The 1,151,992-nt window shown below is 33.1% G+C and overlaps 34 protein-coding genes, 2 long non-coding RNA genes and 4 other non-coding genes across 75 annotated transcripts; 21 read left to right on the top strand and 19 right to left on the bottom strand.

Moving 5' to 3' along the window:
* The first annotated feature begins 1,007 nt into the window (after nucleotides 1–1,007).
* LOC149487249 (uncharacterized) lies at nucleotides 1,008–7,627 on the top strand. Of its 2 annotated transcripts, XR_016315890.1 has the most exons (7): nucleotides 1,008–1,287; nucleotides 1,372–2,134; nucleotides 2,396–2,578; nucleotides 3,037–3,190; nucleotides 3,974–4,120; nucleotides 4,905–6,867; nucleotides 7,154–7,627. XR_016315890.1 is itself a non-coding variant. In XM_089697537.1 (6 exons), exons 1-6 carry the CDS (start codon nucleotides 1,150–1,152, stop codon nucleotides 5,113–5,115), a joined length of 1,596 nt encoding a protein of 531 aa, XP_089553663.1. In that variant the 5' UTR covers nucleotides 1,008–1,149; the 3' UTR covers nucleotides 5,116–7,627. The 2 variants fall into 2 exon arrangements, 1 of the variants encoding a protein (XP_089553663.1); XM_089697537.1 differs by having other exon boundaries at nucleotides 4,905–7,627.
* A 924-nt stretch (nucleotides 7,628–8,551) lies between these two features.
* On the top strand, nucleotides 8,552–16,029 carry AANATL7 (Arylalkylamine N-acetyltransferase-like 7). Its single transcript, XM_089697137.1, is given in 5 exon segments — nucleotides 8,552–8,597; nucleotides 13,612–13,810; nucleotides 14,139–14,234; nucleotides 14,645–14,818; nucleotides 15,157–16,029. Coding segments are annotated over 4 exon segments (642 nt in total). The 5' UTR covers nucleotides 8,552–8,597; nucleotide 13,612; the 3' UTR covers nucleotides 15,331–16,029.
* A 970-nt stretch (nucleotides 16,030–16,999) lies between these two features.
* Nucleotides 17,000–17,192, top strand: LOC149487247 (U2 spliceosomal RNA). The gene has a single exon (XR_016315915.1). It is a non-coding gene; the product is annotated as a U2 spliceosomal RNA (small nuclear RNA).
* Nucleotides 17,193–20,389: 3,197 nt separating this feature from the next.
* Nucleotides 20,390–29,468, top strand: Actbeta (inhibin subunit beta). Its single transcript, XM_089697508.1, has 4 exons — nucleotides 20,390–20,551; nucleotides 26,326–26,955; nucleotides 28,327–28,694; nucleotides 28,853–29,468. The coding sequence occupies exons 2-4, from the start codon at nucleotides 26,841–26,843 to the stop codon at nucleotides 28,997–28,999; spliced, it is 630 nt and encodes a 209-aa protein (XP_089553634.1). The 5' UTR covers nucleotides 20,390–20,551; nucleotides 26,326–26,840; the 3' UTR covers nucleotides 29,000–29,468.
* Nucleotides 29,469–42,595: 13,127 nt separating this feature from the next.
* On the top strand, nucleotides 42,596–49,656 carry TTLL15 (tubulin tyrosine ligase-like 15). The gene is made up of 7 exons (XM_089697507.1): nucleotides 42,596–42,756; nucleotides 44,790–45,532; nucleotides 46,509–46,671; nucleotides 46,991–47,077; nucleotides 47,334–47,542; nucleotides 48,606–48,822; nucleotides 49,479–49,656. The coding sequence occupies exons 1-7, from the start codon at nucleotides 42,736–42,738 to the stop codon at nucleotides 49,590–49,592; spliced, it is 1,554 nt and encodes a 517-aa protein (XP_089553633.1). The 5' UTR covers nucleotides 42,596–42,735; the 3' UTR covers nucleotides 49,593–49,656.
* On the bottom strand, nucleotides 49,605–51,634 carry IntS11 (integrator complex subunit 11). Its single transcript, XM_089697506.1, has one exon. The coding sequence runs from the start codon at nucleotides 51,463–51,465 to the stop codon at nucleotides 49,678–49,680; it is 1,788 nt and encodes a 595-aa protein (XP_089553632.1). The 5' UTR covers nucleotides 51,466–51,634; the 3' UTR covers nucleotides 49,605–49,677.
* A 309-nt stretch (nucleotides 51,635–51,943) lies between these two features.
* Gmd (GDP-mannose 4,6 dehydratase) lies at nucleotides 51,944–61,337 on the top strand. Of its 2 annotated transcripts, XM_089697542.1 has the most exons (7): nucleotides 51,944–52,049; nucleotides 52,152–52,394; nucleotides 52,714–52,908; nucleotides 56,579–56,819; nucleotides 58,074–58,306; nucleotides 58,880–59,095; nucleotides 60,111–61,337. In XM_089697542.1, the coding sequence occupies exons 2-7, from the start codon at nucleotides 52,326–52,328 to the stop codon at nucleotides 60,240–60,242; spliced, it is 1,086 nt and encodes a 361-aa protein (XP_089553668.1). In that variant the 5' UTR covers nucleotides 51,944–52,049; nucleotides 52,152–52,325; the 3' UTR covers nucleotides 60,243–61,337. The 2 variants fall into 2 exon arrangements, with proteins under 2 accessions (XP_089553668.1, XP_089553667.1); XM_089697541.1 differs by having other exon boundaries at nucleotides 51,967–52,394.
* A 1,306-nt stretch (nucleotides 61,338–62,643) lies between these two features.
* LOC149487242 (uncharacterized) lies at nucleotides 62,644–72,041 on the bottom strand. Its single transcript, XM_089697505.1, has 8 exons — nucleotides 71,844–72,041; nucleotides 71,667–71,768; nucleotides 71,475–71,570; nucleotides 70,717–70,929; nucleotides 67,602–70,413; nucleotides 65,700–65,852; nucleotides 64,122–64,271; nucleotides 62,644–63,783 (listed from the first exon to the last, which is right to left on the bottom strand). Exons 1-8 carry the CDS (start codon nucleotides 71,916–71,918, stop codon nucleotides 63,596–63,598), a joined length of 3,789 nt encoding a protein of 1,262 aa, XP_089553631.1. The 5' UTR covers nucleotides 71,919–72,041; the 3' UTR covers nucleotides 62,644–63,595.
* A 2,731-nt stretch (nucleotides 72,042–74,772) lies between these two features.
* LOC149487241 (uncharacterized) lies at nucleotides 74,773–78,630 on the top strand. Of its 2 annotated transcripts, none has more exons than XM_089697530.1 (4): nucleotides 74,773–76,542; nucleotides 76,620–76,677; nucleotides 76,797–76,835; nucleotides 77,003–78,630. In XM_089697530.1, the coding sequence occupies exons 1-4, from the start codon at nucleotides 75,112–75,114 to the stop codon at nucleotides 77,665–77,667; spliced, it is 2,193 nt and encodes a 730-aa protein (XP_089553656.1). In that variant the 5' UTR covers nucleotides 74,773–75,111; the 3' UTR covers nucleotides 77,668–78,630. The 2 variants fall into 2 exon arrangements, with proteins under 2 accessions (XP_089553656.1, XP_089553655.1); XM_089697529.1 differs by having other exon boundaries at nucleotides 76,620–76,686.
* Nucleotides 78,631–79,375: 745 nt separating this feature from the next.
* On the bottom strand, nucleotides 79,376–94,845 carry LOC149487240 (uncharacterized). 2 transcript variants are annotated; one of them, XM_089697539.1, is made up of 5 exons: nucleotides 94,749–94,845; nucleotides 91,458–91,576; nucleotides 90,591–90,805; nucleotides 79,878–80,652; nucleotides 79,376–79,516 (listed from the first exon to the last, which is right to left on the bottom strand). In XM_089697539.1, exons 1-5 carry the CDS (start codon nucleotides 94,805–94,807, stop codon nucleotides 79,434–79,436), a joined length of 1,251 nt encoding a protein of 416 aa, XP_089553665.1. In that variant the 5' UTR covers nucleotides 94,808–94,845; the 3' UTR covers nucleotides 79,376–79,433. The 2 variants fall into 2 exon arrangements, with proteins under 2 accessions (XP_089553665.1, XP_089553666.1); XM_089697540.1 differs by lacking the exon at nucleotides 94,749–94,845 and adding an exon at nucleotides 91,653–91,831.
* An 11,414-nt stretch (nucleotides 94,846–106,259) lies between these two features.
* Nucleotides 106,260–108,234, top strand: LOC149487239 (uncharacterized). Its single transcript, XM_089697504.1, has 2 exons — nucleotides 106,260–106,443; nucleotides 107,446–108,234. The coding sequence occupies exons 1-2, from the start codon at nucleotides 106,260–106,262 to the stop codon at nucleotides 108,192–108,194; spliced, it is 933 nt and encodes a 310-aa protein (XP_089553630.1). The 3' UTR covers nucleotides 108,195–108,234.
* A 21,211-nt stretch (nucleotides 108,235–129,445) lies between these two features.
* Nucleotides 129,446–204,217, top strand: DAAM (disheveled-associated activator of morphogenesis-like protein). Its single transcript, XM_089697543.1, has 21 exons — nucleotides 129,446–129,602; nucleotides 137,461–137,602; nucleotides 154,744–154,899; nucleotides 165,686–165,814; nucleotides 186,390–186,557; nucleotides 187,257–187,475; nucleotides 187,756–187,896; nucleotides 189,498–189,726; nucleotides 189,981–190,208; nucleotides 192,969–193,075; nucleotides 193,354–193,503; nucleotides 194,958–195,113; nucleotides 196,319–196,393; nucleotides 196,699–197,022; nucleotides 197,404–197,543; nucleotides 197,966–198,127; nucleotides 198,619–198,798; nucleotides 199,135–199,258; nucleotides 199,627–199,869; nucleotides 200,229–200,411; nucleotides 201,890–204,217. The coding sequence occupies exons 2-21, from the start codon at nucleotides 137,555–137,557 to the stop codon at nucleotides 202,187–202,189; spliced, it is 3,462 nt and encodes a 1,153-aa protein (XP_089553669.1). The 5' UTR covers nucleotides 129,446–129,602; nucleotides 137,461–137,554; the 3' UTR covers nucleotides 202,190–204,217.
* A 4,865-nt stretch (nucleotides 204,218–209,082) lies between these two features.
* LOC149487236 (parapinopsin-like) lies at nucleotides 209,083–252,066 on the bottom strand. Its single transcript, XM_089697544.1, has 7 exons — nucleotides 251,864–252,066; nucleotides 238,777–238,936; nucleotides 235,465–235,660; nucleotides 213,439–213,571; nucleotides 210,416–210,562; nucleotides 210,102–210,191; nucleotides 209,083–210,032 (listed from the first exon to the last, which is right to left on the bottom strand). The coding sequence occupies exons 1-7, from the start codon at nucleotides 252,035–252,037 to the stop codon at nucleotides 209,370–209,372; spliced, it is 1,563 nt and encodes a 520-aa protein (XP_089553670.1). The 5' UTR covers nucleotides 252,038–252,066; the 3' UTR covers nucleotides 209,083–209,369.
* On the top strand, nucleotides 239,360–240,586 carry LOC149487237 (uncharacterized). The gene is made up of 2 exons (XR_016315850.1): nucleotides 239,360–239,623; nucleotides 240,080–240,586. It is a non-coding gene; the product is annotated as an uncharacterized LOC149487237 (long non-coding RNA).
* A 25,466-nt stretch (nucleotides 252,067–277,532) lies between the features above and the next one.
* On the bottom strand, nucleotides 277,533–291,995 carry LOC149487235 (xanthine dehydrogenase-like). Its single transcript, XM_089697136.1, has 16 exons — nucleotides 291,932–291,995; nucleotides 290,987–291,153; nucleotides 290,324–290,484; nucleotides 289,633–290,006; nucleotides 289,046–289,269; nucleotides 287,117–287,219; nucleotides 286,658–286,785; nucleotides 286,140–286,430; nucleotides 285,189–285,476; nucleotides 284,464–284,963; nucleotides 283,986–284,169; nucleotides 283,428–283,623; nucleotides 279,642–280,408; nucleotides 279,342–279,534; nucleotides 277,973–278,083; nucleotides 277,533–277,603 (listed from the first exon to the last, which is right to left on the bottom strand). Exons 1-16 carry the CDS (start codon nucleotides 291,993–291,995, stop codon nucleotides 277,533–277,535), a joined length of 3,822 nt encoding a protein of 1,273 aa, XP_089553262.1.
* A 3,775-nt stretch (nucleotides 291,996–295,770) lies between these two features.
* Nucleotides 295,771–308,393, top strand: LOC149487234 (pancreatic lipase-related protein 3-like). Its single transcript, XM_089697135.1, has 6 exons — nucleotides 295,771–295,807; nucleotides 304,794–304,946; nucleotides 305,813–306,178; nucleotides 307,089–307,331; nucleotides 307,740–307,862; nucleotides 308,214–308,393. Exons 1-6 carry the CDS (start codon nucleotides 295,801–295,803, stop codon nucleotides 308,372–308,374), a joined length of 1,053 nt encoding a protein of 350 aa, XP_089553261.1. The 5' UTR covers nucleotides 295,771–295,800; the 3' UTR covers nucleotides 308,375–308,393.
* A 2,215-nt stretch (nucleotides 308,394–310,608) lies between these two features.
* LOC149487233 (uncharacterized) lies at nucleotides 310,609–314,697 on the top strand. Its single transcript, XM_089697134.1, has 4 exons — nucleotides 310,609–310,692; nucleotides 313,153–313,326; nucleotides 313,896–314,049; nucleotides 314,603–314,697. The coding sequence occupies exons 1-4, from the start codon at nucleotides 310,609–310,611 to the stop codon at nucleotides 314,695–314,697; spliced, it is 507 nt and encodes a 168-aa protein (XP_089553260.1).
* Nucleotides 314,698–315,490: 793 nt separating this feature from the next.
* LOC149487232 (uncharacterized) lies at nucleotides 315,491–318,313 on the bottom strand. Its single transcript, XM_089697132.1, has 4 exons — nucleotides 317,608–318,313; nucleotides 316,964–317,086; nucleotides 316,147–316,300; nucleotides 315,491–315,582 (listed from the first exon to the last, which is right to left on the bottom strand). The coding sequence occupies exons 1-4, from the start codon at nucleotides 317,695–317,697 to the stop codon at nucleotides 315,497–315,499; spliced, it is 453 nt and encodes a 150-aa protein (XP_089553258.1). The 5' UTR covers nucleotides 317,698–318,313; the 3' UTR covers nucleotides 315,491–315,496.
* A 24,490-nt stretch (nucleotides 318,314–342,803) lies between these two features.
* LOC149487231 (xanthine dehydrogenase/oxidase-like) lies at nucleotides 342,804–351,497 on the top strand. Its single transcript, XM_089697502.1, has 9 exons — nucleotides 342,804–343,094; nucleotides 343,168–343,455; nucleotides 343,649–344,148; nucleotides 344,543–344,726; nucleotides 344,957–345,155; nucleotides 345,373–346,136; nucleotides 346,879–347,071; nucleotides 348,876–348,986; nucleotides 351,427–351,497. The coding sequence occupies exons 1-9, from the start codon at nucleotides 342,807–342,809 to the stop codon at nucleotides 351,495–351,497; spliced, it is 2,598 nt and encodes an 865-aa protein (XP_089553628.1). The 5' UTR covers nucleotides 342,804–342,806.
* Nucleotides 351,498–355,986: 4,489 nt separating this feature from the next.
* LOC149487230 (sensory neuron membrane protein 1-like) lies at nucleotides 355,987–367,800 on the top strand. The gene is made up of 9 exons (XM_089697503.1): nucleotides 355,987–356,103; nucleotides 357,020–357,177; nucleotides 361,024–361,174; nucleotides 361,389–361,646; nucleotides 363,501–363,712; nucleotides 364,045–364,330; nucleotides 364,478–364,603; nucleotides 366,024–366,165; nucleotides 367,662–367,800. Exons 1-9 carry the CDS (start codon nucleotides 355,990–355,992, stop codon nucleotides 367,778–367,780), a joined length of 1,566 nt encoding a protein of 521 aa, XP_089553629.1. The 5' UTR covers nucleotides 355,987–355,989; the 3' UTR covers nucleotides 367,781–367,800.
* A 1,303-nt stretch (nucleotides 367,801–369,103) lies between these two features.
* Nucleotides 369,104–404,557, bottom strand: Ugt50B3 (UDP-glycosyltransferase family 50 member B3). Its single transcript, XM_089697536.1, has 7 exons — nucleotides 404,438–404,557; nucleotides 395,798–395,936; nucleotides 372,697–372,836; nucleotides 372,212–372,395; nucleotides 371,526–372,023; nucleotides 370,654–370,882; nucleotides 369,104–370,192 (listed from the first exon to the last, which is right to left on the bottom strand). The coding sequence occupies exons 2-7, from the start codon at nucleotides 395,798–395,800 to the stop codon at nucleotides 369,615–369,617; spliced, it is 1,632 nt and encodes a 543-aa protein (XP_089553662.1). The 5' UTR covers nucleotides 395,801–395,936; nucleotides 404,438–404,557; the 3' UTR covers nucleotides 369,104–369,614.
* An 8,808-nt stretch (nucleotides 404,558–413,365) lies between these two features.
* Nucleotides 413,366–436,962, bottom strand: LOC149487228 (uncharacterized). Its single transcript, XM_089697501.1, has 5 exons — nucleotides 436,649–436,962; nucleotides 435,638–436,541; nucleotides 435,010–435,163; nucleotides 434,187–434,333; nucleotides 413,366–413,847 (listed from the first exon to the last, which is right to left on the bottom strand). Exons 1-5 carry the CDS (start codon nucleotides 436,790–436,792, stop codon nucleotides 413,685–413,687), a joined length of 1,512 nt encoding a protein of 503 aa, XP_089553627.1. The 5' UTR covers nucleotides 436,793–436,962; the 3' UTR covers nucleotides 413,366–413,684.
* Nucleotides 436,963–437,447: 485 nt separating this feature from the next.
* On the top strand, nucleotides 437,448–570,138 carry PCB (Pyruvate carboxylase). 6 transcript variants are annotated; one of them, XR_016315888.1, is made up of 27 exons: nucleotides 437,448–437,564; nucleotides 450,929–451,173; nucleotides 451,561–451,709; nucleotides 452,234–452,374; nucleotides 452,492–452,607; nucleotides 452,806–452,900; nucleotides 453,160–453,328; nucleotides 453,572–453,678; nucleotides 454,188–454,312; nucleotides 454,736–454,945; nucleotides 455,925–456,015; nucleotides 456,512–456,647; nucleotides 457,158–457,340; nucleotides 458,842–458,892; nucleotides 459,416–459,665; nucleotides 460,069–460,216; nucleotides 460,575–460,834; nucleotides 461,539–461,753; nucleotides 462,376–462,586; nucleotides 462,991–463,197; nucleotides 463,567–463,675; nucleotides 463,853–463,978; nucleotides 464,889–465,050; nucleotides 465,515–465,590; nucleotides 466,106–466,307; nucleotides 466,360–466,438; nucleotides 569,633–570,138. XR_016315888.1 is itself a non-coding variant. In XM_089697524.1 (26 exons), the coding sequence occupies exons 2-25, from the start codon at nucleotides 451,084–451,086 to the stop codon at nucleotides 466,279–466,281; spliced, it is 3,603 nt and encodes a 1,200-aa protein (XP_089553650.1). In that variant the 5' UTR covers nucleotides 437,448–437,564; nucleotides 450,929–451,083; the 3' UTR covers nucleotides 466,282–466,307; nucleotides 466,360–467,153. The 6 variants fall into 6 exon arrangements, 5 of the variants coding, with proteins under 5 accessions (XP_089553650.1, XP_089553651.1, XP_089553649.1 ...); XM_089697524.1 differs by lacking the exon at nucleotides 569,633–570,138 and having other exon boundaries at nucleotides 466,360–467,153; XM_089697525.1 differs by lacking the exon at nucleotides 569,633–570,138 and adding an exon at nucleotides 461,372–461,398 and having other exon boundaries at nucleotides 461,566–461,753; nucleotides 466,106–467,153.
* On the bottom strand, nucleotides 470,694–476,040 carry LOC149487227 (uncharacterized). 2 transcript variants are annotated; one of them, XM_089697498.1, is made up of 5 exons: nucleotides 475,524–476,040; nucleotides 474,421–474,719; nucleotides 474,093–474,175; nucleotides 472,604–473,947; nucleotides 470,694–472,283 (listed from the first exon to the last, which is right to left on the bottom strand). In XM_089697498.1, exons 1-5 carry the CDS (start codon nucleotides 475,639–475,641, stop codon nucleotides 472,022–472,024), a joined length of 2,106 nt encoding a protein of 701 aa, XP_089553624.1. In that variant the 5' UTR covers nucleotides 475,642–476,040; the 3' UTR covers nucleotides 470,694–472,021. The 2 variants fall into 2 exon arrangements, with proteins under 2 accessions (XP_089553624.1, XP_089553625.1); XM_089697499.1 differs by having other exon boundaries at nucleotides 475,541–476,040.
* On the top strand, nucleotides 477,420–481,796 carry LOC149487226 (uncharacterized). The gene is made up of 3 exons (XM_089697497.1): nucleotides 477,420–477,515; nucleotides 479,121–479,316; nucleotides 480,161–481,796. Exons 1-3 carry the CDS (start codon nucleotides 477,429–477,431, stop codon nucleotides 481,039–481,041), a joined length of 1,164 nt encoding a protein of 387 aa, XP_089553623.1. The 5' UTR covers nucleotides 477,420–477,428; the 3' UTR covers nucleotides 481,042–481,796.
* Nucleotides 482,188–497,249, top strand: LOC149487225 (uncharacterized). Of its 2 annotated transcripts, none has more exons than XM_089697495.1 (17): nucleotides 482,188–482,271; nucleotides 486,046–486,215; nucleotides 486,401–486,561; nucleotides 488,286–488,647; nucleotides 489,341–489,567; nucleotides 489,937–490,039; nucleotides 490,365–490,489; nucleotides 490,957–491,247; nucleotides 491,762–492,043; nucleotides 492,363–492,708; nucleotides 493,145–493,301; nucleotides 493,956–494,139; nucleotides 494,825–495,020; nucleotides 495,193–495,962; nucleotides 496,309–496,501; nucleotides 496,773–496,886; nucleotides 497,075–497,249. In XM_089697495.1, the coding sequence occupies exons 1-17, from the start codon at nucleotides 482,229–482,231 to the stop codon at nucleotides 497,146–497,148; spliced, it is 3,798 nt and encodes a 1,265-aa protein (XP_089553621.1). In that variant the 5' UTR covers nucleotides 482,188–482,228; the 3' UTR covers nucleotides 497,149–497,249. The 2 variants fall into 2 exon arrangements, with proteins under 2 accessions (XP_089553621.1, XP_089553622.1); XM_089697496.1 differs by lacking the exon at nucleotides 482,188–482,271 and adding an exon at nucleotides 482,973–483,127.
* Nucleotides 497,514–749,083, bottom strand: LOC149487219 (uncharacterized protein CG43867). Of its 13 annotated transcripts, XM_089697522.1 has the most exons (30): nucleotides 748,774–749,082; nucleotides 694,844–695,192; nucleotides 692,638–692,794; nucleotides 550,572–550,634; nucleotides 529,294–529,389; nucleotides 527,910–528,098; nucleotides 527,149–527,265; nucleotides 525,806–525,973; nucleotides 525,359–525,458; nucleotides 524,691–524,842; nucleotides 523,780–523,905; nucleotides 523,236–523,353; nucleotides 522,256–522,483; nucleotides 521,471–521,627; nucleotides 519,861–520,068; nucleotides 519,450–519,611; nucleotides 518,754–518,885; nucleotides 517,345–517,489; nucleotides 516,418–516,530; nucleotides 515,233–515,442; nucleotides 510,119–510,229; nucleotides 507,365–507,522; nucleotides 506,727–506,904; nucleotides 506,119–506,274; nucleotides 505,402–505,576; nucleotides 503,132–503,297; nucleotides 502,063–502,192; nucleotides 501,555–501,686; nucleotides 501,093–501,173; nucleotides 497,514–500,354 (listed from the first exon to the last, which is right to left on the bottom strand). In XM_089697522.1, the coding sequence occupies exons 2-30, from the start codon at nucleotides 694,993–694,995 to the stop codon at nucleotides 499,992–499,994; spliced, it is 4,443 nt and encodes a 1,480-aa protein (XP_089553648.1). In that variant the 5' UTR covers nucleotides 694,996–695,192; nucleotides 748,774–749,082; the 3' UTR covers nucleotides 497,514–499,991. The 13 variants fall into 13 exon arrangements, with proteins under 13 accessions (XP_089553648.1, XP_089553635.1, XP_089553639.1 ...); XM_089697509.1 differs by lacking the exons at nucleotides 497,514–500,354; nucleotides 501,093–501,173; nucleotides 501,555–501,686 and adding an exon at nucleotides 515,637–515,700 and having other exon boundaries at nucleotides 503,034–503,297; nucleotides 515,233–515,378; nucleotides 522,250–522,483; nucleotides 748,774–749,083; XM_089697513.1 differs by lacking the exons at nucleotides 497,514–500,354; nucleotides 501,093–501,173; nucleotides 501,555–501,686 and adding an exon at nucleotides 515,637–515,700 and having other exon boundaries at nucleotides 503,034–503,297; nucleotides 515,269–515,378; nucleotides 522,250–522,483; nucleotides 748,774–749,083.
* On the bottom strand, nucleotides 575,946–576,022 carry TRNAP-CGG (transfer RNA proline (anticodon CGG)). Its single transcript is given in 2 exon segments — nucleotides 575,946–575,981; nucleotides 575,986–576,022. It is a non-coding gene; the product is annotated as a tRNA-Pro (tRNA).
* LOC149487222 (uncharacterized) lies at nucleotides 592,658–593,591 on the top strand. The gene is made up of 2 exons (XR_016315849.1): nucleotides 592,658–592,719; nucleotides 592,794–593,591. It is a non-coding gene; the product is annotated as an uncharacterized LOC149487222 (long non-coding RNA).
* On the bottom strand, nucleotides 617,875–617,946 carry TRNAM-CAU (transfer RNA methionine (anticodon CAU)). The gene has a single exon. It is a non-coding gene; the product is annotated as a tRNA-Met (tRNA).
* On the bottom strand, nucleotides 745,763–746,744 carry LOC149487220 (uncharacterized). Its single transcript, XM_089697131.1, has one exon. It carries the CDS (start codon nucleotides 746,626–746,628, stop codon nucleotides 745,990–745,992), a length of 639 nt encoding a protein of 212 aa, XP_089553257.1. The 5' UTR covers nucleotides 746,629–746,744; the 3' UTR covers nucleotides 745,763–745,989.
* Nucleotides 749,084–749,494: 411 nt separating the features above from the next.
* Nucleotides 749,495–749,566, bottom strand: TRNAH-GUG (transfer RNA histidin (anticodon GUG)). Its single transcript has one exon. It is a non-coding gene; the product is annotated as a tRNA-His (tRNA).
* Nucleotides 749,567–750,821: 1,255 nt separating this feature from the next.
* On the bottom strand, nucleotides 750,822–752,903 carry LOC149487217 (uncharacterized). The gene is made up of 5 exons (XM_089697130.1): nucleotides 752,799–752,903; nucleotides 752,486–752,652; nucleotides 751,742–751,930; nucleotides 751,250–751,397; nucleotides 750,822–750,926 (listed from the first exon to the last, which is right to left on the bottom strand). The coding sequence occupies exons 2-5, from the start codon at nucleotides 752,558–752,560 to the stop codon at nucleotides 750,823–750,825; spliced, it is 516 nt and encodes a 171-aa protein (XP_089553256.1). The 5' UTR covers nucleotides 752,561–752,652; nucleotides 752,799–752,903; the 3' UTR covers nucleotide 750,822.
* Nucleotides 752,904–755,284: 2,381 nt separating this feature from the next.
* LOC149487216 (uncharacterized) lies at nucleotides 755,285–769,926 on the bottom strand. Its single transcript, XM_089697129.1, has 5 exons — nucleotides 769,902–769,926; nucleotides 769,610–769,719; nucleotides 756,182–756,370; nucleotides 755,518–755,677; nucleotides 755,285–755,394 (listed from the first exon to the last, which is right to left on the bottom strand). The coding sequence occupies exons 1-5, from the start codon at nucleotides 769,924–769,926 to the stop codon at nucleotides 755,291–755,293; spliced, it is 588 nt and encodes a 195-aa protein (XP_089553255.1). The 3' UTR covers nucleotides 755,285–755,290.
* Nucleotides 769,927–770,995: 1,069 nt separating this feature from the next.
* LOC149487215 (uncharacterized) lies at nucleotides 770,996–773,444 on the bottom strand. 2 transcript variants are annotated; one of them, XR_016315848.1, is made up of 3 exons: nucleotides 773,146–773,432; nucleotides 772,366–772,501; nucleotides 770,996–771,681 (listed from the first exon to the last, which is right to left on the bottom strand). XR_016315848.1 is itself a non-coding variant. In XM_089697128.1 (3 exons), exons 1-3 carry the CDS (start codon nucleotides 773,290–773,292, stop codon nucleotides 772,005–772,007), a joined length of 315 nt encoding a protein of 104 aa, XP_089553254.1. In that variant the 5' UTR covers nucleotides 773,293–773,444; the 3' UTR covers nucleotides 771,702–772,004. The 2 variants fall into 2 exon arrangements, 1 of the variants encoding a protein (XP_089553254.1); XM_089697128.1 differs by lacking the exon at nucleotides 770,996–771,681 and adding an exon at nucleotides 771,702–772,036 and having other exon boundaries at nucleotides 773,146–773,444.
* Nucleotides 773,445–776,667: 3,223 nt separating this feature from the next.
* Nucleotides 776,668–903,547, bottom strand: mnb (minibrain). 6 transcript variants are annotated; one of them, XR_016315889.1, is made up of 13 exons: nucleotides 902,485–903,547; nucleotides 884,894–885,072; nucleotides 883,621–883,722; nucleotides 792,636–792,824; nucleotides 791,748–791,895; nucleotides 790,480–790,653; nucleotides 789,494–789,606; nucleotides 786,865–787,074; nucleotides 785,236–785,321; nucleotides 784,559–784,688; nucleotides 783,790–783,931; nucleotides 782,053–782,133; nucleotides 776,668–779,273 (listed from the first exon to the last, which is right to left on the bottom strand). XR_016315889.1 is itself a non-coding variant. In XM_089697531.1 (12 exons), the coding sequence occupies exons 1-12, from the start codon at nucleotides 902,546–902,548 to the stop codon at nucleotides 779,155–779,157; spliced, it is 1,656 nt and encodes a 551-aa protein (XP_089553657.1). In that variant the 5' UTR covers nucleotides 902,549–903,547; the 3' UTR covers nucleotides 776,668–779,154. The 6 variants fall into 6 exon arrangements, 5 of the variants coding, with proteins under 5 accessions (XP_089553657.1, XP_089553659.1, XP_089553658.1 ...); XM_089697531.1 differs by lacking the exon at nucleotides 782,053–782,133; XM_089697533.1 differs by lacking the exon at nucleotides 782,053–782,133 and having other exon boundaries at nucleotides 884,951–885,072.
* Nucleotides 903,548–904,683: 1,136 nt separating this feature from the next.
* sbr (nuclear RNA export factor small bristles) lies at nucleotides 904,684–917,289 on the top strand. The gene is made up of 10 exons (XM_089697494.1): nucleotides 904,684–905,047; nucleotides 907,060–907,650; nucleotides 908,160–908,350; nucleotides 908,808–908,917; nucleotides 910,052–910,088; nucleotides 910,548–910,795; nucleotides 913,743–913,911; nucleotides 914,196–914,360; nucleotides 915,267–915,442; nucleotides 915,745–917,289. The coding sequence occupies exons 1-10, from the start codon at nucleotides 904,993–904,995 to the stop codon at nucleotides 915,842–915,844; spliced, it is 1,842 nt and encodes a 613-aa protein (XP_089553620.1). The 5' UTR covers nucleotides 904,684–904,992; the 3' UTR covers nucleotides 915,845–917,289.
* Nucleotides 917,290–922,644: 5,355 nt separating this feature from the next.
* On the top strand, nucleotides 922,645–1,052,491 carry IP3K2 (Inositol 1,4,5-triphosphate kinase 2). Of its 6 annotated transcripts, none has more exons than XM_089697479.1 (8): nucleotides 922,645–922,862; nucleotides 943,264–943,312; nucleotides 943,870–944,557; nucleotides 1,046,624–1,046,803; nucleotides 1,049,581–1,049,653; nucleotides 1,049,955–1,050,082; nucleotides 1,051,029–1,051,280; nucleotides 1,051,611–1,052,491. In XM_089697479.1, the coding sequence occupies exons 3-8, from the start codon at nucleotides 943,871–943,873 to the stop codon at nucleotides 1,051,956–1,051,958; spliced, it is 1,668 nt and encodes a 555-aa protein (XP_089553605.1). In that variant the 5' UTR covers nucleotides 922,645–922,862; nucleotides 943,264–943,312; nucleotide 943,870; the 3' UTR covers nucleotides 1,051,959–1,052,491. The 6 variants fall into 6 exon arrangements, with proteins under 6 accessions (XP_089553605.1, XP_089553604.1, XP_089553609.1 ...); XM_089697478.1 differs by having other exon boundaries at nucleotides 922,650–922,851; XM_089697483.1 differs by lacking the exons at nucleotides 922,645–922,862; nucleotides 943,264–943,312; nucleotides 943,870–944,557 and adding exons at nucleotides 970,428–970,659; nucleotides 1,001,154–1,001,647.
* Nucleotides 1,052,492–1,052,576: 85 nt separating this feature from the next.
* On the bottom strand, nucleotides 1,052,577–1,071,004 carry Ork1 (open rectifier K[+] channel 1). The gene is made up of 6 exons (XM_089697476.1): nucleotides 1,070,570–1,071,004; nucleotides 1,057,789–1,057,968; nucleotides 1,057,391–1,057,512; nucleotides 1,056,123–1,056,363; nucleotides 1,055,471–1,055,733; nucleotides 1,052,577–1,054,983 (listed from the first exon to the last, which is right to left on the bottom strand). The coding sequence occupies exons 1-6, from the start codon at nucleotides 1,070,712–1,070,714 to the stop codon at nucleotides 1,053,067–1,053,069; spliced, it is 2,868 nt and encodes a 955-aa protein (XP_089553602.1). The 5' UTR covers nucleotides 1,070,715–1,071,004; the 3' UTR covers nucleotides 1,052,577–1,053,066.
* Nucleotides 1,071,005–1,077,707: 6,703 nt separating this feature from the next.
* On the top strand, nucleotides 1,077,708–1,090,980 carry LOC149487210 (putative ATP-dependent RNA helicase DHX57). 2 transcript variants are annotated; one of them, XM_089697473.1, is made up of 18 exons: nucleotides 1,077,708–1,077,883; nucleotides 1,077,956–1,078,112; nucleotides 1,078,372–1,078,520; nucleotides 1,079,023–1,079,971; nucleotides 1,080,279–1,080,485; nucleotides 1,081,604–1,081,883; nucleotides 1,082,039–1,082,140; nucleotides 1,082,424–1,082,605; nucleotides 1,083,675–1,083,829; nucleotides 1,084,136–1,084,318; nucleotides 1,085,369–1,085,616; nucleotides 1,086,642–1,086,889; nucleotides 1,087,158–1,087,232; nucleotides 1,087,397–1,087,603; nucleotides 1,088,208–1,088,282; nucleotides 1,088,477–1,088,723; nucleotides 1,089,550–1,089,638; nucleotides 1,090,160–1,090,979. In XM_089697473.1, the coding sequence occupies exons 1-18, from the start codon at nucleotides 1,077,816–1,077,818 to the stop codon at nucleotides 1,090,301–1,090,303; spliced, it is 3,765 nt and encodes a 1,254-aa protein (XP_089553599.1). In that variant the 5' UTR covers nucleotides 1,077,708–1,077,815; the 3' UTR covers nucleotides 1,090,304–1,090,979. The 2 variants fall into 2 exon arrangements, with proteins under 2 accessions (XP_089553599.1, XP_089553600.1); XM_089697474.1 differs by lacking the exon at nucleotides 1,087,397–1,087,603 and having other exon boundaries at nucleotides 1,090,160–1,090,980.
* The last annotated feature ends 61,012 nt before the right edge of the window (nucleotides 1,090,981–1,151,992 follow it).

Here is a 1,151,992-nt window from a genome sequence, read left to right as displayed (position 1 = left end):
ATAAAAACTCATTCAGTAGTTTTTACGTGAAAGAGTATCAGAGTACGTTAAATGTCCATCCAGATCCATACTAATATTATAAATGCGAAAGTAACTCTGTCTGTCTGTCTGTTACTCAATCACGCCTAAACTACTGAACCAATTTAATTGGTATGGAGATATTTTGATACCCGAGAAAGGACATAGGCTACCTTTTATTGCGAAATATGTACCACGGGCGAAGCCGGGGCGGACCTCTAGTTCTTAAATATTTTTGCTTTTATAATATTAGTAGGATACGACTATTGATTTGTAAAAAGATCAACCAAGTGGAAGTCAGATTCGCGCACGAAGGGTTCCGTAGGTATAATTCTATGAATGAATCTATGAAAACAGGAAAAAATACGTACCTTTTTACGAAACCATAAAAACAACCTAAACCGAAATACCTAATAATATTTTTTATAAATACCACTACCATACAATGCAAGGCAGTCAATACGCATCGTAAATGAATAATTCCAAATTAAACGAATCTTAAAATTTGGAATTACCTATCCATAATTCAAAATTAAACGAATCTCAAATTATCTTCAAGCAATTTTATATCTTAATTTTTTTATTTATCGATATTTTAGTATTCGATAAAGTGTCAAGCACTACCTTTTTAGAACAAAAAGTGGCTACATGGGGATTTGAATGCCAAGCAGATAACAGTGTGTTGTCTCTTTCTATCGCATTAATAAGGGTATTGAATAAAAGAGAGCCACTATATAAAAAACGTTCAATTAATTGTTACTTCTCCAGGCTTGTTAATTGCTCCGAGCTTAATATGTATGACCTAATGTCAGATGAGTGATGATGGTGATGACAGATCAAAAGTAAAAATTCAAGGTATAAAATCTGTGTATAAAATTAAAAAGTTTATCATTTATGGCTTGAGTGGTAAATGCTTAAAATGGACAATGGTTGTACTTGTACTATATTACTTGCTCTGTGGTTACTTGTTGTTGTCATCATGTTGTCATAGCAATTGTCATAGTGATATAGATTGTCAAATTTATCATTAAACATTAATTAATAGAATCTATTCGTGTTTTATAAATTGAATAGCTAATTAAACACATATACTTAAATCGTATGAATTCGATTATAAAAGAATAACCAATAATGGTTGACTTGACAAAAACTTGTCGTACTTGTATGAAAAATAATGTAAACATGGTGGACTTATTTGGACCAGTTAAAATAGAAGAAAATTGTTTGTTAAAATTAGCTGACGTGTTGACGGAGACAACTTCTTTAGTAGTAAGTTAATTTGTAAATTTACTATTGCAATTGTTACGTAGTATGGGCTCGAATTGGTAATCAGAGTTTAAATTTTAATTACAGATTTCAAAGGAGGATGGTTTGCCTCAATTACTATGCGAAACATGCGCCAAAACTTTACAAATTGTTCATACGTTTCGGCTTCAAGCTGTACAATCGGAAACCGAACTGAAGAAGATGTTATTTTTTACTCCAATTAAGCATGAACAGTACGAAGTAGCAGTTAAACAGGAGGACTCAAATTATTTCGACAATTATGAAGATTTCCTTGACGACATGGTATCTGCGAAGCAGGACTCTGAATTGGAAACATATGAGTGTAAAACTTGTCAAAAACAATTTAACAAACACAAAAAGTTTTTGAAACACTTATCTACACATGAATCGGCTTGCATAAGCTGCCCAAAATGTAACAAAAGATTCCACCGACAGTCGTCATTGGAAAAACATTTATTAAAACATTGTGATATAGCAGAATGTGATACAAATAACACTGTAGATAACAATAGTTTAGAGGTAAAGATTGAAAAGGAGAATGAGGGATATAAGTGTAGGGAATGTGATGCAGTTTTTAGTAAACCGAGAGCTCTGTTGACACATTTGAGGAAGCATGATAAGTCAGTTGGGGAGAAGTTCAAATGTGATCATTGTAACAAGTATTTTGCTCTAAAAACATTATTAAGGCGTCACATGAGATTGCATATGGGTGATAAGCCTTACAAATGCACAGAGTGTACAAAAAGTTATTCAAGGCGAGACCAGTTGTTGGATCACATGAATAAACATAAAAATGTAAAGCCATATGTATGTCCGCATTGTCAAAAATGTATGTATATTTTCGTTGTAATCTGTTGATTTTAATGTAGAATAAATGTCATATTGCGCATCAAAATAGATTTTCTTGAGCAGATGACATGTTCAAGTCCTTTTTTGATTTAAAAGTGTGGTAATTTTATAGATATTCTTGCAAAGTCATCTTTAATAATAATTTTAAAAGTCTTAGAATATTTTGTAAAGAAAAGTAAACAATCAATTTAAGAAATACCTTTCTATGTTAATTTTGTTTATGATTACAATTATTTTTCAGCATTCACTCAACTTTGTACGCTAAAGGATCATGTACGGATACACACAGGGGAAACTCCATTTTTGTGTTCAGAATGTGGGAAAGGCTTCAACAATAGGTCTAACTTACGACAACATCTTATGAGGCATGCTGGGCTCAAACCATTTGCTTGCAAGCTGTGTCCAAAAGCATTCTGTACTAAAGGTAATCATAATGTAGAAATATATTTATTCATAAATTGAGTATGTTGAAATTGTAATTGACATGGTTAAAGGAGTGACTAGTACTACCAATTTTAAGAAAAATCTGACACTAACAATATATTTCACATATGTATTTTATTTGCTATATTAAACCTGAAAAAATAATACCTAATATTTTTTCAGGAGGGAATTTATATTATAATATAAATTCCCTCCTATTAAAAATATATTTTTAATTTTATTAATAAGAGAATATTTAATCTATATATATTAAAATGAAACCCGTTTTCCTTGGTCATGGCATCACGCGTGAACGGGTGAACCAATTTCCATAATTCTTTTTTTCTTATATTCCTTGAAGTACGAGGATGGTTCTTATGTAGAGAAAACGTAAATGTACCACGGGCGAAGCCGGGGCGGACCGCTAGTTATTAATAAATAATTAAATAATCTCTTCAGGTCAAATGACGAGTCACATGGTTACACACACGGACGCGCACCCTTACAAATGTACAGAATGTAACTCAACATTCACGAAACCGACATCCCTGAAGAAACATAAATTGATACATTTGGGAATAAAACCATTTGCATGCGATTCTTGTGATATGAGGTAAGTTTGCAAAAATTCAATCTAACCAGAATTTTCTTCATTTGTATTTATAAATTCAATCTTGAAGATCTTTAAAGATCTTTTGGATCTAATAAAGCCGTTATGCACCATAGAAATTGCAGGGAATCAAAGATTTTATGTGATTAAAATTACTATCATGCAATTATTTTTATTAAGTTATAGTGCAATTTATTGCAAATGTATTGAGAAACTATTTGGTATAGACAGAGTAGACAGGTAGAGATAAATAGAGTATGAACCAATAACATAATGAATATATTTTATATCCATTTCCTAAAAGCCTCAATTTTATCATCTGCAAAATTTCTTGTCAGCTTTTTGTAGAATTTTCCACAATAATCTACTACAACAAATTAAAAAACTGGATTAAAACTAGACTAAAAAAATGTTGTGTGGTTTTATGAAACCACGGTAAAAGTGAAACTTAGGCACAAAATTATCGTATTTGTACGATAATTATCGACCGTCACGCGACATGCGCTACACAGACCAAAAAGTTTGAGACGATGTAATAAAAGTTTCACTTTAAAAAAGACGGGTTGCACTCTGGGAGTGCCGGAAGAAGTGAAAACTTGATTATTAACGTTCAGCATGTTTGATATTTTGGAATGGTGGATACCATAGTCTTACGCATGGAATATAAAGGCTAAAAAAAAATAAACATCCGTCTTACGCTTTTTCGATCAGGCCACGTGTCCTGACGCGAGTTTAAGATTTTATACCCAACGCCGCTAAAGAAGTTTTCACTTCAAAACCATCCAGGTTCACGTGCAAGGACCACCTGAAGCGGCACGAGCGCATACACACGGGCGAGAAGCCGTACCGCTGCGCGTACTGCGTGCGCGCGTTCACGCAGAGCGGCGACCTCGTGAAGCACACGAGGGTGCACGTGGGCCAGAATATATACCAGTGGGTGCTTCTTTTTTTGAATTTTTGCTTTTTTTTGCGTGTCTGACAGCATTGAGGTATTATTATAGAGAGGACATCACGAACAAAATCTGTGCAAGAAGCGCGGCGGCGCGGGCCGGCTAGTGAGTCATACACTTTGTAGATATTCTGCCTCTTATTACTTATCTATAAATTAAAACCAATCAATGTAACAAATAAACATTGTTTATCTTATTAAAAAAATATGAATAAAATTGTCAATTAAAACCAATCAATGTAACAAAAAAAAATGGTTTGAGACGATTGACTCTAACTCGTGTTACAAATAGTTTAGTAGCGATGCCCTCTCTAGTACGGAGTACATGGTAACTCAATGTCTGACAGTTGTTTTTTTTTGTTAGGTGACCATTTTTTTTTGTTGTGTGATAAGTATTTTTTTATTGATGTGAAAATTTTTGGCGCGTAGTGCAATTTATTTTCTTTCTGCGGGGCAATGAGATAGTATTTTGTCATCAATACTAGCTTAATGTGTTACCTCTGCCAAGATAACAAATTATTATAAGGGTTCAGGTTACAAAAACTAATAGGTTTTCTTTTATATTATAATTATTGAGAATCTTGAGACCCATATCTGTTGTATTATGCATATATTTTGTATTTATTGTCATTTGTCATTTTGTTTTTCGTCATTTTCTATGCAATTGGTAGGTAGTATTATTTTTTTGGTGTTTTATTTCCCATTAATCAAACAGTACATTTTTCTTCCTTTGTTCTACAATACTTTGAACAGACCATTTTTTTTCAGATGCGACGTATGTCAAATGAAATTCCGTCTATTGCGTGAACTGAAACGTCATTACCCGTCACACTACGAGGGCAACGACGGCAAGAATGACGTCCAACAATCAGATATACCGAAGGAATCGGACGGACGCATAACTATCACGTTCACAAATCTGTTGGATAAAACTAATGTTGGTGATATCACTATTAATTTGTCGCCGGAAAAGAGTTAACGAGAAATTTAGGGTTTGTATGGAGGTTTTTTGAAGTGATATTGGAAGAATGTAAGTGATGTGTTTTAGTATTTTGAAGATAATTTCGGTGGTTTCGTAGTACAGGGTACTATGAATCAATAGTACTGTAACAGACTAAAACATTGGGTATAGATTTAATGAACAAATTAAATTTGATGTTTTGATTTTAACCAAGAAGCTTATATCTAATACACTGGAGATTGCACTATGAACGTTTACTTGTCACGGGAAGGTATGACCTTGAATGACGCCTGGTTGTTCCTTCATCCCTTTCACACCAACTTGCCAAGTTAGGTGTGAAAGGGACAAAAAACAACCAGGCGTCATTCAAGGTCATACCTTCCCGTGACAAGTAAACGTTCATAGTGCAATCTCCAGTGTATTAGATATAAGCTTCTTGATTTTAACCAAGAAAGTTGTTCTAAAAATATTAAATCTTTGGAATCGATATTAGGTAAAAAAATTGCGAGAGTCTTGGATTGAAAATAAAATGTTTTAGAAAAAGGTGCCTATTATGCATATTTAATGAAAAAAATATACTTTAAACGTAGTTATTACGCTGTATATTATTTTAAATATTAAAATTTATTAGTCTTATATTAGAGTTATTACTTCTTGTTAAATTGTGTTATATTAATGAATTTTAAAATTAAGCTTTGCTTTAGTCATGTATTTTGGCAAAAATATTTTAGTGAGATATAGTTATTAGTTATTACTATTAGTTTGTATTGTCTTTATTAATTCTAATAATTTTAAATTTCTGCAGATCATGAATAAACTAGGTTACATAACGATTTCTAGTGCCTAATTGAGTGTATAACAATATTATATGATTTGAGGAATACAATTATTTATAGTATATGCATTAAAAAAACACGTTTGTTTTTTTATGCTGTTAATAGTGGTATGAAACTCTTCTTGTCATATTGTTAAAAAAATGTCAAATTTACTATTTGTCCTATTACTGTAGTAATACGCACGTCATGCGCTTTCATCAATAATTGATAATTGTAGGACAAATGCTCGCTTGAATCTTGCGAAGAAATAAAACTGTCCATGTTCAACGCGACGCGACGTTGCCGCGCCGCAAGGCGAACGTATGACGCGACGTTGTCGCTCCGCATGGTGAACGCTTGTGCAGCGGCTGACGCGACGTTGCCGCTCCGCACGGTGAATGGATGACGAGAGGCTGACGCGTCGTTGCCGTTCCGTACGACAAACGGCTCATGCGACGTTGATATTTGGTCTAGTTTATTTGGTCTGTAGCTCGATCTTAAAATACTCAATGAGGCTTGTTTTACAATATAAATCTAACTTCTTGATAGACTAATTTATTATAGGAGAAGTAAATTTACTCAGAAGATTAATTTTGGTTGTTAAGTATAAACAAAAACTTCAGATTTTTATTGGTAAAAATACTATGTTTAATTTGTATATTTATATTAAGTTTAGTTTATTTATTTATTAAGATAAAGATTGATATTATTCAAGCGACGTTTTTGGAATATAAAATTCAGGCTATGGAGGAGTTAGAATTATATTACTATTGTAATTTTTAAGTTTGATTCTGGTTTCCTAGTTGGTCGTATTAGACTGTTCATTTTAAGTTTAATTTTACTTTTAATTATAAAAAGATATTAATATAATTTAAAATTTTTAGCAAACTATAACGGGCGTAATAAGTAAAAGATTCTATGTGCCTCTCATCATAGTTTATAAACTTTTATATAAGTAACTTCATCATCATCATCATCATCATCAGCCCATATACGTTCCCACTGCTGGGACACGGGCCTCCTATGAGGGTACAGGCCATAATCCACCACGCTGGCCAAGTGCGGGTTGGCGGATGACACATGTCGTCGAACTTTTGATTCTTCGACATGTCGGTTTCCTCACGATGTTTTCCTTCACCGTTCGAGCAGTGGTGATGTTACAACATGCGCAGATAAATTGAAAAATCAATTTATTTCCTGCGCGCTCGCCTGGTCTCGAACCCCGGACTTATCGGTATAAGTAACTTACGATATACTTAATATATTTGCTCTATTTCATTATATTACGCGTATGTTTTGTATTCTATTTTTATTGTTCTGTGTATATAAACTTTTATGTCAATACAGCTATATTTCAAGTTTGCCACCTTCATCACCTCGTCGTTGCCTTGCTCTATAGTCTATACAATAAAAAAAAACTATAATTTTCAGAGAAATACTGGAATATTACAAACAAATAAATTTTAAAGATTTTGATACGATTGGCTGAAATCTTAATATTTTAAGCACATATGAAATAAGTAGGTCAAAATATGATTTTAACGCAATAATGTTGTTTATCGTTTTAAACCATTTTATTTAATTATTTTACTATTCTTCAATACTGAAGCTGGAGTGGAGTGTAACCTATGTCTATAATATTACGATAATATTTTATGGATGTTCCTTGTGATTGTGTTATCCATACTTGTGTTATTAAAGAATCATATCAACTATTTTGTAGTTTTTTCTTAGCAAATGCTAAAATATACATGTATTACCATACTCGCGAAGCTGTTGATATTTCCGAGATACACCTTTTTGTTGCTTTTCTATCATTCAGCGAAAAACTGATTAAAATTTTCTGATTAAAGTTCAGCTGTTCCAAAGATAAAGACGTAGTGTAGACAAATAAAATCTTTACCTACCAATATAATTTGTAAACATGAAAGAGTGTTTGATAGTTTGTGTTTATTTCACTTCGCAACGGAGCGATATTATTAAGCTATTGCATAGCTTCTATCGCGACCCTTGAGCGCGGGGCCCGAATCCAGAAATTCCGTAACGAAAAAACCTCACGCTCCCTACTCCGACGGGCACGGAGGTGTAGCTTGAAGGCATAGCATGCAATAGCTTTACCGCGGCAGTCTCCGAGTGCCACACGTCTTTTTTCATATGATTTATTGATTTTTTGTTAGCAGACTAAAGAATGGGCTACTTTTTTCTCGGATTAAAAGATTTTCGTTCGACTATTTGGGCAAACTCTTTGTATCGTTATTCATGTTAATAAGTAATAACGTTTAAATAAATTATACATGTATATTTCTTATTTGAGTAGTCTCAATCTGAAATTAATTTGATTTTCGTTCGCCATAAAATACATTATTTTGCACAGCACCGTTATCTGAAAAATATCTTTAGCTAACTAAATATCATATTAAGCATCAAAATAGGACTTCAATAATACTTCTATGTTGCTGATTTCATTAAAAAAAATGCAATAACTATTCAGTAAAAAGCATCGACTCAGATTTACTCACATTCTGTAGGTACATATTCAAAACAAAGATAACTTCACGCCTAATTGCACTCGTTAAAGCTGAGTCGGCGGTTCTGCGAAATAATCTATGACACAGCTGAAAGCTTCCCTATATAGGGCGGGGCTTATCTACAGTGCGCAGGCAGACGTCGAAGCGAACGGTCGAGGTATGCCCTTTTACTACTTGTAGTAAGGAGTAGTGATAGCAATGTTTATTTGTATCTTTGCTTTAGGTGTATCTTTTTTTCGACGTTAATTAGCAATAGTTTGCTGTTTGGCTTTTGTTATTGGGTCTAAGATGTTGGTTCAATGTACATTGTTTTTATATTGCGTTTATTTATTTTTTTATGGTTGAGAGCTTCTTAGATGTCTTAATCGTGATTTTTTTATAAGTTATTAGAGATTCAATTCATAAGCTTTCTTAAAGCTCTTTCTTATCTTATCGGATAATTCATATACCTACATAATTTAATCAGTATGTGTGACCGTTACATTTAATTATAGTAGGTATGTGAACTTTAAACTTCAAGTTAGAATAAACTAATATATTATGGTTATGTTTTATATTGCGTTACAATTTCTACGCAATTACTTTGTCTGCGTTTTCACACATTTATATAATAGATAGGCATATTCGCAACAAGTGATTGTTAGTCTCATGATAGTTAATTAAAGCAAGCCGAAAAGTTGAAGAATAAATAATAACGAAGAAAACGCTCCACTAAGGCCCTCCTAGGGCAGCTACCCCTAATAATATGATGCTATCTCTGGATTGATTTTTCGATCGTTATTATCTGAAGATTCAATCTTCTCAGTATTTGTATTTTGTTTTAAATCGATATGAGATGCGTTTGATTTGAAGAATTTATTTTCAGAATTTTCAGGAAAAAATTCTTTAAGGCTGTAGATCTATCTATACCTTACAGACGACGACGACGTCTCTCAACTAATTAAAGCTTTTTGTTAAGAATCAAACATTTTTTTCAACCTATATCCAAAAAAAGAAGTGTAACAACAATAAACTCCATAACGTTCCAAAAAATAATACCTATATATTAGGTTATTTATTTATATTTCTTTGAAAACGTATCTAAATAACATTTGTTGATGAAAGCGTCGACAACCCTATAGTCACCCCTATTTATTTCCTCAATACTTTATTCCGACAATGAAATACAGCGGTGATTCCTGTATCAAATGGTCTCATCTCAAATTATTCCGTTCTCGTTACATAGCTCATGAAAACAACATTTAGAGTTATTGGAGCATCAAATTTGATGATAAAGCTGACCTATTTATTCATAAATTGTATCAAAGTAAAATGTGTTGATATTAAATTATGCCTAACGAGCTACCGGTAATCGTACGTAATAGAAGATATTGAATAGCTAGTTACCTGGTTATTAATACAGTATAGTATTAATACTACGATCATAATTGTATTAGGTGTATAGTAAAAATGTACCTATTACCATATTAACAAAGTTATAAATAAATTTGTACGGTGTACCTATCTTAGATTTGAATAGATTCCTTTTTGCATTCCTGGTACGGGAGCTATTAACGTTTTAAAAAAAGTCATTTTAGTATAGTTGGGTTTTTGATATCTATCGGGATCTATCTAAAGGCAAAAGATTAAAAATTACGCGTTAATAAATGACTTTAAATTACGGATATTTTCCTGTGCGCACTAATAAACGCAACCACTGCGGCCAGCCAGACAGCCCGGACTCTAACCGAAATAGGAAGAGAAACAGTATATCAAAGAACCAAAATTCTCTCTTGTCTACGTTGGTAGCTCCTATACGATCCTCTTTATACCTACTATGCATTTTGTTTAAGTTTTGGAATTTATCAATCGATTGTAAAAATACTAGTTACTAATAACTAAGTACTTAATTGAAATGGTAATAAAAACACTGATAAATTTAATTTATCCATCGTTTTTAGTTATGTCGATTCAAAACCATAATCTATATGATATTAATTAAGCCGCGATATTTTCAATCCTTTCGTCGCGAACAAAAGCTTTCGGGATTAGAGTGTATTTTCAAAGACATATTTAAATATTCAATACGATCTTGATGAGTTCTTTCATTACAATCCTCCGTTTGATTCGGAGCACGTAACTTGAGCCTCTGAAAACAGCTTAAACTAATGGCCTCCTCTTGAATGAAGGTAAACGGTAATTCAGTATGGTGTTCATGACACGATAGAAGTTAGGTATCTATTGTTTCGTACATTAGTATAGTTATCTAGTTACCTACTTAGTTAACTTAACGGTTATTTAATATCTTACAACAATATTTAATAGTAGGTATCTTAAAACTAATATAGTTTTGAATTACATATTTTTTTTCGTTTTTTTCCCGTTTCTTTATTAATCTAATTAATTAACAGTAGATAGGTACTTTCCTTTACTAAACAATGTTCTATTTGCTAAAGGTAATTTATTTTCCAATTAAGTAAATATAAGTGTAGAAAATAAAATTCTTTATTATTAGATTATATTTTACCACAATAAAATAGTATTACAGGAACTTTAATAATTTCATTCGGTCTCAAACTTTCGTCGAATTTAGAGACAACATACGTTACATACATATGGAAAAGTCGGTGCGGCTTCAAAGTTATATTAAATTTTAGATGAACATGCACAAGTGGGTCAAACTGGTCGATATCTATATTATGAGAAATAGAAGGTGAATATTTATAAGTCAAAGCTTAATAGAGTTTGACACAATTTAGTTATGCTGCAACAATGTCTGAACACTGCAACCATTATTTATATCAATAGTTGGAGCCTGCAACAGTTTTTTGTCGGGTAAATATGTTGTGAAAATGGTCACTCCTCCATTGATAAACTTGCACTTGACCAGTTTTCTGCATGGTATTTTTTTATATAAATTATTATCAAAAATAAAACCGCATTCAAATTTTTATATATCTACCTAAATGATTAACAAAAATAAAACCGCATTCAAAAACAAAAACGAAAGAGTTTACTAAATTTTCCATATTTGTTACGAAATTCTAACGGAATATGTAACAAGGTAGGTCTAAGTTTAAGCAACTGATTTTTTTTAATGGTATCTATGTATTATTGTATATGAAACCGGGAGCAATAGTTGTGTATCAGTAATCCGTACATAGGAGTATCGTAATAGAAATAAGCAAAGATTTCAGGATTAGATGAGATTGAAAAGGGAATGAAGAATCGAGAGCTAGGTATTCAAACAATAATGTTCGGACACATAAATTGGTAAAGTAAAAGCTCACATTTAGGGTTTTTAATTCTTTAATATAGGTATTTTTATTGTTGATTTAAAGAAATAGATTATCATTTAAAATAAGAAAATCGAAAAGGTAGAAAGAAATCGACTTGCGGACTGCTATAGGTATGTACATTTTCGACGTTATATTCTGGACCATTTTATATTCTCAAACAATAGTACCGTAAAATCATTATATCAAATCGCATTAAATTTATCAAAGCTTACAAATACAGTACTAAAGCTATCTCCATTACTCTTTGTCCCGCTCAGCGGCCTTGAGGCGTCCGGGGCTGGTATTCAATTAATTACATCTAAGGCCAGCACTGAAAGGTTGATTAATTCCTCCTTTCCTCGTCATTAGGTACAGACCGTTTGCTATGTTTGAGCTAATTTATTATTATTTTTTTATTTATAAGACTGTGAGTTTTAGAGAAATTTTAAAGATTTGTAAAATACCACTAGGACTAGATCATAGATTACGAATTTTTAGTCGAAATTTTATAATCTGTTTTTTTTTTCGATTAGATTTTTTCCAATTACTTACTATTTTATAATCAAACTTGAATCAAACGATAACATTAAAACCTGTCAAAATCTCTAAAGAATTCCCGCCGTTCGCAGATTTCACAGATAATAAACGTCAATACTCTATTCTCTATTGATCCCAGCGCGTATTGGATCCTTGTCCCGTGTCCCAAGCGTGTCCCGACCTTCACCTAACACTTTAATAAACTCCCTGGCGTTATCATTCACGATTATGTCTCGCTGAATTGAAATTCCTGTGATGGAATTCGTCTTTCATTTATTGCGAGGTGAAAACTGAAAATCTTTACGTTGTCGCCGAAATGTGAACAATTTTATGATATAATGGGCTATTAAAATGAATAAATGTTTACTTACTAGGTCGTATAAATTCATTTCTTACATAGTTAAGTATATACATCTACGTTTAGTTATATTTTTTTTTATTTTGGGCTATTTATTAAAGTTTTTTATCCCGTTTTCAATAGAAACGGACATTTAGGTGAGAATGGGTATAGACATATAAATTCTAATATCCTTAGTAGATAAATTATAAGAGTACCTACTCGTAGGGTAGTACTGTAGAGGAAAATGCATATTGTAAAATAGGAGAGATTAGTGGGTGAAAAACTTCATAATACAAAACGTGACACAGTGTTGGACACAGCCACGAGCGGAAAACTATTAATTAATTAAAGTATGTAACGCCGAGCTCCAAACACTGACGGAAATTGAATGAACTTTTCAGTAGGTACTGTACAATATTGATCCACCTTTGATGTTCGAGCTTCTAGCTATAGATAACTAGATTTTTCTGTTCTGGGAAATCAAAAATCACATTCGACCTTGTTATATGTTCAGGTTGTAGGTATGTGTCGTTTCATTTAATTTGCATCATACAATTATAGATATGATATAGTTTTTAAGAAGTTTTGTGAAAAAAATCGTGAAAAAAAATCGTAACTGCCCTTTACCGCTTTGTCCGCTTACCAAAATATTTTATAGATAATCAAAATATGGTACATACGTATTTGCAGATTCTCCGTGCTTATAAACAAAATATTATTAACATTTACAAAAATGTAGTAAATTAAAATTAAAGACTAGTTAGCAGGATAGAAAATATAATCGCACCATGTTGCTATACAACATAATAGCATACTACTGAAAAGTTTGGAACGTCTTGGATCGTCTTGAATATTCAATAATGATAAGAACTTCGCCTTCGTGGATTTCGCCATCAACAGTCATTCTACGTACTGTATAGAATTATTATACTAGGCAGTTAGTTAGATAAGTACATGGCGATATTGGGTAGAACGATTAATTTACACAAACGATTCATAATCCTTCCTTTATTAATAACCATTCAAATATTATCCAGGATGGTTGTCTACAAAAGGATAACGCCAGAGATGAACGAGGGGGTGCTACAGCACCTCCGGGAGAGCTTCTTCGCTGACGAGCCCCTGAACAAAGCCGTGGGGCTCTGCGAGCGGGGTCAGCCGCATGGCGCCTTGGAAAGGCTCTGTTCGGCTACCATGGCTGATGGTCTATCGGTGGCTGCTATTGATGGAGATACGGTAATATGTCATTAGTTTGATGTAGGTACTTACTGTTTATTTATTTTTTACGTCGAAATGGAGTGATGCTATCATGCTATCATCTATGACTTTTGTGTATTGAGATAGTTATGGTAGACAGGAGAGTAGAAGGCGACATACCTTTATATGCTACTTTTTACCACGGTAATACAATATATTGCTTCTAATTTTCGCACATGCGGGCGAACTGCGAAGCCGCGAACGTAAATATATATTTTTAAAATAAGATCGATCCATTTACATCTGTGCGCTTTTTACTTTGATTATTTTGATGTTTATGATACAGTAATTTTAAGTTTACTTTCAGGTTTTGGGAGTGGCCTTGAATGGGATCTTGTGACCCGGGGACATCGAGAAATCGATCAGGAAAATACAAAAATCGACCGACGAGAAGTTTAACAAGGTATGTTATTAAAATTAACTGAAAAATAATATATCGAAGACGTGGTTGTTGTTGTTGATATGGTTCGATATACTAAAATTGTTTTCTGCGCATCTGACCTCATTGATTTGTGGTCCCTATAATAAGTACTATTATTTACAACATGCATATTATTTATTTATTACTGAGCACTTCGAGGCAGGTAATTGATATGATTGAACTGAAAATTATGTTATAAAAAACGATTATAAATAAATTTCTCGAGTACCTACCAAAAAAAATTAATGTCTTTCTGTACTCTACTCATCTGAGCTAAATTTTATCTACGTTAATTTTACTGCTTTATCTTCATTCATAATACATTTCACATATTCACATCTTACCGTTTTTATTATTTCTAAACATATACTGTTTCATGTTTTTTTTGTCAGATATTCACAATCCTGTACACTGTGAGCCACGATCTGGACCTGTTCAACACGTACCAAGTGGACTGTCTCCTGGAGTGCCGTATAATCTCTGTCTCCGATAAGGCCAGGGGACGGGGCCTCGCCAGGGAACTGATGAAACGAAGCATTGATATTGCGAGGGAGAATAACTTCAAGGTGTTTAATTAATTGAATTCATTTTTGCTTTATTCGTTTTTATTACCAAGGCAATTTCTGAATTTGTGTTTAAACTGACTAGGTACTATTATATTGTTTTAATCTCTAATTTTGAATGTGCATTGTTGTAAGTTGTGTTGAAAATTTTCATAACTTTGCATGATATTATCTAATGAGTGTTAATTTAAGAATAATTAATGGTTTAACATTGTTTTGTTTAATATACGCGAGTAATTAAGAAGTTTAATAGGTTGTTATCGGATTTTGAAAGCGAGCAGCAGTGGGTCGGCAGTTTAATTTAATTTGTTTATTTTTAATTCTAAAATTTATTTTTCCAGCTGTTCAAGGTGGATGCTACTGGTGCGTTTTCTCAACGCATTTGCAGCAGTTTGGGCTTGCGAGTGCTGCACAAAGTTCGCTATTCGGAGTATTGCAATGAGGCCGGAAAACCGGTGTTCAATGTGCAACCGCCGCACGATTCTCTATGCGTTATGGTCTTGGAACTACCATAGATTATAAATTATTATTAAAGAGCTATTTAATTTGGCGCTTTATATCATCTATGGAAAGACGGTATCGATATTAAAATTCTTCAAATTAATGTACGCTCTTGCCACGAGTATCTATGTATTATCACGGATAATGTAATACTATATTAGTAGTATCTTGAGAATACCTTGGAATGTATTAAAAAATTACGCTTCTTTAATTTTGCGAGATTTTTAAATATACTTTCATTAAAAGGGGTTTATTATACGAGCAACAAGCATAGGAAAAAAATACTCGTAATTTATACATAGTCCCAAGTTATAAATTATACCCACTTTTCCATAATTGTGATTCAGCTTAGCTAAGACTTCTGCTGTTCTCAAGTTATGTAATATTGATTACGTCCAAAAATTTACATTTTCTTTTCAAAATTAGCACAAACTTTATAACACTTATTTATTTTTAAGATTGTATTTTTATAGTATTGTTCGAAAGTGTATTACTTGTCTATTTATTAAAGTTTTTGTAGATTATTTACACCTTGTAGAACGTAGATTGTCTGTCTATCTACCTATATTTGATGGAACTATATTTCTATGTGTGTTAAATGTATACTTATATAATATACACTTCACATTCTCTATTGTTGTGTGGTAGAAGTAGATATCTTTGTGAATTCAATGGTTTTAAAATGTATACACATAATAAATATTACGAAGTGAGTCTGTATTTCATTGATCGCTTTTTAATTTTTATTTCATAATATTGTAATTAAATCTTCAGGACAATTTTCACACATGGCACAATCTGATCTCATACTAAGCTCTCGCTTGTGTTATGGAGACCAAATGGCTAATAAACATACAAATATAATTTTAAATAAATACTTAAATAGATAATTAACACCATAACACAGAGCAAACATCTATATTCATCACACAAATATTTGCCCCGGGTGGGAACCGAACCTACGACCTCTGGCTTGGAAGACAGGGCCACTACCAACCAAGCCAACCGGCCAGTTAATTAAATATAACAGAAAATTAAATATTTAAATTTATACGAAATTCTTCGACACGTTCGAAGAATTTCGTATTCACGTTCACGTTCACGTTCACGTTATTCACGTTCGTAAAATAATATGAATATGGTTAGTGTGATCTTTTTTTTTACAACACGATGGAGATGTTGGGATCAGTACCCTGCTCGTGTCATCAGTACCGTGCCGTCACGTTTGACTAGAAATTACTAATTTGCAGGAAAGAACATTTTTATCTCTCCAATTACAACTACAATTATATTAACAATTTGATTAAAGCGCCATCTAAAGTTGGTAAACGAAATCAAGAAGATAGAGCTTCCAAAGCTCGCATCGACGCAACACACAGTTCACGGTGTACACACCAGAGAGCGCTGTATTTAATTTGCAATGTGAATAGGGAATAAAAATATGCTCTTATTAATAACCTCTGTCATTATTCAGAACAAATTATATTACATAATATATTTTTTTCTTCCAGAATAATCGTAATGTTCTATAATATTATTATCAAGTAAAAGTAAATAATTATATAAGTAAATATGTAATGTTTTTTCAACAGATGCCGCTACAAGCGTAAAGCCCGCAAGTAGAACTCGCTTTCGAAGTTTTTTTTCACTGTATTGATATACCCCCAAAGACCTTGTTCGGGTATCGCTTCTCGGCCTTTTGGCTAAGATCAAAGTGTAGTATCTGTTCTTTTCAGCTTAATATCTGAAAGTTCCCGCACAGCGGGACCAGTATATTAAACTGATTTTTGTAAACCGACGGGATGTTCGGGGCTCGCTCCACTCCCGTCACGGGTCGGCCCGGCATTGCAGTGCCGCCGGGATCGGCCCACATAAAGACTTGAAACATAAAATAATTAAAGAGTAATCGGTCATACTTATATATTTACCAACAGATATTTACTATTAGAAATCTGTGACCATAAAAACTCAAAATCCATACTAATATTATTAATGCGAAAGTAACTCTATCTATCTGTCTGTTACTCAATCATGCCTTAACTACTGAACAAATTTTCATGAAATTTTTTATGGAGATATTTTGATACCCGAGAAAGGACATAGGCTACTTTTTATCCCGGGAAAATGACGCAATCCCGGAAATCCTACGGGAACGGGAACTATGCGGGTTTTTCTTTGACTGTGCGGGCGAAGCCGCGGGCGGAAACCTAGTAATATATAAAATCTGTAAAATTCAGGGATTTGTTATGAAGATCGTATTCTAAACAATATGAAAAGAATAAATAATAACTATTTGTAACAAAAGTACACGAAACCTATTCAAATCGGTCTAGCCGTATCAGATAATAACAGACGCTGTGCCACGAGAAGCGAGTTTATTTTTTTTTATATAGAGATATTTACGCTATTGTCCATATTTCACGTACTTATTTCATTTTTATCTTTCATTATTATCATTTATTTATTTTTTCCGAATATCTCTTCCATACATCAGTCCCCTGTCCATAGCTAGATCTCCAAATAAAGTAAATATTTCACTGTTCTTCTAATTCTTTAAATACTATTTTTATTGCCTTGACTTTAAGTCATTGACTATTACAATATGTAATTTGTAATTGTTTTAGGTGCTGAATAACAATACTTTTTATCAGATAACAGATTGTTAAAAGTGCGAACGAAAAAAATCCGCCACGTATGAAATTCTAAAATAAGTATTATAATAGACTAAGAAAATTACTCATAACTAACCATCGAGATATATGTTATGTACTACGTACACATACTATCTCTATGTAACTCACTAAAATCGTCTGTGTCAAAAAACATAATATAGTTTATTATGATTATTATGTGTTATTTATTCTGGTACATTACTAACATCATTGCCAAATATCATTAAAATCGGTTCAGTTATTTTCACAACAGAAAAGCAAACATACCTAATATCTCCCGTCTCCGCGTTTATTAATAAAGATAAACTTTCACGTAAAATTAGGCATGACGACAGTATCCATAAATAATCGTATTAGTGTTTTTAAGGGAAAATGTATAATAAATAGATTAAATATAGCGACTTAGAAATCTTAAAAACATTAAGATTAATGAGATTATCAATAAAATAAAACATTGAAATTCTGCAGTTCGCCATTTTGACTAAAACACGCGTGACGTCACGCTTAAATAAACAACTCACGTCAGATGTATTTTGTTGTTATGAATATGTTGAGAATACGCATTTTTATTTATTTTCTATTGTTTCACGTATGCTTTATCGACTCAGAACAGAAATATAATTGCGAATTCACGAATACATGGTTCGGGGTTCTCCGCGCCAACTTTATACAATCATTTCTTATTGTTTTCTCGCTTAAAATAATTACTAACACATTTTTGAGCATTATTTTTATGTGGATTCACACTGCAATACTGCACACCACTTATAAACTTTGAAATTCGTTTCTATAACACATATTAAATAAATATTTTTTTAATTTTCTTCGCAATGCGTACAAATAATTACGTATTTACCAAAGTGTGACGTCACGCCTACGCCATGACACCTGCGAGCTGTTTTGGCACAGTTAATAAATATTTTTTGGAAAATGGCTTTTATCTTCGTTATATTTAAGTATATTACCGAAATATAGGGTTTTTCTTGTATAGTAAACGTATACACACATTATGGAAGAGAAATTTAAAATCTTTCGTCATGCCTATTATATCCTCTATATAAAATTAAAAAAAAAATAACATTATATTTTTTTCCAGCCCTCTGTAGTCTATGCCCAGTTTGTTAGTTAGTTAGTTAGCTACTAGTATTCTTGGCCATTTTACACCTACCAATTAGCAAGCTTTGTTTCTCTTTAAAAGTCTTCCACATAATATTCATCTCTAAAACACCCCCAACAAGAAACCGCGTCTACGAAGTAAGAACTAGCAAATAATATTTTATCTCTTAAATGTTGGCGCCATACAGTCGTGCAAACATTGGTGACTGGTTGTCTGCCAAGAATTGATTGAAATACACGCTCCACCAATACTTTTGAGAACTACGACTCGATTCGGAAACGCTTTTATCATAAATGGACCTAGAATGTTCTTTGCATGATATTAAAATATTGTATACAGGCAAAGATATAGTGGATTTGTGATATAAATAGAATCTATTTTTGTTCGGAAGATGATTACTGAGACTTATGTTTTTCTTATTTTTTTTTCAGGTATATAAAATATCTTATTACATGAATAACAATTAACAACGTTTTTTAACTTTTTTTTTAGGATATCAATTTAGCATGGAAACTACTGTACCGATTTTGACAATGCTTTCAACCAGAAAGCTACAATATTGTAAAGAGAGAGATTTATTTGTATATATGTTCCGAGTTAACCCGGCTGAAACTCGTTATGAAAGATATATTTAACATCAAATGATAGCGCCCGTCTCATAGTAGATAATTTATCTGACTTTTTGGTTGCTTCCTATACTACTCTACTTTAATACACAATTAATAAAATTATTAATTAAAATCCATATAGAAACATCCGATACACATAATAGGTATTTTGTTAATAAACATCATCAGTTCCCTCCCAAAAGTTGCAAGCGCTGTAAATAAAAATAATTGCAATATCTAATTAATTTGATTAGCCGGGTCCAAAGAGTGAGGGCTTCGCGAATCAAGCTGTGCGAAACAGCTCGGCCGAGGAAAACGCGTAAGCTGTCATTTTCGTACGTCTACACTGACTAAGAAAATGCTTCGCAAAGCTGCTCGCTCTGTGTGGAATCGCCCTTCCGAGGCCCTTCACGTTTAGTGTACCAATCACAGGTACCTACCGATAGTGGGACACCCTGTATAATCATCCGAATATAAATTCAACGTTTGACCTTTAATTTTAACTACACAGATTATTACCTAAGTATATAATTTCATAGTACATTTGTATATAATAGAACGTTTAAGATAACAACCCTCACATTTGTAAATTAAAAAATGCTTACGCGTAAACTTGTACATAAAATATTGTATAATACAAGTCATACAATAAATTTTATAGCCTGTACGCGTTCCAAAAGAATGCAATGTTTTCCCAACATCTGATTCATCGAAACCACCCCTATATAAACGGTGGCTTTCCCAAACCCCATTCAGTCAGCCCCTGAATTTCAGAGGGGATGGTTGTTAACGGCAGTATGAAAAACTTTTTACGCGACGACAATTTTCCGACGTGAACGTAAGTACATAGAAATATATGTTTTTAATTACTTGGCTGGTTTAAACATTTTATTTGGCAATACACTGTGATTTATTATTTAGTTTTTTATATTGTTAAGGTTTTAATTCGAATAATTAGTATTGAAGTTGGTTAAAAATAATCGGGTTCGATTGTTATATTTTACAACTGTCCATGTACAAAATAGGATTATATTTATTTATTTTGAATCTTTTAAAAATAATTTAAAAAAATACTGCAATTGAAAAGTTCCGTGCGATTTTCATAGATTCCTACTACCTAGTATTTTTCAGGAACAAGGTTGAAAAATTCGATATTTAAAAAAAATATATATTTTCTAACAACTACACTAACTGTACTTAGTTACCTATTTAACTAACCACATTTATTTTTTTTATGGATGGATGGTTCCTGGATATAAAATATAGTCAAAATAAAAAATAAAATAAAAATTTTATAAAAATGTATAAAAATTTTCAATATCGCATATTAGTTACTTGGGCAAGTGGTTATTCAGAAGTGTAATACTTACATTATAAAAGACTAGCTGAAGCCCGTTGCTTCGTTCGTATACATATTTTATTTCTATGCCTAATTTACATCTAAATCTTTTCCACAGTCTGGTATCGAATAGGTATGCATTTGACATTTGTTGCAAATTTTCGCACTTACAAAATTTGATATACATACATATTATTAGTTGCTATATTTTCAATTTCACGCGGCTGATATATATTTACCAAATAGATAAAACTACACAAATTAATGTGAATTTCCTATAAAGACTTATAAGGTATCACAATTCAAAAGAACATAGTCCGTGCTGATAATTAATTATCGTAAGTATAGGAAAATAACAAAGCATCTATTGTTCTAAAAACAATATGATGTTCAAAGCCTAAACCTAATAATAATGAAACATTTTATAAATACATGATTATTCTTCTTATCTATCTAACCTTATTTAATTACCATATGTAATCTGTTTAATATCATTACCTTAATAGGCCAGTGATGGAGTGCTTTTACAACGTAATACCGATGTAATATAATAATACTTTATTTATATTGTTCTCTATTTATACTACACTGGTTAACAGTTTAACCGCTTCAAATTTATGTCATGTATTATGATTGTGTGGGATTATTATTTTATGTGGTTTATTTGCTTTTTACACGCTTTATATTAGCTTCACCTGTATGTTTGTATGTTTGTAACCGACATCTTTGGGCGCGATTTTGACCCACTTTAAACGGCCAGATTTCGTTCAAACTTTGTAGATTTATTGAGGACCGATGACAATACACTAATTTGATAAAATTTTCTATTTTTTAGTTCTAAGCTAAAGTGCTAAGTTTTTTTAGTTTTATTAAACTATTATTATTTTTAAATAAATTACAGCCTACGGAAATTACTTAAACAAAGATTAATGTAGTGAGGTATAATTTATAAAATATAGACAAAAATCTTATAAAAATAACAGCAACTGTTTTACGGTCAGAAAAACTACTAGTCAAAAGTATATAATATTCACTACCTTATTTTAATATAAGGTTATTTAAAGGTGATAATAGTATAGGTTCTTCGACCTATAAAATGACCCGACCTATTTGCATACACTTTACATTTTTAATAACCTTATCAGTATGGTTTCCAAGAAATGTAAGTGTTTAACTCTAATAAATGACTACAGTATTGTTTACAATTTTTATTAATACAATTAGTTACGTAAAATAATGATTTCAATAATTTTATATTACTCTTCCAACACAATATTTTTGTGCATTACCAAATTCTTTTACTTTTTGCACACATGAGTTTTTGCGCAACACTTCTTTCCCAAACAAATTTTCATCTACTTTTATATTCTGGACAATTTGCTTCTGCGTTACTCCAAGAACCCTGTATCTTTTTTTTAAATCATCCAAATCAGTTAGCTTATCAGGCACGCAAACCTATCAAACTAATTATAGACGAATATTGCAAATGTAAGTACTAAGTATAGGATTTAAATCGTTCTTATTACCTATGTTAAATTTTCTTACGCATTACTAAGGTGCCATTCCCATTGTTTTTTAATAAATTAAGTTATTTTCATACTTCCGTAAGTTTTATGGCAAAGTTGTAGAACAGGGCAATAACCTATAACTGCGTGAAATTATTTTTTTCATTATATTGTAGTCTTGTAGATACAATAAAATGAATCGGAGAAATAACTTGTACCGATATAACTTAAAACCAATTATGTATTACTCAAACAACTTTTTAAAATATTCTATATTCGTCATTTCAAATCGAATATAGAATATTTTAAAAGTTCTTATTTTACAACGCGCAACGCCTCAAAACTTTCAAAAGCTTTTTGAAGATCAAAATTCTCGGAGTTGCCATAGCATATTACATAATATTAGACCCTGTTTTCAATATATCCTTACTAGAATATACCTAGACACTTTCATATGCCTTTATAAGAAACAATAAATGAATAAAGGGCTATTTATAAATCGCAGGCTAAGCCAAAAGGAATTATGGCGAGTGTAAAAATATTTAAAGGCGATCGCGTGACCATAAACCATTTCAAATATTTCAACTAATCCACTTCTATTCACCGGACTTACCACTTGATGTCGCCGAAAACTTCTTACCTTTGATTTTAACATGCATTACTTTTGCCTTCATAAATTATAATTACTGGTGAATATTTTACGTCAATATTGCGTGATATTCTTGCTAATTCCGTTTATAGTTCGTTTAAAATTGAATTATTTCCAGAAATATTTCGTACTAAAATACTATTGAATGCACTAAAATAGAACGACAGATAGCTGATTATTTAAAAAAAAAAAACATTTTGTCTAAGAGGGTTATCTTCTCAGGGATTAATACCAAAATACCTAGTGTTGGTATTTTGGTACGCACGTGGTAAATAAGTTTAAAAATATCTATGTAGCTTTAACTATCGGTGAAATAATTTTCAAAATCGGTTAGTTATTGAGTGAACAATAACAAAAAAAATAATAATACACACAATTATTATAATTTGCTATACAGTCGTAACTCGATATACCTATATTAGCTACGCATAAAATTGTAGGTTAGATATGAAACATTAATCCCTCCTTCTGAAGCAGTCGAGTAAAAAGATTCAGTAAGTAACTCTAAAAGTTATCCCATAAAAGGATTACTAAAAATAACCTCAAACAGGAAATATTAATAAACGAAACATTAAATGGGATCGGAAAACTTACGTATGCGCACAAGTTAAATTATATTTAACTTGTCCTATGTGGCTTCGTATTCTTAAAGTTTTTGAACTTGTGAACTCTTGAATGTCATAAGGTTATAGAAATTACCATGTATCCATAAATATCACACAAAATTGTTACTTATATTATGAGAAAATACATTATTGTTCATTTGATTGTATTTCAATTCACAACAAAGGGCAATTTTCAATAGGAATGGAGGAAATGAGGATGGAGGAATGGAATGAGGATGATGAAGTCCTGATTTTCGTGTTTTGTTAGGGCAATATAAAAAAGCGTATCTTTCTGGCAACACTACTATCAGGGTATGCGGTAAATATTGCGGGTCTCACATATTATAAGTGACCCACATTGGAGTTGATCGGAATGATAGCAGGACTATAAGCCTGCATCGGGGACATTTTGTATTACGCTTTACGTAGTACGTGGGGGAATTTTATAGGGGGAGAAGAGAAGAAATTGAAAGATATATAAATCTACTTATTTTTTCTTTCTTCTACGGTAAAATTATCCCCATTCAAGAAGTAGATTCCCAGGTCAATGTGGAAACGATTCTGTCAGTTAATACTATCTTATGATACTTCGATGCTTTGGATTAACCCGCATTTATCTCCTATAATCACATCAAAGAATGAATGTACCCAAGAGTATTTTTTCTTATTTTTAAATAATGAGCACTAAACGCCGCGTTGCTACTATAATATACAGAGATTGTGAGAAGGACATAGCGTCCCAATGTCACTTATTATGCTTCCCTTCATTTGTAAATTGTAAAATACAAAAAATTGGCAATTTAAACGATAGGGTATACAATTTCTGATATTCCATTGCACTTCTGTAGCTATACTATAACGCATGACATTGCCAACGTTCCTTCTAGAACCTTCTGTCAGACATACTTTCATATCGCCTCCAAAGGTCCAAAGGTCAATATTTAAATTCCTCTTACACCAAGCAGGCAATCGATTGTCGTCTCATTACATAACACTGCATGTGCCACGGTCGATCGTTGCAGTGAATAATTCACCCTGACGATGCTAATTTTAAAACACCCCTACCTTCAAACACTTTCTTTTGGTCACCCCGTAGCCGTGGATTGACGTCTTGTAAAGTCTGTTTTATTGATTTATAAACCACGTAAAACCCTGGATCTCACTTGTTCTTTGTGAGTAAGTTTATTGTTTACATTTGAAGTACAGAGTGAATTTAAATGCTTCTCTAATCTCTTCTTATTAAAACACTAAAGACAAAACATGAGTTTTATTTACAAGAAATAATGGAGTGTGCTTTGCTCGATAAAATATAATAAGCGATGCATACTTGTTTATTAGTAAAGCATGTATAGGTACGTAGTATATTATCTATTATTAGTCTGTGGTTAAGCCGACATTATATTATATCCTGAATTTGTTCACCATCCAAATTTGAAATACATCATTTTTCAGCTATGTGCGCCTATAGAGAAGGAAAATAGGAATTTGGATATAAAAACCTTGCGCTAATCGGTTACTAATAAGTAATAACTATACAGAATATTAAGAACATACACATAACAAGTTATTACCCAGACTCACACACACGCATAAACAAACACAATTGCAAAAATAGTAACAACTCTACATTATATCTTTGTTCAACGTAATTATAGAGGTTTAGGCGAGTTACGCGAGTATGTATGTGGACGTAAATCACTTAAAAATAATTACTCACGATTGATCCGTAAATATTTAATTAAAAATTAACACTGGTATAGATTATAGAAAGTTGGTAAACGTTTCTTCTCAAAACTTCACTTTTCATAAGAAAAAGTTTGTGAAAATTGTACGTTCAGTTTATTTAGTAGGATTTTGATGCAATATATTCAGGAATATATTCATGAATATATTCAGGAATTATTAATTGCATTCTCTTCTCGATTACTTCACCTACTGTGTAAAAAAGTATTAATTTAATGTATATTTTTGCGAAACGATAATATTTTTTCTAATGTTACTCAATAAAAATGTTTTCAATTTAAAATACATAGTAGGAATCTTTGTCACTAGGAAGCGAATAAAAATATTTCTAATATATATTTTTGTTAGCCTTTAGATATATAATTCGTTACAACGCTTTTCATTTGATCACTATCAGTATCTAGTTAAATTTTATCACTTTGATGCAAGCTTGCTAATCTAGATAACTTTGGATAAGCATCTGTGTTTTCATTTAATGAATTGGTGTATTTAATATAGGAGTAAGTATTACATTTACATAGGGACACCCAATTTTAGGTATAAACTTCTGAATCATTTGAATTAATTGTATCCGATAGGTTTCTAATTTTTATTAGGTAAATGTAGTATTTTGATGAAGAACAAGCCGTAACGATACATGATATGATATCACTATTCACTACATTCGATTGTTTAGAAGTGTAATAATGTACTTTTTGTGCTCTACATCGAAACTTTACTGCTAGTTTTACTACCTATCTTTTTAAAACCAATTATGTTTTCTTGTTACAGGTAATGGAAGGGGCTCAACAATCGACATCAATGATGGATTTATTGTATCAAATATTCACTATTTATTACCGTATAATTGTCAGGAAAGGATGTTGTGATGTCGTATGTTTTAAAGATAATTTAAAAATAATATTCAGTCTCTATTTTTTAAATAAAGTCGGTGTGCACGCGGTAACGCAAACTTGGGTCGGCGTGTGCGTTACGCGTAGCGCACACGACGAGAGAGCGCGCGTAGCCTGCAGCCACGGGCGACAAACGTGTGCACCCGGCACATTCCCTCCTTTAACGACATCCCAGCACCTTTATTAATGGGTCATCTCGTATAGTATAAGTATCGAAGTAAATAAGTTTAAAGGATAAAGGTTAGGTTGTAGACAAATCGGTGGTTTACAGGAGTATTGATTGTCTTCTCTTGTTCAATAGGTGAAACGCTAAATGGACAGCGTCTCATAGAATTTAGACTGGGCTCTGAAGCAGAGTCCGAACAAGGACTGTCCGTAGCCGAAGCGGAGCTAATGGTGCGCGCCGAGACGGCGCCGCGCGCGCGCCGGCTGCGCTACACGCTATGGGCGTTCACAGTACATGGAAATAGTAGCGTTGGTGAAATGGCCGGCGCTACAGAAGTCGGCGGTACGTTTATAACAGTAAACTGTATTACCAATTATTAGCATGATTTCCTGTCCTGAAAATTGACAATATTACTGAGCATTTTCTTAATAAAGGACATTAATTCGGGTAGATCACAGTCATTTTCTATAGTTCCCATTATATTATTACATTTTCAAGAAAATGATATATCTGCGTAACATTCTTCTTTTTAATATTTATCTCTCCTCTCTTCTTTTTAATATTTATCAACGACCTCCCCCGTGTAATACAATCAAACTATAGAATGTACGCTGATGATTTAAAAGTTTATAGAACGATTAAGGATAAAACAGATGTTAATATACTTCAATCAGACTTAAATAATATACAAAAATGGTGTACAAATAATCAGATGTGCTTAAATATTAATAAATGCCATCACATTACATTCTCTAGAAAGAAAATTCGAACACCCGTAACTTACCTTATCAATAATTTACCACTCACGGAAGTGAGCTTTATCCGTGACCTAGGCGTGATCATGGATAGTTCTTTAAGTTTCAGAAACCATTACGATCATATTGTTAAAAAAGCTTCACAATTATCCGGCTTCGTCACGAGACAAATGAGATTCCTGAAACAACCTCAACTTACCATTTTAATTTATAGCACCCTCGTTCGTGGAATACTAGAGTATTGTTCAGCTGTCTGGAGCCCTAGTTACCAAGTCCATTCCGATAGAATTGAAAGAGTCCAGAAACGTTTTTTGTATTATCTTAGTTACTCAGAACATAAATGTAGGGTTTTAACTTCCTATGACCAGCGTCTATCGTACTTTAACTTGAGTGGTTTACATACACGCAGGAAAGTAGCAGATATCTTATTTCTTTATAAGGTTCTACATGGGGAAGCAGATTGTCCTGATGTCTTGGAGCGCATTTGTCTTTCAGTTCCGCGTATCACTACTCGTTTACATAACAGATTATGTTTTCTGCCAGCTTCAAGTAAAACTAATCTTGGTCAACATGCACCTTTGTTTCGAATGTGTACCTATGCAAATAGTATCCGATCAGAAATAGATATATTTAGTGGTTCTCTGGTCTCAATTAGGAATAAATTATTAAATTTCATCAAATAAATAGTTATTATAATTATTGTTATACATAGATAAGGTATCCAATTGAAATTTGTAAATTTGCATGCTGTGTCTACATCCAGAAGGTTATAAGTCAACTGCATGATAGTACATAATTAATAGAATAAATCACAAACATTTGTAACCAGTTTTGTAGACCAATAAATAAAAAAAAAAAAAAAAAAAAAAACATTTGTTTTAAGATCTCAATATATAATATAAGTAGTTTCTATATTACTTAATCATTATACTTGAAGTTTTAATGAAATACATGATAGGCACCAACGGTGGTCGCGGCTGGCAACGACTGGACGTGACGGCAGCGGCGCGGCGCTGGGCGGCGGGCGGCGCGCGCAGCCCGCTGCGGCTGCTGCTGGACTGCAGCGGCTGCGCGGGCCGCGTGCGGCTGCGGCTGGGCGGCGCGGCGGCGGCGCGCCCGCTGCTGCGGCTGCGGCTGTCGCCCCGCGCCCCGCGCCGCCGCCGCGCGCTCGACTGCGACGCCGCCGACCACGGCCGGTGCTGTCGGCAGACGTACTATGTGAGCTTCCGCGCGCTCGGCTGGGACGACTGGATCGTCGCGCCCGAGGGATATTACGCCAATTATTGCCGCGGCGCGTGCGAGCCCTTCCTCAACTATCACTCGCAGGTAATATAACTAATCTTTAGTATCCTAGTATTACCAATCCATCTATTGATAAACATAACATAAATACATAACTAAACGTATTAATATTTATTCATAGCAGCATGACATGACATGAATGAATTTTATACTTTGTATACTCATAGTGGTTTATTTGGCAGGTGGTAGAAGCAGCTCGGCTGGAGCGCGCCGCGTGCTGCGCCCCCGTGCGCTTCTCCGCGCTCTCGCTCATCTACTTCGGCGCCGACTCGAACATCATCAAACGCGACCTGCCCGAGATGGTGGTCGAGGAGTGCGACTGCCCGTAGCGGCTCTGTACATAGCCTCCGCCGCCCGCCCCGCTCCCCCGCCGCTTTCGCCGCTCGAATCCGATTTAATCCGATCGATTATAAATAATATTCTCGAATTGTGTAACATTTTGTTCCTCGCGTTCAAAGACTATATCCTAAATCGAATGGTGAGCCGCGAACGGCTCGCGTCTGCGCTCGATGTGCTAAAGACATTATTCGCCCTGTGATACATCTCATGCGTAGTTTTGAGGCTCCGTTGTTAGAGCTAAAGTTCTAGGCAACATGCCAAATTGCCTGACGATTGCGTTTGCGATGAAACGCAGTTGCGACGCACAACCTGCGGCGCCGACGCGACTCGTGCGTGGTTAGCCTAAATAATTTAATATGCCGTTTTCTTTCACCACGTTTGGTGATCGCTTGTAATTATTGTAAACTGTATTATAATAATTATTATAATTATAATAATAAATCAACTTTTTCATAATTATACGTGTCTTTAATTTTTCAATTACTTACCTATACCTATTACCTTCCAGTGAAATTATTATAGACTACAAGCCCGCATAGGACAAAAATATGGGTCAAATGAACCACCAGGGAACATATCTAGAACGATAGCAGAGCAAAAAATAATAAGATTCATCACTATGCCGTCACTTGTAAGCTGTCCAACTGAGTGCAGATGAGAATTGAAAAGTACAGGTAGACTCGGTAAATTTTGGTCATATATTTTTGTACGGCATTCTTAACCATCGATAGATCCATTAAAAATAATAAGAAACCGCTCAGTGCCGTACAAAAATGGTGGTCCACCAAGTCGGAATTTTTATTTAATTTCCGAGAGTTACCGGGGGTAAATTTGGTCATTTGACCATGTACGGCATCTGTGTCATACTATTGCTATACTGCTTTTAATCCATTATTCCGCAACGCCGTACAAAAATCATGGGGACAAGGGGAAAAAATCGAGAGTTGTAATCCCCTCTCTTTCCCCACTCCAGGGGGTCATTTGACACAACACGAAATAAATTTATTTTTAAAGTATTTTATGCATAGATAATATTTTTTCATGTGCCGTACATTTTCGTTGGTTCAAAGGGGAAAAATCTGAAAAAGAAAAAAATCCATAGAACGAAATGTTTGCTTTATATTTTTATAATAAAATATAAATATACATTAATATTCAGAAGCTCGAGGTGGTTAATTATCACCTTGGAAAGTCGGAGTCAGGTGGAATGGACTCCGTTAAATTGATGAACTAATAAAAAAGCTATGAACGAAAAGATGTGAATTATATGCAATCAGTCCATGAATACAGGTAAAGTCACAAGCAAATGCTAGTAATATATACATATTCAAAATGTACAAGTAAAGCGCTTTCAAATGATACCAAACACTGCATATTTATCTTAACTTTATTTTTTTACTCTGTGTGTTTTGTCCGCTAGAGGGCGCCACATTAGATTTTGTGAAACCCCATATAGCCTTTAGCTAGCTGGTCGCTGGTTATCCAGTGAACAATTCAGACGCGACGAATGATATGTCATTTGTCGAATTCTGATAAGTAGTTTAGAAGTTACGAGGGAATAGATGAACAAATACATGACCTGTAAACAACCATAACCCTCCTTTTGCTTTGCCGTAGTTGGGTAAAAATATGTTAATGCCGTACTGTATCAAATGGCCATAAAGCACCCTTAAAATTGTAGCTTTCGTCGCTTTCATCAGCCTAAAAGATGTGGTCTGCACAAAAATGTACGGCATCGTTTTTTCCTAATTTATCTATGTTAATACTATTTAAAACAACGGATAAAGTGTAGAAAACTATTATATTTCATTAATCTACGATGTTTAAACTTTAACAAAATGTCTGGTTTTGCATTTCTCTATAACTTTTTTTAGAACGGTTTCTTTTGAACGGCAATACTATACAACAATTGAATTTTACAATATCATGTTAAAAAAAAGTTCCCGTACAGGGTCAAATGACCTTACAGCTCTTTATATCAAGAATTTGATGAAATTAAGATGATTATTGGTATACATTTAAAAGAACAATTATTTTTTGACGGCATTGCTTTTAATAGTACTTTTGAGTGCTAGATAATGTTTTGGAACCGAAGCCGTACTTAATCAAATGACCCCCTGGAGTGGGGAAAGAGAGGGGATTGCAACTCTCGATTTTTTCCCCTTGTCCCCATGATTTTTGTACGGCGTTGCGGAATAATGGATTAAGAGCAGTATAGCAATAGTATGACACAGATGCCGTACATGGTCAAATGACCAAATTTACCCCCGGTAACTCTCGGAAATTAAATAAAAATTCCGACTTGGTGGACCACCATTTTTGTACGGCACTGAGCGGTTTCTTATTATTTTTAATGGATCTATCGATGGTTAAGAATGCCGTACAAAAATATATGACCAAAATTTACCGAGTCTACCTGTACTTTTCAATTCTCATCTGCACTCAGTTGGACAGCTTACAAGTGACGGCATAGTGATGAATCTTATTATTTTTTGCTCTGCTATCGTTCTAGATATGTCCCCTGGTGGTTCATTTGACCCATATTTTTGTCCTATGCGGGCTTGTAGTCTATTAACTTCTAAATCTTTTGAAAAAAATCTGAATACATTTAACGATTATAAAATTTCCCAGTATTTGTTATTGGAAAATATTCAATTCGGTACTAATTACACTTCACTTCAATATGTGTACAAAAAATATACCTTGACCATAGTCTAAAATGGCTCACTTGGTAAATGTAGACCGTAATAAATAAAATCTTGAATGTAAACATTACATGCATTACACCTAAATTCGAATCCCATTAACAAAAAACATAAATCCGTCAAGACGTTGAGGCTGTATTAAAATATTGAAACAGATACAAAATCAAAAAATTACAATGTACATTATCTACTATATAAAAATAAGTTGAGTTTTCCTTCCTGACGCTATAACTCCAGAACGCACGAACCGATTTCCACGGTTTTGCTTTCGTTGGAAAGGTCTCGGGCTCCGTGAGGTTTATAGCAAAGAAAAGGTGTCTCTGGTGGCGAAACGGAGTTCGCCGGGTTTGCTAGTATTCTTATAAAATTAAAAAAGGCTCCGATTAAATCTATATGTAGTTAGTACTAAAAACAATTTTTCAGAAGGAACAAAAATATACCAGAAAACTATGTGAAGATCCTGAATTCGTAAAACATGCGTAGGAGGTTCTGAGGCTGGATTATTCACTTCTTCGTAATTTTCTACGTTTGTACAAAAACATTTCACCACCTATTTCAACTCTTTAGGGGATATTTATTGCCAAAAAAAGTACTAGATATGTATGTTCGAGTTTACAAAGTTATTTTTATCAACTCCTTCCTAGAGCACCTCGAATTGTCATTGACAGTAGGCTTTCAGTGCGAAGACGTTGCGTCTTTTGTATACTGTATAGAATCTCCTATGGGGATTGCTCTGAGGAATTGTTCCGCCTATTACCTGCCACAAGTGTAGGTGGTGAACGCTGCCCCATTGCTTGCTCAAGAGTCCTGAGTCAAGGCTTGCTCTGACATTAAAATAAATGTCAGAGCAAGCCTTGTAAAATGTTAAATGTTAAAAATACTTATGTAATGATTCGAAAGTGCTACTAAATAGTAGTCTAATTGAATAAATGAATGTTTGAGTTTTGAGTTTTGAAAATAAAGTTGAATGTATTATTATGTCTGTAAAAAAGTTTAATAATACCTAATTGTGTAAACTTTCAAATCACATTTACATATAGGTACAGTTTGTTCATGGTGATGTCTAAATAGTTGAAATAATATTATACCTTTAGGTTCCTTAAATACATATTATCTATACCGATACGCCAATTATATATTTAACTAGCGGTCCGCCCCGGCTTCGCCCGTGGTACATGTTTACGTTTTCTCTACATAAGAACCATCCTCGTACTTCAAGGAATATAATAAAAAAAGAATTATCGAAATCGGTTCAGCCGTTCTCGAGTTATGCGCTTACCAACACATTTTGCGATTCATTTTTATATATAAGAATAAAAATTTAAAGTTCTACTAGCCTTAGCTACTATAATAATTCTGTGGTTCTACGGAAGAAATAACAAAGTTATTTTATGATTTCTTACATTATTAAATATGTAGGTATAGTAGAGCCATTTTAATCCATCAGTCCTCGGAATCACAGACACAATAGAAAATCTATTGTGTCGCGCCCCGATCGGGCCTTAGGGCGTATTCAGAAAGAAAGCTTGAAACTTATAAGCGCTTATCGGCGCTTGTCATGTTCATATATTTTCCTGTCAGTGCTGTCAACCCGCGCAGGAAAATATATGAACATGACAAGCGCCGATAAGCGCTTATAAGTTTCAAGCTTTCTCTCTGAATACTCCCTTACGGTGGTCAATGGGTTAATAGGCAACATTTGACAGTTCAACAAAATTCAACAACGTAACCTAGTAACGACGACATAGAATAAAATGATATTTCGTTTTGTTAGAACTGCACATTTGCTTAACTTTTTTCAATTACGATTACATATTTATAATAATAATGACCGATAGAAGTAATTTTAGGATTTGATTTTACTGATAAACCATTCTAAACATAATAAACAATTTCTGATTTAAAGAACTGACGTTGCTACAATTTTGTGTCAATAAACCTTTTTTCTTTTTAAATACCAGAGACGTTACTCTAAAAATCGAAATCTGACATCTAGAATCGAATGCATAGATTACTTGGGAATAAAAATCATAATAAATTATTGACATGTGTTTCAAGTTCGATTGACAAATGTTTCAAGTCCGTATCGATTAATTCACTTTAAGGGGCTACTTACTGCCAAATGCCTGTTTTCTTCGTCTAACTACTCTTCGGTTAGTGAATATAAATGTCCAAAAAAAATATATGTTACTTATTAGACCTTAAACTTTAATTTGAACGTTTTAAATAATTCTATCTATAAAAATAATGTCCGAAAAAATATTCCAAAGTGGAGCATTTCTTGTTTGAATTTTCGTAACTACGTCTAAACGGTATGGAGTTTTGCTATTTTTCTTTCACAATAATATTTTAAAAGGTGTTTGTCATAAATTGTACGTTTGACGAGACAAGGCAAGTTCTTATTGAGCTACAAATAATTATTCACTGTTTTCTAAATGAAATGAAATGAGCGGGTCCGTGCGCGGGCGACGGGCGGCACTGTAGCTCGAACTGTCGGACGAGGAGGTTGTGCTGCTCATTCTCTAAAATTGTATTTTGCCTGATTGTGGATGGCAATTTTGTGCAATTTTTCTTTGGACAATTTTGTGCGTGCGCGTGGTTTCACATAAGTTTTCTTTTAACTATGTTTGCGAATGTGTGCCCGCCTGCTACTAACTAAGTTTTCTATTAGAAATCTTGTTTTGAACTTGTTTTTTTCTCAGTCGGGTTTTTCACAACTTTTTTATTTTATGCTTTTTAGTAGGTAGCACATTGATTAGCTTAGTAGGTCAAAGCCCTACACCAAATACCCGTTACGTCAAGATGGCGGGACTTCCTCAGGCATTTTGAAAATTATGTACCTATAATTTAGTGCATAATTAGTAGGTACTATTTTATACTTTCGTAAAAAACTTCTAGTACTCTAACAGGATTTCAAGATATTCTATAAACAAAGTGGTCCCGCCATTCTGACGTCAAAACAATAAATATGCGTAACAAAAATAAGATTGAGTAACTTTCTATGCTTATTTTCCGATTTTCAAAAATTCGTAACTCAAAAACTAAAAGTATCCTCAAAGTGAAATTTCAGATTTGGGTTCCATAGGACAATAGCTAACCACAAAAAAATTTACGACTCTCAACTCCCGCCCTATAAAGTACAATTTTACCTTTTTAAACTATTAAAATAGTAAATTCAGTATAAAAAAGTAAAATAAAGTTTTTTAATAGCGCCTGAAAAAATTACAATGTTAATAAAATTGCATTTCTTTCAGGCGCTTTTCTCTTAAAATTTCGTTCACAAATACCTATCATCACTGATTTCATTTCACAAAAATAAATCTATGTTGTTTTATTATTGTAGGTAATATAAGCATGATACACTTTTTTGGAATCCTTATTATGATACCTTTAATTTGATACCCATATTGCAGAAAAAGATTTTTTTTTTGTATTTTAGTCTAGCACCCCACATTTTTCTTTTTTTTTTGTCACCTATCTAACAAAACTTGGGCTAATACGACGAATCTAACGATACCCTCATTAAAGAAATCCATCCAGTGGTTCGGAAGATATCAGAGTATAAAGAATATTAGATACCAGATACATACAAAGATAGGCGCGAAAAACATAACCCTTCTTTTTAGTCGGGTAATAAAAATGCCCGAGCTGCTGCGGAACGCGACGCGAGCGGATAGTTGCGATAGCGCGGATCACGCTCTGCGCACGTAAAAATGAAGCGGGGGTGCGTGGCTAGCGCGGGGAAAACGTCCAAATCCTCAAAGTCGTTTCACTGTTACTACAACCTTAATCGATGTTTTTAAGCAGGCTACCACCCTACGAAGATAACATTGATAGACGTCAAATGTTGCCTATTAAATTGGCTCGACAATAGTACCTTCCGAAATATCTTTACCCTATTTTTATCTACAGCTGTTTTCTTTTCTTTCAAATTTGTTAAATTTATTGTTTTGGTGAAAAACTTTTGCGTAAAATGTAAAGCAAGTATTATTCCAGGTAAGAATTCATAATTCTTAGATTTACATCCAAATCTAGGTTATAATATTAGTGCGGAAATTATTGAACTTTCGCCGAAATGTAGATAAAGCTCGTTTTAACTGTTTTGATAAATTATGCGTATTGCCTAGAAATAGGTCTCATATCAATGAGCCTAAAATTGTTATTCAGAAACGATGTAGGTTTTATTTTTATAGGCTATACTGGTATTGTTTGCTTCGATGAATTTTTGTTGTGTTAGTTCCCAGAGTCTAGACATAACAAAAGCAGTATTTTTAAAGTGAAAACTTATTTAGGCGCGTTGAAATATTGTTAGTTGGATGATATTTCATGAATATGGAAGTATTACCTACAATTATCAGTAGAAAATATCAGTTAATACTATGACGAATTGCGTTGAGCCAAAACTTTTATAAAAATTAAAAAGTACCTTTTACATTGACATTTGTCTTCCAAAAAATAAACATAAGAAAAGATCACTGGTCATAAGGAACCGATAAATCATCTAAGCCTTAAATATTGCTTTTCCACCCCTCACAATATTTAAATTAAACCATAAAATTCATATCAACAACTTTATTAAACACGATCATTTTATACGCAAGCAATCCTTCTAGAATGTTCGATGGAAGTTGCGAACCTAATGGAAATGTTTTCTCGAACTCTCAACTATTTGTTGCAGAAGTATTGGCGCCGGTTTGTCGTGCTACGATTTTCAGTGTGGTGTGTATGTGAACGGAAAATTTGGGATAAGTCCCGTGGTGTTTAAATAATTAAGCGGGTGAATTAATTAAATACATGAAATATTTGTAGACTGTACATTTTTAAGAATGTGTGTAAAAACCTCATATTGTAGAGGCAATAAAAGATACTATTAATAAGTTGAATTACTGACTTGAAATAAGGTTGCTTTTGTTTAAATGAAATCCAAAAGGCATGTTTAAATGCACCTTCTTCAACGACGATAAATTAACTTAAAAATATTAACAAATTAATGTGAACAAAACGAACCTTTTTCTGAATCAGCAATCACATGACAAGCATGTATTTTCAATTTGTTTCTGCTTCAAATTATAATATTTTTAATACAATTATTCTCTGTTATTTCTGACGATATAGGGGAACTCTCATTATCATATAAAAATCTATTATTTACATATTATATTAAAAATTAGTTACAATCCTGTACTTATATTATTTGTAAAATTCAGGATTTTAATAAAACAACTCATACAAAAAATTGCGCGTATATTAAATAACAACCAAAAAATCCTACAAAACAGTACAATATGGTCACAAGAATCCAGTGCGATTCGGGTGCGTGCGATCGATGTCCCTGTAGACGCTGCGACGCCTGCTTCGAGTCCTGTCCACGATTTCAACACATTGTATGTAGTTATTAGTTTTGTAAGGAAATATAAATAAATTATAGGAAAAAAAACATTTGAATAAACGGTGTAGGGTGTATTTTTTACAATATTTGCAACTTTGATAGGTTGTATACTTGTATATATATATATACTTGTATATACATATATGGTTGTACATATGGACCTACCTGTTATAGAAAAAATATAGATTTTTTTAAGTAAACTTATACTCTGTCCATTATATTATTTGCTTTTTGACAGCTTCACGCCTATGAAGGATTGTATTGTCTATGTTAAAATGTCATACAAATAATTATTGTACTTCATGGACATGCCCCGCCCACTTAGTGATGTCTACACAGAATTATTCAATGATGGGTCGATAGATTATAATAATCGATAGAAATACTCTGTAAAATGTATCCGATACAGAAAAACTCTTCTATTATGTTATATAATTTAAACATAAAGACAACCAAATTGTAAGATAGAAACCAATAATAATAAAATATTGGTTTAATTTAGTTTTAACATAAAATGCATAGATATGTGGTCTTATTATTACATATCTTACTAGTATGTTTACGTTGTAATTATTATTTACGCACCTGATTCGATTTATGGTAATATTTTGAATTTATTATTGAAATAGTATCACAATCGATAAACTTTTGTACATCACTTCTGGTATCACCCGTCGAGCTGTCAAAAAACAATTCTTATAGTGGACAGACTATAGATAAGTTGGTAGATACCAAAAACAGTGCATTATATCTACTATAGTCTACAGTTTACACGATAAATTATTTTCTAATGTTGAAATTGAATTTTACGATTACGTAAAAAGTTTGCCTTTGTAATTAGTTCTATCTCTTCTTTTTTACACGCTTTATATTAGCTTCACCTGTATGTTTGTATGTTTGTAACCGACTTCTTTGGGCGCGATTTTGACCCACTTTAAACGGTCAGATTTCGTTCAAACTTTGTAGATTTATTGAGGACCGATGACAATACACTAATTTGATAAAATTATTCCATTTTTTAGTTCGGTTTCTATAAAAAGCGTGTTTTTTAGTTTTTTTAAACTATTATTATTACCCGTTATATCCATCTATAGAGGTAGTAAGTAAGATGTGAAGTCGAAATAAAAATTAAGTGTGAAATGACAGATGGCTCTGTTGACTCTCCCTATTATTGAAGTAGAGTCTAGAGAAAGTTTCTTAGGAGAATTTTACTGTCATGTAGGACTCAAGCTGCTGCCCCGACTGTATTTGAGTCATATGCCAGTGAAAGACTTTTCTGAATTAATAATATTATTCCTTTCCAAAATTAATAAGAAGTAAACCTTCCATAAATATAAAATAATTTGGAAAATCCAAAAGTGCACGCCTCATAATTTTTTTTAATAAATATTTATTAATTATTATTAGACATCGGATTATATGCACTAACAAAATGCCAAAATATGCATGCAAATATGCACTAAAAAAGGCCGAAATATGCACTAAAAACGACTGATATGCCTAAAATATGCACAATACAAAATCAAAAAACCTTTATTATTTTTATATATTTAAATCAAAGATTGTACAAAAGCAGAGAAATTTTCTTGAAATTAAGTATAGTTATTGTGCCAATATACAATTAAGCATTTTTACCAAATTTTAAAGCGCAAATTTGTGACGTTTGTCACCCGCGAGCCCAGTGTTGCCACCTTAGACCTTTCCGGGCTAAATCTACTTATATTATTTATCTTTTTTACTTATTTATTTATCTTTTTTGGAATTCAACCCGTGTTTTAAGTCTTTAGCCCCAAAAGGGTAATCTAACCCTGTTTTGAAGGGCTCAAATAACATAAAAATGGAGACCATTTTGTAGATTTTTGCCATTTTACCATGCCAAAATAGGGTTTGTTTACTCGCTGAGCGTTCTGATTGGCTAATAAAGGTTATTCGACCAATCAAAACTCCCGCTACTTAACGAAATATGCACGATTGGGGAAAAAGGCTAAAATATGCACTAACGCCGTAATTAGAGAGTTTTATGCATTTGCATATGCAAATATGCAAATGCATATAATCCGATGTCTAATTATTATTTTTGTTTATTTAATAACAATTAAACCACATCGAATCAGACCCTGAAAAATGAAAGGGTTCTATTCCTGAGCATACTCAAGCGTAAGAGAAAAAAAAAGACTCGATTAGTAAAGTATTTCGGTCGCTATCGTGTTAACAAGAAAAAGGATCCGCACATACAGACACACGGACGTCCAAGACAGAACTTTTTTAAACTGTTTTTTAACTAGTTTAAATAACAAAAATGACATCAAAAATATCATGAACATTAAAAATAGTGTTTTTTCTTAATATGTGTGTGTGTATATATTATCTTACAAGTGCAATGTATGATACATAAAGACATTTTAAGTTTGAAAAATCAGATGTTTTGCGCGAAGTGACAGTAGTACCCACCTCAACGCTTCGCTTATGAGGCGTGCAATATATCTTATATATAAAATTCTCGTGTCACAATGTTAGTCTGCATACTCCTCCGAAACGGGTGGACCGATTCTCATGAAATTTTCTGTGCATATCGGGTAAGTCTGAGAAATCAGCCAACATCTATTTTTCATATGTACCACGGGCGAAGCCGGGGCGGACCGCTAGTCTTATATATAAAATTCTCGTGTCACAATGTTAGTCTGCATACTCCTCCTAAACGGGTGGACCGATTCTCGTGAAATTTTCTGTGCATATCGGGTAAGTCTGAGAATCGGCCAACATCTATTTTTCATATGTACCACGGGCGAAGCCGGGGCGGACCGCTAGTTATAGATAAATAAATCCCACATTAGCCGCTACATACCACAAGGCCGCTTGCCCGGCGCCCGCCGTCCGGTCTGCTTCAGCTGTAAACACAAAACATTGAGACGAGATAATGCACAATCACATAATTTGTTTGATTTGCTTGATTATACTTGTTCTTGGCTTTATATTGTGGACTGTGGGCGTTTATTACTCATTCTATATCCTAATGTCGTATTAAGTAATGAGTTTTTGATGAGGATGTTACGCTTAACAAATGATTGGTTTTGTTTAAATCTGGTTCAAATATAATAGTCTGGATTTGCATATAGGCTTCCTTTTATCTGTATTCCAAACCCGCGAGCTTCTGCAGCTAATCTTAAATAGAGAACAGTCTATATAGAAATCTAGATATGATGATGAATATGAATAAAAAGTTTTCCAACAAGGAAATATAGGAATGATAATAAAATGATCTAATTATTCCCTGCATTTTGCGTAGGTCTAGACTATCTAGAAATTTGAGTAAGGCGATTAGGATTACAACACCCTTATCAGTTTCAAATTACTCAATTATACTTACCAGGATACATGACAGTACTTTAGGAATTACAAAATATACATGGTAGAAATTGCAACAGAAATAATACATTCTATAAAACAACTAACAAGCAATAATCATGAATATATATCTAATCATACACTACAAAAAATATAGATGGGAAAGAACGTTAATAAATTTCTAAAAATATAATTACATGAAAATTAAATTATTATATTTTATCATCTCCGTCAACAACATAGTATCATTGTACAATCATGGGTACAGTGTAAGTACCTACAAATCTCTATTTTTTATTCTCATGAAATTTACCTAGATATGTAATCTATACTTCTATACTAATATTAAATAATTTGGAAAATCCAAAAGTGCACGCCTCATAATTTTTTTTTAATAAATATTTATTAATTATTATTTTTGTTTATTTAATAACAATTAAACCACATCGAATCAGACCCTGAAAAATGAAAGGGTTCTATTCCTGAGCATACTCAAGCGTAAGAGAAAAAAAAAGACTCGATTAGTAAAGTATTTCGGTCGCTATCGTGTTAACAAGAAAAAGGATCCGCACATACAGACACACGGACGTCCAAGACAGAACTTTTTTAAACTGTTTTTTAACTAGTTTAAATAACAAAAATGACATCAAAAATATCATGAACGTTAAAAATAGTGTTTTTTCTTAATATGTGTGTGTATGTATTATCTTACAAGTGCAATGTATGATACATAAAGACATTTTAAGTTTGAAAAATCTGATGTTTTGCGCGAAGTGACAGTACCTAGTACCCACCTCAACGCTTCGCTTAAGAGGCGTGCAAAAGAAGAAAGGTTTGTAATTATGTATGTATGTATGTATGTATGGTTTTCACGCATAAAATATTGGACCGATTTTGATGAAATTTGGCACAGACAATCTTTAGACCCTTAGAAAGAACATAGCATAGGCTACCTTTTATTGCGAAATATGTACCACGGGCGAAGCCGGGGCGGACCGCTAGTGTAGTATAAAGCTATGTTTTATATTAAAAGATGAATGCAATTAATGCAAACTAACTAGGTACACTTTACAAAGATATTTGTTTGTATTCTATTTGCCTACTCAATACTTAGATAATAGATTCTATTTGTCTTTAACGTTTACGTCGTAACATAATATTTGAAGTTCTGAAAATGGAATTTACATTAAATATTTAAACATGTAGGTACCTACTAAGCGGTAATGATACTCATCTTTATTTTTTAAGAGGCTGGCTTAATCATTTAAGGATATTTTATTTAAAAAATTTTGAATAGTTAACTTTTTACACTATTTATTTAGGTACCTGTAGGTTTGTACCTAATTTTTAATATCAAATGGCAAATGGATATGCAGAGAATTCTGCTTATCTAATATCTATATTAAACATAATATGTATATAGATTTTGGTTAGATTACCGGTCTTTGGGAAACCTCAAACCACATACCTATAGCTAGTTGTACGTCGAACTATAAGCATCTTACTTGGAAATTTTTTAATTAATTTTTAATATTTTAATATATTACGATATAGAATTAAATGCTTCCTTACAATTTATTTTGTAAACCTACTTATCTCTTTAAGGAATCAACTTTTTTTAACTGACAGTGTAAAATGACGGAGTTTCTGGTTTGTAGTCGGTATATTTTATTACTAAGAGAAGGTTAAAATAATAACAGTAATTAAAATATGCTTCCTGTATTTATTAAAAAAATCAATACTTATTAAAAAAGTTAAATAAAAATAACTCTTATAAATGTTGTTGTTCAATTCCTGGTTATCTTGTTATAAGGATATTAAATAATTAAATTACGATTTGCACTTTATCGTTTTTGTTAACTAATTTATAGTGGATAAGTTACATTTACCGTTTACGACGTTTAAACTTCATAGAACAAAAGTAGACAAAAAGTATTTTATTGTTATGATCTCTATGGTTATGATATTTGCACTGAATTCTCAAGTTTTTCCTATTTTTTTAATCATGTATGACTTATATGGTAATCAAAGATGTGACCTTAAAAAGTTGTATTCACACTACGGTTTTAGAAAGTGTATGCTGTCTCTCTCACACCCATTAAACAAGAACTTCTCTGTCTGTAAAATGCTTTCATTCTTAGCGCGTTTGTGTCTGTGCTCATACGCATGTTTTCGCGCCAATTCATGTGCAATTTTTTTTTTATTAGGTATCGATTGTTGATGGCTGTGCTTCATTTGTTGATTAAGGATTGTGTTTAATTTATTATGCGTTTAGGAATTGTACACTATGAAGAATAAAAAAGGAGACGTGAGTATTTTGAATGATATTTTTTATTAAGTAAATAAAATAATTTAGTGGTGTTTTACACTTTAACCATAATAGTCCAGGATCCATCGCTCATTTTTGCAAGTGAATACTATATTTAGCTAATTTTCCGTGAGTAGCTTTATTTTGATGAGACGCCCAATAATTTCATGTACGAAACTCTCGATTGCGGTAGCTTACAGAGGTAACAGAGATAAAATTTTTTGATTTGATGGTTCTCAAATATTTAATAATAAAATCAAAATATCAATCAATCAAATAATAAAATCGGTAAAATGTTTTGTACTTAGGTAGGTACATGCGTTTCGGATTTTTATGCGGTGTGGACTGTGGTAAGTAGGTACATTTTAAATTATAACGTTTATTACTTAGGAAATCGTAAATCATAAATTAATAACATAGGAGATGGAATAAGTGCCTTCGATAAACATCATATTTACTAACATTAACTACTACACTATGCAAATTGCAGAGTGCAACGATTTCAAGGCAAACTTGTAGATAAAGTCCAAATGATATAAAGTATCAAATCTTAGATATGTAAAACGGAAAAATAAACAATTAGACCTCATTCACACGAGAGCTTTTTTAACGTCCGTTAAAAAAGCGTCCAAATAGAACAAATGCATTCCCAAGTATATGTTCACACGTCACGCACTTTTTTATCGCGCAGTGTTCTATTTTCAACGCTCGGCGTTGGGCGTTAAATAAAATAGACCATAGGAAACTTCTTACTATTATTCAGACGAGCGCTAAAAAAGCGCCGGCGCTGCGTTCAGTATGCCGCACGCTCGCTCAGCGGTAGCACGTGTTTGTTGTGCTTATAATCATCAGAAAATCGATACGATGTCGTGGATTGTTGATCCCGAACTATTAATTATAGATGTGGAGTCTCGTCCGTTCCTGTATTCAAAATCGTTATAGACATTTGAAAATAATTAAAAAAATTCCGGGGTATTGCCTTAACTCTTCGTACAGTGTCACAAACTGCCCTTTTAAGTATCTCTGTTCATTCAGAGGATGTACCCAGAATGCCTTTTGTTTTCTTTTTCGTCTTTTAATAACACAAATCGCTAGTGCCAATCTTTCTTTCTTTCTTTCTTTCAAATATACCTAACATATAAAAATTAAAACAGTAGGTATTTTTATCATATTCCTTTAAGTAACATGTTTATCGATGACGAGTTTGAACAAATACCTAAGTAGGTACCTACAAGTGGTTTATTAAGAACAAACTTTCCGAGGAATTCTAAGCAAATATAATAATATAAATATCATAAAGATATTACGCAACTGACATTACGTAATTATTTTAGCAGAAACCATTTCCACGTCTTACTGAAGCCAGAGACGAGACATGAGTGATTTTAAAGCGTTAGTATGAACAACCACAGAGAGAACGTTTAAAAAGCGCCAACGCCGGGTTTTAACGCAACGCTTTTTTAACTCTCGTGTGAATGAGGTCTTAGGCTATAGTTGCCCATACATAATTATGTATCTATAGACACATAATATGTATAATGTATGTTATCTATAGGCATATAATAATATTATGTACCTATATAATGCCTGTATTGTAATACCGTGCCTGTATCTATATAGATATCTATATATAGGAAGCTACAGGATTAGCTATGCCTGTAGGTTTCACTCAACTCAATTTCTTATAGAACTTAGAAACGTTGTTTGATGTGATGTTTATATATGTATTTATTTCAATCTACTTATTTAAAGAAAATGTAACGGTCATATTTATTATTTCATTAGTGACTGTGCTTAAATTAATTCGTTGCACGCAGATTACAGCTATGGGACTAGAACGAATGAAAAGTAATCAAATATTTCGAATGCTCATAAGCTCATAAATAAGTCTTGATATCTTAACTTTTATGGTTTTGAATTTTGATGATAGATAAATGATAATATTAATATTACTTTTGACCAATGGCAATCTTCATATTTTAATAATTATGACCATTTTAAATAGGGAATTAACAAATATTGTTTTTTTTTAGGTTACCAAAGCAACAGACAAGGACCAAATCGAAAGAAATATCAATAATAATATAGTGAAAGCAACCAAGCAAAGTATTGCTAATGACACGAATGTTCATCTGATTTTCTTCGTGTGTATAATCGGTGTTACCCTGGGAATAGCTTTAGAGATAATAAACGTACAAAATAGAAATGTTACCAAAGATACGGTGTTCAGTAAGAACTACTGGGTATATTCGGCATACTACGACGCGGAAAATAAAAATGGTTTGCTCAAGCACGTGCATTTGGTTCTAGAAAGATTTGGCTACAAGAAATCATCCAATGACACACCGTGGGTCCTCCTGTGGTCGCACGACTACCCTTTCAGAGTGCTGAACTCGATTATAAGCAAATTAAAACCACACCAAAAAGTAAACCACTTTCCTGGAACAGGTTTCATAACGATGAAAGTGGACCTGGCTACATCGAATTCCACATACATCCCGAGAGCGTTCAAACTGCCCAAAAACAAGGAACAATTTTTAAAATATGCCAGAGAGAATAGAAATGCATTGTTTTTGGAAAAGCACAATCAGCACCGAGGTGTGTACCTTAAAAACGTGAGCGAAATAGATTTGTCAAGTGGCGAAAGTTTTGTGCAGGAGTTCGTGCAAAAACCATTTTTGGTGGATGGACATAAGTTCGATATTGGCGTGTACGTCGCGTTAACATCTGTTAATCCTCTGAGAGTCTACTGGTACAAAGGAGATGTTATTTTCAGGTATGTGTATACCTTGGTGTATACCATAGTTTAATAAACCCTATTCGATTTAGAAATATTTTGGTAGGCGTTAATGCCTACCTAGTACCTACCTATACGTTCAAGATTACCCGATACGAAATCACTGTCACCTGTAAAAGTATTCCATATATTATGTACCTAACGTTATTTATAGACGTTTTTGCGTTTTTTTTTACAATTAAAATAAAACAAAGTCAAGTCTCAAATGCGTTAAAATAACATACCTAATATTAATTATATACCGATACGTACCTAAAGCTTATAAAAACAATACCTGTTTAAAAAACTTCATAAATAATTAAATATGACATAAATCTTCATGAAAAAATACAAAAAATTAACAAATTATACTTCGGCTTGGATTTGGAAAATATCCAACCATTATCTATGTTGGATACAAACTATTCTCATTTCCAAATAACCTAGCTATATTTGTATTATGTCCTTCCAATTTGTAAACGCTCTATAACTTTTATGACCAATAAGGAAAGTATCATAATAAAAGCAGCTATTTTTATCTTCAATAGATATTATTTCATTTGTGAATGACCCGAAGATTATATGTCCACATTTACGTTATCTAAACATTGAGATTCGGAAATTTTCCGCGTAGGAAAGAACTTATAGTTCTTTCATGGATACTTTTATGTAGGCTAAACCGGGATATGGATACAAAAATAAACACAAGATTTTAAAAATATAAGAATGTTCTTTTATTGAATGTTAACTATTTTTTGTATAAGGTTTTGAAAATATCCTCAAAGCCTCTTGATACGTCGTAATATTAAAATAACAATTTGTTGAATATTTATGATTTTATGACTTTAACGCACACACATATTAGAAACGCAAATAAAAACATATACTTAGAAAAGGCCTCATATGCGTGAAATGTCACTTTGACAGGATTCAAACTTTCTTCCTTTCTTTCATCTTTAAACCGTGTTTTTTTTAGATACTGTCCAGCGAAATACTATCCCCTGGATCCCAAGAAATTGGACAAGTACGTGATAGGTGATGACTACCTACCGACCTGGGAGGTACCGTCTTTGGCACACCCGTATACAGCTTTGGGATTTAGTATGAAGGATGCGTTTGATCATTATGCTCAATCGAAGGTATGAGTTTATTATTTTTAATTAATAGATATTCAACGATTAAACTTTACAAAACAACAACCCGCACTTATAATAATTAACTAACTAAAATACTAACTAACTAAACTAACTATAATAATTAAATAACTAAAATATTATTTTAATGAAATTAAGGATTTTTTTTTCGAGAAACCGTATGATATTATATCCTTAAGCTTCTGTTGACATTAGCCTTAACTTGCAGATTATAGATTTAATGCTTCTGTTGACATTACCTTTAAATGATAATATATAAAGTATAAAGATTTAAATATTATAAATCCATTCATGTATATTTTAGGGCAAGAATACGACACACATGTGGGACGAAATACAAAAAGCTATTAGAGAAGTTTTTATCAACAATGAACATCATATTATTGAAGCGGTAAGTTCATTCTATAATAATTATTATCCACCTTCTGCTAAATATAATTTTCTTCAAATATACTTATTCAAGTGTCTAAATTAGATTTGGGGATTATCTACCTACAGGGTATTCATATTTAAATGAAACTTCTATAACATTATATACCTACAACCATCTACAACCAACCAACAGTTTCTAAATAAAAAGCACTTATTTATATTAATTTATTTTAATTACAATATGTAAGTATATTATAACTATATATCTTTTCCAGCTGAAAAAATACAGATCAGGCGATAATTTCTTTGAAATGATGCGTTTTGATCTTATTGTGGATGAAGATTTGAAAGTTTATTTAATCGAAGCGAACATGTCACCGAATTTAAGTTCAGCGCATTACCCGCCAAATCAGTTGCTTTACGAACAAGTTTTGTATAATCTGTTCTCGTTGACGGGAGTAGCCAATCATATGGGCAATTTGAGGTATTGTCTATGGTCATTTTTTTTTTATTTTATTTAAATAAACAAGGCTAAACTTAAACCAATAAATAATGGACTTATAATGGACACATCTAGCATCCATTTTAATTTGTAAACACTCTCACTTGCATTCCGTTACACGTAATGCAATGAAACATACATAAGACGAATCTATGTACATTAAAATACGAAATAATTTGTAGTAAGTATAGTGTACACCTACCAATCGACAATTTGTATCTACTTATATATATAACATTAATTTGCTCTGTGTAGAAAATCTTACTGTTAACATTATTTTGTTCAATTTACACAGAGGAAACAAAAGTGATTGCAAAACTTTTTAGAATAATCTTCGCCTAAGATCAAATTTCTAGAAATTGATTTGCGTGGGTTAAGCATGTGTTACTATGTGATTAGTTACCTACTTGTAAGTATTAGCTATTAGTCCCGCCGCCCGCGCTTCTTATCTGTTGCAAAATGTTGATATGGATAAAATATCTAAAATCCTATCCAACCTAATAAAAAAAGCTTTACAACATTTTTAAACAAAACTTCCAATAAGGTACTATCTAAAAACATACGAAGGTTTGCACTTTCTTCTCAGTAGAAATGCGTAAAAAGATAACACAACCGTTCGAGGTCGTAAAACAAACAAAATATATGGTAATCTAGCATTTCTATTTTCTATATAGAGGTACTTAAACAAAATGTAATGAAGACGATTTGAGATTGGGCTTTTAGCTTTATAAGTTTAAACTGGCTAGTTTTTGAAGCTTCAAATTACAGCATAGACAAATCACTAGGTCCTTACATTATACTAGATAGTTACTTCGTAAATAATACCACGAAAACTGTTCTTAGGCGTTATTGAGTTTTAAACAGTGTGACTAACACTGCCAAATCTTCTAAATAGAAAAACAAAAATATATATTTTTTTTCTATTAAGGAGCTTTTATGCTTTTCTTGTAACATACCTACATAACTAGATAGTTACAATTTATTTATATTTCTATTAGTTATATATAAATATTATATAACATGTTATTATATGCGTTTTTTTCAGTGACCAAACCGCTGTGCAGAATATGATATCAGCTCAGAAAAACATCGCAGTGTACAGCAAGGAATGTAGTACAATTTGCAAAGATAATTGTGATGCGACATCTGTATGTGCACTGTGTAAACCATGCTTAAACAACAAGTTGAAAAATGCGTTGTTAACAGCTCATAAAGAACACATACATAAGGGTGATTTTAGAAGACTATTTCCACCCGCAATGGTAAATTATTTTACGATATTCGAAATGTTTATTAATTATCTATTCGTGTAATTAAAAGTTTTTTTGCGTTATTAATAATATTATATTATGTAGAAAGCAAATTTACCTGTTTTTAAAAGATGTTGGTGTTGAAATAGTTACAAGTTCAATGACTTTTCTAGGATTAATAAATCAAAAACTAAATATTATTTAAATACTGAATAATTCAGTTATTGGCTTATGCCTTAACCTCAAGATGACCTTGGCTAAATGATAGAAGACAAATTTCATCATATTTATTTCTTATTCATCATCTTTTTAAAGTTTAAACAGTCGTAAAATTCACATAGAGGAGCTAATCAATTTATATCTTCAGAAGGCAGAAGCCGCTAGCCCGATAAAATGAAATCATATCGTAACTTTCTTTGACTTTCTGACTAGTTATTTTTGAAGGTGAACCTTTACTTTTGAGATTAAAATTTCAAGGCCGCGTCATGGCAATACCGTCACGTCATGGTGTACGGCGACGATTTTGGTATCTTTGAATCTTGCCAAAGAAGTTTCACTTCTGACACGTGTGCTCAGCACACACGCTCTTTTTTATATTTTAAAATTCATCATATGCATAAGGATCTACAATGATTATTATTTATTGTTTATTATATTTTTCCTTTTAGCATCAAAACGACAAAAACATCGAAGCGAAGATAAAAGACTTAAATGAAATGAACAAACTTCAATACATATGGTATCAAGGAAAATGTAATATTGATGAAACATGGTGTGTCTAAAATAAACCAACATTGTTATTCAACATTATTTATTTCTATCCAAAAATAAACCTTAACAAAATAACAGTATTCTTATTGACTAAAATCACTGCACCATAGTTTGCAGTAATCCCAAAATGTAACTACCTAAATCTTCATCTTGATTTGTCCATGACACGTAAATATTTTTCGTGTTATCATCATCACCTTCCACTTTAATGAGAACTGATTCCACTGATATGTTGCCATCCGATATGGTTATGGACCAGCCTTGTAATTTCTCTGCTAGTAATGCCTTCAACTTTTCCGCAGTTTTTACGGCTGGACCAGGGTCGTCAAATCGTACTGTACTCGTGAAACGAATAACGTGCCTCGTGATACCGATTTCCTCACACACCTCATCGATATCTAAAAACGATAGCCTATTGTCTTTGACGCATAAGATTCCGTGAACAACCCGTCGGCGCTTCGGGTCCGGCGGTTGCGCATTGTACCTCACAGCCTCCGCTTTTAGTAACCTTAGAGAAACATCAATTGGAATTTTGACTGGGGTGTTTATAATAGCTGTTTCACCATTAGCTGGCATGTAACAGTTGACGTTAAACTCCTTTTCAATCTTATCTTTCAAGAACTCCATCTTCTGAGCTTCTCCGTGAACCAGTAACACATTTTTAGGTTCACAGTATTGTATCAATTGCATTATACCTTTAGCATCAGCATGCGCAGAGAAAGACATGTATTCTACTGCCATTTTCACTTCAACAACTTGACGATTCTCAAATTCGATTTTCTTTGCTCCGTTAACGATTTTATGACCTACAGTGCCTTGTACGCAAAATCCAGGCATTATCAACATATTTTGCTCATAAGGTGCCCATTTCTTGAAAATATTGAGAGATAAGCCAGCATGCAACATGCCTGGTGTAGCAAATACAACCATTGCTCCAGGATTGTCTATGTAGGATTTGTCAAAAGGTTTGATATGTTTGAAATCGAACATGTTTCTCTGTACAAACGTTTTACGAATCTTCTGATTAGTCCATGTAATAAACATTTTATAGTAATTATTAGCTTTCTCAGTCAAACCAAGTGCAAAGTATACGGGATATTTTAAATTCATCCGTTCCCAGTATGTTTCTAACAATATACATAATTCTTGGGCTCTGCCCAAAGCAAACACAGGAATTAGTACTTTGCCACCCTTTTCAACACATTCATGTACTTTTTTGAGAAAATCTCTTTCACGGCAGCGTTTTGAATCTCTTATGGTAGTAGCATATGTTGACTCTGATATGAGCAAATCAGGACGGCATTTATCTATCCATGCTGCACCTAGATGACGGTCAGGAGTCATGTTATAATCTCCGGTGTACACAACAGATTGTGATCCTACCCTTATCCAAAACATGGCAGCACCAAGCACATGTCCAGCATAATATGCCTTAATTTCCAATTCACTATCAACCATCACAGACTGATGTAGGGTCACAGCTGTAACTTTCTTTATGCAATCTTTAATCATTTGGGATGTGAAGAAATTAGACTCACCTTTCCTCTCCACTGCTACTTTCCTCATGTCTTCAAGGAGAATTGGGGCTATAGCTTTTGTTGGGTGCGTCATATAGATAGGTCCTGTGTAGCCGACCATTTCAGACATGTATGGCAGAGCCCCGCAGTGGTCGAGGTGGAAGTGTGATATAATGACGCAGTCTATCTGGCTTGTAATAGGGCCTTCTGGTACGATGTACGAAAAATCAGGAAATCTGCGTTCATCATTATATCCCATATGCATACCACAATCAAGCATAATGTTCTTTCCTCCCATTGACAGTAAAATACAACTCCTCCCGACATCCTGACCAGCTCCCAGGGGAGTAACTTTAATCTCAGGCATTTTGGTTACCAATACCACTTATGAATATTTTCTTTAATTCTGGAATGTTTAATTCGCATAAAATTTATTTCAAGAGTAGTTTACTAATTTTATCCCAATTTTACACAGTTTCAAAGCATGTATTTTTATATAAACTCTAGACACATCCGAAACAACAAACGTGATTTACATTTTATAACTTAAAATGTCAAACTATGTCAAATGTCAATGTCAAACCTATATCAGTATTTTTTTTTTCGTTTTTTAAGGCAATAATACAAAACCATTTAAAACTATTTCATGAGTTTTTAACGGAGTGCTGGTTTAAAATATTCCAATTTCTAGTAGTAATTCAGCGCCGGATTCGATTGCTGGACTGGAATATAATGTAAACCGAGCAAAGAATAAAAATCTCGTAGTGCTGTGCTTCGACAGCTTTATTTTTATTGTATCTGTTTCTTTGTATCGGCATGTATCGGTGACACTGAGTCGGTGACACTGACATATCACATATGACGTAACGTAATATGACAGCTGTTGTAGGTCTCGAAAGCCGACTGTCATTTTCTGAAATCTGAATTTCCAAGAATTTTTTATTTACCGAGGTAATTTAGTATCAATAGCGTAGTTTTGATTATCGAAAATTACCCAGAACGCATTTTTCTATGAGCGGCATCACTGTGATTGTTTGATAATGTGTGTTTCAGTGAATGTTATCTTGTGATGTTGATCGAATTTTGAAATGGTTTATTATTGTTACGTTTGATAAACTTATCAGTATTAGGCGTCGCCTATTGTAACTTTACTCTTTTACGTGGCTGCTCGCCGGTTGTAGACGTGTATTTTTGGTCAATTACTAAAATAAATATTTAAACTGTAAAATGGCCGGAGAATCTTCAAACGCCGATGTAAACGAAAAAGTTGCATTTATAACCGGTATCACTGGGCAGGTATTTATACATTTTTATTTATTTTCTAATTGGATATTGGTTTTTTCAAATTTGGTAGAAGAATATAAAAAATGCATATTTTATTACTCAGTCATAATTATGTTTTACAGTTTTATATTATTATGATAATAAAAATAGAAACATAAAGCTATTGCTTTATTTTTCAATAAAAATAGAGGAATTTTTAAATTTTGTTACTCAAAGAAAAAGTTACGTATGAACCGGTATTTAATCCATTTTTTTACAAATTACTTGTTCAATAATTTGAGAAGATTCATTTAACAGGCATTTTATAATAACTATTAATTCATACTTTTAGGATGGTTCCTACTTAGCAGAATTCTTGATAGAAAAAGGCTATGAAGTTCATGGCTTGTTGCGTCGTTCCTCATCATTCAACACCGGCCGTATACAGCATTTATATGAGAAGCCAGCGTGCCACTCTGGTGGGCGAATGCACTTGCATTATGGAGACTTGACTGACACTACATGCTTGATTAGCATTATATCGAGGGTATGCATTTGTATTCTTTCTTTTTATTGTCGATAGGGAAGCGCTTGACCACAATCTCGCCTGATGTTAAGCTGAGATGTGGTCTAAGATGGTATGCGCTTCCCTAGGAGGTACCTGTTCACTCTACGCTTGAAGACCCCCATATTGTAATTGTCGGGGAACTATTATAAATTCAACTTACATTTGAAAGAAAGAAAGAAAGAAAGACTTTCTTTTCTTACTTACATTTTAATTGCTTTCTGCAATTTTCAGAAAACTTTATAAATTATATAGGGTCAACCGGGGCAAATGCAACTAAAAAATAACAAGTTTCAAGTTTGATCGGTTGCAGTTATCTCCTTTTATATCTGGTCATTTATTTGACCCATTTAGTGATTTTTGTATTTATTCAAGATTATTTTAAACCAATCAAGCAATACAGTAGTCTTATAAATAACTGGTAGTGAGAATATTTCCTAAAAATGGTAGAAAAAGTTACATTAACCCCTAGTCGGGGGTAAATGCAACTAACTGCCATAGCTCTTCTTCTATTTCATATAAAACAACGAATATAGAATATATTTATGAGATTTCATGTTATTCATAGGATTTTGAACTGGATTACCGTGTAGCAAGGATGAGTTTTCAGGAAAAGTCCTATTTTTCTGATTGTGGGGCAAATGCAACTATTTGTTAGAGAATTAGTGTGGGGAATGCAAAAAACTTATTCATCGATATATTTTTATTATTCTATATATATATATACAATAACGTTATCTATACAATAACGTTGCGATCGTAGATGGTGCCGCATTATTTAGAGGAAAAACTCATGTACCTACTTTGATTTACCACTTTAAATCGCAACAAAAAAAAATAACAGTGTACTACCTACTAAGTCAATTTTAGTTTTTGGTCAGAACAAATAATATTCTTTGTGTTAAATATTGTTAAAAACGTAAACCAAACAAAATACGTTTATTAGTTAATCAACCGTTTACTAAAAATTACTTGAACAATCACAGAACTATCCTACCTATCGTTTTTAGTTACTTATATTCTTTAACCACGCTTTATCTAATTTGAATTTTACTTATGAACCCGTCTCTGGGTATAATATCGAAGAAATAATCGATGGTTCTTCTTTAATTAATCATAAAGAAAGTATATTTTGACTACCAAGAAGGATACATAATAAAAATATCGACACTGTCACATCACTAGTGTTTTTAGTTTCATACAAAAATATAAGGGGCTATTGTAACTAACCTCGCAGTTGCAATAACCCCACAGTGAAATTTTCATGAGGCAATTGTAACTGCATCAATAACACAAAATAGAGTCAACTAACGCACTAAAAATATAAATGAAATAAGCTTAACGGCTTGTGATAATCGTGTCCAATCAAAAACACCTGCAAAAAATCACTCCTAAACAATTTTTTTGTCTGCAAAACTCGACACCTGTTTTTACGCACACCAACTTCAAAATAGCGGTTTGACACAATGGCCTATCAATCAAATAGTTTTCATCGTAGGGGCACCATCTATTACTTGTAAGATTTATTAGTCGTTGAGTTATTGAATCATAGGTGGCGATTTATTACAACAACTCTAATAAATTAGTTATGATAACTAGTTGCCATAGCCCCATAGTTGCATTTGCCCCGGTTGACCCTACTAAAACCTTTCTTATGAAATACTCCTATTATTAAAAAAATATCTCTTCAAAATCCATTGCAGTTTTAAAGCTCTATCTATCTATAGGGACAGACAGCAACATCAACTTTGTTTTCTACTATGTAGTGACAACAATACTAGCTATTGCCTGTCCACAGCTTCGTCGCATGGTAAAGGAAATTAAGCGTAATAAGTAGCCAGAAATTATCATAGTCATTCTAGCCTTCCTAACTTCAGATATCAAAATCATATTTTAAAATTATAAAGTGGGAGAAAGACACACTTCATCTTTATAATATTATTTTATACTAGCGGTCCGTCCCGGCTTCGCCCGTGGTACATATTTACGTTTTCTCTACATAAAAACCATCCTCGTACTTCAAGGAATATAATAAAAAAAGAATGATCGAAATCGGTTCAGCCGTTCTCGAGTTATGCGCTTACCAACACATTTTGCGATTCATTTTTATATATAAGATAAGATTGGTGAGGATATACAAGCCTTAACTGTTATCTTTGGTGCTATGGTTAACAGGTGTAGCTCTTGTTTTTTTATTATTATAAAGAATACATACATATTTGAATAGGTGTGTAATTAATTTTTCATGCTAATTTGAATAAACACATTTTTGTACTATTCATTGTAATATATTATCTTTAAGTTTAAACAGATACATATTTTAGAATATCTGCTTTGGTATAATATACTTAATTAGCATTATATCAAGGGTATAACAATTACATAGTGAAGCCCCAATATGAACATTGAATACACTTGCAATGAAAAATGATTTAGTTTGAATTTATATAACATACTTTGATCAGAAAAAAAAATTGTTGTTACTCAGTTTCGAAACGTCGGGAAAATAATATAATGAATAAATCGCGTTTAAAATCCGTTAAAATCTTTAATTTCTAAATGTTTAATACTCGCATAAAATCAAACACTAGAAAATACTACTTTTTCTTTCAACTTAACATGCTAAACACATTTTTTCTGATAAGCATAATTAAAACCGAAATTACCTATTATTCAAACCTAATGATTGGTATTTGTACCCCCATATTGTGTATTATCAATGCTGTAATTAGAAAAACTGATAGACAGACAAAAAATTACAATTTCATTGCATAATTATTGCTGAAAGGTTTTGTAATGATTCAGTTTTTTTTGTCATTGCTGAAAAATAATTAGTGAGTTATTAAAGAATACAGAATTAATTATTTTATATGACTTATGTTAAATTATTTGTATGTCTTGTCATATAAAATTTCTATATTACATCAAATCTTAATAATTTATTGATCAAAGAATCCTTATATACATGCACTACACTCTCTTTACTCATTTATTTGGTAATTTACTTGATTAGTTAATAGAAATTCATATACAGTTTAGAAATATTACACCAATTCACATCTCGCCAAATATAATTTACAGCTACAAAATATATGATTGTTCTATTTATGTTTCTTTATTAATTTTTCCGTTATCAGATATCAAAACATGGTTTTATCACACACACCATCAACATAGATATAAATCTACACAGTTAATTAGGGCATACACTTTATCATTTCTGAACCAGAGTCGATAATATTTTTCGTAATTTTTCGTTTTCCGACCGCGGCTTTGCCCACGTTGTGTAAAATAACGTTGTTAATATATTAAAACATTCCTCATGAACTCTATTACAAAAAAAATCGTATAAAAATCCGTTTGTTCTATACCTACTATGTAGAATGTAGATATTCGCGTAAAATAGAAACAAGTAAAACGTAAAAACTACATTTTGTTGCATATAAAAAAAGGAAACCCATCAAGAAAACTAAAATAAGTACTAAAAATAAAATATTTGGTATATAAAAACTATATCTTTCGTAATTTTTTGCAAAAATATAAATGTATAAACATATACACCTTTATGTATTATGTCGTACTTTCCAATATTTCAAATAAACATAATTTTGAAATTTCTGTAGTTTTCTTATTCATTTTAATTTAATTTCAGGTAAAACCAAAGGAGATATACAATCTCGGTGCACAGTCACACGTAAAAGTATCATTCGAAATAAGTGAATACACCGCTCAGGTTGACGGTCTTGGTACATTGCGGCTATTAGAGGCTGTGAGAGTGGCTGGCTTGGAGAAGAAGACTAAAATATACCAAGCGTCCACTTCAGAACTGTATGGAAAAGTAGTAGAAGTGCCGCAGACTGAAAAGACTCCTTTTTACCCTAGGTCGCCTTATGGTAAGTAGCTTATTGATAGAAGAATCTATACTTTTTTTTATATTTCATTTATCAATTTTTTTTAATGTTTTGAGTATATAAATAGTATAATTGAGTCTTAATTTTGTATATTAATTCTTGACTAGCTGATGCACGAAAGCTTATCAGTCACAATTTTTTTTGCCATTTTTGCTACATTTTTTCGTTGCAGCCCTACTTGCTTAATATTAGATAGCCTTCACGATAAATGTACTATCCAACCTGAAAATTGTTTTCAAACTAGAAATTCCTAACATTGTTTGTTTGAACTAACTATCGTTTAAACATACAATCAAACAAACTCAATATTAGTTCAGGTAGATTGTGATATTTTTGAATTTAATTTAACTATATTTTTGCTCGACATACATAAGAAATAAGAATATGACATATTTTGTTTAATGATATTTCATACTTTAGACAGATATATTCTTGTCTAATTATATATTTATTTTAAGGTACTTCACAAATTGTGAAATCGATTAATTTGATCGATTTTACAACCTACATTACGCGTTTCTGAAAGAGTAACAAATATACATCCATAGAAATCTAAATAACAAGACACATAGAAGTGCTATAATGTCATAATTCGTATGAAAACCGCTGTCGCCAAAATCAACACATTTAAACCGATAGCTAAACAGTACACACAAGTAAACTATGCCTTTTATTGGACACCTTGATTTTAGTGAAAACTAACTTAAATATTAAATTAAGCTTTTTAATATGTATCCTAACGCACGACTTTACGGTTTATTTTAGAATAACATCCCTAAGTATATGAGACGTTTTGTTTCTTTTTGCTCCAATAAGGTTGAAATTTGTGTTAAACGTGATAATAAGAATGGTCGACTGTGTCATTCATTGTTATTTCGATTACTATGGTGACACTCGTAATACTTGTAAATATTCTATAATTTTAAGGAAAAACGGCATTATTTCTAAAAAAAAATATTAACCGATGAAATATTATTCCTTTATTAGTATAATTACAACTTGTGGAAGAATTTCCGCAATGGGAAATGCTGAAACACACCATGTTTACAGACATACGTCTCCAGAGCAACTGAACAGTGACGAACACATTGGTGGTGTGAAAGTCACCTGAGTGGCGACAAGGTCACGCGCGCTTACGACTTCTAGTGTCTTGTTATTTAGATTTCTATGTATACATCCAATGTCACAAACATTCACATATGTATAATATTAGGAGGAAATATTTATTTATTCCAGCATGCGCTAAATTATATGGGTACTGGATAGTAGTGAACTACAGAGAGGCATACGGCATGTTTGCCTGTAACGGTCTTCTATTTAACCATGAAAGTCCCAGACGGGGAGAGAACTTCGTCACAAGGAAGATTACGAGGGGCGTGGCTAAGATACAGCTGGGATTGTTGGATTGTCTCGAACTGGGCAATTTGGACAGTAAACGGGACTGGGGACACGCTAAGGATTATGTTAAGGTACGTTTTTAATACAAAAATTGATGTGGGTAGAAGTGTTTTGATTGTGGTTAGAAAGACAGATGGAGAGGACTTTTTTACACTAGGCAAGAGGGATGGAGTCTGGAGATGACTTTTTTACACTAGCCTATGAAATTGTTACCTTGATGTGCTTAAACTGACAAAATCTAACTGTAAGTTTTTGTAAATGATTATCATAATGCATATCACGTGCATGATACACAAGTAATGCTTAAGTAAAGTTAAGTTTAAATAAGTATACTATCAAGGAAAAAGAGTATCTTTAGTATTATACCATTTTGTTGATCCTTTCTAATATTTAAAACTTGAGATAATGAAGCATTTCTTTCCAATTTGTCTATACTAATATTATAAAGAGGAAAGGTTTGTATGTATGTATGTATGTATGGTTTTCACGCATAAACTACTGGACCGATTTTGATGAAATTTGGCACAGATAATCTTTAGACCCTGAGAAAGAACATACGCTACCGTTTAATGCGAAATATGTACCACGGGCGAAGCCGGGGCGGTTAAATATGTGTAAAAAAGGCGTTTTAATTCTTCTTCTAGGCGATGTGGCTAATGCTCCAACAAGACGAGCCAGAAGACTTCGTAGTAGCGATGGGCGAAGCGCACAGTGTTCGCGAATTTGTTGAAAAGGCGTTCGGCCATGTTGGACGGAAAGTGGAGTGGAGGGGCAGTGGGGTGGACGAGACCGGACACGACGCGAGCACTGGCCAGGTGCTGGTCAGGGTCAATCCGAAGTACTTCCGGCCGACTGAAGTGGTGAGTGGGGTTCAGTGGCAAGTGGGGTTGAGTTAAGCGCGTCACACACGGTGAAGATACTATAATATTTTATGTTAAGATTCTCTAATATTACAGTATATTAATGTATCCGGTATCAGCGTTCTGACCATCATTTTTCTTTTTGTCATTGCGTACTAAGACCCCTGTAGAACCGCCATCCTGTTACAAATGACCCGAAATTTTGTGTCAGTGTTTCGGGTTTTCTCAGAAAGCGTTCGTTGAATATGCGTAATAACTGTAGAATACCTGTATTATATGCTTGTTGCCTGTAATTGTTAAATGTTCTTAAAAAGATCCGGCTCGCCTTCGAGCCTTGGTCCTTACCAAAGCATTATAAAGTGAAATTGCGTTTAGTTTTTCGGAATATAGCGCATTTGTTTAATCCGTTGCGTAGTTTTAAAGATTTAAGCATACAAAGGGACATAGGGACAGAGAAAGCGACTTTGTTTTTACCCGACTACGGCAAAGCAAAAGGAGGGTTATGATTTTGACAGGCTATGTATGTATGTATGTATGTATGTATGTATATATGTATGTATGTATGTATGTTCATCTGTTCCCTCGTAACTTCTAAACTACTTATCAGAATTCGACAAATGACATATCATTAGAAGCGTCTTAATTGTCCGCTGGTTATAGGCTATATGGGGTTTCACAAAATCTAATGTGGCGCCCTCTAGCGGACAAAACATACAGAGTAAAAAAATAAAGTTAAGATAAATATGCCGTGTTTGGTATCATTTGAAAGCTTTTTACTTGCACATTTTGAATATATATATATTACTAGCATTTGCTTGTGACTTTACCTGTATTCATGGGCTGATTGCATATAATTCACATCTTTTCGTTCATAGCTTCTTTATTAGTTCATCAATTTAACTTTTGTTTTATACTTTTTCAGCGTCGTTTTTTGTCGTAGTTGGGTTTAAGTTGTTTTACTTTTTATCTTGTATACTATGTAGTGACTAATACATATAATTCTTGTTTATTTCAGGATTTACTACTAGGTGATGCGTCAAAAGCTAAACAGAAACTCGGCTGGTCGCCGCGAATATCGTTTGAAGAACTTGTCGTAGATATGGTTGAAGCTGACCTTGAACTTATGAAGAAAAACCCACAGGCGTAATGTGTGTGCACCTTTATGTAGATAAAATATAATAAACTGAATTTTATAAAAAACGGTGACATCACAATGTGCGAAAAGTGTATTTTAATTTGCGAATGTGTTAGATGGCTATTTAATAATTAAGTTTATATGTTAATTTTTGTTTGTAAATTATAATTTACAATTGATACGTCTTTTCTGGTTTGAAGAGATTGAAAATAAAAATATGGCTCGTTAAGTAACTGTTAAAATATACCTCGTTAATTTTTAAATAACCAAATACAAAACTATATGTGTATTTCAATAATAATCATCTGTAATAGTAAAACTTTTTATACATTTGTAACATAGGAGTTAAGGCCAATATTCGTTTAACTTGCGTGTGTGAAAAGTATTTTTAAAATAGGTAATATAACATTTCGTCTCACTTCCTCATTAGAAATGAACGACATGCTATCTCGCTTACACTAATTATATGTGTATTGAAAAAGCTCTATATAAAACCTATGATCGGGAAATTTCCTTGCAATAACCATTTTTGTTATAATTATAAAATTAATTTGTTCTAAGTTTGATTTTGTAATTGGTTAAGATGTTTTTATTTTATGTTTGTATAATATAATCTGGTTCAGAATATTTTTTTGTTTAAATTCTGTTATTTTATTACAAATATTTTATATGTATAATATATTTTTATTACCTAACTACAACCTTATATGAATACTAATGTGAAGTAAGTCAAAATTACAACTCCTTAAAATATAGTAATTATTTTGTTTTGTTGTTACATGACAAATATTAAATGTGTAAGTTTGCACAAATAACGTAATGTATTATTATGCTTACACTAAGCAATACCACAAATCTGTGTATGTATCTGTGTATTTATATGCAGTAATCCAATTTTCATATAAACATTCCAATTGCATTATTATAAAGGGCTATCAAGGTATTGCATTAATATAATGTATTTTTTATTTATCATAAAATAAACAATAAACTATTTTTATACAAAAACGACTGCTGATGTAGGTAATATTTGTAAGCCATAACTAAATGTATTGTTAATTTGTTAGTTATTTAAGTTTATAGGAAATAAAAAGTATTGTGATCGTATTTTGGTTTTGTTTTAAATATCCCCATTTCATTAAATTCAATACGAAACACTATATCCAGTAAAATCATTTCATTGATCGTTCAATTCCTATTCCTTTCCATTTTCATATACCTATGTATAAACATTTTACATCTATACTAATATTATAAAGCTGAAAAGTTTCTTTCAACGCGCTAAAATCACTCTCCGCGTGGTTCAGCTAGTAATTGTAAATATTATAGATTATGATAAAAACAGCCTGCGATTCCACTGATCAATTGTGCAGTTAGCTGTTTTTTGACGAAATAAATTTTAAATGAATGTCTATGGCTAAGGTCTATGGAATAGATTATGATATACATACCTTGAAACAAACTACTTTTATAACAATGCCCATGTGTTATTCTAGTATGTACATAAGCTACATCACTCCCGAGTATTATCAAAATTCATCGCCAGTAAGTTTTAGGCATGCTATACATGGTCGCGGAAGAATTCTAACAAATACCCGCGGCCCCATCATTAAAGCGGCTCGTCGGAACACAGTGGGGTTTTAGTCGGTAAGAATCCGACATAACCCACGGCTCCTTCCCCGGGGGCCGTGGGTATCTTTGGAAGATTTCCTCATTTCCCCACTATAAAAAAAAGGCATGCTATACATTCTAAAGGTGAACGCACACTTATCATAAGTGCGGAGCTGAAATCGTCGAACGAAACGAATTAATTTTATTAAACCTCGCACCTTGAATGATTCAACTAGGTTGCCCTAGTTGAACCATTCGAACCTGCGGATGACGTCTCCGAAATTCTGGGGTTCTTCCAGATTCGGACAATTCGATGCGGGTAAGTGTGCGAGTTTCCAAGAATTTCAAAATTCGTTTTGTTTGTATCGTAAAAAGCATTCAGCACGGATAAGTGTGAATAAGAATAAATGTGATAAGTTCACAAACGAACAAGACCTAGAGCTAGAGTATTTTTTGGGTTCTTTTAGTGTAAACGAAAAATCGTATGCCGTGTTGTTCAGTATTATAACATTGCATATATTTCTTCTTTTCTTATTTCTTCTTTCTTTTCGAACGCACTTAGAGCAACGAAAGAATGCTCTACGCCTGTTTACACTAAAATAATTTAACATAGTGTGGTTAGAATGAACTTTCGCTGGTTTGATGTAAATGCAACGTGTGATCACCTCAAATCATGCAATTTTTTCGAAGGAAGGTAAACGAATGGTAAAAGAAAACACTTTTTTTTTATAAAAACTCATTTATTAATTATAATTACAATAACATAAAATATTTAAAAACATTGTTAAAACTAAGCCAAATTATTTGAAATTATACAATTCGTAAAATAGTAATAAGTAATCATTAATAACTGAAGTTTCATTTATACAATATTTTTAATACATAAAGATATTACAATTTTTATAAATTTTAATAAAACAATTTTTCGTTACTATGTGATGATTCATATTTTTGTATAATAATATAGTGCTTATGGTGGGTTGGTTAATAGAAATTCTTAAAGCTACTTAATTGTCAAATAACATTACTTTTATACTAACTATAGCACTGGAATTGTAATCTTTGATTCCAAACGTATTTGGTAAAAGATAAAAAAATATATATTTCTAGAATGAAAATTATAATAAACTTCTGAAATATATCATTTTGTACTTGAAGGATTTCTTAATTAAGCAATTATAACAGTTACATTGATCTGACTCCAGCCAATATTATTATTATTTTTTTTTTGTAATAATATGATGTGTAAATGCATGTGCCTAAGCTTAATATAAAGCTAAACTAAAATATTAAAAGATTCATTTATACATTTTGGATTTGAATTTAACACGAGAAATCTTTCTCGTAAAGAAAACAGTTGTGAAATTTAATTTGTATAAGTTATCATTCCACTTATTTACAAGTATAGGCACTAAAAGTAAAAACTGTCTTGCGTCCCTTTAGTTCATTATGGAATAACAATATGATAAGCCCTTGATTGAATGTTTTTAATTTCTCATATCACACGATCGATTCTAGAAACCCCAGATGGAGTATGGACCAGATATTTCACAACTGATTCCTTTTTTTTAAATTCTGATTAAATTATTGATAATAATAAAGCCAAGATAAATTAACAGAGGGATAATTAAAATGTCTCTGCAAAAATTCCAAACCGCACAATCATTTTGTAAGACAAAAAACAACACATTTACATTAAAAAAAACATATATGTATAACTAACATTTTTATGTACACGAAATATTCCCAAAACGTTAGGCCAATCTATATCTGTCGACTTCTAATTTCTGCAACATTACGCCACCTAGAATGAATTCCGTGGAAACAATAATGGCGCCCATTTTCAATAGATCCGGCCACAGATGTTTATCGTTCCGGGATGACACCACAACCCAGTTGGACCCGCCTTCTTTCCACTGACCTCCGGAACATTGGACTATTACTGTAATGTTAATAAATTATGAATAAATATTTGAGAATAATTAAGAATATTGGAACAAATAAAAATTTCTGGGTTTTCTTTGATGTATTTTGGCTTATGAAAAAAAAACTGTAGATATGATATGCTGAATTCAAAAGCGGTTAATCGCACCAATTTTTATAATTTCCAAAACTTATATTTCTTTTTAATTATTTCTTTAATTTGAGATATAAAAAAAAATTAAAAAATCTTGAATGATATCGAGTTTTCAACTTTTAATTTATAAAAAAATCTGGCATAGATTACAAAAATATTGCATTTAAAATCTCCAAAAATATAATTATAACGTTTATACTTACATTTCATTTCCGCTTCAGGGGGCTGAGCACTAGGCGTCGATGTTATGTTGTAGCCCTTTAAGAAATTCCTTTTGCTTACTAGAGTCCTTTGCAGGCTGAAGTGAAATCTTTCTTCCATTTCTTCATCGCATAATAGGTATAGCCAGGGGTCTGAAATAACAATATTAATCCATACTAATATTATAAATGCGAAAGTAACTCTGTCTGTCTGTTATCCAATCACGCCTAAACTACTGAACCAATTTGCATGAAATTTGGTATAGAGATATTTTGATACCCGAGAAAGGACATAGGCTACCTTTTATTGCGAAATATGTACCACGGGCGAAGCCGGGGCGGACCTCTAGTTTTTAATATATGTATATGTTTTTTTTTCATTATAAAGTGAAGTCCCGTATTCCCTAGTGGAGTAAAGGGCAGATGCATGCATCTGTTACACTGATCGATTTTCTTTAGAGCTATTACGCACTGTCGACCAGTCGCTGGCGACTCAGTCGCCGGCGACTGTGACTTACTATAGTTTAAATAGGGGCTTGCGCACTTAGTCGTCAGTCGTCCAGGAGTAAGTCCAGTCGCCGGCGACTGGTCGACAGTGCGTAATAGCTCTTAGGGACAAGTAAGTGAGACTGAGACTTTCATCTTCTTTCTTCGTCTCCACTGGGAATCGAACCCAGGAACCATACGTTCTACGCTCACGCGTTAACCACTGTCACAAGGAAGCGGTAATTATTGGTAAATACATCATACAAAAGCGCGCTTGAAACTTTTCACTTAACCAATAAATATCTAATAAATAAAACAATATGACAGATATGTAAAAAGTAGATTTTTCATACTTGATATATTATTACAAGAAGGATTTTGAAATCAATTTCACCAATTGTAAGGCATATTATTAATTTATACTATAATATTATAAAGAGGAAAGGTTTGTATGTATGTATGTATGGTTTTCACGCATAAACTACTGGACCAATTTTGATGAAATTTGGCACATAATCTTTAGACCCTGAGAAAGAACATAGGCTACCCTTTATTGCGAAATATGTATCACGGGCGAAGCCGGGGCGGACCGCTAGTAAATAATAATGATGTCACTCGCATAGTCTGATAAGAGGGAACACCGGAAAGTTATTAAATGTATAATTATTACATATATGCAATGCTAAAATTATATTGTTGTGGTGATAATAATATTACAATTCAAAACATTAGCGTTATCTTTTTAACAGAGTTTCCGATTATACAATCGTAGAATAATAATGTTAATATAATGATGGAATCATATTCCTTATAATAATAGCAGCCAGTATAAAAAATATTTTTGGGAAATATTTTTTTGTAAATATGACCAACTTAGGATTTTCTATCATTTAAAAATCATAGTTCATTGCTCATTTAATAACCAATTGATGAAATTTAGCACACATATAAAGGTTAACTTGGATTAACACAGAGGAAAGTTTTATCCCGAAAATCCCACGGGAACGGGAACTATGGGGATTTACTTTGAAAACGCAAGCGTAGCCGCGGGTGAAAGCTAGTTAAAATATATTAAAAAAGGATAAAAATACATACCAACAATAACTTTATTATCAACACACGCTTGAACCCACTGCTGGCCCACAATGGGTTTTCCCAGTCCCACTGCACACAAAAACTTAAATGTCCTCTTTATTTTCAACATCAGTACAACTGTACATTTCTTTACATCTGTAACAATAACTGCTCCTGGAACATAACACGAAAAGTAGTTAAAAAAGCGTGTAGGTAAAAACAGTTGAAAGAAAAAATAATATTTTTTCAAAGCAAAAATGAAAACAGTTGAAAAAAAAAATTTTTCCAAGGCAAAAATCAAAGCAATTACATTTAGAGCAACACAAAGAGTTTTGCAAATAGATCTCAAATAAATTTATAGCTACCAAAATTCAAATAAAGTCAGGTGGGGTAAGAGGGTCACTGGGGGAAGAGGGCCTAGAGACCATAACTAGTAAACCGAAGCGTTTATGACTATGTACTTTCCGTCGATAAAAAAGTGAAGGCGAATTAGTTTGAGCGGTTTTGAGTAGATGTCGCTACGTAGCACAGACATCACAAAAAATGTAAACAAATTTGACAGTTGCGAATTCGACTAACACCAAGTTGGCTCGTTTTTTTGCGAACCCATATTTTAGTGATAAAAGTGTGCTAGAAATATTTTAAATATACTGATACACGGAGAAAACTGTAAGTATTTCTTTTATTAATCATTTTAGTTAAGAAACAACTAAATATTGTGAGTTTCTTTCACTTGAAAATCCTAGACTTCAAAAACAATAGCTGGGGTAAGAGGCTCACTATTGACGGTGAAAGAGGAACATATGTTTCTCTTCCCCCGTGTGAGGGGTGACCAACATTTTGATTAATTTATAATTATATGTGGATAAAATGAAAAGAAGTGACTGACTGTTCTGTACCTATTACAATTTTAAATTATAACTAAAAATTTCTCGCTCAAGTGTTTTTTTATATTTTTTTTTTAATTTAATAGGCGGGCAAACGAGCATACGGATCACCTGATGTTAAGCGATTTCCGCCGCCCATGGACATTCGCAACTCCAGAGGAGTCACAAGTGCGTTGCCGGCCTAAAGGACTACGGTATTATGCCTCCTGTGCCAGTAATTACTTCAGGGCCTCATCTCACCACCAAACTGGAATACAGTGATGCAAGCACCACTATTCGCCAAGTTTCGCTAAGTTCGCCTGTCTCAAAATTCCAGAAATTCCAAAGAATTTCTTTTGGATCAAGAAGATCATTTATATTTTTAACTGACTTCTTAAAAAGGAGAAGGTTCTTAATAGATGAATTAAAATACTGATTCGCAATATTGATTTCATCACATAGTGCCATTGTTATTTTTAAAGAGTAACTAACTAGGAAAACTAGTTAGGGACAGACTGTTTACCATTACTATGTATGATTAAATAAAAATAGAATTATAACTAGTCAACTTCTTTTTAGTTTGCCACCCCTGATCGAACCTGTATGTCCCTCTTACCCCGAATTGATGTATTCTTCTTTTTTATTCCAAATTATACCTTATTTCATCGAAATTAAGATCTAATATTGACCAAAGACATTCTACCTATAAATTATCGAACATTTAGCAACGAATATTTTAATTTAAACTCCAATCTTAGGAAATACAATGACTGTCCCTCTTACCCCATGTAAAGGGGAAGAGGAACGATTACTCAATCTTGACATTAATGTCAATATCTTTGTAAGAACTGTTATTAGAGTAATGACATTTAGCCTACGGGAAGCTAATACATAAAGGTAAGTTCTGTGTGTTTCAAAGATCTTAAAAAGCTATAACTGTTGTTCCTAGCAGTCAAAATATTTTACTGGAAATGAAATATGTTCCTCTTACCCCACCTGACCTTAACTTAAGAAAATTTTAACATTTTAGCCCCAATATAAATCTCAAAATGCTTACCTAACTCTTCCAATTTGGTTTTAACTTCCTCATTCGGAAAGGCTGTTAACAAAACATGTTGCGTTTTGAGTTTTCTGGCCGGTGTTGCCCTCAAACCGATTCCCAATGCAGTCGCAGGTCTTGGTGGTCTACCCCTTTTTCTAGGTGGCAACAAAAAGTCCTTTGACGCTGACCTTTTTAATCTAGGCGAAGCCACATCTGACCCTGACGATATATCATAAACAGTGCTTTTTTCATGTTGAATAGAGCTGCTTGTATTTTTCGATTTGTTATTTTCTTCCATATTTGATTTCGTTCGTCTACTTCGCCTTACTTCTTTTTCTGGTGATGAATCTATTATTTCAATGACACGTTTATTTCGTGTACGTTTTGCTGGCAATGGTTCGATTTCTATAGCCATGGATCTTTTGCTAACAGTTGTATTTGTCTTTCTACGGCTTCGCGTTTCACGGCTATCCTCAGTTATTGAATCTGAATTACTTTTATTAACACTGCTTTCATTTATTTGAGTATTACTAAGGTTCTTATTACTGCTGCGAGTTTTTCTCGAACCTTTATCATCTTTAATTATGTTTGAATCAACATTTTCTTGTTTCTTATTGTTGTCTATTTTAATATCTTTGCTGGGCTCTTTCGCGGTTACAGCTGGTGTTTCTTTGATTTGAGTTTTCTGAGGTTCAGTTTTATTTCCCGACTTTGCTTCTTTGCTTGTTTTAGAACTTTCACTTTCTATGTTTTTAGATTTTTCACTTTTAAGTCTGGCAAGGTTTTCATTAATTATATCTGTGTTTATACCATCTTCTTGGTCCATTATGATCTTTGATTTTAAAATAGATTTTGAAATATTGGACTGGTTGCCATTTAAAACTTTTTCTGTAGGTTTTCGCACGCGCGTTATTATCCTGGAAGGTAAATGTGATGTATCGAATTTTTTAGTTAAATCTATTTTAGCTTCTTTTGGTATTCTTTTTTTCGATTTGAACACTAAAGGAGTATTTTGTTTCGTATCTTTGTCAGTATCTGAATCGCTGGAGGAGTCCGTAACCGTGGCTTTTGATTGTAATGTTACACTAGTTTTTATTTCTTGGCTATTGGGTAAATCAATTTCCATAAATTGTAATGAAGTAATTTTTCTAGGAGTAACTTCCATATCAGAACTATCACTGGGTATTCTCTTGAGTAACGAAATTTTGTTTCGTATTTCGTTATTTTCCACCCCAACAACCTCTCTTATCTGTTGTCTCGACAGAGAAGAAACAAACTGTTCTATTTTATCCTCTTCCTCAGTACTATTTAGTGAAATGTTCAGATCATTATCTTTCGTAAGTTGCCTCTCTGTTCCTTGTCCAGAAATTTCTGAAGTTTCCTTCTGGGTGCACAGGTCATCAAACAGTTCTTGAGTAGCCGCATAATAATTAGAATCACCATCATCTACTGTTGTACTCGAAGAAGTAAGTTTAATATCATTTTTTGGCGTCACCTTATTTGGCGATTCCACTTTTGAAATGCCTTTTTTCTTTTGCGCTTTTGGTGACATTACAGGAACTTTAAAATTTGTGAAATCTCTTATGCTTATTTGTTTTAAAATTTTATTTTCAGCTTTTGGTAATTCTGCTGGTACCTGTGTTGGCATATCTTCTAAATTTATGATCGCATTGGATTTGTCAGGAACATTTTCTTCTGGAATAATCTGTGTTAGCATGTCTTCAAAATTACAATTTGTGGAATTTCCTATAATTTCTTTATTTTTTGGAACATCTTCCTCTATAATTTGCGTGGCTAATTCTTCAAAGTTTAATTCCTTATTTGGGGCAATTTTTTCATCATCCAAATTATCCTCAAAATCTGTTATATCTTCATCTTCCGCGGTTTTCGAACGCTCTTTAGGCACTTCAATTTCGTCTTCACAATCTGTGACATCATCATCATTTTCCTTTTCTAATATTTTCTGAGTTGGTAACATATCAATATCATCATTTTCCAATGGATTTTCAATAGTCTTTTTCAGTATTATTTGTGTAGGCAAGCAGTCAAAATCATCGATTTTTGGTGAATCTGGTAGAGGACTTTTAATCTTCAAAATTTTTTGTTCTTCTACTTCATTTTCTGCTTTCTTTTCAAGACTTGTGTTTTTACTTGAACTCGAATTATTAGACTTGTTAAATATTGGACTTGGTGGTAATATAGCTTGAGATTCAAAGTTATCATCAAGAGCCTGACTATCGATTTCATCAAATAGTATTATATCATCTGAACTATGTGATTTGTCTTTCACATCAACTTTATTGATAACCTGATTACTTGTGGGTGTTTTAAATTCACATTGTTGTGTTTCAGCATTGAATATACTAACATCGTTTTCTTTATCATCAATTATAGAGTCTATGTGATTTTCATTGTTTTTATCTTCACAATCTTTAATAGGTACTTGTGTTTCCATACTATAAATATTAGGTGAACTCGGTTTTTCTGTTTCAATATCAGGTATTTGTGTAGCAGCATCGAAAATAGATTCATTATTACTAATATTACAGAACTGATTAGGAACTTGTGTATCCTGCTCATGAATATTATTTACATCACTTGTATCACTTGATTTCACAGAAATCAATGACTCATTGATGCTACTCGAATTATTATGTAAGTTAAATGAGTCGGATTTTTTGGATGAATTCCAATACACATTATCAATCTTTTTTTGTCCAACAGGTTGTATTGAAATAGTTTTTCCTGATGTTTTAATGTAATTAGTATTAGGACTTTTAAATGCATTTTTCTGCTTTGGTTGTGATGGAGCTATAAATGAGTCATCCTGTAAAATAATGCACCTTTAAATATTTTAGTCAATCTTAGTATGATCTATATAATAGAATAAATTGGCAAATATGTTGCAAAGTATAAAACTTGAGTCTTCACCAATTCAATTACTTTTTTTTTTGTTTTTGTTAAGGTACAAGGAAGCTTCTTATAGAGAGAAAACACGAAAAAGGAGAATAAGGCAGAACACTGTCTGCTAGGGCAACAAGTGTGAAATAAATTAACACATTTTTTAAACTAAATCATCTTGGCATATAAAACTTCTTCTATTAAAAAACTCTATTTTTAAAAGTTTTACCTTATCGCTGGCATCAGGAGACTCAGGCACAGTTGTAACTTGATGTATCCTGGACACAAATCTGTTTGCTACAGGTGTGTCAGGGATGTCGAGCGCTTGTGTCATCGGCAGGTCTGTTTCTTCTTCAAGCAATCTGAAGATACCAAATACTTGACCAAACTGTATGGTATCGCCGCTTTTTATAGGATGAGGTATGTATGGCTTTAGAGTTTTCTGAAAAGTATTAAAAGGTTTAATGTGACAAATATCATTACTAGACATACATAAATATGTATGTCTAGTATAATTCTTAGTGTATTTCAAATAATAAAACAGGTAGCTCTGCATTCATATAATAGTTTAAATTTCGAAGTCACATAGTGTGTAATGGAAATCAATCAAAAATTCTAAATAATGATACAACATATTTTGTAAATATATAATTTGATTGCATGTGACATGTGATGATAGCCTCTAGGTCAATGATATTTATTATTAAAATGTAATTTTCCTTGTAAAATTCCATATGCAAATACATAATATATAAAATACCAAATATAATTTCATTAGATGCTTCAATTGCCATTTAAGTGCCATATTGAAAAAAACAAAAGATCTTGAAGCCCAGTAAATTGTATACCTAATTCAGAAGTTAAGAACTTTTACATATGTGTTTTTCTAAATGAGGCGCGCAAATATATCACAGAATTCTAAAATATTTTACAAAATTTTGTGTACATAAATCACAACATAAAAATAAAGAAAATTAGTACTCTTACATCTTGTAGTTTTGTTTTATTTGCAGAGTCCAGGTCCATGAGCATGTATTCATTGTTACTTAAAACATTCAACACTGCATGTTGACGTGAAATGGACTGAAAATAAAATAGAATATTTTATGCAAAAGCTATTTTCCATGCAAATATTGCACGTTTTTTGAAACATATTGAAAACAATTGGTAATTACTTACATTCAGATTTAAAACTATATTACATGTTTGTGGATCTCTGCCGATTTTGTTTGGTCCTTTTTTCACGGGGTATTTTGTTCCACATATCCCTATGAATCCAATCTATAAAAAAGTTCATTAGAGTAACACTTAATGTGGTTTATTTACCTCCAACTCAAGATTCAGAATAAGTTTTACCTGCTCTGGACATAGTCTTTCTGATTGATTTGAAAATAATTCTTGTGTGCATTCTAATCTCTGAGTTAGCTCCATTGTTCCAAATAAATTTGGAAGCAGTTTCCTGTTAAATTGAAATAAACATATTAATAATTGAGCATCAAGGTTTCGGCGAAATTTTTAGGACATAGACATTATGCATCTGACATTACTATGTTTGTTGTGAAGCAAAGACTAAAGAGGTTTATTATAATGTGAAGTTTTGGCATAGACTATAGAGATAATGTGTTAAAGTATAAACAGACGTTCGAACTGGTGCGACCGGACCACCGTACTCGTGCGGTGCGATCGACTCGCCACACGACCGCACCGCACCTAGGGTTGCCAGTATTTGATTTAAGGGTTAACAGCATCAAAAATGCGAGTTTTAGTTATTTTTTACGGGAGACAATTAAAACAGCAATGTTAAATAGAGAAAATTTATTTTTGGCATTTATATTTGCTGTTGGAAGAAACAGCTTTTAATAGCTCTTCATTTTCTAAAGCGAATGTATAAAAATCTTTGCACGATAATTTAAAATTACATTTAATTAATTTGCAGCTTCGCTTTTACAGTTTCAATATGAATATTCAATCGGTTTCGGCTATCCGTCCAGGCATTGCCGCACAAAGAAAATATTCTTTGTTTAAAAAATTACGATTAAATTTACGATTTTTAAAAAAACATTTAAAATATGTATTGGAATTTTCGCGGCCGACTAAGATAAATAAATTCGTATAAAAAAATAGATACACTAGATAATTTATTATGTTGCTAATATATGAAGTGATTAAAGGCGCAAATTATCCCTTTTTGAAATTTTCGATATTGTCGATAGAGGCGAAAGTATTGTAATTTTTACTGATTTTCGTTTTTATTTTTTTATATTATATGCAGGCGTTAGTAGAAGCTCTGTTTAGTACCAAAAGAAACCTTGAACTGAGTTCTACATGTGACAAAAATACCACATTCTAGCCACGAAGTTATTACGAGATATAGATTTTCAAATAATGTCAGGGTTGTCCCTAGTAAACAAAATTATATATATCATCTATCTATTACCAAGTTTTTGTTTATGTTTTAGTCGTTAGTTATAGTCGATATTTCAATATATTATTATAGGTAGGTACTTAATCCTTATATGTAATAAATTAACTGAACAAAAAAAATATCTTAGATTTATAAGACAATTCAATAATATCAAATTAATACAAATTAATCTCCTTTTTTTGTGAATATTTCGAGCATTGATCATAGTAATCTCATTAAAAGTCAAACCGAATTCTTTGAAAATCTATTTCTCGTAATAAATTCGTGGTTAGAATGTTGTATTTTTTTCACATGTAGACCTCAGTTCAAGGCTTCTTTTGGTACAAGTACAAGTTACAACCATTGAAAAGAAGAAAACGAAGAGAAAAGAATGGGCAAAATTATATTTAAAAGACAGGGATTCATTCAGACATATACAGTCATATCATAAATCTTTGTAGAGTTCTAAAATTTCGTTTGTTTGGCGGTAGAACTGTGACTCAAGCTGTAATAAGTATATAGTCTATGACTTAAGCGCTGTCCGGTGCGATCGCCCGTCCACACGCGCGAATTTGGTACGTTCCGCACCAAGTTCGGAAGAAAAAACCATCGAACCAACCGTACCGTCAATAATAATAATTATGTCCGGCGGACCACTGTACACATGATCGAATATGGTCCGGAGCGCACCAAGGTCACGGTGCGGTCCGTACCAAATTGATGAAGTACCTATGAAGGGGAGATTTGAATTTAGGAATTAAACTAAATAAAGTTAGTAACTACCTACATGTCTTGTTTCATTTTATTGTCCAAGGTTAGGTAATACTATCAACGAATAAGTCAATGAACTCTGCAATAATGTGTCTATGATTTTAGTGAGACTCTCTTAAATAAACAAATGGTTATATCTTTGCTATTTATCGATATTATGTAATTCTTACATCATACATATGATAATAATGTATTCGCTAATATGTCATTAAAGTTTTTGTACTGATTAAAAACTAGTGGTGTATATAATTTTGTTTACTAGGGGCAACCCTGACATTCTTTGAAAATCTATATCTTGTAATAACTTCGTGGCTAGAATGTGTTATTTTTGTTACATGTAGAACTCAGTTCAAGGTTTCTTTTGGTACTAAACAGAGCTTCTACTAACGCCTGCATATAATATAAAAAAATAAAAACGAAAATCAGTAAAAATTACAATACTTTCGCCTCTATCGACAATATCGAAAATTTCAAAAAGGGATAATTTGCGCCTTTAATCACTTCATATATTAGCAACATAATAAATTATCTAGTGTATCTATTTTTTTATACGAATTTATTTATCTTAGTCGGCCGCGAAAATTCCAATACATATTTTAAATGTTTTTTTAAAAATCGTAAATTTAATCGTAATTTTTTAAACAAAGAATATTTTCTTTGTGCGGCAATGCCTGGACGGATAGCCGAAACCGATTGAATATTCATATTGAAACTGTAAAAGCGAAGCTGCAAATTAATTAAATGTAATTTTAAATTATCGTGCAAAGATTTTTATACATTCGCTTTAGAAAATGAAGAGCTATTAAAAGCTGTTTCTTCCAACAGCAAATATAAATGCCAAAAATAAATTTTCTCTATTTAACATTGCTGTTTTAATTGTCTCCCGTAAAAAATAACTAAAACTCGCATTTTTGATGCTGTTAACCCTTAAATCAAATACTGGCAACCCTAGGTGCGGTGCGGTCGTGTGGCGAGTCGATCGCACCGCACGAGTACGGTGGTCCGGTCGCACCAGTTCGAACGTCTGTTTATACTTTAAGATATAAGCTTCTTGCTATGGTTTAATGACACAGAGCAAGTAAAGTAATATGGTCTGAGAATATGGTAATATGGTTTAATGACAAATGTCAAAAACGACGAAAACGACGCTGCTTGTGATAAATCGAAAACTGTGGATGATTTTATTTGGATACCAACAAATTCTATGATATTTAAGTTATACAGAAGTTAAGAAATGCTTTGTTTTAATGACTAGTTATGTTTTCAAGCGTGTATACGTAATACTTGTAATTATAATACTCTTAACTCCTAATTTTGTATGATTTGTATGTTTCTTGGGTTTTTATAACCTTTGGGCTTTGATAGAAATTTAAGTGTGATTTATTACCGGTTGTACCTTACGATTTACGTGTACCTTCTTCGAAATCGTGGTTTGCCGTTGTGTTTAAAATGTCCAAGGAGGAGTCAAAAAAGGGATCTTCCGAAGGGGAGGACATTCCAAGTGATTTTTTTGATGATTTTAATAAAGAAGATTTCATGGATGGTCTTAGTGTGATCGATAGTTGGAACAACGAGGAAAAACGACGGTCTAGAGGACGCATCGACGAGGAAGCAGTCAACAGCGTCAGTGATTTGCGCGAACTGATCGTAAATGAAGAAAGAAATTCAAGGCGTGGATCCAGAGATAGTCCGTATGAAAATAAACATTTAGATGATTATATCAGACCAGGAAGCCGTCGAGATCCTAGCAAAACTCAAGAAGCTATACGGAAGGATAAAGAAGTTAAGGTGAAGGAATTTCTTGCCAAACATCTAGAATCTTCAGATGACTTGCGTCCCCCTGGTACTGAATTGGACGACTACTTTGATGAATCAATCAGTGAGAAGAGGAAATTAGAAGAAAAATTTGAAATGAAGAAGCGAATAAAAGAACAACATGATTCAAATGAAGATTTCCACAGCGACATTAAGGAACAACATGTTTTTGATGAAGATAAGCATCGCAGTATGAAGGGAAGACATGAATTTGATAATGATAGACATCGCAGTTTTAGGGAACGACCTGATTTCCATGAAAGCAAGAATAGATTTTCTTATAGGGACCAAGGAGATTATCCATTTAAACATCGTCGGGAGTCTCCTCGATTTCGTCGTGAACCACCATTTAGGACAACTTTTGATTCGTCTCAGAATCGGCAATTCAGACAATCACCGTTTAGATACCGTCGTTTATCTCCTTCAAAGCGTCGTTATGACGCACGATTCAGAGGCCAAGAACCACACAATCCACGTCACCGCAGTCCAAGATTGAGTCCAAGACGTCCTGCGCATGCACCTCAATGGAGTCCACGTCACAGCCCACAGCGAATGAGAAGAAATCGGAGTCCAGAACCTCGTCGGGAGCGCCGATCGCGTTCGCGTTCGCCTTACAAGAGAACATACACTTCAACAAGATCAAGAACACGATCTCGCTCTACATCAAAAAGTCGTGTTCAAAAGGATGATTTTCTTTACCCTGATAAATACAGCAAACCATCAACCGATTTGCCTTTGCCACTGGAACCACAGTATGTGCCACCTGTGAGTAATGAGTATGGAGGCCCTTCATACCAATATCCACAGGTGCCAGCATATACTGGGTACAATGAGCAATATTATCCCCCACAAACCAACCCCCAACTTTTGCCTCAACCAATTCCGAATCAAAATATCTTGGCACCCCTTAATACACCAATGGCACCGATAATGAATCCCGCAATGGTACCTGCGCCCTGTATGGTGCCTGCACCTTCACAACCCACACCATCAATACCTATCAACCCTATAGCTTCACAAATTCTCGAAACAACGCCAGCATCGCCTTACGACGCATTAGCAAAAGTAACTAATTTATTTTGTTGTCTCTACATTGAATTAAAAATTATAACCAAAAAGTATATACAAAATTTAAATTTCAGTTGGTCGCTGATGGAAAACTTTCTCATGAAGATTATTTGAAGCTGGCACCTAATAAGGGTAACAAAGGTTCAATTTTTTGTTTGGTGTTTAAACTTATTTTTTTTAAGTATTTCATTTTCTTTTTGCGATTATGTAATGATTTCGATTTGTTTTATGTAAATGATTTTATATTGCAGGTGTTACTCAAAACATGGACCCAAAGGCTAGGGTTTCTGGTGGGTAGTTTTGTTTTACAATTCTTAAGATTTATTTTTGTAATAAGCTATTAATATTACCATTATGTAAAACAGTATTAAAATTATGAAAACAGTATTAAACAGTATTAAAACAGTAATGTACAGTAAGTGTGGAAATTAAACATATTATAACTTTGTGCTTCCAGTGCTGAATCGCTGTAATGTAGCTTTGTCCCATCTTGGTAACTTGACATTACCCAACCGTTTATTGATACACAACTTGTACATTGGTCAAGAGCAGAAATCCATCGCACCAATGTTCGGCTCCCCCTTGAAGAGGCAATCGGCAATGGAGTTCTATTTTTCGAAGACAGAAAAATCGATCGTCGCTCAGCGGAACAAGCAGATCATCGAGTCTATCATTTGTGCGCTATCGTTGGATAAGGTGGTGTCGAGACCCAAGAAGAAGGTGCAGAAGGATGTTAAAGAAGCTTCAGTGCAAACTTTTAAACCGGTGTGTGAAGTGTGTGAAATTCGGGAGACTGTTAAGTTCTGTGATGCAAGTACCTCTACCGATCCAGAATACTTCCGTTCGTCGGTACATACCCAGGTGATCGAGGAAGATCTGTACAGCTCTAAATCGGTGTTCAACCCCAGTGGCAGTGGCAGCAGCAGCGCACCGATATCTATAGCTCATCTTACGCCGGCTCAACTCGTGTCCCAGCTAGCGGCGAGGGCCAAGACTCTGAAGCAGCCTGAACCACTGCATCCAAACCCAAGAGGTAATAGACCTAATTTTGATTATGATTACAACCGAAGAGGTAATCAATATCATAATCAGAATCCTAATTATAATAATTACAGATACTAAATAAAAAGTTACAAAATATATTTTTGGCTGAATAAATTAAGTATTCTTTTTAATACTTTAATTATTTTGGGCATATTTTACTATGAATGTTAGAATTATGGTGGCATTTGATGTACTTTTTTTATATAACTGATAGAACTTACATCTATCAGGTCTATCTAGGAAGCATCAGCAAGTGTGCTAACATTCACATGCAAATGTTCAATAATTTTTCTTTGTTTATTTTTAAATAAACATTGAAATTTGTGATTGTTAACACACGCAAAGGTGCACTTAGATAAACAATTCTGTAAATACAATGTGAAAAGTTCTTTTTACAAAGACTTGGTAGTTTAGAAACCTGTTTTAAACTTAGGATATTTTTCCAAAATTTAATGTAATAGATTATTAATTTTTGTTTTTTATTATATTATAGTGATGGAATGTACATTGCTAGCATTTTATAAGTTCTATTATTATTTGTTTATCACTGGACTGTGTTAAATACCATGTTATTGTAAAAGTTTGTAGAATGAGGTCTGATGTTTATGTTATGTGCAAATATAAGATCTCTTGGGAGTGTGTTTTATTCTTAAAAAGCGAACTACCTTTAACCATCATGAAGACATGCTTGAACATTCTGGAGGAGCAATAAACTTCAAAATAAAAAAAAAGAAGCTAAAATGGCGACCTTCATCGTTATTCCACAAGAAGAAATTTTCAAAAAGATCAACATAACGAAATTTGCAAGCTGAAGAACTTTGCGGTTTATCAAATGGATATTCACACACAGCAGGACCCTAAATTTCCCGAATTTTCTAATCAATTCCAATAAAAAACTCGTTCTGTAATTTTAATATTATTAGATTTACTTCTACATTAATTCTTAATAAAATGGTGTGAACAATAAATCGACATAAAACTGTTGCTGGAAATTACGGGGGAAATGTAGTAGAAAGTATACAATAAATGTTATTTGTAAAACTATATGACTTCTTTATTTCCCAGTTTATGTAAAACGTAGCAAACGTTTTAGGCTGAATTTAGTCTCACACTGACTATCGGCGCTGATAGCTCTGCTAGTAATTTTTTTTTAAATGCTTCTATTGTTAAGCTATATTGATATACAGGGTGTCCCACTGTTGGTATATTAAGTACCTACTGCTTAAGAAAATCTATTGTTAAGCTATATTCATATAGCTTTACAATAGTTTTTCCTACTCTTGGTTTCGCCCAAGATGTTTTCTAATGGTATATGGATTATTAAAAATTGGAGGACACTTGATAGAGTAAAATCGTAACAAACAATCAAATTGTACTTGACTAGTTAACATACTAGTACAGATGAAAGAAATTAGTAACGACTTGGAATAAGTTTTCATTTATCAGAAAAGTTACCATTCCTTGTACATAATTGATCAGATTGTATCACTACTATTGATTGATACTAATGCTTATAATAAATCAAACTATGAAAACATTCATAATTAATATGATAACAAATTTAATTTATTATGTTTGTCAATAATTAACAAGTTAAATAATTATACCGGGCCGATTTTTCAATGCTTGGATAAAACTTATTCGTCGAATAATGTATAAAAGTACCATTTTAAAAACGTATTCCAATTGCCCGTATTTGACAGTTTACGTGACATTTTAACATTATCGTGTAATACTTTATTGGACGGATAAGTTTTATCCAAGCATTGAAAAATCGGCCCCCAGTAAAATAAATGTTTACATAAATAATATCGGTTAGTTTATATCACAGATAATATATAATTTTAACCATCCAAGAAATCATCAAGCCACTTTTCAAGGTCTTCAGGAGATTCTATGACAGGATTTTTAGCTGGTTCTACTGGTTCTGGAATGAAAAAAATACTGGTGACTAAATAGCTTTAATAATATGTAAGTTTTCTCATGTAGATATTTATTTATTTATTTTACATTTTATTGTTCTGGCATATAAATAAATCCTTAAAATTAAAACTTATCGGCCAGCAGCCGTATATAGTCCAGCACAGAAGGCGGCCTTATCACTTAAGAGTGATCTCTTTCAGGCAACCTACTGTGTGGAGTAATAGTATGAAGGAGAAGGTAGGTAAGAAGTATACAGGGTTACTTGTAAAACACCAGCAACCTCACAGGACAAGATAGCTAACTTCATAAGTAACAACATTTGTTCTACGACTATAACTTAAACGTAGCCTGTGGAACAAACTTACCTTTTGTATTGACCACTTTAGCTGCATGAGGAATTGTATCTACTTTATTTGGTTTCGCAGCTGGTATTTCCTTGATAGGAGGATCTTTATTAGCAATGTCAAATAGAATATCATCAACGTCATCTTGGAATTTATTAGATTCTTCTACTGCTTTAAAATTTTCATTAACAACATTTTTAACACATTTGTCATCTGCAGGTTTAATTATTTTGTCATCACTAGTTGTAATACTCAATGTACTTTCAAGATTTTGAGGTATTTCTGCTGAAATTTCAGGACATATTACTTGAGGTTTACTTTCATTTTTTTCACCTCTATCTGAGTTTATATCATTTTGTTCTAATTGCGGTAATATATCAGATTTTATTTCAGTTGCCTCCGGCTCTAGGATATCATTAGGTTTATTAATATTTAAATCAATTTCCTTTTCAGTAGAAATTACTTCTTTTTCATTACTATCATCAGATTTAGTTAAACTATTTAGAATTTTCTCTTGAGCTTCTAATTCAGGAGTGGTGAATTTCTTATCTTTGTAATACTTTTGTTTAAACTTTGTTGCTCTATGGTTCATATTCTGTACATCTATTTCACTGAAGATCGATTGATCAATACCATTTCGTTCAAAAAATGGAATAGTTGATATTGCAGTATTTAGGTTTTTCATATTGATATCAAAATATTTATCATACAGTGACGGTCCAGTATTTGTATCCCAAGATTTTTCATGTTTGAATTGAAAATGTCCACCGACTGAGAGTGGCGCTGTTGCGAGCGTCTGAAATTTGTATCAAAAACAATAGGTTAGTTAAATATAAAAAATAAGTTGTAGGTAACTAGTTGAACACTAATACTTGAAATATAAGTTTCTATAAATTGTAAATTTGATAACATTGTGTAAAATTTCCGAAATAATTATTTAAAACAGTACTTTGTATAATAAGGGGATTACTATGGTCAAAACCGAAAAACACCTTATACATATTGAATTTTGTTGAGGAAACTGTTGGTACGATTGTATTAAAAAAAATATATGTGATACTCAAGGATATAATTAACAAAGTGTATTGTTTACTTTTCATTTTAGAACGGCCTAAACATAAAAAAAATACATACAAATCAACCCCTTTTTGAACATAAAACGCATTTTGTTAGGAAAACGGCTACATATTTATACATGAAATTTATACCAAAGAATATGTTATGATATTTGTAACAATTTGTATTGATTGTTTTTTCAATTTTCATTATTATCGTTAAATTATCAAGAAAAAACTCGAATTTATAATAAAACCCACATAAAACCTCCTCTATTGCATATTTTCGACGAAATTTGACGGTGTCAGTTCGACTCGGACGGGGGACTATACGTGCGGTTTTTTTTGCAAAATAACGCTAAAATTCACCGAATTGAATGTTTTGTTAAATTAAACCAGATTGTAATAGGTATTTACATGAGCAGTTCATGAAATGAAAGTTAAAAATAGGTATGTAAAGATATAAAAATCTGTTTGTAAATTAGTTTTGTTTTTGAAAGGCGTCATTGAATAATATCCAGTGTTGATAATTTTTGACAGTAAAATATTATCAGAAAACACATACCTATAAAACAGTAACCAGACTTTCCCTGTGTCTTGAATATTTTTTAAAAAAGATTAATTGCTGTTCTATCGTATATTTTAAGGGTCCAAAACAATCCAAAGCCGGGAGATACTGACAAAATTTTGGGTCATTTGTAACAGGATGGCGGTTCTACAGTGGTCTTAGTACGCAATGACAAAAAGAAAAATCATGGTCAGAACAGTGGTACCGGCAGACTAGTCGCGTGGGCGTTAGTCGAACTCGTCAGATAAATTACGGAAGGCAAACGATTTGTAACACAAAAATTTTAGGATTTACCGATAGCCCATAAAAAAGAAGTAGGCGGTAGTGTCATGCCATACTTTTCCGGTGTAATTTACAGCCCACAATACCGACGTGAATGCGTTGATTAAAAAAAAATCAACCATTTGTACCAGGCTAATTTTTGCACAGGTAATCATCGTCCAGTAGCCATGTACTTAGATCATTAAGTGTACGGTCGCCATACCGCCGAAAATCAACATTTTTTTTATATTGTATAAAATCATTTAATTTTATATTATTGTATAAAATCGTAGGAAAGTCAAAACTGACATACCTAAACGTATAGCAACATTTTTAGCCGACGCCATTATAGGACGAAATTCTCAATTCAACTGAATTTTTTGTTGGTTCCGTTACCTCCGGTAACTTCAGTCGCAGGAAAATCACTCATTTTGTAATGTGTTCAAAGATAAACAGTAGAAAAAAATAAACTCAGTTTAAAACACGTTATAATATTTTTGATTTGAAGCTGCTATAGTCGATAAATAGGCACCAAACTCTTAAATAAATAAAAAATAAATAATGTTAATATTTTAATGTTTAAAAATTGAAACACATTTTTTTTCTCGTCATCATTTCAAAGACGTAAGGGATTTAAAAAATCAACCCCGAACTAACTTATACAAAATACATAACAAGTCGAAAAAAACGTGATTTCTTGTCCGTTCCCCTATTTTTTTCGGTGTGTGTAGGTTGCATGCATATATTCCTACTAGGTATGAAGAGATATACAGAGAACGCTAAATACATTTGCCTGGTCACCATTACCATTCGATACACCATGACATGGTAGAGGCCATTCTATAGAATTACGTCAAATAATGTACTCCATCTTTTATATCTCTGTAGGTGAAATGTTCTCCACCCTAGCCATCATCAGGTCTCCAGAATATAGTAGAGTCCGTTTTGAATAAAATTAATTTCTAAATCGGTGTTTTCTTAACTTTTCCCCACTCTAGAACTTATAATTACTTGCTTAGTCATCTTAAGGTCTCCAGAATGGGTCATGTAGTAGAGACTTTGCTTATAACGGTTAATGTTGAAAGATGAGTCTTCCTACATTACATTTACAACATACATAGTACACAATATTTACTATTCATAAATGTAATATGTTACTGCCTCTCAGAGAAAACATAAATTAATAATAATAATAATAAAGGGCGTAGGGATGTGACGACCCCATCGCCCACGGTTGGAATATCTATGGTCTACGTGACAATAGATATTCCACCCGTGCAATCAGTCAACCCGCAGGACTCCTTGTGGCGGGGTGTCGGGGAGTAGCGACCCCGCGGGAACCGAGTGCTCCCGGGGGAGGCCCCTGTCTTCATCTCCGGCTTGCCTTCACCGGCCGGTCGGAGTGAAGCCTGACGAGGACAGGACCCCCACCTCTGGCTTGCCTTAACCGGCCGGCCAGAGTGGAGTCGCGAGAGCTTTTAGCTCGAAGGGTGGATGCGAAGCGTAAGTGGCGAGTGGGCACGTGATGCTGGACCCTCAGGGAGCGCGTGATCGTAGTTTAAAGTCCAGGGACGCCTCTCCACCCTTAGCTGCTCACAATATGTTGCCCCCTTGTCGCACTATTGCAGCGACTTATTTCGGAGGCCCATACAGTGAGAGGGCGAGTCACCACCTGCCAACATATTTTTACTTTCTTTTAGTAGAAAGGCAGGTGCCATAGTCTTCCATAGTCCTTAATTCCGGTCCATTAACATCCCATTCCATAGCCCAGTTTATTTTTTTTCCTTATCTTGCAATAGTCCTACATCGGCCGCGGACTGCCCAGGGCTGTATCTCTATAGTGCAGTCATGGGCAGGCTGCGGCTGGTGTCCCACAACACAGTAAAGTTCTCGAAAGGGCCTCTGCGTGTTGGATCCGTGTCCCCACGTAAGCCTTCCAAAGGACCGGGTACCTTCCTTATGATGGTACCCGAGTATTATGGAATTGAGATACATAATAATAATAATAATACTTGTCAAAGCCATTAACTCCTTTGCTATACCTATCTTAACTTACTCTTTTGGAACAATTAACTGGTCTCAAACACAACTAATAAAGCTTCAACGAATTATAAATACTTTAAGCACTAAATACCGTAAACACCATCCAAGATCTGCAATAGAACGTCTGACGCTACCTAGAGCCGAAGGAGGACGGGGTATTATCGATATACAAAACCTACATAATAAAATTATTACTAATTTACGTTCATACTTTCACAATAAAACCTTAGATTCCATACTGCACAAGGCTATCTCTCACACCGACAAAAAACTCACACCTCTAAACCTATCAGACAGAAGTACCCAAAAAAATGAAAAAATTAGAAAACCACAAGAGAAAATAGATGCATGGCTACAGAAATCTCTACATGGAAGACACCGACGCGATTTGATGAATACTGACATCGACAAGCTGGCATCGAACACATGGCTCAAACGCGGCGAGTTGTTTCCAGAGACAGAAGGTTTTATGATTGCCATACAAGACCAAATAATTGATACGAGAAACTATAGGAAGTTCATACGGAAAGACCCAAATTTAGTTACAGACCAATGTAGACAATGTCACAGCGCATCCGAAACAATCCAGCACATTACAGGGGCTTGCAGGTCGCTTGCTCAGACAGACTACAAGCATAGGCACGACCAAGTCGCGTCTATAATACATCAATATCTGGCCATCAAATATAATCTCATCACCGAAAAAGTATCTTACTATAAATACACCCCTAAAATAATTCTAGATTCCACAAACTACAAACTCTACTGGGACAGAACCATTATCACGGATAAAACAATACAAAGCAATAGACCTGATATTACTCTCCTAGATAAACGAAACAAAGTTGTATATTTAATAGATATCGCTATCCCTAATACACACAACCTAACATCCACATTCTCCAACAAAATTGCTAAGTATACTGATCTCTCCATTGAAATTAAAACTCAATGGCGAGTCAGTACAGTCAAAACGGTCCCAATAGTTATCTCCACTACAGGAATCATACCAAAATCACTTCACTTAAGCCTCAAAACATTAAGCATTCATAGTAACACACATATTCTTTTACAAAAGGCCGTTATTTTAAACACGTGCCGTATAGTACGCAAATTTTTATCTTTAGATTAATTAAGTTTGTCTGTTTGTCCCACCCATTAAATATAAGCTTGTATAGGCATCTTTGTTTGGCCAAAAGCCCGCAAAAATGTTCGAGTCCTCGATTATGAGAGAACTTATAAAATACAAAAAAACATAAATAATAATACAAAAGATTTATTGCAACCAACAGAACATACATAATAATACACAATACAAAAAAAAGGAAAACAGACATAAAATAACACAAAATTATAAGGAATTTACAACACTTACAGTTATTAGTTACACTTATAGTTAAAAAAGTACACGAATGTATTATCTGTGTTGCGCGCTGGCTGCAATTAGGCCCTGGCTCAGCATAGTGTTGTGGGAGCAAGCTCCACAACGCTGATAATTCTGCCAGATACCCAGATGAATAGTTTGCGCCTCCAATCAAGTAGGTATATATAAGTATAATAAAAAATAGAATAATTAATTATGAATGTAAAGAAATAATAAATGTGTAATAATAATAATATATAAGCAGTAGAATAGATATATTTGGTCAAGTAAAATCAGTATTTATATGTAGGTATATAGGTAGGTATGTATGTATGTATAATGTGTTAATTTATAAGTTTGGATACGTATAGTGAAAGGAAATAAAATTATGATGATTGTAATTTGAGCAGTAGTGATTTGTAAGTGCGACGAAAGTTGGATTTGCACTTGAGTTTTTTTATTGGAGGTGGTATGTTGTTCCAACATTTCGTCGCATTATATTTAAATGACCCACGAAAGGCGGTAGTTTTATGTTGGGGGATGGACAAATCTTGAGTTCCACTTCTTATTTCACCCCTTTTAGTATCCTTACGCCATAATAGTTTTGTGTACAGATATCCAGGCTGCTTTGTATGGATCGTATCAAATAAAAGGCAAGCCAATAATAAATCTTGCCGACCTTTCATTTTTAAAAACTTTATGCTATTAAGAAAAGGGGTGACATGAGACCTGGGTGGGATTGTCACGCAAAATCTGGCACAGGAGTTTTGCACTCTCTGAATAAGACGCTGCACTTTTGCCGTTAGACAAGGTCCATAAACAGGGAGAGCGTAATTTAATTTAGAAAGTACGATGCTTTCGCACAACCTTATTCGTAGGTCAACACTCAAGAAAGGTCGAATATTGTAAAGCACTTTGAGTCTATAAAAGCAATTGCTAACTAAATTAGTGACATAATTTTCGAACCTTAACTGGCCGTCAAAATCGATGCCCAGGTTACGAGCAACTGTAACCCGCTCTATAGGAGTGGGGTTTACAAAAACAGTAGGATCAGCTGTGACCAAATTAGAGACTTGCTTCTTAGAGCCAACAACAAGATATTTAGACTTGGATGGATTTAGAACCAACGAGTTTTTGCGAGACCAGTCAGATATGCGTTCCAAATCCTCATTCATTTTCCTGGTGCATTCTTCTATTCGATCTCTATCAACAGGCATGTAAAGTTGCAAATCATCGGCATATAAATGATATTGGGAGTTATGTATGCAAGAGGTGATATCTGCCGTATATATTATAAATAAAAGAGGACCGAGAATGGAGCCCTGGGGAACTCCTCTATTGACAGGCACCAGCGAAGAAAAGTCTCTGTTTCCGTCACCTTTAACCAGCATTACTCTTTGGTGACGTTGGCGAAGATAGCTATCAAACCAAGATGAAGAAATAGGATTGAAACCATAGAAATTAAGCTTTGAGAGAAGAAGAGAAATATTTATACAGTCAAAGGCCCTAGAAAAATCGAGCAGGGTTAGAATCGATGGCTGGCCATTGTCGCGTGCAGAGAGCAAGTTATCCACAACATCAATCAAAGCAGTGCAGGTGCTACGCAGTTTTCTAAAACCTGACTGGTACTCCGGCAAGATATTATTTAATTCACAGTACTTAGTGACTTGGTTGTAGACAACTCGCTCTAAGATCTTTGAAAGGTAGGGGAGAATACTGATCGGCCTAAGGTCTTTGAGGGCAGTAGGATTGCTGTTTTTTGGTATGGGCCGCACCAGGGCTGTCTTCCACTGCGATGGGAAAAGTGATGAAGAGAGAGATTTATTAATTCACTAACTCTCTTCACTAACGGGCTCGAATTTAAAAGTACTGTCACAATAACGATTTTCGTCAAAGTAAGCGAGGTCGACAGGGTCAGCAGTACTTTGACCAGGAACATCAAGGAAATGATTATTAATTGCGTCGGCGTCACACAAGTGTTGCGGGATCTCACCAGTGCATTTAAAGTCAGGGATAATATTTCTTTTCAAATTTTTCCACAGAAGTTTTGCGTTATTTTTATGTTGGTTTACGTTGTGATCAAAGAAGGCTTTCTTTTCATAGAACAAGCTAGTGTTCACTAATCCTTTCAAATGTTTATAGTCCTGAAGATGAACGTCTAGGTTAGTTTTTCGAAATTTATGATGTTGCTCATCTCTCAGCTTCATCATGTACCTTACGTTACTGGTTATCCATGGATACGACACTTTTTTTTATCAAAGACTTCTTAATAGGGGCAAATGAGTCAAATAGGTTTATAATCAAGTGATTGAATGCATCTACCATCTGATTCACATCGGATAAACGCGTAATTGTGTCCCAGGGTAGAACAGAAACAGCTTTATTCAATTTATTAAGATCTATGTCTTTTAATGGTCTAAATATTATGTGTTTGGGGGAACAGGTGTTTTTTCTTAATTTGAATTCTGTTGTGATAATTGCATGAGCACCAAGGTCTGGGATATGTTCAACTTTTATTTTAGCTACAGGAGCATTTGTACAAATAACATCAATGAGTGACTGACTATGATCAGTAAAGTGTGTAGGCTCATTGACATGATTTACTAATTGCAGAGATTGTAAGAATGCATTCAGGCGGGCGGTATTTGGGTCTCGTTTGTTAATGAGATTTATATTAAAATCACCGGTGAGCACCAGGTAGTCGTAGTCACTGAAAGCAGAAATAGTGTCTGTTAAAGTGTCTAAGAAGACATCGACGTTAAGCCACGGCGGACGGTATGCTGTGCCGACAATGACGCGACGAGAGTTTATCTTCATCCTCAGCCACATCTGTTCGACAGATGCAGGAGAAGAAGAAATGGTACAGACTCGCGCTGACATACCACGCCTTACGTAGAACCCTACACCTCCACCCCTACTGCGTACTTCGGGTGGGCGGGGTCGGTGACGGAAATTAAAGCCGGGCAATGAAGGAGCATGTGCTTCCTGCCCATCCCGAAGCCAGGTCTCATTGATCGCAATGATGTCAGGTTGTGAGCGATCGAATGCAACACGGAACTCATCCTGTCGTGTACCCAGAGAACCCGCATTAAAAAATCCAATAATTAAACTAGTACGCTTGGCCATGATATTACAAATGACAAATAAATACTTAAAGCAATAATATTAAAATTATACGTATCCCGAGTGCGATTATTTAATTGATATGAATAAATGTATGGTACACTATAATAAAAATTTAAGCTAAAAAATAATGTTTCGTTAAAATACTTACTTCTAGATTCAACTGCAATAACAAAAATAATATTAAAGATAATGTCAACATATATAATCTCATATGATAGGTATGTTGTAATATATAAATAATAAAGTGATATTATAATATGATTGTGTAAGATATACAATATAGGATAAAATTTATTTAATAGGATGGCTTTTCCCAAAATTCTTAAAAGTTTATAATATGATATGATTTTATACATTTTTATGTGTTCATCGTCTAAAGTGGTACCTGAAGAATCATCAGCTGTATTGTGGAGTAGAAAGTAAATGAACAAAATAATAAATTTAACATATATTGCCATAACTAACCATGATACTATGTTTAGCACAACCAAAACGCAACCACAGTTATCTACCATTTGTATAATTAAAATAGTGACATAAAGTAAAATTAAAATAAGCATTAAAACAATTTTCACATTATAATATAAGTTCATAAAGTTTAAACGTAACACATTATTTAGAAAAAAGTTGAGTAAAAAGAAAGGGTTTGACCAAAATATAAAGTACATAATTTTTAGTATTGAATTTGAATATAAGACAGAAAATGAATAGTTTAATAGCAGATTAATATCATATATAGATACACAGCGCAATCCACAACAACGAAATACAAAATATTCAAATAAATAAAACTCAAAACTATTATATAATACAATATGTCTAATTTTTGTTATCATCATTTTGCAGCACATTTTTGTGTTTGAATACACGGGTAATGTCGTGTTCATTACGAAATAAACAAATTTTTGTGGTTTCACTTTGCCTTGCATATATACGTCCCTCCTTCGTCCAAGCAAATCTCCAATTTTGTGCCTTACACATTTCACGTAGTTTACCGAAAAGTAGGCGATTTGATTTAGTTAATCTTTCATTAATATATATAGATTTTTGATTGTGAGGTGGGAGGCCTAGATCAGCTGTAGTTAAGTTGCGTTTAATGCGAGCCTGCTTTAAAAAATCATTCTTTATTGATCGGCGCGTGAGTCTTACAGCGATAAGCCGGGGACGCGGGGAGCGGGAATCAGGGTGCAAGTCATTAGCAGAAATCGTAGAATGATTAGTACGAGGTTTAGCCCCTATGCGATATGCACATACGATGTCGCGTTCCTCGATTGTGATACCGAGTTTTAGTGCAGTGGTGATAACGAGATGTGTCAGGGACTCGTTGTTAGTTTCGGGAATGCCAGATATTTCTACATCGTTGAGTAAATCAAGCTGATAACGTTCATTTAACTCGGATTGTAATGTGTTAATAGTATCACTTAGATTTGCCGTGTCCCGAGTAGAAAGTTGATCGCGTATGGTGCTTAATTCAGCCCTCAGTGAAACGTTATCGTTTTCCAGTGCCAGGATTTTCTCCTTGTGAGTATGCAGTTCGTTTTGATAATCAGCCAGTTGATCGCGCAAAACGTTAATAGTGTTCGAGAATTCTTTTTTTATCTCAGTGAGGGCGGCACTTATATTACTTTCAAGTAGGGATTTCAACTGATCGTAAGTAACTGGGGAAGGTGGGATGACAGGGGAACTATTTGATGATGAGCTGGTTTCATGAGAAGTGCTTTCTAACTGGGCTTTAGCGGGTGTTTCATCACCTTTACGTCGAGATGTAACGTTCTTACAGAGAGGACAAAGCCACGACCGCTTTAATTCTTTAATATTTTTCTTGAAGTATTCGGCGGAAATATTGATACATTTATAGTGGTAAGACCCCGAACAGGTAGTACAGTCCAGTTTTTCATCATGTCTTAAGAGTTTCTTACACGCAGCACAATTCATGATAGAAAAATACGTAAATAGTAAAGTTTAGAAACAAATTTTATTTGCAAACCTGCTTCACGTAAATATGTCTCACTAAATTCACCAATTACACAGTGATATGTAACTTATATACTTTAATTACAATTAATTATTCACAGAACTTTTTAAAAACAGCTGTTAACTCTCGAGGCGCAAACTACCCTCAATTAGGTAGAAACCACTAACACATTACGATACAATACGATACATTTTACAATTCCATAATCTTTGGTCACTTTTACTTCAACAATGATGTATATTATAGAGGGCGGTTAAAAAAACAAATTCAAATATAGTGACAGAATCATTAAGGTCGTTGAACCATGTAATTGCCATAAATAGAGATTTATTAAATAGTGTACCTCATAATCAGCTCCTAGATTCTCTTGTTCATCAATTTCTTCATAACTCTCTATTGGCATCTCATATTTGGACCAATTACTGAGAATCTCCTTCTTTTTATACTTTGAATTCGCTTCTTCTGTTATTTTTAATATTTCGTCCGTTTCACGCTTCAAGTTTTTATAGAATTCTGGCGGTGGCGGCTCGTAGGCTGGTTTTTCTGACTTTTCTTTTGCTGTAACATTTGTAACATATTTATGAAGCGTCTTTCATTCCTATTTATAAATTTTGAACCATGGTTGAAAGGAAAGAATAGGTAAGTATTTAAGATATTTAAATTTAAAAAAAGTCCTATTATAAATGTTATTGTTGTTGTGTGAAGTTAGTTCACATTAAATTATTTGTTAGCTGGGAGCATAGACAAAATCAGAGTATGAGATAATATGAATCCCATTACACAATGTATAATTTTATAATAATAAACGACACATTAAATTCTCTAAAGGGCCTCTGCGTGTTGGACCCGTGTCCCCACGTAAGCCTTCCAAAGGACCGGGTATCTTCCTTCTGGTAGTGCCCGTGTATTATGGAGAGAGACATAATAATAATAAATATTATAGGACATTATTACACAAATCGACCTAGTCCCACAGTAAGCTCAATTAAGGCTTGTGTTGTGGGTACTAGGCGACGATAAATATAATATTTAATAAATACATATATAGATAATAACACCCAGACCCAAGAACAAATAATTGAGTTCATCACACAAATATTTGTCCTGACCGGGGATCGAACCCGGGACCGTCGGCTCAGTAGGCAGTTACTTTACCACTGCGCCAACCGCGTCGTCGAATAATGCTTTCAACTAGTTTAGATATTTTTACCATCAATAACTGGATACAATCTATCAGGCTCTTTTTCTGGTATCTTTTCAACTGGGGCATTCTGCTGCTGCCGCCCTCTTCGCCTTCGCTGCTCTTTAGGGTCAGGTTTGCCCTTATGCCTGAAACAGATTGTTATTATTTTGTGAGTAGGTATGACTTCAATAACAATGTTTCAAAGTTCTAAATAATACATACTGCTTTTTTGCATCCTCTAGCATATTGCACGTAAAAATGTTTAATTATTTGTTCTGTTTTTATTTTATTAATTATCAATAAAGCATTATTGTGAATATTCTAACAATATTGAACTTTGTAAAAATAATGCTTCAGGCCACAGACCACAGCTTCAGGCTATGAAAATGACAGCTGTCAGTTGTCACTCCAATTTTACAATTAATGGGCCGGCTTCTTAGAAATTGAGTCTCTTCTTTAATTACAATCTCGCGAGTTATTATTATAATTTAAGAGTTTTTAGCTTAGGTTTTTACTTGGTTTTTACAGTCTTACGACGACGTAATTTATAAAATTAACAGCAAACCTAAAAAACAGCGTGTGTGCCGAGCACACTTGTCAGAAGTGAAACTTCTTTGGCAAGATGAATTAGACTTCTTTTGGATGCACTTTTGAATCGTCATTACATATTTGTTACCAAAGACTACTATGTATATTGTTTGTTACTTTCAATTTACGGGAATACCTACTATAACAATTAATAAAATGACTAAAAAAATAACTAGTAACTAGTAAATTAGTAACTAATTATTATTATTTAAGTTACACGTTTTATTTTTATTTTTGAATATTTCAGTGATAATAGCTCATTTGTTTATGTAGGTATTTTTATTAAATAGGTACGAAGTGACCTCCTTCTTGGTGCCTGTTTTGTGTTGTTTTTTATATAGTTACCTATATTTGTATAGGAGATCGCGAAAAATTATAATATAAAAAAATATTAATTTTTGTACAATAATATAACCCAATACATTGTAATACTGTGCCAATATGTACTCATGTCCTAATAATTGAAATGATTCACCACTGTTACTTACTTGATGCAATAAATTACAGCCAAGAGATACCTACCTATTGAATTACAGTTCGGTAATGACTATATTATGTAGGTATTTAAAGATAGGAAAATTATCTAACTCATGGATAAGTCGACTGACCGAATTATAATTTAAAAAACATACAACAGAATTTAGTTTTATAATACCTACATAATATTATCGTTTGTAATTATTAATTTATGATTAATTAAATATGGATGCATTAATTATTATAATGGATCGTCTCACACGCAGTTTATTATTCCTACCGGTCACCATATTGTAGGCTATATATTTGATAATGATATTATGTTGTTATTTTCTATCAGGTATTTGTATTAGTGGTAGGTACTTGTTATGTACGTTTCATCGAGATAGAGCACTGAGCAGCGTTTAATCGGTATCCCATACAAAGTGAGAGTCGTATGAAAGACTGAATTTAGATCTAAAGGTCCTAAAGCACAGAATAATAACTAATAAATATCGTTAAAGCGATTGTAGTAATTCTGAATTATTATTATTTTAATATAAAAAAACTAAAACACTTTCAAATAGTCGGAACTAGACCAATTAAAAATGTAACACGGGAGGCACCAGCTTTCAAATAATATAAAAGAATCATCAAAATCAGTTCACCCAGTCAAAAGCTTTGAGGTAACTGACACAAAAAATACGCTTGAGAATCTCCTATTGAAAAAAGTTTGATTGCGTATACTTTAAACGGAGAGAACGCGAGAGGAGGTGCTCTATTACTTTATTATCTACATTTAAAAATAAAACATATTATGTAAAGTAAAGCTCGTGCGTTGTAAATTTATGAAATACGATAAAAATGGAATATTAAAAAGAGCATTACCGGTTTATAGTTATGACTGGTTATCAAATCAAATAAAAAGTATGATGAATCAATTGCGTGGGCACAACACGAGCCCTCTTGTTTTTTTTTGTTTTACGAGCGCAGAGTGCAGCCGAGAAACAGATTGTCTTGTATAAACATCTATTGTTCACAATAATTATGGGAGCCTAATAAAAAGTCCCTTCAAAATACGGGGTATTGTTCTCAAATTTGTTGGCACTAAGCGAAATGAAAAACGTTGAGTATTATTAGCTGAAGTCTGCTGTTTGACTGGTACCATTCTGTAGACGTAAGTATTTAGTTGACTAAAATCTGAGACTAAAATCATGTGGAAAAATAAAATAAAGTTAAGTCAATAAATTGTGCTGTTTTGTTTGCGATGGTTGTTAGACGTTAGTCTAATAAGTATGTTTTAATTAAGTTATCGAACAGATTTAATCATAAACAACTTGCAATACATTTTTAATTAATTTTAAAATTTTAATAATTTATTTCTCAAGGTAATTTTTTTACATTTTTTTTAAATTAGGTACTTGAAGTTAGTTCATTAAGAACATAGAGTCATTGAAACCGCATGCGAAAAGCTAAATTGAATGTAATTTTTGAAAAAAATAAATAGATGTTTAATCTGTGCGTTCAGGAACAAGGAAGCGCCCGGGAGCGCGGGTGAGACAGGGGTGACGCACAGCGCATGCGCTCTACAAGGGGCGGTTGTGCGCGCAGTCGCCACGCGCCCGTTCGTAAAAACGGCATGGCGTTTCGCGTCCCTCAAGGACATTTTTGACATCCCACAAAAAAATACCAGCTGTTGATCGCAACGATAAATAAAACTTAAACCATTATGTGTGTGCCGTGTCGATTTTAGTGCAGTGCTCATTTTGTGTTTAATATTTGGAATACCGGCGTCCCGTACGCTCGTTGTTTTCATAAGGTATGTAAAACATTATTGTTACAATTTAATATGAATGTTGTTTATAATATATGCGATAAGACGGTGCAATATATTTTGGCTGTGCACGCAACTCGGTTTCGATTTATCCCAAAGCGCGAATATGAGAGATATTCGGACCCCACGTAAAGTGATTTATGGGGAGTTATCCATTGCAGTCAATTTCTATGCAGCTTTTGGAGCACAGATTGGGCGGTAGAGCTTTGCGAAATAGTAAACATTATGTTAGCGATATTCCAAGCAGATTAATTTTGTTAATCTGCTTTGAATAACCATGAGCAAATATATATGGATGTTCGATTACATAATTATTTGATTTAAACAAAACATTTTTACACAAGTAGTGTCTTAATCGTTTAAGGAAACAATTCACGATAGTTTCGCTCTAATTAAAAACAAAATACAATAAAACTGAATAAATTAAACTAATTAGTTACATACTTACGTTGTTAAATTGCGCTGAAATTACAAATGCAGGAACAGTAAAAGTAAACATGGAATATTCTCCATTGCTAACAAGTACACACACGCGAAAACAATAATTTCACTCATTCATTTCCTCGGTGTTCATTCAATCGAAGACATAGTTGATTGGTTATTTATAAGTTTGGCGATTATTCGATAATCACTTTCTGAAACGCTCTACGTAATGTAAAGTGCGTAATCCCGGTATTTGTTGAGGGTTTATTCAGTGTATTATTATAGGAATAATCAAACCTTTTTATTAGTTGGGTGTATTTTAAAACAGTCCAATTTAAGCTTATTAATTCCCTAACTTCAAAAGTCAAAACATCGGCCTCTACATAATTTTTCTTTTACGTAAGAGATCCTAGTAAAATAGAGTTAATCGGAATTCGAACCTTTGTCTAACAATTTTCGATCCCCTTTAAAAAGCACCTTCAAAAATCTTTAAATTTTGAAAGTTAAATCTGAAATAAAATCTCACGAAACTGTTTTAATTGTATCAAAATTATCATTAAATTTGAGACATGCCGTCATAGTAAAGCTGATTCAGGTGAGAGTCATGTAAGCTGACTATGTTTATCTATTGTGACATTCCGTAAAGAGACTACCTAGGTAATACGGATTATTCATCATAACCTACATTGGTTAGTTTTGGAAAAGCAGCCACTTAGCTTCGAGTCATCTTACTGCTCTTAAACTACTAAGTGGGGTCGGTGTAAGATGTTTTTTGTGCCATTTTAGGTGGTACCTATCAGTCTTATAGTTGGACTTTCTGTTATATAAATGATCACCATCATGACGTCTTTTCTCAGGAAAATTTCCCCATAATATGTCTATTACCTAGTTTGAGGGCGGGGTAAAGCTACTTCTATGTATAGTAGGTAAGGGCCATCATTCGTATACAAATCTCTTATATACATATAATATGTATTAGGTATGTACCTAGTTTATCTTTAAATAATAACCATATTGTCTGAAAATAATGCATCGATTAATGGTACGAAATGCCGTCAGGTTAATGTCCTATATTTACGACAAAATGCATTAAAAATAAAATATATTTTCTGCGTGATTTAGCAGTAATGATTTGTTTATTTGAATTATTCAACATTAAAAGCATAATTGCATTATTAATACAATAATTATGTCAATGCCACTTCCTGTTTGCCTTTTCCTGAAGTATCCACAGATATAAGCTCTAATACAATTAATAATTAACTATTTATTTATTTATTAACAATACCGTCAATACCTACTCGTAATACAATACCAAATAATATGCCTTACGTTAGAAACCTTTAAAACCTTTACTCAGAATCGATCATCGTACCTAATCAATCATACTGATTGAGGTTTAGTAAGAAAAAACAAAAAGAAGTGACATTATCGAAAGAAGACGAAATTTTATCGAGGATATACCCCCACCTAACGAAGACAGACAACCTACACAATAAAAATTCTCTATTAGTCATTGCCCATCTCATGTTCATTTATTACAAGTAATTGAAGAGCATGGGCAACATAGTATTAATAATGAAATTAGTCTAATCACTACAATTATTCAATTCATAATTTCACGCTTGGCTGGATTGTTGCCGAATTTCCAATTACGATACAAAAGGGCCATTAGCCATAATTAGTGAGCGCTTCACTGGCGATCAAACTTGAAACCCTATCAGTTTATTGATTATTTTTTTTTGATGTCATTTGAAGTATAAGGTCATACTTCACTACATAGTAACAAGGTCGCTTTCTTTGTCCCTATGTTTGCTTAAATCTTTAAAACTACACAACTGATTTTGATGCGATTTTTTTAATAGATAGTGATTCAAGAGGAAGGTTTTAGTAAGTATATAATTTATTAGGTTTTAGACAAAACGGGAAGAGCCGCGGGCGGAAAGTTACTGTAAAATAATATTAAGGAAATTATATTTGTTTATCATTAATCTAGTGTGTAGATTACACATTAGACTTAGATCTAAGTTATTTCGTCATTAAATACATAAAATGGTTCCCTTTTAGCTATAGCACAAAAATCTGCTAGCTTTAGACATTTGAACAATATTGAGGTGTAAATTACATTGCCATGTAATAAAATAAAATTAAACTGATAATAATCGCTGCGTATCGTGCGCTGTGATAATCAACGTGTCAGTTTTTCAGCTAACAATTACAAATTTCACCAGCAGTACAACGAACAAAACGGACAGGCTATTTTCGTATTTATATCAATCAAATGGAACAGTTTAGCCCAATCAAGTATAAATTTATATAATAGCATATTGATGATTCATACAAGTTTAACCCATTGAGCCCCGAACGGCCCGATCGGTCCACGACACAATAGATTTTCTATTGTGCCTGTGATTCCGGGGCCTGAGTTATTAAAAAACAACCATTTACTTATGATAGCTTAGACTCTGCTGGTGAGAGAATTCTCAAAATCAGGTCAGTAACTAGATTTACGTGTCTATGTGGCCAACCAACATACTGAAAACCTTATAACGAAAATGCTCCCATTCAATGATGCATATATTTTGTTCATCTCGATTATGATCGAAATTAAAAACGAAGAAGACACCCCAAGATGAATATTGACTAAGTTCAATAAAGAACTTTTATATCAGTTTTATGACATAATATAAAGTTTTATGACAATTTCACAAGGCAATTGTGGTGCAGTGACGATTATGCAAGGGTCTTTCTTGGCAAGCTTCCAACACTATTAATGTCCTCTGAGTAATCCTTAGGAGTTCAGCTTCCTTGCAGAAGCGTAGCGTGCCTTGGCGGGGCCCCGTATAAAAATTTATTTGGGGGCCCTTAGGAAGGGTAAAGATTTCTCACAAAAGCGCACGTTGGGGGCCCCCTTGGCGCGGGGGCCCCGTATAATTGATACGGCAGATACGGCGGTAGCTACGCCCCTGCTTCCTTGTGACATATATGTAATGCAGATTTCATCTTGATTCATCAAGGCTGTATATTAACACTGTTTATGTATTAAAGGAATATTAAGATTCTAGTAAGTACGTTGAACAGCTCTTGTTGATCATGCGCTTTCTGAAACAATTCTTTAAGAACAAATTTGGATTTTTCATTTGCGAGGCTTTACTGATACCTAGATTTTAAAGTTCTTGTCCCAAAAGGACCACACTGAAATAACTGCCATAGTTAACAACATTTACTGTAATAATTAACAAGTAGGAAAACCTTGTTTATAGTTTCTTGGTTATTAACACAAATTTGCCATAAGTTCATAATCCCCCTTTTAAGCCGTTTGTATACGGATATAAGCATTATGTCCTGGATATTGAAAAAGGCTCGTCCTGATCAACTTTTCCCATACATCAGAGGAACTTGAACATCGTGTCGTTGTACGCGTAAGCTTTCATTTAAATTCTGTACTTTATCATCGCGGCCGGTTCGCAAGGTCTTTGAACCACCGAATTCCCTCCCAATGTTTGAGCCAGCTAAATATAGAACTACGTAAGTATGCCCATATTGCGTTAAACCTAGGAAGTGTATTGTTATATTGAATTTAAATTAAGCACGATACTTTAGGGCATAAGGTTATATTACTTGCGGTTTTATGCGTCAACTTTGTGGTTCATTAAAATGCTCGTGGAATGGTGTTTTATGAGGCGTCACGTAACAACTTCATTATGCAATTTCGAGAAAAGTGTAGAATTTTTAAGGTGCGTGGGAATCTTTTTTGCAGAATTCTATAACTAATTTTAAAAATGTTCCACCATTTCTTACATTGTCGGTTCCTTATTATAAGATGTCGCTCCTAATGATCTTGAGTCATTTGCTAGTTTCAATTACACTTAGCAAGTTTGCATCAGTCTACGTGACAATCATTCGCAGTATGCATTAGGAGAAGCGCTTAACAATATAAATAAGTCTGACGTCAGCGCCAGGACAAAAAGACAGGAGAAATCTGGTATTCTGCTACTGCGGTGACTGGTTGGATTGTTGTGGTCAGTTTTTATCAGGACATTTACTAGATAATGTCGCTTTTAATTAAGCTAGGGTTGGTATTTGTACAGATTAAGAGATATGTACCATTATTTGTAGTACAATTCACGGAAAAATATAAACAACTTGGGGAGGTAAAATTAAGTATCTGGGATGTCAATCAATATTTTTAAAACCTTTTTAGCAAGGATAATGAAAAACTTTGTATGTTTCGAGCAGGTGCGTAAATGTATGTAGTTATAAAAAATATATAATCTAAATAATAATATTTCCAAATATTTCTTAGTGTACCTGAATAAAGTCTGGAACGTATCTATATTTCAAGACTATTCTATACTTCACGTCTAATGAGTAATATGTACTTGTCTGTTTAGAATACTAGGTAATTTCTGGTTAATCTATGTGATTCATACATCTATGAATAAACTAGAGTGAAGATTTTAAATTGAAACTATTTTATAATTTATTAATAATATACTTTATTAATAATATACAATATCAATTAATAAATTTATAAAAGCTATGCTTATTTTTTGTAAAGTTAAATGAAGCAAGTGGTCTTCTTTCCTTAATAAAATACTAAGATGACCCACATAAGAGGACGTTAAAAAAATAGACAGATGGCAAGCGTAGTGGGGTATAATATAAATATTATTACCTAGATAGCATAAACATGGATGAAAGTATAGATTTGCAAGCCTCATAAATTTTCTGCATTAATCCTTTGGTAATTCTATTTGGACTTTTAGTATGATTCTGAGTAGGTTGATCAATATTAAAAGGTCATAAAATATATAAGTTCGAAAAAATATGTTGGTTTAGATAGGTGTCCTGTTTTTCGGAGAATATTGTTCTGTGTTCTTTATGATTATGAATTTATGTGTTTGTTATTTATGGTTTTGAGAATTTGCTAAACCCTAGCGTTAATACAATCCCGAGTATTCTTTAATTGTGGCTATAACCAGCACAATGGGTATGTCGGAATCTTAATAGAGCCCCTTTTACGTTTCGATATGCGGAAAAGTTAGAGACTTTGGGTGGTTAGTTTTTCTACTGCTATAATATTCGTCTGGTGTTTAAAACCTATTATGTATTATTGGATATGGATATACTGGTTTGTACTGTTATTATTAATGATAATGTTTCGCTTGACCCTTGAAACATGCCTTTTTATATTTATCGATTTTTTTTCCTTTCACCAGGAGTAAGCTATTTACGTGTTATTCCCGAGCAATATTATTTTAATACCTAGTATTATAGAATTAGTGGTTTGAAACTTAATATTAATAATATTTGCATCAAAAAGAAGTCGAACCATCTTCCTACGCGTATGTTAATTAATTTTTTGATAGTCTATTATGTATGCGACGACTGTGTGCATACAATTTGAGACTCACATCCGTTTTAACTTCCGCGCCTTTAGAACTGATGACGGCATGGTTTTATATTTCATATTTTTAGCGCGTTATGTTTTTAATTGAGCTGTTATGAGATTTCAATTTAATTATGCTGTTTTATTAGTTACTAACTGCGCTTCTCTCGCTCTGCTCCTGCTGGTCTTAGCGTGATGATATAATATAGCCTATGCTCTATAGCCTTCCTCGATAAATGGGCTATCTAACACCGAAAGAATTTTTCAAATCTGACTAGTAGTTCCTGAGATTAGCGTGTTCAAACAAACAAACAAACTCTTCAGCTTTATAATAAGTATAGATACCTACTTATTATTGGATGCTGATGTATATGCAGGTATGTATAGTTACGATTAACGTGACTAATTTACATGTGATACTCACCCGTGTGATCGTGATAACAATATCTTGATCAGTGTCACCAGAGTAATAAAAAACATTAAACTTACTGGTAAGATCATTTTACATAAGAAATGGCTACTTATAAGAAATGTAAGACATCATGTAGTGTTAGCATGGTACCGTATTCTTTTTCAAAATCTGGCTTTTAATAGAAAAGTCCATTTTTATATGGATATAAGGTACTAAAAGAAATTAAAAGGTGAATAAGTGCCTACTGAGTAAAATTAGGTGAAGGATTATCGTGCTTAAACCCTTCCATATATATCTTACAAGTTTTGTTGTTCTTTTTTATCATATCAATTGACTTCTATATGTATACGGAGTTAATTATACTTTGTTTTATGTAACTTGAGCTATGGAGAGAGATATAATCCACTTACAATGTTTCGTGTCAATGACCTGGCGAACGGCGTGACAATTTTACTAAAAGTAAAAATAAATAAAATAACACCTGAAAACTACTAAAATAATAATTTAAATTAACACATTATATTTACGTTTATTTAAAAATCTTTCCGATTATAATTAAATAGCGCCTGTCAATTTATCATTAGTAAAATTTACACCTGTCTATTTGTTCGCTGCAGAATTTTGTTATCGGCCGTTGAATTAGCTCCACCTTCGTTCCAGTTTACGTAATCTTTTAGGAATGTTGGAAAATGATCTCATACTTAATTATACATGCAATTTTTTTTATTTATGAATATGTAGAGCCGCCCGTAATTTATGGTGAATTTGACGCGGGTTCGAAGCCCGCCTTCGGCCCGAGTTTTTTCTATTCTTTAAAAATTTGTATGTAATTTTTGGTGTTTAGAATTGGTATGTGAATAATTATTATAAGGTTTAACAATTAATTGTATAGCAGAAGGACTATAATCTGTTTAATATAGATACTAATGTAAATGTTAAAAAAATAACAATATACATAAATTCGCTATAAAATTACAGAATATTGACAAAAATAAAAAATAAAAAACTAACCAACGCTCGCACCCATCAGTGTGAACTATCCTAATGAACGCATGTCCAATCCGAAAAGGGAGATTAAAAGCGATCTAACGACGGTGAGCGCGTGCGTTTTGTTTGTTTAGCGTGCTATTGCTATACGTGAGAGGTTAAGGGTGAGGTTACAGTGGTGAACGGAACTGACGATGAAGCGATTAGCGATTTATGGAGGAATATTTTTTCATTTTATTATGATGTTTTTTAATAAAATTAAAATATTATTATGCTATAATTTTCTATAATCAAATAAACTTTTCTATGCTATTTTCTAAATTACTTGACATAATTTAATGATTATTGGTTTATTTCGGAACTATGTATTTCGACTATGAACAAATAAACTACGATCATCATTGTTTTTAATATTTCAAGCAGCTATTGAACGCATTTTTTGTGTCTGTTTTAAATATTGAATACTAGAAGTGGCAAAAACTGTAATTCTAAACGTGTGGATGTTGATCAAGTTTTAAATTCTTTCCATGTTGCGCCGTTGATATATTTTTTTAAAGCTTAAAACTGTTACCTCCACAATTGACTGACCGGTTGGCTTGGTTGGTAGTGGCCCTGCCTTCCAAGCCAGAGGTCGTGGGTTCGATTCCCAACCGGGGCAAATATTTGTGTGATGAACATAGATGTTTGCTCTGTGTCTGGGTGTTACATAATATCTATATAAGTATTTAAAATTATATATGTACATATATTTACCAGCCATCTGGTTTCCATAACACAAGCGAAAGCTTAGTATGTGATCAGATCGTGCCGTGTGTGAAAATTGTCTAAAAAAAAATATTTTTAAGTTAATAACATAACATAAACCTCTTATTACAATAAACGGTAAAGCAACTGTTCTTCATAGTTACTTTCTTCAAACTTGTTTTTTTGGAAAATGGTAAATTTATGCTATTTAAATTAACTGCCTCTACGTCAGTTTAAATTTCACATTAAATTACCCGCTTACGCTCATGTTGCATGAGTTACATCGCTTCGCTCATGACCCGTCGCGACCTTAGTGCCGCCAGCTGCGCATGATTCACGTTGATTCGTGTTTGTGTATCAAAAACGTACGGCGGACTGACGACCGCTGAGAAACAATTTTCGCTCTATTCAAATAAATTACATTATCTGCTTGCGCTTATGCTAAATCGCTTCGCCCGTCACCGGTCGCGGCCTTAGCGAGCGCCGCCAGCTGCGCATGATTCACGTCGATTCGTGTTTGTGTAGCGAGAGGCCGGAAACGAACGGACTGACGACCGACGAGGAGCAACTCTCGGTCTCGGGATCGATTTTTTTGTTAATTTGGTATTTTTTCTCTTTAATTATGAAGTGAAATATCTTTAGCAGCGTTAAGAGTAAAATTTCAAGGTCGCGTCATGGCAATACCGTCACATCATGGAGTAAGGTTTTGGTTCGATTTTGGGTATCTTTGAATCTTGCTAAAGAAGTTTAGTTAGTACATAAGTCTGGCGCATTTGTTATTTGTTAGATTTTGATCTGTTTCGTATTCGTAACAACGATCTTATGATATTTTTAATCGTTATTTATCCTGTATGTTATGTTAAATTAATTAATAATAATTAACCACATGTTACTATTTCTAGTCTATTTCTAGATATTATTGAGATTTTCCTATTAGATAACTTATTGTATGTCTAAGATTTTAGAGATCAGTAAAACGAAATCTTATATTGTTTTCTTTCTAATATTTAGTGATTGAATGGTTTTTGTTTACCCTCAACAAAAAGCGGGGGTGACCTCATTTTCCAATGTCTATATGGAACAAATATTAATGTATATCTGTATGTATTATTGCAGTTATCTATATGGATATGGCTGTCGTTTTTTAAAAACACTTCTATTTGCAATAGAAGCAGTTATTTCGAAGAGCTTTGACTTTCATTAGATGATTAAACATTGATTAAAAGCGTGTGTGAAATGCATATGCCCCACAAGGGAATTCAGGACGTTACCTTTTATCGTGCTATAGCTAATAGCTATACTACTTATAAATAGTTATTTGAAGGTAATTAATCTTACGACAAAATGTAATCAGCTGTGAATGTTATTAGAAGGTTTTTGAAGGAAAAAACATATTATAGTTAAATATTTCCTGCATCCAAACTCTTACTTACTATTCACATAATAAAATGACGTAAGATTGTCGTTTTTATATTAAAATTGTACAAATTTCTTTGTTACGTTTAATTAGACAATAGGCGGTGCAAGTTACCCATTATATAATAATATAATTGAATAATTAATGCCTCAATTAACAATTTCAACTTTTCTTTTGATTGTATTCAAATTGCTTGGATGTGTAAAGTTGTGTGTACTAAAAACTTATTATTAAGATTTAAAATATACATTCATACGATACGTCATATTTTTTTGTACTGCACGTCCAAAGCTCATTGCCATTTAGAATTTATGGTGGTATATAAAAACCATAAAATTTATTTGTTGCGAATAAGTGTAAGTAATCAAGGTTAGTTTTAATTGATGACTGATTCATAACTTTCTAAATCGATGATTTTCACACCTGTTACAGATTATTTGTAACAAGTTACTTACTAGTTACCTATTTAAAATAAATAATTTTGTTTTCCGGTTTGGGTGTTACGATTTCACTGTAATAATGTTATGCTTTTCTATGAATATAAAAATCGTTCCGAAAATAAATACTATTACGACAAGTGAAGGTGAAAAGCAGCAGTTTTATTCAAATTAGTAATTTAATTAAATAAGGAGTTTATTACTTACTGGGCTTCTTCGTAGATTTTTTAATTACGTAAAAATAAACTGCACGACATTGCAATTTAATTAAAAACACCTACATAGATATTTTAACAAAAACACTCATCTATATTATTAGCGATAATTTCACAGGTCAGGATACGCATCTTCATAATGATGTTCAAAAGATATCGATAGTCGATATGAAATATCGATACATCCGCCTCGTGACCTCTATTCGCATGCGCACATCGCTGGTGGCCTTCGGGTCGGGTTCGAATCTTGAATTCTATGTATTGATGTCCTTATGTCGATAGAATAACATATTATGTCAGTCTGGATAAGGAAATTAATATGACAATCTTAGTTTATAATCATCAAGAACAATGTACCTAATGGACCCTACTGTTAGAAACAAATATTACAAAGAAACGTTAAGAAAATATTTAAATTAATCTTCCATAAAATGTAAAATAACGAAAATATTCTCTTTATATTTAATTTAGTTCATTTCTAGAACTTCTGAAAGCACTCAGTCTTAAACTCTCATCGGTTCTACAATCTACAATACTAATCATATTGATTTTAAAAAATAAAAAACATGAAACAGAATGCTTGCCGTCGTTAGTAATCAATTTATCGCTGATTACTTCCTATCGTATTAAACAAAACAAAAAAACAACAACACATTATCTAAGAACACATAAAGCACGTTTCGAATAAAACTTTCCTGCAATTGCATAATACACTTCTTTAAATAACACATCGATCATTAAAAAACGATTACATTGCATTCCTATAAAGCACGCTCACTTTCACTGAACTAAAACTGTATGAAAGTTTATCGACATATCGACGTCGATCTTTGCGCGTATCGTTGCGAAGATCGATAAGCGCATGACATCACTAGTGGTTGGTATGAGGATGTGGAGTCGATTGTTATGCTGTGGACACACGCGATGCTCTCCTTTCTCCATGGTTTTTTGGTTGTCCGTGTTATATGTGAACTTTGTTTGTTTAAACTTTTCCTTGAATGTGTGAACGATAGGATAATGTTAAGTTCCTTTCGGTGCAGTGAAACGTTTCGGTGATCAAATCAAATAGTCCTAGAAGGATCAATCAGGGAAGGATCAACTCAATGTAGTCCTGTTACGTACATTCTTTATCCAGGATAATTTTATCGATAGTGATAGTGAATATTATAAATGTTCTATGTTCTGTATTCACGTCAGAACGACAATTTTAACGAAAAACGCCCAGAGATAGATATATATATGACCGTAGGGTAGATTTTTTCATCCAAATGAAATTCGAGGGGGATGAAACAATGTACATCAAAGTAAACAGCTGTTGTGCGATAATTTGAATAGCAAGCGAGCCACGCCGCGTGCAGAAAGCTAGTTCCATCAAGATTTATCTTGGTCTCTTTTAACATGTGTACAATGATGTTCAAAACCTTTCATATTGCATACAACAATAATTACAATACTTGAACTAATCATGAACTATCACGAAGGTTAGAATTAGCGAGAAAGTGTACGATCCCAGTGCTTATAAGTGCTTTCTCTGTAATCCTAAGGTGTTAGCTCTAAGTAGGTTTATTGGTGTTAGTGTGGCTTATCTCAATTGAATATGTAGGTACTTGAGTTCTGTGAGTTGCAGTGAATTAGGTTTTTGTTGTGAGACGTGTGAATTCGTGTAAGAGCGAGGCCACATTAGTACGTTGCGTTGCGCTGCGACGTCGCAGCGTTGACGCTGCGTCATTTTTCATATATTTTTTATGATATGCCACATATGCGTTGCGTCGTCGCATGCGACGTTTCAACGGATCGACGGACAAGCGACGAAGCGGGGGGAGAGTGATGCGCTGCGCTGTCGGAGCTCCGGTGTAATAACGGATAGTGTTTCGCTGCTAGAGGAGCAAGCTAGACGTGCGCAACGATATTTTTTATCTTTATCATGAGTGTGAACGATATCGATATAGATTTTCTCATATCCCTGGTGCAAGAAAGACCGATCATATGGGATAAAGGACATGAACATTTCAGTGATAAATTCCGGAAAGCAAACGAATGGGCAGCTGTTTGTAAAAATTTATTTGAAAATTACGACGAATTTGAGGATGCTAAAAAGAACAAAATTGGTAAGTTATCATATGTCATAATTACTTAGTTATATAATTTGGTACTTATGTTAATTTAAATCTTCTTCAACTGCCATGGTAAAGCGCCTGCGGGACTCATAAAGTAATTAGCAAATTGGTCTCTGATAAAATTTTGAGCTAATGATTCTCCGATGATGTGGGGTCGCAATTGTGGGAACTTACTTATTGTTATCTTGTCTTGTTGCCGTAAACCATCGTGTTCTGTGACAAAATTGTGTAAAACACAACAAGCTTTCACAATATCAATAGTTAAATCATATGCTGTATCGATTGGCCTGTGTAAAATACGCCATTTATTTGCCATGATCCCAAATGCACATTCCACGTATCTACGGGCTCTGCTAAGGCGATAATTATAAATTCTTTGTTTCACATTGAGATTTTGGCCGCCATATGGACGCATAACATGCTTACTTAAACTAAAAGCTTCATCACCGACGAGTACATATGGGATTGGCGGCTCATTACCATGATCATTTACGAGTGGTTGAGCATCGGGCAATGGTAGTTCATTTCTCATTAAAACTTCGTACAGTTTCGAATTTCTAAAAATGGTAGAATCACTTTCTTTTCCATATGCGCCCATGTCGACAAAAACAAACTTATAATTGGAATCTACAACCGCCAGCAAAACAATTGAAAAATAATGTTTATAATTATAAAACAGAGAGCCGCTATTCGCTGGTTTTGTTAAACGTATATGTTTCCCATCAATTGCCCCGAAGCAATGGGGAAAGTTAGCTTTGCGATCAAAATCTAATGCAATATTTTTTAGTTTTTCTTCTGTGATTTCTTCTATGTACTGTGGTCGAAGATATTTCCAGATAGCTTGACAAACGGACGAAATAATAATAGAAATTGTTGACCTTCCACGTTTAAATTTGAAATGCAAGTCCCTCATCGAATTTCCACTGCCCAAATACCTGCAATACAAACAAAGGGTATTATTACCTACCTACATATTTTTTTCTCTCTTTGCAGGTAACGAAGTTGTAAAAAAATGGAGAAGCGTGAAGGACAACTTTTTACGATACGTAAAAAAAATAAAGGATAACAGTTCATCAGGATCAGAGGCAAAACAAATGAAAAAATATCATTATTACAATCAATTGCTGTTTTTGCTGAAAGTTGCTCAAAATAAAACTGACAGTAGCCTTGATAAAGGAGTGGAACGAAACGAAAACACAACATCATCTCCACGTGCGACAAAACAAATGTCATCGTTACCTCCAGGTCCTTCTCGCTACGTACCTGCTAATCGCAAGAGATCAAACCAAGCAATAGATGATGTCGAGGCGCAAATGTTAGAGGCGTTGCAGGAAAAAGAAAATCGCCATCTATCATTTTTTAAAGGTATTCTGCCTTCTTTAAACGACTTTACGGAATTACAAACGTTGACATTTCAAAGCAAAGTTATAAATATCATTACCGAAATGCGGTTCGGGGAACAGACTCAATCAACAACATGGCAGCTACGCGGATATCATACGGGACAACAATATCAATCGACAACAATGCAGTCACGTGGATATCAAACTGGACTACAGGCCCAGTCACCATCGCCATCGGAGTATCAGACAGGACTACAGACCCAGTCCCCATCGCCATCGGGGTATCAAACGGCTGAATTCGAAACTACTTATTTATCAAACACTTCAGTTAGTAACTTTACTGATGATAGTCAAGAAGAAGAATATAACTTTGCTGTAATCTCTAATACTGATCCTTAAATAAAACTGTATTAAAACACAATAAATGAATAACTGATTATTATGTTGTTTCTTTTACTTACCTCAATGTGATACCAATCATTTCAATTGGTTCTATTGGATTCCTGAAATTGGTATACTGCTTCTTTAAATGTGGTTCTAAGGTTATCACCAAATAATTAAAGCTGGCCACACTCATTCTAAAAAATGCGAAAAATTTATCTTCATCTAACAACAACTCTCTATATTCCTGCATAAAAAACTGACCATCACTATTTCTTAATGCAATCACGGGAGATATCCAGAATCTTTTTTGGTTTCTACGTTTGTTTCGGCGGTGGCGTAATAAAAGCAACAAAAGAACACGTTTGTATCGATCCATTGCGAGGGCTGAACTGAGACGCTTCGTCGCCCTTCTGCGTTGCGACGACATGCGTCGACGCAACTCTGGTGTGGCATACAATGCGTTGATCCGTTGCGATGACGCGACGCACCGCAACGCAACGTACTAATGTGGCCTCGCTCTAAGATGGATTGGATTATTTTACTAGCCTACCTACCTAAGGTACGTAATTAAAAATGATATTTTTAATTTATTTTGGCTATCAATGTACACTTACTATAATAGATATATAATTAAATTAAAGTTAATACAAATGAGTAGGTACAGAAATCAAAATAAGGATTTTCTTAAACAATTCTGCATTAAAAAATTATTGAAGCTTTATCTTACATCGAAAATCTTTACTTTTCGTCAATAGTACCTACTTCATTCCGGCTAACAGCTTGATAGAAGATTGATAGAAAACTATGGACATAACGAATAGGTAAATAATGCAGAAGATAACAAAAATACGGATTTGCAGTTATTGTGAATACATATTATTTTATGAAAAACTAGCTGTTCCCTGCGGTTTTACCCGCAGTGCTCCATACCTGTTGGTCTTAGCGTGATTATATATAGCCTATAGCCCTCCTCGATAAATGGGCTATCTAACACCGAAGAATTTGTCAAATCGGACCAGTAGTTCCTGAGATTAGCGCGTTCAAACAAACAAACTCTTCAGCTTTATAATATTAGTATAGATGTATAACGCCATACAAAAAGGTACGGAGAAACGCAAATCGGTTCTAACAATCGATCAGCATTGTTACGTGCTTCAATGGAAAACAAAGGTGCGACGGACATTTAAACTGTATCAAGGTCAGCTATTTGCATGGTATATGGTACTATACTACGGTGTTTTGCGTACGTTTTGTAGATCTTTTTAATAGTTAGAAATGTCTCGTGTTAAACTTGGTTATTTATAAATGAATAAAGTTTGAGTAATAAGTGCACCGTGTGTACATGCTGTGGAAATGTGTACATACGGAAAATAAGATTTATTAAAAACTAACTAGTTAACGTTAGGTCGAAGCGTGGACCTTGCCTGAATTTTTATATACAATGTGTATGAATATAAAGCACGAAATGAAAATATTTACGATAATATCTTACTTAATAGCCGATAGCCCTAAGTTCAATACACTTTATAGAATAGGTTATCCACCACAAAATTCGCAAAAAAACTCAACATTCCGATGCAAGATTGCGCGCAATTTCCCGACAATAAGAGCGACAGACGAAAGAAAATCACAAGCTAGTGCTAAAGGAAATTGAATAGCCAATGAAGTGAACGCCCTTAGAAACGTCTAGACTGGCACCCTTGTGTGTACTTGTCTTTAGCGTGTAGTGTGACATATCATCATATGAGTACTACCATTTACTAATACTATAGGGTATAGGACATAGTGATGATGACTATGTTACGTATTCTTTTGCTATGTTAAGAGGTGTTTGTAGACTATGTACGTAATCTTAAACTAATTGACGACGCGGTTGGCGCAGTGGTAAAGTAACTGCCTACTGAGCCGACGGTCCCGGGTTCGATCCCCGGTCCGGGCAAATATTTGTGTGATGAACTCAATTATTTGTTCTTGGGTCTGGGTGTTATTATCTATATATGTATTTATTAAATATTATATTTGTCGTCGCCTAGTACCCACAACACAAGCCTTAATTGAGCTTACTGTGGGACTAGGTCGATTTGTGTAATAATGTCCTATAATATTTATTTATTTATTTATTAATTACAATAATTCAATCAAATCTCTGATTAGAATACCTAGTAGGTTAAAACATTGCTGATGACAAAACATTGATTTACTATAAAGTTACTAGGGTTAAGAAGTATTCAATTGACCAGAAATAAAGTGCATTTTACATCAAGATTGAATTGAAATAGCTCAACCGTAATGCATCCATTACCATAATACAGCTATACAAAGAGGTCCTATTACACTAGTTCGAGGTGAAGGTATATATAAGTCTATAGTACAAGTTATATGGGCAGGGATACAGTACCTATAGGAGTTGTGTTTTATATAGGTACTGCTATATTACTTTGCTATGTTACTGCTAACATAGTACCTATAGCTATGGATGTATAGCGGTATTTGTAAGACGGCATAAAGATTAGTTGGACAAAGATTAATGACGCATTGTCCGGCTTCCCTCCGTTGACTTAGGTTAGTTTTGTGGTCATTTATAACGTAATTCGAGGTGACACGGAACGGGGATTAGTTTGTTGTGCATTGGGGTGTCTTTTGTTTTGGTTCAGAAGCTATAGGTATAGTGTGTGGAACGGTAGTTTGTATATCTATACGGATAACATATTGTTGGTAATAATTAATGTTAGTATCACAAATTTTCTTACAGCAGTTGTTAAAGAGAAACCTTTTTTTAAACTAATTTGTAACCCAATAATGACTGGGGTCTATAGAACTTCATTCGACTTTAGTGTGCAGAAAACACAGTGCGAAAGGAAGTTAAGTCTGGACCAATAACAGAACAACTAACCTAGGAGAATCCATTGAAATAGAAAAAAATCATTTGCCCCCTACAGACACGGCTTTAGTGACTTTACCCTATTGGTTAGGGAGCCAGGTGCAAATTTGGTTAACTATTTCCTCTCAAGAGATAATTCGTCAGACGCATGAGAGTATAGTATTATAAAGCCTCGTGAACGTCAGCTGGCGCTCGGTTGGGGGGGTGAGCGGTTGTAGCCTCCCACGCACATAGGAAAAAAAATACATTCATTCATTCATTTCCTCTCAGCTAAAAATTTGTCAAATTGTAGCTAACCCAATATCTCAACGAAAAAAAAAAGTCAGCTGGTTACAACATGGTGTATTATACGTCAGATGGTGTCTCGAACATGAAAGTTAAATTTAAAGAAAAATTTATTTTCCGTTATTTCCTCTCAAACAAAAATTTACCTGATGATAGCTTATATGTAACTGTGGATAAATATATATGTCAGCTGGCTGTATCTTGGTGGAAAAACCGTCAGCTGATACGGGAGGCTACAACCGCTCTTCCCCCCAACCGAGCTCCAGCTGACGTTCACGAGGCTTCATAATACTATACTTTGATGCATTTTACTAATTACCGCTTGAGAGGAACTTGGTCATAAAATCTGCTGCTGGCTCCCGGACCATATGTTGTTATTACAGTACAGAAAATATGTTGTTGCCTGGAAATGAATTATATTAAATCAGATGGTTGAGAACCTAACGTCCTATGAATTAGTTCAAAAATCAATACAGTGGTATAAAGTCATAAATTTGAACTAGAATAATGAAGCAAGTTATTAAATAATTCGCCAGTGGGTCGACATTTACATGGTGCAGGGAACGCTCGCAAACCACACCTTCTTCTTCTAATTTATGGTCGCCCACATGCTGTTAACGATTCATTTATCAATACAAATCGATATATAATTATTGGCCTGTTTATAAAATATTAGCGCTAGATGAGCGAGTTTCAAAATCTGTCTTAATGATAGTGGTTGCATGGGAAACGTTATACCTTTACTAGTACTAAGTATTGTTGTTGTTATATGTTACCCTGTTTACCTTTAGCTGTAATATCAACCGTAGGGCTTATTTTTCAATCCTTGGTTAAAACTTATTCGTCGAATAATGTATAAAACTACCATTTTAAAAACGTATTCTAATTGCCCGTATTTGACAGTTTACGTGACATTTTAATATTATCGTGTTATACTTTATTGGACGGATAAGTTTTATCCAAGCATTGAAAAATCGGCCCTTCTATGTTTGTTTATCCATGGTTATTCAGAAAGAACAAGTACCTACCTACATAATAATATAAAAATGCCATGGTTGGAAATGAAAAAAGATTTAACCAAGGATTGAAAATTAGCCCTTAATTAAATATCTCTCTATTGAGTTTAGAGTACACGGTACGTATTTAGTGCGCGAATATTCATATCAAATTCACGTTTCAGTTTTTACTTTTCACTGCAGGGTATATCAGGTACATATAATCGATATCTCGATAATGACTTCGTTACCGATCGCTGCGACAGGTGTCACGAAACAGCATGTTTTGCACCAAAATAAATGAAAAGAAAGCAATCCTTAAAGTGTAGCACCTAATTTGAGCTCACTTTCACGTGTCCCCGTCACCTACATACGTGATGCGATTTAACGAGCGCTCTGTAGACACTAGACATGTCGTCGCCCCGTCTAGACGGTTATTAAAAGTTTTGTTAATGTATTAAATATTAATGTAGTATAAGACGGTGCTGCTTATATTATACAGAAGGATAGTAAATATATAAACGAAAAGGAAGTTGATTTCGATACATGTCATTCAGTACTGCTTACCTGTGAATATTATCTCTAACAATGTGTAAAAATTAAAATTGTTAAATTCAAATTCAAAATGGTAACTTTATGATTGTGTATGATGTGAGTCTGATTACATACACATAATAATATGAAGATCTGGACTATTCCGGTACACTGCGCGAAAAAAAAGAACTTCGTCTTTGCGTTAAAAATATTGAATATATGTATTTATTATAGTTCATATCTAGGAAGTACATATAAATCCGTTCCACTTTATACGCTTGCATTTGTCACGCACAAAATCATTGAAAATATTGATGCACTAAATATGCGAAATTCCGATATAAATGATTTGGAATCTGTAGCCGATATAATGGTGCAAAAAACTTGACCACGTCAAAATGTAAAGTAAGTTTTTTGACGTCACGACTCTTCCGTGTACTTTGTTATTTGACAAGCATTCATGAATAAATGCCTTATAATAATTGTATGATAATGTGACAAATGTTTATTATAGGTTTTATATGACACTTATGATCAATGATAAGCAATATTAAAAATCATTACAACACTACCTACATAGTAGATACGAACTTAGTAAGTTGTAAGTCATGTTCTTGTTTTTTTTTTCTATCACGGATTCGATTCTTGAATTGAGAACTATCTACTCAATGTATTGCATTGCAAAGCATTTTCTTGTCACTAAAATCGATGACATGGTTCCTAAGAATACAGATCTTCATAGGTAAGTACCTACATGTCTTTGAACTGATCTATTTGTTACACCTGTATATAAAACTTCATAGCCTTATTAGTCTAGCAGGTCATTAAGCATGTTGATGTTTCCGCGTTATTTCATAAGTATCTACATTCTTTTCATAGTTAATTCTTATCCAAAGCTACAATTAGGTACAATTGTAACCATGAAAGGCAATCATAATTTTTACCTTCAAACCAGTCAGTTGAATTCGCAACCGTTAATTTCGTCTAATCATAATTGCTAATGGTGTTTGAAACATAATGTTTGGCGCCCACCGAAACAGCTTGCATTCCTGTAGCTTATTATGCGACTCGCGGATTAGCATAACAGATATGATTACATTTGAGATAATGCTCGATATATCTAGTGAAGGGGTAAATGATGTAATGTTACAGGTACCAATTTCAAATACTGCACAAAGATCGTAATATTTGTCAAGTTATTAAGCTATTGCATAGCTTCTATCGCGGGCCTTGAGCGCGGGGACCGAATCCAGAAATTTAATAACGAAAACGAAAAACCTCACGCTTCCCACTCCGACGGGCACGGAGGTGTGGCTTGAAGGCATAGCATGCAATAGCTTTACCGCGGCAGTCCCCGAGTGCCACACGTCTTTTTTTTTTAAATTTGGGTGCATGTGATGTGAAGAATGGGCATTAATTCATGTTTATTCTTGGTTCACAAATATGGTGATAACTAGACTCTATTTCATACTTTTCAAGTCAATTTATTATTTGGATAGCGCTAATAATATTTACATGCTCCTATTCCTTAAAATTTTCATTTCCGATCCGAAAGTCTGTTTTGCTGTAGCTATTTCATTGATGTTAGAATAGACACATAACTTATACAGGCAAATCGGTTAGTGGTTTAGGAGTGTTAACCTAAAATAAATACGTACTTTCGCCACATTCGCTAGTACAAAATTAGTAGAGATTTATAGCCCAAGATTGTACGGGTATTTGTTGTTAACGGAGATTGAAGTTTCCTTGATAACGTTGGAGTGTTCTGTCAATCGAATTCCTTAGACGAGACATTGTTTTATTGATAGATATGGGCTTAGTATTGCTTCTGAAGAAGAATTAATCTATGCCAATATTACAAAGAGTTAAGTCTTCTTCTTTCTATGTTTGTAGAGGGTAATCTTCTACAGTACCTACTTTTCCAATCATATTTCAAATTATTTATCTGATAGAAAGCCACACTATTCAGTAGTAACATAGCCTTTTTAATCCAGTGTCTATGTACACAATGTATTAATAGATCTAACCTTTTACCCAGAATTCTTAAAACACTCATCACAGATCGTGTCCACACCATATATATCACTTGCACATCCAGTGCTCTCAATTTCCAAAGAATGCTAAGCCCTAATTCACGAGGTCGGAACCAAATGTCAAGGAAGAACAGATGTGTAAATACTTTCACATGCTAAACACGGGACTGCACTTAGCAGACAACTGTTTGAGTATTGGCCACTAACGTAAACTGTTTGGGTATTGTGGTACGTGAAGGAGCTTTAGAGAAGGGCTAGATTGTGGTGATGTTCTGATCAGGTGTAGGGAAAGATAATGTAGATGCGTGGGAAAAGATCGTATCGGGAAGTTGGTAATGAGCCAGCGATTAGGAGTGTACTGGAAATCCTATTAGGGAAGTGTTAAACTAAATCTTTTTTAGCGAAAGTCATGTTATTTGCATATGTTATGACTGAAGAATGATTGAACGGATTTGAATAATTTTTGGCCTGTTGGATTGGACTTTGAACCTATAAGTATAATATCTGTAAAATTTTGAAATTTGAAAGCTTACAAAATAGTCTACCAGGGTAGAGTCATGGTGAACAGCTAGAGAAAAATAATCTTCAACGGAAATTCCCATACTTATGTATTTGCGTGAGTAATTTGTTAGCGTTTTAATATGATAAGGCTGGTCTGATCATGATTATCTAAGACTTGTCTTAATTTATGTGCCTACATGTGTAAAACGCGTTTATTGCTTTTCAGCACTGATAATTAAAAACAGGCTTTCTAATTACACGGATCAGTAGTAATAGAAATTGGCCTACTTGCATTAATTCTAGTTTTATGACTAAATAATTGGTGTACTTCTTAATTGTTGCTCAAAATTGTATAACCATTGATGTAAGTGATTAACATTTTTAATGTAGAATAATTTGTTGTTGATTAAATAAATTGTGTTAATTAAAATATTAATTTTTGACTTGGCAATATGTTCTCGTGTCATTTATATATTATCTGTACTTAAAAAATGTACGATGAAGATGCGTTGGGAATAAATGAAGACATTAATTGTATTGAATTTTGTGCCAAATAGCTTTGGCATAAAAGTTAAGAAAGTTTCCGCTGATACTGAGGCTTTTACAACGATCGTAATAAATATGCCATCTTTTATGTATGATTAGATTGTGTAAAAATTATAGGTAGTGTTTATTTAAATTGATATTGGTAAAAGTATTTATACAAGAAGCCATTTTGTATTAATTATTGGAGATAGTTGTAGAGAAACTAAAAAAAATTATGTGGATACTGGATACCCTGACTTTAAACATTTCACGAATTGTATACTATAGGAAACATTAGAAGAAGAAGTTAAATTGATATATTTGTATAGATATATGTTTACTAATTTATTTTATTGCAGCTATAGTGCTGTTGTAGCTATAAAATTATTAACAGTCATCGTTTTCTATACATGGTATAATAAATTTTAGCACCAATTTTTTATACGCACGAGAAAGTAACAAAAGTGGAGTAAACAAAGATATTTTATACCTACATAAAGTACGGTAATTAAGTATGTTGATACATTCATTATGTTATGGTGATATAAAGTGAAAGCATTATGCAGTTTTTTATTCTGAAGGAGGAGAGGCTTGTAATGAATTCGGGTATTACTTAATTCGGTGTCATCTTCGATTGCCAATAAAAAGTATGGTGACCATCATTGGGAGGAACTTTTGGTTTGCATTTGCACGTAACTATTGGAACTTAAACAGCCGAAAAAGAAGTATTAATAAGTAGGTATTTTGGTGAATTCAATAAAGCGTTCAAAGCGTTCAAAATTCAATAGGTTATGAAAATAGGTATTCTATTAATATAGTAATAGTATGCCCAGTAATGAATTATTACATTATTATTACTTTCTCTACTTATTTATTAGTTAAAGAAGTAATTATTTATCAGCCATGTACAATTATTTATTGCGTTTTCTTACACATGAGCTAGTGGTAATTATTTTTATGTATGATGTGTTGATTTCCTTCCTATCTTTATATCCGTGTTTGTTTATATTTAAATAAATAAGATACGTGTCAAAATACTACAAATAAATGAGAAAAAAATCCCGACGTGTTCGTCCGTTTGTACTTTCAAGCCAAGAACTGAACCGATTTTGATGGTATTCGGTACAAAGACAGACAAAAATATTCAGATAATTAGAATTAGAATTATTTAAAACATTTTGCATACCAAATGCGGTTGAATCAGAATTTGTTAAGACATTTTCGAAGCGGTATCTTTTGGTAATTGTTTTCATTACATATTTGATTTTATTGAGACCTTAGAAATGATCAGGCGTATCGTAAAAACCAAATTTTGAAGTTAATTAACTAGGGAAGGAAATATGTTCATATGGGATCCGGCTTCTGTATGAAAAATAGTATTAAAATGTCTGTTAAAATTGTACTTGCTTGTCACTCTACAAAGAAATGACACCACTGCCCGTATCGTCTTCATTATCGCGATTTCCTGTTCGTATCGCACATAACAAGTTTGAGCGAAAACAGAAAGAATTGCATCTTTTATGAACAATTATGCATATCGAAACGCTGAGTAATATAATTTATTGTTATACAATAAAGACTCGCTTATCGGGTCTGTTACGTGATGTTAAAAAGTTTGCGTATGGCGTTTTTAATACTGTTGCTATGTAAAAGTTAAGGTATGCTAAGGATGTTTTTTTTATCATTTATTTACGGGCTCTTAAACATATTTTGTTCATGGCAGCCCCATTGTAGCAAAAACCCTTGCTATTTGTATGGAAATTATTGGCTTGAAATAGATGTTTAATGTGTCGAGTTGATAGAAAGGAAAAAAGAAACATCAGGTTTATCTTGTTTGATTGTACTTTTCATTTAGTTATTGTGTAGAATATGATAAGATTTTGAATATTTTTTTTACCGAACTGAGTTTCACACACATCAAATAAAAAGCTATAGAACTATGATGAATCGTAATTTTTTCTACACATCGACAACTATCATTATGCAATATTAAGCTGTTAAAGTAATGTAATTGAATGTAATCCGTGAAAGTGGCTAAACGATCTCGTCAAATGTCACGACACGAGTGTTATAATCAACTTATCAGATTAATGACGAAGTACTTTGTGTACCGGTTTTGTTTTTTTACTATGGCAATTATATTTTCGCGGTAATATGGTCGTGATGCAGCGAAATAGTATTATTCTTAGAATGAAAACTTCTTTAGCCGTGTAGAGCATATTTCGGTAGGAGAAAATCATATTTTTTCGGAAGTTTAGGGTTAGGGGATTTGAAGAGCGTATTTACTGGCATGCTTATTGTTGGCATATTTCAAATTTTTTTACTAAAATATTAACTTCTGTAACTCCGTGTAGATAGAATTGCTATCATCATCATCATCATCAGCCCATATATGTTCCCACTGCTGGGACACGGGCCTCCTATGAGGGTACAGGCCATAATCCACCACGCTGGCCATAATAATAATATATAATATTTTATTGAGACTTTATTTCCGTTAATTGTTGTATAATTTGACTGTTTAATAAATTAGTATGACTGTTGGTAATGAAATCGGTACCAGTCGAATTATGCTTTTTTAAATTGATTAAACTGAATTAACCAAACTGAATACAAATAATTATGACGTACTGAATATAAATGAGTTTAATTTACAATAATACATCATAAAAATATAATTTGGCAATTTTTATAGTTTCCGACCGCGTGTGGTAATTCGCCAAATGTTTCATATAAAAGTTTGATGACCTTTGCTATGATAAGTACTGTTAGTAACAATTTAATATCCTTGTTATAATTTCTGTAATTAGAATAAAACATTATATTCGATGCATCGTTTGTTTGAATAGGATTAACCTTTGTTTTAACATTGTTTAACAACTTTTTATATACCTACAGGTATGTATTTGGTTGTATAAGAAGTACACAAGAATTTGGAGATGTATACGTATAATTCTTTATTCTTTATTTTCCAACACAAGTAATTTACAGGTATGTATACCCACGTATAATCATGCATATACTGCGAAAGTATGTGTAATTGTGTAGGTAATTGGTTTTAATGCTGATAGTTTTTAGCAAACTTATTGTTATTAAAATTCCACGCCACACCACAAAATGAAGGAAATATTAGATTACAAATTTAAATACAAGGCTTTATAAATCACCCGAATAGATAAAGACACTGTCAATATAATTTATTCCGCTCGATTTAAAATGGCTGAGTTTTCTTGTATTTGGACCTAAATAGTTTTTGACATACTGTTGTTTACCCTTCTAGTTAAATTCATCACTAAGTTTTAATTATAATAGTCGTGTATTATGTTATGTTAGATTATTGTTTGTTTGTTTCAAATTCTTTACTATTATCAGCATATTAGGTTGTCTTTGAAATATGGATTTGAATACTGTTTTGATAAATATATCGTAAAGGAAAGTTAGTGTAGAATAGGGATTGTTGGCGCCGACTTAATTCAAACTCAAACTCAAAAAAAAGTCGAAGCCGAAGATTCTAGGCAAACTTTTCAACATTGAAAAAGCATATTTAAACACACTTTATAGGAAACATAACACTTAAAAATGACTCGTTTAATTATCTCGATTTATAATTATAAGTCTTACAATTAATAACCTTGATTTTTCAATGGGTCAAATTTGTTACGACTAATTGGTATATGTTGGATTAATCGGCGTGGTATGTTTTAATTGACGTCAGTCAAATATTTGGTATGAATAATTAATTATGTATTCAGGGATTAATATAGTTGTTATATTAATTATCTGTGTATTATATGGTCGTGAAATGATTGGATTTATGGGTACTATATAAATAGTAATTTGCATGATTTTTTTAATAATTTGTTATGGTTTTTTATTCTATTTGACAGTGATTAAATGACTGTGTTTAGTCTACATTGAAGGTGTCCTTGTTGAACTGGTAAAAGTTACAATTAAAAGGCCTACTATCTACGTTGCTTACGTACCTATTTTCAACAAGGATTGTACACAGGAATTAGTAACCTACAGGTGGTATAGGTGCAACATAACGTTGATTTCTTTTAAGAATAAATAAAGAGTTTCATTTCGTAAACCGAATGTGAAATTGAACTACCACATATTTCACTACACCCTATGTTTTGATACTATATTATTTTTATGGCTATAATGTGCATTTACTAAAGATGGGGAATTCGACTAATTTAAGAGCATTGAAGAGCATTTACCAAACGATTTATTTACAGTCATTCCCAAAGCTTATGAGACAGTAATCGAGTACTCATTCTAGTACCTCTCATGAGACACAGTATAAAAGAGTAACAGTATCGTAAGTAGCAATCTTTAACAGGTCAATGGGACTTTCTATTAACAGTACAATATGCCTGTTTAACATTCGTCATACGCACTTTATGACTAGCTATTATAGGTTCGACGTTTTGCATATTAATTTTGTATTGACCGCCTTTGCTATACTGGTTTGTTTACAAAAAGGTTTTATTGGGCATGTTATAGTCGTGTTTAGGTAGAACAATGGGTCTGGTAATTTGGAAGGATGTAGTTACGTTTCTACGTATGTAGTATATTGATGAAAAGTTAAATCTCATGAAAAGTGTCAAGGCTTTTTCCATGATATTATATATGAAGTTTAATGCTTTAAAAGCTTTTGAAACTGCAAGTAAGACAAATAAATTAGCGACACTTTTTTGCATTTAATGTCTGATGGAGAATGACGATGTCTGTAGGATCCCTTACGTAAGCTACTCTTATTTTACACGAGAAAAAGATAGACGGATTTTAATAAAAAAATTGAATAAATCTGATCTCATGATGTAAAGTTAATTAAAAATCTGTCTGCTGGGAATATGGAGGAAACTTCCGATGTACATGTGAATTATGATAATTATTTAAATATTCTCTAGAGTTAGCTGTTGCGTAGTTCAGAGCTATGAAATGGCGTCTAAGGTATGTTAATTATTATGATACACTTCGATTTCAAACAATGACTACTTAGGTAAAAGATTTATCTTTGCAAAAGTCACCCTGGAAAATAGACCAGTAAAATAGGCGGATAACATACTACTATATTACGTATAACATTTTAGCGAGCTATTCTTACCCTTGCACTTCTTTAATTCCTGTTATTAGTATGTTTGTTTAACAAATTGTAAGTAATGTTAAACTTACTCGTACAATGTATGAAAATGTTCAATGGTAAGTGATTACAAAAAGCGCCGGCTCTGTAGGTATGATGTTTTGAAAGTCGGCTGAATGTCTTCAAAATTGGTATCGCATTAAGTTTATTGCAATTTTATTGTTATTTAAAAGCCGCATAAATTGTCACATTTCGAGTGGTGCAATTTTATGTGTGAAGACCACCCACGTAGTCACAGAGGATAGTGTTCAATTTGATTCAATAAATCTCTCATTTAAAATTACACTAAGTAACTACGTTCTTACATAATATTATATATATTTATACATAAATTTTATCGTATTTAGATTTTTTTTGGAGTTTGGAAATAAGTAAAGATTTGTTAATAAAAACTCTATGTAACAAATTTATTATTTGCGCTTTTATGATATTACCTAGAATACTATTATAGGTATTATCTGTGATATTGCTAATATCAATTTTAGTGCTCTTGCATAAAAGATTTACGTGACTCCTATAACTCGTAAACGTTTAATTACGTACAACAAAAGAAACTAGATTTTTATTCCTTTTATTTTAGTCTGTTTCTTTGCTTTTGTGCGCTATAAAGAGTTTTAATGTCGCATTGTTTGAGGTTTTCAAAAGCCACGTAATTGACGCGCGATGTTATTTCTTTCTTGTTCTTTCATTGCTTTTCTTTTAATTTAGGAATGGATTACGTTTTATGATAGCCACGCAATAGTTATACGGATCGGCTTACTTTATTAAACCGTTTGAAATGTAAATTTTCTTCTATTAACAATTATTTTGATTTAACACGATACTATCCTATGACAATTGACAACAACTATTTTCTAAGAGCTAGCGCGCACGAGCAACTTTGTCTCCGCAACTATTTTGTCTCTCCCATCAATTGTATGGGGAGTTGCGTCGCTACGTGCGCGCACTTTCATACTAGCCCATGGGTGGAGAGACAAAATAGTTGCGGAGACTAAGTTGCTCGTGCGCGCTGGCTGTAATATTTCATATTTCTCTTTTAAATATTTGATTATTATTGCGTCAAAATTTTAACTTATCAGGCACATTCATATTTAACTGCATTCACATCTTTGCATTCCTATTCTTATTTAATTTTTTTTTTAATATTTCAGGACAATAGGCATGACGACAGTATCCATAAATGATCGAATTAGTGTTTTTAAGGGAAAATTTATAATAAATAAATTAAAAATAGTCACTTAGAAACAGTAAAAACATTAAGATTAATGAGATTATCAATAAAATAAAACATTAAAATTCTGCAGTCGGCCATCTTGACTGAAACACGCGTGACGTCACGTCTATGTAAACAGCTTCGCGTCAGGTATATTTTGTTGTTATGAATATGTTGAGAATACGCATTTTTATTTATTTTCTATTTTTTAACGTATGCTTTATCGACTCAGAACAGAAATATAATTGCGAATTCACGAATATGTGGTTCGGGTTTCTCTCCGTCCAATTTATACAATCATTTCATATTATTTTCTCTTTAACACTTTTTTTGGGTATTATTTTTATGTAGATTCACATTGCAATACTGCACACCACTTATAAACTTTGAAATTAGTTTCTATAATACTTAATAATTAAATATTTGTTTAATTTTGCTTCGCTAATCGCTATGCATACTTACAGATAATTACGTATTTACGTAATAGTGACGTCACGCCTACGCCATGACACCTGTGAGCTGTTTTGGCACAGTTAATAAATATTTTTTGAAAAATAGCTTTTATCTTCGTTAAATTTAAGTATATTAGCGAAATATAGGGTTTTTCTTGTTTAATAAACGTTTACACACATTATGGCAGAGGTTTTGAAAATCTTTCGTCATGCCTATTTTCAAATACGGCACGATCTGATCCCATACTTAGCTTTCGCTTATATTAAATCTTGTTCAATAAATATCACGTAGGAAATATAGGCTAGATTCGATAGTCGGGAATTAATTCACTCTTACAGAAAAATAAATATGTTTTTCAGATTTCATCTATCTTTTATTTCTAACCTCATTAATGTCAGTTACATCACCGCTCACTAATCTAAATTCCTCTCCCAAAAAAAGTTGTAACGATGTTTACAATGTGTCGTATCTTAAAATTAGTTCTATTAATGGTTTTAACGACAGCTGTCGCCGTAAAAGTTCGTGCCATATTTACACTAGGCTAGAAATAGTACCTATGCGGAAGCTGAGTCGTATTATAAAACGATGTCATCTATATTTCTATCTATACTTACTATAATATTATAAAGCTGAAGTTTGTTTGTTTGAACGCGCTAATCTCAGGAACTATTGGCCCGATTTGAATTTGAAATGCTTTCGGCGTTAGATAGCCCATTTTCGAGGAAGGCTTTATGCTATATATCATCACGCTAAGAGTGGAGCACTGCGGGTAAAACTGCGGGGCACAGCTAATGTTTACATATAGAATTGATATTACCATTGTCATGGTAATATTGTATGGTTTAAGCGCTATTGAGAAGTGTAGAATATATGTACGTGAACTTCGCCTGGGAGATTATAAGAATAAGGAGCAAATGTATATCTTGGAGGTTTGAAAAAAAAATTATTAAAAACATAAAGGTACAGGCACATATCGTAATAACTATGAGATCGTAACGGATTTGTGAAGATTCAGACTGAACTTAGAACTACAATTATCGATGACTTTTGCCCGTGAATCACAATTAATCATGCAAACGTAAGTGTTAGTAATTAATTACATGTTCTAAAAACTTCAACCCGCTACTCGTTCTATAACCCATCTCCATAAATGACAATATATTCACAGACGAGACGATACAGTAAGTTTTTATCGAATTCCCGATACATATCCAACATAAACAGGCATTCACACGCGTTATTACAATCAACACTGCACACCTGGTTTTTCTTGTATTTAAAATAGAACAGCGTTCGCCCACCTTTGGTTTAGTGATGTTTATGAGGTAATACTGATCATTTTTTTTTCAGTCAAGTAGATTCGTTTTCCTAAATAAGTTTCGTTGGTTAAGTGTTTAGTACATTACCGTAAAAAGCATGAGTTCATCCCCTTGGAGAGTTAGAAAAAATAGAGCCATGATTCGTTAAGGTATTGAACTCTGATGATCTAATCTGTAAAAAATCGATCTCCGTATTAAGATAATCCAAACTAACAGTTGATGGTGAGAATAGAAGCAAGTCTCGAATTATATGTCGAAAAGGTGCAATTTTCTTCGCAACAGAAGACAAATCTACAATAATATCGTTGCATCTTGAAATAATTCCTATAGTACAAAAATTCTTATGTTATTTATCAATACAGAGCCTAAGGTACGTCACCCCTGCACCACACCATTAACCCACAATGCCCTGGATGTGCACTTGCATTGTTGCGTGTTCCACTTTACGTAATATGAATGCTATTACTCTATTAGGTTCACTTGCTTCACTGAATTAGTGACGGCTGTTTAGATTTGCATGCATTGTTATATGGAAATTATTTTTGGTCTAAGCTAATGGGACATGTTCTTCCTCTTTGTGGTTGTTTGTTTTGCTTATTGATTGCCCTTGTTTTGGTATTGGTGTAGATCTAGTGATGGTTATGTGATTTCTGCTTTGACGATAAAGTTGAATGATTTAACTTTTCTATTATTGCTAACTTCTATCGTTTTATTTTCCTTATCAGCCCTATTTTTTGCTCTTATAGTTGTTTATGAGATCTACTTCCGATTTCCAGGAACGAAATTGATTTGGACGTAATAAATATAATGTTATAGTCATTTTTATAGGCCATTGTAGTGTTCTCAGAACCACTCGGCTCAGTATCGATGTCCAAAAGCGATTTCGTGACTCTGATGTTATTCATGAATTATGTTCGGCTCTGTACGTGCCCCCATTTGACGGGTTAATAATGTAATTTGACGTGTAATGACGCATGTTTATCTAAATTGGTCGTAGAAGAGATTGTAATATGGGCATACCACTTACGTTTTACTTGTTACACTCATTTGCATTTAAGTTTGTCTATATTTATCGGATGCAGTGATTAAATTATACTTCCTCGTACTTTTGATAGGCTTAAACATTTTAGGGATTCTGTGTTCAATGATTTTGCATGACGCATGTGTAATGTGTTCTTAATCTGCATAGATAATTTAATCTCAGATGTTAACTTTAAGGACAGCTATTTGAGTTAATGTGTAATATCTTTAGCATTGTAGTAATCTGTTTCCATAGACATTGGTACTATGTAATTAAAATTAACGTTTATTAGATGTTCAATGTCTCTCGTTGTCGAAGAACTTTTAACTCTTTTTAGAAGGTAATTGCATATTAGCTACACTATAATTAGAAGTGTATACACCTTAACCCGAACAAAGAAATATTCTTCCGTCTGTATATGCACTACACAGAAACGCTTTCACCATACCCCATGACGCCATAAGAGATGCAGTCTAGCGGTCACAAAGCGCCATATACGCAAATGGGTTGCGCAGTGACACGAGCATAGAGGTAATGAGCTGCTCATATTGGTTCTGCTACGTGCCAAGTATGATGATGATAATATGATGTATAGAGTGGATTCGGGTGGATGGATGGGAATGTTGTTTTTGACATGAGCTGATCAAGTGTTCGTTTTGTTTTGTTCGTGTCTATTGTAGTAGTAGTTGAAAAGTAAATAAAAATAGCAATAGTATGGGAAAGTGATGAGGAGGGAAATTATATGCTTAATATTTTTACCATAATTCTATCAGAACTCCGAACTTTTCTGCCTGTTGCTTACTTTATTTGCCTATCAACTCGTTCTCTATGTTTTCTATTAATTATTATAATTTGGCACAATATGTGAACTTAGAAAGCTTAGGTACTTTCTCCCTGTAACATTTATGAGCTAGGACATAAAGGTGACTAGGTATTTTCACTTGAAAATTGTACGTCCTGAAAATGTGTCGGGTTGATTTTGAATTCTGCAAAGGAAACTTTTGAAGCTTTGAAAGAAGTGTTGGGAATACAGTCCTTTTGTTTCAGTATGAGAACGCCTCAAGGCGTGTGTGTTTACAAAATATAATGATCGTCGAAACAATTCGTCGGAGTTTGTGTCCATTAAGAATTTAATGTCCTCAACAGCTAATGTTTATGGCTGACCCAGTCTTGCATAATAGGAATGTTAATACACTTAATGGATTTCAATGAGTGAAGTCTCCACCGGAACTATGCAAATGATTTTACCGGCAGCCTCTGATTTATCTTCTGTCTCAAATTTGAAATAGTGTGGGTAAGAGATAACCACTGGATGCATTCGGAACAACGTTATGTTTGAAATGTTGCTCAATATATTTCAATGATACATAATCGCACGTTAAGAAATAACCGTACTGTGCTTATATTTACATGAATAATGCACTTTTTATGAGGTACTTAGGGTAATTTTTGGGTTTATGACGGTGGTCTTCAATTTTATGTACGCATTTTTCGGTATGAATTAATATGTTGCGAAAATATTTATGAAAGTTTATGAAAGAATTGATGGTTGTTATAACACGATTTACCTAGTAAATGCATGCTTTTGATATTGTTTTTTTGTTTCACGAGTTATTGTTTTGTTTACCATAATAATATGTGGTATGAAATATCTCCTAAGACTGGTTTATATTTGATAGCTCATAAACATTCATAGTTACTAAACAATAATATAATGAATAGTACATGTTGTAACCACGGTCACGCCTCGCCATCGATACGGATTGCTGTTGAATATTATCAGCTGTAAATATGTAGAAATAGTATTCATATCAAGGTCATATTCAGTAATGTTACGAGGTTGTTGCCTGTTGGGATGTATGAGGATATATGTGGCTATATGGTAATAGTTTTCTGATATTGAGAGGCATTGATAAAATTGCACTGGCTAATGATAGTACATATTATATGCTAATCGTTCGATTGTCCGATGGTCCGAATTCGACTTTTATCAATCTAACTACTTTTACCGCTTGTAATACGATGAAAAATTATTCAAATCTGTGTTGTAATATGAAAGAAAACATCATCGAGATACGTATGAAACAAGAAAATAAGAATAAAAAAATAACTATACGACGTGTTAATATACTATGCACTAGAAATATATTTCTGTACCTGGTAAGTAACCTTAATCTTTTTTTTCCGTAATAAAAATTAGTTCCTAAAATTGGAATTTCTCTTCCCAGCGGAATTCCGGTTGGAGCGAGTATTGAATACAAGTTCGTGAAAATAAAAGCTTATTTATTTAGCACTCGCAAAGTTATAGCGCGTTAACACACCCTAATTAATTAATGCAAATGGATAAAATGTTTAACCAAGTAATTAATTAGCATTGCGAAACTCGACGGCAGGTGAACTGTAATGGCTCATTCACGTTTCTTTGATAACGCGGTGGTTATTGAGGATGTAGTAATGTGATCTGGAACAGATATGAGTAATAGAAGTAGAATACTAGAAGATGTGTGTTGTTCTGTATGTGAAGTGTGCAATTGAATGCATTGTATTAGTACATATGTAGTCGCTAACCTTGTGATTTAGTTCGTATGTCGGTTAAAAGTTAATACATTCGGATGATTTGTACTTAATAAAAACAAAGGAGGGGTCCATTCTGTCCTAATTGGCAATATCTCCCATCAATCGCTTGTGAATAAAAGTTTTGGTCATATTTCGTAATACATTTTATTTCAGGAAATACAAAATATTCCTAATTTTACTAATTTATACTATAGGAACTGAATAAATCGATATAATCGCTGTAAGGTAATCTAAATAGCTTAGTCGGCGTCTACAGTATTAGTGCTTAGACAGTTAATCTGAAGAAGGGTAATAAGGATTAAATATGGGCGTGCTGCCTTGCCTTCACTTGAAGTAGTTGTAACATTGTTGATCAGGAAATTGCATTGAAGAATTAAAATCCACATTGGTAATTTGATTTTAGACTGACTGACTTGTTGAGTTTCATCATCAGGCCATTATGTGCCAACTGCTGGGACACGGGCCTCTCGTAAGTTATCAGGCAGTAATCCACCACGCTGGCCAAGTGCGGGTTGGCAGATGACACATGTCGTCGAACTTTTGCTTCTTCGACATGTCGGTTTCCTCATGATGTTTTCCTTCACCGTTCAAGCAGTTGCGATAAACATGCGCAGATAGACATAGAAGACGGAAGAATAATTACGATATTTAGATATTCGAATAAATGATCACATCTTACAGATTCTATATTAAATTTCAGGAAACATATACCATGGCCGTGAATCTTATCACTCGTATGCAAAACATTATCAGCTATCTCGATTGTGCCTCTCTTTATCTCTTATCATATTGTGTCTGTTTGTATGGCAAATGTTTTGATTTACCTGTAGTTGCGTATGTTTGCTTTTGGTGAAATTTATTGAATATTTTGGCCTGTGGAAGTTTGTGGGATGGTAAGTATTGAAGGATGTAAAGTGGTGCTTCTGATTTCTTTGCATTGTGAGAATTTGTTCAACTATAAAGGGGTTCTATTTGGGACATATAATTGCTTCGCCTGCTGATATTTTTTATAATGTAGGTTATGATATGTATGCTGCCACTGTTTATTTTTATTTAACGGTCATGCGAGATAAATTTGTGTTTCAAGAATAGTTTTTATAACGTGAATTGTTAATGATGAATAAATTATTTAGCTGTTGATTTTTATGAAGTGATGTCTAGTAATTTATTTATTTTTGTTTTTCAACTTTCCTTTAAATAAATTCCAACTCAAGATTGTTTTGATTAATTTCTTCGTCTAAATATAGATTGCTGCTGATTTGAAAAATATATGATTGAACATTTCTAACTCAAAATGTAACAAAGTGAGCAAATTTTATTTTATTCTTAACAAAGCACTTTTATATGACGACCTACTATCCTCTATTTTTTATACGATTTGACAAAAGCATTAATCGATTTTGCAAATTGAACCATGTTACTGAAATAATTCTTCGCTAACAATATAATGAGAATCGATCAGCAAAAAATTCGAAAAAAGGTTTATTTGACACACATTTAACACTGACAATTTTCAAACAAAAAGGAGGAGGTTCTCAATAAGACTGTATTTCAGTTTATTATCTCAGAACTTTCGACTGGGTAAACCGATTTTGACTATTCTTTTATAATTTGGAAGCTGGTGCTTACCATGTAGTCTCATTATTTGGTTTAGTTCTGACAATTTTGAAAGCGTTGTTGAAGATTTTTGTTAAATAAATATGCTTATTTCTGTTACAGGTATGTATTGCAGTAAAATAATGTATATATAGAAGGCGCATGGTAAGTTTTCTATTTTCACCGTGCTATAGTTTGGTGAATGTTCGTCTGGTTGTACGTAGGTATCGGCTTGCAGCGAACGGTTCGCTCTCAGTCACCTGTGCGTAGCGGTGGCGTGCGCTCGCCATGTTTCCATGTTTTGTAGTGCTATGTGATTCCTTCTTGTGATTAACAGTGAAGTATGCAAATTGTGTGATACATATTACCTACTGGGTGCAATTCTGTGCAGTAATGACATGATGCGTTTGAGGTTGTATGTATTATGTTGGTAGTGTGTTTTGTTTTTTTTTTGCGGTCGCGTTTTGGTACGATTTTGCGATGTTTTTGATAAAATTTTTCGTAATTTTTTGTGAAAATAAAAATAAATGAAGTTTAGATATATTATATTTAAAATAATAAAGTCTGATACGATTTATAATCTGAAAATTCTCTTATCAATATCATGTTCAAGTTTATCTCACGAAGACGTCGGTCTTGGACACAAAGTGAAATATTTTAATAATTGTAGATAATTAAAGCCTTCCGAGTTGACTTTACATGTTACCTTTGTAAAGGAAAGTGAAATGATTATATAAATTAACGCATTTTAATGCTGCTCCGGTTTAACTTGATTTATTTAAAAACATAATTACGGTGAAATTATCATGTCTGTTGACTTTATTTATTTTTAATCTGTGCGAGAGTTTTCACTATTTTATATTCTACATTAAATTAAAATTTAGTTAAGTTATTATAGTATACGGTGTTTTTTTTATTAAAGTATTTAATTGATTATTGTTTTATTTTAAATTAAAGTGCGCATAGACAATTATCTTTATCACTTTTTTATCTATTGACGGTAGTTAGATACTTTTCATTAATGTGACAAATGATAACTCTTGCCACGAAGCTCGAAGAAAGAAAAAACAAAAATAAAAGCTCAAGAAATAAATCGCGCGTGCTTTTGCAAGTGAAAAATAATGATTTGTGACAGTACTATATTTTCAAGAAATAATTAAAGTTTAATGGTATGTAATATTACTTGATTCTTTACGTAAATGAGAAATATTGATTATTGAACAGAATGGATGACAAAAAACAAAGTGATATTTAAATAATTTATGTAAAAGTTTATAATATATTACCTATATGCCGTAGTTAAGAATAAATCGTGACTGATATAATGTAAGTGCCGTTAATGTGCATAGATAATCGTGACTTTAATATATTGATTAAATAACTTATTATTTCTTTTATGTCAATTGTCAATTGAAAATTTTCACTTATAATACCACAAGAGCTTCTAAATTATCGGGTATTTGCCAGAATGCCAGATGCGACTAAGCCGCCGGTACCAGCGTTCACACCATCATTTTTCTTTTGCACGCCTCATAAGCGAAGCGTTGAGGTGGGTACTACTGTCACTTCGCCCAAAACATCTGATTTTTCAAACTTAAAATGTCTTTATGTATCATACATTGCACTTGTAAGATAATACATACACACACATATTAAGAAAAAACACTATTTTTAACGTTCATGATATTTTTGATGTCATTTTTGTTATTTAAACTAGTTAAAAAACAGTTTAAAAAAGTTCTGTCTTGGACGTCCGTGTGTCTGTATGTGCGGATCCTTTTTCTTGTTAACACGATAGCGACCGAAATACTTTACTAATCGAGTCTTTTTTTTTCTCTTACGCTTGAGTATGCTCAGGAATAGAAGAACCCTTTCATTTTTCAGGGTCTGATTCGATGTGGTTTAATTGTTATTAAATAAACAAAAATAATAATTAATAAATATTTTGGATTTTCCAAATTATTTGTCATTGCGTACTAAGACCCCTGTAGAACCGCCATCCTGTTACAAATGGCTCGAAATTTTGTGTCAATATCTCCCGGTCTATTAGTAGGTATAACAAGTATAGACTAAATTAAATGAAACAAATATGAAATAGGAAGCCATCTATGTCTAAAAGAATCATTTAAATGTGGGAAAAGAAAGAAGATCGAAAAAAAAAGAAAACAAGAGTACCTGCAGGCAATCCCTATGCCAAAGTGCAGGTGCAGACATAATCGATTTTTCCTACCGCAGACGGTAATGGATTGCTATTCAAATTACTTTCCCTGCTTATAGTTATACGTTATAGTTTAGTTATAGTACGTATAGTTTGTCTTTAACGTAGGTATAAATTTCAACCTTGAATACTGTGATATTATAATAAATATCCTCATATTCATCTAGTATTTATCCAAGATAGAAAAAGACAAATCGAAATCCATTAACCATTTTAGTTTGAAATTTGTCACTAAATGTTGCGATTTAGGAAAATGAGTAAAATATGAAGTGGCTGTTAATAGTAACATTTAGGTATAAAAAAGATATTAATTTTACAATATTTGTACATTTCACATCATCAAGATACAGTAATGGGATATAAATCGTTAGGTGCACAGCGAAATTGTTGTTACCGCAATCTCTTTCCTCACTGTTGCAAGATAATACAATATTTCATAGATATTGCAAAAAATTTGCAAGTGAAATTCTGTGTTGAAAATTTTGATCGACTGAAGGGGAAAATTATGTTGGTAGGGAACTATAGTTGTGGTTCCTACTCGTAGTAGTTGTTTTATGGGATTTGGTTTTGTTATTTGTTTTTGTAGAATAGCAGAATTTGTTCTGCAATAGGTACTGTTATGGCATAAATAGTACCGAAGATAAGGCTAGATCAAGTTAATCGATTTGATTTGGGTAATAGGAGCTAATTAATGTTTATCAAAACAATAAAACATGTGAAATGAAGTCTTCATCTTCTATTTAGTTGATGTTTTGTTTTTTACTTGGATAGAATTTGGAATTTTCATCTGTTTACACGGGGAAAACATTGACCACAGACCAACATTTACAGTTGCATTTACAGGCTTGCAGCATTGTAATTTTAGTATGAATATGGTAGAATTAGTTTTTTTTTTAAGTCAGTATAACATGACATGACATACCTACAGTTATTATTATCATGTAAATAAAGAAAGCAAGTTTTATTTAATTCAAAAACGTTTTCATGGAAATTTTTATGAACACTTGGGTGAAAGTTATTCACCGGTAATAACGTTTAACCTTGTTGCCAATAGATATTCTAATTTAAATAATTGTTGGAAACTATTGAACCGATTAAGGGCCGTTTATTGTATAGTTTATTTTGTAGGTATTATCAGAATTGTTGTTATGGAAGTAGAAGTTGATTTTAGTTGAATTTATTGTCGTTGAAATGTTAGTAGGTTTCGTTTTACAATATCTACATATTATTATGTTGTAAGGGCTTTTATAGTTAAATGGTATTCATTTTTAGAAGGTCTTTGAGATGAAGTTTATTTTAATAATTTGTAAACATTAGCTTTCAGTAAATTTTTGAAGTAATGTAGTAGGTAATTTATAACATAATTTTAATAGATTTTTTGTCTAATATTATTTCGTTGTGAAATATTTTGTAGCAATTTGTTAAATTTTGAATATAAAGTTTCTTAAGTTTGATCTTCAATACTTTAGTTATGGAATTTAAAACATTTGTATTGTTATGTAATTTGTGAAGAAGCCGACAAATGCAATAATAAAAACGTAAAAGTACTGCTTAACATAGATACAGTTTTTAACTATGCCAAGGAGAATCCTTGTTTATAATATGATTGTTCTACTTGTGTTTTTATGCAAGAATAATGGAAATGGTAATTAATGTCGATTTTTCAAAACATTCATTTTTTAACTTCCTAACATGTGTTTTTAAATTATCTGTATCGATGTTGTTATTGAGGATAGCAAATGAATAATTTTGTATGTTTGTCTGTTACGTTAACCACTATTAGGATTTTGATATGAATATAAATGGAAGCGAGAAGGCTTATTAAGGGTAGGTTGTGTGGGTAAACATAACGGAAGAGAGTGAGGGTTAGTACGTCTGGGCTATAAGCGACGCCACGTTGAAAAGTTAGTTTTTACTAATTTGGGAAATGTAAATGTTTATTTTCCTTTAAGTCCTTCGATAACAAGGTTTGCTTTTGCTTCAGAGAGAAAGCATGAGATTTTACGCGATATGACACGTAGTAGGTTTCACATAGTCTTTCTCTTATAATATTATCCTTTAACCTAAATAATGTCTTTATTACAGACAATTCTTGCTTTTATCTGACATCCATATTATAATCTGATACTGTATAAAATATAGTAATAAGTACCTTAGTTTTCTTCCTGTAACTTATAAAAAACGTTTTTATATCGTTTGTGCGGTGTTAATTATTTATGCCACTTAATTTTGTTCTAGATTAAGCAATGATAAGAAGCTAAATGATATTATCATAGATTTGATCTCTTTAAATAATAGGCATTAAATATTTAAGGCTAGTTAGACCGCCTTCCTTTTAGATAAAATAATAATTATGTAAACCTATTAATATGTTTTACTAATTAATATAAGTATATAATTTGTCCACAAATATATGTGTATTATGTTTTCGATTACACACATAAAAAGGAAAAGTTAGCACATTTCGTAATTTATTAATTTATTTCATTTATTTCAATGAAGTAATGAAGTTTATTTTAAAAATTTTAAATGCTTATTTAAAAATTTTAAAATAGTAGAAGTAACAAGAAATGTTCAAAAGCCATATTTATTCATAATCAACAACTTAGTGCTAGAATAATGTGTTAATGTGATACAAATGCAAATTGTCGTATAATATTATAAATGACCGATATTTTGTTATTAATTCGTAAGCGAGTTTTGCGCTGATTTTAGTTATTTGAAGTATAATTTTTTAAGTAATGCAAATTATTTGAATATTGCTTTAATGTTTGTTTCTTTTAACTGTAATTTTATAAATACATTTGATAGTTAAAGTTCGTTTTTGCATAGGATTATGTATCTATTTAAACTCAAACTCAAACTCAAAACTCAAACTCAAACTCAAAGTCTTTAGTATTAATAATCCAAGATACGTACAAAAAAGTTCGAATGTTAAGTATTAAAAATGTGAAATTATCTGTCCTCTGCTCTCAGTATATGTAGTTTAAACAAAAATAAAATTGCACTATAATCGTCCGCTTTTAATTCATATTTTTTCCCCTAGAAAAACTTTATATTTCACAAATCATTTTTACTTATTTTATACTATCTAGTATCGGTAATAACTATTTAATAATATGTGGTACTGGTAGCGATATCTTAGACTACAATGATGTCATCAAGATAAATCGAAAGTGACTCAAGTTTACGGTTATCTACGAGCAGATTCCATTTCACTTGACCCGCGGTAACCCTCCTCAATATTCGTCTGATTCGCGAAGGCTCGATTGTCTTGTGAAACCGAATACCTATTATTGTAGACTGAGAGCTGGTGTAAATTTTGTGTTGTTTTAAGTATTTAAGAGATTAGGGTGATGATAATTTTCTATATTATCGAGTTGCTTGTACCATATTTTTTTACGTTTTGAATTTTTTTATTATAAATGTTTGAAGTATTTGAATGTATGATTATCAAAATATAACGCATGACACGGAGTTTTATATTTTAAAAATATCGACCAAATTTAACTTGTGAATTTTATCGTAGAATGAGAAAAGAAATGTATCGGGATGGGACGTGACGGAAGTGCTTATAATGACGATTCGATTAATACATTGTTAATTACATAACAATATTTATTGTATCGATCTATATCCCATTGCTGACCGTACAATACTTATTAATAGGCAACGAAAACACGCCTAAATAAAACAATGAACGGTAATTATCGAACAAGCCCCAACCGGGCGGATAATGAAGTATTAATGACGGTTGCGCAAGCGCAGCTCGATTGTCACTCAATATGATACGATCTAGTTTGGTATTCAATAACATTGGATATTGACGAATAAAGTTTACTGTGGTCTTTTGTTGGTACTGAATAGATTGGCATTCTAGATTGTGGTGTTATTAACATTTTTTATATATATTGTGTTATATTTTTTGTGCCCCGACTCATTAGCTATATTTCCGTTTGCTTTTTCTCTTCAAATATAATGATTGTTGACTTTTGAGATTAAATAAGGAACTATGTAGTTCTGAAATACACTTTTTTTTTAAATGATCATAAATCCATCATAAACATGCGATACATGTTTATGATCGGTTTAAAATTGTTTTATGTAAATGATTGATGTCTCTATTAAGCATAGGTACTCTAAAAAATATTACAGTAGGTACATATTATGAAGCTGAGGAATTCTCATTAGGACGACAATAACATAGGCTATTGAAGGGTTAATGAATTCGATTATATTCGAGCATAAATTAGCAAAAACACCAAATTGCTAGTCATTAGAACTGTTTAGAGAAATCGCTTGTAATTGTACTATTTAGTGATTCCGCTGTTGTATGTGTATATGTTTGAGTATTGATAGTTCGATGGGTCAATGGTGAAATTGGCGCGTTTTCTGTTTTGCTTAGTTTGGGTCGTGGGAAGGTTAGGTGTTCTTTGTTTTTATTATCGGTATGGGTTATAGGACTCTTTCGGGGGTTGAAATGTAGGTTTATAGATACCTATAGGGTTTATAAAATATTATGTCAAATAATCTCTTCCATAATCGGTGGGTGTTACAATGCAATATATTTTGTTGAAAAAGGGGTAAATTAATTCTTTCAGTAGGTTAAATGTGAAACCATGAAAATGCAATATTTTTAAACAAACAATAAAATAGAAAGTTTTCGCTTTTCCTTTCAACACTCTCTTATGCTTTGTCATTGTCAAATCTTTTATGTATTCGCAATAATGAGTGATCAGTTTTTGTGATTTTTACATAGACCAAGAGATGGTTGACGATTTTGTATAATATACTTGATCAAAACAATTTTTTTTAAACGAGAAAATTAATATCAAGGCGAGGATTTTAATATAAAGACATTGCTTGAATAAACAAGAAAGCTACAATTTAATATATACATCTAAATTCTAAAAATAAATGGATACCTGCCTTAGGGCGTTTGTCCACTACAAGGATTTTACTCCGGATGGTTTTTTGTGTCTACGAGACGCTGTAGGTATAATTGTTTTCGAATGCCCACTTGCTTGGATTTTACTGTTTTTACTGCATATGCCAATTAAAAGCAAGCTCTTGTTTTACTTTCTTTTAGTTGGCAATGAGATTTGAGAAGTCGGTATTGTTATTTTATATACATTGACCAAGCATTGACCTATAATTATTATCTAAGTAAGTGTTGGTAATTTAAAGTTCAAGTGGGAATAGATTTAGCTCCTCGTCACCGATTAAAATAAATAAGTGAAACACGCATTTTAAATCTCTTACGGAACTTTACTTTTTATTATAACGAAGTAATATAATATTTCACCTTCTATATTTTTACTCGTTTCTTGTAAAATGCGAAAACAATCATTTATGATAGCATTATACCGCCATACTTCCTTGAACTGTACCGCACTGATCCGAGTAAAGACGGACAGGTGCACAAGCAATTCATCGGTTTTTTCATGCCACACCGGACCGTAAAAAATCGGAATGCCGGACAGTAAAATTCCTTGTAGTGCACAAGCGCCCTAAAATCACAAATGTTTAGATTACGATGACAGACGGACATAAAATAGAAACTCGTTTCGCTGATGATACCGATTATTGCTAATACTGTCAAAACTATTTATCATACTAATATCGATTGACACAATATTTATTTAATTTGAATTTTATAATACTTTTATAGACCTTGTTGATGATTTTATTACATCATTATGTGTTAGAGTTATTCATAATTCAAACTATTTGTTACTTTGGTTTTATTACTTTAACTGTTATCTGAAATTCAACCATGTTAATATTTTTTTGTTTTATAATTACATAGTTCATTGACATTTTTTAAATTCAATTATGGAGACTAAACAACTCAATTCCGATTTTCCTTGGTTTTAAAAGCTTACAACCCTCAAACGCAAAGAATCCCATTTAAAAAAATTACACAACAATAAAAACACACACTGTTATCGCAGGAAGAAATAACAAAGAAAATTTCACAGTGCCTCGTGGACTAGTGACCGTACGTCACAAAAACAGTGACTATAAGTCTATAAGTAAGATGTGATAATAGTAGTGTTTAAAATAAATATCAAAATGTGCAGCAAGGATCAAATCAGTCACATCCTGGGGAAGATCAATGTGGTAAGTCTTAAAGATTAATACGTTATTATTGTAATTGTAAGAGGTGAATTGTAAGTCAGCGAAACTTAGGCTGAGCAGTGCTTTGCATCTTTTACTATGTTCGTGTTAAGGACATTTGCAAATTGTATGTACAATGTACATTGTAGTATTAGAATAATATAAGATTGCAATTATGTCACACAAAACATAAGAAAAAGACAGTTTCAGATTTTTAATTGATAACGCAGAATTACTTTCTTTCATTTTATCGACTTAAATATGGTATGCTTAGATCTTAGACTTAGATGGTATGTAATTCAACATCTGTACGTATCGATTTCGAGTTTTTTAATTAGTTTTCAATTTAATTTTATAACGATGTGACTAATTTAAAGGCGATTGAATGTGTGTCTAGGTCACTTTGCAATCTTATTAGCTGAAAATTAATTAAAATGTATTGGCAAATTAAATATCACTAATGAGATTTTAAATGATTGAATTTGAATACTTATTACAATATATTTTTCAAAAAAAAAACAGACATCAATACTAAATGCATTTTTTATTAATTATTTTTTTTTAAATCATCTTAACTGTACATTTAATTGAAAAAACCAATTGCTATTTATTCTTGATAGATAAGTTAATTACGTAGGGCAATTTGTGATTTTTAATTGTCTATTACAGATATCATAAAGCTAATAACAATCAAATGGTATTTATCGTTCACTCACGCGTTTTCTGTCGTAACCAAAGTTTACAATCAAAGAAACATTCTAACAAATGCAAAGAGAACAATTATTTACATTGCGAATCGATAAATAATGTCGCAAACATGTAGGAATATTAAACAGTGATTGCATGCAAAATATGCATCGGTTTCACACCGAACATTGGGTAAATCGACCGCGTTGTAATTAGGGATTGCAAGTTGTTTCATAAATTCACAAGGCTGTAGTGTGAAAAAGTGATCAAAAGTAAGGAAAGCGTCTTTTATTCGGGTATTTTATTTAATGGCTGTTAAATAAACTGAATAATGCGCAAGGGTTGCCATTTTTATAGGGTCTTCAATGGTTGAGGTTAACAGAGTTCAATTACTTTTTAGTTGTTTTAGGTGATTATGTTTGCCTATAAATTGGTTGTATTGATTCTTTCATTCATTATTTATAGTATAGATTGCTATAAACTTCCAACCTCTATCGTATAACTGGACTGTTGACATCTCTAAATACCCCAAATTATTCTCTCCTACTACTCCATAATTTGTACTTTTAAAGCAACCGTTTATTTTTCATTCATACATAACATTTCTACTGAAAGCTTCACAGGCTCTTACGTGAGATTAAGATCCTGCGTGACCGGTTCTCGTGTTGTTAATTGTTTGACGAGTGGACTGTCTCCTTTTGGTCATGACTCCTGACCTACAGATTGGCATCGACTGTTACTTTCGGTAGAAAGCTGTTCAGTTGCGAGGAAAAGATCATTTGTTTTGCTAATTTAGTCGTTATGAGGGGGATTTGTCAAATGGTATTGCCGGGAAGGAAATATGATAAGATTTAATGGTTGGGATTGTTGTCTGTGTGCAAGGGAAGATAAGGTGCTTCATATGTGAAGTTTTCATCGCTGAGAAAATTTCTTGATTATACATATTTTAGATGTTTATAAATAATTTTCAAGATAGGTTTGTTTTAAATTATAATTGCACAATTTAGTAGAAATTTGGATGATAGACGTAGGATACACCTTGTGTTTATATCAATCACATTAATATATTGACCTATTTAACTACTTCGTAAAAAGTTCGTTGCAGCTGTTAAAGTTGATTATTTACAACAAAAAGTTACTAGTTATTATCCAAAGCTAAATGAAGCAGAAGATTATTGTCAAATACACCTTACTTACATCACCAAAATTACCGCTTAATCTTAATAGGTTTACAATCGACATGTTTATTGCCCTTTTAACTAATAAGCACTTATAAAATCAATGTTAGGTAATGCAACTCTATGTTTAATTAACGCAGTCGTGCCTATCAGTCGCCAGTCAAGTGGGCGTCCCAGTGATTGATGTCTCTATGTTGTGGAGGCATTTGCTCCCGATCACCGTGGTTGGTGACCTTAGCTGTTCGTGTGTTCACTTGTTCTAGTAGTGGGTTTGAATAAAGCGGCAATTATTGATCGGACGGTTCGGACCACGCTGTTTAGATGTAAGGTTGATTTTTAACATCATCAAAAGTGGAGCAATTGGATTTGAAATTAAGGAAGGGAAGCTTGATTGTCCTTTATTTTCTGATTTTATTAAAATATATATAGTAGCCACTTGGATATCTACAAAAACAAAGCTGATATTATATTTGTTGTGTTGCGTAACCCAAGTTGAAAAATACATATATCAAATGTCACGGGCAACTTTATGTAAATAAGAAAGGTTACAATATTGAATATCTAGGACTCCTAATAATAACTGCATCATCTGGATTTGTGTTTAAAAAATATGATTTTATTCATAAAACATGGCCAACTTCAAGAATAATAAAAAAGCTAATCGTCGCAACGTTATAATCTCATTTCCACTACGCGAATGTAGTTCATTCGTGATCGCGTTTGTTGCTTCCGCGTGCCTCAGGACTTGTTGTACGATGTTACTCAGCTGTGTGAAGGTTTTAATTATATTATACTAGTTTTCTGTCCGTAGCTTCGCCGACTTTGTCTAAAACTTAACAAATTGTATACTAAAACCTTCCTGGACCACTCTATCTATATAAAAAAAACCGTGTCAAAATCCGTTGCGTAGTTTTAAAGATCTAAGCATACATATAGGAACAGACAGACTGCAGCAATTGGCTTTGTTTTATATTAGGTAGTAAAGAGATAGACTAATTATTTTCTAGGCTTGTATGTTACTATATTTGGCGTGTGAGGGTTTCTTACAGTTTTATGTTATGTTGGATGTATTAACTCATTGGAAATCCTTGATTTATTTATTTGAGTGCGTTCTGATTCATCATTTGTAATCATCGATTGGAAACTTGTAGACTACAAGCCCACATATGAAAAAAATATGGGTCAAATGAACCACCACGGGACATATCTAGTACGAAAGAAGAGCAAAAAATAATAAGATTCATCACTATGCCGTCACTTGTAAGCTGTCCAACTGAGTGCAGATGAGAATTGAAAAGTACAGGTAGACTCGGTAAATTTTGGTCATATATTTTTGTACGGCATTCTTAACCATCGATAGATCCATTAAAAATAATAAGAAACCGCTCAGTGCCGTACAAAAATGTTGGTCCACCAAGTCGGAATTTTAATTTAATTTCCGAGAGTTACCGGGGGTAAATTTGGTCATTTGACCATGTACGGCATCTGTGTCATACTATACTGCTTTTAATCCATTATTCCGCAACGCCGTACAAAAATCATGGGGACAAGGGGAAAAAATCGAGAGTTGTAATCCCCTCTCTTTCCCCACTCCAGGGGGTCATTTGACACAACACGAAATAAATTTATTTTTAAAGTATTTCATGCATAGATAATATTTTTTCATGTGCCGTACATTTTCGTTGGTTCAAAGGGGAAAAATCTGAAAAAGAAAAAATCCATATAACGAAATGTTTGCTTTATATTTTGATAATAAAATATAAATATACATTAATATTAAGAAGCTCGAGGTGGTTAATTATCACCTTGGAAAGTCGGAGTCAAGTGGAATGGACTCCGTTAAATTGATGAACTAATAAAAAAGCTATGAACGAAAAGATGTGAATTATATGCAATCAGCCCATGAATACAGGTAAAGTCACAAGCAAATGCTAGTATTATATACATATTCAAAATGTACAAGTAAAGCGCTTTCAAATGATACCAAACACGGCATATTTATCTTAACTTTATTTTTTTACTCTGTATGTTTTGACCGCTAGAGGGCGCCACATTAGATTTTGTGAAACCCCATATAGCCTTTAGCTAGCTGGTCGCTGGTTATCCAGTGAACAATTCAGATGCTTCTAATGATATGTTATTTGTCGAATTCTGATAAGTAGTTTAGAAGTTACGAGGGAATAGATGAACATACATACATGACCTGTCAAAACCATAACCCTCCTTTTGCTTTGCCGTAGTTGGGTAAAAATATGTTAATGCCGTACTGTATTGTATCAAATGGCCATAAAGCACCCTTAAAATTGTAGCTTTCGTCGCTTTCATCAGCCTAAAAGATGTGGTCTGCACAAAAATGTACGGCATCGTTTTTTCCTAATTTATCTATGTTAATACTATTTAAAACAACGAATAAAGTGTAGAAAACTATTATATTTCATTAATCTACGATGTTTAAACTTTAACAAAATTTCTGGTTTTGCATTTCTCTATAACTTTTTTTAGAACGGTTTCTTTTGAACGGCAATACTATACAACAATTGAAGTTTACAATATCATGTTAAGAAAAAAGTTCCCGTACAGGGTCAAATGACCTTACAGCTCTTTATATCAAGAATTCGATGAAATTAAGATGATTATTGGTATACATTTAAAAGAACAATTATTTTTTGACGGCATTGCTTTTAATAGTACTTTTGAGTGCTAGATAATGTTTTGGAACCGAAGCCGTACTTAGTCAAATGACCCCCTGGAGTGGGGAAAGAGAGGGGATTGCAACTCTCGATTTTTTCCCCTTGTCCCCATGATTTTTGTACGGCGTTGCGGAATAATGGATTAAAAGCAGTATAGCAATAGTATGACACAGATGCCGTACATGGTCAAATGACCAAATTTACCCCCGGTAACTCTCGGAAATGAAATTAAAATTCCAACTTGGTGGACCAACATTTTTGTACGGCACTGAGCGGTTTCTTATTATTTTTAATGGATCTATCGATGGTTAAGAATGCCGTACAAAAATATATGACCAAAATTTACCGAGTCTACCTGTACTTTTCAATTCTCATCTGCACTCAGTTGGACAGCTTACAAGTGACGGCATAGTGATGAATCTTATTATTTTTTGCTCTTCTTTCGTTCTAGATATGACCCCTGGTGGTTCATTTGACCCATATTTTTTTCATATGCGGGCTTGTAGTCTATTGTGCAGATGCCCTTTTCAATATTCAGAATAATGTAGATCTTGTGTTAGACTAGATAGTTGTACAGCTACTTGATTATATTATGATTTAATAGTTTGTGGGAGTAAGGCGTTTTAATGTATTGCGTGTAAGTATCTTTATAAAGTGCTAAGAATTTTAGCGGGTAATAAAAATGAAGAAATCCTGTTTTCGTCCACTCATTCGCACAAATCATTTATAAAATAGGTCTATTTGCACCTAAAAATTGCGGTATTTCAACCGCATAGCTTCGTGCAAGCCGATTATTACACCACGATGCAACATTACCGACGTCCGTGACATTGCGTTTACTTTCAGGCCAATGTTGGGCAATGATTGATATGTTAATAGCTAACACTTAGCAGCCTTCGCCGGAACATTTCCTTCCCCGTATTGATTGGCCGCTGGTATGCGTCTAATTGCTTTGTCGTGTTTGTTTGGATGATTTCCGTTGTCATTGACAGCTTTTGCTGTCACCAAGTCAGCTGTGATTGGTGTATGTTGAACATATGCTATTGCTTCGTTTTTTCTAATTTAAATGTTTAGTTTTGTGATATGTGAATTTTCTTTTTATGTTCGTACCTTGTAATTTGCTTGTAATTTATTTTGGTTGATATCGTCGTTTCGATTTATTGAGTCAGTTTGCCTCTTCTGGTTCGATATTTTGAGGAACTAACTATATGGTATGATAAGGATATTTTAATAGCAAATGGTTTATTAATCTACAGCACGTTTAAGTGCATGTTATGGAATGTTGCCATGAAAGTTCAATGTATGTTAAAGACAAGGCTCATAAATGATATCAGCATATAAGCATACATAAATTGGTCATCATACTTCGCACAATGTGCTAAATATTCACAACAGTTGCTGTATTGAATTGAATGATGTTTATCGTGGATTATACAAAATGGACGTTGCTCGCAAATATGTGCGTGACAGAGGTATAAAGAAAGTAAATATCATTGTGTTTTTACAATCGATTGATTGATATACGTTTATTGTTTCTCTTGTGTATGCTCAATTGGTTTTATGGACACAATTTGATGGTTCTGTAGTGTAAAGTGTAACTGGATGTTAAAAGTTATGTTTAATCAAATGGGACTATTTCTTTTGACACAAGATTTCTTATGTTAACCGATGTTTTCTGTTGTTTTACATAATTGTTGTTTTCGGTAGAAGCTGTTATTCAAACTGGCAAATATAAATTTGTAGGTGGGCGAATAAACTAAAGGATTTGTAATGTACCGTCATTTCACACATAACGTTACTGGTAATTAAAGTATCGTGTATGGATTTCAAGAGAATCCGTAAGATGCATTATAACATATCTATAATTCGTCTCACGTTTGACCGAAAAACCATGATAGTACGTTACAATGTAGATTTATTTGGGCTTCGATAGAAAGTAAGATGTGTTTGCGAGGTCATCGGTTCCGTGATTCGCCTTGAATTCATGAATATCGGTAATGAATCGATCTTGTTACTGTTGTTATTGATCACGACGATCGCGGTCAGTTGCATTGATGTTTGATTGACGGGAGTTTAAGTGAAAATGAGGGCTGGAGGGAGCTGAGCGGGAATTTATAGTATGACGTCATAGCTTATTATTAGTTAAAACTGGAATGGTGAATTGTGTATCAGCGTTTTTGTTTCTATGACAGTTCGCGCACCATTGTTAAGGACTATAAAGGTCATTCATTTGTTGGACAAGGCTTATTTTAACGCACTTTTAAATCGTTAGAATATTACACGTCGTCAATTGAAAGGCTATTGACTGTATAAATATTTAAAGCAGTAGCATCATTCTCTTTAATTAAAAAAATCATAATACCTTCAGTCTCCTTTATCATAATATGTATTTATAAGTAGACCTAGCTTTGGAATTTCACATTCCTTACATTACGTCACCAATCTATGTTATTCTATCGTAATTTAAAAAGGCTTATGTAAGTAGCGGTGAGGTTGTTAATTGTAAGACAAACACACGTGTTGTTGTGTTTTCGTATTGACATGTTGAACTTTCAAAAAGTTATACGTAAACGTTGTACAGTTGTGTAATAGTTGAGCGTTGATTGGTGATAATCGATTTTTGGTAAGAGAGATATTTAAACAGGGTCATTATTTGTTATTATGGCATTTTTATGAAGTAAAAAGTTTCTATGATGTCATAATGATATAACTTTAATAGATATTTAGTGAATTAATAGATGTGGAAGGACTTAGGAAAACATTTTCAGTGAAAGTCTCCTTTTGTACCAACTGGTATTAACATTAAGTTACATTTGTTACACATAACTTTAAAGGCCAGAAAATAAATTACTCCTTGTTACCGATTTTGAAATTTCATAAATTTAGACTGCATGACATTGGAAAAAAAAATATTACTGTATTTCATAACTTGGATGGTTTAACTAACATCGGGATTTGAGTCTAAACTTCATATCGGTAGAAGTCAAATCTTCTTACATATGCGCATATAGTTACAATTTCTTTGTAAAATCATTTAAAGTTTTGTAAATTATTCCCACACTACAAGTTCATTGTTAGCTTGAGATTATTGCGTGATTGTTAATTAGTTTGGTGTTTACATATTTTTTTCTTTTTAATTAGTTAATTTTGAGGGTATATAGCAAATGGAATGGAATTAAGCACTGGGTGTTAGTTTTGGTTCCGCTTAGTTGCGCTCAAGATATACGAGTACTCAAAGTAGGTACATGATTGAGCTCAAACATTCAAATAGACAATTTTTTAGTCTAAATGAGATTTTAGACTAAAAAATTGTCATTGTAAATGAGATTCAATTAAAAAATTTCAAAACCTTCTAAACAATCAGCACAACCATCATATAGCTTTTAAATGTTGCAATCAATGGCATTGTAAATTCCGTATTCAACCTTATTTATTTACATTGTCTGTAAAGGATTCTACAATTCATTTCGTAGTAAACAAATTCACAAAGGGGCGTGAAGGTCGCGGCAATTTGTCCATTGAATGACAGAGTTTATCTGAGGTCGGTTCATGTTCACATTGTACGTAATCAATTACTATTGATGCTCAACTGTGGTGTCAAGGATTTGTGAGGCGTCGTTCTTGTATGAGGTTGTACGGGGAGGAAGCTACGTGTCGTGTTCTTAGTTAGGATTATATAGTAAAAAAGCACTCAAGAAACACATGAGTTCTTTTTAGAGACAATTCGATTTCGAAATGAATACGTAATCACTTCCCTTCCTTGTAAGAAATTTTGTTTCGTCGTTAAATATTTTTATTATTGTTTATAACTGCTATATGTAGGTCTGCATCAATTTAAGCACAACTGTTAACATATTTTTTGATAATAGTTACAAGAAAAACTGTTTTTGATAGTAAGGAAAGTGATGAAAATGTGTATGTTTAAAAAAAATCACCTGTTAGAATCTATTTACATTTACGTTTAGGCAGAAACATAAAAAGTTAAAGTGAAAACAAACCATTTGCATAGATATTGCGAATATTATTTGATTTCGCGCTAAAAGCTTGACGAATTATAAAACAAATCGCGTGTTAATAATTAAAATGGCCGTTTAAAAATTTACATATTGGTCAAAACTTGCGTATTTTAATAATTGGATTATTTATTGCCATAATCTTCGGTGTTAGGAAACCGTTTTGGTTAACCTAGATATTTGCGAATGGATTGAAATCATTGCTACAATACATTTTAATGTAATTGGCTAATTGGTTTGTATTAAAAATATTTTTATTTTGCGTAACTTCAAAATTGTTCAGTTTAAGTATTGAGGTATTTTAGTGTAATCTTAATCTATGGTCATTAATGTAATTTGGTTCTGTAATTGCTTCTATGCATAGTTTAGTTTTCTGTAATATAACTTGCATAGTTCGTTTATTATTCAATAGTTGATAAGATCAAAAAGTATCACTTCTCAGTTCTCCTCAAGCAAGTACGAATAGAAGTATAGTAATTACAATTTGTATGTTACTACCCTAGTACTGACTTAGTTTACTTACGTCTTACCACATTCCATAAAAATTAACATGAAGAAAAAAACACCTAAAAATTTGGAACACCCAAACAACAATCCGGAAGAAATGAACACTAAACAAGAAATCAAATCACGGCACCTTTCATCGTCTCCACCGCACGTAGCGGCTCAATTAACTCGTCAATATAATTGGGGTCAGTGTTGCGTAACTGTTATGAGATCCGCTTGTTCCGTTTTGTAGACGATTTTAAGTAGTATAGGTGGTAAGATCGATTTGATGTGGAAGTATGGGTGCTTGGAGAACAGCTGTTCTTGTTTTACGCGATTCTTTTGTGGGTTTGATTTTGAGCTCGGAGATTTTTGTATGATTTGGATCTTCTTATATCTTCATGATAGCTTCTGATGTTATAAGAGGAGCTATATATATCTTCATGATAGCTTCTGATGTTATAAGAGGAGCTATAGGTGCTTAGTGGGCTACTATCTCAACTATTGTGCTTGATTCTTTTGAAGCTTCTTGAGGGTCATTTTTAGAATTTTCTCCTATCTACCTATCTCTATATTAGTGTCAATCCCATTCACATTACATTTATTTGTATCCGATCTTATAAAAGAAGTTCAATAGCTTAGTTTTGACTTACCCCAGTTTATGCTTCATGATTCTTTTCTAACTTTTCGGAGAACTTATATTCAATGTTGGCTTAAGTTTGGATATGTTTTAATACTCTTTTTCTATCACCATATTAGTATATACCTACTTAACACTATTGATTAACTTCAATGAGTACATTCTTCGAAGAAACCTTATTACTTTTTTCTATGTTACCCATTTCTTTAACGACATGACTTTGTCAGACATATAAATCTGTATGCACTCTATAAAAGTGTGACATGAATAATGCAAGAGTTTGGCATCGCGTCCAAATGAAAACCAATTTATTACTTGTTTACGCTGATTCAGTTCAAACCTACAACCGGATTCCTGGACATTTTTTCTAGATCATTCGCACTAGATTTGCCATCTTTGGTTATAAAAAGGCTTGATTTATTTAATGGTTGTGTGTTATCCGGATAGTTGTAGTAACTATGATAGGTTTTTGTATTGAAATAAATACGATGGGGACACTTTTATTTTGCTTTGGTATATAATTGTGAGATGTTATACAAAAGATTCTAACATAGTTGCATGATCTTACAGTTTATATATTAACAGCGTTTTGTTTAGCAAAATTAAATTATAGGACGAGCAATCTATCAGTTTTATTAGAGTCACAAACTAACAATTATTTAGTTGTACGGAAGCAATTGGAGAAACAAACGAATGTCGTAAAATGTAAACATGTTACAGGTGTAATGTCGTATTGTAAATGAAAGATTTATCTTGCTGTAGCTGTTTCGAAATATTTTATTATACTCCAAAGATATTTGTAGCTATTGCATAATTTACGAATAAGCTAATTAAAACTAGCTAAGGAGTAAATTGGAAACGTGTTCGGAATACAGTGAAGTAAATTGTTGTATAACATTCTTAATTGATTGATGTCTTAGATAACTTATCGGAAAAAGTGGGTAAGAGGAAAGTGTTCTAATTCGTTGGAGTGATTGAATAAATGCTTAATGGAGATCGTTTATTGCATCCGAGATAAATGATGGTGTTAATTAACATGAACGTATATAAAATTGAATTGCTAAGATTTTCCTTCTTTGAAAACTATGAGTTAATCAAAATTCATATATTTTCCCGAGATAATAACAAAGCTGGTCACGATTTTATTATCTTTGCATATACGCGAAAGCATTTATAGTGGCTTGCCAAAACAACTTCGCTAGTAGCCAAGGTTCTTTACATTTCAGCTTTAATATTCTATTAAAATAATTTAATACCTGGAAAGTCAGTATTGCCTTTAAAACAATACATAGAGTACAAATTGTAACGCATACTTGTAAAATGATTATATGAAAGCATTTACTATTTACCTTCTAATTTGTTATTTACCCCGTTATCAACCTATTGAAATATCAAGCTAATTTATTCACTAAATGCATCGACCAATTTCAAAATAATTACATTGAAGGTTCAATTATATAATTTGACTGATCCTGTTGATTAATTGCATTTAAATACAAAGACGATGACGATGTCAAAGGTGTCAAGGAGGTAATCAACGAAGTATAATTAAATTCATCCTCGGTCACCTCTTGTGCCAAATTATAAACTTATGTGGATGTTTATTATTAACTAACGTCCGTTAATGATCGTCATAGAAGGCATTATGTTTTTACAAAGTCCATCGCCATCCAATTTGACTGTGATTTTTTTACATGTAAGGTTGAAAATCTAAAACTGATTAAGAAATAAACATTTTAAATTAATTTATTGTTTAATTTTTTGGCTATCTGTACTTAAATTATCGATGTGACGAATTTACAATACTTGATATTAAATCGTGACGAATTAACTTTAAAAAAATAAAAGTGTGGCAAATTTACACATACTTTTTTAGGTGACGAATTAACTTTGTGGCAAATTTACAATAACCCAAATCAACCGGCGCTAGTAATGGTATGCTTTGATGACATTCACATTTCATATCTCAATCATAATATCTCTTGATTCAAAACACATTTTAGCACTGTATACTTGATGTGTTCTTTTATTGCTCATAACTGTAACTTTCTGTAAACACTAGTGCATCCTTCGAATTTTATTTACCATTTACGAAAAACATATAAAAAATTACTTGTTATATGATTTACATGATATTTAAACAAAACACGACCCTGCACTGACCCCTGTGAAACCCCCGCACAAAATCCTGCACATTCCGTGTGCGCACAATATTTCTCGCTACATTTAAAACATCAGCATATTCATCGTTCACTTTCACCGATTGCACCTCATGCTTCGGAGCGTACGTGATGTCCATGGTTATAGTGTCCTCCTAACACACTATGCATTTCGGACTCTTTCACGGTCAAGAAAGTGACGCCGATAGATGGTAGTTCCGTGTGTTGAGGAGATACAAATTTCGTGGTCACTTGTGATCGGAATTATTCACGTGTTCGATTGTAATTTACTTTGTGGCAGCATGAGTTTGTACTTGTTTACAAAGAAACGATATCTTTTGAGGTTTCTTTTTATTGTATTTTATAAAAATTTACACTATTTTAAATATAGAATTATCAAAATTTTATTTTGTTTAACACGCTTTTAATATCTTCACTTGTATGTTTGTATCTAGCCGACTTATTTAGATTCAATTTTGACCCACATATACAGACAGATTCAATTTATACATGCATATATGTATAAAGGATCATTTACAATACCAGTTTATGCGAGTGTTTTAATATTTTTTCGACTAAAGTTCTTATTTCTTAATAGTTATCTTACACCAATGTTTAAGAACACATTTCCCATGTTAATGGCCTCCAGGTACAAACAGGTCGACGGTCACGGTCAACGAAAGTGACTATCCACACGGATTGTCGGATTTGTTACACGGGTCTGTTTTGTAAAAGCTTGCTGTATTCTGACATTGTTGTTTACTTTTGCTAAACAACTGTTGAATAGCCGCAGTATTTGGGTTTACGTTTTCCCTTTTTGAAATATTTGTTGCGTAGTTATGGGTAGAACAAAATTATGAATTTATAGCTTTTTACCAGAGTAGAAATGTAGATACGTGAAGTAGGTTAGGTTCAAAATACGAACCTGCTTATCGCTTATAAAATACTTCATAGTCACATTCTTTAATAGCTTTTAACAAGTCAATTTAAATGATTATTAATAACGCGAAGATACAACGTTTAACGCGTCTCTCGCATTTTGCATCTTAATGAAGAATGTTACTAGGTATGCCAAATCCCTTGAAAATGTGTCTCAGTAAAGCCTGTATGTATACAAATACACTAGTTTTTGTCGTAGTCAAAAATACCAAGTAGTTTTGATTTTATACGCATTCAAAGTTTCGAAAAATATCGAGTCCCGCTAATAGTCACGTGACCGCTTGTGACGTCACGTCACAACGCACCGCGCGGCCGCGTCCCCGCGCGGTGTGTATAAAGCAAAATTACCAATCTTCTATTGGATGATACGTGTAATATTCAAGACCAAATCTAAAAAATAAAATATATATCAAACTAGATGATATGTTCAACGATTCTGTTTAATCAAAAACATAAAATATTAAAATTTACTCGATAAAAAAAAATCACCAAGTTAGCTCTAATTTTCACACTTTTACGTTTTCTACTTGACATGGTAATGATTTTTTTTTTCATAAACAATTATATTAAAACATTTGCAAGATATTTGTCAGAGCATTTTGTGTAATTACTTTTAGTTTTGGTTTTATCTGCGATAATAATAAGTAATATATATAAATATATATACCCTGTTTTTGTTTAATTCTTCCCCCGACCAACTTATATTTTAGTATAGTTCTCCATATCATTCTCAACTTAAAACAAGAAAAAATCTTACTAGCCATCTACCTATACTTAGCCCATACGAGCAGAGCAGAAGCACAGTCTAGTATACAAGTAAATAAAAACAAAACAATATATACAAGTAAATATAAACTGTATATTAAAACTTGTATAGAAAACAAAGGATAACGCAAAACAGCTGCAATGTTCTCAAAATATTATAATATGTATGTATGTAGCTTACGTCCTTTGCAACTATAAAAAAACAACTCAAACTCAAACTCAAACATTTATTTATTCAATTAGACTTCTTCCAGAAGCACTTTTGAATCGTCATTACATTCTTTAAATTTACCACCGATTCGGAAAGCAGTATCTATGGAGAAGAACCGGCAAGAAACTCCATAGTTGCTCTTTTAAAGTCATGTCCATATACAATATAATTTTACATTACCTACATGTTACTTACATCTAACTACATAATATTATATATTATCATAATATGCCAAAGAACTGTCCTGTTATTCTTACGCGACAACCCTCCATGGATTTTCATCTTCCATATATTCCTTAATGCTGTAGTAGGCTCTCTGAACTAATACATTTTTTAAATAAGTTTTAAATTTAACACTACTAAACTCTTTAATACTATGAGGAATTCTATTGTAAAAACGTATACCTTGGCCCATAAATGAATTTTTAACTTTAGCTAACCTATAAAATGGCATTTCAATTTTATTTCTATTCCTTGTGCCATAACAGTGTCTATCTCCTACTTTTGTGTGTAAGTCCGCGTTTTTGTGTACATGTAAAACATTATTAAATATATACTGTGATGGTACAGTGAGGATACCAATATTCTTAAAGAGATCTCTTAGTGAGTCCCGAGCACGTAAATTATATATAGAGCGTATGGCTCTTTTCTGTAATATAAATATAGTTTCTATATCTGCAGCCCTGCCCCATAGTAGAATTCCATAGGACATAATGCTATGAAAGTAACTAAAACTTACTTATCCGGCGAATTGGTAGTTGTATTTTTACATTTAGGAACAACACATGATTTTCTGGTATTTGGATTGGACATTTTTAAAAGTATTTAATTATAATTTCGACCGCGGCGCGGGCGCGCGATCGCTAGCGGACTGAGTGAGCCAGATTGAGCGTGTTGTAGTGTGACGTCACACCATCACCGGGCGTTTACAACTTCTTTTACTTCTAAATCGGAAACTAATTGACGTATCGAAGTAATTTTTTCACTAGTATTATTTATTTTTGACAGAGAATATGGAGTGCTAATAATCAAAATTAGTGAACATTCTCCATTAGCCGCTTCCGAATCGGCGCTAATTAATTATATCAACTCAAACATACCTCATTGGCGATGTTTCCACACATAGCGAGTTAACTGTGAAACAGGTGGAAATAAGGTTTCTGCCTATCACTCGGTTCCGATCTAAAATGCAATAGTTCACTAAATGCCGACTCAAAGTTCAAGAGAACAATGCTTTGCCTCTGATGAAATTGGTACTTGAGAATCTGATGACGTGTAAAATTGAAATTGGGGCGGAATTAATAAAATAGTGATGGGGATGAGGGAGGTGAATATTATTTGATGCTGGTTTTGCGTGGGATACTGAATGCGTAATGAGATGCTTGATATAATATATGAAGTGTTATCGTCGTTGTAGTATCAGCATTTTCAAAATCGTTAACTGCCTCTTCGTTTTGATTTTAGCAAGTTAAATCCCTTTTTATGGGCATTTGGCCATTAATTTTCAATTTCTTATCGTTATTCTCAGCATTCTTGGAATGCACTTCCCATGGTGATATGTTTTAGAAAATTTCATGAATATTCATCATCCTTTTTTTGTTTCAAATCTACATTTGGTTTTCAAATCGTATAAAAGTGTACGGTCGTGTTCAATTTCCAACATCTAAATGGTGTTAAATTTCTAAAAACCTTCGTGAATGCAATCCTACATTCATATTAATATATTAGAAAATACGTCAAGAATAATAAAATGCGGAAGAAGAAAGCGAGAATGTGAATGAGTGAGTAACAAACATAGTATAGCGTATGCGTTATTTATCATACAAATATTATTATTCAAAGACTACGTCCTAAGGTCATTGCGTCAGCGCTAAAGAAAGTCGATCAAAAATACAGGTTTTGGCATTCTATTATCTAATATAATCATTCCACTTCGGGTGTAATATTTTTTATAACTTCTATCTGGTGAATCAATGATGCTGGATATTTTAATTATGCAATACAATACTTATATTAAATATGCTATCAATGTTGGCGTGTTATTCCAAACTTTTAGAAAACAAAATATTTTGCAGCATAAAAACGAATGAGTTTTATTTTATGACCTTCTAACCGGCTCATCTTAATGCATCGATGACTCCATATTAACTAAAATTGAAAAAGGAAGAAATAACTACTAATCCGTGACAAGCGAGCGACTGTGTCAAATGCCTAGCTCAGGTCGTTTACATGCAAATTGCACAAAAACCTGCAAATCGATTCGATCGATAAGATTTTATAACCTTGATACTTTAGATTTATAAAATTTAGAAATATTATACCAATCTTAATAATAATTTATTCCGGACTTGAAATAATTTATGCAAATTATCGTCATAGCACTTACTTAAACTAGGTACTGACTTTACAGTCAATGGCGATGCTATATCTTATATGGAACAAATGTATCATTGTAATTATTACTTCGATTTAATGGTGTATAGAATTGAGTGAAAGTGTAATTAAAATTTATGATCTTCTTTCGAGGCATGATATGCATTAATTGTAATAGGAAATGATGTTATTGTTTCCATCTATAGGCAGAAACATGACCCACATTGTGAATACCTTAATCAAGAAATAAATCAAGATGGTGTGTGGTGTTATGTTATTTGAACAGAAAAAAGAAAACAATGAAGTGATAACAATTGAAATCAACAGAGCTGCAAATTGTATATTTGTGTGGGAAAATAATGTCATTGAACTAAGCTAATATTTAAGTTTCATCTTTATAATCCTCAAATTATTGCGTATTGTTCCTTGTAATTGTAATACCAGGGAAGTATACATTACAAGGTTTTTTGCTCAGCTCAAGTTTCGCAGTGCATATATTTATTATCTGTCATGTTATTTTGGACGGACTATTACGACTCGTATAACAAGGTGTCTGAATAATTTAATACTTGGTTAACAGCGTAGCGGAAGTATAATTGAACAGGAATAAAAACGGAATGAAATATTATCACCGATGCTGATCTTGTGCAAGGATATGATAAGATATATGCATGAATCATCTGTTATTCTTTGACTTATGTATTTTTATTTTGTTATAGAAGTTATACAATGTTAATAATAGTTATATGATCATAGTAATCGAGAATATAATATGATTACGTAGTACGTATATCTGTCTATCTTAAGAGATTATATTGTGATGACTTCAATAGCTTCTTTTCTGGTCTACTGCAAATCTGCAATTATTTCCGTAATTGGCGAATATATCAATTGTGAAATAGAATGTTAATGTTAAAATTCTTCAATGATGCCCGTTTTAGTGAGTCCTCCTATGAAAAGAGAAGTAGTATGTAGAAACTAATGTCTATACAATTTGTTGCAGGGTCTCCCATCTTGGTCCCGCGGGCTGGAGGCGGCGGAGGCGGCGCGCGCGCGCCTCGTGCGCTGGGCGTGCGGCGAGCCAGCGGCGGAGCCCGAGCCGCGCAAGAAGATGCCGCACGCGATGCGCCGGCGGTGGCCGATGTGCCCGTGCTTGCAGGTAACTAGCGGGTCATATATTTTCTGAAGTAAGATCTATAACGTCTTGTTATAAAAACTTTAATATACCTGGATTTAGCCCAGATTTAAAAGCCAGAGAGGGGTCTATGGTTTAACGTTAAAACATGTTTTATAATGAGACTTTTACTTGGATCAAGGCCTTATTTATAACAAGGCCTTTACGTTACTTTACATTACGTTTTAGATCCGATGTGTAGTCAGTCCGTGTTTTGTTACGTGTGAGCTGTCGGGTTATAAGATGGATATTGTCATTTTCATGTTGAGTCAAATAGGACTGTGAAGTATCTTATCTATACTATTTTTTGATGATGCTTCAGATCTAGGTATGTGTTAAAAGGTGGAAACCTGCCTATTAAGAAGAATTCTCATGAACCTAAGTTGTGCTTGAAGAATTCTCATGAACCTAGTTGAGCTTCAAATTAGTATCTAGTAAACGATAACACCAAATAAAGTGGATACATTTCCAATGATCTAAATTAGTTGATAATGCAAAATCAAGGTACAAAACTTAACTTGTTTCTAAAAATTAAAAAAAAAAATATCACCTGAGGTTTCAAGGATAGGTACTTTTAATGTTTGAATATTTTACCATTTAATACTGCTTTAGTGATAACATGATGCAAATAAAATATTAATTTGAACTGGTTGCATTCGCTTCGGAACACGAGAATTAATTTTCATTTGACATTTTAAGAGCTTTCGTTATTTCTTCATTTGAATTTTATTTCGCTATTTATAAATGTAAATGTTATTCTGTTAATGGATGATTTATATCCAGTAGATGAGTGAATTTCTTAAGCTATTTGATTACAGTTGCGTGTTTTCATTACTTAATTCTTAATAATTATCGTTGATATTTAAAGATTAATAATTTATAATATGTAATGTGACAGGCAATTCTGACGTTTTAAATAATTTTAAGAAGACACATGTATTATTATTGTAGTGAAGTTTATTGCTCAATTTGTTAGATGAATTGGATGCAAAATATGTTGCGCAGGAGTTTCTCACGACATTTCATTGAACTCTTTATTAAATTTCGTCCGGTAATAAATTTGACTGAAGATTTTATATATATCATTATTATTGTACTAATTACAATCAGAATTAGTAATTCTTAGAAATTAGACACAGGGATTTAAGTAATAAAAAATTTCTAGGTGATAAGGTAAAGCAATATCCAGGAAATAGAAACGATAGAGAGCATTGTTAATAAAATTTTCAGGAATAAAATATATAGGACACACATTTTCTGGGTATTTGTTATTTGTATATAATATAATCTTTGCTTATATACGTTACCAGTTATATAGTGAAAATTGGTCACGATATGCGATATAATCGAGGTTGTTACATAAAATGGGGGATTCCACTCGTAGCAAACTATCATAATAAATCATTAGCTGGTATGTAGCTTTTTATAAATAAACAAGATATTTATCTCAGGTAAACGTAAATCACGCACTCGATAAACCTTTTTATACGCAATTAATACATTAATTAATTGAGATTACGACCGGTTTCGATGCACCGTGTACTTTTCTATTTTGCTGCGTAGTTCAAGTTACGCACTATAAATTGGTTCCAATTATTATCATAATATTGCTTTGAACTGGTAGAGTAGAAGCCACAGTAGATAAATTGTATTTTCGTGAACGTTTATCAAGGTTTTAACGAAAATGGCAAGGGCTAAGCTAATGCTGCCAAATTCATTAAAAAATATTTACTTATCTTCTCACTAACGCTCTATTCAGTGAAGGAAAACGTTGTTAAGAAAGCAGCATGTAAAAGGACCAAAAATTGATGGCATGATGGCATTATAAAATTTATGCCCTTTAAAGGAGGCGTACAACCCTCAAGTTGGAAAACTAGGCTGAAGAAGACTGTGTATGTGCGTGTGTATGTGTGTGTGCTATTTATTCAATAATTAATACATTGCGATTATATCGAATGCTTGTGTGCATAGCGTGACGTGTCGCATGGCCCAGTGGTCGCGTCATTTGACACGCCGTGTCGCGTGTCAGCTGTCGGGTCGCGGGTTCGATGCGCGTGCCACTTTCACCAGATATGCGTGTTCGTTGGTAGTATGGTTATTGTAAGAATATCATGTATTATAATTGATTTGGTTATATTTTAGATTTTAAGTATGATGTATATATGCAACATTAGGCAGGTATCGTTAAAAGTTTGTATTTCTCTAGTTTTAAATCGATAAAGGAATAATACAATTGGAAATTGAATGAGAATAAGTATAAGCCAGCAGCCTCATCCCTCATCTTTTATGTCATGTTAAAAATTACTAGAAAAAGAAAATATTTATACTATCTAGCTTTTCATAGAAAAAAATGCCTCATATTAATTGTGTCTTAAAAAATGGTATTTTTTAACCATTTTTGTAAGCGCTAAAGTAAACTCAAGAGTCTGCGACATTCCGACCTCTCCAGCACTATTTAGTTTGACATGCAATTGTGTCTACGAGGGCACGTAAAATGTGTGCTTTTGAAGCGTTTCATGATTTCACAGTTCAATTAGTAGCAAGGGACTGCGTGGGGTCGGCTGAAAGGCTGCAATTAAAATACGTACAGTACGTATTTTGAGGGTACTTCGCATGTGTCACGGGCGCAGTGTGAGAAATTGTTGCGTCTAGACACGCTTATTAACGCTTCGAATAATTGTATAATACCGTATATGTAGTTTGTGAAGACTGGGTGATGTGATGATATGAAAGTATGACAGTATGTTGGAAAAAATCGTGTGTTGATACTTTTTCAAATAAGCTGTTCAACTGCAGTCGGTAAGGTCAACAATCAGTTTCTAGAGATATTGATACATATGATAAGATATAAAATTAATATTAATAGTAAAATTATATAATATTTTAATAAGATTATTCAAGGATTATTCAAATTTGCATTCTGCCCTTTTCACAGAACGATTTTTTTAGAGATTTCCGCATGCGCAATCATACGATTTACCAACAGCAATAAATCTTTACAAAAATATGAAATATGAAGCTTAAGTATGTGGACCCTTGAATATTAAATACATTTTAAAATATTCAAAACGTTTACGTAATATTATATGATCGAATCTAACGCTCTCACCTGAAGACTTCGTGTTATTAGCGTTAAATGAAGCAGTTTAGAGATGATATGGTTTGTGGATATCTCACATGTTAATTGATATCGCGTGCGTGTAACTATTATGCAGCTCATTCGAGTGATGCGCCTGTAATGGTAGCTTGGCGTGATCTGGATTTATGTGGGACTAGTCCGTTTATCTATACTTAATATGTTAATATACAGGGTGTCCCACTGTTGGTATACTAAGCTCAAAGGAGGTTATAGTTTTGCATACGCTGAGTACGTAAAAAATACTTAAAAAATTCCAGACGCATTTTTTTTCAAATAGATAAAATCTTAAAACTCTATGTGTACACCCCTAACAAGCAACCCGCCCAGCTTTGCCACCAGCACGTGGGCTATCGTTTAAGATTATGTTTTCATAGACAAAATGCTCACATTAGAGAAGCGTTATATGCCGGCTGCGCGAAGCCAGAGAAGAAAACATGGATTTTCAGGAAAAATTTAGAAAAAAATTTTTGACGTAATTTTGTTTTTTAAGTATTTTTTTCATGATCAGTGTATGCAAACCTATAAGTCCCTTCGCGCTTAGTATACCAATAGTGTGACACCCTGTATATAAATCTCGTGTCACAATGTTTGTCCTCAATGGACTCCTAAACCACTTAACCGATTATAATAAAATTCGCACACCATGTGCAGTTCGATCCAACTTGAGAGATAGGATAGTTTAAACATGTAGATACCACGGGCGAAGCCGGGGCGGACCACTAGTTAATATGCTGAAGAGTTTGTATTTTTGAACGCGCTAATCTCTCAGTAACTACTGGTCTGATTTGAAAAATTCTTTCGGTGTTAGATAGCCCATTTATCGAGGAAGGATAAGGCTATATACATATATCATCACGCTGACCAACAGGAGCGGAGCCCAGCTAGTATCTAATATATTGTTAACTTTGAGAAATAAAATTGCAGCGTCTTTAAATAGGAACATTACCTATTGGTAGCTATAATAGAGTGAGTAGAATTGGCTTCAGTCTTATATGGCGCTTTCATTCTTCTTCCATAATTAACATGGGAAAGAATTGGAGTATGTACATTAATATTTTATCTTCTGGTTCAAAATGGAAAGTCCGGGATGTCGGTCAAGTGTAGTGTCGGCGTGATGTATCGAGATGGCACCTGCGCACGCGGCGGTGCGTGCACGGTTTTAATGTTTTAGCTTTATTACACTTTGTATTGATGTACGGTAATTTTATTAGTGTACTGCATGTAAGGTCTTGTTATGGTTGTAAATGTTGGTCATAATTCGTACAATTTTAAATTTATTATGAACGTTGTGATGTATTTTTGAAATGTTTTTGGGTTAATTGTCGTACTGGCGTATTAATAACCCTTTATACATTTTAATGATGTGTACATGTAGGATATAACATGAGAGATTTATAATAGCATCATTGCTTTTATATAATACGTAACGATGGACAATTTCCTTGAAGTAATACACTATAAATCTTCCTCTATCAAAGCGTAATTTTCTCTTCGCTTCATCGTCATATTCTACAAACATTACTATAGGAGTACTTCATTCAATCGTATTGTATTTATATCACACAATGCTGGGTTATTGTGGCCATCAATCACATGTAGGAGCGTTAATAAAGATCAAGTGTCGCTCGGTGGCAATGAGGTCAGTTGAAACGTGAGATAGGTCAGTGTGGGTGGTCGCGATTGTAGGGCCTGTTGAGGGCAAGACTGTGTTGAATACGTTTGATTTTATGTGTGCTAGTTGTTGTATGTAAGGAAAGTTACAAGGAGGTGTAGATGCTTCGCCTACTGTATTAGAAATGGGATATGATATAGGATCGTTCCACGACGAGTATAATATGGTGGTCTGCAAGAGAAGAGTGAGCAGGTACCTTCTAGAAAAGCGCGCTCCATCTAAAGCCACATAACAAAACAGCAAAAAAACCCAGAAGAAAAAGAACAGCAACATTTCTTGCTTTCCAGTAGTCGAGATCTTTGTCAAGCGCTTCCCTATTGTACAATAAAAAAAACGTCTTGTAGATAGTGTCGCCATCTAAACGAGTTGAACATTCGGATGCATGTATTAAGGTCACAAGGTCAGAAAGGATGATATTATACTTACTGAATGATAGTAGCTACTTTATGTAGTTGCACGTTAGGCATCTTCCGGCTTTCTGATTCATTCTACGTCATACGCTTGGTTGGATTATCTTCCTGGTTTACATTATTATATATTGCTGCTATATTGTAAACGATTTTTTCTAGATTCATATGCACTTCTAAAGTATATATACAGACTTATTTATAAGTGCGATTTTACCTTTACGCAATGGTAACAGTTATTTAAATTTTTATTTTATATGGAGTATCAGCGTACAATGTAGTTTATTAGAATTAATGGATTGAATGGAAATGAATGCTATTGTTCGATTGGAGATACATAAATAAACCGAGCCGTTGATCTTGGCATTTTTGTACGCCAGTTGTGAAACGACGGCTTGTTGCAATATTTTCAATTATGTGAGAGAATTTAGTATGATATTTAATATTTCAAATTTTAGAAACAGATTGAAAGAAAAATTCTACATTTAAGGTCAATTTAGAGTGTCTAATTTTAAATGAAGTCCTTGTTAGAAATTTTATAAAGACTTCCGTTGTATTCTTATCTAGCTGCGCATTCTTAACAATAACACATGTGTCCTTTTAAACTGTCAATCGTTTAACCTGATAAAGGGTAATTAGTAATTAGTCGGTGGACGTCTGGCTCGGGCTACGGTCGGTCCGGAGTCGTGACGGTGTAGTGCCTTGTTCCTTGTATGTGTTGTTTTAATATTTATATAATTGGCTTGGTGTGAGGCCCAGTGTCTGTGTTTATAATGTTTTCGAGGAAGAGTAAACGTAAGAAGACGCATAGGAGTTCGTTGGTTAAAGTGAGTGTTACTTTGTGATCAATAGACAATGGTATTCTGAACTTGCCGTTCAAAATGTTTAGGTGATTCTGCCGTCTATGATTCAAAGCTTTTGGAGAAGCTACTATAATGTTTATAGCAGTATTTGTTTCCAATGTGGGAAAGTGATGGCGCTAGACGAAGAAGACCTATATAGAAGTGTCATTATTTCACACTGGAAATATGCTGGAAATAATATAGCTTTAAGACTAATGGAACGAGGGCAGGTCGTCACGATAGCTTGTTTGATTGATGTTTACATGTAATGAATATAATAATCATCCTGCAGAGAGTGATACAGACTAGCCAGCCATTGATGTATATTCCTTTGTTTATTATTATGATGATTGCAATTCCACTCTATTACGCCAGGACTCAGACAATATCAGGATCTGTATTAATAGACGTTTCATTTAAAATCCTTTCTCTTTTGCCTCAGTTAATCATGTTCATTCTAACAATTAAATGGTGCGCTTTCACAAGCTTGTATAATTAGATGAGCTTGTAGCCGCGCCCTTTGAAGTTAAATGCATTATTTGATTAAACGAACGCATTTCCTGGTAGTATTTTATAATGAACACGCGAGAACATGATTATTTACGATCTGTCCTGATGATTTATACGTCTCGGGAAAAGTGTTGGCCAGCTGTTGGATTTCTTTACTGTCATGTTTCTTGATATTGTTAGGTTAAACGGTTGGTGGAGTTTGGATCTGATTATAAGTATGGTCATATTTTATGCCTTTATGAAAGCAAAATAGAGAATCAAACTCAAACTGAAACATTTATTTATTCAATTAGACTTCTTTTAGAAGCACTTTCGAATCGTCATTACATATTTTTAACATTTACCACTTCTTTACAATCAAAGCTACAATATCATCATCAAGCCAAACGTACGGAACAACATGTTATATTGAAAAGTTCCTTATCATGGATTTAACTTTTGTATAATAATTGGTATTTGGTGCATACAAATTATTGACCTAATTGATTAGTTCAGTACTCACAGTTATTCTATAATTAATTGCTCACGTTTTAATTGAATTTCTCTTGTTAAATAGATCTCATTGATGAATTCTTGAATATTGATTCATTCCACTTAGATTTCTATCGCTTGGCCGATATCCACACTGTTTAATACACTAGGGCTGTCAGAAATAATAATAACTTTGAAGTATATTCAAGGTAAACTTAATGATCAACTGAACATTTCTATTTTTAGCAATGTTTATTATTGTCCTTAAAATCCCAATTAATATATACAATTCTAAATAACGGAAACACAGAAGGATAATAACAATCCACTAGTTTTCCTATGTATGTTCAAGTCCCTAATCAAATATTTGTTTCACAATTATATGTATTAAATAAATCATGTACCTACACGTGTTCATGTCACAAACTAAATATAATTGAGTGAACATAAATAAATTTTTATAGGACGGCAGCTCGGGACATTCGTGGTGTAGTCATCGACAGAAATACTACGGACCCAGTTTAAGGATCGTGGGTTAGGGCTGGTACAAGAGTGTTTTAGTGAAGTATGGGTGTGATTTATTTGTATGAGTAATAATGTAGAAGCATGGGGGTGATTTCATTGTAAGTGTAAATTGTTGAAAGGTTGTGATTTAGTGGGATTAGGTAATTGTTGTTTGAGAATAGAAAAAGCGTCTTACAATGAGATTGTTACTCGTAGTTTACGTTGGGAAATTGTATAGAAACACCAATGAAAGAGATAAGACTTGATTAAATGTCCACCTTGATTTTTACTACCAACCTTTTACAAATTTTTGGGCATGAATCACACTCATTTATTGATAAATACCTGCACAGCTAAACATAACGACGGCGCGGCGACCGTGTTATCTCTAAAAGCCAAACCCACAATCCTCATATTCGTTTATTGTTACAACGTTTTACATACTAATACCTATTTGTATTATTTCATTTGTCACGTGTAGTCCATGAACCTGACACTGTTTGTATTTCATCAGCTATTTGTTTATAACTATACATATTATTATTATGTGCTATCTGAATGTCATTGTTGTTAATCACTTGGAAAGTTTAAGGTGCAATATCTTGATTCAATATTTGTTACAATTATCTGTTTGTCGCGTTCTTGTTTTTGTATGCGTTGAATAATTTTAAATGTTTCAATATAACTATGTTATCGTTTCGCTCTGATAGTTTAAATCAATTAAATGCAATATGAATTTCGTACATAATGATATTGACAAATGTATTCGAATATTTTGGTATAAATTGTCACGATTTTTTTTACACTTTCATATATTCTGCATTATGAAAACTCACCCAGGATAACCGCTTTGAAAAAAAAGCAATAATTTGCACGTAAGAAGTTTCCATGTATACTCGAAAATTTAAATACATTTTTCTCTGTATTGGCAACCCTACATGCGCAACGGCAATGCGCCGTCGGCGACAGTTCACAGAAATGCATCGCAGGCGCCGCACAAGTTCAGCCATGACTCATGAGTCATCGTTTATAGCCTTTTTATTGGCGAGAGTAATACGCCATTATTTAATTAGCAATTATTGTTCTTTAATGGGACGATAAATCGCCATTGTGTTGTGATAGGTCAGGGTTGCTCTGAATTTGTTTTAGGACAATGATTAGTAAGAGGTTTATTATTATATTATCTGGTAAAAGCAAGTTTTAGCCTAGGGTCGTAACGTAGTTTCGATTTGTACTAATATAGATTTCATATGAAAAATTATTTCTTTTGAATTCATCCGAAGATATTATGATTTGTAAAATGTGTGCATAGGCATATGCCGTTCTAGTGTGAAGTTTTTGCTAAAACAATGGAGCTTTAAATAATCACCTAAACATAGAGTAACTGACTTTTATTGAATCTTTGGATCAATTTGGATTTTAAATCTACCTGTCTAGTTAAATCAATCAGAAAGTTCCATCAATAATTGCTTTATAAATATGTCTTCTAGCAATCCAATATTGTTGCTCGATAATTGTACAAATAATTGTTGGAAGGAATCCTGCTCGTAGTCCGATACAATACAACTATGATAGCATTTCTCAATAGTCGCACATTATTTATACTGTTTATTTCTATTGCTAGGTATGTTTATTAAGGCTAATAATTGTGATGGCTCACTTTGTTTGGATTGAAATATTACAGGAGCTTATAAAATAATCATCAAAATATTCGATAACTTTCATATAAAAAATTCGAAAGCTTTACAAAGCTCTAAATATTGCATTATTTTCATAAAGCTCTCAGTATATATATTAGTAAATTAAAATATGTGCTTTGCATCCAACTGTACGAATCAAGAAACATGATTGAACAATGCTACGAATTGAGATCTTTTTTACAAGTCAGTTAAATATAATGTAAACATACGACAAGAACAAAGTAAATTAATTAAAACGTAAAACACGGTTAACCTTACATACTAAGCGGTCGCCATTCAATTTAAATGTCCTTTCCATCCTTCCGCGATTCCTTATTGAGACAACTTGTCAGTGCCTTTTGTGGATGTTTTTTTTATAAGTAGTATTGCATCGGTTTAAGGGAATTTCTATGATAGTGTATATTTTTATTTTATTGGTGGGTAGGTTGATGAGGATATTATGACAGTTGATAATAGTTTTAAATTATCTGTGGTAGGTACAGTTAGTAAATCAGTAGTTAATAATGGCAAAGTTAAACAATTCCACCAACAGGAAGGAAGGATTACACATATAATATTTTAATGAACTTTTGAACGAAAGAATTTAAGTGACATTACAAAATATTTTATTGATTTTTACACGAGTATACTCATTATATTATTAACAAAAATATTTTTTTTTAAGAACGTGAACCAGTTATAAAGGTGTGATACAGATTTATCTAACAAATAAATTGGTTAGTTAATGAATTTATCAACTCATTTCCATTTATAGTTTCAGTTGTCTTATAAATTACCTGACTCTAGTGTATGGTTGGCATTTTGAATGTTTAGTTAGAATCGTGATATTTCAAAGCTAATCTGTATAATAAACCAGATTTCAATTATTAACCGGAACTTGGGTTCATTGTACAAAAGGGCTTATTAACTGTAGAGTTGTTATAAAATCAAATTAAAAATATTAAATAAATAGTTTACTGGGTAAGAAATTCCCTTATTCCTATTTGTTCAAGACCGTCCTTTATTGTATGAGTGATTGTTGGAAAATATTTTCATTGAGATTTATGGTTTCGCCGTCTCGATATTTTTTACAATCTTTCATTTTTGCTTCTTTGGGTGTTGTCCATATGAGGCTGGATATTGCATCGTATGACTCATCTACACAATGGTATCGTCTTTTTTCTCTTTATAAGGTACTACGTAATTAATATATTACAGTGTAGTTTTGAAGAACGTTAAACTATAAGTACAAGTATTTGTTTTTAAATAAGTGAAATATTTTTACTCTAGAACTTAAAACCTAGAATGATAAATAGACATAGACTGCATAGTTCGATCATACAATGCAGTGACTTTTAATAGTTCTGCAGCTTTTTCATACTAAAATTTGTATATTGTATATCAATGTTCTGCACACCTAATTTAGGCCTCGGCAGCCAATTTACATTGGAACGAGCCAATAGCTTACAAGACGTATATGTACAAATATAAGTGCACCATTTTTTTAAATCCCCACGCAAGTGTTATAATCTATCTTTTTGTTCCAGAACGATGAGCCTCCCGAGATCACATACTGCGTGGTGGGAGGGGAGGGGGGTCTCGCGCTACAAGCGGTCACCCCCACCCACCCGATGCCGTCGCAAGATGAGCTCGACGCCAAGTTTGCTGAGCTGGTGGTATGTACCGTTTCTACTTAACGTAACTTTTGGTGTATAGGGCAGGCATTTATTTATTCAACTTTACTAGCGATTCGCCAAGAAGTTTCTACAGAGAAGAACCGGCAAGAAACTCCATAGTTTTAAATCATGAATGAACAACAAATACTTATAATAGGTCTAAAAATGCACGCTACATATAGGTAAAGGCTCTCGTTGATAAGTGGCGTGTCTATTGTCTAATTTAAATAACTTTGATTTCTCAGTAAGCTGCCTTTATAAAAAATCTTACAATATTGAAACTAAACAATGCTTTATTTTATCTACATGTTGTTTGATGTTTCCAGCATCATACATTTGTAAAATTAGTAGATGCTAAATTGTTCTACATAGAAATAATCTAGTTATTCACCCTATGTCCGATTTAATAATTTAGCTTTAAGCCTGTGATAATTGTATCTCATAATATTTAATTTTCAATTAATGACTTATCTACGTAAATAAGGATTGAATAAAATGCCAGTTTCGTGACTTTCAGTTATATCTTCAATTGAATGACTGAAAGTAATTGATCGTTAACCTTCTGCAGAGGTTTATGAGTAGCGTTTAGTTAAACGTCTTGCCCTATACAATATATTAGGGTGTATATTATTATTATTGAGTATTGTTACTTTATTTGATTGAAATCTAAGCTCTTCAGAGCTTGTTTTGAGAGCGAAATTTATCAGATTTTTTAATTTATTAGGCCTTTGGGGCTATAGTTGTTTTATGGTATCTATTTACTATGTACTAACTATGCAATTTCTTATCGTGTATAATAATCACATTACTTAATTTTGATATGAAATATGTTTTTTAATGTAAATTGAGAACAGATTAACATATTTATTCTCTCAATAGCGATAATTCGATGGCACTTTAACTAAATTAAGATCTGCCTTTATCATATTTACATTAAATTATATTTTATCGCTGCCCTCATTGCAATTAAGTTGTTCGCACGTAAAACTCGTATTTTATATGGTACCATTTGACGATATAATTGACTCGTTAATGGATTTTCATCGTTTCTCAAGAACACCTGCGCGTGCGCCGAGTGAACTTTCCTTTGCGTATCAAGTGGGTTATGATTAATTTCACGTACTATTTTGGGAGTTACAGAAGATTTTGAAGTGATAAGCTTGAACTTGAGGTTTTGTTCCGATTCCCCGGAATGAGTTTTACCTATAATTTTTTTATTGTGGTTTTATCCGGGCATTATTTATCACGAAATAAACTTTCAGGCAATTTTCTACATGTTACGATCGAGTGTAGAAACGCCTTCACGTTGATTGATTTATTTTCTTCGATATTATATTAGTTATTTTTTCAGGTAGGTAAGCATATAGGTAATATTGGAATGATTAGCATCACAGTTAACTTATAAGATTGTTTATAGACGACGATATTTTACAGCAAGCGATATAGATACAAGGAAAATAGGAGGTATCTAATAAGTAATCGAATTCGTATCTATGATCAAAATGAATAATAAAGAATAGAAAGGTCGAAATACATTTGAAGTTATTACACCTGTGATTGAAAGTTAAATAGATATCATACGATAGATATTATTTAAAGAACGCAGTCGAAAGTAAATGATTATTGTATTTATATTGAACTTTCTATACAATTATAATATACTAGCTTCCGCCCACGACTTTGTACGTGCATCCCGTTTTTCCCCGTTCCCGCAAGAATTTCGGGAAATCCTTTCTTAGCGGATGCCTACGTCCTAACATCTATCTACCTGCATGCCAAATTTCAGCCCGATACGTCCAGTGGTTTGGGCTGTGCGTTGATAGATCACTATATCAGTCACCTTTGAGTTTTATATATTTAGATTAATAATTAAATTTTATAGCATTTCTTCTAAAGTTCATTACCTATACTATAAAACACTCCGTTTATAGAGTGCATCTTTTAGGGCTGATTTTTCAATCCTTGGTTAAAACTTATTCGTCGAATAACGTATTAAATTACCATTTATGAAAGAATTCTAATTGCCCGTATTTGACAGTTTACAGGTGACATTTTAATATTATCGTGTAATTCTTTATTGGACGGGTAAGCTTTATCCAAGGATTGAAAAATCGGCCCTTACTCGAATAAACCATCAACACTTAATTCAAATTAGATACTTAGATACATATATTTGCAAGAATGTAAATTAAACCAAGCTATAAATTAATTACGAATGCATAATCGCACATTCAGTTCCTCATTCCAAGACAATATCCGATGTGAATCTAACAATGATTTATGTAATACCAATATACACAATATATTATTATCATTACGTGTTACTTTCTCCTATGACAGATTACTCGATCGCGTGCCGGACGGACCGGCGACCGCTGGCTGGTTTTATAGCCTACGTGACGTGTACGACACGATATTGTTATCTTATATCGGAACAGGATAAATCGTTTATGGAGCCATCTCATATATCTTATCGGTTATATCAGGGTCGGGTTTTTATAACAGTAACATAGGCATTGCTTTAATGTTAAGAGTTGTTGTTGAATTTAATGGCTAGAAAAGACTGTTATGGGACAAACTTCTGTAGTAAACTTACGTCGGATTGATATCTACGAACCAGTTGAATACTTACACAAATTTTTGCAAGGTACCTGTGTGTGATGACATTGTATTTCCATATATGCGTAAATCAGAACATAATATGTCTACAAAAAGTTACCGCTCTTATGGCCGACTTTGATATTGGTGTTAATTCACATCAGGGGTACGCCTGTAGCGGTCGGACTCTGCTTCCCTATTACGAAATTAAATTGTGTGTAATATCTAAAATATGAAATAATGTGACGGTTATTGATGTTCTGATAAAGTTTTAAATAAAGATTTAGTTGTGGAAATCGTGTCGTATGTCGTAGACGTAACTTTGAGATCGAGTGTTGTAAATAGGTTTTGCAATAAAGTAGTGGATGCCACTCGGCTTGAGCATTTGATAGGATTACGTGCGTCGCGACTGCTTCTCAAGGGGTCACCTTTTGAACTCTGTACGCGAAGGTTCTTGTATAAAGCATACGATTTTTCTTATAAATGATTATCGTATAGGATGAAACCTAATTGAATCATTATGGTCACCCAAAATCTATATTATAATGTCTAACGATTGAAAAGGTCACGCATAATTTATATAATCGATTTATTAAGTAATCTTGATGATATGACATCATTAGTAAATTTATATGAATAGTCTGAGATTTGTGAGTTCTTGTGATCTTGGCATTTTATAATCACACCGAAGCTGAAGTCACAAATTTCATAGACTGTCCTGACTATTCTATTGACTGATGCTAAAACCTATTCGCTTAAATACTTATTCGTGTTTCTGTTCTTGATTAGCATATATTAATTAAAGATGCCTCCAAGGGCTCACAAGCGCAGCAGTACCTTCCAAGTATACCAGTCAATCACCAGACGCCAAAACTTTCACCAGCTCAGATGGTGACGTTGATTGGCAGTGGTACAATCGAGATTAATGATTTCTCTTAATGAATGCGTGGTACGAAAGTTTGTGGTTATAATATGAATTATGATGATTGGATAAAGGGAAGCGGATGGTTATGTGATTGTTGACGGAATCTGGGTAGACTTTAGTAAGCTTTTAATTAACTCTTTAGTAACTTTCAAATTAACCGTTATTATCGTAAATTAAGAGTAGACATAATCAATGAAACTAAAACTATTATAATCTGTTGAGCCATTCTTGAGTTATAAGTTTCCTCTAACTAACCCAACTTTCTGATGCATATAGACTATAATAGGTTTTGTACTACGATATGGATACAAACTTTTGCAACGTTAGTTAATAAACATTTCGTTATGTAAATCATGGGAAAAATCTATAAGATAAATTAAATAAACACTATGTAATACAAACCGTGTGTAAAATCATATATTCACATTAATAACATTATAGAAAACTTTGAAGACCTGTTGCAAAAACTAATTCCACTTATAGGCGTTTACAAAAACACATATTACTTATCATATTTGTATGTTAATATTAAACTAATCTTGTGTTTATGTAGTACTTACGGCGGCTTATGTCATAATCTACATAATGTCCAAGTAATGTTACATGTAACCATAATGTATGTTACATTCACTTTGTTTTTATTGTGTTGTTTGTGTATTTAGGACCGTAACAACTAACAAGCATAAGTTTAGTTTTCAATCTTTTATGGAATGTATATGGTTTTTGTTTTTGACAAACAGATATTAAATAAATTGTTTATTTAATATAAATTATTCTCGGGGGAGCCTGACCTCTAGAGAACGCGTCCCCAGGTGGCGGATAGGGGAATGCTCTGTAGATATGCAGGGTAGGAGGGAAATACCTCCCGCGGACCAACAGGCACGTATATACTCTCTACTATGCCGATCTGACATATTCGGATTTAGGGTTAGTGGAAAGCAGCAGCACCAGGCAGGGTGTTGTGTAGAGGTCGGCGGCGGATGAACCTATGGAGGTCAACGGCGGCGTCCTAAGCCCCAGTTAGCAGGAGGGGTTACTGTCTTGGCGTCAGGTGGCAACCGGCCGTAAAACTAAAAGCCATTTTAAACTTCTCCTCATCATGAAAAGTAAAGTTAAAATAAAGTCGAGACAAAATGCTAGGGCGTACCCCCGAAGCGACGATAGAATTATAGGCGATGAAAATGCTAGGGCGTACCCCCAAAGCGACGGCACAGTCATGGATGTACACAGACAGAGCAAAAAGATGCGTATAGCAACTTGGAACGTAGGCTCCATGACTGGACGCAGCGCAGAACTGAGCGAAGTACTTCTCAGACGCAAGGTTAATATCTGTTGTATACAGGAAACCAAGTGGAAGGGGTCGAAAGCGCGAAATATAGGAAATGGATATAAACTCATCTATCATGGCAATACTTCTAAACAAAATGGCGTAGGCATCGTAATTGATTGTGACTTGCAAGAGCGTATAGTGGAAGTTAAACGCGTGAGCGACCGCATTATTTCAATAAAGTTTGCATTGGACAAACAGCCCTGCATGAATATTGTATCAGCGTACGCACCACAGACAGCTTGTAGTGAATTGGAAAAACAAGTATTCTGGAATGACCTAAATGACCTGTTGCAATCCTTCCCTCTAGGTGAGAGCAAATACGTTGGAGGAGACTTAAATGGTCATGTCGGAACTACCTCCCTTCCCCACCAGAGAGTACACGGCGGTCAGGGTTATGGTAACCAGAATACTCAGGGTATTGACATCTTAGACTTTGCAATCACACATGATATGGCCATAATTAACACATTCTTTAAGAAACCAGACAAGCATAAAATAACATATCAAAGTGGAGGATCAAATACCCAAATTGATTATATCCTAGCTGATCGTTCTAGGCTACATATTTTCAGAGACTGCAAGGTGATACTAGGGGAGCCTCTTACATCACAACACCGTCTGCTAGTCGCCGATATTATAATGCCAAAGACCACTAAAGTCTTTATGCATTACACACCTAAAATCCGATGGCATAAGCTATATCTAGTTGAAGGAGATAGATTCATAAGAGAAATGGTAGACTATGTGGACAAAGAACTGGAAAATGACACTCGAACAGCTGATATAATGTGGAGCAGCTTCCAAAATTATTGTTTGCAGAAAGCCTCAGAAATATTTGGAACCTCAAAGGGTCCTCTCAAGAATAACAAGCAAGCGCGGTGGTGGAAAGAAGAAGTAGAAGAAAAAGTCAAGATGAAAAAGAAATTATTTAAGATCTGGCAATTAAGTAGAAGTGAAGAGGATCGTAGTAATTATTGCATTGCGAAGAAAGCAGCTAAACGAGAAGTTGCCTGCGCAAGAGCTCATCACGACGAAGAATTCTACGAAAGACTAGAAAGAGCCAAAGACGACAGGGAACTTTTTAGAATAGCTAGACAAAGAAGAGTTAACAATATGGATGTTCGTAACTCGAGATACATCAAAAACAAGGATGATCAGCTACTGACCTCAAACGCTCATATTAACGCAAGATGGCAGGAATACTACTCGGAACTCCTTAATCAGACGTATCCATACGAAGAACCACCACACTTACCAGCTGTTGAGGGACCAATACAGGAAATTAGCCTAGACGAAGTTAAAACATCTGTTAGGAAAATGTCTAACAACAAAGCAGTGGGGCCTGACGAAGTACCCGCTGACCTATGGAAAAAGTTGGGTGAGAAAGGAGCTCTTTTCCTCACACAACTTTTTAAAATTCAAATTCAAATTCAAATTTATTTATTTGCAGAATGTACATTTACAAAGATGTTAGGTAGATACATATTACATAGGCTCTTAAACATTCTGGCTCTTAATTGAGCATGCAAATATATTATAAATTACAATAAACAATTTTATATTACACAACACTAGATCCCATTAACATTATATATATATTAAATTATAGCAGCTATTATAAATTTTTACAAACAAATATTTCGGTCGAATATTCGGTTCGGAAATTAGTTTTTTTTACATAATATTATTATAATAAATAAAGAAACAAAAGTCAATACAATATTTAAGCCTAAGCCAAGTCCTCGTTCATCTTACATGTCAGAAATTCATTCACCGTATAAAAGCATTTTTGTTTCAGAAATGAAGTAATCCTCCATTTAAATTTATTAAGATTACAACTCCTTATATTTGGGGGAAAGTGATTATAGATTTTTATAGCCATTCCTTGACAATTGGCACAAAATAATTTTGATTTACACATGGGGAAGCGTAGTCGGGTGGGATCCCTAGTCTGAAACAGGCAGTCTTTTTCAAAAGTAACAAAATGATATGTATGTTTTTTTACGAAAAGAGCTATCTCGAGAATATAAAGGCAAGCTACAGTCAGGATCTGTAACCTTCGAAACATCGGTCTGCAACTATCGAGGGGTCCTATTCCTGTTATAGCTCTGACACACTTTTTTTGAGCTAGAAAAGCTTGGTGTACGTCAGTAGAATTACCCCATATTAAAATACCATATCTCAATATAGAGCCAACATAGCCGTGGTAAGCAACAATAGCGGCCCTTTCTGAAACCACATTACGTAATTTTCTTAGAGCATACACGAATCTATGAAGTCGTGATGCAACTGTTTGAATTTGCGATTTCCAATTACAATTTTTGTCAATAATAACACCTAAGAACTTAGTTTCTGCAAGCTCGGTCATTGATGTTCCGCGAAAAGTTAAATGTAGTGGGGTTGTTTTATTTTTATAATTGTGAAATTGAATAAAGTTTGTTTTACCTATATTAATGTTTAAATCATTAGTTTCTAACCATTCTATTACATTTTTAATTGTGTTATTAATAACGGATTGGTAGTCAGTAAGTTTGTTATCGGCAATAATAATTGATACATCATCAGCAAACAGTACACATTTATGCGGTGTTATATTGGGCAAATCGTTTATATATAGGAGGAATAATAAAGGTCCAAGGACGCTTCCTTGCGGCACTCCACTTCTGTTATATTTAAGAGCGGATCTGTGCATTCTAACGTTTAGATCCGAGTGTGCGTGGGCTATTTCTACGTATTGTTGACGATTTTTTAAATAGCTTTCGAGCCAATCAAGTGCTGGTCCTCTTATTCCATACAGATTACATTTATGGAGAAGAATATTATGATTAACAAAATCAAAAGCCCGACTCATATCCAAGAAGATCGCTGTAACCTTTTCTCGCTTGTCCATATGCTCGATCAATGTTTTTACTAAATAGAATGTAGCCAATGACGTTGATTTGTTTCTTTGAAACCCACACTGCTCTTCTTTAATTATGTTAAATTTTTCTAAAAATGAATTTAATTTCCTATACATAGCTTTTTCAAATACCTTCGCTAGAATCGGGATCAGAGTTATGGGTCTGTAATTGTTAAGCATCTGTTTATCACCTTTTTTATAGACAGGCTTAACTATAGATATCTTTAGGCAGTCTGGAAAAGTGCCCTGTTCAAAGGAAAGGTTTATCAGGTGAGTAATAACGTCTGTCAGTTCTGTCTTGCAGTGCTTTAAAACGTGGGTTGTAATAGAGTCGTACCCAGCGGCTTTAGTATTTTTAAGGGATGCTATTATTGAAAATATCTCTAGAGTAGTACAGGGTGTCAGAAATATAGATGAATTCGATGTTTGAACACAACTAAAGTCTGGTGCTAATCCAGTTCTTGTTTGCGTTATGTTAGTAAAGTGGCTATTGAATTCATGGGCTATTTGATTCGTGTCAGTGACAATTTTTCCGTTAGCTTTGATTGGACCTATTTCATCAAATGACCGCACCTCATCTATCTTCTTTTTGATTAAATTCCAGGTTGCTTTAGACTTATTAAGTGCATTATTTAAGTAGTTTATGTTGACAAGCCTCTTGGAAGTCTTTACACATTTTTTTAGTATTTTACCGTAGTCTCCCTGTAGTTTTTTGTTTTCAGAAGTTTTATTTTTGTAATAGTTATAAATAAGTTGGCGTTTGGTTTTGCAGGATTTCCTGAGGCCTTTCGTTATCCATTTAGGTGCATGGTTATTACAACTTACTTTAATTTTAATAAATGGAAAGCAGAGATTATAGAATAGTACTAGATTACTGTGAAATTCTTCGCACGCTTTATTACTATTTAACTCCTCGTATACATTACTCCAAGTCAGGTTAGACATGCAATCTCGGAATTTGGATAGATTTTCCTTACAATAATCTCTTCTTTTAATGAACCAATGTTTAATTTTTGGATTAGTTTTTGTAATAGGTACCGAGAGTGATTGACCAGTGTTATGATCAGAAAGGTACAATTGGTGTACATCACCCTTCGCCCCATCTATATTGCTAATTATATGATCAATACAGGTCTGCTGCCTTGTAGGTTTTGTAATGTGCATTTTTAAGTTATAATTCAACATTATATTATTGTAAGTATTTGTCATATTATTAATTTTTAAAATGTTGATGTTAAAATCACCACAAAGTATAAGTTTTCTATCTTTTTTATGTAAAAGCCGATGCAGGAGTAATTCGAGTTTCTTGAAGAAATCCGATAGATTTGAGTTTGGTGTCCTATATATGCATATAACAGTATAGTCTAATTTAGGAATTTCAACGCCACAGCACTCAAACAACTTTTCCTCAGATAACTCTATACAAAAGTCTATCACTTTAAATTCCATTGGTTTTCTTACAAAAATACACACTCCACCTCTCTTTATATTTGTCCTAGAGTAATAAGTTGCTAAGCTATAATGTTTCAATAAGATATTAGGTTCGTCACCTTTTTTTACAAACGTTTCAGAGAAGCAAAGAATATGCAAGAACTCAATTTTAATATCTTTTAGTTGAGGAAGACACAATTCTATCTCGTCTAATTTATTTAGGATACCAGCTATGTTTTGATGAACTAAATAAGAATAATTTTTTAAGTATTTTTTGGAATAATGGCTCGGCGATCTAAAAAATTGACGGAGGATGGATTTATTTTCGTATCACTATTCGAATTGTTCTTTATATTTGAAAAGTAATAGGGTATGGTTCCTTTTTTTATTATATCTGTTACCGCTTTTGTTTGTTTGTGGATGTTGCGCTGACTAGGCTTCCCTTTAATTACCGAAAAATAGTAAGGAATGGTTCCTTTTTGGACATTAGCATTTTCAGGCTTATTTTTATTAAAATTACAAGTATTAACATTAATATTGGAAGAAAGTCTGTTAGTGTTACAAAATATACCCTTTTGTTTATTAAAGGTCAAGAATTTGTTTTTATAAAAATCGTAGTCAAATATTAGATTTAGGCCCAGTTTCATCAAGCTCTGTTAGTTAGTTTAACACGCTGTTAACTCTTTTAACGGGACATCAATGTAAGGGAGTGTCCCACCATGACCTAATCGAGGATTAGTTTCCTTAACACGGCATTATATTTAACCCGTGGCATAGAGGCTCTTTAAATTTTTAACAAGCGATTAGAAAAAATGATTTGAAGTTTTCTTGCTGTCAAGATGGACTCTGCATACTATTTTATTTTTGTAAATGAAGATGTGTTGGATGATTTGTATAATTTGGATTATATAGTGCGACCGCGACGGCCCAGAATTTATAAAGACGTCGTCATTGTTTCGAAGAATATGATGATGTTGATTTTAGTACAAGATTTCGTTTATCAAAACAATCGGTTTTGGAAGTATTGCAATTAATTGAAGATAAACTCGAATAACCGTCGGATCTGTAAGTAAAACTATCTCGTGAGGTAATATTTATATTTATGTGCATAAAAGGTTCCTTCCTACATACTGTATTATTTTCAATTAAACCATAATAATCCTGTGAGTCATGTCAAATCTAGTATTGAATACCAATATAGGTACTTAAAATGTAAACTTCACCACTACTCAGGTAAGGCTCAGGCCTCCTCATGATTATGAAATGTACTTATCTTAATTTTAAATTCTGTTTTAGGAATCTATCAGTTTCACCTACAGACCAACTGCTTATTGTAGTGCAGTGCAGTGATGGCTCAGTGGTGAAAAACATTGTGAGGAAACCGACATATCATAAGATAGCGTAGTGGATAATGACCTGATCCCTTACCGTGTTTAAGTTTAAGTTAGCACTACCAATCCCATGTCCCAGCAGTGAGAAAGTATATGGGCTGACGATGATGATGATCCTAATTTAATTTAAATGTGACATTGTTATAGAAATATGTAATTTTTCATGTTACCTAAATAAATAAAACTTGTGTTTTTATAAAACATTTTTATTGTACCCTTAGATTGTACCTATCAACATCATTCAATAAATAGGTTATAACAACTAGATACTAGGTTATTACAAACAAGAATTTACTATTAATTTACTTTAAATGTATCTTTATTTTTCTTGTTTTAATTGCTCTTCTAGTATGAGATCTCTCGCACTTTCCTTCTGACTCCGAATTTTTTTTCGTAATTTCAACCAGATCCAGTTTACCTTCGACCAAGTGAAATTGAACCGCGATTTTTCTTCAACATTATTGTATTTATTCAACTCAAAATAAAATTAAAATAACACAAGAAAAATCACAACAAAACAATCTCCAAATAACATCAAACATTTGTAACCATGGTAACGACCAAATCGTTTGACATATAAACCAGCAAACGTAAAAGTTTCTACATGATTATTAAATTGTATACTGTGTTAGAACATTTCAATTTAGTCGAATTACCAAACATGACAGTTATTATACAACTAGAACAAATAGCCCCAACGTGCGAAACTATGGCATTGTCAACTATGACATTTTGTTTCGGGCGGTTTAAAATACGAATGAATGATTCGTGAGTCGCTCAGTTAATGGTCGATTTGATAATCGGCTGTTAGATTTCCTTCTTGGGACCTGTAGAGTTGACAACGATGTTAAAATACATGTTTAATTTGAAGCTCGATTAATAAATGTCTGATTTAGAAAATATTGGTGAAATTGGGTCTTAGTTTGACACATATAGCTGACAAATTCTGTGCTTTTGTACGGTAAAGATTGTAATTAAAATATAAATATGTACAATTTTCAAAATTTGAACATACATTTTGGACCATTTTATTTAATAGTGATTCATTCAGATATTTATTTTTATACAAACTTAGTACAATTATTTTACAGTTTTTTAAACGTTTTAATGTAGTTGATAACTCAATCATAACTTCATAGGGATTAGTGTCATTTTCCCCGACACAGAGTACCAGGTAGTTTTCAGGAAGATCATGAAAACTATCCAGAGAATTCAGAAGGCTTACTGTTTTTGCATAGGGTTTAATCCACGAGTTGATGTAGTATTTACCATATTTAGTACCATATCTTGAGTGTATAAGTTCCAATGTTAGTCCTTTACACTGTTGACTACCAATGAGTAAGATTTCAGGAACATTATTAGGTTTGGTTTGGCTTGGCTTATCTTGTGACTGGGAGTTTCTTCTCATGCTCGTAGAATTACCGGGAGGCTCAAAATTATTTTTTGTAGAAATTCCGACGTTATTCGTATTGTTTTCATACAGTTGAAGGTCATTACAGCTCATGTTTAATTTTTGCTGACGGAATAAATTTTTTTTTAATAGAATTCTACGTGATGGAATTCCTACTGAATGGAGGAAAAGCTTCTTAGTCCCATTCTTTAAAAACAAAGGTGACTTAAGACGGTGTGAAAACTATCGTGCCATAAAACTCATGTCACATACACTTAAGATATGGGAGAGAGTCATCAACAATCGACTCCTGCAGTTGATTAATATCACTGAAAACCAATGTGGCTTCACGGCGCAGAAATCAACTACTGATGCCCTGCACTGTGTGAGAATTTTATTGGAGAAGCATAGAGAAATGAAGAAAGACATCCACCTCGCATTTATAGATTTAGAAAAGGCCTTCGACCGAGTACCACGACATTTGATCTGGGAGTCTCTGCGGTCACAGAATGTTCCAGAGTATTATATCAATGTGGTTGCCAATATGTACCATAAGGTTACTACTAAGGTGAGAAGTCCGGCAGGGTTGAGCAAGGAATTTGAGGTGGCAGTGGGTGTCCACCAAGGTTCGGCGTTGAGTCCGCTACTTTTCAATCTCATCATGCATTATCTGACTGCAAACTTGCAAAGAGAACCTCCCTGGGATTTGTTGTACGCAGACGATATTGTACTGATTAGAGATAGTGCCGAAGATCTTGAAGAAGCACTGGAGAACTGGAGACACGCCTTAGAGACCGCAGGTTTGAAGATCAATCGTCAAAAGACGGAATATATGCAGTGCTGCTATGGCTCAAATAACCAAGATCGCACTATTAACATTCAAAGTCACCCGCTTAAAACTGTCGACCATTTTAAATACCTAGGCTCTGTTATATCTAACAACGGTACCATTGATGCAGACGTGACCAACCGCATCAACACTGGCTGGATGAAGTGGAGGGAACTATCCGGCGTACTCTGTGACAACAGGATGCCGGTGCGTGTGAAAGGGAAGGCATACAAAACAGCGATTCGACCAGCTCTCATTTACGGTAGTGAATGCTGGCCCATAAAACAGGCCCATGCGACAAAAATACACGCAGCGGAAATGAGGATGCTCAGATGGGCTGGAGGTGTTACCCTTGCCGACAAAGTGAGAAACACTCATATCCGTGGTAGCTTCAAGATAAGACCAATAGAAGAGAAGCTGTCGGAAAGACGTCTCCAATGGTATGGCCACGTGATGAGAAGACCTGAAGAGCACATGACCAAGCGAGTCTTGGCCATAGATTCTGGACCGAAAAAGCGAGGTAGACCCCTACAAACTTGGATGTCTGTTATCAACAAAGACCTGAAGAAAGCTCAAGTAAATGATTCGACGACCCGGAATCGATGTCTCTGGCGAAGAATGACGAGGAGAGCCGACCCCAAGTGAACTGGGATAAGGCTAGGCACAGTAGTAGTAATCTCTGTTCGATAAATAAAGGAAATCTTTACCCTTTTTTCCATTCTTTTCTCTGTTATGTACACATTATGAAGTTTAATATGCGGATGTGTATTCGGTTTTGACGAGGAGGCTTATAGGTACCATAGCACAGAATATTTTATAGTAGCTAACGACCTTAGTTCATAGTATAATCTCTTTATACTATGATTATACGACGGATAGACATACGGCCTCGGCTTAAAGGCTAATAAGCTATGATGTATTCCATATATTATTAGAAAACACAGTTTTCCTACGGAACCCGAATAAAATATTTCCACGTTTATTAAAACACACAGTAAACATTACTTTAGGGCAAGTCACGATATTTTTCTCGGTATGCAACAAAAGTTGCCACAATTTGAATAGCAATAAGATATCGATAAATTCGCTGACCTTGACATAGCGAAGGGAGTCACGATGCACTTAGCTGGCCGTTCCTTTTATCGCATGGTTATGTAATTTTTAACCGACTTGAAAAAAGAAGGAGAGAAGATTTTTGATCCTCCAACAAAGTTTGAGTACATATGTATTTATAAAAAGATTGGGGAAATAGGTAGGTATCGTCTTATTTGATGCAGTAGGTAGAATTTCTTCGAGTATTTAATAAACCAAAATAATTAAACGTGATATTATTCCTACATATGTTAAGTTAAAGATTTGTAACTTGTAAACTTCTTATAAATGAGTTAAATCCGTTTCCACTAAAGAATTTATCTCAATCGGTTGAATTCCTGAGTATCAATGCTTCGTAGAATTTACTTATGGTATATATATATGGGTGATTATACAAAAATGGGGTAACTTTTGAGGATATTTTGTTTACTATATTTTTTATATCAGATTGTTACAAATTAGGGTGTATATGATAGCTAATCTAATGAATATATTGTTCCATATCGGGCCAGCCAGTTTTTTAAGTAGATTGTGAGATATTTTAAATTTTCTGAAATTGGCCTCCAGGGGACTGACGAGGCTAACATGGTACTGATAAAAAACACAATTTTGTAATATTCTTAAAGAAATTGAATGAAAATTACTACAAATCTCTCAGTTTTAATAATGGCACATGTCTTTTAAGTATTAAAATCACTTAGTTACGTTTAAAAATGATAATTAATAATATGTGATACTGGGAAAAAACAATGTCTCAAGTTTCAAAACAGCCTACTGACATTTAACGCTACGTGAATATTCTTACTCTCTTACTTAACTTTTTCTACTTTGACTTAGTTTTACTTGATATTTCAAGTAATTCACAAACAATAGAAACAAAAAAACGGCCAAGTCCGAGTTGGAGTCCTAAAAAACCTATTTTTTATTATGCTGTAACTAAAAATTTACACTTTTAGCAATTTTTCCTTATCTGTGTTATAAAGACGTTGCTATTTACCAAGTAGAAGTAAACTATATAGCAGTTTATAGTCGACTGTATACACTGCAAGCATCCTGTGTGTTTTTTTATTCCCTTGCGAATATTTAGTTTTGCGGAAATTTGCAGTATTAACGGATGTAGGTATCTTTTGATTGCGTTGCGTTATAAGTTTGATTTTTTTACAGCCCTAAGGGTTCTTAATCTTGAGTATCCAATATAAATTTCAGATTGATACCTCCACGCGTTCCAAAAAAAATGTCTTAATAGACAAACGGACAACAAAGTGATCCTATAAGGGTTCTGTTTTTTCCTTTTGAGGTTCGGAGCCCTAAAAATCTACCAATATTTATGTTAAAAGTACTAATTATAGTAAAATTAAAAACCAAAGTCTCGAATGAAAGTCTCATCTGAGTTTTCATAAGAGCCCCTTGACATTTTTATAATGTTATTAAGTATATTAATTAACTTTTATGTTATTTTGAGGTAAGTTTACTTCACAGTAATATACGTATACGTATTTATCTGATAAATATAAAAAGCTATGCCCTGAAAGCATCAAAATCAATAATTAAAATAAAATAAGATCTTTTTTAATAAAATTATTAGTAGTTTGTTTCAATAGCTCTTTTCTTTGCTACTCTTTCTTAAATGTTTCTTCCCTAGTCAAATTCAGGTTCTTTTAGCGTGGCGCATGATGTTTTAAACTGAAATATAAAATAGAAATGCTTATACCAATAGCAATCAAGATAAAAGTTCTCAAAAACGACAGAATCATCAGTACTATGGGGTCGCGTCAGTCCTCTGGCACGATATCTGACAAAGGACTGATGCCAGCGGATTGATGAAAAGGGACTTAATATGAGGTTATAATCACAAATTATGTTTTTTTGCCTAATTTCTAATATCAACAAACTATATTTTTACAAATCATAGTTAACCATTTATAAATGAAAATAAAAATCGGATTAACAATAAAATAACGACTCACCATAGGACTGAAATGTTGACTGGCGCAGCAAGATTTTAGAGGACAAACACAACCCTAGCGCTGGTACAGTTATGACGGCCGTCAAAATATGCGGTGCACAAGTAACTTCATTACCAACATTAATACTTAGACAGGGATTTGACCTCGACTTGGTGATATTTAGCGAGAATTTCGAATTTAAAAAACACACAACGGACTGACTAGTGAAAACGATGACAAAGTTTAATTTTATTTTTTAAATAAAATGGAAAACATTGCGTTATGAAATTTGTAGTATATAATACTATGTACATCAAAGATTGTAGTGTTTTTGTAAGTTTTCTTAAATCGATGATAATGTTTAAACGATAGTCACTTGATTGTTGGTTTTCGGAGTTGTGACATGCCAAAGTACTGACATTTGAGGTATTAATTTATTTTTTTTATTCATTTGTATTTTAAATAAAGAAGTGAAATTGAGTGACCAAATAAAGGACGCTTCATTGTTTTAAAATAGATTGTTATTTGAATAAAATATAATAAGACTTTGTTTAAATTGGCTGATGACATCGAGTTACCCCATTTTTGTATAATCACCCATATATATATAAATATATATAAATATATATAAATATATATATATATATATATATATATATATATATATATATATTAGCGGTTTTTTCCTCTCCGATAGCGAGAACTTCAAGAAAATAAGAATTATCATGACACCTTTTTATACTTTACTTATATAATATATTTATTAGGTAAATGTATTTTTTTCTTATCATTAATGTTCATCACAAATTTGACTAAAATAATATTATATTCCATTAATATTGTAGTAAAGTAAACATTTGCTTAACGTAAAGGGAAAGCCAATTGCCATAATCTAATTTTATTCCTCAACTTGGAAACTAATTAATTGTACAAAGAAACTCTTACACGCTTCTAACCACGTTAAAACTAACAAGGCAGCTAATAATAAACGAAATATGTTATAGTAGTTATCTGATAAATAATAGCACGTGTAAGTAAAAGCAAGCTGTCGAACCAGCGCTGCTTTGACGAGATCACTTCGTTACCGTAAAGGCGGGTCCACACAGAGCGAGCAGCCTCGGTAAGTGACTCGACCGAGGATAATAACAAAATACGACGTTTTCTCGGCCAATCGACGTTTACAGTGACCAAATTGCTTCGCGAAGTTGCTTCACAAGACTGCTAGCTCTGTGGAGACCTGTCTAATAGACAGATGCACCAACAGTACACGGTCGGCACACGCGCTTTTCTTATCCTATTATTTCCTACGTCCACATTGACGGAGCAAACTCACGTGTCAAAAGCTTCGCGAGGCTGTGTGAATCCGCCTTTTAGAAGTTATGCGTTCATTTCATTCGACTTGATGTAAATTATACCACAGTATATTGCCTTTTCGCAGTATCGTATTCATATTCAAAAAGTACTTTATGCAGTAGATACCGAATAAATAAAGCAGTCAGGTTGAGTTTCTCCACCTCGTTTGATTTAAATTTATAGGAGAAAATAGTAAACCTTATTGAATGCTTGTTGACACGGTGTGAGATAAAATGATAATTTTATTAGGTACAAGCTAGATTGAGATTTTACTTAAGGCTAGTGTAGACTTGTGTTAAATGTGTTTTAATTTCCAACAGGCAGAAGGATAATTTTAATAGAGCTGATTCCTTCCTGATTATTTCTGCTTCGTCGTTCAATTTAAGATGTGCGAATAAAAAATACTTATTTAAATAAAAATCGATCCCTAAGGTGATTTCGTGTGTTGCCTAGTTGAGTTTTTAATAATTGCTCTAATTATTTGAATAAATTGAATGCATGTCTTAAATAATGCTATATATGAAGTATTAATATTTGTAATTTCTATTCAACAACTTTGAAACTGTTAAAAATAAGTGCTCATCTAAATTTCACTCAATCGAAAATACATTGAAAGCAGTTTGAGTTAAATGACTTGTCTTGTAAAGAAAGGGTCGAGCTTTCTTCGGCCAAACGTATTGACGTTTGTTGGTGGAAAGTCGAAAGCTAGGCCTTCTGTAATTGTCCAGTTTGCGATTAAATATGATTGTGAGGAGGCATATGGTGGATTTATATCTCTTCCATATTTATTAACATTCAATTTATCGCAACCGTTCCGGTCGTAAGTTGTCAATTGCTTCGTAAGTTGCGGTCGTAAGTTGTTAATTGTAATTAAAATGTATGCCGATGGTATATTTTATTTTATTATTAGATTTTTTCGAGTATGCAGCGTAAATGTGCAAATTACACTGATTTTATAGTTCTACTTTAATCTAATAATAGACCTAGATAGGACTGTTTATAAGTCCTAGTCGATATGCAAAGAGCTCTTTAATAGAATAATGAGCAAAAAAGTGATACAAATAGCCGTCTTTCAGTGCTCCTGTCATTTTTCTCTAGTTAATGCTTACTTTATGAACAATGCGAAAGAAAATTGTTCTTATTACATGTGTTTATTAGTCTCCGATCATATCTCAAGTATTTTGCTATCTTTTAATCTACCTTTTACGCGTTTTCTTGAAATTAAAATTAAAGTGCAATAACATTTTATTATATAGGTAGTAATCAAGAAAGAAAGTAGTTATATATATAGCCCTGTATTTGCAATAATGTTTTTATCAATTTTAACGGTGTTAATTATCCCATTACTTTGTATGCCCAAATTTGCATATGTGAGATATTAAATTTGTCACATTAACAGCATGAAGATAATTATGATGGAAACAAATGGGGTTGTTGACAGCTGCTGAGTATAGTTATTTATTACTTGCTTCATGTTTGGGTCATATTTGAGTCATTTAGTGTAAAATATATGTAGAGGAGATATTATTTAAGTGTTATAATATATGGGTTCATAGATTGTACAAATAGTAGTCTGTTTATTATCAATCAAAATAAAAGGTTCAGTGCGTTCTCTAATAATTAATTAATCATTAAATTTTGTTGGTTTTAATTGACAAGGATTCTTCATACATAAGCCAGATTTACATGTTTCTGTGTTCAAAAATGACACAAAAATGTTCATGGAAACATTTTTACCGTACAAGCTTTTCATGCTTTGAACTTAAATGTCGTTGTGTGGAACCTCCAGAAATATATTTTTTATTTATTCAAACTTATTTAAGAAACAGAAACACTATTGGTACTCATAACGTTGTAGTGCATGCAGTGCTCATTTTTTATTAGTTGTACATCATGTCCTATATTTTTTGTGTACTTTTTATGTAAAACAATCGATGTACTGCTGCTAATGAGCCTTAATAAAATAAAAATAAAAAAAAAATAAACGTTTTGATAACAGCTATGTTCTTGAAAAAATCTTTTTAGTTACTTTTCTTGAAAGCATGACGTATAATTTTTCAATAGCTATTTCGTCCAAACATTGCACCACTGCTGGGTGGAGTCTATGACCAACAGACCTTCAGTACCCATTGTCAAGTTGTCAACAGTCACATGTGACAACACTATTGCCCGAATATCAGAGGCGTGGTCCGTCGAGTACCTTGGCATTTCAATAGCGACCTGTGGGCTATGTTACAGATGTAGGGTTAGAAAGAATGCTTTTAACTGAGCTGTCTTTATTGTTTAGATTAGTCAATGTATGAGTAATTAGAGGTTGAGTTAAGACTGATTAATGTTTATGTTGAAGCTATGGTTATGTTAATTTGTCCCCTAGTGGGGTATGGGGCAGATGCATTATGCATACATCTGTTTCACTGAACGATTTTCTTAAGGGATAAGTGGGATGGATATGTTAGTGGAAATACGTATTCTTTGATAGAAGAGGGGACTCTTTCACCTTCGCTAAGATGCGTTGTTTAAAGTCGCTTATATATTTTTACTGTAGTTATGTGATGATATTTTCTTAACATAGGTATCCTTTAGTATGGTCAGACTGATGTTAAAAATAACATGGAATGTAAAGTTAGAATTTTTTGTGGATTGTCATAATATTTTTACGCATTATTCCTTTAAGCGGTTCGAGATGCACCTCACGTATACACATAACATTTAAGTGTCTAATTTTCTTTATAATTATACATACAAGAACCAGAAAACCATTTATGGAAGAGTCCTTCGGACGAGATTCTAGCTTTTTACCTCTCAAATTAACTGCATTAAGATGACCAAACTTTTCCACCTAAAACATTTTTGCGCTACGGTATTCGTGTGAAGGTTTAGTTTTTTTTAATGTTTCCATTTGCAGGCAGTGGAATCTTGTTTGGGAAATTGCTCGGTGATTAGATATTCAGGTTTCGTTCCAAGGTTTTTTTCCATATACTTTTTGGGTTTGATTAATTACACAGATAGGAAAGTGACGCCTATTATATCTTAATTAATGTAATTAAAATTATTACTATATTATACGAACTTCATCTGGATTAAATAAATCATGTTATATAATGACTACATCAATCTGTTTGTAGTAAGCTTCCTTTCAAATGTTGTAAGAGATTTCCATGGTACTTATTTACAAGCTGCTTTTGGTAGCTTGGACATTATTGGCACTAAAAGAATAAATTACCATTTCAAAAATTACCTGTACTGTGGTGTAGGAGGATAATACTTTATTAATAAATATTCATTTCTTCGTCTTTATTTCTCTACAATAAATTCTAACACGTATCTTCATATCCTATTCGGAGACATTATAGTTTCCTTCTAAAAACAATTATATTTTCTCCGTTCACAGGAAGAGCTAGACCTAACAGCAGTGAATAAAGCAGCGATGATGGAGCTCCCAGCGGCCAAAAAGTGGCAGATCTACTGCAGCCGCCGCCCGCCACCTGGCCAAGCGCTGCCCCTTGCTAATGCGCCGCAAGTGGAGGATTACATCAAGGCTCTTAATGAGATCGCTGATGTGAGTTGAAAGAATAGATATAGACTAACAGTTATTGACAGAATATAAGATCATACAATATAACAACTAACAAGTAGTAATAAACGCCAAATATTGTGGTTCTTAATGAGATTGGCAAATGGAAGTTGAAGTTGTGGGAAAGGATACTAAAAATGTAAACTAATTGTTGAATATTGATATTTTCCACACTAAGGATGTTATTTGCTGTAATACATTCTAGTTAAGTGTTGTACTTGATAAAAGAGCAGCATTATTATGTATGTTGTTTAGTTTAAATATAGTAGTATGATTAATAATAAACAAGTAAGTAACAATTTATTGCGTAAATCTTGACGACCTAAACACACTTTAGGCCTTACAATTTATGATTGTTTCAGCCTTTGCATCTGCATAAAATACTACAATGATGACATTAAAAACCATAAAATAAACTGAAGATATTGTAAGGTTTAATAATTGTCTTCATCAAATATAATTTTTTACATTTCACAAAAATTTTGGTACGAAGTTCAGTGTCACCCATTAAACCTACTATTATCTCGTCCAGCTTCTTTTCCTTAAATACGTTGTTGACTTGACGTTATTGATCTCACCGTAAATAACCTTATTTAATCTAAAAAAAAACTTACAACAAAATCTTAGCTTTTTATCAATAAATTACAAGTATGCTTCCTTAAAACTATATCATCTAAATTCCAGGCATTCGCATCATCAGAGGGAGTTCCACCAACCGAAGCGAGCGGCCTCGTCGACGGCTTGAAGACGGCACTACGGACGCGAGCGCATAGTTTCGTGTTACGTTTCATTAAGCAGGGAGGGCTTACTGCCTTGTTGGAGGCCTTGCAAAGAGCGCCAAGGGACGATGCTGTTACCAGGCATAACTTGATAGCCGGGATCAAGGCTCTTATGAACAATTCTGTAAGTTTTCTTTGGTAGAAGTAGCCTATTTTAGTGAGCCTATGTAGATCTTTGGTAGATTCACGTTCTCCTAGTTCCACCATCCGAATTGAGTGAGAGAATATATGAACAATTGAAGTAAGTTTGCTGAAATAATTTTGTTATGAAAGTTAAATTTGACAAGAAAATTTTGTAATGTACCTGGCAGCGTTTAAAGAAAAATTTGTTTTATAGGTAGCATTATTATAAGGTAGAACATCTTTTGGAGAAGAGATTTTTTAAATTAATGTTTATTTTTCAGACCGGCCGAGCACATGTGCTGGCTCATCCCACCAGTATCGACCTGATAGCGCAATCACTCGACACGGAGAATGTCAAAACTAAAGTTGCGGCTCTCGAGATTTTGGGAGCCGTGTGTCTCGTACCTGGGGGACATAAGAAGGTGAGGAAATTGAAACAATAAACTTAAAGTATTGCATTTGCTTAATTTCTTTGATAATTTGGTGAAATATTGACGAGGTGCTGGGGTTATGATTTATATTTACTACTAGCGGTCCGCCCCGGCTTCGCCCGTGGTACATATTTTCGTTTTTTCTACATAAGAACCATCCTCGTACTTCAAGGAATATAATAAAAAAAAAAATGTTGTGTGGTTTTATGAAACCACGGTAAAAGTGAAACTGTTCGAACGGTTCCGGACACTGCTTTGTGTAGCGCATGTCGCGTGACGGTCGGCTGCCGAGTAGGTATACCTACTCGGCAGCCGCGATACACGCGACATGCGCTACACAGACCAAAAAGTTTGAGACGATGTAATAAAAGTTTCACTTTAAAAAGAATTATCGAAATCGGTTCAGCCGTTCACACGTGATGCCGTGACAACGCGAAACCCGCCGCCTTTTTATAGCTCCCGCCACGAAACGCGTCGAACGCGGCAACTGATACACCAAAATAATCCTTATGGTATGATTCTGTATTCACGCGCGATGACTTTTAAGCGTATTTCATGTATAACTTTGGTATTTCTACACCGATTTACATGATTCTTTTTTTATTGAATAGATAATAACGTAAACTTTTTTTAATTAGGGATGAGTGAGAGTGTTGTAAACGTAAGAGTTGACAAATATAATCAGAAAGCTCCGAATTGCTAAGCTATTGAAGTTTCACGTGTTATTGTGAGTCAATTTTAAAAGATAGACATAATATGCTGTCTAGGAATTTATTTTTATATAATAATAATAATTGAAGAACATTTGTGTCGCACATGATTTCTATGTAGCTTTAACCATTAAGGCTGCACACGCGACGGAAGCTTAAAAAAAAGGAGTAACTTCTCCCGTTTTCCCCATATTTCCCTTCACTGCTCTGCTCATATTAATCGTAGCGTAATAAAAACAAAAAGTATACTATAAGAATAATTGTGCCAAATTTCGTTAAAATCCGTCGAGTAGTTTTTGTTTCTATAACGAATATACAGACAGACAGACAAAAATTTTACTGATTGTATTTTTGGCATCAGTAGCGATCCCTTAACACCCCTTCATAGTTTTTTTTAAATATATTTCATGTACAGAATTAGCCTCTCTACAGATTTATTATAAGTATAGATTTATTTTAAAATTATTGGGAGGCAAATGAGCAGACGCAATGCCTCATGTTAATAGTTAAGTGGGTTGTTAATAGGTGGAGAGTATTTTTACAACATTTATGTTTACAATATCTGGATGTCTAGTTGTTCGAGATCCTGATTTTTATTCAAAATGTGTCACGTCGGCTGGTAAGTGCTGGATGCACTGTATTTTTTTTTATCTTTTAGTCACTGTGTTGTGTTTGCAATACTCCTGGTTGATGGTTCCTTAAACGGTGGTCATGATTTGGATCATGTTGGTATCCTTTGCACTTGTTCCTACGTGATCTATATTTTAGAATATCATTTTTTAACCGACTTCAAAAAAAAAGGAGGAGGTTATCAAAAAATATACCGGCCGAGTATATTTTTTTTTGTGGCCTATACTTAAGTAAATACGCTGTATTGGGTAGGTGCTAGAGGCGATGACAGCGTACCAGAAGCACGCAGGCGAGCGGGCCCGCTTCTCGTCGATAGTGGGCGCGCTGGGGCGCGGCGCGGCGCGGCGCGGCGACCAGCTGCCGCTCGACACCGCGCTCATGTCCTTCGTCAACGCGGTGCTCAGCTACGGGCCCGGCGAGGACAGCCTCGAGTTCCGCCTGCACCTGCGCTACGAGCTGCTCATGCTTGGGATACAGCCAGGTGAGCGCAATAATCTGATCTGATCATTACAGCAGGGGTGTAACGAGAAGAATTTTAAAGAAACTCAATAGTTATTTTTCTAACTTCTGTAAGATGCTCTGTTCTGATGTTTTATGTGTCGCGTTAAGTCTTGTCTAGTGATAATATTGGAATTGACAACTTGAACATTATTTTCAGGATTTTATTAGCCTAGTTTCTGGTCCGAATATTTAAAAATGTCATTTCTAATATTCCTTTTTTTTTCTTTTTTGCAGTGATCGAGAAACTGAAAAAGTACGAGAACGAGACGCTCGACCGTCACATCGAGTTCTTCGAGATGGTGCGCAGCGAGGACGAGCGCGAGCTGGCGCGGCGCTTTGAGAAGCAGCACGTGGACACGCGCAGCGCGGGCGACATGTTCGAGCTGCTGCGCAACAAGCTCAGCCACACGGCCGCCTACCCGCACCTGCTGTCCATGCTGCGGCACCTGCTGCTGCTGCCGCGTGAGTGTGCACTCAGAGTGAACTCTTCGAGCAGCAGCACGTGGACACGCGCAGCGCGGGCGACATGTTCGAGCTGCTGCGCAACAAGCTCAGCCACACGGCCGCCTACCCGCACCTGCTGTCCATGCTGCGGCACCTGCTGCTGCTGCCGCGTGAGTGTGCACTCAGAGTGAACTCTTCGAGCAGCAGCACGTGGACACGCGCAGCGCGGGCGACATGTTCGAGCTGCTGCGCAACAAGCTCAGCCACACGGCCGCCTACCCGCACCTGCTGTCCATGCTGCGGCACCTGCTGCTGCTGCCGCGTGAGTGTGCACTCAGAGTGAACTCTTCGAGCAGCAGCACGTGGACACGCGCAGCGCGGGCGACATGTTCGAGCTGCTGCGCAACAAGCTCAGCCACACGGCCGCCTACCCGCACCTGCTGTCCATGCTGCGGCACCTGCTGCTGCTGCCGCGTGAGTGTGCACTCAGAGTGAACTCTTCGAGCAGCAGCACGTGGACACGCGCAGCGCGGGCGACATGTTCGAGCTGCTGCGCAACAAGCTCAGCCACACGGCCGCCTACCCGCACCTGCTGTCCATGCTGCGGCACCTGCTGCTGCTGCCGCGTGAGTGTGCACTCAGAGTGAACTCTTCGAGCAGCAGCACGTGGACACGCGCAGCGCGGGCGACATGTTCGAGCTGCTGCGCAACAAGCTCAGCCACACGGCCGCCTACCCGCACCTGCTGTCCATGCTGCGGCACCTGCTGCTGCTGCCGCGTGAGTGTGCACTCAGAGTGAACTCTTCGAGCAGCAGCACGTGGACACGCGCAGCGCGGGCGACATGTTCGAGCTGCTGCGCAACAAGCTCAGCCACACGGCCGCCTACCCGCACCTGCTGTCCATGCTGCGGCACCTGCTGCTGCTGCCGCGTGAGTGTGCACTCAGAGTGAACTCTTCGAGCAGCAGCACGTGGACACGCGCAGCGCGGGCGACATGTTCGAGCTGCTGCGCAACAAGCTCAGCCACACGGCCGCCTACCCGCACCTGCTGTCCATGCTGCGGCACCTGCTGCTGCTGCCGCGTGAGTGTGCACTCAGAGTGAACTCTTCGAGCAGCAGCACGTGGACACGCGCAGCGCGGGCGACATGTTCGAGCTGCTGCGCAACAAGCTCAGCCACACGGCCGCCTACCCGCACCTGCTGTCCATGCTGCGGCACCTGCTGCTGCTGCCGCGTGAGTGTGCACTCAGAGTGAACTCTTCGAGCAGCAGCACGTGGACACGCGCAGCGCGGGCGACATGTTCGAGCTGCTGCGCAACAAGCTCAGCCACACGGCCGCCTACCCGCACCTGCTGTCCATGCTGCGGCACCTGCTGCTGCTGCCGCGTGAGTGTGCACTCAGAGTGAACTCTTCGAGCAGCAGCACGTGGACACGCGCAGCGCGGGCGACATGTTCGAGCTGCTGCGCAACAAGCTCAGCCACACGGCCGCCTACCCGCACCTGCTGTCCATGCTGCGGCACCTGCTGCTGCTGCCGCGTGAGTGTGCACTCAGAGTGAACTCTTCGAGCAGCAGCACGTGGACACGCGCAGCGCGGGCGACATGTTCGAGCTGCTGCGCAACAAGCTCAGCCACACGGCCGCCTACCCGCACCTGCTGTCCATGCTGCGGCACCTGCTGCTGCTGCCGCGTGAGTGTGCACTCAGAGTGAACTCTTCGAGCAGCAGCACGTGGACACGCGCAGCGCGGGCGACATGTTCGAGCTGCTGCGCAACAAGCTCAGCCACACGGCCGCCTACCCGCACCTGCTGTCCATGCTGCGGCACCTGCTGCTGCTGCCGCGTGAGTGTGCACTCAGAGTGAACTCTTCGAGCAGCAGCACGTGGACACGCGCAGCGCGGGCGACATGTTCGAGCTGCTGCGCAACAAGCTCAGCCACACGGCCGCCTACCCGCACCTGCTGTCCATGCTGCGGCACCTGCTGCTGCTGCCGCGTGAGTGTGCACTCAGAGTGAACTCTTCGAGCAGCAGCACGTGGACACGCGCAGCGCGGGCGACATGTTCGAGCTGCTGCGCAACAAGCTCAGCCACACGGCCGCCTACCCGCACCTGCTGTCCATGCTGCGGCACCTGCTGCTGCTGCCGCGTGAGTGTGCACTCAGAGTGAACTCTTCGAGCAGCAGCACGTGGACACGCGCAGCGCGGGCGACATGTTCGAGCTGCTGCGCAACAAGCTCAGCCACACGGCCGCCTACCCGCACCTGCTGTCCATGCTGCGGCACCTGCTGCTGCTGCCGCGTGAGTGTGCACTCAGAGTGAACTCTTCGAGCAGCAGCACGTGGACACGCGCAGCGCGGGCGACATGTTCGAGCTGCTGCGCAACAAGCTCAGCCACACGGCCGCCTACCCGCACCTGCTGTCCATGCTGCGGCACCTGCTGCTGCTGCCGCGTGAGTGGAACACGTGTTACCTTAACCTTCAAAGTTCTTTTGGTGTCCCAAAGAAAAAATAAATTCAGCCACTACCAACATTAACCACCTAGTGACATTTGTTCAGAAATTCCAATCTATCAATGAAAACATAAAAGTTGGCTCAACGAAAATTCTTGCTTTGTCACTTAAAAACACACTAGACATTAAAATGGTTCGATTATTCATTTTTGCTAAATACACCAGAACCTGCAGAATCACGTGGTAAATGAAAAGTTCAACGTCCTGACTATAGTTAATCTATTTCATTATCTCCATCTAATATAATATTCCCTATATCTTATTTCAGTGGAGTACAACCCTCACGCACAGCACTGGCTTCTGCTGGACCGCGTGGTGCAGCAGGTGGTGTTGCAGCAACCAAGGCCTGGAGATCGGGATTCTGATTCTGCCAAGGTAATATCATTATCATATATTTTTAGACCAAATATGTGATGACCATTTTTTTGGTCAGACCAGGTGAAATGTGGCATAAAAATTACGACCATAGCAACTCATACTTTGTTATTCTTATTGCGAGCTTTTTTTTCAGGAATTTAGTTGTTTTATTTCTGATTGATCAAATAAACTTTTGAATATAGATAGTTTTGGAATATTCCTAAAACTACTCTGAAGCATAACTTGCTTCTTTAATCTTCCAGGGACAATAATAATAAGAATCATTTTAATTTCAGGTTTTCGACCCAGACGTAGCTCCCCTAGAGATAAATGTTGGTGAAATAGTCCAACTTCTCGCTAAAGAGGAGGAACTAGTGGCAGCCAGGAACAAAGCTGACAGTCTGGAGAAAGAAAACGTCGATTTGGCTACGGAATTAGCCAAAAAGGTAAGAGAAATGTTTGGGAGGTTTTGGGGATTGGAACTAAAGCTTAGAGATGTGGTGGTATCATGTGGACATGCATTGTATAAAGTTAAAAGAGATTTTTCAAGGAATTCAGACAATTTTGGTGAATGTTTCTTTATGCCATATGCAATCTTTTAGAAAAAAGATCCCCACATTGGCATAGAGGTGTTAAAAAAAAATATACAAATAGAGATCTAGATGCCCAATATTAAAAATTTTGAGAATAAAAATGTGATTGCATTGAAAGCTTTATATGGTGCATGTTCAGTAACAGTTTAATTTCAAGGTTATGAAAAATTACAATAGGATACTGCTTTTACATCAATTTTAATTAGTAACATTTTAAACGATGCATTGATAATTTGGACATTCCATTTCAAACCATAAAACGATTAAGAATTGGTTTAATATAATAATATCTCATTTACCATCCCATTTTAGTGTGTGAAGAGAAGTTTAAAAAAAATCGTTGCTAGTAATGTTCAGATTCAGATATAGTTATGTCATACCTAAAAAAAAGACTTAAATTATATTGGAATAATTAAAATAATATAGTCTACTAGCCAGGGCCAAATTTCGTCAATCATTTTCCCTCGGCTGATAACTTGTGTACAAATTGCAAATGTTTAGATAAGTCATAGAAATTATAGAGCAAAAACCTATTACTTGGCGCAGAATCACATATTTTCAAACCTGCAGTAGAAGACCTTGAATTTAGAAGGGCTGTGGTACAGTCTTTTACAGGCTGAAACTGTTTATAACATTTTAATTGTACAAGATTCGGACATGCGCACTGCTATTGTCTTTCTTGATAACATCAAAGCCTTTGACATAATTAATATTGTATGACTACAATCAATTCGTCGTCGTTCTATAGGTTCGGCTATTAGCTGTTCTCGTAAATAATTTAGCATTCGCACTCAAATGGACAAATCATAAGAAAGTTGTATCTATCTATCTATATGTGTTTTATCTATCTATTCAGTGTATCGTGCCAGGAGTCCCACAGGGCTCTATTTTGGTTCCTCTTCTCTTTATACTTTATCAAATTGATATCATCGCCGTTATGAAATAAAGATTATTTCGTTTGTATATGGATGATATGCATCGACCAATCAACGTAGATTAGTCACCACGTTGTGTATTATGCACATATCTATACCATTGTACAAGTTATCAGTCGGGAAGAAATTGGCCGTGAACATTTGTATATTGTTCGGACACCAAAACTTTTATTATTAAATCTTATAAATAGGTTTTACACGCATTTTTTTACATTTGAGATTTTAGGATTTTGAAGATGTTTCAACTAGCCATTTTTAATCACTTGGTCTTTTACTTTATTGAAATTTTAAAATTTCGCATATAATCATGTTACGAAAATCGATCTCTTCACTCACGTCCGCCATTAACCCCGCGCGTCCGCCATCAACCAGGAGAAGCAGGTGGACCAGCAGAGCCAGGAGCGCGAGGAGCTCGAGGGCAACCTGCGGCGGCTGCAGGAGCGGCTCGAGCGCGAGACCGCCGCGCACATGGCGTGCGGCGAGCAGGCGCGCGCCGCCGCCTGCCGCGCGCACCAGCTGGAGCAGCAGGTGAGCGGTTGGAACGCGGCGTTTAACACGCGGCGTTTGGAACGCGGCGGTTGGAACGCGGCGATTGGAACGCGACGGTTGGAACGCGGCGGTTGGAACGCGGCGTTTTGAACGCGGTAGTTGGAACGCGGCGTTTGGAACGCGGCGGTTGTGACGCGATGGTTGGAATGCGGCGGTTGGAACGCGGCGTTTGGAATGCGGCGGTTGGATCGCGGCGTTTTGAACGCGGTAGATGGAACGCGGCGGTTGGATACCGGCGTTTGGAACGCGGTGGTTGTGACGCGATGGTTGGAATGCGGCAGTTGGAACGCGGCGTTTTTTTTATAAAAAATCGTTATGAACAGGCGAAAGAAAAGCAATAATTATGATATTGTTTTTGAATGACTGGTGGTGTTGAACAGGATTGAAGAAAGATAACGAAAAGTTTCTACAGGATGCCTTTCTATTTCGGATCCTGGCCTGGGTACTGCATGACAAATGCAAGCAGTCTGTTGGTAAGTTTAATATTTAGTAGGTACATCACTGCGGAGGCGCGCGCCGCCGCCTGCCGCGCGCACCAGCTGGAGCAGCAGGTGAGCGCGGCGTTTGAAACGCGGCTGTTGGAACGCGCCGTTTGTAACGCGAACAGTATTGAAGAAAGGTAAGGAAAAATTTCTACCCGATGCCGTTTTGTTTCGGATCCTGGGTCTTGATTCACTGCATGAAAAATGCAAGCATTCTACTGGTAAGTTAAGGAATGCGAGTTTTTTATAAATTTTTTGGTCGACAAGTACAAAAGCCATGTGCAATCAACGACAATAAAATTGGTGCACTTCATTGTCAACTGATGCGTTGACGAGGCTTTCATGAAGATGAGGGAAGTTGAAAAATTATAAAAAGTTCAAGTTTATTTCGTAGGTACCGTCATTTATAGTTATTTTACAGGTGCTGTATAACATATTATTTGCTGCTGTTCAGGGCGAATCGAATAGATTTTATCTAACGTGTATAAGAGTCAAAGACATTAATTATTCATTGAGTGCTGCTTAAAGAATTTAATGGTATCATCTTAATATGGTGATTGGAAGCTTTCTAATGCTTTGGAAGTTTTTATACTTAGCCAGTTTTTCATGTTTGTAGAGTTACTGTGATATTTTTTATCAGGGATAAATAACATTAAAGTTTAAATTTAATTTCAATGCTAACATGGTCTCAATATTTTTCAGCTGAACCAAGAAAGAGCAGAACGAGCAAGATTCGAAAAACTAGTCAGTGAAGGGAGCATACCTGATGATGCAAAGGTAAGACTCAAATTAATGAACGTTTTTATTGTATACTTCATAATATTCTCTTAATAGTTTACTAATTTTTTTCTAATGATTTACAAACGAATTTCCTGAATAAGTGTTTAATATATTTAAGGATCATTTAAATTGATTTGAAGATTTTTGTTGTCTGCATCAATATGCTAAATATTTTTTTATTGAGTCGCTAAATTTATTTTTATAATCTTATTTTAATTTGATAACTTCAAATATTTACCTAAGATAAAATTTGACATTATCTGCTAAATAACTGTGAAACTAAACTATTCGTACCCCCACAGGTCAGCAACCTAAAAAGCGCAGTGATAGAAACGTGCAGCGCTCCCCCTCCCCCTCCTCCCCCCATCCTCACCGCACCTCCCCCTCCCGCGGCTCCCCTCCCCCCTCCCGCACCCCTAGCCCCCTTCACCCCCACACCTCCCCGACCGAAGAAGAATGTGCCAACACCTGGCAACCCACTAAAGAGCTTCAATTGGAGCAAATTGCCAGATACGAAACTGCATGGGACTATATGGCAAGAGTTAGATGATACGAAGCTATATAATGCGATAGATTTGCACGCGATTGATAAGATGTTCTGCGCGTATCAGAAGAACGGTGTGCAGGTGGGTTGTCTCTATAAAGAATTGATAATAATAACTAGGGTTTAACGTTCGTATTGATTGCGAAGGCATGAGATTTTTAACCTCAGACTTGTTGACAGAATCGTCTGACGTTAACTAATCTATTATTGGATAACTTCATTTATGTTTAAGATATCAAAAGAAGGAGGAAAAATTACATTTGAGAATAATTTTTGTATGTGGATGAGAAGTTTCGTTTTTAGATGTGTCATTAATTTTAAACACAAAAATAACACAATTATAAAATTTTAACTTTAACTTGTTTATAGAATAAGAAAGCTATATAAAGAGTCTCTCGTTAGTAGAAAAAGAACATTAGACTTAAATCTAACGTATTTCACATCTTCTTAAATATAATTACAGAACGAAGGATCAGTAGAAGATCTGCGTCAATTAGGATCGAAACCACGTACCAAAATCTTGTCAGTGATCGACGGACGCCGCGCACAGAACTGCACCATTTTGTTGTCCAAGTTGAAGATGAGCGATGAAGAGATTTGCAGGTGAGAAAGAGCTGCAATTATTAAATTTAGATTCCTTGGAGTTGTCATTTTTTTGATTGAAATTAAATTCGAGGAGACTATAGAACTTTTTTATATAAAAAATTTCTTTTTTAAAATGATCGTATACTTCCCAAAATATCTGCAGATAAAGTATGCGTGGTGTAGCAGTGAATTTAACCTTATGGTTACCATTCATTATCGTTGATAGTGAATGGCAACCATCTGCATCTGATCCAAATATCTGATACTAAAGTTTATATTTATTTCATGCTAAACTGATCAGTTTCTAAACTGAACATCTTGCACATAAATTTTACAAGGCACTAGAAAGTTCCACTTTCTGGCAATAAAACCAGGAAAATTTGCTTTAAGCTTTCGAAAATTCAACTTTATTGTACTAAAAATAAAATCCACTTTTCCAGAGCAATCCTCCGCATGGACAGTTCGGAACAGCTGCCTATCGATATGGTGGAACAGTTGTGCAAGTTCACGCCTAGTGCTGAAGAAGCGGCTTTATTGGAAGAACATCAAGATGAGCTCGACAGTATGGCGAGAGCTGATCGGTTCCTGTATGAGATATCCAAGTGAGTCCTTTTGAAAGAAAGCAAGAAAGATAGATGACTAAATATCTTGGAATACAAGTTGTAAGGTACCAATAGGAGCTTTTTTATTTGACAGAACAATGTTTAACCCCTTGACCACCGAGCGGCCCGATCGGGCCACGACACAATAGATTTTCTATTGTGTCTGTGATTCCGGGGGCTGAGACTGGCGATTGAACATTTCAAATCAACCTCATTTGAACAGAAAAATTACAAATTTTAACTTGGCACACACAGCTAATTTTACCAAAAAAAAGAAATGTGTGATATATTTGCATCTCAATGCAAATCGTTGCAGATTTAAAACTTTGCCAAAAATACCGATCTTTGCCACTCTTTTTACATTTCTTCCTCTATATTTATGTTAATTGTGTTAAGTCTATATTGTTATGAGCAACATATTTTATTTTATTCAGTCTTATCTTAATAAACATAACATACCAAAACTTACAACTTTTTTTTAATATTTTCAGAATCCCCCATTACCAACAAAGAGTTCGAACACTACTATTCAAGAAGAAGTTCTCCGCAGCGGTTGCCGAGGCAACGAGTCGTGCGTCCGTGGTCCTTAGGGCCGCTAGAGACATGACCAGGTCCAGGCGGTTGAAGACTTTGTTAGAAATTGTTCTGGCGCTAGGGAATTATATGAATAGGTGAGAGATATAAACGGATAAAAACTTCTATAAGATTGTAATGGTAATTGATTTATAATGTCGATCGAACTTATGAGATTTAAGCGGTTGTGGAAGGTAATGCCGTACATTGACTTTTTTATTCTTCGACATATCAATTTCATCACTATTTTTAAGAAATATCGCCTATGGTTAAGTCAGATTGGCTTACCCTAAATGCAGTAAATCGAAAAATTTCAGCCTCAATTGTCATAATTTTTGTGCTCAAATTCAAATTGCCTTTATTTCAAAATACATAATTATATTTATAAGTAACTTTTTTGTCACAAATTCCAATGTGTCTTCTATCATTTCCAGAGGAGCTCGTGGAAATGCGTCCGGTTTCCGACTTTCGTCACTGAGCAAACTGGCTGATACCAAGTCGAGTGTATCCAGAAATACTACGCTGCTGCACTATCTCGTTGAGATGCTTGAAACACAGGTATATGTTTGTTATAAATTTAACTAATTCAGCTATTTTAATTGGTATTTGTGTTTTTGTAAGTACCTTCATTTTAATGAAGTATCAAGTACATTGCTACGCCCACTTCTAGTAATTTAAATAATTATTTTCTGCCTGCAGTTAAAATTTGAAGGATGAGGCCTATTCTTGTTTTGTATTTCAATTTCCTTTCATCTCTCCCTTCACATTAATGTAGCAGCAAGTGCTGGAACTTATTTTAAGTTAAAAAAAATTGTTTAAATTGGATTTTAATTTTTCCTCCGCCTTTACTCTATAAGTATGTATTTCTACATGTCAAAATAACATTCCCTAAACTTCCTAAGGCATAAATAATTATTCCCTTTCAGTTCAAAGACGTACTGCTCCTCGAGGAGGACGTGCCGCACGTGCGCTCCGCCGGCAAGGTGTGCGTGGAGCAGCTGGAGCGTGACGTCACCGCTCTGCGCGCCGGCCTGCGGGACGTGGCGCGCGAGCTCGAGTACCACGCGTCGTTGCCTGCGCGGGCGCAGCATGACGCGTTTGTGCCCGTGATGAGGGAGTTCCATGCGCACGCGGTGTGCTCCTTCACGCAGCTGGAGGATCTGTTCCAGGTGGGTGTAGTGGAGTAAAGGAAATTGGGGAGTTTCTGGTTGTTTAACGTAAGGGAATGGCCGCTGTTTATGAATTTTATTTTTAAGCAATTGCATAGCTTCTATCGCGGGCCTTGAGCGCGGCGACCGAATGTAAAGATTCCGTAACGAAAACACCTAAAGCCCCCCACTCCAACCGGCACCGCGATGCTATGCAATAGCATTACTGCGGCAGTCCTGGAGTGCCATACGTATTTTTTTATTTATTATTATTTTTTTATTTGTCGTTATGTTTTGTATTCATGAAGTCAAAAGATAACTTTTATCAAATATAACTTTAACGTAATTTTGTAAAAAAAATGCCATTTTCAATGTTGCAGGACATGAAGAGCAGACTGGAAGCGTGCGCACACGCATTCGGGGAAGAACCCTCAGCGTCCCCGGAGCAGTTGTTCGGTGCCCTGGATTCGTTCCTGGTGCAGCTGGGGGAGGCGCGAGCGGAATGTGACGCGGCGAGGAGGAGGAGGGAAGAGGACGAGCGCAGGAGTCGACACGAGCAGGAGGTCGGTCTCCTGTACTATACTTACCTACACCACACAATATACAGAGTGTCCCACTGTTGGTATACTAACCCTTTACGCGTCCGGCGCACAGCCGGCACCGATCCCGATAGTGTCAAGGGAGTTCACGAAATCTAGCTTTTTTATGACTACCGAGTTTGAAAATTTTATTTACCCTATTGTTCTATAATTATATGCCATGTATGATATATTTTTGGAAAGAGGAAGAAACTAGTTATGGCATAAAAATGTAATCATGACGATATATTTTTTCTATAAAATTATAAAAAATTGATTTTCTTTTGTTTTAATTTTAATTGCTTACATACTAACACTTACATGATAATGCTGAGTCATCAAATGATCATATTCACGTTTTCATATCACTACACGATTGCCAAATACATTCACTTATATTTTCACACATTTAACACAACGTATTTCACTATGAATAATAACAAATCTCCATTATTCACAAACAAGAAAAAAAGCGCCATTTTGCGTCTTCCGCACTGAAAAGTTGAGACACTTTTTCACTGAGTATTCTTCAAATATCCCTAAAACCAATATCATAAACGTATTCTACGTAAAATTTCCAGTAATATACGTCTCAATTATCACTCATCTAATTATTCCTCTCGGCATAATTCACAATCCAAATATTCGTTGAACAAGACAAATGTCACAAACTATGGCCGATGACGCAACTCAATCAATGATTCACTTTATTTTTTTATTTTGTGGTTTTAGTCTCTATTGCCTGTCTCGGAGTCGTGTCGATTCGAATTATAAATGTTTAAGGCATAGAGAAATATTTTTTATACTGGAAACATTCACTTGTAAGAACTACAGGTGACCTTCAAAGTCATTGGCCGCGTTATGGCGTTGTACGCAGGACGCTACAGTACCATTTTGAGTTACGAGCAACCGCCTGTACGTAGGACGCGTCACGGGCTAAGCTCAAAGGAGGTTATAGTTTTGCATACGTTGAGTACGTAAAAAATACTTATAAAATTCATTAAGGTGGGCAGGTTTCCAGTTAGACATAGAATTTTTAAAATTCATCGGATATAAAATTTGTATTGCAATTTTTTGTGTATTTTTTACATACTCAGCGTTTGCAAAACTATAAGTTCCTCTGAGCTTAATATACCGGCGGTGGGACAACCTGTATAATTGATGATGATGTAAGTGGAAGAGGGATATGTAGGGTTTCCAAATAAGTGAATCTAATGTTCAACCTGGTTTGTGTTTAATTTTTGATAGGGAAATGTTGTTTTGTAAAGAAAAATAAGAAAAACGATACAAAGTTTTGAAATTTAATGAAACTCATATACATCAGGATGGATAATTCCTTACTGCGATGTTTTATACACGTCTCTTTATTATTTTTATAGAATTTATAAAGATAACCTTGAACAAAGTACTTAGTAACTAATTACATAATTACAATTCAAATAACATAATTTTAATTTTTACAGCTCAAGAAGCGTACAATGGAGCGCAAACAAGGTTCCAGCATACTGGGTTCAGTGGCAAAATCACTGGGCAAATCTGACTGCAACGGGCACTCGAACGGCGATACCTCCCGCGATGGGACTCTAACCAACGGGCAGAAGGGTGAATTCGATGACCTCATATCGGCCCTTAGAACTGGAGATGTCTTTGGTGATGATGTGGCAAAGTTCAAAAGGTCCAGGAAGAGTAAGACCCATAAGGGTAGAGATTCCCCACCGAGGGGAGTTTGCAGGGAGGACTCGAGGGAGCGACAGAAGAATTGAGGAAAGAAAATTATGAGGAGTGGAGAGACTCTAGGATTTAAGGGAGGAATTCTGTAAACTTTTTAGTGATTTGAGATGGCCAATAAATGTGCTAATGAATTGATGATTTCAATGAATTGATGTAGAATTGAGAATATTTCTAAAGGAATTGTAATTGACGATAGATTGAATATATTTGACAAAAAATAATATACTGTTTATTTGGATACTACAAGGTTGGAGGAAGTAAGAAGATTTAGGAATGTACTTTAAGTTGATACGATTACTATCAATGGTGTTTTAGGAGTCTTTAAAATATGGATATAAACTTATGCAATGTTTTTTGTGCACTATTTGTACACTATCTGTAACTTCTTAATGATACTAGATTGTTTATGTTCAACATAAAATGGTTTATTCACATTTTTTATCGATCATAAGATCATTAGGAATCTCTCGAGATTTCAGTCTCGAGAGATTTCAAGTTTACATGCCGTTCTAATCCATTTTATCTTTAAATCTTACATTAAAGAAGTTTTTTGCGAAATAGCAGTCTGGCTCATTGATAAGTTACAAATAGGGACTAGGGACTGGTCTTAGATGTGGAAAAAAGTGAATGTGTGATCTTAATATAATAAAAAAGTAGTGTTCATAATTGATATCATGATTGATATATTAAAAGGAATTCGCTAACGGAATTGTCGCTTTGAAATACGAAACCGGGATCAGAACTTAACATAAAATCGAACATAACTTTAACGTAGAATTGTTGTGATTGAAATTTTCTAGGTTTATTCGTACCATAGCGTTTACAATATATGGTATTTACAAATCGTTGAAGTAAATTATAGTCACTCCATAGTAGAAATAGTCGTGTATTCGCATTTTACGAACATTCATGCCATGCCTAAATTTATAAACTGACTGAAATATTTAAGACTGTATAATCATTCCCCAAAAACCACTTTTTTGTCTATAGAAATAAAATCGACTAATTTTAAGGGACAAGTATATATTTGTCTCTTTCTAATATCAACTTCCCGCCTTGACATGTATAGTTTGTCTCTTTCTCGCTTTTCGATATTCGACCATGCTATGTCTATGGTTTTCAACGAATTTTAAAACGACCATAGATAATGTTGTCTATGCTTTGATTGACCGATTAGTGACATTAAAATATACACATCAGAGTAATGTATAGTAAAAAAAATAGAACAATTGCTAGTCTAATTTATAATATACTTGTTAATGATATAATATCATGTAGAAATAATGCTATGTTATTTTTGCTACTTTTGTTTATGGTTTTTCTACTTTTTGTATCTGTGGGAAATTATTAACGAATGATTTTTCTTGTTTAAACTTTATTTCTTTAAGCCGTAATAACTTGTACTAAGCATATAATATTCTTAGTTGGGTCTTTGAAAACTTACACCGATTAAAGTATGGCTAAATATGAGTTAGTTTTCCTATAACTATATATAGGTTTTATTCTATATGAGAGAGGTGTACATAAAAGTGATACTCTGGTGTGTAAGGGCTTATACACATAAAGCGATTTTTTCTTAAATGCGCGTTTTAACTTAAATTATTCAGTCATTATATTGAAGTTGTGATAACTCTATGTTCTTAACGCGGTTTTGCCTTATGTGTATATCTCCTAAAATTGTGGATTTGACGATAATTCCTTTTTTTTAAAGTAGGAATTGATGTTTCTCATTTGCCTACATCGAACGGCGTAACTTTTGGATTTTTGTAACCAATAAAATTATACAAGTTTCGATAAATATACAACGTATTTTTACAATATATTATCTGTATTGTAACACATGAGATTAAAAGTGATTCTGTTTAGTTTTAATTGTAAATATTAATTTTATATGATGTAATCTGTTACCGACCAGATGGAATTTTAATAATTTATTGATCCGTAATTATAGAGGTTTGTCTCTTGTAAATGTTTATTATTTTGTTCAGTATTGCTTAAGCGTATAATATATTATATTATCATACAGTGAATAGGATTATTTAAATAAAAATTTGAAATTACTTGGTCTTTTATTTCATAAATATTCCTCATTAGCAGACTGTGGTAAGTTGGTAACACATATACACGAGAGAGTTTGAAGTGGTATTGAGGTAAGTTATCACTTTTTTCTACTTAACTCATGTCTATATTTAAAAATTAAATAAAGTGTAAAAGTATTCATAATTGAAGGACTTTTATTGTAAAGCAAAAACAAACAAATATATCATGGAAATTTAGAATAAACCACTTAAAAATACATATTTCAACACAATCGGTCCAATAATTTACCTAGGTATATTTTCATTTAAGAATATGATATTGAAATGTTATGCAAAAAGCTTCTTCAAGTTCGAAAGGCCTTCATAAAATAAATTACATTATTAGAGTTTCATTACATCTATCTATTACTATGTTAGGTACTTTAAAAGCCAGTTTATATATTTTGTGTAAATCTTAGGTTTTACCAAGATTTATAGAAATGAATCGGTACATGTCCGTTGTAAAAATGGATGTTCAGAATAAAACAATGATTTAGTACTTTTTAATCATTTATTTTAAATATTATACTTAATCTCACATAATTAAAAAAAAATGAAGATATATAATATATAACTTGTAGGTAATGATTAGGTTAGAGGTAAGATCGTGACCAGAAGCACGAGCCGAGCAAGGGAAAAGATAGGAGTGCAGTGTCAGCGGCCAGCAGAGCCAGCACCTACATATTTTACTTAGTAAGGTTATGCAAATGAGACTAAGAGTAATTAATAATTATGTAATGAATCGTAATAAAAAATTCAAATTAATAATTATCAGAGAACTGTTGACCGCCCCCTTGGTGCAGTGGTTAACGCCTCACCGTATAACGCAGGGATTCTGGTTCCTGGGTTCGATTCCCGGTGGAGACTAGCAAAAAAAAGTCTGGGTCTGGCAGGACACAAACCTACCTGTCCCTCAAGAAAATCTATCAGTGAAACAGACTCATAATGTATCTGCGCCATAAACGTAAAATCTACCTAGAGAACTTAGATTAAAAGTTTCAGCTGCTTAATAACATCTAAATAAGTATTTTCTTTACAATATAGTAACTATCGAGGGAACAGCTTATTATCGCTATTATAGTGAAAATCTATGAAAACGATCATACTAAAAATACGTGTTCACTGAACACTTTTTTTCAGAACTAACGTAAGTAAGTAGTAGAAAGTTCATCCCGTCCAACTTGAAGTTATGTAGGTAGGTGTGTGTAATGTATTCTTAATGCTTAATTTACTGCCTTGAAAATTCTGGCATTCGATAACTTAGAAACCTATACACAGTTTTACGATGGGCCATAAAATATAGTGCCAATTTGAATTCAGTATACGATATTATGCAAAATAATTTTATTATAGCAATCCCATATAATTCCAACACAAACCTAACATCAAAACGAATCCCCCAAAAAATAATGACTTGTAAAATGATATTACGAACAAAGACCGAGATATAATTATAAACATTCATTTGATAATTATTCCGCTACGAAATTAATGTTAATTATGTTAGAACAAGCGAGTGCTCATTATGACGGATTCGAGCGTCAAGTTTCTCTTAATTATTAGGAAAAAGTCTAGGGGTTGTGTTGCTAAAATAGGATACTAGACCTTGATAAATTGCAGTTTCTTTTGTTTATTCAGCTGAGATTTATTTTCACTATTAGCTGTGACGATTAAGTCGTCTGTGTTTATATTTCATCAATAGGTAGGTAAATTATAAAATATTTTCACTAGCTTTCAACCCGCGGCTTCGCTTGCATTGTCCTGTTCCCGTTGGATTTGCGGGATAAAACTTATCTAATGTCCTCTAAAAACTATCATTGTATCAACTTCCATCCAATCGGTTCAGTAGTTTAGGCGTGAAGAAGAGCTACTATGATAGAAATGTGAAGAGATAGATAGACATACATACCTACTACAGACTTACATTTACAATAAGTTGAGATTAAGAATAAAGTAATAATACCTAAGTATAAGTACAGTAATTATTTGAAACACATTCCATACTATGTGAGGAGTTAGGTATGTGATTCATTGATGAACAAATATTTAGTAAGTAGATACCTATAGATATAGATATCTATAGTTTCAATCCCTTGCAAGTCGATTCTCCGAGCTTTGAGTTTTTAATGAAATAAACATTTATTACAATTAGGTAACATAGAAAATAATTTTTCTATGTTCACAAGAACAAGAAATATTTTTTATTAAAGCAAATCTAGGTTTGCAATACTACTGTTTTGACCTTTAAATCTCAAGTAGTCAGTAATAAAAAATATCAGTCGTAATAAGAGTAATATAAGTCAGAGCAAAAGTTACATAAGCATATTGAATCTAATTCATGTAAATCGGTTTTGGTATCTTTTATTAAAACTACGAAATTTCATGAAATCTGTAGTTGAAATGAATAGTAAAATGTATATTTATTATGTAAGGTGAAATTATTATTTCTATAAGTAAACTGTTCTTGATAAAATTTCTATATGGTCGATAGGAAAATAAAACTCAGTATCAAAGAAATATTTTATTAATTAATGATTTAAATATATTATCTTATTAAAATCTATTTAAACCTTATACTATATCTGCGGACAATGTGAAAAATGTAATAATCCAAATCTCTTCTAATTATTAAATACAATAATTATGTTTTAAACTTTACAAAGAATGAAATTTATTCGTGAATATCGACGTGAAAATTTTAAATTACAATCCGTATGAAATAGTATTTACCGTATAAAAATTAGATATGTTTAAAAGTAGATAAAAAATGTGTGGTTTTATGAAACCACGGTAAAAGTGAAACTGTTCGAACGGTTCCGAACACTGCTTTGTGTAGCGCATGTCGCGTGACGGTCGGCTGCCGAGTAGGTATACCTACTCGGCAGCCGCGATACACGCGACATGCGCTACACAGACCAAAAAGTTTGAGACGATGTAATAAAAGTTTCACTTTAAAAATAATTATTGGAACAGCTTCCAAATATAAAATTAATAACCTTCATATCTAAAGCTAATAGATCGATTTTATTTCATTTAACTCAAATAATATGTCCACATAAACCACTTAAACATTTAAAAATTAAAGCTGACTGTATCTAAAATTACATCGAGATTTTTCTCCACGCGTTAGCATAATTTGATTTCAAGTATTACCAAAACAAAAAGTGTACACAGCTGGCGATCTGAGTTAACGCGTTATTTTGACACTTTATAAACAATCACGTAAATAATTAAATAATACAGATAACGTGCGATTGAGCAATTAAAAGGACAATAGTATCACTAACAAATTTTCCGGTTGGTTGATTAATTTCATTCTTAGAGCGACCGTACACGGGCGGCTCGAGCGGTCGGTCGTAGACTGCTCGAGATGTCGCTACAAACCGCGCAGTTAACGACTTGAAGCAGTCGCGACGGCTCGAGAAGTCCGTGTACGGCAGTGAATGAATGTCCATAGTACACCGCCCGCGGCTTCAAGCCGTCGGTCTCAACTGCTTAAGCGGTCCGTGTACGGATTCGTAGTAGTGTTCGCATTAATATAACAATATATTTCACCATATTCTGTCTGCCCGATTGTCCAGACAAAATTTGAAGACTTTCTAAAATGTTGAAGCTGTGACATAAATAAAATTATATTTATTGTTCATGTATTATTGTTTCGTATTACTTAGCTAGATACTAAATGTTGGTTTATATTTTAATGAAAAGTCAGATAAATGTAACATTATTTTACCACACTGATTACCCTATTTAATGTACCTTTGCTATAAAAAAAATATACATTCAAATTATAATATGCATGTCTGAATAATATTACCAACCTACTAATTGCATGTAATTCCACAAGAGCCAGTAAATTATGAGAATTTTGTTCCATTACATACATAAATCGAAATGAATAATATTGGACGGATTTTTTAAAGATATAAAAAAACACAAAAATATATTTCTAGAACACATTAATTTAAATGTAAATAAATCATAAATATCGGTACCTTATAAAATATAAAGAAGAGTTTTAGTTGTTCAAGGAGAAATTATTGTTCAAACGAATCAAAAATTTGTTACAAAATATTTAAAATTTAATAAAACAAGAGACAGGAAAATTGATCAACATTGTGTTATTGAGTAAAATGAAGCATTCTAAAGTTGCGAAGTTAGAAAAGAAATTTTGAATGGAGTGGATTTAGCGAATTAGTTTATATTTTTATATCTTTTATACTAAAAACATGAAAGTTTTCTATGTCTTTATTTTACTGACCTAGCACTTCGAATTGTAACAACAAAATATAATAAACAATACCTATTATGTCTATTCGCAATTTTATACAAACTTTTTGTAAATTTGACATACATTTCTTAACAATATCGTGGAAACAATTCAGAGCTAACAATAAAAATATTTTAGTTTACCATTCTGATGACACAGTAACATTTAGTATTAATATCTTAACAATATTATCATTAATTTAATATTTAAAATGGATGACAACAAAATGATGAAGCAAAATATATTTCTTGGAATCGAATTCCTCTAAAGTTGGTTTACAAGCACCTCTGAATGTGAGTCTAATGGTGAACACATGATATTCGATATATTGAAGTGTAATCATTATATATTTTTTTCTTTTATGGCAATATAATATTGTCATTTTCTTTTATTCAAAAGGTGGGAAATTTCTTTGCCCGTGTACCATTCCACTTTCAAAGACAATCGGTGCTTATGATTATCGTACAAAAATATATTAAGGCCATCTCTTTTGATAATACTTTCATATCATAATCTTTACAAACAAAACATTTGAAATTTATGAACGTTTTTACAATATCATCAAAGCACTTTTCCTTTTTTATCCTTTATTTTTTTAATTGTATGATTTCACTTCAATAGTTTCTTACATAAAATGACGGCCACTTCATAGTGTAATGAACTTATACACTTACTTTTAATTCTACATATAAATTCGTTATTATAAAAATACAAATAAAATTGGCACTGATGTCTTCTATCACAGATCCTTCAATCATTAAAAGTACCCTTTATCCTCATTCTCTATTAACAATAAAATACTAAGCTAATACGTATATTTGTGCTAAATTTTGTTCCCTCATACACTTTCGATATCATTACTAGCTACACATTGAAGTTGCTCTGCAGTTGAACGCAATCTTTGTCGAAAAATTTACTAACTATTGTCTCTTTGAAGAAACTTTTCGACGGTATGTACGTTTCAACTGAGTATTTTCTCCTTTTCGCTTCAGTGGGAACTTGCCCCAAATCAAAGGAATAACTATGTTTGATATTTTTAGATTTATTAGCGTCACTTTCAGTACTTTTGCTTGTGAATACTTGGTCATCAATTGTGATGTTTGGATTCAGAGAACTTTCGTCTCTTTTGCTGTAAAATAAACGTTCATGATCGATTATTAATGTGGGAGAAACATCTGTGTCGTCTCTCTTGTTACTACTATCTTCATCGCAAACAGTATCTACAGAGCGTTCCGCATCTGATGCTGTTTTATTTTCTTGTATTGTTCCTAGTTCATACATTTTGGGTAAGTGACGACTTCCGTCGTAATTTGTTTCATCCGATTCTTCTAAGCTAAACGCTTTATCTTTGAGCTTTTTGGGCGTACTCGAAAGATTAGTTTCTGATGTATTAAAACGTACGGTAATATCATTGAAAGCGGATAATTTATGGGCTGGGGACATGGCTGTATTATTAAATGCTCTGCTGGCAGGAGAACCACGACCTTTTGAATGTACTCCAAATATCTTCTTGATGGATTGTCGGAACTGTAAAGATTAATCGAAATTAACAAAACTGTACGTGTTGTTGCCATTGATAATAAGATTAAAACTCACTTGAGTGTTCATGCCGACGTATATCAGCGGGTCGTAGCAAATGGAACTTTTGGCAACTAGAGCTGGTATCACTCCGGCGCCAGGTGAAATCTATAAGAAAAGACAAACATTTCAATACTTCCTTTCTAACATATTATCATCCTTATAAACCTTTGCTTTACTATGAAAGTAAATTTAAACATAAAATTATTTTAGCAACTCTCTTGACATTCATGACTCGCTTGCATAATTAAACCCCCAGATATTTTTTAAAGAAATTGTATCGTTTTCTAATATAGTAACATATAGGACATATGACTATATGGTATACTCACAATACCCTCAGTAGCGAACTGTTCCATCAAAGCAAAGAGGGAGTACGGTGTCCAGGCCACGGTGAAGGCAATGATCATCACGAACACCATGGAGGTGGCCCTCGCTTCTGCCCGACTCACTCGGACTCGACCGAGCCGTTGGGAATTCTATAAGAATAAAATAAACCTTTTAGGAGACAGAAAAGGGTTTTATTCCTATAATGTTGAATTTTTAATGTAACGTTAAGTGTGTTAGCATTTCCGAGTTATATGTGACTTAGAAGTTTCATCAATCGAAATGGTTTAAGATTTTTTAACTTGAATTTCCAATATTAGTTTTAATTCGAACAGTATCGTCCCGTGTCCCCTTGTGGCGTACGGGATAATGCATTGTATATTAGTATCACATCGATTTATCTTGAAGGATAGAATTTTTATTTTAATGCCATTTTCCTCATGGTTCATGTGTCAACAATTAATGTTCTATGGGCTATATTTTTACTTAAATATTCAAAAAATTATACTTTTATGGATAAAATTAATCCAATGAAAGAAAATTAATTCCATGCTTGTCAAGCGACGTCGTTTTACTGAATTAAATTTTATATAGCCGATAATGCCGCATTTTTATTGAATTTATGTTAAGGCATGAATATCGAAGAGGCATGAGATGAGGGAGCGTGTTCGACCAACAATCGTTTATTTAATTCCATTTCATTCTGTTATTCATCAATTTACTAATCAACAAGCTTTTGTCAAATTAAACATTATAAACTTTGGCTATCTGTAATCTTACCTAAATTATTGAGCCTTCGCATAATTGAGTGACTACCTACCTTCTACTATTATTTGTTAAAAGCCTTGCTTACCTTAAGTTTTGTAGTAGGTTCTTTTATTATTTTGAAAGCAGTTAACATTAATTTTAAATTTAATCATTAGAAAGATTAGACTAAAAACTTCCAGGTTTCAATTCTCCCCCTGTTAATCTAAGGAATACTAAGTCAGAATGGTTTAAAGCACTTAACTAGAACAAACAAACGCTTGTGGTCCGCTAAATTGCCAAAGATCGTGATGTATGGAACACTCCTAAACCTTATTTACTACGGTTAAATTAGTTCGGATTTAATTAGGACACTTCCTTTCTACATTATTTATGGATGGACTTATGTTTTTCGTAGTTGTTTCGGTAAGTTTTAGCTCGTTATTTGTCTGGGTTTTATCGCCTTTTTACGGCTAGGTTAATATTTAATTAGCTCTTTATTAGGTACGTTATTATATTATTAATCGCTTTTGTTTTAGTTTTTTTCATCTTAATGAAATTTAAGGCTTAGTAACTGTATCTTTTAATAACATTAGTTATAAATTAAATCTAATCTGGTTAAAATGAAAAAGTTATATATCTATTAATATATTTTTTGTGGAATAGCAATATCAACAATAACAGTGCAAATATATCCGTTAAAATAAACAGATTTAAATGAAAAACCTTTTTAATATAGAGTTTTTTGTTGAGCGTCATTATAAGCACGACAAGTACCTACTATAATAAAAAGCTCAAGAAAATTCCTTTGAAATGTTTCTGTTCCAGGAATATTTATTTCAACGCTTTATTTTAAAATATTTTAAAACATTCCTGAATCGCATAAAATATCTTGCAAGCGAACTTAAATATTATATAAATTTTATACAATATTAAATTACGAAAAATTCATAACATACGAATTCATGTTAGTTTTGTAAGAGGTTTGGTTAGTTTTAAAATTAATCATCCACGTTTCTATAAGTACTTTAATATGGATTTTGCTTATACTAATTTTTAAAAGTTGCACTTAAACTAGCGTGGATCAAGCTCAGTGCGTTTATACCAGTTCATTTTCTGATATTGATCTGCGATATACGTGACTTAGATCAAACTAGCAAGTAAATATTGGAAATTATATAATATTTTGGAAAAGTCAAGTGGAAATTAAAAAATTCACATGGAACAACATGATTGTCAGGATGTCGCCAGGACCACTCTAAAACTCATATAAGAAAACTCATCGTTAATGAAAATGTAATCTTGCAACTTATTTTTTATTAAATTCTAAGAATATGTAGGTCAGTAGGTACATCCCTTTTTTAGTAGACCGTACTCGTAAATCTTGAAAGTCTAAATCGTTGTCTAGGTACTGGGATTGAGAGCATCTACATGGCCTAATCCTGAACGTAATCTGGATATATTTTATTGCCCTTGATGTATGTTCTAATATATAATAATAGGAAACCTACATATTGGTATTAAAATACATTTCATTTTACCCTTTTTTGAAATAATTATACTATAGTATTGGAAATCCCTTTTATTTAATCCTTTTTATATTATTGTGGTACGGTATAGTTATTCTGTAACTGGGTTATTAGGAAAATGTTAACTTGATCAAAATTCAAACTTACTATGTAACCATAACATGGCCTATTAAAAGTTCATCGTGTGGGTAAATTAGTTTGATACTATAAAACAAGTTTGATACTATTTGAAAGTTATAGGATAAATTATTTTTATTTATTCCATCAATTTAACAATTAATTTAATCTGTAGAATTTAAATAGATAAACGTTTTGTTATAGGTATATGAGCCTGGAAAGCCAGCACTTACTATCATCATTTTGTGATTTATATTTTAGTAGCCTAAAATATATATAGCGAATTATAATTTACTAGGTTTTAGGCTACTAAAATATATAAAGCGATTGTATAGGAAGGTTTTAATATATTAATATTTTAATACTTATTAAAACCTTCCTATACAAACGCTTTATCTATAAAAAACCGTATCAAAATATGTTGCGTATAGTTTTAAAGATTTAAGCATACATAAGGACATAGGGACAGAGAAAGCGACTTTGTTTTATACTATGTAGTGAATCGTCTATATTATTTCAAACTGGCTGCGCTCCGTGGTTTCACCCGCGTGGTTCCGCTCCTGCTGGTCTTAGCGTGATGATATATAGCCTATAGCCTTCTGCTTTTATTATAATTATAGATTACTCAAAATACTCACTCTCTTCATAGTCCTAATAATGTTCACGTAGCTGAAGGTGATGATCGCCAGAGGCACAATCTGCCCCATGGCGAAAAGAAACAGGATGTAGGTCAGCGTGTTCATGCTCTGCTCGTGCCAGTTTACTGAACAGCTGGGGACAAAAGAAGTATTTAGTTTTATTGAAGAACTAGCTTCCGCCCACGACTTTGTACGTGCATCCCCGTTTTTCCTCGTTCCCGCAAGAATTTCGGGAAATCCTTTCTTAGCGGATGCCTATGTCCTATAACATCTACCTGCATGCCAAATTTCAGCCCGATACGTCCAGTGGTTTGGGCTGTGCGTTGATAGATCACTATATCAGTCACCTTTGAGTTTTATATATATAGATTAAATAGTTATTAGTGAAAGGTTGGCTGGTAGAGATGGCTTAGAGTCATAAGGCAGCCATTGTACTATTCACTATTATAAGTTTATTGATAAGATATTAAGATTGTACAATAGGTATAGTATAAACAAATAAAAGTAGTTAAACGAAATATTTTAGGAAAGATCTTGCTTTTTTGTCATGAAATTTTAATGGTTTTGTGGGGCTTTCCGCTGTATGGAGGCCAATGTAACGAAATACTTATACACAAAAGCTACAGTGTAAAATATGTACAATTTTCAGTTTTTAGAATTATTAATTTATATATGTTTTTCCTGCAATAAATCAGCAGATGCTACGAATCTATTGAGCAGATAATGATATGATGATATTCGAACCTGTTAAAAAGTCTTAAGTCTAGTCTATTGCATAAAAAAGCACTGTTCATAGTTTACTTCTAATGAAAGTCCTTCTTAGAAACAAAAGGAGCGTTTTAATTACCCCCTGTTACCTTAACAAATGAACACATTATTTGTGTAAATTCCATATAATTAAGAGCATTAATAAATTAATCTATGTACTTCCTTCCCAAAGAGATCTGTGGTCTTTTAATGAGGACAAAAATGTTTGTGTGAATATAATAGGATTCGAAAATGTTGTCTTTGTAAAATCAAATCGAATTAAGCTCATTATATACGCGTTGTTGGCGACAAAAAATTAAATAATTTACATTTTGAGCGATTAATTTGTTCGAGACATCAACGTTATTAAATTATTGTATTTCTGTTATATTTGGCATTGGTTAACTTAATTAACAAAGAAAAAAAAAGATTATAAAATCTATGATGAATCTTTCGAGATTTAGTCACGATTTAAAACGACATTCTATAACTACATTAATATTTTTAAGTAAATTATTTTTAATCAAAACATAGCAACGAATTATCTGGTCATCGACTAAATAGGTTAAAAAAAGGTTGTTTTTTAATTATAACGATAATTTGTTATTTCACTGACAAAACTGTTAATTAAAAGAACGGTGTCAGTTGGCTCAATCTTTCCAAAATTACGATGTTACAAATACACAAAACCACCATAATAGCACCTTGATGGTGTCGGGCCGAAAAAATAGAATAAATAGTATGGTGTTTCCCATGATGAAGGCATGAGGAAAGAATGTAACATCTGTTTCAATGATCCATTTCCCCTGCGAGCTAGTAGATTAATGTATACTTAAAGCTCAAATTTGCTCTTTGTATGGCACTTATGAAAACATAATTAAAATAAAAAATAGTCTCTATCCTAGCTTATTCTTCAAAGCAAATATGTACCTGAATACTAATAAATATAAAATAAAACTAATGCGAAATAAATCGAACAGACATTCATACAAATAAAATGCAAAATGTATGACATGGTGCATAATGACAATTCGTGATACCTCGTAGCTGAGTAGAATACCTATGTTAAGATGCACATCCTAACTCTGATATAAAGGTTAGCATTATTATTGTGAATACCTGGAAACCGAAAGATATGCGAAAGCTTATATACTGATAAGCGAAAGCTTAGTATGGGATCAGATCGTGCCGTGTGTGAAAATTGTCCTGAAATATTTAATTTATAATTTATTTATTTTTATAAACATCGCTTGTATATAAGTTCTACATGCCATTAATATTATAAATATTTGGGTGTTTCATTTCGTTTTATCCAATAATATTGGTTTTACCTTGGAAATATAATCATCGGCTTATACTAAAAATGCTTTATAGGCTGAAATATATTATATTAAATTATTAATATTATACTTTTTGTACTTTATTTAAAACTTTAACTTAACCACTTAGGAACCTTTTAATTTAACTTCTAAAACCTATATACTTATTCAAAAATAAGTAACTGAAGAAAACTTTTCTGTAAACTAACTTTTGCTCGTACAATGTTGTACTTTTTAAGTTTATTTGTTTGTTTTGCAAGTTCTAGCTTTAACCTACTTTTAATTTAAGATGCTGTAACTAATTCGATAGATTCTATCGATTTTAAGAGGCAATCGAGACATTAACTATGTCTCAATAAAAATAGTGGAGCATCATTTTCTGTTGCATTTTCAAAAGAAGCAGGTATGTCAGGTAACTACAGTATTTTTATTCTGTGGTATAGGAATTCCTATTATAAAGAAAAAATTGTCGTAGTTTGTTTTATTTACATATATAGTTTTAGCTCTTTAGCATAATTTATTGCAATGAGATCTTTTTATGGCCCGTGTGAATGTGTATTTAATGGTTTTCCAGTAATAGAGAAGTCGATTCGTGTATTTTTTTTAAATATGAAACTAAAGGAAGAAAGCTTTTAGTTTAAGATTAGGCACTTAAATATTTTAATTAATAAATGATACTGTTATAGTATTTATTTCTTAATAAGCGTCGTGTAGGTAAAATGGTATGTAAAAATTGAGGTATTGTGGTACATTAACAATATAATTATAGGTATGATATATCTTTCTTGAAAGTCGGTAGGTAGGTAGGTACTGCAGGTTATAGCTTCATTATGTAATAAAAGTACAAAGTAGGTACTTATTAAATGAATCACGGACTGTTTTTTGTATAAATCTTCTTCTTATATATAAAAATGAATCGCAAAATGTGTTGGTAAGCGCATAACTCGAGAACGGCTGAACCGATTTCGATAATTCTTTTTTTATTATATTCCTTGAAGTACGAGGATGGTTTTTACGTAGAGAAAACGTAAATATGTACCACGGGCGAAGCCGGGGCAGACCGCTAGTAAAATATAAATAATATAGATTGTCACAACAAATAATTTCTTTATCCCACCCTACTTCATTAAATTCAAACGAATCAATCAATGTCGGACTCTTTCAGCATTTTTAGGCTAATTAATTGCTTGGAAAGGGTGAAATAAATCTAGATTGATCTTCAGACTTTTAAAAAGATTGTTTTAAATTTTAAACATCAGTAAACTCAAAGTAAACTTATTTTTTGGCGAAATAACAGCTTATTAACGAAACATGATTTATGCATTTTACTGTTTTGTTGCATTCACATTTTATATTATTGTTTGTTGGAAATTAATCTATTGCAATAATAATGAAATGTAAAACCAGCAGATTAGAACCGAATAAATCAGACAAAATATAAATATAATATTTGCGATCATAATATATAAGCTGTTCTACATGGTAGATGTCCGTCACATTGACATAGTAACGGACAAAAACAACAAAAGCTTCTAGAAGTAAAACGATGGACAGACAAATAAAATATCTCCGCAATATCACTATCATCATCACTACATAGTATAAAACAAAGTCGCTTTCCCTGTCCCTATGTCCCTATGTCCCTTTGTACGCTTAAATCTTTGAAACTACGCAACGGATTTTGATGCGGTTTTTTTTAATAGATAGAGTGATTCAAGAGGAAGGTTTATATGTATAATAAGATCCATTAAGTAGTGGAGAAGTACTGTTATTTTTGAGGTTTCTAATGTGATGTCGTAAAAAATTACATTTATTCCGCTTACATTGCAAACGCAGGCTGAACCCTACGAGTTTTATCAAAATAATGTACTAAGTATTATACACATTGAAAAGGTCTACAGAAAAGTCCGCGATGGTATATGTCTATCTCTTATGGATAACCCACAATAACTTTTTTTTGTCATTTACTTTTTACGACAAATAATGGCTAATTTTCGAAGCGATTTTAACCAATACAGCATTAATCCTTAACCAATTTAATACCATGGATACATTGTTCATTTAATATAGATCTATATGGCCCTTTACACCGTATGATTTAAGTGAATATTTTCGAAGATATTACAGATTTAAAAATTGCAGGACGTAGCGTTTGCGGCCGCCCGGCTATGTATTTTATACCCGTGCGATGCCGGAGGCCGGAGCGGGCCGCTATATTTTTATACCATACCTACAACGTTCACAATTTTTCTGTAGTGTATTTAGTATCAGCATTGCACCCGTGCGAAGCCGGGGCGGGTCGCTAGTAATATATAATAGATACCCTTAATACCATTCTGATGTAATAAGATAACATACATACACATCACGTTCGATTCCAGGCATAAATTTAAGTCTAATAAAATTTTCTGACAAGCGCGCCCTTTTCCATGCATGGACCGATTTCGTGAGCAATATTTTTCCTTTATCTGTCTAATGAGAAAATAAAACGGCAGCGCAGCAAAGAGGTTGGATTACGGGAATTTTGTATATTTCAATTGGAGGAGGTATGATATATGTACAATGTGTGGTACATATACATAGTGGTTGGTGTATAATGACTCAATATTAAATAGTAGCTATGCCCCGCAGTTTTACCCGCATTGCTCCGCTCCTATATCGACTTGTTAGTAATATTCATGCAAAATTTGAAGAAAATCCGTGCAGTACTTTTTTATTTTGATCCGGGCCGAAATAAAAAAGTACTGTCGTACACACAGCCAAACAGACAAACGGAGAAAAAATCATAAAACTATATTTTTGGCTTCGATATCGATTGTAGATCACGCCCCAAGTATCCTTTAAATAAAATATTTAATGTACAGTTTTGACTTTCCTAATATTTCATTATATTATGCACGTATGATTTGATTGGATTCAAAAATAAATTAAACTATATTAATATAAATAGCAAATAGGTCAAACGCATTGAATAAGGCTCTGGCTGGTAATAATAATAGGAGAGTTTGTTGTACCGGGTGGAATTTTGTTATGGCACCTGAAGGTAGATGTTTTTTTGTTTTCATAAATAATGGAATATTTTCTTTGAAAACATGATGATGGCATAACAAAATTCCACCATGAATAGCCGTTGATTTTTTGCCTTACATATAGAATAAAAAATGTTCAGTTATTTTTTTAATTTTCTTAATTTTAATTACATAAAACTGATTTTAATTTTAAATCCTATTGTTTTAAAATATTAAAATAGTATTTTTAATTTTTTAACTAGCTTATGTCTCAATATCTCAAACAGATATATTTTATGAAAAATCGAAATAATATTATGGTATTATACGAAAAGTAAATAAAATACTACTAGTAGACTAAAAGCTGTCTCCTATAAAATATGCATTTCAAAGTCCCATACATAACTTTTGGTATTTCACATAAATTAACTGAACTTAATTTTATGACATACCTAATAAAGCACTTTAAAATCAAGTTAAAAAGCCATCAAATTGAAATAAGCTATCCAAAAGTTACAGTCTAAATGTAGTAATAAAATTAGCATAAATAATGCTTATCATGAACAACTGTCGTTAATAAGATATTCAGAAAATCCAATTTCTCAGCCCTCCCCTTCCTGAAATTCCAACCCTCTTAAAATGCCAAAATGGCGCATGTACTCGATGTTTATTGCATACCGAAAGTGTAACTGGATCATTATTTATTTAGCTAGTTGTGGTACGCTTTGTGTGCGATTTGCTGAAATTTTATGGACTTTCTGACCTATACCATTCGTAGTCCTTTTTTATGCGCCTCTCCACCCTTACTTTAAACCTCTAACTTTTATTTATTTAACCCATTGAGCCCCGAACGGCCCGATCGGTCCACGACACAATAGATTTTCTATTGTGTCTGTGATTCCGGGGCCTGAGTTATTTCAGTTGGTGAATGCATCATTTACAAATATTTACGGACAGTGGCATACTATCAGCACTCACAAAGTTTCAAGTTCATAATACGCATAGCAGATAAGCAGGATTATTATTAGATATACTGACTAAATTAACATCCAGCATTTCACAGTTATCTCAGCAATTGCTTTAAACATTAAAAATACAGCCTTTCTTTAAAACGTCGCTTTAATCAAAAACAAACTTCCAAGCTACGATAGAAGACCAAAGCGCTACAAATCTGATCAAGGAGTTAGACAATTTTCAATCTCAAACATTAATAAAGGCATTTAAATCCCCTTTTACCCGAGTCCGAGTTTGACTGACTAGTTATTAAGTTCTTATCGTCATTGTCATATATTTCATAAAAAAGAATCCGCTGGGCTCAACGTAATTGCGTAAGCAGTGTTTGTGCTGCCTTGCTGTATTACGGTCCTACGGTACCTTTGAGTTCTAAATATACATAGATGAATGAATTCTAACTCCAGAATGTTCGACGGCAGAATGTAGGATATTTTATTGTAATGAACCGTGATTTGGAGAGGAGTTATTTTGAATTAGCTAGTGAGAATTCTAAGAAAAAGATTGATTGTGATTATTGAAGAAATGCTTTTAAATAATTTCTTTTAGATATATTGTTTTAGTATAATCCTACTGACAGATTTTCAACTATAATTAGCACTGTGTATTAATAAATGAAATAAGAAAATTTCGAAAGCAAACATTATGTTTGGTTTTTGACGTGACAACGTCTTATAATTCGATAGAGCCGGCTGCACGCACGAAAAAACATGACTCATGCGGCGTTACCTCGCTCTGAGGCGTTCCATAGTGCAAGCGAGAGCGCGGAACGACCGACAAAGAAGCACAATCGGCCTTAAGACGTTGTCACGTTCAACTATCGTCAGTAAACCTACTTTACAGACAACCAATTTTTTACTAAAAACTTTTGAGAAGAAAAAAGCTTTTTTAGAACGTATAAAAAGCTCCGTCACATTAAAGATACGTTGTTTAAAATCATGAACAAAACACCTACTCGTTGTAAATTATAAAATATTATAGTTGCAGGTTTCAAAGTCCGTGTAATTATAAAACCTGATGAACTTTTATCAAAGGGCTCGCTCAACTAAATAATCACGACACCGATTTTCCAAATAAAATAATATTAAATTTCGCATTAATTTCGAAGGTTAGGGCACGTGGAAAGATATTTGTGTATTTGTCTATTTGTATACGCCGAAATAGATGGTTGAGGTTTTGTGGTTGAAACACGAAATCTGTGAGTCGAAAATAGAAACTAGAATTTAGAAATATATCTGTTGTGACATTATGAATAGGTTTATTCGTTTCAGTAGTGTTTGAATATAGGGCTCCAATTGTAACAAGTTGGGAATACTAAAAATAGTTTTATATTTCATAGAAATTACGCCTTGATGTAAACAAAATATGAAATAATAAAATAGACATGGTCTTTCATATCTTATAATATGTAGTTCGCTATCTATTATAAAACGAGAGAGTCTGGTGAGTTATAAGAATAACTTATACTAAATACATAGTTTTGAGATTAAAAGAGTACAAACGCAATTCCATATTATTCCAATATAATTTTATGTAACCCATTATTAAATTGAGAACCAAATATAATGGACTAGCTTTCCGCCCGCAGCTTCGCCCGCGTTTTCAAAGACAAACCCGCATACTTCCCGTTCCCGTTGGATTTCAGGGATAAAACCTATCCTGTGTTAATCCAAGTTACCCTCTATATGTATCTGTGTGCTATATCTGTGCTTTCATTGTAATTGTGTATAATGTTGTAATTGGTTCAGTAGTATTTGCGTGAAAGAGTAACAAACATACACACCTATACAGTATACATACGCATACATCCATCCTCACAAACTTTCGCATTTATAATATTAGTAGGATTAGTTAAAAGCTGTTTAAGTGGTAGAGATCTATATTGCTTATACGTTCTAATAATTGCTAATTTCCTGTACCAATTTTCGAGCTGCGGTATACTAAAGAATTATTCATTCACATTCACGGTAGATGTCTAGATATTTAATTTAATCTATCTTTACTTTTATATTATAAAGCTGAAAGTTTGTTTGTTTGTTTGAACGCGCTAATCTCAGGAACTACTGTTCCGATTTGAAAAATTCTTTCGTTGTTAGATAGCCCATTTATCGAGGAAGGTTATAATATACTATCATCATGCTATGACCAACAGAAGCGGAGCAATGCGGGTGAAACAGCGGGACACAGCTAGTAATTCGTAAACTTTAGAAATATCTACATGATTTTGCCTGCAAAACGACGCACATCTAGTTTAGATAATAATAGTAGAGAAATTCAATAATGTATATTTTCTGATGGAAACTTAAATAGGTAGACTGTCAAGCGTGGCGTAGACTAGTGATAAGATTTTCTAGCAAAGAAAGTTTGTCCTTTGAATACAAATTCCGTTCACATTAGATATTTCAATCTTTGCTTTAGTTGAGCATGGAAGTTCTCTTATTCAATTTGGATTTTATATATAACTAGCGGTCCGCCCCGGCTTCGCCCGTGGTACATATGAAAAATAGATGTTGGCCGATTCTCAGACTTACCCGATATGCACCCGTTTCGGAGGAGTATGCAGACTAACATTGTGACACGAGAATTTTATATATAAGATATACGTACTTTATATTTATTTATAACTAGCTGCGCTTCGCGGTTTCACCCGCGTGGTACCGCTCCTGTTGGTCCTAGCGTAATGATAATATAATATACCCTAAGTCTTCTTCGATAAACGGCCTTTCTAACACCGAAATAATTTTTGAAATCGGACCAGCCCCCCTAGACAAGTGGCTTTCTATTAGCGTAAAGTTCAATAGAATAAATTATGAATGTATGAGATTGACGTTTGATTACGACGACGACGACGATTGATTACGTCAATCTCATACATTCATAATCTATTCTATTGAACTTTACGCTAATAGAAAGCCACTTGTCTAGGAGGGCTGTAGTGCTTCCTGAGATTAGCGCGTACAAACAACCAAACAATCTCTTAAGCTTTATAATTTTAGTATAGAGCTTTATTGCTACGAGGTGTGAATTATTATTGGTGGAAAATACATATTGTTTTTAAGTTTTATCATACTCAGGATAGACTTTCATAACTATCGATGTACAGTTAAGACGATACACAAAAAAAAATCCACTGCCTGGCGGGCGGAGTCTAATAGCTCGCTATCGCGAACGCGGGTGTGCGCGAAGTCATTCTTGCAAACACGCCGCGCTGCCGCTGGCCGACTCGGGACAAACATGTATGGAGTCGTCATACAGTTATAATATTGTTATACATTTATTTAATTGTTGATTTATTGGTTTTATTTTCTTGCTTATAAACAAATAATCTTCTTTTTAACAACTACTTAGACATTATTAATAATTATTATTACATATTTCGTAATGTTTACTTTATTACAAAATAGTATAGGTTATAAATAATCTTTAAAATAACAAAAAATATTGTTACTCTGAAAAAATGAAATGGTACTCAATAACGCGGACTACTGAATTGATTTAGATAGAATTTGATGCTGACGTAGATATTACATCATGCCCAGAAATGAAAGGTACTATTTCTGAAAGAAGTTATAAACCCTAATTCTTCTCAGTCAAAGTCAAGAGTGGTAGATATCACTAATACAGTAAAACTGATGCGAAACTTTGGATGTTAATTTGTATATTTTTTTGTTAGTTGTTACTTAATCACGTCAAGACTACATTACCAATTTTGATAAAATATAGCTAATTGCCTGGATTTACACATAGGATACTTTTTATCCGAACTGAACACTTCTGTGGGATAAAACAGGATTCACGATATAACCTAATTCCACGCGGGCAAAGCCGCGGTCGGAATGATATTTTTTTAAATAAAAAAATTGTTTTAAAAAAAACACAAAATATATTGACGCATGTATTTATTTTTTGCACTCTATTATAATTGTAATTATTCATTACAAATAATCAAAATAAAATAGCCAGAACAAAGTTAGGCCCTGGTAGGGTAGGTAGGCAGGTACAGCAATGTGAGACGAACACTGGCTTATTTATACCAATAATAATGTATTATAAACATTAAATTAAGTTTACAACAAAAATACATAATATTAGCTAATGTGAAAACGAATCAACCAATCATCACACAACAATGAAATGTGCACACAAATATTCATCCAAATCGGTTCATGTGATTAGGAGGAGTGACTGCAGCGCCATCTTCCGGGCCCAATTGTGTTTCCAGATCACCAAGGAACTCAATTTAATATACTTACACAAAATTTTTCGAAATGAAAACTCACATTACTATGTAAATATGAATATAAACCTGTTTTAGTACTAAGCAATTTCCCGCACAGGTGTAGTAAGTATAAATAAAATAAATATCAACATCAAATTCTTTATACAACATACTTATCTACCACCTACTAAGATTTAAGAAATGTAATTCTTGAAATTTTTTCGTATTTTTTTTAAATATAATACTACTCCAATGAGCTCCTGTTCCATATTATGTCCACCATACTTCCACTAAGTTCACCATGATTTTTTATTTCTTTGCACTTTGTTGCTTTTTGCTAAAAATGGAATCATGCGATAAAACCAGTAGAGCGTTGATAACATACATTTTTGACTGAATAAAGGTACTAACGAAGGAGTGGGTTCACATTGTGAACAATCAGTGGGTTTATTTTCCTTCTGGATTCCGGATTTCTGAAAAGATTATCTATGCTATAAATGAAAAAACCTTACACATTCGTTATGTACTTAAAACAGGGGTACATATCAAACATCGTCTATAATACAATTATCATCAAATTTAAAATAAAACCAATTTACTTCATTAATTTGTTCCAATTGTAAGCATTCTTTTTCCTCCAACCTTTATGTTTCTTCTTCTTATTTTCTCTATTGTCCTCATTTGTCTCATTTTGTCTTATCGTGTTGTCACCCTTTTTTACGATTGCGCGAGCGACACAAGTTCCCCGTGTGACGGCCGTAGCGGGAATGACTCGTGCAGCGATCGGGGTAGGAAGGTACAGGGCGGCTCTCGCTATATTGGCTGGTCGCGCGCTAATTTCAAGTATTTCTTGTTTATTTCAAAACCATCGCATATTTCAAAATTCTAAATCGGTAGACGTATAGGTTGTATATTTTATAGTTAATATCCAAAAAGTCGTAACTTTACGTTTGTTATTTTGAAGATGCCAGAGATTAAAAAAAAATAACAATGAGAACTTTGTATTTTTTTTCTATCGATAAAATATCATGGAATCATGTTTCTAAAACGGTAGACGTATTGTGTTACTATTGAACTTTCTTGTCAAGAATTTTCATCACGACAACTTTAATAATATAAAAATTACGAAGGTTTAAAAAGGGCCGTAAATGTTAGAAAAATTAATTCATCGCCTTAAGTGGACTTTACGTAAAATTACCTATAAGTTAATAATATTGTCAGCATGCAACAATAAAAATAGCCTACTGTTATACTTAGCTATCTAAAGAAAATCATTTTCATTCCCTATAATTATTAAATGTAATTATAAGTTCATTATATCAGATTACTCTTTCGCATTTAAATAATGATGTACTCATGAAGTACCTATAGATGTAATATGTAAAAACGTTGTCATAGTAATAAGAAAATGGAAGAATAGCTTTACAGAACTATGAGTATATCCATACTAATATTATAAATGCGAAAGTAACTCTGTCTGTCTGTCTGTTACTCAATCACGCCTTAACTACTGAACCAATTTGCATGAAATTTGGTATAGAGATATTTTGATACCCGAGAAAGGACATAGGATAGGTTTTATCCCGGAAATCCTACGGGAATGGGTTTTTCTTTGAAAACGCGGGCGGAAAGCTAGTCATATATAAAAGTCTATATAAAAGAACTATTCAAGTTCTGATTGAAACACTGGTCATAGATAATTACAAACTATCAGAGCGACACAACTTGTGGTTGTGATGTTTTAATTATCCATTGTGTGGATTGTCATTAGAAACGTATTATGTGTGTATAAGTTATTGAAAAAACAGTAATTACAAGAGGAAAGATATTCTACACGTAATAGTAATAGAGCAAATATATTAAAATAACTATTCATTTTTGTATCAAATACATTGTTATAACAAAATCGTAATGTAGAACTTCGAATCATTGAACTGAATAAAAGAATACGTCATGTGCAGAAAAATAAATGTAGTCACTATAATGTATCAATGAACAAAATAATTATTTTTGTACATTATACAAAATGTTACCGAAAATTTGTTATTTTCAATAGAAATTCATATTTATTGATAATCTTTATTTTTATACGTGTACATAATTATTCATATAGCAATATAAGTTACATAATCACTCACGCAAAAGCTACGGCATAGTTCGAAACTTTCACAGTCATATTTATTAGGATCACGCTTCAATTTCGTCTCGAAGCCACACAAAAGATAAATTGTTCAAACTAAACTAGTTAATAAACCGAATACTATTAAAACTGTCAGTCAAATATATGAATTCTGACGCGTTAGGTTGTAATAATATGTTACGGTACATTGGTTTAACAAACGAACGTAGAGCCAGAGCAAGAGCTTTCTTTCATGATTCTTTAGTGCAGGGGTTCCCAACCTTTTTTTGTCTACTGCCCACTTTAAGAATAAATTATTTTTTAACGCCCCCCTTTTTAAACATAAGTACTTAAAAACCGCTAAGTACTTATAACTGATTATTGAAACGCAACTTTATAGTATTCGGACAGAGTATCTTTAAATCGAAAAAATCTATCGATATCATCTTTTACTACGCCCAGCACTATAGCTATACCGCGATGCTACGCACTTGTACGCACTACATTACGCGTTCTAATTGACGTGTTGAAAATGACGAGCGAATGCAACCCGCAATGTATATTTTTGGGTAATGAATTATTTGAAGGACATTTTAAAGACTTATACTAAAATATCGTTGTTTTTTTACTTTCCGATGAACGCACTACATTACGCGTTCTAATTGACGTGTTGAAAATGACGAGCGAATGCAGCCCGCAGTGTATATTTTTGGGTAATGAATTATTTGAAGGACATTTTAAAGACTTATACTAAAATATCGTTGTTTTTTTACTTTCCGATGAAAAGAAATGCTTCCTTTGTTTAAGTTAAGCACTGGCCTCGTGCACGGCAAGTAATTACCGCACATGAAGGCATTTTCTCATAATTTTGTCGCTGCGTTCGCAGTACTTCTCTCCGTTGCAGATAGCGAGTGACTAAACAGCGCGATTGCATAGATATGAGCAGTGCTCATATCCTTGGCGCGTATGCCCCACCTACAACGCCTTTCTAACTATATGTTTCTTTCTATATGTTATGTGGCAAGAACAAGTATTATAGAACCAGCCGATTGATACAGGAATGTACAAATCGGATTATTTAACAAAAACTTGTTAAAACATGATTGCCCGCGGTCTATTATAATATATCGAACCGAGTTTGAGCTATATCTTAATTAATATTAGTTGATGTTCACAAGATGTCGACTCTCGAAGTCGAGAGCTCAGTCGGTGTCTAAGAGTCTTCCTAGCTAGGTAGATGAAATTATAAATCGACCCCAAAGCCCTACACAACCCCTTTTTTTTCTGGGTCTCTTACCGCCCCCCTTTAGGCCTGCAGCGCCCACAAGGGGGCGTTATCGCCCACGTTGGGAAAGACTGCTTTAGTGTAAACGAAAACTCATATTCAGTGTCGTTCAGTATTAGAACATTGCGATACCCCACCGAATTTAAATAAACCATTCCGATACCCCACCGAACAAGTTTATTCTCAATTTGTGGTAATGACGGTTCGTCAATTCTACGTATACCGCACAGTACTACGCAAACATGGAACCCTATCCCCTAAACAAGTTTCTACATCTGCTCCAAAACGACGCACACTTCCCTGTCCTAAAATCTTTACTAAAACAAAATTTGCAAAAAATTTCTATCCATACTTAAGCACTGAAATATACAACACTCTTGATAAAAAATTAAATTTACTCGCCCTTAATAACTACCAATGTAAACGTAAACTAAAAGAATTTCTTCTAACGCTCAACTATGACGACTCTGAGAATCTCCTTCACAGCACAATAAATATATAACATACACATATCCATACACACATCTACACATTCACACACATACACACACGCGCACACATCAATTAATCAAAAACTATAATTTTATCTGAAAATGTTATTGTTTTTTCTTCTTTTTTTTTTGTAATACTTTCACCTGCACTTATGTATACCATGAATATTGTAATGTACATATAAATATAAAAATGTATTATGTATGAATGACCCCTATAACACAGGTTTAACCTAGCATAGGGGTCATTGTTTAAACTCTGGTTGTAACAAAATGTATGTACCTGCAAATTAGATCTGTATATTCCATGTGTTTGTGTTTCTGAGTCAAATAAACTTTATTTTATTTTTTATTTTTTTATTTTTATTGCATAGAATATTTTCGAACGAAAATATGCTCTACGCCTGTTTACACTGAAAGAATTTGACATAGTGGGGTAAGAATGAGCATTCGCTCGTTAGATGTAAATGCACCGTCAGAATGGGGAAAATTGTTTCAATCATATTTTCAGATTCGTAAATATATTTTCTAAAGGATCTTGCCATAAGGAAGGATTATTCAGAAGCCTACAAACAAGAGAATGAAGATATAGTATGTTTATGCGTATGTACAAGTATAAGGGATAAGCATTAGGACAAAGACGCAAAACAAAATTTCTTTAAATATCGATCAAGTAGTCAACACACGAAATTGTAATACGTATAATACTACTAGCTGCTCCGCGCGGTTTCACCCCAGTGGCTCCACTCCTGTTGGTCGTAGCGTAATGATATATAGCCTATAACCTTCCTCGATAAATGGGCTATCTAACAGCGAAAAAATTTTTCAAATCGGACCAGTAGTTCCCGAGATTAGCGCGTTCAAACAAACAAACAAACAAACTCTTCAGCTTTACAATATTAGTATAGATATAGGCATAATAGGTACAATATAATATATGTACCTATAGGCATAATAGGTACCTATAATACATGAGTACAAAATACAATATTCATCAGACAATATTCCCACAGTATTACAATATTATTCCTTACACTTCTAACAATATTCGGGGTTATCCAATCCACCTGAGACTATATACAACTACGCACTTAATATGCTATGGACCAAATAATAAATATGTGCTTTTTGCATAATGCACGAGCAATGAGCATAGTGTATTAGTCGATGTAATAGTTAAATTAACGTTAATTTCTACGTTATTTTAAAACGTTAAATTAAATTAAATTTTATTTGAATTGTTTGGATATATTTTAGCAGAGAAAATTTCTATTGTTGATGTAATATTGCAATTCTAATCGACTGGTGTGTTTAATATGCAAATAATATTAGTTTATGCTATGTATGAGATAACGTTAGAATAGACTTATGGAAACATGATCTCCTCTTTAGGTATATACGTTGAAATAAATAAATAAATATTTCAGGACAATTTTCACACACGGCACAAATAAATCTTAATATAATATGAAAGGTTTGACTGTTTGACTGATCTATCAACACACAGCCCAAACTACTGGACTTATCGGGATAAAATTTGGCATACAGATAGCTACTATGAAATAATGTTGATCAATACTGCACCCAAGGGGACGAAATAAGAGATAAAAGTTTGTACCATGAAAATCTATTCTGACAATGGAGGGTAAAGCGGGCAACATATACTTTTAAGACAATGCCATTACGAAAGAATACTAGTGCTAGCACTAACTGTGTTAAAACCATAATATGGGTAAAAGATATATCAAAGAGCATAATATAGTAGGATAATAATATTATCTGTGATAGAGCGTAAACATAGGTACAGTCAAAAGTGCACTCTGTAGGTATTTAGGATATTTTTTGAACAGGAATCAACAATGGACCAATAAATCTATACATAGGTATAATAAATCTGTAGAAGGGTCAATTGAAATATACATTGAAAATATTGAAAAAAATAAATAGCAGGGGGTGTTACTGGATCGATACCAAACCCAAATATGAGATTAAAAAAATTTTTGTCTGTCTGTCTGTCTGTCTGTATGTGAAGACATCACGTGAAAACTAACGGTTCGATTTCGATGAAACTTGGTATAATTATACCTTATTATCCTGGGCGTAAAATAGGATACTTTTTATCCTGAAAAAATACGAAGAAAAAAAATAATCTTAATTTTTCAGTTTTATCCATAGACGTTTTTCTGTAGAACAGCGAACACACGTTGGGTATTATTATAGGCCTAGCCGTATTTGAGTCCAATAGATATTTATAAGATGTTATTGTCAGAGTTACTCAAAATGGAGAAATAAACCATCCACGCGAAGACCGACATCCGCGCGGACGGAGTCGCGGGCGGAAGCTAGTATTATAATAAAGGCATTATTTTAAGGTTGAACCCTATTAATGATGCATTAAACTGTTTGAACCTTTTATTAAAGGTTCTTCGTCGATCGTTCAAATTACATGTATACTCATGTACCTATAGGTTACTTCGTAGAAGCATCTTCGGATAATCTTATTATTTGTGTTTATTAAGTTTTGTTGGAAATTGATATTAAGTTTCGCAGAATTGTAAGTAACTATAGTAGACATATTTATGGGTATTATAGTGTTCATGTTTATCTATGATGTTTATATTATATCTAGATGAGAACTCAATTGATTTGTAAATTGTGTGAAAATTGTCCTGAAATATAACCTGTAAAGCTTTAGGAATAGTGGTCAATCAGTCAGTTTTATTAAAATCTGAGTTACTTTTTATGGTTAAGATTTAAACTCAAGAGGTTAGATATATATGGGTTTTACCAATTAATAAAAGGAATAAATCTATATAATATATATAAAACTCAAAGGTTACTGATATAGTGATCTATCAACGCTCAGCCCAAACCACTGGACGTATCGGGCTGAAATTTGGCATGCAGGTAGATGTTATGACGTAGGCATCCGCTAAGAAAGGATTTCCCGAAATTCTTGCGGGAACGGGGAAAAACGGGGATGCACGTACAAAGTCGTGGGCGGAAGCTAGTATGTTATAGTAAGATAGTAATAAAAATACTAATGTTAAAGAGATAAACAATGGATTCAATGTAAATAATATATAGTTTTGAGAAAATTCTACAAATAATATAGGTAAACTAGAATTCCATCCTTATAGCTTAGACAAAAGCAATACTCAAACATAAAAAAAGATACACCTAATCCGCTCTTATGACGTGAAACTCGGAAATCAGAGCAATTTAATCTCTTATACATCCGAGCTATAAAACTTTTGGTATCAAAAAGTTTTGTATTCGCCCGCCTTGCCGTAAACTGTATATTTTTTTGTTATTTATATTGGATTATATTCGGATAAAGATTAAATCATCTGAGTTCTGACTGGAAATACAACAATATATCATTAATTATAATCTAAATTACGTAATCATGCCATGTAAACTCCGCCACCGCCACTCATCAACTTCAGCCCGTGGCTTCTCTTGCGGTATCCGGAATATTTGTTACTAGCGGTCCGCCTCGGCTTCGCCTGTGGTACCTACATGTTTATGTTTTTTTATCGTACCGTACTTCAAGGAATAGATTCCGCAGCGCATGCGATGACAGAATTTTTATTAAGGAATTTTATACACCTTGGGTTACATTATTGCATTTTTGGTAAGGATCTCTAATTTTTTTGAAAATGCAATATAGCCTATGTTGCTCAGTGAAGATGCAGCTTTCTAATGGTGAAAGAATTTTTGAAATCGATCCAGTAGTTTATTCGTGAAAACCATACATACATACATACATAATTACAAACCTTTCCTCTTTATAATATTATATTAATATTATATATTATTAGTATATTAGTATTAGTATATTAGTATTAGTACCTATTAGTAGGTACATATATTAGTAATTAGTAATTAGTATAGATATGTATATTGTATATGGCAATCCACCACTAATTAAAAAAATCAGTATTATCATGAAAAATCCCAATTAACAATGCTTTATCATGAACACTATTCTATCATTAACAACTTTTCAACCTAATTTGGAACATCTAATTATTAATTCTGTTTAATCATGAAAACACTAATTTAAAACGATATTTATTTTTTCTAGCCTAAGAACTCGAGAATCTCACTTTATCCCCGTTCAAATTTGTCTCGAAAACTTTAAATGAATTGTTTGACGACGCTTTATAAAGAAATCAATTTGAATAAACTTTTAATTTCAACATCGAAAGTTCGAGACTTAGATACAAATGTATAATAATTATAGATTCAATAAACATAAACAACATTGATTGAAGACGAAAATCTCGGTTGTCTATGATTGCTTCAGATTTTTAACATGCTCTTATTAGCTTCGACTGTATGTTTATGTAGGTAACTGACTTCTTTAGACAAGATTTTAACCCACTTTAAACCGACATAAATTCAAACTTTGAACACTTATCAAGGATAGGTGACGATACAATAATTTCATGAATATAAGATTGTTCTTTTTAACAATATTAATCATTAAATAATAGTTGCTTAAAAATCTAAATTAATTACAATCAAAGGTTAGTATAATTAATCATTTCAATAGTTCAGACCTTTGTCAGTGACAATAATTACGAATCGTTGAAGTTGTAAAATAATATTTTCCGCTTGAAAATCACTGAAATACGCGTCATATAGAGAATTAATATCAGAATAAACCATGCTTTTAAATGTGAAATGTATTGAATTGGTTATCAATACTATTATTATAAAGCTGAAGAATTTGTTTGTTTGCTTGAACGCTATAATTTCTGGATCCACGGGTCCGATTTAAAAAATTATTTTACTATTAGATAGTCCATTTATCGAGGAAGGCAATAAGCTATATTATACAGGTTGTCCCGCTATCGGTATACTAAGCGCGAAGAAATTTGTAGTTTTGCATATCTACACTGATCACGTAAAAAATACTTAAAAAAATTACGTCAAAATATGCAGTATGCAAAACTATAACCTCCTTTGAGCTTAGTATACCGACGATGGGACACCCTGTATAATCACGCTAAGACCAATCGTAGCGGAGCAATGCGGGTAAAACCGCGAGGCAAGTAGCGTAAGTATAATATTATACAACGTAGTTTTTAAATTAATATTCTTCTAGCTATAAAAAGGATGGAGTGAGGATTTAATTTACCTATTTACGATATTTACGATACCATAATATATACGATGAAGGAAAAATAGTCCAAGGCTATGGAAAATTATTCATATTATGGAATACATATCATATTATGCTTAAAGGACATATGGTATGGTTATTTTTATCCTGAACTAGCTGCTCCGCGCGGTTTCACCCCCGTGGCTCCACCCCTGTTGGTCGTAGCGTGATGATATATAGCCTATAACCGTCCTCGATAAATGGGCTATGTAACACCGAAAGAATTTTTCAAATCGGCCCAGTAGTTCGCGAGATTAGCGCGTTCAAACAAACAAACAAACTCTTCAGCTTTATAATATTAGTATAGACATGGTATAGATGTGTGCGGTAAATAGAGTCCTATTCATACAAGTAGCTTTTAAGTAATAAAATTTCAAAGATTCGCATGTAGGCACGCTTATCCATCTAGAGGTATGTTCCAATATTATTCTGATAAAAACCACATCTAATACATATTATAAAGGCGAAAGTTTGTAAGGATGTATGGATGTATGGATGTATGGATGTATGGATGTATGGATGTATGGATGTATGGATGTATGGATGTTTGTTACTCTTTCACGTAAAAACTACTGAACCGATTACAATGAAATTTAGCACACATATAGAGGGTAACTTGGATTAACACATAGGATAGTTTTTATCCCGGAAATCCCACGGGAACGGGAACTATGCGGGTTTTCCTTTGCAAACGCGGGCGAAGCCGCGGGCGGAAATCTAGTTATGTATAAGTAAACAATCTTATGTTATTTGATTTATAGATGTTTGGTTGTTATTTTTTTATTTCCTATTCTGTCGATATATTATTTTATTTTTTTGTAAATACTAAAAAATATTGAACTTATCCTATTTGCTCTAAAATGCAGAATTTTAATAGTCTGTATGTTATATTTTGAATCTATAATATAAAAATGAATCCCAAAATGTGTTGGTAAGCGCATAACTTGAGAACGGCTGAACCGATTTCGATAATTCTTTTTTTATTATATTTCTTTATTTGGTTCTTATGTAGAGAAAACGTAAATATGTACCACGGGCGAAGCCGGGGCGGACTGCTAGTTATAATATAAAAATAATGTTTTTTAAAGTTAAACTTGTTTTTATTTCATGGTTTAACTAAGTTTTTGGGCATGGTACAGTCTGGTACAAAGGATATCGCATGATAATCGTGCCGTAGACTCGACAGAATATATAAATTTAGAATTTTCTAACTTTTATGTAGAAAATGTTTATTAGCCGTAATTTATTGACCCATTAATTTCTTTAGTAGTAAAATCCTGTTTAGAGAAAATGTTCGTATGAGTTCGTTAAATTCTTCCCTTTTTCATAATTTAAATAATTTCTTGCGAGCTTTTTTCAAACTGCATTATCTCTTTTAAATCTTTCGCATAGGCTGTATTTATTTAGAATTACTAAATACTTTTAATTTAAAGTGTTTTTCCTCATTTGCTAAAACATACGCTACATACTAATAATTGTGTCTTGAGTTGACTCTTCTGGCGGGAAATGATCCGCGACTATTCTCCTATTATATCGTTCTGAGGCCAGAATATTACGCATATTTACATAATGGTATTACAGTAGAAATGGGAAGCCATCTTGTTAAGTCGATGCAAATGGTTTAATACGATAGTTCAAAATAGCTTTTCGAACGTGATAACGGTTTTTTTATTGTTCTTTGTGATTTTTCGCGAATCAATGAGTGTAGAATGGAATATTCATGGAATTTAATGAATCGAGCACGATTTTTGTTTCAATAACTAGATACATTGTATTGGATTTGTTCGCAAATGTTTCATGATTAAAGTCGTAGGATGTAAATCTTACAAGAAAATATGTTTATATTACTGTACTGAAAAGTCTGTTGTTCAAACAAATATTGTGTAAGAAATAAAAGATTATACAAATAAAGAATAGTTAGATTTCATGTATCCTCTACTAGGGTTTCATAACTTCTAAATTAGCCCATACATTAGTCAAATGTTGTAACATCTAAAATTATAGGTGAGTTGTAAAATAGACGTGCATTGCTGCGCCAAGCAATTACCGTTTACATAGATTGCTAATTGCAGCCGCAGTGGAAAGTTATAATTAGTTTTGATCGGAAACTAATCGAAACTTTAGTCCAGGCCGACGGGCGATGTGTAAACTTCGGATCCTTCTGAGCCCTTCGTCTTACGTAATTCTATTATTATCATTGAAAAACTTTTCAATTATTTTTTTTAGTGATCGGAGGAATAGTTGAGCGATTACGAGCAAATTAAATAAAATTATGAAGGTTGGTGATTAAAAAATCTGCCTATGATTCTTATTATAATATTCATGCTTGTGCTAAATGGTGAAGAAAATCGTGGTGAAACGTACAGTTTGTTAACGACGGCCAATGAGCCGAGTCGAGTATGACCTAATCTTAAATTGATACTCTACAATAGGCAATCACTTAAACTAATAATAAAATTATATTATATTTATAAAATTTATTTCAATTAACAAGAAATTAACAGAAATAAATTGTCGTCTCTAATACATCGAGTGGAAGGGTCGCCGGGTATACGTGAATAACTGCCTCTTGGGCAGTTTTTAGTGCAATGTTCTTGAAAGTATTGCATTGTATGTTATTTCACTATTAACACTACAAACTACAAAAAACTTACCTTATATTAGCAGCTTCATTAACATAGTTCCCCCACCCCATCAAGGGTGGTGTAGTAAGTGCCAAAGAGTACGCCCAAATGAAGACCACGGAGAGAGCCGCTCCCTTGGAACTGAGGTGCCTGGAGCGGAGCGGCCTGGTCACCATCAGGTAACGCTCGAAGGATATCACCGTTAAAGTGGTTATGGAAGTTATACCTGGAAAGAAGGGATATAGTTTCAAACTCGAACATTTTTTCATTCAAATAGAAGAAGCGTTTTTGAATTAGGTATATAAATACTTAATATTAACCATCGATTCGGAAAGTTTCTACATGGAAAACTGTATTGCTCTATTTGGTAATTTTGTTGGCGTTTTGTGTTACTTATTTTAAGTTTTCCTGGAATGACATTGTCATATTATGTGCATTTAGTAATTTATGACTCTCTAAGGTTAAGGTACCTAAGGTTGGAAAATGTGAGACACAAAACGTTTTACATTATTTTGTAATATATGTATTATGGTAAATTAGATTAAGTATAACATAACAATCCTGTCTATTTTTCGAGTTTATGTATTTGCCAAAGTAAACTGTAGTCAGAAAATAAATAAGTAAGACACAAATTTGCTGGTTATTATTAAAAAATCTGGACAATTTTGGCGATTAAGTTAAATTTGTCTTAATAAGGTTTTCAAAGAAATAATAATTGGAAAAGTTTTGTTAGTAAAGTAAGTTTGTTCAAAAGGACCGCAACCCGTTCGTTATAATATGATACAAACAAAATGGCTCGAGTCAGCTAGATTCTGTTCTACGTTAGCTAAAATATTGTTTTGGCAAAGAGACGGCTTGTAAAATTAAATAAAGCTATCTGATAGGTTAGTTCAGTAAAGATTTGTATCACCGCCAAGATTGTCATTAATGTATACCTACTTACTAATATTATACAGCTGAAAAGTTTGTTTGTTTGAACGCGCTAATCTCTCCGCTTTGAAAAATTCTTTCGGTGTTAGATAGCCCATTTATCGAGGAAGGCTATATATCATCACACTTAGACCAACAGGAGCGGAGCACAAATAAAACCGCGGGGCACAGCTAGTTTCACTATATTTCACTGCGATTATTCGGTCATAAAGTCACGAACCTTTTGGGTAACCTAAATCTATCTCTGATTACCTTTATTACTCAGTAATAACTCTTGTTAAAGAGCGATTTAAGCGCTTTTTGCTATAATCACCGCGACGAATTCTTATAAAGTCATCAGTTTGTGAGGATGGATAGGTATATGTTGGTTACTCTTTCGCGGGAAAACCACTGAACGTGTTTTGATAATACTTGGCAGTCATCACTGCCAAGTATTATCAAAAGATACCTACTATATATATAGAAGATATACTAGATATATAGAAGAAGAAGAAAGAGAAGAAGAAGTTTATGTACAAGAATAACAAATTAGCATAGAAACACTTAATTTTTTCTAGGCATGACTAGTACAATTGCAGAAGGAATTTTTAGAATTTGAAGATATACGTAGATACTATTCAATACAATAAGTATTCAAACCCAAACAACATTTATTTATTCAATTAGACATCTTCTAGAAGCACTTTTGAATCGTCATAACATATTATTTTTAACATTTACCATCGATTCTAGATTATTCTAGACGCAAGTCGGATTAGTTCAATGAGGTCTCGCCATCTTTTTATGTAAAGAACAAATGACAAACGACTCAGAATAATTCAGAAAAAGACAGCGTCTGCAAATTAAATAAAATGGTAATGTAAGATGGGATAGCTGTTAGACGTCCGCCATTAAAATATTCTCTTTCTTAGGTATGTTTTTGCGTATTTACGCGGTAATGTATTTAATACTTGTTTTGTTTATGTATAATACTAGATTTTATTTATAATATGTACTATAAGATACATAGATTGGAATAAATTCTACCAGAATCAAAAAGGCGTGATGTAATCTAAGAATTGCACCACCGGTAAGTATAATTTAACAGTAAGAAAAATATAAAGGTATATATTCTTATTAATATAATATGCAAAATAAAAGTCAGTCTCAATTGAACTATCTTTCAATTTGCTTGACATTTTTATTTACCTACTACTATAACTGCCTTACCCCAGATCACTTGGGGTCGGCTTCATTTTATAGATACTAAATAAAATTAATCGTCTCGTAACCTTTCCCAATATTGTAATTTATGGCAATACTATTGACATATCGTCCCTTTAGTGGGCAGATAAGAAGATTATTGAAATTCCTAAAGTATTACAATACTAGCTGTGCCCCGTAGTTTTGCCCGCATTGCTCCGTTCCTATTGGTCTTAGTGTGATGGTTGGTGGATAATTATAGCCTTCCTCGATAACTGGGCTTACTAAAACTGTTCTTGAGATTAGTGTGTTCAAACAAACAATCTTTTCAGCTTTATAATAGGCACTAAATAATATGATGAAATGTCATTTCGCGGTCCTTTTCAATCACTTGAACGTTGTTTACAAGTCGTATTTTCAGCTGATTCATAGGATTTATCCAAGAATGGTTAACTGACTTAATTGTGAGCATTAATTAAATTTAATTGTTTTAATACGAAGTTATATTATATTATTTAGTATTTGTCATACAAAGATACATACTGTTTTTTTATTGATATCTATTTGCATAAAAGTATTTTAATTGAACGAATAGAAGTGATCTAAAAAGCATAAAAATTTGATCAGAACCGGCAGAATATTTCTTATCATCAGCTTACAAACATAAAAAATTGAGTTAAAACATTCATGCATAATAACAATAATTGTTCTGTTATAATTAACATAATTTCCTCTCTCCGTATAAAGTTAACAGGATTGTGTGTTCGTCTTAATTAAAGATATATATGCAATTACTAACTGCATACGAGTTTTCAGTGTGACTTTGTATAGTTTTGCTTTAGATATTATTTTCGTTGTGGAATATAAATTTTAGTGCTAATTAATATTGCAGTTATGTATGAAGTTTGTTTCGTTTTTAAATACCTAATATTCATGCGTTACTATAGTTGCGAAGGAACAATAAGGTAATATGGTATACACAAAGCATACCAATCTACTGTATTTAAATGCAATTTAACCATAAAATTAAACCTATCAATCAAATAAATGCGAAAGTAAATCTGTTGGTTATGATTTCACGGCTAAACTACGCATCGATTTTGACGAAATTTGAAATGATAACAGATATTGTATTATATTTTTTATCATTGTAGATTAATATTGATTCATTATTTGGAATACATCTTCGCAACTTCTACATAATCTATATAAATAACACAATTTTCTTACCCAAAAGCGCCATGAAGAATCCATACAGCACACACATAGTACGGCCGAAGATCCACCGATGGAAGAGAGCTGATATCAGGGTTAACGGGTTCCCCAGGACAGATACGGAGAAGTCGGAACACACCAGGTTGAACAGTATGATATTTAGGGGTGTCCACAGCTATAAATAGAGAGATAATGTTAGTAATTTTACAGTTAACATTTTTAGTGGCACTCCACAGCTGAAAATAAATGAACATTGTTAGTGATTGTGTTTTGTATGAACCTATTAAAGATGATCAATTTTCCGTATGGATATGAAAAAATAATGGGAATAATTGATATCTAAGCTAATTTTACAAGGATTTGATTGATTTTTTGCACACGTGTCAGAAGTGAAACTTCTTTGGCAAGATTCAAAGATGCCAAAATCGTCGCCCCACGCCGTGACGGTATTGCCATGACGCGACATTGAAATAGTACTATCAACGCGCCTTTATTATGAAGTATAGAAAAGATCCAAATTCATCTCGTGATTTTTTCGCGAAAGAGTAGTAGTATTAGAATGTTACACTTTTTGTAGTGTTGTTAGAGTTAGTAGTAGGGTAACGGCACCAGTGGTCAGCCAGGCACCAGTGATCAGCCTATTGCGTTGTTTATTGGCCATAAATATCGCTGTAATCAAAATAACCAAATCACGCGCACTTAAATAGAAGCTCTGTTTCGTTATTGGTTCATGCATCACGCGATAGGAGCAGCAGGGGGTCAGGGGAGAGAAGTAAACACGTTCGTACAGGTGCTGTCCGCCGACAAGAGCAAAAGTGTCATGTCTGCAATATTTTTGTTTCACGTGGTGCTCTTTTGAAAGGTGAGAAATAACATATTTTAGTATGAAATGTGATTGTGTTTTATAGATAATAACTTTATAGATTACTTAGAGCATTTAATTTTATGAAATTTGATAAAAAATATTGTTTTTTTACTTAAAAATTTGAGGGGCTGACCATTGGATACTGATTTTTTATGAAAGATCCAATGGACAGCCCCTGGGGCTGATTACTGGGATTATTCCTAATTGTTAGAAAACCCAGTGGTCAGCCGCATTTTAAAATATTTTTTCAAGCGGCTGACCACTGGGTCTCAATCTGTGGTCTCAATGAACCAGTATTCAGCCACGATGTTATTGAAATAATATTTTAAGTATAAATGCGAATGTTTGTGTTTAAATATGTAAGTAATACTTCATGTTAGTTAAGTTTTACCTGAAATAACGGTATTATGTGTATTCATATCCAAAAGTTATTATTGTTCCCTCTTTTTCTAGCTAAAAATGCCGCCAAGACAACAGTATCCTCCAGAGAAATCCTCCGAAAGAGATCCTCCTGTGGTTGATTATAATTATATATATTGTGGATTATAGATGTACATCAATAATATTATAAACTAATATCGCTGATTTTTTTAAAAAGAATTATTGCTGTTTTTATGATAAATAATAAGAAATTCCTAGAAAAGAAGAAGACACAAAGAGATTGTAATAGTATGTTTAAAATAATATTTGTATTATGTACGATATATATTTTTTGTGCTAAGTGAATCGTTGCTATAAAAATGTGATTAATATAGTTGATTTTGATTATTTTGATCTCATAATTAGTTATACTTACTAAAGGCTGAACACTGGGTTCAACAAGGCTGTTTATTGGTTTTTAGAGGCTGTTCACTGGGACACTGGGCCATTTTTTGTTTAAAATTAATTATATATTTTACTAAGAGAATTATTGTTTTTGATAAACGCTGATTCGAAACTACAATAAACAATAAATCCATACATGTTGTACGTTTTTTTATTCGACGATTGTCGTAGAAATGGCAATTATCAAAACTTCAAAAAGCTGTTATGAGGCTGACCACTGGTGCCGTTACCCTATTAGAATGTTACACTTTTTGTAGTGTTGTTAAAGTTAGTAGGATTAGAATGTTACACTTTTTGTAAAGTACGCTCTAAAAAGTTTTATCCGCACTAATAAATTGCTATTATAATTCAAACAAAATAAATTTCCAAACGTGTTGTTTCACTCTTAGCTCAAACTTTGTGAAGCTTTGATATTCCTAGTAAGCCTAAATGCCTATAATTCCTTATTCGTGTCTCTTTTGAAGGTTTTTCTTCAATTTCTATACAGTGAAAATAAGATATATTTCCCAAAATACTTCTGTTAAGCTTTTAGGCACTAGGTGTTACATAAACACTGGGAATGTTTAACCTTGTCTAAAATTGTTTCCTTTGATAGACTTAACGTTGGATAAATAAAAACACCGTCTATGACATGGTACGTTTTATTTTGTAGGTCATCACTACATAATGTATGCCAAGTTGTAGATACATTTATTTTAAGTAACTATTATTTCTGTAAATGTTATTTTTGTGTGCATTGTACAATAAAGTATTTTATATTTTATTCTTGTATGAGTTGATAGCTTTATACTGGGCAACGGAATTTGATATATTTTTGAAGTGAAACTTCTTTATCGGGATTGGAAAAAAATTGAGTGTAACATTTTTTCGTTACGCGTGACATTTTTCCGTTACGCGCCATCTTTTTCTTATCCCTACCACGCGTGATTCGACGTATTTATGTAAAGTTGCAGTTATAGTAAATTATTTTTTGAAAAATAAGGTCATAAAGAAGTTTCACTTCTTACGTGTGTACACTAGTACACGCACACATTTTTTTTAATACAGCGATTCTCAATGAAGGTTCGAGTATGTCATTTGTAAAGCATTAAACAAAGCGGACGAAGCTGCGGGCTGAAAGCTACTTATTGAAAACTTCTGAACTACGCTGTATGATTTCTACATCATTATGTAGGTATAGCCCCAAGATGTAGGTAATTTCGTAATATTGTTTCTCATAATCACTACATCTTCTTATACATATATAAAATTCTCGTGTCACAATGTTAGTCTGCATACTCCTCCGAAACGGGTGGACCGATTCTCATGAAATTTTCTGTGCATATCGGGTAAGTCTGAGAATCGGCCAACATCTATTTTTCATATGTACCACGGGCGAAGCCGGGGCGGACCGCTAGTAATAATATAAAACAAAATCACGTTCTCTGTCCCTATATGTCCCTTTGTATGCTTAAAACTACGCAACGGATTCTGTTGCGGTTCTTTCTTAATAGATAGAGTGATTTAAGAGGAAGGTTTTAGTATATCATTTATTAGGTTTTATACAAAGCTGGCAAAGCCGCGGGCGGTAGCCGGTAAGCTAGTAATATATAGATACTGTATTACAGATAAATCATTATTATCAATTGAGCGAATAATGGATGAGATTCTAATATAAGTGAGATATTTGCATTGATTGCACTCGTTGTTTTAATATTATGATCAATCATCAAATCGAGTCAATTTATTTAAGTGTAAAACGAGACCTTCTAAGAAATTATCAGCTTGATAAATTCAACGCAAATTACATTTTACAAGCTAGTGTTTATTTCTAGTCCCATCTCTGTTATTATTTAAGTATAGTTTTAGACAACAGTATTTGCATTTTTACGAATTCAAAATTATATCATAAACTGTAATTGTGTGTGGAATTAAATTATTATTTTAAGGGTTTTCTTAGGCTCGTCTTGTAATTGTTTGTTACTTTGATGAAACCACTTCAAAGTTTCGTAATAAGATAATGGAGTGTGTATGTATGTTTACGTGTTATATATTTACAATTGTAAATTACATGATTTCACAGAAATAATCGATTTAGAACGTGCGTCTGTATGTTTGCATGCTTAGATCTTTAAAATCACGGAACGGATTTTGATAGGATAAAGCCACAGACAGACATATATTAAGCATGTCTGTGGATAAAGCGTTTCTGAAGGAAGGTATATAATGTCTACAAAGCGGGCGAAGCCACGCGCAGGAAGCTAGTCTAGCAAAATGTAATTCAGAGAATTCGTATAAAGGGTAACTTCTGGTTTTCAAGGAATAAACATGGCGTTAATTTTAACGCCGTGGACCATTAAAATGTAATACACTCGGTCTTTGGTGCGGTAATTTTGAGATCCTAGGAAATATTAAGACGATAATTCAAGTGAAACGATGTCGTTGGTTTTATTTGCTTATATTATGTATGAACAGTTAAAAAAAATATGTGTGGCACTCGAGGACTGCCGCGGTAAAGCTATTGCATATAGCATCGCATCGCTGTGCCGGTTGGAGTGGGGGGGTGTTAGGTTTTTTGATTTTTCGTTACGGATTTTTTACAGTCGCTCGCCGCGCTCAAGGCCCACGATAGAAGCTATGCAATAGCTTAATAAACTAAAAATAATGATTATAATAAGTAAACTAGTAAACCTTAAGTTTTAAAACCTACAGCTTTAAGTTTTTTTTTAATATATTGACGTTCAGTGTTTCTATATTGAATTTGGTCATAAGACTTAGCCAATCTACCGAACCGAACACCTATCTGAAAATAATATCAATTTATAAGCTTTGAAACAAGCTTTAGACATAAGTAATCTAACCTTGTCCTAAAGTTAAACTGAATTTCGAGCTTAGATACAAAATATATATCAGAAGGACAAAGAAAGCTTTCAAATTGAGTTGACGGTCATAGCATACCTAACTTCCTAATTAGGTGAAAAGTTCTCATTTCCCTAGTTGGAAGTATTAACAATTCTGAACTATGTTACCTTATTTATTTATTTATTTATTTTATTTTTACACTTTATTGTACAATACCAGTAATAAAAAAACATATATAATTTAACATAGAGAACATGAATATGGTAAGTGCACAATTGGCGGCCTTATTGCTTAAAGCAATCTCTTCCAGGCAACCGTAAAAATAAAGGACATGTACGATGCTGGTTAAACGCGAAGGCGCAATACCTTAATGCAACAATTCTCGTTAAGTTGCAGAAATAATTTTAATTGAAAATTGGAATTACTTTAAATAACAAAAATCATATTTATGCGTATTAATTATAATGAAAAACCTGCGACGTCCTGTACGTGGTCGCCATTCAAAGTTGCCAAAATTGTGATAATAAGATGTAATTCTTTCCAGAAGTAGCGAATAAGATGTGTACTATTTATATCCATTTTTTAAACATAATATTAACCGTCAATCCTATACAATTGTTGTGTAAATTCCAAATATTTTGAATTGTTTCGCACAAAGTCTAACAACTTCGAAGTGATTAGCGCACTCGTAATTAATTAATGGAGGTTCTGATAACGTTGAAAAGATCAAAAAGTTTGAGTTCCTTTAAATAAATAATAATTGTGAACGAAATAGTTTTTATAAAATGATTTCTTCATTTTTATTAAATTTATAAGTAATATAGTTTCTCCTAAATATATTCAACCTTCCTAAAAATCTCAAAAACGCATACAATAATTGATTGTGATACAAAAATACAGATAATAAAATATACATAATTGTCAAAAAATATTGCCCATTACATTTTAAAATATATTTATAGATGCATTAAAACGAAAAATATTTAACAATTTCGAATCCAATTTATTTTAGTAAACTGCGTTATTTTATTAATTTGTTTTTTATTTCATGCGTGTATTATTCGAAATTCAATGGACCAATAACGTCACTCGCTTCAAATATTCGACCTACCTATAGCAGCGTTAGGTCAACTCATTACCTGATTGGTCGTTTTAAATAACGTCTTTTGTTTAAAAATTCAGATCTACTAGACAAGACACCTCTGGGCTCTGGGTAAAGTATTTGAATTATTTAATTGCTCACCCGTGTGGGATGAAACAGTAATATGTATTAAAAAGGCTATAATACTGTTTTATTGTTGCTTATAGAAATAATTATTTTAGAAAAATGGTAGAAAAGTGTTGTTTTATTTTGCACGAAAGTCTGATTATGTCGAGTAATTACTACAAAGGAATATATGAACAGGAACACATATATAAATGAAAATAAATAAATCCAATAATAACGAAAATCATCATGACAATTGTTGCTATTTCCACCAAATTTATACACAAATCGACAACATCACCACAAAGATTTTAACTTGGTTTTTAAAATAAAAATTCAAATTATTGCTGTTTTTGAGATGAACTACTTAAAAAAAATTACAACATTCTTTGTTTTATTTGGAAGTTAAAAAAATAAGTTTCGGAAGAAATTTCAAGTATGTTCATCTTGTACGTTAGTTAACTCAAGATTCGCCTCACGTAATTAAACTTTTTCTATTTCGACTTTAACCATTTTATTTATATTAATTAACTGGAGATCTTTCTTCATTGTGAAAGTTTTAAACTGCGTAGTTAAACGAGTTGTTCTCTTTAGTGCTTCGACACGGTTAACTCGGTTTTTAAATATTTAAATTTGTTTGTAAAACACTTTAACAATAAATTAAAATATGTTTGAATAATATAGTTATAAATTTGATGGTAAATCGTGTATTATTTTAAATCGTAAACTATTTTTATGCTAAAATATAAAAATTATCAACAGTCAACACCATAGAATAAGTATTTATACTTTAAAGCGACCAACACAGACTATACTTAGGTATAATGCATAATAATGGCTTAATATTAACATAAAATGTGTGCGTGTACTAGTGTACGCACGTAAGAAGTGAAACTTCTTTATGACCTAAATTTACTATATGCAACTTTACAGAAATACGTCGAATCACGCATGTTAGGAATAAGAAAAAGATGGCGCGTAACGGCAAAATGTCACGCGTAACGAAAAAATGTTACACTAAATTTTTTTCCAACCCCGATACAGGAGTCACACTCCAAAAATTATCATTTGTATGCCTGATGCTTATAGTTCTGTAATCTCTTTGAAATTAAGCACAATTTTGTATCATCACAACAAATCATTTGTATACCTAAGTAGAGCCTGTAGCCCAGATTACTAAAGTTATTCCCGTAACTAATTTATCTGTAACTAGATTTCCGCCCGCGGCTTCGCCCGCGTTTTCAAAGGAAAACCCGCATAGTTCCCGTTCCCGTGGGATTTCCGGGATAAAACCTATCCTATGTGTTAATCCAAGTTACCCTCTATATGTGTGCTAAATTTCATTGTAATCGGTTCAGTAGTTTTTACGTGAAAGTGTAACAAACATCCATACATCCATACATCCATACATCCTTACAAACTGTCGCCTTTATAATAGTATTAAGAATTAAGATTAAGATTAAGATTAAGATTAAGATATTAAGATTAAGATATTATCTACGATTCTAAAACGATATAAGCTTCTAGTTTTAAAATTAGTTTTCAGTTTAAGTCTTTCTCTTAAAAGAGCAATAGTTAATAGTTATTGTTAAAAGTTTGTTTATTAAGTCAAAACATCTAAACACAAATATTGATTCATAGTGAACCAAGCTTTGCTTCGCTTTGTGATTCCAGGTGTCCTGATTGCATAGCATTGACCTTATATACTACGTAGTTACAACATCTAACTATATTCGATCTTGTTATAGGGAATTGTTTTGTTATCGCTTATGGAAGATCAGATAAGGGTAAATTGAAATTTTATGCGAAATGAAAATATCCAATGGTAATGTAAACATAATATTCTCAATACTGAGAAGTCCTGGTATCAGGGACTTAAAGAAATAAAATCTCGCTCTGGCAGAACACAGAAGACTGATCAATTATTTTCCCCACAGACATGTATATTTTAGTAGACAACGCAAGTACCGCGATCTGTATGAAAACCAAGCGTGTCATATTTTTTGTACTGACCTTGACGCGTTATGACGTCACGAGCGCTTTTTAGTGATGGTAATTTCATTTTACGCTAAATCGATTAGGACGCCACTCGCGCGGCGATTCTAGTATCGTCCTATCCCATCGAAGTAAATCGAAAGAAATCAGATCAAACGGTTCTAAGAGGTAGACAGATCTATGTCTAAGAGGTAGTTAAATAAATGAATCGTAATCGATTTCTAAATCGATTCAAGACAGAAAAATGATAATTACCATAGACAGAGGAATGATAAAATAAAATTATAAACCTTTTAATATTCTAACAAGTAAACTAATATTGTGTTTTAGCTTTTTCTTACATATGCCCATTGAGTTACCATGTACTACGTACTAGAGAGGCCATCGAAAGAAATTAATGAAACTGTCAATCAATCAATCTTTATGTCCCGTTGCATCGATCCATTTTTCTTTTATGTTCGGGTTACTTGGAAAACTGAAAAAACAAACATAGTCTAAGCAATAAGGAGTTTTCTTAAAAAACTCCCAAGATGACACTTTAACTAATGGCGTCCATGTCATAATATTTATTTTTAGTACCTTTGTATTAAAATACTTAAAAGTTTTAGGTCAAGTCCTATTAAATGACAAAAAAAATCTATGCCTTTTTTTCTGAAAAATTGCTACTTCAAATTATCATTTTTCTGTTCGATTATAAAATCGATTAGAATCGAGAACTGTTGCATCAAATGAACATCACTAACCACAAAATTGGACAGAAAAATGAGAACAGAAAAATGAGAAGACGCTATTCATTGCTTGTTATCATACGACGCGATCTTTACCGTGCCAAGTAAAAGCCGCAATGTATTCCGAATCATTTCGTATGAGTTGGTATCCGTGTTTGTCACGATCGTTTTCCACAGATATTCTTTATTTGATTTTAAAATAAATAGTGCATATTCTGATTAGAAAATTACTTACCGGTGGAAGGAAACATCTCTGCTAACTTGGCCACTCACAGTTGTGGAGTTTCTACAGTTTATAACGGCGCAATTCGGCATTTTACTTTATTCAGCTTCACGTCTTTCCTTGGCGAACTGCAAGCGCGGACTGAGTGTAGGCCAGCGTCAAGTAAGGTTCATAAACTTAGTTTGGACACGGGAAGTACATACACTCGCTTAGTCTATCTTGATACATGTCTGTGATTTTCCCCTTATGAAAATCCACAAGGGAATATGAAACTTCACCAAATGTAAATAAAAAAAACGAAAGGAAACATGGTCAGTACAATTTACTAAAAGTCCATCTTATAAAACTACAGGTAAATAATTTAAGTTATCATTTATGTGAAACACTAATTTTCAACTAGATATCAAGACTACTTTTAGTATAAAATTCTCAAAAATTATAGTAAGCTTTTCATTTATCACTACATAGTATAAAACAAAGTATATAACAACGCTGGCGAAGCCGCGGGCGGAAAGCTAGTTCTATATAAAGAGACATTGTGCAAAATGAGTATCCATTGTGAAATTAGTATGTAGTATGAGGTAATAGCTACTTTTGTAAAATGAAACAGAAAAACGACAAAAATCACAAGTAAAGAACAATACTTAATCAAAGAAAGAAAAAACGAAGCAAACAAAGCAAAGTGAGAACTAGAATTAATTCGAAACTCTCACTAGTTCTCTAGTAAAAACTACGCTGAATAAATGCTATATAAACACGGCATACAAATTACATTAATATCGTATTTATGAAGGCTTTGAAGTTTGAATATTGTTAAATTAAAGTTGACATATCGCGCTCCTAACGGGATTGCCTAATATAATAATTATGAACTATAATATCTGACGCACAACCCTTATCAATTTTCTATGACATGATTCGGTAATTTACGTGCTAGCAAATCTAGTAGAAAATTACAAATTTCACTTGTTTACTTGTGCCGAGTTCGTCGATAATAATATTATTAGAATAGTACTAGTGAGAGATCTAGTACATATTATAGTAGCTGTGGTGGAACTTTTTGAAGAGAATATAGTTAACGGTAAAAGTATTTTTCATTTGTAATTTATTCTATGTGAGTAATGTAATTATCTATTTGTATGTGAATTAGAAACGAATAATTCAAATAAGTTACTGCTAACTGCAAGAGCTAAATTTAAATTTCGAACGTACCGTAACAATAAATACCAAAGTGACATGAAAACTGAGATGACTGGTGTAATTGATGACGATTAAAAAAATATGTACCTGTACAATATACTGTAGTCATGGTAATTCCAAGAAAGCACATTTGAATTCAAGAATATTATGCACTTCACGAAGTCTCAGTTACGTGTGTTGAATAAATCTGCTCCAAATCTGCTCAATGTTCAATTGGCGCTCAATAATCAATTTGATATGACACATAGACAAATGTCATTTTTGACAGTTGCGTGGGCAAAGGAAAGAGACCAAACAGCCACAGAATATGACGTATGGCATTGATTGATCTTTTAACGTTGTCTATTATATTGTGTTCAATAATTGACAATTTGACTACAAAGGACTGATTGTATAATTTAAGATTTTAACGTAACATTGCAATGAATTTGAACTGTTTTTGTGTTAATTTAATGTTGTTATTTTAGTTATTCAATGGAATACATACAGTGCAATGGAAAGTAGGTTATGGTCGTTAGAATTGCTTAGAAGTCTTTATAAAAATATGAAAAAAAATATTCACATACTACCTCACGATGTTTATTTTTAATAGGTGCTATAATTATTATAAATGAAATAATGTTTGTATGATATATAGTCAAAAGAAACTATTTATTGAACAAGGTATTAATTATAATTAAAATGATGTCATAAATTATACAAATTTTACTTTTTTTTTACAAATTCCACACGTGATAGAATACAGGCACCTATTTCCCTTTTTTATAAATAGGGACATCGTAACATGATACAATACGAATTTTAATGACCCATGTACCTGAATACACAAATTAATTGCGAACCCACCTCGTTGTACAACAAAAAATTTTCAAATGTAATCACCGGAAACCCTTGGAAAGTGGAAACCCTAATTTTGTGTAATTCTCGATGTAACTGGGCTCCAGTAAATACGTGGATACGTGACTACCTTCTATGTATTGAGGTGATATTTGACTATGTGTTTTATGAAATTTTGCGAAAATAAGCAATATTTGTTAGTACCTAGTTATTGCTTTTCAATTTGATATTCTTTTCTACTTGGAAAAAAGAAAAATAATTTAATAAGAAAAAAAATTAAAAAGTGTGTAGATATTATTTTCGTAATATGCAGACGTTCAGGAATCATTACTGTTATTAAGATAATTTTAAAATAACACCTGTTTATTTACCAAATATTTGCATATAAATCATGGTCTAGCAGACCCTCAGAACTAAACCACTTAGTATAACGATGTTTGTCGTCATTGAGTTATACATATATGGAGACGACACCGCCTACATCACTTATGTTCCGCTCTACATACGCCATATGGCGTAACTGCACGCTCATTTTTTATTTGTTTTAAAGTGAAACGCATCAAATATGCCTTCGTGTGTGTTACGATATTGCACAAATAATACAAATAATACGGAAAAGTGCAAAGGAATAACTTTTATCGGTAAGTACCTAACTAGATAATAATTTTTAAAACTTAGAGCAAAAAAATGGCGCACAGATTTTGTTCGTGGTGTCTCCTCCATACGTAGTAATATTATCTCAATGTTTGTCGTTTATTATTTTACACTTAAACCTGTACCTAATCTTCTGTGACTGTAACATTCTTAGGACACTGTCAAAGGCTAAACTAGCATACAATTTACGATATAATCATCATACAGCCATCTTAACTAAAAGGCTCAGCATAATTATTGTCCTCAGACATTCAACCCTACGTGACATTATACTACATATGAAACACATTCTTGAACTATATTTCATATTCTTAATTGTATCACTGAAATTGTATCTTAAGTACAATTTATATGTTCAAGAAATGAATAAAACAAAAGATTCATAGCGACACAAACCAAAATAATAATAATAAAAAATTACTTAACTTTATGGTGGTACTTAAATAAAACTTTTAATTGACTAAGTACATTTTTAAAAGTATATTCTTCCATTTAATATGTAAATATTTACATATACTTTAATCTGTTATATTATGTGAAACTATTTTCTTAGCAACAACTATTTACAAAAATATATTTTTATCCCAAAATACAATTCGAAATTAGATTAAACAGCAATTACCTGAAAATCGTACCAATCTTTTACCAATTATGTAAAACGCTGTAATTTGGAAGTTCAAAAAGGTCACAGATCCGACAGTCATGCGTTAAGATGATAACGATTTCTGATAAATAATTTATGATAAAACAGGGTCAAATCACTTGATTTTTGGAAGGTATAAATAAACATTGATAGGTTTTGCTTGAAAAATTGATTTGCAAAAGGTTTCTAATCTACATAACCAGCAATGTTTACGCTGTAAGTTTCAAATTTGAATTTAGGTTTCAAAATCTGATTAAATATACAGTCATCTCTAATCTTTACTTGATATTATAAAACTGAAGAGTTTGTTTGTTTGTTTGAACGCGCTCTCGGAAACTACTGGTCCGATTTGAAAAATTCTTTCATTGTTAGATAGCCCATTTATCGAAGAAGGCTATAGGCTATATTATAATATCATCAGGCTAAGACCAACAGGAGCGGAGCCACGCGGGTGAAACCGCGCGGCACAGCTAGTCAGTGTATAAAACTTAGTGTTTCGTTCATAGCAACAAATCTTTTAAAAATGTCAATCACTTTTGAAGAAATCAACGAAATGGATGAATACATTTTATTCCAGATATTTTGCTACCAATTATTACGTTCATCTAGATATTCATGCGTGTTTGTATGCCACAATGGGCAGATATAACTCCCCTTCTGGACGAGGTCAAAGTCGTATAATATGTTGCATTATATTATATAGGTGTGTGTTAATACATAATGTTAAAGCTAAAAACATTGTCCATACAAAATTTGATCAGTTGAATCCTGTTAAGGTAAACAGAAAATTTAAGTAAGTAGAGTCGTTGCTTTCACTGGTTACGTTTATGACGAAATCGATGGAAATTTGCCTTAACTTTATAACCTGGGTGTACCGAATATAAGTAATTGAGGTTGAGAATATCTTCTATTAAAGTTCTATATATAATTAAAACAGACTTACAAACACCCAAAAACTAAAAAGCATTTATAATAACTTGGAAAACGATAGCTAAAATATCAATTTCTGCTACGTATGACACCATCTTTTCCTAAATTATATAGCTTAATATTTATATCAAATACATCAAACAAAAATACTCACTTGCCGATCCTTAAACATGAGCAAGATCACCATTAAATTGAGGAAGAATCCGAAAAATCCAATCAGAAAGAGTATAAACGCGGATGCCACGTAACCCCACCGAGGCATCAAAAGAGGGAAGCCCTCTTCATAAGTCCACACCACTGTGTCATTCACACCTACATATGACGTCATGATTCATAACTCTCACTACACTAGCACAGTGTCACATTTTCAGGTCAATCCAATGTACCTGAAAAAGAAATACATGTTATAAAGGCTCGATTGAAATCCTACCGGGCCTTGAGCGCGGGGACCGAATCCAGAAATTCCGTAACGAAAAAACCTCACGCTCCCCACTCCGACGGGCACGGAGGTGTGGCTTGAAGGCATAGCATGCAATAGCTTTACCGCGGCAGTCCCCGAGTGCCACACGTCTTTTATATATATAAAATGCAACAAGTCCGTACTAAATAATCGTTCAGTAACTGTTGTACCATATAATTTATATTATATCTATTACATAACAGGAAACTGACGTGTAAATAATAACATTTTTATCATGTTTCGCATGAAATGAGAAGGAACCTTCATCAGTAGTGTGTCAGTACAGGCTTATCGTTTAAATCTTCTGTCTATCGCATATAACTTCAATTAAACACTTAATCTCATTCAAATTGTATGCTATATGTACTAACTTTCCGCCTGCGGCCTAGCTCGCATTTTCAAAGAAAAACCCGCATGGTTTCCCTTCCCGTGGGATTTCCGGGATAAAATGTTATGTGTTAATCCAAGTTACCTTCTATATGTGTGCTAAATTTCATTGTTATCGGTTCAGCAGTAATTGCGTGAAAGAGTACCTAACAAACATACATACATACACAATACATCCATCCTCACAAACTTTCTCATTTATAATTTATTTATTTATAATATTACTCGGAAAGGACTAGCGGTCTGCCCTGACTTCGCCTGTGGTACATGTTAAAGTTTTCTCTCAAGAAACTTTAATTTAATTAATTTTTAATATTATTTTTATTTATTTTAATTTTGTACTCGTACTTCGAGGAGTATTATAAAAAAATAATTAACGAAATAGGTTCAGCCGGTCTCGAGTTTTCCGCTTTGGCGATTCATTCCATATTGTAAGTACCTATAGAGACAGATTTGAAAATATGCATAATTTATAAATAGTTATGTTTATAGTAAGTGCAAGTATATTGTCACTTTGTCCTCAAACATTTATAAGAAATTCATAGCTTCTATCTTACATTCGAGATTTCTTACGATATTCAATATGGTATCTTAAATATGTATCGTTATTATCAATAAAGTCTATTCTTCAGTGACAATTGTCCGACAAGTCAGTACATATCTTATGTATTATTGTAAAACAAGCAAAGAAATGTATACCTTAACGACAATGAAACGAAAACAATCCGTTGAGGCGTAAGATCCTCTACACAATGGCCTTATTGTGTCATTCAGGCTTCGATTCAAGTGACAATATCCAAGTTGATCTGGCATTATTTATACATTGACTATTTTGTATTAAACTTTTCATCTAAAACCTTTAAATAGACGACAATGGAAGTCCAATTAAATGTTTAATTTTAAAACAATTGTATTGCAATCCCATCCCACTAATATTATAAATGCGAAAGTTTGTGAGCATATGCATCCTCTGTACGTGTATATGTGTGTGTCTGTTACTCTGTCACGCAAACACTACTGAACCGATTACAATGAAAAGCACACATATAGAAAGTCACTTGGATTAACACATAGGACAGGTTTTATCCCGGAAATCCTACGGGAACGGGAACTATGCGGGTTTTTCTCTGAAAACGCGGGCGAAGCCGCGGGCGGAAAGCTAGTAATCATTTAATTGTCAAAGTTATTTCTTTTGGTTGCTTTTGCAGCTAGCTTTCTTTGCAAAAATGTCACGTTTAAATAAAACCAATAAAAAAATGGAATAAATAAATAAATAATGCAGCGAAACTATTCTGAAGTATTATGTCTTAGATTTCTAAATACCAATGATTAGAAAGTAATAGCGTGATAAAATTACCAAAGGTTTTGGCTATCGTATATCTATGGGGTACTAAATCATTTGGAAAGCGCTCATTAATCTCACACCCATAAACCCCCATAATTATGACGAAGTCTGATTAATGGCCGATTAAAATAAACCCGAGGCCGCTTGTCAATTCCGTTTTATGACAGATCTGGTCACGTCATCAAATGTGGCGTCCAATATAGGAATAGCTTTCATGGGCCTTACACAATGGGCAGCGATGGGCCAACAAAATAATATGATTGTCGATGTTTGCCGAATTGCCGCCATTACGGCGATTATTAATAAACATTTACAACATATTTACAATGACCGCTGATCATAGATCTCATTATAATTACAGTCATAGTTGCATTTATTAATATACTAGCCTACCGCCCATGGCTTCACCCGCTTTGTCTAAAAGGCTTATTACACTACCCGATATGAAGGGCCCTGCATCTAGGGTGGGCGTGTACCCTAGTTAGTGTGGCGTTTATTACACTTCTCTGCGAATTGGGCCCTAACTCAGTTTATACGCGAATGTCTAGAGAGATAAACCTATTGTTGCATTTTACATTATGCCGCCGTCAGTATCGAAACTTCAAAAAGTTGCTGTAGCAGTGGCAACCGTTGACACAATAACAAATATTAAAAAAAGAAGAGAAAGATCTGGGTGAAAGAGTATTTACGGTTACGTGAAAAGCTTTCAAATATGCAAATACTAAGCGTGCTTGAACCGGGAGTTTTAATGAATTAATTAGAGTAGGTGCAGAACAATTTGAACACTTGTTGAGTTTTAAAACAATTAAATAAACAATTGATTTAAACAATTTATTTATTTGTTAACATGGCGGTGTGATCACAAACATTTGGAACTTCCCTTTTAAGTTATATAAACCTGTAGTAGGGAAGTTTGGTGACACCTTACATACAAAAGCAGCCACTCCACGCACTAGTCGCGCGGCAACTGAGCTCCCTAACCGCCCTAAACGTTATTACATTACCCAATCTGCAGGGCGCTTAGGGAGCTAGGCAGATCGGGCAGACCCGATCGCCCTAAATCGGGACACTAACTCCCTAAGTCTTATTACACCACTCTTAGTTAGGGTTAGGGTCCCTAAAAATTGGGTGGTCTAATAAGCCTTTTAAACCTAATAAATTAAATAATAAAACCTTCCTCTTGAATCACAATATCTATTAAAAAAACCGCATCAAAATCCGTTGCTTAGTTTTAAATATTTAAGCATACAAAGGGACATAGGGACAGAGAAAGCGACTTTATTCCATGTAGTGATAATTATAAAAATCCATTACTAATTTTTAAATGAGAATATATCACTTATTTTACTGTCAAATATATTCAAATTTTAGGGAAATTAGGCATTCAAGGCTGTATGAGGACATTGCCCGGATTCTGGTTGAATAGAACCAGCCCACGTGCATCGAATAATTTCCAACTCACATACATAGTCTATTTGTCTCAGTAATTGAAGAATATTTGATTTCCGTAATTAGTCAGATTCTATTGAAATACGCCTAATATTAGATGGTAAAATTAATAGAAACTCTACGCGAATAAATATTTTATAACAATGTATGAAAAGTAAGTATTCGACAGTATTTACATTCCGTATGTTTTCATAAAAGTATTTATAGAAAGAAAACGATAGGACTCTTTGTTATATTATATCCATTTAACGAACTATTTGTTAAGGTGGTAACAGTATTTTATGAAATGATTCCTTGTATTTGTATGGCTTATTTGTTAACAGACTAGATTGTTTAGTTAATATATTTTTTTTGTCCGTAATCTTAGCGTAATTAATTGTTAGAATATATGTACATTTTATTTACTGCCCCACATTATAATATTTACACTCTTTAGTCCTAAATTGACAACAGCCAAAAAACAACTCTATTATTAGCCCTAAAGATGTCAAAATGTCTTGAGTCCTTAATAATAATTATACTTCTGTATCGTGTAATTTTTAAATAATAATTTGCTGTAGAGATGTTATTTCGCTTTCGATTTGATTATATTGGAATAGAATTGAAAAAAAAATAGTGTTGGTATTTATAGACCAACAAAGTATTGTAGTTTTAGTTTAGCTAACATTTATTAGAAGTTGAACTGCCGCTACTCTTGTAAATAAATCGAACAGACACAGACTACTACAAGCTTGACAGTTGACACATATGTGTGTGTGTACTTGCACGTACCCAAGTACCCGACGAAATTTGAAAATAACCTTCTTCTTCTTTTTTTTAAATGGTATTAACTACCGATCCCAGTGAGGACGGTTTCTGCCAATGTCAAGTTTTGAACACATGGATGTTAAGCGTACTCTGTGCTCAGGAAAAATCACAGATGAGATGATTCTTGAAAATAACCAATCTTCGATGATCGATGGCACTAACAGTTGAAGCAAGTTGACAATTTCATGGCTGTTTGTTTTTTCCTGTGGTTTTTTCATATGTGATTTGTGCTGCCTTTGCGCTCTGTCAAGTAACTATTTAATAATCTGTGGCTCTTTCGTCGAACCGCTTTCAGTAATGGGTATTGTCAGCGAAAAACACGAATACTTTAAATATTTTTATCGAATAATTTATAATAGGTAGGTACTTTATGTAGGTATGTGCCACTAATTCTATTTTATGAGGCTCAACTGTATTAAACTTTACATTATAAAAATTAATTTTCAATTAATGAGGTCAAAAGAGGATTAACTTTCCGCTTGCACGTGTCAATAGACGAGGGACGAATTGTTGAAATGGTTGGACAAATGGATTATGTTCGAATTAGCTAAATTTGAAAAATCATATAAGTAGTAGGTATTTCAAGTACACCCGTAATAAACGCACACGAAAGTATTCTTGTATAGAACAACGTGGGTTCTTAAAACTACTAAATTGTTTAACAGAAATTTGGCATGCAGGTGAATGTTATGACGTTGGCATTGATTTTGATCAATTCTACCCTCAAGGGGATAAAATAAAGGATGATTATTTGTTTTTTCCACGCAGGCGAAGCTGCGGGCAACAGCTAGTTGATATATAAGACATCAAACACTACATTATTGAACAATTAATTTTTAATTCTCTTTATTCAAACCGAGAGGGACTGGAACATGCTTCCTGAATGTGTGTTCCCCGACGAGTACAATTTGGAAGTCTTCAAGAGGAGAGTGAACTGGTACATTCTAGGGAAGCGCGCTCCATCTTAGGCCACATCTCGCGCTCCCCTATCGTACAATAAAAAAATAAAAAAACAAAATTTTTGTTTTACACATAACACCTTGCCAACAAAACCTAAAAATATTCTACACAAAAATCTGCCTTTCCCGTTTTATTTATTTATCGAAGGAATATATTATCCGTTTATGAGTCACATGTTTTTGTTATTGTCAAACGTAGTCATAAAGCATGCTATTATTTGCAGATGCCGACCTTTAAAATTACGGCCTACAGTTTTTCATTAGTACAGAGTACAGACTTTAGCTGAAAGGTATTTTTTTGAATGAGTTTTTTTCTTCAGTATTATAATTTTCTGACTCGTAATGAAATGTGAAATGAGGGTATATTTAGTACTAGCTTTCCGCCCGCGGCTTCGCCCGCGTTTTAAAGGAAAACCCGTTCCCGTAGGATTTCCGGGATAAAACCTATCCTATGTCCTTTCTCGGGTATCAAAATATCTCTATACCAAATTTCATGCCAATTGGTTAAAGGCGTGATTGAGTAACAGACAGACAGACAGAGTTACTTTCGCATTTATAATATTAGTATGGATTATTAATGATTAAAACTGTAGGTTCAAATTTATATTCTTATAAATAAAATATTTTGAATATTACGATATTGTTATTAATTGGCTTATTTCTTAATCAAGTGGCCAACTAGATTAATAAAATTAAGTGCTGCTGAACTAAGAAGGTTATCCCTACTAATATTATAAATGCGAAAGTAACTCTATCTGTCTGTCTGTTACGCTTTCCCGCTTAAACCTCTCGACCGATTTTGATGAAATTTGGCACAGACAATCATTAGACCCTGAGAAAGAACATAGGCTACCTTTTATTGCGAAATATGTACCACGGGCGAGGCCGGGACGGACCGCTAGTCAGAAATAAATGAAATACTATACGCGAACATTTATTTAAGCTCGTTAGCACATACTAAACAATATTATTATAAAAAGAATTGTTTGAAATAATTATTTCAGCATCGGACAACAAATCTTTACAACAACATATTAAACAAATACTATTCATTATTATTATAAGGAGAGTTAATTTAAATAATTATTTTAACATCGGATAACAATTCCTCACAACAGCAACATAGACCTATATTAGCTCACAAAAATAAACAATCATAATCGTACATAATCTAAAAATCACATTAGAAATAGCGCAAAACAAATCCCCAAACACAGGAATCGTCTGACACGTGCAAAAACAAAAATATGACCTAAATAACGTATTAAAGAATATCACATCGACATTGTTACGTAAAAGGGAACTACAAAAGATAATTCTCAACGAAAGGATGTTTGAAATGTAACCCGACTTGCGTTCGTTTGTAACAGCATACTTTAAATAACGAGCACTAAAATAGGACAAGGTATTCTTTGTAACAATATATTTAAAAGTATTTATTAATAAATTTAAAAGAAATCTAAAATAAATGAAACGCTAAAGTTGCTAAGCGCAAATCTCGAGAACAACGACCGATTTCGTCATTTTTTTTATATTTCTTGAAGTACGAGGATGGTTCATAAGGATAGGAAACGTAAACATGTAGGTACCACGGGCGAAACCGTGGCGTACCGCTAGTTATTAATAAAAAATAGTAGAGAAGCGTAGAGTGAACAGGTACCTTCTAGGGAAGCGCGTTCCATCTTAGACCACATCTCAGCTTAACATCAGGCGAGATTGTGGTCAAGCGCTTCCCTATTACCAATAAAAAAAAAAATAATAATAATTCGCAAGTCTGATGAGTTAGTAAAGGCCTGCATGAAAATTAAATATCTACATGAGGTTAATTAAATACAATATTGGTTTCCAATAACATACGAATATCTCGATTTCCCGGAAAAGTACTTAATGTTAAAACACGCCTTATTAAAGAGAATTTGGAGTTCATAAATTTTAATGATACACCCGGCTTGGGATAGTGTTTAATTTAATAATTTCATTTATTTTCTGAAACAATTCTATTCTTGTATTATTTTTATCTGTGTCAGTCCTTTATTGGGATAATAATAAATAAGGAAATGATGCTATATAGGTAAGCTGTGCTATAAGTCAAGGCTTTGATATTTAGTTTATAGCATGCAAATGCTTTATATGAGATTTTTTTAAAGAATAGGAAAAATCGATCACAAGGTGGAATGCGAACCCGCGTCTTTCGCCTTGCCTTGAGAGGGAATTTTGAAGTGAAACTTCTTTATCGGGGTTGGACATAAATTTAGTGTAACATTTTTGCGTTACGCCGTACGCGTGACATTTTTGCGTTACGCCGACCGCGTGACATTTTTGCGTTACGCCATACTCGTGACATTTTTAAGGTCATAAAGAAGTTTCACTTCTTACGTGCGAATACATTTTTTTTTAGAAACTTGCTCAATCATAAGACTTGTAATTTATGGATAAAACAGGAGGAAGAGGCATTTTATGAACATAAGAAATAAAAATAAAATAATATCTTATAGAGTAAATTACAACATTTATATTAAAAAATTTATAATATTAGTAAAATACTAACATGAAAACGCTGTGTATAAATTGTCATTATAATTTTACAAACTACAAATGCATGCAATACCGTGCACGTATTTAAATATATTTAAATGAAAAATGTTTTTGTAAGCTCAATAGAAATGTTTACTTTTCATTAGATTTCGTTGGATTCTCAACTGTTTTCAAATGGATTTTTATTCGTGTACCTATTTGCTAACATATTACGATTGACGACTCAGCGTATATTTTTAAAATGGATTCAAGAATTTTATTCTGTTAAAATAGCAGACATCGAAAATTTAGAATAAATCGTTAAGGTTTTTAGAAGCATTCCTTTTATTTAATTTATGTCTGGATAAATTTAATTTAATGGATGTTGTCGCAAACATATTTAGTCTAAACTATTATTTGCTGAAACCTATGCATAAATTCCGTTGTATTTTCCTAACCTAGAACGTATCGCACTTTTAACCAACGTTCCCTAAACGTCGTTCAATTCGATGCGTTTTTACTAATTAATAAATAAATGTTTCTTTCTTTCTTTCTAATTTACACTTTAATATAATATCTATATAACAGATACTGAAGATCTAAAGTACAAAAGAAACTCGGCCGATACTCCCTCTTGAACCGTTTAGTACACGCACACACAGACAATTACAATTAAGACACCACGTAAACATAAGACAAAGCGTTCACGCACACAAACAAAGCATGATGACCCGTTTTTCGTAATTATTATAGCGTGGATATCTATCCAGTTTATTATATGTACATATATGTATATTCCAATAAATGGTATAAAAATATACATCAGACATATCGGCTGTGTCTGACAGGAATTTATTAAAGTACGTCAAATCAATTACTAATTATTATTATTCATGCGATCTGTCAAAGCCACAATCATATTCTACCCTTATAAATGACTATGTGATCGTATAACGTCTGTTTTATTCCGCTTTAAAATGTATGAACATTCATATTTACAAATTTGGACGTTTGTATGTATGGATGTTTGTACCCTGTCACCTGTTATATCTTATTCGTTTTTGTTAACTAGGTATATATTTAATTATATTATATAGAGACGATTACAGGAGCATACAAAACGAACAATATTACTTTCCTATGCGCGTATTTGTGAGTGTTACATAATAAACCAAAAATTTTACAACCAGCATAAAGTTTTATCCCATCGCCTCAAGCCTTATCGGATCACTTTATACCTTTTGAAACTATTTACGATCCATTACACGCTCTAAAACTTGCATTTCCTCTAAGAACTATCACATGTTTTGGGATCAACTATTTTCTTAAAAGGATATGTTTCGATTCGGGTTGTTAGATGTGTAGTAGTTTTAGAGGACGTTTCAATTCGGATTAAGACTGTTTATTACTCGTACATGGCATAGGTTTATTACTATGTAGTTCAAATTATAAAGGAAATAAATGTGTGCGTGTACTAGTGTACACACGTAAGAAGTGAAACTTCTTTATGACCTTATTTTTCAAAAAATAATTTACTATATGCAACTTTACAGAAATACGTCGAATAACGCATGTTAGGAATAAGAAAAAGATGGCGCGTAACGGCAAAATGTCACGCGTAACGAAAAAATGTAACACTAAATTTTTTTCCAACCCCGATAAAGAAGTTTCACTTCAATAGAATCCTGTCTCTCAGCTATAATTATTATTGTTCAAAATTTGAGAATTTTAAAAATGCTTTTCCGTCGTCCCTTATATTATGTAAAACATACCTTATCTATATGCCTCTTAAATATATACTTATCTATATAAGTATTTATTTAAAATTATATATGTATGTTTATCAGCCATCTGGTTTCCATAACACAAGCGAAAAGCTTAGTATGGGATCAGATCGTGCCATTTGTGAAAATTGTCCTGAAATATTTATTTATTTATTTATTTTTACTCTTATAATTATGACAAAACCAAACATTAATTAGGAAATACATTGAAAGTTGAAGTTGCGGTAACAGGGTTAAGCAAAAATATGTGAATTTCATAAAATACTTTTCATTGAAACATTATTTTATTGCTTATTTTTCCTAAGAAATAAAGCGATGGAGATAATTACACGCAATTATATGACGCTGACTCAGCGGTCAAACCGCCCAGCCTTTTATTATAAAAGTATCAAATATGATAATGCGAAAGTAATTCTGTCTGCCTGTCACACGCCTCAACCACTGAACATAGCTTAAACAATAAACAAGAGTCCTTCTTTCCTAGAAATGGTTGATTGATGACGTAACTCAGCTTACTGAGTTATTTAAAAACTGTTACTAGGCTGATTCTTATTCTTTTTTCACACGATTCTTATATGTACATAATAGATTTTTTTATGAAAAAACAAAACAACTATAGAAAGCCCAAGGCTTTGCTTCCGGGCACTTTGTTCTATCATTAGTCAGACGTATCACACAATGTTTCATTTTCACGTTATATTAAGTAATTTCATTAAAATCAATAAATTAATTAGAACTTTAAAACGTTGAGAGAAATATTAATAAAGATACTTCTGCATTCATAGTATGATAAAATAAGTAATAATAAATATGTATATTGTATAGTATAGATAAACCTCAGCCAACATCTGCTCGCGTATACCAGAATATCAAGTAGTTCACATATTATTTCACCTCATAATCTATCTGCATACCAAATTAGAGCGAAATCCGTTAAACAATTCTCATATTAATAATCTTCACTCAACTCAACTTTGAGATTTTATGAGCGTAATTTCAAAGATGTAATGTCATCTTATAATTCTAAACAAAGGTAAGCTTCATATATTTATTGTTAGCATAAGGTTTACTTAAAGAAAAATGAACAAAATAATATAAAAAGCTCTGTTAAATTTACTTCGAAAAACGGAACTCGGAGCTTGTTTATATAAAGGCTTTCTGTAGCCATGTCACTTTGAATCACTGAGGTTCCCTGCAAGGTTACTTTAGAGAAGTTTCCCTTCATATAAATTACGAACCCTAATGCTCTTACGGTCTCGTAAAGTGGGTATTTTTATTACTAGCATGCCGAAGTAACATTTTAGATTTTTAAAAATGTTTCCTTCGGAAGATTAGATTTATACATTTATCAGAGTAACATATGTACATTGTACACAGCAACTTTGATTATGATAAAATATCTCCCAATGTATTGAGAAGTGATTAAGAACATCCTCCTTTTTTGAATTCGGTTGAAAATAAATTTGATGCTTACGTCAGAATGAAAACAAAAGAAATATTTCTATCATAGGATAGGACACAGAAGGCTCATCATCTACTTGACTACGAAATCTACTGGTAAAAATAGATGTAAATTGCCCATCTCACAAGAAGCCATTGGATTCACCTATACATATGTTTATTATACAGAAACCAAACTCCCATGTATATTGAAATTATGAGCATTATAATTAGGCTATTCAAAAGTTCATTAATATCAAATCATAAGCCTACACATAACGTAAACCAATGTAATACGTAATTAGCGATGTGCATTATTCGGAAACAATGAACTATGATTATTTCATTAACCCAAATATGTTTATATTAAGAGTTCCTCCCGGTACAGTGGTTAGGGTATGATTAAAGAACCTATATAATTATAGGTACAATTTTCAATGTTAGAGTTAACTCTAGTATCATTTCAGGAAGTCGAGGACAAAAAAGTAGACAAAGAAATTAAATATCTTGCTCCATTAAAATAAGCGTAGAGGCTTTATTTAACGATTTAGATACATTTATGGATAGACCTCTTTGCTTATACAATATTTGTATGATTGATTGATTTGATTTTCATATTATAAACAAAGAACGAAACAAAAACAATGCATCGTTGGATTGATATTAATAGATATGAAAACATCGTTTATAAGGGAATCGCGTGTTTCGAAACTGTCAGTTAATGTCCCAATACATAAATCAATATGTCTCTCAATAATTGGAAATTGGAATATTTTATTAGGCAAAAAAGAAAGAAAGCAAACAATTCCTGCACGAAGCAGCTCTGTAAGTGTGGTCGTGGCTCGGCTAAGAAAAATGTCATTTTTTGGGTAAGCCACGTCCACACTAGGCTGAACGCTTTGTATCCCTACTCTTATATTTTTTTAATGTAAATTATTCTTATAAATGCGAAGAATCTTTATTTATGTCTCTCTTAACATAGTCTGTTATGTTTAGGGCGGAAATCGAATCAGATTTGGATGAATTTAAATTTAAAGATCGATGCACAATCGATGTGTCTGTAAAATTGGAATACTTTCTTTACCTCAACCTATCAGTCAGTAAAAACCGCGTCAAAATCGGAGCTTTTTCAGAGATAAATTGGCAGTAAATATTGTGCACCTGAAATTGATAAACAATAAACACACATTTAATGAAACTCTGTTATTTCGACGTTACAAACGGATATTCCGATTTTATTTATTTGTATAAAGCCAATTCAGAGCGCTAAGGTATACACTATACAACACACGACGAAGGCTTCATTACATGACGACCCTGCCAAAGCTGCCTTTGTACATTTTAATTGCTGAAGTTGATATTATTGCAAACATGTAGAGAATACTAATTGCACATATAATATTCCCTTTACTTCGCGTATGTGTATCTAATTATTTATTATGAGTCATTGATAAGGATATTTCAAGATAGTGTTGTCACCGATCGATTTGCTGAAATAATTTTTCATTTACAAATATATAGGTGAATATCTTATATCTAAAATTTATAATAATTCTTATGTTTTATTTTGTGTGCTGGTTTATTCAGAAATAATAATATGTACGGGTATTTAAGCTATTGCATAGATTTTATCTCAGACGAGCGCGGCGACCGAATGTAAAAATTCCGTAACGAAAAATCCTAACAACCCCCACTCCAACCGGCACAGCGATGCGATGCTATGCAATAGCTTTACCGCGGCAGTCCTCGAGTGACACACGTATTTTTTTAATAACCGTCAAGATAAGTCACAGTCTGATCATGTTCGCAGTAAAGCATTACGATATTTCATGCCTTTAAATACCAAGCTACAATTTTTACACAATTCAAATAAAAAGATCAAACGAAGTACATATACAATTTAGTTACATTACTTCACTAAAACATTAGGCCTCGAGGGCTAGGCTTCGAATCTGTTTTATCCACGTGACAGCTATGATCGCGTGACTGAATCTATCTTGATACGTCCTCGGTACTACCACAGTATAAAGAGAGTAAGTAAGTTATATTCGAACATAGGTACATCGCGCCGTTGGTATATACGCAGAGCGCTTGGCCACGCCCCCTTTCATGTACGTACGCAAGCTTGGCGCACGCACACAACGATGCTCAGTTCCTTCTCATGGACCGTTCTCGTTAGGGGCGTGCCATTGCTGTCAGTGATCGGTGTTTGTTTATACAATTATTTAAAATATCAACGTGACAAGTGACAAGACAACCCTGCGCCTCGCGAGTATAGGTACCGTGCGCTCTACTTACTCTCTTTATACTATGGTAGTACCATATAAGTTGATTTATAAACATTAAATAAGAAAATTCTTGATCTATTCAATGTGTGTTACGTACTGGTAATGAGAAAATTATTCGTTTCCTTTCTGGGCGGTTGAATTGTGATGTGAATGAACTCATGTCAATAAACTGAAGTACTTATACGTAAATAAAATAAAAATTACACCAAACTTATAACCAAATCAATAACACATAAATATATAATAATAAATCCATACTAATATTATAAATGCGAAAGTAACTCTGTCTGTCTGTCTGTCTGTTACTCAATCACGCCTAAACTACTGAACCAATTTGCATGAAATTTGGTATGGAGATATTTTGATACCCGAGAAAGGACATAGGCTACCTTTTATTGCGAAATATGTACCACGGGCGAAGCCGGGGCGGGCCACTAGTAATATATAAATCATATGCATTTCAGAGAAAATCGACCGATGCCGAACATGGAACTGCGTTAAATTATGTTTTGCTTATGAATGTTACTTTGCAAATGTTGTTTTTTTATTATATATTATATTCTATAGAGTTTAAAACATAAACAATCATATTTTTATACCATAGACTCACAACAAAGACTATTAAAAAATATCTCCAAAAATAATTACACCAAGGACACCTTGATATCTCAATAATATTTTCTATTTGTGGAAATGATGAGTCTTGAATATCAATTAGGACAAATTTATAATGCGAACTCGATATCTTGCTTGGGAAATTCCATCGCAATTCTGAATCCAGTAACAATTCACATTTCGACTACATTACCGGCCGTCGAAATTTCCCGGCGAATAATTCACTATTAGGAAGGGATTCTGACTATAATCCGTCCAAATTAGACGTGTAACAATTCTATGAGCGACAAACTATTATTAATTGTTTTGATTGTTCCAGCATTCAATTCTCATTTACCTACGAGTGCCTGGATGCGACATTTTAATTAAAATAATCATTTACAATGAATATCGATTGTTTAGGTTTGTATTGATTTAAAGCTAATTTTCGGGAAGCTCTGGATGATTATACTGTATTTAATTAACACCGAATTTTCAATCCTACTACTATCTATACTAATATTATAAAGAGGAAAAGTTTGTAAGTATGTATGTATGTATGTATGTATGTATGTATGGTTTTCACGCATAAACTACTGGACCGATTTCAAAAATTCTTTCACCATTAGAAAGCTGCATCTTTACTGAGCAACATAGGCTATATTGCATTTTCAAAAAAATTAGAGATCCTTACTAAAAATGCAATAATGTAACCCAAGGTGTAAAAAATTCCTCAATGAAACTTCTGTCATCGCGTGCGCTGCGGAATCTATTGAAGATAGAACAAAAAAATGTTCTACGGTATTATAGAATGGATCAATATCTACAAGAAAGTCCGCGATACCATATGCCCATCTTCAGTAGTTATGTTACTACAACTTTTTTACGTTTTCAAAGTAAATAGAAGTGCCGACAGTAATCAAACCATGTTATCCATACACATATATTAATCCTTATCCCATTAAAATATGATGTTTTATTATAGACTGTTTCAATACCAGCAAAATACTTTTTAAATGAAAAGAATTGGATATTCCATTCAAAAGATATAACGAATTTTTAAAAGTGTCAACCTACAGAAAATAGTAGGTATACTGTTCGAGCAGGAAGTAGTGCGGGGGTCACGGAGGAATTCTACCAACATGCGTCTTGACGGAACACAGTGGGGTTTTGGTCGGTAGGAATCCGACATAACCCACGGCCCCTCCCCCGGAGGCCGTGGGTATCTATGAAAGATTTTCCCACTAAAACAAAAAAAAAAGGCCGTAGTGCGGGACGGGTGATTTTCATGTGATTAAAAATTAAACCTATAGTCCGACCTATAGTAGACTTTTCACTGTAACGATATCGCTATCTATGCGGGTGAAACCGCAGGGCATTGCTAGTTATAAATAAGTTAAATACAATAAACGAGAAAGTTGAAGAGATAGTTCTTACTTACGCGAAATACGAAAGCTACTTCAACACGTAAATTCAACATAAAAGCTTCTTTATATACATGACACAAAAAAGTCAATGAGGCATATCATTTGTACACAATAAGTTGTAGAAATTTACCTAAAATTAAGAGCATATCAAGCTGTGTTGTAATAAAACCAGCAGGCCTAGACAAATGGCACAAACGATAGTAGAATATAATAATTCTTAATGTATGGGATTGATACGCAATTAAATGTAACATAAATAATTGGGAATTGATAGCCAAAGGTCAATGTAATCTATTCTATTTATCCAAATGTCAGAGAAGTATATACATTTGTATCAAAACCGTGGTTTTGACAAATAAATTCGATTATAAATGATTGTTGGTAATTGTATAATCTTACTAGGAAATTCAACATATTATTTGGAACTAAAACATTTTCTAGAACAAACAAAGTATTATGCGAGCAAAAATAATAATAAATTGTGAAACAGATCCACTTTTAACACCATTAAAAATTGTAACTAAATTGAGACATCAAACAAGCCTTAACTTCCATAATGGTTTCCGAGTACCAAGAATTTTGATCAACAAGAAGTTTATAACAAGTCAAGACATGTCTCATCTAATGGGAGCCATTGAGAGGAGGAAATTTCATTTGTCTCTTGCTCGATATATTTACAAGGACAAGGTCATCTCTATTGTTGAGGATAACTTCAAAGCAACTATAAGACTGCAATTTTGGGACTTTTCCAACATCCAATAGTAATGGAATTTCGAGGAAACGATCCTTTTGCTTCGCGTTCACTTGTTTTTAATAAAACATGACAACACTGTAACAATTTTGTTTGGAGTTGTTGTAATCTTTAAATAAACAAATGCAGATGGCACAATAAAATTTTGAGCTGGGACTTTTTTACTATCTCTAAAAAAGATGGGTCAATTTATAGACACCTACCTACTGCATCAATAATTTCTTGCCTTCAAAATGTTCGTAACTATATTGTGTACCTAAACTTTACTACAAGGATTTTGAAGATTACAAGGAGGAAGATTGTTTCACATTAATTAACTCAAAAACGAATTGACCGATTTTAAAAGCTATTTAACATAAAAAGTCAGTCTCTCAACATCACAGTCAAAATCTTTACTTCGTGAAAGAGGCTTGGTATATTTTATTTTTGAGAAAATTGGGAGTGAGAAAATTATTATTATTCAAATTGTTTTTATGTGAAAATGTATTGCTGATTTTTAATAAATTATTAGACCTCTTCGGAACATTACAATTTTGAGTATTTGGAAACACACTTATTTCAAGAAACATATACAATATACATACATGTATAAGATAACGTTGAAGGATGTATGTTCAAAGCTGTTACATAAATCGTCGTGTATAATAATTTATTGATATAATTATTGTGATCACAAACACATGGGTTAGATCCTCAAGTGAAGCAATATACGGAGCTTAAACAATTTATGTGTTCCTTATGGAAATTCGCATTAAACTCACTGCTTGGTAATGGGCCAAGATAGTGGACCTTTATTACATTAGACTGACAAATGTAGCATATAAAATGGTCTATAATATGACTAGCTTGATTACTTCTTCGGAAAACTCAAACTCAAACATTTATTTTTTCAATTAGACTTCTTCTAGAAGCACTTTTCGTCATAAAATATTTTAACATTTACCAAAAATTCTGAAAGCAGTATCTATGGAGAAGAACCGGCAAGAGACTCCATAGTTGCCCCAATAAAATCACGTGTTATTAATAAAACAGGAAGAACTGATAGATAGCGTCACAAAACCGCCAACAACCTTGACCATAATTGTAATAAATACTCAAATTTTCGCAACATCGATGGTATGTACGTAAACGTACTTAAAGCGAAAATTTAAGAGCCTCGGGTAACTAGTTACAATATTTATTAGGGTGTAAAGATAGCGGCAATTATGCAAAGGATGTCTGTTTGTAAAATATTGGACGCCGCGCCCGCTTTGCTGCGGTAAAATGAATTACACCCTTCGAGTATCATAATTCATGATGTTTGGTAGTAGCAAATAATGTAATGTCATTTTAATAAGCTTTATTATTGGGGTAACAAGTTCTTGAATGTAGGTAATGTTATAAATGGAATTGTTGTAGTCAACGGACCGTTGAAATACTTAGGTACCCATAATATATTACTAGATAATTCAAAAATAATTAGGTAGGTTCTTACTATATAGGGAATTATAGTTCTGTGGTCAAGATACTTTTTTTTGAACGATACGAACATTTTTTTTTATTTTATTTCAGTGTATTTGTACACCTTTGTTTCAAAGAAAAGCATGGTAACAGATTCCCTCTTACCATGCATGACATGGAATGTCCATTTGTCCAGTGGGCTAGTTATGTCCAGTTTATTATAATTACTAATTATACCTGGCTTCGTCCTTCGAGATTAGCAAATGCTACAAGTACTATAGCATTTGCTAATCTCTCGGACGAAGCCAATTATAATTTCGATTGAACTACACTTACAGGTAAGTTCGTTTAATCACCAATTGATAATTATTTAGTTATGCGATCAAGTAAGAGTACTGGAATGCTTACATTTTTTGATTCTTTCGTTATATGAGAATAATGTACACAGGGCGTTATTGAAGTAGGGACAAAAATTGCCTGATTTTACTGTATACTTGTATGTATAGTAATAGGAACCTTCCGTAAATCTTGAAGGTTCACACAATGAGTTCTTTGCCTGGGATTAAAACCCGTCTTTAAACTAATATATGACCATAGTTCCTGAATGAAGCTGATTTTCTAGGGTCAAAACTGTAATTTGCTAAGCTTTAAAACTTAATGTTGACTTCTCAATTAAACAAGTAGTCCCTTATAATCCTTGTTATAATTGTTATGTAGCTCAAATTGAATGTATGTTTAATAGTAAATGTATTACAGAAGTTAAATTATAACCTTCAATGAATTTTACAAAACTACAATGAACATTGGTGTAAAAATACATATTTAATGTAGTATTATGATATTTAGTTCTTAAGTTATTTAAAAATATCACCACTGAACCGAAAAGTCACGTTTAAATAATAACTTTTTATTATTATATTAACTTTCTCTTTATTAAGACCTCTTTTTCGGAATTCATAACAAGCGAAGTTTATGAATTCCAGTAATAAAGGCTTAATGGCGCATTCTTCAGGAATTCTATATATTTTTTTATATATTGTATGAAGTCTCGACTCTACGTTGAATAAATCTGGATGGTACGAGCCACGAGGTAAACTATATTGTAATATGTATAAAGTATCGGATATCTATTCGTAAGATTTTAAACGGTTCGACCAATCACGGAAGCTCTTCTAATTTTACGCTTCTTTAAAATGGGATAAATGACACACTGCTCTCTGTAGTCTCTAGTTCGGTAAGTTTTTTCAAGTTCGGTCAATTTACAAAAAAATATAGGTATAAAATAAGACAATTCGTCTCTCATTTAGAATCCTACGAAAAAATAAACTTTCGGATCTACATTGTCAATGGTGAATATTCGAAGTGTACCTTTGTTTTGAATAGAATCATAAATTCATCTCAAAATTAGTATATTTATTAAAGTTGTATCAATGGTATTCCTCAAAAGCCTATAGTTTTGAAATATATGAGCATTATGGTAATAGTTTCACCCTCATCTATGTGACGGAAATATTAAATTCAAATATGGGACATTACATTCATACCTTCATTATGAACGTGTTGATGTATGTTGTAAGCAATTATACCCAAGATGTATGATTAATAACGTTATACTATTTGACCTGTAAATTACATTACAAAATTTAAAAATACAAGTCTGTCATACTAATACTAGTAAAATGCTTGAAAATAAGACAAGGAAGATAAGTCACTGAATTCATATGTAAGAAGTTAAACTACAATTAGGTTAAATAATATTATAGCGACGCGGACGTGGTGGCAATAAAAGCTAGCGTAGCAACGTAGCAGCGTAGCACCGTAGCAAAGTTTAGTGTGGCGTAGCGCCCTACGAGAATATTGCCCTATATACCTACTTGGTTAATGTTATATGAACTTGGCTAGTAGGTATATTTTATGTTGTAGTATATAATTTGAGTTAAATATTTCAATTATTTATATAATTAAAATTGATACATTTGTAGTTAACTGTATAGAAAATGAGAGGTACATTTGGTACTTAATAATAATTATTATGATTGAAAATAATCGTCTTACATCAATACGTCTACACATAAATTATGTAATACATTAAACTAAAAACATTCTGTAAGTTGTTTACGAAAATATAAATAGAACCTTGGTAAATAAATATACAAATGTAGGTTATTTATTCTATTGAAGTGGAAAAATATTTTATTAGCTAACATTATTTGAAATAATGGTGCTCAGAAACAGTCTTATTCATAGTATCTGTAAGTTAGGTTTAGGCGATAATTTAAAAAACTGTAATATGTATATTATACAAGTTTCAGCAATGACTCAAATGATTCTCTATATTCATTAGAAAAACTATAAGAAGCAAATAATTAAGGCATATAACAGTCCTTATAGATAATAATATATAATTTTGTTTGTTTTATGAATAATATAGCAGAAGACTGTAGAACCGAATCGAACAACATTCTATGTGCTAACAAAATCATACAAACATAATTTAGTTTTGGATTCTAGTGTGAATAATACCTACTCCGTTAAAAAGGTATTTTAAGACAATCAGTGGGATTTTATAAAGCTTTTTTTATAAGTTGTGATTAAATCTCTCATAAATAATTAACAAGACAATATAATGAATTAAATATAGTACATATATATTATATATAATACATAGTGCATAGCAATGAAATAACTAACTATACACAATAACTTCGAATCATTAAATATGTATGTAATAACAAATACGCCTGAAGTAAGGAAATCTCCCAAGATACTATTAAATATTCAATGTATAGTTACCCTTTATGTGTGTTATAAGACATATTAATAATAAAATTGAGAGGAACAAATTAATGATATAATAAAACAAGATTATTGTAAAAAAACGTAGGTACCTACTTAAGAACAAAGTCTATGTAAAAAAGCTTTTAGAAGGCTCTATATGATTTATATCCGAAGATGAAGTTGCTTTTTATCATAATTAGTAGTATTATTTCAATTTTTTTAAATCTGAGTTATTTATTTCAATTCGGAAAACGAAATAAACTTTTTCATTTATTTAGTTATTTTTGACTTAAAATACCGGAAGATGTACATTATACTTTGTTTATAAGTAGAAACATTATTATCAGTATGTTAATTATTTATTACACAAACAATTTTAATTTAAAGAGAATTCAAAGCGTAACTAATCATATTAATAATTTATGACACTATCCCCCAGAAACTTACTCAAAAGCAATTTATTAGTTAGTTCTACATCACAATACTTTTTACGTCTTAAAATACAGTATACGCAAATTTAAAAACATTCCTTAAACTAACAAAAAATTAAAACATCAACTAACCTTCGTAAACATTAGCACAAATCACATCACTACGTAACACAAACGCAGACGAGAACCGCCCACCGCAGCGTCCGAGCCGCGACTGACACACCAAGGGGTGCCAACCCTTATATATCCTGGACCATTACCTGTTGCAAACGAGCCGTCACATTGTTCCCAACGTGAGGAATAATAACCGGGATTTAGTTCCTATTTTTCAAGCACTTATGCTTTGGGATTTAACTTTTAATGGCCGAAAAGTAAGGCTTTTACGTAAAGCTCTACGAATTTATGTATGTTTGGATGTTTGGAATCATGTATCATGACCATGTATCAATCAAGATACCCTACTATACCTATAGGTATACTTAGTAGTATATACTATATCTACTCAATAATAAGATATGTATAAGTAATCAAGTTTGTATATTGAGTTTTCGTATAAGTATAAAACAAAGCACGCACTGTATATTATAAGTTTTAAATAAATAAAAAGTTAAATTAATAAAGTACCAACCCATAGTAAAAACTTTAAAATTCGGTCAGAAAAGGACCACGACGAAAAGAGAAATTTCGTACTAACACGGTCACATTCCTTTATCTGGGCATATAATAAATCAAACAAAATAGAAATAAATATTTTTATAAATTCTCGAATTTTTCGCTTGGCAAAATATTTGTGGCAATAATTTTTATTTGTATAGAGTATCTATATTTTTATTTAAGTTGTAAGGTCACATAGAGAACTTATAAACTTTATTATGTACCCATAATGTCTATACTTATTACTTATAATATTATATATATGTTTATATATATATATATATGTTTGAACGCGCTAATCTCGGGATTTACTGGTCCGATTTGAAACATTATTTCGGTGTTACATAGCCCATTTATCGTGGAAGGCTATAGGTTATATATCATCTCGCTAAGACAAACAAGAGCGGAGCACTGCGGGTGAAACCGCGGAGCGCAGCTAGTTTAAATATAAAGATAGCGTGTTCTGAAGATATACACGGATTAATCAAAGTAAATTGAGTATTTATGAAGTCTCGGAAGCCTAATTTAGATCCAGCTCATATTTTACGAGCATTTTTATGGCAAAATATCTGACCCCTAAATTCCCTAGCGCTTTTTAATAAATTGAAATATTTGATTATGATTGTTCGATGGTTTATTCATTTCGTATTATATAATCTGTATTAGAATATTGATGATAAAAAATATTTCGTTATGGACGGATACAATCATTAAATAAAAAATGAAAGAAGGTTTTTTTATGAGCCACATTAATAATAATTATAGAATTAATATATATTATTTTTTATATTACAATGTTACGTCTTACCTTTTACCTACTTATAAGATTGTAATATTATAATGGCTTGGCATATCTATAAATTGATGAAACACAGAAGTTGAAAATCAATTAAAAAGCTCTTTAAATCACATATGTAACTAGCTGCGCTTCGCGGTTTCACCCGCGTGGTTCCGCTCTTGTTGGTCTTAGCGTAATGATATGCCTATAGCCTTCCTCAATAAATGGGCTGTCTAACACCGAAAGAATAAAATAATATTATTAGTATATTAGTAATTAGTATAGATGTGTAGCGTAGGTATACAATATATTATGCTTCTTTTGATTTGAAACGATCATGCCAAGAGCAAATCAAATCAAACGCATAAAATAAAACTCTCCTAAATATCCTTCACCATTTTGCCTCCCCATGACAGACATCTTGACAAAAAAATCTATACGCCAAGACAGGAATAAGTAGCCACGAAGAATATTAACATTACGATCGGATAGAAAACATTTTTAGATATTTATAACCATCATCGAGAGCGAAGTTAAAAGCTACTTAAAACCGATATTACGATACCTATTGTTCCTCAAGCACCAGATGATCGGAAAATAGTCGACTGCAGGTATTCTATACCATTTTAGGGGTTCAACTTTCAAGGATGTATTGTGTTGGAATGTTTTGGCATAATCTTCATCGGTCTATCTGAGAATTCCATTTACTGAATATGAATAAAACTGCGCACTAAGACGATAATCGATACAGCAATTGACGAAATATAATTAAAGATACTAAGAATAAAAAAGAACGTGTGTGCTGAGTACAGCGTGCTTTCACGCGTGTCAGAAGTGAAGTTTCTTTGGCAAGATTCAAAGATACAATAATCGTCGCCTTAATCCATGACGTGATGGTATTGACATGACGCGACCTTGAAATTATTATCTCATCGTGCCTAAAGAAGCAACTTTCTTTCTATTTTTTATTAGAGACGCATTCTTGGTATATTGGTAAGCAAACACTTATCTATTTATATACCATTGATACTCGTATTAAACTATATATAATTCTCATGTCATTCACAAAGGCTTATGCAAGCTTAGTGAGAAAGTTTCCTCAATTGTGACGTCATAGCATCGATGAAAATATGCGTTCGGTAAGAAAAATAACTGACCAACTATTTATATTTTCCTTTAATTATGGTGTTTTGCTAATATTTAGAAATAATTCAAAAGCAAACAAGGACTATGTTGTTTGTTTATACATTTTTATTAAATAGGTAAAAGACGTGTGGCACTCGGGGACTGCCGCGGTAAAGCTAATGCATAGCGTGCCTTCAAGCCACACCTCCGCGCCCGTCGGATTGGAGCGTGAGGTTTTTCGTTACGGAATTTCTGGATTCGGTCCCCGCGCTCAAGGCCCGCGATAGAAGCTATGCAATAGCTTAAAAATTGACCATTATTAATTATAATATTATCTGTACCTTAATAAACTCAATATACGCACATGTATTATGAATTTGAAACACGAGTAAGCGTCCAAGTAAACAATAAAGAGTTCTTATGAAACATTCTTTAAAACCTTCAGTAACAACGCGCAAGTTTTATTTGTATGGCTTTAAATTTTTCCTGTTCTGAACTTATAGCAAATGTTTCTGAAACAGTTCTTATTAAGGCTTCTTTTGTTTTCAATTCTTTATGTTTTGTCATCGCAATGACTGATGTTGGATTAAAATCGGCACAATGTTGTAAACGTGGATTTGTATTACAAAATATAATCTGAAAGCTTGTGTTGAATCGTGAGGTTTCCTTTTCCGAAAATTGGTTAATTATTATTTATTTGAATTGTTCTTTCTGCCGTAGTATAAGATGAATCAATAATATTATGTACCTAGTAAATAAGCTAGTAAATAGGTAAAATCACTGGATGTATGCAATGCATTGTGTGTGAAGTCCCGTGTCCCCGTAGTGGGGTAAGGGGCAGATGCATTATGCATACATCTGTTTCACTGATCGATTTTCTATAGGGACAAGTAGATGATCAGCCTTCTGTGTCCTACCAGACCGAGACATTTTTTTTTTCTTCGTCTCCACCGGGAATCGAACCCAGGACCCCTCGGTTCTACGCTCACGCGTCAACCACTGTACCAAGGAGGCGGTCAGCTGCAATGCATTGACACGGTGTAAAATATACTGTATTTTAAAATGCTGTTTCATTGAAGAATATGCAATTTATTTTATTCCCATACATCTCATTAGTGTTCACTTTAAATTACCTAAATAATACACAATTACACATCTATGTACTTAAAACGCTCATATATAAGTACCTCATAGCCTCTGAAGTATGTATATCTCATATTTTCATAATTACCCAGCTATATAATTGAAGATAATTGTTTGGATTTATGTAGGTATATCTTAATATATATAAATCTCGTGTCACAATGTTTGTCCTCAATGGACTCCTAAACCACTTAACCGATTATAATAAAATTCGCACACCATGTGTAGTTCGATCCAACTTGAGAGATAGGAAAGTTTATACATGTAGGTACCACGGGCGAAGCCGGGGCGGACCACTAGTTAAAATATATGTCAGCATCAAAGTGAAGGCAGTAGAAGATAATAAGGCAAATGCGTTCAAAAATAGCCCCTAAATATGTAAATTGACATAGCGCTACTGTAAAATACGTTCATTTCTCGTTAATTAAAAATAAATTAAATGTACATTGAAGTTAGGTTTATGAACTTGTGCTAAAATAGATTTTCAAAACCATGTTTGAATTCGTATGTTTGCATAATAATATTATGTACATATTAAACTGTAATTTAATCAAAAGTGAAATGTTTGATCATATAAATGAGTTTCTATTTTTCAAGTAGAAAATGTTTTTATAAAGTTAATAAAATAAAAACAACTTTTGCATCATTTGTAAGAATTTATAGATGTTTGTACCTACTCTTTCATACGAAATAGCTCATCGAATCTGTTTGAAATTTGGTACAGAGTAAGATAGTACAAACAAACAAACAAAAATACTTTATTGTGCATCCGGAAATAAAAATTACTAAAGTAAATATAATATAGTCTATACTCTATAGTGGTAGTAGTCTGGATAAACTGTGGGATAAACACACTACTTTTTGTTTAGATAAAATGCAAGTAAAGCCACAGTATCCAGATAGTAGTTTTCAAAAATTTATAACGTAAAATAAAATATAAAACATATAGTAATTAATAGTTTAATCTATACTTAATATAATAAAGCTGAAGAGTTTGTTTGTTTCAACGCGCTAATCTCAGGAAATACTTGTCCGATTTGAAAAATTCTTTCGGTGCTAGATAGCCCATTTTTTGATGAAGGCTATTATATTATCATGCTTTGACCAACAGGAGCGAAGCCACGTGGGTGAAACCGCGCGGCATAACTAGTATATACATTAAACTGAATAGTTTAATTTACATTTCCAATAAGTCGTAGCTAAATAAACATCACAAAAGAAAATGTAACAATAGTAATTAGACAGTTAGTAAATCTAGAATTATTATTTTTATATTAATTTGAAATGTTCAATCTTATGTCCCACAGCCATAAATATGTTTTCCACTGTACAAGGGTTTTCTGAAACAAAAAAATACTAGCTTTTATTGTTATTTTCGTTTCACTATAAAAATACTAATTACTTATTAAGAAATAATTACTTAATTTCTACATCTGTGTAGAAATCTTTTGAATTGTTCAAATGTTTTGCCGTTTGACATGGTAATATTTCTTATAACACTATTTCTTTATACGAAGGACGCAGGTTTGGATGCCTTTTCAAGCGACTTTTTTCTATTCTTAAAAAATCGAATATTTGTAAGCATGTTAAAATTGATAATTTCACAATTGCAAAATAAAATAAAAACTCTACATTAATTAATACACAAAATATCTCTACCTTAAAATTTAGTACGTAAATTATTTCATAATTCATAACTAAATGCATACCAATTCGTAACCATTCGTCTGGAAGGCCGGCGTCCAAGCGCGCTAGGCGCACTGCGTCTCGGACCGCATGGATGATCACTGTAGCCAGGCATAGTGCTGGTTCCCCAGTACCTGTAAATAGTTTTACGGCATTATAATGCTCTGTAAAGAAGAAGAAAGAATAGAAAAAACTTAATTAATTGACTAACGTAACCTAAAAATAACGCCCGGATTGATCGAGGACCGAAAGAATAGTTCAAATGGTCACTCAGGTAATTTTTTTCTAATGGAATTTTTGTTTTAAAAACTGTCTTGGCCGATGATTTTTAAATTAACTAGGTTCATCAGTTCAGATTTGATGAAGGTGAATCACAGTTTCTTGTCTTAAATTTTTGTCCAAAAATATAAAAATAGATTTTACACAAATGAAAAATAATGAACATAAAGACAGGGGAGTAATAAAAGAAGCAAAAGAAATAAGCAAATCGATATAAATAAAGATACACATGATAATAAAAGTCAGCAAATTTCTTCCTCTAAGGGCAGTCGAAAGCCCTTCCTATTATGTAATCAGAGACCTTGATATTTGGTTATATGATATAATATTTAAAGTGTTTCATCGTATTTCTAACTAGGAAAGAAATTGGAAACCATTCCTTCTAATCCTGTCATTATAGCAGGACCTTGATTTCGCTTTGAGAGTACGTCATTTGAAAGTATGTTCTCCTTTTTCAAAATGATTTCCATGAAAATTTCAAGGGATAAATGTATTCCATAATTCTATTGAACATCTATACTAATATTATAAAGAGGAAATGTTTGTATGTATGTACGTATGGTTTTCACGCATAAACTACTAGACCGATTTTGATGAAATTTGGCACAGATAATCTTTAGACCCTGAGAAAGAACATAGGCTACCTTTTATTGCGAAATATGTACCACGGGCGAAGTCGGGGCGGACCGGTAGTAGCATATATTATTGTAAGGAAAGTTTTGTCTGTTTCTTGTTTGTTATACAAAAGTAGCTGAATATCGAACAATCGACACTTGATATTATGAATTAAGGGATATACGAGTAGCCTACATTAGTTTGTTGAAGTCTAGTTAAACGTAGTATCGGCTAACCTTAGATTGGATAGACTGTGTGATTCGATCATATTATCTTACTATGTATGTAGAAACACCGTACATATTATATGTTTCCTTGACTCGCTCTACAGCGTCAATGGTTTGAAGGATCTTACCGTAAAGGGCGTTGTAAGATTCATCTTTACGTAAGAATGGGTTCATCAAAATTATTAAAGATGGTATCTATATATTAGTGCAATATTATTTTTAAGTTTTCATGCAGTCGGATATTATGATAAAAAAATATGTTGAATTTTACCTTTCGATTGCAGCACACCAAACTCGTTTTTAGAGTTTTTGCAGAAGTAAATTCTCATATCTGCTGGTATATCTTTTATACCTGGAGGCTTGTAGGACCACGTGCGATCGGTTAATAATCTCCCTGATAAGGAATCGTATATCAGATTTTCTTGCGTCCAATATCCAAGGCCCATAACGAAGGCACCTTCTATCTGCAATTTTATAAAATTATTATATCTCTTTTCAATTTTCGGTATTTTTGTCAATTTGTGTACATATATGATTGAATATTTTAAACAATGACGTTATATTAAATTACCTGTGTAACATCTATCATTGGACTAAGGCTCCTACCAACATCTTCAAGTAGATCCAACCGTCTCACATCATGATTTCCAGTTAAAATGTCAATTTCCACTTCTAAAACACACACTGCATTCACAGCATAAGGTTTCACATCATCTTTCATAGCAGAATACATGTAAGACGCTTGCAAATCAATTTCTTCTTTAAACGCTTCAACAATTAGCTCTTCCCAAGTAAAACTTCCTTTTGCTTTGATAGGAGCCAATCTATCTAATAAAATTTCACATGCTTTTTTAGTTGCGTATGAAACACATTCGCTTCCAATGCTAGCGCCTGTAGTCATAGTATTCGGTGAAGTAAAACTTGTAGATTGTTGTACACTTATCTTTTCTAATGGTATGCCAAGTGTATAGGCGCATACTTGAGCAACTTTAGTATTAAGACCTTGCCCCATTTCAATACCAGCATGCATAATAACGACGCTTCCATCACCGTGATATATTGAAACTATGGAGTTGTAATTACCAAAGTATCCTACATCATACTTCATGGGCATCATTTTCATTGCTCTCTTGCGCCACCGGTTATTTTTATTAAATTCTTCGATTTCTGTTTTCCTAGTATCATAATCAGAATCTCTTTTTAATTGATCAATCATATCTATGAGAGGATTGTTTTCGCGGATCATGTTTGCGATTCGAACTTGCATAGGATCTTGGCCTATTTCAAATGCAACTTTTTCCATAATATACTCTATCATTGCTACACCTTCTGTAGAACCTATAAAAAGACGGCTACCATTAATTATTGATCAAAAAAGTTTCTTCTGTATGACTAGTTTATTATCTTTATTACTATACTAGCGGTCCGCCCCGGCTTCGCCTGTGGTACACGTTTTCTCTACATAAGAACCATCCTCGTACTTCAAGGAATATAATAAAAAAAGAATTATCGAAATCGGTCCACTCGTTCACGCGTTCCGTGACAACGGAAAACGGGTTTCATTTTTATATAAATAGATGGTTCAGAATATGAGACTAATTAATCAAAATATTTTGCTTGTTTATTTTTATATATAGGTAACTATAAAAAACACAAGTCGATCTCACTGTCTGAAGCTTTCTTTCTGAAAAATTTAATGTAGGTATGCAATCATCAGAATATATAAATATCAGGTTTATATCAGATTATTAAATAGTTCCCACGTATACTCTATGTTGATAATACGTATCTCTATGTTGTCCAAAATTCGAATACGTGTCAATAATTTTCTATTTCTTTTATAATGAAAAACTAATGCATATAAAAATAATTTTCCAGGCATCCACAGCTACACATTGATATTAGTGCAGAGTTTGATAAAGAAAATCGAAACAGCAACACCGGAAGATGGCTACCAGAATCAATTGAATCAATTTGTGAATCTGGAAGACGGTGAAATTAACGTGAAAGAAAATGACAGTGTTGCTATACCTGTAGAAACTTAAAATAAAAACGTAATATTAATTCAACTTTGACTGTTGGAAAAAGATCTCTTATGATTTCCAAAAAAAATATCACATATGTTTGCTGCACCGAGAAATGACAAAAACCTATGGCTATGACATATTTTTAGGGTTACCAGTTCAAAACAAATACCAATTTTGTGGGTAAAAAAACAGTAAGTACTTTTAAAAACTTGATATTATGTCATTGCATCTTGCGCATATTCATGCGTATGACTTGGGCTACCTGTGTATGTCGCCGGCTTAGATTACAAAATAAAATGCAGATGGAGCATGTCAATCGTCCGTCGCCCTTGTCAAAGAAAATACGAAATCAAAAACGAATACGAACCTCCGGCAGTGCTATAGCGATTCTAGTGTCATGCAATACGTCAAAATGGGTTTGATATTTTAGTAAAAAAATGCTGTCTTGTGATATTAAAACGCTGTAATATTTGTTCCAGAAAACAAACAAAAAGATAAAACATCGTTTTACAGGTTTTCTGTAGATTATTTGGCTTATTTAATTTTATATACAAATAATAATTTTACATATACGAAGGAATTCAAAACTTCAACGTATGCTGCCAGTATTTTGAAAATGAATTTGCCAATTTTAGGGGTAAAACGGTAAAATGGTTAAAAGATCTTCGGGGTAGTGCTGTTGGATTTTTCGATCGTCAATGTGATTATTTCTATAGTGCAATAAAGGCTCATGATCATTATTAGATTATTTTAATAAGCATTATACATTTTTTTTATTACTTTTATAAAAAGCGTCATAGTCGTTTTCGCTCGCGATTTAATTCATGTGAACTCCATGATGGATATGATGAAAATTGACAATAAAATGTCCCGCATTCTCGATTAATAACTACCGCTATTCGCATTCATATTATGTTTTGAAAAATAAAAACTGTTTTTTAAATTTTAATGCAATTAAGTAAGTAATTAAAAATTGAATAAAATTATTTTGTCCATATTTAACTTTAGTAGATAGGTGCTTTATGTAACAAAATAATTTTTGCAATATTATAAAATAATATCATAAACCCGAATTTGTATTAAAATAAAAATTAAAACATGACTGCTTATTTATATAGCCTACGTCACTACCACCACTACCTTCATAATTCAGATGATTGCAATGACACCTCACAACTCAAAATCGATCCAACAGTTTATACTGCAGGGCGTGTCAAAGAAATATTATACATACATACACTCGAAAAACATAACCCTCTTTCTTCCGTAGTCGGGCAAAAATTTGGGAAATTTTTCAATATCTGGTAACATAACACGCACACAGAAGCATCGTGTTCGTACAGTGCAGCGGCGAAATGACAGCACACATAGCTTTATGGAAATGACGAAAAATCATTCGGTTTAGTTCGGCAACGCTCCATCTGTCTTTTATTTAATTCTAAGGTCTTTTTTTCTAAGGTCGCCGGTAAAATAGCACCTAAGCACCTAAATAGCCCAATATTTTCTGCATATTCTTCTCTGTGCTAATTGCATCGCGTAAATGGATGTAATCTTCAAAACGCAATTTAGCTTGGTTCAATCGAATGAGCCAGGGCCTCCGTTTCAATTTTAACGTTATAATATTATTTCAACGCAATATTGTTGAAGCAGTCGACGAAATCGCGACAAATAGTTGTCAGAATTTTTACATTTTTAGAGATTTTTTTTTAAATAATTAATCGAACTATCCTTCTTGGTTAGTTTCCTCACCGAAAATACCTTATCAATTTCTGAAAGCACGCGTAAACACAAATATTTGAGGAATTTTTATGTATCTGCTTTAATTGCACTTTTCAATAATTGATTTAAAAAAATACAGACAATAGTTTATTCACCCTTTTTACTTTTTTATTATTTTACACAAAATACATTTTTGAACGCATGAATGTCAAACAATATTTTGACCGTTCAACCGTATTTGACAGGATTGACAACTAATGATTGATATGTACGAAAATCAAAATTATTTTTATATAGTGGCCCCGGCTTCGGCCGTGGTACATATTTCGCAATAAAAGGTAGCCTATGTCCTTTCTCGGGTATCAAAATATCTCCATACCAAATTTCATGCAAATTGGTTCAGTAGTTTAGGCGTGATTGAGTAACAGACAGACAGACAGACAGAGTTACTTTCGCATTTATAATATTAGTATGGATTTTTAAATTGTAGAACAACATTTTCCTTACAATTCATGAAACGATTGTACATCCATAGGCTATTCTTGCAATGCGTGAAAGTTTTTTATTTACAAAAGTATGCATTTATAAATAAAATAAGGATATAATGTTACCTGGAGCACGACACCAAGTGTTCGAAGGTTTATCAGTCAAAACAGTATTAGCTTCTATTTCCCACCTCTGAGTGTCGTAGCAATTAAAGAAATGATTAACAGTTAGAGGGACGATTACTTCATTAATTGAATGACCATTATCTTGATAGAAAGTGTTCTTTAGATACTGGATGACACCTTTTTCATCTACACCCGCCTGTGTACAAATATAATTTGGATAAGATATTGACCTTGGTTTATATATTTAGCGTTTTGTTTCAAAAGGTACAGTAGTTCAAACCGTAACGCTAAGAATTAACACAAAAATCACGTGTCTTGTTTCAATGCTATTGGATTTGCAACATATTTAACAAATAACTCGTAAAATATTCTGGCTCGTGCCCCTGTTATCTATTAATTATATGGCTTATGGCAAATATAAATTCTAAGTCATTTAGTCACTTACTTTTGATTGCATATTAAAAAATTTATAGTTCAAGCATTTTTTTATGAAAACTATCAGTGCTAAACAAGTTAATACTGTGATTATAATAACTCGTAGCATAATAATAATTATACCTCAAAATTACTAAGAGTCGGTAATCTCTTTCCAATTGACCGCATATTTGTTTCGAGAGACAGAACCAATCGACACGCTTTTCTCTGTAGATATGCCACCAGACCCGCAGCACAAGCGACTTGAGCTGATCTTGTTATTTTACCCCCATAGGAACCACCCACTTTACGAACGATCACATTTATACTGCAATCAATTAAAAAATAACAATGAGTCATACTTTACTATCACGAGTAGCTATGTAAAGTTTAGGTATTTTATCAAACTTTTTTTTGTTCACACAAGAGCAGTTTGCCTGAATGAAAGCGATTGCTACCAGCCACATACATTTGGATATGCTGAGTAGTCTTTGCTAGTGGGTTGCCAAGTTTATTATAAGGACAAGATTAATGACGGGAATAAGGGAAAGTACCATAAAGGATGTAGAAATCAATACAGGCAATAGTCTACTCGTTACATTACGTTACTGGCACAACTTACCTGTTTACTGGCACATTTAAACATTGAGCAACAGCAACATTAGCTAAATCGAGCCACTGTGTAGCTGAATGTATTTCCAATCCATCTTCAATAGGTTTAACAACACACGTTTGAGGTTCAATATAATAATGATATTGATCTGCTGTTTTAAATTCACCTTTGATTACATGTTTCACATCATTCCCTACATTACTGGGTTTTATGGAATCATTATTTATTACTCTCGATTTATTATCAGGAGATTTTAAAACGTCATCGATAGTAAGTAATGGTTTGTTTTTGTTAATCACTGAATAAATTATTTTTACTAGTTTAGCAGCTTTGTTGGCGGTAAATTCCCTATTTGCAACTATAATAGCAGCGGGTTGGCCATTAAATAAAACTTTTCCAGAGCATAAGATTTCTTCATCAGCTGCCATGAGAGGCACATTACTTGGTGTGAAGGTATTTTTTCCAGGTATATCTTTTGCCGTGTAAAATGCAATGACGCCTTCAAGTTTCTGACAAATAAATAACAATTATTAATACCATTGATTCAAAGCGTCTATACAAGTTTAGTTTGAATGAATAAATCTTTGAGGTTGAATGTTTTTAAATATTACAAAGATGCGGATGCGATTATTTTATCAATTCCATATATTTATACTTATATAAAATATAAGTATAAATATTTGGAGATCTATTGTAATAAGAAGTGTAATGTTTGTAGTATCATGGCTACTTACAAAAGCTTCAGAGGTATCAAAATCACTAATAATACTTCCCGGAGTTGCATCAGCTAGAACAAATGCAGCAAACACCTCATTTATTAACTTCGGTAAAGCATTAGCGTATACCGCTTCACCACTACATTGTATTAATGCTTCTAACTTCGGTATCGGTTTATTTAGCGGCCAAATAGTTGGATCTGTATCGTAATACTGATTTCCTTTGGAAACTTCTCTTTTAATTACATCACCACCAGAACGATATATGGGATTTATTTTATCATCAGGTGATAAGCTTAGAATCGCCTGTGAAATATAGTAAGCATTATTTATAAACAAAAATAGAATAAATCATAGTGAATATACAATACAAATATATAGATCGGGGTAGACGGAGTTGAAAAATACGTGTGGAAAGTGTATGTGGAAAGGCTGTGTGTTCGTGCGTGCATACGTGTAAGTGCAAGGTGCTAAGGATTCAGCTTTTCCACCAATAATATGCGTGGCGAGGAATGTGTTTAAAGTATCGCTCAACTTCATTATATTATGAACATTAATATGATTCTTTTTCTGATTTGTATTTCATTTATTATCTTTCTTTAATATATATAAATCTCGTGTCACAATGTTTGTCCTCAATGGACTCCTAAACCACTTAACCGATTATAATAAAATTCGCACACCATGTACAGTTCGATCCAACTTGAGAGATAGGATAGTGTAAACATGTAGGTACCACGGGCGAAGCCGGGGCGGACCGCTAGTTCACTACTCATTTTATTTAAGGAAATTATATATGTTTATATATAATTTCCTTATATAAAATGAGTTATAAGAAGAAGAGAAAAACAAATTATAACGTGTCACATTATAATTTCTACAAATCCGCGAAAAATAAACAATAGCATGAGACGTTATTATCTAACAGACGTTTCCAGAAACGGCGGAGATTCTCGTAATATTTATTACCTTATAGAAAAGACTCAGAGCTAACATTTTCCGATAATCTACAGATGGCTCAGTTTCCATAACTTCAGGATTTATTTCCTCCGACAAACTTCTTAGAGCTATGTTCAATGTCTCATTTGTGAAGGGATCTTTACCAATCAATGCCATCTCTGATTTGACAGCATGTACGAAATTTGGTGAAATACCACCGTACACGATTGTCATTTTGTCTAGAATTTGGGAGCTGTGGTGAAATTTGAATAGGAATGCCGCGTTTACTATCGCACGAGAATTTTGGGAACATGGCATTATCTGAAAATGAAAATTTTACTGTGAATGCACAACATGTATTTTAATTAATTTGAATTGTGTGTCCATAATCAGTGACATAAAGTTTTATTCGTGAGGCATAAATTATAGCAATAAGTTATATTGAAATGTAACATTTTAGTGCGTAGCGATTTAAAATATTAGGCGAACATAGATAGCGCTTATAAAATGTTATAACAAAAAAGTAGGTACTATAAACATTTCCTTACCTTGTAAGTTTTTAAAATGCAGTCTTTAGATAACGGTGGTAATAAAACATTAATTAAAACCTTATTATTCATATCAACCTTCAGAAAATCCAGTAGAGACATAATTTTATATTTCCCCACGCCTTCAGCTAGGAATAATTAAAAAATAACTTTACACAGTAGTCATTAATGCTCACTAAAGATGGACTTGTTACATAAATTATTAAGCTTTAAAATATATATTTTTTGGGATTTTTATCGAACATATACCTAATTAGAACTGTTAAAATATGTATGTGAAAATTCTAAAGAATAGAAAAAAGTCCATCGTTATGTGATTCGAACCTGCGACTTACGCTTTAGATGAGTTGAGATGAGTGGTGACTGGCCTTAGCAATTGCGCGTGGAAATGTATGTCTATGACCACAAAAACTTTAACTCTAACACAAAAACACAAATTAATTGATACATTTTTCTTACCGATAGTAATCATGCCACCAACTGCTTCAAGAAGTACAAAGAGATCAGATTGAAATTCTTTGTTTGTATGTTTTAACATTAAATTACCGCCAATCGTGCCAACCTAAGACCAACATTATTAAAAAATAATTAAACCCATCTAAAAATTTATTAGAATATTATAATTATAAAAAAAAACTAAACCGCCTTCAAATTGTCAGAAGAAGATAAAACTTAAATAGGAATTCCAATCGGATTTGTAGGCTTTCAAATAAAAAGAAATATCATAAATCGATTCACCTAGTCGAAATTTTTGATGAAGCAAACAAACATAAAAATACAATCGAATTGAGAACTTCTTTTCTTTATTTAAATCGGTTGAAAAAAATAGCTTATATTATTAAAATCCTATTAACGAATGTTTCTCATGTAAAATTTACATAACAATGTTTTATTAATACTCATTTTTAATTGAAAAATACGTGAACAGCTCCAGCACAGACATGTATATTAAAGTAGACAACGCAAGTACCGCGATCTGTATGAAAACCAAGCGTGTCATATTTTTTGTACTGACCTTGACGCGTTATGACGTCACGAGCGCTTTTTAGTGATGTTAATTTCATTTTACGCTAAATCGATTAGGACGCCACTCGCGCGGCGATTCTAGTATCGTCCTATCCCATCGAAGTAAATCGAAAGAAATCAGATCAAACTAGATCTATGTCTAAGAGATCAGATCAAACTAGATCTATGTCTATGTCTTAAATAAATGAATCGTAATCGATTACTAAATCGATTCAAGACAGAAAAATGATAATTACCATAGACAGAGGAATGATAAAATAAAGTTATAAACCTTTTAATATTCTAACAAGTAAACTAATATGTTTTAGCTTTTTCTTACCTAACCCATTGAGTTACCATGTACTACGTACTAGAGAGGCCATCGAAAGAAAGTAATGAAACTGTCAATCAATCAATCTTTATGTCCCGTTGCATCGATCCATTTTTCTTTTATGTTCGGGTTACTTGGAAAACTGAAAAAACAAACATAGTCTAAGCAATAAGGAGTTTTCTTAAAAAACTCCCAAGATGACACTTTAACTAATAGCGTCCATGTCATAATATTTATTTTTAGTACCTTTGTATTAAAATACTTAAAAGTTCTAGGTCAAGTCGTATTAAATGACAAAAAAAATCTATGCCTTTTTTTCTGAAAAATTGCTCCTTCAAATTATCATTTTTCTGTTCGATTATAAAATCGATTAGAATCGAGAACTGTTGCATCAAATGAACATCACTAACCACAAAATTGGACAGAAAAATGAGAACAGAAAAATGAGAAGACGCTATTCATTGCTTGTTAACATACGACGCGATCTTTACCGTGCCAAGTAAAAGCCGCAATGTATTCCGAATCATTTCGTATGATTTGGTATCCGTGTTTGTCACGATCGTTTTCCACAGATATTCTTTATTTGATTTTAAAATAAATAGTGCATATTCTGATTAGAAAATTACTTACCGGTGGAAGGAAACATCTCTGCTAACTCGGCCACTCACAGCTATGGAGTTTCTACAGTTTATAACGGCGCAATTCGGCATTTTACTTTATTCAGCTTCACGTCTTTCCTTGGTGATCTGCAAGCGCGGACTGAGTGTAGGCCAGCGTCAAGTAAGTTTCATAAACTTAGTTTGGACACGGGAAGTACATACACTCGCTTAGTCTATCTTGATACATGTCTGTGAGCTCCAGCTATTCATAACATACTTGTTTATATTTTTTCCTTCTTAAGTGGGATTTGGCAAAATTCCTAACATTCCCTTTCGTTTTAAATTTTGAAGGAATAATTGTAAATTTAAAATCTTTTCTGTACCTATTGAATTTTAATAAAATAAAAAATTTACTATTAGTAAATTACCTAAAACTAGGAAAAAAGGACTTACATTTCTAACAGGTATATGAGCAACCAAATCCATATGATCCCATAACTCTTTCAGATAAGAAAAGTCCTCATTTTCTTTGGACAACTTCAGAATTGTTTCCATCATTTCGGTTAATGAAAGAGCAGCTTTTAAGATTAGGTTAACGTCAATCTCAAAACCCCTTAATTCCGTTACATTTGATATGTCTATTACGTTTTTCGGATAATCCTTGATGCGGTAAACACCTGTTCCAAATATTATTTTACGGTAATGTCTATTTTCTATTACTAAGCATTTGTATCAGTATCTCGAATTATAATCTAAGCATTTGTATCAGTATCTCGAATTATAATTTAATCAGTTCAACTTGAAGAAATATAACGAAAAGGCATAAAACGATTTGTTTTTCAATGTGAATTTTTATGTTAGCATTATAAGATCATTTCCTCCCACATTTAAAAATAAAGACGAAACAGACATCAGTCAACCAACATAATAAATAACAAATTTAATAATTCATTATAAAAAAAAAAAAAAATTTGTGTAAGCCTATTTTACAGACTAGGTATAAAAATTTAGTATTTAATGCATTTAATAAACTCACATACCTTGTCCTGTATTTCCAGCAACTAGTTTATATTCACCATTCCCCATAGCACTGAATACATCATTCAAATTTGTAGCTCTGTACCATTTAAAGCCATCTCCACTTATTTCAATTGGTACATTTTCATCTTTCTCAATAACACACCACGTACTTTCATTTTCGTCTTCTTTTGGACCTTCTTTACACTTTTTATCACATTTTATATTACCAAGATCTTCAAGGTCTATAAGATTTTGTTTTATTTCTTTATTTGCATCAATTGCGAAGGATTTGAAAGCGTCAGCTATTGATCTATAGCCAGTACATCTGCATATATTACTGGCGAATGAATTTTCTATTTCTGCTGCTGTTGGTTTTGGATTTGACTCCAATAGGCTAAAATGTTTTCATATGATTTTAATGAAAAATGTAATAGTTATCTTCGATTTCGATACAAGAATATATTATTATGCGTGGAGAATTGATGACTGAACTATTTTAATGTCGCTTTCAATGGATGTTAGAGCAAATTTATTAGACTGTACAGTATACACGGGCGACATTTTATCGTATAATTTTACAGACATCTGGTTTTCCACATTTTGTACGATATTATCTAATAATGTGAAACTACACAATTGGAAAGCATTACATAACTACAACTTTATTCCAACAAAAATAAAAAAATACGGAAATCTATACAAATAAATTACCTATACATGTTCATAACCCAGCCTGGTGAACAGAATCCACACTGCGAGCCGTTCACAGCAGCCAATCTCTTCTGTATCTCATGATATCCAATGGTACTGTTACCTATGCTTACTGTTGTTCGAATATCCCACCCGTGGCAAGAAAATAGAGATACTAAACACTAGAACGAAAATATTATTATACCATTAACTAGCTCTGCGACCCAAACAGAGTCTTGGCTTCCGACACGAGTTCACGCCACTTAAGAATTGTAGAAGGCCTTTTACTAATTACTTCGTGAAAGATTAATGCTTCTAGATAAAGATTTAAAGAATACGCTAAAGTATTCTTTAAATCTTTATCTAGAAGCATTAGCTTATATAAAATATTAAATAATATAATTCAACAATGCTATTTTTTTATCACGATTATTGCCTACTTGATAGAAAAAATCACTTCACTGGCCTACTACTTGGATTACTTCATACTTGGTGTATATTTGTGTATAACAATCGAAATATTAATAAAGTAGGTCAAATTAAATTTATAATCTGTCCTATCGCGAACGTTTTAATCACATACATAGAATCCTGAGTTATTAATACTCAGTCATATCAAACTTTTGGTAATAATACTGTCATTATCGACGTTTATTTCAATCGTGCCTAACCATAAAAACTTACAGAATTCACGGCGAAAGTTTTAATCTCTTGTGTGGGTGTAGAGGCCCTTACAGATACTATACAGGCCCCACAACCTCCCTCCCTGCACATGACTTTAGTGTCGCGAAGGTCCGCCACGGTTCTAATGTATTCGTTTAAAGTGAAATCTGGGCTGAATCTGCCGTCAGCTGAAAGTTTAAAAGAGATATATAATATAGTTTCAATGCATTTGAAAATGGGTCGATGCTTCGGTTGGGTCTGGTTGAATGCTCCATAAAATAAGTGTATTCAAATAGAGTCTATACTCTATTTAGAGATTCAATAAATTAATCCTCATAGACTTTATCGTGTTTGTTGTTTGGTTAAAGTAAAATTTACCTGTATTGGAATAAGAATAATTAATTCAACTGCTTACGGGTTAGTAGTAATAAAATAATACCTGTTTATTTTATTAATATAAAAGTATAATGCGTTTTAAATTTGCTTTTTCATTAAAAATTGATAATTCTATGCTCATCTTTCTTTCGTTTTCAAATAACGAGAAAACATTATCATCTGATGTTGATAATTAAAACTACGGGTTACCCTACGGCTGAGGCCGCTCTTTTCCTGCGAGCGGTGCGTGCCAACAATAAGGGTTAGTTCTATCAAGAACTAACTTCGGTGCGAATTCACGGTTTTCACTCGCGAGCGTTAGTCGGTTTTAAAATCAGTCGCGGGTGAAAATTACGACGCCCGCGCCGTTTGAACGAGGTTGCTTCATTCACAAATCACGAGGGTAAAAAACCGCGGCGGTTCAGCCCTAGTGCGGCCTTGGCCTTATACGAAATGGTTCACTAAACTTTAACAAATTTTCCATACATTGAAACAACTTTGAAAAGACTAATATGAAATGTTGGCTTTACGTCTGGGTCTGATATAGAAATCACCTCATATAAAATTCAAACTATTTCAATTAATATTTACCTTTATGCTCTATTCCATTTAATTTGAACACGATATGATCCATCTTTTCATTAATATTACACATATTGAAGTCTGGTAAAATATTTTGTTTTAGGGCCGATTTTTCAATGCTTGGATAAAACTTATTTGTCGAATAATGTATAAAACTACCATTTTAAAAACGTATTCTAATTGCCCGTATTTGACAGTTTACGTGACATTTTAATATTATCGTGTAATTGGACGGATAAGTTTTATCCTTGATTTTATCCAAGCATTGAAAAATGGGCCCTTAGACGTAAATAATATCTGATTTATTATGTCTTGTACGTAAGTATTAGAATATAAACTATAGCTTATATTAATTAAATTAAAAAATATTTATTAATAAGTTAATTAAATAAGTACGAAATATTGAAATAGCCTTAAGATATTAAATACATTCACATAGCAAACATTTATTATTTTAAACAAACTCAAAATTTTCCGTACTACTTTTAGATCTCTGAAAACTGCGCATGATTTGAAAACCACAATCACTTAAATAATAAATTTCTCGAAGCTGATAAACGATAAAATTAGTAAGCCCATCAAATAGAAATGTAATTTGTAAATGATACTTTATTGCACTAGTTAGGGTTCCCACGTAAAATACATTTTGTAACATGAACGTGAATTTCCTTAACATACACGCCTTAACAAAATGACCGCAGTAGCTCTTGTGTATATTTACGAGTAAGTACGATTTTAAAAACTACAGCTATTTTATAAGTAAATCTAGCAAAGCAAAATAAATATTATGATCAATTTTATTTAAAACCAATAATACTTAAGTTTCACGATTAAACAGATCCGACTGAAGTTTTTCATAAAAAAAAAACAATTCTGCGGCATTCAAAGCTAAGACAAAAGGTTCAGCGTAAATTCATGGAATATTCAAATAAGGAAAAAAGGGAAATTCGTTAAATTGGTAATCACTTTATTTATTGGTCATAAGCTTGCAAAACATACGACATTGTTTGACAATGGAGACGATAAACCGGATTCTTTTATAATATAAAGAAAATTTACCTTTACGTTCTACTATCTATAAAATATCTATCTAGTAACATTTGATGTGATTAGGTATCATCATAAGAATATTGCAAAATATTTTAAAGATATTTTAAACTGGCTGCGCCCCGCGGTTTTACCAGCGTGGCTCCGCTCCTGCTGCTCTTAGTATGATGTTAAATATAGCCTTCCTCCATAAATGGGCTATCTAAAACCGAAAAAATTTTTCAAATCGTACCAGTAGTTCCTGAGATTAACGCGTTCAAACAAACAAACAAACTCTTCAGCTTTATAATATCACAAGTACAGATGTGGTAAAAAACGGTACGGTTAAACGTAGTAAGGTTTTTAATTTTTTATTATAGCTTCAATTAATTATTGTAAGTTTAAAATGTTTTTTGTACTGCGTTATTTAAAAACTACTAAATCGGTTCTGAACATTCTGTTTCCAATAAATAGCTATTTTGTTTCTGAGAAAGATACCTTTGTGAGCATTTTGTATTTCTGTGAATCTTACCTTTGATTAAAAAAGACCGTACTTTTTCTTCAAGTCAACTTTAAAAGAAGAATAACTTTCCACGTTTACAAATAATTTGATTTATTGCTTTTCTTCCCGCCATACGTCAATTAGTAGCATAACTTCGTAAAAATGTCTCCTTCAGTCATCATTATGAAAAGTTTAGGGAGTAAAATTAATATTAAATTAAAATACTGCATACTATACTCATATAAAAATATAAATATTTTGAACACACTAGTTTACTCAACACAATTTATATTACTATTGAAAGATTAAAGCTAAGAAAGTTTTAAATATGTGGGCTCTATCACTAAATTATACCTAGTATTAACAAAAAAAAAATTCCACAATTTCAAAGGAATGAACACAATAATTGATGAAACCAATCAAAATGATAAATAGCTTCACTGCTATTACAATTATCGAATTAACAAATGCATTGACAATTGGGTAATGATAATGGTAATCTAGAGTTTGATTGGTCGCGTGATAAGGGATAATTTAATAACAACTTTACTTTTTGAGGACAGCAACAAACCACTTCCCAGTTGATTGGACGCTTATGGGCGGCGTGAATCGTGCGATGCGTCTGCGTTTGCTCTCTTATAACATTAGAAAAAACCGTTTTTTTTAGAAGACCTGATTGATGCAGTATCCTGGACTGAAAGGTTCTTGTTTTGTGTAGACGTTTTTTTTTTAAGATTATTTGGATTTTTTGTCATTATATTATTTAAAACATTATTAATTTAAAGATGAGGTAAGCGATATAATTACTAATCTGTGTAGAATATTTTTTTTTATTATCGAAAGCTGTGAAGAAAATCTCCAATATAGTATTATTATATTATCTGTGGTAAAACTATACCTACTAAAAGAAAAAGGACAGTTTATCGGTTTAGTCAGTTTGTTCTCAGTTCTAAGTTCTTAATAATTTATAATACCTACATACATAGGCTAAGTACAGATAATAGGTAGATGAATATTATGTAGATTTTTGTTTTATCACCACCATCAATACAATTTAAACTATCCACTCAAATCATAGCTACTGATCATAGCATAGCATCATAGCTCGCTGTAAAATATTTGTAACATCTACGCGAAAAATATTTCTACGAAATTTAATATCGAATTCTTCCACATGTAAGAAAAATTTGGGATTTTATAATTTTCAGAGGCATGTTTGTTAATATTTTGATACTTTATGAATAATATAACGAGAACGAGATAATAACATTTTTTGATACTTAGTATAGAATTTTCCAGAAGCAATGGAGCATTGAGTGTCACGCGTAGAAGAACAAAAGTAAGTTTATTAAATAACATTTAAAATAAAGTTTTCAAAGCATTCTTTACTTTTACAAGAATATTATTTGTAACTTTATAATTGATAAATGCACTCGAAAAGAGTTCACAAAAAGTGTGCTATGTTCAAATGTAACAAACATTCTTAACATGACAATTGCACCCGATTAAAATTGGATTCCTAAATACTGTAATAACTTGTCTTAACGGAGTTTTACGAGATATCGTTCGTCCCAATGAATAAAATAAATAAATCCTCAAATAGACATACAATTTGTATTGTACACGATATTGTAACATGATTGCGCAGGCCACAACAATGTGATGCGGAACTAATAGCTGTGCGAGATACAAATCGCTTGTTGTTTGACGACGACTTCTGAAACTTTGAACTATGGACAATTTTGAGACTAAATTTAGTGGAATTGAAAGTTTCAGTTGCCTTTATTTGACTGGCTGGCTTCAAGACAAGTGAGTGTCTTTGAAGATAATTTTGATTGCCTTTATTTCACTGATATACTAGTTGAATGTTGACCCACCTAATTTATTTAAGAGCAAAAGAATTTATCTTGTTTTTATAACAGTTTTCATTGATGTTACGGTTCTATTGGTCGTAGTATTATATGTAGCCTATGGCCTCCTTCAATTAATGACCTATCACCGGAAAAACATTAATTCCAAATAGTCCTTGCTCAAGTTTTTCCCTGGAAAACTTTACAGCCGTTGTAATCAAAAGAAAAAGAAGTATGGAAAAAGAAACAGGTACCAAATAAAAATCTTGTCTAAAAGTGGTTTGGTAATCAATGTATTTTATAACTGATTACTTTACCAATGAATAAGTAATATATTGTATTAACAAATCCCATAGGCCGGTGTCATGGTACCCGTGTTCTTAATTATATTATTTTGCAATAGTTCTGAAGGCCAGAGTTTATGTATGTATTTTTATTCGCATGGGCGTGAGTAAGCTAATAACAGAGGATCAGTGTGGCTCGGTTTAAAGTGTTTTGAAATGTCACGTAAGTTTATATAAGTTGTTTGTTTTAACGTTAATTTCCGTTGCAAATATCAGCGGTTATGGGTAGTGGAATTTGGACAGAAGACCATTGATACTGAAATTATTTCACATTATATAGTGTAGGTTTGCTTTGATTGAAAGGTCTTTTTTATTCTTAATTACTATCAAACCCACTACCCACACCACTAAACCGATAAGAATGAAATTTGGTACAGAGATAGCTGGAGAAATTACATAAGATAAGTCCTATCACGGAAATCACACGGGAATGGGAACTATGCAAATCTTTATTTGACTACGAGGGCGAAGCCGCGGGCGGAAAGCTAGCTGTTGTGTGCGGAAACGGAAATGTGACCGTGTATATCGCGGCGTAGGCGCAGTACGATCTTGCTCGTACGCAGGTCACGCGATATATTATGCACGACCGATAAACAACGTATGTCTATCTCCGCTGAGTGAACGCCTTCGAACGCTGGTTCACGCTCACTCCCGACGCTTCTGCTAGCGTCCGTGGAAACGTACTATGCCGTCACAGCCCGTTTAGACGCGAGGTATTTATTTCGCGAGCAAAGCACGCGGGCTTCGCAATAACGTTTATTACGAAACGTGGCGAAATAAAACTGCAGCAATTCTTCTTCAAGTAGCTTTCGAGGGCTGGTGATAGTCGCGTAAGTTACGTGTGCTCCGTACCGTTGACTCCCGAGAACTGATTTGCTACGCTCGCCGTGGGGATTATATACTAGTTTAGCACGGTGAGCCCGTACGTAATGCTCAATCCGTGCGCCCGTTTTGTTATCAACCAGCCCTCTACTTGCTCTTAACTTTATTAATATTCAAAAAATGTACAAGTTTCTTATTAATCGTAAAAAATACTTTCTAAAAATATACAATATGCCGTACATCATAAACACATATTTAGCAAAATTCTTAAATGAGTCCAAGTACTTCGTAACATATCTACTTCGTAACACAACTACTACAACTAAAGTATATATTTTAAACAATTAAAGGCAAAAATATACAAAATCATATACAATCAATACAAAATATACTTATACAATATACTTCTCTTTTACATACTGTATTTTTAAATACGCTTCATAAACATACATGTACCTTTACATAAGACAAAGAAAACTTCTACGATGTACATTATAAAATAAACATTATCACAAAACATAAAATATTAATAAAATCAAACAAGTTGTCATAATGTATTTACATCGAAAGAAACATTGATTAAATGCGTGCGCGCGTTTACTACCGTGCGCTCTGTACTCACTAATTGTGATCTACACAAACAATTTTTTCATTACTTGCAAAAAACGACGTTACGCCTAACATCGATCGCTAACATCCTCCCCCTCGTGCATAGCACCAATATCTGTCTTTAGCGATCCAGGTACAAGTAAAACGATTTTCGATGTTGGACGTCTCAGCACGCCAACCGTTGTCTCGACATCGATGATTCTCGTTCTACCATCGGGGCCGGGATAAACGTGGATTATTTTTCCTCTCGGCCATGTGCATCGTGGTAGATTAGCGTCAACGATCATGACGATATCATTTACTTTAAGGTCAGCTCCGCTCATTTTACCGCTTATTTTACGTGGTAGCAGTGTAGGCAAATATTCACGAATCCACCTTTGCCAGAAGTGATCGGCTAAGCGTTGAACTGATTTCCATGTTTCTCGGCCGACAAGTTCCCAATTTTCAAACTGACCTATTCTCGATGCACCACACGATCTTCCAATTAGAAAGTGATTTGGTGTTAACATTTCTTCATCTTGATTTTCTATAAGATGCGTAAGTGGTCTCGAATTAACTATATGTTCGGCTTCTAATAAAAGAGTGTGAAGAACTTCTTCTCGCGGATAACGCTCTTTCATGGTTACTTCAAGTGCTGCTTTTACTGATCGCACTAAGCGTTCCCAAGCAACCCCCATATTAGGCGCACCTGGTGGTATGAATTTCCACGTTACACCAATCTTTTCTGCTTCTGTAGCCAGACCTTGAATTTTCATATTTTCTACAGCCTCTTTTATTTCTTTTTTCGCGCCAACAAAGTTCGTTCCATTATCGCTATATATATTTTTGGGCATGCCTCGTCTAGCCGCAAATCTCCGTAGCGCCATTATCATTGAATCGGTTGATAGGGTTGGAACCAACTCAATATGTAGCGCTCTCGTAGTGAGACATGTAAAAAGGGCGCCCCATCGCTTTTCATGCCGTCTTGCAACCGTTATAGTCATGGGGCCGAAATAATCGACCCCAGTGCATGTGAACGGGAAAGCTCCGTGTTGTAATCTTTCTAATGGAAGGTTTCCCATAGGTATTTCACTGGGTTTAGATTTGTAAACTTTACACCATTGGCACTGATATTGAACCGATCGTAGTGTTGATCGCAGTCCAACAATCCAATATCGTTGCCTTATTTCATTTATAACCGTAGCGTAATTTCCATGGTTAAATCTACGGTGGAAATCTTCGATGATGAGTCGTGTTATCTTATTTCTACTGCATAACACGATTGGGCGCTGATATTCACTGGGAATCCCTTCTATTGCGTCAATTCGTCCTCGCAATCTTAAAAGGCCATTTTCATATATTACATCGAGTTTTCTCAATGGGCTCGAGTTGTTTAATTGCATGCCTTTTTTCTTATTATTTACATCGGATCGAAAACTCTCATCTTGGCTTCTTTTTATCAACAACAACTCTGCTTCATATAATATATTTGCACCGATAGGTATTAACTTTATATTATTTTCTTGTCTTTCCTTAAAATTGTAATTTTTATTATTTATTTTCTTTGTCTTGTTGCTTTTAATGACTTTACAAGCGTTACTAAATTCTTTTCGTTTGCATAATTTAACAAACTGTATTACACGCGCTGTTGCACGACAAAGCCTTTGAAAACTTGAAAATCTTTCCGGCTCCGGTGTGGCATATGTAGTTAATTGCACATGCATAACGTTTTCTATTTTTTCTTCTATTGTTGTCTCTTTCTTGAAAGTTCGCGGCGCAGGCCATTGAGATGCGTTTTGTTTAAGAAACAATGGACCCGTAAACCACCGATGACTGTGGTTGAAATCATCCGGCACATCTCTCGTTGCATCATCAGCTGGGTTGTGTGCTGATGGTATCCATCGCCAATCTTGAGGTTTTGTAAGTTCCTCAATTTCGGCGAGTCTATGCGCGACGAATGTTTTGAAAGTTCTAGGGTCACATTTGATCCAAGACAACACAATACTGGAATCGGTCCAGTATGTTTTATTTGTTACTTGCAAGTCAAGTTCATTTTCAATAGTATGTGCTAGCCTACTACCAAGGAGAGCCGCTTGTAATTCTAATCTCGGCATTGATATAGGTTTCAAAGGTGCTACACGCGCTTTCGATGCTATGAGGCTCACGTTATATTCACCTCTCTTATTCTCGGTACGCCAATATACAGCAGCGGCGTATGCAGTTTCACTCGCGTCTGTGAACACGTGTAGCTCCCCCTCGGTGTTATAAGGTGCTATACATCGGTTCAAGCGTAGAACTTGCAATAATTTCATATTGTTTATGTATGTCAACCACGTTTGATAATCTCTTGGCTCAATTTGATTATCCCATCCAACGCCGCTTCTCCATATACTTTGTATTAACTTCTTTCCTTGTATTAAAACAGGCGACGCGAGCCCTAGTGGATCAAATGTAGACATAACGGCACTCGTAATCTCTCTCTTCGTAGGTATTTTTATGCCTTGCAGTATTTCTTGTGATGTATTGCGTAAATTAGCACGAAAGGCAATACTATCACTTTCTGTTAGCCAACGTAAGCCCAATGTTTTCTCTTCATTTTCACCTAATTCGACTTCACTTTTATTTTCCTTTTCATTTTGCATTTCTCGAAGGAGGTAGGGTTTGTTTGAAGCCCACCCACGCAATTCAAAACCTGCCTTCTTGTGAATTACATTAACATCGTTCGTTATTTTTATAAAATCACTTTCTTCGTGAAAACTATGCAAATAATCATCCATATAATGATTATGTTCAATTGCTTTCGTTGCCGCGGGAAATTGAGCTTTAAAGTCTTGCGCATTACGATTTTTTACATATATCGCAGTTGAAGGCGATGACGTTGCACCGAATATTACTGACGTCATCCTATATTCTGTAATGGGTGAGTCACGCCCATCATTACGCCATAGAAATCTCAGACTATCGCGATCTTCTTGCCTTATTTTGACTTGAAGGAACATTTCTTTTATATCAGCGGCTACTGCTATCGGTCCTTGTCGAAAACGTATTAACACGCCGAATAGCGATTGTAGCAAATCTGGTCCTGATAATAAGGCGTCATTAAGGCTTTTTCCACGTGACTTTGCGGCTGCGTCGAAAACAATTCTTATTTTATTTTTTAATGGGTGAACTACGGCAAAATGTGGTAAATACCAAATCTTGTTAGAATTGATTGTCTGTGGCGCTTCTTCTGCATAATTATTTTGCAATAAATGTTGAATTTGCTTACTATATTCAACCTTTAGCTTTGCATCTTTATCGAATTTTCGCTCCATACTTTTTAATCGATTTTCAGCCAATGCATAACTCTCTGGTAAGCTGATATCATCCGTTTTCCATAATAAACCAACTTCAAAACGGCCATCTTGTAATCTTTTACATGTTTTATTAAGTATTGCGAGTGCTTTCCCTTCGGCATCGTTAGACGGCCTTCTTGCCTCCACACCAAGTGATTCAATTGAAAAGTGTTCTTTTATCAAATTGTGCATATCGGCGTCTATTTCGTTGATATTTAAACAAGTATTAACAATATTTACTTGCCTCGTAATGCTTGTGTCGATACCGTGCAGAACCCAACCAAGCGCTGTACGTGAAGCGACTGGTTGGCCGGGTTTTCCCTTTCTTGTTTCTTTTGACACTATTAACTCCCAATTGTCTTGCCCTATAAGCAACATAGGGTTTCGTGCTTCATAGTAAATGTGATCGACGAGATTACGTAAATGCCGACACTGTACAATTCGTTGTTTATCCAAATATTGTGGAGTTAATTTTAAATTGTCTATAGTACGCACTTGTTTCAGTTTTTGCACTTTATTACTATTAACACCTTTCACTGTTAAGTTTATCACTTGCGAGTCTTTTTTCACTATGTTTCCACCACCCACAGTCTGTAATACTAATTCCATTTTATCACCATTCAGTCCAATACGATTAGCCACGGATGAGTCTAATAAAGTTACTGTTGAACCTTCGTCCATAAGAGCCATTATCGTTTCGGATCCTTTCGGCCCAAACACATCCACTTCAATTATTTTTAAATAAGCACGTGGTGTTATCGTTGCACACACTGATGACGCAGTATTAGCCGTCGTCGTTGTACTACTTTGCGAGGCGATATTGCTATCTCGCTCTTCCTTTTTATTGAAATCATGAATATGCAATAGTGAATGATGCCATTTCTTACAGTACTTACATGATGGCTTACGACATGTTTGCTTGCGATGTTTCCCGTCTAAGCACTTAAAACATATGTTACACTTTTTCACCATGTCCCAACGTTCGTCAACAGACAGTTTTAAAAATCGTTGACATTCACTTAATACATGATTTTCATTGCACTGTATACACCGTTTCTTATTTTCACTCGTGGTGTATGTTTCATATCGTTGAAAGCCTTTATTTCTGTCACCTTTAAATATGTTCCTTGAGTTCACTTTCGTATTATATCTCTCTGTAAGGCTGACATGTGAACCGCATCGATCTGCTTCACGATTAAGCCATTGGGAAACACGTGTTATATCAGAAACACCGTGTTCCTCGTCGCCGACAAAATCATACCACCGGTATAAAAATGATTGTGGTAGTTTATCCAATATCGTTTTAACAATATGCGGCGCGTGAAGGTATTCGGGTCTCTTCAAACCTTTGATAGCCGCCACACTGTTATTTATTTGACTTGCGAACATACACACATCGCGAGGATCGTCTGTTATTTTTCTTAATGCTTGTAATTTATCTAACTCGGCAAGAACCAAAGCATCTGTTCTTCCGTAGCGGCGTCTTAGTGAGTCAATGACGTCATACGGCTTAGCGGCTGAATAAAGCAAACTTTTTATTGCTTCACGTGCACGACCCTTTATTGCCCTTCGTAATCTTGCCATGTTTTGTACGTCATTAAACAATGGGGCTGTATCGTCATAAACGGTTTTGAATGCCATCCATTCATCACTAATGCCGTCAAAGTGCGGCAACTCGTTTATGTAATTCGGTTGCGCCGCCGTATTATTTTTTGTGCATAAAACTTCCTTTAATGCATCCGCCAATGTTTGCACTTCAATGGTCGAGTTTTTGCATTGTTCTTCCTTAACTGGCATTTGAAAGGACGGTTTGATACACTGTTCAGTGTCGTCGGCGTAATTTGTATCTTTGATCGATGCAGCGATCCAATTTTGTACATTTTCCGACTTGAAATCATTCTCACCACTATCGGACTCCAACAGCTCACCTTCACATTCCGCGAGTTCCATTTTTACGCGTGCCAATCGCGCTGCCGCTTGAGCTGCTTCCAATTCGCGTTGAAGCAATTCCTGTTGCGCTTCTAATAAACGCTTTCGTGCTGTTGCCTGTGCCGAGCGAACTGACATCGCTTTACGGCCTTCTGTAGCCGATATAAGAGTATCTTTGGAACCAAATTCCTTACTCTTCGACCCGTGGGTTCCCATTTCAGCCATCGTGTCAGTGGCGTGGGTCTCTGCGGCTGGCTGAGTTCTCGGAAATGTTGACGCAACATCAACATCTGTCGTCGTAACGTCGTGACTCATCGGCGTTCGCTCTAGCCGGCTTTCATCTTCTTGTCTTGACGTACGGCGATCAATCGGAGTTTTCTTATTCGACCTCGTGATAGGCATCTTCAATTCTTCGTACGTTTTCTTCTAATAAACGAAGGACCAGGCTCCAATGAACCAAAAATGTTCTGGCAGAATCCGGCTCGAAGGACCAAAAATGTTGTGTGCGGAAACGGAAATGTGACCGTGTATATCGCGGCGTAGGCGCAGTACGATCTTGCTCGTACGCAGGTCACGCGATATATTATGCACGACCGATAAACAACGTATGTCTATCTCCGCTGAGTGAACGCCTTCGAACGCTGGTTCACGCTCACTCCCGACGCTTCTGCTAGCGTCCGTGGAAACGTACTATGCCGTCACAGCCCGTTTAGACGCGAGGTATTTATTTCGCGAGCAAAGCACGCGGGCTTCGCAATAACGTTTATTACGAAACGTGGCGAAATAAAACTGCAGCAATTCTTCTTCAAGTAGCTTTCGAGGGCTGGTGATAGTCGCGTAAGTTACGTGTGCTCCGTACCGTTGACTCCCGAGAACTGATTTGCTACGCTCGCCGTGGGGATTATATACTAGTTTAGCACGGTGAGCCCGTACGTAATGCTCAATCCGTGCGCCCGTTTTGTTATCAACCAGCCCTCTACTTGCTCTTAACTTTATTAATATTCAAAAAATGTACAAGTTTCTTATTAATCGTAAAAAATACTTTCTAAAAATATACAATATGCCGTACATCATAAACACATATTTAGCAAAATTCTTAAATGAGTCCAAGTACTTCGTAACATATCTACTTCGTAACACAACTACTACAACTAAAGTATATATTTTAAACAATTAAAGGCAAAAATATACAAAATCATATACAATCAATACAAAATATACTTATACAATATACTTCTCTTTTACATACTGTATTTTTAAATACGCTTCATAAACATACATGTACCTTTACATAAGACAAAGAAAACTTCTACGATGTACATTATAAAATAAACATTATCACAAAACATAAAATATTAATAAAATCAAACAAGTTGTCATAATGTATTTACATCGAAAGAAACATTGATTAAATGCGTGCGCGCGTTTACTACCGTGCGCTCTGTACTCACTAATTGTGATCTACACAAACAATTTTTTCATTACTTGCAAAAAACGACGTTACGCCTAACATCGATCGCTAACACTAGCATAACATAATTTTAAACTTCCTGGAAGAGCAGAATAATTATTTATAACTCAATATTTTCCAGTATTGTGGATGTAAAACCCACGTTAGATACAAGTTAATCGAAGCATCTAGACAATTACGAATTTGTCCCAAAAACCGTGGGTTTGTATTGCCCATCGGGTTAAATATGATTGAATGATTTACTAACAAATTCTCTTAGCTCCTCCTACGCTTTAGTCAATTTAATGCAAAGTGAATGTCATCAGATTTCAATGAATTCTTCAAATTAGATAAAATATTGTAAATATATTGAACTAAATAGCCTTAAGGTACCTTATCTATAAGTAGATTACATAGATAGTATACTGTCTAATCCTTGGTCACTTCATTACATGAGACCTATGATATATAAAAAAGCTAGATACGTTACCCGCTCTCTATTTTGGCAAGAAAAAACTCAGCTAAGTGCCCGAGTTTCACTTAGTCACGCACCATTCAGCGTCGTGGCTGGACGTTCTTTTTATATTTTAATCGGCAGTTGTTATTACGAAGTACATGAGTGAGACATGTATTATGTCTCGTGCGTGAGAGTGAAAGAGAGAACAACTGTATTGGTGATAATGCGTTAGTAAGTAGGTATGTATTAATTACGCTGTTTTTTAGTGCAATGATGTTGGCGTATGCCGCGTCTACTAGTATAATAGAGTCATTGCATGAGACGTGTTGCACTGCCAATTTCTTGTCATTTAGGAGAATTATAAGTATTTTACAACCTCATGATTCTGAATATACCTACATATAAAATACAAAACAACATAAAAAAAACTACATATAAAAACCATTCAAGCAGTTTCAGAATAATATTATGACAACTAAGACTATACCCGAGAATTTGACATTTGTGAGATGATCAAAATCTCCTCGAGCATACACAGAAATGATTTTCATGATAATTTTAATTTCAGTACATTTCAAAATTCTACAAATATACAAGTTCCTGATAATCGGCGTACACGCAGTCCACATCAATCAAGCTCCCGCCAAATTTAGCTTTAGTTCTATGCTAGAAGCCGCCAAACCAGCGATACAACCTATTTTTGCAGCTGGTTCTGATAAATGTAAGTTTTTATTAAGATTCTCCACACAACAACTTATAAAATATTTCTTTAAGAGAGCTTCGGATCACCTGGCTACTAAAAATGTATCGAAAATAATTGTATTTTTAATCGGAATATCTCTACTATCACAAAATGGAAATGTCAAATACTTATTAAATTGATCTACCATTTGTAATCCTTTAAATTATAACATCTTGAAGCGAAACCATAAACTACTCTATGGGGACACCATATTTATGGCTATCTGGAAGAAATGAACAGCAAATATCAAATATCTTTCGTACGGTACATGAATTTTGACGAGAATCAGACGTGCCTTATTTTTACATAAATATACGTTTGGGTTCCAACTTCGAAGAATACATTATTCAATCGGAAATCTACTTTGTGCTCCCGGCATTAATCCTAGATTTAAAAGCTTACAAAAATGATTTTCCATCTTCGTGTGTGAAAATCGTGTAATGTGACTTATTTTATTAGAGTTCAATAAAAGGTTTCTGTATTGTTGCTTTTATTATCCCTTATTAACATCTGATACATTATAAATGAAAAAAAAATGTTGTGTGGTTTTATGAAACCACGGTAAAAGTGAAACTGTTCGAACGGTTCCGAACACTGCTTTGTGTAGCGCATGTCGCGCGACGGTCGGCTGCCGAGTAGGTATACCTACTCGGCAGCCGCGATACACGCGACATGCGCTACACAGACCAAAAAGTTTGAGACGATGTAATAAAAGTTTCACTTTAAAAAGAAGAAAACCTATAATCGTACCATGAACGAAATAAAAATTGATTAGTTTATGAAAACCAACTGAAATATACAAAGATACATAATAATAAATTTAAAACTAATTCTTAACATTTCAGGTGAAGTGCTAAAAAGTTATTTCGGCCTAACATACGAGCAGATGCAAGGATCCAACCTGACCATATTTAGTGAGAAACTGAACATAGATAGAATCACCAAGAATGGTAACACTAAATACAATTTCACGAATCGATTAAAACGTATGATGACGACAGATTCTATTGCTATCATAATTCATGGATATTTAGAAAATTCAGAAGGAGTGATGGTTCAAGCTATAGCCCCAGAATTGTTAAAAGCGACCAATTTAAAAGTATTTGCGTTAGATGGAAGGAATGTTATAGGCCTGGAGTATATAACATCGTCTACGTATGTGCGTTTTATGGGAGAGCGGCTGGGAAGCTTATTGAGTGATGTCATAAGGCGTGAGTATTTGATTTCTTGGACGAATAAGAATATTTGGAGGTTAGTGACCCTTGGTTAGTATGGAAGGCACAGAAATATTAAACTTGGCATGCAAGTTAAATAGAGTGGGAGTCCTATATAAAAGTATTTATTAAACATTGATGGCTGCATGAATGCATGATAAAATACAAGATATATAGCCAACGAATCAGTTTCGAATCGAATCAGTCAGAGTCGAAAAATTATTTCTTCTTTTGGAAGGTCTTCATTTTAAATTGGTGTTTCCGAAGTAATTAGCTTTTCTAATTTACTCTTAAAATACTCGCCGTTGCTGTTATCCCCGTAGTATATCAGTACTCGACGAACAACATCAAAGGCATAAGTTAAACTAGGAAAGTAGATGTATTTCTGGAATTCCCACAGGAACAGTGAAAACTGGTAGCCCAGAGTACGAAAGTTTAAACTTCCTAACTATTTACGACGCTAAATTTTAGTTTAGTTATCATTGCCCACCGTTATATTCCGAATGAGATTGAGGAACAAAAATTTAATAGAACGTTTGCATTAGGTATTGCAAATTATATATTTGAAATGAGACATGTATGGCATATTTAAACATGCATGTATAAGTTTGTGCTCTAACATTATAAAGAAAAATGATTAAATTTTTTTGTTTGCTTGTTTTCAACGATTCAACTCAGAAGTAGATCTGGGATAAGCGGCTGTTTATATTAGTTAGCATATTTTCGTATTTTCATATAGGTATGCATACATGCAGCAAATTACAAAAAAAACACCGATTTTGACAACAGTTATAGATATGAAATTATTTTCCATAATTATAAATGGTTATAAGGAAACTATCGAAGTATGTTAAAGGAAGTATATAATACATTTCATCATTTCAACCAGCCAACATCATTATTCCAGGTGGCCAGAACCCGTCAAAAATACTTCTAATCGGTCACTCCCTCGGTGCCCACATAGCAGGTGCAGCAGGTCAGAAGGTCCAACAAGACACTGGTCAGCGCATTGGCAGGATCTCTGGCCTGGACCCAGCAGGACCCTGCTTTAGTAACGTCAGTCTGGATGATAGATTGGACCCCTCTGATGCTGATTATGTTGATGTTATCCATACAAATGCTGGCATGCTCGGAATTAGAGAAGCTGTTGGTAAATTTGATTTTATAGGCATCAAAAGCACGTTTGTATTGAATCCAATAAATGTATAAGTAAAAGACGTGGTAGGAAGTTAATATTGAAATCAAAGTTTTTTACGACAATGAAACTTTATATGAATAATTTTTAAAATTAGAATATTATCTATATACTAGTGTGACCTGTGGTTTTACCCGCATTGCTCCGGTCCTGTTTGTCGTGATGATATATAGCTTATAGCCTTCCTCGACAAATGGGCTATCTAATATGGAAAGAATTTTTCAAATCGGACCAGAAGTTCCTGAGATTAGCGCGTACGAACAAACAAACTTTCAGCTTTATAATGGTAGTATAGATTTGCATTACTGCATACTTCAAAAATTATCTACTCTGGTAAAATAGAAGCTCTTATTATTATAACAGGTCACAAAGACTTCTTTCCTAACAGTGGGGCTATGCAGCCGGGCTGCATTTTGCCAATTTGCGAGCACAGTCGGGCGTGGGAGTTGTATGCGGAGTCTATTAATTCTCCTGAACGCTTTCCAGGTAATGTTTGCACTTAATAGTTCGGAATATGATATTATGACCTGCTTTTGGATAAACTCGCGTTTGAACTGTATATAATATGTTATGTGACATAACACTTATGTGCTTCTGGAAGATTCATCACTATCTATTGTAAATTTCGAAATAATAGTAATGAGAAACATTAATATTTGAAAGAAATTTATATTCAAGTGAGCGATAATTTCATGATGCATACCCTTGGTGACTTACAAATAGAAACAGATAATAATTTACCTGCTTAAAACTAAGCATCAATTTTGGTACTACTTACAACTAATTTACAATTATAGTTTGATAATTTACAGCTAATTTACGTACCAATATTTATAGCAAGAAAATGTGAAAACTGGACGACATTTCAAAGCGGTCGTTGCATGAAGAACGAAGTCGCGTATATGGGATATAACTCCGAAAGTGGCAGCCCTGGCGTGTACTACTTAACTACAGGATCATCGTCACCTTTTGGCTTGGGAGCAGCTGGTAGTGGTTGAAATAAACGGATATTATATAAGATATTAGTAGTTGTTTTAATTGGTCTAGACTATAATATCTTCTCTTATATATAAAATTCTCGTGTCACAATGTTAGTCTGCATACTCCTCCGAAACGGGTGGACCGATTCTCATGAAATTTTCTGTGCATATCGGGTAAGTCTGAGAATCGGCCAACATCTATTTTTCATATGTACCACGGGCGAAGCCGGGGCGGACCGCTAGTCTTCTTATATATAAAATTCTCGTGTCACAATGTTAGTCTGCATACTCCTCCGAAACGGGTGGACCGATTCTCATGAAATTTTCTGTGCATATCGGGTAAGTCTGAGAATCGGCCAACATCTATTTTTCATATGTACCACGGGCGAAGCCGGGGCGGGCCGCTAGTCTGTATATACATTTTTAATTGGGTTGTAGAAATATGAAGCTTGTGAGGGCTTAAAGTTGTGTGTCTTTATTAGTCAATTATTTAGAAAAGACAAATTCTGGAAAAAAAATTTCTAGTAAATACGATTTTGCGTAACTTTAATTCTTGAAAATATAAAAAATAAATGGTAATATTGTTTAAAATGTCGTTTTAATAATACAATGAAGATTCATTTAATTCCGAAAGAGTGTTTAATTTCTTGATGTTTCAAACTCCGTCAAACTGGGAAAATGATTCTCAGAAAGTATTTACCCAAACATACAAATACCGAAGCTTTTCTCAAAACGCATTAGATTTCATAAAATTCGCCATTTTAAAGCCAAAAAAATTCAAAGTCCTTTCACAACTTGGAACCGAATTTGACAGAAGCACACAAAGTCGTAAATATTTCGCAAATCAACTTATTTACAGACGAAATTTTGCAAGAAAAGTTAATGTTCATTTTCCTTTTTATTTCCGTTGAAAAGTGTTATCTGTATCGCAAAGTTGACGGGACTTTATCGCTATACTTTGGGTATGTATTTTTCATTTTATTTGGTACACGTGGCAAAAGTTGTATGCTAATAAATGTAAATTTATTTTCAAGGACACCAATAATCTATACTAATATTATAAAGAGGAAAGGTTTGTATGTATGTATGGTTTTCACGCATAAACTATTGGACCGATTTTGATGAAATTTGGAGACCCTGAGAAAGAACATAGGCTAACTTTTATTGCGAAATATGTACCACGGGCGAAGCCGGGGCTGACCGCTAGTATTTTATAATACGAAAGAATAATATTAATTACGTTATAACGTCCACCTCGTACTTTACAGACTTTACATCTAATATCAACTAAAGATTGGATTCTTTTGACTGACCGGTTGGCTTGGTTGGTGTGGCCCTGCCTTCCAAGCCAGAGGGTCGTGGGTTCGATTCCCACCCGAAGCAAATATTTGTGTGATGAACATAGATGTTTGCTCTGTGTCTGGGTGTTAATTGTCTATATAAGTATTTATTTAAAAAATTATATATGTTTGTTTATCAGCCATCTGGTTTCCATAACACAAGCGAAAGCTTAGTATGGGATCAGATTGTGCCGTGTGTGAAAATTGACCTGAAATATTATTTATTTTGTATGCTACAATTTAGCTCAAAAACATAGAAAAATATTAGAAAGCTACATATTTATTGAGTAACTATACATACGTTATTGTCATAGAAAAAAAAAGTGAAACCGGGACAAACGGATGAATTAGAATATAATTTAACGAACAGACTTAGTCAAAAACAATATGCTGAAATTGATTTGTCTGTATGGTTTATGCTGAATAACAAAGCTACGAAAAGATAAACAATGTATTGATTGTTCTCAGAATCAAAACACTAAACTTAAATGCCTTCCAGCCATCTATAGGTAAATTTACTAAACTTGCATTATAAGTTGTTAGTTTAGAACTAGAATTCTTCGAATTATTTAGTTTTTTAATGACAGGTGATTTACATACCTAATTATTTTTAACAAAAATCTAAACCGCCTTCAAGTTACTGGAAATATACCAAGGTCCATATTAATTTATGTCCCAGTTTTCATAGGTTCCCACGGGAGGCACCTTTCAAATAAAATTAATATCATCAAAATCGATTCACCCAGTCGAAAGTTTTGAGGTAACAATCCCAAAAAATACACTCGAATTGAGAACCTGCTATTTGAAGTCAGTTCAAAATAATGATTGCCCTGAATGTTTGTATTCGTTTAGTTAGCCGATTATAATCTAGTTGGCCTTATTGTCATAGTATATATCTGTTGGAACAAAAAAATGTTAAAATTATTAGCTCCAAAGAAATTCTTGTGTCGGTATCCTCTCAGCTTAGGTGCTACGTGCGGTGGAATTATTTTAATTGTAAGTACAGTAAGTACAGTTAGATATTTCATAGTAGAACTTAATATTGCTTCGTAGAATTTGAGGTGTTTCCTTTATCGCCGCTGTACACGGGTAAATTAAACGGTAGAGTAAGTATCCTACTTATATACAAATGTAGACACCATTGGTAGAGTATCTACTAAAATTTAGTAGAGTAGAGCGTCTACGCACTGTGGCAGTATGACAGTTAGCCCGGCCGTACACGGACTGCTCGAGCAGTTAACGACTGAGCGACGTACACGTACTGCTCGAGCGGTCGGTCGTTGACTGCTCGAGCAGTCCGTGTACGGCAGTGAATGAATATCTATAGTTCACCACGCGGTCGCCGCTTCAAGCCATCGGTCTCAACTGCTTGAAGCGGTCCGTGTACGGCCGCCCTTACTCTACTAAAACTGTTAGAGTACTGAGAACTGGTAGAGTATTATGTTAGTTCACTCTACCGTTTACTCTACCCGTGTTCAGCAGCCATTAGGGATTATTACAATACAATGTGTTTTTCCCCCTATAATATACTGTTTGTATTTATCATTTCAATTTGTTAAGTTTTAAACAAAGCGGGCGAAGCTGCGGGCGGAATGCTAGTGAAGTATAAATATAGATTACCTATAAATTATATCCAGGAATAATTCCTTTAAAATCTGTCGTGTTATTTCTTGTAACATAATATTTATTTCAAATACGAAGAAATGAGTTTGGTTTACCTATATTAATTTTATTTGATAAGATAGTCGTAAAAATAACATGAATGAAGATTTTTTCTAGGAATCGGTAATACGCATTTTCGTTTTCCTGTACCTATTATGATGACATTTCAAATGATTTTTTTAAATGACAATTAAAGTAAACCGTACATTCATAATATTTACGTACAAGTTTCTTAGAATTGTGTATTTCCTTAATTTTCAAATTTAATATATTCGTGTCAAATTAACTTTACTTTGAATGCTTTTGAGTTCTCTTCATAGAAACTTTGGTAAGTCGGTCACGAATCATATAATAGTCCTCTAAACTTGTTCTCAAGAGTTTCGGTGTCATACAGAAAATAAAGACGGAAGTAAACTGAATAAGTTATTAATAAATTCAAATGAAATAAAGGATTGATAAAAAAATTATTTTAAAATCCGCCAAGCGATTGTTGTAGGAAGTTTTACTGGAGTAGGTAAAGGAAATGACCAATTACAACTATGAGACACTCCGATGCTAAATACTAAATTGGTATTAAATTAAAAACATTTTACTTCTAAAAAAAATCTAGTGCCTAACCATACCAAGAAAGAAGAATTTCGATTAAAAAGAGAAGTCACATAAACTTAATATAATAAAAGTAATCAAATCAGTTCATCCCTTGTGTGCATTGGACACACAAACATAGTACTTAGGTATAGGAAAACATAGCATACTGTCGTATTACTTTACATCATGGAATCACGGATCGAAGTCACGCGCATAAATATGCTTTTAGGTATTATTTACATTTTATTTGTCCACTTTTATTGAAATTCCTGAAATATCTAAAAATCCAATATTAAATGAACTTTCGACACGGTTGAATTTTACATTATTTTCATCTTTCATGCCCAAAGTTCACTTAGTTTTTATTGTATTATTAAAATTCCAATAGTCCTGTAATAAATATAATAACGTTCATTAGTTTCATACAAAATATACTCAGGGACAGTAAATAGCAGTTCAGTTTATCACAAACATGCTGTTCAACATATTATTTTTATAGAATATTGAATGTTATTATTTTAAATTACATTGTATATAGGTAATAGTTTCAAATTGCAAGCAAAGCTATGAAAAGCATAAGGGTGCTTTTCCACAAATAATGTGCAAGAGAAATGTGTACTAGGATAGCTAACTAACTAGCTGTGCTGTGAAAATGTGTGGGGGTTTCCATCAAAGCTGTGCGAGGAAAATGTGCTGTGCAAATTGACATTATTGGTGGAAAAACACGTTAATACTTCCCATATGATTAGCTCTATATCAGATTTTTTCACAACTATCTTTCATTAAATAATCCATACTAATATTATAAATCCGAAAGTAACTCTGTCTGTCTGTATGTTACTCAATCACGCCTAAACTACTGAACCAATTTGCATGAAATTTGGTATGGAGATATTTTGATACCCGAGAAAGGACATAGGCTACCTTTTATTGCGAAATATGTACCACGGGCGAAGCCGGGGCGGACCTCTAGTTATTAATAAAGTTTATACTACACTAGCTGTGCTTCGTGGTTTCAGCCGCGTGGCTCTGATCCTGTTGGGCTTAGCGTGATGATAAATAGCCTATTATAGCCTTCCTCGATGAATGGGCTATCTAACACCGAAAGAATTTTTCAAATCGGACCAGTAGTTCCTGAGATTAGCACGTTCAAACAAACAAACTCTTCAGTTTATAATATTAGTTAGTACTACATAATACTTTCAGTGTGTCACAGCATCATGTGGTCTTGCATTATTCGTCCAAGTGATGACTATCAAAGACTGCGACGTGTGCTCGCGGTATGTCTGGAGGAATGCGTATAGTTTTAGCGTCACTGGCATTGTTTATTGTGCCTTTATGTTGGCCATCCATGTGTGGTTCTTGTGGGGTATTCATGAGGTAATTCATTTTGATCCTATTTGTAATTATCGTGACTTCTAATTATAGAAGGTTTAAAATGCATTGGTCTGGTATCATAGAAAATTTTGTCATGCACGTGTTTATTTTAAAATCAGTTAGTTATATTACACTTATTACAAAAAATGATTCAATTCATTGCACTGAATGTATAATGATGCGTTTATGAAAATTACCTAAAACTTGTAATAAATGGATTCGTGTAAGCAATTAGTTATTAAATAGTTTAATTTGGTTACGTAAGTTAAATTAAAGTGTTCCCATTCTTTTATTTCTTTACAAATATAATATCTTTGAAGTGAAACTTCTTTATCGGGGTTGGAAAAAAATTTAGTGTAACATTTTTTCGTTACGCGTGACATTTTTCCGTTACGCGCCATCTTGTTTTTATCCCTACCACGCGTGATTGACGTATTTCTGTAAAGTTGCATATAGTAAATTATTTTTTGAAAAATAAGGTCATAAAGAAGTTTCACTTCTTACGTGTGTACACTAGTACACGCACACATTTTTTTTATCCGCCATTAACTACTCATATAATCATTTTTCAGAAAAAATCATCAGTGGTGTTATGTTGGAGTGTAATAACTGCAATGTGGCTGGCCCAAACATTCGTGCTTCTAATAATTTTGATTTGCATGTACAGCACTCAAGTTAACTTCATCGCTTGGGTTCTTTCGTTTATCTTTGGGATTATTGCTGTCTGTTAGTATTAAGAAATTTAATTCTTGTTTAAATTATATAATTGTACTAGCTTTCCGCCCGCGGCTTCGCCCGCGTTTTCAAAGAAAAACCCGCATAGTTCCCGTTCCCGTGGGATTTCCGGGATAAAACCTATCCTATGTGTTAATCCAAGTTACCCTCTATATGTGTGCTAAATTTCATTGTAATCGGTTCAGTAGTATTTGCGTGAAAGAGTAACAAACATCCATACATCCATACTTACAAACTTTCGCCTTTATTAGTAGTAGGATGTTTCTATAAATCCACATTATCTGTGCGCTATATAGGCACAGCATGAATAGGATTTTTCCAAAACAGTTACCTGCAATATTTTGCAATAAGGATCGAATGTAGTAATAAACATTTTCAACCAAATCTTCATTATTAACTCAGGCCCCGGAATCACAGACACAATAGCAAATCTATTGTGTCGTGGACCGATCGGGCCGTTCGGGGCTCAATGGGTATTATATCTGTATTCACTACCTTTTTACTAATTAAAAAATCATATAAAACTATATTATTCATATTCCAGGTATATTGTGGTACATTGTTTTAGTTGGATATGGATATTGGTTAGAGCTGAGAGAAAAGGACAAAAATCCAAATTTTAATTTATCCTCAAATTAAAGGAGAGTTGTAATAAATTATTTTTCCTTTCAAATGATGTTTTATTTCGATCGTTATACAACTGAAAATAATAAGATTATTTTTTAACCCTATCTTAAGTGATTTTGAAGTTGGAAAGAATATTATAACTTTTTGTGATTACAAGACAAAAACCTACATTTTAAAAAGGAACTATATATAGAAATGAGATAACAGAAACGATTAAAAATAATTTAAAAAGCCAATACGATTCATTCATTCATTCAGTTATAAAATAAAGTAAAAACAGACGTGACCTATAGTATAATGGGCATAAATATGCCAGATATTTTGCTTTCATTAAACGAGGGTAATATTTCCTCATGGTGAGTATTATTTTATGATAATGGCCGCAAAATATCAGAGCATGTTAGCATTATGGCTATTGCATAGGCTTGGGTCAATGTGTATTATTTACATTTTTAGTAACTATGATGTAGGACCAAGCAGAGTATTGACTTCAGCACAAGGTTGCGCAATTTTTTTCCACCGCGCAACACTTTCTTACAGCTTCCAGATTTATATATTGAGTAAATTCTTCAAAATATCAGAACATGTGCGATATTCCACTTACCTATAATACATATTTAACTGCTATTTTAAGGCTACTTTACTTTGAACTGTATAATAGTTTCTATGTGCTTCTATAGCTCTCTCCAAAAACGATGATTTACAAATTTTGAAGGAGCTTTCTTAAAACCTACTCAATTCTGGTGTAAATAAAACACATATATTATAGAAAATAATATAATAAATACAGTACAAGATTATTTCACGTATCTTAATCAACAGTATCGTCGCCAGTTGAGCTCGAACCTTGCAAATGCTTTCGATGACTATTCACCACTAGTATAAAGTATATTGTCACTGAAAAATAAACCTTATGTCACAATATAAATTTAAATTTATAAAGAATAGAAAAAATTCGATCACGAGGCGGGACTCGAACCCGCATCTTTTCGCGCCATTCCGGGGCGGATGCCTGACCAACTCAGCCACTCGTGAGCCGCCAGAGCGATCGAATTTATTCTATTCTTTCAGTTTTATGTGTCTAAGGGACACACCGCAACCTTATGTCACAAACTTTACATAGTAATTATTGAATGATCGAGGCGTTAGTAGTTTTTAATTGGAGAAGTAAGTATGATTAAATACAGTCACTCATATAATCCTGAAGACAAAAGCGCAGTAAAATCTTTCTTTTCATGTTAATTTTTATAAACGTATACAAATATTTATGGAATATATTTACAAAAAATTTGGAAATGTTTTAAAATTGCCTATTGAGAATGTCACAAATTCTAAGAAAAGTTTTTAAAAGTCACATTGTTCATGTACATTTTAAATTACTTTTTATTTACTTATTCACATCACATACCTAGAACTTAAATACATCACAGGATTTTAACCTAATTATGTAAGGGTACTAACATATATACCACAGCATGCCCAATATAACGATAAAGACCCGGTTCCTCTGCTTCCTGGACGTGAAGACCAGCGCCAGAAGCATCATCATCATCAGCATCACCACCACGAAGATTACTGCATACCAGATCCATAAAGCACAGAGGATGGTGTCATCCTGAAATGGGTTGAAGTTAGTTGTAAATAGTGAAATAGTGGCTAATGTTTGTGTTGTTTATAAGTTTTATCTTTTACTTTCGCGCTTCGCGGTTTCTCCCGTTCCCGGTTCCTGTTGGTCTTAGCGTAATTATATATAGCCTATAGCCTTCCTCGATCTATATCCAGAATCGGACCAGTAGTTCCTGAGATTAGCGCGTTCAAACAAACCAACAAACAAACTCTTCGGCTTTATAATATTAAGCATAGATATTATAATAGATACTATAGAATAAGGTATGTTACTAGTTAGAATCCTTAATTTACTCTGGTCCAATTATTTATAGATCTATCTATGTTACTTAATTTTAAATTAAAACATTGTCGAGTTAAAAAAGCGAGTCAATTGTGCTGCAGATTCTCTTTAAAGTATTTTATTTCTGAATCTCTTTTTACTGGTGAAATAAAACAAAAATGCCAGTTACGTTCGATATCCGACTTGTTAAACGATCTACAAGATATTGATTTCATAGAGTTTTATATGCAGTCTAAAATCTATTTTATAAAGAAGCAAGAAAGTTTCGTATGCTTTTTTATCCATTGCATACTTTTTTTTGTTGTCGTTGGTATTGATAAAAACTTAAATAGCAGTACGAAAAAAATACAATTAAAGAATATGTGTTACCTTAGCCAAACCCCAGAACAAAACCACACTTGCGGCGAAATACAGAGCTACCAATATCCATATTGTGACTAGAAGATAGCTTAACGGTATGAAAAAGGAGCACCCATAGAATATTGGATGAACCTGAAATAAAAAAACATACATTTATAAAGATTTATATCGAAAATCAATTGTATATATTGTATGAATTTGAAGTATCTTTCTTCGACGTGGAATCACTGTTAGCTGCTCTATTTATCGTCTTGTAGTATGGTATAGCTACTATCCAATTATGTGTTATACTTTACGGAGAAACTATCATTTGTAATACTTTCAGATTTGGAGATATACATATTATATAAGCAGTGCTTTTTATTCATCCTTTTGTGTTTTATAAAAATAAATTCAATCTACATTAAAGAATTGCATCAGAACCAGTTAAGTTAAAGAACCACACACCTACACTATTCCATTTTAAAGATTGTTTTTCCAGGATGAAATAAAAACGATTTATCGTATGGACTTACAGATGCTCTTGTTATCTATACACTAAAAGCACAGCTAAAAGTTAAAATCTTTTAGAAAAATAACTGCCTTTAAAATGAGCTTAAATTATCAAGATGAGACGAAAATTTCGACTTCCCGCTTTTTGCTATAATACTAACAATACCCAAAGCTGCAACTATCATAGATCCTGTTCTTAAATCAACGCCGAAGAAGCTGGTCACATTGGGCAAATCGTCCAGGGCAGTCATTGTTTGCTATTTAATTTTAGGTTGGTTACTTGTTTTAATTACAGTATTGATAGGTGACAAATTTGATATGACGCGATCAAAAATTTGTCCATAGATTATAATTTAATAAGTGAAAATTGTGTGAATAATAGATTAAATTGTTATTGTATGTGAAACTGTTGCAGCAGTTGCATTAAATTAATAAACTTTTTAAACAAAATTTTGTTATCAAAGCAGATATTGCAATGCTTTAGCGGTAAAACGCGATGCTGAGACAATGATATTTGTGTCTCTGTATGTTCGAAATCTATTACAGTACATTCTATTATTCATGCGAAAATCTTTATAAATTTTTTCTTTTCTTTAGGAAAATTGTTATAAATGTAAAAAACATGTTGCAAGATGATATTATGTTCCTCGTATACAAATCCAACTCATATTAGGTGTACCTTCTGTGTTGTAATTATAAGTTTTAATGTAAACTACAGTTACCTATTATAAAGCCAAAACAAGTTCTATGAATGTAGAAGTAGTTAATTTTCTTTCACGAAAATGTAGGTTTTAATGAACAATATAAATGCATAGCTCTAATTTATGTTGGGAAAAGTAAAGAAAGAAAAGCTCAATTTTAATTGTACATTTTCTAAAATGCTTTAAGCAAGCTTATAGGCTAGAAGAACGTGGACTTTGGGCTTTAAATTTTATATATTACACTCATTAATATTATTAGAATAAAACTTCTTTATCGGGGTTGGAAAAAAATTTAGTGTAACATTTTTTCGTTACGCGTGACATTTTTCCGTTACGCGCCATCTTTTTCTTATCCCTACCACGCGTGATTCGACGTATTTCTGTAAAGTTACATATAGTAAATTATTTTTTGAAAAATAAGGTCATAAAGAAGTTTTACTTCTTACTAATACACGCACACATTTTTTTTTAATTCAACTATGGTCCAATGAGTCATGATATAATGTTTGTTATGACTGAATATGCGCCTTTTTCTATTAGCTTCAAATACTTCCACTATTTTCAATGTAACCAACTGCGCAAAAGATAATATTGCCTAAGTTAACGTCCATAAACAAACAAGGCACTGCACACCAGCAGTTGATTCAACGCTTTATTGACTTATTTTCTTTTATGAAATTAATGCTATTTTTTTATAAACCGTCTTCGATTCTAAAACCTGATGACCAATGACCATACTTACCAATAACAATTAAATACGACTCCACACCAACAAATTAAGAACATTTTACCACAAATTTACCCGCCATCTGACGACTATCAATAATTTCAATCAACAGCTTGCAGTTTGTTACAAGTACTTATAAAGTCAATACAAGTTGGCAAGAGTCTCCGGATCCTGTTTCTAAAGGAAACATCGTTCAGCCAATCAAAAGTTGCTCCACTTTTAAAGGAACTTTCTAGATGGTATTGAAAATTTATCGGCGATTTTAAAACAGCTCGTGCTTGTGGTGGTATATAATGATATACCATGGAGGCTAGACTTGAGAAAATCTACCTACGTTAAGTGTAAAGAGCTAATATACGATATGCTTTGATAATTTCAGCAATGGATTTCTAATCCCGGAGAAATAGATGCGGGTCTATTTTTTGAGGTTGAAAAATTGAACCACTTCAAATTGAAGTCTGATGATTTGATTTAACATCTATAGTAGGTGCCATAGGTTAATTATTATATATCCTACATAGACTTTTATGAACAAATTGAAATACTAAAATTATTAAATGTGCATGTAAAATTTTAATTGCATTTTTTCGTCCTGACATTTCAAAGAACTAAATGAACTATAACGTAAGCTACATGGATTACACCAAGCCGCTTATGAAGCTACGTTAACAAGCATTTTTGAATTTTTACAAAGCGATTAGCCCTCCAGTGTCACTAACTTTGACGATTGCGATCGGTAAAACGTTAATTGGATTATTCCGGATAGAACCGGTTTAGTTTGACTGGATTTTGCATCTGTTTTTCGTGAGGGCTTATCGAAAGACGATTAAGGTTTTACGTTTGAAGCTTCTATAGTAAAGAAAAATCAATTTAGTCATGCAATGATGTGGACTAGAAGCTTTGTATGAGAGTTATAACAGTAGGATAACTTTTAATGACAGTTTGCCATCCTTTTGCCCGCATGCTGTCGTGCCTTTCCGTTTTCACTACATGGTGTTCACTATAGGATAAAAATACCTGTCAGGGTGCAATATTTAATGTTTTTTTTTTTTAATTAAAGACTTTTAACGGATTTTAAACGCGATTTATTCATTTTATTATTTTCCCGACGTTTCGAACACTTTATACAGCGAGCGTGGTCATGGGGAGACACTCGCTGTAGAGTGACGAAAGTGAAGACAGTCACCCGTTAAAAAGTCTTTAATTTCTAAATGTATTATATTCGCGTAAAAACAAACACTAGCAAAATTTAATGTTTTTTTTTAGATCTAAATCTAATACTCTCCTACACCTCGACGGTCAAAAACATATATATTCTTTTATTCATATTCAAATTATTATTCAATTCATAAAATATACTTATTTCCTTGTAGTATTAATTCAAAAATAATTGTAGTTTTATAACTTTCTATCGAATCCGGAATTTAACGAGAAAGTATCTCAATCCATTTTCTCGATTCCTCCAGAACCGCAATCTTCTTTATTAAACTATAATATTATATTCTTATCTGTTATAAAGCGGTTCAGAGTATTGAAAATGAAAATTGGAAAATGTTGTAGATATACGTGTTGGATAGAGTTTGGTTCAGATTATATAAAGCGCTAGAGGAAAGAGACTGTCCATGAAATTTTGTTGAAGCAATTTATTAACATAAAACCAAAAAGTTAGTACCTATCCGCTAGTGTAAATGTCATCGTTCGGTGCAGTTCGGTGCACCGTGCAAGCTGTTTTAGAGATTAGCTGGTATGGACAGAATGAACATTGTAACTCTTTTAGTTTTAATTAAGATTGAGAATTGTTCTCGTACTCATACCTTAGTACTATAAGATACTTTGTAAAATAAAGCATTTTTTAATAAATCGGTTTAACAATACATAGAAATATCTGTTATTTTGACATAAAAACAAATTACCTACATACAGGTATATTTTATTCGAAAAGAGTTCAAAAAAAGTTATTGTTTAGTAACAGTCATTGATCCAATAATAAATCCATACTAATATTATAAATGCGAAAGTAACTCTGTCTGTCTGTCTGTCTGTTACTCAATCACGCCTTAACTACTGAACCAATTTGCATGAAATTTGGTATAGAGATATTTTGATACCCGAGAAAGGACATAGGATAGGTTTTATCCCGGAAATCCTACGGGAACGGGTTTTTCTTTGAAAACGCGGGCGAAGCCGCGGGCGGAAAGCTAGTTATTTATATTTTTAAACATGACTGTTCGTAGACATATTTTTATCATTTTTTTTCATTTACCCTAAATATTCATTATTCTTTTTAATTAAAACATTGGCGTTTCATTACAAAACCTCGTGTATACCCGACTTTTAATTATTTTTCATAAATATTTCTAAAATACAGTAATAATTACAGATTAACACTCATTCATTATAAATTAAAAGCCAATGTTTATGAAACAATGGATTTGTGAACAATAGATCAAGTTATTATCGCTGTTCCTTTATATTTTGTTTTTATAAAATAAATCGGAAAAGAAACAACAAGATGCTACCAATCTCGATGGACCTGGAAGCCAATGAACTTCAAACCTTTTTAATTATGAATAAAATAACAAAGAGTTTATTTCATAGTCTTTGGTAAAATAACAAGAAATGTTTTTTTTTTTCATAATCTTCAGAAAAATTACATTAACCTGCTAATTAGCCAGCGTATATTATTTTTTTTTTTTTATTTAGGGTTGCTCGTTAAAAAATATGATTTCTCGAAGGTAATAATTATAATACCGATTCAGCTGAAAACAAAGTATACCTATAAGTAATAATATATGTATAAGTAGTATATAAGTTATTTTCATAAAGAGTATAGTTATTTAGATAACACCTGTAATAAACATGTCAAAATGTACCATTTAATGAAACCATTGTTTTGTAAACGAGTTTTATTAACCGTCTTCAGAACAGTAAGGCTGTATTGTGAGAAAATAGTGGGTGGTCAAAGATTAATATTGTAGATGCGACATGCGTATTGCGTATAAGTTTATTAAAGCAGTTAAAATTATGTTATAATATTATGTATGTTGACCGCCTCCTCGGTACAGTGGTTGACGCGTGAGCGTGGAACCGAGGGGTCCTGGGTTCGATTCCCGGTGGAGACGAAAAAAAAAATGTCTCGGTCTGGCAGGACACAGAAGGCTGATCACCTACTTGTCCCTAAAGAAAAATCGATCAGTGAAACAGATGTATGAATAATGCATCTGCCCCCTACCCCACTACGGGGACACGGGACTTCACTTCTGTATGTTTACGATTAAAGATTTTTGAATTAACTCGTACGAAAAAGATGTATTAGATGATAGTCTTGATAGAAAGTGCGAATATTATACATTTAGATTTAATACTTTTAAAATTGTAATCGCTGTTGAATAATATCGTTAATTATCCTGACGATATATAATAACAGTCTTTTTGGTTCTACAACACTTTATCGCAGCACAAAGTAGGTTCCTATGTTCCCTAATATTCACCTAACCACAAATCAAATTTATTTTTCATCCCAGAGGAGATTCAAGTTTGACAGCTTTATATAGAGAAACCCTAATAAACAACATAGCTAGCAGAATTAAGGCTGTAAATTACGTATTATTATTTTTTTTTAATCATACCACCAGGTTTTATTTACACAAGCTAACAAGATTTATAAAAACAAACATATTTTTGTTTATAAAACTATTAAAGTTGTGATATTGTCACATCTGTTTTATTTATAATCTATTCAGTATAAGTTTTCAATTAAACAGCTGCCTGTTGCAGTGGTTTTAATAACAAAAGTGACTCCTTACAATACACAGCTTTAAAACGAACAGTATTATAGGTATTATGTAACTAATAACGTTAATCAAATATGGTATTTACTTACAAATATTCATTTATTTTTGTCTTTAACTTTAAAGTCGGTATGAACAAGTAATTCACCATCTCTATACTTCGTTTCTTCATACACTTAAAAATAAAAATTCCATAATTTATGAATAATCAAGAAATGATTACATACAAATTCCAAAACAACAACTTCCAAAATAAGTTACGTGGTGTAGGCATATTATTTTTTGAAGTAGCGCCTGTCTATTATAACAAGCATTCCGCTCATTAAAACGGCAAATATTTGAAAACCATTATTTTAACAAGCTAAGCTTTCACAAACAAACTATGATATGGCACGCGAACAAAAAAGTTATAAAAGCACATGCATATAACCTCATTCGACATAAACCTCTTTACTCACCAATGAAAAAAAAAGAAAAAATTAAGCCATTCAAGGACGTTCTATTTTCAAAATTTTAAAAAGTCGTCTTTACGCGGTCCTTTCTTTTGTCTTCTCATTTAGTTTTTGGCGCGGAATATTTTTATTGTAATATTTTCGTTATTTAAAATTAATTATTTTACGTGTGATAAAATATGATTAGAAATTCAACATTTAATGTAAGTTCCCTCTTTCATTGTCAATATATTGAAGTTTATACACATAAGTATGAACACGATCCAATATGGAGGCAAACGTATGCGGGATGTTTGATTTTGCACATGCTTCAGGACATGTATAAATTCAAGTAAGTATAGAAATTTTACTTTTAATTGAATAATTGTAGAGAGAAAATAAAGTGTAGTTTTTTGAATACAAATACAAAATACAAAATAAGCCAGAGGATACAAACCACGTATAGATTGTCTAATCTAAAAATGAACGCCCCTCCACTAAACTTAATTGTCTCAATGTGTGAGGACAAATAATTATTGAACCACTTTATATGTGTGCGCGCGGCGATTCTACTGCAAACTTTGACACTCGCGCACTGATTTGTCAACTAATCGGGCGATCAGTTGAGTTGCCTAGCATTGTATGGCGGGGAGAGCGCGCTATGTACGGAATGACACGTCCGTTCTGTCGTGCATCGCGTCATTTATGCACTAGTTGGCCAACTGGTCCTGTCGTTCGGGCATGGACTGGATTGGAGGACTGAACGACCAATGAGGCAGACCAATTTGTGTGTATTGCGTCTATACACGTACTTTGAATGTGAGCGTAAACACAGTGGAGGGGCGTTCATTTTTAGATTAGACAATCTCTACCTGTATTGATAAATAATTATACTCATTAATATTATCCGTTTCTATCTAATTAGTTTATTTATTAAAGTAATTAGTTTTTTTACTTTGATTTAAAAGAGCCACTATGGAGTTTCTTGCCGGTTCTTCTCCGTAGATACTGCTTTCCGAATCGGTGGTAAATAAATGTTAAAAATATGTAATGGCGTTTGAAAAGTTTGAGTTTTGATATTACTTTTTATATTTTAACACTCTGAAAAGTAACAGCTCAAAATATTATGTACTTATTCATTTATTCGAAGCCACATCGAATAGTATTTTGAAGTAAAAAGTAAAAACCCACACGATGTTCTATTAATCCTACTAGGTAGATACTATTATAAAGACGAAAGTTTGTAAGTATGGATGTATGGATGTTTGACCGATTACAATGAAATTTAGCACACATGTCGAGGGTAACTTGGATTAACATATAGGATAGGTTTTATCCCGGAAATCCCACGGGAACGGGAACTATGCAAGTTTTTCTTTGAAAACGCGGGCGAAGTCGCGGGCGGAAATCTAGTGATAAATAATGTCATACAACACATGACATGGGTAGAATAATTTACAAACATTATGTGGTTACTACCCGCCCGTATTTAGTCATCTACGTAATTGACCAGAAAACTTCTCTAATATATTATTCCGTAGACCGTATCACCATACAAACTTCGTCAATAAGCCAAATTACAGGAATAATAGAAAATAACTGACTAATTAGACAATCGAAAAAAGTACAAACCAATTGAATGAATCGCTTTACATTGTGAAATAAATTATAAAGATTTATGGCTATTCCCAGATCCTAATTTGTAATGTCGAATTTGTGTAGTCTATTGTTCTTATTTTTTATTTATTTAGAGATTATAACAATGCTATTTGACGATTCTTATTGCAATTTTTTCTTTGTCCTATACACATAATATTAATATATCTAGATAATTGAACATCTTGAACATCAGTCTGGAAATCTTGTACCTATGCAATCCCTGTCTCTTAAATGTTAACCTATTATTTATTTTCTAATCTTTTTAAGTATAAACTACGTAAACATAACAACAGAACAGATATTACATCCAGACTTTAATAATTATGTGGACATCTACGTCAGGCCGATGACAATGAATAAACGGTATTTGGAATTCGCCTTTCCTGTTCACTCTGTTTTTGAATGGAGGTAAGTTTACATTCATTCATTATTTCACATTACCTACATGAGTTTACCACATAAAATTAACCCTTTAATTAATAATCGGTAATGATCTTTTATGTAATATATTTTCAACGTTAAGTACATATTATAAATATAAAAATTTGTTTAATATTCGATATAGGGCTGATTTTTCAATCCTTAGTAAAAATTATTCGTCGAATAATGTATAAAAGTACCATTTTAAAAACGTATTCAATTGCCCGTATTTGACAGTTTACGTGACATTTTAATATTATCGTGTAATACTTTATTGGACGGATAAGTTTTATCTACAGGTTTTATCCAAGCATTTCATTTCATTCACAGATTTGGCTTTTTACTTCGATACAAGCAAAAGAAGATCCTTCAGACATTCTACAGCCTGCCGTTCACACCTCGAGTGTGGTGTTGTATTATTGTGATCTTATTTCTTAGCAGCTTGATCTTTTATATCCTAAGCTATTGGGAAAAGCGTATTATTGGTGGTGAATGCAGCTATTGTCATGAATTGCTGCTTGCGTTTTCTGCTTTTTGTCAACACAGTAAGTATTCTTCTTCTATATACATAATAAGATTAAAATTTGGGTTATTTTTCTTGTAACTTATTTAAATTAAGGATGTTATTTATTTTATTATTTATTATTTTGTTGATATTATCGTATGAAAGAATTAAAAAAATGGTGGAACATGATTTACAACCCGGATTGTGGCAGGTTGCGTACTTTTCATGACATTAAAAACTTCAATTTAATGTGAAACATAAAAATTTACAAAAACGTAAAACCAAAATGCAATTTAATGAAGTACGCCTGAAGTATCAAAAAGTGTACAAGTCGGTAAAGAAAGGGCAAAGCAATCCTGTTAGAAGTTTGGAAGGAAATAAACTTTTTGAATCCGAGTCTTTTGGCATTTTTAGAGGGACAAGGATTATTTTTAGATTTAGAACGTTGACCTGTACAAAATGTTGACTTAATTCAATGAAACCTAAGTCAAGCTTAAATAGATAATACTACTTGTCATCGTAGTAAATTCGCAGTATTAGATACAAATATTTTCAACAATGACGTAGACTTATAGTTATTTAGGAAGTCAATGATTTTCTTCTTTTTTCGTTATATACATATTTTGATCGATATTTCAGTAGTTATTATAGTATTTAATTTGAATCCTACAAATCAATAAGTCGAACCGTCCATTTACAACTTTGCTGCATTCATTCTAACATTAAATAAAGTTTATTTAATCCATCCAGAAACTGTAACAATTTAATAAATAAGCAGTTCCATATTAAGCCTTTATGTGTCATTCAACAACGGATAACAACAACTCCCTTGCAAGTAATGACTAACGCGCTTAACGAGGTGAAATTAGTGATAGTCTCCTAATATATCAGTAACCGCTAGGGCATCCCAGATCAACAGTTAATGGAGGGACAATGTCTATTGTAACTCACACTTTGTAATGACACCTTGTGTGTTATCTATGCATATATTATTTTATATCTTCTTATATATAAAAATGAATCGCAAAATGTGTTGGTAAGCGCATAACTCGAGAACGGCTGAACCGATTTCGATAATTCTTTTTTTATTACATTCCTTGAAGTACGAGGATGGTTCTTATGTAGAGAAAACGTAATTATGTACCACGGGCGAAGCCGGGGCAGACCGCTAGTTTATAATAACATTGAATGCTGTTTGCTATTTCCTCTCAACTTTGATTAGGATATACTCGGTACATTTTGAAAAACTTACAAAAACGTATTTTTTCCTTTCATCCATAAGCTGTTGAGTAAAAGAGTAACAAAAAACAGCGGAAGATATCATTTTGTTGTCTAAGTTGCGCGTTCCGAACACACTCCATGAGAATATGCTGCACATCTTCTACAATACCACAATCATTGCACAACGGAGAATCGGCTTTCTGCATTAAATGTGCAAACTTATTCGATGGAATATGTCCCGAACGTAATCTTAAAATAGTCGTCAATGTCCTTCTATCGCATACAATCTCATCAAGCCATGGGTACCGAGGTACATGTGGTTGGATTGTTCTGTGCCAAATTCCTTTCTCACGCGATCGTTCATCAAAATATTCCTGCCAATCGGATAGACATTTATCCCTCACATATTTAAAATGATCCGAGTACAATGGAGCGACCTCCAAGGGTACCCCATCTATTGCTGCTTGTTTGGCTAATAAATCAACCTCATCGTTCTCTTTGAGCTGAATATGAGAAGGGATCCATTGTAAGATTATTTCCTTATTATTAGCTTTTAAGTTCAAAATTAACTCTAAAATTTTATAGGCAATCGGTACTCCTCTCACTTGAGAGGCACAGCGAGCCAAATGTTGCAATGAGCTTTTAGAGTCAGTTAAAATGACAAAATGTCCGAAATTTAAAGATTGAGTATAAGCCAAAGCTTCCGCGATAGCAATCAATTCCATATGCATAATGGATATCTCTGAATCAACTTTGAACTTAAGGCTGCATCCAAGAAATGAATCCAACACGGCCGCACCACCACTACTTGCGCATTTAGAGCCATCAGTGTAAATTTTATGATGTGCTCCATATTTATTAAGGATGAATTGGGAACAAATAGACTCAAGAGTACGATGATGGTAAATGCGTTTGGCACGATCTACTGACGGGATGGTATCTGAAATAAAATCCCGGACATTAATATTACTAACCCAAGTGTCCATCGAGAACATCTCAAGTCGATCGCAAGTCTGTAAACTCAACGAAGATAATCCGGCTTGCGTTCGAACAAGAAGGGGAAGCTTTTTATTATTCCAATACCTTGATCGACTCAGTGAAAACAGTTCATTTAGCGCCGTAGTTGCTAAACTATTTTTACACGACCTACACTTTAGCCAAAACTTCCCCGCCAGATACCTTCTTCGAATAAACAGAGGAGGAAGACAAAGGTCATTCTCCATAACATGAATAGGGGTACTACGTATATAGCCACCTATTACACGCAAAGCCTGGTTTTGAACTTTATCCAATTTGAGCAATGTACTTTTAGCTGCATTATCATATAAAAAACAAGCGAAATCTATTCGGCTACGAATGAGAGAAATATAAAGCCGTCTTATATGTTTTTGATGAATCCCCCAACCGGGGCCAGCCAATACTTTCAGAATATTAATATGCCTAGACACTTTAACAACCATCTCCTCTATGTGTTTTTTCCATCTTAAAGAACAATCCAACCACATGCCCAAATATTTGACTTCATTCACTACAGGTAACAAATCGTTATCAAAACTTAAATCTACTAACGTTCTATTAGTTCCCCTTTTGAACACACACACTTTACTTTTTGAAGTTGAAATTGAAAGACCCAAACTATTTAGAAAATCAATAAAAATGTTTCCCGCTGATTGCACATCCTGTACAGCACGAAACAAATTTTTATTTGACGCAAATAGAACAAAATCATCGGCATATTGAGACATTTTAACACTCTGAATATTTTTACAAATCTGATACGTGGCAACGTTAAAAAGCAATGGTGAAATTGGGTCGCCTTGAGCTAAGCCCCGTCCGGTAGATCTCGTCACAACTCCACCCTCAGCTTCAATCCTGAGACGCCTTTCACTTAAATACGACCAAAGATAATTACAAATTTTTGACCCGGCTTCTACCTCATCTAAAGTTTTTAACAAAGCACTTATATCCAAGTTATCATAGGCACTTTTGATATCAAAGAAACAGGCTACAGTTGCAGCGCCTGTTGAAAAACTGGATTGAATATGAGACACAAGAAATGTAAGACTGTCAAAACAACCGCGAGAACGACGGAAACCAACAACACTATGGGAGAAAAGATCATTCGATTCAAAATGCCATTCTAGCCTTTTATTTAGAATTGAATGGAAAATTTTACAAATGCACGATAATAAAGCGATAGGACGAAATGCAGGCGGAGTATTGACTTCGCAGTTAGGTTTAGGAATAGGAATTATCTTTGCTGTACGCCATTGGGAGGGCACAAAACCAGTTAATAAAAAGGCATTGTATAATTGAAGTAATAAAAGCTTCCCCACCATCGGTAAGTGTCGCATCATTGAAAATGAAATGTCATCACACCCCGGGGCAGTATCCGATTTTTTAATAGAATTATTTAGTTCTTGAATAGTTATTGCTGATTCTAGTTTAGTATTGCTGGACGAAAAGGTAGGTTGTGCAGGGCACACATACATAGGCGCTAGATTTACAAGTAAAGCCTCCGCCCTATCTTTACTTACCATGTATCCAGTCGATCTAACATGATGCCCTTTAAGCCACTTCATTTTACGCCACATGTCCGAAGATGAGGTGGAGTGATCAATATAAGTACAAAAGCGCTGCCAAGATTTATTCTTTGCGATCCGAATAATTTTTTGAGCATTAGAAATCTTTTCTTTGAGTACGTCAAGATTTGCAGGAGAAGGACAGCTTCTAAAAATTGACAGAGCTAAACGACGTTCAGCAACCGCCTTTGAAACTTCTGCATTCCAGTAGGGTTTAGGTTTAAATTTATCACAAAAGAATTGGGGTATTTTCTTATACGGAATTAGTCTATCAGCAGCAGATACCAAAGTATGTTCAAATAAATCATAAAAGTCTTGTAAATTTGAGGGAACATTAAAGTTATTAAATGATTGTTCTAAAAATAAAGTATAGGCATCCCAATCACAATTATTGAAATTCCTACGTTTAATAAACGATCGTCTATCATATGTGGACGATGACAGCTTTATAATTAAATGGTCACTTCCCAATGACTCGTTAGTGACTTTCCAAGAAAACAAAGTTGCCAAATCTGTAGAGACAAAAGATATATCAGGAGTGGATTGCTGTAGAACACCATCAACGAGCCGCAATCTTGTGAAGTTTCCATTGTTTAGGTAAATTAAATTATTATCTATCGATGCGTTCAGAACCTGTGTCCCTCTTTGATCAGATTTATAAGACCAACCAACATGGTGTGCATTAAAATCACCCAGAATTAAATTTTTACCACCGAAACCAGAAAACACATAATCCCAATCATTTTGAGAAGTCGGGACAGTAGATGGGCAATAAACACTCAAAATATGCTCAATATGCCGACAATTAAGAATTTTAATATGCAACAATTCAATACCAACATTCGAACTTTGATGACTACTATAGATACACTTAACAGACTTATGCGTGAGAATAGCTACTCCACCATAACCATCTATTCTATCGGAGCGAAAAATGTTATAATCTGTTATTCTCAAATCAGACTCACGCATAAGCCATGTCTCGCTTAACACAGCAATATGAATTTTTTCATGATTAAGTAAAGATTCCAAACTAATGAGCTTAGGGCGTAAACTTTGGCAATTCCATTGTATAATATTAATAATGCTAACTCGATCGTCATCATCCATTATTTTTTAATGACTCAAATAAATCTTCAATTGAAAAACTACTCACTACCTTAGATATAATCCACTGCGTGCACATTGTAACTATCTGATGAATTTTCTCGTCAAGTGATTGTTTACTAAATGCGACATTACACAACTTGGCCAAGAGGCGAAAGAAACTTAATCCTTCCACCAGTTCCTTTCTACCTTCCTCACTTAGTCTTGAAGGCTGTGGCTGTTGTTGTCTTTGAGGTGTGTGGTCTTGGATATCCATTTGTGCTGAAGATATATCCTCCATCGAGGGAAATGGCGTATCCCGTCCAGACATGGCATTTTTCTGTCTCCTTTGCTTCCGGCGGATACCAATATTTCTCGATGCAGCTGGCTGGGGGGTAGCAAACAGATGAGACATTAGATGTTCATTTTTTTCACCCACAACATCTTGATTCTCCATAGTGTCAGGTAAAATAGGGGGGGTAGGTTCGGGTAATTCTACAGGTAATGGGCTAGGAGGCACGTAAATAGTAAGCGCTTTTTTATAGGTACAGTTAAATTCTGACATTATCTCGCGTAATCTTCTTTCTTTTTTAAACACCGGACAAATTTTTTGTAGTGCCATGTGGTTACCAGAACAGTTAACACAACAGAATGATGTAACTGTACAGTTTTCATGGTTTTTAGCACACTTAGGGCAAACAACTTTCTTAAAAGGGCACACCAAACGCCTATGGCCAAACTTCCAACATCGAGAGCACTGTGTGACAGAAAAAACATAAGGATCCACATTGATACGTAAGCCATAAATGGATACATGACTGGGAAGAGCTGACCCTTTAAAACACAGTCGGATAGCTTCGCACTTCTCCCAAGAACTCACACCCTTGTCATTAAAATTTCTCTGATTTAATCTCTTTGCAGAAATTAATTCGATGTTGCTTGATATATTACGCAATAATTCCTCCTCAGAAACATCCAATTCAATATTTTTAATCACTCCATATGACATCCCCACCTCAGATGACCTTTGACATTTCCATCCCAAATCTTCAAAAGCCTTGCACTCGACAAAACGCTTAGCAAATCTCTCCTCCTCGAATGTAATGCTCATTTTATATTGTAATAAATATTTAATACGACATATACCGCCAATCTTATTTTCGCTGAATAAGCGAGCTAATGTGAACTGTTTAGGTAACACAGAACTGCTTGTGACAATTACTTCAATTTTTTCCTCCAACTCGTTTATGCTGCCTGCACGTACAACTTTACGCTTTCTAGAAACAATATTCCAATCCTCCTCCGACGAATTCTCCTCCCGTATCCTCGACCTCTTCCTATTCACATCCTCCGTTCCCATATCTAATACATCACCGCTTTCAATAATACGTTCCTCCGATCCGCTTACATTAATCTCCGCAATATCAACTCCACCAGCTTCGCCCGTATTGTCTAAGTCATACGGCTCGTTTTCCATAGTGCGCTGACTCGACCCGGCCGCGGGTCGAGCCGTGCAAAGAAGTACGTACGAAGATAAGACAAAGCTAGTACAAACACAACCAATCAGAAGGAATGCGAATGCACAACTGTTGACAGTTTAAAAATTTAATTTTTTTTTTTTTAAAGCTGACACAGAGTATTGAATAGTACCAACTTGTATGACCCGTGCCGTTACGGGTTATGAGTTTGATTATCTGTGTAAGTTCATAATTACTATTTTTTTACAAATAAATTATATTAATAAATAATTATTTTTGGACGTGACAACGTCTTATAATTCGATAGCGCCGGCTGCACGCACGAAAAAACATGACTCATGCGGCGTTACCTCGCTCTGAGGCGTTCCATGTAAGGCTTAAAGTGCAAGCGAGAGCGCGGAACGAGCGCCAAAGAAGCAGGAACGGACGTTGTCACGTTCAACTATCGTCAGTAAACCGACTTTACAGACAACCAATTTTTTTGTTTCAGTATTACCCCTCCAGGCTAACTTATATTCACGTCGTATAGCCTACCTGTTTTTCATCCTATGCTCTTACGTCATACATTGTTTCTATACATCTAACCTTCTCTCTCACATAGTGAATGATAACGACAGAACTATGGATCTACAAGCCTTGGCTAGGAGTGATTATGAGCTCGCAATAATACAAGATACTTTAACAGCTAGACCAGTAAGTGTGTTTTTATATATAAATTCCATTTGCAAGTCACATTTTACTAATCGATTTTCGTTATGTTATAAATGTAAACCACATTTGTCCAAGAAAATCGACTTTTTTAAGTCTCCTCTGAACCTTCTCTCCTCGAAATCTTATCGTTGAAAACTATACCTATTTAAAGAAATAACTAAAAATTATGCAACATTTCAATATCCACTCAAGTGCGGGAGCCATTTTGCTAAAATCGGGTCTTGTGCGAAACCGGCTCCCGGTGCCGCCGCAGTTGGGGTTTTTGGCGGTCCAATATTTTTTTAAAGTCGACTCAGATTCCTTTATCAATAGCACATTTGCAAGTATATATGTATATTCATAGATAATAAAATAGTCTATGCCTTGTCAAAACATGGTAACATTTAAATAAATAAAAACAACTTGTAAGTCAAAGCAAATGTACCCTTGTAATTTTTGTTACATTTTGTCTGCTAATAAAAAATTAAAACAGCTGTTCAGTGAGATTTTAATATTTATTGATCCTTTGTTACACTCTTCTTACGAGAAAATAAAAACATCATACCCTCCCATACATTTTTTTTACACATTCCTTGTTTATTTTTTTGTACAAAAAACTACCTACTCAATGTGTCATGAAAAGTGGGCCACTTAAATCATGTGGTTATGTTGTTATCTTGATTTATAGCTAGCCTGTTCTTTCCTTAACATGTCATATAAGTTAGAAAGAGGAAGGTTATTAGACCGTTTTATAAAGCGAACGCAAAACCCACGACTGTTGATCGACCGGGAGCCGGTCGCAACGCACAAGCCCCTGAATGTGGATCGACCGGCTCCCGGTCGTTCAGCACTTGAGTGGATATGGTGCAGGGCAAGTAATGTTCATTAATATAATAATATTAATATTAATCTGTCTATTATGAGATCTAAAAATTTTTATCTAATTAAATCTCGCACGAAATTTTAAGATACAAAAAAATAGTCTCATAAAAAGTAGTACAAAAATACTCCAAAACCTCATAAGATATTAAACTTCCGCCTTGAAAAAGCTGTTAGTTTTTCTAAACCTCCATACATTTCCCCCGATAACAGATGCCTCCGGGAAAAAGATTTCAAGATACACCATAGATAATATAAATAGTAAATGAAGCGTTAACAAAAACAAAAATCTTGTACAAAAACAAAATGTTTTCAAGACGCAAATCTGATATTTTACTTCAAATCAAACTGGCATTTATTACTATAGCCATAAGTACCTATTTATCTTGTATTTATAGCAATCATTGATATTGAGTATTCACATGTGTGGGTAGTAAGGTTGGGTCGCCTAAGATCGGACGCATATGCCGAAAATTTTATACGTACTGTATTTTTTATTTTATTTCTCATGATTCGATGTCGTTTTTCTGTTGCGGTCAACTGTAAATTGATGACAAAAAAATATTGTTTAACCCCTAATTTTTTGGTTTGCGTAGATGCTATCTATCTAAGCAAATTTAGAGCCTAAAAAGCAGACTTTTTTCGACTTACCATAGTGAAGAAAATAACAGTTCGGCCGAAGATCGGACTATGTAGTATCTTCACTTCTATGCGTTTAATAATAATGTTCACATTAGGAAAACATCCGGACTTACGTCCATACATTGAGCATCAATGATTGAGTCAGGAAATTCCTCAAAAAATTTGACAAAGAAGTTTTTTTTTTTTATTGCGTTTTTTTAGTCCGGTCTTCCCTCCTCATCCTAATTAAGTTTCTCAAACTTTTATCCTCCGTGTTCTAGGACTAAATAATGAAAATGTACCTAAGGTCTGATAGTCATAGCGTCATTGGATAGTTAAATATATTAAAAGTTAATAATTATTGCGCATTATTGCATAAGGCGCAGTCAAGAGCTAAACTTCGGTCCGATCTTCGGCATTGGGAGGGAAGATCGGATCTTGGGTTGTGAACGTCCTAGGCGTAATCAAAGTATACAGATGGAAAGAGGATTCGCTAATTCTGCCCAAAAATAATTAATTACATTATTTCAATGAAAGTACTCTCCACAATGAGCCATCAAAATTTTGTAGGTAAGATCGGATCGACGATTTTCGCCACAAAATACACCTTTTCTGCTGAATCACCTGTGTACACGTCCCGTCTGGTCGCTGGCCGGCCGCAGAGTGAAGAGAGGGGCAGAACAAAATGGCGGATCTAGTAGTGTTGGTAGCAGTAGAGAATATTGCCTAGTTTGCGAGTTATTCCATGCATCCGATCTTATGTCACATCCGATCTTAGGCGACCCAACCTTATGTCACATTAATTTTTCTGTCATATACATGTGATACGGAAATATTTGTTTCGGACTGTTTTATATTTAAATTGGTAATTTAGAATTACATTTGGACCTGTCTGAATTGGGTTTCGTAATGAAATTGATATTAAGGTTTATTTCTATAAATAAAATTATATTTATTTCTTGTCTTTCAACCGCTCTCGATATAGTAATACTATAAAATTTTACACAGATAGTATATAAACAAATAGAAATTGAGAAAAAAGTCGTTATAAGCTACACATAGAAAGAATACTAGTAACAAAAAAACTTTATAACAACAAATTTTTATAATATAAATTAATTGGAAAATCTTTTAACACACATAACATCTTCATACATTTCAGAATCCACATATACGAATGGATAAAAACCTGAGTCTCATAAGCAAAAAAATGGATAACGTCAAAATAATGAATGTTTCATCCGCCTTAGAGGCACTCAAGGGTACCAAAACCGCAGTTTTGTCTGATTATACCTCGTTATACCCTATAATAAAGAGATGTTAGTTATTATTTATATTATTTAAGTAGTTGTTTAAAATATTTAATTGTTGGCTGTTGTTGCTGTTGAGTATTGAAAACACTCAGCTCTTAAAGTTATTAGAAATTGCATGTTGGTTTTAGTTTTCACGTAGTTTTCACAAGTTTTGTTCGTGTCACGTTAGATCACATTTGAGAAATATTTTGCGTTAGAAGAGGTTATCTACATTATTATGATGTATTAATTTTAACTGTTTATTAACTTAATAATAATAATATATCTACATCAATGTCACCGCCATGGTTATTGAACGACTATGTCACTTTGCTTCCATGTTATTATGTCTAGGCATAATAATATATTTTCAAATATAATCGTTTTTATCAGATGCATCTTAACGACACAAGTGATAATTGCGTTAAAAACAACCGACTTCAAACTTGCACTTGCAACATTTACAATGACAGACAAAAATGCTCATAAAATAAAAACTACTGGGCCTATCCGAATAAAATTTTTATGGGACCAATTCGACACCATCCCGCATCGAACAAAAAAAGAATCATGTAAATCGGTTCAGAAACCTCGGAGTAATCGGTGTACATACATAAAAAAAAACATACCGGCCGAATTGATAACCTCCTCCTTTTTTTTGAAGTCGGGTAATAAAATGAAGGACTAAATGGCCCTGGTGATTTTCATAGTCTTTGTTGTGTTTTTAAAAGATTGTTGTATATGTATGTGATATTTGAAGATTAAATAAGTACCTTGACATTGTACAATAAATCTCTATATATAACTTACATTTCTCGTTATAGGTATTTTAAGTATTACAAAGCAAGCAAAATTTTATAGGGAATAACTTTGATAATGTTTATTCTTCTTAAATATAAATATTTGCGAAAAGTGCACATAACATTTAAGAAAATATACTTTTCTTTAGATAAATGAATTATTTTTTAAACAGTTTAACGTGCACCTTTCTCACGTAGCAGAAAAACACCTATATTCATAGCATGGCGTTTATAACCCATCTCAATTCTTAACACAGCCATTCAATTTCCGTTCCTCCATTTTCCAGCGTTGGACAAAGATGCGATATGCGACCTTATTGAAGTTGATTTGTATTCTATGGTGAAGAAATATTTCTATACGTCCAAACAGTTTGCGTTTAAGGACGAATTTAAGATAGGGTGAGTGAACTTTGTAGTTTTTACAGTATGACAAATGTAACGTATATTATTATCTAATACCTTAAATAGACTCAATAAGTAATTCAAAAAAGGTTGTTATTGTCCGTAAAAGCTGGATAGATACACCAAAACTCGATAAAATGGTCTAACTTATTCTTTCTACATCTTATTTTTAAAATAAATAAATAAATATTTCAGGACAATTTTCACACATGGCACGATCTGATCCCATACTAAGCTTTCGCTTGTGTTATGGAAACCAGATAGCTGATAAACATACATATATAATTTTTAAATAAATACTTATATAGATAATTAACACCCAGACACAGAGCAAACATCTATGTTCATCACACAAATATTTGCCCCGGGTGGGAATCGAACCCACGACCTCTGGCTTGGAAGGCAGGGCCACTGCAACCAAGCCAACCGGTCAGTCAAAATATGTTGATAGTATTTTTATTTGATCGACATACGATTCTAACTAATGAGGAATACTAATTATATTAATTAGTACTGTCCTGCAAACAACGCTTGCAGGTTAATTTATCTAAATATTATCAGATAGGTACTGTTTTAATTGGTAACCTTACCAATACCACACAGTTATTAACTTAACTTATCCATAAATTATTTATTTATAATATTTTTTTCTAGGATACTAAAAGCAAAAGAAACGGGCCTAGTCCGTCGAATGTTACTGAAGAGTCAGCAAGCATTTTCTTGTAACGACCATGAGAGATCCTACACCGATTATACGATTATACCAGTTATTATTTTACTAGTATCCTTTGTGATCACTATTTTTATATTATTCGGAGAAATTTTATATTATAAGCGTTATGATAAAATAAAATTGTAATATAAATAAAGATTAAGATCTAATAAATATATGAGTTTATTTAGGTATTGTTTTCAGGACCCTTTTTAGTTTTTAATAAAACATTCGAATGAATTAATTTATTTCTAATTTGTTATGGAGCTAAATCTAAGAAATAATTTTAACAGGTGAGTTTATTTTTGAAGAATTGCGAAACATGATACATTTAGCGACGGAAAAGCAAAAATATTGCGCCTTGAGGTTTGAAAGGACAGACTGTATCCAGGTGCAAAAATTCTCCCCTAAAATAAGGAAATGGTAAACGCAGAGTACATTATAATTATTTTGACAATTTACTTAGTCCTCAAAAACGCCAATGCAGTATTTATTTACAAAGATAATAAATAATATATTTTATATGTTTGTAAAAACCTGAGCTGTTACAGAGCCTTGGGATGCCAACCCTAAAAGGGTTAAAATATAATTTTGGAAATAAAAAAATGACTGAAACTGGATATAATATATTGGATAGCAAAAATCCTTTCTGTAAAGTCCACGTGAATCAAGCCGCGGGCTTTACTTAGTTTATAAAATACTACAAAACGAAAACCAAATAAACAAGTAATCTGTTGCTTTGATTTCTCATAATAAATACAACCTCAGGGCAAGTAAATGATTTGAAAACCAATTTATATTTTGATAATATCTTCAACGTTTGACAAGTTTTTGTGATTGATTACAGTTTCTTAGAAAATATTATATCTATAACAATTTTAAATACAAGTACCTAGTTTAGAACCTAGTTTACAATAAAAATTACATAAATAATTCATTATTTTAACAATATACGTAAAAATATTATTATATTATTGTTATGGTCAGCTTGGTCTTAGCGTGATGATGACGGTGCCTAAGCTATGGGCACCTATAGGCTCCCTCAATAAATAGGCTATCTAAAGACTGAAATAGTTTTATTTTCAAAACAACAACCTTACAACTTCGTTTTAGTTTAGTAAGTATTTGAAACAACATTTACAATATCGCAAAATTCTTCATATATTTTAAGATTTTGTACAACACAAAACATCCCTAGACTTTGTTGATGTGTGTATAGTCCCTGTTTGTAATAATATTGAGAAGGATACAGTAAATACCTTCTTTTTCAAGTAGGTAGAGTATAATTTATTTGTGCACCCACTGCGTAAACAACATTGAACAAAATTGTGAAATTTTTCGCCTATTTGAACACAGGAAGTTTTCAAATAAGTGGAGCCTGTACTCGTGTATTAAGTATTCTTTGTTTAGAAGTAAAATACATTTTTACGAATATAAAACGCTATATTTTTCATTATAATACTATTTTTTAAACCCTTATCAGCTAACGTAACATGAAAAGTAACTTAACATAGGGGAGAATAAAAAAAAAACAAAAATGAAGCTGAGAATTAAAAATATAAATTTAAATGAAGATTCACTGTCTCTAATTACGAGACGTACAAAAGAACTCGTTAGTTACGTAATAAATTATATTTTAAACTAAAAGGGCCTAAATCTAAAGTTAGTTTAAACTTACTGTAATGTCAGTTACATAAGAAAACCTACACTTGAATTGCAGAATTCACAAACATCAAGCACACATTTTGTAGAGTTATCCCTTCAGGAAACGTAGCATAATAATAACCTCTAAAATAATATACCCCATAGTCTCGCAAATATCTATTGAGCTTGCAATAACTTCAAATTATGCTCAGTAAATACGAGTAATAACACAGTGCATGCCCGTTATCAACTACCATAAAATAAAGACCTGACCTTCTCATAATAGCATTATTTACTGCTACGGCTAATATTAAATTGTTTAAACTGTCTCTGTATTGTTTAAGCTGTTATTATTTACGGTAGGTTACGTTCAATGGCGTAAAACTGTGAGCCTTAAAACTGAACATGTTCGCATTAGTGATGTCTATACAGCTTAGAGAGGTTCATAGAAGAATTTTATTGAATTGTAAGTGAAGTTATTTAAGCTTTAATAAAATATCTTAAGTAGGTTGAATACTAATTGTAAAATAATAATTTTTTGTTGAACAAATTATATCTATCATCATCATTCATCATCATTGATAAAATAAAAATATCAATAGATTCCTATAATCTAATGGACAAAAAATGTTATGTGACCTGTTTTAGTCTCTATTGAACTTAAAAACTGTTTGAACGATGTTCATAAAATTTTAAACTTTAGAGTAGGGAAATCTTCCAAGTAGATTTCCTTGTCGTTTTGATCAAATATTGAGAGAAACAAACATTCAGAGATATACAAAGAGTGGGCAAAGTTCGAAAGCTTATATTTGACCTAACTTTATAAATTATATTTGACCAATTAGGTACCTACTATTTACGTATAAATATACGGTCTTTATTAAATAAAATTAAGCAATTTCCACACAATTCACAAGGTCACACTAATGGTATCATTACACAAATTATATTAGAACAGGACAATGCATGAAATGGTTTCATTATTTTCATTTTTGAGCATTATTCCCATTGACTGCCATCAACAATTCATTAGTAGCTAGTTAAGCATGCTATTATATCGTCGTAGACAGAGAATCTATTTTATTTGGCATCCATTTACATAAAAGGGCAGAAAAATCGTAAAATATAGAAAATATTCTATCGGTATACACGTAATCGTTACAATTTTGATATCTTTCGTGTTCAAATAGAAAGTTTAAGTATAGAATAGTTAAAAAAATATACAATTTTAAGAAAAGTAAATTCGATTTTTAAACGTATTACAGATGGCGCTGATCACTTTCAAAATAAATGGGAAACAATATGAAGGTAACATTCCGTCTTGTGAAACTTTAATACTCAATTATTTCCAAGTTTTCAACTAAAGTTTCTCACGAAAGTTGATAAATAAGTCATTTGTCTGTTTTAATCGTTCTAGATCATTCTAGATAGATGTTTTTTTTATTTAAAACTTTATATTATATGCTTATAAAAAGAAATCGACGAGGCCTGAAACAAACCTTTTAGTACCTAACGTACCTGAAATTTAATTTATATAAGATAATCATACTGACAAAAACAGTATCCTCGTTTTAAATTTTAAGTCTTTCAAAATGTATGAAAAGTTAACTAAATTTATTCCAAGCCACGCACTTGAAATTAAACACATAAATCAGTAGTCTATATACATTTATATCTTTAGCTGATGGTAGATATGGTCCAGAAGTATCTCTAAATGACTACATAAGAAGTGAAGTAACATTAAGTGGTACGAAAGCCATGTGCCATGAGGGAGGTTGTGGGGCCTGCATCGTGAGTGTCCAAGCGTCACTACCACCTAGCTATGAAGTTAAGACGTTTGCTGTTAATTCGGTAAGGAAACTTCTAGAAAATCTTACATGTTATTGGTTAAGATCGCAAACTCATGTTCTTTAAATGAGCATAAAATATAGGCAAAATCTTCTTTAAATAATTATATATCTGAAATGAAACTTCACAGTCTCTAAATAAAATAGTTTTATAAATTACATTCACCTATTTTATTTTGATCTCATAAATATTTTCTAAGTAAAAGTTCGTCATATTATTTCTTTCGGATTTAAATATTTCAGTGTCTTGTTTCCATTTTGTCGTGTCACGGATGGGAAATCACGACGGTAGAAGGAATAGGTAACAGGATAATTGGCTATCATGAAATTCAGAGTAGACTGGCCAAATTTAACGGTACTCAGTGTGGATACTGCACTCCTGGTTGGGTTATGAACTTTTACAGGTAAATGAGAGTAATACATATATAAATAATAGAATGTTAAGTCCTAAGTTAAATATTAGTAATTATTTCTGTTTATGACGTCCAGTCGTTTTTACCACGTCGTCGCCAGTAAATAATTCATTGAAATCTTTTACACATTTTATATTTATTTTAAAAGTGTGAAAGTAAATTTATTTTTAAAAATAATCGTGGTCATAATATTGTAATATTTCTAATCTGTTTTTCAGTCTTTACATGTCTAAAAATGGAAAGCTAACAGCAGAAGAAATTGAAAATTCATTTTCTGGTAACATATGCAGATGTACCGGATATAGACCAATTGCTGATGCTTTTAAGAGTTTTGCCACAAATCCTGGGCGAAATATTGATAAAAAACTTAAAGATATAGAAGATTTAGATTTATTCAATACTTGTGGTGTAAAATGTAAAGAAAACTGTCACCATAAGGAATGTTACAATGCAAATGATAGTTTCAAAGATAATGATTGGTGTATTCTTAATAAAAATGATAATGAAGTAAGAGTATTACAATCGCAACAATATAAATGGTCTTAAGTTTATAGTTTACGACAGGCGTTTAAAGCTATGAATGAATCTGATAATTATAAATTGATTGCTGGTAATACTGGACAAGGTAAGTGAACTAAAAAAATAATATAAGTAGTTTCTAAAGTAATAAATTACATATAGTCGGATCGAATTGAATTTGAGCAGATAATATTTCATATACCTAATTAAAATATCATACATAATAGTATTAACACAAGCTAATTCACCAGGTGTCTACCACGTCACAAGTTATCCAGATAATGTAATAGATATATTCAATATTACTGAACTAAAGGGTCACACACAAGATGTGAACCTAATACTAGGAGCAGGAACAACACTTACTGATATGGTTGAAATATTTCAACAGTTATCATCGGAAAATGAAGACTTTGCGTATTTGAAAGAATTTAATAAACACTTGGATTTGGTGGCTCATATTCCTGTTAAAAATGTAATGTATTTAATTATTTAAATTATATTAAGGTTCAAAGTTAAATTATAATAACCATTTTATTTTATAGATTGGAACAATCGGTGGGAATTTGTATCTTAAATATTTAAATAATGAATTTCAATCGGACCCCTTTGTTCTGTTTGAAACGGTCGGTGCTATGGTAACTGTTGGTTAGAACATTTTTGCTTTCTACTATACATATTAAAATAATTTAAAAGTATAGCTAAATATCAATTATATTTATAATTTTAGCAGCTAGTATGAATGAAAGTAAAATAATGAGCTTAGAGGACTTTTTGAAATATGACATGAGGAAAAAAATAATTTTAAATGTTATTCTACCACCTCTGCCAAGCTTTTGCTGCATAAAAACTTACAAGGTACTCTATAGGCAAATAATTTTTATTACGGATTTGAGGTAATTCCATTTATATATTAATAATTTTTAAAATATTTCAGATTATGCCCAGATCACAAAATGCTCATGCAGCTGTTAATGCTGGATTTTTCTTCAAATTTAAAAAGGACAGTCGAGTTTTAGAAAATATAACGATGGTCTTTGGTGGAATATCGTCTCAATTCACACACGCCATTCAGACAGAAACTATTTTAAAAGAAAAAGATCCATTCACGGATGAAGTCCTGCAAAGAGCACTTAAAACTTTATTTGACGAAATGATTGTAGAAACGACGCCAACGGAACCTTCGCAGACTTATCGAAAATTACTAGCTGTTTCTTTGTTTTATAAAGTAACTAGAAAATTTTTTTTGATATAATTAAAACTCATTTGCGATACTTACATTAAAATACTTATCATTTTAGGCAATCCTTCATCTATGTCCAGATGATAAATTAAACCCCAGATATAAATCTGGGTCAGAAGTGATAAAGAGAATTATATCACAAGGAACCCAAATGTACGAAACTGATAAAACCATTTGGCCTTTAAACCAACCTATACCAAAACTAGAAGCTTTATTACAATGCAGTGGTGAAGCATTATTTGCAAATGATTTACCGAAACAAAATGACGAAGTATTTGGTGTGTTTGTAACTGCTGATGTACCTGCTGGAAGTATTATTACGAAATGTGATGCAAGTGAAGCCTTGGTAAGTATTGCGATTTTTAAATAAAAATGACATATTTCATAAAAAAAAAACACCTTTTGCATTTGCTATATTTACAGTTTAACAATACGCTTTAACCAAAGCTAACAATATTGTTCAAATATAATATTATTATAGACTCTACTAAATTAACTATTCGTTTTCTTAAGTAATTTAAGTAGGTATTATATTTTAGAAATTACCTGGTGTAACCGCTTTTTATTCAGCGAAAGATGTTCCCGGTGAGAACACATTCACCCCTCCAGCTATTCCATTAACAGCTGACAAAGAAGAAATATTATGTTCCAAAACTGTTAAATATCATGGACAACCAGTTGGAATTATAGTTGCATGTAATCAAAAGCTTGCTACTCGTGCTGCGAAGTTAGTTAAATTTGAATATGAATCCATCAATACCAATAAACCACTTTTAACAATAGCAGATGTTCTTAAATCACCTGAAAGAGAGAAAAGAGTGAAAACATTTAAAATAATTGAACCTACAGAAATAGGAAAGGATGTTCAATGTGTTATTTATGGCGAAATTAATTTGGGGTCTCAGTATCATTATTATATGGAGACTCAAACTTGTGTAACAGTGCCAAATGAGGATGGTTTAGATGTATATGCAGGGACGCAGTGGTTGGATGCGACTAGCATAGCTGTGGCAAATTGTTTAAATGTACCTCTAAATCGGTAAGATTAATTACTTTTGAAGTAGAGTTAATGAAATTGTTTAAATGATCAGAATATTGAATCATTAATAAATTGATATTGCTCATGAATTAGATTTTAAGTTGTAACTATATATTATATACTTGTTATAGAAACATTGCAATTATATGAGCTCACTATTTCATAATAGCTTACTTTATAGTATTTATAGTATTGTATTTAATTTTCAATCATCACTTGATGATTTGTGTGTTAGTCTAAGTTTCGTTTAAAGCAAGTGCGCAAACAAAGGGAATATGAAATAAAGTCTTAAAATTATCATATTTTGAGCATATATAATTTTACTATATTTTTTAACTGAAAAAAAAGACGTGAAAGCATTTCCATATCGATAATTTCACGTTATCCCTTCCAGAGTGAACGTAACCGTCAAAAGAGTAGGAGGAGCTTACGGCGGCAAAATAACAAGATCGTTACAGGTCGCGTGTGCAGCTGCAATCGTATCGCATTTACTAAACAAAACATGCAGATTCGTTCTGTCTTTGCAAGACAATATGAAGATTGTTGGAAAACGAGCGCCTACGTACTGCAGCTTTGAGGTATTTATACTAATACTACAAAATTATCATTTCAAAAACTTTCATTTTGACAGAAATGGAAGACGAGAGACATCTGCTAATTCTAATAAAAAAAGATTCATCAAAATCGGTTCACCCAGTCGAAAGTTCTGAGGTACCAAACCCAATAAAAAGACAGTCGAATTGAGAACTTTTTTTTTAAATCAGTTGATAAGTTTTAGCAGAACTAATAAACGAAATCATTGATACAGGTTGGCGTGAATAAGCAAGGGGAAATTCAGTATTTAAAACTGAAATACTATCAAGATTTGGGCTGTGCAGAGAATGAAGTGATAGCTGGTCTGACTTTGGGACACATTATTGGCAACTGTTATACCACTAAGCGATGGACGTTTGAAACTTATACTGTTCATACGGATACGCCTTCCACGACTTGGTGTAGGGCACCAGGTAAAAATATTAATATTAATATTAATATATATAACTTATATAATGACTAAAGTTGAATGTTGTAGTAACTGCTGAAGTTACAATAAAATATTTACCTAATCTAATAAAAATATCTAAAAATCGAATAACTCTTCGTTAAGAATTTTGATAAGTTGTTTAAAATAAGTAAGTTACTTAAAAACGTCACTTTATTAATGCTACATGAATTAAATTTTAGGTTCAATGGAAGGTATTGCAATATGTGAATATATAATGGAGAAAATTGCTTACACATTAAAAAAAGATCCTATCGAAGTTCGTGTAATCAACATGAAAAAAGAAGACCCATTACCAGAATTAATAAATCAATTGAAAATAGACGCTGATTTTCAAAACAGAGAGTTAATTGTACAGCAATTTAATAAAGAAAACAGATGGAGGAAGCGTGGCTTAAAAATAATGCCAATGACTTATGAATTATTTTACATAGGTCCATATAATGCCTTAGTTTCGATTTACCATGCTGATGGTACAGTTTCTGTAACACACGGTGCTATTGAAATGGGTCAAGGGGTTAATACTAAAGTGGCTCAAGTATGTGCTTATGTTCTTGGAATTGATCTAGATAAAATTTCTATAAAACCTAGTAATAGTTTTACTTCTCCTAATTGTATGGCGACTGGAGCAAGTGTTGGTAGCGAATGTGTAGCATATGCTACTATGAAAGCTTGTGAGATACTTCTAGAAAGATTAAAACCTATTAGGGATGAATTAGATAAACCAGAATGGAAGGAACTAATACAAAAAGCACATGCTTCAGGAATTTACTTACAAGCCTCTTATATGTATTCTACTAATGAGCCTGTTAAACCTTATGATATTTATGGAGTAGTAGCGTTAGAAGTAGAAGTCGATTGCTTGACTGGAAACCATGAAGTAAAGAGAGTCGATCTTCTTGAAGATACTGGAAGAAGTTTGAGCCCTGAAATAGATGTAGCTCAAGTGAGTATATTGTATTCAATAATGTTTGGTAGAAAATGTATTATTTGTGAATTTAATCTTATTTTTATTAAAAGGCAATTGATTATGTAATCTATACATTAAATAAATCTGTAGAAGGGTCAATTCTGTACATTAAAAATATTGAAAAAATAAATAGCAGGGGGTGTTACTGGATCGATATCAAACCCAAATATGTGATTAAAAAAATTTTTGTCTGTCTGTCTGTCTGTCTGTCTGTCTGTCTGCATGTGAAGACATCACGTGAAAACTAACGGTTCGATTTCGATGAAACTTGGTATAATTATACCATATTATCCTGGGCTTAAAATAGGATACTTTTTATCCTGGAAAAATACGTAGAAAAAAAATTATCTTAATTTTTCAGTTTTATCCATAGAGGTTGTTCTGTAGAACCGCGAACACACGTTGCGTATTATTATAGGCCTAGCCGTATTTGGGTCCAATAGATATTAATAAGATGTCATCGTCAGAGTTAATGGAGAAATAAACCATCCACGCGAAGACCGACATCCGCGCGGACGGAGTCGCGGGCGGAAGCTAGTAAATACATAAAAAGGAAAGCATTACTAAAATTCAATCATTAAGATAGCAAGACTCTAGTTGAATTTTTTTTTTTAAATCTTAAAAAAATTAAACAAAAAGAGTCATAGTTAATAAAAAGGCTTTATTAAAATGTAAGAGAGTTTCTTAAAAATATGATGAAATCAATTATTTCGTACAGATTGAAGGGGCGTTTGTAATGGGATTGGGTTATTGGACATCGGAGAAATTAATCTATGACAAGAATACGGGTGAACTTCTGACGACTCGCACTTGGAATTATAAGCCCCCTGGTATTAAGGATATACCAGCTGATTTTAGGGTGTATTTTAGAAGAAATTCGACGAATTCCTGTGGTGTTTTGCAATCTAAAGGTAAGAAAATATGGAAAAAAATTGGTTTTGCGTGGTATTATTAATTATGCTTCATGTATCTGATTTTAGCTTATTTCTTATTAAAATACCTAAATAAATAACACGATTCAACAAAAAAATTTTCGTTCTTTGTCCTAAAGTTTATACTATTATTTTCCAGTTAGTTATGCACAAAAACGAAAAGAAAATACCTTTTTTCGGTATAAAGTTTGCTTTTGTGATAGTTATAATAATTATACTAATTTTTCAATTTTTTCATAAATTTTAATTGATTTTAATATTTTTAAAAAGACCGCGCGGTGAGAGTGGGATATTAACGTTTACACTGTGCCGCTAGATGGCACCCGAGTGATAAACAACCATCAGGTATTATTTACAAGCCCAGAATAACTTAAAATGTCGTCACGAAAGTGCAAATACGATGCTGATGCATTTTGTTTTATATGTGGTCAATTTATTAAAGTTCGAGACGTGAAATATGAACTAAAGACATCTCACGTTCTCTGTGAAGCCTATGAAGCATATTTTGACTGTCCTGTACGGAATCAAGATAAGCCATGGGCTCCACATATTGCTTGTAGACATTGTAAAAGGTGTTTGGAAGGTAAGGCAAATTCCAATTACAAATTTTAAGGCCATGGGCTGCAGGATGTCATTAAAAGTACATATGCTGCATGCTCATTTGGATAAATTTAAAAACAATATGGGAGCCTATTCCGAAGAGCAAGGAGAACGTTTCCATCAGGACATCATCAATTTTGAACAACGCTATCAAGGCCAATACAATGAAAACATGATAGGCGACTATATTTGGGGTTTATTGAGAGAAAGTAGCTATGAACATAAAAGAAAAAGTAAAAGTGTGCACTTTTAAGTTATTTTCCACTTTTCTGTAAGCTAATTTGATAGTAAAACTCAATAAAAATAATAAACATTTTTATTTCAATAGTTTTATTTTCAATCAAAAATTAAAATCCGAGATTTTTAAAAATTTCCTTCAATCAGTCTTCTAAGCACAAAAGCAAAGTTTTTCATGCCATATATTTTTTTTCCGTCTAATTACGACCTAAACTACGAAATTTAATGCTTTGCAAACAAAGTCAAATTTCATGGTGACCCGTTGTAATAAATGCCGAATAATAATAAATACCGAATAATAATAAATGCCGAATAATAATAAATGCCGAACGTGTTTTTTTTAGTAAATTATAAGTATAGTACAAAATTATGTTGTTAAGTGCATGCATGATAGTTTTTAAATCTTTGCTAAACTGTACGTCGAATATCAAGGCTAATGACCTGAGTTTAAAGTGTTTTAGTGTAAATTTGTGTTAAATTTGCATACATTAAAGTCATATTTATTATGAAAATATAACGAAGAAGATAAGATGTATTTTCAAATGCAAAGATTCCAGTGTTTTCATCTGAAATCCAAATTAATCGGTGGTTATTTTTAATGTTAATTATCTAAACTTGTTCACATGAAAAATGGAGAATAACAAAATCGTAATATCTCATTAAAATATTTCCCTTTTTTTAGTATAATAAATCTTAATACCTTTATAGCTAACTAGCGGTCCGCCCCGGCTTCACCCGTGGTACATATTTCGCAATAAAAGGTAGCCTATGTTCTTTCTCAGGGTCTAAAGATTACTGTGCCAAATTTCATCAAAATCGGTCCAGTAGTTTATGCGTTAAAACCATACATACATATATACATACAAACCTTTCCTCTTTATAATATTATTATTTTATTATAGTATATAGTATATAGTATAGATATGTTTTTGTATACTTTCACCAGCAACCGGAGAACCAGCCCTATGCTTAGCTGCAGTGATCACCCATGCTTTCCGAGACGCCATATCAGCCGCGCGTCTTGATGCAGGCTATGAAGAGCAATGGGTGGATATTGGTATGTATTGACGATATCATCGTCATCATCACCATCATCATCAGTTCATTTACGTTCCCACTACTTGGACACGGGCCTCCTATGAGGGTACAGGCCATACCACGCTGGCCAAGTGCGTGTCGTCAAACTTTTGATTCTTCGACATGTCGGTTTCCTCATGATGTTTCCCTTCACCGTTTGAGCAGTGGCGATGTTAACATACATAACATTAGGGTAAAAGTGGGATAGATGCCCTACTTTTTGAAATAGCCTCATAATTTTAATAACATGAATCTTATACGAACACTTTGTATGAATATAGCTAGGTTAATTATCTGTTTTGAATTACTATATATATTTTTTATCCTATCATTTATAGATAATGTATAATAAACATTTTTGTAGAACACCTTTTTTGAGGATAGATGCCTACCTAGTTGGATAGTTGCCCCACCATGAAAATACTAAGGAGGATAGATACCTGCAGAGTGGGATAGATGCCTTACATACTCTATAAACGCGAAATCTAATAAAATTTATATGATAAACCAGCAAATGTCATGTTAACACAGTTGTTCTGTTGTCCAAGAATATACTTGCGCTCGCACTCCTTCTTTTCTTTTGTATTTTCGTGGCGTGGTTCTCCTACAATCAGTATAAGGGCAGATCATTAATAAGTAAGTATACACAAAAAAACCAAATTAAACGAGTAAAATCGGCTAACATATAGAAAACCTCAGACGCAATCAGGTAAAAATATAAACAGTACCTGTGATTATCGATAATAACATGTACATATGTATTGAGGGATAGATGCCCTTAGAGGCCCCTAAGGGCATCTATCCCTCGAAAAAAATGGGGCAACTATACTTTTTGATAAGGATAGCTGCCCCAGTATTTTTTTTATTAAATAAAAACAAAAGAGCCACTATTTTCACTTAGATTTGTAATTAATGAACCAGTGTATAGACATAATAAGAAATATAGTGAAATTTATTAATACTTATAAAGTTATGCAAAGGCAAATATCAACCTTTTTAAATTTTAACGTGTTCATGAAGTTCGCCGCGGATATTATAACACGCACTAGCGAAACACGTCTTCACCAAACAACAGCTCATGCGTACCCGAGGTGCGGGGTGATAGGAGCTCCTATTTAAATCATTAATTCGTAGTCACGACTCTGGGAAGTGAGCTTTTTTGGAAGTGAGGCATCTATCCCGGTGCGGCATCTATCCCACTTTTACCCTAATTCAATAAAAATCGTTTAAACGAATAATCGATTTGAAGTTGGATCTCCTCACCAAAGAGCCACCATTGCTTTTCTTTTATTAATATAGGATGACATTTTTTACCGATTTAAAACCCGCTTTATAAATGCCTGCAGAAACATTGTAAAGTGGAGAGATTTTTTTTTTGATTGCCATCCATACTAATATTATAAATGCGAAAGTAACTCTGTCTGTCTGTCTGTTACTCAATCACGCCTAAACTACTGAACCAATTTTTATGAAATTTAGTATGGAGGTATTTTGATACCCGAGAAAGGACATAGACTACTTTTTATCCCGGGAAAATGACGCAATCCCGGAAATCCCACGGGAACGGGAACTATGCGGATTTTTATTTGACTGCGCGAAGCTGCGGATAAATTAACAATAGCATCCCTTCTGTTTTGAACATTTTTCCTCTAGTTATTAGCTAATATTGTTCATGAGACCTGTTTTAAAAATACATCATTCACCATCATAAACTTACCAAACATTTGAATCTCTGTTTTATTTCAAGACGAACTCAAAACTAGGTATATATTTTCGTCACGTCAGTCTCAACTGGCCTCTAATTGAACAATAGCGACTGTTAGCTTTGAAACTAAACGACAAAGCTCGGTTTCCCTGAACTTAACACAATTATTGTCTTTGAAATCTGAATATATTTCAAACAATACGCTAAACAATATGGTATAGGCCTTGGGGTTAGAAGACTGAGGGCAGCTTCCTACATCCAGTCTAACAATTTACTAAATTATATCAATAAGGTATTAAATATAAGGGATAATTCATATTATATTTTAAGTTTTCCTACTTCAATCGCAATTTTAGTAAAGGTTAGGTGGGTGTTGTAGGATTTTTTTTAGTAACAACTCAATAACTCGATCGATTACGAAAAATATTTTACACTTTTAATGGTTTTCCGAGTAAGAGCTATTTCATACAATTTTAAGCTGTCCAATAACTACATTAGTGAATAAAATTTAAAGAACAATGCTTAGTAAATGGAGAAGTAGTAGAATTTAAATCTTTCAATACGTTTAACAGTTCGCACGATAAATATATTTTCTTTTGTTACCAAGAAGTCACAAATAATTAGATAGACTTATTGGTTTGGCTGGTATGAATTAGATTAAATTAGGTGAATAACAATGAAAAATCTCTCTAATACATATATTATTTCTTTTCAGAATATCCGTGTACTATCGAAAACCTGTATATGGCTGTTGGTCATAAGCTGGAACATTTTAAATTAAAATAACATGCTTATACATTGACCCCCTCCTTGGTACAGTGGTTGACGCGTGAGCGTAGAACCGAGGAGACGATTCGATTCCCGGCGGAGACGAAGAAAAAAATGCCTCAGTATGGCAGGAGTCAGGACACAGAAGGCTGATCACCTACTTGTCCCTAAAGAAAATTGATCAGTTAAACAGATGTATAATGCATCTGCCCCTTGCCCCACTAGGGGCATTTGACTTCACTTTTATGCTTATACATAATATTTTTGAACATTTTTTATGTTATATAAAGCTTTTTTCCTATTTATTAGTATGTAAAAGAGCAGTAGTAATAGTAGATGATCCAATTTCTTTATAAATATGTTTAAAATATACCTACCACTTATAATTCTGTAAGCTATAATTAAAAGTTTAGAATTCGTTTTAATAAAGGAGTGTGATTAAATATATATTACGAGTTTTATTTATTTTATAATAAAGTTTCAACCTATTATTATATCTAAATGCCAAGGGATCGCTTTGAATTTAATATAATTACTGAAAAAAAAAACGCACATAGGTATATAACTAAGGTATTATTTTTATTGTTTTTTTTTTATTGACCTCAAAACTCGAAATAATTTGCTTTTATGTTTGAACGAACACTCAGGAATCTTTCGATACATTTTTACGAAAAAGTTTACTAACATTTTTACATATATATATGTATTAATTTCCCATCAATGCTGTATAACGCTATAAGTAGTAATTGCATAAAAATGCAGATTCGAAATGCCTTATATGAAAATATCCTTATATTTTGCTAAAACGTACAATTACTAGTACCTTTAAAAAAATTAAATTGCCACAAATCCAACATACCTATTTGTTCAAACAGAACGTGTAATTTTATTACAAAAACATAAAAACTAAATTACAAGGCAACTTCAAACAGTATTGGAAAACCAGCCTACTTTTAAATTCAAACACGCCTCATACATTGACACTTGTACTTAAGTTATAAAAGATTTCTTACCTATTTATTATTAGTAGAGTTCCGTAAAGTTTTGATAAAACACAAAATATTTCTACTTATAATATTCAATAATTCAAAATTTTACTTAAAAATTTAAATAAATTTATTTCTAAGTGAGATACTTATTATTTTCTTCTATTTAGTTCAATTTAAAGTTTAATAAAATGAAAAAATATTTTATCTAATTTAGGGCCGATTTTTCAATGCTTGGATAAAACTTATCCGTCCAATAAATTATTACACGATAATATTTTTTTTTTACAAATTTTTTTTTATTAAAATGTCACGTAAACTGTCAAATACGGGCAATTAGAATACGTTTTTAAAATGGTAGTTTTATACATTATTCGACGAATAAGTTTTATCCAAGCATTGAAAAATCGGCACTTAGAAACTTAAAATATATTCAACTAAGTAAGTCTATTTTTTTTACAATTTATTTATTTCAATTTGCTATTTTTAGTGCTCTATTCTACGTTTATTGCAAAATAATATATTTTATAACCCGATTGAGAAAATTGGCACCTTTAAAACACTCAATACGAAGGCGCTACCTGTACAGTCATGAAATAAACTATTGAAATAATTTTATAAATAAGCAGTCATAGCTTTGTAGCAGGATTATAATAAAAATATAGTGTTAATAAATAAACATTTATTTTTTGAAATATTTAATATGTTAATACATTCTAATTCTTGATTATTGAAATATTTCCACAAACTTTACATTATAGATCCTAATAACAAAAGCCATGTCTTTTCAACTCCCATAAATATATTTTTTAATAACCTATCACTTAACAAACTTGTGCTACCGACTGTACTCTGGACCACGCCCTTTGGTTCTTACCATTGCAATATTTCCCGAGTATTCTGACAGCCGCTTGACTATACGGTATAGGTCTGATACGTATGTATTACATTAATTATTAAAAAAATATTTATTATAATAATAAGTTTTGTAACATTTTAATAAAATCTCAAACTAGTAAAGGATTGCGAACATAAATCAAACCCAAAATGTAAAAAGATATTTAGGTCAGATATTTTTAATAATAAAAATTATTGTGAATGTATTTCTACTCCACAAAAATACATACTCTATTTATTCAGAATTTCATACCAATGATAGCAAATTTAAGAACTTTAATAGTAGGTAACCCCTTGGATAGAAAGACCACTAGATACATAATATTATAGGTAAATTATATCGTATTAGTCATAGGAATATTATGTCTGTTTATTTATACAATATATTTCCTTGTTTATATCTTTACGGGTTGATTTTTCTGTAAAAAAATTTTATACTTTAATACGAAATACATATAAAAAAAAAACTTTTGACTCTAGGATCTCTACATCCAATATACTCTAGTGAAACTAGATTCAACTAAACCACCAAAATTTCCAACATTAAGGGCCGATTTTTCAATACTTGGATAAAACTTATTCGTCGAATAATGTATAAAACTACCATTTTAAAAACGTTTTCTAATTGCCCGTATTTGACAGTTTACGTTTAAATAGATAGTTTTAAAATGTTAATTAACTAATTGCAGTTTGATCCATTACGAAGAATTCAAGTCGCATGCATTTTTTTTTTGTTATATTAATTTACATTTTTTTCGATTAAATTTGCTTATAAACTTACAGATATAAACTTCTTTTTTTAATAATCAAAAAATCGATATATGAACATTTTACAAATAGATTTTTGGTAGAAATACGAAGTCTTTACACTCACACATACTTTAACACATTGCAAAATTTTAATATCTATTAGTATACGTAGTATATTATTATTAGTCTGTGCTATTAGTTTCTTTCTCTTTCTAGTAGAGTAACACCAAATTTTCACTTCTTAATTATGAAAATTTTAACTTTTTAACTCCGTCAAGACTTTTTTCACAACTAGTCTTAGCGTTTTTGTTAATCTTATTAATTTCCACTAGAAAAAGGCGAATATACGTTATAATACTTGAAAAAAATGACGTGGTATGTAAATTGTTAGGTATATTCAGACTTAATTGAGAAGAATAAGCCAAAATCTTATCGTACGAATCAACTTACAGATGGATGTAAAGATCTATCAAAAGACGCATATAACGTACATTTACGTACAATAATAATTATAAAAAAAAATTGCATTATATTTTTGCAATATGAACCATCATGAGATTCTAAACATGTGGTATAAATTAAATACGTAATATGCTTAACCATGAATACGCTGTATCGATGCAGTTATTTTAAAAATTGCACCTTATGTCTTCTTTTCACATTTACGAACGGTGGGAAAAAATATTTTATGGCAGCTGCTTTCTACTGACTATTTCATGATCACAAAAATATCAAATGAATATGCTTTTATTTCTAATTCTTTGTAAATAGTAGGGGAGCCCATAATGCTAAATGTGGATTTACTCGAGCGTTTTTTTTTAATTTTAAAAAGAAAAAAAACCGGCCAAGTGCGAGTCGGACTCGCGCACCGAGGGTTCCGTACAAACCTGCAAGGTTTACAAATTGCTGTTTCTTTTGATTGCGTTGGCTTAGAAGTTTGATTTTTTCACAGCTTCAAGGGACAGTAGACCTGAGTAATTGATATAAATTTCAGCTTCATACCTCCACGCGTTCCTGAGAAAAAGGGTCTTGACAGACGGACGGACGGACGGACAGACGGACAACAAAGTGATCCTATAAGGGTTCCGTTTTTTCCTTTTGAGGTACGGAACCCTAAAAAAAGGCTTGGAAATACTCAGGCGCGTTAGATATTGATATTTTACATGCTCCAGGACGTCACTGAAATAAAATATACATTAATCTGAATATTTAAGTGGCGATTTAATCGCTATGAAGAAAGGGTAAAATATTAAAGTAATATTATTCGAGCGAGTCAGATTAATATATGGGGGGGTTAATTACAATACAAGAAGTCCCCATTTCGCTAATCTGACGATTCGAGCTCAACCTTAGGGAATTATGGATTTTTTAAATTTTGATCCTGAGCGCCTGAGCGCACCCACCAACCATAACTGCTCATATTGACTAGAGGTACTAATGAATAGCTAAGGTACCTTCCCTTATAGTAATCTGACGCGCTCTAGTAAATCCCAAAATCCCCTCTTGGGCTCCCCTACTAAAATGTTTTCTTTTATTAGAAACTTTCGCAAAATATTCCACAATAAAATTGTTACAATCATTATTTTGTTATAAATATTTTTTGTAGTCGTGAAAAAAATGAACAAAAAATAAATGAAAATATGCGTTGTTATGACAACTTTCATTGGTTTTGGATTCCTTTTTTTTCAATAGGTAAGAAAAGTTTTGTATCCACCAGTTATGGATGCAAGAATGAAGAATATAATGAGATAACTTTACCTGCGCTATGTAACCTCGTTTATTACTGAACTCAAATATTAATATAAATAAAAATTTCAGTATTCACTATATAGATATTATTTCCATGATTATTTTCAATGTTTACATTTTAGATCAACATGCAGCTTCGAAAGCACATGAAAATTGCAGCTGGTTGCATGGGTGCAGCCATATTTGGAATTCTCTTCGGTTGGGTATTATTCCCTGTTATTCTTAAAGGCCAGTTGAAAAAGGTAAGAAAATATCCTATCTATATACCTACATTTAAATAAAAGTTTTTTTCTACTAACTATACGCGTATAATATGAAAAAATGTTTGAATGAAATCAACAAACGTTTGTGCCAACATAAGTTTTGTGCATAAAAAATATAAGTTAATTGCATACGTCATTTAATAACTCAATTTGCTATGTTATTATAAAATAATAAATGGTTTATCAATCATCATAGATATATTATATCCTCGCTCTTTGTTACGCAATTATAACCTAGTTTCAATTTTAACTTTACAAATCCTGCCCAGTAAAATATACATAGGTATTACAATAACACGCCTGAATGTTCCAACCTCAATTTTCAATTTTAACACTGATTTACAAATTTGTAAAGTTTTAAAATTCTAACTATTAGTTCTAGTTTAAAACTAAACCTAAATTAACATGAAAAAGGGTTATCTGTAGGCGTTTGCTAAAAGACTAATATTATGAGAGAACATTTTTCTTGGAGGCACCTTTGTAAACTTCGTAATGGTATGCTTCATTGTTTTTATAAATGAATAAACCCTTTGAAAGGCTCCAATTATTAACAGATTGCGGTTTCATGTGTAGGAAGTTAATAGAAAGAATTGCGAATTAAATCCGAAACTCGGGTTTGGGAAGGGTGATTTTGAGATTAAATTTACCTCTCAATGGGATCGGAAATTAATGCGTGAAGCACAATTTTCGTAGTTATCTTACAATGAATGTTTAAATTTATAATTAAGAGACGTAGAAAAAAGTTGAAATAATAATGCAACCTGCATGCAATCTCCCTGATGTAGAGAAGTCAACTCTATCTGCGAGAGACAAAGTAGAGTATTATATATTTACTAATATGAAATATCTCTATATAATATGCCTTCTAATATAAATATTTCGTATTATTTCCAAGGAAATGGCGCTATCTAAGAAGACGGACGTCCGCAAAATGTGGGAGACAATACCTTTCGCCTTGGACTTTAAAGTTTATCTGTTTAACTATACGAACCCGGACGAGGTGCAAAAAGGTGGAATACCTATCGTTAAGGAGGTTGGACCTTATTATTTTGAGTGAGTATATGATGAAAACATATACGTAATAAGGCAGTAATGGCTCGGGTAGATGAGGAAAACTATTATTTTTTTCAAATATTTGTTTTTTGAAGTGAAACTTCTTAAGGCGTGTTGAGAGTAAAATATCAAGGTCGCGTCATGGCAATACCGTCACGTCATGGAGTTAGGCGACAATTTTGGTTTCTTGCCAAAGAAGTTGCACTTCTGACACGTGCCGGCACACACGCTCTTTTTTATTAATTCAGCATATGCACAATAGCCCAGATAAGCTGATAATATTATACTGAATGACTTTTTTTTTAAACTATCAACACAATATACCCGGAAATTTTATTAAATTCCTTCTTTTCTTTTATGTTTTTGCATTGTATTCATTCATATTGTTTTATTTCTGTTTCTGTAACAGTGTTAAGGAAGAGCGGAACCTCCTGACACAACCATTTTATTTGCTTACTAGGAGTGTTCCAATCACAAATTTGTTTAAGACCATAATAAATGAAATGATAATGTAAATGAAAGAAATAAATAATTTTGAATTTTTGAATTTTTTGGAAATACAAAACAATTCGGTGCGATTATGTATAAAAATCAACATCAAAAACATTTTTTCTTTAAAATAATATACCTAATACTCTATATTACAAACACACGTCGCATCAAAAATGGAAAGGGCCATGATTCCAGAATCTTCTGAACTACTTTTTCCATTAAAAGACTATCCGTAACAACTCTTTCTAATAAAAAGGAAAAGTTTCACAAAGTGATTTTCCCGGCCGAAGTTATTAAAAATAGTATTTGTGTCCCCTCGTCCCATTCAGTTGGGATAAAAATAAAAACGCATCGAATAAAAAGTTTTCTTTATTGCACTATTATAAAGTTGTTAGAAAGTGGACAGTAAGTAAGTTATTTTGATTATTGTAATATATTTGGTATAAACATAGCTTTCCGCAATATTGATAAAGTTTTTGACTACACCATATGGAACAAACTTCATTAGGCTTTCAAAAGATTCGTTTAAAACCTACAATACTTCTTTGGTTCCGCGCAGTCTATCTCAAAACTGGACACATATCATTGATTTTCAGTGTCTCTAACTCTCTAGCATGTAATTTAAAATAATGAAACATCTCGTATATCATTTGATAATAACATATTAAAAGTATGCCAAGTCATACACTTATGATTTAAAAAGGTCTTGCAAACTTGTATTGTTTTTGCTTATCACGTAATGAGAAAAACAACATGGTAGAGCAAATCAATGTAATTTTAGATACGAAACTTATATTCTTAGATCAAAAACGTGTTAAATACACGTTTTTGATCTAAGAATATAAGTTTTTTTTTCAGGTCTACATACATACAGTTATAATCACTAAAAAAAACAATCGAATAAAACCGTTTGCTTGCAATATTTTTTCTAACATTTTAGATTCTTAAGAGTTTTAAGGTCAACGTCACTTTTAAATATCCTCTCAAAGCCAGAATAGCTCCGGGATCTCTAGCTTACACGTAAAATAGTTTTAATGAATAGCATGTTACATTATCAACGGATGTTCCAGAACTTTCCATATAGCAGACCCAAATGTTCGCCAGAAATGAAGGTCCATGTAACAGGTGCTCATAATCACAGCAACTAAATTAAAACAAGACCCTATGCTCGCTATATTAATGAGAAACTACGAGATCCCTTTTATTAAACACATGATACATCATGGTAGACTTGTTAGCCAAAAATACATTTGCCTTTAGATAACATGCTTAATTGAATGGATGCTAGGTTGTGTAAATGAATATTGAGGTTTAATGTTTGGTTATTAGAGGTATATCTTGGACTAGCTGTGCCCCGCGGTTTTACCCACAGTGCTTCGCTCCTGTTGGTCTTAGCGTGATAATATCCTATACCCTATAGCGTTCCTCGATAAATGAGCTATCGAACATTGAAATATTTTTTTAAATCGGACCAGTAGTTCCTGAGATTAGCGCGTTCAAACTCCACAGCTTTATAATATTAATTAATATTAATATGTTATAGATTTTTCGAACAGCTACCAGCTGTTGCTTTATAAATATACATATAAAATCACACTGCGTTCTAATTATCCTCATATGATCCACAGTGATGTTCCTGGAAGTATGAATACTCATTACACATACTGCTTATATAAATATAGGAATAATGTGTCCGTTTGTTTTATAATCATCTCAATCTACTTTTGCATAGACCAATATTGTGATAAATGAAAATATGCTAATGGATAATTACATTATTGTACCTACTTATGAACCGTAATTATCAATTTGTATTGTTTAATATCGTAATTTTTATGTTATATTTATGTCTGTTATAAAATTAAAAAGCAATCATGATTCATTGTATAATGTTTACATGATTTGGGATAAATTGCCTTCGAGGAATTATTAACAATATTAATTTATTCAATATTTGCTTTGGATCAACTTAAAGTCGTCCCCCTAGACGATAATTCCGCATGACATGTGTTACGTCGGTATCATTTACGGTGCAATAACATCAAACGAACATAGAGCTAGAGCAAGAGCTTTTTTACGTGATGTTTTAGTGTAAACGAAAAGTTGTATTCAGTGCTGTTCTGTATTAGAACATTAGATAGAATCTTTTCGAAGAACAACGAAAGAATGCCCTACGCCTGTTTACACTTAAAGAAATTGACATAGTGGGGTTAGAATAATTATTATGAGCTCATTTGATGTAAAATCATGCTTCATCGAAATGCAAACTACGTGCTGGCAGCTGATTGATGAAGCTTTCTATTGTTTTCCATCACAGTTTTCCATGCAAGTTAGACAGACATTCAGCAAAATCGTTAAGATCGGTTGCTGTCATGCAAAAGCTAAGAGCGTTTCATGCACTACACTCAGACTGGGCGTGAACTGTATAAATATGCATTATGATATTTTATCATATCATGCAGTATGAAAATTCACGTAAAGGCATGTCATGCTTGCATTATCGTCTAGGGACTACTTTACGGTTTGAAATTAATCAACAAGGAATAAATTATTGAGAATTTATTTCAAGCGACTTTCGTAATCTTTAAAAATGTTAGTCGGTAGAGGCTTTATTAAAGGAAACCACACAATATTTTAATATGGAATAACATCCCAGAATATATTTGAAACATAATCTTTAACACTAATTATATACTTCATTACAAACCATACCTTCCGAAAACCTTTGTCATCCCTTTCTTCATCATGTTTCTCAGAAAATATCGATGACGTGTCATTAAAATTGAAACAACCTGTCACTAGGTACCGAATAACGAACATAAAAGTTATTTGATTTGATACAATTGTCTTTGATACAAAATGTAGGTCATGAATTCATTGTCTTTGATACACAATGTAGGTCATGAATTCCCTCAAGTTTCATTATAATCGTAAACTGATTTTCCTAATTAATAACCCCTTAGCCTTAGGTCCCTATTTAATTGACATCAGCTATGTAGAAACGTGTCTGGGCTGTATCAGGTATTCAAAGTGTTTATTACTTATATTACCTACAATTTGGTAACTTCTTCTATATCTTATAATTAATATAATATTCTAATAAAATAAGAATGATGAAGAAAGTTTCCAAAAAGCCTCTCTTAATGCTTCCTTATACTACCTAGGAAACCTTCATAACAAATTTCAACTTTCTGCGCTGAGTAGTTTCGACTGTGCGTTGTCCGTCAGACAGTCTGTGAATCACAAAGTAACGCAAGAGTTTTATATATATCGATAATCCGTTAAAACGCTATGATTAATAGCAGAGCATAGCAGCAATGTATAAGCCAGTTCTCAATAACTCAATTGTTTCAGAGAATGGAAAGAGAAGGTAGATATCGAAGATCATGAAGACTCAGATACTATAACATATAAAAAGCGAGATACATTTTACTTCAAGAAGGAACTTTCGGGGCCTGGTCTAACTGGTGAAGAAGAATTGGTTTTACCCCATATGTTCATGATTGTGAGTACTGGTTGTGAAAAATATAGATAAAATGCATTATGTCCGTAATGTCATTAATTATTATAATAATTTAATTTGGAACTTCATACACCATTAAATATTTCTGGTAAACTAAACTTATGACATTAAATGATTGCACAGCTTAACACAAACTTACACAACTTAATGATCAATGAGCGTACTTTTCATACGATTAAAGCCATATTTGTTTCAGAGCATGGCAACAGTTGTATCCCGCGATAAGCCAGCCATGCTAAGCATGCTAGGAAAGGCGTTTAACGGCATTTTCGATGGTCCGGAGAGCATTTTCTTGAAAGTAAAAGCATTGGATCTCCTATTTAGAGGTGTAATTATAAATTGTGCTCGCACTGAGTTCGCTCCGAAAGCTGTGTGTACTGCACTGAAGAAAGAAGCAGCCGATAGTTTGATCTTTGAACCGAACAATCAATATAGGTTTTCGTTGTTTGGAATGGTAAGTTGTTTTAAGTTGTTGGACTACAGACTAATAGCACAGTATTACAATTATGTAATACTGTGCTAATAGGTAGGTAATGGAATTAAAACATTGATATTAATATATCAGATAAACTTATTTTTAAAAGTTTATACCCGTTCTTCTTCTCTTTACACCCGTTTGAAAATTATACGGATTTTTTTTTTACTTTAATTAACAAAATTTCTTCTTATGAGTGATAACTGATATGCAGAAAATAATATAAGTACTAGCCTTCTACATTGTTTTCTTTTCGATAATCTTTGGCACTTCCCAACCCGAATATTATATGTAATAGGGAAATAGGAAATAGAATATAAGAAACAAGTAAACATTTAATTACAAGCGCGAGCGGTATAAAATAAATATTACAAAAAATCTTTTACTATTTGTACTCTTAAAAGTAACAATTAATTATATTTTTACAAACAGGGATTTTTGAAACAAGTATTATCAGTATTCAAATATCTTTTACTCAAGTTATATTTCCTACTCAGAAAAATATTTTAGAACATCCTAAATAAGATTTAGCTCGTAAACAACGACTTACTTATATAATCCTAATGGCTTTCACGCAGAGATTGTTCAATGTTTTCCAAATAAAATAACAGAATAAGGTTTTTAGTCTGCATATTTGTAAGACGCAGAAAAAGGAGATATGATTATATTTTTCGATGCGTAAAAATATACCTATATGCTATAAGTAACGGTATACTGTAGCACTTTTACAATATGGGAAACTAGTTAGTTTTATTATTTAATAATTTAAAATAATTGCATAACTTTATATTAAGTGTAGCGATTTTTTTTCGGGAGATATAAACATGCTTTATACTTAGTATGACGCTATCGCAAGACATATGATTTAATTTTCACGGAATAGTAATCATCATTTAGTATCATGTTTACTTACTTAATTATCCTTTTTGTATATACCTAATATAAATAAATACCTTTTTATTCAGTTTTTTAAATGATACATATAACTGATATTTTAAATATATGAGAATATTTTCGTTATAATACATTGACGCAAAACGGCCCCATTTGCTTCCTGGAAAATACGAAAAGGGAAAACGAATAATACAACCGTTGTTAAAATTATTATTAAAGCATACATTAAGAATACATATAAAAATTTTAGTCAAAACAGCCCGAATCATTCATTTAAACAAAAATAATTGTATTTGGTGTTTATAAAAAAGTAAAATTAATAATGTTCTATAAAACGTTAAATCAAAAACTTTTGCGAATATTTTAAACATTGTCTCCAAATATTTTTATCCCCTTCAAACTTTGAGTTAAATTAAATAGGAAGTTTCTTTGTCTTCATTAAAAGGCTGTCGACTTAAACACTGAAACACTTTTCACTCTTAGCTTTCTCTTAATATTCTTTACAGAATTTTTATAGTATTTACATAAGGACTATTTTAAAACTAAGTTCATAAAAATCTGCAATGACTTGTCTCAACATTCTAATGTAAAAGTGCTGATAATTCGACAAAAAGAAGAACATAAATAATTTATTATAGGCTTATATTTTCTCTATTTGGGAGGATAGATATCACCGAGTTATTTTATAGCTCAATAATATCTGTAACAGATACTCAAACGTCTATGAAAAATTTTTGCTAAAACATTAAGAATTCACTCCATTTATGTTTTATTTGAGACAAACAATATTGAAATCCTTCTTTTCTCTAGCATTTGTCTCTACAAAACGAGACACATAGAGCTACAAAAAGTTCACAGTTTATATAATGTACAATCTGATGCCAATATATAAATAAATATATCATAGAACAAGACGCAATTTGTATATTTTCATTGCAGCGTAATGGCACAATAGATAAACACGTGGTCACAGTCAAGCGCGGTATTAAAAACGTTATGGATGTCGGTAAGGTGGTAGCTATTGACGGTAAAGCGGAACAAGAAGTGTGGAGAGATTCTTGCAACGAGTTCCAGGGGACTGATGGGACCGTATTCCCGCCTTTTTTGACTGAATTCGATAGACTGGAATCTTTTTCAGGGGATTTGTGTCGGTAAGTGAGAGTAAGGGCTAAACTTATTGGATGATAATTTTCACCGTATTGGAATTCATACTAATCTTAAACGAGACGGGAGCTTCGTCAATTTCTAACACGTTTTTCACAAGCATAAATCCTAATGAAGTCCCGGATTAAAAGTCACGCACGCAATATCTATATATGGAGCAGTTGAATATTTGTCTTGATTCGTAGAAGCAGATATAATTAATTTGAAATATTCTTGGAGTTGTACGCTCATAAAATCTGACAAATCTCTTGAGGCTGTGTTAAAAATATATTTTCCTTTATCCTATTGCCTCTCTCATAACCATTTAATCTAATTCTAGAACGTTCAAACCCTGGTACCAGAAAAAGACGTCATACCGAGGTATCAAAACACACAGATACATTGCAAACATAGGAGACCTGGCCAACGATCCTGAACTCCAATGTTACTGTATTTCCCCTGACAATTGCCCTCCCAAAGGACTGATGGACCTCTCTAAATGTATAGGAGCACCCATGTATGTGTCTCTGCCGCATTACTACGATAGTGACCCAGAATTGTTAAAAACTGTTAAAGGATTGAATCCAGATGTTGAAGAACATGAAATTGTTATTGACTTTGAACCGGTTAGTTTATTTAATTTTGAGGTTTTTTTAGATTTGTCGTATTTTAGTTTTAAAATATTTGTCTAGTTATATATATATAAAACATGTCATTTTGCTTAACTTATACTCTCCTAATATGTAGCTCTACATACGAAATATTGTGTTTAGATAACTGGGACACCAATGGTTGCGAAGCAAAGGGTACAATTCAACATAATACTATTGCAAACGGAGAAGATGGAACTTTTTAAGGATTTACCGAACACTATGGCACCTTTGTTTTGGATTGAAGAGGTAAATTATTATAAGCTCTACAATAGAAATTATTAAAATGACACAATACGATTTCTATTCATATGTATAATACTTCAAAGTATAATACTTCAAAGACTTTTCAAACAGGTAATTTGTAAGTTTGGCAGTTTGTTTAAATAGGAAGTAATCTCTGAAAAATAAATGAATGCTTTATGCTGACAATCCATTTTCTCTATCTGAATATTATATACCTACTTTGTGAAATTACAATTCAGTTATCATTGCATTCCGGGAAATATACTATATCATCTACTATTCTAATTAAATACCTATCAATCAAAGCATAAAACCTATTTCCAATGACGTCATGAATCAAAACTTTTTATTATAAAGCACGCAAACCGATTGTTAATGATCTGAGAATTGCCATGTGATTTCACTATATTGCGAAAAATTCTAGACGTTACGGTCGCAAAGAAATTATAGGCTTAGGTTTACATAGATTTAAAAATGATGAATCACTACGAATGGGTCTTTTATAAAAAGGAAACAATATCGTAGATGAATAAGTAATAAGTAAAAGTCAAATGCACATAATACTTGCAATCGAAAAAACCCCTTCATGTACACAATACACATACAATCAATTATCTACATTTTAAAATATTATACCTAAAACTTTTTAAAAAGAATATCGTTGCCGTATATCGACAAAAATAGTTTCATGTTTAGCAAATGACTTTCGCAGTCATAACTATTTCTATATTTTACTATAGATTTTACTCTAAAAATCGCAGTATAAATTCAATATGGATAATATAATATATATAAACATATACTATAATTAATTAAAGACCTACACAGGAGCCATAATACCTTAACTTGAAACTTCTAATATAAAAAACTATTATAATAAAAGGAACAATTTCGATATAACACAAAACCGAGACTGTTATTGAGGCCGAGATGTGGCTTAGTTAAACTTGTCTTGATAGATGGCCTAAGTTGATACTTTAGGCTTTAGAGAAAGGCTAAAGAATCAACTTAGGCCTACGTGTAAGTGTAAGTCTCTAAAGTGATGCTTTTCACTTTAGAGACTTACACTGAAATATTATTACAAAATCTATTGAATGCGGTTCTTAAATAATAAATTAAGTTCAAAATGTTGCAATATATTGTCGTATTTTTTCTATTTTATTAAATTTTCTACTACTACTGTCAATTTTATAAGCAACTTCTTGTTTCCACCAACATTTTACTGCAATAAATTATGTCGAAATGCACAAATCCTTATCTGTTCATATTATAAAATCGTAGGAAAGTCAAAACCTGTACATTGAATATATTATTATCATCACGTTAAGTCCAATAAGAGCGGAGCAAAACGGGTAAAACCGCAGGCCACAACTGGTATATCATATTTACTTAGATGTATTTAATCGCTTATTTCTCATCACAGGGTCTCTCCCTCAACAAGACGTTCGTGAACATGCTGAAGCACCAACTCTTCATCCCGAAGCGGATCGTGGGTGTGGTTCGCTGGTTGCTAGTGACAACCGGCATCTTAGGTGTGCTGGCTTGCCTCGTGTTCCACTTCAAAGGTGAGATTAAAATGGTGCGTGTTGGCTTGTAGCGTCAGCAAGGAAGCTGTGATTATTTATTGATATATTTTTTATTACAAAATGGCGACTTGAAAGTTCAAAATTCTAAAAATATAACACATGTCTGTTAAATGTTTCGTATATTTTAGTAAGATATATCTATCAGATGACTAAACAGTTTACTTTATAATAATAATAACTCCTTCTAAACTATGGGAGAACTTATCAATTATTATTATCATTCACAAGATAGAGCAATGATTTATAGAACCCACAATCCACATCTTTCAAATCGCATAAAAATTCGACCCATATATCCATCAGATAGTTAAATCCAATACCTAACCTATCTCCAAGATTTATTTTCATCATCTGGTCACGTATTTTGACTGCTCACTTTCAATTTCAAACCTGCCGAGATTGGGCCCATAAATGGATATAATTTGGGGAATTCGTGTCCATTTTTATGTAATATTTGACGATTTGCCGGTGACCTACATTCTGGATATCTTTTGTCGAAGTTATACGGCCGCTTGCAAAAGCTGCGATGAGATATGAAAGCTAAAACTTTACGGTATTTTCAAGGAATCTTTACGATTTTGTGTATTGGTAGAACGGTAATTGTAAGCAGAATTTAGGTGATTTGATTTGTGTGTATAAATATGAGTTATTACCTACTAATTGTCATATGCATCTTATATGATACTAGCGGTCCGCCCCGGCTTCGCCCGTGGTACATATTTCGCAATAAAAGGTAGCCTATGTTCTTTCTCAGGGTCTTAAGATTATCTGTGCCAAATTTCATCAAAATTGGCCAGTAGTTTATGCGTGAAAACCATACATACATACATACATACAAACCTTTCCTCTTTAGGTATAATATTAGTATAGATTATTATGACCATGAAATTCACGATTTTTCCCAAAATTTCCTCGTAGGAAAAATTATGCGAGTATTATGAAGGATGTAATCAGTGCGTTAAAAAAATTCAATGCTCTTGCCCAATATATTCATGTACCTACTTATCCTGAATTTTGCAACCTTTTGATAAAACATAATTTTCATTGCAATATATGTATAATGTATATAATATTTAACTCCGGCGTCGCCCGTGAAACATATTTACGTTTTCTCCACATATGAACCATCCTTGGACTTCCACAAACATTTTAAAAAAAGAATTATCGGAATCGGTTCAGCCGTTCACATGTGATGCCGTGACAACGCGAAACGCAGGGGCGTAGCTACCGCCGTATCTGCCGTATCAATTATACGGGGCCCCCGCGCCAAGGGGGCCCCCAATGTGCGCTTTTGTGAGAAATCATTACCCTTCCTAAGGGCCCCCAAACAAATTTTTATACGGGGCCCCGCCAAGGCACGCTACGCTTCTGGCGAAACGGGTTTCATTTTTATAATATATGGATGTACTTTTGTAATTTTCATTGGCTGTTTAGTAAGTACCTAGTAAATAATCGATTTATTTTTTCATTTTCAGACCACATAATGCGCTTCGCGATAACAACCGATTCGCCTGCTAAAGTGAAGCCAGAAAATGGGGAGGTTAAAGATAATAATGCGAGCGTCATTCAGACACCCACCAAAATTGAAATGTAATAATTTTCTAAGCTTGTGAAGCTGGAATCAAATTTTATAAAAAAAATACTAAATTTTTAATTAATTTTTAATCTGTAGTCTGTAGTTGTAAGCACGGCTTCATTGTTACTTTTCATATTTACTAATAAGTGATTATTTGCTAAGTTATAAAATTATATTTTAGTTTTAAAATATATTGTATGTAATAGTTTAGAATCTAGATAGATCGCTTTTCACTATGAAAATTAAGCAGTTATTAGAATAAGTGAACTTTGTCCTGTTAAATAAAATAAAATATTGTATTTATCATTTTGGATTTCTTTGGCCATGTTCTTTCAATATTACAAAATAATCTCAGCTGTTTTATTTATTTCTGTAGTTTTATCAAATATAATATTATATTATATTTTCTTTCCTATGTCATTTTCAACATGGAAGTGATAATTTATAATTCGTTTAATATTATATAGTTATGTTATTTCCTATAATTATTAAATAACATTTTTCTTTATTCCTCTTTTATTTCTTACCTTGTGATTAAATCAATACAAATACATATTATGTGTGAGATCGAATATCGATAAGCAATACTTGCAAATGAAATATCGATATCATTTTATTAGTTATGGCAATTGTCAGTCCTCTCTCCTCTTGAGTATATTGGTCCAGAAAATATAAACAAAAGAAACAAATCGTACAGAAACTGTTTTCAATTTCTCATTACAGGTCACTTTAAAAGGAAATTAGTAGGTCAATTTATCCTACTTTCTATCAGTGATTTAATTAAAATTTGACGTGAATTAACGTTATCTAAGTTTATTCGTATCACCACTGCATAGTATAAAACAAAGTCGCTTTCGTGTCCCTATGTCCCTATGTATGCTTAAATCTTTAAGACTACGCAACTGATTTTGATGCGGTTTTTTTTAATAGATGTGTTTCAAGAGGAAGGTTTTAGTATATAATTTATTATGTTTTAGACAAAGCGGGCGAAGCCGCGGGTGGAAAGCTAGTTTTATAATAAAGTTAGGATTCTGTTTATGTTACGTTTTATATTTCTTCCTTAAAAAATATTGTATTTGTCACTAAAATCTAGTTATATAAAAAACAGAAATTTAATAAAAAGCTCGACTCACACTTACTACGTTACGTTAACAATATTAAGGTATTTTAATTGTAAGATTAGTTTCTTCTTCCATTTTATTAATCTTTTCCTCATAAATGACGATCGTTCTATTTTTGTACATTAAGTCCAAAGATTAAGTACTTTATGAGATACTAACCAAAAGATGAACTGACCATAAAATTTTGATTCGCAATGAAAAGCAGAAGAGAAGACACATATTCTTCTCAATTTTTATTAATCTTAATTTAAATATATTTACATGTCAGGCGTAACATTTAAAACTTACATATCACATTTAATTGTACTTAACAATCTCAAAAAGCCAGTGTCCACAAAGAATATGAAACTCAAATAATCTTAATTAAGTCGTTATAAAGGAAACATACACGTCACAGAATATATACAATTTTTTTTTAAATATATCATTATAGCACAGTAAATTCAAATCAAATTGTCAATTAGGAAAATCAAAAAATAAAATAACGAACAACTAGTGGCCTACGTTACACGAGGCATAAGTGAAGTAATATTTTCTTCAAAATGAAATAGTGGGACTATTCATTTTGAAGAAAATATTGACAGTTATAAAAAGGTTCCAAATTAACATCATCATCATAATACATTGAGAGAGTCTAGTTATACAAATAAAAGTGATTTTCAACTTTGAAAATTATGTAGAAACTAGTGTGGACGCAGCTTTGCGGTAACTTACATTAAATTGACCCTGAATCACAACTTTTTCTTCGCTATCGAGTGGTCTATTAACTTCTTGGACCGTTTCACTAAATCGCTCGACTTGTCGATCAACTGATCCATACGTTTGCTCTGTACGTAGTCGACCAATTTGTTGAAACCCGACCGTAATACATACACTACAAGCACCGACACACTGATGAATAAGACAAAAAATGCTAAAGCAACATCGATCATGTAATATTGGAAAATGTTCAGATCTTTCGCGGGCGACAGCAGATGATATGCGCCCTTATGCCTTATTACGTATTCAGTCCAATAAATGGCTCTCTCCAGCGGCGATTCCTTTTGGTCCCTGAGCAATATCTGACGCTTTTTAACTTGCGTTCTATATCTTGGTTCGTTGATCACTTCTTTGATGGCTTCGTACAGTTTATCAGCTGTTAGATATTGAAGGTCTAATTTTTTAGCGTAGCCGTCGACTTCTGCTTTGGCTGCGTTGGAATCATGGTCGCAGAAGACTGGCATGCTCACTATGGGCACTCCGTGATACACTGTCTCGAACATGCTTAGTAGTCCACCGTGTGTCACGAATGCCTTTATTTTTGGATGACCTGAAAATAAATAGAAATTATGAATTGATATAAAAGATAATCTAAAACCATAATTTGTCTCTATAGAATTTATAAAAATGTACACAATATGCTTTTACTCATTATTATGGTGTCTTCTCTAATGTAAAATTTCTTGGGCCTATGACCTTGGTTAGGTTTAGTAAATTTGCATATTAATAACATGTTCTGATGTGAGATTGTGCTGTCTTTATTACTATGGTCTAGTAATAACAAGTTGGCCTTATAATAATATGAGTCTAACCGCTTTATATTCTTTGATGATCCCTATGAAATAAATTTAATCTTTGAAAAGAACAACTAAAATGTATACAGGATAGAGGAAACTGCATCCATCCTATAAAAACTACTTTCCACAGGCTAAGCAATAATTTTGAACATAAAAACCGCTAATTGATTAGTAGTGATAATATTATTTTAAGTGTAATTTTAACACAGCTTACCAAGCAAATCCTGCTGAGGCAGCCACTTATACAGCCGCACATTAGACGGTATATCAGTCAAATTCTGTTCCGCATCCTGTTTCCACAGCACCCTTTGAGGAAGTCTTCCAAGAGCCTGAACGATCAGTCTATGTGCTGTGAGCGGCATATTGTCAGTACGAACTGACGAACCCATGGACACGTAGACGAAACCTGCTTCACCTGCTCCGGTGATCCAGTCTTCTAAATCCTGGAATATTCGAGAAGCTATTGAGCCTTTTAGACCGTGATAGGAACGTCATATAAATTAAGATGGTAATAAAGCTCTGGAATATCTTCACGTGGTTGAGTTGTTATTAGGGTTGGAATTTAAAACAGTGGTTATATTTTTCGTTGGCTTTTCTTACTATTGGGTTTTGGACAGTAGCAAGAAGGTTATTTAAACTTTCAGAATAATGAAATCTCCAGACTATCTTCTGTTTAATTCTTGTTAAATTCTGGTTAAGTCGTTATTAGAATTCGAAGAAAAAGTGTTAATATTGTTATATTCCTTGAATTTAGGTCTTTCTGTTCAGTTTAAGTTTTAGTTAGTTCGTTGTCGATACAGTTCCTAGAACGTGTTGTTTTTTTCCAATCCAATCTAAGTTCACTCTTCTTTCGCAGAATGTTCTCGAATATAAAAAAGTTACAATTTTCACGTTTTTATTTATTTAAATAAACATGTATAAATAGTAAATATACAGAAAAATAAAACAGAACTCGAGATAAATTTTATTCAAGGGCCGCACTAAGCATTATCACTTAAAATACAAACAACCTCTTAGGCAAGATAAATTTCGTTTGAACTTCTTAAAAGGTATGAACATAATAATGAAATGTGTAACAAACCTTACCGCATTCAATTTCTTTGGCTCCCTGCAATGTATACAAGCGACTTCGGCCACGTTGGGCAAATATGGCCTTGGATAGGACACAGAATAATGTCCGTTCTGCAGAATGAAGCTCACATTTTTCCCCATATCGTAAACATGAGGCATTTGCTGGCCAAAATGTTTTCTCAGAACTCCTTGCAGGATTGTAACGCTTACAGCGTGTCCAGCATACGCACCGATATGCCAAAATGCATTTAATGCCCGGTCAATAAAGTTCATATTATCCGTGAAGGATTTCGCGAAGATTGGTGTGACAGAAAATGGTGCTGGACTGCCGGATATGCTAGTTGGTCCGGAGTAGAAGCCAACAGTGTTAATATACATGAAGGGGACTTTTTGCTTGTACACTAGGCCTAAAGCGCATTCAGGGTAGGCTCCGTCCAAGATAATGAGGTCGTACTTCCTCCCTGATTTGAGGAGTGATTTTGTTTGGTAGTCATTAAGGAAAGCGTCGCAAGCCTGAAATCAATATTATTAAAAAGTTAACTTGTAAATGGTATTACTAGCTGGCTTTATAGCTTATGTTTATATATTTTTGTGTATTTTTTCTCTGATATTTTCGAAGTTTTTTTACGAAATGATTAGAATATTCTTCAAAAAAATACATGATTTATCACATAATTTTCAATTACGTACGTAATACCTACCTCATAACCAAACCGTATGATATCCTTATACGGAAGCGGTTCCTCCCCCCTCATCTTGGCTCCCACCAGGTCCAACGCCATGTATCCCCTGATGAAGGACACCAAGCCAGCTGGAGCGATCTCCTCTAAACCCTCGAGGTGGAAGTCCGGTGGAAACGCACTGATTAACGTTATGTTGTGGCCTCTGAAATTTAACGATTGCAGGATTAGCTCTGTTTGATTATAGTCTGTAAACGTATGTGTTTTGTTATGATGATTTGATTTATGAAGCGAACTTTTCAACAATATTGATTTTCTTTTAAAGAATAGACATAATTAATTACATTTATAAAGGACTTTAATGCTATAAAAATAAAAATACAATTTTCTACAATATTTTCAATTTAACTGCAATTGCTAGATTTCTAGATGAACGTTATTTTCTTTAGAATTCTCGTATTATTTTAAATTATTTATTTTCCACAAATTATTAAATATAAAGTCACCTTCTAATTAGCCCTCTGGCAAGCTCCCAAAAAGGTATTTTGTGAGACTTTGTACCGCCCATTGTTACCATTAGAATGTCGCTGCCACAGACCGACGCAGCCAGCAAAATCGGCAAGCACAATATAGGCCATCGCGACCCCTGAAAAAAAAAATAAACATTAATTTATTGTTACCGCTGCAGCTGTTAAAATTAAAAAAAAAGCTTCCATTGTATAACATGTTATATTCAAGTATCAAAAACCTCATACTTCACTTTTTCATGTCTAGTGACTGGAAATTTCTACCTATTAATTAAATATTCTTAAGTTATTTTCCCAAGGGAGCAACATAAAAAGTAACGCCTACAAAAAAGGTGAGGCAAAAAGGCATCCATAAAGCTCTTTACATCTTTATACCCTACTAACGAGCATGTAAATTAGCAAGAACGACAAACATACATTTCTTATGAAAACTGCGATTCAAGTTTTTTCAAGTAAGTAAACAAAATAAATTTTGAAATTATATTCATTTGTATTTTGCCTCGAGTCGAGTATTATAATTTAAATCAGTATTTAGAATATTATAATAGGTACTTTATACAAAATACAAATATATACATGGCATAGGTAAAAGTGTAGTTTTCTATTTAAATTTCCATAAAACTCTTTAAAAAATTAGTATTGGAAGATAATATAGTTAACAAGTCCTTAATTTAATTTCAATATTAGCATAGAAGATACGACAGAAATAAATCTAATACATTATATGAAGCCCTAATTTTAATCTCAAACCTTAATTGCCCCTTCGGAAGTCAGATCTCTTCACATTCATAAATTGTTTCCTAAGATCCTAATTCAACATTACCAAAAAATCCCGGCAAAGCAGTCCATATAGTCTTGACCTATAATATGGTAATTTTTCTCAATTCCTAAGTCGTGTATACGGTTATTCCCAGGGTTACAAATGTTCCGTAAAAATGTCCCATTTACACGATAAGTGAATGATAAATGACTTACAGGGAAGTGTCAAGTCAGTTAAGTGAAGAGGATAAATATATTAACTTTATTTGGGAACAAATAAGACTATTCATCACTATGACACTATATAGCGGAATAACAACAACAATGTTAAACAGATTAACACGTTTAGAAATCGGTAAACAATTTTATTTGGGAATATCTGTTCTGAATTATCTAAAGAGTTATCCCATAGAGCTTTAGTACCTACTAGGAGTTCCTGAAAACAGTTTCCCCACAGAGCATTGGCATTACTCCCATTAAATAAATACACATACACAGACACAATAGAAAATCTATTGTGTCGTGGCCCGATCGGGGCGCTCATAGCAATGATCGTAGGAAAAGTTCGTGGGATCTAATTAATCCAGTCTGATACAGAGGAAGACGAAAGGAAATCATTTAGTGAATAAAAGCTCAGCTCCAGCCCAGATATGCAACAGTTAAAACATTTTATTTTCTAGATTTTATAGAATATAGTTTTAAGGGATATAGACTGGGGTAGAAGCCTTTGAAAATAATGAAAAGATAAAAAAAATCGCAGTCGGATGAAACCCATTAGAAAAGGAGGGGAATATGATAAAAATGTAAGGAAAAATAAATTACGGTCAATCCGAGTTCGGGAAGCGGGAGGGGGGAGCTTTTAAGAGAAAAAAATGGTTTCTCTCGATTTCCGACAAAACTACAAGTCCTATAGAAAAAAGTTCAATGGCAAAGTTGTAGGTAATTAAAAGTTCTACAACTTTTGTATTCACAATTTTTTCACATAACCTAAAAATTTAGGTGAAAAATTCAAAAAACCAAGTTTTTGGTCTTTTATTTCTATCTACTTCAAAATTTATTTTTTTTCTACGAAATTTGGTGGAAACTTACTTTATTATGTCCCAAATACACTGTAATTTATTTGATTGAAAATATTTATTTTTTCGCCTTATTTTGAATTAATACCAAAAAAACAACCTAATTTTCAATCGAAAAGTCACCCGTCAAAATATCAGCTTTTTTCAAAAACTTGGGGTGCCTTTTATTCATTGAAATCTCTACTTTCATATGGTGTAAAAAAATAAACACCACTATAGTAAATGTTCTCAGGAAATGCATACAAACAGTGTGATAATGAGCTTTTACTAAATCAGGCACAATTCTTGAACTCTACATCTTCTCTTGTATCGGCTTTTCGGTAATATTTCAAAAGAAAAATAATTATCTGTTCTAAGTTTAATATTTTACAGCATATTCAAAAGCAAAATGATGTCGATAAAAACATTTCAGGTAGTTCGAGAAGTGTGCCTGATTTAGTAAAAGCTAATTTTCAGACTGTTTGTATGCATTTCCTGAGAACATTTACTATGGTGGTGTTTATTTTTTTTTACACCATATGAAAGTAGAGATTTCAATGAATAAAAAGCACCCCAAGTTTTTGAAAAAAGCTCATATTTTGACGGGTGACTTTTCGATTGAAAATTAGGTTGTTTTTTTGGTATTTATTCAAAATAAGGTGAAAAAATAAATATTTTCAATCAAATAAATTACAGTGTATTTGGGACATAATAAAGTAAGTTTCCACCAAATTTCGTAGAAAAAAAATAAATTTTGAAGTAGATAGAAATAAAAGACCAAAAACTTGGTTTTTTAATTTTTCACCTAAATTTTTAGGTTATGTGAAAAAATTGTGAATACAAAAGTTGTAGAACTTTTAATTACCTACAACTTTGCCGTTGAACTTTTTTCTATAGGACTTGTAGTTGTGTCGGAAATCGAGAGAAACCATTTTTTTCTCTTAAAAGCTCCCCCCTCCCGCTTCCCGAACTCGGATTGACCGTAATTTATTTTTCCTTACATTTTTATCATATTCCCCTCCTTTTCTAATGGGTTTCATCCGACTGCGATTTTTTTTTTGTTTCAAAAATTATCTACTCTAGTCTAATAGTCTTATATAAAAACAGTTTTCAATGTCAATTCCTGCTCTATCCCTTTATTATCTAGTAATGACTCATTTTTATTCAGAAAATTAAACCACAGCTTAAATTTTGAAACATAATATAGTCTTGAAACGTATAGTCATAAAAATCCCAATTTATACTACTTTTCTCTTATGTCAATTATTTACGTAATATTCAGAACTAAAAGCTGTGTCTGCTGATTTTACCATGGTTCGTAACCTACACACTACAAGAACGACACTTCCTTGAACTTTCGAAAATTAATATTTATGGCAGTCATTATTTGAGCAATAATATAATATAAAACTTTTTCTTAACAATATGTAACGTTTATAACGATTTAACTGTAAGTTTTTATATAGGTACTTATTTATTTGTAGATTGTATCGTCAAGATTTGATTTATTTTCTGTGATGTTTTGTAATATTAGAAATTAATTCAGAACAATTTTAAACCAAATTCATTCCAAATTCGATTGCATTTCGTTCATCTCGTTAATAACTCGAACTAAGGTACATATATATATTTTATATTTAAATAATAAAAGTTATTGGATGTGAAAAGCAATTTAAAACGAAGAAAAGGCAGTCCCTGCGGGTTGCTCGAGGTGATTGCGTCGTGTATGTTTGTTTATTCGATTACTTTTTGTTTTATATTAGAAAAAGAGCGTTTGTGCCGAGCTCACGTGTCAGAAGTGAAACTTTTTTGGCAAGATTCAAAGATACCGAAATCGTCGCCTTACTCCATGACGTGACGGTATTGCTATGACGCGACCTTGAAATTTTACTCTCTACGCGCCTAAAGAAGTTTCACTTCAAAATGAACATAAAATCTTTTATGTAAAACAATTTTTAAACAGGTAAAATGTACTGATTCTACTACATTGGTCTTTATTTAACTGAATTTTTTTCATCAATAAGTTTAAAAATAGAAAGAAAAAAATTAAATTTGTATTGACAGTACATTTTCAATTAGGTAATTCCAATATTTATCTTCTTTTATATCCTCATAAACATCGTTACGGAATTATGAAAACATCCTGTTTAATTTAATCAAAATTTCATTAAATTGTTGTGAGATACATCATACAACCTAATAGTCAATCGTTTGTAATTTATAATTAATATTAAATTAATATAACTAAATTATTTACTTTATTAATACTTTGTTTACAAAAAATATTAAAAGAGAATTAATTACGATGTATTACGTAAACAAATGCGATTTATTTCTAATTCTAGATTCTAGAATTATCTGTGAACCTCAAATGTCAAACACGACACAGACCTATAATTTTATAAACTGGGGTAATGATGTGAGAATTATTCTGCGTCTGTGCGGCTAAACGTCACCAAGGTCAACGTAATCAAAAGTTATGGTGTGTTTTGGCGGCAAAATGCCAAGTCTGCCGTCCTTTAACTAAAAAGCCGTTAACCAACAAATGGTCAATTTTCAGTTTTAAATGTAGGGTGACAGAGTTCAAAATTCTCTATCTTTCTGTCTAAGAATCATTTCTCTAGCATTAATAGTTATAGAGATATGAAAATATTGTAAGCCGTTAAATAGCACAATTTTCAGCGATTCCATAACTTGAAAGCGTCTAACCAACACTACTTCGCTAAATTTCCTTTAAAGTACCTTAACCGCCAGATTTAATAATTATTTTTTAGCTTTTTACTTGACTAAAAGTACGTTATCAGATTATACTTGACTATAGAGACGCAAAAGGACTATAACTGCTTTATGATAAGCTTTCATATAACTATTCCAATGGAAATCCTTACCTTATTTGCAGTTACTCGCCCTTAACGCTTTTTTAGTTAAGTAATTTTATTTAGGACAAATTCTAATAACACTTTTTTGCTTAGCTACAAAGCAGCTAACCCTCATTTTTTAGCTAAAAGGCAGTTATCCGATTCTGGTGATGCATCAGTTTTGGGGATGAGAGTGATGATGAAATAATGTCGCCCCCAAGCAGAGTACCGATTGCTTTTGATTTTCTTTTACAAGACGTATTATTTCTGATCAAGTTTACTAAGTTTTAAACAATCTAGCAGCTAAATTACGGAAAATATAACAAGTCAAAGTTACGAAAATTTGGTAGGTAATGGTCACGACAGTGCGAACTTTCAATCGTACTTCTCTGTTTAGACTCAGATTTGTCTCTGTAACCGAGAAAGAAGACATAGGCAGTCTATACTATGTATTTAATTTTTAAAACAATTTATTAATTATGTAATATACCACTTGGGTGGAATAAGTAATCGACTGTCAAGCAATGTACTAGAGATGGTAATACAAAAATTTGTTATGAGTACACTACCTTTGACCTTCCCGCGGGAGACCATTTTGCCACTATTGCTATTTTTTCTTTTCTTTATATTAGATTATTAAGATTTGTATTTTTTACATGGTAGCAAATAAAAAGTTTTCTACCTCCTGCTATTTTCCACATATTCTGGTATATTATATTTTCTAAATGTGGTTGAAAGACAAAGAGTCTTCTAATCATTTGATAAGCGGTTCTACATTATTTATTAAGAGCATCCCACATGTAAGAGCTTGAAGCCCTATTGAAACCAGGGTGTTTTTTATTAAAAACCTCTTGCACAAGTTTTAATTTTTTTTTCAGGAAACGTACAAACAATGTAAACATAAATGTTTACATTGTTTGTGGTTCTATATTATGTACTCACATATCCGTGACTCGTATGATGGCTTCGCAGAAGAGTATTTATAAAATAACGTTATAATTGCAATTCTAAATGAAAATACGGTTCCAAAAAGAAAAGCGAGAAGATTTATCTATAATCTTAACCCCTTAATGAGCCCCTGTAATGAAATAAACGTGAACATGACGAGAAATAAAGGTTAATTTTATCAACAACTTAAAAGAGTCATTTAGTAAAAGAGTTACAATACTTGTTACTCACAAACAGACGCAAAAACCATTAATTTAGATCCTTAATACTTAAACCTTAAAGCTTTTGATCCTTTTCCTTTCCATTGGTTGACCTAGAGGATGTAATTCCCGAGAGCAAAGCCTCAGACAGCAGCAAATTTTTAACATTAGTAAGATTAAAATTTAGTACAACTATATAGAATCATAGTACAAAAGCATCTAAAAGCCCTTAACCGTTGATTATTAAGTTTTTGGAATTTAAATTAAAGCGAAAGTCATAGCTTAAAAGTAGTTATAGTAGCTTCACGACGTTTTAGGTAAGCATTTTATTACTAAATAAAAAAAAATCACAAAATGAAAATAAAAATACTAAATTACTTAGCTAAAACGTCGCTATGGTATGTTAACGGCCGTCTTGTCCAGTAAATAGTTAAAATTTTCAGATTATATGCTGAACTAAACGAGAAAAAATGAATTTAAAAATAAATTATAACAGTTTCTGGGTAAAAACTATTATTTATATATAATATAATTAAATTTCGATCGATGTATCTCACAATAATTATTCTAAGTGTCATAATTTTTAATAAATAACGATTTCCGTGTTTTTTGCCATTTACTCGAAACTCACTTCGTGGGCTTAACGGCTATCTAGTTAAAGGACGGCAGAAGTGATGGCTGATTGATTTGCTCAGCGTTTTCTTTCTATTGTGTAATTGTTTCTTATTGGCTTGTATTCTTTTTTAATGTCTTAAAATATGTTCTAATTTTTAATGTAGACCTTATGCGAGGTTTACCTAATGTTGTAATCATTTTATACACAGAATACACTAACCTTACATTTTTAATAGGATAAAAGGACTCTTCCTTTTTTTATACTAAGTATTCTGTTTTCTATTATTATATTGTGTGGCCATTTTTTTAGTATTCTGTATTCTATTCTGTGCGGCCAAGTCCCAAGATGATTCTATGACAGTAAAAAAATCAATTTAATTTATTTTTTACAAAAAATGCCTTTAAAAATGAATCTTCCTCTCATATAAAAATATTATTTCAAGTGTACTAACATACAAAATCTAAGCAATTCTATTGTTTTAGCATCAATCAAGTTTATTCAGTGCCGTGGGAATGAAAACCATTACTGACCTTCATTCTTCTATAAATGTTTTAATTTGAGCCTATCAAAATAGCATGTAAAATTATGCGCGTTTGATAAAAATGCTTCCATTTTCTTCACTTTTTTATTCACTTCGATGGTTATGGCAATAAAACGAATCGAAATTTTTATTTATTTACGATTTTTAGAAATGAACGTTAAATAATTTGTTAAATTTTGGGTTTATGTTTCGCAGAAGTATTTTAAATTTTTAGATGTTTTACTTATTTCTGGTGGAAAAATGGATTTTCTGACGTTTTTAATAATAATAGCATGTAATTTGAACCGAACTTTTGTTTTCTAAGAACAATCGATTTTATAGTTTTATGAAAAGTAGAATCCAATCTACAATTTCTAATGTTCGAAGTTGAGTTAATTAATTTAGATTTTCCAGAATTAGCGTAATATTACGATGAAATGTAAAACTAAATATCTAAGTCTCATGAAGCTTAAATATGCCTGTAGTCAAAAAAATTATGATAATAATTCAATAGGTATATTAAAACCTTAGAGCAAGACAATTCAATAAAATTATATACTTCATACAGTTTAAGTATTATTAAGGTCTTGGAAAGTTGCTAACCCCGGTTTAAGGGTTATTAAGTGAATATCATACGGAATCACCTTATTTTGGATATGGTTGATAACCTTGTAGACAGTGACATTTTACAGAGGTCTTATTTAATTATTTGCACGTGACATAAAATCTACAATGACATTTATTTATATTTTACAGAAATATAGTGCACCGTATAAAGATTGCCTTTTTGCATTCAATTGCATTCGATGCTTATACTTTCAACTAAGTAACTACTTATAGTTTATAAGCAAACAGCTAATATAAGTACCAATGTATTAGGTATAGGCTCAAATACGTCGTATAAAAATTGAGATTTTCACGTCTATTTAGTTTATTATTTTTGAAATGATTTATTTACATAGAAATCTAAATAATAAGACACAAAACGTTTATAAATTCTGATTCACGTACTACGAGATTAAATAAACACGTGAGAATAATCAAATTAGAGACTCAATGATTATTTGGATGAAACGAAAAGCACTATAATTAAATTATGGAATCTAGATCGTCCGTTTATTTCATTTAGAATTCTAAATTAATTTTCCAGCGAATAAATTTCTCCTGGGATCAGATTAATGACCCACAATTCCATGTTCATAAATTTGTGATAAACTTACATTTCAATCGACCGACTTTAAAAACAGAAGATCTCAATTTGACTGTACATTATTTGGTTTGTTACTTTAGAACTTTCGACTGGGTGAACCGATTTTGATGATTCTTTTTTTTTATTTGAAGGCGAGTGCCATCCGGTTGGTCGAATTTAAATTTGGTTCATATCTGACAACTTGTAGGCGGTTTTTTTTTTAAATATGTCATTTAATTATTATACCTACCCGTTTTTTGTTAAAATAAAGATCATCTTTATTCACGTGAAAGTTAGAAGTTAGTTTATTTCTTATTATTTATATAACAGTGAAAGCAAAATTTTACCACATGTTAAATTATTATATTTTTTGCTAGCAACTTTAAGCGATTATGCTAAAACGACCTAGTTAATTTCGTTGACAGAACCATTAACTAAAAACTAAATGGTTTTAAATTTAAGTATTTTAAATGCCCATAATTGTATAAAATATACAGTATACACATAAAATGAACTAAAAGCAAATAATAATAGTTAAAAAAAACTAAAAAACACGCTTTTTATAGAAAACCGAACTAAAAAATAGAAAATTTTATCAAATTAGTGTATTGTCATCGGTCCTCAATAAATCTACAAAGTTTGAACGAAATCTGGCCATTTAAAGTGGGTCAAAATCGCGCCCAAAGAAGTCGGTTACAAACAAACAAACATACAGGTGAAGCTAATATAAAACGTGTAATAAAAAGCCATATCTTACGCTATAAAGGTAACAAGCACAGACATAGATAGACTACGCAAGTACCGCGATCTGTATGAAAACCAAGCGTGTCATATTTTTTGTACTGACCTTGACGCGTTATGACGTCACGAGCGCTTTTTAGTGATGGTAATTTCATTTTACGCTAAATCGATTAGGACGCCACTCGCGCGGCGATTCTAGTATCGTCCTATCCCATCGAAGTAAATCGAAAGAAATCAGATCAAACTAGATCTATGTCTAAGAGGTAATTAAATAAATGAATCGTAATCGATTACTAAATCGATTCAAGACAGAAAAATGATAATTACCATAGACAGAGGAATGATAAAATAAATTTATAAACCTTTTAATATTCTAACAAGTAAACTAATGTGTTTTAGCTTTTTCTTACATATGCCCATTGAGTTACCGTGTACTACGTACTAGAGAGGCCATCGAAAGAAAGTAATGAAACTGTCAATCAATCAATCTTTATGTCCCGTTGCATCAATCCATTTTTCTTTTATGTTCGGGTTACTTGGAAAACTGAAAAAACAAACATAGTCTAAGCAATAAGGAGTTTTGACAAAAAAAATCTATGCCTTTTTTTCTGAAAAATTGCTCCTTCAAATTATCATTTTTCTGTTCGATTATAAAATCGATTAGAATCGAGAACTGTTGCATCAAATGAACATCACTAACCACAAAATTGGACAGAAAAATGAGAACAGAAAAATGAGAAGACGCTATACATTGCTTGTTATCATACGACTCGATCTTTACCGTGCCAAGTAAAAGCCGCAATGTATTCCGAATCATTTCGTATGATTTGGTATCCGTGTTTGTCACGATCGTTTTCCACAGATATTCTTTATTTGATTTTAAAATAAATAGTGCATATTCTGATTAGAAAATTACTTACCGGTGGAAGGAAACATCTCTGCTAACTCGGCCACTCACAGCTGTGGAGTTTCTACAGTTTATAACGGCGTAATTCGGCATTTTACTTTATTCAGCTTCACGTCTTTCCTTGGCGAACTGCAAGCGCGGACTGAGTGTAGGCCAGCGTCAAGTAAGTTTCATAATCTTAGTTTGGACACGGGAAGTACATACACTCGCTTAGTCTATCTTGATACATGTCCGTGGTAACAAGACTTATTGGAGTATAAATGTAATTAACGAAAAGGTTTATTTTTCACATTCAAAAAATATATCCTTGACGCTTTTAGAGTTGTTATTATAAGATAAAGTATATAAAACAAAACGAGTGAGAGAATTCAAAATTAGGTTTTCCTATTATCTATTGCTGTCGCGCTATGCCTCATGGCTTAGGTTATGTTCCTACGTTTTGATTTTTTTATATGTATATTGTTCAAAAATTAGTTTTATGGAAGACGGAACATAACGGAAAATCTGTCCTATTTCTTACGTTTTGAAAGATTCATATCTTTTTTAATAATTAAGATATGACAAAAAAGGAAAACGTAGGAACATACCAAGTACCGAGTATAAGAGCTTTTTGTTGAAAAATTACCTTATTCTATTAAGGGCCGATTTTTCAATCGTTGGTTAAAATTTATCCGTCCAATAAAGTATTACACGAACATATTTTTAAAATGTCACCTGTATACTGTCAAATACGGACAAATATAATATATTTTTGAAATGGTAGTTTAATACGTTATTCGATGATTAAGTTTTAACCAAGGATTGAAAAATCAGCGCTTAAAGTTTTTAATTTTTATCACGATTTGAGTAGCTTCTCCTGTATGGTTTGTATGCTTGTATGTTTGGGTGTAACTATCTCTTTTCGACTCAATTTTGATCGATATAATTCAAATTCTATAATGAATCACATATCAATTCAGATTAGAAGTTTTTTAAATGATAAGAATTAAGATATACCTTATTTCTATGCAGTTTAACCTACTAGGTATTTTGTTTTGAAAAAATTCACTCATTAGAAATAATATTTTCAATACACACACAGACAAAATAAGTAACATGCGCAATCACAATTAATATTAAAAAATATATGACCAGTGACAATGGGTAATCATAGTTCATTGGCATATAAATACAACAAACTAGACAGTTTGTTAACAGTTTGTTTTAACAGTTTGTTTATTAATTACTCATAAACCTAATTTATATGCAAATTATTCAAAACGGCCTTATCAAATACATAATTAGATTATTAATGAACTATTTAAACTATTTAATGCTACGTATCACCGTGCATATTAGTACACAATTATATATATAAATATCGTGTCACAATGTTTGTCCTCAATGGACTCCTAAACCACTTAACCAATTATAATTCTAAAATTCGCACACCATGTGCAGTTTGATCCAACTTGAGAGATAGGATAGTTTAAACATGTAGGTACCGCGGGCGAAGCTGGGGCGGACCGCTAGTATTATAATATGAAACAAAATTTGATTGCAACAAACTTAAAAACTACCCAAATAGATTTTCTTGTAGTTTTCACCAATAAATAGAAAGATACACAATGGAATCAATTGCAATATTGCGCTTGTTTTTTTTTTTGGATTAAAATCGGTTATGTTTTAATTTTTAGGGATCAAATTAAAACGAGATAGTTATTTGAATATTAGAATTTTAAAGCTTTATAAGCAGTGGCGAAGTTTTGAACAGATGTATTATATAGTGCGTAGTTTTCATTTATATCCTACTAGATTTCCGCCCGCGGCTTCGCCCGCGTTTTCAAAGGAAAACCCGCATAGTTCCCGTTCCCGTGGGATTTTAGGGATAAAACCTATCCTATGTTATCCAAGTTATCCTCTATATGTGTGCTAAATTTCATTGTTATCGGTTTAGTAGTATTTGCGTGAAAGTGTAACAAAATATACACGTACACACATCCTCACAAACTTTCGCATTTATAATATTAGTTATATCCTATAAAGGCTCTATCTATAGGCTCTCCATAAAAGACAGATGCAGTTCTGCACGGTGATTATTTTTAAATTACTTCCCGTCCGTTCCTTTTCTTAGTCATGAGTTATGACGCTAAAAACCACTACAATAGAAGTATCCTATTCACCCCTGTAAAGGACGGATTCTACACAAATTTAAATAATAATTCAATAATCTTCGCTTGTGTTCTGTTTGTTAACACAATTATCATATGAATAGCCTCGTGTAAGCGCACAATAGACGACATTATAACCATATTGGGCGGACCACAATAATAATATAATAATCCATACTAATATTATAAATGCGAAGGTAACTCTGTCTGTCTGTCTGTTACTCAATCACGCCTAAACTACTGAACCAATTTTCATGAAATTTGGTATGGAGATATTTTGATACCCGAGAAAGGACATAGGCTACTTTTTATCCCGGGAAAATGACGCAAACCCGGAAATCCCACGGGAACGGGAACTATGCGGGTTTTTCTTTGATTGCGCGGGCGAAGCCGCGGGCGGAAACCTAGTATAGTAATAAATACGTAATACACGTCTTATAGGTATGGCTGTCACGTGTTGAATGAGGAACAAATTAACGTTTAGTTCAGGATCCATCGCCCATTTTTGCACTTGATTACTATCAAGCTAATTTTCCGTGAGTAGCTTTATTTTGATGAGACGCCCAATAATTTCCTGTACGAAACTCTCGATTGTGGTAGCTAACAGAGGTAACGAGGATAAAATATTTTGATTTGATGGTTCTCAAATATTTCGAAAAACTATTTCATTCCCACATAATATAATATCTACTATTACTCAGTATTTCTAATAAATTGTATGTAGAACGTATTAGACGTTATGCGCGAATTTTCGAAATCACATATAAAAGCATAACCGACATAATCTGTTACGTTATGTTATGTAACCCGATTGTTATTAGGAAAAGATAACATATACGAAGCGTGCCCGTTTACCTTTCATTTCCGACTGTGGTACAATTTATGAGCTTTTTAGTACGAAAATATAATAAACTTTATTGACATAACTAGCTTTCCACCCGCGGCATCGCCCGCGCAGTCAAAGAAAAACCCGCATAGTTCCCGTTCCCGTGGGATTTCCGGGATAAAACCTATCCTATGTCCTTTCTCGGGTATCAAAATATCTCTATACCAAATTTCATGCAAATTGATTCAGTAGTTAAGGCGTGATTGAGTAACAGACAGACAGACAGAGTTACTTTCGCATTTATAATATTAGTATAGATAACACAGGTCAACATAATAGGCCAGTGGAAATTAACATTAAATTCGCAAAGCACGATGTAGATTTGAATTTTTGGTATGTTGTTTGGATCAGTTAGGGTGATGTAAATCCCAATTTGCAACTTCGAAAAAGTTGTGCTCGCTGCGCACCACGTGATAAACTGCGAAAATTTTGGACTTTTTTCACTTTTTGCTCTAAAAGTCATAAACTATGCGTTTCCGACAAGTATGATTCAGTACATAAATTAAGGTTATTAAATTTGCAACAATTTAAGCCTAACCGCAGCTCTCTAAACCTTATAACGACTAAACTGTGGCCATTCGAAGATGGTTCATTTTTCCCGAAATATTGAAATTTTTAGTTTTGCTCCCGTTTGAAGCAAAATATTGGCAAAAACCGCTCGTTCTATGAGAAGTTCGTATAATAAAGTTGTAGTGCATTTAATTTTCTTTCATAAGAGCATAGAACAAAGTCTGTGAGACAAATATTTCACACACAATATCTGAAAAACAAAAAGAAGCTAGAAATAGATTTTTAAAGAATTGAAACTGAGAGCATATAAAATCATAAAAAGAATAATACTTTTTCATTTGCAGGATAGGTAATTAACAAAATTACAAAATTTGGGAAAGTAGGAAAAAAGATTATACGCAAATAATAAACTGCGAAAATTTTGGACTTTTTTCACTTTTTGCTCTAAAAGTCATAAACTATGCGTTTCCGACAAGTATCATTCCGTACATAAATTAAGGTTATTAAATTTGCAACAATTTAAGCCTAATTAAAGCTCTCTAAATCTTATAGCGACTAAACTGTGGCCATTCGAAGATGGTTCATTTTTCCCGAAATATTGAAATTTTTAGTTTTGCTCCCGTTTGAAGCAAAATATTGGCAAAAACCGCTCGTTCTATGAGAAGGTCGTATAATAAAGTTGTAGTGCATTTAATTTTCTTTCATTAGAGCATAGAACAAAGTCTGTGAGACAAATAGTTCACTCACAATATCTGAAAAACAAAAAGAAGGTAGAAATAGATTTTTAAAGAATTGAAACTGAGGGCATATAAAATCATAAAAAGGATAATACTTTTTCATTTGCAGTATAAGTAATTAACAAAATTACAAAGCTAATTAAATTTGCAACAATTTAAGCCAAACCGCAGCTCTCTAAACCTTATAACAACTAAGCTGTGACCTTTCAAAGATAGTCAGTTTTTCCCGAAAATTTCAAATTTTTAGTTTTGCTCCCGTTTGAACCAAAATATTGGTAAAAACCGCTCGTTCTATGAGAAAGTCGTATAATAAAGTTGTAGTGCATTTAATTTTCTTTCATTAGAGCATAGAACAAAGTCTGTGGGACAAATAGTTCACTCACAATATCTGAAAAACAAAAAGAAGGTAGAAATAGATTTTTAAAGAATTGAAACTGAGGGCATATAAAATCATAAAAAGGATAATACTTTTTCATTTGCAGGATAGGTAATTAACAAAATTAAATTTTCTACAACTTTATTTTATGACCTTCTCATAGAACGAGCGGTTTTGCCAATATTTTGGTTCAAACGGGAGCAAAACTAAAAATTTGAAAATTTCGGGAAAAACTGTTTATCTTTGAAAGGCCACAGCTTAGATGTTATAAGGTTTAGAGAGCTGTGGTTAGGCTTAAATTGTTGCAAATTTAATAACCTTAATTTATGTACTGAATCATACTTGTCAGAAACGCATAGTTTATGACTTTTAGAGCAAAAAGTGAAAAAAGTCCAAAATTTTCGCAGTTTATCACGTGGTGCGCAGCGAGCACAACTTTTTCGAAGTTGCAAATTGGGATTTACATCACCCTAACTGATCCAAACAACATACCAAAAATTCAAATCTACATCGTGCTTTGCGAATTTAGGGTTTTTTAGTGTCGATTTCTACTGGCCTATAACCATAAGGAATTCTTCGACTCCTGAACTATATTAATACTGTATTATTGTAGACAATTTCATATCAACAATTTTTTTATATTTTTTTTAATCTGATGAGCATAATTAAGACGATAATCATTTATAAATATTAAAATATTAAAAAAAATAAACACATAATATATAAATTAACACGTTCGCGGACAGTATATCTTACAGGTACAGACACTACTTTTTTTCATACATTGCCCAGGGGCGTAGTGTCACAACACATGGTTAAAAAACCATATGATATGACAGAACGGATATAGGCGTAAACGTCGTAAGTACTCAGCGTCAGATTCATAGTCACCATCATCAGCAAATGGGTCTTGACTCGATTCAGGGGTAGACGCTGTATCAAACAGGTCTTGAAGACTTTATTGTTCTTTTTCGAACGAGTCTCGAGACGCCATCTGCAAAAATATTCGTTACAAATTTAGTTCAACAAAATCGTGTTCACAACAAACAATAGCAACATAAATATGTTGTTTACATAAGCAACTAGACTTTAATTAGTACATCCAGTATGAGTAAAACAATTAAATTACGTTGGAAACAAAATACTCACTTTCTAAACAACAATTCACACGCGGCACGCGGGATCACCGCAGCGGCGCAGTACTCGACTAACCGTATGCAAACATGACGCCCACGGGCGTAGTGTGCGCGGGGAGAGGGGTAAAAAAATATGAATGTATGCGTGGAAGTACCTTCCTTTGACGAATTTTTGTAAATAATGCAGTGACAGTACAAAAGTCGTAATTATACCTGTGATGACAGTACAACATGCCGTTCTTTATGATAGTATGAAAAATCGCTCGTCGTTTGGCGTACTGATTTTATGCAAGTAAAAACTGATACGTCGACAGACGTACTGTCGTATCACTTTTAGCTGTCTAGACGCCTGTGGTCGTTACTGTCCGCGAACGTGTTAATGATATATGAGTGTTTTTTATTCTAATATGTATCTCGATTCCTGATCAAAGCTAGACAACAATTTGTGATCCAGAACATCAAAACTTGTCACATCAAATAGGAAACCCAATACCTATCTATCTATATATTTAAAAATGAAACCCGTTTTCCTTGATCACGGCATCACGCGTGAACGGGTGGACCGATTTCGATAATTCATTTTTTATTATATTCCTTGAAGTACCAGTATAGTTCTTATGTAGAGGAAACGTAAATATGTACCACGGGCGAAGCCGGGGCGGACCGCTAATTAATGAATAAAATATAATGGCGACTTTTTTTAGCATAAAAACTCTATATTTATAACTCTACGTTTACAAATAAACCAAATCTTCAGCTATTATGAAATCCATTCTAACCACTACCTTTGTTCTCTAGACAGTTAAAACGCTTCAGTCTGTATTTTATACTGTTTTCTACAAATTAAGGTTATAAGTACGTTGTCCGAAGCTAACCGGTTAGATATAATATGATCTTTGCTTGGAAATACCTGGTTCTGAATACATATTTGATAACAAAGTACATTGGCTTTAACTACATTATGATAGATATGCCTTTTTTGGATTTTGAATATGTTTTGTCAAAAGATATGATTGATTTTTTTCGATAATTGATAATTTATTTCACTTCATTTCCTCAGTTAGTTTCGTTTAAAGCTTTATAATAAAATATGGGACCAAATAATTAAAATAATATCTATACTAAAAAATATTATAAAGCTGAAGAGTTTGTTTGTTTAAACGCGCTAATCTTAGGAACTACCGGTCTGATTTGAAAAATTATTTCGGTGTCAGATAGCCCATTTATCGAGGAAGGCTATAGGTTATATAGGTATCATCACGCTAAGACATAATACATATATCATCACGCTAAGATCAACAAGAGCGGAGCACTGCGGTTAAACTGCACGGCACAGCTAGTGTGCAAATAAAATAAATATTCAGGAACTTTCCCAATCCTTGATGTTTTCACACACTTTTAACTGATTTAAGAATTTCTACTCATTTAATTAAAGGTAAAGTCAGGGCTATATTGCTATAATGGCCCTTAAAATCCGCAATGAGCCATGATACTTGACACAATTCACAAAGAATGCAGTAATTATGTTGATTACGCGCCAAAAACCTTCAAGGCGGGAAAGAGAATTTTTAAATGCATGTGGTAATCAGGAAGATAATCAATATGAGTAATTATTAAGGATATAATATCATACTTATATTTAAATATAAATAAATGAAAACGAGTGGTCGGATGATGGGATATATATGTTTCTTTGTCAAGAAAGCCAAAACTCCTGAGGTGATATTGATGAAACTTTGCAGTTTTATAACTTGTGTAACCATAATAAAAAATACGCTATGTTTATACTACATTTCTGTCTGTGGTTTCGTCTTCTGAATGAAATGTTAAACTCTCTTTCAAAGAAATTAAATACAAAAAAAGAGAACCTAAATTACCTTCACTGTCACAACAAATACTTTTTGATATTGTAACTACTTCTAGATACAAAGGTAAAAATCTACTTACAGTATGAATTCCAAAGAATACTGAATCTGAAACCCAGTCATTCACCTATTCCCTATTCATACCCAGGTATAGTCTCTGACAAAGCCTGAAGCTATATTATTATGACAAAATTATAAAACATTTAAATTTCTTTAATTTATTTTTCTGTTTTAGTCACAAACACATGTTGCAGCTGTTTGTGATTGTATTAAATTAAATGAGCATTTACTTGAGTTGTCCTTTGAGCCAAAATATAAAAAAAAACAATTAAACAAAATATGCAAACACAACATACTGACTACTTCTATTCGCTGAGAGTTAAAATATCGAAATCTAACGTACTCCTAAATCAAATCTCATATCATACTTACATACTAATTATGTTAACTATTTTGTTTGTTGTGAATAGGGAAGCGCTTGATCACAATGAATGTGTCTAAGGCCGTATTCAGAAAGAAAGCTGAAAACTTATAAGCGCTTATTGTTCTACACAAAGGAAGCAGGTTAAAGCAGACCAAGACAAATTTTATATTATGGCAGCGCCCAGCGCTGACCAGCGCGTGTTGAAGCTTGTGCACGGGTTACCAGCGCTGACAAGCGCCGGTAAGCGCTTATAAGTTTCCAGCTTTCTTTCTGAATACGGCCTAAGATGGTACACGCTTTACGTCCATTCTACGCTTGAAAAGAATTATTATTAAATTATTATCTGTGATATTATCTGTACCTATAGATAAACTAATTCATTTCCTCAAAGCGATATTAATCCGGAACAAATATTTGACTTCCACAAACTTTTGCTATTCTAGTGATGTGACGTTCATGGTATTCAAATTATCTTTGAATATTCAATATTTGATTATTCTAGCGTGAGTGACACCACGTGAATGTAGGAGGTAATGACTTCATTTACGATTAATTAAAATTAGTATGTATATATTAAAACTTGTGGTACAATGTTGAAAAAAATTAATTAAAGACAAAATTATTTTGGGGCCATTTATAAAAAAGCCATTCAATTTTTTCTAACAACCTAATTTTTATTGAAATTAAAAAAGTTCTTAGTTACATGAATTTTATAGAGCCCGCAGTAATACTTCAATTTGCTAATTTTTGTATGTAAATTGAAAAACCCACCAAAAAAACTTAATGCAAAAAACCGGCATTTAACCCGAAGTAACTAGGTATATCTTCTACAAACTAATTTATAAATACCATTAATCTAAGGATTGTTTATTTTACAATGGAAATTGTTTTCAGGGTTTAATACGCAAATATGTTTATTTTTATGAAGTTGTATTTCATATAACTTTATAACAATACACCAGTGTTATTCTTCATAGCAAGCTAATGCTGATCTAAAGCTTGGTACACACTTAGCTTTGATAGTTATTTACTATTTTCCTTCGTATAAATTCAGCTTTAATTCGTTAAGCTAAATGAATATTGTGGAGTAAAGTTGCATTCTACGTATCACTTATTAGGTGAATCATCACTACATAGTATAAAACAAAGTCGCTTTCTCTGTCCCTATGTAAGCTTAAATCTTTAAAACTACGCAACGCAATGCAGTTTTTTTAATAGATAGAGTGATGCAAGAGGAAGGTTTTAGTATATAATTTAATAGCTTTGACAAAGCGGGCGAAGTCGCGAGCAGAAAGCTAGTTATAAATAAATTGAACATGTCTCTTTAATGTATCACAGTAGTGCTACCTAGTTAATATGTCTTGACTCTTGAATGTGGGTGATCGGTGTAAGTGTTCAACTGTACGCAGGAAATAGTTGTAGCTTTACCACGAATGCCATTAGATAACAAAAATTGTTCTCTGACCCCATAACATGCTACGAATTGATTACCATCCCTCGTTTTGGGAACATCAATTAAAAAGAGGATCTTAGCTCTGCCATCTATAATAGGTGATTTTTTACCAGATTTATAAATTGATATTTAACCAAACTGTCGAAGATACACAAATATTATGTAGATACATAATAAATAAATAATATTATTATGATTCTTAACTAAATAAAAAAATAACTTATCCCACTGTATACCAAGCTTTATTGTACTACAATCGTATTATTTTTACACAATTTGAATTTCATAAGAAAAGCAAACACGAGGATTGATGTTAAGGAAACAAATTACAATAATTTTAAAATAAATATGAAATGTTTATTTACATTTTAGCCGTTGGAGAAAGCGTGAAACGATAATCTGGTTATTTTATTACCATAATATAGTATTATTATTTGAAAACATAAAATAAGACTTCCCTGAAATATATTTTGTTGAGCAAAATTGACTCAACTGCTATGAATTTAATATAAAAGCACATTATAAGTAGATATTTATTGGTTCTAATGTTATTAATAATAATTATGTCATTAATATTATAATTTTATTAATGGCTGTTTTCTAATTTTCGTCTTTTAGGGCCGATTTTTCAATGCTTAAACTTATTCGTCGAATAGTGTATAAAACTACCATTTTACATACACTCAATGCTTAAAACTTATTCGTCGAATAGTGTATAAAACTACCATTTTAAAAACGTAGGTATTCTATAATTGCCCGTATTTGACAGTTTACGTGACATTTTAATATTATCGTGTAGTACCTTGGTAAGTACCTAATACTTTACTGGACGGATAAGTTTTATCCAAGCATTGAAAAATCGGCCCTAAGAAAGAATAAAGCTATCAGGAGAATCTTTTCTTTTTTTAACCACACCAAAATGATCAATTCTTTTGTATTCCGTTGGCGACTCTCTGTCAAAGAAGTAAATTTGAGCGCTTAACGATCCACGCTACATAATTTGCAACATACGTTATTAGGCTGTTTACAAATGGGGCGTTCGTAAACTTTTATATATTTCATAAGATTTAGAAACTATACCTTGTTTATCGTCCAATTATCATCATAGTGTCGTTATATTTTGTAATCGACAAAAATAAGTTAGAGTTCAGCAATGAGTCTCTCTCTCTTCAAAGTTATCTATGATAATTTTTATACAAATATCCGTAATACGGATTTTCTTGAAGTTCTCATTATGCATACAATGCGTTTTAAGCCTACAATTACTATTTTTACTTTACTACACTACAATTTCAGTAGATCAAGTTCATAGAGTGTTTTTTACGTTGCTTAAAAAGCACTTATGCTGCACCAACATGAAAAGTGAGTTATGAATTATCATTCAAAAATGTTAACACAATACACTCGTATAAAGGGTTAATTTTCATAAGAAAATTTTAAAATTGGAGTGAATTAGGTTTTTTTCTCAAAGCAAATTAAACTAAACGTAGCGCACATAAACAGCCTAACCATTGTTTGAAACCCGACCATGACCGTCTAGATAGTGAAAGTAATTACACCACAGAACACTTTCCCTGCTTTATTGAAATCGAGCAAAATTACACCTTAAATTCAAAAGCAGAAGTCATAAAATACGTCACAGTAACATTACATAAAAGCTTTCATAAAGCACTGAAATTAGATCTAAAGGCTTAACAGGTTTGTGTTTTCCTTAACGTTTTTAAATTTACATATGGATTCAATTTTAATCAAAATAGTTATGTCATATTCAACTGACATTTATGAATATTTCTTGCATACAAAACGTGTTCAGGCATTTATTTAGTACTAGAGGTCCGCCCCGGCTTCGCCCGTGGTACATATTTTGCAATAAAAGGTAGCCTATGTCCTTTCTCGGGTATCAAAATATCTCCATACCAAATTTCATGCAAATTGGTTCAGTAGTTTAGGCGTGATTGAGTAACAGACAGACAGACAGAGTTACTTTCGCATTTATAATATTAGTATGGATTAGTTATTAACAATTCTTGCTAGCATTTAAAAACAGTCGTAAATTTTAATTGTTAATTCAATATTGAATGCATCATTACCTACTCATAAGATATTAGCATATTTTAGCAATTTGCGACATGACTTATTTTTGCGACTTTTTTTTTCTTCTTAACCATAGACTAAATATTGCGCTTCAAATAAAAATATAGTGTTAAAAATCTCTCAGTGAAACGGATCTACAACATGTTACCCCATCCCTCTAGTTTTAATGGAAGCTTATTTTGTATTAACAATAAAACAAAATTTGGTTATAAGAATTATTGCACAAAAATACTTAATAAGTTATCGTGGTAGAGCGAATGCATCAATAAATAAATCAAATCTGTCTTATATTGCAACATTAACATAAATAATTTGGAAAATCCAAAAGTGCACGCCTCATAATTTTTTTTTAATAAATATTTATTAATTATTATTTTTGTTTATTTAATAACAATTAAACCACATCGAATCAGACCCTGAAAAATGAAAGGGTTCTATTCCTGAGCATACTCAAGCGTAAGAGAAAAAAAAAGACTCGATTAGTAAAGTATTTCGGTCGCTATCGTGTTAACAAGAAAAAGGATCCGCACATACAGACACACGGACGTCCAAGACAGAACTTTTTTAAACTGTTTTTTAACTAGTTTAAATAACAAAAATGACATCAAAAATATCATGAACGTTAAAAATAGTGTTTTTTCTTAATATGTGTGTGTATGTATTATCTTACAAGTGCAATGTATGATACATAAAGACATTTTAAGTTTGAAAAATCAGATGTTTTGCGCGAAGTGACAGTAGTACCCACCTCAACGCTTCGCTTATGAGGCGTGCAAAACTAAGCTGAAATAATATTATACAACAACATCATATATTATTATAAAAATAATAGCAATATTCATTGCATAATCTATTCCACGCGCGCTCTACCCTGCTTTATGGTTAAACCACGGAAATGGTGATTCTGGGTCACTTAGTCTATGACGTTGTGCATATTTTCATAGACTACAATATTTTGCCGCCCATTTTTCTGCGACGATAACATTCTATATATGGGCAAGTAAAGCACCTATTGTTGTCGCATAATATTGGTTGGATTAATGAGCAATTATTATTTTATGATAAGGAAATCTGTCATTAAAATTGAAATTGTCCTCTATCAAGGATAAACAAGACGTATACACACGATATATATTTGTTAATGGTTATACGGAAAAATCATGCAAATCATATCCCGATTTTAATTATAAGTTATCGAATGCCTCAAACAATCTCTATTTTTTATTAATTCGCAAATGTATCGCTAATTTAAGTGTGAAAATTTAACAATAAGCAGATGGACGACAATATTTACTTCGCATTTAGAATACTAAGTTAAAGAATCTATTAGCGTGTTCTCATAATATTTGTTTAATCTATTTGAACCTATATAATTTCCAAAATATTAAGTTTTAAAAGTCCGGTTTATTTATTAGTATGATATCACTACAGAGTATACACTATTTGCATTGTAATGTCGTTGAACTATATATACACACTCCTCTATAACTAACCTTCTTCAAAACTTTTTAATTTAACCTATGTTAATGAAGCAAATATTAATTAGTAAAATTCTTATGCATATTACATCATGATCAAATATTAATAATTAATTATTCAAGTAAATATTTCCAATAAAAACTGGCCAAACCTCTTTTCTTTTTTTAATTTACATACCATTTTCAGTCCGAAGCACAAAAATTGTCACAACACTAAATCACTAGCACTAAATACGTTTGAATTCACTAAAAAGTATTCACTCCACAGACGAACGAAATAAAACCAATTGCTGCACTTCCTTCGTCACTGCTTTCGTCTGCAAAAAAAAATATGCTTTAGTGAAAGTGACAGTCGTTTGTGATGTTTTTACATCGAAACTATTTCGACAGCGTTTTAGCTAGCTAGATGTTAAATACTCGTTATGATTTAGAAATTGAAACTAAAAAATTCATTTTATAGTCTGAAATAAAAGTAAACTAATTTATAAAAAAAATATAAAATTAAATTAAAAGAAATTCAAACATTTTGACGCGTTGCTCTATCATCTAATTCAGTTGTTAAATAATAACAAGAAATTTTATAATTTAAATAAGTAATTGGCTAGTTATATACTTATAGGAATTTAGATAGCGCATATGTACATAAAAAAGGTGCGAAAAAACTTTACGTCCGACTTTTTTTAAGGTTAGGTAGTTACGTTTTTAATGAAAATTTAAATTGATCCAATGTTGTATGAAATGAAAACGAGCGCTTTGAATATCCAAATATACATAATAGTAGTTAGTGTCTGTGCTTAGAGAATTATCTGTAATTAATAGGTTTATCCTTAGGAGAGCATTATCAAGTTACATACCTACATGTTATATCAATAATCAATATTGGTCCATTACAATAGATTCCACAAAATACTATGTTTACTATAAGATATTTTATGACCTAGTACATATACGTATATATTTATTACATTAATACTATACGCACACGTTTGAGCTGCGTAATACATGTTTATTCATTTAACAATTACCTAAATATACCAGACAAATCAAAAATGATTACAAATGTACAAAGAAGGGATTAATATGGCGACCTTATCACTTATCAGCTATCCCTTCCAGGCTGCTCAAAATAAAGGATAAAGAGAAAGATTTTTAGTTCACTCATAGTATGTGCCTACATACTAATCACACCACGGCATGAAATATGGTAAGTATGAATAATTCAATGGAGTTGTATCACAAGCCTGCAATCTTTGGATAATAATTTTTAACGAGTGCAGCGAGCACATGGCAAATTTCCACTTCATATGACCTCGCGTAATTACATAATTGATTAAGCAAACTCCATCGGATTATACATACTGCATTTGTTGTGTAATCTCTTGCACGAAATTTTAATCTTTTTTTGGATATGTTGGATAAGTTATTAGTTTTTGATGTGAATAAAATTATAATAAAAAAATTCAAAAAAACGTAAAATCCCCGATCTATATTATAAACCCGAACTATATTACGATCGTTATATTAAGTAATAAGTAATGATGGTAGAGCTAGGCTAAGTACCTATATAGTGTCTTATTTAAGAAAAAATAATGTGTGTGCCAAGCACACGTGTCAGAACTGAAACTTCAACGCGCCCAAAGAAGTTGCACTTCAAAAACTCTTAAAAAATGATTCCATGGTTCTATTAACCAATAAAGGACCAATGCTTCCTTGAAAAAAATTTAAACGAAATAAAATAAAATGAATTAAATAGGCTTTAAGCTCTGTCCACCAGACCGTTACCTACTAGATAATATAAAATACCATCAATCATCATATTAGTACACAAGTACTAAGATAAATATTGTCTTATATTATAACTTAAGCTGCTTATACATACAACATAAACACTTGATTTGCTTATAATTTCTAACATTTCGTAAACTGGGTTAACATTAACCAAACAAATGCATATTGGTATCGACGTCTATACTAATATTATAGAATATAGAGAAATGGTTTCAGTTTTGACACAAATGGTATGATAATTTTTTGTTGCAATCTTTCTTGAAAAAATACTCTTACTGTTGAAATAATTTTTACATCAGTAGAGAACTTCAGCATGACCGGGTATCATAGGATGTTTTTTTTTATTTTTTTTTTACCAACCCGGAATAACTAAGTCTTTTTATAATAAGTTTTATAAGCGTAAGCAAAGCAAAAAAATCCATACATCCTCAAATTAATACCAATCAAGAAGATTCTATAATAATATTACCTATAGCAGAAGGTATAAAATATAATATAGCAACAGTGTGACCTACGTATTCCCACGAATTGACACATGATTATGAGTATGATTTTCGGTAAACGTGGTGATATTTCATGTATCATATCCGTGACCGGGCCAATGACCACTTCAGACCTTTTTGAAGCCTGTTTCAGCGACCAGACTTAAAACGTATAGGTAGACTACTTTCTTTTTTAATTCATCAAATAGAAATAATAGGAAAGAATTTCTCATAATGACACAAGAAACGAGAACAACATTTCATTGTAAACCTTCTAATATACCTTGGACCAAGCGACTCTATCTCCGTGAATTTTATAAGTGGAAATGTAAATTTGAACGACACCTTTGTCAAAAGGCAGAATCAGGAGCAAAATTTAGCTTATATTATAAAAAAAAACAGCGAAATATTGTTGAAAACTGATGATAGCTCATTAAAATACAATTATGTGAACATCTTGTAAATGGTAAACGTCTGACTAGCACCAATCATCGAAAGCAAACTTATGAGCCGTCAAATTGTGAAAGGTCACTCGGTAACGACGTGTAAACATAAAACAGCGCAACCAGCGTGACACACTGACACAGCTTGGATTACGTATTCATTCCACAGTTCACAAAATATGATGACCAGGAAATCAAGGGCCATAATGGCCGTGGCCCGTGAACTATATCACGGGTAAACGCCATTTTATAATCTATGTCATATGCTATGCTTATGTATAGATTTAGGTACTTCCTGTACCTATATCTACTAATTCTTTTAACTATTAAGTTACTTGTGTTATAAACTACTAAAGTGAAGTGGTTGAAATTGGACATTCAGATAGATTTTGACCTAGGTTAATATAGTGGAGATTTGTCCAGTAATCAAAGTGTTTCATTGTCAGGATGTACACAACTAGGTACAGCTTTATCATCCTTTGAGATATCACCGAAGCAAGAAATGTCTAACTGTCAAGTTATAGTTCAATTTTTTACTTGCTTAAATGTGTTCTGGCATACTCTTATTAATATTTTCTGCGACAGGGTTAGAGACAATTTAACAATAAGATTTTTTTAAGCTATTGCATAGCTTCTATCGCGGGCCTTGAGCGCGGGGACCGAATCGAGAAATTCCGTAACGCAAAAACCTCACGCTCCCCACTCCGACGGACACGGAGGTGTGGCTTGAAGGCATGCTATGCAATAGCTTTAATGCTTTTTGATAGCTAATGCTTTTTGATTACTACATGTCCTTAATTAAGTGATGACTTTATATATTCTTTCTCTTATCTGTATTTATTTATTTTATTGTATATTATTTTATTATATATTATATATTATTTTCTTTATTTGTTGTAAATTATGTATTATTTATATTCCTACTTTTTTGGTATTACTATATTATTATTGTATATATTGCTTTGGTATGCACCACCTACTTGTATTCGTTCTTTGTTACTGTTTTCCTTGGTTGGGTTACCTGGAAGAGATGGCTCTGTAGCCATAAGGTCGGCTATTGTGCAATTTATGTATATTTTACTTAATTTTATTTCATTATTTTGGTGTGTAATATAAAGCTTTCAATCATTCATTCATTCATTCAATAGCTTTACCGCGGCAGTCCCCGAGTGCCACACGTCTTTTTTTTGATGTACGGGGAATTTCTATAAAATACTATCTATTTTATGTAACTAGATTGCATAGCAAACGTTGACCTGCCGGGAAACACTATCGTCATATAAAACGATTGAGCTGTTTCAATCAAGTTCGATCGTAGTGAGTAGCACACCAAAATTTTACATAACTCATAATATATTATATTTAAAAGCAATTAAAGATCTCATTAAGGTAAGTAGATCATAGCTACTAACGATATATCAGACATTAATTTCTCAGAATGAACTGACGCAAGCAAATGATATTCGTGTGTGAAATATTTGCGACTTGCTTGTGCAAGCTTAAAAGTCGCAAAACGAGCAAAAACTTGTCTTAGCTGTTGCCACAATCTTCTGGATAATCTGAATTTGCGTAAACTCGTAATCCTTTATTATAGGTATACGACACTTGATGAATTTTTTACATCGTTGACAAAAAGTTTCGCAAAATGTTTGGTAAGTACTTTAATAAACCGTCAAAGCCTTGTCCGTTAATAAATTTTTAAACGCTTTTGTCACTCTGTCCTCGACTGTTTTGCAGTTTTAAGTAATCTTTTATCTAGATGGTGAGATATGAATTTATATGTGCTGCAATTAAGTAATATCTTCATAAGATTTGGCGACATTGACACAAAATATTTTTTTACATTATACAAAAATAAATTAAACGTTCACAAATTCTTCCGTAGTTAAAATAAACATGTTAATTGTTTACGTGCATATTGCACAATTCACTTATTTTTTTTATTTTTTTGTTTTATACTTGGAAACAAAAATTCCATACATTTCACACAATCCTTTATTAAAACACATTCTTCTATCCAGTATTGTATCTATGCTGATATCAATTCTTACAAAAAAAAGTAAATATTGCCAAATAAAAATTTACACGCACATACTTATGTGGTCAACCTTATGGAAAAATTGATCCAGATTTGATTGCATTGCAACAGTAATAGAGAATACGAAATATTGAGGTCTCTGACCTCTACATATTTGAAACACGAAACAACTTTAATATCAAAACAAATCTAATAAGATTTATACAAGGATTTGTTCGATATTAAAGTTATTATATTTTTTTACTGACAATAGGGAAGCGCTTTACCAGAATCTCACCTGATGTTAAGCTAAGATGTGGTCTTAGAAGAATTGTGCTATATCCTGCGAAAAGACAGCTTTTCTTCCACATAACCTTACTTATATGTTACTCTTCCTACTATAATTATAATTATGTATGTATGAATGTTTATCAGCCATCTGGTTTCCATAACACAAGCGAAAGCTTAGTATGGGATCAGATCGTGCCGCGTGTGAAAATGTCCTGGAATATTTATTTATTTATCGTAACGAAGTCCAACTCTCTTGATAAACTACGAAATGTAACAAAATCTGCGTATTATTCTCCAGTAATTATATAAATAGTGGAACATTCACGTAACAAGCGATGGTGTAGTCAGTGAAACCAGTTTGTACACAAACATCAATTTCCTACTTTTTCCTAGGGTACTGGAGCGTTGGATTACGTAACTTTTATCTGCTTTATCTTCCTATATTTAGCTCATTACAATGTTCATTGCGATTTAATATTGCACTGATTAGATAATTTTTTTATTTAATTAACACTATTTGCGTCCAATTAAAAAATGCATACTTAAGTCTCTCTTTACTATTTTTATTTTATTCGTGTTGTATTTAATAGTTTTAATTAATTATCTTAATATATATATAAATCTCGTGTCACAATGTTTGTCCTCAATGAACTCCTAAACCACTTAACCGATTATAATAAAATTCGCACACCATGTGCAGTTTGATCCAACTTGAGAGATAGGATAGTTTAAACATGTAGGTACCACGGGCGAAGCCGGGGCGGACCGCTAGTAGTCTATAGATAATCATGTGATCTTACTTAAGATTGGGAAAAACAAAATATAAAATATAGACGACGATCTATAATATAAGATTATAATCTATTTCAACATTTTTTTTTTATTTTTATTAAGGTAACGGCACCAGTCGTGGACAAGCATCCAGTAATGGACAAAATAAATATTAAATTAAAATATTAAGACCAAAATTAACGTTATATAATTTGGCAATATTTTAAATAAAAGTTTGGTTCATGAGCTATCAAAATACGACATTTCATCTTATTCGGCCAAAATGTTTGAAGATGGCAGAACGTTATGTTTAGATGCTGCGACTCGTTTCGAAGAAATCTGTTTTTACTAAGAAAATCCTTAAGGAAGTGAGGACACAATTTTGGTTATAAGAATTTTTGTATAAATGTCAGCAAAATTTGATATTACTTTTATTTATAGTAGTTAAGTGTACGAAATATTACACGATTTAGTATCATGATAGGTTATGTTGTTTAAATAAAATTCATCAGTGTCCATAACTGGATTTAATTCTATGGATATATCCATTTATGGACATATGTCGAAAATAAACTTTTTTTAAAGGTATTAATTACATGCGCTTTTCTGTATTGTCTTTTCTTTCTGATTAATAATATACCTATCACGACCATTTCAAACAAAGGGTTCCAATATTGTACAACAATTGTCCATGACTGGATTTGCTTTGGTTCCTATAATGGACATTGATATTTTTTGTTCTAAACATGAAGAATATATTTTAGAACAATGGTTCATTATGTGCTGTGCGACTCGTTCTCGGCTTCATTCTCTATCACTGCGTAGAGAAGTCGCATACTTATGCGTATTGTAACGCATCTATCATAGAGAGTTCTCTGATGAACTGTTTGGATCGTTGTCTGCTGCTAAATTCCACCGCCATATAGTACACACGTTTAAATTTCATCCACACCATCTTGACAACAGTTTAAAAAAAGCTTTTTGCCTCGTGCTACAATTTGGAATCCATATCGATGGACTGATCAGATTAAGGCTGCTGGCGGATTCAGATTGGCGATTCACTTCACGAGTGTAACGGAATGCCAGGAAACAGAGAGATATGGCGGAACATCGTGACGCGGGTAACATCTACCCCCCTAGAGTGATATGACGAAGAAGAAGAAGTCCCAAAATGGATGGAATGGCAGTACTTTTTTTAGTTATATTTTTCATCCCTGACAATACTGAGAAAAAAAACGATATTATTGGTGTTTCTTAACGGACATAACTCGTATTTAACGATGCATTTGTCCAATTTTTGCCTAGAAAATGGAAATTAAGACTGTTTTAAATATTATAAGTATGCAAAATAATTAATAAGTACTATTTTTTATAAATACATCCCCGATTTATTGTATTCCAATCATCATTTTCAAGATTCTATTGATAACTATAAGTCTTCTCCAAGTGTAAATAACTGGAGAAACGACATTAGGTACAGTCCATAAATGGGTGTTCATAACTGGATGTTGTCCAAAACTGGGTGTCCATCATTAGATTTTTCACTGTCCAACACTGGTGCAAAAAAGTGGTTTTTTAATTTATAAATAACTTCATTATTTATGCATTGTAATCTTTTTTCTAACATTGGTTACGTTAAACTAACATTGAACTAAAGGTATAACTAAACAATATCCAATAAAGTTAAAAAACCTACGAGAAATTTGCAAAAAACTTCAATTTTTTCCTTAATCTGTACAAGACTGGTGCCGTTACGTTACCATTACCTACATGTAAAAGCTAGGCGATATTTTTATTTCCCTTTTTTCCTACTAATTGTATCTCACAATCTAACGTTACCTCATGCAATTATCATTACACCGTATAAAAAATAAAGTTTAAACTGTTTACGAACAACTCAGAAACAGCTTTTAAAAGCTTCCATTTACGCGTGATCTGACCGCAAACTATCAAGGTTACTTTCAAACTTTACCGAGGATATTGGGATTATTTTGTCAATCACGTGAAATTGTTTATATTTATCAATTTATTATTAATATCATAATATAGCTGCCCCAACTATATCGTAATTAATAAGCCCCTGAATAGTGTTAAAGCTCTATACGATAATTTTCGGATCCAAATTGTAATTTATTTGCCAAAAGCATGAAGTTGATATGTTAAAATTTTGTTTGTATATAAATACATAGTAGCATAGATTTTTTTGCATGTTGTGTATTTTCTAAATTTTATTTATTGTTAGTTAATTATTTATTGTTTTTGAACTTTAAAAAGCTCAAAAACATATTTAGCATTCCAAGTTGCAACTATAGTAAAGAAGTTGGAGTAAAGTTAAATTTAATTTTGAGCGAAAATTGTTATGTGTAGTGTTTTAATAGTTGGTACATCTAAAAGAGTTATTTTCAATGCTTACCAAAGTTAAGTCACCAATAGCACTGATATCCAAATCTACTTTTGAGCTGTTAACGATAGTAGTTAAAAATAATAAAGTTTCAAACTAGGTGTTTTCTTTACCAATTGAAGATATCTAATGAATAAATTAAAAAGTTAAAAAAAATGTTTTACAATTTATTTTACACGTGCCTTAAATTCATCAGTTTCACAAGTTAAACTTAATAAAGTATTGCAAAACCGATAGGTCTTAAATTGAACCTAGATATTATGAAACTTAGTTCTTAGGCCATTGCTAGATTTTTACTTCACAGTATTGACTCACCGTTAAACTGTGGTTTGGCGCAATTTTATTGCTTTTTATTGTATTTATCATTTCACAAAACATTGCGAATTTTCTTACGAATAAAAAGTTCGACCATAACCTATTGTTAAAAAAAAACTATTGGCTTGAAATACCTTTACATAAAATGCTAAAGTGCCACATATATGTAAGTTAATTTAATTATTTTTTAAATAAATTAAAACTTAATTTTCATAAGCTTTTACACTAATCAATTATACACTTTTCCATCCTTTCGCTCCAAAATTAAAAAATCACACCACCACGAAAATAAAAATTAAAAACAACTTACAAATAATAAAGGTATATATCCATACACAAACCGATTAACAAATTAAGCGCGTGCGCATACCGCGCTGTATCGAAACTGACAACCCTACCACTGCCTTCTCTCACCACCTCATGATTACGGAATTGTATCGTCTAGACTTGACCTTATGTTACAAGATCGCGAATTATGTAAGGTTCCTCTTCGAGTACAATTCGTTTGGGAGAGCGATCTGTTACATTTTTTATACAGATTCTTAAAAGTTCACAATTGTTTTTCAATTTTGTGACATTCGTTTATAGTTTATAATTTAATTTACTTTTTAAAATGAATTTTTGAAACAATCCATATATGTACTTACGAGTAACGACATAGGTACTTACACACCCATTTAGTGATCATGGGAAAAATTACTATTAAGTAGGTAAGTATTTCTTCTTGTTTTTTAACCAAAACCAATAAATCAATATTTATAATAAAAAAACGCCTTAAAAGTTATATTGGAGTTGGCCATTCATGCTTAATTGTTCAAACTTTCAGTCTGGAATCAAATCTAGGTCTTACGTTAGCAAACGACCACTCATATAATCCTCTCCTTTCTATCTCAAATAAAAATAATAATATATGTCTGTGCATGCAGCGTAAAACGGAATTCCGCATTATTGCGTTACTGAGAATGGACCTGATACAGATTTGTTTTATCTTGATCTAAATATTCTTAGTTTTCAAGCAATCCAAAGTAGGGTATTTGCAATTTTAGATTGAGTTAAATTAGATAGGTAAATATTAATGAACCTATTTAATTAAATTCAATGAAAGACCTTTTAAATTTAAATCTTTGAAGCACTCTAAACTATAACCACTTAATGCGTCTGTCTGTATTCAATAAACTCAAAACCACTGCACAAATTTTCATTCCGTTTTCACCGATGGATAGCGTCGTTCTTGAGGAAGGATTAGAAAAAAATTGTTTAAGACTAAGCCAATCTGTGAACTGAAAGCTTGTTAATTATAATTGAAAATCTTAAGGGCTTGGTCTAGTAGTGCAAACAAATGCATCCTGTCATCCTATATGTAAATAATACAAATGTACTAAGGGAAAGTTGCTCCACTTAATTTTTAAAAATTAAATCATTCGTATAATTTAATATTCGTAATAAGTACCAAAAATGACAATTTGAAACAATTTTCGTGAAAATTACACCGGGTGATTTTTTTTATCAGTACACAAGATTTGCGAATACTTTCTATTGATATCTTCAACTTCATGTTTATATAACTGATCAACTTTTACAAAGAAATTTGGACGAAATATAAAAAAAAATAAGCTTTCCATACAAAATGCATAACTCTATACATTTTTTTCGACCTAAGTTTCTTAGTGAAAGTTGTTCAGTTTAACTAATAAAACGGATAAACAAATTTTGTATATAATAAAAAAAATGTAATGTTTGTGTTAAAAAATTATAAAATAGAAAAATACGCAAATGAAAACAAAAGATATTTATTTCTGACTAGCTTCCGCCCGCGACTCCGTCCGCGCGTATGTCAGTCTTCGCGTCTTCTACAGATTTATTATATTATGTATAATATATAGATTTATATTTATAAACCTAATAAATCTTTTGCTAGCATTCTGATGTTTTATCGGTTGCACTGGATTTATCTCTTTTTTTTCAATCGCTTGAATGATATAGGATGGGTCCTTGATGGCATCGAATGCTGAAGTCTCGAATCAATCAATTCTGACAGTAGGCAATTTATGTAAAATCTTGATAATGGTCCATCATTTTATTTTGCCTAAACGTTACATACTTTTTTATATATTCTATTTTTAACGAATGATTCACTTCAGTCCAAACAGCAAATAAGCAGACTTCTGCTTCTGCAACGTTTAGTTGTCCCTGAATTTGGAAAAAATAGTCATGATTCTTATCTATGACAAAAGTGTTATTTTTTGCATTGTATTTCAAATATTAACACTAGAGCGCACGCGCGGGGGACATAGGTCACCCAGTGCTATATATTGCTAAATATTTTTTTAAAGAATCGTGCTTAAGTGTTGTTGTCTCAGGTATTCCCCAACTACCAATCTCCGGACATTTTAGCAGCGTGTCAGCTTCCTTGATGCAACGAAGTGTATTCTGCGAAAATATAAAAGTACATGGGTGACGCATGTCCCCCGCGCGAGCGTTCTAGGAAGTTTTTGAAATCATACAGTTACGAGTGAAAATCAAGTATACCGCTTTTATTTTTTACTGCTCCTATGATCAATTTATACTTTTAAGAAATTATTAATATATGAGTAACTAAAATCGAAATAAAATACTCATATTCGAGTGCTAGGACATACTTATTTTTTATTGAAAATAAAATTTTATTGGATACTAGCGGTCCGCCCCGGCTTCGCCCGTGGTACATATTTCGCAATAAAAGGTAGCCTATGTTCTTTCTCAGGGTCTAAAGATTATCTGTGCCAAATTTCATCAAAATCGGTCCAGTAGTTTATGCGTGAAAACCATACATACATACATACATACAAACTTTTCCTCTTTATAATATTAGTATAGAAGAACAACTTATTCTTAAACTTTATAATGAGATGATGATTATTTTTAACCAAATTTGTAGTTTCCAAAGTAAAAAAAACTGATTGATCACAATAAGTAAAAAATTAGTTACTTTTCACAGAGGTTTATGTTTAGCTCATAAATCAAGTAAAATGAGAAAATATTGATATTTTTTTTGTTTCATCACTTAAAAATAAAGTTGATTCATAAAGAAGTACTTCGTTTACTTTTTTAACTACGATTTTTATGAAAAAAAACGTGCGTCGTATTGGGTGACATATGTGACCCACGCGTGCACTCAAGGAAAATTTTAGGCGCGAGCGCTCTAGTGTTAAATTTTTTTTAACCGCATCTTCCGCATTCATGTCTTTTGCCGGAATTAGACATTTAACTTCTACTAGTCCCCTTTTCCCTTTTTGATATGGGAGTGTATAAATTTTTTAGATATTTCTCGTTATACTTTTAAAAAGTTATTATTGTCATTTTGCTCATTAGGTAAAGTAATTTCGATATCAGTTTTAAGTTTTTTGATACCTGCAATAATAACGTCATAATCGCCTGCACATACTTATCGATTACACCCTGTATACAATCCACCATCCACATTCATAATGTTTTCCTGTCCTCCTCTCCTTTACGCTGTTCACCGATACATTTTAAATGAGTAAATCTGCTACCACTGAAGGATGTTTCATTGTGATCAGCAAATTTTCACCACTGTTGTCGATTATTTGTTTTTCATTTTTAATCAGCAATTGGGAATCATCAGTTTTGTTTTTTGCAGATTGGTGATGTACCCTAACAATACGTCAAAAAGGGAAAGCATCAACGAATTATTGTTTTCGTCCTCTTTTTTTATTCTTCGCGTCTCTGTTACTTCTGTTTGTTTAGTTCTCAACACCCACTGAATTTTCAATGTTATTGTGATCTTCCATTACATCTGAGTTTTGATGATGTGATGATAATCCATTCGTTTTAATATTGGTACTTAGAGTTGGTAGACTAAACTAGAAATGGTGGACTAAATTTGTCAGCGCGTCTGTAAGATCAGAATAATATAAAACCAACATCCTGTATTTAAGTTACAAAATTAATAATCAAACAACATGCCGCTACGTTGAAAATGACTAGAAGAAAAAATTAAAACACCTCGGATCAATTTTGGAGTAAACAAATCATTTTCCCCGTATGGGGATTTCCCCGGATGAACTTGGGAAGTTCAAGTTCTCAATACAAGTTTATATTATATTTCGTATTTCTCAAACGAAAAATAAACATTTTTGGAACTTCAAAAAAATTATATTATAAGAAAATTTATGAGCTTACTTTAGTTTTAAAGAAATATACATCCCTTTACTGACACCCCGTAAAATAAAGAAATTGTTGCCAATCACCTTTGCAATCTATTTGGTTTCATTAACTTTATGTTCGAAGATAATTTTTTTTCTAGTAGTTACACGCGTATTTTTTTCGTTTATTTTCCATATCGAAATCAAATGTTTAAAAATACGAATATTTGCACAAAACTAAGATAAAAATAATCAATTAACAAAAATATTAAATTTAATGAAGTAGAGCAACTTTCACTTCGGTATGAAGGAAAATCGAGCGTAGAGCACACGTCAGAACGCTCCGGCCCAAGGAGCGCGACTAAAGAAATTCGCTAGGATTTTTCCTAATTATTTTAAATATTTTTTTAATATTTAAAGAATTATCAAAATTCAAAAAAAAATTTTTTTAAAGGATTAATACTCATTGGTCTTCAACCAACTCGAATAAATTAATGGAAAAAATAACTTTTAGCAGTATTTATCAATAGATTTTGTAAGGCAAAAAATGGGAAATTTAATGAATTTATAACGTTCTAATTAAGAAAATCATAAGTTTTTCGGAAATTGTATTCAGCAGTTTTTAATAACGACTATATAAGGATAATAATGTGCTGATCAGATTGTGTAAATTGTAATTGGTTGCAACGTAGTGAGTGCACAAACTTAGCTCGAAATGTCTTTGGGAGAAAGAGACTTATCTTGAAGGCCTGATTAAGGTAACATAAAGTAACTTTATAAATGTGAAAAAATTCACGCGCATTGCGTATATAACACTAATTGATAAACAAGAAAAAAAAATTCAGTTTATCATTTCATTAGCCGGGAAAAAATTGTCAAATAACTTGTTGAAAACGCAATTTTGCTAGACTGCAGCCTTAAGAATGAAAATAAATTCACGAAAGCGTGGAAGTAACTAATTAAACCTATTTATTTTAAATAAACCCATTCTCATTTACACTTTCTAAAGTAAAACTGAAGCTTGTTACAATTAATTACATGCCGTAAATACCTAATTGAATAGAATTTATCTTTAGTACTAGGAAGGTAGGTACTATAAGATTTTATAGATATCTGCGTGAGTGATGTAACTACCTATCTATCGATAAAATGATAAGTTTCCGAAGAAATTTAAAGGACAGTAACTAACTTACCACTAATCCAATTAGAAGATATAGGAAAAATGGGATTTCCACCAAGATTAACTAAGTCTTGAACATAGATCCTAGGATATCAGATGGTCAGACTAAATTGGACAATTTGTTGGGTAAATGACGATTAATGGGCCCGAAATTATCTGACCTAATAACAGATACCTGAAATATGAATTGGTACCTAGAAGTAAATAAACCTAAGTAACTAGATAGTCAAATACCTAATATCTTCTATGTTAATTAAAAATGAATTTCTAAATGTGTTCGCGTAAAACTTGGGAACGTTTCGACAAATTTGGTTAAAATTTTTGCGTTTTAGGAAGGTTGTAACCGCGTAGCGGAAAGAAAAAACGTAAAAGGGGCAGTAGGGCAGAACAATTGCAACGTTTGCCGGGGCAGCTCATTTTGGATAAATACATCTACAATTCTTATAACTAACTAGTTTCATAAGCAACAATAATTTAATCTAAATTTTCCTAAGCTTTACACTACAAACATAGTTCTTTTTTTTATTTCACATGCTTCACAACTATTGACTCAAAACCGTACAACAAAATCTAATAATAATTAACACATTAACTGCTTAATACCTACGATATTAAAGTTTTGTACCAAATACAAATAAACAGAATATAGCTGAGCAGTTCTCATGATTTAGCAGTGAATCTTTGTGGTACTTACCATGAATTTACTTTAGCCCATATAAACAATTTCCTTCCTGGAACAAAGCGCGTGATTATGTGTAGGCTTTCGCTTTGATAACATTATTATTACCATCTGAGTTGTTACCCATAATATTTTATTGTAATATTGTTTTAACTTTGAAGCTTGACTAAAATATAAGAAGATATAAATTTATAAAGAATAGAAAAAAATCGATCACGAGGCGGGACTCGAACCCGCATCCTTTCGCGCCATTCCGAATTTTGCACGCCTCATAAGCGAAGCGTTGAGGTGGGTACTACTGTCACTTCGCACAAAACATCTGATTTTTCAAACTTAAAATGTCTTTATGTATCATACATTGCACTTGTAAGATAATACATACACACACATATTAAGAAAAAACACTATTTTTAACATTCATGATATTTTTGATGTCATTTTTGTTATTTAAACTAGTTAAAAAACAGTTTAAAAAAGTTCTGTCTTGGACGTCCGTGTGTCTGTATGTGCAGATCCTTTTTCTTGTTAACACGATAGCGACCGAAATACTTTACTAATCGAGTCTTTTTTTTCTCTTACGCTTGAGTATGCTCAGGAATAGAACCCTTTCATTTTTCAGGGTCTGATTCGATGTGGTTTAATTGTTATTAAATAAACAAAAATAATAATTAATAAATATTTATTAAAAAAAAAATTATGAGGCGTGCACTTTTGGATTTTCCAAATTATTTTCTATTCTTTCTAAATTTATATTTACAAAGCATTTGAATGCCATAAAATAATAAATAGATATCAATTTCAATATAAGAAGATACTTAGGTATGAAACTATAAATGTAGATACGTCTATGTTATCTATTAATAACTGTTAATAATAATATTTAAAATACAAAATATTATTATTTATAGGTAATGATTGTAGCTGACCCAGCAAACGTTGTTCTTCCAGAGCATCTCTTATTACTAAAGCGTACAATAAGCAGTTAACAAACCTTTCTCAGACCTACTAAATATAAAATTTCATAAAAATCAGTCCAAGATTTTCGGAGGAGTCTGTTTAAAAACACTGTAGTTATCTAAGTATAAAATTTATAAATTGAAAACCACTTTTGGTGCAAGGAAACTTTTCTAAGCCGCACGTTAGGTCTTGCTACATTATTACACAGATGATTGATGTCTTTGTATATTAATGCAGCCGGTGTGAGATCTAAAGTGTGATCGAACTTTCGTTCCTCAATTATATTGACATGTGTCTTGTATTCTGGCTCTTCACTGTTGTAATAATTTTCGTAAGCACGTACGTATTATTTCATAAGATTATTTAAATAAAAGTTAACGAAATATGAAAAACTGGTGCAAGATTAATAATGATGGCTACTGAAATATAGCTATCTAATTAGAGACCATTGTTTTTTTACTGATAGCACAGACTAATAATAATATACTACGTCTGATAGGTAGTTTCAATTGACTCTCTTCATGGTTGAGAAGTTCTTCGGAAGTTAATAGACTACCTAATTTAACTTACACAATCCTACTAATATTTAACGAGAAAGTTTGTGAAGTTGGATGGATTTTTGTAACTAATAAACCGAATACAATGAAATTTGGTATGTAAGTAGGTAGCTGTAGACCCAGAATAAGACAGGCTACTACTTTTTATTCTGCAAATACCACAGGAATGGAAACTATGCGGGTTTTTTTTGAAAAAGCGGGCGAAGCCGCGGTTGGGAATTTAGTATCACTTAGGTATACAGATTATAAGTGATCAATATTTCATCCCCATTCCATTTTCGCTTACCTATGTCGTTATATAATTAATGATATTTTGTTTACAAACAACAAATCGTATTCCCAGAAGAGAAGCCGGGATAGTTTAATATAATTATCTTTCATGTAACAGGAGTCGAGTTTATTGTTGTAAACTGGGTGAAACTTAAATCAGCAGGTTAGTAGGACAAACAACTAAAACTCGATCAATTATATACCTAAAGTATGGTATAGTGCAGTCTGTCTATTGATGGGTTAAACTTGGTATTTGAATGAAAACATTCCTTTTTTCCAAATTGTATGTATTGCAAAACGTACTCGGTACAACGTTTACGTAGGGGTACGTTAATAATCCAAAAGATGCTCTTTTGTCGTGAGATAAACGCACCAAAATCTCATAAATATCTCTGATCTCAGCAGGTTTTAACTTTTAGACAGCTGTCGAGAAGCCAAAGCAACTTCCTGTAGGAGGATCATAACTGCCAAGGCGTTCGACAAACGACAAAGGAACAAACCAAGCATAATCAACTATCTACATAAAAGATTGTAACATAGGATAGCTGTGTAGTTACATCACATTAGAAAGGTATGCATACCGCAGTTGATTATAATATTCAAAGCAAAAAGACCAAAACATAATGATCGAGCGTTGCGTGCTTTTATTATATTGTTACCATTTTCTAAGTGACTATAACATCTATTGTGCCTGTACTTGTGAGGTCTTATTTTCGTAAACTTAATTTTGAAACGACTTCCGTATATTATTGCACGCCTCACAACGCGAAGTGTGTTCTACTCTCGAAAGACCGCGTTGCAGTTGTGTCAAGATCACAACATAAAACTGTTGAAAAAAATCGTTCCGCGTCTTATCTTTATTTTTCCATTTTGTCTCTACCGGTTGCCGATATAATCCGATTTTTTTTATTTTATTTCCCGCCTAAAAATTGAATTAAAATGCACGTGCACTTTACATAATATGTATTTATAATTATTAAACATTATCATTTAAGAATACTATAACTCCAAATGCTTATTAACATATTTTTATTTAGATATAATTCAAGATACCTACGTGTTAGTTGTTCAACTTATTCGCAACTGCTTCAAAATTCATCTTTTCCTGTTTTAAAATAAAATGCATTCAATAGTAACATATAAATAATATGTATTCTTAACCTTTTAATTGTAAATAGAATGCGGAAGACACAACAACTATAAAAATATTATTTCACATTCATGTTAAAAAGACAAAATCTTTGGCAAACAACACACACGGTTTTGGATTATATTTTGCACATTTTAAGTTCAAGAAATTCCTATATTTTTTTTTAAATATATGGCTACTGCTTTTTAATAAAAATACATAAGTATTTTATACTTACATTGTATTTTAGGTGACAAAATACTTATTTTATAATAACATTCCGTTAAATGCAATTATAATATAATATTGGTCGTTGATCTCAATTATCCCAATTATTATTGGAATAAGAAAATAAAATCCTATCCATATATTTATTTTAATTACAAATAATAATAAAAAAAGATTAATTAAGTAGGTAGTGCTTTATTTTTTTAAGTCTTAAAAATAACACAGACAAAATTGTCTTTGACACATTATATTGTGTGGTGTTTTTTTTATTTTATTTTAAGGGTCTTGTGTTTGGTTTATATTATAAACAAAATATAATCACTATCACCATAATCATCAATTATTTAACTTAAACATGGGGGAATATTGAAAACGTGATTTATTTCCGTTAAAAATCTTCAACATAGGTTCATTAAGTTTCCAAATCCTTTTTAGTACTATCATTTTGTGCATCAGAACAATTGATGTCTTTAGGTATAGTTTCGATTATTTTGAATTGTGGTGAAATATAATGTTGGGTTATATGATGCCGTAGTTCCGTCTTCAGTCGAAAACTCTCTGAGCATTGTGAGCACCTGTAAAATAAGAAAAATAAATAAAGACGTGTGGCACTCGGGGACTGCCGCATTAAAGCTATTGCATATGATGCCTTCAAGCCACACCTCCGTGTGCGTCGGAGTGGGGGGCGTGAGGTTTTTTAGTTACGGAATTTCTCGATTCGGTCCCCGCGCTCAAGGCCCGCGATAGAAGCTATGCAATAGCTTAATAAATAATAAATGATTCAGGACAATTTTTACACACGACACGATCTGATCCCATGCTAAGCTTTCACTTGTGTTATAATTTTAAATAAATACTTATACAGATAATTAACACCCAGACACAGATCAAACATCTATGTTCATCGATCATCACACAAATATTTGCCCCGGGTCGGAATCGAACCCACGACCTCTGGCTCAAGGGCGGATCCAGCTTTAGTGCCAGGGGGGGGTCACATAGACGTGGTCAATTTTCAAAAGCTAATTAATGAATATGATACGTAGATTTAAAAAAAATAGGTCAAGTGCGAGTCGGATTGGCGAACCAAGAGTTCCGTACAAACATTTTTATATGTTTTAATATTAAATTTATGCTTTTTGCGATTTTTTCCTTTATCTGTGCTATAAGACGTAAGTTTCTATTAAATAAAGATTAAATATCAAGATTCTGTGTTCACGGGAAATACCCTGTAGGTTTTGATTCCTGGCAACACTTGCGAATGTTGATAAAATGTATGTTTTAGCAATTTTTCCTCCATCTGTGCTGACATTGCTTTTAACCAAATTTCAGAACTCTGTATTCACAGGAAGTAGTACAATACCTATAGATTTTGATTCCCTTGCGATAATGTCGAAATTTGCGATAATTTACGGCATAAATGGCTGTATCTTTTGATTGCGTTGGCTTATAAGTTTGATTTTTTCACAGCTATAAGGAACCGTAGATTTGAGTATTCGGTATGAATTTCAGATTGATACCTCCACGCGTTCCTGAGAAAAAGGGTCTTCATAGGCAGACAAACTTGAAAAATATATATTTTTTGCAATTATTCCTGTATCTGTACTATAAGATGTTGCTTTGTACCGAATTTCAAGATTCTGAGTTTACGGAAAGTACCCTGTAGGTTTTGAGTTTTGATTCCCTTGCGAATGTCGAAATTTGAAAGAAAGAAAGAAAGAAGAAAGAAAAAACGTTTATTTAATGGCACATAGCCTCACACGTACATAATTCAAAGCAATTTATACAATACTTATAATACTTACTTACTACAATACTTAAAAATACACATTGAAGTGTGTAGTCTGTGAAGCATGATGCCATTAAAGGGGAAATCACTCGGTGAACATCTGTGACGTAAACAAAAAAAAACGTCACAGCACCGATTTTCAGTGAGCCCCGAGAGCAATAATTCGTCATAATATATTTTAATTAAAGAAAAGAAAATAAATACAATATTAATAGTATAATGTAAAATATAGACATAATAATATACTATAATATATATACACACATACACGTATTATAATATATTACATATAAAAGAATTTAATGCATAATACATTAAGTAGAACCACTAAATTGGTAAATAAAAATATAAATAAAACAAAGCAATGAAAGTTAAAAAGGATTCCGCTACAATAGGTATATAAACTGACAACCATGGACGTGAACCCAAGGAAAGCATGTTTCGACGAGTGAAGGGCACCATCCTAGCTTAAAAGTGATTAGTTGGTAGAAGAGGTTACAATGCAACTAATGCTGATCTAACTGCGTCTGAATAAGATAGTTTTTGTACTTTAATCTAAACGTTGATAACGATTGAATATTGCGATACGGAGGCGGCAAGTTATTCCAGCATTTAGTTGCATTGTACTTAAAGCTCCCCCTGAACGCCTCAGTTCGAAACTTATGTGGATACAAGATATACGAAGATGCCCTTGTTTTATATCTTTTGTTTGTATCACGTCCCCACGATAATTTATCATGGAGATACTGAGGTGTAGCTGTTTTCACTATTCCAAACAGTAAGGAGGCAAAATGCATGCGACGTCGATTTTCCATATTCAAAGTCTTTGCTTTGTTTAAATAAGGTGAAATATGACTTCTAGGTGGTATTTGCCAGCAAAATCGAGCACATGCATTCTGCACCCGCTGAATAGCTTGCTTCGTTCTAGCAAATAGACGGTGACCATACACAGTATCTCCATAATTAAACTTGGAGAGAATCAAAGTATCACACAGACGCATCTTAATGTCCGAACTTAAATACCTTTTCAGGCGATATAGTACCTTCAGACGATAGAAACAGCTTGCAACTATTTTACTGATATGCTTTTCAAATCTTAAACCCTCGTCAAAGATGATTCCAAGGTTTCGAACCTCCTTAACGCGCTGTAAGACCGTCCCATTTATAGATACCTCAATTTGCGAAATTTTTCGGCATTTACGGCTGTATCTTCTGATTCGTTGACATAGAAGTGATTGAATTTTGATTTTATTATAGCGTAAAGGTATTTTAGACTTGAGTTTTTGGTATGAATATCAAGTTAATACATGTCAGCGTTCATGAGTAACAGGGTTGTAAGTTAAAATTTTTTTTTATATTTTTTTTATATTATAATCTAAGGAAAAATTCATGCTTTTCGCAATTAGTAAACAAAGTCGTTGTCTCTGTGCCTATGTCCCTATGTATGATTAAATCTTTAAAACTACGCAACGAATTTCGATGCAGTTTTTTTAAAGATGGAGTGATTCAAGAGGAATAGTATATCTATACTAATATTTTAAAGCTGAAGAGTTTGTTTGTTTGTTTGTTTTGAAAACTTGATTTGAAAACTTCTTTCGGTGTTAGATAGCTCATTTATCGAGGAAGGCTATATACCATCACGCTACGGCCAACAGGAGAGGAGCCACGGGGGTGAAACCGCGCGGAGCTAGTAATTTATAAGGTTTTAGAGAAAGCGGGCGAAGCCGCGGGCGGTAAGCTAGTCTGCGTTATAAGACGTTTGATTGTACTAAATTTCATGACTCTGTGTACTCGGGAACTACCCTGTAGGTTTTGATTTCTTAGGGAGTGTCGAAAATTTTCAGCAATTACAGCTGCATCTTTTGATTGCGTTGGCTAAAACGTTTGAATTTTTCACAGCATCAAGGGACCGTAGACCGTAGGATTTCGACATTAGCAAGGGAATCAATACCTGCAGGGAGCACCCTGTCCCGTAAACACAGTCTTGAAATTGAGTAAAAAGTATCGTGTTATAGAAAACCCTAATTATTTAATTAAATTAAATAAAAATATATTTTTAAATAATTTTAAACTTACAATCCCTTTACTCATGAACGTCTACATGTATTTAATTGATATTCACATCAGAGCTCAGGGCTATAATAACTTAAATCTGTTATTTAATTCAAATTCTATGTCAACGCAATCTGAAGAAAAAGCAATAATTAGAGCCGCATATTCTGTAATTCGCAACTACCTGCAAGGGAATCATCAATCAAAACCTACAAGGTACTTCCCGTGAACACAGTCTTGAAATTTGGTTAAAAGCAACGACTTAAGCACTTCAAGCACAGATAAAGAAAAAAATCCTTTAAACAAAATTGTAAGATACAACATAATGAAAAAATATGTTTGCTCGGAGTCCTCGGTGCGCGAGTCCGACGCGCACTTGGCCGATTTTTTGTTGTAATTTGACTGTATTTTATAGTGTTCATTTGAAAAAAAAATTTGATATTTTATGTCTTATCCACGAACTGGGATATTTCGATATTTGAGGTTTTGTGTGAAAAGTGTAACAGCAAAAGTTGTAGAAAAAAAATTAATTACATACAACTTTACCATTACACTTTATTCCGCAGTTATGGTTTTTTTTTAAATCGAAAAACCTGTTATTTGTCCTTAAATTACGACCACAGGTCGACCCTAATAAACTTTTTCTATAATTTTTGTTATATTCTCTTCCGTTACCGTTTGTAATTGATTTCATTGTTCTATATTACTTTTATGTCTCAAAATTCCATAAAACATCATATTGAACAGTATTAATTTGTTAATTTAAAAAAATTAATATTAAATTAGTGGTCCACTTAGGTCGTGGACCTAGCCCAGGGGGGGGTCATGACCCCGTGACCCCCCCCCTGGATCCGCGCTTGCTCTGGCTTGTAAGGCAGGGTCACTACCAACCAAGCCAACCGGTCAGTAAATAGCAAATTTTTTAGTAGAGTTACTTAGTGTACTGGCAGAAATTCAAATTTTTGATAGAGATGGATAGTATGGATGATAGTCTGGATTAATAGAAAGGTTATTTTTTACCTAAGTACCATAAGAGTGAAGCCAAAATTGTATTCTAATGTAACTATATTTTTCCAAATAGATGGTAAAAAAATCAGTTGCAGGTCTCTACATATTATAAAACTAAGTCCTAAAACCGCCGCATCTGTATGTCTGTTGCCGAGCACATCAAGACTACTGCACCGATTTTTTTCTGTTTTCACCAATGGATAGGTAACGTGTTTCGTGTTTCTCGAGAGATGATTTAGCAGGTAGGTATATAATTTGTTAAGTTTTAGTCTACACAAGAAGATAACTAGTTGGCAAAAATTACGGTGGTATATGTTTATTATCATCTATATGTAGGTATACATTTTATAAATATGTTAATATTCTTGTTACGAAATGTCACATGATTTAAGCATTTCCCTAAAAGATCGCAATGATATGAATATGAATTATTCATGAGCGGCGTTAATGCTCAACTTTCATAATAAATTATTGCATAATAGTTTTAAATAATGTAGATTTGTGAAATAGTACAGCGTGAATCACACTTTAGACGGATAAATATTGACTATAAGAGGCCTTATGTGTACATAATAAATATCTACTCTTGTTTGAAAAAGAAAAAAAATGTGTATAAGTATTGTAAGTTTGTTTACAATTTAAATACTGCTGAGCAACACAGGTTTTATTTGTTTTTTTTTTCCGAGATCATCTTGTGGCATTTGCCATATTGTCATGTCAGAATATACTAGCTTTCAGCTCGCGGCTTTGTCCGCGTATTCAAAGAACCCAGATAGATCCCGTTCCCGTGGGATTTCGGGATAAAACCTATAACTGTACCAAATTTGTGTTTCATTCATTCGGTTAAACTGAACAGTCCCTACATATTATAATACAACGCCATCTAGTTCCAAACTGATGAATTTGTGACAAGCTAAACAACTAATATACATAAAAATACAAAAATTTCTTGGAACATGTTCATCACACTTTTTTATTACAACCAAACAGTTTATAGTTAGTATTTATTATGTTTGATTTTTTCGAGAGTAGAACGCATTTCAGATTTAGTAAAAACTAAGAGCGGCCGTACACGGGCAACTCAAGCAGTTAACGGCTGATCGTACACGGACTGCTCGAGCGGTCGATCGTTGACTGCTCGAGCTGTCGCTACAAACCGCGCAGGTGACGGCTTGAAGCGGTCGCGACTGCTCGAGCAGTCCGTGTACGGCAGTGAATGTATGTAGTTCTCCGCGCGGTCGCGGCTTCAAGCTGTCGGTCTCGACCACAGAACATATAAAAGAGGTTAGAATGGCAATAATTCGCCGTTCCTATAAGAACCGGTGTCCCCTGTGGGTGTGGCCAAGTCCGCACAAGTCCGCTTACGCACATATTTGCAATTTCAAATCTAGCCAATCATAGCGCCGCGCGATTACGCGATTTAAAATGGAACGAATCATACGCATGATGATGATGTGAGCAGTGCTCATATCCTTGGCGCGTCTGCCCCGCCTACAATGCCTTTCTAACCTCTTTTATATGTTCTGTGGTCTCGACTGCTTGAAGCGGTCCGTGTACGGCCGCCCTAAGGGCCAGTTTAATGGCACCCTGAAGTCCTGTTACATGGATGAAAGTATATTACATGAATTGAATAGCCTATCCTAACGACTATACTCATAATCATGTTCAGAAATTGTCCAAAGCGTAACTCTGCCTACGCGCGTATTAAGGTTGATGTTCCGACCGTCCCTCCATACATTTTTGATTACCTCTAAACACTTAACACAGACACTATTTCTTTAAAACTAATCATTTTATCACTTCTCTATAATGAAATGTGTGCGCGTTCGACCTTTTTAATCAATAATTTACAATATTTACTTAGAAAAACAACAGTAAAATACCGGAAAAATTTGACACTTCTACAGTAGTGTGCGTGACTTTTGCCAAGCGAAACACGACATAAAGCACGACATCTAGCGCATAGACTATATACTTATTACAGATCTAGCGCGTCAATGTCTAAACGAAAGGCGATGTTTAGACATTGACGCGCTAGATGTCGTGCATTCGCGTTCGTTATCTTATGCATAATGAGCATAATTCTAATAAATCAAAGTTCTGTGTAAAAATTGAGTAATTTCATTTCCAATCGTTCAAAGAAAATAACAATAAAATAAAATAAAACTAATGACCTTAGAAACTACGTTTTTTTTTATTTATTACTCATTATTGTTCGTCCGTCGTAGGTCTGTAAACTGTATTGTACACTGAAGGTAAATGGTACTGTAGGTACTTTAGTTCGGCGTCGTCGCTCGTCGGCTTGATATAAAATTACATTCTTGATTTCATTGACACGCGCTATGATTTGCGCGCGGAATTTCTTGTGTTGTGAATTTATTTTTGTATGCTATGCATTTTAATTGATTCAAATTGCAATGTTTCTCTAGTATGCATTTGAGACTATATTGTAAATTGTAATAATTGATCGTGGGTATAGTAATTAATTATTCTAATAACGCAATTAGTAATATATGTATTTTCGGTGGGATTCAAAACAAAAAATTGGCCCGTGATTTTTATGAAATTTCACCACATTGCAAATCACATCAATCATAGTTCATACACATGTATGACGAAAGTGATTAGTATTGTGGCTAACATTGACTCATCAGTTCATCACTGAAACCAGTGATAAATCAGTACCTATATCATATTGTGTTTGAATATTTTTAAACAATGATATAAGTATACAATTATTATAAATCGGTAAACTATCAAAGTAATCACAAACTTGCAAACATTGGTAAAATGTCCAGTAGTTTATGAGCCTATTCATTACAATTTACAATCAAACAAACAAACAAAGTTTTCCTCTTTATAATATTAGTGTAGACAAACACTATGAATACGATCACTAATGCAAATTCGGGGATTTTCTAATTATTGCTAAATAATAATTGAATTCGTTTTGAAATACTCTATAATTTTTAGTGTATAAATAGACATTTATAATGTGGTGCTCATTTTTTTTGTACTGCTAACGCTATTGTAGGTACCTATTTTCGTTGTTTTATTTCAAGTGAACACGGCCATACAATTTTGTCACGAGCCGCCTATGATTGTAGGTACTTTTGTTAGGCTCCTTCGTCGTCCGCGTCGGCTCGAAAGTTCTTGATTTCATTGTCACGCGCTATGATTTGCGCGCGGATTTTCTTGTGTTGTGAATTTATTTTTGTATTATTATTATTTTTTATTTATTTTTTTATTTTATTGATTCAAATAAAATATTTCACTAGTATGCATTTGAGACTATATTGTATTATGTATAATTTATCGTAGGTATAGTTATTCTTATAACGCAGTTATATTTTCGGTGGGACAATTTGACCCGTGATTTTTCTGAAATATCACCACGTTGCAAATCACATCAATCATACACACGTATGACGAAAGTATAGTGGCTATAATTGACTCATCAGTTCATCACTGAAACCAGTGATAAATCAGTACATATATCATATTTTATTGTGTTTGAATATTTTTTAAACAACGATATAGGTATACAATATTATTATAAATCGGTAAACTACCAAAGTACTTCCGAATTTTCAGACAGACAAACAAGTAGTTTGAACACGCAGTTTTCTTATACTAGTAGCAAAAATCAAAACCATAATATTATGTTTCCCTACTATATTTTACTAAAAGTCGAGTGCGTCGAAATCGTAAATAATAATATGTTTTTCACCTTCCTGGTTATTTTCCCATAGTAAATAGTGTTTTAGGTTTGTTGTTGTAGGTAGGAATAATAATAATTATTCTTACATGTTGGTTATGAAATGTATATTGAAATAATTTACTTTTACAAATCATTAGTGATATAAGTTTTGAGTGAAAATGCTTGGATCAGCATAATATTATATGGTACTTCAAATACATGTTTTGATAAAAAAAACAATAGTGTAATAAAATAAAACTGCGTTTTATTGTAATCAATGTTGACAATTTTAAATTCCAAAATTATTGATCAATAAAATAGTTTACACCAACAAATATAACTTTTATTTTTATAACAATCGTTCATAATATAAACCGTAGCAGGTGGCGTTTTGAAGTTCTGTCTACTCATACAGAAAAATGGAAAACTTGTTTTTTTTGTAAACAATTTATTACTCATGTTGTTTGGCAACTCGAAGCGTGGTCGTCCGTCGTAGGTACTTTTGTTCGGCGTCGCGTCGTCGTCCGCGTCGGCTTGATATAAAACATTCTTGATTTCATTGACACGCGCTATGATTTGCGCGCGGAATTTCTTGTGTTGTGAATTTATTTTTGTATGCTATGCATTTTAATTGAATCAAATTGCAATATTTCTCTAGTATGCATTTGAGACTATATTGTAATAATTGATCGTGGGTAGGTATAGTAATTAATTATTCTAATAACGCAATTATATTTTCGGTGGGTGTAGGGCGATAAACCCAATGATGGGCTGCGTGGCTAGTGTTGGAGGGATTTGTTATAGAATTAAACTAAAATTGACACTAATTAATTTATTACTAAAATCACTGTTCTACTTATTTGTTACAAAACACTGTTATACTTTACTTGCTAATGTTTTACTGTTAATGCTATTGTTAATAATTGTTAAATTATATATTAATTATTCTGTTAGATTTTTATGTTATGTTATAGTATGTTTAATGTTAATGTTATATACGCGTCGCGACGGTAATATGTTATTTTGTGGACTGTTGATTGTGGACTGAATTAATTTATGTTAAACGCCGCCCGCGATACCTAGTATTGCTGACTAGGGTGTTCGGTGGTCATTGCACCGAACATGCTCCCGGGCGACAAAGATGAGTATGAGATGAAAATGTTACAAAAGTTTAAATGATTCAATGATAAGAGGTATGAAATATGTATGCTTATTCATGTTTGCTTAAGCTAAAAGTAAAATAGTTAAGACTTTAAAATATGATAAATTTAAAAATTATTATGTTAATTAAACTTAAAGCATCTAACAGTTTATAAATTGTTTTATCTAAAGTAAAGTGCCAAATATAAAGACTTAAAATCCTAAATGTATGTTAGTTAAATCTAAAAGTGAAATGTTAAATTCTTAGAGTCCCTACGCACACACTGACACTATCACTAACACTATCACTAACAGTTTATTCACAAAATAGTCTCACTAACACTATGTTCTATGTCCATTCGATATTGTTCCGCGAATCGTTCGTCCGATACGCCGAATTTGCAACATAACCCACACCATTGATAAGGCCGCGACGCTGTCTCGCGTGCCTGTCGCGTGCGCCTGGCTGTGCCTGATTCAGCAAGACGTCGTTGTAACATAATAATGTAGTTGTGTTAGAATCATATGATTTTTGCAAATATTTTGTAATCTTTTCGGATGCTTCTACTCCTTCCTAGTAGGGTGACATGTTGTACTTGCGGTAGTTAAGATATTTAACAATAATAAAAATGAAATTGCTAGGGATAAGAAACTTTGTCAGCCTTTTCGTGAACTGTTTTTAATTTGTTTTTGTGGATGTTGATCTTTGTCTTCTGTTATTGTTTTTCAGAGCTTACCGGTAAAAGTGATATTTTATTGCAAGGTCTTTTTACAAACCCATTTTTTGTTTTTAACGTCACTATTCTAACTAACCCATCGCCACCTGGATGTAACTCGACCACTCTTCCCATAGCCCATTTTCCTGCTGGTAAATTATCGTCATGAATTATCACTATATCATCAATTTTTATGTTATTTTGTTGTTTTTGCCATTTTGCTCTTGCTGATAATTGAATGAGGTATTCTGACTTCCATCTTTTCCAGATGTCATTAGAAAGTTTTGTTACCAGTTGCCATCTCGTTCTAGCGTCTTCTGCTGTTTCGATGACCGTAGTACCAGCTCGCCCATGAAGAAAGTGAGCTGGCGTAAGGCAATCTATGTCTTCCACACTCTCAGTTAGCGCGCAAAGCGGACGAGAATTTAAACACGATTCTATACGAGCTAGAAGCGTGCTGTACTCCTCAAATGTTAATTTTTGTTCACCGATAACTCTCTTCAAATGATGTTTAACACTACGTACTGCTCTTTCCCACAAACCTCCTGCTGTAGGCCAGGCTGGTGCGTTGAAATGCCACTCAATTTTCATATCTGTTATTTCTCTGTAGAAACTGTTGTTGAATATCGTTTGCAGCTGTTCGTATTCCTCTGACATGATGCGGTTAGCTTTTACGAAATTTGTACCATTGTCGCTATAGATATGTTTAGGTGTTCCTCTTCTAGCAGCCATTCGGCGTAGGGCTGATAAAAATGCTGAGCTAGTAAGCTCCGAGACGATTTCTAAATGTATGGCTTTTGTTACCATGCATACAAATACTACTATATAGCCCTTTGTTGTCCGTACAGATCTTCCTTGGCTGGCCTTCACGTCCACAAATCCTGTATAATCCACCCCTGTAAGGTAGAATGGAGGGGCGGGGTTACAGCGTGAATCTGGTAGATCTCCCATAAGTTGGTTTCTTAACTCCGGATTCTGCTTACGACACGTCACACAGCTTCTTATCTGTTTCTTCGTTGTTTTGTATCCACCCAAAATCCAATATTTTCTTCTTAATGTATATAATGTTAATTTAGCGCCTCCATGGAATGTAAGACGATGAGCTTGATCAATTAATAAATATGTTAATCTATGATTATGCGGGATGATTATCGGATGTTTTGTGTCGTAAGGTATGATGCTATTCCTTAACCTTCCCCCGACACGTAAAATGTTGTCCTTATCTAAAAATGGATTAAAACTTAATAACTTGCTAGTTGAACTTAAACGATTATTTATCTGTAAATTATGTAGGTCATTATAAAATTCAGTCTGTTGTACGTGACGTATTATTCGTAATTTTGCTGTATTGCATTCTTGCAATGTAATATGTTTACATGTAGGTCGATGCTTGCTTTTCGGTGTCAATGCTCTCTGTATCCATGCTAATATTCTTGTTATTTTATTAATTGAATTATATTTTTCTAATAATTTGTTAATTATGCTTTCTTGAATTGTTGTTATGGGTACCGATACGTATGTTTTTGTTTCATGGTTGGTTTCGTAATTATTTTTACTAACTATACTATTTTCTAGATAATTATTTTGTGATAGCCACGATGGACCCTTCCACCATAGGGATTTATCCCTTAATTGTGAAACTGTTAGGCCTCTACTAGCCGCATCCGCTGGGTTTTCTGCACTTTTCACATAACGCCAGCAGTCAGGCAACATTACTTCTTTAATTTTCTTTACACGATTCGATACAAACGTATTCCAACGAGCTTCATCACCATATATCCATCCTAAAACAACCATAGAATCACACCATCCATACATCATAATATTGTTTTCATTATAGCATGAAATAACTTTTAACATTAGCTTTGAAAGTAGCTGAGCTCCGCATAATTCGAGTCGCGGTAGTGAGACGGACTTGTTGTGTGGTACAAGTTTAGTTTTCGAAGCGATTAAAACAGTTGTATAATTATTTGTTCCCTTTGAAATCCTTCCATAAATTGTTGCTGCGTAAGCCTTTATTGATGCGTCACAGAAACCATGCAATTCGATGAGTCCACCCTTCGAACAGCCTATCCAACGTGGTATATTAATACTGTTGATGTTTTCAATATCCGCTTTTAACTTAACCCATTCACGTTGTATATAAGTTGGTATGACGTCATCCCAATTGAGCTTTTCTTGCCATACGGATTGAAATAATAATTTTAATTTCGTGACTACTGGGGCTAACCAGCCTAATGGGTCAAAAATTTTTGAAATTTCAGCCAGGAGTATTCTTTTCGTGATTTTATTTGTGTTATTGAATTTAATGTTGCAATTGAATGTAAACATGTCTTCTGACGAGTTCCATTGTAATCCTAACGTTTTAGTGATCCCTTCAGCTTTAAAACTAAAAATGTTTGTGTCAGCATTTTGTTCGTTATTCAGGCTACTTAATAATTCAGATTCATTTGATGACCATTTCCTTAACGTAAATCCACCTGATTTCAACAATTGATTTAATTGGTAAATTTGTTTTTGACCCTCTTCAATAGTATGTGACCCATGGAGCAGGTCATCCATGTAAAATGACTCCATAACTATATCTGTTACTTCGGGAAAGGATACGTTTTCATCCGTTGCCAACCTCCTTAACGTCATCATAGCCAAGAAAGGTGCTGATTTTGTCCCATATGTGACTGTTGTTAGTTGATGTTCTTGTAAACTTTGCTCCGATGAATCTCTCCATATAATTTTTTGAAACCGTTGATCTTCTTCGTGAATTTTGATTTGCCGGTACATTTTTTCGATGTCAGCAGTGTATGCGTATCGAAATTGACGCCATTTTAATATTAGTTTTTGTAAATCTTGTTGTAAATTAGGCCCCTTACACATAACATCATTCAAGCTTTTCCCTGTTGTTATTTTCGCTGACGCGTTGAATACCACCCGAAGTTTGGTTGTGGTAGATTCTTGTCGCAAAACTGAGTGATGTGGTAAAAATATTTCCCTTGATAAATTACTTGTTGATTGACGCATATGCTTTAATTGTTGATATTCGTGAATAAAATCTCTGTATTGTTGTGCTAGCTCTGGTTGTTTGTTTAATTTCTTCTCTAAATTTTTGAATTGTGCTATTGCTAATTCCTTTGTTGACCCCAATTTTTGTTCATACTGTTCAATAAATGGAATTCTTACTTCATATCTTCCGTCTGCTAATCTTCTCGTTGTTTTGTTGTAAAAATCTATACATTTCTGATCTTCTGTTGATAATTCTTCTGTTTCCGTGATTTCCTCAATTTCCCAAAATTGTTTAATGTTGTCCATGTTTGTTAACACAATGTTGCATTGAAAAGTATGCACATTACCACATAAAATCCACCCTAAATGTGTTTGTTGAGCGAGTGGTTGTGTTGTGCAGTCTCCTCTGATCATCCCTTCTAAAACAATTGTTGAATAAATATCTGCTCCAAGCAATAAGTCCACTGGTCTACTTATATTAAAGTCCGGATCTGCTAAATTTATTTTCTTTATGTAATTCCATGTTGGTTTTTTAAATGTTAAACTTGGTAAATTTTTAATTAAATTATTCATTATATATGCTTCTGTGTTGAATTCAAAATTGTTGTATATCGACGCGCATTTAATGTTAATTTTTCCCTTGCAATTGTTTCTGTTTTGTCCAACCCCGAATATAATCCCATGACATGCTTCCCGTTTCAACCCCAATTGTTGTGCACCATTTTCTGTTATCAGTGATATTTGTGACCCCTGATCTATGAGTGCTCGCATAGTTATATATGTACCATTGCTGCTCCGTACCCTTAACATAGCTGTTGAAAGCAAAATTTCTGAAACATCATTTTGCGACACGTGTGACATGTTGGCCCCGTTTTTATTCGAAGAATTATTGCTTATTGTTTTGGACATTACTGGCCGTTCTGAGGTCGACGATCGCTGACTTATTGCGTCATGCAAAATCGTATTATGCGCTCGGTTGCATACCCGACACCGATGAAGTGATGAGCAAGGCTTTCCATTATGCGAAAATAGACAATTTATACAAATGTTTAATCTATTTAATGTTTTAAATTTAATTTCATTCGGTTGGTCTAAAAATGTCTTGCATTTGTATAATCCATGTTCTAAATTACAGAGAGGGCAAGTTATGTTAATCTTAGATGATAAGTGATATGTTTTCATAATAGGCTTTGGAGAGTGGCGATTTCCAGAGTAGTTTTGCTGGTTTACTTGATAATTGTTATTTCTCACATAATTTGGCAGACGATTAATTTCTTGAGAATATGTTGGATAGAAATTGGGCTTTATATACGAAGGTTTTTGAATGATAGGTTCTTGTTTTCTTCTAGATTGTTCTAACATGGTAAATTTGCTCTCTAAATAATCCAAAAAATCTTGTAGAACCGGTAGCTCTCTTGGTTGTTTTAATGATTCCACATAATCGGAATGAGATTCATTGTCTAATTTGAGCGCTAAAATATGTACTATAATGGGGTCCCAAGAGCTTATGTCGACGTCTAGGTTTTTAATTGCGTTTAAGCTCTCCTTTGTGGCATCATACATTTTCTTTAGTTGTACTAGCGATTGAATTTGCATGTTTGGCAGGCCTAAAATCATATTCATATGTGATGCAAATATTAGTTTTTTGTTTTCATATCTATGATTCAAAATTTCCCAACATGTTATATAATTCTCCGAACTTATTTGTAGGTGCTGAATCAGGCGTTCAGCATCGCCCTTAATTTTGCTCTTTAAATATTGCATTTTCTGTGCATTGGATAAGGTGGGGTTGAGGTGTACTATTTCATTAAATAAATTTTTAAAGGAAACCCATTGCTGATAGTTGCCCGTGAATATTGGTATATCAACTTGTGGTGTAATATGTTCTCTGTGGGATACAGACCAAAGCTTGGTGTTGATTGCTTCTTTGAGTCGGTCAAAAATACCTTCGTGATGAGTGAAGGCATTTTCATACTCATGGTCTTGCCCATCTAAAATACTATCAATCTCCCAGTGAAGAGAGTCTATTACGCCCCATCGCGAGTTCAATTGCTGTAGTACATCCTCAAATTTCCATTTAGTTGTTATTTTTTCTAAATCAATGCTGTTCACTGTTCTCATTAAAGCTTTAAAATTAACTGCTTGCTTATGCAACATCTCTTGCAATTTACTTGACCCTATTGAAACGGGTGCGTGTGAACTTGCACCTTGTTCAGCCTGTTTATTTGTTTTGTAAATGCCCTCCATCATGTTGTTAGTAAAAAAATAATGGAACGAACTCACTTGTTCTGGAACTGTCAACAGCTTTACAACTTACACCCACTTAATTGTTCACTCACTGTTACTCACAACACTAGCGCGTCAGCCCGGCGGCGCTGACTCTCAACGAGATACGAGAGGCGTAAATTCCCGAATCCCGTGATCCCGCTACGATAGCTCGAAGGACCAATATGTAGGGCGATAAACCCAATGATGGGCTGCGTGGCTAGTGTTGGAGGGATTTGTTATAGAATTAAACTAAAATTGACACTAATTAATTTATTACTAAAATCACTGTTCTACTTATTTGTTACAAAACACTGTTATACTTTACTTGCTAATGTTTTACTGTTAATGCTATTGTTAATAATTGTTAAATTATATATTAATTATTCTGTTAGATTTTTATGTTATGTTATAGTATGTTTAATGTTAATGTTATATACGCGTCGCGACGGTAATATGTTATTTTGTGGACTGTTGATTGTGGACTGAATTAATTTATGTTAAACGCCGCCCGCGATACCTAGTATTGCTGACTAGGGTGTTCGGTGGTCATTGCACCGAACAGTGGGATTCAAAACAAAAAATTGGCCCGTGATTTTTATGAAATTTCACCACATTGCAAATTATATATTATACAATTACAATTACAATTATTATAAATCGGTAAACTATCAAAGTAATTACAAACTTGCAAAATATGCTTTTCCGAATTTTCAGACAGACACACAATTTTATTAGTTTGTTTTAGCAAAGTAGGTACCTATACCTATACGCTTACGTCGCGCGTCGCGTCGTCGAAAACGGTGCGCCCAGAAACAAACATACCTAATTCAGTTACAATCCTTTTTTTGTTCCGTAATTTATTGTATTTATTCTAATACGATTTTTTTTATTCGTCGGCCAGTTCTACTAGGTATAAAAAGATAAAATTGAAATATAATTATTGTAGCGACAGCCATATTATGTTACTATGTTTTCGTAAATATGTTTTTCACCTTCCTGGTTATTTTCACATAATCTTATCTTATATATAAAAATGAATCGCAAAATGTGTTGGTAAGCGCATAACTCGAGAACGGCTGAACCGATTTCGATAATTCTTTTTTTATTATATCCCTTGAAGTACGAGGATGGTTCTTATAGCTAGAGAGCTAGTTAGTTTAGTTTTAGTGCAGTGGCAGTGTAAATGTTGTTGTTGAGGTTATGTAAATTTAACACTTTAGTTAACTACCAAGATATAAAGAAATGAGGATAGGACACAATAACTATTGGTTGAGGTATTTATAAACTCATAATATACTTTTAAAAAAATCACGTTTTAATAAATTTCTAGAATTAAATTAGAACAGCTGATTCAAAATAGCCTAAAAAATCTTAATAATAATAATTACGCTTCACAGCAAGAAGAAATGTACCATATGTACCCGCACAAAGTCGATATTGTGTTGCCTACCGTTCGACTCAATGGCTAGGGTTGTAACTACCTTTAATAATTATTACCAAACTAATAAACCGAGTGATGCGAAATAACCATAATTCTTTTAGAGTTTGATAAAATGATCAGGCAGGTATTTTCTTTAATCCTCTGAATTCTCGGTTACTAAATTGTATCGTTGAAATTATTCTTAATCGCGTAAATTTAATAAATAATCATATGGAAAACACTTTTCATTTGTTTTTTTACTTTCACGCCCAACTACTATACAATAATTACGTTGTTTCGGTATTTTGACGAGAAAACGCAGGAAACATCCGTTGTATCATTTTAGATAGATTGTATATTTTGTATCTGTAGAATTGAAATCAAAGCTATGTATATGTTGTCTCCATTCTTTTCTTATCGGATTGTTGATCCCAATGCGAATGCGTCACTTAAATTTTATAAAAGACAATTAAGAACATCAAAAATAAAGTGATACGTAAATATTTCACAGTGCAATATATTATGTAATTAATAATAATTATATATTTATGAAAAAATAATTACATCAGATTTAATAATAGCAATTGTTTTGAATGTACATAATATGAATAAATGATTACATCATAATAGTAATAATCACAATTGTTTTATTTCCCATTTGTTGCAACCCTAGCATATTTTCATGTAGCAGCAGAAGTACCTACACTGGCGGCGCGGCGGCATCGTGCGACATCAAAGGCATTGCCTTACTAGGTAAGTTTATAATGACTCATTTCTTTTATTATATAATTTACGTTTTACTTTTACAGAATCCGATTCAATGGATTATGAAGACGAGTCACACAACGCCATACGATAGTGATGATGAATGAACATTTCAATAAATGCATGCGTGTTTTTTTATGTTGTTTTGTAATTGTTAATTGTTTCTTAAATAAAGAAATAAACTAAATATTTAAATGATGATTTGTTATTTGCAACACAACTTTATATTTGAGATTCTTTACAAATGTATATTTAGTTTTGTATCATCAAATTTATAAATTTTATTCCATAGTTTTCAAAATTAAATGTAAATGACCATAAAAACATTAATAAAGTAAATCATTGATGTAAGGTCAGGGAACGTAATACATATATACATCTGACCATGTAGAAGCTAAGTCTTGTTGACTGCTGAAGTCTGTAAAGTTTTGTTGTCTGCTGAAGTCTGTACGCAATGAAAATGTCTGCCGTTTCGAAAATAAGTTTTTAAGACCCTAATAAATAAAATATATGAATGGCAGATCTGGTCAAATACTTTCAAAATTGTATTTTTTTCAGCACTTTCATAAGTGTCTGCCAGAATGTTATCCGCGTGATAATGGTCTGCCATTGTTATTTTCCGATAGTATAATCTATTTTCAAATATCAAAATGGCAGACGTGGTCAAATGGTTTCAAAGTTCGCCAAAAATTTCCACCTGTCTTACCTAAGCGCGCGCCCCGTCCACCACTCTGGGCTTAGTGACTCCTCATCTCATGTATAGTAGGTATAGGGGAATCAACACACAAAAATCCAGGTCTGGTCAAATACATACAGGTAGCTTTGCGCTAGCTCTCTAGCTATTACTTCTTATGGAGAGAAAACGTAAACATGTACCACGGGCGAAGCCGGGGCGGACCGCTAGTAAATAATAAAATAATAAATAGTGTATTAGATTTGTTATTGTATCTTGTATACCTACGAATAATTATTCTTACGTCTTGTTGGGAAATGTTCAAATACCTACCTATTGAAATAATTTACTGTTACAAATCATTAGTGTTATTAGTTTTGAGTGAATAGGCATGGATCAGAAATTCAGAATATAATATGCTACTAACTACTCAAATACATACATGTTTACACAACAAACACCACTGACCTCTATAACTATAAGTTATAGAGGTCAGTGACCGTCAGTGACAAACACTATGGATACCTACGCTCGCGAATGCAAATTCGGTGATTTACTAATTATTGATACCTAGTCATTGAATTCGTTTTGAAATAGCCTGTACTTTGTAATTTTTAGTGTTATAGACATTTATAAAATGTGGTGCTCATTTTTTTGTAATAAATCATCCCGAACGCTATTGTATTTTCGTTGTTTTATTTCAAGTGAACACCTAGGTATACAATTTTGTCACGAGCCGCCTCTGGCCTCTGGGTGAAATAAACAAGTCAAATGATTTTTGTTCTAATTGTATTTTGGTAGTAGTTTGTTTAGAATTTACATTACCATTGTTTAATTTTTATTTTGTATTTGCAGTAAAATAAAAAGATGAAAAACTTCATTAGGTATATTGTACGACACCTCACTCTGAATCGCGCTAGCGAAATTTTTTCGTTACAGAGCACATATACAACTTTCGGACAATCTTCATTGAGGCCGGCCGGCAAATCGAGTATGTCGAGAAACTTCACTTATTCGATGGAGGTATTCTACCTTCCTTCCTCCACAGTTGTGGGACCCCGACGTGCATTGAACACGCAGCTTTCTGATACTAGTAGCTAAAATCAAAACCACAGATATGTCTGTGATCAAAACCATAATAATATTTTTACCTATTATTTTACTAAAAGTCGAGTGCATCGAAATCGTAAATATGTTTTTCACCTTCCTGGTTTTTTTTCCATAGTAAATAGTGTTTTTGATTTGTTGTTGTATGAATAATTATTCTTACTTGTTGGTTATGAAATGTATTTTGAAATAATTTACTTTTACAAATCATTACTGATATTAGTTTTGAGTGAAAATGCTTGGATCAGCATAATATCATATTTGCTACTTCAAATACATGTTTTGATTAAAAAAAAACAATAGTGTAATGTAGGTAATAAAATAAAACTGCGTTTTATTGTAGGTAATCAATTTTGACATTATTTATTTCCCAAAATTACAATAAAATAGTTTACGCCAACAAATATAACTTTTATTTTTATAACAATCCTACTTCCTACTAATGCGAAAGTTCATACATGTTTCAAAAGAAAAACTTTTACTTTTACTATTATTTCAATTTATCCGGTTTAATTAAGACTTAATATTGATACATATGATCATTATAAATACAAATAGGAATTAACAATATAACGAATACGTGGCACAACTAAAATTTTACCGATACCACCCGTGGTCATTCTCCTTTGTGGGTCATTTGTAACAGGATGGCGGTTCTACAGCGAAAAAAGAAAAATGATGGTCAGAACGCTGATACCGGATACCTTAAGATACTGTAATATAAAATATTACTAGATTAGATAAAATATTATAGGTAGTATCTTCACCGTGTGTGACGCGCTTTACATTCACGCCATCTAGAGTTAAATCTTTATCATTTTTGTATACGTCTGTGTGTGTAAACGACCCTGTATGCAATGACAGATGTTAAAACGCATAATTTTACCGAATTGGGTGGATTTTAAGGCAATGATATAACATATTTCAATAAAATATAATATTCAGTAACCGCCATGACTATTCCTAGGTTTGATGACTATTCCAATTACGCAAAAACTCAAATAAACTAGAAATGTAGAATTCAGCGCCATCTAGCGGGATATTGGCTGGGAACAGATCGTTGCAATCACCTTAAGCAGAGTTTTCTAGTGACCGTGATACAAGATTAAACATTACTACCATGAAATAAGGTGTTAATTTCAATGAATGTTTTCGAAACGCCTCTTCGGATATTTTTGACATTTTAATAGGTTATTGTGAGTCTAGTTGTTTATATTATTTATATTGTATGCTAATGATTTATTCATATCTAAAATAAAGTAAAAAATAATCTCACTTATACAACTTCTCTCCAAGGTGCATTCGTTTATGTTTCTCAAGATCGTTGCTCTGTGAGTATGCCTTGCTACAAATATCACATTGGTACGGTTTCTCGCCCGTGTGTATACGGTAGTGACGCGTTAGGTGTTCTTTGCTTGTGAACCTGGAAAGAATAATATGCTTTATTGTAATGGAATAAGACTCCAATTTAGATGACTGGATTTGAATTTTTAATTGTGTGAATCTGCAATCTATACTTAATAATATTATAAAGCTGAAGAATTTGTTTGTTTGTTTGTTTGAACGCGATAATCAGGAACTAGAAATCAGGAACTACTGGTCCAATTTGAAAAATTATTTTAGTGTTAGATGGCCCATTTATCAAGGAAGGCTATATAATATTATATTGTCATTACGGTAAGACCAACAGGAGCGGAGCCACGCGGGTGAAACCACGAGGTGCAGCTAGTGGAATAGTTCTCAAATCGGACCAGTAGTTCTTTGGCATATTACTATAAATTATGATGTTACATATGTAATTTGTAAAATTAAAGTGTATAACTGACATGATTAAAAAGAGCAACTATGGAGTTTCTTGCCGATTCTTCTCCGTAGATACTGCTTTCCGAATCGGTGGTAAATGTTAAAAATATGTACCTATGACGTTTCAAGAGTGCTTCTAGAAGAAGTCTAATTGAATAAATAAATATTTGAGTTTGAGTTTGAGTTCCCGGGATTAGTGCGTTCAAACACACAACCAAACTCTTCAGCTTTATAATATGTATTAGTTTAGATTAAAGGAAGTACTATATTTATATAAGCTTATCTGTTCCACTTACTTCATAGGACAAACATCACATTTGTGTGGTTTGATACCCAAATGTCTCAATCTGTGCTTTGTCAGGGAACTGCGACTTGTAAACGTAACTCCACACTGATCGCAGGCACACGCTGGCTCCCCTGTATGTGTTCTCATGTGCGACTTTAACTCTCCTATAAACATTTATTATTTACACTTGTTATTTATATTATCAAACTTACACATTTTAAACATGATCACGCACACACACACATAAACGCAAACACGCAATCATCTACACAAACATCTCACCAGTCTTTAATTAGTTACTGTATAATATACAGAATGTCCCAAGAAGTATGGATATACTGAAGCCAGGAGGTAGAGGACCTAGAGGGCTATCCGAATCACCCCCATGTATGATATGCGATTTTTCGTATTCTAGGTTAATAAATTTCCTAGTGTTATTTTACATAAATAAATAAATATTTCAGGACAATTTTCATTATTAAAAGATTAATTAAGTACACAACAAACATCAAATTATATTTGTAAATTGTCCATTGCAATTCAGAGAACAATAAGAAACAATACTTGACCATAATATTATGTCTATATAGGTAATATTTCAGAAAAAAAATTACTTTACATTGATATAACAAACATACCTTTACTTACAAACTGTTTAGGACACATAGTACAAGGAAATGACTTCAACCCAGCATGCCTCTTTACATGCTGATTTAAATTCGTACTCGAATGAAAGCTTTTCCCACAAGTGGGGCAAAGATATGGCCTTTTATTCGTATGTATACCCATATGAGCCTTCAGCGTTGACAAATGGGCAAACGCCTTCTGACATAACAAACATACATGTGCCTTTATCCCTTTATGGTGATTCATATGTTCCAAGAACCTATTCTCTAAAGCAAATGTCTTAGAACATATAGAACATTTGTAAGGGTGTTTTGAAACATGCGTGAGTTCATGACGTTTCAAATGACTGAGTTTCTTGAACACTTTGCTACAAACCGAACAAGATAGTACTCTATCCTTTTGTATGTGTTTTCTTTTGTGGGCAGATAGAGAATTTAGGGACTTGAATGTTACGGAACATAATTCGCACGCAAATTTTTCATCTTCTTTAGTTTTATTGGCAAGTAAGTCATTATTAAGGTTTTCACTGTTGGCTTTTGTTTCATCTAGCTTGTTAAGTTTTTTATAATGATACAATCTGTGCTGTTTTAATTTCAATTCATTTTTGATCTTCTTCTTACAGAACTCACATTCATTAACATTTGTTTCACTTAAAGTGTCACTAAATCTATCATCGTCTACTTGTTTTGGCTCTGTTTTAAATTTTATTGTTAACTCGGTCTCCACAAGTTCTTCACTTTTAATTTTAATATTATTTTGTGTGTACTCTTCATGGTTGGTTGTTATTTTATTTTTGTAAATGTCTTTTAGCTGTATGTCAACATTTACTGCTAACTTTCTGAACTCGTTAAATGAGATAAGGCAATTGTAACATTGTTCACATATATTTTTTGGTAAAGCATCGTCTTCTTTGATCTGAAAAATTGTAAAAATTGTATAAATTTTAGAACGTAGGCCAAACATCTAGATCAAGAAAATATATACACTTTATTCAAGAGTAAGAAATTAAACATGTTACATACATTTAAAGTTGTACAAGAGTTCAATAAATTCACAATATTAATTGAATTATCCAAATTGAGCATATTTATCATAACATCAGATTTTTTACGTAAACATGTTCGACAACAACTATCATATACTTCCAAAGTTGCACTTTTCGCCATTTATATAATATGTATTACAAAATTATTTTTGTGTACATAGCAATAAACAAAATATTCAGTTAAGACGAAATAAACAAATTTCTTTATTGAGATTAATTTAACTTTATCGTCGATAGTTTTCGAATTTTGAATGTTTTGAACCCTCGTGAACGGTGAACCTCTCCTCTTTAACAAATGCCATTGTCAAAAGTGACATTGCCATTTGCTACAGACTATAGTGCGGATACAGTGGAGAAAAAAAGTTCGTTATAGAATTCACCTCAGAACAGAAATTCACATAAAATATTTTCATGGTAATCAGTCAAGAAAAGAAATCCAAGGTTTATGTCTTTATGGTTAGGGAGCCAGGTGCAAATTTGGTTAACTATTTCCTCTCAAGAGATAATTCGTCAGACGCATGAGAGTATAGTATTATAAAGCCTCGTGAACGTCAGCTGGCGCTTGGTTGGGGGGGTGAGCGGTTGTAGCCTAGTAAGCATCAGCATAATTCGGCATTGTGCGGCACTGAGTCGTGTTTATGCTCTGTAATTGGAAAACAGCCTTTTACTCTTTGATACTCAGAGGAATGAGCTTTGATATAATTTTTTTTTTTCATATTTGACACATTTAATCTGACAGTGACATACAAGTGTTTTTTTTTTTCTAAAAATACCTTAATTATTTTAGTATCTGTGGTTGGCTGGAAGTGATACGAGTTTTCCTAAAGATCATTTTCCTATTTTTTACGGAAAATAATTAAAAAAATTAGTGATTGGAATTTGAACATTACTCGGTAAGAAATTTTAATAGATTTGAGACATCATTTATTGTGAAATAATGTATCACTGGCGAGAAACAATTGAAGCACATTAATTATAAAAATATTTGCGCATTTAAATCGCTTTTTGTTTAAAACTTGCATACAATGTTAGTGCGTATTTATATTTAAGAAAATATATTAATTGTAAAACAGTCATTTCAATTTTTTAAATTACGTAAGAAATATTTTATGTACCGGTTCACCTTCAAAAAGAAAATATACCTAAGTACATAACTATATATATATTTTTTATTTTTAAGTACTTACACATAAATAATTAGTTTCACAAGTCACAGTCTATATTTTTTTTTGAAATAAGAACAAGTAATACTGGTATTATTTCCATTTCAAAAATATAAGAACCTAGTTAGGTATTTTATGTTATTTTTTTAATTTTTAGAAAATCATAAATATATAATAGAAATAGGTATATAAAATCTAGCAAAAAATATTAAATATGAGCCCGATCCACAGTAAAGTACCAATCACAGTTCATCCTCAGTCTTGTAAAGTATTCTATTACAAGAAACACTAAGAACCAAGGAACTGTGATCAGCACAATACTGTGAATCATTAGGCTTTCCATTTTATTCATCCATGTCATCAACTAGCTGTGCCCTATAGTTTTATTTGCATTGCTCCGCTCCTGTTGGTCTTTATGTGATGATATATAGCCTATTGCTTTCCTTGATAAATTGACTACCTATGGACTATTTTACAGTTAACCCATTGAGCCCCGAACGGCCCGATAGGTCCACGACACAATAGATTTTCTATTGTTTCTGTGATTCCGGGGCCTGAGTTATTAAATAATTTTCAAATCAAACCCATGCACATGGTTTGATTAGCGCATTAAAGCAAACAAATGCGTCAGCTTTAATAAATTAGTACAGCTACATCTATCATAATATTATAGAACATAACAAACAATATAGAACACTCAAAAATTGGTTACTAACTCCTCTGATTATTCAAATTTTCATGAATTATATCTGTTAGACTAATTGTAGGTATGTGTGGAGCTTCACATAATTAAATTACTTAGTACAAATAGCCAATCTGTTTGAGTAATTTGGATTCTTGTAAAATAAACAAATGATGAAATTTATTTGATAATTAATCTTTATTAATTATTTAATTGAATGGTTGTACATATTTAATATTGGAGAACAGCTATTAGCTATAAAATTGAAAAAAAAAATTAAGTGATGCAGAAACTATACTTACAGAAAAAAATATTACTTCTTCATACTTAACTACTAAAGAAAAAATGTTAAATACCTATTTTTTTTCTCAAAGAAATATAAAGAATAGAAATGTTAAATCTAAAGCTTTATTGATCCTACATTATATTCTATTGCAACTAATAACACCTGCAATCTGAGGAATTATATTTCTTTTTAGTCTGCATCATTTTAAAAAGTTATCTAACTACCGAATTTAAAACAATCTCCACAGGTTTTTCCTTTCTTTTCTCAACTTATCCTTGTCATTGACCTTCTATCTTAATTCTTACTCTATCTAGTTTCTAATGGTGTAAATGATTAAATGGAAGTCTGTAGGCACGGTATTACGAAAGCATTTGCTACTGAACCTGTTGATAAGCTTACTTAGAGGTCATTGTGACCCCGTTTATTTTAGAAAAACATCAAAGTAAATACAAATCGTCAGTATAACGCCGGTTGTGGTAGTGTGCGGTTGTGTGCGTCGCGGATAAATTTTGAGGTAATTCTTTTTTATCGCCCAAAAAATATCATGGAATTGTGATAAACTGTGCACTATGACCTTCACCATAATAAGGTCAAACTGATCATCTCAACCCTTATCTTGGATGATATAGAGCAGTGTTAATTAACGGAGTACCTTGATTAATCGTTGTTAAAATAATAAACTAAGACTCAATTAATTCAAGAGTACCATAATAAAGGTAGCAATTATTCCCTTTCTTATTATGTCAGTTTTTGTTACAATCCCATCGTCTTCCATGGTCGCGTTAAAACAGAATTCTGCCCAATTTACATAGTTCTTCGAACTTCGTAAAACCTGTATAAGTATTAGAGCGAATTTCGGAAACGCGGTGTGTATAACTTTATTTGAAGTTTACTTGCAATGAAGGGCGACTTCGTCTTGGGAACGAAATGAATAAGTATATCATAATCTACATCTTATCACATTGACGTGACCTTTAGACTAATTAGGTACTTATGCTCTACCTACGATTCTTCTTGCATTAAAAATGGAATAATATTCATTCTTATGTAAAAAAGTATGATTGTTTTCAACGTTCGTGTTTTATGTCAATTGTTTATTTGGTGCAATCGTGTCTTAGAAGATAGAGCCTGCATTGACTAACGGTACTTACTACTTACGCATAATCAAGTACTGCGGGAGGTGGGCCTTTGCTCTTGGGCCATACTATATACTTACTTCGCCCGGTTTGACCCAGGATAATTAATAATAATAGAAATATAACTTATGAATAATCTTACAGAGTTTTCATGATCGGATCAGTACTTCCGAAGATTACCCCCTACAAACAAAGTTGAAATTGCCCGGATATGCAACCGCAACAAGATGACTGGCTCGCTTAACGAATATTTTTCTTATTTCTCAAAACTGCTTGTTCTATTTATGAGTCTTATTACTATCGTCTAACAAATAAACCAAGGAGTACGTAATACGAGTTGTTAGGGAAGGATAATTGGAATATATTCCGTTCACTATACCACAGCAATCGCGTAACCACAAATAGTGGAAGACGAATACCCTTCTTAAGTATCAAATAACAATATGTGATAAGTTAATTAGTAGTTAATTTAATAATACTAGATTAGGATTTGGCTGTCAGTCTATCTATAACTGAAACATAACTTGTTTCGTGTTTCCTCTCAATCATATGTAGAGAAATTCTTACATATCTCTCTATAACATACCTACGGGTACCACCAGAAGGAAGATACTTACCTGGTTCTTCGGAAGGCACAGGTCCAACACACTGAGGCCCTTTTGATAACTTTAATGTGTAACTTTTGGGACACCAGCCACAGTCTGCCCATGACTGCACTAAATTCTTATCATTATATTCTTCAAATTTTCATGCATCGCAATTAATTTATTGTACCTACTTGTAATTAACATAAAAACCTATTTATGGTTTAATGGTAGTATGATAAACTCGTGATATAGGTAGCTAAGTGGATAATTGCGATGTATCTAGGTGATTGTTAGGTGTTAATATTACCAATACCTATGATTGTCTTTTTGTTCCTTTTTAATTATTTAATTAAACCTAAGGAGAACCATAGACTTATAGATAATGTTCATTCCTTGTATTGTGTTCTGCCTGATTAGACAGTGCTAAATTGAAAGCGGTTCCCAATTGTTCGGCTGGTCCGTAATTATTATTAATTCCTTCTAAAATATTGGGATATTATAAATTATAATTGAGTTATAAGATACCTACTTACATATCATTATTGATTTCAATTTGTCTCTCAAACTTATTTTATTTTACTTTTATCACCTTTTAGTGGTGCTCGAGCCTTAATTCTACCCCTAAACTTACATCATTGAAAGCTTCGCTTGCTTCGCTCTGTTCGAAATTTAATCATTCTTACAGCATAATATAAATACATTTTTATATCACGTACTTCGGAATTGCAAAGTCTCGCTTATATTACCATCTCATTAATATTTACGAGCGTTATCTAATCAGTGAGTATTGTTCCTTGACAGTTTAACATCTGTTTTAAACAGGTTGTTGTTCCGAAGTTATTTTATAAAGACCAAAAGGTTCCCAAAGCAAAATTTTAATATCCTCATTTTATGTGCTAATTATCTTGTTTTCGTAGTCGTAAATAAAGGACGTTCAATATTGGACACATGCCGCTCCCAAAAACTTGCGCTGTAAGGCATCCAATTTTGCAAATACCTAAATAATTACTATACCGATAAGAAATGGGCATATCCGAAGCTGTACTTAATTGCAAATATAAACATCTTGGACATTTATTTTACGGTGTTCCTAAGAGGAAATTAAGCCGCTCATAAAGCAGCTGGGTCTTTCGCAGTGTTATTCTTACCAAAAACAGGACAAATTATACTATTTTCCGATGGTGGCGATAGGTATTGGCCATATTTCCCAACCTTTCTTTATTAAAATGTAACTTACAAAGTAAGGTTCTTAATTAACCCGAATGACCTTATTACATGCGTTAATAATTCTTACGTTACCGATTATCGCACCTTCCACAAAATTATATAATGTTTCGTACTTGAAATGTTCGGAAATACCTATATTTAATCTTGTTAGCGTAATAAACGAATATATATTTTATATGTTTGATAAAAAAGTCCTAAGGCGAGACTTGAGCCAAATAGCTACCTAATTATTTAGACTCCATCAAAATCTTATTAGCCGTATCACGAAAAGTTGCTATAAATGCACGATCTCCGGGATAAGCATTGTAGAGAATAATATAGTACGAGTCAATGGAGATTTAAATTGGTTAGGTTTAGTTCAGACAGATATTTTGCGAGGTTGTGCTCTCCCGTCCGATTAGGGCCCTTCTGGCCTCCTCCACTCAAGCGACAGCTCAAGCCGAGTATCGTGATATGATTATGTATATTTGACTTGGGTATTGTGAGTAGTTAAAAGTTTAACATTTGATTTGTTATTCTGTTTACAGCTGTGGTCTGTGCTTATACTATGTAAGATAAATGAGAGCGTGTCCGTAAATTTATAAACCCAGTTACTATCACGTTTTTACTATTTCTATGTTAAGGTTAGAATAAATTACTCATATAGTTTTACATGATACATACACATAGCATAAGTACTGTATTTATAAATTGTAACGTAATATCTACATGAAATATATATCCTACAATTGCAGTAATAAAAACAACTTCAGTAGGAGACGCTTATTATAAAGCATCCATATAAATATTAGTAGGATGTCTGTATGTTTACAATATCGTTTTATTTGTGTCAATAAATTTAAAATTTAAGTAATTTGTGCGTAGTCGGCATCGGTAATTTCGCCACAAACTTTTAAATTAGACGTAATTATTCTAATTGCAAATTCCAATACATATTAGTACATTAGTAATATCTAAATCTAGACTAGCGTTATGCCAAAAAATATGTTTATAAATAAACTAAATACTTGAGTCTGTTTGTATGTACGATTACTGCTTATCGGTCATATGTTTCTATATAGCGGTAATTTAGGTAAAGATAAAGTTATCCTATTAAATATTTTTCAACACATTCTATAATTTTTGGTCTCCAGACAAAACATGTGTTGTATATTGTTAAATATTATATTATATGGTCTATCAAAAATTACGTGACTGACGCAGAACTTGTTTACTTATAAACACAAAAAAATTATCGTCTGACTCCCTGACCTGGCTGTTGCGGAATAATTCCTGAAATATATTATATTAACGTTTGATTAATTTAATAATACATATTAAATTATTATACATTAAGAAATCCTCCATTCTAATTTTCGACAATTTTAGTACCTTTTTTTATAGTGGGGAAATCTTCCAAAGATACCCACGGTCCCCGGGGAATGAGCCGTGGGTTATGTCGGATTCTTACCGACTAAAACCACACTGTGTTCCGTCGAGCCGCTTTAATGATGGGGCCGCGGGTATTTGTTAGAATTCTTCCTTTCTAGTAGAAAGATGCCCGCAAGAACGCAATAATGCTGACGTAAACATAACAAACATTAATCAGTCAAATCACGACCTAAAATTTTAATATTATAAGAACAAATAATTTTAACTGATGATAACGATAATGATGCAGATGATTTGATTAATATGACAAGATATTATATCATGCTTTTAAAATTGATGACTAGGATTGTTTTTACTACTAGCTGTTACCGCAGCTTCGCCCGCATGGTCAAAATAAATTTTCATTGTACAACTTCATCCCATATTTTATCCTCTTGGGGGTATATATCACAAACCTTTCTTATCAGAAATCACGTATCTTATCTGTTTGCCAAACTTCAGCCCGATCGGCCCAGAAGTTTGGACTGTGCGTAGATCAGTCGGTCACCTTTGCGTTTTATATTATATTAATTAACTAGCTTCCGCCCGCGACTCCGTCCGCGCGGATGTCGGTCTTCGCGTGGATGGTTTATTTCTCCATTTTGAGTAACTCTGACAATAACATCTTATATCTATTGGACCCAAATACGGCTAGGCCTATAATAATAGCCAACGTGTGTTCGCGGTTCTACAGAACAACGTCTATGGATAAAACTGAAAAATTAAGTTTGTTTTTTTTCTACGTATTTTTCCAGGATAAAAAGTATCCTATTTTACGCCCAGGATAATAAGGTATAATTATACCAAGTTTCATCGAAATCGAACCGTTAGTTTTCACGTGATGTCTTCACATACAGACAGACAGACAGACAGACAAAAACTTTTTTAATCACATATTTGGGTATGGTATCGATCCAGTAACACCCCCTGCTATTTATTTTTTCAATATTTTCAATGTACAGAATTGACCCTTCTACAGATTTATTATATGTATAGATTAAGAAGATTAAATAGCATCTTATTGCAAATTGTTATCTGTTAGTAAACATGAATGTTCACGTGCCGCGAAAGAGTTTTTATCTTATCAATTAAGCTAGGTGCGATAGACCCATCTTTAAGCCATTATTTGATACTCATGACGCTGATTACGATAAATTACATTGCAATGATAATGATTATTCGAATATCTTTAAAGAAGCGTAGAAGCTGGATGAGCTATGAACTTTGTTATATTTTTTTTAAACAGACGCTATTTAAATTGTATGAAAAAATAAATTAAAGTTTCGGATGGATTGTGAGAGCTTAAAAAATGTCAGATGAAATATTCGTCCTATAAACAAGCTGATGGTTGCTAAAACAAACCTACTAGATATCATATCAACAATCAACGTATCGATAAATACTCAAAGTTCAATGCATTATAATCTGCATCATTCAGGAATGTGAATTTTCAATTAAAAATTCAATTAGTAGTATTAATTTACTACTAGCGCCAGCGCCGTGAAATTACAGTAAGAAAATAATAACTTTTTTACAACTTTACCTACTTTTCCTGCTATTATCTTCGTTTTACAATTCGATTATGAATAAGAACTGTTATGATAAATATACGTTTGCAAAAATTGAAGATTTTAAGACTGTAAGATAACTAAAAAAAAGACGTGTGGCACTCGGGGACTGCCGCGGTAAAGCTATTGCATTTGCATAGCATGCCTTCAAGCCACACCTCCGAGTCGAGAGCCCGTCGGAGTGGGGAGCGTGAGGTTTTTTCGTTACGGAATTTCTCGATTCGGTCCCCGCGCAATAGCTTAACAACTTCTGAAGTCGTGTAAAAACTAAAAATTACTACAGGTCTCAAGAAATCGTAGATATAATATTATATAACAATAAAATATATAAATTCGTCTAGTATGTATAAACAGCGGAGATTGAGGTCGATAATCTTTTTATTGCGTTTGCATGTCAACTAGTTTGGAGTTCGATGCTCGGCATTGGCCAAATATGCTGGTTTTATGGACATCGTGAAAAAGTCAGAATCGCGAATGTACTTAGTAAACTTCGGAATATGGGGCTTTTTACGGGGTTATAATCCATACTAATATTATTATTATTATTAATATAAAGCTGAAGAGTTTGTCTTTTGTTTGTTTGAACGCGCTAATCGCAGGAACTACTGGTCTGATTTGAAAAATTCTTAAGGTGTTGGATAGCCCATTTATCGAGGAAGGCTATAATAGGCTATAATATATCATCACGCTAAGAGTCTAAGACCAACAATGGTCAATGCGGGTGAAACCGCGCGGAACAGCTAGTATATTATCAAATTATCTTGTATTTAGGAAAAATAATGACATGACATTAATTATAGAAGATGGATGGACGAGGGTGACAATAAGTATAAATATTACACAAGTATTTTGGACTTTAATACCTGCTATCACTTTTACCTGCTTTTATTGTCTATAAATGAAATGTTTTTACTTCATTGCGTGATGCGGTCACGGGTGTACAATTAAGTAGTTAAGTAATAATATATAGGTACCTAATATTATGTATTCCTTCCCTTAATGAATGCTTAAAATTCAGCAAATTTACGTTAAATTACTACAAAACACGTATCCAACTAACTAAATGTTCATTCATAATATTTTTTTAAAGAATAAGTGAAAATACTACTACTCCACTCCTTTTTACACGCTTTATATTAGCTTCACCTGTATGTTTGTATGTTTGTAACCGACTTCTTTGGGCACGATTTTGACCCACTTTAAACGGCCAGATTTCGTTCAAACTTTGTAGATTTATTGAGGACCAATGACAATACAATAATTTGATAAAATTATTCCATTTTTTAGTTCGGTTTCTATAAAAAGCGTGTTTTTTAGTTTTTTTTAAACTATTATTATTGTAAAACTGTTTGGTAAACATGAAACGTACAGTGAAGCCAAACTAAATCGAGACAATCATTGTGAACCATTTCATTATGCTGCAAAGGTTTCTTTATCATTAATCCAAGTCTAAGAATCATTGTATCCAGTATAATATTATAGCTCTTTGTTTTAATTTTATTTATTGGTTAAGTAAAATCTTTTATTAAACTGTAAACAACTTTTCAAGATATGAATCCATACTAATATTATTAATGCGAAAGTAACTCTGTCTGTCTGTCTGTTACTCAATCACGCCTAAACTACAGAACCAATTTTCATGAAATTTGGTATGGAGATATTTTGATACCCGAGAAAGGACATAGGCTACTCTTTATCCCGGGAAAATGACGCAATCCCGGAAATTCCACGGGAACGGGAACTATGCGGGTTTTTCTTTGACTGCGTGGGCGAAGCCGCGGGCGGAAACCTAGTACCTAGCTGAATAACTTCCAGGTTTTTTGTCTATATATAATGAAATTGGAATTAAAAAAACTTTATTGTTACCTTTGACCACACAATTGTAACATAAACTGTCGCTATAAAACCACAACAGTAGCTTGTTATCTTTATTTACAACTAGCGGTCCGCCCCGGCTTCGCCCGTGGTACATGTTTACGTTTTCTCTACATAAAAACCATCCTCGTACTTGAAGGAATATAATAAAAAAATAATTATCGAAATCGGTTCAGCCGTTCTCGAGTTATGCGCTTACCAACACATTTTGCGATTCATTTTTATATATAAGATACAGTATAGAATATTTAGTTCAATTACACAGTATATCAATACATAAAAGACAATATTTAATACTTAAACTTTGATTTAAATTCAATCAAACAGTCACATTTATTCATAACTTTTAGGTGCCTTTAGGTATAGCGCCATGGAAAATGTATGGAAAATATTAATTACATATTTCTGAATTAATTTTGACTTTTAGCAGGTTAAGCTAAATTATACAGTGAAACTTGGTTAAGTGGGACCTGGATAAGTGAGAAACCTCCATAACTGGAACTCATGCTGAGGTCCCAACACTTTGGCACTGAATTACCTCTGTTAGTGGGACGAGGTAAACCTCTATATCTGGGATTTGTTCTTTCGATTTATCATCATAGTTACCTCTATAACTGAGACAGCGAGTAAATTTTATATGCATAAACCTCTGTAACTGAGATAACATTGTTTGTTTACTCATTCTTATTCTACCCACAAATTCCACACGTAATTCCAAGTACGTAAGTACAAATTTTGAGCTTCAATTACCTTCAGTTTTAGTTTCACTTTACTATCATACAGATGTTTATTTGAAAAATGTCAAATTATTATTGGAACCCTCTGTAAATGAGACAGATATTTATTTATACCTGTATATCTGAGACACTGGGTAAGTGGAATACCTCTATAAGTGAAACGAAATTGCTGGTCCCTTGATGTCTCACTTAACCAGGTTTCACTGTAATTAACTAGCTTTCCACCCGCGGCATCGCCCGCGCAGTCAAAGAAAAACCCGCATAGTTCCCGTTCCCGTGGGATTCCCGGGATAAAACCTATCCTATGTCCTTTCTTGGGTATCAAAATATCTCTATACCAAATTTCATGCAAATTGGTTCAGTAGTTAAGGCGTGATTGAGTAACAGACAGACAGACAGAGTTACTTTCGCATTTATAATATTAAGTACTAGCTTTCTGCCCGCGGCTTTGCCCGCGTTTTCAAAGAAAAACCCGTTCCCGTAGGATTTCCGGGATAAAACCTATCCTATGTCCTTTCTCGGGTATCAAAATATCTCTATACCAAATTTCATGCAAATTGGTTCAGTAGTTAAGGCGTGATTGAGTAACAGACAGACAGACAGAGTTACTTTCGCATTTATAATATTAAGTACTAGCTTTCTGCCCGCGGCTTTGCCCGCGTTTTCAAAGAAAAACCCGTTCCCGTAGGATTTCCGGGATAAAACCTATCCTATGTCCTTTCTCGGGTATCAAAATATCTCTATACCAAATTTCATGCAAATTGGTTCAGTAGTTAAGGCGTGATTGAGTAACAGACAGACAGACAGACAGAGTTACTTTCGCATTTATAATATTAGTATGGATTAGTAGTAGTAGGTAGTATAAGAAAGATAAAAATTTATTGGATAGTACCTAACTAATAAAGAAAATAATTGTGTTTATGAAATTAAACCATATATGTAATTGATAAACATACGTGGTGTGATATCTCATGGTCACTTGTTTTCTATATTGACCCCATGGAACATTACCAATAGATAAGAACAGTCGTCATTTGTACAAAAAGTATCGTAGTAGTAATGATAACAGCGGTAACGGAAAAGTGAAAAAAAAATCTTGTTTTTCTGTAATGAATGTAGGTAACTAGTTACTAGGTACGTGTTTAGTCTATACACTTCTACAGATTATATGAAGTATGTTATGGTAATTGGTTACATAAGACAAGATGTAGGTAGGTACGAATTGGACATAAAAAAATTAAATAGTAGGTACCTACGTCGTTTCAAACTTTGGAATTCTATAATATTTTAAAATGGCTCGACCGATTCTCATGAAATTTGGTGTGCATAGTAGGCCCAAGAATCTGTCAACACTACGTTGTTTTGAGAATCTTACAATATTTAAGACACATTTAATGTTGATAGATTACAAATAAACGTATTTTTAAACCTCAAAAATCGTCAATATGAAACCGCGTTATATAAACTAAAGTAACAAATTTGCACATGAATGGAAGAGGAAATACAGCCTAACAACAAAAATCTCACGGCACGTGTTAGTAATATATGGTAATTGACGGTAATATGTTCAAATCATGTTGCATTCAAACTTCAGTCCGACTAACTAGCTCAATGAGTTCGCTACGTAAATAATTTTTATTCCTGTCACACTTGTGATTTGCTACTGTATAATGTACGTTTTTAGGGTTCCGTACCCAAAGGGTAAAACGGAACCCTAAGACTAAGCTGTCGTCCTAAGACTGACTGTCTGTCTGTCTGTCTCCAGGCTGTATCACATAAACCGTGATAGCTAGAGAGCTGAAATTTTGATATACTATAACAACAAATACTAAAAATTAATATATTAAGGGGGCTCCTCGTATAATAAATGATTTTCTATTATACCTAGATAGTACGGAACCCTTCGTGCGCGATTCCGACTCGCACTTGGCCGGTTTTTTTATTCAATTATTAGACCGTAAATTAAGTTTTAGCACGTTTTAGTAGAAGGACAATTCAAATTGTATCTATAAATCACATGCCTATCGTCTAAGATCAAGTTTTTCGAATCGGATTTAAATATAAGTCCTATTGATTTAAAGACCTAACCTTTTTCACGTGACCAAGTCAAAAGTTAAAAAGTTAACATTTCCTATATAAAAATAAGTATATCAGGGTATTTCCCATTAGCTGGTGTAGTTGGATGCGGAAAATTGTAGTAAGTTGCATAGGTATCACATAACGAATAAGTATCTTAAATTCAAAAATTATAAATTTCAATTTTAACAAAAATTCAAATAGGTACCTTTTATTCATTTGCAATGTATCTAATCACAAATATGAATTAATTAAAATCTGTAAGTGAATACAAATTTTATAAATTAACTAGCGGTCCGCCCCGGCTTCGCCCGTGGATATATTTACGTTTTCTCTACATAAAAACCATCCTCGTACTTCAAGGAATATAATTAAAAAACAATTATCGAAATCGGTCCACCCGTTCACGCGTGATGCCGTGACCAAGGAAAACGGGTTATATAGATTGTTAAATAATATTATTTGTATTTTGATAATACAATTAACAAATAAGGAAAACAATAATAAATAAATAAATAATCTAAGGATATAATCGTTGTTATTCGGATTGAAAATTGCAGTCTAAAGTCTACGGTGGATTCATAAAATGTATTAAAAATGTGTTTTATAGTGTAGTCGTGATTACTTATCTTTTGCTAATTAACACTATATTCGAACCTTGACGTAATAATAACTCTGCCTTGACTTTACGTTTAATCTAAATTAATAATAGCACATAGGCTAGAATTGGTCTAGATTTAGATAAGTCACAGGAACGCGAACTTCTTAAGGGCATTAAATTCATAATTAACTGTTACTTTATCTATTAGAAGTGATGGTAAGATAGTTTATAAATTATTATTCATGAAAAAAAAATGGAAGTCTCAATTTTTCCTCAAAATTATTTCACCCTACAAGGGCAGAGTAGACGGATCGCGGGAAACGGCGCTTGATTGGACACCCCTCCCACACCGTCCACACAAACTCAAACTCAAACATTTATTTACACATTCTTCCTCTTGAAGCACTTTTGAATCGTCATAACATAGTTTTACCATTTACTACTGTTTTTTTTTCATTGATTTTCGTTCTTTAAGTGAAACCAAACCACTGGTTTCAAGGATAACGGTGTTTACACTTACAGCCTGTATTTCCTTTGTATTATTTATCTATTAAACAAATGAAACTGTATCAAATAATTTAATAAAATATTTATTTGTTTGGATAACGCGTGATAACAAAGCAAACGAGATAAAATTTTGTTTGTTTAAAGTCTATCGTTATTTAGCATCACTTTATTAAAGAATTCGAACAAAGTTCAAAATAGAATGATGGTAAACAACATAGTTCTTACATTGAAGAGAAAATTAAAAAAATAGCTTTTGTTATCTTGAATTTAATATTGTTTTGTCCCGATATTATTCAGTCTTAAAAGAAGATTGTCGTATTATTTTCTAACTCATTTTATGTAAAAATGCATAAATTTCTTCATTTTATAACATAATTAATAAAAAAATATCTATTGTTTCAGATTTAATCGACCGACGCGCAAGCAAACGAAACTAGAATCTAGTCAATTTAATAATTAATTTAAAGATGAAATAAATTATAAATAGTAACTATCCGTCTAATTTAACACTTGTACTTATAATTTCTTGTTAATTTTATTATTATTTTGTAAGCAAAATGCAGATTTTAAAAGCGAGATTCGCTCTAAGAGCCTCCGCTACACAGTTTCAAGCATGGAGTGCTTCGCGTCACAGGACGGCCACCACAGTACGTATTTTTTATCTATTTCATTAATTAATATAGAACCGTGAACAGAATGAATAAAAGATATGGAAGTTTGAACTCGGATAAATAGCAGTCGCTTTGATTGTAACCGTGCCTGATGATTTGGAAAATAAATCATATCATATGACTCTTGATTTTGAAGGAAATGCAAAATGAAAATGATGTAGGTATATTATTATTTATCAATCCTGATACTTAATATAACATACCATATAAAATCCTGATTTCATTTGCTTGAAGAAATTAATCTCTAGTCTTACAGATGATGCTCAATGACCATTATAGATTCCACTGTTGTGTCTGTTTAAATGATGTTCTTTAATCCCTCATCTTGTACATAATCCATATTAATTTAACAATTATTTACAGGATACGAAAAATGTAGAGTACAAACCGATCAGAAGCGTCCTGGTGGCGAACAGGGGGGAGATAGCCATCCGTGTGTTCAGAGCTTGTACTGAGTTGGGGATCCGATCCGTGGCTATATACAGTGAGCAGGATAAGCTGCAAATGCACAGGTAATTAAAAATTGTGTGTAAAAGTTTGTTTGATTGTGTGTTTTAAACTTTGACAAAAATATTTAAAAATACGATCACACGGCGGGATTTGAAGTCGCGTCTTTTTGCCAAGCCAATCGAACTTCTAGTTTTTCGGTTTTATGTGACACCGATTGGTCACCCCAATTTTTACTATTCTTTAAAAAAATCTCATTGAATGCTCTAAAACTGAATGTTAAAAATATTTATCTTCGGATGCCTCCAACTTTAAATGTTACCACCCATGTGAAATACAGCCACAGGAATCCATCTTATCGTGCTAATTCCACTTAATATAAATGTGGATGTTTAATATCCAATAAAACGAAAAGGGCTTTGTCATTAAATATTTCATTTTATACAAAAGTTATTAGAAAATATTGTTCTTTCATAAAATATCTTTCACATCGTAATTAAAAACAATGCGGGTAGATAACAAAATTGTCTCATTTAACCTTTACTTCTGCTCTTTAAACTATATTTTAAATGAATTTCTCTTCTCGCAGGCAAAAAGCAGACGAATCATACCTCGTTGGTAAAGGTCTGCCACCAGTGGAAGCTTACCTCAGTATCCCGGAGATTATCCGGGTCGCGAAGGAAAATGACGTCGATGCTGTTCATCCAGGATATGGGTTGCTGTCTGAAAGGTAAAATAATTTATTTATTTATAAAATAAATTTCAGCTGCAAATGTGTAAATCAGCTTTAGAGATCCATTGATCAAATATTAATTTTGATAATTTATTGAAATAAATAATATTTCAGGTCAGATTTCGCACAAGCGATCCTCAACGCTGGGCTACGATTTATCGGGCCCTCTCCGAAAGTTGTTCAACAGATGGGAGATAAAGTAGCCGCTAGACAGGCCGCTATTGAAGCTAGTATGTTTAATATTTATTTTTCAAGCTTTTTTTTACATTTAGACAATGTTTATTTATGTAATGTGCCTTAAATTAAATAGATATGTAGATTATAGGGTAATTATTATTCTGTGGTGACTCTACCATGCAAAAATGTCCTATTTTTTTACATTTTGCTATATTTTTTTTTTACATAACATTTTATTAACTTATTTTCAGAGGTCCCAATTGTCCCCGGTACTGATGGTCCCATTACAACTAAGGAGGAAGCGCTTGAATTCTGCAAACAACATGGGCTACCTGTTATATTTAAGGTATTTTTAACACACACACACACTACTACACCTTTTTATACCAAATTACCAGAACAATACACATACAACACAATTTGAAGTGAAAATGTATTTAGCCGCATTCGGCACTTTTTGATAAAATTCAATTTTGCAAGTTCTCTTTACTTATAAACTGATAGAAATTTCAAAATAATTAATCCATAATAAAGTTTCACTCCAATCGGCAGTCTCTATAACAGCTATTTAATTTATTTATATATTATTTATCTATTTATTACAGGCCGCATACGGCGGTGGTGGTCGCGGAATGCGGGTAGTTCGCGAAATGAGTGAAGTTGCGTCGTCATTTGAACGCGCGTCGTCTGAGGCGCTGGGCGCTTTCGGGAACGGATCTATGTTCATAGAGCGGTTTATTGAACGGCCTAGACATATTGAAGTGCAATTGTTGGGTAAGTTTGTTTGTTAACAGAATGCGGGTAGTTCGCAAAATGAGTCAAAAAGCTTGTTCAAAGACAATTACGTACGATTTTTTTTCGAAACAAAACTCTGCCTACGTATGTATGTATAGGGCAGAGTTTTGTAATGAGCAATGCTATTGACATAGAACGGTACTTTCACATAATAATGAGTTAATTTCCGTGTTTATTTCTTTTGTACTATATGTGGGAATAATTAGTCATTTTTAATGATAGGTGACAAGGCTGGTAATGTGGTACATCTGTACGAAAGAGATTGTTCGGTGCAAAGACGGCACCAAAAGGTTGTGGAAATTGCGCCTGCGCCTGGATTGGACCCAGAGGTATTAAAAACTATAGTTTTTAATATATTTTTCAACTAAACTTGTTAAAAAAATATTTGAAAAAAGGCATAAGACATGTTCATAAATTCATAATCAATACCATTTTTTTTGTGTAGATAAATATTACCTATATCAAAAGTAGAAAATCGATATAGAAACACCCTGAAATTTGTTTTTATTATCAGTAATTATTCAAATGGTTATTAAGTTTTTTTTTTTTAATAATCGCATCATTTTCTGCTTGCACTATTAAGGAAAAAAAAATGAAAAAATATATTGTGAATAGAATAAAATTATCAGTATTGTGACCATTGTGATATGAAGGGCCGATTTTTCAATGCTTGGATAAAACTTATCCGTCCAATAAAGTATTACACGATAATAATAAAATGTCACGTAAACTGTCAAATACGGGCACGGGCATTATTCGACGAATAAGTTTTATCCAAGCATTGAAAAATCGGCCCTCACAAGAGGAATATACATATTTAAAAAAATATTATTTGTAGATACGTCAACGCATGGTAGACTGTGCTACCCACTTGGCTCGCCACGTGGGCTACGAAAACGCGGGAACCGTCGAGTTCTTGTTGGACGATAAGGGCAATTTCTACTTTATTGAAGTGAACGCAAGGTTCGTATTTGCTTGGCACATTTTATACTGTAATTAAAACATAAAAATTTATGTTTTGTTGTTGTTCCTGCTAATAAAAACCTTTCACTCTTTAGTTTAATATAAAAACCATCTAGGGATTATATAAATAACAAGTATTTTGTTATTTTATGTAAGCATATTTATAAAAATTATTACTTCAGATTGACATGAAAATATGTTAAAAGCTTAAAGTAAAAATCAGTGCACAATTTCTTGTTTTTATGTCAATTGTTTAGTAAATATTATTTCATACCACATAGCACTGATAACTTGCAACATTTTATTTACTAAAACTGTGTTAAATATAAATCCATTTTTTTAATTTACATCATCCAACCTCTATTTTAAATTTAAAACAAAACTTGTTTTTTTTTCTCTTCTAACTCTACTTTCTCTTCCCAGATTACAAGTAGAGCACACAATAACAGAAGAAGTGACTGGTATCGATTTAGTCCAATCGCAGATCCGTATAGCGGAAGGCATGACCCTACCAGAGCTAGGGCTGACACAAGACCAAATTAGGGCTGATGGATACGCGATACAGTGCAGGGTTACCACTGAAGATCCGGCTAATAACTTCCAGCCTAGCACTGGCAGGATTGAAGTTTTCAGGTAAGAATATAATTAAATATTTTTTAGTACAAAAACGTAGATATTTGAGCGTAAAAATACGCATTTTCGAAAACAAAAAGGTGATAATGATGGCCCTGTTGACAACCCTTAAATGAAAAATCTATACTAATATTATAAAGCTGAAGAGTTTGTTTGTTTGAACGCGCTCATCTCGGGAACTAACTAGAACTAGGTCCAATTTGAAAAATTCTTTCGGTGTTAGATAACCTATTTATCGAGGAAGGTTATAGGCTATATCATGGACGTATAAAAAAAGACGGACGGTATATCGCCTAAATATTGAGTGAAACCTAGTAATGGCGGCGAAACATCCATGCGTGTGTGCCATGTTGCCATGGCAACAGCTGTGTTGATGACAATGGCGGCTGTATTTTTTTCTATAAATTTTGCCGTAATAATTTTGTCATTAAAACATAAAAGAAATAACTTGCTTCCCTGTGGAATGTAATCCCTTGTGTTTTGTTATTTAAAATTGTACTGTTGCGACACCATTTAACCACGCAAGACGGCATTTTAAATATTTTTTGTGAAACAGTGACGCAGTTAATCAGTCGGTAGTTCACGACGTAATGGCGGCCGACTAGCTTACTATGGTGAGAGTGTGTGCGTGTTTATTGTCTTTACGCGATCGCTAGCTTACTATGGTGGCTTCACGTTGTTTGTTCGTAATACGGCGTCCGTCTTTTTTTATACGTCCATGGGCTATATATAATCTCGGTAAGACCAACAGGAGCGGAGCACTGCGGGTAAAACCGCGGAGCACAGCTAGTATTTCATATGGGACAAAAACAATAAAAAAAAATATACATAGAACGATTTTTGACATTAAGACGGTAACGACCCGACTAATAAGCTGTTAAGATTTAATAATATTCATAAAATCTTCTAAATTACTACTTATAGATTTCTAAATATTTATACGTGTGAAGTTTTTTTAGTAATTTTTAATAATTTTCAGATCTGGTGAAGGTATGGGTATTCGTCTAGACTCCGCTTCGACATACGCCGGGGCCATCATTTCTCCATACTATGATTCGCTACTCGTTAAGGTAAAAATAAAATTGTTTTTATATTTCAAAATCGATATATATAAAATTTTACTTAAACTTAGCATTTTAATAAATTTTCAATAACTGCATGAATAAAGTTAAACAATTTTTCTTAAAAAAAAAACTCAAAGAATATCGACGCATTGCCATACTGCAATAATTCCTAATAATACTGCTATAATGTTAATCCATACTAATATTATAAATGCGAAAGTAACTCTGTCTGTCTGTTACTCAATCACGACTTAACTACTGAACCAATTTGCATGAAATTTGGTATAGAGATATTTTGATACCCGAGAAAGGACATAGGCTACTTTTTACCCCAGGAAATAGGATAGGTTTTATCCCGGAAATCCCACGGGAACAGGAACTATGCGGGTTTTTCTTTGAAAACGCGGGCGAAGTCGTGGCCTGAAAGCTAGTACATAATAAAATATCCACTGTGAATATATGTAAATAAATTGTATATTAACATATTTAAATGTATTTTTAGGTAATTTCACACGCACAAGATTTAGCATCATCAGCGGCCAAAATGAACAGAGCGTTGCGCGAATTCCGTATTCGTGGTGTTAAAACCAATATTCCGTTCTTACTCAATGTATTGGAGAATCAGAAATTCCTAAATGGTAAGTCAAGTATTCTATATTATTTTATTTTCATAGTCTTTACGTATTGATATATTTTGCAATCATATTGCAATAGTATTTTAAGTAAATAAACTCTTAAATGAAACCTCTTTAGGTGCGTTGAGAGTAAAATTTCAAGGTCACGTCAAGGAGTAATGCAACGATTTTGGTATCTTTGAATCTTGACAAAAAAGTTTTATTTTGGTACACGTGTTCTGTATGAATTAAAACACTTCATTCTCTTTTTAAGTAATTGTGGTATCATCTCTATCCCTGCTATAAACAATCGTGCTTACAAAAAAATTAGTTTCCGTTAAAAATCTTTAACTAGCTTAGTTAGCTTATATGTACATTTAATTTCACATAGCTATATATATAATTGAAATAGTATTTTGAGTATACTCTCAAGCTTTTTGTCATAAGAATGAACAGAAAAAATGTTTCCTACACTTTAAATATATGTACTTCAATGACTATAATATACTAATCAATTTTTCTTTATATTTCCAGGTGCGGTAGACACATACTTCATCGACGAAAACCCACAGTTATTCATGTTCAAAGCCTCCCAAAACCGAGCACAAAAGATTCTCAACTACCTCGGCTATGTGCTAGTTAACGGACCAGCCACGCCCTTAGCAACAGATATACCGCCATCTAGCGTCAAGCCGTATATACCGCCGGTACCTTTGGGTGAGTTGAATTGTACTCTATTACAGGGTGATAAGGTCGCTTTTCGTTTGTAACTTGTGTGTTTTGTGTGGGTAGTATGACAAGATAATGAAAACGAACATAATGCTTGTATTATCAATCTTAATTGTATCGTGGTTAGGTCGTTTTTCGATTGTAACTTGTGTGGAATGAGTGGTAGCTTATTATAACTCAAAAAATAGGAATTTAATTGTATTTCAAACCGTATATACCCCCGATAACTTTGGGTGAGTTGAATTGTACTCTATTACAGGGTGATAAGGTCGCTTTTCGTTTGTACCTTGTGTTTTATGTGTGGGCAGAATAACAATTTAATGAAGACGAATGTCAATCTTAATTGTATGGTGATAGTAACAAAAGTGAAAAAATAGGAATGTAATAGCCAAAGTCTAGCGTCAAACTGTATATACCCCCGGTACCTTTGAGTGCGTTAAAATTGTACTTTATGACAGGATTATAAGGTCGCTTTTCGTTTGTAATATTTAAATTGTGTTACTTTATAACCATAATGTACATTCGACATATTTACTCAGCCAGACCAATAATAAGGGCAAATCACGAGCATAATACTACGACCATAATAATTTATTAATGTGAAAATTTAATTATAAACTGTAGTGTGCGGTATTAATTCAGTTGGAATAGAACATTAAATTTCTGTTAATTTAAATTTGTCTTTCTATAATTTTAGTTTGGAATTGTATTTATCCACTTACAAATTCCGTTAAAATATTGTGATGTTCGCCACACCATTCCATAGTTTTTTAAGACCAAATAAATAACTATTACTAAAGTTATTTACAAATTACAGCCCGCTCTGGGTACGGTAGGTTCAAACAGTATATAGATGTCGCTTGAACTCTCTCGATGTTTCCTGACCACGCCCTATCGCACAAGTAATCATTATTTGCGTCTGTACCGCCTTTTTATTGGCTTGAGCTGTTAGTTAGTTATTTTATTTTTAAGCATTTGTTACAGAGTATAAAATGTTTAAGAAGAAATTAGATTTTTTGTTTATTTAATGAATGGTATAATCCGTTTCATAACTTATCGAAACTTATGGACATTTTTAATTCATATTATAGAACGACTCAGTTACCTTTTTTTTTAAAGTGGGGAAATCTTGCATAGATACCCACGGCCCGGGGAAGGAGCCGTAGGCAATGTCGGATTCTTACCGACTAAAACCCCACTGTGTTCCGTCGAGCCGCTTTAATGACCACGACTTAGTAACCTTCGATTTTCTTAGAATTTCAAGTTTATTTTTATTTCTATTTCTGCCAATACCACGCCAATACTTTTTACTACCGGATATTTTATACTCTGTACAAAACTATATAACATATATTCCCCCCTTTTGGGTTGCGTTTATTTTCGACTAATATTCGTTTATTTAACCAACATTTCATTGGGTTTACGCTTAAGTGCACACCACGAACATTGTCGCACAACATTGTGTCATTATTGTTTTTTCCTCCTTCAGACCTTTCACCAGAGGCCATTAAAGCGCAGGAAATGACTGGTGAGAATACAGGTAAGAACATTTTAGATTTTATTTTCATATACTTGGTTTGTAGATAAAATTTATAAGTATAAATAAGTAGATATTTTTCGGAAAGCAGTATCTACAGAGAAGAACCGGCAGAAACTCCATAGAATTATGAATACATTATCTGCTTTAATTTGTTCGTTTTAAGCCTTTTCGTGTGTTAATATTAAATTATTTATTCCATATTCGTTATGATAAATAATATACGAAAACAAATTCTATTTTATATCAAAAAATCATAATAACTCTTCTTATAGGTGAAAATGATAAACCTAGTGATCCGATTTAAAATTCAATTTTTTTTTTGTATATTATTTGTACTTTGTGGAATTTTAAATACAACATGCTATTATGGCAGTAAATCTTATGCTTTATTTAAAAAAAAAAAAAACATTTTGGAATAACTCTACACTAACACTATGGAATAACTCTATTATTATTCTATTCTTTTTTACCTAAACAGTGTAGTTCAGTAGTAGTAGTAACATTCTGTTTTATTACCTAACAGTGGTGAAACCGCCAAAGGGTTTCAAGCAAATTCTCCAAGAGGGTGGTCCAGAGGCATTCGCTAAAGCAGTCCGAAACAACAAAGGACTATTATTAATGGACACTACATTCCGTGACGCTCATCAATCGTTACTTGCTACTCGTGTGCGTACACACGATTTATTGGCTGTGTCTCCATATGTTGCGCATAACTTTAGCAACTTATATGCTTTGGAAAACTGGGGAGGAGCTACGTTTGATGTTGCTTTGAGGTTTGTGTAGTTTTCTATTACATTTATTATTATGTAAAGGTATCGGGTATTGGTAACCTGACGTTTTAAATATAAAAGGGTCTATTGCTTTCTCTTATTCTATTGGGATACGAAGTAGTTTCGCATAAGTCTCGAATACAGGAAAAACGTATTGCTAAATATAATTTAGTATCTTGCAATTTTGTGCTGGCAAGAAAAACTGTAAAAAAACACATTTTTGAGTTTTTCATTGAATAAAAAAATAATTTCCCATGTTGCAAAATAGACTTATAAGGGTCAGGATAATTATATAAAACTTGGAAAAGAAAATAGCAATTATAAAATATAAAATGGCATTTTTCAAATTTTCTCACAACTCAACCTAGTTAACGTACAATAAACAAATATTAAATAAACATTCTAGGTTCCTCCACGAATGTCCGTGGGAGCGTCTCGAAGACATGCGTCGTTTGATCCCCAACATTCCCTTCCAAATGTTGTTGCGAGGAGCTAATGCTGTCGGATACACTAATTACCCTGATAACGTGGTCTTCAAGTTCTGTGATATGGCTGTGAGTTTTAATTTTTTGTTCTGGAAGAAAGATCTGTATTCCTTGTGATAAGACTGTATTTGTTATAATAATTTAAATTATAAAAATAAAAACTGCACACAAAAGCAGGATAGCAAGATAGATATAATCCTGTAGTTTTTGATAGGTTTACATGGGCTAAAAACATCTTCTCCACTAAAAAGGCCTTATTTTTATCGGATAAAACTAAATTAAACATTTACACTTTCTTTTAAAATCTGCAAAAATTTATAAATTAAATCTGATGCATGTGCAATATTGTAGCTTATCCCAATGACGATAAAGTTTTTATTCCTTAATAGAACTTGCCAAAAATAACCCTATTTCTTTTTAAACACAGGTGAAATCCGGTATGGACATATTCCGAGTGTTCGATTCCCTGAACTACCTACCTAACTTGATACTCGGTATGGAAGCCGCAGGCAAAGCCGGGGGAGTGGTAGAAGCGGCCATTTCCTATACTGGAGATGTGTCCAACCCTGAAAAGACTAAATATGACTTGAAGTATTATGTGAATCTCGCTGACGAACTGGTTAAAGCTGGTACTCATGTCCTGGGTATTAAGGATATGGCTGGGCTGTTGAAACCACAGGCTGCCAAGTAAGTTTTAGAATTGTTGTGCTTTTTGATGTTTTCATGTTTGTTTTTGTAAATTATATTATGACGACATTGCAGTAGAAATATCAGGCTTTTTAGGTGTTGGATTGAAAGATTACAAGTCTGTCAGCAATTTTTTTAAGCATTGGTGAAAAAAGATACTGGATTATATCTTCTAGAATCTAGATATAATGTTTTTCAATTAATAAAACGAATTAAAATTTCAAAACATTACCCATGTATATGATATGTTGATTAGGTTTTTTTTTGGAACGAAGTTCTTTATCGCGTAATATTTGTTTTTAATTGTTTGTATCTATTTGTTTTCGATGATCGAAGATGTATTATTATAAATTTCTTCTTTATACATTGTTTTAAGTTATTGCATAGCTTCTATCGCGGGCCTTGAGCGCGGGGACCGAATCTAGAAATTCCGTAACGAAAAAACCTCACGCTCCCCACTCCGACGGGCGCGGAGGGGTGGCTTGAAGGCATAGCTATACCTTTTTTTTTTTAATTTTTTCCAATATTTCTATCCAGGCTTCTAATCGGTGCCATCCGTGACCGTCGCTCCGATACGATCCACGTATTAATTATTTCATTTTCATTTTCATTTTTTCTGAGTTCTCGTCTCAGAGGCTCCCACTTCGTGTTTTCATCGCCATAGGAGTAAATAAGTTTGAATTTTTTCCAATATTTCTATCCAGGCTTTTAATTGGGGCAATCCGTGACCGCCATCCCGACATCCCAATCCACGTGCACACCCACGACACAGCAGGCGCTGGCGTGGCGGCCATGTTGGCGTGTGCTGAAGCCGGCGCTGATGCCGTGGACGTGGCCGTGGACTCCATGTCGGGGCTCACCAGCCAGCCCAGCATGGGGGCGCTGGTGGCGGCCCTGCAGACCACCAGCCTGGATACTGGTGAGTGGTGATGAGAAGGTGGTGCTGGACAGTTTAAATGGCCAATTTGAACTCGTGGAGGAGAATCTACGTATGATATGTTTATCCCGCGACAAATAGAATGAATGAATGAAAGCTTCATTGTACACACCAAAATAAAGAAATAACATTAAATAAAATATACATAAATTGCACAATAGGCGACCTTATGGCTACAGAGCCATCTCTTCCAGATAACCCAACTAACAAATAGATCTACTCATATATTTTTGAAAATTACAAAATTACAATTAGAATATCATGGGCTCTAACAGTGAACACTACACAGCAAATCTGCAACTTCAACAAATAATACATCACTAACTGCTAACTAGCTAACCCAGCAGACGTTGTCCTATCTTCGCGCAAATTGTCAAACCCATCAAATTAAAACCTTTCATCTTTCTTTTGAAGATAACAACCACACCAAAAAACGTATCATCAAAATCGGTCCAGTTGTTCACTCGTGATGCCATGACCAAGGGAAATAAATATTAAATATTCTACATAGCGATAACAAACAAATCTGTTACTTTAATAGCACCTCAGAACATCAATTATAACTACATAATTGCCAATTAAATATACAAATAATTTTACCCAGGAATCCCCCTTCAAACGGTATCCGAGTACTCCGCGTACTGGGAACAAGCTCGTACCCTCTATGGCCCATTTGAATGCACAGCCACTATGAAGTCCGGCAACGCAGATGTGTATATAAACGAGATCCCCGGAGGACAGTACACTAATCTGCAGTTCCAGGCCTTTTCTTTGGGTCTGGGAAGCCAGTTTGAGGAGGTTAAGAAGGCTTATAGGTAATACTAGGTTCTGATAGTTTTAAGAACTGCTTTTATAGGTGATCATAATGTTATTTCTCTGCGGATAGATCTCTTTCTAACATTACCAATAGATGCTTTGAGAATCTCATGATTCAATTGTATTGGTCCCTTGGATATTTTAGCAAATAGCTTTAAAATGCACTCAGGTCTATCGATTAAATAATACATTTTGCACATGCTTTTTGAGTTTTAAAGCACAAAATATTGCAATGTCCCTTTTTTACAAAATAAATAAATAATAAATTAAAAAGACATTAAACTCTAGTTGAACATTTAATAAATGCACTTAATATATTCTACCTTATTACTATTTTAGACTTACTATTATAGACTCCTTATTTAGAGTTTTTTTTTTAGACTTAAACGTGTTTTTTTTCCAGGGAAGCCAATCTCCTCCTGGGCGACATAATCAAAGTGACCCCATCATCCAAGGTAGTTGGAGATTTGGCACAATTCATGGTGCAAAATAAACTGACTGCTGAGGAAATTCACGCTAGAGCAGAAGAATTATCCTTCCCGAAGTCTGTGGTGGAATTCTTCCAGGGGGCTATTGGTATACCGTATGGTGGTTTCCCTGAACCTTTGAGGTATGTTAATATGTGTAATATTGGAAATAATGCTTTTATATGTATTTTATAGACACGTACAATACACTACATACAATAGTGTCAATGCTGATTTAGATTTTATTTTCTAATTTATAAATGTTATCCGTTAGATAAAGTTTGATATTGGCTTTTTTGTACAAAAATACTAAAATGTCTGAAAATTACTCGCGTGATAAATTTATATTTATCAGTAAACTTACTAATTGAACGAGAATTATAATATTCAATATACCATTTGGTTAAACATTGTTGAGGTTTATTAACGTCATCATTAATTTAAGACAGAATTTCAAACCAAACTTTATACTTCTAACAATATGGTTTTAATATATTTAATTAATTTCCCAGGTCTAAAATACTAAAGGACATGCCAAGAATAGAGGGTCGTCCCGGACAAGAGCTACCGCCTTTGGACTTCGACAAACTGAAAAAGGACATCCAAGAAACATATCCTGATGTGAGATTACCCTCTTTATATCAAAAACTTTCTAGCAAATACTAAAAAAAATCTATAGCATTGATGATATTTAGTGAAATATTTTGTCTGTTCTTCACGACTGTGAAGCCGCTTCATGTTAAAACCTGTCTGAAGTTTTTTTGTGATAAGACAGTATGAAACTAAATAACTTTACAGGTAAACGACCAAGACGTAATGTCGGCGGCCATGTACCCGCAAGTTGCGAACGATTACTTCCGCATTCGCGATAAGTACGGACCCGTTAAACATCTGGACACTAAGACCTTCCTTGTTGGACCTACGGTAAGAAATTAATTGGGACAAGAAAAAATAATGAAATTAAAACTTGTTTTGTCCAAAAATATATTTTGATATGTCTTTCTGAAATTATTTTACAAATGCGGTATGTGGTTCTACTTTTATTATTTATGGTTAAGTTTCTAGTAAGACAAAGAGATTAGTTGTCTTTTTATGCAATTAAAAGCAATGAAAAATGTGAAATCATACATTTTTGTGCCCTTTGCCAATTTCAGGGCTTTATACAAATGTAACGTACATTGGTTAAAAACTAAAAATATAAAATTATTTTTACTGAACATATCGAATTTATGTTTCCCTTTTAGTTAATTATATTATTGTTACATAAAATACCTATATATACTGGATTACTCTGGCAACATTGACCTAAGTAGCTGTTAATATAGAAAAAAATGTGTGCGTGTACTAGTGTACACACGTAAGAAGTGAAACTTCTTTATGACCTTATCTTTCAAAAAATAATTTACTATATGCAACTTTACAGAAATACGTCGAATCACGCGTGGTAGGTAAAAGAAAAAGATGGCGTGTAACGGAAAAATGTCACGTGTAACGAAAAACTTAACTAAATTTTTTCCAACCCCGATAAAAAAGTTCAATAACTTGTCTATACATCTATACAAATATTATAAAGAGGAAAGGTTTGATTTTTTGTTTGTTTGTTTGTTTGTATGAATTGAATAGGCTCCGAAACTACTTGGCAGATTTGAAAAATTCTTTCACTGTTGGAAAGCTACATCATTTCTGAGTGACATAGGCTAGGTTTTATCCCGGAAATCCCACGGGAACGGGAACTATGCGGGTTTTTTTTGAAAACGCGGGCGAAGCCGCAGGCGGAAAGCTAGTATAAAATAATCATGAATTTAAAATATCTAACTTATATATGCATTTGCAGGTCGGCGATACGATAGAAGTAAAGATTGAGCGTGGAAAAACACTAGACATAAGGACAGTCGCAGTTTCTGACGAAATGACCGCCGCGGGAGAGAGGGAAGTGTTCTTTGAGCTTAATGGTCAATTGCGATCTGTGTTTATTAGAGATGAGAAGGCTAGCCAGGTAAATACTTAGTTTTTAAATGTTTTTTTTAAGCTATTGCATAGCTTCTATCGCGGGCCTTGAGCGCGGGGACCGAATCGAGAAATTCCGTAACGAAAAAACCTCACGCTCCCCACTCCGACGGGCGCGGAGGTGTGGCTTGAAGGCATAGCATGCAATAGCTTTACCGCGGCAGTCCCCGAGTGCCACACGTCTTTTTTTAGATGTATGATAGATGTTATATGAATGTGTGGCAAATTGAAAAAAAAAACAAATCATAAAAAAATTCCCATTAAAATCTCGTAAAAAATAAATAGAGAGTAAATTTTGTAATTTCATTCAGTGTTTTGAATATAAAAGCTGGTATTATAGAGCCAAATAACTAAACAAATTTTATAATGTTGTGCATTCGTTGAGTAAAGGTCACAAAAAATTGTAATGTTTTTCAAGCAAAGTCTGTTAATATGTTTCATGTTTTTTTAAAGGACATGAAAATCCATCCTAAAGCGGTGAAAGGTGACAAGAGTCAAGTTGGAGCGCCTATGCCTGGAACAGTACTAAGTAAGTTGAGATTTATTAATTTTACAACTAAAATAGGATCATAGATTATTCTGCACTCAAAAAGAATTAAAATATAAAGAAAGATTTTATAAAAAGCTATATTGAGTTTCAAATAAATTCTCTAACTTCATACTATATATTGAGATTAACCTCTTTTATAAATTATACTAATATTATATTAACAACTATCGCTTTCAAATCGTATCGATTAGTAACAATTAAGTAAAAAAAAATACTATATTAAAAAAAATGTTGTGTGGTTTTATGAAACCACGGTAAAAGTGAAACTGTTCGAACGGTTCCGAACACTGCTTTGTGTAGCGCATGTCGCGTGACGGTCGGCTGCCGAGTAGGTATACCTACTCGGCAGCCGCGATACACGCGACATGCGCTACACAGACCAAAAAGTGAAGAGACGATGTAATAAAAGTTTCACTTTAATAAACATAAGATTTAGCATTTCATTGGTTATGTATTCAGTTTAATAACAACTATACTCAAACTTATTTTTACAGCAATCAAAGTGAAAGAAGGCGATAAAGTAGATAAAGGCCAGCCAATCGCAGTCTTATCAGCCATGAAAATGGAAATGATAGTACAAGCCCCTCAAGCCGGTACCGTGAAAACCGTCGCCATTACAAACGGACAGAAATTGGAGGGAGATGACCTTATCTGTACCATTGAGGAATAAATGAACTGTCAAATTTGACGTTTGTCTATGTCACATATAATCTGTGGTCGGAGACATCTGTCAAATTTGACGTTTGTCACAGTTATAGATTATCTGTGGTTCGATGAACGGTTTTAGTTTAAATTTATGTCGTGATTTGAAATTAGCGAATATGTATGTAAATGTTTTGTTTTAAGGATTATCAAGTTGTATGCAAATTATTTAGATAAAAATTTAATGAAATTATGAATCTGTCAATTTAATTATATTAATAGAAATTATATAAATCAAAATTATATAGAGATAGACCGTCATAATCATCTCAAGACTGTCTTTGTTTGTTTTTGTTGTTTATACGATGTGCAATAACGCGGGATATTTTTGTTATAATATTTAATAGATGTAGGCACAAAATGTACTCTTTTCTATATATTATGATTTTTAATATTTATTGTGTATTTCATTGTTGCGGGCTTCCTTTGTTATTTAAAGTTAGCTTTATGTTATTTACTTAATATTTTAAAGCATGATTGTATTTTATGGAATGATGAGGGTAGGTTGACATACTTTGGAAATTTAATAATGTGATAAAAAACTATGTAACAGTCGTGCGACTTAATCAACATAGTACAAAAATATAAATTTGTTATAAGTTTTATTTTATTTAGATGTTTAATTAAATAATAAAAATATTCATGATTTTGCCATAAGAGTAGAGATGTAATGTCATTCCACAATTTCTTAAAGACATTTGAAAAATCACATGGAAAGTCTGATATTGCCAGTTTTTGTTATTTTTATATCGTCAAACGATTAGATATGTAATGGTGCTCACTGTTATGATTTTTATTTGTTAATTTTGCAATTTATTTGAGAATAAATGTGTATTAAAATATTGTGTTTTATTCTGAATACTTCTATTTGATAAAATTTTGATTCGCTTATATTTGATTATTATTTATGACGCGTGGTTCGAACCCGCCTCGTTGTCCTATTTTGGTTACGATTTCGACTGCTGAGCTAGGCCACTCTTGATTCCACCTTAGCATTTGAATTTCTTCTATTCTTTTGTTGTTATGTGCCTCCAGCCATTAAGATTCTTTAATACATATCAAATGTTTACATATCTCTTATACAGGGTGTAATCGTTAAGTGTGCACAAGCGATTATTCCGTAACTATTGCAGATATCAAAAAACTTTAAACTGATATCGAAAGTACTTAACCTAATGAGTAAAATGGCCATAATAAATTTTTAAAAATAAAACGAGAAATAACCAAAAATGTTACATTAAACGCTCCCATACAATTTATTTCCCATACATTTTGTATTCATAGTAGATTTTCGAAGTGACGTCCTTATTGTGCAATACAATGAGGAGGTCTATTTACAGTTTCTAAATGAACTTCCCTCCAAATTTGCGAAGTAATTAAAGCAGAAAACCAAAAAAACAAAAAAAAGCTAAAATCTTTCATATTAAATGTATAGGTTGATCCAAAAGTAATGATAATTGGGTATTTCCTGTGCACATAAAAATATAAAATAAATGTTTTATGCTTGCTCATGTAATCACTAAGTTATCACAAAAAAATTATATCTACAGGCCACGTTTCCAAGTATTAACATTAATTTTAATGTGAACAGTGCGAGCCAAAATGTTTCCCGACGAAAAGAAGAAACAACGATTCGACATTTAGAGGGTGAATTTCTAAATTTTTAATGAGTTCAGGATAATTTTTTGTCACGATTTGTGACCATGGGCGTTACCTGGGTTCACCATGTTTATGCTGAAACCAAGAAACAATCAATGGCCTGGATGCGAGCTTCCAAAGTGACGGTGAAGATTTTCAAAGTGAAAATTAGAGGGATAGATTAAAGCCGTAGTTTTTTGGGACACTGAAGAAATGTGGAATATTTTAAGAAGGTAGCCACTACTACACAGGGCTCTTACTACACAGACCAAATTAAAAGATTGCGGGTTGGCGGAATGTTGGTTTACCAAGACAACGCACCAGATCACAAAGCGTCAGTTGCGATCCAGATCACAAAGCGTCATTTGCGATGGCTGCCAATCAAAAATCGGCATTGAAAATGCTTGAATACCCACCCTGTTTGTAAGATCTAGCTCCTAGTTAATTCTATCTCTTACCTCGGCACAAGAAACACCGTCGATACAAGAAATTTTAAGACGACAGCGAAGTGATGGCCGATTTTGAGGGGTTTTTGTAGATGAAGTCAAAGTTTTTTTTTTTCTGAGTTAAGGAAAAAAAATATCGAAGTATATTATCTAGTTAGAAGACTATCTAGAGAAATACATAATTATTTTAACTGTAATGACCTTGTTTAATATTGATTATCATTACTTTTGGATCAACCCATGTACATGGGATATTCATATCTCATACTAAATGTATGGGAGGGTTTAAAGTTAATTTTTTAGATATTTCTCGTATTATTTTTAAAAATTTATTATGGCCATTTTACTCATTAGGTAAAGTACTTTCGATATCAGTTTAAAGTTTTTTGATATCTGTAATAGTTACGGAATAATCGCCTGTGCACACTTAACGATTACACCCTGTATATAAAAATGAATCGCAAAATGTGTTGGTAAGCGCATAACCCAAGAACGGCTGAACCGATTTCGATAATTCTTTTTTTATTATATTCCTTGAAGTACGAGGATGGTTCTTATGTAGAGAAAACGTAAACATGTACCACGGGCGAAGCCGGGGCGGACCGCTAGTTGCATATAAAGCTTTAAAATTGACATTAAAATGGATTCGACCTAACTAGACCTCTTCACAATGAACAGCGTTGGGCGAGTAGTCTAGGGCCTAGACTCTAGGCAATCACGATAGTGTAGAGAGCCTAAAATAATATGATCGGCCGTCATTGCAGATGTTTATTCATGATCGCCGTAATGGCGGCAAACATCAATTATCATTTATTTTATCAACGCTGTCCATTGTGAAGAGGGCACATTAATAAAACGAACATTTTCATGTACATTGTATAAACTAGGAAATGCATTAATGTAGGAAGGCTGTTAGAAATTTCTGTTCTTAAACTCATAATAACATTCGAAATACCGAATACTTCCGTTAACTGAAATCTAAAATCTGTATGCATCTTGAAAACTGGGCTTGTAAATGCAAAAAATATCCAAATGATCCAAATGTATGACTTCAAAATTAGGTACTTTTTTCAGTAAACAGAGAACTTTAACCTCAACAGTGGTAATTTGTGATAATTATAAGTAGTTTAGTAGTTACGAATTGAAACTAAATAATATAACGATTTTAACTGGTACCTTTGTGTATAGCGTAAGTTTTCAATCATTATGAAAAAATCCATTAAAGTACCTACATTTTCTATTATTTCGAGTTAGGGTTAAGCTTACCAAGGGCAAGAAAAAAACAAGCAGAACTTTTTAAAAAAGTATAATTATTATTGTTTATTCAATCAATGCAACCATTATAATATTATATTCATATAGAAACATTGAGATAATATTACTACGTATGGAGGAGACACCACGAACAAAATCTGTGCGCCATTTTTTACTCTAACTAAGTTTTAAAAATTATTATTTAGTTAGTTACTTAACGATGAAAGTTATTCCTTTGCACTTTTCCGTATTATTTGTATTATTTGTGCAATATCGTAACACACACGAAGGCATGTTTGATGCGTTTCACTTTAAAACCATTAAAAAATACCGCTCAACATACGTCACATGACGTATGTTGAGTGGAACATAAGTGATATAGGCGGTGTCGTCTCCTATTAATATTATCTCAATGTATAGAAAACTCTAAAGATACATTAAACTAATCTAAACTCGGTTTAAATTTTATAATTGTTCAACAGTTTCAAAATAATAAGGTGAATACAAAAAAATAAGGGAAAAAAAATACAGGTACATTAAAACTATTTACAATATATTCGAAAAAAATATGGCAGTATTTTACAATACATTACGCCCATGCATATAAATGTTGCCAAATCTAGTTTTTTTTGTTGGTAATTCCAAAAATATAAAAAATGAATGTTCGCTGTTTAAAGGGCACAATTATATGCAGAGAGCTATAATCTAAAGGAACATAAACATGCCAAAAAATGGGCCAAGTAATCTTATAAATTACGAACAAATCATTTTTAAGGACCTTATTAAAGAAGCAATTCTAATTTCTATATAAGTAATGTGTTTCATATAACTTCAAATCGTTATTTTTACATCAAATATTTGATATAATGATTAAAATTTGATACATTCGTTGAATCAAATTATAAAACTAACATATTCGTTCGTTAAACATCACATTAAGAATTATTTTTTTAGTGGTTGTTATCGTAAAAATAAAGACAAAAATCAAAGAAAATTGGTCCCTAACACTAATTAAAATAAGGATTTAAAATAATTAACAAAATTCGTTATGTGGTTATTATTTTTGTTAATTGTCGTACAGTTTTAAATAATTCTATTTTAACATTGTAATTAAAGTTTTGTAAAAATGCACGCAACGCAAAGCAAGTACTATCTTTTATTATTAACAAGTTTATTTTATTAAATTAATGTAAACTTTTGTGTCAAAATAGTTAATATAATATTCATTAATAAACTAAGATATGTTTAAAATGAAACTTTCGTCTGCTGCTTTATAACTTACACTTAATAAAATAAAAAATAAAAACCTAAAAGGTTCAATCTTAATATTACGCTTCAAAATTTTAAAAATCTAAATATTATGTCCAAATTCGAGATCCATTTTAAGAGCCTAAACCAATAAAATTTTAATTTTAACTTTGCCACATAATTTATATTTCCTCACTAAAAGACTGATCATTCCAAAGCCAAGCAAAGGGCAACAGTTGATCAACATGTTGCCAGAACTTTGTTTTATTAATGTTGTTGCTCCTCGGGCGAGAATATTTTAACATGCGTCATCAACTCTAAGCTATGTTGCTAAAATGAAATACATATTTAAAAAAAACATATTTGTTTCATACTCTTGTATTATTTTTTTATAATTTAGCACTTTAAACATCGTATTATAGTGATTTAAAAAGGGATCAGTATCAGTATCAGTTAGTCCATAGTCTGGCCAATAACAAACACTAAATCAATTACATATTATTAATTAAAGGAGAAACATCCTATTCACATCGCTTTTCTACAATTTTACGTAAAATCTCATAAACATTTTAAGAATCAAGAGTTTAAGTATATAAGTTATTTAAGATTATGTTCAAATATTTTTCATAAAAAAGTTTATTTTGCTTACGGATGATTAAATTTCAACATCATCTCTTGGAAATAAAGTCGAAAATCAATAACCCGTAAGGAAAACTACGACTGCGGGGTATTTAACTTCCATTATAAATATCAAAACTCTAACACATAAGTATATCACCGATTATTTTAACAACGAGAAATACTATTTTTTGTAAAATTAAATGAATATATGTCTTAAAATGTTTCATTGTACAATGAAGCCAAACTGTTTAAGTATTTCATAGCCTCAAATAAGCCAATAGAGCATTAATATTCGCTACTAACGTAAAGCGATTATGAGGTCAATATATCATTACAACCAAGCCAATTTTTGTCTCTTTCATTTGGAATCAAACATTATAATAATGTGTTAATAATGTACAAGACACATTTTCTAAGCTTTTCTAGATGTTTGTCTCTCTCCATGATTTATTTCCTTCAGCAATCCTAAACCTTCCATGTCTTGTGCCATTTTCCAGAAGCTTAATCTAAATCTCCCGGATGGTGTAACAACGTCTTATCAATCAGAGCGTCATTAATATCTGTTATATGTACACTTTTCTCATTTTTCTTGAGTGTATCACAGTTTTTGTCGAAGTCTTGTTCCAAATCATTGATCGAGCTGACTGAGTTGGGATCGCTTAGGCTTAGACTGGAGTCTGCGTCTTCGCCGTAGCAACGTCTCTTGTGATCGGAGGGAAAATTGTGGTATGAGTGTTCTACGCGGACTGCTTGCATTGTGTTACTGTAATTGAAAAATTTAATAAATTAATCGCCAAATGTGTTGCTAAGCGTATAACTCGCGAACCAATCTACCAATTCAGCTCACTTTTTTTTGTTAACACGAGACAACACGAAAAAGGGGCCATAGGGTAGAATAATATCAACGGCGGCAGCTAGTTTGTAATAAAAATAAAATAAGTTTTGCTCTTGAAAAACTTTATTACTGACCAAATACGCGAGAAGTTAATGTGATTAATTTTGAAGGTAGTATGTATTCTTAATTTAACTAAATTTAAATTCGAAATTAAATAGTCTAGATTTAACAATAATTACTCTCCTTACCTAGTCTTCCTCAGTACAGGTCGTCCCAACTCCACTTGCATCTCTAACGAGTAAAGTTTCGCGAGCGACTCTAGCTTTTCCCTCTCCTCTGGGTCTTGCAGGCTCGGCAGTTTTAGCTCAGTCTGACAAGAATCCTGCAGAAATCTAGACAATTGCTCATTTGCCGCACTAAGTATTAAGAAGCCCGGCCTTTCTTCCCGTATTCGTCTACACCCAGCTCGAATCTCTCTAACTTCTGTAACGGCATTATTTCCCATCGAATGTTCGCTAAAATAATGATCGCTTTGCGGCGACTTCTCGCTCAAATTGAGATCACTCGACGACGTTTTCTGAAGTGAGAAATTCGTTCGCGGTGTCGACACAAACTCTTCCTTGCCCTCTTTCTTCTCTTGAAACGCTTGAAATGACCGAAAAAACGTTTGGTCCGTATTTGTGGCTGATGGCCCGGCGTTTTTTAGATCACTAAAAGTTGTGAAGGAAGAATGAGGTAAAACATCTTTTGGGTCTCTAGAGTCTTCGTCATCGACGTCGACGATGGTTTTAGAATCGGACATCATTGCGTCATCGTCGTTTCCCGAGTCTACTTTTGCGCGTTTTTTCTTAAACCTGCTCTTGGAACCCGCCCAGAAGTTTTTTGTCTGTCCGCACTCTTTCTTTAGCCTCTTGGGAGGAGGCATGTTACTTATAGATTTTGTGAAGTTATTGTTGACTGATTTGGAAGATTTAAATGTGAGGCTCTTGTTGAAAACCTTTAGTTCTTCGATCCCTGGCCAGTCTGTAAGTTCATCGTCACCTTCCCCGTCACTACCGTTATGCCCACCTGCATCCGAATCACTGCTGCTGAGTGAACTACTTTCGTCTCCACAATCCATCCCCCCAGTATTATCATCGAAATTCAAAGGATTTCGTAGTGAAGTCTGTGGGTGTGTTTTATTTAGTACTTTGATTTTCCTATTGTATTTCCCATCGCTACTACTGCACGATGGACTGAAGAATGGTGGCAAATCAGTGGTTATTTTATAACCAGTGATTTTGGATAAAGTAGGAGTGCCGTTTTTAGAGTTTTTGTACACAAAGTTGAAACTAGAACTGCCCGGCAGCGATGGAGTATTTGTAAAGTTTGCAGGTTTGGCTTCGTCTGGATTTTGCGATTTCAGAATGATCTTCCCAGGCTGCAATAGAGACTCTTTTCGTTTTTTCTCACTGTCATGTTTTCTGGATTTAAAATCGTTTTTGAAAAACACAGACTTCGAAGAGCAGCCCCCACTGAACGACCGTTCTCTCATTTCGCAAGAATCACCTTTGTCCCGATGTGACCATTTTCTTTTACCGCAGAAGGCATTTCTGTAAAAAAAAAACAATGTCTAATATAGTCTTATATTAAGAGAAAATATATCACAACTACTTGTTATGTTTTGTTTTAGAATTTTGTGATTGTATTGTAAAAGTTGATAATAGTAAATATTCACAATAGAAATGAAAAACTGACCTTTCTTGCTTATGTTTTGAAACATGTATAAGAGGTGATAGCCGTGGTGCTTGAAGTGTTATTGTAGCCGGCAAGGCATTAGGCTGAAAAGAAATATTTAGAAAATAAAAATTTATCACATTAAACAGATAAAATTTATTGTTGTCTTGATTAAAAATGAGGATGGAACAAAATTTTTCTTTTTTTAACAATTGCAATTCACTTAATGACTATATTATTGTCATTATATATTGACATTGTCTACAAAAGAGTACTATTACTTTATGAATTTAGGGTGTTAGACCTACTCCTAACACTATAATAGCTTATATTTCATTCAAAAACATACTTCCGTACTGACGCTCAATATTTCAATCGGCGGCGAGTGTTTCCCATCAGAATAGTCCACGGGCATCTTCTTAAACCTCCGTTTCCTTCTTGTATTCGCTGGTCTAGTGGGTGAGAAGTTTTCATTGAATGAGTCCGATTCAAAATTGCCAATTTGACAGTAATGCCGAGACTTGATCGCTGATGTGTGGATGTTGATTTGTGGGTCGTCGGAGTCTGATAGTGGTTGTGTGATGAGAGGCGCTTGTGGGGGGCTGCTTGAGCTGCCATCGTCAACCAGGCTCACTGTCACTGCGGCAGCTGTAATATACGAAATTGTTAAGACGTTTTTGCAAAACTAGCGATTCTGTATTGGAAGGTTCTCTTTGTTTTGTTTTTGTTTTTTTTTTATATATATATTATAGGACATTATTACACAAATCGACCTAGTCCCACTTATTAGTAATGTTTTTTTAACTGCTGCTTAAATTATGAAATTACTTTTGCTTTCACTTCATCCAATCATCAAAATTTTAATATCCATAGTGTAGATGTAACTAGAGACTTTATTCTAAACAATTTCTACAGAATAAGACTTATGTGAAGTTAGCCATTTATGAAACTTAATTTTCATTTATAACTTAAGACAAACATTCATTACAATTTTTAAAGTGGTCATTTCATCATTAATACATATAAACAAATATACCTTTTACTTTCTATACTTATAACTGACTGTCAGTAAGATATTAGAAAAACCATCAATTACAATGTGTGGGTACATAATACTACACATACATTTAATAAAGTCACAAGCACTTAAAAATAAGCTTAGAGAACCTTAGTCCTTCAAGCATAATATTTATTATCCAAGTGATCTGCCCATAAATTAAAATTAATAAGTATAAGGGTATATTTTTATTGGGTCTCTAAAAATTTTTCTATCTCAAAAGGTATTTATACATTGACCTATAAAGCTTTCTAAACATTCCTTCTCCTAAGAAGAAAGACAAATACTGAATAGATTTATGCTTACAAATGTATAATACAAGCAAAATTATTATGCAAAATAGGCCAAGGTGACAGTCACGTTTGATTAGTGATAATAATGACAACAAAACTAACGCAGATTCCCCGCAGACCTGGTGCGTCTCCGGAGCCCTAGCTTCCTACGCTCCTGCCTGCCGCAGTTACTTTCCTCCAGCGCGAGGTTTAAGTCATGAGATAGACGTTCCATGTTCATATATTCAAGACCAAAATATCATGATCACGCGTATTGCGCGTCGACATCTAGAACATACGATGCCGGCGCTACTTTGTTTACACCTTGCGTAAAATGAATATAAGATTTGTCATACGATGTTGTAATCGAATTTTCACATTTACATAAAAGAAAGTTTGGCGAATGCACTTTCAAAAGACTAAAATCTACGAATATTTAACACTCATAGAAGGAAATGTTTATTATTATACGCGTAGCGCAGTTGCGTTTTTATTAACTTTATTACATTATTTCACTGATTTTATTAGAATTGAACAAACATCTATTCACATAAACATATAAAAACAATATTTAGAATTTAGATCAAACTATAAGAGAAAGATTTTATAGATATTTACAAAAAAAATACTCTATGTATACAGAATTGAGAATACAGATAACTTAAATTTATATTAATCTGTCATTTTTATGAATTATTGTTGAGTGTTGCAAGTACATATTCCAATTACTCAAGTAACATTTTGACTGTACGATTCTGTGGTACAATTTCTAGTACAAATTTACGACAAATTTAGTTTATTGAACTCGGACTAATTAACAAGCCTGTTAATTGCTCCGAGATAATGAAGTACGATCATTCTTCACGTCTTGTTTAATTATTCTAGTGATAAATATTAAAATAGTGTTCACATAATGATAAATATGTACGATAAATCTAGAAATAATGATTGAAATATAAAAAATAGTCTAATCGTTTTGAAAACTTGTGCCCTATATCAATTAAACTAATAACAAAAACAAATAGTTAGTATTTAGTTTTAATTACGATTATACCGCTATAGCGTTGCTGCATTATTAGGAAAAAAAATTAGGAGAAAATTATAATTTTTTTAAATACTCTGGGCCGCGTTTCCATCTGCAAGTAAACTTCTGCAAGAACTGTCATGTAACATGCAAACACGAGTGCAAACATGACTGCGTCTACTCGCGAGTCGCGACTCGCGACAGATCTCGCAGCTTATCGGTCTAGTTCCGTATACCTCGAAGCAAGAAGGCTGCAAGTATCGCCCGCACGGCTTTTGATTTTTGTTTATTTGAAAATAATGAGTCATGAATGCTCTTGTAAAGAATGAAGAAACTATAAACTTATAAAGTCAATAGGATTATATGAGATCTTAAGATGGAATAAAGTGATTATTTTTTGAAAATGAAATGAAATGAAAATTTATTTGTTGAATTGTGGTTACAAAGTTTTTATAATAAATTTCATGTCCGCACAATTCACCAACAAATTGGCATACAATATGTTTATATTATGCTTATTTAATTTTATGATTTAACTAATTTACGTAAGTTATTATTTAAACAAAATATTATTTACATTAGTTCATTAGATCATTTTACATATAAATAGTACACATTATAAATTATTATAGTATACGATTTATTTCACAAAATAGAATAGAAAAATTGTGACAGTAAAATTCCTATCCCGACACTCGCAAGATCTGGCGTGACCTCCGCGATAAGTTGCGATAGTATGATCCGCGAGCTTCTCGCATGACATTTATTGCAGCAATAAATTGCAGGACATGTAAACGATATTGCAAGTACATAACTCATGCAAGAGTGCAAGACTGAAGACTTCCGCGAGTTTAATTGCAGGTGGATATACGGCCTTTGTTACTCTGTAATCTATGAACAGAGTTTAACCACACGTTAACCACAGAGTTTAATTTCCATAGACAAATTGTTCATTATTGACTATTGTCCAACTATTGTCAATACAAATAACAGTAAACAGTTGAATGTCAAATTGTGCGCCAATTTTGTGTTTTGCTATTAAATGTGTGTGTTATAAAATACCAGCAAGAGGGTCTAAATACGTAGACAAGGTAGGTTTCTAAGAATAAATTATCTTTGTGATCATATTTTAATACTATTCTTGGCTTTTCCACATTCAATTTTGGCTACCAAACTTGAAGATAAAACTGACGCTTAGGTTTATAAAGAAGTTTTGATTACTATTTACGCGGGAATTATTTTATACTTCCCTTGTATCGAATGTTCTTTAATATTTACGTCTTTATATCTTATTCCTAGTACACTAATCATAGGATCTACAGATTAACTTCCGAAGATTCGAAAACAACAGTTTACTTATTTGTACGGCTCTCTAAAAAAAAAGTAGGCATAGGGTGAAGTAAGTGACTATGAACGCTGTATTTTAACCCAAATTCACAAGTTTATGGATAGTTAATAGGTAGGTTGTGCGATATTTAAAGTAAATAACTTATAAATTGATATAATTATGATCCTAAGCAATTAATTTATTTGTAACTTAGGTAGTGTAACAGAATTTGTAATCTAATTTCTATCTATATTATATGTTTGTTGAGTGGCTGATTCATGTAATGACAAGGTATATCTCATTTAGGTATTGTAGGAACAATTTTTAAAGAACTACCCTCTATTGTACAATAAAGCACTGTAATCTCAGTATTGCATTGTTTTGTTTCAATAAAAAAACAAGGACAAGGTTTGAAAAACCTGAACCGGATCTATAAAATTAAATATTATATACAGTTGTATACTAAGAGTTATTTAGAAATTAGAATATTAACAGTGTAAGTGGAGTTGTTTCCAATCACCCAAGTTCACAATTACCTGGATTGACCCTTGCCTACTTAGCATAATGATTGCTTGAACTGACTATTCTATTCCTTAAAATATTTCCACTGAAATTTTGTATCATATTTGGTGTCAATGCTGCAAATAAATACAGTGTAAACCAATGTTTTTGAATTTATTAAATTAAAATCATATGCAAATGAAATGAGTATCATTTGGTCTATTGCTTAATTTTAAACATTCTAGAAAAACAAAAATAGATTAAAAAATGACTTCAATTTTAAGTTCAAGAAGATGGTGTTATAGTATTAAATATTTCAAACGGTTCAGCCATTCTCAATATTAATGAAACAAACACATAGTAATTTATTTTCATATAAATGTAACTTTAATTGTAAAAATCAATTGCTGTTTGGTTATGAAATGAAGTTGTAGTCTAGAGAAGTTTAAAATGTCTAAAAACATAAAAAAGGTGAAATGAAGTTTACCAGGTAATCTAGAACAAAATTTAACTCCTAGCTGTCCAGGCAGACATTCTATCCATTGCCCCCCTTTTGTGTTTTCTCTTCATATGAATGTTCCTTGTGCCTTTATAAAACCATTATTCAGGTATTCATTTTTATTATATTATTTACTAGCTGCGCTCCGCGGTTTAACCCGCGTGGCTTCGCTCCTGTTGGTCTTAGCGTGATGATATATAGCCTATAGCCTTCCTCGTTAAATGGGCTATCAAACACCAAAAGAATTTTTCAAATCGGACCAGTAGTTCTTGAGATTAGCGCATTCAAACAATCAAACAAATAAATGAACTCTTCAGCTTTATAATATTAGTATAGATTTATTTGCTTATGTATTTATTTCTCACAAAGACCACAATGGAGGGGGCAATCCCCGACGCACCTCGCCGAACCCGCGCCGCGCTAGCCGAAATCCCCGCACGACTAGATCGCCTACGAGTAACCCCTCTGCGGACGCTAACTAACACTAGGGAGGTATCTCCCTCACTGCCCTCTGGGTATTTGAGCCCAGCACCGTCCCCTGATGAACAATTGATACAGCAGAGAGGTGGGTAGTTTTAGAAAACTATTTATTTAACCATTTAATAACTCAGGCCCCGGAATCACAGACACAATAGAAAATCTATTGTGTCATGGACCGATCGGGCCGTTCGGGGCTCAATGGGTTAATGTACCACACCAAGTTGAAATTATTTGATAATGGGTAAAAATTAATACAGTGCATATAACGAAAAAATAAGTGGTACACAAATACAAGAAAATGTATTTGTGTACCACTTATATTTCGTTTAAACCAATATATTTGTTGTACAATCACAAAGAAGAATTTTCGATAATTATTTCAATATTTAAATGGGAAAAAGTTGTTTCTGTTTACTATTTGCGCGTTATTTGACTATAATTGTTAATTTAAATAAGGATGTCATAAATATTTCGCAATAAAGAAAATAATTATGCATTTGGTAATTGTACTGTTTGTATGTAGTTATTTTAATAGTACAGGTTCAGTTAATTGTTTGTAAATTAAGGTGAAATCAAGCATTGCAAGAGAAGGTCGCGTTCGTGAAAAATAAGTGCGATATTTCCACACATTGTAATATATTCTACATAAATGAGGAGAAAGTAACTATAAATAATAGTACATAAATGACGTACTTCAAGTCCTCTGCAAAACTAGAACACTTTATTAATAATAATTGGACAAGTATTTTTCAATTTACAGTGTATATTATTTTTAAAATACTGTTTCACCAAATATTAGTATCAGCCATGAATACTTGTTATCTTGTAAGTTGTAAATTTCTTGTTCTGAACTTGTATTTTAAATTAATGATAATTAATATAGTACCTACCCGTATATATTATAACGTAAAATATACTTATATTTACAGGAAGAAAGCGTGTTCCAACGAATTGGTCGCCAGACATCGACTTAAAACGTAATTCCACTTTCCATTCTTTAATACGCACACCCCCGAAGAATACGCCCTCGCGCCACTCTCCTCCCAAACTTGGTGTGACCTTAAGATCCACCCCCAGAAAACGTCTACTACTCGGAGATGTCGAACGCGTCCCCCTTACCCCAGAAAAGATCGACTTCAGCGACATTAGTACTCCGCAAAAGTTCAAAATCAACAGCCCAGTTAAAGCCTCGCCACCTATAAAGCGATGCAGATTAGAAAAATCCTTCGACGCCGAATACAAAGGGCCGATAGACACAGCTCTAAAGGGCCTCAGTCCTATCCAGCTGATCAACATGATAAAGAAAATCACCTACAAACACCCAGAAATTGAAGACGACATTCGCAAAGATATGCCGGTGCCTGATATGGCACCTTTGGAAGAGAGACTCAACTATTTGAAGTCGAACATATTCAAGAGTCTCCCTACATCCAGACTGACATCGAAGACGGATTCACCAGCTTATTCGAGGGTCTCGACACATCTGGCCGCGTTTAAAAAGTGTTTGGTCGATCAAGGGAAGGTGTTGGTTGAATCTCAGCATTGGGAATCGGTCTTGGAATACGTGTTTTTAGCGTGGAGTTACGTGCGGGCTACTCCTGTATGGGACAACCAGCCTCATAATGCTCAGAGAAAGCAATGCTTCAAAGCATTGACCAATTTTTGTATGACTGCCCTGAAAAAGGGTGATTTTACTAAGGATTTCTTGATCGACGTGCAGGATAAGCTTGAAACGATGGAGGCGGACAGCGAAGATATTAAATCGAACATAAAACTTGTTCAAGGAATGTTGCTAGATCCTATAGAATAGGTAATATTAGTTAGATACATTACTTGTGCATAACTTCTTTTTCTATGCATATTTTTTTTATACAAAAAATTTAAATCAGAAATAGTAGCATAAAATAATGTTAAGTCAGAAAGGATTTACATTTTACGAGATACCCAATGTACTTTTTTTAAATTAAATAAACAATAATAATTTTTAAATGCATATCTATCGATGATTTTAGTGAGATGTATTCTGAACACCATTATGTATATGTATTATGTAGTTAAATTCATTTATTTTAGAATCGGCGAAAAATTTTTTGCTTTTTTTAATGTTAAAATATTTGTACCTTTTAGTTAATTGATTTTTAGTAATGCTTTTCTTGTATTGCTGTGTCAATATTTTTAAGTGATTTAGATAATTTATAGGTGTACCTCATCTTTTATTTTTTAAATATTGTTTTCTACAACAATTTAGATTATATCTTCAGGATTAACTTTGTGCCAAATGTTAATTATTTTATCTTCAAATTAGTAATACAGGTATACACCAAGACTGCATTTAAAAATATTTATCATGTATTTTAAAATAATATATTAAAATTAAAAAAGAGCACAAGCTCTTAGACTATAAGGAACAGTGAAATAATAATTTAGCCGAAGATAAAATTTTCATATCTGCCTTACTATAAATGTGCCTTGTAACGTTAATTTTTAATGACCAAATATCAATGATATTACGTAATGTATAGCAATTAAGTATATCGTGGTTTTAAATAAATTGTGTTTTCATTATTTAATTGTTTTAATTAATTTGTAGATTGCCAATGAAGAAACGTCGAATTAAAGTAGTGGAATTTATTAAATACTATCAAAATAATTATTAGCTTAATTTTTAAGTCTTAAAAAGGAGTACTAATTTTGTTATTTCTTTTTTTATTTCAAAGCTGGATGCGGCCACCGGCCACGGGCTCGAATCCCGCCACATGATCAATTTTTTCAAATAATCTTATCTTTAAAATTTTATTATAAATAGCATTTAACTAATGTTATGAAACTAAATACCAAATAAAATTATCGTTTTTTTTTTATTTCCGTACTTAGTTAAGTTTTAACTTACAAATAAAATTAGCAACCAGCTCTCGACCTACAAACAATTTCGGTATCATTAACGCACAAACAACGGAGGTAACAACTGTGCAGTCAGTTTATGCCCAACTTATCGTCATGACGTACGTGGAGTTTGCAGTAAACGGGAAAAAATGTCGGGGTAAGAATATTGGCATAAAAATTCAAAATTTTATAAAAAAATGTCAACAAAGGTTGTGATTACAATTCAAAATTTGGTTTATAATGTTGGTTCCCTTTGGCTATTAAATTTTTCATTGAAAATAAAGGAAGTGAAAAGATAATTAACTGCCAAAAACTGCAAACAACCTAGTGATAGTCTGTCCTTTAAATTATATGCAATGCGAAAGTAATATGTGTTTATTTTATTTTATTTATTTGTATTTACTACTTAGTATTTATATGTATATATATGTATAGGTAAGGTGTTTTATTTTATACTTACATATTTCAATACAAAAAAAAAACAGATGTGACTAGAAAATAATTACGATAGACTAGATAAGTATTCGGAAAGTGCAAAGTCAGCAGGTTATTTATTTGGTTTAAATACCTATAAGGCTATAAATTCGATGTATAATTTTTTCTTAAAAAATATCTAGCTCTAAGAAGAACGACAAGTAACTTTAAACATAGAGCACAGAGTGCTAGAAATGCTATCCTATATTATGTAGTAATAGAGCCCATAACAACTAGTTATTGCTCAATCGTGGCTCAATCCAAACCAAGACCAAGTGTAGTTCCCACTGGTCTGGTAATCTGGTATTAACAATTAGGTACCTAAACATTCGCGAAAAACCTGTTTAGTGCATGTCGAGGCAATAGTTTAAAACCGTTCACACACTGTTTTATTCTTTTTGTATACAATAAGGAAAATATAAAACTTGTACAATCATATTGTAACATTGATATTTAGATAAAAGCTAAAGCATACACCTGGGTCACAGATTGTAAGATACCGTGGGTCCAGAGCTTTTATCCGAGGATAGACACCATATGTATTAGCTAGTTCAATAAAGAAACGAATCTTCAATGGCGGCCAAAGCTGACTTTGACAGATGGTAGGATCAGCAAAAAAGAAAATAAAAATAACGTAAATTGATAATTATTTTATTAATTATTTCAAATTGTTTGTTGACAAACTTTTTTGTTATTGTATTTGTGTATTTATATGAATTATCATATTTACGTATACAGAATGTAATAAAATCCCCATAATACTTGTAATAAGCCCATAAAACTGAACAACTTTTCCCAAAGAACATATTTTGTCAAATTCCAAGAAAACATTATTTACTTTCGCAAATGCATAATTGTCATTGTAAATTTATGATAAAAACTATTATAGGGAAAATCAAATACATTTTAGTGATTTTATTTTTCCATTTTTTTTTTGCATACCGTACGGCCGTGTGTGAGCGAGAGGGAATGATAAGCGCCGCCATTGAAGATTCGTTTCTTTAAAGAACTGACTAATATTTTGTTATGGCAGAAACTTTCTCCCTCTAATTACTAGCTAAAATTAATCCACCGTGTTAAACTATTTTCATTCCAAAGTTGGATCAATATAATTTATATATTTTAATATATTTTTATGTAATTTATATTGTATTGTTAAAAAAAATAAACAAGTGAATGTCACTTATTTGCACATATTCCTCTAGGCGCTTTAAATCTATTTACTACGCATGATTCAATCAATAAGTTATATAACAATTATATCTGATAGATTCTTAGAAGAATATTATTCAATTTGCATGCTGCATACAATATATATCAGATCAGAATTTATTATAATTTTATAAAATAAATAATTTACTTATTAATATAATAATAGAATAATAAATAATAATTTAAATTTCCATGGCCACACTTCCAAGAAAATCTACGTTTCATGCAAGGAGTTCGCATTACATTATAAATATAATGTCCATGACAAATAATAGATATATGTATTACCATCATTTGAATAGCCTCTAACTGTGCCTCTAACTATTATTATGTCGTTATATTATTATTGTAACAGCTGGTTGACAAAAACTCATTTCATTGAAAATAATATCTATACCTACCTAGGTACCAGCTGTTCGTAAAAGCACATACACGTGTAAAACACAATAATATACGTAATAAATAAGGTTTATTTTAATTAAATAACATGTATTTAATGTATAGTGGCTGTGCCCCGCGGCTTTACCCGCATTGCTTCGCTCCTATTGGTCTTAGCGTGATGACTGATGATAACATATTACATATAGCTAGCCTTCCTCGATAAATAGACTATCTGATAGGGAAATAATTTTTCAAATAAGATTCGTGGATACTGGATCCTGAGATAAGCGCGTTCAAGCAAACAAACAAACTCTTTAGATTTATTATATTAGTTTATAGAGTTACAGCCAGCCGGATTTAATCTAAGCACTTTAAAAACATTATTTTCGCTGTTAAATAATAATTATTTTAAATTATAAACATGTTTATTGTTTATGAAATATTTTATGTAGTGCGCCAAGAAGAATAGGTATATTATTACCGACCGAATTTTCCCGCACACAATAAACTTTTCCGCCTAAGGCCTGAATGCCTTTAGTAAATCTAGAGCGTTATTAATTCTATCTATACTAATATTATAAAGCTGAAGAGTTGGTTTGTTTGAACGCGCTAATCTCGGGAACTACTGGTCCGATTTAAAAAATTCTTTCAATGTTCTCTCTAATCTCTCTAAGACCAACAGGAGCGGAGCACTGCGGGTAAAACCGCGGAGCACAGCTAGTATTTTATATAAAGATCTTGCTGTATAATAAGGACAAAAATGTCACATGTTTAGTTTACAAAACCTAAAGTTTTTTCGTCTGTAATTTAATATTATAATTATTAATTATGTACGCACCCATTCAAAACTAGACGAAAGGAAATGTTTTAAATACCTATATTGAAATTTTGTTAATTTACATTATTAATTCAGTGCTCATTATTATTTTGAGTTTAGACAGACACTATAGGTATTGACCTAGGTATACTATATATACTATGTATTGACTATAGTCGTATACCTAAGTCAGCAACCTACCTATTTATATATTCTAACAATCGCAAAGGAAACAAATATATTTTTTTCTATTTATAACAATAGGTATAAATTATAGGTATAAAGTAAGAAACAGAACTCAATGGAAATGTATTTTAAACTTCTTCTTCTTCTTCTTTTAAGCCTTAATTCACCCATAGTCGGGTATAACCGTATAGGCCTCCTCATGTTTTTTCCATTCTTTGCGGTCTTTGGCCAGACGCATCCAAGATTTACCCGCTGTTTTAGAGATATCGTCGGACGATACAACCTATTCATTATCAATAATAGGTACCTAACTAAGATTATGCTTAATAATATTATATTGTTCTAATCTTCGACAAAAATCAAAATCACATAAATACAAAAATTATGTGTTTTGCGTATAAATATGGTAAGTATTAATTTCACACCTGTTCAAATAGGTAACGTTAATGAAAATAAAATATTTTACAATTTGTCACACGATTCATCAAATAATTAATATGCTAAAATGTGGCTAAAATATAACTACCTATAATATGTTCTTTACAATCTTTTTACAATACGTCATGTCTTTTATTTTAATATTGATAATTTATTTTTTGCATCGTGTTCTTTTTATTTTATGTAACTTACTTAGTTCTAGATAAATAGCAAATATATTTCCTGGTTGAATGTGAGAATGGTTCCACTATGATTACCTAGTAGGTATTTGAAATTTACTAAATTAAAATATATAACTACTTAGGTACCTAATGACTTGACTCTTTATATCGCAGGCATATTTATAATTTTGAGTAAATGTATGTATATTGTACTTAGTTGTAATCTCAATAATTAGTTTCATAGAGTTCATAATTATTCTAGTCGACAACAGATTTCCACGCTACCTATCCCTAAATGCCTACATCAGGTATTCTTTGGAGTTACCCGGGACGAAAGCCATGTGCCACCAAGGCGTGTGTGGTTCTTGTATCGTGATGGTGCACGCTTACAGACCCACCTTCGGAACATATGAGACGTTTTCTGTAAATTCCGTAAGTAGCCGTGTGAAAAAATAAAAATAATCTCTTTTTACTCCTGATTCAAAAGTGAAGAAAATAATTATATAAACTTATTTGCTAAATTATCGTATAGTAAACATTGTAGTGATTTGTAGAGTATGCCTGTCGGTCCTGTAGTTATTATGTATGGGTATATTATCAATTATTATTTTTTGCAGTGTCTCGTCTTGGCTGTATCTTGTCACGGGTGGGAAATAACAACAATAGAAGGGGTGGGGAGCAGGCGCGTTGGGTACAGTGAAGTACAGAAACGCATGGCTGCTAACAATGCCACGCAGTGTGGGTACTGCACCCCGGGATGGGTGATGCAGTTGCATAGGTATATTTATTTTGTATGTTTCTTTTCCCTCTATTTCCTCCTTATAATAAACAATAGCCCTTGAAAGTAGACGTCGTTATATGCATATAAAAATTGAAAAATCGATATATAAGTATCTTTCAAATGTAGAGCTGACGCTCTACAGTCTACATGAAAATGTTAGTTGTATTTCAATCTATACTTCTATACTAATATTATAAAGAGGAAAAGTTTGTAAGTATGTATGTATGTATGGTTTTCACGCAAAAACTACTGGACCGATTTCAAAAATTCTTTCACCATTAGAAAGCTGCATCTTTACTGAGCAACATAGGCTATATTGCATTTTCAAAAAAATTAGAGATCCTTACCAAAAATGCAATAATGTAACCCAAGGTGTAAAAAAATCCTCAAAAAAACTTCTGTCATCGCGTGCGCTGCGGAATCTATTGAAGATAGAACAAAAAAATATTCTACGGTATTATAGAATGGATCAATATCTACAAGAAAGTCCGCGATACCATATGTCCATCTTCAGTAGTTATGTTACTACAACAACTTTTTTACGTTTTCAAAGTAAATAGAAGTGCCGACAGTAATCAAACCATGTTATCCATACACATATATTAATCCTTATCCCATTAAATGATGTTTTATTATAGACTGTTTCAATACCAGCAAAATACTTTTTAAATGAAAAGAATTGGATATTCCATTCAAAAGATATAACGAATTTTTAAAAGTGTCAATCTACAGAAAATAGTAGGTATACTGTTCGAGCAGGCCGTAGTGCGGGGGTCACGGAGGAATTCTACCAATATGCGTCTTGACGGAACACAGTGGGGTTTTGGTCGGTAGGAATCCGACATAACCCACGGCCCCTCCCCCGGAGGCCGTGGGTATCTATGAAAGATTTCCCCACTAAAACAAAAAAAAAGGCCGTAGTGCGGGACGGGGTAAAGGTGATTTTCATGTGATTAAAAATTAAACCTATAGTCCGACCTATAGTAGACTTCACTGTAACGATATCGCTATCTATGCGGGTGAAACCGCAGGGCATTGCTAGTAATGTATATGTGTATTGTTAATTAATTTAGATTTTTAATGAACTACATACATATATGTATGTATGTAACTTTAAGTCATTAAATTCTTAGCTAAAAAGAAAACAACACTAAGGCTACATTGCGCCCAGTTCATCAGGGGGATTGAAAAACAAAACATACATTCATAATAGACTCTTGTTCTTCGGAATATGTTTTCTAATGAAATAAGTATGCTAAGTAGGTACCTTGGCATTCTTCAGTACGAAGTGTATTAGTGCGTACCTAATGGGTAACTTTTAGCGGATATGTGCATTTGCACTAATTACATATCCAAATGTAGATAATTAGCATTTCCCTAAAACATAAAGATGCAATCGGTCGTCGCAGAAAAAGTTTCTAATCAAACAACTAATGATTAGAAACTTTTTCTTATACCTATTCCTTTTAGTAATTTATAAAAATATTGTCTACTAGATATAAATTTATTAGATATAAAAATAATCACTCTTTAAATGATGATACTAGGTATATCATTATCTTCATTCATTAAGTAAATTACTCAAGTTAGTTGAATTTGCATATTTCCATAAAATGAAATAATTAATTCGCAAACCAAGCATACCTAATTATTATTACGTGTATCATATTATAATATGGTTAACCAGATGCTAAAATATAAAAAAAAACCTTTATTTCCAGCCTCCTTGATAAAGACCTGACGATGGCAGAACTAGAAAATTCTTTCGGAAGCAACACATGCCGTTGTACTGGATACAGGCCAATATTAGACACCATAAAATCCTTTGCAACCGACGCCCCTAAAGACGTGTTAATGGATATAGAAGAACTGAAAATCTGCAGTAAAACAAAGAAAATATGCGAACGAAAATGCTCCACAGATAGCATTAACAGCGATTGGAGTATGATAAAAGATCCTAGCGTGATAGAAATAGACTATGGTCATGAAAAGTACATAAAAGTTTACACTGTGGATGAGATTTTTACTGCTATTCAACAGGCGCAAGACAATTATATGTTGGTTGATGGCAACACTGCTAAAGGTAAATTTATTTTCGTAAATAAACTCAAACTCAAACATTTATTTATTCAATTAGACTTCTTCTAGGAGCACTTTGAAATCGTCATTACATATTTTAACATTTACCACCGATTCGGAAAACAGTATTTATGGAGAAGAACCGGCAAGAAACTCGATAGTTGCTCTTTTAAATCATGTCAGTATTACAATTTAATTTTACAAAATGTATAGGTATATGCAGTTACACTGCATATATTATCATAATATGCCAAAGAACTGTTCTGTGGTATTTACGCGTTTTTACGGGTTTTCATCTTCAATAATTAAAATTCCAAATAATTTTTTACACTATCGGGAAGCACTTACAAATCGTAATGTAGTAATTATTCACGTAAATTACTATATTACAATTTACAAGGTATTCACAGTATTTATTGAAAGCAGGACGAACCAAATTAATAGGCAATTATGATTAAAATAAATTTATCAGTTCATTTAATTAATTCTACTTTTAACACGTAACTAACTGTTAAAATAAACCGATTATTTTTTTATTGAAATGTTTGCATTCAAATTTTTTTAAGTGTATCTCGTAATTTGCGTTTTAAAATACATAACAATATTTGGGTTCTATGTTTTGATTTTTATTAATAATATTGTATACATTTTAATCTATGTCAAAAAAATGTTTTTATTAATTTGATCATATTTTCAGGTGTCCTTCCAAACTTATTCGACTATCCGCCAATTCTTATAGATATAAGCGAAGTCACATCTTTAAAACAATATGACTTCGACCAAAATCTTATTCTTGGAGCTAATATCACGCTAGAGGACTGTATTACGATATTTAAAAACGAGGCAAAGTCAAGAGATGATTTCACATACTTAGAGCAGATGAGGAAACATTTGGATTTGGTCGCCCATATTCCTGTTAGAAGGGTAAATACATATAATATGTATTTTCTATAAATACTAAAAATATTTTAGACTCCAATTTTCTGAGGGTAGATGGATGATTCTCTTTCATGCAAACCACAGAATTGATTTTGATGATACTCGAATGTGTTTTGGTTTTGTACCAGAATAACATAAACTTTAAAAAATACATATTTGGTAGTGGTTGTAGTAATAATGCGCCACATTCCACATAAAAATTCACTTGTGTTAATTCCGAGAGCTATTTATACCTATCTCTATGCTCAATTTCATCATAATCGATTCAATCGATTTAGCGTATTTAAATATTTACCTTAGTTTATTTATCATAATTACGCTTTTTTTACTAGATTTTCACAAAATTGCTTGCAGATTGGTTCGTTAGCCGGAAACCTGATGATAAAGCATATGAAACCAGATTATCAATCCGATATATTCCTCCTGCTCGAAAGTGTGGGAGCTATTGTTACAATAAGTAAGTTATTTTTGGGTGCAGATATTTCATTTTCATTTGAGTAGGTATTAAAGAACCTATCTAGGTTATTGACGGAATAATTTTTAAATCGCTAATGAGTAATTGTAAATTTTTCGAAGTATATTTTCATGAACTGAATAAAACTTACTACATTTTATTTAAACAATTTTAAAATATTGTGTGTATTCGTTACTAAGGTTTTCTGTTACTAGATATGATTTAATTGCAGTATTTTTACGGCCTATCTAGAATAACATAAAAATTTCCATTTTCAAGTAGAAATTTAGCAAAAATGTTCCTCTGTATATAATGTTTCCGTTCACAGAAAACCCACAACAGGAATTAGCCCTGACCCTCACAGATTTCTTGGCTCATGATATGTCGGGATGGCTTATAATAAACTTCAAACTCCCTCCATTGAGTTCTTGTCATATTTATAAGACTTATAAGGTAAATAACATTTCTATAATATTTGCTAATATCAATTTCTAAATATATTACAGATTTTACAAATTATTATATGTTCTATAGTAAAATGCCGTGTTAGTTGCATCACTTGTAACGAAAGCACGCCTGAATTATTTTATTGATTTTTGATTATTTTTTGACGTGACAACGTCTTATAATTCGATAAAGCCGGCTGCACGCACGAAAAAACATGACTCATGCGGCGTTACCTCGCTCTGAGGCGTTCCATGTAAGGCTTGAAGTGCGAGCGAGAGCGCGGAACGAGCGACAAAGAAGCACAATCGGACGTTGTCACGTTCAACTATCGTCAGTAAACCGACTTTACAGACAATTAATTTTTTCAGTTTTAGTTGAATACGATAATAAATGTGGAAAATTTTGAAATATACCCGGGCGATCAGCTAGTTTAAATTAGAATAATGTATAAATAAATAAAATTATTTTTCCAGATAACACCAAGGAGCCAAAACGCTCTAGCCATAGTAAACGCGGCGTTTAATTTCAAAATAAACCAAGATACAAGTATAATTGAAGAAGCAACTATAGTTTTCGGCAATATATCAGCACATTTTACTCACGCTATAGCTACAGAAAATTATTTGACGGGAAGAAATGTGTTTTCTAATAAAGTATTGTCAGAGGCGATACGACATTTGGATCAAGAAATTACGCCTGTAGAAAATCCACCTGAACCCTCGCCAATGACCAGGAAGAAATTGGCTATTGGTATATTTTATAAGGTAAGTTGATAATCTATTTTATAATATGAAAACCAGCTAACTGAAGCTTGCAATTTTTTGAATGGTTTCGGTATTGTGAGCTTTTTCATGTCCTTTGGATATGTTGACTGCACTATCTCTACATTGTGAGAAAAGTAAATAATATTATTGTTTAATAAATTAATCCTTTATTGTACAATTGGGTTTAATCTTATTTTATAATATCTTAATTGATTTAAATGTACAAATGGCGGCCTTATGGCTCTAAGCCATCTCTGCCAGGCAACCTCTATTATATTGATTCCTAAGTTAACAGTTAATTTTGACTCTAAACGTGAAAAAGAAACAACATAATTTTATCAGTATGAAAATAATTTTATTTAAATTTAATTCTTCTCAATTATCTCATTGAGCATTTGTCTATCGAATGAAAAACTGCATATCAGATTTTGCTCTACCATGTATGTACTTTGTAGAGCAACGACGTGTAGATTGTTCTATACGTCTTATTTATTTATTTAACTTATATTTTCAGTTCATCCTCACCATTTCCCCACCAGACCTTTACCCCAGCAGATTTTCCTCAGGCGCGTCTCTAATAACTCGACCGCTATCTTCCGGTATACAACAATACCAAACTGACCCTACGTTATATCCTCTAAACCAACCGGTACAGAAGTTAGAAGGGATAATACAGAGTTCTGGGGAAGCTGAATATGTTAATGATATACCACCAAGTCGACATGATGTTTTTGGGGCTTTTGTACTGTCTACAGTACATTCGGGAAGGGTTGATGCGTATGATTATGATATTCTTGTAAGTATTAATTTTATTGTGGTCAAAATTTGTACAAATTGGTAAAATTATTCTTCAAAAACTTAGTTTGTTATATGAAAATGTGCTTTCTAATAAATAGTATCGTATTAAACAGTGTCTCAAGCACGAGATTTTAAATATCGCATTCGTCAAAAAAGGAAAACACGATTTTGCTCATCCATCGGGAATTTTTATCGTACACTTTGTGTGTTTTCAAAATATAATATTAAAATGAAAAAACAGTAAACTTCGCTGTTCTAATTTTATTTATAATTAATTTTTTAGTTCTTAACAATGAACATACTTTGAACCTCCACAGAAAGAACCCGGCGTCATAGCGTTACTAACAGCTAAAGATATCCCCGGAGTAAATTCCTTCGCCTTCCCCGGCATTCCTCTCCAAGAGGTCGAAGAAGAAATATTAGCAGAAAACGAGATAAAGTTCTATGGCCAGCCTATCGCCATTTTAGTAGCTGAAAGTGAAAATCTTGCTGTTTTAATGGCTGATAAAGTAAAAGTGACGTATAGAGATGTTCCGAAATCACTTCCAGTATTGACGATAGATGAGGCCAAGAAAGATCCTGATCGGTACAAAGCAGGGGAAAGGGATGATGAAAAGATTATACCGAAGGGCTCTGGGTCGGATGTAAGGAAAGTTATTAAAGGTAAATGTTAATTTACAATATGCTGAGAACTTTTATTTTTGGTTGGGATAAAGAAAATGCATAAATAATTCTTCTATAGTGTATCTATCTTAGTGCTTTCTCTGTTTTTCATCGCTGTTTTAAAACAAATGTTTATTTATTCATTCAATTTCTTGTATTGAATAAACTATCAAATTCAATTTGTTAGAAAATTTACTAGTATCAATGGTTTTACGATCACCTACTTTGCGACATTAGTAGGTATTAACCTACTAATGTCGCAAAGTACCTAAATTTGTAAAATAAATTTTTCGTGTTAAATCTGAAGTGGGCCTATTTAATTTTAATATTGTTTCTTTGTGCGTGTTTTTCGACGAAGTATTTTTCGTCGAATTCCTAAAGCAGAAAAATATAATTTCCGGCTACCATAATTTCAAAAGAAATGTCTGTTTTTAAGGTAAATACGAGATCGGTGCCCAATACCACTACTATATAGAGCCAATATCGTGCGTTGTGATACCCGTGGACAAAGGGCTAGAGGTGTACAGTACTGCGCAGTGGATCGACTTGGTGCAGATCTGTGTGGCTCGCTGCTTGGGTATGAAGGAAAGCGAGTGAGTATTGGTATTATCTATTCTACAGTCAAAACCCTGAACCGGTCAATATCCTTATTGACGGTTATTAAGCTTATTGACTAAAGGCGTCGGTTAATATCCTTATTGACTGATTTTATCTGATAAAATAAAATCAGATAAAATCAGTTTATCAGATAAAATCAGTCAATAAGGATATTAACCTATTTAGTCAATAAGCTTAATAACCGTCAATAAGGATATTGACCGGTTCAGGGTTTTGACTGTAACATCTATACTAATATTATAAAGCTGAAGAGTTTGTTTGCTTATTTGTTTGAACGCGCTAATCTCAAGAACTACTGGTCCGATTTGAAAAAAATCTTTCGGTGTTTGATAGCCCATTTATCGAGGAAGGCTATATATAGGCTATAATATATCATCATGCTAAGACCAACAGAAGCGGAGCCACGTGGGTGAAACCGCGGAGCACAGCTAGTTTAAGAAATATACCTGTTCTGAAAATGGAGACTATAAGTTGAACCTTATATTGTTTTATCGCCATATCAAATATTGTGAAAATCTGCTCAGTTGTTAAATCGAACTAATATTTATTGTGCAGAAATGGTCTGGTAACTGAATAATTATGAAAGTACCTAAGATTAATTACGTCAACATTTTGAATTATTATTTCAGTGTCTTCGTAAAGGTCCGTCGTCTTGGCGGCGGTTTTGGCGGCAAACTTAGCAGAAATGTTCAAGTGGCAACCGCTTGTGCTCTTGTAGCAAGGAACCTTAATAGACCCTGTCGTTTTATCTTACCGTATGGAACTAATATAACTTCGATGGGCAGGAGAGTACCAGCACAGTTAACTTATGAAGTATTTGTTGTTTTATTTTGCAATTACTTAATTTTTAAAAAGAAAGCTCATGAAATTTTAAGTTGAAAAAAGCTTAGAGCTTTATGAAAAGCTCACGAAATGTCCAACTTATTATTTTAAGTTAAAAAAGCTTAGAGCTTTATGAAAAGCTCACGAAATGTCCAACTTATTATTTTAAGTTAAAAAAAAGCTTAGAGCTTTATGAAAAGCTCACGAAATGTCCAACTTATAATTTTAAGTAAAAAAAAACTTAGAGCTTTATGAAAAGCTCATGAAATGTCCAATTTATAATTTTAAGTAAAAAAAGCTTAGAGCTTTATGAAAAGCTCACGAAATGTCCATTTTATTACTTTAAGTTAAAAAAGCTTAGAGCTTTATGAAAAGCTCACGAAATGTTCAACTTATTATTTTAAGTTAAAAAAAAGCTTAGCTCTCAAAATGTCCAACTTATTATTTTAAGTTAAAAAAAGCTTAGAGCTTTATGAAAAGCTCACGAAATGTCCAACTTATTAGTTTAAGCTAAAAAAAGCTTAGAGCTTTATGAAAAGCTCACGAAATGTCCAACTTATAAGTTTAAGTTAAAAAAAAAGCTTAGAGCTTTATTAAAATTCTCCATCCATAATGATTAAAGATGGCTTTGGGATAAAAACCTATAATGTTACTAATTTATTTTATTCCTAATAAGGTGGGAGTAAACGACGTTGGAAAGATTCAATATCTAAAAGGTATAATAATCGAAGATGATGGATGTACACACAACGAAGGCATATTAACTTATGTCGCTGGGAGTTTTCCGAACTGCTATGATTCTAGCTTCTATAACCTACAGACTGGCAGAGTTCTTACGCAACGACCTTCTAACACTTTTAATCGAGCACCTGGTATGTGAAATATCATGATTCCTTTCAATTTTGTTACAGAATAAACCTTATTCATATGCTAAATACTGCTTAAATTAATATGCGTTTACGTTTCCCCAAAATAATAAAGATATTTTACTGGCTATTTTTTATTCTTATACTAACTTGGCTCTGCCTTGGTAACTATTTTCAGGGACATTAGAAGGTATCGCCGCTATCGAAGAAGTCATGGAGCGCATAGCTTTCGAATTAAAAAAAGATCCCACAGAGGTTCGTCTAGCAAACATGAGATCTGATGATAACGATATCCCTGAATTGATAGAAAAGTTAAAAGTTCAAGCTGATTACGATAAACGTCGGGCAGAAGTCGACCAATTCAATAAAGACAATCGCTGGATGAAGAAAGGGTTACATATCGCTGTAATGCTTTTCCCTGTGGAGTTCTATGGGAATTATTCAGCAATGGTCTCCATATATCGTGGGGATGCTACTGTAACAGTAACTACAGGAGGAATAGAGATGGGTCAAGGGGTGAATACAAAGGCAGCTCAAGTCTGCGCATACGAACTTGGAATTCCTTTAGATTTAGTGTCAGTTTTACCCAGCTATTCCTTCGTTGCTGCTAACAATGTCTTCTCAGGGTCTAGTATTGTTAGCGATAGCGTTTCCTACGCTATACAGCAAGCGTGTCAAATAATAAAAGATAGATTAGCACCGCTAAAAGCAAAAATGGATAATCCTACCTGGTTGGAACTGATTCAAAAGGCTGGGGATGAGCAAATTGACCTCGTGGCTGAATATATGATGAACGATAAGGATCCAAAGTTACAAGAATATAGTGCATTCAATGTTACTATATGTGAAGTACAGTTGGATGTTCTGCTTGGAAGGTTCCAGATTAATAGGGTTGATACGCTTGAAGATGCGGGGTTGAGCGCTAATCCAGCTGTCGATATAGGACAGGTATTTTTTATATATTTTCTTGGTAAAGAATTGCCATTTTTTGTTTTTCAAATTCAAATTGTCTTTATTTGCTGAATGTATGTTGTGGAATTGATGGTAATAAACTGTTGTTCTAAAAGTAAGTTTCTATAAAAAAATAACGAATAATAATATTAAGAAATATGACGAAGATGGAACAATGTGAAATCTTAATAAGAGCTTTTTAATCGCAAAATATTTAGTTGTAGGTAACCAGTTCAAATTTGTTTGTTTTTACAATACAGAAATGAGAATAGATGAATGTAATTTAATTATAACGTATCAGAACTTTATATATTTTTTGTATCAATGTATTTTTTACTTACAGGTGGAAGGAGCCTACATTCAAGGGTTGAGTTATCATACATTTGAACACTTCGTCTACGATAAGATAACTGGAAAATTATTAAATGACAGAGCTCTTAATTATGAAGTATATTTAGCGAAGGATATTCCAGTCGATTATAGGGTATATTTGAGATTCAATTCGAAGAATACGAGAGGCGTTTTGGGAGCCAAAAGTTAGTATAATATTTAATTTAAAAAGTTATATGAAAAATTTTACTGCATCAAAATCATATATTTACATATTCATTTTTAGTACCATGTAATGGATCATAATCTAAATGAATTAACTATAAACTGAAGAACTGTTATCTTTTTAACTTTTTATACAGATCCTAGGCTAATTAATAGAAGCTGTTATTGTATCTAATTATGTACTTTGAAAAATTATTCAATTATGCCTATTGATTTGTTAAATTATATCAATGTTAAATATCAATTTTTCAGCGGCTGGAGAAATGGGCGTATGTACCGGCTATGGTATAACATATGCCTTGAGGGAATGTATCAATGAATCCCGAAAGGATTCCGGTTATGATCTCTCAGTATATTACGATTTTGGTAAGAATATTACTTTTCGATTTACATATTTCTATGTACCTTGTGTAATTAAAGTACGTAGTTACATAAATTGCAAAACTGTTTTGGGAAGAAGTATATAATAAGAAATAATAAAAAAATATAATAAGAATTGGCAATTCTTAATAAGTTGGTTATAAAAATTACAATAAACATTTGTTTGTTTTCAGACTTCCCGCGCAACACTGAAGCTATATTGAAAGCGCTGGATGTGAAATTAAGCGAATTTGTATTGAAGCCATAAACATTTATTGAAATATGAAAATCCGTCCACTTTCTATACATATTTTATACAGCTTTAACTTTAAGAGTTATAATTATAAGTGTCCAGTTTTTTATCTATATATTTTTTTTAAAAATTTTTTTAAAAAAAACTTTTTATTGTTTTTGGTTCTTTCAATTTATTTACCCGAAATTAATAATTCTGTATTTTTTAGTTCAAAATTAATTCTTAAAAAAAATGTAACATATTTTGTACTGTATGCGTCAAAATATTCAATTAATAATTTATTCCTGTTGTATAATAATCATATGGGATAGTTATAGATAAAAGGAAAGGTAAAGGTTTAACACATCACACCATCAGGTTGAATAAAGAAAACACCAAAACATAGTCAATACATGTTTATTGTTGCTCCATAAAAACAAAAAAGTACCCAGCGAGACTTCCATAGTACAAAATTTAGGCCCTAATCTTATTAGGCATTAACTTAGGCCACCAACAAAAATAATTATCTAATTAATTACAGGCAGAAAATGATTATAAAATAAAAATAAATACCTATTGTAAATCACCATTTACTATACAACATATTCGCTTATGTCTAGTTTAAAAAAATCGTCCATACTAATCGTAAAATATACATTAATCTATACACAATAATATCAACAGTTGGGTGTTATGCAAAAAGTGCAATAAAATAAATTACATCTAACAGTTACTACTGCGGCGAATTGACACGCGATTGTAGACTCTATTTCTTTAATTTTGCGTACATTTGTGTTCTAGAATCGCGTGTCAAATACATATTTTGAAAGCGAATTTGGTCAACATTATTTATAATACATTTGCCGATTTTTCTTTGTGTTGTGAGAGAATTGTTATCGGCAAATATTTCTACTTCATACAAAGCTTCATTGGATTATTCTTTATGGACAACATTCTACTCGAAACTACGGTTTTAACTGTGTATTTGATGAACATGTTTTTTTGTGTTACTTGAATAATTTGATGTATTTTCATTTGGAATAAATTGTCCATATATTTTTAATGTTATTCTTATTTGATTTGTTAAACATTGATTTTTACAATATTTTTCACAATTTAACATGTTTGATTTTTTTATCTTTCATTTTTGTCACCAATTAACAACCATTTTCGTCGATAATTAATGTTAATATTATGAAAGTTAATACTTACTGTGAGAATATACAAGAGATTCGTTACAGATCTAATTTAAGACTCAGATCTTTTTAAAAAGGTTATGTTTTTACATATTTTAGAGATTCAAATTACCACTTGCTTCGTTTGTCTATGGTCTTAATTACAGCAAATTTTCCCAATCCACGTATAACTAACGTAACAATAACAATGATTTTTGTTAAAGTACATTAATTTTAATATCACTGGTCGTTATAATTAGTGGTATAACTACACGATGACAGATAACCATAAATATCAATCTACAATTATATTAAGCCCCAGTAAAACTTATATGTACACCGTCCTTAGCGATCCGTTAAAATTAACCACGACATTAAAATTTACGTGACGATATCGTATCGGGTCGTGTCGTATTCGAATCGTATCGTAATTGGCAGTGGTTTAGCGAAATACCGCGCTAATTCGACTTAATACTTTACAGTTAGTGAGATTTACAAGACCTATATATTGACATGTTATTGATAAGCACCTCTTATTAAATAATTAATAAAACGCGAAACTATTTCTTTGGATCTATGTGAGTCTACCGCACTACTGCTCTATACCCTGCACATAATATAAATGATGTCTCAAATAGTAATATTTTATGAGATTTTATTCTTTTCACTTCTTTAACGGGTTGTTTAAGCAAAAATTGCCACAAAAGTAAATTTTGCAAAAAATGTTAAAAACTATGTTTTATATATACTACTGTATATTGTGATGATAATCGTTCGTTTTTATTCGTGAATTCTCGTTAAAATACTACCATTTAAGGCTTATCTAGTTGGCATGATCTGAACCTTAAGCATAAGCACTAAGCCGAAAAACTTATACAAAATTATTCAATATAATACAGCCGATGTCTAACCGATAGCTACAAAAGATGAGGTATATAGTCGATAATCGCTGTTTTCGTCCAAATATTTCATAATTTTCATCCTATTTGTTGATACGATAATATTTAAACGTCGCCTTAAATTCATTACAAAAATAACACCTTCTATTAAAATTAAACTATGTAGTACTTTATTGAGGAAAAACGATCTAGAGAATTCCCAACAAAAATAAAACTAAACTAAAACTACTTACAAAATAAACTATGAAGATTTGGCTAGGACATTTAAATTTTATCGTAAATGTGTCGATTTCATCATCATGAAACAAAAAAACCTCACATTTGAAAATGTCAAAGTTGATAACTATGTTTTTTTTACGTTATTCTTATTATAGCGTCAGTATATTTAACACCATTTTGAAAATATTTGTGTCATCGTATTATATAACATTTTTAGAAGCCGTTATGTAACTTTGTTTGAAGAGACAAACACTTTTGTGTTTAATTTGATGAATTTCAAGGATGCTATCAACTTTTTTTCCTATTTACAACATTTAACAGATGTGTAAGTTAATGGTCATACATTAGAAACATATACAGATCATAATTGTGTGTGTTAAACATAATGTTAAGAATGCGTGCGCACACGCAAATGTCTGACGTAGGTTTCTTTTGCACAGGCGTACATTAAAAATATCTGGTTTTTTGAGCTTTCCTTTGGGAACTTAGTGTTAAAGTGGCATTTCTATCCGAACCTAGTGTCATTATCTGTTTCATGAATAGTTTTTTTTTGTTATTTCAGCGTCATTTTTTTATTATGTTTTCTTCACGCGACGCCATCTTGCGTGTGCGCACGTTTCTTATGATCTGGAGTCGACTTTAAAATGTCCGGCTGCCCATGAGACAACACTCTCGCATCCAAATGCTGATTAAACGTCGACGTATGGGAGCTTAGTGTCAAAGTGGCATTTCGATCTGAACCTAGTGTCATCGTAGTGTTAGAATTAAGTGTGTGTGTATGTGTATGGTGTAAATGTGGCATGGTGGATGGCGATGAGTGTGGCATGGTGGATGGCTTCCGGAGTCTGTGGCTTCCGGTGCGAGTGAGTGAGTTCATTTGTGGCGTTCCCGGGTGAGTCGGTCGGAGTGTGTTCTTGTAGTCCGCTATGAGATGGGTGAGCTCGACCATCTGGAAATTATTATTTATTTAATACATTTTATACATTAAACACTGAGATTACTATTTTTTGACGTGATAACGTCTTATAATTCGATAGAGCCGGCTGCACGCTCGAAAAAACATGACTCATGCGGCGTTACCTCGCTCTGAGGCGTTCCATGTAAGGCTTGAAGTGCAAGCGAGAGCGCGGAACGAGCGACAAAGAAGCACAATCGGACGTTGTCACGTTCAACTATCGTCAGTAAACTGACTTTACAGACAACAAATTTTTTTGTCTATATGAGAAGTTAAAAGAATAAGTTACAGGAATATCATTTATTTATTTATTTATTTATTCTTCATTGTATACATCAAGGAAATACAAAAATGAAAAAAAAAACACAATAAAAGATATACCATGGGCGGCCTTATGGCTATAAGCCATTTCTTCCAGGCAACCGTCGAATATCATTCAAATATGATATTCCTGTAACACGTCACATTAATACACGGTATTAATACTGTACTGTTAATGAAACGTAATAACAATACTAAAGTTTGATTCGTATAAGTAAATGGTGTATACAATGATGATGAAATATTTTTAAAACTTTGCGCATAACAAGATACGGAATTAGATGATAATCACTAAATAAATATTTCAAGTAATTTTTGTTGCATTAGAGAAAAGAAATCTCAGCCACAGAATAAAAGCGAGATAGATTCACTCTCTTACAATTTACGAAAAACTTTCATAAAAATACTTACTCTAGGTTTATTGAGACTGATCAACATCTTGTGAACGGGGCTGGTTGAATCCTCGGCGTCAATTAGCATCATTAGGTCGTCCTGCGAAAATTACAATAATTAAGTATATTTTACCATAAAAAATTTAATTAATAAAGATATTATAAATAGTTCTGGATGTGATTTGTAAGTTTTTTCTTTTTTTTTTTACAGAGTATCGTGTTTCACAAGGTACAAATGTATAAAATAACTTGTATAAGTTGTTAGAAACCTTAATTATACAATTTTGCACTTTGCAGGAAAAATAATGGGCAGTCAAGGAAAATGTGAAAAATATACGAGAAACAGATTAAATGTAATTAATTAGCCCTATATTCCTAGTCAAATGTATTAATTATGCTCTTGAAGTATATTTTTAACCGACTTCAAAAAAAGAGTTCTCAATTCGGCCGGTATATTTTTTTATAATAATAAAATACATACTTGTAATCCACCAAACAGGCCGATAGAGTTAAGCGCATATCGGCCTATAACCGACATGGAAGCTAGTTCTAATACCGCGACTCCGTCTTCCGATACTGCTAACCATGCCATTGATAGGTCTGGTTGTTTTATCTGTAATATGAAATAATTATATAATTAGATAATGCAGAAAATAAATAATAGTGTAGAACGCTATTTTCACCATCTTGAATTTATATTTTTGGTTTTATGGCATTCAAATGCTATAAATTTATATTTCACCATCTTGTTAGGTCAACATGTGGGAAAATTTGTCTACACAGTACATTGAAGTGTATCTTCTTTAGGCGCGTTGAGAGTAAAATTTCAAGGTCACGTCATAGAGTAAGGCGACGAATTTGACTTCTGACACGTGCGCTCGGCACACACGCTCTTTTTTTATTACGGTTCATCACAAACAAAACTGGGACAAAGATAAATATATTCTCTATTAGATAAATATTGAATTTGTTAGTTTTATAATACTAACCCTCGCTTGGAAGAGAGTAGCTCCAAAGAAAGGCCACTTCCTCGTACAGTTGAGATATATCCGCACGCAATCCGCCGTGCTTCGTCCTTTTAACGCCGTCCATTTTGTACGTAGCTTCTCTTCTATGTCTCTGTAATTAGAAAAGAACATAGATACATTAATGTTTTTTTTGAAATGTATAAAATCTTAAACTCGCGTCAGGACACGTGGCCTGATCGAAAAAGCGTAAGACGACGTTTTTTTTAGCCCTTATATTCCATGCGTAAGACGGATACCATTCCAAAATATCAAACATGCTGAACGTTAATAATCAAGTTTTCACTTCTGCCGGCACTCCCGGAGTGCAACCCGTCTTTTTTTTTTTATAAAATTTATGTTAAAAGTGCTTTTTGTTTGTTATTTAAACACATCACTCAACCAATTTATTTGCTACAAACCGTAATTTACTACGAAGCTGTAGTATTTTGCAAATTATTGTATCATAAAACACTGCATGTTTATTTGTATGTCTTTCTATATTATTTGGGGAGTACCTTTATCCATAGTTAAGATACTTTGATTGTGTGTCCTTTTTCCTGTGTATAAGTGTATGTATGTTTTACGTCTCTATGTGTTCCTCTCACTTAAAGTGTCTTTGAATGTGTGTGTATTGCAGTTATTAAGAGCGCGTAGCTGTGTGCGTAACTTTAAACGTATTTCGTTGTTTGCGTGTTGCTATGGGCGAGTGTACGCATAAACTATCAGGTACACGTGTGTGTGCGCGTCGCTATGAGTGTGTATATAAACCATATAAATTTGGTATTGTTACTAACATAGGAATAGAATATTGTTACTAACGGGTGGACCAATGATGTTTTAATGAATAAATGCATTATAAAATTATTAAAATATTATTATTTATTATTATGTACGGTCGTGAAGAAGAAGCGGAGCGCGTGGGTGGTGTTGGTGGGGCAGAAGTGTGTGCGTACCTCAGCTCGGCGGTGTTGGCGCGGTAGCGGTAGGGGTAGAAGCGGTGCGCCAGCGGGAGCGCGTGGGTGGTGTTGGTGGGGCAGAAGTGTGTGCGTACCTCAGCTCGGCGGTGTTGGCGCGGTAGCGGTAGGGGTAGAAGCGGTGCGCCAGCGGGAGCGCGTGGGTGGTGTTGGTGGGGCAGAAGTCCCCCATGTCGAGCTGCGCCATCAGCGCGCCAAGTTCTGCCGCCAGCTCGCGCGTCACCGGGAACCGACCCGCCACCACTGAGGAACGGGTGGGTTATTATTGACATAGACAAACAGGGGCAATTAACAAAATTTTCATTTGTTATAAAAAACTAGCTTTCCGCCCAAGCTTCGCCCGCGTTTTCAAAGAAAAAACCCGCATAGTGCCCGATCCCGTTGTATATCCGGGATAAAACCTATCCTATGTGTTAATCCAAATTACCCTATAGAGGGTTAATATTATAAATGCGAAAGTTTGTGAGGATAGATAGGATAGATGTGTGTTAAATTTTATTGTAATCGGTTTAGTAGTATTTGCGTACAAACATACACAGTACACACACACATCCATCCTCACAAACTTTCGCATTTATAACATTAGTAGGAAGTAAGATACGGGAATAACAACAATAAATAATTAATCTTAGAAATAATGTGGAATGTGTAATATCTGGAGTGTAACAAAAAAGTGTCTTAGGAACTACACTGATGACATTTTAGTGTTTTTTTATCTATTATATATTATGTTTTACAGGTAAATTAGCTTGGAGAAATTTTTGCATATGTAGTGGTGTGTATATTACTCAGATCTTAGAGCGCGTTTCCACTATATCGTTGTGGCCTATACAAAAATGTTTCGATATCCTAACATTACTATTTAATTTTATACTTATTCCTAGCAACACTTTTGTTTTCAATAAAAACAAGTTTTTATTTGAAAGAAAATGGTTTTGACTTTATAAAAAAAAATATATCATTCAATTTTACGTCCTTGAGCAAACGACAAGGCGACTACCGTGAAACAATAAAATATCGTGTCCATAATAATTTGTTTCATAATTAATATTTGACCATAATAATTACGAAACAAAACAAATAAATAAATCGTCACTTGATAGTGGAAAGTGGAAACACGCACAAAACCAGAATAAACCAGTTTACGCTGTCCGCAGGTGCCACGTGCAGTCGTTTGGTAGCGTTAGAACATAAAGCACATTTCATTCAAAAATTATAATTATTATGTACGTAGTTTAATTGATAAATTTTGTATTTGTTGATTGTTGTTATTATTTGTTATTATTGTTATAATATTTGTTGAAGTGAATTACATGTCCCGCAGCCGGAGGCCCCAAATGAAAACTCAGATGTACTTAAAAACTACATTTAATAGCTAAAATGAGACTTTTACACCCATGTCTGCACGATGCAGACCGGAGTTAAAGAATGAATTTATACAGTTTAATAATTATAAAGACGTAAGCTTGGATGCTAACTAAGGGAAATCGCATCCACATTCTATTCCCGTGCGAACGGCGTATTCAGCAGTTTTGTATGAAGGCAGGGCCATAACTAGTGTTTAATTTGTGTGTAAGTGTTGTAACTTTATATTGTTTATTCAATATGGCTCCAGTGTTAAAACATGGTCGAGGCAAGCCTTTGACTTCTCAAACTAAAGAATTAAACTTTAAATGTCGTTTCTTTTTCAGGTTAGTAAATTTTTCATTTTAGTAACATTGTTAATGTAAAAGTTATATGTATGTTAAATGTGCAAATATTAAAATAAAGACTCATCTTTTTCAGAGGAGAAACACATATAGTTTAATTTAAAATCCCTTATATATACAGGGTTACTTGTAAAACACCGGCAACCTCGCAGGACAAGATAGCTAACATCATAAGTAACAACATTTCGACTTTTGATAATTTGTTAGATTTTATTTTCATACAAAAATAAATATTCATTTAATTTTCCGTCTGAATATTATAAACTCTACGCCTCCCAAAAATTACGTAAACAAAAAGCGAACGAGAGGGGGAAGGGGGCGTCGCGTCGTCCATCCGATAATTAATAGAACATAGACTTACCAATGTAAGGAGAGTACAATAAAAGTTTAAAAAATCATTTAAAAATAATTTATTGCGTTATGCCAAAAGTCGTAGAACAAATGTTGTTACTTATGATGTTAGCTATCTTGTCCTGCGAGGTTGCTGGTGTTTTACAAGTAACCCTGTATAAAATAAAAACTAAAAATAAAATGTTGTTTTATTTTATTTGCTGACCATACACTACTACAAACGCAAAAATTTCTCCAAGCTAATTTACCTACAGTACGAAAGTTATTAAGAATTTTTGTATCCATACCTTGCTGATTAACTTGATAGCAGAGCAAAAGTCGCTCCTTGTCCGTCTCAGTTCGCACTGAGCTCTTGAAGTAAAGCCTATTTCTGTATGTGAGTCGAATGACGCGTGAATTCTCGAACTTTCCAGAACCTTTTTCTCTTAGCGCGGTTTCCCATCGGGATATCACGTCACATAGCTGAAAGAGCAAAGTTTTGTTTGTTGATTAGTTGTATAATTGATTTTAATGAGATAAGAGTAATTCTATTATTAACTAGCTTACCGCCCGCGGCTTCGCCCGCTTTGTCTAAAACCTAATAAATTATATACTAAAACCTTCCTCTTGAATCACTCTATCTATTAAAAAAAAACCGCATCAAAATCCGTTGCGTAGTTTTAAAGATTTAAGCATACAAAGGGACATAGGGACAGAGATAGCGACTTTGTTTTATACTATGTAGTGATTGTACCCAAAATAAGAAGCAAATATTATTCACCTAATATTTTCTTATTGGTGTTATTTTACTTTATTTCATAATAAATGGTTTGTCATAAAAAAGTAAAGGTACCACATTACTTTACATTAATATCCTTAATATATCATAATAATAATCAGATACATATTCCTGTTTTACTTGTACTCTTGCCTCTTCACATGACTTTTAAAAATAGTTATGTTAACAAATAAACCCAGTTTCTAAATTAAATACATCGAGCCAAAGAAAAATAAAATAAACGAACCTTTTTATCCGGTTTAATATGATGTTCCAGATCTTTCTCTATAGGATCGTCGCTAAATAGCGCGAACCCAGACGCGGAGGACTCCCGACAGCCTAACTCTGAACTTAATGTAGATAGGAACTCTTCCACTGTCGTTGATCCGTCGAAACTTATCACCTGGAATAATTATGCATTGTTACTTTAATATAATGCATTATAGTATACATTCGATGCTTATTAGTTACTACAGAATACACTACTTTTCTGCAATTCAAAATATTGAACGATATCTAATTGATAAACAGTTTCCAAATGATTTTAAGTTAGTAAGACGTTTTTGAAAAAAGTTATTGTCGAAAAATTTTAATCAAAAGTTACTGTCCCTTGAACGAACCACTCTGATATTGGTTTACTGTTTGGTTTACTCCGTTTAAGACGTTAACATATAAAACACCTATTTAATGAAATATAGAATTGAAATGAATACGGTAAAGTGAGTACATAGAAAGGTACGAGAGGCAATGTTATGTGAATTTTTAAAACTAGGACATTCATTTTATATCTTCAATTTGTCTGTAGTTTTTATATAGTGCTATCTAAATAGAGATAATAATACAAAATGAACCCACCTGATAAGTATTATTGAGCATATGAACAGGTATAGCATGTGGTAAGCTATGATGGTAGGGGTTTTTCAGCAATATAGATAGCACTTCCATTCTCGACGGCTTGTCCGTGCGTCCGCCATTGCGTATCGTACGTTCGAGCGCACGAGCACAATACGCTGCGTATTTACCGCATTCCGTTCTGAAAAATGGTTTAAATGTTTTTTTTAAGCTATTGCATAGCTTCTATCGCGGGCCTTGAGCGCGGGGACCGAATCGAGAAATTCCGTAACGAAAAAACCTCACGCTCCCCACTCCGATTAGCTTTACCGCGGCAGTCCCCGAGTGCCACACGTCTTTTTTTTTTTGGTTGTGTTGTACTCTTTTGATAGCATATATCTTAAAATGGGTGATTAGTTGAAAATGTGGTAGGAACTTATTTTCGTTACTTTATAAATAAACTGTTAAAGATAGTCTTATGTAATTGATGATGATCTGATTTTTGAACAATTAAATCTTAAATAGATACTTGTTTATACAATAAAAAAAAACAGATTTATTCTTAACTTTATACGAAACGACTTGTTTAATTATAGAAAAAAATCATTTTTAATCTATGTAGCATTAATAAAACAAAGCAAATATTACCAACTCATACTTACTTTGTGTCCGAATGCCTGCTCAAATGTAACTTGAGGTACCACAGCAATCTATTATTCCTCGGCACAAACAGACTAACCGCGAGGGCCAGTAGCTGCCAGCCTTGTATGAAACTGTATGTCGGCGGATTGCTTTTACAGTCCACAGATAACAATGGCGCCTGAAAATTTCCAGAACATTCTAGAACAGTTTTCGACCAAGATTTTCGTTTCTACGACAAACTTAAATATCTTCTAGATGCTTTTCTCATATGCATTTTTGGACGCTCTTGCAAAATATTTACTGGCTTCTTAAAATTTAATTTTAGCAATAATACCTAGACGGAATAATGCGGGAGCTACAGAGATAAATTTACAATTTCAATTTAAAAGTAACATTACAATTCATGAATAATTTAATTAATCTTAAGCTAGACAAGTTTACTCTTATATTTGATAAAGGCGTCATCTCCATGGAGCATGATAATAAAGAACCGTTTCGTCATATAACAAGGGAGAAGAAGAAACATTATTACAGATTACACAGCTCAACAAAAAAACAATTTTTTTTTGTTGCCCTGGATATTTCTACAGATTTATATATTTCAAGTACCCAGTTTGCGAATGTAATCATTAAAATTACTTAATTGGCTCTAGTTTTTTTTTAATTGGGATTTTCATATATTAAATTTTCTTACGGCCCTTCAGAATACAGGTTACTAACAAGTGTTTATTTTTTTGGTGAATTACGTTTTCTGCACATTTATTCGCTCAGACATAACCCTATTCTATAAAACTGACTGTAGAATATCAGAATAAGAAATGGTTTCTGTAAAAAAAACATTTTTATGAACAACAATGTTCGGTTTGTATTTAGTTGAAGAAACCCAGTAGCACTTGGTCAGCAAAGTGGATAGGTATACGAAATTCCCTTGATGTTTTTATTAATAGGATTAGACAAAGCAAATTCATTAGGAATCCATACTAATATTATAAATGCGAAAGTAACTCTGTCTGTCTGTCTGTTACTCAATCACGCCTAAACTACTGAACCAATTTGCATGAAATTTGGTATGGAGATATTTTGATACCCGAGAAAGGACATAGGCTACCTTTTATTGCGAAATATGTACCACGGGCGAAGCCGGGGCGGACCTCTAGTAATTAATAAATATGAGAATTTAGGCCTTTGAGGGAATCTAGAAGTATAAGAAGAATACAGGACGGGCGTGTCGAAAAATTGATAAAAGAATATTGGGAATATTGGGTTTTCTTTGAAAATCAAACAAAATTTTATATAACTGATGCTGACTGTAAATTATGGAGAGATATAGTATTGGTTAATTTAAGGTAAATTTAAAACACCAAATTAAGAAATTGCACAACAGTTGTTAAAAAACTTTTATTTTATTGTTATTTTATGAACAAATACGAACATAAAGCTACACTTTCCCCACAGTCTCCTGGATAGATATCCAGTAAATCTGCGAAATTTCTGTGAGAAACAGGAAGAACGCATCGAAAAGAAGTAAAAATTATGGAATAAAGGTATCAGGGTATATGGGATCGTCACATGATGGCAGATTACTGATGGTCCATAATAAAACTATTGTCCCAAAATTAACTAAGAAGATAAGCTTATAAAATCTATTTCCTTGTACTATTTCATACTTATAAGTTTTAATGATTTTTCTCTATTTTTATATCCATTTGAATTAATTAAATACTAAAACAAAACAATAAGTAAAACTTTGTAATAAATAAATGATGTTAAACAAATATACCTTCTATTTCATGCTGCGTTTTATAGTGTAATAAGAAAATTAAGATTAAAAAAAAACTAGAGCCAATCTACCAAAACCATTAATAGTTTTATATATAATATGCATTAAATTATTCGAAACCACTTTCACATCCAGGGCAACAAAATCATTGTTGACCAGTGTTATCATTAACCTGTAATTTAGCCCAACATGTCATATTATTATCATTAAAGAAAAATGATATTTTAGAATTACTACGGTTGAAGGAACATTCTAAAATACGCAAATTAAGGCCAGATCAGTATAGTATATAAGTAGTACAGTATATCAAGAAGCCAGGAAATGACGCCACCTCCTACCTTTATTATTTTGAGATATGCAAGTGGCCTATATATTATTGAATGCCAAGCAATAACGTAGCCCAATTTCTACCACTTAGTAGATAATTCACTTTTTATATCGAACATTGCTGGAACATCGACTCCGACTCCATTCTCTAGTCCTTATAAAAAAGTTTCTATAGGCACTCTGGAAATCTATATGTAATTTAAACTTCCGTCTTCCTAATTGTAGAGTACCTATATACAGTAAGAGCGTCAAGTTCACATAACGAAGAATGTCTAGCTGTACGCACTGTATAATATATCCACAAATAATAATGACATTTGTAGAGAACCTATAGACAGTAAGAGCTTCAAAACGTTATTGATTATAACGAAGAATGTCTAAGAAAACAAATGTCTAGCTGTAATAGTACGTACTCTAACGTATCTATCTGTAATAACGAATGTCTAGCGGTGCGTATTCTAAATCGGATGTACCTATATACAGTAAATGCGTCAAGTTCACATAACGAAGAATATCTATCTGTCACATAAAGAAAAAATGTCGAGTTGTACGCACTATAACATAATAATTATTATGTACGTTTAATAACGAACGTCTAGCTGTAGCAGTACGCACGTGCGCTATGTACCTGTAATAACGAACGTCTAGCTGTAGCAGTACAATGTACCTGTATGGAGCTAGGCGAGCCAGCCGGCTGCGGCATGTCTCCCTTGTCGCCGGCCACGGACCCGCCCGTGTCGCAAGTGAACAACGACTGGGTCGCACACAGCAGCAGTTGCTGTACAAATGAAATGTTGGTGGGTCCGCACGTGAGTGGGGGGCTTTATTTTTTTGTAGGTTATGTTTGTAGACGTCACTTTTTTTTGTTGGCAAATAGTAGTGTGATATATACATTTAAAGGGATCTATTCATGCATATGATCGTGGTTTTGATCATGCATTTTTTGATGGGCTTTATGTATAAGTCAGACAATAATTGAAATAAAAAATTGTTACTCTTCAAATATTTACTGGATAGATATAAATAATTTTAGAATAAAATTCTTTTATACAAAATATTTATTGATACAAAGTTATGGTATACTGTAGTGCCCAGTGTATTTGTGTTTAGATTTAAAGTGAATATTTTACAGTGATACCCAGATTAACCATATTTATTTAATTCCAATTTTATAAGGTGTAACTGCATAATCCTTACTTTATTCAGGCGAAAATAAAAACAGTGCCATGTTTGCATATAGAGAATAAAGTATTTTGAATTTTGTGTCAAGGGTCAATTTTTCAATTTCCACTGTATGGCAAAGATTAACAAAAAAACATTTATTATTATTATTCTACTTTATATGACTTTCTGACGGTGTGAATTTTAAGATGATACCAGGATGTCAATACAACTTGGGTGACCTTAAACTATTTGAATTTTCAAATGATTGACTGGGCCGGCCAGAGAAGTTTGATTTACTTTTCTATAATTATGCTAAGATGCATTTTAGCCAATAATTATTCACATTTAAATTAACTCATTCACTCCATTAATATAACAGTTATTTATGCTCAAACATTATGCTTTTTTAAGATATGTAAAGTCTAAAAAAAAACTATTTTACAATATGAAAGAACACAGAAGAGGACATTTGATAATATTATAGTTAAATAATTTAATTTGTACAAAAAATAAAGTAAAGTGTATAATTGCAGCTAAAATAGTAAACCACTTTGCCCTTAAAATTATGCAGTTACACCATTTGATCATATACTACTCACCTCAACTAAATAAAACGTAAAAGAAACAAGAATATATACGATAGAAACAGTCTAAAACATCAACCTTTACAAAGGAGTGCTAAAAGAGCTAGCTATGATATGATTATATGAAACAATTCATTCCCTAAAACTAAGGGACAGGTTAAACATTCTTGGATGAAAAAGTAAAACAAAAAAATTGGGAAAAAAATTACACCAACATTCCATTTGAAGTATTCGCGAGTACAAATTTGCTAATGTTATGGCAACATTCTCATCATATCTTACCTCTTTACAACAAAACTTTTCAACTATTGTATGTTGCCAGAACGAAACGATCAAGTTGGAATAAACGTTCCATTTTTAATCTGTATTATTTTTCTTTTTTATTAAATTCAAGAAGCCAATAAACACAAACACGATTCCAAATTGATCAACCACGTTAAGCCGTCGATAGCACACAAAGCTAATTGGTAAATAAAAATGGCTTGTTAGTGTATTTAAAACTTCGACGCAAATAAAACCCACATAAAAGCGATGATACATTGCGCTTTACTTTGTAGCTTATTATACGTTAACCCAACTCGGCAGAGTAATGTAAACTATCCAACTATTTCTTTACACACATAAATACTTTTTTACTTTATTATTTCTCTTTCACCGAGTATTTACCAAAACCAAAAGCATCAAGCGTTATAGTAGAAAAATCGTAAATTGCTATACAACTTATTATCGTGATGAGGTATGAAGACACCAATGTGATTTACATATGAGAAAAGCGTAAAGCACCGCTTGAAGCTTAGCTATCAAGCTTGTATTGTGGGAGGTACCAGATATTACTTTGAATTGAGATAACATTTCTTTTATTTAATATTTCAGTAAGGAAAGTTAAATAGCTCTTTTATTGATAGTAGAAGTAATAAAGAATGTAATTCGAAGCATCAATATGTGGCATAGATGCCACATATAGATTAAAATAGATTTTTTAGTAGAAAAGTAATATCTGGTTATTATTTAACAGGCACTTTCGAAGTTAATTTCTGGGATTTCAAAAAACCTGTTATTTTATGATTGTTAGAAACAAACGATTTTTATATTGGAATAAATATCGTTTGCCGTGGGGGGCAAATTATATTTAATAACATTTGGAGCTTTTTATATTTTTTGTGAACAAATAGTTTCTTTTAGAAATAATTAAATAATTGAATTAAATTTAAAAGGCTCGAATGTTAGCTGCACGTGTTAATAAGAGGTCATGTGAATTCATATTGTTAAAATTGAATTAGTGCTATTTGATCCATTGAAATGTTACATTTTTTAGGCCTGACCTTGAGTTTTTTAGAGGACGCAATTTTATTTTTTTGATGTGTAGGGGGGGTCAGTGTGAAGCTAAAACCAAGTTTGTGGGGTCGCCACCCTTGTCCCATGGCCGCCATCTTGAAAATAGCGGTTGAAATGGTTTTAACGATATATCTCTTAAACTATTTATCTGATAATAAAACAATTTTAACATTATTTGTTGCAAATTAAATTCTCTACAACTTTGATTCAGTAACTTTTTGTCGTAGAACTATAAATAAAAAAGTTATAAGCGAAAATGTTCAGAAATTAGAGCTATTTATATTTTTCAATAAAACTTTTTTTTATCATTTTACGAAGAAATTATATTAGACTATTTTTGTAGATTGTTTTTCGAGGAACAACTTTTATATACAACATTTTTTCATTACGTCAATAGCTAAGGTTTTACAGCGCTCAGAAGTGAGTACTATTTTTCAGTAGTAACTATACATAATAAAGTGGCTATTGGCTCTTTTCCCAGACTCCACAACAATGGAAGCACAATGCAGAACATTTCAGCCCTGCTTTTCGACGTAAAAAAAAACGCACTTCCAGACTCTACCTCCTGGGTTGTGGGGAAAAGATTCAATAATTAATTATTAATATTATTGTAAAATTAATTATTAAAAATATTATTATAATAAAAATAAAATAATTACTGGTGACAAATTATTATTAGTACACACATAATATATCGTATTCTGTAAAGTAAAGAGTACTTAAAATAGTACTCACTTCGGATGGCTGTAAAACCTTAGCTATTTACTTAATGAAAAAATGTTGTAAATAAAAGTTGTTCTACGAAAAACAATCTATAAAAATGGTCTGATATAATTTCTTCGTAAACTTATAAAAAAAATTTTTATTGAAAACATGGACGTATAAAAAAAGACGGACGCCGTATTACCAACTAACAACGTGAAGCCACCATAGTAAGCTAGCGATCGTGTAAAGACAATAAACACGCACACACTCTCACCATAGTAAGCTAGTCGGCCGCCATTACGTCGTGAACTACCGACTGATTAACTGCGTCACTGTTTCACAAAAAATATTTAAAATGCCGTCGTGCGTGGTTAAATGGTGTCGCAACAGTACAATTTTAAATAATTTGGAAAATCCAAAAGTGCACGCCTCATAATTTTTTTTTAATAAATATTTATTAATTATTATTTTTGTTTATTTAATAACAATTAAACCACATCGAATCAGACCCTGAAAAATGAAAGGGTTCTATTCCTGAGCATACTCAAGCGTAAGAGAAAAAAAAAGACTCGATTAGTAAAGTATTTCGGTCGCTATCGTGTTAACAAGAAAAAGGATCCGCACATACAGACACACGGACGTCCAAGACAGACCTTTTTTAAACTGTTTTTTAACTAGTTTAAATAACAAAAATGACATCAAAAATATCATGAACGTTAAAAATAGTGTTTTTTCTTAATATGTGTGTGTATGTATTATCTTACAAGTGCAATGTATGATACATAAAGACATTTTAAGTTAGAAAAATCAGATGTTTTGCGCGAAGTGACAGTAGTACCCACCTCAACGCTTCGCTTATGAGGCGTGCAATAACAAATCACAAGGGATTACATTCCACAGGGAAGCAAGTTATTTCTTTTATGTTTTAATGACAAAATTATTACGGCAAAATTTATAGAAAAAAATACAGCCGCCATTGTCATCAACACAGCTGTTGCCATGGCAACATGGCACACACACATGGATGTTTCGCCGCCATTACTAGGCTTCACTCAATGTTTAGGCGATATACCGTCCGTCTTTTTTTATACGTCCATGATTGAAAAATATAAACATCTCTAATTTCTGAACATTTTCGCTTATAACTTTTTTGTTTATAGTTCTACGACAAAAAGTTACTGAACCTAAGTTGTAGAGAATTTAATTTGCAACGAATAATGTTAACATTGTTTTATTATCAGATAAATAGTTTAAGAGATATATCGTAAAAACCATTTCAACCGCTATTTTCAAGATGGCGGCCGTGGGACAAGGGTGGCGACCCCACAAACTTGGTGATAGCTTCACACTGACCCCCCCTACACATCAAAAAAATAAAATTGCGTCCTCTAAAAAATGCGACCCCAAATGTAACTTTTCAATGGACCAATTAATAATTTAATAAATTGTAATAAATATCAAACTACCTTGATAACAATATCTTATACTATCGTTATTATAAATAGTTCATAGAGATTGTAAAAAAAATAGTATGAAAAATAAAATTAAACATTATTTTCATAGAAATATTAAGTTTTTAAATCAAATATATCACATGACCTCTACAATAAGAGCACAGGGTTGTGGGTGTAGGGCGTCAGCTTTATTTCTGTCAGAAATAAATGATACTAAATAAATAATTTACTGATTCAAACCCAGAATAAATAAGAAAAATGTTTAAATATATAAGGTTAATATGAAATTAAACATCTATCAGACAATTTGAAAAACAGTCTTTGATATATTTTAGCAAAAAAAAAAAAAAAATAACGACTGATGATTTTGAACCAAAATTTACATAGGTGAGTAATCTTACATCTTTGCCTTTTTTCATTTTGCTTTTTTTCCACATCTGTACATTTGTACACATATACCAATTTACAAAACTAAAAATATCAAATCTCCCAAAAAGCTGACACCCCGACCCGCCCAAAGAAACCATTAGCGCACTTACTGTTTTAAGCTTTGCTGCGTTCAGTTTTCTCGGTACCTGTACAGCGTGTTTGGGCGCTGAGTGTGGGGCCGACTGCTTGCATAGTGCCGATACTAGCTCGTCTTGCAGTTCCGATACTTCCAGACATTGCTGTAGGGCATTCTGGGCTAACACCACGTGGTAGTCTATGCCCGCTTGCTCTACGGCGACGGACATGAAGAGTTGGATACACTGGAAGCGAGAAATTAGCTTTTAGAACATTCTAGAGATAGAGAAGTGTCCTAAAGCCGCGAAGAGCCGGATACTAGAAGGAAACGGAACGGACTTGATTAGCCTAAATAGTAAAGACAATACAACGCAGATACTAGCTTGTCTTGCAGTTCGGCTACTTCCAGACATTGCTACAGGGCATTCTGGGCTAACACGGAACACCACGTGGTAGTCTATGCCCGCTTGCTCTACGGCCACTGACATGAAGAGTTGGACACACTGGAACACGATGGAGACAATATTTGAAGTCTAAAGTGTCAAACTTATAAAGAAGACACACTGATAGAAGGAGTTCCAGATAATTTAGGAAGCATGTGAGGAATATAGAGGTTTCTAATGGCATGAAGAGCGGGAAACGCTGTAAGACGGACCAGCCCCCCTAGTCAAGTGGCTTTCTGTTAGCGTAGCGTTCAATAGAATAGACTACGAATTACATTCGTAGTCTCTTCTATTGAACGCTACGCTAACAGAAAACCACTTATTCGTAGTCTATTCTATTGAACGCTACGCTAACAGAAAGCCACTTGACTAGGGGGGGCAGATCTTAAAAGTTTTAACTCGAGTAAAGACACTTATTAGACAACGTCGATGCTAGCTATATAGCAGCTGCAAATCACATTCATACGCAAACTTCCTGGCATTGTTGGATCAGCTCTTAACCTACTGAAATTAAGACATATTTAAAAATGACGGAGGCAGTTTTACAAGAAATCCAACTATTACAAAATCAATATATTGACAAAGACAATCTCCTAGATCCTAGAAGGATGTGAGGAGGAAACAAGAAAATAACATGAAAATGTAAAATAATAGTTTAAAAAACGTTTATAACATAAATATCTGATAGGTAAGGAATATCTATACACTGTTGCAGCATCGAAATATTCTCAAGCTCTTGTATTACCAACTGGAATAAAGTAAATGCAACATTATTACCTTAAATAATTTGAGCGCTTCTGCTTGTAATGCTTCAGAATTTAGAGTTGTTAGTGGTGACGTGATGTTCTCCTTTGAGTACAATAATGTCGGGTGTCTCCATAGCACACAATCTGTAATTGGTTAAAAATAATATTAGTTATGGTAAACAATTATTTTTCACTATGGGCTGTCTCTTTTTAATATTTATGCAATGTTTCAATATTGCTTATTGATTTTAACTTACGAAACATACCCTTAATTTTATATTGTCACAGTAGTAGTAATAAAATGATTTGGGCCGGTTGAGTATATTATTGTGTTGTGCAGTACAGTACAGTGCAATGCAGTATAGTGCCAACTAATCCTACTAATATGAAAACGCGAATATTAAATATTTTGAAAGACTTATTATAGTTTATCGAAACGTATGAAAGATACAAAGATTGACAATAGCTTGAATAAGTATATAGGCTACTAAAGTCCAGTCGCGGAGCAGGAAGAATTTCGTACTATGACCTTTTTACCTACTGACAGTGGTCACAAACATTTTTGAATGAAGTGCAGTTTACATGAAATGTTTGGAGGAGAAAATGTTTTTTACTAACTTATTAAATAAATGTCCTTTATTCATTTACAATACCTTAATAGTTACATTTTAAGTTTTTCAATAACCACGATATATTATACGATACTTTTTGTCGTGACTCAAGGTCAGTAAAAAAATCACATGCAATCAAGAACAAACCTTACGCTCTCAGGTTAAAGGTTTACAATCACTGAGGACGGCGGTCATTGCATCTGTGCGAGCAAGACTCATTATATTTACACGGGAGTGACAGTGACAGGTAATAACAGGTTAATGTACGAAATTCTTCCTAGTTCGCGTCCGGACTTTACGCGAGGAAAGCTACGGGATCCAGCTATTGAGATGATAGAAACACTTACTAGGATCACCATCAGTCTCCATTAATTTCTGCACCAATTGCTCAAAGTGCGTCCCCTGACTGCCGCAACCCCCGCTCACTACTGTCAAGTGGTAGAGCCACGAGTCCTTATCCGCTTTACACTCGAATAGAAGGTACGTTGGTCCCTGGAATTGTGTAGAATGATTTAAAAAACATTTGTGAATGAAGAATCATTTTAACTTTATAGATGTACTAGATTTCCGCCCGCGGCTTCGCCCGCGTTTTCAAAGGAAAACCCGCATAGTTCCCGTTCCCGTGGGATTTCCGGGATAAAACCTATCCTATGTGTTAATCAAAGTTACCCTCTATATGTGTGCTAAATTTCATTGTAATCGGTTCAGTAGTTTTTACGTGAAAGAGTAACAAACATCCATACATCCATACTTACAAACTTTAGCCTTTATAATAGTATTAAGATTAAGATTAGAAGAAAAAATATTAATGAATTCGGATTAAGAGATAAGTATTCAAAATTGGTATGGAAAAAGAACTTGTACCTACCAAATACAAAAAATTTCTTTCCTCTAATTGAGCAAATTAAAAGTAAAATTTCACAAGGTTTTCCTTTGCACATAGATGCTTATTTGAACCATTTAACGCGTTCTATGTCACTATACCAAATATGTTTGCATGTTCGTTTTGCTACTAACATTACTTAACCATAGAAGAAAAATTATGATTATAATTGATTGAAAAAGGTGAACTACATTGACCATTAAAGTTCTGGTCAATTTTAAATGCTAATATGAGTTTATTTTATTTATTTCAGATAAATTTAATATCCATACAGTTGTTATTGTCGAGCCAATTTAATAGGCAACATTTGACGTCTATCAATTTTATCTTCGAAGAGAGGTAACCTGCTTAAAAACATCGATTAAAGTGAATTAATCGATACGGACTTGAAACATTTGTCAATCGAACTTGAAACACATTTATTAATTTATGATGATTTTTATTCACAAGTAATCAATGCATTCGATTCTAGATGTCAAATTTCGATTTTTAGAGTAACGTCTCTGGTATTTAAAAAGAAAAAAGTTTATTGACACAAAATTGTAGCGACGTCAGTTCTTTAATTCAGAAATTGTTTATTATGTTTAAAATGGTTTATCAGTAAAATGAAATCTTAAAATAACTTGTATCGGTCATTATTATTATAAATATGTAATCGTAATTGAAAAAAGTTATGCAAATGTGCAGTTCAAACAAAACGAAATATCATGTTATTCTATGTCGTCGTTACTAGGTTACATTGTTGAATTTTGTTGAACTGTCAAATGTTGCCTATTAAAATGGCTCTACTATAGTAAGATGACCTTTAAAAATTATGTTAGTATTATAATTATATCTACTATTAAAAACAATCTTTATGAATTTGAATTTTACCTGATGTTGCGGATAAATAGCTACAGTAAGATGTTTCCTGGCATCATCATTTTTCTCCTCCGAGTCGGAATCAGACACATGTTCTACGTCCTCCACGCGTGCGTCACGCATGTTTATTTGGCCCGTGGGATTCTGGAAATTTGTGGAAAATATGCCGTTATGATAGACAAATAAAATAGTCGACAACGTCTTATAATTCGATAGAGCCGGCTGCACGCACGAAAAACATGACTCATGCGGCGTTACCTCACTCTGAGGCGTTCCATGTAAGGCTTGAAGTGCAAGCGAGAGCGCGGAACGAGCGACAAAGAAGCACAATCGGACGTTGTCACGTTAAACTATCGTCAGTAAACTGACTTTACAGACAACCAATTTTTTTGATATAATTTATTTTGGCGTGGTTTAAAATGATAATAGCAATGATCATTTAAGTGTTAGAAATTTGCTGTCGTTTATATTGTTAGTGACAATTTAAGTCCCTTTTGAAAGGTTTATTTATTACCATACGTCTAAAATTATAGGAATAACACAAAATCGAATTAAAATTGTATGTTTTTAAAATTACTTCTAAACTAGTCAAATATGCACTTTGAAATTGTCTTAAAGTTTTCACTTTAATTGGAAATTTATGTTGATAAAGTGACGATAACAAGATTTATTGTTATTACGGAAGAAGAATAAAATAATATTAATTACCTGATCTCCAGGCGACTTAAAATACAGGAACATTTTGCCCAGTAACACGCACCAGCTTTTCTTAGCGTGCCCGTTTTTAACTTTGGTGAGCCAGCCCTGTATAGTTGGCTTATTGTCTTCTTTGCTTAACAGGAGTTTTGTTGCGTTTCGCCTTTGTACGTTCTGAAATTGATAATTGAAAATTATGTTTGCTGAAAATTTGGCAATTTAATTTTTCGAAGTAGATTTAGTAAATTTAGTAAATTCTTTGTAAGAATGGACTAGTCTTGTTTTGGGCGAAGTAATATTTTATTGATACAAATTACATGCCCATTACCATAGCCATTCACCATTTTATTGAGTGAAGATTAACTTAATTCAGAAAGAATAAAAAATTAAAAATACAGATTTCCTTGAGCAAAGAAAGCTTACCTGCAGCACCCTAATCCAGTCCTCCATAGTGGCTATACTATCCGCGGTGAGGTAGTAGGTTCGGCTCCCGGTGAATATCTCGAAAGTAGCCGCGCCATCGTTGCGCGAGATCCGACACGCCTCGCCCAAACCGATCTGCCCTTGTGGCTTGCGGCTCACTTCGGACTGCGACTTCCAGTAGGATAACGTGCCGTTCTTTAGCACAAACCTGTGGAGAGTTAAATATGTAGTATAGGAGCAAGTGGTGGCTCAGTGGTGAGACCTCGGACTTCGAATCGATAAGTCCGAGGTTAGAGACCAGGCGAGCGCGCAGGAAATAAATTGTTTTTTCAATTTATCTGCGCATGTTGAAACATCACCACTGCTCGAACGGTGAAGAAAAACATCGTGAGGAAACCGACATGTCAAAGAATTAAAAAGTTCGACGACATTTGTCATCCGCCAACACGCACTTGGCCAGCGTGGTGGATTATGGCCTGTACCCTCATAGGAGGCCCGTGTCCCAGCAGTGGGAACGTATATGGGCTGCTAATGATGATGATAGGAGCAAACTGGCACTACACTAGCTGCTCACTTCGGACTGTAGGATAAAGTGCGGTTAGACATGAACTTGTGGTGTTTAAATGTGTAAGTACAATACTTTCTATTCTGAATCGAGCTGAAGTTAGGTACAAGTTGATGCGTAGAATGTAAAATAGCGTCTTGATATAGTAATAGGAACTACATACATATTTGTACGCAAACTACAAGTTATTAATGTTCTACCAGATTTTGTGTCGGAATTTTTCCCTGACAAAATAAGCTTATTATAAGGTGATACAACTGACCAAAAAAATTAGGTCACATCTAAACTGTCATACAATTAAACTTGAAAAGTTCGTTCGTTTAACAATAAAATAGGTTAGCGAGGAGCGAAGCGACGAGCACGATATACAGGGTGTCCCACTATTGGTATACTAAGCGCGAAGGCACTTGTAGTTTTGCATACACTGATCACGTAAAAAATACTTAAACAACAAAATTACGTCAAAAATGTTTTGCTAAATTTTTCCTGAAAATACATGTTTTCGTCTCTAGCTTGGTGCAGCAATACCATATACCGCTTCTCTAATATGAGCATTTTGTCTATGAAAACTTAATCTTAAAGCTCACGTGCTGGTGGCAAAGTTGGGCGGGTTACTTGTTATGGGTGTACATTGTACATATAGAGCTTAGTATACCAACAGTGAGACACCCTGTATTGATTTCGAACCACCACACGAGTTGAGCGAGCGCAGCGAGCGCGTCCCGCGCTAGCCGTCGAATACCAGAATTGACTTGTTATAGAAGTCTGTCGGTCGTGTTATGGTAAATGAATTGATGTTCAGAGCACGTGCTCTATATTTATTGAAGTGAAACTTCTTTATCGGGGTTGGAAAAAAATTTAGTGTAACATTTTTTCGTTACGCGCCATCTTGTTTTTATCCCTACCACGCGTGATTGACGTATTTCTGTAAAGTTGCATATAGTAAATTATTTTTGAAAAATAAGGTCATAAAGAAGTTTCACTTCTTACGTGTGTACACTAGTACACGCACACATTTTATTTATTTATTTATTTATTTATTTACCACCGCTTGCGCCAGGTCTTCAGCTTGCCGCCGAGCTTGGCAAGATGTCCGCTCTTCTCGAGCGCGTCGTGTCTGCGCGGCGAGTCTCGTGCCGGCTCGCCCAACGCGTCTGGCGGGACTGCGTAGTCGTCTGACATGCCAGACTCGAACGATGTGTCTGTGAATTGTTATTCAATTATGTGTCTGGCAATTGTTGAAATACGTGTAACGTTATTGCAATGTCCCTGTGAATTGTGAATTTTACTGAATTACATAACTGTGAATGGTATTGAATTACGTGTCTGGCAATTGTAGACGTTATCGAATTGTGTCAATGAAATATTATTGTTATTAAATTATGTTTATGTGAATTGTGAATGTTATTGAATTACGTATCTTTGAATTGTAGACGTTTTTAAATTGTGCCTGTAAAATATTATTCATTTACATATCATAGAACTTAATGTTATTGAATTGTGTCTGTTATACGTTTTGAATGCGTTAAAGTAGAATTAATGCCACGATGCAAATAAAGCATTTATTTATTACTTCTTCTAGAAACGCTTTAATAAGCCATGTGATTAATCACATGCTTAATTTAATTAATAAAGCCACTTTAGGCTCAACGTTTACAAATTGAACATTTTAAGAACTACCAATTGAAAAATGAAAATCTGAATTCTTTTTAATAATCTACATTCTGTTACAAAACTTTGATACTACTCGACAAGCGTTTACCGATTTTATTATACTCGCAAAGCAGTTACTACATACTACTAATAAGTCAAAAATATACTAACAAATACCTCTGGTTTTGCTCTGTTTACTCGGCGACCCGCTACTGGAGCGTTTAGCTGGACTCAAACTGGAGCTAGTTTTGACACTCTTCGACGGGCTACTAGCACTTAGACTGGTGTCTGACGAACTGCACTGTCCGTTTGTGTTCAATACTAGCGCGTGACCTGACGTTTGTTGTATGGATGCCGGTAGCATACTGGTTAGATTCACGTTGTTGATTGGTTGGGATGATTGGCCTGTAGAGACAGGGTATTAGCGACTAGTGCGCACTAAAAAAATTGGTTGTTTGTAAAGTTATCACGTAAACATCTCGATCGTAAACCTATTACGATCGAGATGTTTACGTGATAACGTCTTATTGGTGGCAGCGCTCGAGATGAGACGGGAGATCGGTCCGTCTCTCTCTCGTTATACCTGTGATCGCGCTCGTGAGGTTTTGGTGTGACACAAGTTTCTGAACATGTCACCCGACTAAAACGATTTTAAAAACGTTATCACGTTAAAAAGATGGTAGAGCTAACTAATCGAGATAGAGAATGTAAAGTAATTCCAAAACTGAAAATGTTTAAAATAATCCTAATATGTACACCACGAAACACGCATTGAAATAAGTTTGCAGTACTATTGCATACGGAAGATACGGACAGAAAATTCGCTTACTATGCAGTGTTCTATTGGTACGAGGCAGATTTTTGTTTACATTTTATATCTCGTCTTGTTGGCCTTACAATAGAAATGTTATAGCTTATTTAAATGTTCATATGATTGTTCTACATTTACAGTACATTAGAGTAAACTTTCGAAAACTTATTATTTCCACTTAAGGAATTTATTTGTTAACATCAAACTCTATCTGTATTTTCTATAAGCACTATATTATGAGCAACAAATGGTATAATGGTAGTTCTATTTATATCATACATAGCAATAATTTCATATACAAGCTTCTAAATTAATCTAAACATGAATATAAATAATGAATTCATACCAAAAGCGGGATTATGATGCGGCGTGTTATGTACAGTGACTCCCATAGATTCTTCGCCGTCTGAAGAATCGTCAGACGAATCACCCGTGAACGGCATTGAACGGATTTGACTTGCTCTCTGAAATTTTAAGATTATTATTATTATGGCAAGTTATTCTGAAATAGTAATAAATAAAACGTTTTATTGAGTAGTCTAAGAGTCGTAAAAAGACTGTTAAAAATAATATTTAACATAATTTAGAATAGGAAACGATGTGAACTGAAAGTTTCCATATGTGATATTCTCATGAATTAACAATACAGTCCAGTATTTTTTTAAATTTAATACAATTTATGTTCCGAAACTTAAGTACATATCTTCAAAAGATTTAAAATATAACCCATAATTAATGAACGATACAGTTTTTAATAACAGTTGTTGACACACTACATTCAATTTTATTCAACTCAATAACAGACAATGTTTTTAAAACTGTAGTTTTCCCATAGTAATGAAAGATATTTAGAACTTAAGTTTAATTATACTAATCACAATATTATTTACCCCTTTAACAGTAGCATACACAGGCACAGAGATATCTTGATAGCTGGTAGATTCGTGCATAGCTCGCGGACAAGGGGGTGGACTTAATTCTTCTTCTACCGATTGTTGAAGGCCATCATCTGCTACCTGTATTATACATGAAATAACATATAATTAATTACATTTTGTATGGAATTAGACGATTCTTATTAGATAACGAGATCGAGCAACTGTTCTTTTTGAAGCTGAATACAAAATACATTAATATATCATGTATGAAAAACAAAACATTATTACGGAAGAACTATTTTCATAGAATGTTAGTATTGTCTTGTGTTTGATTTTACGCGAGTATGATTAAGATTGTCAATTCACATGTTTAGGTATTATCACTATAACTACATTATAAAGAAAAAGTAAAAAAGAACTTGAAATTTATTATTTTATACCATACCTATCGATACATAGTCAACTAGCGGTCCGCCCCGGCTTCGCCCGTGGTATATACTACATATTTACGTTTTCTCTACATAAGAACCATCCTCGTACTTCAAGGAATGTAATAAAAAAAGAATTATCGAAATCGGTCCACCCGATCACACGTGATACCGTGACAATGCGAAACGGGTTTCATTTTTATCAATTAAACCCAATGGTACGGTAACCTTATAAATGGTAAAAATAAATATTTCTTCAGTTTTTCCAATTAATTAATTACTGGTTGTCCAAATCATATATTTTTAAGCTATTGCATAGCTTCTATCGCGGGCGTTGAGCGCGGGACCGAATCAAGAAATTCCGTAACGAAAAAACCTCACGCTCCTCACTCCGACGGGCTCGGAGGTGTGGCTTGAAGGCATAGCATGCAATAGCTTTACCGCGGCAGTCCCCGAGTGCCACACGTCTTTTTTATATTTTTAGGTATATATTACCTGATAAATCTTAGCCTCCCAACTCGGAAACCTGTGCAGCGGTGGTGTCGGAGGCCGGGGGTTATCTGACGTGGAACTGTCCCCAGTGGACCCCCCACGGCTATTGCCTTGTACCACCACGTTGACGTTGCCTGACCAGGCTGGTGTGCGTTCTGAAATTTATACATTCAGTTATTAAATTAACATTTTGAAGGAAATATTAAAAGATAATAATTTTTGGATGACGTCATAAATAATTACTAATATCAAAAAACCTGATTATTCCCTTAAAAAGTATTTAAAATTACAAAAATGTGGATTTCTATTTGGTAAAGATGTATGTGACTCAAATTTAAGTTAAAAAGTCGACTATAATATTATAACTTGTTTTTGCTTTTCCAGTGGTTTTTTATTGTTTGTTGGAAAAAAAATAATTAAAACAATCTTAAATCAATTTCTATTGCTACCTATCTACCATATAAAAATAAGTCGGGTTTTCCTTCCTGACGCTATAACTCCAGAACGCACGAACCAATTTCCACGGTTTTGCATTCGTTGGAAAGGTCTCGGGCTCCATGAGGTTTATAGCAAAGAAAAGGTGTCTCTGGTGGCGAAACCGAGTTCGCCCGGTTTGCTAGTTACTTATAGTAGTTTACAAATTAATATCAAGGTATCAAAATATAATTTACCTCTACTTGGTGTATAGATTTCAGCATAGTCGTGAGTGGTATCCCCATCTGTAGATGTATTAGGTGTTGTTGGTAGTACTACTAAATTTTCTACTGCCGCCTGAAATATAAAATAATTCATTATACATCTATAAATATACAATATGTGTAAATAATGTATGTTTATTTGAATTTGAATTTTGAATTTGTTTTTTTGCGCGCGTTGAGAGTAAAATTTCAAGGTCACGTCATGGAGTAAGGTGACGATTTTGGTATATTTGCCAAAGAAGTTTCACTTTGGACACGTAACAATTACAAGTTAAAATTAAAAATAAAAAAAAATGTGTTTATTGCTTATTCTGTTTATCCAAAACGACAGAACATTATGAGTCAAATTATATCAAAATGCTTTTATCCGGGATAAATTCAAATTTTCAAATAATCACTTTAAAAACAAGAAGCTCTTACCGCCAAATCATCAGCCAGCAAGCTTGCCGTGGTCCTCTCATCCATTGTCCTATTCATAGTGGTTATTTGTGTTACATTAGTTTGCGTCAAATTCGTTGTTCCAATCGATAGGTTTCGTCTATGCCGTACTGGTGTACTATAGTGTGGCTCTGAGGTTGTTAGCGGTAACTGAAAATAAAGTATTTATTATTGTTTCCTCTAGTGACTTTCCTTAATTTGCAATAATTGCTAATGTTACGTGATGAATGACTTGCAGATTTAATGGGAAAAGAGATGTATCATTGTATGAAAATTTGAAGGGTATTTTTGCGATTTTTTATACATCTACCCTCAATAGTTATAAATGTGACTATGGTGCAAGTGTGCATATTGCAAACTAATAAGAGCCCTATTAAATAGTCAGAATATTTCTGGGTATTCATTTCTTTCTATAATTTAAAACATAACATAAACAACTGTTATTATTCTTATTAGACTATAGTCTGTATTACAAACATGGTATAGTAAGAAATAATGTGCAAATACTTTTACAATATTACAATTATTTAAGCAATGCATTATTATTATTTACATTAAAATATTCAATTTAGTAACAATGCAATGTGTTAAATAAATATACAACATGGGTTTAATGAATGAGGAAATGATAATTTTTGTAAAAGCCAATTATCGAACATGACAATACATAATAATTTTATTTTAAAACATGCATGTTTCTTTATCCCAAATGTCTGAAAAAAATTAGATAGTTCAGTTAAAACGGTATGATTTAAAACAAGAGAAAGAAATTAAAGTTGTCTCTTGTTTTGTGTGTTTTAAAACTAGAAAAGTCATTATAAATTAATTAATAACTTCAGCATTAAATTATATACAATAAAATATTTAAAAAAATCTTGTATTTAAAATGCAAATTATAAAATATTGAGTAGCATTAATCTTCTTTTGTGAAGTTGTAAGTGCACTTAAATAATATTTCAATACTGTTATTTGCAAATAAATATCTAATGATAACACATGACAGGATTATACAATAAATTAAAATTTTAGTTTTTAACTTAATTAAATTGATTTGACAAACTGATATAGACGTCGTCGTAGACGACGATAAGGGATAATTTGATATTTAAAATGATGATGTTCATGTAGTATGCTAATGTTATTGGAGGATAAATGTTAAACATATATAAAAAGTTATGTATTAGATACATAAACATATAATTTTCCAATTTATACATAAATATGCAACTTTACAATTTTATATCAATTTGTGTAATCAAACAATTTTATAAGTGGTTTAATCTATAGTGCTTGCAGTCTAGCGTTCAACATTGAATCTATGCTACCTGGGGACCCTCTAAGCTTTCAGAGCGTCGTCTGATTGATGCTAAAAGACTGGTAGCACGAGTCGAGTCTTCTGTTCTCACTTCTAGCGATAAACTTCCCCGAGAGGGTAGAAACTGCTGTGAGAAATAATTACCAATAGTCTTCTTCTTAAAGTAAACACAGGTTGTCACCAGTAGAAAATTTTTATACAATTTGTCTAATATTAGAGTCGATTTTACTTAGTTTGATGCAGATACTATATTCTTATCACTTTTAGTTAAGTTTTGAATAAAATAGAGATTGTTAGTTATCACCAGTACTTATATGAATTTTATTTTGCTCAATCTATTCTGATAATGTTTTTATCATTAATTTAGGGTTTATTTCTTATATATGTGAAACTCTTTTTGATGTCTGACCATGGTTTCATGTGAACATGTCAACAGAGATAGTGAATAATGAACTGGGTGACGATAAAAACTATGCAACATTATTTTTGAATGAAAAATTAGACTAAAGAATATAACAATATGACAAATAACTTTGTTATTATATAAACATTTTTTATACATAAATAAACATATTAGTAATATTAAAATACACTCTAAACAGCTTGTTTCTTATTTCATAGGTAGCTGACTGTCTACTGATTATAATAATTCTACTTCAAATAGTTTGGGGGACACACCTGCTGTTTTCACTTCAATGTAAAGCAGTTTATTACTTGCCTCTATACAAAGTTATTTGGCATACACTGTAAAAATCAATATTTTCAACTTACTGTGCTATTCCTACTGCCCTGCGTAGCAATGTGGTTCCTTAATAATTCTAATTGTTGATTGCAGCGGTCATTTTGTTCTCTAAGTAGCTGATTTTGTTGTTCCAATTCCCGTAGTTTGTTGGTAACCCACTCTTTTATACGAGCGGCCTTTGCTTCAACTTGTTTCGCGTCCTGAAGTCGCAGCTGCTTCTATGAATAAATTATCGTTATAGCGTTGAGAATAAATCTTCATTTTGACGCGTTTAATTCAAAATTACGAAACAGTATTAGATACTTTAAACTGGAAACATTTGTTTACCTGCATTTTTCTAATTAAATCTTTTCGTTATGAATGGATAAAACATTTCTAAATATCATAAATAAAGTTCCATATCATTAATTTGGTACTACCTCTCATTCATTACATTTATTTAAAAGTTAATTGGAAGGTAAACAAACTTTATAGTACGATCGTAAACACGTAACGGTAATCGCGTCATTAGCACAGGAATTTGAAATGAATAGTGACGTTTGTCGTTTGACATCATTGATATGACGTTTAGTGATGACGTTCCATTTCGTAACCAAATGTCAGTGACGTAGTTAGGATGCATTCGCTTTATGAATTCGCACATGCATTTTAATATAAATTTTATTTCAATAAATAAAGCAAGGCTATTGAAAATAAGTGTTAGAAGTTTTGCGTTACTAGAAAAGTAAACATTTTATATTTGAGATTTTAAGCAATACAAAATTGTTCAATTCATCTATTCTTAGTTTCAGATTAAATGTAATCCAATAAGGATGTAAGCGGTCGTAATGTTTGAATTAGTTAATTTTATTGTTCCCTGAGCGGCAGTAAACTTCCAATTTCATTTATAGGCGAACTGACAATTTAAAATTCTATTCTGGTGAACAACAGAACTGTCAACTCGGTTCCACTTTTCAAAGGTTTCGACTGCATATATGTACAATAATAATATCAATTAAACATAATAAACGGCTGTTTATTATGTTTAATGATATTATTTTGAATTGAAACTAAAATTGATTAAGATTCCAAAATTACCGTCGTAGGTACTAATTCACTTCGAATTTAATAATGTAATTTTCACACTAATAAAGAATATTGTTTTGTACACGTTTTTCTATATAATAGACCGTTAAAATCATCCACGTAATAACCATCTAGGATTACGCGTTTGATTACACTTCACCTGCCCTGTCTGTATGCACTTTCATCTGTTGATTATTTTAGCTTGGCCTTAATAAAGCTAGTCAGTACACGCCTTAACTGGTAGCATGTAAAGGTGGAGATACACAGTCATTATGGTTTTTTTTTGGCAACACAAAGGAGCAGTTGGGCGATCTGATGTCATCACTATCATTAATAATTGTTGTTTACCTGTTCTTCTATCTGGCCTTCAAGCCTCGAGATGGCTTTGGGGGCACCTTCAGCGCCCGCCGGCCACTCGCACAGCCGCTGCTCCATGGCGCGGACCTGGAATGTAAAAATTGTAGGTAGGTACATTGAAGTGCTTATTCGGCTCCCAAACTTATTAGTTATTATATCAACAAATATTCTGGATATAAACTTCAGAAGTCCATTTACGTTGAGACAAAATTACTTACTTTTCTTGTGATATTTTAACATTTGGGGATATATAGACATAGAAACTGATGACTTCAGAACCTATTTATTTAATACGTCTTATCAAATGAATATAATATAGGCACATTTTTCTATTACAATACAAATAGTCAACTGCTCAAATTGTATTTTTGAATAAATACATAGGTAGGTATTACGTCCTGGCTCATTTGCATATCTACGAAACATTTAAGCTTATAATCCTACTGTACTATGGTGTAAATGTTTTGATTTATTAGCGACAATCTCACATAATAAACTTATGTATGAAACCGCAACGTATATAATATGTTTGCGAAACTTAGATATGTATCGGACTACTGCGGCAACGTGGTTCCTGTTTGCAGACCGCATTGCATGAAATTGTATTGTTATAGCTAACTAAGCCATACATTATATATAATAGTTGTAAGACGTACCTACTCCACATGAATACAAAGGTAACAAAAAATAACAAAATCTTAATCACTTCAATCTCTACATCTCAAATGTCTCTACAATCTACATAATTAAATGCTCAAGATTTTTTCTCTTGAAAAAAATAAGAAGCGCGCGTGAACAGGAATTCGAATTCTTGTGAATTTTACTGAAAGAAAGTACATTGTTTGCTTGTTTTTCTTTAAAAATTTAACTAAAAATTATCTTTCTTCATATTTCATAACAAGTTTCAGAAAAAAAAATATTGTTCATAGTTTTAAATGACCCTTTCATTACAATTCATCATCCAAGCATTCCTAACTTTTTCCTTATTCTAATCTGCGTATCTACATCTTGTTAAAAATGCGGGCTTTATGAATACCTACGCAAAAGCTTTATTTTAAACCCACGCCGTTCGTTGATTTTCACTGAAGCGAATCAACCGCTCTTCATTCACTAATCTTTATCAAAGCTATCGTTCACACGTACGCTTTGTAATGTACGAGCATAATCCAATCACGAATGGAACTGAACGGAAGAACGGTTTATGTATTATAGCCTCTCAATTCAGTAAATACCAAATAATTTATGATTTCCGCAAGAGTTAGTAAGAATATGAAGAATAAAATAAGTTTAGGTTTGTTACTTATTAATATTTCCCGTGATAGATAATAATTACCACGGAAAAGTGCACGAATGTTAACATATTTTGGTAATAATGATTTTTCACTTCCAAAAAGTGCTCAAGACAACTAAAGTTCTCACTTCAACAAGAATCTAAAAAAATATACATTAAATCAAAAGCCTCATTCTTTATTTTACGAAACAGTAAAATAGAAACTTATTAATAAAAATGTCACTCATAACTTACACATGTCCGCGAGTCCACAAGAGACCAACATTCCGATGTCTTTTATTATCTGCGCTCCAAACATTTCACACTTCTAATAACACCTAAGTTCAATGTTCTTTCACTAAACACTGGTTTACACACTTCAGTCTGCTTTTAGATTTATTTGTGAAACAATGAAGCTTTATGGTTCATTAACCAACCAGGCTAAAATGTGGGCTAAGTTGTAAAAATTTGATGCATTATTTGGAACATTTTAATTGTATTGTTAATACTATGGCGTACGGCATCTCTATTTATTATTTTACTCTTTTTGAAAATACTTTTAAGCTTAAATTTGTAGGTACTGTGTGTGTGTGTGTATTTCTTATGTTGGCATGAAAAAAAATCTTTGAAACTTATATTAACAAGAAGACAAGAATTAAAGGAGCATTATTCTTTGACAAACCCAACTAACTCTACATTGACAGTTTACATAATTATTTTTTTATACAAAAAGACACTAGAACAAAGGAACTAGAGTGTATTAGGTACAAGAATAGTCGGCATTAATCACAAACGCCGTTATTTGCCTGAGTCAGCGACAAGAGGGCGACTTCACGACTAAATCGGGCAACACTAAAGAAAAATAAGCAATGGGCGGAGTACGGGAAATGACAACACTAATTTTATTTGTTAGCGTTTAAAACTGAATTGAGCTCACGGATAGACGTAAATATAAGACAGTAACTTGGTTAGTTTACGTCTAGAGACTGATTTGATGTGATCGTTTGTTTTGTTAGGAAATACAGAAAGAGAACTTTAATTTAATTTGAAGAATGCGCTATCCTTGCGCTATCGCTTTTTGATATATTTCTTGTTTTTATTTAGTAACTTAAGTTGATGATTTGGCAGAAATACTTAACTTTATATCAATTTTTAGTGTCTATAAAATATGATATCCAAATTATTTATTAAATATCCCATCTCTATAAACAGATCAAACTTTTGATTAACCGTCTTTTAGAGTTTATTACCTATATATTGACTCAATCTGCTCCAATAGTATTAATTAACATTAACAACTTTCTGGTAAGTGTAAACATCGTTCATTAACATCGGTGGGGTTAATTAAAATGCTGGCAGCAATGAATTACTCGTTTAGTTACTTCCTTATTTATTCTGAAGCTATAGACGGCCGTTAATTATGCTGTTAGGCTAAAGATGGGATGTAATTAATGCTTTCGTATTGCTTTAGACTTTAGAGGCGTAATTAATACTCTTTGTCGGTATTATGGACATTTTGTTACGGCAACAGGACGGACGTGGGCTATAAATCGTGATACTAAATAATTAAATATTGGAATTTAGAACCAATGTAACTGTTAAGTAGTAGGTACCGTACCTAAATATTATTTTTATGTTTTTTTTTTCTTGAATGAGATTCAAATAGCATTATATGTAAATATATTTTTTTTGTAACGAAGTGTATTTCGTGAGTGCAATATGAGTAGAAAATGTTATAGGTATAGTAGACAGGCATAAGGTAAATATAACATAATATTTTAATATGGGTTGTCGAATCTAAACTTTACAAGTTACTAGAACCAAAAACAAAATATGTAAGTAACAGCTATTAAAATTAAAAGAACCTACCACGTACACTACGCATTTTGTTGGATCATTTTCGTACAGAACTTGAGACACGTTTTCTCATAACGTATCATACCGGAACGTTTGAAATATAGGCAATTTCGGCAGTGAAAATATATTTCAATATTTATTACGCTCATAGAATTTATATGCGCAACATTAGCCGTGATAGCTCTGTATTTATTAGCTACTTGAATTATTGCTCCCTCGTGATTTCTGCCTAATGTAAGTTGAGAATATATTATTGAAAAGTAGGTACAATGTTATTTGTTAATTTAATCCCAATAGATTTCTTCAATAATATAATGATTTTATATCATTAAAACACTAAAAATTACCTATTAGACTGAGACTGTACATCTAAATGTACATAGGAGATTACCCTTGTGTCCGAGAACAACACTCAATATTGAGACAGAATAAATACAATGTGTGGTCTCTCTGGATTTCCTAGACAACCCATTACGACACCTTTCCGATCACTGTTTATTGCTCTTAGTGCAGTGCAATCAATCTGAATGTTTACATACGACACGCTCCATTTGGCGCCAAAAATAGATCTAAGCCGTCCATCTTGATTGGAAATGTCACGGATATGTTGCATCCGTGATTTTTAAGCGCCCACTTTGAGGCTATGAAAATCTTGTAAACAGCCATAATGGATTAAAAAATATTTAATAATTTACATAGCATTTCCACTGCTATGATTTATTTATGTAGTTAAAATCTTCTCAAGTTTTAATTAACCTAACTCAAAGTTAACCCCAAAGTGTCTCGCTACTATAAATAATAAATCATAGCTAGACAATAGTTCCCTATGTATGGCGGGTTCTCACATTTCGTGTTCATATTTTAGTTTTGTGTTTTCGTGAAGTAACACGAACGCTATATTTGATACCCTATTGTTTTCCAACTATAATAAAACGTACATTTAGAGCTTTCTTGACATATAGGTACTTCTTTACTAATGTTTTTTTTTTAAGTTATTTTTTTTTAAAGAAAATATACTTAAGTACCCAAATAAATAAAAATACATAAGGTATTTATATTGTATAAAAAATAACTTTGTTTCTATATTCTTATGTTTTAATTAACAAAGAGACAAATGACGAAATGTTTATTCAAACAATTTAAAATATATTTTATTTACAGCTGTTATAGTTTTTAATAAGAATTGTGAATACCCTCAAATTATTTTCGGGATGAATGAGATTAGTTTTGCTTTTGTGGTGAATGAGCGTTTTAGTATTCTGTGGTAACGTTCAGGAAAACATATCATGACTCATTATGTATAATATTATGTAATATACATAATTTATTAATACAAATTAGATTTCAGTCAGGTCTCTTTTTTAATATTTTATTATTTTTAAATTATATAATAATGATGAAATGTAAGTATTGATTTCCGATAAATTAAATGTTATTCATATTTCACCTTATAATCATCATAGCATTGTGATCTAAATATATTAAAAAAGTATATATTATCATAATAAATTAGGCAATTTGTTTTAAAATAATTAACGAAAATATTTAATATCCAATCATCCACTACAGACAGTATTATTTTAATGAAATTACTTCCTATTGTTTTATAATATGTACCTACGTTTAATTTAAACTCCTTGCTTATAAATCAATAATTAATGATGCAGTTGAGATCGATATTCAATTATCGTTCATTAACTGTAATACAAAATACTATACAAATATTAAATCATATTTTATCAACCTCATAATTATTAATTTAGGGCTGATTTTTCAATGCTTGGTTAAAACTTATTCGTCGAATAATGTATAAAATAACAATTTTAAAAACGTATTCTAATTGCCCGTATTTGACAGTTTACGTGACATTTTAATATTATCGTGTAATACTTTATTGGACGGATAAGTTTTATCGGTTTCATCCAAGCATTGAAAAAAATCGGCCCTTAAACAAATAAAATTATGAGACTTATTGACGAATAACATTGTAATAACAATCTATGTTTTGTCCCATATTGAGTTATTTGATGGTATAATCTGATAAAAATTCCTCGTAGGAAGGAAAAACACTTATTTGTTGTTGAACTAACGAAAAAACCTTAATGATGATTATTATATTGAAATTATTGATCATTGGGAAAGTACGACAAAGCTTATAAAATATTAATTTACTTTCCATTAGAGTACGATGTAGTTCTTATATAAAATTATTGTCAAAATAATTTATTTTATTCATACATTTTATCAGTAGAAAATATCCTCAATTTCACCACTTATAACAAACAAATGAGTCCGAAAGACGTGTTTTCACATCATAAAAATTGACAATCTTCTAATTATATTACTGGTACAGCCGCAATTAATTTCGAAATAAGAAAATTTCACGTTTTTAATCAGAATAAGGACACACGTTAAAATTTATAAAGCAGAATTCACACTCGTATTCCAAGCACTGACACGAAACGTTCCAACTCCACAGATTAAATATTGTGCGGCGTTCGCGCGCGATGCAGTACGGAAGCGAACTAACTGGCGATATCCTACAGGACGTACTATGGATCGATATTTACATAGCGCTTAATATGCTACCGACTTATTTATTTTTATCTTGATGGACTATTGCTTGAACTTAAGATTGAGAAGTAGAATCCATAATAATAAATATTTCAACGGGAATTTTCTATACAGGAAATTGTAGTGATTTTTTTACACTTCTGTCTTCTATTCAATCATCGACGTCCATTTTATAAATCGACTGTTCCGATCGCTCGTTAATTGTCCAGGTATAATTATAGGGCAATGAATAAATCAGACTGAATGAATGAACGTGTACCTCCTATCTGTATTGCCATATAAAGCATGAATGAAAAGCCAAGGTGAGGCAACCTACAGAATAGCAATGACTGTCAGATGGAAGAAGCGATCGCATTTTGAATTTTAAATCACGCGCACATGGGATAACCCAGGTGTCGGTATAATGTAAAACCTTTTGATTCCCGATGTAAAGAATATATTACCTTAATAGAAATAAAGGGATATTGAATTGATCTAAATTTTTGCTTATGAATATGATAACGTAAGTCTTATTGAATAAAATCGCTTTTTCAAAAGAGGGTTTTAGAATTTGTCAGACTCACAAATCACTGAGAAGAACCCATAGCGAAATCTTACAATTTTATTGCTGTGTCGCGTCGCGCTTCGGGAACGTTCAACAAAAGTTTTAGTAGACTATAACTAACGTACCCGTTATGATAGTGTATAAATTTTTATCCTAGAAAACAAAACGAAGAAATGTTTTTATTATGTACTATAGTAGTCAGTTACGTGAAAAAATACATAATACAATATCATAATTTAGCGATGCTATTAAGCTATCTAAACTTTCTTATTTTTTTGTATGTTGTCAAAAACATAGGTATTATAAACAAGTACTTATTCTGATGGTGTAGATTTTTAATATAACGTTAAATTCACGTGTAAAAGTTAGTAAATGAATAGGACGTGCTTTGCAAAAGTTTTAAAAGTCTGGAAAACTTGCGGGAAGATGATTAATTATTGGGCTCGCGTATCTCCTTTTTTATTACGAGAAATCTCTTTAAATTTTTCTTGACTTTTCTTATTAATCGGCGAGTATAGAAGTTGGTCTTTAAATCTTGGATATATAATTATATTAATTTTGTATATATGTCACGGCTAAAGGTAGGTGAGAACATAAACTTAAGATTAGCCGGCTAAACTTAGGTTTATTTTCGACGAGGTGTTAATGTTAGTTTGTTCTATCTTTAGCCGGCTAAACTTAAGTGTAACCGCAGGCCCGTGGCTAAAAATGTCGGGGTGGGTAGATTTGGTTAGCGCCGGGCCGGTGGAGGGCTTGAGGGGCCCGCACAGTGCCAGAAAACACTCGCCCTGTTCCTTACATGTATTATAGTAACCAAATCTACCCACCCCGACTCAGGGCAGAAAGCTGGTGGCTAGGTTAGGTTAGGTTAGAACTCTTAAGACCCGCACGAGCCGAGCGAGCGCAGCGAGCGTGCTGCGGCAGCAGCCGGCGAAGTGCCAGAAAACACTCGCCCTGTTCCTTACATGTATTATAGTAACCAAATCTACCCACCCCGACATTTTTAGCCACGGGCCTGCGGTTACACTTAAGTTTAGCCGGCTAAAGATAGAACAAACTAACATTAACACCTCGTCGAAAATAAACCTAAGTTTAGCCGGCTAATCTTAAGTTTATGTTCTCACCTACCTTTAGCCGTAACATATATACGCTCTAGAAATAAGATTAAAATCAAAGGCAAGTAGTTTCTGGTGCTAATCATTTTTTTTATTTCTTTTTATGTAGGTATAGGATAAGATATAGGAACAATTTGTTCTTGTAAGTTTAGAGGCCAATGCTTAATACCGCATTATGTTGAAACCTTAAGCAATTTATTCACAAGTTTTGGAACACATCCAGACTATCTCAATTGTGATGTATCCATTTTATCCAACGAAATCGAATTTATCTTTCTTCACTTACATTTTCTTTTTAACAATAATAACAATACTAAAGAATATTTGAAAAGGTCGATCGCGCTGCCCTTATTTCACGAAAAATGTTCCTACTCGAGAATGTTTCATAAAAAGGGTTACTTTTAAATGATGTTTCGAAAGTATATAAAAATATAAAGTGCTGTGTTTTAAGGCTATTGATTTATTAAGAATGAATGTCTTATACCTACTTATTTCGTAATTTTCAAAGTAGGTAAGTGTTATCATGTGTTATTGATGTCCGAAGAAATACATATTAAAGGACACTATTTTAGAAACGCTTTCAAACATTGCGGAGCTTTATAATATTATTATAATAAGTATATTATTTTTTTAAATATAATATTATTTGAATTGAAGCTTTTGCCAAAATTATTGGTGGCAGAATAAGGAACCAAGGAAAACTATGAAACTATGAAAGTACGAGTGTCTTGTAATGTTTGTTGGCAATAGTTAGACAATTTATGTGTCTTGCCTAGCTTTGTTTTCAGAATTTGAAGGAGACAAGACGTGCTGTAGAGATATTAGTTCATTTATTTCCTTGTTTTTGTTATTTTTCAATATCTAGGTGGCGTTTTCAAAATTTGTGTATGTATACTGTAAAAATGCACACGTGTAAACGTGTAGGTACTGTAAAGGTGTGTATACTGTCTTTGGATCATCTCGTATCTATTTTTTTTATTATTTAGTGAAAACATTATATTTATTTTTTCTCCTCTTTCGAGGGTCAAATTAAAACCAACACACGGGCCTGAGCCAAGTGCATTGGTTTAAATGATACTTATGTAGATGTGGGTGTATTGCTAAGAAATTTTCTTGTGAGACGACAGGTGTTAAGAATGACTGCTTTTTGTATAAGTTATTATTGTATGTATTATTGTAGGCATGACACGGTTTTAATTTCATGATGAAAATGTAGAGTTTCTAACGAGACCATGGGGCTATCCCTCATAAATCTCAGTTTTCGTGATCTCTTGCTTTTAATTAAGACCCCAACTCGAATTCAATCAACATTATTATTCCACCGTAAGTACTTGCCATGACAGAATTAATTGAGAACTCTAATTAACATTCCTTAAAAGATGTATGAAGATATCGTTACGCTTTCCTACCTACATTCGCTAAAAAGTGCTGCGTATGGGTTGATTTTGTTTATAAGAATTGTTTTATATCTACTTATTAAAATATTTGTAGCGATGAAGTGCTTATTTGTTTGTGGTTTAAGTATCTTTGTAAATAAAGAAAATCAAAACACTGCTTAAGCAATTTTTTCTCCAATGTAGAGCCAAAATTGTTCCTTACTTCATTCCTGAGTCATGTTATGAACAAGCTCTATTCTATTCTATCCGTTGTGAAGGCGGAGCTTGGGAGGGCAGCTAGTACTTATATTTTATAGAAATATAAAATATATTCTACGCCATGCTACTCCCAAAAGCTCGATAGTATCAATTTCGTGTTGGAAATGATCCAGAATTTTAGAAATATTCTATCAATGCGGTATCGCTGTGGATTCCTATCCTAATCTCTAATCTATAACAGTTTCTAGCATTTCAATGTACTAGAACATTGTAAGGCAGAAATAAGATAATGTATCTAAAGTTGAAATTGTTTTAAATCTGTATTGTATTTTCGATAATTTTAAGAAATGAAAAGCTTCTACTGTCTCTTCTTTATGTCTATGGCCTCTCCAATCAAGGAGTGGTGAAATAACTTTAATTTTAATATTTTAAAGTAATTTGATTTCTCCCTGATATCTTCTCTCCATGAAATCAATTTTTTTAAATAATTTTCGTCCACTTTTTCTTTTTACTAATAAATAACATCGTTTTGTTTGTCAATTGCCTCTCTAATTTTCCAATTAAAATCGGTTGTATTCCTATTAGATTAATTATTCACTAGAGTCAAGGACAAAATAGATTGTACAGTAATAATAATAATATCGACCGACTTAAATGGTTTCGTGTATTTTGTTACTATTTAGGGCAAGATATTGATCTGTACGGTACAGGGTACGGACCCCTGTGTTCCTGACTGACTTACATAGGGATTCTGTTTATATTATCCATGGCAGTTCGTTTGATACTCTATGCCTTTGTGTTTAAGGGTAATTTTAGATTGATGTGAAGGTGTAAACATGTTTCGGTGTTTAATTTCAAATATTGACAGATGATTCTAATTAATATGTAGCATTCGATATTATTACACAAAAATCAATTACTGTGCGTTAGTCTTGCAAAATGTCGATTGTAATTTGATATTTTCAGGAATAACTGTTAGAACTTTGATAGAATATGTTCTACACAGCTAAAGTAGCGATCAGCTAATTAGTAAACAAAATAGGCTTACAAATGCACTTATTGAAATAGAAATAATTAAAATTTAAAGTAACATTCCATATAATAATAAAAGCACATGATTGTTGCGTCTCCCCTTCCTTCACAAAAGCGTTGTTATGAAATTATTTGTATTTTAAGACATAAACATAATCGATATGAAGGCGTTGAGAAATTTAATTAAATCCTACAAGGAATTCGCATGCCGAGACGGGGCGTGCCGATTGACACAGGATATCTATCTAAAGTTATGGATCTTCTAATATCGAAGACTGAGCTTTGAACGGAGTGTTATTTATTTAGTGAATATTTCAGTAAAGATAGTTTTCTGTTTGAGTAAATTTTTGTAAATTTGTTTATAGGTTTTTTTGTCTAAAATTGCTACGTAGTAGTGAAATCCAATTATGTATTTTGCACCTAATAAAATATTTATATAAGTACATTATCACGTAGGTATATACTAAAATATTTTATTACCATAGTTCTTGTATTAATTGTAGATAATAATAATGTTAATTCATGTATTACTTGTAGATAACAATAATTATGTAGATTTGATACTATTTCGCTATAGTTATTGCCCCTGTATGCAAATAGTAACCGTAGAAGCCAAGTTTAATATATTTCTTTACCTAATGTTATGTAGAATTTTATTGTTCACTAGCTGTTGCCCGCAGCTTCACTTGAAATGGTTTACATATAGGTACTTACTAGGATTAATTAGAAAGTAAGAAAACTACTGAATATACAAATAATAGTCATGTCATTTATTGGAACTAAATATAAAAAAGTTACAACCATCAATAACCAATACAAACTTTACATATTATAATTATTCAATTGATTTCAGTAAATAAAAACCGGCCAAGTGCGAGTCGGACTCGCGCACCGAGGGTTCCGTACATTGCTGTTTCTTTTGATTGCGTTGACATAGAAGTTTGATTTTGTTACAGCTTAAAGGTATTATAGACCTGAGTATTTGGTATGAATTTCAATTTAATACCTCTACGCGTTTATGAGGAAATGTGTAGAAGTTTGATTTTTTCACAGCTTCAAGGGACAGTAGACCTGAGTAATTGATATAAATTTCAGCTTCATACCTCCACGCGTTCCTGAGAAAAAGGGTCTTGACAGACGGACGGACGGACGGACGGACGGACGGACAGACGGACAACAAAGTGATCCTATAAGGGTTCCGTTTTTTTCCTTTTGAGGTACGGAACCCTAAAAACGAAATAAATGTAATAAGATAATGTTAGTTAGAAATCCTTATTGAAACACTCGCATTACAAATAGGATATTCTATTGGGTTGCAACTACAATTCGTAGAATAAGCTTATTTTCCAACACAGACTGCAGGCTTTAGAGATTAGGCCCGAGCTTCAGGTCCAACGGTCTTAAGAATTGACGAGGACTTCAAAATATATTATTTAACTAAATTTTCACCAGTGCCTTTTTTTAAACTTATTATGAAGGCACTTAAATCTTCCCCAAGAAACACTTTATTTATAAAAAATCGCATCAAAAACCAACATCCGATTTAAAGATCTAAGCATACACAACAGTTTCTTATTTGGACATTTTAAAATTGCTTTACTTTAATGTAAAATATTTTTAAACTCTTTCAAATTAAGTTCATAGTTCTGCCAACATAGCGAAAGTAATATAGTATTATGGTAACATTAGGGTCAAACGACGCTTGAACTGAACACAATTGATCTTATAATTGCGTGTCACGCACTGATTGTCTCTGACGTCATTAAATGCGGTTGCATTTCTTGCTATCTCTAGGTACTTATAAATATATTAACTAGTAAAAGGTAACCACAATCAGGTACGTACGTCACGAAATTAGATTTTAATGCAATCAGAAAAAGAACAATGCTTATCCGTTTATTTTTACCATTTTGCTTTTAATAAGTAAATAAATTAACAGCCGGTTCTGTGAGAAATATGATTTGTTTGAGGTATGAGAAAGATTATATATTTAGATTTTAGACAAGAAAAATGTGAAGCATTAATGTAACGTTTGAGACGTTCATAACGTCAAATAATCTATTAAAAAACCGACCGCTAATCAATATCGAAATAATATTTTCATTATAATAATAAATACAAAACTACCCAAATTTTTTTAGTCTGATTTATTGCACCTTTTGGAAAATTCATCGTTTAATCCCTATTCTCTAATACAATTACAATATTACAAGTCATATCAATTAATCATCATGTTCTACGTTAATTATTTTATTTAAACATAAATGAGTCATCGAATTCAGACCCCTGAATCTTTAATTACTGACGTCTGGCTAAGGGGAATTCGTATGTGTATGGATGAGTAATAAGTAATAACATTAATTGTTTATGTGTGCTAATTATAACGTTTATAATCTGTAGCGATATGGTAAACAATGATTTATTATCTGTTCTTATTTTATCTGTAGCGCTTCAGTTTATATTTTAGGCGCGAACGATGAATTTATATCTAAAATCAAACACATAGAAGAAACGAATGTCGTTACTTATATTTTTGCATAATTATATAAAAAAGAACTGAAACGCAAGCTTGTGTAAATATAGAATTGAAACACAAGCTGAAGAAAATCTATTCACAGTTCATTCTCCACTAAGTAAAATAAATTGCAAGAAAAAATTTCAATTGAACTCTAAAACCTAAATTGAAGAAAAATAGTGAAATTGTGAACATGTGTCTACTAAATGGGAACATTATTACAAAAGCTTTCAACCCAAGTGTAATGTTTAAAGTACTTAGAACTTTGTGAAGTGCAAAAACCCAAGAGTGCTTTTGGTATGAGGGTTGCGTAATGATGTGGACTGAGGCGAGACGAAATCTTTCAGGCTTTTCTCACTTACCACAAAAGATTAGAAAAATAATTATTATCAATTTGACTTAGGACTAAAGAAATACGGAACTACCCTCGCTATAGGTAAGAAACATTATGAATTTCCATATACAGGTAGATACTTATAATAAATATGTTGATCAGATAACTTGTTTTTATGGGAATGAATATGACAATTTTTTTAATATGTTATTTGTTGTGAATATTTAAAAGCTTGCTTCCTTTATACCTATAAATTAGGAATAGTAAGACTGTTAGGCAATGATTTTAATTCGCAATTCATTATTTTTTATTTCATGTCAATTATTGCGAAACTATTTTGAAAATAAAATAAAAAAGTTCAAAGGTACCAGGGCAGCATGAGAGCAAAAAGGTATAATTTTAACAGGAGCCACGGTCTGGCGGTCGGCCAGAATTGGATCGTGTATACAAGTTGGGACAACCAATAACATGCTGGCTTGTTAACGTTTATTTTATTATATTTGATATTAAACTTCTATCAAAATATATATTGAAATGAAAGTTATCAAGAGTAATAAAGAAAAAAATTAAAAAATATGGTTAGCCTATTTTGTGCTTGAAAAACGATCTCAGGTGCGATAAAATTATGAAAACATTATCGTTAATTAGTATTTTGCTAAAAATGTAGATCATAAATTTTCTATATCATATGTATAAGTATCATGTGTTGGGTGGAAAACGTTCTGTTTTTAGTACATAAGAAAAAGATCAAACGAGAAGAATTTGGCGCACAATATAATTAAAACACACTGTGTATTGCTATACACGCACACCGGTCACCGAGTCTATAGTCGAAGTCGTACCAACTCCAAAAATACGGCCGACCAATTATGCAGATCTCACAAGATAAACAATACATAATTAGGAGTGGCCGTGACAGACACACGCCAAGGGACGAATATAGATAAGTTACAAAGGAAGTAGTCCTTCCTGTGACAATTCCGAACGTGATATCCTCTGTGATTACTTAGACGAATGTTGTCCTTGGGAGGACTTATTTTAGTCATCCAAATTACCTATAGTGATTTTCGATTTCAGTTGAAAATATGTGATTTTCGGGTCATTTTAATAACTGTATGTATAGCAAAGCTCCACTGTATAAAACCGATGATAATAATTACGTGTTGTTTATTTATGTATTTTAATTTTCGCTTGTTTTTTATTTTTTCATTAATAAAAATATATTCTTATAACATCTGTGTAACATTTAAGACCGCTATGTAATGTAAATATAAAATACATGTACGAATATGACCATTTCCACAAAGTTGCTCACAATTTAAAACTTCCACTTTATCACGACGAATAAAGCTAGCAAAGTCTAGCCCGGAAAAATGGATTTCCAAACGCTTTATCTAGTGCAAACAAAACGCCGCGTAAGCTCTCCAGTCGGCCGACTAATCCATCGACTGATCGATCGACTAGTCCGTCGACTGATCGACTATACAGCGGGTTATTGCACTCAATGAGTCACTATTTTATAGAGCTATCGATTTACGAACACCATTGCTAATAATAAATAAATACAGTTTCATTCACGGCCATTGAAATGACATTGAGGATTACTTGTTGTAATGTTAATGAAGAAGATACTTGCAGAGGAGACTTGAAGTGAATTGGTTTATAAAATATAATAATATTAATATATTATATTATAGCCTGTCTTTTATAATTTATATGTATCTTGCGAGATAGATTGTCTAGACTCCAAGTGTCTATGATTATTATTAAATGATTGCAAACAAATACTATAGATAGTGATTTATATTATTAACTAGCGGTCCGCCCCGGCTTCGCCCGTGGTACATATTTACGTTTTCTCTACATAAAAACCATCCTCGTACTTCAAGGAATATAATAAAAAAAAGAATTATCGAAATCGGTTCAGCCGTTCTCGAGTTATGCGCTTACCAACACATTTTGCGATTCATTTTTATATATAAGAAGATATTATTAATTTAAAGAAAAATGTTTTCAGTTTGTACCTATAGCAATAAGTATAAAATACATATTATAATATAGAGTTATGTTTTTAACATGATGTAAGCGACATCGCGGTAAAGCTGGGGCCGTAGGGTCATTGCGCCTGTTCGCGTCCACTTAGTGCAGTTGGAAAGTTTGAAGGAGAAAATAAAAATGTTCCAGAACAAATTTCAACGCAAAATTTATGTAACGTGTTCATTACATAGTCTATTTTAAGATTTAATTACAATTGTGTTGGAAATATCATGTGGTTTTTATTTATCTAGACAAATAGCAGAATTAGGCGTTTTACCCAGTTCGCGTCCAAAAATTCCAGTTTGCGTCCACTCGTGGACCAGTTCGCGTCCACCAGCTTAGAAAAAGAATTAATTCTTTTTCTAAGCTGGTGTATTGGGTGATATTTTATCAGATAAGTGCAAATAAAAATTAGATTTTAATAAATTATTTATTTACGAATATAGTTATTTAATAAAAACCGGCTAAATGCGAGTGGGACTCGCACACCGAGGGTTCCGTATTAACCTGTTTTTTTTCATATGTTTCAGTTAAAACATATGATAAATGATTATTTTTTCAGTGTTTCCCTTATTTGTTCTATAAGACGTTGCTTCGTACCAAACTTCAAGTGTCTGTGTTCACGTAAAGTACCCTGTAGGTTTTGATTCCCTTGCGAATGTCGAAATTTGCGAAAATTTGCAGCATAAACGGCTGTATCTTTTGATTGCTTGGGCTTATTAGTTTGATTTTTTCACTGCTTCAAGGGACCGTAGACTTGAGTATTCAATATAAATTTCAGCTTTATACCTCCACGCGTTACTGAGAAAAAGGGTCTTGACAGAAAGACAGACCGGCAGACGGACATACAGACGGACGGATATCAAAGTGATCCTACAAGGATTCCGGTTTTTCCTTTTGAGGTTCGGAACCCTAAAATCAACATTATTATTAATATAATTCACTGTAAGGAAACTGGAAAAACTTATTTATATTTATCTTCTCATCATTAATAGAACTAAAAGTTAACAAAAAACAAAGTTACGTTATGTAGTTAAATAAATAATAATCAGTTCTATTAAGATTACCTACCTACCCTATTTTTTAGTTTCTAATGAATTAAATTTCTTTTTTGTTTATATTATTTTCTTAACCACAGACTTATTGACTCTCATTCTCAAAGATACTAGTCTCATTCATAGAATACCCATTTTAACCCATTGACCACCGTAAGCCCCGATCGGGGCGCGACACAATAGATTTTCTATTGTGTCTGTGATTCCGAGGACTGATGGATTAAAATGAAAAAATAGCATAAAAATTTGCTAATTTTAATGAAAATTTAAATTATCAACTTGTGGTCTTAGTCAAAAGTTTAAAATCTATTTTAAATTACATATTTTAACAAACAATTCATTGCTACGTAATGAAAAACAATGTGGACGCAATATGTTCTATTGTTATGCACTATAGGTATAGTTTACGCCCGCCGTGGACGCAAAATGGAAGTTGTACAAATTCGGTGTAGTAATTCGCGTCCACCTTATTTTAGCTATTAATTGTAAAAGAAATAAGCTGATTTATAATCCATACTATTCCATGTTTTGTTAGCAAAGTAAAGAAACAGTTACATATTCAAAAATTCACATTCAACAATAAGATACTTACCGTCAAACGCGACGCTGCGCACTATTTTTTTCTCAAAATCCCGCGCGTTTTAGCTCTCTCGTTTAATAGCCAAAATTAAATATTTTTTTTACATAGGATAGGCGGTGCGCAGGCATATTTTGAATATGTGTGCATGTCTCTTATACATTGAGGTATTATCGGAAATTTTTCTTATTACAATTTTACTTAAAGTATACTTATTTTCGTGAATTTTCTAATAGATATCCGCAAAATGGACGCGAATAGGCAGGTGGACGCGAACAGGCGCAATGACCCTATTATGACCTCTTATTACCAGACATATGCCGTGAATTGAACTGACTGGCAAATTCAAAATATGATCGCAATAACCAGCAACGGTTAATTATGGTATAGTATGAATTTGCCAGTTAGTTCAATTCACGGCGTAAACTGTGTGGAAATAAGAGGTCATAATACGGCCCCTGGAAGGCGGAAGCCATTAAAACATTATATTGAAGAATAACACGTAGATATCAGTTTAGTAAGAAAAAGAAAGTTGGTTACCACGTTAAAGAAAAATCAATCGGAAAACATAATATGTGAAACGTTCCACCTGCTACATGCCTCATATTATGTCATGAGGAGCGAACGCGTAATTTTGCGTTATTTAATAAAAATAATTTTGCGTAAAAACGTTTGCGTTTGTTTCATAACTTTATATTTTTCTTCTATTGCATGAATAATTAATTAGTAAATGTATATTTTATATTATAAAAAAGCAATTCTAACCCTTCGATAGTTCCTGCAATAATTTCCTTATTCCTAATGGTTTTTCATGCTCAAATAATATTAAAGTATAATAACTAGCATTCAATGGTTTTACACACGACACTTACATTTATGACTTTTTAACAAGAGTGCACCTCATTGAATTTAGGCGCGAAACGCACGACGCATGCGTACGTCGAACAGCTGTCGACGCCATATTGCTAATTTTACACGAGGTTACTAATACTATTTTATTATTATTACAATTTAACGAACATTATCTACTAAATGACTTGCCAAAAAATTTACCGTACAAATATAATTATACTTCTGCTGTTCTTATACTTCAGTAAATAACTAGCCGGTTTGTAATTTTTAAGCAATTTGCTATAAAATATACATTTGATTTCAGATTGAAATTCTAACCAAAATAGCAATTTATTACATTAAAGACATTAAAAGATGCTCTATTTGTAGAAATACTACTTTCAAGTCATAACAGAAAATGTGAAACTTAATTGACAGGTTTTAGTGTGTGTGTATAATACTTAATTGATAATAATTAATTAGTTAGATTTAACAGACTATTTAAATTAAGGGCTATAACAGATTATTTATTGTGTCTTCTGTTTACATTCATTTACATGTGGGAAATTATTAGAGCGATCGATAAATGCCTAAACATTCTAATTATAATTGCCGCAATTACAGTAGTTGGCACAAAAATACACATCTCTCACAAACATGAGACAAACACTGAAATAGTTACCGTATTTCTGTTATATTCGTAAACATTCAATTACCTGAAAGAGGTGCAAATCACAATGTATAGGAAGAAAGACTTACTGCCTGCTACGTATTCGATGGGTCGATTTTCTTCAAGGGATGACCGTTTTTCTCAGCGTACTCAGCACTCAGTCTATGAGCCTTCAACGTTTTCGGTTTCGACATATCAACACACTACCTTCTATTTAGCACTAAGCGAATTCCTAATTCGTTGTTGTAAGCGATATAAAGCGTCGCTAGATCACAAATAATTAATTATTCTATTGATTAAATCTAGTATACGGAACACGAGTTTATTAAAGCAATATGTTGCTATTTAGAACAACGGTTTGAAGAGACGGATTGTATGGATGTTTTACGGTATTTTACGTTTTTTAACAAGATATTTTGTTATGTACATATAGTTTAGGAGTGAAGTTATATGAACACGGAAGCGTGGTGGTACGGTGTGAAGTACGTCAGTTCGAATACGCATGCGTCGAGGGTAGCTTGCTCTAGGGTAAGATGTATTGTTGCCAGACTATGGTTTGATAAAAAAAAACAACTGTGATTGTGACAGAGCTCTAGTGTTTATTGCTATTTGAATACAGATTATAATCGCGTGCGAATTAATAGATGTGCAACTGAAAGCACATGGGGAGGATTATCAAGGGGTTATTACGTCATATTTGTTTTGTTGCGATGAAAGAGAATGCTTGAAATAAAATGGTTCATTCAATTTTTGCATTGCCTCTTTACATTTCGGTTTCTTTATAACATTACAACCGCAGTCATTTTATATCTGAACAATTTAGTTACTTTAAACACCTATATGGGTATAGTGTATTTTTTTTAACATTTTGATAAAGATATCAATACGATTCGAATAAATAAAATTCCGATTAGAAGTTTCATTTTAAATTACTAATAATTTCATTTGAAAGGAATGAGAATTAATTAAACCTGAGAATTGACTTTCAAATAATAGAAACCTTAAAAAAAGGCACTCTAAAAAGGCTTGAAAAATAAAGCCCTCAAAGATTCAAGAGAGTGGGAAAACACTAGAATCTATCAAACAAAGTACTAGGGAAACATGAATGAGTCATAGTGGTGCAATCCAGAAAAATCGATAGGAGCCATCCAGGATTGGCGCTGCATTATGTGCTGTTATTGCGTGGAGCGTCAGCAAAATAGATATTAAAATAAATCAATAATGATTTATTATGTTTAAATGAGATGATGGCTGATGCACAGTTAATATTATTTATTGCTGGTCATGTTTATGTAAAAAAAAAAATATTAATTTAGATAAGTATAGCTTTTATGAAAAGTACGAGATGTTTTTCTGTATGATTAATATTTATGTGTCGTTAAAGAGCTTATCTTTTGTCGTGTGTCTTCTTAAAAGCGATACCTATTTTTAAATGTGATTTCATATACGTTTACTAAAACGTGTAGAACTCTTATTTGGATAAAAATTGTATAATACATCTAACCAACCTAAATCCTAAGCCACTGCTAAAATATCACAACATTTATAGCGAAAAATATACAAGCCATTTACAGTTTCCACATTCACTCAACAATACGCAATATTTTACCCTAAACCTTGACCTGACGTAGACAAATAGTCTGCACAGAATATGCCAGAGAAGCCTAGATGCCAAAAAATATTAGGTAACCTACGTATGAATCACATACGTAACATATACACCTACTTATGTAAACATCTGAAATGCTTTTCTCTTTCATTTTAGGTATTTCATGTATACCTAATAAAATTTTATGAACTGTGACCATGTTATAGAGTCTCACAAAGTGTTTTAGACAATTTATCATATAAAGTATCGCTAAATGTAGTTACAATATGAATTTATTTATTAGAAAAACGCGAAATGGACCTACTTGCTTATGACTCCGCTCGATGTAAAATATTCTAATTTTAAAACGTATGAAGAAAAATATGACGAAAAACTTAAAATCAAAGAAGAAATATAGATACACAAACGGGTAGATTTTTTTCCAGACAGTCTGTAATATAATTTTATGAACCATGTTGGTATTAATATGTAATTAAATATTATCTCAGCTTTAAAACGAAATATTTTTTGTTGATGGTACTTTTTCAATCCCCTTTAATCCCTAAACGGAGTCTCCCTATTGCTCAATTGTCATGACGGCCTTTAACAAATATGCCACAAGATGTATTGCGATAAATTAATAGCAACTTGTTTCTATTTAACATGTTAAAATAGTTAAAATTTATAATAATGTTTTGCCTTATGAAAATGTTTCTTCTGCCCAAATTCGTTCGTAAGAGATAAATTCATATTTACTTTTAACATTTAGAAACTATAAATAATAACTAATATTCATATAATATGAGAAACTATTTGAAAAAAATACATACTCAACTAGATACGTAGTTATTCTCTTATCATTGAGGAATATGGAAGTCTAGACTCTATTAGACGTTGTAAATAAAAAAGATAAATATCTGCTACAATAATGTATAATACCCTTTATATACCTAATGCATATTCGAGCCTCAAGGTACTTTAGTTAGCTGAATACTTTCTTAGGAGATGTTAGTCTGTTAGTTATTACTTATTACCAATATAGTACTTACCCGACTAGTCACCAAGTTTAATTTAACTACATAACACTTTTTTCATTCGAAAAGTTCGAATAATTTTGACACCTGAGATAATAATAATAAAACATATTATATTATTATTTCAGGTGTCAAATCCACTTTAAACTTTTTAATTACGCGCTCAATACCTTCTATCAATTGACGACAGAAATTAAACGATTTTAATCATCATTCTCACAAACACTCCATACAATTCAAAAGCCCTTGAAACGCGAGAAAATACTTTTCATTATGCAATTAACGAAACTTCAGGGTTCGTAATTAATGATCCGTCTGTCTGACTTGCACATTATATGCCCCGGAGTGTTTGTTGCGAATTCAAAAGGCTTTTTACTAGAGAAACTGCCGTTCCTGAATAATAGTGGTTGAAACATATACAACTGGCTATTGTTTAGTTGAATACCCTATTGTTAAGCTACGCAAATTCTGATCCATTATGTTTTTTAACGGCGAAACTGTTTTTTCAGTCACCAATTGTGTTTATGCCCCAATTTGTGTTCTTTAAAAAAAATGTTTTATTGTTCTGTGTATTCGAATTTTAAATTTTATAATATCTATTGTCTATTCACTGTCTATTAAAGTTAAAAATTGTATCTTACCTTGTCTTCTGCCTCTTCCGCCCTGCCCTCGGCCTCCAGCACTCTCTGCTCGAGCTCCGAGAGCTGAAAAAGAGAACAAATCTTGAATTATTATCATAAACTCATCGAGATATTTTTCAAACAGCCAGCGCCATCTGTAGTTCAACTTAGAACGCTACCAAACGACAAGCTTGACATGAACCATTTCAGTTCCAGAAAGCAACGTACTTCCGCCACCACCCGATAGATGGCGCTATTCTCAAATTGCATATTATCGAACCACGTGGTCGAGTGTAACGAAATATTATGACTGTAGATACCTATGTTTATTCCGCTTTTCATCAGGGAGGCTGTAGAAAAGGCATTATTGTTATGTAAGAGAGCGTATTCGTGTGGTTTCTGAGGCATAGGGTGGCGAATCGCGAAAGGGTGGTTATTTGCAAATATAACAGTGATATATTATGTAAGTTAAGGCTGTTATAGGCTCGGAAAGGTTTATTTAATTTCATGGCTGTATATGAATTGATAATATGGTGATATTGCGTAAACAACTTACTTAAGATTATTTTGTCTATGGTCACAAAAATAGGAGCATAATATTATTGTGTTTGTAACAATATAAATAAATATATAAAATTTCGTATATCACATTACGAACAAACCATAAATGGACAAAAACTGAATAATTTACAATGCACGTTAACAATAATTGCTGCTGAAATAAAATTTTAAATCCGTGCATTCACGAAACTCGAAAGCGTAGAGAATAAATATTCAAGATTGCCAGCTGAATAACTGTCGGATTCGCTTTATTTGTGCGCAATTATTTTGTATTGAACGTTCAATTCCCTATATTAGTATATTATTGAGAATATACGTGAATGGCAAGCTTTATGAATTCTTTTACTAACGAATTGGGAAAATAAAATTGCATACGAATGCAGACGTCAAAGAAACGAAGGATATGCGATAGATCAAAAACGACGTACAAAAGCGAATTTGAAGTTTTGCATATGGGTTCCGTAGGGTAATATTTTTGAGTGGAAGGTTAGCATGCTTTTACTACTACCTACTTTACACATTATAGAATAATTATGTAGTTGCAAAGACCAATAGATTTAATTACTAAATTAAGAAATGTTACACTGAATGAATGAATGAATGAATGAATGAAATACTCTTTATTGTACATACACAGTGATAAAGTTACATAGTTAAGATAGCTGATACACGAATATAGACATAAATTATACAAGATTCAATGCTATTACCTATTATGAATTAATACAGATAACAACAGACTTATACACATTTCGCATGAAATTTAACTAATGACTTAATTATTCATTCCAAAGGAAAGATTAATGAGTTACGGGTACCTACCTGCTTCTAAACGTCAAATTTACCTTAATTGTTTTGCTAACAATATAACTTCTATACAATATAATGACAGTAAATTAAATCAGCCGTTTGCATACGGAAATAATACAACGAAATAAATTGCAACGATACTATCAACGAAATAAATGAAATTTTGGAACTTGAAACAAAAAGTATACCTAGTCAATGAACAATTAAAGTTATACTTTAACATTATACAAAATTTGTTTCTGAAGACCCAGCAGGCGAAGAGCTTTTTTTACAATATAAGAAGGTTAATGTGTTCTTCAATCTACATACAATATAGCCAATATACATTTGCTTCCTAATTAAGCAAACAGAAATTTCATTAATTATGAAGCAGAAATGAAATCGTTTCGGTGTTTATTTAATTTCCATGCGGAACCCCAAAATCGTTGTAGCCGCCTCAAAGTAAAATTTGTTTGTTTTCCAATCGTGTTACAGTTTTATCGTAATACCATATTGCTTCGCTTTGCCTCGTTTGAAATCCGAAAAGTGTTGACTTTTTTTAATTGCATCGAATAAAATTCGCTATTCACGGGTGAATGTTTGTTTGATCTGTTATTTATCATCGGTAATTAAGTTTGTGAATCTGTCCCTTGATATGTGTATTTATTTACGTTTTACATTTATTGTTGTATATTTTGCCAATGTTAGTTGTATGCGTTGAGGTTGAGGTTGATGTTAATTGTATGTCTATTCCTCTACTAGGTTTTCCATGGCTTTATATTTTCCCACTCAATCATTTTTCAATTTTATTATGCTTTTGTTTTAATGAACAGATTTATAACCTTTTCCTTCGTAATAGTAGGATACTACCTACATATTTTAGGTTAACGTTTAAACTTTAATGTATATCAGCAAATAATATCTTCCTACGTTATCATATTTGGATATTTATAGTTGACCTTTAATATCTATAAAGTATCTACTTCTGAAAACATTATAATCGTTTTGGTTCTCAATTTATACCTTCTTTAAAAACACATCCATTCATTCTAGCAATTACTTATTATATGTTAATTTTTAACTCAATTTTGTAACCGAAATATATCTCGAACATTCCGTCAATCAAGTGTCACCCTACATGAGAAGGCGACAGCTATTTGAGAGACTCATATTGCCAGTAAATCGTCCTAATAGCCGTGACCCACCAGTCGATATTTCTTGAGCTACCTATTTAGTTTGAGACATCGACAGATATCAGTGTAAGTTCATATTTCAAACGTCTGGAATAGACGTAATCAATATAAGTTTATATGTATTAGAAAAAAACAAAGAAGGACCTTGTCCTGGCTCCTCGGACCATTCGTTAAAGTTTCACGTGAAAATTATTTAAATTCCTTCTACTACTTCTTCTTTTTCCTTCCTATAATAAAATAATGTATTAACTTGTCATATGTAAGACAACGATAAACATAATATAAAACGCATTTTTGTGTTATTAAGTTTGTATACTTTCTCGTTATTGCATCCAATAAAATTTGTGCGACCATTATAATATTCTCTAGAATATTCTTCGTCATTCGCTTTTTCAAACACGCGCCATTTGCCAGCCCCGGTAGTGGGTGCCGCGTACAGATTATACACACGCCGCCATAACTAATCGGCATAGACATTTTACGAGCATACCACACAGTCATATATAACCTATAACAATAGCCCACTGACATAAAAGCTTAAAAATGCTGGCTACGTCCCAGCTAACTAAAAGTTACATATACCATTATTCCTTGGAGGCTGTGTTTTGCATCACATCCGTTAATAAGAACAGGTAAGGTTGGCTCCTCTCCAACTTATATTAGAGGTTACTTTACCACCACACTTAAATCATTGTGCAGAGCTGTGAGCCAAAATGGAGCAGTGTATTAAATTATAGTACAAGGTACATTAATATCAAAATCGTTTTACAGCTTCATATACGTTGTGCTTGAATTTAAATTTCTGATACGTGCTATAGGCCTGCGGTTTTAAATTTAAGGTTTTATGTTTGTAATTTAAAATGATTAAAACAGTAAACTGTATTCTAGTTACGAAGTCAACATAAATAATTAAATGTCATATGTAGAGAATTGTCGTCAGATTATGTCTTAACAACGGCCATCCAGATCAAATATTATCAATTATTATTAATCATACTTCAATGACAAACTACATATCAATTCCTATACATGAAAACCGCCCAATTTTTTAAACCATAGATAATGCAAAAAGCACGCAACCACATTGAAAGCCATGACCCTTACTTATCAACCTATATAATTTCAAGCAATACGAGTACACTATCCGGACATAATATTTAGTAATTAATTGAAACCTTTATTGCTCAATAGAAATACACTTAAACAGTAAGTGCTTGGTTTCTTGGGAACTATTCAGATAAATAATGTGTAAGTAATGTGTGTTCTAAATTGTTGGAGACAATTGAAGAAAGGGTCCATAACGGACGTCGTTCAGGATAATTTTAAAATCAAGGTTCAAACTGTTCATTTCATTTTCAGAACTTACAATAGTTATAATATTACATAAATTATAGTAGATAATGTAATATCGGATGTAATACCATTTAGGTATTATACTACGTACTATCATTGTTAACTGCTTGGTTTTTATTACCTTAACCATAATAGCCCCCCTAGTCAAGTGGCTTTCTGTAAGCGTAGCGTTCAATAGAATAGACTACGAATGTATGAGATTGACGTAGGCTGTAGATAAACGTATCTACAGGTTACGTCAAGCGTAGCGTTCAATAGAATAGACTACGAATGTATGAGATTGACGTAGGCTGTAGATAAACGTATCTACAGGTTACGTCAATCTCATACATTCGTAGTCTATTCTATTGAACGCTACGCTAACAGAAAGCCACTTGACTAGGGGGGTAGGTATTTTAAGTAAAAACTCAATTTACTTGTATCTCGTTTACCGCTCTGTAATTAAATATGAAATGAAAAGTCCGCAGGAAACAGCATTTTTTATACTGTCCAATCATAAATTTCAATTACATAGATCAAATCTAATATACTGATAAAACGTAATATAATAGTCATAAAGTGAAACCGTTTAGCCATTAACCGTCGTAAACGGAATCTATTATGACGTAAAGCTGATGATAAATGATAGAAATGTGTATTTTAATTGCTTTTTCGAGACGGTGAAAATTTTGAGCGGGAAATTGGATTCTGGGCAATGACACGTTGATGGATTGGCGCGCTCTTCGCTGATTGGCGGTTGATTTTTTTTCTTTATCAGGACTGTGGCTGTGGTCAACACTGGTATGGACGTAGACGGAGAATCCAATAGACACCGGCAATGCGTGTCGCAGAAAGGGATAGAAAAGATTACGTCACAATATTTAGGGTTACCGTATGAGGGAAAATTTACCCCACAATTTGTAAGATACAAATCTCTCAATATCATTATTCACATAAGTGGATAATAATGAGATATCCACATAATGATATTATGTAGATACATACTTACATTTCTATACTTAATATTATAAAGAGGAAAGGTTTGTAATTATGTATGTATGTATGGTTTTCACGCATAAACTACTGGACCGATTTCAAAAATTCTTTCACCATTAGAAAGCTGCATCTTCACTGAGCAACATAGGCTATATTGCATTTTCAAAAAAATTAGAGATCCTTACCAAAAATGCAATAATGTATCCTTAATAAAAATTCTGTCATCGCGTGCGCTGCGGAATCTATTGAAGATAGAACAAAAAAATGTTCTACGGTATTATAGAATGGATCAATATCTACAAGAAAGTCCGCGATATTCCATTCAAAAGATATAACGAATTTTTAAAAGTGTCAATTTACAGAAAATAGTAGGTATACTGTATAATTCAATGAGGAGGCGTAGTACGGGACGGGGTGAAGGTGAGTAGGGAAGGGATATTCGCAGGAACTACTTTGATTCCGATTTGAAAAATTCTTTCAGTGTTAGATAGCCCATTCATCGAGGAAGGCTATATTGTACCGTAACACTAAGACCAACAGGAGTGGAGACACGCGGGTGAAACCGCGGAGCGCAGCTAGTATATAGTAAACATATTACTTTTAGATGGGTAATACATATTATGTATTTACACATACCTATGTATTATATAATATGTACATATATCATTATCATAATCCCATATGAAAATGTGTATGTAATGATAATGCAGATGAAAACTCGATTGTTTATTATTTTTTATAAAATAAAATAAATAAAATAATGTTTATTTTCGTAAATTAACAGATACACACTTTAATTATATTGACCAACCCGCGAAGGCGCAAAAAAAACGAAATTTACTTAATAATAATTTATTGTAATAAAAAAATTACATTTAAATTATCTCTAACTTAATTAACTACGTCCCTCCGGTTCAATGTTGGAACCAAGAGCGTCCATTGACTTCGGCGGGGCAGCGTTGCGGTGGTGGTGATTGCCGTAATACTTTCTGGAACCGCAGGTGTGCGCGATGTCGCAATCGTTACTGGGTACAAGTCCTTACTGGGTGGCCTTATGCATCTTCCTATAATCAATGCGTGTTATATGTACTTAACAAAAAGTTAACAAAAAACTAGAAATTTCTAAGAAAAAATTTTTTCAAGTTAACAAAACACTAGAAATTTCTAGTTTTTTGTTCAAGTTACTTAACTTGAAAAGAATATTATAAACAAAGTATTAACATTTTTTAAACTTTTATGGCGCGATCTTGTTAAGTATATTTATATGAAGGGCTCCAAAAAGTGAAATATTTTACCGACAATTATTTAAACATTTTTTTTAATGTGCAATAAGGACGGAAGTTCAAAAAAATTTCGTTAGTTAACATTTGTCTATAAATGTAAAATAATATAATAATATAATAATAAAATGTCTATAAAAGTAATAAAATGCACAAAATAATGTTTTTCTACAGGTGATTAAATTTTAAAAACATAAAACATAATATAAAAGTTGAGACTTTAATTGATAAGATTAATATGCCACTAAATATTTACCAGAATAGGTACAGCATAAGGATATAGCATTGTAAGTTTTTTCTTTTGGATCAACATTTTTTTCTCAAAATGGTTGCTGCAAATTTTTGATGACGGTTTTGGTTTCCAAGCTGTTCGTCCTGTAGCTATAGGTAAACCAGAATCTGATGGCAATTAGGGAAATCAAAATTTTGAGTGTGCAACCCTAGGGAAAATGGACTGAACGATCTTGATACTGCTTATTTTTTAGTTTGTTCTCAATATCATTAGTCACATTACATAAGTGGACAATACTGTACTTATTAATGAGATATCCACTTAATATTATGTAGGTACATACTTACATATTATGTATAATATACATATTACTTTTATACAGGTAATACATATTATTATTTACACATACCTATATTTGTATGTTCATTATCATTATGCCATGTAAAAATATCGATGTTATATCGATAGAAAACTAGCTGCTTATAATTTTTTATAAAATAAAATAAAACTATGTTTATTTTCGTAAGTATTAACAGATAAGTACACACATTATAAAATTGACTTGGACAGCTTGGACTTGACGAATAGCCGTATTGGAAACTCCAGTAATAAGTTTTCATAAAAGTATATTCCAATCAACAAACAATTTGACGACGCGGTTGGCGCAGTGGTAAAGTAACTGCCTACTGAGCCGACGGTCCCGGGTTCGATCCCCGGTCAGGGCAAATATTTGTGTGATGAACTCAATTATTTGTTCTTGGGTCTGGGTGTTACTATCTATATATGTATTTATTAAATATTATATTTATCGTCGCCTAGTACCCACAACACAAGCCTTAATTGAGCTTACTGTGGGACTAGGTCGATTTGTGTACTAATGTCCTATAATATTTATTTATTTATTTATTTAATATTATAGTTACCTACATATAATATTTTTTAATTGAAAGTATCAAAGCGGGTAAGTCCAATTTACCAATAAAATCTTATAAATTGAAAATTGTGATGTGTTTGACCCTTCTTCATCAAATATTTTTCTATACACATTATAAACAACACCTCTTGCTTGTGATCACAGCGGCTTTTTCGACATTTTCGAAGATTTTTTAGACAATATCCTAAAAATTATTTATCAACTGCAAAAAGACAAATAATTTGACACCCAATTTGATAGTTGTCAAATAAGTTGCCACATGAAAATCTTTTATTTCCTAAATAAAAATATGCCATCAGATTCTGGTAGACCTATACAATCCAAATTTTTCGTAAATTATCCGGTCCAGGAAAACTGGAAAAAGCCATTGAATATTTCAGATATTTAATTAAATACACACTGCAGAATATATATTATTACTAGCGGTCCGCCCCGGCTTCGCCCGTGGTACCTACATGTTTTTAACTATCCTATCTCTCAAGTTGGATCGAACTGCACATGGTGTGCGAATTTTATTATAATCGGTTAAGTGGTTTAGGAGTCCATTGAGGACAAACATTGTGACACGAGATTTATATATATGTATTAAGATTTCCCATAATAGTGGGTAACAATTTGTAGAAAAGTTGGCAACACAAAATTTTTTAGGTTAAAATTTATAATTGTTATTTTTGTGGTTTTTAAACAATGTATTCAAGTCAACAGCACGTGATACACAATATATTAACACGCTAAAGTATCATGAAGGCCTATTAACTGATAAAGAGTTGTATACTTACGAGTGAAAAGACAATCCAGACATTTTCGTTCCACTATCACTTTTACACCCTTTAACACTACACCGCACCATGGTATTATTTTATAAGGTATTAACGGTAAGTTTAAATTATGCAAAACCAAACACAATGAATTACTTCTAACTTATAACATGTAAAAACTATATTTTTAGGGAAGACGATAGTTAGCTGTCAAACTTTGTTTAGCAAAGTAGGTTTCTTTTCTTGAAAAAAGTGGCACGCTGGGTGAAACAAAAAATTTTATCGTTCTCTCTCATTTCTTTACACAACACCGGCATAAGTTGCTCTTTTTCTTGTGTGAATGCGACATAAGATATCAATTTGTCTATTGGTTTCTCTGTCTACGGGTATGGATATGATTGTTAAAACTTTTTAATCAACTTTCAACGCATGTTGCCAGTGTGTTTTAATTGATACCGATTCATTACATAGATAAATTTCAGCGTTTGCATTAATTTAATTTTAAGGCTACTACAGGCATTTTGGAATTAGTATAATATTTTTTATAGACAAAGTGTTACTTTTCCACGATGATCTTATTTAAGTAAAAATGTGTTTTTACACTTTCCTATGTTTAGAACCTTATCTTCTCTTTCTAAAAGACCATTTAATTGCAAAAGGTAAATATCAGAGAAATTTTCCACTACCACTAACTACCGTTAAAAGAACTTGCTTTGTTCCAGAAATTCTTCCATAGCAAACACATCAGCTATATTTGCGCTGGCTTCCACATCAATCATGCAAGCATGCTGTTGTGGTCTGATGTGATAAATTATAGTCATACACAAGGATATATGGCCGACATGTTGGTAATGACCCCGTAGCGACGACGTATAGGAACTTTGCAGTTGTGTTTTGAATGTGCTGACTTTCTTATATTATATGAAAGTTATTCGTTTTGTTAGTTTTTCTAGAAATTCAAATGCCTTTTTTGATATTGATATGAAACTTCCTGCAGATGTATGCATGTTACGATATAATTTGTGTTTAATCTATAGCACAGAAAATCCTGTAGAATATCGATTTTAGAAATAAGTAATACAGTAATAATAAACACACTTCAATTCTTAATATTTTAATATCTATAATAGTAGGGCACGTGATAGTATGTACAAATAAAGAAAAACATACAATACTATCTCACAAACTACACGAAATTACGTTCTCCATACATCCGATTGCAGCAGTTAAACTCGTAACACAGTAAGTTGAAGCAATAAATTTTTACTCTAAAGGTTTTTAAGGCTTCAAATATCAAAGTTTACAGGTGCTTTGGCCATATAAAGCAGGTGCGGCTGTAAAACGTTCCAGGGTTGCTATTTTAAGCTTTACGCTTGTATAACTGAGCGAATTTAGCCGTGCAAATGGGGATGAAGAAATATTTGAGATTTATATTTGTGTGCTCACGTTTATGGTTGCGCGTTTACGATTAATTTAAAACATGTTTCTGGCTTCATCTTTTATGAACTTTTTGCTTGACTTCGTTTGTGTTGTAATTTATTTTTCAATTTGTTGTGTTGAAATCACGTTGAAATTCAATATTTTTCGTTTTGAATTTTAATGATGTAGCTTCAGGTTATAGACGGTATTTATATTTTGTTTGTCTTTTATTTTTAATGCTGTATTATATAATAGAAACATTAATGACACTAATTATATTATAAACTCAATCAATAGTGCAAACATATCTAAATGAAACTAAAAGTACAGTTAGTATCGAACCATCATATACAATGAAATAAAAAAGAGCATTGAAACAATAAGATTTATCCAAATCAAATACTCTCAAAGGATTACAAGGTAAGCCAACATCTAAATCCATTTCTTGAAATCAAGGAGGCCATAAAGCTTCAGAGTCGTGGGCGATAACAATAAAAGCACCGAGAGGGTAGTTTGTTAATATTTGAACGAGCCCGTCGTTCTACGTAGCAACGGTCATTTATCGTTTCGCCGCCGCACGCAACGGACGTACATCTCAGAAATCACGGTCTCAACAGAATTGTTCGGAACAGTTGATAAATTGTTTTGAAGATATTTCAATGCTGGTGAGAATTTTTTTTTATACTGACGGTAATTTAAAAAATGGGACTTTGTGTGAGTTCATATATTTGTCTGTGCTTGCCTTGATATAAAACTAATTGAACATTCTTAAAAATAATAATTTTGAATCTATCCTTTTTCCGATATATTTTTACAAACTGTTCTAGTTACATTAAGAGTTATTTTTAAATATAACTTGCAAGACTGAGTGATTAAACATTGCCTTTAACATTTTCGTGAGCAAACCGTATTTCCAAATAAGCACGTAAATTTTCCCTACATTTATTTTAAATCTTCACTTCAATAGACCAAGTTACTTGAGTACGATGTTCATTCATGTAAGAAAAATGTTTCTAAAAGAATGAACATAATTTAACCGTTACACTCTGCTTGGACGGTCTTATCTGGCCTTTGAACCAGAACATAGTGGAATGAAGAGGAAATCGAGTTTCTTACTTACGTTGTAAGTTTTATTTTAATAATATTATGTAATGTGCGAGGTGTATTACGACTTTTTACCCGACTGCCAAAGAAGGAGGGTAATGTTTTTCGAGTGTATGTAAGTATGTATGTATGTCTTTTCCTTTGTGACCACCTGTAGCCTAAACGGCTTGATGGGTTTTGATGTATGAGGTATCGTTAGATTTGTCTTGATTACGGGAGTGTCATAGGATACATTTTATCCTAAAAGTCCCACGGGATAAAGACATAATAATATTTTTTCTAAATTTTTACTCTTTTTTTAGTGTGCAGTCGGGTATTTTGTTTTTTTAATAATAATAATCTTGTTTATTTGATTTTTCGCGATGAATATATTATGTAGAATGGATTTCTTACAGTAATTTGTTATGTATTTAAGTATGTGTAGTTTTTTAGTAATTTTAATTTGAATAATTTTCAGTTTTCACTATGTTCATTTGATCATTTCATATCATTGTCGATTGAAGCGTATTTATTTCATGACAAAAAGTAGATAATAATCTTATAATAATATGAATTCATAAAATTTCGCGTCTGTTGTTTGATAACAATTGGGTATTTGAATAAAAATTTTTTTGTTCTAAATGGAAAGACTATATATTAGTTTTATAACAATTTTTTTTAATTTTTTTTTTTAATTTTTTTTTTGCAATACTTAATTCAAAAGTTATTTCAAAATAAAAATTAGTCTTTGAATCCGGTACCGAAGACACACCGACAACTCCCGAAGCGTCACCCGAACGCGTGTGACGTCATAATGTTAGTTTTCACTCATTGCAGTTGATAGAAAAACGTATACAACTATAACATTTTGTCGTCACATCTATGGTGACCAGTCATGGCGCGTTTATAGTCACGTGATTTTAATTTAAATTTCATCAATTTTTAATTGCTTATAATTAATTGAAAAATATTTTTTTTGGAGTTTTTTGCATTAAATATCAATACTTAATATTAATAATAAAGTTTTAAAATACATAAAAAAAATCTATATTTTTTTATTATTCAAATACCTACTCAATTAATCACTATTAATATAGGACACATTTTTTTAATTAAAATATTAGTTAGGATAATATTAATTCCATAACTATTATCTATACAACTACATCTAACATGATATTAAACATCCATGTTTACAGATCCTTCCTCAAAAGCGTTGAAGCAAACATCCCAAACTTAACCGTTTCCTGCCGAAATATTCTTCAAACAGTAAGCCCATTAGTTCTAGTCCACTAAGGGTTACTTCCACGCGAGAGAACCTCAAAGTACACTGACGAAAACGACGACTCACAGTTCCAATATCAGACTGGGCTGCGATGCAGAAAATTGAATGGATTTCGGCTACCGCATTTTAGGGTTAGTTTTTATATCTTGTAATGAGTGTCCTTTTGTTGTTACTTTGTACATGTTACGTTTATGTGTCTGTTTTATTTGTATTATCTTTTAAAAAGTACTAGCCATATTAATATTACTTGTAATTGAACAACTAATCATTTTTAATACTAAAACAAAACAGTGAGTAATAAATTACAAAATTTATAAGTTAGGTTAATCTTTAGTTCTAAAATTACATTCAAGCAAAAGAGAACACGTTTTATTATCAGAAGAATTACAAATACGGTTTAAAATTTTAAAATTGCAACCCTTTTAAATACTTTTGCATATTTACACAACTAACATAGTTCCAGCGTGAAACGTGTAAGCTAAACCAATAGTGTGTTATGTAATGAAGATTAAAACTAGGAATATTTAAAAATGCGGAGTATTTCCACTAAAAGGGTCCGTTCACACAGACCGGCTCGGAGAGCATCGTCGCGCATTTTTCTTTCATCACAGACAGAGACAGGCCGGATCGTATACGCTTGAAGTCGGTCGGAGTGGAACCGCTAGGGCATGCAATCGGAGCCAAATGGCTGCGCGTACAATAAAATTAGAATCCTTTAGAATTAATATTTATAAATTAATAAATAGAGGAATTCCTCTTAATATGTCACACCAAGCGCGTAAAAACATTCTTAATACACAGACAGAACAGACAAAAGCAGTGAACATGCAAAAATATACCTTACTACAAATACCGTAGTAATATCTCTGTATCAACGTGATAGGCCAACGGCTTCTTCGAGTCGGTCTGTGTGAACATACCCTTATCTGTTGTAAAAAGAAATGAGACTGGCTTGTTAGGTACCAAAGAGGCTTTGAGACACGCATTAGCACCTTCTCCAGTATTCTAGAACCTCTTAGACATTGTGACTGTAGAACCTAGGTACTAGGTACTACCTTTGACATGAGTAGCTGACGTACAATGTTCTATGTACAATGCTTATCTATGGAGATTTTTCTTGCCTATTTTAAAGTTCAATAACTTCATGAAAATTAAGTGGTAATAAATTGAAAGTATCGCGTTATTAAAATTTCAATTTAATATAAACTTTTGAAATTAATTTAAAAATTAAAACTATTTAACTATATCTTTCTTTCTTATATACCATTTCGAAACTGAAATATATTTAACACAAATTAATTATTAATAAAGTTTATTTTGGAGCTTTTGTTCAAAGTTTAAGTCTAACTTCTAAGGTAATATTTTACTATTCATAAAGCTATATGCAAAGTAAACTCTATGATCTTAGACGATACTAAATGTGTATAAAATGACGATGTGGACAAATAGTATAGGTAGGTAATATTAAATACATCACAGCATAATTAAATACACTAAATAATTCTCGAAACCAATACACAGAGAAAAATCAATGATTCTTAAATCACTTCAGCGCCAGCCAACCTTTTTCCACTAGGCATTAAAGAAAAAAAACTAAATCGTTTAAACAAATTGCCCCGTGAAATTCCGCGATCTCACGCTCTAAATCAAGCCAAACCGCTGTACAGATTTCTTGACAACTTAAGATTTTTCCTCTATCGCGAACAGCCGCCGAGATAATTGAATCTTGCTACCGTCTTTGCATACGAATCCCTTCGTTAAATGACCTGCCTTTAAACCATGGATTCTCAACCTTTTTATTGCCAACCGAGGTCACGAAAGATTTGGAGTTAATTTAAGATATAGGGTGCTGTTTTACTTGATTTAAATCGAGATAGGGGTATGCTAATATCAATTATAAAGACCATTAAATCTTATACATAATAGCAATGAATTGTCTTTGTAATCATGCCGTTGTCTACGGATATTCCGATTCGTATATTTTCATATGCTGGCATTAATTTAAAATACCTTCAATCGTGATTCGTGAACAGATGCATGCACACCGATCGAATTTTGAAAGCCGGTGAAATGCAATAGTACAAAAAATAAGTTTTTCCCAAACAAAATAGTCAGATAAAACTCAGCGTTGCGTTAGTTATGTTTGTGCTATGCACCCGGCTAGTCCGACATAAAATTTCAATCTACAGTCTCTATTCGCACAAAAAAAGTAAAAAAAAAACAAAACCACAAAAGCCCGCAATCTAACAATTCACCAGCTATTTTTTGTTACTGGCAACTCATATGGTACCTTTCTAAACTTTTTCCCGCTCCCACAATTTATTCAGTCGGATAGATAACGCACCCGGCACCCCCGTTCACCCTGGAGCCGAGTTTAAATAATCGTAACATTTTTTTTCTCCTTTTATACATACGTGCATTTATCTAAATCCTCGTATAATGTGTTCTTTTATGCTGTAATCAAAACTATTGAAACATGATATGTGTACTATTCTGCCGTTTGTTAAAACGCTATCGCGTATCGCTTTTTGTAACGGGTAAAACTTTTTTAGTTTGTGTTATAAATTCCTGTGTTATAAACAATTGTATGTGGGGTATAAACGGTTTGTCCATAATAATATTTAAGAATCGGTTTTATGTTGTTGACTTAAATGTGGTGTCGAAATCCCATATCTTTATGGGATTAAATAAACGAATGCAACAATTCTACCGTAATAATCAAAACTACCGTAATGGAAGTGGCATTGACAGTATAACAAAAGAAACAAAAAAAATAAAAATAAAAAACGGAAACAGTAAACTGTAACTTATCCAAATATAATAGGATTACGGCAAATTTTAATAATATTACAAAGTTTTAACTCTGTTTTCGTTTACTGTATGATAAGCCGATTTGAACTCGGCTAAGCTTTGCTAGAGCGAAGGCTAAAGCGTTGTATAAGGTTTCTTGAATATTAATGGCTTTTAATATTAAAGTCGTATTCAAAAGGTTCTATTAATATACAAGTCAACAAGTAATTTCCTAGAGAATAACTGAAAATATAAGCGGCATTGAAAAGGTAAGAAATATATAGTAATTTTGTGTTTTTAATTTTAGCCTGAGTAAAGAGTAGTTTGGTATGAAAGCTTAGCAGTGTACTTGAAAAATGACTTTTTACGTACTACTGTTCCAGTTTCTTAGACTATTTTTAAGAAAAAGAAAATTGTTCTTTCAAAACTTATATAATTAACTTATGTCCAATTTAAGTCACTTAATTAATAATAAGTTTATCACATAACTTTTGCGTGATGGTATTAAGCTATTGCATAGCTTCTATCGCGGGCCTTGAGCGCGGGGACCGAATCCAGAAATTCCGTAAAGAAAAAACCTCACGCTTCCCACTCCGACGGGCGCGGAGGTGTGGCTTGAAGGCATAGCATGCAATAGCTTTACCGCGGCAGTCCCCGAGTGCCACACGTCTTTTTTATATTATTACTTCAATGTAATACGCACTTAAAAAACTTGGTTTCATCATTTTTAACTGTACAGATACACAAAAAAAAAATCGCACAAATAAAACATTTTGTCACTAAAGACATAACAAAGTGACGTATAACAAGTGACACGCAGGGCGGGCAACATTAAAACATGTTATTTTTCAGCGCATTAGAGCCAGCCCTCGAATTAGTTAAAAAGTAGGTCAAAGAACGCATTCTCTCTTCGTGTTACGTTTTTGCATAATGCTAACCTCTAGGGTGTTTTTTTTATATTTTTAAACTTTTATATATTTTATCGCGAAGAATAATTTGTGAGTTTCAGGTGATAAACGTTACAGGTGGTAAAGTTACTTTAGATAGACAAGGAGGGAATTTATACGTAAAACAAAGCGTAAAACAAAGTCCTGAACGTGACAATTTCGGTGTATGAGGTCCCTATTGTTATAATTGTAAAAAAATGCCCTGTACAATATAAATTTTAAAGAATTAAACCCTGTACTATGTTATATTCTTAACTTCTTTGGATTTTGAACGATAAGAACTGTTAAATTAGGTTTCCTTTCGTTTTTAATACAAAATTAGCATAACCCTTAAATTTTGCGTATTTCATCGACAGGACTGGTTAGGGCATACATATCTTGGTGATCCCTTATCCAGTTCAAACCAGATTTATCTAGTTTTATCCGGTAATGTGCGGACAAGAGGAAGGCGTGCCGGTCGTGACAAATGACCATCGGGATGATGCCATTGACGTTAATAGGCGGGTCTTATAGGGTTGCTTGGTGTTCTCGAACGTTCTGGAATGTTCTATTGTGTTCTTTAAATACGTAAGCATTTTTAAATATTTAAGACACTAATTTAAAAGTTGTTTTAATCAAAGCATAAGAATGTTAAAGACAGCGATCAGTAAGACTACGCTTGTAAATTGAGTATAATTTCATTCACTTACATTATAATTTATTATTTTTGTTCATATAAAAAGATTCATGATATGAGTAATAGATACTGTGTCATGAATTTTATGTTTTAAAAATAATATCGCGATCCAATTTAATTTAAACACGAATGACGATACAAGGACACAGACAGAGCGCCTAAAATAAAAGGAATAAAAGCTTGAATAATAATATTATTATTATAATATTTTTGGTAACCCTAGCAGGGAAATATCGAGGCGGTTTTCGAGTGCGTAGAAAAATTACCGAAACGAATCGCTGGCTGTTATAATAATGACCTTTCGAGAATGGTTGTAATGTCGGGAATTTCGATAAATGCTGAGAGTTGTAATATTGACTAAGTTCTTTGTGTAAGGGCATCTCCTGGAAAGGTCATCTGTTGTTATTCTAATTGTATAATGATGAGCGAATTCTATATTATTTTGAAGTTATATGGAATAGATGTCTTACCTGTGTGTCCTGTATCCTGAATCTAGTAGATGTCACGTTATTTTTGTGTGTGGTTATAGTTATATGACTAGCTGGGCCCCGCGGTTTCACCCGCGTGGCTCCGATCCTGTTGGTCTTAGCGTGATGATAATAATATATAGCCTTCTTCTAAAAATGGGCTATCTCACACCGAAAGAATTTTTCAAATCGGACCAGCAGTTCCTGATATTAGAACGTTCAAATAAACAAACAAATAAACTTTATAGCTTTATAGTAATAGTATAGATTCACTTACATGTGACGCTATCGTATAAATAGACTGTAACAAACTGACACCATGTGGTAATGAAGGCATCATCAAAGTATTGAGGGGAACTATGCCATTGCTTTGTAGGCTATACAAAGTATGTTACAAAGCTAGCTAGTGATTCATTACGTTTATGGTAGCCTGGTAGGGTGAGATCGTGCGAGAAGGGGTTGATGTGCAGGTCACTGGGTCAAGATGCACTAATGATGAGTCATGTGTCTTTTTTTGGGAGGGAAACTGATCTTTGAAGTACGTATGTAGTAGGATTGTATTACACGTTGTATAAAATGTACGACTAGAGGTTCAATGTTGCTATTTCGTTAATGTTTTGGTTGTCTCCTATATTATACAAGATAGATTTGAATATTCGTTTTGTGTGTGTTTCTTAAGATTAAAGGTAAAGCACTTGATTGATTCTTTTGCGAAAGCGTGACTAACGATTAGTTTATAATGTTTTAATGCAGTAAGAAATTAATCACAAAAAAGCTCGGATTTATTGAGGAATGTAAACTAGAAACATTTCGATGCTTCATACAGTCTGTCACACAGTTACTTTGAATAACAAACATAGGAAAGCGAAGTTTTCACATAAGGCGGAAACTTCTAGAATGTGGGAGTAAATATTTAGTTTCGGTGCCAATATTACTGTGTAACTTTGCGAAGTGGTCATGTCGAATAGCCCTTGTGCCAATGTTGCTTCCAAGTTCTTTAATATTGGTCGGTACTATGAGGTAGTGTTTATCGAACATCACTGGTGATACTTTATGGCAAATCTTGCTTGGTTTTATGATTGTATTTGTTTTGTTTTCAGAGAGCGTGCGACTGAACGTTTCATCTTTTATTTTCAAGCTTCATGATGAGACAAAAAGTAGCACTAAAGATAGCATATTTTGATTATTATCTATTTCTATTACTTTCAAATCATCTGAACAGTGTGGTATTAGGTACCTATAGAGAACGATGTTCTCAACTTCTTTATCATAAGTTCGTGTTATGTTTATTCATATATCATTGGTTATTGTATTTAATAGAAAATCTTGCACAATGCACAAAAAGAATAGTATGTATATCCGAAACTTTTTACTGAAAATTACTTTATTAAAGCGATTAAAATTTCGCTGAAAATCCAGTTTTCTAAATTATCATCCAGTCAAAACTATAGTAAAGTTTTACATTCTTACGTTTAAAATTGTGAAAAACTTATATGAAATAAAAAATTAAACAAGTCTTCATTAAGTTGGAGCTTTTTTAAACATAGTAGAGTGTACTTTATTAGTTAACTTATGCTCAGGTGTTAAGTGATCGCTTGGAAGTTTGCAATTTATAAGTGTTAAGTGAGCTTAAAGTGAAGTCTCTTTTGATACTTACTTTTATCCCTTCTTTTATCAATTTATTCTTGCTGGTTACCATAGCAACGAAGCGCCAAGATGTAAAATAATATCCCACCAAAAACATTTTCATGTAAAATGTTGCCAAGACGAGCCCATATGACTCGCACTGTCAAAAAGTTATCAGATCTCATGTAGAGCCAAGCTTCTAACACTACACGCCCTAACTCTACAAGGCCTAACTTCACAAACTCTACACCTTAGTCAAAATATGTGGCTTGGCCATTTCGCTACATTCACATCGGCGTAAGGTGAAAAATTAATTCACTTTTCATTACTTTTGTGTTATACAATAGTTCTTGTAGTAACGAACGGCCAAGCCACATATTTTGACTAAGGTGTAGAGTTTGTGAAGTTAGGCCTTGTAGAGTTAGGGCGTGTAGTTTTAGAAGCTTGGCTCTACATGAGATCTGATAACTTTTTGACAGTGCGAGTCATATGGGCTCGTCTTGGCAACATTTTACATGAAAATGTTTTTGGTGGGATTTCATTTCTTTTTGTAAGTTGTTTGTAACATTTTTTTTTTTATTTTTAGCTACTGTGTGGACGTAAGAGGCAGGAGACGTTCGTAACACTTCTATTCATTCATATTTATATGATCTGATCTGAAGTATATGTCTCAATATATGTCGATTAAATTTTTAATTTTTTTTTAACAAGGAGTACCTATAGACCGGGAGATACTGACACAAAATTTCGAGTCATTTGTAACAGGATGGCGGTTCTACAGGGGTCTTAGTACGCAATGACAAAAAGAAAAACGATGGCGTGAACGCTGGTACCGGCGGCTTAGTCGCGTGGGCGTTAGTCGAACTCGTCGGAAAATAGCGAAAGTCAAACGATTTGTAACAGTATGGCACTTATTTTTCCTGTAAGTTTGAGGATCAACAAATATAAATACAAAATTTCAAAGATCTAAGTGTTGGAAATCCTCACTTATATAAATTAATAATAAATTAAGTTTTCAAGTGTAACAGCACTTTTTCCCCCTACTAGAAGTATGGCAAATATAATAATGGTCACATTTTATCAAATACTCTCCAAAAATCCAAATGCAATACTGGTACAAAAAGTTTGGCGAAATAAAAATTTTTTGCAGATTTTCGGCGGTATGGCGACCATTTGGAATCATCCGAAAAGTATGGCATGGCGATTTTCGTAAATGGCTGCACGATGATAGTTACCTGTGCTAAAGTTAGCCTGGTACAAATGGTTGAATGATTGAATGATTGTTTTATTTAAATCAACACATTCGCGTCGGTATGGCGGGCTGTAAGTCACACCGGAAAAGTATGGCATGACACTACCGTCTACTACTTTTTTATGAGCTATCGGTAAATTCTAAAATTTTTGTGTTACAAATCGTTTGACTTTCGCTATTTTTCCGACGAGTTCGACAAACGCCCACGCGACTAAGACACCGGTACCAGCGTTCACACCATCATTTTTCTTTTTGTCATTGCGTACTAAGACCCCTGTAGAACCGCCATCCTTGTTACCAATGACTCGAAATTTTGTGTCAGTATCTCCCGGTCTACTATACATGTATATATCTAGGGGAACCAAGTTTTAGATTATTAGATTAGACCTCTAGCGTCATCAAAATTTAATTTAAAATTACAGGTCTCATACAAACTCCCATCCCCTAGTTTAAGGGGTTGGGGGATGAAAGTTACAAGTTTTATAATTTTTTTGTTGTTTGTGTGCTAATTCTAGATTACATACAAAATTTCAGCTTTCTAGGACATTAGGAAATACCTTAAGAATTTTGATGATCATCAGTGAGTCAGTGACGAAATTAGCGTTTTTTAGATATAAATAAAATCTGAAGTATAAAAGCTAATGTAATTTAAACTTAATATGTTCAATAAGTCCGCTATTGACAATATATCCCGAAAATTTTGTTGATCTAGCATAATCCAAACCCAAGTTATGAGGGTTCAAAAAAACGTCGAAGCGCTTCGAGAAAAGGTAGGTAGTGCCCGTGCGCGTAGTCGTTTGGCTCGTCTTGGCGGGGGCACTACCGTGCCCCCAGATCACTGTGTTCTAAGCTGTTCTATAATAACTTGTAATGTAATATAGAAATAAACGTTAGTATTTTAATATTTTAAGAATTTTATAATTTGGTTTTCAGCCTTGCTCCTCTTTACTCGTATTTTTATAGTTCTTGTTATGTGTTGCATTCTATCTTAAAATATTTATAACACTTTCCCAGCAAAAGTCTTAAGCTTATTTTAAAAATTATTAATTATTATTGTATTGCATTTTTTTTGTTATGGTGCTAAAATCTATTAGATCTCAATAACATACATAATTTAACCACAGTTTTCTCACCTTAATCACTAACTTATTTTGTACCTAGTGTATTTAAGCTTAACGTATCGTATAAAATTTAAAACATTATCACTTAAAATGATTACCGTGTACAACCTCTAATTAAGCAGCACCTCAACTTGCTTACAAGCGAAAAACTTTTCCCTTTCGCTCGTTGAGCAAAATATTATACGAATATTTAAAACTTCCCCTTATCTGCTTCACGGATAAGTTTGAGATTGATATTTAAAGAGATTTCTGGAAGCTATAAATTTAGAAATTCCATATTCAGGCGTGCTATTTCCTGGAAGATTTATATTATTTTGGGATGGTTTTTATTTATAAATTGAATCATTAGTCTCTTCCATGTGGATGCAGATAAATAAGAGCGTTTAGAAGTTTTGAGTTTGGTCGAATTTTGTTATTAGTATTCCTTCGATGTTCAAGATTGTTGTAATAAGCTTGTAATTTTAATGAAAATGGTGGTGATAAACGTACATAATATGTGTAATGTGTATATCACGTCTACGTGTTATTACATAGTAAATTAATACAGTACCTAGCAAACTTATTTTAAATATAAGATTCAAAGGATACAACATCATCTAATGTAATTAGAATTGCTTAGATACTTACCAAGCCAGAAAAGAGAGTCATTAACCGAAGCTGTCAATCTTTTCAAATACCCTTCCTCAAGAGCAGGGGAGGTAAATACATTTTTAACAAACCCGATTTCCTTTAAAACACAGCAATCCCCCCATTCCTTTGATGTTATGATTGGGTTTATTTCCTACAATACAGAAATATGTATTTCAAGACAAATTGCATTGACGGATTATATTCACAGTCCCTTGAGGCGCTCTGAAGTTACGCGTTTCTGATGTTAAATATTATCTTTTATGCGGCGTTTCCTGGAGTTTTTATTAACGTTGACAGATTTTTGTATTTTATTCATAAATGTAGGAAATATTCTTTTAACGATGTGTAAATTCGATATCTAAGCATTTTATTTATGTTCCATGTAAATAACAATGAGCGTGCCTGCGGTTTTTCTCGCATTAACTTCAGATTATCACGCGACAGAAGGTTGCCATACATAAATATTATTTCTCTAATTTCACCCGTTTTAAGTTCCGCGACTAAAAGTTGTCTTTGTCAAAGTTCCAACTTTCTACTGACTTGAGGCGTAAAACATAATTATGCAATCTTAATCACGGTTAATAATCTGTTGTAATTAAAATTACAAAAGATTATTCACCATGCTACAGATAATACAATTCTATAATGTCTTAAGCACGATGTTTAAACAGTACAAGTCAAAAGCATTTTTATTATCCCAAGTACTGGCCGGTATAAAAAACCAGAGGCACAGATCTCAAAAAACAATTCATTCAACATGCTGTCTTGATTAATGTTAGCTATTCAAAGGGATGGTGCACGGGATATTTCACCCCAAATCGCCCGACACGTGGCGCGCTCTCGCGGAATTTTTGAGAACTACGGATTTATAGATCAAACGTGCTTGGATGTATCTATTTAATAAGTTCCCTGGTGTTGGCCTATGAAAACGTAAATGTTATCAAGTGAAATATGGAAATATATTTTGCACGTGAACGCTAAATTATTCGTGAAAATAGAAAACTAAAATGAAGAAAAAATATGAAATAGTAATTTATTAGTTCATCAGTGTACGCAGGAACCGTACAGACAACAAACCTACCCAAGAAGATCCCTATTTGTTATATAATAGTCACTCAAATTCGACTTAAATTTATACAATGCCAATAATTTCATTTTATTTGCATAAATATGATGAATAATTCTACTACAAATTAGTGTTAAACCTTCATATCAGATATTCAAACATGAAAACAAGGTTATGTCTTTATTTCATTTCAAATTTCATCATTTACCAGAAGCATCACTCAATTTATGAGGTACCTCAAGTTCTGACGCTTCCAATGTAACTTAAGTAAGAGCATTACGAACAATATTAACTTAAAATTGGGTTGCATTTAAGCTCCTGTACATAACTTAAAATTGAATCTACATTCAAAATCTTGTTATTTATAATTCAAACGTTCCATTTGTTCGTCCATATATCGTCATATTATTAAAATATTATCTACTATAATATTTAGTTTCTGACTTGTGACAGATTGTTTTACGACTTGCTGATACATAATAGCCCATTCTAACACTTTTTGACGTGGCTTTATATACAGTATACATTTTTTGTCATTTTAATTTACAGTTATCGTAATTATAGCCAAAAGCTGTGAAAAAACACTTAAACCCATAAGTGTTTTTACAGAGTAAGAAAATTTAGTTGTAGCTGAAAATATTGTTATCTATCTATGGGAAAGGCTTAAGTGCAATACTAAAACTGACGCTAAAGTGCGTTGTAACAATGAAGGCACTTTCGCATTACGATATGAAATGTGGGCCAGTATTACCGCACCCTGTATACAGTATATTGTGTACTACCCTCACTTCGTAAACCTTTTACTTTCGGCCACACGCTATATGAAGAGGTTTACTGGCGGTTTTTACCGTTCGCCATTTATTATAAACTTTATGGTGGTATAAAACATAAAATAATGGCGTATTTTTACAACCTGATGCCATAAAACACCTTTTATGATTGTGATAACATCGATTTGACGCGTTCGGATGGAGGGTAGTTTGAAGTTTAATAAAATTTTGCGGACTCGACACTTCGGTATGTATTATTATGAACTAATAATTTAATGGTGGCAGACATGTCAAACAAATCATGAGCATATACTGGCTGACTCATACATCAACAACCTTTAATCTTAATTTAATTCTGAAGCATTCCATGAGAAATGAAATAATTTACAAAATATTTAAGAAGAATAGCTCTTTAATATGTTAAGACTATTGTCATTATTGAAGACAATCTGCTATTTCTACAATTAACTATTTTCAATCCCGCTGAAAGGAACAAAAGCTTCATGAAATCCATGTAGTTTAAATGAACAGTTCGATGGACAGACGGCGGACAGACTTTATCTAAGCAGACTAATGCAGTTTGCAACTTGCCGATGTATTGGTGCTGATTGAATTCACTTTGCCCGGTAATCAAGTTGAGATAAGGGGATTATTTTGAAATGAAAACTTTTAGACACGAGTGATTTTTGGTGGCAAACTTTTAGATTCAGGAACGTGCTTATATTATGATTTTGTGAGATTGTGGATGATATTTTTTGGGCATAATTGTTTCGTTTTCTAAAATTCAATATATTCTCGAAAGACCGCGTTGTCAAGTTCACGACATAATACTCAATTTTTTTATCTACTTACAATTTAAGATTAAGCTGGTATAGTTTAAAAATGAATGTAGATATTCCATCTAGCTTTAGAAGAAAGCGTAATAATAAGACGAAACTTTTGTTCACTGCAGACAGTTAGACCATAAGAAAACATATTACCATTTAGTGGAAAAAAATCACAAAAGTTTAAATCACAGAGATAATAAAATATATAATTGTATTAATATGTTTTGAAATCACGCAAATTATCGAAAATATCAGTTTTAATAGAAAATGTTATTTTCGTTAACTTTGTCGGGTTATACCTAACTATATAGGTAATATAAATTCAGTTCCTGAAGTTGACGTAAAGATAATATAATTCCAATCCCCGATGACCATGTGTCCAGTGTAGGGTTTGTTAGTTTTCAATAGACGTCGAGTATTCGGGATAGCTCATACTCGAGCGGAGAGCGATAAGCGGGACGTTGAAAATTGTTAAAATAATCACGCGAATATAGATGCTTCAATAGTATGTTGATGTTAATATTCTTTGTAAACGATATTTAATAGCCAATATATTTTTTTGCCTTTAAACAAGTTAAAGTTTCTAATATTTTAAAACTTGTATATATAATAAGGATAAAAAATTTTATAGCGGGTTGATAATATATTGATTTCTTCACGTTATTTGAAACGAAGTTCCATCAAGTAGTAACAATAAAAGTTTTAAAAGCTAAGTACATTGAAAAGAAAAGGGTAAGTTTTGCTGTGTCCATTGAAAACGCAATTCCTCGGCAAAAATCACACGACACAAAGTCACACAAAAAAGTTTTAGCCAAATACAGAAAGATAAATAATCATGTCATAGAAAAATCGCTATATCCAAGACCGCAGGCTTAGCATTAAACACAGAGTGATGTAACAATAGAGACTCACAAAAGCTACGTGTTCACTCTGAAAGACCTTATTGGAGTGTAGGGACACTTGATTTAATAGTGGATAATGGACTCATAGGAAAGGCAAGCCTGTGTTTTCTAGTTTCTTTTCACCTATTTTCGTATCTTGTTCCAGTTTGAGGATGTTTGTTACGTAAAATTGGACGTTTCAACGTTTGTAGCTGTTTGGTTTAATCGTGTCGTCTTTGCATTAATATAAACATGCATTTTGTATGATGGAATGCGGATGTGTTTTTTGAACTAATTTTTATGAGATTTCTCGCTGTTAACAAATTAAGAACTTTTTCACAAATACAAATGAAAGCAGAGATATCTATATTAACTTACGACGTCACATTTAGCACATAGGTACCTACCAAGGTACCTACCTAAAATATGATAAATTAAACACAAATAAATTATAAATTTATAAAGAATAGAAAAAATTCGATCACGAGGCGGGACTCGAACCCGCATCCTTTCGCGCCATTCCGGGGCGGATGCTTGACCAACTCAGCCACTCGTGACCCATCGAATCAATCGAATTTATTCTATTCTTTCAGTTTTATGTGTCTAAGGGACACACCGCGAATTTTTTATATTCTTTATAAATTTATATTTATAAAGCATTTGAATGCCATAAAACCAAAAATATCAATTTCAACAAATAAATTAGTTGATAGAGCATACATTACCACGGCAAATAAAAAACCCATTGTCATGTTTACCTGTAACAACAAATTAATAATTAATTATAATACATATCTAAATCTTCTTATCACACAATTATAAAAAAAAATCAATCATTCTTATATAAATAAATATTATGTTCGAACAACATATCTAATAAAAACTATGAAATGAAAATTGTGAAGCTAAAACTATATATTAAGCTCTTGCAAGTTCGTTATAATTGAATGTTCTCTGATTGGCTAGTTCATATCGTGTTCGGTGACGTCATCTCCGGTCGCGTCACATGTTCAATTTCCGAACCAATTTCCCATGCGCGACAACCCTATGCTAGGGTTACCTCTTCGATATAATATTATAAGTCATTTAAAAATTGCAAGTTTTCTACACCTTGTGCTTTTCATCTATTCTTTACGTGATATATTTGGAGAATTCTTTCTTATTGCTGTAGAATCTTTGTGCAATTTACTATAGTCTAAATAATTTTAAAATCATTTCATTAAATTTGAGAATTAAAGGAAAAAGAAAGTAAATAAAGTGCTCTTCGAACTTTTTAATTTGATTTGGATTATTCCGTTCCATTATACCTCTCTTTTATTATTTAAATATACCTTTGTACCTTTCATAAAAGTTAATTAAAACTGTCTTAACCCTTAAAATGTACTTCATTAACACTAACTATAAACAATAGACAGGCAGATGTCAATCGATGCTTCTATAACAAATTGGAATTCCAGCTGAAGATTTTAGCTGTGTTTTAGCGTTGTAATTATAGCAGTCTTTTGATAGCCCGTAAACTTCTTTGTTCAAGCCCCATTATACCTTCACGTTGATAAATTAATTAAATTTCGCCGAAAGAACTTTTCCCGCTCAATTGAGGATTAATAGTGGAAGTTTCGTATGGATAAATAGCTAGACTAACAAGCAGAGTTTGGCAAGATTTGAAGATGTATTGAAATATCGGGAAGTTTAAAACTAAATTCTTAGAACTTTCTCTGTTAACTTCCGACACGTATAGTCAACTCATCTAATTCTGTGACAAAACAGAATATGAAAAAAAAAACAGGTTAAACTTTATAAATTTTATTTTTATTTTTAATAGGAACATTAATCAATCTTCTATTTATCAAATGGAGCAAGTGTAATCTTAACACATATGAATTAACTCAGCGTAAAATGAGCTTAATCAAACCGCGATGACTTGTCTAATTCTGTGACAATCACCATAATTCGGTGATAGTACTTCTCTAATTCTGTTATAACCGAATTAAGTGAGTATTTATTATTTTTTAACACAAAAGTAAAAAAAAAAATACAATTAATAAAAATATAAACATATTGAAAGTAATAATTATGTATTTATTTATCAATGAGAAATTATCAAAAGAGGGGAACCATAAAAAATTAATATTGGACATTATAATTGTTTGTGTGAACAGTGTACAGACTCATTTTTGACTGCAGAATATTTTGAATTGCGGATGTCAGCGTTGTTTCATTATATTTTCTATTTTTATTTTTGTCTTCCTCCATGCTGTCTAAAATAAAAAAAAAATAACTCACTTAATTATGTGATAAAAAAAATAACTTTACTACTTTTAAACCTGAGTAAAAATAAATATTTTCTGACTTAAACGACTAACGTATACGTACTAAAAACAATTATTTATACACGAATTGAAAATATAAAAAATTTGCTTGGTTAATTCGGTGACACTGTTTTGAGTTGCAATCTTGAAAATCGTTAACTTTTTGAACCCAGGAAATAAGGTATTATGCAAAAACAAATGAAAAATTACTAAAACCTTTATCGGTATCAACAAGAATATGTTTTTAACAATTAATTGTCAAAGTATTAAGAACTTACACTCACCTTTTCTATTTAAAATTTATTAAATAATGACAGCACAGTTGCACGCTACCGGTGAAACGTCAAACATGGCGGCCGCAGTGACAAATCTCGTGATTCTTACCATCTCACCCGCACGATTTTAACAAAAGTTTGTACACGAAAAGAAGCTTTATTACAATACCATAGGGTTAATTTTAATGTATTGGATTTTACTCCTATAACGCTATAAAAGAGTCCAAACGTTGTATCTCCGAATTAAGTGAGTCACATAATTAGGTGAGTTTACCCTATATGAGATTTCTTTATTGTAATATAGGATATAGTTAGCAACATTATTATGGATCTGATCATTATAAAGTTTTTGAGTAAATAACATCCTGTCGGCTCAGTGGTATGTGATTCTTACCATTGTGACTGTGTAGGTTTGTTTAACATTACTTGAAGAATATAATTTTAAGATCGGTGTCCAGACAACTAGACTATAGAGTATATAACATGTATTGGTTTTGTACTTTCAACTAAAGCGAGTTTCATGGAAAGCACATTATAAAAAAACTTCTAACACTAGATTTTTTTTTATTTATGTTTCCAATTTCACAGAAATTAATATGTCGAAAGTTATGAGTTTAAATTATTTGATACTTCCCCAAACTTAACCATTTTATTAGTCTTCTTTTGTTTTTGAACATGAGCATCTGATACCACCTACTCGAAAAGCAGTTCCTACAAAGAAGACCTAATATCGAAGTTTATTTTTACTATTTTCAACTCGGATAAAGTTTAGGTACATACCTATCCTACACTTAATATGAACTAGTCCTAATCTACTCAACGACATTGTATTAGACAAGAGAACAACGTCTCCAAAAAGATAAGCTGAAATTGGTTTATTCAGGCTCCAATATTGATGCAATCGCCTCGCAGACGATGCACTAATGCAATTACTGATGTCGATAACAGAATCGAGTGAAGGAAAATATTTGTAAGGGTATTGAATACGTGGCTGTGAATATTTTGTTCGGTTGAAGGAACGTTTAAGAATTGGGTGGATGCTAGTTTTTATAAGGTACTAGAGGTCCGCCCCGGCTTCGCCCGTGGTACATACATATTTCGCAATAAAAGGTCGCCTATGTCCTTTCTCGGGTATCAAAATATCTCCATACCAAATTTCATGCAAATTGGTTCAGTAGTTTAGGCGTGATTGAGTAACAGACAGACAGACAGAGTTACTTTCGCATTTATAATATTAGTATGGATTGCAGCGGTATTTTTTGGACATCATATGTTTTATAATAGGTAATGTATTTTGAAGTACCTAACAATGAATGGAATAGTATAGTTAAAAAAGTATAAAGGAAAGCTTTATAAATGGGTCTTTAATATATTAATAACGTACCTAGTGAATTGATGCGTTTGATTATAGTTGACAAAGAGCACTCTATAGACAATTGTCGTAAAGTTAAGAAAGTAGAAACAGTGCGTTACTTAAAATTGCGATTCAAAAGTATAAATGCGAAATATGTCCAACGCATTATCTTTTGATTTATTTACTTATATAGCAATTCGAATCGAATCTTTTATATTTATACATCAAACGCTTACTAATTTTTTAATAGCTAGCTCTCTTATAGACCGGGAGATACTGACACAAAATTTCGAGTCATTTGTAACAGGATGGCGGTTCTACAGGGGTCTTAGTACGCAATGACAAAAAGAAAAATGATGGTGTGAACGCTGGTACCGGTGGGTTAGTCGCGTGGGCGTTAGTCGAACTCGTCGGAAAAATAGCGAAAGTCAAACGATTTGTAACACAAAAATTTTAGAATTTACCGATAGCCCATAAAAAAGAAGTAGGCGGTAGTGTCATGCCATACTTTTCCGGTATGACTTACAGCCCGCCATACCGACGCGAATGTGTTGATTTAAAAAAAAACAATTATTCAACCATTTGTACCAAGCTAACTTTTGCACAGGTAACCATCGTCGTGCAGCCATTTACGAAAATCGCCATGCCATACTTTTCGGACGATTCCAAATGGTCGCCATACCGCCGAAAATCTGCAAAATTTTTTTATTTCGCCTATCTTTTTGTACCAGTATTGCATTTGGCTTTTAGGAGAGTATTTGATAAAATGTGACCATTATTATATTTGCCATACTTCTAGTAGGGGGATAAAGTGCTGTCATACTTGAAAAATAAATTTATTATTAATTTATATAAGTGAAGATTTCCAATACCTAGATCTTTGAAATTTTGTATTTATATTCGTTGATCCTCAAACTTACAGGAAAAATAAGTGCCATACTGTTACAAATCGTTTGACTTTCGCTATTTTCCGACGAGTTCGACTAACGCCCACGCGACTAAGCCGCCAGTACCAGCGTTCACACCATCATTTTTCTTTTTGTCATTGCGTACTAAGAACCCTGTAGAACCGCCATCCTGTTACAAATGACTCGAAATTTTGTGTCAGTATCTCCCGGTCTATTACTATTTCTGAATCAACAACAAATCTAGATAACTACCGACAAGCGCTTGTTTCGTATAATGAAATCCTACAACCGTAGTATCTAATTAATTCAGTCTAAGACGAATATCGCAGTTAATAGAAGCTAAATGCTAATAAATCAATACAACGCCGGCAGCCTTGTCTGCTTCGCTTGTCTTGTGATCGCATGTTCACGTATATATCTAGTTGTGTAGTGTAAGAGATGGTGATGCTTTTTGGTGTTTAATTTATTTGGGATAAGTATGAAAGTTTTTTATTCAAATAAGTTATAGTTAACTAGAGTCGGTGAGTTAGGTACAGATATTTTATATCACTTCTTATTACATTGCTTTCAACCTAACAAGTTCCTTAATGTCATTATTTGAAATTAGAATATAATATCTGATCATGTTGTTAATAATAATTACCAATAATTAATATATGTTGAATATATGTACCAACTTCTTTACTAAAAATATAGTCTTTCTTGTCAGGAAATTAAAAATCTTATTTGTAAAACGATTACTATACTTACTACGAAAATATTATCGACAGAAAATTATAGAACCTTCGACACACGTCTCTAGTCAATGACACTAACTAAACGAAAAATGGAACTAAAATCATCATCACCCCTTTGAATTCTGAAATTCGTTCTGAAATCTGAACACACTATGTTGCACCTAATGGCGCGAAAGTCGTGACTTGCATTCTTGAGTCCCTTTGAATAGACTATTCTTTTGAGTCCAAAATAATAGTTAGTTTGATAAAAGTTCTATGAAATGAATTTTGCACTTTACAAATTCAAACTCTGAATAATATAGTTAATCTCAGTCTTTTTTAAATGAATTTGAATCGTCGATTCATACTAACAATCGTAAGATAATGAAAAAATCCTTTATTTCTTATTCTGCCAAGTAAAAAGTAAGTACTTACCTACTGCCTTATTGCTTTACCTATATCAAAACAACGGAAGTGAGAAAATCGAAACACTAACGTTATTCTTACGTTAACCTACATAATATGTTTTAATTTAAAGCCATCCTCCAAATCTCCATATAAATTACCGTACAATAAAACTTCTAGAACATATCTTATTCCAGAATTACAAAAATTACAATATCACGTAACAATCGTCCGTAATAAATCAAAGAACTGAGATTAACCGGCATATCTTCACTTAACCGGATTGCAGGTATATCCGACGTGTAGCGAATACATTAATAGGCGGGTTCACACAGAGCGAGCAGCCTCGCAAACATTTTCCGCGTGAAGTAGAACTGTGTGGACATGCCTTAAGCATGAATAACTTCATACAAAAAGTATTCTAAGTAATAATGTTTGATCGAGCCCCGTTGGTGCACGGACGGGGCACGGACGGGGCACGGCCCGGTCGCGACATGGTGTAGCGTAAATCTTGCTTAAACAGTGGAAAATATAGGCTCACTCTCAGGGTTTTCCTCGACCACACTGACCACACTGATCTTCGCGAGGCTGCTCGCTCTGTGTGGATCCGGTTTATGCCGACATTTATCCGGACATACGATTATACTTATTACCCTGTTGCTTTGTATTTTAATACGTGGCTTTAGGATGCGCTTTGTGAAGAAGCTTATAATATGTTACAGTTACAACGTGGAATACTGTACCTAAATGTTACGATTTTAGAGTTCCGTAAATTAAATGGAAAAAATAATTCATATTTAAGTTTTTTTTCAGAAACGAGTAAATTAATCTTTTATAGCTCGATACAGTAAAGCTTGCGTCAGTTACCAGGCCACTCTCGTATTTGTTAATACATATAATAAAATTGTGATAAAATAATTTTGTTTAAAAAGTGTAAGCGGATCACCTGGAGTAATAAACCATTTTATCTTTATTTGTGTGTATATGAATTTATATTTATTAATGAATACCTACCTATCTGACACACGTAGATGCTCGTAGGCCTAATTTAAAACTTCAAATACGTCCGTTTAAAATTTAAAATAAAACATAATAACTAGGTAACGATTTTCCATAACATCACTAAAGAAATAATTCAAAACAATGTCCTATAAAAATGAAATACAATTCCTTTAGCTGATTCTTGTAGAGCGACGAGCTACACGGAATGTGCATTATGGTCCAAGTTCACAGCAAGGGATCCTTTGACTTTAAAATCAGGAACGGGTTAATGTAAAATGCAGGATTAAGTTTTAGATTTTTAATATATATTCGTATTTATAATATAAACAGGTGATATTTGTTTATTTGTAAAGTTTGTAACAATTAAGACACACGACAGATTAAACAAATTAACGATTTTTAAAAATCTTTTCATTTGTTTATCAACTTTATTATTCATGACCCACATATTTTTTTACATTGGCTAAGTAACCATAGGTTTTAGTTTTTACCATAATTATTTAATAAAACCATTTATTTACAAATGTTTATGTAATATGATGACAAAAGCACATCTGAAAGCAATCTTTTTGAATAAACGAATTAGTAGAATTTGAGTCAATCATTGCTTAATTATCAACTGACGGAGTACCATAAGCATCTATCCAATAATCGGTAAACTATGCGATACCATTACAGCTATCTGTAACGATTAGGAACGATTCATTTGCGACTAATTGCGTATTTCGCGATTCATTCCAATACCTGATTTGCATGTTACATTGCAACAGAGTCTATGCGAATTGTTCTATATTTTAGTAACCTGTTACATTGTTTCTTTTAATTGATCAATAAGATAGGAAAACAAGATTTCAAAGTAGGTGAATATTATTTGTTTGCAGTTACAAATATGTATACCAAAATGATCATAATATGTATGTATCTAGCTCATTGATTCACATTTAATATAAAATAATAATTCTTAATTTTATATTTAATTTAAAAATGTATAACAATTATTAACAAGGTTGCTCTCCCAAAAATAAATAAAAGAAAATTATTGACAAATCCTGGCAATTCATAAAAATTCCGCACCCCATCATAAAAGAGCACCCTTCATAAAATTTATATGAAAATCTTAAAAGGTTTAATATTATTAATATTTTGCTCAGTATTTACTAAGAGGAGATTAAATGGAGGAGCCATTTTAACGGTACATTTTACGACGGAGTGCTTAAGTCCTCTCGAGCTTAATCTGGCCATGCTTCGATCTAGACGATTGCTCAATCCACCATTTAGTTTGATACAGGCCACTTTGAAGATCATGTTTCTAGAAATTTATAATTCCATCTTCACAGGAAATTGTGATAAGCTAAATAAAAGGCAAAGGATTTTTTTATGCAATGTAGATTGAAATATTATGAGGTACTTTATGAATATGAATATCACTTAGATGTAAACTTATTTATCTTTTAGTTTCAAAAAGCTCTTATTACATAAACATAACATTAACATATTGCCGCAAATAACAACATAGATTATTGCTACATTTTTCGCGAAAAAAAAGCTGAATAAACCCTAAAAACATGGATTCAACGACACAACGGATAATAAGCACTCAATAAAACCGAAAGGTTTATCCGCAACCCTTAAGCTATCTTTAGTCTACGAGCTACAAAAACATGCGGATTTTCCAGGCTATCTAAGCTAGGCAGAGCACTAAACAATACTGCCCATAGTGGCCTTTCGAGCACCAATATCAAACAATGCTATTCACATCTATGTGCATCTATCAAGGATTAATCCTGATTCATAAAACGAATGCCGTTACCCGAGGCGGCATTTTATTGGCTGTTCCTTTGATCGCGAATGGTTGTAATAAAATTTCAAAAAGAATTGTGCCCTCGGCTTGCCTCTATTTGTTTCTGGTGTTCCACGTTCATAGACAATGATTTGGTGTGAACTGCATGCTAACGTTTTTAACTTTGTTTTTAATGTTCTTTTTGATTGTAAGGCGAGGTAAAGGTTTCAAAACCTGGATTAGAATTGTTGATATTAATAACTAAGCTGTTGTATTGAACGATTTCTAATAAAATTACCATTTTTTTTAAATCCATAGATTCCGTGAACATTTTCGACACCTTATTTAATGAAGGCATAAAAATATGTTTACAAATAAACGCTTCTCTAACTGAAACATCATACTTAGCATACATACTTTTGTCATACTCCACTGAAATGTCCCATATAAACAACCATAATCACCGCGTATCATTTACAATTCGATCGAAGCAAAGGGCAATGGAAATAATTGTACAAAACAGTTCACGTGCAAGCTGTTATCAGCCATTGAAGCTATAAAGTTCCGCTTGGAGTCCGTCCAAACTATCGACTGGCCGATAAAATTGAAATTGTTAACGATATACTTTAATTACACCGTTCAACGTGGGCGTTTTGCATTTTTATTAGCGGTGTATTGAATTGCATGGGGATAGAACTGTCTTAGAGAGTTTTTTAGCTTCTAGATAATGTAGCTTATCTGTCAATTAAAAGGACAATGTATGAAAGTGTGATAAATTGTTGAATAGGTGTGACTTTAGTGACTTAGGAGTAAGTCGTGAAATAAGCTTTATACACATTCAAGAAATATTCGTATCAAAAACATTATTTAAGGTTTCAGGTAGCTTTAGTAGGTAGGTAGCTTAGGCACTTTCAAGTAGCTTATTAGTGAAGAGAGCAAATAAAATATGACTAAGGGCTGATTTTTCAATCCTTGGTTAAAACTTATTCGTCGAATAACGTAGTAAACTACCATTTATGAAAGGTATTCTAATTGCCCGTATTTGACAGTTTACGTGACATTTTCGTCGTTATCGTGTAATACTTTATTGGACGGGTAAGTTTTATCCAAGGATTGAAAAATCGGCCCTTATTTACATAAAACAGATAAATACTTTGAAGATACGCTTGGCAGGTTTTCTTGTTTTTGTTAAAATTTCTATAACATTTTCCGATAATACGAAGGCAAGTTAAGTATTAGATCCGATCCATGAACATTCATAACTCATCTAAATTTAGTACAAACGACGCTCTGGCGTGCCTCAAAGCTAAAATTACATACAAATGAGCCAAAATAGTTGTAAACTTCCCCCGTTGGGAAAATACACTATTTTTCCGTAGTTGCGTGTGAGAGAAACATTAATCTGTTTTAACGCGGGCTGTTTCTGCCAATATATTAGGGCTTGAGCTGCAATGCAGATAGGGCCCTGCACACCATTGTGCCCTTTATCACAATGGGCTATGGTGAAAAATTGCATAATTGAAACTGCAAAACTGCGGTCTGTGATATGAATTTTCATTAGCCACGCTTGATTGCTGTATGAATAGAACACTAAGATTGCACAGATTTTCGTGATTCGAGTTGAAAAGTGCATGTGCATTATGTCTGTAACTCTGTAGCATTTCATAAGATAATATTAAAATTTTATAGATAAGATTTACCCTATAAATAAAATATGTATATAAAATTGAATAATGACTGTAAATTGCTGTAGATATACATAATATAATGTTAGAGCTACACATTTTACACTGCATTTTTAGATACTAATTCGCAAATAAATATATGCAAAACTAAATTTATTTCTAACAACTTACTACTTATGTTCCATTTTTGGAACAAGCTGGTGATGGAATCATTATAGCATCTAATTGTTAAACTTTTGATATAATTTGTGTAGGTATAGAGTGTGTGAGTGTGTTTTCAGCCCACTAGGGTTTAAGATATAACCCACCACGCACTTTAACCAATAATAATATTGCCTACGCGGTAATAAAGAGTAATATTATTTTAACAGATTTTGCTTTGACGTCGAACTTATCGATTTTTGGATACGTTGATTTCTTCACGATGTTATCTTATATCAATTGAGTGTTCTAATTCTAGCAAAAAGAGGATTCCAGTTGATTTTATTGGCTCGAAAATATTACAATTGTGTGAAAGTATGATTTAAGAATTATTTTATACCTAACACCAAAGCAATACAAAAATATTTAAAACATTGAACGGCATAACATTAGCGGCTCGTAAAATGAATACACAGCGGAGTTTACGAATTTAGGGTAAATCTTCGTGTAACGAGTTGAAAACAAATAAACCCGGGGTGGAACTTATTATGCCGGCAATAAATAATAAAGCAAGTCACTCCTTTGGGGTCTGTGGCGGCAACTTTTAATACAAATGTTGTGTCGCTTTATCCGTAACACATAGGACCTAGCCTTTACGCATAATCGTGTTACCTCGAGCTTGCGTCGTTCTCGTATTAAAACGCGTGGTGAAATTGGCGTCGTAGGGAATACGGAGGTAACTAAAGAATTGATATTATATGCACAATGAATTCTTGTTCGCAACTGATTTTAATGTTCCGTGGAGGAAATGTAAGGATGATAAAATGTATGGTAAATTCGACTGCTGGAGAAGTGTGGACAACCATATCGTATTTGACGTAATAATATTATGAAGAATAGTATGTTTTGGTATTTTAATCTAACTAGACGATTTATGACGTACATATTTACATTTTTATGAGAGACATTAAATGATAAACATAAGTTATAATAAAATAAGTAACGCACTTTACCTCATTCTCGATAATCTTCTTATATATAAAAATGAATCGCAAAATGTGTTGGTAAGCGCATAACTCGAGAACGGCTGAACCGATTTCGATAATTCTTTTTTTATTATATTCCTTGAAGTACGAGGATGGTTTTTATGTAGAGAAAACGTAAATATGTACCACGGGCGAAGCCGGGGCGGACCGCTAGTTTTTTAATATATTCCTTGAAGTACGAGGATGGTTCTTATGTAGAGAAAACGTAAACATGTACCACGGGCGAAGCCGGGACGGACCGCTAGTAACAAATAAACATTATAAGTCTAGTTAAAAAAAACGTGTTAATATGTATCACTGTATACTCTACAACTTCAACTCATAGATAATTAATAACAAACAATTTAATATTAATCGGCGCATACATTAAAATTAAATCAGTTTCCAGCCAATGTTTGGTTATTAAACTGTCGTTTGCATTTCCGAAGTATGTGCAATTATCAAGAACACGGCCAGTGGAGTTTAAAATAAATTGAATATTTTAATCGTTCGTGTGCACTGCGCATTATATGATAAACAAATAGTATGGTATTTGAAAAAGATCTTTAAGTTGATGGTTTAAATACACATTGGAATACAGGTTCCAGACCATTTTAATGTTTTTAAGGTGAATTGAACTCGATATATCTCAGCGAGCTAATCATAATATCAACTTATATTTTCAATGCAGACATTTATCATAATAAAACAGCAATCATAACAGCTCTGTCTCCGTTTTAGAAACTGTTTGTTTCCGTTATAAAAACATAATTAAACAAACATGCTTGTATGGACAAATCCTAAAATCTAGAACTGTATTATTCTGATCTCCGATGATAAAAAAGAGAATTGAAAACGTTGCATTTACATGAAATCACGTTGATTAAAATCTATATTCCCTTTGTCCTTGTATTTTTATATTTCCGTGATACAAAAAGTCTAAATTAAAGATTGCTCATTAGCTAAAAGCTTTGTGCGATAGAGACAGCATTAATTACAGGTAAATTAGCTTGGAGAAATTTTTGCATATGTAGTGGTGTGTATATTACTCAGATCTTAGAGCGCGTTTCCACTATATCGTTCTGGCCTATACAAAAATGTTTCGATATCCTAACATTACTATTTAACTTTATACTTATTCCTAGCAACACTTTTGTTTTCAATAAAAACAAGTTTTTATTTGAAAGAAAATGGTTTTGACTTTATAAAAAAAAATATATCATTCAATTTTACGTCCTTGAGCAAACGACAAGGCGACTACCGTGAAACAATAAAATATCGTGTCCATAATAATTTGTTTCATAATTAATATTTGACCATAATAATTACGAAACAAAACAAATAAATAAATCGTCACTTGATAGTGGAAAGTGGAAACACGCACAAAACCAGAATAAACCAGTTTACGCTGTCCGCAGGTGCCACGTGCAGTCGTTTGGTAGCGTTAGAACATAAAGCACATTTCATTCAAAAATTATAATTATTATGTACGTAGTTTAATTGATAAATTTTGTATTTGTTGATTGTTGTTATTATTTGTTATTATTGTTATAATATTTGTTGAAGTGAATTACATGTCCCGCAGCCGGAGGCCCCAAATGAAAACTCAGATGTACTTAAAAACTACATTTAATAGCTAAAATGAGACTTTTACACCCATGTCTGCACGATGCAGACCGGAGTTAAAGAATGAATTTATACAGTTTAATAATTATAAAGACGTAAGCTTGGATGCTATAAGGGAAATCGCATCCACATTCTATTCCCGTGCGAACGGCGTATTCAGCAGTTTTGTATGAAGGCAGGGCCATAACTAGTGTTTAATTTGTGTGTAAGTGTTGTAACTTTATATTGTTAATTCAATATGGCTCCAGTGTTAAAACATGGTCGAGGCAAGCCTTTGACTTCTCAAACTAAAGAATTAAACTTTAAATGTCGTTTCTTTTTCAGGTTAGTAAATTTTTCATTTTAGTAACATTGTTAATGTAAAAGTTATATGTATGTTAAATGTGCAAATATTAAAATAAAGTCTCATCTTTTTCAGAGGAGAAACACATATAGTTTAATTTAAAATCCCTTATATATACAGGGTTACTTGTAAAACACCGGCAACCTCGCAGGACAAGATAGCTAACATCATAAGTAACAACATTTCGACTTTTGATAATTTGTTAGATTTTATTTTCATACAAAAATAAATATTCATTTAATTTTCCGTCTGAATATTATAAACTCTACGCCTCCCAAAAATTACGTAAACAAAAAGCGAACGAGAGGGGGAAGGGGGCGTCGCGTCGTCCATCCGATAATTAATAGAACATAGACTTACAAATGTAAGGAGAGTACAATAAAAGTTTAAAAAATCATTTAAAAATAATTTATTGCGTTATGCCAAAAGTCGTAGAACAAATGTTGTTATTTATGATGTTAGCTATCTTGTCCTGCGAGGTTGCTGGTGTTTTACAAGTAACCCTGTATAAAATAAAAACTAAAAATAAAATGTTGTTTTATTTTATTTGCTGACCATACACTACTACAAACGCAAAAATTTCTCCAAGCTAATTTACCTGTAGCATTATGAATGGGATAGAGTAGACAAAAAGACCGACACAGCTAATGTAACTTATTTGGAGTGTAATTTACTTTTGCCATAATATATAAATATAATATTATTTGAATTTCAGAAATGGAAAGATCCGGGGTTAGAAAAACATATCCTCATCTGTTATTTTTATGAAAGAAATTTTTTATGTTGTGAATGTTACAAATTTAATGATACTTACTTTAATTGTCTCCAAAGGTATTCCGGGTTTATTTTAACGCTTTATTATTTTGTTAATATAACCTGAAAATAAACCAAACAAAAGAAAATGGCACTTTCAATATATTTAAACAGTATAATTAAAAAGTCATCCACTGAAAAATGCATTAACCATTGTAATATTAAAACTGGAGTATTGCTAGGCAAGGTGAGTAAAAACAACAAAAGCTATTAAAAAACAACACAACGAGCGCAGACAGCTTGACGACACGATCTCGTGCAAAATATGCCCTGGAGCAGGCACGCGCTTGACGTTTTATTTCAAAGCCCGATAGATGGATCATTCCTGAATTGTTTTTGTATAAAAATGTTACTATTCCCCTGTAGTAGTTATATTGAAATGTCTGTGAAAAATTTACTAAAAAACTCGAAGGTTATTTCTGTAAATAGCACCATATCGTCATTATAAGACTCAAATAGAAGAAATTCACTATCACTACATAGTATAAAACAAAGTCGCTTTCCCTGTCCCTATGTCCTTATGTCCCTATGTCCCTTTGTACGCTTAAATCTTTGAAAATACGCAACGGATTTTGATGCGGTTTTTTTAATAGATAGAGTGATTCAAGAGGAAGGTTTATATGTATAATAACATCCATTAAATAGTGGAGAAGTACTGTTATTTTTGAGGTTTCTAATGTGATGTCGTAAAAAATTACATTTTTTCCGCTTACATTGCAAACGCAGGCTGAACCCTACGAGTTTTATGAAAATAATGTACTAACTATTATACACATTGAAAAGGTCTACAGAAAAGTCCGCGATGGTATATGTCTATCTCTTATGGGTAACCCACAATAACTTTTTTTTGTCATTTACTTTTTACGACAAATAATGGCTAATTTTCGATGCGATTTTAACCAATACAGCATTAATCCTTAACCAATTAAATACCTTGAATACATTGTTCATTTAATATAGATCTATATGGCCTTTTACACCGTATGATTTAAGTGAATATTTTCGAAGATATTACAGATTTAAAAATTACGGGACGTAGCGTTTGCGACGGTACCGGCCGGCCGGGCCGCTATGTTTTTATATACAACGTTCACAGTTTTTCTGTAGTGTTTATATTAGTATCAGCATTGCACCCGTGCGAAGCCGGGGCGGGTCGCTAGTAATCTATAAATTTGGATAGATATGAGAGAAAACTATTGTATGTATTGTCTGATTCAGGCTTGCCGTTCGCACATGAAAAGCTTCGTCATTACTTTTAAAAATTTAAAAATTTAAGTCACTGTTATTCATTTAAGCAAGACACATTTTACTATTCACAGTTTAGTAGAGCTATCAGCACCTTCAAAATATGTCTAGAGACATAAATCAGCTATTAAAGTGTATAAAAAGTTGACGCCCTATTTTCTATAAAAGCCAGCCTTATACATACCCTTATAATAAATTAAGATTTAATTAAATGAACTAGCAAGCGATGCATCTCCGCAAGTAGCGCCGCGGGGCGTAGATATATTAGACTAAGTGCAAGCCAGTTAAATGGCCAGAGTTCACGCTCATTAACCATGTCAAGAATGGCCAAGTGTGTGTTTGTTAATTACCCAGCTCAGTCCGCCATTTTGAATTTATGACGTCATAATGTGGAGCGTTGAAATGCATGTTTAATGTGAGGATTGTAAAAATTGTGATGTTGGAAAATTGGATTTGATGCGTTTTTAAGTTCGTATTATAGTAAAGTAAAAGTTAATTATATCCCCAAAATAATAATTAATGTTAATGGGGATTTTTTACTTTTTAATAAGGTGTTCAATATTTTCATGCACTAATGAAAAATATGTGAACTGATAAAACTATAAAAGATTGCTGTAATTAATAAAATATCACGATCGCTTTTAGTTAAAGTAACAAGCGATCGTAATGTTTTATTAATTATTTTTATAGCTTTACAACCGGAATTATCATAGCTCTATCAGACAATTAGAGTATTTTGTTACAGTAGAATTTATTACTTTTTGTATAATTACAATTCCATTCTTCAATAAGCGCGCCAGAAACGTTCTGAAAGGATACACGAACGTTCTGAATATAAGCTCCACATACGTGCGGTCTCTTTAAGGTGATGAATTAATTTTTCTAACATTTACGGCCCTTTTTAAACCTTCGTAATTTTTATATTATTAAAGTTGTCGTGATGAAAATTCTTGACAAGAAAGTTCAATAGTAACACAATACGTCTACCGTTTTAGAAACATGATTCCATGATATTTTCTCGATAGAAAAAAAATACAAAGTTCTCATTGTTATTTTTTTTTAATCTCTGGCATCTTCAAAATAACAAACGTAAAGTTACGACTTTTTGGATATTAACTATAAAATATACAACCTATACGTCTACCGTTTTAGAATTTTGAAATATGCGATGGTTTTGAAATAAACAAGAAATACTTGAAATTAGCGCCTGACCAGCCAATATAGCGAGAGCCGCCCTGTACCTTCCTACCCCGATCGCTGCACGAGTCATTCCCGCTACGGCCGTCATACGGGGAACTTGTGTCGCTCGCGCCATCGTAAAAAAGGGTGACAACACAATAAGACAAAATGAGACAAATGGGGACAATAAAGAAAATAAGAAGAAGAAACATAAAGGTTGGAGGAAAAAGAATGCTTACAATTGGAACAAATTAATGAAGTAAGTTGGTTTTATTTTAAATTTGATGATAATTGTATTATAGACGATGTTTGATATGTACCCCTGTTTTAAGTACATAACGAATGTGTAAGATTTTTTTCATTTATAGCATAGGTAATCTTTTCGGAAATCCGGAATCCAGAAGGAAAATAAACCCACTGATTGTTCACAATGTGAACCCACTCCTTCGTAAGTACCTTTATTCAGTCAAAAATGTATGTTATCAACGCTCTACTGGTTTTATCGCATGATTCCATTTTTAGCAAAAAGCAACAAAGTGCAAAGAAATAAAAAATCATGGTGAACTTAGTGGAAGTATGGCGGCCGTAATATGGAACAGGAGCTCATTGGAGTAGTATTATATTTAAAAAAATACGAAAAAATTTCAAGAATTACATTTCTTAATAGGTGGTATATAAGTATGTTGTATAAAGAGTTTGATGTTGATATTTATTTCATTTATACTTACTACACCTGTGCGGGAAATTGCTTAGTACTAAAACAGGTTTATATTCATATTTACATAGTAATGTGAGTTTTCATTTCGAAAAATTTTGTGTAAGTATATTAAATTGAGTTCCTGGGTGATCTGGAAACACAATTGGGCCCGGAAGATGGCGCTGCAGTCACTCCTCCTAATCACATGAACCGATTTGGATGAATATTTGTGTGCACATTTCATTGTTGTGGGATGATTGGTTGATTCGTTTTCACATTAGCTAATATTATGTATTTTTGTTGTAAACTTAATTTAATGTTTATAATACATTATTATTGGTATAAATAAGCCAGTGTTCGTCTCACATTGCTGTACCTGCCTACCTACCCTACCAGGGCCTAACTTTGTTCTGGCTATTTTATTTTGATTATTTGTAATGAATAATTACAATTATAATAGAGTGCAAAAAATAAATACATGCGTCAATATATTTTGTGTTTTTTTTTAACAATTTTTTTATTTAAAAAAATATCATTCCGACCGCGGCTTTGCCCGCGTGGAATTAGGTTATATCGTGAATCCTGTTTTATCCCACAGAAGTGTTCAGTTCGGATAAAAAGTATCCTATGTGTAAATCCAGGCAATTAGCTATATTTTATCAAAATTGGTAATGTAGTCTTGACGTGATTAAGTAACAACTAACAAAAAAATATACAAATTAACATCCAAAGTTTCGCATCAGTTTTACTGTATTAGCGATATCTTCCACTCTTGACTTTGACTGAGAAGAATTAGGGTTTATAACTTCTTTCAGAAATAGTACCTTTCATTTCTGGGCATGATGTAATATCTACGTCAGCATCAAATTCTATATCTAAATCAATTCAGTAGTCCGCGTAATTAGGTACCATTTCATTTTTTCAGAGTAACAATATTTTTTGTTATTTTAAAGATTATTTATAACCTGTATTATTTTGTAATAAAGTAAACATTACGAAATAATAATAATTAATAATTATTAATAATGTCTAAGTAGTTGTTAAAAAGAAGATTATTTGTTTATAAGCAAGAAAATAAAACCAATAAATCAACAATTAAATAAATGTATGACAATATTATAACTGTATGACGACTCCATACATGTTTGTCCCGAGTCGGCCAGCGGCAGCGCGGCGAGTTTGTAAGAATGACTTCGCGCACACCCGCGTTCGCGATAGCGAGCTATTAGACTCCGCCCGCCAAGCAGTGGATTTTTTTTTGTGTATCGTCTTAACGCGAATAGGGCCACTCCGCGTAATGAATAGGTAAATGCAGTTTAATTAATTCGCCGTAAGTGACACGTCACTTTACCTCGCGCGTGAGACAAATGATGGATAGTGACCGGCTGCGACGTTCATTTGTTATTTTGATATATGACGCCGTATTGTTATTTAGAAATCAGGAAATAGATGAGAATGACTGCTTCGTAAATATAGACTTATAACGATGTTAGTTCTTGGACGTTATAAGAAACGATGAGTTGGTTCTTCGGTAGACATTTGGAAATAGTGCCTTTTCCAAATGATAAGAAACTCTTCCTCATGGTACGTATATGAACAAACATCTCTGAAAATAATTATCAGTAAGACAGATATGAAATGCATCTGCTCCTTTTCCATTAGTAGATTACATACGATATAATTTTGTCTGATATTTTTCTAGCTATCTGAAAACTCAAATTCACAGCTATTATTTTTTATGCTTTACGACAAAACCACTTAATGTTTAATAATATATTGTAGTAACAATTCATTAAAATTAACATATTACAAAGTACTTCCACATTTCAGTTACAATTTGCATACAATGTTTAGCGACATTCCTTACCTTACGTAGCATTTCTTCGAGGGAGTCCATGTCGGCTGCGGAGGGCAGCCCTCCCGCACTCCCGTTCATTCCGTTATTGTTGTTCGTCATAGGTGAGCCGCACCCCACCGTGTATATGTATGTGCCAGCACACTAGCTGCATTCCAAATTCAAATTCAGGAATTGTCAAATTCGACGAATAGAGACCGCACCTTTTTTTCAGTACCAGTATGCACACATTTTTGTTCACATTGTTGTACACAGATCGCCACTTATCACTATTACACTTAAGTTTCTACATGATTCAATGAGCAATTAATGACTAGATGTTTTTCTATGACTGGAAAATTTTAATACGTTACATATAGGTCTCAATATTACATGTAAATGTTTAAAAATGTTATCGTGGTGTTCAGAGTTACTTTACAAGTAGGTACTGAAATCGTTCAATATTTTCTATTTAATAGTGGACGTTTGTTTACTACCATAAGATTCATTTATGAATGAATTATATGTACGTAATTAATTTATAAAAATAGCCTCAGTTGTCAGACCAAATTTTTAAGCTAACACTTCATTTTGTCTACTTTGTATTAAATTATAATATCAAATTGCATTTAAAATTGACAAAGCGTATTGAACAAACACAATACAATATTGAAAGTGATAAATATCACCCGTCAAGACAACTTATTACAATGTAGCGAGCTTTCTTTGTGAATCTCTATAGAAATATAAAATTTACGAACGTCAAAGTCAACAATCTTGTAGAAGAACTTTCAATGTATCTGTTTGAAAGAAAATATAATGCATTTCCGAACGAATAGTTTATGTACATAGAGACATGAAGAGGAAATGGAAATTTATGTATTGAAATATTGTTTTAAAAATGCTATTGTATTATGATTTTCAAAACTTAAAGGTCTATTTAATATTATTAAATGTTGCGTTTTAATTTTTTTTTATTATTCCTCTATTTATAAAAAAAATTGAACAGGCAATGCTAATGATGCTTTTTTCGTGCAACAAACTCAACAATATTAATTTATGTGATTATTCAATGCCATTTTAATTTCTTAGGTACGATTTTTATTTTTTTAAATATTGCTCTTACATAACCAGTTGATCTGTAAGTAAGCTTACATGTAATTGTAGAATTATTAATTAAATGTTCTTGTATTTTATTTGCCTATAATTATTAATCATTTATAATAAACAAGCAAACCGGGCGAACTCCGTTTCGCCACCAGAGACACCTTTTCTTTGCTATAAACCTCACGGAGCACGAGACCTTTCCAACGAATGCAAAACCGTGGAAATCGGTTCGTGCGTTCTGGAGTTATAGCGTCAGGAAGGAAAACCCGACTTATTTTTATATAGTAGATTATATAGATAAATAATCTTTCTATCTATAAAGCGTTACAATTTTAAGTTACAAACTCGATTATAAATTCCAACATCCCGGAGAGAGTTAATCTCATAATTGATAGACAGAGATTGATGCGCCTCGACGTTAAGAGGAAAGTTCTGGAGTTAGCAACATCAATATTATGAAGCTTTCAGTTTCTATATAAATAAATAATACTTGTGAATCAAATTTTATGATATAAAAATTGATAAGTAGAATAGTTTTGCATTTATTTCAATCTAAATGTAAAAATAAATATAATCAACAAAAAAAAACTAATGAAATTAAAACTCCCCAAAAAAAGATATTTTTTTTTTATTTGAAGTAGGTAAATGCCTTTCGGCGAAGGCAAATAGAATAGACTCTGCTATTATTTTCGACCTTATAATTAAATCTACATTGATAACCTAGTTCAATTCAAGAAGTGAAACAATTTTTCTTAAAGAAAACATTTGCCTACACTTTCTTATACTCCACAGCTTCCTCTCTCTTATTAATTCATTAACTTCTACATTTTACCCTTCACAAGCTTATAACCTAGTGCTTCTATGTAATAAAAGTTGCAAGTAACCTAGTTCTTACTGAATAGAACATTGAATGCAATCAACGTTAAGGTATCGCAAGAAAGGCAGCATAATTTAAGCTTACCTTAAACCCCCGGCTCATTTGCATTCGCAATTAGCTAGAGCCAAGCTATATCTCCTACGATTATATCGCTAGTTTATATCCTTTAATGTTAGTGTTTATTTAATAAAAAAAATAATAAAAAAGCACTTAATATAGGTTTAATGAACATAATATAATAAAATCTGTTTTTCTCTTTGTTTGATCTGAAACCTTTTTAAAAGCTACGAGGGCATTTTTTATTTAAGAAGCATACAATACTATAATATACTCATGATTTCGTCTTTTATATAGAGCAATTTTTAATAGGATTAATTTGTTATAGTAATAACTTACTCCTTAGGCTAAACTACATTATTATTTTTATAAAACCATTAAAATATCATATAACTTTTATATCATTTCAATTATAATTACATATTCAATACATACTCACTTCAGTTATCAATCGTCATGAAGATATAACTAAGATATACTTTTTAAAGCTATTATATTCATCATGACGATACAATCATTGTCATATACTAAAAGGCAGGTTGCATCTCGACTGTGGTCAACAATTAAAGTGAATACGTGACAAATCCACCGCTACAGCACGCTACAGACTTCAAATTGAGCTAGCAGCGTGTCTAAATGGACATAGACCACATTATAGGGAATATTATAGTAGTACGATACTTTGATTATTGGTGAATACTGAATGGATGCTTCATTTAGAGTTATATTTATGTATTTAACCTTAACTAACGTCTTACGGTACGCATTACGGTATAATAATAAATAATAGATATATGTATTTTGATAATAGTTTTGAATATATACCTAACTAGCTGTACCTCGCGGTTTCACTCGCATTGCTCCGCTCCTGTTGGTCTTAGCGTGATGATTATAGCATATAGCCTTCCTCGATAAATGGGCTATCTTACACCGAAAGAATTTTTCAAATCGGACCAGTAGTTCCTGAGAATAGCGCGTTCAAACAAACAAACTCTTCAGCTTTATAATATAAAGTATAGATTAGTTATATTGATTAATTGTTGTACGATGTACCAGAGTTGAATTTATTATTTATTTTTATAGCATTCTAATGTAAATACACGACATTTTCTTATTTAAGGATGTTCTCATGAAGTAAAAAAGACAGTAGAAAGACTAAGATATAATAATTTATTTTATTGAGATCGATTAAAATTTGGTAAAATTTTTATTTCCAATCATATCCTACTAATAATGTTATATCAAACAAAATAACTATGTGCTCTATTATCAAAACCATGTGATACATCACTGTATACACATCGAGGGAGCTATTAGAGCGTTCGACACTAAGTACGACTTATGATAAGGGACAGCCATCAGTCTCATCAACAACAATAAGCCGCAGATGTGCTATTAACTCCAACAGGATTGAAGATAAATCGATATCATATGAAGTTGGTTAACTATCTGTATTAAATATTCGTGTTACAGAGTTGGCCAATTTCGATGGATTTCTGGCATATTCAGTAGGTCAGAGAACAACATCAATTTCTTATACCACTAACGTGTTATAGGTGTCTTTACATATCAATGTTTGTTGGGTCACCTAGTATACTCTACATAAATGAAAATATTAATTGGTATTTGTGCGACGCATTATACGAAATTACTCTTTAACAAGTGCATTAGTTCTGAAAAGTTCTAGAACTAAGCAGAAGTTTCTAGACGTCCATATCTTTGACTTATTATATAACTATAACTTAAACACGCTTGCCTTCAGATGTCTGATGTACACAAAATCAGGAACTGGAATAAACAAAAACTTAAAGGAGACTTCGTTAGCTAAAAATTAATCGAGGCATGAATATTTCCAGCGCAAAAATTCAGCGAATACTCCAGGAGGTAATTGTATTTACCTTGTAAACTGACTGTCTCTGTACACACCCCTTTTGCCTGAAGATATGAATCTTCTGTGAATAAATTTAATTTGCGTTTATAAAAACATGGTGTGTACAACAAAATATTGAATATAAGCAATCTTATGTGTTCTATTACTAAGCTGAATAATATTATAGTACATATTTACATATTATTTTTAATGAATGCCAGAATATATTAAGTCAGGACTATTTAAATATAATAAAGATTTTTTTAAATAATACTTCCTACTATTTTATCACATGGTTCAGTATTCTACCCCAAATCTTGTTTATGACAAACAATTTATTAATACACTCTTAAAAATATTATAGGACCAATTCTTAAGTTTTATTTATATTTGTAGGGAATCATTCAAATCCACCACCTACAAACAGTGTTTATACTATTTGTTTATTGCAATCCAAAACTTATGAAATATTGTTATGTAATACGATAAATGTCAGTTAATGCAAATATCTCATATAAATAACGAACCAACGTAAATAAATAATCAATACAAAGCCCTTTAAATATCGTTCAAATAGGTCACAATATTCTATCTAGAGATATATTTCCAAGTTGTGTAATTTATATTCAAACTAGTTCTGTATTTGATTTTGATACTCAAACGAGTGAGTCAAAATAAATATAACCCACTTGCTATTTCCAAAATCACATATTTACCTAAAGCTGAAAGGTTCTTACGAATGTTGAACGAGCTTTCGATGTCACGACAAATAAATCAGACTATATTTTATTTTTGTGTATTATTTGATGGAATTGGGTATACTTTATTTATATAAAACGAACTGAGAACATAATGATTTGGTGAAAGTTCAGTATAAGAGTTGGTGCAAAAGAATGCTGAAGATTTCAGGAAATACCTTAGTAGTTAGATACGTATGTCATGATATAATTAATTCTATTATTAGACACACTACTCATACTTATGATATTTGAAATTTAAATACAGGTAGGGAAAGGGAATAGGGACAATCATAACTTTCCCGAGAAGAAAAAGCTTTTTTTACGTAAACGCCTAGCAAAGCCTTGAAAATTTCTAATATTTTGAATATAACATTTTACGAATAATAAACAAAGATACACCAGTATATTTCTCACTTATTTAAATGTAAGTCGCAAAGCATTTTCGCGGAAGAAAATTCAATAATAATAAAATTCAAACTGTGGGAGCCACTGTAATCGCGATGTTCCAAGTCGTTTGAATTTCAACCAATTGTATTGTACTACTGCAAAGGAAAGGGTTTGAAACTATTGGTTGGACTTCAGATATATACGAATATATTAACAATTTGTTTAAAATATAAATAGTTAAATTGTTTCGAAGTGCATTGTTACAAACGTGATTAAATTATCTATTTATAATTTATCAAACAATATTTGTTTTATTTTATTTGGTAGACATTGTAAACAAAGATTTCTTTTTGTTATAGTAATGTTTAGAATTTAGCATAGAGCTTTTCCTCTTTATGTTGCATGCATGCAAAACGAACAACCTACCTTAATGAAATGTTTTAATTATAATTTCCAACAATACCTATAAAATTGGAAGTAAAAGTCAGAATAAGATAAATTCGTAATGAAATTACCAGAACTTGTAATAATATTAACGTTGACACGACAGGAGCTCGGATGGAATTCATTATGATAATTGAGTCGCGATCGAATGGAACTCAGTATTTGCTGATATTCGATTTACGTAAAGACATATTATTATTATATTAGCGATTTTATGCTGATTTCTGTTGCAATTTTTGGAAATTTTATGCTTCACGCATATAATTAAATAAAATCTTAATATGATTAAAATAAATGATACATAAATAAGTTACCTTTATATATATATGCAACTAGCGGTCCGCCCCGGCTTCGCCCGTGGTACATATTTACGTTTTCTCTACATAAAAACCATCCTCGTACTTCAAGGAATATATTAAAAAAAGAATTATCGAAATCGGTTCAGCCGTTCTCGAGTTATGCGCTTACCAACACATTTTGCGATTCATTTTTATATATAAAAAGATTAATTTAATACAGTATACGTAGGTACATAATAACACAGAAAGGAAAGGCAATAAAACCTATCCTATGGATAAGGCAAGGCAAATAGAAGTCGTAAATGATAATGTAGAGTCGTCTTAAAATTCTCATTAATTTATAGTAAGCTTTTCAACTTTAAGAATGATTTTGTAATAGACGTTCCAATCAAATATTAATATTAAATTCTATTTTTAGATAATCCCCAAATAGCTATCCAGGGACCCATTAGATATCTGGCTAAAAATAAAACATCAATCAAAAATATCAAGTACAACCCACTTTAATAAAATTAAAAGAAATCATCAAATCAAACCCACATACTACCAAAAATAACCTTCTTAAAAAACACATTAAGTTCATTGTCATATGTCAATTTATACAACCGTTACAAAGGTAATACAATACTGTAGACAATTGAAACAACTATAATATCGTATTACTGAACTTGTTAGGAATCCAGGTCAAATAGCTTTTTATATTTATAACAGGTGAATGACCTTATTATGACCTAGAATCTAGTTTTATGAACATGTTCATGAATTAGGCTTTATTGGGTTGAAAGTCTGTTGTTTATTTTGGAAATTTATTTTATTTGATGACAATGACATGTTTAATATATGAAAATAGAAAATTGAGTCAAAATTTTATGTATCAAATTTGTATGATCTGATAAACGTAAATTATTACCTACAAAAACCTTTAAGGTTTTGAATGAAAAACACATTACGGCCTTCGTGCACCTGTTTTTCTAATAAAGTAATATTAACAGGCAATTATCTAAGCGCAAACGTAGCATGCATCGAGACATCACAATCGAAACACGATAGGACATTCCCTTAACTTTTGTGTACATTGCTCTCCATCTTGGTAAACACGTGACTACGCGTTTTAGAATGCATATGTAACAGGCAGTGGATGTTCAGTTCGGAACAATACCGCTTAGGTGTATTAGGTCGCACTGCGCAGCGATGCAGCGGGGTCAATGACACTCGGCATGATATTGTTCTAGCCTATACTAACTGTTTGAATGTATGCAGCATTGTTAGGCGAAGGAATAAAAGGCTTTTGTGACGTGGGCGCAGTGGTGACTATGATTAGCCTTTGGCGGGTCTTAGATTCGAGTCTGATGTTTAGAAATTAGAATCTTAGTAGTGTGACTGAAGGAATATTTTTGATTTAATTTAGGTTTATTAAATAGAACGAAAAAGAGTAAATAGTAGTATGTGATTAATAATTTAAAGCATTTCTGTATAAGTATATTCACTTCAATTTTGCCGAAGATTTGGTTGCTTTTCTTAAATATTAGAGGATAGGTAAGAGGGCTGTAAAAGTTATTAAAATATGCTGTTGTTTCAAATAAATACCGATTTATGTTTATTTAATTGTTTTAGAAGATGAATAAGTACAATATTTCCAAATCCGATAAGTTATTATTTAATAATATCATTGATAAGCTAATTCTTACTAGTAAACTTCGTTACTGGGTCAAGGAAAGATCCCACGTACCAACATTACGTAAATGCGTTGCATTCACCACACCCACCTGAAGTGTGAATGGAATAGTAAAGCGGCTCAATATTGTACTTAAAACAGATATTAATACATCGCTGTATATACGGTTAGATTCTATTGAAATCTGAAGCTTATGCGTGGACTTGACAGTTGCGTAAGCAATGTCGAATTTAATTGTCCGAAAGTAATTGATTTCCAAATTTGATGAAAAGTACAGTTTATTGTATCCTTTTAATATTAGTTTCATGGTTGGATTTGTTTTATTATAGAATTCGAATATAGTCACAGAACACTGAACAGTATAGTATAATAGTATTTATATTTTCCCGAAGAGTAACATTTCTTATCGTAAGGATAGAGTTCTACGTAAATATAGAGCTGTTATGCAATACGTAATATATAAAAATTGTACTCGGGATAAAATATAAAATTTTTATTAAATTATTTGTATGGTACCCAGAATAAACTTTTCTGTTTTTATTCCAGGATGTTCCAGACGAAGCCGAAGCCAACAAGTGTGCATTATGTTTTCAATATTATCTATCATCTGTTTTGGTTAATTTACAAGCTCTATAAACGTCATACAAGTCTTGTATGGTTGGAACAATCAAATATATTCATAACACTAGCTTTTCGCCGCAGCTTCGCCCGCGTAGTCAAAGGAAGACCCGCATAGTTCCCGTTCCCATGAAATTTTCGAGATAAAAACTTTCATATGACTGTGTTAATCCAAGTCACGTTCTAAGTGTGTGCCAAATTTTATAAAAATCGGTTCAGCAGTTTTTGCGTGAAGGAAGTAAGGAGTAATAAACAAACATACAAACTTTCGCATTTATAGTACTAATAGGATATGACTTATGTGTCCAAGTTTGCCCTACGCTTGCTGCTTGCTAATCAATCTATTTACAAATGTTAAACGCGTGTCAACAGGATATTATACACATCCTGTATAACGTATTAATATGATGAAACGATGAGTTATAGAATTAAGTGCAATGCTATAGAGCTGTTTATAAATAGATACGGCATGAATAAAGAGTGTATAAGTTTTAGATGCGGATAAATATTGTGTATAGAGTTTTTGTATTATAATATTTAAAATTAAGAACAGTTATGCTTTGTTGTTACAGTGTTGTATGTACGTAGAAGTATTATGTCCATTAAAAAGCGCAATTTAAATAAAAGTGTTTCATTGAATTGTCCATTTCAGAATTGTGATTATATTAGGAGGGTTATTATAAATTCAATTACACATATCAATATTTCTGCTAGCTTAAGGGCTTGGTCTAGTAGTGCAAACAAATGCATCCTGTCATCCTATATGTAAATAATACAAATGTACTAAGGGAAAGTTGCTCCACTTAATTTTAAAAAATTAAATCATTCGTATAATTTAATATTCGTAATAAGTACCAAAAATGACAATTTGAAACAATTTTCGTGAAAATTACACCGGGTGATTTTTTTTATCAGTACACAAAATTTGCGAATACTTTCTATTGATATCTATCTTCAACTTCATGTTTATATAACTGACTTTTACAAAGAAATTTGGACGAAATATAAAAAAAAATAAGCTTTCCATACAAAATGCATAACTCTATACATTTTTTTCGACCTAAGTTTCTTAGTGAAAGTTGTTCAGTTTAACTAATAAAACGGATAAACAAATTTTGTATATAATAAAAAAAATGTAATGTTTGTGTTAAAAAATTATAAAATAGAAAAATACGCAAATGAAAACAAAAGATATTTATTTCTGACTAGCTTCCGCCCGCGACTCCGTCCGCGCGGATGTCAGTCTTCGTGTCTTCTACAGATTTATTATATTATGTATAATATATAGATTTATATTTATAAACCTAATAAATCTTTTGCTAGCATTCTAGCACTGGATTTATCTCTTTTTTTCAATCGCTTGAATGATATAGGATGGGTCCTTGATGGGCATCGAATGCTGAAGTCTCGAATCAATCAATTCTGACAGTAGGCAATTTATGTAAAATCTTGATAATGGTCCATCATTTTATTTTGCCTAAACGTTACATACCTTTTTATATATTCTATTTTTAACGAATGATTCACTCCAGTCCAAACAGCAAATAAGCAGACTTCTGCTTCTGCAACGTTTAGTTGTCCCTGAATTTGGAAAAAATTGTCATGATTCTTATCTATGACAAAAGTTTTATTTTTTGCATTGTATTTCAAATATTAAATTTTTTTTTAACCGCATCTTCCGCATTCATGTCTTTTGCCGGAATTAGACATTTAACTTCTACTAGTCCCATTTTCCCTTTTTGATATGGGAGTGTATAAAGTAAATTTTTTAGATATTTCTCGTTATACTTTTAAAAAGTTATTATTGTCATTTTGCTCATTAGGTAAAGTAATTTCGATATCAGTTTTAAGTTTTTTGATACCTGCAATAATAACGTCATAATCGCCTGCACATACTTATCGATTACACCCTGTATACAATCCACCATCCACATTCATAATGTTTTCCTGTCCTCCTCTCCTTTACGCTGTTCACCGATACATTTTAAATGAGTAAATCTGCTACCACTGAAGGATGTTTCATTGTGATCAGCAAATTTTCACCACTGTTGTCGATTATTTGTTTTTCATTTTTAATCAGCAATTGGGAATCATCAGTTTTGTTTTTTGCAGATTGGTGATGTACTAACAATACGTCGAAAAAGGAAAGCATCAACGAATTATCGTTTTCGTCCTCTTTTTTTTCAAATTTGTCAGCGCGTCTGTAAGATCAGAATATAAAACCAACATCCTGTATTTAAGTTACAAAATTAATAATCAAACAACATGCCGCTACGTTGAAAATGACTAGAAGAAAAAATTAAAACACCTCGGATAAATTTTGGAGTAAACAAATCATTTTCCCCGTATGGGGATTTCCCCGGATGAACTTGGGAAGTTCAAGTTCTCAATACAAGTTTATATTATATTTCGTATTTCTCAAACGAAAAATAAACATTTTTGGAACTTCAAAAAAATTATATTATAAGAAAATTTATGAGCTTACTTTAGTTTTAAAGAAATATACATCCCTTTACTGACACCCCGTAAAATAAAGAAATTGTTGCCAATCACCTTTGCAATCTATTTGGTTTCATTAACTTTATGTTCGAAGATAATTTTTTTTCTAGTAGTTACACGCGTATTTTTTTCGTTTATTTTCTATATCGAAATCAAATGTTTAAAAATACGAATATTTGCACAAAACTAAGATAAAAATAATCAATTAACAAAAGTATTAAATTAACTGAAGTAGAGCAACTTTCACTTCGGTATGAAGGAAAATCGAGCGTAGAGCACACGTCAGAACGCTCCGGCCCAAGGAGCGCGACTAAAGAAATTCGCTAGGATTTTTTCTAATTATTTAAATATTTTTTTAATATTTAAAGAATTATCAAAATTCAAAAAAAAATTTTTTTAAAGGATTAATACTCATTGGTCTTCAACCAACTCGAATAAATTAATGGAAAAAATAACTTTTAGCAGTATTTATCAATAGATTTTGTAAGGCAAAAAATGGGAAATTTCATGAATTTATAACGTTCTAATTAAGAAAATCATAAGTTTTTCGGCAATTGTATTCAGCAGTTTTTAATAACGACTATATAAGGATAATAATGCGCTGATCAGATTGTGTAAATTGTAATCGCTTGCAACGTAGTGAGTGCACAAACTTAGCTCGAAATGTCTTTGGGGGAAAGAGACCTATCTTGAAGGCCTGATTAAGGTAACATAAAGTAACTTTATAAATGTGAAAAAATTCACACGCATTGCGTATATAACACTAATTGATAAACAAGAAAAAAAAAATTCAGTTTATCATTTCATTAGCCGGGAAAAAATTGTCAAATAACTTGTTGAAAACGCAATTTTGCTAGACTGCAGCCTTAAGCATTTGTGAGTAGATTTAGAGGAAATTAAGACTGGTGTCCCCTACCACGTCGTCTAGTTTTATTAATCAAAATACATATTGTATACAAGATTCCTACGTTTGATGCAAGACTCTTTGTCAAATAATAAAAAAGACGTGTGGCACTCGGGGACTGCCGCGGTAAAGCTATTGCATGCTATGCCTTCAAGCCACACCTCCGTGCCCGTCGGAGTGGGGAGCGTGAGGATTTTTCGTTACGGAATTTCTGGATTCGGTCCCCGCGCTCAAGGCCCGCGATAGAAGCTATGCAATAGCTTAAAAACAACTGTATAATGTTACCAATATTTATGTATCAGGTTACACAATGACAATACTAATGCAACAATACTAATAAGTAATCCTACTTCTAGAAATAGAGATGCTGTATAACTTTTCGTCAAATATAGATGTAAAAGCCAAACGTTTGACATGCGAATGATAACAAAATTTCCGTGAAACTTGTTACAGTAAACTTCGTCTGCAATTAATGTTTACAGGTTTGAGAACGTATTTAGTTGCTAACAACATAATAAGTATTTTGAGTTTTCGGAACTTCTGACGCGAAGTTGGTAACATTTCAAAACTAAAATAAAACTATAGTATTTAATTATATCAAGTTTCCTTTATGAACGCGCGCGAGGTACGTTTTAAGTTTTTCTTTGAAATTATTAAAGTTATTTCGAACAAAGTTATTGTATTAATGTTTTAAAAATTGAAGTACAACTTACAGTTCCATTGTTTTATTGTTTACACCAATCCTACTAATCTAATATTATAAAGGCGAAAGTTTGTGAGGATGGGTATGTGTTTGTTACTCTTTCACGCAAATACTACTGAACCGATTACAATGAAATTTAGCACACATATAGAGGGTAACTTGGATTAACACATAGAATAAGTTTTATTACGGAAATCCCACGGGAACGGGAACTATGCGGGTTTTTCTTTAAAAAGGCGGGCGAAGCCGCGGGCGGAAAGCTAGTATTTATATATTCTTTCTTCTTTAATGTTATAATAGAGATGTGGAAGGGACGCAATGTTTTATTATTAATTAATATATTTTATATTATTATACTTAATGTCAGTAAAGGTCTAATAAAGCTTTGATTTTAATTAATTACTCGTGAAAAACTAAACGCATATTTCGCTTTATTTTAAAAATAAGAAATATTGATAATAAATACCTTTTACCATTAAATCATTGATTTATTATTCTAAACCACTACTCGCAATATCAATTCCACGAAGTTTAGATTGCCAATATAAAAATAATTTATAACAACTATTTATTTTCAATATGAAAAGCAGTAATTCTGCGAACATTCTAAATCATAATTCCCAGTATTTTCTTTCAAGTCTATTTATATTTTATACCAAACAGCCAATTAAGTAGCAGCACTTAGAGAGCCTTAGCGAAGCAATAAGCTATAATAATTGGTACATCATTATCGACAACAGATCTAATCATATTTAAGCTGCTTATCCGAATAAAACAACGGCACAACAAAGACGAAGGGCTGGGTTCGCTTTGAAAGAGCTCGGTTTTCAGAGGACTGACTTCTCAAAGAAACGGAACAAAAGGGGCCCGTACTATGAACCCTGAGGGACGACCATTCAGAGAGTCACAATCACAAGCAAGCAAAAGCTTTGGTGTTTGATTTTCACTTCTGTCATTACGCGATTTTGGTATGTTTTCGTGTTTGGACTTTTGCGAGTTTGGAAAGGACTTTTAGGTAGGCGGATAGATATTGCTGTGAATAGATCTATTACTTATTCGGTTCTTGTATATTGTAAATATATTTTATTCAGGTATATCTTTAATCTTTTGTTTACAATAATAATATTTGTTATTTTCTCTGCTGGACATATGAATGGACAGATGAACAGAGTAATAGCGAAGCGCTTAGTGAATCTTCAGTAAGATAACTTTTAAACTTTCTTATACACTACATACCTACATTTTAAGTTAAGTTTTGATTAGGTACTTTTGATTGTAGAGATACTCTACATCCAACGTAAAACATAAAATTCAGAATAAATATATAAAACACGCATCGTAGTAAACCGAGGCCATAAATAAAAACCATTAAACCAAGCACATTCGGCACAGGGTAATTAAATTCAGACGCACCATTGTCACCGTTCGCTTTAAGCGCTCATAAAAATTACAATATGTTCGAGTTTTATTAAACACGAAGGTAATACTGGAGTTTCATTAGGTCTTTTAGATATTAATCTGTGGATTGCTGTGTACATTTTTGTTCGGTCAAGTTATGTCGACTTATATAGCCGTCATTAAACAGTAATGTTGTGAAATGATAGTTTGTCATGAAATACGAAATATGGTGGTTACATTTTTACGTTTTATATAATTTTTGTCTGCTATTTTGGGCAATGCTGACATTATCATGTTGAGCAACTAAACCTTTTCAAGATGTTTAAAATATTAATATTGATTATTAATCATTGTTTTAGGTCGATGGTTTCAACAACATTTTGTGAAACATAACCTTTTTAAGACGATGAAGATATAAATTATTCCATATATTAAAAAAGAAAAACAAATAAATGAAGCATTCGTATCTATTTTAACTAATGTGCAGTTGACCGTTAGACTGATTAGCTGATTATATTTGAAATTCACATCACAATTTGCGCATTTAATGTTCCATTGAACTCTAATTATAGTTAAATTTAACTAGGTACGTGATAACCGTTTGGGGATTTATGTCTTTTTATTACTTATAACGAATTGTAATGTGAAAATATTTTTTATATATATGTAGGTATTTATTTACCAAAATAAAATAAGGTATGTTCAATGTTCATATTTTTGCAAAAAGCCTACGACTAATGCTGACTTTATTATTAAAATAATATCTGTTAAACAGTATGAAAGTGAGTGTTTCTTGTATTTAAACGATAAACTTGATGAGTTTCCTATTTCAAATTTACTTTTTTTTATAATTTGGTGCATTATTATTAGTACATATTTTAATAAAAGGACCAATGCACTTGAAAACTGTTATCATAATTTTTAGTTAATAGTTTAGATCCGATGATAGAGTTATTTAAAATATTCAAGCTTCTGCTCAATTTTATCTCTTTTATATTAAGATATGCGAAATTGTATGTGACACAGCAATAGAAGTGAGAAAGACATATATATACATAAATGTTTAAAAAAATAGTTAATTTAACAGGCTTGTAGGCCTACAGTATATTTGAGAAATATTGTATGATTAAAATAAACCTGAATCAAAGTAATTAACAGGTATTTTATCAAAATTTAAAATCATATTCATAATAAAATTAACAATTAAAATATGACTAGTATTAATTAACCATACTCTGAACACCACGTATAACATAAAATTCTCAACTCACTACATTAAATACATATTAACGCTTTGAACGCAACACTGCAATTAAACTACACTACACACACGAAAGATTCATTAAAACATTTCAAATCATTAAAATGTAAACACATGTACATACGTCTTAAGATTACATACAAACTTCAAAGATCGCGTAACGCGTTTGATTATGTAGCGGATCGTGTAACCGTAGCGCTACGTCTACGCGCGGCGAGCCCCGTAACTCGACTGCCCGTTACTATAGCAGCAGACGGCTACGAGCTAAGCTACGGTTGTATATATTATGTCAACGCTAGCGGTGAAATATTCGCGGCAAACAGTCAAGGATTTTGATTGAGGAAGACGTTTTTGCTGAATTCGTAGCATAACCGATATGATGTATGGAAAAGAATACATGAAATATTTAGACGTAGGCACAAAAACAGGATGTTTTTTGTTTCTTAGACTGGTTTATAGGTAATTGTATTTATATTAGACGCAATTTATTTGATTTGACAAGAGCATCTAACAAACGCAACCCTGACGAAAATACGTTAAAACTGTCAGATTTAAAAATTGTACAGTATAATGATTCAAAAGCTCTATTAAAAGAGTATGTTTGAATGATAGGTATGTAAAGTTTGAAATTTTCTAGTACAAATATATCACAGAATGCATAATTTATGTGTATATTTATCAATGACACTATCTAAACATTAAATTAATAAAATTTTGGACTCAACTGAATTTCTTTATAAATTTTCCACCACCCACATACATTTTATTCCACTTTTACCTACCTTCCCCTAAAAATATGTTCTAAATAAAGATGGAGGTCAGTAAGACAATACATTTTCACGGAACTATTTACGTAATCTTTACGTAGGTACGGATGGTTGACAAGACCCTCATCCAGCCGACCCAAGCCGGAGGCATATTCATGCTTTTGTTAGCGTATGATTATTCCTTTCACATGTTGGGATTTCTCTTTAGCCGGGTTATAGTTATACGTGTGTATTATATGTATGTGTGTATAGGGTGTGCAAAATAAATGTTTATTTGGTAAATCAAAGGAGCCTTCAAGCACTTACCTTGTGTAAATTTTAGAAAATTGTGTTACTGTTTCATATAATTTTACCATGTAAGGAATTTTAAATAATTTAGATTATTACAGATATAATGCGAATTTGAAAACCATATTGTTCCTAAATATATAGTAAGTAGAAACAAAAAAACAACTGCATGCAAGGTATAACGATATTTTGCATAAAGCTCTCGAAATTTTTCCTGAACCGAATCAATAAAAATATATTCCTTCTAAACCTTTGGATCTAAAGTAACAATTCGACGTCAAATTACAACCCTATGACAGATGTACCAACAAATGACTTGTTCATAATTAATGAACCCGATACAATTCTATCAGGTATCACTTAAATATGCATTAAACCTTCACTTGATTGCTTTATTAAGGATTTGGTAAACAATTAATATTTCATTAGATATAAGGTGAGTTTATACAGTTCTAAGAAATAAAATAAAAATTATGAGCTTTTCGTAGTAGTAATTAAACTTTTATTTTTTGAAGTGAAACTTCTTTATCGGGGTTGTAAAAAAATTGAGTGTAACATTTTTCCGTTACGCGCCATCTTGTTTTTATCCCTACCACGCGTGATTGACGTATTTCTGTAAAGTTGCATATAGTAAATTATTTTTTGAAAAATAAGGTCATAAAGAAGATTCACTTCTTACGTGTGTACACTAGTACACGCACACATTTTTTTTTTAAAGTAAGGAAATCTTGCATAGCCTCACGGCCTCTGGGGAAGGGGCCGTGGGTTATGTCGGATTCCTACCGACCAAAACCCCACGGGGCCACGGGTATGGTAGAATTCTTAGTAGTAATTAAACTGAGATGACAGTATTACGATGACTTCCTATAAGGTTATATGCTGGTAGTTTGTCATATTGCAAATTTATTCTTGCTTATCGATATATCTTGCTTTCAAATAATAATAATAAAAACCAACGACTAAAAGATAGGGTGTACAAAAAATTTGTTCAAGTAATTCTAGTTCGTATTATTATATTGTATTGAACAAAATAATCATATTTTGCTGTATTCAGTATTTGATAAAAAAGCTCATGGTCTATGTACAGTCAATTAAGTCTATCACCGCAAAAGGCGCAAAATTATTTTTCAAACAACCTGTTACTACAATACCAACAAACAGGTGAAACTAATAAAAATAACAACTAATTAATATTACAATTAGTAAACAAATAAGTGCACTTTATTATTACAAATAAAATGCACCTAAATATATTTTTATTCCAGTTAGTGTATGCGGCGCCCACGACACGACCTACGTAACAAAGTATAAGGTGAGGAGTATTTCTTAGCAATTATTATTCATTATTTCGTAAAATAACTTCTATTTAGTGTGGGCGATTATCTGGAAAGGAAAATAGATGTTTACATTGAATAGGGTATGGTGAAATGATTGGATGAATTCATGAAAAACTAGCTGTGCTTCGCGGTTTCACCCGCGTGGCTCCGCTCCTGTTGGCCTTAGCGTAATAATGTATAGCTTTCTTCGATAAATCTATACTAATATTATAAAGGTGAAGAGTTTGTTTGTTTGTTTGAACGCGCTAATCTCGGGAACTACTGGTCCGATTTGAAAAATTCTTTCGGTGTTAGATAGCTCATTTATCGAGGAAGGTTATAGGCTATATATCATCGCGCTACGACCAACAGGGGTGGAGCCACGGGGGTGAAACCGCGCGGAGCAGCTAGTGGGGTATATAACACCGAAAGAATTTTTCAAATCGGACCAGTATTTCCTGTGATTAGCGCGTTCAAACAAACAAATAAACAAACTCTTCAGCTAATATTAGTATAGATACATATATTTTTGAAAACATACCTACAATTTATTCATCTTAATTACCATAATAAAGGTTTGTCTTTATTTTATCCCGCTCTACAAACATAATTCTCATACGATAGTTTTAAAACAATACACGAGTGTAGCAACGGTTAAAAACTAGTAATAAAAAAACACGAAATATCCGACAATTTAAATTCAATTCAAATAATACGTGCTTAAGAGTGTATTTTTGATAATTTCTTTTTATACTCAGATAATAAAAACGGTACACTGCCTTGGTTCGTAGCCAAGTAAGCCGTGATGTCAACTGCACTAAAAGTAATTTTATTCTTAGCTTAGCCCTCATATTAGCAGATAAGGGATTTAAGATTCCTGGTTTATGTCGAATTTGCAAGCAATTTAAGGTTTTAAATAGATAAGAAGATAGAGGATATTTGAACAATAGGTAAAAAGTCGGTTTGTAAAGAAAAGTAGCTGTTTTTTATGCTAACAGCATAAGCCAATATCCATTAATATAAGTCTGTCTGTTAGTACGACTGAATCGTAAAATAGATTTGAATCAATTTGACTGATATAATTTTATAATGGATACATACATTGAATTTAAATTTTTTATATCAGAGTGAGATCGGTAAACTAAAAAGAATATTTGGTGACCATGAAGGCCACAGGAGCATGTACGACGCTTAGAAATAGCCTGTATTTATTAAAGCCAAAGTACCAAACACATCGACAATATTTAAAACTAAAACACTAAGTCACCGCTATCCGCAAACTCTGCAACAAAATTCAGTCCACACATTCTATACATCTTTCCCCGATAGAGACAATAAATTGTATCGCCAGTGCAAACAGATTAACTCCGAAAGAAAAACTATTATCGTTACAGCTTCAATTAAGTACACCAAAGTTAAATGAAGTCTAGAAGTTTCGATTTAAACTTACTTCACTTGGACACCGCATTCTTTACCGGTTCTCTCTGTCTTGGCTAAATTGAACTCGATTTAAGAATTGTTTTTATTGGGCGATTGTGCTATCAATTAAGAAAAGAGATAAATAAATTATTAACATTAATTACCACACATTACTACAAGCACGACAAATTAACAATATGCAAAAGTACATAAACATTATCTACATTTAGAAGCGAAAACTATTTTGGAGACTCAGATAACCTTTTTTTTTATAGTGGGGAAATCTTCCAAAGATACCCACGGCCCCCGGGGAAGGAGCCGTGGGTTATGTCGGATTCTTACCGACTAAAACCCCACTGTGTTCCGTCGAGCCGCTTTAATGACGGAACACATAACCTACAACTTATTTATTGTTCTTACAATTGCCCATAAAAGCTACACAAGGCTTTAATTATTATATTTATACGTCTATCAACAATCTATACTTAAAGTACTTATTTCACAATTAAGTGTGAAACCAGGGCAAGCATGTAATATATAGCACAGTATTGACTCTACATAATATTAATATCAGTTCTATACAACTATTGCACACGACAGACTTCAATATGGTTTAATTCGGCGTCACAATAGTCGTTATCAATTCAATTGACTGATGTAATTTGCATGGCATAGAGAACATAATAGGTTATTAATTAAGATTTGGGACGACACGCTACCGTCCTAGTATAAAGAGCTACCGTTAGGGCGCGGGCACACGATGCGTTGCGGCGCCGCACCGCAAAGATTTCACCGTGTCAGTGGGCACACGAGCGGTGCGGCGCCGTAACGTTGTTCTGTCGCAGCGGCGTCGTAGCAGCGTTGCACAGCGTGTCCTTCCTTGTGACGCAAAACAACTGAGCGGTGCCGCTCCGGCGTCGCACCGCATTCACCCCTCCCCGCCTCGTCTTGGTGGTTACAAGTCCGGTGCGGCGCCGGAGCGCATCGTGTGACATGCCACAGATATTTCTATGTAAGACGACGCAGCGACACCGCTCCGGCACCGCACCGCCGCCGCAACGCATCGTGTGCCCCCGCTCTTAATGTAGGCTTTCCCGGAAAATTATACCGTGTATAAATGGACAAAACATTCAGGAGTACAATTTGAGTGACAAATAATGTCTTCGTGTTAATATAGAGCAAGGTGGAGTTTTTGTTCTTTAAAGTTGTTATTCGAAAACGATTTAAATTATTCTCCTTTGATTACTCATTTTTCGGATTCAAATGATTTTAAAGCTTTTCTTAAATTCTAATATATATTATAAAGGCGAAAGTTGGTATGGATGTTTGTTACTCTTTCACGTAAAAACTACTGAATGGATTTGAATGAAACTTTACCACAATATAGCTTATACATCAGAATAACACATAGGATAGGTTTTATCCCGGAAATCCCACGGGAACGGGAACTATGCAGGTTTTCCTTTGAAAACGCGGGCAAAGCCGCGGGCGGAAATCTAGTCTAAAATAAATATGTAAGAAAAGTCATTTATTAAAATGGAAACAAACGCATTAGTTTTTAGAAACAGATCAAATTATCATATTATTTAGTCGTATTTTGTTGCTAATAAATAAAGTATCACATTAGTGGAGGCTGAAATGATGAAGTAACCTACATATTTCAACCACGTTCTATACCAGAAAATTATATTTGATTTCCAAATAAAATATATTCAAACTAAAACTCATCTGAACCTATAATAAAAATTTTAATTATTCATATCATCACGAACTAATAACCATGAAAACCGTTTAACGCATGAGTAAAGAAAATATAAACTCAATTGTATCAGTAGTTATTGCTAAATACCACATTTTTCAAAGTCATTAATTCGCCCACTAAGCTGTTATTCAATACCACACTTCCATGATTGGTTTTCACGCAAATCTAAACCTTATACTACGACAATAAGTTTCAATTTTCGCTCAGTGCTATAAAGTAGAATGTACTAACCCACGCTAAGCGCAATTGACAAAGACCTTGAGTGATTTTCTAATAAAGGCTCAACTTTGAATGGTTTTGCATTCACGTGTAGGTGTGACCTGTTTATCGTGACCAGGTCAGGTCAAACTAAACAATTATGAGTATTATATAACCGTGATTAATGAACATGCTAATAAAATGTTACTGAAAGGTACAGAAAATTATTGTAAAAACACGATACTTAATATTGTACCTGAAATAAATAATACTGATGAGGTGTTTTTCTGTTGATCTTGTTTCTTTACAGCTTTTTACTTTCAACTATTGACAGAAATCGCCTTTAGTATGTTGGGTCGCCTAGATTGTAGAATCAACTGACGTTCAAATGTTTTAGTAACAAAAAGATAACAAAAGAAACACATAATAATTAATGAAATGATATCAGGACCTTATATGTATTATAATAATTAAGAGTATAGGTATAAACTGGCATTAAAATTTTTGTACTATTATCCTAAATAAGAATAATATACTTATTTTTTTATTTGTTAATATCCCATCTAAAAAAGTTTTTCGGCGTTACAAATAAGAACTTAATTTTATTTCTTCATTACTATCCTATCCTACTAATATTATTTAAATGCGAAAGTTTGTGAGGATGTGTGTGTGTTTGTTACTCTTTCACACAAATATTACTGAACCGATTACAATGAAATTTAACACACATATAGAGGGTAACTTGGATTAACATAAAGGATAGGTTTTATCCCGGAAATCCCACGGGAACGGGAACTATGCGGGTTTATCTTTGAAAATGCGGGCGAAGTCGCAAGCAAACCTGCATACATTTTCACATGTTAGCTATTTAAAACCCGCTTTTCCCTTTATTGCACGCCTCATAAGCGAAGCGTTGAGGTGGGTACTACTGTCACTTCGCGCAAAACATCTGATTTTTCAAACTTAAAATGTCTTTATGTATCATACATTGCACTTGTAAGATAATACATACACACACATATTAAGAAAAAACACTATTTTTAACGTTCATGATATTTTTGATGTCATTTTTGTTATTTAAACTAGTTAAAAAACAGTTTAAAAAAGTTCTGTCTTGGACGTCCGTGTGTCTGTATGTGCGGATCCTTTTTCTTGTTAACACGATAGCGACCGAAATACTTTACTAATCGAGTCTTTTTTTTTCTCTTACGCTTGAGTATGCTCAGGAATAGAACCCTTTCATTTTTCAGGGTCTGATTCGATGTGGTTTAATTGTTATTAAATAAACAAAAATAATAATTAATAAATATTTATTAAAAAAAAATTATGAGGCGTGCACTTTTGGATTTTCCAAATTATTTACCTCTACGTCTACGTTAAACTCATCTCAGTGATGTGGTGTCACTATGACCGTGTGCCGGTTGCTAAGCAACGGCACGTAGCTGAAATTAGAAAATTTCACCCTTTGAAACAAATTGCTAACATACCAATTAAATAACGTGTTACAGCTTTTAGCAAGATGTCGGAGTGTTTTATGCTTGTTTATTTTTGTGGTATTTTTAATGCTCACTAATATAAGATAGGTACCTACTATAATTGGTACCTACAGAGTTTAATTAGAAATACAGTTATTAAACGATGTGACGTCCTTTAATTTAATAAGTTATAGTCTTTGTTTTTGAAGTGAAACTTCTTTATCGTTGTTGGAAAAAAAATTAGTGTAACATTTTTTCGTTACGCGCCATCTTTTTCTTATCCCTACCACGTGTGCTTCGACGTATTTCTGTAAAGTTGCATATAGTAAATTATTTTTTGAAAAATAAGGTCATAAAGAAGTTTCACTTCTTACGTGTGTACACTAGTACCTACACGCACACATTTTTTCTTAAAAAGTCTGTTAAATACTTCTAATCATAATAAATAGACACACAAATATAAATTATTTGTTCATATATATAAAGTGTACCTAAGCCTATTCAGTATTCATGTTTTTGTAAGTAAATAAAATTGATTTCATCCGAAACTTATCAACAAATAATGTTTAAACATCACAACTAACAAAGACTTGAATATATTTCAAATCCTTTGAACTTTAAATTAAACTTCAATTTTAGTTCAAAGCTGAATACGGAGATATGGCGTAATGAATTCTCATATAATGACATTTTAGTTTCTATACAGCTCGGAAACGTGTGGAAATGATAATATTTTAAGCGGGAATATGGTTTGATTAAACCAGCGAGTGTCTCGTTTACAAAGAGTTTATGGTATTACATTTGCAGGTGAAGTTAATATGACACCAGGATTATGGAATAAGGTAGGGTTTTTAGTATTACGTTATATGGATAAATTCAGAACTTGACAGAAATTAGAAATTCGGAAAAAAAATCTTTTATGATGAAAATTGTGGGGATAACATTTTATATTAATTTTTCAATTTTAAGACTTAAAAAACAAAAATATAAAAAAATAAAAAAAGGTTCTAGCAGAGCGTGGTTTCGATCCACGGACCTCTGGGTTATGGGCCCAGCACGCTTCCACTGCGCCACTCTGCTTTTCTATTGCAATGTCGAAATTACCGTACTAAAGCTGAACTTCATCATATGAGCTAATGTGTACCATTATTGCGTCATCTTCGTAACGTGACTCACATGTGTAACAAATTATTATCACATTATTATCATAGGTTGGCAAATATAATAAATTTTTACTCGCATTTATATTAATTATAAAAAAAATAATCGTAATATTTTGCTATAGGTACCATATTATTAGACATTTTGTATGAACCGCTAGCCGCTAGCCGCTCCCCGGCTTCGCACTGGTTGGCCACTTGCAAAATACCTTTTATTTTTTTTATATAGTGGGGAAATCTTCCAAAGATACCCACGGCCCCCGGGGAAGGAGCCGTGGGTTATGTCGGATTCTTACCGACTAAAACCCCACTGTGTTCCGTCGAGCCGCTATGTGGCCGCGGGTATTGGTTAGAATTCTTCCGCGACACTTGCAAAATACCTATTACTACTTAGTTTACAAAGTTTTAGTTTTTGAGGTAAACTATAACAAACAAATCTATAATAGAATCTAGAAGTAGAAACTTATTAGACAATGAACTTTTAGACGGTTATTAAACTTTATACATATTACCCTTTTTACCTGACATGAATAATTCATAATTTTAAAATCAATGAAGAAACATGTTTGTTTTCATACACGAGGTTATCCAACCAGACCCATAAATACATCCCCCATTACGGCAAAATTAAAATGACCGCCTGATTTCCCTTAAAAAAACATGGACCAAAATGTAATGGAGAGAAGATTTATCCCCATATCCCGGTTCACAGGAGAATGTGAATATATTGTACAGGCTTTAATTATAAGTAATGTGGGGATTATCTTGTATCTGAAATTTTGTCGAGGATAAAACTCGTGGTCACTTCTAGTTGTGTGTAGTTATGTCATGTGTGGTTACTACTGTATGTAGAATGGACGTATTCAAATCTATACTTAATATTATATTTTATAAAGCTGAAGAGTTTGTTTGTTTGAACGCTCTAATCTCAGGAACTGGTCCGAAAAATTATTTCGGTGTTAGTAACCCATTTATCGAGCAAGATATAGCCTTCCTCGATAAATGGTACGCTATAGGAACTATCATCACGCTAAGACCGACAGGAGCGGAGCAATGCGGGGAATACCGCAGGGCACAGCTAGTATATAATATTTATAGACTTTAACAACATAGATGCTATTGAGGATTTGAAGAATATTGATTCTTATAATTCTAGGTAAGAAATATTATAAGTCTCAGTAAACTTATAGTACCTACATATAGAGTCCAGTATTACCTGACCTCTTCATACTTACCACTAATAACCTATCATTGAAAGGGAAATGGTTCATGCTCGACTAGATAAATCATGTCCAATTTAACTTGATCCCCACAGAACCCTATTTGCAACAGACACGCGGAACAAATTGAGGTCTTTGTAAAATGGTTCATGAAATCAGTGGTTTGGAAGAGCATGATAAGTAAACTGCGTTATGGATAGCTTATGGAATCGAAATTAATTTAGTTCAGTTACAGGAACTTCGGCTTTAATGCAAGTTAATTAAAAACTACAATTGTCTGGATTTTCTTTCAATAATGTCGTGAAAAGCGAAAGAATTCGTGTCGTCTGTTACTTTTTCATTGTTAGCTTTAATGGGATTGTAAATGTTCATACGGTTAAACTGCATTGTTATCCGCAAATGCATTTACATAATAAGGTTTTTATTTCGATTATTAGAGGAAAACGTTCTTATTTTTAAATACTATTTGTACATTTTCTGTTTATTTAGTAGTTGGATTCAGATATACAATTTCTGGATTCATACATTTTTCGGTTAAGTTTATTGGTATTAAGATGTTAACAGTGAAGTACCTAGTACCTAATTGTCATATTTTCGTATATCATGTTTATCTGCTTTTTAACTGAAATGAAAGTAGAAAAATATTTATTTTTTATAAGAGTGATTTCAATATAAATGTTATAGCTTTAGGTCTTGGAAATACACCTGTTAGTGACGAACAACGTAAATATAAAAGCATAATAAGAACGTTTCTATGAAAAAATAAAGCACAGTTAAAACACTTTGTGTATGAATGATTAAACCAATTAAGGGGAGATTTTTCCATATTTAATTCTAATACATGTTTGATACCCTGAGAGGGTTATTGTATGAAGCTTTTCTAGTTATAGCGGTGATTTTAAATTAGAGAGCTGAGCGGATTCGCGTTAACAAATCAGATTTTTATACCAAAATAAGCCCTTTCTTTCAGAAGAGGAACATTATGACAGATCAAAAACGGTTTCATATATAGCCCTATCAATATTTATCTTATGCTTTTTTATCGCAGTATTGCTCATCACAAGAAACTTTTAATTAAATATTTCAGATCACACTTCTTAAATAAGCTGTAATATTCCAATAACCAAAATAAAATAGATATTTAACACCAATACAATATTCTAAGACAATTTAAGCAAGCAAATATACCACACAAAAAATACACCATACACATAGAAAAACTACCATTGTATCTCACAACTTTCCTTCTCGCTCCTCTCATGTCCTCACATGTAAAATCCCTCAAAGCCCAGCATCCCTCGTGTCTGTCCGCTAATAGGACGGCAGAATTTACATAACCCTCAATTACAGCTGGATTTAAAGTGTCCGTCAAAACGGAATAAAACCGAGGACGTAACGAGTTAAAACTTTCCGGAGGTAGTGGATCGCAATGTACATTTTAACGGACTTTAAATTAAGAGAGGTTTTAAATGTATTGATGACATGATTAAATAATAACTATAAGGCATAAATAAATATAACTATAAGGAAAAAAATGAACTCACTGAGTAAGGTATGCTTTACTATTCTGATACCTAAGAACTTAACAATTTATCACATATTATCATTTATGAAAAACAAAGGTCGTTGTCAATTATTTACATGACTTAAATTCAGTAATTAACACTTCATAGTACAACTAAGATCGTATGTTATAGACTTTCATCCTTAGATGTGACAATACAGACCAAACCCAAGAATACATTAGCCACGCTAGTTATTTGTCCAGCAAATATTTGCTACAATTTGTCCAGTAGCCGAGTTAGGAATTACCTGGATTAGCATATTGATTGTTTACAGACGTGTCTGACCCCCTGGGGGCTTGACAGTGGGACTGCTAGATTTGCTTTGAATGTAGGGGACAATGTATGTGAATGCGTATGTGATTTCATCTTAATTTTATTAGAACTTCATACATCTTTAGATACAAGTGTTCAGAACCCAAATGATGATTTACAGGAATCAATCGAAACTTCTAATACATTATATGTTTTTAATAATAGTGATTATGGTGATAACTTACCTACTGCATCTATATATTCTATGGAATTATGATAGAAGTTGCAGGGGTTTTTTTATGTTTAATAATTATTAGTACCTATAAATGCACAAATCGTTCCATATTAAAATATTAACAACGAACTCCATACGTCTTTTAATTCCTAGGAAAGAATTTTACGATTAGATAATGTACGATATTAAAAACACCCATATGTGTCCTAACAAGCAGAAAATAAAGGTATAGTGCTCCAAAACAGTCTCGATCCAAACATCAATTTCCAAAGAGCCTAATGTAATTTGTTAGCACGTCAATCATAAGAGACGCAGGTGTGAAGCACTTACAAAGATCTTTTACCAGAACATTCACTAGGCTCCAATGTTGGCTCCGATGCACTCACAATTTTGCTAACATCATTATTCCTTAACGTTTTGGGTATTATAACCTCTAATGGACGTGTCAGTTTCTATCTTGAATTTATTTTGATATTCGTTGGTATCATTTTCTGTTCGGTTTGCAGTTTACACAATGTTAGTTAGACTTCTTTGTTTCGTGTTTGTTAATACATTTTTATTTTTAGTGACTAAAACAGTATTATCATCTGAATAATCATCAACATTACTAGAATACAATAAATTTAAATTAAATATATTTACAAGTTGTTTGTTTCATCGTATAATTAAATCAACTAGGTCGTGGATTGCTTCTTCTCTTTTCTAATTCTACAAAGTTACCAACCACAGTAAATTACGTGCGTTCACATATTTTTTACCTTGTCTCACAATTTAAAAAAGCTACAAATCATAAAAATCTGATAATTTCATAATTATCCTCATGTCTGCTAAAGGATTCATACATTCATGATGTATGGTCCGCATATTATCACCTACGGTAATTGCATTTCTACACCTGAATTATTGCCTAGGTTATGCAGACGGTATTGTCTGGGGCCATGTTTACGGTAGAATGTTCTAGCAAATATTGGATGTTTTAATGTTATCTGTGTTTCGTTACTTTAACGTGTGTTTGCTGTGACGTTTTGAACAATTAAATTCAGAATTAGATTTGGATCGAAAGGATCGAATCCTTCTGTTATTGTATTAATTATATCCGACTTTGAATAGGAAGAAGATTGTTATTGATGTAAAAGAAAAAAAAATGCATTTGAAAGGAGATTTAATATTTAAACGTCAGTAAAGCGAGAATTTATTATGTCACTGAATCCAAATATTTGTTTCCAGGATAATATTTATTGTCTTATTGCAAGAAGAGAATAAAACCTAATAAGTAAATAATTTGTTGTCTGAAGAGAGTAAACTTAGATCTCAGGTTCGTTCGTTCCGATATCGGTTTATGTGTTTTTAAGTTTGTTCAACTAGCTTCAAATATAATCTTATCAAATTGAATAGAGCTTACGCTAAAGATGTAATATTTCATGTTTAGAATGTTAGACATTTTCTCTTTCATATACTTATTAAAGTTATGTTGCACAATTTAATAGTTAGAGACTTTTGAGTAGATCACGCGAAATATTGTGGATAGAAAGCTAGACAATAATAAGTTTATCTTCTCAAATCAAACCACCACAAGACATGTCACAGTACTTCAAGATTCACAAATAAGAGAAACGCCTTTCGCCTTTTCAATAGTAAGTTTTGCAAATCTAAGCAAAGTTCTCACTTCCTCGATATTCGCAATTTATTTAAGTCCTGATAAATTGCCCCGGAACACGGATGCAATGTTCCCGCAATCCAAATTGCAATTTTATCGTTGGTTTTGATCAAAAACACATTTAAATGATTTATTTCTTTTACTTTGCTTCCGTAATACAATGTTCGGAATGTAACAATCATTGTTTAAATGTTTATTGCAGATAAGAATTTGAATGTCCCATTGGTGTGTATGATCAATGCTTTTTTGGTTCTTTGATCGATTTTCTTTGCAGGAAAGAGCTTTTTGTCCTGCTGTACAAGATATTTTTTGTAATATTAGAGCTGGAAACTAATTTGACACTGCTATCTATTCACATATTGATGTCTAAGTAATAAGAAAAAAAAACAATGGAGTTCCTGTAAAGTAATCTATCTGTTCATAAAATCGTTATTGAATTAAAATGAGTTTGGTAGACGTTGTCGTATTATTTAGATTGTTTTGGAACCTCAAATTAAATTGCCCAAATAGGATGAATATAGAAATAAACATATTTGACAGATATTGAGCAAAATCCAATTACTTTGTCCGTAGGCTTCGCTCAATCTTAATAATAAATTCGCTGAATAGAAAACAATATACTTCCATGACTAAACTAACTTTATCCCGCAAATAGAAATCTTGCAATTTCGCTTGATACCATACAATAAGGATAGATGAAAAATAACCATTGCAGTTTACGTACAAAGAACATAATTAATAACAAGGAACAAACGAAGCGGGCGAATATTGCACTGCATTGGAGAATGTTCACTAATTTTGATTATTAGCACTCCATATTCTCTGTCAAAAATAAATAATACTAGTGAAAAAATTACTTCGATACGTCAATTAGTTTCCGATTTAGAAGTAAAACAAGTTGTAAACGCCCGGTGATGGTGTGACGTCACACCACAACACGCTCAATCTGGCTCACTCAGTCCGCTAGCGATCGCGCGCCCGTGCCGTCGAAATTATAATTAAACTAGCGACCCGCCCCGGCTTCGCACGGGTGCAATGCTGATACTAAATACACTACAGAAAAAACCGGCCAAGTGCGAGTCGGGCTCGCGCACAAAGGGTTCCGTAGCAGCAAATATAATAAATTACAGTTAAATCAACCTATCTCAAAAACTATAAGAGATACTTTGATCAAACCAAAAATCGTTGAAAGAGTTAATTAGCATGCATCACCTCTATTTTTTTTAGAATTTTATACCCCGTAGTTATAAAAATAGAGGGGGGGGGACATACTTTTTACGACTTTGAGAGCTGATATCTCAAAAACCGTTCACTTTAAGAAAAATGTTTTTTAGAAAACTTTATATCATTTTAAAAGACCTTTCCATTGATACCCCACACGGGTATGTACATCGAAAAAAAAAATTTCATCCCTCAGTTACATGTATGGGGGGCCCCACCCCCAATTCTTTTTTTTACTATTTAGTGTCATATTTTTGTAGCGGTTCATACAACACATATTCCCATCAAATTTCATCACTGTAGTACTTATAGTTTCCGAGTAAATCGGCTGTGACAGACGGACAGACGGACAGACGGACAGACGGACATGACGAAACTATAAGGGTTCCGTTTTTGCCATTTTGGCTACGGAACCCTAAAAACTGTGAACGTTGTATACCTCTATAAAAACATAGCGGCCCGACCGGCCGGTACCGCCGCAAACGCTACGTCCCGCAATTTTTAAATCTGTAATATCTTCGCAAATATTCACTTAAATCATACGGTGTAAAGGGCCATATAGATCTATATTAAATGAACAATGTATTCAAGGTATTTAATTGGTTAAGGATTAATGCTGTATTGGTGAATATCGCTTCGAAAATTAGCTACTATTTGTCGTAAAAAGTAAATGACAAAAAAATGTTATTGTGGGTTATCCATAAGAGATAGACATATACCATCGCGGACTTTTCTGTAGACCTTTTCAATGTGTATAATACTTAGTACATTATTTTGATAAAACTCGTAGGGTTCAGCCTGCGTTTTCAATATAAGCGGAAACAATGTAATTTTTTACGACATCACATTAGAAACCTCAAAAATAACAGTACTTCTCCACTATTTAATGGATGTTATTATACATATAAACCTTCCTCTTGAATCACTCTATCTATTAAAAAAAACCGCATCAGAATCCGTTGCGTAGTTTCAAAGATTTAAGCGTACAAAGGGACATAGGGACATAGGGACAGGGAAAGCGACTTTGTTTTATACTATGTAGTGATACTTTTAAAAATGTCCAATCCAAATACCAGAAAATCATGTGTTGTTCCTAAATGTAAAAATACAACTACCAATTCGCCGGATAAGTTGTTTTTTTATAGTTGCAAAGGACGTAAGCTACATATTATAATATTTTGAGAACATTGCAGCTGTTTTGCGTTATCCTTTGTTTTCTATACAAGTTTTAATCTATACTAGACTGTGCTTCTGCTCTGCTCGTATGGGCTAAGTATAGGTAGATGGCTAGTAAGATTTTTTCTTGTTTTAAGTTGAGAATGATATGGAGAACTATACTAAAATATAAGTTGGTCGGGGGAAGAATTAAACAAAAACAGGGTATAGTTCCACACAAATTCAAATGTCAACAGGAAAATGAAGATAAACCTCAGAGATCAGCAGTGCAAAAACGCAATCGTATAGAATATTTTGAGAAACTATTAAATAAAGATGAAACTTTGGCATGACTGTTATTTTATTAAACGAATAATAATTACTATTATTGGACTATTAACGAAATTCGCGGACGAAAACCCATCAAAATACTGCGGAAGCTATAACACCTACTACAGCGCTGCCGACTTGATACTGTACGTATAAAGCAAAATTACCAATCTTCTATTTGATGATACGTGATGAAACCAAACGTTTATCTCGAGAAAAAAAGAGCGCCAAAAGTGGTTTATCGCAGATAAAACCAAAACTAAAAGTAATTACACAAGATGCTCTGACAAATATCTTGCAAATGTTTTAATATAATTGTTTATGAAAAAAAAATCATAATAAGTATTACCATGTCAAGTAGAAAACGTAAAAGTGTGAAAATTAGAGCTAACTTGGTGATTTTTTTTATCGAGTAAATTTTAATATTTTATGTTTTTGATTAAACAGAATCGTTGAACATATCATCTAGTTTGATATATATTTTATTTTTTAGATTTGGTCTTGAATATTACACGTATCATCCAATAGAAGATTGGTAATTTTGCTTTATACACACCGCGCGGGGACGCGGCCGCGCGGCGCGTTGTGACGTGACGTCACAAGCGGTCACGTGACTATTAGCGGGACTCGATATTTTTCGAAACTTTGAATGCGTATTAAATCAAAACTACTTGGTATTTTTGACTACGACAAAAACTAGTGTATTTGTATACATACAGGCTTTACTGAGACACAATTTCAAGGGATTTGGCATACCTAGTAACATTCTTCATTGAGATAGGAATTTGAACTCTATCCATATGGATTCGAAATGAATATCGCGTATCAGTTATTAAAACTTCCGCCTGCTTAAATCGAATCAGAAATTGATGTAGCAGGAACATGAGCATCTTATATCATCAGTGATATGACAGGAATGTGGTTCTTATTTCTAGGTGGTTAATGGGGTTTTTCGTTTGGTATTGGATGCAGTTATAGCACTCCAAGGATGTTCTGAAGGAAGCACGGGCGGGTAGGTTTCAATTGATAGCAATAGTGGTTTGAAGTATATTGTATTCGTTGGGAGCTGTGTTGAATGGTTTATGGAACTTATTGTTCTTCAGCATTGTTCTCGTGAGAAACGGCCACCTGTTAGTTGTTACGTGTTCTGAATTAAGAAACTCTAGTATATTTTCTTTGAATGCAAGCAAACAATTACAACAACGGTGCAATAATTTTGAAGTTATTGTTACAGAGAAAGAAACACTGCAATTTTACCAGATTACTCCTTTTTCTTTTTATTTCCTCATTTGACAATTATCAAAGGGTACCTTCACAACAAACAGAATCAAGACTATTTATTATACAAGTAAAGAATCCAATTTCATTTTTCCCCCAATTGAATGAATTTTAATGAGAATAAAAGTCAAATCAATTTTCTTTTGAATCTCGAAATATGAAAATTTAATAAGACACTCTGTTAGCATTGATAATATCATATTACCTTGAAATTTTGTGAAAAACGATTTTTTTTAGAATTAATTTTACTTTTTTCTCTAATTTTGCCAATTAAACTCAACATTGGTAGTCGATAAACAAGGGAAATTTATTCGTGTACAAAGAAAATCATGTACAAGTACAACTAATGATACAACTAATATACAACTGTACAACATATTCATAGATACGAAGAATTCAACCAAGTTAAACAACCAACAACGAATAATTTTAATTTTAAACACCCAGTACAAAATAACTACAACAATAGTTGTACTGTACAAGAAACACCTGCTTCCAGAATTGTTACAATTCACACGTATCCCTTTGTTTAGTGGTTGCGTTACAATAAACCATCATTTTACAAATAAATTTAGCACATATACGGGAATTGTAGTTTTAATGCTTGGAGACAATAGTGGGGTAATATTTTTATTGGTTCTATGTGAGGTTCATTTTGAACGGAGATATGTGAACATTATATTGTGAAAACGTATGTTATTAGAAAATCAATCTATGATTGATAAGAGTCAGAGATAATTGTGGCCTAACTATGCTGCCATGTATGTAAATAATTAAATTTAACTTCTTCAAAAGAATTAACTCAATTAAAGTGAACGATAACAATAGACTAGTATGTATATTAAAATGAAAGCTAGAAAAACGTTTTACCAAGGTTTATGGTTAGATATGTTACCAATTTTTCAATCCATTAGTTTATATAGCTCATACTTAATCACAATCTAAAAATAACTCGATGAAAACATCGAGAAAGTTCTACAAAAATAGGATCAAGGTAGGATCACTTAAAGGTACATTTCCAAAGCCTTTATGAATTTAATATCCGACCCTCAATCAATCATTTATAGATCAAACTCAGCCGGTATTAAAATCACATTATGTGTATGCTTTCCCCACGTATAAGAGATAAACTCTCAACTTAGTGCGTAAACCCTTGAAGAACTAACGACCCGTATTCGAGAGTATTGAAAATTTATTCTAAGTACGCGAGGGAGGTTACTTACGATACTGCCTGTGTTGACGCGTAGCCAATTTATATAGAACCCTCCTCCGAACCTCTCTTCTACAATCTGTACGTAAACCGCGAGGTCAGCTGAAACTGGTCGCTTTCAGAAGATGGTTTCGGTGTAAACACGGAAAAATATGTGTAGTGCAGGTTGTTTTTTGTTTATAAATAAGAGTTTATTTTATAGCGATGTTCGCGCGTGCTCTGGGACAAGTTTTATATGACGAAATTGTTGTATTTGAAACGGTGTATTTGAATTGTTTACGTTTGTTTTAGTTTCATGCAAAACCTCTAAAGTTATTCGAATTTTACAGTTCAATGGAGTGTTGATTTAATAACACGGTGTGTTTGTTATAAAACACGGTGTATTTTGATGGAAAAACTGCGTTTAAATAACGAAGAGTGAAGGACAATTTTATGTTTGAGTACAGTTTGTGAACGATTAAAAAATTTAACACCATTGTTGAAAGAAAACTGACAAAAATAAACGAAACGGTAACTCTATATAAATTTAAACTCAGTTTTAAACATTATTTTATTGCATTACATTAAAACAAACTTTTTTTGGAGCTTTTGAATCGTCATTATCGTTGCAATTATTAACCACTAGTTCGGAAAGCAGTTTCTACCAAGTAGAGCTTGCAAGGATTTCTGTAATTGCTCTCTTAAAAACATTTATTTATTTATTTTTTACATACATAGATTCCTTACAGCTATTTGTATTACAATATTTATAATTAACTTTAACAAAACAATACGCCTATAAAAAGGAATACCAATAATAAGACAATTAATGTGACAGTAGTTTTACATTAATAATTATAACAATGATAAAGTGGAAACAATTATTTAAATATCTAACAAATACTTAAAAAAAACAAATAAAACATTTCAAATATTGTTAGAATGCCATAAAAATAGCATTCGTCGTAAGATCTATTGCCCAACTTGCTTTGTGATCCGAAAAATATCGGAAAAATACCGCATTCCCGTAATTTTTTGTGTGAGATTTCAGCGTTGATTTATGATGGATGGTAGGCCAGTTCTTTTGGTTTCCTCAACATATTTTCCGCATTACTCGTGTCAAAGAAAAGAGCTGAGGGTTTGAATTCGTGTAGCGTTATTATGATAAAATAAATGTGAATTTTGTTGACATAGAATTACTTAATATTTAAATTGATTCTAAACTTAACATTGTTCATTGTTGAACTAGTGTACGTTAACGAAATCTATACAGAGAGATAGGCAAATATATTAAAGTAGTACTAATAATAAGCACTTGAATGTATCTGCCAATTACCATAAATACTCCATTGAAATGTTACATTTTTTAGGCCTAACCTTGCATTTTTTAGAGGACGCAATTTTATGTTTTTGATGTGTAGGGGGGGTCAGTGAGTAGCTAAAACCAAGTTTGTGGGGTTGCCACCCTTGTCCCACGGCCGCCATCTTGAAAATAGCGGTTGAAATGGTTTTTACGATATATCTCTTAAACTATTTATCTGATAAAAAAAATTTTTAGCATTATTTGTTGCAAATTAAATTTTCTACAACTTTTGTCCAGTAACTTTTTGTCGTAGAACTATAAATAAAAAAGTTATAAGCGAAAACGTTCAGAAATTAGAGCTTTTTATATTTTTCAATAAAACTTTTTTTTATCATTTTACGAAGAAATGATATCAGACCATTTTTGTAGATTGTTTTTCGAGGAACAACTTTTATATACAACATTTTTTCATTACGTCAATAGCTAAGGTTTTACAGCGCTCTGAAGTGAGTACTATTTTTCAGTACTCCTAACTATACATATAATGGCTATTGGCTCTTTTCCCAGACTCCAGAACAATGGAAGCACACTGCAGAACATTTCAGCCCTGCTTTTCGACGTAAAAAAAACGCGCTTCCAGACTTCAAGTCAGTTCAGTCAATAATTAATTATTAATAATATTGCAAAATTAATTATTAATTATTAAAAATATTAAAAACAATTACTGATGACAAATTATTATTAGTACACACATAATATATGTATACTGTATAGTTAAGAGTACTGAAAAATAGTACTCACTTCGGAGCGCTGTAAAATCTTAGCTATTTACTTAATGAAAAAATGTTGTATATAAAAGTTGTTCCTCAAAAAACAATCTACAATAATGGTCTGATATCATTTCTTCGTAAAATGATAAAAAAAAGTTTTATTGAAAAATATAAATATCTCTAATTTCTGAACATTTTCGCTTATAACTTTTTTATTTATAGTTCTACGACAAAAAGTTACTGGACCAAAGTTGTAGAGAATTTAATTTGCAACAAACAATGTTAACAATTTTTTTTATCAAATAAATAGTTAAAGAGATATATCGTAAAAACCATATCAACCGCTATTTTCAAGATGGCGGCCGTGGGACAAGGGTGGCGACCCCACAAACTTGGTGATAGCTTTACACTGAACCCCCCTACACATCAAAAAAATAAAATTGCGTCCTCTAAAAAATGCAACCCCAAATGTTACTTTTCAATGGAATAAAATTGGTTATTATAACATCAACTTGAAGTATATTTGACAAAGAAAGTAACGCAACAAAGCGCTCGTACATCAAAGATGACAAAACGGAATTTCACTGACTTCATTACTTTATAAAAACACGATGTTTATCTTCATAAACAACTTATACAAGGTTGTTTGCGACAGAAAACTCCGATGAATTTATTTCCAAAAATTGTTGGAATCTTTTTAATTTTCTATGTCAAACGGTTTGCCCCTTTCAGGCTGTCGGGGTAATAATTAAATTTGTGACATTCTGCCCATGGCCCCGGGCGAAATTAGAAAACTTGAAAGGGGGCTTCAAGAAATTGTGACGTCGAAAACATCTGCGTATTTTTATGGTATAATTTTTGTATGGACTCCGCTTAACAATTTGATTCTTATTTCTTTGATATACGCAATGGAAAATTATATTATTTTTTTTTTGTTTTAAATCGTTTACTGCGTTGGTTTTCCGTGTATCTTGGGAATCTTAATTAAAAACTGTAGCAATGAAATTACTTTTTACTCGCAATTGTGTGTACCTCATAATTTAGGTATGTTACTTATAAACCATAATATGTTTAATTAAAATTTGTAAAGATATTGAGTTATAATGTGAAGATTCAGATATATACAGAAAAACCGATATTCGATTAGCATAAAATAAAACGTTCAACGTTTTTGAATTTTCATTAAGCACCAACTAAACGGCGGCCATTCAAAGCAACTACTGCAATAATGCATCGCACGTGGGGTCGTAAGTACCCTCATTTTGCTGTTGAAATTTTAACTTTATGCTTAATGTATAGGGTTGAAAATTGAAAAAGTTCCACAAGTGCAGTGTCAAAAGGTTTCATATTGGCGGAAAAGAGCCACAAACGCAATATTCCGTAGTGGATTGTCTGGTTTGTCCATTGTATTATTGTATAAGTAGATTATATTTTCTCACCTGTGCTCTCCATTGATATTATTACATTTACATATTATATTATTATATGGGATTTAGTGACTCTCTGCTATATACAAAAAATAGGTATAATAAAATTGTATCAAGATTTGTTACATGTGTAAAATTAGCACACTAGATTAGATGCTAGAAAATATGTTAGGAATATTTCATCGCTTATAATATTATCTTCGTCAATGGCAACTCTAATTTTATGTTTTTTTTTTTATTATTTTTTATTATACATTGTATATTAATATTCCTGTGAATAAAATTGATAAAAAAAGACTTTGTTTTATTTTATCATGCCTACCTTTCCTCTCAAAGTACTCATGCTCATAATTAATTATTAAATTTTAATTATTTTAAAGTTAGATAATTTCTACACCCTATATAACGTACATTACCGAATAAAGTAAGCACGAAATTCGTGTAAAGCAGTATTGAAAGTAACTAGTGGAAGTTATAACAAGCATGTAACAGGAGTTAAGTCGGAACCAAACTTCGTAATGAGATATCCCTGGCTGGATTTACTGCCTACTGTTTGTATACACTTCCAATACTTTTCGTTTCTGTATACAGGGTGGTTATTTCATTTAAAGGTAAATAATTAAATTCTTTTAAGAAGTCCTCTTAAAAATTACTTTCTTTAATTTAATTCTCGATTTTAGGGGTTGAAAGTTTTGATTAAATTATATTGAATTAGTATATTGAAAATAAGTTATTTATTTTTGCAAGAAGTAACGACATTGAGAAAAGCTTAAAAAATATCTAACTCATGAAATTTTTATATAAACAGCTGCAATGTAAAAACATTTCCATAAAATTAAAATGTTGTGTGGTTTTATGAAACCACGGTAAAAGTGAAACTGTTCGAACGGTTCCGAACACTGCTTTGTGTAGCGCATGTCGCGAGACGGTCGGCTGCCGAGTAGGTATACCTACTCGGCAGCCGCGATACACGCGACATGCGCTACACAGACCGAAAAGTTTGAGACGATGTAATAAAAGTTTCACTTTAAAAAGTCAAATTGCCAAGTTATAATTTAAATTGCATTTCGTAGAGTAAAGCCGTGACGTGTACGCTAGAAGTGTCAAAACAACTACAAACTGGCGAATAACAAATTTTAACATAATTTATGTTTAAAATGTTAACTAGCTTTAGGGACGAATATAAAATTTTGTTTAATGTTTATACCATATAGTCATCATTCTGTATTTTTTTTACGTTCAAAAAATGCAATCAAGTGCACATTAGTTTATTCTGAGAAAACAATAACTATCTTAATATGTGTCAATTACCTACATTTTATTTGCTTTCATAATAGTTCAGGATCCATCGCCCATTTTTGCACTTGATTACTATCAAGCTAATTTTCCGTGAGTAGTTTTATTTTGATGAGTCGCCCAATAATTTCCTGTACGAAACTCTCGATTGTGGTAGCTTACAGAGGTAATAAGGATAAAATGTTTTGATTTGATGGTTCCCAAATATTTATTACTAACTGAATTTTTTTTTTGTTCAATCTCAAGATAATTATCTAAATTATTCGAAAAAATATTTTTCCTACAAAATCTATGGTTTGATCAAAGAGTCCCCTTTCCAATGTGTATTGATAACGAGGTCATCATAAATAATTACTAACCAGCTGATTTTTTTGTTTTCACTTAGTTAATATTTATATAATTCAACAGACATATTGTCCTACAAATTGCATAATAAATATTTGAGAACCATCAAATCAACACATTTTATCCTTGTTACCTCTGTTAGCTACCACAATCGACAGTTTCGTACAGGAAATTATTGGGCGTCTTTTCAAAATAAAGCTACTCACGGAAAATTAGCTTGATAGTAATCACGAGCAAAAATGGGCGAAGGATCCTGCTTCCTGCTTGACAAAATTTAATATACTTACAGTATATGCAGCAAAATATACAGTTAACAGAGCTTAAGCAGCATCCCATATTCATTAAAGTCTTAAATAAACAGTGTTTTCAGCAGCATTCCAACTTCCAAAATCTGCTCAACATCCTCAAAAGCGAATTCCATTAAACCTCAAGTATCTAGAACACCCTGTATCTCAGAACATCTACTAAATCTTATTGTGATGAAAAAGCCTTGCGGTTGCACTCGGAGGGTGCTAACGAGTATTACAGAATTGTATTTACATTTAAATCTAAATCTCTTTTATACAAGATTATCCACTTTGTTGGTTTATTGTTTTACTTAGAATATAGTAGGAAGGGTTCCACAATCCTTTTATGTATTAGAAGATTAAAAGATATTAAAATTATGTGAGAAATACACGAAGATAATTGTAAAATCATGACACAAAAATGATCGATTGTTTAATGAAATTATTAAAAACTAGCGGTTCGCCCCAGCTTCGTCCGTGGTACATGTCTACAATTTCTCTCCATAAGAACCATCCTCGTACTTTAAGGAATATTATAAAAAAATAACGAAATCGATTCAGCCACTCTCGAGTTATGCGCTTACCAACACATTTTGCGATTCATTTTTATATAATAGAAGAAGTAAACCTTTGGTTGTGTAAAATTAAAAACGTATTTTTAATAGAAAATAATGAATTATACTTATTTCATATTCTATATAGTGTTACTAATTCAATCTCTTAAACCGAAAAGGATTTACGGTAAAGGTTTAAATAAATAGTAGTAAACACAATCATCTAAAAGTTGTATTGCCGGCGGGTCTCGATGTATCACTTGCAGGCTTGAAGTGTCTAACAACAACTAACTGTTACCAACTTGTTTGATAAGCGAATGTTATCTATGTAGTAATTATAATCATAAATGTAATAGTTATTAAAATTTGGTTCATTTTGTTTCAGTGAGGAGATGAAAATGAACAAGGAAGCAAGACGTATTGAAGAGATATAAAAAACATCGAATGTTCAAAGGTTCAGAGTTACGATAATAGGCTCAGTGTGAGCATGGTTTAATTAAAAAAATGTAATATTATGTTCAATAAACTTTTTAAACTATAACAGCTTTTTATTTGTCCTATATTATATTTGTTTCTTCTAAAACTGTTTTGTCTCCATTTTACCCATTTGTTTCAATCTTAAAACGACAGACAACAGATTCTAAAGAAATTACATTACGGACGTCAAAAATACAAGTCCCCTATTAAAATAGGTCACTGTCATTTTAATTATTTGCCTAACGCCGCATCTGCGAAATCTGCTAAACTCCTAACACCATTTGTTACTGTCGACCCCCTGACTTAGATATTGATATTATATTCCGTCTGATGAATGGTTCTACAAATTTGTGAAGACGGACATTGCCTTGTACGGGCGAAGGTCTTGAAAATTTTGAGCATACCAAAAGTATTAATATAAATAAACGTATGTAAATATTGAAATTGTGGTGAAACTTTTGCGAATGTTCTTACTTATTAAACACTAAAAGATAGTCAGATTCAATAATAATATTCTTGGTTCTAATTCACATTCAGTTTTCGGAAAAAAATGTTGTAGATATCAGTATGATTTTAACAAAATATGTTGCATTTTTTAAACAAGCCAAAGAAGAAACTGTATTGTTGTGTAATTCGCTTAAAAATTATAGTTAAATTTACCTTAATTTTTAAAAAGAGTGTGAAATATGAATAAAGCAATGTGAATTAATTTTGAAACAAGTGATTAAATTTAGTTCAAAGCCTTATCTGAGCTAGAACTTACTGTAGCACTCTCAAACTCCAACTTAATACGATATCCGTTGCCATAGATTCACACATTGCCCACAGAGTATTTAATACGTCAAACTATCTTATATTTTGTTTAATTTTTAATTTTATTGCGAATAAAATGATAAAAATGTATAATAGTTGGTCATAGACCATAGTTGAGTACAAGAAGATGTGAATACTATACTCTGTCCATTATATTATTTGCTTTTTGACAGCTTCACGCCTATGTATAATTGTATTGTCTATGTTAAAATGTCATACAAATAATTATCGTACTTCATGGACAGGTCCCGCCCACTTAGTGATGCCTACACAGAATTATTCAATGATGGGTCGATAGATTAAAATAATCGATAGAAATACTCTGTAAAATATATCCGATACAGAAAAACTCTTCTATTATGTTATATAATTTAAACGTAAAGACAACCAAATTGTAAGATAGAAACCAATAAATAATAAAATATTAGTTTAGTTTAGTTTTAACATACAATGCATAGATATGTGGTCTTATTATTACATATCTTATTAGTACGTTTACGTTGTAATTATTATTTACGTACCTGATTCGATTTATGGTAATATTTTGAATTTATAATTGAAATGGTATCACAATCGATAATCTTTTGAACATCACTTCTGGTATCACCCGTCGAGCTGTCAAAAAGCAATTCTTATAGTGGACAGACCACAGACATAGATAGACTACGCAAGTACCGCGATCTGTATGAAAACCAAGCGTGTCATATTTTTTGTACTGACCTTGACGCGTTATGACGTCACGAGCGCTTTTTAGTGATGGTAATTTCATTTTACGCTAAATCGATTAGGACGCCACTCGCGCGGCGATTCTAGTATCGTCCTATCCCATCGAAGTAAATCGAAAGAAATCAGATCAAACTAGATCTATGTCTAAGAGGTAATTAAATAAATGAATCGTAATCGATTACTAAATCGATTCAAGACAGAAAAATGATAATTACCATAGACAGAGGAATGATAAAATAAATTTATAAACCTTTTAATATTCTAACAAGTAAACTAATGTGTTTTAGCTTTTTCTTACATATGCCCATTGAGTTACCGTGTACTACGTACTAGAGAGGCCATCGAAAGAAAGTAATGAAACTGTCAATCAATCAATCTTTATGTCCCGTTGCATCAATCCATTTGCACGCCTCATAAGCGAAGCGTTGAGGTGGGTACTACTGTCACTTCGCGCAAAACATCTGATTTTTCAAACTTAAAATGTCTTTATGTACCATACATTGCACTTGTAAGATAATACATACACACACATATTAAGAAAAAACACTATTTTTAACGTTCATGATATTTTTGATGTCATTTTTGTTATTTAAACTAGTTAAAAAAAGTTCTGTCTTGGACGTCCGTGTGTCTGTATTTGCGGATCCTTTTTCTTGTTAACACGATAGCGACCGAAATACTTTACTAATCGAGTCTTTTTTTTTCTCTTACGCTTGAGTATGCTCAGGAATAGAACCCTTTCATTTTTCAGGGTCTGATTCGATGTGGTTTAATTTTTATTAAATAAACAAAAATAATAATTAATAAATATTGATTAAAAAAAATTATGAGGCGTGCACTTTTGGATTTTCCAAATTATTTTATTTTTATTTTCTTTTATGTTCGGGTTACTTGGAAAACTGAAAAAACAAACATAGTCTAAGCAATAAGGAGTTTTCTTAAAAAACTCCCAAGATGACACTTTAACTAATGGCGTCCATGTCATTATATTTATTTTTAGTACCTTTGTATTAAAATACTTAAAAGTTCTAGGTCAAGTCGTATTAAATGACAAAAAAAATCTATGCCTTTTTTTCTGAAAAATTGCTACTTCAAATTATCATTTTTCTGTTCGATTATAAAATCGATTAGAATCGAGAACTGTTGCATCAAATGAACATCACTAACCACAAAATTGGACAGAAAAATGAGAACAGAAAAATGAGAAGACGCTATTCATTGCTTGTTATCATACGACTCGATCTTTACCGTGCCAAGTAAAAGCCGCAATGTATTCCGAATCATTTCGTATGATTTGGTATCCGTGTTTGTCACGATCGTTTTCCACAGATATTCTTTATTTGATTTTAAAATAAAAAGTGCATATTCTGATTAGAAAATTACTTACCGGTGGAAGGAAACATCTCTGCTAACTCGGCCACTCACAGCTGTGGAGTTTCTACAGTTTATAACGGCGTAATTCGGCATTTTACTTTATTCAGCTTCACGTCTTTCCTTGGCGAACTGCAAGCGCGGACTGAGTGTAGGCCAGCGTCAAGTAAGTTTCATAATCTTAGTTTGGACACGGGAAGTACATACACTCGCTTAGTCTATCTTGATACATGTCTGTGGGACAGACTATACGAACAGATTTCCTCGATGTCATTATATTTTTATCAATTCATAATTTCTTTATTAAACGGATTATAGGACGAAAAAAGTAAAATCAATAAAGTTTCCTTCATATGTTTAAATAACCCGTATAATCCTCAGTTGAAATAAATATCTCTTTTATTTCCAGTTTATAGAGCCAATAACTTGAGGGTCCTTTGAACTTTTATTTACATTAGGATATTCCATTAATTGAATTGTTTCTTACTCGAAAATTACTTAATAAAAGTGCACATATTGCCTGCTCTGTGGTAGAGCCGCTACTTAGGTAGGAATTTGATTAGTCTTTGACACTCTGATGTTCATATATCACTATGAGATGCATGAGGCTATACGCAGACCAAAATTCTAAATCCTTTGAGATCGTGTAGCGTGTATTCTGGTTACAATACTAAGAGGGGTTAATATAGCGAGACCCTTGTGTAGTATACCGTCAAAAACTTTGCGTATGCTTATTAGTGTCTTTATGTGTGTAGGTACAGTGCATTATGTGTGTATGTTCGTATATGGGCGTGCGTGTTTCTATGTTTGTCTATCTGTGTGAGTGTGTCTGCGGCTGTGTTTCTGTGTGTGCGTGTGCGTTTATGTACATTTCTTATTACTCGGCACGCGTTTTTTATGCGTGTACATAATACGGCTGAATAACATAATCATCAAATCTAGTTTCAATTTAACACAACTTGATAACAAAACAAAAAGAACTCTGTACCCTATTACATAAGATACACAATACATCGATTGTTGAGTTGCGAGTGTATCGCGAAACTAATTTGGACTTGTAAGTTTCAGTGAAAAACTTCGTACACGCTTGGAGGTATTAAATCGAGAGTGCAGAATTGCGTCGCTAGACTAACTTTGTTCACACTTCGTTGCCTTTAGATCGTTCTTGAACCTTGTTAACGTGTTTTATTGTATGCAAAAAGTTAGGTATAGACTTGGTGTATCGTTTCCTTGGTTACTGTTTAAAGATTGTGCTTTATGACTTATATGTTAAGTTTAGAATTTGCTTGTAGACTTTAAATTAATCTGAACCAGTTTCTTTAACGTGATAGTTATCATTTTGACGTTTTGATAGAATAGAACTATAGCTGTTAACATTTGTGAGACATTTTTTATAGAAACAATAATTTATTCGTATTATGCTTATACATTATTATTATGTACATGTAAAAACCTACCTACAGCACGACCGTATCCATCCATATGTTATTTATAACTTCTTTTAGTTTTCTTGATAACCTACGCAGTAAAGGTTTACATTATATCTATAGAGGAGGAGTTATATTATTAAATATAGTGTTGATCTTATGTTTTTCATCTGTAAAAACTGTCCAGACTAAGAGCATTTATAATTCCTCTTACATTATACATATCTCAACGAAATTCGCAAATTCATCTGAATTACATTACTCTGAAAGTTTAACAGTGCTGCTAAAGTTCGCTCACCGGTCAACATTCAGGTAGCTGATGCGTATTAAATTCGCTTGCATAACTTGTATGAACAGTACTGTAGTTTCATATTAGTTTACTAACTGGAGTGATGCAATTTTGCTCTCTATGAACTATTTCGAGCTGTAAATATTTATGTTTGAGTTATGTTATTTTAATGTTGAACAGCGCTGGATTTTTATGGAAGGCATATAGACGTGAAAATTAGAGTTTATCTTATAAATCTGTTAAAATTAATTGACTGCAAAGTAATAAAAGGAAAGGCCTACATATAAATAGGTTTCAACGTAGGTATAGATATTTGACAAGAAATCAAACTTTATATTGTTGATTGATGTTGTTTGATATTTCCAATGAATAAATTGTATTTTTCAAACAATAACGCCTTTTTAATTCCTTATAATTTAAAGGTACTTTTTAAACTATCTACACAATTCCATTAAAATTATAGAGAATAAATGGTACAAAAGATTACAAAACAACTCCATTCCAAACCGCATTAAAACAGTATCCACGGTATCCGGTAAAAATCTAAATGCATTTCCCTGCACCGTATTATCGTAAAAATAAAATGACCAGTAAATTTCAATAGCAAGCACGTAGGCAATAAAAATATGCGGTATCCTTTAGTTCCCGTTTTCAAGTCGCCAGATATTCAAATATGGCCGTTTATTCGGTTAAGGAAGAGCAGTCTTGTCCCGTCTCTGTAGTGTTAAGAGTCTTCTTGGTTATTGGATTTTGACGGAATAAAAGTTTAAATAACATTGGGGTTTTGTAAAGATTATTTCGTTAGAGATTAAGAATGGGGAAGATGGTACTGCGCCGCGCCGTTTAGACAAGTACATAACATCATCACTACATAGTATAAAACAAAGTCACTTTCTCTGCCCCTATGTATGCTTAAATCTTTAAAACTACGCAATGGATTTTGATACGGTTTTTTTAATAGATAAAGAGAGTGGTCCTCGAGGAAGGTTTTAGTATATAATTTATTAGGTTTAAGTCAAAGCGGGCAAAGCCGCGGGCGGAAGGCTAGTTATATTATATAATAGTAAAGGTAAAGAAGCAAGAAGTAAGAATAATGTAAAGTAGGAATAATATTCACAATTATTAATTTTTTTATTTATTTTTTCAATTTTTTAATTTCCCGATTTCGAAAATTCTTTTTTTATGATGTTCCTTGAAGTACGAGGATGGTTTTTATGTAGAGAAAACGTAAATATGTACCACGGGCGAAGCCGGGGCGGACCGCTAGTTATCTAATAATTTACTTTCTTTCAGGTATTATTTTACATAATTTTCATCATATTAGAAATATTTTATTTAAAATGACTTAACTCATGATAAGAAATACAACTACATACTAGGTTAATTAAAGATAAATGAAACAGAAAACATTTTCCTTTAATTATAAAATGAAACATTTTCTCGGCTGTGAGAATGAAAACACGTGTGTATGAACATTTTCACTTTATTTTCTTTAGGTTTTCATGCTTTTCTGAAGCTTTTCTGTTATTAATTGGAAAACGTATTATACTCTGTAGATATGTCTTCCATTAGAAAATCAGAAGTACTTAATATTATTTCATCATATTATTATGGGAACAAAAGTTATATGTTATATAAGTATCTATGTTCAACAATTTATAGGGCAAATAAAGCCATAGACGCATGGTATTTTATATTTATTTGCACGAATATGATAATATATTTTATATCAGTACGTACTTTATTTACGAATCAAATATTGTGGGAAGTCCTTCTACAATAAGACCTTCTCTTATCAAACACGCCAAAACAAACATGTCATCTAGCATTATCAACGCCAAACAAAATAAAACAAGTCCTTACTTACATTTATCATCGTTTAAAGTAATAAACACGGAACACCGTCATGTTCATTTATATAAAAAGGCTCAATTAGTAAATCAAATTAATTTATTTAATACAAACACGCGAATGTAATAACTGCTACAGTAGCATAAAGACTATAATCGCGTAATGAGGTTGTTGAAAAGAGTTAAGAATTTAGACACATTTTACAAAAAGTTTAACAGCGACATTCTCTATTTGATTTTTCCGTTAAATAAAGTAGCTTTTCGAAAAGGCTTTGCATGCGTCACGCCACAAAGTTTTAATTTATTTCGAGTCGAATTCCCAGAATATAGACTTAATAATGACGTCAAAATAAATACTCAATTAATTCTGCTTCAAGGGAGGCTTGGTTTATTGCCTACGATACTGAATATTACTTTTGTATGAAATAAATTTGTAAGTCGGTTTTTAGGTTAATGTTTCGTATTTTTTTATAGTTACCTAGATTAGGTAGGTACTCTAAATTGAACACTTTGTATTATTTTAGGCTAGGAAGTTATTAAATGTATTTTTTAATTAAATTATAATTTCCTGTGTTTTTCAATCAATTTACGAACAATTGTGATGATATTTGTTATATTATTTACAAGCATCGCTATTTAGGTTTCTAGTGCATATAGTACCCAGATTAATATGCCAAACAAAACTAATCCTTTTTCAGTTTACAACACAGTTGCTTTCCGTACATCTCTGACTGCATATTCTATTACTCTATGTAAATATTTATACAATTCGACGAAAGCGCTTCAAGGCAAATCCCAGCAAACACTATCTAGCTACAGGATGCTCCATTCTTGCAAGACGACAATAATTGGAGCATGATGTATAATAACATCGCTAGACGTGCCTTTGTGAACGAAATTAAAGGAACGTTGCCATGGTAACGTCATAAGGCACGGCGGGGAGATAATTAATTTATAATGCGAATTTCGATTTAACCTGGTTAACCTGTCACGGCATGTTAAAATCTGCATACTTAGTATTAACTGTTACAAGATAAATGTAGTTATAGACGTTAAAGCATTTCTTATGGTAAGTGAAGTCCCATGTCCCCAAGTGTGGTAAGGGGCAGATGCATTATACAACTGTCTCACTGATCGTTTTCTTAAGGGACAAGTAGGTGATCAGCCTTCTGTGTCCTACCAGACCTAGACGTTTTTTTTTTCTACGTCTCCACCGGGAATCGAACCCAGAACCCCTCGGTATTACGCTCACGCGTCAACCACTAACACAAAGAAGCGGTCACGACAAAGCATTTCTTATGAGTTACCCTTAAATATGTAGAATGTAGATCTATGTTATTCTAGACCACTCTATTTTAAAAAATTTGTTGAATTTGAACCAGGAAAAAATAGGTGGGTCTAACCTCTGATTTTTTGCAGCCCTGTTAAAGACTTTACATCATTGTTAAGAATTGCCAACAAAAGATCCACCAATATTCATATCAATTTAAATTTTCAACTACCATACAATAAGCGCTAATGATTCAAAAGCTCAGAAAAGCTACAAATCGACTACCTATATAAACATCTCAAAGAAATAAAATATGGGAGTATAACCTAACCTAACACACAGAAAAATATGATTCCGTTTAAAAAAATATTTAAAATAAATTCCTCCAACACTCTTCGTGTACCGTTCGCAATATAATTTGCAGTGCACCAAATTCCGTGAGCTTGCAATTTTTGGAGCGCCGGGAACAATGGAATTTGTACATAGTGTCGCTACTCACTGCATTTACCCTGCTTACCTGAAACAAATATAACACGTTATGTAAAGTAAGATAAGCTTATTTGAGTGCACATTGGAACAGAATGCAATGATGCTGAACAAAAGAGCTATATAAATAAATAAAAGCTATTTGGTATGTTAAAAATACATTATAAACTAATTCTTTAAATCATACCGGAGATCGAGCAAATGACTTCAAGAAAACCTCTGAAATAATATAAAATACATATTTGGTTCAATGTATTTTTGTATCATTTAGTTATTTAAAACTAGTTCTAATACATAGGTATTAATATATACGATGGTCAGACTGAAAGCTTATAGTATTTTTTCTAATATAAGTCTAATCATATTTTGTCCGATTCCAAAGATATTCAGTCCCCTTTTGTAACTCGTATATCTTCAGACAAAAATACGTGAACAAAACAAGATAGAATGCATTATTCGCTCAAAGGAATCTTACGTGCGCTATCAATTAGATCAAACACAAGGATTTCAATTAATAAAAGTGCTGATTTCTTAGAGAAACAGATAGGAGAACTGTTAAACGAAATAGAGCTGAAATGTGTTGGCGTAAGTGTCAAAATTGCGTGTAACGTTATGGAATGTTCCAATACTTGGATGTGTTTATGCAATAACGCAACGATGGTTGATTTAAATACAACCCAAAAAGGTTCGAATCGATTATAAATTAACATAAAATAATCTGTACAACGAGAGACAATAAAACAAAATTTACTTGTTTAATTTGATTCGATGAAAATTCACCATCAATCCTAACTAAGTACCACTATCACTTTCATCAATTTACACTGCTCTAGAGACGAAAAGGTAGTAAAATGGTCTAAAATTTATAAGTTATAAACTTTTTTTGCCATTTTTACTATTCGCAAGTGACATAGATATATAAAGTTTCCTTTATTTCTTAAAACGAGTATCTAGTTAGTACGACCAAGTTACACTCTTGCTTAATAACATCCAAGTTGCAGGGGAGACAGGGGAGAATCAATTACCACAGGAGTTTCTTAGAAGTTCTTTCTTTTGAATTACTTGACATTTGTTATGAAGTGTTTGTGGGGCAACAATCGATGCTTTCATTAAATGTGTAGTCCCTGATAATAGGGACCATATTATGTCCCGCAATGGGGCAAGGGGCGATTTCTATTTGTTATGGTAGAGTGCGTGGCGCTAAATAATATGGTCATTGGTCATATTTAATTAAAGTGTTCTATGTTGATTGTTAAATTAATTGTAACTATGAGTGGGGCTTATGCCAAGTGAAATTATAGTCTGAAAACATGTAAATCTATAGCATTTTTCTTATTTTTCAAGAATAATTTAAGCAATCAGAATAAAGGTTTTTGACAATTACAGTTTACGCACTACTCTAATTTAAATATAACCAGTAATATTTAATTTAATTAAGCAGAAATGTTTAAAACTAGCTACGAGCCAAATGTTCATTTTCATTCAATTCATGAAAATTCAAACATTCATTTTAGCCAAAATAGGCATATATTTAACAAGCATACACACTCACTAGCATTAATAATATTAAATTATAAACTAAAGCAGATAATAATGTGCAAAAGTGGAAATAACTGGAGTTCCCGCGTAAATAAGCAATATGGCGGACACATCCGCTACCGCTTTAACGGGCCGGAACATCCTGTCGAACGAGCTACTTTCATTCATAACTTTTTGCGATATTCTGAATATTTATGATTTAATTATCAATTCGGATTACTCTTTAGTCTCTTAAATTGTTAAACAGCTTATGAAATAACAAATGAATATAGATTTGTGGGAAATATTTTTGTTAATGTTTTACTCTATCATAAAATTAAGATTGGTGTTGTGTATTTTTTTTTAAATAGGTTGTATGTTTTTAAAAATAATATCATGTAGGTTAAAATACACACAATTTTAAAAAAGAAAATTTGAAAACTAAATTAGACCTTAGAAGCAATTATATAATTATAAACAGTCAGTGAATATCAAAAACACAGTAATATCGGCGTACAGTCCCAAAATCCCACTCCAAGACCCAAAAGACAAAGTCCTCATACTAATTTATGGTACTATGAAAACAAAAGACGGCGGAATTGACTTTCATAGGCCCAGATTAGGAAGGGACGGTATGAGAGAAAATCTGATGTGGAAATGAGAAACACCGCATAAATATTCAGTAGTATCAACGGGCGTAATGAAAAAGCCTGGCTTTATTCAAATTTCGTCTTGTGATGTGGTATGTAATGATGTGTGAGTTAATGAATCGACTTAATGCTAAATTACTAAGGAATATGTGCCGATGATTATGGCAATCTGTAACTGTATTTTTCATTTGTACGATAAAATGTATGTTCAATTTATAATTAAACTAGCTGTGCCCCGTGGTTTTAGCCATATTGCTCCGCTTCTATTGGTCTAAGCGTGATGATATATAGCTTATAGCCTTCCTCGATAAATGGGCTATCTAACACTGAATTTTTTTTTAATAGAACTCTTATTTTCTTCAGCTACATAAAATAAATTTGTAAAAAAACTTTACAATTGACATCACTACATAGCTTAAAACAAAGTCACTTTCTCTGTCTCTATGTCCATTTATACGCTTAAATCATTAAATCTGCAAAACAGGTTTTTTTAATTTAATGAATCACTATTAAAAATACAGGTTTTTTTATTAGTGATTCATGAGGAAGGTTTTAGTATATAATTTATTATGTTTTAGACAAAGCGGGCGAAGCTGCGGGCCGAAAGCTAGTATATAATATAGATACTAAGAGGATTTTCATCATTGAAAATTTAACGTAATATCACGTCATCATAGATTAAGATACGTTCTAATTTAATAGAGATCTTCCAGCTTTACTGTTTATTCCAAGATGGAGTTGTATTTGAGCGTACACTAAAGGAGTAAATAAACCCCTGTATAGTAATATTAGCATTCACTTTGATTAACGTAAGTAATGGAAACTATTTGCAATTTAATAGTATACGAATGTAGAGCTTGAAATATGTTTATTTGGTTTTTATTCTCTGGTGTTTTGTACATTTTAGATTCAGTAGGGGACACTTTTATACGATCTAATGGTGAATGTATTCGCGTTACGGTGCATTTTCATCAAACGAACATAGAGCAAGAGCATTCTTTCGTTTCGTTTACACTAACTAAAAGAAAACTTGTATTCAGTATAGTTCAGTATTAGAACACTGCATAGAATCTTTTCCATCGCACTAAGAACAACGGAAGAATGCTCTACGCCTGTTTACACTAAATAAGTTTTAACGTAAGTTAAAACTGATTTAAAGATTCGACAAAAAACTCAAAAATATTTTTTTACCATGGATAATTAATTAATTACTAACTAATGAGTATTGAAATAAAAAGAAGTGACTCGTAACGTTTAACTAACTCTGTGTCCCTCTACAAGCTCATATAGCAAAATTTACAAAAACTAATTCCTTCTCTAGCACACTATTCCATAAATTATCGTAAAGGACTCAGTAAATGCGAATGTCGCATAGTAAATATAACTCATGTGCCGAATAAATGGTGTCCATGTAATTCGGTCGCAAACCGCGCATCTATAACTCTATATAATGTTTCGTGTGCATTGCGGTGGGCTCCCGCGCTACGCCATATGGGATGATAGTGCGAGAGCCGGTTGCAAAATATCGTAGGTAATCTTTTTTTTTATAAAAAATGGAAATAAGGGTTATCACTTATCACGCTTGCTTTGAAAGACATTATAATTTATATTACAGTTTAGTACATCTATTATTGCTATATTTTAATTTCGCACTTTTTTATTACCCTAATAGTAGCTGTGATAACGTTGTTTCTATATAAAATGTTTGATTGGCGAAAACTTTACATAATATTTTAATAAAGCACACCTAATCAGAATTTCATTCCTCTGTGTATATAATAAATAATTTATGCCTCAATTGTATTAAGTATACTATGAAAAGTCAAATACGTTAAGTATACTAAGTATACTATGTATATTTATAATTGTATTAAGTATACTATGAAGAGTCTGTGTGAAAAGAAATGATTTAGATTTTAGACTATTAATAAATTAACTGTAAATATTACATACAACTGTATTTTATAGCATACTGCAAATGCTAATAGTTATTTAAATTAAACAAATTGTTAACTGCAATTGAAACAACATCTATGAAATTTATACAGAGGCCGGTAATTAAAATTTTATTTGTAAGGAAAATTCTTTTAACGACTAAAAAGATTTATATACTTCATTATAAGCATGAAACAGTTCGTTATTGTTATAGTATTTTGCCCTTACTTTTGAAAAAAGAAAAATAAAACGATTCAATACAATGTTTAAAATTTACAATTTAAAGTTCTTATCAATCTATAGTGATGCAATGACTTAAAGTGAGTCTTTGTCTCCGACAATAAGAGCTTTTTCAACAGCCTACACGACTTTTCCGCCCAAATGTGAAATGTTTGCAGACTCAATCACTACATACAAACTCCTAATAGCAAAGCAACCATCATCAGACGTCACTCGAACTTTACTTAGCGAGAAAGCCTTGCTAAGTTCAACCTCCTAACCGTGCTCCAAATCCCCACTCCAGCTGAGTCTTAAAGTATTGGCCACGTGAAATAAAAGATCTACTCCGATATGTGAAAACGTCTAGAATCTAAGATCAGCTCCTACTATTAGATATCAAACTCGATTCGAATTTGACATCGTGAAAGGAATGAGAATCTTGAGCGATTGTTGTAATCATGTTGTAATGTATTTCTGAAAGTTGAGGTATTAGAATTGGCGAGTCTTTAAAATTAAATTACGTTAACTACATTAAACGTTAAATTACCGTCCGAAATACTATATCATATTATTATTTTACTAACAAAATTAATTATTTTTAGTATTAAATGCATTTATAATTTATATCTACTAACCTAAATATTCAATCAAACTAGATAACGCAATATTGCGTGTAGATCAACAATTCCTCATCTGATGAACCAAATACCAATATCTATAATAATCAATTTCTTCACTATTTCTTAGCAACTATCGAGTTTAAAGTGACAACAAATGGTAAAATGTCGAGCAGCTGGCTTTTAAAAAAGAAATTTTTATCTAGGTTACATTTGAATACGAAATCTCCAAGTGTAATATGAAAAGTTCGATATTATCGAGATTGCACCCACGGAACATGGACTGAAATATTGTCATCTTTGGTCTCATAAAAGACATTTGCTGAAAAATCTTTACGTTCATGTATTGTACTGTTATATCAGTTTTAAGAGTAGTTTTCGCTTCTTGGTAAGCGTGTAGGTAATAAGTAGGAGGTTTTCAGAGTTTATGTGTTACTTATTATTTCAGTGAAGAAAGGATAGCAACTAATTACTTAGTCTTATATCACGTAAAGATGATTCTTTAGACAGCGCGACCATCAGGTCGCGCTGTCTGTCTATACGTCGATCGGTAAAGATAGTGATGTTTTTTTCAAAGATAGATTGGTTGATCGGTACTTAAAAAACTGAAATAATATTAGATTTTGAAGAAAATAAATAATAATAAAATAAATAATAAATAAAAAAGCAATAAAAAAGAAAAGCTAGCTCTATATCGCGGTTTTGTGCATGTAGTTGAACCCGGATAGAATAAGGACGAGCGTCTCGTAATTTTTACAACATATAAGTAAAATGCGTGTGTCCCATACTCCCCAAAGATATACTTAACTTACCTACTGAAGTGTTAATGTGTGGGGTGAATAATTCTATTCATTACTTTTTCTTTTTATTGCACATAAAACATGATATATTACAGGAAAACCATTCAACATGCGTTGAAAACACTTTAAACCCCTTTATACCAAACCGAATTCCATAGGTTTCCATAAGAAGGATATAAGAAGGTACCTATTGGGTATTTTCAGTCTTAAAAGTTCTAACATTTATATTTTTTTTAATCTTAAGGTATTAATTTTATGATTTGATTTTTTTTAGAATATAATAATTTGATCAAGTTGGGGGATTCAAATGCGTTGCCACCGTACGACAAAAAACCCGAGAAACCCGCGAAGTGATCAATGTTTCTATATTCTTTCAAAAAACATGTTTATCTATTAATTAATACAATAATTAGATATATAAATAAATACATTTGGTTCCAAGCAAATTCATTAACAATTTCAATTAAAAGCAACACTAAGCACAACTAAACAGTCAACAAGTTTATTACAAAATCCAATAAACTCATAACAAAACATTCATAACGTTCTATTTTAAATGAAAGGTATCCTGTGTTCTTTCTCAGGGTCTAAAGATTATCTGTGCCAAATTTCATCAAAATCGGTCCAGTAGTTTATGCGTGAAAACCATACATACCTACATACAAACCTTTCCTCTTTATAATATTAGAATAGATGATATCCCATTGAATTGAAAACTTTCTATAGCTTTACTAAACAATACTATTTCAAAGGCATGTCGAATTTAACTGAATTTCTGTGTTGAATCAGTTATCTTCACTGCCAACTCGTTTTGAATCGTTCATGGATATAAAACTTTTTAGACGATATCGTTTTTAGTAGAGATCAGTGTTACAGTTTTATGTGATAAACAAGCAAGTAAGCGTGAATTGGCAATACAATATGCAATATTAATTATTATTAGATTTACCCGCATTTCATAGGGAGTAAACCTACCGATTTTAAATGGGTCTCTACAGTTTTTCATATAAGAATAAAAAAAAATATTTATATGTTTTTTTTTAATCCATACCATGCTGGTTGCAATAATTTTTAACAATGAACTTACTTTAAGCTACACGCATAATATTAAAGATAATAAAATATAAGGATAGATGCAGTTAACTAATACTACTATTAAATATTAAGAAACCAACGATAGATGTTTGTCTTTCTGTGGATGAAATTTGGCAAAAAGATAAAGCAGCACGAAGAATATTTCTACAAAAATGTGTAAAATATATTAAATATATTGTACATTTTATTACAAGAATTATTATAGAAAATAAAGATAGAAAAACAACGGATATTAGCTAACTACATGAGCTAAAATAACTTTCCATGTAAGCAGAACATACTTTGGACGTACATTTCAGACATAAGATGTAACAAATATTTAATATTAATGTAAGTAGTATAGTATATAAAAGAGTGATTACTTCAGTACTACCAACTTTATATTATGAATACCATAAATAATAAAATATTATCAAATTACAGCGAAATAAGTAAAAAGATTAAAAATTGAAACGCTTATCCGATAACATAATAATACGAAAAAGTTATCTCATAATAAATTATTAATTCACAACTATAGCATAATATTATTATTGAAAACAAACTAGTAAACACATATATAGCTTCACCAAACATTTCATTTTCATGAAAAGCCGTTCCTAAAAGGAGAAATGGCAAACTTCAGCAGTACATTGAGACAATCTTGAGCTAATACATTTAAAGGCCCAATCTTGAGAACTCTGCGAGCCATATACGGTAACCTCATGAAAATGTATCAGAAAAATCAAGTGCTTCGCCCGTTTAAACTTTTGGTTCAATTCATAGGAACAAGGAACACATTAATGTGATAATATATTTTTTTCTTCAATTCCGTTTTTTTAGTAGATAGTTTTAGTCTCTTTTGAACACCATAAAACGATTTAGAATGTCTATTACTAGACGACATATTAACAAAAGGTTCATAGAATTTGAAAGGTATCCAGAAAATCTTTGAAAGTAACAGGACAACTACATTCGCCCCCATATTATAAACTATACTATATACTTCATAGTATCTACTTGAAGATACTTTTAATGATTATTTTAAGGATATTCTCGAAGATAGACCAAAAAGCCTCCAGTTTATATTCTAATTGTTGGTAGGTACATTATATTGTACATTTATATGAAGAAGGGTTAAAACCGCTATCGCTTATAACATAAACGAACCATAGCATAAATATTCAACGTGGAACGAAGATCTCTTATTAATGAAAAAGGGTCACAAGGTATTTTAATTCAACTACGTGCTAAAGGCCCGGGTTCGCACGTGCGTTGGTAAATTGAAGCCCTTACGGTTTTTGGTAGATAACGATTGAATATATTTACCTATAGTATAAAATGTGTGGTGTGAATGTAATAGTATTGTATGTGACTCTATTGTAAGAAAACTTGAAGGAAAGGAAGCATGGTTTCATAGAAGGAATTTACGAACGGCAATTTTAAATTCAGGAAGTTTTGGATTTTCTTTAATTAATTAATTATGGAGTTTCTTGCCGGTTCTTCTCCGTTGATACTGCTTTCCGAATCGGTAGTAAATATTAAAAATATGTAATGACGTTTCAAAAATGCTACTAGAAGAAGTCTAATTGAATAAATAAATGTTTGAGTTTGAGTTTGTAAAGTAAACCTTTGTATCTTAAACGCAATACTTATTATCTTTGTGTTGAGGGTATAATATATAAGTATAAAACTTCTTTTATAACTTCTTAAATAATAAAATTTTATTATAAAACTAAATATAATATGTAAAATTACTTAAATATAGACTTAGTAGCTTAAAATTAGTAGTTGAGAATTTAATCGAAATGTACAACAAATTAATAATTACACTTTTATTTGTTTTATGTTACAGCGTGAAAACGTCACCAGACAAAATTATACGAAGAACCAAACGAAAAACCTCGATCATAATATAAAATATCTTCTTTACGGTCACTGAAGAGCTCCTTACTGCAGCGGTCTCAGTAATCTAGGATTACACGGACCAAGTCATTTCTTCCTAACAGAGCTCTCGTATTTTACTTGCAAGGTATCAACACTGCCCCAGTAATTACTTGAGGCTAAACCTTAAGAACCAAATACTCTGTTAAACGTCCCAGCGGAGTAAACCACACATTATCACCTCTTATCCCTGACCTCCCGAATCTCTAACAAACGACCGAACGCTCATACAAAACGATCGCACCCAGAGATCAACTTATACTAGTTCTAAAAACCTCCGGATGGCTATAAGATCTTCCGTAAATCAAAGGGATGTTAAGATGTCCAGTGAATACGCTGGAATTTGAACTTTATTCCGGTCTGTTACGGTTGCTTTTGGTTTCGAAGTTGAGCTGTATAAATCAATTTGTAAGTTGTATCCCAAATACTTGGACTCGGAAAGTTTACGGAGAATTGTTTGCATATATTTCGTAATTATTTAAACAGAAACTAGAACGATTTGAATACTAAATAGTTAAACTGGACAGGGATTTGAGAACGGAGCGAACAAACAATTGAATTTAGAATAGTTTGCAATCTTCAATTGATTTTGCGAAGTTTTGGAGAGATCTAGATTTATTAATTTATAGTTGGCTTGTTTCGTGTTTTAATTAACAACGATGGACCGATAACAGACAATAGAGCCATGTTTAAAAGATATCGATTCTAAATATTATGACGAAGGTAATATATAAATTATAAAGCATTTTTACGACACATTATTATGTAGAAATTACATAGTCTGAATATTTTTGTTAGACGAGTTTTAGAAAATAAATTGTTTTCATGTAGGTCACTGTTGCTATGAATATGGGACATAAAGAACAATAGAACACACAGTTAATAATAAAAGTAGTTATATACAACTATATTGTCTTTTATACTACAATAGCATCAATTTTTATATAAAATCGCTCTTGTTACAGATAATAAAGAGCTATAAATTTCAAAAGAGTTTTATTTTTATTTAGGTCACCTGTTTTCCCGTTTGTAAGAAACCAAACCGAAACTTTATGACGAAACTTGATCACTTTTTACAAGAGAAATTTGAAACTCGAGTATAAAGGCATCTCCATTAGTATAAAAAGGAATTCAAAAGAATAAAAAGAAATGATCAAAGAATGGTAAGTCAGTAAGTTTGTACCGAAGTTTTTGTTCAGCTTGGTCCGGTCTGTTGAGAAACTTTATACGATGTTGGTGAAATATATTGTATATCTTTAGGAGTATTTGTTTTAGGTTTTGGAAAAGGACATTTATACAGTTATAGTTCTTTTTATGTTGGTAGTAAAAATAATCATACATTTGTAAAGACTAAGTTAGCATTTAAACACAAATCGGTAATAATTTCATACAACAATAGCGTTTCAAGAGTATGAAAATTCAAAATAGTTCTAATACTGAATCTATTGAGGGTTCAATATATATTGGACGAGTTAGATAGTACAGGAGAGGAACTATTAATACTGATTCTACGAAGAAATGCATGGAAAATCAATAACTCTGAGGTAGAGTCGGTACAGTATGATTTTGAACTTCTGCAAAGCTTTTAGTTGATATAATAAGACCGCATTGTATGGATGAATTCGTGGTTTATACAACTACGTGTTATGTTTTGTTATTATGACTTATGAATCAGTTATTATAAAGCTCTAATAAACTAATAGAGGAATACCACGACTACAAAGTAATAACTTTGTGTCATAAATAACTATAAATTTCAGCTGCTTCTTAAAAATTTCATTACATGAAGTAATTTTAAAATAACCTCGCAATTTATCTACCAAAAAATCACTACTGAAGTGGTCAGCTATTTACATAAAGAAACTAAACTTCTGGAAAGTTCTAGACACAAATGACGAAATCGCAACACAATATGTAGTGGGAATTGTAATAAAGACTCCTTTGGGAACGTCCAAGATTTAAGGAGACAGGTGCTGACAGAAACGTTCCTATTACGTGAACTGGACTTTTATTTCAGATGTAATATATTTTAAGTGACTTTAAAGTTCGTTTTAGTAGCATTTATATGAGTAAACGTTTCATTTTAATTTGATTTTAACTTCTTTAGTGGCATACGTGATGTTTTATTGTTAATTTAACGCATATAGCTCATACTGTATTTTTCTTGTTTTCTGTCTTTTACATGTGAAGAATCATCAAGCTATCTCTTACCTGTTATTATAGCGATTCTCTCTTAGCTCTTTTCAACCAATAAGAAACAACTGTTTCATATAAGTCAGCTACATAATACATGTGGGAACAGTTATCTACTCAAATGGCAAATACGTGCTTATTTACCTCAGATGTTCCACCATAAAACTAGAGAATAACTTACAAGTGCAATTGTTAACCCCTGTACTAAAACCATGCAGTAAATAACAGAGGGAAAGCCGGGGAACAAGCTTATGTGAAATCTTTATTAATAGAGGCTGGTCTGAGTGACACAGACAGATGGAATGTTTTGATCCTTGTAGATAGATGTTTGGATTAAAGCTTAGTTTTGGAGGGAAACGAATGTTGAGGATTTTTTAAGTTGGCGAATGTAATGATTTGTAGGTGAAAATAATTTGAAGCTATTGAACGATAGGTATAATATATGAACAACTAGATTTCCGCCCGCGGCTTCGCCCGCGTTTGCAAAGGAAAACCCGCATAGTTCCCGTTCCCGTGGGATTTCCGGGATAAAAACTATCCTATGTGTAAACCAAGTTACCCTCTATATGTGTGCTAAATTTCATTGTAATCGGTTCAGTAGTTTTTACGTGAAAGAGTAACAAACATCCATACATCCATACATCCATACATCCTTGCATCCTTACAAACTTTCGCCTTTATAATAGTATTAAGATGAATATGCTTGTAGCTGAGTATTTGTTGTTTAAAATTACATACATCAATTAAGGTTAAGTTTAATTAATCGTTAAGTTAAATTCAACGTTAATCGATACTGTACCAACTATACAAAAGGTACTTTAACGTAGACAAATAAATGAAATTAATGAAATTCAGTGAAAAAAGATCAATTTTATCATTTAACAAAGATTTACGAAAGCAAAAATCTTACTATATTTTTCTATCATATCCAGTCTCACTTTCTCTACATCTTTGACAAATCCATATCTCAGTAAGAGCATATTGCTATTTCTAAACCAAGTCAGAATAAAAGCCTATGGATTAGGAGGGTTCTTATATGACAATGTAATGTACTTATATATCACTTTTGTATACCTTCTAGAATGGCAGTAAGAAGAGAGGTTACGAATTTTGCTTATTTATTTTATCAAAATGTAATGGATTTCGTATTGATATAGTGACAATCTATAATCTATACTAATATTATAAAGCTGAAGAGTTTGTTTGTTTGAACACGCTAATATCAGGAACTACTGGTCCGATTGGAAAAATTTTTTCGCGGGTGAAATCTAGTGTATAATATAAATACATAAGTTTAATGGTATTATAATCGAAAAAAACACGGCTAATATATTTATAAAATGTAATCTGAGAATTTGTTTCAGTAGACGGTATACCAAAGTTTGTACATATATCTCGAGAATTATTAAAATTATGGTTTGTAAGAACTATAAGCGGATAATTTGATAAAAATACAACAATATTATAACCAACAGATTCTTCGACAAACAAAGGTTAAAAAAGTTAATTGAAAATACGAATCCACATAACTTATAAGCATTTTCCGTCTACTTATACAGTATAATTTCTCATAAAAACCTTCATTATAATAAAACTCGACTGTAAACAGTTACTATCGAAGGCTAATCTCTCGTGCCGCATTCTTAATTAGTATATAGCTGATTAACTCCATAATTAACTTGAAAAGTATACAATCATAATTATATTACACCGAAACGATTAAACTTGTTTAACATTGTCAAGGCTTTCTTTTAGTTTACGTAATTTTTAAATTTAAAGCTACTACTTATATACTTAATATGTTTCCGACAATGAACTTTGTAAGATCAACAATGATAAAAATTAAAATTGTTCATCTATACTAATATTATAAAGCTGAAGAGTTTGTTAAAGTTTGTATGTTTGTTTGAACGCGCTAATCTCAGGAACTACTGGTCCGATTTGAAAAATTATTTTGGTGTTAGTTTTATCGAGGAAGGCTATATATCATGAAGGCTATATATCATCACGCTAAGACCAACAGGAGTGGAGCACTGCGGCTAAAACCGCAGGTCACAGCTAGTTTAAAATATCGATCGATATTTGGAAGTTTTGTTTTATTTTATTCCAAATACGTAAATGATAGTAATAGATAGTACTTAAAATAATATTTGTGTGAATGAAAATAGATGTTTTCTCTGTGTCTGGGTGTTAATTATCTATATAAGTATTTATTTCAAATTATATACATATATATATGTATGTTTATCAGCCATCTAGTTTCCATAACACAAGCGAAAACTTAGTATGGTATCAGATCGTGCCGTGTTTGAAAATTGTCCTGAAATATTATTAACATGGAATAAATACAAATATGTATATACATGGTACATACCCATCATATCTCTGCTTGAGTCACTACATACAATGCATTTTTTATTTAGGCGCTTAAAAATACAAATTATAAAACTACAATAATTTTCTATCCTATGGCCTACCATATTAACTGTACTTACAACCTCTTGAATACCTCTAGTGAATGATTAACTATACCTAGTCACACTTGTGCGTGTAAGCTTACAATAAATTTGGTGAAGTCGACCAGCCCTACGCAATGCCATAAGTTTGGGAACCTACATTGTATAAAATTTTCAGCTATGTAGACCATAGAATTTTAAATCTATATTGATTATACGTGTTACAGTCACTAAAGTATTAAAATTATATGAGAATTCTAGGAATGTGTATTCTGATAGCGTGATGTGTATTTTAAATGTTAGATTTTATCTTTAGCCGCGTAAAGAGTCTTATTATTCTACAATATTTCATTGATAATCCTAAAATCGAAGAACTAATGATATTACAAGAAGAACGATAGTAGAACTAAATAAATGCAATGATTCATTGAAGTTCCTCTTATTCTATCGATAATATGTAGCAACCACATGGGTCACAAGAACACAGAAAACCACGGAGCTGCAGCCGAAATTTTAGCATAAAAACATTCCCATTACATTGATATATTTTCGCACAATCGCGACACATGAATACATATCGGTTCATTATCCGCAACAAAAGTCTAGACTAGAGTAATCTTAGCGATAAATCGTGAAAAAAATAAACATCGGCGACCTCAAATATGGAAAGTTCTAAAAATATAATACATGTAAACAACTTTTTCTTTTGGAAAAAAGGATGATTTTTACTATAAATACATTTTATCTCATATTGAAAAGCTCTTAGAAATAAAGTATCTGTAATAATGTATATATAAAATTTGATTTGATACATTAATATCTCTCCTTAATTATTTTATTTTCAACATCATCATCAACTTAACCTCAAACTTAACAACAACATGCAGTTGATTTCCATGCAATATTATTCATGCAATATTCATACGTATGAATTTTAATTTTGCATCAACATTGACAACATCACTATCAAGTATAAACTTGAAGTTTACCAAACCATTCAAGGCAAAAACTAACCTTTTACGTAAAATTTACTAAACGAGCCCGCACGTGCTCAAAAAGAGCTTCAAATTCTTAAATAATCAATTAGCCCAAATAAACGTGTAAACTAAGAATGCTAGTGATCCATCGCCGAGGGGAAATCGAACCCCTATTAGCATAATGAAGGCGGGCGGTATAAAACTCCGACGTTCCGTATCACGAACTTAAAAATACAAGAGACGGCACTGAAAAAACATGACTTCCACTTATAAATGAACTTCAGGAAATTAAGCAGAACGGTTTTAGTATTGTATTCTGTATGTGAGAGATACCTAATATTATCTTTTAAATCATTAATTGCAATAAATCGTGAAATAGCTGTAAAAAATCCATATTATGAGATATTTTGGATAAGAAGGAAGAGAAAATATTGTATTCTCCTGCTGTATCTTCCCATAAATATTAATAGAAATAATTAGAATCAATATGTGGGAGCGTAGCCTAAGAATACTTATACTCTAAAAAAGAGAGCGTAGCAATCGCATTAATAATACATTTCATAGCTATAAATTCCAAAGCTTTTAAACATTTTGTCAAAGGTCACATTTTGTGACCATCGTTTTTAATCAATATGAAAATATTAAAAGCAATTCTAGGGAACTAATTCAATGTTTCAGTATTGGACAAGTTTGATTGGTATGGCTGTGGCGACAAGTTTTGGTGGAGTTTTTAATGGCTTACTGATAACTACGCTTGTTTACGAGATGCGGGAGATTGCAATATCTGCTGCGAATAATCCACTTTTAAAGTTTTAATGTTGCACCTTGTGCGCGTTACGGTACGATGAAGAAATATGCCATTATCGAAAAATACTAGTCACATATTTTTGAATAAGGATTTTTTGAGAATGTTTTGGTTACATCGAAATTGGGGTCATAGGAGTGATAATGGAACTTTACACACAGTATGAATCGCACACAAGGAATAAAGGTGTACCTACTAACATTATCTTTATTCCGTTCCGTTTTATTCCGTAGCCCACATACAATTAAATTTAAATTAGGTACTGACAAGCGTTTTTCGCAATCTCGACAATTATTTTGTAAGGGCCGATTTTTCAATCCTTGGATAAAACTTATTCGTCGAATAATGTATAAAACTACCATTTTAAAAACGTATTCTAATTGCCCGTATTTGACAGTTTACGTGACATTTTAATATTATCGTGTAATACTTTATTGGACGGATAAGTTTTAACCAAGAATTGAAAAATCGGCCCTAAATCTAACAAATTAAATAACTTATAGTATCTTCAATAATTCTAGTACTAATTCCGCGTGCAATAAGATTAACAAATGGTAATTGAGCTGCTGTATGTAAAATTTGAATACTATTATTTATTTTTATTTACTGTCGTTTTCAATACTTTATAAATTTCGTCTTCATTTCTCAAACCGACCACTAAACAGACTAGATAGAAGTCTACAAAATGGATTTATTGCATTTAAATCTCGTCGCCTGCTAACCGTATTTAACTCCTTTAGAGAATTTAATAAACGCCCGGTACGAAAGAGCAAAAATAAAAGCTGTATAACAGAAGCTAGTTGAATGCTTTCCCCCAGGGTGCCCTCAATTTTGTCACTATTGGCTGACTTGTACAACTATTACAGTCTTTGTCAATTTACATTACTATTCCCTGTACACTAAAATGTAGAAGTTTGTGGTGTAAAATATTCAATTAAAAACTAACCAGACATTGAGCATTCTTAAATATTCTAATTGAGAGAGGATACTTATTTTTTTCATTCGTCTTCGTTGTTCGAATGATATATTTCATAATTTTAAAGCATCATCTCATAAATATTTAATTATAGGTACCTACTCTATCATTGTATAAAAAATCGTTTAAACTAAAAGAGAAGCCCTTACTATTTTCATAGCACCATGAACAACGGAACAATACATTACTTAAAAAAGAAAACACGCGTAGTTTTATTTTCACAAGTACGGAAGCGTCTACGATTTTTTTCGCATCAACAACAAAAAATGTCGCGCTCCGCCCGCTATAATAGTTCCGTCTTTCTACTCATGTGATAATAGTGTTTGTTTTCAATAAGGGCAATGTTTGTAGAGGCCGCAAGAGACAACATACGATTCATTTACAAATTATAAATTGTGTCCAAAGAAAGTGTTTGGGATAATCTTTAAGAATTTAGACGAACTATTTATAATCTTGAAAAAAAAATCTTATGTTGTGTATTTTAGGATAGGATAGATATTTGGGATATTGAACCAGATTGAAAAATTATTATACAGTTGTTGCAGGAATTTTTTCTTTTGATGTTCAAATAATACCATAGTTCAGACATTCGTATCCCGGTATCCCTTTCATTTGTTAAGTTTAAAAAAAATCATCTTCATGAACTATGCATATAGGTATTGAAATAAACATATAAAAGCAATTTAATAATCGAAATGTATCAATTGTCAATCGAACCTCCTGCACTAAACTACAAATCCAATCCAAACGAAAAGCAAGTTAAGAATTGTTTTATTAAAACATGCACATAATGAATGTTTTTACTTGAACTCGAGTTAACTGCGATTTATATTTCACAAACTTTTGAATTGACCCACAGCTAAGCTAAGCTGGCATAAAATTGCCTCAAAAGCACTCCCGTGCTGTTGAATAAATTATATAGCGGTGAAAATAAAATGTACTTTCATCAATAACTTTCAACTTTATGTTTTGTATTCATTTGTAATTAGAACTTGGTTATACATAAATTCTATCTTCTTCTTATATATAAAAATGATTCGCAAAATGTGTTGGTAAGCGCATAACTCGAGAACGGCTGAACCGATTTCGATAATTCTTTTTTTATTATATTCCTTGAAGTACGAGGATGGTTTTTATGTAGAGAAAACGTAAATATGTACCACGGGCGAAGCCGGGGCGCACCGCTAGTTCTTTATAATTAAGTGTGGACTAATTATTATCATGTAGTGGGGGCTCAGTTAAGGCTTTTAACTTACAAAGGGGATTCGAATGTACTGTAAAATATACATTTTCATTTCTTACATATTATCTGACATCAAAAATATGTATATAGTACGTAGATACACTCTTGGCCAGCGTGAAATGATATACATGTACGTAGAATAGGAGACACATGTCCCTGAAGGGGAAGAAAATTCGATTTTGTTGACGAACGAATAGGTGACCGGTACCTTGCCAAAAATTGTTCATAAATATTGACTTTTCAGACATAACAGTCACACAAAAACTACTCTAACAAGACAATTTATGGGACTTTAAATGGTCAGATATAAAACGAAATATTAAGCCTAGACTAATGTTACGCTATTAAACATTCGCAAAGTTAGTCATAACAAATCGCTCTTAAAATCCGGTAAACAAAGAGAAAAATGTAAAATAATTTCTATGTAATATGGGGTAATTTTAAAGTCGTAAATCCAAGGAAACTTTTAACCCATAAACGCCTCTAGGGGCCTATAGGTGCCCTTACGACTTCAGATTAAACTTGAGGCAATAATTTGGGAAGTTTGCAATATGTTGTTTCGCTTGACGAAATATTTCGAAGGGGGGTTTACTTGATTAATTCACTTTTCATGGGGATTTATCGGGTCCCAGTTAGTCAGGTAATGAATATATTTTATCACCCGAACTTATGTTTCGCAACTGTTGATTTGTGTACGAATTTTCGGATATAGGGAGTTAACGAACTGTTTGCGAAGTTGCTGTTTAATCATCGAAGTTCTGCAGTTTTCTTGTAATAAACCGTACTGAACATAATATGTTACATTACATTGATGTTTTGTTTGTAGTACATTGTATTCATTATGCGATAGTTTTGTAAAACAACTAGGTATACGAGTATCTAATTACTGTTACAGAAGTAAATTTTATTGATGATAGCACAGATAATATTATTATTGCTTATCTATACTGGCTTACCACCCGCGGCTTCGCCCGCTTTGTCTAAAACCTAATAAATTATATACTAAAACCTTCTTCTTGAATCACTCTATCTATTAAAAAAACCGCATCAATAAATAATAAAGAGAAATATTTTAAAGATATAGAATCAGACTCGCACTTTTCATTTGATAGTCAAAAATATAGTAATACTAGTTTCATAAATCCGTCGTTGCAAACCACCTTTTACCGACTCAACCGATAACTCATAAATAAAAATGTTATAAAAATGTTAGCAAAGAAAACAAATATACAGTAAATAACAAAGCCCCACAAATATTCCCTTTGTATTTATAAGAACTCTTCTTAAATCTCTACAGTTAGAAATATTTGCTTTTCTTCACAAAATATGAAGCTTATTGCTACGTTGCTTCTCAATTAACTTTATGGCTGAGTTTGCGATCCTGGATGTGGTCCAGATATTTTATTGTTAATGGAAAATATATAATTTGTTCTTATCTATAAAATATCTCGAAAGTTCGAGACAATTTTTGCTTCGATAGAAGAATTTTTGTCCCTGAAATTGACAGAAAGGACAAGTGAGGTAGGTTTTCGTAATAAATGTGTTTTGTTTGTATTTGAATCAGATGATAATGCGTGTTTGATTGATGAAATAAAAATTGTCATTTTTACTTATTCCTTTCAGAGTTAATGTTTCTAATTAACCGACTTCTAAAAAGAAGGAGGTTATCAATTCGGCCGGTATGTTTTTTTTTTGTGTTTGCATTGATCAAAACAGATAAGAATTAATCTATTCAAAAAATATCAAATATTTTTAATGAATTATTATAAAAAGTACACAATATATTTTAACATGAATTTAACCAGATCAAAAAAGTTAAAAAATCTGACACTTCTATATGTGTACTTGTGCAACAAATATGTATGTCACTAAAATCCTACACGCAGCCGTAATTACCAACCATTTTAAACATTTCTTATAAACCATTCCACGTACGCTATTCAGTAAAAGCTAAAAGCTATATTTCCTAACAATACAGATGTATGCAGCTGCTGAAAGGTGATAGAAAATTGAATTTCCTCCCTCTAGAGATTGGAGCTTAGCCCTAGACACTCTTATTAAATTCCTTCCCTGTCCAACGGGGCGTTAGTGCAAATTGTACGAATATTTACATAACAATAATAGCATTTTGATAATATATTTGCATGTTATCATCAATACATATAATAAAATTCTAGAAAAGTGGTGTCTGTACAATGAAAATATGTAAAAAAAAATTAGCAGGGGTTATTACTTAATCGATCCCAACCCCAAAACTGTTGTTAAAAAAATTTTTGTCTGTTTGTCTGTTTGTCTGTTTGTCTGTTTGTCTGTATGTTTGAACACGCTAATCTCAGAAACGGCTTATCCGATTTAGATGCGGTTTTCACTAATATATTGTGGTAAGCTTCATTTAACATTTAGTGTTTATTTCATGTCAATCGGTTCATAAATAAAAAAGTTATGACCATTTAAGTAATCACAGCGAACATTTGCTAAGGCATTCTATACATGAATTACTTTATTACGTAAATTATACGCTAAAGTTATTCCTTGACATGTCCAGATGATCATATCGAAAGACCCCAAGCGTGTGGGGGGGGGTGGTTATGCTGAGGGGGTAGTAGGGGGGGTCAAAGGACCTTTATTTAGATTTTTGCTCATAAGTCTAAAACCTGCACAAATAGCATTATGGTTACTTCTAGGTAAATTTTCTATATAAAAGGTCTTTGAAATTATGTCGTAGGTATTATATTTTTAACCCCCGACGCAAAAAGAGGGGTGTTATGACCGCTATGTGTGTATTGCGTGTCTGTCTGTGCCACCGTAGCTCGCTAACGGGTAATACGAATTAGATGCGTTTTTTTGTTACATTAGTTGTTTATTATTATATTATAATATAGGGGTAAGTGGGAATGAAAAAAACGAATGTTAGTTCTTAATGTAGGTTGTTAATGTAGGTTATACCCAAGTGATATATCAAATGAAAATAGACGACATGTAAGAAACAATTAGTAAAATTTTATCAAAATCGGTTCATCCATTTATTTGATATAGGGGTAAAAGTGGGAATAAATAAATGAATTTTATCAAATATACTCAAGTGACGTATCTAATGAAAGACATGACGTGTAAAGTACAATAAGACATATTTTTTCAAAATTGGTTCATCCATTTATTGGATAAAAGTGGCAATAAAAGTTGTCAAATATACCTAAGTGGCATATCAAATGAAAGGGCATGACCTGACGTGAGAAGTATAATGAGGCATAGGTATTTAATCAAAATCGGTTCATCCATTTATGATATAGAGGGGTAAAAGTGGGAATGAAAAAAACGAATGTTGTCTGTTATACCCAAGTGATATATCAAATGAAAAAAAAACGACCTGTCAGAAACAACAAGTCAAATTATATCAAAATCGGTTCATCAATTTATTTGATATAGGGGTAAAAGTGGGAATAAATAAATAAATTTTATCAAATATACTCAAGTGACTTATCTAATGAAAGACATGACGTGTAAAGTACAATAAGACATATTTTATCAAAATTGGTTCATACATTTATTGGATATAGGTATAAAAGTTGTCAAATAATATACCCAAGTGGCATATCAAATGAAAGGGCATGACCTGACGTGAGAAGTATGATGAGGCATATTTAATCAAAATCGGTTCATCCATTTATTGATTTATAGCGGTAAAAGTGGGAATGAATAATCGAATGTGGTCAAATAATATAATCAAGCGGCATATCAAATGACGTGTGAATTACAATTAGTCATGTTTTTTTTTAGTCAAAATTGGTTAATCTGTTTATTACATATAGGGCACCTTAGGGGTGATAGTGGGGATAAATAATCCAAATGGAGTACCAAACGAAAGGATATGACATGTACATAATATATAGGTATGATTAGACATGGTTTAGATCAAAATAGGTTCTGCCATTTACTAGGGGTGAAAGGGAAAAGTTGAAAGTCTGTGAAAGTAGAAGGAATATGGGAGCGGGTGAATAACCACATCCTGGAAATTTTGAACTCTTCTGTACCTAAGTTTTATAGCTCAGTTTAGTAATAAATTTTACTAACAGTTCTTTTGTGTTATTATTTATTTTATTTCTTAACTTTATAATAATGTGTAAGTATGTACTTATAATTTAGTTGTATATGATTAGTACGTGTTTCAAGACGTGTTTACTCAATAATTGTGTGTTAAGTAGTAACTACTATGCAGTCACTATTCCACGCGGACGAAGTCGCGGGCACAGCTAGTCTTTAATAAATATAAATGTAAATATTTTTAAATTACGTTAAAAAGTGATAGGTAACTAGAGTTAACAATTTGTAAATTTAATTTTTGTGTTAAAATTAACGTCATATTCAACTAATCTAAACATTGTATCAGAAATGGATAATGCGGACAAGCAAACCACTAACGCATTCTGTTATATAGATTAAATTAAATATGATTTGCCAAAAAAATATACATTTGTAAATAGATAATATATAAGAGAAATCTCCTAGGATCTTAAGGAGATTTACTTCGGTTTCACAGATCGTTTTTCTATACGAGTGAACATCCTTGTATGTCTGTAACTAAACAAAGTTTTTTTTGCTTAAACTATCAAATCCTGTATCTCCCGATTCAACGCTTACACATCAACCACACAGATTTCCCTTCCATAAAATATTTATCAACTCGATAATGGGCAATTTCTATTAATATTTAAGCCAATCAATTGTTCAATATAAACATTGGTAATTCAGGCGCATAATTAACAGTGTTAACTTAACGAGCCATGCTGTTAATTAAATGGCTAATTTGGTAATAGTTTAATGGTTATGTCTAATAATCATATTATATATAGCTTGGGGCCAAGAATAGGGCGATATTTAATATTTTTTAAAGAAAATAGACTGTTATATTATTTGGCAGTTATTCGGAAATAAACCACTGTTTGTTTTGTAAATAATTCAATTAATAAATCAGACTTTAACATGAACAATATTTAACCTTGTAGGTACTTATAAGCGGATAGGGTGCATCTCGGCTTCTAATGGTAGCTTACCTACGAATGGAAAAAAAATATTTGGTCGAGTACTTTGAAGTTCAAATCGTATTCCCATGACCCATACCACTAGAAAAAATGTAAAATTAAACAAATATCAAGTAATTTTTTAGAGTTATATTAACTATTTTCGATTTCAATCGCAACAAACAAACAATACAATATTTTTTCTTCAATATTAGTTTAGATCTATAAGAATCATACGGATAAAATACTTCTGTTTCAATCAATTTCCTGCTTTATATAGCTAGAGAAAATCTCTTTCCCCAATGGACTTTCCTATAAGTTACAAAATGGACCAAGATCCTATAAATAATAATCTTCTGAAATGTAATAAAAATAATTATATTAATCTATATTAATATTATAAAGAAATATTTTAAAAGAATTATTAAAAGAGCTTTTAAAATTTCAATGCGTAAAACAAAAATACTGCTTTCAGCTTTTCATATAACTATTAACTATCGTGTAAGTATATAATATAATACTAGCTGCTCCGCGCGGTTTCACCCCCGTGGCTCCACTCCTGTTGGTCGTAGCGTGATACATAGCCTAGGTATCTAACAGCGAAAGAAATTTTTCAAATCGGACCAGTAGTTCCCGAGATTAGTGCGTTCAAACAAACAAACAAACTCTTCAGCTTTATAATATTAGTATAGATGTAAAAATATACCATATCCAAATATATTTCATAAAGCGAGCCAATCAGAAATCGTACTTATACAGACGCGCAATCATTCGTATCTTCCGCAAAATGTGTTGGTAAGCGCATAACTCGAGAACGGCTGAACCCATTTCGATAATTCTTTTTTTATTATATTCCTTGAAGTACGAGGATGGTTCTTATGTAGAGAAAACGTAAATATTATGTACCACGGGCGAAGCCGGGGCGGACCGCTAGTTTATAATAATTATAGCTTTTATAATATCAATTCATAGAAGCGTAAAAGGAAATTCCTCCGAGTAAGTACACACTATAAACATTTTCAATTATTTTAATAGTCAAGTGTAATCCAAAGTCCGTACCACTTGACTGTCGCTGTAAAACACGGTGTATGCGACGGTTAAATCTACAAAATTTATCTCGCAGATAAGGGTACACGCTCATGAGACGTGTGTGTAAGTTTAATCAGAAAGAATCCAGTGATTTATGGTTATGTAAAGTGATAATTTTTAGTCTCTACATAATTTTTTTTGTATCTAATATTTAGGGATTGAGCTCCTAAGCAGTATACAAGCGCAGTTTTTAAATCGAAAGTCATGTCATTGAGGATGATACTTACATTTGTTTGTTACATTTGTTTAATTGTTTTTTATGCTAGAGCGGACTATCGATTAAGATTTAAGTGTGTGGTCGTATGTGAGCTAATGACCCAGTATTTCTACAGTTTTACTAACTTTTTTATTTTGTTTTCGGTATTGGTTAAGTCGAAAGTCAAAAATGTAAAACGTTGGATCTCCTTATACAATAAAAAACGCTCATACTGAATTACAGTATATCTTTTAGTACATTGCCAGTGAGCTACAACCCTTAAAAGCGAAATAAATTAAGATGAAACGTTGTGTGTTTACTGCGCTTGTGTAATCTTAATTGTTTGTAACATTCAGAAGTTTATTGCCTCGTGCTTTAGGTATACTACAACTTAACATTTACTAAAGTCCAGGATTTGTGAACTTTGTTAATAATCCTATGCACGATATATTTCCAAATATTTTAAGGGCCGATTTTTCAATGCTTGGATAAAACTTATCCGTCCAATAAAGTATTATACGATAATATTAAAATGTCACGTAAACTGTCAAATACGGGCAATTAGAATACGTTTTTAAAATGGTAGTTTTATACATTATTCGACGAATAAGTTTTATCCAAGCATTGAAAAATCGGCCCTTAGACAATCAAATAACGTATTTTTAATATTCGCTATTTCTATAAAACTCACAATTAAGCAATGCAGACGTAAAACCGGATTTTTTAACTGTAAACGTAACAATAAGTATTTTCCATTGACTGAAATAAAATATTGAGACGTTATATTAGTAAAGCGATGACTCAATCCTTATGTTTATTCCTAAATTAACAGGAATTTTAACACGTTTCATGTTTTGTTTTCAAATTTTAGGCAATTTGTTAACGACGCGACTATTGTAAACATTTAATATTTGATCGATTCAGTATTATTTTGATTAATTTTATACCGTTTAAGCAATACAACAAGGCATGGTATTACATTAAACAGAGCAGAGTTGATTGTTAATCACTACATATTATAAAACAAAGTCGCTTTTTCTGTCCCTATGTCCCTATGTACGCTTAAATCTTTAAAACTACGCATCGGATTTTGATGCGGTTTTTTTTTAATAGATAGAGTGATTCAAGAGGAAGGTTTTAGTATATAATTTTTAATTTATTAGGCAAAGCGGGCGAAGCCGCGGGCGGAAAGCTAGTATGCAAATAAAATGCAGATATTTTTTACTTGATTAACACGTATGTTTTGAATAAAATAAATAAATATTAACCACATCTCACTCTTTCATTACTTACCATTATCAATCCCCTGTCAGATCTTGTTACAGGGGATAGAACAATTTCTTAATCGGCAAGGGAAAGAAACAAATCACCGGAAAACGTCGAGTTGCGGTGCACTCCCTGAGGAGAAATGTCCCTCAGAATGCATTTAGCATGTGGTTGAAGTTATGAGATTTTAACTTTAAGGTCGTAGAAGCTTTTCCGCGCAACGCCGCAAATACCTGGTATATGATGGTGCATTATAAATAGGCAGTTGTGTGAACATAATGAAATATGTTCATACAAGGCATTGAAATCATGTTTTATTTCAAATTTTGGTCTAGTTTTGTCGTTGTGGGAATTACATTAGTATAATCAAATCAAAATCTCAAATAAACTTTGACTTGTCTTTATACACAGTTTTCGATATTCTTATTAAAAATAATACCTTCTTCCCCCTACCCATATTTAATAAAATATTATCTGATACAATCTTCTTCAACATTTTAAACTTAATCTCACAGCTTATCACTTGCGCCAAACGTGGAGACAACTGCAAATAGCAGCAAATAGACGGCATCAGTCCCCTGCGCGACTGACATCCATCCCTTGCACCTAATAAACTAATGCATTGAGGTTTCTTGATTCGCCCCAACATCTGAGGGGATGTTTCTTTAATAAAACGGATGGACGACAATTAAGTTGTTATAGCATCTGCTACGGCTGGTTAGGTCGAATTACCGATAATGATGTTATTGTGTGGAGTTAAATGAAAATAGAGGTAAAGTTAATGAAATTTGTTTCATGAGTAGGTATTTGTATTTAAATAATTCTGATGTTAGATGAAAATAGATACACCTATGTGTTTTTATAACAAATCCTTATATTTCTTTTTTGTATTTTGTTTTACCTTTACAAAAAATAATTCCTGAGGTGATTCCGAAAAATTCTGTAAATTTTGGTGATAGTTTACGCAAAAAATAAATATTGTAAAGAAAACATATCAATCTCGTTAAATTTTGTACATTCACTCGCGTTAAGGGGTTCTACATACTCTTAAATACCTACTCACATAAAAATTCACTTACGCGCTAAGCGATACTTCCACAAAACCCAATCGTTATAAACAATTGAAGGGATCCCGTCTATTATGAAAACGCGAATGTTCTCTTATCACGACCAATAAATCCGAGTCGGTCACAAATTGCAACTGCCATCAATCTAGCGGTGTGATATAGTTACACGCCCTACCTTGAAGGCTGTGTTCGTGGGGAATGTTTGCAAGCGATTATGTTGAGTATTAAACGCGTAATGAATGTTGTAGTCGGAGTTGACTTGTTGTTGCATGTAACTTCTGTATAAACAGACATTAAAGGAGGACAGGTTTTCCAGATTTGTATGCAATCCTTTGCACTTATAAAAAGACAGCGTTTTAAAAAATAAGTTTAATGTTATGGTCAGTTAAGTTTCGGTTTCTTATGTATTACACCGTAATACACTGTACATGTTTTTCGTACAAATATCAGTCTCCTTTTTTAGTTTCTTCCCACAAAAACTTATGCATCTATTAAGTGTTAAATAAATGAATAATACATTCACATTATTATATGGGCTTTATTTTTCAGCTTAAATAAAACAATTTTCCATCTAATTTACCTAATTTCCCGCTCACACTAGCACCACACCCGACAGCGCCCCCTTTGTAAATCGCGCAATGTTTTCATAGTTATTTCTCTTCGTTAGACAACGATTTGTCATGAATACTTTAGCGATATTGTTTTTAGATTGAGTGCAATGTATGATCATCCGAGAGGGTGAGGGCTGGAGTGATAACTCCCTGTGGTATGTTAAAATGAATAAAAATGATGATAGAACTTGAAGTGTCTTTAGACGAAATAGCGTGAGGTAAATCGATATTATGTTCTACTTAACGCTGTATATAAAAAGGGGTTCTTGTATGTTTCCGTGTAACACTGTAAAGACTGAAGTGAATTTTGGTAGAAATATAGATCGTAGTAGGTAGAAAATAATTTGTGTACCAAAAAAATGAATTTAATTTGGTTAACATAGCATTTTACAACTAAATTTTGGAAATTATTACTTTGATTTATTTATGTGATATAGCAGTAAAAAATATTGTAAGTACTTAAAAAGTGCTAAATAATATATTATGAATTTTTTTATCCACATTTTTATAGAGAAACTAGCGGTCCGCCCCGGCTTCGCCCGTGGTACATATGAAAAATAGATGTTGGCCGATTCTCAGACTTACCCGATATGCACAGAAAATTTCATGAGAATCGGTCCACCCGTTTCGGAGGAGTATGCAGATTGCAGATTGCAGACTAACATTGTGACACGAGAATTTTATATATAAGATATAAAATATATAAACTAAAATAAATACACAACTAAATGTGTCTTAATAGCTGTCGATGCTGATATTGAATGGCTTTTAAGATAATCATAATTTCCTTTTCCTACTATTTTCCGTTATAGCTTTCCTCAATCGAATGTTTGGAATAATAATAACATGGCTTTTTGGGCAAATAGAATCGTCATATAACATATTTTTATTTTAAGTAATGTCAGATAATATCTTCTATATTATCACGCATGTAATCCTATGATCCTCCATATATAATATCTGTTTACCAATACTAATGAATAACTTTATTTAAATAAATACCTATATTCCTATCTAGCGCGTCACTTTCGATTTGCTTTTTCCTTAACCAATTTTTGATCGATGTTCTTGAGGAATTACGACATTTATTTATTCAAAAAAGAGTCTTCTAGAAGCCATCAATAGTCCTGTACTATTCAGGCTAGGTAATCATCAAGCGGACCACAAGAACTCAAACTCAAACATTTATTTATTCAATTAGACTTCTTTTAGAAGTAGGTACTTTCGAATCGTCATTACATTATATTTTTAACAATTACAACGAGATGTTTACAAGCTCCTTTGCTTGCTCTGACACAAAAAAGAAGTAATAAGTTAAACCAAAACACATGAACATTTGCAAGTACAGATACAATTCTCGGCAATAAAAGTGACAGCCCGCGCACCGCGCTCGTAAACGCACCATAAAAGATAAGTGCATTCCTGCACTTAATACACCCTCACTGAGTGATCACTTAGCACGCTGTACTCAACCTGATTGATGTGGATCGAATATTTATATCTCACTTTAAAATAATGCAACGTGTTTCAGGTTTGTACCTCGTTAGATTAGAATCATTAGATGATACTTTTTATGTACTTTGTAATGTACACTGGCTTCAGCCCCGGAAAATTAGTTTTTAAAGCAGCAAAGTAGTAGGTACCTACTTATACCCTTAATTTATTCAATTAATTGAATACTCTTATTTGGTTTAAGCATTGCGAAATGAACTAAATTTATTTGTTGAATTCTAAGGTTGAATCAATGCGAATGCGAGTGATGTGATTGGCAATTTGTTCTGTAATTTTGACATACGCAAATAAAACATTAAACCAAGAAGCAGGATACTCAATATTTTTATGGCGACAGAAGAGAACATTATTCTTAAAACCTCAATATAAATGTCCCAAACATCTCCGCTCTATCTAAATCACAAATGTTTCTCGGCGCGATAATGTCTAAAAATCACATGCACAAGCATTTTCCACCCATGGTATACGTTTTTGATGCACTTAGATGCACAGTAAATTATTCAGGGGATGGATGGCGCTAATATGCTCATCCGTCACGGCGCACCGCGTAAATCGTCTGGAACTTTCGATTGCACTCCCAAAAACCTGGTTGATGTATTGCGAGCGTGTTTTGTTTCATTGACCACCAGAGGGGGTGTTTTACACCCGAGTAGTATAATATTGTAATGACGATTTATGTTTAATACATAAATCCTCATTATAGCATTCGTTTATTTATTAACATTCGTTTACAGAATATGTGGTTTCAGATATTTTTTTTAAGATATGTTATACGATATTACGTTACGGTTCATAAAAATATAGGTATACAAACATTTAAACGTAGGTACATTCAAAAAAATCTTCTCGAATGTTGTAATTGTAGATAAATTAAATATCAGTGCTGTTCATTGTATCATGAAATGAAACTTGTTACAAGTTTATTAAAACGGCGAGCCGAGCGCTTTAAACAGATTCAAATATGAAAATTTGTATTTACTTAAAAAAGTACTTCACTGGTCCTGAAATAAAACACATAATCAAGTAGGTACACGTACCACGCATGTTTTACATGAAAACCAGCACCACTTTTAATTTATCGTTTCACTTTAAAAATCCTTTCACCAAAACTAATATCAAAGCTACGTATAAATCTTATTAGATGCCCATATACCGCAAGGAATCTACCACATATCTTACAAATTACATTGAAATACCGTTTAGCTACAACTGCTGGAGGCGGCATATTTTTTAAAGTGTATTTTTGGAGATATCTCGTAAACCCTTTATTGAATTCCGAGACGCCCCTTGGTATGCACTTATTTGAATGTCAGCACTATCTTCTCAGTGCTTTATTTGAGCTATATACAGCGATGTCGATTTTGTCTCGCAAAATATATAGCATTGTTGTACAATTTACACATTATTTCTCACACATAAAGCCTACATTTCAGCTTCATTTGAGTAGTAGATTGCTTTGGTTGCGTTTATTCATTGTAGTTAACCATCGAGTTTATCTACCAATAAGTATTCAGTAATATCTATGACCCATGCGGAAGGGCCAACAACTATATTTAAATAAAAGTCTTAAAGGTCTGTAGTTAATTTAAAAAATAACCATTCGGAATATAATATGAGTATGATATTTAGAAACGAATGTTTATCAAGTGAACAACAGAGGAACAATGTACCTACTAGATATTTAATTCGAATATTCGCAGACATTAATAAGCAAAAAGAGCCATCTAACCACTTCAAATTTCAACACCACGCACTCCCCACATTGTGAAATTCAAAATACCTCATAAACAACTTGACATGAGCACTCTCGTAAGTTTAATATCAGGAGATTAGGACCCTCTGTCATTAATGCAGCGGCACGTTTGTATTGGTGCACCCTGTTTACATAAACGCCATCTTCTCAAATAGAGATACGTTTATTGTTCATAAGTAATCCTTGTTGGTCTTGCAGGTAAAGCCTAAACTGTATATTGGAATACACATATAGGTCTGCAACTTAATCTGTAGGCCGTCATTCTATGATAACTGTATATGGTAGGAATACACACAAACAGATACAGATAGATAGATTAACTTCAACTCAATCTGTAATCTTAGCTTGTTTTCTTTCGTAATATATCAATAGGCTTTAACAGTCTGTTTACTTGATACAGTATGGTAACTATGAGTAAGGAAATAGGTATTATTAAATTGAAAAAACAAAAATCTTTAAAAAACACGATAGTATATACTGTGAATGTGTACATGATATTATGTATGAAATAAATAAAATAACCATAGAAATCAGTCATTCACAAACGATTAAATTTCTTTCATATGTCTGTAAACCGTACGCAATCTATACAAAAAGTAAAACATAATAACGCACAGAACCCTCAAGTATTAAACAACACCGTTTCAAGCACACTTATAAAATTTCGCGATGAAAAACTAAAAACGAAAATTAAACATCGCAAAAGTGAAGCAACTAGTGATTCTCACGTTTCATCATTTATTAAAACACGAATACTTTTTCACGTTCAGAAATAAAAAATAAACTTAAAGCTAGATGTTTTAACCCTTATTCAAACGCGAGCCTGTGGAGGAGCTAACAAAAAAGTAAGATACGTTCCTGGGTAATTTTGGGTCGTAGATTTCAAAAATACACACAAAAAAGGGGTTAGTGGGGGGGAAGTACCCTTTTTTCGGTGGGAAGTATATATCCCGTCATCTGTTCTCTCTTGTAAAAAGTTTAGAAAGGTGGGAACTATAGCTCCCAGTGTCCACTCCAGACATCAATATTTTGAAACACTAGTTAGTTGCCCTGACTCCACTTGTGAATTTAACGTTATCGTAAAAAAATATAAAGATCAAGTTTTTTAATAAAGGAGGTGAAAGTACTCATCAATGCAAGTTTCTTTTACTGAGGGAAGAATTCGGGAATTGAAAAATGAATGATTTCAACATAAAAATGGCATTTTTCTAAAACAAAATAAAAACAATAGGTAAATACTAATGTATTGAGTTAAGATTTCTAATTATCTGATCAGGAAATAACGAATAACAATAAATAAGTCGCTTATACCAACTAAAAAAGATTTTTTAGACACACAGATTTTATATACAGAATTTCCGAATGTCGTGTGCAGTGACGAACACTGGGATGATATCTTCCCACTTAAAGACTTAATTTCAATCGACTCTACTAAGGTATAAACGAAAGATTCTGGGCATATTTTTACGTTTCACGCAACCGTAATATAGTCTAGTTAACATAGCTAGAACTCAAATCTACTTATCTAATTTTTTTTGAGCACTACACCAAAAACTAAAAAATAACGGTCGTTTTCGGCTGCAAAATCAGGTCACCTGACTTTGACGTGTGTTTACCATGACATGTAATAATTCTCTGAAAAGTATTTCCATGAAAAAAAGTTCTCTAGAATGTTAAGATTGCGTAGATAAATATTACACTGCATTAGGTTTAAGCATATAAAAATAAAACACGATTTACTTCAATCTGAGACGTGGGAAGTATAGCTCCCAGCGTTTTAATAAGGGTTAAATTACTCCAGAATACGAATGTTTTCCAACGAGGTTATTTCAGTCTTCAAGTAAAATACAGTTTAAATTTTAACTCAGTAACGTAGTTAAATATTTACCTGCTATTCAAACATTTTAAAAGTTTTCTTTTGCAGTTAGAAATTTATAAAGACAGTGTTAACGTAAAGTGTAAAGTTTAACTTGAGATGGAGTTTGTGTTTGAGTATATTTCTAAGTATTAACATGTATTAACTACTTCATTATCTTGTACAGGGAACTGAAAATTGTTTATGAAATTAATTAATGTAATACAGATAGACATTATTATTATGTTCATCATGGTTTATCTGTATAATATTGAATACGTGCTTATAAAGTGAAGACTTGAACCTATAATATGCCTATAATATAATATTATACCTAGTTCTCGAGTGTATTAATTACAGTGACTTGAGATTTCTTTAGCGATAATTTTTGCATGGTTATAATTATTATGATATTAATATATTAGTTGTTAAGTAATTATTATTTAAAAAATTATATTCAAATTTGTGTCTAAAAAAAATTTCATTCATTTTTGACTTCTAATAAAATTTTTAAATGTTACACCGTCAACTTTTCCTGAATAAACTAGATGGCGCTAGTGTCAATTAAACAAAAACATTATTTAAATAATTTTAATTTTGAATTCAATTTATTTTTAAACGCATAATTAAAACGATTATTATTAATAATTATAATAAAAATAATTATATAAAATAATTTTATAATTATATTTTTAGTATGGCGGTATTTTCTTTTTTTCTTTTTTAAATGTAGTGGAGCGCGCGCGCCAGACATAATAGGCGGCCATTTTGTTTTTCACTTTATTTCAAATGCAAATAAGAACGCTAGATTTTATTACGTATTTAGTTGTAATAAGTATACTAACATATTTTTTATGGATACCAGACTGATTAAGAACAGTTTTTTTAAAAGATAACATTTAATAATATTCGGGTAAGTATTTTAAAGTCAAATCGTGTTTGGATATTCATGCGTTTAATTTTTGCGTGTCGTAATTTGTTATTAAATTCGTTATTTGCTGTTATAAAGTAAATACTAAATTGAAGGCGTCTCTTTACGGCTGCTTCTAAGATAGTACGTCTGAATTCGGTGTTAAAATGACTTATTAAAATATTCAACATATGTAGTGAAACTTCTGTTCCACCCGCGGCTTTCTAAAAATATGTTCTAGACAGAAATCCAATTACTACACCAATTAAAATCTTCCACTTTTGTTTTTGTCTCGAGCACGGACGATGTAAAAAGACTGAAATAACACGAGATTTTTCTCCGAGTTACTTTAATTTTGCAGACGTTTGAATACCTTCTAAATTTGCTCTAAGAAAATATGGTGATACCAGTCTAATTGAGCTCTGCGATCTTTCCAGGTAATAAAGCAGGAGGTTCATTGTGTTCTGGATGGAATGACGTCATAGAGCGAACGGTGACGACCTTTGATTCAATAAATTACAAAGGAATGTAAAATGTGGAGTGAAACGTTATGCCGTACGGAGGAAGAGTTTAACTAATGGTAAAGCTAATGGTATGTGGAATTAAGTTTACATGCATGTAGTGACGTAATGTCATATTGTAACTCTAAATTTTGACTCCGGTAACTGTATGAGTGTTATCTAGATCTTAATCTAAAATAGAAACCGTATGGATTTTTATAAGTACCTTAAGTAGTTTGAATATCGTTGTATAAACAATGTTAACGTTTTCCTCTTAAGTCTAAATCAATGAACATGAAATTTCAGGGATTATCTGATATGCTTTGTGCTTGATTAAATCAAAGTTATGTTTATTTTGTGCAGTTTTCCGGAATAAAATATTAAATAAGCTTTAAATATTAAGAAATTAGTAGGTACATAAGTTTCAATCCCAATAGGTGATTACGTAGCAAGTTCAACTACATTCCATTGCTTCCCGTAAAGTTTATAATACAAGTTGAATCAATACGACAAGAAAATTCTATATTAGATAACATTTATTAATATCATATATTTCATCTCAATCAAAATAAACAGTATGTCTAATTACGTTTTAATATGTCAAGTTACGACAAGTAGTTTCATAAGTTACCAATAGATGGCGACACTTTAGATTTGCATCGCACTAGCGAAATGTTTTGTTGAATACGTATAAGAAATTTCATGTCGATTATCTGCCTTGTGGATCTTGTGTAACTTGTGTAATATTGTGTTAAAAGTAAAAATAAAGTAATTTAGACTGTTGAGTGTTTAAGTGAATCCCGCCAAAACGTCATTTTATACATGGTGCCGAAACCTAAGATGGACTTTGGACTTTGAAAGACTTAGAAAAATTTCCGATAAGTAGAACTTGTAAAAATTTCATATTTTATTATATGGACTTGGAAAAATATTTGGGATTTTATTCTAAGGACTTGTAAAAATCTGATAGTTTATTATATGGACTTAGAAAATATTTGAGATTTTATTCTAAGGACTTGGAAAAATCTGATACTTTATTATATGGACTTAGAAAATATTTGAGATTTTATTCTAAGGACTTGGAAAAATTTGAGAATTTATTATATGGACTTTGAAGAAATTTCTGGATTATTCTATAGACTTGGAAGATTATTGAGACTTTGATAATTTTAGAAGAAAAATTTATAAAACTAAATTATTAATATTTAAACTAAAATGGCTTCAAAATTAATTAAAAGTCAAGCGGATTTGTTACTTAGATTAGAAAAGGCACAACAAAATTTTAGGAAGAGTCCGAAAAGTAGAATCACTAAACAGTATTTGGAAACTAGAATAAAAAATTTGGAAGATTTTTATTTGGAATTTAAACGGAATCATACAGAGCTAATTCAAATAGTAACATCGGAACAAAGAGAATCATTGACATATTTTATGGAAGACGATTATGACAAGTTTGAAGAAATTTACATAGACCATATGACTGAACTAAAAGAAAAATTTGAAGAAGTGCCCAATAATCCGATATCAACATCAATTAATACGATGACAAGTGACGAAGTAAAGCTACCAAGAATACATTTGCCAACATTTTCGGGCAAATACGAGGAGTGGCAGACATTCTATGATATGTTTTTGTCGCTAATTCATAATAACGAAAAATTATCACCGGTGCAAAAGATGCATTATTTAAAGAGTAGTGTCTCGGGAGAACCTGAGAATTTATTAAGAAATTTTGCTACTGTTGATAAAAACTACCAAGAGGCTTGGAACCAATTAACAAAGCGATACAATAATAAAAGATATAATTTAAATGCTGTTCTTAAAAAGTTATTTGGACAAAAACAAATTAATAGTGAATCTGCACAAGCGATTAAGCAACTTCTGGACACAACTACATCAGTATTACAAGCGCTAAATAATATGGGAATACCAACAGCAACTTGGGATGCAATTGTAATTTATTTGGTGGCTTCAAAGCTCGATGTACAATCACATAAACTATGGGAGAATCAGATAAGCATGTCATGTGCCGATGAATTGCCAACTTGGTCACAGTTAGTGGATTTTTTAGAAGCAAGATTTCGGAGTTTGGAGATGGTAGATTCTGGAAAGCAACCTATAAGACATGAGACGTCACAAAAAAGGCAATTGGTTAAAAGTTCTTTTCACGGAGCTATCCTACAGAATAAGAAGACAGAGAATGTATGTTCAGTTTGTGGTGATAATCATTATATAAATGCATGCACACAGTTTAAGAAGCAAACAGTAGAAGAACGAAGAAATCACGTACAGAGTAAGGGCTTATGTTTTAATTGTTTGCAACCTACACATATTGTAAGTAAATGTCGACAGTCAATTTGTTGCAAGAAATGCGGACGTAGACATAATACTATGTTGCATTTAGAGAAGACAGGATTAATTGAAAACACTCAAAGGACACAAGAAGGAAATGATGGGATTGAGAATAAAACTTCGTCTACGCTAGTAGAATCAAAGATTGTGGCAAATTTTGCCAAAAGAGAGCATAAAAGCTATCATGTTCTGCTAGCTACGACACTACTTAAGGCTCAGTCAAATAATGGTAACTTATTTATGGTACGAGCATTGTTAGACCAAGGCTCGCAAGCGTCTTTTGTAACTGAAGCAACTGTTCAGTTACTCGGTCTTAAACGTACATCTGTTAATAGTTTAGTATCAGGTCTGGGAGATGGTCAAATGCATATTAAACATGTAGTAACCTTATGTTTAAAATCGCGTCATAACTCAGAATTTTCTATTAATGTTAAGGCTTATGTATTAACTTCACTTACGTCTATGCTTCCATGTGTGAAATTAGATGCTCCTAAATGGCTCGAACTCGAGAATGTAGAATTAGCGGACCCAGGTTATGCAACACCAGGTAAGATTGATATTTTATTAGGGGCAGAAGTTTATGCTGAGATTTTATTAACAGGTATGATGAAACAACCCAAAGGAAATTTAATAGCGCAGAATACGGCCTTTGGTTGGGTTTTATCGGGCAAGGTATCTGATTCACTTTCAGATAAATATAAGGCTAACAGTTTTCATTTACAGGTTAGAAATAACGATGATTTTTTGAAGCGTTTTTGGGAATTAGAAGCTGAACCAGATATGATTGTTAAGAAATTTACAAGAGAGGAACAATTGTGTGAAGAGCTATATGAAAAATCAACTGTAAGAAATCGAGATGGAAGGTATGTTGTTACATTGCCATTTAAAAATAAGGATCCTGAGTGCCAGTATGGAGAATCGATGGATATAGCTAAGAATAGATTATTCGCTTTAGAAAGAAGGCTTAAGAATAATTCTAAATTATATGAGGAATATAGACGAGTAGTAGAAGAGTACTTAGTTCTTAATCATATGTCTTTAGTCGAAGAAGATGATTTAGATAATCCAACGGCCGTCTATCTTCCGCATCATGCTGTTGTACGGGAGGATAAAGATACGACAAAGGTTCGTGTAGTTTTTAATGCTTCTAGTAAGGGAACAAATAATGTGTCATTAAATGATGATCTTATGATTGGACCAAAAATCCAACAAGATCTCAGACATATATTAATGAGGTGGAGAACCCATCCCATTTGTATAGTGGCTGATCTTGTCAAAATGTACCGTCAAGTACTTATTAATCCAAGACAGACAAATTTTCAGAGAATTTTATGGAGAACTTTACCGGATCAACCAATTAAACATTTTAAATTGCTCACTCTAACATTTGGAACCGCGTGTGCACCATATCTTGCTGTTAAAACTTTACAACGTTTAGCAGAAGATGAGAAACTCAAATTTCCAGTAGCATCAGAAATTACTAAAAATGATTATTATATCGATGATCTAATGACAGGTTGTGATACATTACAAGAAGCTAAAATTATTTACAATGAAATGAACAAATTAATGAAATCTGGAGGATTTACACTTCAAAAATGGAGCTCTAATCGTAAGGAATTATTAAAGTATATAGGAGAAGAAAATAAAGAAAAGGAAGAATCTATGCTAATTAAGGTTGATAATATGGTAAAAGTTTTAGGAATTTCATGGAATCGTAGTTCAGATAGATTTGTGTATACAATCAATTTACCGGAGATAAAATTTCCAGTCACGAAAAGACAAGTTTTATCTAATATTGCTCAAATGTTTGATCCAATGGGTTGGATTGCACCAGTAATCATTGTTGCTAAATTATTTATTCAAAAAATATGGAAGGCGCATTTAGATTGGGATGATGCATTACCTGAAGATTTGAACGAAATGTGGCTTAACATACGACAGCAATGCAAGGATATTCAACGAGTAGAAATACCACGGTGGATTTGTTGCACTAGTCAAAGTCATGTTGAACTTCATGTCTTTTCAGACGCATCAAGATCTGCTTATGCTGCTGCAGTTTTTATAAGAGTCATCAATAACGATGAATCCATACATGTCAGGTTAGTATCAGCTAAAACAAAAGTAGCACCTATAGAGAAGGAAGTTTCTATACCTCGTTTAGAGTTATGTGGAGCTGTGCTTGCTGCGAAACTTGTGAACGAAGTATCTCAAGTGATGAAGGTATGCAAAGATAACATTTACGGATGGACTGATTCTACAATCGTTTTAGCATGGTTGAAGGGCGGTGCAAGCAAATGGACAACATTTGTAAGTAATCGGGTATCAGAGATTTTAACTATTATGGATTATGATCAATGGGGTCATGTTTCAACCGAAGCCAATCCTTCTGATTGCGCATCTAGAGGTTTAACTCCAACAGAATTACTTTCTCATTCACTATGGTGGTACGGACCGGAATGGTTGAAGAACAGAAACATTGAAATGAAAAATACAGAGATAGTAGATACGAATGAAGAAAGAAGACAAGTATCGTTAATGGTTAAACAAGATAAATTTGAAGATTTTGAATGGTTAAAATTTTCTAATTTGACTAAAATGCTAAGGGTTATTTCTTATTGTCGAAGAATATTACTGAAGAAGGAAGAAAGAAAAATTTTGCCGAAGTTTGTAACAGTAAATGAAATGAATGAAACATTAGAGAAATGTATTCAACAGGTTCAAAGAATTGCGTTTGATGAAGAGATCAAGGATTTAGAGAATAAAAAGGATATACCGAAGAGAAGTCCCCTTCGTACTCTTTGTCCCATTTTAGACCGAAATGGAATATTAAGAGTCGGTGGTCGGATTGATAAGGCTCACGCAAACCATAACACGAAGCACCCGATTATTATGCCAGCTAAGTCTCATCTTACCCAGTTGTTAATATCGGATGCTCACGAAAAAACTTTGCACGGTGGACCGCAAATCATGATGAATTACATTCGGACAAAATATTGGATAGTACGCTGTAGGGATTTAGTAAAACAACATTATAGGAAGTGCCTCACGTGCTTACGATATTCGAAAGCAGCGAGAGTGCAGTTAATGGGACAGCTTCCAGATACTAGACTGAAGCCTTGCAAGCCATTTACGGCAACTGGTGTTGATTATGCAGGCCCAGTCAATATTAAGTTTTCTCCAGGTCGAGGGGCAAAGTCTTATAAAGGCTACATTTGTCTTTTCATCTGTATGGTCACAAGGGCTATACATATTGAGGCTGTAACAGATTTAACCGCTAAGGGATTTATCGCCGCTTTTAGACGCTTCACGTCTAGACGTGGACGTTGCCAGGATTTGTTCAGTGATAATGGCACAAACTTTGTTGGTGCGGACAAACATTTACGAGAAATGTTTGACTCTGCTAAATCTAATTTACCTAATGAAATTGCGGAACTTCTTACATTAGAATCTACGACGTGGCATTTTATACCGCCGCAATCACCTAATTTTGGAGGGATATGGGAGGCCGGAGTGCGTTGTGCTAAGAACCATTTGAAACGGGTCATAGGTGACAGCATTTTAACGTATGAGGAATTAGCTACAGTACTGTCACAGATTGAAGCATGTCTTAATTCTAGGCCAATTTCTGTTATTAGTAGTGAAGCAGATGACCCTCTCCCACTGACCCCAGGTCATTTTTTAATAGGTGAACCGGTTATAAATATAAGTGATCGTAATTATGATGATTGTAATATAAATAAATTAGAAAGATGGAATGTTATTCAAAAAATGGTAAATAATTTTTGGCGTAGATGGTCTAAAGAATATTTGGTTACTTTAAATCAGAGGTATAAATGGAATTCGAAATTAGAAGAACCTAATATTAATGATATTTGTATAATTAGAGATGATAACGTTCCACCTTCTAAATGGATTTTAGGAAAAATTGTAAACAAACATATTGGATCAGATAATATAACTCGCGTTGTATCAATTAAGTGTAAGAATGGATATTTAAAACGACCGTTAAGTAAAATTAGTGTTTTGCCTAAATAAAATGATTAGTTAATAGAATAGAATATCTTGTAAAATTGTTTAAATTTAGGAAGGTCAGTTGACTGAAGTGTCAGATGTATTTTGTTGGTTACTAGTTTAACGCCACTACGTTGATGTATCACGGTGGGCGGTTACGTTTTGTTTAGTTATGTTTTGTTTTGTTTAGAGGTATATTTTAGTTGTTTTTTTTTGTTACGGACTAGTCCTTGGTGGGCGGAATGTCTAATTACGTTTTAATATGTCAAGTTACGACAAGTAGTTTCATAAGTTACCAATAGATGGCGACACTTTAGATTTGCATCGCACTAGCGAAATGTTTTGTTGAATACGTATAAGAAATTTCATGTCGATTATCTGCCTTGTGGATCTTGTGTAACTTGTGTAATATTGTGTTAAAAGTAAAAATAAAGTAATTTAAAGTGTTGAGTGTTTAAGTGAATCCCGCCAAAACGTCATTTTATACACAGTAGAACATTCTAGACATATTAGAATAGTCACAATGCTATTTAAATAGTATCCGTAACTATCAAACTATCAAACTATACAATATTGACGCATTGTTATCTTTCGCCCGCAGGTATACCTGTCTGACGAGACAAGGCAAGCAAACGGCGCCATTGTTCCGATAAATGTTACGAAGAGCTCTGGGATGTTGTTTCCGATCAGAATAATTTGAATTGTACATCTGTAGTGTTCGTTGGTAAGCAATTATTTTGTTCCAATGTTTGTTAATATAAGCAATATAAGCTATTAGTTGATACGGAAGGATATATTATGTACTTAGTCTTCTGAACCGTTTTCTAAATAGTAAATACTTTTAATATTTTCTATTTTTTTACCGTTTTTTTTTCGTTTTCTATTTCCGTATCGCGTAAAAGCCGGCCATTATCGATAACGTTATTGCTTTTATTGAATTTTTATCAAACTAATGTAAAAGCCTACTTCATATTTTATGATCCGGCATCAATTTAAGAAAACTGATCACACTGCATTGTGATTCTACGTTGGTTGTAGATAATATGACATAGGTACGAGTACAGTCAGGCTAAAACTATAATCTTTTACATGATGACATACCTAATAATGCTTATCTACTCATGCGTATGCGCATATTGCATACATTGCATAATATATATTATATAATTATTTCTTGTTAACTAGTAACTACATACTAAAATTTGTTAGATTGTTATACCCGCATATTTCGAACGATCATTTAACTACGAACCTTGTTGATATTTTCCAAGTTATGTTATTTAAATATTTTTATTTGAAATCTGCCATATGCATACTGAAAACAACAAAACAAATAACAAGATAGATGTCAGTAAGGCCTCTATCTTCTACGTATTAAGTGCAAAATTTCGAAATAAAATTAACAAAGCACAGGGAAAAATGTCCAAAAACCTGAGCGATTTTCCGCTCCAAAACTTCAACGAGCATGGAACTTATAAGGACTGACAAATATTCATTTCGAAACACTCAGGGTAAGGGCACGTTCTGAGGGAGCTTCGTGTTGGAATTTTTAATTCAATTATGATAGCGATCTTGTTTAATGACCGTCCTGGTGTACGCGTTTTTATGGCGTCCCGTCTTGCCACTCGAGTCGTGAAAATTTTAGCCCGAATGATTGGCGTGGCCTGAAATCAAGTTTGGTTGGGAGTAAAGTTACTAGATGTAATATTGAGATAAAAGAAGAGATACTGTTTGAAATTACAGGAAATTAAGGTGATGTTTAACTGAGAACAAAAACCTTAACACTAGTTAAACAAAAAAGTTTTGTGAAATACTGAAATCAATTGTGAATTAAATCCTATACATACCTAATGGATATTAATCTTCAATTATTCACTGTATAAATTGAAACAAAACATGGATAACAATAATTTGCATTCAATTTTTGAAACGTTAAATTAAATCGTTAGTCAATTTACGCAAACAAATTGCACGCTACATTAGCTTCACAGATAACGTCAAAACATACACATTTCAATTTTAATTAAAAAAGGATAACAACTGCCGAATTTATGAAACACGTTAAAAATTCATCGAAATTGGAAACAAAAAGCAATATACCGATAAACGAAATTAAATTTGGTCGCGTTTAACTTTTTATGGGGATCGACGAAAAAATTTGGAAGTAATAAATTTGTCAGACGAGCCGAAAGTTCTGTGTTAATTCAATCAGGTCTCGGGCTGGCTTATGTTTGATAATGGAAGGCTGTAACGTTTTGTAATAGATATTATTATCAAGCAACGGAGTATGGAATTCTATCCCATTTTTAGGATGGTGATGAAATATTTAATGGATATAGGGCTGATAAATACATCAAAATACGGATACGAGTATTAATTATTACGAGTGTAAAGTGATTTAAATACTATTTTATTGAGATGAATGTCCTTGTTAGGTCTGGTTGCTTGAAAAATAGTCGATAGATTTTATTGCAAGCATTAGATTCTTTTAAAATAATAATATGATCTATAAATGATTCAACATTATAGTCGTTAATAGTTTAGTACGTTTATTAACTGGTCTACTGAGCATAATATGTACACACCATTATTGTTCTTGTAAATTAACCATAGATTAAAGCAAACACGCCACATAATAATGATAATATTAATTACACACATTACATTTACCTCGAAGGAGCTAGAATAGAAAACAGACCCTTATAATAAATTAGGCATTGATAAACATGAAGTGAATCGGTGAATGAAAATATCGTTAGAAACCGGCATATCGAAGAATCAAATGTTCGACGACATGTGCTATCTGCCAACCCGCACTTGTCCAGCCTGGTGCATTACTTATGGCCTGAACCCTCAAAAGAACAGTGCAGAACAGTCCCTGCAGTGGGAACATAATGGGCTGATGATTCAAAGCAAAATAATATGCACATACTTTTGGTTCTTTACATTAGACAATTTATAGTCTAGCCCACTATAGTTCTTCTTTTTCTTGGGGAAATAGATTCCCCTCTCAATCAAAGCGTACGTAATTTACGAAACGTTTTGAAAGCGGATGATCTCACAAAATTGTCCAGCATTGTAGAAAGTCATTTACCCGAACGGTTAATTTACACGTTAACAGCAAAAAAAGTTCTGCAAGAATAAATGAGTAGGGCAAGACTGAATTCGGCAGATGAATGCGACCCCTGTAATGATGGTTCTGACGTCTTTTATTCCGTTTTAACTTTTGTCTTGCCTTCGGATTTTTGAAATATCTCCAAGAGAATTGTGGAATTACATACCAAATGGTTCTATGGACGCGTTATAATTATTTCAGAAGAAAAAGCTGTTATCGATTGTGGAAATCTTTTGTTATGTCATTTTCTTCGGTGTTTATATACTTCATGTACCTATTCAATAATAGTGTGGGAATGTCTCAATTAAGCTCCTTGAGGGATTAGTATGATTAACATAGACTTGTCATAACCTGTGGGCTAATAATCTATTGAATATGTATTATGTACATACATTTGATTTACAATACTGATAATACGATGTTAATTGATTGCCAATGAAAGTTTGCACTGAAATTTATGGTACTAATACAAATATTCTTAATCTGAACAGAATATATTGTTATTATTATAATGTACAAATTTAATAACTGCAATTAATTTTTCATTATAATGTTATGATTTACTAGCTTTTAGCCCGCGGCTTCGTCCGCATTTCGTAAGAAAAATCCGCATAGTTCCCGTTCCCGTGGGATTTCTAAAACCTATCCTATGTGTTAACCCAAGTTACCCTCTATATGAGTGCTTAATTTCATTTTAATCAGTTCAGTAGTATTTGCGTGAAAGAGTAACAAACACACACATCCTCACAAACTTACGCATTTATAATATTAGTAGGATTAGTAGGAAGGATAGTAGAATTAGTAGAACTTATATACATCTCGTTTTTAACAATATTTTTTTAAAATCAGTTAAATTAATAATACAAATACCGTGAACCGTCTAGTAGAATTGATATTGAAAATAATCTTAACTAACCTTCTACTGGTATAAGTAAAATTTGCATTCATCCTAAAAATTAGCCTTCCAAATTAAACGGCGCTCGTAAAACAAAGTTTTCAACTAGAAACTCAAAACCTCAATAAAGAAAATGTTTCAAGATATAATTTGAACTTCATGTATAATACAGACGAAGGACAGAGCAATTTAACAGCAATTAGTATTCAAGGGTTGAAGGCATTTGGGTAGAATTATACGACATACCACGAGTTTCCAGGCTACATATGACACATATTAATGAAATAAAACTGGCCAGGAACTTGCTTTGAATGAAGAAATAGAAGATACTTACTTCGTATGAAAAATGTTTAAAATCGGTATAGTTTTGCTGTGGTGAACAAAAAACCGTATACTTCTCGGCTATTCTCGTGCATCTTAGGATGAAAGACTTTATGTCACTTGGGCATAATGTAACTATCTTTTAGTGATATAATTTCTTGAAATCGGTTCAGTAGTTTGTAAGTTTGTACGTATTCTATAGAATACTACCAAGTATGATAATTGGCTGTCGCTCCATCTAGCTTCGTAGTAAGAATTATTTTTATTTTTGAACTAGTTCTTAAACCGACATTATCATAAACTTTGAAAAGCTTGTGTTTAGCAAATCGTTTCTTCTTTAATATACCTATTAGTGTAGATATAAGTGGATGCAAATGCTTTTATTCATAGTATTTGTCCTTTATTTCTATACAGGTATAGCTATACCATGGTTGCAATTAGGGTCCTGGTAGCTATCGGAAAGTCATTAATTCGTAATTAAGAGCAAGGGAGGCAAGATCTGCATGTAATGTAGCCAATTGCATGGAGTGATAGTGAGGAAAACAGCGTAATCAGGGGAAATATATTACTGCTAAGGAGATATTATACATGCAGTATTCTGGGGTTAGCACATCTCATACCTACATGTAGTGTTTTAGTATTGGTAGAACATCTTTACATGAGAATATTAGCTTTTAGTAATGCTAGATTGAGTTAGGTTTACTTATCTTCGCATAGTAATTAAAGCTAAAACCTAAGTTTAAGTATAGTAAAATTTACTTTTTTCAACATACAAATTGTCCTTCCATTTCCATTTCAATAGAAAACAACGTAAAGTTACAATACATTCAAAATTTTACAAATTTTCTTTATTAAGTAGAAACTAGCTGTGCTCCGTGGTTTCACCCGCATTGCTCCGCTCCTGTTGGTCTTAGCGTGATGATATATAGCCTATAGCCTTCATCTATAAATGAGCTCTCTAACACCGAAAGAATTTTTCAAATCGGACCAGTAGTTCCTGAGATTAGCGCGTTCGAACAAACAAATAACTCTTCAGCTTTATAATATTAGTATAGATGTAATCAGTATTAGATTTCATTACTTTCCAAATGGAACTCCTATAGACATATCCATTGAATTTTGTATACTTGAATGTATACAACAACTAGATTTCCGCCCGCGGCTTCGCCCGCGTTTGCAAAGGAAAACCCGCATAGTTCCCGTTCTCGTGGGATTTCCGGGATAAAAACTATCCTATGTGTTAATCCAAGTTACCCTCTATATGTGTGCTAAATTTCATTGTAATCGGTTCAGTAGTTTTTACGTGAAAGAGTAACAAACATCCATACATCCATACATCCTTACAAACTTTCGCCTTTATAATATATATTAGAAAATATTAGAAATATTAGATGTATGTATGTCCCAGTATTCGATGCTGTAACAATAACCGAGCTGTCGCGCTGCCACACTGAACTTGCAAATTCAGTTCATTGGGCTTTAATGTACTGAATATTCAGCATATATCTGCTATACGGTTACGTATTCGTGGATTTTTACGTACTGGATATGAAATGTTTTTAAAAGAAGAGGCAGTAACTAACACACATGTAATAAAGACACATGTATGTACAATCACGTATATCATATTTAAAATGTGTATCAAAATTCAAATCTTAAGCTATTTCATGCTATTTTATACTTACAAAATTATAGGATGTTAAACTTCACAAAAGCCTTAATATATTGAGTAATAGGTAATACTATTTTATAGTTTCAATACATTACATCTAGGTATAGGGATATCAACAGAACAAAAAACTCTACTTGCTACTTTGCTACTACAATGCTACTTCAACCACACAGATAATAAATATTTCCTGCCCTCATAGAAACTCCAAGTGAAACGTCAAAACAAACAAAAAAAAACAAAAACAGCCTACAATATGAATACGTAAATCATCGAAGACACGTAATATCTGTATGTGATCATCGCGGGCTAAAATATTTGTTTTACTCCGCAACTATTTGGGCCCGATTGATTTATTGATGCTGCAAGCGCCGCTACAAGATCTATCGCCCTATTGAGATTTGGGTAGAGTAGGTGGGAACAGAGACTGTGAAAATAAGTACTTGAGATTTGCAGAAATAAAAATTCACGTCTAGTTCTTAAAAAATGTTTTCAGCAATTAGTGACACAACGATCACAGCGTAGTAGTATTGAGCATAAAAACTACAAAACTTTCACAATCACAAGTTCTTATGGATTTTTTGAGATTTTCATCATCAAATCATAATATGTGATGAATGAAAGGTTTCTAGCTTTTAAATATATTTCATATCTTTGTATTTTGCTATACTTAGTTATTATATTTTACTCTCGATTACACTCATTTTACATTTATCTTCTTATATATAAAAATGAATCGCGCATAAATCGAGAACGGCTAAACCGATTTCGATAATTCTTTTTTTATTATATTCCTTGAAGTACGAGGATGGTTTTTATGTAGAGAAAACGTAAATATGTACCACGGGCGAAGCCGGGGCGGACCGCTAGTATAATTATAAATCTACTACTAGTAGGTAGGTACTATTATAAAATCAAATTACGCTCTTAACAAAACTACCGTAAGTTTAAATAAATATATTTTACATTTGCCATGGAACATTTTATTAAATTTCTATTTTATCACGAGTATTTATTAATGTCGCTTATAAAATTTTTAAAGTCAGTCTCTAACTCCCACTAATCTACGCCACACATGCGAGGTACGGCAATTTGTTAACGTGCAACGCGACTAAACTAAACATTCGAAATTTTGATCGATCCCTTTTTATTCTGTTTGTTTTTAAATTTAGAACAAATTGAGCGCCATAAAACCCGGTCATAGAGTTAAAATATCTAACATTAGTCTCTGTCCGTTGCTAATCTATGTCACACGTGTTGAAATAGAGCAGTTTTTATTTTTTAACATAAATTTATTGGAAAATGTGTTTCAAACTTTGAATAATGGTGGCGCAGATATCGAAAGCATGCAGTACATTTTAACACGTCGCATAAAGATTGATTTGTACAATACAATATATGTATAGGTACTATTTCTTTTATTTCATTACTTTTGATCTGATTTATATAATCGAAAAAACCTGTTAAACTATGAGAAACATTTTTAGTAAAATATTTCTTTAAAAGCTCGGAGTAATCTCGTAAAAAAGCTGAAAGACTGTGACATCGAAATTCCTAGTAGGTATAACTGGATTCATGAAAAACTATTTTTTGTCACAGAATATTATTTTAAGGACATAAGTGATAAGGATGATAATATTATAATATCTCTCAGTAGATCATACATAAATCGTCATCATAGATAAATTCGATATTTTTTTTAACCGTGGCAAACTAGGCAGATAACTCAAAAATGTTAAAATTAATGAAACTGACGTTTGTAATAATTGAATAAATAAGTTCTTTTTTCATGATTGATGTCAATGATATAATTTAATTAGCTTACTTACTTAGATTCCTAAAAGTAGTATTATAAGATCTCGCATTTAACGTTTTCTAAGGGATTATATTGAAAACCAATATCAAACTATAAGTTCGTTCACTAAACGATGCATGAACGATAATTTTCCATATTTCCACATGTTACAACTTACCAACTCTCAGATACGTCCATTATAAGTTTTAAGTTGAACATTTAAAGAGTTTATACTTTCAGTATTGCCAACGTACATGCAAAGGAGCGTCAAATAGCCAAACTGTCATATTTAAGTTTTCGATATTTCTCAAAAAGCGTATGGAACGAATATAGGTGAATTGATTCGTGAAATAATATAACAAAACAGAATGAGATACTTTATTTTAATTATTTTGAAATGTAGAACACGATAATATAAAGTGATTGATCTGATTTTAAGAGATTAAAAAAATTTCATTGCATGATTGACAGCTCAAACGTTTCGGTCGCCGCCATGACACAAACGATGTTTAAAAAATATATTTTCATGTCGAAATACATTTTAGGTGTGCACAAAATATTGAATACAAATGGATTCGAATGAACAATTAGTCAAAACTCGATTACTAATTAATCGCGCTTTCACATAACGCGAGTTGGACAAATTCTATTTGATTGTTAATTAGTTTATGTAGTTTAGTATTTATATTATCTTTACTAACATTATAAAGAGAGAATAAATTACCATTAGAAAGCTGTATCTTTACTGTAAAACATAGGCTTTATTTTATTTCATTTATTATCTCTAACATAAAAAGGTAAATTCGCTCCAATAAATCTACCGTTGAGTGTTGACCCACTTAAAACTCTTTGAGACAAAAATCGCGATAGCCAATCGATAAATCGTAAATCCGATCCAATGTTGACAATTGTTAAACTTAAATTGGCAAACGAATTAAACTCCACTTAATTAAAAGTTCCGTAAGCTCTTCGCAGATATTTAGCGATTGGAATCGTCAAATCGATAATTTCTTGCGAACGGTGTTAATTAAAAAGGGTTTGTTTCGCCGTCTAAATATTAATAACTTCTAGAGATGAAAGGAGCTAGACTTTAGTAATTATGAACTTATTCCTCTCTGAATATCTACTCTATTGATTAGGTATTAATAGAGTGTAATGAAAGGGCTCAACAATAGTTTTACTTTGAGGCTTTATTAGACCTCTTTTATCGTTTTATAAAAAAAATACGTGTGGCACTCGAGGACTGCCGCGGTAAAGCTAATTGCTGTGCCGGTTGGAGTGGGGGGCGTTAGATTTTTTCGTTACGGAATTTTTACATTCGGTCGCCGCGCTCATTGCCCGCGATAGAAGCTATGCAATAGCTTAAAAATGAGAATAACATGCTTTCAAAAACCAACAAATAAAAAACAGTTTTTGACATATCTACATTTCTATAAAAGACTATATTTTGTAACAATGTAACCTTTCAAATTGTATAATGTACATTGTTTTCAAGTCTTCTAGTCGAACGAACGTAATACACTACGTCCTCAACATTATATAATTAGATACAGTCCACTGACGATAGTACTTACATAGTAATGGCGTGGAAATATACCACAGGATAAAAATAAAATGTACTGACATTTTCTGTTTTATTCGAGACATAATACATTATAATAAGACAGTAAATATAGCATTACTGTATCCCTTTTGCAAACAGATTTATTTATTTTAATTTTGTTAATTTTTTTTAACTTAATTTAACTTAATTATTTTATTTAAAAAAAGTATTTTGAAGAATAAATTATGACCATGATATTTGTCGTGGGTCGGGATTCAAACTCTTGCATTTCACTTCAACGTAGCGACGCGACGAGCCTCAAATCTACATCCGAATGGACGAATCGTTTTATATACCTGTCTAAAACTATTTATATTAGAAAATAATAAATATCTTCAGTTTCATGTCGCTGTATTAATAATAAAAATGATTCTTAAATAACTACAATACCCCATATCAATCAGATATAATATAAATAATCTTTCAAAAATATAAAGCATCGGCATCTTATCCGTACCGTTATAATGTTCCGTTGAGGGAGGCAAATTATCCATATATTGAATCCACCCGTACGTATTTAGGGCGTATTCAGAAAGAAAGCTCGAAACTTACCAGCGCTGATAAGCGCCGATAAGCGCTTATAAGCGCTTATAAGTTTCAAGCTTTCTTTCTGAATACGCCCTTAGAAATAGGTGAAGGTAGTTTACGAATAACATCTTTTGTATGACCGTCACGACATACAATATCTAAGTCTGCCCGTGACCACGCTTGCTGCAAGGTGTGCAAATGCAATACTAAGTTAATAATATAAGGAATAAAACGCGTTTAATTTCCATTTGTCTTTAATTTCTACATGTATATTGTATAGTACTCGCGTAAAATCAAACAAGAGAATACCCGTACATATTTTATACATATTATAAAACTTACCTTATCTCTCAACATGTCTCTCACGCGCGTCGCTTGATGCCGACTCCTGTGCAACTCGAGCTGCAGTTCAAGGCATCTCTCCTGCCAGTTCACTGAGTCTTCGGTTGCAGCTAGTTCATACTCTAGGGGATCCAGGCGAGAGGAATGGGCGAAAGGTCTGTAACAAGAAAATGTTATAACGCTTTTTGGTACGTACATATTTTTATTAATTACAGAGTTTCTTTTGGGCTCTTCTCTGTAGAAACTGCTAACCAGTGGTAAATATTAAGTAATGTATTTTGACGATTCAAAAACGCTTAGATGAATACATGTTTAAGGTTGAGAAGGTACAATCTCTATACATATATTATTTTTATACTTTTAAGTTTTATCGTACGTGTTCTAGATTATTATTTTTTTATTAGTTTTGTCCCGCGGAAAGAATTTTTCAAATCGGACCAGCAGTTCCTGAGATTAGCGCATTCAAGCAAACAAAAGCTTTATAATATTAGTAAAAAAGTGGTAATACTGTAGTAAGAGTTTTTGTGAGTTATCCAAGTAATGATTATACTAACATTGAATTAGAACTAAAAGACTCTGTACTACGACAAAGGAAATAACTGAAATAACATTGTAGAATTTCTAGTTTAAAAAGTAAACTCAAGAATCAATACATTTTAAGTGTTTCTAGAACTATCTCGTTAAAACGAATCGACAAGAATACTTTAATACTAATATAAACATTGTTGCTGTATTCAGAATTCGTGGTATTATGATTATAACAGACAGAATATTATGCCTGCATCTTTGCGCGAAAGCCTTATCAGTGTTGAGAACACATTTTCCGCCAATCCCCTATATTTTTTTTCCTATTCAAGCCCAATTCCAGTAAGTTTTTTTTTATAATCATTTTACTTTTTTCTTCAAAGAACACGTGTAAAACTCAATATGCATGCACACTGGCAGCTGATGAAATAATTTACTTTTTTTTAGTGTTTCTATGCTCTGTGGTTACAAACGCATTCCAGATTCAAATTGCGCGCCACAAAAACTTTCTTTTCATAAAATCCATGAATAATAACTTGGTTATAATCAATTTGCGAACGTTTCTAGTTCATTTACTTAGGTCGACGACTCCGGGGCCGCATGTTGGCGGGTTTTTTATCTTTTCGCTTCTGACTTTTATTCATTTAATATTTATGGGTAGGTACGAAGCTTTGTATTGTAATATGAATTACATATTGTAGTGTGCAGTGTAAGCTTGAATGCTTAACCTTTTTCGATGTAAAAGGATGATTTAAAAATGTATATATGTGTGATATAGGTATGTATATAATTGTGATCTGTACCAAATTTACAAAATGAGCAAACTATTTCATACAATACGGAAAACTTTGAAACCACCACCAATATATAACTTTTGAATATTAAGGTTTTTTCTTAAATTCGAATACCTACCTACCTATATTTATCACTACTAGATATTATTGTACCTAGTATATGAATATTCACGCGGTCAATTTAAATATAGAGCTGATTAAAAACATGTTAGCTGAAAATACCCCGTTTTCATCAGGAACTAAAATCAAGATTCAATTAAGATATCCAGATAGGCACACCATAAACAACATAAACTTAAAACATATAGACACCGCTACAGACTTATATACCTACATATTATTTATCAATAATTATCATTGCTTGAAAATAAAATAATATTCCCCCCGTTTCCCTCTGTCACGTAATCATAATATATAAACGAATGGAGATAATTAACTCATGAATAACAAAGTACGGTTAATCATCACACGTAATTAATTTTCAATTATTTGTGAAGGGAATATCTCATAATCTTATCCATACATTGTTTAATTAATTATATGAATATGGATCATATAAAAATACCATGAAAAAAATGTTTTTCCCATTAGTCTGCTATCACTGCAACTATCACCAAAGACGAGATGATTATTTTCTTTTGCAGTGTATTGTTTCCATATAAATATATAAATAGTAAATACATAATATAAATCTCTATACTCAATTTTGCAAACACTGAAGAAGACTCTATTATTCTGATTTCGTCTGAGTTATCAGATAAAGATCGGAGTAAAGTAGTTCTTGTGACCATTGAGACTAGTTCAATGCTAATAGAGTTCACATTTAAATACCAATTAAATATCGATAAACATTTCACAAAACACACGTTATTTTATTCAAATCTCACCTTGGCGGCGGTGGCGGTGTATCCCTCGCCCTCCTCGGCATGAGGCGAGGGCTGTTCGGCGTGCTGGCAGAGTGCCCCGCCCCGCTGTGGTCCGTGAACCTCGACAGCGGGTCGAAGATCTGCGACAACCGCCGCGAACGCTCCTCAGACATACTTACAACACTACACTATCACATCACTATCACAACACTACACTGTTACGTCAAAACACTATTTCAATCCGTTCGAAACGTTCCAACCGACGTTCCGTGACAGATGGCGCCCGCGTCGCTTTTGGCGCGCAATCTGCCCCGCCATCTTGATCCGTCTGATGTTTTTCACAGTTAATGCGCCCTTTCCGTATTTAGAACTGAAAAGAAAATAACGTGGTCAGTCGAGGTGGTTTAGGTGGCAATTAGTCGGTTTCGGCAAGTTGGACAGGTGTCAAAGCAAAATGTCGACGCTTCAATGTGTTTTGATCATAAGTTGACGAAATGTTTGATAATTTGTGAATGATGTGTCGCTTCCTTCTGAACATCAATCGTTCTGTGAACCTTAACTAGCTTTAAGGAAACTTAATTAATTTCTATGTCATTCAGTTCTACGAAAATAGGTACACAGAACGTATGTAAGAGAGTATTTCTAAACATTTTTATTAAATAAAATGTAAAGAAAGTTGCGTGTTTTGCAAGGGTAGCATTAATATACCTAACCTACCATAATTAACAAAAATCACAAGTTACAGTAAAGAAGTCATTTCATAGAAAAATGTTATCCAATAATATTTAGTCGGCATCGTTTTTTTCTAAAAAAACAAAACTATTTTAAGATCTGATGTAATACTTATGATAGATGGCCGTCATACTGCAGGAAGTTCAGAACAAATTGACTGTAAAACTAATTTTACGATATTTATAAAACAAGAGACACAAACTAAACAGCGCCACTGCCCTTCATTTAATATTGAATCTCATAAACGTTTTAATAAAATAAGAGTAAAATAATAGTTTGATGTTAAAAGCGTTGGTATATTTTAGATTTTGCCTTGATTATCTGGAGGAAATAGCTACCATAGTACCAAAATATGTTAGTCCCTACCCATTGTATTCGATTAGATACTTTTTACTTTGACCAACATAATTAAGCGTAACAAACGTCCATACAAATTTGCACATGTATTGAGTTACCTTTCTTATATTGTGTCAAAACGTGAAACCAATGCATATTTAACACGGAATCCAGCTAAGCTCCAATAAGAATTGGGTCATGCCTCTCAGAGGAACATCGCAGAGATTACTCCCCCACCGCATCAAATACCATAGCTTACGGCAAATATAGGTCTTAACCTTTGAATTTCAAAGCGTTTCCACGACATTTGTATTAAAATCTAACGGAGCTTTTTAATGGAAGTCAATGTAAACAAATACATAAACTGAAATATATGATTCTGCTGAATTTTGGGTAAAAGTAGCCTACCTAGGTCACTCTAAAAATTGGACAAATTATGTGATAACTTCCGACGCGGACGCCTGGCATTATCCGAACTCAGGAAACACTTTTTATTGCTTGAGAATTTAGAACTGCTATCTATATCCATTTTATTACCTATATTTATTATATGTATTGATGATTGTACAATGCGAAAGAGGGAAAAATATTTTTAAATAATCTGGACCGATGGCAAAGAAGCTTCAGAAATATGAACTGAATAATAAGTAATAAGTCTCCACTATGTAAACTTAAATAAGAAAATCTCATAACGGAGCGAATTTCGTCCTTCCCAAACTAAAGTATCAAAACTGTTTACAAACACTTGCCACCCAATACTTAAGCGAAAATGGTCTCACGATGTGGCAAATTAAAAGGTCAGTGACCAGAAAATTGGAGACTGCCCGGACCTGAGATAGGAACTTTGATTAATGTTATCAACGTTATCTAGCCCCTAAAATTGGGGTCAACCCTTTCACGGAAATTTTTATCTGTCCGGTAATTGCTTTTGTTTAGAATTAAACTTTTCGTATTTATTGTTAATTCCGCTTTCACGCGAAATGGCTTTGGACCGACACGTTGTATTTTTGTATCACCAATATTTGTTTTATGAGTACTGCCTATTTATATAATACTATGTAAAAGGAATTATTAAATGGGTAGTACGTGACGATTTACGAGATTTAGAATGAGTTTCATTAGAAGTGAATCGAATTTGTTGCCATTGATAGAACAAAGACGACTTTACGGCTAGCAACCAGTATAATAAGACCTGTGATATGTACCTAATCTTAAATAGTTTAAATAATATTAGAAGTGACTTTATCATAAATCCAGCTAGAAACAAAGTAGCAACAAAATGAAATAACTTACAATGGAAGTTCGTGTGGTCAAAAGATGGGCGTATATATGCAAAATGTTCAGATTCAGCTCAATCTCAAACTCACTGGATAAGATCTGAGAAGGATATTGAGCGGGTTTTTGGTGCAGGTTTTAAACAGCTCAATTAGCCATTTCGCCATTTTTGTGAACTATTTCTACTCTTCTTTAAGTATCTCAGTAAAAAATTTACCTTTTATTTGGATTGTTTGTTATTCAGTTACTTTTGAAATGTGTAGATATGGTTTTTACCTACTTACTTATGTATCACATTTAAAATTATTAATTATCAGTTCATTTTTGTATAATAAGCATGTAATTGTAAACTATAAAATTGTGTCAAAATTTGTCGGTGTTCAAGTCTGTCTGTATACCCATCAATATTTTAGTTATAAGTCTGTAGTTAATTATATGATATCTGTATCACGCTCTCTTAATAATTTAATTTCTCCTATATTCTTACTTACCGGGTTTTTAAACAATTATACACTAATCAAAGTCATCATAAACTCACTCTTAAAAACACAAGCATATTGCAATGATTAGAACTAAACATATTAAATTAGGTCTCTTAAACCCGGGTTCAATTGTAAACAAACATGATGAATTTATAGCTGCTATATCCAGAGAATCTCCGGACATAGTTGCTATAAATGAAACTTGGATAAGAAGCGGCCAAGAAGGCTTAGCCCCCCAGGTACCAGGTTATGAGTTTCGCAACTCTCCTCGTAAACACAATCTCAAGGCACGCGGTGGTGGGGTCGGGTTGTTTTGTAAACTAGGAATTTCTTTCAGAATTTTAACTTTTCCTGTGATTGATGATACAGTGGAACAAATGTGGCTATCTATACACTTAAATGGGAATCGTTTAATAATTGGAACAGCTTATAAGCCTCCTTGGGTTAGCACAGAATTGTTCCTAGATGCGTTGACCTCCTCAATCAATTCGTTTAATGACTACAGCTATCTCCTCCTAATGGGTGATTTTAATATCAATTTATTGAATGAGCATGATGGGAAAACTTTGCAATTAAATCAATTTCTATATTACTCCGGTCTAAAAAATTACGTGCAGTCTCCTACACATATCACTCCTCATAGTGAATCGTTAATAGATCTTGTATGTACAGATGCCCCGGTTGTGAGTATAGTTAACCATCAAATTCCTACATTAGGAGCACATTCCTTCATTGTAACAGAGCTAAAAATTAATAAACAAAAAATACCGCCCAAATATATTAAATACCGTCCCCTAAAAAATATACCTATTAGTCCATTTAACTTTGATTTAAGTTCTATCAACTGGGATATTTTATTAAAGCAAGTTTGCGTAAATGATTCTGTGGAATTGTTCAATACTATCATTATTAATCTGTTTGATAAATATGCTCCCACCAAAACTTCCATGATCAGAAAACCGCTTCCACCCTGGTTCACTAGTAATTTGCAGTTCATGGTTTCTTTACGCGATAAAGCACACCGGAAATTTCAAGCTTCTAAATCAGATATGCATAAAGAAGCTTACAAAAGTCTCAAGCAGTTAGTTAATTGTGGTTTTTTTAACGAAAAGAGGGCATTTTTTAATTATAATATTAATAATAACATAAACAACCCAAAATTATTATGGAAAAATCTAAAGAGATCTGTTCTACCAAATTTTAAATCTAACACATTAATACCACATACTTTTAATGACCCCGACAAAATTAATACTCATTTTCTTAATGTTCCAGGAGATGCCAGAGCAGACATAAATACAGTTCACTATTTCAATTCAAAAAAATTCTCAAATGCTACATTTTCTTTTACAGCTGTTAGTGAAGACAGCATAGCTAAAATTATTTTATCAATTGACTCTAATGCTGTGGGGTCAGACGAAATTAATAGAGATATGATCATTTTGACATTACCTCATTCACTAAAATTCATAACCAATTTAATCAACAGATCGCTTGCTTCAGGTATCTTTCCCTCCCTTTGGAAAAAAGCTTTAATTCATCCCCTCCCTAAGGTAAATAATTGCTCAGATCTTAAGGACCTACGTCCAATTAGTATTCTGCCTTACCTGTCGAAAATACTAGAGAAAGTAGTCCAAAAACAGCTTGTGCATTATTGTGAATCAAATAATATATTTCCACCTCTTCAATCTGGGTTCAGAGCTAAACATGGGACATCAACAGCTCTCTTTGATGTTATCGATAAAATTCTTGCGTCTCAAGATAGGGGCTGTGGAACTCTCCTTACTCTGTTGGATTTCTCTCGTGCTTTCGACAGTATTAATATTTCCCTTCTTTTAGCTAAGCTTTCGTACTATGGATTTGACTCTAACACCATTGACTGGTTTAAAAGCTATTTGGAAAATCGTACTCAACAAGTTCTTTTACATAGTCTTAACGGCAACCACATACTTTCAAAACCTATGAAAGTCACTAGAGGAGTACCTCAAGGAAGTATTTTAGGACCTATTCTATTTATATTGTATACAGCAGACATTACACACTCAATTAAACATTGTCAATTTCACTTATATGCCGATGACCTACAACTACTCATTCCTATCAGCAGGGATAATTTTGACCAGACTATAAAGAATCTTAATTCGGATTTAAATAATATTTCATGTTGGTCTACTAATAACTCTTTGGTATTAAATCCGATAAAATCTAAATTCATGATCGTTGGTTCCAAAAAACAGGTCAATTGTTTATCGCAGTTGAAACCTAAAGTTTGTATCGATAACTTGCCTCTCGAATGTGTCAATCAGGTGCGCAACCTTGGTATTGAAATGGACAATAATTTGAAATTTGAAGCCCATGTTTTAAATGTTACTCGAAATTGCTTTTATCGTATTAAAGTTTTATACAAAATTCGTGATTTTTTAAGTGTAGATATGCGCATTCGCCTATGTGAAACTCTAGTCTTGTCCAAACTAAACTATGCTCTGGCAGTTTATGGTCCTTGTTTGCTTCAAAGAACACAACGTCTCCTTCAGAGAGTGCAAAATGCTTGTGCACGATATTGCTTTCAGATTCCTCCAAGAACACATATTTCACCATACCTAAACATGCATAACCTACTTAACATGAAAAACCGTCAAAAACTTTACTTTGCCAGTCTCCTTTTTGACGTTATTAAATTTAAAAAACCTTCTTATTTATATGATAAACTTTTATGGAGGACCTCCAAAGCCTCGAGTGAATGTAGGTCATGCACAAATATTTTTTCTGTGCCTAAATACAAAACAGCCGCCTTTAGAGGAAGTTTTAGATTTCTTGCTACGAAATGCTGGAACGATATTCCGCCTCCTATTCGAAATTCTCAATCAAGGGACACTTTTAAAAAGAAGTTGAAAGCTTATTTTCTCGTTATTCAAAAACAGTCTACATAAATACCTATTGTTATTTTCTGTGTTTAATAATGTCTACTATAAACTATAATCTACTTGATATTCATTATAATTGTGTCCTTCTTTTACTTCATCTATATTCTACGTTTTATATATTATTGTTCTGGAAAGGATGTCTTTAACTTCTTCTACGTTCTTGGCGTTGGCAATATAAATTCATAAATTACACATAAATTCATTATTACACACTATTTATTTTTTATTACTGATTCGTTTCCTCTCAACTCACTCAGCCGATTTTACGTTCTGACTGGCAAACTATGTTACATACTTCATACATCAAAATCTTCTTACTTTATTGTTACACTGTATAGCATAATTAATTAGTCCGTTCTTTAATATTATACCTACTTTTATTAGTCACTCCTCTCTACTTATATGGTGCTGACAGAATAACAGCGTTACAGCCTCGGCTGTAACATTCATGCTGAGTCAGTAATCCTTTTCCCTGAGGTGATACAGATATAATATATTATTATTACGTCTACACAATATATTGTTTTACCCAGTTATACCTTGCTTTTTAAGTTATAAGTATTTTCTGTATCTAATGTACTGTATCATTTTTTTGGGAATAAATGTGTTTCTATTTCTATTTCTATTTCTATAACATAACTCGTGCCAAACTGAATGTTGGCAATGTTAACGCCAAGTATCGAAGCGAAATTACGAGTACACCAGCTTGCAAGGATCTCTTTACGGTGGCAGATTGGCCTTAACTCCCATCTAGCTATAACAGTGTACGGATATCTAGATTGCTAGTAATACCTATCAAAGACATTTGCATGGTTTGTATAAATACAGCAGTAGCATTATAATGAATTTAGGTGGTCTCAGGCAGTTTACAATTACGTAAGGATATAGATAAACAAATAAAAACATCCAGGTATGTCAAGTAGACATTAAAGATATAAAATTCGTGCTTACAGACGAACGACTTTTTTTGCTGAATAACTAAAATAAATCATTCCTTGTCATTACTAAAATGAGTAGAGTTGGTTGTGACACTAGAAATCTAATTTTAACCCAATACTTTTCCAGTGCTGGATCACTGATATCACTGTATTAAATTTCTCTTTTCCTTACAGATAGTGTAACACGACAATTAATATAGAGAATCTGTAGATAACAAGGGTTCCTTGTAGTAAGACTAAGGGCATGTTAGTCTCGACAATGACGTAATGGCCTCGCCCCAAACCTTTTGTTACGTGGTTTTTATAAATGTACTCATTAGTGTCCGTTATGTACGTGATAATAAGTAATGGTGTTATTATATTTATAAATAGGTCTATAATAAGCTTGTAGCTTAGCATATAAGTACCATAAAATATACTTATGTAGTTCATAGGAATTAAACCAGACGTGATGACAATGATGATAATATATTAATATTCAATGATATTCCTTTCTGAATATCATTAATTTTCTTTGAAATCGTGTTAACTTAATTTCGAAAGCACCAATTTTTAGATTTGCGTATCCTGACGCATCGAGAGCTTTTCAACAAAATTATTAACAGGACTAGACAACGTCCCAACGTTATTCAAGGGAATCCATCTATCCAACTAATCAATATTTAACCATTTCAATAGAGCACATACGTCTTTATTCTATCAAACATTTCACGCCTTAAACGTTGACAAGTTGTCAAACGCTGCCGCATTAGAGTTTCATCCAACCCTCGATAAATCCACCCTTCATTTACGTCAAAGATCGATTACCCTAATTTTGTGGTAAGTGTCTCGTACAGCCTATTTATTCGTATCTAAGTTACCCCGAAGCAGATACCTTCCTGCATTTTGACGATAACAGAGGACACCGTAATGGCGAAGCTATTTTTGGTGTTATAAGATAAATTATGCGGATAAATATGTTTTGATTAACTTTTTTGTTAAGTATGATCTTCAGGAATCATTAAACCATATGCTATTCAATTAACTTATACCTACAACAAGATACTTAGGTACAGGTGTTTTGAACACACGTTCAGTTCTAAAAGGATAGCTGATATCATAATACACACAAGAGCTGACAAAATTCTATGATACGGAAACGTACATCTAGGTACATCAAGAACAACTAGTTTTTGAAACTTCTCAAACCGTATTTGAACCAATGAATCAAACCTGAGAATTATACTATAAATATTTTTGATCCATTTACCTTCGAGGAGCACAATCTTTTTGTTATTCACAGAAAAGGTATCCCACATATGCAGCAAAACAGTAAGTAATCATTTATAAACACCAAGACAGCGTCAGTGAAGGTGTGACCAAGATTGATGATGTGTTCGGATGTGGAACTGTTACGTCATGGAAAAAATAGCGCGAAGAATATACCCGATGTTGTCTTGTCTATGGACCAAACAATCGTTGAAGGAATATAATATAATCCCGTATTTTTTTAGCAGAATATTATGATTTTGAGGATAGCAGTTTCAAATTGATCAAACATGACAGATTTTCTTCTTCTACTTTCGTCTAATCAGTTTATTATGTGAAGTGTAACAAACAGACAGATAATAAACATTACAATGTACCCGTGAAAATGCAGGAGCGAATTAGACCGCTAAAGGCGGTGTTTGTAGCTGGATACTTTTATAAATTCACTATATGAGTCTTAATTTTGTAGTTATTGAAACCTACCGTTTTGTATTTACAACCTAGATTATGTTTATTGAATTTTTTTTTTTTTTTTTTTTTGCTGTATTTTAGCACTCACTTAAATTAATTCAAACAAGTATAACATGAGTAAAACCTGGACCCTTTTATTTCGTAACCGTAAATAACCGAAAATAATAGAAAGCCATTAAAGGATTGTACAATCTCGAAAGTATTTGTCAACATTTTGATCGCATTCGGATCGTATTCATTAAGGTGTAAACCAAAGGGTTGGAATGTGAGAATTAGATACTTTGTGCCTAAAATGTGGGGACACGTGACCGCAAATTTTGCAATCCTTAAAGTTGGTTATTCTGGTATCGCGATTTGTTTTACAAAGAGAATTCTATTAATAGTTATCTAATACCAAGATACTAAAAACAAGCTTAAAACACATTTACAATATGAAAGCGACATTGTTTTTAGTCCCTTTGTCAATAAAGCGCTTTTAAGAGTAGGCATTCAAAACAAGCTTAATAATAATATGTTTTTCAAAGGTATACCTAATAACAGCATCAATTATTTCATATAGCTATGAGCTTTTATATACAAACAACCTAACCTAATGAAAAACAGTGAAATTTTTTCCTACCAAAAAACAACATCCTACCCTAACAGTTCACAGTCATTTAAGCGAGCCATTTCAGTCCCGAGCGTATAAAGAACAGAATCAAGTGATACTCCACGATTTAATATATGCCCAGTATCCCGTGGCAGACATAAACAAAAAAGAGCGTTTTAATTACAAGCCAGCTCGTCTCATTTCGCTTTGTACCCGACGGCTGGCTGCATACATCTGCATACAACTGAGCCCTGCGTCTTTCAGTGAATCAAGCATTTGGTGGGTTGATTAATTTCTTATTTGGGAAGTTTATTTTTGAGAATATTACTTGCGACGTTATAGGTAATGCCGTTACGTTAGAAAATAAAATCATTATAAAAGGGATAACGACTCTTTTATATTGCGTCTTGTAGACGGTCTGTGTAAGACGTAGAAGTATAGTAGACTAGTAATAGTAGGCGATAGATAGTAAGTATAGACTAGTAATAGTAGGCGATAGTCTACGGAAGTAGACTGTTAATCATAAACGATGCAAAACCTAACATAAGTAGTCTATCAATTGAGGATATTGTACATAGATACATTCGTCCTTATTGCATAGTCTAAAGATGTTGAAACATGAACAAGAATCGACAGACTAAGACTATAGATAGATGATATCCGATTAGTTTTATGAAATGGATCTGACAGCCCTGTCAGATCCATTTCTGATAATTCTTGATAATTTTTCCAGAATTTTGAAATATTTCCTTTAATTGACGATGATGATGTGAGTTGATGTTGTTTCAATATTTTCTGAAGCATTTTATGTAACTCATAATTAAATACACATATCGCACAAACGTTTGTATTCACTTGCTTTACCAATAACTATGCAGGCTTCCAATCAAACAGTTAAACAAAACCCTCGACCGCTGTAACTACGCACTGTTTGACTTTCATTTGACCATGACTATTTGCATTTCCTACAAACCTTTGTCTAGCTTGTATTAGCTTTTCCATGAATATAACATAAGGGTGAAGTGCAGTGTTATTTAAATTTAAAGGCTAACAATTAACTGTAAAAATCTAGAACATTAAAATGTTTCAAATTCCTTTATGCATTTCACATTAACTTTAGTGATTTCATTATTTTATCTCTTAAAAAAAAGTTATATATTTGCACCAGCTGACCCGACAAACATTATTTTGCACGTCTGGCCTTTTTCAGTTAGGGTATAGAAAATACTTTTCGACCTATATTCTCCAACCTGCTGAATTTTACACAAAAAAACAAATGACAAATATCGGTCAATCACTTCCGAAGACTCTGGTAACCTATACTATGAGACAAAAATTTTATGTATGTAGACTCTACATTGTAGATTGCTCATATAGTCAGATAATTTACCAAATCACACAAAAATCAACGTTAATGTCTTGGTTTTGTATCTAAAATCCATCGATGCATAGAATAAAGATATTTCTTAATACAATTTCCTGGATGTGGCAAGCCACCTTATACACAATACGATGAAATCTTACAAGTGTTTGAAGGATGAGTCTTTCATTTGATATCCTTTTGATTAGACATATGAAGGAGGGAGTATTTTAATAATCGTAACATTTATTGGGCTTCATATTTATAAATTTGTAATCAAGTATGATTATTTTGTATTTGTATGAGCTACTGCTATATTGAACTATGTATCTGCGTAGAAAAATTAATAATATCCTGAATCGATCCTGTGATGAAAATGTAAGGAGCGCAAAACGCTTATAAAAAATTCAATCTGTATAAATATCGATTATCGTTATGTCATGGATTTTAGTGTTAAAAGTACAAATATAAAAAATCTTTCAAAAAACACTGACCATAATTTCCTGCAATTGAAGTGCATATATTTTCTTGTAATTTACCGCTTACCGAATATGGTTATTTCGCATTCATAATTGAATACACCCAGGTCCACATTTCATCTATAGGTAAGCGGCTTATAGCACTCCACTGTAGTTCACAAAGCAGAGACTATCTACCTCTAGGCATTGTAACTGACGGACAGTTTTGAAGCAACCGAGAGGAAATAATAGTGGCGAATACTGTTCAGAATCGTGAATTTCAGTTTCAAGTTTGAAATTCTAGGGGCTATTTTCTAAATACTACATATTTCAATCGACTGTTAAATATATGTAGAAAAATATCCATCACTACTGTCCATCAAAAAATCAAGGTCTTTTGTTGCCTGTTAGAAATATAATTTCACAAGCGCTTAGAAAATATTTCTGCAGAGATTAAAAAAAAAAGTTTCGTGTGTACATAAAATATGTTAAACACATAACTTTAAAATATAGCTGCAGTAGAAGCCTGTCTTAAATGATTTTGGTCAATAGTCATAACTAATTTAATTTATATAAACTTTTGTTAAAAGGGTGAATATCATATTTATGTATTCAATTATTTCATGTGCCACCCCTTAATATCCTCGTCAAATATATCACTCATAAACAATCACACAAAATAAAAACATTACTGGTACGACAGCAACCAAATACATCACTATTCCACCACCATTCGCTACAGAAACAGCATTAAACGTTTCTCATATAACATGCAGGTTTATTTGTGTTTGCTCTAAATTTACGGATGTACTAAAAGTTAATTCGACATCGATGAAATTAAGCGCAGTTCGCAGTGTCCACGCGCCCAAATGATTGATGAAGGTGTATGTGCTTAAGGCTATGAAACTAGCGTTATTGTAGCGTATAGAATAATTTCACTTAGGGCTGATTTTTCAATCGTTGGTGAAAACTTATTCATCGAATAACGTATTAAACTACCATTTCAAAAATGTATTCTATTGTCCGTATATTTTGACAGTTTACAGGTGCCATTTTAAAATGTTCGTGTAATACTTTTTGGACGGATAAATTTTAACCAAGGATTGAAAAATCGGACCTTATGTAGTTTAAATTTTGACTATATTATGTATAGATAATGGTAAAGTCAGGGTATTTATACTAATATAACACTAAAGCATTAAATTGTGTGAAGAGTTTTAGCATCGTTTTCATAACTGAGCAGTGTATATTTTAAAATAAATTCTGAACCGAATGCAAATAGATACCAATTAATGAACCTAGATATAATCTAAAAGTGAAACGTAAGATGATACCTAGAAGACCTTCTATAGTTATTCATTAATTGCTTTTATATAGAAATGATAACAGTTTCTTTAACAATTCACAACTGTATATAAGTTCATCTAAATAATATTTTTGAAATCCGCTCATTTGATAGGCACAGAGTAAACGAGCGATAAACGCCCGCGTTAAACTTTACGACGTCAGCATTTGACAGGTCGGCAGATGATGTGATCAAGCTAAGGCTTTATCAAATTTTGCCTGTTTATAAACTTATTGTCTTATCTTATAAGGAAGACGCTATAAATCATGCAGGCTTTTAAATCTTACGAAAACTAAAAGTAGTAATTAAATGAAATGAAATTAAGTTAATAATGTATATTTAAAATATTCTAGGAAATCTGAATAGAAAAATAAAAAATTGACTGAACATGGACTAAATATTATGCAGTGCATAGATTTCAATTAAAATAAATACGGGATTAAAATCAGAGCGTTTAAAAGCAGTTTAAACGCTAAACAGTTACGTGATTCAGAAGATTGGGAAATATCCGCCATTTTAAATTTATTTCAAGCGCCAGGAAAGAGATGATGGAAAGCGAAATATTTTAGTTTAATTTTTTGTGATTTACTCGCAAATGTAAATGAATTTAGTCACAATATAATTAGAGTAAACATGAATATTGTTAGTTCTAATCAATTTATTTCACATGCATAGAATTATTGCCGATTCGCAAACATTTCTGTATTTTCCAGTAAATTATATTTAAAAAGAATAAGCACATACTTAATGTTTTACAAAATATAACATATTTTATTCAAAATAAAATCCATGTGTTTTCATAAGCGGGTGTCAATTTAATCTTCCCACAATCTTAACTAAGACCTAAAATATCTTCCGTCCACTGTCCAGACTCCAGACCTTAAACTAATCCAGTCTGAGTGGAACGTAATGCAATTCTACAAATAGTCCACGTTCTAGAACCTTCCTCATCTATTTAATTATAAAACCCGATTAAACTTAACTGGTAAGTAAAAAAGAAAGCGAACACAATTGTAATCAAATTTTGTTTTTTTGTAAAATAAATTGTAGGATAAAATTACACATAGATAATAATTACACAGTAATGCTAGGAAAATCAACTTTAAAAACGAATTGTACATATAAATCTTGTACTGTAAAAATCGATTAAGATTGAACTTGAAAACTACAAAAATGTTTGAAATCGAGAGCTTTTCCGAGTAACGTAGAACATATTAGGTACATAGGTATTTTATTTTTTGTTAAGCCGGAGCAACAGCTAGTTATGTATCGAATAAATAATATTGCATAGAGATTTTATAATAACTATAAATATTCTGCTATAGTTCAGAAATTATTTCCAGATGAAATCGCCCGTTGAAGCGAAAAGTAGGACAAGAGGTGCATTACTTAGTCGGAACAAAAGCGTAGTTTTTAAGGTGCTATTTAAGATATTTATTCTTACTATGGTATATATTTCATAGCACTTCACTTCAGTCTAATATAAATAACTGAAAATGAAAATTAAAAACTGATGTAGTAAGATAAGCTTATTGAAAAATAAATACGACAGATTTCTATCTTGAAAATTATAAATTGATATTAATTAGTATGTATGTTTTATTATAATTTATAAACTTTCACTATTTCAATCGATCATACAATATATTAGATTTATTTATTACCTTTAGGGTAAATTTACAAGTATTATATTATTTTCAATTGGTCAGTACGTAAGTACATGTAAAGCAAAAAGCGCATTTCTTCATTCCACAGCAAGCTAATTAAAATTCCCTGAAGGGAAGGGTGCACTATTTTCTGTGCCGTATTTTCCCCGATAAGATCTGGACTTGATTATTTATTTGTGAGGGGAGGTAACCCCATCGATGAAACTCTTTATATGCGGTTTTGTGCAGTCGTGTGGAAAATAAAATTTAATGTATTTTTAATGTATTAAAAATACCAACTAATAATGATTACTCAAGCTATACTAACATTAAGTTTAAATGTAGATTCTTCGACCACCGTTTACTACACCTAGTACCCATATATTTATTTAATAAAGTGCAATATTATTTCGCACTCTGTAATTTTTATTATTCATAATATCTTGAATGATTTTCTCATTAGTGATTAGGTAATTTTTTATTTACATTCATCTTATTATACAGATATGTTTTATACCGCTTTTAGCCAATTTACTTACAAAAATTCCAACACACTTTTGCACACAACTGTACCAAAGCCATAGAAACAGATAAGTTTTTCAGTTCATTCGTTAAGTGTGCCGTGTAACTGAAATTTATGGTGGCTTAACTGCGCTGCTGATAACCTCCTGAATGTTTACCAAAACCCACTAACATTACGGAGATATTACGGACTGAAGGGTAATTTAACTGATAAAGCTGAGAAAAAGGCTTGATCCAATTCTGTTCTTCGGCATTTTTCTAATAAGCCATGTCCAACAAGAAATATCAATACGAATGTTTGTGAGGATGGATGGACGTATGTTTTTTATGCTAATTCATGAAAAATCAACTGGATGAAACTGTAAAGATGAGGTTAAGTATAAAATTGAGCTTAACGTTGACTGAGATCTGGCTTTAAAATTATGTAAGGTGGTTTGTTGTTATTGATCTAATCTAAAAGAAAATACATAAATAATTGTGTACCTAGTAAACTGTTAAAAATGCATTAACCACGACAGTATATAAAGTTGAACATTAAAGAAATAAGTATTCCGATTGAACGTTCGCAAGTCGTTTACAGTTCACCATAAATATAAATAAATAGGATTGAATAAGCAATTTATGGTCCGATTTGTATAATCCGGCCAACTCTAAATATCACTTAGGAATATTATGGCTCTCGACTATGCATTCAACTTATAACATGTAAATTGTAAATCGTGTAAACAGAATCGCTCGCAAAAAATATTTCAAAAAAGTTAAACAACTACTTTTGCTACTTTCATTATTGTTTTATTATGTGTAATATATTCCTTTTAAATTATTTATTAGGACAAATTAATTATAAAGCTTTACACCTCTCCAAACAGAGTGGCTACCAGAATCCACTTTGATCTCAGTAATTGCGTCTTAATGTATTCATGTATAATATCCATTTTCACTTGAATTATATTATTTTGATGTGCGGATAGTTTTTAGGGTGCCTTAAAGTATGTAAGAGCGTAATATAAACTGCCTACCAACTAAAACATCTTCTTCCTGGCTAGTTAAAATGTTATAAGTTTCATTCAAAGACCGTAAGAAAATGCATTCCCTCATCCATAGAATAAATTGTTTCATTTTACTATTGACAACATAATCTATGGAAGGTTCAATTACGTAGTCTGGTATAAAAGATAAATACCTACTCAAAACAATCTTTGGCACATAGGTAACATTTTTGTCAAAAGCGAACAGCCCAACTTCTAGACATTTATTTGCTTTACGAGAGGTACAAAGTCCATCCTATAATACACAAAATACCCAAATATGAGGCCAATATAAATGAGCACATGGTGATGAATACCCCACATTTATTTGCGCTTGTTTGTATGAAATAGCAGTTTATTAAAATGCTCGTTTCGTCTCGCCTGAATTTCCGCGATAAGCATGTGCATAGCAATTTTGTTTTAAAAACTGTATATATGATTGTTTCAAGCTAAATTATACTTATTTAGAAGAGTGTAAAAGTATGAATGAATATGAATCCATTGAAATCTAAACAGTTTTTCAGTGTCGTTTTTATTAAATACCCAATCGTACCAGACCAACGACAATACCTTCAGAGAGAAAAATAATAAATTACCTGTATTGATATTTTAAATCCGCCTTTTGTTAAACAGAGCATTTTAATATCCATCGGCTTTTTCAAAATAAACAACAACACCAACATAATTTTAATAATATTAAAATAAAATGATATACAAGTTATGCGCCAAGAAGTACCAGGAGAGCATGAATGATAAAGGGTTGTTAACAACTAACTAGTCCGAGTTGTGAGCGACACGGAGCAGCTGCATATCGCAGGCAATATTCCGGGAAATGTACGAGAAAACAATCTTAAGATAAATTTATCTCAACTTCTCGTAAACTTTAGCGAGACGAGGCTTTGTTGTTGTTTCATAAAAATTGTATGTAAAAAATGCAGTGAAAAATACAGTGTAGCCATTGTATTTCTTTAGTGTGGGTTTTTATTTTTAATTTTTAAGTAGTAAACTACGACTTTGTCAATGTTAGGCAGGGGCGTAGTTACCGCTGTATCTGCCGTATCAATTATACGGGGCCCCCGTGCCAAGGGGGCCCCCAACGTGCGCTTTTGTGAGAAATCTTGACCCTTCCTAAGGGCCCCCAAACAAATTTTTATACGGGGCCCCGCCAAGGCGCGCTACGCTTCTGATGTTAGGGGAGATATTTTTTACTGCCTTTAATAAATTTTTTAGTAACTCGAGCTCGCCTGTAAATTACCTGTCTGTTAAATTTTTCTGTGACAAAGTGGGAAAATTAATTTTGTTGACTATATTAGTAATAGTAAAGTTTTATAATCACAATAATACACTTTTATCTACTATTATAAGACTACGGTTATAAAGTGTTAACTTAATTTTACTATTTTATACGAGTATCTTACTTTAAGAAGTTAGAAAAAGATTTAAAATTCGAATCGCATATAAAATCTATCTCAGTATTTGGTCTGTCACTGCCATCAGACGAATTTTGTGCCAATTCTCACTGATAATCATACAACAATCATTATTAACTTATAACAGTTATTAGATTAAGCATAGAGGAAAATACTTAAATATTAATATCAAACCAAATAACCAGACGAAAACCATAACGTTCTACGTAACCTATGTAACCCTTATATTCGGTAGCATGTTACATAACAGTTAACACAAAAACAATTACAGTAATTTAGGTAATATCAAGATATGCCTGTATCGCTATAATAATTAAATAACTTTTGACATCGTCGCGTGACTGTGACCGCCTTATTCGTTTAGGAGAATCTTTGATAATCGATTGTGGACCTTCATATATTATGAGTATATGAATTGATAGATGTATAAACTGAACATGATTGAAAGGTCAAAGGATGAAGAAATTAAAAATTGTAGAATAGTAGATAGGTACCTACTTCGGAATGTATGCGGTGATGTATTTTTAGTGCAATAGTGTTTGAAGTCATCAAGTCATCTCAAACAACTGAATTCTAAATAATATTGTTTAAATCTACCTGACTTTAAATCTTCTTAAATATTTGAGTATTAAATAACGATTTTCCGCATAATTGACGTTTCAATAAACCTTATTGCCAGGTTGAATATTAAGCTCATGAACCACACTAATTTCAACCTGACCTCCCACCACAGATCACAGAAACTAAAGGGAGATATGGTTAGGGGGCGGGGCCGGTGTCGCAGCAATATGCCCAAAACAAGAACAAGCTGTAGCGGTGCTGTATACGTACGTCACTTACAATCTAGTGTGCGAACGAATAGTCGCTCTCATATTTTTGTGTGATGACACGCACACAACACGAAGTATTGTTTTGATTTTGTTTACTGCAGTTGTGTGCGTAAATTTTTTATGAGACACGGTTTCGTACTCAGCGCAAGCGATTGGCATCTCTCTAGATCTCTATGCCTCCCACACTTTGATATTAACAGTTTACAGCACCGTAATTTCTATTCCATTGTTAGAAAGCCGGCGCAACAATAGATCCAACTAGACTAAGAAGTTTTCAAGTCGTGGGACTAACTCGTATAGTGATTTATTCACGGAAACTTAGTGTTTAGGCTTCACTGCTTGTAAAGTTTGCTTTCTTGTGGAACTGCGGGTGTTGCATCATCTTTTGAATGTTGTAGACTGTTTGCAGTTTTTGTGAAGTTTTCGTCTCGAATATTCGAGTACTTTTACATTGATAGTTTTTATCCTTGATACGAACAATATTGTTTACAAATTCTAGCTCTGTTAGAACTTGTGGAATAATTGTTAGTTTATGTCATTTCGTAATACCTATACCTAACAAATTTCAGGTAAATCGATTGAGATTTGCGTGAAAAATTTCGACAAATAAAAAGTTTTGCGACTCAGCTCGAAGAAAGCTTGAATAATAATCGATCGATAATACTAATAATTAAAAAAAAACAGTTTTCCTTAATCTAGAAAGTCTCGCAATTCCTGATAAAGAAAACCCTGCAAAGAAAGGTAAGGCGAGAAATCCTTCGAGATAAGGATGTGGACAATGACGGATCGAAGACGGAACGTTCCGTTTCACTCTGACAGCCCGTGACGTTATGTTTTACGCGATAAGAGGAATTTGTTCCTTGATAAAAGTGTTGAATTTGAGAATTCTGGTGGTACTGTAAAGGCAGTCGTTCGGAAAGGGAATCAATATATTGCAGTAGGATACCGGAGGTCCGCATTTTTTCCTAACCAAGGCCTTGATTTATTCCCGTTATCATTCCTATTTATCCTTTATAAAGCCGGCAACTATTTTGCAGAGACCTCACCTTTGCTTATATATTTAAGGGCAGTTGTGATAGCTTTCCGTCAAGCGACAGCTGCAGGTATTTCAGCTTCAACAAATAAAAAAAACAATGAGGAGGTGTTGACTGAAATTCACAGACCCAAAATAAAACCAGCTTTTAAAAAAAAACAACACTCAAAGACCAAACTTAGCTAACTACTTAGTCAAGTTCCGGTGCACATTTCAAACAAAACCATACACCAATAAATTAAACGCCTTTTTAGAACAAATTACTCCGTATATAAACAAGTGCCAACCGTAAATAACAGCAACACAGAGTTAAACACCATTTAAAACGTAATATATCTACGAGTGTGACCTAGGTGAGCTTATAATAAGCCCTAAGAACGAAAGCTGCATACAAAATGAAGTACAAATTACCGTCACACATGAATTTTCCAGAACGCAACGATTTGCATATATTTATTCAGTATATTTACTTTTCTGCGCTCGAATTAGTATGATTTATTTTTTTCATAGTAGATTTTTCTAGAAGCATTTTTTTTACTTTTATACCTTCCTTCCAAGATTGAAGCATTGTTCCGAATAGTCTCTTTACTAACTATTCGAAGTCCTATCTACAGAGGTATTATATTTAAAAAGGTAATTTTCTTTCCCTGCTTAAATTACAAACGTGAATACAGACGTTAGAGTTTATTCTTTTTTTAAAGGAAAATCTTCGTGAAAGAGAAAAAGAAAGAACATTGAATATCTAGTTCTATAAAGTGTAAAGTTCAGGTTGAAATATTAGCTTTTTCAAAGCTAGTAACGATTCGACACATTACGTTAGTTCATAGGCAGAGCGAGCAGCTTCAAGAAACAATTACTCGGCGAAGCTCGGTCAGTGTGGACGTGGCTGACGAGGAAAATGACAGCACACGTCATTTTCCTCAGCATTATTATTTTTTGACCCAACACGTACACAAAGGGCTTTAAAAATTCACAGCACTGTGGCCCCAAAGCTTTATTCTGTGGATCTAGGCCATACAGGGTTTGCTTTTCATTTTCAACAGCAGCTGAATATTTTACGCGTAACCTAGAACATGTGAAATGTAATTACCAGGTAATTATATTCTTGATTCAGGCTCATTCATCGTTCGATTGATGAAGGCTTAGCGACTACGCATATCAACTATGTATTTATTTATTTAAATGTCAGACAATTTATGGAAAGTAGAAATATTTATAGTATAGTTAGTTATACATTATTTTATGGTTACAAAGATACAATCTATCCACATTAATCAGATAAAATCATAACAAATTCTACACCATTAAGGCACAATCATCTGAAATTAAACTAAACTTATAATTATTTAATCAAAAGCGACTTGTTTATTCAAAATAAACGCGAATAAGTCATCTTTTGATCGCAAGTTAAAATCGTAATTCCGAGCCAATTGGAAACTTTGGATTTCTTAATTGGCCGGTCATGAACATCGTTAAATGTTTCCATTGTAATTATTATAATCTATGGCTCAACAGTTTCTTAATTATTGTATTTTAAGTTTGAATTCGGGTAAAGTTTTCAGCTTGGTTCTGTTAACAGATTGTTTAAGTCGTATAATACAGGAGACAATGTTTAATTATTGAAAATATTATTGTTAAATGTAATTGAGTTTACACGTGTGCAAGGCTTCATAGATCAAGTATCTATTATACTTTTTCTATTGACTATTATAAAGTTAGTAAAAAAGTGTTGGATCCTACTATTATGAACACCAAATGTCGGGCATTACAGATAATAAATAAGAGAACAGATAAAAACAGAATCAATACTAACATATGCTCCAAACTTTCTAATATAAAATGCGAAAGAGCAAAGTCTAGAAAAACAGCAAGTGTCAAAAAGGGAAATAAGTATCCATAGGAATATTACTATAGACACTAGTTTTATCAAAGATATTGGAAAAGTTTATTGCGAAAAAAGCGGAACGGCAGACACAGTGGAGTTTCCTCACAAAAAGGTTAGGAAAAGACGCCGCAAGTTTGAGAAAAGGCGCTTTTAATTCAGTTCTGTTATGTTGAAAGCGTTATTTTTCCCGTCTTTATCTGCGAATTCGTTATCGAATATTGTTGAACTTCTTTCTTTGGTATGAAAACATCTGGTAGCTTATGCCATATCGTTTTCATTTAGCTACCTACGCTATTTTGTTGAAAGAATTAGAATTTTGAGTTGCTCAACTTTTAAACGGGTTTTATTTTGTCAATTAAAATAGCATACTCGAGGGTTATATCCAAACCAATTCGGTTCTGTGATGCATGCGTTTAAATGTAACAGATAAGCAGGCAGACAAAGTAGGCTTACAAATAAGAATCGTGTTGAATTACATTAACATTGTGGGCTTATATTTTTATACAAACTCAAGATTAATTTAATGATGAAATAGAAACTAAACATTAAAATAAGGCTATAATAAAACAAATATATAAATTAAGTATAAAAAATATCTCAATGTATTTTTTTTTCTGCAGTACCTATCCATTTCATTTCCAAAATTCCTCCAACCTCCTGTATAACAATCCATTAGTATTATTAAAAAGCGCAAACTTTCGTTCACAAATAAATTGTATTTAATTGAAACAAAGAACCCCATAAACCATGGGCACAGTCCCGTATTTTGGTCCCCAATTACAACCCATTAATTTGCAGGATCTCAAAATTTTACGAGCCCAAAGTAACCCGACTTTATTAAAATACGTTACATTCGTATGGACAAGGATTGTAAGGGTAAAAATTCATTCGATATAACGCGAGAGGAGTTTATGAGCACGCATTTAATCTGTGTAAAGATAATTCTGGCTTTTCATTTACACCATGGAGTATTATAACCTTTCTACACTGTGTGAGAGATTCTAATTTAATAAAAAATAAATAATGGCATGTTTAATGAAAAAATTTATTTAATTGTGAAAACTCTTCATCGTCTAATTGATAGTTTTTATTGAAGTAGCATAATATTTAACATAAGTTATCTCTAAAATCAAACTTTGAAAAAAATGAATGATTTGAAATACCTATGTGTAATTTAAAAGAAAATTTTCAAACTCTATTTGTTTTTCATGGAAATTCAAAAACTCATCGAGGGTTTTATAAAACCGAATTGCAAAGCAAAATGTTCAAAAATAAATAATTCCTCCTACTTAAAAACACATAAAAGCAAATGATATAACACAGGGACGATACCCTTGTCCAATATTTCATTTAAATTGTCAAAACAGAGTCGTTTATAAAAACAGTCATCATCCGAAACTCCTGTAGCCAACTGATAGTAAAATATTTAATTAAAAAATCCAAAGATAACCGCGGAAAGGAAGCCCGTAGAAAAAAAGCGAGTTTTAAAGTATTTTTAATGAATCTTTCTTGTTTTTCTTATCTGTTCCACTTGCATTTTTATTACGGCCATAAAAACGCCTCTAAGTGAATACGTTGTGGGGAAAATACGAGATTATTCTTATGGAACTTTATATTTTTAAATGCACTGAAATAGAAATGGTGCTAGAATTGTGAGGGAGTAAATAGAGCTGTGCTCAGTGCCGTTTTATATCTACTACCATTTATTCTTGATACGTGGATAAATTACATAATTATAGTGTCACATTTTGTAAGTAGATATTATCATTTTAATAAGGATGATAACAATTGACGAATCGAGGAATGATATTGACAAAAAAAACGTGGGATACAGTGGAAAAAATTTGACACTGAAGATATGGTTACAAAAAATATTTTTTATTTTACACATCATTAAATAGACGTTGGATGTGCATAATCTTCAGTGTGATTTCTCAAACTATTAATTCAGTTTCAATAATATTAATAGCCATTAGCTTTAACTTCCAATACTATTATTTTACTACAATATTATTTTACTACCAATCCATATCAAAAATGCAAAATCTAAAATTCACTTACAAATTTCAATTCGCACTCGTTAACTCCGATATTAATCACGCTGATAACCACAAGACGCTAAAATGGTCGTACTTAAAATAATTTAAGTGTTCCCACAAACTTAAGCCATAAAGAGGGAAAGACACAGTCGGTAACATTTTTCATTACAACGGGAAATTCAGCGGTAAACAATTATAAGACGTGTCCGCTCTGTGTAAGAGTAATTACCGCTTGGCAATTTGTTTCAGCTGCTTTAATGTCTTTCAGGCGGGATCTGGAATTGTTATATTGTTATATACTTTGTGTGTAAACTATCTCTGGTAATGCGGCTTTTTGTTTATTGTAATAAAAGAGTTATTGTACTAATTATATACGAACGAACGACTGAATATTAACGTAATCGATATTAATAATAACCGAATACAATATAGATGTAACGTTATTATACTTTATACGTAATTATACCTAGAAAAACGAAAGGAAAAAAATCACAAATAAACACAAGCCAATTTGTTTAAATTAATGAACTAACCACATTCATTTCAAACACTAATTTTAACTAATAACATGCAAATTCTTCCAATTCATTAGGCACAGTAAAACAGATTTTATCAAAGCACTGAGAATTATACAAATGAGTACGATTTGTAGCAAACGGCTCACTAGTTCCAATCTGTTACAATTATTTGTATGTAAATTGAAGGCTTTCCTTCCATCAGGCCGCTTATCTCAGCCAGCTCAATTGATACTAATTCATCATTCATTATCTAAACTTTGTTATTGAATTACTAATAACGTTTGATTAAAACACTTCTGTTTTAAATGCTTTCAGTAATTATAATTAGTTATAAAGACAATGAGTACTATTAAACGTTACTGTTATAAAGCTAGAGTTTATTTGTTCGTTTGAACGCGCTAATCTCAGGAACTACTGGTCCGATTTGAAAAATTATTTCGGTGTTAGCCCATTCATCGAGGAAGGCTATAGGCTATATTATATCATCACGCTACGACCAACAGGAGCGAAGCCACGCGGGTGAAACCGCGGAGCGCAGCTAGTCTACTATACACGTATAGAGATACAGTTTTTTGTAACAAGAACTATAGGTACTAGATACTCAGAAAAATTAGGAGCTTGAACAAAAATATTGAGAATAGCTACATTGCGGTTCGCATCGCGCAGGCAGTGCTGCCTGATAGTGTAAGATTATTAAAACTGTTCTTAGCTGCTCTACAACCTTGAAATATCCTTCAAGAGCATACGTCCTCGAACATTTATCCACATTTTCTATTTGCCTCATTAACCATACACAAACTTACATTTATGTAAATGCCACACGTGCCGAGTTGAGCTACAAAGCCTACAAAGTATCATTAGTTAAAATTACTGAAGTCACGGTATCACTCCCTTGAAAGCAATGTAAACTTTGTGTACGGGCTTGGCAGTCATCGGGAAAGATGGTTTAACAAGCTGTGCTAGCTACGATGTATGCTTTTTATGTTTATTAATATGTTTGTCACATTATGTAAGTAGTAATTGCCTTTATAGATACGAGTGTTGTATGAAATATTATACTTTCAATGTATTCGACATGAAAATACTTAAAATTTTGGACCTCACAGCAGCCGTTCTATTGTTTCCCTGATCAACCAAAAAAACCTATCATTACGCGAGACAATACCCTTGATACTCTGACGCCGTCCTCATTACATATTCCGAACCCAGTAAGTGCTGAAGTTGACAACATATTGCGACTTGCCAACTATCACTAGATGAGACTTGAAGTGTGCACAGATTAGATAATAGTTACTCTAGTAAACTATAACAGGAGTCGTAAAGTGTGCTTGTGTGAGTTATGTGAAACTTGTATGTAACGATCTGTGGTTTATATTTGCAACTGAGAATATTAGAAATGTTGTATTAGATTCCTTGCCCTAGTTACTGATATTAAAGAGACGTAGAATGTATTAATTTGTTAGTTCTGTTTGAAGATATTAGTAGACAGAATCACAACTGATTTTCATCTTATATTATAAATAATGTTTAAGTCATGTTATTTTATTCCATATGCAATTTTTACTTTATATTAAATGAAGTAACGTATAGATTACTTTTCAAAAATGTTGCCGTTTCATAAAAAACGCAATCCCGTAGCAAAATTCTACCTAAAATCCAGTTATATTTCAGTCCAAAATTATTGCATAGTTTCGATAGCAATATAGAGGAAAATCATGCCATAAATACTCATTCACCCATGGATTATTGTGATAAAAGGAGCTTCCAAAAGATGCAAAAATATTGGACATGCAGGGGAATGCAAGGGTAGATATGATTATGGCTAGTTTTGCCATAAAATTGGGAAAGGATTGCACTTCTATTACCTAGATATTGTGAATGGCTTATTGAAGCTATTCGACCGTGACACCCCCCTTCGTTTATTTTGGAATCAACTTTTAATTATAATCAAAGTTTTGAGACATTTTGCAAGAAATGATTTATTGTTGAGTTAAACACTTTTTAAGTGTGGTGAAGCAAAAACAAATTCTACAGTATTTTTAGTCACTAATTTGCTTGTTCTGTAATTGTTAGTAATTAAAGTTCCTTTTAAAATACAAACAACATCTCTGTTATAGAAATTCCTTTTAAAACATGCAGATAATTTTTTTTTAGATAGTCAAACATTTCATCGCAATACCAATCCATGATAAGATGCAATAAATTCCATTCTGAGGACTCAACTTTGTTCCACTACGAGGATTCATACAGATAAAATCTCTACAACCCACCCTTTGCATCTATACTTACATACTAATATTATAAAGCTTCAGCTTTGTACAAAGCACAAACTCTTCCGAGTTTGTTTATTTGAACGCGCTAATCTCAGGAACTACTGGTCCTATTTGAAAAATTCTTTCGGTGTAAGATAGCCCATTTATCGAAGAAGGTATATATTATTACGCTAAGACCAACAGGAGCGGAGCCACGCGGGTGAAACCGCGAAGCGCAGCTAGTACACATATAAAAGACATGAGAAATACACTTCTATTTTTGTAATTACTCATCCTAGTTCATAAGGTAAACGCCCAAAATTACGACCCGTTCCGACATCAATCAACGGGATATGACGTCACTGGGGCCGGAAGCACTCCAGGGGTCCGAAACGTCGAACCTTAAACGATTCCGGGGTCACTAATGCCCTTAGTGTACATTATAGAAACCTTTACCCGAAAAGTTAATGGACCCAGCGCTATGGACAAATGGCACGTCATATATGCTAAATTTGAAATCTTGGTAGGTAATGAGATAAATATTTTGACATACATTTTATTAAGAAAAAAAAATACATTTTACAATGTGACATCACATATTTCTAAGCCGTTTTAATTCATATAACTACTTCTATTTCTGTAACATTGAATGCAAAAATTACAATACAAGTAACATTTGATTCTATGTATGTAATAAATAGCTAACAAAATTCAAGACATCGTTAAGTCCATAAATATTTCATTCAATATTTTTCGTGTTTTATTAACATCATTATGCACCTATTACTACGCAAAAGCATACAAAGAAAAACTTCTGCAATATAATATGATTATATTAAAATACACCTACATCTTACAAAAAACATCATCAAGTGTTGATTAAAGCCATTCACGCAGAATGAGTGACATTTACCCCGACATCCTTCAACAAAAAAACGCAAATGGACGTCGTTAGACCCGGCTATTTGTATGAAATAAACATAAATTACAAGGAAGATGATTTGCTTACGAATTGAATATTATACTATGTGAAAGGTTTGGTGTGACGAGTAATGTTATTTAGGACACCTTATAGAGTAATGTCCGTATATTCCTCTCAATAATATCAGTATGTAAAATTCAAAAGAGAAACATTTATCGCTCTTGTTTTAAGGAAACACAGTATCGACAAAAAAATAAAATGTTGGGTTAACTAAAATGCAAATATAACAGAAGAGAGTACCTACAAAAAAGTAATACCTTTAACACAAATTTAAAACCTTCAAATTTATATTCATATATTATACTTAATGTTTTTACACTTACAAAACGTTCACTACAACGCGTCGCAGTTACAAACAAAATCACCACTCCATACAAGAACTCCCATCAAAATTTCCATACAAAATTTACGATAGCCCTTTACGTTAGAAAACATTTCACATGCACACAACGTGTCAAATCGCAATAGATACTGCGTTTGTAGTCACTGATAGTGTCACTGAAGGACATTTTAATAACATTCAATTGTACTCCACGTGTTAAAGCGTTTTCAATGAGATATCGAGAGCAGTGAAATGTATATGACAGAAAGAATAAAATAGGAGAGTTATTTCTTTCATATGTTTTATAAAAGTAAGCTATATATATATGGATTCTAATAATTTCTTAATAACATAAATTTATTGGTAATTCTGTCCGCGTTGATCCGGGATGGATATATAAAAAAGTGCCTAGACTTTTTCACAGAAGAATAATGTATGTATGAAAGAATGAAAAATGAAATAAAAATGTTCCTCTTTGTAATATTTCTAGTAGCTTGCGCCGACTTTATCCGAGATTAAACACAAACACTCGGTAAATACGTAACTTTCTAATGCTAAAAAATCTATAAAATTATTTTGAGTTTATTACTAACTTTTAAAAATAAAATACAAATCTCTCCTCTTTAGAATATTGGTTTAGTAAGTAGTACATAATAGAACATAGAAAGCTACGTTAGAATACGAGTATATCTATTACAAAGTATATCTCCATTTACAATCAGGTCCCTTAAATTCACAAAGAGTAGCAAAGGGGAAAGTGAATTAGTAGAGATTTAGTTAAAAGGTGCCACTTAATATATTACAACGAAAACTGCCTGAAAAACTCAAGTAAATACTCTAAGCCGGAGCTTAAAATCTAATTGCTTTCAAAATTTATAGCGTTAAAATTAAAAAGGAAAGAGGCCTAATAAAATATCATAAACTAACTCCGGCCTCCGCCGTTTTGACATTATTATTACGCTATAAAAATATTCTTAATTGAGGTCTTCCATATTTTTATATGTGCGTTCGTTATGCAATAAATTATGCTATTCGTATTACGTTTCTTAATTATTTCATCGTCTTTATAAGATGAATTGTATTTGATACGTTAAGACTATTTATACTTACACACTAATATCCTATTTTATTGTTTAGTTCGGTTTTAAAAGATCAGTACAAACATGAAAGATATGTAAATATACTAAAACAAGCCATATTTATCCATTTATATTATAACCCGAAAAATCCCTTAATAAAATCGCCATAGCTCGAAGGGTGTCCCATGAATTAGGTAGCATCAAAAATGGCATACGATAACATATCATTGAGACGGTCAAACGAGCAAACTAACACTCGTAAACCCTGTTCTACATGAGAACGCAGTGGAGTTTCTACTAGGGTAGTGTACACTTGCGACTTGGACGTAGCAATAAATTACGATATACAAGTCACGTTTTTAGGGTTCCGTAGCCAAAATGGCAAAAACGGAACCCTTATAGTTTCGTCATGTCCGTCTGTCCGTCTGTCCGTCTGTCCGTCTGTCACAGCCGATTTACTCGGAAACTATAAGTACTACAGTGATGAAATTTGATGGGAATATGTGTTGTATGAACCGCTACAAAAATATGACACTAAATAGTAAAAAAAAGAATTGGGGGTGGGGCCCCCCATACATGTAACTGAGGGATGAAATTTTTTTTTTCGATGTACATACCCGTGTGGGGTATCAATGGAAAGGTCTTTTAAAATGATATAAAGTTTTCTAAAAAACATTTTTCTTAAAGTGAACGGTTTTTGAGATATCAGCTCTCAAAGTCGTAAAAAGTATGTCCCCCCCCCCTCTATTTTTATAACTACGGGGTATAAAATTCTAAAAAAAATAGAGGTGATGCATGCTAATTAACTCTTTCAACGATTTTTGGTTTGATCAAAGTATCTCTTATAGTTTTTGAGATAGGTTGATTTAACTGTAATTTATTATATTTGCTGCTACGGAACCCTTTGTGCGCGAGCCCGACTCGCACTTGGCCGGTTTTATTAATGTCTATCTTTAATCTCAAATGATAATGTAAGTGTCCTAAATTTTTTATCTCAATTAGTGTCCGGCGGAGTTTTCTATTGTATATCGAATTTATACAAATATTGAAGACAAACGTAGAGGCTCTACGTGGGATTTCAGTAATCGGCAAATATGCTGCAGCCTGCACCAATAGGTGATGATTCAATTCGCATGTAATGTTGTCGATCTGACCTCAGACTAACAACAACGTCACGGTCGTGCCAAATTATTTAAAAGTCGCACTTCTACGCTACTTTGCACACGCTTCCATCGCAATTCGCAACGCAAGTCGTACCAAAACTGCAAGTCTGCACAACATTTACAGGCTTATCATTACACATTTCGAGTCCCGGCCATCAAACGGGCGAAACCCCTATAAATAAGCTACAGGCCAGATTGCCAGGATATAAATGAAAGGGTGCAGGAATTAGGGTTTTTTACTACGAAACTCAGTCGCGGACCCCATCGCTTTTAGTAACTTTTTATACTGTGAGAAATGGTCCAAGATTGATGAAAGATTAGGTGTGATTACAGTGATTGAGGAGTTTACTACCAACAAGTTCCTTTTATATAAACAACACTCGTATTTATTTAACGTTTTCCTGTTTTTGTTGAAATCTGAACCAATAATAGAATGCTGATTTGTTTGTTTGATCGATTGGACGTTATCATTTGAGGAAATACTGTTTTTTCGGGTTATAACATTCTTTTATCTGTTGAAATCTGCAGTATATGTGGCTAATTTTATTGTCCCTGTCCCCGTTAAAAAATTGCGAAGTTAATATACGAGAAACGTATTTTATTTATCTAAGTACACATCTATAATGATCCAATTGGTGTCGTACTAATAGACTAAATAGCAAAGCTTTACTAATTATCACCCTATATATGATAACGTATGTGTGTACATGCCGTGTTATAAAAATAATGCAACTCTCGCCAACAAATACACTACTACATAATAATTGCATAGCGATTGGTTACACGACAGACAAACAATTTATTCATATTAAATAACAGAGGAAACTTTAAAAATATGACATAAAATATTCCAAACAATATCTCCAAACACTATTTCAGCGATAACCGCGCAAAACTAAAGCATTAGGCACACAGCCAACTTCACTTTGATACCTAAGAGATATCTTAGTTCCACTCCTAACTTCGCTACGTCTCGGAAGTTAGGAGCGATGCATTAATTAATTCATTATTAACTGAGAGCTTGTAAACTCCTGCAGTCGTGTGTACGTGGATTTACATTTATTTAGCCAGAGTTAATGGAAATCCGTCAGGGGTTTGTAATTATGTGAACCGTATAGTAGTTCTGGTTCTCAGGTTACTACTATGTAGTTTATAGCTAAGCTTGTTCGAAAAACGTGGAACGTTGTTATTTACAATTCAATTTATCGAAATAACACTGTTATTTTCGGATGTACCTTAAAATTTTGTATCTAGAGAGTGTAGTATACATATATGTTTTTAAATAAAGTATTAACACAGTTGATTAGTCATTAATCATTATTGTAATTGAAATTTCTAAGCGGCGATTAGTACAAAGAAACAAAAATTGACTATTTGAAAACGTCAAGTTCATAGTTTCTAATGGGATAATCGAAATTGTATTGATAAGCCATACAATCGTTAAATCGTTTCAAAATCAACAATCTTTTAACTAGACTACAGCCTATTAAAAAGAAAGATCGTGAAATTCGAGGCAAGGTAATTGAGGACAAATTCATAACACAAGGTAAAGCCTCTTTACGTATACATATTTTTCAGGTACCTCCTCATATCCCACATAAAACCAATTCAAGCATCCCATCATACAATTGAAAACACCCTCATCACTGTGACGTGTCGTTTAAGCGTTCAATAGGCTTTCATGCGACATGACGTCACAACAATGACGTCAATCCACAAAGGAGATAATTGAATATTACCGATGTATTGGGAAGCTTATGTGCTTCTTTATGAGGTGAGATATTGGCAGCTTGTTAGGTATTAACCGGCTATTATTTCTTTTGCGTCGAAAGCTTTAATATACCTAACAATAATGTTCATGTTCTCAAATATGTAGGCTATATGAAGAGGAGGAAACGTTTGATTACATTATTTTTGTTTATATACAATTTCACTTAAAAATTACTCGAGCGGTTTTATTCGTTCTTTTATCATAAGAAAATTACATTTTTACTAGTCATATTACTTTTTATCCTGAGTAAAGTCACAGATTAAGTTACTACGTAAAGTTCAAAGCAGGTGAAGCCACCAAGCGTCTAACACATTATAAACAAAAAGGTACATTAAGTATTTTCGCTCTTCCAAAACTTACAAAACATCATTCTGCAAAAGGTTTATTTTCAACAAAAAAATTATCCCATCCCAAGAACAGTATATAATACAGTTCATAATACACACAGTGTACATACGCAATACACACAGCTACCTTATTAAACAGATAGGAATTTCTGACTGTTGTAATTAAAGTTTGAGTATTAGAGCCCCGCAGATGGGGGTCCGGCGAGGGATCATACATCATTATTAGCCCCTTAACTTCCATACTCATGTGGACAGTAATTGGCAAAAAACTGAGCCCTGATTAAGCTTTACTGGTTTGAATTACACTTTAAAGTTTAATGTTTCTAATATGTATTGCTTTCCAAACATAAATTTATTTAAAGCGGTTTTATTATTGAAACTTCTTTATTGGGGAATTTATTTGGAAAAAAATTTAGTGTAACATTTTTTCGTTACGCGTGACATTTTTCCGTTACGCGCCATCTTTTCTTATCCCTACCACGCGTGATTCGACGTATTTGTTAAAAGTGAAGGAATGGATTTATATTGGATATTCAACAGCTCATAAACTATATGATAAGTCTCATTTGAAAGATATATAGATCCTGCATTAGCTTTCAGATATTATGTTATTAAGATCGAAAGTGTATTTCGCAAAAAGACAGCAAGCATAAACCTTTTTAGCGCACAGGGTATACGAAAAACCCAAACAGGACCAAAAAAACATGGCGGCTCGATACGCGGGAACGCGGGAAATGACATTTTGTCAATTACAATTCCAGAGTCTAGAACGTAGTAGGTAAGAATATAATATCCAAGTACAAGTTTAACATAAAATTTTCTTAAATATCAAGCGTGAAATGATGCTTACAATGTAATAGAAATTAGAACTATTATTTTATATTGGACGGAAAAAATTGTTCCTACACATTTTCTTGTCTGTTTCTCTTATTTTTTCATAACTAAACTTTACATCAAAATTTGTATAATATTCCATTCACTTGATTAACATTTTCTTACAATCAAGCATGCCATTTTCAATAACAGTTCACCCGATATGTTTCAGGATATCGTGTTACGTCAAAACGTGTACAAACACAGCAACGTGGCGGGAATCCAACAAAGAGCCTCCAGAAATGAGAAAACGAAATGGTTGACGCGGGAAATGTGAGAAAAAAGAAGTGGAAATACGTAGACAAAGGCTTCTGGGTGTATGAGTAAGTTTTTGCTGGGAGTAGAAAATATTTTGTTTGAAATAATAAATTAAATATTGTACTGTATAGTTTTTGTATATGGTATATTTTATAAATGGTCATCTCTTCATGTGATAAATTTCTCGGTTTTGAGATTCTGTTTGTAAGAAATTCTCTTCAAATTAAGTTTTATCCGTTGTAAATCTAAGTTTCATATTCGAAACAAACAAACAGCGTCGAAAATATAATTTTATTATCACGAGAATAGAATAAATTGTAAAGGACAGCCATCATATTACGATTTTTCCAGCAACAAATAATCGATTCCAAACATCGATTGCAACAAATCGAGTGGACTATTCGCTATATCGATAAAGTATTACTGAATCGTATCGCATCATATCGGAAATTGAATTTCCGATCGGCACTCAAGAACAGACTGTTGTAATGGATCTAGCTGTACAAGTGTTTATTTTATTAATGAAGGCTATTTCCACTAGTTGTATTATGTACACGTAAATTATACCTATTGCTTGAACTGCAAAGCGAGATTTATAAATATTGTAATTTTCGAGTAGTATGTTGAATATGAAATCAAAGTCGATATTCATATGTTTAAATTGTTTGCCAACTCTCACTGATTCTTGTATTCAATAAAATACAAAATGAACACTTTAAAGCGTTCATTTATATTTTATAATATGCTATTTGTTAAAAAAATATTACTTAAAAAAGAAATGCTAGATGTTGCGTTTGAAAGAACAATACATAATAGCAAGTAGGTAATCTATAAACTAACATGAATCAATAAACAAACATAATAGAGTAAAATGCGTGCAATAGACAATTTTCAGATAGGAAACAATGCACTTGCCTTTGTTTACTTTCTGAAAATTCAATTTAACCTACCTATTCAAATAAAATTATACAACAACAACATTCAAAAAATTACAATGCAAATGCGCTCCAAAATTCCCTTTCAAAACACGGCGAAATTAACAAGCAACGTAAACTTCCATAGCCTATGCAATTGTAAATTTAATTAATCATAGGTCCTAGCCAGTGCCTTTAAATAATTGAAGGCTTGAAGCCAAGATGGAGGCTTGTAGTACATTTCACAGCGAACTTACGACACACCGGGGAACAATGCTTAATAAGCGCAGTAATTTAACGCAAACACCTCGCTCCGTCGAAGACTTATTAGCCGAGATGGTACGAAATTAGGTGGCTTAAGCCGACGTCTATTTGCGACGGAATGCGCTTTAAAAACGCGCCATTTTGAATTTCTTCTCATAAACTGTGTAAGGAACATGGAATACAGGAGCTTTATGTACCTACACATTTTTATACACTTTATATAAGAGTATTCATCTAATTTGAAAAATCTAAAGACGTAATTCTCAAGAAAATGGAGGATGGTAGTGTATTATTAACACGAGTAATATAAAGCCAAATTGTTTCTACCAAAATAGCACATACAAGGTGATCTATCATATCTATAGGTACATTTCGACATAAATCCCAAAGGTTTTCCAAAAGCATCGATTAAAAGATTCTCATTCCAGCGAGTTTCATCAAACAAGATCAGGGAGGATTACAAGTTGTAATGACGTAGAAGGGTTAAGGAGTGTGTAATCAGAAAGGCAATAGGTCGGTGACAGATCCCCGTTCAGCTAATGGTATTAGCTGTTTATTCGATGCGCTTTTACCGCCGTGTAAGGTTGTCTGGAAGAGGCAGTGTTGTTTTCCTTAAACTTAGTCTTTTGTGTTTTCGTGTAGAGACTGTTATGGATAGTCTACTTGTTCGTTTTTTAAGAACTCAGGCCCCGGAATCACAGTCACAATAGAAAATCTATTGTGTCGTGGACCGATCGGGCCGTTCGGGGCTCAATGGGTTATATACAGAGATTAACGATTAGTCATAAATTTCAGTTATGTAGCCTGTGGGTATATAAATATACTGCAATTTTCTGGTTCAGTTTGTATTTAAAAACGTCACTGAGATTATTTTGGAAGTGAAAAAGATTTTCTTTATTCTATTATCCATAAAGTTTTAAACTAAACAGATTAGCAAGCATTGTTAAGGAATGCTTTATAAAAAGGCGATTATCTTTATATTTTCCGCTACCACAGGTCATTAAGATGATTGAATGTTACAACATTTAGGTTTAACCATATTTAAATGCAAATAAAGGATTTATTTATTTATTTATAAATATTATTTTAACATTTCCACATCTTTACAGGTTTATAAAATGTTTCACGATGCGATGCGAGCACTGGGACTCAAGTAAGAATCGTTACAATCGGACAATTAAATTTCTATCTCGATCCCTAATGTTAATTCAATCTACCAGTACCAGTAGTACCGACTACCTACCAATAACTTTAACAGAATCTTTCTTTAATGATTCTAGAATTTTCTACATTTTCTCCATGTCCCATCCAGTACACTAAGGAACGCCGTCACAACCACTCGCCTCGTCACTTAGATTTATACCGCCTTTCGAAGCCCTTAATAATTTACGATTCCACACTCGTTGCGCCCGCTGGCTGTACCCGGGATTGCACTTACCATGTTAATACAATGGGCTTCAAGGTTTCGCGGTATTAACTGTTGTGGTTAGGAATTAAATGTAAGAAAATAATTATAGGGTTTGTTTTAATAATAAATGGCCAGTTTCAGAGATTCTGGTTGTTTTCTGTTTACCTGTGCGATCTGTCAGATAAAATTACAGATACTATAATATAAAATATAAAGATATTGGACAAAAAGTATCTTTATCGTAAATATATCAATCTGGGAATATTTACGAATACATCTAATAATTACTGAAGTAAAATCCAGTTATAATTTAAGAGTACCTTATATTTTTAAGGATAAATTTTTAAGTTTCATTAGATTTTTAAGGATAAATACATATATAAATATTACTCTAGCTCTACTATGTCATTTGCAGAAACAGGATAAAAATAGCCTCCTATTATCGTGTCTTGTTTATTTTTAAAACGCAATCAGTCCGTACAGATAATGATTATGTCACAACGGATCAGCGTGTGTAATGCACAGATTAGCTCAATTACACTGCTCAGCTGGTTAAGCCTTTAAGCTATATTGCTGACATAATATTGGTATTATCAAAGTTCGTTATTTGGTAATTTATTTAATTAAAGATGGATTTGGTTTTATGGGTCAGTAAATCACGGTACTTTCTTATGTCACATAAATTGGAAGTCAATTATTTATATAACTAACCCAGTTTAATTAAATTTTTAGAATGTCAGATATTTTGTACACGTGGCAATGGTGTACGTCATACGGAAAAAATCACACCAATAATAAATGACGTACATAACAAAATTACTACATTTGAGGGTAGAATAAAAAACGTGTTAATAACAAACAAAACATAGCGCTGCATTTGGCCTTTAGTCCTATAGCCTATACACGTATCGTATGTCTTAAAGAAAAATTGTCATTATATCTTGTACAAAAGAATTAAAGTTATAAAGTAAGGAAAAATAATAAGAACCTATTCGAGAAACGGGAGCAACTACTTCACATGGATATCGAATTTCTGTTGTCGCAAGCAACCTGAGGTAAGTAACGTATACTCTCTTTATTTGCACGAAGAATTTTATTTATTCCCGTTTAATTCAAAATACAAAAAAATCTTTCGAAATACTTATTCATATAGACTCCTCCTATTTAAGACATACAGCTTGTACACTCGGTTTCACCCGCGTCATTAATATTTCATTTTGAAAAATTAGTATCTATAATTTCAATGGATACAGTTTTCAACATAAAAAATATTTATCGGGAAATTAATACTGAAGACTAGCATATTCCGCATAAAACATACTACCTACTGTTTACTACACGCCGCCTTATGATTAAATTTCAAAGCGGACAAAGTTTGAAGAAATAATTTCAGTAGCAGCTCATTTACGACCCCCGGAGAGTGATAGAATGCACTTTATTCTATTTATGCATTTATACATTAAACTTTAATGGCTTCTTCTAGAACTTTCTAGAAAGTTTACAAGAAAATGTTTTGATACAGCTAGGTGAAAAAACATTCCCATGTATTATGCGATGGATGAATATAAAACTATGTTAATCTCTCATGGGATAAGCAGCGCAAATATTAATTAATCAACAACCTAGTTACAGAGACCTATTCTCTGTTGAAATATTAACAAATTCTAATAATAATCAATGCTATAAAATTTACAAGAATAAAAATTTCATCAACAGAATATTACCTACATGTATAAAAATACATTTCTAATCACACTAAAATAACTACTTTCAATAAATCTGATAAATCTGTTTTATAACGATACTTAAACAGATATTAAGTTTAAATTGCGGTTCGGATTTCACCCTAAAATAAATATCGAACTACGTTCGGACACCAATTAAATCCTAAACGTAACATTATTGAGTCCCGATACTCAAGCCTCTTCTAATTGGTCAAGCCTCGTTACCGTGTAACCGAAACACTATAATTAAAACATAAATTGAGTAAAACTGTTCGATTGGGTTACAATGTTTGTTTTAGTTTCCAATTATGCGTGTAATCTAACGGATTTTAGTGAGATAATTTTAACAAACAAATATAGGGTTTTAAGTTGATTATTATTTACTTTAAAATTCCTTTAAATTTTTCAATTAGACGCATTTGCTCTCTCTTTCTGTCTTTCGCTTTAAATCGTTGCTTAAAATTATATTCCATCTCTTGCTATAACCTATTGTATATATCTTCCTCATCTATACATATAATAAATCTGAAGAAGGGTCAATTCTGTACATTGAAAATATTGAAAAAATAAATAGCAGGGGGTGTTACTGGATCGATACCAAACCCAAATATGTGATTAAAAAAATTTTTGTCTGTCTGTCTGTCTGTCTGTATGTGAAGACATCACGTGAAAACTAAGGGCCTGTTCAGTGCGACGCGGATGACCTACGCGGACGTCCGCGACGGACGGTAAAATGTATGAAACCTTACAGCGTGTTCAGAGCGACGCGGAGCTGTCCGCGTCGCGGAGAGCTATCCGCGCGCGGTCGAAATCGCTCCGCGCCGCTCCTCCGCGCCGCGGATGTCCGCGGGCGGACGGTGCCTGGTTCTAATGTATTTGTTCAGTGCTCGGCGGACAACAGTCACGCGGAGCGGATGTAAAGTACTGTCGTTGTCATGGCGGCTGCGTCAAATGTGCAAACCGAGAGGGTAAAGCCGGGTATCCACTTAGGTTCGCCGTGGATTGCGAACAATGTGTGCTCCGCGAACGTGAACGTGTATAGTGTACACACTTAGGCTGCAACATCAGTGCTCCTGTCGGAGCGCTAAATTCCGCGCTCCGGTCTCCAGTAGACACACGACAGACGGTCGGTGCAAACATGCCGCCTCCAGAATTAGTAGGAAGTGCAGCTTATATTTTGATACATTATATTGTGATGGAATACAAACAACCTCCTCAATTTTGGCAAGGTAATATGAATAAGGGAAGAAGAAATAATGAAATAATGCATATATTCATCATTTCATCGGACCACTCCATGTTCGCGAACTTAACAAACACACGCTCGCGTCCACGAACAAACTGCGCTCCCCTTTGAGTTCGCGCAAAAAACCGCTTCCGGAGCGCTCCGCCGTGCTCCGATCGTGCTCCAGTCGCGCTCCGCGATCACGACGTATCCATTATGTTTGGTTTGCGGAGCGGGCGCGTTCGCAAACCACGGCGAACCTAAGTGGATACCCGGCTTTACAGTCGATCCCGATCCGCATCGCACTGAACGACAAAATCATCCGCGACGGACGCAAAACCTAGTCCGCGTGCGGACGGTCCGCGTCGCACTGAATCGGGCCTAACGGTTCGATTTCGATGAAACTTGGTATAATTATTATTCGCGTATTATTATAGGCCTAGCCATATTTGGGTCCAATAGATATTTATAAGATGTCATTGTCAGAGTTAATCAAAATGGAGACCATCCACGCGAAGACCGACATCCGCGCGGACGGAGTCGCGGGCGGAAGCTAGTCTTTCATAAACATTCAAACAATATCACACAAGTATACTAATTAAACTTGCAAGACAAAGCTAATACAAAGAAAATAAACATTGCGAAAGTTTCTGAAATTCAAATTGTTGTTGTTGTGTTTATTGTTAAATCTAAACTTAAATGAAAAGCAATGCATATCGTTTATTGAATATCATTGATTTCATAAACCTCTAATACTGTATATGTCTATCTAATACCTAGACTATCTCAATGATTAGAAATTTTACCTATAGATTTTTTCATTTCAGTAATTCAGTTCAACCAAGTGTGACATTGGCCTAAATAAAGAAAAGTAGGTATAATTTGATTGCGTAGTAACCTACTAGGCGAGACTAATAGGTACATGCTTTTTAAAGCATTTGTTGGTTTATCGTTTTGTTAGATTTAACTAATACGTTTGCGAAATACAATATCAATGTTATTTGGAGTTTAAAGTTACGTCCTCAAACGAATATTTTATTACGTGACGCCAGAGTAAATGACAATAGATTTGATTTTCAGTATGCAATAGAGAACTGAATTACTATGACAAGAAATGACATCATGTGTGACTCAATATAAGTGATGCAATTCAAATATAAAAACTAAACTAATATTACTTTTTATCAAGTTCCATAATTCACACACATATTATAATCAATTTCGTGACTAAACTAGTATATTACTAATCGGCCATAAGATTAAAATAATATACAGTTAACCATTAAGAATTAATACGAAGACATATAAGTTGAATGCTTGCCAAGCTTTCCGTCATTATTGGCTCACGCCACCATTATTCCAATTTACGTCCAACTAACGTCTTATAACTCATATTAACCTAATTTTCCTTTAAATACGGTTTAAATAATACTTATCATAGTAGTTACTACTATGAATACCCTATGTGCTACTATTTTAGTCTGTATCTATATCTTTTATCGGCGGGGAGAAAATCTTTTGGAGGGAACGCAAAGCATGTTCTTATCTACTAAAACCTAGTCCTATCCAAAACTAAAGAATAGCAGCAGACTCCGGGTTATCATTAGTAGATATGTGTGTGTCTAATTACCAAATCCAACGATGACGAAAACGTTCACTGTACCTCTTTCATTATCATCCCTACAATATAAAGTAAGTTAATATTTCAAACATTTTAAAATCCTGTATCACTTAATTTATTTCGCTTCATTTATCCTTAAACCCCGCGAGCATCAAGTGAATGCTATATTTACTCAGAAACCTTCAGGCAATTCGCACAAATTTTGCCAGAACAACCCTTATGAACTAACAAACCTTATTTATTTTTCTTTGTATCTCATACAACCATATTATCTATGTTGTAATGCTAATGTTTGTATAAGTTGATGTATTACAATATCTAACGAGTTGTCCCCGAGTACCCCTGTTTGAAAAGAATAATAAAATATAACACATTTGACAACAATATACATTATTTTACAAAAATTAGGTTTTCATATTAATTTTATCGGTTTGGCTGATTCGTGATCAAATTAATAATAAATAAACCAAGGCCACTCATGAATCTCGACTAATTATTTACAAATTCTCTATCTGTCTCTCAATCTTAGAAACCTAATTATGTCTTATCAATCAATCAATATTATTCCTCAAAAAGGTATCGTAACCACTACCCACATAGCGTCCCTAAAAGCCGACCAATTCCTAAAGATATTCCCGAACCATAATCGATGACAAATTCCAGCATCACATTAGACTAGGGGCGATAAAAATAAATTATTCCCAAGGGTCGGCCCAAGTAAATGATGTCCAAATACTGAGACACCTGAGGCCTTTACGAGTTTCAGGGAACAGCCCTATAGCTGCATCCTCGAAGGACCGATGACTGATGGCGTGTTTTATACGGACCTTACGAAATAATTGAGTGATCTTACAAAATGTTCTGAGTAAATAGAGATGTATTAGCTAATAGCGATACCGAGGACGAGGATACAGGTGCTCGTTGATAAAAATTGTATAAAAAATACGTTTTTGTTGAAGGAAATAGATCTTATTCGGGGATTTAGTTTTGCGTTTCAAGAGAGAAATGTAACAGAGTACGGATAGTTGAAAAGATATATCAGTCCAAGATCAGAAAACATTTAAATTAAAATTATTATATACAATAAAGAAGATTGCAATAAACAGAAATACAGCAACGTTGATAATATTATTTTTAATTTATAATCTAAAAACATTGCAAAGCAACTTACCGTGCGGATTTAAATCATAAATAATGAGGGATATACCGTTATATACATAAACTAAATACATACAATGTTTATCTATCAGACCGTTTCAAACATCTACTTTTAATAACGGAACATAAAAATACTCATCATATTAAAGAACTTGTACAAAATTCGATTCCAAACAATTCTTAACATTCGTCTGGCCGATAAAGCTGAACCATTCTTCGACTTTCGACTTACACAAAACAAAAATTGCGCAGTTATTACTTAGGTTTTAGACAACAATGGCTATATTTCGTCGCATCTAAAAGAGCATTGTTGAATTAATCTCTCATGGCTCCCGCAGGCTAGACGTCTTCGAATTGAATAGGCAAAAGAACGATACGCTTTTAACGTAATAGATACAATAATAATGTCTAATAGCTTGGCAGACGTTTCGTGTTGTGAACGAATGGTCGAAAACATTATGGTGTATCTATGAGTCGTTTGGGTTGTTATCCCATGGTTTTATTGCTATGGAATTTAACTTGGGAGGATGATATTTTATCCATTAACTTATGGATTGGTCATAACCAATTAATAACTCGTTAGAGAATATAATCTAGAACAAAAGTTGATTGAGTTATACTTATTCATGCAAAACCAGCTGATCGAGATCATATTAAACTTTTTACCATACGGTATGGGTTCCATGCGAGCGTCGCCGCATGTTCCAGCTAAGCTAAGAATATACATCTAGGTACTAGATATATCTAGACATAACCATCAATTTTTTAAATGGAAGAACATTAAATAGATCCTTTATCTAAACTTAGCTCCGAGAACAAGTAATTTCAAAGATGAAAACAGCCGCAAAAGTAATTTCTAGCATCACAGTAGTTTAATTTCGCACCAACAGCTTTAATTACAAAACGGCTTCAAGTTTTAACCTTATTAATTCACGACCTGTACCGTTACTGTCTAGGAAATAAAATTGAGAGCACAAGAAGCCTCAGGGGAAAGTGTTTAATGAAATACTGCCGCGATTGAAACCACTAGCCGTGAGAAATCTAATATTTCACCTTTTTTCTCCGTTACGTGATGAATGGAATATTCTTTGGATTGCTGTTATAATTCTAAGGGTTTTTGTTTGGCTAACCATATTTTATTTTGTTTCGGAATTTCTTTCTGTAGGTAAGATATGTACCATAGATATTAAGACTTTTTAATGCCTGCTTTGAAAGTGTCCTACGGAATTTTCAGTTGGTTAACTTTTTGCCTAAATCGCATTTATAAAGTGATAACTGATAAGGAACAAAATATATTAAATATTTACAAAGGCTTTATTTATGTAGGGAGAAAAAACGATTCTGGTACTTAATTAAACTATAATTAAAAAGCTTTTAAAAGGAACTAAACACAAGGCTCCATAGGAAAATCAAAGTGATGAAATTTCCATCGTAAAAATGCCTATCGCTCGTGTAATTAGCTATTCAAAGGCCTTTCCTTGAGATCGCAATTAATTTACAATTATTACAAAGAGCGTAGCTTTATTAAATAAAATATTTTGAGGGCTATTCCCTGTTCTAATTTTGGTAAAAATTTTCTTTGTTAAACTTCGGAGCTCAAAGTGAACGGATAAACACATTATTCTGTAGGTAACTCAAGTATAAATAAGTACTTCGTATATAGGTATCATATGGACCGTATTTTTAAGTTAAATTAAGATGTTTAACTGTAACTACATTTGTTGCCTGAAATAAATGAATAAATAAATAGGGAAAATATCAAGAGATCACATAAGAAATACAAAAGAATTCTCATCATACTTGCATGCGTGCAACTAAAATGTTTTTGATGTTGTTTAGTTTTCTGTAGAGCTTTTAGTCGATACGGTTTACCAAATTTTAGTCTTTGCATATAATAATAAATGGTGTCTTATTAAGCATTACATTTAGGATGTTTGCAATAAAATCTTGCCTAAATAAAATCACCTTAATGTACCTAAATGCAAAATAAAATAGTCTTTTTCTAAATATAAACGAGAGATAACAATGAGAACGCTAATGAAGTTCAACACAAACTATTGTTTGTACCGTATTGGTTCTAGAGCAGTTTTCTGTTTGTTTTTAATTAAAAGCTGCATTCGACACAAAAACAATAAACTACCGAACCATCATTGTGGAACAGTTAGCCATAATATTAGTATCTACATTATAAAACGTAAAATTGTAAAATATAAATAGAATAAATGTCCGGAATGTAACCCAAATTTCCTGCAATTCCATCCTTTCCTGGGCGGGATCATTTTGGCCCATATAAGAAAACTACGTACATTTGTGTACCGAATCTAGCTCCAAAAAAGTTTAAGTATCATTATGTTCATAAATATTTATCATTCCCTCGTTACTGGAGCTCATGCTGGAGCTGTTTTAATATTAAACGCACTTAGCATAATTTTAGTGAAACGCATCGATGCTTTGAAAAAGAACATAAAATGTCCTCGTGATCTCCGGGATCATTCACCCCTCAAAGAGGAACTATATCCCCGGCCTTTGAATTTTTAATAAACAGACCAAGAGCTGGAGGGTAGATTTCTTTTGATATCTAACGGAAAAATATAATTAACTTTTTAAAATTTTGTGTTATTTTAAAAGGGCATAATGCGTCGTTGATTATGAATAGATAAAGCTCACATCCGCCAAACGATTATTAATTTTAACCAATATTAAAAAAGACAAATAGAAGAACGATTGCTTACTAATTAATTGATTGACTAAATATTTTTAATAGTTATCTGCTATGTCTCAAATATATGCCCCAAAACATTTATTTTAAATCAATAAATCTAAAAAAAAATAAGATATTTTTTTCGAACTGTATGCCTATTAAAATTAGTTCAATGTACTTCCGCTTTATCTCAAACGACATTAAACATTAAAACGACATTAAAACTATACTAGTACCTAAACGTTAGTTTTTTTCACCGCCATCTCCTACACTATAATTTTTATAGATATCGATACACCTAAAGTTACTTCGATGCGGGTGATGATTGCACCATCTTCCTAGATTATGCCACAAATCTTTTGTGAAAAATACATTTTCAAGGCAGATAAAACTGTATGCATAAGAAGGTTCAATGGGGGCTTGAATAAATACATAGAGAAGACCACTGATGCTATGTAAAGTTAAATATTTGTTTATTAATTGTGATTCATTTGTAACCGAAATTGAAACTAAACAAAAAATAGTTTTAAACTATTCAGTATTCATCATACTATTGAATCAGATACAAAGTACTTACCGATAATAAAAATAATAGGTATAAGGATATTCAAAGTCTAACACAAAACAATTGCAGAAACGTAACAAATTTTACATAGGTAGTTAAATTTGCTATGTATGTGCACATATGCATTAGAACTACAGTTAGAACGGCCGGACAAAATTTGATATCTTTATTTTCATTTGTGCATATACAGCTTCTCCCAAATTATTCATTTGTTATAACTGAATGTACATAATGCTCTAAACTTCTACAATATAGAAAAGCTTACATAATTCCCTCGCAGTCTGTTTATATTAAAAGGAATGCGTTCCTCGAGTTACTGAAGAACAGTAATTAATATAACACTGAGCGGAGCTTACAGGAACTTTCGAGATTTTTCTATATTCTTGAGAGTACTATGATCATACTTTAATTAAACTGAAGCTGCTTGTACGTGACTAGTTTTAAAATAAACAAGAACGTGTGTTTACTGTTTGCTATAAAAATTAAACGGAAAACATAGTGAATTTTTTCGCTTAATATTATCTTTTTTTATCAAAAATTTAATCTTGTAGATGACACATAAAATGGGTACTTCTTACAGGTACAGGTATTACATTATCAGTCTAATGAAAATTAACAATAAAATAAAACATAAATTCGAGATATTCTATGTGTTTAATCATTCGTTAAGATTCAACCCTTCTTTAAAGGTAGATAAGGAAACACTCTCTTTAATTATTAAGATCAAAGAGGTGCCATTTAATTAGCAACTGCATTTAATCAAGAGAAATAATTCCATCGTAGTCGTAGATAGCTAATTTTAAAGCTTGAAGTTAACGCATTAATAAAATTGCACACATCATTCAAAGCTCTAAATAAATGTTGTAACATAAAGGCGTAAAATAGATACAAATATATGAGGGTACTTGAAGAGGGTAATTTCACGCATAATGTAACCCGTCCCGATGCGTATACTTCGGCATTCGTCATCCGACTTCCGAAAGAGATGGACGTGCGTGCCTTCTAATGGAAGGTTTTCATGTTAAAATAAATTTATGGAATGTTTTGTCATAATATGTTGAGTCCTGCTGATGGATATGAATCGCATATAATTTAATAATATTATAATCTAATTTAAAAACATTCTGATAAATAAACTGAAAACGTTTCTATTTATTTTCAATAATATATTTTTAACATTTGTTTGTCTACTATCCGGAATCATTCAGCACTTATAACTTCAACAAATTGTCTCGTTTCCAAACAAACCCTCGATAAAAAGCAGTTCGTCCCAAACTTCGTAACTATTTGGATTCTCACCCTCAGCTCATATCGAGGACTTGACAGGGGCCAATGATACATATTTATCTAACAATATTTATGACCGACCTGAAACGAGTTCTGCTTCATATTTAAAGTTGGGATGGTTTATGGGATTGTCACACTGAATGTATATGTAATAGTCATGAATAAAACAAAAGATAGATTTATAGAGCGCGTGTAATCCGATTTGAGGACATGAAACGAAAATGAATTATTGAATATGTCTAGAAAAGGCGAAATTACGAACAAATGGGAGATAATTATTCTGGGACAATGAGCTTCTGTCTGTATTATGTACTTCAAATAGAATAAGAACATACTGCTTAGTCATTAACCTTTAACCTTTATTACTATTACCATAGCCTTAATTGTTAAGCTTAATTATTGTATCTTTTCATTTAGGTACTCGCTCTTTTCAATATTTATATTTAGACTTCTTTTCATTGAAAAGAATAACAATCATACGAAATATTTACTTTCATTAGAAGAAGACATCCATTTGCGGTAATTACATACTTCCTTCACACATAGAAATTTAATCTGCAAACATACATTACGACGGCGCGCTCCTTTCAAATCTACAGAATTTTGCACAGAGACATGCTACACAAAAAATATTTCCCGATATTTAATATGTAGGTTACATTTTATCAGAAAACCAGTTAAACACACACGACACAAATTTGTCCCTGCAAGATATTATCGAAACCTTTTTAGGGCAGTCTCGTCGAACCTCCGAGTGGCGCATTTATCAAAAAATGGAAGACTCGAGAAGAATTTATGGGCAAATTCAACGATAAACTTGTAAGGGAATTGCTGATGTGAAAATCGAATTGTTCTCCTATTTAAAGGAAATATGGGCAACTAAGGGAAACGGGACTATTGTCAGAATGACTGAATTTTTGGACTTTTCTTCTATTTAAATCTAGGATAGTTTATGTTCACTCGGGGTATATATAAAAATATTTTTAGTTTTATAGAATTGTTTTTTTTTGTCTCTATTATAAGTGTGTTGTGTCAGATGAATACTTATTAGGTACCTATGTGTTCACTATTGACGATGAGTTATTACACTAGTATCAGACCACGTCTTTAATCACATTTTACCCGCAGAAAATGTAGCCAAAGTGCTAATCTAGTCGTGTCGGTAGTCTAAAAATAGTAATAAACATCCTTACAAACCTTCACGTGATGATAGGTGCTTGAGCTATCATCGCTATGGCCTATGTCGTATGATACGTTAGCACATTAAACTTTATAACAGAAGTTAAACTCCAACTGTGTCAAGAGAGGTAAAATTTAACTAAGCTATAACCGTTTAATGTTCGTACTAGACAATTTGCCATTACTCATACCCTAAAAGGCGATATAACAGGTAACGATAAAAACGCACATAAGGGCCTGCTTAAACCGGTGCAAGTTGACAGGACGCAGGTGGCTCGCTCGACGAATTACACCAGGAACAGATGTGGACAATTTATAATGGGGATACGTCTTTTTTGCCCCGCTACATGGACGGGTTATATTCTTTAGGTGTGACGTCATTATGTCGATAAAAGTGGAGTCATTTTGTAGGGATTAAAGTACTTGCAATTTTGATGTGTTGTGGCAATAATTGACAATTTTATAGAGCAGTACGTAGAGCATCTTCTATCACCTTATGGGTTTGTTCACACAGACAGATTTGCAGATCTGTCGCCAAATTTCTGAGCCATACGAATGTTACAAAATATATGTTCGTTTTTTTTTCATTACAAAGCACTATCATTTAATATTTTTGCCTTGCTTATATGTGTGTAATATTCTTATAACAGTTGCATACTAACACTGAACCCAGGTGTTTTCCACGTGTGATGACTAAAACTTTAAACCAAAAACATTTTATTTTACATTTATCAAATTGTACCTACTAAAAATGTATTTCCAATTTAATGCTGCATTGGGAATATCTCAATTCGAGAGGCCCGTTAAACACGCCGTTATGATAATTTACTATAATAGCGCAGATAAATTGGGAAAGCCCATTTAGTTCTATAACGGTCAATAGGCTATTTGAATGAACAAAGAACTGTTGAATGACAAATTTTTATAGGTCTGTTATAAAAAATTGTACAAGGCATACATTTATTATTTAACGGCAAAACTGTCTACGGAAAGGACGATCTTCACATTCATAGCGTAGTTTAGGATGAAAAGTATTAAAGTAGGGACATGCTGGAGCCTGGAAGCCTAGTAAACATTCATTCATTCAAAGTAGCCATAATATTGTTAGAAAAATCTCTAGATTTATTTTTTCTTATCCGAAAATTAAACAAAAAAATTCAAATTGAGAATATTATCGTTGTTTATGGGAAAATCGTCATGTTAATATCAGCATAATTGCATCTCTATCACATTTGAGAACTGAAAACAAATATATCCTATTTTAAATACTTGATATTTCAGTTTTAACATCGCGGAAACCACACTAGAAAGGTGGGCAAAATTCCAAACGTACATCAATTACACATATAATAACTGCCGACATACAGCTTATTATACACCGTGAAATCACCATATCAAAATTGCTTCCTGATTTCAGTCTGAAACCAAATTAGCGTTACTATATTACCCTCTAATACGACAGGTGCAATTTGCATTTCCTTTCATCAAAACATGAAACCGTACAATAATTCATATAAATGTCGTTTAAATCAAACATTTTCGCAATGAAAATTCTTGATTTAACCATACTAAGATTCTAGACGATCTTCGTTCGTGGCTCTAAATCTTAAAATAACGGCTTTTCGCGACGGGGGCGGCCATCAAAATCCCGTTCTATGTTTAAAATAAAAATTTAACTGAACGGCAGTTACCTTTTATGTGTTTATCTCGGTTGCACTCTGTAATGTAACGTTCACCCAATTATGGGGGTTTTGATTAGTTTAGAGCGCCATTTCCTATATTTGTATTATGGAAATAGGTGGGTAAAAGAAGAAAACGACATAAAGAACATTCTATGCGTCTTACTAATTAATATAATGATATTCGTGAAGATGAGGTTAGAAATAGCAGATACCTATTTAAAATAGTGTTTTTTGTTTTTTGTACTGTCCCTTTCTTCTGTAATACTAAAAACCACATCATTTTCATAGCAAAAACCTTATAATAACTAGCTACGAATTGTTAAAGGTTAAAATGTAATTTTAAAATTTGCATTTATTAAAACCCAAACAAGACGGAGCGGTTTCTATTATAATAACAACAACACAGCTATATGTAAATCATTTAGCTAAAATATACAACGGCAATTCCATTACTGGAATTTCATTATAAATGGTCATAGAAACAGATACATAATATAATATTATTTATTTGAAGACAATTTAGTTAAGCTTTAATAATAATAGTTAAAAAAAAACTAAAAAATACGCTTTTTATAGAAAACCGAACTAAAAAATACAAAATTTTTAGCAAATTAGTGTATTGTACGGTCCTCAATAAATCTACAAAGTTTGAACGAAATCTGGCCGTTTAAAGTGGGTCAAAATCGCGCCCAAAGAAGTCGGTTACAAACATACAGGTGAAGCTAATATAAAGCGTGTAAAAATAAGTTACTAGTTAGGTACTACATATTTAAATTTTTATCATAAACTTACCTTCTTAAAATTCTCCAAAATCAGTTCAGCAGTAAACTAACAAATATATGCCTTTGCAGAGAAGTATACTCGTTTTAGTTCTAGCTGACCTCTTCGCCTTTTCTAAAGGGATATTTTTGCCCTTTTTGCAACACTTTTCAATCGTGGAGTGGAGCTATTGATCGTAGCGTGATGTTAAATAGCTCTCCTCGATAAAAGCACAATCCAACATTTAAAATATTTTTTCAAGTTGAACTAGTAGGTACCTACTACAGAATTTTTGAGCTTTATAATATTAGTGTCAAGTGTTATATTAGCATATATTTTTTTAAACCATGTAAGTAATTGTAATTTTATAAGTTTAGCTAATCATAAATTGGCAAAAGATCTGTTTTTTACTTCGATACTCATCCAGCGTTGTAAAACTCGTAGTCATATTTACTCCATCATTCGAAAATATTTAGATAACAACAACCCATTTAGAAGTGTAACAATATAATCATAATATGTAGTTTACTGATACAATGACCATTGTTCACACGTGCCTTTTCACGGATATTACTGAGATGTTTACTTTGTAATAACTCAGGCCCCGGAATCACAGACACAATAGAAAATCTATTGTGTCGTGGACCGATCGGGCCGTTCGGGGCTCAATGGGTTAAGCGCACTTGTTTTGAAAATAAATCAAGTATAGCGTAATTCGATTAGGATATATTCTTTATGTTGCCAGTTATCAAACGACACTTACCTATTTTACGAATTTTAACTCGTGTTTAGCAATACTTACAATGAGAACAGAATTTATATTAAACACTAATTAAATCTATACGAAATATATAACTGAGTTGAATTGCAAATGATGACCACGAAACAGTGAAAATGAAATATGCAAAAGTTAAGCTTTTTGCCCGCTATCCGGCGACATATGGCGTCTAGTAAAATTCAATTTTTTAACACCTATTTTCCATTTACTATCTTTTGCCCGCGGTTTTATTCGTGGACTTTGCTTTGATGTAAGTACCCTGCAACCTGCTCTTAAATTAATGATAAAAAACTAAATTCATAACCAACATAGCAGTCAGACATTTGGTTAACTGCCGAACAAAAACTTGGAACAATACCCGCTAATCAATTTAATACAAACCGGTCCACAAAGCGAGCCAATCAGCGTTAACAGTAGCTTATTATTATGGAGACCGTAAATCTTAGGTCATAAATCACATAACTATTACGCCAATTACCCAGCGGTCAGCGCCCCTAATCCTTACAAGGCCCGGAAAAAGGGCCAAGGATCGGCCCCAGTTACGCAATCATTCAAATTGATTTATTCCTTCTATAATCAGATCGCAGGAGGCAAATCGTGATAGCGGAAACACTGCTGACTGTGGTCCCCGCTCAGAGACGTTTCTCATACCAATAAATATAACCTTACGCGTATACACAATAGATAGGCGTGGTACAATGTTTATAAAGGATGGATGTAGCTAAAGCTTTATATCTAGAGTAAATGATGAGTTTTGGTTGAACTACAAAACCGAAATATCTATTAAATCAAAGTCTCCTTATTATAGACAGATGCATTTTATCGCGACATCGAAGATTATCATCTGTGCCCAATAAAAGGTCTGACTTCATACAAAGACCTGCCCAGTTTGTAAAGCTCCACGCGCTAGCCACGAAGCAGGTGTTCAAAGAATATCCGCAATCGACTCTACACCATTAAAAGTAGTTTAAGATCTCCAAATACCGTTCTATAAAAATAAAACTTCATTTTATCGCATCGCCCTGAACGAGCTCACTTTAATGCCACTTTAACAACGAAACCTATACAGAGCTTCGTTTCTATAATAGTTGATATAAAATTTAAAGCCAATGTGTGCAGGATTTTCATTACGAGTTAGAAATGTGCACTGCTGCCCTGATTCTACGGTATTGATCTTTCCCGCTAGAGCCAAAGCGAACTTTTACTAACTACATTTATTTTGGTCAACGGCGGTGAAGTTGGCATCAGGGGTATTAAATATATAGAACATTATTTTGTTGCATGTTACATCGAAATTTAGTAATTTGTTAAATTTTAGCCTCGTTTAAAGCGATGACATATTTTTATACCTGCATAGCATTGAAATAATGATAGTTAGTTGATATTTCGGCTTTAGTGATTTTAAGTTGACATGCTCATATGTACTGGTTATTATCATATGTTATCATCATCATTTTCTTTATCACATTCCATATTAAAACTCGGCTTTTAAATAGTATAGTATGAAATAATCAGACTTATTTATCACCTGCAAATTGCAAGCATCGCTCCCAGCGTTTATATACATGTAAGTGCCGTCATATGTAATTGAATATTGTTACATTTATCTTCATAATGGTTCGTTACCACACAATAAATCATCGGTAATCGGAAACTATCAGTGCAAAAGTGTGCATAATTTACTATGAGCGTCCCATTTTCCAATCCAAATTACAATCATTACATTCTACGTTGGTTTTGCTGATGTATATTATTGATCGTGAGGTTTAAATATCTCGTTTAATCCTCTTTAGCGGTGACCGTATTATAGACTTCTCGTCTCTTCTGCGTTTCTTAGTGGGAGTGAGGCATTTTAAAGAATTACCAATTATGATCCTTTCCATAACTCGGTATTGCTTATCAGAGAACGGTCTTAGTACAGCAAAGGTGACGCCCATCGCCTTGCCTCTAATCAAATCGTCTCTTAGGACGATATTTTCGTGGAGGCGCGTTTTTATGTACCGCAATAAATTGTCGATTTCCACGTTAGACAGTTTCAAGATCGCCGCGATCGCCAACTTGTCGTAATCTTCGGAATCTCGAAGTTCCACTTCTAGTTTGACACAGGCTTCGCTCGCGGGATAGATTACTTCCTGCAGCTGAAATCTATTCGGTCCGGCTCCGACCATTAAGGCGCATTTAAAGTTGGGTTGCTTGCCTACGACAGCATTGAGCCATTCTGAATTCCGTTCGAGCGCCGCTAGAAGAAAAGTCATAAAGTCGCCGACTTCCTTTTGCTTTTTGTACGTCGCGATGGCGGCCAGAGCGACTTCAGGAAGGGCGTCTATTGACCGCGGGCTGGGTCTTGGACTAGCTGGACTTGACGAATCTCGACCTGACTTCGAAGATGACTTTTTCCCAAACATCCTGCTCGATTCACGTTTGAACAAAGTTAGCACATTTCTTATTATATTGGACGCGCGTTTTTTCTGATAACGAAGAATTTTGATGAAAAAACGGAGATATTGAATGAAGTTTGGCGGTGACGTTGGTGTTGGTGTCAATATTTTTTTTTAATTTTTTAAACAAGGTTTTTTATGAATCACGTGGATAGCAACTGTAAAGGTTATATATATCAGAAGCCAATAGTATTAAATATAAATTAATGGACCATGAATTGAGTCATCTCTGATAACTGATTAATGAATTATGAATTAATATCTATTTTATAAATGATGCCACCAAAAATAAACATATGTTAACGTAAGTACATAAATCTTGGAATTTTGTGGCAAATTTAAAATTTGCTTTAAATAGTAAAATACCTACTTAACTATTCTTTGATTCATATAGGTATATATTTCGATTTTGTTATTACTTCAATATAGAAATTGTGTTCTAAATAAATTGAGACTGTTTTTTTTTTTATGAGTAAGTATCAACCTAAGGTATCTACGATTAATTTGAAAACATTAACATCGACTATAATTTAATCAAATACATATTAATTCCAATTTTAATACCGAATGTAGCTATGAATGCGACCTAATTATACTGCATACTAATAATTCAAGATTTTTGTTTAGCGAATTATTTTTATATTTAATTAACATAAGTAGGTACCTATATTATTTATAAAATAAATAATCCTGTCTGTGACGAAATAATCTTTATTGAGTCGTGAGTGACAGTTTTCATTTAGCGTTTTTTTTATCTCTATGAATTCTTTATAAGCTTACAATGTTTACGTAGAAGATAGAGTTCAATACAATATATTATTATCTAAGTGTTGTTTTGCTAAATATTTACGTATATATTAAGCCCTCATTAAAAAAATACTTAAAAAGTTGTAGGCTTCCTTTTTAATTTAACTAAAATATACGGTCTACCTACAATTAGTCATTGATAATAGAGCATAACCTATATTTTCAATCTTGTATCTAAAAATAAATCAAATAGGTAGGTATAACACCTTTTTAGATAATATATGTATTTGCATAAACCTTGCATAAACATTTTAACACGATAAAGCTTTTGTATGAAATGTACAACAAAATACAGTGGAACTCCTAAACTTGTATTGGCTATGACTTCATCACAAGAAACCTACTCATGCAACCTTGGTATGGATTATAATACCTACTTAACGTGCCTAGATGTATTATAATTTCATTTTTAAATTTAAATAGGTATGTTCATATTACGTTTTGTCGTGCATTTTAATTCCTTCACTACAATATAATATGAATACATAATATTTAAATTAGGTACTTACTTAAACAAATAAAATAGGTATGTAGAAAATTTACATTTTAAAATAAAATCTGGTGAATGGCAAACTAGGTAGTTCACATTAGTTAGGTACCTACTTATTTAGGAATATTTTAAGCGTCATTTTCTTATTTTTTATTCGTCAGAACCTCAATAATAAATAGGATTTACCAATATTTATCGTAAATGCCTGGTAGAGTTTTTTGGCGAACCTGTTGATTTTCCAAAAAATATTACCTAGGTATGTGCTAGTGATTATGCCTAATAAGCAGAAAATTTTAGGTAATTTTACGATCTAGCTCTATCTCATTCACGATAAACCTACTTACCTACCCAGAGTCTTTCCGACTCTATCACATTGAGATAATATGTATGTTCTAGTACATAATATTATCTCTATGCTCTATCAATAGTTTTTTTATTGTGTATCAATAGCCTTAGAAACACTCTTCGCAAATATTAAGATATTTGCGAAGTGTTACCATTTACCAATGACGAAAAAAATAACTTAATTTAAACTTAGATTCATTAAAAAACTATTTAAAAAAATACGCAGTTATAATTGCGATTTGTTGAATAAAAGGAGAAACATTTTAAAATAATGAACCATTTTCATTAGAAGACAATACTCATTGGTAACAAAAAACCTCTGACACGAGAAATTGCCTTTCAAAAGAGTAACGATAGGCACCGCAATATCGAGGTCATCGTACATCTACTTATGCATATACAGTCACAAGTGCAAGCGTGAATGGGACCCTTTTAGGTTATATTTGGTCAAAACAATTCCCATTACTTACCAAAATCAACATCCAAGATACTTATTCCGTTAAAAAGTCGGTTCGGCAGCCAACATCAATGCCGTCACGTTGAGTACACACGCACACACGCGAAAATCATAGTAAACGTCATGATAAACGTTTACATCGTTAATTAATACATTTATCAATGTTTTTCGACACTGCAAACGCTACACATTATCGGGTATCACTAACTGTATCACATAGTAGGAGTACAAGTCTCTAGGTGGCCAAGAACCATATAAAAAACGTATTTTTTTGGCAAAGACAGTGTAATCACCACTCCTTTTCTCTCACAGATTTCTACGATAGCAAACAGCTGCGGTGCGTGAATGAACCAAAACAAAGACTGCTAGCGCCATCTGGTCAACGGGAATACGCAACTTCACTACGAGTCAACTTGACACGGAGCATGTGTGGCAAACCTAGTTCAGTGCTTAAGTACTAGATGGCATGATAAGTAATAAATTTTAGTTTTTGTAAAAATAAAAAACATCGTATTTTATCATGTTGTTCAAAACACTTGTTATTATTTTAAGAATTGCAAATATTTAGTCGTACATTATTTTCTATTGCTTGATAGTGGAGTGGAAATATGAATTAAAAAAATATGTTAAATGTATTATTTTACCAATAAAAAGATATTCTTTTTTTTATGTAAATTAAAATATTTGAACAGTGAAATTAAAAAAATAAACTCCGCCGTAACAGTGTATGACACTGCCGTGACCAGGATTCGAACCTGGGTTACTACGGCCACAACGTAGGGTCCTAACCACTAGACGATCACGGCTATCGGAGTATACATTACAAGCTTGAAATTTTCGAATAGTAAATTTGAATTGGACCAGTTTCACAACTCGATATTGCAGGAGAGCCCGTGGGAGACCGTCCTTCACCGATCTGATAACCAGATGAGACGTATTTTTTATTAACAAATATGCCAATAATTGCTTGCCTATCGAAAAGTGGTCTGTGGTGGTGGTGGTGGTGGTGGTGGAAAATTATTTACATACACTCGAAAAAAATATCCCCGCAATCGGGAAATAATAATCATATAGTTAGTGATGATGAATTTATAAACCATTTTCTTTCAGTGACCTATGAGTTGGTATGTAAACTTAGTATGTAATATCCCTCAAGTTATTTAAAATAATAACTACCTATATTAATTATTATAAAGTTAGGTAGTTTTCAAATCTTATATGAAAATAATTATTTTGTTGATGTAAGTAGCTGTACACGCATGTACTTGTATTGTATTGTATTGTAATAATAATTGTAAATGTATATAAGTAATGTATCACACAGATTATAAATTAAAACTTGACGATATTAGAAGAAAGTATTTTTATTTCATATTCCCTTTTTTTTGTTTTTAACCATTATTATGGTTTTAAGCAATAAGTTTTTCCAAAGATATATGGCTATCACTTTAATTTTTCGTGTTGTCACTCATCCATGCAAGTTCCAATTTGTTTAGGTATGTTATATTGCTTTTGCAGCTTAGTCCATAAATTAGGTGAGGTGTTATTTTTTTACGAATAAATAATTAAGTAATAGGGTATTCAATGTAGAGAAAATAAATAACAAACTAAGGTAAAACAACAAGTTTTTATTATTTTTTAAGCATTTAAATAGTTAAATAAGCTAACAAATTACAACAGTAATACAAATTACAAAAGTAGCTAGCTACTACTTATTATTCTGTGACGGTACCTATTTTGTATGCCCAAATTTATAATATGTACAAACTGTTACATTAATATGGATTTTATTTATTAGTCAACATTCAACACTGATAAATACATAGTTATTAATATAAATTATATTATGTATTATAATTTTTATTTACAAATACTTTATTGTCCTATCCATATCACAAGATAATAAAAAGAATACGTAAGCATCTGTGCAAAAATGCAATCAATCTTCAAGCAACATATTTTTAGGGTGCTTAGACACATTCCCCGCTACACATTCTTGCACATTATTAGTGAAAAAGTACCCTTAATGCGAGATTGCGAACAACAAGCGAACAATTGTTATTTACACGATGGTCTTGTGTTGAATTGAGTTCTGTTGAAGCAAACCTTCATCTCTGAATTTTATGTATGTCATGTGAACCATGCGTAATATAAGAGAATATAAACCTGTAAAATAATTAATTTATTAACATTCTGTACTATAATATCAAGTTTAATATCCAGCGAGCATCACCAAAATAATAAAATATCAGAGAAAATAAAAAAAAATAGATAAAAATGCTTGAGAGTTCAGTACCTTCCTCAATTAAGAATAATTGGTACATTTATAATTTATGTAAAGTTAGCAAAAAACGCGGGTGCGAATCCCTCCTCGTAGTCGAAATTTTTCTATTCAGTTAAAAAAAATCTCATTTATAATCGCATTTCAAAACTAAATATCTAAAATAAAGCTTAGAAGCAGTTTCATAAGTACCGAAAGATAACTTTACCTAAAAATAAAAAGAAGATAAGAGAATTTAGCAGGAAAATATCAAATGCATGTCCAATTATCATCGATAGAAGAAAAAATACGAATAAAAGGAATGAAGAAATCACCACGCCAAATATTAAGTATGCTCTCAGGTAAGACGTCCTTCTCTGCAAAAAGGTCAATTATTAGAATATCTAAGTAAATATTTTGGCTTGTACTATAAGATACATCATCATTTTAATCATCGTATATATGGTACAGTAAAAGAATTTGTTTGATGTATGTATGTCAGGAAAAACTGATTCATTTACCTATGCTTGGACCAATGCAATAGTAGAAACGAAGCACAAAAAAATGTCGCAAATTGTCTTTTGAGTGCGGATGATGCCACGTAGGTAGAGCATCCATTTTTAAAAGAATTACATTTAACAAATTTCTTAACTACTTTAATTCTACAATTAGGATATAACTAGTACAGTATAGCATAAAAAATGTTTTTCCAATAGTTTACCTTAACAACTCCAACAAGCAGAAGTACCGAAAATATAAATGATACTATGATTACACAAGTAAAAAATATTACTATGATGATGAATATTTCACCAATAGCATGTCCAAGAGCGTCGCCACTGGGTGTCTCGCAGTACTCAGTATAGAATATAACACCAAATGAGAATATTGCTGCTATGCCTGAAATGATCTGTAAGAATAAACATGTCATAACTATCATCACTAATACGAAATAATGCTCTAGTTTTTATAGGATTAAATGCAGGTAAGAGATCGCTGTCTTAGCGATAAGACCGCCTGTTGTGCTCAACTGTGTCTCTTTCTTTTAAATATGTAATTGCTTTTGTAATTTTTATGTCCTGGTGCACAATAAAGTATTTTTATTTGTTGTTTGTTTGTTTGTTTGTAAGAGATTCGGATTAAGCATCAAACAGGTTTAATCATACATTTTATTAAACAAATTACTACCAGTATATTATTATTAGTCTGTGGTACTACGCTGCGTCTGTACGGCAAAAAATAACGTAAACTGCTGCACCGATTTTCATTATATTTACACGTACGTGCGAAGCCGCAGGCGAAAATCTAGCTCTATATAAAAAATTAATTTCAAATCTTTGTCTGGGCGTTGCGTTGCAATTATAAGCCCTTGAAATAAAAAATAATCACAAAATTAACTTTTTAAATAAATTGCAAATTTCTAATTTCTAGACCAAACATTATACAACTAATGTGTTATACTTACGATACCACAAATGGCCCATATTAGACACCCAGTCTCGAGTTTTATAGAAAAACAACTCGCTTGAGAACACGTCATGTTAATTCTGAAATTAGGACATCAATCATCAGCAGTAAAAAATTTTTCCTGCTATTAAGAGCCAGATAAGGCTTTCACCCAAAATCCAATGCCTGCAATAGAAAATAAACAAACACAATACAAAATTATCTAAGAAGACACATGCTGAAAACATGTATCATTTCCTTAGTTGTGTTTTACAACCGAAACTTAAAATAAAATTGCATTACCCAAATAACCATATTATCATTTATCATACCTAATGCACTTCTATATCCCAAATTTATCTAACTTCGATTAACAAATAACGCAGTCAATATTCCAACACAATTAATTTCAATGTATGTACATTACACCGCTATTAACGTTAAGGTGCGTATAAATTAAGCGCGGCAGCCGCGCGAGCCAATGTTCGACCAGAGTTGACGTTCATTTGCTGCGCGAGCCAATATGTAGATATATTTTAAGTTGAACGTAGTTGCCGCGCGCGGCAGGCGATCCATCACGAACATCTCTTCTGTAGGACGCCAAAAGTGTAGTCATTTTCTTTTTCAAGTCAGGAATAGGTATATCCATTTTCTTACTGATTTCTACCCGCACATCATACCTCAGCGATTTATTGTGGTATTGGGAGGATTTGCTGTTCCACAAAAATTCATTAGCGCCATACAATTGTATTAGTAAACGGCACTTTTCGTTGTCCATTTTTACGTAGACGCCGCGCGAGCCGAATCACCAAAACTACAAACCGTCCACACGGCGCGCGAGCGAACGCCTGAAGCTCCTTTGATGCGGTCTCAAAAACCGACAGTGAGCGGATCGCCCCGCGGCACGTTCGAGCGCGGCAATGTTCGCGTCGCCGCGCGCGGCGATCCCGTCTACATAGTGCGCGGCCGCCGCGCGCGCCTATGTTCGATGGTTTGCCGCGCTTAGTTTATACGCGGCTTTATACATAACCGAAATCACAACCTCTATTTCAGGAGCAAGATTGTAACATAATATTCTCGTAGGTCGCCTGAACACTCACAAAGTAAGGAATATACTACAAAGCTCCGCGAATCGATGTACACGAATGAGTCACAGCTCACAAGCGCCTGAAAGTCGCCTGTTATGTAAACAACTATCTGAAGCTTAATATTTTTACAGGCAACATTTCTTCAATAACGTCAAATCTGACAGCTTTCTTTTATCAGCTTTTGCAGATTACAGGCTTACTTACAGGGTTATACGGGTTATTATCTACTCAATGTACCTAGGTACCTAATAATAAAGTAGCGCCTGATATTTTAGAGCAAAATTCTGTAAATGGAAGGAGTCTCTCAGATTATATGTGTTATCCTTTTCCTTGAAAACTTTATGACGAATGTCACATAATAAAGCAGAGGATATTTTGTAGACCCCAGAACAATGGTTACTAAAATTTGGTTATTAATTGATTATTGTTATTATTTTAATATTTTATTGTTATTATTTTAAGTACTAGAAATTCACGTCATGACGTCAATATACAGCCAAAATATATCTACTGATTTTGATGAAATTTGTCATGGAGACTGGAGATCCTGCTAAAAATGCCGTAACTTGGACGTAGGTGTACTCAGTGTAGGCTATGGATTGTTTGTCCTTCAATTAACAAATTGCGTCTCACGCTGGCGGAAAGCTGGTTCAGAGATAAGAATGGTGAAATGGTATCGTGTTTGTGGATTTTTTGTGGGCGTGGGTTTAAAATACTCATTTAATAAGTACACAAGGAACATTCTCAGGAAGTAAATAATAAAACAAACGAACGTTTCAATTAACTTTTATTTCAGACCTATTTAAGTTCAATATCAGGTACAATAAAAATATGTATAGGCGATTTTTTTTATAAATATAAGTACTTATGTATATTGTATACGTATAGGTATCTATTTAATTTGATACTGCGGCTGTAAGCTGTCCGGCAAACGTTGTTCTGCTTTTCAGCCGTTCAGCCGTTTCAGAGGAGTTTGGTAACTATCATTGTGAATACAGAAGAATTTTAGATATACAGAGATATTATTTAGAAATATATTTTATTTAATGCTTAGACGAAGAAATATGAAAAGCAATTTAAGTAGCAATATTTCACAAAAAATTATGTATTCGATACGTAGGTAGGTATCTAATATATACAAAGAATAGAATACAATAGAATAATTGCTACTAACCTAATTGTACATCAAAGTATATCAATAATAGGTATTTATTGAAATAACATCAATGCATACCTACCTAGGTACCATGTTTAAAAAATATTATCTATACTAAGCTGAAAAGTTTGTTTGCTTGAATGCACTAATCTCAGGAACCACGGGTCCGTTTTGTAAAATTATTTCGCTGTTAGAGAAAAATCCATTCATCAAGGATGGCTACATATTATCATCACGCTAAGACCAATAGGAGCAGAATGACAAGCAGAGTAATGCGGATAAAACCGCGGATTTATCCGCATTACTCACACACAGTTAGTTATCGAATATTTTCACGCAACTATTTATTATTTTTGTATAGATAGGTTTTCAATATATACTTACATAAAAGCTTCAAGTACCAAAATTTACATAATATTTTATATCGAAAGAGAGTTAAAGAGGAAAATAAGTCAGGAAATCTTTTAGATTTTAATTATTAATATAGGAGTGTAGTGTTTAATAATTTATTATAATCACATAATAGAATATATTAATTTATCCAATTTAAGATAAATTAATCTATTCTCGCCTTCACTGCTTAAACGTTTGTCTTTTCTGCTTCTGGGTTCTGCTGTGTTAAATTTCCGTTAAATTTAAGGGACGTAACTTTCACCATGTGTAAAATAAGTCCATAGTATAAACCTGGAACAGTTTTGTTTAACTTTCTACAATATATTCATATGTTATCGATTTCTAATAAAATCTTTTGCATTTTATTTGTTGATCTTTGTTTTATATTTTACATTCATATAAAACTATACTTACCTAATGATATGATAAAACCAATGGAACATACTAAATAAATAACAAAGCCATTAGGACCACCAAGTTCTGATAACAAAGAAGCAGCCACAAACACGGCCAGCATAAAAACAGATATTAATATTCCATAAGTGATGTAGGATTCGAGGTATTTCGCTTTTTTCTGAAATATAAATAAATTAGTTTGTTTAATAGTTAATTATTGTTTAATAAAACTAAATTATGATCTTGCGTAAATTCAATCTTTTTCGTTATCGCATTTAGAAATCATATTAATTTCAATCGTTTTAATTTTATCAATTTTATATAACTTAGTATTACGAATAACAGTTCTATCAAGTATTCGTGTGTCTCTATACAGGCGTAGATTTACTAGACTTTTGCCCTTACATCTAACGTTTTAGTTATTATTATCTTGACTTAGTTACGCTCAATGTTAATAAACAATCATAACCCAAAAGTCGCAACTAATTTGATCGTTATCCATTTTCTGACAAAAGCTTGTCAATAGCCAATCCAAGAATTGATTTGTATTGGCATTCTATACGGCATTCTTTAATTTTTATTCGAGATACAATAATAATTTCAGGCGTCGAAGTAGCCAATAAACCTGCATACACCAATTAACTTATATATTTGTATAAATATTATAACAAAGTTTTCTTACCTGGACAACTCCAACCAGCAGAATTACCGAAAAAACAAATGATGATGTTATTGAACAACTTACAACGATTAATAGTATGTTATACATGTGAAGAATACCGAAACCTATAGGGTCGCCGCCATGACCCACGAAGTAATTAAGATAGAAAATTAAACTCCAAGAGAATAGCATCGCCAAGGCTGAAAGAATCTGTAAAATTCATCTTTTATTATATTTTAAAAACGCTTCTATTAGCTTCACCTGTATATTTTTATGTAACCAATAACGTAAGAGTTTAGACTCAATTTTGACCCACTTTTAGCAAGCTTTTAGAGGACTGTTTTAACTAATTAAATTCAAACTTCGTAGACTTATCAAGGACAATATAATATATTCATGAGTTTATGTTATCAATGCGTTTTTTTAGTTAATATTTTAGTAATTTCATTAACTATGTATTATAACTTCAAAGTAAAAAACAAAGCCAGCAACACACTCGCATTATGGTGTGGTGTGTGCCTATGGACGACCTATATTTTCGCTCGCGTTTTCTTTCTTTGCGCGTAACATTTATCTATAGGAAATCTTATTATATTATATATTATGTATAAATTTATAAAGAAAATAGAAAAAATTCGATCACGAGGCGGGACTCGAACCCGCATCCTTTCGCGCCATTCCGGGGCGGATGCCTGACCAACTCAGCCACTCGTGACCCGCCAGAGCAATCGAATTTATTCTATTCCTTCAGTTTTATGTGTCTGAAGGGACACACCGCGCGCCATTTATTGAGATGATTAACAACCATTTCAACCAATATGAAGCACTTTTCAGTGAATACAATATTGTAACGATGGAACACGACCTTTTTTGTTGAATTTATATTTATGGTTTTATGGCATTCAAATGCTTTATAAATATAAATTTATAAAGAAAATAGAAAAAATTCGATCACGAGGCGGGACTCGAACCCGCATCCTTTCGCGCCATTCCGGGGCGGATGCCTGACCAACTCAGCCACTCGTGACCCGCCAGAGCAATCGAATTTATTCTATTCCTTCAGTTTTATGTGTCTGAAGGGACACACCGCGCGCCATTTATTGAGATGATTAACAACCATTTCAACCAATATGAAGCACTTTTCAGTGAATACAATATTGTAACGATGGAACACGACCTTTTTTGTTGAATTTATATTTATGGTTTTATGGCATTCAAATGCTTTATAAATATAAATTTATAAAGAAAATAGAAAAAATTCGATCACGAGGCGGGACTCGAACCCGCATCCTTTCGCGCCATTCCGGGGCGGATGCCTGACCAACTCAGCCACTCGTGACCCGCCAGAGCAATCGAATTTATTCTATTCCTTCAGTTTTATGTGTCTGAAGGGACACACCGCGCGCCATTTATTGAGATGATTAACAACCATTTCAACCAATATGAAGCACTTTTCAGTGAATACAATATTGTAACGATGGAACACGACCTTTTTTGTTGAATTTATATTTATGGTTTTATGGCATTCAAATGCTTTATAAATATAAATTTATAAAGAAAATAGAAAAAATTCGATCACGAGGCGGGACTCGAACCCGCATCCTTTCGCGCCATTCCGGGGCGGATGCCTGACCAACTCAGCCACTCGTGACCCGCCAGAGCAATCGAATTTATTCTATTCCTTCAGTTTTATGTGTCTGAAGGGACACACCGCGCGCCATTTATTGAGATGATTAACAACCATTTCAACCAATATGAAGCACTTTTCAGTGAATACAATATTGTAACGATGGAACACGACCTTTTTTGTTGAATTTATATTTATGGTTTTATGGCATTCAAATGCTTTATAAATATAAATTTATAAAGAAAATAGAAAAAATTCGATCACGAGGCGGGACTCGAACCCGCATCCTTTCGCGCCATTCCGGGGCGGATGCCTGACCAACTCAGCCACTCGTGACCCGCCAGAGCAATCGAATTTATTCTATTCTAAGTTGAAATGGTTGTTAATCATCTCAATAAATGGCGCGCGGTGTGTCCCTTCAGACACATAAAACTGAAGGAATAGAATAAATTCGATTGCTCTGGCGGGTCACGAGTGGCTGAGTTGGTCAGGCATCCGCCCCGGAATGGCGCGAAAGGATGCGGGTTCGAGTCCCGCCTCGTGATCGAATTTTTTCTATTTTCTTTATAAATTTATATTTATAAAGCATTTGAATGCCATAAAACCATAAATATAAATTCAACAAAAAAGGTCGTGTTCCATCGTTACAATATTGTATTCACTGAAAAGTGCTTCATATTGGTTGAAATGGTTGTTAATCATCTCAATAAATGGCGCGCGGTGTGTCCCTTCAGACACATAAAACTGAAGGAATAGAATAAATTCGATTGCTCTGGCGGGTCACGAGTGGCTGAGTTGGTCAGGCATCCGCCCCGGAATGGCGCGAAAGGATGCGGGTTCGAGTCCCGCCTCGTGATCGAATTTTTTCTATTTTCTTTATAAATTTATATTTATAAAGCATTTGAATGCCATAAAACCATAAATATAAATTCAACAAAAAAGGTCGTGTTCCATCGTTACAATATTGTATTCACTGAAAAGTGCTTCATATTGGTTGAAATGGTTGTTAATCATCTCAATAAATGGCGCGCGGTGTGTCCCTTCAGACACATAAAACTGAAGGAATAGAATAAATTCGATTGCTCTGGCGGGTCACGAGTGGCTGAGTTGGTCAGGCATCCGCCCCGGAATGGCGCGAAAGGATGCGGGTTCGAGTCCCGCCTCGTGATCGAATTTTTTCTATTTTCTTTATAAATTTATATTTATAAAGCATTTGAATGCCATAAAACCATAAATATAAATTCAACAAAAAAGGTCGTGTTCCATCGTTACAATATTGTATTCACTGAAAAGTGCTTCATATTGGTTGAAATGGTTGTTAATCATCTCAATAAATGGCGCGCGGTGTGTCCCTTCAGACACATAAAACTGAAGGAATAGAATAAATTCGATTGCTCTGGCGGGTCACGAGTGGCTGAGTTGGTCAGGCATCCGCCCCGGAATGGCGCGAAAGGATGCGGGTTTGAGTCCCGCCTCGTGATCGAATTTTTTCTATTTTCTTTATAAATTTATATTTATAAAGCATTTGAATGCCATAAAACCATAAATATAAATTCAACAAAAAAGGTCGTGTTCCATCGTTACAATATTGTATTCACTGAAAAGTGCTTCATATTGGTTGAAATGGTTGTTAATCATCTCAATAAATGGCGCGCGGTGTGTCCCTTCAGACACATAAAACTGAAGGAATAGAATAAATTCGATTGCTCTGGCGGGTCACGAGTGGCTGAGTTGGTCAGGCATCCGCCCCGGAATGGCGCGAAAGGATGCGGGTTCGAGTCCCGCCTCGTGATCGAATTTTTTCTATTTTCTTTATAAATTTATATTTATAAAGCATTTGAATGCCATAAAACCATAAATATAAATTCAACAAAAAAGGTCGTGTTCCATCGTTACAATATTGTATTCACTGAAAAGTGCTTCATATTGGTTGAAATGGTTGTTAATCATCTCAATAAATGGCGCGCGGTGTGTCCCTTCAGACACATAAAACTGAAGGAATAGAATAAATTCGATTGCTCTGGCGGGTCACGAGTGGCTGAGTTGGTCAGGCATCCGCCCCGGAATGGCGCGAAAGGATGCGGGTTCGAGTCCCGCCTCGTGATCGAATTTTTTCTATTTTCTTTATAAATTTATATTTATAAAGCATTTGAATGCCATAAAACCATAAATATAAATTCAACAAAAAAGGTCGTGTTCCATCGTTACAATATTGTATTCACTGAAAAGTGCTTCATATTGGTTGAAATGGTTGTTAATCATCTCAATAAATGGCGCGCGGTGTGTCCCTTCAGACACATAAAACTGAAGGAATAGAATAAATTCGATTGCTCTGGCGGGTCACGAGTGGCTGAGTTGGTCAGGCATCCGCCCCGGAATGGCGCGAAAGGATGCGGGTTCGAGTCCCGCCTCGTGATCGAATTTTTTCTATTTTCTTTATAAATTTATATTTATAAAGCATTTGAATGCCATAAAACCATAAATATAAATTCAACAAAAAAGGTCGTGTTCCATCGTTACAATATTGTATTCACTGAAAAGTGCTTCATATTGGTTGAAATGGTTGTTAATCATCTCAATAAATGGCGCGCGGTGTGTCCCTTCAGACACATAAAACTGAAGGAATAGAATAAATTCGATTGCTCTGGCGGGTCACGAGTGGCTGAGTTGGTCAGGCATCCGCCCCGGAATGGCGCGAAAGGATGCGGGTTCGAGTCCCGCCTCGTGATCGAATTTTTTCTATTTTCTTTATAAATTTATATTTATAAAGCATTTGAATGCCATAAAACCATAAATATAAATTCAACAAAAAAGGTCGTGTTCCATCGTTACAATATTGTATTCACTGAAAAGTGCTTCATATTGGTTGAAATGGTTGTTAATCATCTCAATAAATGGCGCGCGGTGTGTCCCTTCAGACACATAAAACTGAAGGAATAGAATAAATTCGATTGCTCTGGCGGGTCACGAGTGGCTGAGTTGGTCAGGCATCCGCCCCGGAATGGCGCGAAAGGATGCGGGTTCGAGTCCCGCCTCGTGATCGAATTTTTTCTATTTTCTTTATAAATTTATATTTATAAAGCATTTGAATGCCATAAAACCATAAATATAAATTCAACAAAAAAGGTCGTGTTCCATCGTTACAATATTGTATTCACTGAAAAGTGCTTCATATTGGTTGAAATGGTTGTTAATCATCTCAATAAATGGCGCGCGGTGTGTCCCTTCAGACACATAAAACTGAAGGAATAGAATAAATTCGATTGCTCTGGCGGGTCACGAGTGGCTGAGTTGGTCAGGCATCCGCCCCGGAATGGCGCGAAAGGATGCGGGTTCGAGTCCCGCCTCGTGATCGAATTTTTTCTATTTTCTTTATAAATTTATATTTATAAAGCATTTGAATGCCATAAAACCATAAATATAAATTCAACAAAAAAGGTCGTGTTCCATCGTTACAATATTGTATTCACTGAAAAGTGCTTCATATTGGTTGAAATGGTTGTTAATCATCTCAATAAATGGCGCGCGGTGTGTCCCTTCAGACACATAAAACTGAAGGAATAGAATAAATTCGATTGCTCTGGCGGGTCACGAGTGGCTGAGTTGGTCAGGCATCCGCCCCGGAATGGCGCGAAAGGATGCGGGTTCGAGTCCCGCCTCGTGATCGAATTTTTTCTATTTTCTTTATAAATTTATATTTATAAAGCATTTGAATGCCATAAAACCATAAATATAAATTCAACAAAAAAGGTCGTGTTCCATCGTTACAATATTGTATTCACTGAAAAGTGCTTCATATTGGTTGAAATGGTTGTTAATCATCTCAATAAATGGCGCGCGGTGTGTCCCTTCAGACACATAAAACTGAAGGAATAGAATAAATTCGATTGCTCTGGCGGGTCACGAGTGGCTGAGTTGGTCAGGCATCCGCCCCGGAATGGCGCGAAAGGATGCGGGTTCGAGTCCCGCCTCGTGATCGAATTTTTTCTATTTTCTTTATAAATTTATATTTATAAAGCATTTGAATGCCATAAAACCATAAATATAAATTCAACAAAAAAGGTCGTGTTCCATCGTTACAATATTGTATTCACTGAAAAGTGCTTCATATTGGTTGAAATGGTTGTTAATCATCTCAATAAATGGCGCGCGGTGTGTCCCTTCAGACACATAAAACTGAAGGAATAGAATAAATTCGATTGCTCTGGCGGGTCACGAGTGGCTGAGTTGGTCAGGCATCCGCCCCGGAATGGCGCGAAAGGATGCGGGTTCGAGTCCCGCCTCGTGATCGAATTTTTTCTATTTTCTTTATAAATTTATATTTATAAAGCATTTGAATGCCATAAAACCATAAATATAAATTCAACAAAAAAGGTCGTGTTCCATCGTTACAATATTGTATTCACTGAAAAGTGCTTCATATTGGTTGAAATGGTTGTTAATCATCTCAATAAATGGCGCGCGGTGTGTCCCTTCAGACACATAAAACTGAAGGAATAGAATAAATTCGATTGCTCTGGCGGGTCACGAGTGGCTGAGTTGGTCAGGCATCCGCCCCGGAATGGCGCGAAAGGATGCGGGTTCGAGTCCCGCCTCGTGATCGAATTTTTTCTATTTTCTTTATAAATTTATATTTATAAAGCATTTGAATGCCATAAAACCATAAATATAAATTCAACAAAAAAGGTCGTGTTCCATCGTTACAATATTGTATTCACTGAAAAGTGCTTCATATTGGTTGAAATGGTTGTTAATCATCTCAATAAATGGCGCGCGGTGTGTCCCTTCAGACACATAAAACTGAAGGAATAGAATAAATTCGATTGCTCTGGCGGGTCACGAGTGGCTGAGTTGGTCAGGCATCCGCCCCGGAATGGCGCGAAAGGATGCGGGTTCGAGTCCCGCCTCGTGATCGAATTTTTTCTATTTTCTTTATAAATTTATATTTATAAAGCATTTGAATGCCATAAAACCATAAATATAAATTCAACAAAAAAGGTCGTGTTCCATCGTTACAATATTGTATTCACTGAAAAGTGCTTCATATTGGTTGAAATGGTTGTTAATCATCTCAATAAATGGCGCGCGGTGTGTCCCTTCAGACACATAAAACTGAAGGAATAGAATAAATTCGATTGCTCTGGCGGGTCACGAGTGGCTGAGTTGGTCAGGCATCCGCCCCGGAATGGCGCGAAAGGATGCGGGTTCGAGTCCCGCCTCGTGATCGAATTTTTTCTATTATAATATATAAAGCTACACTACCACTCACTCACTGACTGACATCGGTTTTCTCGGAAACTACGCGGAAAGTGGGGGGGATAATTATGTGATTGTGTAGAGGTGCGCCGAGTGAGCAGAGGAAAAATATAGCGATCTCGATCATCTTCGAAAACCAAGTGGACCCCTGGAGGTGCGCAAAAACGGTGATACCTGGAGGGGGGGTGTCTGAACAAAAAATGCTCGGAACTGGTGGCGATTACCAGGGGTGGTGGAAAAATGGGGATTTTCGCGAAAACAAGATGGCCGCCGTACTTTGCCAAAATCGCCGTTTATGAATCCTTACGTCTCAAATTTGGCACACGTGCTCTGTTCGAGCCGGCGAATCGATCGGTGCCCCGTTCGAGTGGCTCCGGGCCCCGGTTTCCAACTTTCATACATTGGAAAATCCAACGGCCCGCGGAAACGGTGCGAGTTGGGTGGGGGGTCCCGGAACTAAAAATGATCACCACCCTGGGACGCTACCAGGGAGCCATAGTGGGTCGCTCGATTTTGGAATTTTTCCATTTTTGGCGCAAACATAAAAACGTAAATTTAGACGAGGTGGCGCAACGGAGAAATACACCAATGATGCATTCGTACTCGCCCAGCTCCCAGGATATCCAGAAAAATACGAAATCTTAAACTTTCCCTCATCTCTCGAAGACGGTCAACGGCCCGCGCAAACGGTAGCAGCTACATCTGGGGTGCTCGAACTAAACTTGGAGTAGACCTCGAGCAATTACCACAGAGTGCGAAAAAAATTCAAAATGGCGGAAAAAATGGCCGCCGCCATACAAATTCTAAAATGGCCATCGCTGGTCCGATCGCGCTGACACTTGGCACAGGGGCTTTAATCGAGCCGCACATTGAGGTGGCATACTCATAATCGAGTTTCCATCGCTGGTTTCCGAGTTTCATACAACGCAAAATTCGACGGCTCTCCGAAACGGCGCGAGATAGGTGGGGGGTGTAGAACTAAAAAATAATCAGGAAGATGGGGCGCTACCAGGGCAATCGATAAATTTCAAATTGGACGCCATTTTTTTTTTCAAAAATGGCCTATTTTTTGAGGCAAGATGGTGGCGCCGGTTACTTTACGATCGGTCTGAAAATTGATTTCTGTGCTCTAATCGGCCATATTCACAAAACTGCATACTCAGAATTTCTCTCCGACCCCCGGTTTCCATTTTTCATACATCACGAAATTCAACGGCTCTCTGAACCGGTGGCAGGTAGGTCGGGGTCGCCGAAGTAAAAAATGCTTCAAAACCTGGTCCGCTTCCAGGCATATAATAATTTTTGGTAAAAAGTGAAATTTTTTTTTTCGAAAATTTTGTATGGAAATTTCCATAGTAGGAAGGGTAATTGAATAGCAACGGCAAAAGACGGCGCCGCGGGCTGCTTGCTGCCCGCGCACCGCGAAACCTCGAAAGTCGACAGCCTCCAGGAGTAGAAAATATTTATTAACTTTTGAACTACCGCACGAGCCAAGCGAGCGAAGCGAGCGAATCACGGCAGCGGCTGGCGTAAATATTCAAATAGGTAGCGAGGAGCGAAGCGACGAGCGTGTTAGGTTAACTTTTGAACTACCGCAAGAGTCAAGCGAGCGAAGCGAGCGAGTCGCGGCAGCGGCCGGCGTAAATATTGAAAGAAGTAGCGAGGAGCGAAGCGACGAGCGAGTTAGGTTAACTTTTGAACTACCGCACTAGCCAAGCGAGCGAAGCGAGCAAGTCACGTCAGCGGCCGACGTAAATATTCAAAGAAGTAGCGAGGAGCGAAGCGACGAGCGAGTTAGGTTAACTTTTGAACTACTGCACTAGCCAAGCGAGCGAAGCGAGCAAGTCACGTCAGCGGCCGGCGTAAATATTCAAAGAAGTAGCGAGGAGCGAAGCGACGAGCGAGTTAGGTTAACTTTTGAACTACCGCACTAGCCAAGCGAGCGAAGCGAGCAAGTCACGTCAGCGGCCGGCGTAAATATTCAAATAGGTAGCGAGGAGCGAAGCGACGAGCGTGTTAAGTAAACTCTTGAACAGAAGCGACTTTAGGGCGATTCCCACTCAAACAAAAAAACTACGTAGGTTAAAAACTATTAAAACTACGTTAAAAAAACCGACTTCAAAAACGGAAAAGTAGGTTCTTATTTTTAGTGCCGAAAGCATAATGAATTTGATTTTAAACGAAGCTACTAAAAAGACTGAAGTTTTCAATAAGTTATAAGTAATAATGTATACATCTTCACACATTTATTGAGTTAATGAGCCAATCGTTCACGCTTTATAAGCGTAGGACTTACACCAAGAGTAGTGTAGTTTTTGTATCGAAAATAGCCAATTTTTTGTATTGCGAATAATGTAATTGAATTGCAAGTAGGTAGTTCTTGTATCGAAATAATCGCAGTTCTTGTATCAAAAAATAGCGTAGTTTAATAAGTGCTTAGTGCTTGGCACCGACTTCAAATGTATATAGTGAATAACACAACTAAATAATAAGTATGTAGTAATTAATTATTTTTTTACTTTTCCGTTTTTAAAGTCGGTTTTTTTAAAGTACATAGTTATTTTTATAGTGTAACGATATCTTATTCGATACACCCTTTGACTGTAGTCCTATGGCTTTCACTTAGATATTTTAAGTGCCGAAAGCATAATGAATTTGATTTTAAACGACGCAAAAAGACTTGAAGTTTTCAATATGTTTTATACATCTTCACACATTTATTGTCTTGAACAGTTTATTATGAAAAGTCACCGCTATTGATTAGACACATCAAATAAATGAAATTCGGGATCACGTTTCAAAAATTTAACCAATATTTGAATAATAAGTAATTTATAAGCAGTTTCGACTCACTGTAGAATCGCTGTTAGCAGATGTAACAAATGGACAGGAAATTCGAATGCATTTTCAAATGACTGAAGATTTCTGCCCTGGGATGAGCCGCGAGCTGCTTGCAGCTCGCGCACCACGCACCCTCGAAGGTGGACAGCCCCCCGGAATAGAAAATATTTGAATGGGAAATTTATAAGCACTTCCGATTTACTGTGGAATCGCTGTTAGCAGATAATAACAAATTGACGGGGAATTTTAATGCATTTTCAAATGACTGAAGATTTCTGCCCTGGGATGCTTCCGCACCACGCTCCCTCGAAGGTGGACAGCCTCCCGGAGTGGAAAATACTTGAATGGGGAATTTATAAGCATTACCGACTGACTGTAGATTCGCTGTTAGCAGATGTAACAAATGGACAGAAAATTCGGATGCATTTTCAAATGACTGCCCTATTGCTTCAACCCAGGGGCAAAAGGGGCTCGCGGGCTGCTTGCAGCCCGCGCACAACGCACCAGCTAGTTTTCTTTATAAATTTATATTTATAAAGCATTTGAATGCCATAAAACCATAAATATAAATTCAACAAAAAAGGTCGTGTTCCATCGTTACAATATTGTATTCACTGAAAAGTGCTTCATATTGGTTGAAATGGTTGTTAATCATCTCAATAAATGGCGCGCGGTGTGTCCCTTCAGACACATAAAACTGAAGGAATAGAATAAATTCGATTGCTCTGGCGGGTCACGAGTGGCTGAGTTGGTCAGGCATCCGCCCCGGAATGGCGCGAAAGGATGCGGGTTCGAGTCCCGCCTCGTGATCGAATTTTTTCTATTTTCTTTATAAATTTATATTTATAAAGCATTTGAATGCCATAAAACCATAAATATAAATTCAACAAAAAAGGTCGTGTTCCATCGTTACAATATTGTATTCACTGAAAAGTGCTTCATATTGGTTGAAATGGTTGTTAATCATCTCAATAAATGGCGCGCGGTGTGTCCCTTCAGACACATAAAACTGAAGGAATAGAATAAATTCGATTGCTCTGGCGGGTCACGAGTGGCTGAGTTGGTCAGGCATCCGCCCCGGAATGGCGCGAAAGGATGCGGGTTCGAGTCCCGCCTCGTGATCGAATTTTTTCTATTTTCTTTATAAATTTATATTTATAAAGCATTTGAATGCCATAAAACCATAAATATAAATTCAACAAAAAAGGTCGTGTTCCATCGTTACAATATTGTATTCACTGAAAAGTGCTTCATGTTGGTTGAAATGGTTGTTAATCATCTCAATAAATGGCGCGCGGTGTGTCCCTTCAGACACATAAAACTGAAGGAATAGAATAAATTCGATTGCTCTGGCGGGTCACGAGTGGCTGAGTTGGTCAGGCATCCGCCCCGGAATGGCGCGAAAGGATGCGGGTTCGAGTCCCGCCTCGTGATCGAATTTTTTCTATTTTCTTTATAAATTTATATTTATAAAGCATTTGAATGCCATAAAACCATAAATATAAATTCAACAAAAAAGGTCGTGTTCCATCGTTACAATATTGTATTCACTGAAAAGTGCTTCATATTGGTTGAAATGGTTGTTAATCATCTCAATAAATGGCGCGCGGTGTGTCCCTTCAGACACATAAAACTGAAGGAATAGAATAAATTCGATTGCTCTGGCGGGTCACGAGTGGCTGAGTTGGTCAGGCATCCGCCCCGGAATGGCGCGAAAGGATGCGGGTTCGAGTCCCGCCTCGTGATCGAATTTTTTCTATTTTCTTTATAAATTTATATTTATAAAGCATTTGAATGCCATAAAACCATAAATATAAATTCAACAAAAAAGGTCGTGTTCCATCGTTACAATATTGTATTCACTGAAAAGTGCTTCATATTGGTTGAAATGGTTGTTAATCATCTCAATAAATGGCGCGCGGTGTGTCCCTTCAGACACATAAAACTGAAGGAATAGAATAAATTCGATTGCTCTGGCGGGTCACGAGTGGCTGAGTTGGTCAGGCATCCGCCCCGGAATGGCGCGAAAGGATGCGGGTTCGAGTCCCGCCTCGTGATCGAATTTTTTCTATTTTCTTTATAAATTTATATTTATAAAGCATTTGAATGCCATAAAACCATAAATATAAATTCAACAAAAAAGGTCGTGTTCCATCGTTACAATATTGTATTCACTGAAAAGTGCTTCATATTGGTTGAAATGGTTGTTAATCATCTCAATAAATGGCGCGCGGTGTGTCCCTTCAGACACATAAAACTGAAGGAATAGAATAAATTCGATTGCTCTGGCGGGTCACGAGTGGCTGAGTTGGTCAGGCATCCGCCCCGGAATGGCGCGAAAGGATGCGGGTTCGAGTCCCGCCTCGTGATCGAATTTTTTCTATTTTCTTTATAAATTTATATTTATAAAGCATTTGAATGCCATAAAACCATAAATATAAATTCAACAAAAAAGGTCGTGTTCCATCGTTACAATATTGTATTCACTGAAAAGTGCTTCATATTGGTTGAAATGGTTGTTAATCATCTCAATAAATGGCGCGCGGTGTGTCCCTTCAGACACATAAAACTGAAGGAATAGAATAAATTCGATTGCTCTGGCGGGTCACGAGTGGCTGAGTTGGTCAGGCATCCGCCCCGGAATGGCGCGAAAGGATGCGGGTTCGAGTCCCGCCTCGTGATCGAATTTTTTCTATTTTCTTTATAAATTTATATTTATAAAGCATTTGAATGCCATAAAACCATAAATATAAATTCAACAAAAAAGGTCGTGTTCCATCGTTACAATATTGTATTCACTGAAAAGTGCTTCATATTGGTTGAAATGGTTGTTAATCATCTCAATAAATGGCGCGCGGTGTGTCCCTTCAGACACATAAAACTGAAGGAATAGAATAAATTCGATTGCTCTGGCGGGTCACGAGTGGCTGAGTTGGTCAGGCATCCGCCCCGGAATGGCGCGAAAGGATGCGGGTTCGAGTCCCGCCTCGTGATCGAATTTTTTCTATTTTCTTTATAAATTTATATTTATAAAGCATTTGAATGCCATAAAACCATAAATATAAATTCAACAAAAAAGGTCGTGTTCCATCGTTACAATATTGTATTCACTGAAAAGTGCTTCATATTGGTTGAAATGGTTGTTAATCATCTCAATAAATGGCGCGCGGTGTGTCCCTTCAGACACATAAAACTGAAGGAATAGAATAAATTCGATTGCTCTGGCGGGTCACGAGTGGCTGAGTTGGTCAGGCATCCGCCCCGGAATGGCGCGAAAGGATGCGGGTTCGAGTCCCGCCTCGTGATCGATTTTTTTCTATTTTCTTTATAAATTTATATTTATAAAGCATTTGAATGCCATAAAACCATAAATATAAATTCAACAAAAAAGGTCGTGTTCCATCGTTACAATATTGTATTCACTGAAAAGTGCTTCATATTGGTTGAAATGGTTGTTAATCATCTCAATAAATGGCGCGCGGTGTGTCCCTTCAGACACATAAAACTGAAGGAATAGAATAAATTCGATTGCTCTGGCGGGTCACGAGTGGCTGAGTTGGTCAGGCATCCGCCCCGGAATGGCGCGAAAGGATGCGGGTTCGAGTCCCGCCTCGTGATCGAATTTTTTCTATTTTCTTTATAAATTTATATTTATAAAGCATTTGAATGCCATAAAACCATAAATATAAATTATATATTATGTTCCAAGTAGGAAATCTACTTACAGTACTTATAATGGCCCATATGAGACACCCTGTCTCGACCTCCATACCGCAACATCTACCATCCATACACATCTTATTGCATTGCTTATTGCATTTTGTCATTTTAATCACTGTTAATAAAATATAATAAATTAGCTTTAATATTGAATTAAAATAAGCTGTATGTATTTCTAACTGCGACCGCAATTAAGCTGAAATATATTTAGATGTTAATTTATTATTATTAAGATAAAAGTGATACGTTCTATATTTTAATTTTGATTCTTACAATTTATATATGTATAAAACTTACTTGTAAAATTCATGTCCAGACACATAATTGAAAATATTTATGCGCGTTGCGTTTAAAAAAAATCTATATTTAGGTATTTCTTAACATACACTGAAAATAACACATAAATAACGTATGCTACGAGGCTGCAATTGTTTCAGATATAATTTCCAGTTTTAACTACAATACAATTATGAATACCTATATCATATAGGTAAGAAGTTTGGAATTTATTGAATAATTGTAGGATACAATTTTTGTCGTATTTTTCAAAGTATTTTACCACTTTTTATTTACGTTTTACAAAAACACTATATTTATTTATAATCATAGTGCGGTTGTCTGCACTAAACAGAGACTAAAGTCAAAATTTAGTCGCAGTAAAAGTACCAGATCAATAGCAGTCGTAGGCGCCTAACAGTCTGCCAGGAAATTCAGAGATACATCTAAGATTATAGACTAGTTGCTAGTCTATGATCTTGATCTTCTAAAAGAGAGACAATTTAGAGCGGTTTGAGACTAGCGTTTTATACGCGCGTGTGAGCTCGTTTTTGGAAGCGCATGTTGGCGCGTACAGGCGCGCCTTTTCACACGTCGCACGCTCGACTAGTACGAGCTTCTAAAGCTCGTAAATACTAAATAGTAATCTGCGTCAGAATCCATGTTGATACTGACACATCACACGACACTGGCACCGCACCGGTGCGAGCGAACACGCCGAAATATGCCCGTTTACGCGTAACGCGAGTATGGTTTGAAACGCGTAATGTAGCGCGCGTATAAACGCGTATGCTGAAACGACCGTATACGCGCAAAAAAATACGCTAGTCTGAAACCGCTCTTAAATCTTAAGCCATGGACAATACATGTTCGTATTTTGTATGACGTAGATCATTGAATTTAATGAATCGTTAATAATTATCATGTAAAAAAATAATAAAATGTTCTAAAAAAGAAATAAAAAAATTATTTAAATCAATACAGGGTAACTAAGTCATACACACTTATCTAATTAAATGAAACAAAAGAAAGTAGAAAATATATTATTTATTTCAAATCGTTTTGTTATGTCAAATTCACGATCTACATTAAAAATATACGTTTGATAAAACTTATACAAAATTGTGTTATTTTTATTACAAAATGACTTAAAACTAGGTAAGTGCTACTTATTAGATACTATAAGGGTGGTAAAAGTATATATTTTACAATAATTTTATGGTAAAATACAAATATAATTTACAATTATTGTAAACACCGTCATTTTACTGATAGATTCGCGAGTTCGCGAGATTGTAAATTGTTGAAAGATAGTTGAATTGCTAGCAAATGTTTCAGATTTTTCGACAATTTTCCATCTCGCATGTTACATTATAATATTATGTAGTACATAACATATTTAAATTAATGGCTTGTAGTGATAGATTGACACACTTTTATTTTAAGTATCTAGGTATGTGTATAAATAATTAAAACATTGAAAAACGGGGTCAAATAATATCTTAATTGGTTGGGTGGGTTATTATAATCATTCATCTTATCATGAATGCGTATTATATTTTAATTATTTAAATCATAAAATTATTAACTCCAATTTTTCGCCTTAGCTAAGATTTTTTGTACATCTGTTTGTCACTAATCATGAATTTACAATAACAATATCAATTAATTTAAAAATATAATTTTTTTTCGCTTCCATTATTCACGTTATGAACTTCTGAGTACGTATACTGTTGAAACGAATCTCCATTGAATTTTTCATATGTCTTAAAAACCATGTTTAAAATAAGACCGTGGAAAACTGGAAAAAAGCATACACAATTACACATAGATACATATTACTTATATACTGTTAATATATATACTGTTATTCGACTGACTGAAGAAAACTATCGATTATCTAAAAAAAGTCAGGTCCCGTGTCCCTATACTCCCCAAGTGGGGTAAGGGGCAGATGCATTATGCATACATCTGTTTCACTGATCGATTTTCTTTAGGGACAAGTAGGTGATCAGCTCTGTGTCCTGCTAGACCGAGACATTTTTTTTCTTCGTCTCCACCGGGAATCGAACTCAGGCCCCTCGGTTCTACGCTCACGCGTCAACCAATGTATAAAGGAGGCTGTCAATTCTTCTCAGGATCGATTAACAAGCGTTCTGCAAAAATATGCATTGAGCATACTTTTATAGGCTACTAGCTTTCCGCCCGCGGCTTCGCCCGCTTTGTCTGAAACCTAATAAATTATATACAAAAACCTTCCTCTTGAATAACTCTATCTATTTAAAAAAACCGCATCAAAATCCGTTGCGTAGTTTTAAAGATTTAAGCATACATAGGGAAATAGGGACAGAGAAAGCGACTTTGTTTTATACTATGTAGTGAAGCAGATATAATTAAGTTTAAATATACTTAACAAATATTCTGCTTGCTTTTTATATTAGGTAAATAGGTACCTAATATAAGAAAAGACGTACTATTTACGTACCTGCAATTGAAATGCCGAAGACGGAAGGTAGCAGGATATCGCGAGAAGTAGCCGTTAAAATCACACATATAACCACCAACATAGAAAAAGTCATGACACTGTATATAATGTATGCTTTGATGTATTGCGGCCGTTTCTGTAAAGAAAGTTCTAATATTATACTTATTATTTGAATACACAGGAACAATCACAAAATACCTTAACATAATGTAGAGACAGTTGAGATAATTAAGTTCTATTGTAAAATTTATTCATTCACTCATTATTGTTATTTATTCGTAAACAATATGCTCAATTTAGAACTAGATTACAAGTTTATTATTGACTAGCTTCCGCCCGCGACTCCGTCCGCGCGGAAAAATTAAGATTTATTTATTTCTACGTATTTTTCAAGGATAAAAAGTATCCTATTTTATGCCCAGGATAATAAGGTATAATTATACCAAGTTTCATCGAAATCGAACCGTTAGTTTTTACGTGATGCCTTCACATACAGACAGACAGACAAAAATTTTTTTAATCACATATTTGGGTTTGGTATCGATCCAGTAACACCCCCTGCTATTTATTTTTTCAATATTTTCAATGTACAGAATTGACCCTTCTACAGATTTATTATATGTATATAGATTTTATCAAGAACCTTTTTTCAAATATCTAAAATGGTTTTGTAGGATTTCTGTTTTCTGCTATGATACAATTTGTTCGTTTCAACATTCTCGTATTTTAAATTTGATTGATAAATAAAATAAACAAAATATTTAATTGACAAAATCTGACCTTAATAACTCCAAGTAGCAGATATATCGAAAAGATAAATGAACTAATTATTAGAGAAAGTATAAATATTCCGACGATGTTGAAAACTTGACTCAGAACATTTCCCAGGTCTTTATCTCCAGATTGCTGTAAGAACTCGATATTCATGTAGATGAGAAATCCAACGCCCAATAATATTGCTATTCCTTTTATAATCTGTGAAATATAATAATATATAGCGAAAGTCAATATGCCGTTAAAAATTTAAAATTCTGGATTCTGGCTTGACTTTTGGCGATAATGACGTTGGCGGTCGGCAGTATTAATTAGTGATGTGAAGTTATGGTAATATGGTATATGCGGTATATGTGAAGACTACACTTACTGTTCAACATTCTCTTTATTCAGTAATGAGTGTAGATGGATAACAATGTCCACAATCCTGAACCAGAATACGTTCTGAATTGGTACCTATGAAGCGTGAACGTATCATGATCATCTTCAATATCGAGATAAGGAATTATGTTTTGCCAGATGTTCTTACTTCTATTTATAGTTATATCTATCTACGATCAAACTGCTAATAAAAAATTTTTTATGTCTATGATCAATTCAATAAAATTCTATTCACCCAGTGCTGATTTTATATGCAATATATGAAAATAATTATATTTAGGTACGTAGTCTTAGTACCTACGTAATAACTATTTCGTATTCTCTGGTGATACTTACAGCTGTAAATATACCTAGCCCATATTAGGCACCCTGTCTCAACCTCCATACAAGAACACCTCTTATAGAAACACATTGTCAATCTGAAATCATAAACCAATCAGAAATGTGGAAATTGCTTTGTCTATTGAACAGACAAATATGTAGTTAGTGATTTATTTAATCCATCAGTCCTCGGAATCACAGACACAATAGAAAATCTATTGTGTCGCGCCCCGATCGGGCCTTACGGTGGTCAATGGGTTATAAATAAATCGTTTATCTGGACGTTAACATTGTGTAAGTATATAAATGTAAAGGTTAGAATTAAACCTTTATTTCAGAAAAGAACCTCAAAACTTTGAAGGTCTTAGTTTTACCAGCTTCCTAATTGGCTGAGTGTTGAATGGAAGATACCTATAGAATTCCCGGTCGTGGTAAGTGAATTTTCGAAAATCCTTAAAGGCAGTTCTATTGCTTTATAGTTTACTAGCTGCGCCCCGCGGTTTCACCCGCGTGGTCCCGCTCCTGTTGGTCTTAGTGTGATGATATATAGCCTATAACCTTCCTCGATAAATGGGCTATCTAACACCGAAAGAATTTTTCAAATCGGACCAGTAAATCCAGAGATTAGCGCGTTCAAACAAACAAACAAACAAACTGTTCAGCTTTATAATATTAGTATAGATGAAATAAAAGGAATGTTTCCATTCAGCTAAATTTTTAATTTCCAGTAGGTATTTCAAATACTTTCTCCCTAGGGCCCATTGAAAATTTCCACCCTGTAGGGCTGTAGGACAACATTTTTGATTAACTACATAATTACTACGAAATTTCAGTTCCATCATGGATTGACGTTTCCATCATTTATGATTTCTTTACATGGTCATGTAACAGTGTGATAAATTTTCAATTAAATTGTAGTGACATTTATGTAGGCTTTAGCCCCACGCGGTAGAGTACGAACCGTTCCTGTAGTACCTACTACCTACCGCCCAAAACATCACAACGGAACAGAGTGGGCTTTTATTTCCTTACTATAAAAAATAAAATAAAAAGAAAGACTATGACTGAACAAAATTCTATGGTTTTACCTTTATCTACTCTTATCTGTTTTATATAAACATTTTATACATAAACATCCACAACAATGATGTTTATAAGTTTGCTAATAAGTAGCTATAGGTAGAGAGACCCTAGCTAGCTAGGTAGTAGTAGTTATTTGAATGCATTCGATGATATCATGCCATGCCTTGTTTACGGACAACGGTTGATTTTCTCTCTGAGAATTTTAATTAGAAATTATAAGAATATAACATATTTTAATACTATTTTCTTTTGTTTTATAGGTAAATAACAGGCATTAAATTAAAATGAAATAGAAAATCAGTAAGTAGGTTTTTCACAAGTAGGTGGTTCACATTTTTAATTTATATATTTTAACTAGTACTGAATATCATAAGTACCTATCTACAAATTTATAGGTAAAATAATTATTTAATAACGAAGAAAAAAAGCCAAACTATGAGTTTTAAATAATTTTCTCATCCCAAGGGGCTTATGAACATAATTAAAAAAGTGTAGGTAAGTACTTAATGTACAACGTTAAATTTTACGGAATAAAAATCTTTCTTCCATTAAATTCTTAGTCTAAATCCATAAACACCTGTTACGCAGTTTACGATTCCACGAATTTATTTTCATATTACAGTATTTTGAACTATTTATAAGCTGCTTATGCTGATTCATTGCTGAAAATAATTTTGACCTTTTACACTTACCGCTTTTTCTACAGGAACTAAACAATTATTCAACAGTTTTACAGTTGCTGAATTGAAACACAACACATGCGTTTGCAACGATAAAATTAACTCGCAATGAGCACAGAGTAGGAATGAGTCAGACCCAGTGTTTTGGTTGCTAGTGCTTTCATTATCAAACAATTTTATACTTTACAAAATAGACATAGAGCTCAGTATACTATTTACTGTTCTTTTCAAGTTGATGGGTAACGAGTATGCCACCATTTAGGAAAAATAAAAACATTTCTTAAGTTGGCCTCTCCGGTTCACGTATAGTGTATATTTTGATGGGTTTGTTTTTAGTAGATAGTAGTGTTGTTACCCTAGCATCGGCAAATTTATCGATATCGTAATCGATATGAAGGAGGGACATCACTAGAAACGTCAAGTTCGAAATGTTAGGTTGACAGCAATATATTTCATTTTTGACGCATAAACATTATGGCATAAACATTCACGTGAGCTCGGAATCAAAGTGATCAAAGTACAAGACGTATACGAGAGTGCCTTCTCTTACGCAGTATAATCTCTTAGGCCGTATTCAGAAAGAAAGCTGTATATATAAGCGCTTACCGGCGCGTGACGGCGCTGGTATGAAGATTGAAGATAGAAAATCCGATTACCTAAATTATTAATAATAGCTATGGACTTTTTGTGGTCAAGTGATCGTACTAATCATAGGGATATTTGTTCATAAGTTATATTTGATAAAAGGTACGTCTCATCTGGTAATCAGATCGGTGAAGGTCGATCTTCCACCGGCTCAGAAGTGCTATCTAGGTAAAGGTTCTTTCTAATTGTAACATATAATGTTTGCATCAGTTCAGCAGTTAATTTTCTAATTAATATGCGACCATTGATTCATCTAGTCTACAAATATGATTAAATCAGCGACAAAAAGAGAGTAAAGTTTCACCTACCAAATTTTATATGGCAACAATATGTGCTTATGCAAATAATAATACTCAAACATCGACAAACTAGTTAATCGATGCATAGAAATTATAAGGTAAAGACAATAAAAATCACGCTCATTGCTATCGTTTATTGATTTAAAATACAAAACTTAGTGACATAAAGCTCTATCCTTTTATTGTTACAGTGCCTGCGAACTGACAATCCGATAGGAAATAAACATATAATTCCGAACACACCACATTAATGTCACAGTACAAATAAATATTATAATACATTACATATTGAAGCGCAGGGCATGTCCCGCTGTGTGGGCGTCGTTCATATTGACGCAGGATTCCAATCTTACACGCACTTCGACATCGACTTACTTTCTGATATCACATATTTTTTTCCGTAACAGTACTTTAAAAGCGGCGATTAAAAAATATTCACGTCAAATCATGTAAGTTTTGTAAAGGAGAAAATAAGTCAACACCAACGTCGATATTTATTACGATACAAAAATTTTCCATCAAATCATCTCGTACATGATTATAAGAACGTCACAATAGCTGAGTACAATGAATAAGAAAATAAGTTACATTATTATTTTGGAAACCCGCCTATGAAATATTATCACCCTACTATGAATATCTTGTTTCCCATACCTATTTCTTATATTCCTAACAGTCCTATACCTCATGAAGCAAAAAAGTATTATTACAGTAAATATTATACAGATAAGAGAGAAATTCAATATTTCAGAAGAGCGAGTTAAGGGATAGATTCAAATCTACAATTAAATCAAATTGGAAGTCATAGCGTTAACGAAGAGGCGAATACTTTCATGCTTCATGTATTAAATGAACAATTGTACCATACAAATGTGTATTTTAAAATAACTTTTTTTCGGGAAAGGAGCTTTATAAAAAATTCACGGCAACATTCTGCAGCACAAAAAAATCTGCGTTCAGTTGCAATATCAACAAATTAGCGGGTTCACTCTGAGCGCCAATCTCAGTCGACGTACACCAACTATAAACAATTGAAAAAAATATAGTTTGCTAATTCACGAAGCTCCAGAATAAACCCGCTAATCCTAAGGCCCGCTACTGACACCGCTACTTTGCGATCGGACGCACTCTGTAGTCTTCTTAACTTACTTTAATACACAGTTAACATTATTTATGATGTACATGACAAAATATCAGCTAATCATAAGGCATTGCCTAATTAAACAGAACATAATGAGCGCTATAATTAACATTTTACAAACAAACAATGAACCTATTGAAAAATCAAACAATTATCGGTCGAAAGGAACTTATACAAAATTTCCGCATCGATCCATAAATTAAATTGAATAGCCCTAACATTTAACAAGTATCATTTTACCTTCGGTACACTCTTGTTACATTTTCTATATAATAAGTATGACAAATCTATATGACGCCGTAACATGTAAAAACTACGCTACATTTGTACATTTGTTTCCGATAATGGGAAGTTTTAAACAATTAGTGTGCGACACGACGCCATAGAGCCCGTGCCGTTAGTATACAAATGATAGTGACAAAAGTCGCAGCACAAAGTCGCACGTGAGTAGCGGGCCTTATCCATAAAAGTTCCGGCACAGTAAGGCAGTGATTCAGTTTGCTATACAAAATATCTCCGTTACAAATTTACGAGCAGTCTGTTGCAATGAGGTTAGTCTATTGTAGATTCAAATCCAAAAAGGTTGAACGAGTCAGTTTATTTAATTTATTAACTCCTATCTGAAATACCCAAACTTTTTATTATATCATTCAACATTCCCGTAACCTACAAATACATTTTGTGTTTTATAGAATTACCTATACACTATTCATTTGCTTTACATATCCTCAGAATAATCCAATGGGTTAAAAAATAACCTATATTTATGTAAACACAATACATGTGTTCAAATGTACATAACCTCAAATCTTATGCATTCGAGATTGGAAATAAAAAAACATTATACAATATACAACAACTCTGAAATGCGAGGGCAAAGTTTCAAACGATTCTCCACGCGAGAGGATTTTTTAAAGGATCGAATCGAGCCAATCAAAAAATACCCTCGCGCGTCACATTTTATTTTTACATATTCCGTCATAATTTGTCGAGTCGATACAAAACGAAATTTCAGTTTGGCCCTTTGATTTTCAGTCATCAGTTGCCGACACTTTTTACAAAATATAAAGCTCGCGAAAGAAACTGAACGAAAGCTTAACTAGCATAGACGTAACTAAACTATAGATTAAACGGTTCGAGTCGCAGTCTGTAACCATCGCAAGTCCGTCTCCTAAATATGTACAATATTTATTTTCTACCATATTGCGTTCATGATATGCATTGCGTAACAATAAAAAAACCTAGCTTTCGGGCCGTCAACGCGTCCGGGCGGGAACTCTCTAAGTACGGTCGAATGAAGCAACTTGAAGGAGGTAATTCACCACGAGTCACGAGTCACGAGTCACGACGCGACGGATCGTCACCGCACTTCCCAACGGTCAGACTTATCGCGTTAAATAAAAATATAGAGTTATAAATATGGTCCATAGTGGGCACTGTCACTGCGGCCCGCTAGCCCCACCCGCTAGTGTATGGCCACGGGGCTGTGCTGCAGCGTGCACACGGCCTGCAGCAGGTCCTCCTCGCGCCGCGCGCTCTCCACCTCCATGCGCTCGGCGCCGCCCCACAGCCGCCCGCCGCCCACTGCCACACACACACAACACGACTTTATTATAAGTAAAAAAAAAAGTAAAAAAATTGGTTGTTTGTAAAGTAGGTTTACGATCGAGATGTTTACGTGATAACGTCTTATTGGTGGCAGCGCTCGGAATGAGACGGGAGATCGGTCCGACTCTCTCTCGTTATACCTGCGATCGCACTCGTGAGGTTTTGGTGTGACACAAGTTTCCGAACATGTCACCCGACTAAAACGATTTTAAAAACGCTATCACGTTAAAATTATTTATTCTTGACACGTACAGTCATAATACATACATTACATAGTGCTTAATACAGTTTCTTAAAGAAAAACGTTTATTATCGAGTTATATAGTGGCGAAACTGACTTTGTACTTGAAAATGTTGCCACCCCATCGTGTAATACGAGATATTTGGACGTGACAACATCTTATAATTCGATAGAGCCGGCTGCACGCACGAAAAAACATGACTCATGCGGCGTTACCTCGCTCTGAGGCGTTCCATGTAAGGCTTGAAGTGCAAGCGAGAGCGCGGAACGAGCGACAAAGAAGCACAATCGGACGTTGTCACGTTCAACTATCGTCAGTAAACCGACTTCACAGACAACCAATTTTTTTTAAACATTGCAATACAGTAGTAGAATGTTTATTTTATATAACTGATAAACTTGGTGCATCTAAATAGAGTGTTTCATGAACTTTCCCAAGTACAAATTCAATTTCTTGTATAATTGGTAAAGATAAGCAATTTGTCTAAGGGATTATCTATTTGAGGGATACTAATTAACCTATTCTATATATTTGATTACTCATATCGATTATATTGTTATAGTAATTGATTTTTATACACTGTTGCAATCTAAATACATATTATGAAATGCTTGTATAGTAGAGCCATTTTAATAGGCAACATTTGACAGTTCAACGACCCCATAGAATAATATGTTATTTCGTTTTGTTAGAACTGCAAATTTGCTTAACTTTTTTCAACTGCGATTACATAGTTATAATAATAATGACCGATACAATTAATTTTAAGATTTGATTTTACTAATAAACCATTCTTAACATAATAAACAATTTCGGATTTAAACAATTGACGTCGCTACAATATTGTGTCAATAAACCTTTTTTTTCTTTTTAAATACCAAAGACGTTACTCTAAAAATCGAAATCTGATATCTAGAATCGAATGCATTGATAACTTGTGAATAAATATCACCATAAATTAATGCATAAATGCGTTGTGTAAAACAGAATTTTATTTATTTTTCTTTTAATTATCTATAAAGTACACCTGAATAAATGCATTTTTTTATGTTGACTTATTTGAATTATGTAGATACTTGTTTTATTTTGCTCCTGCTGATGTTTTAATTTACGAAAAAAAATATATATATTACTTGGACAGGGATTCGCCTGATGAATTTTAAAATTGACATGTGTTTCAAGTTCGATTGACAAATGTTTCAAGTCCGTATCGATTAATTCACTTTGATCGATGTTTTTAGGTTGGTTACCTCCCTACGAAGATAAAATTGATAGACGTCAAATGTTGCCTATTAAATTGGCTCCACTATAGTATGATTATATGAAGGCTTATATAAAACGAAATGAGATAGATTAACATCTGCATATACACAACCTTACACTTCATAACTGAAGAATAAAACTAAATATTAATATGCGTGATATAATGATAACATATTGCAGATAAAAAATCAGTGCAAAAAGAAACAGAAGCCATGCGTGTGATACATAGGAATCATGCCGTGATAAATTATGATATGATTTTGAAATGTACGTTATAGTTATTTGTTATAACAACTCCAGTGTATTTTTCATAATATGGTCTTATAAATCGAGATGTTCATGTGCATATTGGGAACATGATTGATAAATAGCGTTTTACACGTGTAACACAGAGTCAATTGTTCATTTACAGTTTAGCAAAATTAGTAACAATCAACTTTATATAAAAATAACTGACAGTTTAGCATGTGAACGCATTTGCAGTTATTAAGTGAATCCAAAATTTGCAATGAAGTTGTTAATGTTTTTTCGTACATTTCTCTATGTATTGCGAAATCTATGGCTGTGAATATCATGCAGTGTCACACGAACGAAAGCCAAGGAGAGGGAAATGTATGTTAACTTCCGCGCACTTTACGTCACTGATATAAGTCTCTATAGAAATGGCATGAGATGAATGGTACCACGATTGATCCAATCTTCATTATGCCGATACAATAGTTATTTTTTTTAATTAATTAATAATAATTCAATATGATTGATATTTAACTTCTTCAATCTATAGTAAATGGTCATCCTACGAGTTAGTAGAGAGTTAGTAGAGCTCATAAGTTATCTCCACCCGTAACATTAACATTTATACAACAAAATTTTGAGATATTATTGTAGTTATTTATCACATATGAAATCTTGTCGAACACTATTTAGACCGAGTATCGAATGCGCGGCAGCCAACACGACATTAGGTTATATGCGGATATATGCTATATGTGGATATATGCGGACTTATGCGGGTATATGCAGGTATATGCGGATTACGCTGGTATATGCGGATTACGAGGGTATTTGTGGATATATGAGGGAATATGCGGATATGTGGATATATGCTGGTATATGCGGATTACGCGGGTACATGCGGATATATGCAGGTATATGCGGATATGTTATATGCGGATATGTGGATATATGCGGACATATGCGGGTATATGCGGTTTGGGGCGGGGCATGTAAGTACGGCACGTGAGTCAGACCTGTGACAAGTTAGAGGCGGCGTTAGTGTCGCGCGGGCGTGCCGCCGGACCGCTCTAGTCATCGCGGGTCCGACGGAACATCTGCCATCAACACACACATCACGTTATTTCATGGAAATCACCTTTTTTTTTAATGCTTTTTCTTTAGGTTGCGTTATGATAGTCGCGTTGTGTGTGACTGTTTTATCGACGTGGAAATACATTATCAAACTCTCACTATTTTATATACTTATTTTGGTCTTCGAAGGGAAAAGAGCACAAGAGCTTATGCACTAACTGATTTTACTACCCTCGTGAGTTGCGAATAAAGGCTTGAAAAATCATAGATTGATAAAATGCAGATAATTAAGCAGCACACACGAATAATTAAAACATTCTTAGAATACTATAATAGAATACATGACATTTTGCTCCAAAATTTTTAACAATTCTACTTGGCTCATGTTAATTTTGGCACTATTAAAAAAAATTAGTTAACGCAACTATCATAACGCAATAAATATAAAACAAAAGCTTTTATCACACCTTTATTCAAAGCTGTAACATTTAAACAACACATTTAAAAATAATAAAAAGAAAAAAAAACTACAACAAAAAACAAATTACACATACGCCTTTAATCAACATTAATTTCATTTCGACGATGGTGTGAGAAAAACTTGCCATGTGAAAAAAAAGACCTTTTTATTATTTTTTATTTTTTACAGGTAACTTCCATGACGAAGACCCGTCGGACATACAGCCGCTCAGTTGGAGATGACATGATGAAATGTTAGCACACGAGACAAGCTTCTGATGATAATGTTAGATGTCACATCTACACAGTATCATGACAACACTGAGGCTCGATACACATCGTTATATACAACTATTGCTATCTCTTTTACATCTGTAATGTTAGACAGAGACAAAACTCGCTTAATATTAATATTTTGTATTGGAAATGAAGCACTCTTCAATAGTTATCTCTTCAATAGTTGCCTCTAGAATATTCTAGATGCGTTTTTTTGTAAATGTGTATCGAGTCTAACACCATTTGAACACCGAAGTTAAACAGCGAGTATGACAGATTATTTATATAAATAAATAGATATATAGCGGCACGAATGAAATGAATCTTGTATAAGAGGCATTATAAACATCGAATACAATATTTAACAGCACAATCAATTTTGATGTAAATTGTTAATAAATTACACAAAATATAGCACAGAGACAACTTTTGTTATTCCTTAAAATAAAGATACATAATGATTATAAATTAATATGAATTTTAATTTACAGTATCATTTGTTTGATCAGTAGATATACAGTCATATTTCTAATAAAGCTTGAAGTTTGAGAATAAAATAATTTAAAAATGTATCTCACAAAAATTGTCAATGTGTGAAATTAACACATAATATAGTCTGTTGTGATCAAGATTCTGTTAAGGCAGGTTATGTTTATATGTGGTTTTGTTATATAGGATGTAGTTTATGCATGTATGTGTTATAGTCATGTAGCATTTGGTACAGTCATGTGGAATTTCCTATAATCGTTTAGAGTCTGATTAACTTAGGTAAACCATCCCGGTTTAGTAATGTGTGGTCTGTTGTAATGAATTTTTTGTTTCAGTAATAAGTCACGTAGTGTTCCGTATGTGGTGTTCAATATAGTCATGTGGTGTTCAATATAGTCACGTGGTGTTCAGTATAGTCACGTGTGGTCACGTATAGTCACGCGTGGTCAACTGACCGTGCTGGTGGTGCGACTGCGCCTGCGCCTGCTGCGTGTTGGTGGACTCGTCGGCGGTGCGCTTGAAGAAGTTGTGCTGCAGCGCGTAGTACGGCGTCACGCGCTGCTTCGGGTCGTACTCCAGCATGCGCAGGATCAGGTCCTGGAAATTGTACGTGTCATTTTATGAAATGGTTCTTTACAAATGGTAACATTTTAATACAACAACATTATTTATAGACAGTTGTTACTAGACATCATGTTATGATGATTACAACTACGTCACATAGTATAACCACTCAACTATGTTTAGTATACACTCTATATGTCATATAAGTAAGTCTTCTTCGATCGGTTCTAACGATCTTATTCATATCCAACTTTATAAAATAGTGAAGAGTATCGATAGGAGGTGCAACGTGTATCCAGTAATCCTAATCACTTTCTACTTGTTCCCTCTACCACCAGCTACATATACACTCCAGTACATGTTGCACTCCCCTCACAACGAGTGCAACTAAACGAGTATTGACGACGCGGTTGGCGGGTCCCGGGTTCGATCCCCGGTCAGGGCAAATATTTGTGTGATGAACTCAATTATTTGTTCTTGGGTCTGGGTGTTATTATCTATATATGTATTTATTAAATATTATATTTATCTTCACCTAGTACCCACATCACAAGCCTTAATTGAGCTTACTGTGGGACTAGGTCGATTTGTGTAATAATGTCCTATAATATTTATTTATTTATTATATTTATTAACATTCCGCCACGTGTATATCCTCACCTTGAACTTGAGGTAGTCGGATACCGAGTGTCCGGGCTCACCGCGGCGCCGCGCGGCCGGACCGCCGCCCTCCACGCCCAGTATGTCGTGCAGCCGCCGCGTGCCCGCCGCCCGGTACTTTCTGTAGCCGCTGCCAATTATAACACATTATTATTTACTACTAGCAATCCGGGCGAACTCCGTTTCGCCACCAGAGACACCTTTTCTTTGCTATAAACAACAAGGAGCCCGAGACCTTTCCAACAAATGCAAAACCGTGGAAATCGGTTCGTGCGTTCTGGAAGGAAAACCCGACTTATTTTTGTATAGTAGATAATTTTGTTTTAACTAAAAAAAACTATCAACCGCTTTCAAATTGTCAGAATTAAAAAAAATTAATTGGTACCAACTTTCAAATAATAAAAAATCCTTATTTATTTAGGGCCAAAGCAAAACACTGTACGTTAAAGAGGACGTGAATAAAATTTACGATCGATGTTAATGATTGATCTATCGAATATCGATCTATGATCCAGAACCAAAATTTGCAACCACAGTTAGCCATTTTTTTTAAGAAAAGCTTATCGAATGGACAATCGAAGGATTGTTTGTGTTGGTATGCAGATAAGAGTTCGATCCTGACGTTATGTGAAAGATATATTTTTTAATTAATAAACAAATAAAAAAAAAACACATACCCATCTTTACTCGCTACTTTCTTTAGTACATAACCGCCGCCCTCTGACGCCGGTAATTTGTCGAAGAATTTCCTAGTTTTGTGTGCCTGAAACAAAATGTGTGTAATATTAAACATTTATACGTGGAAACTGCCTGTTCGTATTTAAAGTTTGGTTAGAGACAAAGTCAAAGGAGATAATGGGTTTAAATATAGATACAATTTAGAAGTTCTAGAACTTTGAGATAGATATAGATACTATTTTAGCTCCCGTTAGCCTGTAAAGGTATAAATTTATCCGAAACATGAAGTCGTTCTAGAAATTTGAACTCTATAGGCATTATTCACTTAAATCATTATATGATCAGATTAGATAAAATAATGAAAACATCAAATTCAATTATTTTTAACTGTAGTAATATACCCCTTCAATCAAAATTGAATCAAAAACAAAACGTGTGACAAGTTCATGTCAACTTATGGGGTATAACACAAATTATGGGGTATAACATATCATTAACAAATCAATATTAAGCGTCCAAAAATACGCATCTATACTCTGTCCATTATATTATTTGCTTTTTGACAGCTTCACGCCCATGTAGGATTGTATTGTCTATGTTAAAATGTCATACAAATAATTATCGTACTTCATGGACAGGTCCCGCCCACTTAGTGATGCCTACACAGAATTATTCAATGATGGGTCGATAGATTAAAATAATCGATAGAAATACTCTGTAAAATATATCCGATACAGAAAAACTCTTCTATTATGTTATATAATTTAAACGTAAAGACAACAAAAGTGTAAAATAGAAACCAATAAATAATAAAATATTAGTTTAGTTTAGTTTTAACATACAATGCATAGATATGTGGTCTTATTATTACATATCTTATTAGTATGTTTACGTTGTAATTATTATTTACGTACCTGATTCGATTTATGATAATATTTTGAATTTATAATTGAAATGGTATCACAATCGATAATCTTTTGAACATCACTTCTGGTATCACCCGTCGAGCTGTCAAAAAGAAATTCTTATAGTGGACAGACTATAGCATTAGTCGTACATACGATTTCAATATTTAATAACAAAATACAGTAAGTAGGTCAGACACAGCCACAAAAGGGGGCAATTACACGGCGTTTACACATAGTTCCAACTTTGACAATTAACACGAATTTTCAGTCATTACCTCATTGCGTGGAAAATCTCACGAGTGGAGTCGTATGGACGCGTTAAACAGGGATATCTAACACTGGGGGCTTACTTATAAACAATTCGAGAAGGTGATTAACCTTGTTTGTGGTTTCGTGTGTGTGAAAATTGGGAATGATATAACAACATTACATAATATTTAATTATTTTTAGTACTTTTTTGTATGTAATGGCAATGTAACACTACTTATCGCACAATAACTTTTTCTTCTTGTTCGCAATCCTTTTAACTTAAAAACAATCCCAAAAGTTACGAATAGTATCCTTACCACATCCAATAAATGGCCTGGAGGCATACCTCGACGATCTTGTTCATCTGGTCGAGCTCATTGGCTCCACTGAACAGCGGCTCTCCGATGTGCAACTCGACGAGTATGCTCCCGAGCGACCACAAACACTTCCCAAACAGGTTAATATCTTACCTGATCCAATAAATGGTCTGGCGGCATGCCGAGCACCTCGACGATCTTGTTCATCTGGTCGAGCTCATTGGCTCCACTGAACAAGGGTTCGCCGGTGTGCATCTCTACGAGTATGCACCCGAGCGACCACATGTCGATCGCGAGGTCATAAGGGATGCCTAGTAGCACTTCTGGTGAGCGGTAGAACCGCGACTGTATGTATTGGTATATCTGTGAAGACACAATATGTTACTATAGTGATGTAAACAAGCAATCGACCAACAGTTATCTCTTTGGAGACACCAGTTCATTTAGTGATGTATTGGAAACAGACAATAGAACAACGTCTTTTTTTGTAAGTGTCATAATATTTTTTTTTTATAAAGGATAGAAAGTTACTCTATTTAACGATAAACCAACAAATAAAAACAATATCTAAACCTTTTCATAATGCCATTACGACGGCAATATAAAATATTTCATCAAAACACACTTACTCATAAAAACAGAAAATAAATAATAAATCCGATTGCATTTAATGTTTACAATAAGTGCACATTACAGCACAACTGTTGCATTACACCTCATTACCATACATAAACCGGGTGCAATTAAACATAAAAAAGGCACGTTCACATTTAAATTAATATCAATAAATGCAAATCGCAATGTCCACGCTCTCCAAGCATGATTTATTCGTAACATAAACAACGCGAGGAAGTCGTGTGCGTCGCAGTATTGACTTTAATACGTCTTTTAATTAATTACAAGAGTATCAATGACACTGATTACCGCGCCGTTATTTTATTGTTTATATAAACAATGAGAAATGTCCGGCGGTCGGTGCGTTTATTGGTTCGCACAACAAAGAACCATTGACGCGCAATTTACGATAGATAACCTTTGGCACTGGGTTGTCTCAATTAAAATTTTCACGTCATTACGTGATTTCTGATTATGGTGTTTGTCTTTATGTAATTTATTTAAGAATAAACTACTTTCATGATTAGAACATCGATCTGTGATTAAAGTAAAAAAATTGTAACAACAATATTTATCCGACTAGCCAGCACGACGGAGTTTATTTTTCTTGCATTTATATGCACTATTGTTTAGAACGCGTTGTGAGGTCAACGTTTGCTGGTCTTTAATTACAAATACAGTGTCATTGAATAGAGTAAAATTACGAATTTGCAAATGCTAATTATTGGCGCCATTTCCTTCCTTACTCCTTTTTGTATATATTTATTAATAACACAATTACATTGCATCTATATATGCAAGTCACAATCGGTCCTCCAAATTTAGAATCTATAAGTATCCTACCATATATGAGTATATCAGAATGCCACTGATTAGACCGCACCGACAATGATAACCGAGTACATTATATTATGCAATGATTATGCCATAAACAGATAATATTCGTCACGATACATCGATAAGTGTGCTTGGTTACAATTTATTGCGTTTTCAGATCAAGGACAATGTATTGTAAATTTAAAAATACATTTATCGCAATCTAAACTTGACGCGCGTTACTAGTATTATGAGCAGTTTTTAATGTGCCAGAAATCTGAATAGACCATCTACCGATTTCATGTGGTTGCTACGAGCTTTTATCTATATACTAATATTGTAAAAAGAAAGATTAGTGTTTCTGTAAAAAAAACTCAAACTACAGGATCAATTTCAAATATTCATCAGCTGCAGGAAGGACTATGTTAAACATAAGCTATATTCAATTTATATAGTCTATTTTATGATAGCATAATTAAATATCTATTAAGAAATCTTGTATTTTGATTAAAATATACTCGACTATTGCGCGACGCTCGGAGCGAAAATAGATTTATTGTTTTACACTAGACAGTAGGTACTTTCAGAATTTTAATTGCTCCAACTACGGCCCACGTACAAATCGATTTTCCAAATTAAAATTTCAAAACCTAGACAAATGGCCTCATTAGTGTCCGATTTATTCGTGAACATGTTTTTACATAAAGTCGAATTGAATTTAAATAAAATTGAAAAAAAAAATGACCAAGAAAAAAAGCATAAATTTAAGTACTAGGTACTAATAATTTCTAGAAACCACTAACAGCTCAAAATAAAAAAAAAATCTTGTTAGTCTGGTTTAACTCTATCATTGAAAATTCAAATTGCAACTCAATCATTGCACTTCGTTTTATCTTATATAGCACAAATATTTGTTACCCAAAAAGTCTCTATAGTTAAGTAATATGGGCCCTCTTCACAATGGGCAGAGTTGGGCGTGTAGAGGTAATCACGATAGTGTACAAGGCCTAAATGTCTATGATCGGCCGTCATTGTAGATGTTTACCTATTCATAATCGCCGTAATGGTGGCAAACATCGACCATTATTTGTTGGGCCAACGCTGCCCATTATTAAGAGGGCGCAATAAATGTAGACAAAAACAATTAATATAAATAACTACCGGTCCGCCCCGGCTTCGCCCGTGGTACATGTTTACGTTTTCTCTACATAAGAACCATCCTCGTACTTCAAGGAATATAATAAAAAAATAATTATCGAAATCGGTTCAGCCGTTCTCGAGTTATGCGCTTACCAACACATTTTGCGATTCATTTTTATATATAAGAAGATTAATGAAACACAGCACTCACCCGTTGTCCTAACTGACACGAACTACCAAAGTCGACAATTTTGATCGCCGACCTCTTCGGATTGCACAGGAGAATATTCTCCGGTTTTAGATCACAGTGAATTATATTTAGTTCTGTAACAAATGGTTTATATTCATTATTAAATGGTACACAAATTATAGGACACATACTTCAAGTTTGTATACTACAAAGTCTTCTAACTACATCTGTATTGATAATGACCACTGTACGATTATTACACCTTAGGATCCTGATCTTACCTATAGAGATAACAAAATTATGTATGGGTCATATTATAATAAACGTAATAAGTTAATCTACAAAACTGCTATAATTATATGGAAATTCAAATTATGTAAAACGCATACAAATGATGATGATGCGCTGTGTACGTTTACACTGTACGTACGCCCGATTGTGCGTGAAAATTGTACCTTCACTTATTAAAAGACTTGAAACATTTACACTGTGAAAATATTCCTGCAGATAAATCACAACGAAAACGAATAAAAAAAATCACCGGATTTGCTTCGAAACAGGAGCGTGGTGAACAGCTACTACGCGAACTTACGCGTTCTCTTATTGAATTGTAGAAATGTTGAAACCCTTCTCTTATTAAAACAGTTGACATTGTGCATAATATACACTAACATTCCTACAGTTAAAACGTAAACTCACCGGGTTGACGAAACAGCAGCGTGGTGAACAGCTACTACGCGAACTTGCGCGTTCTCTTATTGAATTGTAGAATTGTTGAAACCTTTCTCTTATTAAAACAGTTGACATATTACACTAACATTCCTACAGTTAAAACGTAAACAAACTCACCGGGTTGACTAAGGAACAGGAGCGCGGTGCACAGCTACTACGCGAACTTACGCGTTCTCTTATTGAATTGTAGAATTGTTGAAACCCTTCTCTTATCAAAAGAGTTGACATATTACACTGTGCAAACATTCCTGCAGTCAAAACATAAACAAACTCACCGGGTTGACTAAGGAACAGGAGCGCGGTGCACAGCTGCTGCGCGAACTTGCGCGTGAGGTTGAGCGACACGCCGCGAAAGTTCGTGTTGCGCAGCAGGTCGTACAGGTTGTACGACAGCAGCTCGAACACTAGGCACAGGTGGTTGCGCCACATAAAGTGCCGCTTCAGTTTCACTGTAAACCACGATGGACACATTAATATCAAAATCCTACTACTATTATAAAGACGAAAGTTTGTAAGTATGGATGTATGGATGTTTGTTACTCTTTCACGCAAATACTACTGAACCGATTACAATGAAATTTAGCACAAATATAGAGGGTAACTTGGATTAACATATAGGATAGGTTTTATCCCGGAAATCCCACGGGAACGGGAACTATGCGGGTTTTTCTTTGAAAACGCGGGCGAAGCCGCGGGCGGATAGCTAGTATAAAATATGTAGGCGTACCTAAACTACTTAATATTATTAAGACAAGATTTGATATTTTATTCTTTACGATCAGATGCATACAAAAGTATATGCATTTCTAGTAAAAGACTGCTAGATATAAGACCACTGATAAACATCAATTAAATTAACTCTTTGAAAGCTACATGGGTATAGAACACGGGAATATTATATGAGTAGCATAGGCTTAATCTAAACTGGGTATAGTATAATATCGACGAATTTGTTGTATGTTTGTGCAGTGCAACACGGGTGAGAGTCGTAGGGATGCGAAGGTCGAATTTTTGACCACCAGTCGACCCTATTTGTAAATTGTAATCAACAATGTGTATTAAATGGTAAGTATAAAAAAGAAAGAAATAAATGAGATCGTTTCGATGATGTCACGACATTTGTTCAATGGTTAGATAAAATTATACAAGACCTACTATAATCTATTGAACATTGAAGTTATTAGTTCTGCGGTCTGCCCCAAAAAAATTATTTTCTCTGCCATTTCTAATCCTCCACTAAAATAGCTCATATTGCATTAATGAACAAATAGACCACCACCCCATACGCTAATTGTATCAATTTTGTTAGGATTTATCCTCAAACTATCGTAACCATAATACACGAGCTATCAGCTAATCATATGAATTACATACGTAACCATGAACTAATTCCTTGTTATGCTTTTCGATAAAACGTGGCGACATGGGGAAAAACCGCCACCGAAAACGACTTTTAATTGACCAATTAGACAAATTTGACCTCATATTATTTATCCTTATTTTCCCTATTTTACATACATTAGTTAAATAAATAGATTCTTACCTATATAATACTTATTTTCCGCGTCTGCCCTGTTCATCATTTCTAGTAACTTGACTTCTATTTGTGCCTGATTTAAGAAAGGTTTCTTATTTTTAATAATTTTTATCGCTACTTGACACTGCTCCTCGTGGTCGTAGGCTTTAACAACCTGAAAAAATAACACAATAACATTTTATACCTACTAAGCATTTCATAATATTTTTACTTGATTATCCAAAAATTTTCTATAAAAAAATAATAATTTACTTTATTAATAATCTACTATAAGGCATATGTACATAATATGTTATTTCCTATAATTATGGAGGCATTCAAATAATCAAACTTACTTCATTAACAAAATCAGATACTATTAGATTAGATCGACTTATTTGTACCCCAAATAACGTTTTGTTACGTAGAATTAAGGATTGAAACAATCATTGGAACGTGATCGAATGGAAAGTTTTTCTATTTAATGGTGCTCATTAAATATTGTCGAGCTTTAGTCGGGTGTTGGTTGGTTATTGTCATCAGAACATTAATATTGCTCTAAATTCACAATCCCGCTTACAAACATTTCCTGGAAGATATCATAACTAAATCGTTACGCTAACTAATATTTTTTTTATTTATATTTGTAGAATTTTATCAACGTTCATAACAAACATTTGCCGTGTTATCGAAACTCATTGATTAGTCAAAAGATCACCCAAACAATTGTATCCTTTCTATTTCGTAATAATTTTTAGGTATGTAAAACACGACTAGTGTAACATAACTACTAGTGTTTATGGGCGGTAGTTGTCACCACCTCTTATTGCCTACAAACATCAGGTGTCCCACCTGCGTCTTTTTTACCCTACCAAAAGCTACACGTACAATTTATTGTATGTACAATATTATTACCTGTCCAAAGGAGCCTTTGCCGATCGGCGAGGAGATCTCGTACCGGTCGAGGAACTTCTCGCCTTGCTTTATGATGTAGTCGTGGTTGTCGTCGTCGTACCCGTCATTGTACAGCTTCCGCTCCTTCTTGTGCGACCCGTCGTCGCCGAGGTACTGCTGCGCTCTCCGCTTCTTTTTCGCGTAGTATACCTGCGACAAACGTTACTGTTAGATTGTTTTATTTGTGACAACAATTTATTATTTGCTTAGTATACATATGGGGGTATATAGAACATAGATTGTTTTACTTGAGACAGAATTTGTTTGCGTTGTTTAGCTGTGAGCTGTGGCGAACGTTCTGTTCTGTTCACTATTTTAATTTTTATTTTAGTCTGATTTGTATTATTATTTAGTACATTTATGTATCGTACGCAAAAGTATATTTATAAGGAATCTAAACATCATGTATGTGCTTTGATATACTAGTTTATATAAGATAACCATTTCTGTTACCAGAAAAACAATGATCATTTTAGTTTCAAAAATAATGTATGATTTTGTTTAATAAGACGGAAAAAATATATATCCTTTCAATAAGGTCCGCACCCCGCATTTCCCATTTAGAGGTCACGTATATCGAATTCAATGACAACATGATTAATTGAATACCGCCGAAACCCGGATCAAAGTTCAAACAAGACAGACAATAATAAAACAAAACAACAAGAATAAATAAAGACATTTCATTTCTTCACCTCATTTTTCCCGAAAACTGATTTAATGTTTCCCAGTTTTTATTTGACAGGTGTCCCAACAACAACGGAATTACGAAGCATTGAAATAATTATGTTTTGGTGTTACTTCAAAAGAAATTATTTAATTTCGCTTCAGTCTGATGCTAATCGTCATTTTGGACAGGTCAAAATTGACAATGTCATTTTCGTTAAAAAAAACATCTATTGCACAACCATCCAGTGTTATTTTTATGCCCGTTAAAAATATGAGAAATTATAAAAACATTAGGCAAGCTTTAATATGATATAATCTTTTCAACAGCTATTTCATCATGTAATCACGTCCGCGTCATTACCAACTATTTACGATAGCGATTCACACAAAATCAAACGAGCAAGACAGCTGTGAGAATAAAAAATAACCAAAAGACGTAAAAGCAATCACGTCTAGTAGACGCGTCAAAGAAAAAAGCCATCGCATGTGTTATAGGAAATGAAGAGGCGAGGAGAGAGGGAATTTCGACGGACGTTGACCCAAATATGCGGTTGACATTGATCGACGATACTCGATACGTTTATATAAAACATTCATATAATCAACGCATGGATTCGGGCCTAGGCAGTTCATTGCTACCGGTTTTTTATGCGGCACCGTCGCGTCTCGACGGCGGACTCGCAGTGACTCATTAATATTATGTTCTCACTACTTGCATGTAATTACTAATGTGAACGCCCATCTAGGTACACGGGCTTCTCTATGCTTTCGATAGAGATTCGATCAGCGTTTCGAAGAGCGTGCGATCGGCCGATCGATGCGTCAGAGGCGCGTCCCATGACCTACAATATCTGGCATTCACCACCGTTACGTAAGTAACGTGTCGGACAATATCGGCGACTGCATAGCATTCGCAGCGTGGCGGAAGTGTCGCATATCGACGGGGCCAACCGATAACCCAAATATCTGCCTCCGACCTACATACCTATTACGTGGTATATTTTACAGATGACCGCCGTTATAGCGGCGTGGGTATCGTGAGAGGCAATGGCGCGGATAAATGCGGGCGTGCGACTTGCGTTGCGAGGCTAAGGCGCACTTCCTCGGGGACGTTTGTCGGGTCGGGCGGTGCGTAACTAAGGTCAGTGTTGTCATGTGGGGCGTCATCAATCAGGAGGCTCCGTGGTAGCGGCGGTGAGCAGGCCAGTGACCGCGGCACGTGGTCGAGATGAGCGCGTCGGGCCGGGGAGACGGCGCGCGGCGGCTGTCATTGATTTTCCCCGCCCCGCGCCCCGCCGCCAGCGGCCCCTCCCCGCCGCGTCTCACCCACTTCCAGCGCCCGATAACGAGGTTAACGGGCGACGTGAGCGTCTCCTAAACTTTAATTATACCCGTACACCCGTCGTGCATGTTTAACCGGGCCTCTATTCAACGTTTTGTTTGCAGCGTACCTGATAACATGATCCACCGTTCGGTTAACTATCTAATGAACGGCGCCGGGATGGCAACTCGAAGAGCGCAACTCGTAGGCTCGTCGCGGACCGACTTCTATTCAAATCCGCTAACTACGTCTCGGCGTAAGCGTGCGACTGGGTAAACTTCGTGAATTTATTATAAACACTCGCTATTGAGCTCCCATGCTCTTTACCTTGTAACTTGCAGCGAAGGAAATAAATTTATTAATAGGCAATAGAACAGCGTGCAACTTCAAGATACGAGCTAAATCTATTTATGCTTGTTGCGAAACGATCATTATTAATCTTAAGAGTCTGTGTGGTCGGTCGTGTGTTGTATTTATAGGAAGGGCTGGTGTGGAGAAAGTTGCCCTCTTAAACACGGTACTACGGCGCTATACGATTACTATAAATTTAAATTACGGCTTGTGAAATCAAAACTAAACAATCGCCGACATTTAGTAGCACTCGTATAAATCATCGGACACAACTTAATTGAACCGATAAAATATAGCTTATAAACGTTACACGCATTCATTACCGCGTTTGATTCATCGTGAGAACGGCCACTAGATTATTTCGATCTGGTTCGTAACGATTTTTCAAAACGTTTCCTAGTAACCGTTGCATCATGTGTTGCTTGCTCGGTTATCACAAGGCATTATTTCTATAGAGCTAAGAAACCTAATGATTCATTGCCAATCGATATGTGGCTCAAGCGTCGATCACGGTGCAGCATACACGCCAAGAAAAGGTTGTTGCATCATCGTAACATTGCGACTTCCAGTTTTCTCGTTGCATATGACTATAGTTAAAGAATATGAGAACAAAGTTATATTATAAACGGTCCGCCCCGGCTTCGCCCGTGGTACATGTTTATGTTTTCTCTACATAAGTTCTTATGAATCGAAATCATCCTCGTACTTCAAGGAATATAATAAAAAAAGAATTATCGAAATCGGTTCAGCCGTTCTCGAGTTATGCGCTTACCAACACATTTTGCGATTCATTTTTATATATAAGACTAGCGGTCCGCCCCGGCTTCACCCGTGGTACATATTTACGTTTTCTCTACATAAAAACCATCCTCGTACTTCAAGGAATATAATAAAAAAAGAATTATCGAAATCGGTTCAGCCGTTCTCGAGTTATGCGCTTACCAACACATTTTGCGATTCATTTTTATATATAAGAAGATAACTAGCTTTCCCGGAAAACGTTTTTCTGCCTGAAGAGTAAGCAAAACAACACTTACCTAACCGATTCCCAGAACTACCCAATAGTCGAACAAAACAGATATTTATTTAAAAAATTAATAAACGCAACTAGTGTTCACACAAGATCGACACATAAAAATGTTTTAATTAAGACCATGTTAAAAAAATATAATTTATAGACTTCGTCTTAGTTATTAGGTGAATGCTGGTAGAATCGAAGAAAGTTAACGGGTTACAACTAAAAAGTTTAAAAATAAAACACAATATCCTTTCAAATTATTGTGGGATACGTGCGAGGTTTTCCACGAAGATAATGCCAAACCTAATAACAATATTGAATGACTGCGTAATTTAACAATCTCCCAATTGATCCGTCGCTATTACAACCCACGCAATTCCGATGTGATATATTTGTTCAGGGATAATATTCGACTGTAAATAACGGTCTGGTAAACAGGTATTTTTATAATAGGGAATAGATTTAAAGGTCGCGGCGGGATCGTATTGACTTGCGCGCGTACTTTTGTTATTGATAGCTTAGTTACATTCTTATGCTATTCTTATCCTCTTCCGCTCGGATTGTGTTAGTGTTCAGACGTGTATTTTGCTGCGCCGCTTCTTTAAAACCGGTTTACCTTGACTACTTAAACTACGGACTTTTTCAAAAATGTCAAAAGTACAAAGATCCCCACCCGGTAACAAAGTGCACCATGTCTCGTCTGAAAATGATATTACTAGACTTGATCCCGAAAATACCTTAATTGGAAGAAGGCAAAAGAGGCTTCGTACCGATGTTCACTCCTCCGAGGAGAAATCTTTGAAAGAAGAACTACTTGCTATGCTTACTACTTGGAAAAAGGATCAAGATATGACATTCCAAGCTATGAGAACTGAAATTGCTGAGTTGAAACAACAGTTAACTGGAATACAACACCTAAATACAGAATTAGAAAAATCTATCAATTTTTTGTCACAACAGTATGAAGATATCAAAGAAAAACTCTCCTGTATGGATAAAGAAAGGCGTGAACAAGTGCTACAGATTTCTACTTTGGATAATAGAATTGATGATATGCAAAAAAAGGCGAAGTTCACAGTTTTGGAGTTTCGTAACTTACCTCAAGCACAACAAATAAAGTCTGAGACACAACAAGATTTATTTGATATTGTTCAAAGAATGAGTAATGCATTAAATATCGAATTACAAAAATATGACATAAGGGATATCTTTCGAATAAAAGGAAAATCTGGTAATTCAACAATTATAGCAGACTTTACATCCGTGTTAACTAGAAATAACATTCTAAGTGCAGTGAAACAGTATAACAAAGATAACTCACAAAAATTAACCTCCTCGTCTATTGGACTACCCGGTCCAAGCTCACCAATATTTGTATCTGAGAGTTTAACAGACAAAGACAGAAGGCTATTTGCTGTGGCGCGTAACAAAATTAAAGAATTAGGTTTCAAATTCTGTTGGACAAATAAGGGAAGAATTTTTGTGCGTAAATCTGAAGGTTACCCTCGCTATGAAATTAAAACGGACTCTGATTTGTTAAAGTTAAAATCAACCTGACTATATTATTATTTGTGCCAATTTACATTTGTATTGTTTAGTTTTCCAATAATGTATTTTAAAGTCTTAGATATATTTTTAATGTACTTTTCTCAGTGTATCCAAAGCCTTATCACTTACTCATTACATTATGAAATTATTTTACATCTACCCACACTAACTCGCATAGCTACTTATTACATTCTGTACCCTATTGCAAAGACAGAGAATACAACTACCATGTTTAACTACACAAATCGTAAAATTATAAATTTCTTCATTACTCAAAACAAGCGTTTATCTTTACAGTTTGAGTGCATTATAATATTATTTGTAGCCTTCAATAGTTTTGTGGTGACATTACATATATATTACACTAAAGTGTTATTAAATCATTTATTTGTATTGCAGTTTGTTAAACATCCAAAACAGATTTCGATCTCTTCACTAATGCTGTGGTATAATATTATGTTTGGCAAAAAATCAAAAAAGTTAATTATGGATTATTTTTTGATACTAAACATAACAATTATAGATTATTCATTTGCTTTGTGTTTAATGGAAATTAAAATTCAGTCATCTTCATCATGTGTGTTCAACGGTTACGGGGCCTTGAGATTTAATTTTATAAATCATGATATTTCTGGTAAGTCAAGTTGTTACCTCGTTAATTATTTTTTATTCAAAGTTCAGTTGCATAAAGATAAATGTCGTTTCACTAGACTTTTGATACCAGAAAATGACATAAACAATACTTATAACTTGAAACAGTTTATGTTAAAAATCTATCGATATAAGTTATTGGACCTGTATGTGAGTATTTATTCATCTTACTCGAATAACATAATTTTATATCCAAATTATTTATTTGTTACACAAATTGCATTTTACCAAATTTCCGTCTTAAACTCATGCCTAAGGATTAATTATTACTATTTTCTAGTGACAAATTTTTATTCCGGCCTAATGTTCATCTGCATTCTTACTATGTTCGTCACTTATGTAACGTATATAGTGTTATTTTTTAAGGAACGTAAAATTAAAACCATTTATAATACACCGCTAACTAAAACTTATATTGTATATCGATTTAAATTATTTATTTTTATTAAAATTATTGCGTCTTGTCTTGAGGTTTTTGTTATAGTTACATTGTGTATATTTTTATTTCAAATTCGCGGCGATTAATGACTACATAAATAATTTGGACGACACCTCCTTTTACGAAGCTATATCTTGCTCCCCTGAGGATTGCTCCCACTTACTGTCTTCTGATAATAATCATCTTAACCTTACAATATTATCACAAAATATACGTAGCATCAAGGCGAATTTTTCGGGACTTGTAACTTTACTAGACAGAGTAAAAGTATCGTGTGATCTTATTATTTTATCTGAATGTTGGCTATCTTGTAATCCTATTATTCCAAATCTGGATGGCTACTACTCCCATTCAACTTCTTGTAACTTTAATCAAAACGACGGGGTTATAGTTTATTATAAAAACACAATAAAAGATGTAAAAATCGTTGAATTTCATATTGACGAAGCTAACTGTTTGCTTATATATATTGGCTGTGACTTAGTTATATTAGCATTATACAGACCCTATGCTTTTCAAGATCCTTCAAATTTTCTAGTCTCGTTGGATAAAGTTTTAGCTGACCTAAAATCTTATCGGAATATTGTGTTGATTGGTGATATTAACATTGATATTAGGCCTAATAATACATCCAATCACACATCATCTTACCTCGAAATTCTTGGGCACCACGGTCTCATTCCGGGCCATTCTTTTCCTACTCACGGACTAACGTGCCTTGACCATGCCAACATTAAGACTCGTTCTCCGGCAAAGATTTTTGTTTTGGAATCAACTGTTACAGACCACTTCGCTATTGTATTGTGTTTATCACAAAAAAAGCGGAAAGAAGCAAATGACTCACTTTTCACCAAAATAAATGAAGATAAAATAACTTCTGCTCTAAACTCAATTGACTTTCACCCTGTTCTTTCGACCCTAGATGCTAATCAGGCGGCAGACGTATTTATAGAAATTATCACCTCCGTTATATTATCCTGCTCTATTGCCCTTTCATTACCCCGTAGACGTAGGCCTATCAAACCGTGGGTAACTCCAGGATTATTGAGATGCATGCGTCATAGAGATAATCTTTTCAAAAAACATAAAAAATCGCCAAATGATGATTTATTGAAGCTGACCTATAAGAGATATCGCAACTTTTGTAACGCGTTATTACGTAAAGCTAAGATAGATTATGAGAAACTTGAATTTGCTAAGGCAGGCAAAAACTGTAAACAATTGTGGAAGGTCATTAAATCTGTTATTGATTCCAATAAACCGCAATCTACAGCTCACTATCTAATATCTAAAAATGAGTATACCTCTATCTGCGCCATTAATAATTATTTTGCCAACGTTGGAAAAAACTTAGCGGAAGCAATCCCGTCTTCACAGCATAGTTACGTTGCTCCTGCTCACCACTTTGAATCTTTTGTTCTCTTAGCGACGGATGACAATGAAGTCCAGAATATCATTAATTGTATCAAGAGTGACTCCTGCCCTGGATGGGACGGTATCTCGTCTGCTTTTTTAAAAAAACATGTTAAAGTTCTTCTTGCCCCACTTACCCATATTTTCAATCTATGCCTTACTACCGGTACTTTCCCTAACGCTTTCAAAAAAGCCTTAGTGCTTCCAATTTTCAAGTCTGGGGACCGGAACTGTGTCGAAAATTATAGACCTATTTCCATTCTTCCAGCTATGTCCAAAATTCTAGAAAAAATTATAAACAATAGACTCGTAAATTACTTAGAATCTCGCAAACTTCTTTCGACTAATCAATATGGTTTTCGTAAAAATCGGTCTTCCACAGACGCCGTTAACAACTTAGTAAATCACCTTGTTTCACAAATGGACAAAAAAAAAATGTATGGTGTTGTTTTTGGATCTTGCTAAAGCTTTCGACACAGTTTCGATCCCAATCTTACTGTCTAAACTGGAGGCCCTTGGAATAAGAGATCTTCAATTATCGCTGTTTGAGTCATACCTCACTAACAGAACTCAATGTGTTAAAATTGGATCTCTTACAAGCTCCGAGCACCTTATTTCTTATGGCGTGCCACAAGGCAGCATCCTCGGCCCGAGCCTATTTTTAATTTATGTGAACGATTTGTGTGATATTAGATTGCAAAATGGTGTAATATTCTCTTATGCAGATGATACGGCTTTGGCTTTCTCGTCTAAATCATGGCTCGAAACTTATAATCTTGCACAGCAAGGTTTCAACTCCGTTTTACATTGGCTAGATAACAACTTGCTGACCTTAAATGTTAAAAAGACAAAATTGGTAACTTTTTCAATACGCAATGACATATCTGATACTAATCACCTCCAAATTTTGGTTCCTTCTATCACGAATCCATCGAATCCAGCTGTTATTGAAAGAGTATCATCTATCAAATATCTCGGCATCATTGTTGACTCCTCGCTAGCTTTTAAGGAGCATATAGAAACTGTTGGGACTAGGATACGAAAACTTATGTATATTTTTAGGCAACTACGCTCATCAGCTGACAATTCAATTATGAAAATGGTATATATAGCGCTGTGCCAGTCTGTTATTTTGTATGGAATTGAATCTTGGGGTGGTACATATAAATCTTATCTAATTCAGCTTGAACGTGCCCAGAGGGCAGCTTTGAAGGTTTGCTTTCATAAGCCTCGATTATATCCAACAGCAGAATTATACAAATTATCTCAAGTACTAACAGTTCGCCAATTGTTTATTCTTAAAACCGCTTTAAAACAACACAGTTCCACTCCTTATAATCCCCTTACTGAGCGTCGCAATTATATAGTAGCTCCGACAATTAGATTAAATACATCGTTCAGTCACAGATTCTCTTTATTTCTTGGCCCTTACATTTATAATAAACTCCAAAATATTCTATCTGTACATTCATTAAATTATCACAAACTGAAAATATTACTTGATAGCTGGCTAAAGGGACTTTCATATGCAGAGACTGAGACCTTTTTAGATTCATTTATCTAATTTGTTCACATTAAGATTTCAGATGCACACGCACTCAAACTCACTCACACTCACTCACACTTCACACTCACTCAATCTTCACAATCACTCACACTTCATCCGGGTACACTTTTGCATGTTTAATTTTAGTTTTTCTTTGTATTATTTTATTTTATATATATTTTTTTCTTTTGATAATGTAACTAAAGTAATTTGATTTTTAAGTTACATACATATTTGTCTAAACTATAATGTTCTGTTCATCCGAGTGGTGGAGACCTGGTGACCCATATTACAGGTTTTACACCTACCATGGGCACCAGCTTTCCACACCTGTTGCCTGTTTAATGTTATTATGTTACTGTACATGTACTGGAAAGAAATAAATGAATTTATTATTTATTATTATTATTATTATTCTTATGCTAATCTTCTAATTTTGTATCTACCCACAATAAACAGAAATCTTTATTTGCATGATTTTTTGTCATTTTTGCTTTTTTACTATGAGTACGTTGATACGTAATGTCGAATACTGAGCCAATAAAATGGTTATTAGTATAGACATACGTTATTTACATGTAGGACATTGAATTATATTTCTTCCTGCGTAAGTCCGGGGGCGGGTAAATATAGCATTCTCATAAAGTATTCGACGCACGTAATGAACTTTGTATTAAGTTTCGTATATAACTCACAATAATTTTAGTACATAATGTAAGTAATATAGAAATGAAAACATCGATATCAATACATATACATATTTGGAACTTTCGAACGCATGCAAATTTTAATTTTATACCAATTTTAATTTGTACAAATCCGTTTAACTGGTCACTTTCTATATATTTCATATTCGTAATAACTAATATCTATTAGCTATTAGTTTGTAGGCCTACTACTTGCACACAAACTAAAAGCTAATAGATATTACGAATATGAAATATATAGAAATTTACCTACTTCATGTAGGTACCATTCCTTTTACTTGCTCATGAATCGAACAGTGTTTTATCAAATTAGCAAGTCGACTTAAACTTTACTCTTACAATACTATATTAAATATCAACAATCTACATCCTACACCTGCTTTGTATACCTACGTCCTACATACACCAACATTATAAGTCCTTATCCTCCATATTCTGAAGCACATCTCTCAGAAATTCACCTCGAAAATACAATATGTAACCTGACCTCGGCTAATAGACGCGTGGCATATCGGCCGATATATCAATAGGAGCCGATTCACCTACACCTACTAAACATCAATAACATTGTTTCGGCCCATTTAAAGCTCCGTCTATTTGGGTTTATTAAGGGTCGTGTGAACTCTATGATTTAAGGCCCCTTGGCCAAACAACGCCCCAGTTGCGAACTTGGCCGGTACAACTAGTGAATTTGCAAAGTTTTCATGATTAAGACATATTACGACGGCCGCCAACTTGAAATTTCTATAGCATTGATACAACACCCGGAACATAAACAAACGTTTACGCTTCTATATTTTGATGAAGTAATTGAGTATTTGAATTAAATTTTTTTTTGTGATAAATGGAAAGATTATATATTAGTTTTATAACAAAACTGTTTTTATTTTTATTTTTTTTGCAATAATTCAAAAGTTATTTCAAAATAAAAATTAGTCTTTGAATCCAGTACCGAAGACACGCCGGCAACTCCCGAAGCGTCACCCAAGCGCGTGTGACGTCATAATGTTAATTTTCACTCATTGCAGTTGATAGAACAATAAATATAGTTTGAAATACTTAACAGGATAATAAGGTAAATTTATGAAATTATTGTATTGTTACCGGGTTTTTATAAGTATACAAAATTTAAATTAAATCTGTCGGTTTATAGTGGGTCTAAATCGAATCGAAAGGAGAATTGGTTACATACAAACATATGTTTTAAGCTGATCCTGGCGATCCTTATCAGGATAAATTTATGATATTATTGTATTGTCATCAGACCTTGATAAGTGTTCAAAATTTGAACAAAATCCGTCGGTTTTAAGTGGGTCAAAATCGAGTCGAAACTTCGAAAGGATTCTGTTACATACAAACATACAGGTGAAACTAATAAAAGCGTGTTAATACAGTGTTTTGATCTATTTAATTTTGTTGTCATTATTAAATTACATATTAAATATATTAATTGTTAATTATATTACTTAAATTTATATTAAAAATGGCGAACCTCAAAAGTTATCGTTTTGTACCATTATGTACGAATACTACAAAGGCAACTCCTGACAAAAATCGGTGATCATAAATATATCAACATCTATTCTTGATGATTCTTATTTTTTTCGTAACTAACTAACTAATTCGGAACCAACTAACAAATCGTATTTTAGCAATAAACTTTCAATATTATTGTCTAGTCACGTGTAATAGCCGTAAACGCTATGTACTGCAGTTAATACATAGCTAGAACATTATGACGTCACAACTGTTGTGACCAGTCATGGCGCGTTTGTAGTCACGTGATTCTAATTTAAATTTCATCAATTTTTAATTGCTTATAATTAACGGAAAAAAAATTTTTTGAAGTTATTTGTATTAAATATCAATATTATTAATAATAAAGTTTCAAAATACATAAAAAAAATCAATATTTTTTTTTTATTCAAATACTCAATTATGTTTCTAATAAAGCGTAAAAAGAAGGTTGTGTTGTATTGTATATTATTTATGTTGGTATTACAATTTACAGTAAGTTACTAGCTGTAGGCACCTCGCGGATTAATCCGCGTAAAAAGCAAAGAAAAAACTTTTCATTCATTTTTTTAATTACTTTATTTAATTATAATTTTTTTAAATAGCCTCTGTTTGATCCTGATTCCTCAACAACCTCCATTGCATTTTCATCAAAATCGGTGTTGTGGACAGTGGTGTAGCGATGTGATCAATGATCATAACAGACAGACTATCTAAATCATTAAGTTTATTTACGTTATGAATGACAAAAACGTCTATTTACATCGATTTAATATCAAAAAAGGTAAAATAAACCTTTATAATTTCGCACTATACAATGAATCCAAGAATAAATTACGTAGGCGTTGGATTCCTTAGAGCGTGGCAGTAACACAATTAGATCATAAAGAACCGTAGATAAACAACCCCTACAAACTTTTCTACCTAAATAGAAGAAGCTTCTAAACTAAAAGCCCCGTTTTATTTTGATATTGAAAAGGTCGTTTTTAATTGTATTGAAGAATATTTATTTGTTTTTTTTTTATACTTCATGTTCTATTTACTTTAATAAGTCAATAACCTACTTAATCCTTTATTTTATTTTGTACATTGAAGGTAAACTTTAAAATCGTAGCAACATTTTGATCTGTTTCATAATCTTAAAATGAATTTTAGTTCTATTCCAGAAATACAACAAATTCATTCTATACCTAATTTCCAATTTATTTTTTGAGCCAAACTTGAGCCATCTCATGGGCTAATTTTTATTTAGCTTTTCCCATTCGTCGATTCAGTGTGACAATGACTTACAACACCACCATTAAAAATCTTTCCACTGTAGTAAACATTTTAAAATAAAATTTGTTTCTCGAAAATGCCTCTTATTTCTCATAAACATCAGGTACATTTGTATTTTTAATATCGGCAAGAGAGCAAGGACGGCCGCCTCGGCTCCGCACTATGCTACGCCTGTTCCTAGAACTTGCCTGTCTATACACAAGAAACGAAAGCAAAAAGAAAAGCAAAAGTTACGTACAATATTTTTATTAAGAGTCTAGTGAAAAAGCTAGTGCCTAAGATTGAATGTTTAAAATTGTTTGAAATACGTTTAACATTTTTTTAAGAGAACAATACGTAAAAAGCTACATTGAAGACTTTATGAAGTTAAAATTAAATAAGATGAAAGCTTTTATGTGATGAATGAAGCTACAAATCCATACTAATATTATAAATGCGAAAGTAACTCTGTCTGTCTGTCTGTTACTCAATCACGCCTAAACTACTGATCCAATTTGCATGAAATACTTTTTATTGCGAAATATGTACCACGGGCGAAGCCGGGGCGGACCGCTGTGAATAATAAAATTGTATTTTATTCATGTTCTGCATGACGACTAAAAACGAGCGGAACCTACCCAGAGATACAATACAAATAAATCGCTAGTGAGCGCTACATTTTCTAAACAGAATGGTTACACCATTGATACCTGGTGTCGTCTGCGAGTTATCATACACAGCGGCACACGGCTCTCTTGTGCACTGTATTTCATACGGCATAACGTCATCGTGACATCATCAAACACGATGACGCAACGCTTGAATCATCGCGAGATCAATCAGTGGGTGCGAGTACTTACTATCGAGCGACGCGTATGTGATTAAAAACGCATACACTGTACCCTCGTCGCGTATTTGTTTTAGTTAAATGAGTCTATGACGACGCGACGACAAAAAGCGGACGAGCCGATAGAGTCACAGCAGGAATCCCCAAAAAGCAAATACTACGGGCGCGCTAATTAATTTTTCATAGCCGCGTCGCAGTGGCGAATTTCGGCGCGTCGTGCGTCGAAAACGCGGCCCGTCTCGAAAGATCGCAGCGCGTAGCGTCAATTAAAGTTGCGGAACTGCGCAAGTTTACATCATTAACACCATAAAAAGACAGTTATTGCGAGAAAATTTGCGCAATCAATTAGGAGTTTTAAGAGGGGTCGGGGGTGGATGCGTGCAGAGTGCAGCGGCGACGGCGGCACGTGGGGAGGGGGCCGGCGCGCGCATCTGTGTGCATTCGGCATATTTACCCCGATAGTGGGCGGGCGGGTTCACTGACCCGACCCAATGCAAGGCCCGCGTACGTAGGCTGCGACGCACACGCCGTGCGACGGGCCCGTTTCATTAGTGCCACCGCGCCGCACACCCATGCAAAAAGCTAACACTGTGCGTCAAGTGGGTACGCACGCTTTTTTAATCATCCGCCGTATACCTAAGGCGAGGATTAGCCGACCGATTTCTATCTTTGATTTATATAATACCTCTCACTGTACAGACGCGGTCTAAACTTACGATCGTCTGATATGCATCTATGTTTATTTTAAGCTCTCCGTCTAGGTAGGCGATTTAAAATTTATGACTAACTAAAATAGCCAACGAGCCGAGAGTTTCAGCGCGATAGTACAACCTCGGCTGCATATTTTTATAGTAACGTATCGTTATCAGATGGCTATCACAGCTGATGATATACAATGAGGTATTCACAATTCACATATAATTACATATCAAGACGTATACGGTAAATGCACATGGGAGTCATAATTATACCGCGGCATTCATAAATCCGGTGATTAAGGCAGACAGACACATTCACGTAAGTATAACACTAGGTATATGTAGTTATGCAAAACCACCCTTGCATCGGGCGAATGGACGGATGCAACGCCATACCTACCCCAAGCTTTCCCCTCGTTGAGGCAGGTCAGTGTAGACGCTTTTCGAGGACATTTTCATAATAATTGTAAATACACAAACGCAATCCGATAATAGTATATACAGAAAACGTGTTTATTTACGATGTTTACGTTCACGAGTTATTTCATAAAATGTTGATTGAACGTCACTCGTTACCGACGTGTTTCATTGGAATTAAGTTAGTAAGAAATTGGTTAATATCGCATTCAGTTACGGAATTATGTTGACTTCAATACATTCATTTTTGAATTTTACTATTTATTAAGATAACGAATTGTGTATATTCTATATTGTGTTTTTACATGTTTCCTTTTATAATCACGTTTACACTCCTTACAAAAACATATATTTAGATTCTAAAAATTGCGTACAATTTATGCAGACCAGGTGTGATCAACAACTACCGTCAAAACCTACCAAAGCACACACAAAGAAGTTCGAACACTCGTCAAAACCCAACAAAAAACCCTAAACATCAACGAAGATACTGATCACATCACATCAGCTCATTATAGCATTACCAATCAACCACAAGGGCCAATAGAATATCGCCAATCACCGCTCACGGGCCACCAGCCACCAGCCACCAATATTCTCGAGGCGAATGAAAGTGTCATATTGTGGTGCAATAAATCATTCGGCGAGTGCAATTTAAACGACTTGAGTCCAATAATAACGGCTTTCGGGAAGCGAGATCACTGAAAGCGACAAACAGCATGACTAATGTCTGAATGCGCAGACAATAAATTCAAATCAGAATTGAGCTTGCCCTCCGTGCTGGGGTTACCAATGTTTTCGTTTCTTCGCTTTTTAAACTTGTCGGTTGAAATTATTTCGCTGTCAGCTGGTGGACTGTTGTTGGCTTTTCATGTTGGGAATCAACAGGCCAAAGCCTGGTGGTTGTGTATTTTTACCATTATGAAGCACATTTTAAAGCTTTGTGCAACATTATAAATATCGATCTACTACTAAATTTAATTTAACAATTATGTTTAAATTAAATTTAGCCTTAGCGGGGACTTAAATTTAGGAAATTACGATACAAAATAAACAACAATAAAAATTGCGACATTCCTTCTCAACCATCAACTCCAAAAATAACCCAGCTTCTTACCGATACAATATAAAACAACGCAATCACAACCAAACCCTCACATGCCACCCGACAATCACCAACCTACACTAGGAGAACATAAAAACATCCAAACAGGAAACACATATTATTGCAAAACGGATGGTCCACCTACACCTACAGTGTACACTCTACACTCTACAGTGTACACGTAGCATAAGCGCACCTCGATTGAAACTCGAACAATGAACGGCAATGTTTTGAGATGCACAATAATGCAGCGGCCAGACATTGGACACATTCAATCGTACGCAACTTATGGGATTTGTTGCAACTTACAAATTGACTCGACGAGTTCTGTTACTGGCTGAAAGCTGGGGGTTTCAAAGTTTTAGCTTTAGTACTTACTTAATTATAAAAAGCTATTTATAAATATAAACCGTTTAACTGAACATTTATAAACTGCAGCGGTGATAATAAGTAGTTTGCAATGATGAAATAAATGATCGTCTTTACTTCAAGAAAAATCATTATCAACGAATATTCCACGTTACTATGTTGAATTAAAAAATACAAAGATAATGTCCTAATATCCTAATTATTGGTTCTCAATTATGCAGACTTTCCGATATAAGTCACACTAATGTTAAAATTTTATAAAATATTGACACTACCATAACATTCTATGTGAATGAAGTCACCAGCCCCGATATGAGATCACAAACGCCTACGTGTGTTTCTTTGGGAAATATTAAATATTTTTTATTCTTATTTCATGCATTTTATTATTAATGTATTCTTAGAAAAACTCTGATTTGTACCAAGAAGATAGCGTGAGAATAGTAAGATTTATGTATACCGACGAAGCTGGACATTTAAAAGTATGAGAAGTACAACTAGTAGTGAAATAAAATAAAATTCGCACGCGACAGACAAGAGTGTCTGGATCTTGAATAAATAAAAAAATAAACAATTCAAGTGGCTATTTTTTAAATATTTTGTTTTATTTAAGATCATGAGTATAAAATATTCACATTAATATTATTTTCTTAAAATTTTGTCAATCCCCAATAAGTAACACGTAGGTATAACAGTTTCAACATTTCAGCTTGAACTTTTTACTTATTTTCCGTATAAACCTAAAATTGTAAAGTGATTTAGATTTATTGATTTATTCTCAACTTCGAACAAGCGAGCGTTAGGAAAAAGTCATATTAATTATTAGTATTAATAAAGTAGTTATGTACTTTACAAAAAAATATTTAATTGACATCAGCCTGTAGCAGTTGTATATAATACTAGATTTCCGCCCGCGGCTTCGCCCGCGTTTTCAAAGGAAAACCCGCATAGTTCCCGTTCCCGTGGGATTTCCGGGATAAAACCTATCCTATGTGTTATTCTGATGTATAAGCTATATTGTGGTAAAGTTTCATTCAAATCCATTCAGTAGTTTTTACGTGAAAGAGTAACAAACATCCATACAAACTTTCGCCTTTATAATATTAGTAGGATTTGCACGAATGCAAATGACAGAACCGACAGGCATCAATCTATACTAATATTATAAAGCTGAAGAGTTTGTTTGTTTGTTTGTTTGAACGCACTAATCTCGGGAACTACTGGTCCGACTTGAAAAATTCTTTCGGTGTTAGATAGCCCATTTATCGAGGAAGGTTATAGGCTATATTTCATCACGCTACGGGCAACAGGAGTGGAGCCACGGGGGTGAAACCGCGCGGAGCAGCTAGTATGGTATAATGTAGGAAGTCATATTTTAAGAACTAAAAGTTAAACAATAAATAATATTTAATATAAATAATATTTAATTTAATATTGAAAATAATACCTGAATAATATAATGAAAACTTCAAAACATTACATAGCTTTCAATGTATGTATTTATCGGTTAGAATATTATGTATCTACAAGGAACCGGTTTACGATACACACGGAATGCAAATTACAATATTGTTATGCTATTTTTTACATACAGTAAATAAGAGTACCTAACAGTATCAAGTTCGTTAACATTGAAACATTTTTCCCTATTTCGATAAAAGAAAAAATATTTTTCAATTCCGTTATTTCTAACATCATTTCAGTCATAACAATTAATAACTGCGTCTGCTTTCCAAAACAACGGCCATGAAGAGCGAAATATATTGGTACTCAACTATGCTCTACCCTCTACAAGTAAAATCAAGACAACATAGGAATTTTAATTAGTTACATTAGAGCCGAGTCATAAGCTCGAGCGGCTGGCATCGCCGGAACATGTCTGACGCGACGGTACGTAGATGCGAAACAAGCGAGCAAGTCGAAAACTTCTTTGAGTTCCACCACGATCGGAGACTTGAAACTAATAATTAAATCAGTCGGCATGCACGCCTCATCGAGTCAGCCGTTCGTCGCACGTAACGGCGGCCCATTAAAAATCATACGCGTTCAAAAACCTCGCCCTGCCTGTGTGCCGCCACTTCAAAGTTTGACCTCGCAATTACTAAAATTGGTTTGATTTACCATTTTAATTGTAACAAAAAGCTTATTTTTTCCAGCGGTGTGGACGAGGGCATCGCTGCGGGGCCGTTGCAATCTCGACCGAGTGACTTTCGGTCGCAGGGTTCATTAGGGATCGGCAGGGCGACGCGTCGCGCGGCCCGTCAGTTGGAATTTTGAGCTGTGGCGTCATGTCGTTAAGGCGTAGTTTCTGTCGGAGGTGTCCGTAGGCGCGAGAGGAGAGCACTCGAGGTCGGATGCTGAGAGTGGGCGCGTGGGGTGACGCGGGAGGATGGGACAAAATCGATATCGTCGGGCGGCGCGCGACGTCTTGCGTCCGCCCCGCACCCCTCTAATGAATGAGAGCGAGCATAGTCATCTCTGCGGCCGGCCGCCGGCTCCGGCGATACGGCACGCCGCCGACTCGACTCCGCTGCGCTCCTGATCCGATGTATTGCCTTGCGACGCGATAACGAACCGAACTCTCATCAATCCGCACGACCCTACTACACTTTTCAATATTGCCCCAGCGCCATTACTACATTCTGTAGTAACATTTCATTTTCCTTCGAGAGCGCCGTAGAGGTTTTGCGTTTCTATGCGGGGTCACGGCTACACTAAAGAAGTAAATATACCTTGACATTAAAATGGAATGAAATATCGCCTCGGCGTTTACATAATACGGAATATACATTATTTCCCGAAAATTTTTTTTCTTTAGATTCTCTGCTATAAATTAAACTTGGTAACATTCCACACTATATGATGTACTTCAATTCAACATGCATTCATTACACCGTAAAACTTTAACGAACAACAATTTTTAGAAGTTAAAAACTATAGTTCTCTTTGGGCATAAATATCACATAACATGAATGAAAGTAATCTTAGATACAATTTCCAATATCAACAAACTGTAATTTCATATATTACGACACCTATCATTTACGATGGTCTATACCCGATAGCATATACATTAACGATACTCGCGCTCAAAATCCTGTTTTTCCCACCTTCGATCACATAGGAACAAATCGCGTATCTCCTATAACTTAAGACTGACGCTTATATCAGCAGTTGTAATAATAACGGGTGATGCCATCCGACCAACAGCTGGGACCTTTCGGCACACGACAGCGGCGGATCATATTGATGAAGCACACAGCGTTCGACTTGAATCTAGACAAAATAAATAGTCATTGTTGCTATGGGAAACAGTGATATTGGATTTTTTTTTAATGGTTTGGTATGCAGATTCTTAGAGGATATTTTCCACATTGTTGTTTTCTTGTAATATCTGATAATGATCTCATTGCATTTAAACAGTGCACATTGCAAAGTATAGTCATACAGAGAAATACAAAGAAATATTTTAAGACATTTATTTTAACATTTTAAGATATGTAATTCAGGTTTGTAGGTAACGAAGAGAATGTTGTAATTTGACTATTTAAAATCTTACAGTTTCAAAAACTGGATTAAGGAAGGTAACGCGGGCGAATAAAAAGAATCGAGAGGCGGCATTAACCTGAACTGCTGTGTTCCGTAAAATTGTAAGAACAGTTTTTTCTTAAGACTTTAACCACTATACAACTTCATTCATAAATTCATAACCTATGTTAACGCGATTTACAATTATGCTTCTAAACGTTTTACTATAAACGAATTGTTGTGTAAACCTGACGCTTAACTTGGACTTTTATATTCGTACTACGAAAATCTTATTTCTCAAAATATACGGTCTACTTTATAATTGTGTTTAGAAATAGTTTATACAAACTGGAAACTTGACTTAACGTAAAAGTTAGTAACTCTTAACATATTTCTTTAATTTATACATGATAGAAAGTAGAAACTGTTTTCAAAAATTGTCTCTGCGTACTAATTTAAAGTAAGGCTTAAATAAATAAAATAAGCCAACGCCGTAATTACATAAGACAGCATCTCTAAAATCATAGCTAAATTCTCATCATCAACAGCTGTATCATAAATGTAATAAGTACCTACCTTCCTACTCATTAGTATTTACCAATGCCCTACTTGGTTACACAGTATAAAATAAATCCAAACATAACATTTTTACACGAACCCTGAAAAACGGCAATGTTATTGTAAGTAACAAAATGGGATTGAAAAGGCCCGTTGGCGCGTCGAAAGCCGTCGCAAGCGGCAGGCGAGGGGCGGCCTTAACCTGGATCACCGTAAGCCAAGATCTTGACATTTTCACGCGAGACCGTCATCCGCATAACAGTTTCGTCTTTACTAATTAGAAGTAAGCGCAAATTGCAAGAGTTATGAAATATCACTCTTTCGCGCGGCGTTTCGTGTGCGGTGTGCCTAATACCGTCCGATATAAGGTTTATATTATTCTCACATAGTGGTGTAATAAATGTATAAATATAAATTTATAATAAATGTAATAAATGTAATTTAACTAATGCTAAGACGCGCTCGATTAAACACGATAACGAAAGATAGAAATTTTCAACCTTGCGCGAAATGTACAAGAAATACAACTCAGTGTCTTAATTTCACATAAGGTTTACCAAGTAGCAATAGAGGTATATTATTAACTACATATATTATACTACATAGATACTACGATTATATTATAGACCAACTGTGCTGAAAATCAAGCGACCCGTACATTAAAAATAACACAGCCACTCACATAAAACAATTAGTTTTTATTTTTAATTCAAAGGTTAACATGCCAATTGCTTTCATGAATAGCGCAAAAATACATGAAATGTACTTGACCAAAAATAAAGTTGACGATTGAGCAAAGCGTTAAGAAAAATCCTGAAGGTAAGATGTTTATGAGTAATTACAGGCAACAATGAGCAATACAAAACATATAATGATGGACTGATCTTCAGTGATTCAGCCAATTCCGATAATGTCACTAGTCATACATTTCCGCATCCGCAAATCAAAATATCTAAACATTTGTGAGAAAATATCTCGGCAATAAAGTGACGAATGCTGTTATATCTCAACAGGTGTAAACGTGTAATCGGTGACTAATTAATTAAGTACTACTACTTTTTCCGCTCAGCTTGTGTTACTGGGGGATTTTAATGCCCACCACCAGGAGTGGCTATACCCATTCCAGTGCACTGACCTCGCTGGGAGAGAGATGCGTAAACTCGCTATAGCATTGAATCTCACCCAGCTGGTTCAAGGAGCGACGCGGGTTCCTGATGTTGAGAGCCATACAGCCAATTGCTTGGACCTTCTGCTGACAACAGATCCAGACCGTTACTCGGTAGCCATTTCCTCGCCGCTTGGCAGCTCCGATCACTGTCTGGTGAAATCTGTATCTGTCTACTCGCCGCCCGATCCTAGTCCTAGGGGATCTCGGCGCGTGTGGCAATACAAGTCAGCAGATTGGGATGAGATGCGTTCCTTTTTTGCGTCTTATCCTTGGCGGCCTGTCTGCTTTTCTTCTGAAGACCCTTCGACCTGCGCGGATGCTGTGACTGATGTGTTGCGTCAGGGAATGGAGTACTTTATTCCATTCTCGGACGTAGCCATGTCCGGCAAAGCTCAGCCCTGGTTCAGGGCCGATTGCAGACGTGCTGAAGCGCTAAAGCATGAGGCATATCTGGCTTGGGTTGACGCTCGACACCGCAAAGCGAAGGACGTATCAGAAAAGAAGAAAGCCTTTAACCGGGCCGCCAAGTCCTGCAAGAAGGCTCTACGGAAAGCTCGATTCGACCACGTTAGCCGTATAGGGAACAAACTGGCTTCTTACCCCTCTGGTAGTAAAGCGTTTTGGTCCCTGGCAAAGTCGGTTGAATCGAATTTCTGCCGCCCCTCACTTCCCCCACTGCTGAAACCAGACGGGACGCTGGCTCACACCGCCGTAGAGAAAGCGAACCTATTTGCCACTCTATTTGCGGAAAATTCTCGTCTGGATCCCGCCAGCGCAAAACCTCCCAGTCTACCTGGATGCGAGGCGAATATGCCGGAAATTCGCATCCGTCAGACGGAGGTTCTTAAAACGCTGCGGAATCTTGATGTGAATAAAGCCAGTGGCCCTGATGGAATTCCAGCCATAGTTCTAAAAACCTGTGCGCCTGAACTTGCTCCTGTTTTGACACGCCTCTTTCGCCTTTCGATGACGACTGGAAAAGTACCGAAATCTTGGAAGCTTGCCAACGTGCAGCCTGTGCCCAAAAAAGGCAGTCGTGCCGACCCTTCCAACTACAGGCCAATTTCAGTCACGTCCATACTCTGTAAGACTATGGAACGTGTACTGAACAGCCGGCTCCTGGCACACCTAGAAGCGAATGACCTCCTCAGTGACCGTCAGTACGGGTTCCGCCGAAACCGGTCCACTGGGGATCTTCTAGCGTACGCCACCTACATCTGGAGCGAGGCCATCGAGAATCATGGTGAAGCACTTGCTGTCTCCCTTGATATCTCGAAGGCCTTCGATAGGGTCTGGCATGATAGTCTTATTGGCAAGCTTCCATCCTACGGTCTGCCTGCTGGTCTCTGCGCCTGGATCTCAGATTTTCTGAGAGACCGGTCGCTTCGGGTAGTCGTCGACGGCTGCTCGTCCGACCAAATGGCTATTAATGCCGGGGTCCCTCAGGGATCAGTTCTCTCCGCAACACTCTTCTTGCTACACATCAACGATCTGCTGAAACCCGGTATCTATGGGTACGCAGACGATAGCACTGTTGTGGAGAGATATGTATCCAGCGCGCGAGCCAGTACAGCACAAATTCAGTCTCTACGGGAGGCGATGGTTGATCGCATGAACTTGTCCTTACAGGCAGTCTCCGACTGGGGCGATGCCAATCTGGTCAAGTTCAATGCGTCTAAGACCCAGGCGTGTCTATTCTCCGCTAAACGGAGTCCATTCCACCTGACTCCAAATTTCCAAGGTGTGTCCGTGCCGATAACTAACCACCTCGAGCTTCTTGGTATCACCTTAACGCCCACTCTGAACTTTGGTTCCTTCATTGAATCTAAAGCCCAAGTAGCCTCAAAAAAGCTTGGAATTCTGGCGAAGGTGAGACAGTATTTCAGCCCGGGACAGTTGCTCAACCTTTATCAAGCACAAGTCCGATCGTGCATGGAATACTGCTCTCACCTCTGGGACGGTTCCGCCAAGTACCAGCTGGAGGCGCTTGAGGCGATAGAGAGGCGTGCCAAGAGGCTCATAAACGACGATGACCTAGTAGGCAAAAAGCTCCAAAGCCTCGGTCACCGCCGCAGAGTGGCCAGCTTATCGGTCTTCTATCGGATACACTTTGGAGAGTGCGCTGCGGAACTGCACGATCTCGTTCCGCCATCCCCGTTCTTCCATCGATCGTCGAGGCGCACAGACTCTAGGCATCGCCATATGGTGGACGTTCCATGTACCCGGACTAAGCGGTTCGGTTCCACATTCTTTATCCGAACCGCGAGGGTCTGGAACATGCTTCCTGAGTCTGTGTTCCCCGACGAGTACAATATGGGAGTCTTCAAGCGTAGAGTGAACAGGTACCTTCTAGGGAAGCGCGTTCCATCTTAGACCACATCTCAGCTTAACATCAGGCGAGATTGTGGTCAAGCGCTTCCCTATTACCAATAAAAAAAAAAAAAAAAAAAATACTAATTACATACACAACATAGTTTTTATATAATTAGTTTTTCCTGTTGCCTTACTTTTAGATCTACATAAAAGGCTACACCAGCTGATTACCAATAATTTCAAACTGCAATTACATCATAATTATCTGTCCTAAGTGTATCTGTCCTGAATCAGTCAACAATAACAAAAGCACTCATATAAAAACCAATCTTTCTGAGAATACTGCATAAGCAATTCCCTAAAATACTTCTGGACATAATCAATTTATCTAAAACAACTATAGCATAGCATAGACGAAACCAATACAAGTGATACACCGAAACAGCCACACCAAAATAGACCAAGAGCTCATACAACATTCACATTATCTGTTCCAATAATCCATCAATGCAAGGGTTAAGGCGCCGAGCACCAGACGCGCGATAAGCACGCGGCGACCGCGTGAGTCGCGTCAAAACAACCGACCGCTACCTAACAACATAATATTATGTTTTGCTTCATCGATGGATTCCATTTTGGCTGGACATGATTTTTTTCAAGCGCTTCATTTATGCACCCCTTTGGAAATTCACATATGCCGTTTTTATTATTTTCTCCAAAAAATTAAGCGCGTCAACAAGGTGCTTTTTGATTGACAAGTATGTGTTTTGTGTATGTATCGTGGTCTATCAACATGTGCCAGTGACAAACCTCAATATCAATCATTTGTAAATTAAACAAGAAGTCCTTTATAAACATAACATAATTGCATAACAATAATTACACGATCAGTAGCTAGACTGGTAGATCATAATTATAGTTATTTCTATTCTGGTATGACCTTATGAGTAGGCAAAAGAATTACACTGATTAAAGGCATTATGAGATAAAATTAATATTTAAAACAAAACTTAAAAATGTCTACTCAGTCATCTTCTAATCGATTTTCTAAAAAATAAACAAAATGTCATACACATTATCATTTTCGCAACAAAAGTTCGTTGATTACTAAAATCGATAGCGATAAGATATGATTTCCACTTATGATTAAGATAAAGACTATTGCATGTTCCTGTAGGAATATTAAACATCATTCATATTTTAAGAAAATAAACGCAGGTAATTATCATAATTTTACTGAGTCGTAAACTAAGGGTTCACGACAACAATAAACGCTAAGTGGATATTGACGTAAGATATTAACTACTTACATCTACACAGACACTTATTATATTATTTCACAATTTATGCACCGTAAAGCATAAAAAATACGTATTTAAACATATAAAAATGAGTTAATTTTCGTAGTAAACTTTCGAGCAAAAAAATTGTTCAGTACCTACGATAAGATTCCATTTCGGTACAACAACAAACAAGAAACACTCGGACGTACCACAGACAGAGCCCTGAGGGAGCGCCAGCGGAGCGCGTCGGACAGAGTCCTAAGCAGGGCTCCCGTAGACGATTCCCCCTTGCGCACCATCGCTTCACGCACGGCTGCTGGGTCACTGGACTTCACACGGCGCGGGCACAGCGCCGAACGACATTCGACATATGGTATAAACGTGATTTAATGTAGCAACCGCAATAAACGGCCGCGTGGACGCGACTGACATTATCTGCTACACTTACTTCTCGAACTCCACTGGATAGTAAAGGCACGTTTGTATTATATTCTAATACGAGTACGTGGGCTTCGTTGTTTTGGTTGACGCGCGTTCCCAATGTCGGCTGCGCGGCGCCGTCAAGAGTTCGGAATTTTGACGCCTATTAATATACATCTGTCCTCTACCAAAAGTTGACACTGGCCAAATGGACGGTTTCATCAATGAATTTTGCGGGCATTTACATATACGTACGATTTATTGTTTTAAATTTGTACATTTACATTTTGCAAAACCAAAGATAACGGTATTTATAGTAGATGATCATTCATTAAATCAATATAAACAAAACATAAACAAACTCGATGCAGAAATAAATTATAATTAGACATATGTAAATGAGTAGTGAAGACGCATCGTCGTATCCTTGTACATTTCCGCAAAGCTACAAAGATGAGAGGGGAAGCGCGTGGGGCGCTTCCTCAGTCATCTAAAACCGGCCACATCGCTATCTCTTTGAGACATCACCGTGCATCATTTCACTCCCGGCCGCCACAATTAAATTTCCTGGGAAAGTGTTCGATGCAAATCAGATGTTTACATTCACAAATAATTACCCATCCTTTCTCACAGCGTCACTTTTTTCCTAATTAATCTCGTGGGAGTCTCGATGTGGGATGGGATTCGTTACGAATAGAAACAGCTCGATGCTATACTCTGATTTCGTAACACAGTTTTCCATTTAATAATACGCTTCAGGCGGGAAACTCAGGTATCCCTGTGATAGTTGAGACGTTCATCCTTTATTTACATATGCATTAAACTTTTTGTCCCGTCAATTTCGTTCGCACCGAAACATTTCCGTTTATATCCACTATAATATTTATAATGCAATAAATAATAATGAAAACAGACACGTTTCCGTAACCTTACCTACAACCTGATTTATTGGAGGAAGTATTTTTAGTTTTTACACTATTTAATGAACGAATTTCATTGGCGTATTATACGTAGGTATATTACGTTGATATATTTATTAAAATATAATTAATAAACAAGTACGGAGTCAACAGTGTACACGTTGTATTATTAAATGAACAAGGACGTAAAGGTTGTCAGTCTAATTATTGCAACACAATTGCAACGATGGAAACGTTCTCGTTTTTTGCGCTCACCATGGCGATTGGCGGCGTGGTGGTACACAATTGTGTCCCGTATTGCGATTAGCATTCGCCCGATTATCCTATGCAAGTTTATAATTAGCCAGTGGCAGGAGTCCAGGTCGATCACTCGGTTAACGGACCCGTGCTATATCAGGTCCGGTCGTTGACAGGAACTCTTGCCGGAATCGAGTTTATTCCAAATTTTCGGCGCACGGCGATTTGAGCGACATTATTTTTTTAAAGAAAATATCTGACGAATAAGAAAGGTTGCTATTGCCTATGTAGTATTTAAAAAACACACGAGTGGCGTATGTCCTATTTTATATACCTACTAGTGGTCCGCCCCGGCTTCGCCCGTGGTACATATGAAAAATAGATGTTGGCCGATTCTCAGACTTACCCGATATGCACAGAAAATTTCATGAGAATCGGTCCACCCGTTTCGGAGGAGTATGCAGACTAACATTGTGACACGAGAATTTTATATATAAGAGATATATCAATTCCTAGTAAACGTTAATGTAAGATACTAACAACAGGATTTCTGGAAAAAATATGCTTGAAATAATAATTATTAAAACATTAGAAATCGTTTTTCCTTCGCAAACAAAAATCTAAATCCCAGCATATCTAACTACTATTTGAGATCTATTACGTAACTCTATATGTTAACAGTTTTATACGTTTCTAAACAAAACAATTAGAAAACTAAAAAAACAAATCATAATAGATTATTTATACAAAAACGAGCATTACACAAAAAGCGCGTCTAAAATCAAGATAACAAATCAGTCTTCACGAACTAGTTATCGTCTTAATTGAACTTCGTGATCATTAATTTCTCTATTTATAAACAAACTGGTTTCTCAACATAAACAATAAATATTAGAAATTAATTTATGACGTACGATCGACAAATCAATTCCAGGCACACATTGGCCTTTGTACCATTGAACTGACATTCAACAAACAGACGGTGCTTATTATCTTATCACATAATTATATACATGCGATTCCTCGTTGAAGCGTCTTCTATTGAGCGCACTAAATGATTGTACGTATGTGGGTAATAAACAATACATTAGTTATTTGCATTCATGTACCATATAGGTATATGTAGATAGAACTAGTTTCATTTTTATTTTTTATCAATCCACAACATACTAATATGTTCAAATATCACAATTATTAAGTATAATTTATTATGACATAATGTAGCCTTATTAATTTGAAATGGAGCATTCTAGAGTAATACACATGCAAGCGTCCAAATCAAATGCATGCATTCGTCTCATAGCTTAATCACATATACATAACAATAGGAGAAAAGCAATTAATTAGGCAATAACCGAGCACAGTAGCGGCCGCAACACGGTCATTTCAAGCAATGCGGAAACTTATAAGAGCTCGCTTTCGCACAGCAAACAGTTCGCATCAACTTCCCCGCACGAGACGCCAACTATTCCACGTCGCATGTACCCACGACGTAAGATATTAATCTTAGTACCCACCTATTAAATTAAAGTTAGGCGAATATCAAAGTCGAAACACAAACGCGTCCCGCTATGTTGACAGCGACAAACGTCTGAAGCGAGCGATTCCGAGAATTCGGGGGGCCGGAATCTTTGGCGAGAATTTAGTTCCGAGTATCGATCGTCTTAGTTGCCACCCAAATATTACGTTAATATGTCCCCCGGACGAATATTCGCTTTGACAATGAACGAATCGATAGCGCACGTGTATATGAACGTCGGCTACGGCGGCCTATATATTATCACGGACGCGAAGGGCGGTCAAATTTTAATCCGCTTCAAAAAAAGTGTCTTGTTTAATTTCGGTGATTATTAATTTTCTCTTAGCATACGTCTTAATATAATATAAGCGTGAAACAGTTACGACATTAAAAGCGTCCCGTGAATAACCACATAAAAGCGTTTTCTTGCATAACAATGTTTACAACCAAGCTGCATTGTATTAACATCAACTTCACAAATAAATTTTGTTTATATCGCTAACAACCACCCATGCAACGTTCAAATTCATGGCTAATATGAAAAAAAATGTTCAACATGCAACACATATCAAAACATATGATGCTCTACAGAGAACCAAGACGATTTCTTAATTTATTAATTTATAATCAATTTAAAGACTGATCAAGGCTTTTTGTCACCATTAGCAGCGCAAAGCAATATAAGTCAAAGAAAAAAGAAAGAAAAAAATTAAGGAAGAAAGTAAGTTCGAGTTGTGAATATTGAATGCGTAGTTTTCCCATTGTGGCATCTCCCGTTCGGCGGGCGAGCCACCGCCGGGCGAAGCATCCCAACGATTCGCCGATAGAGCACGCATTTTAAAGAGAATTTCATTTCAAACCGTTCAGATTAAATGGAATTCAATTTTCATTGCGACCTCCCGATTAGGTGTCATTTGCGCTCACCTTCTCGATAATACGATAATTTATTGTGAAGCGTTTGCCTGCAAATTAGTTTAATTTTCCCATTCACGTTGAATGCACGCAAAAAAGGCTCGTATTACTTTGTCGGTAAAATATATTTCCACGTTTATCGGACGGTTTATTATTTCCGTAATATTTAATGGGGAATAATCGTTTTGTTATGCGTCTATACGTATCGGTAATGCATTATAACGACGTTTCCTTGTGGTACAAAAGCTTCAATTTTTATAACAGCCTTACATTGTTATTATTTTTTTATAGCAATTGCAGCACCACACGTTTGCTGCAACTAACTTGTCTTTATAATAAGTAATTGGTAAGTCACAAAATATATCTGTATAACATTTCTTGTTGAGATCATGGTCAGTTTTGCAATAATAATAATTTCATTGCACTACATAATATTAAGTTTTTTTGAAGTGCCTACACATCTACTTGCGATATCTATGAAGTAAAAATATACAAGGATTTTAAACAATGAAAACCTAAACAAATATTACACTACAACCTCTCCACAGAGCAGATACAGACAGAGATTAATACAAAGATATCCCGCATAGCTGGTAAGATTTATCCCCAGATCGCGGTGCAAGTTGCAAGAGAAATGCATCCAAAACACCGTCGAGTGAGCTGTCACGAGCACACGCAAACGAATGTGAGCGCGGCCCAAACCGAGCGCGGCCAATCATTACCGTGCCATTTATTCGGCAAATTGCCTCCATCGATACCCGCACGCGGTTCCGACGCAGCTAGGGCTACCACGCGCCTAAATTAAATATCCCTATACACGCTGCGAAAGTGTATTACAATTGATTGAGACTTCTAAGAGAGGATGGCTTAATGAATCCGTTCGCAAAAGGATTGTCCGCGAGGAAGACACCCAATTTTTAATCCATTTAAAGTGGCATTTATTTTGCCAGATGATAGCCCTAAATGCGACGTCCAATTATCATTGTATATTTCCTTAGCCGCAGAGTTCTCGACGGTGACTAAATCAATCGCATCGTTTTGTTCAGAAAAACAAATTCTGGTGATACGATATGGTCTAGACTCTAGAGATAACTTTTAATATTTTCTTTAATAGAAAAAAAGTGCAGGTAGAAAATAATTTTAAAATATATTCTTCGAAAAAAAACGAAGCTATTTTAGTTTATTTGTGCGTATAAATATGAATGAGAAACGCAAAAGCAAGTTTGACCTCTTACGTGTCCTTTCCAGGTCATTAAGCTGAAGTCACTCGAGAGGCTAGACGGATACCAAGAATCATGAGGCAGATAAAGGAATCAAGCAATGAGCGCTTTGTTTAATAAAAGCACAAATAATTTCCCAGTAGTGATTCGATCCATTCCGAGAGGCGGATCATCGACCGACGATCGGATCGAGCGATTGCGATATCACTCAATAAATCTATCAAAACGTACAATTCGAGCTATTAGCCGGTGAATTGACCCCGGGCAAGACTGCTAAATTCCCGTGTCATGCCGATCGGCCGATCAATGCTACACAAATATAAAGGGCCCTTTCGATGTAGACGGAAATGTTTTAATTGCAAACAATGTAACCGGCTGAATAGTAAAAGTTTCAAGCTTGAATTTGGTTGTGAACGGAAATTGTTCGTTTGTGAGGATCGTGAGAGTTCAAATGTTTTGTGTTAGTTCTAATAGCCGGCTGCTATTCAAATGACATGATAAAATGGAAACATGTTGAAAACAAATTTCTACAATGTCTAGTCGCTGAAATCTTACAATGCCGTTCTGTGAACGGAAGAAATTTTGAAAAGAACTCATTTATATTGAGACAAACAGTGTAATTACCTAACAGCATTACAGTTAAACATTTGTATTTATTAACCACCTAAAATTTTATGAGCTGCGCGAGTTATCAGCTTCCACAAACTTAACATTATTCAAGGCTTAAAATAAAACAGTACATTTGTGCAATAAACAAGCGATAACTCAATAACATGGGCCGGTTTTCCCACTGAACAAAATATTAAATAACGGTCATGCAACACATCTAATTCCAACATATTATTCACTAGTTTAGGTGTAATGTGCAATCACACAATGAGCAATAATGCAACTTTGTAAGGTATCATCTTACACGTGCCGATTTGTAACGAACGAATTATTTAAAAACGGTATGACACAATTATTACAAAATGCGACGTATGTTACTATGAGGAAAATAAACGCGGTATTTCAAATTATTAACTGCTCGGATGTGTCGCTTGGAATGCAATATAAAAAACGTAAAAATAATAATAATACGAGCTTTATTACGTTTGTGACAGTTACATGTTTTTCGTGAAATAATTTTATACGGCGAACTAAAGATTTTCTCTTATTTCGTGCTCAATTTTAGTTTCATTATTGCAGTCGTTAGTTTTAACTCGACGTTCTCACACTACTAACGTTACATTTCCTTTCCGATCTGATAACGGAGATAATGATTAATGCGATACATTAAGTATACGATTTACAAATTAATTTATTTATAGTTATTTCAAATAAATAAATGCATAATATAAACATCAAATAAATTATACCTCCACAGCTACAAAGATAAAAACATCATTGCGTCATGAATAAATCAACAACATAGATAACATATTGCTTGCGACAATCTCGAAAATAACTAAGGAAAAAGAGCACATTAGGACAAACGCACACGACAACAAGGCCAATAATAGCGAACGCGAAACGTCGGCCGCGGCTCGCCTATCCACCCCCCGCTTGATTTGATAGCGCGGCGTCTGAATGTCAACGCACCGGCCGGTCACCTTGGGCCGTGGGCCGCAACGCAATCGGCGAAATTTAGAAGATGCGATAACATCTTATCGCTCCGGTTACGAGTTACGACGCGACGCTAATTCGCCCGCGTAAGTACGTAAACATGGAGACGGCCCGTTAAAACGTCGATTGATGAGTTTTTTTACACGCGCGCAGAAGCCTGTGGGAAACTTTTATGTTTTATGAATTCAGCTCACGACTATATGAGAAAAATCTATATTCATACATAAGTAAAAGCAAAATATCACTCTCCATTACCCAAAATAAATAGTGAATAATAAAATCTTAAATTAATTACCACTAGTTTCAAGGTAAGGGTACTTATAAGACGTCTGGCTTAAACTTAATCCTATTTCCCTTAACGCGTCCATCAAAGGCAGGCGAGATACTGTTCTAATTGAAATTAACAATATGTTTCAGAAGTAGGGGATTAATTTGATAATAAAAGACGTTTAAATTTAAATACGTCCAAAATTACAGAAAGTGAAAGCAAAAACGGGTTCGAACAACGGATTATACTGATTTAAAGGTCTTAGGGCCTCATAATCATTTCCAAAGCTTACGTATAAATAGATCAGTATCTACTGCACGGCGTTTTTTAGTAATTACCAGATAAAACAAAGTGTGTTTACATAACTGTTGTATTAGTCATGAGGCGTCACACGATGATCTCGGCGCGATTGACGTATAACTTTTAACGATTACAGTACGGGACATGTTATCATCAATTAAGACAAGAATTTCACGTGATTATACATGTAATGGCCTATATTTAAATGTAGAAATGTTAGAACACATTTTTGAACTGAAAAGTATTCCAATAACCATTTCTGGTATAAGAGTCTATATCGTTCTTATTATAGAACAATACAACACCTATAAGGACTAGCTATACTTCTGTAAATAATTATCACGTAGACAGTAGAAGCGAAACGGTACGTTACGTAAAACAAGACAACACGAGTGCAAATCTCACATGGCAACAGTCTCGAACGTGTCGCAAATAATGATCCCAATAACACGTAGCGCTCTTGCATTACTCACCAGTCAAGGCTGGGAGCGACATCTAATCCTGGCCCCATCTCGCAATCGTTGTGCATCGCAGGTGCCAAAGGGGCTGCTCCAATTTCCCACGGATCGATGTCAAGGAGCAGAAATAGAAATCGTCAACGCTCGAAATAATGGCAAGTATCCATGCGCTAAGATTCTATTAAACTCTTAAGTCTTGTATTCAATTAAATGGACGAAGAAATATAACGACTAGCATCCTTTATCGAACCGCTTGCACACAGCGACCATACAAATATCGCGCGCCTAATGCGAACTAAAACGAAACTATCGGCTCAACGCTCCGGGCGCAACATTGTTGAATTTGAAAACATTTTCCAAGTTGGTGGTATTGAAGACCGAAAAAGTGCAAAGGGGCTAAAGTTGGTAACGCGTATACTGTTAGCAAACTACACTAACGATTGTGAGTTGCGAGCTGTTCGGATATGGAGTGCAGTGGCGAAACTTTCCGAGACTAGCTTCCCGTCGCGGCTGCGGTCGCGCAAGGCTTCTCCGACATGTAATATGACACTGTTTAAATACAAACAAACAACCATTGTGCCAAACTACGGTCTAAGATCGTTATTATATACGCTATTCTATTACAAGATCTAGCTAAATTAAAAGTATAAAATACCTATCTATAACCATGGACGAATAATATAATGGGTATATTTGTCTATGCTATAACTATTCATAGTTTGCCGGAACTTTAATAAAAATAATGTTCATAATTTTAAAAGGCATTAAGTTTAAGTAACTATTGCATCGTTAGTTTAACAAACGGGCCGGCACAATATAGCAAAGCAAAGAAATTTCTCGAAGGAACCTAGAGGGTTTTCTTCCACATTATTACCATCTAATGAAATTCTATTCGTAGCTTTGAAGACAATATATTTGACCCGAGTTTACTATCCGTTCGCAAGGTCGTTTGCGCTAAGAATAGACTCGGTTACAACTTAGATCGTGATAGAAATCTGTAATATTTGTATTAAATAACTGTCGTAGTGTTATTCAATTCAATTGAACTTCTTAATGCGTTCAAGAATGAGATGCTAGAATGTGAAAGATCAGGAAGAATATATTGCAAATGTTAGAAATAGTATTGAACCTGATGATACACCAATATATAATTCCCGTATCCGTTCCATTCAACAGAGCCACCACGCTTTTAGCCCAATTCATTTTCTCCAGTTTAAATTAGCGAACGCGGTCAGCGAACGAAAGTCGAAAATATTGTCGAGGAAGAGATGTGTCAACGTTTTATTTTCGTCCGCCATTTACATAGCTCCGTTTTGTTTAGGACACGCCGATTCCGGCACAATTAATAAGTGTCAACGACTTTTGGAAACTTTGTAACAAATTACACTCGCGTAAACAACATTGTGCGAACTGCGATTCGTATATATATTGTGATCGGTGGAGGGTTATTGTCACATCGTGTGGCGATTCTATGGCAATTGATTTATTAAATGCATCAAACACAGCCTGTAGAACTTGGCTGTCCGACATTATATTTCGGTAGTAAGGGAACTTATTCTGATAGCATACAATTATGCTTCGTAGAAAGAACACATATTACGTTCTGGTACAATAAGGTAGCCATTAGTTTTACTTTTAATTACGGTCATCGATACTTGTAATTAAAATTAAAAATACATACATATTATGAATAGTCATACTAGTCTAGGTATACTGGTATAGTTATTCGCATTTCGCGGGCAAGTAGAGCATCGCGGCGCCGGCTGCGCGCGCGTCGAGCGCCTTACCGCTATCGTTTTGTAATTCAAATCGCCTCTACGGTAATAACAATTGATAACTATATATATTGTGCACCGGCCGATATTTATATATTATTGAAACTGTTAATTTGACCGTTAATGTAATTCATATCATTTTATTCATTCAGATGTTATGGAAAGTAAGGTCTCGGTGTTAAAATTGATAAAATAACAAAAATCTAAATAGGTATGTAATGCATCAAAAAATGATAATAAAAAAAATTAATAAACTACTCATCCAAACTCTCGATTAAAACTGAAATTTCACCAACACGATAGCATACATGGCGGCGATAAAAAAAAAACATTTAACAAAAAAGCTCTATTTACAGTGCTTTCTTTCTATTTACAGTTCGCTATTTACATTACAACGTATTAGATTCGAACCAGCGATTAGGCAGCACTACTAAGCGTGTGCCGCGGCTGCGTCGATAGCGGAGTCCATCAAATAGATGGGGAAGCGAGATATCGCGCGGGCGGGGACGTATTCGCATTACGGTATTGACCAAACCGTCAATTTCATACGAGCCACCACGCCACGCCACGTGACGCCACATTGCATTTTTACTGATTGATACACCCATTCGAATGCGTCACCACGGTTACACGCTGTTGGTGACAAAGTAGGTATCGCAGCATGGTAGCTTGGATCTCATAAAAATATTTTCATTTACGATGAACCGTGTACTAAAAATAATACAATTTCTAAATAATTTTTCAATTAGTATTTAAATTTTAAAATCATAGAAAAATTGTGAACATACGTACAGAAGTTTATCTGTGGTAGGTACCTTCGATAAATAGTAATACATATTTGAATTAATCAAAGAGAGTAAAGTAACTTGAAAGCACGATGCACTTGTAATATCATAGACAAATACGCTGCGATCTCAAACAAATTCTGTATATATATATACCAACCTATTGATAAGACTCTGCGACTATTTACATAGCTCTATAAACTTGGAAACTAAGTAAAATATTTATCGAACTATACGTGAGCTAGTCACTTTAACACAGCGCAGTTTAACGTCACGCTGCCTGAATAAAGGGAGAATATAAAACGGATATAATTCACCTACACACAGTTTACGAACGTAATCAACATTGTCCAAACTTTACGCATTAACAAAACAAACTGAACACATAAAACCCTTTCACTAACACTGATTTTGTCACGGTTTATTACGTACGATAAATAAGCGGCGTGTGATGCGTACAGACAGTAACGGGCCCGTATTTATTAGTATACATTTGCCGATGTATCGCGATATTGGGCCATCAATCTTCGGCTAAAGATAATGTTCGATGTAATAGTTCCTCGACCGGATGGTTTGAAATATCCGAACGGACGGAGCCACGTGCCCGCGCCAAAATAAACCGTTCCAATGTCCAACTAAATCCGTAACACACATTTAAACGGGACTAGTTTAAAGTGGTTTAACGGAAGGTTATTTGCGATTTGATTAATTATTGACGATTAAATAATGCCTTCGGGTGTTAAATTGTTGTTACAATCAGCTTTGTTTTTGAAAACGTATCTTAGTTTCATTAGGATTATAAATTCGAAAGGTTTGCTATGGGATAAATAATAATTATCGTAATTGTTTGCAATAAAAATAAATCTTGTCCTACACCATCCAACTGTCATGTTGCTCATTTACTTTTCTATGTTAACATCTGCACGATACCAGAAGACTCAAACAAATCTTGATGCTTTGTGACAGCACTAAAGTTGGTTGCCTTACCGAACTACTTATACTTATACGACAGACTGTCATGTCATAACATCAATACATAATTCCTTACTCATCCTTGAACTACGCGCGAGCACGTTCCCTCACCTGGAACAAAACAAACACAAAATTAGCGAGTTACATTATAATGTTCGTTCACACAACAAACGGTGCCGAGGTTCGAGCTGTGTGTGATCAATAAGAGATCGCGGGGCACAAGTTGCAACTCATCGGGGTCGACAACACCGCGCCGTGTTTTGACGCACTCCATAATGACGTCAAACTGACATGGCCGATTCTATTGCGATATCTTATAATATTAGAAATTATTTTTTGATCAAAAATACTGCTATTTTTGTCCCAGCGATATTTTTGTTTATTTACCTACTCTTTTGTTGTCTGGTGACTTGAATGACGCTGTAGTAACCGATATAATGTTTTACACGATGAGTGAAACAATTTCAGATGATTTCATTTTAATGTGCATTAAAAAAAACTGACCAACTTATAAAAAAAAACTTTACTGCACTTTAAATAAACAGAAGATACATAATAAACTGAAGAAAATGAATTACTACATAAGAATGATTACGATACAGACGATGTTTACATTGCATTACGTATTGATAAAGAAACAAGTAAATAGGTACTCACTCAATCCGTACATTTGAGTGTATTAAAAAAATGTAAACAAAATTAATAAACCTCTTCAAGCGCTAACGACGTTGTCTCGGAATGTCTGTTACAAAATGAATTTTTGGCGATTATCCAAAAAACTTTTAATAGTTGCTATTTTAAAGTAATTTGGCTTATTTTAACCTAGTGGAGATTTGAACACACCGGTTTAATTGATTGGATAACAATGTTAATTTTTAAATGTTTTGTTTCAGTTAACATGTCATTTACAGATTTTAACCAAGGCTATTATTCTTCGAGTTACACCGTCAATATTAATGCTACCACGTCAGAGTCAAATTAAAAGAAATCCATCTCGCATAACAACACACAGTCCTATGTGCGTTACAGACAAATTTATAGAGGTTCAAATCACGGTAGGCGTCACCATTCAGTCATCGTCAGGAGCATGCAAACAGCCTTGTGTGAGGCATGATTCATACTGGACCATACATCACGGGCACGCTGAAGAATATTTACAATTACAAAACGTAGTTGGTATTGGTACCAAATGCTATTAGGTAGTAGCAGTAGATAGATAGGTTTCATTCGCACACAACCTCAAGCCTATCCTATCGTGATTCCTCCCAATAAGCAGGAAACCAATTCGCCGAGTGGATTATCCTTAGCGTAATGAAAATTAATAGATCTCAAGGGATTCCATATTGATAATGTTCGCTGATTAATTCACTTAGTCCATTCACTCTCGAGTCACTGTATCACTGTTATATTTTATGACCACTATATAGGTTTCCCATTTATTATGGCCATATCTACATCTACGTTTTATTTACGGTAATGCATTTACCTTATTAAGGGACGTTTTATTATTGTCAAGTTAACAAAAATGCAATTAACACTTGTAAAATCATATAAAAGTATCTAAATGGACATATTGTAATATGTAATGTTGACAAAAAAAATACATTACTAATAATAATTCGACCCTAATGTCGTAACATTTGTCTAACGTATCAATAATTCTAGAGCGACACCATAAACTCCAATTAGGCCAGAAGCAGAGCAATTTCGTCGAGTTAAGGTAGATTTCGATTAAGATAAATAAACACGACACGACACGAGAAACATGGCAACGAAAAAAAAGGCACGATAAAATTAGCGGTAACACATGCAAAACGGCCGCGCAAGTCACAACACGGGCCCCTGCGAAAACATTGCAACTGATAACGGGAGCGATACGCCAGTTTGTAAATTAATATCATTAAAATTTATTCCCTCATATTGGAGTACACGGGGTCGTGGGCCGGAGGGCAGTTGCACCCTCGCCGCTTCCGGCCTCTACATAAACACATTTTAAATTAACTTCGACATCTGAGATAACGGTACAAAAAAGCACCAATATCGATATAATGAGGGCCTTCGCAAATCGCGAATGCATTTCGCCGTATAATTTAGCATTAATCGATATTGATCTTGACGGCTGTTTTGATGTTGTTTTCGTTTAAATGAGCCTTGAAGCTAATAATAACGTACATAATATACTGACGTTTTTTGTAACTAAACTTTTATATTTTAATATATGTATTTAAATTTTTAAGTTAATCTTACTTAATGACAGGTACTTGCATTGATTATATACAAAATTGTGTTCTAGAAGTTACAATACTTCCTAAAATCAAAGTGAATTACGTCCATACATTTAAGCCACTGAGTTTAAGGGTATTTACATCTAGTCAAAATATAAGAAACGTTTTAGCACAAAATAGAGAAGGATAAATAAAGCGCCGACGGTATTTCTCTGCGAGTGTGAACGTCGATATCTGTCTTGAGGCGGAATTCAAATCCCGCTAAGATCCTGCGACTACCCACTTTTAATCTTATTTCACCATCCTCGAAATAAGAGGCTGTATTATATAAGTGTAAGTGGAGTGGAGATTTTTCTATGTTTCGTATTAGGAAAATTACTTTGGAAGAAGTATATTGTTGTGCTAGTGAACATTATAAACATAATATTTGAATAAGTTACTAATAATGATATTGAATACCTACAAATATTACGATAAAACGCAGTTTATTAATACCTTACATTTGAATAGTGATTCAATCGATTTCATTAAATTAGTGTCACAAAATCAATTACACTAAATATCTAATACGATTTGGAGTTTTACACTAGCCATACGTAAACATACTAAATATTTCTGAAGGAAAACGAGGAAGAAATTAGACATACAATCAAATAAACACAACGTTATTGTGACAGTTAACGAATAGGTACACCATAAAAGCATGCTCCATAACCCAATGGACAAGTCCAGGTGCAACTCAAGTCTATAAATAGCTTCCCTTCAGATCATGTTTATCGAGAAACGAGTATCGGTTTAGCGCAAGAGCCATGACATTCATCTATGCAATTCACGCCATACAAACAATTGGAAATTTTCCTATTGATAGATTATCATGTACATTAATCACTACATTTCGTCCATCATATCCTAGAGTCTAGGATATGATGGACGAAATATCTAGGACCTAGACTATATTAAAGACAAAAAAAAAAAACATTTAAAAAATTTGACGAAAAAAGTTTTATCAATGAAAGGAAACAAATTTGTTCCTCGCTTTTTCGTTTCGTAAAGACATCTTTCTACATATGTACTTAAGAAAACAAACACACACGGCACAGCGTTGATGTTAAAGGCTTCGATCAAGTCGCTCCACTGAATGTACCGTGACTGTGGTCTTCACAAACCATCGGTTAACTTTTAACCAGTCGCCGATAAAAACCGTACGTTGTGTGTGAATCTCGACAGACTAACGTAGTAACGGTACGGCAGCTAATACAGATCGGTATATGTTGGTTCTATTAAACAAATGTCCACAATTCACACAAATACTCAAACCATTACACAAACACTTACATATTATAAATATACCAAAATTAAGTTTAAAATAAAACGAAATCAATTTTCGTTAATATCACACGATATTGAAATAATAAATAATAATCGTTGTAGACAACATAATTATATTGGTCGTAATGAGGATTTCTGGAAGCGTGGATATCGTCTATTAAGTCAACAAATTTATTAAAACAACACTGTTGCATTCTAGGTCGATTGAGAACAGAACAGTCCACAAGACTTGTGAAACAATCACCTATAATACCGATTAATATTTACAACGTCGAGTCACATTTACAAGAAAGCCCACTAAGTCGAATGAATTATGAGAACTGCGGTTAGAAATTAAATATAGCAAAAGGAGTTGCGACAATGTCTTTGATGTCTTACGAGCGAATGTAAAGTATGGATTGTTGCGATTATGTCTCAACAACGGTATACAAGGGTACACCGCTAAAAGCGTCTGCCTGCCCGATAAAATGAAAAAAAAACAAACGTCTGAAGCGCGAACAATGTATCTGAAGATAAAAAGAAATTCAGTGGTAGCGCGCTCGCATCGACTCGAATCAGATGCAGCCGAAGTCTATTCCCAACGTGCTTGATGCGAGACGGGAGCGTAACGATTGCGACTGGCGACAATTAGCGTTAGCTCTAAATGTCACGCGGCTGCCACGGCTTCGTCGCCCGGATCCAGGACATTTTAAAGATTTTTCCTTCACCTTTAAGATCTAGAGCTTTTCTAATGGCAATTTAAAGCACGCGCTTGAAACGGAGTATATTTTTATCGTAATGACGACTCAAGTTGAAAAATAGTTAGACAAGATTTTTACTAACTTGATAATTTGTAATAATTTCGGTTAAGCTTTAATAAAAATAAACGAGATGGTTTTGTACTTGAAGACGATTAAAATATATAAGTGTCTAACGTTGCTTATTAAAAATATTGCAACAATAACGTTTCACATAAGGCCTAATAAAACAGACAAAAGCCCAATCAAGTCGCAACCCAGACCCCGCTGAAGGCATAATCGCGAACATGATGTCATTACACATTTGCCGAGCGGCAAATCGACGATTCCTAATAAGAAGCGAGACGAGATCGAAATGAATGCAACGATAACGGGTACGTTACTCCTTTAGTGGTGACTACTGACTGGTGACTGTTGACTGCACAAGTCAATTGTCGTGTGAGCGCGCGAGTTATTCCTGACCATCGCGGTCTCGTTTTGGAGCGCCATTACCGTCAATGTGTGAATGTGAAACATTAAAAATAGAATCTAGAAAAAAGCAATACATTTGCTCGATATTGCATAAATTTTTTGATGTTCGCAAAACTTCTACAAATTAATCTTGACGAAACGAAAACAAGACCACAAGGACGAACGACCACACCTTCTCATTGTGCTACAAATTTAACAAAGCCATTATTTTTTAACTTATGTTAAACATTAGGTACATATAAATCTTTGCTTTATTAAATCCGTGCTGCAAAACGTGCAAAGCAAGAACCTATCAAATAATAGCACAAATCAAAAACAAACACAGACATAATAATCTATTGTATTGACATTACATAATAGCGAAGAGCAAGCGCAAATCCGTAGCACAATTAATTTCCAAAGGAAGACCGACACCTGTTGGTACGATTACGTTCGTTTGTATACGATAATACGAGTACTTCAATACAGTGCCCACATATTGGTTGATTTAAGCTCGTTAGGCGCAGGCCGGACAATTGTGATTGAATGGAAATGATCTAACAGTTATATGGGACGGAACAGCCGGATCTATTGTGATGAGTTGGCAACCAGGAAATCTTGAATTATTCTATTGCAATGCGAAGGATTACGGGCCGACTGTGTCTTGTGCGCATGCCGATATTTCTCACGTGTGTAAGAGCGATGCGACAATTGTCATCCGCTGCACACACGTCATGGGAAAATCGTTTGGAACACACTTTTGTCTTTAATATAGTATAACAGATAGAAGTATGTTCTGTTTTAACATTCATTACGTTTGAAAAATTGTTTGCATAATAGGTTTGATGCAGTCCCAATATGCAATATAGTTAGCCCACCTACACACCTGTGGGTTTAATCAAAAAAGTTCGATACACGCCTATACCCTGAACTAATCATCGATGTTCAAAGAACCAAGTTACAAGGACTGCCTAGGAAGTTTTCAAATCGCCCACGGCGCTGCTTAGACAACTTTTATACAACCTTTGACGAGGTATCGCCTCTGTACCGCTTTAGAGTTCAGATAATGTAATTTTATAAGGTCGGGACATGACATGCCGTAGGCGGGAGCGTTCTGGTTCCTCGCTGGAGACATGTTTATCGATACCGTAAGCTATCGTATCAATTCTATGACGTAAATACAGCCATATTTACATTGAACAAGCAAACAAAAATCCCTTTTGTTTATCGGTGGTAAAAATAGTGTTATTCAATAAAATTTTCAAAGAATAATAATGATTTTATCTATTTTTAGTACTTATGACGCATAGGAAAGCAAATTGACGCACATGATTGGTTTGATGATAATCACCAAGTTTAAACAAAAGCGTTTTTCGATTACCTTATGACTATATTACGTAACAGTTAGTGATAGGAATACATTAACACGATTGGTTACCAAGTTCACAACGACCTACACGATATTAGTGACTCGACACCGGACTAACATGAAGGTGTCGGCCGGGGCGACCTTTCGAATGAACAGAAGGAATGCTCAGACGGCATCACCACTCGCGGTGGCCACATACATTTATTGCTCATTTTATTGGAAAACACGCTTCCGCGTTCCTTACCGTGCCGTTACACATTAACATTAAAGCCGCACTAAACTATGGCTCGTGTGTGTACGTTCTGTTGTTTGGAATTTATTGCCGATAATGAAATTCATAAGCAAACATTGACCTGAACTGAATTTTATGATACGCCATGCATTATAATATGCATGCTACGGGCATTAATAATCGTTATACATATAGAAATTATAAACAGTATATAATTTTAAAATTACAATCGTTCTAATTCGATTATATTGAGAGAGGTGTTCCCTTATTATTTATTTCAAAAGTTAGTGAATGTCTTAATAGGCATATAAGAATTATGTGCAATATCGCAGTTTAGGCTTCTGAAATCAATCGTATCATCGAATATTATTATTATATATGTTACCGGAAATGTATGTAATCCGTCATTGTATACAATTCCTAGGAAATGTATAAAATTCCTAAAATCGCACGGAAATGTGTGAAATAAATTATTTTATACACATTTCCTAGGAAATCTATACATTTCCTAAATAGCTATCGGAAATGTAAAACATTTAAGATATTGATATGTCGCGGGCAAATCTATACTAATATTATAAAGAGGAAAGGTTTGTGTGTATGTATGGTTTTTACGCATAAATTACAGGACCGATTTTGATGAAATTTGGCACAGATAATCTTTAGACCCTGAGAAAGAATATAGGCTACCTTTTATTGCGAAATATGTACCAAGGGCGAAGCCGGGGCGGACCGCTTGTTGTATATAATCTGGCCGTTTACAAACGGTCGGCATTTTGTAGTAACTATGCCGATAATTCGTAATCAGAAATTTTTGGTTTGGATAAGGGTGTGGGTTAGGTTAGGTTCGTGTTTTTTAAAACTACACAGATATAGGAGCCCCACGAAGTGGGGCTCCGTCGGCTCGTGACCGTTGAATTTTGGAAAAAGACGAATTTTCGGCATATTAAAACAGCTAGCCGTAATGTAATACGGCGGATTATTCAATCCGACTGCGCCAAATATACGAGGGGACAGCGGGACGAGGGGACTGATTACTTGCCAAATGAAAATTTGATTTTATAAGAATAAAATATATAAGTTGATTTTGTGATATTCACGTTAAAAGTTAGATAGTTGATTTTTAAAATGTTACTTAGTAAGATAATAATATGAACATAATATTATTACAATTTTACGGTATGACTGTTACCCGATTGTATCAATAAGAGCTATAATAAAAAATAACAACGTGTTTTATTACAGAAAGCATTTACTTTACACATTTCCTAATACGATATTGGAATTGTATACAATTCTTAGGAAGATTATACATTTCCTAGGATATGCATGCATTAAATAGTTTTTTAAACAATATTTTATACATTTCCTAAATGGTATCGGAATTGTACACATTTCCTAGGAATTGTATACAATTCCTTGATTTCATACATTTCCGGTAACATATATAATATTAGCTATTAAAACTGAATTGTTGATTGGATCTGCACACCCCGCATAATAAGATATTACAAAAAATATTAATGGATATTTGAGTTCTGCAAAAAGGTCCGATCATTTTTTATCCGCTCATTAAACTAGGTGTAAAATCCGCCGCGTGTTTATCGCGGTCGTATTATAATAAATTTTCTTCTTGGGCCCTCAGTACGTGCGCCCGATGAATAAATGAATAATAGCGTTCGAAAGAGCACGCTCGCGGCATACCAATTTTTCTCGAGATGCTAATAATGTTACTCGCATTTTTCACCAGTCCGCCTCGTGACAGAGATGACTTCGGCGACTGATGAGAAGTATATTGAGAATGGATGGCATTGTTACGTTTATAGAGTCGCCGAGTGGAAACCGAACACGGAATAACCTAGCGCAGAAACTTTAAGGCGATCGTGTATTTATTTACAAGTTGTCGACAAATCCGAGTTAAACGTGTGTGCCGACACAAAAGTAGTCAAGTATGAAACATACGGGGGCTCTTTATAATCCAATAAGCGACGGTGCGGTCGGCGGGCGCCCCTAGATTCCTATTCCATTAGGTGTCGTCGAGGCGCGCAATTTGCAAATGAAAACAACTTATTGAAATTCTTTCCCGGGCCGCGCCGAGAGCGACCGCAAGTGCTTTCTGCGATCGCTCCAGATGGCACACGCCGGGAATTTCCTTGATTACTATCTACTTCTATATACTAATGCGTTTGAATGTACCTACCCTATCTACGATTGTTTGATAAATTCAAACACCGACTAAATAAAAATCCCTTTCATAATAATTTTCAATCTCCTAAAGTTTACCTCGACACCTTTAAATATAGAGTGGTGAACTTTTAATAGGATTGATGAAGTTATAATCGTAAGCTAACCTTATGAAACGCGTTAAAAATATTAACCCCTTAATCCGGGATTAAGTCGTAATTCAAACAGTCCCTTTATTAAACTTGTAAATTCAAGTTAAGCACCTTTAATAACAGGTCGAAAAAAATCTTCGTTTCATAAACAACGATTTAGCAAATTAATGAGACGCGTAAAATTTAAGGCGAGCAACACGGCTACCTGGTTCTTTATGGGTCCCATAAAATTCGTCAAATCTTATGGCCGAAGTATAAACTGGTGAAAGAGTTGAAAATTGGTCGGCGAGGCTAATCATGCACGGTATTTTGCATAAATTACGTACACTGCAGCAATCGAGCCGGATTTCTGAAAAATAAACGGGCGTAAAATAAGCCCCCGTGTTCGAATGCAAATAACACCATTATATGCTAATGCGACGTGCGTAATCCCCTATCGCGTTTTGTATTTGCACAAACCTTCCCAAAATAGCTACCAAATCTTATTTGGTTGTCAGTGCACTGACTCCGAATGTTTTTTAACAAAACGTAAAAGTAATTTTTACCGCACAAAGAAGGCTGGGAATACATCATACAAATGAGTTTAATTTTAAAATCTAATGAATATATTGTACATTATTCTACAATTTAATTTATAAATACAAAAACCCACACAAAAAGTAAGGGTTTGATTTTGTGCAAGAATGTATCGTAACGTGTCGAAGTGGCAATATTGGCTCGAGTATTTCCCATGTAGGGTGCGTCGCGTCGTTGTGGGGCGCAATTACCGAGAATAAAACCTCTATAAACTGAGAGCGATTATACCATTACAATTTACACTTGCACCTCCCAATATTCGATGCCACTCTGAAAACCTCCTAGAATGTCGTGCATACGAGTATAATACTTCGACGCCAGTCGTAAATTAAATATAATAGGCGCACCACAGAAACACTGGTTTATGAGGTCCCCGAATAGCGTACCGAATCGATTACCGAATATTTATTTCGGCATTGAAGACATTTCACGGAACAAAAATAAGTTATGGATCATAAAACGTTACCAATGTACTTTAATTTGACATAGTTACCATGCAGCCGAAACGTAAGTACGCGCAAGATGAGGTACAAATAGAAACGCAACTTTTACAATGTTTCATAAACACGTGTACCCGTAAGATTGATGAGTATTATATACTGACAGTTTTATAACTTTACTTTTAGAGCTTAGCTAAAGCAATATTACTTCAATGTTGGAGCCTTAAAACAATCTGTCAACAAAAAGTTTTACATACACTTTATGTGTTTACTCTACGGCGACGTGAGCGGCGATGATTAAAAGTAGCACTTCTCTACCTACTTCTTCGACTTTATGGCTTTTAATGTTCTACTTAATTACAACAACATTATCTTTTTTAACTACGTATCAATTAAATATAATCACACAAACTATAAAACTTTAAGGATAAATGTTCGGTTGATAAAATGTCGTTAGTTCCAAGGACATAATTTATATCGGAACTAGATTTGATTGAAAAAATATTGATTCATCAGTCACAAATTTTAAAATTCTATCAGATGTCGATGAAGATGACGATGCTCGACTTTTGAGCTTAAACAAACACAAGATCAAGCTGGCCCACGAAGTTCAGTTGCATCGACCAATCACACAAGACACAGCAAAAAATATCAATTCGCGTCGAGAAGATTCAATTGTCTGCGGCCGAAGAGACGCGTGAAACATAAGAAGCTAATTTCCTCTGGGATAAAGTTCGTGGCGGGAAATCCCTGTCTGCCGCGTGTGCGTCAGGCGCCGCCATTAGCATCGTTCTGTTTTGTTTGCTATCTCCTGATTACATCGCGCACGGTTAATCAAATAGCGTCGCCTTTCCGCAACACACGTTTTTGTTTAATACTCCATGATAATATAACAAGCGCCTAATATTACGTACTACAAAGGTACGTAATAAGCTTGAATATGGATGCGACTTTCTTTTTTCTCCATGTGCAATTTACAAATATGTATCTAAAAAATTTTGGGAATGCCAATTTTAAATAATGTAGTGGGTAATAAAGAATACCGCACAACCATTCATATCACCACGCTGCAAATTAAAAGCAATTCGTACGCATACGATTGGGCATATTTCAGTATAGTAATCCCAATCCCGGGCGCATAACATCGCAAATGGTTGTTCATTGACGATTATTACGCCTTGTTCTCATATAAAAAACTGTCGGACAAGAGATTATGGTACATTCACTTCCCCTTTTATCGCAGGGCGCGTGCCATCGCGTCTTGGATATCAGAAGGGTTCGTTCGCGTGTGCATAATAAAGGGTCCGGTGCCCGCAGTGGACAAGGACGCTTAGCCCGACCCCTCGGACATGTCAACACTAATTTAGAACTGCGCATAATAAATGCTTTTTAAATTTCGGTATATGCATTGCTGGGTGCCATTTGGCTTTGTGTGTATGCCATTCTTAGTAGGTAATCGATTCGTTTCAATAGAAGATGTGAGTAAGACTTAACCAGTAATGACAAAAATTAAATTAAACGCTTTATAGAAACTATAAATTATACAAATTCGTCCATTTTAATTTATTTTTGAGACACCACTAAGGAGTTTGTTCATCTTAAGACAAACGTTTTAGGTATTTTGTTATTCCTCGAGAGCTTCTGTGTATTTTTATTAGGTCAAGATTAATACTGTGTACTATTTTACTTCAGTTAGGTATTTTGAACATCGTTTAATTTCTGTATTTTCAATAACATTCATTTCATTCAGTAAATATTGAAATATTTACAAAAAGCGTGAAACTACGTCTTGTAGGTGTTTAAGACGGAAAAACACAGTGAAAAGACGTAGTTTTCATAAATTAATGGCAGACACGTCAAGTATGGCCAAACTTTAGGGATGACATTATTAACCAAACTATTCCGACTCCAGAAGGCTGGTCCTCACGATGAGATGAAGGTTTCATTGTTAGTAAACTTATCCGAAAGGTAACCAAAACACTCGAGACCAAAATAGGACTGGCATTTACGGGTAGATATGAGCATTTTGTAGAAAAACATGCACAATATATTTTTTGAATACTGATGAAGGACGAATATGATCAATGAGGGCACTGTAAAATAGTTTAGCAGCCACTTCATTTCCTATCCTATATTCTAACTAACGATCTATAAGTGCTATTCAACACACCGTCCTTATAACAAAATCATCCTTACCACTTATTACAACAAAACGCCAAACGGTCACAATCTCTAAGTCCCAAACAACCAATATGTACTTATATATCTATAGATATAGGAGTATCTCCAAATACAGCATCACTATAGTAACAACAAGAGAAGCATGTAGCACCGAGTGTTCGCCAGACGGCCGGCACGCTGCGCCGTTCGCACGTGCTGTGGAAACTTTCGCAGAGATTTGCAGATACTTGACGATACGTTTGATATAATAATGTATATTGCGTAGGTACTATTGAGAATTTGGTAAATATGTAGTTGTAAATATTTTGTTACGAATGATTTTTCTCGTCAACATGTAGTTTTCATGGGTGACTTATGAATAGTTTAGAGTTTAGGTATTAGTTTAGTTTTAGAAATAATTCGAAACGACAAAAAATAACTAATTATTTTACCAATTATATCATAGTTTTTTTGGGCATCATAATGATTCATGTTCATCTATACATTTATGAATAACTAAAATAGCAAGCAAACACAATCAATAAGTTCGAGCACATAACAGAGCTAGCGTCCCCATCAGCACACAACCACTTCAAGTTCTCATGGCAAGCCAAAAAGCACACAGGTCCCATACTCCACCGCACTTTGTTGACAATTTTCGTCTCTCCAGAGCACGGTGCCTACTTGCGGCGTTTAATTTAACGGCACCGGGGCACGGTGAAGCCTCAATATGGTACTTGAAACCCGATAGCCAATAGCCCCGTGTACACGGCGAGGGAAAGAGATGCAGTGGAATATTAGTAACACATCAACGGTTAGATCGAGACCCTTGCCTATGGTATTGTGTGTCGTACATACGCGCTATGTACGTGCCGCTAGTTTTATTTACTTGCGCCGTCTAAAATTACAGGAAACTACGTATCTCGGCTTCGACTAGCTTATAGTGGTTTCTGTTAAGTACCCTCCCGTTTCATAGAATAAGGCGTAAAAGCACTATTTACATCAACTATGATTTTCTAACCGATTTATATTTTAGAAGAAATTAATTTAATTTTCAAATACATAATATTGTTTACTTGTAACTACGTTTACTCATGAGGTCTATGCTAAAGATCTTAATTCAAATTCAAATTGCCTTTATTTATGAAAATAGTTACAAAGCTGAGGTTACAAATTTTATAGGTTCTTAGAAATACTAATTTCCAAATACTTTAAAATAAACATTCAGGAACATTTCAGAAATAATCTTTCAGTAAACATTCTTCCTTAGATAGCGTTCAAGACTCGCATCAAACCATACAAATCTTAGCCATGCACTATTCACACTCGCTCACAATTACTTAGGCCGCTGTCCAATAACTTGTCTCGCACTCTTCCCGCAACACCTAAACGGACGTGCATTAGATTAAATTATTATAAGGCTCCAAGCACTGAAACACGCTTCAAACCGTACTAATACTATATGAATCAACTATATATTCGTGCAGACAAATCTTATGGGACGAAAGGGTTGTAAATGCATTTACGAAATATGATTTATACAATTTGAACTTTTAATTAAACAGAAAAAGTTTGCAGACATTAACATTGCCCTTTGCACCAGGGGTAATTATAACATATTTCAAACGTTGTCAAATGCTCTGCAGTTAGTTATACTTCATATCAGGATCGTGATTTCGTAATCACCTTTCAAAAATGTGCAAACAACCAAATCACAGACAACCAATTCCACACATACATTTGTATGTAAACAGACAGAAACAGAATCAGTCCGCTCCATTCCGAATTCTGGCTCAAGCTCATTCGGCATCCGATCCGGGGCCGTAAATAAAACATGGGCAAGTGGTCCATGCGGCCAAATCAATTGTTGCGGCCGATTTGTGTGCCGTGCGGTGTGAGCAACGCTGCCGATGACAATTGGGATAAACTAACAAGACTATAATTGAGGTTTGGTGCTTAAACAGAGCACGCTCATCTGTGCAATCACTTTGGAAGCGCTGATCAGTTGGTAGTCCTTTGATTTGTGATCCGCGCACAACCGTATCGTTTGTAAGTTGCTTATGTTGATGACTATTTGATTTATAATTTGATAGCACTACCATATCATATCTACCTAATTTCCTGAAACGATAATAATATGACTTAAAGCCCTACATTTACAGGTGTTAATTTAGACACTTCAAAGAGTATCTAAATCTAAGAAAACTAAAACGATTGCCAATGAATATATTTATTTAATTTGATACAACCCAGCGTTAAACATGTGTACGAACAATGTGCATTCAGTCAAATTAATATCAAAATCACATCGTATTATAACTTATAAGTTTCATAATCACAGAGCAGTCACGCCACCGCGTGGCGCCGGGCGGGTATTCCCCACAACTAACTAGTCCGCGGCGCGCGCTCGAAATTATGCGATTTATACAGTTTCTAAACAATACAACCATAGATTATTATTCGCGGAATTCGGTAGACGAAAGCTGATTGAATAGGTAACGACAACATTCGAAGTTAAGCGCTTTATATGAAAGTAAACAATGGCGTCTCTTAATTTATTATTGTTCATTCTCACATCAAGTTTAATAAAATGCACCAATACCAAGCATAAGCAGTCCCTTTTATAAGCATCCCCATACCACGATTTCACACCACACATTCGCCAGGCCCTCAAGTCCGGTAGAAACAGGAATGCGACTTAGCCGTTGCAATTTCATCGGTGGATGAGTTGGTAATTGACGTGTGTTCGAAATAAAATCCAGCGGGGATAACGAAGGGCGCCGCGGAATGTGTCCCAATTCGTCACGCGTGTCGCCGCACGATTAATGATGATCGAACGCGCCGGCCGGGGTATTAACGCGCCGTACACATCTTTACGTTAATGCACCTACCCGTGTTAAAGATACTACTTTTTTGTCGTGCTCATATTGTATGTGAGACAATTTAATGTCACACTTGGATTAATTTATGTCTTTATCGTACTTTGTTCAACTTCTATCGGGGAAGTGAAGTTATTAAGTTATTAAATGTTGTCACATAAGTGAAGCGGAAATCTTATACCCAGGTAACCTTAAGTTTAACTTTCTGCATGAAGTGATGATATTTCTAAATAATAATACCACTGTTTCACTTTTAGATTTAGATAACAGAGACGAAATATACAAACGGCAGTTTTCAGTGCATCACGCCCGCTCGCCAGCGCAACATCTACATCAACATTTCGTTAAGCAACAGTCGATCCAATAAACAATAAACATGCGATGCACCGGCGACATTAAACATCTTCGCACCAGCCGGAGCCACACCCGCCACTATGTCTGACCTGCCAAGTGGTGAACGATAACTTTAAAACGAATCACGTTCGCACAACACACCCACGCTATGAAATCTCGTGCATGTTAATTGTGTAATTGATGATGTGAAGACAGATGAGATTAAACGTTATCATGTTGATTGAACATCATCATGAAACAATGACAAATGGGTAGCAATCTTAACGGCTGCTTACGAAAATTAAAGAAAAAAGCTTGTTTGCAACTTGCAGACATGGACAGACCTTTACAACTTAAACACACTATACATCTTTTTGCAATAATTGTATTTTTCACTAAGTATAAAGTGACTGAATACAAATATTAAGAAACAAACACATCTAACACCTTCGCTAACTTTTGAATATAAACTAGGTATACAAACTCCATCCAGTCATGCGACGTTTGTTTATATAAATACACGTGTGCCAATTTATTTATAACTTCACTGAACGCGAAGTGGCGTTCGTCTGATAGATGGCAGTCACAATAAATAAATAATACTTTAACATTTCCAAATTGTCAACGGCTGTTGAATTTCGGGAGTTCTTTTAGCAATCATTTAACTTGCCAATTATTTATAGATAGTAGTGTAAGTACAAATTGTGTGTATGGTTGCAATTCTTATCTATAAATCGATTAAAATGACGTTAAAACTTGCGATGGTTATATGCATATAAACACAGTTTACAGTTAAGACCCACCAACAATATCCTTTAAACTAACAAGTTACAAAGCCGAACTATTTAAAAATTACACATACAACCATTGATATTTCCAATTAATATAGTCCAGCATTGTTTGCGTTACTATTTTTAACACAAACAAAGTTCCGAGAACCAGTTTCGGTTTATATGAGAAGATTCATCACATCCATTCACACGGTCACTAGACAAACCTGTTCCCGTGGAGACAGGTGTCCCGCCTTTGGGAGGTCTCTCTAGAATTCCGTACATAAATTAAGTAAAAACTACGAAAAACTATCGCTTCGCTCGTTAATGTACTTACATAATGTTGTGGTATATGCTCTTATGCGATAAATTTTGAGTTATAAATGTATATGTATATGTATTTTATATACGAAATCTTTATTTTATTATAATTTCATAATATTTGTAATTAATAATAATGAATAACACATTAAAATATATACGTATCTATAAATATAAAGTAGACTTAAAAGGTATCTGCCTTGTTGTAGGCAAAAATAGCATTTGACATTTAATTAAACGAAAATAAATCTAAATCAGAAATTCATAAAGAATATAAATCAAGTAAATTCAAAGATTAATTGATAATAATTATTCATATCCAAGTACTTAATATCAAAGTACAGTTAAAATATAAATAGAGAAATTTTGTGTTAATTTATTAAAATAAAATCATTACATTAATAGCCACTTTCAAAAATTAAAATTACCCGCTAGTTTCATTGAATTTAACCTGAGTGTAACGTATAATGAGCAAAACTTGAATAATTTTATGAAATTTAATTAAGACCTATTCTATATTTAGATATGAATTTCTAATTTTTGTTACGTAATAACAATAAAATTATCTAGATATAAGATGCTTATTTAGAGTAAATAAACCAATTGAATACATAAAATTGTACAGTTCAAGAAGAGTTGATACTAAAATAGCGGCCGTGGTAGTTGCTACTAACCGGCTAGATATATCGGAAACATAATCTATACGAATAAATAAAATTGATACCTACATGTTTCTGATATATATATAAGAAACATTTAGTATGCATTTCAATACATATTTACATTTTACACTGGACATATTTAACAATTTTTTATCTAACAATAATCTATCATTTAACAATAACTAGACAGTTTCATAGTGCTTATTAACAGGTAACCTGATACAGATAAATTCGGGTCACTTCTTAATATACCTTGACTTCCGCACAATTAAGAGACCCATTACATACACCATCTCAAAAAGCATAACCGTGACTCGTGCCATAAAACGATAATCATATTTATTGCAGTGCCTAGACGCAGTATTGGCCGGTGGCACGTAATTTCCCCTGGGCGGCCGTGCGCCCGCTCCATGTGGTTTATTGTTAAGCGATCAGCGAATTATTACGGGGTTCGTACGCCCTTCTGGCAGAGCTCATTGATGGAGTACTGCAAAATGCCATGATCCAACTGAGAACGGGAACACAAACGACTTTTATATCATGTTATTGTCGTCACGCGTTCATTATATTCACAATCATGCGTTAATGCTCTTCATGCTGCCCAGCGTTGGGCGAGCAAAGGCCATCACGATAGTGTAGAGGGCCTATATTATGAATGTCTATATTCGGTACTCATTATAGATGTTTATGCATAATCGCTGTAAAGGCGGCAAACATCGACAATCATTTGTTGGGCCAACGCTGCCCATTGAGCAGAGGGCCGATTAGAATAGCATGGTAGTGAGTAGTGACGTTAAAATTCAGAGACTCGATACAATCATAATTCATCCCCAATTTTTAAATAAAAACTTTCCACAAAAACATTTTCTAAGTATTTAATTAATCATTCGGAAAATTAAATTGTAAACCTATTCGATGGCATCATTTTAATTTATAAGAATTATTTTATTATTAAATTATAAACATCTTTTTAGCCTTCAGGTGAAGCCAGATGAAAAATAGATCAAGAATCAATGCATCAAGAATTCCAAGGTCTTGTTTATATACACTTTAAGTTTATATGCGAGAAACTATTTAAATTTCTCTTTAACATTAATTTCTCTTAAATTATATAGACATATTTTTAAATTCGCTTTTGCCTATGACTTAGAATTACTAACTATAGAATTGTGTTATTGATATCCTGAACGGCGTGGGAAATTAAATGTTTAATGTTATAGAACAAATGAATAAGTGTTTAATATATGTACATTATCGAGAGGATTTACACGATTTACTTTTTATTAAATGGGATTTGTTTATTTCTATAAATTAATATGCATTTATGAAGCAGCTTTTCATTCATTTTAAAGATTAACCATCTGTTGTTGACTATACTGAGGTTAATATTATATATTGACGAACAACAAAAAAGGTTTTATATGGTCGCATGCTTCTTCGACAAGAAGAAAACCCAAATATTCTTGGAGCTTTCTACCTGACGTAAGTATTTTTCATGGTCTACTTTACATGACGTGATTTTAAAATGATGTATAAGATCAAAAATAAAAACTAAGCACTTACTTTAAATAATCCTATAGAATTCGGCATTTGATATAAGCATATTTAATTACATAATAAGCGTCAATTCAAAAATGTTTAAACGGTGTAACATAAAACATCTTGTATCTAAGGAATTTCGTTGCTAACGAAGCCGCATTCCCCGAGAAACAAAGCGCAGGTGCCCCCACATCTGCTACTGAAGCACTGTCTATAATACTTTATTGAAACAAACGCTTGTTTTAAACGCTGCCATACTTGAAATACTAATAAATAAATCCATACGAAAGTCGTTCAAAATAAATGCGTTTACATAATCTGCAACATACAAGGCAACAGGCAACAATGCGATCGCGGTCCGAAATCTTATTTCAAAATTCATATATACGAAATGTAACAATATACAGAACGCAATCAGGTGACGAGCGATCTCATTCAAAAAGGCGTTATTGCATAAAAGGAGAAAATAAAAAGCGTCATTCAAGCCTCAAAGCGTACAATATCATTGAGGGGGGACCGCGGGTGATTTAGAATGTGCCTTTTGGTCGGCCGATAGATTGAGTGCAAGACGCCCGGAGCGAGGCCCGCGCCGTCATAATGAAACTCTCTGTAGCCGTGCACTCACAATAAATGTACACTTCATCTCTTATATAACTGTCTGCAGCCGTACACTTGCGACTTGCGCATATTCGCTTCAACTTGTTAAGGGGCGAACATTATATACTTGACATTTCAGTTGATTCTCACGTCCAATTGTTGAGAGTTTTCAGTTTTCGCGTGCGACTAGGAAACGTTATGAGAGGTCAAGACGACACGTCCGCGCAATTAGAACGTAATCTCGAACGATTAACTTATATTATCAATTACACGGTGCATCGTCGTAATTGGCGATGATATTGTGGTACTATTATTTCCTGTTACTTCTGTTAACTGTGAAATAGTTTAAACTGGTAAAAACTGCAGCGATGCAACGTAATAATGTTGGGCAATCGATAACAGTGTGGATTTGTTATTGAAAGTTTCAAATGCATTTGTTGTCGACTCGCGATCTATGTAACGACTTTTCCGAGTGAATTTCGTGTTGTCATTGAGTCGATACAGCAATAGCGTTATCGGAATCTAAATAATTACATCAGTATCGCGTCGACAATCGTGTCGCGACGTGAGCTAGTTTCCATTGGTGATAAGATTTTTGGCGCCGGATGTTTCAGCCATGTGTTGTACGAACGCTACTGAAATATCGGCCAAACTAATTTTTCTGCTTTTAATTACTTAAAGTGAAGAAAGCACTCACTTTCTGTTTAAATAATTCATGTTTTGTTTAGTATTCGCTTATTTGAATTATGAAAACACTTATAATTATTTTATTATACTACGTTATATAAGAAAATATTTTAGACTCGTCAATAGCAGAGTTAACCCAATATATTGACAGGTTCCATAAATTTAAATCTAAAAATAGTTTCTACAAACAGAGCCAATCTGAATTTATAAGGTCACTTTAATGCCATTTCACGAGAATAAGGTCGCGATCAGTATTGCTGTATCAATAAATAAAATTAACTGAAACCTACAAGATTAAATAAAGCAATGAAATAAAACTAGTCTTCTTTCCTTGAAAGACTTGCAAAGATATTATAAAATTCACAATACACTTCTCTTCATACCAATATGTATTTCCAATCCTACCTATCCTACCCTCAACAAATGTATCTAATAAGTGCCCTTCTGTCACGTGACATCGCCGCTACCGCCGTCAAAATATACATTTTTATTTACGTCAATAATAATATAAATAAACACGTTCGAGTACAAGACACAATGAACGCCGTGAAGCCATATTTTCAAGGCTCACTCGGCAGGATGTTCAAGGGACTGGGGCACACCTGTTGTTAGTTTACTTTTTACGAGTCGTTTTTTTTTATAAACGGGAGCGACGCCGGGGATCCGTTTCATCCGGTTTCATTAACCGACTTGTAATGCACGTGATACGAGAGTGGATTGGAGATTTCTGAACGGGCTATAGGAGAAGGTACCTTGAACCCACTTGATCGGTTTTAGAATAAGAAAGAAGCATAAAGCAAAATGTGCAACATTTTATTTTTAGGGACGAAGTGCACACGCATATGTTATAAGAATTAATTAGTAAAAATAATTGATATTTTATGTATTCAATGTCATCTTTTATGAGTGTCTTGTTTCAGATATTTCGTAATCGATGTACTTAATTATCAGAAGAGTAAGTACAATGTTAGGTACATTCCCACAAACCCAAAGTATTATTTTTACTGTAGACAGTGATGATGAATCAGTTCAACTGTACCCAAAGAACTATTATTTATTCTCCAAATGCCTTACATTCTCCTAACAACATGAAACGGGGCCTGACAGCCAATAGCCATAGCCGGCACACGGAGAAGATATTCAAGGACTCCTTATGCTCTAGTCACTAGTGGAATAACACTTTCTATCATCCAGTGTCATACAACTTCGAAAATACAGTACAAGAAAGCTGTTACACTACCAGCCGTCCGTAGAGGAAAGTTTCTTCTGAAGTGCAGTTGTCGCCCAGCAAACGCCAATGTCTTTAGCGTAAAATTACCTTCGAATTTTGGCTATCTGTGTACAATAGATTTACCATCTAAAACTCCAATGGCGGGCAAATTTTCGTGTAGAGCTAACTTTCCGCTAAAACAGGTTCAACTTCAATATAATGCAAAATTTATATTCAAATTCAAAAACTCTCGTCTCATTTACATGCATGATATATCAACTCTGGTCTATCTAAAAACACAATGCACCGACGTCGGTTGTAGTTTGTATCAGAATTAGCGAAAGGGAACTTTTGTTTTTGTTGTCGAATAAAAACATCGATAGTTAAGGCAGTCCATCACTAGTGAAATGCTTGGAAGCAAGGAGTGGCTGCAGCCAATAGCTAATTGTGACTCATATCACGACTGATAGAGACAGTGTGCCCGCGATTCAATTGTCGATACCGCATACCATACACGGGTCTATGCAAGAAATGTCACTATCAAAATCCGCTTGGTGATAATAATTTATGTGCGACGGCGGCGTTAATGACGTCTACACGATTTCTGTTTAATGGCATTCTTTGAAAAGTGATTATCATTAATTCGATGCTCAATTAATTTAAACAACGCATTGATACACAAATTAACAGAATATTAAACGTAACGTTTTATAGTATTTTAGTTATAACTATAAATCAATTGCAACAATATTATTTATAACAAATGCTCTACGGTCTCTATTATACAGGTTTCAGACATACTCATAAAGTTATTGTTTACAATTCAAGTAAGTAAAAAAAAGACTAAAAGAGTCACCAAGATGTTCGAACCAAAATTTTCCATAGCACGGCTTAATTGCCATACCGACAAGGTTTTTGCCTTTCATTAATTATATTCGTAATATGAGGTTATCACATGACCATATAATACGGTAATTACACATACAAACGAAAGTTAAACATTTCCACAGCACATCACTAAATGGAAGAAAAAAACTAAATGTCAATAGCAATAATGAATAGAATCAAATAATTAAATTCAAAATACAAACTCATGTTTATTTAAACATCACGTGTTTCAATAGAATCAAATGCACAAGAAATAATAATATTATATCCATTGAAATATTATCGAGAAGTCGAATGAATACTAGGTAGGTATTAACACAACGTCTAGTCTGACGGGTTTAATCACCTTTGTTGAACACTGACCTTCATATTTTTTTAATTAAGACGGTTGTGAAATAAAGTTATAAAACTTAAAACTTTATACTCCAAGGTTTACCTTCAAAAAAATAAAAGTCATTCATTCACAAACAAGCTTTGTATTATGTCTGCGAAGTTTGATTGTTTGATGATATTCATATTATCAATATTGCAACGTACCTTACAGCTATCGATTTAGGATACTGAAAAGTATTGAAGGGCTTACCTGAAACAATAAAACAAACAATTAACAATATGTTACGGAGTAATGTGTTTTCAATTCATCATTTTATTTACTACTTTTATCATTAACTAGCAGTCCACCCCGGCTTCGCCCGTGGTACATGTTTACATTTTCTCTACATAAGAACCATCCTCGTACTTCAAGGAATATAATAAAAAAAGAATTATCGAAATCGGTTCAGCCGTTCTCGAGTTATGCGCTTACCAACACATTTTGCGATTCATTTTTATATATAAGAAGATTAGTGGACATTACATTTACAATATCCTTCCCGAACCCGTCATTTACCCAACAATCGCGAATTACAAATGTCATGACTTATGAAGAGCGATTGATTACACAAACAAAATAACAAAGATCAAGCGTGCTTAGCAACATAATGGACAGGGGCCACGTTATTATGAACAATTTCGCTCGTATTAACAAGTGCGTCCGTATGAAAAGCATTAATAATGCACCGAGCCGGGGTAAACCAAAGGTCACGTTTGGGCCAGACGTGGAGCCGCTAAAAGTGAACCGACGAAAGGTCACAACGGCTCTCAGATCAGGCATAAATACCACTATATCCCGTATCCTCTAACGTATGTGAATTTTTTAAATATTAATTGGATGGAGCGCGAATTTACGCGAGAAGAAGCTGGCACGAGAATTCCGTAATCACGTTTATTTTGAACGATAAGTGACAATACACCAAGTATTGTCACTTATATAGAAGTAAAAAAAAAAAGAAATGGAAAAACGGTAAAAGCAGACAGTTTACGACTGTAATCATTATTTATGTAGTTCATACATATTGCATGCTGTGTGCAAATCCAATGAAGACTACACGCCGTAAAATATGTGTTTAAATTTTAAATAATAAACGATATTTGTCTCGCTACGCCATGGTATGACATAGCACTAGAACCAACATTAGAATTTACATCTATTTTTAATAAATAAATGTGTATACGACCATGACTCAAATACTTAATCCTTCTAACATGTAATCTCATTGTGCTCCGAAGTCCATTTATAATATAAGCTACATAGTTTAAAGCCTTGTAAGACACAGGTTTAGGTTTTAATCTTTCGATGGGAAAGTAAAAAATATTGAAATAAATGATGCGGAACGACGCAAAATCAATGTATAATCAAAAGCAATGTAAGAGACTCTAGATTTGTAACTTTAGTGCAGTCACCGCCAGCCAGCTACAAGTCAAAAAGAAAGCAACGAAAAGGTCCTAACCAAGTCTGACAGATAAACATTTTCAGACGGCAACAAACCGCTGTTTTTTCGACTTATACTTTATACGTAAATTTATGACGAGCGTGTACATGTAGCGTACACTTTGGAGGACATTTGCATATCTCAGCTATTGACTCGTCTAGACTTTGTTAGAATTAGTGTTCGTTCATCTGAAACCAGTCCGACTTGTTACCTACGTTTTTGTTTTACATTTTAGTGATACGATTTTAAAAATTATTCGAAGTTCAATGCCATTTTGCGATGAAATCAGCGCGTTTTCAATTCGTTCGTGTTGCTAAGATTGGTCCTCACAAATGTTGAGATTTTTATTTTGTTATTATTTTAGAGGTGATATGAATTATAAATATTTAGTTCCAATTAAATTGTGAAACGATACTTCAATCCGTTTAGGTGCAACTTTTAAAATTTTTCATTTATTTTGGCAAGGGTATTATTGTATCACTAAATTTGTCACATTACAACAAATTTATCACTACTTTATAGGTACAAAGGTAAGTAACATTCATGAAACATGTTATCAGCGTATAGAATCATTATTTCGAGTAAATGCACACATGAGGTAAACATTCATAGGAACTGATAAGGTGCATAGATCAACCCTATTCTCAGAAACATAACCGCAATATCGCCCCGATTTGTGCCATACTGGTTTTTTCACATTTTCCTGGTAATGTGAGTAACATGTCCTGGGAAATCCTCGTTGTTTTTTGCTGAAATCACATTTATCTACAAGTTTAATTGTAAATGAGACAGAAGCATACATAAACTATGCTACATACTAATGCGACCACAACTATTTGTGCTAGTTGTTGTCTGTAATCTGTATGGAAAATTTCGTCCAAATGATACACTTTGTTTTGTTTATTAAATCAATCTCTGTTCGGCGCTCTACCTGAACATGTATTACCAGTAAACTTTTATTTTCCGTTCCCACAATAAACTTGACAATACACATTTTTCATGCCTACATAAAACTTTCCACACAATACGAGCCGGGGTACGCCCCTAATTCCACGTAAAAATTTCACATCCCATCTCGGATAACTTGTACCCACCCTTGAAACACAAAACCTCACTCGGGCGCTACTCCTTCGTCGCGTAAATAATTCAGTTCTTCTGTTAAGTATGACATTACCCTAAGTGACTTTCGACGTCACCGTCATCGAGTGCCATGAGGCTATGACGCACGCTCAAAGCAATCGGATGCTAAGCCTACTTTCAAAACTACCCACGCGTCTTTAGCGCGCTGAATGACGTTGAGATCGTTCTCGAATCAAAATAACATTTACTGCGATGTGTATATAATACGATAATTAAATTTATTCGCATCATAAACCGCGATCAATCGATACGAGACGTTGCGCTGGCATAAAAACTATGCCTTGACCACGATTTGTAAGTTTAGTTTCAAATGTAAACAAAAAATTGTTTGATAATAAAAAATTGAGCTACAAATATTGAACAAGCAAACCTAATTGAAATCGTTTTCGATATAGATAAATAAACACATCTTCGCGTCATATGCGTAAGGAAAAGGAGAGCAATTCAACTATGTTTTCAAGTTCAATCTATAAATAGAAGCACTGGTACAGGCATACGAAGCCCACGCATTCCGCGTACAGCGTGTCGTATTCAGTTTATTTTTAAAATGCCAATCGATGTCTTTAACGTTTGGAAGCTACGTACACTGTAGAGCCTAGCCTGCCGCCTACGCGATATTCAAAGAAACGAACATCAAAGAAATTTTTAAGAATTTAATTATAGGATATAGATTAATTATTAAACGATAGGAACAGAATAACAAGGACCGAGAAACTGTTATATTTTTCTTAAACATTATTGTTAAAAAAGAGAAATGTATTTCGCAATAAACATACTAAGCGGCTGTGAATCTTCCCAGAAAAAGTATTACCAGATGGCGTCTAAGGATAACGAAATTAATAAGAAAATAGTGTCATCTATTATAACAAACTGTGGCAATTACTTATTTGGACATTGAATAAATGGGAATCGGGGAATAATACTCGTGAGCTCATTCAACAAGTAAGCTACCGGCGAAACCCGCAGTGCAAAACGAGTGGGCGAACAAATATAAAGTGATGCGAACAAAGACGGTTTTTGGGGCTCTGCATTTATCTATTTTTGACATTTCTATTTGTAAATGACGACCGTTACAAATATTTTCATATTTTAGTCCTAGACTGAAAGAAACGAGACCTTAAGACATTTTTGAAAAAGTTACTGCAGTGCCTTCTTGTCCAGCAACAATCATACTTCAATCAAAATCGAGGCTCAAATATAATGAAAAATAAGATTATATGAAAAGGTTGCTAAATACATTTTCATTTATCTACATCCCTATACGGATAACCGTGACAGTCAATATTCAATCACAACATCCATTTTACAGAGATTAGACTGGCGATCATTTGTGAAAGGTACAATTAGAGAAAAAAATGGTTATTGTTATAGCCAAGGGACCGTCCTGAAAATCAACTTTTCGTTTCATGCCTGAATGATTCACGTCCCAACTTTAGGGTCTACGATACCCGAGGGCGTAAACAACGCGTTCTTCGAGTCGGAGCGAGGGCCTTAACAATTACTTTAATTAAACGTAATGCCGAATGAAACTCAACGGCGCTAGTTTGCTAGTTTAATAATTCCATTCGATTCTGTTTGACCCAACTTTGTGCATAAACATCAAATAACGCGACTGAGATCATATATTTTGTGGTTTGTGTAAAGAATGCGTATTCACGCATATAATCAGCTATAAACGTTTTATATGCGGTAGAAACTACGTTAAAGGGGCCATTATTTGTATGTTTACGTACAGTTTGTTCATATAAATGACCACTAATCGAAGTTTCCAACAAAGGCAATGCACAATCGACAAGTTTATAAGAGACTAATAATAGAGATCCCGTACAATTATTTATATTCCGTCAACCGGCAAATCTCGACGACAAATAGCAAAAACAAAGATATTAAAAGTCTAATACAGAACAAAGGCGGACCATTACCGACCTATGTAATAGCCCGGAATGAGGCATTGCGATTGCATCTTACCATTCAAGACTCCATTAAATATTTCTAAACAAAGTTACCGGTGCGTGGTTAATCGTTGTTGGGGAAAAAATTAAAAGTATTGCCAGTTTAAAGGCAATCCCGACCGCTGGCATCGAGCGCAGGTAAACTAAGATAAAAGATTGCGACTATGAAGCGGGCGGCCTTTGCCGATTACAATGGAAATTGCAACTCTGAGCGTTCATGGAAATAGAGAACAATTTAATACAATACGTTCTTTCTTCGACTCTAAGTAACATTGACTATAAAATACCGTTAAGGATTATGGTTTTCTAAGGATTTTCATAACACCAATTAAAATACAATAAAAATAAATTAATATACAGCAGTTTGCTAGAATTTTGATGAGAGAGACATTTTGAACGTTTAATATTCTAATAGACAAATTAAATATAAACTCTTTAAAATTGCGACTTGAACCATTTAGTCACCACCACCACAAATTTTATTTACGCATCAACACTACAGCAAGTTCTTATCTATTTAAAGGCATAATTTAGCACCCTAATTTAGATTATCCATTACGCAACGACAACATTAGCAATATACTTCCACAACAACCCCGTTTACAACCAATAACATCATAATCTCTATAACTCGCGCATTCAATGGCCCCAAGAGCTAGAACATTCTCGCTCGAGGCGCATAGACCACCCCAGACGTCCTATCTACAATGCCTGCGCCATATGTTTCACGCTATGAACACTATCGGCGAGCTTATTTTTACTTCAAATTGATTTAAATTGTATTGCCAACGTTTTAAATTGGAATTTTATAACGGGGCTTTTGATAACATAAAAATAAGAATAAAGAGAATAATAATTATAACATATAGGCAATGTTGTGAACTATTAACGGAAGGAAATGAGTTTAAAATTAAATAATGGAATACATTTATTAATAAAACTTTATATACAGTTAAAATACGCAATTTATAAATAGTACCAATTAACCTTGTTTCTTAAACTATATAATAGATTATAGACCTCGTCTAGAAAATAGAAATTTTCTAATTTACGGTCCCCTTTACTCATACACAACACACATAAAAACGCAATCAAATTATGCCTAGGTATAGTTATAATAAAAGCAAGTATGAAAAGCTACAACCGACGTCTAACGTATCTCGTAAGATCTAGGCGAGCGAAGATACAGCGGCGCTTCTTTGCAAAGTGTGTGCAAATTGCCATAATGAGGAAAAGGCGTTAACTATCTCATTTTGTTGACGGTACACACACGTGCAGTAATTATTATGTTAAAATTTATCAAGTATCATCGCGGATACAATTTATTCGCTTGCGATAATTATAGCCGTGCGAGTGCGACGTTGCGACACATTTTCTATGGAAAATTGTGCAGGATGTATTTTTATTTTTTATATACTTAAACATGTAAGAATTCCTAAATCTGCTATTCCTAAAATTTATAGTAAACTAGCTTTCAGCCCGCGGCTTCACCCGCGTTTTCAAAGAAAAACCCGTTCCCGTAGGATTTCCGGGATAAAACCTATCCTATGTCCTTTCTCGGGTTTCAAAATATCTCCATACCCAATTTCATGCAAATTGGTTCAGTAGTTAAGGCGTGATTGAGTAACAGACAGACAGACAGAGTTACTTTCGCATTTATAATATTAGTATGGATAGTAAGTAAGTTAATAAATAGTTTTATTAACTTACTTACTTACTTCGACGACGCGGTTGGCGCAGTGGTAAAGTAACTGCCTACTGAGCCGACGGTCCCGGGTTCGATCCCCGGTCAGGGCAAATATTTGTGTGATGAACTCAATTATTTGTTCTTGGGTCTGGGTGTTATAATCTATATAATATGTATTTATTAAATATTATATTTATCGTCGCTTAGTACCCACAACACAAGCCTTAATTGAGCTTACTGTGGGACTAGGTCGATTTGTGTAATAATGTCCTATAATATTTATTATTATTATTATATTTACTTAAACAAAATTATACTCGGTCAATATTGCACCCAATGGTAATTTTAAAAACATTATTTCAATGCTTTAGCAGTTCGGACTTCGAAGGATAGAACTTGACTTACAAAATATGTCTACAAATGTTTCAATTAACCTACAGTTGATTGTAATCCCAATTACCTAACTATAACTATTTCAAAGCATTATTTCCAGAAACTGTACGAATTATGAACTCAATGATTTCCAATACATCCTTCACACACTCAATAAATACAACAATTAAATATTCCGATTGCTAAACAATTCCGCGCGAAACGCATCCGAAATAATTGGAGTCACATTAACGGCACTCAACGCTTTGGCAATCTAATTAAATCGAGGAAAACACAAACAATAGTGGCCTGGCGACGTGTCTGCTATCATTTCAGCACATTTTAGTGACTAACTGTTCCGCCGTGCACTGATTAAGGCCCATAATGAAGTTGGAGCAGTTTTAATTGCCCCCGCCTTGTAAGAACGCCTTTGTGACTGGCGAGAGCGGTATCAAACAAATATTATTTTTGATTTTCGTCTGTATTGAAATTATTAACGTCAAACTTTGTGTAATATTGGAAACTTACAACTTGGAAGCGTAATTTAACAAGCACAAATACTATATAGAGCTTCTTATTTTGTGTACCAAAAAATATAATTTACTATTGTGTGAAATGTAATTTAAATTTTTAAATATTTAACTGAGGTACGTGAAAGTGGTAGGAATGTAAGTGAACTTAAATTTATTATCAAATAACAGAGATGTGTGATGCATAACATCACATGCATTCTACATATTTTAAAAGTCACCAAACACGCTGCGACAAATTCAAACAAGCAGCGTATAAATTCAAACAAAATCAGCACCTGTAACATGTTTATTTAAAGAAAACATCATTTTCCATATATTACCGTCACTTTAAAGCGAACTTAAATTTAATATACAGCCAACTGGCTTGGGTCACCGGTATACATTCTCAGCGGGGCATCGTTCGATTCGTCGCCTTATGGCCTATGGAAATTGCACTTTAGTGGCGAGCAATAAGATTGATATTCGTTTATTATCTTATCAAAGATTCCAACAGTACGATACGGGCCGGGTAAACGCAGTTCCTGGAATGCATCGGCCCCTTTGCGATATTTGTTATTGCGAACTAATTTTGTAAAGATTTTTCCTGGTAACGGCGACTCTGTGGCGCATGGTAATTAAAAAATAATTAATGTTTATTTTGACCCGAGTTATCTTTATAATTTAAATAAAATAAATGGTTACAGTTTATGATGACATTCCGTACGTTCCTTTTATGGTTGATTACTTTGAATTTGTTATTTATTACGGAGCGTTTATTCTGGAACTCGAATTTTGTGTAGGAGTACCTAAATGGTGAAATGAGGTTATTTCTATTTTGGGCTTAATTTACAACTAACTTATTTTGGAACCCTACTACAGTCGGGTTTTGTATAACAAGAAGTTAAGTTAGATATTAAACATAAAAATATCGTTATAAAGAACTTACAGCATTTTGGTGTTTCAGAAATCCCAGAATGAGTCGTTTCAATTACATATTTATATTAACAAGTAAATATAACTTCATTAAGAAAATGTTCCCACTATAAAGGACAATTTTAAAATATAATATTTAAATATGCATATATTTCGTAATGTGTAATGCAAGTATTATGGTAATATAGTAAAATCCATGTGACAATGTTATAACTTATTATAAGGGAAATTATTAGACCATGTAAGTAGGTACCTACTCGTCATCCTTATCTTCCCTCCTTATCTACAAATATAAAACTTCTATGATTAATTTGTTCTATTAGATTGTACCTATATTGTGAATCATAATTCATAAAACAAGTTGATTTAGTATGTAATGTATGATCAATATTTGTCCGTGTTTTGCATACTTACATGGTTATTTATAAAAATAAATACCTATCATAGGAATTAAAGTTTAATTACACAAAAATATATTTAATCATGTTACTATGTGCATAGTAATGCCTATTAGACAAAAAATCATCTTCGTTTGATAAGATAAAATTTTGCAAGCGGTGCCATGACTTTTGATTTTCTATTTATTTTCCATTAAAATTTCTCATTTCCATTACATTAATTGACGTAATTTCCTTGTTATCTAATAATAACAATAAATACTTATAGCCTTCGTTAGTAGCGAATGTTATTTATTTACATACAATTGTTACTAATTTAATTTATCGTTGATACTGGACACCACAACATAGGTATAGGTGTAGGTTTTTATTAGTCTTCTAATTAACGAGTTGTTCATTGTATTAATATGATTTATGAGTGCAAAATCTTGACATAAAACATAATATATAACATAATAAAATTAATAAATTATTATACAAAGTGTATATTTTTTGCAAAAAATAAAATAAAAAGAGCAAGATTTAGATCAATTAAACGTCTAGTTTTTTCCGTCTTCAGTTCAGAATCCATAAATATCGCAAATAGTGCCAAATATTTGGCAAGATTTTTTACAGTTACATTAAAACAAAATAAATTAAACCTAAATCATATCTTATCCCATTAACCAACATTCAATTATCAATTGCTCCTTACAAAAGAGCAATGTCTACTGTGATAACTTGCAGTCCCCCCCTCCCATTCCTTTGCCCCCCCTGCCCCCCTCAAACCGCGGCACGCACGAACGGTACGCGCATACCGCGGCGGCGACGCACCGCGCTATTTTGCATACAAACAAGCAACGGTGCGCGGACGCGACATTGCGTCACGCGTTGCGCAATCGGCTCACGCGCATGCCATTCATCCGGCTCCCCCGGCTGGCAACAGACTGCACATATACACACATATACGGCTCGACACATAGCCACATAGACTTGTTTCCGTGTCGCAGCTCGCCGTGTGACCAGATTGCGTCTAACGCCAATTTCTCCTCTTCAAGCGTCTGAGTGATTGCCCGATGACTGTTGTAGTATAAGAGTAAATATATGGCCATAAACTCGGCGGCGATGTGTGTTCGTATATTTATTATTCAAAAAATTTAATCTCCCGATAGCTTTTAAAACACTGGTATGTTATCTATGCTAGTATATGTTCTTATTCACAAAAAAAATGCGTAAACAAATGCGACAAAAATAAGTTTGACCTGTAAACAACACGTAGTTCAGTTAACGCGGCAAAAATTTCACTACGTCAGCGGCGTTCATTCATACCAGTGGTTATGGTCTATTTCTGTGAACCTTTACGATAACACCGGATGTTTGGCCATGTGTGGCATTGTGAGAATTGGCCTATTGAATATATTTTATAGCCGCAATCCGTCGTTGTATTGTTGTTTCGGAATGGTTACACGTTATGGTTTAGTGCAAAAACTTTTCCGTTTTACTGCACATGTGTACCTATGTAGGTGTGGTAGTTGGTACCTACATGACAGTTTATTGATAAATAGTCTTTCTTTTCTGGTTCCGACTCCAGTTGTGCTTTTTATCATACTACAATAAAAATTAAGGTACGACGATGATGTATGTAAACAATAAATAAATTTTGCACAACTAAGAACGAGTACATCGTCACAAGCTCTGTCTGAGAACTCATCATACAACATCTCCGCGCACATCCATCGGAGTCGATCTTTAGCGCGCCACTTGCCGCTCGCCAGCTCAAACAAAAAAGAGCGTGTATGCCGAGCACACGTGTTAGAAGTGAAATTTCTTTAGAAAGATACCAGAGTCGTCGTTGGTCGGCATTGCCATGACGCGACCTTGAAATTTTACTCTCAACGCACCTAAAGAAGTTTCAAATCAACAAGATTAAACAATAAATCGCAACAATCCGTAATGTTATGAATGAGCGACGCTATCAGTGCACCGGCCGCGGCGCTCGTTGCTCCCGGCCCGTATCAAACGGATGTTTACATAACAGATAGGCCAACTTTCAGCAGTTTATTAACCTCTTGACTTTGTATTCAATATTGTAATGATAGAGGTCGTTTGCACTGCCGCGATTAATTCACTGTGTAATTTGTGTAGTCGCTGATTTTGCGTGTACATTATTGCGCAAGATAGGTCTTTCTAAACTATTGTGATCTATTTATTATTTTAATAAACACTTACTTAATTAGTAATTTCTCTTGACTTTGTATTCAATATTGTAATGATAGAGGTCGTTTGCACTGCCGCGATTAATTCACTGTGTAATTTGTGTAGTCGCTGATTTTGCGTGTACAATATTGCGCAAGCTAGGTCTTTCTAAACTATTGTGATCTATTTATTATTTTAATAAACACTTACTTAATTAGTAATTTAACGCTTGAAAATTAAAATTATCAAAATATATTTTACTAGATTTCCGCCCGCGGCTTCGCCCGCGTTTTCAAAGGAAAACACGCATAGTTCCCTTTCCCGTGGGATTTCCGGGATAAAACCTATCCTATGTGTTAATCCAAGTTACCCTCTATATGTGTGCTAAACTTCATTGTAATCGGTTCAGTAGTTTTTACGTGAAAGAGTAACAAACATCCATACATCCATACAAACTTTCGCCTTTATAATAGTATTAAGATATTAAGATTACAAGTTTCGTAGGCCAGTACTATGATTACAAAAACAACACATTTTTGTGATAGTTTTATACCAAGTTTTCGATCTGCCTATCTTTACTTATTCCTTTTGATTTCAAAAACTTGCATCGCCACAAAGATAAAGCCACAAGCGAAGTGAGCAAAACTCATAAACCTATTACGATAACGTAAAAACTATGGGTAAAAACGAACCTTGAACGGTTTTTACACTTCTAACAATAACAACTAAAATAGCACATAGTATGCCTATGTGTTAAATTATTAAATGGATTGACCATTTAATAATTTAACACGTGAAATACATTGTAAAGATTACAACATAATATTACAAACATGTAATTCATACGAAATAACTCATAGGGATGTGACAAAAATTGAAATAGTGAATTAATTAAACACCTCTTCATATTAGAGAACCGGCTATCACACCGCCAGGGCCCCAGAGGTCTTGTTAAAACATAAATAATATCCACATACCATATAGGCGCACCAATTTAACGGTTTGTTTGTTTTTCATAGTACAGACAGGGTTACCTATATATTCATTATAGGTATGTATACATGATATCCAGGGTATCGTTATTTTACAATTTCGAATTAAGTTGTAAAAGTATAATTTAATTAACTTCGAGTACTTAACATTAATTTAATGTAAGCAGCAGTAGATATGAATACTAAACATAATAATGTAATTTGTTTTGTTGATGTACGTTGATGACGAAGGAATGCATGTTAATTTATTTGCAAACACCTACCAATCAGTAATGCGATATGGTATACGTAAATTAATATGCAACCTTGTCCCATTCTCATTCAGCCTTCTGCCCAGCTATATCTAGAATTTGGCAAAAGGCATGAAGCAACTTGAACTGATCTCGGTTACCACGCCAAGAGCACGCATACGCATGCTGTAGAGCAGAATTGCATCAATAAAATATAAAACGGTGCGTTACATCATACATTTCTAAACATCATCTGAGCTATTTTATCAGCTTATCGCGACTAACGTCAGCGAAACCGAGAGTGGGCTCCGCACTGCGCGCGAGTGCTCGCGTCAGGACGTGACCTATGACGTCACGTGAACCCGTGCTACGGTTCCATTAGAACGTGTGACGTTGGAAACTATTCAATCGCGCCCCATTATTCACGGTTTCTATTATAATGCTCGCGCATGCTTCATACCTCATCAAAATAATGCTTGTGAAGGTGTAAAAAAAAACATTCGATCCCCTTTAAAATGGAAATTAATAGTACCACGATGAATTTATAAATTTGTTATGTACGTTCTTGCATGCATCTTCATTTTGCTTTAATGGAATGTGAAAATATCCGAAACTAAGTATACACTGCGTTTAATCCCGCCATGGAGTATAATCGTTTCAGTGGGCCCGCCTGAGAACATGATGAATTTTTAAGCCGCTAGCAAAATCACGTCTTCTTTTTATTCAATGGCGCGGTGGGATCGGCTGTTGTTATTTCAATAAAAGTTAATCTTTGCCAATAATCATCTCTTTACATTCTTAAAAGTGGCTTTCCCAAAATCATGTAAAAACCGTCTCGCCATAGCCCATAACCTATAAATATTAACATAACACACACGCGCCACCTAACAACGAATCGAAAATAACCAATACAGCCTATCTATAAAAAACAAAAAAACCGATTGCGCAAGTTGGTCCAGTCTGTGTAAATACCAGCAGACGAAGCTAGTCAGCAAACTAGTGCCTAGCTCGAACGTCTCGCGTAGAAACAGACGCGCGGATACGGCATCAGCAACCTTGAAGTAATTCAGTCATTATCTGTGTTGCTATATGAGATCGCTTCCAAGTATTCCATTCTTGTTTTTGATGTTGTTCGCCGAACGGTTGAAATTCATTTTCTGATACGTCGATAGCTTTTATGGGGATTAAAAAATTGGAATTGTTCCGAAAATCTGGTTTCATCAACTAAATCTAGAGCTCATTGCTAATCAATTTTTACTATATAGGGCGTATAAATATTACACCGATTAATTAAACAACAAATTTTATATTTCATTTTTTTTTCTTTTTAATATAGGTACATATACAGGGTGTCCCACTATTGGTATACTAAGCGCGAAGGGCCTTGTAGTTTTGCACTTTTGCATCACGTAAAAAATACTGAAACAACAAAATTACGTCAAAAATTTTTTGCTAAATTTTTCCTGAAAATCCATGTTTTCTTCTCTAGCTTCATGCAGCCGGTACATACCGCTTCTCTAATGTGAGCATTTTGTCTATGAAAACATAATCTTAAACGATAGCTCACGTGCTGGTGGCAAAGTTGGGCGGGTTGCTTGTTATGGGTGTACACATAGAGTTTTAAGAATTCATCTATTTGAAAAAAAAATGCGTCTGGAATTTTATAAGTATTTTTTACGTACTCAGCGTATGCAAAACTATAACCTCCATTGAGCTTAGTATACCATCAGTGGGACACCCTGTATATATGTCACGGCTAAAGGTAGGTGAGAACATAAACTTAAGATTAGCCGGCTAAACTTAGGTTTATTTTCGACGAGGTGTTAATGTTAGTTTGTTCTATCTTTAGCCGGCTAAACTTAAGTGTAACCGCAGGCCCGTGGCTAAAAATGTCGGGGTGGGTAGATTTGGTTAGCGCCGGGCCGGTGGAGGGCTTGAGGGGCCCGCACAGTGCCAGAAAACACTCGCCCTGTTCCTTACATGTATTATAGTAACCAAATCTACCCACCCCGACTCAGGGCAGAAAGCTGGTGGCTAGGTTAGGTTAGGTTAGAACTCTTAAGACCCGCACGAGCCGAGCGAGCGCAGCGAGCGTGCTGCGGCAGCAGCCGGCGAAGTGCCAGAAAACACTCGCCCTGTTCCTTACATGTATTATAGTAACCAAATCTACCCACCCCGACATTTTTAGCCACGGGCCTGCGGTTACACTTAAGTTTAGCCGGCTAAAGATAGAACAAACTAACATTAACACCTCGTCGAAAATAAACCTAAGTTTAGCCGGCTAATCTTAAGTTTATGTTCTCACCTACCTTTAGCCGTAACATATATATTTCTTTAATAAGCACACAATCGGTGAATCATTTACTGAAAAAATTATGAAATGAAATGTAAAATTTATTTGTATGAATTGTAATATTATGTTCTATACAATTTTAATTTTTTCTTCTTCATTTAATATTTTTAATTTTAAACATGCCCCACTCATAACCAAACACACGAGATAGGTCTTTACGCTAACCCCTGATCGTGATCAACGTTTAGAGCACGAATCACTCCAAGTAAGGCGGGGGTCTTTCAACCGCGATACCACAATGAGAAGTTTATATTTAATGTTTTCAAAATAGGACCGTATACGTTTCGTACATCTATGATATATACGGCATGATTCATAAATTCAATTGGCTAAGCATCTGGTGAGTCACGCCGGTGGAATAGGCATGGGAAACCCATTGTTTCTCACCGTGCGTCCTTAATTTCGCTCAGCTGTTTTGATAATAGACAATCGGATGTATGACCTCAGCGCACCCGCCTACTATTGGTTTTTTAACCGTTGTTAGTTTATTTACATTAAATACATTTATGGAAAATTGCATTTCTTCTTGCTCTTCCCTAATTTTTACTTTTATGTTTTCTCGCATACAGTTTTTAAAGCAAGAATTATTTAATGTATTGTGTATATAAAAAAATACCTTAAAAACCTGTAAATACCACTATTTTAAATTGACACAATAAACCTAGACCATAATCTCATTACCCCCGTATTGACCTGGTATTGATACATTCCACACAGTCTTATCAATTATCATACATTCAAGTACTCGGCAACAATACATCTTTTTACTTAAGTATTATATAAATTTATTAAAATTATCACGGCTGTATATTGATAATATTTATCAAAACATTCTAGTAATATAGTAAGCTCAAATTTATACAATATTTTTATGTAGGAATGTCAAGTCAGTACACATAAGTTCAGTAACATTTTAGTATTGCAAGTTTCAACTTTCAACACATTTTCCGTGGGAAATTCAAGCGAAGCAAGGACAGGGCGCTTGTATTCTAGTGGGTACTTATCGAGTAACAAGTTGTACATTTATATTGCACTCATTATAATGGGGATGTGAATAACTAAAAGCATAATAGTATCTAAATTAGTTATGTAATTGACATTATGATGTTTGCGCTATGCGAGCACTTATTGGTGCAATTAGCAGAAATTTCACAGGCAATTTGAGTGTTTATGTAATTTGCTCGAGCCCACAGCGCTCAACAACACGGCAGGTATAAAAATAAACGCATCACTTGCAACATCGGCGCAATGATATTAAACATTGTGATGTCATTGACTTATCCGGTTCGACCTTCGATATTTTAATATCATTTCAACAACATATTGTATATGTAATTTTCAATATTGTCTCTGTGGGACACTAAGCTGTGTTTTTATAAATTTAAATAAATAAAATTAAGTTAGTACGTATGAATCACTCGCATCAAACTTAGCGAATTCAATGGAGATTAAAATCCACACTATTAACAAGCTAATTTTAAAAGATTCAAATAACTCGTGTACAAACTTTAAAAGCTTTATCCTACGCCCACCTAAAATCGATTTTGACCCCGTCAAGCGTTTGCGTATGTATCGAGTGTGCCGCATATATGTCTATACAGTTCAATTTTTACATGGAAACCCAACTCGAGGCAGCTGTTAAGCCGCCACGACATCTGGCATCGTTACAATGTAACTTACCTACAAACGATCTCATTAAACAGTCAACAGGCCGCCGCGGTTTGTTTCAAATTGTAAATTAATAGACTGATTAAATGGCGTTAGCGCCTTTATGCTGATAACGTCTCGGGTATTATCTGTGATCTCGTTTTTGTATGTTTAAATAATTACTTGTGTAAACAATATTTGACTACCTAATAACCACGGATACATTTTTATTAAAACACTAGATTTCCGCCCGCGGAATGCCCGCGGCTACGCCCGCGTTTTCAAAGGAAAGCCCGCATAGTTCCCGTTCCCGTGGGATTTCCGGGATAAAACCTATCCTATGTGTAAATCCAAGTTACCCTCTATATGTGTGCTAAATTTCATTGAAATCGGTTCAGTAGTATTTGCGTGAAAGAGTTACAAACACACACACACATCCTCACACTTTCGCATTTATAATATTAGTATTTAGTAGGATACTTAATAGTCTAGTCGATCCTATTATCCCAAAATTAATCAACCTTCGTCTACAATGCTTCATATCTTCGCGTTCTTTATCAAACTAGGTTGATACTTGATAGACAATCATAAAACTGTCTCAATGTCAGTAGACTTTACACTGTTATAAATTACAGAAATAGCGATTCGTGATACGTTTACAAGTAAACATCACAACAAACGTTAATTTGTTCGATATCATCATATTTTGTAAGTAGATACTATATTAGTCTTATACAACATGGATAAATGCTACAACGCTTCATTCACATGTATTTTTATACCAACAATGGGCGGGAAAATCCCCAAACCTTCAGAGAATACTTAAAAATATCCACAGACCAACAAGTTCACAGCAGTCAGTTGATTCATTCGTCGGCGAGCCGGCCTTGCATGCAATGCAACTGTCATTGACTCTAATTATCATTTAGCAGTATATTTTGCGACCACCCGATAGACAAAGCACGCTACGTCGTCGAAATTCTGAAGGTCGAATTGGCAGTACGTCTCAGAAATTACAGTCACTTAAGGAATAATCTTGTTTAATCAACGATTCTGAATGTTATTATTTTCTACGAGCATTTATAAAGTTTCGATCACGATCACAAGCTGATTACAGTAATTCAATCTGAACGAGCGACGTGTAACAAAAATAAAAATCTAATTACAACACAAAACACCACGAAACCGACAACCGATCGAAAACTAGAAAAACATTAACGAATGTTAGCGTTTATGAACGCGATAAGGAATGCCGTCAATCAAGTTTCGGAAGCAAGGTGACATTCGCGACCCAAAGGTGACCCGCTATGAAATAGTTCGACGAACCTAGCCCACTTAGCGATACCGCCACCCGCGTAACCAAATTCCCAAATTACACAGCTAGATTACTATTGACGGTACTTTGTTTACAGAGCCCTAATCTGTGACGATAATCTCGACTTGTCTGGATAAAGAGTAAAATGAGCCCGGTGTTACGCCGAAATGTTTACCTATTTAGGTAAAGGTGGTTGAGTGTAATAATGTGAAATAGACTGCCTATCACACGTTAATACGTGTTTCGGATTTTACTTTTTATTATTACTAAATCAAATTAGAAGGTACTCGAATGTTTTTAATTATCAGTTGTAACGTGTTTCCCAACGTCCTGTTTTAAAATAAATTTACCCATTCCTACTTTGCTATCGTAAGGTCAGAACCACGAGCACAATATATCAATCAATGGTAATCAAAATGTTTACAAAATGTTGTGCAATAAAACAACCCGGGAACGCTCCCTCCGCAAAGAATCAACCAATAATTTAAAAAAGCAAAAAGGTCAACGTTAATATAAAAAGTGAACGATATAAAAATTCCAAACGGTACGTAGGTACACAATCAAACAAAAACAATAGAAAGGGCAAAGGGGCCGACACGTTACGCTGAAAGAAAATATAAAATGAAAGTAAAAACGGAGCGTATTTACTGCCACCGTTGCAATAGAAGCTGCCCGCCAACTAATTGAGAAAAACGAGATTAACGCCAGTCGAGCCATTGAACGAGCCATACCACTGTTTACTACCAGACTCATTTCTTTTACCAACACTAATAGTCTTATTAAATTTACCCTCGTAATAAATATACAAAGTACGATTTTATGAATTCCTGCGTTGGAAATACATAATTGCGGCAATTTATTCATACATATTAGTTGGCTCACAAACTGGAAATGAGTGAAATTTAACGATACTTTAAGGATAATGGGCCTTGTTTTATTTTTCTTTACTTGATACATTTAATTTGAAATGTTTCGTAGGTTACGTTTAGGTTGGAATAATAGGCTTTCTTCGAGAGAATCACAACTCGCAACTCTGTAGCTGAAATCTCAATTAATCTGCCCACTGGATCGCTAATTAAGGAGACGAGTTTTATAAGCGACCGCCATTTACTTAACTCGATTAATGAGAAATTTTATAGGCAATAACTTACTTACATTTCTAGACGACAGACGACAGTGTTCCATTTAGAAATAGACATCCGAGCCCTCAGGGGACCCGCCTACTAACTTTCATAATGTATATGCCGTATACGGTCATTATAGCTAAATTATATATAGCCTATTCCTAGGAAAACCCGTAAACACGAACAGTTACATAACAAAAAACTTTTAGTAAGATTTGTTGTTAGCTAATTCCAAAATTGACACTTGTACATTTTAATTATTTTATGTTTGCATGTAAATACGTCACTATCCGCAGTTCCAAATAAAATTAACTAATGAATAATATTTATAATAATAAAAACTGTTATGAATCAGAGTTGTTCAGATATTACCTTTAAGGCGTTACCCGGCAATTTCGACTATGTTCAACCTCTATAAAGTCTGGTACAACATAAAGCACAATACCGAAAAAAATATATAAAATAGGATGGTCTTTGATCTTTAATTGCTCGCGAGGACTTTTTTCCAAAGTTAATAGATTTCTAGAAAAAAAATGTGCCGTGGTCATCCATTTTTCCGCAAATACTCTATAAACTTCGTAACCTGCTGACTTAGAGCTCTGAAAATTTTATGTTTAATAAATTATCAGTTACACAACAGTCCCTGACGAGGATTTTTTGTTTCACTGATTAGTATCTTTTTAAATACAAAATGCGAGGAAAAAAGAAGGTGCAGCGGGAGAGGTTTGAGATCCGTCTAGTATGGTCAAGGTTATTAGCGCATGTATAAGCCTTAAAATACAATTTAAAGCAGCGAGAAATGTGCATTCCCAGTACTTATAATTAAAAAAAATTACAACTCTATTCAGTGAAAAGGACATAATCAATAAAAAATAATAGTATAAAAACACGATGTCCTTATCGTCAATTCAAGATAATATTTTTAACTTCATCGCGTAAATTAAAAATACACGCAGAACAAAATCAGAGCGCGCAACTAGTATGCAAAGTACATTTCACATCCCACCATGAGAGCTCGCAGACGTAACAATATACCCGTAATCAAGTTACAAACCGCGATATTATTGAGAATTTACACTAAATATTGCACTGAGAATATCATATTTTCCTCAGTTAATATTGAGAAGGCTAGACTAATTAGTTTGTATTTTATAGAACTTTCGAATATACGACGAATGTGTTATACAAATTGTACAGTACACGTAAATAAATTCTTCGTTATTAGTATAAACTATAAAATGTACACACCAAAAATGCTTTAAGCAATAGAAAATAATAAGCATAACAATATTAATCTCCAATAAACACATCCGTTAGTGTTTCCCTTACCTACCTTACATCCGAACCACTTGTGGAATAATCCTTTAAAACTGCGAGCGAATGTAGCAATTTTGGAAAACAATTGTCCGGTTTAGTTAAGGTCGCGAGGAGCGGTCACCGGGGGCTAATTGACGGTAACCGAACAAATAAGATTACCGCTCGGACCGGTGCGTCACGGTAACAAAGCGGGACGGCCGCCTAACTCGATCGCACCCGACGCAATCTAATTATAAACGAATTGTTTTTAAACTATTTTTTGTACGCGATTGTCTTGACTGACACGTAGCTCTGATGAACTTCGGATCCGTTTGAATTATATAAAAAAAACTGGTTACTAAGTTTTTTTCTTTATAAGTATTCTCACACGAAGCTTCTTAAATATGTGATATTTAAATTTTGTAATATATATGAGTATTTATTCACTTAAAATTTATTGAATTATTTATTCGCCTACTTGAGCAAAATAACGTCTTATTCTACGAATCATATAAGAGCTATTACGCACTGTCGACCAGTCGCCGGCGACTGGACTTACTCCTGGACGACTGACGACTCAGTGCGCAAGCCCCTATTTAAACTATAGTAAGTCACAGTCGCCGGCGACTGAGTCGCCGGCGACTGGTCGACAGTGCGTAATAGCTCTAAATAATAATCAAGGCAAGAAGGCTATAAATAAGAACAAATCAGTGTCACTTGGAACCGGAAACAATCGGAAGTAAATTACTCAAATTATACAGGCTTTGTCACAATGGCAGCAGGAAATAAGACAACAAAGCGACGACATTCAACCAACTTAGAAATTAATTACAATGACACCGACCAAATTATGTTTCGGCGACAACGAAGAATATTATTTTAAAAGGAACAAATTGATAATTGGAGGCGCATTCGCAATTTTATACAGGAATCTTTTGCAATAATTCTGTGCCTCCAGTGAATAAGGGAATAACTCAAAAACAGCACTTTTCAGGAGAGACAAAAAACTATATAAAAATACTAAATCTTTATTAATTCAAAATTTTAAGCTTGTATGTGTAAGATATGATGTTAGACTATATTTTTACATATGAACACATATTGTAACAACCCCATAAATATACTTTTTTCGTGTTTTTTTGTAGTTGTGGCCTTATGAACGAGTACTTCATGGAATAACTCAATATATTCACATAATTTTTTTTTTACTCTTTGCAATATAACGACTTATGCCCTTATGCACTATGTTCATAATCGCACAACACGACTTATATTATTGCCAGTTTTGGTTTTATAGAAATTATGTGACTTATTATGCTTGAAATTTGTGTACATTATGACTCAATTGAGGCATTTTAGTGGAAAAACTATGCACGTAGCTTGAAAAACGAATGAAATCAACGAGTTTTTTTATCGTTATTAGATAATAAAAACAAAACAACATTTAGGTATTTATGCATTTAACCCTAGAAGTCCAATCTACGTAAATTTGACGTATGAACTCTTCTATATTTACCATCGAATCGCTGCAAAATCCAGAACCAACTTATTAGCCGTCGAGACCTAGCAGTACATAGTTGCTCATCCCGGTAAATTCCGCCATTTGGTTGTAAAGAGGATGTTGTGCGTCATTTTGACGTACCTATAATTGGGCTTTTCGTAACTTTTAAGATTGTTTCAAATTTTTATTTTGTGATTTATTTGAATATTTTTTTTCCAAGTCACGTTTCACATGATATCTATAGTATTATACTATAGATTGAGTATAAAATGGGATCCAGACAACTTTTATACTAGGACGAAGAACCTTCAATTTTGGTAAATGACGATTATTGTCCTCCGCTGGATTTGGACTCCAAGCAAGGGGATTGGGTGGCTGAAGATGTTGTCCGGAGTAAAACCGAATATGTTATGGGGTTTTGTTACCCATGTATAATGAAAGTCGTAGACTGTAAAATAAACCTTTAATCGATCTTTCAATAATACAGTACTATGTTGTTAATGCTATACAATGTTTCACCAGTCACCACAATGAGTCTAGTCTGTACAGGTTAGCAGGAGACAATAATTGAGTATTGGTATTAAATACGTATCAACTGCGTATTGCGTTTTGCGTATTAGCTATTGTCCTAGTGAAAATTAATCGTCGAATCAATTTAAAATTCGATCAAGTGCATTCCGTTTCGGAACGCCAGAGATAATAAAATATAGATAATAAAAGTGGCAACGCCACAATGTCATGGTGGTATACATTGAGGATACAAGCACTTAGAGATAAGAGAAGCCCGAAAACCATATTCCTGTATGTTCAGTTAATACAGAAAAAGTTATAGGTGGTCAGTGTTGATATTTTACGGCATGATATAGAATTTTAACAATTTCTATATCATATAATATCAAAATAATGTAGATAAATAAAGAAAAAAACAATGAGCCGCAAAGATTTTATGAGCAAATTAAGCACAGATTTGAAGGTGCCTTGGATGCAAATACGACTTGTGGCACGCACTTTGAAGAGACTCTTCGTGAAAATAGCCCAATTTTTTCAAAATATGTGGTACCAGAGTATCCATAAAATGTTTACGAAAATGCAGGACCAAAGAAGTATATCGATATGGCGGATTTTTTTCCTATAAAAAAGGCAAATTACCAAAGCACAGTGGCTAAAACGCTATATTATGCGGAGAAAACAATATTCATAATTGTCAAGACTGGTTATAAATACTTTTTTTATGCGACTATTATAGACTATAGTATTACTTATTGTCTTCATTATTGTAGTTAGATAATTTTTTTTTTTTAATTTAAAAACGAGTTTAACATTTTTGTTGGCTTTTTTTAGATGATTCAATTATCGTTCTGTATTTATATAAACAAAGAGTATAATATTATTAAATGCACTTAATGTGTTAACTGTATTTTTAATATCTATTGCAAAAAATAGTTAATTTCCATAGAAATATATTAGTATCCCAAGTTAACTGATAAATACCTTTTTTAAAAAATATAAAGATTTGTTGTTGCAGATTTATTGAAAAAACGATTTAAAAATAATAAGGAATAGTGAGGAATAGTGTGTGTTGTTTCCGTGCAGTATTCAAATAGACCAATAGCAACACGGCATTAATGCCAAACTGTCTCATGTCATCACTTGAACCAATGACACTAAAAGAGTTGTTCCTTTATGCTCATGTTAGAAAAATGACACAAATGCGTTTATACTAAAATAGTGTTAGGGCTGATGGAACAAAATGAATTAAGTCTTTATTCAAAAAGTATAACTACACGTACGTCTTGGTGTTCGTGGGTACTTTTGACTCGAGACGAATAGTTCCTTTGCGATTGCCTAAAATGATGGATAAGGTAACTTATACCGTTAATCACACCCTACTTATACCGTTTGGGTCATTCGAAAAAATGGGTTAGGACGCAGCTAGAGATATGACCTTTTGATATGTTGTGTATTTTGACGAGCTGAATCCAATGGTGCAATAAAAACCAAAGGGAATAACTCGTCTTACTCCCTTATTCACTGGAGGCACAGAATTATAAAAAGCGGAAAAATACAGATTCGTTCATCACTTTTATGTGTTGAAATATCAATGTGCATTCCAAATTTTACCTACCTGTACACGTAGCGCTATAAAAACTGCATTTTAAATCTTATCAACACGTAATTGAACACAAAATCAACAGGTACGCATCGGCGCAGGCGTTACTTAACCGTCTCCTTGGTACACTTTTATTATCAGTCGGGTTATGGACATGACACACATCGGGCTTGTAAACACCATTAAAACGATACAACTTTTTTGTTCGCCCGCCGGTACCCTCGAAATCGCTCTTTAATTGACATATCAATACGTTAACACCGGAATGTTTCAATGCAATTGTGTTGGTTAATCGAATATGTACCTCGAAATTAATTAATTTATGTGTGTCAAGTTGGTACACATGTAAAATCGATCGGCTCGATGTAACGGTTCTCATTATTGCTTAATTGGCTTGAATGAGATTTGACGTACAAAATACATTTGAATCGCTTCAAAATCAGTTCAGTTTTTGCAATGTACAAAGTTCTAATTAATAATTATAGGGTAATTTTGTTGAAAATTTGGAACAGATCGCAGCACTGTTCTAAGTTTATAGTTGACTAGACCACGTGCCTTCTAAACTCGTGTAAAAACCGTGAAGGTTGTTTGTTAAATTATAATAATAATTAAGAACATCTGAAAACTTCATGAAACTTTTATTGAGAGAGCGCTAAAGGGCATCATAATATCCTTGAATCGTTTAAAATTAATCCGCAAGATACAATCGAAAATAAAACGAAACTTTCACTGAGCAAACCGTACCGACTACCGATAAACGGGGAGAAACACGGGCAATTCATTAATTAAACAAAAAACAACGGACGAGAGACCGCGTCCCCATTCCCGCGAAAACTTTCAATACATTTAACTGTGACAAGGCTGTATAGACCACCTGAGAAATAATGTCTTAGTTTAACGTTTTCGAGTAAATCATACTAAAGGGCCAGCGTATCTTGGTCCGCGCCTTCAAGTTACGTATTCTAGTAGTTAGAGTTTCGCGAGGGCTCTTCCATAATTGGTCATGTGAGCGAAGGTTGAGCGATGTCAAGTAAATTTTAACACGCAATTAGTAAACCGGCGGATACCTTGGCACGGATAGTCTGGCTCGTACAGGCGGCCTTAGGTTTTTTGTGAAAATTTTTACAGCAGGGATTCGAAGCTATATGGGTTAACGACATTTAACTGCAATTTTGCATTTATGCCGATGCAATTCTGATTTTTTAATAACTTTTTTATGAATTCAATAAGCTTTTGACGTTCGTCACTTCGTAATATTCATTCACATCATCATATTAATTGGCTTTGTATAACAAAACCTGTTTGTGTTTGTATCGTGGAGACCAAAAAAAAAAATACAATAGTAATGCACGGTTATGCTATATTAAAAAAAAATCTTATCCCCATTTATAATACCTTTAGGTGCGAAAAGATCAGATATTAATATTATCAACTTAAACAGGAATGCATAAGTCATGAATCAGAGATGGAAAAACAAAACAATACTTAATATTACGATAACAATATAGGTACCAATTAACAGAAGATTATAGGTTACCAAGGAAATTTGTTTATGGTACCTACTGATAGTAAATACTAAGTTCAAATGATACGTTATCAAATATTATATTTAATAACTTATCACTACGAAATACGAATTCATTTTCATTAGCCGCGTCCAGACCGACCGAGCGCGGCTCGCGAGTCCCGCTCGCGAGCCAATAGCTCGGCCGGTGTGGACGGCGCTCGGGCTTCCTCGGGCGCACGTTGGCTCGGCCGAGCGCCGCTCGACCCCGAGCCATGCGTTGTCGGTTTTTGGCGATGCTCAAAGGCGGCTCAGTCCGAGCGGCTCGCCCGGTGTGGACGGACGTAACGACGCTCGCGAGCCAGAATCAAAAATGGATAAAGAAGACAGTATTCGCTTAATACAACTTTACGGAAGCTTCAAAATGTTATGGGATTCGAAAGATCCAGATCATTTAAATAAAAAATTCGGTTTTGGTACAATTTTTTAATCCAGTTTTCGTTTCTTTTTTCTTTTTTTTTATGATATATTCAGACAACACAAGCGCCGCAGCATCTAATAATACGTGGTTTTCCATCGTTATACGGAGAGAAACTGAATGCTCAAACCGGCTCACCTTGGCTCGCGAGCGCGGCTCGGAACTTTACACAATTAGCTCGGGTGCCACGGCTCGCGAGCAGGAAGTCTCGCTCGGGCTCGGGAGCCGCGCTCAGCCGGTCTGGACGCGGCTATTGAAGGACAAACTACGGAAGTAATCCTATCATTGTAACTGATCCAAATATTTACCAACTGATTAACTTGTCTAGACGGCCCTTTGATTTGTTTCTTTACAAAAACTTCCATACTTTACACCATATCTAATTATCTATTCCTTCTATCTGAATCAAGAGCCCAGTCGTACGCGAGGTATCCCATAGTGACACTAATTGTACCGCCACTAATTAAACCTAATTTATCCGCTCTTAATACGTCAATAGAGCGTAATAAAAACAACCCTCGACTAAAATAATTCCATATACAACTGTGCTCAATACTAATGTGCTCTCTTCACAATGGGCAGCGTTGGCCCAACAAATGATCGTCGATGTTTGCCGCTATTATGGTGATTGTGAATAAACATCTACAATGCAGCCGATCATAGATATTTAGGTCCTATACACTATCTACTTGCCCAACGCTGCCCATTGTGACGAGGGCCCATAAGCCCTTTTAAACGTTAGGCGATAGTCGTTACGTGTGATCGCCCTGCCGGCGCCGCCGGCTCACCGCAGGCCGGGTAGCAACGTTGTGACGTCGACGATCTACCTTGACTCACTTGAGGCGGCTTGCATCGCAATAGATGATAGCCGTTAAGGTAACAACTAATTCCTATCGCCGCGGCAGCATGAAACACCAAACGATTTTTAATGCTTGTTTAATTATTATGTTGTTTGTTTTAAATATAAAACATCTATAATGTTTTTATTTCATTTGATTACCGGGAAATGTATTATCTAATCAAGCTCCAAGTATTTCCTTTAAAAACCCAATGAAACATAGAATTTCCTCCATAATACTTTGGAAACAAAATAATTTTCCGCTTAAAAAATCTTTATGCGTCCCAAAATTTTATATCGTCCATCATCGAAATTAATTTATTCAATCCTCGAAATTATATAAGCCCAAGTTTGAATGAAATTGTAAAAACAAATGTAAATACGGAAAATAAAACCGAAACAAAATAGGTCGGAGCGTGACGAAAAAGGCTGGCGTTTGTAAATAATATAAAAACCCGGTCATTATTCTTCGAACGTACTTATTACCTAGTTTATGCAATAACACACGTGTCGTTTACATGAGTTATGAATAAGCAGCGCATGAACATTACAAATATACCCATGAAACGGAGGTCGTATTAGTAAATTATCGATGAATGCGATTGTAACTACGCAAAATGTAAAATAATATTGGCCTCATTAATTCAGTATCGAGTGTCATGTACAACAACTGCAGGTAGACGTTGCCTTATTAGTGAAAATTTTAATTCAGCAAGTTTTACAAGGGGTTATTTCGTTAGTGAATACAGCAATAAAAACGTCTAGACTCAAAGCCATATTTAACATCGACGATAAAGAAATGCTGCAGCGTAATACAGGGCATGTTATTTTTCAGGGTTATAAATATTTATAGGCTGTTTATCTAGACACATTTTTGTTAAGACTTGCATGTGTGATATTGTTGTAACTGTCTTGTAAACGTTTAAGTATTTATTTCAATATAAAACATAGTAAAACAAGCTTACTATAATCACAACATATTGCCAACTATGGACTGATAGCAAGACTATTCGCATACAGGCGCAACATTACAAGTCCAAAATTCCGGAGACCCGGAGATCCCTACAAATTAGTAGGGATTGGTCTCTACATAACACACAAGAGTATGTTTGCAATATCTAGTATCAATTTGATAATAAAATACAAAAACGTCAACCATCTCTCAGTGCAACAGCTGATCGTTGCGTGCCACTGTAACGTGTAGGAGGCGAAAGCGCGGTGACGGCGCACCGAGAAAGTTACTTAACATCTGATAATGTTTGTGCGAATCAGATGAACATGTATCGCGGCATTGGCGCTATTTTCATTTGATTTATATGGAACGATTTGTCAATCATAATACAAATTGCTTTATTTCAGTACACAAGTTATATCGGTTGGAGGAATATTAGAAAGAAAATATTATTGAAACATTTGGTCTCCATTTTTAAGCTCTTCAGAAAAACACCTTTCAAGCTGTGACACAATTAATGATCCGACAAAAATACCATGCCATGATTAAGATGTTTTTTGTTAACACTCGCTTCGATAAAAAAAGTATAGAAAGCATTCAACTTTGTTTTTGAAGCTACTCAATTTCCCTGAAAACATGACAAGAACTAGTTTATTGTGGAAATTTGAGCGGCCTATTTTTAACGCGGGTCGGGCGTTTATTATCATCAAACAAGTTATTTTTGGAAGGCCTAATGTGTAATAAAAAATAAAAAGTTGACAGTCATCATGAGATAAACCTCATGATACCGCTCGCGCGGAGATAACCTAATTAAAATTTAACGGCGTCGTGTAAAACCCAGTTACAATGGCAAGACATCCTTATCAACGGCACGAAGATTAAAAAACCAAGTTCCACGAAAGTATGATGCAATTATTAAACAATAGGAAAACTTCTTTGAGCCGTTAAGTGTGAAAAATGAAAATAAGCTACAATGTATACCTACCAACGTTGTCAAACTTGTGCATTTACATAATCTCAATAATAAATAGATTCTCCTCTACCTTTCCCATCCTTTATCTTACCGAATATTGTATTTATATTTACATGTGTGTAAACGTGTTCCTGTGTGTGTGTGAAATTCTCAATGACATATGAAGCGAAAGGGAACGAATATTTACATCGGCAACATAATATGTTCAGGAGTCGTAACAAGATTTCATAACATTACTTCAAACAACACTGACATCAAACCATACCGCTGGCGGCCTGCTTCTGAGTTCTAATAATTGCTAATTGAAAAGCTATAAATACACAACACAGTCAATGATTATCTCATGACTCGTAATTTGTCGAATCTGGGTTAGTTTTTAAATTATTTATCACCAAAAACGCTCCTGGTACAGCAAAACTGTAACATAATCTAATCGTAATCATTGGTGTTTCATCACCTTCAAACGCAACATTTCCATTAAATGCACAAAGTAAAAAGAATCAAAATATGTTAAGCGGTATTAAATGGTGCAATGTGTTGCACGCCGGATCAACAATAATAAAATCCGCCCCATTAATTTCCTCAAAACCCGTTGTTTCTTAATGATGGTTAATAAAACACGCACAGATAAATCTTCCCGGCCGCAGAACGGGGTCAGTCAATCTCGAGTCAGTAACCGAACTATAAATATTGATCCGAGCTCTCCTTGACTCGAATCGCAACGGTTACTTGCGAAATTCGCCCACTGACGTTACTCATTGTCGTCTATTGCATACGGTGCAAACGTTGCTTCAGTGGCGACGTTTCAAGACATTCATAATCTCGACGCCAGCTTTCACCGGCTCCTGCGCGAGCTTTGATATTAACAGCGTACCGAAACAATCATAATTTGCAATGGCGTAAACACGATGTCATGACGTCAAAAACAATTTGTACAATATTCGCATACGAATTAAATTACATCAGTTACTTCGTGAATCTAAATCATATCATTTCATATTTGCCTGTTATAATATAAATTATTATTTGATAACATATAGTGTACAATGCGAATTGCATCATATTATTTTGTTTATGAAATTGTCAAATAGTTTCATCATGATCTATTGTTCGTCACCGAAATGCCCTACAATCTACATGATGCAACTAAGTTATTTGAAACCAATCAGCCGGCCGATAAAACCGCAATCTGGTATTAATAACTAGCTAGAAAAAGTGCCAAGTCAATGTAACGCAATCGAAAATACTCATTGCAAATATCAAAGTTTATAAAAAAGAAAAATATAGAACAAATAATATTGTTTATGAAGGATAACTAGCTCATTGCGGCCTGATAAAGTACTTTATAGTTATTACAAGGTAAGGGCATAATAAGCAACTTAGAAACATATGGACATGGAGTGATATATCAATTAATGAAAAATAGGTAATAAATAAGCGAGTGATAAACATAAATATTGCAATCCGTCTATATTACACACCACGACACCCGTCCACCTCGATTGTAACACTACAGATAAATGAAGAATAATTTAAACCTATACACTGTTTCTGCGATCGTTTATAGTAAACAAGTGATAAAAAGCATAACCTTTATTAAACTTATTTATGGAAAGTAAAACGAAACGAAAATGAATTGTTCACACCTACACACACGTTGAGATAATAACATCTACCCACGCACACATCGATGCTTGCAGGGCAACTGGAAAATGTACGTACAATTATTTTCCTATCGTCTTTCGTAATTACACATGTGAAAAGGTTTCTCGGAAAATTGAAAATGGAAGAAAATCAATTAATACCGTTCGTTCAATATTTTCAAATTGTATCTTTACAAATACATATAGTGTCCTTTCGAATCTTAATGGAATGACAAACTGAACATGATTATTCTTCAATAAACGAAACTATCAAAAAAACTAAAGCTGACAAAAAGTGACAGCGTTTTAAACTATTTTCAAAATATAGATCAAATAAAATAAATAGGAAATTGTATGCATTAGAGTTTAGATAATAATTGGAAGTTTCTACAATAGACAATGAATGATTCTTATTCAATTGTGCATGACGCAAGAATTGCAATATGAATGGATTGTAAACATTGAGGAAAACAATTGACGAATTTAAAAGAAAGTATTTACGTTGCACTTACGATAACAAAGGACGAATATATGAAGTTTATTCCTTTGTTTCTCGAAAAATGTGTAAAAATACAGACTATGATAAATTAATAAAAATTTCAGTAGGCAGTTTCAGCCAACGTACCATGTTACTATAGTTTATTCCATGAGCCAATATAATAATGCAATACCATTTAAAAACCAATTAATGACTTTTTCCAATACAAAACTGGCGGGAAGCCATGTAAACACAACGCCTTGTAGGGTAACGACCATATCGCAACACAAATAGGATATTGTCTAAATATAACAATTTAAAAATAAACCGTTTTCGGAGGGGAACGCTCCACGTGTCTTCGAAACGATAATATTTATGGCCGCGTATGTGACGCACTCGCTTCCAAAACATTTGGTGACTCGAAACAATGCATCGGGATATTCACAGCCAGGCTTCCGTTTGATACATTGAACATAAGTTTACACTTAACTTACAAAACCTTTTGATGGAGGCCTACTTTACGATGGATATTGACATATCAACATAACAAGAAAACAATCGAATAATTTACCATGAGAAAACAGAAACACAGAGACTTATCATTTCAGTATTTTTAAGATAAAGATATAAAAAGAATCTCGATACGCAAATTCTTCAAATTCAACAGGATGGCGGTTCGACAGGGGTCTTAGTACGCAATGAAAAAAAGAAAAATGATGGTGTGAACGCTGGTACCGGCGGCTTAGTCGCGTGGGCGTTAGTCGAACTCGTCGGAAAATATGAAAGTCAAACGATTTGTAACAGTATGGCACTTATTTTTCCTGGAAGTTTGAGGATCAACGAATATAAATACAAAATTTCAAAGATCTAGGTGTTGGAAATCTTCACTTATATAAATTAATAATCATTTCATCATTTTTCTTTTTGTCATTGCGTACTAAGAACCCTGTAGAACCGCCATCCTGTTACAAATGACTCGAAATTTTGTGTCAATATCTCCCGGTCTATAAGGATATTCCTTAATTCAAGAATTTTACCTACTATTGACATGAATACGTCAAATAAAACGTAATGAGCCCATGCTCCCGTTACATATTTAAATATTAATCAAATGTACAAGGTAACTATAAAACCTATACCAATAAAGTATGAACACTGCCGCCCGTGGACCGATGTTTATCATAAATACGTGTTTGGTTTATTATTTACATAGGTTAAGGTAACGAAACACAGTTAATTACTGGTTATTTCGATGAATACATTAACTCAAGTTGAGATTAGGTTTAATGACAAAAAAAAATTAAAAGTATTGCCCCGACCTTCCTAGAAATTAACATCTAGATGCTAATTGAAAAATTCCTTTAGGAATTTTTACAATTCTCTTCGATTGCGGCTATTTTAAGCAATTAAATGAAACCCTAATGAACAAAACGTCTCGGCCTGTCCCTCGGCGCCTCACCTCAAAAAATTAAAAAAGAACAAATACATATTTACAAGTCATCCAGCAACAACAAGTAATTAAGTGTACTCAAGAGCTTTATGTGCAATTCCCGGGAACAAACACTACTTGGCGAGAGTGTGACGCAGCGAGCAACGTCCTACGCCGCAAAATCACACGTGTATAAAGGTCACAGGCAGACCGACCTACCCAATATACTCGCCTTGTTTGTTTGCTTTATATATTATGTTTATTTGGAGACCGTGTGAATGGAATTGGGTAATCATAGATATATTTATGGCACGAGATTTCGGGAACGATACTTTTTTATTATTACTTAAGTTGTGTTTATCTCGAATATGTGAGAATATATTGCTGAAATAAATAAACGATATTTATAAGACTACGTGTACGAATGAGAAAACGTAAATATTATGATTGAACTATTGATTTCTATTACGTACAAGTTACAATAGCGTTTTCGACACAACACCGGGCAATCAAATAAAAAAACGAGAGGTCACAGTTTTTAACACAATCGACGGAAACGAAGGGACCCATAAAGTAAATAGTATAATAACAAGCTGTAAATAGTAAATACCGAAAAGGGCGACGAACGATTTCCGTGTATGACAATGTAAACAATAAATAATTACTGGAAACGCTTATTGAAACGACTCGTGCCAATTCAATGTAGGTAAACGACCACAATATCTTCAATGAGAATAAATTAAAACGGTAATGCTTTGATTGGCAGTTTGCGCCTTCGTTTTGTGAATGTTTTATAAGGATAATATTTCACTCTCAATGTTCGAAAAAAATCATTTGGTGTCGTTTCGGAAAACATTAATTATATTAAAATATATTTATGATTGTGGAAGTCAACACGTGCGATAGTAGTCCAACTAAAAATAACTTACGGTTGATCTAGATCTAGATTTTGTACACGTTTTTAAAATAGCCGAAAGGCGACTAATTTAATCGTAAATAGAAATAGAATTTAATTTATATATTCCGAAAATGGATAAACTAAGCTCTGTCTAATAATATATTTTATTGGGTAACTGTACATTATATCTAATTTATTAAGTTATTTTTACCTCATTATATTATTAACCTCGTATAAAAAATATATTTAAATGTACAGCAATTTGAAATGAGTGGGTGTAAAATACAGCCTACCTATAGTCACGTGCACTATACGTAGAAATTACACGGCTTTTTAATAACTAACAAACTTACCTCATTAATGTGTTTGTATGTCTTGATAAGGTCCACACTAAGTTTCCTTAGCGGCGCTGTCGAAGGGTCCCGAAAATGATGTGGTATCCGTGCTTGCATAGCCTGATGACACGAAAACATGCTGATTAGTTCGCCGCTGTCGAGCCACAGTAAGCAATAAACGATAAATAGTAGATAATAATATAATTGCAACACAAAGAAGTACAGGCACAAATAAAAAGCTATAGAAAAATAGGAGTTGTAATGAATGATAGTATAAATAACGTATATTTTGACTAAGAACACTAAGGGTGAATAATAAATGAAACGTGCAAGATGGACGCGGTAACGAAAAGCATTATAGAACAAAATATGTAAAGTACTACTTAAATAAAATATATTGCGGAAAATTGCCGTCGTCTAAATAAGAATTTCGCATTCTTATTAGAGGATAAGGCAATGAATGGTGAATAAACACGAGACAGTTCGTTCGTATCAATGCTTTGAATTATGGCTTTAATAGCTCGTTTGCACGGCGTCTCATGTATGGGAGTTCGAAAGTGTATCAATGTAAAATAACCTTAATTTGTATTACCTACTAACCGTATTTCGTATTATAATGTATCATACAAGAGTTCGTAACAGAATTTAGTGGTAAAATTTATACATCGAATGAATGCGATATACTAGGGCGAAAAAAGAAACGAGTGGCAATATGTCTAAGCGTTCCCGTGAGCACATCAACCCTTCAGTGAAAGAGAACTAAGTTGTACGAAATTAGTGGCACTTAAGGGGGATAATTTATTTAGCCGTGCATAATGTGTAGCTCGACGCGCGTTAATGATACTCCCTTAATAAAACAATCAGACGAACGCGTGTTCAAGAATCTTAGAAGAGAAACGAGAGTTTGGACATACTATACCTACTATGCTATTCAAAAGCATCAATTTCTGAAAAGTTGCCATGCCTATCTTTGCACGATTATATTTCATGTTTATGTTTAAAAATGTACCAATAAAAAATATAAGAAAAAAATAATTTCATTCTAATTCTTCCTTATCCAAACGTTTATCTAAAAAGGACCGACTTTCTAATTAGAAAACATTGAAATAAGAATACTCGTTTAAACTTCTTGTATTGTCTTTAGAACTTTTCTTATCCTAGTTGCAACCTACAAATCGTTACCCTACACGGCTACAACGACCACCTCAACCGCGTTACCCTGACAACCCAGTTAGTGTCGGCCGATATACGTTTAGGATTTGTGGCCCGAACTGCCTCGTGCATCATTTACCTGGGCGGGGATACGGTAGCGCAGGAAAGCTCTTGGGTTGCGCACGGGGGCGCTCACCTGAATGTCCGACGGTGCGCTCATGGAGGCGAGCTGGTCCTCGGCGACCAGCCGCCCGTATAGGGGCACGTGTCGCCGCTCGCCGCCGGCGGCCTCCGGCATGCCGCCGCCGACAACGCCCACTGGAACAAAACAAATACATTAGGCACATGGTGACGCTTCCTTGGAAAAATTATAACCGTACGTCAAATCTGTAGTGCAAGTAATTACAAATAAAAACTCGGAAACACATATTTTTTAAGACGTATTGTTTTGTTCTGCAAGGCTATATGTTTGTATATTGCTTGTAGTATAAATTAAAGGTTTCATTATATAAAGTAAAAATTATAACTATTGTCTCTTACGAGCTAAAAGCGTATAAGTACTAGAAACAATACCTCAATACATGTATACAATACTCAGCAAATGTAGTTTTATCAGTTATCTGAAATGTTGGTCCAAAACATGACTTATGTAACTACAAACTCGTATACTGTAAAATCTCTTGACCAGTCGGGTCAGTTAAAATTATTCAATCCACTTTCTAGAGCCGGAGCGATAAGAATGCATTACTATGGGTTCCGATGTGATTCATACTTCTTGCATTGCAAGCTCGATTCGTTTTGAAATCCATTTCACAAAACGGTCGTCGTTTACTCAACTGTGCAATTGAATTAATTACCTATACTTATATGTATAGGGTATATTTTTAACATATTTATTAATGTTATAAATAATACTAGAATAATAAATAACGCAAATGTTATGAAACCCAAACATTTGTTATTACTTACATTATTATTAATTGGAACACGGTTCTCAGCGTCTAATGTTAGATTGTAAACATAAAGCAAAGTATTATTCAATTATCTATTAATTGATGTTGTGTTATAACTCTAATCCATTAATACCCAACTAGATTAAAAAAATATAAAAGCTGCGTGTTAAACAATCGTAATTCGTAACAAAGGTTTTATTGCTAATTGATTAATCAAAATTACTTCAAACAAAACACTTTTCCGAGTTATTATAACATAACATTTAGTACATAATATTTAATTTGTGATTATTTTACCTGACTACGAATAACATTCAATGAAATAGACCGTACCTAAAACAATTATTTTAAGCGATATCTAATTGTTATTATTATTGTTTGAAGTCATAAAATAAGACGTATGTATTACTACTTTAAAGCACACACTGATAGATTTACATATCTGTAATAAGTTAATAGTTTTTTTTTTATTTATATTGATCCTTAAATTGTCTCGATATGCATTTAACTATTGACAAAGATACTAATCGGTATAATGTTTTAACGACATTGTCTTAGATAAGCGCTAGATACCTTAGGAAATTTTATGGTCTAATAAAATGGATATTGTATAGGTAATAAGAAGAGACATAAACCGTCCTGTAGGCGTCCATAGGCGTAAACTAGTTTGCTCAATCATAACATAATTCATATTTCAAGCAATAACTAATTATAGAAAGAAACTTTTGCAGCATTAATGAACTTATAGGAGGCACTAGTATATCAATAATATCAATCCCACTATCTTAAAATGATGCTACGCGATTGGTTATTTGTATTTCACCTAAAACAGACAATAAAACGGTTACACAGATACAATATTGTACTTTCCCGGCGTGTGTCAATCATGCGGGTGCCATAGTTCAGATTTCCATAAACGAGTCGCATTCACCTTGCCCGCCCACACGCGCACCTCAACATTTTTCTTATGAATCACGTATCATATGCAAACAGACGTTTACTTTCCGAGAAAATATATTTCGATGATCCCGCTTTAGTCATAGTATATTTCTGTATGTGATGATGGTTCTCTGGAGAAGGTGAATTTTAGGAACATCGAACATGTTCCCTTTATACTTTTGAGTACTCATATTCATTCACCGCTGGCGTATAAGATAAATTTATTCATGATATCGTTCACATTTTGTTTATTTACGTATAAGACATATTGTAAAAGTTTTCTAAACACATGCCAGCTACCCTACATTAACTCTTCAACTCATGCATACATTACACTTGTAACAGTATACAAAATGTGTAAGTATCAATATTTCGCAAACTTGAACGCACCTAAGTAGAGACTCACTAAGCCTCCCTCGTATTTGTTTTGACAAGTTTGAAATTTTAATACTTTGACATTTTACCTTGCTTACATTTTATTACAATTATCGGTATAAAGTTGGAGTAATAATAAAGTTGGACATTTCACATTTGATACCACGATGAATAATATTCTGCTCGAGCTCTGTTAAAAATCAAAAGTTAAGTTTTTTACATTAACAGGTAACTAGCTGAATCAATTTCTGAAATAAACAATTTTCAGCATCTTTAAGTAAACAACAATCTACAATCGATAGTAAAAACATTTGGAAAAAACTAAACAGCTTCTCAGGTAGTGAATTAAAAACCGTAATGATAATGACAAAAACAGTCTTGAATGCAGAGGTCACAGACAAGTTAATTCTACGTTATTTATTTACAGTCTGGCAAAGTGACATTTCATAAAACAGCACCGTCCACGCCGAGTCGCGACTGCCGTTGCCTGACGTGCAGTGTTTAGGAGGAAAAGTTCGTTCAACGTCTTAGACTTCGTGTTTTACAGCTGAATATTAAAATTTAAATTAATATCCGAACTTTAAATTACTATTTCTCGCTATAATATTCAGTTCAAATAGTTCACACAATTTACAGGTGAGGTGTTTTAGGAATTGGAAAAGATTTCTCGTGACAATCGTTATGTAATTTGACTTTTTCTATAGATAATAATATATCAAACACAAAATGTATACTGAAACATAAATGCAAAACATAAAAATCTGCTCAATGAATAGACAAAATGTTACATATTCATATATTTATAAGTATTATCATTTCCCTCGACATAACAAGGGTAGTCATCACTACAAACACGGTGCCCACATATCCAATAATAAGAACAAAACAAAAACAATTAGCCTTCGAGATCGAGCCTTTCTATCGCGATCACACGTCACATGTGCAGCGGAGCGCATGCTACCCAACATGTGATCGGTACTGCGTAGTTTGTTGTGAAACGCGGTTACGTTAACTAAGGCCGAAACATACGATTCGAACCTTATTCGGCTATATGACTGCCTGAACTTTGATAGCTACCTACCAACGGTAACATAAGAACGCTTAAAAACTGGTTATGGTCACTTATAATGCGATAATATAGAGCAACCGCACATAACCTACGCACGAATATTATAAGTAGTCAGTGTTAATACATTTAACGTCTTGTTTACAGCCATAAGCCCTGACATAAAGCCAGCGTTATGATAAAAACAAGCGTTAAAAATGCTTGTTTTTTCAAACAAAGATTGTGTTCACAGCTTAGCTGTACGAAGATGACTCTCAAGTTTCTTCTGTTGGGTGACATAACAAGCGCTTACGGTGCAAGATCAGACTGAAAATTTTCCGATTTGTTTTAATACTTTACAAAGTTGTTACAACTTCAAAAATTGTTACTCGTCATTGGAGCCAATTAAAGTTGGACCGTTACTTCTAGAAGCAATTTGAACCGCGTAATAACATCTGTACTATTATGTTCATGACGGAAAAAATAAATCAAAGTACATAATATATTTTTATAGAAATAATGTCAACATTATTCTTCGTTCATATTCTATCTCGTCCATTGACGAGTCGAAGTATCCGGATGCATATAATTAAGACATTTATAGCTATAATTGGTTTGGAATGTAAACAATACGTGATTAGTATTTTTTTTCATTAACACAATCGGAAAGCGTTTAGTAGTGCAGGGTTGTGTAATGTAATGGTTATGCAAATGTAAAAGATGTAATAATAATTAACTTACAAGCGCTTACAGGTAATAACAAATTGCAGTGTTTGTAGGTAATAAGTTTAAGAATATAGTATGAACCCTTACTTGTGTGGGCGTATGCATAAAGGGGATTTTCTTATAAAACGCAAGACCTACTCATGCATAAAGTAGGGTGAGGCAAAATTTAAAACTCATAAAAAAACATAAAAAAAAAGTCATAAAATTGTGCGCGTGTATTAGATATCACAATAGCCCTTATATTTACTACAATAGCGCAAATATACAGCAAATAGGATAATGATTTTTCAGAGTTTCACAGCACACAACATGTTTTCTAATATGTAGTAAGCGTAGGGTTAGCACTTTGTAACGCTTCATAATCATAAGTAGATAGTAATAATCAGATAGACACGTGTAAAGAAAAATCTCACGCAATTTTAAGAGATACCTTTCGTCTTCAACACGTGAGAACACAGAAAATTTACCAGGGACCTCATGAATTATAATGCAAACAGATTTAAGAAAAAGAATATTTCAGCATTTTTTCATTTTAATGTTTGGACGAATATAATCTATTAACTCTATCTCTGCATCTATTTGCCTTAATGCAAAAATATTCAAGACATTCTTTAAATCACCAGTTATATGGGGGTTTATGATACAAAAAATTAAATATTCAACGTAGAAAGGTAACAGGCGGCGAAAGCGCAAACGATCTTTGCATCTAACTATATTATAGCAAGCTCGCTTTTAACTGCGCAGTTTACCGACCAGTCTGACGAGAGCTGTGTGTTACTAGTGGGTTTCCCCGGCCGGATCTAAAAGGCTTCAACGGCGAGAGGTTGAATGGATCACGTGAAGCTGGTGTATGCGGGCGACGAACGAGGTAAGCTGCTACGTCACCAGTGCAGGCCGTTTGAAACCGGCCGCGGTGCCGGCCGACAACCTGTGGTAGCTATGCGCGGAATGTGACTACTCGGTGGCGTGGGAGGTTCAAGATAGCCCGTTTCGCTATTTACGTACCGCAAATGCAGTTTTATTTATATTCATTTAACACCTAACGTGCATAATTGAGTATAAATATGGCTATTACTGTTCGATTTACAAACCCCTTATAGAATTGTCATTAAGTTAACGCACTCGTTATTATTGTTTGCAATAATCAAATCAGTTCAACAGACTAATCGATGACGCAATATACGTTTATCTCGACCACGAAAATATAATTCTTTGTATCTTAAGTTCCGGTTGCCTTTCTGACTATTAGGACGAAAACGCGTGAAATATTCGTGACAAACATTGACTCGCGTTTTCAAATGACTGTTTATTTTCGGTATTAATCACTTCGCAGAATTGTAAGCGTGCCGATCTATCAATAAACTTTTAAAGGTAGTATAGCAATACAAAGTTAAAATAAGACGAATGAGTAGCCATGTGAGGCAACTGCGCAATTTTCTCATCTACGAACATTCCGCTTTAGCAACGTCTATCTCAGCTCATATCGCTTATATCCCTCCATGCAAGTAGGTACTACTAAAATCTTGCGTGTAATTTGAACTTACTTTGATGGTTGTTTTCCTCCGATTTCATAGACATCCCTCGCCGCCAAATTGTTATACACTTACTCCGATATAAACACAGAACAAAGGACTTATCACTAAACACAATCAATCGGTTCGGGAACAAAGACCGTGGGCCACACTGTATTATTAAAACAAAGAAGCACTTCAATCAGCTCGCTGCTATCTGAAATCATGGTTCGGCGCTGCGGCATCTTTCGCATTTGCTTTTTTATTGTTAAATATCGAGTGTTGAGGTGCGAGACTGTTCTCGGCCGCGTCCTTGCGCGTCGCTCGCGTCCCGCGTGTTATTGTTGTGCAACTTTATACACGTGGCGTTGTTGTGAACGCGTAATACGTCAATATCATCGATAAGAAAGGTATGCTGGCGCGCGGCGCAAACCGTCCATCGCAACTAACGCGTGAACTCGACGCTAGTAAGTAATAAACGAGCGGAAGGCCACGTGATTCAGATGACAAACATGTCGCCAGACTACGCTGGCCGAACGCGATTTTATCGATACTAGATTAAAAATTGACTGACGTGCTAGCTCGAAATCGCTGAGATTTATCTTTATGTATTGCATGCGTACTGGTAGATTATCATATTTACATGTCAAGTTTTACTTTTTAGTCAGACTGGCTATTAAAAGTTTTTAATGAGTATTACCAAAAATGTCTCGATAATAAATATGCTCGCAGCATTACAAATTCCAGCATTTTGATGCACTCGATAAAAGAGGGCTGCAAACAAATTTTTCCAAAGCCAAATTCCTTTTTTCCCGGCTGCTAGCCACGCAATTTCTTCGATTGTATGCAAATCCTCGACGCAAACAAAGAATGAAAAAGCACCACTGCAGACGTTCGTTGCAAGCTCCGTCCCACCTGTGTACCCGTCCCGTCTGAGCTAGCGAACAAACTAGAGACAAGCGGGTAGCAAACTACGACAAAATCCTTCCTAGAACGGAGCCGTAGCGTAAACAATCCCACCAACACATTATTCCGGAATAGATCTCATCTCTTTACATATCGACCGCCAACGTCTTGTCGAGCACGATTTTATTAGCTGTCTTGGAGTGTGAATAATTCAGCGGGTTTTCTATTAAGTACTTAGGCAGAGGAATAATGCATCTAGTAGATTTTCGTAGTGGCAGCATTGTCGCATAAATAAGACCCTTGGAGCCATAATAAATTTCACTGGTCTGTTTTTTTTCGTATGTCAATTGTGATTTTCTAGGAATCACACAAGTACAAATATCAACATACAATCGAGTGGATTTTACAATATTACTCACTGTTTAATACGCCGAATATTTGTTATACTACAGTTATTACTGTAATTTAAATACCTCTTGTTTGTGAATAAGAAAAAATGGAGTGCCGCTGTTTATTTTAATTAACACGAAAACATAAGAATTTTTACGTTCAGGTATTTTCCTTTATACTACTTTGTTCGTTTTATGGTATTATGTACCTACATTTAAATGGGTAAAGCTCATTAAGGAAAAGTTGGATAACAAATACAATACTGTATTGTCCATAAGAAACATCCTATTGAAACTGTGTACAGGAAGTAGAAAAAACAATAAATCATACAGAAAAGAAACAAATATAGAAAAATATAAGCCTACATTTCAAAGAGTCGCCGAAATTGAGACGTTGATTAATTAGCAATGTTGGTAGGGTCAATTCTTTTATTCTAAATATGATGGAATCATAGAACACCTACTTGCAGGACAAAAACGAAGTCTAAGTTAATTTCGGAACTGAAATATCTAGGTATTTGTTAGGTAAAGAGATGGAGTCGGAGTAAGGACTTAAACAAATATGGCTGGTACCTAATATCATACTTACAATAATAAAGTATGTATTGTAGGTACACTTAGCTTAGTCCAAGTCGGCAACGCGTGTGGCACGTGTGTCATGACCGTGACCTTTGTCCTTTCCACACCACGCAATGCGAATTGAGGAAAATGGACACTCATTATTCGACGAGTTTGGACAGTGCACAGATCTTGGACGTTATTATAGATGAGACCATCTAACTGCAGATCGCGGGGCTCAGGTTTAACGGCCGGTTCGCGCGTCTGGCCGTTAACCCGAGGCCCGACGGGTATGCGCGCGAAAGCGCCCGCGCCGTTACCGTATACTAAATAGATCATTGATGACTTCGCAATTGTAGCTTAGGAGATAGCAAACAAATTCGGTCACTGTGCTCTCGGAGACTCGACTTTCGTTGACCGTTACGACGAGGAAAAAGTATTTCGGAGAAATGTGAATGAGACGGCGCGCGTGATTCGTTGCGGCACGCTTCAAGTGCTTAGTTATTTTGCTATGTTTTGTTATTATTATATTAATTTATGTTCTAATTTGTACAACTAAGGGCCGATTTTTCAATCCATGTCATGGTTAAAACTTATGCGCCCAATAAAGTATTACACGATAATATTAAAAATTAAAATTTCACCCGTAAACTGTCAAAGACGGGCAAATAATACATTTTTGAAATGGTAGTGTAATACGTTATTCGACGAATAAGTATTAACCAAGGATTGAAAAATCAGCCCTTATATGTTTTATTTGTGAGAAAGTAAGTAATAGGTAGGCAAATTTTTTATTGCATCCAAGAGTATCAAAATGATCCATCATATCAAAGAATCAACACTTATTGTCATTAAAACAGACTACTTAATTGGCATGAAATTAAACACCAACAGACGTATTATTAATTTATTAAATATGTTTACGTATTTGTATGAATGTTATGTACTGAACATTGATGAAATAGAGTATACACTGTACACAGATTCAAGAAAATAAAATCAAATAAACTTAATGTAGTTATCACATCAAATTCTCAACAGACTCTCATCAGCAATTATCACAACTTTATCATTATTTTTCTTCTCATCAATTCAAGAGACCACAAATCTGAATAGAGAACTGCCTACAGCAGGACGAATCATGTCCTTTACATTCTTTGATATAATATTATTAAAATATGAATATGTACTTTGAATTAACCCATGCTGCTATAAAGATTTTCAACACACTGAATAAAAGCCATAAAACAATATCACAGTACATATCTAAAAACCAATCCAAAGTATGTAGGTGTTTCGCTCTAGATAAGTGAGGCGGCGATTGCCTGCAAAAACCAGCGGTCATCGACGTTGGGGCCAGTTGGGATGCTGGCGAATTCTATATTTCCACATATATACACAAGTTTCGATAAACTTGCATCAAGTTTTTCATGAGTCAAATTGAAATTCTTATAAAATTGAACTAATCGAAATAAAACTCACGTTCAACAGTCTTGTTTTATTACGATTTTCAAGTTGCATTCATAAAAGTCATTTAAGACTTATGAGTTATGAATCATTAACATATGAATGATGCGACTGTCATCGTTTAATGGCTGCCAATTAACTTCGCCTTACTTTTTCATAAAACTTAACGACCAGCACACAACAATTACAATATGGTTTACCTACAGGAAGTAACCATATAAGACAAGTGAGCATATCCATTAATTACCAACAGTACACAGTACATATATCTTGTTTCTTCTACCGTTGAAAGTAGGTACCCGTTCATATCAATAGGGCAATGAACACACAGTGTGAAGGTCACAAAATAACCACGTAGGTAAAGGTAGGTGCTTAAAGGAAAAACAAATCGATCAGATCATTTCGCAAATAAAACTAAATATATAGATTTATAAAATTATTTATAGGAGTTGTTTTTTTTTATAAAAAGAGCAAGCCAACTTTATGCACAACTGCGAAAACTTACTTGACATGTTCACAGTAATTAGTTACGGGGAATATAAAGACGAATTAACACACTCAATATTTAATCAAGGACGAATCATTTAAAAATGTTTTATATTTTCCCCACATGAGCTAGGTTAGCATCTACGCACGTCATCCCCAAGGCGTACACGATTTAGCATTCAAAACATATATTGGCACAACCATATTTATTTAGTTGTAAGCTGTTACTTTCCATACTCATTCAATTATTATTTATTAAAATAAACCACCGTTGCCCGCGCAAAAACCTTCGCGGCCGGTCGTTGACACCGAGGGGCACTTTAGGGCTGAGTCGTCACACTCCGGCAACAACGCACCTTATAATAACACTTAACTAAGTATTTATACTACGTCTCCGTGACAGGTGGAAAATTCGAAATATGTACACACGTACAGCAAATTAAAATCACGACGCGACGGTTTTTAGCACGCAACTCATTTTCCTGACTAGAAGCAACTTCCTATATTATATATTTTTTTTAATCTTTGAATCGGAACATGAAATCGTACGTAAGTAAATCCAAAATAAAAATAAATAGAAGATATCAATAATAATAATAAAGCAATTACATATTATAATGTTGTATCTAACTAACTGGTGTGGTTATTCGTTGCAAATGGGAGTTTAGATACGGATAAACTGAATATTTGTTAAATTGATAAAATACAGAATATGATAAGAAGTCATCGGTACCACCAAAGCCGAGAATAATATGATACGTAAGCGAGATTTAATCCAATTAAAATGCAAATGGTCGCCGGTGCGCAATGAAATCGTTGCCGCGAATATAATGGGTCGAATGCAAGTAGAACGTCAACAGACCGGCGGAGAAATCTTGGCTATTTAAAATGTATATGAATAACTATACAATAGCCGTGGACTGTGGCCCACGCGAGATCCTCCCGTTGCGCGCAGTTCCAACAAACTGTTGCAATGCCACAAAACGTAATATCAATCACTGATCATTTATCACTCAGACATACGTGCCAACTGTTTAAAGAAAACAATATTCATTAAGATGAATATCGTCCAAAATTGTAATTTTCAATTAAGTTGTGTCAAAATCCCAAGACACTATTCCCGTAAATATCGGCAAAGAAAAAACTGGTTTATAGTTTATACTGCGGGTATTCCATTCATAGGAAGCGGTGACTTTTTATCATAGTGTGACCCGCATGCTCGTTTGCTTGCCATTTTTTAAAATATACATGTGAAAATGCAACACAGTATCACAAACTCATTTAAAACCTACTTAGCCTATATTCCCCATATGGGAAGTTTAAAAATCTCTTAATTACTTATCGGAAACAGTTTCACTTGTAGCGGCGCTGTCGACAACGCAAGGTAGGGCTCGATTGAATTGGTTCCGCATTCCAATGTAGAATTCATTCACAGGTCGAAGACGGATCGTCTAGACTGTGTGTCGGAGAAAGGTGACCATTCACCGATGAGCCAGCCCGACTTCACCGCTTCTAAGACATGACCACTTAAACGGTTACCGTTAAAAACCTAACGGCTATGCGCGAGCTCGATGCATTCTTCTTAAAATGATATAGTTTACAATAATTATTACAAAATCACCAATTTCTTTAGAAATCAACTTGCCGCGGTAACTGAGTGGGGTGCGGCTAAGGTATCAATGAAAGCGATAAGTGCAAATTTCGATAAAATAAATGTTAACGAGCACAAGCGGACCAAAGGAAATGAGAAAACGCTAAACACAGGTAAACTATAGCAAGTTACTTTCGAAACACGATATCATCTACATGACGCTCGGTGCACGAGCGTTTGGATTTAATAGCAGCAGTGAGACCAACATCCGCATAGCAACAGCTTTCAGATTCAGACAGTGAATGAAAGTTGATTGCGGACAAAAATTCGAGTCTGTTGATGGTTTCGGTAGAGCTGTAAATATTTCGGCTCTCTGATCCCACCTCGTATGCGGGTTTGAGAGAGCTTTTCTTTGTGTTACTAAGACGCGCATTACGATTTTAGTACGTTTATATACTTTTTACTTTTACACATTGTTTTTATGTTACGGTTTTCAATAGCACATTTTTCTTTTTTAATTATCATCAAATATACAGGGTGTCCCAAAAAGTAGTGATGAACGGAAGCTGGGAGGTAGAGGACGAAGAGGGCTATCCGAATCACCCCCATGTGTGTTATGCGATTTTTTGTATTTTCGGAGTTATTACATTTTTTTCAATTTTTCATCTATCGCCGAGTACGATGATATTTTTATTTATGGTGACGTGAATTATTGCGCTAGATGCTTGATTTTTTTTGTGTGCTAAGCTGAAATATAGGCTAATTCAGTATGGTAACATTTACTATCGTTAGATCTTCGAATGGAATAAAAAAAAGAATTAAATGCCAAGAAAGATAAAATTACCCAGTATGTTCATAACTTCAAGGGCACATAAAAAAATAAAATCACATAAAAAAGGTTTTCTATTTGGCTTTTAAAAACTTCCTCTATCGATCAGGTAGCTACCCTAAAAATTTCATTTTATTATTCAGAAGGCTTCAATCGAAAAATTGAAATCTAAATGTGGTAAGTGCAAAATTTTTATTAACATGATGATCATTAAAACCAATAAATAGGTGTTTAATTACCAGAATTTTTTTAAAATAGCCCCGCTGTTGCTCAATGCAAGTGCGACATCACCGTAAAAAGTTGTCTTTTAAATGTCTGAATGCTCTTTTATCATTTTTAATGGTTTCTTCTGCTACTATGAATTTCCGGGTTATTTCGTCCAAATTGTGGCATTCTCTCAAGTAGCCGAGGTCTTTTTAGTATCCCCATTGAAACAAATGAATGGGGTTTAGGTCGAGGGACCGTGGAGGCCAGGCTTTAAAGCAGGCGTCACCGGCGCATGCGCAGGCTGCAACGACCAATCCATCTTTCAGGGTATTTTTGCCCTTTAGCCTGGCCTCCACGGTCTCCGGACATAAACCCTATTGATTTTTTTCCGTGGGGATACTACAAAGACGAGAGACTGCCACAATTTGGACGAAATAACCCGGAAATTCATAGTAGCAGAAGAAACCATTAAAAATGATAAAAGAGCATTCAGACATTTAAAAGACAACTTTTTACGGTGATGTCGCACTTGCATTGAGCAACAGCGGGGCTATTTTAAAAAAATTCTGGTAATTAAACACCTATTTATTGGTTTTAGTGATCATCATGTTAATAAAAATTTTGCACTTACCACATTTAGATTTCAATTTTTCGATTGAACCCTTCTGAATAATAAAATGAAATTTTTAGGGTAGCTACCTGATCGATAGAGCAAGTTTTTAAAAGCCAAATGGAAAACCTTTTTTATGTGATTTTATTTTTTTATGGGCCCTTAAATTTATGAGCATACTGGGTAATTTTATCTTTCTTGGCATTTAATTCTTTTTTTATTCCATTTGAAGATCTAACGATAGTAAATGTTACCATACTGAATTGGCCTATCTTTCAGCTTAGCACACAAAAAAAATCAAGTATCTAGCGCAATAATTCACGTCACCATAAATAAAAATTTGATCGTACTCGGCGATAGATGAAAAATTGAAAAAAACGTCATAACTCCGAAAGTACGAAAAATCGCATAACACACATGGGGGTGATTCGGATAGCCCTCTAATTCCTCTACCTCCCAGCTTCAGTATATCACTACTTTTTGGGACACCCTGTATATTGGGCAGGATCTAGGAATATGAGATTATTAAAATTCTAGTAAACTAAAATATTTACAAACGGAATATAAACACAATATGGACCAGAATCGGAAGCTAGATAAGTCAACAGGACTAAAGCTCGATCCCTTTAATTGCCTACAGATAAAGTTCGTAGCCAGTATTTTACTGAGTAACTTTCTAATCGGTATAAGGGTCTAGGCAGAGTATATAAATTTCCAACTGTAATTATCCCATTCTAGTTCTTTATCCATTTATCGCATTTAGAAGTATTTTGAGGGCTATTTTTGAACCAAGCATTAAGCATTAAGAATTTGTGAGCGAAACGTGAAAAGCAAGAATAAAAAGGTCGAATCGTTGATAAAAGTAATCAATAAGCTAATCAAACATCAGTTGTCCTATTTCACAGAAACTGGGTATCGGGAGCAGTATCTTTGTTTTATTTAGGTAGATCCGGCGTGACTATCTCCAATGAAGTGCCAAGCGCGTGGGTGTAGAGAGAATCCCAAACGTTCTGTTCAATGGAATTCGAGAAAACGCTAAATTCTTGCTGTAACTGAATCCGATTGTTGCTGCAGTTACATTATCTAAAATAGCCATATGGATATTTTTAAATACTGACGAGATATGAAGTTAAGATTGGAAGATGATTTTACGTTTCGTTAAATAAATTACGTATAATAAGACGTCTTAATGTAAAACTAATATTAATTCGGAATTGATCTAAAACTGAAGTATTGGATACCATACAACTTTACATGATGCAACACCTGGATAGAGGAATTTAAATAAATACATAATAACTCCCACGGATTCCCGACAGCCCGTATTGTCAAAAATCTAGTAAAATGAAGCAATAATCCAAAGTTACTGCTATTGTAACGGTGATAGGGATAATTGTGTACCAATTGAATACTGTCAAATTCTACCCCAACCGATAGAGGCGTAAAAATCTTGTTATCTAATAAAAGCGTCAATGCAGGGTTCAAGTGAATTAGATCAAAGTTTAGGGTGGGCACGTTAGGAAATTTATCGGACGATGCTATACTTTTCACACATGCTCGAATGTAATGGTGTACAAATTACATATTATTTATTACATTACGTTTCCACGAATACATCGAACTCGTTAAAACGCGTCACGGCACTTTCTATTTTAATTACCTATTTAAAAATACCTTAATGTAGGTACTGACGTATTATACACGTGTACGACATATAGAATTATGTATTTAAGATGATGAAGGATATAAAACAACCCACAAAAATTACGCGTCGGATCCGTTAATTACATACCTACCTACAGAGTATAACTTCGCTGAAATACGTAAATGTAACTTTAATAAAATACGGGGGCACATAAAGCGCCATGTAATATGGTTTACAACTCAACCCTCTTCAAATGCCAGTGGAAAATCAGGTCAAAGGGATGTAGGGCAGTGATATCCACAGGTAAGAGGGATTTGTGCATTCAACAATGTACACACACACCTACACACACAGAGATTCACATGCACTTGTGTTAACTAAAGGAGGTGATAGAATGGAAAATTGTATTGTGTCCATTGAATCAAGAATCCATGAAACTTGATGCACAACTTTGATTGTTACAAGCTTAACAAAGAACATCAAAGGCCTATGCTTACACAACAGGCAAATTTTTCATGTGGTGATAACTTGATTGAACAGAGTGAAGGGATACTGGAAATAAATAACTGTTTAGCTTTTATAGAAGAATATTATGCATCATGCCTAATATCGTACTATAAAAAATGCATATACTAATATACTTTCATCAGTACATACTAATATTTGCTATGAGTACGTACCGATGAAAGTGTTTTAACAAGACTAAAAGAAAGTTGCTAGCTACTGTAAATGTTTTTTTTTTTTTCAGAAAATAAAAATAACTTCGTAAGTTCGTTAGTATCAATAAGTTTATAATTTTACAACATTTATTTTAATCCATCAGCCCCCGGAATCTCAGACACAATAGAAAATCTATTGTGTCGCGGTCAGATCTGGCCGCTTGGTGGTTGAGAGGTTAAGTGAAAATGATCAATTTTTAATTAATACAGTAGTATGTGCTATTATAGATTAATATCAACATGCAATTATAATTTTTTAAATTATTATCCATTGTTAAAACCTATTCCAGGTTTATCCCTATTGATTATTATTTTGTATTGTATTGATTGTATTAGCCTGTTGTGTCCCAATTATTATTTATGTGAGTTTTTTTTATTTATTTACGGTATACACCAAAGCATACATAAAAACTTATGACTTAATTATAAATTTATCCATATTGCACGCCTCATGAGCGAAGCGTTGAGGTGGGTACTACTGTCACTTCGCGCAAAACATCTGATTTTTCAAACTTAAAATGTCTTTATGTATCATACATTGCACTTGTAAGATAATACATACACACACATATTAAGAAAAAACACTTTTTGTAACGTTCATGATATTTTTGATGTTATTTTTGTTATTTAAACTAGTTAAAAAACAGTTTAAAAAAGTTCTGTCTTGGACGTCCGTGTGTCTGTATGTGCGGATCCTTTTTCTTGTTAACACGATAGCGACCGAAATACTTTACTAATCGAGTCTTTTTTTTTCTCTTACGCTTGAGTATGCTCAGGAATAGAACCCTTTCATTTTTCAGGGTCTGATTCGATGTGGTTTAATTGTTATTAAATAAACAAAAATAATAATTAATAAATATTTATTAAAAAAAAATTATGAGGCGTGCACTTTTGGATTTTCCAAATTATTTGATATTTCCCTTTACCATAGATAAAGTTTTGATAAAAGTGATTTAACAAAATTAATAGCGCAACTTTCTTTCCAAACTTTTTTACTTCTTTCCAAAGTAATTAATAATAGCAAGAAGAAATAATTGTCATAAATACCTGTGTCATGTAAAATGATGTCTGAGAGTGTGTACTGTTTTGTAAAATATTATATATTTTTTTTAATTACATAATTGTAGTATAAAATTATTGCAATTGCTTATTATACACTCTTTAAAGCAATAACAACTATTACATTACGTATATTGTTCCTTTCTTATGTATATGTTACGGCTAAAGGTAGGTGAGAACATAAACTTAAGATTAGCCGGCTAAACTTAGGTTTATTTTCGACGAGGTGTTAATGTTAGTTTGTTCTATCTTTAGCCGGCTAAACTTAAGTGTAACCGCAGGCCCGTGGCTAAAAATGTCGGGGTGGGTAGATTTGGTTACTATAATACATGCAAGGAACAGGGCGAGTGTTTTCTGGCACTTCGCCGGCTGCTGCCGCAGCACGCTCGCTGCGCTCGCTCGGCTCGTGCGGGTCTTAAGAGTTCTAACCTAACCTAACCTAGCCACCAGCTTTCTGCCCTGAGTCGGGGTGGGTAGATTTGGTTACTATAATACATGTAAGGAACAGGGCGAGTGTTTTCTGGCACTGTGCGGGCCCCTCAAGCCCTCCACCGGCCCGGCGCTAACCAAATCTACCCACCCCGACATTTTTAGCCACGGGCCTGCGGTTACACTTAAGTTTAGCCGGCTAAAGATAGAACAAACTAACATTAACACCTCGTCGAAAATAAACCTAAGTTTAGCCGGCTAATCTTAAGTTTATGTTCTCACCTACCTTTAGCCGTGACATATATATTTTATGTACTACATTGTTAAGTATACTGCAAGTTGATGATATTCATTTTGTCAAAATCATTCAATAACTGTTGATGAGCAATTCAATCCTAGTAGTACTAGATTCCACCGCAGGATTACTTTTTAGTATTCATAGAAATAGTATTTTTTGCTACGACCCAGCTATCTTTCATATTTACATATACTATAAAAACTTGTATTATTAAGTCAATAAGTGTAAAATAATATCATTAAGTACTAAGGCAGCTTTGTTATTATTTGATTTTCCTAGTTGGTCTGAATAAAATCCTTACTAAGAAATAAGTCAAACAATTTGATATAGATGAATAAAATTATTAATAATTAACTATAATATAATATTGTAGTATGTGGAATATACAGGTCACTTGATATAGGTGTAATAGTTTTAAAAGGGTGAAAGTATAACTGAGTTGGATTAAAAAATAGTAAACATTACCTAGCCGTAAGTCGTAACCTATTAGTTTAAGTAATATTTGTTAGGGAAAAACAATAAAAATAAATAAAAGCCTTTTTTTTTGGTAAGCTGAATAAATTACATATATGTAAAATAAAATCTTAAAATGTCATTGTTTACTTTAAAATTATAAGTTATGAGAGATTAAAATTGTAACCTGACAAAAAATACATTTTAAAATGTTTATAATAAGTCACCTTGTATAATACATGCAATAAAAATGTTATCTAGTAAAAAAGATCTATATCAAACTAAGTAATATAGAATTCACCTGCAATATTCAATCTTTGATATTTAGATATGGAAAATATATTGAACTACCAACAACATCTCAACTCATGATAACAAGAGGTATTTATCTTGATTATAGTGTAAATGATTGCTTTGGTACAATACAAATGTGCTGCAATGTGTTTTTCAGCTGCAGCAGCATGTTATGTTAAATAAAAACAAACATTGTGATGCAATGTTATATGTAAATAAATAAAAAAGTTCATGAACTTACATTTGTTTTTGGCATTTTCGTCCATCAGCATGTTGAAATGGTGGTGGCGGTTCCACGCTGCCATTTTGCCTTCGTGCGGAGCCCCGAGAAGCACCAGGGCCGCCCCGGCGGGCCCAACTCCGTCTAGGGGCTCCAGTGTCCTCAGTACACTAAACTTTGTCACACACTCATAACCCAAGAAACATAGCTAGCACTCGCTCACTGGCTTAAAAACCCCGTCGCCTTTGACGGCGGTGTCATCGGCGCCAACTCGCGCCGCACATGCCTTCGCACTTCCGCTCACGCACTTAACGATGCACTCGCGTAAATAAGCACGATCAACACGACACGCGGTGATTCACCTCCGTTGCCTACAGCGCTCCGCACTGCAGAGTGCAGGCGGAATGTAGCGTGCGCCCGGCGCCCGCCAACCCTACCAGACTGACACCCAAACACTTCGTCGTCACGTGCGCTCCGGCCGCACCGACACCACCACAACTATCCTCTATTCTTTGCGCACCAAAACAATAATGCACACGCGAAAAAATATCACCGTTCTATTTCAATTTATGAAAATAAATTGAACGCAATGTTACGGAATGCGACGAGAGCGAGCAAGACGGACGACGCGATTTGCCTTCTTCGATCCGAATCAGACGGACTCGAATCGAACTCTCTAGCCGCGAACAAAATAATAACAAATATGCATGAGAGATGCTTGCTGTATTGTGCACGTGGGTTGCGTCACAGAGAAGTCACTTATTTCACCACGTTAAATAAAAACAATTCTCTGTACAGACGAACAATAATCTTGCATAGCTTTCAAGTAAAGCGAATCGGTGAACGATTTCAAAATTTTACGAAATACGAACTACACCATTAAACACACAAGTATCAAAACTGATCGATAGATTTAAAATTCACTAAAGCAATTATATCGTCACCAACTACACTATTTGTAAACAAAGCACAGCCCGTGTTACATTCAGTAAATTATTGGTTTTGGAACCGAAATCGCGAACGCGTTGATCAAGCGCGACAAGTAGGACAAAACATGGCAGACTTTACCAAAAGCACCACGAACTTTGTCTTTGGTTCTTTTTATTTTTAAATTACGTTATTGCCAGTTTATAAGCGTTGATTTTATAGTTTTGTATTATTAAATTAAATAAATTAAGCTGCTTGATACTATTTTAATGCTTAAAGTTTCAATATATTTTGAGAGGATGACTTTTAAATATTTTTATGAAAATAGCATGTTAGAAATAATTTTTATCGTCATAAACCATAGAGTACAGAATGTTGGTGAAATCCCAATGTTACCAGTTACAATCTAATGTTAAGAAATGCTTATTATTTTTATTGTATTAATATGTATTACAAAATATATATCATTTTTTATTTTAAAATAATGACTTCAAGATATTTATTTAGGATAACTATACTAAATCTAATTTTGCGATAATTGAATAAAATGTATCTCATATATTAATTGTAATGTTTGATCGTTATTAATTTCTTTTAAATTACACTTTATTTTACAACTGTGTACAATACATATTTATAAGTAAAGTTGTTTTAAGTAGTTACATATTTGAATTTTAAGCAATCATAAATACTGTTTTTGTCTACAGATAATGTTTTTAGTCAGGTATTTTAAAATATGTTGAGATATTCACTCATACTTCAATTTAGACGCTTGTACAAAAAAATTGGAGGTTAGGAAATAAACTAATATTACTTTGAAAGCATGTGTATTGTGTACATTTATGTTTCGTCTTCCCTCTGTGAATGGCTCCATTCAGAAGACGGACTCCGCCGATGGGCTTTGTAAGTGGGCATTTCGAGAAATACCTGAAGAGATATTTTTTCCGTAAATGTGAGTAAAATAATGAAGCATAGCAACTCGAAGAAACCACAGACTTTTTTAATTTGTAACTAACTCAGTAACTAACAAAGTCAATACTTACAGACTATTGAATATTATTTATTAATTAATACTCATTACAATCATAAATGAATTTATGATTTAGATTGCCTTTAATTAATTTTTTTTTATGTTCGATTATAAATCTGTTATTGATAGATAAGGACCTGAGATAAGGACAGTTGTTAAGAATAAAATTTTATAGTAATTTTTAATTTCAAAAGTTCTGAATGCCAGAGACTATAGTCACTATAGACTTATAGAGTATAGTCTACTGTCTTTGTTATGGACGTCATATTAAAAAAAATAAAGTGAAACGCAATAAACGCGAAGCTCTTAATTCTAGGTTTCTTAACCTTTAACTAGTCCTAGTCACGCATTTCATGTGTCTTTCTTTGCAATTTGAATTTTTGTGTGTTTTTAATAATATTATATAGAAGGCTCACATTCCAGCGTTGTAATTTCCCCTGAGCTAAAATTACTACACGCCTTCAATATCTTTGAAAATATATAAGGATAAGCTCGTACATATTAGCGTCCGTTTGTCTTCTCTCCTTTCAATAACTTGTGCTGGAAAATTTATCAACATAAGTAAATTCAATATGCCTAAAAGAGGAGGAGGACGAGTACGAAATTGGAAAGGAGGCGATCATTTTGGTAAGTTGTTAAATGTATCATTGCTTAATAATAACTAACGCTATTACTTGTGGGTTTTACCTTGATGGAAAACACCAGTCTGTATCAAATTGATTGCATGGAAATTTTAACTGATTGGTATATTTACATTCAGGTATATTTTAATGATAAAGATTTTGCTTCATATTCTTTTTATTAATCTAAAAAACACTATACATACTGCACTAGTAAAATGCACATGTGATCTCTGTTATTATTTGGTGGTGTGGTTATAATAATAAGGTTTCATAATTTATTACATTTGATTGTGTGATTCCATCTTATGGCAAAATAATACATACTTTGTGAATATACTAAAATGTTTACATACAGGAGTTACAATATTCACTAGAACAAGGTAGCAGTCATTACCCGGTTATACTACTTACATTCTAGTTTTCAAGATGTGTATTTTATATAGACTTAAAACTTATATTTTATGTTTTTACGTTGTATACAGCCTTATACTTTTATGTCTGTGAAGTCTTAATATTATAAATAATTTGACATAATTCACAAAAATTTCACAAAATATGTTCAAATGAGCTAATTTATCCCTGATTTACCTTTACGTCATGAATACATTTAAATATTCAAAAACACATAAATAAACAAGTTGTATCCAGCCCCCCTAGACAAGTGGCTTTCTATTAGCGTAAAGTTCAATAGAATAGATTATGAATGTATGAGATTGACGTAATCAATTGTCGTCGTCGTCGTAATCAAACGTCAATCTCATACATTCATAATCTATTCTATTGAACTTTACGCTAATAGAAAGCCACTTGTCTAGGGGGGCTGCAATGTTTTACAGTGGTACATAAAAGTTGCACAAAAGTGAAATGAGGAAACATAAAACAACCTGTGAAGCGGGTTGTATATTGTGGCCAAATATGAAAACAATCTATGCAGAAACCAACTTAATTTTTATATTATGTACATATAGGTTTATAATTGTCACTAAATATAATAACTGCTACTGAATGTTATCTAACATTCGAAGTAAAACTTCTTTAGGCTTGTTGAGAGTAAAATTTTATGTCAAAGACGGTTTTGATATCTTTGAATCTTGCTAAAAAAGTTTCACTTCTGACATGTGTGCTCGGCGCACTCTTTTTACAATAATTATATAATGAATCATTTAAAGAATGACTTGCCTCCACATTCCACAATAATTCATGGCTTGACATGTTCAGACAAGCTATATAACTTTCAAAGAATTACCTTGAAAGTTATGTAAGTGACTAAACTATTTTCCTTAAAGTCATTTCTGATTTTTAAGAGGTTATTGTTTGCTTTTATTGGGAAAGAAGTGTCTTCAACTTTAAATATTTTATACTTACCCAAGTTGAAGCAATCATATTCCAAACTAACCTTTAAAATCTAAAGAACAAACCTTATTTTAATGATTGCATAGTTCATATTTTATAACTAAAGTTTTATTTGGTACTAGCGGTCCGCCCCGGCTTCGCCCGTGGTACATGTTTACGTTTTCTCTACATAAGAACCATCCTCGTACTTCAAGGAATATAATAAAAAAAGAATTATCGAAATCGGTTCAGCCGTTCTCGAGTTATGCGCTTACCAACACATTTTGCGATTCATTTTTATATATAAGAAGAAGAAGAAGAAGAAGATAGTGTCACTGTATTGCAAATTAATCAATAATAATAACATTATAATCCATAATATTATGTAGGTTTGTGGGCGAGAGTTATAATGGGGAAAATCATTGCCTCATCTTATCACACTTAAATATTTACTTTTTGTTGATTATTAAGTTGAAATCTTGGTTTCTAATATACCAAAGGATAATAATTTCTGAAATAATGAATTCAAGCTGTTAAATTTAATATGGACATGCTTATTTAGGCAACTGACTTCATAATTTTTTATTGTAATATGAGTATTGAAGAATAATTTTCAAAAGTTTTGTGCTTGTTTTAATAAGAAATCTTTGATACAGTTTATTTTAAAAAATGTTTTTGTTACAGAACATGATGACCGTGGATTCAACAGTGGTACCAGGCGAGTCATATTCAAACAGAACACCAATAAAGGAAAAAATAAATTCCGCAACTGGAATGATGCTAAACTACTATTGGACGATGATGTTGATATGGGTGCATCTGGTCACCCACAGAATAGAAAAGGTTCTTACCGAGGAAGAGGTGGCAGGCTTAACTCGCCACCACCAAGATCCCTACAGAAAAAGAAGTTCATCACAGGTGTACTGCCATGGTATCAGGTCACAATACCATATGGAGCGAAACATGAAAAGGATGTCATTTTCAAAGCTCTATTAAGCCACATATCTCCGGATATTTTTGTACCACATTATTTCAAGATTGAAGGCAATGCAGCAATATTTTATGTGGATGACGTTAAAATAGCAGAGAAGCTATTCCACGCTGATCGTAAAATTATGATGCCCAACGGATTCAAAATGATATTGGTGGTCAGGAATTCAGTGCCGAGGATAAATATTAATGCGGAAATGCAAGAGAAAATGAAGTTGGCTATGGCGAAACGATATAATGCCGCTACCAAGGCATTAGACTTGACGAAGTTCCATGCTGACCCTGGTAAGTTAATCTTATGATCATAGAAACTAAATATTATAGTTTTTTTTTTTTTAATTTTTGTTTGAAAGATTAAGGAAAAAGATATTTAACATAAGATATTGACCAAATTCAAAATATCTTCGGGGATATTTTTTATTGATTTGTTTACCAGTAGTAACTAGTTGGCACGAAAATAAGTCTTAGTGACACAATGTCATTCACCTTCGTTTTGAGTGGAATAACATATGACTCACCATGTTTCGTCATTCATGTTCACAAAAAATCTATAGATATTATAGATACATATTAAATTTATAGACTTCAAAAGATCTTTAATCTGTATTTATTATGGCTACCTGCATGTTTTTACTGGTAACTAGTTAAACATATTTGGTCTCTGTTTATCTGACTTTAAACCTCTTTATGAACCTATATTGTCATTGACTGTGCTTTAGCCTTTTTGTGTTATTGAGCATTAAATCATAAACTTAGTAGGAATAATATAGCATATATTTACACATTTTTTTTAGAACTAGCTGACGTGTTCTGTGCACTATTTCGACCAATCATAATGTTGGCTGCTATTGACATAATTGCCGAGAACATACCAGATTTGGAAGCATTAAACCTGAATGACAATAAACTGCATGGAATTGAACACTTGAAGATACTGTCTACTAAGTTTAAGAACCTTAAGATATTGTACATGGGTGATAATAGAGTAAGTAAAATTAAAACATATTAAAATATACCAAAAATTCTAAAGATTTCTTTACACATTTTTATTAAGTTTTCGTATCAATGCTTAGTAACTTTAATCATAATAGGAATCAATTTTTAATGACCTTCTCATTATTCAATAATTTTGTAATCAAACTTGAACTTTAAACTTAAAATTAAATATCAAAATTGTTTGTATGATAGGGTTTATTTCTCAAAGTATCTGTATCAAAATCATCACTACATACTATAAAACAGTCGCTTTCTCTGTCCCTATGTCCCTTTGTATGCTTAAATCTTTGAAACTACGCAACGGACTTTGATGCGGTTTTTTTTAATAGATAGAGTGATTCAAGAGGAAGGTTTTAGTATATAATTTATTAGGTATTAGACAAAGCGGGCGAAGCCGCGGGCGGTTAGCTAGTTTACACATAATTCAAACGTTTAATATTTTTCAGATACCGTCCATAGCAGCATTGGAACCGCTCAAGTCACTAACTCTTGTGGAACTGTACCTCAAGGGCAATCCATTGGTGAACAGGTTCAGTGATCATGAAACCTACATAAGGTAATATTGAGACATGCACCAGGCAGGTTCTGCCGTTTTCACATTAAAGGTTATCGGTCAGAGATCGTAGGTCGTTGAAATTTATAAAAGGGAATCTTTTATAATGATATGTAGTAGTGGAAAAAGAATTAAATGGATTTGGTGTTGCATGAAACTCTAAAGCACATTTTGAAATTAATCAATTTAAAAATTTACCGTACAAAAATTTTTTTTTAGAATTTGGTTTTCAGAAGTTTTTTTAACTGAAAAAATTGTGTATTAAAGAAAGGATTGATTTTGAAATGTGCTATAATATAAACATAAAATTGGAAATCATTGGCTTCTAATATAATTATTGCTTTATCCATAACAATGGTGTCTATTTTAATGAACCAAATTGAATTATGCAGTAATTTATGGAATTGGAATTTTTTTAGAACTTTGGTAATTAATAATTACCCAAATTTGGTTTGTTAAAACAGTTTCCATATTCATCGACAATAACATATTAACTCTCATTTTAAAAATGAATGAAGATTGAAAAATGCTGGTTACAAAGATTTTTCTATCTTGGTTATTAGTCAGTAAAAAAAAAAAATCTAACATTTTTGGATGAAGTTTGTATTAACATGTTATTCATAAATAATATCAATTTAATTTATTTCAATACAAATTTCAACTATTACAAGATATTATTAGACTGAAACACATACAAACTTCATTGTATCCAAAGAAACTAAAAATCATCTAAGAATCGTACCAAAGACGTAAGACTTTTCATTGAAGCATTTTGTTAAACCTAGACATAAAGTAACCTGTGTAACATTAACATTTTCAATTTAATATTCATAGGAACTACATCTAACTTTTTAAGTGATATTTCTGAGGTTAGGTTATTATAGCAATAACCTGTCATCAAAAATACATCTTTATTTTTTATTAAAGTTTTTTGGAAATGCTCAAACATAATATTTTCTGTTACATGTTATACAGACCACTTTGTTTATCCCAAAGGGACCTTTTTTATCACAAACAGATTAGCAAAATGCTTAAATGTAAAGGCCTTATGATAACATACCTGTATATCGTTATTTTATGTTTATGAGAGTTTCAGAGGAATTTTACAAGTATTGCCATAATGTTTGTTATCTCCAGTGACGTCCGGAAGAAGTTTCCGAAGCTGCTGCGATTGGTAAGTCATGCCTCAATGTAGTGGCATATACATATTTGTGTATTTTGTATTTGTTCTCAGGATCAAGTAGACTTTTTACACCTCTGCGGCCAAATAACAACTAGTTTGCAATGAAATGAAATCAATTTATTTGTCCATTTATTTAATATATCTAAATATAATGTTTCCAGTTGCACTATTAAATTCTTAGTCTCAATAATTACTTTTTCATCTAATTTTACATTTCATTTAATAATACATATCATCAAGCAAAATTCGTCTCGTCTCGTTATGGCCCAGATTGAATTTTAAGTTTGATTAACTCCCTTTGTAATGCAGTAGATCTACTTGCATAAACATTTTAAAATCGGTCAAGCAGTTATTGAGTTTATTAATAATTACTTTACAAACAAACAAAAAACTGATATTTCTGTAAACTATTACGTTATTCAACTTTGTGACTACTATGCAAATTTTAAGGACGGCGAGGACCTACCACCAGTTATTGGGTTCGATGTGAACGAAGACTTGAGTTTACCTCCTCGACAACAATCTTTCCTAATAGATCCAAATGGACAGGATTTAGTGAGAGAATTCCTTAAACAATACTACGCTATATACGACTCGGAGTCGAGACAACCATTATTGGATGCGTACCACGAAAGCGCTACTATGTCCTTGACGGTGGCCTATAAGAATTATGAGGAGAGAAATGTGGCGTCTTTGAAGTGAGTTGAAAATTTTGTTGAATTATGTAATAAGCATGTTTTGATGATTAATTATTAAAGTATAAAGATAATGCCTAAAATAAGCTTTATGCTACTGCTACCATATGCAATTTATAGTACGATTCGAACTTAGTGGCAGCTCGGAACATCATTTGGGTATCAGCGGGACTGTCAACTTGACTGTACCTGAGCGCACCTGCACTGGCAGCTAACTTCCGAACCGCCATTAAGTTTGAATCGAACTGCACTAAAAGTTCAAAATAATAATTACAACAAATTACTTATACAATAACAAAGTATTATCAAATATGTTTAAATTAAACTACTACAAAAACAAAGTATTTTCAAATATGTATGTTGTTTACCAAGCGCGGATCCAGGGGGGGGGGTCACGGGGTCATGACCCCCCCCTGGGCTAGGTCCACGACCTAAGTGGACCACTAATTTAATATTAACTTTTTTTAATTAACAAATTAATACTGTTCAATATGATGTTTTTATTGAATTTTGAGACATAAAAGTAATATAGAACAATGAAATCAATTACAAACGGTAACGGAAGAGAATATAAAAAAAATTATAGAAAAAGTTTATTAGGGTCGACCTGTGGTCGTAATTTAAGGACAAATAACAGGTTTTTCGATTTAAAAAAAACTATAACTGCGGAATAAAGTGTAATGGTAAAGTTGTATGTAGGTAATTAATTTTTTTTCTACAACTTTTGCTGTTACACTTTTCACACAAATCCTCAAATATCCAAATTCGTGGATATGACATAAAATAGCAATTTTTTTTTCAAATGAACACTATAAAATACAGTCAAATTACATACAACAAAAAATCGGCCAAGTGCACGTAGGACTCGCGCACCGAGGACTCCGAGCAAACATATTTTTTCATTATGTTGTATCTTACAATTTTGTTTAAAGGAATTTTTTCTTAATCTGTGCTTGTAAGTGCTTAAGTCGTTGCTTTTAACCAAATTTCAAGACTGTGTTCACGGGAAGTACCTTGTAGGTTTTGATTGATGATTCCCTTGCAAGTAGTTGCGAATTACAGAATATGCGGCTCTAATTGCTTTTTCTTCAGATTGCGTTGACATAGAATTTGAATTAAATAACAGATTTAAGTTATTATAGACCTGAGTTCTGATGTGAATATCAATTAAATACATGTAGACGTTCATGAGTAAAGGGATTGTAAGTTTAAAATTATTTAAAAATATATTTTTATTTAATTTAATTAAATAATTAGGGTTTTCGCAGTTATTACTACATCTGTGCTATAACACGATACTTTTTACTCAATTTCAAGACTGTGTTTACGGGACAGGGTGCTCCCTGCAGGTATTGATTCCCTTGCTAATGTCGAAATCCTACGGTCTACGGGTAAAACGTTTGAATTTTTCACAGCATCAAGGGACCTAGCCCTTGATGCTGTGAAAAATTCAAACGTTTTAGCCAACGCAATCAAAAGATGCAGCTGTAATTGCTGAAATTTTTCGACACTCCTTAAGAAATCAAAACCTACAGGGTAGTTCCCGAGTACACAGAGTCATGAAATTTAGTACAATCAAACGTCTTATAACGCATACTAGCTTACCGCCCGCGGCTTCGCCCGCTTTCTCTAAAACCTTATAAATTATATACTATTCCTCTTGAATCACTATATCTTCAAAAAAACTGCATCGAAATTCGTTGTGTAGTTTTAAAGATTTAATCATACATCGGGACATAGGCACAGAGACAACAACTTTGTTTAATAATTGCGAAAAGCATGAATTTTTCCTTAGATTATAATATAAAAAAAATATTAAAAAAAATTTTAACTTACAACCCTGTTAATCATGAACGCTGACATGTATTAACTTGATATTCATACCAAAAACTCAAGTTTAAATACCTTTACGCTATAATAAAATCAAACTTCTATGTCAACGAATCAGAAGATACAGTCGTAAATGCCGAAAAATTTCGCAAATTTCGACATTCGCAAGGGAATCAAAACTCAAAACCTACAGGGTACTTTCCGTAAACTCAGGAATCTTGAAATTCGGTACAAAGCAACATCTTATGATACAGATATAGGAATTATTGCAAAAAATATCTATTTTTCAAGTTTATCTGCCTGTGAAGACCCTTTTTCTCAAGAACGCGTGGAGGTATCAATCTGAAATTTATACCGAATACTCAAATCTACGGTTCCTTATAGCTGTGAAAAAATCAAACTTATAAGCCAACGCAATCAAAAGATACAGCCATTTATACCGTAAATTATCGCAAATTTCGACATTATCGCAAGGGAATCAAAATCTATAGGTATTGTACTACTTCCTGTGAACACAGAGTTCTGAAATTTGGTTAAAAGCACAGATGGAGGAAAAATTGCTAAAACATACATTTCATGCTTATCAACATTCACAAGTGTTGCCAGGAATCAAAACCTACAGGGTACTTCCCGTGAACACAGAATGTTGATATTTAATCTTTATTTAATAGAAACTTACGTCTTATAGCACAGATAAAGGAAAAATCGCAAAAAGCATAAATTTAATATTAAAACATATAAAAATGTTTGTACGGAAGTCGGAACTCTTAGTTCGCCAATCCGACTCGCACTTGACCATTTTTTTAAATCTACGTATCAATTAAATTACCAAAATATAGCTTTTGAAAATTGACCACGTCTATGTGACCCCCCCCTGGCACTAAAGCTGGATCCGCCCTTGTTGTTTACGAAACCTAATTTAAATGTCTTAAATGAGATTGAACATTGACTATAGCCAGTACATACGTATATAACTAGGCTTAGTAAAGAACGCTAATAAGCAAAAAAATATACCGGCCGAATTGAGAACCTCCTGCTTTTTTTGATGTCTGTACTTATATCAAATTATTAAACCTATGTGTTCTGTAAAGTTTATTCATTGTTATGGTTTTTTTTGTAGGTTGCATGCATACATCCCAAACAGTCGAAACCTGTTAAGGATACAAGAAAGAGATTTAAGGCGAAGGAGTTTAAAAACTGGCAGATTGCAAGTGGTATCATTTTTATCAGATCTGCCGAAGACTACACATGACTTGATGGGATTTGCTGTTGATTTATTAGTTTTTAGGGTAAGTCATTCTCACTATAATGAACATTAATCTAACATTTGTTTCTATAAATGGAAATTTTTAATTAATATGCAGTTTTTTATAAATGCTTAGCTTATAAATGCTTATATGCTAAAAGGTGCCAAGGTTAAAACAATTTGAAAAAAGTATAATAATTAAAATAGTCACTAGAATGTTATACATATTAAATTAATTATTTTTAATGTATCAGCCAAATTGAGTATTTTTTTGGGCATTGAAACTACTTAATAAATAATTGTATTAATTATAAATGTGTTTTTCAGCCAACAATGATAGTACTGACAATGAATGGGGTGTTCAAAGAAACAATGACGCCCAGAAACCCGACCAGATCATTCCACAGGACGTTCATAATTGTGCCCAATGCAACGGGCGGTTTCTGCATTATGAATGATATGTTATCCGTCACTAATACTACTAAGGAACAGGTAAGATAATCCATACTAATATTATAAATGCGAAAGTAACTCTGTCTGTCTGTCTGTTACTCAATCACGCCTTAACTACTGAACCAATTTGCATGAAATTTGGTATGGAGATATTGTGATACCCGAGAAAGGACATAGGCTACTTTTTATCCCGGGAAAAGGACGCAATCCCGGAAATCCCACGGGAACGGGAACTATGCGGGTTTTTCTTTGACTGCGCGGGCGAAGCCGCGGGCGGAAACCTAGTAATGTATAAGTCAGGCTAGGTTAATTATAGTAATAAAGGTTTTAAGTTATATTTTCTCCGTAGACTACAAATAAAATAATTATGATGATATGATGTTATGCATACTAACAAAGAAATGAATATTTCTCAATTATCTCGATAGTATAAGCGGCTGAGTCTTATTTGTGTTGCGAACTGAACTGGGTGTAGGTTGATACAATGAAACATGCAATTGCGTTCATAACGTATTTTATTTCGTATTATAATAGTTGTTATGAATTATGTACAAAATGTCCTTATTAAAACTTTGACGACCACATGTAGAGACTCGTAGGGGGCGCTCTGTTGTCGCCTGGTGCTCGTTGGTCTAGCACATCTATTTCGCTGTCGCATTGGGCATGTCCTGTAATGACAATGATGTTTGAAATAATTAAATAAATCTAGGTTCTTTCAATGTCGATAAAGAATATTTACAAAAAACAGTATTTATCAAGTTATAAATTCAAACTCAAACATTTATCTATTCAATTAGACTTCTTCTAGAAGCACTTTTGAATCGTCATAACATACTTTAACATTTACAGGAAAGCAGTATCTATGGAGAAGAACCAGCCATAGTTCCATCCATAGTTCTTTTAAAATCATGTCAATATTACAATTTTATTATTAATTGTCAACAGGAAGAAAAAGCGTTCGCATCCAGTCCACCAATAGCAGGTCCCGCTCCAACGCCCGCTGTAGTTCCCGCTCCCGCTGCCGCTCAAGCGATACCGACCGCGGGACAAGATGACACGCAGAAGGTGATGCTGGCCATGCTCAGCCAGCAGACCGGCATGAACGAACACTGGAGTATCAAGTTAGTATATTATATAATAAAGTCTATAGAGTCCGCCATTAGCGGCTTCGCCCGCGTTTTCAAAGAAAAACCCGCATAGTTCACGTTCCCGTGGGATTTCCGGGATAAAACCTATCCTATGAATCCAGAATAACAATTCTGATGTATAAGCTATATTGTGGTAAAGTTTCATTCAAATCCATTCAGTAGTTTTTACGTGAAAGAGTAACAAACATCCATACATCCATACTTACAAACTTTCGCCTTTATAATTGTAGTAGGATATAAAACTTTTATTTTAATTAAATCATTTATTGTTACAGTTGTTTACAAGAAACAGGGTGGGACTTCCAACGAGCACTATTTATTTTCAACCAACTTCAGTCAGAAGGAAAGATACCACCTGAAGCATTTGTAAAATGAACTATTATGAAGACTGAAGACAAGGTGTTTGAATAGAGACTTTAAAACTTGTATATAGTGTAAATAATGTGTGAAACAGTTGTAAAATATTATACAACGAATGAAATAATGCTGTAAAATTAAAAAATAATTTTTGTTAAGATTTTAAGCACATGTTTGTTTCTAGTGTTATAACAGACTTATAAAGATAATCTCTGGTAAACTTTTCATTGTTTTTTTCGCTTTTATTTGTATTTTCTATAACTGTGATTAAACTATGGTTCGTTTTAGGGAGTATTGTAGTTTATAAACTAATAAAAAATGATTTTTGATATGAATGCTAAAAAATCTAAATATTTGTTAGCAGTCCATTGATTTTTGTTAATATTTATTTCACAATTTTTTTATTGTTCATGAAGTGTTTAGAAAAATGATTTGTTTTGATGAATACTGGTCTAAGTTATAAACAGCTTGTGTTGTATGTTTTAACTGTAGAAAGAATATACTCTTTGTTTATTGAATTCATGTATAATTAACATTTTTAAGGATTTTAGTTACACTGAATTTTTGAAGTGAAACTTCTTTAGGCGTGTTGAGAGTAAAATTTCAATGTCGCGTCATTGCAATACCGTCACGTAATGGAGTAAGGTGGTTGGTACCTTTGAATCTTGCCAAAAAAGTTTCACTTCTGACACGTGTGCACACACGCGCTTTTTGTTGGTTGGTATAATTGTGATAAACCAATTTTAATTGAGTTTGTGTACCAATTCTATGTATGTATGAATGTGTCAAATATTTTTATTTACTAATTGGTTGTGATGATACATTATGTTCTGTTGTATCTTTCATATGTAAAGCTATATTTTTCTTGTATTTTATATAGTCTGTATTCTAGATTTCTGCAACTGTGGCCAATATTTTGTCAGAACTAACACTTAATTGTTAAAAAAATTCTCTCTCATACATAATGTTATGTAGTTATAATTTAGTGATAGTGTATGTTTTAAATTAAAATATGTTGTACGTGTACATCTAAGAAAAAAAAATAAGCTAATTAAAAAAAATGTGATTTTTTGAATAAGTGCACAATTTAGAAATGTCGATACATGGATGCAAGAAAAGAGTGACTTGCACGTAAAAAGAACATCAATGAAAATGAAATGTAATTTGTTTTTTTTTTTTGGGATTTGGAAAAGCACAAGATGAAGCCATGGCGGTCCCAAACGGCGGGTTTTTTGATGCCTTTGAGTCCAATTTTGGGCGATGGTTTGGTCTAAATGACCTTGAAATATAGTGTGGCGGAACCCCGTGGATATTTTTTATACTTTCCTGTGGGCTAGCTGCATGGTTTTACCAGTTTTTTGGCTCGCTTTACTCCGCCGAAGTGATGGGCGCCGGCTCTTGAGTGCTGGGGTGATGAAGAGCTTAGGGCTTTGAATTTGAGACTTATGAATAAACTTTTTTTTTATAATATGACTGTGTTTTATTACTACGACCTTTAGTCATGATTTTTTGGGGAGTAATGAATAGCTTTTAATAGACTGCATTTTTATTCAAATTCAATAAGTTCATGTTATGTAGAATAAAATATAATGGTAAAATAACTAGAGCCACAAAAAAGTAAAATGTGGGACCAGAGTGACGGCATATAATGATGATGTCTTGGGATGCCATATTCAGGCGAAGAAAGAGAGCGATATAGTTTTGTCGCGCGACCGTGCAGTCATTGAACAATATGTAGCTGTCTCTTTCATTTGCGTGCTTTTGCGTGTCTTCTTTATTAGGTACTTATCATTGCAACTTGCCAGTAACGTAACTTAAGTTTCGTAATACCATTGACAATAAAGAATTAACATAAAGTTTTTGATAGAAGGGCTTTAGTTTATTATACAATGATTCTCATTATCTACAGAACAATATAAAGGATAATGTGCTTAGAACGTTATCGCAAGAAATTAGTATACCTTTAATTTTCCTTTAACAGATACCTAACTAAGTAGGTACCTATTTCCCGTGTCGCAGTTAAACCAGACTCTTCGGAACAAAACGGCTTGATCGATTTTCATTAACGATTTTCTTCCTATAGTCCTATTCAACTTCCTATAGTCCTATTCAATAACTGACGGTCGGCCCGTGGTATATAATATACACGCACAGTGCACACACACATCTATCCAAAGGTAAAAGGAATTTTTGAAATCGATCTTATACCTAGTTACTGAGATTAGCGCGTTCAAACAAACAAACTCTCAACTTTAGATCATTTGTATAGACACCGTATAGATTAGAAATTTGTTTTGAAATGCAAGATACTTTAAACAGTGTGATGTTACCGTAATCTCGTGATGTATGTGCGTCTGTCTAGACATCAACACAAAATATATCAGATTACTAAATAGTTTTCTACGTAAATAATATCAATAGTACGCCAAGTGGGTATTGTATGAAAAAGAGGCTTTAAAGCTACACATCAGCCCATATTATATTTTATTTCCACTGTAGGAACACAAGTAGGTATATTATGTAGGTTTAGTCCATAATAACGCTTGCCAAGTGTGAGTTGGTAGATCAAGATGTCACATATGGTTTAAACTTGGTTCTTTATTGATTAGCCTAAAGAAATGATCAAATAGAGATATTAAATACCTCTTTCAGTAGTTGAATTTATTGACAAGAATGCACACAGTTATTTTATTATTGTAAAATATACCTACCTGCATTACATTGCTAATTTAGAGAGATTAACATAATTAATCTACATTGTACAAGATTTACATACTTAAATCGCATACATTACGTTTTCTAACGTCATAATTATATTCCTCTCATAAATCTAGATTGTACCGTAAACACAGTTTTATATTAAAATAAAGATGTTGTTGTATTTCGTGTCTTCATTAAGATGTAATTTGTATATTAAGAGATAAGATAATATAAAATGAAAAGAACTTTCTTTTGTTGCACCATATTATTTTTAATAGTTTACTCCATCGCTTGGACTGTCACAGAGATCATATTTTTACCTACACTAAATTTCACGATGTAATTAACTATCTTAGGAAAATTTGCAACACTAATAAATTAAAATTTTGAAATTTAAATGTAACTGCATATATTATGATCTACTACAGATCGAATAGGCCAACGACGAATTAACTATCGTATGCTCTTTAATCATCGTGTTTTGATTTGATGGATATATTAGATATTTTTAAAAATTATGTTCGGAGAGTAGAGCCGCCTGTAAGCTTGATCACCCGTAAGCTTATTCCTTATAGAACATTTTGCCCTTCAATAATTCTTATAAAAGGTTACCTAATAACTTTTTATGCAATTAACATTATTCAATAACAGCAACTTTTATAATAATTCAAATTTATTACCTCTAGAAACAACTTTATGGAATAGAATGCTACTACTACTAGGTATCTATATATTATGTACTACCAAAATACTAATAGTTAAGTACTTATCTGGTAAAAGTTAAAAACAAAGAGCAGGTAAGTACAGGGAAATGTAATGAACTTATTTTAATGCCTCTGCCTAATATTTTCCCTGAGAGTTAAGTCTATCTTAAGCAAATATTCCGGTTGACGAGGTCAGATATTTGACGACACTCATATAATTCTTTAAACTCTGATTCCGTCGGTTATCTCTCTTTTGTTGTATTAGCCACTGTAACAATATCTTATGATAATATTTTGAATACTTAAATAATAATAAATGAAAGTAGGTATGGGTAATGCTAGTTGTTTATAAATTTAAGAGCTTCGCCTGCTAAAACTTAATAAATTAATATGTGATTATATATACTAAAATCTTCCTCGAATATCACTCTATCTATTAAAAAACCGCATCAAAATCCGCTGCGTACCTAGTTTCAGATGCAGTATATTCAAAAGTTTAAGATTTCAGCATACATAGCGACATAGGGGTACCTATAGGGAAATAGGGATATAGGTCATATAGGGACAGAGAAAGCGACTTTGTTATAGGTATAACTATGTATATGTAGTGATTAGGTACCATCCGAAAAAAATTGTCTATAATTTTTAATATTTTTTAGAGTTTTAGACCTTATACAATAATTGTCAGGTGTGTATGACCCTATGAGTTATTTTATAAACATTCTGGTGATAAATCATAATAATGGAAAGTGTCTGAAATGACCTAAAATCGTGTAACAATGGGGCATCCATCTTGTGTGTATAAATAATGATTACAGTACAATTAAGGTTAGCAATGAGAAATCTTCCAAGGCACAATCTGAAGCTGTTGACTGTAGATAACGTGTAGGTAATGCTGACAAATATAAAGCAAATAAGTAGTGGAATTTTACATTCCTTTAATTGCAATAACATGTTTTGGTGTTCATTAATAACAAATTATTTAAGTTAATAAGAAAGATTGGCCAAATGAAGGCTATACCATCCATCACGCTATGACTGACACTTATGAGAAAAAATATTGATTGGATTTTGAGAGCAGGCGAAATTGCGTTGATCTGCTAGTCATATTTTTATACTAAGATAGAACTATTAGATTAGGTATCTAAGTAGCTACCTAGTTCTGGTTAGAGAAAATCTTTTATAATAGTTTTAGGTACCTACTCTGTAGAGTACTGAGTAGGAACTTGTATAGACACATTGATAGTTCTTTTTAAGGAGAGAAATCAGTATCACTAGACACTAGACAGCATTTTGTTTTTGCTTTCGTTAGAGGACTCGGTAAGTACTGTCTACCGATTTAATTATTTCAACCCAGACGGACTACTTACCTAAGGCACATCACACACTCTACAACATCTCAAGGAATTGCAGTGCTAATGAAACTAGGTACTCATATGTTGTTATAACGATTTTTATATCAGAATTATTGTGAAAAGGTGATCATTCCTCTGTGATGACATAAACTTTACAATTTTTTTTGAAAATTATTTTTATGAAGTTTCCATGGGGAAAATTGTGCATTAAATTATAAACTTGCTTAATTAACTAAAGAACGATCAAAAATGTATTATGTAATAAATATGATTTGTGTATAACAATTATTGTGTGTTTTAATTGGGTTTTGTTAAGAGTAATAAAAAATCTCTTTTCAGAAGGATAGGTACATTGTAAAATTAGGTAGCCATCGTGTTTACACTATTTATGATTTTTACTCAAGAAATCTCGCAGGAGTACACAATGATATGAACCTAATAATATGATTATTATGACCACAGATAAGATAAATCACGAGTTTGCGTCACGGCTTGTTTACTCGTGTCAAGAACCCTGGTAACGGTTAGACACTGTATATTATAATCTCATGATTGTAAATTATATTTATCGTCTATCAAAATACAGTGCAGGTCTATAAAAATTCATTACAACGTAGGTAGAAAGAGAACTTTTCTTCCTTTCTCCTTCAGAATTTAGATATGAAACGAAGAATTGAAACCTTTTATCCCGACTTTATTTTTACTTTTAACATCTAGTTTCATCTACTTCTTAGTAAACACTATTATATTAGAATAATCATATATTCAGGCTATGTAGTCTGTCTTTTCATGCATGTCGAGGGCAAAGTAGCAATCATATCTGATCGAATGCAACTATGTCACACAATTCACAAATATATGCAATATCTATTATCTATATAAGTACTTGTTATAAATCTGTAACAGGTCAAATTCTTTACATTGAAGGTTTTATGTAGATATTAGTATAATGTTGGCAGTTAATCATGTTACGATATTCTTACACATCAAATGAACCGATTTCGATGGATTTAGGTGCAGAGGTAAATGAGATCTAGGTTTTTTTTGTCTTAGCAATAGAATTTGCCAAACAGATACTTATACGTGAACGTGTTAAAGTGAATCAGATACCATATAAAAATATTTTAATACAGCGAATGTAATTTGTGTAATTCTATTGCGTATATATACGAAAGTGAAATCATCTCTTAATCCAATTTGTTTATTAAAATAATAGAAATGAACTTTCTTCTACTTTAAATAATTAAGTAATGCAGGCATTGTCTGGTGGTTAGAAATTCTTAATACCAAAACAATTTGAGTCATTGACCTTTGAGATTTTATGAATGTCGGAAGCATTAAATTATAATTATGCGATTTTGTACAGGAAACAAGGATGGGAAAGTGATGTAATTAAATGAACACAATAAATTTTATTAAATTAGTAGATAACTGTCGCCATAATAGGTACTTCAACTTTTATCGTTTCATAAAATAATCGATATTTTTTATATTTTTATAAAGTTGCGCAAAAAACATAATACTCGTAGAGTCGTAGACATAATAAAGTATCTAAGTATTGTAATCATAAAATTTGTGTGTAAGGTTACGTTACTTATAAGTTCCCATAGTATTTATGTATTTCACTTTATGCTTATAAGAACCAATATTTAGGCATGGTAAGGACACGGTTTATAGTAGCGTAAATGACAAACGAAGGCGTTGACTCTTGAATTGAATTCCATGGATCATTGAAGACTCATTTTCCCACAGGCGATTTGCGAGTTTTCATGAATTGAGGTATAATGTAAAACTATTATGAAGATTATAATATATTATATTAAAGCATTTAGAAATTAATATTAGGTATGTTCATTTACAGATATTAATTTAAATGAAAAATTACAAATATGTTTTCCATTCATCTATAGGTATCTACGCATTACCTTAGTCGTTAGGCATCAATTTAATCGGATAGAAAATAATTTTTAGACTATCATAGCTCATAAAATGATTGCTATTTCTAATAAAATGTAGTTCTTGTCGCTTCTTTTATTGCTTTGCTTGAAGAGTTTCGAATAGACTCTACAAAATTCTAATAGTGCAAATTTCAGTACACAAGCAGGCACCTTTCCCGTATGTACACAGCATTGCTTTTACCTTGCGTTTATTATCTAGATTTTATCTAAGGTGGCCGTTCGGTTCAGTCGTTGTTAATGCCCGTTGAGAGTCGGTCGTGGGTCCAAGTTGTAAGTGTTTGTGTAGTGTAACGGTGCCCAGCAACGAGGTCAGTGCAGTGTACGTTAACCCTACATTGTTTATATCCGCGGGGCTTGACGGTTGCACATTTTGTATGGTAGACGTTTTGGTTTGGGTTGGTAGGTCCGGTATTGGCACCCATACGCACGCCCAAGCGTGGTCTGTAGTTGGCACTTTTTCTGAAACTTGCAAAAAATGAGTTTTAATTATTTATTATCTAATATCAGCAGCTATACTTTCGAATACTTTGTTAGTGTTTTCAAATGGAATTCCTAATTTCAATTAGGAAGTGCTTTAGTATCTAGGCTATACCTAGGGATCCTTAGATGTATAATTATTATTCTAAGTAGGGATCATATTATTCCCAAAGATCGGAAATTGCCTACATATCTTCTTGAAAGGTATGAAGCGTTTAGAACGAAATTCTAGAAATATCTATAATGTTTAGTCATTCTCCGTGATTTACTCTCAACGCTTGATTTGACAAATAGTTCAAATCGCAGGTGGTTTTTGCTCTCAATAAAAATCTATACTAATGATTTCTAAGGGCCGATTTTTCAATGCTTGGATAAAACTTATCCGTCCAATAAAGTATTACACGATAATATTAAAATGTCACGTAAACTGTCAAATACGAGCAATTAGAATATATACGTTTTTAAAATGGTAGTTTTATACATTATTCGACGAATAAGTTTTATCCAAGCATTGAAAAATCGGCCCTAAATAAAATAACAGTCAATCGTAGAATTCAGTAATAAATAAGAATTTGATTTACAATGCGCTATTCTTCTTTTGTTAAGACGTCAAATATATATATGTACCTATAAATAAATTATATACAATTATGTAAATGATGTAATCTGAGCCGCTCCAAATGCACATTTTAATTCAGTAAAATACGCGACTAAATTAACTTCAGAACGACATAAAAGATCAGATTGTGGTACATCTATATTCGCACTTTGTATAATTAATAAGAATAACAAATACACGACATATTTGTTTTTGCAATAAATTTACTATCCTAATTTTAGTAAAGTTGTAAAGATACAAGGAAGTTCGATTTTGGATATGCTATAGGTATTAATTCTAATATTCTTACAAATAATGTAAATTATATACCTTTTATTTGTAACTTTTGACATTAAAATATTTTTGTTACTATAAAAGAAATACCACAGAACATTAATGAGAAAAACAATATCCTATAATTGACAATATTTTTAAAATTACTATTCACCAGCTTCCATGTTTATACATATTAAGAAACAATTAAGTATTTAAGTAATTATACACGCGGCTACTAAAAATTATCAATGCAAATAAAATAAAATACATATTACATCTTATTTACATGCATATTTAATTAAATTAGTTTTGAAATTATTTTAAAATTTGCATTTGCTGAAACAATTTAATTAATTAATTATCATTTATTTGAATTTGGTCATAATAAAGTTTTACAAATGAACAATTATGACAGTTACGTGAGAATATAGAAAAATGCAGAAGGATCTAGAAATAGTTCTTTCAATACAATTGAACTGTAACAATTCTGCTCATATAGCTAGCTAACAATACATAATTACTCATATGAAAAGGCATTATCAAACGTAAATCGTTATCACAAAAAATGCACTTTCCAATATTAATGAATCCTAGATAAAAGTAACATGTAAGGAAGTTGTTTTACGTTTTTTAACATCGCGTGTATACAGCACGGAATTGTCAATGCCTTCCGAGACTTTAAGTAATTGGACAATTGATTTGATTATAATTGCAAATGTAACATGCATGGTGTGTATTAGGTATGAAATTTTAAATTTGCACGTAATTACACTAATAGAAATTATAAGTGCAGGAAAGGCTTGCAACAGGAACAATTTGAATCTTTTACGTTGTTACTTTTTTTTTATCCGAACCGCGAGGGACTGGAACTTGCTTTCTGAATCTGTGTTCCCCAACGAGTACAATATGGGGGTCTTCAAACGTAGAGTGAACAGGTACCTACCTTCTAGGGAAGCGCGTTCCATCTTAGACCACATCTCAGCTTAACATCAGACGAGATTGTGGTCGAGCACTTCCCTATCGACAGTAAAAAAAAATGTATCACAAGGTTTTAATTATTGCTTTGATTTAATTGCTGATTAGTTTTTGTAATAATTTACTAATTTTGTAATTATAACAATCCAATTTATTTTACAATTAAATGTCAATACAATTACCTACATATTACCTATATGTAGGATTGATTATAATAATCCAGATATTCAGAATATACATATTTTTTTTTAATATTTTAAAAGTACTTGAAGAGTGGAATACACGTCACTTTGTAACGTTTTCGATTAAATCAATGCTAATAAGAACATTATTAATTAATTAATTGATATCAAATATATTTTTAATGTTGTTTATAAAAAGTTTGCTACAGTAATTAATCAATGAATAGGATCTTAATGAGTCGATGATAAATATTTTATTGGTCAAGTTTATTTTTTTAGCATAAACATTAACTTCTTTAACATACCACTATGGTGATTATTGAATATTAAGCGGATTTATTATTATTTAAAAATAATAAAATTATAACGATTTTAATCATAAGTTTTTTTTTCTTAACTTAATTAACTAACTCAAACTCAGGGCCACGTTCAACAGGCATTCATATTATAGTGCTCTTTATCACTAAAGGGCCAGAAAGCTATTTTATGAAGAGGCTTCTTCAAGGATAAAATCAGAGAACGATATAAAGTTTGTACAAACAAGTTTGTGACATTGCAAATACTTTCACACATTTCTTAACAAATCGAGGTAAACAAAACCTGATTTGTTATCGGCAATATAAACAATTCGAGATGCTTGAGATTGCAGCATACACAGAAACCAGTCGCAAATTTGATTGTAAGGAGTGTTGCCCTTCATGGACATTGAGATTTCATGCTATGGGTGTGTTAATATCAGTAGGTTAGGCTTTAAAAGATTTTCTGTACATTAATTTATTTATTTAACAGTTTCATACACCATTACAAATTTTACAATGATATCATAATATTAAAAGAAAAGGAAAACATTCATAGCACATAAGGCAACCTTATCGCTTATCGCTATAACTATTTCATTCAGTAAATATTAAGAATCATTTTTACTAATTAATTTATTCATAAAGAAGAAAACTTTATGAAAAAATTGAATATTGGATCTATCAACTAATTAGGTGCAACATTTCTTAATTCTTTATAGCTTGAAAAAATTAGAAAGTGAACTTATGTGTCTCGTGAAGTTAAAAATCATGAAATAAAATTATAAAGACAAAAATTTTCTTCAAAATACGTGTTTCTATTGAAAGGGTCATTTTCCGATAAATAATTTGTTAAAAGAAAAACTTCATTCAGTTCTGTGTTTGCCTATAATCAATTATTCTAGCTGTATAAAATACGATAGGTATGATTTTGATTTCGTAAAACGTAACGTTGGTGAATGGCAGTATACTTATTACTTAAGGTGAGTATCGACTTCGCGCTCCAAGAGGTCGAACATTGGCGCGCGCTCCAGCCGCGTGAAATGGATACCAGTTTGGAACGCGCGCCAAAATGTTCGTTGGAGCGGTCGAACGCGGAGCGGTCCGTTCCGTCGGGTGTCGGTTTTTTACCGCGCATCAAACGTGGCGCGCGCGCCAATGGAGACGGGTTTGTCGTATTTTTTGTGTTTGTTGCGCTCCGAGTAATAATTAATATGGATAATCAAAGTTGCCGTAAATTAATTCAGCTATATGGTACGAAAGAAGTTTTGTGGAACAGTAAAATTTCTTCGTATCATAATAAATCGCTTAGAGATCTTCTCTAAGCGATTTATTGGTTGGAGAGAATTAATCAGTAGTGAAATGGGAGTCCCTGTGCCGGAGTTAAAGAAAAAAATGCTGCTGCTGCTCGTAGACGACTAGCTTCCATGATGAACGGTCAAACACTGGAACTAGGCATGGGCGTTGAATCAACGGACTAGTTAAATTAACCGTCTATGTACACTCAACGATTCGACTAGTCCATCGTTCATCAACGGACTAGTTGAATTCAACGACTAAACAAAAGAGTCGAAACGCTCGTCAACGCGTCCGCGACGGTTAACTCTTCGACGTGGCCGTATAATAGTCCACCGTAGACGGTTAAACGACTCGTCGTAGACGGCTCGTCAGTTGACACGTTTGTATCAACTACCAACTTGCGTCGCGAGTTGATAGTTCAATATTTTTACCGTTAATTCCGTTTGACTTTTAATGAGATTACTATGATCAATGCTCGAAATATTGAAAAAAAAAGGAGATACATTTGTATTAATTTGATATTATTGAATTGTCTTAAAAATCTAAGATATTTTTTTTATTCAGTTAATTTATTACATATCATAAGGATTACCTACCTATAATAATATATTGAATAATGTTAAAATATCGACTATAACTAACGACTTAAAACGACAAGTTAAAACATAAACAAAAACTTGTTAATAGATAGGTGATAAATATATAATTGTTAAAAAATAGCTCTGACTTTTTCTTTACTAGAGACAACCCTGACATTGAATTCTTTGAAAATGTATAATTCGTAATAACTTCGTGGTAAGAATGTGGAATTTTACATGTATAGTGTAGAACCTCAGTTCAAGGTAACGAACGTTCGATTACCAATACCGTCGCGCGTCGGTCGACCGTGTCAATTTGTTTCAGTTTACACATCGACTAGTCGAAGATTTTAACTAGTTGATCGACTAGTTGATGAACGACATTTAACGGTCTAGTCTCGTTGATGAAAAATGCGTCGACGACCCATTCCTAACTGGAACAGTTGCCACGCGCGCCAGGCGCGCTTAGTTTATATACTTCAATTATTTGGAACGCGCTCCGCGGAACGCACTCTCGGCGCGGTCATTCATGGCGCGCGCGCCAGGAGCGCGAAGTCGATACCCAGCTTTACTGTACTTACTGTATTATCTCGGACAATGGTGCATTTAACTGAACATAATAGCGGAATCTTACACATACGGTTTTTATGAACCAGTGCAATGATCTGGCCGTTATGTTTCTTTGGAACTTAAATTCAATCATGCAAGAAATATAAACACAGAGTAATGAGTATATCAATGAGCGGGTTTTGTATTAGGTTTGTACTAGTGAACGGTTATGTTAATAATATTATGCAGAACTTATGCTATTACTAGATTTTCGGCCGCGGCTTCGTCCATGTTTTCAAAGAAAATCCCGCAGTTTCTGTTTCTGTGGAATTCTGGGATAAAAAGTATCCTATGTAACAGAATAGTTAATATTATAGCCTATGTCTTATTATGGGTCAGCTACCTATAAACCAAATTTAATTGTAATTTGTTCAGTAGTTTTTACGTGCAAGAATAACATACATCCATCCATCCGCCCTCACAAACTTTCGCATTTATAATATTAGAGGATGATTGGAAGACAAAATACCTATAGGTATGTACATATCGAAGTTTATTTACGATCATCATTATTAGACTGTGTAATGTTTTATTGACGTAGGTACACATAAAGTTATTGAACAATACAGAGAGCAAAGTACTGCATATCGACCTCAAAAGCATCAGTTGAATTTAGTAGTGTGACTTCCTGAACGTGTTTAAAAGCACTTTGTTACAATTGGTTCATTGAGTTACCGACAATTGTTAAATGTGACCCACTCCACTTTGATAAATGTTTGAGGGCTTATGTCTATCTTTATTACTTTATACGTTCGTGTTGTAAATCCAGTTTTGCTTTGTGTTTCGATATTTCGTTATTCATAAATTTTCAAGCAGCATGTTGGATCTTTCTAGATATTTAACCAATCTACCTGAGTCCTGAGTACGTATTCACAAACCTATAAAGTTTCAATTCCCAATTTATTTTCTCAATATACCCTATTAAATATACCTAATTTAGCTAAGTTTACTTTTTGTCTTTTGATTTCAATCAAAAGTAAGACTATTTTAGATTTGTGTAAAAATTATTTGCATTTTGCAAATTGCATCCGATACCAAAAAAAAAAAAAAACAATTTTTTTGGCATGCTTCGTAAACAGTTAATACTACGATCTGTCTTATGTCTCATGACCATTATTAAGGAGAAAATCTTGAACAAACAATTTTTTTACGATCACGAAAGTTTGCGTAAGGCGTACTGAGTTCTCGTGACTGATAAAGAAAGGTTTTTGTACTATTGTCATACAAAATCAACGTAATAAATGTCGTATTTATTTTTATTCTTCTGGAAAATTTTCATAATATTAAATTTGATCATTCGTCGCCCTCGCAAGTCACATGGTAACTTTTAAAGAACAAGATGGGCTTAATTTAAAACTCAATAACTTACATGATTAAAACCCTTGAAATGAATTAAGTTTTGTTACCTATAAGTGCCGTATACCACATACATAATACGTATGTAAACAGGCCTCTATTGATGTGTTTATTAGTGCCTATTATTTAGGTATATCATTTGAATAATAATTAGTACCTACTAACATTATTGCATAACATAATTATATTTTGCCAAAATAATATTAAAATAGTAAGACAACAAGAGATATCTTACACACCAACATTACGCTTATTACGAAATTCTTTTCGTTTTGCATTTCACGCTTTCCCATGAAAAAACAGGCTCAATATGACTTTCTACTAAAACGATATCATCAACATTACCGTGAGAAACGTCTTGCTTCCGCTAAGAATTGTGTTTGATGCTACTGACCTTATTACGAGTAATGTTCAGTGACCAATGGCATAATGATGTGTAGGTATATTAATAGGTAATATGAGGAAAGGAATCGATTATCGGTATAAAATAATCAACGGATGTAAAAAGTTCATCTCAATAAAATTACTTCGATCGAAATCGAAATGCAATATATTTGGTAATTTTATATATTTGTTATATTGTGACCCGCCCACTAATTTAAGTTGGTCGTAATAGGAAAAAGTTACGGGGCCAATTTTCTAATAGTATCGTTTATATTACAACAACAATTACATTTTTTTGTCAATACATGCTACAAAGCAATCTATATATATATTATATATGTATTATATAAAACTCAAAAGTGTCTGATATAGTGACAGCCCAAACCACTGGACGTATCGGACTGAAATTTGGCATGCAGGTAGATGTTAGGACGTAGGCATCCCGAAATTCTTGCGGGAACGGGGAAAAACGGGGATGCACTTACAAAGTCGTGGGCGGAAGCTAGTATGGTATAATTATTGTACTTCAACTGTACTACAATATGGTTTGATACAACTAGTTCTAGTTACGTATGATCATCAAGTGCTTGTGCAATAAAATTTCTAAAATTACATTGAAATATTATGTCGTGCCTGAACCTATAAAATTGTATAGAATCGCGTAATAAACCGTTGTTTTCGTAGTAAAGGTAGTTGCCAGTAGTTGTTGCGTAACTACGTCAGACTATTACATTTCTGATAAGGTTTTTACGATTTGCGAGAACGCTATCAACATCCTCGTTAAAATATCCTGTATTGTAATGGTATCGGTAATATAATATTATAAAAAATAATTAGCTCATTATGCTTGCTCATTAATTATATTTCATTAAATAGTATGTTAATTAAGTTCTCAAAACTTTGTGATATATGTATACGTATTTAAAATATAAAATATTGTGTAAATTATGTTTCCTTCCTAGGATATGTTTTTTCTTTCAACCATCCTTAGTATTTTTTAATTGAGAATTGACATCACTTATTCAAGCGTAGGCTGATAGCCCAATTTATTTTATCCCTACTTCCCTACTATGTAATATGTACATATTATAAATGCGAAAGTAACTCTGTCTGTCTGTTACGCTTTCCCGCTTAAACCTCTCAACCGATTTTGATAAAATTTGGCACAGACAATCTTTAGACCCTGAGAAAGAACATAGGCTACCTTTTATCAAAACACCACGCAGGCGAAGCCGCGGGTGGGAGCTAGTTTAAATATAAAGATAGCTATGTTTATTAATTAGAACAATTTCAGTAGGTACAGAATAAAGAATTTTTTTTCAGTCATTAACTTTCTTTTTAACTACTAATCCATACTAATATTATAAATGCGAAAGTAACTCTGTCTGTCTGTCTGTTACTCAATCACGCCTTAACTACTGAACCAATTTGCATGAAATTTGGTAAAGAGATATTTTGATACCCGAGAAAGGACATAGGATAGGTTTTATCCCAGAAATCCTACGGGAACGGGTTTTTCTTTGAAAACGCGGGCGAAGCCGCGGGCGGAGAGCTAGTTTACAATACTTGTCAACATTTCAGTATATTCAACTTGATTAGCTCTACCACCTTTAGCACGTAAACATTTTTTTCCTGTTCCTTTATACCACACTCCTACATACAGTATTCATTATAATATGAATCAATTCTTTGAACAACGAAAATGCAAGTAATGATTTATCATGAATTTCGAGTCACATAAGACATAATCCCTAAATGGATTCTTATTAATTTCAAAGCGTTTATAGTTAGTACTTATAGCTATGCGTATCAACAGTTTTTGATTTAAGAGGAAAAAGTTTAAACAAGAAACGTTGGATTAAATATGGACTTTCCAAGTTAACGAGGGATTTACGGATCCCTCAGGAGAATTCTTCGAAATATTACCTTGGTTATTGTGAAATATTATAAATGATTCCTATATGTACTTATATAATATAGATATATTTAATGTTATCGCAAACCTTGTATCATGGTTGTTTCCACTATGTGGTATTTAAATAAGTACATACTGAAGAGATAAGGCGGAACTAAAAATAATATAGGTACTATTGTATATCTAATGTTATGTTTGTCCTTATTCATTGTTATTTTAATAGAAATGATATATTGTGTTTGATTTAGTTTTGTTAGCATATGCGCTAGAATAAAATATAAACGTGTATAAGAAAACTCGGTTATGCTAATTTAATTAGAATATTGAGAGATGATTTTTGATTGTTTGAAATTATTTTATGGAAGATAAAAATAATCTTTTTCTCCTAATTTGAAACGCACCTTGGAAAAAAGTCATTCAATGCAATAAAAAAAAAGATTTATTGCTACCAAACAATACAATGATATGATTATACACTATAGGACACAATAAAAATAAAAAAAAAATACAAAAATACGGGGTAAAAATAAAGTATGAAATGGATAAAGTAAAGCATTATTGGACTGTATTATTGCCTTTTTTGCTGCAGCCCAATAATTTGCGGTTTCACTCAAAAAAAATGAAACTATTAATTATGAAAAACTTATCTTATCGTAAATATTCGAAGGCTGGTGGAAATGAGGAAATTAGTACTGAAATATAACAATCACGTATAACGTATAATTGAATATAATAAGTGTAATTAACGTTTCGAAACTACTGATAATTTAATTAAAACTTTTTCCTATTGCTATTTCGTGTGAAACCTTATCAAATGATTTATTGTTGAGATAAAAACATGATAAAACTATAACATTTTTTCCTCACGATTAACTATATAGCAGTGCTCGTCGTATCCTTATTTTGAATACTAAAAAAAAATATAATGTATGCCGTAACGGACCATTTCAATTATTTAACACTTGCAATAATAAATTATTATAATTATTTTATATTACAGTTATCCATACTAATATTATAAATGCGAAAGTAACTCTGTCTGTCTGTCTGTCTGTTACTCAATCACGCCTAAACTACTGAACCAATTTGCATGAAATTTTGTATGGAGATATTTTGATACCCGAGAAAGGACATAGGCTACCTTTTATTACGAAATATGTACCACGGGCGAAGCCGGGGCGGACCACTAGTTAAAAATAAACAGATAAATGAAATCATATAAATACTATGCTATGACGAATTGCCAAATGTTATCCGTAAAGATGATTTGAAATACATTGGGTAGTTAAAATTAAATTTAAAAGTAACAATATATTATATTCAAAATAAATAGTACCTAGATACTAATACGAACTATGTAAACCATAGTTAAAACTTTACATTGATAAACTCACTTAACTAAACATTGGCGAAAAGACTTTTAAAGTTTCCAAAACACAAGAAGCTCGCAAAAGTATGTAAAACAGAGAAATTTAGTTTCATTATATGGAGATAAGATAGTATCTTAGCGATTGTTTTTACAAACATTACAAAAGTTAGAAACCGTGTCGGGCATGCCGCCTCTAATTGGTGCACATCGTGTTCAAATGGTGAATGCGTTTCTTTTATAAGTGTTAATATCATATAATTATATAATTACATTATAAATAACCTAACATTATGTTCGATACATCATGTATGATAATTGTACTTGTCAATGATTAAGTATCTACGCGAGAAGTGGAATTTTTACAACTAATTACAATGTAAAACTATTTAACTTGTCACGCTGAATTTTATAGAAGCATCTGTGGTTTCTTCGAACATTCATTTCATTTTCGTCTGCATCTTATACATATCACCATTGCTTGAAACGGTGAAGAAAAACATCGTGAGGAAACCGGCATGTCCAAATCAAAAGTTTGATGACACGTGACATCCGCTAACATCATAACATGTCTGTGTAGTGTGTGTGGAACCTTTTGGGAGCTTTAAGTTCGTATTGTTGATGTTCAGAAAATTATTATGTTCAGTTATAAATAGTGTCAGAATTTCAGCCCATATAGTAGGGAGCAATTTGTGTCCCTAACTTTAAGGAAATTTTTATTTATTCCTTTATTTATTATTTATTTTTGTGTAGTCTCTATGCAAAATTATCTACAAAGTACAACCATATTACACGCAATTTCACCCAACAAAACCACAGATCATATCTATACTAATATTATAAAGCTGAAGAGTTTGTTTGTTTGTTTGAACGCGCTAATCTCAGGAACTGGTCCAATTTGCAAAATTCTTTCGGTGTTAGATAGCCCATTTATCGAGGAAGGATATAGGCTATATATCATCACGCTAAGACCAGCAGGAGTGGAGCACTGCGGGTAAAACCACGGGGCACAGCAAGTATGTAATATAAACTCATAAGCCGCAGAGCATGAATCGTAACAACATACCGCCTTTCGCTGGGCCACTGACATCGATGTTGTTCGCAAGCCGATACATTATGGATTGTGTTACTGTTATTGTGTACTTAAATAGTTGTACCGTTGCGATTTGATGCTGTTTGGAGAATACTGTGCGTTGCAACTTGCAAGATTGCTTGGTTGTGTACATAATAGATTTTTTCTGAGATTAGGACTGTTCTTTGGCTGTATCAAATGAAAGTACCTAAATACTAAATAGGAATCGATTCTTTAATTGAATCTCTCATTTATAAGAGATTTATAAGTTATTTCTAGTAAGAACTTTTGCCGTTTAAACAGCAATAGTACATTAATTTGTTACATTTTATGTAGATACATTTGTTATTCACTGTATAGGTATGCAGGAGCCAGGAAACAAAATTTGTATCGAATTTGTTCCTTTTCATATTTTAGAGCTTTTATATACATATAAGTATGTATATCTTTGTTTTATTCAAAAATGTAGCCAGCGAGCCTGTGGCAGTCCTTGTTGCTTCTCTTATATGAATGTGACATGACATCGATTATTTTGATTCTGGAAATTGGCGGTTTCATCAATTATAGACAACATTTACCGGTTTAACTGGTAGCGTAAATAATGCAAATAATATGATAATTAAATCATGTACAGTCTGATAATACCTTATCTAGGTACACTCTATAGATTGTAATAGGGTTGATTAATAGCTTAAATAGATCTATTTTTTGATGTAAGCCAGATCCTTGAGTTTTATGTTGGCGGAAAACATAGTTAGTACGTATGAAGGTGATGACTTTTCTGTTCTCTATCTAATTCGCCATTGTATATTATCTTCCTTATTATTGTTCCCATAGCAGAAATCAGCCAGGATTCAAATACAAATTAAAAATTAAACTTTAACTGTCTTACCACAAAACACTTTAGAAAGCGTTTTTTTAAACGTGGGCGCGGGTTCTCTTTAATCTGGTTTTATCGTATTTCACATAGACAACTATTAAAGTGATCCCTGGTTTAAAGTTAGACTGTGTTTAAATTGTTTTGTGGTATTACCATAAAATTCATTCAGTCGATTTAATTGGAAAATATTCAGTGACGTTTTAATTGATAGATATTCCGCATCGAAGTTTATATATTCCTTTTTTACCACCCAGTTAACTTCATTCACTTAATTACTTTGTAACAGTATCCCATATAGGTGCTACTTCATATTAATGGGTTTAATCAGAGTATTTTTTCTATCAGCTAGCGTATGAACGAGGTATAAATATTAGTGAGGCCGCGTGCCCCCAATCCGTCACGGCAGATCATGTTATCGCTAATTTAGCCTTATCTAGCTGTATCTAGGTCGACAGCTATGACGATTATAGGGTTCCGTAGTTTTTGTTTGTGAAACTTTTATAAAGCAGACAGCGTACAGCTCTATTTTGATAGTAAGGGCTTCGACGAGGTCTGAATTGAAATGTCATTATCCAAATCCGCTAAAGCTCTTTTCAGAGTAAAATATAAGCTCTGGCATTACGTGAACAGTGTAGTGCTTAGTTTCAGTTATAAATTATTAGATTATGTACGTTAGTCTGTAATATATATTATATGGGTCTGTAAATTTATTGTCTGTTACCAATTGTCCTAGTTAAATCATTGTTTTTCATACAAAGGTTCAGCACGTCGAAGTTAATTAGAGAAAATTGAATATTCCAAATAACTATCTTGAGTGGCTCAGTTGATTTGATTAGTGTTTGTAAATATCTTTTATTCATTCTTTAATTTTATGCTACAGCAAATATTTTTTTATAAAGGTTTTGAAAGGCTCTTGATAGTTGATAATAATGTTCATGACCAGTTTTTTTTCTTCATCCTTCAATTTTTCCGATAGCAATCTATTAGGTTATCAACTTATCACATTATTATTTACTTCGTGATAATATATTGTAATTGTTAATTTATTAAGATAGAAAGAGGATCTTTTACGAGAAAGCAAATGCTTGCAAATGACGCATCCATTATTTTTGAATCTGGTAAATGTTATATTTGCATTTGCTTATAACTTTTAATTAACGTTTTCTGATTATTTTTAATACATAGGTACTACGAACAATAAATTTTTTGTGGAAGCTGAATACCTAACTTTATGTTACTTTATGTCTCACAATAATTAAAGAAAATAAATAACAAATCATACGAATAATATCCCTTAAATACTTTTTTTTCAACCGTTAATAATTCGTCCAACAAACTATTACATATAATACTTACATTATATTATCTGTGACAAATTGACAATACTATAAAATGTCCAAAGTATATATAACTCATATAGAACACCTTTTAAAAGTGGTTTTTTAATAGATTTTCGACGAGTAGGTTCTTCTAGTATATATATTACTTAACACTTACAAAGTTATAAAGCTGAAGAGTTTGTTTGTTTGTTTGAACTCGCTTATCTCAGAGCCTACTGGTCCGATTTGAAAAATTATTTCGGTGTTAGATAGCCCATTCATCGAGGAAGGCTATAGTATAGGTTCTACATATTGTATCATCGCGCTATGACAAACAGGAACGGAGCACTGCGGGTAAAACCGCGGGGCACAGCTAGTCTGAAATAAAACAAAAAGAAAAATGCACATTAACTTGTTAAATTTATTTATTTAAAAGTATTTATAATCCACTATTTGACTCATCATCATTATAACTATTCAGTAAGCATGCTTTTCATAATTCGGAGTTTCATGTCGTCATCAGGATTTGAACTATGTAAAAATGGAGCTGAGTTTTAGGCAAATATTGTTTACTTTACAGTATAAAACGATAAAAAATATTCTAATAATATAAAGAGAAAAGGATAGAGATTATATAAGTATATTTAGAACAAATTAGGTAGGTATCTCAACAATTAATTAAATCTCGTAAGAAAAATATTCATATAAAAATATATAAATTAATTTGATGACGTCAATTGCTACATTATAAATTAAAAAAAGATTATTTGATATACGATTATATTATGTTAAATGCATTCAAATTGTATCTAGTAATGATCATTAAAAGAACCTATCTTAAAGTATAAATATAACTGTATAATTGGGGCTGGAAAATATTAAATAAATTAGAATGATGTATGTATTTGATATTTTGGTTTTATGGCATTTAAGTAAATGCTTTTTATACATCAACTATTTCGCCACGCAGACGACGCGGGTTCGAATCCCGCCTCGTGTATGATATTTGTATTTCAATACAAATATTAGTGATCTGTCGCAGGAAAGGATGTCAGAGATTTTACGAAACCCTTATAAAAACCACGAAATTACGGAATATATCGAATGCTGTTTATTACGTCTTTTAACAAAAAGTAGTGTTACTAAACAAAGTTACAATAATTCTCTCCTCATTTCCCTGCTACATATTGATTGGATAACATTCAAACGGAAATGTGATAAAATTGTCAGCAATTTATTGTATTAGTGTGTGAATTAGGCAATTCGAAGTGATGCCCTTACTCCGCCGCAAGGCTGGCTTTGACGTCAGAGCGAGGACACATCGACTCTGTGTAACATTATTTATGGATGTGGCATTTTACTGTATAGCCTTTTTTCTAACGCTTCATGTGTAATTAATTGGATTTATTTATAGAATTCGGTTTTTAGTTGCATGTGATAAACGCGTTATTTAGTGTAACCAGAAATAGAACTTTAATTGATTTTATAAAAAAAAAATTCTTGATTTTTTCTGACACGGTTATCATTGAATGTGTAAAATAACTAAAAGACAAAAAAAAAAAAAATTAAGACAACTTTTTATATATTACAATTCTATTAATTGAATGCAGTCACAATATAAGCGCTCATTCAGGCACTTCAATTAGCTAAATTTGAACTTATATTAGGTAAAAATTTACACTGTCTGCCATCTTGAGTATTTAGTTTTCTAACTGTTAACAGTCAACATGTTTTTAGTATATTGATTAAGTTATAAGTCATTAGGGTTGTTACGATTAAGATGCTGTTATAAAGAGTAGAAAATTATTGTATGTATTTTCAATGACATTGAACATCCATCGAAGTGTCATCAAATAAAATCGTCGGCCCACCGTCGTCCGCGTCGGTCACTGGTTAGTGCCCATACGTATATGGTAATTCGTATAAATTGTCGCCCTAGTTCGTACTAGGGCGACAATTTTATGTGAGTGGCTTACTTATTGGGATTTCAACAATTTCTAAAATTCTGCTGGAAAAAAACATTTCTTTTCTCTTCTTTCTTGATACTTACTGGGTTTTCACAATTTATAATAATATTGTGTAATAAAAATATTTGTTTGAGTATGTTTATCAGTTGTATATTTACCATATAAGCTTTGTTTCATTTTGAAATAGATAGCGTACCTAATGTTATTTAAATTGATAGGTAGATAATAATCGAGAGATTTAACGTTTGAAAAATTATAAAAAAAAATGTTGTGTGGTTTTATGAAACCACGGTAAAAGTGAAACTGTTCGAACGGTTCCGAACACTGCTTTGTGTAGCGCATGTCGCGTGTCGGTCGGCTGCCGAGTAGGTATACCTACTCGGCAGCCGCGATACACGCGACATGCGCTACACAGACCAAAAATTTTGAGACGATGTAATAAAAGTTTCACTTTAAAAACTGGTTTATAACTTTACATACCTAGTATTTATAGGATCTTAAAGTATACAAATATCACTACATAGTATAAAACAAAGTCGCTTTCCCTGTCCCTATGTCCCTATGTCCCTTTGTACGCTTAAATCTTTGAAACTACGCAACGGATTTTGATGCGGTTTTTTTAATAGATAGAGTGATTCAAGAGGAAGGTTTATATGTATAATAAGATCCATTAAGTAGTGGAGAAGTACTGTTATTTTTGAGGTTTCTAATGTGATGTCGTAAAAAATTACATTTATTCCGCTTACATTGCAAACGCAGGCTGAACCCTACGAGTTTTATCAAAATAATGTACTAAGTATTATACACATTGAAAAGGTCTACAGAAAAGTCCGCGATGGTATATGTCTATCTCTTATGGATAACCCACAATAACTTTTTTTTGTCATTTACTTTTTACGACAAATAATGGCTAATTTTCGAAGCGATTTTAACCAATACAGCATTAATCCTTAACCAATTAAATACCATGGATACATTGTTCATTTAATATAGATCTATATGGCCCTTTACACCGTATGATTTAAGTGAATATTTTCGAAGATATTACAGATTTAAAAATTGCAGGACGTAGCGCTTGCGGCCGCCCGGCTATGTATTTTATACCCGTGCGATGACGGAGGCCGGAGCGGGCCGCTATATTTTTATACCTATACAACGTTCACAATTTTTCTGTAGTGTATTTAGTATCAGCATTGCACCCGTGCGAAGCCGGGGCGGGTCGCTAGTACACTTATAAAATTCATTAGTTCCCGCACCAGGCAATGATTATCTTCAAACAAATGCGTAGATGGTGAGCCAAGTTATTATAGCACACAACACAAAAGAGCCGTTTTTCCATACAAACGTAGTCCTCTGTTTCTTCCCTGGATTGTGCAACTAGAAAAATATATTTTTACTATTAATTTATGGTAACTTTAGCCATGTTCCTACGTTTTCTTTTTTGTCATACCTTAATTATTAAAATAAGATATGAATCTTTCAAAACGTAAGAAATAGGACAGATTTTTCGTTATGTTCCGTCTTACATAAAACTAATTTTTGGACATTATATAAAAAAAAGCAAAACGTAGGAACATAGCCTATACTTTTTTCTACTAAATTATGTTCGTTATACATAGGTACTTATGTACTGACTGCAAATCATATCATGGTCGCAATAACCAGCCTTGGATATTGCAATGCAATAATATGAATTTGCCAGTCAGTTCAATTCACGGCGTACTGTCTGGAAATAAGAGGCCATAATACGGCCCCAGCTATAAAAAAAAACACGATGCCATAATGTTTTATGTTAGCCATTTATAATATTCATGATAATAATAAAAAATCACTATAATTTACGTCGGCACTTACGTAAATCGTAATTTAGAATGCATAGAATTAAAATAGTTTGAATTATTTATAGAAAATAATTAATTAAACTTAATAAATGAGTCCTAATGTCTAATTAAAATAATTTATCTTTTAATGTACATTATACATAGCGAAAAGGTATGTAAGAATAGATGCAAAAAATTAAACATTATTTTCTAATTTTAATAAGTACCTAACTAAGTGTTTATTTATTAGGAATTAAAAAATATAATGTATTTCATACCTATGCTATGTAACAGGCTTGCACGATTACAACGATCGATCGTAGAAATTAGGCGAAATATATGCTTATTAGTTAATTACTTCAAAAAGCCGGCATTACAATAAAGACGTGAATACATAAACTGTATTATATCCTGCATCCTGCAAATTAAGGCAAAATAAATAAGTTGAATTCTTGCTGTAAGAACTTTATGTATGATGTAGTTATATGTTTATTCCTAGGTTAAATATAAAAAAGCACCTAAATAGGATAACAAGCGACATATTCTCGTTTCATGTTATCGATAACAGTATCACAGCGCGTGTAGCAAGTGTACACAAAGATGCATTTGCGTCATTCTTATACGCCTCCATTTCATGGTGGCACTCAAATGTGCGGTTTTTCTGTACTATTGAAGGTTATATTCTCTATTTTCCTGTTTGGAAGTAGGAGATTGCTGTTTATTCTATTTTAGATTACTTTTGTACTGGCCTAAAGTTCACAGAATTCGTAACTTCTTGTCTTTGTCGTTAGTAGAGCCACATAATGTAAATATAATATAGTTACGTAGAGTCAATAGTCAAAACGACTACAATTGTTATGTCTGCCCTGTCGAATGAATCCGCCTGAATCTTGATGTATCAAATATTAAACAAACAATAGTTAAGCCTCAATAATATTATAAACTAGCTTCGCACCTTGGTTCTGCCTGTGGTACACTGTCGAAGATTGGTCGGATAGATACCAACTCAGAAACCTTCGTGGGCTCATGCCACATACAACAACACTTTGCCTGATCATAACATGATCAAATGAATAGCTCTATAAAGAACATACAAATAAACATTCATTTTATTCCTAGAATACGTAAAAAATACAAGTTTCAGTCCAGAAAATTCTCATCAATTTCATGAATACTAGTTTCTATGCCAAGAACTAATATAATGAAAATACCTAAATGTTAAATTGCGATTATGAGATTTGTGTTGTCAAATATTTAAAACACAATCAGAGCTTATGGTCTCATCTTTATGTAATCTATTATCTAGTATAAATAAATAAATGATAAAGGATATAAAACTAATGCAAGTAATTAAGATAAATAGATAAACAATGTTATACGCACACAATGGATAAGAAAGTGAATATTAAATTCATTTGTTTATGTTAAAACTTATTTACCTGTTACAAAATATATTACGTAATAAACGTAATTCACATAATTCATTCAGTAAATTATAAAAACAAACCTCTGAAAACAAGCTTTGTTTTACTTTTTAATTCTTTCATATTATAAACATTATCCAATTAAATAGATATCTCTAAAAAGTTTAACATCATTTTTTTAATGTAGGTTTTGCGTACATTTAATAAAAAATAATTAAAGCGCACAAATATTAATTAATTTTATATAAATAAACAGCAACACACTTTACCACTTTACCTATAACCGCAACGCAAAAAAAATGCACATTGTGGTAAGAAATTTTGCTTTCCTTGAACTTTTGATGTATTTTTTTTATTTTTAATTAAAGTCTAGTACGCATACCAAATTTATTTATTATTTATTATACGAGTATAAGTCACAATAATCAGGAAAGAACCTCGACTGCAGTCACAAAGATTTACATCAACTGAAACCGATTTTTATGACTATTTTGCATCTTATTTGCAGAAACAATTCATAATGTTGAGGAAGATTATTTTTCCTTGTTATTTATGTATTTCCTGATAATCTTCAAAATGTATTTTCCTTTCAATTCGATTTTGTGGTAGATTAAGTACTATGTCCTTATATTGATGATTTAGTGGTTAAGTTCTCTATCGAAAAGTTCGAGACAGAATGAATTTACAAAATTTCAAATTGTAGTTTTTTATATATTGTTCTCATAACCATTTCTCCAATGAATAAAGGAAAAGCCTAGTTATAAAATTGGCTTATTCAAATAGGTAGTTGTCTAGGTATTGTGTTTTCAAATAACCCGAACTTGACCAGCATGGACCACTATGGCCAATACATTCATAAGCTTTTTAATATAACTTTCAACAATAATTGCTGTCAATAGCGTCACTAATTGCCTACATAAGAACCCTTATAACATTACTCCTCTATTTAGACAGTCGGGTAAATTATATCAGCAAGTTATTTAAGTCGTGACATGAGATGATTACAGCTATTGTTCTCATCATTGTTGAAAGGTTTTACGTTTAAACTGTATCATAGTTGTGCAATTATATTATATCGATCTAGAAAGAGACTAGTTATCAAATAATTACTGCGATTATAGAAAATAATATCACAATTATGTATGGATTCAATGTAAATGTTTTGGGGCATTATACTTACTCCTATGGTACTGAAATCCCGAAGTGGGTGGCCTCTGAGACGAGAACTCACCACCTTCCCCGGTCCTGAGCGGTCTCTTACCAATTTTATTATTGTCTCGTAGCACGCGCAGGTCCATCCCTACTCGTCGTCCAACCGGCCGTGGCCCAGGGGCACTATCGTATTATTCATTTTGAAAATAGTTAATCCATTTCTGTTTTATTGTCGGTAATAGTTCCTTAAAAAGGTATATAGGTAATGATTTGGGAGAAATTAAATAAATTCTTTTTAAATATAAAGGTTCGTTCCAAATTACCACTCATAGAGTTTCTGTGATCTGTGTTAATACCACTATTTTCTATCAATATGTACTCGTATGTGTGAAGACTGAAATGTCTGTCTGCTTGCATTGTAGTTGCCTTTCGATCTTCTATGCGATCTATTTAATAAGTTAGTTTCTTAAAATAGATAATTAAAGATTTTCTGTTATTCACATTGACACTTCCCACTTTCCACAGCTTCAGTAATGTAGTGTTGGTTTATAATGTATGAATAAATAGTAAATAATTAACATGAATAGATACTATATTTTTTTACGATTATTATAATAAAAGAACTTAGGTTTTTATGGTCAATAGACATTATCTATCTACCTACGCACTTTAATAATTTATTTAAAAATATTCCTACTTATTATATCTAGAGCTTAGATAAAAAATGATTCTTTTATTTTTTCTGAGTGATTAAAGTTGTTCGTTTTTTTTCTAGGTTGCATGGCTATTACTTCGTGGAGGCAAAAAGGAGTAAAATAAATAAGGTAAAACCATTGAACATTTTATTTCGTTTCTAAGTACTTACACGTGAATAATATTTGCGTCATTGGGAGCAAATGTAAAATAGTGTTACGGATTACGAAGTACTGTATGCATAATGTAAGGCCTGAGTAAACATTCCTTCAAGGTTCGAAGGAATTTTTGAGTCGTAATCGTTTTTCCTTACATTTGTCTCGCTTACTTCAATGAGTTATTCACGTCGAAAATTTTGACTACCAGATAAACATATTGAGATGTTAAGTATGTAGAATGTTTTTTTTTGCAATTACTTACGTTAATGTAAAGGTTTTTTGTGCAGCCTTGATCAAACTTTGTATATTGAAGTTTTTATATAAGTACTTATAGTATTTCTGGTATAGAATATTTGTTAAGCTATTGCTGTTGCTTAATTAATTGTCTCAATGTAGTAATTAGTGTTTATGCAAAATTATTTAAATGAATGATTGTTCATCCGTGAAAACAGTACGCAAATGTCGCACACAAAAAGTAGACTTCTGGAAAGAAATATCCTAATTTACATTGAATAACAAATTTTTTCCAGGATGCCGCGCCTAGAGCAGCCGCCGCCGGAAGACTTCCGCCGCATTCTGCGCGAGAAAGCACTGAACCACAGTTTGTTTTACTTGAAGCTCGGCGCGGGAGTTGCGCCCGAGCTGCCCGAGCACGCGCGCGGGCAGACGGCGCCCGTCCGCCGGCAGAGCGACACTGCCGCGCGCTCCCCCCGCCACACGCAGCCGCGCGTCTCCGAGCTGCTCAAGCGCTTCGAGCCGGGGCCCATGCAGTACCTGCGCCTGCCGCGAGCGGTCACGCCCACGGAGGACATCAGCTCGTCGGACGATGACGACCGCGCCGCCGTCAGGCGCAGAAGCCGTGACTTGAGCGACGATTCCGCGGTCGAGCTGGAGCCCCGGAGGCGGCACTCGCACCCCCGCGACGTCACCCCGCCGCCGGACGCGATGTCACCCCGTCGGGAGAGGACCCTCATAGAGGCGAACGTGGTGGAGATCGGACGGCGGGGTAGTGAGGGGTGTGAGACGCGAGGGCGCTGTGTGAGGACCCCGAGCGTGGTGGTCAGTGACTATTCGGACGGGATCGCGGTGGGAGCCACGGAGGAGGAGGTGGACTGGCTCAGGTCGAGATCGCTGTCTGCGGACTCCGCCTGCTCTTCCTGTTCCACTCTGTCCAGCCGCGATGATGAGGAATTCGAATCTCCCCCGCTGCAAAAGAAGGTAAGATTTGCTGATTTTATTTTAATAAAATAAGGTTTAATTTAAAAGGTAGTAGTATGAAATAATATATCTACTTGGTATTAAGTAAGGCAAAAATCATTGAAACTGCCAATAGGTACCTATACAGTATTTATAATAAAATATTAAATTAAGGATTTAAAAAAAACCTAACTTATTTTTACGCCAGATCGACATATATCGAAATACACGAATACACGAAGAATAACAATTATTATGTGGATAAGAAAATCTCTTACTGACATAAAATATAGTGCAAAATCATCTCAACTAAATACGTAAACAATGTCTCATGGAGTCCCGTTACGCAACGTGCGAACGGACAAACAAACAAATAAATGAGCGAAATATTATTTAATCATTACAATCACTATTCGATCAATCACCTCCTAATGACGTCAATAGATTGTTTAAATTTTAGCTAAACCGGCTTCAATGATATATCACGGTCCATTTAAGTAATTGTTTATTTTTTGTCATTAAATTTGAATGCTGAATATTTAAGATAAAGATTACGATTCAATGTTGAATTATGGAAAATATTGTGTAACTATGCAGATTACCATTTTTATTTTAACTCGATAGGTATGCCTTTTGAATTACAATTAGGATACAATGTTTTTAACAGTTGACAAAGTACTTAAATATTACCTACCTTATGCTTTTAGAATCTATGTCATGTTGTAATACTGTGGTCGTAAGTATGAAAAATAAATACTATTAGTAATAAATAGGATGAAAGAAAAAAAGTAACCCAAATTAATTTAACATAAGCTTTCCTCTTCGTTCAAAAAAGCTCTACCATATAATGGAACGTACCGCGATATTTTTGACTAGAAAGAGCGGCCTAATTTTGGAAGGTTACCCCTAAATAAGGAATGATTAAAATATACCTATTGTAAAATCTTTTTACTATTAATATACGTATGTTTTTATGGAAATAGTTAACAGATTCTGATTATATATAAGTAATGAGAGAGATAAAGGTCAAGTGGATCTATCAAGAGAATCAACACAATATTTTAGAGTATATGCTTATAAAAATAAAATTACATTTCTTAGAAGCTCTACTATATTTTCAAAATCAAAACCCTGCCTTGTTAAATTAAATTGTAATATTGACATGATTTATAAAAGAGCAACTATGGAGTTTCTTGCCGATTCTTCTCCATAGATACTGCTTTCCGAATCGGTGGTAAATGTTAAAAATATGTTAATAAATGACGATTCAAAAGTGCTCCTAGAAGAAGTAAATACATATATAAATGTTTGAGTTTTTTGAGTCTTATCCCATAACCTAAATAATAAATACCTACCTATATTTGTAATTTAACAGATACGTTCCTCATAGTGCAGTAACGACCGTTCATTGTCCTACAACAAAGTGACCTTAGCTATTGAACTGTAACCCAATCCGCGGGATTTTAGCTAACTGTATGTCACATAGCGGATGCCCACTTCCGTTATTTAGTTGTAAACAATTGGTTCGTATTAATTCAGTACTCTATACAATATTATCTTGTTTATTTTGTTTTACAGTTATGAAATACAATTAGTTTTTTTTCGAATCCCGCCTCGTGATCGAATTTTTTCTATTCTTAAAACATTTCTACATTATTTTTTTATATTTTAGAATTCAATTACGTATTTAATCGTATTACATCATGAATTACAAAAATTTAAACATAATTGAAACTAATATATTAATTATAGCTTGATGTTTTCGTTAAAAAGCTTAAGTATATAAAAATCACTTACGGAGATATGTACCTATGTCTACGATGAATGTGATAGAGAATTAAAAAGAGATCCATTTTTAGTTGTTTCAGGTTATATGGCTTTTTAATTATATTATAAAGGATTAAAATTATTATTGTGCATAAAAAGACCGCTTTTAATATAGTTTTTATCGAATTACCCCACTAAAGATTACCCTTAATGATTGGATATATGATTAAGATTATCAAAAGACGTCATTTCATTTCTAATAATAGCCACAAAGCTTAATATAGCCTCACTATTGGTACTATAAAACAATTACTGAAAGAACTCAAAAACTCACATGAATATCCTTTCATATCGGCTATTACACCCATATAAAAAGCATAAACAAAGGCAATCCGTTACATAATGCTATCTGATATTATTACACATGGATTTTTCACGATTGTTAAAACCAGTTTTTATTTCTATCCAATTTTCTTTCTCCGCAACAATGGAGTGACGTAATAAATAACATATAATGACATAATTGTTCGCTTTGTACTGAAATGTTATGACTAAATTTATACTATAATACATATTATAAAACTGAAAAGTTTTTTGTTTGAACGCGCTAATCTCAGGAACTGCTCGACCGATTTGAACAATTCTTTCGGTGTTAGATAGCCCATTTATCACGGAAGGCTAGCCTATAGGCTATATATACCTACGCTTAGACCAACAGGAGCTACACATACAATACCAAAACTGTATGTGGATAATATACCTACTTTTAAAATAATAATGATTAAGAACCTTGATTTTCTGTAAATAATATCTAATATATTATGTTACAATTGTGGTTTCGTATTGTCAATCGCAGTCGGCCTCCTTTCACGGCCTAGTTAGTATATTTTAAGTAATTGGCTTCTGTAATAAAAATAGTTCTTTTACCTTTGGCATATCTTGGTTGCTTAATCCTTTGCAGAAGTTTAGTCCCCAATATATTATGTATTTCTTTTAATTCTCTAGACGTTAAATAATGCAGAAAATTTAAGCAGTCTGTCGGGCCACCTAGTAAATATATCTACAAATATAAAAATAAAATAAAAATAAAAAATAAAATTATATTTATTTGCCAAAAGAAGGTTATTAAAGTATATACAGATTATGACAGCGGACCCCGCACTAGGCAAAGCCTGTCTCGCGGGGCCATAAAACGATTATACAATAAAAATGGAGGTTCACATAGGGTCCAACACGTATAGTACAATGCAACTTTGACCATCAGTACGGTATGGGCACTTAAAGTAATACATAGTAATAATAATAAAAGTTATATGCTTATTTATACAATTGTACAGTTAAAGTATTCTTAGGATCTGTTCTGTCTGCTTATAGTCTTTGGACACTAGAATGCTTATCAATTTAGATTTAATATTGAGTAATGTGTATTGCCGGAAGTTAACAAGTTTACTGAATTTGTTATACAAGAATGGGAACATAAAATTTTGAAAACGTTTGGAAAAGAAACATTTGGTCAATGGGGTTGGAGCTCTTAATAGCCGTTTCGAATTATTTGTGTAAAAATTAGATTTTAAGAGTTTTTTGTGCATTGAGATGATTGCATGTAAAATATAAAGTCCTCTAACATTTAAAACATTAGCATCCCTGTAGAGAGACACTGTGGGATAGAATGGGGGCTTTCGCAGCATAACTTTTAAAATGGAACGGTGAGCTCTCTCTAGTTTGATAATAACCGAGGCTGAGGCAGCTCCCCATACAGAAATGCAGTAGGTTATTAATGATTGGCATAATACCTTATATATGGTCATAAGTTGGTGCTTATCAACTTTGGTTCTGAGAGTTTTCATTACATATATCAGGCGTCTTGTTCGAGTTGACATAGCGTTAATATGCTCATTAAAGGTGAGTTTTTCGTCCAGTATAACACCAAGGTATTTTATAGAATCTGACCTGGTAATTTGATCACAATTACAGCTGCTGCCAATGCTATCGTGGTGAGTAGATTTACCGCACATGTGAATGAAAAACTTTGGGAGAGATTTAGGAGCTGATGCCCTGGTTTTATGAAAGCATAGAAATTTCGTCTTGGTAGCATTGAGGGAGAGGAGATTATTATTAAGCCACAACATAATTTGGGACATACCTTTTTGGCTTTTATGAAAAACTTCAGCCCAGCTCGGGCCATGAAATAAAATCGCAGTATCATCTGCATAACATATAATATTTGCATCGGTAGGAGGGAGAGAAATGAGATCGTTTAAATATATTAGAAAGAGGATCGGTCCGAGAATGCTTCCTTGGGGGACACCAAACGTGACGCAATCTGGCAAACTAACGTACGAGTTAATTCTCACACGCTGCGTTCTTCCCTGAAGGTAGCTTCTGAACCAATCCAGTGCACATCCTCTTATACCGACACCTTCTAATTTCCTAATCAAGATTGGAACTGAAACGGTGTCGAAGGCCTTACTGAGATCAAGAAATACTCCGACACATACCTGCCCGCTGTCTAGGGAAGAGCTTATTGTGTTCACTAACTCAGAGACGGCATTTTCAGTAGACTTTCCTTTCCGGAAGCCATACTGATGCCCAGCTAGGAGGTTATGTGATTCCAGAAAAGAGACCAATCTTTTGTTTACGCATCTTTCCAAAATTTTGGAAAAACTGGGAAGTAGAGAGATTGGTCTAAAATTACTGGGTTCAGAAGCGGGACCAGATTTATGTATCGGGGTAATAATCGAAGATTTCCATACCTCCGGGAAAACACCTGATGACATGCTGAGATTAATGATTGATGTCAAGGGTAACAATATGCAGCTCGCTATCTTTTGTATAAAATCATTATTTATATTGTCGTATCCTGGTGCGCTATTTCTACAAAGACCATTAATGATGTCCAGGACTTCTTTTTCGTCCGTAGGATTCAAAAAGAACGAGTCAACCGGAGAATTCGATGGAATGAAGTTTGAAGCAAGAGATTCTTCTGTGGTATTCAATTGATTTAACTTTGACGTAGCAAGATTTTGACCGATATTTGAGAAATAATTGTTGCAAATGTTTACCGATTCAAGAGGATCGGTCTTGATATTTAAAAGGCCAGAGGAACAAGTTTTTGAGCTATTTAAATGTGCTATGCGTTTTATGGCTTCCCAGTAAGGTCGGGGGTTATTTTTATTTTCAGAAAGTGTTTTGCTGTCGAATTCATCTTTGAGACGTCGCAAGAGAGAGATGTAAAAGTTTCTGTAGCGTGAGAAAATTCGCTTTTTTATCGGGTTTTCAGGGTCCTTTCGCAATTCGGAATGTAATTTGTCTTTGTGCCTACCACATCGGATTAAACCTGGAGTCATCCAAGGCTTTAGAGTGTTTTTAGAACGGCTGATTATGTTCATACTAGAGTGTTTTCCTATGATGTCGGTAATATTCGTCATGAAAGTTTCGGCTGCAACTGATGCTGAATTGCAATTAAGGACCTGACTCCAATCCACCAGAAGAAGATCCTGCTTCACTGCGTCTATATTTATTTTTTTATGAATGCGTTTCGAGTTCGAGATTTTATGTTTACTGTTACTAATCCCCAGCATAACAAGATCGTGGTCGGTTACATCTGATTTACAAACTATTGGAATTTTATCGAGTTGAGTTTTAGTGAATATATGGTCGAGACATGTTTTATTGTGAGTGGGGACGTTGATATCACTTTCATAACCTAGTTCAGCCATGATACAAAGATATTCAGAAGAAGTATCTTGTGTTTGTGATGTGGGGAGTATATCTATATTTATGTCTCCGGTGAAGATGTGACAAGGAAAGTTTTTTTGATAACGTAAGGTTTGAGATAAAGATTGAAGGAAAAGGTTTGGATTTAAAGAGGGTGATCTGTAAACCGCAAGGATTGAAAAGAAATCAGCTATTTCAATGTATAGGTTTACACAATCGGTAATTTCGAGTTCCTTTGCTATTGCTGTTAAATTATTTTTTACGTAGATCACTATTCCGCTGGCTCTATTACTATGCTTTGACGTGTGGAACGAGTTGTAGTTATACATTTGGTTGATGATAGAATGAGGAGTCAGCCAGCACTCGGTTAGAATTATAACGTCAAATTCAATTTTGGTACGAGCCATAGTTATTAAAAAGCTGTCAAAATTCTTATTAAGACTTCTTATGTTGGTTGCAATAACATTGAGGTCAGAATGAGAAAGAATATCTGTGCAGAATTCTGGTGAATCTTTAATTTGACATATTTTATTATTGGAACTATCTATGTCCTGTATAACTCGTAAGTCAATCATTATTATGTTTTTTATAGTTAGATGAATTTGAAAAGAGAATAAAGTTCCAGCAAACCATAGAGAGACAATAAAAAACTAAGAATGAGATAGTTCCAAAGTGTGATGCAAACAGAGACAGATTCAAGACCACTAACCATTTAAAACCCATAAACACCACGAAACAATTAAAACTAATACAGGGCTTGACAAGCAACAGTGTACAAATAACAACAACAAATATAGCATATTCACATAACCAAGGAAGTGTAAATAAAGTGTAAAATTTTAAGCTTAGAACAGATTCAATAATCAACCAACAAAAGATTAGTACAGTAAACAAGCTCCGATTTATATCTTCATCGGCATTATAAAAATTGAGACAAAAGTATCTATACAATAAAAAATAATAAAAATTTAGATCTAGTAAAACTGTAAATAATAAATTTTTACTTTTAATTATCTTATTATTCAAATTTATATTTTTAGTCTGACTTGGGAGGGCAGATCCGATGGAGGTCATCATAGGATTGAATTGGAATTGCAGGGCTCCCAGTATATTTTCGAAAATAAATAGTTCCGTTTTTGATCCAGCAATATTTGAATGAGTGGGTAATGGCTGATTTACGCGCTTCACGAAACAACAGTCTTCTATCCCTTGTGAGCCTTTCGTTAATGTATACCCTTCTTTCTTGGCCTTGACCAATTATATCCTTGCTCACGAGATTTCTCCTTGATTTACCGGATTTTAAAAACTCGTCACGCTTTAATTTTCTTGTAAAGTGGATCGTAAGCGGTCGAGGAGCAGTAAGATCCTGGATATTACTATCGGTCTTCTCTAGCCGTCTGCGTGTTCCGGATCTAGAAACATTGTCAAGGTCCGCCTCTGACATGTTTAAACCAATTTTATTAGCTAAGGTTAGAGCAATATGCACGGGATTTTCGTTAGGCATTTCTTCAATTCCAATCACTTCTATAGATTTGGTAAGCATGGATTGTGATTTATTATCGAGTTGTTGTTTTAGTTGGGATATAGTTATTTGGAGATCTTCGTTTTCACGATACTTTTCTTCAATAAGTTTAATTTTCACGTCTTGGCTCTCAATTTTTGCAGAAATTCCTTCTAGTTGGGCCTGGTAATTGTTCAGTGTTGTAACAACCCTTTCCAAGTCAACTTTAAAACTAGACATGGACTGACGGAGCAGTCTCATTTCTTCGGCAAGAGTTTGCATGTCATGAGACCCAGCTGGTTGGACGGCAGCCATAGAACCAGACTGCGGGCTACTAAATTTACTGATTTTCTTACGTTTGGTTATATTGTCCTCCACTGCAGAAGTGCGCACCGGAGTTGTTGAGTTATCCCCGCCTTTTTTAAATGTAGCTTGACAATTAGGACATATAAAACGCGTCTTTTGTTCTGTTGTCAAAGCCGTTGGGCTGACGCAGAGGAGATGAAATAACTTATCACAATTCTCTGAGGCGCAGGTTAAATAGTTTTTATCTCTGATTGCGAGGAGGCAGGCTGAGCAGTTTTTTTGAGAAGACATTATTCAGTTTTATTAATTATACACTATTTGATCACGTATAAATGGATGGTTAATTTATTAATCGGTTATTATATAGTCTAGTTATTTTATAAAAATCACTTATTAATTTGTTTTGCACGTACAGTACAGTCAGTATGCCGCACAGTGTGTAAGCACAGTCACGCGGTGAGGTCATGCGCAGAAGCGGAGCGACTCAGCGAGTGATCGGCTTAGCAACGCGTTTAAATAATAACGTTTAATTGCACTTATCTGATATTACTTTAGTTATACTGCACTGATTTTGAGGATTGTTGTAGCACTTTCACGGTTGTGATGAATGATAACTGAGACTATGTGGGATAATTATAAACTTGCGAGTAAAAAGTAAGTTACGTGAAAAAAAAGACTGTACGCGACGTGTGGACCGTAAGGCGCGACGGCGTTAACTGATTGTTTCATATGAAATAACTGTTTGTTTCATTGAATTTAAATTTACTTTATGTACTTCATCACTACATAGTATAAAACAAAGTCGCTTTCTCTGTCCCTATGTATGCTTAAATCTTTAAAACTACGCAACGGATTTTGATGCGGTTTTTTTAATAGATAGAGTGATTCAAGAGGAAGGTTTTAGTATATAATTTATTATGTTTTAGACAAAGCGGGCGAAGCCGCGAGCGGAAAGCTAGTAAATTATAAGAAAAATATTAGCATAAATAATGCAATCCTAAATGTTTCTTAATGTTCTTACGGTTTATTACATTTTTAAAACTACCTACTAGCTTATGAAAATAAAGATTTTTATTACGTTGCTCCATTAGTAGACCGTGGTTAAAAAATATAATAAATAAAGTACCTAGTTACTTGTACTTATTTTTCTTGAGCTTTTAACGAAGAGCATAATATTTTATGTGTATTTTTTTCAATGCTGCTTTAGAAAGGTCACATAAAATGGAATGGTATATTTTCAACACAATCAACTCTCGACAGCAAAAAATCGAAAATATTATTAATAATTATTCGATAAGTTATAAAAAAAGTTCTTTCGTCAGAGCGAAGTCACAAATTGAGAGCTTAATAGCTTTCATCTTGTGACAATCAAGCTGATTAAGTAATATTACGAAATAACATTTTTACCGCTATTACCTAACAAAACCACAGATAATTTAATTCTATAGACTTTACATTCAGACTTTATAGAGTCATGATGTTGCCAACTCAAATATTATGAATACCGCGATGTAAAGATGTCAATTGTGAACACGTTTTCGCACAGTAATAAACTTAGGGATTTTTATATTGTCATATCTTTATTGTTTTACGCGCATTGCTTTGGCTATTTGCGGTTTTTACGAGAACGTGTTGCGAATATGTTAAAGTGTAGTTTTGGCATTATATCCGGAGAAGTATCTCATTTTTAAGCTTGGTTATGTGGTTAGTATTTGCCTCTCGAGAGATATCCGCTTTTGATTTCAAAAAAAGGAAAATGGGAAATGCTGTTATTACAGGACACATATAGGCAAAGGAAAGAAAAAGTATATCAGAGAAAGAATATAATATTAATTAGTCAAAAAATTTCAACAAGAGCTTGTTGGAATTCCTCAATTTGTATCTGCCCTTTATACATATACAGTCTGATCTATTCATGGTTGAAAAAGTCAGACATACCCTAGATCAGTTGCAGACGCAGTTGAGTAAGGTATCATTACGATGAATACGAAAATAAGTTATGTCTACATCTATTTTAATGATTTGTGTGTTTTTCGCAACTTTGCAATAATAAAGTTGCGAATACACAATCGTATATCCATACATTATTATCCGGATTTTCGATTTATCTCTAACTTGTTAAAGTGGGCATATTTAATCTGAAAATAGATTTCTGAAGAGTTTTAATATATTTATAAGCCTTATTTGTGTGAAGAAACTGATTAGGCTCTACTCTCGTGGTTTCCCTTATTAAAATTTCAACTAAGTACGGTATCTGCCAAGCTCTACACTGAACAATAATCAACATGTACTCACGTACTGAATACACAAGGGCGTTATTTTGTGAATTATGTCATGTGACACAAGCACATTATAGCAATGTAAATTTGTATATATCAGACAATGTGTCACAAAGCAACGTTCTCATGGACGGCATTGACGTCACTACTTGTATCTCGTTTCGACGGCGAGTTGTTTAGAAATCATTTTATTATAAGTTTTCTGTGTTCGCTTGAATGTAAGCTCGTTAAGTGGACGTTTTATCGTGTTATGTATTGCAACACGTCAGCTAAATACAATATAATTAGTATAGATTACTTGCATATGTATCTGTGGCGAATTCTTCCAGATTCGTTGGCTAGGAAGCTTTTGTTGGTATTTAAAACTTATGAGTATATATAAACTGTATTTTATGGATAAATTTGATGTAATTTACTTAGAAACCATTTTATAGCTGCTGAAAGAAAATATGTTTTATCTATTTTATTTCGTAGAATCATTCCGAAAGATATTTTATAAATATTGACCGAAAGCTCTTGTAAAAGTTAACTTTACACGCATAAAGCTTTACGAGTTTTTAGCTTGACTCAAAATAAAAACGATCGAATTGGTTTTCACGGTTGATCAACAACGAATTATTTTTTGAATAAAGTAGAGACAAAATTGTTGTTATAATAAAATGAGTCCAGCTACGCACTTTTAGCAGTTTAAAGTACAATATAAATTAGATGATGGTAAATATCTTAAATGACTCAAGCAATTTTTAAACCAATAAATGGATAAGATTATTTCAAATTGCTCTAGAAATTCCATAGATTACAAACGCATCACAAATAAGACTAGACAATACATATAATAATAATCAATAAATCTTCAGGGCTGCCTCTCAGCTTAAGTACATAACATGCAAATGACGAATTAGCGCTTGAACAATGGCTTGTTATATTTATGTATTGTTTCCCGCCAGTAAACCGATATTTTTTATCGTTCCACCCACCATTGACGTCATTCGACCGGTTTACTTCTGTGCATGTGTGCGTAGGGCCGGCGCAAACGCAGGTTTCGTGTCACTGTTAATTATTTTAATTGAAGTTTACTGCTTTATATTGCCTGGGCTAAATTGAGTGGCGGATATCTGGATGATTGTGTAAAAATAGAACGTCTTTAAATAGAACTTCATTATCGCGGATTCTCATGAATTGCGTCTTTATAAAGATTAAGATAGCTGTAATTTTCGCTATTTATAGCTCATGTTGCATGTTGAGAAATTGCATAATTAGCATTTAGCACGTTCATCTTGATGGAAAAAATAAAGTAAAAAAAATCTTAGAAGCTTTTAAAGAATTTAAGACAGATTTTTTAAAGAATTTAATTTTACTTTTGACTAAATTTTGTCATTATGTAGATATATCATGAATGCGACTAATTTGTCTGCCCTTTTTTCGACATGGAAAAAGTAGAGATTCGAGCGCACGCATAATATCTAGTAGATATCTATGTTTTCAGCACGAAGTTTATTTTGTGCTTACCTAAGCTTGCTTATCTCTTATTTTTCTAGCTTAATTTTTTTTATTGAATAAGGAACAGATAATAGTAGACAATATTGATTTATTTATACTCGTCCTATATATTCGAATACTTTCGAATGTGAATCCACAAAATAGAAGGTAGATAAAAAAATATAAACGAAAACATTAATTTTTTAGCTGTTATAGAGTAATGCAAAGGCTCTACAACTGTACTTATTGGAAATAGTTGAAGATTCAGGGTTTTTTTTTCAAAAAGCCACCTACCTATAAATGGTTGATATTGCACATAGTTTTTTCGTGGTTTTTTTCGCGAGTAACACTGCGGGATACAGCTAGTTTAATGTAATATCAGTAACCCTAGCGACATTGCGCAAGAGCTAATCTGTCGACACTCCTGCGCACTGGGATGAAAGACTCACTAAATGATAATCCACATTTTAATATGCAATGCACTATTTGCGAATAATAATTTTTTGCGCGTATGGTCAAAGTTTTTGGGTTCAATAACAAGATTTTGGATGTGGTATCTTTAAAATTGTTTTGGATGAAATAGCGTGCTGTTTTTACTTTTGAATTTTATTTCGTTTATTGTTGATGAGTTCAGATTTTCATAATCATCAAAAAATTATATTAACTTCTTAAACAGAGCATTCATTATAAGATTAGCATTTGCTAGAGCTAAGTAAATAAATATCTATGTAGATAATAGATATTAGTATGCAAATGTTTCAATGGTATTTTTAAGTGGTCTGACGTCAGGAATATATTTTGTCTAATTTGGAAGAATTCAACGAGTATTCTTTATTTTTCATTATAGTTTTATGGGCTCATGCAATTCATGCCCAACGGGTATAATATAATATTTATCGTATAACTCCTGCGCTTTTCACTCAGATCGATCGACCCTTACTATCGACCCTTACTATCTATTTGTAATTCTATTAAACGGTGGTCGAAATTTGGTTAGGAGAACTATTATTATTTATTACCATAAGTACCTAGTAGACCAAATGACTAATCATTTCGAATAGTCAATAATTTTATAAAACGGCTATTAAATTATTAGTAACCGAATATACAATTCCACCTAATAAGCGTAATTGTAACAATTATTAATTTGTATTACTATCACAATTTACAAAGGTATAATTACGATAGTGGCTATGTACAGAAAAACCGACGTCAAAGAAGATAAAAGAAGTGAATCGAGGCCAATGTTGAGCCGAAGGCCGTGTTGCTTATAAAATTTGCCGCCGGTTTTTTGTACAGGGTGGTTACCGGCATGTCTTATTAGAGTATTTATTCCAGTGTGGGAAAGAGACGGAGCTAGACGGTTCCGCTAGCGCTGTCACTTTCCCATACTGGAATAAATAATGCTATAAGACATATCAGTAGCCCCCCCAGGTCGCTCGGGTACAACTCGGTTTTCTTTATTCATGGGCTTAAATTGTTGTTGCAGATGAACGCAGCATGAACGGTTGGCTTGAGCGACCTCTCGGCGCCACTTCTTTCATCTTTGGACTGCGGGACTGTACCAGCTATGCAGCAGGACTCATTATCCTTAGGACTGCTATGTTCTATACTTTTTAGCTCTTTCACTGAAGGTCTACTTAAGAGTCTCATTGTCATGTAGATAGAAATGTTTTTTGTGTTTTGCTAAAGATAACGCGGCGATCAGATTTAGTACATTTTTAACAAAGTTGTTATCTAACGAAGATAGTGGAAATGCACGCACGTGCATTGATTTTAATGTATCCGATCTGAGCCTTGATAAAAATAAAAATAAATGCCGGTTCTGATAATGAAGTATCGGCTTATATCAATCACTTCAGATAGTATCTATAAATATATTAGAATGAAATTTTATACAGTATTATATTGTTTTTTAAATTAAAGCTTTATGGATTGGAGCCGTCCAGATATTGTGCCTTATGAGTTATGATTTATTTGAATAATTGTGCAGCTATCAGTAGTTACTGACAATAATGTTTTTGACTAGTAAATCGTATACGAATGAATTATTTAAGCCAAAGCTTTGTAAATGAATTGTTATAAAAATTCACACTTTATTTAATTTATTTTAATTTTCTTTCAATTATAAACTACAATATTATGGTACCACTAATTCGGGATTGAAATTTTATTATTAACCAAAGAAAATTAGAAACCAAAACAAATACAAAGATCTTAAATGTTTATTGTTGTATAATTAATATTAAAAGAACTTGTTTATTGTACATTCTTGTATTACTGAATAAAAAGGTATTTTGTTCGGAGCTTTACAGCTGCTACCGAAGTGTATTAAAAAATTAATACAGCTAAATTGATTAGTGTGTCTGTATATGTGTTTGTGATGCGAAATTATCTAAAAAATCTGGCATACTCAATTGTAGGTACTCATTTTTTTATTATCAAAACATGTAAATCATTTTATAATAATTTAGAATTATTGAACGTTGATTTGATATATTATTAGTAAAATTATAAATAAATAGGTTATAATGAAAATTTAGCAAACGAAACTAATTGATATTTGTGCATCAACATATTGAATATTTTTATAATTTAATATTATAGTATAAAATATAAGATGAATAAAGAATTAGATAAAATAAATTACGACTTGATTATATTATTTGACATGCCTTGCCTTGATTTTATTTCTTGGCAATAACGTCAAGAGATTATATTTTTTTATTTTTATTTTATTGTCGCAATAAATTCTCGTAGCTTTATTTTATTGTTAAATATATTTTATTAATTGTTGCTTTGTGTTATTAATTTCACGGTATGATTAATTTATTTAAAAATAGATTATTGTTATTTCATTCCAATCAAGAATAGCAGAATAAAACATATCAATATAATTTAGTTTTAGTTTTTTAACGTATAGTTTTAGTAGGTATAGAATCCAACATGTTTAATTATTATTTCTTTGTGTTAAATATAAACAATAAAATTGAATATTTATGTATCCATTTTATATTTATTTTATCAATCATCCTTCCAATAGGCAACAACCACAGTATTACAATATAGGAAATATGGTAATACTGTGCAACAACATAGTATTTATTATCTTCTCGTTTAATTACCTACTTCCTAAAAATACTAGAATGAATTTTACACAATTTAAGCAGAAAAGTTAACTGCTTTATCTAGAAAATGGTCTTGCAATATCTGAACAAATCTTCTATCAATAATAATAGATATCAAAATATTCCCGTAAACTATGTTATGTTCTAAAATCTAATCTATGAACAATAAATTATTTATATAGGGACGTAGCTCTAATAATTACTAATGCAAATATCATAATATTGTTATATTTATGTCTTTAGATTATTATCAGAATGGGATTTGATTCTATTATCAGATTTTTGCATACAGATAACATTTTAATAAATACACACAACGCTACGAAAACTCTTTTCGTAGTCTTTTTCTATTCATAGTAGGTAGGTACCTATATTATTTAATTTTAAAGAATGGAAATTCTTATTTAGTTGTTAAAATGTTTTGATTATTACAATTGAATTAAGAACAACATTAATAATTCTTAAATATGATTGTACCTTTTCAGTATGAGATTGAATACCTATGTATATTTAAAGCTGTATTGACACGAGTTAAAGTATTAAAATTTTCCTCATATTTATGACGTCAATTCAATAATAGGAAATTAAAATTAAGCATTGTTTACGTCGTGTTATTGTTTTTTTATTTATTTTACGTTGTTATTTATTATGTTAAATGTGAATAAAATATCTAATATTTAATTGAAATCTTTGTTTAAAAGCCATTTCCCTAAAGTAATTTTACAAATACGACAATAAGAAAGAAAACTGGAGTTATAGACATAGCACTCAAAGTGTCTCGGCAGAAATGGAGGTGGGCGGGACATATCTGCAGATTAAGTGACAACAGGTGGACCAACAAAATCCTAGAATGGCGTCCTTGGACCGGACAAAGAAAAGTTGGCCGTCAGCCTACTAGATGGGTTGACGACATAGTGAAGATCTTGGGAAAGAAGTGGATGCGAGTGGCGACGAACCGAAAGGAATGGCGTGCACATGAAGAGGCCTATACCCAACTTTGGGTCACACCGGGCTGAAAAAGAAAGAAGAAAGTAATTTTAACCTATCTAAAGTCTTGGAATTAATTAGAACCAGTTCAGTATAATTAGAATTATTTTTAATACTAAAAGTTATTAGTGAAATCGATTAAATAAAATGTATATCGCCTAAAATTTAATAGTATGTATATTGCATTTCGTTTTTTCCTAAATATAATGAGTACATATATTAATGTTATGATTTTAATATTGTACAAAAAAAAGCAGTCGAAAATATAAATTATTGATTAGTTACGTATAAAAATAATATCTATTTTCTGATGAAAGAAATCAATACGAATTTTTAATGATTTGACTTGTCTTCTCATTTTTAATAGCATATAAAATAGAAATGTTATGAATTTATCAATTTAGATCATTTAAAACTGCCGAGCCTGTGAAAATATTCAGAGCAAATTATTTGATCATACTTATTGATACAATAAGGAGACAGACGTATTTTTTCTCGCGTAGCACTCATGTAGCATAATAAAAAAATAAAATAAAATAAAATAATGTACTTATAAATTTACAATAGCATGCTATTATTATGCGATACTTGTATTTATCATCATCATCACTACATAGTATAAAACAAAGTTGCTTTCTCTGTCCCTATGTCCCTTTGTACGCTTAAATCTTTGAAACTACTCAACGGATTTTGATGCGGCTTTTTTTAATAGATAGAGTGATTCAAGAGGAAGGTTTATAATATGTATAATAACATCAATTAAATAGTGGAGAAGTACTGTTATTTTTGAGGTTTCTAATGTGATGTCGTAAAAAATTACATTTTTTCCGCTTACATTGCAAACGCAGGCTGAACCCTACGAGTTTTATCAAAATAATGTACCAACTACCAAGTATTATCATAGACAAATATAACCTAGATTCTATTTGTCCATGGTATTATACACATAGAAAAGGTCTACAGAAAAGTCCCTGATGGTATATGTCTATCTCTTAAGGATAACCCACAATAACTTTTTTTGTCATTTACTTTTTACGACAAATAATGGCTAATTTTCGAAGCGATTTTAACCAATACAGCATTAATCCTTAACCAATTAAATACCTTGAATACATTGTTCATTTAATATAGATCTATATGGCCCTTTTCACCATATGATTTAAGTGAATATTTTCGAAGATATTACAGATTTAAAAATTGCGGGACGTAGCGTTTGCGGCGGTACCGGCCGGCCACCCGGCTATACTGTATATATTGCACGCCTCATAAGCGAAGCGTTGAGGTGGGTACTACTGTCACTTCGCGCAAAACATCTGATTTTTCAAACTTAAAATGTCTTTAAGTATCATACATTGCACTTGTAAGATAATACATACACACACATATTAAGAAAAAACACTATTTTTAACGTTCATGATATTTTTGATGTCATTTTTGTTATTTAAACTAGTTAAAAAACAGTTTAAAAAAGTTCTGTCTTGGACGTCCGTGTGTCTGTATGTGCGGATCCTTTTTCTTGTTAACACGATAGCGACCGAAATACTTTACTAATCGAGTCTTTTTTTTTCTCTTACGCTTGAGTATGCTCAGGAATAGAACCCTTTCATTTTTCAGGGTCTGATTCGATGTGGTTTAATTGTTATTAAATAAACAAAAATAATAATTAATAAATATTTATTAAAAAAAAATTATGAGGCGTGCACTTTTGGATTTTCCAAATTATTTTTATTTTATACCCGTGCGAAGCCGGAGCGGGCCGCTATGTTTTTATATACAACTAGCGACCCGCCCCGGCTTCGCACGGGTGCAATGCTGATACTAAATATACTACAGAAAAACTGTGAACGTTGTATATAAAAACATAGCGATCCGCTCCGGCTTCGCACGGGTATAAAATAGATAGCCGGGTGGCCGGCCGGTACCGCCGCAAACGCTACGTCCCGCAATTTTTAAATCTGCAATATCTTCGAAAATATTCACTTAAATCATACGGTGTAAAGGGCCATATAGATCTATATTAAATGAACAATGTATTCAAGGTATTTAATTTGTTAAGGATTAATGCTGTATTGGTTAAAATCGCATAGAAAATTTGCCATTATTTGTCGTAAAAAGTAAATGACAAAAAAAAGTTATTGAGGGTTACCCATAAGAGATAGACATATACCATCGCGGAGTTTTCTGTAGATCTTTTCAATGTGTATAATACTTAGTACATTATATTGATAAAACTCGTAGGGTTTAGCCTGCGTTTGCAATGTAAGCGGAGAAAATGTAACTATTTACGACATCACATTAGAAATCTCAAAAATAACAGTACTTCTCCACTATTTAATGGATGTTATTATACATATACCTAAACCTTCCTCTTGAATCACTCTATCTATTAAAAAAACCGCATCAAAATCCGTTGCGTAGTTTCAAAGATTTAAGCGTACAAAGGGACATAGGGACATAGGGACAGGGAAAGCGACTTTGTTTTATACTATGTAGTGACGTTCACAGTTTTTCTTTAGTGTATTTAGTATCAGCATTGCACCCGTGCGAAGCCGGGGATGGTCGCTAGTTTACAATATTATTAAAAAAGTGAAGTGAATTGGAGCAAACTTTTTTAAAATAACTGCAAACTTTGTTCTTGCATTTAGATAATAGACCGGGAGATACTGACACAAAATTTCGAGTCATTTGTAACAGGATGGCGGTTCTACAGGGGTCTTAGTACGCAATGACAAAAAGAAAAACGATGGCGTGAACGCTGGTACCGGCGGCTTAGTCGCGTGGGCGTTAGTCGAACTCGTCGGAAAATAGCGAAAGTCAAACGATTTGTAACAGTATGGCACTTATTTTTCCTGTAAGTTTGAGGATCAACAAATATAAATACAAAATTTCAAAGATCTATGTGTTGGAAATCTTCACTTATATAAATTAATAATAAATTAAGTTTTCAAGTATGACAGCACTTTTTCCCCCTACTAGAAGTATGGCAAATATAATAATGATCACATTTTATCAAATACTCTCCAAAAATCCAAATGCAATACTGGTACAAAAAGTTTGGCGAAATAAAATTTTTTTGCAGATTTTCGGCGGTATGGCGACCATTTGGAATCGTCCGAAAAGTATGGCATGGCGATTTTCGTAAATGGCTGCACGACGATAGTTACCTGTGCAAAAGTTAGCCTGGTACAAATGGTTGAATGATTGCTTTATTTAAATCAACACATTCGCATCGGTATGGCGGGCTGTAAGTCACACCGGAAAAGTATGGCATGACACTACCGCCTACTACTTTTTTATGGGCTATCGGTAAATTCTAAAATTTTTGTGTTACAAATCGTTTGACTTTCGCTATTTTTCCGACGAGTTCGACAAACGCCCACGCGACTAAGCCACCGGTACCAGCGTTCACACCATCATTTTTCTTTTTGTCATTGCGTACTAAGACCCCTGTAGAACCGCCATCCTTGTTACAAATGACTCGAAATTTTGTGTCAGTATCTCCCGGTCTATAATATTTATAGGTTCCGAAATTTTAAGATTTATTAGTATGTAATTCATAAACAGTTCATTTTATCACCTTTTCTATAAATGTTATGCTTTTGATCACAGTAGATAGTAGATAGGTACACTAACATGAAATGTTAGGTTGTACCTTTGTATGTCGTGTTTACTTACTCGATTGAATTTACTGTATCTAGATAATAGTGATTTATTTCACTATTTGTCAGTTTATCAACAATGCGATCTTGATTCATTTAGGTCGGCTACGTTTGTTTATTTCGAAATATTATATCGTATTTTTTTCATAGGGTAGAATTTATAATTTTCTCTAGGTATAGGTGGTATAGCTACGTCTAGCAAATAGTAGCTAAAAGGTTATATAGAGTACATACCTACTTACATACCTGTCGTACCTACGAATAATTTCTGAAGCAGTAAGAAAAAAGGTAAGTTTAAAGTTTTACTTTATAGGAAAAATAAATAATTTTGTGTCATTTTAGACCAACATAAAACATGATAATAAGACACAAAAATTACCTCTCGTACGTAAATAAATGTACCCATAGGTAATATAGGTAACAAACACGGAAGGCTCTCATAGACCGGACTCTCAGTGGAGTTTCGTTTGCAAAAATCGCAGACCTAAATCTGACTTCTGATATATATTGTATAGATCCCAGACATCCTATAGACAGATGTTGCCAACCAGTTTTGTGGTCCCCCTGCCCGCACCCCGGTAATTAAATATGGCATACAAAGAAAAAAATAAAAATTTCCAAAACATGCCGTGTGGGGTATCAAGTGAAAGAGCTCATTGAGTAGATCACGAATATATAGCATACTATATACATTTCTTACACTTTCTCTAAGATTTTTTAGAAAATTTACGAAAATGGTCCATTTTTGAGTTAACTTTAAACCACTATAGATTGAAAACTCATGAATATATTTTTTAAATTATTATTTTAAATAATTAACAATAGTCCATTGTTTACGATTCAATATTTCGTACAGTGAAATAGTTGCATGGGGGAGTGGGGGGAGCATTCAAAGATGGCGAGTATATTTTCAAGTTCATATAGTATATAGTTATTTTCATCAAATCCACCACATAGCTCACTTATATTATATTACGAACTATTGAATCATAAACAATGGACTATTTTTAATTATTTAAAATAATAATTTAAAAAATATATTCATGAGTTTTCAATCTATGGTGGTTTAAAGTTAACTCAAAAATGGACCATTTTCGTAAATTTTCTAAAAAATCTTAGAGAAAGTGTAAGAAATGTATATAGTATGCTATATATTCGTGATCTACTCAATAAGCTCTTTCATTTGATACCCCACACGGCATGTTTTGGAAATTTTTATTTTTTTCTTTGTATGCCATATTTAATTACCGGGGTGCGGGCAGGGGGACCACAAAACTGGTTGGCAACATCTGTCTATAGGATGTCTGGGACCTATACAATATATATCAGAAGTCAGATTTAGGTCCGCTATTTTTGCAAACGAACATCTCCTTGGAGCCTGCTCTATCAATGAGAATCTATTCTCTAATCGATTGTTATTCGAAATCTTGAATGTCAATAATGATCGATGTTATCAGGAGACCCTGATATAATCATAGACCGGATTTTTTTGGACATTAATTTTCATTTTAAATGGGTTCAAAAAATATATGAAGTTTGAAATAATCATCAGATTTTACAAATCACTGATGTAGATACAGATGTTTTTTTTAGATTGAGATACCTACTTTCAATAATTGTAACACAACTGAATAAAATAACGGATGGGTTTTTGGAGAAAAGATTTACGTTATTTCCTAGTTTGATTCAATTATAAAACACTGACGCTTTAATTTAATTTCTCGCTATTTGTTCCATTAAATGAATAATAAACAGCAAATAAAAAGCGCGAATACATTAGATCCTCACACAATTGACAGTCAATGATTGATAGGAACAAAAAGTACCTAGACGACTCTTTCTGAATTATCATATAGCGAAGAGAATATCAGTGATCGATGCAGTGTTAGATGATATAAATAAGGCAAACAATATTGGTAGCGAGATATATGACGTGTCAGGTGGTGATTTATTTTCGCCGCTTCGTAAAACTGCGCGTGAGTCGCGGTACGATAGTGTGGAAGTGGACCTTGTTAATGTGAAATGTAAGGTAATTGGACCAAAAACTTTAAATTTGAGTAGATTATATCCTGAATTATAATGCTTCTCATTGTAATCTGTACAATCTAATGGGCAGGTCGGCAATGAATGGACGCTTCCTAATTTAAAATTATGCATTGCAAAGCTTTTTTGGTCAATGATGCTGACATAATAAATCAACTGATTATTATTATGCTAACATTTATTATGAATTCACAATTTGAAAAATAAATGACAGACGCTGATAGACGTATAATTTTGACTGCGCTGTGTTTATTTATTTATCAAAAAATAATAAGTATAATATATATTGGCCATTTTTAATAATATAAGAACGAGGGACTGTTATCTGTATTCTTTCACCGTTACATTCTACTTTGATTTAAAGTTATGATAATTAAATAAATAATAAATAAATTCTTTATTTGACAACAAAAAATATACATGTACATGCAATTATAGGATAACTTACATATAAGTAAAACATAAACCGTAGCTGTAGGTACAATTAATTGCAATATTTGAAAATTGCGCTATTAAATGACATATTCGAAGTTTGAGTTTTTTTTAGATTTTCTCATTTAATGTATAATTTATATTAGACCCGTGTAAGTACAAATTTTATACAAATAGGATAGTTGGATTGATTAATAAAATGATCGATGCTTTGATGGTCTCTACCGTGAATAGAAAAGAACTATTAACTATTATTTATCTGATTTTTTGCCAGTCATAATAATTACTAATTTGGACTATTGACGTTTTACATGACGATGCGAAAACCGTTACTTATATTGTGTAGTCTGATGTTAAAAGTTCCTTGTCCACGGTATGATAGCCTCCCACCCCGAGTTTCCATTTCTGTTGGAACATGAAATGATTGCAAGTAATTTTGTTCTCATATTAAAGTGGGCTATTAATTTAGATGTAAGTAAAGTGGACGCCACGCCACAACTAGCTAGAACTGATATAAAATTTAAATGGAAATCGTGCATTACATTATTCATAATGTAATGAAAAATTAAATCATTTTTTACATACTTAATCTTTATTAAATGCAATTTTCTTAGTTTGGTATTCGTTTTTATTTTCGATATGTATTAGTCAATGTTTTGGCTAGTTTAAACAAGCTTAAAATCGCGGCTTCGGTCGTGATCATTGAGATTGACTAACTCTTCACGTATTTTTAATTAATTATTTCGAAAACCGAACGGCTTCTACCAATATGCCATCTTTAAAAACGTATTTACATTCGCTCTAGGCCCTAGGGCGACAAAATCCGTCTCTGGCATACCAAGGCGTTGCGTACTCCATATCTGATGGCCTACCCGCTTGCCCTCTGCAAATGCCAGGGATCTGTTTTTCGTCACATGCCGTAAATGCGTTAACAATACGTTTGACATTTGAATGTTAAACACCTTAGCTTTATGGCATTCTATTGTGTGTTTATCAAGAAGACGTAAAGGCTATATACACATCGAACGACACGTTGGTGTTTTTGACACTTTAATAGGGTGGAGTTAATTCCAATTATACCTACGTATGTTTGCATGTTTAAATGTTGTTTTATTTGGATTAGGTATTTACCTACTTTTAAGAACATATATAATCACATACAATAATTAGTTATAGTTGTTCTTAGTTAGGTACATATTTTATTACTATAGTTAAATTTACATATACATGTCGTGGCCATATCGTAGATTTGCTCATTTCATGAAATAGCCAATTTAGTTTGGTCAGATCGTTAAATCGTCAACGTTTCACGATTTGGTCATCCACATTTGGTCAAATCGTCGATCTGGCAAAACGTGGATGGCCATTTCACGAAATGCGACCATTTTTGTTTCTTTTTTAAAAAGCGATTCGCTTCTGGCACTCGCCGGCCGCTGCCGCGGCACGCTCGCTTTGCTCGCTCGGCTCGTGCGTTGTTTATTAAAGTCTAACCTAACTGTTTTCTATTGAAAAAACCATTCGCTTCTGGTATTCGCCGGCGCTACCGCGGCACTAACTTAAATGACAATAAACAAGTTCTTAAAATATTCTGAATTTTTTAATGTTTTACGGACTCTCTAAGATATTTTATACGATCTGGCCAAATGTCGATGACCAAATCGTGAAACGTTGACGATTTAACGATCTGATCAAACTATGTTGGCCATTTCATGAAATGAGCAAATCTACGATATGGCCACGACATACATATACAATCACAGGCGAACAGCATGCGATATTTTTAATTATTATTTTCATAATTGAAATTAACTAATACACCTTTTACTATTTTATATGTTACATAAAAAAATCTTAAAATAATTTTGATTTCACTTTTAATTAATTGATAAAGTATTATGATCCTTTTAGGATTATGGTTAGAAATGTGTTGTAGCTAAAAAAAGGATTGCAAACTACATTTTTCTCGTTTTTCTTGCGTACCATTTAATTAGTAAATAATTTGCCCTTAAGCTTTCAATTCTATCGTTAGTTTAGTTTCTTCTAAAATAGATGTATTGTATTAGGGCGAGTTGAGAATTGAAACTTATAGAACTAACTTAGATTTTTTGTAGGTAGCAATTATACTTAATTACATATATTTATAGATGTAGGTATGCTTTTGAAATAAAAAGACGATATATTTTCTTTTACTAAATTGTGCTACTTCTAAATTGGATTTATTAGACTTGCTATATTTCGTTTTAAAATTCAAACAGCTGTTGACTAAATTGATCAAGAAACGAAAAAATACAACTAATTGTTGTTAATAATAAAAGCGCAAAAAGTTATAAATACATGTTGTAAATGCAACAACTTCTTATTAAATGTCAGTACAGTGTAATATGTACTGTACAAGACATTAATATTTATATCCAATATTTAATATGATCACTTACCCATATCAGACGAACGTGTAACTTATGAGATGTTTTAAGTTTTTGTCATCTTGTATAAATACAGCAAAAAACTGGTTGGTACTGTATGATTTAGCGGAAATATAGTGCTACGAATGTTTTTTATTTAGTTTACTTGATGCGTTCTTCATTGTTTTGCTTCTTTTAGTAAATGTAATTATTTCTTTCGAATTTCAAGATGGTATTTTTAGTGGTAGTGGCTTGAGTTTCCACCGAATATGAAAAAGGGTGCTTAATTTGGCTTTCTGTTTCTACAAAAATAATAAATCTATAATTTCGGGACACTTAATGGAATTTCACCCAAAAATACCAGTAATTTTCAATTTATTTGATACCATGGGCATCTACTCGGAAAGTCGTTTCTCAATACACTACAACCCTCATAGAGCAATCTATACAATAGAATTCTATCCGCCATTTATATGTCATATATATAATATAGAGGTTCTAGATTCTGAGAATTCTATAATTAATAAACACCTGTCTATTTATTTTTTTATTACGATTCTAAATTGATTGATGAGACGACTTCTCATTTTTTTATTTTCCACGTTTATTTGTACTAATTGGTATACTGATACAATAAAATGCGTTTGAACTATTTAAAATGTATACCTATTATAATAAGAAAACAATAGTAAATTCCGTTTAACGTGAAAAGTATATTTTGGATGGAAGAAAAGTTCTCTCGGTACTTCTCTGTATTATAATTAAAAAGCAGTAAATCAGTGTGCAGATATATTTTTCTTTTTATTGAACGCGGGGCAATTTATGAACTCTCCTATCTGTAAGGTTTAATTTATTATAATTTTGTTCTCCTGTATTAGTATTCTTTATCAGGTTTGTACTTTTGTCATACATTTTATCATTTATTGTCATTTGTCATGCCTATCTAATATATATTATAAAGGCGAAAGTTTGTAAGGATGTATGGATGTATGGATGTTTGTTACTCTTTCACGTAAAAACTACTGAACCGATTACAATGAAATTTAGCACACATATAGAGGGTAACTTGGATTAACACATAGGATAGTTTTTATCCCGGAAATCCCACGGGAACGGGAACTATGCGGGTTTTCCTTTGCAAACGCGGGCGAAGCCGCGGGCGGAAATCTAGTGTTTTAATAATCTTAAATTTCATATTCTAATTAAAATAAAATATTTATTTATAAAAAGTAAATGTCGTGTTTTTCCTTCTGAAATATTTTTTTTAAACACTGAAAAATAGAAAAAAAAATATAGTATGTATTACAACAATTACTAGAAAGGCCTACTATTTCAAACCAACAGAAAAACCCACGGATATCGATAGTTCATTCACGAATACAACAAAAAAATCAACCAACTGCAAATCAAGGTTGTCACAAACGTAAACATTTAACAATACGGTGGAAATGTGCTTATATATCGATCGCCGGTGTCACGATCAAAAAAGCGAGCCGATGTCTCGGTCCCACGAGAGTTAGTTCCATGTTTGCACCGAGTTATCTCAAATCATGAATTAATACACCGGTCATAGCTAGGGCTGTCCAATTATTTGGATCGATAATAATTAATAAAAAATATAAAAATTTTCTTTAATTCAGTATGCAGAGTACTAGAGGAGGATAATTTTGATGGCAATTGTATGTTCGGTAAGAAAATTTAGGATTACTACTTTTGAAAATATGGGTACATTGAAAATAATGTATGTTATAACGACTTCATTAAGCTGCAATATGCAATCACATTTACTTGATAGTACTACCTACTTATTTGTTATTTAATATTTTCAATAAGTTCTTTTGGAGACGGTGACCATTAAAACCTTGACTTCGCAAACAAAAACAGCAAAGCAAAGCATTCTGTGCCAGCATGTCACATTCCTTTTATTACCGTAGATTGCGATTTGCGAATGTAACACATTACACCTACTTTGTAAAGTTCTACATACAATACCTACTCGTATAATTTGATTCCCTTATTGAAAACACAGATAACGTTTTACACAGATAATGTTTTATTACGTTTACGTGAAATAGGCAATGAACCAAAACTATCCTATAATAGAGTCTGCTTTGCCAACCCTGGTCACAGCCTCAAGAGTCAAGACAGCCTGCGGCTTTTCAACGTACTCGGTACTAAGCCAAAGCCAGTAGTGAAACAACTCGTGAACCGCTTGCACGCATTCCGTGGACTCCTAACCGTTATAATTACACATCGATTATAATTTGAAACATGTAAACAGTGACGCGATCCCATCCCGCCGTACGCGTGAATCGATTCTCCGCTCGAACACAATCGATTCCGAGTGACAAACAATCGATTGTGCGAAACAATAAGCCGATATTGCACTGAATTCCACCATACAGAGGTTAACTAGTCATGTTGTAAGTTACATTCAATCATCACCTGTCACAAACACGATACATAAATCCATTTCTCGCGATGTATAATTGTAAAACACACTGCCTAACTCGTTACAAATAAACAAGTTTGTTTATTTAATGATAAAAACCGATCAATACATTTTGAGAATCATTTTTTTATCGCAAGGCGTGATCTTGGACGTCCGTGACGTTAATTACTGACATAGTTTATCGATTAATAATCGAATATCAAATCGATATGGTTGTAATAGGTTTTATGTTTTTTACGCTCAAATAGAACAAATTGCGGATATTTTTGTTAGAAATATAATTAATGTGTCAATTAAGCGAAATATTACGTTGCTATAAGTACGTATTAATTATTCAGTATTCTTAATTACTTAGGTAGGTACCTATGTTATTTTGAAATCAAATTGTTATTATATATTTATTTATTTCTATTTGATCCGCATGGGTAACTTCTATCATATACTTTGAAAACCACCAGTAGATCACCATCTTATGTTAAACTGTTAGGTAATTGATATAACAATTATTACTTAAATTGTATGTAACAAAAGCTCTCCTTTTTAATGCAATTATAAAACGTAGCAATATACCTACGTAATCAAATTAAATCCGATTAATAATAATCACCGAGAAAAGCGCGGTCAACCCTATTTTTTCTTTTTGTTTGTAGGTCGACGAAATTTTTATATGTAGTACATATATAGGTATGTATCTATTTGAATTTTACCGAACGAACGTTTGTATTATATTGGACTAATCATCATTAATATTATTAGGTAGGTACTAAAACGGAATTTTTTTCCTCCTTTTAATTCTTAAAATAGGTTTTAGCCATGATAAAATGTCACGAAGAAGCAAGTTGAATAAAAATAAAATGACTCGTATATGGAACAGATATTTTAAATGTAAATGATGTGTATTAAACAAAGTTCATTCTTAATAATTAATTAGGTATAAGAATTTAAAACAAAAACACGCAAGCTGTGAACCACATGTTCGTACGAAACGTTTGTGTACGAACACTGAACAGTGAATTTTAACTATTTATAATAAATTTATCATCAAATACTGTTAGACACTGTTCAAATAACATTTTTTGCGGTCCCTTGATGACCTGATTCGTGTTATTCTTAAAACTTCATGAGCACAACCATAAAGACGGACTTTTGTTTTTATGATTTCTTTCTTCTTTTAGTCTATCCCAACAAAGGTTCGAAATTTCGAGAGAAGCCTGACAAAGCCAATACATACCTATATACAGTTGAGACTTGATAGATATACGTACTTACCTCCACGCATCGATATCACCTCAAATGCATGTTGTTTCATAGACTCCATCATTAAACCATCACACCAGCTGCAGCGGCTAGCATTTTCGAACCATCGAACTTCAACACACGTCCATAACTCAATTCAGTTTCCTTTCGCATTTTTAGTGTAGGTACATACTTGATACTTGGTATGAATGACAGGTTCACTCTATAAATATAATAGTAATATATGATATTAAAATAATTACAAAGCAAAATATTAAGGGCTTGGTCTAGTAGTGCAAACAAATGCATCCTGTCATCCTATATGTAAATAATACAAATGTACTAAGGGAAAGTTGCTCCACTTAATTTTAAAAAATTAAATCATTCGTATAATTTAATATTCGTAATAAGTACCAAAAATGACAATTTGAAACAATTTTCGTGAAAATTACACCGGGTGATTTTTTTTTATCAGTACACAAAATTTGCGAATACTTTCTATTGATATCTTCAACTTCATGTTTATATAACTGATCAACTTTTACAAAGAAATTTGGACGAAATATAAAAAAAAATAAGCTTTCCATACAAAATTCATAACTCTATACATTTTTTTCGACCTAAGTTTCTTAGTGAAAGTTGTTCAGTTTAACTAATAAAACGGATAAACAAATTTTTTATTTAATAAAAAAAATGTAATGTTTGTGTTAAAAAATTATAAAATAGAAAAATACGCAAATGAAAACAAAAGATATTTATTTCTGACTAGCTTCCGCCCGCGACTCCGTCCGCGCGGATGTCAGTCTTCGCGTCTTCTACAGATTTATTATATTATGTATAATATATAGATTTATATTGATAAACCTAATAAATCTTTTGCTAGCATTCTGATGCTTTATAGGTTGCACTGGATTTATCTCTCTTTTTTCAATCGCTTGAATGATATAGGATGGGTCCTTGATGGGCATCGAATGCTGAAGTCTCGAATCAATCAATTCTGACAGTAGGCAATTTATGTAAAATCCAATAATGGTCCATCATTTTATTTTGCCTAAACGTTACATACTTTTTTATATATTCTATTTTATATATTCTATTTTTAACGAATGATTCACTCCAGTCCAAATAGCAAATAAGCAGACTTCTGCTTCTGCAACGTTTAGTTGTCCCTGAATTTGGAAAAAATAGTCATGATTCTTATCTATGACAAAAGTGTTATTTTTTGCATTGTATTTCAAATATTAAATTTTTTTTAACCGCATCTTCCGCATTCATGTCTTTTGGCGGAATTAGACATTTAACTTCTACTAGTCCCATTTTCCCTTTTTGATATGGGAGTGTATAAAGTAAATTTTTTAGATATTTCTCGTTATACTTTTAAAAAGTTATCATTGTCATTTTGCTCATTAGGTAAAGTAATTTCGATATCAGTTTTAAGTTTTTTGATACCTGCAATAATAACGTCATAATCGCCTGCACATACTTATCGATTACACCCTGTATACAATCCACCATCCACATTCATAATGTTTTCCTGTCCTCCTCTCCTTTACGCTGTTCACCGATACATTTTAAATGAGTAAATCTGCTACCACTGAAGGATGTTTCATTTTTAATCAGCAATTGGGAATCATCAGTTTTGTTTTTTGCAGATTGGTGATGTACCCTAACAATACGTCGAAAAGGGAAAGCATCAACGAATTATCGTTTTCGTCCTCTTTTTTTATTCTTCGCGTCTCTGTTACTTCTGTTTGTTTAGTTCTCAACCCCACTGAATTTTGATGATGTGATGATAATCCATTCGTTTTAATATTGGTATTTAGAGTTGGTAGACTAAACTAGAAATGGTGGACTAAATTTGTCAGCGCGTCTGTAAGATCAGAATATAAAACCAACATCCTGTATTTAAGTTACAAAATTAATAATCAAACAACATGCCGCTACGTTGAAAATGACTAGAAGAAAAAATTAAAACACCTCAGATCAATTTTGGAGTAAACAAATCATTTTCCCCGTATGGGGATTTCCCCGGATGAACTTGTGAAGTTCAAGTTCTCAATACATGTTTATATTATATTTCGTATTTCTCAAACGAAAAATAAACATTTTTGGAACTTCAAAAAAATTATACTTATTATAAGAAAATTTATGAGCTTACTTTAGTTTTAAAGAAATATACATCCCTTTACTGACACCCCGTAAAATAAAGAAATTGTTGCCAATCACCTTTGCAATCTATTTGGTTTCCATTAACTTTATGTTCGAAGATAATTTTTTTTCTAGTAGTTACACACGTATTTTTTTCGTTTATTTTCCATATCGAAATCAAATGTTTAAAAATACGAATATTTGCACAAAACTAAGATAAAAATAATCAATTAACAAAAATATTAAATTTAATGAAGTAGAGCAACTTTCACTTCGGTATGAAGGAAAATCGAGCGTAGAGCACACGTCAGAACGCTCCGGCCCAAGGAGCGCGACTAAAGAAATTCGCTAGGATTTTTCCTTATTATTTTAAATATTTTTTTAATATTTATAGAATTATCAAAATTCAAAAAAAAAAAATTTTTAAAGGATTAATACTCATTGGTCTTCAACCAACTCGAATAAATTAATGGAAAAAATAACTTTTAGCAGTATTTATCAATCGATTTTGTAAGGCAAAAAATGGGAAATTTAATGAATTTATAACGCTCTAATTAAGAAAATCATAAGTTTTTCGGCAATTGTATTCAGCAGTTTTTAATAACGACTATATAAGGATAATAATGCGCTGATCAGATTGTGTAAATTGTAATCGGTTGCAACGTAGTGAGTGCACAAACTTAGCTCGAAATGATTTTGGGGGAAAGAGACTTATCTTGAAGGCCTGATTAAGGTAACATAAAGTAACTTTATAAATGTGAAAAAATTCACGCGCATTGCGTATATAACACTAATTGATAAACAAGAAAAAAAAAATCAGTTTATCATTTCATTAGCCGGGAAAAAATTGTCAAATAACTTGTTGAAAACGCAATTTTGCTAGACTGCAGCCTTAAGGGTGCACTCACACACATCAGTCACCGTCAAGTCACCGATGACTGATCGGTGACGGTTTGTGTACGTATCCACAAACACCAGTCACCGTCATGTTGTCCGTCAGTCACGTCGCCGGTTTGACTGAATCATTGAACACATACATCAGGTTAGTGAGTGATTAGACGTGTGTCACGCTAGAGAACATGTAGCAATTGACGGTAGCACGACGCTGACTGAACTGAGACGTGACGGCACCGGGTGAGTGGGGATAAAAGTATGATACATGTATGGAAAGATTATTTGACGTGCCTGACCGGGGACGTCACTGATAGATTTCGTGCCGGCGACTGTCGTGTGGGAACAGAGTCATACTAGAACTATTGATACATATTTTTTTTTAATCCTGTCCGGTGACGTGCCGTAACGGTGACTGATGTGTGTGAGTGCACCCTTAGGCAATTACATGGTTCAACGACCTTAATGATTCTGTCACTATATTTGCATTTGTTTTTTTAACCGCCCTCTATAATATACATCATTGTTGAAGTAAAAGTGACCAAAGATTATGGAATTGTAAAATGTATCGCATTGTATCGTAATGTGTTAGTGGTTTCTACCTAATTTATGTTTTCCCTGAGAGGCAGTAACATATTACATTTATGAATAGTAAATATTGTGTACTATGTATGTTGTAAATGTAATGTAGGAAGACTCATCTTTCAACATTAAGAATATTAGAGTATATTAGAGTGGGGAACAGTTAAGAAAACACCGATTTAGAAATTAATTTTATTCAAAACGGACTCTACTATGTTCTGGAGACCTGATGATGGCTAGGGTGGAGAACATCTCACCTACAGAGATATAAAAGATGGAGTACATTATTTGACGTACCTAATTCTATAGAACGGCCTCAACCATGTCATGGTGTATGTAATGGTAATGGTGACCAGGCAAATGTATTTAGCGTTCTCTGTATATCTCTTCATACCTAGTAGGAATATATGCATGCAACCTACACACACCGAAAAAAATAGGGGAACGGACAAGAAATCACGTTTTTTTCGACTTGTTATGTATTTTGTAGTTAGTTCGGGCACAGATTAGAGAATAGTTACTTCGTAACAGATACATCACTCCCATACAAAAGCTAAAATACCTACGCTATATTTACCTACAAAATGCGCCGCAACTCGGCTGTAGTAAGAAATGTACTCTACGAACACGCATCGAAAAGCGAGTTTCCCGCGCACGCCGCGTGATTGCGTCATCAAACGAAAACTTTAGGGTTGTACCGAGCGCGTAAATTAAACACAGAGTTGCTGAAACACTTAATTTTTTATTGTTAATTATATTTGTTACATTATACAATAAAAAAATGAAATCTTATTGATAGTAGTTGTTTTCTTCGGTTTCACCCGCGTGGACCCGCTATATGTGTCTCCTGGATAAAAAGTAGCCTGGTAGGTTTGTTCCTGTTTAGGCAATTGAAAAAAAGACAATTCCTTGTTATTCGCTCTTGAACTCCGACACCCGTCCACATCGCAAAAACCGAGCATCTTGGTAGCGAGCGCGGGAAACGTGACGCGGGTGCGCAGTCTCGCGTGTGCCAACCAACTGCCGCTTGGGTCGGTACCGACCTACTGTGCGGTAGGCACTTATAGCGCGACCTTGAGCGAGTGACGGAGGCCTGGTTCGGGGTTAATTTTTTAAATCCCTTACGTCTTTGAAATGATGACGAGAAAAAAAATGTGTTTCGATTTTTAAACATTAAAATTTAAGAGTTTGGTGCCTATTTATCGACTGTATAGCAGCTTAAAATCAAAAATATTATAACGTGTTTTAAACTGAGTTTATTTTTTTCTACTGTTTATCTTTGAACACATTACAAAATGAGTGATTTTCCTGCGACTGAAGTTACCAGAGCCTATGACTATGACTGATATGGGTCATACCTTCCGTTCAAAGAATACAGTGTTAGTTGTGTCGGTATCTATGGTCTATTACAATGTTCAACGCTATAGTTAAACAGTCTTACATATTATGTTGGCGCGGGCAAGGAAGAAATTGGGCAACTTGGAATTGGTTTTATAAGGGTGTAAACTTGGATAATTTATTTTGTTGTGGCTTTGGAAAAAATGCATGTGACGTGTGTAGATCAGTACCACCATGTCATGGCAACAGGAAAATTATAGTACAGTTGAAGATTAAAGGTATTCGAGAAGGAAATAAAACCTACCCAGTACGAGTTAGACTCGCGCACTGAGGGCTCCGATCTAATCTATTTTTTATGATGCTGTAACTTTAAATTTATGTTTTTTAGCATTGTTTCCATTATTTGTGTCTATAAGACATCGCCGACATCTGATATTTGTTTGGATTACTAGGTCGAACGTTGATTTAACAAGCATCACTCACGACGTCCAACTAGTTAGCGAATTTATAGCCCTTTGAACAGAGCGGATAGAACGTTCGGCATATTGTTGGATGACGAGTTGTTCTTTAGTCATTCAATTACATGTGGTCATTCAATAATCGCTCTAGTCTTCAATCAAATAGCAGACCAGCTGCAGCAGCTCCAGATGACTGCGACATATTATTTATTATCTTATTAAAATCCTCCGATTAAACAGATTTTCCAGAGAGTTGACGTCTTCAGAAGAGTTTTCGCTTTCGTGAAGTAAAAATTTAACAAAAAAATAATATTGAAAAAACCTTCGTTTTTCTTATAAATATTTATAATGAAACCTTATTTGATTATTATTTTCCCGAATGTTGGGTTGTAGAATAAAAACGCCTTCGTCACAATTCATATTTTATTATTCCTTCACTTGGCGGCTATGGCACTTATAGACCGCACTGGTCGGCTGTTTAAGATCAATTGGCTCGCTGATCGTCTCTTCAAAAAATGTAAGCGATCGACTGACAACTAACCAACTGGAGGGGAGGTTAAGTTGTCAGGCGGTAGATTATAAATACCAGAAAACCTTGTCGATGGAAATGTTCTATGTATGATTTTAAAATTTGTAACACGAATCTATTTCTTTTTTCCTCGGAGAGTCACTGCAAAGGAATTATTGTTATATAATTTATATTTTTATGAATCACTAGCTTTCCACCGGCGGCCCCGCCCGCGGTTTCAAAGAAAAACTCGCATAGTTCCCGTTCCCGTGGAAAATCCGGGATAAAACCTATCCTATATTACTCGTGGATAATGTAGCTTTTGAATGGTGAAAGAATTTTTAAAATCGGTCCAGTAGTTTATGAGCCTATTCATTACAATCAAACAAACAAACAAACAAAGTTTTCCTCTTTATAATATTAGTGTAGAAGAAATCATCGGTTCACCCAGTTAAAAGTGCGGAGGTAACGGAACCAACAAAAAATTCAGTTGAATCAAGAGAATTTCGTCCTATAATGGCGTCGGCTAAAAATGTTGCTATACGTTTATGTCAGTTTTAACTTTCCTACGATTTTATACAATAATATAAAATTAAATGATTTTGTACAATATAAAAAAAATGCTGATTTTCGGCGGTATGGCGACCATTTGGAACTGTCTGAAAAGTAGGTATGGCATGGCGATTTTCGTACATGGCTACTGGACGATGATTACCTGTGCAAAAATTAGCATGGTACAAATGGTTGATTTTTTTTTAAATCAACGCATTCACGTCGGTATTGTGGGCTGTAAATTACACCGGAAAAGTATGGCATGACACTACCGCCTACTTCTTTTTTATGGGCTATCGGTAAATCCTAAAATTTTTGTGTTACAAATCGTTTGCCTTCCGTAATTTATCCGACGAGTTCGACTAACGCCCACGCGACTAGTCTGCCGGTACCACTGTTCTGACCATGATTTTTCTTTTTGTCATTGCGTACTAAGACCACTGTAGAACCGCCATCCTGTTACAAATGACCCAAAATTTTGTCAGTATCTCCCGGCTTTGGATTGTTTTGGACCCTTAAAATATACGATAGAACAGCAATTAATCTTTTTTAAAAAATATTCAAGACACAGGGAAAGTCTGGTTACTGTTTTATAGGTATGTGTTTTCTGATAATATTTTACTGTCAAAAATTATCAACACTGGATATTATTCAATGACGCCTATCAAAAACAAAACTAATTTACAAACAGATTTTTATATCATTACATACCTATTTTTAACTTTCATTTCATGAACTGCTCATGTAAATACCTATTACAATCTGGTTTAATTTAACAAAACATTCAATTCGGTGAATTTTAGCGTTATTTTGCAAAAAAAACCGCACGTACAGTCCCCCGTCCGAGTCGAACTGACACCGTCAAATTTCGTCAAAAATATGCAATAGAGGTGAGGTTTTATGTGGGTTTTATTATAAATTCGAATTTTTTCTTGATAATTTAACGATAATAATGAAAATTGAAAAAACAATCAATACAAATTGTTACAAATATCATAACATATTTTTTGGTATAAATTTCATGTATAAATATGTAGCCGTTTTCCTAACAAAATGCGTTTTATGTTCAAAAAGGGGTTGATTTGTATGTATTTTTTTTATGTTTAGGCCGTTCTAAAATGAAAAGTAAACAATACACTTTGTTAATTATATCCTTGAGTATCACATATATTTTTTTTAACACAATCGTACCAACAGTTTCCTCAACAAAATTCAATATGTATAAGGTGTTTTTCGGTTTTGACCATAGTAATCCCCTTAATGCGTTCTACACTGTTCTAAACAAACAAAATTTAAAAAATATTTTATCATTCACAATAATTAATTGTCTCATTGGATATAGTACTCACCGTTTTTCCTAATAACTAATAAGTATGAATATTGTATTCCACATTGTCTTCTTTCGTGTAAGTAGGTACTATGCGCTAATTCGCTCCAAAATTGGTATTCACCTGCCATTTTACCTATTACAATATGCCAGAACCAAGTCGATCAACGTAAGAAATTAAAAAAAACGAATGAATTAAGTTTATAAGACGCTAAAAATTAGGAATAATAATAAGCTATTATCACCACCTACCTTAGTTTGATGCACTATTTATAAATTTCACATAATAATTTTAAAAACAGTAGATAACAAAATTTATTATTATTTTTTATTGCAAAGCACTCGGCGCCAAATTAACGATTGAAGCATATTGCCACAGCTATACACATAAAAGTTCTGTATTCAACCACAGATTAAATAGACTTTGCAGACATTGGCAATCCGATGGCAATCACGAATGTCAATTTTTTTCACTGTTGTTTATTGTTAGAAAAACCAATAAAATTATTGCCTACAATAATTAATGTTGAAATTAATATCTAGTAATTTAAATTTTCATATTAAATGTTTTAACATGAAACTGCAGTTTAGACAAATAATTACGTTAAAAGTTTTTAGCTGTAGTTAGTAGTTATGAATGGCATGGTTTTAATTGCATCCTTGTGTGTTTTTTGATACATAAAAATATCAAAAACCAGTACTTCAATTACATAGTTTGTTTTGTGTTTAAGAATGTAAAATAAACGAATGCTTAGATTTTGAGATAAGGCGCGTGATAGACATATTAGTCCATTGAAAAGTTACATTTGGGGTTGCATTTTTTAGAAACTTGTACTGAAAAATAGTACTCACTTCAGAGCGCTGTAAAACCTTAGTTATTGACGTAATGAAAAAATGTTGTACATAAAAGTTGTTCCTCAAAAAACAATCTACAAAAATGGTCTGATATAATTTCTTCCTTAAATTATAAAAAAAAAAGTTTTATTGAAACATAATTTATATCTCTAATTTCTGAACATTTTCGCTTATAACTTTTTTATTTATAGTTCTACGACAAAAAGTTACTGGACCAAAGTTGTAGGCCTAAAAAATGTAACATTTCAATGGACTATATCGTAACGCTTGTCTAATAGTTTTTATATTATCTGTATTCTATTATAACAATTGTTACGTCACAGTTCAAGCGTATTTTTTTTGGCGCTTTTGTTTGAAAGCTTTTTTTTCTCTGTTATGGCAATTTGAAAGCTTTTAGAACAGTTTTTTTTTTTTTTTTTATGTTATGGGGAGGCAAACGAGCGGACGCACTGCCTGGTGGTAAGCAGGTTGCGTCGCCCATAGACCATAGTTTAAAGAAAAACGATTAAGGTTCTTATTTTAAATTTAAATTAAATGATAATAGTAATAGTTTAATTTTTTACGTGCAATGGAGAGCACACAAAATATACAGTGTGTTTACTGAAATGTCAAAATATTAAGATCTCAATATTTTTCGTTTCTACACATCGTATTAAATTATACCGCAAATAAAGCCGTTTCGTAAAGCGTTATTTATATTGCTGATATTCGACAGAGCAATGTTGGAGACAATTTATGTACCGCGTTGATTCTGCATTGATACTAAATCTTAAAACTACCAAGTACGCGTTTGTAAATCAAATATATTACTATATTTATCATTATTCGCTTGTGCTTTTAAAGTTATGTTGTGGCTTTGGGCATAATTTATATTGTTATCGATTATCGAGACTTTTCAAAGGTAAAATTAACAAAGTGTTGTGTTTATGAATGAATGATGAATGCGTTTAAATTTTTAAGTTGCATCCTCAAATTAATTTATTACCTGAATAGCGCTTTGATATCTAGTGATAAAGTAATTATGTATGTACTTTAATTCTCTTATACACACTTAAAACATTAATGTATGATGTACCTATAGATTGATATATTTTATGTTACTTTAAGAAATACAGTATACTAGATATAATATTTCCCACGACTAATATACAATATGCAGTTCTTTTATTGTATCTCTTAAAAATAAACGAATTGATATATTCCCTAACATTTAATCTCCAATAAAGTCTAGCACTATAATCAATATATTTAATGAATATAATTCCACAATGCTTCGCCTAATAAATCGACGAAATACCTCAATTAAAAATACATTCTCATGTCCGCTATAAATATTTCCCCTGTACAATGTCCGTTCGCTATTTCACCCACAATATATAATAACCTCGGGCTTTAAAATCCATTAACATCGATGATAAAATCGATTCAATCAATAAATCTTCGGTTCTAGTCGTGGGGACTCGATACATCGGTTTGCTATCAGAATCGAGTGGGAAGAGAAGGTGATCGATTATTGAAAAAGTTGTAATAATATTTACTAGAGAGGCGTTGATATGTGTAACAGTAAGTGATGTTTCATGTCGATCTCGTTGATATTCATAAAGTGGATGCAAGTGATCATATAATAGTGAGATTTTATAATGTGCACGAATAGGTAATGCATAATTATTAATATTCTTTGTTATTAAATAAATACGTATCGGTGAGACCCTACTAGGTACTATACCTAGGTATGTCAAAATTGACTTTAACTAAAAATACATTTTCTTCTATAATAATTTGTCTTTAACAACATTATCTGAACGAATTAATAAATAATTCGCAGTCGAATTTCGTTAAGTATAGTATCAATTTCAATTAAGCTTAAAAATTCAATTAAAATACCTTTAAAATATATTATATTTATAACAGAATACATTATACCTTAGAGTTAATTACTGAGGTCAGTTAAACAACGCTTTGTTTGGAAATAAATTCTATTGAAATATCTGATTGAACAAGTAATTATTGGTAAAGTCGGTCAAACGACATGATCAAATTACTTATAGGAACTTGTGCGTAGATAGACCATAGAACGTTAAACATTTTTGTTTTATTTGTTTTTTTAGATTTAAGAATTATTTTTACAGACGAAGAATGTCTTAGATATTTATGGTTGTAAACAAAAGCAAAGCTTTATTGTAGTGTCACTTGTAAATATTTGCAACATTCAATATCATATTATAGACACTGATATCTGGATATATGGATAGTCGGATATGTAGTACATTTATGCAATGGAAAACAACAATATACCCAATATTGTCATACAAGAATATTTATATGACGCTACAAATACTGGAATTTTATAAGAAATACCGTAAAAATACAACAATAATTTATTGTACCTTAGTAACTAATACTTTCAAATGGCTAAATGTGTGTAGTATCTAACCGTAATAACGAATTTAATTATTCAATAATGCAATAACTCCAAATAATTTGTCGTGACCATTTTCATTGAAAAATTTATGTTTATTTTAAAACTACATATTTTGTTTTTGTTGACCTCAACTAGACCAATTTATTTGAAGTTTATTTTGTTAAGGCATGGTTATATTGTATTTATCCGTTTAAACATAAAAATAATTTCTTAGATATAAAATAGAATAGAAAATAGCGCTCCCTAGTTTAATTTGATATCTTTGATAGAGCAAAGAACTAAGGTATAGTATTCGTAAGAAATAAGAAAGGAAATGTAAATACTTACTTAGATTGACTACAAGCTCTCTCTATAGGTAATATTAAAATGATAATAATATTATCTATTTATATTAAAAATAAATTATACAAATGCATTTAAAAGGCTATAACGTATAAATACATCGTAGGTTTGTTCAGATAATTGTTAAATGTGACCGAACCTTTAGCTTAATTTATAATGGCCGTTGTTATCTCTATAGGTAGCATTTAGTTGGCTTATAAATTGTGTTGTTGGGTTAGTTAATAATGAGTCAATTAATTATTCTAATTTATCACGTGGAACTATGCTTTTAATATCGTCGAACTTTCGCACACTAGTCTCATAAACACATTACAATAAATAATATTATTTACCTAAAAAGAAGAATACAATATTAGAATATAGCCAATATAATTGTCTAAATGCATTATTAGTTTAATTGCAAATGGATGACTCTTTGAAAAAGTTGAGCTGTTTTGTTAAAACGCGTTTAAGAAAATTTACTCCTAGAAAACGATGCTATAAGATTTCTTAATAATCAATACCCAGAAGTGGACTACAGGGTGTTACTTTTGAGAACAGGATGCAGAAAAAGATAACAGTTTCGCAGTATCACGTCTGATTAATGGCGAATACTGGCATAATTAACTGCTTTTATTGCAATTCATTTCTTGCTAGACTCATAGCAGGGGTCGCGTGATCAGCGTGAAGAGCAAATATATGTGCATTTGTTTATGTACATGTGTTTTCTTGTAACGTTTATGGTGAAAAAGTAATGAAAAGTGGAACACCATGTGTATGTACTAAAGTGTACATTGGAGGTTAGAATTTTGATTGACCTATTTTGGATTGAAACTTTTTGTTTCGTTAAATTTTCCCCAATTATTTATGTGCATGGAATGTATTACCAACTTATAAAACAAATTAATATGATGATTCCCGTTTAGTTCCCAGTCCACTATGTGGTCCCGTATAGTTATGTGGATTTAGCCAGAAGTCACAACGCTGGTCAAGTGCGGGTTAACAGATGTCACACATGCTGATATTTTTTTCTAAATAAGTTCAACGACTCTTGTCACGATTAAAGAATTTGTACTTTAAAATAACATTTGCACGTGTTTTAATTCATTTGAGTGACCTATATTTGACGTGCCTTTGTACATTATCGAAAATAGTAAAGATATAGAAATGAAGAAATATTACACAATCGGCGATTTTTATAATTTTTTATTATATAGGTATCCTTCAATAACACCAGTAACATAAACGTCGAGATTATCCGTCTACTTAAAATAATATCGAGATATAATTTTATAGCTTCTTAAGTGTGAAAAGATACTTTGGTAGAATTTATTTGCGAAATTCGACTTGCCGTTTCAATTGTTATAATAATTTAAAGATTTTGTGTAACAGTTTTAAAGCCATAAATATTCGTATTTATGTGTTGCCCCAATTTTATTTTAAAAGAGCAAAAAAATTAATGTAATATTTTATCTACCGACATGTTTACATTGTATAAATTTGTATTTTTAAATACCGCACACTTAAAAAGGTTTAATGCCTGTCTGCATAATATTTGAAAGGTCCATTGGAAACGGCATTTTTGACCTTTCTGAAATAAGATGTTGTACATGTAGAGTAACTATCTTATATCTACAAAAAATATACCCACTGGATAAATAATTAAAAGTTCTGATTAAGATATACTTACTTATATTATGTATTTTCCTCTATCGCTCCATAAGTATCTAATATAACACATTAATTCTTAAAAAAAAATTTTTTTTTCCTATTGTGAGTTATGATGGTTATGACCCTAGACTATGTACATTTGTATATTGTCATTCAAATGCGGTTATGTACTTTCCTTTTAGATCATTAACTTGACAAAATAAATTCCGTATGTCAAAACAACATGTCTATTTTGGCATAGATTTTGAGACGTTTCATAGTTACGCCAACCCACGCTTATATGACGAAATAATTACATAAAGAAAAGCCTGGTTCCGTACAAGTATTTTTATAATCCATACTAATATTATAAATTTGAAAGTAACTCTGTCTGTCTGTCTGTTACTCAATCACGCCTAAACTACTGAACCAATTTGCATGAAATTTGGTATGGAGATATTTTGATACCCGAGAAAGGACATAGGCTAATTTTTATTGCGAAATATGTACCACGGGCGAAGCCGGGGTGGACCGCTAGTTCTCCATATACCTTCTATTGTTGGTCTTCACTACATAGTATAAAACAAAGTCGCTTTACCTGTCCCTATGTCCCTATGTCCCTTTGTACGCTTAAATCTTTGAAACTACGCAACGGATTTTGATGCGGTTTTTTTTAATAGATAGAGTGATTCAAGAGGAAGGTTTATATGTATAATAACATCCATTAAATAGTGGAGAAGTACTGTTATTTTTGTGGTTTCTAATGTGATATCGTAAATAATTACATTTTTTCCGCTTACATTGCAAACGCAGGCTGGACCCTACGAGTTTTATCAAAATAATGTACTAAGTACTGTACACATTGAAAAGGTCTACAGAAAAGTCCGTGATGGTATATTTTTCTATCTCTTATGGATAACCCACATTAACTTTTTTTTGTCATTTACTTTTTACGACAAATAATGGCTAATTTTCGAAGCGATTTTAACCAATACAGCATTAATCCTTAACCAATTAAATACCTTGAATACATTGTTCATTTAATATAGATCTATATGGCTCTTTACACCGTATGACTTAAGTGAATATTTTCGAAGATATTACAGATTTAAAAATTGCGGGACATACCGTTTGCGGCGGTACCAGCCGGCTGCCCGGCTATCTATTTTATACCCGTGCGAAGCCGGAGCGGGCCGCTATGTTTTTATATACAACGTTCACAGTTTTTCTGTAATGTATTTAGTATCAGCATTGCACCCGTGCGAAGCCGGGGCGGGTCGCTAGTAATATATAATACGAAAGTTTTATCAAAATCATTACTCTATCTCAACTTGTATTCTATAAAATGTCTATTTTACCTTGCGTAGTTAAAATAAGTACAATAATATAAACTGGTGTATCTTTAGGTACTCTTGCATTCTATTATACTTAGCATGTTTCGTTCAAACCTGGGACTTGAATTAAAGTTAAGGAACCCTAAAACATGAAAAAAAGATGGATAGATGTATATTTTATCAGAGATCTTAAAAGCCCGTTCAAGCAATTAGTCTCATAGCGTATTTGTTTCTTGCAGGACAATTATTTGCTGTCAACTTGAATAAAAGCACATGTGTCTGATCCTTCATAGATATTATTAGGTTTATTTAATAAGTACGAATATATTAATTCTTATTCATAATTCTATGAATATATTTTTTATAATACTACTAGCGGCCCGCCCCGGCTTCGCCTGTGGTACATGTATACGTTTTCTCTCCGTAAGAACCATCCTAGTACCTCAAGGAATATTATAAAAAAATAATTAACGAAATTGGTTTAACCGTTCTCGAGTTATGCGCTTACCACTATCATTTTGCGCTTATCATTTTGCGATTCATTTTTATATGATAGATTATCCATACTAATATTATAAATGCGAAAGTAACTCTGTCTGTCTGTCTGTTACTCAATCACGCCTCAACTACTGAACCAATTTGCATGAAATTTGGTATGGAGATATTTTGATACCCGAGAAAGGACATAGGCTACCTTTTATTGCGAAATATGTACCACGGGCGAAGCCGGGGCGGACCACTAGTATACTATAAATATTTTCATTCTATTGTGATTATTTTATTAAATGAAATAATGGAATTAAGTAATGCTCACAAAATTATCGTGTATGTAAATTCAAGTTGTACAATATTTAACAGTCGAAAACCTTTTAGCGACGAGTCATGGTAATGACTGACAATTATTATAATAAACAAGTGCCAACAAACATTTCTAAAAGCCCCTTAATTTCGTACAATAACACTTTTAAATTAACTTAATTGGCTGCCCTTAATCCTGTAAAACGGATTTAATCGTAACATTTTTAAAATGTCAACACAATTAGTTAAATATTTACGATGTGATGGTAACATTGCGTGGTAGTGAGGTTGCATGCTTGACGTTGCAATTTTGAGGTAAATTGGGGTTTAAAATTCACAAACTATAATCTTCATACTTATTTCGGACGTGTGTAAATGGACTTCGAGTGTGCTTTGAGCTTTGAGAAAATACAAAAAATAAAAATTATATCGTTTCCTTAATTCTGTGCCTCCAGTGAATAAGGGAGTAAGACGAGTTATTCCCTTTGGTTTTTATTGCACCATTGGATTCAGCTCGTCAAAATACACAACATATCAAAAGGTCATATCTCTAGCTGCGTCCTAACCCATTTTTTCGAATGACCCAAACGGTATAAGTAGAGTGTGATTAACGGTATAAGTTACCTTATCCATCATTTTAGGCAATCGCAAAGGAACTATTCGTCTCGAGTCAAAAGTACCCACGAACACAAAGACGTATGTGTAGTTATACTTTTTGAATAAAGACTTAATTCATTTTGTTCCATCAGTCCTAACACTATTTATAAACGCATTTGTGTCATTTTTCTAACATGAGCATAAAGGAACAACTCTTTTAGTGTCATTGGTTCAAGTGACGACATGAGACAGTTTGGCATTAATGCCGTGTTGCTATTGGTCTATTAATTGAATACTGCACGGAAACAACACACACTATTCCTTATTATTTTTAAATCGTTTTTTCAATAAATCTGCAACAACAAATCTTTATATTTTTTAAAAAAGGTATTTATCAGTTAACTTGGGATACTAATATATTTCTATGGAAATTAACTATTTTTTGCAATAGATATTAAAAATACAGTTAACACATTAAGTTCATTTAATAATATTATACTCTTTGTTTATATAAATACAGAACGATAATTGAATCATCTAAAAAAAACCAACAAAAATGTTAAACTTATATTTTCTTCTTATAATTGGGTAAGTTTTTAAAAAATAACTCGTTTTTAATCTTTTTTCAAATAAATTATCTAACTACAATAATCAAGACAATAATACTATAGTCTTTAATAGTCGCATAAAAAAAAAGTAATTATAACCAGTCTTGACTATTATGAATATCGTTTTCTCCGCATATAGCGTTTTAGCCACTGTGCTTTGGTAATTTGCCTTTTTTATAGGAAAAAAATCCGCAATATCGATACTTCTTTGGTCCTGCATTTTCGTAAACATTTTATGGGTACTCTGGTACCACACATTTTGAAAAAATTGGGCTTTTGTCACGTAGAGTCTCTTCAAAGTGCGTGCCACAAGTCGTATTTGCATCCAAGGCACCTTCAAATCTGTGCTTAATTTTTTCATAAAATCTTTGCGTCTCATTGTATTTTCTTTATTTATCTACATTATTTTAACATCATATGATATAGAAATTGTTAAAATTCTATATCATGCCGTAAAATATCGCCACTGACCACCTATAACTTTTCCTGTATTAACTGAACATACAGGAATATGGTTTTCGGGCTTCTCTTATCTCTTTATAGTGCTTGTAAGTTGTATCCTCAATGTATACCACCATGACATTGTGGCGTTGCCACTTTTATTATCTATATTTTATTATCTGTGCGTTCCGAAACGGAACGCACTTGATCGAATTCTAAATTGATTCGACGATTAATTTTCACTAGGACAATAGTTAATACGCAAAACGCAATACGCAGTTGATACGTATTTAATACCAATACTCAATGATTGTCTCCTGCTAACCTGTACAGACTAGACTCATTGTGGTGACTGGTGAAACACTGTATAGCATTAACAACATAGTACTGTATTATTGAAAGATCGATTAAAGGTTTATTTTACAATCTACGACTTTCATTATACATGGGTAACAAAACCCCATAACATATTCGGTTTTACTCCGGACAACATCTTCAGCCACCCAATCCCCTTGCTTGAAGTCCAAATCCAGCGGAGGACAATAATCGTCATTTACTAAAATTGAAGGTTTTTCGTCCTAGTATAAAAGTTGTCTGGATCCCATTTTATACTCAATCTATAGTATAATACTATAGATATCATGTGAAACGTGACTTGGAAAAAAATTATTCAAATAAATCACAAAATAAAAATTTGAAACAATCTTAAAAGTTACGAAAAGCCTAATTATACGTCAAAATGACGCACAACATCCTCTTTATAACCAAATTGCGGAATTTACCTGGATGAGCCAACTATGTACTGCTAGGTCTAGACGGCTAATAAGTTGGTTCTGGATTTTGCAGCGATTCGATGGTAAATATAGAAGAGTTCATACGTCAAATTGACGTAGATTGGACTTCTAGGGTTAAATGCATAAATACCTAAATTTTGTTTTGTTTTTATTATCTAATAACGATAAAAAAACCCGTTGATTTCATTCGTTTTTCAAGCTACGTGCATAGTTTTTCCACTAAAATGCCTCAATTGAGTCATAAAGTACACAAATTTCAAGCATAATAAGTCACATCATTTCTATAAAACCAAAACTCGCAATAATATAAGTCGTGTTGTGCGACTATGAACATAGTGCATAAGGGCATAAGTCGTTATATTGCAAAGAGTAAAAAAAAAGTATGTGAATACATTGAGTTATTCCATGAAGTACTCGTTCATAAGGCCACAACTACAAAAAAACACGAAAAAAGTATATTTATGGGGTTGTTACAATATGTGTTCATATGTAAAAATATAGTCTAACATCATATCTTACACATACAAGCTTAAAATTTTGAATTAATAAAGATTTAGTATTGATATATAGTTTTTTGTCTCTCCTGAAAAGTGCTGTTTTTGAGTTATTCCCTTATTCACTGGAGGCACAGAATTTTCTTCTGCGTTTAGTTAACTGTTTTAATAACATTGAAGTGAATTGTATTTATTGATAAAAGGCATACTAATAGATGCATATTGTGCGAATTTGTCTTAATTGTTACTATTACATAATATGTACTTTGCTGAATTAATTTTCTCTATCAATTATTATGCATAAAAATTGTGCATATAAATATACTTACGCAAAAAACGCAAATTCGATTTGGACCAAGTATAACATACATATTAATTATTGCAAATTAAAATTGCCATGAGTGTCACAGAACATAAAATGTTATGAATATATAATAAGGATTAGTTTATATTAAGTGCTAACTTCACACTGGTTTCCAACTTGTTTGCATCTACTTAGCGATCAGGATTAATGCCAAGCGACGGATGTGTTCTCTATAATGATAATTATCATAAATTGAAATTAAATTCAAGATAAGTATTAAGCTTTTGCTATACCATATACTCGATAGGTACTCGTGAGTCGTGGTTTGGTAGCAATGTTTCTATTTTTCCGAGTGTCTCTGATAAAAAATGCATCTTACAATTTTTATTTTTGGACTATTTTCAGGCAAATACACTAAATTAATTGTAAATAATAAAAATACAACACCATTAATTTATCTAATTGAAAGAAGAAACAATAAACTAAAAATAAATAACGATTATTACAATAAACTCTAGTACCAATCAAGAGACGAAAATAAAATATCTTCGTTTCAATTATAAACTTTTAACTAAAGTGAGCATCATGGAAAGTTATTGTTCACTGAGATTTTGTAAAAAAAAAATTACTAAGGAAGCAACTGTTGCATAACTCGCTTTTCCATTTCTTAAAATTAAACGAACGCGTAGGTAATTTGAGCGATCGCATCTGCAGTTAAATTAAATTCCATAAAACGATGCTGACATCTTCGCTTGTTAAAATGACGAAAAAACTAGAAAGCGAACTCACATTTCTTGACAAACAAATCGAGAATGCCGCTGTATGTCCATCATTAAAATGACTTTTTGTTCAATACATTGTGGTTTATGTGAAAATGTTTCGGTGACATTTGAGTTTGTTTACGTCCTCGTATGTTGACATGTTAAATGCAATCAGAGTGACACCTCTCGATACTTGATAAAATAATTATTCAATGAAACATGTGTTGATACTTTTGTATTGTGGTTGATGCAATTAAATTCGCGTCTTGCAGAAAGAGTTATGTGCAGTAGCATTTCCTTACACGATCGAGTTATATATTTGTTCTATTCCATGTAACCCACTGCTTTTTCCAAATCGTTGATGCGATATTACCTGTATTCCAAGGAATAAGAATAAGGATTTATAGCTGATGGATTGATGGGAATTAACACTTGTGTCCATTTTCAAAGGGGAAAATAGCAGAACGACTCCTTTCTAAAATCCTTTCCGCATACCTAGTGCATACCTCAAAAACAAACAAATATTGAATTAAATGGTGAAAAATAATGAAATTTGCTACAACAATATATGCACACGATCTAAGAAAAACATATTCTAACAGAAAATACGAACGTTTCCATAGAAATTTTTTGCGAAAATTGAAATTATTCAAAAAAAGTGGGCAATGACAAAAACCATATTCCACGGTACCATTATAGGTAATTTCTTAAGCAATTCGACTTGACTAAATAATTGTTTGAGTTTGAGTTGAGTACGATGAAATGATTGATTATGCAAATCATCGGCTTGCAATTAAGTTTACCGATGCCTCAAAGGTTCTGTTATTCTTTGTAGCATGTTATTACCATGTGAAATATATACGAATAACGTTAATAATACAAATACTCTGGTGGTCTGTTAAAGAGCAGATTGAATAAGGGCTGAACTTATATTTTCCCTATGCATATGTAATGAATTATAACATCGACACGACTTTTTCTAATGTATAATAAGAGAATATAGAAAGAGAAGCATCTACATTCTACATATTAATTACTAGCATTCCGCCCGCGGCTTCGCCCGCGCAGTCAAAGAAAAACCCGCATAGTTCCCGTTCCCGTGGGATTTCCGGGATTGCGTCATTTTCCCGGGATAAAAAGTAGCCTATGTCCTTTCTCGGGTATCAAAATATCTCCATACCAAATTTCATGAAAATTGCTTCAGTAGTTTAGCCGTGATTGAGTAACAGACAGACAGACAGAGTTACTTTCGCATTTATAATATTAGTATGGATTATGTAGTATACAGAGTATACCACCACTTCAACATTTATAAAATAAACTCACGTAAGGCACTTAGATTTTGACAATGTTAAGAACAAACAAGTTTCCTAACAAGGTGAACAGATATCAGATAATCAAAACGCTGCCGATACTGTGCCAAAAATGTACAGGTTGATAAAAAGCTCGAGATATTACGTCTCGGTTCCTTGGAAGTTTATCGTTATTGAGGGACTGCACACACTTGACCGCGAGATTCAGTTTTGTTTATCATCATGATCTGCTGATATGTGTCCCCAGAACAGGGAGACATCAGACAGGTATAACTATGAGAGTTGAATATACATATATGTATTGCGAAAAATAATACATTGTGCAAAGAAAATACACGATCCATATTCTCAAGTGTAAAAAATAATTAAAAGCAGATGTGATGTGAGTATTTTTTTTACTGAAGATAAAGATTGTATTGAGCTTTGTAATTCGCAATATAATATATCGCGCTATAATCAATAAAGGCATTTTATTATAGTAATCATATTTATTTCTATAGTATAAGATACATATCGCTTCTTTAAAGTTGAGTCTTCGTTTAACTGTGTTATTACACAGAAATATGAGTATAATATGCGTAGTAATTTCTACTTTATACGAATAAATGTATGCAGTCCCTAAGACGAGTTTAATGTCGCCGCGACGTCGATCGAGGGCGACTTTCTGATTCTTCATACCAATTCACGGTATCAATTGAAACGCGGCACAAAAACCGCCTGCTAAATGATCCCTTTTACTAAATAAATCCCTTCAATTATCGCCAATCACACAATTAAGTGCTTTTGAGTGTTTAACTACACTCGTACATGCATAATGTATTTGCGTTAAGTATAAATACAGCTCATTTGTCTTAATTTGCTGGTTATTAAATAAACTAACTTTGGCGTCTGTTGGGTGCGTTTTCTTTATTTTCTCCTAATTCACTTACCTACTTACAATTGATTTTTAAGTCCCGTTTAAATTGTTTAAGTTCTAGTAACAAAATATACCTATCTATCGGCTAAATGAAGAGCGGCTTGGATTCTTAGCTGGTATATTTTTATTATATTAATTACTAGGATGATGATTAAGAAGATTACCTTCTTTATAGAAATTTATATACATATTCTACTGTTTAAATACATATTTAAAAGTAAATAATTAAATATATTTTACGACTGCCCAACTGACAGTAAACTTCTTGCTAACATTTTTATCTTGTAAATCACATATTTCAATATAAAATCAAGTAGTAAAACACAAACAGTAACATATGATACCGATTACGTTCGATACATATCTAACAATTTAATTCTCAATAAATAAACGTAAGTTTATATTTGAATTTCCATGGAACCCGTTCCAGTGTTTCCATCACCACAGATTATCTAAATGACATAAATCAGACGTAGAGTGAGTTTTAATAACATTTCTAGGACTCATATCCGTTAGAAATACGACGATTATCCACTCACCTCAATACTTAATATGTGCAATCTGTCAGATTATATGTTATGATAGTTTAATGATCCGCTATATGCTTAAGTGTGTATGTTTATGAGTGTTTTGGATTGGTTCTTGATAAGAATTTTGCAATAAGAAGAATAAGTCATCTCTAAGATTTAAAATATGAACAGTATATTTTATATCCTTTGGGAAGAAAATAGAATTTAATCTAATACCACCAAACATTTTAAATCGTATACAAGTAAATGTTACCTCGAAAGCTTTCAAGTGTTTTTTAGAAGTTTTGTTGTTAATTAATATTATGTGCCTTTAGACAATAAATATAGTGAAACTCTTTAAAATTAAGATATTATGGCAATCAAGTAAGTATTATTTGTCGTTAAAGAGAGTTATCGTTGTATGGAGTAAAGAAAAAAACAATTATTTTTCCATGGCATAAGTAAAATAGCTTCACGAAAAAAATGTTACGTAGTTTCACAGCCTCTTAAACCTGATAACTGATGTAACATAAACATAACTATAGATAATTAATATTTATTACCTACCTAAATATTAACATTTTAATTTGTTGAGAGTAGGTATCAATATATGTGTTAAAAAAAGCTCTTAAGAGCAAAATAAAAAAAAAAGTTTTACTTAATTTCGTAATATAAATAAATAAACTTCGTAATAAAATAAATTCTACAAAATAAACGAGGTTTCATTGAAACAGAAAGATCAACTTTATGTTTCCACATCATTCGCCGTAATATTTATTAAGTTGGAAAGATTTATCAGATTATTGCTTGGAATTTTGTGATTTTCCGACTTTGCTTTTTTTAATTGAAAGGTATTTTATTGAAACGTCAGATATAAAAAAGTAATAAAGCACATGTAATTCCATATCTGTACATGAAATCAAAATAATATTTATTCCTTTTTACAAATAAGCTTGAATTATGCTTAGAAACCGTTCGCGTCCGCGTCGGTTAGTTTATTACTATACTAGATTTCTGCCCGCGGCTTCGCCCGCGTTTGCAAAGGAAAACCCGCATAGTTCCCGTTCCCGTGGGATTTCCGGGATAAAACCTATCCTATGTGTTAATCCAAGTTACCCTCTATATGTGTGCTAAATTTCATTGTAATCGGTTCAGTAGTTTTTACGTGAAAGAGTAACAAACATCCATACATCCATACATCCATACATCCATACATCCATACATCCTTACAAACTTTCGCCTTTATAATAGTATTAAGATTAAGATTAAGATTAAGATAATAGAGATATTCATTCTACAAGATAAAATTCTTTTTTATTAGTTACGTCATATTAAAAAAATATTTAGATCTTACTGGTCAACTTGGTCTAAGGAAGAAGGAACAAATTTTTTTTATGACTTGTGTTATCGATTTTTGGCTACATACAAAATAGGTAGTAACAAACAATTGAAATTCCCAATAAATTTTAAAATAACACCACTATTACTCCATACGGATAATCTACACTAATGTTATAAAGAGGAAAGGTTTGTAATTATGTATGTATGTATGGTTTTCACTTTTCACGCATAAACTACTGGACCGATTTAAATGAGCACACATATAGAGGATATCTTGGATTAACACATAGGCTTTATCCCGGAAATCCACGGGAACGGTAGATACGTAGGTTTTTCTTTGAAAACGCGGGCGAAGCCGTGGGCGGAAAGCTAGTTTAATAATATTTTCTAAGAGGTTCAGTGCAAATTCCAGACCAACATTATATCATCAAACTAAGGAAACATTAGCCTACGGTGATACGGTCATATGTTATCTATGCTACGGCACATAAATATACGATCTCCTTTACATTCTAGTAGATACCTCGCTATAACATAAACTACGAGTAAGTCCATGTAACCACCACGCATTGCTTGTAGGCTGAAATATTTATGATTGTACGCTGTACGGACAGACGATTTTCCACGACACTCGTACGCATTATATTTTACGCAATTCAATGTACTCATTTGTCTGTCAGAATGAATGATTGAACTCATGCATGTATGCGACACGCACACATTGAATGTAATAGATAAAATAGTACCTATGACTCGGCTATGTCACAGATAGTTTAGTAGATCGCTATGTGTATGTGGTATTTTGTATTTTTTGTAATCGTGATGTTGTTTATTGCTGAATGGAGCCTGAGGGCCGCCTAGTGAACAGAGATATAGCGTAAATCATTTGTCTAAATTTAATTTAAAAGCTCGATCTATATTAGTCATAAATGTTTGGCCTCTATCAGAGTAACGATGTTTTAATACACAAATATCATTTTAGAAATTAGGTATGTTTTCTGTAGTTAGCGATAATTATTTTTTTTCATTTACAATATATATTCAATAACATAACAAAAACCATAAAGAACAAATTGAAAAATAATTTTAACCTCGATAGAGCTGCTATGGCAGCTGGAGAATTTGAATTTTATTTAATCTAAAATCGAGTTCATAAATTAATATCAAAATGATTTAATACCTACATAAAACACACACAAGTACTTAAATATCCAATTTATTTACCAGGCAATTTGTAAGCGCATACCGTCATTTAATTAACAAAATCATGTAATCACACATTCTTCGACTAATTAAACTTACGAACATTAATTAAACTCATTGATGTTACCGACACGATTTTTATGTATAGAAATTACAAGTCATTCTAGTAAAAATATATCCAAGTAAATATTAAGAAGCATGCAGTAACACAAAACAGCTCGAACGCATAGAGATATATATCATAGACTGAGACACAGTAAATAGATATGAACAGTAAGGCAACTAAGCTTTTTCGATAAAATAATTGGGTAACTACTAACAACGTATATATAATATGTGAATAAGTAAAAAATATATAGACTTACATACGTAATTTTTTTCAGGACTTTTGATGAGTAATGTATTGATATTGTAGGTTTAATAAAAAATCGTACGATATGTTATTTCGAAGCATTATTAGCTGTTACCTATTAGTTATTACATTCATTACCGACACTAAATTGGCCATTATACTCTCTACCTGCTTGACTGTTTTGCAGTAAACTAATCGCCCGCGGCTTCGCTCATGTCACTCAAGTTGAAGCGTAGAAATAAATGTAATTTATACAAACACACTAAAGATATAATTGATACTAAAGTATAAATCTCTATGCTAAGTAAAGTTTAAGTCTCTATGCATGCTAAGAGCTTTTGTTTTCTTGATAAAGAAGTATTTCGTAACAGCATAAACTAAAAGAAGAGATAAATAATGGACCTAATGAACATGTATTTGCATACCGTGCTACTAAAAACACCAAAGCTTCCCTTCGCATACTTCCACGACGCTATTCAAATGAATCGTCTAAAAACGGTTCTGAATAACACGAAATACTTATCTTACCTCATTAATCGTGGAGTTTTTACTAAATGATGTATCTATACGTAAATATATGAAGGTATATGAAGGAGGGGCTTAATTTGCATGTCGGATGGGAGGCGTGGTCTGCGCATGTCAACTGTTAACTTAATTATAGGCAAATGAGCATCGTGATTGATTCAAACCTAGTGTATGTATAGTATTCTGGTGGGGAAGACTGTATGAACATTGAACAGTTGTGTCTGGATTTTCCTATAGGTAACAAGTTACGGTAATGTGGCGCGTGGTTTTGGTTTTCGGTCCGTGGTAAGTGTGTGTTGGTTGAAATTGAGTAGGTATGGAAAATGATTTTTTAAATAAAAGTGTATAAGTTTATATGAGTGTACTTGTAGAAAGAGTTTAAAGAAAAGAAGGCAAGTGAAAAAGCATATAATTGTATATCTAGCGAAATAGAGTTAAAACGATAAAATTGTAGCAAATTCCCTAATTTGCTGGAAAATTATGTGCCAATTTATTTGTATCAAAATAATGTTTTAGGTATTGCATATTAATTGAAAGTAATATACGACGATAATAGCTACTTTCTGGATAATCTTTGATCTAACGGTGCATTCCTCACGCAATATGTAAAAGCTCTATTTGTAATGACCGACAAATCCATCTTTGCTCGCTAATATTTCCAACGCTTTTCCCGCCTCGTTTCCAGTTCCCTATAGTTTACCTCTGTTACCAATAAAATAAACCCTTTTACGGTATTTATTTATGAGCGTCAAAACAAGAAATACCATGAGCGGATCTTAGTATAGAAGTCACATTAATAATCAATGAGCTGGCATCGATCTTATCATAAGCTATTCAGGCTTTATTCGTCGATAAACCGATAAATTTTAAATGTATTACAATAAATTTCTTTTATTTTACCGCCATGAGCAAAATCGGCATGCGGCTTTGCAAATTTCGCTCGTGTGTGAATAAGTTTTACATTTCTTTTTCGATTAATTTAATCTCATTTGCAACATTGGTAATAAATTAATTTGTAGTAACATAAATTTCAGCCGACATTCGCGGCGTGTTCAGGCGCGTAATCGTGAATGCATCGCCATTAATAATTTTAATTCGAAAACACTGAGATAATTTAATAATCATTACAAATTACAATAATTGTCAGATTACAATTGCTTTTACAATTATTGATCATTTAATATTGTTGTTTGAAAATAATAATCGATCGTAAAGTAGGTACCTACTACAATACGTTAAAATACACTTAATTGTAATTTTAACGTTTATGCTTGAGAAATTAAGAATTCGGCTGAATTCAATGTTCGTGTAGAGTTTGGTATGGCTTGTATTTGGTTTGACGATGGTAAACGTTTTATCATCATCACTACATACCTAGTATAAAACAAAGTCGCTTTCTCTGTCCCCATGTCCCTATGTATGCTTAAATCTTTAAAACTAAGCAACGGATTTTGATTCGGTTTTTTTTAAAGATAGAGTGATTCAAGTGGAAGGTTTTAGTATATAATTTATTATGTTTTAGACAAAGCGGGCGAAGCCGCGGGCGCAAAGCTAGTAGATCATATTTTGTGCTTTTGTAAAAGCATCTGAAGCATTATCTAGATGTGTCGCAGACAATTTCAGATGTCATAGATATATGGGATGATTGAAGTTTCTTTGTTATATTTCGCAGAAACATTATATTACAAAATATACAGGTATTAATTTATAAAAAAAATCGTTTATTGAAATTGCAAACTGTTCCGTAAGCTCCTGAACTATTAACGTAAATTATTATAACAATTATTATAAGTATTTAATCGTAAAGTAATTGTTATTATACCTTATTTAAAAAGATGATGAATTTTCATACGGGTTAAACCCTTATAATAAATATTTTCGGGAATTCTTGAAATCCTTATCGACTAAATTGCTTTAAGCAGCGGTTTTGGCTCACCATATGGCTGTACTCATGAACCTTAATGACTGTACTTAGTGGAACCACTGATCAATAATGATAATACGCAAGTTCTCACACATGAGTGCCCATTATAATACTATTAACTGTTTATTCGGATTTAAATTTTAAAACTCAGAAAAGTGTCGAATTTTTCTTTTCGTTGTTAAAATGTAGGCAGATATTTCTAATATTTTTTTGAAAACTTATGTACGCGATTAGGTATAATATATGTAGACTCATCCAAATTGCATTTTTATAGAAGATGTACTTTTCGTTAAAGCACATAATAAATAATTTGGTCTGGCCATTTATATCTGAAAAATCACAACAACAATCAAAAGAAAAAACTTTTCTATCTGGCCAGTTCTACTTGTAAAAAAAAAAAATTAAATTAAAATCTTTTTTAAACTTTTTTTTTTTCTTTTAAAAAAAGAAATCGTCAAAATTAAATCTTTTTCTATCTGGCCAGTTGTGGGCCAGTTCTATCCGTAATTCAAATCGACGCCATCCTACGTCGATGTTTATCACAAATTTATACTGACAGCCGGCTAAAATATTTATATAGCTATATAACCATTGATGGTCAAGTGCGACAAGTACAATCTAATCTAAGTGATGATTTTGCAACTGGGTAATGAGTACCCCATGTTGGGAGGCACATTTACACGGTGACCACCCAGCGCGCGGCGGCGTTTGGAATAGAAATGAGATGGTGACCATATTTTGTGGTACTTTACGGATGCTGGGATAGTTTATATATATTTTATTCAGATTAGTGATGATAGTCATTGTTGTCAACAGACGAATCTTGAAAGTGACGATATTTTAGCTGTTAGCAAATGAAATAAATAAATAAATCGTTTATTTTCCTCCATAATTTGCTATATAAATTTAATGACCTAGGCTCCTAATATAGTTATAAACTGTTTTCTTTGATTTATTTTTTAAATTTTGTAGTGCCTTAAGAATAACATAAACAGTAAAAAAACAATAATAATTAGGTTATAGTCTTCGTAATAGGTACGTAAGACGTGGTCATAGGTGGAGGGGTAACGATAAGATTTCAAGATTTCAGAAGAAGTTTTCATAAAATTTTCTGAAAAAAGACACATTTAAAAAAATCCAGAAACGAGAAATTTAAAAAGCCACTTATTTTAATTACTTTTGATATTACGCAGGTGAAACTAAAATAGTATTAGCATAACATTGATGATCTATTTTTATTACTTGGTGTTCGGTTCATCAGCAAGCATTATTACTTATTTGTATACAAATATAGGTAGATAGTAGATAGGTACTTATACGATATAAATATATAAAGAAGGGGATTACACATAGGTTAGTACATAAGCGCTATTTGCAATATTCGCAATCGAAGTAGCATGATATTTGCATTATACACAATAATGTTATGACTAAGTCGTCCATAGAATTTCTGAAACGTCTTCTTCAGCTATACCTACTCTATACTTATAACTTTTGGTCAAAATCACTTTACTGAAATAAAATCATAAATTACAATTACCTACGTCTTAAACGATATACAATTCCAAATATTTTAAAGCTATGGACCAATGACAGGGCCACTTCTCAAATTATCAGTACCAATCATCCATCAAAAGCACATCATAAAATTAAAAAAAATATAATATTTCCTTGTACTTCATGTGTATCTCGACATGGCTTGCGAAGGCTACATAGTGCGTGCCATGAATTTTTAACGGCGGTTCATTTTATAACCAGCCATACAATGCAAGGAGCGATAAATAAAGCAGTTTGTTTAAACAGTGGACACACTTAAATCGGTAACCGAAATACCGAAAGCCGCACCATAAAAATAAACATTGGCAAAAACATGGGCATCGATCAACATTGAGTTATTTACAGAGTGCACGAAATACCACACAAATTGTCTCGCTAGTGAACCTCTATGGTGTAATTCAATTAGGGCCGGAACTAACGAATAAGGAAACGAGTGCAGTGTAAATTAGTGTGAGTGATCAAATGCGGGCGACCAAAATGACATCGTCACATTGCCGCAGCGTGACGCCGCCGCTGTCGCGCGCGACCTCCTCGGACCTGGTCGCGCCGCTGTCCCCAGATCTGTCCCGACACCGGGCGCTGTCCCCGGACCTGTCGCTGGATTTCTCGCGGCACCGTCCCCTGTCCCCGGATCTGTTGGAGCGAACTCTGTCCCCTGACTTCCCGCGCCGCTCCCGCTCACCGGCGCGCCCGAGATCGCTAATGGAGTCATTATTAGTTGCAAAAATGGAAGCTTTAAGTACCGGGAAGTTAGTTCGGACCGATTCTTTGGACAGCTGTAGCAGTTTCGGTTCAATGTCGTCGCTGCCCAGTGATGTGTGCCGGTGTGATGACTGCCTCTTGGGAATTGTGGACTTTTACCTTCCAAGCCCGGCTGACGCGAATAGGCCCTTCAGAAAGGTAAGTGTTTTATGGCATTATTGCATCACTATTATTTCATATTATAGATTTATTCATTTTTCACAAGGTAATCTGATATTTAAAAGATATACCTAATTAAGCGAACTAAATTTCAGTATTGGTAGGTACTTATATAGTTATATTGCGTAAATATATATGTACTTACTACTTAGTATAAAACGAAATGAGATCATGCTTAATCTGCTGCAAGTAATACAAAAATACAATTTATTTAAAATTAATCCATAAAAATGTGTATTTTATTTACTTGAAATATTATGTACAAAGCTTTACAATCAAGTTTGTGCATTGAGCAACTTTCGATTTAAAATTATGATAAACCTTTTTTGATTGATTGCGTATTGATTGATGGCAGGCAGATGCTAAAATTAAAAACATCTTACTTAAAATTAGAATTATGAAATTAAATTTTAAATAATTCGTGTGTATTTTATACCTACATGAACTATTTCATATAGAACAGGTACCTATCTAAAGACGATATACCTAAAATTTAATAATATTTAATCGATTGGGCAGGACTTCTTTGAACAATAAGTTAATTTTATTACCTAGGTACACTTTTAATAATTGTTAAATATTGGATGCAGTTTTGAAGTGAAACTTCTATAAGCGCGTTGAGAGTAAAGTTTCAAGGTCGCGTCATGGTGATACCGTCACGTCATGATGGAGTAAGGCGACGATTTTGGTATCTTTGAATCTTGTTAAAGAAGTTTCACTTCTGACACGTGTGCTCGGCACACACGCTCTTTTTTATTACCTATAAACTGAATTAGACATTCTCGTTATAATGATTTTAGACCTATTTTATTAACAAGACGTTTTGATGATATAAAAACTTTGGAGGCTAATCAAGTTTAATAGATTGATGATTGGGCTAACGAAATAATTCGATTTAATTGTTTAATTGGTCAATCATCTGGTAGGAAACTGGTTAGTCCCATAGAGATAGTATGTGTAGATACTTTACGTATTTAAAAGTAGAAGAAATAAGATGCAACATGATTTATTTCGAATAAAAAATGTAAATAAGATCTTAATTTTAGATCTAATCTTCAATCTAAAACGTAAAATTGCTCGATATTAAAGTCAACAATTGGATTCGTAATTTCGTATATTATTGTAGGAAAACTCCTACAATATTTAAAAAATTTTTTGTCAAATAAAATATCTCCGTGGCATCGACATTTGGCACTTTTTTCTATTCGTACCATAGATTCGTACTTTAAAATTCTTATTCATTATTAAATATTTTTGCTTTTAAATAATAAATACACCTACCATTATTTAACAGAAATAATAATATTCAAATTCATTTCAAAATTATTTATTAATTTTATTTACAAGTAACAATAATTGTTAAAAATATTTTTGAAATACATAAAACGCGGCTAGAATCGTAAAAAAAAAATCAAACAACAAAATACAATATCAGTATTGCCATCTAGCGGTGAGTTGCAACACTAATTATTTGCTTGAAATAAAGCGGTGCGCAATGCGCATGCGCCTATGAAGCTGTTTATACAGATACCGGTAGATGGCGCTAAAAAATAATTTAGTGTTAGGAAATAAATAAACGTTATTTTTTTTTATATTTTGACGTATGTTTTGTGTTATTTGTTTCAAAATGTTTTGTGTGAAACTACACATTTTTAATAACTTCAATTTTTTTTAAAGAACGAGTTAAAAATTTTAATGATCGTTCAGAATATTATGTTCTCGTATCGTTCTCGATCGTTGAGAACATAATTATTCTGAAGTTCAGAATATAATGTTCTCTCTTCGTTCAACTAAAGTACTTTGAATGTAATATTTCCTATAGGCTCTTTATATTATATTTTTATTGTTGTGACTTGTGAGTACAGATTTATCAAACTTTTGTTGTGGGTATACCAAACTTAGCCTGCCCGGAGTCGTGACAGCAGCCTTTAGGCAGTCTGTAGACGACGTAGGTTCGCTATTGCCTCATATGAAAGTTTATTATTTTGAAAATTTCAATAATTATGTTTCTTTTAATAATTATAATTTTAATAATGATAAAAACTAAACCTAACTAAACCCGCTTTAAGCTAAATATGGACTGACCATTGAGCAGTATTTTGATACTGTTGTTTTTCCCTATAAGTATCAATAATTGACAATAATTATCCCATTACAAATATTTTTTTTACCGTATACGCAGTACAAATTGCAAAACCTTATTTTATACTTCTAAGCACTTCTAAGATAACCGTAAGTTATGCGTATAAGTAGGTAATATTACCTATACGTAAATAAGGCTAGAAAATCTTCCATCTCTACATTATTATTTATTATACAATAAACAAGAATATTTTTTATTGCGTATACGAAAACAACATTGCAAGGATATTTCGAATCGATGACAATCGCTAGTTGTTTTGAACTGAGCAACAAAAACAAACTTGGAAAAAAAATAAAACACTCGAATTTAGTAAGAGCCAGGTATTAAATAACTGCAAAACAACAAAATGTCACTGCGCAGTGGCCGATTAAGGAATGTGGATTTTATTTATAAATTCCTATTTAGATTCGTTACCCGTAAGACGATGCCATGAAACATTCATGGAGGTGTCTCGCTTTGCGTCATTTATTATCTGTTGGTGTCGACGTCACAAATCTATAAAGTGTCGCGTAGAAAAGGGTATAATGTTTTCCAAAACAGGAGTTCATTTGATGCCTCTTTATTTGACGTTACACCTGTGAAGTTTCCACTTTATGGATATTTATAGGTAGTCATGTGCCATTTAAGATATTCAAAATACTTTTTAGCTTGGTCCATATTGAGAAAATTTTATAATAAAATTAAATCAATGACTTCTCCATTCTTATTTATTTATTATTTACTAGCTGTGCCCGCGACTTCGTCCGCGTGGAATAGTGACTGCATAGTAGGTAGTTACTACTTAACTTTTATTGAATAAACACGTACTACCATAAATAATTAAACGAACTGTTAGTAAAATTTATTACTAAACTGAGCTAAAAAATAAAAATAAATTCCTTATAACCGTTTCTACGAAAAATCTATTTCTATTCTATCTTTCATTCGTTGATCTCAAAAATTAAAATGCCAATCATCAGAACGACAGGAAATTTTAATAATTTATTTTTAATTGTGTTTTGCACAATTTTGTTAAATTACGACTGGATGAAAATTTTGTTCGTGGTCGTCGTCGTCGTTGGTAAGGTGAACAAATCCTTATCAAAACATCATACGCTTAAGACAATAATTAGTATCGATAGCGGATTCTATTCCTTTGCGTTTTGACGTTTGTCTGCGCTCAGATCTTTCCTGTCTCACGCCGTAGTAACTAAACCGTTTAGACCGTGCAATAAAAATTAAATAAAAAAAAAAAACTCAACGCAACGAAGAAAAGTGCAAAGAAAAAGGAAAAAATGTTGTGTGGTTTTATGAAACCACGGTAAAAGTGAAACTTAGGCACAAAAAAAATGTTGTGTGGTTTTATGAAACCACGGTAAAAGTGAAACTGTTCGAACGGTTCCGAACACTGCTTTGTGTAGCGCATGTCGCGTGTCGGTCGGCTGCCGAGTAGGTATACCAACTCGGCAGCCGCGATACACGCGACATGCGCTACACAGACCAAAAAGTTTGAGACGATGTAATAAAAGTTTCACTTTAAAATTATCGTATTTGTACGATAATGACTCCGAACACTGCTTTATACCTACTCGGCAGCCGACCGTCACGCGACATGCGCTAAACAGACCAAGAAGTTTGAGACGATGTAATAAAAGTTTCACTAATTTTACAAACTTCCCGAAGATCTTTAAAAATAAATACCATTTTAAATATTTATAAAAATAAAAAAACAAAGTCATCGGGGCTGCCATACCATCATTATCATATCATATACAATTATATTTTTTTTAATGGTACTTAATTTTAAAGATCGTCGGGAAGTTTGTAAAATTATTATTTATTCCTTTTCCTTCGTTGCGTTGGGTTTTTCTTTTTAATTTTTAAATTTTTAACTTCGGTTTCTTATTTTCATGTGATATTTTCAAGTGAGCGAGACCTACCTCTACCTCCATATTACATTCCTACATCATATTGATATCTATAAGTTTGTTGCTCCTTGACATCTTTTAAGTTGGGCCGTAACCGTGCACAAATTGTAATGGATCACAGTGGCAAAAGAAGTGGTATCTTTAGGAAAAAAAATTGCCAAGAGCCAGGCCTATGTGGCTTTGAGTAGAGTTCAAAATTTCCAGAGTGTGGCTATCCTCTCGCTCCCATATCCCCCTCTTCTTTCACAGACTTTCAACCCTTCTCTTTCCACACCTAGTAAATGGCAGAACCGATTTTGATGTAAACCATATTATCTAATTATACCTATATGTCACGTCATATCCTGTCGTTTGATGCTCCATTTGGTTTATTTATCTAACCACTGTCACCCCTAAATGTAATAAACGGATGAACCGATTTCGATAAAACACGTTGCTCTTTTATATTTTGATATGCCGCTTGAGTATATTATTTGACCACATTCGATTATTGTTCATTCCCACTTTCACCGCTGTAATCTAATAAATGGATAAACCGAATTGGATAAAAATATAACTAATATTTTTTCCCACATTCCCACTTTTACCTCTATATACCTAGGTATAATAAATGGATGAACCGATTTTGATACACTTTATCTAAGAACCAACGTCGGAAAATATGCTGCCTAACACGCATCTAATTCGTATTACCTGTTAGCGAGCTACGGTGGCACAAACAGACAAACATAGCGGTCAAACACTTATCACCCATCTTTTTGATGGTTAAAAATGGTTAAAAGGGGTTAAAAATATAATACGACATAATTTAAAGGACATTTTATGTATAAAATTTACCTAGAAGTAAGCATAATTCTAATTTGACCCCTTCCCCCCCTACTACCTCAGCTTACCCCCCCACCCTTGGGGACTTTCGATATGATCACCTGGACATTTATAAGGAATAATTACTGTAGCGTATAACAGATAACTTACGTTTTATCGTACACTGTATAGTGTACAATAGAATGCCTTTGCAAATGTTCGCCGTGAATACTTAAATGGTCATAACTTTTTTATTTACAAACCGATTAACATGAAATAAACACTTAATGTTAAATGAAGATTACCACAATATATTAGTGAAAACCGCATCTAAATCGGATAAGTCGTTTCTGAGATTAGCGTGCACAAACATACAGACAAACAGACAAAAAAATTATAACTACAGTTTTGGGTTGGAGATCGATTTAATAATAACCCCTGCTATTTTTTTTACATATTTTCATTGTACAGACACCACTTTTCTAGAATTTTATTATATGTATTGATATTGAATATTGATTGACCACGCGCAAGGTTACTAATTTCCACTACATCCTCACGCAAATCGTCAATTTTTATGAACATTGAATCTGTAAATAAAAAAAAAATCAAAAGATAAGTGTACCTAATTTTAATAAAAAGCTACTAACAAATAAAGTTTTATCAAGAACTAAAGTGACCTTCTTTGGGCGTATAATATAGTCTTGTAAAAGTTATATGTACTTACATGATAAAAATAAAATTTCATCATTTTCTTATTTTGTCATAACTTTAACTAATTAAAAACATGAGTATAATAAACAATAAATATAAAAGCTATAACTTACCTTTTGTGGGAACGCAAGAAGGCGAAAATTAAAAAAAAGCCGAAGATTTTTAAAAATGTAACCAATGAACACAATCACTGTTATCTACTATTACCCAAAGAGAATACAAATACTACGTCTATTACCTATATAACTGTAACTAACATCAAATAATAAACATCTACCCTCACTTATAAAAATTTAGTATATTCACATGAAATATAAGCGCACCTGAAATTTACTCTGGGAAGATATGAATTATTTATTTAACTTTAAAAAAAAACAAACTCACCAACATCATAATATTTAAATTATGAATTTCCAAGGAGCGTTAATATTATGTAAATTGATTTAATTTTAATGAAATCTCATAGATGGCGCTGTTTTAAATTTGTCTTTATACTACTAAGATTCATTATACTGTTTCTCTGCTAAAATTACTTAAATGATGTAGTTTTTATAGTGTAAAGGTAGACAATAGCATGGCTTACTCAAAAACAACATTTAAACATGAGTCTTTATATTGTACGCTGTCGTAGTACACGGAATACGTAAGAAAAATAAAGGTTCACAGCTCCTCCCCCGAAGGTGATAGCATGATAATATGTATATAACAGCCTGACCCGACCTGTTAGTAATATTCATGCAAAATTTGAAGTAAATCCGTGCAGTACTTTCTGAGATTAGCCTGGACAAACATACAGACAAACAGACAAACAGACAAACCGACAAACAGACAAACAGACAAAAATTCTAAAAACTATGTTTTTGGCTTCTATATCGATTATAGATCATGGATTATGTATTCTTTTAAAAAAATATTCAATGTACAGTTTTGACTTTCCTACGATTTTATTATATGTATAGATTTACTCTTTATTGTACAACATATTACATTATTTTCCCATTATTTTCTTTTTCTATGTAGATTGTAGAGTAAGCGGCCGTAAAGTCATAATTTAACGTTTTAACAGGAACAATAATTTTAATGCAGGTAAATCTCGTTCGCCTCGATTTAATAAATTTCTACTGGTTTTCTGGTTTGTTACTTCTCAAGAATCCTTAAAATTTCGAAACTATAGGAAAGGGATTCCCTTTTTCCAGTAAAACTCCTGACGTATTTGATATTATTATTGACGAATGTGTTTCCTTTCAATAATAGATATTTTTCCGCTCAACCGTAATCCTTACGTAAATGTTAATATGGCGCTTGACCAGAGACGAAATATTTATTCAATGAATTCAAATATGAAAAACAATTTCATATGACAATGGCACCGGATGCGCATTTCATAAGAAAATACATTTTTTAACATAATATACGTAGGTACTTCTAGGAAAATGAATACCTAGACGCTTCACTATCACTACATACTAGTATAAAACAAAGTCGCTTTCTCTGTCCCTATTTCCCTATGTCCCTTTGTATGCTTAAATCTTTAAAACTACGCAACGGATTTTGATGCGGTTTTTTTAATAGATAGAGTGATTCAAGAGGAAGGTTTTAGTATATAATTTATTAGGTTTTAGACAAAGCGGGCGAAGCCGCGGGCGGTAAGCTAGTTTAGAATAATTTATATAAAAACGCTAATTAAAGTATGATTATTTGTAAAAACGCGTTATATTTTGTTGTCACATTATCGATTATTTTACTATACAATAACAATAGATTAAAATATAAGAATTTAGGAATTAATATACATATATACCTAGTACTTATAGAATTCTGAGACAGGATTCGTTGGGCAGGTTGCTCTTTAGTTACTCTTTTGCAAAGTTGAAATTTGAATGAATTCTGTTCATGGATGTGATTTAATTAAGAGTTAAATACTGTTTATCAGCAAGTACAATTCAGCTTTTTTTATCCATCCTTTGAATTGTAAAACATTCAAAATTTCATTCACACTATTCGAAGGTGCGTTTTAAATTCTAAGCACATCGCCTATCCATGACGTATAGGGTTTGGTGCGTCACTCTGACGTCATATTCCTTTCTTTGCTTTCTATGACATCTCTTGAATAAGTGAGTGCGATTAACATAGCATTTCCTATAGAAAAAATGCCATTGAACAATGAACGGTCACGAGGCATTTTAAGTGGAATAAAATGCGGTATGTAATCGGAATCGTACTGAGACGATGACATTTTAAACGTTTATTGCTCGCTGTATATAGCTTTCGTTCGTCATAAGAACAAGATCGTTATTTACTAGATGAAATTACGTGGAATAATTGTAAGTGTCAATGATTAAAGGGAATAGTAATCATGGAAGTTTTTGAGGGTGGAATGCCTTTGGAGTTGTTCGTGAGAATTAATTTAAAATCATAGAAAATAAAATTAACTAATAGAAACCAACTGGGCTTTAAGTAATAAACTCATGAAAATTATTCATTTGAATCTTAATATTTTTATGCAACTTTTATTAAAGTTTCATCAATTATTATTGCCAATGAGGACAGACGGACAGACGGAAGGGATAACTAAGCGATGTAATAAGGATGACGTAACTCTAAAGTTATGCAGATAATATATAAGCTCTTTTCCGTAGTTCTTATAAAAGCTAGTCATAACCACAAATAATAACCACATTGGTTTCCCAGGTACCATCAGGAACAAAAAAGGTGAGACTCTGAGAATTCGCAACTAACTTAGTTATCTACATAGATATAATAAATGGTTAGATACTTATGTTTGCTAGAGTTCGGAGATGAGTAAAATTTAAAATTAATTAATCAAGATTTTCAGGAGTTTTACTCGAATGAAAAGTATCATTGGAATTTATGAAATCATTTTTTTTTGTTTCAAGTTCACGGGCAATCTCTTGAAGAAAAAAATAAATCTGTATGTTTTATTTATTTATTTATTTTTTACACACATAGATTCCTTACAGCTATTTGTATTACAATATTTATAATTAACTTTAACAAAACAATACGCCAATAAAAAGGAATACCAATAATAAGACAATTAATGTGACAGTAGTTTTACATTAATTATAACAATGACAAAGTGGAAATAATTAATATATATACAGATAATAAAATAATATGACGATTCCAAAGCGCTTTAAAAAGGACTCTTGATTAATAACAAGGGTTTGTGTTCGAGCTTAAAAATCGATCAATTCACTAATTACCATTTTACCACTAGTTACCATTTTTATATGTTTATCTTCAATATAATTCTCATGAAAAGACAATTGGTGTGAAGTACCAATAATTAAATGAAATGATACAAAAGTATATTGTCGAAAATACAGGCGCAATAAATAAATGAATGAAAATTGGCATCATTAAATTATTATCGAACGGTGTTAAAATTACAATGAACTCGTACCTTTTTGTTATTTCTGTAATTGATTTAATAACCCTTATAAATGCGTATTCAATTATTAATTTACAAAAGATTTTATTGTTATTTATATAGCGGTAATAAGAGACATTTTATTAAAGTAAAGTTTATTAACGAGCTACACATACCTACTATGACATTTTTAGGTAATATTTATATACCTAAAAATGTCATAGTAGGTATGTGTAGAAATATCAGCCCTAAATGATATTATAAAAGATTTATTATAATAATTACCAGAGATGGTACAATTTATAGCTCTATATTTGAATGTGGAATTATGGAAATTTCCAAGCTGTCCGTATTTTTGCATTTTTAGTACCTATCTATTATTACAGTTTGGTATAACAGCTAGTGATACAGTTTTGAATACTAACCATATAAAAAGTTTTATCGACTAATTAATAAATAGGCGTTAAAAGCTCGGACAGACTACCTTACAATTTAACGTTTTAAAAATGGTATATGTACTGAAAATAATAAATGCTAATGCTATTCAAAGCCATAATTATTTATCAATTTGAAAAAGGCTTTCATAACGATAACTATTGCTATAATGTAGTTACTTAAAATATCCACAAGTAAACATAATTGTTAATAATATAAATCATATTCGTAAATAACATATATATATTATAAAATTATTAAATTCGAAACCTGTCTCATTGACGTCAATGTGTAGTGGAAAAAATATATCCAAAATAATATTTTTGTGTTAGCGCCTAGTGCAATAAAATATGTGATAATATAATGTATACATATGTAAACGTGATTGAATATATAACTACTGAATAAATATGAAAATTATGAACATTTTTCAGTAAGGTCGCCGACATCAGCACACTGAAAAAAGAGGAACTTGTATGTATCTTATTCATGGCCGTTCTATCCTTATAAAACATATTAGCCATATACCTATCTGTTGGTTTTATTTGCTAAACTTATTTGTACCGTATCAAAACTAAAAGATATTAAAAAGAGTACAAATTAATTCAAAACTTGTATTTTTAAAAACCGCGAGCAAGATGTTTGTAAAACAATATCATATGAGATTTATTGAAAATTGATCGCAGATCGATATCGAGAAAAAGTACTTTCAGAAATATAAAAATAATAATAAAAATAATAATCAAAGTAAATTTTTAAGATTTTTTTGAACAGTTCTATTCTTTTGTCGATCTTTATTTTAAGTTAAGTTTTTATCAAATATGTATTATTATTGAGATGTTAACGTCGCTAATTATGAAAGTAAATACGTTCTATTCCGTATGCACCTCAATGAAAGCATCAAATCATATATCAAGCCAAACTGATTATTATTATTTATATTTATAAATCATTCACCTCATTATACAGAAAATCAATCATTTTATCATTAAAATGCGGTTTTAACGGTATTAATAAATTTTATAATGCAACAAGTTAGCATTGGCTGTTTATTGCGTAGTTATCTGTTATATGGAGGCTATTTTGTTTCATTTTTTAGTCAATTCAAAATTGTATCAGATAAAAACCATTGTCTTCATTCAGTTTAAACATTCAACAACCTGATTGTATATTAAAGATAAACAATGGTTCGCTTATTCAGCTGAAGTAAGTGGAATCTTAATATTATGTTGTTAGCTCTTAGCTTTATGTTTATTAAGTATATATATATGAAAAATTGCAATGGTATTGATTATTATTAAAATTATGGAAATTGTATAAAGATGAAAATTTTAATCTCACTTCTTTTGTATACAATTTTTCTCAGTTGTAAAATAACCTCGATGTGAACTGTATCTTGATCGAATTTAAATAAAACGGGTAGAGTCGTTTTAAATGTTAAGTAGGTAAGTATAAATACATTCTTCGTTCACATATTAATATTATAACAACTTTCATTTATTTACAACAGACAAAATTATATTTTGAAGTGGCATAATGTTATAAAGATTAATAATTGAAACAAACAATAAAATGTAGAGTTCTGGCGTCAACATAACAATGGAGACATCATATAAATTTATATGTGCATTTATATTATGTATCATCTTGCAGAAACAATATTGTAATAAACGCAATTACCATGAATAGCAAATAACTTGAGTAAAGACGAAATGAATCCGCTATAGAGCAACGGTTATCATTCCGTTTCTACGTCATTATGGACCTTGCAACGTTCTTCGGTACCTTATTAAAAACACAACAAGGCTGCAAATACAAATATCTCCCATCAAAGTTAATGATTCCAGCCAAAATTATGCAAAGGTTACAAATTATAAGTCTGTCAACGTGGACGAAAATCAACAATTCGTGCCTTCGCAGAGCCGGCTCCGGCGCTGGGCGCGCGCAGTCCGCGACCGCCGCGCCTAACTGACGCTCGTGTTTCTGATAACTGTCAAAAATGCGTACACAAGTCGTTCCAACGTGCTGACATATGTGGTTACAATGTCGTTGACACCCCGAAACGCGTGGACCAGTGTGTGATGTGATAAGCAATAATGCCGGAGTGTCCCGAATCGTTCACCTTCACGATACCCATTATACGGTACACCATGGATTCTGACGACTCCAACGTTGCGGAGAGGCAGCAGCCGATAAAGAAAATGTCTCTCTTGACTCCCGTGAAGATTGAGACGCCAGACGCCGGGAGACGAGCGTCAGAACCGACGAGGTACTACATTCCTCCGCAGTGTAATAACAAGCTCTCGCCTAGAACCGCGAGAAAGCGGGATTCCAGGAGAAATTCCAAGGCGGATGTCAGAGATGAAGCGATAAAAGACAGCTTCGGTCTCAAGCCGTGTAATTGTGAAGATTGCAGAGCGTCGAGTCCATTGCCGGCAGGGTATGGACCCCCTACCATGTCCCCTGGATATGATCAAATGAAAACCGCATTGCTGGACGTTCCTTGGACTGATGATTTTACTGAAGCGTCCAGCGATGATCTTAGTTCAGAGTGGGATTCCGACGTAGCTGAACCTCCACCAGTTCAATCAAAGGTAATGTATTAACATATCCACATGATGCACAAAATTGCGAATTTATATTTAAATGTAGGATAAGAAATATGGCTTATTTAACCAGAAAACATACGAAAAAGCCTAAAACTATACAATAACATGTTCGGTACAAAAGAATAAGTAATTAATACTGTCCCATTGAATTGCAAATTTCGTAAGCGACTTGTCGAAGTGTCGTAACAGTCGTCAATAACAGAAAAACGTGTTTCGTGTAATATTTTAGATGATGAATTTTAAGCAATTTTTCGAACACGTTTTGTTTATAATAAGTTTATAATCTTCAATAATAACCTAATTCTAAAATAGATTTTTGGTCGTTAATAATAGCGATAATGAACCATTTATATTTTAACTAGCTGTGCTCCGCGGTTTTACCCGCAGTGCTCCGATCCTGTTGGTTTCAGCGAGATTATGGCCTTCCTCGATAAATGGGCCATATAACACCGAAATAAATCAAAAAGTTTCAAATCAGACCAGTAGTTCCTGAGATTAGCGCGTTCAAACAAACAAACAAACTCTTCAGCTTTATAATATTAAGTATAGATTTTATGAATATTTATTGATGAAGGTTATTGAATTAAGCGAAATATAAAATATCGTTTTATACGAATGTTTTGCAATTGCCCCATATTACTTTCCTATATGGTTTGGACACCAAAATTACATTCTTATGTATTATAAGAGATTTCCGAAAAATCAACTCTGACTGACATTTTAAGCGGTCTTTAAATTATCATATAAATTTCATCCACTATGGATTGATCATACACTTTTTTGTTTTTATGTAATGTTCATAAGCACTGTAATAACTCGCACTTGATATAAAGTAGGTACATATATCTACTGTACAGATAACAACAGTACAAATAAAAGGTCACGTTAAGTCTAAATAAAATGTACCTAGGTAGGTATTTACTTAATTTACTTTTGCAATAACTTCTTGCTTTTACAACAAAACCAATATGCGATAATGGTTCCTATTTACTGCCTAATTTAATCAAGAAAAAGATAATTATTTATTTAATTATAGACATTATATTTAAACAGGTTTTTACGACCAATCTCATATTATTTTAGACTAGCTGTGCTCCGCGGTTTCACCAGCATTGCTCCGCTCCTTTTGGTCTGAGCGTGATGATATAATATGTATTATAGCCTATAGCCTTCCTCGATATGTAGTTCCTGAGATTAGCGCATTCAAACAACCAAACAAACTCTTCAGCTTTTTATTATTAGGTTTAGTTATATTTTCCCAACGGGAGCTTAGACAATTTCAAAAAGTCAGCAAGTAGGTAGCTGTCGATATATTAAAGCTAATAATGATCCAGTTCTTTTTATTAATTGTGCCGAACTCAAGTTACACGAGCTTAAATTTTTAGCTAGAGTATTGTATGATATAAGTATGAGATGGTTTTGAATATACATAGTTTCCTACATCTATAATTAGGTATATCAGTGCATTGATATTAAATAAAGATTGTTTATAACTTTGCAGTCATAACTTGGCCTTTGCTTCGTAGGCTCAGACAAGTGGCGTCCATGTTAGTTATGTAAATATATACGATCTAGCCTGTTTTTGTACTTGAATTTTAACTAAAAAGCACGAAAAGATGAATGTCTCGATAAATATTTTTATTTAAGCAATAGTGTTCAAACTTAAACTGTCACATTAGATCGAGGATCTTGTCAATAAAGAAAATAATTTCGGTATTTTAAAAACGTATACCATATTATTTGTATAACATATTATTTGTAAAACAAAAGCATTGATTATATTCTCTATATAGGTAATTTAATTAGGTCATTAGGTACTTACGTAAATACCAAAGTTAATTTTATTGAAATAAAGTGCATATATTTTATAGATTATACTGTATTATAAATCTATTTGCCATCTATATTATATTTTTGCGACATTACCAATTTTCATTACCTCCAAACAATATAACAAAAATAAATTTTATGGTAAAACTAATTAATAATATGCTACGTATATTAAACATAATAATACCTTCTTATTTTTTTCTTTAATAGCAAATCTATATTCATAATTATGAAGATCCAAAGCTTCTGCGATCGATCGAAGCGATCCAAATTATGACAATGCGAAATTAATAATATTTTTCGAGACATGGGGTCAAACCCCGCCCCCTGGTATAATACCACAGTAATTTACCACTATAGACTTTGTGATCGGGTCGTCACTCGTCAGAAGATCATGCCATTTTGTGAAAATTTTCCATTTGGCATTTAACAAATGCTACGCACGTAGTTTATCACTGACGGTTATCAACATTACAAATTAGGGTACATTTTAAATAATCTATTCAAATATAAATGGCAGAATAATCTAAATTATGTCATGTAGTATATAATTTATAAATAATAGATATTTTTATAAAATAAGCCGTTCCTTTTTTGGGAGTTTTCAAGACGGAAATATACCCGTGACCAGTTCACTGCATAGCTTAAAACATCGGGAATTAGTAATAAAATATAAAATTAATCAAACAGCATAACAAATATTCAAACTCAACAATTTCTAAACGCAAATTTTTCCCAAAATAACGTTCTACGATTCATAAAATATCTTTCCTACTACTTAGTAACATTCTCTGCAAAGTGTAGCTTACATTTAAAGTTTGTCATACAAATTGTAAGTTATATAATATTTGTATTGACGCATTTAGCATTGACGTATTTAGTTAGTGAAGAGGTTTATTAGCCAGGCTCATTACTATGACAGTGATATATAGCATAAGTTCGTATACCGTTTGATATTCAGTATTTGACTGAATGTATTTTAGTTTGTTTCGAGGTTAATATTTTGTTGCTCAAATTGAAGAATAACTAAATCAGTACCTAGTAAACCTTTATTGTTCATATGATTCAAGTATTTAGAATGTATGCTAATATTTTGCTCTATGTATTTTTATGCAGTCGCCTAACTTTGTTAAATTCCAATGCATATTGTTAAATTATTCGATTTGGTGAATACAAATTGCAACTGCATTCCTTAAATAGAAAGGTATTTATTATGTAACTTTATAAGATATTTTGAAAAAATCTCCGTTTTATATTTCAAGATTAAAATTTAATGATATTTTAATGTGCATTATTCAGATTATCGAGCTTTTCAAGTTTTATTAAACACATTAATATTAAAGATAATATTCCCTTTCATTTTGAATAACATGCAACGCCGCAACTTAGACGTGCTTTCAGTGCGACAGTTCGATGTAGAATGACTCAGCAAGGTTAGTGGCCAAGCCGCTAGATATGTCGCAAATATAAAAATACCCGCATACTCAACATTACTAGGAACAGTTTCCATACATAGCATTCCAAGAAAATGTATATGATGAAGGTTTATTAAGGAATATAACCTTAAACATAAAGCTCCACCCAGTTTATCAGAACATCTTTGCCATTAAGTCCATTGTATTAACACACGTCATCATTTATTCCGTAGGTGTTGCTAGTTACATTCGAAGGTCGTTTTATCTGGTTTTATAATCAATTACCACGTGGTAACATCGCTTTGAACTTTTTTTATTGTTTCGCATATGCAAATTATGCAACATTGCAATTTGCAGGTCTAAAAATAAACTATCTAGAAATATTTTGTTTTTAAATTAGTATTTAGTATGTCTATTTATGTTTACTGAATTTATATCTGTGTAAAGCGGCACAAAAAATGGAAGTTGCAAAAAAAGTATCGACAAAGTGTACTTTACTCGCTCAGGCTTAATACAAAGGTAATTAGAAGTGTTTGAGAGTAAATGCAATAAAAGAGATTAAGCAAATAAAACAAACAATTTAAAGGTTTAAGCCGAATTAATACTACAGATAACAAAACTAACGTAAACAATACTCTGAAAGTATAGTGACCATTGGAAAATTACTGGCCACTTACGAGCTCTATAAAAACTATATGACTACCAGCTACATTGCGAATAAAATGAATCATCTAATGCGGTTCACAATTCTTAAAGTTGATGGATTACATGTAATAACCAATTAAATATATAGCAAAAACGTCACTTTGTGAATCACTCCACTTGTTACAACTTACAATACCTTCACGTCATTGTTTCATAGTATTTTTAGTCACATAATATATTACGTTAGTTATTGTGACATTTTATATGACGTTTCTATATTGATAGCGTGATGCTCTTAAGCACTCATGGTCTATAAGTCATAAAGTGCGCATCTTCGATACACACAAGAAATGAAATAATTAACCCCTTCTTACATTGAAGTTGCTTAAAAAAACTGATTATATTAAATTAATAACAATAATATTAAAAATTATATTAAAAAACTGACGCAGGACTTAATCGTTATTTTAACACACATAAAATTTAAATTAGCGGCGCTCTATCAATTTTATTAGCGCCTCTTTGGGCCAGAAGTTTTGTAATTAATCAATATTCTAATGTATTATTTGGTAATAAAATCTCTACCTGCTAGATGATAATAATTTTTACTTTTATTTTTCCACATCGAAATACAATTCGATCAAGACACGGTACGGTTTACTTTTACCATCGAACTAGCAAAGCATACCAATTATTTTAAGTACTTTCTAAAGAAATCAGTACCATTCAAATTACTCATGTTGATGAATTCTTTACCTATATCCTATTCCATATATATATATTTACTTAATTCAATAGCACGGTTACAATATTTAGTAAAATTCTTCAACTTTTCACATAGTACAAAACAAAGGCGCTGTCTATCTGTCCACGTCCCTAAACGGATTTTGATCAGGTATTATTTAGTAGATATGGAGTGGTGAGTATTTAATTTAAAAGATTTTAGACAAAGCGTATGAAGCCACGGGTGGTAAGCTAGTATGATATAAATCGTGTAGTTCCCAAAGCAGTAAGCACATGGTCGGACATTACGTTTACCGTTATCGAATAAACGCGTGGTGCCCTACTGACCTTAAAAAGTCGCATCTCATATGTAACTATTGTTTTTGATCCGTTCGAGTTGATTCGAAACCAGTTCTAAACATTCAAATGTATTGATATCTAATATACAGTATCTGATTTAATGGTTTATTTTGTGTGAGTAATCTTTGAAAAGCTTTTAGAACTTTAAATAAATAGGTAGACGAACATGAAGATAAAATATTTAATTCTTTGAAATTCGTACCTATATTCGTATTACTTATATTCTGATTTGCAAAATTCGAGATCTTTTTAAAAGAACAATAAAAAAAAATTATTTATTATTCGCGATGAAATATTTAATGTTATGATACTTTGTATAATGAAACCATTATCTCTCACTATAAAAGCTAATTTAAAATCTTGATTCGCGGCCAAAAACTGGTGGTAGGTATATGATTTCTATTGAATAAACATTAATTGATGATTTGAATTAATAATCACGGTAATAATCATTAAAATTGGCACTATAGGTAATATCTCAATGAATATATGGATGTCCAAATTAATTCTGTTTACCATACTTACGAATTTAATTTTAATGACGACCCTGATCTACATCCGTAGATACTAATATGCGAAAGTAAGTTTATATTTAACTTCACTTGTGAAATGTTGACAGATTTGGTTTAATTTTAATTTTTATATGTTGATGGAAGCTTGGAGAAGGGCATTACTTTTTATGTAAAAATTATGACGCGAAGCTAAAATTTCTTTGTGTTGAAAGTTGAAACAGACAATGAAAATTGGTAACGTGAATTGTTCGCAAGGAAAGCATCCTGAAGAGTGTAGATAGTCTTATACTAACTGTGCCCCGTGGTTTCACATACCTTCAAAATCACAGACAAAAACTCGCATAGTACTTTTTTCATACTCTATACTCGTTTCGATTTTTGGAAAAAAGGGCCTTACTATTGTCATTCCAATATTTTTGTTTGACAGTTTTAATCAAATCGGTGGTTGTTTACCCGTGAGTGTAACAGACAGAACTGATAAATACACTGACTTTCGAATTTATAGGTAACTAGCGGTCCGCCCCGGCTTCGCCCGTGGTACATGTTTACGATTTCTCTACATAAGAACCATCCTCGTACTTCAAGAAATATAATAAAAAAAAGAATTATCGAAATCGGTTCAACCGTTCTCGAGTTATGCGCTTACCAACACATTTTGCGATTCATTTTTATATAATACTAGCGGTCCGCCCCGGCTTCGCCCGTGGTACATATTTACGTTTTCTCTACATAAAAACCATCCTCGTACTTCAAGGAATATAGTAAAAAAAGAATTATCGAAATCGGTTCAGCCGTTCTCGAGTTATGCGCTTACCAACACATTTTGCGATTCATTTTTATATATAAGAAAGAAGATAAGATATTAGAACGAATTTATTTAATTTGGCTTCGTCCGGTGGATCGTAATAAATTTGTAATACATAGTATATTAATTCGATTTATACCTACTGATAGCATTTTATTAAACTCGTGGTATCGTAAGTGGCTTAATGATTTTATACATTTTAGTACTAATTAAGAGTTATAATTCAATGACGTGAGCAATTAAATTATAGATCACTAATTGGATTTGATAAAATAGCAATTATTCTATAAATCATTTGTAAGAAGTATTAAAAATGAAATGACAGTTTTGATTTATTTTTTTGTCTAAGTAGATAGGTAGTTAATATCTAGTAAACCAAATAAAAAAAACATAAATGCATGATACGATAGAGATGGTTGTAGAAATGTAGAGTAGGTATAATTTTTAACGTAATATTATAAGTGGTTAAGAAAAAAAAATCAAACTAAGTACTAGTTATAGGAATTTCTGTGTAAATAACATTTGAAAATACGCTTAATATTATTTACTTAGCATAATGAATAGAAAATTCCATACCTAGCTATATTTTACACACAAACAATAAAAAAACTGACACATAAAACTTTAAACCACATATTTTAATAGAATTAATTCAGTTGAATATTCAATTGGATTAAGCTATTAGGTATATATTTAAAAACGAATCAAAATGGTGTATCTTTTATTATTTGGTTCGTAATATATCTGACCTCTATTATCTCATATCTTTGTTTGATTCGAAAGTGTGTTAGTAGGTAAGATACCGAACTATCACTTTAATTTAAACAAAGATTGTTTCAGAAACATAATTAAACACGAAGACAATGGGAACTGCTTACTGCACACAATTACGTAATATTTAGAGAATTTGCCAATCTATGTAAACAATAATAAGTGCATGTTTAGATAGTGTAGGTATATGTAGGTACGAAGAAAATATATCTACGTCCACTGATTTAAAAAATAAGTAATTTAACTTATTGTGGATTTAATTTGAAAAGCTCCACAAATAATAGGTACCTACATGAATTATTTTATGATTTATGAATTGTTACTGGATTATAATATAATTAGCGAGTATGTATTTTATATCTTGGTAGGTACATGTGTGCTTATTGATTTCCTGGATCTAGTATAATATTGTTTACTAGCGGTCCGCCCCGGCTTCGCCCGTGGTACATATGAAAAATAGATGTTGGCCGATTCTCAGACTTACCCGATATGCACAGAAAATTTCATGAAAATCGGTCCACCCGTTTCGGAGGAGTATGCAGACTAACATTGTGACACGAGAATTTTATATATAAGACTAGCGGTCCGCCCCGGCTTCGCCCGTGGTACATATGAAAAATAGATGTTGGCCGATTCTCAGACTTACCCGATATGCACAGAAAATTTCATGAGAATCGGTCCACCCGTTTCGGAGGAGTATGCAGACTAACATTGTGACACGAGAATTTTATATATAAGATATTACTAGTAAGTAGTGACTGATTAATTATATAAATAAGACATTTATCTAGGTAAAAGGGTGTTCCCGGTTTTAATTAAATTAATTGATATTTTAACTAAACATTTTACTCGCACATTGTTTATTACAATAAAATCTATCTATAATATTATAGACCGGGAGATACTGACACAAAATTTCGAGTCATTTGTAACAGGATGGCGGTTCTACAGGGGTCTTAGTACGCAATGATAAAAAGAAAAATGATGGTGTGATCGCTGGTATCGGTGGCTTAGTCGCGTGGGCGTTAGTCGAACTCGTCGGAAAAATAGCGAAAGTCAAACGATTTGTAACACAAAAATTTTAGTATTTACCGATAGCCCATAAAAAAGAAGTAGGCGGTAGTGTTATGCCATACTTTTCCGGTGTGACTTACAGCCCACCATACCGACGCGAATATGTTGATTTAAATAAAACAATTATTCAACCATTTGTACCAGGCTAACTTTTGCACAGGTAACCATCGTCGTGCAGCCATTTACGAAAATCGCCATGCCATACTTTTCGGACGATTCCAAATGGTCGCCATACCGCCGAAAATCTGCAAAAAAAATTTATTTCGCCAAACTTTTTGTACCAGTATTGCATTTGGATTTTTGGAGAGTATTTGATAAAATGTGACCATTATTATATTTGCCATACTTCTAGTAGGGGGAAAAAGTGATGTCATACTTGAAAAATTAATTTAGTATTAATTTATATAAGTGAAGATTTCCAACACCTAGATCTTTGAAATTTTGTATTTATATTCTTTGATCCTCAAACTTCCAGGAAAAATAAGTGCCATACTGTTACAAATCGTTTGACTTTCGCTATTTTCCGACGAGTTCGACTAACGCCCACGCGACTAAGCCACCGGTACCAGCGTTCACACCATCATTTTTATTTTTGTCATTGCGTACTAAGAACCCTGTAGAACCGCCATCCTGTTACAAATGACTCGAAATTTTGTGTCAGTATCTCCCGGTCTATTATGTTACAAACAAGAATTTTCTAGACTATTTCCACGAGTTTGACAGATATTTCTAATAGTGTAGTGTAGTTGAATAAAAGAAAATTTTATAAGTCCAAAAAATGTCCTTCTTTAGGCGCGTTGAGAGTAAAATTTCAAGATCGCGTCATGTCATGGCAATACCTGTGCCAATACCGTCAAGTCATGGAGTAAGGCGACGATTTTGGTATCTTCGAGTCTTGCCAAGGAAGTTTCACTTCTGACCACACGCTTTTTTTACTCGTTTTTTTTAACTAAATAAGACAACATAGATTCTATAAATAACCTACCAATGAATACTTCTAACGAAGGATAACTATTAACTACCGATTATGTCTTCATTTACGAGACGCCTACAAACACCTACAGAGTCATTGTAACTTGTAAGCGAACATTATCTTTATAGCGGATATGAGCGGTTATAGCTATCTCATGGGAGGTGATGTCAGTCCCTTTAATAAATCCTCTTGTGGAATAATATTTCTTTTTTTGTGAATTTAATCGATTTTCAAGAAGAAGGCCTAGAAATCTGAGGGGTGAGACAAATGTCAAAACGCAAAGGATTAAAAATTAGAATTCGCTATCGATACTAATTCACATAAGCGTATGATTTCGAGATTCGGCTGGATGGGAATTTTGCTCGTGGTCGTCGTCGCTCGTCGTTGATAGTGTGACCGAAAGTTAGCGGTAGCAGTCTCTATATTCCTTAGCGTTATTCTATTCCTCTGCCATTTGTCTCGGCCCTCTTGAATTGAAAGTATTGAATTAAATATAAACACAAACTGTCTTTTGATAGCTTTCCTAAAATAGATTGGCAAACATAAATGGTTTTTCATGTCTATCATTCTATTTAATGATCAAATACAACTTTAGTATAGCACATCTAATTGCTTTGCTAATAACAGCCAAAGTTCATATTCTTACAATAATGAAATGTACAAATATCTTTCGACAGAAAACCGTATGACTTTTCAATGTTGACACGTGATTTTTGCTGTATACAGCGAGTTATTTTTTTCTTCAGATTTTTTTTGTTTCAATTATATATTAGGGGTAATTATTATTGACTATCTACTTATATTTTTATAGAGCAAACTCTACATAAAATAATATTTTGCCGTTAGAAGCAGTATTTCTGTAGAATTACAATGAATTAAAATAATAACCTAAACTACAACTAATCTAAGATATATATAATATACATCATCGTACACACAAAACAGAAATGAACGTCTAATCATTTTTTATGTAATGATGTAATAAATGAAAAATGTATTTTTTGTGGCTTTCGAGTACAAAGCCTCATGTATGATTGTATGAGCATGTAATAGCAACAAAAACTTGTTTAGTCCGTTAAGCGGGTTCTACTAGCTTCCTTATAATAAATACAAGTCCCTTATTTTTGTATGTGTGTGTTTGAAGCCTGCGTTGATGACTTGATGAAGATGAATTGTAAGGAATGTGATTCGTTTAGCTGTGTTTTATTTGTAGTTTTTTGTATTTTAAAGTGAACACCATGTATACTCAAGGAAGAATTCTTGTGTACTCGTTTTAATCGAGCGATGAATGAAGTCAATATAGAAACTATTAGTCTATTAAAGACTAATAGAATAAGAAGACCAATATTTAAATATAAATAAAAGGATTATTAAAACATTTGTATAAATTGTTAATGTTTTGTTCAATGATAGACTTAGCCTTAATATGTGCCTATACCACAGAATAATAACTAGTAGTAACTTTATTATTAAATTATCGCGTATAAATATAGTAATATTACTAGTATAGTATTATATTATCTGTGATGATATTACTTGCCAGTTTATATTTCAGACACGATTTCTCATAATCATAAGTAATGTCACGAACGCAATAAAATTAAAATAACATGATAAATTTCTATAATAAAATTATTATACTTACCTATTATTGTTTTTCAGTTCCATTTTAAAATTATATTTTTGCCTATTTATTGCTATAAATAGAACTCACTGTAATATTGCAAAATTTCGTTGCAACAACCGGTTGAATATTTCTAAATTTAATTTATTTAGATAAGGGTATGCTAGCATTAAGAATTACACAAAGAAAGTAAAGAACAGGTAAAAGACAAAAATAGAATTCTAAGGGCTGATTTTTCAATCCTTGGTTACCTAATACTTATTCGTCGAATAACTAACATTTCATCATCATGTAAAACTTTATTGGCCGGATAAGTTTTAACCATGGATTGAAAAAAACGGCCCTTAATATACGAAGATACTTAGTAAAAATAATCATACATTTATTTGCATAAAACATAGTATATAATAACAAATGTTATAAATTACCATAATTAAAAATATACAATTCGCTTATTAGGTATTTATTTTCCTAATAGGTACTGCCTAGAGCGGGACACGCGGTAGAGTCGTAACCGTTCCCGCAGTTCCGTCCAAAGCAGCGCGATGGAACAGAGTGGGGTTTTAGTCGGTAGGAATCCGACATAACCACGGCTCCATCCCCGGGAGCCGGGGGTATCTAAGAAGATTTCCCCACTATAAAAAAAAAAAAAAAAAAGGCGGTTAATAGAAAAGAATCAATAATGATGTGTAATACATACTAGTACATTACACATTACTCTGCGTAATTTTTAAACTAATAAACGTATTATGTATGTTATTACTTATTATGTAACCCCAATGCACGTACTATTGACCCTGTGACGTAACGATAACCTCCGATGTCGTCTGTCGCCCATGTATTTATCACACATTGGTTTGGTTCCAATTTTATAATTCAATTAATCAAACATATAAAATTAGTGATAACTAACGTTAAATATAATTTTAACAAAGTACCTACGTAAAGTATGAAGGCTCGTTTTTTGTGAAGTCGGTTGGCATTATAAAGGATAGGGTACTTTTGTTTTTTATGCGCTTTTAAACCAAAATTTTTTAAAACTTACAAAGCTCAAAGTAACGATGAACCTTCCAACTTCTTTTTGTAACTATATTTATAAACGGAATAAAGAAACTCATTGATTCTTATCCACTAAAAGGCAAGCACTTATTTACTCCACGTTTTGCCAAATTAACATTTGGAAAAACATTTCGCAGTTTTCAACATTCCGTTACTGGTTTAACAAATAAGTCTTTATGACTCACTGTTTAAAACAATGGCTCGCTTAATTATCGACTTAACATTTTTGCATACATTTAGCTCACTGTTATCGTTTTAAATAGCAATGTACATAGATCCTAATTCGTAATTAAGATTGTTTTTACACGCTTTATATTAGCTTCACCTGTATGTTTGTAACCGACTTCTTTGGGCGCGATTTTGACCCACTTTAAACGGCCAGATTTCGTTCAAACTTTGTAGATTTATTGAGGACCGATGACAATACACTAATTTGATAAAATTTTCTATTTTTTAGTTCGGTTTTCTATAAAAAGCGTATTTTTTAGTTTTTTTAAACTATTATTATTTACAAGAGTATAGGCACGTACGAGTGTAACCAAACTGCTTCAGTTATTAAAATTTTTAAAACACATTTTCACTGCAATATTTACACAATTTTTAAATACGTTCACTTTTATAATGACACAATTATTCTACCTTGATTTGCGAATTATCATTAATCTTATTCTTATTACATTAAACACGATAATATTCATTCATAATTATATACTGCGGTATCATTACCCTACTTACATTACGTTAATTTTTGTCGTATCAAGTTCAAGCGCAATAATAGTCTTCGACTAAGTAAATAGTAATTCTTCGAGAATCACTCTATCTATTAAAAAAAAGCATCAAAATCCGTTGCGTAGTTTTAATGATTTTAAAAGCATACACAGGGACGGACAGCCAGCGAGAGCGACTTTGTTTTATACTATGTAGTGATGTTATATTATTTATAACCAATTTACTTCTCCATAGTAACTCTAAAGTTATCTTATTACCATGTGTTGTGAGAACCTGTAAGCGCTCGTAGTCAGCAATCAGCGTACTGTAATAAAGTTACTTTTATTGATACAACATTAGCCAGTAAAACATGTACATTGTACATTATGGTTATGTTATCTGCATTTTATGTGCATGTGTGTATGTATGAGAGTGTGTGTATTATAGCCGTACATTTTGCGTATCCCTTGAAAGTATAATTTAACTTAAAGTGGGTATCATCATCTCTTCTTAGAGTTAATAGTAGTTAATAGTTTTTAATGATACTTAAGTAAGTAATCTAAGCAGACCGTTTTCTAATGCTTTATGACGAAAATGGTCAGTTCACATTACTTTTTTAATTAATAAATAAAACTTTCATTTCTGTATAATATTTCTTTATAATTACGGAGGTCGACAATCAAGCAAAGTATTTACCATAATTGTATGTTTCGCACGAAATTATTTCGCATAATATATGAGCTTTCTTGAAATCTCAACATGTTTACGTGTAATTTAATTTAACTCTTTTGAAATTAATGACGTGAATTGTTTACTCGTTTATAACGTGTTTTTCGATTGCCATGAAATTAGCTTTTCGGAGTACATTTGTAAGAGAATAAATAAGTTATGGAAATGTGAGAGTTTTTTACATATAGATAACAAATGATAACCGTGAGATTGTTAAGTTTTTTTTGAATATGCAGAATGATGTTTTATGTTTTTATTTATATTTTTAAGGCCATAATATGCATCGCATGTCAATTAAAGAAATTTGAATGAATTCTTCGAAATGACAGTTCCTTACTGCAATTACATGCTAATTTGCTTTAATAACAAACATTGTCAGGCCGCTCAAATTATACAAAATCAGCTCGTGTCTCAGTTCCACTTATTTGAATTTAAAGACGATTGTAATATTTCAGCTTTAATTAACGGAAAGCAAAGTGTCAAGGGAACCGTATTTCGCACTAACTGACACTCTTTGGAAATTTACTTCTTAATCGAATTTAAGTTCAATTCCACAAGGTCGTATATCCATTGATACGTATCACATTTAAAAAGTCAAGTAATTAAAAGTGATATAATTTAGCCAGGCGTCAATTAACTGTAATTATCACGGAGTTAAAAGTCAATCTGGATTCTTGTTTTGCAATTACCTTATTTTGCGTTGCTAATTATTTTTTCTGTTCTAACATGAATGTCGATACGATTAAGTGGATGAGTTTAGGCTTCGGTTTACGTACTTCGTCATAAATAAATAGATATATACTTCATATGAAGACCAAACCTATTACTTTCTATAAATCTAACTAAAGGATATCAAGTTGAAGAGCGCTTACACTACATTTATCTAGTATCGCCCTCGAATTACACCTTAGCTAAAAGTTACAACGATTCTTCGCTATATAGAAATAAAAAATGCTTTAAGTTTTTTTTAGCCCTCTAAAGCGCATCACACACGGTGAAGATACTATAATATTTTATGTTAAGATTCTCTAATATAAAATATTACAGTATCTTAAGGTATCCGGTATCAGCGTTCTGATCGTCATTTTTCTTTTTGTCCTTTGTAACAGGATGGCGGTTCTACAGGGGTCTTAGTACGCAATGACAAAAAGAAAAATGATGATATTAGAGAATCTTAACATAAAATATTATAGTATCTTCACCGTGTGTGATGCGCTTAGCTCTTAGCTCTTTAATCTGGGCGTTCGATATCATATTCTCTCTCTCTGTAAAACAAATTACAACGTAAACCATAGATTATTATGAAAAGGAAGATGCTGTTCATAGGTATAAACTATAATAGAGCGTATATGCGTCAAATTTATCCAACAAATGAACTGCTTGCGATGTTATACTTAGATACTATATTGTATTGAAGTGTGTGGTCGATCCACGCATTCAGTCGTCATTGTTCGCTCAATGTGTGGTCCTCAATGAGCATGCTTAATAGGGGGTAATAATAATAAATTAATTCATTATCGTCCTACACTTCTGTATAATGTTTATTCTTTAGTTGTTTTATAAGTTTTGTTCGTTTTTTGGTTCTCATTCTAATAAGTTCTAAGGTGGTAATTTTGACAGTCTAATTCTACAGCACAGTTTCATTGCACATACGTACAACTATATTTTTGTATAATTCGGACACTTATAAGATGAGTGTATGAATAAAAGCTACGGTTCTAACCGGGCGTAGTGCTTGCAGAAATAGTATTTAAGGATATAATATGAGCTCTACATATAAGTATTCTAAAGCTGATTATAACGAACTTTACACTAACGCTAATATATTTATTCTATAAGTATACCTATCACTCGATAGATATGCGAAAAAACTGAATGATAACGCAAACAAGTAATTTGTAGACGTTACAACAAATTATGTATTCAAAAGTCAAGGGAAGTTTATCTGTGTCAAGTCTATTTATCATATTTTTTACTTCAATAAACGGTTTGCATGTTTTTTTGTAAAAAACGAAGATATAAAATAGTAAATAAATTGCTGTAACAGTACACTAAACGCAACTTCTTATATTATACAGGTATAAGTACTTCGAGTATGTAGTTAAATATGCACAAAAGTACATAATTAACAAAAGATAATCTTAACCAATATCCCTTTCAATTAATTCAATCATTCTTATTTTTAACTGATACAAAATAAAGATGGCTTTTATAATTAACTAGGTTTCCGCCCGTGGCTTCGCCCGCGAAGTCAAAGAAAAACCCGCATAGTTCATGTTCCCGTGGGATTTCCGGGATTGCGTCATTTTCTCGGGATAAAAAGTAGCCTATGTCCTTTCTCGGGTATTAAAATATCTCCATACCAAATTTCATGAAAATTGGTTCAGTAGTTTAGGCGTGATTGAGTAACAGACAGACAGACAGAGTTACTTTCGCATTTATAATATTAGTATGGATTTAAAGATCATATCAAACACTATCCAACCGATTAGCATATCATAAGCTTAATAATTATAAACTCAAACATTTATTTATTCAATTAGAATTCTTCTAGTAGAGCAGTTTCGACGGAGAAGAAAGGGCAAGAAACTCCATAGTTACTTTTTTAAATCATGTAATTTTACATAATATATAGATATATCGTTATAATGATGCAAAAGAACTGCCCTGTGGTTCTTACGCGACCACAGTTATCTATTATTACATATAATAAAATCGTAGCGAAGTCAAAACTGTACATTGAATATTTTTTTAAAAGAATACTTGAGGGAATCGACATTAGATACCGAAGCCAAAAATATAATTTTTAGAATTTTTGTCTGTTTGTCGGTATGTATGTCCGGGCTAATCTCAAAAAGTTCTGCATGGATTCACTTCAAATTTAGTACAGAGATAGCTAGAGATCTGAGGAAGGACATAGGATAAGTTTTATCTTGGAAATCCCACGGGAACGGGTACTATGCGGGTTTTTCTTTGACTACGCGGGCGAAGCCGCGGGCGGAAAGCTAGTAGCTTAATAAGAACCACAGACAATTCATAAACCTAACCAGCCCTACATAACCAACGTCATAACCAATTGCGAACTCATTAATTTCCAATAAACACATTCTAACCACATCGTTGTCATTTGCACTCGTTTGTATGAAGTTTGACGTCATCGCTTACGTCATCAAGGAATGGGCGAAATAATTAAGCCATTATCTCATTACGATAAACTGTTTTAATGGTCGGTTATTAAGTGTATTCAGTTAGGGAGAGGCTTGTAAGCACGCAAGCGTTTATAGAGAGGTAGAGCCTATTTTTAACAAGAGTTGTCTATGGTACTTTGTACATTGTGATGATTTGTTATAATAAATATATGTATTTCAAAGATGTGTATGCTCTTAAATTGTGTTATTCAATGATGCGTTTAAGTGTACAGCTATTTTTCAAATAAGACTGAAGGAAAACTGTAATAATCTGTGTAATGTCGAAGTATTATCAAAATAATGTTAATTGACCGTTCTATGTCTGTAATATATTATTTATAAATCTGATCAACATTTCGGTGGGAACTTCACACCGCATGATACCTTATTCATTTCGATCAAGCATCAATATTAATTAACAGTTATATTGAATTAATGTTTGTTTTTATCCGCATTCATGTAATAAAAGCAGTTAAATTTAATGGTACTAAATATGAAGTAAAATTATCTAGCCTCGTCAGGAAACGAGCATGTCCTAGACCTAAAAGTATGAATGTATGTTATGTACTATCAATTTAGAACGGCAAACGCAATTTGCATTTAGAAACATTAGCTAAGATGCTGCTATTGAAAATAACTACTAACAGCCCGTGACTTAGCTTCTGTTTCACTAAATATTTGGTAATACAAAGCCTGGTAGAGATTGCTATTTAGCAATAAATCGGCCTCTTGTACTTAAACGATGCCTTGTTCGTTTTTGGTACTATAGTTCTACTTAGTGTATATAATAAAGTGTTATAATATAAATAAATACATATATCCTATGTTCTGTAATAATGTGTCTAATGGTTAAATTTTTACGAATAAATTTGATAATTTACTAGTTCATCTAGAATAAATCGATACAATACCTAGTGTAAAAAGAGAGTGAGTCAACTAAGTATATAGATCACCTCGATACACACGTGACTTGAATTTACACAATTGGCAAGTTTTGTTATATTTTGTAGCTTACCGCGGCTTTGTTACATTTACTTTAAGGTATTGCATTAATAATTACGTATTATTAATGTAATTTTTCAAATATTTCAATTTGTTTTCCAAATATAATGAAAAATATTAATCACTTGCTCTACTCCACGTGAAAAGACTTTTTTTTCCTTGTAGGGTTTTATTTATGAAAAGTAATACCTATTATATTAATTTTCATTTCAAATTTCATCAAATACGTGCTGTGGTTTATCCGTGAAAACGACACAGACTAAATAATATTGGTAGAGATCTGACTGACGAAACAAGCACAATACATGACATACTTTATCGTTTGATCAACTGTTTGTGGGTAAACTAATGTATTAATGAGGCTATGTGTCTAGACGCGATAAGCCATAATAGTCCGGGTATTTGTGAATTCCTGGGTCAAAGGGCTGATAAATAGAGTATTGTATCTTTGCCCTTTTTATATATGTCGTAATAGTAGTAAAAATATCAACGTTACTTGTTATTCTATGATTGTATAAATAAATGTTATAATAAACTGTAATGTTATTATTAGATACAAATAAAACCCTTGGTTACTGTGTTTCCCTACTAAAGACTAGTATTCATTTATTATCTTTGTGTGTGTTTGTTGTAATCACGCAAAACCTAGTGAATAAATAGGTAGCATATTTTATGCTGTGTGTAATTGTTGTCTTATTTTTTTATCATAACTGTGTAAAGACAATTATATTTAATAAGATTCGTTTCCCTAGATATATACATTGTACATTATGCACAAAGTCCCATAAGAGAAAGACAATTATAAGTTATTTGTCCCTAGATTTTCTATTTATACAGGGTGTCCCACTGTTGGTATACTAAGCTCAAAGGAGGTTATAGTTTTGCATACGCTGAGTACGTAAAAAATACTTATAAAATTCCAGACGCAGTTTTTTTTCAAATAGATGTATTCTTAAAACTCTATGTGTACACCCCTAAAAAGCTACCCGCCCAACTTTGATACCAGCACGTGACCTATCGTTTAAGATTATGTTTTCATAGACAAAATGCTCACATTAGCGAAGTGGTATATGCCGGCTGCGCGAAGCTAGAGAAGAAAACATGGATTTTCAGGAAAAAATTAGCAAAAAATTTTTTATGTAATTTTGTTGTTTAAGTATTTTTTACGTGATCAGTGTATGCAAAACTACAAGTCCCTTCGCGCTTAGTATACCAATAGTGGGACACCCTGTATACCCTAAACAAAACATCATTATAACATGATTTTATCTCCACCATAAAATATTTATAATTTATCACAAATGAGATATTTTAACTGCCATATCGACCTCGTCCTTAGCGAAATATTTATTTTTGCAATCAACTGCTTCTTTTCGTACGTGTTTTGTGTGTATAACAACACATTGACGTCATTACTGCCCTACATAACTTGTATGCAGATTTAATAAAAGTAAGCAGAATGCTATCTTATATGCAACTTAATGGTTTGTTTTGTTCCATGTTTGTATGCACGCTTTAAATACAAATGACCTTTGTATCTTCGGTTTTACTAGAGCCACTGCTAGAGCGGTTTAGATAGTTAACTTGACAGTTGTATTCGCTGTTTGCTATCTAATTAGGACTTGTAAAAGTTACATTTTGCACGCCTCATAAGCGAAGCGTTGAGGTGGGTACTACTGTCACTTCGCGCAAAACATCTGATTTTTCAAACTTAAAATGTCTTTATGTATCATACATTGCACTTGTAAGATAATACATACACACACATATTAAGAAAAAACACTATTTTTAACGTTCATGATATTTTTGATGTCATTTTTGTTATTTAAACTAGTTAAAAAACAGTTTAAAAAAGTTCTGTCTTGGACGTCCGTGTGTCTGTATGTGCGGATCCTTTTTCTTGTTAACACGATAGCGACCGAAATACTTTACTAATCGAGTCTTTTTTTTTCTCTTACGCTTGAGTATGCTCAGGAATAGAACCCTTTCATTTTTCAGGGTCTGATTCGATGTGGTTTAATTGTTATTAAATAAACAAAAATAATAATTAATAAATATTTATTAAAAAAAAATTATGAGGCGTGCACTTTTGGATTTTTTTTAAATTAATTATTATTTATTATTAATAACCCTAAGATAATTTTATTATAAATTAGTTTTTGAATTATAAAAAAACTTATTATAACACACAAATAAGGTAGGTAATTAATTAGGTATGTACGTCGTACACCTACCTAATTAAAATTTCATAGAATAAGTACTATTTTTAAACACATTAAAGAATAACTTAGAGATGATAAACAGACGTTAAAAGAAGCCGAATCCAAAAATACCAAATAATATAATAAATTACACAACTAACGTAAATCGGTAAAAAGTATGATTTTTTATAAATTTTATTCTATTATCTTTATACTTTGCGCTTTAATTAACATTTTTTATCTGTACTTTTTTTACACGATCTTGCCTCGATGCGCATGAGTTCTTTTCAATGGACACTGGCCTAATTTCCGCCTGCGCTTGCGTCAAACAACTAAAACAATTTAATCGTGGAACCAATCTGCATTTTAAATTACAAAGAGATTAATTCAATTATTTGGTACGGCATTACTTTAAGTCATTAATATCCTATAAAAAATGAAGACTAAAATAGCTTCTTTTAAAACGGAAGTTCATCGCTCTTTTTAAATGAAAAGCTTTAAACGTAATTTAGGTACAGGTTTCTTTTTATCGTGGATTGCAATATAAAATATTTTTTCTGTAAAAACTGCTTTGTGATCCGGTGGTGGTGGTTGAGTAAATAAATATTCAAGATTTAATTTCAAAGATGTTAAACCAAGGTTAATATTAAATTATTGATATAAATTAAACTAATATGTGAAACTTTGCCAAATAATGGTTAACCTGTTAAATTGTGGCTTTGATTTCATTGAACTCAGTCTTCATTTTTGAATTGTTTAAAATTTCGTTAATTATTTGATTTTATTAGTAAATAAGTATATTTTTAAGAACACTTACTAATTTCTTCTTTTTCTTTTACAGGTAATTGACACCGCTGAAAGCTAGATAGTCCTTTCGTAAGTAAGAACCTAAAATATTTATTATTTGCCATGAGAAATGATAATAGGAGATATTTATTAATTTGTTTTCAAATAGAAACTAAAAATTTACACCCTTCTGACATATTATTATGGAATGTCCTGAAAAGTTAACCTATCAAATGCTGAACATTCAATAATAATTATGGTACGACGATAAAATATTAATAATTGACAAGCATAATGTGATAGTTATAGCAAATACAAAATAATGAGAATCTTGTGTTCGATAATACATCAATATTTTCGAAAAACTGCTCTTTTCTTGAACGCTCTAATAACAAATATAAGCTACATTGCTAAACCAAGAATATAGTTATATTTTAATATATTGCATTAGCTGATATCATACAAACTTTCGGTAAAGCACATTTTTCGTACAAACAAATCTCAATCCCAAATTAAAAATGCATCCATTATTTATAGCCTTATTAAGATAATTGCTTAATAAATGCTATCATTTGAACAGCCAATAAATATCATTAGTTAAAACGATCTCCTTAAAAGTATAGACCACATTTAGCATGTCACTGTCAAGACATATAAAATAACGCTACATTTGGGTTCTGAACGTCAGAAAATTGAACCGTTATGGTGTATTTAAATAGAGTGGTTCACCTAGTGTGCATTACCATATAAATGTTATGTGCCTTGATTTGCTTACAAGCGATTGGGCCCGCGTGGCCGCGAGAAAAGTAGAGTTTTCATCCTTCCAAATTAATATATAAATAGATATACTGTTTGAGCAATGAACCATAGACCCAAAAGAGAACATTATTTAAAACTAATGAAAGTGTATCTATTTTCCATCTTATAAGTACGCCTTTTAATAATGTAAACTCTGGGCATAGACAAGATTAACTACCGAGATTGTACGCAATTAAGCAAAAACCTATTGGATTTTTACTATCATAATATGTTATATATTTAAGGTTATAACCAGATAATCTAATATAAATTTCATATCTCAAAATCACCGTAATACACGGCCAATCAACCTTTAATGGTCAAATAATGAATCAAATGATCATTTTACGAAGCTCATAAAGCGTTATATCTATTTCAAATCGAATTATACATTTTGGCATTCACACATCGTTACATAAGTGGTTTATTAAATTATGTTTAAAAGGCTATCTGGATAGAATCTCGGAGTTTATCGAACCATCAATCTGGTTATCATATAAGGCTTTGATAAGTTGTTGTAGTTGATTGAACCAGTCGGTTTACGGGTCAAATCATACAGACTAATAAATTTTAATATTGTTACTGTACTTTGAAGTTATCGGTTAGGAAATTGTGAATGTGGTTTTGTAGTAAGTAGTATATAAATGTTTTAAGTTTTGTTTTTTTTTTTATTACAATTTATTAGACACTGGGTTCAATCTTGCCTGTTTATCAAATTGGTAGGGTACTAACGTTTACATTTTTTCTAGGAAAAAACATCGCTCAGCTAAATGGATGTAAAGGGCATAATATGCCAAAGATATCTTACACTTAATTATGATAAAATTTTAATTCAGCAAGTTTTTAATAGATAGTAAAAAATCTATCAAAAATATCCTTATTACAATGATGATGATAATACACTATTTTGTTGTATAACCACAAACGCGCACTAAAGCCTTATATCCACTTGAGCATGCTCAGGCGAATGAGCGGCTCGGCCAAATGAGCCGCTCATTCGCCTGAGCATGCTCAAGTGGATACAAGGCTTAAGACGTGCAAGCAAATAGGCAAATCTTATTCGTCCTTATTGTTTCGGGGTCAAGTACACCAAAGGAATCTCCATACACAAAATATTAGAGGTCGTGAGGAGGATGATGAAGTACTTTAGTAATGGATTGTCATGATTATGAGGGAAGTGCTGCGATCAATAACCCTGAATGTTTGTGAATTTGGTAGTTACAGTCGCGGGAATAATGTGTTTTTGGAGTCTGATCTGTAAATATAGAAGAAAGGTTCTTTGAGCTGGTACAAAGGATATTTGCGATTTATATGAAAAAATGTCTACAGAATATACAATTATACGTGCACTTTAATTTTAGCTCATCACAATATTTCGTTTTAAATGTCCATTAAACAGTTGGCTATATATTATGTGATACTTGCATAGGCTTTAATAATAAAAATATTTTCAAAAAACCTGAAGACAGAAACCAAAACTAACCTTCTGTAAAAAAATACACAATTTATAAGTTATTGCATTAACGATAAGCACATTAATCATTCTATCCAACAACAAAATTAAAGGATCGAAGGGCATTGTCACGAATTTTTTAATTTTCCTCCGGAAATTCCTCAAGTTCTGCAATCTGCACGTATTTATGACATCCTTAATGTGTTTTTTATCATTCAAAGTAACCGCTAACTTCTAAGTGGCACAACGCATGGTGAAACTACTGTTCCTTGCAGTGTAATAGGCTTCGCTAACTTGTAAAATGTTTAGGTCATGGCCATTGCAATCTGCAAGTTTGGATATTAGGTATAGTTTTGTACTATTACTTATTACTATAATTTTTTTTAATGTCTGTATACAAAATATTACCATTCCAGACTGATTGCTTTTTGCACCTTAATTCAAAATATTCGAGCTTTTAGTCCTCTAGTCAAGTTGAAGTCCGTTCTTTATACTCATTTCGTGTTTTATTTTATTTAACATTTATTTAGAATCTCTTAAAATATACTATATCCGAGGAAAGCGACTCAAAGACAACATGAATGTAGAAGACCATACTAAATTACGATTGCTTTTAAATACACTTGAAATATTATATAAAATGTGTTTACAAACATTTTAATCTTATAGAAACCGGACGTCATAAAGTGAAATAAAATATGAGTGACAATACATTTTACATCACTTGTTTATAGATATGACATATTATCCTAAAGCCTTGTTTAGTTTATGAATATTTAAAAAATATTCTCATATTATTTCGTGTTACAAGTACAATCAACAATACAACTAATTGTACTGACATCACAAACATCTTTTCAAAGAAGTGTGGGGTCATTTGTGGTTGCCTGTTAAGGACAATGATCATTTGTTTTAATCAATTACGTTCGTTGATTCAACACTGAGTATCCTCTTTCGTTAATTAGTTAAATATAGAGTGTTCTAGACGTGCATTTTGAGCCTGCGTTGATTGACTACAGTCTAAAATCTTTTAAACGCTTTTTAAACGTGATGTTGAGTCATAGAGAGCATGTAGATATATATATGTTCTGTAGGTTTTGTTATGATTATACAAATGGATTAATTTTAACACTCAGAAATAGAGATCTATACAAAAAATTTAAAATAGATATACGATAAATTTTAATCGTCTATGTTACAGCATATTCGGATAAGGAACAATATGTTTTCGATTTGTCTCTTAAATTTTTTTGTATGTTTGTAATTTTATGATTTCGATTAATCCCTTAATTTTTTTAACTGTTTGTAAAATATCTTGATTGCCAAGTTTAAATCTACATGTTATAGTGTGATGCAAAATAGCTAACTTCAAGTATCTAAACTATAATATAAGGACAGTCAATATCCTTGCAAAAGCATCAGTAAATAATACTGAAAAGAGAGAAAATTACATGTTCTGTTTGATATTGAAGTATAAATTAGTGTCGTAATTGTTATCTGTATTTATTAAAACGAAATGATATAATATACCCGAGTTTTTATTAAATATTACTTGTAATAAGACTAATAAGTAAACAATGCAGCGTGTAATGGTTGCTTGCAAGTTTACATCTAATTCTCGGAATTAATTTGTTGAATTGCGTATTTGTTGTGGTTTGTCTTATTAACCAGTGATTATAGTAAATATTCTGTGAAATAATAATACTGCACTTCTTAGGAAATCGTCCTTATATGGTGAATTTGAAACTCCGTATGTTGGCTAATTTTCAGTTGAATAAGTATCATGTGTGATTCCCCACCTCTTTGGCATAGTGTTAAATGTGTTAGCATAGAACGGAGAGATCTTGGGTTCAATTGTCGTTAGGGACTTACAAAATTTGTTTAGGTCTTAGTCTCGTTTAAATAAAACTTAATAATATGTTATCAAATTCTTTAAACGCTTATTACAGTTAAAATAAAGGTATTTTAATAAAGGTCAAAAATTGTATAGAATTTAGGATTTCTCAAGTTACATTGTAAACAATGAGAAGCTGAAAATATGATTAATAAAATAACTTCAGTGTTAATGGATCAATTCATTTCAGTTCCGCTTGGAAATTATTGGCGCCATCTCAATTAGCGGTCAAACAACACATATTGCACGATGCAAATACATGTACATAGTAATACACAGGATATCAACAGCAATTTAAAATTAATATTTCAAATGTAGGTAGTAATTTCAAATGTAGGTAGCAATATTAGGTACCTATAGTAATTTTCTATCAAAACTACCGGACCCGGCAAAGGTTTTGTCAAGACTGCACTGGGACAAACCGAGATTGTGGTATAACAAAATAGTTTACAAACTATTCTAGGCTAATAAATAGAGTATTGACATGATTTTAAAAGTGCAACTATGGAGTTTTTTGTCGGTTCTTCTCCATAGATACTGCTTTCCGAATCGGTGGTAAATATGTTAAAAATATGTAATGACGATTTGAAAGTGCTTCTAAAAGAAGTCTAATTGAATAAATAAAATAATGATTGAATTTGAGTTTTAAGTTTGAGTGTCACAAACACAAACTCACTACTTTTAATTTTGTTATACGTAAAGATCTTGCTCTATGTTTTATAGGTTATTTATTTTTTACAAAAAAAAAAAAAATGTTGCAGCAGTCGTAATTCCAATGATTGTTATTTTCAGGAAAATTTATTTATTTTACCTTGTTTATATCGAGAATTAAAATTCTGTGAATCAAAATATGCAAGTAACATACAGAGTTTATTATTTCCAATGAGTTTTCAGTTTTTTTAGTTTATAGAGTAGTGTAGTTGTATTACTAACATCCTCCATAGTCCATCAATACAAAATTTACCGTATTTTGCAGTAAGTAATAATAATGAGATTAAATTTTTATAACGATAAAGATATATGAAGAAATGATGGTAATAAATATTTTTTTTAAATTTAGTACTTAACTACTTACCTCCTTCAAACCTCCGACTTTTATACTGAAATCATAACTCAACTACTTGTACATTTATTTTTTATCCTATATATATTTCAATATTAATGTCAATATAATTTAATCCTTATGTTTAATATAATAAATTATTAAAAAATGCAATTAGGACAAATGAAGTGCATTGGCGGATTGTCCTCAAAGACGCTGTGTGCGTCACAGACGTTCTTGACATAAAGGTTTCTATTTTCATTTATATTTAGTTATATTTTTATATAAATTAAGTTTTAACTAATTTGTATTCATATTTCCGCGCATTGCTTCAGCGGGAGTGGCATAAAGCGGATAAAATAAAAATAAATACTGAGCTTTTGTAATCAAACAATTTTTTTTTCTTTACCATGTTATAGAGTACCTAGTACCTACACTACTATCACCTATTTTTTATATTTATCAAAATATAGGATTACTTAACAGTTAAGTAAATAACTGATATAATAATAAAAAAAAATATGTGTACCTACGTGTACTATAGTGTACACACGTAAGAAGTGAAACTTCTTTATAACCTTATTTTTAAAAAAATAATTTACTATAAGCAACTTGACAGAAATACGTCGAATCACGCGTGGTAGGGATAAGAACAAGATGGCGCGTAACGGAAAAATGTCACGCGTAACGAAAAAATGTTACAATAAATTTTTTTACAACCCCGATAAAGAAGTTTCACTTCAGTAATTAATGTTGGATAGAGACCTATATTATGTAGAGCGTTTTTTACAGGATATGATTACAAAAATAATGTGCAAGTCACATGCATTGTTATGCATTGAGGTAATTGCTTATGTATTGATATATATACATATTACCTAATGCAGGACGGTAATGACATCCTGAAAAAGGGCGTTACGTATTTATAGTAATATAATTACGTCAATTTTACTCATATTTGCATTTAACTGCAGTTTATTTTACTCATTAGTTACATAATATAATAAAATATGAATATATCATTATATGCAAATTTTTACATATTTATTTTTATATAGCCTTCCTCGATACATGGGCTATCTAGCACTGAAATCATTTTTCAAATCGAACCAGTACTTCCTGAGATTAGCTCGTTCAAACAAACAGACTCTTCAGCTTTATAATATTAGTATAGATTAGTATAGATAAACATCCCATAATTCGAAACTACAAAAAAAGTTTTTAATACAACCATTTGTCTGAATTGTTATACAATGGTAACCTTTACCAAGAATACAGATACGTTTCGATTAATATCACAAAAGGCACATTCAATTAAATTCGATAATGATAAACATTATTGAATCATTGTCCATTCAAACCAGTTACCTACGTCACAGTATGACGTTTGTGATTGCAAACTTATTGTTTTTTTTTTAATATTGTTGTCATGAGACGTGATTTTGCTAGTTGAATATCATTTCTCTTTATAAATGATTTCATTGAATCAGTATCATACACTTATTTAGTACTAGCTGTGCCTCCGCTCCTGTTGGTCTTAGCGTGATGATATATTATAGCCTATTGCCTTCCTCGATAAATGGGCTATCTAACACCGAAAGAATTTTTCAAATCGAACCAGTAGTTCCTGAGATTAGCGCGTACAAACGAACAAACAAACAAACTCTTCGGCTTTATAATAATAATTGATTTAAAAAAACTCAACCTGTCTATAATTGGCTCTAGATGTGTATCTCGTTTCAGATACAGTACACGTAGGCCATTTTTACATAGCAAATGCGTTAAAAGATAGTATCTATAGTTGTTAGCATAAACACATTGAGTTATTTTTAGCTGCCCGCCTTTGTGATCTAATAAAGATGATTAAAAAAAACGTTATTTTGTTTTTTAATCCTGATTACTGTAATTATTGCTTTTATTAAATGCCTATCTCTACTTTTTTATTAACTTCAAACACCTTAAATTTTAGTGCTTTTCAAGTTTATAGTCAACGAGTAATAGACTACAGGCCCATGTTGAAAAAATTATGGGTCATTTGAACCACCAGGTGACCTATCTAGAACGATATAAGAGCATAAAATAATAGGATTCAGCACTATGCACAAGTGACGTCCACTTGTAAGCTGTCCTGAGTGCCTGGTGGTGGTCACCTGGTGGTTTAAATGACCCATATTTTTTTCAACATGGGCCTGTAGTCTATAAACTAAAAACTTATATTATACGCAAAATCACGCTATCATTGGTCAATTCGTTCCAGATTTAGACTTCTATTTCGTATGTGTGTTGAAAAAAATATTTTGCAAAAGCAAACGTATTAAAAACCATCTCATTAGTGAAACGTGTTGGTTTGTTAATTTTGAACATTCTTTGCAATGTTTTTTATCGGTCACGTGTGTGGATACTGGTATTTATTAAAACAAAATGTTTGATAATTTAAATTGATCAAACCTTGAATATTTGCATAAAAAACATAGATGAATAACAGAAAACAATGATACGATCGTATTCATAAATACTTACATTTATTTTTATATATAACTTTAATATAAATAAGTTTTTTTTTATATTTAAAAAATTGTGATTGATGATTTGAATAATCTATACTAATATTATAAAGCCGAAGAGTTTGTTTGTATGTTTGAACGCGCTAATCACGGGAACTACTGGTCTGATTTGATAAATTCTTTCGGTGATAGATAGTTCATTTATCGAGGTAGGCTATAGGCTATAATCATCACGCTACGACCAACAGGAGTGGAGTTACGGGGGTGGAACCGCGCGGAGAAGCTTGTTAAGAATATAGATAAATAACAGAAAACAATGATATACATACGAATGTTTACTTTAATAGTTCTTTTCTTACAATAAAAGTTTTCTTATATTTAAAAAATTATGGTTATATTAGTGTTAACAAGTAGAAGTCTTAATGTAAGCTAGAATCTTGTCACCTGTTCGTTCTTGACTTGAGTTTTTACATAGAAATGAAGCATTGACTTGTTGATTGATTGCCACGATTCCTAATAGAGACAACTTTGTATATAAATATGGAGGTAAAAACTTGGTGTGGATATTTTAATCACTTTAAATAGTGCTAAGAGATATTTCTTCGTAAAGTGGGGTTCGTTTTGATGATATTTTTCGGGAACTTTTGAAATGTATTTAAAGTATGGTATGACTGATTAAAAATGTTTTATTTATATAACCTTAATTTAAATTTAGTTATTTTGAAGATCGTATTTTTGATAATAATCAAATAACAATTTGGCGCCAATATTAGCTTCTTTTTCATTATTTCTGCGAATATCAAAACAGGTTTATTATCATTTAAAAGCTGAAGCAATAACTGTTATTTGTCTATGATGAAATCCTCAGTAGTTCGTCTCATTTTTAATTAAATAATTTAATCATATAATCATAGCAAATGCACTTATTATGATCACGTGCCTATACAATGCAGCAATAAGTTGATTGTAACAAAACTGATTTATAAAACATTGGTCAGAGAGCGGGGTCAATGTATTTGAACTGAATAAAGCTTAATTGTTTTGCAGATGTTCAATGTAATTTTTTTTTATGGGGCGGAAAGGCAAATGAATAGCTGTAATTTCATGTTTATTAGCATTTAGCAGGTAATACCAGCCATATCCATGTAATTCGAACGGTTTCAATAGTTTACTTTCATAATTTTTATAACATTAGTTAATTTTTTCATAACTCATAATTTTTATAAGATAATAATTAATATACTTATTAGTAAATCTATAATATCATATCGTTATAATTTAAGATATTTGAGATATCAACAAATCTAATCAATAACAATAAAAAACATTACTTACACATGATTTAAATGTAGGCAGTTATATCTGCCAAAAAAAGCAGGAAAAAAGGATATTAAAGATTTTAAAGTTATATTTCCTTAATACATCATTAGAAATTCTTGGAATGTTGGGATTTTCGCTATTCATTTTTGACCAAAAATATTGCCAACCAGAAACTCAATGCGTCAAACTCATGTTACGATATAGTCGGGTTTTTCATAGTAATTATCTTACACGTTAGTACGTGTATATAGCACGTTCACAAGAAAGAGTTCCCAGTACACATAATAATGTTTAATGTAGGTATAAAGGTATTTAATAACTTTATACAAATTGTATTATGTCCATATAAGGCTAGCAAAGCACCTGTAACACTAGAGGCGAGTGACAACCACTTAAAATCACGTAGGCCACTATTTCCTTGACTTGCTCTACTATGAATAAGGCTTCTAGAGATCTATACATTATTATTGAAGTACACTTTATAGAGAAAATTTGATTATAATATTTTAATCCTTTTAATAAGGTAAGTAGGTACAGAATTTTGACGTGACAGCGTCTTATAATTCGATAAAGCCGGCTGCACGCAGCACGCACGAAAAAACATGACTCATGCGGCGTTACCTCGCTCTGAGGCGTTCCAGGCTTGAAGTGCAAGCGAGAGCGCGGAACGAGCGACAAAGAAGCACAATCGACCTTAAGACGTTGTCACGTTCAAGTTTCAACTATCGTCAGTAAACCGACTTTACGGACAACCAATTTTTTTTTTCAGGTCGAATGTTTTGACATAACCGGAGATACATCATTTTCCCTTAAAACTGATGAATCACATAAATTCTGGTAAAAAAAAATTGGTTGTCTGTAAAGTCGGTTTACTGACGATAGTTGAACGTGACAACGTCCGATTGTGCTTCTTTGTCGCTCGTTCCGCGCTCTCGCTTGCACTTCAAGCCTGGAACGCCTCAGAGCGAGGTAACGCCGCACGAGTCATGTTTTTTCGTGCGTGCAACCGGCTCTATCGAATTATAAGACGTTGTCACGTCAAAAATTCTGCAATAGTTCGTCTTGATGCTTTTACATCTATTACATTTACATAGTTATCCAGAGAATAAACATGAGTAACAATTCTAGTGGGTAGAATTTGATCATTTTAAATTACGTCATGTAGGTTGCAATGATTTTTAAGTATGCTTTAAATGAGCATCCATCAACAACAATTTGTAAAATAAAAAGAATATTTAAACTACTGTAGAAATGTAAGGAAAATTCCTTTTCTGGTTTTTATATTCTCGATATTCTCAAAAATGGATTTTGAGAATATCGAGATACTAAATGCATTATAATTGTAGTACGAATAAGTTCCAATACGAAAAGGTGGAAAATTATAACATATGGATATTTTTTAAACTGTATAAATTAAATGAGTTCTTTTTAGACCCCATGTAGTGGATGGTTTTGAGACTAGTATAAAAAATACATCAATCCAATAAAACGGATTTCATTTTCTTACTATTTCTTGTTTATATTTGCTTGTCGCTTGTTTTAAGGACAGTTTATAATGTTAAAAAATTTTAATATTTCAATAACAAAACATAACTCATTTTTTACTCACATTTTTTACACATTAATTAAGATACAATACTGTAGACAGCACTCCCTACGTGAGATCAATAAAAAAAATTGGCCAAATATTTATGACATATTTTTGCGCGCCAAAATCTGCAGTGACGTAACACATGACGATCTGTCTCCCAAAAAGCATCGTATATTATGGTATCAATCCGGAATTCCACCGTTCGCAAAACTTCACCGCGTCCTGACGTCACGGCTGCTATTCAACTTAACTGTTCTGACTCAATCGTCTCGGTTTATATTAGCGAGCCTGTGGTTTTATGTCTCAGTGTGTCACTTGGGGTGTTAGCTGCACGTACCAATTGAATATAATAAACATTTTTTGTGAACGTGTTTTGTGACAGTGTTATCATGTTGTCAGGTGATATTTGTGTTGACATCAAGGGCTTCATGGATGTAGTGTACTGTGCTTATCTGTTGCATTCCAGCAAGGTGCGATTTTTTTAAATTATTCTATGGTTAAGGATATTTGGCAAGTGTGTGTGGGTTTTAACATAAGTGTATTACACTTTTAATTTTAAAATTTTTAATATCAAAATTTAGCTTAGTGAAATTTCTAATTTATATTAAAAAAAAAATAATTCAATCTAAGTATTTGAATGTTAGTCTGACATTATCTTAGGTTAAATAAAAAATATCAAAAATGGGACACACCCCCAAAATATCCAAAATCAAATTACCAAGATACAGAGATGAAAAATTTCTTGACTCTTAGATTACTTTAATTGAATGTAGGTATGTGTGATTACATTTTATATCAAAATCTATAGCTTTTATTCATAACTAGCGGTCCGCCCCGGCTTCGCCCGTGGTACATGTTTACGTTTTCTCTACATAAGAACCATCCTCGTACTTCAAGGAATATAATAAAAAAAGAATTATCGAAATCGGTTCAGCCGTTCTCGAGTTATGCGCTTACCAACACATTTTGCGATTCATTTTTATATATAAGAGAAGATATGTATGCCCATATAAACCCACCTATCGATCGCTTTAATATTATCTACGTAGTTTGAGATCCTTACGCATAAATAAACTTCGGCATATTGTATTATGAATACCTTGGATTACTTACGTCATATATTTTTTCTGTTCTTAAGGATTTATCGCACATATTAGAACGAGGTGTGTTAGCTTGTAGAATGCCTTCTGATTTAATTATAGATACGTCACTAATTGTAATGATTTCTCGCTTAGTACTAGGTTCTTTACAGTTATGTTTCATATTAATGTATCGTGTGATATACTGTCGTCATAGATTTAATGTTGTTTTCAATATAGGAGGAAATACTATGCAATGGAATTCTAGACATATGTTAGCATTAAAGTTCAAATATTGTAAACTTATATTTATGTCTAAATTACAAAACATATAAGTTAATATTTCAGTAACCAAGAAACCAAAAAATTCTTCTCAAACTTACAAAAATGTTAGAAATCACTCATTACATAAAGCTCACATTAGTAAAGCTATTATATAATTTAAGGACAACAATTATACTAATTAACTACCTACGTAATAGGTAATTGTTATCATTTGGAGTCAGGAAAATTTTATGTAATTTTCCCATTAAATTCCACTGAAACGTAATTCACGTTTTTGTCACTTATTCCTTAAACGCGGGTTAACACCTATATGAAAATATCTTGTTAAAGTCATGCCTTATAGGTTTACTATAATATGACGTATTCACGAAATTATCAATGACTAGTTAGATAAAATAAAACACACTTCTAAATTTTGCAATTTGATATACCTATTAGTTACCATTGTATAAAAAATAATATTATTTTGACTGTGATATTATTACATTGTACAACATACCTTCGTAAATATGTATACCAATACCATGCTTTAAGCCTGTAAAATACATTTAAACTAAAAAGTTAATTTCATTTTTCAGCAATCCGAGAGATGGCGTAAGCTGCGCAACATAGTGCAATGGACGCCGTTCTTCCAGACGTACAAAAAACAACGGTACCCCTGGATACAGTTGGCAGGCCACCAGGGCAACTTCAAAGCCGGTCCTGACCAGGGCACGATACTTAAAAAACTTAGTCCGCAAGAGGAGAGGTGCTTTCAGGTGAATATCATTTTTAATCGTCTGTTCAGATTTAATCTCTACGTTTAATATTAATTGTTGCTGTTTCACACAAATCTACTGCACATTTGGTTGTAATTTTAAATTTACCTTCTACATAAAATAGAAGATACTTTCATTCAAAACCGCGGGGTTTTGCTTGCAATGGGTGTGCAATGTGCATACTGCATATGTACCCATATTGTGTACATCGTCGTGTTCTTTTTCTGTTAGACACATACTTCATACAAACGCTTTCTTTCATTGTGTATAAAAATATAATTTTAAGTATTAAATTTTAATATCAACATTAAACTTATTCTATGAAGTAAAGTTGATCGTAATATTTAACGAATTCATTTATTTCTTGTGACCAAATGTCCAAGTATGATTCAGTGGCGCCTATTGATTATTTTAAGTTTTCTGCTCATTACCAAATTAGTCATTGAGTATCCTTTGGATATTTAACTAACGACATTCCTTTTTAATAATAATAATTAGTATTCTAATTAGGGTTTGTTAACGTAATTATTTATGGTTTAATTTTAATCCACCCATCTTTTCTGTTTATGTAGAGTCGTTTTGTAAAGGCGTCTAATCTTATCATTAATGATAAATATTTCGAATATGAGTAACATAAAATGTTTATTGCAATTAATTACTGACTTATATGAACAATTATTTTCACTAAGTAGATTCCCAATCAATTGAAAATATTTCAAATTAAACTTGGAATTAAATTAGTAAATTAATAATAAATTTATATTAAATTCGTATTAATAAGCTTTAATAATTAATAATTAACCTTAACCTGTAAATTTGATTAGAAACTACGCAGGGTATTCCTCGGATGATGTTTTCCTGTTACCAATATAAAGTTAAATAATATTTCCATTTACCAATGCTAATTCGCAAGCAATGAAATAAAAGTGTTAATAAAATCAAGTCATATTGAAACAAAAACGTGACTTATAAAACAAATACTTTTTAGAACGTTTTATTCTTCAAATTTTAAGTCATGTTGACATCACTGTACAGTGTACGTACATAAAAAAGTTATGGTCTTTGTTTTATAGTTCATAACTAGTGTCCGACCGAAACTGGTTTCCAGGCCGAAACCGAAACCGAAACCGAATGTTCGGCCGTGGCTTCAGTTTCGGCCGAAACCGAAACCGAAACCGAAACTCACGTGGTCAAGTATGAAATTTCTAAAAATACTGAACTTTGGTGCATTTTACCTATTATTTTGCCTTAATTAGGGCATGAAATGAAAACATAGTATTTTAAATTTGTTGTAATCATTTATTTAATATAAAATAAAAAAATAATATTTTTCAAATATTAATAATAACAATTTTAATTTTTATTATTTTTTCAAATTAAGTTCTCAGTAAAATTAGTCATCTAAATCAAATCAGTAATTGTTACTGTTACTTTAAATACTTAAGTTTTGGTATTTTGAGATCTTTCTCTTTATTAAAGAGTCTTTAATACTTTGGATTGGTATTTGTACCTACTTAGAAGACTTTAGAAGAATAATCAGTCTCTTTTAGGTACCTCTTATATAAAAATAATAATTATTAATTACTATTACACCCAGTTCCAATCTCAACATAGATAATCAAAAATTGTTTCCACCAGCGTGGGTCAACCAACGTTTTGACAGCGTCCGTCAAAGCGTTCCCGAGGAAAACGAAGTTAGGCGAGCGTGAACGTGTGTGAACTAAGTTCACTGAACTTGCGAAATAAGTTTCGGTTTCGGCAAAAGTTTCGGCCGATTTTGGCCGAAACCGAAACTGCGGCCGAAACTTGATTTTTGGCCGAAACTCGGCCGAAACCGAAACCGAAACCGAAAGTTCGGTCGGACACTATTCATAACAGTTTAACCATAACATACCAAATTTATAATTTTTTATTGACGTTTGAAGAAAATACTTAAATTACCTATCAGCAGTACTTGTGAAATTGTATATTTCGAAATACGAGAAATAACCTCTATTTCTAATGACGTCAATAGAGTTTGGTGTTGGCTAACTGGAATACGTCACGAGCGTTAGTAAATTTAATAATTATTATTGTATGGGTTCAACGTTCGACGGACATTGATTAAGAGGTCTTTATCAATTCGATTTCAGATGATGAAATAAATTTCTATATTTATTACAGTTACTGAATGTAATGTTTTAACAAGATAAGTGAATACAACGACTTAGAGACCGTATCTTTCAATTCATAATAGTAAATATTTTCAATGAATCTCACATAATATTATTTGGATTAAATTATCTTCGACTCTTAACTGACATCGTGTAGAGGTACAAGAAATATAAGTAGTAGATACAAGCTCAAAGCACAGAATATTTAATAGTACCCAAAGCCTTCATGAGTCTTATTAGTTTATTACCTAACCTAACAATATTTTGGAGCTCCTTGCTTTTATTCAACAACTATAAAAATATTTTTTACAACAATACTCGTATGTTCATATTTGAATATTTAATTAGATATGTTTTTTGTAAGTTGTTTATTATCAAATATTTTTCTGTACATGACGCTGTTCTTAAAAATATTAAAAAAAAATGTACGGAAAGTACCTACCTACGATTATGATTATTTTTTGAACATTGACGCTGTTTTCTTAACAAAATACTTTAAAAATGCACAGAAAGTACGATTACAATTATTTCGAGCGTACTAAAACTCATTACGCTTAAGGTGATTCCTGACGTAATTTGAATAAATTAAAGTGACGTAAAATAATGTTTTTTTGTTTGTTTCAGTTGCTGATGAAAGACATCCTTCGACCATTTGTACCTGAATATAAAGGTCAAGTCACATGCGATGACGGAGAATGTATCCTTTCTTAAATGAAATAAAAAAAACTTTTAAATAATCTCTTATGTAAGGGAAATAAGTAAAATTGACAACATACCTATAAGTGGGCAAAAACTCTTTACACAAAATACGTGACATTTTATTCTACAGCATGGAATTAGTCTAATTTTATATTTTCTGATATAGTTATAACTTGAATTAAAAAAAAAAATTTACCTAGTCATTATGGACATTATTTTAATAACTAAAATCTCCATCGAAGCAACATTTTAAGCGACAATTATTTTTAAACCCAATTTCCTTAACCATTACCGTACAGTATATTTACAACTACAAGATCTATTGAGTGACTTCGACTGTCCCTGTGTAATGGATTGCAAGATCGGCGTTAGAACATATCTAGAAGAAGAACTAGCCAAGGCGAAAGAAAAGACTAAATTAAGAAAAGTAAGTAACGCTAAAACCATATTTTATAAAAAAAATCTAAGTGCCCCGCGGATTTACACGTATTACTGCGCTCCTCTTGGCCTTAACTTGACGATATATACGTATAGGCTTTCTCGATAAATGGACTACCTATCTAACAGTTAAATATTTTTTCAAATCGAACATGTGGTTCCTGGTTCTATATTAATACGTGACATTGCGAATTGTTTGTATCTCTGCTAAACTTCGAGTAAAATTAAACTTTTGATGATTTTTTATAATTATAAAAATAGTGAGTACCTATAGGCACAGATAATATAAAACTAGGTAATTAGATTTTGCTCCAATACGCAAAATAAGGAATAAAAATAATATAACTTCAAAGCCTCGTATAATGCAAATTACTATAATTACCTAAATAACATGAATCCAGCTACAAGGCTTAGATATAATCATGCAACTGTTGCATGCAATATCATCTCAGTTCAATAATATTATTAATTATTGTAATTACCTACGTCAAAGCGATATTTACACAGATATAACGTAAAATAAATTGTTTATTTATAGCTGGGTAATATAACGATTATATTTTTAACCTTTAATATTGCACTGTTATTGATATCTTTAAATAGAAAACATAAAATGTAAACTTCTGTAATATAAGATAAACATAATAATGTGACTATGTAAGATCTTTCCTTATTTGTGCTAATTAATTACGTGCCATATGCACTTCATTTTTATTTAAATTAATCATCGACAGCAAACAAATTATTTTAATTAATTTTATTATGTTCGTATGAAAAATAGATGGCATACAAAATAATATCTGCAATTGTCAGCAAAGACCATAACATTGCTATGTTTAAACAAAACGATTACTTTATGTTGACACAAGTAATTAAATGTTAAAAGCGTAGTTAAAACTGTTCCTCCTTACTTAAAAACATATTTACTTTTCCAGGACATGTATGAGAAAATGATACAGATAGATCCAAAAGCGCCTACAGAAGAGGAACATCGCAGTAAAGGTGTAACCAAACCCAGATATATGATTTGGCGGGAGACAATCAGTTCCACAGCCACTCTGGGCTTCAGGATAGATGGCGTGAAGAAAGCTGATGGTACTAGCTCTAAAGACTTTAAGACTACGAAGACGAGGGACCAAATAGTGGAAGCGTTCACGGACTTTACGAATAGCTTCCCTAGTGCTGTGGTGAGTTGATATTTTTTATTTATATCACAAGAAAACCATAGAGCAATTGTATAACTCTCAGTAAACTGTTAAATTTGATGAACTCGATATATTTTAATAGGATCAAAAATAATTTAGTAGTAAATCTTTCTAGTAGGGAAAATTCCAGTAATAAAGTATACCAATGCAACTTGAAATTTTATTTTGAACACAAATTTTGACAGGTACTTTGAACAGAATCTACGATAATTATTTACTCTTAAAGAACAACACTTAACTATTTATAGTAATTATAGGCAATATGGACTATTAACATAACAGAATAACTCATTGAAATGTATTTATTTCCAGCCGAAATACTTAGAAAGATTGAAGGACATTCGAGCAACCCTGCTAGAATCAGACTTCTTCAAAACCCACGAACTTATTGGAAGTTCGCTTCTTTTTGTCCACGACAAGCGGAAGGCCTCAATCTGGATGATCGACTTTGCCAAAACCGTCCCAGTGCCACAAGATATAACAATCGACCACAACTCTGCTTGGAAAGTCGGCAACCACGAAGATGGCTACCTCATCGGACTCAATAACTTAATAAATATCTTCGAATCCCTCATAAAAGATGATAATGGGAACATAGACCAGTCCTATACAGATATAAACTTGGATAAAAATATCCGGAGAGATAGTTTAGCCACTTGACCACATTGTAATCACAAAGGATGATCTTTGTATCGAATTTTATTGAAGCAGGCCAACTGCGTTGTACAGATCTGTATCTTGTAAGGAGATGACGATGTACCTAGCTTTAGGGAGATATTTTTGTAAATAAACGTAGTATTATGTTAATCATAACGTTAATTTCGAAATACTCATATTTTAATTTAAGCCGTTTCGCAATTTTGATTCCACCTATTTTGTTGATATCTTTCAATTTATATATGACGAAGCATTGTATTGTATTAAATAAAAAACAATTGGTATATGCAAATATTTTATTGGATTTGACTAAAGATTGTATTGTAAATCAAACAATTGTATATTATATATGAATTAGTTGAAAATTTGTAAATAACACACTGACAAACTCATAGAGACGTCTATATCATGTTATATTTATATTGTTATAGTACACTATATTAGTGTAACGACTAGATAAAATATTATATTCATAAGTACGAGTACATAAGGCTAAAATTATGCAGAGGTACTAATTAAAACATATCACATACTTATTTGCTTGTTTTCTTTTACCTTAATATCTTAAAATATTGGAATGATTAGAAACTAATGGAAGACTTAATGAGGACGTCATACAACCCTTTAACGATCACATTTTAGCTTAATGAAAATAATTAAAAATAATGACAAATGTCGTGTACTTATTTGCTTTAGAAGCTAATCTCCTTTGGCTTATTTACTTGCTAGTGTTATTGCAAGCTTTACATATTGATCAGTATCCAACATATTATTAGAATATTGGTCTTCGAAACGGAACATAAATTACTGTCGTATTTGGTTAATCTCAAAGCGACCAATTAGGTTGAGTTTATAATTAAAAAAAAGAAACAAGCTGAAAAGAACATCAAGACATTGCACTGTAAAAATAGTCCTTAATTAAACTGAATTGTACTTAAAATAAACTTCAATATTCAATATTCACTTATTTCTTAACAATTTCATAAGTACCTACAATCTCAATGGCGATGGGCATTTCTAACTAACATGCATTAAATAGGAATGACTGGCGAACCATGGACGGCTTTTAATTAAGAATAAATACTTAACATAATCGTAAGTCTATAAGGCACTATGTTTTATCTTTATTAGTATCGATCACAATATCCGTTAGACTGCCGCGTCTAGAAGGTTCTTCGTGACTTTCTTTGCGGCTTCTTGAGTACATTCTAGGTATAGGACCAGACCTAGATTCACTAGGGGCTGGCGAATATCTCCTAGCTCTTGGCTGATAATCCTCAGTTTCACTATACGGTGGTGGAGGATGCGTTAACATAGACATCCTATTCTCTCTTTGAGAAGCTGCTGTTATTTGCAATTCAGCCCCTGCTACCACAGTAGCTAAAGTAGGCGTAAATTGTGGTGCCGCAAGTCTTGCACTTACTCGTCTACGTCTCGGTCCAATTTGTTCTTCCAAATCCCTATTTGGAATTGAAGGAAGGTTATAATCAGGTCGGAGTGAACCACGACGTCTAGGATCACCCAATGGTTCGACTGTACTTTGTGCGTTTGCCGTTTCCAAAACAGCTAAGGCACGCAACAAATCGGCCACACTTGTATTTTCTAATACTTCAACTTGCTCATTTTCTGGTAACGTTGAAATGTTTACGTCCGGGTCGAACAAACTTGGACGACCTCGTTTTGTCCTATTTCTATAATTCTCTAAATCACTCGCGAACTGATTGCCCGTATAACTGGATGCGTCACCGGCGAAACAACTCTTACGGCCACGTTTTGTCTGGTTCTGATATTGCCTAATACTACTTTCTAAATCACTAGTACATTCTTCGGGAGAGCTAATTTTACGACTTTTGCCGAACGATGGGAATAGACTGCTACGTCCGTGTTTCGTTTTTTCCTTATAATTGACCAATTCGTCTGAACTTTCTGGGAGATTTTCTTCGTCGTTTTTCTTTGATTTTCCAAATGTTGGGAATAAGCTTGTGCGTCCTCTGCGGGTGCGATTTTGGTATCTTTCAATTTCATCTTCATCCATTGTATCTTCATCGTTACTAGTATGCGCACTGAAATCAAAAGTGGGGAATATGCTATGTCTTCCACGTTTCGTTTTTTCTTTATAACGGTTTGCTTCTTCGTTTTCATCTTCACTAAAGTTGAAGGTCGGGAATATGCTGTGTCGTTTTGGTCTCTGTTGATATGATGTCCTTGTTGCTGTATCTTCGTCCTCTGAAAAATCAAATGTCGGGAAAATACTGTGTCGGCCACGTTTTGTCTTTTCTGTGTACTTATCTAGGTCGTTCCTTTCTTCGTCACTAAGGCCGTAGGAAAGTGGGAATATATTCGACGATTTCTGACTATCTTTAGAATTATCCGTAGATACTTGAGCTGCACTAACCCTGCCTCTCATTGTGTTCTTTATATATTCGGCTGGACTCTCGCCAGAACTTGGTTTTCTAAATAGTCTCGCGAACAAGCTCTTCGGTTGCATGTCTTCAGCGGGTTGTATTGTTGTAGGGAGTGATAATTTTCCACTGCGTATGTTTGCTTCTTTTCTATACTTTTCAGCTGTATCACCATTAGTCCAAGTGTAATCGTGATTGAACTTGGATACAGATTCCTTTCTATAATTAGGTACGGCTACGCTTAAGGCACGTGTTCTCTTAGAATTTAATATGTCATTTCCTATACTAAATACTGGAGGTTTTTCGCTTGCTAAAATCTGTTCATCGTCAAATATATTAATGCCTCTATTTTCTTGTACTTGATTGAATCCTCCTAGTACGTTAACTACTCTAGCCAATAATTCGGCTGGTTTTACAATGGCTGAAGCTGTGAATGTTTTTTCTTTATCAATACCAAGTAGATCAGTATCTGATTGAATTCTTAACATATCTTTCGCAGTAAGGTAAATATTTTCTGAATTAGCTCTTTTTCTTTTTACTATTGGTCCTCTTGGTTCAACATCGTAAGTTAAAATGGGACAACTTACACTGCGATGAATGTGTGGTTTCGATTCAACGTAAACAGGCTGTAAAATAAAGATGTTTATTATTATTTTTTTGTTAATTAAATAAATACATATATGGAGTGTGTAATGTGTATGCAGGCTGTAATCGTTAAGTGTGCACAGGCGATTATTCCGTAACTATTGCAGATATCAAAAAACTTTAAACTGATATCGAAAGCCCTTTACCTAATGAGTAAAATATTTTTTAAAAATAAAACCTGAAATATCCAAAAAACGTATATTAAACACTCCCACTTTGATATCTACAATATTAACGGAATAAGCGCGCGTGCACACTTAACGATTACACCCTGTATAGAGGGGCAAATCATCGATTAATTACAGAATTGAAAGAATTTGCGGATACACAAATATACATAATTTTAAACAGAGTATCCCTTAGTTTTTAAACTAGTAGCAGTTTTAGTAATTTTACTTGAATAATAACAATAAGGTAAATTCATGTCGATATTATTAACATAATATTTTGAATATAATACCAACTTACCTTCAATTTTATTAAATTAGCTTCATTTATTATCTTCCTTATTATCGCTATATCTCTTGTGAATCCTTGCAGAATTTTACTTTGCGTAGTTTTCAATTGGCAAGCGAATTTTTGCTCTAATCTGTGAACCCTTTCTGATCTCATACCGCTTGTGATAAATCCGAGTAACATCACTATGTAACCGAGACCAAAGGTGATCCAAATAATAAGAAAAATCTGGTAGGTAAGAAAATAGCCATATTTGAAGCCATTGTTGACGGTACCTGAAATTGATATGTAAATTAGTTATTTTGAGAACTTTGTAAATATTTATTTGAATGAAAGTTATAATTCATTAATGTTATTTTGAAATGAATTCTCATTGCCGATAGGTAGTATTTATTGCTTTTACCAACGTGTTTTATTCCCTACGGAAATAAACAACAAAAGTTACCAAACTAATGTTTTTTTTTAGAAAATCTTGGTCAAATGATTACTATTTGTAGATAATGCTTTACAACATCTCAAACATCTATTAAGTTAACATTGTATTTCAATTTATTTCACAAATACATTTTATTAATAAATTATTAATAAATTTTCCAAATCTTTCAATATTCCACTATAAATACTCAAATATATACAAAACAATCTACAAATATCAAATACGTACCAGCAACCAAATCACCAAAACCAATAGTGGTCAACGTAACAAAGGCATAATACACCCCCGCTACGAAGTCCCAACCCTCAAAAACAACAAAGATACAGGCTGGCAAGAATATAAAGAACAAAAACCCCGGGACCAGGTAGAGGAATATCTGACCCAGCATGCCGAGGTTCATGAAGAAGTAGTCGAGCTTGTCTGCTCGTTTCTCGTTTCGCTTTTTATACTTGCGGTACACAGATATTAGCTGAAAAAAAAGGTAAGGAATAAAATAATTTGATAAATGAAAAGTTTAGTACTGGCTGATTACCCGGTTTCGTCTGGTGTGACAAGATATAAAAGTTAGTCGGAAAAGATGTTACTTTTTAAAGGTAAAAGAAATTTCAAAATCGACTGAGTAGTGATTTTAGTTTATTCGGGTACAAAAATCGACTTTTTAATATTTAGTGTAGAATGTAGACGATCGATAGCAATAATGTTCCATTATATTAGAGAATAATACTAAGGAGATATATCCTAGCTGTTAATGCTAAGCGAGATATTATTCCTTAGTATAAATCCAACTTCCAAGGAATATCTCGCTTAGCATTCGGGCTTAGCTCCTCGGGCTACTAGTAAAATATTGTCAACCGTCGATAGTTTTATTTTAGTATGTAATTTATTTAAATAATATCAGTTGTTCATTCTGACTAATATTTCTTTTAGATTTTAGATTAAAGTCTAACAATAAAGTTTATCTGAAGCTACAACTGGAAAATCACGAGATCTTTGAGATCCTTTTGTTTCTGGTTGCCCGCAGGCTACTATAATTTTCCGTCAATCATTTCAGTAAACAGTAATTACTATTTAAATGAGGATAAATATCTATGAAATTATTGATTGGCGTTATTCAAATACAATTTCTGTCGGTATTCTTGGAATTTTCAAGATACAATAAGATTAAAATATGCTGTTACATTCCAATCTCTGCGGATATTTATTTGTTCACTTTGAGTAGTTATAAGCAATATTTTTATGAAAGACTATTTTAAATGAGTCAAAGTAATTTACAGCTGACGTAATAGTATTCAATATCGCTTTGTCCAATATTAAGTTCGCCATTTACTTTGGACATAGCAGTCTCAGAAAACATTTAAAATTGCTTTTCAATAGTCCATTTAATGCAATTTATCAATGCAGACGATGTTGCGTGCACAGCTAGGGTATACGAATGTAAAACACATAGGTTTTCACTTTAAAAGAGGTAATCACTAATCTAAGATAAAATGTCTTACCTGTAGACCAAAGTATTCACCAAGATTGGCAAGCAATATACCGTTGATAGGGATGCCAAATAATCCATAGAATATCATCAGTATTCTTGACAAATGGGTAGTTGGGGCTAGGTTACCATATCCTGGAATGTACAGAGTTTTTATATTACATATTTACATTGTTATACTTGATACATTTTCTTTTTTTAATGTTATTAATACTACTTAATAATAAATAAAATGGATTAAATATAATTTTTCTACAACAACATTGTCTCCGAATAACCTTTACTCACAACCGAATTCCGAATTGCCTCACAACTCCCTAATTCACATACCAACAGACCCTCTATCTAAATTGAGTAAGGTTATAAAACTGATATTATTTAATAGATAAACATTGCAATTGTGTACCTTACCTATAGTACTAACAACGGTGTAAGAGAAGAAAAAGGAATGATAGAAGTCCCATTTATACGGAGGTTCCTCATCCTCTGTAGTGAAGTTATACATGGATTTGCCACAATAGTCAGAAAGTTTGCGCAGGATACTGTCTTGCTTGTGAGGATCATTTGGAATGTAGTTTTCGTAGAGGAGATCTGAAATCGAGAAATAAAATTATAAATGAGAGGTATGTATTGAAATAAGTTTTACAAATCATAGATATTTTAGCGGAATTTGAACTCGTGTGTTTTGCATTGTCGGGGCAACGATTGACCTCTCGGTCACCCGCCATCCCGCCTAAGCAATCGAATTTCTTCTACTCTTTTGGTTTTATATGTCTGATGTCTGCAGTCAATTTTTGTGATCTTTAAAAATTTCTCATTTATAAAGCATTTGATTGTAAATCTGCCAAATATCATTGTAAAAATTGTCGTCGTCAATTGGGCATTCTCATTCAGGTTTTACCCGAAATATATTCTCAGTGATATTAGAGGTATATTGAGTTTAGAAAAACCGGTGTTACTACGTGACAGAAATACCTAATTATACATAATCTGTTCTAATCTTAATCATTTATAATTAAAAGAGCAATTCGAAGGATTAGGTTCGGCGCCTTAGGAACATGAGAGATAAACGATGTTTATATTGAAATAAAAGTTATTATATTGTTGGCAGTTGAATGTTAAACATACATAATACATAATATATTATAAAGACGCATCTTTATCACGTGACAATTAACATAAACACTTCATCTTAAGCCAATCTGGAATTAGAGATTAAAAGAAAGAATTAGGTACCTACATTAAAAACATTGAGAGAGCAGAGGTCAAAAAATGCTTTATTTATCGATGTTATTATATGATGCTATTATATTAAATTATTTTATTTTGTTTGTAACTGTTGGTTAGTAATGATTAATCTGTAGAGTCGATTTCATTCTATTTAATTTAAAATTAGTCTTAAGTGTAAAGAAATAATTATATGTTTGAGTTGGCGATTGGCGACATTGTTTCATAATTTTAATTGATTGTATCACGACAATCTCATTAGTGACCGTGTAATTGAAAAGTCATGCAAAAACTGTACTAATAGATAAAGAGTGGTCTATTTCAATAATTAGGTGCAGGGCTTTTTGTATTAGACAGTTTTCTGCTCGGCTCAACACTGATTAGGTAATTAACTTTTTCTTACTTCACCATTATTGTGACATTATTGCCAGTATTGTAACAAAATGTGAGAGTGAATTGTTTTGTGGTAAAAGTTTGGTATGTTTACTACTGGTAAGGTACTATAGTCCTTTTCAACTAGGATGATTCCTGTGACACTTCATCGTGTTCCGAATTACGTATTTTATGTTTAAAACGCCAAAATAATTTTATCATATTTTATGGCGGCATTCTTACCAAAAATATAAAAATGAAACATCTTAAGCTTATAAATCAAAAACAGTATTGTTTAGTTTAATATAATGAAAAATAAAATAAAATAACACAAAAATATAATACATACGCAATTCGTGTACATGAAATGGATCGTTGAAAAATCATAGAGTTGGAAAATCATATAATCGGCGCCTATCTTGTGATCATTTGTCAATCGAGTCAATCGTCTGTACGAGTGCGTCAGCCTTTTAAACAAGTTGCATTTTTATATTGATACTTTACGTGGTATTCTTTTATTGTTACTTATTGTTAATGTTGAATTTTTGTTGCTGTTGTTTGCTATGTTTCCTTAGTTAATTGTTGGCGAAATGCCGAAAAAAACTAATTTTGGTACTTTATTCAAATCGATTTCATTTCCATATAAAATATTATCGACTATCGGAAAAAAATGATATGATTTCAGTAAAGACATCTCTACACGTGTCAAAAATCGATGTGTCACAGAAATCATCTTAGGTGGAAAGGACTATAGAAATCGTGATGACATCAAAAAGGCTTTTTAAAGATTGTTTGTATGCACTGTATGTTATAATAAATAATTCATTCGATGGGTTTTTGTATTTCCATGTTTCGATTTCTATATTTTACTAGATATCCTCTATTGAGCATCAGCTACTGGTGTCTGGTACCTATTGTAAACGGTTTTTCCTTTATACTCGACACGGCGAAGCATGATCCCTATGACACTGACAGTTATTCTCAAGATACCTCATACCACCTTGTAATGGCGTTACCATTAAATTAGAAACGTATTGGAGGCGTCAAAAAATCGCATTTATTAATTTTTACGTAGCTGTATGCCATTACAATGATAATCCGTTGGAGTTATAACAATTCTTAACGTTTACGAGAAATTATTTCAATCTGACTTTACGTTGACGTCCTGCAAAACTTACATCGTTTGTATTTATCGACTAGACTTATCGATACTTTGATAAACAAATGTCGATTATGGAAATGCAACAAACCAAAAAATCAAACCAAATAGTGAGACTATACTTGAAAAATTTACCTATGATAACAAAAGTTTTTTAGACAAATTAAATGGAGACATCCATTTTCATGATAAAATATACACTAGTGAATGCGTGTTTAACGGGTTAAAAATTACGAAAAAATGATAAGGTGCATTTTTATTTTTTGAAAAACTTACGTTTTACAACAGCAGCTTATTAGACGATAACATTTTTAGGTAAAAATGCAGTTTATAATATTTGTAAAAGCATGTTTACCGACGTGGCTGAATGCAAGCCACGTCTTTGCCTATAAAATAGTAAAGTATCGATACGACCCATCATACGAGCAATCACTTTTTTAATTTATAAAAAAAAAAGTGTGGCACTCGGGGACTGCCGCGGTAAAGCTTTTTTCATAGCATGCCTTCAAGCCACACCTCCAAGCCTGTCGGAGTGGGGAGCGTGAGGTTTTTTCGTTACGGAATTTCTCGATTCGGTCCCCGCGCTCAAGGCCCGCGATAGAAGCTATGCAATAGCTTAAAACTCCTAGTACTTACTAATGAGTAGATAGTTCTGGAACTAAACATTGTTTTACCTATATTTTATGCTCGTACACGCTTTTAATTGGACGTAAATAGTACAGTTAGTATCGATGGCATTACCGCTGCCGACAAGTCGACAATTCATTACCATAACTTTGACTGTATATGGTGTTTGTATCCTGCTGTCAGCCGCTTAGCAAATTTACTCGAGGTAATCGATAAATGAGATAGTTCAATCGATTATAAATAAACGTTAGGTACCGATGTTCAATACCTTTATCTTTGGTAAAAACATTTTTTTTAATTATTGTGGATTTTTCTAAATACGTTGCTAAGTACACTGAAAAATGGCCCTTTTGTAACATTTGAAATAAAATTAGTTATATAAAAATAATATTATGAACGGAAAATCGAGAGTGAAAAGTTGCTTTTCTATCAAGCATATCTCTTGGACTACATTTATTATACTTTTCTTTCCTTTTTCTTTTTCGTATCACTCTTGACATAGCGGTCGTGGCCAGTGGCCATCATGTGGTACCAAGGATAGATGGAATCGGCTTCACGAATCACGATCTTCCTTTTCTTTTCTTTTATAGGCATAATAAAAAGCTAAAAATTATTAAATATGTTTCTCACTTTTTATATAACCCTTATATGATTAAAAAACAAAATAATATATCTGGTTTTGTCCGTGCAAAGTTTAAAAACTGACCTACATACTATACAGGGTGACTGGTAATTCGACGTGATCCTTCAAAGGGGTTATATTAGAGGTCATTTGCAACAAATTAAGTCCAGCTAACCAGGGGTCAAAAATGGATGGTTATTGAGCTTTTCTTTTTGAGGTGATGCAAGTTTTGGGCAAGTTTTTTTTTAACTGATCGCTCATTCTTCGGCTTTCAAAAAAATATCAATTGAATGTTAACAGTGTAGTAGTTTTTTCATAATTAATTGTTTTTGGTAAAAAGGCAGAAAATTTTCATATCAAAATCCGTCATAGCTCAATAACCATCCATTTTTGACCCCTGGTTAACTGGACTTAATTTGTTGCAAATGACCTCTAGTATAACCCCTTTGAAGGATCACATCGAATTACCAGTCACCCTGTATAGGTACTTATAGTAAGTAACATGCATAGATCCTGTAAATATTTTCGCTTAACTGTACAAGTACTACAAATTGAGTCCTTTGTAATATGAATCGATAAATCAATGTGATTTATCATGATAATTCTCGTTAAATCTCATTTACTTATGTAAATGATTGAGTGATGCCTGAATTAACAGCCAATTTATTTGATGCAAACCATTGAAGATAATCGTAAAATAGCAAGTAGGTACATAATATAATTTATACATATAAGTTAAATGTAAATTATAAATGCCCCATTACATTAACCGCGAGAAAACTAAACCTCTTGATTATGACTAGGTACATGAAAAAAAATGTCACCAAAGAATTCAAAGTTTCGGAAAAGCTTCACTTGAATTTTAAACCTTACGCCATATTATTTCCCTATGGAAAAAGTATTATGTAGAATCTCTATTCTACAATATATTAATATTCCATGCACTATACGCAATAAAGACAGTAGGTTTACTTGCGGTCACGGAAATCATTAGTGGTTTTTTCATATCAAACGCAACCTATTCAATAGTTCAACTTGAAAGGGAGGAGTGGCGCATTGTCAACCGATTATCATTAAACGTACATAAAATCGATTTACGGTAATCGATTGAATCGATCTATTATGATGTTGAAGGTCGGAGTCACTGTCAAGATCAGTATGAAGGATGTTTTGATTGTGGGTGAGTAACCTAGGGTTTTGTAGAGCGCTTTTCCGATGTACTATACATTGATGACCATTTTTAAAGAATTAGATTTTCATATAACGATTAATGTACTATTAATCGTCTGTGAGATTTTTTTTACTAAACAGTTTTAAATAGGACTCTATGAAATATATTCTAAATAGAAAGGAAATAATGTTCGGGAATTAAATAACAAAAGCTAATCTATTGATTTTCATGAAACTGTTTGCTTTTCTTGTCTGAAAATTGTCCTGTTTAACACGAAATTCGCGCAAGTTTTTCTCCAAGATGTTCACTTATTCGACGATTTACCTAACCAAAGGTTTAAGCCCTGTTTAAAGTATACATATTGTCGTACAATTTGTCAACTGTAAGAACTTTATTTGCAAGCCATACGATGTATCTGTAGGTACTGTAAATTAGCAAGTGCGATACGTCACGTACCTTTGCGTGTTTATGAGACATGAAAGATACTTCGTGTAAGTGAAATGTGAATTTTTTTAAACATATAAAATCTTCTATTTAATAAAAATGAATCGCCAAATGTGTTGCGAAGCGCAAAACTCGAGATTGGCTGTGATTTCGTAAATTCTTTTTTTATAAATTTCTTGAAGTACTAGGATGGTTCTTATGTAGAGAAAACGTAAACCACGGGCAAAGCTGAGGCGGATCGCTAGTGTTTTAATAAAATCAATTTCATACGCAAAATCTCATCGATTATAAGGATGATTCGGCTCTACTTACACTTCTTGCTTGAGGTTCTAAATTCGAAACTATTTTTGTATTTTTAAAATATCGTATTAAATAATATTATGTGGGGAATTGTAGAGTTCAAAATTCTTCGGTCTTGTAATTTTAAAGAAACCGGTACGCAGTCGTAACAATTGTGAAAATGTTATGTAAAATGGTGTTGACATGATAGACCGGGAGATACTGACACAAAATTTCGAGTCATTTGTAACAGGATGGCGGTTCTACAGGGATCTTAGTACGCAATGGCAAAAAGAAAAATGATGGTGTGAACGCTGGTACCGGCGGCTTAGTCGCGTGGGCGTTAGTCGAACTCATCGGAAAATAGCGAAAGTCAAACGATTTGTAACAGTATGGCACTTATTTTTCCTGTAAGTTTGAGGATCAACGAATATAAATACAAAATTTCAAAGATCTAGGTGTTGGAAAACTTCACTTATATAAATTAATAATAAATTTATTTTTCAAGTATGACAGCACTTTTTCCCCCTACTAGAAGTATGGCAAATATAATAATGGTCACATTTTATCAAATACTCTCCAAAAAGCCAAATGCAATACTGGTACAAAAAGATAGGCGAAATAAAAAAATTTTGCAGATTTTCGGCGGTATGGCGACCATTTGGAATCGTCCGAAAAGTATGGCATGGCGATTTTCGTAAATGGCTGCACGACGATGGTTACCTGTGCAAAAGTTAGCTTGGTACAAATGGTTGAATAATTGTTTTTTTTAAATCAACACATTCGCGTCGGTATGGCGGGCTGTAAGTCATACCGGAAAAGTATGGCATGACACTACCGCCTACTTCTTTTTTATGGGCTATCGGTAAATTCTAAAATTTTTGTGTTACAAATCGTTTGACTTTCGCTATTTTTCCGACGAGTTCGACTAACGCCCACGCGACTAACCCACCGGTACCAGCGTTCACACCATCATTTTTCTTTTTGTCATTGCGTACTAAGACCCCTGTAGAACCGCCATCCTGTTACAAATGACTCGAAATTTTGTGTCAGTATCTCCCGGTCTATGAATTGTTTGTACATAAATTGTTTTATTCCTTTAAATTAACTGCATTATTAAAGATACAATAGTGACAGGTGCAATTATAAAACTTATTTGTCGGAAGTAGTATTTAAACCGACGATATCGTGACGAGAAAAATATTTATTTGTTAACATGAATATTACAAATAAATCTAATGCCACTGCGAGTCTAATTAAACACCTAATTTTCAAATCACGAAGTCGCTTGGAGGACGGCGCTGTTTGCACTGTGTATAAAAGTTCCGATGTACTGTATACATAATTTTTAGTATCTATCGTTTATTGAAAATGCAATGAAATTAGAGAAAAGTATATTTTTTATGTAGGACTGAGCATATCGTATCATGCAACTGTCCTATCTTCAAATATGTTAAAAAAGTAGGTATCTAAATAGACACCATAATTTCCCATAAGCATTTTTTGGACAATAACTAATTAAATACTCTTATTTACTTGTGATTTTAAACTTGGATGTTGATAATTTATTAAAAAAAATCTCATACCTATACCAGATACAAACTTATACCAACGTCGGAAAAGCGCTCTATAAACTCTATATCGTCGGTTACTCACCCATCACAGAACGAAGTTGAAATAATATGCCACTAATTACCTACATTTAACATATGTTTTTTTTTTTGGCCATTAAAGTGTCATCATTTTTAGTCCATCCCTCAGTCCCCGGAATCACAGACACAATAGAAAATCTATTGTGTCGCGGCCCGATCGGGCCGCTCGGTGGTCAAGGGGTATCATAAATTCCATTTTAATGAGTCTTATTCAATTGGAGTTCGGTTTGGTCATTGGTATCATTCAATTATACCGGCTACTGTTATATTTACCTTTATCAAATGTCCTATGAATGTCCTATTAACTACCAACTGTATACGTTATATTTTTTTATAATATTCAATTCTTTTATTTGTTATTTTTAATCCAAAATTTTCTCATTTTTTATTTCTTGGATTTCTCTTCACGATTCGTGATAACAGGCAATAATCACATTCACATAACAACACGAGAAGTCATTCTTTCGGATTTTTAAACTATGTTGCATATTAATTGTAAATCGAATCACGGTATTTACGTGACAATAGACGCATCAGAGCAAAGGGGATCCCTTCCTCAATCGATCAAACATTCAGAAGTCACCGAACTACGTCCCATGTCCTCACAGTTTTCCTTAATATATATGAAGAGACATCTCTAGAATGTTAATGTTTTCTAGAAATTTCCGCGTATAAGCAGTCCTTCGCTTTGCGAAAATGAAAATAAGGCAATTTTCCTGATGTTCTCACGATTAGCTTAAGGATGTAGATGAAAAACAAATGCGCATTTATTAGTCTAGGATAGTAAAAGATCCGATAGATGCGTTTTTTATTCACGTTCTTTCAATAAAAGTCGACAAACTCAGATATAAATCTTTTTGATAGGATAGTTGAGAATTGCTTATTTGTTTACCTTAACAGTTAAACTGGTTCCGTATTTGCATTGAATGTCCACAATTAACTACCAATCAACACTATATTAGTACCAGAGATAATACAATCAATCATAGGAACATATTGAACTTGCTTTGTAATTTAAAAGAGTATCTTATTAAGTTTTAGCATCTAAATGAATAAATGTCGTGATCTAAATGAATGTTGGAATAAGCCTCTTATTTTTATATTTTTGACGCACCATTGGTCATTTTTGTTAATTAATATTTTGTAAGGCTTGGGGAGAGAAGCTGGTGCAAGTACAGCTTGAATTATGTCGAGTCCAAAAAGGGGTATATAAAAAATCAAAAAACAATACGCTCGCAGTGAAAAATTATGAAAAAGATGATTATACACTTCGCAAGTTAGACCGATGAGAAATCAATGCAAATTTATTCTAATTGTTAGTTGTTTTTTAATGATCAAGAAGCAATTTACAGTATTTCTTTCATAACAATATTACATCCAAATACTTATCGTTACTTGTTTATTGTATAGGAAATAAAGGTTCGCTGACAATTCAATACTTTTCCGTAAACTTATGAAATTGTAGAATATTTCCATGTTGTTATATTCCTCTGTGAATAACTGATGTTAGGGGATGGTCGTGGTCATGATTTATTCATAATTTATATATAAGTAAGATAGGTAATACCATTACCTATCTTACTTATGCTTCGAAATCATCATAGCAGACATATTTTACGAATATAATACTTATTTGATTTTATTGAAGATTAAAATTACACATAAATAATTTTAAATTTATCGTATACCTAATTTAAATTTGAAAACATAGGTTACCTATACATAGGTAACCTATAGTTTATTATATTTTATCATATAACGTTTAAATAATGCAACCTTATAATTGGTTAATTAGCTCAAAATATAGTTAAAGGAATTAATAACATTATGTAGAAGTTACAAATTAAAAAGTGAAACGACATCATTTTTAAAATTTCTATTTTCTTCACGGAGTAGTAAATATACTTGTATAAATAAACAAAGAGTGACGTTCGTTGGAATGCTTATAAGGAGTAGAATAATTATTATAAACGACAATAATTATGTGAACGATCCCCTTTATTCCGCTCGCGTTAAATTTTATTACTGTAAAGAAAAGCTTTTGTTTCGAGGAATACAGGATATGTTTCTTAATGTCTAAATATTATGTTCTTTTCATTTTTAATTAGTTATATTATATTGAGGTAGTGATTAGCTTATATGGCTTGAGCATGTGAGTTTTAGATTTTTAGTAAGACTGGAGCCGTATTATGGCCTCTTATTTCCAGACAGTTTACGCCGTGAATTGAACTGACTGGGAAATTCATATTATATCATAATTCATTGCGATCATCACAAGTCATTGCGATGATGATATGAATTTGCCAGTCAGCTCAATTTACGGCGTAAACTGTCTGGAAATAAGAAGTCATACAGCCCCAGATGTTTTTCTTAAAAATATGTCAGATCGCCAGAGCTTAAATTTTTCATTTAAATTTGATCTAGAATATATTTGTAGTAAACTTTGGCTGACATGGTAGGAATGTGATCAGTAATCAGTTGATTTTGTATAAATTAACAACTTATATGCATTTTATATTTGTTTAGTCCTGATTAACATTGACTTTAGAGATAGTATCTTTCTTAGTAAATACCAAATGGATAAATAATCAGTTTTAATGGATTTGTTTGCTGAAATCTGACGTACAATGAAACCCGTGTATTATGTGTCTAAAAATATAATCTGTAATCATTGTATTTAATGATGATAGATTTCAATATTATATTATAGTGTCTGATGCTGTAAAACGTTATAGTAGTACCTACTTATTACACATTTTTGGTTTTTAAGCGACTTCTGGAAATGAAAAGGATATATTTTGTTTTTAAACGAAAACTTTGGACGATCTTAAATTATATCTATTATATCTACTACTATTAAAACATAAGTAGTCGTGTATATTGGTCCATGGTAATACCTTCGTTCTCAATGAAAATATAATGCATAAAATATGAATATCAAAACAAAACTCCAAAAGAATAAAACAGCGTTTCATTTCACTGTTTATGAAATTTTATTAGTGGCAGTTAACGTGCTGTTTACGTATCATTTAAACTTTAATTGTTTTTATGGGGAATGTTCTTTATTATTTCCTTTAGCTCTACATTATATTTTTAAATTATGACCTTTATGAATAATATTAATAATTACAAACAAACTGAATGAAAGAGTATAAAATTGTATTTTCCATTTCAGAAGGATATAAAACGCCAATAAATTTAAAAATTATTAAAATATTAGCAATATATGTATATCTCTCTACCTACGTGCTACTGCTACGTCCTACACGTCTGGAATTCATATTTATTTAATTAAATCATATTTTTGCAACCATAAGAAAACTTTGGTAATTCAAAAATTGAGAAAAATAGTTTACTTTACATAAAAGCTTAAAATTAAGTTATAACAAAAAATTATCGCAAGAGCGATACCTTAAAAAGTATTAAACGTGACTTAATTAATTTCAATAAAGAAAATAATGTACATACCAATTATGTTTTGATTTAACCACGTGTAATGATCCTATGCATTCTTCGATACGGATTGACCTCAAAGAGCCTAGATTGTGTCTATAATTGTCTAAGTCTATTTTCTCATTGCCTATAAGTGTTCACACTTATAAGTTTTTTTATCGAGGGCCGTGGAAAAGTATAACAATGCATTGGAATCATGAGTGAAGAGTTTTGTCCGAGAAATGAAGATCAATGTGAAGATGTTGGAGGTCAATTGATTTCTTTTGTTTAGATTATTAGATATTAAGGATAGGATATAATACAGAAAATATAGGTAATATAGTTGTGGAGTGGTTACTTATAATAATAAGGCTAATTAAATCATAGCATTATTTTTATTTTTTAGCTTAAAATGGCAAAAAATGAAGTACGCAGGTACCTACATTAACATTTTCTTAAGAATAGATTTAATTTAAATTCATAGAGTAAATATTGAAAGATTTTCTACTTTTACGATAACCACATGTGTAGAATGATAAGCCATATTATATTGCATAATAAAGAAATAATCATAAAAGAACATGGCACAAAACAAAAATATATTATATAGAGAGGTACCTACTATTTGGTTTGGCTTTATCTGTGTGTCGGATGTAGAATTCATTTTTAATAATAAAATACTGCATTATAAGGAGTCAAAATATTACCTTAGTATATAGAATTGAAAGTATTATTTAAGTAGGTATATTAAAAAAAATGTTAAGTAAATAGGTATCTGTAGAATTTCATTTTAGACAGAAGCAATCGTGTTTATTAGTTTAATCTTGTTTTTGTTTGTTAAACATTGCTATTGATACTAGAACTATTAATTGTTATTGAGTGCAGTCGAGTTGCATCACTATGTCGACAGTCCTTTAAGTGGATTGATAAAGTGTACGCAACTAAAGTATAAGAGCCGATTAAATAGTAGAGCCACTAGATAATATTTATTATATGTAATTAAGTAATAAAAATATATATGTAATATCTAGTCATTTTATAAGATAAAATTAATTCAACTTACTGTTTGTTCCAGTTCCATTTTTATTTCATTGTATTGGAAATTTAAAAATAACATCAAATTAGTGAACGCCGGTTCAAATACGGTAAAGCATAATTCTTATTAGAATTTAATATATTTCTTAATTAAGATGAACTTTGATTAATTTGTGACAAATATTGCACCACAACATTTTTTAATTCGATTTTAATACTCATAATCATAAATAAAAATAATACTAGAAAACTTAATTTTTATGACGTATTTATTGTTATTATTTGTATTTTCTTTTAACTCATTTCAGTTTAGAAGAAGTTAGTTTACTGTAGGATAGGTGAACTTATGTAACTGAAATATAACGTACCTATATTTAAATACGTGAACAGTTAATTGATACTTAGTTCTATTGTGGTCTAATAATAATAATCAATTAATAAACTATTACTAAACAAATTAAGTAAATAATTTACAGAATATATGTATAATTTATATAAATACGTATCGATACATTTTTAAATTAATCAGTTTGTATGATAGAGCACCTACTGTGATCTACATCTACACTAATATTATAAAGAGGAAAACTTTGTTTGTTTGTTTGTTTGTTTGATTGTAATGAATAGGCTCATAAACTACTGGACCGATTTTAAAAATTCTTTCACCATTCGAAAGCTACATTATCCACGAGTAACATAGGCTAAGTTTTATCCCGGAAATCCCACGGGAACGGGAACTATGCAGGTTTTTCTTTGAAAACGCGGGCGAAGCCGCTGGCGGAAATCTAGTTATGTATATGAAAATATTTACAGTACCCACTATCTTTGGCTGTAACTTTGCGCAGTGCGGTTTAATTAAAATTAAATATTCGCCAACTCTTTCTCTACTTGTAGTGTGTATTAGGAACTGCATTTATTCACTTATCTGATTACAAGGCTACATATGGCATACCATAACAATTTGTATAAAACAACCATTTCAAAAAGTCATCAAATCTTGTCTTAATATATTCGTTTTTAGTCTCTACAGCGGATACTTAATAAGTAAAGATTGTATGTTTGATTATGCACGAACTTGAAATTATAGAAATTAAAAGGATGTAGATATTATAATTTTTATAGCAGCTGCAGCGGGTCACACTTCCTGTATATTATTTCTATTTGCAACTTACTTTGGATCTCAAGTCTTTCCAGTTTTTCTTCGGCTCTTTGAGCCAGCTCCAAGGGGCTTTCTATGTGATAAAATATACTCGCTCCGACCAGCAAATACACTATATGGAGTGCTAACATGCACGCGAGTTGCTTTTTGGACATCATCTTGACTAGTTTTAATTTTAAATCCTATAAATCACAGTTTTGAACGAGCGTTACACACGATAATCACAGAATACAAGTTGTCCACATCGTCCTCGCAAATAAAATATAATGCATTCGTAAGTTCAAATTTTTCGTGTCCGTAAAATTAGCGCTCTCATTTTGGACGTAGGCCGTTTCGTAGCACATGATACCGGAGTGATCATTGAACGCGGGCACACTCAGATCGATCGTAATCCATTATTCGATTAGGAAAATCGATGTCACTTTTAATTGCACGACGTTCGACTAAAGCGGTCGATGCGACTGAATGATTTTACCGGCGCGCGCGCTTTCAAATCGCGGCGGCGGACGCGTCCTTTTTTTATACGGACAGATCTAAATGTTTGACTGGCAAGTCGCATTAACTCGTCGTAAAGGATAATATGTAAGGTTATTGCCAGCATTATACATGTATAGGTGAGCGTAATGATAAAACTAACGCGTACCAACGAAAGATTTCCGTTTACGACGGAAGATTAAAAGGATTCTGGGCCTGATAATGGTCGTCTCGCAGCGTTACATCATTAATGTGATAGTGAATACTTCCAAAATGTTTTAACATCGTTTGACGTAATTAAGAGCAATTAATTCATTAAGCTTGTTACTATTTATATGAACCGAATGATAAAAACATGAGTAACTAAGTATTTAATGGAAAACTGTAAATAAAGATTTAAATATTAGAAAATTACAATACAGATAAGAGGTATTAAGAACATGTGCTGGATTTGCTTTGATTTGCTAGTCTATAACTTTCGCAATGATCATCCAAAAACATTGAAATAATTAAAAATAATATGTATTCAATAATCTACCTAAGTATTCCTAAAACTTAGGGATTGTCGCGTGCGCGCATTGCATCTAGTCTTGTTATATTTTTGATAGTGATCATCACGATATGACTAAGCGTTTGTAATTGAAGCAGTAATAAATAATCGATTTAAATTCAAAACGCATTATAGTAGCCACAGATTATCTATCGATATAAACATAAACTAGTAGATAGTTAGATACCTAGGTACTTACCAATACGTCTTATGTACGGGTTAAATTACAAAAAAAAATATGCTTTCTTTAAATTTTGATATCTACTGCAATTTATTATGATACCTACCATGTCAATTATAAGTACTTTAATAGAGTAGCTAGGCATAGTTTTGCCAAATGAAACGAATGGGATAAAAAAAATTATGTGAAAATACCTGAAAAATGTAGTTAGGTAGGTACCTAATTAATTGAAGCAAATACTTACCTAGATATCTACTTATATAAATAACATTTTAAAATGAGATAAGTACTTAAAATATATAAGATTTGACGAGATAGAAGAATCTGAAATTTATAATGATTTAAATTGTGAGGAATTAACAATTCAACTCAAGCTCTCATTTACGTGTTTCCAAAAGGCTACGCGTACTACGACACGTAATAATGAGTCACAAAATGGTTTTATTACGCCCTCTAAACAATAATAAATTATAATTGTTCCTCTTATATTGTACCTTATATTGTAAATTATAATTGTTCAGACCAATTGCCGTGTTTCCCGATGAATGAACTCACAAACATGACAATTTTGGATTTTGTATTATGAAATTCTAGGATTTTGGACGTTGCTCTATGAATCCGAAGTTTATTGTTTGAATTAACTATTTAACTGTAAAAAAACCTGCATATTAAATTATTGTTTTATCTCCAATTCTAAAGTATAGTGTGAACACTGAAATCTGGGAACAAAAATATGTTTGTATAAGTTCAACATTACCATAAATTGAACAAACTTGATTTCTTTATTTGACCCTACTAAAAGTGTAAGGTGTACATTGAAATAAATAACGCGTATATAAATATTGTAAACAATTTTATTACGACTTGCATAAATAATTGTAATAACTTATTTCTCACTACCATTTCACAACTTCGTATCTTTATGTGTTTGCAATCGGTACTTTGTTTAAGGATATTGCGATATTATTTACCAATTCATATAATAATATAAACTATAAAGATACTTTATAAAACTAAATGGTAATGTTATCTTCCCTAATACGGAAAAAACATACTCATAAAATGTTGAAGAATAAAAATGATAATTGATAGGCTATGCATAGGCATTCGTGTTTTTAGCTTTTACAGGATATACATTTTTATACAGGGTACCTACTGGGGCCGTTTGACCTCTTCTTTCCATACAGTTTACGCCGTGAATTTAACTGACTAGCAAATTCATATTTATTTATTAAACCATATTTAACCATGGCTGGTTCATAATACTGTTGTGGGAAAATCCAGAATAAACATTTTATGATTAGTAATAAAATAATAATATACCAAATAGATTACCAGAGGTAGGTACTAAACCTCTGGTAATCTATTTGGAAACCGAAGTTGTTCAAATCGGGTTCTCCCCGATAACGGATTGAAGGAAGAATAATTTTCTTTGATTGTTCTATCATAGGTGTTATTGCTGTTTGTGCATGAATTCCATAATTATTATACCTACCCTCACATCTTAAAATCTTATATAAAATGGAACAATTTAGAAATTGAAGAAATTATAACTAAACCTAATATAACCTTGTTTCCATGAAATGCCCATCAGGTGTCACGTCACAAATATTTGCACCATGCTAATCTAAAGACGCGAGGATTAGGGATTACCGTGAAAGCCTCTTTACATTCAACGTCATATGAAGGTTATTTGTTTGTTGATAGAGTCATTGAAACACGATCAAAGACAAGAAAGCTATAAAATTGTTACCTGTTGCCTAGGCAAGTCTATGCAATATAGAAGTAAGGAAGTAATATTTTGGCGGTATCACAACAAAGTATTTAGCTATATAATTATTAGCAGTTAAATATAGTCTGCAGTCTAATATAAAGGCGTTGAAAGCTAAAAGAATATAATAAATTGGTAATATTATAAACAGTGTCAGATTTTCGTGCATATTTCTGTTCCTAAAGGTGAACCAAACCTATTGAAAAATAGATTTTCCTGAACGGAGCTTTTAATTTTAATCCACGTTAAAAAATATAAATTAGCCGAACTATCACACCCAAATTTAGACGTGATGTCGAATTATCATTATGTCCTTATATTCTGGTATTGTAAAAGGGGAAAAAGTCGTATTAAACCCATGCTATTGTGCTCCTCGTTAAAATTCGCGTGTCATATTTTGACCACTTATGATGCAGCTGTATTTTGTTGTATCCTTGGTGGTATATTCAAAACAATTTGGCAATAGCAGCTTCCGATGTATTGTCGGTCGAAATTAATGCCAATTTCGTTGGAAGACGTGTAATGCATATAGGTTTCATGACCTGAATTGTAATGTTCTTTTTAAATCGATATCATTTTTTCATTCAAATCCATGGGCAGAAAACACGAGGTCATTAACATTAGTCAGGTTTATTTTACGATTACGTTGTTTGAATAAGATCTACTTCGGACTACAATTAGGTTTGTGAAAGCATTGTTTCCTTTTACGAGTACCGAGGTACCTACCTATGAAACACACAGCAAATAAGAAGAAGAACTTAGAATATAGGTAATAACATTAAAAAGAGATGTAGCGTGAATATAGCCAAGCAAAATTATACAAAATTGTTGAAAATAGCCTTCAATTGATAAACAACTACAGGTTCATAGACGAGGATGTGGTATTCTTCCATCGCATCGTTATGGACGCTATCGTTCCTACCACAGGAAGTGCATAGTATAATATAGATAAATAAATTTAATGTTCTATAAAATAATAAAACGGGATGACGCTTGTATTTACGAGAAAATCACGTGCTATGGAATATTTTAAGGAACGAAAGCTATGCTATTTTATGATAATTCAGGATCTGATGGGTTATTCACACTTGATTAAACTGTTTAATATATTTTAAAACTAAACACATAGATACATCTAATACCTACCTAAAGTCGGATAACCTATTGTCAATGTTTTTCTTATACATTACAATTGGGACAGAATTTCATGTGTCCAAATTATGTTGATTTTACAAAGACCGTATTAACCTGAATTGGTATGATTACAAGAGTCCATGACAAATTATATTACGGCTATTTTTAACGACTAGAGAAATTAGTGTACGGAAATTTGTTTTATCTGCTGGGAAGAGCTGGGTTATCGTTTGTTTAAGATTAACAGTCTAAGTGCGGTAATATCGAACTCTTAAAGGATTAACTCGTCTTATGTCGTACCGACTTAGCGTCATAGATGATGGACAAATCTAGAGAAAATTGGGGAGAATTACCTCTAATTAAAAGTAGCTCGTGTTTATATATTTAGTAATATAAAGAATATTATTATTCCTAGTTCCTATATTTAACGCTTCACCAGATCAAGAGTTATTGAAAACTAATGTACTTTCATCTTCATGTCACTTGCCACATTATTGTACACTGAAACATAAGCTACCTACATTTCCCCTTTTTGTTACAAGTTTTCATAAACTATTCCGTTATAACTTATTTTACCTACTGGAAAATGATCAGTATGAACTTATCCTGTTGACGCTTTTCTCTAATAAATCCGGTATAATAAAACGCTAAATAAATCGCAATTGATACCTTGTATTAGCAATTTGTATTCAAAGTGTGAATGCAGTGGCCGCAGTGAAGTGCAATGTGGTAATTACGATTGGATTCACTTGCTATATGCATACGATATATGAATACTAAATCTTCGAAGTACCTATATTATTCATTAACTAATTTTTAATTTATATGTATTTAATTATACTTGACGTAGAAATTAGAATTAATATTCTATTAATCAGAGAAAACATTTCTTGAGTTATGCGTTACGAGTAACAAGTTCCGTTTTTAGCTACTCATGTGTTACAAGCTAAGCATAAGTTACGTATCTACCTAGTTTGTGTTTTGTAAGCGTTAGCTACCTACTACTAGCTTTCCGCCATTTCCGCCCGCGATTTCGTTTTCCAAGGAAAAATTCGCGTAGTTCCCGTTCTCGTGGGATTTTCGGGATAAAACCTATGTGTTAATCCAAGTTACCCTCTTGAGTGCTAAATTTCATTGTAATCGGTTCAGTAGTATTTGCGTGAAAGAGTAACAAACATACACATACATATGCATCCTCACAATCTTTCGCATTTATAATAATATACCTAGTTAGTAGGTTATGAATTATGATATTAATAATTATTCATTTTGTAAAATTATCGATTATTAACGAATACCTATAATAAACATTGATTTGATGTTTTATCTGTAATAATATGTGAAACGATAAAAATAAACTCTTTAAAACATTAAGTAAGTAATGATGTTCAGTAATGATTGTAAGAAATAAAATATTATGAAATTTATTAGTGGCATGTTAATGGAACTCAAATATTCGTGACTTAAATATTATAATATAATTTTCTAGTTAAATCCTGGTTTAGGTTTCGGATTATTCAGATCGTACTAAGTGGTGTCAATGATATTGAGTTCGTTTAACACTGACTTGCAGAATAATTTCGATTATAATAAGTTAAATAGATATTAAATATCTAGGAAAATCCGCTAAATTTTAACAAATTGGATCACAATTTGAAGTTTTTATACCTAGAAACATAAGTCATAACATAACAAGTATTAGTTACCTACAGTTTAAAGAAACTCGAAACATTCGTCTACGTAATTTTTCCTTCTAATACGATAGGTTTCATTTACAATGCTAATACTATTTTTCGCACACCCATTTTCAAATTACGTATTTAATCTTAGTGATTAACACAAAATCTCTCATAAAACAAAAGCATTATTTGTTACAAATTGCTAAGTTATCATTATTAGGTAAACAACGAATCAGTGTAATCACTGAGCAAATAAAATAAAAATATCAAACAAATAATACAATGCGATATTATATTCCTACATGAGTACCTAGATATTATAATGTGTTGAATACGTATTCTGAGAATAATTTATGTCGATCATAAAACAATATCTTTTTATTGAGGGGCATTTTATTTATCCACCAAATACCACAAAACAGAGTAGAAAAAAAAACAAATAATGATGATATTGACATGGGTATTATGAACTAGGTTGTTAATCCTCGTTAATTTTTTATAATTAGTACGACTACGTTACCAGGTAACTATTTTACTTACATGCTATCCTGCTATTCCTCTTTACTTAGGTACCCTTTCGTCCTTTAACGCAATGTTATAATGATATCCAACAAACCAAAACCTTAAAGTATTTTAGATAATATTATCACAGTTTTATTTAATAAGACGGACCATTTAAAATTCAAGTACATGTTCCTATTTAAAATTTAATTAAAAATAATCGTTGAAACTTGAAATACGTCATCGAAATTGGCTTGAAATTGGCGCCTTTTATTATTGTCTATGGTACAGTAGCATTATGCTATGATATAAAGCTACCCACTCACACTTTTGCAATAACTTAGTTTGCCCGTGGTTTGCTTTTTATTTTAGCAATCATTTTTTTACCGAATGAAAAAGGAATTAAACATGTGTTCGTAGCTTCTGAATTTATTTATTCAAACTAAGGATATGAATAATTTTAATTTGAATTGAGAATGAGAGTATCCAGAAGTATCCAAAAAATAGCTGGGTTCACAAAGTTTTCTTCCTTTGTTCCTTCAAATATGCTTAATGCTTATATTAATTAGGGTTTCTTCTATGATACTCAAAGATACTGCGGCTAATGATTATATACATGATCATTTATTTAATCAATATAAGCTGTAAGCAAAAATATAATGAGCAATACCCCATGTAAACCACAGTGAACCATACCAGTTATTATTAAAAGGCGCCTTCACTGAAGTTACCAATGTTCTCCTTCTTCTTTCTTTGAATATAGACTTATTTCGATGTCGTCCGTAGACAGAGCTGTCTACGATGTCGTCTTAATGACGTCATGTGTCAACGAAGTTCAAACTGACAGGCGACAGCTGACAGTTTCACATTTAGTGTTAAATAAATAACCTAAAATCCTTGCTAAAATCTAATTTTCTAAAATTACTTGTAATTTAATATTTATTACAATTCAAACATTTTTTAGTTATAATGGATCAGTTAAGTAAACAATTAGCTGAAGATTTTTTTCTTCGAGAACCAGCGGATCCACGAATACGGTAAGAATATTTTGTTATCACAATAATATAATACTACATAATATTGTTTCTTAATGTTTTTTATTGTTATAGAAAACGAAAGGAAAAGACGGAAGATGATCCTCACCCAACTCTCAAGGTGGAAATGCAGATGATTCGCCTCAGCTCTGATTCACAAAAACAAGTGTTAGATACATTGAGGTTTATCCATGGATCTGATTTTAAGTTAGGAAGTGCTAGCAATTACAAGGTTTGCAGTTTTCTTTTTTTTCACACAGACAACTTGTGAACTATGAGCTGATTTTTGTCATAATATATAACTGTAATTAATGATATTTGGATATTTTTATCATTGCGCAACAAGTACACATTTCAAGATACAGGAAATTTACATTTATATTGCATTAAAAATTCATTTATTATTATTATTTACTGCATATATTGATACTTTAGGATTTTTTATTAAACTAAACCATTAAACATTAAATATATGTATTAAACTATTTCAGGATAAAGGTTCCAACCTTGGCAATAAATATTGGATGGAAAGAGGCAACTTGGTGGTCCAGGGTGGTTTTGATTACTCATTAACTGTGAAGGATGAAGTTAAAGCACCAGAAGTAAGGCTTAGAGAGTTTGCTTTGGCTAAACTAGAAAGGTTTGTATAAAATAGCTTTTCTACTTGTGACATTATTTCTCAAACTGTATCAATTCATTATTATGAAGGAAATTTTAGAATTCTGTTACATACCTATCCCTTATTTATATTGCATTAAAATGTATATTATAAAGATGCCTCAATGCTAAAATAACTAAATAAACATCCATAAATTCAGTGAAATATCAAATAATTGAATTATTATATTCATTATTACTTTAAATATTTATATTAGTCTGTTAAAGTGAAACTTTTATTACATCGTCTCAAACTTTTTGGTCTGTGTAGCGCATGTCGCGTGTATCGCGGCTGCCGAGTAGGTATACCTAATCGGCAGCCGACCGTAACGCAACATGCGCTACACAAAGCAGTGTTCGGAACCGTTCGAACAGTTTCACTTTTACCGTGGTTTCATAAAACCACACAACATTTTTTTTATTTATTATATTGATAAATGATATATAGAAACAAAATATTTATTATCTGCATACCACTTTTACAGATACAATTTCCACAAAGCGCATTGTTCGGAAGCTTTGCATATGGCAAAAGAAAACACGGATACAGCATTAGAAATATTATTTAGCAAATATTTTGATGCCAGCTTTGAAGAAAAACCAGATAATGTGCCGACCCCAGCTGAATTACTTGAAATGAGAAATGATGAAAAAGCAGTCCTCGATTCTATTTATGATAATATTTTTAGAGTAAAAGATAGCAATATATGGAGTTTTAAATTACATTTAGATTACTTATCAAAAGTGTACGAAAAGACTACTGTGAGTATACCTAAGAAAAAGGAAAACACTAATTTTAAAACTAAAAAGAAAGAGGTGTGCAAATTGTTTTTAGCTGGACCGTGCAGGTTTGGTAATAAATGTAAATTCCTACATGAAACAAAAGAAGAAACATTATCCATTGTATCCACGGTTGAAAGAATTTGTTACGAATTAGAAATTAGATTTCCAAAAGACAGTGTATACCCGTACCAACCTCCGTTACTATTTTTCAAACTTGAAACAAGAAGTAAATTGATTCCTGAAAGAACATGCCTTTTAATAACGTCAAGGCTATATGATGAAGCAAAGACGTTAGCTCAAGATGGTATACCGTGTATATATTCTTTAGTTGAATTATTAAATAATGAAGAGGAAATATTAAATCATGTACAATTTAGTACAAAAGAATTTCCGAGTGCAACGGATACATTGTTACCACAAACAGAAAGTATAGACGATAGTATAAAACCAACGCATTATAATGTAAATAAAAATAAACAAAATAGACCAAGTATAAATATGGAGAGTATGTTAAAAGAGAATAAAGAAATAGCTCGGAGATATTGGGAAAAAACTGAAAACAATAGGTATAATAAAATGATGTCTGTGAGACGGAATTTGCCTGCTTGGCAGAAGAAACACGAAATTATGGATGCTTTAAAAAAATCTCAGGTAATGTTTTTCATTGTTTATTTCAATAATGTTTTTAACTTTTAGTATGTAACAGTAAATAAATAATGAATAAATAACTATTTTGCAGTATATAATCCGCTGTGCAGCAGATTTTTCTGATTTCATTAGACTGATAGTTTTTTTTGTAACTACAAAATAATGGGGTTGGAATTGCAATTCAATTCAATTCAATTCTTCAAAACAAAAATATTTTGTATTGACACCACAATTTTTAAAATAATTTAACTGTCTAATTGCATTCTCCGATTTAAATAATTAATACTACAAAAAAAAATCCTCATTCCAGGTAATAGTAATAAGCGGTGAGACAGGTTGCGGCAAAAGCACGCAAGTACCACAGTACATACTCGACGATTGGTTAGAGAACTTCAAGCAGGATCCCAAACATGTGGAGATTGTTTGCACTCAGCCGAGACGGATATCTGCTATAGGTGTAGCCGATAGGGTTGCGGAAGAAAGGGTGGAGAAAACTGGACAGGTTGTTGGTTATCAGGTATGTAAGTTTATTTCAAAATTCAAATTTCAAATTTATTTATTATTAAACATACATACAATTACAATTACAATTATTTATTACAATATACAATTAATATTCATGTAAAGTATGTAAATATAAAAAGGCTACTAAAACAATTTATACAAGCCAATGTTTACTACTAGCTAGGTTACTGGGCAACCTGTGTTTAGGAGTAACAGCTTGCCTCTAAAATAAATTCACAAAAAGCCGTTATGTGGCTGTAAGTCTATTAGACTTGATTTGGCATCTTTTATTTAGGAGTGTGTGAAAAAATAATAAAGTATCATTGATTGGCATGTATGTAGGTATAAAAAGTTTCCAAATATAATGGATCAATTTTCATAGGTTATTAAAAATAATCGCAAGCTGATTTATTGGGAGTAAAAATTGTATGCTTTTTTAAATTATTATACATGAATTTCTTTTATAACTAATATTTGTTATGGTTTGACAAAAATGTTTTGAGTGTACAAAAAATTTTTTTTTTTATTTATTTGTAATCTATACTAATATTATAAAGAGGAAAGGTTTGTATGTATGTATGTATGTATGTATGTATGTATGTAAGGGTTTCACGCATAAACTACTGGACCGATTTTGATGAAATTTGGCACAGATAATCATTAGACCCTGAGAAAGAACATAGGCTACCTTTTATTGCGAAATATGTAACACGGGCGAAGCCGGGGCGGACCGCTAGTCTTATATATAAAAACGAATCGCAAAATGTGTTGGTAAGCGCATAACTCGAGAACGGCTGAACCGATTTCGATAATTCTTTTTTTATTATATTCCTTGAAGTAAGTACGAGAATGGTTTTTATGTAGAGAAAACGTAAATATGTACCACGGGCGAAGCCGGGGCGGACTGCTAGTTATGTATATTAATTGCATGTTACAGCACGATTCAATCTTAATGGCGGCTCAGAACATCGAACAATCTGATGTGCAGAAATTTTTTTTAGATATTATCGGATACCTGCGCGATCGTACATTCGCAGCTAACTTCCGAACCGCCATTAAGTTTGAATCGAACTGTATTTGTTATTCACATTTTTTTTCTGACATATCTTAAAACTTCTATACTTGTTCTAGATAAGACTAGAAAACAAAATGTCGTCTAAAACTCGTCTATCATTCTGTACCACGGGTATACTGTTACGTCGGTTAGAATACGACCCGCAGCTAACTTCAGTCACTCACATAATAGTGGATGAAGTTCACGAGAGGTCAGAAGAAAGCGACTTCCTGTTGCTAATATTGAGGGACCTTATCAAAGTGAGGAAAGACCTGAGGGTCATATTGATGAGTGCAACGCTGAACGCCGATTTGTTCTCCGCTTACTTTGAAAAGGTTCCAGTTTTGGAGATTCCAGGTAAAAATATAATATAAAAAGTCTATTAACAAATTGTGTTTGTTTATATTTAATTAAATAATTGTGACTAGTTTTATTTTATGTAGATAAGACGACTTAAAATACTTTAAAAATATGTCCAAAAATATTCTTTTAAAACTTGGTCTTTTTTTCAGGTCGAACATTCCCGGTAGAGCAAATATATTTAGAAGAAATAATGGACCGAACTAATTACGTATTAGAAGAAAATGGACCGTATGCAAGAAAGATTAAGAAAGGTACTTCATATGGTTCTAACAAAATAAATTATTATCTTACTTGGTCGGAAAATAGCAATTTAAATAACATACTAATTTCTCAAATAAAATGTAATAATCTGTGATATAGTCTGAATAGCTATAAGCTGCACTAAAAAAATAATTTTATGTTTTATCTAATGACACAACATGAAAAAGAGAGACAACAGTAAAAAGATTTACAATACAAAAAAGAAATTTAATCCACTATTACATAAATATACTGTTTCTAATCACACCATATTAAAATACATTTATTTCACAGATAAAGACAAAAAAATAGACTTTGAAACGGAAATAGAAACGTCAGATGTACGTTCAGAAGCCGCTGAGCCGCCCAAAGACTCGATACGAGATGAAAACCTAACAATATCGCAAATGTTAGCCCGATACCCAAAGAGCAGTAAAGTCACGTGCAAGAATATGTATTTGATGGACGTGGAAAAGGTAATCGGTTTTACACAAAAAAAAGTTCCTAATAATAGGTATTGTTGTAGATTGTGTGATTCAGCCTATATTTTTCTGTGTATTAGATTTTTGAATTGTCTAATTATTCATTTTTTTTTACTTACATCATCTCTTACATCTATTCAATCTTATTTTTTGAGTGCAGTACTATAGAATTATAATTTAAAACAAACTTTTCATTACTATTCAAAGGATTCATAAAAGATACAAAAACATAGAAATCTAAATAACAAGACACTACAAGTCGTAAGCGCGCGTGACCTTGTCGCTATTCAGGTGACTATCACAACACCAGCGTGTTCGTCACTGTTCAGTTGCTCTGGAGACGTATGTGTATAAACATGGTGTGTTTCAGCATATCCCATTGCGGAAATTCTTCCACAAGTTGTAAATAAAGTAAACTAATAAAGGAATAACTAATTTCATCGGTAAATATTTCTTTTTTAGAAATAATGCCGTTTTTCCTTAAAATTATAGAATATTTACAAGTATTACGAGTGTCACCATAGTAATCGAAATAACAATGAATGACACAGTCTACCATTCTTATTATCACGTTTATCACAAATTTCAACCTTATTTCTATGAGTTTATGTTCAAAGTTATATCTATTGAAAATTGACAACTTCTGTTGTAGAAAAGCCGAATTTTTTCGTATTGGAACAAAAAGAAACAAAACGTCTCATATACTTAGGGATGTTATTCTAAAATAAACCGTAAATTCGTGCGTTAGGATACATATTAAAAAGCTTAATTTAACATTTAAGGTAGTTTTCACTAAAATCAAGCTGTCCAATAAAAGGCATAGTTTACTTGTGTGTACTGTTTAGCTATCGGTTTAAATGTGTTGATTTTGGCGACAGCGGTTTTCATATGAATTATGACATTATAGCACTTCTATGTGTCTTGTTATTTAGATTTCTATGATACAAAAAGCACCTTCAATTTTAACAAAATTTTTATTTCTAAGATTCGTATAACCATATATTCTGTACAATAGCAATGTACAGAATATATGGTTCTTCAATTTTAAAACTCTCTTTTACAGATAAACCTGGAACTAATCGAGCATGTATTAACATACATAGTCGCTGGAGACCACAGTTGGCCGCGAGAGGGCGCCATCTTGGTTTTCCTGCCCGGTATCGGTGAAATTATGTCGCTATACGATCAACTCGTTGAGAGTCACACTTTTAGTCCAAAGTGAGTGTTTTTCAGGTAATTTGCATTGATATTTCGTCTTTGGAGTTAAGCATTTTTCTTAAAAAAAATTAATTACTTAAATTTGATTAAAAAAATATTTAGCCTACACTGTGTAAAACATAAAAATTTCGCATTTTAATCCAATAGTTTTTGTCAAACAACTGTTTTTATTTTGCCAAAAAATATTCTTGTATTTTACCATGGCTTAAAAAAATAAATAAGTACGTCATATTTGTTGTAATTGTGTTAAAATATTTCGCATTCAAACATAAACATTAAAATAGCTATTAACATTTTATGTTTCAGGTCAGGAAAATATAAAATAATACCGCTACACTCGACATTATCAAGCGAAGAACAGTCCCTAGTGTTCAACAACCCGGGACAGGGTGTTCGTAAGGTTGTGCTATCGACTAACATCGCTGAGACATCGGTCACTATAGATGACTGTGTGTTTGTTATTGATTGTGGCCGAATGAAAGAGAAAAGGTAACCATAACTGTATAAAGATAAAAAAAAAATATAATGTTACATATTGTGTCACGATAATTATATACACAAAATATTTTTTATTATTTTATTGAATTTTATGGTAAAATAAATATATAAAAATTGAATCGCTGTCATGTATTCATTTCAATTAATAATAAAACCGGCCAAGTGCGAGTCGGGCTCGCGCACAAAGGGTTCCGTAGCAGCAAATATAATAAATTACAGTTAAATCAACCTATCTCAAAAACTATAAGAGATACTTTGATCAAACCAAAAATCGTTGAAAGAGTTAATTAGCATGCATCACCTCTATTTTTTTTAGAATTTTATACCCCGTAGTTATAAAAATAGAGGGGGGGGGACATACTTTTTACGACTTTGAGAGCTGATATCTCAAAAACCGTTCACTTTAAGAAAAATGTTTTTTAGAAAACTTTATATCATTTTAAAAGACCTTTCCATTGATACCCCACACGGGTATGTACATCGAAAAAAAAAATTTCATCCCTCAGTTACATGTATGGGGGGCCCCACCCCCAATTCTTTTTTTTACTATTTAGTGTCATATTTTTGTAGCGGTTCATACAACACATATTCCCATCAAATTTCATCACTGTAGTACTTATAGTTTCCGAGTAAATCGGCTGTGACAGACGGACAGACGGACAGACGGACAGACGGACATGACGAAACTATAAGGGTTCCGTTTTTGCCATTTTGGCTACGGAACCCTAAAAAACGCGCAATGGCGATGTCATGTTAATTCAATAGACATTAGTAAGCATGTGACATGAGTGATTGTCGGCACTACAGTACGCGTCGCCGGCGGCAAGGCTAGCGATAGGTCCTTAGCGCGCGCAAGTACGTTGAACGAAACAAGCTTGACATTATTAATCACTACAGTAACAATATTATTAAGTTGTACTGGTTATATTTACTAGTAATACTGGCACCTTACTGACACTAAATCAATAAACAATTAAATCATAAAACACTTATGTAATATGTAATCAAAATTTAACTATTTATGACTTATTTCCCTACCAGATTCGAATCAAACCGCAACATGGAGTCCCTGGAACTGGTGTGGGTGTCCCGAGCGAACGCGTCCCAGCGGCGCGGCCGAGCGGGTCGTGTACGTCCCGGCGTGTGCGTACACCTGTACACGTCGCACCGCGCCGTACACCTCGCCGCGCAGCCCGTGCCCGAGATGCACCGCGTGCCGCTCGAGCAGCTGCTGCTCAAGCTGAAGATCCTGCCGCTGTTCCAAGGGATGCGCGTGCACGAGGTGCTCGGTGAGTGGGGACATTGGGGTTGGCTGACACACACACATATTACATATAGATACACACACACACTCATCTATAATATAAAACTCAAAGCTGACTGATATAGTTATCTATCAACGCACAGCCCAAACCACTGGACGTATCGGGCTGAAATTTGGCATGCAGGTAGATGTTAGGACGTAGGCATCCGCTAAGAAAGGATTTCCCGAAATTCTTGCGGGAACGGGGAAAAACGGGGATGCACGTACAAAGTCGTGGGCGAAAGCTAGTATTACATATAGATACACACACACACACACATATACAGGGGCGTGCACAGTTTTTCGACAGTGTAGGCAGAAAAATATTGTAAGTAATGATATTAAGTCATAATAACTAATACAGAAATATTTATTTCATATTGCTGTACTCATATTTTATTGGAGATACCTATATAGTATTCCCCAAAATAACGGAAAAACATATTACAACCATAGGTGATATTATCTATAAAATAATTTTCACAGTATGATAAGTAGTATTATGAAATTACCTTTGTGTATTACAAAATTGATAAAATATAATGATGCTGTGAATTTTATTTATGGATATTGAAATACATATATTTCTTAGAGTTTCGTAAATGGTAGGGTAGGCAGTGTCTTTATGTCTTTATGGAATGCACGCCACTGCACATATAGATACACACACACATACATATTTACACATAAACACGCGACAACAAGCCACACACGCATATATGTACGTATACGCACACGTGAGCACGTACTCTCACGTTCATATCTTCAACGTTTATATTGATAAGCGTAATATTTTGCTACTTCATTCGATTGATGGTCGAATCAATAATTCATTATTTTCCATAACATCGTATAGTAGACTTTATAAAATTTTATTATAACATAACAACATACATAATCGTGTTAATTTTAAAACTGAAATGAACAATTCGATTGAGATATTTATCCAAACCTTACCATATATAATCCATCAAAACGATATTCACTAACAAATCACCCCATAATTTTCAGCTAAAACTATAGAGCCACCAGAGACATCGAACATAGATGGCGCTCTATCTCGTCTCCAAGATGTCGGCGCGTTAGACAAGGGTTTCAACCTGACTGCGCTCGGAAAACATTTGGCGTCACTTCCGGTGGATGTTAGGATTGGGAAATTAATGTTGTTTGGCGCCATTTTCTGTTGTGTGGACTCTGCGTTGACTATGGCCGCGTTCTTGAGTCATAAGAGCCCGTTCGTCGCGCCGTTTGGTAAAAAGGTGGGTCAATTTTATGTGAATATAATATCAACTTAGATGTTTCGGTAAAAATAATATATTCAAACATTACGAATGATCTAAATTGATAATACAGAAATAGTCGCCACTATAAAAAATTGCGAAAAAATAAACAATTTTTGTAGCAAATTCATTTAAAAATCTGAATACGATTCATCCAAATACGAGTTTTGCGTACATCAACATTACCATTTTTATACAGTTTTTACACTACCTAAATTAAAACTGATTTATAATATGTTATTTTCAGACGGAAGCAGATGCTAAGCGACGTGAATTTGCGTGTTCTAACAGTGACCAACTAACTACATTGAGAGCATACAAAGTAAGTCAACACTCTTTCTCTTCATTTATTTTGAAGTGAAACGATTTTGGTATCTTTGAATCTTGCCAAAGAAGTTTCACTTCTGACACGTGTGCTCTGCACACAAGCTCTTTTTTATTTAAATTGTTGGTTTATTACTAAATAATAAATTGAATTATTTTCAGAAATGGCAGCTAGCGATGAAATCAAGTACGCACGCGGCGTTAGTATTCGCAAATGAGCACTTTCTTTCGCACAAAACACTATTAATGTTGGCTGATATAAAACATCAGTTGCTTGGTTTATTGGCTTCAATCGGTTTTGTACCAGATATGCCCGCTCTGAGGAAGAAAATGTGGAAGGACTCGGTTGCAAGGCTTACTGGAGATGAGGTATTAAAGTCCTAAATTAAATTAAATATTAAAAAAGACGTGTGGCACTCGGGGACTGCCGCGGTAAAGATATTGCATAGCATGCCTTCAAGCCACACCTCCGAGCCCGTCGGAGTGGGGAGCGTGAGGTTTTTTCGTTACGGAATTTCTCGATTCGGTCCTCGCGCTCAAGGCCCGCGATAGAAGCTATGCAATAGCTTAAAAATAAGACCATAGGTTTGTTTGATCTTTATTGTGGAATTTGTGAGATCTCAAAAATATTAGAAATTGTTATTTACAACTAGCGGTCCGCCCCGGCTTCGCCCGTGGTACATGTTTACGTTTTCTCTACATAAGAACCATCCTCGTACTTCAAGGAATATAATAAAAAAAGAATTATCCAAATCGGTTCAGCCGTTCTCGAGTTATGCGCTTACCAACACATTTTGCGATTCATTTTTATATATAAGAAGAAGATATGACGTTAATAAATAATAATTTAAAATATTATAAACCAATACTAATAATGAAATTATTTTATAGTTTATTTCGTTATCTAATCATTTGAAGAATTTATTTTATGGAAAAATAATATAAGTACTAAATAACTATTATTTTTTTACAGTTAAATTCGAACGGAGACAATGATAAACTTCTCGCTACTATCTTATGCGCTGCGTTATATCCTAATGTAGTAAAGGTAGGTATTTAAATCTTGTTTCATTTCGTAAATTAATGTAAACATTAACTATAGCAATAAAACTGATGACGATGAAATCAAACCATCGTTGAATTTTATGCATTTTCAAGATACATACATATATGTTTTTATGTAAAATTGTTACTACTTATATCTTAGTTAAAATAATTAATCTGTAAATAATCAAATTTCAGGTATTAACACCAGAAAAATCATTTCATATGCAAGCCGGTGGAGCCATACCAAGGCAAGCTACAGCAGATGAACTAAAATTCAAAACTAAATCTGACGGATACGTGTCTTTACACCCGTCTTCGGTCAACTTTACTGTAGGACACTATAATAGCCCATACTTAGTGTATCAAGAGAAAGTGAAAACGAGCAAAGTGTTCATTCGAGAGTGTTCTATGGTGCCTCAAGTGCCGTTGGTGCTGTTTTCTGGTTAGTGTTTTATATAATCTTATATATATAAAAATGAATAGCAAAATGTGTTGGTAAGCGCATAACTCGAGAACGGCTGAACCGATTTCGATAATTCTTTTTTTATTATATTCCTTGAAGTACGAGGATGGTTCTTATGTAGAGAAAACGTAATTATGTACCACGGGCGAAGCCGGGGCGGACCGCTAGTTATTAATATTTTCGTATATATGACGTATTTACACTCGTCTTCGGTCAACTTTACTGTAGGACACTATAATAGTCCATACTTAGTGTATCAAAAGAAAGTGAAGACCAGCAAAGTGTTCATTCGAGAGTGTTCTATGGTGCCTCAAGTGCCGTTGGTGCTGTTTTCTGGTAAGATTTTTAAAATTAACGAAAAAAAAGTGTGTTATATTAAAATTTGACTGCTGTGTATTTAGAAACTATGCAATTTAGTGAATAAATCGCGTTTAAAATCCGTTAATGTCATGAATTTCTAAATGTATAGTACTCGTATAAAATCAAACACAATAATATACAACGCTATGTGCTTATTTGTCAGTTCTAATAGATTGGAATATATTGTTTGGAAAAAAATATTACCCAAAATGATTTTTTCAGAGTAAAAAACACCATTACGTGTTGAATTTTCAAATTTCAACAAAAAAAAGACGTGTGTCACTCGGGGACTGCCGCGGTAAAGCTATTACATGCTATGCCTTCAAGCCACACCTCCGCGCCCGTCCCCGTGGGGAGCGTGAGGTTTTTTCGTTACGGAGTTTCTGGATTCGGTCTCCGCGATAGAAGCTATGCAATAGCTTAATATTTATTTGTTTGTTTTCAGGTTGCAGTCTGGCGGTGGAACTTCACAACGGTACATTCATAGTGTCGCTTGAAGATGGCTGGATCATGTTTCAAGTGGAAAATCATGAGGTAAGGATTGAATAAGTACTCAAATTTTTCTGTACATTAAGTGCTTTACTTTAAATTAGAAGTATAAGAATTATTGAATACTAGCTTTCCGCCCGCGGCTTCGCCCGCGTTTTCAAAGAAAAACCCGTTCCCGTTGGATTTCCGGGATAAAACATATCCTATGTCCTTTCTCGGGTATCAAAATATCTCTATACCAAATTTCATGCAAATTGGTTCTGTAGTTAAGGCGTGCTTGAGTAACAGACAGACAGACAGAGTTACTTTCGCATTTATAATATTAGTATGGATAAGAATTAATTATACAATCATTAATATGCCGAAGTTATATATTCTCAATACATATCTCTTTAATAGATTATAGAGATAAATAATATTTTTTGCAGTAAATTGACTTTATTAGATTTTAAGATAAATATAATTATATATGATTCCACTGTTATTTAAAGTGTTGAAAACATGAACCATTAACCATTAAAATAATATTTTGACATAATATTTACTAAATATTTTTTCATTCGCAGGTTGCAGAAATGTTAAAAGCAATAAGGGTTGAACTGGTCAATCTATTGGAAGAGAAAATCAACGATCCTTCATTAAATCTCCTGCATTATGAAAAGGGTAATAGGATAATTAAAACGATAGTCCAAATTGTCACTAAGGATTAGTAGGAAATTTATATACTAATAGTGCCTTTTAGTATTTCTAAGGTGTGTCTTGTATGTATATTGTATATGAAATGATTTTTGAGCATTTGATCTGTCCATTCTTTTAAAATGTATACTGCCTTAATAAAATTGTATTCTATGGAGTAAATTATGACTACCTATATATATTATGTTTATGTATGTTTAATATGAAATTTGTAAGATAATTAGAAGTAATCTCTATGCCAATATTATTGTCAAATTGTATTTTATTTGGTAAAAATATATTTTAAATTGCTTTGTTCATATAAAAATAAATTTAAAACTGTTTCTTTTTGTGAATAAAATGAAAATAAACATATTAAATAGTTCTACTAGTTGATTTATTTGAGTTGTTAATTTAGTTAAGTAGTAAAATTCCGATTTATTATGAATTATATAGCAAATATTTTTATCTGGTATTTTTATACATACAGTTTTTATGTATATTTTAGCTTATACTATGTCTTAATAAATCTTGAATGCTTTTAGTTAAATATTGATCACGTGTTATGTATTTAAATTAATTGTAGTTTGACAATATTGCTAAATAAATTATACTTATATCTCAAACTAACTAAAAGTTCCTTACAACTTCTTAGCTTTTGTATACTAATGTAAAAACTGTAGATTGTTGTAAATATTTTGTAATGAAATATATTATTTTTATATCTACTGCATTCGTTTCATTTCCAGACCCTTTTTTCATCTCTATTTATTTATATTTGTGTTACAAAATAAATTTTATCACTCGTACATCTGTACTAAAATAATGAAGACGAAAGGTTCGTTTATTAAAAAACAAGTATTTCTATAACTTATGTGTTATTCTCTATTATTCTGGTATGTACATGGAACAACGTCAGTACAAGTATCATCAAAATCTGTTTTGTGATTTTCGCTTAAAAGAGTAATAAACATACGTTCTTACAATATTAATTCGCGTTTATAACAGTAATAATTAGACGCTACGACCAATGCTAGAAGAGCAGCAACGTTGTAACAAACCGGCAAAAATATTATAGGCATAGCTAGTACAAATTATAAGTCCAAATATATCATGTAATTTTCTACTAAATTTCTAAAATTTTATACCTATACGGATCCAAATTCAGTCATAGATATCCAATTATAACAGTAAAATACTATGACTTGCTTTAAAGTTTGTATTTTATTCAAAAATACATAAGCTAAAACCCGTACCGTAGTATATTATTATTAGTCTGTGCCCGTACCTAACACCAAACATGTTAACATCACGATACACAGGTATGTATTAGCACAGACTAATAATAATATACTACGTATACAAGTATTAAGCGCGTCACACACGGTGAAGATTTTATCTTAAGATACTGTTATATTTTATATTACAGTATCTTAACGCTTCCGGTATCAGCGTTCGGACCATCATTTTTCTTTTTGTCATTGCGTACCACCCACCCCTGTAGAACCGCCATCCTGTTACAAATGACGCGAAATTTTGTGGGTCATTTGTAACAGGATGGCGGTTCTACAGGAGTCTTAGTACGCAATGACAAAAAGAAAAATGATGGTCCGAACGCTGATACCGGATGCGTTAAGATACTGTAATATAAAATATAACAGTATCTTAAGATAAAATCTTCACCGTGTGTGACGCGCTTTAGATTTACTACATTTAACCACACCTTCCGCACTGAAGTACCTACTCATGTATTTACACATCCAAACTTACCTCAATAGGCTCAATCTAAACCGTATAATAATTTTACTGAATATACACACACTAAATAAACCGAAAATAAAGATGACAAAAAATATACGACTATTTTTCTATACTAAACAAAAAATTGACCGCGATTCTGATAAATGGCCGACATCAATCACATTTACCTCGGACAAAACGTTTTGCCGCCAAATCTAACGACCGTCCGTCACACCCACGACCATATATCACTGGAGAAGGAAAAATGGGCCGGCCTGTATTGAATTACCTACAGCTAGTTTTTCTTAAATACCTATTTATATCAGACGTCCTTTTTGTTGTGAGAATAATTTATTTTCCCCTGTCTGAGGTTGAGGTTAAATTTGATTCTATTTTTATCATAATACCTAATATATTACAGCCAGAATTCTGATATATACATATAATGGATTAACTACTTTTCAACTGCTTTCAAAAAGGGAGGTTTGGTGTATTTCGGCACTAATATAACTACTATACTTTTATTATACCGTAGTCCGTAGGTAAAGATGTAAAATCTGCTTTTTTATCTGAATCACGCTATATAGGTATGTTAATGACTGAAAAATAAAATATACCTATATATTACATAGGTATGTACCTACCTACACCCAGAATAACTTTATTGATATTTAATTTTTTATGAATTTGTTAAAGTTAAGACATTTAAAGGTACAAAGGTACGCTAAGAAAATAACACGTCCTAGCTTTCACTAAAAGTAAAAAATATGTCAACTAGGGGTAGCCCATTTTGAGTAGCAGTGTTCCAATAGTGTGGTTGTAATAAAACGCACATGTGTCTCTCGGATACATGTGTAGGTACAGTTTGATAGCTAACTTTTAGGATAGGACCGTCCGAGTTTCCTGCGTTGATACAATAAGGACATGGTTGCTCTAAGTGGAAATTTTGTGTGTTATATTATATATATTGAGTTTAGTTTATGTTTTTATTCTGTAACATAAACTAAACTAAACATATTTAAGTACCTGTTGCTATATTAATATACTTTTTTGTCGATTCGTTAGATAAAAATTCATGAAATTGGTATTTTCAGAAAAGCGACATCTAGTAGTAAAAAGCATTTCAGTCATAGATTTATAATAATAAGTACTTATATAATTCGACGATAGATGGCGCTGTAACAAATTTGTATCAGACACATCTATCGTCAAATAGATAAACTACAAATTCGATCATTTTTTTATTCGATAATAGATGGCGTTGTAACTAATTTTTTAATTTAGCAGCTCTAAAATGTTGCTTCAAATTCGAAAAAGATTCATTTGATTTGATATAATTCAGTGCAATAGCATGGTTAAATAGAAATTAAATATTATTTTCATGAAATTTGTAGTTTCTGAAAAGTGACATCTAGTAGTGAAAAGTCTTTCAGTCATAGATTTACAAATAATAAGTATGTACTTATATAATTCGACAATAGATGGCGCTCTAACAAATTTATATTAGAGACATCTATCGTCAAAAAGATAAACAACAAATTCGATCATTTTTTTAATTCGATAATAGATGGCGTTGTAACTATTTTTTAATTATGCAGCGCTAAAATGCTGCTTCACATTCGAAAAAGATTTATTCAATTGAAATAATTTATTAGGTAACAACAGCTTGATCGTATTACTTTATTGTTTAGATTTAAGGAGTTAACTGCTCTTAAAATTAGTCGTCAGTTTAAAAATAAAATAAAATTCGTGTCTTATGATTTAACATTTTTTATTTAAAATAATAAAAGTGAAATAACATCCATAGCGATTAGCACACATCATCTTAATAATTATCAATATAATCATATGCTCATACAGTATTTAGAGTATTTCCACACTGATCAAACCATACAAAAAATATAATCACACGCGCCTTATCCATGTAATTCTAAGCCCAAGCCGCGTACTCGTGTCAGCCATTTTAAATCGTATCACGTACGGGCCGACGCGTAATTGGCGCCATTTACCGTCCCTGGCCGACGCTTCGTTACACGTTTTTGGCCCTACGTCCGCTGAAAACCAATATCTCGACTGTAATTTCGAAGGGTTAATGGTTAAAACTATATATTATATGGCAGCTTATCTTAAACCGTATTAACGTTTAGTTTTGTTAAAGATTATTGAATTTTTTATTACCTATCTGTTTCATATTAAAATATTATATACCTAACACTACAAACAACTTTATAAGAGGATGAGATCCTTAATTTATAACTTCGAAGTTCGATTGAGTGAACCGATTTTGATGATTGTTTGAATTCTTTCTTCTATTAGTAAATAGTTAATCAAGTAAAATTACACAGTCTCAACACAAGAAAAATTATTGTAAAACTTGTTCTAGACATTGTTAGTTATAACCTATAATATATACTTATAACCTAGTAATTATTGTCATGTGGCTTGATTCACTTGCTACCTACGGCTGTGCTACGGCCTACGACGCTGTAGCCGTTCCCCATAATTTTTTATCAATAGGTAATTAAATGCTTTCAAGTTTTATTTTCGTTGCCAAATTTAATTTCAAATTTCTTATTAGTCTATGCCCAAATAAAATAAAATTATTTAAGTTGTTTTGTCGTAACTCGTAACATACCTATATTAGGTATACTGACACATTCCAATGTACCTATATACGTAGATCATCTGTACGATAATATATAAATATATAGGTAGGACTATCCACCCAAACGATAACGGCCATTTAGCCATAACTACATTATACCCTCACAAAAACCCCCATTATCAGTGTCCCTGATTTCATTCAGTAAAGCCGAATAGATCAACGCAAAGCCGAAATACGCCGATAAATTTTGTCCCAATCCTGGTCATCGTCGACCCAAAAGACGTTATAGCGCTAACCCGGCTTGGACCTTTCCGCTAAATAAATCCCTTATCTGCATACGGCAAACCTTTCTAGGGTCCGGCTTAATAAATTCAGGTTGGGTTCGCAAACTTTCTGTTTAGAATTATATGGAGCTGCTAGTTAGTATGTTTCTTCATAATATAGTCTACTTAGCGAATGTTATTATGTTTTATGAAATGTATGCTAGTTTTATTTAACAAAGATTGAGACAAGATATTAAATGAATGCTCAAATACATCAATATCATTATTTTAAGTTCCAATAGGTACAATGGCTTTAAGATTGTTTTCTACAAATTAAAGGTTTCAAAGAATTAGAAATAACAGCGAGTTATTAATGAAAATAAAAAATCTAAGTACCTTATTGCTTATTCTTATACGTTATATGAAATTGGTCACCGCATTTATCATCTAGCGAATTTTTTTCATAAATCTGGCCTACATAATATATGAATGCTCGAATAAAAAACGTCCTTAAATGTACACTTTTAGTACGTAGGTATAAGAATTACACCAAGAATAAAATCGGAATGGTATTGTCAGCTCTAGCGATATATTTCTGGTCTGTTCATTTGAAGCCGCCGACCGAGGCTCGCGAATCAATAGTAATTCTGTGGGTAATCCCTTGTCTCCTTGAAAAATACATAATTCAGAGGACAATTTCATTTCACGTTAAATAATTTTAAATTTAGGGTAGACTGGGTACGATTGAAACAAAGGACGGTTGAAACAACACGAATATCTCGCAAACCGTTGGTGGGGGGGTTAGGGGTCCAAGGGGAAAATGAAGCGCACAACTGTTCTAAACACGAACCACAATGTTGCGTCGATCTCCGCGCGCTTCAGCTGATTTTATAAGACCCTATTATGTTTTTATGACCAAAAGTAAGTATTTTTGCTTGGAGATTTTTCCAATTATTGGCGTTTCTATTTAAGTGACAGTATTAAGTGTGCGTTTTTGTTTGAAGTGAATCTTGTGGAATATGACATTGTGACTAGTTTTTGTGTATCATTGTTGTTACAATTACTAGAACTGTATTTTACCTAAAGTAGGAGTTGGGGACGGTTGAAACATTTTTTTTGGGTACGGTTGAAACATTGTTTTAATTTTTTTTTGTATTTTTAGATGCCGATAGTACGTGTAAGAGAGATTTCGGGAAGATAAATAGACTTATCAAAGTACAAAGACGCATATGAGGAAGTGAAAACCGGAGATCATTGCGAAAAGCAGCAAAGAAGCACAATTAATCGCTTCAAAGGTAAATTCGAATGCGAGATGACTCTGGCGAGCAAGAAAATAAAAAAAATTGGATATAAAAGAGGATATAACAATAGAAGGTATAATAATAGAGGGCGAAAACTCAGGAAGTCTACTATTTACACTGACACATCAGATAAGGAAGAGATAAGAAAAGAGCAAGAATTAATATTGAAACGAACAAGAGCTAAGTAAGTGAAGAAGCGATTGGATAGAGGAAAAAGGAAGAAATTTGATGGAAGAAAATGTAAAAGTAACACCGAAGAAGCAAAAAAGAAAAAAATACAAGAGGAGATATCATCAGAAGATGAGGAGTAGGTACATCTGTCTTGTTTGTATGTCATCATATTAAGAGAGCAGACCTTATTGTAAAGGAGTTACTTAATTATTGTTAGATTTAAATAAACAATCAATAAAACATATTTTAATGCTATATTTTGTATTATTTGCATAATTTTTAACTGACCCCAATCACTGTTTCAACCGCCCCTGGTATGGGGACGGTTGAAACAAATCGGATTCATTTTTTTAATTTGATCTGCTATAAAAAATAATACACATGGAACTAAAATCATAGCTCCTATTATTAGACAGATACATGCTCTTTTATTTAACATATATTTTTCATCACTCTGGTTATAAAGAGCAAAGTTATGGTCGTTATAAGTGAAATTGTTTCAACCGTACCCAGTCTACCCTACGACTAATTGGCAAGGTATTTACTAGATCACTTTATAATTCGTTTGAAATCGAATAAAGGAATAATTAAAAGTATAAAAATTTGTTTAAAAAATAGCCTTTACTCATTTCTTACGACTTTTATCTTTCGTCTCCACGTATCGCGGTTATTTTCTAATTAATATTTTTAAACGTATCCGTTTTCTATTGATCCTTTTGAGGTAGGCAAAATAGGTATTAAGATATTTTGTAACTTCTTCATACAAATGATGCTAAACCGAGTTGGTTGTACTTTATTTAACACTAGCTTTCCGCCTGCGGCTTCGCCCGCGTTTTCAAAAAAAAACCCGCATAGTTCCCGTTCCCGTGGGATTTCCGGGATAAAACCTAGCCTATGTCACTCAGAAATGATGTAGCTTTCCAACAGTGAAAGAATTTTTCAAATCTGCCAAGTAGTTTCGGAGCCTATTCAATTCATACAAACAAACAAACAAACAAAAAATCAAACCTTTCCTCTTTATAATATTTGTATAGAAAATATTGATTGACACAAACTACCTTTTATAATAAAAAAATCGTTTATCATAGTTTTAGAACAATACGAAAATTTACAATTCGACTAATTACAGAATGATAAATCTATAAAACGATTCTGTTACACGGTGTTTCATCCCTAAACGTATTTTGAATATTATTAAAAGGGTTGTGTCCCTCCCATACCAATACCATTTGCGAAAAATGCTATTTCTTTTGCTCTTACACTAATCAATATTTCTTTCTCTTTCTATACGCTGACCGCTTGACCATTGGTCGAACGCACGTTCCACGCACACATACATACTATAGCATTGCATAATATGTGTATGTGTATTTGTTAATATGTGCGTGTTGTGTCTATGTGTGCAGACATGAAGGGAGGAATTTCATTTTAATATTTTTGTCTATGTTCGAACGTTGAATGAACAATTTTTTAAACACAGTTTGCTAGTCACTAATAGCTGTTTATATGAATTCTGTATTTTAAAACTAGATGTCAATGCTAGTGTATCTAAATAGGAAGCATTTTTTTTATTAATAAGTTTCTTTGCGCTTTGTGGTTACTATTTCGAATCTAGCGTTATTTCGAAAATTGTGATTTGGTTATTAGGAGAGTCGTTGGATTTGAAGAATCATGAAATTATTATGAAATTTACGAAAGTTTGTATAAGTAATTATAATTTCAATAGTGATAAGTACCTAGATACATTTAAGTAACATAGTACCTTCTTAGTAGTAATTTATTTGCGTGATATCGACGAATAACTTTTTTACAGATAAACATCAATTAAACTTAAGACCAATTTTTCTAAAATTTGCGTTTATTTTGTATGTTTACTAATTTTAATAAATAACTCAGAATTAATAGGTACCTAAGTATCGACACAAGATACCAGGGTATCATAAGATATAGAATACGTTCGGGCCTAAAACTTTAAGGGACGGCTGTTCTAACTGATACCCTACAGATTTCCTCCCTTTGTCCCTACGAACCTCTGCTTCACTAAAATATAGTATTACTGCTGTTATTGAATATTTGGGAGCAGTAATTTATTATTGGACGAAACAACTACTTTAAGGTAAGGTAAGTAACTGTTTAAAATTGTTTATTAATTTAATTTAGTTTTTAATTTTACGGACCGTGCTACAACTATAATCACAGATTACTAAATTGCTACGTAGGTATATTGGCGTATAAGTGAAAATGAAAATTACATGGAAATGTCTTCGTCTACCTCAGATGTAAAATTTGTTTAACAAATAGCTTACAAGATGATAGGGGCTCATAGTTAGTTTATCACAAATGTTACAAGTAACATAATTTTTCCGAATTCCAAGATAATAGGTACGTACAACAAGATATATCTATGAGAAACCATTCTCAGTGTGTGAATGTTGGTACATTCACACTCAACATAGTTACCTACATAACCAAATATTACGTTTTTATCTCTAATTGAATAAACAATTTAACGAAATTACGGAAAAGCCCACAACGATTTATTTACCTAATATATAAGCAAATGACGTAATTTCTGGTAACCCTGATGTGTTATGTAAGGCGGGAAATTGCTATATTATAGAATAGCCGGTATCTCGCTTATATCTAGCGTTACAAATGTGCTACGTCGCGGAACTAACCGTTACTTATCGTGTGGAGGCGGTAGGGTTACCAACAATTCAGTTTCTATAACAATTTTGAACTAAATAAATATTATAAATAACATAAACTTAGACTGTGATGATGTTTTCCTGGGAAGATGGTTTTCAAAGCAAAAGAAGAAACACGTGACCATCTTAAGGTAGGTATGTGCCAATGTATTTTTATCTAATGTTTGCAAAACTAAAAGTAATTATTTTTAATTATGTATGTACATATGCTATTTTTATTAGAACAAAATATAATCATTTCATTTAACAATCCTCTCTTTAAAATTAACACAGATAAAGCCATCAAGTGTCAGATTTATTCACGAAATTATCATATTGACACCTGAATTAAACATTATAAAAGATTATTTACAATATGAAAACGAGTTCAATTCGTTCTCAATTACCATTATAATCGTATCAAGTGCATTACCCTAGTTTATGTAAATATTACAGCATCCCTTGTATTTTTGATCTCCTTTCATTCAGGCACGCGTCAAACAGGTCAGTAGGTATGGTCAAGCTCCATGATACACTTTTCATCTTACAAATATATTCAATACAAGGGGATATCAATAGGTATGATCTTTGATCTCTACAGCATCCCCTTCTTAATGTACTTAATGTAAGTGACCAATTGGGTCAAATTATTGGGAACAGGTTTGACAGCATCCGTGAAGGGAGTGTGAACAGATAATGGATTTAAAATTATGTTTATATTAAGTACGGGAATTAGAGTTTGAAATAAATTTAAAATGTGTAAATTATTGGATCTTTCACACAAAATTGAACCAATTTATTATTTTTTTTTTAATAGCTTATTTATCTTTTCTAATTTTATAGAATTTAAAACAATACTCTTGTTTGATTTTCGTATTTATTAAAAGTAACTAATATAATTTGTAATATAAAATAAATAAATATATTATTAACTTAGAGGTGCCAGCCCTACAGTTACCATGTTACAGTTAAACGCGCCATATGTATGTTTCAGGCAGTGACCAAAGACCGCTGCTAGAGCGGTCGCACTCCGGACCGACGGATATGAGAGGAGCAGCGAGTGGAATGGAGTCGCTCTTTGTTTACATTTGGTGATATTTTTTGAAAAGGATGTGGAGAACTCCCTTATTGATTATAGAATATAGTATCTAGTTATTTCTTGTACTGAAGATCATAGACCTATAGAATTAAATATTATAATGTTCGTATAACAATTTACTTTAAGACTTAGTATGCACCTAGGTATAGCAAAGCTAGAGTTAAATCGCATTTTCGAAACTGAGTATAGTTAACTACTTTAATAACCATTTCATACATTTACTTCAGACGTATATTTATCTTATTTTGTTGGCAGTGACGATATAATAATTACAGTATCTAATAAGGGGATTTTCGGACATTTGGATGTCTGTCACAGACTGTCAGAAGGGCGTTGGTTGAAGAAAAGGGACCTTCTGACAGTGCCAGAAAAATCTAAATATTGCTGTTCCTTAATTACATGACATTCAATAGATTTTTATAGCACCAATAATCCACTCTATATCTTTCTGTGTGCCATGTCAGATCGTCCTCACATTTAACAAGCTGATCTTGAGGCGACCCGAGATGCTGGACTAATGCACGGAATATTTAATTATTCACACATAACACTGTTTTAATATCGTTACTTAGCGGTGTGTTACTAATATTTAATGCTGTGTTTAGTGCTGTGGTTGATTCCTGTCTAGAATCTAAAACTTAAACGCTTTAATAAGAGTTTTGTAAAATTTGGAGCTTGCTATTGTGATAAAATGAGCGAAATAATAAATACTTAAACAAAATGAGCAAAGACTGCGTTGAAATGCTTATTTAGTGCGATTTTTATAGTGTAAAGAATAAAGATAGTAGAGAAAATAACTCGACTAAACTAGCATAGATACTTGCAATTCGTATATGAATAAGATTTTTAGAGGTCCTAAAACTAATTACGAATGTTACATGTAGAGCTAAAAGGCTCTACAAGGCTAACGTTTTAGAACTGTTGAACTGTTTTAGAACGATTTTTAACATTCTATATTAGTATTGACTAGCTTTTCGCCCGTGCTTTCAAAGAAAAACCCGCGTAGTTCCCGTTCCCGTGGGATTCCCGGGATAAAACCTATCCTATATGTTAATTCAAGTTACCCTCTATATATTGTGTGCTAAATTTCATAGTAATCGGTTCAGTAGTAATTGCGTGAAAGAGTAACAAACACACACACACACACACACATCCTCACAAACTTTCGCATTTATAATATTAGTAGGATAGGCAATCAATACTTGGTCTCTGTAATGTAGGCGGACCCATACAACATAGAGCTCAATTTTAAATGGTTTTTCAAAATCGTGTATTAAGGGAGAGTGTGTGTATTATTCTTGAGATGTTCATGAAATATTAACTTGCCCGACCAATAGTTCTGAATCATAAACACGAGAGAATAAAAACTTGGTGTGACCCTTCACTGAATTATGAAAATTGAAAAGTATAGATATGAATATATGATACTTTGAGGACGGAGGTAGTATGGTTTAGTATAGTGATGTTGATTTAATGAATGTTGTAGATAATTCTTTTCATTATAATGAATTTATGATAGCATAAAACGTTATAGCTACATAAAGATATGGGTAAATAATTTACGAATTAATTCCATAACAAATTACTTTTGAACAACATACATTATAGTATTCATTAGGTATTAATTAATCAAGGGCCACAGGATATACAAGCTTATACAGATCATGTTTTATCCATACTAATATTATAAATGCGAAAGTAACTCTGTCTGTCTGTCTGTTACTCAATCACGCCTAAACTACTGAACCAATTTGCATGAAATTTGGTATAGAGATATATTGATACCCGAGAAAGGACATGGGCTATCTTTTATTGCGAAATATGTACCACGGGCGAAGCCGGGGCGGACCACTAATTTACTATTAGTAGCCTGGTAGAGATCACTCTGAAGTGATAAGGCCGCCCCGTTACACTTATTAAAGCTGTAACTATGAGATTTAGTATTTACTTTTAAATTTTATGAAAATAATGTGTGTAATAAAGTGTTAAATAAAATAATAATGAAACAGTTTTAATTACGTCAATATTTTTATCGCATACTAGCGGTCCGCCCCGGCTTCGCCCGTGGTACATATTTACGTTTTCTCTACATAAGAACCATCCTCGTACTTCAAGGAATATAATAAAAAAAGAATTATCGAAATCGGTTCAGCCGTTCTCATGTGTTACCAACACATTTTGCGATTCATTTTTATATATAAGAGATTTTTATCTCAACCAAAACGCCAACGGGTAAAATATTTGTAGCGAAAGGAAATCATAGCTTATTGTACCATACTCCTACATATACACCTACACTTTTTAAATCCTTTTATATGTACCTATAACGAATTACCAGAATATACGTAAGTGACTGAATAAAAAGTACGAAGATTTATAGGGATTTTTTTCGTTTTCACGGTCCATTTTGTTTATGAATATAACATGTTGTTTTGCCCATCCCACATAAAGGTATATCATAAAGAATATTATCAGTAAGAACATATTATATCTGAATCTTCTTAACGGGGAGATAGGGTGGTTTGTTAGGCGCGATGTAGATATAAGTTTTAGGTTATAAATATTAGGTATTAATAATATTGTTTATTGTGTTTATAAGTTATCCTTTTTTTATTTATGGAATAGTTTGATGTATGAATGAGTAATTAGATTTTTAAGGGCTGATTTTTCAATCCTTGGATAAAACTTATTCGTTGAATAATGTATAAAACTACCATTTTAAAAACGTATTCTAATTGCCCGTATTTGACAGTTTACGTGACATTTTAATATTATCGTGTAATACTTTATTGGACGGATAAGTTTTATCCAAGCATTGAAAAATCGGCCCTAATTCAGAAAATGATGTGATAACCGAATAAGGAACATACTAAACATTGTGTTTTAAATAATTTTATTTTATGAGATATTTATTTACTTATTTTAATTTTTGTTTTATGCATGTGTTCATTTAAGTTTGATATGTATAACATTAATACATATATTTTCAGGCGAGACTGCTCTATCAAAGAAGACCTTTTCAATACTTATTATAGTTAAAATACCGTAATAAAGTTATTGAAAATATTTTTTTAAAAATTAGGTATCCTTTCAGTGAGCGACGTTCCTTATCTAGGTAAGGGGGTTTGATTCGAGAAATATCATAATAGGGCGGCACTGAGCGGCGGATTTGCAGGGCCCGTCTCGCTACCTCTATTTTTATTTGAGCTGGGACCACTAGGTGAATATACTGTTCGGATGAACGTAAACGAAATTTTGATAGATATATTTAAATTTTTTTGAGCGACTAAAACAAGGGTATAACTATGGCTTTTACTAAAATAATTAATAATGTTAATTTATTGCCTATAATAGTTTTTATTATTAGTCCTTGGGCCCACAATATCATTATTACTGAACTATTATGATGACTTAAATTATTTTATGTTTTTATATAATTAATATTTTGAAGTGAAAACTTCTTATAGCGGCGTTGAGCACTTTTTCTGTAATGGGTATGAAATCTTAAACTCGCGTCAGACACGTGACCTGATCGAAAAAGCGTAAGACGGATACCATTCCAAAATATCAAACATGCTCAACGTTAATAATCAAGTTTTCACTTCTGCCGGCACTCCCGGAGTGCAGCCCATTTTTTTTATTGCATTTTTTTCATCAAGCCTTATTTAGTGACTCAACAATTGGACTAAATTTTAGTCCAATATAATGAAGACAAAATGGACCGAAATACATCAAACACGCTTTTTTAACATTCATAAGTATATTTCGATGATATTTTCAGTAATGACATTGTGCTAAAGGAGCAGTAGAGCATTATTACCGATAAGTATGGACTGCGAGTGAAGATCTTGAATAATATATTATTTTCGTATGTAAAATGCCCGATTACTCCCATCCAAGAGATTTTTGCGGCGCATAGAAGCTCCTTTATGGCACTTTATACGTTTTGTTCTTAAATTTTTGTTATTTTTCGTGCGTGAGGACGTTTATACGTACGAGTATGAAATGAAAAAAGTTTCCGAGAACCCAACTGTTATTCTACTTTCGTTATACGTCTAGTGAAATAGAAATGTACCTAGTTCTTATTACGAATATATTAATTTTGCCTAGTTTCATAAGTTGATAACATACTTCTTATTCATATAAAAAGATATGAAGTGGCATTATTTTCGAGATAATAATTTAAGAGATAAATATAGAATTAAGGGCCGATTTTTCAATGCTTGGATAAAACTTATCCGTCCAATAAAGTATTACACGATAATATTAAAATGTCACGTAAACTGTCAAATACGGGCAATTAGAATACGTTTTTAAAATGGTAGTTTTATACATTATTCGACGAATGAGTTTTAACCAAGGATTGAAAAATCAGCCCTTAATAAAATATTTATTACTTTTCTAGATTGACATGTGTTCTATTTTAACAGAATAATATAAATAAAATTTATATTTTAATAATATAATGTATATTAATAAAATTTTTGGTTATTTTAATGAAACTATTGTAAGTATATAATTTAAATTATGTTAATGGCATTATTAGAAAACAACTACGTATCCATAAAATATGTTTATTAAATAAAGCTCTATTAGGTAGAGCTATCCGTCATAGAGCCATCTAGCTATCTATCCATTATCGAAAACAATCAAGAAAACAACCAATAACATTTAATTCCACGACCTAGCCCGTTCATTACCCACGGGTCACTGCGACCGAAACAAAAAAATAAAAGGCGGCGTAAAAAGAGGTATATTATTTTATTATCTCAACGCAGCCAGGACCGGTAATATCGACGTATATAGATTCGATTTTCTACGTGAATTCGTTTGACGGCCTTCATAATGCGACATATAAAACTGGGGACTTACGGACCCCGAAACCAATTTCGGGTTATGACCCAACGACTCTCTGATAATATTCTCGGGTTATTAGGTACGGATAGGAGTTTTTACTATGGCTATTTTTTCCCTGAAGCCGGATTATTGGGAGGCATTTTACGATACGTAGTGGCTTACTTTTGTTTTACAGCATCGTATGTTCGTGAGCTGTTTTGTGGGATGGATTCTTTTACTGCAGTGCTATATAGTTCCTAATAAGGCTAGTACTATCATGTGTTTGAATATAATGTGAGTTTATATTCAATATTTTGCTATAATTTAGAACCAGACTTTGTAAATCAAACATTGGTATAACATTATGACACATTGTTTACGAATCGGTCGTTAAATACATTTTTTTAGGTATTGTAGGTACCTACAATATAGATGATGGTCTCCAAAAGGTTTTCATTTCGCTATCGCAAACAGATACAAAATACTTACACTATAAAAAATGTGTATCAATTTAATACGAATTTTGTTACATTGTTTAAAATATATTTCACGCATAATTTTAAGTGCGGATAGAACCTTCACTCTCACGCAAGAGTCAAGACAGACTAACCATTCTACCAGTTATCGTAATATTATAGTCGACTCCATGTTGCGATCACGTAACATTTGAAGTACAGAGTCGATCGACTACGACCAACAATATTGTAAAGAATATCGTTAAGCGGTATACGCTATACGTGACTATTGTACGGAATGTTTATTTCGATGTAGTTCGGATACACCTTTGTTTGTAGAACTTCATAATTTTGATAAAAAAGGCATAGGTTAAGAAAAGAATATCCTCATTTATGATAATGTATGGAAATCGGTCGTTTATTATTTGTATTAAATTTTATTACGCGTTGACCGCTTTGGTTTCCTGTGTTGGTTTGGATTCCTAGAAGTCTTGAAAATAATGCTGTATTTTGTAATTCGTTGTTTTTCAATTTATGTATCACAAAAATTTTATTTCACACGATGTTTTCAATTTTATATAATATTCAATTAGTGCTCCCGTATATATGCAAATGTAGACTGTAGGTATATAAACATGTTTAAATCAAAAATAATAAACTAAACTATTTGGAAATTAAATCATATTATACTAAAATTAATGCCAGGTGACTGATGATTATCGTCTGATTTAAAATAGAAATTGTATGAATTTACAATATAGAGAAATTCGTTTTCAAAAAACTGTTTTCCAACCGATAGGTTTTAATATGAATAATGATTTGTGTTCAATCCAGCCCCCATCGGCCGAGTGTATAGGCCGGCTTATATCTTTGGAAAATCTTATATCCCTTGCAAAAATCACACGCTCGCCCGCACTAGCAGTGGATACGTATGGTAGAGATTTATAGTTGCTAGAACCGCCGAGGAATATACTTATAAAAGTATTTAAAAAAATTATAATACTTGAAATCAAGTGTGTCGGGTGCCCTCTGAGATAGGAGAGAATTTTAATAATAAAATTGGTCATATTATACGAGTCGGACCGGCGAGTTGCAAACCAAACCTTGTGTTTTGGAGGTTTTAAATATTTTATTTAGAGTGTGTGGCACGAGGCCTATGTAGGATGAGGAGGCCATGAGGCCGCGGACTGTAGCACACGCTGCCCACGCCTTCTGACGGTATTATTGATGATTAATAGTTAAAACCTTAGTGTACATCACATCAAGTATATTTTATTAAACATAATACTACTTATAATAGAATAAAAAAAAAAACATAAGTCCGATCGCCTGAAACCATCATAAAGTTAAAGCACCTTCCAGTAGATATTGTCAAATGATCCCAAGTAATAGAGATTTTTTATATATTTTCTGATACATTTCTTTTCGAATGCATCTTCAAGGGTGATATTATTTGCGATAGTTCGTTGATTCGCTGAGGCGTTATGAATATAGAGTGTACTTTAATAAAGTACTTCGTCCCGTACATATTGCTTAGATTTTTTGTCTCTATTTTATTCGTAGAGATACAATCAAATGGTGAGTCTTGTCAGATGACATTTCATATGAATTGAATGTTTGATACTGTATTTTGGCGACACATCCAAATGGGGTAGCCGGTAGGCGGTTCTTTTTTTTAAAATATTGCCAATTTATTTTCGTCGTTCATCATAGATTGTATAGGCAATGAATATAGATAGATAGTATATCTCTGTTTAATAAAAAAAGGACTATGCTCCCAAGTTTAATTTTGTCAAACTTATAATTATACGAATACTGAATACAATAAGTTCAGACAATAATTTATATTTAAAGAAATTACAAAGAAGAAACGACGCATGCATCGTCTTTTTGTTTTGATACGTCTAGTATAATCAAATTACATCAATATTGATGCAGTATGTGAGCTGTCGTTTAATATTAAAATTATATAAGCGTATCGAATCACCCCTATGCATCCCTCTATGGGCGCCAAATGGACGATTTTTTACATTCAATTATACTTCGTCCCCAGCTAATGTTTTATATAAATTGGACTGTCTGGCCCTTATAAATGACGTCACAACATGGCGGGTGTAGGTGGAATGTCATTGCCATTTGGAAAAAAGATGGCGGTCGTGTGCATCTAATTACTTAGTAACGTGATTAATAGGTGCCATTGTATATTTTTGATATATGTGTATTTTCTTTTGATTGAATTCAATTCACTCGACTGTCGAGACAAAAATGTATAAGTTTTAACTCGAAATTTCAAAGACAGAACTTTAGTAAATTAAGTCCAGACATATCAACATACGTTTTATTTTAATTTATTTACGCTCGTAATTTTTTTAATGTAATGTAATCAACCTTTCTTCTAAGTATAATATTAGAAGTAGAGCTTAATTTTTAACGTTAAAATGGAATTATTATAATTGTTGAATCGCATTTTAGTATTCTCAGAATGAATTACATAGGTATTACTTTCCTACTTAATTACTGGGAGAAATTGCCAGACAGATTGCTATACCTATTTACAGGATTACAATTATTCAGATAAACATTTTTCTATATTTGATAATTTGTAACGATTTCTTTTTAAACTTGTACGTACTAAATTACCCATTCCGAAGCCTGTGTAGTGATAGATACTAAAAAGAATATAGCACAAAGGTATTGCATAAGCCTTTCATTTAAATAAAAGCTGATCGAAGCAATAAGCCGACCACACACTCGTCCCGCATCAGATGCAACGGGATCAACTGAATGCCGTTTTTTTATTCAAAATAAGTCCTTAAAAAAGAACCACCCCAGAAGCCAAATGGCCCAGAATTTGTTTAAATTGTCACGTACAGATACCGCGGTTATACAATCCCTTGACGGTGGATCTCAACATTCAATTTGTTGATTTTTTGGTGCTGTTTTTTATGTATTTCTTAAAAGTAATTTTTATGGTTTTGTATATTTTGTGTAAGTTTTGTCAAATTTTTTTATTTAAAAATTTTTTTGAAAAAACTTTTATTTTGTATCATGAAATGGCTTTTTTTAGTGCCTTGTGAAAAACAGCGATGCAAAAATATAGAGAGAAACCACAATTTTGTGTAAACACATATAAAGCTTTTTCTAAATTTGTACTAGAATCGTTCACACCTAAAACCTTGCAAACTGATGATTCGCTTGTACACTAATAAAATTGAGAACCTCTGTCCTCCCCATACGGTGAAGGGTTAAAAATGCACCGTAGTGCCATAAAAAGTTCGTACAGATATCGGATTTTAAATTTTAAAATGTGCATTGTATTGAACTGCAGGGTTCGGAAATCGATTGGTCCTAGGGACAAAGGGTTAACCATTAATAATAAAGAATCATTGACGCGACAGCTTGTGAGCGTTCGTTAGTGATGGATATAGATACGTAACGTATAAATTATCATGTTAACTATGTTTAGAAAATGATAACGGGACAGTCTAAGGAGCATCAGTTTATTTTATTATGTTTGCAGGGATAGGTGTGATATAAAGGTAAATGTAAATGTGTCCCTAAACCTAATCATCCCAATTGCGATTTGATACAGACTTACAGTAATTATTATATTGAAGATATTATTATTGTATTGAAGTTATTGTATTTGTATCAACTATCGATTTTGTGAAATTGAATGTGTCTTCATTTTTAATGAATTGTTATTTTGCTTTAAATGAAATTATTCAACCCTCAGGAAAGAATCGGACAGATCACAGAATGTCTATTAACATTAATTAAAAAAATGTAAACCAAGACATACATTACACAATAAGTACCTACACTAGAATTGAGAAATTTATGTTTTTCAAAATCAAAATCCAATTTTACAATCTCTATAAATAAATGTGGTTTAATATATTTTCAAATATGAATTTTAGTTTATTTCCTACCTATTCCCCTTGTTTTTGCTAAGTACCAGCCTACTTTTATTATTTTAATTAATGGGTGTAATTTACGCCCATATGTGTGGCATACCGTAAAATCATTTATATAGTAATTGAAGTGAATAATTTTTTTATTTATATAATTAAGATGAGTGCAGATCTCCAACTGAGTTGTAATTCCGATTCTATTGGTACATGATGGCTTCCAACTGAGATTGCACCGAATTGTGTGAGGGGTAAATAAATAAAAATCTTTTTTTATTTTGTGGAGTTTATATATTTTTATTTTTTAACCCATTAAAAATAAAAAAATTCTCTGATGTATATTATGAAAGCAAAATTAATAGTATAATCAAATATTACAAAACGCAAGTCTGATATACTGATAAAGCAGTCAGCTCTATACTTGATTAAGATATTTTTGTTATAAATAAAATTAGAAAATAAACATAAAAGGAACAGTTTATATTTATACACAGTTAGTATTTATATAAGCTTTTATGGAATATTCCAAATCTATGAAGTTTTAATATTGTTTTTCAAATTACCCTTAGATAGTTCCTAAAATTAAATATGCTATTATTCCTCTCATTCAGGCCTGAATTGCTTCAGTTTACACGATTTACTAAGCTTTATGAATGCGTCCATATTCCGAGGAGTCTATCAATTTTTACATAACACGCATAACGCGAAATAGCTAGTCATGCTCATGGCGACAACCCTATATTGGTTTCGTGTACTATAATAGCAATTTTCCACAACCCTGAAACAGAATATAATATCTATTGCTGCGTTAGTGGAAAATGTGTGCTTTTAACCGTTAACATAACAAGCAATGTATCTCTACCATAGCGATCGTGCAGTAAACTTTTAACCCTTCAATGCGTAGGGCTCGGTCTGTATTGTGTGTTACATTGCGGGACCATTAATCAGTCTGCCTTAGAATCATCAATATAACATTACGTCCAAGCACTCGATACGAATACGCAGTATCGATTATGTATCGATAATTCGATTATAACTCGTATTGTACGGAGGTTGTTCATCATGCGATGAAAAATGACAACGTCATTATCTAAGCAGATATGTAGGTCGAGTTTCAGTACGCTTCTCGGTATTTTTCGCTCTAATCTTGAACTGTAATCTATGAAGATTAGGTATGTAAACTATATCAAGATATTTAATAATCTTATCAATTCATTAAAAGCAAGCAATATTTACCTGATAGATTAAAAGATTGTCTATATTATTTACAAAACAATTTGACCCTGGAATTAGCCTAATAAATTACCCAACGATACCTGAAAGTAAACATCGTATTGCACGCCTCATAAGCGAAGCGTTGAGGTGGGTACTACTGTCACTTCGCGCAAAACATCTGATTTTTCAAACTTGAAATGTCTTTATGTATTACATTGCACTTGTAAGATAATACATACACACACATACTTATTAAGAAAAAACACTATTTTTAACGTTCATGATATTTTTGATGTCATTTTTGTTATTTAAACTAGTTAAAAAACAGTTTAAAAAAGTTCTGTCTTGGACGTCCGTGTGTCTGTATGTGCGGATCCTTTTTCTTGTTAACACGATAGCGACCGAAATACTTTACTAATCGAGTCTTTTTTTTTCTCTTACGCTTGAGTATGCTCAGGAATAGAACCCTTTCATTTTTCAGGGTCTGATTCGATGTGGTTTAATTGTTATTAAATAAACAAAAATAATAATTAATAAATATTTATAAAAAAAAAATTATGAGGCGTGCACTTTTGGATTTTCCAAATTATTTCTTATACAGCAATTTCATTAATCCCATACCATAATTACGTAATAAATCACGTAAAAAGTCACGAGACGGAGTGACACACCGTCCAGCGTGCATTAGTCATCCTTGTTGAGAGGAACCCGGTGGGAAATTAGCGGCGAGGTGCTGAGTTTGCAGGGTTATGTTTGTAAAAACAGATGTTAGAAAAATTGATAATGTACCGGTTAGGGCTGTCACAATTAAAGATTGTTAAGAAAGTTTCTTTGCAATGTGTGATTAAAATGACAGTAAATTTAAAAGTGTATCGAAGCATAATTTAACTACTTTTTATTTAACACATTATTGTACTAGCTGCAAGTAATATGTTGCTTAAATACACATACGTTTAAATTAGTCAATCAGTGTATAATTGATATTTAATTTAGAAAAAAATGAATAAGAAACTAAAGTTAACCCACAGAACGCCATCTGATCGCAATTTATTCCCACACAACGACAAAAGAGTTAAAAGACCCATCTTCATATCTAATTTCCTTGAAAGCAAAATTGGCGTAACATTGCGAAGGTATTTCTTTTTATTTTTTGTCGTACCACTAACCCTTTTTTACCGGTGCGTTTGTAGTTTTTTTATTCTTTTTCAAGCGCAAAGAAAAGGCGGTTAGTTTATATCCGGTTTCTTTTGACGTTCGAAGGGTTGACCGATGTTCTGAATGAGTATTAATTATTTGAAGTGGGATTTGGTACTTGAGTAGTTGACGTGTATTGTAGGTGGCCCATTGTTGTGTTGTAGAAAAGCCTTTTATTACATCTTGAACCAATTTGCTAATAGTAAAATGAAAGCATATGAAGTACAGAAGTCTTGTATGGTCACGAATGTGTGTTATAGTAGAGACAGTTAATTAATGGTTGAAACATTACAATTAAAATAACCAGTTATAATTTTCCTTATAGCTTAAACAGTTTTGAATTGTTGTAGTAAGAAATATAGCTTATGAAGTTCAATATAAAATATCCAATACACATCGCATAGCATAATTGAAAAGTAATCACCCAGAATCTAATTATATTTGAAAAATATATTAATAAATACGGATTATTAGTAATAAATTTACGACGTCTACTTAATAGTTGTGCATCAAAAATTGAATAGAAAGCCATTAATTTTCACACCTCATGAGCCATCGTGAGATCGGCTGTCATTAAAGAATTGAAAGAGAAATAATTTCACGCGAATCATAGAGCATCTGCCGTCACCTGCGCTGATTGCCCTTCAAGCGATACTCCCGGTCTCTTAGATCCGTGGCGGATGTGAAAGGGTTACCTTTTGTTTGAATTAACAGTTATATTAGTTTCTTAGGCCAGGTGGGATGCATCTTCCGCGTTCTCACGATGTTTCGCAGTGCAAGGGGTTGTGCAACTGTGTTTGCTCAATAACGGGTGAGCGCGTGATATTATAGGGATAACTGTACGTTTTTTGAGTTTAGAGTGTTTGTAGAATATTGGAAGAAAGTAAGGACGGCGAGCTAATTCAAAAATAATTACGTACTTTAATGTTGAGACATTCAAATAGTAAAAGTAATTATTCAATGGACACTATAGGTATTTTAATTATGTGAAATGACAGGTAACCTATTAAAAACTCGAATTTCTATTACCCGAATCTTAAAACCCCGAAAACGGTTGTTAGAACTTTTAAAAGACATATGTAATGAATGACAAATTTTTAAAATTCCTATTTTAATTTCCCAGATGAATCAATTTCCAGATGAACCAAAACCAGATTTTTAAAAAGTATTTTTTTGTTTCCCGTATTCTCATAATACAGATCTCATTATACCAGATTCTCAGAATACTTTTTTTTGTTTCCCATCGTACCATTTTCCAAATAAACTATTGCCAAATTTTCATAATCTTTTTATTTGATTTCCATACAATCGTGATTACACCTTTACTATCGACTGAAAATAAACTTTGTCAGTAAGTAAATTTATGGTTTTACTTGTCCATTACAGACCGGTTTTAGTGTCAAAGTCGACTCAGTAGGTTAGGTTTGAACTACGAGCCCCACGCTAGAACTGACTCGCTATTGTTTTACTTGCCTATTACAGAAAGGTTTAAGTATCAAATTCGACTCAGTAGGTTAGGTTAGGTTTGAACTGTGACCCCCTACGCACGAGCTGAGCGAGCGAAGCGAGCGTGCCGCGGCAGCGGCCGGCGAGTGCCAGAACCAACTCGCTATTGTTTTACTTGCCCATTACAGAAAGGTTAAAGTGTTAAAATCTATTCAGAAGGTTAGGTTAGGTTCGTGCTGCGACCCCCTGGAAGGATTACGTTTTGCTGGATATCGTTTATTTGACTGGCTTTCGTGCATATGGATTACGGTCATCTGGATTTTGTGCATTTAGATTTCGTATGTCTGGAACTCATTCGTCTGGAATGTAAAACGTCGTACAAATAAAGAAATGGGCAAATGAAATTCGGAGTTGCGATTATATGGCAAACAAAACTTCGAAATTTTAAAATTCGGGGTTATGAAAAAATGTCCAAACGTTTTCTGGATTATAATATTCGGAATATTCAAATTCGAGATTAAGATACCGAAATGACAATGCTAAAGTTAAGTGCTTAAAGTTTTATGAGTGAAGAATGTAGCTAAGGTAGATACTAGGGATGTAACGATACCGATACCGATACCGATATATCGGTCGATATATCGGCAAGCCGATATATCGGTATCGCCGATAATAAATTAACCGATACCGATATTTTTTTTATTAAATTCTTTCTTTTCTTTTATGTTTTTGCATTGTATTCATTCATATTGTTTTATTTCTGTTTCTGTAATAGTATTAAGGAAGAGCGGAACCTCCTGACACAAGCATTTTATTTGCTTACTATACTCTGTCCATTATATTATTTGCTTTTTGACAGCTTCACGCCTATGTAGGATTGTATTGTCTATGTTAAAATGTCATACAAATAATTATCGTACTTCATGGGCAGGTCCCGCCCACTTAGTGATGTCTACACAAAATTATTCAATGATGGGTCGATAGATTATAATAATCGATAGAAATACTCTGTAAAATATATCCGATACAGAAAAACTCTTCTATTATGTTATATAATTTAACCGTAAAGACAACCAAATTGTAAGATAGAAACCAATAAATAATAAAATATTAGTTTAGTTTAGTTTTAACATACAATGCATAGATATGTGGTCACATTATAACATATCTTATTAGTACGTTTACGTTGTAATTATTATTTACGTACCTGATTCGATTTATGATAATATTTTGAATTTATAATTGAAATGGTATCACAATCGATAATCTTTTGAACATCACTTCTGGTATCACCCGTCGAGCTGTCAAAAAGCAATTCTTATAGTGGACAGACTATAGGAGTGTTCCAATCACAAAGTTTATGTAAAGGAAAGAAAGAAATAATTTTGAATTTTTTTAATTTTTAACGTGACAACGTTTTTAAAATCGTTTTAGTCGGGTGACATGTTCATAAACTTGTGTCACACCAAAACCTCACGAGCGCGATCGCAGGTATAACAGAGAGAGACGGACCGATCTCCCGTTTCATCTCGAGCGCTGCCACTGCATTATGTTATCACGTAAACATCTCGATCGTAAACCTACTTTACAAACAACCAATTTTTTTGATAACAAATAATTCAAAAACCCGCGCCCAATGAACGATGTGGGAGGCCGCCCGTGCGTGCGCACTTTGTTTTCTGAAAAAACTCTACCAATAGTAAACTTTTATTAGGTACTGATTGTATGTGTATTACTTAAAGTTTAACTGACTTCGTAAAATAATAATACTAAAATAAATGGTTTTGTTGTTTTTTGATTTGGCATTTTTATTTAAAAGAATACGATTAACAGTTGTCTCTGTTAAATGTTGGTAACTTTTTATGCATAATTCACTATTTATTTTTCTACCAAGCCATCGATATCGGTATCGGTATCGGTATCGCCGATACATTACTACAAATATCGGTATCGGTATCGTATCGGCAAAATCATGTATCGTTACATCCCTAGTAGATACTAACATCTACCTAACTAAATACTCAAATAGTAATCGTGCATCATTTAAACCCTTTTTGAGTATATTATTAAACGTGCATATAAAATATAAATAAAATTTTATTGGAACTCGAAAGATATGCGTACAATTGACATCGAGTAGGTCATGCGAAATTTTATTCAAATAGTCGTCGATGTGAGGACGTGACAAACGTACGTAAGGAAAGCTATCGCTTAATGTGCATTATATTTTATATGCATTATAACTGCACGATGGCGATGTGTGAAATAATATAAAATAATGTTGGTGCAGAAAGTTTAACTGTAACGGAATGGAAGTTTATGGCAGCGGCAATTTTTTCATAATAAATTTTTTAAGGCGTCTTTTAATGTGAGAATGTATTAAAATGATAAGAATAGATATAAGAATGTCATAAAAGCACGAAAAATTGTACCGACGCGGATGCATTAACATTAGTGGAGAATAAGTTGAGTTCAATAAAATCATTTTTATAACACAACATTGCCGTTAATTCTTATCATTGTTATTCTTCAATTCAAGCTTTGCTTTTCATAACAAGCATATATAGCCACAATAAATTATTATTCTATAGGATTTATAATTTTCACAAAACATTCATTCAAAATTCAAATTAAGAAGCACACGCAAATTCCAGAACTTTCTGGATTATTCCAAAATGACGTCACAATGTAACCCGATAGCCGAAACAAGTTGTTTACCCCACAAATGCTATTTACTATCGAATCCGCGGTCCATTGCCGGTATCACGTTGCCAAATATGTCTAATAGAATGTTTGATAACGTAATGTATGTCTGTGCACGACATCTACGATTGAATAGATGCTTTGTGAATGCTGGGTTGACACGTGGTTGTTATTTGTTAAAGTATGAAGCTGCTGCATGGAATATAATTAGGTGGGGACTAATTTTATGTTTAAAAAAAATTAATCAAAATATTTTTTGTATAGGTATTCCAAATTGTCAATATTTTGATTGTTAGTGTTTTACAAAAATACAAAGTAAAAATTCATATTATACAATACAATTGGACGTATAAAAAATTATAAGTCCATGAATCTAACTTTTAGTCAAGTATATATTTTTTAAAGTTACAATCGCGTGTATAAAAACAAGCAGCGTCTGCAGACCTTATCAGACATCACAGTTTCCGTGTACAAATAGAAAAAAACTACAGAACGCAAAAATATACGAATAGGAAGCCATATTTTCACCGACCTCCACCCCACATCCGAACGTCCGAACAGATAATCTAACTTTTTTACGCCCCCTGGCCTTATTACCTTACCAGTTATCTTGACCCCTGGTTACCCATACACAAGAGAAGATCTCTAGTACAGAACGTCTCATTGAAATAGTAGAGAGGTCTTCTTACACTGGTTACGTGTGTGGGGGCGTTAGTAGGGAGAAAAAGGCAGCAAATCATTACTGACAGTTGACCAAACGGGGTGACTGTCCCCTAAAATATGTATGAGGTTCGCGATGCCTGTTATGGTGTCCGAATGTTGATAAGCCAAGTATTGGGGACGAGATTAGATGGCAATAGGGGAACTGGAGTGAAATTGTTTGAATTTGTCGTCTTACGAATGCAAAAGTTTCGGATGGTATGAATAAGTATGGGATCTGTTGAGTAGCTTGGTGGCTTGGTGTTCCACTTCTAAACATATACCATAGAAGCTATTAAAATAGATTGGGTAATTATTTTATAAGTTCAAAGTAAACTTGAAGAGGTTACAAGTATCGAGGATTTCGTAAATGAAAGTATTTTTTATAATCAATTGAAAAATAGTGTTCAACATAATATGGCAATATAACAACAAACTAGACACATTAGTTATTATTTTATTAAGATGAAACTGAATATTAATCTAATCTAATATTCTAATATATATACCTATATTATAAAGGCGAAAGTTTGTAACGATGTATTGATGTATGGATGTTTGTTACTCTTTCACGTAAAAACTACTGAACCGATTACGATGAAATTTAGCACACATATAGAGGGTAACTTGGATTAACACATAGGATAGTTTTTATCCCGGAAATCCCACGGGAACGGGAACTATGCGGGTTTTCCTTTGCAAACGCGGGCGAAGCCGCGGGTGGAAATCTAGTTATACCATATTCGTATTCATCTAAATAAAAACAATATTTATAATGGATTGTAATGTGAAGTGATATGTGTATGTGGTATTTCAAAAAACTAAGATATCGAAGTGATTATAAAATATAAAAAAATGTTGTGTGGTTTTATGAAACCACGGTAAAAGTGAAACTGTTCGCACAGTTCGAACGATTCCGAACACTGCTTTGAGTAGCGCATGTCGCGTGTCGGTCGGCTGCCGAGTAGGTATACCTACTCGGCAGCCGCGATACACGCGACATGCGCTACACAGACCAAAAAGTTTGAGACGATGTAATAAAAGTTTCACTTTAATAAAATACGTAAATGATTTTACTTAGAAATCCTATCATACCAATTAGTGAAAAAGCTATGGCATTTGCAGAACATCGCACATTGCACATTAAATTACATTGCAATTTAATGTCTACAAATAAATCGTGTGAACTAAAAAAAGTTCACTAAACGTTTTAACAAACGTCATTGTTGCCACAACAAAATATCTAATCCCTTTAAATCCGAGAAATAGGATTTTTTATAAAAAAAAGGTTTAGCAAAGCGGCTCGTTGACTCTCGCGAATCCCTACAATGGTTGAAGTGACAAAAAATATTAGTTTTTGGTGGTGTTAGCTACCGGTGTAGTAAAAGTGATTTGTAGTTTTGTTCTTTGTCAATTTGAGTTCGATTTTATTGATATTTTTTGAGGGCAACATTTTGAAGTTATGATATTGATAGTTTTGTATTTTCTGTACTTACTACGATAGGATATATTAATGTGGAAGAGGAAATTTGGAATATAAAATTTAAAATTAAAATAAGACTATGTTTGCTTTGCAAAACGTCTATAAATGAAATTCAGATGATTTAGACGTAGTTTATGTATTAAATTATCGCCGTCGTCCCAATAAACAACAACTTTTTAATAATCATAAATTAATAGAGACACTAGTCATACAAATAACTGCTATTTTTTTCTTTTAAGGCAAATTACCAAAATTAATCACACTTAAACACTTCAATAGTATCAAAGGGTAACCCTTCTATATCTATACAAACATAATTAGAGCCAAACAATATATCAAATAAATAGTTTCCCCAAAACACACCGATTTAACCCCATATTCGTATTTTTTGCGTCACTTCACAACAAAATAATGTTTTATGGTGTCAAGGGCCAATCGGTGTGAAATATCCCAAAATACGAATTCACATGACCCCAAATTGGTACATGACCTTTTGAGTTTTATTGTCAACTAGATGACCTAGTTGATAGTATAATAATTAATAATATCTCTAGATTATTAATCAATTTTCTTTGTTCTCGAACCATTTTTATATTAAACTAGCGGTCTGCCCCGGCTTCGCCCGTGGTACATATTTACGTTTTCTCTACATAAGAACCATCCTCGTACTTCAAGGAATATAATAAAAAAAGAATTATCGAAATCGGTTCAGCCGTTCTCAAGTTATGCGCTTACCAACACATTTTGGGATTCATTTTTATATTATAGAAGATTAAAATTAATTGAAAAGTGAACTTGCTTAATCCAAATTTTTAAGACACCGACATAGTTCTATAGGTAGTTATGTAAGTTATTTTAATAATTCGGTAAGTAGGTAATCCAATCTAAAAAAATATAAATTTCGAAAGAAAACCAATAGTAATTATTCAAGATGCATATACTCCACGATCTACCTATATCTACCACGAATAATAGATACATACCACAGATACCTACCTACATTATATACTTATCTATACTTTATTAAAATCAACCCTTCCGCTGCGCACGGTCTAGTTTTATTATTTGATTAATTTGAATGTTGCGATTTTTGCGTACCTGATCTATAACAATGGGTCCCGTACATTCAACGTATAATCTATTCAATTTTTGCATAGGGTCCCGGTTTAATGTTTGCCTAGATTATTGGGGTAAGGAGCAGATGCGTTAGTTTTGCATTTGAATGATGCATGCACGCTTTGAGACTTTCAATGTTGCATAATTTTGGCGGAATTAATATTGGAATTTTTAGTATTAGTGATATAAAAGTATGCTTAGGGCGCTTGTGCACTACAAGGAATTTTACTGTCCGGCATTCCGATTTTTTACGGTCCGGTGTGGCATGAAAAAACCGATGAATTGCTTGTGCACCTGTCCGTCTTTACTCGGATCAGTGTGGTACAGTTCAAGGAAGTTTGGCGGTATAATGCTATCATAAATGATTGTTTTTGCATTTTACAAGAAACGAGTACAAAATATAGAAGGTGAAATATTATATTATTTCGTTATAATAAAAAGTAAAGTTCCGTAAGAGATTTAAAATGCATGTTTCACTTATTTATTTTAATCGGTGACGAGGAGCTAAAGCTATTCCCACTTGAACTTTAACTTACCAACACTTACTTAGATAATAATTATAGGTCAATGCTTGGTCAATGTATATAAAATAAAAATACCGACTTCTCAAATCTCATTGCCAACTAAAAGAAAGTAAAACAAGAGCTTGCTTTCAATTGGCATATGCAGTAAAACAGTAAAATCCAAGCAAGTGGGCATTCGAAAACAATTATACCTACAGCGACTCGTAGACACAAAAAACCATCCGGAATAGGGAAAAGTAAAATGTCGGACGGTAAAATTACGTATAGTGCACAAGCTAGTATATATAGATTAATGGCGTGCCATACCGGACCGTAAAAAATCGGAATGCCGGACCGTAAAATTCCTTGTAGTGGACAAACGCCCTTAGTAGAGGTTCATCTGGTATAAATTGAAGATTACAATTTGCTTTTCATTAGTTAAAATAGTGTAAATCGAAACAAAATTGCGTTGAAAGTACAATTTAAAATTGCCTATTTAATTTAATAGTTTAAATAAGATTCCTACGACATAATTTAAATATCCACATATTTAAAATTGTGAAAAATGAATAATTTGGTATTCCGTACAAACTTTCTTACCTACTCTTACTACTAAAGCATTTGATATAACCCGCTACCACTTAACAAAGTCACTGCAATTTTACAAGTAAGTACCTCTTCACTTATCTTATAATCTACAATTAGCATACAATACATGCAAATTGGGCGAGTGATTTCAAAGCACATGTCAAGTACAAAATCATTAGCTTTTGTATCTTATCTAAACGTAGATCAAATATACTTGAATTAAACAATTCGAAGGTTTAGTGGAGGGTAGTGGATAGTGATATTTTTAAACTTTATTTATTTATTTTTTATTCATTTTTACATACATATATTACTTTTCACAATTTAATGTGTTTTATTTACTGTCGTAAAATGTATAGATTTTTGGTAGGGTATTAGTTATGACTTCAGGTTATAATAACAATTTCAGATCTATTTATAGCTTCCTTTACAATTGAATCGATAGTGCATTAGCAAAATTATTAATCAATCACGCTTCAGTTAAAAAATATCATTGCAACGGTTTGTTATTTGAAAACTGATTTATGGCGAGAGACAAAGTTAAAAGCGAATACTTTTTTTCTTAAATATTTGTGTTCGCAACGGGTGTTTTATTTGTGTCAAAAAATTTCGCAAGGGTCGTTCAGACAACGGTAATGCGTTAAAGGGTTTGGTTATTACTATTACTAGTTATGTGAGCTAGTGTTACTATTGTTATATAATGAATTATTGGGTCGGGATGTTTCAGGTACATTAAGTAGTGAAGGGTTACGTTGTGCAAAAATGACAGTCGAAAAATTCACACGTGAATGTGCAGTCAGGTAGACTAGTGCGGAATTTAAAAAATTGTTTCGTTTTTAAATTTTTGTGATATTTTTAAAGTTAAAGGTGTTATGAAGTTTTGAGATAAATGTTAATTTAAATTTATGTGACGTCATGAAAGTTGAAAAACTTGTGAGTATTACAGTTTATTACTAAAGCTATGCAAATTCTTAGATATTACAATTTGGTAATTGTTGTAAAACACGGTATGTAAAGTACTGTGACTAAGTATAAGCATAATGTAGTCATACCTTGTTCACTCCCTCGCCATAGATACGTTTTAGTCAAGCATATACGGTTAAAACAGATTATAAAAATTAATCAAACTCGCCTAACGACCACGCGCACAACCTTCGTAACCCGAAACCCGTCTTAAGCTTAACCCTGTAATAATAATTATACCTTTTGTGAGTTAACCCCTTAACGCGCCCGTAATTCTTGCGCTACCTGACCCCGCTGAGGGTCCTTTCTTCCCGATCCTTTATCGAATTTCTTTGCGTGTGCGCAGAGTTCGATCGATCACCTTATGAGCTAGTTGTGTGACGGGTTAAGATGATATACTTGTAAGAGTGCGGAAGTTGTGCGAAAATGTTTAATTGTGTAATTTGGTGAGTTTAATTTGAAGTCCTATGTGAGGTTTTTACGTTATCATGTGCAAAATAGTGAGTGATTAATTTGTTCAATTTAAAAAAAAAATGTTGTGTGGTTTTATGAAACCACGGTAAAAGTGAAACTGTTCGAACGGTTCCGAACACTGCTTTGTGTAGCGCATGTCGCGTGTCGGTCGGCTGCCGAGTAGGTATACCTACTCGGCAGCCGCGATACACGCGACATGCGCTACACAGACCAAAAAGTTTGAGACGATATAATAAAAGTTTCACTTTAAAAAATAAATTCATAGTTATCCATATTTTGTGTAATATAAGCACCTAACAAGTAAGATTTACAGCGTGTGTTATATTCTGGTAATATTCTAAGAAATTGCAATTTTCTACTGAATCATCCATTATTAAATCTCTTCGCAATATAAGTGACGATATAATGTAATAGTAAGTACGTAGCTCAATTTCGGCACGTCTATTTTTAAAACTACCGCGTCACAGTAATAAAAGCCTCTCAGCGACGCCGTATATTACCAATAATTTTATTCATGCGACATGAATAAATGAAAACGCGCACATGTCAACAGTTTTTCACGAGACAATAAAAGAGGCCGGACCAGTGAAAACACGAGTGTCCTCGCAAGAACTCCGTATCCAGGGATGATACGTTGTTATTTCCAACATATTCCAATATATTATTTTTTATTGCTCTCCCCGTTGGAGGTAGGCGGGAGTCGCGTCATGCGTGATATTTGATATAAAGTCGGAACTCAACTTCGTTATGCGATATTCCTTTTTTCAAAGGACAATGGCATCGACATAACATATTCTCGGGAAGATAGTGGATATTTTTCTTGATCCACTCGGATGGGTCCAATTATTTTTAACATGATGCTGTTTTCGGTATTTGTTAGTTCTCCGCAACGTGGCTTGTTAGTGTTGTAAATGTACTATGTTATCACAAATTAACGTTTCGTTGAAAATATTTTGGATTTATTGTTTTCTGTCTGTTTATGCAAATGTGTATTTTGAAGCAGACACATTACAGTGAAAATATCAATAAAATTATGATTATAGTTTCATATTTAAACGGCTTTTAATTGTTCATTCATGAGGTCATCAAAAAATTAACGAATAATTTTTAAATACTTATTGATGAAAAAAAATTAAACTCCAAATACTAAGTTGAATAAGAATACTAAGTTCTTATTCAAAAGGTATCTATTATTACTCTTATTCAAAAGTAAACGAGTACACAATATTAGACGTCATAGAAAACTCAGCTAATAATAATATAACTATATAAAGTCCAGTACCACCCGCCATGTGTGCTAAAATCCCCAATACATAAGCAAAAAAGAAGGGTTGGTCAGTGCCCCTTTGGTCCGCCTCGCTGGACGGCCACGGTCACAACGACCGGCCCGCGAGGGAGGGTTGCGAAACTATTTATTATTATTAGGGCCGATTTTTCAATGCTTGGATAAAACTTATCCGTCCAATAAAGTATTACACGATAATAATAAAATGTCACGTAATCTGTCAAATACGGGCAATTAGAATACGTTTTTAAAATAGTAGTTTTATACATTACTAGTGGTCCGCCCCGGCTTCGCCCGTGGTACATATTTCGCAATAAAAGGTAGCCTATGTCCTTTCTCGGGTATCAAAATATCTCCATACCAAATTTCATGCAAATTGGTTCAGTAGGTTAGGCGTGATTGAGTAACAGACAGACAGACAGAGTTACTTTCGCATTTATAATATTAGTATGGATTCGACGAATAAGTTTTATCCAAGCATTGAAAAATTGGCCCTTAGTCTAATATACCATTACGTGTATTTTTCGATAGAATATTGGTTTTGGAAATGTTTATTGCTGTATTTACGATAATTAAATCTTAAAAAGAATTTGGTTACTTAAAGCTTAACTTGCAGAACTTGTTCTGTTTATTTTAATATCATTACTGTTATCATTTATTAAGCGTGAAAAAAAATCCGTTGTAAATTTTGAACAAGGAATTCTAATTAAAATGTTTTTCTCTCGATATAAATTTACTTCTTTGAAACACTTTATAAGTTTATCTTTACGTGTTACTGTATGTTAAATTATAATTGCCATAGATTATTACAACGCCAAGCGAACGAAACCCCAGTAAGTAAAATCCTACTTATTTCATGTCAAATGACCGTTTTTGTTTTTTGTTTATGCAAAACAAAAAATAAGTAAAATTATCCAGACACAACAAACCAAACCACATCTTAATTGAGCACAAAGCGGAAAACATAAGAATTCCAATTTTCCAATTGCGAGTCAATAACGCGGTGTAATAGTGTGCAAAGTTCCACGGAGGGGGGGGGGGGTAGACAGGCTACAAATGTCGCGGTCAGTACACCCCCCCCCTCCCCCTCCCGCCGGCAGTATCGTACGATTCTGAACAACTTAATACGACTCGGCTAACTGTGGTCTTTGTTTCGGATTATTTGTGAAATTAAGAAAGCAATAACATTTTACTATGTATCTTGAGCTTTCCTGTAAATATGTAGTACAATTAATAAAAATTATTTGCCCCATTTTAATTTGAAAGTTGTTGTGTGAGAATAGAGTAATGTAAATCCACATGAATAAACTAACAAACACCATCGAGTCTGGTGTAGCAAGTTATGCCCTTTCGCATTTTTTAGCGCATTCGTACCACGGACAAAAAAAGGATAAAAAAAATTTCAGAGATTAAAGTGAATGCATTTGTATTTATGATCATAGGGAGTAATCAATTAGTTGATCACAAGCTGGCCGAATGGACAATAAAGGCAAATGGAGCGTTTTTATCTCGTCCAATATAAGTTGAACTCCAAAACATATTATTTTATTGTTTCACGCTGAAATATCGACGAATTACGTAATTTCTATAAAATTTAATTTTAATTAAGAATTTTATTTTAATAATATAATATATTATAATTATTTTATTAATTTTGAAATAACTAAGTAGGTACTTAAATATTTACTATCCCGATTAAACTCAAACAAAGACATGTCAATCGTCTACTATAAAAATATACAGCCTCTACGAATATTTATCACCCGCCACCCGCGTTCCATTAATTATATGTATTATATATCTATCCTCTACCTTAGGTGGCCTGGAAGAAATCGCTTTTAAGCGATAAGGTCACCTTTTGTACTTCGCATCCAAACAGATATATATATTATACTGTACATTATAATATTAATGGTTTACATTAAAATTTACCCATCTTTCAATAATATCTACTGTGAAATAATATTATTTTTTTGTGTCTTATTTATCAAATAAACTATAATTTTCCAAACATTACTCTTCATTTTGCGACGTACAACAACCTATTTACTTGTACATAATTTGTTCTGTAAATAGTTATATTTATTTACTTCAAGAAAAATAGGGAGTTCAACTTATACTGGTTACACGCAGCTTTCTTTACGATGATTAGCGTGTTTGGTGTTCGGCCGAGCGTATATTTTGCTAAAATAGTATTTGGCCGTTTTCCTTATTGCTACACTAAAAAAGGATTGAACATAATATATTGTATGAATCAGCAAAAGAGCTTTCATATTAATTTATTTTTATTGTTGAAGGGATGTCAACAATTGATGTACCTAATAGAGAAAGGAAATATAATATTTTCGCATACATATTTACAAAAATCAACGCTTGAACTAAGCTATGGCTTCACTAGCGTGTACGGTGTAGCTTTTCGAGACACCATCTTATCTTATAAATTCAAATTTCAGTCTAATATATAAAATCATAGTTATTTAGTTTAAGCTTTTTACTTACACACGGCCATAAAGAACACGAACTAATTTCGAATTTACCATACTTCTTATTTATCTTTTACAAATAAGAATGCTTAGATGGACGTTACAATAATACGCAAGAAGGATACATTTAGGTCTTCATATGGAAAAACCCTTAATATTAAACAGTTTTTAGCTTGACAAATAGTTACTTTACGAACCTGAAAGTCTGTCATGTATTACTAATTTTTCCCAAACACCCTAAACTGTTCCCATATACCTCCTATAAAGATATACATTAAAATAAACATTTCCATAACAGAGTATTTAATTTACAAAGCTTGCAGGCGGTCACCATCGCAACTATATCCAGGCAACGCGGTATTAGTCTATGCTTCAACAGATATAAGATTTGATTTCCCATGACAAAAGTATTGTGAACAGAAGTAGCCATGTTACAGGGAATAAGTGTTGCTAGATGGTTTTTGCAAATTAATAAAACATCAAATTATTTGGTTTAGAGAGATGATGAAATCATTTGCCGTTTTGACTGGAAAAGCGACTGTGAAATAAATTAATAATGTAAAGTTGGCAACTTATTTCTTTTTATAATGCGTTTAAAATTTAAATGCAATTCAGTCTATTATTATAATTTAGGTACTCTGGATCTAGTGATTATAAATAAGTGATCTAAATGTGTATGGGCAGTACATAGTAATCGCGTGTTACGGTTAATACATAACTACTTAACATATCCTTTTTTATTTTCCACTTGTTGTAATTTAAAAAGTAAATCTTAAAATTAAATCTTAAAAACTTTGGAAGCGAAATTGCATATTAGTTATTTACATTGATTAACATGAGCCTTATCTAGTATCTATATTTCCTTGTCGTTGAGGTAGTGGGACAGTTAATATATTTGAAGTAAGGTAGAAAAGGGTTTCTTACGCTACCTTTGTGCGGGGATGCCCTTTAGTGGGATCTAATAAAACCTTGTTACGGCCAAAGGGATACCAATTCCAATATTGAAAGTGTTCTTTTACATGATACGGAATTTAGGGACTTCTTTCTGATATTAAATCGCGGGAAAATCTCGTTTCTTTAACGGTATAACATTATGGTATATGTTTATGGAATAATATTGTGGCCGCATTGGCTTTTCTATGGCTGTGAGTGGCTTAAATTGACTTAGGTGATCCATTTTGCTATTTTTACATTGTGCGGCTGTTACGTTGTATAATGCGCCTTTGTTCGTTATGAAACCTTAGTGTACAGTACATACATTAATGATTGGGTACATTTGATTTGGCAGACGCTTTGTTTATAATTTCAAAGATGAATATGTGTATAAACCTACCTACCATTTGATCAATAAGTGATGGTAATAGTCTTGGTAATTAGCTTTCAATTTATTGATTCCGCTATGGTCAGGATATACAACACACAATATCAATAAATCGATCCGTTATTGACTGTCCAAGATCACGTTTGCTCTAGGCAAATTATAATGACGAAGTCGAATATTAAATCTGTTTTACTTATTATTTGCTACATCTTTTTATTTAAATTAATAAGGGTGACTCATGTAAAAAATTGAACTAAAGCTCAGTCTGTTTCGCCATAGTAAATTTACAAAGCCTGAATCTTAAGCATAGGTAGTACTAGCTTTCCGCCCGCGGCTTCGCCCGCTTTGTCTAAAACATAATAAATTAATATACTAAAACCTTTTTCTTGAATCACTCTATCTATTAAAAAAACCGCAAAATCCGTTGCGTACATTGCGTAGTTTTAAAGATTTAAGCAAACATAGGGACATATAGGGACAGAGAAAGCGACTTTGTTTTATACTATGTACCTAGTGATTACCGACTAATAAAACATATTTTCCTACCATTTCATATTACTATTTTATATTATGTACTTATTTGTATATTTCACGATGATATTATATTAACGTGATTAACACTTAGTCTCAACTCGAAACCTCCGTAAAGTGGATTTAGGAAAGTTTCAGAAATCCTTTGTTACTTTGAAACTAAGTTGTAGCTAAAGATCAGATTTTCAAATGATTTGGTTTTTTAAACGCAAATTGAGTTTTTAGATACTTTTTAAAATGTTCACGTCAATGACATTTATATAGACTGTTTTTTTTTCATGAAAACTATGCTCTTGGTAACTGAAATAAAATAGAATAGAAACCATATATAATATATTACTTCATATATGGTTTTTATTTCAGTTACTAAGAGAATGTATTTTTCTACTGTTATGTGTAGGTATTAGTTATCATTTACCAATAAATAATTCCATCAAATAACGTTCTATCACACTTTTATAATATTGTAAGGATATTTCCAGAGCAAAATAATTGTAGCGATACCTAATTATATTTGGGTTAAATATTGGTTTCATTTCTATTCCTTGGGTTATAGTTTACTCCAAATTGTCCAAACCAACTCTAAACTTCTGTAAATCTAATTTAATTTAAAACCTAAATCTTTTTAGTTTAAGATACCGGAAATCCACTAATTTGCATTTCTATCAAAATTTAATTTGAGCTCTATAATATCTTCTTACTTATTTTACTATTCAATTTTTCATTTTAATGATATCCATGTTAACGCTCATTAAAATCTATATAAGTTAGGTTTATTATTGTTTAACTAGCACTACAGCAAAAAAAGCATTGACTCCTTACTAAATAGCATTGAACCTATAATAATCCACCCGGCTATCTAACCACAACACGAAAGATACACATAGGTATAAGCAATCGATCAAACCAAGGTACCTTAAAAACCTCATACCAATTACGTCCAATAAATTCGTTTTATTTAAAGCTCGTTCCACCGTGTATCAATTACGAACAAATAAGCCAATACCCAATTGAAGACATACGAATGATGACGCATGCGCCGGCCCTTGGTCGAGGCTACCTGACCGCGGCTGGACACTGATCAATATTAACGTCCGAGGGAGGATGCTGGGGGCTGTCTGTTTGTCTGTAACATTTATATGGAGCTGGTAAAACCGCTTTTGAGACGGAAAATGTCGATATGCTAAAAAAGCTCTTTCTATACGGGAAAGCTCCTCTTCTTCAGAAATCCTGTTCATTCCTTATTGTTTTCTTTAAATATTGGCTTAATGTGTTAAACATGTGCGCAGCTCTGTCCTTGTAATTGTAGTAATGTATTGTTGCCAAAAAAAAGCTCCTGGATACATGGGTAGACGTTCTGCAAATTAACTAGTAATTATTTTAAAAGATTGCTCACTATTTGTCAGGTCCAATAAAGTTTACAGATTACAGAAGCAGTTATTTGTATTTTTTTCAAGACGTTCAGGATTTAAATGAAAGATAACTCATTCTGAACAAGTTTTTTTTTCTCATTTTAGTTTCTGAAATAAAGATCTTATCTAAAGAAAATAGTAAAAATAAAATATATAAAAAAATAAAAAATATTAACAGCTCCATACGATTCCATGTTAACTCACCTTTTGCGGACACTACGGGGAGGGTCCAAGAGAAATGACGACCCTTAACTAAAACACACACATACATGCTGTCCGTACACACTTACTCCGAACATTTGTGTATGTGTGTTCTCCATTTGTTCGTGTTTGTTTGTATGTGTGCGTGTCCAGTTTCCAAGCTTCTGGGTTTTGTTAATTTAATTAGAGGCGCAAAAAGATTAAGGCCGGGGCATTAGGAGACCGCTTTTGTTGATGTTGTTGTGTATATTATTATACGTAGGTAGATACTGTTTGCGTATGTGTGTAACGGTGTGTTATGAGGATTTGTTTTTACAGGTAATGAAATTAAAATGGCAGTGGCTTATTCCCTTGTTTACTTGCTTCTGATTGCGGTATATTGGATATTTCGGGAAAACTTGGCTGAGTTGTTTTATTAATATCAACAGTTTTAATTTAAAAGAAATACAATTTGAATTAGCATAGGAAATTTTGTTTAACTATTGCATCGATGCTTTGCCTTTGTAGTGCATTTTATATGGTTTTGTATTTTTTTATCGATTTTGTGGGTATGTGTATGTGTATGCCTATAAAATAAAGATAAATGCTATGAGATAAACCTTTCCAACAAATTATGTTTCAGCAATATAAGCATTTATATTTTCAGTAAAAAAATATTCGGCTTTTATATTTTTTCTTAAACACACCGATGTTTGTCTTGAAAACACGGGGCCATTTCGACACCACGATTCTTCTGAATATAAAAAGTAAGTCGATAGCTTACCGACAGAATTTATACTTTTGGATATTCAAAATATGTCCGTATCACCATTTTATTGAGAGCTCCCGCGCTTCCCGCGTGCGGTACAAGTTGTAGAGGATCTGGAGTCGTTGCCTCTCATGTGAGGGGTCAAGATTGATTGGACAGTGAAATACTGAGTATATCGTATAAATTCAGCCCACGGGTGAATATAACTGCGGTAGTCTCCGGGTTGTTTTCACATAATAGAACCATTTTCTTTTGTTTTTGTTGCGTACCTCGACTCGTTATAGGTAGAGCACAATGAAAACAAAAAGCAGTGTTTATTTCGGATTTTACGCGATGTTATTTAAAAGCAATAGTGAAAGGCATCCGTTTAGTTAGAACATGTCAGCTTTTAAGTGATATGGCTTTTATTCTATTATTTAAATAAGTTTTGTTGACGTCAATTGTTTTGTTCTGTGGTTATAAAATTATGTTTAGATTATTGTCCAAGGTTTCGTGCTTACCTATAGTAAATTTTGCTCTACCCAAGCTCTACCTAGGTTTTTGTGAAACTGATTTCCAAGCACTAAAGTATATAGTAATGCATGGATAATTACTAGGTAAATACACAATTTTTAAATTTATATAGCTACCTACCCACCTATTTGAAGAATTTAAGCACAGTCTAGCTGCTTAGTTTTTATATTCATTAACTTTTTATTCACACACTTCGCTAAAATATCCTAAAAATCACATATTATGTAGGTAGGTATTTATAATTAAAATGCGAGTATACATAGGTAATTTTACTAACTTTGCATATATCTACGACAACTTATATAATATCTACGACAACAAAGGGCATACAGATGCATTGAATCCTCCCAATAATATATTTCAAAAACGAAATCTCACCTTCAAGCTCAGCACGCGTTCACGCAAAAAATGCAACAAAAAAGTAACAAAAGGGTGTTGGGAGTCTCCCACCGCCGCCCACCGACCACCCCGTATCTCTGCATCCTCGCTAATCCACCCATTTTATGAACGTAATTTGTCCACTAGCACGCTCTAGCCCCTAACATCAATACAATAAAACACAATTTCGGCCGAACCACCAACGAACATAAATAACTTTCCAAAATACAAGACAGAGGGAAACCTAAAAAGTAACGGTGATGAATGCCCTCCATTAGGCGTTATTTATTTAGAATGTGGCCGAAAGGGATTCGGTTTAAGTTCACCTAAAGTTTACTTAGGACTGTATCGGGTTAAACTGAAGACGTTTTCAGCGTGTCAAATAAATTGCACGCAGTTAACGTCCAGTTTTTCGGGTTACTTCACGACGTCGCTTTTTCATACGAACGCGAATGTTTACATACTTTCGGCGGTTTATTTCTTTTGCTCTCAAATTTACGCTAATTTGAGAGTCCCCATTTAAAATTCTAAAGCCCGTCGAAATTTTGTGTATATTTAAATTTCGAATTTTCTATTTAGTTTAGTAATGTTTGTAATTCGTGAATGTAATGTGAGCGTTTATTTTAGGAAAGTATTAAGTTTGTTTTATTCTAACGAAATGTTTATGCTGGGTTGATGCTTAATGTTAATACGTTTATTTGTATGGTACCGTTTTATTCATGAGGTAAGATAATTTAAAGGAACCTAAATTCTTTTCCATCTTGCGTCAAGAGTTCAACTAAAAACTTCTAACTACATTAATCTTGTAGACAAGTGAGTTCTACTAAATGTTTCGAGTCGAGTTTATTGGCATCGAGAACTGTGAACAAATATGTGACTATTATTTTTCGTTTCGACATTGTTGAAGCGATTCGACTTTTATTACAACTATTTTTTTAAGAAGCTTTAAATGGAGGTGTTTACTAATACAGATAAAGTAAATCACAACATATAACGGAGTGTAGTAAATTAAACATTCATTTAATCTTAAAAAAATAAAAAAGGAAGGATGACTGTATGAAAAAAAAGTAAGTAATTGAATGAAATAAATATGTATAAACTAATATTCGAGGTTATAACAGCTTATAATTGAGGATTGTGTAAGTTTTTTTTTAATAATTTGGCTAAGTGGGTTCAAAAATAGCTTCAACATTATTTTTTACTAATGAGGCCAATCCACCTTTTTAATGAAAAATTAATACAATAAATATACTTCCATTGTCGAGTTACCGTAGTAAGATCGCCTATCAGTACGCAGTGGTCTGTCTGTCGGTGTGTCAATAGGTAACAAATAGTCCTGCCCCCACTCGATTGATGACTTGATGCAGATAAAAAATGTTCATTTATTCAGCTATGTAGATTTTATATACCTATCTACTTATAGGTACGGTCTGAAAATGATCTGAAGGTTGAGTTTCTTAGAAATCTGATCAGTGAAACGTATAGTATGAAAGAGTCATAATATTTTATTGGTTTCCCATAGTACATTAATAAATTGAGATATAGTGCGAAGTTTCTACACCAGATTTTCTTCATAGATTTAGTTTTTTTAAGTAAAATCAGTGACGATCGGTTAATAGCTTCACTATTCGATATGTACAGAATAATAGAAGTAAATTTACACTTAAGTAGGTGCCTATATAAAATATATATCCACCTATTTTTAATTCTAAAAAAATCTTTGATTCAAATAAAAATTAGGACATAATATAAATTCATATTATTATAGTATCTACAGTATGCCTATGTTTATTCTCATCCTATTTCAAGCAATTTTATAATGCGGGTACATGAATAAACTAAAAGCATAAGAGATTTAAGTAAATCCGATAGTTCCATTACAAAAGTGATGAGTAACTCCGTGTGATACAAATTGTATCCAGCATGAGCTGTATAATGTCGTATTCATGTCTAATGTATACTATTTTTAATACATCTACCTATCAACTCACATTATGGACGAACGAAAAAGGAGCGTCCGCAAAACAGGCGTCATTGAAATTTTGGGATTATTTTTAATAATAATAAAATATTGTATAGCTATATTATTTTTGAACATCACAGATAGAGTGAGTGATATCTATGGTGATATGTACAAATTACAGAGAAGGTAAATGTACAATAATTGTTGTTAGTTGCAATATATCTAATTATCTACGTATCTACTTAAAAAATGTCCACTGATACCTACCTGAACTACCGTACACGATCAATTGATTTGAAGAAATTCTTTAGTTTCATCAAATAGTTCGTGAAAAATACAAATGAACTGGGATGGTGATGATATAACAAGGCCTAAGCTTGCTAGTTGCTTACGATTTGGTTTTATTATTATTTTATTTTATATTATACATGGGCGTAGCCACGGTGGGGCAGGGTGGGGCGCTTGCCCCACCCTGGCTCTGACCTGGAAGGTACCTAAAAAAATCTAAAAAAAATAATTATCTAGGTACTGGCTACAAAACTTAATATCCGTAAGAAAGTTCACACTCGAATGTCGTCAGTCGACACAAAAAATCGATCTAAACAAAAAGCTTGCACACGATTGACACCATGCGTACACAAACTTAATCCTATTGTTTTTCGTTTGTGTATGTGTGTGTGTGTGAGTCAAATACCTATCTGCAATTATTTACCTCTAAATTGACTGATTAACAAATTAGCATACTCCCAGCGCCCTAACGGCTGAAGTAAGGGACACATTTTTTAATGCATTTCGTGATGTAGTACCTATAGGTACCTAGGTGAGCAATAAGAAGGTGTTTTGGATAATTCTAATTAGGTACACTCGAAAAAAATAAAATAGCTGAGGCTTCAATGTTACATCATATGAACTTTGGTGACAGAAAAAGTAGCGTAGTTTTGTTACCCCACTTTTTTGGCCAACCTCGCACTAAATTTCTGAACCAATTTCATTTTTGTTTTAGGTTCAGGGTCACTTACTGACCATAAAAATGACAAATTAATGCTTACAGATCCCAGTTTCGCTTGTAATCTTAAAGGAAAGTTTTTGGCCGATATCTCGGAAACAATCCATTTTAGGGCAAAAGTTGTTTTGACTTAAAATTAATAGTGTATTACCTCACCTGCAATATTTATGGACTTTTTAAATATTTTATTTCATTAAATTTCATACAACTACATAATATTGAGTAATTATATTATATTCGAATGCAAGAATATAATAAAAGAAAACAAAAGGCACATATTAAAAAAAAGTGTTAAAAATTCATGTTTCTATAAAAAAAATTGCCACGGATTCGGAATTCGGATACGGCAAAAATCCACTTGCTTTGCATATCTCTTCTTCATCTTCATTACATCCGTAAAAAAACTTTTGGGCTGATGCGTCACCCGCCGAGCGCAGGCATTTCAACAACTCAAAAAATATGGGCATTAAAAAAAAATCAAACAAAAGTTGTAGAGAATAAAATGATCTTAAAAAATTGATTGTGCATTTTATTCATTAATCCAATATTTTAAGAGTTATTGGCCCAAATCGATGAACCGGTTCATTAAATAGGCCATATATCATAAACGGTAAGCTTTAAAAAAAGTTTACAGGGTATAAAAGATGCGAAATTTTAGTCTCTACAAAAAAGTCAACACAAATTTTGCCCTAAAGTGGATAGTTTCCGAGGTATCAGCCAAAAACTTTTCTTGAAGATTGCGAGCGAAGCTCCACCTGGATCTGTCAGCATTTTTTATTTTTATGGTCAGTGATTATTAACCTAAAACAAAAATAAAATTTGATCTGAAATTTAGTGCTTGTTTAAACGTTTTATTTACTGGGTATGTCTGCCATTTAAAATAGTTTAATTGTCTATTTACATAGAAATAGTTTTATATTTCATGACAAAAAGAAATTATTATTGTATTTATAGTAAGATAAACTATATTATCTACACTAATATTATAAAGCTGAAGAGTTTGTTTGTTTGTTTGAACGCGCTAATCTCGGGAACTACTGGTCCGATTTGAAAAATTATTTCGGTGTTAGATTTCATCTCAAGCTCATTTATCAAAGAAGGTCAAATGATCGTCGAACGATGAATAGTGTGAAAATTTGCAACATAAACGACTGTATCTTTTGATTGTGTTGATTAATAAGTTTGATTTTTTTCTCAGCTTCAAGAGACGGTAGACTTTATATTGTACTGTACTTATACTGTATTTAATATTAATTTTAGCTTGATACAACCACGCGTTCCTGAGAAAATAGGTCTTTTTAGACAGACAGACGGACGACAAAGTTATCCTATAAGGGTTTCGTTTTTTCCTTTTGAGGTTCGAAGCCCTAAAAATTAACCGGGATAAGACTTCGGCTATAGTTGCTAGTTACATAATTTTTTTTTGTTGCCCCACCCTGAGCCCATGGCTAGCTACGCCCATGGCCCCTTATATCATCATATTAGATTTTTATGAGAAGAATTACTTAAGTGATAAGTCATATCAAAATTCAATTGATTTATTGGATTTTTCAATTCATCCACATAGCTATTGATATTAAAGTAATAAAATTTATTTGTCATCCGTACAATGCTTCGTCCCCAGCAAATGTTGTGGTGAATTTCATATTTTTGTAAGTATCTACCTCCGTCGTCTGTTTATTCTACATGTGTTTCGGTTCACATGATTTTTTTTCCTATATTTTTTACGCTTTCATAGGCTTAGTACGACGCTTGAAAAGCACTTATTTACATTCGAAATATTATATTAGAGGTTCTTGAAAATGTTTATTACATTTAAAATTCGAATCGTGGATTTGAAATTCGAATGCGTTCGAACTTCGAATGCGTGTGTCCGTTATTTTGAAAAATGACCCTCAAATCCCTGGCTTTACTACAAATGTCATTTCACCCCTTGAAGATAGTGACTTTGAAGCGGCGTATTGCCAAAAACATTGCCTAAGCGACTCTAAAGCGATGATAGTAACGTGAACAATGTCTTATGTTACTCACAGTGAAACTGAACTTTACAATGCCGAGTTAAACTTTAATTTGCGGGACGCTCCGGGCAGCTTTTAAACTTTCATACGATTTAAAGCAAGATTTAAAATGGCATACAATGTAAAGACAATACACGACATTATTACAGATGCATAAAGTTGAAAATTGCTTATTTTAAACTGTTATGAAGAACAATTTTTTGTTGGGTAGTTCGAATGATTTAAACGACCATATAGTAAAATGTATAATATGCTTTATACTCTCGTTTTTAGAGTTTAATTTTAAAAGTACTGGTTGAGTGTTTCTTACACCTTTTTGTATGACAGCGTTGTCGGTAGTCGGTCCATAACAAAACACATAAATTAAGTGCTCAATAATAAATGGAAATGTCCCTTGCAGAGGACAGGGCATTAGGGCGGGATTATGAGGACTGTGGCCCTCTGCACTCTCGCCTCTGGATTACTATGGAATTACAGTTTCCACTAATTTTAAGAAACAGTTTGTGGCATGAATTCAATAGCTTTTATGCTTTAACTGCAATTGCTACCACATTCAATTTTCAACAATATAATTTGCTTTCGTTGAAAGTTTAATCCCCTCAATAATTTTATCCCCCGTAAGTGTGAAACTGGTTAAATATTCATTACACGAAACCGCATCGAAACAGGTATAACACGCGACAAAAAATCATCCCAAACCAAACATTGGGATAAATATCATTTAGGGAGATAAATCTATTCAAACATCCCCTGTCAGGATCGGGCACTTAGTGGTCAAATATATCGCCGTGTCAAACCTTCTTTGTGTTCAACCTGTCTTGTGTAGATAAAGTAACCGTTTAAAAGTATCAACATCCGAGGTCCATGGTCAATTCAGTTTAAAAAAAAAGTAAAAAGCGCGCGTGGCTTGTTTGAAAATGGAAGCGAGGGGAGCACGCGCCAGCCGGACCGGTTAGCCATTGGTCAGTTTGATATTCGTTTCTTGTAGATTGTAGAACAGCATTATGTATAAAATATTTTTAATTGGATATTCCACAATTATTAATTATTTATTCTTTAAGGGCCGATTTTTCAATGCTTGGATAAAACTTATCCGTCCAATAAAGTATTACACGATAATATTAAAATGTCACGTAAACAGTCAAATGCGGGCAATTAGAATACGTTTTTAAAATGGTAGTTTTATACATTATTCGACGAATAAGTTTTAATCAAGGATTGAAAAATCAGCCCTAAATGAATTAAATACAAGTATATTAAAGAATAATATAAACCAGTTTCAATATTTTACCTAGTTAGTATGATATTAATTATCTGTGGTTTTACATTATCTAATAATTTAATTAGGTATACATTAAAACATTAGGTAACAACCTTTCCAATGTTGCATGGATTTTAAATCTAGATTTCATTGATGTATTATTTTTATATTGACATAGATGCAAATATGATTAAAGGGTGAACTTGAAGCGTGCGCCATGCGTATAAAATCCGTTTGAAATTTAATATGTAGCTCTGAATGCACTCCGATATGCATGGGTGAATGTATCGGAGATTTGAAAAGGTTAGTTGATATTATATATACCTATGTAGATGAATAAATATATATCAAGATAGACAGAAATTTAAAAATTAAGCTAGATTTAGTAAATCCCACACGCTTAGTACCTAAATCGCTTAAATTAAGTAAATAGTAAGCGCATACAATTACTCTTTCCATAATCTATTACTATGCCTTAGGTACTTCATAATTCATAATTATTCTAATCAACAAACGATATGGATGACAAGTACAACAAAAAAAATGTATATAATGCCGAAAATTATTACCTACTTACTTAAAATTGACAACCAAAACATATTCACTATTGATGAAATAAAAATTGAATAGATTTTTTTCTATTACTATGCCTTAGGTACTTCATAATTATTCATAATTATTCTAATCAACATACGATATGGATGACAAGTACAACAAAAAAAATGTATAATGCCGAAAATTATTACTTAGGTACTTAAAATTGACAACCAAAACATATTCACTATTGATGAAATAAAAATTGAATAGATTTTTTTTAATTAATTGAACTTCACAAAACTATCAATTTAAAACCTACAACAATATGTATCGAAAAAGCCAGATCGAAGTGCCCTATCGCATCACTAAATTACAATTTGAAGGGTAGTTTGGGAAAACAAAAAACATTTATTTCAATGGCGGGTCGACTAAATTTACTAGTCATCGACAGGCCGTAAAGACGGAGGCATGTCCCTGTAGGCTCGTTTGGTTATATAGCTAAGGTATGGCGGGCAAAAGATCACGCTTTTAGGATTATTTGACGATGTATTAGGAACTAACTGGTCTAGAATTGATAATAATCGAAGGTCAAGACGGAGATGCTGTATATAATTTGATGTGTGAGTATTCAATTAGCAATTACCTACCACTGTAACATATTTTATAACCTTTCAATAATAAATTAAAAAGTGAACAGATAGCAACGTATGCAAAATTAACGTAGGTAGAGCACATTAAGTTTTCATAAAATCGAACTAAAACTTTCAATGCAGTAAATAAAACCAAAACACTGCAACATTCTAGAGAGCTAACGTCCCTCACTTATATATTTATAATATTATTAAGTGTAAGATCTGTTTCTAGGACTTGCTAGGATACCCAGAAAACAATGTAACTCCTAAAACACAAGTTTATTGCTTTATATTCATGCTCGGGACTACAGAATGAAACCTTTAGAACAAGCCGAAGTTCTACGATGTAATACACACCTCTAACTACATACTAACTGTTATAATATTGTATAACTACGTCTTTATTTCCTTCCTCAATAGAGTTTGATATTAAAGAGCAAATGTTACAGAGTAATGCTAATTCTAGTAGTAGCACAGAATAATAACTAGTAGCTAGCTAGTAGAAGGTTTACTATTGTCGTCAAAGTAACATCAAATATGTACATATATCGTACTAGCTTTCCGCCCGCGGCTTCGCCCGCGTTTTCAGAGAAAAACCCGTTCCCGTAGGATTTCCGGGATAAAACCTATCCTATGTCCTTTCTCGGGTATCAAAATATCTCTATACCAAATTTCATGCAAATTGGTTCAGTAGTTCAGGCGTGATTGAGTAACAGACAGACAGACAGAGTTAGGTACTTTTGCATTTATAATATTAGTACCTATGGATTGCTCAGTTTGAAGAACTATAAATTTTTTTTATTCGCAAAAATCAAAGAAAAATACTACTAAATTTATAATTAAATCATAGCTTATAATCAAAGCATGACATGAAAATCAAAATAATCAAGAAAGATTATTACCCTAATTCCTATACTTTTACAAGTTTTACAAAATTCTTTTAACAGTATTACATGGGCAAGCAAAAACGCAATAAACGAAGGTCATTATTTCACGCCAAGACATATTTAGGGTCAGGATAAGTTCGGGAAAGCCCTGGAGAGATCGCCGGGTCCCGGATAAAACTTGAAGTAATTTTCACGTATTATAAAGCATTTGTTGGATGCGCTGTAAATGTGGCCGTTTCCGTGATAAATATTATGTTTTCCCCTTTCAACCCTTGTTTGTATGTAATTTGATGGTCACTTATCCTTTTTTCTTGTGCAGGAGGAAAATAAATGTAAATAGTTTAGAATATTAACGGTTTCAGTAGCTCGTATTGTTCTTAGACTGAATGCATGCTTTTTAGTTTTTATATACGTAAAAAGGCTTTACATAATAAAGTTTTGACTGTATTGGGTGTCTAATTGATTTAAATAAAAGAAGTATTTTTTTAAGGAATGTTTCTCAGAAATTGGTTGGAAATAATTTGAACAGATTTACGAATTTTAAATATATTTTATTAAGTTTTAGTTGTTACCTTGCTCATGTTAATTACATAAATTACATAAAGCAAGAATTAATTACCAGAACATGTAGCCAACAAAGTTAAAACAGTAAAACGTCACGTGAAAAGCATGTTCAAATATTTATATTGATTTAGGTTAACCCTTGCGTTGCGACCTCCGTCCATAAGACCAGGCGCCTCGCGGGAATGGCCAGGTAAAACATAGACATACGATGCATCTAGACTACCTGGACAATTTTTTGCTATTTACTCAATGTAATGTGTATATAATGTAGAATTCGAAATACTTTTACTAAGGATCAAAGAATGTGATTCATTTCAATACGAACCTTAAATATAACCCACTCAGTTATTTGTTGATTTGACGATTTCTGAATTTTTCATGTTAATTTGTTAATAATAAGTTTTAATTTTTAAGTAGCTACAGTAAATGTATGTTATGTTAAATTGTAAGAATTTAAGCACTTCGAAGCTTTCTTAACTCTACACGGTCCGAGGGTCATTTCAGGATCCCGCAATAAAATATGTACATCAGGCCCCTGGATGTAAAAATGTTGTTTTAGAGCCCTCAATAATGTATCCTTTAGGAAAAGAGTGCTCGTCCGCTCGGTTTTATGGGCAGTGTAAATATATTGCCATAATTTAAATAAATTGTATAATAAAAGTAAGAAATGTAAAGGTTAGAGTTGCCGAAATTTTTGAAGATTATGATTTAATTTATAATTATAATTTTGAACGCTGATAACCATTGTCAATCTGTCGTGGGTAAATTAAAACTTTCATGATTAAATTGAAATTACAATACTTATTCTACTATTCTATTTATAAATCTGTTTCAGAAAAAGCGCTAGCCGCGAAATTGTCACGTAAAGAGATTGAACTGACGTCACCAAGATAATCCCAAAAATCGCGTCTCACTCGCAACTCAGTAAACTATCGGCTAACATTCACTATCAATAAAGTACGAGCCGTTGGGCAAAGGGCGGTCGTGATCGATGGAACTTCTAATTTATATCCAAAGCCCTAAGGCCGTATCGATTACACTCGCTAACTTTGCGCTGCCTGAAGGACCGATGCGAGTTGCTTTTTGCTAAATTTCCAAATCGTCTCTGGAGGGTTAAATGGGCTATTGATCGAGCATTAAGTAAATTAATATTTGTACACTTTTTTTAGCACTTTTTAAGTTAAAAATAAGGTTCCGTGGAAGCATGGTGGAAGCGAAATTCGAAGATAAATATCAAAAGTCATAACAGAAGGAAATGAATAGGCAAAAGTATAACATTGTTTCCCTAAAATAGCTGAGAAATAATAAATATTAATTACGAAACCATTAAATTAAATTGGCGTATATAACCTCGGGGCTCTTTCGATACAGTTCGTTAAGCAAGGGTCATCCCACGGGTCACAATATAACTTTCAATTTCATATCATTAATTAAATATTTTAATTTCGGATACGGCTTCTTGGATTTAATTTTGATAAAATCTTTACCTGTACCTTATTTTTGTTATATGTCGGTATGAATAATAAATTTATGATACCTAAATCTGTCGATTAAATTATTACGAAAATAAAGCATAATGATCTAATCTTTCATAACACATTTCTTATTGACCAATTAATTATAATATTTTTTGATGTATCAACACCTGGTATAGGTATGTAAGAAAAGAACAAGGTTCATTTTTGTCCTATATGCGCCACCGGGTACTTAAACCACTGTTATAATATATTCTAATGTAAAGTATAAAATATGATCATATCTATTGTACCAATATCAATATATACAGAGTATCTAATAAATGTTTTATCCTAAAAATCTTTATGTCTACGTTATCACAGCTAAACCAATGCACCGATTTTGTTCGTGGCTTCAAAATTCTGTAGGTACCTATAGTTAATAGTTAATATATTGTCGTCTACGTATCTTTAAAGTAAATAGAGTGTTTTAAGTCAAGATAAACATCGTTAGGTTGATAGTTAGGGTCATCCTGCGGGAGCAAAACTCCGATGCTGATACAGGATTAATTAGGGAATAGTGGAGGCGTGTAGTGGCCGATGGTAGACTTGTACAGTCGCATGGAAAAGTCTAATATCATATTATAAAGTCAAGTATTTTGTAGTTATAATATTATACGTACACAACTCACAAGGTCATGTTATGCCGGCTACTCACGTACCTGCCGCAGGGGCGATATTGGTACAACTAAAGGTCCAATTCCTATATTGCCCCTGCTGCAGGTACGGGTGTGTCTTAGTTATCATGAAAAGGACATGCTAAAACGATAGCATTTTTATGACATCGTAGCATCATATCGAACAAAACTTTCTACCTATGTATTATATTTCAATATTTGCTGGCAGGGAAAAATGTTAATTACCTACAAATAATAATTACTAATAATAAAGCGTTAACATAGGTATACTGTCCTGTGGTACTGTCCAATAACATGTTTATGCAATGAATATGCATTATTCTTTTATACAAAAGAAAAAAAATGATATTATAGGTAATAAACTTAAAATCTATGACTATGAGATATGTATTTACGAAGGTAGATATCCGATAAAAGTAATAATACAATATAGGAAATCTAAATATGTATAGCTTTCAATTACATACATCTCAACTGAAGCGAATAGAATCTTTGATCCTTAGATATCGTTATAACCTACTATTCTACATGATATTAATAGATAATATTATGTACTTAAGTCTGGTTTTATTGCATAAATAAGAGCCAGCTTCACTACATGCTGTTAAAGTCACTGACAGCCTTTTATAATACCTACTTTATAAAAATCTCCCAAAGCAAAGATCTAAGGAGGTTCTATATTCGTCTGAAAGTATTTTTATAAGCATATTTTTATATATTATTTATTATTTAAACTAAACTTCTGTAATCGACAGTACCAGACCAGTAGATATTCGTCCAGCGGTTGTCTAACTGAATTACCTATCATTTTGATTGAGCGTTTGAGATCAAGATTTCCCCTTAGATCGTACCACTTATTAACATCCTGATTCCAGACGGTAAATATATTTAAATGTAGTTTACTTCGGGTAAAGGGGAATGATTCGATTTTAGAATTTTCTAGAATAATTTCGAATTGGGAAGGAGTATTGAAGCATCGTCTTGTCAATGTGCACGAGGAAAATTACATTCGAAAAGATCAGGTTGTTGTGGCAGTATATAAACAGCATATTTATTTTGATTATCCACTGTTATATTAAGAAGCTTTTTTTGTCATTGTGTGCAAATAATTCTCACAGTGATGGAAATCTCTAATGGTTGTAAGGATCACCTAGGTGCTTGCCTGCTAGGTATTTAATCGGTCTCAATCTATTGTCAAATATGAAAGAGAGGAAACATTAATTACATTAATTATCAATAATGAATTTTATAAGGATATCAAAAACAAGTCAAATATATTGGCACAGAAAATTTAATTTTACATAATTACAAAAAATGCCAGAATCAAATATCAAAGTTAGATAGGTACCCAGGGATATTCCCTATAGCATTACAAACTACAAATACAAGGTTTAGGTATACATGTCTTGAACAAATATAAGAACAGTGGCGAGTGACCTTTGTCCCTTTTGCGCGTGTGGTGGTAAGGGACAGAGCGTAGGGATGCACGCACACTGCTGTAATTGTTGTGTTTGCAAATGTGCCCCGCGCAGAGTTAGTTGGTCGTAGACAAATCAATGAATTTTCCATGAAGAAAAATTGTATGGTGGATTTTCGATCGAGATTAATAGAGCTCGTGAGCACGTGGAAAAGCAACGTAGGTTAGGTCAAAGTAAAATCACGTTTTTGTGTTATAATTATTATGTATCTAAAATTCTAAACATTTTATGATTTATATCTAGACTTATTATACCTAATTAATATTATATACTCTGTCACTGTGCAGCCATGAACAGTGTTTTACCTCAAATTCTTGCATAATATTATAAGCAATGCATAACAATAACGCAAATGAAGATGAAAATAATAATTTTGGATCTATATCGACGTTATACGCTGATCCAAATATAGTTTTCCAACTTTCGGCCCAGTTTATTTGCCAAGCTGCTTCTAATAGCTCCAGAAGAAAATTGACAACTGCCCTTTAATTATAATAATTGAGGAGCGTCGGAACAAAAACCGATAAACGACATGCTGTATTTTTTTTATTTTTTTTTGTAATTTCGATGCTTTTGCATAATTTTACATGATAAGCTTATTGAATCTGTTCTAAAGCCGATGAATCTAGTAGAAAAATGTGCTTCAAGTTAAATGATCTATACAGATACCGATAAATCCACTGATGAGGTAAAAGAAAATTGATATCTTAACAGAAACCGATAAATCCTACATAAATTTGATAGATTTTTATAAGGTTGAGACAAAAACCGATATAGCAATTTTTAATTTTTAATTATTTAATTCCTCATATACTTAGTTTTAACCAAAAATGTTAATGGTTTTTTCACATAGCGATAAATCCTTAGTTGATTTTTTTAAAAAACGATAAATCCGGATAGTCTAAGCAAAAACCGCTATATCCATTTTTTTTTATTTTTTTTTTTTCGTTTATTACTTCACACACGAATCTGTTGATTTGGCCACCAAACAATGTTGCTAATGTTGATATATTAAGATTTTCTACTCTCTTTTACCTAAAAAAACAAAGAAATAAAACGTTTTTTCCGATTTGTCAAAAATCTTAGAAAGTGGATTTAGCGGTTTTTGTTCCGAAGCTCCTCAATTTTAAGTGGCGTGTCTAAACCTTCTAAGACCACGTCTTGTAAGCCCGTTAAGCCGGGCCACCTTCCGATACAATAACGCAACCATTCCGAACCCTTTCTTCATCCCGGGTCGACGCTTATAAATTGCGGTGTCCATGCCCTCCTGTCACACTCGTTTGTTTATCTTCAGTATTGACTAATATTTTATTTAGATGAGTATAAGTTTATTTTTGCGATTGGTAATCAGTATCAGTATAACTCACATCTATATAATATTATATAAAATTCAAAGGTGACTGATATAGTGATCTATCAACGCACAGCCCAAACCACTGGACGTATCTGGCTGAAATTTGGCATGCAGGTAGATGTCGTAACGTAGGCGTCCCCTAAGAAAGGATTTTAGAAAATTAATCCCCTAAAGGGGTAAAATAGGGGATGAAAGTTTGTACGATGCAAATTTATCTTTTCCACGCTGGCGAAGCTGCGGGCAACGGCTAGTAGGTACCTAGACAATAAACGCGGGGCGGTGGTATGGCAAGTTCCAGACAGGAGTAAAAAAAATCAGTAGAACTAGAGTATTTGGGATTGTATATTATGTTCTTTAATTTATGGAATAAGCTTTATTATTAATTGATGTTAAAATAAAATGATAATGAATATTAGATATGAAAATGAGAAATGAAACTAAAATCGATAAGGAATTTCGGTTAAAGTAACTAATGAAGCAGGTACCTACATTGGATAATTTAGTTCTCTTTTTCCGATATTTACGTATCATATAACATTTATTAGTTTTCCCAATGTTCAATAAATTCAATAAACTTGTATACTACACAAAACACATCAGAAAAATATCTATATTTATTTACCCCTGTTAATATTTTCTACGGGTAACATTGGGAAAACAAATATTGCCATATTACGCGACCCCTGCCCCTTCAAATCGTAATAAAACCGAGGACAGACCACCTTACCGTATTTACTTAACTTGGAAACTTTTTCATTTCCTCACAAAACATGTTGTTTTTATTGACGGTCACTAGTCACTACCTTCTGTGTAGACTAGCCTTTATTGGTAATGCTTTGAAATATGACTATTTTGGTGCTCGATGAAAATTTTAATATAATCCATACTAATATTATAAATGCGAAAGTAACTCTGTCTGTCTGTCTGTTACTCAATCACGCCTGAACTACTGAACCAATTTGCATGAAATTTGGTATAGATATATTTTGATACACGAGAAAGGACATAGGATAGGTTTTATCCCGGAAATCCTACGGGAACGGGTTTTTCTCTGAAAACGCGGGCGAAGCCGCGGGCGGAAAGCTAGTATTGCTATAAATTATAATGTCTTATTTAGGGAAAATAATATTATGTCAATGTATTTAACTATATGGGATAACGTGAAAGGAAATAGAAATAAAAATCATTTAGAACGGTTATGTAGAATAGCTAGAAGGAAATAACTTACTTTTAAAATAATTTTTAAAAATATCTTTAATTTCCGATTAGTGTAGGTTATAATTTTATGATGTGGGTACCTATTCATTACTTTTAGTTTTAGCGCCAAAAGTGGTTTATCGCAGATAAAACTGCGATAAACCACTTTTGGCGCTCTTTTTTTCTCGAGATAAGTAAACGTTTGGTTTTGTCACGATAAAAGTGGTTTATCGCAGATAAAACCAAAACTAAAAGTAATTACACAAAATGCTCTGACAAATATCTTGCAAATGTTTTAATATAATTGTTTATGAAAAAAAAAAATCATACTAAGTATTACCATGTCAAGTAGAAAACGTAAAAGTGTGAAAATTAGAGCTAACTTGGTGATTTTTTTTTATCGAGTAAATTTTAATATTTTATGTTTTTGATTAAACAAAATCGTTGAACATATCATCTAGTTTGATATATATTTTATTTTTTAGATTTGGTCTTGAATATTACACGTATCATCTAATAGAAGATTGGTTATTTTGCTTTATGCCCCCTCTCTCAAGTACGAAATGAATTACTATTAGCTAATAATTAATATTGTATATACCAAATTTTTATTTAGAACCTGTTTTAAAATATGACGTACCTACCTAATTAACTAGTCACATTAAATATGTGATACCTTTTAAACTTATTATAACAGCTTACAAAATAAAAAAAACGAAGATATAGGTTTATATTAAGAATGTAGGTACTAGGTAGCTTTTTCTAGGAAAAAAAATCGGTTAAGTAATTTCGGAGCTTCTTCGGTACACACAAACATATTATATTTCTTCTACAACATTAGTTTATAACAAAAGAGAAATAAAAATATTCATAATTGTATTGAAATAAGCTTATATTAAGTTGATTTATCGAACTTTGGCAAGAAGCGATATCATTGGTAATGCAAATATAGCGGCTGGACCCTTTGTGCTTTGTTTTATACTAGGAAGTTACTGTCGATAGTGAAAATTAGCAAAATATTATTATCAACAAAAGTTTTATTCACACATTACTAATGAATTTATTCACACATTCTATAATATAAGAGCCCACGACGGCCAGACTTTCCTTTCTTTCGGAAAGTTGAAAGTTTCTCTGTATATGTCTCCTATACAGATAAGAACGACCAGCGACTATCAAGTTTGGGTTGTGGTTACTTTGGCAGGAAACAGGTAGTAAAGGTGTATAAAATAGTACCTAACTTTCATTATAGTTTAAAAGCTAAATTTTATATACGTTACTTGGGGACCTATAAAAAGACATTACCTTAAGAGCCAGACAGTTTTCATGGTTCTTACATCTAGCCAGACACATTTAAAAAATAACTAACATATCATCAAATTCACATAACTACCTAAAAGCGTAACAAATATGAAATAACCCACTAAAACATTAGTTAACTATAATTATTAAAAAAATAAAAGTATAATATATAAGTAATAAAGTTATTACTTATCTTTTACTTAGACTTATGTTGATGGAATTTCACGTATCCCGATGACTTTTTTATTGTGTCATCGAGATACGTGAAATTTCATCAACATAAACCCCCGTAAAAGATAAGTAATAACTTTATTACTTATATATTATACTTTTATTTTTTTAATAATTATAGTTAACTAATGTTTTAGTGGGTTATTTCATATTTGTTACGCTTTTAGGTAGTTATGTGAATTTGATGATATGTTAGTTATTTTTTAAATGTGTCTGGCTAGATGTAAGAACCATGAAAACTGTCTGGCTCTTAAGGTAATGTCTTTTTATAGGTCCCCAAGTAACATATATAAAATTTAGCTTTTAAACTATAATGAAAGTTAGGTACTATTTTATACACCTTCACTACCTGTTTCCTGCCAAAGTAACCACAACCCAAACTTGATAGTCGCTGGTCGTTCTTATCTGTATAGGAGACATATACAGAGAAACTTTCAACTTTCCGAAAGAAAGGAAAGTCTGGCCGTCGTGGGCTCTTGATCTTGTTTACGTGTAAAAAAATAGAATTTTTATTTAATGGAATGTCTCCACTTAGTTATTAAAAAAAAATCTTTATATACGTTTTACATTGGTTAACGTTGCGAACGTTTAATAATAAATTATAATTTATTTATTAATAGAATAATTTACATTGTTTTTTATACAGTTTACATTTACATTAATTTAAATATTATCATTATTGAATATTTTACCATTTATAATTAGTCATTTTATTTTTATTAATATAAGATGTGTGTACTTGCTCACAATGGTGCAAGTACGCACAATCGAATCTGTCTGCAATCATTTTAAGTTTGAGAGACTGGAAAATGAAAATATTCCCTAATTTATTAACTGTACGTACGTACGTCAAAATAGAAAGTGCAGTCATTTCAATTTTTTTACTTTTACATTTTCGGCATTGAGTCCTATTAAATTGTTATCATTGGTTTTAAAACAATCGATCAATTTGTATTACGTAGGTACGTAGGAAATTTGCATAAACTAAATCGGGGTATTCAGTAACCTTTGCATATTATAGATATTAATAAAACATAGGTAAATGTTTGTCATTTTAAAGTTTTATGCGAACTCTATTTTAATTAAACCCATGTAATAAAATATTCCGCTTTTCACTGACTTAATTTATAACAAAAAGAAAAAGTTTTCAAATGTACAAACAAATCGCTACCTATCCTATCTAATAAAATAACGTATTACTATGCTAGTTAAAGCGACAGTGCAAACAGAGCATAAGCTAGCGCTGCGGCCAGTTCTCCCTTTGGGCAGTACACCCTGCAAACAACACATAATAAAACATAATATCCTTTATTTTGCACACAATTGTATACTCTATACTGTAGATATTACGGTGGATTATCCTTTGCAATGTTTGGTGGGCAGTTTGGTTTAGGGGGGCGGTCGAATCGTCGGATAGTGTAGCGCGATTGTGTAGTTTTGATTTTGTTGGAATTAGATTAGTTTGGAAATGTTGAAATGAAAAGTTTTTATATAATTTTCAGCTTAATGATAGTTCAGTTTGGACTTGATTGGTAGTTTTTATTCCTATCTTTATACTTAATAATAAATTATATTGATCCATTTGGATAGAGAAAAATTATTTTTAGTTAATTGTTCTTATAATAAGTTTATAAAAATTTTAGACCATTGAAAATAGAATAAGCACGTAACTTTGTTTGTACAGTGTTCATAATTATTGCTTGAAAAAACAAAGACAACAATAATGTTCTAGAATCTAGATATTTATTTTTCACTTATTGTTACTTATAATTTTTAATGTTATAGTATAGGTTTGAGGGCCGAATCTGGATTTTGTTCCTTGTGTAGATCAACATGAACAAAATATTTACTTGAAGGCTCATACTTAACCCACAAGGGAACACAGGAAATTCCTAACAAATTTCTTATTAGAATTAGGTAGAAAACTTAAGGCGCTACCCGGCAATTTCGACTATGTTCAACCTCTATAAACTCTGGTACAACATAAAGCACAATACCGAAAAAAATATATAAAATAGGATGGTCTTTGATCTTTAATTGCTCGCGAGGAATTTTTTCCAAAGTTAATAGATTTCTAGAAAAAAAATGTGCCGTGGTCATCGATTTTTCCGCAAATACTCTATAAACTTCGTAACCTGCTGACTTAGAGCTCTGAAATTTTTATGTTTAATAAATTATCAGTTACACAACAGTCCCTGACGAGGATATTTTGTTTCACTGATTAGTATCTTTTTAAATACAAAATGCGAGGAAAAAAGAAGGTGCAGCGGGAGAGGTTTGAGATCCGTCAAGTATGGTCAAGGTTATTAGCGCATGTAACAGCCTTAAATAGAAAACATTAAAATATTTTAAACATTGAGGCATAACTTAACTATGATCTAGTTTTATAAAACTGTAGGTATACCAATAACTACATAACACAGCCCAACAAGTTATAAAGGTAACCCATATAATGACATAACCCCATAGTAGTTACATGCATCGGCACCTGTCGGACGTGAGGAAACGTCATCTACCTCACACGTCAAACTATACAGTGACAGGCGACCGGCGGTCCGCAAATTGCTTTGTATCCAACGTTTTTCCTTGACAGCGATGTTTATACAAGAAATACCCCTAGTGTGTACAAACTTTGTTACAGTTGGTGTGCGGTATGAGTAATGAGATACAGGCTAGTTGTATTTTTAACACGCTTTTGGTACCTTCAACATCTTTGTACGCATGCACTACCCGTGCGCGAGTCAACTTGAGACCTGCTACCTATACCCGTCTCTTTCACTCTGACATGATAATAGAATGGAGTGAAAGGGACAGGACCATTTTTCAGGTGTCAAGTTAACTCGCCCGAGTTATAGATATGTTGTTCTCTGGAGTTAATTTTGTCCCAATTTTAATGGACATATTTAATTCAAACTTTGTACATTTAGCTATAATAATTTTTTTTTTTTTGTATATTAAGCCATATTTATTAACCGTGTTAGAACTGTTGGTGTACCCACCACTAATAGTTTCTAATTTCTAATAAAAAGTAAATACAAATTTGTTTTCTGTTACAGGAACAAGAACGGATGGCGATTGTCGGTAGAAGATGGCGTTGAAATGCAAGAATAAATAGAAGGCAAACACTAGAACGATGAAACGAAACGAAATTCTAAGAAGAAACTAACTATGCTGATAAGAACTCCGTTTTCAGCGGTAACTTAAATCACATTATAATTATTGCATTATCCTAAATAATAATGAAGTAAAAAAGATTAAAACAAAACATAGATCCACTTCTATGAAAACCAAATATTTGGAAAAGTTTGGGAACGTATAGAGAAGAAGTATCATTATCAAGTCTTGAACGTTCAAACTAAAACTCAATAACTTTAATAAACCGTCATAATATACCTATTATTGTTAGATACCTTTTGCTACTTACCAGTTCGGAAAGAAGGTTCTACAGAGAACATCGGGCAAGAACTCTGTAGTTGCTCTTTTAAAATCATGTCAATGCTACATAATATGTAAATCATGATTTTGATGCCAAAGAACGTTCTTTTGAAAATCGCTTCAGCCTATACTTTACAGCGGTGTCGCCAGTGACAGCGTGACGCGGGTCCGGCCGGTCGGCGATATTCTACCTATTTCACCGACTGTCGCCTTTGTGGCGCAACTTCTTCTGATAACAGGATGGTACTCGTGTTATGTCTTGAATATTTATGGAATATTACTGGGCTCTTCTGTGAGATAATACTGCTTATATGGTTTAATTCTAATTAGAGTAGGTACTAGAATTGATAGGGAGTATAATAGTAACTGTTTTGGTTTGTAATTTCTCAGTTTTTCATAATCACAACTCATCAACATGTCTACGAGCAAATTCTTATTCGTTGCAACTTGCATCATGCATATTGCAATTGCTAAAAAAGATCCCCAAAAACTATTAATATTTATCTACACTATTCAATAAATAATATGTACCTATAAATTATTATTTGTGAAATATTACGGGTAAAAGTTTTAGAAGTATAACGTGCTGGCCACGGACAATTCGCTATAGCGAAAATTCGCGCGGCGCGACTGGCGGCGCGTCTTGCGAATGAATCAAATGTATGGAAATGTACTGGGCATGCCACGCGCAGCGGCGACCAGCGAGACGACCGGCGAATTTCCCCGAGCGAATCGCGCGGCACGACTAGCGATCGAAACAAATGTATGAGTTATTACGGCGCAGGCCACGGAGTCGAGCGGCAGACGCGGCGACTACTCCCGGAGCGAACTTAATTTAAAATAGTTTGTTTTTTTTTCGCGAAAATGGAGACGGAAGCTTTTATTGTAGAAATTCTAGCTAGACCAGCTATTTGGAAGTCTAGCCACCCGCAACATAATTTTTCATCATGCCTATATTTTTCATATTTTTGGTGGAATTCTCCGTCTGTAACACGATTTCTATTTAATTCGTGTACTCCACTATATCTTCCAAACATTAAATCTTGAGCAAAAAAGCTGCTACTCTCCAAACAACGTCGAGCTAACTTTGATAAAGCTATCTCGTCTCCTCGTCTACACTGGTCGCGGCGGCGAACGCAACTGCCCGTGGCATGCTTACCGCGCCGCGCGACTTGCCGCGCCGCCCGTCGCGCCGTCGGTCGCGCCGCCGGTGTCCGTGGCCAGCCCGTAACGCTCGACTCGCAATAAATAACTTCTCAGTCTAATAAGATTTAATTCCGCGCCCTCTATCGTTGAGTAGCGGTAAACATGTTGTAAAGTTTAACACAGAGGCCGCTATTTTAGCTGCCATCTTAATTCTAATAAGATCGCTAGTTCAGAGAT

Source organism: Colias philodice, chromosome 7 (assembly GCF_061535455.1).
Source record: "Colias philodice isolate Cphi_HAF_F1 chromosome 7, ilColPhil1 Martin Lab GWU primary, whole genome shotgun sequence".
Classification (NCBI taxonomy): Eukaryota; Metazoa; Arthropoda; class Insecta; order Lepidoptera; family Pieridae; genus Colias; species Colias philodice.
Note: the sequence above shows the minus strand (reverse complement) of the source record. Positions and strands in the feature narration are given on the sequence as shown.

What these genes read in the sequence shown, in the direction of transcription:
- LOC149487220 (XM_089697131.1), bottom strand. Translation starts at nt 746,628, where the DNA reads ATGTTTGGGAAAAAGTCATCTTCGAAGTCAGGTCGAGATTCGTCAAGT.
- sbr (XM_089697494.1), top strand. Translation starts at nt 904,993, where the DNA reads ATGCCTAAAAGAGGAGGAGGACGAGTACGAAATTGGAAAGGAGGCGAT. An exon ending in TTCCGAAGCTGCTGCGATTG is followed by an intron (nt 910,089 to 910,547) that starts GTAAGTCATGCC and finishes GCAAATTTTAAG; the next exon opens with GACGGCGAGGACCTACCACC. An exon ending in AACGAACACTGGAGTATCAA is followed by an intron (nt 915,443 to 915,744) that starts GTTAGTATATTA and finishes TTATTGTTACAG; the next exon opens with TTGTTTACAAGAAACAGGGT.
- Actbeta (XM_089697508.1), top strand. Translation starts at nt 26,841, where the DNA reads ATGGTGCGCGCCGAGACGGCGCCGCGCGCGCGCCGGCTGCGCTACACG. An exon ending in CGGCGCTACAGAAGTCGGCG is followed by an intron (nt 26,956 to 28,326) that starts GTACGTTTATAA and finishes AATACATGATAG; the next exon opens with GCACCAACGGTGGTCGCGGC. An exon ending in TCCTCAACTATCACTCGCAG is followed by an intron (nt 28,695 to 28,852) that starts GTAATATAACTA and finishes TTTATTTGGCAG; the next exon opens with GTGGTAGAAGCAGCTCGGCT.
- PCB (XM_089697524.1), top strand. Translation starts at nt 451,084, where the DNA reads ATGCAGATTTTAAAAGCGAGATTCGCTCTAAGAGCCTCCGCTACACAG. An exon ending in CCTTCCTTGTTGGACCTACG is followed by an intron (nt 463,979 to 464,888) that starts GTAAGAAATTAA and finishes ATGCATTTGCAG; the next exon opens with GTCGGCGATACGATAGAAGT. An exon ending in TATGCCTGGAACAGTACTAA is followed by an intron (nt 465,591 to 466,105) that starts GTAAGTTGAGAT and finishes TTATTTTTACAG; the next exon opens with CAATCAAAGTGAAAGAAGGC.
- LOC149487242 (XM_089697505.1), bottom strand. Translation starts at nt 71,918, where the DNA reads ATGGAGCTAACTCAGAGATTAGAATGCACACAAGAATTATTTTCAAAT. An exon ending in ATATAGTTTTAAATCTGAAT is followed by an intron (nt 71,571 to 71,666) that starts GTAAGTAATTAC and finishes TTTTATTTTCAG; the next exon opens with TCCATTTCACGTCAACATGC. An exon ending in ATAAAACAAAACTACAAGAT is followed by an intron (nt 70,930 to 71,474) that starts GTAAGAGTACTA and finishes AATACTTTTCAG; the next exon opens with AAAACTCTAAAGCCATACAT.
- Gmd (XM_089697542.1), top strand. Translation starts at nt 52,326, where the DNA reads ATGGCCGGAGAATCTTCAAACGCCGATGTAAACGAAAAAGTTGCATTT. An exon ending in TTACCCTAGGTCGCCTTATG is followed by an intron (nt 56,820 to 58,073) that starts GTAAGTAGCTTA and finishes TATTTATTCCAG; the next exon opens with CATGCGCTAAATTATATGGG. An exon ending in ACTTCCGGCCGACTGAAGTG is followed by an intron (nt 59,096 to 60,110) that starts GTGAGTGGGGTT and finishes TGTTTATTTCAG; the next exon opens with GATTTACTACTAGGTGATGC.
- IP3K2 (XM_089697479.1), top strand. Translation starts at nt 943,871, where the DNA reads ATGCCGCGCCTAGAGCAGCCGCCGCCGGAAGACTTCCGCCGCATTCTG. An exon ending in CTCCCCCGCTGCAAAAGAAG is followed by an intron (nt 944,558 to 1,046,623) that starts GTAAGATTTGCT and finishes TTCATTTTTCAG; the next exon opens with CAATCCGAGAGATGGCGTAA. An exon ending in AAAAGACTAAATTAAGAAAA is followed by an intron (nt 1,050,083 to 1,051,028) that starts GTAAGTAACGCT and finishes TTACTTTTCCAG; the next exon opens with GACATGTATGAGAAAATGAT.
- LOC149487232 (XM_089697132.1), bottom strand. Translation starts at nt 317,697, where the DNA reads ATGACTGCCCTGGACGATTTGCCCAATGTGACCAGCTTCTTCGGCGTT. An exon ending in TAGTTGCAGCTTTGGGTATT is followed by an intron (nt 317,087 to 317,607) that starts GTTAGTATTATA and finishes TTTTTATTTCAG; the next exon opens with GTTCATCCAATATTCTATGG. An exon ending in GGGCATGCTGTGGTATATAT is followed by an intron (nt 315,583 to 316,146) that starts GTTAGTACCCTT and finishes TTTATTTTTCAG; the next exon opens with TGACAATATACTTTATACTA.
- LOC149487217 (XM_089697130.1), bottom strand. Translation starts at nt 752,560, where the DNA reads ATGACGTGTTCTCAAGCGAGTTGTTTTTCTATAAAACTCGAGACTGGG. An exon ending in TGCTTGTTGGAGTTGTTAAG is followed by an intron (nt 751,398 to 751,741) that starts GTAAACTATTGG and finishes ACCTTTTTGCAG; the next exon opens with AGAAGGACGTCTTACCTGAG. An exon ending in TATCTTCTTTTTATTTTTAG is followed by an intron (nt 750,927 to 751,249) that starts GTAAAGTTATCT and finishes ATTATTTTACAG; the next exon opens with GTTTATATTCTCTTATATTA.
- LOC149487233 (XM_089697134.1), top strand. Translation starts at nt 310,609, where the DNA reads ATGTTAAAATTATTAGCTCCAAAGAAATTCTTGTGTCGGTATCCTCTC. An exon ending in TCTTGTGGGGTATTCATGAG is followed by an intron (nt 313,327 to 313,895) that starts GTAATTCATTTT and finishes ATCATTTTTCAG; the next exon opens with AAAAAATCATCAGTGGTGTT. An exon ending in CTTTGGGATTATTGCTGTCT is followed by an intron (nt 314,050 to 314,602) that starts GTTAGTATTAAG and finishes TTCATATTCCAG; the next exon opens with GTATATTGTGGTACATTGTT.
- LOC149487241 (XM_089697529.1), top strand. Translation starts at nt 75,112, where the DNA reads ATGTCCAAGGAGGAGTCAAAAAAGGGATCTTCCGAAGGGGAGGACATT. An exon ending in CTTACGACGCATTAGCAAAA is followed by an intron (nt 76,543 to 76,619) that starts GTAACTAATTTA and finishes TTTAAATTTCAG; the next exon opens with TTGGTCGCTGATGGAAAACT. An exon ending in ACCTAATAAGGGTAACAAAG is followed by an intron (nt 76,687 to 76,796) that starts GTTCAATTTTTT and finishes TTTATATTGCAG; the next exon opens with GTGTTACTCAAAACATGGAC.
- LOC149487240 (XM_089697539.1), bottom strand. Translation starts at nt 94,807, where the DNA reads ATGTTTACTTTTACTGTTCCTGCATTTGTAATTTCAGCGCAATTTAAC. An exon ending in ATCTAGGAGCTGATTATGAG is followed by an intron (nt 80,653 to 90,590) that starts GTACACTATTTA and finishes TACAAATTTCAG; the next exon opens with ACGCTCGCAACAGCGCCACT. An exon ending in TAAAGTGGTCAATACAAAAG is followed by an intron (nt 79,517 to 79,877) that starts GTAAGTTTGTTC and finishes TTTTCATTCCAG; the next exon opens with AACCAGTAGAACCAGCTAAA.
- Ork1 (XM_089697476.1), bottom strand. Translation starts at nt 1,070,714, where the DNA reads ATGATGTCCAAAAAGCAACTCGCGTGCATGTTAGCACTCCATATAGTG. An exon ending in GGAAAGACTTGAGATCCAAA is followed by an intron (nt 1,057,969 to 1,070,569) that starts GTAAGTTGCAAA and finishes TCTCGATTTCAG; the next exon opens with ATCTCCTCTACGAAAACTAC. An exon ending in CACCGTTGTTAGTACTATAG is followed by an intron (nt 1,057,513 to 1,057,788) that starts GTAAGGTACACA and finishes TGTACATTCCAG; the next exon opens with GATATGGTAACCTAGCCCCA.
- IntS11 (XM_089697506.1), bottom strand. Translation starts at nt 51,465, where the DNA reads ATGCCTGAGATTAAAGTTACTCCCCTGGGAGCTGGTCAGGATGTCGGG.
- LOC149487236 (XM_089697544.1), bottom strand. Translation starts at nt 252,037, where the DNA reads ATGACGTCATATGTAGGTGTGAATGACACAGTGGTGTGGACTTATGAA. An exon ending in TCATGTTTAAGGATCGGCAA is followed by an intron (nt 238,937 to 251,863) that starts GTGAGTATTTTT and finishes CTCTATTTATAG; the next exon opens with CTGTGGACACCCCTAAATAT. An exon ending in AGTTCGCTACTGAGGGTATT is followed by an intron (nt 210,192 to 210,415) that starts GTGAGTATACCA and finishes CTTTTCTTATAG; the next exon opens with ATTTCACCTGGCGCCGGAGT.
- LOC149487239 (XM_089697504.1), top strand. Translation starts at nt 106,260, where the DNA reads ATGAGTGTGAACGATATCGATATAGATTTTCTCATATCCCTGGTGCAA. An exon ending in TGCTAAAAAGAACAAAATTG is followed by an intron (nt 106,444 to 107,445) that starts GTAAGTTATCAT and finishes CTCTCTTTGCAG; the next exon opens with GTAACGAAGTTGTAAAAAAA.
- LOC149487216 (XM_089697129.1), bottom strand. Translation starts at nt 769,926, where the DNA reads ATGTGTCTGGACATGAATTTTACAA. An exon ending in TATGGGCCATTATAAGTACT is followed by an intron (nt 756,371 to 769,609) that starts GTAAGTAGATTT and finishes TGAATTTTACAG; the next exon opens with ATTCTTTCAGCCTTGGCGAT. An exon ending in TGGTTTTATCATATCATTAG is followed by an intron (nt 755,395 to 755,517) that starts GTAAGTATAGTT and finishes AAACTGTTCCAG; the next exon opens with GTTTATACTATGGACTTATT.
- DAAM (XM_089697543.1), top strand. Translation starts at nt 137,555, where the DNA reads ATGTGCAGCAAGGATCAAATCAGTCACATCCTGGGGAAGATCAATGTG. An exon ending in TCCTGGGGAAGATCAATGTG is followed by an intron (nt 137,603 to 154,743) that starts GTAAGTCTTAAA and finishes AATTTGTTGCAG; the next exon opens with GGTCTCCCATCTTGGTCCCG. An exon ending in CATGCTTGGGATACAGCCAG is followed by an intron (nt 189,727 to 189,980) that starts GTGAGCGCAATA and finishes TCTTTTTTGCAG; the next exon opens with TGATCGAGAAACTGAAAAAG.
- LOC149487226 (XM_089697497.1), top strand. Translation starts at nt 477,429, where the DNA reads ATGTCAAATTGTGCGCCAATTTTGTGTTTTGCTATTAAATGTGTGTGT. An exon ending in GGTCTAAATACGTAGACAAG is followed by an intron (nt 477,516 to 479,120) that starts GTAGGTTTCTAA and finishes TTTCTCACAAAG; the next exon opens with ACCACAATGGAGGGGGCAAT. An exon ending in ACAATTGATACAGCAGAGAG is followed by an intron (nt 479,317 to 480,160) that starts GTGGGTAGTTTT and finishes TTATATTTACAG; the next exon opens with GAAGAAAGCGTGTTCCAACG.
- LOC149487215 (XM_089697128.1), bottom strand. Translation starts at nt 773,292, where the DNA reads ATGAATATCGAGTTCTTACAGCAATCTGGAGATAAAGACCTGGGAAAT. An exon ending in TGCTACTTGGAGTTATTAAG is followed by an intron (nt 772,502 to 773,145) that starts GTCAGATTTTGT and finishes CTTTCTTTACAG; the next exon opens with AAACGGCCGCAATACATCAA. An exon ending in CTTCGGCATTTCAATTGCAG is followed by an intron (nt 772,037 to 772,365) that starts GTACGTAAATAG and finishes ATATTTTTGCAG; the next exon opens with AACGCTTGTTAATCGATCCT.
- LOC149487235 (XM_089697136.1), bottom strand. Translation starts at nt 291,995, where the DNA reads ATGTGTAATATTAATGAAAAGATGGATCATATCGTGTTCAAATTAAAT. An exon ending in CACTTGGTGTCGTGCTCCAG is followed by an intron (nt 280,409 to 283,427) that starts GTAACATTATAT and finishes GTCTTTTTATAG; the next exon opens with GTTCTACAGAAGGTGTAGCA. An exon ending in TGGTGTGCTGCAATCGAAAG is followed by an intron (nt 278,084 to 279,341) that starts GTAAAATTCAAC and finishes AACTATTTACAG; the next exon opens with GTACTGGGGAACCAGCACTA.
- LOC149487228 (XM_089697501.1), bottom strand. Translation starts at nt 436,792, where the DNA reads ATGGCGAAAAGTGCAACTTTGGAAGTATATGATAGTTGTTGTCGAACA. An exon ending in ACTCTTGTACAACTTTAAAT is followed by an intron (nt 436,542 to 436,648) that starts GTATGTAACATG and finishes ACAATTTTTCAG; the next exon opens with ATCAAAGAAGACGATGCTTT. An exon ending in TAAACAGTTTGTAAGTAAAG is followed by an intron (nt 435,164 to 435,637) that starts GTATGTTTGTTA and finishes AAATGTTTATAG; the next exon opens with GAGAGTTAAAGTCGCACATG.
- LOC149487231 (XM_089697502.1), top strand. Translation starts at nt 342,807, where the DNA reads ATGCCCAGATCACAAAATGCTCATGCAGCTGTTAATGCTGGATTTTTC. An exon ending in CTACGTACTGCAGCTTTGAG is followed by an intron (nt 344,727 to 344,956) that starts GTATTTATACTA and finishes TCATTGATACAG; the next exon opens with GTTGGCGTGAATAAGCAAGG. An exon ending in GACTTGGTGTAGGGCACCAG is followed by an intron (nt 345,156 to 345,372) that starts GTAAAAATATTA and finishes ATTAAATTTTAG; the next exon opens with GTTCAATGGAAGGTATTGCA.
- mnb (XM_089697531.1), bottom strand. Translation starts at nt 902,548, where the DNA reads ATGGCAGCGTGGAACCGCCACCACCATTTCAACATGCTGATGGACGAA. An exon ending in CGTGTCAGTTAGGACAACGG is followed by an intron (nt 787,075 to 789,493) that starts GTGAGTGCTGTG and finishes GTGTCTTCACAG; the next exon opens with ATATACCAATACATACAGTC. An exon ending in CCGACTACCTCAAGTTCAAG is followed by an intron (nt 783,932 to 784,558) that starts GTGAGGATATAC and finishes TACAATTTCCAG; the next exon opens with GACCTGATCCTGCGCATGCT.
- Ugt50B3 (XM_089697536.1), bottom strand. An exon ending in TCATACGGTTTGGTTATGAG is followed by an intron (nt 372,024 to 372,211) that starts GTAGGTATTACG and finishes TATTGATTTCAG; the next exon opens with GCTTGCGACGCTTTCCTTAA. An exon ending in GCCTCAGCAGGATTTGCTTG is followed by an intron (nt 370,193 to 370,653) that starts GTAAGCTGTGTT and finishes ATTTATTTTCAG; the next exon opens with GTCATCCAAAAATAAAGGCA.
- LOC149487230 (XM_089697503.1), top strand. Translation starts at nt 355,990, where the DNA reads ATGCAGCTTCGAAAGCACATGAAAATTGCAGCTGGTTGCATGGGTGCA. An exon ending in TTTTCAGGGGATTTGTGTCG is followed by an intron (nt 363,713 to 364,044) that starts GTAAGTGAGAGT and finishes ATCTAATTCTAG; the next exon opens with AACGTTCAAACCCTGGTACC. An exon ending in CCTCGTGTTCCACTTCAAAG is followed by an intron (nt 366,166 to 367,661) that starts GTGAGATTAAAA and finishes TTTCATTTTCAG; the next exon opens with ACCACATAATGCGCTTCGCG.
- LOC149487210 (XM_089697473.1), top strand. Translation starts at nt 1,077,816, where the DNA reads ATGGATCAGTTAAGTAAACAATTAGCTGAAGATTTTTTTCTTCGAGAA. An exon ending in TCCAGTTTTGGAGATTCCAG is followed by an intron (nt 1,081,884 to 1,082,038) that starts GTAAAAATATAA and finishes TCTTTTTTTCAG; the next exon opens with GTCGAACATTCCCGGTAGAG. An exon ending in GGCCGAATGAAAGAGAAAAG is followed by an intron (nt 1,084,319 to 1,085,368) that starts GTAACCATAACT and finishes TTTCCCTACCAG; the next exon opens with ATTCGAATCAAACCGCAACA.
- LOC149487219 (XM_089697522.1), bottom strand. Translation starts at nt 694,995, where the DNA reads ATGTCTGAGGAGCGTTCGCGGCGGTTGTCGCAGATCTTCGACCCGCTG. An exon ending in AGGGCAGTAGGAATAGCACA is followed by an intron (nt 527,266 to 527,909) that starts GTAAGTTGAAAA and finishes TATTTCTCACAG; the next exon opens with CAGTTTCTACCCTCTCGGGG. An exon ending in AATCTATACACCAAGTAGAG is followed by an intron (nt 524,843 to 525,358) that starts GTAAATTATATT and finishes TATAAATTTCAG; the next exon opens with AACGCACACCAGCCTGGTCA.
- LOC149487225 (XM_089697495.1), top strand. Translation starts at nt 482,229, where the DNA reads ATGACGTACGTGGAGTTTGCAGTAAACGGGAAAAAATGTCGGG. An exon ending in AAACGGGAAAAAATGTCGGG is followed by an intron (nt 482,272 to 486,045) that starts GTAAGAATATTG and finishes TAATTATTCTAG; the next exon opens with TCGACAACAGATTTCCACGC. An exon ending in CACTTTTAATCGAGCACCTG is followed by an intron (nt 495,021 to 495,192) that starts GTATGTGAAATA and finishes AACTATTTTCAG; the next exon opens with GGACATTAGAAGGTATCGCC.
- TTLL15 (XM_089697507.1), top strand. Translation starts at nt 42,736, where the DNA reads ATGAAGAATAAAAAAGGAGAC. An exon ending in TGAAGAATAAAAAAGGAGAC is followed by an intron (nt 42,757 to 44,789) that starts GTGAGTATTTTG and finishes GTTTTTTTTTAG; the next exon opens with GTTACCAAAGCAACAGACAA. An exon ending in AATCATATGGGCAATTTGAG is followed by an intron (nt 47,543 to 48,605) that starts GTATTGTCTATG and finishes CGTTTTTTTCAG; the next exon opens with TGACCAAACCGCTGTGCAGA.
- LOC149487227 (XM_089697498.1), bottom strand. Translation starts at nt 475,641, where the DNA reads ATGAACATGGAACGTCTATCTCATGACTTAAACCTCGCGCTGGAGGAA. An exon ending in TCAAAACATAAGCAAGAAAG is followed by an intron (nt 473,948 to 474,092) that starts GTCAGTTTTTCA and finishes TTTTTTTTACAG; the next exon opens with AAATGCCTTCTGCGGTAAAA. An exon ending in CCTGTACTGAGGAAGACTAG is followed by an intron (nt 472,284 to 472,603) that starts GTAAGGAGAGTA and finishes TTTCAATTACAG; the next exon opens with TAACACAATGCAAGCAGTCC.
- LOC149487249 (XM_089697537.1), top strand. Translation starts at nt 1,150, where the DNA reads ATGGTTGACTTGACAAAAACTTGTCGTACTTGTATGAAAAATAATGTA. An exon ending in CGGAGACAACTTCTTTAGTA is followed by an intron (nt 1,288 to 1,371) that starts GTAAGTTAATTT and finishes TTTTAATTACAG; the next exon opens with ATTTCAAAGGAGGATGGTTT. An exon ending in TGCGATTCTTGTGATATGAG is followed by an intron (nt 3,191 to 3,973) that starts GTAAGTTTGCAA and finishes AAAACCATCCAG; the next exon opens with GTTCACGTGCAAGGACCACC.
- LOC149487234 (XM_089697135.1), top strand. An exon ending in TGCAGCTGGTTCTGATAAAT is followed by an intron (nt 304,947 to 305,812) that starts GTAAGTTTTTAT and finishes TTAACATTTCAG; the next exon opens with GTGAAGTGCTAAAAAGTTAT. An exon ending in ATTGAGTGATGTCATAAGGC is followed by an intron (nt 306,179 to 307,088) that starts GTGAGTATTTGA and finishes TCATTATTCCAG; the next exon opens with GTGGCCAGAACCCGTCAAAA.